The sequence below is a fragment of the Podarcis pityusensis genome (assembly GCF_964106645.2).
Source record: "Podarcis pityusensis genome assembly, chromosome: 11".
NCBI lineage: Eukaryota > Metazoa > Chordata > Lepidosauria > Squamata > Lacertidae > Podarcis > Podarcis pityusensis.
In genome coordinates, this window is record NC_138036.1 from 23,469,789 (window position 1) to 24,329,163 (window position 859,375).

Here is an 859,375-nt window from a genome sequence, read left to right on the forward strand (position 1 = left end):
TTCCCCAGCCACTCTGGGCGGCTTCCATAGAAACCAAAAATACACTAATATATCACAGATTAAAAACTTCCCTAAACAGGGCTGCCTTAAGATGTCTTCTGAATGTCAGGTAGTTATTTATCGCTTTGACATTTGATGGGAGGGCGTTCCACAGGGCGGGCGCCACTACCGAGAAGGCCCTCTGCCTGGTTCCCTGTAGCTTTGCTTCTCGCAATGAGGGAACAACCAGAAGGCCCTCGGCGCTGGACCTCAGCGTCCGGGCAGAACGATGGGGGTGGAGACGCTCCTTCAGGTATACTGGGCTGAGGCCGTTTAGGGCTTTAAAGGTCAACACCAGCACTTTGAATTGTGCTTGGAAACGTACTGGGAGCCAATGTAGGTCTTTCAAGACCAGTGTTATGTGGTCTCGGCGGCCGCCCCCAGTCACCAGTCTAGCTGCCACATTCTGGATTAGTTGTAGTTTCCGAGTCACCTTCAAAGGTAGCCCCACGTAGAGCGCATTGCAGTAGTCCAAGCGGGAGATAACTAGAGCATGCACCACTCTGGCGAGACAGTCCGCGGGCAGGTAGGGTCTCAGCCTGCGTACCAGGTGGAGTTGGTAGACAGCTGCCCTGGATACAGAATTGACCTGTGCCTCCATGGACAGCTGTGAGTCCAAAATGACTCCCAGACTTCACACCTGGTCCTTCAGGGGCACAGTTACCCTATTCAGGACCAGGGAGTCCTCCACACCAGCCTGCCCCCTGTCCCCCAAAAACAGTACTTCTGTCTTGTCAGGATTCAACTTCAATCCATTAGCCGCCATCCACCCTCCAACCGCCTCCAGGCACTCACACAGGACCTTCACCGCCTTCACTGGTTCTGATTTGAAAGAGAGGTAGAGCTGGGTATCATCTGCATATTGATGGACACCCAGTCCAAACCCCCTGATGATCTCTCCCAGCGGCTTCATATAGATGTTAAAAAGCATGGGAGAGAGGACGGAACCCTGAGGCACCCCACAAGTGAGGGCCCAGGGGTCTGAACACTCATCCCCCACCACCACTTTCTGAACACGGCCCAGGAGGAAGGAGCGAAACCACTGTATAACAGTGCCCCCAGCTCCCAGCCCCTCTAGATGGTCCAGAATGATGTAATGGTCGATTGTATCAAAGGCCGCTGAAAGATCCAGCAGAACTAGGAAACAACTCTCACCTTTGTCCCTAGCTCGCCGGAGATCATCAACCAGCACGACCAAGGCAGTTTCAGTCCCATGATGAGGCCTGAATCCCGATTGGAAGGGATCCAAATGGTCCGCATCCTCCAGGCGTGCCTGGAGTTGTTCAGCAACCACGCGCTCAATCACCTTACCCAAGAATGGAAGATTTGAGACTGGGCGATAGTTGGCCATACTGGCTGGGTCTAAAGATGGTTTTTTAAGAAGCGGTTTAATGACCGCCTCTTTCAGCGGATCTGGGAATGTTCCCTCACAGAGGGAAGCATTCACCACCCTGCAGAGCCCATCGCCCAGCCCTTCCCGGCTTGCTTTTATTAGCCAGGATGGGCAAGGATCAAGGAGACAGGTGGTTGGTTTCACACGTCCAAGCAGCCTGTCCACATCCTCGGGGGTAACAGATTGAAATTGATTCCATGCAACTTGACCAGACAGAGCTCTAGCACTCTCCCGCCCCAGCCCTGCTCCCACGGTGGTGTCTAGCTCCTTCCGAATATGAGTGATTTTATCTGCAAAAAACTTTGCAAAATCGTTGCAGGAGATCTTGGGGTCTTTACAAGGCCCCGGTGGCAAAGGTGGTTCCGTTAAATTGTGAACCACCTGAAAGAGTCTCCTGCTACTATTTTCTGCAGATGCAATAGAGGCGGTGAAGAAAGTCTTCTTCGCCGTCGCTATCGCCACTTGGTAGGCTCGACGTTGAGCTCTAACCTGTGTCCGGTCAGATTCGGAGTGAGTTTTCTGCCACCGACGCTCTAGTCTCAGCAATTGTTTCATAGCCTTCAGCTCCGAAGAAAACCACGGGGCTGTCCGGGCTCCATGCAATCACTGCGCAGCGATCCCTCTTGCTGTTCTGGCTTCTGAGATTCAGAATATTTTTTTTCTTGTTTTCCTCCTCCAAAAACTAGGTGCGTCTTGTGGTCTGGTGCATCTTATAGAGCGAAAAATACGGTACATACCTTTCTCCATTTCAGTTTTTTTTTAACAGCATGCTCAAAACTTAAGGTACTTTGCCCTGCCTCAGGGCCTGCTTCCTTGTCTCCACACACCTTGTTTTTTGATCCACTATGACATTGTTGACCAACTGGGAGCACCTTGATCATACCATCATGTTCTGGAAAAGAATAGCCATTGGTGAAAATGGGATCATAGCTTACGCGGCATACCTGAGTTTGCCTTGCTGCTTTGCTTTCTCTATCCCTTCCAGATTTCCAAACACAACCTCCCCATCTCTTCTTTCATCTTTAGTATGGTCTATAGAAATAATGGAGCAGAAATAAACAGACCCAAGAGAAATGCATTGCTAAGCAACTTCTTCCTCAGGACTAAGGGGCAGGGCAAGTCTAATATGTACTGAAACTTTTCTTTGTTCCCAGTCAAGGCTGAGACATATGGTGGGCTCTCACAGTTGGCTTGCTGCTCAGACCAGCTTTTTTAAATTACAGACCAGCCTGACCTCTAAAATCCAAGCCACGGGTAAATGATTCTGATCAGCTGGTCTATAAAGAGGGGGTCATGCCCTATTCTGGCCTGTGGTAGTTAAGAGATTCCTTTGTTTATCTGGCCTCACTTTTGCTCAGAGCTGGTTCACAGGCTGAATTCCAACCTAATATCCATCAGGAATCAAGGTCAGGATGCTCTGCAGACTTGAGGTTTAACAGAAATGCTTTCACGCGAGAACTGTTTACTGCCAATGTACTATTTTACCTTTTAATACGGCTTCTCTTAGGTGTGTTTCAGTTTGTGCAGGCACATGAAATGTTGACCGTTTTCAGTTAATGTGTGAATAGTGTCATTATGTCCATTAGGTAGCACTGGACTTATTCGTATCTCATTGTAGTCAGAAGTTTCTTCCTGTTCTGCTCTTGCCAGGGAGAGACATTGAAGTTGTAATCAAGTTCCTATATTGATGCGCCCTTTAAGCTGACTATGACACATCAAGGGAGAAGTGTGGAAAGCTGGTGTGTACCCTCCATGCAACAGAATTCATGCCAGATCACAATAACTTTTCCCTTCCCCAAAGCATGAAATATTAAGCAGTGTCTCTGTGTGTGACACATATTGCCTGCTTGACTGTGGTCCATGATTATAGCACAACACAGGAGGGTAGCAATGATATATGGGTCAGGAGAGGTAGGGAAAAGAATCTTGATTGCAATGGAGAGGATTACCTCAGTGAGATCCGCTACATTATTCATGCTGTCATTAACTTGACACAGTGGGACTGTCAAATGTGTTATCTGTTCAAAAAACCTGTGGCATAACATAAGGCTTTTTGCATCTCCTTAATATTCCTTCACTGAAACACACACACAAACTGTTACTTGTGTGCAATGTGCAAAATATGCTAATATATGCAGGGAAGTTACAGAAACAATTCTATCTCTGATTTTCCAAGCTTGGATTCCCTTGGAAAGTCTGCCCAGCTGAGGTTTGCCAAACTACTCTGTTCTGACCTTTGTAGGGTATTGTCCATTCCCTGCTTCAGTTTAAGGTCACAGATGATCTGAGGGTCTGATCAGGGGTGGGATGAGGAGGTTTGAGTTGATTACATGCTCAGAGGAACATGTTGGGATGGGACCTGCATCCACTCAAGGTGGATTACAAAAGTGCTATGCAAAACTTCAGTAAATGAAATCCCGGGTATTATTAACCTGTGTTACATAATGAAGCACAAGAGGAAACTACTGACAATTTTCAGGAGCTGTGGACAGCCACATTTAAATTCTGACCTAAAGAGCTTCTCTCCAGCTCATGGTCCCCAAGGACAGTAGCCTTAGCTGGGAGTGCAGAATGCAGAACAAACTGCTCTGTTGGTCTGGGTCAAGGCAGGTGCAGGAGTGGCCCTACTGTTAGGCAGAGTGAGGTGGCTGCCTCAGGGATGACAATTCCTCAGATGACAATAAGGACATTTCTCACTCCCCCCCCCCCAACTGAGGCTCCTTGACCACCCATTTTTGTCCCGCCCCCAAGCATTTCCTATCAGAAGAAGGGCAAGTGGTACCACAGCAAATACAGTGGTACCTCTGGTTACATACGCTTCAGGTTACATACGCTTCAGGTTACAGACTCCGCTAACCCAGAAATAGTGCTTCAGGTTAAGAACTTTGCTTCAGGTTGAGAACAGAAATCGTGCTCTGGCGGTGCGGCAGCAGCAGGAGGCCCCATTAGCTAAAGTTGTGCTTCAGGTTAAGAACAGTTTCAGGTTAAGTACGGACCTCCGGAACGAATTAAGTACTTAACCCGAGGTACCACTGTATACCCTCCACCATCCTGAGAAAACCCCTTAATCCCAATTTTATTTTATTCTTTGGAAGATTTACAAAAAGAAAAACATACACCAATATTTTTATTTTTATTTTTTGAAAGGGACAAGATTAGACGCTGACGCACAAAGCATTTTTTAATTTAAAAAATCAAGATTCCTTGCGCTCCACTCCACCCCACCCCCTTTCTTCCTGCCCAGGCTGGCCCTGCCCTCTTCCTGCACCTCAGGGCTGGTGTGTCATGTGAGGCCGGGCCTCAGCAGTGGCAGTCTCTCGTCCTCCTCGCCCGCTCTCCAGCAGCTTACTACAAGCTGCCCAAGGGGTGACAGCCATAGAGATGCCACAGGATGCTCCCTCGCAGCAGCCACTGTTGCCACTGCTCAGGGCAAGTACTGGCTCATCTCCTCCCCAAGCTTGCTGGCAATGGCGCTGGCAGGGGAAATAAGAAAATAGGGACAGTCGGAGGGTATGCAGTAGATGCTGGGAAATGGCAGTGAGTTGGAAAAGCAGCTGTTCATGCCACAAGGCCTGCCCTGCAACCCCTAAGCAAGCCTGTTACCCTCAGGTTAGTGTAGGACACTGTCGTGTCACCTGCCGTAAGATTAAAGTGCCTAGGGCAGAAATAGAGAACATATGGTCCTCCAGATGTTGATGGACTGCAATTCCTCACATCCCTGAAAAGTTGGCCATGCTGCGGAGCACCAGTCCAACAATTTTGGAAGGGGCACAAGTCTCCCAGCCAGGGGTGACATAATGATATTTCACCTTCTTTGGATTTCTTGCCTTAATGCCAAACAATTGTTAACGATAAAAGGAGATGCAATAATACGGAACAAGTGACGCATAAAAAGGCCTTTAACTGTGCAGAAACAGGGAACTACAACAGACTAAAAAAAAGGGGGGCATAGCCAGGTTCTAAAGAGGGAACAGATCGTTGCTAAATATATTTTGAGTGTTTTGTCACTGTCACAACCAGATTATAATTATTATATATCCTCCCTGCTTTTGCTCTCTGGCCATATAATCTGTGTTTATAAGCATTCTTGAAACTATGAGATTTAGAAGATTTAGCTGCTTGGAGGATTATTTTACATCTGTTCCCTTTGAGCTAATACTGGATAGGCTGGCTCTTTCCATTTTCTATTGGGCTTATCCATACATCTCGGGCACATCAAGGTCAAATCCTTGCACGTGCGTCATGTGCACAAGGTCAGGGGTGGGGAACCTCAGGTCCTGGTGATGAATGTGGCCCTCAACACCTCTCTATCAGGCCCTTGAGACTCCTCCCATCAACGCATATACCCAGTTTATCTTGTGCTCTTGAAGTTCATGATTCTAGGAGTGGGGGAAAACACCTCAGGTCTTTTCACATACTCCCTAGCCATTGAGCCAGTCACCTCCCCAACAAAAAATGGGTTTGGGGGCAACTCTGCCAGGACTCCTTAAGAGAGTTTCCATCAGAACTTGACGCTCTTCTATACAGACTCCGAGCCTCACAGCAATATGTGTAAAATTGATGTAAATATAAACACTGAGGTACTGCAATTGCCGGCAGCTTCCCATCCGGCACATGCAACCCCTGAATGTGGAGATTAAGTCACATAATGTGAAACCAAGTGGCACAGCAACATCCCAGAGTAAGGAACAATCAGGAACCTTAAACATTGCTTTATATGTTTATAGCATTTTGTATCTGTTCACTGGCAGATTATATCTTTTTTTGTACAGAAAATTTCTTATGTGTGAATTATCCCTGGCACCTATGCAGGCAAGAGATAGAAACAAAAATCAGAGGTCTCCTTGAAGTCCACAGACTATTGTCTTGGGTGGACATAATCTGTCGGTAAATAAATATGTGATTGCCTCCATGTCTGAAGAATGCCACCATTATGTTTCATACTGCAGGTGTGGTAGCTGTCAGATGCAGGACATGTGTGTTTACATTTGGAACAAATCTCCTTTTCCTCATAATCTCCAGGCAACCTTCTCTGATAATAAGTGTGATCAACACATAAGACAACATGGATTTTGCTATGTTTAAATTGCAAAAGCTCAAACACCAAGAAAATGCTTGAAGCCGAGATGAATGACCCTTAACTATAACTTGCTGTCACTTGATTAATTCATGTAACAAGTTTCCCACCTGACTCTGTTGCAAAGATACTGCATGATGCAAAGTCAACAAATGAACTATGTGAAAGTTGGACATTTCCTTTTGTGGCCCGCTCCTATTTCCTTATTGCAAACAAATGGCATTGCAGGAATGTTTCCTCATTGACTGTCACATGTTGCTATCAAAACTGAAAAAAAAGAAAACACAGAAAGAATAACCTAAATCCATAGAAAGGCTTCCTTCTCCTTTTTCTGCAGCTTCTGAGCTTAGAAAACACCATTAGCGAATGATTTTGTTGGACAGATTTAGAAGGAACAAGAGAGTTTAATGCGGCTGAAATGGGAGTTACAAAAATTGAAAAGAATGAAATGTTCTAAATTGGCTTAGCAGCCATTGATTCTCTCCCTGCATTGTTAAGTGATTACATTAGGACTGTGCACATAAGAATGGGACCAAGAATAGAATTACAAGAAACATTGCTGAGCTTGAAGGAACCTGAAAGTCATTTTGGCCAACAGCTTGTGCAAAGGTCCTTCCTATCTAACAATACTACATCATGGTTGTGCAATGCCAAGGCCTTGAGGGCTCAACATGGCTGACATCTCCCTCCACTGGCATTCCTTCCGACATACCTCTGTTGAAAATAGGAACACACGTCTTTTGGTGCTGCGCTCTTGTGGGAACCAGCTGACTCATGCGAGAGCACAGCACCATTGCACCAAAACTTTTCAAGTAAACATGGCAACCAGATTAAGAATGGTTGAAGCCCCAAAACCTGATGTTTGTAGCATCAGGTAGTGATTTGCATATAGGAACATAGAAACTCATTTATACTGGCCCAGGCATAGTACTATCTAGCTGAAATTTGCCTACACTGATTGACTTTCCAGGTTTTCAGACAGGAGTTTCTCTCAGCCCTAACTGGAGATGATGGGGATTGAGCCTGAAACATTCTGAAGGGCTCTGCAACTGAGCTATGACTTTTTATGAAAGATCTAACACCACAGGCAAAACTTTCACGTTATCTGATGTCCCCTAATATCACCTGATGCTTAATTTCAACAGACCTTCAGCCTTGGTAGCTCAGTTGGTAGAGCAGGAGACGCTTAATCTCAGGATCACAGGTTCAAGCTCCACATTCGGCAAAAGATTCCTGCATTGCAAGCGGTTGGACCATTAACCTTGTGGTCCCTTACAATTCTACAATTCTTTGATTCTCTGATCTGGCCATAAAGGGGTTATTACATGTACAGGATGTACAATTCACCATTATTGGTGGTTATAGTGGCATGAAGATCTTTTCCAATGCTTGCTTAAGCCACTTTGTTGTGTGGCTAAGCTCTGGTCCGTATGAAGTTTAGATTGTGGTGTCTGAGTTAGAAAGCATGAATTCCAGAGACAGCATCCTCCTCAACCTGCACAAAAACTGCAATAGACGCTACAAAGAGCAGGCACCCTGGGTCTTGGAAGATTTCTCCTCGAGGAAGCAAATCACAGCAGCAGAACACAGGCTAGCACAAGAGCAGGTGTGGAAAGTAATTAGTGTCTTCCTTAATCATCTGTTAATTTAGAGTCTGCCTTATGATGTGTTTTTATGGATTGTTAATAACTGGCCCTTTAAGAGAAATGAAGTGGAACCCTGGGGAAAGGAAGGGGAAACTAGGCTCCAGGGCAGTCCTGTTTGAGCGAATCAAGTTTAAATCTCTGCCGGGCTGTTAGAGCGGCTCTTGGTCAATAATGTTTTGGTTGGTGTGCATCCCCCTGGTCTGTCCTGTCCCCCAGGACACACAGAACATTCTTAAACAGCCCCACCCAGGGAAGATCACACAGGCATTACTCCAGCAGTTCTGTGGGGAGCACATTCTTTATGACAGTAACACAAAGCTGCACAGCTAGTGACCCACTAAATCCAACTCGGGGAAGGGACGCGAGTGGCGCTGTGGTTTAAACCACTGAGCCTCTTGGGCTTGCCGATCAGAAGGTCGGTGCTTTGAATCCCCACGATGGGGTGAGTTCCTGTTGCTCTGTCCCAGCTCCTGCCAACCTAGCAGTTTGAAAGCATGCCAGTGCAAGTAGATAAATAGGTACTGCTGCGGCGGGAAGGTAAACGGTGTTTCTGTGCGCTCTGGTTCCTGTCTTGGTGTTCCGTTGCATCTGAAGCAGTTTGGGCATGCTGCTCACATGTGGACAAACACTGGCTCCCTTGGACTGAAAGCAAGATGAGTGCCACAACGCCATAGTCGCCTTTGACTGAACTTAAAAAGGTGAAGGACCCATGGATGGTGTTGTTTTTTTAAAATCCAACCCAGTCCATCAACCAAATAATGTGTTTCTGCTGGACAATGCAACCCAGCCAGATGGGTGAGGTATTATTATTATTATTATTATTATTATTATTATTTCTTCTCTGTTTTTGCAGGCAATAGTCATTTAGAACTAGTGTGGAAGGGGTGGGTTACATATTGTGTAAGCTTGGTCCAAGGTTCTAGAGTTGGGACCAGGAACCTGTGGCTCTCCAGACGCTTTTGGACTCCCAACTCCCATCAGCCTCAGCCAGCGTTGCTAACAACAAGGGATGATGGGAGTTGTGGTTGAGCAACATCTGGAGGGACCATGGATTCCTCATCCCAACTCTAGAGGAAAGCGAGGTATGCCACAACTAGACTCGGTTTTCAGGGAGCTTGATTCATTATCTGCTCAGGGCTGCCTGGCATTTTTCCCAGCAGGAAGGGTGGATCTGCTGACATCACCCTTGTACGCCAAACCTTAATAGGCTCCCTGTGTTGTCTCTTGAACCTTGCTGATTGAATTCAGGCTCTGCACAACAGGTTTTAGTTACTTAACTGATTTTATTTATAAGGTTATATGCAGCTCTGTAGCAGAGCTCTGGGATGGAAGGTCCATACTATGTGGTGCTAGAAGGGATGGGCAATGGGGTCCAGTGCCTGTCTAACAAATAACTGACCCCCCCCCCACTCTCTCCCCAATTCCTGGACCCCCTTGAAAGAAAGGCACTTTTCACATACTTGGAGTGTCTTTATTATCTGCCTGCCTGTGTATCAGTTCACCTATGTTTGTTGTTAATAGAATAGCTGAGGAAGAGAACTTGGATGTTTGCATCAAAATCAATAGGCCTTTCTTCAGAAAAACAACCAGGTTTTGCATGGGAACTAGTTAACGTGAAATGTGCCATATTTCTCTGTTGTAAATGTGCTTGTTTTTAAGAATTCCTCATGGAAATTTAGCAGCGTATTAGAACAATTTTATCCTAATATTGTGTGCAATTTTGCTTAATACGTACACAATTTTGCAAATCAGTGTTCCCTATATAATACATTTTTGTATTTTTTCCAATAATATGCACATTTTACCCAAATATATTCATTTTTCACTCATGACTTGGCTATAGAACTGCACTGTACAATTCAGAGAAGTGAATGCTTTAGAGGACAGTGGTGTTTTGGTTTGTGTGTCGTTTCAGGTTCACATTTAAATGCAAACTGAATCTAATTTCTCCCCCTTTCCCTAATCTGTGGGGCCAGAGATTCCCCTGGCATAGGACCTCGTTCAATCAGATCCCTCAGAGGGAGACAGACCTTGAGCGCCAATGCCTTTCTTTTCTAGAAATTAAGCTGTGGTGGTAAGAGGGACCAGTGCCAAAAATTCCCAGGAAGGCTGCCAGTTTGTACAAATGCTTTGCAATTTTCAAAGGTGGCGGCTGTTACTCACGGAAAAGGCATGAACCAATTTTGCATCATACCCACACAGAGGAGGGAAATGGGTTATTTCTCATGGTGAAAATATTTCATATATGTTTCCCTGGTTCATTCCAACAAATTACATTTACTTCCATATTAAGGTGTGCTATATTCTTCTGAAATCCTTTATAAAAATGAATAAACAGGAGCCCTTCATGGAGCCAAAATAATGGCTGCTTGTATCCATGTATGAAATTCATGCTATGGCTTTACAGCTCCCAGTTGATGTCCCTCTTTTTCCTGTAACCTCAACTCTGGGTTTTCTTCCCACGTAGCATTCTGACTTTCCAGTTCTTCCTCCTGCCACATCCACAGCCCATATTCTGCCTTGGAGGTCAGTGTAAAGCTTTGCCACATAACATCTTTCTTCTCAGTTCCTCCATCTCCTCTTCCCTACCAGGGCAACCAGGATCTAGCAGGAGGAGGACAGGATTTGCATGATGGTGCAATATCCAGTTGGGAACGGGGGGGGGGGGAGAGGACCCCGGACCAGAGTGCCAGGAATGGGTTGAAGACCTACATGCCAAGCACATAGCTGCCATCAGTGCTGTTGTTAAACACACTCAGGCAGGGGTGGCAATCATGGTGCCCTCTGATGCTGTGGACTCCAACTCCCATCAGCCTCAGCAAACATGGCCAACGACTAGGAATGATGGGAGCTGTAGTTCAACAATATGTGAAAGGGGACCACAGCGGCTGCAATCTTTCAACACTCTTTGACAACCGCAATTTGTTGTGAACTCAGGGATTATTAAGGGTGGTAGATAATCTACCCCTGAATTGATCTATAGATGCCTCCTTATCATTAGAAATACCTCTTTCTCTCCATAAGCAATTGCAAGGTGTGCATGGGAGGGAACCCTAGCAATTTACAGTTCCATTTGTTTCCTTCTTCTCTGTTTGTGTTATTGTCAACACTGCTTTATGCATGGACACTGTGCCTCATTTGCATACATTTATGCTTTTAGCATAACAATCAGAGTCTGATTTTTTATTTACCGTATTTTTTGCTCTATAAGACTCACTTTTTCCCTCCTAAAGAGTCAGGGGAAATTTGTGTGCGTCTTATGGAGCGAATGCAGGTTGCGCAGCTATCCCAGAAGCCAGAACAGCAAGAGGGATTGCTGCTTTCACTGCGCAGCAATCCCTCTTGCTGTTCTGGCTTCTGAGATTCAGAATATTTTTTTTCTTGTTTTCCTCCTTCAAAAACTAGGTGCGTCTTGTGGTCTGGTGCGTCTTATAGAGCGAAAAATACGGTATTTTTTGCTCATCTCATTTCCCCTTGACCTCACTGCTTACATTTTTTCTCTCTACACTCATGCATCTCTACAGCTGCCAACTTAGGGGAACACTTCATGCACCTCTGGCCCACAAACTACCCCCCCCCCGTAACAAATGTATTAGGCTTCAAGGTGCCATGAGACCCTTTGTTGTTTTCAGCTTCATGGCAACCCTAGCCAGCAAGACTAAGATCTTTTACTTCATTTCCTTAACTGCTAAGTACCAAGGGTTCTTCACTGCTTTCAGTGGGATTTGAAAGTCTCCCGAGGGGAAAAATTAGGCGGATCCTTGCTCTCTCAGTGACACAACATCCGCTAACCACAGGCTCCCACCGCCATGCTGGAAACTCTGCAAGGTTCTGTTAGATGGGCAGTGGGAGTACAGTGGATGCTCAGGTTGCGAATGTGATCCATGAGGGATACACATTCGCAACCCGCAGCAGCGCGTCTGTGCACACGCGGGTTGCGATTTGGCGATTATGCGCATGCACAAAGTGTGATTTAGTGCTTCTGCGAATGCGTGACTGCTGAAACCCAGAAGTAACCCGTTCCAGTACTTCTAGGTTTCAGCGGGCGCGTAACCCGAAAAAACGCAACCTGAAGCGGCTGTAACTCGATGTGTGAATGTAGGGGGAATAGAGAACGGAAGTGGTCTGGATTATATCTGTATATTGTTAAAAAAAAAGTCAGGTGCCTGCCCCTCTCTCTGCCAAGCGGTGGCAAGAGACCATGGCACTCACACAGGGTCTGTGCTCCTTTGGAGAATTTAAGACACAGTGGAGACTGTCATGACTTTAAGAAATATGGTTTATTCACCTATTTAAACCTTCAGTCTTCATGGAGGGAGTCCAGATGTTATGGCATGGTCATTTCAAGACACAACAGCGCAGGCTACAGACAGCCTTCTCCAAACATGGATCTCCACTCTTTCCCCTCCTTCCTCCCAGCAACCCTTACTCCCCCCCAAAGAGCAGTTACCCTGGCAACCTTCCAAATCCCCAGTCACTGTCACCTGGGGCAAGGGGGAAGGAGTTTGCTCCTATTTTTAATGTCCCTCAGTTTTTCTGGCCGTAGCTCAGCCAGATTGTTCTGCATAAACTAGCCCAGGAACTCCTTTGCAGCTTGCATTCTCCCTTCATATCACAGATAGCCAAACATTTATTCATTTCTAGAGTTTACACTAAGTCTATAACACCATGTAGACATGAAGAGAGAGAGAGAGAGAGAGAGAGAGAGAGAGAGAGAGAGAGAGAGAGATTTCGTATAGGGAAAGGGAGGCAAGGGTTAAGCACAGGGCCTGGTGCAATGTGGCCTAGGGCCCCTGCCTCTCCCTGCTGCCACCCACCAATCTCTTGGCAAGAATGGCTGCTTATGAACATATATTAACTTAGCTTAGCCTATCTCACAGCATTGTTGCAAAGATAAAAACCCTGGAGGAGAGGAAAACATACACAACCTTGAGCTCCTGGGAGGAAAATCAGGATGCAAACATTTAATGTCATTCAAAGATCATGTAAATAAAAATAAAAATGCAGAATGTCATGAAAGCAGACCTACCTCGCTGTAATGGCAATGTTTCATAGTCCTGATATGTACAGCAAAATACCAAAACAACAGCAAAAGGATTGCCAACCCTGATAAATAACAAGAAAAGAACATTCTACGTAAGTACAATTTCACAAATTTGGTGTCTGAACTACCAATTCTCAGCCAAGCCTCCATCAATCGAATGGCAAGCATGGTTGCTTATGTACGTAGCCTACCTCACATGGCTGTTGTAAATATTCCTATGTCACATCATAGGGACATAAGAAAAGCCTGCTGGGTCAAGCCAATGGCCCCTCTAGTCACAACCGGCAGCTACTGAAAGACTTGTTTCAAAAGTGTGTGACCTTTGCTTGTATGGAGGCAGCCCTCTTCGCTTCTTAGATATGAGAATGAATAATAGCTTGCAGTAGAACTCAACCTCAAAGCAGCAGCAAGCAAGCGGTTGACCTTGTCAGTCAAAAAGCAGCCTGTCTGCTTGCTTACAGCTTGGTCCTTTAGCTTCTTCCAGTCACATTCCTCCCCACAGAATAGACACCCTGTCAAACAACATGGTCACCTGCTCCTTCTCCTAGTAGAAAACTAATTTCCGTCCATCAAATGTCAGAGATTTCACATTTGTGTCTGTCTATATCTGGTTTTAAAAGGGACAGCAAATGTTAAAGCTGATTTGTACCACTGCAGGGAGGGGGGGAACCCGAGTTCCTCACCTGTGTTGCTTCATAATGCTTTGTAACACTCATTGATAGTGATGTATGGAAGTGAGAGCTGGACCATAAAGAAGGCTGATCGCCGAAGAATTGATGCTTTGGAATTATGGTGCTGGAGGAGACTCTTGAGAGTCCCATGGACTGCAAGAAGATCAAACCTATCCATTCTTAAGGAAATCAACCCTGAGTGCTCACTGGAAGGACAGATCCTGAAGCTGAGGCTCCAATACTTTGGCCACCTCATGAGAAGAGAAGACTCCCTGGAAAAGACCCTGATGTTGGGAAAGATGGAGGGCACAAGGAGAAGGGGACGACAGGGGACGAGATGGTTGGACAGTGTTCTCGAAGCTACCAGCATGAGTTTGACCAAACTGCGGGAGGCAGTGGAAGACAGGAGTGCCTCACATGCTCTGGTCCATGGGGTCACGAAGAGTTGGACACGACTAAACAACAACAACACTAATTGAGGAAGCAGGAGGCAAGTCCACTACTAGAGAATCAGTTGACTCGAAGGGGAATGCTTAACCCTCTTCACCTACCTGCTGAGTCTCCCTTGCAAGTCCCCCTCCCAAATATGATTTTGCATCCCCACCCCCAAGCTGGGCTATTTGGAGAATACCTGCCTCAGGAGGAACAGCTAGAGGAATATGTAGGTGCAGATCAGTAAGCAGGGAGAGGGTTAAGCACCCCTATGTCTCCCATTGATTCTCTCCTGCAAGTATGTATCCTGGCAGTATTCATGTTATGGGGGGATATAGGCTTGGGAGCATGTATTTGCTGAGGTTCTCACCTAAGGAGCAGGGTATAGCCCACTTTTTACTGGGCATGGATCACTGGAGGGAGCAGAGATGGGGATATTGAATGTTCCTTGGGGTCCCCTCCAACTTCTACGATTCTATGCTTCTGTGTCATAGGACTCCAACTCCCATCAGCTCCTGCCAGCATGGCCAACGACCAGGAATGATGGGAGTTGTAGTCCAACAGCACTCGGAGGGCTACATCTAGGGCAAGATGGCAGAGTTCCCATATATATTCCTGAGCCCTAGCATGTCTGCTTAAAAAGCAGACACTGCACTCGCTTCCCCTGAATGCAGACAACACTGAATACATTTTGGAGGGGGGGGAGCATTTAAGCTTACAGCTTACGCTGGTACTTTCCTATCATCACCACTGGACTCCTTGAGGAGGAAAGGGCAGAATATGAGTGGAATAAATAAATAAACTGGCCTCCACTCCTGCCATGATCACTCACTTTCAACACTGCCAACATACATTATCCCAACAGGCTGCAGTTATGGACCCTCGCAATAATCCCCGAGGGAGGTTTTTCATCTTCCGTTTAGATTTAACGCTCCGATGACAAAGGTTTATGTTATTAACATTGGTTGCACACTTATATAGGTTTATGGGCACTTGGGCGACACAGTTAATCATTCCAGATGTGAACCGATGAAGCAGACCGTTCTTGAGTTTTTCATGCGGGCCAGCAGAGTGACTGTCACACCTCCAGAGTACAGCAACATATCTTCAGTGACACTGAAATATCACCAGTGCTAGTTATTCTTAAATGGGTCGTGTAAACAGCTTCAAAGGTGATGATACAATCAGGGCAACATGCTGAAGTTATTAACACCAATAATACCGGTCACGCTAAAGATGTTGGTATCCCCTGCAGGCGCTGCCATTTACCGGCAATAAAGCATGCCCGGGGCAATTCCATTTCTTTCACTCTCTTTTGGCTCCAAGCCACAGAAAATGGACAAAAGGAATAGGGTGGGTTTGGATGCGGCGCTGCAAATCAAAACAGTGCGTGTGTTGCCATTTGATCATGTAAATATTAAAGAGGTGTTGAAGTACTACCATTACATTCAAATGTGGCTAATAAAAGTTTCAGAGCATGGCTCTGCAGCATTGGAAGAATTTGGGGCAAAAAGCAACGCTTAACCCTTCCCCTCCCACAGCATTTTATGGCAAGTGACCTCAGTGATCTGTGTCACTTACCTTTCATCTCAATGTTATTTTGCTATATTTTGGTTTAAATTTTTCTTTTTCTTTGCAGATTTAACAAGGAAAGAAAAAAGAAAAGAAGAAATAAAATTAAATAAGAGAGAGAGACAAAAGGGGGAAATACAGGGGGAAATTATAATATACAAATAATCTGCAGTGGGAACTGATGGTGGTCTACTGTTAGTATTATTTGTACATGGCTGTTATTCTTTCAGACTCCAGAATAAGGACACCCTCCTCCACAGACCCTTATATAACATCAGGTGCATGGCAATTGGCATTGCTTGGCCAAAGTGGGCCAAATAGAAAGGCCTGTTGGGTTTAATTAAGCCTGTGGGCCAGAGGCTGCCCAACCCAGCCAAAGGGGCTGGTTTCAACTCAGCTTCTCTGTAGATCAGGTTACAGTGGTACCTCGGGTTACAGTCGCTCCAGGTTACAGGCTCTGCTAACCCAGAAATAGTACCTCAGGTTAAGAACTTTGCTTCAGGATGAGAACAGAAATCGCACGATGGCGGCAGTGGGAGGCCCCATTAGCTAAAGTGGTACCTCAGGTTAAGAACAGTTTCAGGTTAAGAACGGACCTCCAGAACGAATTAAGTTTTTAACCTGAGGTACCACTGTATTTTCTCAACCATACATAGTCCTATCAAATATCCGCCCCCCTCTCCCCTAATTCATTGCACATGCTCTTCAGATGAAACTAAAGTCTCACAATACTATGTTTTCAGCACTATTTTCTTTTTTTTTTTAATGATATTTATTAAAATTTCAAAAGAAAAAGATTACATTAAAAAGAAAATTAACAGTAAAAAGAAAAAATACAAAATACAAAATACAAAAAAGAAAAACCAATTAAAAACAATTCCATCTTTTCATCACTTCTTTTACATTTACTTGTTTCCCAGACCTCCTCCTACCTCCCTCTTTTGTATTCCAATTCAATTTATTAGTTCAGCGATTCCTTTCCCTCCTTTTTAGTCCTGATCTTTAATCCTGATATATTATATTATAACATTAAATTTTTAGATATTAAAAACCAATTTTTCCATATTCTTTTATACCATTACCGCTAGAAACTGCTTAACTTCAATCCGTCATCATTCTAACATTCATTAATTTTACAATATTTCTATAAGTAGTCTTTAAATTTCTTCCAATCTTCTTCCACCGACTCTTCTCCCTGGTCTCGGATTCTGCCAGTCATTTCCGCCAATTCCATATAGTCCATCATTTTCATCTGCCATTCCTCCAGTGTGGGTAGATCTTGTGTCTTCCAATGCTTTGCAATAAGTATTCTTGCTGCTGTTGTAGCATACATAAAGAAAGTTCTGTCCTTCTTTAACACCGATTGGTCGACTATGCCCAGGAGAAAGGCCTCTGGTTTCTTCAAGAAGGTATATTTAAATACCTTTTTAAATTCATTATAAATCATCTCCCAGAAAACCTTAATCCTTGGGCACATCCACCAAAGGTGAAAGAATGTATGTTTTCAGCACTATTTTCTGCCCCACCCTTCTACCCTTGGTTCCCTTGGGAAAACTGATCTGGAATAACTGAAAAAGCAGTGAAGAAGAAGCTGTCTCGAGCAAGCCGCAGAGCAGTCACCCAAAAATATTGTGGAAGATTTAAAGCATGAGGAAAGTTGAAATCTTCTTCAAGGGAAAGCCTGTGAGGCTTTGGGAACACAATGGCAAGGCTGGATTGATAAGATGATGAAGCTAAATGCTTGGCACGTCGTGGATTTACATTTAATTTGGCCTAGCGCTGATTGGCTGCATCCTGTTTACACAATTGAACCATCACGACTTGGAATAATAAAAGTACTCTCAAACAGAACTCAGCCCAGGTTTTCCATACTTCCTCTCTACCCCTTTCAAAGTGCCTTTGAGCATTATCTAGCTAGTTAAGCAGAGAGCAGCAGCTGGACTTGGCAGCTGAGGCATATTTATCAAAAGAGTCTGCCAGAGCCCGGTGCAATACCACATTCCACAGGTATCAACGAACAAGCGCTTTCAGCGATCACATGATGGGTCCAGCAAATATGTGGGCTGAGCGGGAGGGTAGCTAATCCGGACTGTTCATTTATATGCTGAAAGATATTGTGCCTCCCAGTATCTACTTCAGGCCTATATCATACCCTCCATCTTTTCTCCTATGAAAATAGGGATGTTCTATTCCATCATCATCATCATCACTTTATTATTTATATCCCAGTCATCTGACTGGGTTGCCCCAGCCACTCTGAGTGGCTTCCAATATATGTAAATACACAATAAAATATTAAACGTTTCAAAACTTCCCTACACAGGGCTGCCTTCAGATGTCTTCTAAGGTTGTATAGTTACTTATCTCAGGGGTCACATAACTCCATACGCTCCAATATTTCTCTGAAGAAAATAGGGACGTCCTGCCATACCCTCTAACATTTATCTGATAAAAATAGGGGCATCCTAAAGAAAAGCGAGACATTCCGGGATCAAATCAGAAACCGGGACGACTTCTGTAAATCCAGGACTGTCCCTGGAAAATAGGAAGGGTTTGCTATGTGACCAAACTGAACTGTAACACAGTCATTAGCTAAGAGGTGGTTGCTATGTTGCTCAGTAGACTATCCACTTAATATTATACCTAATTCACTGTCCTATTTACACAGGCAAATTGAGCAATCGGCAAAGTGGAATAGCCCTCAGTAATTACTGGCACGAGCCCAGTTTGAACCAGTGACCCAGAACTCAAGAAATATTCACCATGACTCAGTCCCTATCCTCAAACTGCTTGCTCAGAATTCCTCCATGAGCCACAGCCTATCACATTCTTCCTTTCTCTGCATTTAGTTCCGTTCCATAACACAATCCAGGAAGTGATCCTACAAAGCAGTTCTGTTTTACAGAAGCTCATTCCTCCCCCCCCCCAACCTCCCGCCAAGCCTGACACTATATATCTGCTGTGTTGAACATCGTCGTAAGTGCTCATGTCTGATATGCCTGAATTCATCAAAGCCGTTGCAGGGTGGGGGGACAGTTTCACACTGAAAACAAAATTAAAAAGAATAAATCCCAAAGGCCAAATCCTTATGTTCTATTAAAGCAAATTCCAAACATTGATGAACCATGATATTAGATTTCAACACCATATATTTAAATGGCATTTAACATCTTAATTTGAATGTATCGGTCTAATTAAGCAGTAGCAATTCAATCAGAGGGATGTTTGCCACCACAGAACTTAATAAGGCATAAAAAGCATGAAAGCACACAGGAAGCTGCAGATTACGAGCACAAGATTACATCTGTAGCAAGCTGGAGAAGTTAGAATTGGATTTTATAAGCAGTCATTTAGCTCAAAGCTCCCTCTGGGATGCAGGCATTTACTGTACATTTGTTGATGGTCGCTGCATCCTGTCCAAGACTCTCTCTCTGCTAATAAAAGTTGTTTGTCATTTACCATGTTTCCTTAAAACTAAATGATTAATGAACCAATTAAAATATACTATTATCTCACTAGAAGAGATATATTGAGGATCTTTAGTGGAGACCGTAGAACTTCCCAGCTGAAATAATACACATCTCTCTCTTGTTAAAACAATTCTTGTTTTTAATTTACCAAATGAATCAACAGATTTCAGAGACTTATATTTGGAATAAAGATTCATAGTATTGTGAAGTATTGTAAACTGCGGTACAGATCAACCTTTGATAGGTTTAGTCTTTGATAAAAATCAGATTAAGCACAGACACTTTTGGAACTGAAATGAATAGCACTGGGTACACTATCAAGGGGTTTTTGCCAAGGAGAAAGGACACAAATCCCACCTTTTCTTCAATATTATGGCAGTGCATTTACAATGGCTAACATCCAGCAGTCTCAGACCAAGCGTGGAAGGGGACTTTCCCTTTCTCCCCCTACAGCTCCTCAGCACTCTCTGGTCTGGTCTGTGGGTTTGGGAAGCCCATTGGAGTAGATTTGGGATGAGTGGGAGAGACTGCAGTGAGGAAGAGAAGAAACAGAAGTCCCACTGCATGAGAGGAAGTCCACTCACACAGTGTTGGATGGCACCCAGTAGAAATCATCGTTTTTCAGTATCCAGGGGAGAACAAATTACCACTGAATCAGATTAAATGTGTAGTGTTCTTTGAATGTCAATCATAGGTCTAACCTTCAACCATTCACAGTAATAGATCCTTTGCAAGCACCACCAGAGAATCTCAAACTCTCTACAAGTAAGATAGTTTTTACATGAAATAATAATAATGTCTGAAATGAATGTTAAATAAAATAATTTAGAAAGCCAAGCATTTCGTGAAAAGGATGGGATGTTGCCGAGAAGCTTTGTTTGAAATTACAGATGTTTTGGTAGTTAGGCAATGACTGGCAGGTGGTTTTCCAGATAACAGTCATTTGGTACAGTTGTTCCAATCCCATCATTTGGAATGCTTCCCCTCCCCCATTTTCAGAGGAAATAATAGAATCATAGAATAGAATCATAGAGTTGGAAGAGACCACAAGGGCCATTGAGTCCAACCCCCTGCCAAGCAGGAAACACCATCAGAGCACTCCTGACATATGGTTGTCAAGCCTCTGCTTAAAGACCTCCAAAGAAGGAGACTCCACCACACTCCTTGGCAGCAAATTCCACTGTCGAACAGCTCTTACTGTCAGGAAGTTCTTCCTAATGTTTAGGTGGAATCTTCTTTCTTGTAGTTTGGATCCATTGCTCCGTGTCCGCTTCTCTGGAGCAGCAGAAAACAACCTTTCTCCCTCCTCTATGTGACATCCTTTTATATATTTGAGCATGGCTATCATATCACCCCTTAACCTCCTCTTCTCCAGGCTAAACATGCCCAGCTCCCTTAGCCGTTCCTCATAAGGCATCGTTTCCAGGCCTTTGACCATTTTGGTTGCCCTCCTCTGGACACGTTCCAGTTTGTCAGTGTCCTTCTTGAACTGTGGTGACCAGAACTGGACACAGTACTCCAGGTGAGGTCTGACCAGAGCAGAATACAGTGGCACTATTACTTCCCTTGATCTAGATGCTATACTCCTATTGATGCAGCCCAGAATTGCATTGGCTTTTTTAGCTGCTGTGTCATACTGTTGGCTCATGTCAAGTTTGTGGTCAACCAAGACTCCTAGATCCTTTTCACATGTACTGCTCTCAAGCCAGGTGTCACCCATCTTGTATTTGTGCCTCTCAATTTTTTTGCCCAAGTGCAATACTTTACATTTCTCCCTGTTAAAATTCATCTTGTTTGTTTTGGCCCAGTTCTCTAATCTGTCAAGGTCGTTTTGAAGTGTGATCCTGTCCTCTGGGGTGTTAGCCACCCCTCCCAGTTTGGTGTCATCTGCAAATTTGATCAGGATGCCCTTGAGTCCATCACCCAAGTCGTTGATAAAGATGTTGAATAAGACCGGGCCCAAGACAGAACCCTGTGGCACCCCACTAGTCACTCTTCTCCAGGATGAAGAGGAACCATTCATGAGCACCCTTTGGGTTCGGTCAGTCAGCCAGTTACAAATCCACTGAGTGGTAGCATAGTCAAGACCGCATTTTACCAGCTTCTTTACAAGAATATCATGGGGCACCTTGTCGAATGCCTTGCTGAAATCAAGGTAGGCTACATCCACTGCGTTCCCTTCATCTACCAGACTTGTAATTCTGTCAAAAAACGAGATCAGGTTAGTCTGACATGACTTATTTTTCAGAAATCCATGCTGACTATTGGTGATCACAGCATTCCTTTCTAGGTGCTCACAGACTGCTTAATGATCCACTCCAGAATCTTCCCTGGTATTGATTTCAGACTGACTGGGTGGTAATTATTTGGGTCCTCTCTTTTCCCCTTTTTGAAAATAGGGACAACATTTGCCCTCCTCCAGTCTGCCGGGACTTTGCCTGTTCTCCAGGAATTCTCAAAGATGACTGCCAGTGGTTCTGAGATCACATCTGCCAGTTCTTTTAATACTCTTGGATGCAGTTCATCTGGCCCTGGAGACTTGAATACATCTAAACTAGCCAAGTATTCTTGTACTATCTCCTTAGTTATTCTGGGCTGTGTTTCCTCTGCTGAATCATTTGCTCCAAATTCTTCAGGTCGGGCATTGTTTTCTTTATCGGAGAAGACTGAGGCAACGAAGGCATTGAGGAGTTCAGCCCTTTCTGTGTCCCCTGTTTGCATTTCACCATCTTCTCCTCTGAGTGACCCCACTGTTTCTTTGTTCTTCCTTTTGCTACGAACATACCCATAAAAGCCTTTTTTGTTGCTTTTAACCTCTCTAGCAAGCCTGAGTTCATTCTGTGCTTTAGCTTTTCTGACTTTGTGTCTACGCGTGCTGGCTATTTGTTTGAATTCCTCTTTGGTGGTTTCCCCCCTTTTCCATTTTTTTGTACACATCCTTTTTTAATCTTAACTCAGTTAAAAGTTCTTTAGATAGCCACCCTGGCTTCTTTAGGCACCTTCCATGTTTCCGTCTCATTGGTATTGCCTGAAGTTGTGCTTTTACTATCTCCCTCTTAACAAACTCCCAGCCATCATGAACTCCCTTTCCTTTTGGTATTACTGTCCATGGGATCTCACCCAGCACTTCCCTAAGTTTTATGAAGTCGGCTTTCTTAAAGTCAAGAAATTGAGTCCTAGTATGCTTGGCTGCTCCTTTCCGCTGTATAGTAAACTTCAGAAGAGCATGATCACTCGCGCCTAATGATCCTTCCACTTCTACCCCACTAACCAGGTCATCAACATTGGTTAGGACCAGATCTAAAATGGCTGTTCCTCTTGTTGCTTCTCCCACTTTCTGGACAATGAAGTTGTCTGCAAGGCCAGTGAGGAATCTGTTTGACCTTATGCTCTTGGCTGAATTTGACACCCAACAAATATCCGGGTAATTGAAGTCCCCCATTACTACTATCTCCCTTCCTTTTGCATGCTTGGCCATCTGTTCCAGGAAGGCATCATCTATGTCCTCCGTTTGGCTTGGGGATCTATAGTAAACTCCCACAATGAGGTCACTGTTATTCTTCTCTCCCTTAAGTTTGACCCAAATGCTCTCACTTTGGCTTTGAGGTTCTAAATCTTGGATCTCTTCACAGGTATACACATCCCTGACATATAACGCCACTCCTCCTGCTTTCTTGTCTGGTCTGTTTCTCTGAAATAGATTGTATCCCTCCATTATTACATTCCAATCGTGGGACTTATCCCACCAGGTTTCAGTGATGCCTATTATGTCATATTTAGTTTGCTGTACCAAGAGCTCAAGCTCATCTTGTTTATTTCCCATGCTTTGCGCATTAGTGTACAGACATTGAAGTCCATTAATCATTCACCCGTGTCTCTTATTTAAGGATTTTTTCCTCCCACCACTAGGTCTGCGTGCTGTTTGCTCCATTTGGTCTATGACATTTGGATGATCATCTTCATCAATTGATAGACTCCTACCTTCAGGGGCACTGTCTCCCTCCCCCACATTAGTCAGTTTAAAGCCCTCCTGATGAGGTTTCTGAGATTTTTGGCAAAAACATTTCTCCCAACCGTTGTGAGGTGCAGCCCATCGCTTGCCAGAAGTCCATCTTCAAGAAACTGCAGTCCGTGATCTAAGAATCCAAACCGTTCCTGTTTACACCATTTGCGAAGCGAGCTGTTCACTTCCACTATTTTTCCCTCTCTCCCTGGGCCACGTCGTTCAACTGGGAGGGCAGATGAGATGACAATTTGTGCATTTAATTGCTTCAATTTCCTGCCCAGAGCCTCGTAGTCTCTTTTGATCTTCTGGAGGCTACTGCTTGCAGTGTCATTGGTTCCTACATGAACCAAGAGGAAGGGGTATTTGTCAGTGGGTTTTATGATTCCTTGCAGTTGTTCAGTTACATCTTGGATCTTAGCCCCGGGGAGACAGCACACTTCCCGAGACATCTTGTCAGGCCCACAGATCACTGCTTCTGTTCCCCTCAGTAGGGAATCCCCTATCACCACTACATGCCTCCTCTTAGGTTTGGTCGGAGTTCTTCCGTGAGCTGTCCGTTCCAAGGTCGCCTGCACATTCCCTGAGGACTGACTTTGCTGCTCGTCTTCATATACCTGATCGACTGTAATGAGGGAGAGATCCTCAAATGGAGTCTGCTCTTCGTCTTCCAAGCTAGGGGAGAGGACCTCAAAGCGATTGTGTATTTCTAAACAATCAGAGCGAACCCTGGGCCTCCTACTTCTTTGAGTCACGTTTCTCCATATATCTGGCTCCTGTGTTGGTGAACTAGCCTCCTTCTCAGGGGAGTCCCCTGTCTCCTCCTTGGTGGAGACGGTGTGCTCTGTTGCTTCCAAGAAGAGCTCCAGCTCTCTAATTCTTTGGAGCATAGCTACACGTTCCTCCAGTTGCTGGACTTTGTCTTCTAAGAGGGCAATCAACATGCAATTGCTGCAGGTAAAGCTGCCTGCAACCTTTGGCAAGATGGCAAACATTGCGCAGGAACCGCAGGCGACTGCAGCTGTTCCCTCCCCCTCCATCCTGAGAACGTGTCGTTGGGGGTGGCTACAGCGGTCCTCCATCATAAAAAGCGTGAAGACAGGACAAGTAATTCCCCCCCCCAAAAAAACCTAGGTCTCCCCCAACAAACGTTTGAGACTAGCTCCCCTAAATCTAAAAGATGGATCAAACTGCGCGCGCCGCTGCCCTGCAAGCTCTGATAAGCTCCTCCCACAGCTAATCACCCGCCTCAACAGAAACCCTGCCCCCTCTGACCTTTGCACAGGGAGAGCAGCTAATCAGCCACAAAGAAACACACACACAAGAAAACCCTTTTTGCTCCTTCTTCAGCTGCTGCCCTGCAAGCTCTGATAAGCTCCTCCCACAGCTAATCACCTGCCTCAACAGAAACCCTGCCCCCTCTGACCTTTGCACAGGGAGAGCAGCTAATCAGCCACAAAGAAACACACACACACACACACACACACACACACACAAGAAAACCCTTGTGCTAAGTGTTGTGCTAAGGAGATTGTTCCATCAGTGCAAGCACTGCCATATAAACTCCCCTCTCCTCCCACAATGCACTATTCTGGGGTTTCTCCCAACCCTCCAAGCCAATTTGGGGGGCATGGGTTTCGGGGGGGAGGCAGACCCATTGTGCTACCTGAGGTTGCTGGATTTTGCTTTGGCTTTTGCTAATGGGACTCAGTAGTTGAATCTGACCCTGTACTGTGTGTTCTTTTCCGCACAGGTCTTAAAGCTCTATTTTTTTTCCAGACTAAGGGCTCATCCATACTTTGAGGGAAATATGAGGGCAAAAACATGTATGACTGATGTATGGCAACCTGTGCTGGAAGTCTGTTCCTTAAAAATAGCTGGAAAACTTTTCATTCAAAACTTTGCAAAAAAAGGGGGGGAAAGCTGAACAACTTTGGGCAACCCAACACAAAAGGAAGTCGGAATGAGCCCTTGAAGAACTATGTTTGCCTTACCTCATTAAAACAAGCTGTTAAAAATAGCCTTTGCCATCTCGCTCCTCTGCATATATCCTTGCCAGTGTAGAATGAGCTGGGTCACTATGACACAACAAAATTTGCAGGGTGTAGCAGCTTCCCTAGTATAAGAGGCAAAAAGGGTGCCTCCAAACTGGCAATAGTTGGCAGGAGGGATGCAAGAGCACACCGGAACATTAGGTTTGTGCATTCAAAGTGGATTGACGAGTTCTGTCATCCTGAAGCAACAAATCCACAATTTTTATTTTTAAAAAACACATTGTGGTTTGAAAACTGATGGGAAAATGCCTTCAAAAGTGTTGGATGAATGAGTAATTAATTAACAGGCAGATGTGCAAACACCCTGCAAGCAAATCAGGATGAATGCTCATTGTCATATAAGTGCCTCATAAACAAATCAGAACGAATGCTCGACTGGACACAAAGTAAGCTTTGGGCAAGAAAATCAGGACAAATGCCGAATAATTGGGTCGCCTGGAGGAGCCCAAAGAATGACAGTTGTCAGATTCTGTTGGCAAAGGGCAACACTATGCCAGCATGGCAGCAATAGGATGAGGGAGGAGTTTGGATTTGATATCCCGCTTTATCACTACCCGAAGGAGTCTCAAAGCGGCTAACATTCTCCTTTCCCTTCCTCCCCCACAACAAACACTCTGTGAGGTGAGTGGGGCTGAAAGACTTCAGAGAAGTGTGACTAGCCCAAGGTCACCCAGCAGCTGCATGTGGGGGAGCAGAGACGCGAACCCGGTTCACCGGATTACAAGTCTACTGCTCTTAACCACTACACCACACTGAGGGAGAGAATGCCCAAGGTCCTAACCCTCCCACCCTCAGGTCCCAAATAAAGCTTCTTTGCAGACTTAAAGAGTAAACCAACCTATCTAATTTGACTTCAAGGCACCCACACCATTAATCCCTTCCCCAATCCTTCCCCTCTTCTGTTGACACATTATCACGGGCCGATCTTGATGCCTTAGAGGAGCATAGGAATGATGGCCACTTTGGGGATGGAGAGGCAGAATTTCCACCTGCAGGCTTTGAGGGAGCCATTTTTGTGCAGCCCTGGCACAGCCAGGAAGAGCGCAAGATCCTTTTATTCCAAGCTTGCTCAACCAGATGGACTTTGGAGCCCTTGTAGGGCCCAACTAGATGCAATGTTTCTTGTCATGGAGCTTGTTCTTTAATAGCCTGATTCCCCCTCACCCCCACAAAAATAAATAGCAAACACAGGAGCCAAATGAGGACTGTGGGATGAAGTAAGAGTCTTTGTTTTTGCAGTGCCCCCACTGAGGTCCTGTTTGGAATGGGATTCCTTCATACAGAAATTAGGCAGACTATGTGATTGTTTGCACATATATACACCTGTTTGGGGGGGGGCAGAGGAGAGAAAGTGGAGCTTAGGAAAGGTGGCTGGGAGATGGAGACATTTATTAGAGTCTTCCGCTTGAGGGGAAGAGCCAGTGGTTGGTACTTTACTGCCACGACTAATAAACTGGAATAGAGAGGAAGGTGAGAAAAAGAGTGGTGCTTTTACAGAAGAAGCAAATGTATATAGAAAGAGCTGGGATGAAAAATAGAATAGAGGAAAGGAAAATGGGAAGCAATGGAATAAGAATACTGAGAGGCACATGGGGAGGATTGCAAATAAAAAGCTATCCCCACTTGCGAGCTTCCAGCAGATTCTACCTAAAATAGACTTATGATACTCTGATATCCATAACGTTTTCTTCAAGTTAACTGTGGAACTCCCTGACATAAGAAAATCACTGAGAAAGAATTTAGCCATTTCCAAGAGGGATTAGATTCTGTTGCCAGCCATTTATGTCAAACCATCTCCATTTGCTGTCATTTTGTGACTGGTGGGCTTTGTAACTTCCAGCCTTCTCAAGTAGCCCCTGGGGAGTAGAACGTTTGAGGTGCACACACCCCAATTAAGGTTAATCCAGTGACCTAATTTTGGTTGCATCCCGTTAGGCAGTTGAAAGGCCCCTTTGAGAAACATGATATGTCTCCATCTTTTGTGTGTCACGACTTTGTGAATCTAGGTAAGCAACGAACATTGTGCCTTCAGTTTCTCCATCAGCATTCACAGAAGGCAGATTCCAAAAAACACAGATTTTATAAAGTTACACTCCCCCCCCCCACCGCAAAGTACCGATTCATAGCTATTGGAAGTATACAAAAGGAGTGGGGTTTTAGAGTAGTTCCAACAGTGCTTATCATGAATATATACAAACAGAATCCAAGTGTCGCCACTTTTGATGTGCCTGCTTCAAAGACTACTAAAACTGAGTAGCCTTCCTTTCGGCAGAAGTCTGGCTAAACCCTCCATTCGCCATCTTGGCATTTTCAGGAAGCAAGGTGAATTCAAGGTTTTGCCACATGGCTAATTTTCATGCTGATCCAAGTTCACCTAGAGATCAGCTGACATCAGTCCCTCCCCCCCCCCCAATAAAAAGGCTGAATAGAACCATTGCAAAACACCCAACACCCTGTGCTTTGTTGGAAGGCTGATGGGAGAACCACACTTGCTTGAGTACAATGGTCAGATGTCTGCAAGAGTTTACAAGCAAGAGATTCTCCTTCAAGCCAAAGTAGTAGGAAGAAGAGAGGTTTTTATGCTGCAGAGACCAAGGTAGACTTGGATATCATAAGAAAATTTAGAGGACCTTGTATATTTAAAAAAGCCAATTTAAACTCTGAAGGTAACCCTAAGGCAGACATTTAAATAATATTCAATGCAATCCTATTATCTACTCAGAAATTGACCCTACTGAGTACAATAGACCCACTTCCATGTAGCCAAGTATTAGGATTGCAGCCATGGTCTGTGGTGAACAGCAGCAGTTTTTAAAAGCGTCAGGCTAATCTACGAGCCACATCCACCATGGTATGTATAAATTGTGCAAAAGCTGGGCTGTTATCCAAGCAGATTGCAGGCTCCTGCAGGTAGAAAATAAACCACTATAAACGCTGATGGAGGCCCATTCCACCTCATCAGAATGAGAAATCAATTGACCTTGAACCGCTTCTATCTTGCATGTTACTTTTACCGGTTAGAATGCAGAGCTCAGAGGGAAAAAAGGCATATACTGAAACCAGTGCTTCAGGTTTTTCCCACTCTTTATTGCCAACAAATGTATATTTAAAATCACGGTTGCAAAAAAATGTATGTAATAAATACTTCACTTTAGGCTGTAATAAATAAAAAAAAATATTAACAAGGAATGCACTTTGCCAGCCACAAGTGTGATCAGTTCTTGGAAGAAATAAGAAAAAATGTATGGCCATAGTTCACAGTTAAGCAGCCACAAGCTGCCCCAAATAGTTATTCGACAACAATGAGATCGCCCTCCCTCCCAATTCCTCAAGTGTTATTCACAGTTTTAAAGTCCTCCATCAGAACTGTTCTCTGCAGAGCTTCAAGTCCAACTCATATCTTTCAAAAGGGAGTGAACCAAGGAAAGCTACACTCCAAAAGAATTCCTTGTCACACCATTAATCCACCAAAGACGGCTGCAGTAGGCTCCATGTCTGGTACCAGCCCAGCACATAAGATATTTGTTCGTACCAGTCCCTACTCCTCACTCATCCATCAACATACTAGCTTTTTCCAACTGCCTCCACTGTAGACTTCAGTGAGAGAAGTCCTTTTGGTTTTAGAAGAGTTCTTTTTAATTTAATTGCATCTTTGCAACAGCATATTCAACGCATATTCCATTCGCTGCTTTAGATCCAGGGAACACCCAGACATCAGAAGGGTCGTCAAGCGAAACGTTGTCGATAGCCTATCTTCATTGATATAAGTAAGCAAATATTCCTCATTTTGGTTGCATATGATGATTTTTGTGTGGTCATGGTAGAAGTTCACCTGCCAAGGAATTAAGAGGTGTGTTTAATGCAATTGTTCCAACCTCTCAATGCACATTTCATGGCACTGCTTTCAGTTTTTGGCAGTGCTCTGCAAGTATTTTGTGAACAGAGCCTTCCTTTACAGCTTAGATTACAAGCATAATAAAAAAGCCTTTGCTCATGTGCTGCAGAATATTAAATGCCTAAAAGACAAAGCATCTCTGACTAAGCTCAATAGGGTCTTAATCAATCAAGACCACCTGCTTGAAGACAAAGATTGCAAGCCTTAATTTATGAAATGGCAACGCAATTTTGGAAGCAAGTCTCCTTGAAGCAGAATTTACTTCTGCATAACACATTTAAAGGATGAAGCTGTTATGTATCCAAAAACACCCCTTAAGGAATAAAGGTATTGTTCATCTTTAGTTGGTAGAGGCTTGTGTCCAGAATTTGAGAACTAAAATCACCTCAGGTAGCTTGAGAGCAGAGGAAGACAGAAGTTTCTGGTATTGGAAGATCTCTGTTAAACCACAGACTGTTAACCTGTGGCCATGCAGCTGTGTTTGACTAAAATGCCCATCAGCCCCAGCTAAGATGGTCATAGTAAAGGATTGCTGCTGTAGTCTAACCACATCTGGAAGCCCACAGGTTCACCAACCTCTCACTGGATCCTAGTGCAGGCATAGGCAAACTTGGCCCTCCAGATGTTTTGGGACTACAACTCCCATCATCCCTAGCTAACAGGACCAGTGGTCAGGGATGATGGGAGTTATAGTCCCAAAAGTTTGCCTATGCCTGTCATAGTGTGCCTATGATGTCTTGTTGCTCCAAACCCAACAGGCCCCCCTCCGCATAATAGAATAAACCAAGTATTACAGATGATACAATATCATGTAACTTGTAGAAAGCCCATTTTGCATCTGTGTACACTTCACTTTTGGCCTTGGGATTTGTGAAAGTAGCACGTTTGGCCCTTCAAGCCATTGGGCTCCTCATCTTTCATGGAGTCAGCTGAATAGCTTATTAACACTATTTATGATAAGTTACTATTGTCATCAAGTTGATAACACACTGTAAAAATAGTACACTCGCCATCTTAAGATCTAATCCCCACTGATTCCAGATAACAAGCCCCTACATGTTTTGAGCAAGCTGCATGTGTGGGTGGGCGGAGGGAGAAGAAAGAGAAGAAACTCTACCTGGAAGGTGCCATCATTGAAGAGCATCATCAATGCCTTGTCAGATTTCAACCACTGTAAGAGGTAAAGTCTGGGCCTACGGACATCTGTTATACTGGGCAGATCTCCTCCCTGAAAAGGAGAACACACAGTCTTGGTTAGAGCAGAGTTCATCAACACACAGGCTTTTAACAAGCAAAGGATTCCAAGCCTTTTCATCCACATCACTTACATCCATGAGATTCTCCTCCATGTAGTGAGAGAAGTACTTCAAAACAGTTACTTGACTGATGAACTGTTCAGGGGCATCAGGAGCAGAAAACACGGAGCACTGACCAAGCTCTGCATAGTAATGGACTGTTCTGAAGGTAAGAAGAAGAATATTAAGTTCAAGTAGACACAGAAGAGGAAAGCGTCATGTGACAACTTCGTTGTACATTGGGCCAGCCACTTACTTTTTGTCTGGAAGAAGACTCATGTGAGCACCATTGTTGAAGAGAACGCCCACTGTGTGATCCGACAGCTGGTAACCGAAGCCGTATTTATTTGAGTAGTCCACCCATTTCGTGACCCACTGGAAAGACGCAGCCAGCTGTTCTTTGGGAATGTGGTCAGATTCTGGCATGTTCTCCAGACAACCGCGCAACACTCTAGCCACAGTGTCAGCCACGCTTCCCATAGTACTATCTTCAAGGCCTGGGTGAGGGCAAAGAGGAGGGAACGTTACAGAAACCACATGCAGAGATGTCAATGAGCCTACCTCCTGTACATTATTCACTGACCTATCATCTCAGATTATGACCCTAAAAGGCGGTTTGGCAATTTCTGCTACAGAATGTACAGAATGATGTTCTCAGAGTTCCCAACAGAAAGAGAAGCTGTAAAAACTAGGTTTTAAAAGGGCTTGGGGATTTATCTGCACTCCCATCAATTCTTGCAGTTCGTTGTGGGGAGGGAAGATATGACAGTCCCACAGACTCGCCAACCAAATTTGTAAGTTTTTACTCTAGATTATTTGCTTGGCCAGTTTGACATGGGAGGAAGAATGTTTCTTTCCAGGCCTTAAATCTTACATTCTTGCTTGAAGTACAGACTAAACACAGAACTGTCTACTTAACGCCATGTGCATCATACTTACATTCGCTGCTGCTGCTACAGCTTCCCAACGTCCCCCGAACTATCATCCGGATAGCATCTCCGATTTGTTTGGTTTCTGCTAGCATGCCAGGTTTGGCTACAGTGGTGCTGGGAGGCTGGATCTCCTGAAAAGGCAGAAAATACCATGTTGTTGCCAAGGACCATCAAGGACAGATTCTTGCGCAATTCATGATCATGTTTCAGATTCCGTTTTGCAGGTACCCTGGTAGCTAGGCCTCACTAGCAAGGTGCTTATCACTGTGATGAACAGGATACATGCAAAGGGCTTTTGTTATTGCCCACAATGATGCACTGTGTACTGTACATGCCACACAAACTGCCTTCGAGTTCCCTTTCAGGGAAGGCAAGGTCACCTAGCATCAGGAGGGGGAAGGCAGGTAGGACCTGAATTCATTTCCCCCATGATAGCAAGCTTTGATTTCCCTTCACTTATGTATCTAGGAAGAGGCTGTGATAAACCACTGGGGAAGATTTCAAACTTGTTCTGTCTTTTTGGCAACGTGAACGACCAAAAATCAAAATTCTTCTTGGTTGCAAACTGGGTTCCATTTCTTGAACAATGGAACAGAACACTGGAAAGATGTTTTCTTAACAAGGCTTGGAAGAGCTTCTCATGCCGTTTGTTCTGCATTTTTATTTGGTTATGTCTCAGCACTCTGCCTGTGTCTGCACACACACCAGGCCTGCTTCAGCTCCCAAACATGCTGGAGATTGCAAATGAAACTGAAGTTTCAGAACTGCTGGCTTATCCTGAGCTAAGAGTCTTCCTAAGGAAGAGGAGGGGCAGCTGACAGCATCTCAGGATTATGCAGTATGGAGACACACAGATGCTGGATGATTTGCACTAATGAGTCCTGGAGTCATAGAGACCCTGCACAGATGTCAAAGGCTATGACAGCCATGTCACAAGATTACGCCTAAGCTTCCTGAGCTCTCAAGGATTTCGCTAGCCGCTCGTTTTTACTTGTGTTCAGCAATACAGGCTACCCTGTTACAAAAAAAAGCCCAACCAACCGAAATACATACCTCCTCTGGTCTGTGTTTCAGGGGTTGCTGGGTTATTGAGGTCTTTTTCAAGTCATGTCTAAGCTTGTATATTTCTTCATCTTCTTTAGCAAGCCGATCTGGAAGGGAGAAGAAAGCCACAGAAAATTTAGAGGGGGTTTTCCTATCCAAGTGCACATGACTGTCTAGTACACAATACTTCCTGCCTTGACAAGACATGCAGTCTCTTCCTAGAGTGTTGCTTCCTTTGTATGGGCCTGATCTCACAGAGCTGAACATGGATCTTATATTATAGAAAGAGTTGGCAGACCAGGAACTGCAGCCAATAACAGGCTGGCTTCAAAAACCAACAGTGGTGCTTTAGCAGCTCTGCATTAAAAAGTTTAGCAGCGTGTATACACAAAATGTGAAGCTTTTAGAGGTGGCAAGAGATCAGCAGTAAGTATTTGTTACAGATGGGCAGAGAATGGATTGGGATCTACTCGTAGATCTCTGGGTGATTCATAAGATAGATCAGCAAGTTTTTGGATTCTGGATTACTTAATGATACAGCAACAACAAAAAGGACTTCCCTCTCAAAAAAGATGTGTTCTTTTGCACTGATGACTTAGTAAGAAACGAAATTGATCATTCCAGCCTGAAGTCTGCCTACTGTAGTGCATAGATAGTAGCCAGGTATGAATGTATCTGCTTACTGTGTGTGTCAAAATATCTTGCTTTTTCCTTCTTGCCCCCAAAGAGAGCTGCAGCTGCCTTCTTGAAGAAATTCTTAGCCGGGCTTGACAAATTGAAGTCAGGAACTGTATGACAACAACTAGCTGGAAGCCTCTCTGGAGTGAAGCCCTGAGGAAACAAGATGTACAAAAACGGGCTGTCAGCTGGCTGTCAGCTGTAGCTCTGAACAGAAGCGAAACAAACCAAGAACAAGAATGCTACAAACCAGCAAGAAGAAGTCGTGTTGAACAATGTCATCTAAGCTGGGGCGGTCTTCCGGGTTTTTCGACAACATGCTTGCAATCAAGTGCTTTGCAGGAGGCAACAAAGACGATGGCAAGGAATATCTTGCTTCCCTTATACACCTGTAAGTTTCCTTCAGATTGGTTGTTTCAAACGGAGGCCTTCCAAGTAGCATTGTATACCTGTTGGAAGAGGAAGTATACAATTCATTATTTGAATCATTGCCAAGAATAATTAAAAAAAAATGTTTATAAGAAGGGCCTCAATTTAAGTAGTCTTTAAGCAAAAGCATCACCACCACTGACCATTACTAGTACTGGAAAAGGTTATGTCAGCTAAGTTTTGTAAGAAGGGGCTGAACTGAGATCAAGAACATGCCACAGGTCTGTGCAAGGCCCAAGGATGTGTGGGTTTGGTAACCAATGCAGATTAAGCATCCCAATATCATGGGGCTGCAAGGAGTGAGAAGTGGTGCTGGAAAGGCCCATAGCTCATGAGTGGAACTGTTAAAGACTCTGCATGCAGAAGTCATCCCAACCAAAGCCTTTGAGGAGCCTGCCAGCTAGACAGAAATGACATCACTAGGCTGAAGGTGGACCTTAGACTGGTTTGACTTAGTCTAAGAAGACTGCCCACACATGCAATAATATCTCCTGGTGAGATTACTGGAGAGTGTGTTTAATGTGATTTCAAAGGGGGGGATGAGGTCTGAAGGTGAAGCTTCACAATACCTTGCATTGTTTTTTGCCCCCATATACAACTAGCACAAACAAAGCTTATTGTGCAAAATAAGCCAAATCTCCAGAATTCTGCGTAATCTGAATAGTTACAGGTCACAGGAGAGCAACTTGGGTAAGGTCCTTGTAGGTTACATAGTCTAACCTGCTGCTCAGTGCAATTGCTCAAAGAGATGTGCTGAAGGTCTGCTTGAAGACCTCAAGAAAGGCAAAACCCACCCACTAGTTACAGTTGTAGACAGGACCAAACACCAGCTAAATACTCACATGACACAGCCCAAGGCCCAAATGTCAGATTCACAGCCATGCCCTTGTTTGTTCAGAACTTCTGGGGAGAGGTAATTTGGTGTGCCACAGATGGTTCTGAAAAAGACAATTGTGAATGAGAAGTTAAAACAATTAGCTATCAGTTCAACAACAGTTAAGTCTCTCTCAAAAATTCAACGTTTGTCATACACTTTAGTGAAACCAATGCAATCCAATCCCAAATCAGTGCATTTTAAATAGAGCATTAGTTTGGCCTCCAAAGCTATATGTTTTTATTAAATACTGTACAGGTTCCACCTTAATTCTTTGCTATATGCAAACAGCCTGTATCTGCCTTGCGTACAGAAGGCTCCAAGTTTAATCCCTGGCATCTCCAGGTGAGGCTGTGTGAAACCCCTGCATGAACCCCTGGACAGCTGCTGCCAGCCAGTGCAGACAACAGGGAATTACTTAGACCAGTGGTCTGATTCAGTATAAGGAAGCTTCCTATGTCCCATGGTGCCAACTCACCATAACTCACCATTAGCTATATAAGACTCCCACCTAAATGTGCATGGGCCTGAAAATAATGGGGGTTGCTCACAGGCAGAAGAAGCTGACCCACTAAACTGTTACAAAAAAGGACATTAAGAACATTGATCAGCTGTCAGATATCCTGGCTTGCAAGCCAATGCTTTAAACGCATTATGAGAGCCAGCATCTCTCACTGCTATACATAACTAGAGATTACAAATCCCAAGGCTGTTCTGCTGTATTTAGGTTGCTGCCCTCTTTCCTTCTCAGGTCCTTACCTTCTCCTGTGCTCCAGCGGTTCCAGCCTTGCTGCCAACCCAAAGTCACCCACTTTCAAGTCCATAGAATCGTTAATGAAAAAATTACCTGGAGACGCAAGGCAGAGAGGAAGAGGAAACATGGTGAGTCCAATTCAATGTCATGACGTGTTAGACAAGTGCTGACTCGCGTCTAAAGAAGGCCAGCACATAGTTGGTGCTTTTGTTTTTATGAATGAATGCTTAGCGCTATTACTCAAGCACTCCAAGACTCCACTGCCAGACAAGCTGATCCTATTCATTAATCCCCATGAATTGCAGTTTTCAAACAGCAGTTCGGTCTATGAGAAAGGAAACTGCTCTTTCAACATCTTATAAGCCCAGTGTCTTGGGAGATCAACATACCTAGCTTCAGGTCTCTGTGTAAGATCTCCTGTTCGTGAAGGTATTTTAATCCCGACACAATCTGCCTGAGGTAGTATCGCACTTCTGGTGCCGTCAACACCTTCCTTGCTTTCAATATGTGAGCCATAGACTGGGGAGAGGAAGAAAAGAGAAAAACCCACAGGCAAGGTCACTCAGCTGAAACCACACGATAAGCATTAGCATTATGAAAAAAGCTGAGGGGTGGGGGTCAAAGGCAAGGAATTAAGGGCTGCCTCAAGAAACTATGGACAATACCTTTTACACATTAAACATTTTTACACTATCGGCCGATTCCATGTAAGGGAATACCGGATTTCTCCCCATGGATGCTCACCCTTCGGCTGCAATACTCCAACAGAATGTAAATGTTCTCTTTGTCCTCAAAGTAGTGGTAGAACTGCACAATGTGCCTGTGATTGAGCATCTTGTGCAACTCGATCTCTTTATCAATCTGGAAGAGGAGAAAAGGGCACACACAAACGAGAAGCAGGTTATTACTGGCACCTCAGTATCCACATGCCACGGCCGTGGGAAGAGGCAGGGCTTATAGGCGAGCAAGCCACTGCAGAGGGAGAAAGGGAAGGGCCACCCAAGCACATAAAGAGATTCCTGAAAGGAGCGTCACAACACATACACACCTTTTCCCTTTGATGAGGTTTGGCTACTCGGCTGTGAGGAATGATCTTTGCAGCATAGACTTTGTTTGTGGTCAGATCCGTCATCTCGTAGCATTTTGCAAAGCCGCCCTGAAGAGACAAGGCGGAGCAGAAGAAGCACATTAGATGAGACAGCTGAGAAACTCCCCTCCGCCTCCCTCTTCAGGGAGCCCAAGTCAAGCAGGAAAAATCAGAACTACCAAGGGACCATGACTGCAAAATAAAAAAACAGTGACAGTCTGCAGCCAAAGGACAGTCTGCAGTGTGCTCTCAATTCTCACTCTTTGCTAATCAAATTAATGCAGAGCCTTGGATGCTAAAGAGAGCCCCCCAGGCAAGCTCTCTCAACCAGCGGTCAAAAATATGCAACAAAGGTACAGACAAATGACTATAAAATGCTTGAGGACTAGCCGCTTAAAACTGTAGCGAGAGGACAAAACCCTCCCCAACCGCCTCATGTGTGAAGCAGGCAATTCTCCTACATTCTTATTTTGTGACCAATGCACACACATTTATCCGTTTTTGCCATAAGCGCTCAAGATGAAAGGCACAGCAACCGACAGTTTTCTGCTGCATGTAATTGGGAGAAGAAAAGCTGACTGACATGTACATTAATCACACAGGATAGCTGCCCTCCCTCTCCATGCAGCTATCCCTGTGGAGCCTTCTCCTCTTTTGTTTAGCAGCCCTTTAAGGCTGGCAGCTTATGCATGCACCAGCCTCCACAGGTAACAGCCTACTTCGACAGGTGCCATAAGTGATCCGCAGAGGTGATGAAACACAAACGATAAAAACAGGGGGCTGCAAATCAAGCCAGCAGGACATAAGGACTCAAGATAGTGCAGTGCAGCCCCGATGAATGGAACACTGGATGTAAAATGCCCTCTTTCTGAGAAGATGATCAAATATATCAAATATATTTGATATTTGGAATTTTGCAAAGGAAGGGAAATGAAAAGGCACGATAGATGGACTGGGAGGGAGGGGAATGCTATTAATTATAAATTATTAATTGTTATTTTATTTATACCCCACCCATCTGGCTGGGTTGCCCCAGGTACAGAATGGGGGGGGGGGCAGATCAGACCGAGAGGCTCAGATTAGGGAGGGCGCCTGAGTGCCAGAAATGCCAAAACGCACTGGCAAAAACCCCCCACACAAAATCAAAATAAATCGATGTTGGGTGGGAATCTATGCGCGCGCCCCCCCGACCCCACCCCGACGTTACAACCAGCTCTGCACACCAGTGACAGATCCACGAGACGGGTCCCTAAAACTGCCATTGCCGCCGCCGCCGCCGCCGGGCATTTACCTTTCCCAGCACCTTGCCGCGGCAGTATCGCCTTCCCGTGGTGGGGTCGGTAATAATCCGAGAGATCTCGGTGGCCGAGTGCGGGTGGTGGTGGTGGTGCTGCTCGGCTGCCGACTCCGCCGCTTTCTTCCTTCGCGATTCCCCATTGCAGGACTTGCCCAGCGCCTGCTCGCCCATCTTGCCGCTGCTGCTGCTACCGGCTGCTGTACTGCCCGGCTGGTAAGCGATAGTCCTCAATAAATCCATAGCCCCGTCGGCAGGCTTGCCCCGGCGAAACAAACCCCGCTCCAGTTCCCAGCCCGCTCCTAAGCTCCGCCGCCGCTGCGCCGAACGCTCGCTCTGCGAAACGACGACCGCCTTCACGGCCTTTTATAGCGCGGGCAGGCGCCCCGCCCCGCGAGCCCCGACGTCACAATGCTCCGCCTTCCGAAGCGCAGAGCGGCCTATGGCAGGCAGCGCGTTGTCCGGCTGGCCGCGTGGGAGACCCGATGGAACGCTGGCCGCGACGCGCGTTAAGCAGCACTTGGGAACGCGCGCCCGCCGGAGCCTTCAAAGCGACACGCCCCTGGGGGAAAGAGGCCTCCGCGTAATTGCAACCTCGAACGACGCCCCTTCCCAGTCAACGCGCGCTTCCTTAGGAGTAAGCCACGCCGCCGGACCTCTTTCAGAGGAAACACTCCAGGTTTTCACTGCGGTCGGTCAGCCACAGTACAACCCAGCCGCGCCAAGGCCGGCCAGCTCCTGTATAACCCTTTAATGTTGGCCCGGCAAATGACAACGCAGCCACCGGATAGAGAAATGGGGACCCCCAGCCACAACGGCCCCTGGTCCCTTTGTTCCTTTGAAAAGCTGCGTAGCAAAAGTCCAAGCCGGCACCTTGCCTGCCATGGCCCCTGCAAGCCGCCTCAAGGCCCGTGGGGAGAATTCATCAGCTCCCTATATGGAACAATGGCTTAGGTAGGTTTGAGTGACGTTTCAACAGGGGTAGGGGAGGGATTACCCTGAGCCCCGCCCCACAGCTACGCGCTCGCGCGCGCGCTCTCTCTCTCTCTCTGATTAGCTTTCCATGCAATTCCTCGCTTCACTTGTTTTAGAATACAACTCCCAAAGAAGGACAAGAATAGCCCTGGTAGCAGCTATATAAGCCAGCTACATGTCCTCACAGTGGCCAACCAGACACCTGTGGGAAACCAGCAAGCATAGCTGTCAACGTTTCCGTTTTTAAAGGGAAATTCCCTTATTCCGAATACGATTCCTCGCAAGAAAAGGTAAAAGTTGACAGCTATGCCAGCAAGTGGGACCTGGGTGCGACAGTGGCTGGGGCTTATGGGAATTGTAGTCCAAATCAAGAGGTAGGTACCAGGTTGCTGAATGTGTTAAGCCAATCCTGCTCTCCCCTTCTTCCTTGTGTCTACTGAATGGGAGACCCTGGACTTCTGGCCCTGATTGCGCCATTGACCTTACGTATATATGTCATTCCTTCCTTCGAACGATACCTGTCCATGAGACAACCCATTAAAATGGGCCTCCTTGCATACACGTTTAATGGGGCACACATGGTGTCCCAAGGCTTCAATGGACAGTGCGGATGTTAAGCCAAGATACACTCTGTGCAGGCCAGGAGCTTGTTTGTGTACTGAAGGTGCCCTTCACCACCCCAAGGAAGGGCAACAGCTGCAACACCAAGGGATAAACTCCAGGATTAACATCCCAGGTGCCGAGAGAGAGATAGACGAGATGCCTTCATTCGCTTCCCTCATTTTCTCTCCATCTGGCTTTCTGATGAACAGCCCATGTGGTGAACACATGCCAGGCTTATGAGGCCCAAATTAACGTCCCTGAGCCTTGCAGCACTGATTGCGATTTGGGATACGGAGAAGAGCAGCGTGGTATCCATGTCCTCCGCTAATCAAGCCAAGGTCATTCAAGGACAAACCCAGCCTGGTGGTCCTTCCTCTTGGACCAGGCACTGCCTCCCTCTTCTATGAAGACAAGGAAGGCAGTGACAAGACATTGGCAGTGGCACTCAAAAGGCAGTTTAAAAAAAAATGAAAAGTGGAATATTCACATTTCCCTTCAAGCATGAAAATGGAGGTGACGGGTTGAAATGCCACATGCTAAGAGAGATGTAACCCGCCCCCCGCACACCCAGCAAATTCAGCCCTTTCCTTTAAAAAGAGCATCCCTTTTCTCATTGGAATCAGACAGCTCACAGCCATCTCCTCGGGACTCTTGGTAATAAAACTGGATGGCACTTGGTTGGTGGGTGTGTGCTAAAACTGCAGAGAGGTGGAACAATAGCAGGGGTTCAGCCTGACAAAGCAGCGGCTTAATAGAGACCAAGTGCAGCAGAATCACCTTCTGCGCTCTGTCTCTGTCTTGTGTCTTACTGACAGATCTCCTGGACTCAGTCTCTTGGCTGCAGAAGCTCTGCCAATCAGCAGTCCCCGAGCTTAAAGATCTAGCTGTTGCTAAGTGGGTTACCTGCTGCAAATCTGGGATGAAGCCAGCGCTTCTTTCAGGTTTGGAAGAAACCGGCAGTGACCTCTAGCGGCATATGCTGTTTAGTACACATGCTAGTCAGGGCAGCATCGTCCTGGGAAACTGGATGATATGATCTAATGGCCTGGCAAAGCCAAGAGGCCAAATTACCAACTGTGGCATGATAATTGCTACTTATTTGCCCTCGATCTTGCAAGGATCTACATGTGGAAAAAAAATAAAACCCAACCCTTGCCCTTGCTTCCCAGCCACCGACACTGTAGGTTGGATGACTAGGCAACATGGAAGTTTATTTTTAATCTTTTGTCCAAGCAGGTGGAAACCCAGCTTGCACACCTGAATTATGTAAATCGGCATTGCTCAATTAACGAAGTACTCAAATTGGGAGTTCTCACTTCTCATGGGAACTTGGCAACCCAACTCATGTGGCATGCAGAATGTGGCCGCCAGATGCACCAGGGTATCTGTTGCGAGTATACATATGCGCTGAGATAAGGAGCGAGAGCTGCCGGACTCTTGGACAAAGAGACAGTGGTTATGGGAGGAGGAAGGAAGAGGCAGAAGTTCGGCTAGGACTGGAGAGGGTTGTGCCCTTGTGGTCCCTTCCAAATTCTACACTTCTATGATTCTGTGACTTGATCAAGTTCCAATTCTGACTTAGACATGAATTTCTGTGGCTGATCTTGGCCCCTTCATGTGTTGTGGCAGGAACTGCTGGCCCTGATGTTGCATCCTTAGGCTAGCCCTGCTCATGTGCATAGAGTTTCCATCGCAGACACACCTCCATGCTTAACATGTGAAAGGGCTAGTCCAGGGACACAACATTGGTTGGAGGCATGGCCAGTGGTGTGGATGCAATGCATGAGAGGGCCCTGCACACAAGTAACACATGTATGTGCCTGATCTCTTAGCTTAAACTACATCGATGGGAATCTGCCTGCATTAAAAATTTTAAGCAGTATCATGCTGCTTTATACAGGCATGACTTCCCTAAAAGAATCCTGGGTTCTGTGGTTGGTTGCTGAGAGTTTGTTTGGAAACCCCTGCTCCCCTTCCAGAGCTACAGTTCTCAGACTGGTTTAACAATCAATCCCTTTTCTTCTGGGAATTCTACACCCATGAGGGGAACCCTGGATTTTCAGGGTTAAAACATGAGAGTCATGTACTAGAGACGTGAACTCCATTCAGAATTCCAGAATTGGGCCATCACAAATGATGATGACATTACTAATACCTCTTTCTTTGTGATGTCAACAGAGATGTATGTGATCCTTCTTGCCAAATACACAGTGATCCCTGTAAGTTCCAGAGCTGAACTACCAGAATTGGCAGATCAAAAAGGTAAGTGCGGTTTGCTTAATCTTGGCCCCATGTCAAGTTCCCTACAAGCAGGACTGGGATGAAAGCAATGACGCTTATTCCTTCTGCATCATGCAAATTAGCTCCAAAACGCAGCAGGAAACTTTGTATGGCTGATATGGCCGTTCTTCTAAGATTTCCTTAGAAATATGTTCAGTGTGATCAGTTTGGCTTATCTTCACATGTGTGTTGAAGATTCAAGTGCTAGATAAAAGTTTGTTTAAATGAAGAGAGGTACAGTAACTCGCAACTTACACACATTTAATGTGTGTCTTCAGCTTTACATCAGCATCAAAAAATATTTTTTAAATTGTTTAAAGTGGGTGAGCGCCCAGGAAAAAATGACTTTGGCAATCCCACCCACCATTGAACCCAATTTGTTTTGGCTATGAATAATTTTGCCTGTATGTGCTACTCCTAGAACGTAACCACCATGTAAGGTGAGTTGCCTGTACATTTAAAACACAGAAAGTGTTAAATGTCTTTTCACTGATATCAGCCAAACATTGCATAGTATCTCCCTCTTATCAGAATATCCTCTAACAGTGCACTGAGCCAGTGAGTGCTGATGGCTAATTTGCTTGTTTGGGGAAACCCCTGGATTTTCAGAAGTACAAAAATCTTTTTTTTAAAAAAATAAAGCTTAAGGATGCAACCTCCTCCTTGCTTGCACAACTAAACAGCCAATGAGAACATGAGATGTTGAGTGACAATTGGTTAAAAGGGGCAGGGCAGAGAAAAGGAGGAAGTGTAATGGAGTGTTCCGGGAGAGGGCATGGCTGGCTGGAAGTTAGCAACCCTGAAAGGAAACATGTTAGCTAGGAGATACATATATGCTGTTGTGCCATGTATTTTTTAATCACACTGGAAGGCATTTTTGCATGTCCTTAGACTGATGTACTGGAGCATATATAAGGCATATGGGTGAATTTCCAGAATGTACAGTGGTGTATTGGAAGTGACATACCCATCCATTCCAATGGACCTATTCACCCACTGTGGCAGTTTACAAGAAGACGATCTCTATTTCTGGCTAATGCCACCATAGGGGGAAAATCATTAAGTGCAACAAGAAAAGAGAATGCTGAAGTTAAGAAAGCACAATCCTCATGCATCAAGTGTTTTAAGATTGCCAATGCTATGCAAATAAGTAACAAATCATATGTCCCACAATGTTCAAACTGGAATGAAAGAGAAAGGAAGGAAGGAAGGAAGGAAGGAAGGAAGGAAGGAAGGACTAAAATCACGGGGACATAAGAAGAGCCTTCTGGATCAAGCCAGTGGCCTATTTAGACAAGTACGCTGTTACCAAATTGGCCAAACAGATACCAATGGGCAGTCTCCTCTCCTGTGTTTTCTAGCAAGGGATATACAGTGGCATTTCTGCCTCTGACATGGAAGTAGAACACAACCTGCTGCCCAGCTTGGAGATGCAAGAAGGTGCTTAACACATATTAAGGAGTAACTAATCCATGGGTAGGCAAACTAAGGCCCACGGGCTGGATCAGACCCAATTGCCTTCTGGATCCAGCCTGCGGACGGTCCGGAAATCGCCATGGATCGCCAGAATGCACATTCTTTTCTCCCTCCCGCTCCCTCACACGGCGCCGCCATCGCCTCCTCCCTCCCTCCTCCTGGCTTCTCTCCGCCCTGCCTAGAGGAGGATGGGGGCTGGGCTTTGTTGGTGCCAGCAGCAGCAGCGCTCAAGCAGCCGCCATTTTAAGCAGCCCCTCTCCGAAGCCCTTTCGTGCGCCGCTCATCGTCCCGTCGCCAGCCCCTGCCGCTCACAAGACACAGGTAAGCAGCCACCGGGGCTCGTGGTGCTCTTGCATCATTTTTTTTTTTCCAAAATATAGTCCGGCCCCCAACAAGGTCTGTGGGACAGTGTACCGGCCCCCTGCTGAAAAAGTTTGCTGACCCCTGAACTAATCCATACTAAGTGATATTGAGCAAGTTCCTCAATGTTCTGTTCTCGGCTCTGGCACCAAAGCTTCTTACCACGTTTTCTGTGCCACCTGATCATGAGGCCTCTGTATTCAGCTCTTCCGCAGGTGGACACAACTTTGGCCAGTTCTACTATCTCTTGAGCACATCTTTCTGGAGCTCTCATACAGCTGGGAAGTTGCTCCTTGGGGAAAGAATTTTCCGACACTTTTTCTGAAAAGTTCCTTCCTTCCTTCCTTCCTTCCTTCCTTAAGCTCAGATAAGTGTTTTCCTAGCCTCCTGTGGTTCAGATATGTTAGCATTGCCCCTGTTATTTTGAGAAGAGGGTGCCTATACAGTGAAAAGTTGGAAATAAACGGAGAATGAAATTACACCTTTTATTAGACAAGGGGAAAATCGCTCAGACTGATGCCTAGAAAATGTGGGCCAAGCAGAAAACCACTCACACCCATGCTTTCTAGGCACGGGAGAAGAGAAGTGTGGAGGAGCCGTTATTCAAGGCAACCACCCTTGCTTTCCTTGTTCAGAACAGTTTCTTTCAGGTACATTTATCAATAAGCTGTCTTGTAGCTCCCCCTGGCGGCCGACTCACATAATGATATCTCTTCGGCCTGCTGTTCTATATTGTATTTAAATTGAACTGTTCCATCCATACCTCACTCCAAATATATTGCCATTTGATTTTTTAAAGGTTTACGTTGCCTGATATTTTCAATTTGTATTTATGCAGTTTTGTAATTATGTTTTAATACAAAACATTCCTGAGCGCGCTGCAACTTTCTTTCCCCCTCAAAAGAAGGCGTCAGAAGTTTAAAAGCTGTACACCTGGCCTGAGCCAAATCCTTGATCCTGAACCAAATGAGGTCAATTTGGAGTTTGTCCAGAGTGTGTCAGGGCAGCCCCAGATCACCTCGGGTTGGGTCCACCCTGTGCAATTCAGGGCTGTCAAAAGGAGGGGCAGTAAGGGAGAGGAGGAGGAGGAGACTAGGCAGGCAGAGATTCTCACCTGTACTTCTTTCCTGCCTCTCATCACCACTCTTGTAATGTTTAATTAGGCTTTAAATTCCTAATTAGGGCTGTGCAAGGTCCCTAATTTAGTTCAGGGGCCAGGTTCAGGGTACGTTGGTCTGGCCCAGATCAAAGCCCAGCCTGCATTGCCAAATTGAGAGTTGCTTGCACAGCTCTAGCATAAATAGCTACACTCAGTTACTTAATTTTATTTATTTTTATCGTGATTATATTCCATCTTCCTTTCCTCCAAGGAGCGCTATTCACTAGGCACTACATTTTACCACCTGCACATTAATCTACATTCCCAAGGATGCTGCAAAGTTCATCCATAATATTCCAATTTGTCAGATAGTGGTAATATTGTGTAATGACTTACCCAAGTCAGACCTCTTCCACACACTGCAGATATTTGGATGTGGGAGTTCAATGCTTAATTTCCCTGTTAATAATTGCTTGGGGGTGAATCAATCTGCAACCCTGTTAAACTAGAAAAGCATGCAACCAGGATACTGCCCCACATTTTGTTGCATGGGGGAACATTTAAGCTCTCCCCTTTTAGTTTTTGTTAGCATAATCCATGTTGTTCAGAACACTGCAGTGAGAATGAAAAACGCTAGAAGGGATAAGCCTCAGCGAATGAACTGCAAAGGCTTCAGGGAAGACACATGAGTGGCAGATGTCATAGCATGAGACCCAGCAAGGAGCTCAGGATCTTGCCTGAGTTCCAAAGCTGGGCCATTGTGTCTGCACATCATTACTGTCCTTTGAGAACATTCATAAAGAAGTCAAGTTCACAACAAGGAGATGGTGTCGGGGCACTTTGGAAAGATGCCTGAATAGCCAATTAAATGAAAAGAATTTATCTGCTGCAACAGATGCTCCGTCGCCTTGGCCTTGCTTGCAATTTGACTGGGCTGGGGAGGGTTAAAGAAACAGCCATCTGCTAGTTTGCCATGTCTGTGAAAAATGGGAGATAATTTCCTTATCGCATTGAACATTAAGAATAGAGGCAAGTGAAAATGAAGAGAATGGCAGAACCTGCATTGAAAGTATTTTCCCCCCTAGGACAAGGCCCATTAAAGTAGAATGGAGCCTATAAAGAAAGTAGAGGGGCTTATCAATGATTTCTTTACTTTTGAAAATAATCAGTAATGACTTCATTTTTTTTGCCATCCCAGGCAAATGCAGTGGACGTCAGAAGCAAAAGCTGGTTTCTTCCACAAGCCTCCTATTTTCATATCAGTTGAGTAAGCAGTGAAGATTTTACAACCATACACCTGCAGTCCACTCCTGTGTTTACTTAGAAACAACCTCAATTTAGATAAATATACTTTTACTCAGTGTGCTTAGAATTCCAGACTAAAGATGCTATTAATGGCAACTCCTACTGGATCAGAAAAGGTGGGGTCATTTTAGAGGTACAGATAAAAATCAGTATCTGGCTGAGTTAGGCAGAGTGCCATAGCTCAGTGGCCAAGCAGCTGGTTGGCTTGCAGAAGGTTCAATCCTTGGCAACTCCAGGTAGGGCTGGGAGAGATGTCCCTCTAAAATCCTGGAGAGCTGTTGCCAGTCAGTGTAAACAATATGGAGCTAGATGGACCAACAGTCTGACTCAAGTAAGACAGCTTCCTGGGTTCCCAATCAGGCAAAAAGCAGCTTAATATGTGCCCTCTTTCAACTATTGTTGTGTGGCATCACAGCCTTCAGGGCTGGGCATTTGTCACCTGCGGTGGTGCCTCCTTCCATTCCAGCTGTTGGCTGTTTTCCTGAGTCATGCAGCGCTTTCACCCTCGAAATCCTAGGGAAGAAGTAGACTCCACACACAAGACTTTGAAGATGACTCTTTGCTTGCAGAATGCCAACTATTACAAGGCAGTATCATACATATATACCGAGTCCAATGCAGTGCTTTTCATTCTCTTGAGCCCAAGAGAGGGTCTTCTTGGTTCTTGCTGCTAAAACCCATTTGAAGCAGTCCCTAAATTATAGCTTGTCTGTCCTCACCAACTCCTCCAGACACAGCGTCTTCACACTCAGCAAAACATCAGTGAAACTGCCAACCCCCAGCTCCCACCCCCTGCTATCTCTACCTAAGACACACACATGCTCACTTTAAAGGGGAGTTAACAAACTGACAAGACAATGATTCGGCATTTCTGTGACCTTAATTGGAGTCACAAGATTTTGCAGATGTTACATTCCATTACATAGGTTTTCAGGGTGGACGGGACCAATACAATTTATTTTTTGTAAAATACATGCTCTAACAAATACAGTACAAATCCCAACATCAGCTCCTTGTTGGGACATCTTGATTGCTTCTATCCAGTTCTGAAAGTCTTGTTTCGCTCTTGAACTCCTGAATGGCGACTCGTGAGCACTGAGTCTGCTGCTAAATCTGTACCTCTTTGTTACTTACAAGTAAGAGCCTCTGTCTGCATCTGTTGGGAAGAAGCCAGGTGAACCAATTTTTTAAAGCGTGAACAATTTAAGTGCTAAAGTATATACACGCTAAGCACTATTATCGCACTGGTTATGTCTTGTTAAAATTAGACCATTTAAAAAGACATCCAAGAAACCTTCTGATATATTCTCAGCTGAAATAATAATTCTCATCCTGGCTTGTAAACGGCAGGGCTCTCCAAAGTTCAGACGGTTGGATTTTTACACAACAGCTGTGCAGCTGTTAATCATTTGTTTCTGCAGAGTCTAGGTGTCCTCCCAAAGTGAAGGAGTCTATCTATCCCAGGGCTATCACATTCTCTCAAACACTTGGATTGCAATATTTCACCCTTGGGAAAATGTGGGATCCATTATCTAACCTTTTAATAATAATAAAAAAGCAACAAAACAGCAACAAGACCTCCAGCTATGCCAGTTTATTAACCTTTTGATATATATATATATATATATCTTCATTGAAGTCTGTCCAACCAACCGAAGAATGCACATTTGTTGTGCTTTGTTTTAAAGCAGTGAAGGCAGACTTCTGCACTCCCTGCAACAATGCAACTCCCCGTGCATTATATTGCTGTGAATTTGGGTGGGGGGATAGGCTATATGCCTGAGCCCCCTTCTAATTCCTGGATCCAGCACATTCAGTTCCTGGAATAGCCAGGCTAGCTTCCTGGTGAGTTAATGGCCCTCTAAGCACGGGCCATTAAGGTAACAAAGGAAGTGGCTCTGAGACAGATTTCATTTTTTATTTTTAAATGATATTTATTGGGAAAAAAAAAATTTAAATTACACAAAAAAAAGACAAGACAGAAAAATAAAAATAAAAAATAAAACCATCATTCTCAAATTCTCCCCTTTCAATACCTTCTTTCTTTGACCTCCTCCTCCTCCCTTTTCTTGTATCCTGATTAATAATAATCGCAGCAAATCCTTTCCATAATTCATAGTATTCTGCCATTACATTACCTTAATCTATTTACATCTTATCTTATAGAAAACCTTAAAGTTTAAAACTTAAATCTTATTTTTACCAACTTCTCCTAACCATAACATTCTTACCAAATTCTTTAGACATTTTTACAAGAGCCAAGTAATTTCATTTCAACATTTTTCTAGCATTCATCAATTTTATAGAACAATCCTAATGATAATAATAAAAAAAAGAAATAAACAATCCAATCTTCATCCAGCGTCCCTTCCTCCTGGTCCCGGGTTTTGTCAGTCCTGTTTATCCTATTAATCTAGCACATTAACCTGGTAATCTTATATCCGAGGCCCTCAAGTCTCTTCCATATCCCTTCCGCAGCTCTTCTTCATATTTTCCTTTCATTCGTGGGAACTCCAGCTTGGTAATATTTTTGACCCTTTTCAACAAATCAGCCCCTTTTCCATAGTCCAGACTAGACTCCATGTGGTATTTAAAAACATGTTTCAGATTCCCTCCAAAATTGAGAGCCCCCACAGCTCCAAACATCTGACGGCCCATTGCCAGACTCGAAAAGTCCAAATCTCCCTGTATAGGGGGGTCTGGCCAACCCCCCATTTCCAAACCAAACCAAACTTTATCTTTCCAAGTCTGGTTTTTTCCAAGTTCATTTGTCAAATCCAAAAATTTATGTTCCTGCTGGGCTGCAGCTCCCTCCGTCTCTGGCGCCCAAGATTCAGTAGCATCCTCTTCTCTCAGCTGTTCTGTCATGGCACACTCCTGTTTTAGCTCCTGGGTGGGCTCCATATAATTTCCCACTACCTGTTCAAAGGTTCTGGCCGCATTAGTCATCACATCCGTCTTCTGGCTTAACTGATCCAATAGGGCATTTATTTTGCAGAGAGCATCCAACAGTGCTTCTGAAGACATTGTCCTGCAAGGTCACAAATCCTTTCCCACGGTTGTAATCTGTGGCAGCTGCAAGCTCCCAGGAATTAGTTACAATTTCACAGTCCCCCTCTAGGGGGAAATCTTCTGATTGTTCTTTCTTTTAAAAACAATAGCAACAAAGTTTCTTTTTTAAGATATTTTGTCCATATTGGTTCTTTTTAAAATGCGAAAGGAAACAATGGAATCACTATGTTTCTCTTCTATCAGTCAAAGACATTTGTTTCTGGTCAATGAGCTTCAAACGTCAATTCTGACACCCCGCTCCAGGATCAGGATGGTGGAAAATTACTTTGCTTTAAACTCACTTCTGCAGGTTTAAACAGCCCAAAAAAGACTCCCCTTCTTCTCCTGCTGCCGAAGGGGGGTTCAGCGATTTTAAATGATGAAAACCAATCCTTTGAAAGTGATTTTTAAAGCTCTAGTTTATGTTGTCTTTGCTTTATTCTGGCTACAAGGAAACGGAAGGCTGACTTCCTGTTTAGACCTTACCGTTTCAGTACCAAATTAAGGTAAATTTTTAAGTCCAAATTCCTTTCTATTTCGCCAGTTCTTATTTAAAGTCCAAATGTTCAATGTTCCAGTACTCACGGGTGGTTATTTTAGATGCCAAATTGTCCCAGGAAAAAGGCAGCGCTCTCCAGCAATGGCTATGCGGCTTCGCTCCGCAGAAAAAGCAATTGACTCACAGCACCGCGCCACTTCCCCCTCTTCGCTTCGGAGCCCGTTAGTGGGTTCCTTTGCGGGTTGGGGGGGTGCTAAGGGTGCCCGCTGAGTCCCACGGTCACAGGCTTCATCCGCCTGTGATTTCCAGAAGGGTCCCCGCTTCGCCGTAGCGGAAAAGACCCGTTTCATGCGGAGCTGGTCCCTCCAGTTCAGAGGGAGTCCGCCATTACCGATGGCGCCACCCCGGAAGTCTTTCGGCTCTGAGACAGATTTCAAATGGGTAGGGGCTCCTCCCTCAACTCACTGGTAGTTAGAAAGACAAAAGGCCGGAGTAGAGATATGTGAGAGCTAGGAGACAGAGGCTGCAGGCTGGGCAGCTGAGAGACAGAGCCATGCCTGACTTCTGCTGGAATCCAAGTCTATGGCTATGGGACAAGCAAGACCCTCCTGGGGTGTTAATGCTGTGAGCCCCTCCATCGTATTTCCTAGTAATGCAGGACCAGAGCACCTATGAAGATATAGTGCTAGACAAACCACCTATTGATCTCTTTTAAGCCAAGCAGGGTTAATCACTTTTAAGTCCCTTTTGTATCGATGTGAGTAAATTAAGCACATGCTTAATGCTCCCATTGAAATCATTCAGGCAGCACTTAACTTTGGCCCTTATTTTCACTTGGAGATTTCCCATGAGTCAGGGACAGGCAGTGATATATTTGCACTCCCCCCCCCCCCAACCTTCTGTTTAATGCCCCTAGTTGAAATCCTGGGACTTTTTTTTCTTCCCTCTTTGCTGCATTAGGCTCCAGTTTTATAATCACCCCCTGAAAAGGATGGGTTTCCCTTCATATCTTTCACTCTGGATTCTTCAGCAGTGCAGCTTGGGAGGTGCCTTTTATTAAAGTGAGTTTTTTAGGGCAGGGAAAAATCTCTGGAGCTTGAAGGAACTCAATTGATTTTTCCACTCCTCAAAAGAGTAATTGTCAAAGCCTTTAAAAGGGGGGGGGGGCTTGGAAGAGTAATGCAAACTGAAACACCAGCAAAATCATAAAACCAGGAGGCCTATACATCTTCCTGAGCCTATTTGAAAGACTGAGCAGCCCTTAATGAAAGATGCAGACTGACTATTACAGATCAGCCTTCCACCGCATTCTGAAATGCAGACAATGTTGTCCCCTAATTGTGTTTAATAGTTAAGACACAGGTGGAAACATGAGAAATAATGCGTAGAAATCTGCATTTGAATTGCTCAGAAGCAGAGAACAAAGAAGAGTGGAATATCTGATGAGAAAAGAGCTGTCATTATTTTGCAGCTTTATAAACCACAGCCGAAAGCTCCCAAAGTGGTATACAGTAATATTATTGTTATCATTATTTATTCAATTTATATACACCCTTTGTCCAAAGATCCCAGGGCGGTGTACAACATTAAGAACAAAAATGCAGCATCATAGTAAAAACATAACTCCCAGTTTACGCGGGGATTATGTTCCAAGACACCACGTGTTTAAGCGAAATTGCATATATTTGAAACACCAGTGAAAAGTCCTGCAAACACCCTGTTCCGCCCCTGTCCTGTTCCACCCCTTTTTGTGATGTTTTTGTCACATTTTCAGGTCACTTCCAGGTTCGGCACGATCACACATATTTTGAATGCACATTATCAGGGTGGGGGGTTTGCCTGTACGCAGCGTAATAATAAAATAATCATAATAACAGTCCGTCCCTGCCCCTCACACATTTAACAGGCCATAGTTTACTTAGTGGCCAAAGACCTGGGTAAAAAGGAATGTTTTCACCTGGGGCCTAAAGACATGTAATGATGGTGCTGGGCGGGGGGCTCTCTGGGGAGAGCATTCTGTTAAGTTGTGGGTGAACATATCAGACGACACAGCGGTTCTTCAAACAGCTCTTGTTTATTCACAGGCCAAAATAGAACCTACTTATATAGAGCTCAACTACAAGGCAACAGTAACAATTTTCTGTAACTATCCAATCACTGAACGTCACTTTCAATTCCTTATTTGCATATGTGGACCTGAGTGAAAACTATCTACAGTATCCCCCTACTGGCCCAGGGTGAGAACTTCAGTACATAACACATTCGACACAGAATCGCAGAAAATACAACAGGTAACAGACTCATAAGACTTTTAGAATGTTGTGAGCTTCAAGGAGTTAACACTCTGTGCTAAGTGGAAATGGACCTTGGCTAAAGGTCACAGAAGCTTCCCACCATGCCTGAAACGGCTCAGGACCACAGAGCCTCAAGCATTCTCTCCCCTGTGCTCATCAACTGCTGCCTTTCTTCATGTGCTTCCTGCACTTAAGGTCTGGAGGGTGGCAACATGATAACGGGCCTTTTCTGCGGTGGCTCCCTGCCTATTGAATGCTCTCCGCAGGGAATCTCACCAGGCACCTTCCTTGCATATCTTTAGGTGCCAAACAAAGACATTTCTCTTTACCCAGGCCTTTGGCTGATTAACGTTCTATGGCTTTTTAAAATGTGTGTATGGAGGGGGGCGGTTATTGGTTTGTTTTTGTTTTATTATGTATTTTATATTCTTATTTTGTATTTAATATCAAAAATAATAATGTGGCATGGTGAAAGGAGCCTCTCTTTCTCATTTTGTAGCCTGGAAACACAGCGAGCCCTTTGCTGAGCTATAATCTGTCCTTCCTGTGATGCCTCGTTCTCTATACTGCTGAGCTGATCAGAGAGTACATCTCAGCAGTGGGCAAACTGTTACCTCTGATCAGCCGGGTAGCATAGAGAATAGAGTTTGCTCCCCATGCTGAAGGGAAGTTACAACTCAGCAGCTGGGAAAATAGGGTAGGGGGCAGATTGGAAGGGGAGGTCCTGTAGGGTTCATCTGGTTCATGAGCCAGGGGTTCCCCATCCCTGGTTTGGAGAATATGCATAAATATAGGTGTAGATAAGCCCTCTTCTCCCCACGAGAAAAACACTCTTGTGATTGCATCGTCTCTTTCATCACATCTCACATTTATAGAGCAATAATATTGCCTCTCCAAGAAAATACCATTCAAAGCTATGGCTACCTTGGTTTTAAAAGATAGAAAGCTCTGTGCTGTCTGGAAAGACAGAAACAGAACTTCGGGGAAGCTGGTGAAATTGGGTGATAGATCATTATATTCTGTCACCCTAAAACACCCTCTCCTCATTTCATTTGACTGAGCTTTGGCAGCAGTAATTGGACATATAAAGCTTTCTACCTGGGAGGCGTCAGATCAAATCCAAGCCAAGTTGTTTAATGTCCAGAAGTTGTCATCTCACAGCTGCTTGCTGACCTGTGAGAAATGGATGTGCGGCCTCAGACTAGCGCTTAATTGGACACCAGGAGTGCTGATGCAAAAACTGGGGAAAGCAGCAACAATTCTTACTTGGTAATTAATTTGGGATGGCCATTGAGCCTTTGATCTATTTTTTTGGGTGGAAGGAAGACAGATGAAGTGCTTAAGGAGAAAGTGCAGCACGCTCTTCACCTCTGGTATAAACCCAGCTCTGCCATTTGTAATCTCTGAAAACCCATCTTTGCAAGTTTGCAATACGGTTCAGCAGAACTGGGCCCGTTGGATGTGGAAGGCCTCAACTGACCATTGCCAATAGTGACATTATTAACACCTCTCCTTCAATCCCCTCAAATGTTTTGTGGCCATTTTAATTTACGTATTTTTCAATATTTTCAGTGTTTTAAAAAAGAGACCCTGGAGGATGAATGTTTAAATGATCAATAAGTGCACATATGCCACTTTTAAAGCAAAATGGTGCATGGTCCATCAATTGTGTGGCCAGACTCAACCGATGTTCAGCTTGCTAGCAGAGGTGGCTGGCGTCTATTGAGACTGATGGTCAGACCACACCTAGAATAAGGTGCCCATTTCTGGGCACCACAATTTAAGAAGGATATTGACAAGCTGGAACGTGTGCAGAGGAGAGTGACCAAGATGATTAAGGGTCTGGAAACCAAGCCTTATGAGGAATGGTTGAGGGAGCTGGGTATGTTAAAAAGGTAAAGGGATCCCTGACCATTAGGTCCAGTCGTGGCCGACTCTGGGGTTGCGGCGCTCATCTTGCTTTATTGGCCGAGGGAGCCGGCCTACAGCTTCTGGGTCATGTGGCCAGCATGACTAAGCCGCTTCTGGCGAACCAGAGCAGCGCACGGAAACACCGTTTACCTTCCCGCCGGAGCGGTACCTATTTATCTACTTGCACTTTGATGTGCTTTCGAACTGCTAGGTTGGCAGGAGCTGGGACCGGGCAATGGGAGCTCACCCCGTCACGGAGATTCGAACCGCCGACCTTCTGATCAGCAAGTCCTAGGCTCTGTGGTTTAACCCACAGTGCCACCCGCGTCCCACCAGAGATATGATAGCCATCTTCAAATATTTGAAGGGCTGTCACATGGAAGATGGAGGAAGCTTGTTTTCTTCTTCTCTGGAGGGTAGGACTCGAACCAATGGCTTCAAGTTACAAGAAAGGAGATTCCATCTAAACATCAGGAAGAACTTTCTGACAGGAAGAGCTGTTTGACAGTGGGACAGTCTCCCTCAGGAGGTTGTGAACTCTTCTTCCATGGAGGGTGTAAAGCAGAGGTTGCGTGCTTTAGTTGAGATTCCAACTCTTATAATTCTGTGATTCTGTGATTCTATGAAGGGGTGGAAGGCAAGGAGCTCGACACCAGGTGGAGCCAGAAGCAGGCACAGCCAACTAATTCTAGTTTTGCTCTCATCCTCAGCCCTGCTGTGTTTTATGACAACACAAAGATTAAGGAGCAGGAAGCTGTCAGGCAGTGCCAATCCCTGGTTTTAAGTAAGAAAGAAAGCAAGTTGTAGCTTGCTGAGGTTGGTGGGGCAGTGCCTCCTTCACCCTAATGGCCCAGTCCCCACCACTTGCTGGTATGCATGTCTCCTTGCTCTTGTGGTTAAACCACCCACCACATGAACACTAGAGTTCAACACAGGGAACACAATTGCCTAGCAAATAGATTCTAAAGGTTGCCATTAGGTATAGCTTTATTGATTATACAAATGATGCAACACATGGAAGAGTGGTTTATGATGCAGCTTGGCATTTGTCAGCAAGTAACCCCTCTTTTCCATCCCCTTTCTCTTTTTCTCTATTTTTGCTTTGTTGTACAAAATATAAGTGGCTTGTGTTGTAAATAAAAATATGCCCTTTTCCCTTATGGGGTATCCAAGAGCCCATATAGAGTCCTTACATAGGTTCCCTATTGGTAGGAGAAAATAACAGAGGCCAACCAGAGAATATTGAGAAGCAAAGCAGCTAGTAAGCTTGATCTTTATTAATCTGTTGCAACAGGGTGCTCCCCTCACACGCAGGAGAGGAAGAGGACCCCAAAAAATGCTGTGCAAGGGCTTATAAAGACTTTTAAAATTCCCATCCTCTAGATCAAGACCACCCCCAGAAACATTATGCATTCATCACAGAAGGGGTGTAACCTAAGACCACCCCTCAGATAAGGTGGTCTAAAACAGAACATTTGCATGTTGTTTTCTCCTGTCGCTTTGTTTATTTCCTGTCTGGCAGGTTACTTGATTGGATTTCTTGGGGAGCCTTGGCAGTCTTTTGTAATGATAAGGCTCACACCCTTATTCAAACACAGATTAAGACAGGATTTGTGAAGGAAGAGACAATGGGGAGGCTTTTCCATTTTTACCATGCAGAGAAACATTTGCTCAGTTTAGGAATCAAAATGGTTCCAGGTTGGCTTTCCTGTGCTGATCTATGTATGTGTGGTTATGAACGTTGCCATATATCTAAAACCATAAAATTCCTATCACACTTGCAACTAATGGGCATGACTCAAGAGTGCACAGACGCAACTAAGTTATTGGTGAAAATCTAAATCAGAACCATTTACCTGGTCCAGCTTGTCTGTCATATTATTCTGTACTGGTGAACAGGTCATTTGTGTTATAGTCTCCCAAGAATCAGTTTTTCTTTTAAAACTTTGTATTGTGTTTAAAGTCAAGAAAATATTTTGCAATTGGTTCTGCAATAGAAATACAATAAAATTGTATCAGAATACACACAAAAAAGGGGGAAGTTGTTTACCTCAAAACAAACTTCCCCATAAATTGTGTTTTTTTTAAAAAAATCTGCTTTACAGATTTCCTTTTTCTCAAAACCTTAAAATGTAAGGGACCGATTTTTATTTTTATTTAGTTTAATTCCAAACTCTTGAGACTATGCAAATGTGATTCTGTGTGGGAAAGGAAGACAGAGGCTTTATTTACACACTTCCGACCTGCATCTCCAGGGAAGTTGCTAAGCTAGATGAAAGCAACACAGATCATCACTCTTACCTGTCATTGCCTGATCTTCCAGATTGTTTAATGGTTTTTAAAATAAAAAATGAAAAATTGGGGTAATCAATCACTTTTATATACACTTTTCTTTGGTTGTTTTTACCTTCCTTCTCAAACGCATCGAAATCTAGAGTGAGTAAAAATAGTTTGCTGAACAACAAACATTTTGCATGTGAGAGTGTTTAATCTTCCTGGATAACGTAGGAGTGAAACTGAGTGGCCCATTAACGATTATAGTTAATGAGCAATTGAGAATGAATTGAAGGGCAAAATACCTAATGATCAACAGTACCTGCCAAGCAAATGGGGTCATGTTTGCAGTTGCTTAGAAACAAGATGGGCAGAAGAAAGAGAAATTGTTTGTGATTTTCAAAAGCACCAGATTGCTTTTGCTGTTATCCCTGGGTGCAAGTAACCAGGCAAAGTATTCTATGCACCTTCTGCTCATTTCAATGCAAGAACCTCACACTGGCTGTATTAAAATGAATGGAAGAATACAATCCACAACTGGACCTTTAAAAAAAATAGGTAGAATACATAGCAACCCATGTTTATATCAAAATCCTTATATTTTTGTTCTGCCAGATTAGGAAATGTGTAACTTCCAGCTGTTCTACACTGACTTGAAATGGATATGTTTGACTACAGCACAACCCTAAGCCATGTGTATTCAAGTATGTCCTATTCAATTCAATGGGGCTACTCCCAAGTAAGTAGAGTTAGGATTGCAGCCTTAGTACTTGGAAATGGAAGAGAGATGTGTGCTGTGACTGAGGATGCAATTAGAAACTGATGTTCTGAAGAGATTTGCTCAGGTTCTGCGTGTTGGTTACCTGATAGGTAGTTCTATCCCAGAGGGCCCTATTAAATGGTGGGGTTTTCTCCCCAGCGACACACGAAAAGAAAACCTGTGATTAGTACAGTATAGAAGATACAGCCATCTGCTGAGGGTGGGATTGCCACATAGTATAACTAGGTCTATGGACAGCTGCCTTCATTAACACTGAATACCTTTGAGAAAACAATCCACAATGAAATATTTATTTATTTAGATGATGATGATGATGTATCATCACTTTATAATTCTTTTTGAGAGGGGAGAGACTCTCTCAGCCGTTTATAGCATACCTAAACATGTAATGTGTGAAGGGGCCCAGAGAAATTTAGCTGTGCACCAAATTCCTTTCTCCAGATTTTCCATTCCATTTTGCAGTTGCTTGTGATAAGAGTTTGTCTCTTTTAGAGGCTTGGGACGGGAATTGCTGCTGATTTAGTTGTGAAGAGCCAGAGAGATTAGTGTGGAGGGAAAGAAGATGAGACCAAGCAGCTATTTCTCAAGTGTTGGTTGTGCTGTTTTATTGCCCCAGATAGGAAGACAAAGGTGAGAGACTTAAATGCCACTGAACTTTTTTCCAGGAGATCAAAAGTGCAGAGAGAAATGTCCACAAGGAAAGATCCAATTTAGTAGGAACTGAAGAGTTGGTCATAGAGTCAATGTGACAGAGAAAGATGTTGCAATGTGCAGTCCTGAACTAGCCCATACAGTGGATAGAAACAGACAGCCCCTCCCAGCTACCCATCAGTTTCTGTCTTCTGAAGGGAGGGGCCATAGTTCAGTGGTACATGCTTTACATTAATAAGGTCGTCTCTAGCATCACCAGTAAAAGGAACTCAGGTTACGGGTCTGAGAAAAACCTTGACTCAAGACAAAAGATGCTGCCAGTTGGAACAGACAGTGTTGACCTAGTCAAATCAAGTTTTATTCATATACCCTTTTCCTGCAGTAACTGCTCTCAGAGTGGACTCATGCTAATAATTATGCAACAATGCCCCATACCAATTAAGTTCCTCAACAAAGATTTGAACTGTTTCCATTCCAGTTGGTTGTTGTGTGAATAACTAGCATTTGCGCTTGCCTTACCAAGCCCTTTTCCTTTTATGTCATGTCTTTTGTGCTGTAATCCTGAGGGTAGGGGGGCAGTCTTCCAAGAGTCTTCTTCAGCTAAAGAGCAGGGTAAAAATGTTTCTAAAACCAAAACATAATTCTTAAACCAAACATTGCAAAATAACACGTAAAGGTAAAGGGACCCCTGACCATTAGGTCCAGTCATGGCCGACTCTGGGGTTGCGGCACTCATCTCGCTTTATTGGGCGAGGGAGCCAGCGTACAGCTTCCGGGTCGTGTGACCAGCATGACTAAGCTGCTTCTGGCGAACCAGAGCAGCGCACATTTACCTTCCTGCTGGAGCAGTACCTATTTATCTACTTGCACTTTGTGCTTTTGAACTGCTAGGTTGGCAGGAGCAGGGACCGAGCAACAGGAGCGGGGATTCGAACCGCCGACCTTCTGATCGGCAAGTCCTAGGCTCTGTGGTTTAACCCACAGCGCCACACGCGTCCCTAACACATATCTCTCCACTAAAATAACACATATCTCTCCACTAAAAACAATCTCTTTCCCAAAGGGAAATCAAAAGTCTGATAAACACCACATCTGGAACATATTACCAATCAAGGATTTGCAGAGCATTTAACAATATTTTCTTTGAGGGCTACCAAAAATGTAGCAATGGTATATGACTGTCAGTATTAGGCTGTGGTCTAGGTATCAGCAGTGGGGAAAGGTTCATATTATTAATGTATCTAGATTTACAGATGATATTGGCAGTGGGTGAGTGGCAATTAATTATGCTTTCTTCTTAGATTGAGTTTGGAATGGATTTCTGGAATCTGTGCCCTTAAGAGAATGCATTTCCTAATTAATTAAAATGGGGTCGGAAAATACATTCGCATATGGCAATCCTCAAAATGCTTACTGGGAAGTAAGTCCCCCCTGAACGCAGCAAGACTTACTTCTGAGTAAACATGCATAGACTTGCACTGGAAAGAGGGTTGGTGGGGGGGAGATTAAGCTTTTGCTTTGACATGTGATTCCTTTTCACAGAGTAAACAAGTTAGATAATGAGCTTTGAGTCTGAGTCTACCAGCCTTCCAAACACAGAATGTTGTTTTTTCCCCCTCCTCCTTTTGATGCATGCAGGGATTTCTGTGCAGCCCTTGTGCTAAGCCACTGCAGGAGGTATATGGGTACAGCAAATCCCTTGTGAAACCTCTTGCAAGAACTTCAAAGGACAATGTAAACAGGAGGAGCTGATAGGGCTGATTCACAGGAGACATTGCACAATGCTTCACAGAAGAAGGGGGGAGACTATGCATCTTCATCAGGAAAGCAACTGAAGACAGTGTCTGTATTCACATCAACATAAGCAAAACATTACCTGGTACTTTTATTGAGATTTTTTCAGAGGGGATCCTTTACTTCTGTACAGAAGTACTTTGTTGTCGGAGCCTGAGGCAAACTAGATGCACATCCCTAGCCGTAGGCCATATTGGCTGGGGGGAGTTTGATGCCAACATCTGGAGGGCCACAGGTTCCCCACCCCTGTCTTAGTGGGAGCTTTTGTTCTGTGGTAGTTCATTACAGTGACAGAAAAGGATGAGGAGGCTGCAACACCCATTTCCCTGCTCCTTTTTCCTTTTAAAGGAGGCTTGAGCCAAAGACAGCAGGGAAGTTCTGGCAACTTTAGCTTTGCAGAAAGAGCCAGTTTTACAAAAGTGAGTAAATTACAGTTTAGGGCCTATCTTCACTATCAGAGATATTATGCCTCTGAATACCAGTTGCTGGAAACCATGAGCGGGGAGAGTGTTTTTGTGCTCATGTCCTGTTTGCTGGTTTCCCTCAGGTATTGTCAGGATGCTGTCAGCAACTCCCGGCTGGTGGCCCAGGGAAGTATAGAGACAAGGAAAAGTTTCCTACCGTCCTTTTTTATTTCAGTCTTTACAGAGAGAGGCTATAGAACCCAGCGTCTTGGATAATGGTGTTGTCCCGAATGAATCTCCACTTCCCATCTCTCCCACTTCCTCACTCGTCATTCTCATCGTCTCCTCTACGGGTGCTGCTACGTGCCCTCTGTCTTTGAGCTCTTTGCTCTGCTACTTTTAAGGCTCACCGCATACTAGGAGACAGAGTGTCTGGAAGGCTTTCTAATGACAACGCGTCAGCTGGGTGTTGTTCCCGTGATTTCCCAGCTTTTCCCCTCGTCTGCCTCTGAGCTGCTACCTCCCTCAACCCCCTGTTGTAAATCTATACTGTCTTCCTCCTCTTCCATGTTGAAAACATTTTTGTGGTGGATACCTATCTAGACAGGGACGCGGGTGGCACTGTGGGTTAAACCAGAGAGCCTAGGACTTGCCGATCAGAAGGTTGGCGGTTCGAATCCCTGCGACGGGGTGAGCTCCCGTTGCTCAGTCCCTGCTCCTGCCAACCTAGCAGTTTGAAAGCACGCCAAAAAGTGCAAGTAGATAAATAGGTACAGCTCCAGCGGGAAGGTAAACGGCATTTCCATGCGCTGCTCTGGTTTGCCAGAAGCGGCTTAGTCATGCTGGCCACATGACCCGGAAGCTGTATGCCAGCTCCCTCGGCCAATAAAGTGAGATGAGCGCCGCAACCCAAGAGTCAGCGACGACTGGACCTAATGGTCAGGGGTCCCTTTACCTTTACTCTAAGGCAGCGTCCAGTGTCTTCCAAGATAGGGCAGAAAGCAGTGGCGGACTTGGGTACTATGGTGCCCTGTGCGAGCCCAAAATTTGGCGCCTTACCCAAAGGCAGGTAAGGAGGCACCCAACTTTGAGAAGGAGGCGCAAGGGCCCTGGCAGTGTCCTAGAGCCCTCCCACCTCCTTCCCAAAGCTGGGAAAGCGCTAACTCGCCTTTGAGACTGTGCCCCCTCAGCTAGCACTGTGTGTGCACCGCTGCACAGCCATAAATCCATCACTGGCAGAGAGTCTCAAGTGAAAAGCAATTCCTGTCATTCATGCAATTTGATGGAATTATTCTTGGCTGCTATAAGGAGGGACATGCGCCATGAGAACAAGGTTTACCCTGTTTGTGCGATTTCAACAGCCGCTTGATTTGCTGAGATCAGCAGGTAATAACACCGACCTCCATGCAGCAAAACAAAAAAACCCCAAGCTTTACCTGCTCATTTCTACAGATCCAGCTGCTCTTGAAGGCTCAGGAGCAGACTAGGCCATTTCTGCTGGCCAGTTGGCAAACCGCACCTAAGAAGCTAAAAAATGGGCATCGTTTAGCTTTAAAGAAATCCACCACAGTGGCAAAGTAAAAGACAATATCGAACAGCCACCATCACCACCACACTGGGCGGTCATGGCAGATCATTACATATGGTTAGACTGGGTGATTTTCTAGCATGGTGACCTAGTAGCCATGGCAACCACAGTGCTGTGATGATAAGTTCTTTGAATGCTTTTCCCAGTCAGAAACAGGATGCTGATAATTTACATTATTCTGCCGTGTCCCTGTTCACAGAGATATGGAATCCAAGGGAAAAGCTACGCGAAGTCCCTGCTCCCTGAGCTGCGCACAGCGCACTGCAGATGGCAGGTAGAATAGCTTGACTGACAGATACAGAGACACTCAGGTGCATCTTTCCTGCAAAGCAGCTGCTTGCCTAGCATTGGGGAGGGGCAGAGGAGGGCCCCAAGTATCGATGGGTTTGAAATATTTTATACCATCCTCCTGCTAAAACAGAGACAGGGAACCTTTCCAGCCCAAGAGCCACCTTCCAGGGGCCGCATACAATGGTGGGTGTTGCCATGGGTGAAAGTGGGCAGAGTTCAGAGGACCAGAGAGAGAATGGTCCAGAGAGCCACATTTGTTGATGTTTATGGTCTTTCATAGGGACATGGGTGGCGCTGTGGGTTAAACCACAGAGCCTAGGACTTGCCGATCGATCCCTGCAACAGGGTAAGCTCCCGTTGCTCGGTCCCTGCTCCTGCCAACCTAGCAGCTCGAAAGCACATCAAAGTGCAAGTAGATAAATAGGTACCGCTCTGGCGGGAAGGTAAACGACATTTCCGTGCGCTGCTCTGGTTTGCCAGAAGTGGCTTAGTCATGCTGGCCACATGACCCAGAAGCTGTACACCAGCTCCCTCGGCCAATAAAGCGAGATGAGCGCCGCAACCCCAGAGTCGGCCACGACTGGACCTAATGGTCAGAGGTCCCTTTATTTTTATGGTCTTTCATGCCCAGGTGACTGGAAGCGACAGGCCCAGGCAATCACAGGGTGGATCCCGTACTTTAAGGAAGGGATCTTGACACCTTGAAGAAGTTGGGAGATGAGCCTATCAAGGTGTGAGCTACCTCCAGAGGTTCCCCATCTCCCCTACAAGATGGCAAATCTTCCCTCCGCTTGTGCAGTAGGGAGGGGGCTTAGCTGATCACGTTGGCTGTCCGCCTCTGGGGAATGAAGGCTGAGATAGGCTGCCTGTCACAGCTTACAGGAACAAATAGAAAATGAAATTCAATTGTAGAAAGTGTTTCATAATAAATTCAATATTCTCTCCAGTAATCTGACTGGTTTTGTTTAAAACTTAAAGCTAGGACCATTGTCAGAGAGGAAATACCTTGCAATGATTTTGTCAGTTGAACATCCCCATGGAAATTTACCTGGAAAATAATTTTGACAGGGTACAATCAATCTTTGTTCCATCCGGTTTCTTTTGTGAACAAATATATAATAGAGACTGTGATCAGAACAAACTGTCTTACAGGTCATTTGTGTTTGATCGAAATCAACACAGACGTTAAGTAATGGCTTCTATCTAACCATCCTTTGATATAACAATATGGGTTTTCCATGTCATTGGAAGCTTGTTTTCAATTTGTATCGCTGCCTATTGCAGGAATTATAGATGGCATTTGCTCTCCTTTTGCATTAAATGGCTGAAAGACAAAGTGGCTCATTCAAAAAGAGGCATAAATCAGATGCACAAAAAATAGATGACTGCAAAGTACTCTTGATATAACACTTCACCCCAATTTACATATTAATGCACTGCAAGGTCTCTGGCAGGCTAAAAGATTATTTCAACACAATCATAGAGCCTTTGTATAAAATTTTCCTGATTAGCCTGTTTGGAGGCCAAATATACTCAACCCACGCTAGTCAAACCATTTATCTAGGTACATTTGGGCCTAAATGAAGAAATAGCATTTGGTGCACTTTTTGTACAGGTGAGGCAGGCATTCAGGTATGTGACTGCATCATTTATAATCCTAGACTGCACCACTTCAAATTGCAGCGTTCTAGCCTACTCTTCTGTCTCATGTACTCAGGGGGTGGTACATCACATTTCACCATCAGAAGTAAAATGAGGAGGTGCTGCCTTGCTGCTGAAGCAACCCCTGCCCCCCAAAGCCTCTTTTACCTGGGCCCAGTATACCTGAAGGAGTGTCTCCACCCCCATCGTTCTGCCTGGACGCTGAGGTCCAGCGCCGAGGGCCTTCTGGCGGTTCCCTCATTGCGAGAAGCAAAGCTACAGGGAACCATGCAGAGGGTCTTCTCGGTAGTGGCGCATGCCCTGTGGAACGCCCTCCCACCAGATGTCAAAGCGATAAACAACTACCTGACATTCAGAAGACATCTTAAGGCAGCCCTGTTCAGGGAAGTTTTTAATGGGTGACATTTTAGTGTATTTTTGGTCTCAGTGGAAGCTGCCCAGAGTGGCTGGGGAAAGCCAGCCAGATGGGTGGGGTACAAATAATAAATTTATTATTATTATTATTATTATTATTATTATTATTATTATTATTTGGTCGTGCCCACGGAGTACACAAGATCTTGTGAGATTTCAGCCAGATCTCATGAGATATTGCTGGAAGCCGTTGCCACCACCGCTTTTCTGCCAGCAGGGGAGGCAGCAGGGTGGGTGGGTTGCCTGTAGGGGTTCCTCCTCTTGGGGGTTCTACCCCTCAAGGCACCTGCCTCAGCCCTGAATGTTCTAGTTTTGTAAGTGCGTGGATTTTTTTCTCCTCGGTGGGGAAGCATTGCCCCATGTGACCTTCCACCTATATTCCAAAGTGCAGTTGCAGAACAGAGTTGCCACCTTACTTCCTGCTTCAGTGAGCCAGGATTATAAGGAACACCTACTAGGATTTATGTGTTGATCTTGAGAATAGATGGCCAGATAAGAATGACTCTTACGTGTTGATGTAATGTGAACAATGGGTTAAATTACACAGTGCTTGGTCTACCAAAATGAAGATTTATGCCCTCAATACCTTTTCATACTTTCCCCCAGCCCCATGCCCCTTAAACAGTCCCCAAATGCAGTTCTTCGAACAATATGAAGGCAAGGCATTTCAACATGGCGCTAGAAGAAAACATTTTGCTTGCTCTCAAAGCCTAGTCTTGGTCTCTAGCAAATCCCAGCTGTCATCTTTCAAGCTATTTTCCATGTCATTGCTGCAGATAATAACACACTGATAGAGTGTCATCTGAACAGGGGTAAAAAAAGAAGAAGCCGTATGATGGTCTTGTCAACAACTGAAACCTTTTAGTTTTGTTCCCTGAGGGAAATGCAATTTAAGCTAGGGAGTAAAAGGGGAGGGGAGTTGCAGTGAGGCTGCCACAAGTAACACACTGGTTTCTGTGCGCAGAAGAACACAAGGCAGACATCACAACATCTATCTATTTTTGACAATTGCAGCCTATTCTGGCACCCTTTTCCAGGGCAGTGGACTGGAAGGAGCTGCTCTGGTAGAGCCTGGAGTGATTCCAGAATTAACATCTGGTACTTGTGGGGTGACTTTTCATCCTGTGAAAAACATCTTCCTTGCAAAAAAAAAAAAAAATGCCTCGGAGTGGGTTAGCTATCCCACATAGCTCTTCGAAGATGAGCCCATGAGCAGAATGGAAGTGGCACATGGAAGCTGTGACAAAATGCTGAAGTCTGGATCAGACCAAAGGCCCACCTAGTGCAGTATCTTCTTCTCACATGGCCAACCAGTTGCCAATGGGAAGCCTGCAAGCACAGCAACACTCTCCCCATGTGATTCTCTAACAGCCTCATCCTCCATGATTTTAGCTAAGCTGCTTTTTTGGGGGTGAAATATACTCTGAGTTGAGAGTGGATTTCATGCTCTTTATTCAGCTCATAGTGGTGAGGAGGAAATGGAAGTTCCCCCACAATATCTGCTTTATATACATTATTTACACAATGGGCTACACGTGATTGGCTAGTTCCAGGATTCTCCTGTAGGCCAATCAGGTTGTGGATTCACTTCCACCTGGAGCTGGATTGGGTGGCTCCTGCGGACCAATCATACTGCTGCATTGTTCTAGGACCAATCAGACTGCTGCATTCTGAATCCTATTGTTCTAGGACCAATCAAACTGCTGTATTTTAGATCCTTTTCAACTCAGTACATAACAGGTGGCTATCATTATGTCTTGTGCAGACGAATCCCAGAGTTTAACTGTGTTCTGTGTGAGGAAGTCCTTCCTTTAATCTCTCCCCAATCTTCCACCACTAAGCTTTGTTGCACGACTCTGGGTTCCATTTTCTCCATACTCTGCCTGATTCCCACCCCCAACAGTCCAATTTGGGTTTAAACCTCTCCATGTAGACCAGCAGCATGGAGTTGCCAGTTTCCACCTCCCTGCTTATCAGATTGATCATTTGATGAGCCAGGGTAGGGACAATAACTCAATATGCATGGATCAGCTGAGCCACACACTCATCCCTGGCATGTGGACGCTGAAGAGTTAAAAGCCCCCCCCCCCAAAGGCTAACAACCTGTTCCAAAGCAGACTGGCACAGAGCAACTTGAGTTTGTCATTAGAAGAAACGGCTGTCACACCACTGGTCCATATCACCTGCTAGCACCAATCCCGGTTGGTAAAGGATCTCCAGAATTTCTTACGCAGATGGTTCTCCCCTCCCCTTTTGTGCTGCTTGGCTGGCTCATAATTATCAGAAAGCATGATATCACAGTTTTGAGAGCACCAGCATTAGAAATGACAAAGCAGAGCCCCATTAAAGAAGAACTCATTTTTTTAAAATTCAGCACACCCGCCCATGATGGGAAAGGAAAACGACCTAGTGCCAGGTGACATTCCTGTTCCAGCTTCAGTTTCTCTTATCTTGCAGCATAGCTTGCATGCATAGGAGAAGAATTGCTGCCTATTTTACACAGAACTTGTTTTTTCTATGCCAGTGTTGACCAGTATATATACCTGTGCCCCTGCCTGTATCTTTCATTCACACACTTTTCTCTATGCCATCTCTACCCCCAACGCCTTCAGCATACAAAGAGTGAGTGGCAGGTGAGCATCCTTCAACAAACAGTGAACATACGCTAGGACATATGCTAGGGATCTGCAGTCAATCAAGTCTAAACAGGTGCATTATTATCATTATCATTATTAAATTTATCAAAGGAAGGTGGAAGAAAAATGATGGGGACAATAAAACAAAAATAAAAAATATCTAAATAATACTAATAACAACAAAAATATCTGTTCCTATTACAGATACAGTAACCATCAATGCATACTTCTTGTTAACCAGATAAAGAAATATAAGCCCTCCAGCTGTCTAGATAGGTAAAGGTAAAGGGACCCCTGACCATTAGGTCCAGTCATGACTGACTCTGGGGTTGCGGCGCTCATCTCCCTTTATTGGTGTTGCAGGAAAAATCTGAGGGCTCCCTTGGACAAAAATAAAACACCAACCAGAGCAAATTGAAGCAAATCAGCAGCCTGTAGGCCTGGTCTTTATTGAAGAAAGACTGTCGCGACAGGGTGCTCCCCTCACTCGCAGGTGAGAGGAAGGACCCAGAAAAATGGTGTGCCAGGTCTTATAAAAACTTTTGAAATTCCCCTCCTCTAGATCAAGCCCACCCCCAGAAACATCATGCATACATTACAGACAGGAGGGGTTGAGGGTGGAGTTGTGGTGGTAACATCATGCATACATTACAGAAAGGAGGGGTTGAGGGAGGAGTTGGTGGTAACCTGAGTGTCTTGTCACCTGGCTGGTTCCTCCCTTCCCCCCTACCCCTCGAGTCACTTCCAGGAGACAAAAGGGAGTTTGCAGTTTCCTGCCCCCTGAGGGAAGATCTGATCATTGTCCTTTGTTTCAGTCCATGCTGAATCCACTCCCATATGCAAGTTCTTTGTGATTTTGATTGTCTTCTGTCTGGGATCATCTGGGCAGGGCTCCTGCAGATGTGCTGAGACAGTGAAGGGATTTTGGCTGACCAGGGTCAAACCCCCCTCCCCTTTTCTTAGTTCTTGTCATATGGAGTAAAATAAAAATGGAACAGTGCAAATCCAATGTATGGTTGATTTTCTATGAATTTATAACAGAAATGTGGCGTATGTAGTGTGTGAGTGTGTGTGTGTATGAAGTTTGTACAAGCAGAATGATTGGGGTGGGGGGGTTCCTGCTACAGTTCCCCCCTTCGGAGATAAGATTGCAAAGGTGGCTACTTTGCAATCCTTTTCTCCGCACAATTTAAGGTGGTAAATATTAACCTGCTATTCTCCGTGTGTCCATGTGAACGTGAAAGGGACTTGGATGTCATGCTTCTTAAGGATATTTGCATAGAAATATAATGGTGTAACAGTGCACATAGTTAGACATAGGATATCATGCAAAATTAATATTTTGTTGCTCAGTTACTTGTGGCATTCTAGTACCTTGGAAGAGATATTTTCTCAATAGTGGCGTATGCTTTACATTTAGCAGGAAGGTCCACTAATGACTGAAAAATGCAGTTCGCTTTGTCCCCCGCCATTTTTGTGTTCTCAGGTGTCAAGGTAGCTCTTCTATGGTCTCACACTGGCATGGTGTCACAGCAGTGGCAATCCCTGGTGAATCCACTTAGGGCTTTCATATTAACCATGTTGTATGGCACCCACCATAGCTGGCACAGGTTTGGGCACGTCATGAGAGAAGTGTCTTTGCCTTGGCCGCTCTATGGGATTATTATTATAGGCTCTGGTCTTGCAGTCATGGGAAGTTGCTCACTTGCACTTTAAGGACCAAAAGCTAATTGCAGCCTGGATACACTTGCCCAATTCAAACTGAGTCCAATTTGAATTTATCTTGCCCCATGGTTCCCAACTTCTCAAACCAATCTGTTAAAACAAAACCATTCTTAGAGGGCATTTGTCCAAATAAGTCAATTTAACTCTATAAGGGATTATTCCTGCTAAACCAAAGCATATCCACCTTCATGTATCTTAGAAGCTTCTCCTTAGTAAAGCGAGTTTTAGCACATTTTTTAAATGGGTAGGGATGATTGGCATAGTGCCAGGTGGAACAACGAAATATGGTTATAAATTTATCTAATTCTAAACATTGGACTACATAATAGCCTGGTCTCTTAAAAGGCATAAAATGTATGAGAATCCTCCACTGGGTTGTAAGGAATAAGACATTAAACATAAAAACAATTATACAGAAAAATAGCCCCCAAAATAGCCCCCCCCCTTTTAGAACGCATAAAATGTATGAGAATCTTCCACTGGGGTGTAAGGAATAAGACGTTAAACATAAAAACAATTACACACACAAATAATAAAAACAATTACACACACAAAGAGCCCCCCCCCTTTGTGGAAATAACACACTGTCAGACACATTTCAACATTCCTACGTAATAACACATAATACAAAACAAACTAATTAAATATCAGTTGCATATCTTGAGATAATTGTGATCTTCTCAATCCTGGAGCACAGTCTTTAAGGTTCAAAAATGAGAAAATGTCCTTGCAATTCAACTCCACCCCCCTTTGTCAGCCCCACTCCCCCGTCAGTTTATATCCTTTGGTGTCTGTTGGTGTCTGTTGTTGGTGCAGCCGGTGGCTTTTTCATCATAGGTCTGTAGCAACACATCTGTAGAAGTGACATCCTGTAAGGGGCAGGGGTTTGGAGACTTAAAAGACAAGAGTTAGGAAAAGAAGAGGCAAAAGGCCCCTCCCCAAGATAATCTCCTTGAGTTATCAGCTGCAAATAATAAAATCTTAGCATGTTAAGCATTTTACTCATTTTAATATTATTATCACATTTCCATATAATTACTGTTATTATCTGCTAAGTTCGTTTTGCTTTCCTTCACTTTGGAGAGAAAGAGAACTGAAAAAAAATACAAGGTTAAAATAATGAAACACACACACACACAATGACTTATGAGGAACGAAAAATAAATAAATGCTAAGACACACAATTTTAAGTAATCTGAAGTAACAATGAAAATAAAAGAGTGTTTCTTGATGTGACAACATCGGCTAGAATGTTAATAGCAAAATACTGGAAAGTGACTTAATACGAAGGAAAAATGAATGGCAATTTAAAGTTGTGCAAGTACCTTGCACTAGCCAAAATGACAGAATTAATAAGAGATGCTCAGGCCAAAGGTAAACAAGTAACATTCCACAAACAATGTTTGGTTGTGCTTCGATTAACTTCATAGACATCATGGAGAAACGGATTAAATAAATGAAAAACAGATTATTTGTAACTTTAAAAAGTGTCAAAGCCACAAAGAGATGGAAGTCACTAATATAGCAGGGATTCAGACTTGTTTCACAGAACAGAAAGAAAGTTGCTGTGGGAGGGGGAAAAAAGGGACAAACACTTTGTTATCGGGGTTCACATATCCTGTTAAAAGGGAAAATTATTTCATGTGAGAAGCCTGTCAGGAAATGCTGTTCCTAAAATTCCCATTGAGGGGGGGAATGCTTTGATATTTACCTGTGAAAAGAATTTGGCATGTTAAGATTTGGAACCTGGAAAGCTCCTGACTTTTGATGGGCTAGTTTTTTTAACCCTTTTGTCTTACGTAGCCCCTGGAGCAAAGACACATTAAGGATGATTTCCCTCAATGGTTCCAAGTTTTTTTACATAAGGAAATTTGAATAAGTTCCTCCCTGCAGCCCAGGTCTTGTGGAAACCTCCTCTCTACACCCTACAGTTCCCCCCTTTCCTCTCTCTCTCTCTCTCTCTCTCTCTTTTGACTGATCTAGCCTCTGTGTATGTGCAGAGTTCATGTCTCAGCAAACCTTTTATACTATTGAAAATGTTGCATCTTTTGGCTAAATTAGAATTTGAATAAGGGAAGGAAAGGGTAAGGAGTAGATTTTAAAAATAGGGTTAGGTTTTAAAACAAAAGGAGAAACTCAGCAATTCAAGTATTCACCAAAGCTAGCAATTGCAGCCCAAGCAAAGGACTGCTTCCTTTATGTACAGGAAAGGGCTAATATCCCTCTGGCTATTCGCAGAACAATGCCACGCCCTTATATATGGGGAAAATGGCCAGAGAGTCACAAATCATAGGATATTATTATTATTATTATTATTATTATAAATATTCTCAGTCATTTCAGCCTCACCATTTACAGACAAAAAAATTTTTTTTCTCTGCCCTTTATTTACAGGATTGGTCAAGGCCCCCATATGTATTTGTATGTGCTTAAACTTTGAATCGACTCTGAAGTCTGATCCCCCCCCCAATGATAAACAGTGTAATCACTCAAATGTTTGATATTACCCGTTGTGCTTCAAAACATCACAGCTTCACCTCTCACGTTTTAAAACTAAAGAGCAAAGCTAGGCTGATTTTCAACTCCATCAGCACACCAGAATTTAGGAATTACCCTCCAATGCTTGCAGACACATGTTCCTTCCACACAGCCACAAATTGGGAGAGTTGAAAGAGACCTTGGGGTCATCTAGTCCAACCCTCCAAAATATAGAGTTCACAGCAAGATTTCACAGCAGGATTTGTACTATCAAAGAGACATACACATTTAAGTACAGATTTTCAACTGGGAAAGGAAACATCTATGCTCCTATCATGTACTAAGGAAGAGGAAAATAAAAGTACCCATAATTAAAACAGCCATAGATTTGATTTAAAAGGAATACAAAAGTGAACAATTTTTCCTGAACTTGCAGAGGAATACTAAGCCTAATCTATGCCCCCCCCCCTTTGCAGTTTCCTTTAAAGGAAGCTTACTCGGGAGTAAATTTACCTGGCACAGAAGTAAGAAGGAGAAGGGGGGAAAAAAAACCTGAAAGAGACAGAATGAAACAAGGGGGGGCATTTTCTAAGAAAAGAGGCCAGGAAGTCTTATAGAGACTGATATCAGGAGCCTTACAATAACTCTTCTGTCCAACCAAATCAAAGTTAAAACTGGACTCAGATATTTTTCTTAGAAGGAAGACCATACTTTCATAGGCATATGCTTAATGAAGTACATACAAGGAGGAAGACTCTTTTGAGCCTCTCTCAAATAACAAACATTGCACACTCCATTCTCCATTTTGTTTTGTTTAAGATTAATAAGTTGCAACATGGCTTTCTTAGATTTAAAATTTTGAAGCAAGCTTGCAATTTAAAACTATGTGCATTTAAGAACAGTCTGTGGATGCAGAGGCCAATGTAAATACAAACCCTTGAAATATTTCTAAATCTTTGAGTACATCTCTTATTCTTTTTTTTTATTATTATTATTTTTTTTTAGAGAAACTAAGATCTCTAATGCGTGGGCTCTCAGGCTGGGCTGTTATTATATCTACTGCCTTCTGAGCACCATTAAGTTTACGGTTTCATGTTCTAGCTTTAGGTTATAGTTTAACAACACAAATTTGATGTTTTCAGCTCTCCCTAAGGGTTCACACCCTGATTTTGTTGAAGGATCCCTGAGGTGGCTGCTGTGCCCTGGGTTCCAGGTGGTGAGCCTAAGCCACCCACTAAAAGTTACAACGGTCTCATACTTTGTACTTGAAAGACCATTTTGCCCCTTTATTTTTATTTTTTTTTCCAATTGGAGATGACAAGCTGGAGGGGCATATTAGAATCCTCTCTGGGGCAAAAAGGCTTCATGGAAGCTTTGTTGCCAGGAGGAGTCCAGCTAGGGTGTTTTAGTGAGCTCCCATTCTCTCATATGTCATTATTGGGCTTTTTTCGTTAACGACGTACACTAAAGACAGAAAGAGTGGAAACACACACACAAGGGAGGAGGGGCAATGGGAAAGAAAGGGGGGACAGATAAAAGATCCTTTCAGTACTCAAAGTACCCTTGACTAACACAATTCCTACTTATCTATAAACCACGAATTAATTTCTGGAGATCTCAAACCTGAACCTGAAACTCAAAACCACGGGTCCCTCTGCCCGAAAACTCAAACCACGGGTCTCTCTGCCCGGAATTCCTTTACCTCAGCGCTGTTTACAAGACTAAACCCCCTCTACCACCCACAACAGCCTCCTGCCTAGCCTTTGAGACTAAGTTCGGAATCCCCTACTGAACGCCTGCGCAATGCAGTGCCAGATCGGGGTCCAAGAAAACAACCAAGGTTTGAAAGGAAGCAAATGACCTTGTGTTAAAATACTTTTGAAAAGATGCCACCGGACGACTCCGAGGGAAGACATCAGAGAAACAGTAAAAGAGCCACGCTTTCCCGGACTCAATTCCAAGACGGAAAACGGGGGAGAAAAGGGATAGGTAGATTAAGGCGTACCCGGACGACTCCGAGGGGTAGCGCCGGAAAACAGTAAAGTTCCACAATTTCCCCGGCTGCACTCCGCGTAAGAAATTGAGGGGAGAGAAGAGAAAGGCTTTGGCGTACCCAGACGACTCCGAGAGGTAAGCGCCAGACAGTAAAGCTCCGCGATTTCCCTGGCCACTTTCCGAAAGGGGAGAATCGGGGTAGAAAAGGACAGAATTTAAACGTACCCGGGCGACTCCGAGGGGTAACGTCAGAAATGAAAGAAGGAAAGTCTGGCTGTCGTGAAGATGTTCCTTTTCCACCCCCCTCCCAATGTATTTACTTCAAACCATACTCACGTTCGAAGATGTCCCCTGCGGATTTCAGGATCCTTTCCCCTTAGCCGGCTTGACCTCGCCTTTGCTTCCCCTGGTTGGGCTTTTGGTGACGATTGATTACCGCCCGCAAAGAGGAGGCAGGGAGAGGAAGAAGGATCTCTGGGCTAAGGTTGCCCAGTGGCGCCTGATCCCCTCTATCTCCCTCCTCACCTCTGCAGGAGAACCAAGTGTCCCATCTGGGGTGCCAACTGTTGCAGGAAAAATCTGAGGGCTCCCTTGGACAAAAATAAAACACCAACCAGAGCAAATTGAAGCAAATCAGCAGCCTGTAGGCCTGGTCTTTATTGAAGAAAGACTGTCGCGACAGGGTGCTCCCCTCACTCGCAGGTGAGAGGAAGGACCCAGAAAAATGGTGTGCCAGGTCTTATAAAAACTTTTGAAATTCCCCTCCTCTAGATCAAGCCCACCCCCAGAAACATCATGCATACATTACAGACAGGAGGGGTTGAGGGTGGAGTTGTGGTGGTAACATCATGCATACATTACAGAAAGGAGGGGTTGAGGGAGGAGTTGGTGGTAACCTGAGTGTCTTGTCACCTGGCTGGTTCCTCCCTTCCCCCCTACCCCTCGAGTCACTTCCAGGAGACAAAAGGGAGTTTGCAGTTTCCTGCCCCCTGAGGGAAGATCTGATCATTGTCCTTTGTTTCAGTCCATGCTGAATCCACTCCCATATGCAAGTTCTTTGTGATTTTGATTGTCTTTTGTCTGGGATCATCTGGGCAGGGCTCCTGCAGATGTGCTGAGACAGTGAAGGGATTTTGGCTGACCAGGGTCAAACCCCCCTCCCCTTTTCTTAGTTCTTGTCATATGGAGTAAAATAAAAATGGAACAGTGCAAATCCAATGTATGGTTGATTTTCTATGAATTTATAACAGAAATGTGGCGTATGTAGTGTGTGAGTGTGTGTGTGTATGAAGTTTGTACAAGCAGAATGATTGGGGTGGGGGGGTTCCTGCTACATTGGCCAAGGGAGCCGGCGTACAGCTTCTGGGTCATGTGGCCAGCATGACTAAGCCGCTTCTGGTGAACCAGAGCAGCGCACGGAAACACCGTTTACCTTCCCGCCGGAGCGGTACCTATTTATCTACTTGCACTTTGACAAGCTTTTGAACGGCTAGGTTAGCAGGAGCAGGGACCGAGCAACGGGAGCTCACCCCGTCACAGGGATTTGAACCGCCAACCTTCTGATCGGCAAGTCCTAGGCTCTGTGGTTTAACCCACAGTGCCACCCGCGTCTAGATAGGTATCCAACATGGAATATAGAAAAATAGAATCATATGGTTGGAATGTCCCCAAGGGTCATCTAGTCCAACCCCCTACAATGTAGGAATACAAATGCCTGAAGTCTTCCTACCGCTTGTCTAACGGGTCACAGAAACACCCACCCACGAGACTAACTTCCAAGCCTGCTTTGCAACCAGATCAGCCACAGACGGGCTTAATTAATTCTCCAGCCTCGTCTCTGCCGCACTGCTTTGTTTTGCTAGGCATTTTATATAACTTGGTTGCTTCTGCTACACACACACACGCGCGCCCCACTCCTCCCTCGGCCTCCTTCACCTGCTGTTCTTCTGGATCAGAGTTAATTAATGCGAAATTTCCAAAAGTGCCCAAAGGGAGGCTCAGGCGGATCGCGCGCTCGTGTTAATAGCGCTGCTAGGAAACTCCGCTCTGCGTTTGGCATCGCTTAATAACGCTTCCTCCACCTGCCGGGCGGTGGGGCGGGGGAAGAAGGCAAAGCAAGCGCGCTCTCCGCCCGGCCTCCCGACGCCACCAGCCGTCTCAGGGGCCGTCGCTTCCCCCACGAGGGTCTCCCTCTCCCGCTCTCTGTGTGGACGGGTCTCTCCGGCTGGTGCTACGTCGCCTGGGCGAGATCTCGATGGAAATCTACGGCAAGGTAAGAGCGCTGTGGGCTCCTCCACGCCCCTCTTTTCAAATACTTCCTTGAAAGCAGCTGACGAGCATCGCCGCCGCTAACGAAAAGGATTCGCCAGTATGGAGTCCAAAGCAAAACACCCAACCGGCCTGATCTCTCGCTCTCTCTGCCGTCCTAGCAAATGAGTTCCAACCGCGACACCAGGGGGAAAAAAATATATGGCAAACATCTTGGAAGCTGCCCGCTTCTCTTTTCTTTGAGAAGCAGTAGTTAAAACAAGGGAAAGGTGGCTTTAAATGGGCGAGGCGGGCTTTGCATTTTCTCCTCTCTCTGTTTGTGGGGCGGGAATTGCATTTCTTGCCTATTTTCCTTCGCCGGGTTCTCCTAGCATCGCCTAGAGAAAGCGCAGAAACTTTCGCCCAACAGCGCGCAAACTCGCGGCCGCAGAGCTGCGCCCCCCCCCCCCCGCGCCCCGTTTCCATGGAGCCGCCTCCTCGAGGGAGGGGGTGGAGCTCCGGGCGGCGGCGGCGGAAGCGAGAGTCCCTGGGACTTGTAGTCCTGGCTCCCTCCGCTTTCCATTGGACCCTGGCCTGGGACGCGCGGCTGCTCGCACTACAGCTCCCACCGGCCGCCGCGAGGGGCGCTGGGCCAAGGCGCGGCAGGGGAGGCCGGGTGGACAGCTCCGCGGTGCTGAATTGTCTGCTGGGCTGCGAGGCGAGCGTGTTGTTGCTGCTGCTGCTGCTGACGCGCCGGGCGCGCGTGTCTCTCTGTGCCTGTGTGCGTGGCGTGTAGACGGGGTTGGCCACGACTGCTGCTGCTGCTTCTCCCGCTTGCCTGTGAGACCCCAGCGGCCGAGGGGAAAGGACAGGGCGCGCGGCTGAACCATGAGGCACGAAGCTCCTGTGCAGGTGAGTGATAACAGACCGAAGGGGAGCCGCGAGCAAGCCCCGCGGAACTCTGAGCGCGCGCTCAGGGAAAGGGTAGTGGCTACCGGGGCGGGGGGGGCCGGGTTGAGATGGCGGGTACGCGCACGAGAGACAGGCAGAGCGCGCGCCCCTCTCCTAAAGTCACTCGGTTGTTGTGCGATCGCTGCTGGTCATCTTTAGATGGGTTGTTGTTTCTTTCGAAGAGGGAGGGGTGCTGCACTAAGGCACAGATTGTCATATGTTGTTATTTAACACACACTCAGACACACACCCCAAAATAAATCTCTGGTCACACGGATCTTGGTTGTGCCTTCACTGGGCAGGGAGGAAAGGCGAGGCGTCAACTCAAGCATCGCTTACTGAGTGAATCCAAGCCAGCTAGCAAACGCCTTTCCCCTGACAACACCATTTCCTCTTCCAAGAGGGTGAGTGTTAAAGATCCAGGGCGACAGCAGAGCACACAGAGCATGTTAAGGATTGCAGCCGTAATGTTGGAGGTTTCGTGAAAAGAAAAGAAGCAGCAGCAACCCAACATAAGCCCATTCCCCCATGGTATTAGCATAATAACACCAGGGGGAAATGGGTTTCTGTTATTGCAGTTTTGTATGATGGGTTATTTTCTTAAGAGCACACTAAATCTCCAGCATTAGGGGTGCAATCCTAAACACATTTACTAGGGTGTAATCCTTCCTCTCCTCACACACTGAGTATAGCAGGACTTACTCATGAGTAAAGATATGCAGGTTTGTTCTTCATGCTAGCTAACAGTGCAGTCCTGTGCAGGTTTACTCAAAAGTTAGGTACCCAATTGAAGCCTTAGTGTTAGATCTTCTGTTAAGTTGCTTTTGATGATGTGATATATATTTTGCCTGAGGGATCATGTAAACCTGTGATCCCTAAATTCTTTTGCATAGTGTAAGTTTTGAAAGCAATGAGTCTCTGATCATAGGCACATCAAGGTAAGAAAATAGTAGCAATAATCATAAGTTAATATGTAATGAGTCTTAGAAGGGGAAAATAGCAGTTATGGGAATATTGTCATTCTGGAACAAAGAATGATATGTAGCTCAGAAGAAACTGAGAGTATCACTCTTGAAGATGCTTTTATGTGGAAGCTCTTACTATCCAGACTGAAGAAACAAAATAAAGTCCAGGTGTTTGTAATGTACAAAGGTATGCATTTTTTATCAAGTCACAATAATTTACTCCCATTTGTTGGGTTATACTAAATGACCATTATTACAACTGTCATTTGAATAGCAACTCTACAATACTCACACTGATAAACATCCATCATTTTGGTATTAGAAATTTGGCCACCAAATCTTTACACTTTCATTCTGAGCTGTTGGGTTTTTACAATACATTGATTTAGCAAGTGTGTTTCCCCCTTCTGTAATGCAGGTTTTAACATTTACTCTTTCCAATTGCAAAAAAAAGTGAAATCTTAAAAAAAATAAAAATCAAAATCTCAGTGTTCCCTTATACAGCACCTCTGTAAATGGTTGGGCGTGCTTGATTATGAAAGGTGAATAACCATCTCGTCCGAATCACTAGCCCATATTATGCTACATGCTGACATCCCATTATCTCTGCTATATCATTGTATTTTAAACATTTCATCCTGTGTCCTGACAAAATTAGAAACCTTGCTTATTTGTTGAAAGAGTAAAGATGTTTTTAATCAGAATTAAAAGTGAGTTTGCTGCAGGATTAGTTACGCAGGTTTTGTCTATTGAGAAAACTTACTTAGGAATAAGACTCGATGAACTCAGTTGGACTTATTTTGGGAACCAGGCATAGGATAGGGCAGCAGGACTGCAACCATACACTGTTACTTGAATGTAGGTCATATTGAATTCAACTGAACTTACTTCTGAGTAACAAAGTATAAGATCGGGCTGCGTAGGTTTGTACAAACAGAACTGTGGTTGTAAGGTAGTACAGATAAAAAAAATTGGGCTGAAATATTTAATTTTGCATTGCCTTATCATCTATTCTGTTTGGATATTATGTATGGATGTTATAATCTTAATCTGACATTTCAAGATGGAAAGATCTGCTTTGCCCCCCCCTTCCCTAAGCAGCAAAAGAGCTAATTATATATATGTAAAGGTAGCAGCAAAGCTGTCAAAAACAAAGCTGTGAGGGGTGGCAGCATTGAGGTGGACTAATAATGTATTTTTTTCCATGTCTCTTCCATAATTATAATTACAGAGCATCAAGGATTCTCTGAGATATGAAAATGCAATCAAGCAGAGTACTTCAGATTAGCATTTAAAGTCCACAAATAAAAATGCTTCCCCCTCCCCCTCCCTCCTGCTGAATATGTCTAGAATAATTCTGAATAAACCTTTAAGCAATTCCAGGTTCCATTCTTTTGTTCTCTGGTGGTTTGGAAGTTTCTGATGGATTTTCTTTTCTGACTGAGTGTTTCAGACTTTGCAGAAGAGGCTGTAGGATTAGTTAAACTAGTTATCTCCTTAGACTCATTTTAATTTGTTAGTGAAAAGAAGCTTTGACTGTGGGATCCTATGCGTGTCTACTCAGATATAAGCACAATTTATTTCACTGGGGCTTATTTCCAGGTAAGTGAGCATAAGACTGCAACCTTAGTTGCCTACTATCCCTGCCCCCCCAAAATGCTTTTTGTTACAGAGACAATCAATTCTCTGTTCCATAGATGTATATGGCTTGTGGAATTAAATTGAAAATACCTGTTTATATCATTTATACCCCACCTTTCCTTCAAGAAGCTCAGGGTGGCATCTTTCCTCTCCTGCTTTTTATCCTCTCAAGAATCCTGTGGTGTAAGAGACTGTGGCCCAAGGTCACCCAGTAAGCTTTGTGGCTCAGTGCGGATTTGAACCCAGGCCTTCCAGTTCCTAGCCTCACACTCTAACCACTACACTACAGTGGATTTCACAGCCGATGTACATGCTAGTGGATTTGAGGTACTTCCACACATCACATTCCCCATTCACGCAGTTAGTGTTAAACACCTGCCAAAGCAGTGCAGTCAGATGGGGAAAGCCAATGTCAGGAAGTGCCCAAATCCCAAAGACTGGCTGGGTTCTATTTCCCATCGTTTCAGATTCCTGCACTTCTGGCCTTATTAGCTGACTCAGACTGCACTGATCCTTTGCCTGCCCTCGTTTTCTCTGGAAGCAACATTTCCTTTCTTTTCCTCAGCAGAAGGAATTTTACCCCACCTTTGACTGCACACACATCACTCAGGGTGGCTTGCGACAATTAAATTTGCAATAAAACAACCACGTCAAACAAAATTCTATAAAGGGAGGCATAACAGATGAACGCAGTATTCTGCACAGCAAGGCAAACGCCTGCCAGAATAATAATAAAAAGCCTATTTGCTATTTGGCAGAAGGCAACAAACTCCTTCAGCTTCATGGGGCAAGTATGCCACAGTTTAGGTGTGGCCACTGAGAAAGCCCTTTCGCTTGTCTCGGCAATGTGTCACCATAGGTAGGACACGACATGGGCTGTTCAAAGCACCTGGGAATCTTAGAGATAGAAAACAATCTGTCTTAGGTCACAACCACACCATACATTTAATACACTGTTATACCACTTTAGCAGTCATGGTTTCCCCCAAAGAATCCCAGGAACCCAGGATGCTGAGAGTCATTAGAAGATCCCTCTTCTCACTGAGTTGCAGTTCTCAGAGTGGTTGAACAGCCAATATTTATTTTCAGGGAACTCAGGGAATTGTAGTTCTGTAAGGGGAATCTCCTAACAATTCTCAGTACCTACAGTTCCCAGGATGCTTTGGGAGAAGCCATAACTGAGAAAGTGATATTGTGCTTTAAATGAAAAGTGAGGATATGATCTTATTTTCCCAGGACATTTCTTCACTGGTTGATGACAGGCCTATTTACATATGCATGTGTTTACTGGGCTTGACAACTTTCAGATGAACAGGTGAGTTTCCTTCATGGAAACCATTGTGTGTGGGACAGAGCAGCTCCTTCTGTGGTGTTTGATGTGTGACAGTCCATTTGCACATGCAGGCCATCGATGGTAAGTTGAGCTTAGGATTTCTACCCCACCCCCTTGTGTCCATCCCATGCCCAGAAAAGGGGCAGGTTGAGTCATCATTCAGAAATAGATTGCTCATTTACTGGGAGCTGAAATGTGGTGGCTGGAATCCAAGTGATGGTAGTTGGTAGAAAGAACCATCTGTGATGTCATAAAAGAATCCCTGGAATCAGAAAAGATTCCCTCATCTTAACTGCTCTCACATAACCAAGTTTACCTAGAGGGTAGTTGGGGCTTCTTTGTTTGGAGATGAAACATCTGACATGGACCCTGCACACATTAAAATCCAGAGGAGGGGGAAAAACTGAATCCAACAGAGCCATCACTAATGGTGTGATACAGAGCATATACTCTTTCTTATTTGTGGCATCCAAAAGACTGAGTCAACATTTCCATCCAGCTATCCACCGTGATCCCAAGATGACTTTCCCGGTCAGTCACTACCAATTCAGACCTGATTAGTGCAAATGTGATTAGGATTCCTCACCCCCAAAGTGCATCCCTTTCAATTTGCTGACATTGAATCATGTTTTCCATTTTAATGCCCATTCACCAGGCTGGGAGAGGGTTTTTTTTGGAGCTTTTCACAATTCCTTTTTGTTTTAATCACCCTGAACAATTTGATATCATCAGCAAACTTGGCCCCCACACTGTTCACTCCTAGCTCCAGGCCATTTGAGAACAAGTTAAAAAGTGCTTGTCCCAATGCAGATCTTTGGCAAACCCCTTTAATACACCCCCCAATGTGTTTTATGATTTTCCTGATATTGTAAGTGAGCTGGAACTGGTCTGTGACTGTAATAATAAAAAATTCAATTCAATTCATCCCGGCATTGCTAGAACTATCCGTTTCTTCCTACTATGCTGCCTATTCTTTACCAGGTTACTGACCTTGTTTTCTTATCTCATGACTGCTAAGCTTATGTGTCTTTGGTGACGGACTTTTTCAAAAGCTTTCTGAAAATCTAAGTACACAATATTTACTTGATCAGCTTATCCACATACTTAATGACATTGCTAAAGGACTCTTAAAAGGTTATTAGCTATGACTTACCTGTGCAGCTATGATTCCTCTTCAGCAAAGTCTTGTTCTTCAGTATCAGGGATGGGAACAACTGAAACTTGGCACACCAGGCTGTTTTGAGAAGCTACATCCACCCACCCCACACTTTACACCAAACATGATGTCAGGTGTGGTGGGGCAGATAAGAGTGGGGCTTCAAAGGAAAAATTAGTGGCTTAAAGCAGGCTCTTGGTCATTCCTTTTGTGAGTCAAGGACCCCCCACCTGCGTAGTGGTAAAATAAGACACAAGGACACATGTATTTTAGGTTAACAGGCTAAAGTAGGCCACAACTTTTATTGGTTACAGCATGTGAGTGGTATTGGCTTAGGCATTGGGTCAAACAACCTATATTTGACCCCAACTGTGCAGCCGGGGTCTTTGAAGGTTAACAAACAGTGGCAGGAGCTTGTTGATGCAAATACAACTGGAAGCTTCCCCTGATGTCACCAGGGGTTGTGCCATGGCCCTAGCCACCGGCAGGGCATTGGACAGGATCCACGACCACCGGATTCCTTTAACGGAATACCCTACAAGGGGCGGGGTAGGTGGTGGCCTCATTCCTTTTATGGAGCAAGGAAAATCAATGTGTCCTGTGTTCAGCTTAATTCAGAATGCTCTGACTTTTTTGTCATAGAATCATGGAATTGTAAACTTGGAAGGGACCCCAAGTGTCAACTAGTCCAACTGCCTGCAATGCAGGAATCCAAGCTAAAGAATCTCTGACAGATGGCCATCCAGCCTCTGTTTTAAAACCTCCAGTGAAGGGGATTCCATCACCTTCCAAGGTAGTCAAACAGCTCTTACTGCCAGAAATTTTTATATGATGTTCCATCGGCATCTCTCTCCTTTTAACTTGAATCTATTGGTTGCTCCATCTTCCATGTGACAGCTCTTTAAATATCTGAAGATGGCTATCATATCTTCTCTCCTCTTATCCAGGCTAAACATCCCCAACTCCCTCATAAAGCTTGGTGTTCTGACTCTTGATCGTCATGGTCACCCTCCTCTGCACACGCTCCAACTTGTCAATACCCTTCTTAAACTGTGGTGCCCAGAACTGGACATCATTTGGTTCACATGTACATCTCACACACAACTGAGGTGCCTTCTTAGGATTGAGCTCAAGTCCATCTCCCCTTGGATTGGTTCCATGACCAACTGTTCTTGGGCACAGTCATTTTAGGGCATCTAGAAATGTCACCCTTTTGTAGTGACCAGAATATTTACCCAGTCAATATGAGGGTAATTGAAGCTACCGTTTGCCACAAGATGCTCTCCTTTGGATGCCGCTCCCGCCCCCCTACTCTACCTTAAGATCACCCTAGGCATTTTGTTCAGGAGAGCTGGGGATAGTATGTCCCCAGTACTAAATTACTTTTGGAGCCCAGAATGATTCTGTGGAGGAGTCTGCCTGTCTCATTCGGAATTACAGGCTTGTTTGGCTCTATGTTCTCATTCACTTGCTGAGTAATACTGCATCCCTCCCAGTCCTTCTTATAGAATTTACACTCAGAGATAACCACATTCCACTCATTCTCTACATTCCACCCTCTAATTTTGTGCTGTCCTTTAAAACCACACCTTCCAACATCTCATCCACTCATTGGGGCTACTCAGTTCTGCCTCTCCATCTGACCATAATGTGCAGAAGATTTTAGTAAGAAGAATAGCACAAGGAAATGAAATTGGCAGTTACTGCCAAGTGACGGAACTGGGAGGCCTTTATGATGCCTCTGAACACACCAGGCTCTTCGTAATTGAGGAAAAGTAAAAGGAAGCATAGCAAGCCTTCAGATAGGAGTGGTTATGTTTAATCAAAGAGATGAGTGGGAGTCTGCTTCCGTGTAGTGACAGCAGCAGGAATTCCTGAATCAGAGACTGTCATGAATAATTTTTTTATATACACACACACACACTGCAACTCCATTCTTTGAAGTGCTCTTCAATTCATTTGTCTCGTAACACCAGCCAGTGATCCAAACTCCCCACCCTCTATATGAAATATTATCAGACAAGCTGTACTTTTAAAAGGAGGATAAGGCCCATTATGCATTCAAGCAGAATTGAAAGGCTGGAGAGAACACTTGAAAAAACATCCAACCCCAACATCTCCTCCGCAAGTGCCCTCCACACCACTTGGTACCTGTTCTAGCTTAGCCTGTATAATTTGTATTTTAGTGTAATGCAAGAAAATACAGTGCGTGCTGTGATGAAATACATTCTCAGACTTGATTGTTTCCATTTAAATAGATGGAACAAGTTAAATCTTGATGTAACTTAAGCCCCGGGTAAGTGGGGTTAGGACGGCAGCCTAAGTGCAACTAACTTAGTCTGGGTTCGGCCCATAGAACCAAGTTTAATTTCCTGCTGACAACATTAGAACTAATGTTGTGTTGTTGTGACTGAAATAATTAGTTTTAAATTAGACTGAAAAGTCTCCCATGTCTGAATCCATCACTCCAGCCACTATACTGGCTCCAGAGGATGAGGCAAGAAGATGCCAAACAGCATGAGACCAGGTCAAGAATGTTTCTGGCGGCCTGACCTTGTACACATCTACTTGAAAGTCAGCTTCAATGAGTTCAGTGGGACTCCCCCCCCCCTCCAGTAATTGTGCGCAGGACTGTAGCCGCCATGCAGCCTGAGCCTCCAAAATTGTTCGTTCTACATAGAGCTGCAGAGATACGATTTAGTAATAAAAAGGATACCAGCAAATTATTTGAAATAATTGCATTGTTGTGTAGTGGCTGGAATGTAGTAGTCTAACTTTCTAATCATCAGAATGTTGGACTAGGACTGGGGAAATCTTGGATTCAAATCCTGTTTCACCCACAAAGTCCACTAGGTGAGCTTCAGCCTCACAACCCCTCAGACTAACCTACTTCACAGTGGTCATGGAGGAAAACCGTTGTAAGCTGTCCCCAGGATCCTTGGAGGAAGGACAGGATACAAATGTTGTAAAACACTGTGTTATTAAAAAGCAGTGCTGTTTGTAAGCAAGGCCAGTAGTTAACCCACAGACCTGAAACTGGATTAGTTTTGCAATACAAAGCTAATGAGAAAAAACCATTTTGCTTCCTACCTTCCACCCTACCTATTTTTTTAACCCCTGAAGTGCTTTTCCATTTCATCCTCCCCTGACTTGAATTACGAGGGGCTGTACTGCTTTCCACAGCTATTAATTTTGACTGCAGTGCTGCCACTTGAGGGAAGGGTCTTTAACATTTCTGCGAATGGGGAGCTTGTTTCATACTGTGCTAAGTGAGTCATGATGGTGCTCTTTTGGAGACATTTTCAGCACTGGTCAGCACTTAAGTTTATAGCTGGATTACCAGGAGGGTTGGGGAATAGTTTAGGACCTCATTAAATTTGTCCTCTAATATTATGGTATGCAACACTGAGAAGCTCAATTAAATGCAAGCACTTTGGACTTACATGATGTGAGCATAAAAGATAAATCACAAAAAAATAACCCTCTCTCTTCCCCTTCCCCCACACCATCTTTCTGAAAATTATTACAGATGGCCTCTACACAAGATGCCAGGTTTGGCCAGAAGGACACATCAGACCAGAACTTTGATTACATGTTCAAACTGCTCATCATTGGAAACAGCAGCGTTGGGAAAACCTCTTTTTTGTTCCGTTATGCCGATGATTCTTTTACCTCGGCTTTTGTCAGCACCGTTGGGATCGATTTCAAAGTCAAGACGGTTTTCAAAAACGAAAAAAGAATTAAGCTGCAGATTTGGGTAAGAAAAATGGGGGGGGGGGACACAAATCTTTTTCTTCTTTAGAAGCTTGTGTAATGACCATCATAGACAGGTCTCCATATTTGCACGCTTAAAAATAATGGTTTGTGGTTTATTGTTAAATCTGAAGTGGGTACCTTGGCTTAATCGTAATGTGTTGCCATGCCCTTCTCCTGCTACTCTTCTTCCTTTCTTCCTTCCTTTCTTCCTTTCTCTCTCTCTCTCTCTCTCTCTCTCTCTCTCTGTCTCCTTCTCTCACTCTCTCTCCTCCCCTCAGCTGGCAACAGGTTCCTTGACCTGCACATTTCCCTCTCCAGCTGAGCTGCCTAGCTCTTCAAGCAGCAGCTGCCAAACATTTTGGTACAGCAGCCAGGGATTCAGATGGGTGACAAGAGGACAAAAAGACAGCATTAAGCCAAGCCAAGCCAAGCCAAGCCAAACTCGCTTTATCATCTGTGTGTGGGCCCCTGGCCACTGTGGGAAACGGGAGGCTGGACTAGGTAGAACTTTGATCTGATCCAGCAGGGTGCTTCTTACGTTCTAATGGCACCCTAAAATTGACTGCCTCACCTCATCTAATGGCAGGAGTGGCCCTTGAAAGGCCCCAGACCCAGGAAAAGGGAGGGCTTATTCTCTGCACCCACCAAAGTGCTGTTATGCAATTTTGTGCACCTGCAAGGTAAGGCACCAGTATTAAACCACTCTTGCAAGATGTTGTTTACTTCCCAAGGGAAACATGCAAGCCGCCAGAAAAGAGTCTTAACAATGGCCATTGGGAGCAAGTGAGAGGGAGGGAGGTAAGAGAATTTTCACACAGCAGATGAATCTTTGCACAACTAGTGAGGGTCAACTTTGCACTAGTGGTGAGTGAAGGTCAACTGATCCCCAGTGTCCTCCTATACATGCTAAACCTCACTGTCTTCAGGGACAAGACTTGGTGAATTCTTTCATGACTGTCTCCCCAAGAAGTCTTGCCATTGCAAAATGAATTTCCCTTCTGACTGCTGCATTTGATTTAGTGTTTTTGCATTCCGTACTTTGTGCTGCACTTAAGGCTAAAGTAAAATGATATGACTGCAGTACCCCCAGGGCTGCTAATGAAATAAGATATGAATCTTGTGAAAGTTGCTCTGTGAATTGATTTTAAATCAATTGAACGTGTTCCCCTCATTGCATAACTTGCAGTGACAGCTGCATTATTATAAGCGTGTAGGCCCCATGTCTGCAAGATCATAGTATCCTTCCACTGTATTGCTTTCATCCAACTGCTTTGGATGTTTGATGATGGTGATGATGATTTTGTAATTGTGTTCTAAGTGTGGACTAGTAAGTGAAAGGGGACTGTATCCAATGTTTTGTCCTACCCAGAGTAGATCACTGAAATTAATGGACATGACTAACAAATTCATTTCTTTTGGTGGGTTTACTCTGAGTAGCACGGGATACAATTCAGGGTCTGTAATTTCCTTGGCATACCATGCAAGTGTGTTTATTCAAAGTACAGTATATGTTCCCGTTCCCCACTATTTGTACAAGTTACTGCTGAAATTAAGATTTGCAGAATTGTTGGATGTGATCATGTGATAGCCTACTATAAGGAGGGACATACCTTCTTTTCATTCATTCATTCATCACAGCTGTATAGGAGAAGGGCCATAATACAGTGAGAGAGCATATGCTTTGTATCCCAAAGGTCCCAGGTTCAATCCCTGGTATCTCCAGATAGGGCTATGAGAGACCCCTGCCTCAGAGAACCACTGCCAGAGTTTATCCTGAGATGGTTGCACCAGTGGCCTGACTTAGAGGAAGGCAGCTTTCCCTGTTCTTCTGCGTTCCTAGGTTTAAAGAATTGCAAGCATACAGGGGGTGTAGAGATGTTTTAGGATGTACAGTGGAACCTCTGTTTTCAAGGTCTTGGAAGCTGAATGATTCAGAACCCTAACGTCGAAAACCCAGAAGTGAATGCTTCCGTTTTCGAACGTGCCTCAGAAATCGAACAGCTTCTGAGGTGCGTTTCTCCATTTTCTCGATTGAAATTGCTGACCGCCCATTCCACCTCAGTTGACAAACCGAGTTTCCACTGTATTTGTGGGAGGAGATGAAGTTGGAAAGAGACAGCTTTGGTGGCCATCTGTTCTACTATTCAGGCTCTTTGAGAGGCTATCAGGCACCCTCTGTTGGAAGGTGTCCTCTGTTGGGAGGACTATCTAGTTCAGTGTAAAGATAAAGAAAAATAGGAGGGGGAGAGCAAGGATTTTTAGCATTGCCCGTCAGCAGCACCTGAGCAGCAAGCTGTAGCTGGCACACAGCTCAGCTGGACATAATTTTCCCTGCTATGGTGAGATGTGTTGCTTTTCTGTGTAAATTACAGTCATTATTTCTAAATCTGCAGCTTTTATGCAAACCCATAGCCTCTGTTTTGACAATGCATTCATTTCCCCTTTTGTGGCGATGCGTAAGTGGCCAACTTAGCGGCAAGCATGGCCTGGACTGCCAGATGCTAGGAGCAAACCAACAGGGAAGACTCTATCTCTGATTTTCCGGTTGTGAGCTTCTGGCTGGTATATCTGGTGGACTCAGGTCCGGCCCTACCATTGGACAGGCAACCACCTCTGGCAGCAGAAGCTGAAGGGACAGCAGCAGTTTACCTACCAAGCAGTTCCACTTAACCTCCCTTTCCTTTCCTGTCTGTTGGGAGACCTGTGAATTCCTGGGCTCCCTAAACTAGCCTGCCACCATCGCTGGTGTAGATTCAACTGCGATTCTTATTAGCATTTGGCTGTTGGATGGAAAAGATGCATCAGTTTGTCCTTTGCCTCAGGCAGCAAAATGTCTGAGGTTGGCCCTGGTCAGAAGTACTGCAGATCTGATCCAATATATTGGTTGTTACACTCTTAAGACCTAGCCTAGGGCAGTGGCGTAGCGTGGGGGGTGCAGGGGGGGCCGGCCGCACCGGGCGCAACATCTGGGGGTTAGGGTTAGGGGGCGCAAATCCACAGGTTAGGGGGCGCAAATCCACGGGTTAGGGGGCGCAAATTACTTGCCTTGCCCCGGGTGCTGACAACCCACGCTACGCCACTGGCCTAGGGACACATCCATGAGCTCTACCTGAGCAGAGGCTTCCCTGTTATCTTCTTTATCAGAAATGATGGCACATTCACAGTGAAATTTCATCTCTTAGCTCTCCTAGCTCTGAAGAGCAAGGCCTACCAGCTACTTAGTGAGGTGGTCACCTCAAGGATTCTGGGTGCCACGAAAGGGCAGCAAACTGTTAGATTATTAAAAAAAAAATATTGTTGTGTTTTTACTGCCAGCAAGGAGGAGAGGTTCTGGTGTTGTTTTTCTGCTCCAGGTGCCAAATAACTGAGTTGGCCTAAGGTACTTCTTTACCTTGACGCACAGCGTGTGGGGGAAGATTTGGCACTTTTTGAAATAGACACCTTTCCCCTCACTCTGCATGGTGACAGGAAAACGCACCCAGCTTTAAAAGCACTGTATTAAAGCTGGAAATGAAGGGTTGGGAATGTAATGAGAGGCTGTTCCTTTGCAGCTGCGGCTTGAATTCAAACCAGGGCTGCAAAGGAGGTAAGGGTGGTAGTTCAGGCATGGAGCATCAGTTGTGCATGCAGAAGATTCCAGATTCAACCCTGTCCAGGTAGGGCTGGGAAAGTTCTCTGTCTCGAATTCTGGAGAGCTGCTGCTAGGGTCAGGATGCTGTCAGCGGCTGGTTACCCAGGAAAGTATAAAGACAAGGAAAAGTTTCTTACCGTCTTTTTTTATTTCAGTCTTTACAGAGAGAGGCTATAGAACCCAGCCTCTTGGATAATGGCATTGCCCCGAGTGACTCTCCACTCCCTGTCTCTCCCACTTCCTCATTCGTCATTCTCATTGTCTCCTCTACGGGTGCTGCTACGTGCCCTCTGTCTTTGAGCTCTTTGCTCTCCTACTTTTAAGGCTCGCCGGGTACCAGGAGATGGAGGGTCTGGAATGCTTGTCAGCTGGGTGTTGCTCTGGCTGTCCCATGACTTCCCAGCTTTCCCCCTCATCTGCCTCTAAGCTGCTACCTCCCTCAACCTCCTGTTGTAAATCTGTACTGTCTTCCTCTTCCTCCTCCCTGGAAGGGTCAGGATAGGGAGGCGGTCTCCACCATTCCTCCTCTGCCCAGTCCCTGACAGCCAGTCAGTGCAGGCAGTACTGAGGTAGATGGATCAATGGTCTGTATTGGTGTGGGACAGCTCTCTGTGAAAGGATGAACTGGAAGTACACTTAGCATGCAGCCCTGTTTAGGGAAGTTTTTAATGTTTAATGTTCTATTGTGCTTTTAATTCTGTTGGGAGCTGCCCAGAGTGGCTGGGGAAACTCAGCCAGATGGGCGGGGTATAAATAAATAACCTAATAATAATTTATAGCTTTCAATTTGAATAACCTGATTACCTCTGACATCAGGAGCTTGGCAGGTGGTCCACTTGCAGAGGTTTTTAGGTCTAGTTATTTGGCTGCATCATGTCCTCCTCCCCTGGTACAAATGCACTGTTAAGCAACTCCATCAGAAAACACCATACATTGGGGTTTACAGTGTTTTGTAATGTTTTGCAGACGTCCTTACTCACTTTCCATTGCAATGGAAAACATGTTACAATTGCCTCTGCTCCTTGATTTGCATTGGCCCCTCTAATCCCTGGCATAAAACTCATCAACTTCTCAGGAGGGAGTTTAAAGAAATGATCAAAGGCTCTGGGGTGGACTCTCTTTGATCACTTGGGTGAGCCATTTTGGAATGAGTTAACCCAGGAATTGAGTTGACACACAGCTCTCCGTTTCTGGGTCTTAATTTGAAGATATGGAAGACTCTTTTGCAAGCAGTGCTATGCTTGCTGCTTTGAAATAACTCTGCGGAGACTCTCAGCTTTGATAATTGAGCATTCCTATTTAAGCCAGTAATGACATTTAAATATCAGCATGGCTCTTTGCATGCCTTATAATAGAGAGAAATGGAAAATAAAGCACCAATACAAAATTATTTCTTTAAAAAACAGGAGGAGCAGATAAAGGCCAGTTGCCACTGGAGTCCTTTCTCAACATCCTTTGGCAGAGGATTCCTCAGCTTTTGATTTGGTTAAGAAAGCCCAAACTTTTTTGAGGAGGGAAGAAAGAATTCCTTTAGACAGTGCGGGCAGAGCCTGATGAGAGGTGATAGGTGCCTTGCATGGTGTAGTAGGATGAATGTCAAACTTGACAATCTTTGCACTCTGGAAAGCATAGACATTATTTCTTTATAGCATGTGTAACAATGTGGCAAGCCAGCCATATTCTTTCCCAGGCTATGCCATTCCCTGCCCTAAGAGTAAATCAACATTCTGAGCTCACTGAGCTGCACTGGGGCTCTTCCAGACTAGAGGGGTTTTTTGGGGGAGGTGTATTATGCAACTTTTCATTGATGCAATAATAGTGTGTTGGTGGTGGATTTGTACTTCACTATCCATGTAGCAAGGGACGCGGGTGGCGTTGTGGGTTAAACCACAGAGCCTAGGACTTGCCGATCAGAAAGTCAGCGGTTCGAATCTCCGTGATGGGGTGAGCTCCCGTTGCTCGGTCCCTGCTCCTGCCAACCTAGCAGTTTGAGAGCACGTCAAAGTGCAAGTAGATAAATAGGTACCGCTCTGGCGGGAAGATAAATGTCATTTCTGTGCTCTGCTCTGGTTTGCCAGAAGCAGCTTAGTCATGCTGGCCACATGACCCAGAAGCTGTACGCCGGCTCCCTCGGCCAATAAAGCGAGATGAGCGCCGCAACCCCAGAGTCGACCACGACTGGACCTTTTTATCCATGTAGCATCCTGCTTTGTTAATTGTTCTACAATGTTCCCCTAATGTTATGGCATTATTGCTGTCTGGAGGGGTACTATAGTGTAACGAGTGCACCCTCTAAATGTTACCTAAACAGCTTGGAACAAATACTCAATAAATAGCAATCACCATCTTAAACCGCTCTGCAAATAAAATGCTCAATAAACAGGTCATCTGGAAGCAACCAGAGCTGCTCTTCCACTTCCAGCTTTAAGCAGAACAGCACTGTTTGAGTGCTGTTAAATAATCTGCATCTGGAAGCCCCTGGAGTTGATACCTGGCTTTGCTTATTTTCTTCTTCTTGTCTCAGATTCATTCCTCTCCCTCCACATTTGTATCATGGCTTCAATGACAAGCCATTAGCTTAAACTGCCTTGCAGTTTTTTTGGCAAAAAGGTGGCATCGAAGGGTAGTAAGTAAATACATAATGTAAGAAGGGGAAGGGGCATTTTATTTCCCACTTGGGGTCTCGCCTGCAAACAAGTGATGCTTGCCCCCAACCCCCCCCCCCCCGAGCTGGCAAGTGGCCAAGTTGAAAGCTAAGGTCCAAACCGGGGTGGTTTGTTCTCTCTCTCTCTCCCTCGCTCTCTCGCTCTCTCGCTCTCTCTCTCTCAGGAATAGTGGAAGAAATTCGATTCAGTTTGCATTTGAAGGCAAAACTGCCCAAATAGTGCTTCTGAAAGCATGTGAACCAAAGCACTAATATCAATCAAAACTTGCACACCTCCAAATTGTGCAGTGTAGTTCTCCAGCCAGGCAGTCTGTACAAACGTTATGCACTAAAGCTGTGCACTAAATTGCATACATTAATGAAAACAACATTTTAAGAATGCATTATATAAGAGGAAATTGCTTCATGTAGAACTGCATAAAATGTGTGGATTGGAGAAATTCATTTTGTGTGTGATTACTTTTATATTTTTAAAAAATGATGTGGGAAAAGTGTGAAACTGAACCCATGATTGGAAAAATGAGAAGCTGTGGGAAACTGCAATGGACAGAACTGCCCATCCATAGCCCATAGGTATTGCTTTGGTAACCGGCAGCCTTGTGGCATGGCTTTGATGACTGGGGAGAAGGGAGTGGTCTGGATGAGGGTGTTTAACTCTTTCATCACATGTCTTTTCTCCAATGTAACCCCCCCCCCCATGCAAATAGTAGCATTGGCAGGGTGTGTGGGTGAAAAGATAGGTACTGTGTTTCTGACTCCCTTCCTCCCCCCCACAAATACTGCAGAATTAGTAGCTTGGGAGTGGAAGGAGAGGGTTAACCCCCACCATTTCCTGGTCTTCAAAGCAACCCAGAAGGCCTTCTAATTAGCAAAACAAAAACAGCAGGAGATCCCAATGGCAGATTTCCTGCACCATCACAACTGGTTTGGTTGTGAGTTAATTATATTTCAACATTATATTGAGTGAAATTTAATTATATTTCGGGTTGGTTTTTTTTAATTATTTTTAAAAACGATAACCGCTGTAGCAGATGTGTCCTTTAAACTCTTTGGGTTCTTCATTAAGGTGTTCCTTATCCCCTCACCTGGTCATGAAACATTGGATCTACTTAAATCTTACCTGCTAGATAGGTACCCTGAATCAATTACTAGGAGAATGAAAGTGGAAAAAAGAACTGACAGTAACTTCCTGTTTTTCCTCTCTCTCTTTTTCTCCACAAGGAAAGCACAAACCCAAAGAGAAATTTCATAACTGTAGCTTAAGAGAAAAGGGTCTGGTAGTTAATTTCCCCTGTGGCGAATTCTCTTTCCCGGTCTTCTCTGGTTTCCTTTCTGTCCAATTTGTGTTAATTTTCAAAGTACCTTGTGCAATACCTGCTGTTGTTTTTCTCTTGTTAATTATCTGAGGCGTCGACCAATTGCCATTTTTTTCCACAAGTCTTCACAGAGGGCCAAATGACTCAACACAAATTCAGTATCTACAGGATATTCATGGAACAAATTTTCTTGGGACTTTTATCACATTCTTATCAGTCCTGGAGAGAGTCACCACAAAAGCAGCAGCAGCAGAATTGGTGCATCTAATGCATGGCTGGTGCTGGACTTCAGGGGGTTCTTGGTACAGTAGCACTGATGCCCACCCAACACCCATCCCCTGCATGCAACCACACAGCATGGGTAAAAGGCAACCCCCTCTCACCGCCATCATTACCTGCCATCCAGGTGAGGTAGTGCCACTTCTGTATTGGAGCCAGACTTGGCAGGGCTTGGATTAAGACCTTTAGAGGCCCCAAGCACTTAAACGATTTTGGTGCCCCCATATATATCTACTTCAATATATAGGGAAAGGTAAAGGTCCAGTCATGGCCGACTCTGGGGTTGCAGCTCTCATCTTGCTTTATTGGCCGAGGGAGCCGGCATACAGCTTCCGGGTCATGTGGCCAGCATGACTAAGCCGCTTCTGGCAAACCAGAGCACCGTATGGAAATGCCATTTACCTTCCCGCCAGAGCGGTACCTATTTATCTACTTGCACTTTGACGTGCTTTCGAACTGCTAGGTTGACAGGAGCAAGGACCGAGCAACGGGAGCTCACCCCGTCGTGGGGATTCGAACCACCGACCTTCCGATTGGCAAGTCCTAGGCTCTGTGGTTTAATCCACAGCGCCACCCGCGTCCCGTACTTCAATATATAAACAATAATAAACCGTAAGTTAAAATTATATTTTTTGAAATGAAACGAAAACTACAGTAAGATGGAAAAGAGCACTTATTTTTGTAAACTTCCACTTTATTTGTATTTGAAAAAAGTTCCCCTGCTTTTTTCTAATTGCAGAGTCTTTGATCAGATCCTTGAAACTAATCTTTCATGACACATCTGCCTCTATACTTAGTAGAGATAAGGCCATCCAGCCTGCTTTGTTGCATAGTTTTTCTCTTGGGATTTTTAATATACTTCAACTGAGAAAATGAATGCTCAGTTTGAGCAGTTTGCGACCATTAATGTTAAAAATCCAGCAATGGGAAATTTCTGTGGTGCCCCCCTTGCCTTGATACCTTAAGCATATGCTTATTTTGCTTAATGGTTAATCTAGCCCTGAGCCTTGGCTCTCAGCATCTTAGTTTACCCCAATACAACAGATCTGTGGAATCTATAGATTTCTGTAGAGCAATATAAGAGAGCTTTAGGGCCCATTCAAAGCATCAATGGCCAGCAGTGGAACATATGCCCGTGCTGCCCAGGGTGGGCGTGCTCTCAAGGGGGGCATGGCCCGGAGGGTGCCTTCCCAGGCGTGGGAAAGCTGCTCGGGTGCCCAGAGTGGTGCGCGCTCCTTGCCGTCAGGGGTGGAGCAAGCTGCCCAAGGCGGACATTCGGTGTGTTGCTTGCCCACAACTTCCAAGCCTCCCCCAAGGTGTCAAAACAAAAGAGGAAGGGGGGAATGTCACCTGCAAAGCTGCTCAGCTCTCCCCTTACCCCCGACAGCTTGGGGTAGGCTTGGGAGTCGTGGGCAGATGGCACGCTGAATGTCACCCCCCTCAGTGAGGGCACCCAGGGTGATCCGCCTCCACCGCCCCCCTTCCTATGCCCCTGTCAGCGGCACCCACCCATTGCCAAGATGCCACTGGGGTGTTCAGCAGGGGGATGGGTGAAGAGTGGCAGCACGGCCGGGTCAAGCTAGTGAGGAGCTGTTCTAAGTCCCAGAGGCCCCTGAGCAGTGCCTGGCCTGGCCTGGCTGACCGCTGGTTCTGGGCCGGATTTCACATTGTAGCAATTTCATGTTGTAGAAAATGTGCAGTAGGAGAAGAGCAAGTCGGCCTTGCTGGTTAGCTCGTGGTGCTGACAATGCCAATGTCATGGGTTTGATCCCTGCATTGATGCATATTCCTGCAGTGCATTGGACTAGATGATTCATGGTGTCCCTTCCTCCTCTATACTTTTTTCCAGCTTTACAATTTACATTTGTATTCAATTCGTAATCATAACCTTACACATATAGGATTCCCTGAATCCACCCCTCCATGGCTTCCGTTATTAATCTGTTTTCAACTGCATCTTATAATATTCTCCATTCTTTCTTAAAATTCCCTTTTTTTTAACCATAGTTCCTGTTACATTACAAGTGTTTCTACATTCCTGCCAAAGTTTTCAGTTGTTTACAGTGTTCTCCAAGGTAACTTATAAATTTTCCCCCATTAAATTTTCTATCTTCTTGGTTTCTAATCTTCCTGGTCATTTTCGCCATTTCGGCATAGTCCATCATCTTTGTCAACCCCTCTTCTCTGGTTGGGACTTTATCTTCTTTCCATCTCTGGGCCAAAAGTATCCGCATTGCTGTCACCAATGATGCAAGTTGCATTGCTACACTCGCTTATGTGGGAGTAAGTTCTTCTTGTCAGCTGGGAAGAAGCAGTGGGGATGACTGCCCGGCTCCTGTACACAACCATAAATCTTCCCTGTGTTAGAAGCATTCCCCCGTCAGCAGATTGCTCTCCAATTACCTTCTCCACCAGCTGTGGTTTTGAGCTGCCTAATGAACAGTGATATGTAGAACCAGCTAGGAACTGTTTCCACTCACCTCTGAAGGCTCCTGAGGGTAGGCCTCTGAGGGCGTTTCGTGCCACAGACTAATTATATTGGAAACAACAGTTCTGGAGGTGGTGTCCGTATCAGGTAATTATCATCATCTTCATGAAACTACACTTCCCATGCTTCTTTGAAAGAAGCCATCACCACTGAACTGATGTAAAACAGATGTGTTTATGGTGTGTGTGTGTGTGTGTGTGTGTGTGTATACACCCACAACATGCAGAAAGTTAGTAAGCAACTGGGGGAAAAAATTATTGTAGTAGGATCAAGACATGTGGAAGCCTGGAGTTAATTTTCCATGCTCCATCCTCAAAGGTCTTTCAGTCTCTTGATTGCCTCCTCTGTTGTAGGTCTACAGACCTGATACATTTAACATTTCTTCTGATGGCATTGCAGCCAAGAGCTAACTATCTGTATTGCGGGGCAAACCTATCTCCAATGCTTTGCAAAAGGTGAATTCCTTGTGTTGGCACAAAGTTACTCTTTGCACATTGACGAGACTGTGTTTGCATTGGAGAGAGACCATAGTGTCATAGTAACAAACATGCTTTACATGCAGATGATCCCAGGTTCAAGCCTTGGCATTTTAAAAAAGGACCAGGTGATGGGACACATATTTTGCAGAGTCGCTGAAGAGGTACTGCCCGTCAGAATAGGCAATATTGCTCTAGAGAGATTATTTGTCTGGCCTCTTATAAGACAACTAACTCTCTGTGTTCCTGTGACATGGCAGGTTCTAAAGTAAGGAGAAACCGACAAACCCATGAATGGAGGAGAGGTTTGCTCTTTTTGTAAATTTTAGCGTAAACTGGCCTAATTCACAACACCTTAATGAACCAAAAAGCAGCTTTCCTTCGAAATTCAGACCTCTCCAAATTTTGGGGTATAGTTCTCCAAGCAAAATAAATAGGTATATTAGGTAGGGTTGCCATATTTCAACAGAAAAGTTGTTGAGAGGGTTTTTTTAGTTCTGCCCAGAGTTGTTGAGCTATTTTTTTGGCAAAATCGCAAAAATATATATGCCATTTTTGAGCTAATTTTATGGCAAATTGGCAAAAACGCCACTGCCAACATGGGCTGCCATACATGCTGACTGCAGTATTACAGATATGTCCAGGATATCTCGGACATATGGCAACCCTAATATTAGGAAAATGTGTCTATGCAAATGTGCATATTGGTGGAAATAGTGTACTGAAACGCATTCTAGAAGAGGAAATTGCCTTCATAGATCTGTATGTTAGGAGTGCACGGAAACAGGACTTTTTCACGAAGACACACAAACACGTGTTCATGAACTGATGCAGAAATGGGGTGAACTCAGCTTAATGTTGGAAAAACAAGAACCCGGGAAACCTAGAAAGTGACACATTTATCCATCCTTCCACCTAGTGTAAGTAGTAATTACACAGTTCAAATCATGTTCAGGAATGCGATTAAGCCAGAGATGACTGACATTCATATTCTGATAGTACAGTGGTACCTCGGGTTACAGACGCTTCAGGTTACAGACGCTTCAGGTTACAGACTCTGCTAACCCAGAAATAGTACCTCGGGTTAAGAACGTTGCTTCAGGATGAGAACAGAAATTGTGCAGCGGTGGCGCGGCAGCAGCGGGAGGCCCCTTTAGCTAAAGTGGTGCTTCAGGTTAAGAACAGTTTCAGGTTAAGAACAGACTTCCAGAACGAATTAAGTTCTTAACCCGAGGTACCACTGTATTGTTTATTGTCTACCATAACAAAGGGTTTTATGTCTCTTGGGTGACTTAAAAAAACTTTACCACGTGCTGCCTTTAGGCTGGAAGTATTAAGCAACCTAAAAATAGATTGTCAACTTTTTTAGTTGTCTGTTCAGAGGAGCTGAGAATTGTTGTCTCTGGCTCGCATGCTGTATGCTTAACTCTGCCTGCTCCAATGTGTTGCATCCCATAATGCCTTTGGGTCTTTCAGAAGATGCATATGAACCTGACAGAGCCCCATGGAGAATCCAGTGATGCAGGTCATGAGCCGGCAGGTTAATATTGGAAGTGCTGCCTGTCACTGACGTGCCAGTATCTTAACACTCTTAGTGCATGCTGACTCATTAAGATCTGCCGCATTCATTAGGAAATTTCTAATGAACCTCAGAGAGCCTGGCCTTTGGAAGCTGCAATTGTCTGGAGCCGCAATGACTCATTATGAGATTCAGAAGTTGGTTTCCATGGCAGGGTGGGGGTGGGGAGAGGGAGGGACAAATACAGATCAGTCAACAAAATGCTCAGAACCGGACCTTGCCCACTACAAACTGTGGGTGGCATTCACACTGGCCGTTTCCTAGGACGGGAAAAGGGGAGCAAATTATACCATGTCAAGTCTGTTCATACACAGTTTGGAAAGAGATAATAACACTGCCACGTTAATATTGACTGGAGTTTTGACAGTTGTTTCTGATGGAGTACGATTAGGTCAGGGGAAAAACAATGCTGTCCAGGGTTGTAAAGACTGTGGACAGAATAACTGGGTGCACTTTTCCCACCTTGGATCAAATCTATGCTTCCAGGTGCCATAAGAAAGCTGCAGAGATAGCGCAGGATAGTGCGCACCCCGGAAACGATCTCTTTCAGCTTCTGCCTTCTGGAAGAAGGTACAGGGTTATAAAGACAAGGACTAGCTGCCTGAGAAACAGTTTCTATCCAAATGTGATTTTGGTTTTAAACGCAGTGTAAGGTAGTCTTTATGTGAGTATATTGTATTCAATTATCGGGTATCAGAGTTTTTAGGGGCTTACCAGGCTGGGATTGAATCCCCATTGGCGGTTTGAATCCCCGCGACGGGGTGAGCTCCCGTTGCTCGGTCCCTGCTCCTGCCAACCTAGCAGTTCAAAAGCACATCAAACTGCAAGTAGATAAATAGGTACCTTCCGGCGGGAAGGTAAACGGCGTTTCTGTGTGCTGCTCTGGTTCGCCAGAAGCGGCTTAGTCATGCTGGCCACATGACCCGGAAGCTGTACGCCGGCTCCCTCGGCCAATAAAGCGAGATGAGCGCCGCAACCCCAGAGTCGGTCACGACTGGACCTAATGATCAGGGGTCCCTTTACTTTTACCTTTACAGGCTGGGATAGCTGGGATAGCAGGCTTGTGGGGTTTTCAATGTCTGATGTAGATTTTTTTCTATTTCGTTGTTCTGTATGGGGCAATGTCAATAAAGATTATTGTATCGTATCATAATGATTACATGGTCTAGAGTGCAAATGGGCAAGGCTTGGTTGAGGCCAGAAATGCTGCAGGTTCACAGGGCAGTCTTTGGCTGGCTTTAGCTTCAGAACAATCATGGTTCTGAAACGGAACGAGTCCAGTCTACCTCCAACAGAAATGCTGGAGGAAAGGGCCTGACTTTGCCTTGTAAACTAATCTCCTAAGGTGTGGGGTGAAGGAGTGAAAGAGAGTGGTTTAGGAAAGGACCACGCCGGTCATCTAGTCCGATCCCCTGCAGTCCGATTTTTTGCCCGACATGGGTCTCGAACCCAAGACCTGAGATTAAGAGACTCCTGCTCTACCGACAGATCTATCCCAGTATTTGTATAATAATCCCTTTATTCAGTGCTTTATACAAAGAGAAGTTTTAAATTGCAAACAAACCAAAAAAAACCACACACACGAAAATGCAGCCAACCATACAATAAAATTAAGAGCAATAAAACCAATCTAAAACACCTGGGCAAACGGAATCATAGACTTGTACAGTCGGATGTGCAGAATGCCGCGGCGAGGCTCCCAGGGTCCTTGCCACGGGATCACATTCATCCAGTGCTTTACCAACTGCATTAGCTCCCGGTGGAGTACAGGGTCACATTTAAAGTGCTGGTTTTGACCTTTAAAGCCCTATGTGGCCTAGGACTCACGTACCTACAGGACCACCTCTCCTGGTATGCCCCGCGGAGGACCGTAAGGTCCACAAATGACAACACCTTGGAGGTCCCAAATCGCAAGGTGGTTAGATTGGTCTCAACTAGGGCCAGGGCCTTTTCAGTACTGGCCCCTACTTGGTGGAACGCTCTGTCACAAGAGACTAGGGCCCTGTGAGACTTGACATCTTTCCACAGGGCCTGCAAGACAGAGCTGTTCAACCTGGCCTTTGGTTTGGACTCAGTCTGACCCTTATGTCTTCCTTCCCCTTACGGTTTTGATCTATGGGCTACTTTTAAAATGAGTCTGCATTTTAAATTGCATTTTAACCTGTATTTTAAATTGGTTTTTTTTTTCCTCTCCGCCCCCCCCCACAATTATGTTTCTATTGTAATTTTACTGGTGTTAGCCGCCCTGAGCCCGGATCTGGCCGGGGAGGGCAGGGTATAAATAAAATTATTATTATTATTAATTATTTATGTAGTCCAACCCCCCGCAATGCTGTGCAATAAAAAGGGTTGAGGCTGAAAAGAATACACTGATTAAAACTTGCTGCTCTACTTATTATGGTTGATATCCAGTGTTAGTTATACACAGAGCAGACCCCCTGAAATCAAGGGATTTGTTACTTAAGGCCACAGATTTCAGTGGGTGTATGCACGATGAGTGGGACACGGGTGGTGCTGTGGGTTAAACCACAGAGCCTAGGACTTGCTGATCAGAAGGTCGGCGGTTCGAATCTCCGTGACGGGGTGAGCTCCCGTTGCTCAGTCCCTGCTCCTGCCAACCTAGCAGTTTGAAAGCAAGTCAAAGTGCAAGTAGATAAATAGGTACCGCTCTGGCGGGAAGGTAAACGGTGTTTCCGTGCGCTGCTCTGGTTTGCCAGAAGTGGCTTAGTCATGCTGGCCACATGACCCGGAAGCTGTATGCCGGCTCCCTCGGCCAATAAAGCAAGATGAGCACCGCAACCCCAGAGTTGGCCACGACTGGACCTAATGGTCAGGGGTCCCTTTACCTTTACCTTATGCACAATGAGTATGGATTAGTTGGAGATCACCCTACCTGCAGCTCCCCGGATGTCTGCCTTTCCAACAAAGATGGGATGGTGATACCTGTGGCCCTGCAGGTATTGATGGGTTATAAATCCCCGACTGGGTCTTATGGGAACGGAAGTCCCCATCCCTGTAAGCAAAGAGTATGAGAGGAGTCTGACATTTCTTTCTTTTTTAATTTTACTGTTGTGGGGGGAAAGTATTTTCCCGCCAGGTCAGTATCTGTCAGCAAAGGCCTTCACCTGGTTCAAGGCAATGTTCAACGTTCCCTTCTGTGACATGAGTCTAGATGGCAATGCATCCATGCTGTGTTCCGGCAGTCATAAATCTTTCCTATAGCAAGTACATCCATCTTGGCTTTGCAATGTGTAAAGGTTTCAAATTAACCACTTGCTACTTTAGATATAAATATTGTGGAAGAAAAATAAAACCAACAGTTAAGTCACTGTCGGCAGTCTGGAGAGCTAATTAAGATCTATTGCAGATGCCAAAGAATTACAGGAGCTCAAAAGGATGTTTTATGGAGACTTTGTAAAAAGGCAAGTGAGAAAGCTTCATGATCTTGACAGGTTTTTTTGGAAACAGGAACTAGCCTTCTCACCTCATTAAAAAAAAGTTTCAAGTCAGGTTTTCTCCATTTTTCCAATATTGTAGTGTTATAAGCTTCTTATGCGCCCACTCCTTAGGATTTTTCATATTATTGAATTGAATTTATTTATTACGGTCGAGATCAGCTTATGAAACACAAATGGAACTACAATCCCAATCATATTAGAAAAGAAAACTAGGTGTAGGGAAAATGATCCAGTTCCCAGAATTAGTGTCAACCACCTGTATGTTTCCAGCTCTACAAAGCCTTTCTGAGAAGTAGGGCTGGGTGATATATCAAAACTGGTTTGAAGTTCATTTGTGATATTGGTTTCATAATTTTTGACCTGGCAATATATTGTGAATCATGATGTGTGTGTGCCATGCAAAAATCACAATGTGGGGGAAACCATGAAGCCAACCAATGCTTCTACATAGCTCCATCCTTATTTCAGACATTGTGATATATCAGTATATTGCGATGTTTAGCTGGTGATAAATCACAATGTTGAAAACCAGATATTGCCCAGCCCTACTGAGAAGAGGTGGCCATAACTGGACAGAGCATTCTAAAAGTGGCTGCCCCATAAGACTGTTGAGGCTGCAATTCTGTACACATTTACCTGAGAGTAACTCTCATTGAACGCAATTGGGCTTGCTTTTGAGTAGACATGTATAGGCTTGCATTGTCAATGGCAATGCAATACATTCCATGTATGTTGTTTGCAGTCTGTTTTCTCAGGGAGAGAAAGCTTCATGAAATTGGAGGGCAGATTTTGGTGCAACACTATCTCTACTACGCCTGAGGGCAGCAGCCTGACTTAGGAGGTGCAGGGCAGCCTACATGACACCCACAACTCTGTTCTTAACCTCACTACTCTGCCAGGCACCTGCTCATGCCACCCACTCAAAAATGTAGCATTGACGGTGCCAGCATGCATCACACGACCAACACATCCACAGGTATGGGACCCACTGTAGTGCATGGCTTGAGCTGGCTGCCTCTTTTGCCTGCTTGCTCTATCAGGGGCCTTTCCTAATGGCACTGTGCTATGTTTGGGAGAAGGTGCCTTGGTGAGATAGTAAGCCAAGCCAGACCAGCAGCAAGCAAGTCAGTGTGGTGTAGTGGTTAAGAGCAGTAGACTTGTAATCTGGTGAACTGGGTTCGCGTCTCCGCTCCTCCACATGCAGCTGCTGGGTGACCTTGGGTTAGTCACACTTCTCTGAAGTCTCTCAGCCCCACTCACCTCACAGAGTGTTTGTTGTGGGGGAGGAAGGGAAAGGAGAATGTTAGCCGCTTTGAGACTCCTTCGGGTAGTGATAAAGCGGAATATTAAATCCAAATTCTTCTACTGTTCATGTGCCAGCTCAGGAGGTTGGGAATAGCTGGGACAGCTGAAGTGAACACCCAGAGAGGCTCAGGAGAAATGCCCAAGGAGGCTCACACTCTCCAGAATCAGCTGTCTCACCCTGCCTTATGATAGGGCCGGCCCTAGCCAGAATCGCTAGAACCGTTACCCTTCCAGTATTCGCTTAGTCACTCCTCACACAAGTGCATTTGAGACAGATGACAATGCATGGATATGACTCAGGCCTTTAGCTGGCAGCTTCCAATATCCGCTGTTCTCTCTTTGTTCTGCCCACTTGCTGCAATGGGAATAATTACTTTTATTCTCTTGATGGAGCATGGCTGCTAGGCTTATCATCCACAGCAAGTGACTGACTCTGCTAAAAATTGCTAATTCCATTTGAGAGGAAGTGATGAAATCCTATTCTAGTGAGGAGCGGCTGTTCCCAAAATGATGTTGGGTGCCGACTTTGGATGTGTGTGTGTTCTCATGTGCACAAATTGCACCCTTTGATTCTAGAGGAGAAAGAAAACTGCCTGAACTTCCTGTCTCTGAAGCCCAGCCACTGCTTTTCTGGGCATACTGGGATGGGAAAGGTGTGATCTGCAGGCTGCAGAGGAGGAGCTTCAGGCTGGAGCAGGGCACTCAGGACTGTGGCTGCAGCAGAAACATCACATAGTTATATCAAGTCAGATCGTTAATCTGTCTAGGTCAGTATGGTTTGGACTGGCAGGCAGGAGCTCTTCAGGGTTTCAGACAAGCGGGGCTCTTGGAATTTCCCCTATGAAGCCATGTGAATGCATAGAGTTGAAGCCCTCATAGATAAGTAGGTGAATGAGGGAATAATGAAATATTTCCCAACTGAGGATGATCCCACCATGAGTTCAGAACAAATACAAGTAATAACAATATGGATGGCATCTCACCAGCATGATTTTGACCCAATGGTATGGCATTTCCTAAGCGGTAAATGCATTCCGTCTAAATTCTGTATGTTAAAATAGTGACAGGAGAATTCACAATAATGCTTGGATATCAGACCTAAGCGGAATCTCTTTCCTGTAGAACAAAGTGCAAGTGTATTTATAAATGAAATAGGTTTATAAGCAGCTATTTTTGAAGCTGCTGTGATTTCGTAAAGTGTAACAGCTGTGGGACCAACAGCCCGTGCCAAGTATGATGCACCCGTTCATACAGGTGGGAGAGGACACACACAAACCCCCTGGGTTGTCACCCCACTGGTGACCATGCATAGGCTGACAAAAGGTCCAGGTGTTGTTGGAGTCCAACTCTCATCAGTCCCAGCCAACATGGCCGACGGTCAGGGATGGCAGGAGTAGTAACATTGTCCAGTGACGGTCATTGTGTCATACTGCAGCCACTGGTGTGGTGGCATGCTGGTATATCACTCGAAAAGCATCTGTTCCACAATACAACAGTACAGGTAATATGTAAAGCTAATGAAATATTTCCCACATTCAGGGGCAGCCCATCCTGTTTTGCCGCCTGAGGCAAAATGTGAAAGTGCCGCTTTTCACCCCCAGGCCAAAGACTCACTTACAAGGTGTGACGTTAACATATGAGAGTGCTGGAGGTGAAATAGTTAAACAAGTTACCCAATCAGAACTCAGGGGGGTGGAGTCAGAGGGACTATAAAACCAGCTCTGGGAGGGGCGAAGGGAAGAGTTCGTTGGGAGGTTGGTTGGAGTGGGAGTGAATTGGGATAGAGTCTGTGGGTAGGTTGAGCTAGTGTAGCGAAATAAGCTGAGTCAGGATCAGTTAGGGGCTAGGAAGACAAGTAAATATCTGAGAGGTGGTTTAGTGAGTGAGAGCAGGTAGCGGACGTTATACGTCTGGATAGGCACCCCATGATTGTACTTGACCGATACCATTTATGAAACCACACACTTGTTAAACTGCAATAAATAAACAGAAGTTTATGTTCCATTTTAACCCTGACTGGACTCAGTATTGTACCACGTAGGGCCTGGGTGGTGGCAGCGAGAAATAAAGTGGTGTCACAGGGATCAACAGACAGTGAAACGTCCAGGGACCCTGTGTGATTGCCAAACAAGGGTACTGTGATTGTAGCTGCTCCCACTTTGCCAGAAGCTATGGTCATCATGTGACTGATGCGGCAGCAGGGGCAGGCAGGGTCCCCATGGCAACACCTCCTGGTAGGATTCTGCCACCACTTCTGTCCACCTCATGGGCAGGCCAGCGCTGCTCATGTCTGGATGCACCTCAGATTGGGAAAGGCTGATGTAATAGGTATCAAGGACATTTGACTCTTGCATTGGAAATCTCTGGGTTCCCCCCTCTCCTACTTAAAAGTTGGGGAAATCAAGAAAAAGGCCAGAGTGTGTTGTATCCTCAGCCAGCTACTTTTTCAATCAGCCGTGTTGTTTTCCTCCATTTGAATTGGCAGCTAGCGTGCTGTGCTAGTTTGCCCTATCAGTAATGCACTCTGAAATGCTGCTGCTTAGTTAGCATTAGGAAATCCCTGCTGTCTCTAAGGGGTAGATTTTGGAAATCAAAGGAAGCTAAAAGAACTACAAACGGAACAAGCTGAAACTGGAGCAAGTCTGCAGGAGAAACCCCATTTCAGATTAAACACTGATAAATTATGCAGGTCTTCTCTGGATCATTTCCTTCCAAGCTTTCCCCCCGATCTGGGTAGCACGCCAATGGGAGATGTCAGCCCATCACAACATCACAGTTTGAGGGTTTGTTCTTTTTAGAGAACAGGATAGATATCGTGAGTTGCTACATGCTTGCCTTTTATAGCTTCGAGACTTGGATGCTTTCCACCTTGGTCCTTTGAAACTTCTGCTGTACAAATAATGACATACGTGTCGGCAGCTAACTGTGCAATCCTAGGCATGCTTACTCAGAAGTAAGTCCCATTGTGTTTAGCATTTCTTGATGATCACGGCACACAAGTAGACAGAACAGATTCAGCGCTCAAGGGACCTAGAAACCTAAGGAACAATTCCTGCTTTTAATACCGTAGCTTTGACTCTCACAATGAAAGCTGCATTGGTTGGTCGGTGATTCAGAGTTTCTTTCTTTCTAATTAAGAGTTATTGCAAACATGCTGGATTTGGATAGATCTGCAAGTGTTCAATAGTGAGTATCTAGGACACAGTTTCCGCTCTACCCGTGGAAAACATGAAACTACTTACTGTGTAACACCATCGTGAAATCAATTGTTTACCCTGCTTACCCTTGAAAATAATTGTTGCGGCTGGTTCCAAGCAGTGCAGTGTCCTACAAATGATGCCATCAGTTAATTGACCATATACGAAGGTGGCTTTATAAAGGAAAAATATTCATGCTGACATTTTATTGAATTTTAGTATTGCTTATGACAATAGTCACAGCCTTCTTGCTCCCCGCCTTCCCTCTCAGAAACTCCCACTATTCTGTACATAAGAACAGAATAGGAAGCTGGCTTATACAGAGTCAGACCAGCGCTGGCCTGTCCAGCTGAGAATTGTCGACATTGACTGCCAGCAGCTCTCCAGGCCAGGCACTCTCCTAGTCTTACCTGCAGATGGCTAAATTTCCTTGGTGGCTAAATCTAGTAGTAATCCCATCCGTATCTCATTTTGTGGCAAGGTTTCCCATCCCGAGCAATGATGTGTGCTTCTTTTTGAAGAAAGCTTTGGAAAGGGATTTTTGACAGATTCATTCTTGAGCGTTTAAAGACAGCATCAATAAATAATAGCAATGTTTTTGTCTTAAGTTAAATGTGAATACTTCCCAAGACTAAATGATGATGAAGCCTGACACATTCCCAGTTTAGAACACAACTAGGTCATTCTATTTCTAATCTTAGATCGAAGCTGGTTTAGGGGGAAGCGCAGCATGTCATAAGAAATGACAGGCTAGATGTGGATTGTGGCAAATGCCATGTGCACACCACTTACCAAACCATCCATGGGAACACACTGGATGCAGAATAAAGGGGAGTGCGTAGAGTTCATGCTTGGAGAAGATCAAAGTTTGACTGGGCATCTCCACTTAAAATGATATCAGATAGAAGGACCCTGAACCATTCTTAGAAATCTGCCAGGGTATGTGTGGGTTTAGAACAGAGAAACTTCCTGCTTCTCCCATAAGCCCTCTGTACATCTCGAAAGAAAAGATAACTCCACGCTCAAGACTTAAGGGGTCAGTGAGTGTTCCTTGGAAGAATCATGAACACCAGAAAAAGACCTCAATGGAGCCACTGAGACCATGGGCACCACATTGCTGACTCCTACTTTTGACAGTCCTGAGCTAGTTGGACTAGTGGTCTGATGTGGAGCAAGCAGCTTCCTCAATATTGCTTTTTAGAGGAATTGGAGCTCTGAAGTGGGGGTTGTTCTTCCCCAGCTTCCAGCAACAATTCAGGGGGAAACTTTGTAAGTTTCCCAAAGGTTCCACAGTAGTAGATCTTTTGACTGTCTTTTCAGACCCAGATACACACATTATGACAGGGATATCTGTCCTGAAGAAACACAGGGGAAATGATCATCATATTCTGAGAGTTTCTTTTCTAATATTTCTTCCACATTTCAAGGGCCTTAGAAAGCTGGGTCCGTTGTGTGAATGGAATGGTAAAATCCAGGTCACGTACGAGTTAGCTTTCTAGCTTATAGTCGTCAACTGGAAATTTCCCCACTGGAAAATACCTCAAGAAAGATTGTTTTGGGATGAGGTGGAGCTTGGCAGTTTTGCATTTCTTTCAAAGTTTGGTTCAGATATTTTCTTAAAATATTTTTGTCCGAGCTGGCAAACAAGCAGAACTCTCACCAAAGTAGTATGGGAGGAAAGCCAAGTGCTCAAGACGGGGGGGGGGGGTTGCGGGGGGAAGAGAGTATTTCACCAGGGAATTACCCTTGCTAATTTACTTTACAATCCAAGAGCACTGAAATGACTAGATCATCAAAAGAAAGGCAGCATGATCACTCTGAACCAACATCCGGAATATTTTGAGCAGCACTCTCTGAATTTTGCAGTCCTGACATTCTCCGCGGCAAATGACAACATTAGTCTCTGCTTAAACAAGGTCAAAGGAAAGGCCCCAGTTCAATTACTCATTCTGGGTTTTGTGGATTATGCTGAAAGTCTTTCCGTGTTCTTAATCAATACGCTGCTTATTTTTAAGGCTTTGATTGATTGAGTCGTTTTCACATCTACGAGTTTTTAAATTGGGTGCAGCAACAAATTGGATGCAATGTTTTGAACTAAAGAGGAAAGCAGCTATTTGAGCCTGGCCAAATTGAGGGGCATGGGGAATGGAGTGACATTTCTCAAGCCTTCTTGCTTTGAAGAAAGGCAAATGGAAGAGGAATAGTTTGGAGACAGCAGCATTTCTTTTCCCCAGGGCTAGAGACAGGTGAACTAAAATGGAAGAAACAAGCACATAAGAACATAAGATGAGGCTGCTGGGTCAGTGGCCCATCTAGTTTCAGCATCCTGTTCTCACAGCGGCCAGCTGGATGGCAGTGGGAAGCCTATAAACCAGGCCTGAGGACAACAGCATTCTCCCTTCCTGTGGTTGCCAACAACTGGTGTTCAGAAGCATCATGCTTTCTCTAACGGTGGCCATCATATCCATCACGGTTAGCCACATGAGGCAGCAGTTGCATCTCCATCCATCCTATCTGGAGCTAGATGCAGCTGACAACACTACACAACCCATTTGCATAGCTTTATTAAGAGTACACTGGTAGGATATAAGCTTTACATGACTCAGATTCTTAAGCTTAAGGTAGCCTTGATTTTCTGGGTGGATAAGAAATCAAATACAGTGGTACCTCGGGTTAAGAACTTAATTCGTTCTGGAGGTCTGTTCTTAACCTGAAACTGTTCTTAACCTGAGGTACCACTTTAGCTAATGGGGCCTCCCGTTGCCGCCGGAGCACGATTTCTGTTCTCATCCTGAAGCGAAGTTCTTAACCTGAGGTACTATTTCTGGGTTAGCGGAGTGTGTAACCTGAAGCGTCTGTAACCCGAGGTACCACTGTAATAATAATAATATATGTATTTTTGCATGAAAGGTTTTCTAATATAATGTAGTTTTGTATGTTATTTTCACTGCATCACAAAAAAATGTACTTTGGTTTGCTCCAGTCAAAGTGTGAAATCGATACTTTTGCATTGAAGCGTGAAGTCAACAATTTTCTCCCCATCCCTAAACCCAAGTCTCTCGCCATAGAGCAAAAGTGTAAATTCCGTTTTCGCACATCACCCCCAAGTGCCCCAGAAGTGGGGATGTGAGCAACTTAAGCATCTGCTTGCTGGCCCTTTCTGCAAGTGCAAACAGGCCTTCAGGGTCCAACATCTGCCAAAGATCTCAGCAAGCTGCTGTTAGTCAGGGTTGACTGAACGGGGCTGGCTACATCATGGACCAGTTTGAATCTAAATAGAATGCAGCTTCTTATCAGTGCCATTTAAACGACCTCCTCCATGCTAATGTGATTTGTAAGGTGGATCCTGGAGGGGTTTTGCAAAGGCTGGAAGCCATGGGCTTCTTCCATTAGAATTATCACCAAAACATCATTTATGTACTTTTCATCTTAGAGTGTAAACAGCACTGAAATGGAGGTGACCTGTTGTTGCCACTAAGATCCTGATTGATGCAGATACAGCAGGCACACCAACATCTGGAGTCCCAAATCTGGGATATGTGTCTTCCTGCCCATCCTCCTGTGTGAGTCACATGACCTGCGCAAGATCACGGAGCCCAAAAGATGCGCTTTTGGGGGGGGTTGCGAGCTCCCCACAATTGCTTCCCACACCCCAAGGTGAGATCTCAGTGCAAATTTGTGCAAGATCATGGCACCCAAAAGGGCAATTGTGCTCTTTTACAAGAAAATGGGGTGCCCCTTTTTTCTGGCATACTTGTGGGGTATGGATACAGGCGACTCTCAACTTACGTCGGGTTTTCGTTCCAGGGTGTGTAAAGCCAAGATAACATATGGTCAAAACACATTGTATTCAAGGGGGGATGGGATTCCCAAAGTCTTTTTTCTTGGTTTACTGCCCCCTTCCCACTCCCTTTTCATTTTTTTTTAAAATTGCTGAGCATGTAAAGCTGAATCCGCTACGTTAAATGCACGTAGGCTGCGAGTTACCCATACTTTCTTGGTACTTAATTATGGGTGCATCAAAGGAACAGGGGAGGCTGCCTTAGACCATTCATTCTTTTAGCCCAATCTGTGGTCTACTAACTTGACAGCAAGTCTCCAGAGTTTCAAATAGAAGTATTTTCCCAAGTCCCTACCTGCAGATGTTTTTTTAAAAAACATTAATTAATTAATTCATGAAATGTATGCACTGATTTATAGTGAAAATGAAACCAACAAGCTCAAAGCGATTTACAAAAAAAGATACAACAATAAAATTGGGGGGGGGGAGGGGAGAGATCACAGCCATACTTTAAAACATACAAAAGTTAAAATACTAAAACAGATTAAAACTGCCTCATCTTTATAAGCATCTGGATAGGCTTGTTTAAACAAGAATGTTTTTAGCAGGTGCCGAAAAGAGTACAGTGAAGGGACCTGCTTGATCTCAGTAGGCAGAGAGTTCCAAAGGGCAAGCTCTGCCGCACTAAACAACTGAGTTCTTACAAGTGTTGAGCGGGTATTATGGTATGTGGCACCTGTAGATTTTAGGGATTTAAGCTGGGGATTTTTGTATACAAAGCATATACCCTGCCACTACAGCCTTCCACTAAAATTGTGATTGTTGCCTTTATCCACCTGCCTGGGGAGGCTCCTGAGAGCTTAGGTATCTTTAAAATGGAATTTATTGAATAGTAGCTTTCTAGTGGAATTAATTTGAAAAAATGTAAATTTAAAAAGACTGAATGCAAGAAGAGTGAGAAAAATTGTCTTCATCATCACTGAAATGCACTATTGAATTGATTACCATTCTTAACTTCAGATAATTCTTTTCGATGGCAATGAAAGTGTTGCCTCGATAAAGACTGTAGCTAGAATAATTTTCTGTTCTATTTTATTAGGAGGTGAAATTGGCTGCATACATTAAAAGGACTTTGAAGGGAAAGAGCTGTTTATTATATTCATTTGCAAAGCATAAAGCAATCCATTAATAATTTGCCTATATTTTGCGAGGGCATGTTTTCATTCACGGGCTGCATATGGTCCATCATTGTGAGTCTCCCTTGCTGATGGTGCCATATAAAATGACAGCAAATGTTGATGGGCAATTGGCAGCTTAGGTTTAATGGCTGAGGCTGTTGTTATTATTTCCTTTTCTTATCTACCCTTCACCAGGTTGTCCCATAATGTTTCCTGTATTCTGGATTTGGGAAGCCTCCTGGTTAGTAGTGGGAGAGAAATCCAATTCAGTACGCACTTAAAACCAAATCTTTCAAATCCGCACTTTCTGAAATGATATGAGAATCAAAGCACAGCCACTCTTTGAAATTTGCAATTAGCTGAATTTTGTGATGCACTTCTCTAAAAAAATGCTTTTAAAAAAAAAAAATCAAGTGAAAGTTTACATAAACATTAATGTACTCGTAAAAACAAACATACAAAAATGTATTCTATTTGGAGAAATTGTGGGCAAAAGTATGCACCTTAGTGAAAAATTGCATACAAAAACTTGTTTATCAGGGGAAATTCGCACTAAAATGCTGCTGAATTTCCATGAGGATCTTTTTTTAAAAAAAGGATTCTCAAATTGCATTGGAAATGTGGGGAGCTGAATTTAAGATTGGAAAAATGAGGAACTGATAGAATCAAAACTGACAGTTCCTTTCATCCTGGCTTCTAATCATAGTCAAGAGAATCATGTAACCAGCTCCACCAGTTGGGAGAAGATGTTGCCCATTCCTTAATGGACTTGAGTCTTTATTAGGTCATAAAGAAAAAACCCTATGGGATTTCAAATGGGGATTCTGCCCCTGAACTGCCACCCAGCCCTGGCCAAAGAAGGGAACTACCAGGAGTCCAGCCATCAATAAAGCTTCGTTGTGCTAGAGGTGGTGAGAAACAGCTTATTTGGCAAACAGTTCTTGAAACACACCCAGTAATTCAAGGAGATACCTTTTCATAAAATTGTTCCTCACTTCCCTCTTTTGCTGAATCATCACCAAGTTTACTTAAGATGAAGTCCCATTAGACTCAGTAGTTCTTTCTCCTGATTACAGGACTCCACGTTTAACATCTGATTTCCTCCTCCACCACTGATAAAGATGCCACGGCCCGCCTTTTAAACCTTTGAGCCCTGCTTTCAAATAAAGCATCTCCTTTAGGTTTTTGCAAGACATTCTCATTTTAAAAAGAAAGGAAATCCAAATGTGAAAAGGAATCTTACCTAGTTCACCACATTTAAAAATAGTGTTGCCTAGAATGTCCTGCTGTGACTGTGCGTTTCAGAAACCTCTTTCAACCACTGCCCTCTATTTGGAGGGGGGATTTAATTCTTCACCAATAAAATGAGCTACTTGAGAAATATTGTTCACACTCTTTATATATTCAGCTGCCATCCAGTATAATGGCAGTCCCTGGTGAATGGCAAAGAGGCAGCCCCTTTTTTAAACTGAATTTCCCAAGATTCAAAAGGCAGCTTAGAACAGGGCTTTCTAAGAAAAAACAAAATGGTGGTCATTCCAATACCCTTTCCCTATAAGAATTTCACCTGAGCCCTGAAATATAGCTGAAACAGAACGGTTGATTCTAAAGTGGGTGAAAAGGCTGACAAATGATCAATTTGGTTGAGCCCTGTTTTGCACCAATAGGTCTGAGGAACTAGTACTTGATACTTGTAAAGGCTTCTATGTTAGACCTCCACAATGGTCTGAAAAACTAGGAGAATCATCTCTTGCTGCCCCTTGCTAGCTACAGATCACTCTCCGTATGCCTTTGTTTTAAGTCATCTCTTCTCAATAGGAATCGTGTGCTGACAAACACTCCATCATGCATGTTCCTTAAATATGAGGAACTTTTAGAAGTGGGGTGCAGGAGGGAGAGGGAAGGAGAGATGAAAGTCCAGCTGGTTGCATGCAAAGCCCTCCATCTGAGTTTCCTCACATGCAAAGCATTCCCACCGCCAGTCATGTGTCTGAACGTTCTGTGAACACAGGACTTTGTCCCATAACTCACCCTTAAACTAAATCAAAGAGATAAGCTGAATAACCAACTGACCTACCTCATAAATCTGACTAGTAGGTCCACAATTCACATTAATTTCCTGAGCAGGGGAACATATGCCATAATCAGATCATGAACAAAATGATCCTTCCTTTAAAAAAAACACACAACACAATAAAAGATAAAACCCTAAGATCAAAGGAGTGATAATGCAATTTTACATCAATGTGTTTCTAGATAACGCATTATATCCAAAGAAACAACATCTGGACAGCTTTGTAGGAAACAGAAGCACAGTCAGGGGATGGAGCTGTAGCCGAACACACAAGCATATGCTTAAGGCTAACCTTAGATAGATGAATTTCACCCACAAGTTGACTGCAGACAAATGTTCAACTCATCAAGGCCTGGTGTTTTTGAAAACTGCCGTGAGAAGAGTGTCAGCTCTGAATTCCAAGCTCCATTTCTAAACATATGTCCTCATAGAACCATCTCCATGTTTCTCTTTCTGGTATATCCTACTCATACTTTGTGCAGTTTTCACCTTGTGCCATTTCCAGCGCCATTCCCCACAAACCAGATGTTCAGCAGGGACTGATGTCTGGGAATCCAAGTCTCCACTGTAACGATTTTGAGAGCAATGAAGATAGGAAGGGGTTCTTAATCCTCTGCCCACTGCTTCTCCTTACCCATTCTTCTCCCAGCTGCTGCGAACATGGTTAAGAAAAGGGAATTGCCGTATTTTTTGCTCTATAAGACCCACTTTTTCCCTTCTAAAAAGTAAGGGGAAATGTGTGTGCGTCTTATGGAGCGAATGCTGCGCAGCTATCACAGAAGCCAGAACAGCAAGAGGGATTGCTGCTTTTACTGCGCAGCGATCCCTCTTGCTGTTCTGGCTTCTGAGATTCAGAATATTTTTTTTCTTGTTTTCCTCCTCCAAAAACTAGGTGTGCCTTGTGGTCTGGTGCGTCTTATAGAGCGAAAAATACGGTAATTAAGAAGCGGCAGGTGAGGAAGGGCTGAGCTCTCCTAGCCTGTTCACTTACCTTCTAAAGCAGGGGTGACTCTACCCTGTGGCCCTCCAGATGTTGCTGAACTATAACAGATAGGGCGAAATCAATTCAGTTCACATTTAAAAGAGAGGCTACTTAAATTGCATTTTTAAAAACTATCTGAGCTAACACATAGCCGCCCTTCAAGATTTCACATTCTCCAAATTCTGTGATACCGTTCTCCAGCTAAGCATTGTGTACAAAAATGCACATACTAGTAGTGACAATTGCATTAAGCTAGAGGAAATTGCTTTGCAAAATGCCTATTGGGCAGAATTGCAAACAAAGCTGTGTACATTAGGAGGAATGTGAACTAAAATGCTGATATTTTTAATGATGTTTTGTTGTCTGTGTGCTTTTTAAATCACAATCTGATGTGGAGAATTGAATTTAAGATTGTAAAAATGAAAAAATAATAATAATAATTTTTTATTTATATCCCGCCCTCCCCAGCCGAAAATGGGCTCAGAGCAGCTAACAAGAATAAAAGTAACACAGCATTCTAAAATCAATTCATTCTAAAATCAATTCAAAATCAAATTGATGGCAACCATTGGGCTAGAGTTCTGTGAGGATTACCAAAGGAGGGGGTCAGACTGTGCCTTGGCCAGAAAGGAGAGAACGTGAGGTTAACCCATCCTTAACTATGTCCCTTCTGCCCTAGCCGGCATGGCCAGTAGTCAGAGTGATGTAAGTTGTCATCCACAACATCTAGGGTCACAGATTAGCCAGCCCTGCTCTAAATCACACCCTCTCCTCACCACTTTTCAGATTTTCATTTGTGATCTAGACCTTCCATTCCATCATATGCCTAGCTTGGTCTTTAATATCAGTAAGCATAAATGTAACCACAGCGTCCTCCATTATTAGTCCCCTCCCCCACATTTTCCTTTTTCTTCCCTAGTTTTGCATATCTCTATTTTTCAATCCCATGCACAATTTCCTTTACATGTTTCAGAATTAACTACTGCACAAACTATATCTGCCTCACAATTCTCAATGGGGAGACAATCCAGAGAACTCATTTCTGTGCAAAAAACAAGTCGGAAGGAACAGGTTCGGTTATAATGCAATTACCTGAGCAAGAGAACCATAAAACGTCCCTTTAACAGGCTTCTGCTTCCTTTTTTAAAAATAGCAAACTTATAATTCATATCCCACAATCCATTGCTGCACCTGCTGCTTTAGACTGATAAGAAGAACATCAGTACTGTAAATGCACAACCTTTTCTCTTATCAGAGAAAACTAGGCTTGAGAAATATGCCTGCTTGCTGTCAAAAGAAGCATGTTTGTAGTCAGACAAGGGGAAATGTTATCAACGTATTTCAATAAAACACATCTGTTTGGTGTCATGCCAGTTTGGCAGACCTGTGTGCCGACTCGGCACACCTGAATTCCTGAGAGAAAATTTGTCACCTTGCCAGTTTCGGTGCCCTCTGAAAAGAAATATTTGGGCCTTGGAGAGGTCTGCTACTCATTCATGAAATGGTGGTTTCTGTCAGTTCCACATTCATTCATACAGACGTGTCAACGCCGAGATTTCAGTGAGCAAATGAACATGAGAAAATGGTGGGGGGAGATATCCTCCTACTTGAGCAGGAAAGGCGATTGACACATTGGAGGTGTCTTGCATTGTTGTGTGTGCCAAAACCCACATTCAGTTGTGATATTTAGGGAGGGTAGAATGGGATCTGTGATCTCAATCTGCATGTGACTATTTTTCTGGGGTTGGTAGCAGCTTATGGTTTTGTTATTAAGCCGTACAAACTACCTGTTGGTAATTCTACCACCCTCACTTTGGGAGGGGAGAGTGGCAGCCCAGGAGAAGGAATTATCTCTAGCAGCCTCTGAGTAGCAGGATTCCCTCCCCATAGAGATGCTTCTAGCATCTTCATTGTATGGCTTTATACTGAAGACATGTCTCTGTACCCTGGCCTTTGACATCTAAAATACATGGTTTTAGGACCCACCATAATCTTGCGACTGATTTCTTTTAAACTGTGAATATTATAACTTTAAGTGGTTTTAACCTGCCCTAGGTTAAACCACTGAGCCTAGGGCTTGCTTATCAGAAGGTCGGCAGTTCAAATCCCCACAACTGGGTGAGCTCCCGTTGCTCAGTCCCTGCTCCTGCCCACCTAGCAGTTCGAAAGCACGTCAAAGTGCAAGTAGATAAATAGGTACCGCTCTGGCGGCAAGGTAAACAGCATTTCTGTGCGCTGCTGTGGTTCACCAGAAGCAGCTTAGTCATGCTGGCCACATGATCCAGAAGCTCCCTCGGCCACTAAAGCGAGATGAGCGCCACAACCCCAGAGTCGCCCGTGACTGGACCTAATGGTCAGGGGTCCCTTTACCTTTACCTTAGGACCTTATAATGAAGGGTAAGAAAGAAATTGGAATATTACTATTATATGTAACCACAATATATGCTTTTAAAATACATCATCTTTTGCTGGATGATGAAGATTTAGCTTTGCATAATCTAAAAGTAGATTTCTGCTCATGTTACCATGTACACAGTTTTGAAGTATGAATTAAGGAAGTTCATATTAAAAAGAAAACTGAGCTACTTCCCCTCCCCCCATCTTGTATTCTGAGGCAGTTTGTTCAATACGGTATTTCTCAAACTTGGGTCTCTAGCTGCTGTTGGACTACAACTCCCATCATTCCTAGCTAGCAGGACCAGTGGTCAGGGAGGATGGGAGTTGTAGTCCAACAACAGCTGGAGACCGGAGTTTGAGAAACAATGATTTAATCACTCTTACCATGTTGAATAGTTCTTACTACTAGGAAGTGTTTCAAAATGATTAGCCCAAAGCACCTCCATTGGAATTTCTGCCCATTTGTTTTAGTCCTGGCCTCCTGCCCTCTGGATCAACAGAGAACAAGTCTGATCCATCTTCCCCATGACAGTCCTTCAGATATTTCAGGACTGCTATCATGGCCACTTACCCCATGCAGTATTCGGTTGAGTCACGTTATAAATTTTCATCCTTTCTCAATTTTCACACACTCCAAATGCCATTTCTTTAGAAATTAACAGAAGCTGTGACATTGACTTCAGAGAGATCCAGCATTTGGATAATACCTAGTTAAGACTTTCTCTTCGATCCATTTTGAGCCTTTTCATTGACCTTTGTAAATCAAGAATTTCTAGACAACATTCTGGTTTGGCTGTATCATTAGGCAGAGGGAGAGAAGGTAACAGTAGCAGCACCCTTGACCACTGTGCCTGAGTATCCCTGGCCATCCTCATTATATTGCTTCCTGGTGCCCCCATGCAATTATATCATTAATTATGCCTATCCTTTTTTATTTTATTTTCTTAACACAAAGTCTGGAGCAGCTGCTAAAATTGCCTCACAGAAGGGAAGCTGAGCCCCTGCCAGACTTACTTTGAGGAGAAGGTGAGAGATCAGGCGAGAAAACCAAAGGCATTCAGCACATCTGTGAAGGAAAATAAAACCCCAGCCCTCCTGTATGGCAGGAACACATCTATTTTTGGGTTATCAAGTGTTCTGCGGGCGGAAGAGCCAATATTAGAAACTCCCATCAAATTGCAAGAACCTTTTGAGGTCACCAAAGCCAAACAACAAGAGCAGTGCGCTCATTGGATGTTGGCTCTCTTATAGGACATAATAACCTTTGCGGGAAGGAGGTAAAAAAGAAGGGAGGGGGGGGGAGAGAGAGAATTCTACAGTTAAAACTGAGCAAAGCAACATTTTAAGCATGACCTTCCAGGACCAACTTCACATTTCACAGATGACGACATTTTTATTCTCAAGACTAATAAGGACCTCAGGGTTGTGGGTTCAAGCCCCATGGTGGACAAAAAGATTCCTGCGTTGCAAGGACTAGAATCAGGAGTCACCAAACTTTTTCAGCAGGGGACCAGTCCACTGTCCGTCAGACTTTGTGGGGGGCCGGACTATATTTTTTTAAAAAAAACAAAAAACGAACAAATTCCTATGCCCCACAAATAACCCAGAGATGCATTTTAAATAAAAGGACACATTCTTCTCATGTAAAAACAAACTGATTCCTGGACCGTCCGTGGGCTGGATTTAGAAGGCGATTGGGCCGGATCCAGCCCCCGGGCCTTAGTTTGCCTACCCATGGACTAGATGCTCCCTTCCAACTCTACAATTCTATGATTCTGTGATCCTAAAGATTAATATATTTAGTGTGGAATGAGCCACAGGGTATATACTTTTGAAACTATGAGTTCTTATTCCATTCTGGAATAAACTCGTTCGTCTTTAAAATGCAATGAAACTTTTAAATATTTTTCCTACAATAGGGTCACACATCCACATTATGCATTATAAAGCACTCTTATGCCACTTGAGCAGTCCTGGCTTCCCACAAAGAACCCTGGAAACAAGTTTGTGAAAGGTGCTGAGGCCTGTAAGGAGACCCCATCACAGAGCTATAATTCCCAGCGCCCTTAGCTACAGTTCCCAGGATGCTTTGTGGGGGGGGGGCATGGCAGTAAATAGTCTAAGAGTGCCCCTTATCCACGATGTGGATGTGACCTAGCATAGTTATCATTCTGGAGATTATTGAGAATATCTGAGTTAAGATGCAGCTATTGTCCTTCTAGAGTTTTAAAATACACTGCAAGTTAAAAAGGGGTTATGAATTCCTGTAATAATAATTGCATTGGTTTTTTTATGGCAAAAGCTTTCATGGACTAGAGTGCACTTCACAAGATGCTTGAAAGACTATTCCCCAGTTGGCAGCTTTATATATAATTTGGTATAGAGAAAAAAATTACAAGTGTTATAAAGAGTGGGATTAAATAGCATTGGAATGCAAAAAGGACAGGCAATACTAGTCAAGTATGCAAAATAATTGCAACCTCCTTTTCCTACCCACGGCATTGAGACTTAAAACAGCACAGTCCCAGAGTTGACATCACTGAAGCAAGGTGAACCAATGACTTGAAGCCATTATATATTGAGGGACGGGAGCTAAACCCTAGAAATTAACAAACGGTAGGATTTTGATTATTTAGAGTATTGAAGGGAAGATTGCAGGCCCATGGCAAAGTACAAGCTATGCTTCCTTTCCAAGCCAGGGCCTCACCTGGGATTATAGGTGCTGGTACGGGGGCCCCTGGGTGCTCCAGCCCCCACAACATTCCCCATGGAGGGGCCAGGCACCCAAAGATTTTTGTGCCAGGGCCGTGCGCACACGCTACTGTGGCTCTCCTTGTTATGTACTGAAGTTCTCACCCTGGGCCAGCAGGGGGATACTGTAGATAGTTTTCACTCAGGTCCACATATGCAAATAAGGAATTGAAAGTGATGTTCAGTGATTGGATAGTTACAGAAAGTTGTTACTGTTGCTTTGTAGTTGAGCTCTACATAAGCAGGTTGGCTGAACCCTTCAGCCCAGTTCTGTTCTGGGCCTGTGAATAAACAAAAGCTGTTTGAAGAATCGCTGTGTCGTCTGATATGTTCACCCACAACTTAACACTCCTTCTTCTCTCCCCCTCCCAGGTCAGACCTGACCCAGGAGTGGAGCTGCAGCTGGGAACGAGGGAGCTGGCAGCTCCCTTGCACACACAGCCCTGTAAAGGAGTGAGGCGGCGCTGTGGCAACGCAGCTGGCTCTGCCTCTCCTACTCCTCCTCTCTGCCCGGTGTAGGAGAGGGGTGCTGACATGATGCTGCTGCTGCCACGACTCTCCTCTCCACCTGAGCAGAGCTGAGGCTGGGTGTGAGGGAGCTGGCTGCTCCCTTGGGTGCAGGAGAAGGGTGGCAACTCTGCTGCTGACACCTTTCCTCCACTCCGACCCCAGGTCAGGCCTGATCCGAGAGCGCAGCTGCTGCAGGAACGAGGAGCCAGGCTCCAATGAGGGAGCCTGTGGGAGGGAGGCACCTGGTCGCGCCCCCTCTCAAAAATGTGCCTGGGGCCACTGCACACCCACTGACAAGCGCATGTGATGTCAGGCATGCACGCCAGCAAACATAGCCTCAGACACCCACGGTCCTGGGGGCAAGCTGGAGGGTCTGTCTAGGATAGAGGCATTGACATGACCAACAGTGTTGATGGCCCATCTGAGAGGAATCTTGGGCCTAGGGCTAAGCAGACAGAAGGTTGCCATGGTAACTGTGTGTGAAGTGGCAAGAAAAGAGAGTCTTTAGCAAGGTGTGCAGGGAAGAAGAAGGGAGTAAAAAAAAAGATTCATATTGAGCAGGCTGGCTGAAGGCTGGCTGGGAGAGATGCCTTGGACTCCAGTGCTGCACTGCTATGGGGAACAAGCCCAACTTGAGGTGACCATGCTGTAAGACAGGCTTCCTCAACCTCGGCCCTCCAGATGTTTTTGGCCTACAACTCCCATGATGCCTAGCTAGCAGGACCAGTGGTCAGGGATGGTGGGAATTGTAGTCTTAAACCGAGGTTGAGGAAGCCTGCTGTAAGATCTGGACTCCCTTCATGCAGGCTGAATGTGTAAATAGGTGAATAAAGCATATTTCTTAAAGCTATGACTGTCTCTACTGCAACGTCAGTTCTCCAAAGGAGCACAGACTCTGGGTGAGTGCCTGGAACCCCCTGGAATATCGCTACTTTTTGGCAGAGAGTGGGGCTGGCACCCAACTCCTGCAACAATATAAAATACAGAACTGCCATTTCTAGCGTTTGCTAATCTTGTTTCCTTTATTAAACCCATTTTTTTCCTTATGCTTTTCACTTCAAAACATGCTGTGTGTTGAAATAATGGGATTTTGTGGCCTTTGGGTTTTTTGTTTGTTTGTTTTTTGCTGGATTTGTGCTGTTGCTGGCATGATCGGAGGAGCAGAGAAGAAAAACTACGCGTTTATTTTCATTTTGCAGGCACTTCATGGAGCAGATGCACCGTGGTGCTAAAGGCTAGTACAGCAAATGAATCTGTATTTTACATGTACTACTACCAACTGCTGGGGGTTCACAGGATTGGTTATTCCTCCATACAAAACAGGTGAAAGTACTTTATCCAGGAGAAGGGATTTAGGATGCCCTTCTTATGGACAAGCTAGTTCTCTGTGGATCTTTCTTTTAGCATGTAGGGACATTGGCACATGAATCCCCATCTGTACACGCACCGCTTCACTCTGTATCCAGTGCCTTCCCACCACCAGCATGTACACACAACAGTAGCCACAATACACATCTATCCTCTTGTTTCCTGAGAAATCCATTTATGTCACATGATTACTCAAATACCATATGGAAATCAATGGGGAAATGTCAGGGAAACAGAATAAACTGCCATGTGAATGCAGCCCTCTCCAGCTCTGATTTTAGGACAATGTCATGAGAAAACATGCAAATTGCAGGCTGATTCAGATCTGGCAACCTGTGCAAATCAGGTGGATTCACAGTCCCACCAAGGCAACAGTCCTGTGCACATTTCATAGGATCATAGAGTTCGAAGAGACCCAAGCGTCACCTAGTTTACTCTCTTTTTTAAAAAAAGTATTTTTTATTAAAGATTTCTTGGTTTACAGAAGTATGTGCAATGTCTCTTTTTTCAAGTTACATTTTCTATGGGTCAGTTTCATTCGTTGAGACATTAGCGTTACATTAGGAAGAAAAGGGGAGGAAGAGGTGAAGGGGGCCGTGGGGGTGGGGTCAGGTGGCGATGTTTCTATTTTACTTAATATTTGTGTGGGGTTTTGTGTCAGCATTGTTTTTGCAGATTCTCTTTGCTATTCGCTTGTGTTCCTTTGGTGGTAAGAGAGGTTGGGTGTGGTTGTTTGTTTGTGACTGGCTGTGGTGAACTTTGTTTTCATGTGTGAGTGGTGTGGGTGGGTGTTTTTGAATCAGGTTAGCCATATTGATTCGTATGCTGTTGCTGGGTTCTTGTTGGGCTGTGTATGTGATAAAGGGGAGCCATACTTGGGTGAAGGCATCTTCTATTTGTCCCCGTGTCAGTTTCAGCTTATTGGTTAATTTTTCTAGTGAGGCTGTTTCCCATACTATTTGGTACCATTGGTCCATGCTTACTCCTGACAGGTCTCTCCAGTGTCTGGTTGTGCTGTTTCAGGTTGCTGAAAGTAGGTGGGTTATGATGTTTATTAAACTTGGATAACTTGCTCCTAAGTAAGCATTCATGGGATCGGCTTTCCGGACCGTAATCCAATGCATATATAGAAGGAAGTGATCACCCCTGAACACAGTGGGACTTGCTTTTGAGTAAACACTATTATGTCTGACTATAAATACGTGTTTGTTACTACCCTGGATGTGCATGGATCATTACTAAAGGATATCTGTGAAACAGCCACCATAGTGCAAGCATATTTGAAACTACTTCATATATTTCTAGCTGGTACTAGAGCAAATGAAAAGGCTCCATCAAAAATCTTTATGTATTTCCCCCTGTTCATCCAGGAAGAAGATGGATTGCCATGGTAACACCATCATGGAACAATAGGTCAAGTTTTTCTCAATATTCGTCAGGCTTGTTCTGTTAGATTTTGCTTAGAAAGTGACTCTGGGCTAAAAGACAGACCATTACATTTTGGATTTAAAGCTAATCTGATCAGTGGGTAAATTAGGACCAGTGAGCAAGCAAGATTGAATTGATAAACGAATTGGTTTTTACATAGAGGCTCAAATTGCAGTTTAATGAGGAATGCTAGCATTGTTTTACAGCAAGAAATGTAAATGAAATATGGAAATGGATTATCCCATGCTTTTCATTTGCATAAAAGTCAGGCATAATGAAAGCAACAGAAGGGATAAAAACTGTGCAGAAAGATGGTTCAGGGAAATATTAGCACATTATTAACTGAAGCCATCTTTAGTGATATTAAATACTTTAGAGAGTCTTGTGGCACCATAAAGACTAAAGCCACAATAGCTCTTGCTTATAAAACTTGTGCTTAAATTAGTCTTTAAGCTGCCACAGGACTGTGGTATTTGCAGTAACAGACTAACACGGCGATCCTTCTTGAAACAAAATATTATAGAGTTTGAATGTGTTTGGAAACAATCCAAAGAGAATTGAGGTTTATTTAACAACTGTCACAATAAATGAAGCTTAAGCACCCTGTTAACATTCTCTGGATCAGTACATATGGGTAAAATCCACCAGGAAGATTTCCTGTGCCAACAACCAACTGAAATGAAATAAATTTTTCTTTTTGATGTGAGCTGCAAAACTATGGGTAATGCTGAGAATTTCCTTCCTTGATTATACCCATGTAACAATTTTTGAGAGTGAACACAAGTAATGGAGGGTTAGGGTTAGGGTTATGGAGAATGGGTTTGATATAAAGGAGTATGGTTCACAAAGCTGTTTGTTCACAGTATATGTAAACTGACATGAGGTGGAGAGACCTCATGTCTCTTGTGGGCCAAACCTCTTCATTTGCCCAGGGAGGCCATTTTGGGAGAGCCACACCCACTGCCCTACAGCTGACGTCATACATGGGGCAGGTAAGTGCGGCTTCAAAAGAACATTTGGAAGCTTAAAGTGAGCTCCCACTTGCTCAATGAGGGGGTTTCCATTCAGTAGAAACCATGTCTCCTTCCCATTGTGGCTCTTTGAACTGCTGAAAACCAGAAGTTCAAACAGCAGTGGTGGGGCTGTTTGAAAGCCCTTTTTAAACAGACCCACACCACTCTTTGAATCTCCAATTTTCACTGTCATTATGAAATCAGGTGCCTGATTTATATAAAATATAATTTCTATACTTGCCAAAATGGTGCTTCTAAGCGAGAAGCATGATTGCTGTTTTTTTTTAAAAAAAAGAAAACAAAACACAAGACTTTTGACAACTTGTAGCCACAACTGTCTATATTTAATTGTTTTAGGACACAGCCGGTCAAGAGAGATATAGGACAATTACGACAGCCTACTATCGGGGTGCAATGGGCTTCATTTTAATGTATGACATCACCAATGAGGAATCCTTCAACGCTGTGCAAGACTGGTAAGTCAAATTTGGGATAGAAACAAATGGGAAATATGGATAGTGAATTTGGCAGCCAGATTCCTGTTGTGATTATGAAATATCTCAGAGACTTGATCTGTAGGAACAGATGCAACTTTCCTAACAAATTCTGTCTTGCCATCATGAATTTGATTTTTGAGAATATTTTGCATTTTTCTGTTGACATCAGTGTCAGGTTTCTAGTTCTCACATTAAAAGCTTCAACCCCACTCACTACAGTCCAACTTGAGTGACCGTCTCTGTGCTGTGGTCACATAATGAATCCATTATAAATTGCCAGGTTTGATGTGATTAAGCTTAAGAATGTTTGGGAATGTGTCAGTATATTACTTTGCAATTCCTGTGGGGTACAAATGAAGTTGGCAAGAAGTACTTGACTTCTGAAGATATTTGAGATAACCAGGCATTGAATGTTGTGTGATTCTAAGGTTGGTTTACAGAGATACCTTGATGGCGTAATTCGTATTAAGAACAGAGGCTGTGTTAAGAATATTTTGGTAGCGGGGGAAAAAAAATCAGTGTTTGAATCGTATTTTTTAAGTTTTAATAATTTTATTGTTCTATACTGCATTTTAATTGTTGCCTTTCTTCTGCATGCCACACAGAAAACTTGTGTCATTGTTATTATTTATTTAGAGGGCACCACCTATGCACAAAGAGCAGGTAGAAAGCAGCACCAAGGGACTTGAAATCTAAAATTGAAATTCAGAAACAACAAAAGGAGGAGTGAAATGGAGACCTGGGTAGCCAAGGGAAGAACATGTGATGGAATCAATCACAGTGCTTCTGCTTAGTACAACAGGCACTAGAGAGATGATTGAAAGGCTTCCTGGAAAAGTTGAATTTTCAGAAGGTACCTTTCCCAATCTCTCTAGTCCGATGGTTCTGCTTCTTCCTATATCTGGAGTGGCAATTGGTTTTATACAAATTGGAGGACCCCCCCTCCCCTTTCTGCTTCACTGACCTTCCCAAAATTGATTTCTTCAGCAAACTTTTGATCTCAACCTCTCTTGTCTCCCCTTGCTTGCTGATACTCCCCTCCTATCTGATTCTCCCTAATCTCTTCCTCTCCTTTCATCCCTGTCTAATGCCAGCTTATAAGTCTTCTGGGTAGGGATGGAACAATTTTATGTTCTGTAGAGGACATTGCACTCTGGGTAATGCATCATTCCTAAATGAGGATAGTTGCCACAATCTTGCATTTCTGAAATTAGCATGAAAAGTGTGAAACAAGGGAGGATGGTTGATTTTACTCTTCCGTGATGCAGTTGTCACACTCAATCAACACAGGGCAGCATACCAGCAGTCAGAAGCAGAGTTCACAGAGCATATTTATTCTAGAAAGTGCTGTTTTAAAGCCCAACACTTTTCAAGCAAAATTCGACTCTTCATCAGGGGAAATTTCCATTGCCCTTTGATTTGAGCAGGCTCTTCAGTACATGTTCTCAATTCTTGCAATGCCGTTGTATGACAAAGCAGTATGATTTAATATCCCTCTTGTGCAGATTTTTATTTATCTTTTTTTATTTTCTATATTTCTGTCATGCACTTCAGACAGTTACGGTCTCCCTAAGTGACTCACATCAATTAGAGAGAGAGACAGGCCCTGCCACCAGACTTACAAGCTAAAATGAAATGACACAAAAGGGAATGAAGGATCAAGTCTTTAGGGCCAAAACAAAGTGATGAGCTACAAGCAATTTAATCAAGTTCAGGCCAGGCTGGTCTTCCCTTGCTGGTGTTCTTGCTTGAATCGCAATTGGTGGCTCTTGGCTGATGGATGAGGCCAGAGGGTCCCCTTTCCCCTTGCTTCTGCAATTCCAGGGCAACTGGAAGTTGAAGTTGAATACTCTTTCTGGTAGGAAAGGGGAAAACAAGCTCCCAGTAGATGCATCTTCTTTGACCAATGAATGGGGTTTGTTTGGGACTGTGCACATCTGAACACTTTCTCTTCTCCATCTTCAGGGAATAAGGCCTTCTGAAACACAAAGGAGATTGGAGAATTTTGCTCAGATGTGCTAGTTGTGAGAACCATTTCCCAGTGTAATCTTAGCTCTATTCTGTTAGTTGGCAGCACAGGACAGACTGCTGTCTGTCTAGTACAGATTGCCCGTTTAAAAAAGCATGTTTTCCAAATACAAAACAGAATGACACGATTAACTTCAGATTGTTTAATTTAGGTAGCCGAGTGCTCTTATAATGTGTTCTTGGAGCAACAGAGACACAGTCAGAGCTTTCCCAGAAATTTATATTTCTTAAGAAAATATAACAAATGGAAAATTAGTGGATAATTGCAAAGGCAGCTCTAGAGACAAGGGAGAGACTTCAGACTCTGAGAAGGGCAGAGGTCTGGGAATTGTAGGTGTAATTAAAAAGGTACTGTGTGTGTGAGAGAGAGAGAAGACAGAATGAAGATTTATTTTTTTTTTTTAAATGATATTTATTAAAATTTTCAAAAATACAGAAAGTAAAGATTAAAGTACATTCAAAACCTTATTTTCATACATCCACTTTCCGGGACTCCCCCCTTCCCCCACCCCTACCATATTCCCCTTTCATATTGTTGGCTCCACAAGCTCTCAGTTCTAATTGAAACTTAATTTGTTTAGACCATTATTCGAATTTAAAATTTATACACTCCTCATCAATACCCTTAATAAAAAACAAAAGTTCTCTCCCCAGGGCCCACCCCATTTTCATTCCACAATTTCCCTTTTTTTTAATGATAAGGACACCCCACACAATAGAAATATAAGAAATAAGAAATAAAAAATATAATAGATGAAAAAGAACCAATTCAGAGAAAAAAAAAAGTTAACAAGCCTTTGGATTTTAGTTCTCCCCCCCCCTGTCCCCGTTTTAATTTCCCCCTGACCACCAAACCATGTTATCTGCCTGGAATTCTTAAAGTCCATAAATCACCTATTTCCCCCAACTCCTTGCTGGCTTTTTCTTTTTATAATTATTTTTTTAAAACATTTAACTTCAAATCTTTAATAAAACTCCCCCCATTGTTCTTTCCAAGTTGTAGTCCAATTTCCTCTTGTTCCGCTGCTAAAACGTTCTAATTCAGAAGCTTAGTAACTCTGCAGGGATTATTATTATTCAGGAACAAAAACTTGCGTTCAGTCCCTTCCTTTCTTCAATAGAAAATTCTATTGTCTCCTTTAGCTGAACACCCTGTAGACAAAATATTATTTCCGTTTTGCAGCTTTCCCAGAAGATAACCAGTCCTGTAAAATTCCAATGGTATTTTTCCACTTACGACCATCTTTGTAATGTCCCGAAACTCCTCTAGGGGGATTGTTGTAACTTTGTTTTCTCTAGTCCAAAAGTCCGATTGTTATCCATGTTTTCGCCATTTTGTATCCAAGTTTTAACAGGTTATAACAAATTGTAACAAATTTAACCAGCAAAGTTCTCATAATAAAATCCTCTCTGCTTTCCGACTTTGACAGCTACTTTGACAGCTGTCAAAATCTCCGACTCTTTTCACCAGGCTCTCTCTTCAATCACCCCGGTTCCCAGGGGGGGGGGTTACGTTTCCCTTCTCCCTCAATTCTTCCTCCAGCACAGTTCTTGTAGTTCCCCATCGTGGAATTCTTAGTTTTTATCAGCAATACAAATCTTTTTGGACTTTGGTTTCCCCGTCCTTGTTTTGGAAGGTTTACAGTAGGGAGGGGGACTGACTTCCTTTTTGGATCCCCCCCCGCTCGTGTCCAATCCGAAAAAAATTCTTTTTTTTTCTCCTTTTGAACCCGGTTTCCAAATTACTCACGGGTTGTTGTTAAGAAGTCCGAATTTTCAATAGAAGAAGTCAGAGCTCTCCACCGGATGGCATGCGGCTTCGCTCGGCAGGGATAGCAGAGGACTCAAAGCACCACGCTTCTCCCCGGCACCCGATCCGTAGCCTTTAAAAAGGCTCCTTCACGAGTCGGGAGGGCGCTAGCGGTGCCAGCCGAGTCTCCATGTCCACGGCCTCCGTGGCCGTGGTTTTTAGGGGTCCCCGCATCGCCGGTGCGGTAGGACCCAGCCCCTGCCGAGCAGGCTCCCTCCGGAGCTCGGAGGGAGTCCGCCATTCGGCGATGGCGCCAACCCGGAAGTCCCCAGAATGAAGATTTATACATTTCCTTCTTTGTGCTTTGTCCAAATATCAGAGGTAGGCATGGAGATCTTTCTGTCAATATAAATCCAACAAAAAAGATAAATAGAAAGGAAGGCTTTATTAAGGTGGAGTCCAGTGAGAGTCAGCATGAAGAAAAAGAGTGCTCAGAGCAAGAATTCCAGTCTAAGGCTGTATTCTCATGGCAGTTTGTTGCATTTTCCTGATGTTTCTCTGTTAATTGTAAAAGTAAAAGTCCATTCCAGAAACATAGCTGGGTATTGTGGAGCATTCCTTTCCATGTTATTTGCAAACAGATACCTTTCCAGAAGCAAACAACGCAGAAAAGAATGCTAAACATACACTATATTCCGCTATATTTCTGTATGCGGGTTTTACATCACATGAAAGCGTGAATATAATGTGGCAATTAACAGTTAGAGAAACACTGGGAGAACAGAATAAATGCAGCCTATGTCAGACTTAAGTCCATTTCCTGGAATTCCCTAGAATTAGGGATTCAGAGTGGGCAAGAAAATAAATCAAGTCAAGAATCTCAAAACTTAAACAGATGCTTGAATGATTATGGAGAGCGGGTGTCTCTCTAGCCCTCTTCAGACATTCAGATTCATCATGGGAGGATTAAATGTGTGTGTAGACAGCCCAGTGTGTATGCTGGTTCTGCCACAATACCTCCTGTGTGCCAGCTATGTTTCCTCCTCCCCAGACTTTCACTAGTTTAGTCTGAAGGTCTGAAGAGTCCTTCTAATCATGATCATCTGAAATCAGCTAGAAGCCTCTGCATGATCAGGATCCCTGCATTATCAGACTTCGGTGTATGTTTTGCATGTACGTTTTATCCACGTCGTATAGCCTAATAAGTGCTAGGCTCCTTAATCTGTACTTTCATTCAATATGAATGGCTTGCATTATTTGCTTCAGCTATTATGTGGATAGCTGAGTAGAAAAACCCGTGACACGTGACCCCTTGTGACAGGCACCACAGGTGGTCACCAGGCTCACCTATAAGTGGCTTAACAATTGCCATTCAGAGAGCTTGTGGCAAAGGCAGAATTTGAACCAGGAACCTCTTCAGTCGCAGCTCACTCTTGCCCGTTTGGCTACCCAAGCAACCTTGGTCAATTGCAGGCGAGCTGCGCTGGGTGCATTGTGCCTTGATTCGATGAAGGCTTCTCCTCCCATTTTATCAAATCCTTCTGTGTCCCCAGTGGCATCATTCCAATGCTGGGAAAAGATGTGCTTTTCAGCTCTGCTACCTATCATTCATTGGGCACTCTGTCTCATTAATGTTTCAACATTTGCACTTTTGCTTCCCATCGATTATTTATAGAATTAAATCCAGTGCTCTGCTAGCACAGAGCAAAGGCTGAGAGGAGCTACACCAGGGGTCAGCAAACTTTTTCAGCAGGGGGCCAGTCCACTGTCCCTCAGACCTTGTGGGGGGGCAGACTATATTACTGGGGGGGGGATGAATGAATTCCTATGCCCCACAAATAACCCAGAGATGCATTTTAAATAAAAGCACACATTCTACTCATGTAAAAACACGCTGATTCCCGGACCATCCACGGGCTGGATTTAGAAGGCGATTGGGCTGGATCTGGCCCCTGGGCTTTAGTTTGCCTATCCATGACTGCTACATCAAAGCTTGTTGTGATGTGGCAGCTCTGATTAAAACTATCCTGCCCGTTCTGAGCGTGGGCTTCTTTCTCAGTTTTGCATATTTTGCACAATCGCACATCATATAAGAGTTGGAGGGAGCCTTGTAGGTTATCTAGCCCAATGCTCTAGTCAATGCTGGACTTCCATAGCAAGAGCAACAGGTGGATGTTCAGTGACCACTGCCTGAAGACTTTCAGCAAGCTTGTTCTGACAGGATGAGCTTGGTTGAAGAAGGAGATATTTCCACTTCACCTTTGGTAAACGATAGTTAAGCTATGGAATTCACTCCCATGAGAGATAGCGATGGCCACCGACATGAATGACCTTAAAAGAGGATTATACAAATTAATGGAGGCTACTAACCGTGATAGCTGTACTCTGCATCACGGCCGAAGGCAGTATGCCTCTGAATACCAGTGTCAGGTGTGCTTGCAGGAGCCAGGCCCTGTGACCAATAGGACTTTGCAGGACTGAGGCCTTCCTAAGTTTGTTCTGAAGAGGCAAGGCGCGGCCTCACAGGTGAGGCTGATTGGTAACTCACAGCACCTGGTGGCAAGAGATGGGAAGGGATATAAGGTCAGCATTGCCCTTCGGCTCTTTGCCACAGCAACACGCTTCCTGCTTTGCTGTGTTTGGCTTCTTGCTTCCTGATCCTTGAACCTCGGCTTCTTGACTCCCTGCTTTGTGATCCTTGGACCCTTGACTTCTTGACTCCTTGCTTCTTGATCCTCAGACCCTTGGCTTTGTGACTCTCGGCTTTCTGACCCTTGGACTCTTGGCTTCCGGACTCCTGGCTTCTGGATCCCCATTCCTGCTCCCACCCCACCATCTTGCCCCTGGTCCTGACATCCCCTGCCGGGACTTCGTTTGCACATGAACCGGACCATGACAACCAGTTTCTGGAAATGACAGCAGGGGGAAAGGGCTGATGTTCTCAGGTCCTGCTGGTGGGATTATCATAGGCATCTGGCTAACTGCTGTGAGGACAGCATGCTAGACAAGATGGTCCATTGGCCAGATCCAGCAGGCTTTTCTTATGTCCCTTACGTTAATTCTGGCCTGTACCACCTCTGACTTCAGATGAGTGATGGCCAAAAACAAAACACTCTCCCCCATAACAGTGATAGAAAACGTTAACTGCACATAAACAATAAGCAGAGGAGTACTTCCACCCACTAACTAGCCGTTAAAAACTCAGCACCAACACAAAGATTCAGTTCAGGGACGTAATTATGAGGTCAAAGACCTTTTTTTATATTTCTTTGTAGGAAAATGTCTGGTGCATACCTGGATATTTGAACATTTACAAAGGAATGCATATGCAATGAATTGCCCATGTTTATAAAATGGAAATGGTAATTGTCTGTCCCCAAGGGTGGTATCAGATTCAAGCCATTTCCCGTTCTGCAGTGCTCAACTTCTTTGCACGAAAGGCATTTTAATAGTTAGGTGCAAAACTATAACAATATTATTGTTTTATTGTTTATGCTTCCTTGCCCAATTGCTTTTCCCTGGTACATTTGTCAGTTTTGCATGCCCCACTTAACAATATCTGTGCTACCTGCTGCGAGAGAACCTTGCAGAGTAAAGATGAAAAATACATAATTTGCAAAGCATTGAAAGAACCAGTTGCAATACACTTTTCCTGTTGTATTCGTTTGTGGGATATCTTTAGCCACTTTTTTCCTGTGGGTGTGCAAACCTGTGAAAGCATTTCAGCAAAATACACCATATAGTTTCATGGACATTTCAACAGAGTGCATCACGTGTGTAGTTTCCTCAAAAGCTGCCCTGCAGAATGGATTTTGCAGCCATTTTACAAATTGGGCACATGGTAGACTCAGGTGGTAGCACAGGCAGCGCATTGTTAAACTATGGAACTTGCTCCCATAGAAAGCAGTGATGGCCACTAACTTGGATGAATTGAAAAGAGGATTGGACAAATACACAGAGAGTAAGGCTATCAGTGGCTCATAACCATCCATGTTGGCTATGCTCTTCTTCCATGGTCGAGGCAGTAATACCTCTGAATATCAGTTGCTGTAACCATCTGAGAGGAGAGCGCTCTTTTGCTTGTGCTGGTTTTAAACAATGCAAAAGTTTGAATTAAGCAGGAATGAAGAAACACTGAGAGGAAATGGCAGTGTAAATAGTTGCAGAAGTTTGAATAGAGCAAGCAGAGAAGCACTGAGGGAAAGTGGTGGTTTAAAGTGAGGTTTGAGTACAACAGGAAGGGGGTTGGGAAGAGCTCTGTTGTGTTAGCTTTCTGGTACAGTGGTACCTCAGGTTACAGACGCTTCAGGTTACAGACTCCGCCAACCCATAAATAGTGCCTCAGGTTAAGAACTTTGCTTCAGGATGAGAACAGAAATCGCGCGGCGGCAGCCGGAGGCCCCATTAGCTAAAGTGGTACCTCAGGTTAAGAACAGTTTCAGGTTAAGAACGGACCTCCAGAATGAATTAAGTTCTTAACCAGAGGTACCACTGTTATTAGCTTTTGTGTTGCAGCTGTCTCTGCTATTTCTCATTCTTAAAACTGGAGTTTGTTTGTTTGTTTGTTTGTTTGCTTGTTTGCTTGCTTGCTTGCTTGCTTGCTTGCTTAAAAACCTCAGTGTCCTTCCGCTCCTGCTTTCTTCAAACCTCTGTCATTGTTTAAAATTGGCATCTTCCTCTCAGTATCTTTCCATTCCTGCTTTACCAAACTTTTCCCGCTTGTTTTAAACCACCACCTTTTCCCCTCTCAGAAGGGAGACGTATCACACATAGAGAGGCTCCGCTTCTCATTTGAGAGTGTCAATAAGCATGTGGCTATGGTAGATCCATTTCATGCTGTGCACTTAGGTTTTTAAAAGCGGTCAGTATCATAATATCAAAGTGCAGAAATCTGTGGTTCAAGCACACATAGGATATTGTGCTCAGCTCTTGTTGCTGCACCTCAAAACGAATATTGTAAAACCAGGTCAAGCAAGCAAAATAATAATTGGGGTTGGATTTCATATTTTAATTTGGGTTTCTTAATTTAGGGAAAAAAGATTAAAAAGGGGCATACATGATAGAGATGCAAGTTGTGGAGAAAGTAGTAGAGGCTTTGCTCCCTCTGTCATATTACTAGAACCAGTGCTTTTTTTCTTAAAAAATGTTTAGGGGTATTCTCATTTTCCTACTCATATTGAAATACTGCCCCTCAATGAGGCCAAACTTAGATTCACAAAATGTTTAGGGGTATGCGTACCCCTGTGCCCCCCAGAAAAAAGCAGTGACTAGAACCAAGGGTTATCTAATGAAACTGAATGCTGGAAGATTCGAGATAGGCAAAAGGAAGTACTTCTTCTAATTTGCTACACGTGCAAGAACCATTAAAAATATGATCACTGTAATCCCACCCCCAGCCACAATCTGCACCAGTTTAAATGGTACAGCCCAGAATTCATAACAGGAATCACTGTAAGCTTAGTTGGTGACATCAGAACTGGCCATTACTGCCATGTATGGGCTCACTTTTGGAAATGATAGAGGATGGTTTAGTGGACACATGGGGCAAATATGGAACTGATCAATACTCTGAGTGATAGCGTAGCTGGCTTGATGCCACATGTCAGGAGAAGTTAATTACACACACACACACACACACATACGCACACTGCTTCTGTGCTTCTTCACTTTATTGCTTCCATTTCACTGCCAGTAATTGTTTTCAATGAGCTGAGGCTCCCACACTGGAAGACGTACAACTGCTGCTGATATCTGTGACAATCTTTAAAGTTAACGAACCCTCCCAATGGCAACGCTGCACTGTCGAAGTGCAGAAAGTGCAAATAAATCTCTGCCAGAGCTTTAAAATGCATTCACCCAAAGCGCAGGGGGATTATTTTGCCAGTTCCTCTGTGTACCCAGTGGATCACATCCAACATGTGCACCACACATGCCTGTTCACCCTGTGCTGCTATGTGCAGGAAGAAGAAAATGGGGACGATCCACCCATAGTTAAGCCCTTTTGATGTAAATTTGGTGGGATTTACTGGCTTTGGCTGGATCATGTCCGCCGGTTGTTGCAATTATGTAGCTATTTGCGAAAAATGCTCTGTTTAAAATTGGGAGGGGGCGTTTAGAGCCCTCAATTTATCAGTTAGGCTGATGAAACAAAGAAAAGACTTGTGCAATATAAACCAGTCATAGAGGAAAAGAAAATACCAGATGAAGGTGCAAATGAATGTTGGACTGGTTTGAGAGAGGTTCATATATTCCTAGGTCAGATTTTGGGCAGCCATTTCAAAAAGCCACATAGGCTTTGATATCAACAAATACAAGCCAAATATTGTATTTTTCCGTGTATTGGACGAGGTTTTTTGACTCAAAAATCACGTTGAAAAACTGGGGTTGTCCAATACACGGATAGTGGCATGGGGAGTTAAAGCGGCGTGGCGCCAGCCATTCGGGTGGCAGGAGCATGGTTTTCCCCGATGCCACTGCACATGGGAAGCACTCCTGGATTGTTTCCTGCACACGGTGGCATCAGGGGAGTTTGCGCTCCCTCAAACCGGATGGCTGGTGGGAGCGCAAATTCACCCGATGCCGCTGCGTGCCAGAAATGCACGCAGGGAGTGTTTCTTGCCCACAGCTGTGGGGGAAGGGGAGAGGCTCAACAACTTTCGGTCATCTCCCCTCATTTTCTTAAAATTGAGCCCCCCAAAATAGGGGGGTCTTAAACAAGGGTGCGTCTTGTAGACGGAGAAGTATGGTAGATGGGAAAATGATACAAGGCCAGATCCCTACTCCTACTAAGGTTATTTCAGTTCAGGAAAACAAACGACTTCTCCCCCTGCCTCAACCTCTCTCTAAATGAAATCTCTCTCGAAAACTCTTCTTCTTAGCACGAGCTATAACCATTCTGCAAAAATAAATAAATAAATGAAAACACAGTTCCAAAGAGATCTAACCACATTGCTTTACAGAGAAACTTCTCTTCACAGCTGATATGACTTCCAAAATCTTGTTTACCAAAGCACATGACAGCAATGCCCTCCAGTGCTTCAGCAGAGCTTATTGGAACTTGCCTGTTTTCAAACCTCCTAACATTGACAGAATTCAGGCAGAGCAGAACTTCTTGCAATAAAATATTTATTTCCCCATGTTCTTTTCCCAAGTGAAGTTAAACAGAGCCGATCTGAGAACAGTCACAGCAGAGCTTGCCGTAATATAAATCACAACCAGGCTCCAAGGTTCCAGGAGAGATTTGCAGGGCTGATTATCAGATGTATCCCTTGAAGACACTGAACTTCTTCCCCATTCTGCACTCACAGATCATAGCCACACTGCAGACTTATATATCAGTTATATAGCGGTTTAACAATCATGGTTCCCTCCAAAGAATCCCGAGGATTGTAATATGCTGATGATCTGCGGAGTTCTTTTAGAGATCCCCTACCTCTCTCACAAAAGTATGTTTTCCAGGATTCCTTTGGGGGAAGGAATTGGTATTAAACTGGTTTACATCAGGCCAAATCTGCACCTTATGTCCAAAGCACTGTGATACCACTTTAGCAGTCACCACTTCCCCCAAAGAATCCTGGGAACTGTAGTTTGTTATGTGTGCTGAGGGTTGTTAGGAGGCCCCTAGTCCCCTCACAGAGCTGCAATTTCCAGAGCTCCATTAGAAGAAGAATTAACTGGTGGTTAAACCACTCTGGGAACTGTAACCATCTCCTCCAACACTTTGAAGCCAAAATCTGACACACCGTCTTCCCAGACGCCATCTTCCCGTTTTTTACCATGAGAGCATGGCGGCCATTTTGGTTGCCATGGTCTCTCATGAATTCACAACGTGCTTTCTCCCTTCGAAAAACTTCTTTCGGGCACGGCACCCCAAAATGCATGTTTTAGAGCGCTAAAATAGTTACATACATAAAACAGTTAAAACTATTATATTTATTTATTTATTTATTTATTAAACTGTAAATATAAGAACAGTTTAAAACAACATAGCACATACATGAAATCAATTCAAATCCAAGATGCATAGCAGCTGGGATAAAGGTTTTGGAAGGCATGTTGAAAGTGGAATATTTTCCATCCATCCATCCCTCCCTTTATTTATTTATTTATTTATTTATTTGTCTGTCACTCGAGTGACTGTGGAGGATGAGAATGGCTTAACAGACTTCTTGCAGACTGTGGCTCAGCTCGCAATTTAAACTGCAGACTGTCATACCGCTGAATCCTGCACGCAGCATCTACGAGAACCATATAATTGAGGCTGCTGGATTTAATTTATTGTAACTAATTACCTTTACCAAATTCAAACAAGAAATAAATGAATGCCAAGAGCCGTTTCATGCTGCTTTTGTGCATGTTATTGAATTAGTTCTGAAAAAGATTACAGTGGTCGCTGTTCACTCTTCTATTATATGGCCCCAGTGCTATGTGTACTTGCCTGCCATTTGTGCCATCTTGAAGAAAATCTAGCCTATGGCTTTTGTGGAAAAACAGGGCAACTCAGCATATTTGAACTAGCAAATCTGAGTCATGGGCCTGCCCCAGGGCTTGGCCTGAGGGCATATGAAGCCAGCACCTTGTTAAAGCAGGACGGGGTCCAGTCAGTTCCTGGATGGGTCATCACCTGTGTATGCTGCCTTGGGTTCTCTGATGGAATAAATGTGGAATATAAATATAAGGGAATAAATGAATAAAAAAATAAACCATTGAACATGTGATAGCCAAGAAGAGAAAAATCTACCAGTGTTGGTTCTCAGCCTATAACAACCCAGCTGTGTATTATTTATTGCAGCGTGCAGGATTCTGCTTTTAGGGTACTACAGTGGTACCTCGGGTTACATATGCTTCAGGTTACAGACTCCGCTAACCCAGAAATATTACCTCAGGTTAAGAACTTTGCTTCAGGATAAGAACAGAAATCGTGCTCCGGCGGCACGGTGGCAGCAGGAGGCCCCATTAGCTAAAGTGGTGCTTCAGGTTAAGAACAGTTTCAGGTTAAGTACAGACCTCCGGAACGAATTAAGTACTTAACCCAAGGTACCACTGTAATGCAAAATCTCCAAAAGAGAATTGTGAAGTGGCTCATCAAAAGCTGGTTCTTGCAAATTATATTATTATTATTAATAAAAATAATATTAATTAATTAATTAAAATTATTGGTTGTTTTTTAAAAAACCAAAGTACCCAGAGAAACTTACAATATATAAACAAACAAATGTGTACCTTAAAGCTAGCATAAAATAAAAAATTAAAAGACAATCCACTTTTTAAAAGGCCTACCCACTCAAGAAGGCCAGAGGTAATGAAGAGCCAAAGGCTGGGTCTTGAGCCATTTAAAGGCTTTATCTGTCAAAACCAGCACTTCAAATTGGGCCCAAAAGCTAATTGGCCACCAGTGCAGTCAGGCCAGCATTGGCATTATATGTTCAAACCTTTAAAGCCCTATACGGCCTAGGACCCTCATGCCTACGGGACCGCCTCTCCTGGTATGCCCCACAGAGAAACTTACGGTCTTCAAATAAAAACATCTTGAAGGTCCCAGGCCACAGAGAAGTTAGGCTGGCCTCAACTAGAGCCAGGGCTTTTTCGGCTGTGGCTCCGATCTGGTGGAACACTCTGTCACAAGAGACTAGGGCCCTGCGGGACTTGACATCTTTCTGCAGGGCCTGCAAGACAGAGCTGTTCCACCAGGCCTTTGGCCAGGGCACAGCCTGACTCCCTCCCTCAGCAATCTTTGTGGAGCTCTGGCCCAATGGTTGCCAGTGGCTTGAATTAATTAATTTTATAATGAATGATTTTAGAGTGTTGTTTATGCTGTACTTTTGTACTGTTTTATTGTTGTTAGCCGCCCTGAGCCCGGCTTCGGCTGGGGAGGGCGGGATATAAATAAAATTTATTACTATTATTATTATTATTATTATTATTATTATTATTATTAAACCTTTTTGCCCTGGTGAGCAGCCTAGCCACCAAATTCTGCAGCAGCTGAAGTTTCTGAATCAGCTCCAGAGGAAGCCCTGCATACAACTCATTGCAATAATCTAACCTAGAAGTTGCCAGTGCATAGACAACAAATGTTAGGCTACCTCTGTCCAGATAGGGGTAGTACAAACCTTTCACATCTTTGACAATGCAATCCCAAACTTATACATTTCTCTGTTACCGGTACTTATTATATTTATAGACTTCTTTCCCTCTTGATGAAGTCCAGGGCAGTATATATTAACAAGAACAGGAATTGTATTGACTAATTAAGTATATTTTCAAAGAAGTACAGCTAAAATAATTGCTTTGCGTGGCAAAAATCATGTTCCATAAACCCAGGCAAACGAAACCTGTTTTTTAGTTGACAACTGAAATGCAGCAATTATAGAGGATGATCCAGTTGCTGAAAAGCACAGGAGGCGAGAGAGGTCTTGTGCTCATGTTCTGCTTGAGTGTTTCTCACAGACATCTGGGTGGTCACTGTGAAAACAGGATGCTGGACTAGGTGGGCCATTGGTCTGATCCAGCAGGCTCATCCTATTTCCTTATGATCCCACTTCACCCAAAAAGGAGTTCCATTGCCAGGGTGCTGCCACTGAGAAGACCCTGTCTCAAGTCACCACACCCCTGGGCCATGTCTATTGGCATGATCACAAGCCATGACTCCCCAGCCAATCTCAGAGCATGAAACAGTTGGCATTAGGAGACGTCCTTCTTTAAGTGCTTGGGTCCTGATCCATTTAAGGTTTTGCACAGAGTTATTCAAAAGCCTACTTATGTTCTAACCTTGAAAGCTCTCTTCCATTTGCTTTCACCTCTAACTTAACTCTTGCTGTTTCCCACAAAATGGCAGTTTATGGACGTTCGTACAACCACAACTATGCCAGAAGGGAAATTACCACTTTGCAGGAATGGCTGTCTGCTTTGACTCTTGGCTAATCCGTATCTGTTCCAAGTTGTGGATATTGAATGTGATCCTTTTATTTATCAAGCCGTTGTGCACAGCAGCATGTAGGCTTGATTTGTATGCTCAGCACAGTGCACTGAAAGCTTCTGTGCCTTGATATTTATGATTTCATATTAGGAAATATCACAGATCAATTGTAGAGGGAATTGACTGAAATACTGAGGAGCTTGAGTAGGAAGGGAGGGTGTACCACTTGTACAGTTCTGTTTACAAACTAGAAGTATCCAGATCAGGGTGGTGGTTGTTGTTTTTTAATGCAGGAAGAGGGAAATGTATCTAAAGCCTTCTTGTTGTAGTTTCTGGATGAGGAAGCAATTCAGTTCATTTTCAGACCAGTCAAAGCTTAGTCAGTATGATATAGTGGTACCTCGGGTTACAGACGCTTCAGGTTACAGATGCTTCAGGTTACAGACGCCGCTAACCCAGAAATAGTACCTCGGGTTAAGAACTTTGCTTCAGGATGAGAATAGAAATCGCGCGGCGGCAGCAGAAGGACCCATTAGCTAAAGTGGTACCTCAGGTTAAGAACAGTTTCAGGTTAAGAACGGACCTCCAGTACGGATTAAGTTCTTAACCCGAGGTACCACTGTACTAGGAAGCAGAGACTATCCATAAGTTTTTCTTCCTTAAGGGCAAAAAAGGTTTGTCACTGGAAGGCCAGTCCAGCTGTTAGGCAGAGTGAGGCAACTGCCTCAAGCCTCTGAGGTTGGGGCAGCTGTACCAGCCCTCAGCTGTTCCTCCTGAGCCATTCACCATTGTTGCCACACAGCCTATCCTAGGTCCCCTGATTCTGGTACATTGGAGGGTGCCATCCCATCAACAGTGTTGAAGTAAGATTCAACTGCCAGTTCAGTTAGCTTCCACGTGTAGAATGTGAAATGGGTGGCGTCTGGTTCATTACATGCAGCAGCATGCCTTAGGCTGGCACTGGCCATTTGCAGTACTGGTAGAAACAGCCATTGTCCCAATGGAGGCAGAGGGAAGAATCTTCTTTTTTTAAAAAACGAAAACACCAATCTCCCTAGAAACAAGACTGTGTCTGGACATAGCATCATTACCATTGGGGCTTTCTGTAGGATAAAAGGCTCAAGCAGTGGCTAATGTTTCTTGTGCGGTTGTCTAAAAGGAAGAATGCCTTAAGGAAACTGTCTTGTATCATTATAGGTAAGCCCATTTGCCCAGTAGTGGCTCGTGCCCATTGAGCCTAGTGGGTCCAGAAAGCAGGGAAGCCATAAGCAGGTGGAGCCACAGCCAATGACAACCAAAGCCAACTAACTCTAGTTTTCTCCCCATCCTCCTTCCTGGTGGCAACATGGAGACTAAGGTGGAAGAAGCTGACAGGCAGTGTTTTAATTAAGGAGGCCAGTGGGCGAGGGCTGGCTTAGGCCAGACTTAGGTTGGTGGGACGGTCCCCCCCCTTCACCTTAAAGGAACTGTTTCCACTGCATTTTGCCCCTAAAAATGTGCTGAATTTTCCTCCCTCTCTCCAAAGTGGCAGAAGGTACACAAAATATGGTACAACAAAGGTGGCAGTAGTGATTGGGATTTTCAGCCATACACTAATGCCAACAGAAAAAGCCTATATTCATCAGAGGCGACCAGCTTTTGCATTCCCAGGAGATGCCATAATCTGGGCTGGAACAATCTGGTTTGTTTTCAGACGGTCCCATCATAGCAACACTGGCATCTGTCAGTGAGTAAGGCTTTCACATGTATGGGGTATAAACATGGGTGTAGCCAGGCTTTATGTTGTGTTGGGGGAGGGGGGAGAGAGGCAGGACTTTCTTTTGACCCCAAGTGCTCAGGAAAAGCTTTCAAAATCTTTCTACAATTTCTACTTTTAGCTAAGTATTTTTATTTATTTACTTTACAGTCATACCTCTTGTTACGTTTGCTTCATCTTACGTTTTTTCAGGTTGCATCCTGCGGCGGCCCGGAAGTACAGGAAAGCATTACTTCCGGGTTTTGCCGCTCGCACATGCGCAGACACGCAAAATGACATCACACGCATGCGCAGAAGTAGTGAATTGCAACCCGCGCGTGCGCAGACGCGGGTTGCGTTCCTTTCATGTTGTGAACGGGCCTCCAGAATGGATCTCATTTGCAACCAGAGGTACCATGGTATTTAGGTGGGGGGCAACTGCCCCCAGCTTTGCCTATGGGTAAACGCACTTGGATAGAATGCAGGTAGTGACTAATGAATGAATGAGCTGTGCTTCCTGACTAGGGATGAGTACAAACTTTGATTCAGTTCACGTTTAAAGATGAACCTGCCACACCCTCACTTTTGGAAACAATACGCAAATCAAAACACAGCTGCTCTTTGAAAATTGCACTTCTTTGAATTGTGCAGTAAAGTTCTCCTGCATATGCCAGGACTACATGTGCATAAAATTGCATATAACAGTGAAAATAACCTACAGAAATGCATTTATATTATGGGAAATAATATTTCCAAAAGAATGTATATTAGGCAAAATTGCATTTAAGAATGTGTATATTCTGAAAAATCAACACTGGTGGATTTTCATGAGGAATATTTTCTTTTTTAAAAAAAATCAAAAACTTGTGTGGAAATGTAGAAAACTCCACTTACAATTGCACAGATAAGAAATTGAGAAAAACCAAAACCATTAGATTCACCCATCCCTATGTGATACCCCCTCCTATTAAGCAAATGTACAAAACGTGTGGGTTTTAACTCTCCCTGTTATTTGCCATAGGGTACAGATAAAGGCTGGAGTATTCAAAGGTGTTATTTTATTAACCAGCCACAAAACTTTGCTATCAATAGCAATATTGCCAAATGACATATGGGGGGTGAGCAGTGGCCAGGGCTTTCTCTTCATATTCTAATGTCTTTGTGTGATGACAAAGGTAACATTATCATTAGGCATTCCTGAATGAAACCTCCGCCTTCAGGAAATTGAATGCAGCTTTGCTACTGACTGAATTATATTAATAACTAGATACACTTAAATGATGGAAATGCTATGATAATGACTCGTAGGTCATTTTACAGCTAAAAATCACTTTTGCTCCTTAGACTCTATAAATGTAGAAGAGGAAGCCTTTGCAGCACAGAAAATGAGTTAATATAACAGAGCACCGTAACATATGATAATTAAATACATTGTCTTGAAATGAAAAGTTAATAATGCAGTGGATGTAATCTGGCTACTAGTTCCTTGGATTCAAGGGTACGCCTTTATTTAAATCAGTTCAAAAGGGGTCTGAAATCAGTTTAACCATACTGGATTTCCCCATGAACCACTGAATCGCCTGTAACTCTTTACTAGTGGGCCTATTCTTTTCAGAGAACGGGGGTTACTTTTAATGGAATTATTTAAATTGTTTACACTTTTTCTTGCCTCTGTGCGGACGTAGGAGCATAAGACAAGCCCTGATAGATCAGGCCAAAGGGCCACCCAACATCCTGTTATCATAGATGTCAGGGACTGGGCAGAGGATGAATGGTGGAGACTGCCTCCCCAGCAGAGAAGAAGAAAGTTCAGAATTACAACAGGAGTTTGAGGGAAGTCACATTTCTGAGCAAGATGAGGGGGAAAGTTGGGAAATATGGGAGAGGGGGAAGAGGCAGAGCTGGAGCAGCTGGCTGACACGTTATCACTAGAAAGCATTCCAGACCCACCATCTCCCAGAACCCGTCGAGCCTTAAAAGTAGGAGAGCAAAGAGCTTGGAGGCAGATGACCCTAAGCAGCAACTGAGAGTCAGTGTGGTGTAGTGGTTAAGAGCGGTAGTCTCGTAATCTGGGGAACCGGGTTCGCGTCTCCGCTCCTCCACATGCAGCCCCACTCACCTCACAGAGTGTTTGTTGTGGGGGAGGAAGGGAGAGGAGAACTTTAGCCGCTTTGAGACTCCTTAAAGGGAGTGAAAGGCGGGATATCAAATCCAAACTCTTCTTCTTCTTCAACTGTAAGGGGGCTGCTGCTGACAAATGAGGTAGTGGGAGAAAAGCAGGGTGGAGATTTACTCAGGACAACACCATTGTTCCAAGAAGCTGCATTCTCAAGCCTCTCTCTGTAAATATTGAATAAAAAGCAGATGGTAAGAACTTTTCCTTGTCTTATCCGTTCCTGGCAACCTGCTGTGGGGGTCGATTCCTCTGCCACCTGACAATAGTGGCCAACTAGATGCCTTTGGGAATCCGCCTGCAAAGAGGACCTGAGTGCCTAACCCTGTGCTCACTTGGGACGCGCAGCAAAGAGTATTTGACACTGATAGCCTTATCCAGTGGTCTTTTTTCTTAAGGGTATTCTCATTTTCCTACTCCTGTTGAAATACTGCCCCTCAGTGAGGCCAGACTTAGACTCACAAAATGTTTGGGGGTATGCATACCTCTGCATCATCCCCCCCCCCCCAGAAAAAAGCACTGGCCTTATCTCTGTGGACAGCTTTCAAAATCGAACCTGTTTGAAAGCCCCGTGGTTCACAGTGAAGTTCCATCCATCAGGGCTTCAAAGGGAAGCATCTGCCTACCATACCTATGCCAGGTGACCTGGCAGGTAGACAGCTCTGCCCACCTATCATCACCTTTGGCTGCAGAGTTAGTTAGAATCCCATGCCTCATCGTGATTTTGCAGAGAAAGGAGGAAGTGGAGTCAGTGGGTTTTGGCTCTCTACTGACTTCTCCCCTAGTCTGACCCAGACTGTTTCTACCCCCCTGAGCCAAATGAATCCCTGGCTATTAGCTGGTGTGGAGCCCTGGCAGAAGTTCACCTCCATAACCCACCAGTGCAGGGGATTTAATCAGAATCCTCAAGCTCCCCAGTTTGGCAAAGCTGGAACACAGGAAAATCTTGTATCATCTTTTAAACCCTGTATTTCAATGAAAAATAGGATAATTCCCCCGGGTTAAATTTATCCTAATTATACAGTGACTGGTGTATAGTCTCGATTCATTAGTATGATGGAAGTGAGTAACGTAAAGTGAGTAACGTACTATAATAAATATTAGCAAAGAATGAGCACAGCATACACCTACAGCTTTTCACAAGGAACTGTACATTTTCAGGAGGCTGTCACTCAGAAATCCTTAAAATGGCTCTTCGGTCACCATGGAGACCCTTTCTGTCAGGCTGCCACCGCAGTTAGTCTAAATATAAACATGAGAGGTTGTGCAGTATATTTGGGTTGTGCAGTTTTGTTTAGGTGATCCCCTCACCACACATTTCCTCTCCCTTCCGTACCACACATCTTTCTCATTACAGATTACAGTGTGTCTCCAGGGAACATTTCAACCATATTATTTTACAATAAAGTTACCATTTTTTAAAAGAAAACCACAGAGTTTATCTCAAAATATATATAAGAGGGTAAGAATGTGCTTTATCTGCTTTCTGAATGTCTCAAGAGTAGGTAGGTACCCTGTGGGCTATAGCAGAGCTAAAGAGAACACAGGAGAGGGGAGCTTATTTTTATTACTTTAATTCATTTAAGTCTCCTGTCTTTCCTCAAGGACCCTCTGTGGGTTGCTAGCACTCAAAGGTCTACTGTTCAGGGCTTATCATATATCACAGAACTACTCAACATGACACTTTCCAAATATTATAGACTACAATTCCCATCAGCCACAGCCAGTGTGGTCAATAGGGGCAATGGGAACTGTAGTCTTAACAACACCTGGAAGGAAGGACATTGGTTATCCCTGCTACACATAAACAATGGTCTCTGTTCTCTGAGTGTCAGTCCTTATGTAGCCACATGGCCAAGTGAGAGGTATTGGTGTGCTCAGGAAACCCCAAGATTTGCGGAAGTACAAAAATATTTTTTGGGGGGGAGAACAACCCCTCCCAACTGAAGAGCTCAGTGGGGACTGATCATGTTCAGCGGGCAAGGAGCACTGACCAGCTGTTATTGATGGTAGTGGAGGAGGTAGAAAATGGTGTGTTAGAAAATGGCAGGTGTCTTTAAGGTTTTAACTTTAATATTCAACCTAACAAAGAGAAGGGAAGGCAGCAAATTCAGCAACATAAAAGGATCAGACCTCAGAGGAAGAAGAAATTTAATATTAAACATTATTTAAGACCCCTGATAGTTGGGCTGGCCCAGATGTGTCATCTGTTGCTTTCTAATTTTAAATATATGTCCATTGACCTACAGAGCAGAAAACCTTTAGCTGGATTTCTTTTCAGGTCCATTTATGACACAAGTCTTATGACACTTTATATTATTTATATCAGGGATGGGGAACCTGTAGCCGGATGTTGTTAGACTATCCTCTCTGGCCATTGGCCACGTTGGCTGGGGCTGATCAGAGTTGGAGATAGGTTCTCTGTCCTGCTCCATATTGTGCTCTACCACTGAATGTATTGAATAAAGCTGCAGGGAACAGGCGGTTCTGCCCAGGCCCTGTGGCTAGGTCGGTTGATGGTGTGGCATGTCAAGTAGGTGCTGTTAAAGCAGTAAGGTGATGTCCCAAGAACCATTAAAAGATTGGGGGCTGCAGTCATACATTAACATCACCAAAATGTTGCTCCTCCCCTTATTTGGTATTCCTCAGACCCAGGAACCAAATGTGGCCCTCCAGTCCTCGCAAACTCCAATTCTGTGATGTTGGAGAACCCTGTAGGGAGTGGCCAAGCGTGATTTTGAGATTAGTGCTAAGCCTGTACAGTGGTGCCCCGCAAGACGAATGCCTCGCAAGACGGAAAACCCGCTAGACGAAAGGGTTTTCCGTTTTTGAGTTGCTTCGCAGGACGAATTCTCCTATGGGCTTGCTTCGCAAGACGAAAATGTCTTGCGAGTCTAGAGATATTTTTTTCGCTTCCCCCCCCCCTTTATCTAATCTGCTAAGCCTTTAATAGCCTTTAATAGCCTTTTAGCAGCTAATCCCCTAAGCCTTTAAGCCTTTAATAGCCGCTAAACCGCTAATAGCGCTAATCCGTTAAGCCGCTAATAGGGTTGCTTCGCAAGACGAAAAAACCGCTAGACGAAGACTCTCGCGGAAAGGATTAATTTCGTCTTGCGAGGCACCACTGTATTACTGAAGAGGTTTTTGAAATCTGAGCATTTTTTTTACATTCTTCCTAAATCGTTTCTGGATATACCTTCCCAATAAAAGTGGTGCACTTCTGGAAACTGTTAGATGAAACAGGAGCTATGTTTTGAAATATTTCATGGGTCTCTGAGAAGATTTTCAGACCCACATAAAGCTGTCATCATAAACAGCAGTTGTGACCACAAGCATAAACGGCTGCTCAGAGCGATTTCCCCTCCGACAGGCAAGGTTATCCTGGGAACAGCGTTAAAAGACAAATTTAAATGGGGATTTTAAAGGACTGGTCTTCTGTAGTCAGAGAGGTTTGCTGAAAGGGATCAGGGCAAACCTGGAGAAAATAATTGAACCACATGACTGCACCTTAAAGACAAAGGAAAGGTATGAAGGCCATTTCACAGGTTTCATTTCTGGAACGGACATGGACATTGAATGTGTGAAGGGTAGTATAAGACTTTTGCTTTCTTTTCCGATGAATACAGACTGAGATATTAAGGCTACAGTCTTTTACTTCAGAGTAAGCCCACTGAATTCAATGGAACTTACTTTTGAGCTGACATGCATTACTGTTGTTTCTGATGTTATTGTTTCTGTTGATAACTGGAATTTCTAACGGCTGCCTAGTAACACAGAACTCTGGGTTGAACAGTTAGAATGTTTTTACATATGAGCTTTAAACCACTTCCTCATCATCATTACCATTATCATCATTATGTTCATTCCGTTGTGGAAATGTAAATTCTGCATTGGCCAGGATACTTAGTTTTCCTGAGGGAACTTTAGTTTAAAAGTATAAATTCTGGTTTTGTGCCTGTAGCCCCTATGAGATGCAAACCAGGCATCTATGGATGCAAATCCATGTTGCGTGTCTTGAATAAGTGTCTCATAAAATATAGCTTCGATAGCTTTGACTTCCTCCTCCTCTTCTTTCTTTTTTTGGCTACATAATGGGTTGATGTTCATCATAGATGATTTCAGAAAATGGCTTCCAATTAAGCAGCTGAAAAAGCTCTACATGTTTTGAAGGAAGCTTATCGAGCATTTTCCAATTAGCAGCATTTTCTAACACGTTGCTGACGAGCATTTCCTGCTTTACAGCAGTGTTTAACTCTCATTTTTTAAAGAAAAAAAATAGTAAGGAAAGGTGAGTAAAAAGGGAGAACTTTGGGAAATGAGGAATTCTTTAGCTTTAGACAGACAATAATTTGTAAGAGAAATGAAAGGGCTTGAAAGAACCATGGGCGTTGCCCATGGTGTGTGCAGACATTTCTTTTATTCCACAATTGTCTCTAATAAGAGAGTTGGCAGGTTTTTGAAGCACTGCAAAACCATTTTGCCTGGAGATGACAGTGGGACAAAAACCATGTCAGTATATCATGGTTACTGATGGGTATATCATCCGTCCTGCCTTTCAACTCCTACTGTTCATCTCCAACTTAGATCTCATCAAATATCACAAAGTGTGACTTAGATTGTGAGAAGCTGCCCTCCGGATGCAGCAAACCCAGTCACACAATCCAGGTGAGTCACTGCCAGGTCTGGAAGAATAGCCTGGCAAGAACATCGTTAGTAGGAGAAAACTGTGACTTCCCAAAGGAAAGGGGAGGGAAAACGATGGCTTTTATATGGACGGGTCAAATGTTTGTGTAAAAATAGGTATTCTTAGCAGACCAAAATCAAGTCTATTCCTTTCTTGATTGTGGTATTCTTATTTTCCCGTGTATCTAAATGGTGTTTGTTGGTTTGTTAGGAATGATTGATGGGTTAGAAAAATATAAAAATGCATACTAGTATCTCTGAGACCCATAATCCTCATCCTCCTTAAGACTCCAGACCTTTAGACTTTAGCTTAGAGAATGGGACACATCTCTCTCTTTAATCACATGTCCTCCTATCAGGAGCCCAGGCTGCCGTCTTGACAACACAGCACACAAGTCATAATTGAAGATGTATTGCAAAACAGTTGGCCTCGGACGCTCTATCGGAGCTTCCGTACCTTACAATTCAGTTGACCCTTCTGAGGAGTTCTTCCTGCTTCTGCAGAAGATCCTGAACCTATGACCCTTATGTTTCTGGTTTTGTTTCCTATCTAATACCTTTCCCATACGTCTACTCCTTGGGCTCATAGGATGAATTGCCTCCTCTTTTCTCCATCCCGCCCTCTGCTAGCGTCTTATCTGCATTCCTTTCAGTGTCAGGGGGAAAGTAGTTACAGATAGGTAGCCGTGTTGGTCTGCCATAGTCAAAATAAAAAAAATCCTTCCAGTAGCACCTTTAAGACCAACTAAGTTAGTTCTTGGTATGAGCTTTCGTGTGCAAGCACACTTCTTCAGGGGGAAAGTAGACAGCTGACTGCTCCCAGCTGTCTGAGAGAAATGAAAGCTTTCCTGCTGCTGGCTGCTTCTTAACTCATGCTGTGCCTCTCTACTTGGGGCAGACGACACCTCCTTTGCATGGACACTTTCTCTTTCTTTGGGTATTTTCCTGTTTCCTACTCTCCCTTCAGTCTCTCTCCTTCTTTTAAGCAAATATGAACAGGCCCAGGTCATAGAGATTCAACCAGAATCTAAAATAAATAAGAAAGAAAATGATGCTGGTGCAGTGAACCAATCAGATCTGGACATACCCCAGTTTCAGGTCATGATCCAGTCCTGCTCTTGAAGAGTTTGGATTTGATATCCCGCCTTTCACTCCCTTTAAGGAGTCTCAAAGCGGCTAACATTCTCCTTTCCCTTCCTCCCCCACAACAAACACTCTGTGAGGTGAGTGGGGCTGAGAGACTTCAAAGAAGTGTGACTGGCCCAAGGTCACCCAGCAGCTGCATGTGGAGGAGCGGAGATGCGAACCCGGTTCCCCAGATTAGGAGACTACCGCTCTTAACCACTACACCACACTGGTTTACCTGAAAGATATCCATGCAGAACTTCATCTTAGGATGTTTCCAGCCTGAGCTCTGAAATGGAGCTGTCCAGGGTGCCTCTGGTTCCTGAAATCTTTGCTTTACCTTGACCTCACCCTACTTTGTAGCATAATACCTCACTTTGTTTGCCCAAACCTGAACTCCTACCTTGGGTGAGAACTCTGTATTGCTGAGGCCATTGCTCAGGGCAGTTGGCCTGGGGTTCAGGGTCTCCTTAGTCCGCACCACTGTCTGCTTGCCCTCTGGATCTAGATCTAGGTTATTTCTGGGACTCACGGTCTTGGATCTTTAATATGTGCATATTTGTAACTGGTTATTTGCAGAGAAGGGGACACGGGTGGCGCTGTAGGTTAAACCACAGAGCCTAGGGCTTGCCGATCAGAAGGTCGGCGGTTCGAATCCTCGCAACGGGGTGAGCTCCCATTGCTCGGTCCCTGCTCCTGCCCACCTAGCAGTTCGAAAGCACGTCAAAGTGCAAGTAGATAAATAGGTACCGCTCCAGCAGGAAGGTAAACGGTGTTTCTGTGTGCTGCTCTGGTTTGCCAGAAGCGGCTTAGTCATGCTGGCCACATGACCCAGAAGCTGTACGCCGGCTCCCTCGGCCAGTAAAGCGAGATGAGCGCCGCAACCCCAGAGTCGGCCACGACTGGACCTAACTGTCAGGGGTCCCTTTACCTTTACCTATTTGCAGAGAACAAGATAGCAAACTTCCACACTTTTGCCAGCATGCATTTCTCACTTCAAAGCAATCTGAGTAATTAAGACAGTAAGGGGATGGAAGGAAAAATAAATGCAAAAGCTTTTCACACAAAGTCCCTCCGCCCTGCAAAAGTGCCACCTTAAATCTTTGTAAGACTACAGCCTGCATGTGGGGGTTTGAAATAGGCCAACATCCTGCATATCGTTATTTGATGAAAGATTCCAAGCCTGTTTCCAAGGTAACCAATCTCATCTTTTAGAAACCCCTGCCTTGGTTCCACCTGTTTTCACTTAAGGCCTCCTTTCCCGACCTCTTGGAAACGTTTCACCATTAAAAAAGAGAAAGAAATAAAACAATTTACATTTCTAACTTTGCTTGTCCTGTTCCAAGACAAAAGTAAACATGAGGTAGTTAATATTTAAACGGTTAAATGCAGCCGCCAGAGTGCAGCGTTCTCACAGGCCATTGTTGGCGATGATGACTAGCACTTAAACAAATTGCTCTTCTAGGAAAGGTAGATTAGTGCTGGCTGTATTCCTGTCTACTCTCTGGCTTACAATGGCTTCCTTTGTTCTGCTTTTCTGTGGCTGGAGGAGAAAGCAGTAGCATTTCAGGAGGAATAATGAGGTTCTATCAATAAAGAATGAATGGCATTCAATACCACAGGTTAGTGGTACGTATTTAAGCTTCCTCCCCACCCCAAACACTGAAGTTAGTTTTCTGTGACTCCACTAACAGATGGAGAATCTGTGGACCTCCAGACATTGAACTCCAACAGCCCCAGCCAACATGACCAATCGTCAGGGATAATGGGTGTTCATTTATTTATTATTACATTTATACACCTCTTTTCCTCCAAGAAGCTCAATGTGGCATCTATTATTCTTCCTACCCCCATTTGTTTGACAGTGGAACGGTCTCCCTCAGGAGGCTGTGGACTCTCCTTCCTTGGACGTTTTTAAAGCAGAAGTTGGATGGCCATCTGTCATGGATGCTTTGGCTGAGATTCCTGCATTGAAGGCTGTTGGACTAGAGGACTCTTGAGAATCCCTTTCCAACTCTATGATTTTATCCTCACCACAGCTCTGTGAGGTAGGTTAGACTGAGAGATAGTGAGTGACCCAAGGTCACCCAGGAAGCTTCACGGCTGAGTGGGGATTTGAACGTGGGTCTCCCAGGTCCTAGTCCAGTACTCTAAATACTATACCACCCTGGCTCTCTTTGTGGGCCACCAGCATCTGGAAGGCCACAGGTTCCCCATCCCAACTTTAAAGTAAGGTGAGGCAGTATGTGGTCCACCAGTCGGGTCCCACCCACCAAAGGTTATCTCCCTACCTCCAAAACTGTTGGAGCCTGGGACCACATCAGCTGTGGGTAGGGAAGTCTTGGCAAACTGGTAGGGCCCGTGGACCCTTGTTTTTGATGTAAATGAGGTGTTTGGTATTCTTGTTATTTTCCTCTCTTCTAATCATTATTTCCATGATGTCATTAGGTATTGTGGTCCTGAGCTGCTTAAGGCTTTCTGTGGCCAAAACCAGCACCTGAATTGGGCCAGGGCAAGATTGGCACTTTAGCTCAAACCATCGTTCCCCCATGAGCAACCTGGCCACCGAATTCTGCCCCAGCTGAAGTTTCCCAAGCTGTCTTCTGAGGCAGCCCCAAGTAGAACGCATTGTTGTAATCCAGCCCAGAGCTTTGAGGTGTTTTCTTTTATAAATTGTGTATAAATTCTATGGGATAGAAGATAATCAGTGAATGAAATGGCATCTGAAGGAAGTGTAGTGACCCTTTTGAAAGGATTGGCCCCAGGGTGGTGTTGGGAGTGGGGCACCACATGGGATTTCCTTCTTGCGGCACCCTGGTCTTTTGTCATTACAGCCATACGTTTCACCTGCTACACTTGGTGTATTAGGTGACCTCTAGGACCCAGAGCTGGGGAAGCATGGCCACCCCAATACAGCTCAGTTTATGAGATAAGAACAAGTCAGTTCACACTCCCAACAGTGATCTGCGCCACTGGGAACATTTATTGCCTTAATTCATTACTGCTTGGCAACTGTAAATATTGATGGGGGTTTGCTACATTTGGCATCTTTCTGTGACACTTTGCCTCTCACCTCATAACAACATAGGTTTAAAAAAACCTTTAATTACTGCTTCTTAAGGGCCTATGTGAATTATGTTACCCATCTGATTTTTTTAGAAATGAAAAGTAAACTTGACTTTTTCAAGGTTGTGTTTTTCAGAAAACAATCTAATTTGAGATCTCGGCTCTTGTTGTTATTATTATATGCACAGTGTTTTTGTCGCCCCCCCCCCCCCGAAGATGTAGCATAATACCACCTGCTTTAGAACATAGCAAGCATGAACATAAAAGACCGAGATTAACCAGCCTTTCTTTCATTTCGTGTTTCCTTTTCAAAACCAAGGACATTAAGCCTTTCATCTCCTTGGGAGTCTGGCTCTCGTGGTTTTATTTTGCCTCAAACATGTCATGAACTCCTAAGGCATAATCTATCTCATTATTCCAAACAAGAATTATTATTTTTTTGCACATAAAAATTAACTAATGTAGATGCAACTATATCCAGACCCCTAGTGGGGCACTGCTAACCCAGTTTGGTTTGGGAAGGGAAAATAATGCTCAAAGAGTATGTGTACATTCAGTGTAAGCACAGATTTTTTTAAAAAAACAACCATAACAGCCTACTCTGCCCCATCCTAACCATGTATTTATTTGTATTGTGTTCTTTCAATCACTGCCATGCCTCCCTGTCAGGGGCTGGCTGGCTGGCTAGATGATGAGAGCCAGCCAGGGAACCCCCAAGGGCAGGCATAGGTAAACTCGGCCCTCCAGATGTTTTGGGACTACAACTCCCATCATCCCTGACCATTGGTCCTGTTAGGGATGATGGGAGTTGTAGTCCCAAAACATCTGGAGGTCCAAGTTTGCCTATGCCTGCCCAAGGGAGATCCCAGAGGTAGAAGGTTCAAGGCCCAGGGATTGGTGGTAGGACACTAAGGAGAAGTCAGAGGGGGGAGCTTGGGAAGAGATGCTAGATACTGAAAGGACAACAGGGTTTAGTGAGCAGGAGGAACCAGTGACAGGGAGCAGTTCAGACTCCGAGGATGAAGCAAAGGGAGGGAGTCAAGAGACTGCTGAAGAATCCAGGGAGTCTCCCTCTCCTGCTGCGACAAGCCCCTCTCCTCCCCCGCCCCCAATCTACAAGAATGCACAGAATAATGAAGAGAGCAGAACAGAGACCAGAGGTGTGCAGACGCAGTTAGAGCCTGCTTGAGAAACATATAGAAGAGGAGGAGCCTTAGAAGGGGTTAAAGGCAGGGACCTTCAGTCCTGGCAACTGTTCTACTGGGAAGTGTTGCTGAGTTGCATGCTGTTTCCTTGAATAAAGTGTTAGTTTCACTGACAACTGCCTCTGCCTCTTTGAGCTGACCTGCGTCTGACTCCCACCTTGACAGTACCATATTTGCTGGTTTTGCAAGCTGGGCAATGTGATTGCCCCAGAGCAACAAGTGCAGTGTTTGGGAGTCAGAAACAGCCACCATTATTAGCCATACGAATGGTTTAAGCAGAGACTGAGGCTCCTGGGGATCAACTGAAAAGGGCAGAGGTGGGGGGGGAGGAATATCTCTGTGCATGGCAAAAATAATTTCAAACTTTGTAAACAACAGAGGTTGCTCCCAAACACACTCTTTTCTCTAGAACTGCCACCCTTTGTTCACTCTCTGTTTACAGAAAATCCAAACATCCTTGTTAGGAAATAGTCTTTATCCAGTGTTTTCTGCGTTGTCTTCCTGTGTTTTTTACAGACCTGATTTCTGCACACACACACCCCAGCAATAAAATGCAAATAAAATAAAATGCAGCCTACCAAGTGTCAAAGGGCAAAATCTGTTAAAGCTATTCAGGGCTCCTGTACCTTTAATTAAAAGTTTCCTACTAGCAGTTCCTTACTGTTTTATTGCTTCTGGTTGATTGAGGCTGGGTATTATTGCCTTAATGGCAGTTTCCGCTATTTAATTTACAGTTTCCTTCTAATTTTTATTTTTATTTCCCTTTTCACCTTTTAATAGTGAAGCAGTACTCTTTCACAATACAGATTAAAATAAAGGGAAACAGATGGCGAAGCAATTGAGAGAACTAATTCAAGGGACAGTTAAGGAGCCATTCACCAGTCTTGCTGCTGCGATAGGGTTGCTAAAATTAGGAAGACCCAGATTCCTCACTGAGCCTTGAAGCAACTTTCTGGGTGATTTTTGGGCTCTTAGCCTAATCTACCTAACAGGAACGTTGTTGGTATAAAATTGGAGCAGGAGAATTGAACTCCTTCCAGGAAAATCAGGGTATAAATGTGATAAATAAATTCACCACCAGGATATACAGACAGAAAACTTTTAACATTGAAAAGACTGTTGTGGGATGGGGTCAGTTTATGCCTAAACATTATAGAATTATCTTGGCCATAGGGAAGGGCACTGTTGAAGAAAACGGTGCTCAGAGTATCAATCTCCATAGGTCAGGCAGGGGTCAGCAAGGTTTATCTTGTCTGGGCGGATCGGTTCCACAGAGACCCCTCCATGGGCATCTGCACAGACGTGATTTTTGGCACCGTGGAAGTAAGTCCCTGTGCTGCGCCAGTTTAGCGCAGCGAGCGAGTGAGCGGCTCAGTTCGGGGTCGGCTTGTGGGCTGGTCAAATGACCTCTGTGGGCTGCTTCCGGCCCATGGGGCTTAGGCTGCTGACCCCTGGGTCAGGGCATCAGGCACCCCAAAAGTCTGAATAGTATCTAAAGAGGCTTCCTGTGGTTATATAGCCGTGGTTGGGAACTTCAGGTCCAGAGACAATTGTAGCTCTCCAGACCTCTCTGTCCAATCCTCAGGAGCTCCCCTCATTGACCATGTTCCACAAGCTCCTTGACTGCTTTTGCCTGGCTGAAATGTGTCCTTCAAAGGCAGTAATGCCCCCTTGCTTGGCTGGATAGAGAAAGGCAGAGTTGTGTGTGTGATGGGCTAGAATGTAGCCTACAGACTACTGCATGGCTGCAATGTAGCCCACTCTAAAAATATCATATCTGTTGCCCCACCCACTTTTGCCTCTGGCCCCGCCCACCGCTGCCATGTGGTCTCCAGAAGGTTCCCCATAGGGGAATGCATCCATTGGCATGGAAAAAAAATCCCCCATCCCTGTAATATAGCAAAGGTTTAGAACTGACCATATCACAAGGCTAATGTATTTTTACACCTGTTTGGGAGCAGACAACCTGCTGTCCAAGCGGATTAATATAAAAGGGGGAGCTGATTAGTGGTTAAGTGCTAAATTTTATCTCTAATGCTTTATGTTAGCAAGCCTTGCCTTGTTGCATTTTTTTGGCACTGAGCATCACTTCTTAAAAAGCAACAAGCCAGTAGCAACACACGATGATGCCCTTAAACTGATTTTCCACATTGGTAGCATGTGCAGAGCAAAGTATAATATCGATTCCTCCTCTCTCTCTCTCTCTCTCTCTGGGCCATAACAAAAGAAGAGCAATGCGAATAAAAAGATTAATGTTATATTAAACACCACTTCCTTTCGCTGCATGACAGCTTTGTAGCGCAAGTCATTGTTTTATTTCCAGTAGTACCTGGTCTGTCCAGAGAGTAGCTGGCTGAGAGGCTTCGGACTTCACCGAGGTGCAAAAAACAAGCTGTTCGTTTTAATCTGCACACTTAATTCACCCTGCTTTGCATGCGGCTCCACGCTATCCTCTCCTTGCCATATAAGGATTCTGTGGCATCTTCCCGCAGCCTCCTCTGAAAACAGCCAAAGATGGCTTTGTTGCATATTCCATCTCTGTGCTGTAGGCCTCACTCCTTCCCGGCTTGCAGCTTGCCAGCTGCTTCCCTTCATGTGCATCTCCCTTCAGGTAAGTTATATTCAGGTTCTCTCTGCATATCTCCGGAGGATTCTCTTTATTTAATGTGCCTGTGGTTACTGATGGAGGGGGTGGGGTGGGTTTCCCCTCCCTAGGTGAAGGGAGGAAGTGAATCAGCGGAGTTCTGCTTTGCTTGGATATTTTAAAATATGGATAGATATATAACAGGGACAAATGTCTTTTCCTTAAAAGTGTGTGTGTGTGTGTGTGTGTGTGAGAGAGAGAGAGAGAGAGAGAATGTTGCTTGAATTTCTGCACAGCATGCATTGTAGGTAAATCCTAAGGTGAATTCTTGGTGTGGTTTTTCAGACTTCTACACTAACAGGATTATGTGAATTCATGGGAATATAGAAAATATGCTTTGCCTGGCATTTGCAGTATAAAAGGAGATCTCTACCTTTGTTGCAGTTTCCATGAGCATTTCTGCTGTGGAGGGCTCAGTGTGTGGGTTCATGCATGCTTGTGCATTGTGTACAGATAGACGGCATAATGTGCAATCTTTCAATGGCACCTTTTGTGTTACTTCCACCCAAGCATGCTATTCTTCTGTGTTTTTATGCCTGCACCTTATCCTTTCAAAATGGCCATGGACTAGGGCTGTATTTGTATGAATGGAAACAAATACAGCTAGATGCTTCAAGAGAGGCTATTTGAGAAGCTGTGCTGTGCTGCTCATGCTCATGTTAATAACAGGAGCACAGAATACTGCTTTCCCTCCCCACCACACCCCCAGCTTATGCTAAGTGGTGTGGAGATAGCCCAGGATTGCCTCATTGGCTCTGCTTTAAGGTTGCCAGGCCTGCTAAGTTTCAAACACCCAAACTTGGGGGGGAGGCAGGGTAGGGCAGAGCCTGGGCGAGCAAGGGAGAAGAAGAAGAAGAGTTTGGATTTGATATCCCGCCTTTCACTCCCTTTAAGGAGTCTCAAAGCGGCTAACATTCTCCTTTTCCCTTCCTCCCCCACAACAAACACTCTGTGAGGTGAGTGGGGCTGGGAGACTTCAGAGAAGTGTGACTAGCCCAAGGTCACCCAGCAGCTGCATGTGGAGGAGCGGAGACGCAAACCCGGTTCCCCAGATTATGAGACTACACCACACTGGCTGAGCTTTCTGGCCTCACCCATGCCTTTAAAAACAAGAGGGGAAGGAGATTCCAAGTCTCTCCGTATTGCAAAGTTCATTTGTTGTGCATATGTCTTGACAGGGGGAGCGGTGCATCTACACTATACGTTTAAAGCAGTATCATACCACTTTAAACAGTCATGGCTTCTCCCAAAGACTATTGGGAACTGTAGTTTGTTCAGGGTGCTGAGAGTTCTTAGGAGACCCCTTCCCCCCCCCACAGAGCTACAATTCCCAGAATTCTTGAGAAGAAGGATTGATGATTCAACCATTATTAAACCCTGTTAGCTGGATACCGTCCTAAATCTTTAACAGTCTGGATGTGTTCCATGTGGACAGCTTATCTGCTTTCTTCCTGGGGCCTCTACTCTTCATTTCTGGCCCTTGAGATTCCACCATTGCAGGAGGTTAGACTAGATGACCCTCAGGGTCTCTTCCAACTATACAATTCTATAGTTCTATCCACAACCTTAAAACCTACCCAAATAACTGCATGCTCTTAATGGAAATATGCCTTCTATTGTTTCTTCGCTGTTAAATTATAGGCCACATTCTAGAGTCAAAGCCTTCCAAGGTAGCCTCCAACTTAGGAATCCACAGTGTAAAATCAATAACAACTTTAAAACCATAACATGCCATAATGTTGCCGTTTGCTTCTTACAGAGAAGTTCTCACACTCTAGTGGCTAAGCAAACTACATGCTGCTTGTGTTTACCAAACTGTGTGATATTACCCTTAAAGAAAGTGACTTGTACCCTTAAAGAAAGTCACATTTGGGTCCTGGCAAGAATTATATGGACATTAAATACGAATCAAATTACTTGAGAGAAAAGTCCTCATAAAACTTAATATACTCTGTTTAGGGAAGTTTTTAATGTTTGATGTTTTATTGTGCTTTTAATTCTGTTGGGAGCCACCCAGAGTGGCTGGGGAAACCCAACCAGATGTGCAGGGTATAAATTACTATTATTATTATTATTATTATTATTATTACTAGTAGTAGGACTACTATTACTACTCTGGTTCAAAACGCTTTACTTTAGGTCAGGTAATTGCATTGAATTTCGAAAAAATATTTCCATTATATGTTCACTTTGAGTTAGCAAGCTATATTAACAATACTAACTAAAGCAGCTCCCTTCCTCTTGAGCTCTGTAAAGATCTTTCTTTTTTTCAGTTGGCGTAGTGCTTTGGTGATTGAGAGGGAGCTATAATATTTAAGGAGCACCGCCCCAGTGTGATGGGCTTTCCAGAGGGAGAGGGAAGGTGTTGCTCCTTTGAGGTCACTCCTTTGGGGTCTCCAGCAGGGGAGGGGTGCCCCCCCCATCTCTTTCTTTTTTTGTATGTTTTATCCTCTGTTGCTGTTGTCAAAAGAGGGTGAGAGGTTTTTGCTGTGGATGCTTGTGGACAACGATTCACGCCGCTCAGGGTGGAGCATGCAGTTGAAAGGTGTAAAGTTGCTCATAAGCTTGTAAAGTTGCTCATGAGCCTGCTGGCACAGAGTAGGACCCTCTTTGGTTTAGAGATGGGGAGGGAGAGGACTGACGGGGCAACAGAGGGGCTCAGCTCAGCTCTCTACTGCTCTGGTGCCCCACAACCTCAAAGGCGGCATCTGATTGGCTGCACTCCCTACCAGACTCTAGCCCTAGGAAAAGGATTGAAATTTTAAAGATAGGCACTTTACTGTTGCCTCATATGTCGGCACAGCATTGCTCTTTTGTGTGGGCCAGTGCTGCTTGCTCCTGCCTCTGGGGGGAGGGCGCTGGGGTTTAGGCCCCTAACCTGTGTCCTGCACTCTGGCCTAGATACCACCACTAACTCCAAGATGTGTAGCAGAACAAAAAAAATCTCAGGAAAAAAGGAATCCTATTGGAGGAAAGGGTATCTTTGAAGAGAGCTGAAGGGCTAAAACAGGAGTACTGCAACATTTAGTTGCAGCTCCTACTGATTTTTCTCCCCCCCCCCCCCACTTTACTAAACCGCTATGTGCCATTTACAAAGAGGCCCTTGATGCAACTTCCTGCAGAGCACATACATGGATTGATATGGAAATGCAATGGAACCATCTTGTTTCCTATTATTAATTAATAATCCGCCTCCCCTGCTTTTGATGTTTGCCTATTCATGCAGTTATCAAAGCAAAATGGCCTTTGAGATCAAACAAACACTTTTTGGGGGGGATTTATTGTTATTTTTCATTGTTTCACTCCCCCTGTCTTTTGAGTGCCACACTGACTCATCAATATCACAAGTGCAGTTAATGTAATTACGGTTTGGCAAATCTCATTACGGGCTCCTGAAAAATAATGGCACAGTGTGAGGGGTCAGTCATTCAGCCTTTTGGACTTCATTTGTCATTATCAGGCTTCACAATCAGGACTGCCAATTAAACAGACAAGGCAGCATTTGGTGAGGGAGGGTGTCTCTTTAAAAAACGGCTGCCTGGGTCCCAGTGAAGCCTGGTACAGCAGTGTTTATCTTTATATTGGAAAAAATCAGGCTAAGGAGAAGAAATCCTCACAAACAAACAAGTGTAAGCTGGAATCACAGAAAGGAAGTGCGCAATGCAGTATTTCTGTCTTTGAATCAAATATATTGTATTGTTTTTAACTCTCTGGGGCTGCAGTCCTAAATACACTATGTATTTATGTATTTATTGCATTTATATTCCACTTTTCCACCAAGGAGCTCAAGGTGGCCTTCATGGGTCTCCCAAACCACAACCCTGTGAGGTAGGTTAGGCTGAGAGACAGTGATCGGCCCAAGGTCACCCAGTGAGTTTCATGGCTCAGCAGGGATTTGAACCCAGCTCTCTCCCAGGTCCAAATCCAGCACTCTTACCACTAACTAGTGAGAGAGTACCGTTGGATTTAGGGAAATTTACTTCTGAGTAAAAAAATGCAGATAGGATTGTAAAGGGTAAAGGACTCCTGACCATTAGGTCCAGTCGTGACCGACTCTGGGGTTGCGGCGCTCATCTCGCTTTATTGTACAGCTTCCGGGTCATGTGGCCAGCATGACTAAGCCGCTTCTGGCGAACCAGAGCAGCGCACAGAAACGCCATTTACCTTCCCGCTGGAGCGGTACCTATTTATCTACTTGTACTTTGACATGCTTTCGAACTGCTAGGTTGGCAGGAGCAGGGACTGAGCAACGGGAGCTCACCCTGTCGCGGGGATTCAAATCGCTGACCTTCTGATCGGCAAGTCCTAGGCTCTGTGGTTTAACCCACAGCGCCACTCGCATCCCGATAGGATTGTACTGTAAATCAAATAATTCTGATCTCCTCTTCTTGCAGACATTGAATAGACAATAGGTGTACCTTTCCCTCTTTATCTGTTTGTTTTTGTGTAACAAATTTTTTTTTAGTAACAATTATTATTATTATTATTATTATTATTATTATTATTATTATTTACATTGCATAGTCACCAGTTGTCCATGTTTAGCAGAGATAGTTGTGACTTTCTGGTCCTTTTGGTGTATAGGTGTAATAATTACATCAGAATGTTCCTGTTCTAATCTGCCAAGTGTCAAAGAGCATAAAATCTAGTGTTGAAATTGAGGGTTGGGGTGGCATAGGGCAGAACTCCTTCCCTTCTTTCACATTTTCAGAAGGCTGGAGGATGAATTTGAGGGATGGAGTGACATGCACTGACTCTTCCTTGGACTGCATTCAGCTGGCACCTGCCATCTATGATTCCACTGTATTACCCCCCATCTCCCAAAAAGGAAGTGCTGTGGAATAATGCTGCGCTGTGATGTGAAGTGTCATTCCAAGGGGCATTTAGAAAAGGTTGGGCCTCCCAGCTCAGTGCCGACTGGAGGAGCATCAGCGAGTGTGTGTCCCCCACCCCTTTCCCAATTGCCCCCCTCACCACATGTCAATGGTGCTGTGAGATTGGGGCATTTCTGCCTTGATTTTCAGACATCTGTTTATCTCCTCCTCTTTCTTGTGTTTTTACACCCGTGCACCAGGAGAGCAACTGATGCCCAGGATAATGATAGCAAAGAAAGCAGTGTGGTGTAGTGGTTAGAGCAGGGAACTGGATTTAGCTAGTAGTCCACATCCTTAGCTCCTCAGCCATGTGTGGGCCAACTTTGAGTGCCGGGCAGGGTGAGGAATGTTGCTTGGGAGTCAGTTGGAAAAGGGGAAAGACAGCTGGGGAAATGATTAAGCACATGCATGTTTAATGTACACATGGGTCTTGATTTGGCCCCAAGAGAAGAAGACAGAAGTTCGTGAAGGAATATAGGAAATATCATAGGAACTTGGGAAGCTGCATTAAACTGAGTCAGACCATTGGTTCATTATAGTTCAATAATGTTTGCACTAACTGGTAGCAACTCTCCGGGATTCTCTACTTGCAGAGGTGGCAAATAAGTATTTTTACTTTATTATTTTTCAAAGTCATTTCTCTGCTACCTTTTCACATCAAGGGTGCATCCAGATTTACTGAGCATTCACTCTGTTTGTGGGGACGTTAGATGATGTTGAGCCCAAAGTGAGTATTAACTCACATTTTCCCCTACATTTTCTTATCACTTCCCCAGTCACAAAAAAAAGTTTGATCTTTTTGGGGAAGTGAGTTCATTGCGCAACCTGAATTTGCAGCTATGTGATTGAACTACGGCTTTAAAAATGCAGGGTTTCCAGTTGCACTGGGAAAGATGTTAGAGGGACAACCTACAACTCATTCTTTGCTTTTGGGAGCACACCTGGAAATGTGAAATTAAGGGAGTTTTGTTTATACGCAGATCAATAAAGACTGAACTGAAAGCATAAGAAACAAGGTAATCAAACAGCACAACAAGAAATTATTGTTTAGTTGCAAATGGTCCTTCATGAACATTATGGTAGGTTTCCCCTGCCCCCCAATACCTCTTTTCTCCTTTAAAACCCTAATCTTTGGTGATGGGTCTTGCTGTGCATTTGTACTAGAAACCTTGAAGGCTCATAATTTAATGGCAGGTATCTCTACAGGGAGAAGATTAAAATGTACAGACTTCTTCTAACCACGAGCCATTAAATCACTTTTCACAGTTGGGCATAGCAAGCAGCATTGTGTGTGACATATGAACTCTCAATTAACATGCATTTTTGTTATACCCCATGGTGGCAAATGTGTTTAAATGAGACTATTCATATGTCACCCTCCTTTGGCCCTTATGCTACCAGGCAGCATAACCTAGAGGTGTAAAGTTGCAATTAGTTACATGGTAGGAAAGTCCTATTGACTTCAATGGAGCTGGTGGGTGTGAAATAAGGAAGGGGGAGAAATTCAGTTCACATTTAAAGGCGAATCTGCCAAATTCATCCTTTCTGGAACAATACATGAGCAAAAATCACAACCATCCTTTGAAATTTGCACTTGTCCGAATTTTGCAATGTGGTTCTCCAGCCAAGCAATTTGGACAAAAATTCATATACCGTGATAAAGGATGCATAAAATGCATATATTAGTGAAAATAACGTTAACAGTCTGTTGGGTATGGGGAAACTGCTTTGCAAAAATATGTATATTAGGGAAAATGCATACAGTTGTGCATATTGGGAGAAATTCACTGATAAATCTTCACAAGGACCTCTTTCTTTTTAATGCAACCTAATGTGAAGAACTGAATTTAAGACTGGAAAAACGAGAAACTCTCCCAAGTTGTTCCAGAGAGAAAACAGACATGCAGGCTTGGCAGCAAGGACAGGAGGCCCAGGGCACAACACTCTGTCCCTCCTCTCCTTGAGCTAAATAAAAACTTAAATTCTGAATAAAGTAACTTTAACTACAAAAACCACCATGCAGGTTGAATCCAGCAGGGATGTGGGGGCTTTCTTGTGTTTTGTACAGTCTGTCACAATTATGGAACGAAGAAAGTGGATAAAGAAAAGTTTTTGTCTCGTAACACTAGAATTTGCGTACATCTAATGAAGCTCAGTCTTGGAAGATTCAGGACAGATTTTTAAGAGGTAATTCTTCACGCAGCATATAGTTAAACTGCGGAATTCACACTCACAGGGGACAGGGATGGCCACCAATTTGGATGGCTTTAAAAGAGGATCAGTAGAGGATAAAGGCTATCAGTAGCTTCTAGCCATGATTCTCTGCCTCTATGGTTGGAGGCAGTGATGCTTCTGAATTCCAGATGCTGGAAACATCTGGAGGGGAGAGGGCTCGTGCTCAGGTCCTGCTTGCAGGTTTCCCACAGGCATCTGGTTGGCCACTGTGATAATAATAATAATAATAATAATAATAATAATAATAATAATAATAATACTAATAATAATAATAATTTATTATCTATACCCCGCCCATCTGGCAGGGTTTCCCCAGCTACTCTGGGCAGCTTCCAACTGAATATTAAAAACATCAGCATCAGACATTAAAAACTTCCCTAAACAGGGCCGCCTTCAGTTGTCTTTTAAAAGTAAAATAGTTGTTTATTGCCTTGACATCTGCTGGGAGGGCATTCCACAGGGCAGGCGCCACTACCGAGAAGCCCCTCTGCCTGGTTCCTTGTAACCTCATTTCTCGCAGCAAGGGAACTGCCAGAAGGCCCTCGGTGCTGGACCTCAGTGTCCGGGCTGAACAATGGGGGTGGAGATGCTCCTTCCGGTATACTGGGCTGAGGCCTTTTAGGGCTTTAAAGGTCAGCACCAACATTTTGAATTGTGCTCGGAAACGTACTGGGAGCCAGTGAAGATCTTTCAGGACCAGTGTGCTGGACAGGATGCTGGACAAGATGGCGCATGGGCCTTGATCCATCAGGCTCTTCTTATGTTCCTAGAAGTGGGCAGTGTTCTCTGGAAAGAGAGTTTGATTGCTAAACCACCCTGACCATAGTGCTTTAAATGTATAGTGTGGATATGACATTTATTTCCCCTAGGACTGCTGTTTAAAAGTAAACAAAAGGAAGCCCACATTCAATGGAATCACACACTTCATGCAATGTGTAGTTTGGCTCTCAGTAACATATCAGCCCCTCAGGGTAAACTAGTGATGATATCTCATATGGTAAATGTGGGGCTTAGGCTAAGGATACATGGATACACACACACACACACACACACACACACACACAACTGTATTTATGGGTTGGTGAGAATGAGCTAGAAGAGGGAGGAAATGACTGTTACAAAGATTTTGCGGGTGCTTGATAACTATAACAACAGGATCTGTGTACTTAAAGCATAGTGCTGTGCCAATACCTGTTCTCAGTGTGCTACATTAATTGAACACTCCCAACAGTAATAGTCGGCTTTACCACACTAGCTTGAGCACACGTTTTATTGTGATAATGGAGTGCAATTAACGCATAGAAGTGCGTTAATTTGTCACGAAACCTCCACGACGATGACATTCTTTCCCTTTAAACTTTTTAAACTGCTTTTCGAGGCACTAAATTAAAATCTCTGTGAAATGAGAGGTTAGCAGCTAGGTTCACGTTCTCATGATAATGTGTTCTTGAAACCAGGAAATGGGAGCTTAGTCAGCTAGCTGACTGCCGTCCCACGATGAGGAAATTCTTCCCTCCATTACATCCCAGATTTTTCAGATTCAAAGCAGTTGTAACACACAGTCATTTGCATTCCCCCCCCCCAATTATTCTTTCCACCCAGGTGTGGGGAATGTTTTGTAGCCTAGTGGCTGCATTCTCACATGTGCATCCTTCCAGGGTCCAAATTGTGGGCCAGTTGTGGGTAGGGATGGGTGCAAAAGTGGCCAGAGCAATGGATGTGAATTGTACCCACGTACAGTAGGTTACATTCTAACCATGTGACCTTTCTCCATATGGACACACCCCTCCACCCTCCTTCCAAGGAAGCAAAAGGCGTTATTGGAGGTCAAGGCCACATTGCCGCCAGGCAAGTACAGTGGTACCTCGGGTTACAGACACTTCAGGTTACAGACTCCGCTAACCCAGAAATAGTACCTTGGGTTAAGAACTTGGCTTCAGGATGAGAACAGAAATCGCACAGCAGCGGCGTAGCAGCAGTGGGAGGCCCCATTAGCTAAAGTGGTGCTTCAGGTTAAGAACAGTTTCAGGTTAAGAATGGACCTTCAGAACGAATTAAGTTCTTAACCCGAGGTACCACTGTATGCATGCTAACTGGTTGCGGTAACAGTTAAAACCATTTTTTCTTCTGTCTAGGAGCATAATCCAAAATTGGGGTGGTCATTTGCTTGCTGCATTTCAAAGTTTATACCTGCTTAAGGAGGCAATTGTGTGCGGCAGGGTTGTTTGTAGAGCTTGACATTGCCTTTGCGGTGAAAAATGTTGATTGTCACAAATAAAAACAAGCCCTCCCCTTTTAACCAAAAAAATGGATGTACTTGGAAAAAACAACTTGTATTTTGTCCTTGCTAGCAGCTGCCTCTTTTTTCATGTCCTGTTGTTCTTCTTCCCCACACCTGCCTTTATTTAAGGAAAGAGTGATCAGATGGCTTACTACCTGCAAATTTGTAGCTGTTTCTACAGCGTCCATCCTCACTCCACAGTTCACATGAGAAACAACTTGACATGTCTTGCATGATTCATGGGACTGGGAAGTGGCTAGAAGTCCCACTTAAAGGATGGCATTTTAGAATGGAATGGGGTGAATCATTAGGAGTTAGCAGCAATGGCAGGAAACGGCACTCTAGTTAATTGCCTGCTCCTGCCTTGATCTAGCACACCGAGAGTACAGCGTGTTCCCAGAAATGTGTGGAGTAAAAGAGGATGCATGAACCTGCCCCCTCCCGCAAGAACATGGTCTGTAGGGGGACTTTAGCTAGAGTGCATGTGATTTGCGAGACGTTCATATCTTAAACAGCAAAATCCAGATGCTTAAATGCATCCCTTTGGAATATATTGGCCTATAGATATATCTATACACAAACTCATACACGCACGCAGATCTGTTCTCCATAAAATGTACTCTCAGACTCTCAACAGATCTGTTAATGGGAGAGTGTGTTCATCTGGCAAGAGTTCTGTATCTGACTTAGTATAAACATGACTAATCTGAAACAGGAGCAGCCTTGATTTAATTTCCTTGGAACATCATGCTGGGGGGGGGGGGGGGAGAAGCACAGACAGACAGAAATCGGCAGTTTCCAAAGGAAAAGAGAAAAGGGAAAGATATGGGCTGAAGTTTACCACAACAGCAATGGAGATTGATTTTGATTTTAGATGTTCTCCTCTTAGTGCAGAGCATTTGCACTTTAGAGTCATGAGGAAGGCAGGGAGAAATAAACAATTCTGAGGATATAGAGGTATCAGGTGTGTACACACCATACATTTAAAGCACACGCTTCCCCCGCCCAATAATCCCAGTAACTGTAGTATGTAAAGGGTGCTGGGAATATTTGCTCCGTGTGGGTAAACTCCCTGGATTTATTTTATTATATTTTATTTATAGAATTTATATACCACCCTATACCCACAGGTCTCAGGGCGGTTCACAGAATAAAATCAAAATATAAAACCAGAAAATGCATAATCAAAATAAAAACCCAATAAGCCACCCACCCCCTTTGGAGGACGTTTGCAACTAGTCGAATCCTGAAAAATTATAATTATAATTTTATAACTCATGGTGGTTGAGAGCATTGTAGTAATGGGTTTTGTGAGCTCATATGAATACAGCTTCCAGCAGCCAAAAGCTTCACTTCTGGGAATGCTCTCCCCATTTTAGGATGATGTTCATAGATTCAGATGGAACTTTCTAGGCTTCTCTACTTGGCAAACCGCCAATTTTAATGTTAAGGAGATCCAGTTTGAGTTTGATGGGTTCCAGTGCACCACAGTCTGCAGCTGTTCCAGTCCCGATTTTACACAAAGCTCAGGGGACTAGGCCCTGAAGCAGCTGAGGACTGTAGACGTTCAGTGGGCTTTTGTCATGACTAATGTGTGTTTGTGTTTGTTCTAAACAAAGTGTTTTGGTCACCATTTTTCATGTAACTCTTGCACCATTCTTCTTGGCTACATCCTGGGAAAGCCAGCTGCATTTCTTTGGGGAAGGGCCACACCTCCTTGGTAGAGCAACTGTTTTGGGGGCAGAAGGTCCCAGGTTCAAGCCCTGGCATCTCCCTAGCCTGAAACCATGGAAAGCTGCTGCCAATCAGTGTAGACAGCACTAAGCTAGATGGGCCAATGGGCTGTGATTTGAAAGAAGGCAGTTCCCTATGTTTTTCGTTTGGAACGGCCATTTCTCTTTTAACATTTTCCTTCTGGGGGTGGGGTGGGGATGAGAAATCCAAATCTTGTTGGTTTTTTCTTTAGTTGAAGCATTTTTACCTCACACTCCAGCCAAACATGTTTTACAGGGTAACAAGAGACATGGGTGGCACTGTAGTCTAAACCACTGAGCCTCTTGAGCTTGCCAATTGGAAGGTCAGTGGTTCGAATCCCCACGACGGAGTGAGCTCCCATTGCTCTGTCCCAACTTCTGCCAACCTAGCAGTTCGAAAGCACACCAGTGCAAGTAGATAAATTGGTATCGCTGCGGCGGGAAGGTAAACAGCATTTCCGTGCGCTCTTGTTTCTGTCACTTGTCCCATTGTGCCATAAGCGGTTTAGTCATGCTGGCCACATGATCCGGAAAGCTGTCTGTGGACAAACGCCAGCTCCCTTGGCCTGAAAGAGAGATGAGCGCCACAACCCCATAGTTGCCTTTGACTGGACTTAACCTTCCAGGGGTCCTTTACCTTTTTTTCAATAGTAAGACAGTCTCTGCCCTCAGGTTTGTAATCTAGAAAAGGTGGCATGAGAAAGGGGGGTAAGAATGGGAGTGAAGGAAGAAAAAGAAAACTCAGGCACTTAGTTACATAGTACATATTCCTTCTGCATGACCACATGGAATAGAAACAGTTTAAGGAGAGGAGGAGAAGAAAATTGCTGGCGTCTCAGTTGATAGAGCAGCCTTGATTCCGTTCTCTCCCTCTGCTGCACTCTGATGGAATGGCTGCTGACTGGTAAGGGAGAGGAAAAGCCAATGAAGTTGCCCTGCTTCCCTTATTTATTTATTTATTTATTTATTTACTTACTTACTTACGAAAGTATTTCTATACCATCATATCATAGAAAATCAGGGCAGTGTACAATGTGAAAACACAGAGCACCATCTTAAAAAATAAAGATACAGATCATCATTCAGGCTGCTAATTGTAAAAATAAAAATTAAATGTTTAAAGTTTTATAATGGTATCTGTTTTTTTGACAACGCAATCCCCTTTGGTCTAGTCTAGTGTTTCCCAAACTTGGGTCTCCAGCTGTTTCCAAACTACAATTACCATTATCCCTGACCGCTGGTCCTGCTAACTAAGAATGATGGGAGTTGTAGGCCGGAAACAGCTGGACCCAAGTTTGGGAAACACTGGTCTAGTGTGATCTTTGGCATATCAACAGCTGAATTATGAGTCTGTCTAGAAAGAACTTCTCTCTTCCCATAGCAAGCCGAGAAAGGTAAAGGGCTTCACTTGCACCCTGTTGGTGGTCTGATTGTGTTCTGACATACAATTTTTAGACCATTCCAGGTGGTCATTCAGAAAGACTGTGTAACTAAGAATTGGTGCCTGAGTTTTCTTTTTTTCCTGCAAGGGGGATCAACCTTAGAGAGATGAAAGCTGTGCAAAGGCAGAGCTGTTGTTCTCAGCAGATTGATGACAGCACTCTGCTTGACCTGCCCTGGGTCAATAGAATCCTGCCCTGTAAATCTTGCAGAAGGTGGAAACACAGAACAATGCAGGCTTCCATTTCCCTTCTCGGCAGCCATCTTGGAGGGCTGTGGAACACCTTCTCTGCACCAACTACTGTACTGCAGTAATATTGTTCAGCTCCTGCATTCTGCACTCCAATTAGTACTGGCTATATCTGCAGCAATATAATCTTCAGACAGCCTCAGCCTCCTGTTTAAGTCTTTGTGGTTCAACTGTGTGGAAGCCAGGGATGCCCTTTCCAGGATAAAATGCTTTAATACTTTGCTTAAGATTCTATCTTTCTCGCTGGCAGAGAGAAGGTAGGGAGGGCAATGGAATTTGAAACAAACAAACATTTCTTGGGAAAGAATTAGGGTGATTTGATCAATGGCACCTGCATCGAAACACCAGTGCCTCCTGCAAAGATGGGAGGATATTTGAGAATTCCCAACTCATCCTCACCGACGACAGTTGTCACATAAGGAATTTGAGACTTGCCTGAAGACGTCATCAACCCACAGGGAAGGAAGCTTTCCTATGCTATATATGACAAGCTAACTCAGATTTATCGAGTAAGTGAAACACATCTTTGTCATTGGGGAAACATCCGTTCAAATGCTCTTCCTCCGATTTACACGGGAAAAGTTGATCTGCAAGCTTTTCTTTCAGTGTTAAGCCCTATTCATTTGTGTCCCTCACCCCATGGTTTTAAGCTGAGAAGAAAAAACCTGTGTGAAAGCTGGCTATTACAGAGAAATTGCTGAAGTCTCAAGGGGGAGAAGCAGGCAAAGTCACCCACAGTTGTATTGAGAAGCCAACTCCCTTCAGGTTTCTCTCCTACACCTGGCAGTAGCCATTCCGTCTGGCTAAAGGAGAGGGAGAGAAGGGAAGCGTTCTTGATCCCTCAACTGTCATCGAGCAACATCTTGCTGTGATCATCTGGAGGAACACTGTTAGTTGTTCCACATGTTTCAGAGGCCGCAATGCCCTAGAAGTCGGGCATTTGGTTGTCACTAGTCCCATGCTGTGGAACACTTTTCCAGCTGAGATTGGGCAGGCATCCTTGCTTTTGACTTCCTGGTGTCTTCCAGAGATGTTTTCTTTTTCCCGTTCTTTTAAAAGTTTTATTTTATTTTATTTATACTTTTCAAGTTTATACATTTCATTAGTCTTACAATCAATTTAACATTTCAAAAATTTGACTTCCTTCCCCCTCTTTCTGCGGTTCCTTAAATTTATCTTTTTAAATATCTTCTGCAGATCGGCATTCATTTAATTTGCTCATTTAATTATCTACTTTGAATATATACTCTTATAAAACTGCAGGTTATTACAATAATCCTGCTAATGTTTTAATCTGCTTGCAATTTATCTGTAAATATTCAAGAAACCATTTCCATTCTTTTATAAAAAGTTTGTTATCTTGATTTCTTTTTCTTCTGGTAAGTTGCACCATTTCTTCATATTCCAGAAGTTTTTGTATCCATTCTTCCTTTGCTGGGACGTCTGCTTCTTTCCACTTTTGGGCAGGTAGCATTCTTGCTGCTGTAGTAGCATACATAAATAAATTTCTATACAGTTGCATGGGCAGGTGGAATCCCCCTAACCCCAGGCGACCCCTGAGCAGAATAATGACTCAAGACAACATGCTACGGGATTAAAATTGGCCACAACTTTATTAAGTTTCAGGTGTAGGGAGACCTTGGCTCAGGCACTGGGCATTTATTCTTCCCAGTCCCCAGCTGGGGATCTGGGAGACATCAGGGTTATTCACAGTGTGTGGGGATTGGGCTGGCTCTGGAGAACATACGTTCAAGCAGAGAGCCCGCCCCCCCCGTTTCACCGCCATTGGAGGGGAGAGCAATTAAAACCTCTCGGTGTATGGACAATGCCTCCCCCCTCAAAACCCCTTTAATGGGGAACCCTGGGATCACCGCCACAAGGGGGTGTGGGTCACCGCTTCACCCCCCCCCCCATTTAGGAAGAGAGACTAAAGGATTCCGCCTAAGGCCTGAAACCGCCCAAGTTGTGATGTTTTGCTACGGGAAAGGCAAAACCTGCCAATGCAGGAAGATTCCTTTCCGGCCCTTCAACTGCGACCCTGGCGTAGCAGCGCCTACGTACCTGTGGAGAAGAGGTTAACTTAACTGAGGGAGGGCAGGGGGGGAGAAGCTCTGGAGCCAACTGACACTTCGCAGGTAAGCTTCACCTTCTATTGTGTGGGCAGGGCGGTCCCTTCCCTTACCTGGCTGATCCCCTGGCAACGCCTCCCCAGGTGGGATTGGGCGATTGGCTGAGGTAGGCGAAGACCTCCAGGTATCCAGCCTGGAGAGGATGAAGCCAGCCTGAACTTCCAGGAGTCACACTGGGATCCGGGGGGCTGCGCACGACCATGCAAAAGGCGCCCCCCCCATTTGATGTGGGGAGCGGTCATTTAGGTAGTTCCGTCCCTATAATTCCCAAAAGAAAAGCTTCTGGGGTTGTTGTTTTTATAAAAGCTATATCATTGTATATCATTTCTGGAGATGTTTGTTTGTTATTTATTTTCTATACTGATCCTTCTAAGGATCACAAGGCAGTTTACAACTGAGAAGAGATTGGTGTGCCGACTCATTGCGCCATGTCACTTTTTCTGCCCTGTTTTCTGCATTAATCTGCAAATACCGTAATCCGCACCACAAATCTTATTGAAATACAAACGTTATTTCTCCTCAAAATATGTGTGTTAAAATGTATTTTGGTCATTTTTTAAATTTTCATTTTATTTTTTCGCCAAGAACTGTGTTGGAACATTCAGGAAGAGCAAAAGCCATTGGGTAACTAACAGAGCAGTTCTAGACATGTTTACTTGGAAGAAAGTCCCATTGCACCCTTTAAGGTTTATTCCCTGATGAGTGTATATAGGATTGCATCTTACATTTCAATCCACACATTAGTCCCGAAGATACATATCAGGTCATTCTTACTGGAGTTTGCAAAGATTTAATTTCTCAACAATCCCTTCTTAAAAGTTGGGGATGAGAAGCAAGGATATTTGATGTATTTGATGTATTTGATTTTGGCTACACATTGTAGTAATATAACTTTAATAAAATTGTAATTTTTAAAAAGTTGGGAAGGAGAAGGGGAATTAGAATGCATGCATCTCCCTAAGGCTATATGTGAGACACAGAAGAACTTTGATAACAGAAGCATTTTTCTTATTGCAAAGTAACCATTTCCCTATGTGTATGGCTATAAGGTAGAAAAATCATAATTCTTCCTCTAGCTGTTTTACAGGTTTTAAAACAGCTTCCATTTGTTAATGAAATATAGTTATGTCAATGGGCCCTGACTAACAGCTGATCAAAAAATGAAATCTTTTTGAGTCGCTAATGGGCTGGCACGGTAAGAAGTCTGAGTTACTGCCATTTGCAAGGTTGCCATGGTAACTGGCGCATCTTTTATGAAAGCCGTTTATCATATTCTGATAAACTACACATTCCTAAAGAACTCAGCATGCTTCCCTCTGCTCCCCCCCTCAAAAAAACAACAACAAACCCACATCTCTGTGACCCTGGACTTCAAAAGCACTGGCGCTTTCTTCCCTTCCCTTTAATATTAATGAAATTCCTGCCTCTGTGTCTTATCTAAGGGCTTAGCCACACTTACCTTTTGCTCTGCTTTTTCCAGGCAGAGGCCTGCACTTTAATGCTCCATGTCTGAGTACTCTTATTTTGCCCTGAGCTTTCCCTGCTCTTTAAAGCTGAATCGGAGCAAATGTCAATTCAGGTTTCCCGTGGATTAGTGTTTGCTCTGATTGAGCTCTAAAGAGCAGGTTTTCATGGAGAAAGCTCCAGAGCAACAGACTTGAAGCTTTAAATCGTGGAGCGTGCCTGGAAAGAGCAGAGGAAAGGTATGTGTGGATAAGCCTTTAGTCATGCGACCATGCTGGAGGGCAACCTGCATGAAGCAGACATTTTAGCGGCTGCTTTTGTAAAGAAGAAAAATGGGGAGTGCAATCTGATATCCGGTTGAATGCACAAATAGCAATGCGAAGCCAAAAATATTCCTTCATGATCCACATTACTGTATAAATTGTTTGCTGTAATACAAATCCCTTGACTGAATTAAAAGAACAAACACCCAACCCAACACTGCTGTTTAATTATATGCAAAAACCTGCTCTCTTGAGGCAAACCAGCTCACCCTGCCTACAGGTAGTGCCAGTCTAATTACCTTGTTCTTTTGACTGATATCTCTCTCTCTCTCTCTCTCTCTCTCTCTCCTAAGGTCAACCCAAATAAAAACTTATTCCTGGGATAATGCCCAGGTTATTTTGGTCGGTAATAAAAGCGACATGGAAGAAGAACGGGTAATCTCCACCGACAGAGGGAAACATTTAGCAGAACAACTTGGTAAGAACAGAATTTATATACACAAAAAAAAGAACTTGAGCTCCATCTGCACCATACATTTAAAGGAGTTGTCTGACCACTTGAAACCGTCATGGCTTCCCCTAAAGAGGGAGCTGTGGTTTGTTAAGGGTGCTGAGAGTTCTTGAGAGACCACCATTCCTCTCACAGAGCTGCAAAGAGGGACTGATTAAGCCACTCTTGGAATTGCAGCTCTTTGAGGGGAGCAGGGGTTTCCTAAAAACTCTCAGCACCCTTAACAAAGTGCAGTTCCCAGAATTCTTTGGAGGAAGTGTTAAGTTGTGGGTGAACATATCAGACGACACAGCGATTCTCCAAACAGCTCGTTTATTCACAGACCAGGACAGAACTGAACTGAAGGGTTCAGTCAGCCTGCTTATATAGAGCTCCAGTACAATGTTACTGTAACAACTTTCTAAAACTATCCAATCACTGAACGTCACTTTCGATCCCATATTTGCATAACTATCTACAGTATCCCCATGCTGGCCCAGGGTGAAAACTTCAGTACATAACAGGAAGCTATGATGGTTTAAAGTGGCATGGCACTTATTTAAATGTAGAGTGCAGATGGGGCCTTTGTTGTTTGTTGTGGTCTGTTTGCATGCCACATCTGTTTGCATGCCACAGGAACTTCTGACAGGGGCTTGCGCATATTGACTGCCCGTCACTCTCCCAGTTGCTCAGCACAAAAGGGAGTACAGTGGTACCTTGGGTTACATACGCTTCAGGTTACATACACTTCAGGTTACAGATTCCTCTAACCTAGAAACAGTACCTCGGGTTAAGAACTTTGCTTCAGGATGAGAACAGAAATCGTGCAGCAGCGGCACAGCGGCAACAGGAGGCCCCATTAGCTAAAGTGGTGCTTCAGGTTAAGAACAGTTTCAGGTTAAGAACAGACCTCGAGAACAAATTAAGTTCTTAACCCGAGGTACCAGTGCATAGTGTGAAATGAGAAACGTGCTCAACTGGCAAGGCAGATTCTCCTTTCTCAAGTGGTTTCTCCAGCAAATGCAGTTAGTGGCCAGTAGGGATGAGCGAATCTATCAGTTTTGCTTTTTCACAGTTTTGAATTTCTTTCCCCATTTTAAATTCAGTTTGCAACAATTCCGCATCTGTTTGCAAAGCTGTTGCTTTTGTTTTTTAAAGTTGTCTCATAAGAACAAGAGAAGTGCCTGCTGGACCAGACTGACTGCCCATGTCGTCCAGCATCCTCTTTGTACAGAGACCAACCAGATGCAAACAGGACCCAAACGCAAGAGCACTCTCCCCTCCAGCAGTTCCCAGAGACTGGAGGCATTAACTGCCTCCAACCATGGAGACAGAACATAGCTATTGTGGCTTAGTAGCCAATGATAGTCTTATCCTCCATGAATTTGCCCAATTCTCTCAGAAATTCATCGGCATCCTGGCACACAGTTCTCCTAATAATGTTTGAATGCAATTCCCCCTAATATAATGTATTTTGGGGGCTGTTATTTTCAGGAACATATGTATTTTTATGCACACTTTTGCCTAATGTACACATTTTTGAACACATGTTTTGGTTAAAGAATTGCATCGCAAAATTTGGAGGATTGTGGTTTTTTAATTTTATTAATTTTATTAATTTTATTTGGATTCGCATATTGTTTCAGGAAGTGCAAATTAGGTAGAGTCACATAAAAATGCAAACCAAACTGAATTTCTTCCCCCGATTCCTAGTAGCAGGCAGGGAGATTCCACCTTTATTTCTTAACGAACCTACAGTGGGAATATAGCTTCTGATAAACACAGGAAATAAAACATAACTGGAGAAAAAGGCTAACTAGGGTTTCTACCTACTTTTCATATCGCCAGCTGCTGTCTCAACTCCTTCACACCCACTAATCTTAGTTTGAGTGGGGAGTTTTATGATTCTGTGCTCTGCATCTCTTCCCCCACTTCTCCTCTAAGAGCTTAATTGCACATTGACTGGCTTGAGACATAATGTTAAATGACGAGCCTTGGGATCATCCATTTCCCTCCCCTCCTCCTCCTCCATCATGGACCTAAAGAGGAGATAGAAAGAGCAGGTGAAGAAATGGTTAAGCACCCTTGAAAACTGCCCTTTTCCTGAATCTGCGTTTCCTTATTAAAAGCAGCCCTCAGCGTTTTAATACACACACGTATGCGCATAGCATCTTGTTAAGCCCTAAAAGAACATCAGAAGTGACTGTTTCCTGAGTCTTTGCTATTTTTGTGAGCAGGACTAGGGGAGTGGGCATGGATGCAAAGCCCTTTTCTTCTCCAGTAAACCAAGGAAACAAGCATGAGCAGAGGATTAGAAAAATGAGATGGCAAAATCTCTTGGGCAACCTGAAAAAAAATGCCGCGTAGCTGGGAAAGACAGCTCTGCGAAATAACTCATTAAAGAAGTTGGGTTGGAAATCTGTTCAGAGCATTTGCAGGTTCTGCTTTCTATAAGTGGCTCTTTCTTTTTTATCAGAGCTATCAGCAGTGCTTCAACAGCATATTAAGAGGTGTCCCTGTTGCGAATCTAGCTCTAGCCAAATGGTAGTTATAGAACAGGGCAGGGAGAGCCTGTTCCATTCAGCAAAAAGCCTGCAGCTTAAATAAATCCTCCTGCATCTTGGGATTCACACTGGATTTTTCCTTCTTTTCTTTTTTTGCATGCCCCTATGAAGTTTTTTTTAAAAAATAGTAAATGTGCCAATGCAACAAATTTGTGTTTGAAAACTTATATGCAGGCACACTTGGATTGTCTGCATGTAGAGTTTTAATTTTTTGAGAACTGAATAGGCACAGATGTGTTTGGAGCCTTCCTCCCTGCCTATTTAAAATGTCCAGGTTCTTGTGTGTTTTATAATTTACACTTAGGGCCTTTGTAAGTCAACTGGAGTGGATCATAACCCACAAAGACCATTTTCACATGTGACATCAGTGCCTTTTAGCTTCTCTCTCTCTCTCTCTCTCTCTCTCTCTCTCTTTTTTAAAATAATTTTTATTAAGTTTCCAATTAACAAACCAATCTTATCACATTAGTTATACCAAATTATACCAATACATAATACACTCCAAATAATTAGCCAAATTTTAAATTTTTGTTGGGGGTACCCATGCTTCGAGTTCAGTAAGGGTCTAATCATCTCATATTTCTGCTGCTTTGATCTCTCTCTCTCTCTCTCTCTCTCTCTCTCTCTCATCAGCTTTGTGCGAAACTGGGAATGCAGGACAAAACATGGAAGGTTAAAATAGAAGATTAATTTAAGCCAATAAAATATGTTGTACGTCTGCATTATAGAATATACAAAAAGGCAGCTGAAGCCACAGGTGTAAAAATGCCCTGAGTTTACATAGAAACCTGCTCACCATTATCCACACAGTTACTTCTTATGCCCAAATTGAATCAGTTGCAAATTTTGGCTGGTGTAGCTTCACAGACAGTAGCTGTTTACTCTGTGTCAAACAGAACCTCATATAATAATCTTCAAAGCTTGGAAAATCCATACTGTAATTATTATTTTTTACACCAAATGTTTGAGCCCCTTTCCCAGTGGAGCAAGCACTCCCAAACACCTGTGTTAGTAGCCAGTATAATCACAGCCCCCAAAGGATTCTGTTTCTAGTAGTTTAGACACATTTCCATTAAGTGGCTATCTGGGGGGAAATTGATGCGTATAGACTTATCCAGGCTTCCTGTCTAGCCTTCAAAGATATCCAGTTAATATGGCTGCAAAGAAAATAGGCCAGAAGTCTGACGATTTTGTTATGATGATGATTATTGAAATATTTCTGTTTCCACTATGTAAAAACATGCCAAAAAGCTTATGAAGGCAACACCTTTCTTAGGAAGACTAAAATGTCACAAACAACAGTGGAGTGCTGTTTTCATCATATTCAGCTTTTGAGTCTCCTTGGGAAGGAATATCAGTTCTCTGTTCTCTAACAGTTCTCTAATAGTGTCATAAGAACATAATAAGTGCCTGTTGGATCAGGTCAATGGCCCAACTTGTCTTGTCAGATATCCTTAGCACTAGGATGGGGCACTGGTACCCTCCAGATGATGTTGGAGTCTAACTTTCATAGAATAGAATCATAGAATCATAGAGTTGGAAGAGACCACAAGGGCCATCGAGTCCAACCCCCTGCCAAGCAGGAAACACCATCAGAGCACTCCTGACATATGGTTGTCAAGCCTCTGCTTGAAGACCTCCAAAGAAGGAGACTCCACCACACTCCTTGGCAGCAAATTCCACTGTCGAACAGCTCTTACTGTCAGGAAGTTCTTCCTAATGTTTAGGTGGAATCTTCTTTCTTGTAGTTTGGAGCCATTGCTCCGTGTCCGCTTCTCTGGAGCAGCAGAAAACAACCTTTCTCCCTCCTCTATGTGACATCCTTTTATATATTTGAACATGGCTATCATATCACCCCTTAACCTCCTCTTCTCCAGGCTAAACATGCCCAGCTCCCTTAGCCATTCCTCATAAGGCATCGTTTCCAGGCCTTTGACCATTTTGGTTGCCCTCCTCTGGACACGTTCCAGTTTGTCAGTGTCCTTCTTGAACTGCGGTGCCCAGAACTGGACACAGTACTCCAGGTGAGGTCTGACCAGAGCAGAATACAGTGGCACTATTACTTCCCTTGATCTAGATGCTATACTCCTATTGATGCAGCCCAGAATTGCATTGGCTTTTTTAGCTGCCGCGTCACACTGTTGGCTCATGTCAAGTTTGTGGTCAACCAAGACTCCTAGATCCTTTTCACATGTACTGCTCTCAAGCCAGGTGTCACCCATCTTGTATTTGTGCCTCTCATTTTTTTTGCCCAAGTGCAATCCTTTACATTTCTCCCTGTTAAAATTCATCTTGTTTGTTTTTGCCCAGTTCTCTAATCTGTCAAGGTCGTTTTGAAGTGTGATCCTGTCCTCTGGGGTGTTAGCCACCCCTCCCAGTTTGGTGTCATCTGCAAATTTGATCAGGATGCCCTTGAGTCCATCATCCCTGACCAGCATGGCCCAGTGGTCAAGGATGATGGGAGCAGCAGTCCAGCAACATCTAAAGGGACTTCTGCATACCTGCCCTCTGCTGGCCACTATTAGAAACAGAATGAGGACCAGATGAGCTCTGTGGTCTGAGTTAGCATTTACAAGTCGTCTGTTCTTAATTAGCAGACATTGTCCCTCTTGGCTACAATGCAAAAACACAGCACCTTGCCTCCAGCTTCCTTGTTTTGTTTTTGTTAAATTAAACTTTCTTATTGCATACAAGCAATACACAATCTATACGTCCAAAATAATACTAGTATATTGTTACATAAGTCCGCACTTTTAGCTTTCCAGAACTCCCTCCTCTACGTTTCTTTCTCTGTCTTGCTCAAACAGCACTTCCTGTTTTTCCTTTAGAAACAGATTACACCTACATCATCACCCTTAGCTAGGAAGGGAAAAGATATGCTACATATCCCTTCCCACCCCAGTTCTGGTAGGCTTCAAATTTCTGGGAAACGCCTGCCATGTCATGGCTGTTGGCTCCCATTAAGAGACATTTGTCTGGTCCTGAGCCATTAGGCCAGGGGTCAGCAACCTAAGGCCCATGGGCCACAAGCGGCCCACAGGGGTCATTTAGCCAGCCTACGAGCCGCCCGCTCAGCGAGTCCCCATGCACTGCACTAAACTGACGCAGCGTGGGGACTCACTTCTGCGGCACCGGAAATCGCATCTGCACATGCGCAGATGCCGGAAATCGTGTGTTTACAAATGCCGAAAACAGCGCGGGGGGTGCAATCCAGCCCATGGAGGGATGTCCGCTGGAGTGAACCGGCCCAGGCGGGGTAAACCTTGCCAACCCCTGCATTAGGCAGTAATCTGTTTTAACAAAAGGTACAGCCAGGCTAATGCCCCTAACAGATGGAGATGAATACCTTTGGCCATCTGGTTCATCGCAAAGGGCTGAGCCCTTGTGTGGTCTCCTAGAACAGTCACTCTTCTCTCTTTCCTGTGCAATGGTGGCACAGAAGCATTTGCACTAGGATTAGTCCAGCTTAAACTTAAGCCCTAAATTCATACTGCAACCATGGAGAATCCGTGGTTAACCAAATCTTGTTAGACTACAGCTCCCATCATGGGCTAATGGGCGTTGGAGTCATGAGAAGATAAGTAGTTGCCTTATACCAAGTCAGGCCATTGGGCCATCTAGCTCAGTACCATTGAAACTGATTGGCTGCGGCTCTCCAGGGTTTCAGGCAAGAGTCTTTCCCAGTCCTACACGAAGACACCTTTCTGTATGCTAAGCATGTACTCTATTGCTGAGCTATCACTCTATCCCCTAAAGCAAGGCCAGCAATCTTTCACCCATCTAGATGTTCTTGGACTCCCAACTCCCATCAGCCCCAGAGAGCATGGCCACTTGCCAAGGATGATGGGAGTTGGGGGGGGCTCCAACAACATCTGAAGGGCTGAAGGTTCCTCACCCCTGTCCTCCTGAGCCCAGTTGCTCCTTTGCTTGTCTTTGATCTACCCCAAAGCGCCGTCTAGTCAGTGCCTGAAGAAGGTAAATATAATGTTGAATGGTTACAAGTGCTGTTTCTGAATGATTGCAAGTCTGTCTGTTTCTACCAGGTTTTGAATTCTTTGAAACAAGTGCCAAGGACAACGTCAACGTCAAGCAGACCTTTGAACGGCTTGTGGATATCATCTGCGACAAAATGTCAGAAAGTCTGGAGGCAGATCCTGCCATTGCTGCCGGTAAACAGAACACAAGACTAAAGGACAGCCCTCCTCCACAGCAACCCAACTGTGGCTGTTAATAGAGTCATTGTCGACAGAGGCGGCTCCAGCGTGTTCTTTTGCCAATAGAGTATTTACATAGGGTCTATATGCCTTTATTTATAACGTCTTACCGGTTCATTTTGGGGGAAATATGTCTTCTTTAACGCCCACCGCTGGTACAGTATGTGCATAGAGTTGCTTTGCGAAACAGATCGCAAATGTGTAAGGACAGGGCCCTCTGATTTCTCAGCATTTGGCCCCTGCACGTAGATGACTGTTCGTCTGCGCTCTTTATGTTCACCTTTATGCCCGTTCCACCTTTAGCTGGTGCTGTGACCTCAGGTCCACATTTTGTCTGGATTTTTCTCTTCCTTCATCCCATTTCCGGTTATTGCTATTGACTCTTCTAGGTTGATGATCCAGCAAGTCAGAAATAGGACTCCTGCTCCTTGGCACTCCAAATCAATACTAGCACTCCAGAAAGGTAGCAATCTAATCACGCCAGCACAGCTGTACCTTCCAGGTAACTTGCCAGTCTGCATTCCCCAGAGAGGTCCATGCTTCAAGGTGGCTGGGGCCCATTAGCAAAACCACAGGTGTCCTGCTAACCAGCGACAGGGATGGAGAATTTAGATCTCCCAGATCAGGGCTACCTGCCTCTCAGACAGCCTTCATTGGGAAGGGTGTCCTACATTCAAAACCAAGACACACTTCCCTGGCTTTCAGCCTGATTGCAGAGTCTGATTGTTTACCAAGTATTTCTGGGTTTTTGGTTTTCCTTTACTCGAGCATTGCTTTTCTTGAGGGATACTTGTCCAAACTTCAGACCATATTCACGCAAACTTTAATTTCAGTTTAATAATAATAAAACCACTGTAAATTCTTAACACTTTCACTTTTGTATCAGTCACACTCAGTGGGCAGTTAAAAACAAGGAAGGGACTGGAGTATGGGCTGCTTTTTAAAGTGGAGCAACGCACTTCAATTGTTTATGGTGTAAGCAGCCAAGGTGTAGGATTTGTCCTTCCCAGGGTATCTCAGCTCACCACAGAGAATACAGTTACTTCCACTACAGAAAGTAGAGCCAAAAATAACTCCCAGTACAACTAACACACTTATTTTCAAATGGACACAGATGGAAGTTCCAAGGATTCAGAGCTTTGAATATAGATAGAGATATTAGTGAAGTCATTGGAGGCCAATGGAAAGAAATTTATTCTTCTCTAATTGTCAAAAGCATGTACAAGAAATGAGTGAAGAAACATTACAGAATGAAGAAGGACAAAGAGAGGCAACGTGAAACAGTAAGAAATATAACAAGAGTAATTGGGTTGCAGGCCTGTTCTCAGTTCTACATGCATGGGAACGCTGATCTCCAAAGTGCATTAATCTTACTGTCCTTATTGGATGTACTTAGCTCCTGATAGTAACGCCAGTGAAAATATATAACTTTTGGTCAAGTTATTCATAGCCAAAATTTAGTGGCACCCTGATCCTCAATATAGACAAGTTGGAAGAGACCTCAAAGGTCATCTGGCCCAACCCCCAGTGGTGCAGGAGTCCCACTACAGCACCCCCAAAAGGTTGACTTCCAGTGCTTCAGTTGCATATGCATAGCTCCATCTTGACAGGAGTTTCCTCCTCCTCCTGGACAGAATGGGAACCCTGTAGGTGCTCAGTGAAGCTTCCCATTACATGTGCCAGGCATTCTACTACATATACATGAAAAGGATGCCCTTTGCACCCATGGGTGTCTGTATGATGCCGTGAAGATCTGCATAGCTTTGTAGGTACCCTTTGCATGGAGCAGCAGCTCTCTGAAATCCCTGAGGCTAGTTTACACATGTGTACTCTACACTGGCTGACGGCCGGACCAGACGATGACTTGCATGAATGAATGGGACATTGCAGATTTATCCCTTCATCAACTCAAGTAGAATATTTTTCAACGGAAGCAGCTTACACCTGCAGATCAAGATCAAGAAATCAACTGATCTGCATGCATATATGAACCAGCCTTACCGTTTTGTGAAACACATTTGGGTTTGGGTTTTTTAAGTGCCAGGTTATTCTAGAAGCTCCGTTTTTGAAGAATTGAACCTCTGATTCCTACAAAGGATGCTTAAGTGTGAATGTTATTCTATACCTGGCATGGGCCACACATGTTCTCATGTGGTCTTTTGGTGCAATTTCATACAGCAACCCTTGACCGAAATTTCATAAGTCTTCTTGGAGTGATCAGTTCCGTCCTCTGGCAAGAAGAGCAATCTTTCTGTCCACAAGCAGCTTGCTAGACTGAGTGGGAGAGAGACAGAGAGAAGAGAGTGTCAGAAAGGGGGGGGAGAGAGAGAAAGGAGTGGTAGAAAGAGAAAAGGTGTGACTCCACCTATTTTAGCTCTGGCCCCACCCACACTTATTTTAGCCCCACCCACTTCCAGCATGTGACGCTTAACAGATTCACCTTGGTAGAATGAAGGGTTCCCCACTCCTGTTATATACCATCAGATAACTTTTTCTTCTTTCTTTGCTATGAAACTTTTATTTCTGCTCTCCAGTGCCACTCTCATTAATAACAGGGAGAATTACCTGTGAGGACAGATCTGGGTCATTACTTCTGAAAGACATCTTGCCCCAGACTTGCTAGCTGATGATGACCTTCTTATAGCTTTTCACAAAAAAGTCAGAATTTGATGGTGTTTCTGGAAGCCCCACAGGAAAATATAGCTACATTAATTTTTAAAAGAAGAACTTCTACGGTTTCAAGAAACAAACCATGCAAACTGATTATAAACTCACAGAAAGACTGTGAAAAATAATCAAGCAGCATGACAAGTGTTTTAGCCGCTGTATTTCCCCACATAAAGATATTTGTTTCTCAGTAAATTCCCCCTCTGATCATTGGAGGCAATTTCTCACCTCTTCACCCTGCAGTATTCCACCTCGACTGCTCTAGCTGGGTCACAGTGACGAAGTTCTTCTAATTGTCAGAGAAATATAAAATGTTCATAGCTCTTATTTGCATCATCTTTTAATACCAGGTAGATGTTTTGCAGCAGGGTTGCGGCACAAATGACAGAAGGAAGAAGGGTGAAAGGTGGGTGTCTAGAGAATTGTTAAAAGGCACCCCTGACCACAGGGTTACTGCGTTTCACTGTAATTACCACATAGGGAAGCTAAGGCCTCGCTCCAACTGTGAGCCATAATTATTTTATTTTCCTTAACATTTATATACCGCTTGACTGGTAAAACCTCTAAGCAGCCTGAAAGAAATATTAAAATTATCAGTAAAAAATACTTTAAAACATTATAGAAACAATTAAAATTAATAGTGAAAGAGGCTAAAAGATAATAACACCTGCATGTCTAGATAGGCTCACCTAAAGAAAAGTGTTTTAAATAGGTGTTGAAATGTGCTCCTGAGGCACCTTTTCAGATGTGTGGGAGCTGAGGAGAGCAAAAATAAGCTAAAACCTACACTTGGATAAAATTGGGGTGCCAGAGCTCACCATGAACCCCTCCCTTGTTCTCTTAGAATGGCAATGGCTCCCACCTGTGAGGTGCTGGAGCTGAGCTGGGGGAGGGGAGGCCAGGTTATAATGCGCAAAACATATTTTAAGAGCATATTTTAAGCATATTTTAAGAGCTTTTGAGGCACTCATCTCCCCACATCCAAATTCCTCACAATATAAATGAGCTAGCAGCACACATAGGTTTAATTTTGTTCCTTTGTTTCTGCTGAATTAAACCCCCACCCCAAAAAAGTTGCCAATTTGCAGAGGAGGATATGAGGCAGAAAACTAGATAGCAGTCAGTCTTTTCTTGTCACCAACCAAAAAAAAAAAAAAAACCAGGGCAGAGGTGGGGAACAGCAAAAAAAGAAAAGGGTTGAAGTCAATATATACCACTAGTAAAAGAGAATTTGACAGAAATCCAATCAAGGAAATTCTGGGTTGTATCTTAATGATGTCCCATCAGCTCAATGACTTCCGCTTGTGCAGTGGGACTCCCTGTTATCTTGTCTTCCTGCTCCTCACCCACAAGAATATTTTTTGGGGTTCCCCAACCCTCTAGAGCCTATGAGGGGAGTGCAGAGGTGCACAAGGAGAAGGAAATGAATTCCCATTGCACAGGTGGAAGTCCTTGTGCTAACTTGACAACTTCATTGGATATAACTGCCCCTCTTAGGTGGGGGGGAAAGCATTTTGATGCAAAAAAATACAGAGTTAAAAATACTGAATAAACTCTAGCATCCCTGTAATGTGCAGGTTCAATTAATGCACATGTTCAAATAAGAGAGGTTTATTTATTGTAGGGCTGCCATATGTCCGGATTTTCCTGGACACGTCCGGGAATTGGACTCTGCAAATGGCTTCTGAGTGGGTTTTTGCCGAATTGGCAAAATATCCAGGAAAACCTGGACATATGGCAAATAGGGCATTTAAAAAATGCTTCAAAAATCCTTGTAAAAGCCTAACCCCCCCCCCAATTAGGCAATCCTAATTTATTGCACTGTTTTATTATTCTGGGTTATTGCTTGTTACCAACATAAACGTTATTCTCTGCTATTCTTGAATGAATAAAAATACTTTCTAGAGGCTAGCCTGATTCCTGAGAGACCAGCTGAACTGTAACCACACAGGGATATTTTTGAATTTATTTTATTTTTTTCCCTTTATAGCCCACCTTCTGAAGGTGGCATACATGGGTCTCCACATCCTCACTGATTCCCCATAACCCTGTGAGGTAGGTTAGGCTGAGAGGCAGTGACAGGCCCAAGGTCACTCAGTGAGCTTCATGGCCGAGTGAAGACTTGAACCCTGGTCTCCCAGGTCCTAGTCTAACACTTTAACCACTACATCACACCATATACAAAAATAGCCGGACTGCTAGTTGAACAACTCCTTGCATGGGTGAATTGCCTTCTTGCTCAAGCAGTTCTTTCCTTTGCACATGGGCAAAATATTTCTAATGAAGTTTTGCATATTGGCAACTGGAACACAGAGGCATGAGCTGAATGTTACAATGCCTGCAAGCGCATACAAGCAATGGAGCAGCAAGCTTGTGTTTCAATTCATGTATAACAACTCGCTCTACAATACAGCAAATGTGCCTATCCCTTTTATGCCATTAATTCAAAATGGCATTCCCCACCCTCGCTTATTTTCAAATCTGGTTGTTTGGTGTCTGAGATATGGAATAGCTGGCCTGTCCTTTCTGTCAAAATGGCTTTTTTTCCCTTCTCTCTCAGCTGCAAATATATGTGACTGTTACTGGAACCATTTGTTCCTTTGTGCTTATACTCAGGGCTTTCCCAAGCGATCAGCTGATAATGCAACGGAGGTACGGTTGTTCAATGTCTTGTGCAGGATGCCAACATTTTTACTCATGAAAGCGTTTCAGATATCGTATTTTCCCAGCGCTCAGAGCAATATATTGTTGCTGGTGAAATAAAAGATGCCTCCCCCAGCTAGAAAGACTGTTTCCTTTTGGAGTGCTTCTGTTTGAGTGTCACCAACTCCAATTGGCTAGAGCAGGTATAGGCAAACTCGGCCCTCCAGATGTTTTGGGACTACAATTCCCATCATCCCTGACCACTGGTCCTGTTAGGTTGGGATGATGGGAGTTGTAGTCCCAAAACATCTGGAGGGCTGAGATTGCCTAAGCCTGGGCTAGAGCCTGTGATGCCACAAATGATAGTAACAGCGTTGTCCTGTTGCCCCATTTGGTCACCCTGACATGAATGCTCAACTTTGAGAGAGGAGCTATAGCTGTCTTAAGCTCAAACTCTCCCACTCTCCCATTCAGAATTAGCTTTGAGACTCATAGGGGTCATTGACAAGCTTAATTGACTAGGACTTTGGACTTTGACGGTTGAAACAAATCAGCTTCAACTCTTCTTGTTAGACCCTCTTTGCAGTTTGAGCATTCCTCTCTAGTTTGTGCTGGAGTACATCATCCAGTCATTTAAAAAAACCAACCCACAACCCTGGACTGTCCATATTTATTCTCCATTCTATACGTATTGGTCATTGCACTATTGCTGGTGAACTGGAATAAGCCCTTGGTATATTGCATAGAGAAACGACCTAAGCAGCTCAATCTGTGTGGCCTTTCCAGAGCTTGAGTCTGAAAGATTATTATAGAGTTTCTTCCCAGTCAGCTCAGCTCTGCTATGTCCAGCTGTACTGCCTGCACCTTATTTATTTTAAGAATGAAGTGCTATTTAATGGTGCACTATGTTCATTGGAGTTTGATCCTAATGTGTGGAATTGTCGGAATGTTGTGTTTTCTAGGAGACTTAACAGTGGTGCAAGATTTATGTCTGTTGATAGCAGTTTTGTCAGTCACAGACAGTTGCTAGAGCTAGTTTTCAATGAGCATGTTTTGTGATCGCACCGTGTAAATGGGGGTCTTGTTGAATAGGGGGTCCTTTTTCCTGAGGGTACTGATGCACATCCACTTTTCCTGAATCAAAACACTGTAGCTGTTCCTTCCATGGCAAAGTTTGCATATATTCCACCCAGATTATGTTGGAGAAATCTGCAGTTAATACTGGATTGTGAAGATGCTTGTGTTTTGTTTTTTGTTTGTTTGTTTGTTTTCCACAGAAGCCTGTGCCATCCTTATTCATTTTGTCAAGCCAGTACAGTTATGAGTGACAGGAAATGAAGGATCTTCTTAAGGGAAGTGATTCCCTGAGATACGGGCAGATTGTCATACATGTTTTTTTATGTTAGAAAGTCCAAAAAGCGTATCTCAGGTAGCTTTGAGGCATCATTCAAAGTATAGATCGTTTTCTGTAATAAACTACCAGTTGGTCTACATCAATACACAGTTTAGAGTGGACCAAGTACCTTTGGACTAACTCTTCTGGGAATCAGAAAAGTTATGACAGAGCAGGATTCATAGCAGAATCCCCATAACTACCACAGACCAATCCTTGCTAATTTACGCCTGTCAGATAATTAGGTCAATTACAGGATTTTCTGTTTCTTTCATACCCAACTAGAACTTGGTTCTGTCGAGCATCCCACTGACAAATTCAAAATACAAGTCAGCTTTAATATTTATAAATTATTTTTCTTCACAAGCCAGGTATATAGTGTGGTGGTGGTGTTTTTTTTTTTGTTTTTTTTTTTTTAAGTCTCTGTTAACACTTATTCTATCAAACTGCTTAATAAGTCACTTGACCAAATCAATCAATCAATCAATCAATCAATCAATCAATACTCTGGTTTCTCTTCAGATCATGTAAATCTTTCGCCTTACTTGACCAAATATCTCTTGCACGTCTCATCCCAACTCATTCCATACACTGGTTTAGCCACGACAAAATCTAAATCATTTACAATCCTTTTCCTTATATCTCTCCCCCCATCCTCATACCCCACTTTGTGGGATTTGCCAAGAAATTCACCTTATCGCTAGGAAGTGCCTGTGGTAATTTCACAAGCTATAGAGCTCATATTTAGTTTTGCAGTGGAACAGATGGACACAGCCCCCTGGCATTTTAAGGGGAGAGAACACACCCAGACCTCCCAGCTATCCTACATCCCTCCCTAAACATAGGAAAGAGATATTAGGACTTACCAGGATGAAATTGACAGAAATGGGTAATTCTGACATGTACCTTGCAAACTAGTGTTAAATGGAAACCGTGCTGTAATTCCCGTTCAATATATTGTTGGTAAATGTCCACTGTGTTGTGATTCAGTTGGAACTGTCAGAATGTGTATACTATTTAATAGTGTTTGTGGAACTGAAGTGTCTTAAATGTGGCATGAAAATGTTATTTAAAAAAAATAGATTTGTTTTCTATTTTTGAACACCTCTAACCGGAGGGATCATGGGCCAATAAGTGCAATATTTAACGACTTATTCAGTGTATATAAACTTGTGTGGAAGAGAGAAGTGTTGTGGATGTGTGAAATTCCTGCTGCTAGTTGAAGACTGTGTGGCTTATTTAAACAATTTCTAGTAGCTGTTTTAAGTGTCCGATAGTCACGTTTATATCGTATAAATGCTTTTAACAGTGTCGTACAAGAATATTCTATTCCTGATTCTGTTAAATTAATTATTTTTCCTATATGAGATGATTATAAAAAAAAACATATCCATATGTTTCCTTGCAAGTGCATGTCAATTTTACTTCTAGAACTGTGTCTTTAAAAAAACAACAACACCAAAAGATTATGCTATAAATAAAACAATGAAGAAACTTATTTTCAGTCAAAAGATCTTAGGCGTTTCTCAGTTTGTGCACATTTCAGAGGCATGTTCTATAAAAACGTAGTAGACTGACTCCCATTTCTTCTCAGTGGTCATTAGTTGTAGACTCTGCCTGGTTAGGTCCCCAAAATGGAATGTATGTTCTAGATATCTCTACACTCTACATCATAGCTCAGACCACAGTAATAACTTGAATGCTAAGGAGACACATGGCAATGTTTCCCTTGCTTCGACATCAGTGTAACCTCCTGCATTAGGGGCCTAAAGTAGTAGTTAGCTATACAAGACCACTGCAGAAAAGAGGGCCGGTACATCTGATGGCTCTTTCACGAGACAGATAATTGTTTGTAAATATGCAAGGATATGCAGTTGGGAACATAAGTCCTTGTGGGCTCCTGGTACATGCCTTGCACATGTGTGCAAATACATCTTCCCCTCAAACATTACAACATTCACCAGTGGGTATAGGAGAGTACGTTGCGCCCTCCTTTGGTTCTCTATTCTGGAGGGCTGTCCGAAAACAGTCTTCTGTTTGAAGCTGTCATCTCTTAGAGGTCCAGATCTAGTTTAAAGATAAAGAACCACAGAGGAGGGAGAGCAGGAGCCATGAAGTTGCCCATCAACTGCTAATACTGAAGCAAACACACAACTCACAGGGTGTCTTCCCCACTATAGTGTGATGTACAGTACTGTACTTCTAAATTACCGGTATAGTCATTATTTCTAAATTTACATCTATACATATACCACATGCAATTTTCTTAATGCAAAGGTGCCCTCTTTTTGGGGGGGGGGTGACACAAAGCCTCATTTTTAGCAGTGCTTAACTGGGTCACTCTATTGGAAGGGTGGTCTTGCACATGAAATGTGAGCCTCTGGAAAGCACACAAAGAGGTTTAGGAATGGGAGCCTAAGCATGCCTTACTCAGAAATAAGTGGCACTGAGCTCCATAGGACTTACTCCCTAGTAAACCTGCAGTTTTATGAGAGCCCCACAGTGTGAGCCTATGCATGTTTCCTCAGAAGTGACTCCCATGGTACTAAAGGGGACTTAGTCCCCAGTAAGTTTGCATAGGGTTGCTGCCTAATCTACTTGTTTACAGGGCTGGCCCAATACATTTTGGTGCTAGAGACAAAAGCAAACCAGACTGAGATATAGCAGGCAGCATCACCCTCCACACCTGAGGGTGGGGAAGTTGAGCAAACCATATGACCCCATACCCCCCGCCCCACAATATTTGCTGCCACACTGTGTCCTGCTAATGGCCATGATACTAGCTTCTAAGCAACTGCGGGGAAGTATCTAAAAATGCAGTCATTTTCCAGTAGTTTGAGGTCTGGTTTATGTGTTACACAACAACAACAACAATACCCATAGGAGATTGTTCACTGTCTAGCCTGGGGCAAGGGATTCCTTTGGATTCACGTAGGCTATAGAACACTGATTAGGAGGATCTGTAGAGGTATTTCACAGACTGGGGAACAAATCACTGATGTGTGGGAGGGTGGTTCTATTTAATTCATTTTAAAACAGATTTGGTGGGGGGGGGGGTCCTGAATTTGATCAGAAAATTCCACCCAGGGGAGGGGGCATTTAATACTTTCTCCACTGCTGTTTCCCAGCTCTAAATTGCCCCTCCCTGCACAGCTGCTGTTAGTTCTAGGAGTGGGGAGAACATTGGCCCACAGCTGTTGACAGTATTCCCTCTCCTGCAAGGCGAATAGAGTTAGTTAGGAGAGCTATTCAGATTGGGAAAATTGCACAGGGTGAAAACAGTTCAACACCTCCCCTCCCCTCCAGCACACCCATGCTGCATACAAACATGTAACTGCCTACACCTATTTTAAATGTGGGAGTTTGTTCCCCACCCCCCGAAGAACAGAAAACATCAGCCAACTCAGTCTTGGATCTCCTACTTAACATCTAGTTTGACGTGGAGACTTAGCAACCCTGTTTCTGGAATTTTAGATAGCAGGTGGGGTTTTTCATAACAGAATGCACCTCCACACACATGCAAATTCCCTGCAAATAGCAAAGTAGATTGTCAAGAAGAAATCTAAATGAGAACCATTCTGTGTGGAATCTAGTTTTCCATATGTGGGGATTTAGGGGAAACAGACTGCACCCTCAGGTGGTCCAGTCCAGAAAATGATTTAGCACGTCTGATGTTTGGAAAAAGTAGGGCATGGTTAGTAAAAAACTGAATGATACAGGGAGTTTCCCCCTTTTCTTTTCACCTTTCCTAACACACACACTTGTCTGGAATAGGGCTGGGGAAGTATCTCTTCATAACCTAGAAGGCACAGGCCCATTGTACTAAATTGTTAGGAATCACAGGAGAATGAACTACACTAGGAAGGAGAGAAGAGGGCCTTAGGGCAGATCTGTACCATACATTTAAAGCATATCCAACTCACATTTAAAGCACATGACTTCCCCCAAATAACCCTGGGACCTGTAGTTTGATATGGGTATTAGGAAGTGTTAAGTCTCTGTGGAGGAACTACAGTTCCCAGGATACTTTGGGGGAAGTCATGTGCTTTAAATGCTATGGAACTCCCCTTATAAACCCTACTTTACTAAAGAGATGTGAAACTTGTGTTGACTCTTCAGGTGTTCCCTTCTACACAATCACAGTCACATGGGGGGGGGGGACAGGGCTGTGCCAGCAGGCACTGGTGGAAAATGGGGTCCAAAACATCGAGGGCGGGGCACTGAGTGATGAACCCTTTTAAATCAAGGCTTTACAAATCCATAAAACAAACACCCAAATATATATATTTCAATATCCAGTATGCACTCTTGTATAAGGCCTGAACTAAATCTCTTTGGCAAACTGGTTTCCCATGCCATGCTACAATTACTTTGGACATGAATCCCATTGAAACCAATGAATAAGCCGTGCATAATTTAAGGCTGCAGTCCTTCAACACTTACAGAGAGACACTTAAATTGTTAGTCAAATACCAAAAACGAATGCGTGACTTTTCCTCAGTCGGCTTGTAAACTGAACAGTAGGTATGTCGCTCAGTGGCAGAGCTCATGCTTTTAGCGCAAAAGGAGATCCCTGGCATCTCCATAGCTCAGTCAGTAAAGCAACAGACTCTTAATCTCAGGGTTGTGAGTTCAAGCCCCATGTTGGGCTTGTAGGGGGTTGGACTAGATGACCCCCGTGGTCCCTTCCAACTCTACAGTTCTATGATTCCAGAAAAAGACTCCTGCCTGAAATCCTGGAGAACAGCTGTCAGTTAGTGTAGACATTATTGAACTAGATGGGCTGATCCTGGACTTATCAAACATCCAGGGAAACTGCTGGAAGCACATTCATCTCATCCTGTACTGATTGCACTTCTTAAAAACAAAAAAAGTTTCTTGTGCTTCTGGGTGATCAGTGTTGTGGCGAATCTCCTTTATTATGCCCGCAGGACTTCGTGTTCAGGTTTGTGATGTGCCAGTATTACCCATGTGCAGACTTCTTAATTCTATGTGTAAGTAAACCCTACATGTCAGTCATTAGACATTTTCGTTGATGCGCGTTCTGTATAACGAGTGCACTTGTCTTATTTTGTCAAATCTATAAACATAATAAATATTTCAGAGACTCTACTCATGAATTAAAGACGTGTTGAGGTAATTTTCTACTAATCCCTGCAAGCAATGAAACACTGCAAGCAAACTGACACACTGCAACCCAATGAGGAGGGGAAAGAGTGTGCAGACTGATGCATGCCAGTGTGTTTTGAGGTGCTCCTCCAATCCTGGGACAGCCAGGTCAGCAAAGAGCATTGCTGGTGCATGCTTTACATATTTTTCTTAACACATCTGAAGTTCACCTGGACCATCATGTCACCCTGTGGGTCAAGGGAACAGCTGGCCTGATGGTGGCTATGCCATGCAACTCCCGCAGCAAAGAGGAAGGTGGTGCAGCTGCCCTCAAGTCGAAGCGAGCAGTTAACAGCTTCTTCTTTTAAGATGCCTTTTCTCCCTGCAAACAGGTTATATTCTCAAAAGATGTCAACTTATCAAACATCCAAAAATAAGGAGCACACAACTGTGGTTGTAAAACAGACAGCAATATTTTCTGTCAAGATGTGATGTTCTGCATGCACGCAAGATCCTACAAATCATAACTTCCTCCAGTGCTATTTTTCTAGAAGAAGATGTGCTGGAACTCGCCATAAACACCTCCCTCACTCTCTTAGAGTAGCAATGGCACCCACCTGAGAGGTGACGGAACTGAGTTCCGGAAATTTCTGTCTGAAAAAAAAGCCACGACTTCCTAACATTCTGCTATATTTTGGAAAGTTCCATGTCTTTCCTTGCAGGCTGCACGTCAACATGCTACGTAAAACATTCCCTGTCCTTCCTTAACTTCATTTCTGATGATTCCAGGGGTGACCAACGTGCTGCCCTCAGGCACATAAGCTCCCTCAGAGGTCTTCCCTATTGCTCACAGGGTCCATCCCCACTGAAATTACCCTTGAAAGAAACATTAAGTTGTAGGCAACGGAGTAGGTTGTGGTGTGCGCTTGGCTGCACAACTGTTTCTCGGGAAATTCAGCAGGCATGGAGGTTTACTGTTAGGGTCAGATACACCTGCTGCGTTTCTGCCCACCATGAAACTGGTAAAAGCAGGACTTTTTCTGCCAGAACTCACTGGGACTCAGTTCTGGCACCTCTCAGGTGGGTGCAATTGCTATTATGAAGCATTCATAGTGAGTTCTGACACCTCTTTTTCTAGAAAAATTGCACCGGTTAAATGCTTATGAAAACTACCCACCACCACTAGTCCTTATGATTTTTGCTTCCTATCCACTCTGGCTAAAGCAGCCTTCCCCCAACCTGGTACTGTCCAGGTATTTTGGACTATAATTCCATCAGCCACAGCTAGCATGACCAAAGTTTAGGGATGATGGGAATTATAGTCCAAAACAACTAGAGGGCATGAGATTGGGGAGGGCTGGGCAAAATAAACAAGCCTTTATTTTCTTCATTCTGACAAGGGGAGTTGGTTTGGTATTTATGAGGTTTTTTAAAAAATATATATTGGGGCTTTAATATTGCTAAATGGAAATCTTAATCAACATTCTCGCTGGAATGCTCGCCTAAGTTTTTAATGTAAAAAAAAAAAAGGAAAGGGAATAAAGCACAATAAAGGCTTATATGCACGCACACCCAATAAAATCTGCATTTTCTCAAAGCCTGTTTACTTCTGTTACAGAAAACTGCCCATCTGCAACCAATTCACACACACACACACCCGCCATAGATCCCCAGTGGAATTTAAAGATCAGGCATCCATTCGGCTGCCTCTCCATCGCGAAAAGTTTCATCTGGTTCTGTTAACATGTGTCTGTTCTTTGTTAAAGGCAAGAAGTGTTTGTTTTTTTCCTACTTCAGAAAGGGGCTAATCACCTTCAGTTTACGCCCCACCTTGTGTTTTCAAGTTTCTAAAAAATAAAACAAAGCACTTAAATGTTTTCCAGGTTCATTTAGGTTGCCTAAGAGCTTGCTGTTCATTTTTAGCATTGTTCAGCATAACTGCTACACTAAGGGGTACCAATTTTTTGAAACCAGCAGGCACATTTCAAATTCTGAGAGAGCGCTGGTGGGTGCCAGGCACAAAATGGCTGTCACAGGGCGGTGGGGGTCGCGTAGCACAAAATGGCTGCCACAGGGCTTGGTATAATATAAAATGGCTGCCATGGGGAGTGCCACAGGACATATAATTAAAGAGACAACAAGCCCTGGCAACTTTATTGTTACCATGGGAAGTCAACTATAGTCCTGCTGCTCCCATTTGAGGAGATTACACCACATTGATTACACAGAGAGAGAGAGAGATGCTGTTGCTGTCTAAGAACAACACTGCCAGGAAATATAAACAAGGTGGACACATCACATTTACTCTTAATTTCACAGAAGTTGCTTAGAAGGCACCTACACATTTTGCCCCATAACTTTCTTTCTAGGAGGTCCATAGACTTCCTTAAAAACAAGGTATGAGTCTGAGGCAGCTGCCCAAAGGCACCAATGATAATGGTACAGTAACCCATCCGCTTACATGGGGGTTTGGCTTCAAGGGTTATGTCTTATATGTGAAAATATTGTATAGTCAAATGCTTGGAGCAGCCCCATGGTTAGAAGGGGGTAGAGGGAGCGTCCTCAGAGCTTCCAGAGCCTCTGAACCAAGCAGTCCTTGCCCCCACAAGCAAGGCGCAGAGCTTCAAGGCTCTTTTCGTGCTGGTTCCACTTGGGTTACCTGGCATGAAAAGAGCTGTTAAGTTCTCTGCCTTGCTTGGGACGTGCACACTTTCAAGCAGTCCGCCTTCAACCACATATGGCTGAAATCCTGCACATCAAATGCACATAGGATGGATTACTATGGTGCCCTGGGAGGCACAGAATTCTGTGACCACCCAGCTGCAGGTGACCGCAGGCTCTGTAGATCTACAAAGATCTACAAAGAGGCACGTGCCCTGTGCAACGCTCCTAATCCAGCAACAATAATAAGAGGATGTTCCCATATATGAAAATAAAATCAAATAAAACTGCAAAAAGCCATGACACTTAGTGAGCAGGTCCTAACTCATGGGTTAGCAAACTAAGGCCCGTGGGCTGGATCAGGCCCAATTGCCTTCAAGGTCTGGCTGGTGGATGGTCTGGGAATCCAGGCAGCTGCCATAGTGTGTGCGCGTGCGCATGCGATGGTTTTGGCGACTCAGCCAGGCTTGGGGGTCAAAAGTGAGGCGGGCGACTGCTGGAGACAAGCCCCTTCTCCGTCCGTCGTGCGCGCAGCAATCTTTTCTGCCAGGGTGGGGGTTTGGGAAGAGGGAAAAGGAGCCACAGTTTGGATTTCCACCATGGAGCTGCCGGTGACTGACCTCAGGAAGGGCAGCTGCGGCGGCAGGGGCTCAGAGGTGCCTTGGGAGCGATGCCCACTGGTGTCTATGGCAGTGGTGCTCCCTGCCACAGGAAGCGGGGAGAGCCTGGGCGACTGCACTCTGAAACAGTTCTGCACTCTGCTGGGGAGTCTGCTTGTTAGCTACATGGTGTGAGCCATGGAAAGGTAAATGGCCGCTGCCACCTCCTCTTCCCTCACATGGGGAAAAGAATGTTTTTGCTTGAGCGGCACTGGCCTGACTTAGTGTGGCCAGCAGCTTTTCCCTTCACCCACACATGCGCACAGGATGTGGGTGGCGCTGTGGGTTAAACCACAGAGCCTAGGACTTGCTGATCAGAAGGTCGGTGGTTCGAATCCCCACGACAGGGTGAGCTCCCATTGCTTGGTCCCTGCTCCTGCCAACCTAGCAGTTTGAAAGCACGTCAAAGTGCAAGTAGATAAATAGGTACCGCTCTGGCGGGAAGGTAAACGGCGTTTCCGTGTGCTGTTCTGCTTCGCCAGAAGCAGCTTAGTCCTGCTGGCCACATGACCCGGAAGCTGTACACCGGCTCCCTCGACCAATAAAGCGAGATGAGCGCCGCAACCCCAGTGTTAGGTGGTGGGTTGACATAGCAGCCGGCACAGCGATTTCTTCAAGTAGCTCTTTATTATGGTAAGCTGGAATAGAACTAACTGCGAACAGCTCAGCCGGCCTGTATTTATAGGCAGCCGGCTGTCAACATTGTAACCACAACAGCCCAGAGTTCCCGCCTAAAATAACTGCCGCGGACCTGAGTGAAAACTATCTACAGACCTGAGTGAAAACTATATACAGTATCCCCCTGTTGGCCCAGGGTGAAACTACACTACATAACACCCCTCCCCACCGAGATAAGGCGTTAGTTACAATCGTAATGGTTTCCTTATATACAGCACTACGCGTAATGGTTCAATTAAGCACAAAAGCATATCGGTTACATTTCCCATACTTAGACCAACAGTGATACCTGTCCAACAACATAGTCCTTTAAATAAGTTGGGCGCTTGGAAACTCTGCCAGACCGCCGGGGACTGGTAGCCAAGTCCGGAGGGCCACACAGTTCTCGCTGAGGCTGTGGTGCGACCCTAGGTGGCGTTGGAACCAACTCCCCTGGATCCGCTGCTGTGGGTGGAGCCTCCGCAAGTGGAGTGGTCTGAGTCTGTTCTGAAACGGCTTGGTTCGGCTCCACGCTGGCAGTTTGTGAGGGAGGTGTAGGTGGGGCCTCGCCATCTGTACGTGTCTCTTCTGGAGCTGCAAGCGCAGTTGGGGGCACCTCGGTAGTGTCCAAGTCCCCAACCCTGCGCCTAAGCTGGTCTATGTGCCGTCGCCACAAGCGTCCGTCTTCGAGTGCCACCTGGTACGAGCGAGGTCCAGTGACTCCCACTACTGTGGCTGGCACCCAAGGGATGTCCCCCACATAGTTCCGGGCAAAGACCTGGTTTCCTGGGACAAATGACCGTGGTGCGTTGGCACAGCCTGGGGGTTCAGCCACGGCAAAGTCTGGGTGTAGCCGGTCGAGCGGTGACCTGAGGCGGCGGCCCATAAGCAGTTCAGCAGGACTCCTCCCTGTGGCCGCATGAGGGGTGATGTGTTGCACGAACAAGTATTCGGCGACCCGCTCATGCCAGTCTCCCCGGTCCAGGCGCGCCAGTGCCTCTTTTGTCGAGCGCACCATTCTTTCCGCTTGCCCGTTGCTGGATGGATGAAAAGGTGCCGTTAGGGCATGGCGGATGCCCAGTCCCAAAAGATACCGCTCAAACGTGCCTGACGTGAACTGCGGTCCGTTGTCAGAGACAAGGACATCAGGACACCCATGCGTTGCAAACAGGCCTCGCAGCACCCGGATGACAGCTTCGGTAGTGGTGGAGGGCATCAGGGCGACCTCCAGCCATTTGGAATAGGCGTCCACCACTACCATAAAGGTCCGGCCGTGAAAGGGGCCAGCCAGATCGATGTGCACCCTCGACCAGGGTGTCTTTGGCGTCTCCCAGGTGTGTCCCTTAGCTGCCGGTCGTGCAGGCCTCGACTCCTGGCACGCTTGACAGGCGGACACCCAGGCAGTGATGGCATCGTCCATATTAGGCCACCAGACGTAACACCGAGCCAACGCCTTCATTTTGACAATTCCCGGGTGGCCAACGTGCAGAGCCTCCAGGACGCGCTGACGGAGTCCCTGGGGAATCACGACGCGGTCTCCCCACAGCAGGCAGCCACGATGAGCTGAGAGTTCATGTTGTCTGGTTGCGAAGGGCTGGAACTCTGATGCAAAAGGCCCTTGTGGCCACCCCCTCCACACCCAGTTGAGCACCCGGCTGATGGTGCGATCCTGGGCAGATGCGGAGGCCACAGTGGCAGCCGATACAGGCGCTGCCGGAAGATCCTCAATCAGAAGGAGCGATGAAGCTGGAGCCGGGTCTTCCACAAATGCTGGAAGAGGGCAACGGCTGAGGGCGTCGGCATGGCCCATCGATTTCCCCGGGCGATGGATGAGCCGGTAGTGGTAGGCAGCCAGGAAAACAGTCCATCGCAGCATGCGTGGTGAGAGGACCGGTGGAGTTGGACGATCACCGGCGAGGAGGCCCAGGAGTGGCTTGTGGTCAGTGATGAGGTCAAAAGTCCTGCCATAGAGGTATTCATGGAACCTCTTCACTCCAGCCACAAGTGCCAATGCCTCCTTGTCGAGCTGGCTGTAATTCCGTTCCGTCGGAGATAGTGTCCTGGAAAAGTAGGCGAGCGGTGCTTCTCTTCCATCTGGAAAACGGTGACTAAGGACAGCACCGATGCCAAAAGGTGAGGCGTCGCAGGCAAGGACCAGCGGCCTGGATTCACTGTACTGTACCAGCACACTGTCTGAAGAAAGGAGAGCCTTGACCGCGTTGAAGGCCGCCGTCTCCCGATGACCCCAGGCCCAAGGCGTCTTAGTGCTAAGGAGTCGGTGAAGAGGCTCAGCCACTGTGGCTTTGTGGGGCAGGAACATGTTATAAAAGTTCAGCAGCCCCAGGAATGCCTGCAACTCCGTTTTGTTCTTTGGGGTGGGGGCCTGCTGGATAGCGCGGATCTTGGATGTGGTTGGATGAAGACCGGAGGCATCGATAAGATAGCCCAGGAACTCTACCTGTGGAACGGCGATCTGGCACTTCTCCCTCTTTACCTTGAGCCCGGCCTCCTGGAACCTGGTCAGCACGGCACGGAGGCGCTCGAACAGCTGCTGGTGTGAGTCTGCAGACACCAAGACGTCATCAAAATATGGTACCACGCCCGGAAGCCCTTGCAGGAGACGCTCCATAAGGCTTTGGAAGATGCCAGGAGCCACACTCACCCCGAACTGCAACCGGCGGCAACGGAAAGCCCCCCGGTGGGTGACGATCGTCTGGGCTTCAGCAGTGGCATCATCGACTGGCAGTTGTTGATAGGCTTGGGCAAGGTCCAGCTTAGCGAAGACCTTACCCTCACCCAGGGAATGCAGCAGGTGTTGGACAACAGGAACCGGATAAGCGTGCTGCTGAAGTGCCTTGTTGATCGTGCACTTGTAGTCAGCGCAGATTCTCACCGACCCATCTGGCTTGACAGGCGTGACGATGGGGGTTTCCCACTTTGCGTGGTCAACCGGCTCCAAAACTCCTTGGGCGATCAGTTTGTCCAGTTGTTCATCCACCTTAGCCTTGAGAGCAAAGGGAACCCGGCGTGGCTTTAGCTTGATGGGGGCGACTTGTGGATCAAGGCTAAAGGAGATGGGCGTACCTGTATATTGGCCCAAGGTGCCGTCAAAAATCTCGGCAAAGTCTTTGACCAGACCCTCAGTCTCTGCGTTAGAGATGCAGTTGATGCCGGTGACTTCCAGGCCGAGGGCATCAAACCAGTCTAGCCCTAGGAGGCTTGGCCGCTGACCTTCGACCACCACCAACCGGAGCAGGCCCGAAAAATCCTTGAAGGCGATCCGGAACCGGCCAACGCCTACCACGGGAATGTCGTTTCCCTGGTAGTCTCTCAGGTGTACGCGGTGAGAGTCGAGTTGCCTTTTGGACACTCTGGGTACCAGTCTTTTGATGGTGCTCCATGACACGATGGACAGGGCAGACCCGGTGTCGATCTCCATGTCACATGGAGCTCCTTCAATGAGCACCGTGACGTTCAGCTTGCGTCGCGTAGGCGAGTCGGTTTGGCCAATCGTGGTTCCAGACGGGCAGCGGCAGTTGGTGAGAGCGAAACAACTTTCCTTGGCAGACTGGAGTGAAGACTTGGACTTGCGAATCGATGAAGGGGGGGTGTCAGACGGAGCCGATCGGCAGACCTTAGCGATGTGGCCCCTTCTGGAACACTTCCTACAGATGGCGTCTCTGAATCGACACTTGGCACGGGAATGGTTGCCTCCGCAGCCAGCACATTCCGGTTGGCCCTTGGACTTCTGTTGGAACTTCCTGCGCTCCCGCTTTGTCTGGTGCACGTCATCGTCTTCACTGGAGGATGCCTCCTCACTGCTGGCCTTTTCATGATGCACCGGAACTGGCTCCCTAGCAAGACGCGGGCTGCTGGACTTGCGGATCTCCTGGGCGGAGCGTTCAGCAGCTTCTGAGGCCACAGCCTCCTCAATGGCTTTCTGTAGCGTGAGGTCTGGCTTGGCTAGGAGGCGCCGTTGCAGATGGATGTCCCGGACCCCGCAGACGATTCGATCCATCAGGGCATCGTCTAAGTCTCGGAACTCACAGTGCATTGCAGCCTGTCGCAGGGCGGTGGTGTAGTTGTTGATTGACTCCCCCTCTGCCTGGTTCCGGTGGTAGAACGCATGGCGGGCAGCAATCTTGGACGGCTTTGGTGCGTAGTGGTTGCGGAGCTTCTCTTGGATCGTGTCCCATGGTGTTGCCTGGACTGCTTCAGGCGCAACCAACGCTCGGGCCGTCTCAAACACCTCAGGCCCACAGAGGCTGAGGAATAGGCCCCGCTTCCGCTCCTGTGATACTTCTGTCAGCTCGTTGGCTTGGAGGTAGCAGTCGAACCGAGCGAGGTAGGAGTCCCATGATTCAGAGGCTGGCGCAAACGGCGGTAGAGGCACAAGTGAAGCCATGATTCCGATGCCGGCGTGAAGGGCGATGGATGGAACACAGTGCTCTAGCCAGAACAGTCAGCTCTGAATTGGTTCTGCCCAGTGATTTCGCTCAGTGATTTCGCTCTGTGATTCAGCTCAGTGATTCAGCTCAGTTCAGAAGCTGGCCGCATCTGGCTGTGCTCTGATGTCCATCAATCCCATCCTCGTCGCCAGTGTTAGGTGGTGGGTTGACATAGCAGCCGGCACAGCGATTTCTTCAAGTAGCTCTTTATTATGGTAAGCTGGAATAGAACTAACTGCGAACAGCTCAGCCGGCCTGTATTTATAGGCAGCCGGCTGTCAACATTGTAACCACAACAGCCCAGAGTTCCCGCCTAAAATAACTGCCGCGGACCTGAGTGAAAACTATCTACAGACCTGAGTGAAAACTATATACAGTATCCCCCTGTTGGCCCAGGGTGAAACTACACTACATAACACCCAGAGTCGGTCACGACTGGACCTAATGGTCAGGGGTCCCTTTACCTTTATCTTACACATGTGCACACGCCCCCCAGGGCTGACAGGAATGGCACACTTACCTCAGCCCCCCACCCCGCCTTATGAGAGAAATGATAATTGTCAATGTGTAAAACACAAAGGAAGCAGCATGGGTGTATGAGTGAACATCCTTCCCCCCCCCCAAAAAAAAAATCACATCTGGGCAAAGTTGGGGTTGGTACCAATAAGGGTGCCAAAAATGTGGGTCATAATCATGGCAACATATAGTCCGGCCCCCCACAAGGTCTGAGGGACAGTGGACCGGCCCCCTGCTGAAAGAGTCTGCTGACCCCTGTCCTAACTCATATTTTGATTTTCCTGCTGCTATAAGGGGCATTCAATATACAATTCAGACCCATTTATACGTTCCTGTGCAAAAAGGGCATTGATGTTTTGTACACACCTCCATGCAGGTCAAGTTGTTTCCCTGCTGCTCCTTTTGTAGAGAGTTGAAAATGAAGTGTGTTGGCAGATTAACATTCATATTCATTCAGCTGGTATTGGGCAAAATTACATTGTCTTTCCTTATGCCATCCTGAGCCATTTAACTCTCCCAATCGTCTCCATTGCACTTTTCTTAAATGCAGAAAACTGCACAACTTTTATTGGAAACCCTGTCTTGATTTGGGATTGTTCAGCAAGGGGAGATGGGCTTCCACATCACCCTTCATTTAAGCTACTAAGTGGAATAGCAAAATAAGCTGTGTGTTTTCAGTGAAGTACGGTAGTGGACTTTCTGTATTTGCAGTAGGCTGCCCTCTAATGCACATCCGTAGCAAATGCAGCTTATTTCAATATGGCACAGTATTTTGCACCAGCATAACTGCCAGAGTTTGTGCCCATGAAGTATAATCCTGCAACCACCCTCTCCCCGCAAACACTTCTGCTAAATTCAGGATGTTTACAAATAATCTGTCCATCTTGATTCGGAGACAAGTATTAGAGGTGTTGCTGGGGCTTCTGGAGTCAACTTTCCCAACCTAATTCCAGAATAGGCTTTGCTAGCTCTCTCTCTGTTTTATTGAAAGTACTAAATGCTAGGGAAAGTACAGGCAACTCCCCGCTTATGTGGGGGTTAGGTTCTAGGCTCCTGCACGCATGAGTTAAATGGTGTAAAGTGCAGGGCACCCTCTCAAAAGCTTCTAAACACCTGTTTTTCTTTTCTTTTATACAGTACCTTTGTTTCCAGATTGCCAGAAAGGGCAGGGGGCAGCATGTCCAAGCCCACTGCAATGCAGCTTCCTGCCCAACAGCTGTTGAGTGGGGGATGAGAGCTCCTGTGTGCCATTTTGGAGTCCATAAATTCTTTTTTTTTAAAGCCTTTTGTTAAGTTGTGGGTGAACATATCAGACGACACAGCAATTCTTCAAACAGCTCTTGTTTATTCACAGGCCAGAACAGAACTGAACTGAAGGGTTCAGTCAGCCTGCTTATATAGAGCTCCACTAGAACGCAACAGTAACAATTTTCTAAAACTATCCAATCACTGAACGTTACTTTTGATCCCTTATTTGCATAACTATCTACAGTATCCCCCTGCTGGCCCAGGGTGAGAACTTCAGTGCATAACACCTTTAAAATCTCTTTGGGGTCTGTGGGGGGTCTTCTCATGAGCCACAAGGACTTTCCAGCTCTCGCCCACCATTTCCAGGCTTGAATTGATCTACTGGCACCACACGTATATGCAGTCACTCATGAGTCAATCATATGTACAGTAAGTGGGAGGATACCTATACACATTGTTCCCGGGTAGCATTAAATCCTTAATTGCACAGAAAGGTACGATCACCCAGCACCTTCCTTTTCATCAAAGAAGAACTCCGCTATCCTAATGGCCCTTCTTCTCATCAGTGCTAAGGCTGAAATGTTCGCTTGGCCTCTAATCCTCTTATAAAACCCCACGTCTCTCCAGGTGGTTTGGATTACAATTCTCATCTTCCATGACCTTTGGGCACACTGTCTGTGGCTGATGGGAACTGCAGTCTGAAATATCCAAAAGGCACCAGGTTGGGGAAGACTGCTGTATAGTATTCTAAGCCTTCGACACCCAAACAATGTGGACAACAATAGCTGTGCATAAAAAAATTCTCAAGAAAGGCAGCCAAATGGATAGGCTGAAGACAATACTTTTAAAGCATAACTCTCTAAATATCATCATAAATAAGGAGCAGCACATGTCAGGGAATATTTTAGAAGCAAGCCCTATTGTTCAGGATATATACTGTACCTGGCAAGTTGTTTGATGGTAATTGCTTTAAGTGAACGCCAGAGGGTGCCTTTGGGTAATACTTCAGGACCGCTGCTTCAGTTTAGAGACACACACAAGCAAAGGGGAATTCAATCAACGAAGTGCGTAGCTGATGAGTTAATCCATCATCGCTGTCTTATGTACCCAGGGGGAGTTTTATGCCAACAGTTCTTGCAGGTGTAGTTAGTTTCCAAGCCATTCTGTCATTCTAGTGTCTCGTGTTAGACTATCTTCCTAAGTCCACTTACCTTTAACAGTCAGGAGGTTTTGTGGCCTGGCCATGGCCTTGCCCGCAATCTGGTAGCCAGCTGGGGAGGACTGGCCGGTTGGGCCTGCCCCTGACTGTAGTTTGGGTTAGCTCCCAGGGGAATTAATTGCGGCCTGCCCAGCCCTCCTCTCCAGCTTGTTGCCAGACCTCCCACCCTGCCAATATTATTATTATTAATTATTATATTTTATTCATTCATTCATTCATTTATTCATACCCCGCCCATCTGGCTGGGTTTCGCCCGGTCACTCTGGGCGGCTTCCAACAGAATATTAAAATACAATAATCTATTAAACATTAAAAGCTTCCCTAAACAGGGCTGCCTTCAGAGGCCTCCCTTTTCCCTGTGTTTTACTATCATACTAGGACCTTGTTCTGGACTTTGTTGGCTGCCATATTCTCAAGGGACGCGGGTGGCACTGTGGGCTAAACCACAGAGCCTAGGACTTGCCGGTCAGAAGGTCAGCAGTTCGAATCCCTGCGATGGGGTGAGCTCCCGTTGCTCAGTCCCTTCTCCTGCCCACCTAGCAGTTCGAAAGCATGTCAGAGTGCAAGTAGATAAATAGGTGCCGCTCCGGCGGGAAGGTAAACGGTGTTTTCGTGTGCTGGTCTGGTTCGCCAGAAGCGGCTTAGTCATGCTGGCCACATGACCTGGAAGCTGTACGCCGGCTCCCTCGGCCAATAAAGTGAGATGAGCGCCGCAACCCCAGAGTCATCCGCGACTGGACCTAACAGTCAGGGGTCCCTTTACCTTTTAGGACCTTGTTCTGGACTTTGTTGGCTGCCATATTCTCACTTAGCAAATTGGCACCGGCCATTTGGTTTTCACCTACCTCATAGCAATCGTCACAGCTTTGTTTTGGTTAGGCATAGGGTAAGCATAGGGTCTTGGCTGGAGGGGAGGTTGTAGCCCCTGCCTGCCCCTCCTTGATAAGGGTATTCCGTTAAAGGGATCCACAAGGAGCTGCTTCTGTCCAGATGCCCAGGCAGGGGCTAGGGCCATAGCACTTCTCCAACGGGGCCCCCTTGTGGTTTACCCTTATATACACTCCCAAGCAGACAGGCTGGAGTGGAATAAATGGCTTTACCTGATTCCTATGCCAAACCATTCACATCTGTAATCAATAAATTTGTGGCCTATTTGAACCCAACTTATATGTTGCTTTCTGGTTTGGTATTCATCTCTTAGGGAGCAACAGGGTCACAGGGCCTTGGCATGAAACAACTGAGTAATTGGCTGCATGAAGGGGAAATTACAGTCCTGGACAAGCACAAACTGGAAACAAAGCAGTATGTCCAACATTTCAGGGGCAAACAGCATAGATAGTGGGATTGCGTATAACCACCCCAATACCATCATGAGCAAAATTATCATGATGCACAATAAAAAGGATGTATGAAAGGACCCTCTAGTTAAATAACCCTCCCCCCCCACACACACATGTTCAAGGGTGTGTTACAGGGTATCCTGAACCCCAGTGTGCCTGGAGCTAAGTCCTGACTGTGCACACAGTCCCAAGTGTAACATTAGAGAGCAGTCAGACAGTCCGAATTGTCCAATACAACAAGCAAGGTCCAAAGTCAAGGTCAGGTTTCTGCCTCTGCAGAAGATCCAGGGTTGAAACACACAGGGTCAGCCCCAAAGTCATAGTCCAGTGGCATTCCCAAAACAGCCAAGCCATGGTCTATCAACAGAGAAAGCTGAGCAGACACAGAGTCTCTGCCTTGCTTCGCTTCTATCCTTCACAATCTTGATTCCTGCACCTGAGTTTGCTCCAGTTGAGCAACTGTCCTCTCCACTTGATGAGGCTGATGACCCTCACCTGCCCTTAGCCTAATTCAGCTGCATGACCACAGCCTCCTCCCAGATCTAATGAGTTCCATGATCTCCACCTGGACCATTAGTAAGCTGGGCTGTGTTTCCTTGCCTCCCTCAGTCTCCTGGAGTGCACTTCCTGCTGTTCCCGATGCCTCACAGCCTACCATGTCTGCAGAGATGGGGCACCTCTGGTTCTGTGTCTCCTTCCCCTGGCACCTGTGAACTGTCTGCTACCCTCCTGACGTCCTCCAATATCCGTGAGTACCTTCTAAGCCCCCAACCTCCCCTTCTCCATTTTCAGCTTGCCCCAGTGTGTATCAATCATAGGCACACCCCTCACTGGGATCCTCCTCCCCTTCCTCGTTGTCCTGCCAGTTTGTGACACATGACCCCCCTGAGCAAGCCCTACTGCCACCACATCTCCTAGCCATGTTCCTGCCACCTGCACATTCACTTTAGAAAAAGCTACCTAGAAGGACACACACACCCCACTCACCATCATAGGAAGCAGCCACATACTAGGACCCTTGGTTCACCTCACTAAGTATTGTCTGATTTTGGGTTTTTTGTTGTTTTTTGGGAGGTTGCTGATGCAGGATGTAAATATATTCTTTTTGGGGGGGCGGGAAGTTATTTTAACATACTTGCTAAGAAACATCTGTTGTGCAAAAACATTGCTGGTGGTTTGTTTCCAGGGAAAGAAACAAATCTGGCTTTCATACATCTTACTGAGATTTGTCAGGAATAGATTTACCCTTTCGCTGAAGACAATGCAGTTGGCTGATACAGCTGCCAGCCCAAGCTAACTAGGTCAAGACTATCTTTGCGCCTGGAAACTGGTGTATTTTTGACCGTGTCTCAGTATGGGGAAGGAGGAATTCCTATGTGACTGGCTGCCGCATCCTGTTGAATGTACACTTTCTCCTTGTTTCACATTTAACGCTAAGTGAAACCATTGGCTCAGTGCAAATGAGTGGGCTTCTGGGCAGGAAATCATGGCTGCTTTGCTCCTCACCAGTCATTCTGCTGTTGCACTGAGCTGAGCCTATGCCTTGGCCTAGTCTCTTGTCTGAACCTGGTGGTTTAGCCTCTGGTTTAGCTCTTCCAGACAATAGCTGTGTACTGCATCTAGTATGCTCCCACTGCTGATTTCGGAAGCAGTATACCCATGACACTAGCCACAGATCTATCATGTATCTACCCTGTCTTGCCTAATGGCATGCTGTGTTTTGATGCATTCCCCCACCCCACAACCAGTTTGTCTGAATTGAGAAAAATAGTGGTGCTTTCAGCTGATAGTGTGTACACAGCCCAAGAACAAACTGTAAACTATGGACAAACCATGCTGAGTGGTAGTTTGTTTTTTTTTATATATATAATATTTATTGGAGTTTACAATAAAAATAAATGTAACAGAGGTTGTAACAAATATCTTAACAAACTTTCACATTTTTTTTTTGACTTCCTCGCATCTCCCGCTCCCACTTTCAGCGTTATAACTTTTTACCAGCAATTTGTTAACTTATTTACATTCTTATATCCCTTCTATATATTCATAATCTTATAATTCTCAAAAAGAGTTATATTTTCTCAATCTCACTTATTTTCTTAAAACATCTAAGTTAGTGGTGCTCAATTTATTTATGATCTAGCATCCTGCTTAGCATTCACTCAAATTGCAATGTTTTTGTAAATAGTTCTTAAATTTCTTCCAATCCTCCTCCATCCTCTCTTCTCCCAGGTCACGGATTCTGCCAGTCATCTCAGCTAGTTCCATATAGTCTATCAGTTGCATCTGCCATTCTTCCAGTGTGGGTAGATCTTGAGTTTTCCAGTACTTTGCAAGAAGTATCCTTGCCGCTGTTGTTGCATACATGAAAAATGTCCAATCCTTCTTTACCACCCCTTGGCCGACAATACCCAAAAGAAAGGCCTCTGGTTTCTTAGTGAAGGTATACTTAAATAACTTTTTCAATTCATTATAAATCATTTCCCAGAATGCCTTCACTTTAGGGCAAGTCCACCAGAGATGGAAGAATGTTCCTTCGCTCTCTTTACATTTCCAACACTTATTATCAGACAGGTGGTAAATTTTTGCAAGTTTGACTGGGGTCATGTACCATCTATATATCATTTTCATTATATTTTCTTTCAAAGCATTACATGCAGTAAATTTCAATCCAGTACTCCACAACCTTTCCCAGTCCTCAAACATAATATTATACCCAATGTCCTGTGCCCACCTTATCATAGCCGATTTGACCATTTCATCTTGTGTATTCCATTTTAACAGCAAGTTATACATCCTTGAAAGTACCTTAGTCTTTGCATGCTGAGTGGTAGTTTGGCTAAGTGTTGCAGGCAAGCCCATCTTCTGTGGCAAACCTGGTTTAGCCTTTATGTACTGTGTGAAATTGTCCATCAAGCATAAAAAGTTTGCTGGGTGAGGGGTGGGAGTAATGGTCAATAGCTATGGTGTTGGGTTGGGAGTTTCACATTCTTTGCTCAGCAAAGGAAGGTATGGATGTGGGCAGATTGTCGTTGCCATTTTTCATTTTATAAAAATAAAAGGTGTTAAATCTTTGAAACAGTTCATCGCACAAGAAATATAAAAATAAATGAAAGCATCATAGCATCAAATTATAGAAGTACACATATTTTAAAAGTACAGTCAGATTTTAAAAGTGCAAACAAGTCAGCTGGCAACACCAGAAATAAAACCCCACATCACTGTTCACTAGGGGCCAGATTCAACTAACCAGTCCCACTAATGGAAGTCTATGAAAAGACTTCTGTGAGCGCAAAGGGGCTTCCCCCTTCTTCCTTCCATGCCCGCCCCCATTGGCTGGCGGTGGGGAAGTACACCCAGAACAGTATGTGCAGGGGGGAGGTATTTCCAAACAGAGCAATTCCCAATGGGTGTTTATGGCGGGATCAATGAGATTGGTGCTTCTGACCCAAAATCACAGTCCATAGACCCAAAATCACAGTCCATATCCCCCACCACCACCTGGAATCCAGATTTGCACTGGAGGGAAATCTGAAAAGCTGTGTTAAAAACAAACAAACAAACCTGTTCCCAATGACTCACCTGTGATATCTCAATGACCTGCTTGCAAATTAAGGCCAAGACTTACAAGGACCCTACATTTGCAGAGCGAAGGGGTGGGGTATATATCTCCTTTACTGATGTTATGCTGTTGTACGGTTCTAGGCTGCACTTTGTGAATTCTGTGTTCCTGTTGCTTTTGTAAGTTGCCTGGTATTTTTTGGTACGTACTGTTGTTTGTATTTAAACTTCATTGATTTACAACTGTGAACTGCTCAGTGGACACAGTTTCCTGGGTGGTATTTAAAAAATGCCTAGATAAATAAATAAAGCAATATACATGGATCACAGGGAACACTCTACAGCAGGAATAGCCAGTGTGATAATATCCAGGTGTTGCCAGACTCCAGATCCTGTCAGCTCTGACCATTGGCCTTGCTCACTGGGGCTGATGGGCACTGGAGTCCAACACATTCTGGAGGGCACCAAATTAGCTAACCCTTCAGAAACTGGTGTTCTGCTTGCCCAGAATGTAGCTTACAAAAGAAATCCACTCATGAAATGCAGTACATACAGCCTCACTTTTCATCTGGAGCTCTCTATATTTCCCTTTAAATGGAATTATATTTTAGATATATTTTTTTACAGTGGTTTGTATGTTTTGCTTACAATATTGCAAGTTGCTTTGAGTCGCTATGGCAAAAAAAGCAACTGATACATTTAAAAACTTTTAATAAAAAATAATAATTGCATAATTAATTGAATAAATTAGTGTTCGGAATCATAGCAGAATTTTTCTTCAAACCCTAAAAAACTAGTGTTCAGTTTTGTTCCTAAAAGCAGCGCTCCAATGGGAATTGAACTGCTGCAATTTAGTTTCCCTACATCCCAGGAATCGGGCTCCTATTTTTGTAGATGACCTTGCTCTGAGCTATTTGCCGGAGTACATTGTGTGTCCATTAAAGCAAACCATAGAGAGACCCTGAGTCAGATCACAGCAGGAGATGAAAAACTGAGCCAGCCAGCAGAAGCAGCAGCAACAAAAATAAATCCCTTCGTCGCTTAGGTATTATGCTTTCTGCACTACCTGGCTAATAACTATATCACACATTAGTACAAGAGAAGCTTAATTTACATCTTCCCGTTGACTTGACATTGTACAGGCAGCATAGTCTAAATGCTTATAAAGAGGCAGCATGAATATGATTGCCTTAAAAAAAAACACCTATCCTTTTCCATTGAAAGAAACATATACTAAGCATTGGCTAAGGATCACCACCAGATGGCTCCCTGGGGGAAATAAAATCTAATCTGTTGACGCAGGAGTTTATTTTGTCCCTTTTTAACCTCCCTCCCCCGCCCCAAACGTGTAAAAGTATTTCTCAGAAATGATATACGCATGGTAGAAGACTCACTGTGGTTTAAATTAAAAGATCTCATTTTTAAAGGCTAATATGTTGCAGAATGCCTGATTTTATGCTATTCCAGACTTGCTAGAACAACATGTGATTCCACTTCCCCCAGGGCTTTTAAGCAGAGAAGGGCTTCAGTGTACGTAATCATCCCACCTTGCTTAGTGGCAAGCACTCATACAGAGCATTTTTATTTCCTGGGTGAACAGGCAACTAATATTCCTTACCATTTGTAGGATAACCAGCCTCATATAACCAATGTGCTTAATTCTAATTTAAAACCATAGAGCAAGCTGCCCCGCCAGGCTGAGCTATGTCACTTCCCCTTACCTTGTGAGGAAATTGGCAATCAAGCCAATTGTTTCCCCTCAATGAAGAGGTTTGAGCTAGTTGCTCCAGCTCAACCACATGGCTCTCACCAGCCACACCTGAGTTCCTATCAGGGGAGCCAACTTGGGCCCCAGGTTATGGATGCCCAGTGCGTGTGATGTCACATGTGGCATGATGTCATGATGTCACACGCCTCCCCCCCCCACCTCGGAACCTACTTCCGGTGGCACCAGAAGTCAGGTTCTGAGGCCTCCGGAGACCTCAGGAAGCATCCCCGAAGGAAAGTGGGGAAGGTGCTGGTAGTATGTACTGGTGAGTACCAACAGAAAAAAAACACTGAGTCTATAGTACTCTTCTATTCTGCTTTGCTCAGAACACACATGGAGTACTGTGTCCACTTCTGGGTGCCACAATTTAAGAAAGATACAGTGGTACCTCAGGTTACATGCGCTTCAGGTTACATACACTTCAGGTTACACACTCCGCTAACCCAGAAATTAAGGTTAAGAACTTTGCTTCAGGATAAGAACAGAAATTGAGCTCCGGCGGTGCAGCAGCAGCAGGAGGCCCCATTAGCTAAAGTGGTGCTTCAGGTTAAGAACAGTTTCAGGTTAAGAACGGACCTCCGGTATGAATTGAGTACTTAACCTGAGGTACCACTGTATTGACAAGCTGGAAGATGTGCAGATGGAGGGCAACTAAGATGATCAAAGGTCTGGAAACCAAGACTTATGAGGAACAATTGAGGGAATTGGCTATGTTTAGCTTGGTAAAGAGGAGACTGAGAGGAGAAAAGGTAGCCATAGCCAAAGGGCTGTCACATGAAAGATGGAGCAAGCTTGTTTTCTGCTACTCCAGAGGGTACAACCCAAACCAGGAATCCCCAAACTTGGCCCTCCAGATGTTTTGGGACTACAACTCCCACCATCCCTAGCTAACAGGACCAATGGTCAGAGATGATGGGAACTGTAGTCCCAAAACATCTGGAGGGCCAAGTTTGGGGGTGCCTGACCCAAACCAATGGATTCCAATTACAAGAAAGGAGATTCCAGCTTAGGAAGAGTTTTCTGCCAGTAATAGCTGTTCAACAGTGGAACAGACTGCTTCTTATGGTGGTAGATTCTCCTTCATAGGAGAGGTTGGGTGTCCACCTCCAGGGAATGATTTAGCTGTGATTCTTGCATTGCAGGGGGTTCAACTAGATGCCCTTGGGAGCCTTCCCAATTTTAGAATTCTGTGATTCTAGAGGCAGTCCTTTGCCTGTCCAGAAGATGTCAGGATTTGGGAGGCAAGAGCACCCAGACTGAGAGGCCTTGTCAGGAAGGCTGAGACCAAATACTCAGAGAAAACCCTGACCTTCATGGAAGTGCCCGAAGGGAGTAGTCAGCAGACAGCGTCGCTTACCCAGCACTCCTGGTGAGGGAGAGGTGTGTGAGAAGCAGAAAGTGTCAGGTACAGAGCAGGATGTGAAAGTTTGCAGCCACTCGGTTCTAAGTGTCAAAAAAAGAGGAAAAGCTGAAGTGGATAATTGTACACAGTTTCCAGGGCCCATCCAATTTCTTTTGCTCAGAGCCTGACCTCTCCTAGAGATGCTACCTGTCACGATTATGCTACACATACCGCCAATAAAGTGTAATTGAGGAACGATGAGGGAGAAATTGGAGAACATTGTTCTTCCAGAGCTGTCAAGAATGCTCCCTTGTTCCTCGTAGAAGTATTATTTCAGAAAATGGGAGGTGTTGTTTGGGCAATTGGAACTATTTCCTGCTAAAAGCTTAGGAGCTGTGGAACTCTTCATCTCGTAGAAGCCAAAAATAAGCCCCATCATCAGTGCCAGGCTATGAGGGGCCTGGAGCTCTGCTGCATCTAACTGAGCTATTATAGATGAATTTGGGAGACGGGTTGGGTCTTAAGAGCAGCTCAGAAGCTACAGTGCTGTGGATTAGGAGACTGTAGAGGCAGAATGTATTCATTTTATTTTTGTTTATTTGATTTATATCCTGCCCTTCCTCCTGAAGGAGCCCAGGGCAGCAGGCACAGCAATGGTAAAACAGCAGCAACAACTAAAAACAGTTTTTAGACATCCTTTAAAAAGAATGGTTAAAAAAATTCTCAACCAGTGAACTCAGGTTTGCCAGGAACAGTGTCGAAATGCCTGGGTAAACAGGAATATTTTAAAATTTCTTAAAGAGATAGGAAGCAGGAGGGGGTGAAGCCGACTCAAGCACTTAAGTTTTTATTTTCAAAGTTCTTATAATTAACCCCTGGAATGGAAATGGTTAAAAAAGAGGAGGAGCCAAACGTTTCAGGTCTTTCAGTTGAGCCAATAGAGTAGAACTCATCCCCTCCCTCTACTGCAGCTGATTCAATGGCTTCTTCCAGGTCACAGTTGTTGGGGACAGAAAGCAATTCTGGGCTTGATGGGCAATATCATTCTTCTAACTTTAGATTCTATAAGAGCACAATCTTGTACCTCCACATTTGGATGTAAGCCCCATTGAATTAAACGAGGCTTAAATGTGTCTGTGGAAGCTGGTCTCTTGGAAGTTAGCCCCACTGAAAACAACTTACTTCCAAGTAGACAGGTATATGTCTTTTTAGGATATTTGCTTCTGAGTAGACATGTATAGGATTACACTGTAAGTCTAGTAAATTCCCAATATTTTTTAAAAGGGTTTTAGAATGACATTTCCATTGAAATGTTCTTGTTAAAATTGTTTATTGACAAAAGAAAAGAAAGAGAAAAAGTACAAACCATGTTGGCGTTCTGTAAGTTTTTTATTTTTAAATGCAGCTATTGTTTTGCCCTTTTTTAAGAGCAGAAATGAACCGAAGGAACAATGCAGAATATTATTAGCTCCTGTAAGATGTTGGGCAGATAAAGGCAAAGGATCCGAAGCAGGGAAAAGAATATGATGTGTATAAATAGAGGTGTAGAGAACAAGCTGTTGGGAGTTATTTAGCACAAGATGAGAAAAGGATGAGCTCATCCAGGAAGCAGTGAGTCTGATCCCTCATGAATCATGTCGCCGTCCTTCCCCATATGCCTATGGTTTGCCCACATGTCTTAGGAGCATAGAAAAGGTCAGGCCACCAACGGCTACCAGCCACAATGGTCATATTCTGTCTCCACTGTTGGAGGCAGTATGCCTTTGAACGCCTTTTGCTGAGAATCGCAGGTGGGGTGAGTGGAGTTGCAGCCAGGTCCTGCCTGCAGGCCTCTCATAGGCATCTGGTCTCCAGGCTTTTGCCTTGTTCCAGCAGAGCTCTTCTTATGTTCTCAAAGCTGCAATATACCAGGTCAGACTGTTTGCTGCCGCCACCGCCGCCCCTCTTTAACAGGTAGCATTACACCAGAATTTCCTCTACCACATGCTACCAGACCTTTTAGCTAAAGCTACAAGGCATTGAACCTGGTAGTAGCAGATGGTTTGGTAGCACTCTGCTGCTCACCTGACTTTGGGTTGGTCACATGCCTCTCCAGGGTTTCAGACTGGGATCTCTTCCGTGTCTATCTGGAGAGGACTGGGATTGAATCTGGGACCTTCTCTGTGTGCAAAGCAGATGTTTTGCCCCTATGTCACAGCCCTTGCACCTGTATGCAGGCCATTGGCTGTCCAACTACCAGCTTTGGGGATTTTAGGGACTCTTCAGAATACTATTGCTTTCCACCCCAATCTCTGAGTGGTGCAAGATTCCAGAATTCCAGGCTGTTACCTAGAGTTTGTGTTTCCTGTTGGAATGAGACACAGCAGAGACTGTGGTATCTTCATGATACAGTGGATGCTCGGGTTGAGAACGTGATCCGTGCGGGAAGCACGTTTGCAACCTGCAGTCTGCGCACATGCGTGGGTCGCAATCGGCACTTCTGCGCATGCTCCGAAACCCAGAAGTAGCCCGTTCTGGTACTTCCGGGTTCGGCGTGGTGCGCAACCTGAAATCGCACAACCCAAAGCATCTGTAACCCGAGGTATGACTGTACATGGTTTATTTACACATACAACCTGAGCCTATGATGGAGGGGTTCACAGCATTAACACCCCGAAAGGGTCTTGTTTCTCTCATAGCTTTTGATTTAAACAGAAATGAAACGTAGCTCTGTCTCTCTCCAGCTTGCTGCTTTTCTTCTGACCCACATCACTGCAACTCAACTCTGGCTTTTGCTTCTAACCAACCATAAGCTGAGGGAGGACCACCAGCCATTTGTCCACTCACACAGAGCCCATTTCCTTTGTTCTCTTAATGACCCATCACCTAGGCGATCACCTCATCAGGAAACTAGCCTGGCTAATATGTTAACACTTGCTGGATCCGGGGATTAGATCTTGCATACAGACTACTTCCCCAAACTCTGAACAATACTGAGCTCTTGAAGCATTTCCCTCCAGGCCCCTTTTCTCTTGCTCTCTCTCTCTCTCTCTGCTCCAACAAGTCATCTGTTGTTGTTTTTTTTTTTTTTTTTAATATTTTATTAAGGATTTTCTTGTTTTACAGAAGTGTAGTGCCTCGTATTTTTTTCTTTCCATGTAACATTTTTACAAATCCATTTCATTTGTTGAGGCATTAGGGGGAGAAGGAAAAAAAGAAAAAGAAAAAAGAAAGGGGGGGTGGAGAGAGGGAAGATGGATAGGGGTGGGGTCGGGTGGCGGTGTTTCTATTATGTTTAATGTATGTAGAGTTTGGTGTCAGCGTTGCTTGTGTTGTTCACTTGTGTTCCTTTGGTGGTGAGAGAGGTTGGGGTTGGCCTAGGGTGTGATTGTTTGCTTGTGATTGGCTGTGGTGATCTTTGTTTTCATGTGTGAGTGAGGTGGGTGGGTGTTTTGGATCAGGTTAGCCATATTGATTTGTATGCTGTTGGTGGATTATTGTCATTGTCCTGTTGGGCTGTGTATGTGATAAAGGGGAGCCATACCGGGGTGAAGGCGTATTCTTCTGTTTGTCCCCGTGTCAGTTTCAGTTTATTAGTTAATTTTTCTAGTAGTGCTGTTTCCCATACTATTTGGTACCATTGGTCCATGCTTACTCCTGACAGGTCTCTCCAGTGTCTGGTTATGGTGTTTCTGGCTGCTGAGAGCAGGTGGGTTATGAGTTCTTTGTGGTGTAAATGGGCATTGTTGTCTTGGAAGATGTTTAGTAGGGCCAATTCTGGGGTGATGTCTATTACTTGCTTAGTTATTTTACATATTTCTTGTATGGCTGTTGTCCAGAATAGTTGGATTTTGGGACACTCCCACCACATGTGGAGGTATGTGCCTGTGGAGGTGCACCCTCTCCAGCATTTTGGTGAGGTTCCTGGGTGTATTAGCACTAGTTTCCTTGGTGTTAGGTACCACCTGTAGGTGAGTTTCAGTGTGAGTTCTTTTCTTTTCGTTGATATGGATTTAAAGGGGGGTTTAGACCACATTCTTGTCCATTGAGTGGGGTTAATCTCATAGCCTATGTCATTCTCCCATTGTTTTTTGATTGCGTCTAGGGGATTTGCGGGATTATGGAGTAGTATTTTGTATATTGCGGATACCGTCCCTTTACCGTTTCCCTTTGTTGTTAGGAGGAGGTTTTCGAAGGTTGTCAGGGGCCTAGTTGCTGCTGATTTTACTGTTGGGTTGTTTAAGAGGGCATGTAGTTGGTGTTGTGTTAACCAGGGCATTTGGGTGTCTTCTAGTTTGTCTTGTATTTCTTGTGTTGACAAGGGTTTGTTATTTTTATAAAAGTCTATTAGGCGATATAAGCCTTTGGTTCGCCAGGTTTTTATCTTGAGGTTTTGTGCTGCATGGTGGAATAATGGGTGGTACGCCAGGGGGATTAGTGGGGATGGGGTTGGGGATAGTTTGCCTATTTGTGTTTTCCATGCTTTGAGCATGGTCTGTGTGTACCTGTTAAGTGTTGTGGGTCATCTGTTGTTTTTTCAAGAGTGTTGATCCCTCCATCTCTCCTTGCCATTCCCTTCCTCTCACCTCTTAATTCACACTTTCTCATTTATATGTGACAGGCTAGCAAGAACTTACATTTAAAACAGGCACTTATGATTCACCTGCTGCTCAGCAAAGCACTTTCCACAGCATGTAAAAAAAAAAAACCCAACACATGACAAGGTCCCAAAGAAACCTTCTGAATCATTTCCCCCTGGATTCTATTCCTGCATGTTGGAACCGCTGTGGATTCTTAGAACCCCAAACTGTGACTTGGATTCAATCAAAACATTTTACTAACGCCGTGTTTCTGGGAATGATAACTCAGCCCACTATTGCCAGAGCCACAATTGAGCAATTATTGATAAAAACATGGATTCTTTCATTTTACATCCCCTTTTCTTTTTATATCATTTTTATGAGGTAAAATTCACATGTCGCAAAGTGTGCTCTCATATTTTTCGCAGGCTTCCCCTACCCCAGCTTTTTTGTTTTTAACACATAGGGGGTATTTGACTGCACAAGCTTTTGATTCCTTTGCAGGACTCCATTTTTTTGCTGATTAGCTGAACTGATGCATCCACAGGTAGACAATGTGGTGGTTGCCAGATGTTGTGGATTGTAAGTTCACACAGCACATAGTTAAACTATGGAACTCACTGCCACAAGAGGCAGCGATGGCCACCAGATTAGATGGCTTGAAAAGAGGATTGAACAAATTCATGGAGGATAAGTTTTATCAATGGCTGCTAGCCGTGATGGCTATGCTCTGCATCTATGGTCAGAATCAATAAAGCTTCTGAATACCAGTTGCTGGAAACCATAGGAAGTGAGAATGATATTGTGCTCAAATCCTGCTTGCAGGTCTTCCACAGGCATCTGCCTGTCCACTGTGAGAACAAGATGCCAAACTAGGTGCACCATCAGATCCATCAGGCTCTTACGATCTCATGTTCTGTCTCTGGCATTTGTTTCTTTACTAGTAATGAATAAAATAAATCGTCTCCATTTCTTTCAATACTTCATCAGTTACAGTATGAATGCAAACCCCACAAGACACGAGAAAAGATGAAAAACCACTATGATGGCCTCAAAACCAATAAAGGAGATCAGGCCTACATACATATATCTTGTTGACTCAGTACTTACACTTCTCATAAGTACTGTGTCAGCCAGAAGTTTGCTGAAGTTTGATGAGCTGTGCAAGCAGAGAACTGTCACAGCTCACAAATTTCAATCCATGACCAAATAAGTCCTTAAGGGATTACAGCATTCAGCAGAAGAACAAAATTTGTTTTTACAGTTCTGTGGAAACCGGGGATCTTCCTCATTATCTCTTCAAAGGTCATCTGTGCAGCCTACCTAGAGAGGAGCTATTGGTTCTGCTTCTTGTTAGAATTGCACCTGAACAGAAAACGCAGAAGGTGGCAATGAGAATGTCACCGGAAAGGTGATTGCATTAGGAGTGATGGCAGCTAATGTTTGCAATATTTGGGGCAGAAAGCAACCTGGCACAGCTCTTCTTACTCTTTTTATTCAGCCTCAGTGAAAGGGTTGTGATAGTGTACCAGTTTATTGAGCGCTCTTGTCTTTTGCTGTATGGAGTGTGTGTGTGTGTGCGCGCTTTTGTGTATGTGGACACATGCATTGGGTGCAGCCAGGGGCACCCATTCTCACCCATCTGGGGCTGATCAATCTAGCTTTGATTAATGTACCACTTAAGCTTGCCCCTGTCTCAGGCTCTGGTGCAGTGGTTCAGTTAGGAAAAACGAAGGGTATTTCCCGCTTTGTTGCTGGAAAACCATCATTGGAATGAATGAGGTATTTTGACAGAGGTGCTTGAAGACTGCGGTGAGGAGAATGTGACCGGTAGAAAAAATTGCTGTAGAGCATTGCCATTCTGTATGGCTTTTCTCCAAGTCTGTCTCTGGGATTCTTCACTGTTTCATCTGTAGAAGGGAGCAGCAGCTGCCCGGTTCAGGCAGCACTACGAAGATGAGAAAGGCAGGATTTGGTGCCTGGATGATACAGCAAGACCTCTTCAAATGTTGGCCTGAGTGATGATGGGAGAAGGGATGTGGGCTTTGCTACAGATAGCTGGGCTGGCTGAGTTCCGTGGAAACATGAAGTGGAACCAGATGGCTCCACTTCTGCAGAGTTTCCTGCCCAAAGTAGTTCATCTTTGTTTCGAATAAGGTGGTCAAAAAGAGGGCTAGGTTCCAGCCCCTTCAGTACCAGTGTTGAAAAGGGAGCCTCCTTCCTTCCATCTCTCTCAACATTCCACATTGTGGAAGCTCTCAGGTCCTTGTCAGTTTGGTTTTCCTTTTCGTTTTAATTTACAGGCTCGTATTCTTCTGCATCCCTAGGACATCCAAAAGACAGGTGCAAAGGTGGATATAGTTTCCAGTGTGCTTCAAGGGAACTCTTCACTTAGGCACTTGGCCACTAGAATTTGTTATTGGTATATGCCAGGGATTGGCAACCTGGTGCCCATGGGCACACATGTGTGCAGAGAGGCCTTCCCTGACCCTCAGTGGGTCTCTCCCTTGCTGGAATCAGGCTCAGAATAAGCATTCTATTGTAATCAATAGAATAGGCTGTGGTGTGTGCTTGGCTGTGCTTGGTGCCCACAAGAAATGTGCCCAGCGGCTGAAAAAGGTTGGCAACCCCTGGTATATATGATGTTGAAGCTGTGATATTATGAATGCATTTGCAGTTGAGTGAAATAGCATGAAGTAGAGAGTGCACAAGGACAACACAATCTCAAGTACCGTGGGATGGAATTATATGCATGACAGAAGTCCTATGGTGTTCAACAGGGTTTGCTCCTGTAGAGGTGTGCACAGGATTGCAGTCTTGTATTCCATGCACATTAAATCCCAGCATCTGGCAAGTAGTTTTCCGGCAGCCTCATTTTACCTTTGGACAAGATTTGTCTCTAATTAGTCACTTTATTCATGTAACAGAATGTTCTGGGTTTTGTTCAGCCAGTCACTGATGCTAGGTATCAGGAGGGACTGATTTCCAATTTCTTGGCAAAGTTATACTGGTAGCAATTAACATAATTCCAGCTTATTTTGTGGGCTGGGGCACAGGTGGCACTGTGGGTTAAACCACAGAGCCTAGGACTTGCCGATCAGAAGGTCGGCAGTTCGCCCCGCGATGGGGTGAGCTCCCGTTGCTCGGACCCTGCTCCTGCCAACCTAGCAGTTCGAAAGCACATTAAAGGGCAAGTAGATAAATAGGTACCGCTCCGGCAGGAAGGTAAATGGCGTTTCCGTGCGCTGCTCTGGTTCGCCAGAAGCGGCTTAGTCATGCTGGCCACATGACCCGGAAGCTGTACGCCGACTCTCTTGGCCAATAAAGCAAGATGAGAGCTGCAACTCCAGAGTCGGTCATGACTGGACCTAATGGTCAGGGGTCCCTTTACCTTTACCTTTAGGTGGCCTCGTGGCAGCTAAAACTGTATGCAGGATCAACCTTGAGGTATAGCTCAGTTCAACAGGTTGTAAACTTCCAGAAATGGCGGGAAAGTGGGATTATACATGTATTAGGCTGCAATCAAGTTAGAAGTGGCATTATACCTGGCGCAGATTGGGGGTGAATGTGGTTCAGCACGGTGGTCTGTGGAAAGTCCATGCTGACTGGCACCAGTGGGGCAGCTCAGATACCTTGCTTCCTGATCCCTTAATCCTCATCCATGTTTAATGAAGATGTCTCTCCTCTGGGGCAAAAAATTTTAGGGCAAAAAAGCCCCCTCTCCATTTCACCTTGATGCTTGGCATGCTCTGCCTAGTTTAGCTGTTCCAAATAATCATTGAAGGGGGGAAAGTAAGGAGGGGCTCACCTCCTCCTCCTCCTCCTCCTCCTCCTCCTCCTCCTCCGCCTTCTTTTAATTTTTGTTTTCATCTCCCCAAAGATCTCATCTCCTTTTCAAGAATCCCCAGTGCAGCGTAGGTTGTGAAGATCTAAAAAGCATCCTTTGCTCTGCCTTTGTCACCAAAGACAAAGCTGGAAGATCACACAATCTCCCCCCCCCCCCGCCCCCCGACACAAATTATTAATGAATTCCAATAAAGTGCAGTTCAGCTTGAAGATGCGCATGAAGGAGGACCGGGGCGGGGGGAGAGACTGATTCACCACCGCTATTGTGCAGGCATTGCGACAGGCGGTTCACACTTTTGGATTGATTGGCTATATTTACAATGAAACACTCCCCCCCCCCCAATCCTGCTTTTAAACCCAGTGATTTATTTGAAGTAGGCACGAGGCCTTGCCTGTACGTAGGGGATTTAGAAATATAACGATTAGCATGTGGAGTGGCGGGCAAGAATCTGAAGGGCGATCGAAGCAGGCTCATTTGTGCGAGGGATGGACAGACTAGGTGCAAGTCTGATGAAGTGGGTTTGGGGGCTCTTACATCAGTGCCTGTGTTTCTTTCCCTCTCCAATTCCTTGATTCCCTTTAATTTGTAAACCTTCAGTGCCAAAGGGCTTGGGGTGTGTGATGTATTTTAAGAGTAAAAAGGTAAAGGGACCCCTGACCATTAGGTCCAGTCGTGGCCAACTCTGGGGTTGTGGCGCTCATCTTGCTTTATTGGCCGAGGGAGCTGGCGTGGTGGCCAGCATGACTAAGCCACTTCTGGCGAACCAGAGCAGCGCACGGAAACGCCGTTTACCTTCCCGCCGGAGCAGTACCTATTTATCTACTTGAACTTTGACGTGCTTTTGAACTGCTAGGTTGGCAGGAGCAGGGACCGAGCAACGGGAGCTCACCCCGTCGTGGGGATTCAAACCGCCGACCTTCTGATCAGCAAGTCCTAGGCTCTGTGGTTTAACCCACAGTGTCACCCGCGTCCCATATTTTAATAGCCTGTGTCATAGTAGCAAACACAAAGTGACTGAGGTCCCTTTGTGCCCCCCCCCAATAAAATATTTGAGGGGCTGCCCTCCCCCAAAGTTGATGGGCATTGTCATTCAAATGGGGGCTGTGTGCCACATCTTGTGAGTGGATATGTATGGCAGGGCTTACCTGGGGCCCCTAATTCAAGTTGGCGTCACCGACCAGTGTGGTTATTGTAGTTGGGAGTGTTGGAGTAGGACCTGGATTTCACACAAGTTATCCTCTCGGGAAGTCAGACATTCCTTTCAGTGGTGCTGTCAAGGAGCAAGTTTGGGGCAGAAACCTGAGGCCGCATTCAGGACAAGGTCCAAAGGGACGCCAAGATGCAACAGGGTTGGTCTCCCACGTTGAAGCAACACACAAGGCCATCTAAGGAGCCCCCACCCTCACCTCCTTCAGACCAGAGCCTTAAATGACTTAACTGCACCACAGATGCCTTTTAACCAGCAGAATTTGGTAAGGAAGAAAACAAGCCAGCAGGATGAAAGAAGGCGGCAGGGAGACAGATTTCAGTTCACAAAGGCAGCTAGAAAATAGAGGTGTTTTGAGCCTAAAACATATGGCTTGGCCACATTATGGTTTGGCCTTGAGTTTCATGACCTAATATGGTTAGCATATAGATCTGAAACAGCATTTGCATCTGAGCATGTTGAGAATGCATTTGTTGCATCTTCTTTGGAATTTTGACCATACGCAAGTGAGGAAAGCTATGCATGATTCTGTGCCATTATTAAAGATGCAGGATTCTTCGCCCCTTTTGCATTTGATCACTGTAGTCAAGGCTACAGCACTTCTCCCATCAGAAGGTGCTTCTCCCATCAGAACATTACGTTCATGCTATTATATTGGGAAGAAAAATTCGTTGCAGGCTGCAGCCCTATTGCGTTTGCTTAAATGGGAGTGAACTTGGTGAGACAATGGGCTTCTCCAGACAGCCTGTTTATTGAGCATTCATCTTGATTTGCTTGCACAAAGCTTATGCAGAGTTTAGAGCATTCATTCTGATTTGTTTGCAATATATCAGTGAATTTCTTATGGGATGTTTATATGTCTTCCCATTAATCCCACACTTTTCAGTGCATTTCTCTGTCACTTCCCTAACTGCAAAAATCCACGCTTTTATCTTTTTATCAAGTGGATTTGTTGCGCTAGGAGTGCCATATTCCACTTGAATTGCACACACCTAAATTTCTGGCAGTGCTTGCAATCATTCCTGAAAAACAGTGGCAGTCCGGAACTCATCTTACTTTCAAACAAACCGGCAAAGGATCAGGTTGAAGGGGGTCTAAGTCATAACAAGCTTGTACTCTTTACCAGCTGGCAAAGCATGACGCACCTGGGAGAAACCCAGTATTGGAGACCTGCTATAGGAACCTCTGCCAGCAGCCCATCTGGACAGAATGATGATTGGGAAACCTACCAGCAGTTGTCCCACAGGGAAACTGCTCAGTGACCCAGCAGCTCCAAGTACAAGGCTGGCAGAAGCCCAAGAACGGAAGCAGGGGGAGAAAAAGTAGTTCCACACAGTCAGACTCTTGGGGTTTAAGGCCAGCTGAGACAAGATACAAGAAGCCAGTAATTTAATAGAACCTGCTACAAATGATGCGGGGGGGGGGGGGGGGACGACTGCTCCCTATTATCTTGCAGAAGGCAGTAATCACTTTTGGCTTCTCTGTACCAACATGAGCACCTGCCATTATTACCTTTGATCAAACTGACCTTTTCAAAGTCAGGCGCATAATGCAGATTTTATGGAGAGTGTGATAGAAGAAGAAATAGATTTCTGGACCACATAGCAAGGTCAAGCAAAGCTCTGCTGGCTGTTTCAGCTGTGCACGCACCATACATTTAAAGCACATATAAAGCGCACACATCCTGGGAACTCTAGTTTGTGGAGGGTGCTGGGAGTTGGTGCACATGTGGTGGCACATGTGTGCTTTAAATATGATAGAAAGAAGGAAACAAACACCCCCTGGTTGCTCTCATTCAGCTGCATTTTGCAGTTTTCTCAGTTCCATTTTTCATGTAAATGGTTTTTTTCAGGGTGTGCCTTTTGTCATAAACAACTTCTTGCAGAACATCTGCAACTCTGCAGCTTTCCTTATATAACTGAGCACCATCCCTTTTCTGTTGCGGCTCCCCATTTGTGGAATGCGCTCCCTAGTGATGGCAAGAACTGTTCAACAGCGGAAGGGACTCTCCTTCTTTGAAGGCTTTTTAAACAGAGGTTGGTTGGCCATCTGTCAGGGATTCTTTAGCCATGATTCCTGCATCGCAAGGGGCTGGACCAGATGGCCCTTGGGGTCCCATCCAACTCTATGAATTTATGGACTATGTTGACTCTTGATAGGCTGCAATGATATTGTCTGTTGTTGGTACGCTGCTGAAGTTTAGTATTCTGCTGCTGGGTGTGTGTGTGTTTTTCATGAACTGCATGCATGACTTTTTGTGACATGGTGCTTGTATAACATCATGCACTTTTAAATTTATTTTCAAGTATCAAATAGGTTGTAAGATGTCTGGGGATCTTTTGGGTAGCAAGCAACTTACAAGTTTAAATGATAATCTACTAAAACACAGCAACAAAGAAGTCAGGAGAGCTGGGGATGGCCCTGACCGTAGCTGAAAACTAAATTGTAGCAATTGCCAGCACTGGTCACATCCATGCCATACATTTCAAGCTCATGGCTTCCCAGAAAGAATTTTGAGAACTGTAGTTTGCCCCCAGAATGGCAATTTCCAGCACCTGTAACAAACTACAGCTCCCAGGATTATGGAGGAAGCCATCTGCTTGAAATGTATAGTGTCTTAAGAAGAGCTGTGCTGGATTAGGCCAAAGGCCCATCTCGTGCAGCCTCCTCTTCTCACATTGAAGGGCTGGTGCCTGTCTTCAATAGAGAGCTCACAGCCCTCATCGTAGCAGGGATGTGCAATTTTATCCTGTACCTGTATAATAAGCCCACTAAAGACTCAAATCTGTGAGGCTGACTTTGTCCTGCTGGCAGTTTCAAAGCTCTGCAAATGTTCTAAAATGTTTTCCCCTAAATCCTACCGTCACCACTTTTGGTGCCAATGGACAACTACAGTAACGTGTGCAATGGCTGTAAGCTCTTCCATACTACAAACGGATATCTTAATGGCAGGATTCTAAAGCCACAGCTGCTCTCTCTGTTAGGTTAGCAATAGCCGATCCCCATTCCACTGGGCCTTTTATGCAGCTAAGAAAAAGCCGGAGAGATGCTGCCTTTTGCTCTGCCAGTGGGGCAATTATGCCATGAAAACTGCTGCCGGTAGCATCCCTTCATTACTATTATTAGATCTCTTTCAGTTTCATGTTTATGTATGAATTAAAAGGCAGTCACAAAAGCCCCAACCCTTTCATTATCAGAATGTTTGAAACTAGAGGTTAGCAGTGATTCACTTGTTCCTGCGCCGCTTACATCTGATCAGCCCAGCCCAGCGGTCTGGTTTCCTTTCCCTCTGCATGGCACGAACGCGCAAAGCATTCTGTCTCCATCCCAGCCTCCCACTTTTTAATGTGGTGGTGCAGGCTGACGATTCTTATGCCCATTCCTCTCCACCCACACATCATGTGTGCAACCCACTCAATTCCTTCTAGCTCCTAAGCCTGATCCCCCAAACAAAGCTCTCTCTGCTGTCCTTGCATCTTCCAGTGATAATAATAATAATAAATTTTATTTATATCCCGCCCTCCCCAGCCGAAGCTGGGCTCAGGGCGGCTAACAACAATCAAAATAATCCAACATTCTAAAAACATTCATTATAAAAGTAATTAAAATCAAATTGATGGCAACCATTAAGCAAAATTCTGTGCAGATTGCCAGAGGAGGGGGTCAGGCTGTGCCCTGGCCAAAGGCCTGGTGGAACAGCTCTGTCTTGCAGGCCCTGTGGAAAGATGTCAAGTCCCGCAGGGCCCTAGTCTCTTGTGACAGGGCGTTCCACCAGATTGGAGCCGCGGCCGAGAAAGCCCTGGCTCTAGTTTAGGCCAGCCTAACCTCTCTGTGGCCTGGGATCTTCATGATGTTCTTATTTGCAGACTGTAAATTTCTCTGTGGGACATACCAGGAGAGGCGGTCCCGTAGGTACGATGGTCCTAGGTCGTATAGGGCTTTAAAGGTTAAAACAGCACCTTAAACCTGATCCTGTACTCCACCGGGAGCCAGTGCAGCTGGTATAGTACCGGATGAATATGATCTTGCAGCGAAGACCCCATAAGGAGTCTCGCCGCGGCATTCTGCACCCGCTGGAGTTTCTGGGTCAGTCTCAAGGGCAGCCCCACGTAGAGCGAGTTACAATAATCCAGTCTGGAGGTGACCGTTGCGTGGATCACAGTGGCTAGGTCAGGGCGAGAGAGATAAGGAGCCAACTGCTTAGCTTGGCGGAGATGAAAAAATGCCGCCTTTGTTATAGCTGTAATCTGTGCCTCCATAGAGAGGGAGGTATCGAAGATTACACCCAAACTCTTAACGGACGATGCTGGCACTAATTGCACCCCCGCAAGAGATGGGAGTTGCCCCCTCAATCCCATATCGCCCCGTCCCAGCCAGAGGACCTCTGTCTTCGAAGGATTTAACTTCAACCGGCTTCCACGTAACCATCCAGCCACAGCTTCCAGACATCTGGTCCGTGTGTCTGGGGCCGAGTCAGGATGGCCATCCATCAACAGATAGAGTTGGGTGTCATCGGCATACTGATGGCAACCCAGCCCAAAACTCCGGACAAGCTGGGCGAGGGGGCGCATAAAGATGTTAAAAAGCATCGGGGAGAGAATCGCACCCTGAGGCACTCCACACACCAAGGAGTGGCGCGATGACAATTCCCCCCCCCAAGCGCCACCCTCTGTCCCCGACCAGAGAGAAACGAGCGCAGCCATTGAAGGACTGTGCCCTGGATCCCCATGTCGGCAAGGCCAGGAGTTCGTGATCGACCATGTCGAAGGCTGCTGTCAGGTCTAGAAGAATCAGCAGCCCCGACCCGCCTCGATCCAGCTGCCTGCGGAGATCATCTGTTAGGGCAACCAGAGCCGTCTCTGTCCCATGACCAGTGCGGAAGCTGGACTGGAATGGATCGAGAACCGATGTTTCATCCAGAAACCTACCAAGCTGTTCAGCAACAGCTCTCTCAATCACCTTACCCAGGAATGGAAGATTTGAAACCGGGTGGTAATTGGATAGATCTAAGGGATCTAATGATGTTTTCTTTAAGAGCGGACGCACCACTGCCTCCTTCAGTTCCCCTGAGAACACGCTCTAATCAGCCAAGACGGGCACAGGTCAAGAGGACAGGTGGTGTGCTTTCCAGGTCGGAGGAGTCTGTCCACATTGGCTGGGGATATCCGGTCAAAGTGGTCCAATACTGGACCCGAGGACAGTCGAGGGGCCTCCAGTTCCTTTATTGTATCCAAATTGGCAGGGAGGTCATGGCGGAGCAACAGGACCTTCTCCGCAAAAAAGCTCACAAATGCCTCACAGCTGTGTGTCAAATTGTTATTTAAATTTGGCTGTCCTTCAAGGGACGTTAAAGACCTAATTATACTAAATAATTGCGCCGGGCGAGAGTTAGCGGAGGCAATGGAGGCCGAGAAGTAGGACATCTTAGCGGCCTTCACTGCCATCTCGTAGGTTTTCATAAAAACCCTATAAGATGTTCTTGAGGCTCCGTCGTGGGCACCCCGCCATACTCGCTCTAGCCCTCTGAGGTCCCGCTTCATTTTCCGAAGCTCCTCGGTAAACCAGGGAGCCCGGTTTCTGCGGGATCGCAGAGGGCGCCTAGGTGCGATCTCATCAATGGCTGCTAGGAGCTGGATATTCCAGCCCTCAACAAGCTCAGTCAATGAGTCGCCAGGGGGAGCAAGGTCCCGCAAGGCCTGACGGAATCTATCAGGGTCCTTCAGCCTCTGCAGGCGAGCCCAAATTGGCTCGCCACCTAAGCAGGGTGGGGGTGGAAAATCAATCCTGGCTTTCAGAGCGTAGTGATCAGACCATGGCACCTTCATCGAAGGAGACATGATCACATTTATACCGACGCCAAAGATCAAATCCAGCGTGTGGCCTGCTTGATGTGTGGGGCCCGAAACAAACTGGGAGAGCCCTAGTGTCGCCATGGAAGACACCAGGTCCAGAGCCTGTGAGGAGGGAGTGGCATCAGCATGGATGTTGAAGTCCCCCAATACCAATAGGTTAGGGAACTCCAAGGCCCAGCCGGCCACCGCCTCCAGCAGGCCTGACAGGGTGGCTGCTGGTGCGCTAGGTGGCTGGTACACCAGCCAGACAGCCAAGCTCACCTCAGAGCCCCACACTAGGCCAACACATTCAATGCCAGGGATCGATGGCGATGGTAGAGCCCTGAAAGAACAATCTTCCCGGATTAATAATGCCACCCCTCCCCCCCCCCGGCCCACTGGTGGAGGACGGTGGTGCCTCTGTGCAAAGTATTATTATTATTATTATTATTATTATTATTATTATTAAATGTATTCACCAGCAGGTCAAAAGGTGAGTTACCACAAAGTTCAGAATTAAAAACAGTTCAAGCATATTACATTCACAGGAATAGCGAGTGCTTTGAGAAAATCCACAAATGCAGCATGGACTATTCCAGACTTTACGGACATTGCTCCCATAAGACATGAACTAAGTTTTGTTGTAGGAAGTCTATGAGTTTCCGGCAAAACCATGCATCACAAACATGAGTCCTGAAATCCTGAGAGGATTTAGCAGCCCTTACAGACATCCATGGCAGATCTTCAGACAAACATTGGCAAGTCCCTCAAAGTCAGGTCCGTTAATCAATGTATCAGAAGGAAGGGAATATCCTTCTGTTTATTCATAAAATTGACTTGCTCTTCACAGTTCAGGGACAAAAGAGAATATGCCCATGGCTGCATTCGAGACGATCCTAGACTTCCATTCATAAAACATCCACAAATCCAGAGCAGCTCTTTCATAAAAATTGGCACGTGTTTAATCCCTTATAAAATGCAGAGAGCCTTGCTAACCCATTGAGACTTATGCCATTCACTTAAATTGGAGAGCAGCATGTTGGAAAAGAGGCAGGAGGCAGAATTCCTGGGCTCATTCAGCTTGCACATCACATTGTTCCACTTTCGTGAAAGGCCGAATGGTGCTTCATTCATATAAGGCCAAGGCACGTGGATCAAGTGCACTCTGATTTCTACTCTGATTTAAACTGAGAATAAAAACCTGCTAGATATGACGCTAATGCAGAGTGACACAGAATTAGCAGTGCCTGCACATCACAATACAATGATAAACACTGCGCTGACTCCTTGCTGTCATGCCAAATGGCTCCTAAGTCCCTTCGTGGGGGGGGGGGGTTTAAACAGGATGATGTTGTGGAAGAAAAGCTCTGCACATGTCTGCCAAGGTGAGCTTTTTAACCTAACAACATCCTTTGCTTCCCTGCTGACCCCACCCCCCCACGTGCCAGCACATGGGAAAGTAATAGGACAGACAATGTGCTCTGTTTGAGCTTTGTCTTAAAATAGATCCGTTCATAAAAATAAAGCCCTCAGAGCCCTTTGGCTAGAAAATGCTTTGGTATTTCTCAATAAACCCTCTCTTTCTCTTACTAACATTTCAGAGGAAGGGGAAAGAAAACTAGTCTTTAAATGACACATATTTCAGGGGGCTGCCAAGGCATCAGACTGAGCTCTCAACTCATCTGAGGGGGAATGAAGTCATTACAGAACCACCTCTCCCCCAATGTATGAAAAAGTAAGATGTCTAAAGTAAACGTCTTGTGGTTTTGCCAGGCAATCAAAGCAGAATAGGAACCTCTCTATATGGCAAGCAAATGCCTAATGGCACATGACAAGAAGGGTCTGCAGTGAGAATGCGGGCAGTTTATTTTTTCACCTTAAAGCAGCCATTCGTTGCTGATTTTGATCGCTTGACAATACTTGCAGAACCCTTTTCCTTGGCATCATTGTTTATTTGCAAACAGCCCTTGGGAGTAAAAAGGTGGATATAAATACAGTGGTACCTCGGGTTACATACACTTCAGGTTACAGACTCCGCTAACCCAGAAATAGTGCCTCGGGTTAAGAACTTTGCTTCAGGATGAGAACAGAAATCGTGTTCTTAACCTGAGGTACCACTGTAATGAGGTAGGATAGTTTTGTGTTGCCGAAAAAAGAGGATTAACACCTCCTGCCCCAAAGAGAGGACACTGCTTAGTATAAAATTTGCATACGATAATACGTATAGATGGGGATTTTGAAGTAATCATTTATACATTAAATAGAAATACAATCCATCTCACCATAGTTGCAGGTGATAGCAGATGCCGTGTGTGCCTGAGGGGCAGATTCAGAGCTCCTTCCTCCCCCTTTTATGGTTGCCTTTAAACCACAGACATGTACTGGGCAGCCTTCAAAACAGAGGACTGTCCTCTATATAATAGGGCACATGGCCATCCTCATTTAAACCTATGTGCTTGCGGGGTGGGGAGTTAAATATTGTACCTCTCAGCTGAGTGGCAGACTACTTGTTTGAAAAACCTCCTTCATCAAGCATCTCTTACATCCTTCTGGGTAAGATGAAATGAGGGACTCATACTGGGGATTCTGGCACAGGAGCTGAAAGACTTTATGCCAGGGATGTTCAGGAAAAAAACCCACCCAGCAGGCATTGAGAGGGGAGTAGCACGGTGCCCGGTGACCATGCTTCACCCTGCCCCATGCATTTGTGGGGACCTCAGCCCCCCCCCCACACTAGCTACACAGTCAGTAAGATGGAGAAGGGAGCCTGGTGCATGCTGGTGTGCACAGATGTGCTCATGTGCTCCCCCCCACATTGGTGGGTCCTGGGCCAGTCAGGCCTGCAAAGAGCGCTGCTGGCACATGTGCCACATGCTCTTTTAACACATGGCCACCCTGGAGAATGTGAACGATCAGTAAACGATTTGGCAGTTTAGTATTGGTGTCAAATAGCAGGCTGAGAGACCTGGTCTGCAGTCGAGGAGAATGCCGTATGGGCTCTGCTCACTTGATCCAACGCGTTCTTTAACAAGGATGCAAATAGAGGATGTTGTCGCAGGCACAGAGAGCACTTTCAGAAGACCTACGCAAATCCAGCGCTTTTCTCTCCTACTCACATGCTGCTGCCTGCATGGCGCTGACCCTGCCAGCCAGACAATGGTCGGCTGTCCACTTTAGAGACAACATCATCTGTTGGGATGGAGCAGTGCCGGGATTCAGCACACGCACACAAAATGAGTGTTGGGTATTATCCGTGCTGGCACTGCTTGCTAATCTGGTCAGAGATATTCCCTATGTTTTTCTCAAGGGCTTTTCCGCAGCAGTTGCACGGTCACCTTGGCAACATGTGCTTTGCCCAAGTGCCGTGCAGAAGTGTCCCAAGCCACATGGCCGTATGGCATTGCCACTGGGAAGCTCAGAGGGATGGCAGCTTTATCAGGTTCACTGTGTTCTCCTTTGGGAGCTTGCATCTCCCACACAATCCTCCCTCTGGTTCTGTTGCGCTGCTCAGCATTCGGAGTTCAGCATCCTTGAAAGCGTGGTTGATGCTCATGTCATTGTACTCACACACCCATTCTGAGGAGCACAGCAAACTGCTTATCAAATCAGACTGTTTGTCTCTCTAGGCCAGTATTGGCTTCCCTCAGTCACAGCTGCTGTACAGGGTCTCAGGCAGAGAGGATTCTTTTCCAATTCCTACTATCTGATCATTTTTTGTTTAGTTTTTAATGGAGATGTCGAATATTCCTCTGAAGTTTTTATTTTATTGAATTTATATACCTCCCTTCACCCACAGGTCTCAGTTCAGAGCCGCACCTATAGGATTTTGTATAGTCTCCCATCCTTGGGGAGTGGGGTGGGAGACAATGACGTTGTGTGTGTTAGCTCTACACCATGTTGCCCTGCCCATCGTCCTCCATGAGTTGGGTAACTTCTGAAGCAGAGAGCCTTTTCTGCTCCTGAAGGCTGTGAATTTTGGAGCTCCAGTTTTTCCAGGGTTCTAGATTGCACAAAGACCTCAAATTAGATCTCAAGTGCTCCATGTGGCCATCTGTATCCTTCACATCATAGCCAACAGCAGAGAATGCATACATTTTTATTTTTTTTAAGCTGCACACCATATGCTCCTACCATGGTAAAGTTCACAAATAACTGTTTGGCTGAATCATGTTGCCCAAGTTTTATGCAAAATTACCAAAGTCAGGCACTCTTAAGGTCTGTTGGTTTCAATGGGGGAGATTTATGCACATGCACTGGCTTTTTATTAGCTATGGTAGCAAACGTAAACTTGGTGCCCTCCAAATGTTTTCGACTGCAGTTCTCATCAGTCCAGCCAGCATGGACATGGGAATTGCAGTTTAAAACATCTGCATTCAGTTGAAGCCAGAACTTTTCCTGCTGGGAATAATGGATATACAATTAGAAAAGGAACATTATTTCAATACATGATCACAACCACAAGACTTTTATATGCACAAAGGTTGAAAGTTTTAATCATTGCCTACCGGGTAGGAATGGTTGTTAAAATTATTAAACATAGCTGAGATGGCAAAGTTGATGTGTTTAATCAGAGAAATATCACTGTCAATATTTACTAATGACTGGGAACAGGCAACCACCGATTTAAGCGTGTCCAATTGACACGTGATCGTGCACAGTGCCAAATCCGGAAGTGACCTAAAGTCACAAAAGGGGTAGAATAAGGACAGGGTAGAATGCTTTATGAGGGCCCTGTCAATGCACACGGAATGTAACCCCTGCGCCTGTGTAGATTTTTTTTTTGTGAAGAAGAAAATGAACTTATGATATCTGGGGTTGAGGATTGAAGGAAATGTTGGTTTATAGAAAGTGGAATTGTTGTGTGTTATCTTGGAGTGGATGTTTTGGTTAATTTTCTATAGATAGCTGACAGAATAATTGCTTAAGTTATCTTTTTTATTTTCCTTCTTTTGGTTTTTTAAAAAAATAATTAGTTTTTTATCTTTAATGATAAGATGCTGGATATTTATCAACCTTTGTCTATTTTCTTTCAAACTTTAATAAAATTTATTGGGGGGAAAGATTAAAAAACATATGGAGGCTGAGCTATAGAAAGAGCCCTGGGGGAAATGATGAGAAAATATTGTAGACAAGGATCCTGGTTCAAGTCTATGCATGCAAACAAGCAACACTTGATTGCATAAAACTCAACAAAGAAACCTAGAACTTCTGGTCACATGCCATCCAGCATATCGCGCTTACTATTAAACATACTTGATGTTGTTCAACATAACTTAGTGGTGCTAGTCAAAAGTGAGACTGGGCATTGATCACAGGTGGGCAATTGCCACATTCCAGCAATAATTTGTATGTATGATTCTTCATCCAATGAAGGATATATATGTAAAAGTCTGCTCCCACCTATGTGTGGTCTCTAGCTGGATCAGGGAGACTGTTACGTTCAATTGTGGTAGGCAGGACAATGGCCCCCAATTGTTCCTTCCTTTCTGATGTCTTCACCCAAAAGGAGGGTAGGCAGTTGCTTTCTGCAACTTTTTGCTACAGATGAGATAGTTATGAAGTTGTATTAGACATATGTAGTATCCTTTTGGGTTGGGCAGGCAACCATTAAAAAAATAGATCTTATTACAGATGAGCAGTCAACAGTGTAAGATAAATTTATTTGCAAAAAGATGGTCAAGTACAGTATCTAGGCAGAATCAACCCATGCTTTTATTTCCATTGCATATAAAAATTTCATATGAAGGTATTTGACGTACAGTACTATCCCATAGGCTGTAAGAGCGGCTAAGAAACCATTGAATTAATTGCAATGTTCACACAATGTGCCACTCTAAAGACATACCCAAAGGAAACAAACCAAATTGAAAACAACAAAAATATTGTTCAGTAATTCTGTTGTTATAGTGTCCCTTTTATACTGTTTAAAACAAAAGCAATCTTATTCCTTTGGGCCAGGGCTGCTAAAATCTACAGTTTGTGTCAAAAAGGAGGCTATTTTTTTTCCTTGAAAAAGAATCTCTCCTTTCACTGAACAGTCACATGCTACAAGGGCTGGGCATTATTGGAATGGTGACGAGGTATCAGATACTACGAAATTACATGATCAAGAACAGCAGCAAGACAACACCTTCAAGATACGGCAAACTCTGCAAAATTAAAAGTAGAAATGAGAAGTGTTTCAACCGTCTAAAAGGCTACAGTCATTCTTTACACCTACGCTATACATGCACCCACAGAGCCATTTATACGGGACTCAGCTCCGGCTGCTTTGCAGTGCTTGCTAGTAGTGTTGGACGGGGGGGCGGGGGGCGAGTTCAGGGTCAGTGTTGTATATTTACTACGCAGTATAAAATTAGGTATAATTGTGAGAGTTGTTGTATTGGTAACAAAAGGGCACATCCCAGACTCGGGACATTTCTTCCTTGAAGTGCATAGGAGGCAACTTCCACGTTTCAGTGGGGTTGTTGATGAACGGTGCCCCAGCCGGGTTGATTAAAGGGCGGTTGTGTTTTTTGGTTTGCTTGTTGTTGCTTTAAAGGGCAAGACACAGCAGCCTACACCAACCTAGTGTCCTTCAGACATTTTGGACCCCAACTCCCATCATCTCCAGCCAGTGCAACTATGCTACCCAGGACTGATGGGAGTGGTCGTCACAGCACAGCTGGATTTTGATAAAGGCTGGGATAAAGTGATGCCCTTAAGATACATTTTGAAAAGGGGAAAGCACTCTTATCAGGCAGGTGGGATTTATGCCCAAGGTTAGCATTTGGGCTTCCAATAGGAAGCTAGATAAAACCCCGTTGGAATGCAGAGCATCCCACAGAGAGGCCAGGACCAGTGTCCCTTGGGGAGGGGGGAGGAAGGGCGGTGGAGATATGCCCAGCCGATGTTCCACAACGACCTTTCTTTCAAATGCAGCAAAACAGAAGAAAATGTTGTTTAAAGTTAAGGCACAGCCCTGGGACCAAAGACCTGCAGCTTTTTAATTTATATAACTATGTACTTTATAATTTTTCTCAACTCTTCCATAAACAAGCTCTAAGGTGATATAGGATATATATTACAGAATGTACAAGGGGGGGAGGGGGTGGGGGAGTATGTATACACAATATTAATTCTCTCACCAAGAGTTTCCAAATATAGCAATACCACCCTGGCAAGGATGATGTTATAATAAGAACTTATAATTTACAATTAACATTACAATATATACATTACAATAAATACATGGTTGTAAACAGAGACAAACAAGACTTATTACAAGTAAGGTCATTTGGTGAGGAAAAAAATATGCATGGCACAAATAAAAAATAAATAAATGGGTTTTAAAAGAATTGTCAAAGCGGCCTGTAAAATTCATTTCATCCTCAAGTTTTTTTTTAATATAAAAAACCCCAACCTTTTGAATGTGATTTGTTCTACCTATTTTGCCTGATCTTTTTTAAAGGTTTTGTTTTTATAAGAACGGTGTAGAACCAGAAATTAAAAAGGAACAGACACAGTATTACTGAGAAAAGCAACTTGCAAGCTAAAGTATAGGTGCAAATTCAGATTCCTCTTTCTGTCTTTCCCCCCTCTCTACACAATCCTCAATCGACTTCATTGCATTTCTCTTACGGCAAAAACAAACAAAACAGAAACACAAAGAAAACATGTTAAAACACTTTTTCAAAAGTATTGTGTTGTTGTGTTTAGAGTAGTGTGCTGGCGCTAAAGCACACTTTGGCAAAGTAAAACAAACAAACAAAGATTGTACAGTGCATTCGATCCCTGCCTCTAAACATTATTATGTTTCCTGCCACTTGATTGTCCATGTATATGGGTGTGTATTTTACACAATATGGTGTTTTTTTCATTACCTCTCCTTTTTCTTTGACAGTTTAATCTTACAGGGTATACACTAACCAGAACAATCAACAGACACGAGCCTCCTTAAAACTGAGCATCTTAGAATAACCATTAAAAAAATGTTATTCAAGAGGCCAGACATACCCCTTGCGCTGCTCAGCATTAGACGCCGGCCTTTCCCCAATACTTAAGTCTCTGGCTGGCTCTAGCTAGAGGTTACCCCTGTTCGTAGGATTAAACCTTTATAGTGCAGATAAAATACCCTTCCCGATATATATTGATTTTTGGAATTGATATTGCTTTATTCGTTAAGATTCCAGGCACTCTTGGGGACTAACAAATGTTGACATAGTGAGGGGAGGACAGGAGCCTAGGCTGACAACAACATGGTGAAATTCTTTCATCAACTTCTCCAGTTTTTCCTTCTTCAGTAAAAGCCATCAAGAGCTAAAAGGTAGACGAGACACATTAAAATGCACTTTAAAAAAAATCCCCGTCAGTCAGTGCTTTCATTTAAAATCTGGTATTTAGCAGTGTCCCAAACTTTCCTTGGTTTAGTCAACCAAGTATAATCTGTGGGTTGTATCAAGACGTAAAAGGTCAATCTATTGAAATCAATGGGACTCAAGAGTTAGTTGCGACCTCAACTGGTCTACCTCCAATCCACTGTTTTCATTGGGTCAAAACAGCCTCGTCGTTCAAGCCAAATCTATGCATTATGGACCCTGCATAGAAGAGCTGGTCTATGCTGGGTATGGAGGGAGGGGTGCAGGCAATTGAACGCTCCATGTTGATAAGGCAGCAGATGTTATCCTGCATAGTCATGAACATGACTCTAGTCATATTTATGCCCCCAACACCCATTGCAACACAGTCACAGTGCAGGTCAGAGGCAGATGTGATTTCACACCCACCATCTCCGCCACCCTGCAGGGTTTTCATCACATACTGGTTGCAGGCTAAGGGCACAATGAGAGACAGAGTTAAATGTACACAAACCCATTAAAATCAAGAGCTTTGATGACATTTAATTCTGTGGTGCATTGCAGGCTGCACTTCATTCTGCAAATGCTTTTCCTGCTCTGTTATTTTATAGGGTCATGCATTTACAGCCCCTAACATAACCTTTACGATTCCATCCTAGACATTTATTCAACGTGACCTCTTAGTATGATAGCAAAAGGAGCAAAACAAAAGTCACTGAGTGGACAAAAATGCGAGATCCTTTCTGCAGATTTTTTTTAAAAAGACTAGTATATATTTCTTGCCATATTCAAGGTCAAAAGCTGATTTTGTCTGATTTTTAAAGGGGCTGATTTATCGGTGACCTTTTACATTATATTCCCAGCCCAGCCTTTGCAAAAAGCTACTAAGGGGGAGTAATAGGGTGGGGGACAGCAGAGTGCCTCAGTCTGTTTCTGAAGCAGCAAAGATTCCACTACAAATTGTAAGTACTCTTTGAACAGGCACAGTCTGTAGCACTGTGTTGTCACAGCAGTCCCTATGTCCTCACCCTAAAGTATTATTATTTGCTGGTACAGCAAATCTTTGCATACACAACTAGGAGCAGCCTTGTGGGAATGATGTAATTAACAAAGAAAAGGTTTGTATTTACAGCAAGAGTCACATTCATGCTAGCTGTAGACTTGCAAATCCCAACTCTAATAGGAGTGTCCCCCCAACTTTTCTTTCTTAGGAGCTGCTAATGGAGTTTCATCTTTGTTTTGGAGCTTCCTCGGGATCTCCCCTGCTAACCTTATTCTTTGTTGGAGTCCTCCACCCTCTGGACCCCACGGTAAGGAGTTTGGAGCTCAATACTCAGGGCTGCTGCCATCCAGCAGTGGGTTAGAATCCAAATTTTGGGGAACTGCTACTGCAACGGTCCATTAGATTTTAGAAATTTTATAGTAAGTCCACAGCAATAAAAGCTGGGTCTGCAGCAACCAAGCCATCTCTGAGGACATTTCATGGATGAAATATTGCTGCTTCGGGGAAATTACAGTAAGAAAAGCCAGAAATTAATGCCAACAAACAAGTTTTCTGCAACGTGGGAGGGGGAAAATGAGCATTTGATAGCTGTCATTGGTCTAGAACACAGAGTTGTTTTACAACAGCTGAATGAATTGGTATGAATCTTAAGTGCAAACAAATATAAAATTGGATTTATCCAGTGTAGCTCATATTTGTACTGAAAACTTGCAAGTTACTCTTTTTTTGGGGGGGGGGAGGAGAAAGAATCAGTGGCAGATGAAGTTCTGAGAGTGTTGCATTCTTTTAAATATAATACCTCAATACATTTAATAATAAAAGTAAACTCTACAAAAAGATTTCCATTTTACATATAATACAAAATGCAGACATCAGTGCAACCCACTGAGTTACACTTTTTTTTTCAGTCATGTGTTAGGAAGACTTGAAATTAGAAAATTATGTGACTTCCACAGCTTCATCTTCCTACTGGTAACAGATTCGTGTTGTGTCCCCATTATTTGAGCTCGATCGCTTTCCGCTAATAACCTTTTGTTCACTCGCTGGTCGCCTTCTGTATATTCTGGTGATGTATGCTACTAATGCCTCTTCTCAAGAAACTAAAAACCAATACAAAACACACACGCACACACAAGCTTTGGACCAGCCGTTACTCCTTTTGAAAACAGCTTGGAGTAGACACTCTCTCTGATTGTATCTGCCAAGTTGAATTCTCGTTAAACTGTTCTTTTTGCAGGTGTTTCCCTTCTTTTGCTCTCTGGATGCTATGAACAATGAACATTTCTGGTTACAATATTCCTGAGTGCCAAACAGGGTAATCAAGGTCAGTTTTTGATCAGCGAACATCTCTTGCAGATGACAGTGAGGCATGACCATGGCTGTGCCGAGTGACATGCACTTTGGAAACCATTTTTGATTCTTGAAAAGAGAGTAGGAGAGAGAGAAAGCAGAGGGAGCGGCAGAGCCGTCGCACCGTTACGTGTCAGGAGAACGTTCTTCTAGCACACAAGGTTCTGTCTGGCTCTCCTCCTCCACCACTTCCTCTCCAACTTGTTCGTCAAGTGGGATTTCAGTGGACTCTGAGTCTTGGGTGCAAAGAGTCTTGGAGTCACTGCAGCTGGTGTCTTCTTCTACTTGACTCCCACTGTCCTTCTCTGTGTCCGATTCACCATCTTCCTCCAGCGTTAGCTCAAACTGGAATTTATCTGTTTGGCCCTGTCTCCCCTCCTCTTGGTCGTCCGGGGCAGGAGACGGACTCTGAGGGATTGTGCTCTGGTACCATTCGCGATTGTCTTCCAGCGTGTCCAAGATGTCTTGGGCATCTGGGTGTACAAGGTCTGCCCAGGTCTCCCAGAGAGGATGAACAATGTAGTCTATAAAACCCACCTGTTGTAATGCAAAATTAGGGGGGAAGAGGTTATTTTCAAAGGAGGAGGAACTACCTTGATCAATTTCCTCTACTAGATCCTGCAATTCTCCCTTCTGTCTCCTGCATCCTATCTTGCAGAGGATCCTTGTCATGGATCAACTTTGTAGCCTGCCATAATTTCGTTCTCCAAGGGGAGGGATCATTAGGGTCTTCCAATACTACACTGAGCTTGAGACCAGCACAACTATTTAGAGTTATAAGCTCCAGCCCATAGCTGAGGAGATACATGGGAGCTTACCCCCACCCCAGCACATTAAACCTTTAACTATTCAAAACCAGAAAATATTTTAATGGTTCTCCAAGTGACTCTGAGCTTCAGTGCAGCATCAGAAGTCGTCCCAGGCTATCCATACTCTTCTCCATAATTCTGTGCTCTGACAAGAGCAAGCAATGTACTTACGGTAAAGTGCCTCAAATTCTAGTTGTTAGACTTTTGTGAACATATCTGCATATCACACTCAGAGCTGTAGCTCCTTTAGTTAAAAAACCCCCTGTGTATACTTATTTGGGAGTAACTCCATCAAACCCAGTGGGCTTAACTCTGAATAAACTGGGCAGAGGATTGGGGATTGTAATCTGAGGAAGACATGGTGAAAACTGAAGCAGCATGTTTTTAATTCCAGATCATTGTTAATATCATTAAATTTGTATACCACCATTCATCTGAAGATCCCAAGAGCAGTTCACAACAGAGAAATATAAAATGCAAAAACAAAAACAAAGCAATAACATCCCCCCCCAAAAAAAGTTTTAAAAGCCATAGAACATTAATCAGCCAAATGGCTGGTTAAAGAGAAACTTTTTTTGCCTGGCACCTGAAGATAGGTAATGAATGTGCCAGGCAGGCTTGTTTATCCAAAACAATTTTGTCTCTGGCTCCACTAATGATTGGCTTTGGCTGGCATGTGACCCCTAAGGGAAAGGGCCCCTGTTTTAAATCATGATTTTTTAAAAATGCAAACCTACACAAAAGAGTTAACATTTTCCCAACTAAGTGTTGTATAATGTTCTATCAACCACATTGCATTTTGCTCTCTTCTGACAGATTACCTGTGATTTTTCTACTGATGCATTGTGCTTATCACACATGGGGCTGATTTCCATCCCCCTCTCTCGTTCTCGATCTCCCTGCCGAAAGAACTCTTCCATTATTCTATCTGTCCACTGGCGATATAGCTGGAGTGGCTTTGTCGGGTTGCTCAAATCTGCGCAGTGTACCATATTTTGCAGAACCTAAAGCAGACAGAAAACACATTTCTCTAGAGAAACCTGTGGAGACAGAGCCCTTTTTCCATTTGCACATTTGACGGGCGTGAAAACAGAATCTCAAAAATACACCGAGTGCAAGGTTTATTCTGAACAGCAAAGGGGTGGTGGGCTGTGTGTTTTTCACACTGACATTAATAGCCTTCCAATTATCTCACATCTACAGCTTCTGCCTGTATTAAAAGGCCAAAAATGCTGTAAGTGCAAGACTGATCCATTTCAAAGGAGAGTGGCCCCTTAGGCAAACTTAATCAAGCTATGAAACTTGGCTGCTTTCAACCATAGGGGAAGATTTCAGCGACTCACAGTGGTCTATGCAAAGCATATTTAGTAGACACAACTGATTTTTTTTGCAGGTAGGAATGACAACCAGTTAAGAAAGCAAGACATGTACGTCTACTGGAATACACACGATGGGAAGATGAAGAGGTAATCCAGGTTTATTATATCACACACAGCAGCATATCTCCCTTACCTGAATCCTGTCTGAATAGTTATCAAGCAGCAGAACTCCAGAGCTAGTCACTTTCTTAGTTTCAACCATCGTTTTCAGATCAGCCAAAAGATTCATATGCTTAGACATATCTGTTGCAAGCACCTTAGAGGAGAAGACGAAGCAATGGATTACTAAAATTATCTTCAAATTTATTCTAGGAGGACTCCCCTGCCGAGTGCCTAAGCCCCCCCCCCCCGTCCTGCCACTCACCACCTGACCTAGGGCAGGGCCTGACAGGCTCCACAAAGGACTGCTGCCGGACAGAGAGGGCTCCATTTTTGTTTTTAAATTGCTGTTATTTTTTACCTATGTCACTTTAAACTGTGATATTAATGCTGTATTCTTAGTTTTAGATTTTGATTTATGTGGAAATTGTTTTCCATTTGGTTGTGTATTTTTTTGATGTGGTTTATTTATTGTTTATGACTTTTGTAATTATGTAAATCTTGTCATGTTGTAAGCTGCCTTGAGCATTGTTTTTAACTGTGGAAAAGCAGCGTACAAATAAAATGATGTTGATGATGTGGGGAATTTAATCAGGCATAGTGGCAGCATCTTATACTAAATACCTAGCTATAATCTATACCGACACCAATTCGGAGAGGTTTTGTGGGTGCAGAATAAATGTTTTCTGAGTGTTCCCATGAACAGCAAAACCCAAGGAGAACCACTTTGTGTGGAACAGTTCATAATCACTCATAACTCAGCAGCAGGGTATTTTTTTCAGAACAGGTGGGTAAATTCAAAATGATTATGAGTAAGACTAAACAAGCTACTGAGAATCTGTTCTGTTAAAAGAAAGTTTAAAATGCTTTAGGAAAAAGCACCTTGTGTACAATTTTAGGTTTTAAATCCTACCAGAAAAGTACAAGGAAGTACAAAGATAGATAGGTACATTCAAATGGCAACTCACTATGTCAATGACCATCTTCCTCAATGATTGCCTTTGCTTTTTTGTCAAGTTCTGGAAAATGTCGCAATTTTCTTCCTGCAGTAACTTGAAGCCCACAGCTAAATGATGGTTTTCCAGGACTGATGAATCGTTGTACATCAAGGCAAGTTCAGAGTCTGTAAGACAGTCACAAGGTAGAACGTTAAGAAAGCCTATATCCCTTTCCTACCTGTCCACAAGTTTTCTTTCTGACTTCTCACAGTTGCAAGATATCCAAAAAGAACAACTTATAATTTACATGGCTGGAACATCACATTGCCTCTCTTGAGCAAGCTCAGATACATCTTGTTCTGCAGAGTTGACAGCTGTTATGTGTAGAATGCCAAAACAACAAAACAAAACCAGAACTGGGTTCAGAAGGCTGCAGGTAACAATATTTGGCAATAGATCTTTCTTCAGCTACAATTGGCTCCACTGTTCTGGAGAACACTAAATGCTTGCATTATGCAGAGGATGTGTTTGCTGCAAGATCTGATCATGATCATTGATTTCCTCCTGCTCTTGGAATTTTGAAAAACACCTTTCTTCTGAAGGCTTTGCAAAATTTCAGAAGCGAGAGGAAACCATAACAATCATGATCAAATCTTGCAGCAAAGGCTTACTCTGCATTAATAAGCACTCAGTGAATATCAATACGAATTTTGTCCCCAAAACTCTCCTTTGTGTGTATTATCAGGTCACATTGGGCATAAAGTCCTCCTCCTGCCACTTCTGTCACTGAATATTTGAAGCATGTAGAATTTATGTCTTACTCCTTTAGAACGGTTTCAGGATTTAAACTGCACAGTAATTACCTCCTTGTAAGCAGTTTCTCACTTTCACTGCCTTTTTGTCCCTTCCCCCCCCCCCCCATGAAGAGCCTATTCTTGTACCAAGTGCACATATATCCTTTCCTTGCATTGGTTTGAAATTCCTGGCTTCCTCCTGCTCACTGCTACCAAAAACTGCGGAGAGACGTCCTATGCTCTCCAAATGCAAACCTCTATCTCGGTCTGTACATGATGACGAAATCAAGTGAAGTACACGCACAAACATCTTGGAACATTTGTGGTAAGAAAAACAGAAACCAGTCAACATGCATTTATTTACAACTCCCCTAACGAGGCACTCAGTTATAGATGTGTTTCATTCCCTCTATTCAGCCTAGATTCTTCTAGATACAAGACCCGCGAAACACACTGCTTGTCATTGGTTGACATTAATTTCTGCTTATTACAGTTTCCATATCCTAAAGCTAGCTGAGCATCAGTCTGTTCTACTGATTGTCGCTTTGTTTAGGGTTCTGTGGTTTGTTTTTTTGTAAAGTTTGGCTGAAAAATCCCTGCAGCTCGACAGGACCGCATGCTGAAGCTCTTGAGCTCCAATTTATTTTCCCGCAGTCTCGCTCTCCTGTACCAAACACGTGAGCCAAGGAATCTTCCCTCTCGCTCTTTTTCTCCCAGAGGCATAACTTGACAGAAAGTGGGGAGGGAGACCTTGTTTTGCCAATGAACTCTCCATTTATCTCATAGTAACATGTGAAAGCTTTAAGAATCAAAACCAAAAAGAGTTGCACTTTGTAGAACAGTAACCTCCCACAGTGAATGACTAATTCATAAAATCCTCAAGCTTTTAGTGCTCTGCATTTAAAAAAAAAAGTATTTTCAATGAGAGAAGCAAGAGGATTTTTTGGAGTCATAATTATCCAGTTGTCGTGATGTGGCAAGATGCCTGTAATTCTCAGGAACAGTATGCAAAACAATTTTTGAACACATTAGCATTTTATGAGTGGCATGCACTGCTTTATGACCAAGATCTCTCTGCGTGGCAGGGAATAGCTTACTTGTATATTAGTGGAAAACCATGTTTCTAAAAATTGCATCTGCACTGATGATGTAATCCAGTGTCTCTCACCTAACCACCCTTAAACTTAATACTTTATGCACCCCATTCAAGCGTCCATCTGTTTTGGTGGCCCAGTAGGGAAGTCCATGGCAATGCCTGGGTGAAAAAGTATACTGGGGTAACTTTATAAAAGTCTGGCCATTGATTCCCCTCACTCAGTGTTGTCTATGCTGCCAGCTGGGATAGCTCACTTGGAAGAGTATGAGACTCAGTCTCAGATTTCTGCATTGCAGAAGTTGGTCTCTTCCAATTCTAATTCTATGACTGGCAGTGGCTCTCCAGATTGCGGACAGGATCTCTCCCAGCCCTACCTGGAGACGGGGGAAATGAACCGTGGACCTTCCACCTGCAAGGCTTGTGCTCTGCAACTGAGCAAGGACCCTTCCCCAATCAGTGATCAGTGGGTTGGAGCGAAAAATTATTAGGTTCCTATTACTGAATGAGGGCCAGAGCATTCCCATCCCCACACCAACAAACTTAGCAACATCTGCTCTACAGATTTATAGGATTGTTTGTGAAGTTGGATCAGGCCGCCATAGCCTTCACTGAAAGCTGTAAGACCCTGAGTCCAGAATCTGAAATTAAAAAACTGCACCACTGTGGAAGAAGAGTTAAGGAAGCCAACGTTCCTTCCATCGCCCACCTTAGATTGCCGCCTCTGTGGCTTTTAGTAAGCACAGCAGCAGCAAAGAAACAAGGAAGTTTTTAGTGTGTGGTATTGTATTGTGTTTTTGCTTTTTTTATATAATTGGGAGCTGCCCAGAGTGGCTGGGAAAACCCAGTCAGATGGGTGGCATATAAGTAATAAATTATTATAAATTAACAGAAACAAGAAAACAATATGCAATTGATAGTTTGGTAGGGGTCGGTGTGTTATTTGTTTCTGGAGAGGGTTTCATCATGTATTTTGTGCGTTTAAATTGCATTTTTATGTTATGAAGCACCCCGAGATCTGCAGTATACAAATTTAATAAATAAGAACAACTAGGTCACATACATTAATACTGCAGAAACACAATACAGTGGTACCTTGGATTACATATGCTTCAGGTTACAGACTCCGCTAACCGAGAAATAGTACCTCAGGTTAAGAACTTTGCTTCAGGATGAGAACAGAAATCGTGCTCTGGCAGCGCAGCGGCAGCCCCCATTAACTAAAGTGGTGCTTCAGCTTAAGAACAGTTTCAGGTTAAGAATGGACCTCCGGAACGAATTAAGTACGTAACCAGAGGTACCACTGTACTCCTACTTCCACATAAGCAAGCAGGCATAAGTTGGTGCATGATGCTCTTAAATACCTGTGGCACTCCTGATCCTGGACAAAATGAGCCATTCTGGCTTGTTATTTTGTACAACAAAGGCTCTGGGTATGTTTCCTTCAAACAAACCACAAGTGGTAACTGAGGCTTGTTCTTGGCTTACCACTCGTGGTTGGTTTGGGGGAAACCACAAGCCTGGCTTTGGAGGACACAACAAGCCAAACTATGGTTTGTTTTGCTTGAGGTGGCACGGCCACAGGAGGGGCACCCCCAGGACCTTTCCAGCAGTGGTTCTCAGAGTGCTGTTCATTACCTAAAGCCCCAGTTTAAAAAATAAATCAAAAAATCCTACGGCTTAAATGTGATGCGTGAACTGAGCAAGTTTTACCAGAAATAGATCACACTTACTTGTGTTGATAAGAAACTGGTTTGAAACCCCAGGGTGATCTACATCATGTATTGCACTGGCAAAAATAGCAGCCAGAATCTCCAGGTCCGTGAACACCGCCTGAGGGGGAAGGAAAAACAAGAGTAAATGGAGAGAAACACTTTTTGATAAAAGACACGTGGCTGGCAAATATGTGTGCGCACACACAAGCGGTGCTGTTGGGATCCTTGCTGGTGGCAGCAGCAGCCAGCAAGTCGTAAAAGCTAGCACAATAGACATCAACTTGCACAACGGGACTTGCTTTTCTCTTCCCTGCTCTGCCCCCCAAATCTGCTTCAGAAAGTTTGGGGCAGATTTGGGAGGCTGTAGGTAGGAGAGGAGCGACAAAGGAAGAGAAGGCCCCACTGCAAGTTGACGGCTGCTCATGCAATGCTGGATTCACCCATCAGAAAATAAACCAAGGCTGAACTGAAAAGCTGACGTGGAAATACAGTTGGGACATTTCACAGCTTCTGTAAAACATGCCTTTTACACTTCAGTTCAGAGAAAAGCAAACAAAACAGGAACAAAGTCTGTGTCTCTCAAGCTGCCTAGAGAACTTTATGTTATGAGGCAGCATACAAATGGCGGGTGTAGATAAATAACAAATAATAGAAGTATGTTTTGCTCCACTGAACTGACTAGAGTATCTTGCAAACAGATGCTGCAGGATTCCTGCAAAAAGGCAAGAGGAAGATTTGTTGTCTGTGGATTCCGTGACACAAAGCTTCCGTTTCTGTGAACTTACCTCCAAAGCTGGGGTGGACAACAGCACATGCGTAGACTGTACAACATCTGCAGCATGTATGTTGTTGTGATATGCCACATCTGCATGGTAATGGTCCTCCAGTGTCATCAAGTAAGTTATTAACATGTCTGGTTGAATTTTAAATGTTTTTAATAATTCCCGCTCCTGGAATGAAAGAGAGAAAAGATGGCTGCCTTTACAATACATGCAAAGGATAAAATGGAAAATGGAAAAGTCTCCTTTTGTTACACATACCTGGAAAATAGTGTACATGATGACAGTCAAAGGTCGGTTCGCAGATAATTCAGCTATTTTAAACACCTGGAGGCCCCATTTGTTTACATCTTCTAGTTCCTAAAACGAAATTGAGCAGAAAACAGAATCTAATACTGGGTTTTTCAACAAGGTTTATGCAAAACTGCAACACTGGATTGCTGTTACCAATCCCAGTCATTCTCAGTGTGTCAGCTACCAGTTTTCTAGACTTAAAACAGGGAGGGAGTATATTGTTTCTCTTGTTTCAGAGAGAGAAATGGAATGGAATCGTTTCACTAGTACACTGATACCCAGTAATAAGAGGGATCAGTAGGAAAGCCTTCAGAGATGCTATACTCTTATTGCTATTCTCAGGGCTTTTGGATGTTCTGAGCACCATAATGGTCAAAGTGGGGAAAGCTTAGGAACGCCCAAGACTGTTGATCCATCTAGCTCAGTACTGTCAACACTGACTGACAGCAGCTCTCCAGGGTTTCAGCATCCCTTCCCTACCTGGAGGTGATGGGGAATGAACCTGGAGCCGTCCGTATGTTACATCCCTTGCTTGAGGCTCTTTTGGTATAAGCATACCAACCAATTTTCTGTTGAAATTCTATAGATGCAGAAGTCTACCATAAATACTGCAGGTCTCATTTTTCCATTCCTTTTTTTAATTTTACTTGTCCACTAATGTAGTTCCAATGACAACTCTCCTCAGTGCAAATTGCCATGTCTAGAGTGGACATGCAGTGAAGTGTAAATAAATACTAATGTGGGCAAACTTGTGGATGTGATTTACCGGCCTGTCACATTGCTCCACTATAAGTGAGAAAACCAGCTAGAGAGCAGCATTGCCCTTACCTTGGCCAGAATATCTTCTTGGTCAGTTTTTACTCCAAATTTTGGGATGCTCGAATTGGTTAGGCTGGAGCTGTGCATCAGTTTCTTCACTCCACTGATCTGAGACATCGGCAGTTTCTTCTTCTCTTTCTCTTTCTGTGTAGGAGATGGGATTTCCACTTCATGCTGTTTGTCTATGAAAGGAGGGAGGGCGAAAGAAAATTGTTAATCTGTTTGTATATTAGAAGTATATTGTAAAAGTTCAGCTCTGAACCAAAGTCAGCCTTTCACAAAACATCCCTACAGTAAATTTATGACTCATATATATATATATATATATATATATATATATATATATATATCAGGAACAGTGAAATCAGCCAGTACAAAGGAACAGCAATGGCCACTCAAGAGCTGTGAGAAAAGCAATACTGATAAAAAAGTATTCTGCGTTGGATACAACTACCCAGTTCCATTAGTGGAAGCCAGTGAAAGCAATCCATCTAGCACAACCGGGCTCACAACAGCATTGTAATTAAGCTGTTTCAGTAAAATTAACACCTTTGTTTTGAGATTCTCTTCACTGATCTCATCTTTCTCCAAAATAAAAACAAGAAATGACAATGTTGGGGTCAAGAGCATTAAAGAAGCGTATGCATACTGTTTGCTCCACCTAACAACCAACATTAATGCAAAGGGATGCAATATGACCATGGCTACATTTGTGTTTTATTTAGCATGCTTGTTTTCTCTTATCTCTGTCACTCTCTTTTTCTGTAACCTTTCCGAGCAGACTAGCACTTACTGGAAACAGCAGAGAATCTCTGCAAAGAAGTGAAAATGTCACCAACTTTTAGCCTTGGGCATCCATTCCTCCCCCCTGTACTGCTCCTCTCTTGATCACCAATTAAATAAAACACAGAGGAAAGGAAGAGCACTTGACTGGCACAAACCAACAGCAGCTGAAGAGCAGTGACTCGTGTGCCTGCCTTGATGTTTATGGCTTCAGTCATATGCACAAAGTTTAGGACCATCATGAGGGAGGATGGTAAAGCGAACAGTCAGATGAACTCAAGTGAAAGGAAGTGTCTGTCTGGAAGATTTTAGATGGGGCATGGAATTCCATGGGTTTTCCTAAAGTTTTGTTCAAAGTGAGCAAGCAGCTAACACTATCCGTGCTGGGCTCTGTTTTGCAGCCCGGAAAATATTTCTCCCTTCCCCTCCCTGCATTCCTTAAGCACAAAATTCTTCTTTTAAGAAAGGATTACACAATAGTTTAAGGGCTCCTATCACACCCTTTTCCCAAAGGAAGCAAAGCTCATTGCACTGAAAATTAGGAAATGAATGCAATGTGACCCAGAACCATGAAGAGAGAGAGTCACAGCATTAAGGATAATGCTGCACAAGTCTTTAAGGCTGGGATACAGAATGTGCAGCTCTCAGATATGGTTGTTTTCCAGCTCCCATCAGCTCCAGCTAGCAGGGCCAATCACCAGCAATGATGAGAGGAGATGCTCAAGAACATATGGAACAGGCTTCCAACCCCAGCTATAAGGGCTCATTTAAAGCTGAAGAAATGTTCATCAGGCTCCAAAAGTCAGATACAAACTATTGGGGGGTGGGGAGGGAGAGATACCATGGTATTTGTCCGTTGCATGATCGTGACACCTTAAAAGTGCATGCAATGAATTGATATTTCAACCCTCTCCCCGCAATCTGACTGATGACCCCATATGCATAAATCAGGCTACAACGGGAACACTTTGAAATAAGTGACTGCCCCCCACTTGGGATTCTGAAATGATATAGGCACGAGATCCTTTGGATTGGATCCGAAACTTCAGTCCTGCTATTTAAACAAGCTGGTCTAACAATGGATCTGTGTTGCTTAATGTAACACAGGATTGAGTCCTGCTTACAGGATAGTTCAATTTATAGGTCTGTGGTGGACACATTTCCTTAGGGTATGCATCTCCCTCGCTGCCACAGAAACACAGGCAGACAGTGAAGTCTTGGGTTCTTCAGTGAGTCATAGCGAGAAAATCCTCCTATGTAGGTCATCTCTGCCGGCAATCTTATTCCAGCTTTTCCCCCCAGAGTTTCTGAAACTAAACTTATCCCTTCCTTCTCCGGGGGGGGGGGGGGGGTCAGTTTGCATTTCTTAGTACAGAAAGTATTGATGTGATGTGTGATCTTTCCTATTCTAATTAATTCAAGAGGGTTCTGGGATCTTCTCTGTGTGAAACAAGCAGAAGGTTCATGGTGTTTGGGTTATTCCTTCAGAGAAGCCGAGTACAGCTGATTTAAACTGGTTCTGTTTTCTCCTTTAGTCAAGGTCAGCCTTTCTCAACCTGTGGGTTCCCAGATGTTGTTGAACTACAACTCCCATCACCCCTAGCTAGAAAGGCCAGAGCTCAGGGATGATGGGAGTTGTAGTCCAACAACATCTGGGGACCCACAGGTTGAGAACCACTGGTCAAGGTCATGCTGACTATAAAAGTAAGGCCAGAAGGAGCCTTGGTTTCCCTTTCCCTTTCTATCTCTTTTCCTTCTGGTGTGGTGTTCTGTATATAGAGTTAAGGTTAAGTTTTAATGTAAGTTTAAGTTAAGTCTGCTGCAGCTGGGTTTCTTATGGACAATGCCAATCCTGAATGTATTGGATTTGTGACCATTATGCTCATTTGCCTTCAGTAGCAGTAAAGCTCTACTGGATGAAATATTAATTGCCTCTGGTCTATTTTTTGGGGAATCCTGCAACACGTTTAAGTTTTACTCTGCTAACTATACACTGGATCAATATTCAGTAGAATTTCATGACACAGGGTTCCTTAAATTCAGTTTTAGAGATCATCTGTGTTTTTCAAAGGCTTAGAGCCGAGTTTTGTTTTATAAAGGATTTGTTTCAGGTGTATCTAGACTAAATAGGAAAAGGTATTTAGTTTTTAAGCCACAGCGAACAGAACCAAGTTCTGGTCTAGCAAATTCAGACGCAAAATGGTCTCCCTCTTCACGTTTCCCTAATAATCAACATAATTTTAAGCTGGCCAGCTGTGTCAGGCAATGGTTTATATAAGCTGCAGAAAAGCACAGCAGGCTGCCCATTAAGTTGAGTGCAAGCCCTTATCTCTGGAGCACAAGAGTCAGCTGACCTCTTGCACCAGTGCTCTGCTCAGTCCCACCAATGGCCAGCTGTTTGTGATGCCACAAAAGTGAGTGATGTAGGAAGAGCAGGACACTGTGCAGGCTTAATGGTCCTCAATAAGGTCCTGGAGCAACAATGCCTTCTTCTTTTGTTGGCACGAGTGTGAACTAGTATGACACAAGCGTGATCACACGTACCATGTGGGTGGTTTATGTATCTCTCCTCTACATATAATAACATCCTTGTGATCCTCCAAGCTGCTTCTCAGGGGTGGGGAATTCTATGGAACAGGATGAGATATAATGCAGAGGGCTGCAGTAGGGTGGGGAGATTTGTTTTGCTTTGCAGGACTGTAAGCTCGTTCAAAGCAACCACTGGACACAACCCAAAGACTGAAGGGGGTATATCAATTTATACTTCTTTACCAAACCACAGAATGCAAGTAATACTTTAGAGAAAAACCATGACTGTGCCAGAAGATTTAGGCCGAAATCCCAAGAAGCAAGATTGTGGTGGGGGGCAGAATTGTGCACACAGTTTTTTGCTCGATGCTGCAACTTCCCTCTGCTAAAATGGTAAGCCATTTTAAAAACTGAACAGCGGTGGGAACTGCAGCAGTATCAACATCAGCTGAAGGTATAAAGCACTATCAGAATTGGTCAGTTGGACCATGCTTACTCAGAAGTAAGTCCTACTTACTGTTCAATGGGATTTACACCATGGTAAGATAGTTTAGGCTTGCAGCTGCCATGTTTAATTTGTCTTTAGATAAATGCTTAGATAGATAGAGTATTTAGCAAATGGGACTATATTAAACAAGTAGCAACTACAAGAAAATGTTGCAGGGTTTCCCTCCAGGATATTCCATTCCATTTCCAACTTACTCTTAAAACAGCCAGTCAGGATTCAGTGGCCAATAAGTACACTCAGTCCTCACTAGGGCTTTGTGGGAAGGGGGATGGAGACGTCCGAATATTTCTGTACTTCTGCAAACCTTCGGGTACCCAAGATTGCTGATGTGTGTGAGAGTGCCATTTGAGCTAGATAAGCAATGATGCTTTTGAACACAGGTTGTCAAATAATATGTCACAATACTCTATTTTAGCGTGAAAGGGAACAGTATTTGAGAACTCTGTCCAATTGAACTTTCTGAAAACAACAGGGCCATATTCAATGTAAAGGAAAGAGCATGTGGAAAAATAAAACAGGGCACTGCATTTTATTTAACCAATAGTGATTTATATGCATAAGTTTGAAAAATATTGCAGTTAAACCAACAGCACAGGATATGAATTTTCATAAACTTTCCATCTGGATGTTACTGGTGGGTGGTGGAGAGGAAGGAAAAGCACAAGGAACAGCACAAAGAGTACTAGTGTCCATAATCGTAAGCTTACCTAAAAAGGTGTTTGATATATATTCAGAGACCTGATTGCCCGATCGGCTCATTTCAGATAAGTGGGTTAGCTCCCGGTTGAGCATTCTTTTAAACTGCAAAGAAAAGCAAAAACAGGACACGTCAATAGGCAAGAATTGTAGTCCTTGCAATGAGAAAATTCAGTGTTCTTTTAATATTAGGCATATTCAAACATTTAATTCAGCAAACCAGCTCACTTCAATGGGCATAATGCAGAGTCAAATGGTATTTCCAGGAGAAATACATTATTCTACTTAATGTTATATAAACAGAGGCTGAAAACAAACTGTGGGAACGATGGCAGGCAGATCAATTGACGCTGCAAATGTACTAGATTTTAATTTTGGGGAGAGGGGGATTACTGCCATTCAAATGTTTATACACATCCACACCCACTTTTGTCCTACAGAAGAAAGAAAACAATGCTCTTGGCTTCTCATATTCCTAGGCCCTATTTTTGTATTTTGATATGAAGTGCACTTTTCAAAAAGCCATCACATAAATTGAAAAATGTCAACCCTGCACGATTTCAAGTATCCTTGTTGGAAAGAGTATGAAAAAGATCAAAAGCTCTCATCCGCTCACTAAAAATACGTATGTGCATCTAAAGCTAAGCACCCAGCCCCCCCCCCCAAATGCTATGGAAACTGGAGCACTCTTCATTTTTTGTTTGTGGATATAGCTTTCTCACAAAGAAAAGAGCATCTCTGGCATTTTAAAAACAAGATCATGAAACTGGAGATACAACAGCCCACTCCAAGTATCAACCGGCAAAGCCCTCCAACTGATATTCCTGTGATGTTCTGCCTACCAAGCTCATATGCAATATTTTATTATTATTATTATCCTGAGCCGCAAAACTTTATTTCGTGCTTTTGTAATGGGTTTGCAATCACATGTTTGTGTAATTTTGAAGACTACAGTATTTGGGAGCTAGGTTGATATAGCAGCTTGTGCTGCAACAGCTACCCTTACTGCAAGGGAGAAAATCCATTTCTGCAACCCCCTAGCTCAGCTTTCCCCAGGCTGAAGTTCTCCAGCAGCACAGTGCACTGGAATAAAGAGGTCCAAGCCTCCAGAATCTTAATATAGGCACAAGGGTCCAGGGAGAGCTGACATGATTCATGCTCCAAGGAAGTTCCCTTCGGCAGTCCCTTCTGACTTGAAATGGCATTAATGTTAGCTGCTGGTTAGATGATGTGGAGAGAGGGAAATGAGGCCAACTCCTAGCAACTTAAACAAGGGCACAGGAATCCGTGGGCCCAATCCTATGATCTGGGGGGCATGAACAGAAGAAGAGAGAAAGACTAGGGCAGGGGATGGGGAGAAAAATTCCAAATTGTGGTTTCTAGGTGGACAAACATGTTTGCTAGGCCGTTAGGGAAATGGACGCTGGCTTGGATAGCTCAGTCGGTAGAGAATGAATGAGACTCTTAATCTCAGGGGTTGTGGGTTCAAGCATCTGGCAAAAGATTCCTGCATTGCAGGAGGTTGGACTACATAATCCTTGTGGTCCCAACTCTACGATTCTATGAATTAATAAATCACCAAACATTTCCATAGGCAGCAAAGACAGCCATCACACTTAATAGAAACAGACCATTTGTGCTTTTCCATTTCCACCTGGCAGCGAGGGGCTGCTCCCCCATGTGACATAAAACAGGATGTACGCCTTTCCCCTGTTCCTAGGGGTGTTTTCACACATGAGGCTTGGAAACAGCTCATCAGGTTATGAATGGAAAACCTGCACTGGCTAAAATGCACATTTGCATCGCAAATGCCCCTCCCTCCAACGCTGTCTCCAAGCTTGAGAACATTGAGCACGGTTTCTCAAACTCCTTGTCTACCACTTCTCTCTGATATCCATTTCCCCATACAAACTGCATAACTTGAAAACAAAACAAAACAAAATTATGTGGGGAAAATGAGAGAAAATGGGCCAGGGTACATGCTTTGAAAGCAGTCCATGCCCTTCCTTTCTTTTTGATCAGCCACTCTCATTTGCTCTTTTAAATTTACATGGCTCTGCTTCTTTCATTTGTCATGTTTGCTTTAGACAGTTAAGCCTGCAAATGAGGAGCATATCTACCTGTTTCCTGGGCAGCGCTTATTTGATATGTATGTCCCTCTTTTTGTGCAAATGCACAAGGTAGGAGAGGGTCCCTATCACTGGTTATTTCATGACAGCAGCGGTTTGTTTCGATCCCTGGTGTTTTCCCAAAGGCACATCCATAAAGGACCTCAGAAATGTTCCCGGTGAGGACTGGCACATGCAAATTTATCTCTGTAACTGGGGAACTATCCCCAGCAGCAGATGGCAACAAGGGGTCTTTAGCTCTGAGCAAGGGCGGACATATGCATGTTACACTACCTTGGATTTCTCATTAAAGGGGGCATTGTGGGATATAAATATGGTTGGTCAATCCAGCTGCTGGCCCTCCTTGGAGTGCTGAGCCAGGCGGAGAAATGATGACATGTGGCCCAGGGGCAAGCATCAGTAGTGGACCTCTCAGGGTGCTGGGCAATGGCACCTAAGGGCACTGGGAACTGTAGCTGTGAGAGGTACACTATAGTTCCCAGGATTTTTTAAGAGAGAAAATTACTTGTGCTTTTAAATGTATGGGGCCTACTCAGCACAATATTACAATCCTGTAGAACCTCTCCTGGAAGTAATCCCTATTGAACTCAATTTCTCAAGTAGGCAAGAGTAGGATTGTGCTGTAAGGCTACAATCCTTTGCACATTTATCTAAGCCTTGTTGAATTCAGCAGGATGTACTTCCAAGTACTTGCTTAACTCCTACCTACTTCAATGGGTCTTTGCATCTATAGCAAATTTTAAAAGGGATCCAATCCCTGTCTCTCCAGATGTAAAATGCATTTGTTGTCAAACACAATGATGCAAAACAGATCCACTGGAAAATCAACTGCTTACATTTTTTTTAATGATTCGGCAAAAAAGCCTGCACAGATAAAAAGATTCCCTCTACCTGCAAGCCAGCAAAACTCCAAAAGCTTGGAAAAACAAAGCAGAGAAAAGTGTGTGTGTGTGTGTGTGTGTGTGTGTAATCTCTTAAGCAAAAATCACCAACCAAACCAAACACCAGTATATTATTGAACACATATATTCAACTGTCTCATCACTTGAGGTTCTTACTCTGCTTGCTAAGATTTGATTAACAATAGTGCATGCACTTGAAAACTCAGTGCCACAATAAATGTCAGTGTGTATAGCTGCAAACTGCATGTGGGGTGACTGGCCAGAACAAACTTCAATATCACAATAGGGAGTGTTGAATACCCTCCCTGTTTTTTGGTGGAGGTGGGGGGATGGGTTGCTTGTAGGTGGTTACCCCATCCCCCGCTGGTTCTATCAAATCTGTATATCCACAGAGCTCAGGGCAGCATACTAGCGGATTATCCCATTTTGGGGGCTTGCCCAAGCAGGTGAACTTCCCAAGGCCACCCAGTGACCTTCAAAGAAGAGTAGGGATTATGAGAACCCAGGCTTCCCTAGCAGAGTCTTCTCCAACCTCGTGCCTGCCTTAGTTTTTGACACCAAGCCTCATCAGCCTCAGCCAGTGTGGCCAATGGTCAGGGACAATGGGAGTGGTGGTTCAAAACATCTGGAGGGCATCTGGTTGGAGAAAGCTTTCCTAGTCCAAATCCAGCAGCCCGAACCACATAGGCTCTCTGTACTACTTGATACACAGGGCTAACCAACTATCTGCTGTTTGGCATTGAATGCAGAAGCACTGCATGCACACGACAGGTTGCTGGATGGGGAATTCTACACAGAGCAGCCTTTTGCAGAGAAATCCATGTGCAAAAGCCTGATTTCTTTTGCACACAAAATTCTCCTTGCTGACTCGGGATATTCATCTGTTCTTGGCATCGTTACTTGGGGGCAAAGTATTGCAAGTAGGTACCTGGAAGACAGAACCCTCAGGATCCTGAGCAAAGTAGAAGGCCCCTCTAACAATATACCATAAACAGAGCACTTGTAATATTTGAAAACAAGTTATCTGGCATATGGGAAAACCAGTTCTTGAAAAGAGAATTGTTCGAAATTCTGGAAACAAAAAATATTGGGTGGAGGTGAGTGTGGTCTGCTTTAGAATCAAAGTGCCTGGTGACCTAAATAGCTTATATCCAAGTTGAGCATTCTAAGACATCTTTGTTGGTCCTAAGCCAATACTGCAATTGATTTAACAATATGATGGATTTAACTGAAGCTCACTGATTTTATTTTACTGGACCATTAAAGAACACACTGTATGAATATCAAGGAAAAGAGGATAACGTGGAAGTATTACATGGGCATATAATTAAAGAATAACCCAGAGAAGATATACATGTCCCGTCCCCCCCCCCACCCTACCCCGTGATTTACTCCGGGAATCTAACACAGCATTTTATGCTGCATGTGATGAATAAATCAGTATACCTGCTAGTGTGAAGAGAGAGAAAAGCCTATTTGGCTTTCTTTTATAGAAGCTTTGTAAATCAAGACTGATTTTCATCATGTATAAATTGTAAGACAGGTCAACATTCAGGGAAGACCATTTTCCACCTCCCATCATTTCAGATGAGATTTAATCAACAGAAGCTGTGTGTCACACACAGGAAACCAGAATATGCTATTAAAACACATCCTTGGAAACAGAGATCTACGTTGTGATCAGAAAGCATTATGAATGCATGCATTCAGCCATTATTAGTCACACAATCTATTTAACTAAGTTCCCCTTGGTTAATGGAATATGGCACAATAGTTCCAATCTGATATTTGCCAAAAAGCAGACTTCAACTTTATTATAGGCATAATCAGGCATGACTGAAAAATGAAGGATCTCTTTCCACAGCTACCAGCTAGATATTACAAGCTATTCTAATATACCAATACAGTCTCAGTCTATAATGCAAAGAAAAACAACCACAGCTTTCAAATGATTATTTCTACAATCTTGTTTTTTTCATAATTATGCTTTTAAATCAGACAAGAATGGTTAAAAAGTAAAAAAAGAAGACATTCCTACCTTTATGTAGCCCCAAGACACTGAGAGTAAATAGTTTGCTTCGGGCATTTTTGATTTTTTTTAGGGTTACCAATTTAAAACAGAATTTTCCAGTCCTCTGCTGTTATTGAGACAACAGGGGAAAGTATGCTGGATTCTTTTAAATGAATTTTGCTTTTCAGTTTGTTAGTTTTGTTGATCTATTGATTCCCTGCTATTAGGTACACAAGAAAACATCTAACTGGCATTCCAGTTGTGAGATCTTCTGGTTATATAAGAGCCATTTGCAAAATTCCAAAGTGCAGTAAAATTCAAGGACTTGGTTGGAAAGACAAATTTCACCAGCTGAAGAGAAATCTGAAGAGCGGAAAGAGATCTGCATATTTCCAGAACACCACGACTTAATGAATTATGTATGCCAAGATGCTCAGCTGCTGAAAGAGACTTGTTCTATATCAACAGCCTACCAAATAAGAATCTGCAGGGAAGCTACAACCAGTGTCAAGTAATCCCTCCCATTAATCTCAGATAAGAGCCAATCACGTCCCTGCCGAAATATATAAAAGCAGAAGAAAAAGCCATGACATGTGTGTGCTAGTTTCTGATTGGGCAGCATAGGTGAATCTCTTGGGCAAAGGGTAGTTCTCTTCTTTTGCGCTAAATGCCATTTAATAATGGCTTCCCTGCAGCATTACCTCTGTGCAGACATGATTAATTAGCTGAACTTTTGTGAGTGTGTGTGTGTGTGTGTCTCAGTAGCATTTACTAGCTCAGTGAGAGCGGCTCATTGCACCCATTCAACGAGGCAGAAGTGACTGCTCAGCTCAGGCTAAATGTCATTGGCTTATTAAGCTCACTGCATTTTTTATTTTAAAAGCAGCACATTTTCTAGAGCACTTTATTTATTTTCAAACAGCCGAACGTGAGGAAAACCCTTGCAAAACTGTTTAGCTAAGTCTCCAGTGCAGCAATTCTACTGCATTTCAATCTGACAGAATCCATATTGCGTTGTTAGGTGTGTACACACAGCCTCTGGTCAGCCTGGTAGCTCACATACAGTATGTCCCAAAAAGAGGGGGAAATTAGATAGGAACACTTATGAGTATCAACACTGTACTACATTTCAAACCAGGTGCAAGCATTTTGTGAAGCAGTATGAACAAAGAAACCAGAGTCAACAAAAGAGTTGCCGTAGCACTGCAGCTTCCCCTCTTTGCGTCATCACAAACAGAATCAATTTACAGAGGGGTGGCCGTTGTCAGTGTGCTGCAGGGAACTCGGCACAGAATCCGGCAACACCTTAAAGACAACTTCTTCACTGCGTCTTAAGATCTCAGAGACTGTATCTCTCTCCATCAGCTGAACGAAGCATTAACTTCGGTGTTACCAATTTATGAAACTATCCATGAGGGATTTTTACATGTGCGTTACTAATTTCCACTGAAATTAGGCCAAGAGCAAAGGCAATCTCCATTTGTGAAACATCTAGTGAGAATGAAACGTGCTGCAAGAGTTATATTTCTTTCGAAAACATGAAGTACGTTTTGCTCAATTAAACAGTAATATTTAGTATTTGTGTAGCACTTTCCCTAATTACTAAAAGTGTTTCACATAGGTTACCTCAGTAAACCACCAAGCAAAGTAAGCCACTACTGTTTTCCCCAAATTACAGATAGGACGTCAAGGATGAAAGATTGGGGCTGCTCAATTAAGTGAAGCTTTAAGTGAATGTACAGCTGAGCCCTAAACCACACCAGCTTTAACGTGTTTCATTGAGTACCTTCATATAGTTGTTTTTTTCCAAGTGAATTTTTATTGTTTTCCTTACATATTCTTTTCCAACAAATTGTAATAGCACCATACATTCCCCTTGACTCTGCCGAGTCACGACCCCCCTCCCTCCCCACAACTGGTATATTTATCCTCTTTCCATCACACACATCATTCTCATATTAGTACTATTATACATTGAAGGTATTATGTCAATCCTGAGAGCAGAGTACCTTCATATAGTTGAATTACACAGCCATCTGGTATTCAAAATAGGCCTATACAGGCACCCACCCATCCCACTTATACATGACCATGCTTATGCATGTTGTTGCAAAATAGATAGATAGATAGATAGATAGATAGATAGACAGACAGATAGACAGGCCTTCTCTTGCTCAGGGCTGCTGCCCAAGCAAAGGAAGGCGGCCTTCGATTGACCAGTGGTGTGGAGTGGGAGACACCTTTGCATCTACCTTGCTCTCCGCCTCGCACCCACAACCCCATCCTGGCACCAATTCTGCTGGGCGCCCTTCTTGGCCTTCCATGACCAGCTGCTGTCATTGCAACATGAACTGGCTTCCCTCAGGGAGGCAGGCAAAGGTCCCAAGAAATTTTCAGGTTGAGTCTCTCTCTCTCTACCCCCCCCTTTGTGTGCCCTCTTTATTAAAGGGGGGTGCGCCCCACTTTACATGATTTCACTTATGCACGTGGGGCCCCAGAACGTAACCCCCACCTTAGTGTGGGGGCATTGTCTGTAATTCCCAAAAATGAAAATGTTGCCATGCACAATCATAAAGAAAGTTTGCATCTCCCCCAATAAAAATCTCAAGTGCGTTGGTTAACACACAATGCCAGACCATGATATACAAGTGAGCCTTGGGTTTACCCCCCCCCTAACCTGTACATGCCCTGATTAAATATTACAGTGGTACCTCGGATTAAGAACTTTGCTTCAGGATGAGAACAGAAATCGTGCTCCGGCGGCACAGCGGCAGTAGGAGGCCCCATTAGCTAAAATGGTACCTCAGGTTAAGAACAGTTTCAGGTTAAAAACAGACCTCCAGAACGAATTAAGTTCTTAACTCGAGGTACCACTGTATTCTGGGATTTAAAGGACTGTGAAATTCCATCTTCAAGCTTCTCTATGCAATGAGCTGCATGTTAGACTGAGCTCTACCTATACAGGGCTTGGTTGTCCCAAGCAGCGCTTCTGCCTTGCAGTCTTCCTGCCCGCCCCATCCCCTAGTCAACCCATGAATTCTGTTTTAAAACAAACAATGGTTAGCTGATAAACAAGCCAGCCTCAGACCATGGTTTATGAGGCTGGTTTGTTTAACCATTGTTCATTTTAAACTAGGATTCCTTCCTTGCATGCAATGCTAAACTGAGATTCAGTGTAATCACAGCAGAAGTCCTCCTCCTGGTCATAACGGATGAGAACTTAGTCCTACTGAATTTAATAGGACTTTTCTGCAGGGAATCACAGATTTGTAGAGTTGGAAGGGAGCATGAGGGCCATCTAGTCCAACCCCCTGCAATGCAGGAATCTTTTGCCCAACATGGGGCTCGAACTCATCACCTTGAGATTAAGTGTCTCATGCTCTAACAACTCAGCTATCCCCAGCTTTCAAAATGAAAGTTGACTTTAATCAAATGAAGTAAAGTCAAGTCTGCCTGGTCCATTTTACCGCTAATCCAGGCATCATATCCTAGCACATGATTTTACACCAAGGTGACGTCTGGTTGGGTAGGACCTGCCCCACTCTCTGAAACTGTGCACTGTACTGCAATCTAAATTTCGCATTAGAATTCTCAAAATAGTTCCAGGTATACTATACTTTGGTGCTTTAACAAACCCCCAAAACATGTGAGGCTCAGGATTAAAATAATAAACCAGGGCTAATATCAACACGACACTGATGAACTAAACAGAAAAGGCCAGCAAGCAGCAAAAACTGAGGATCTCTTAAGGTGCATTTATGTATAATACGGGGAATAGGATGCTCAGAGACCATCGTCCTAAGGGACTGTTCCTTGAACAGAGTAGAGTAACCTAATTCCAGGGTTGCTATCACATTCAGAAGGTTTAAGCAAACCACAGCAACAATAGCCACTTTAGATTGTCTGCTGGCCTGACCTACTTGGGTAATTAATCTGTCTATTATTTTCACACTCATAACCCAGACCAGGTAATTTAAATAACAGGAATTTTTATTATTTATGTGAGATGTAGTTTTCTATTGAAGAACAACATCTGGACAGTGACTGAAGAGTAGTCCTAGTCAAAGTGATTTTGTAGGTTCTGAAGCACTTGCAAAATATGGCAAAAATCTATTGACGTAACAGTGTGGTAAGTGCATATACTACCAGGGGACGGAAGCTATTGTCTGATTTCAGTCTTAGAGGAGGAATATGACATGTCACTGAGGGTGCCTTGACTTATTAAAGGAAGCAGCTTCTCCAATTGCCACACTTTCCTTCTGCATGAATTTAAACATTTTGGGGATGTGAAAGTCAAATAAATTCAGATTCCGATACCCCGCAAAATGCAGGATTGTCATTTACAGGGATCTTGGTCACCATTAGTGATTAGAAATTGCAGAGATGGTGACTCAGAGCACCTGATTTGCAGTACATTCACAGCATAGCTCAGTCCTGATTGAACTCTCATCAACGGCAGAACTCAGCCAGTATTTTGGGGACCACAACCCTCCCGAAAAGCTTTTTCCAAAGAATTTGGATTTCTTGTCCTAATCAAGAGCCAGTGAATTAAGAGAAGGGCTCAACCACCAGGCAGTATGTGCTCTGCTGCACTTGTGGAATTTATTTACCTTCCTTTGTGTAAAGACCAGGTCCTTGACCACACAGACAAAGCATATGTGCAAAATTCTTTATGCAAGCAGGCACTTTCCAGAAGTTAGGTTAGCATAAGACTCAGATGTTCCCTGTGCACATTTTTTCCTGCTGTAGTGATAGGAAAGAGGGCAGAAGAGGATATCTGATTTTGCTAATACAGTGAATGCTTGGGTTGTGAACGTGATCCGTGTGGGATGCACGTTCGCAACCCGCAGCGTTCGCAACCCACGTGTTCGCACACGCGGCTTGCGATTCGGCACTTCTGCGCATGCGCAAAGTGTGATTTAGTGCTTCTGTGCGACTACCGAAACTCGGAAGTAACCCGTTCCAGTACATCCGGGTTTCGGCGGTCCACAACCCGAAAAATGCAACCTGAAGCGGCTGTAACCCGAGGTATGACTGTAGAGACAGAATTACATAGTATGCAGAGGAAAACTGAAATGAGCAGACAATAGGCAGCTAGAGGTGCCCAGCTTTAATCTCCTCAGAAATGCTTTTCTGCGGCTCTGACCTAGATACTACACACAACAGCATTTAGAGTGAAAGAAAACAACCCCAAGAGTACATTTATATTAAAAACATGAATTGGTTTTAGCTGAAGGGGGGGCTCAATCAGTGATTCAATTACACCAGCACCAATGCTCTGGATGCACAAGGGTCATGTTGAAATTTACGTGTTACAAAGATTTTTTCAGCTGATGTATCTTAACCATGTCTTGCACAATACATTTGTAAACTTGGCAGCTTTACTTCAGCACCCTTACAATGTCAACTTGTGCACCCTTACGACAGGGTGGCAATGAAACTAAGGCTGAATCTGTTGGATAGTGAAGACCAGAGAAACTGTTTGAATTAGGTTCTAAAATTCCATGTTTCAATTTCTTTTTAGATCCACCCGAAGCCTAACCTGATAGAAGCAAGAAAGCTAAAAATAGGATGGTTTGATCTACTAGATTTTGCGACAGCATTAAACTTGTAATAATTACTTTTACAATGTACTGTATAAAGTTTTGGCATTTGTGCACACTACACAGTTCTGTTCAATTCTGTTTGCATATACTGCCCTCTACTGATAATAAACAGTATCTTAAAGCAGCTATTTTGTTTTTTCTAAGCGTTGTTGTACTGCAGACTACCTAGCAAAGTTTGCTCAGCCACTGCAGTCAACTACAACTTGTATGTCTGCAGCTGTGAATAAGGCTGTTTAAGTTTTGAAAACTAAGGTACAATTATTACTGCATTCTGATCATTAATAGGTAGAGTAAAATATTTCTGTTAACAATAGTCTTGGGTTTGTGTGTTTATATACAGCAGACTTATGTATAGAGCAGTTTGTAGAGAAGTTGGAAATCGGAAATGACTTTTACTCACTGTACCAACTAAAGCCTTCACCCGTCTGGTGCCCTCCAGATGTGGCTGGACCACAACTAATCCAACAACATCTGGAAGGTGCCAGGTTACTCTACTAAGGGACAGGCTCAGGCCTTCAAAGTGTGGCTTTGCATGACTTCTTAAATGTTACCAAACCTGGGAAATAAATTTATCCGTATGTAAAGGAAGAGAGGCTCATCATTTCTTTGAAGAGTTCTCTGGTTTAAATCCAGTTTAAAGAACCACAGGCAGGTTACCTCATCCCAATCTCCCCCGCTATGTTGAGGAGTATTGTGTTTATGTTTAAATTATAGTCCTTATTTATAAATTTCTTCATTCTGGACAATGTGTACACCTATCAACAACCTATACAGGAGCTGTTCATATCATCACCCTAAGCAGTGTTAAGAATATTTATCTTATGAAGCTATGCCTAACTTATTTATATCACAATCAGCACTTCATTTTTATTCTGCTACACGACTGGGCCAACGGGATATGTAACTGACACTGACATTAACTGCACAGCTCCTTTGTACTGTATTTGTTATTTTGTACTGTTATAAAAGCAAGTTACTAAAAAAATTAAGATTGGGCGAATCGTTGTCAAAGTTGCCTCCAATCCTGCCTGTCTTTCACGAAGGCTGGCTTGGAATTCCACTGTGAGAGGGACAAAAGAACTGGATATGTGTGTCAGGTGTGGAGGCAGGAAGAAAAAATCTATATTGTTGGACACAGAGCCACGTTTCAGCACCACACGTATGCAAAGTGTTGGGAAGGATGGCGCAGAGGATTTATTTTTTTTGAAAAGCAGAGAGCGTTTATTTATTTAAAATCCAGACTTTCCACTTATACGTGGGTTACAGTAATTAAAAAAGTAACAATCAAATACAATCAAACGTTTAATCAAGCAAGGCTCGAACCAGCAAAATGCATTTAGTATGTTCACTTGATGGCATTTCTAACACAGCTATCCTGTTTCAGGCTAAGATTTCAAAACAAGGCCGGAAAGGCGAAACTACAAATGGCACCACCAGAGGGCCACACCCCACAACACTATCCTTGTCTGCCTACTGCTTTCAGGGTGGGTTTTGTAAGGCCTATGAGCTGCACACCACTTGCCAGGATGAAGTTATTACACAGTGAGTGAGTGAGAAAGTGTGTGCGTGTGAGAGAGAGATAGAGAGAGATGATGTTTCCGGTTTATTGCCTATAAATGTTCTTTTAATCTTAATCAAGGCAGCTTCTGACAACAAATGTGCTTTTCGCTGCAGTGCAACCAGGCTCATTTAGGTTTTAGATTGTAAGCAGCAATAGAAATACTGAGACTCTGTTTAGAGCACAATAAGAAAAAACCAATTGCACAGAAAATATTACATAGTGAAAGGATGCAGCCCCAATATGTGCTTTTCTGCTTCTTATGGTAAAGGAAGTGGTGATAAATACTAGGCAATGCCCTGCCTCCAAGGAACTGAAACTCCCACCAGCCCCAGCTAAAACAGTCAAACCTGGAAAAATCATTGTTATCACCTGTGTGGGGCCTGAGTTTAGATGCAATGCTAAGCCCAACAGGAGCTCCGCCCCAGGATGTGCAGAAGCAGGTCCAGGAGGGAAGCGCATGAGTTGCTGTCTTTGCTCCAGAACCTGTATACAGTCATACCTTGGTTCTCGAACTTAATCCATTCCAGAAGTCGGTTCGACTCCCAAAACTGCTTCAAAACCAAGGCACGGCTTCCGATTGGCTGCATGAGCTTCCTGCACTCAAGTGGAAGCCGCGTCAGACGTTCAGGTTCCGCAAAAACCGGAACACATACTTCTGGGTTTTCGGCGTTCGGGAGCCAATTTGTTCATCAACTAAGCTGTTCGAGAACCAAGGTATGACTGTATGTTTGCTCATTCATGCAAAGCCATAGTTTGGCTTCGTATGCTAGATCTGAACTGCGTCAATGCCTCTCATTAAAAGAAGCGAGAAAGATTAAAAAAAAATTGGGAAATGATATACAATGAATTGAAGAAAATGTTCCATTTAACAATTATTTAAAAACCCGAGGCATTTTTGTTGGGGATTGTAGGGAAAGACCTGCCAAAAAATCAAATCTGAAAAACATCTTCATGTATGCGACAACGGCCGCGAGAGTTCTGGTAGTGCAAGGATGGAAGACCGAAGAAACCCCAACTAAAGAATCATGGCAAGAAAAATTGACGGACTATGCAGAACTGGCAAAATTGACATATAAGCTACGGGAAAAGGATAACTGTGACTTTAAGGATGAATGGGAACCCTTTACAAAGTATCTGAAGACACAACAAAGCGAACTGGACTCCTTGGCAGGTTTTGAATAAACATTCACAAACTTTTTATTGATAATAATCTGCTAAATAGTTTGAGGATCTATACAAATTTGTAACATGCAGAAAACAGCAGTCTCAGAGAAACCAAAGACTGGAACTGAGGGAAGTCGGGGGCGGGTGGGTTTTGTGGGGGAGGGGGGGAGGGAGGAAAAATGGGGGGGGACATAAGGATGATATGTTTTTGGATAATATGTCTTGTTTTAATTTTGAATAAAAAGACTATTTAAAAAAAAGAAGCGAGAAAGAAATAAAAGGCAGCTACACTTCTTATTTTTCTAACAGAATCCGTTTCATCCAGCCTCTTTCAGAGGTGTGTTTTCCCCCCATAAGTAACTTTTATCAATGAGCTGATGCGTCACAGTTAGGAAAAGATACTGCCGGTCGCCACAAAAATTCAGATATCGGTGAAGCCTCATGCAAGCATGCTTTTATCAGAGGAAGTGAAATGAACATGGGCAAAGCTGACACATAGGATAAAGCCAGCAAGCTAAAAACGCAGGAAACCAGAAATGTGAGGAACAACTTCCTAAGGCGAGGGAAGGGGGCATTTAGGGTCAAGACTGCGAAGTGCTGATGATGTTTGTCCCAAAGCAGCATGTAGGAGCATGTGAACAGAAACAGATGATGAAGTAGCCTGTGTGGAATTGAGTGATGGCAGACCTTGACGGGAGAAGGCCAGCACCCTCAAGAGAGATTTGTAACCCACGTAGAACGATAAAACAGCAGTACCAGTCGGAAAGCAAGGGAAGGAATGAGGTGCAAGTAAACATCAAAGTCCAATTACTTGGGAATATTTAAAAATATCTCAGTGACAACGAAAACTAATAGGTGAATATTTAGGAAACATTTGTTCTTCTCACCTGCTATGGGTAGCAATGAAGTTATCACTGTTCTAACTAAACCACAGTTCTTCGTGTACTTGGATGCATAAAAGCTTATATCCCAAACAGCAAAAGATCCAGCAAAAGTTCCACCCATTTCAATGGGTGACACATGAGTATGTGCTTCTTTACTAACCCCTCTATTTTGGTTATATTGTGCCCCCAAATTCTTAAATGTCTGAGGAAATCAGGAGTTTTCATCCTGCCATATCAAATCAAACCTTGACACGGGCCCATAACCCAACACACAGTCATAAATGGAATTATTGTAGAGATGGAAGGAACTTTGAAGAACATCTTGTGCAACACCCTGCAATGCAGGAATATGCAGCTGTCCCAGACGGGGATCGAACCTGCAACCTTGGCATTATCAGCACCATGCTCTAACCAACTGAGCTATCCAGGCGTACACATCTTTCTAGAAATACTAGCATAGCCTTGCGCATGGTGGAAAGGAATATGATAATCGAAAAGTTAGCTGCCGGTTTCCATTTTATGTTATGTTTATGTTGCATTATGTTGCTCATCAAAGAGCAAACAAATTACGCAAAAGCAAGCTGGTCGGCTAGTTTTCTATCCAAGTCTTGACTCACAGGGAGATCTGCAGGAAGCCCTGAAACCACTGTTCAAGGCTCCAATGACCCATGCAGTTTGTAGACCAAGGACCAAGTTCAGGAACTTAACTGAACAAAAATCTGGGTAGCCTCCCGTGGCAAAACCAAGGTTTCTTAGATGGAGAGGTCAGAGGGTGGATATACCCAGAGACAAGACATAACTAAGTGCAATCCTAGGCATGTTTTCTCTGCTGTAAGCACCAGTGTTCAATACTCCCAGGTAAGTGTGAGCAAGACTGCAGCTTAAATACCACTGAATGTAATGAGCTTACCTCTGGGTGAGCATGCATTGAAATTGCCTTTCATATATATATATATATATATATATATATATATATATATATATATATGAAATGGCACAAAGCATTTTATAATGGACAATTAGGAAATGATTGAAAGCGCTTATGAGCAGTTTGAGTACATCTTAGTCTTTGTCTAAACATGGCCTCTCTTAAACGAACACAAAGAGACAAACAAAAATGTCGCTTTTTGGGAGACCACAGCATTCCTGACAGAACCATTAGCAGGGACTGCTGCAGGTGAACTGCTCAGATATGTTCAAATATCAATTCAACACAAAAACACCTTTTGTTTCATTTGCTCTTATGCCAGAGCTTGTTTTAGAACGCTTTATGGGGCAAACCAGAGGAGTAGAGTATGGAGAAGAGATTAAAAAGAAGTAAAGTTGATATTCTCTCTCCAGTTCTTACTCCTGAGCCCGAAGCACAATCACACTGCTACTGCTGAGTCTGAGGACAGTGAAAAGTGATTGTGGTGTTGGCATTCTGAGTTAGATGCTGGAATTGAATGGGATAGCACTGTTCAGACTCCTCTGGCTGAACCACTAAGAGTCTCCCATCATATTGCTCTCTCCATTTCCTATGTTCAGAGGTTGGTGCCACTGTCTTAAGTAGCTAAAACAGCATCACCCATGTACATGGCGGGGATATCAGTAAGTTCAGGGAAACACTAAGCTTTGCAGACATTCTAAAATCCTAAGGGTAGGTGGGGTGGGGTGGGAGCCACAAACAGCCCAATGAATCCTGGTTGGACTGAAAACCAGGAGGGGGCAGAACAGAAAATACAAACTTTTCACACTGCAACATTTAGTTGCAGGTCTCTCTATATTTTTTCTACAAAAGATGTTTCCTTGAAGCAGGCAGTTGCAGAAGTGGGAAGTATCACAGCAGAGCTTTCTAGCACGGTTTAAACACAACAGCTGGAAGAAGCCCAGCAGTAAGTGCAAAATTACAGGGCTTTGCACGGATTGTTTCTTATTTACAAGCACACACCTGAGATCCATGTGGAGTATGGGGAAATGGTTGTTTCTGAGATGAATACCTCAGCGATACCACAGACAAGGCAAACTCATCCCTGTCTCCCTACCCCCCCCCAAAAAAAAGCAACTAAGGAAGAGAGACGTGGGTAGGAGCTGTATAATTCTTCTTTCTTCTCCTACCTGCTTCTAAGATTTATCCCCAAGGGAGGATAATGCTTTGAGAATTCTGAAGGGCAAATGGGGCATAAGTTGAAACAGAAGTTCTCCTTGCCTTGGACAAAAGCCAGAGGAAAGTCCTCCTGGCACAATCCTCAGTACAACAAGTGGTTGCAGCTCAAGAGCACGGACAACGCTCTTGTGGAAATTCCATTCATATCAGTGATATCTGCGCCGAAGAACGTATTGCAGGAATGTGTCCTGCAATGATATGCCATTTATATGGGTTTCTCAAAAGCAATCCATGCCAAACGAATCTCATTTCTTTCCTTTCTCCTTTTGATAGAGTTGCAAGCCTGGTGGATCAGGGGAATGCTGCAGACATAGAGTATCTTGATTATAGTACGGCTTCTGACAAAGCCCCCCATGATATTCTTGCGAGGAAGCTGCTAAAATGTGGGCTGAATGAAGTAACTGTTAGAAGGGTTTGTAGCTGGTTGACTGACCAAACCCAAAGAGTACTCATTAATGGTTCCTCATCATTCTGGGAAAAAAGTGGCAAGTGGGGTGCTACAGGGTTTGGTCCTGGGCCAGTTGTTGTTCAAAGTCTTGGACGACTTGGACGAAGGAATTGAGGGAACGCTCATCAAATTTGCAAACGACACCAAACTGGGATGGGTAGCTAATGATGCAGAAGACTGAACTAGGATTCAAGATGACCTTAACAGACTGGAGAACTGGTTCCAAACTAACAATTCAATAGGGACAAATGTGAGGTTCTACACTTAGGCAGAGTGGGACGCGGGTGGCGCTGTGGGTAAAACCTCAGCGCCTAGGACTTGCCGATCGCATGGTCGGCGGTTCGAATCCCCGCGGCAGGGTGTGCTCCTGTCGTTCGGTCCCAGCTCCTGCCCACCTAGCAGTTCGAAAGCACCCTTAAGTGCAAGTAGATAAATAGGTACCGCTTTATAGCGGGAAGGTAAACGGCGTTTCCGTGTGCTGCTCTGGTGCCGGTTCGCCGGAGCAGCTTCGTCACACTGGCCACGTGACCCGGAAGTGTCTGTGGACAGTGCTGGCTCCCGGCCTCTAGAGTGAGATGAGCGCACAACCCTAGAGTCTGTCAAGACTGGCCCGTACAGGCAGGGGTACCTTTACCTTTACCTTTACCCTTAGGCAGAAAGAACCAGCTGCACAAATACAAGATTTTTTTTGGGGGGGGGGGCACCTGACTTGGCAGTAGTAGTATATGTGAAAAGGATCTAGGGGTCTTAATAGACCACATACTTAACAGAAGTAAACTGTGTGAAGAAGCAGCAAAAAATGCTAATGAGATTCTAGGCTGTATCACCAGAATTCTAGTGTCCAGATCAAGGTAAGTAACAGCACTGCTCTATTCTGCCTTGGTCAGACCACACCTGGTGTACCGTGTCCCAATTCTGGGCACCAAAATTTAAGGAGGATATTGATAAGCTGGAACGTGTACAGAGGAGGACAACCAAGACAATCAAGGGTCTGGAAACCAAGCCTTATGAGGAATGGTTGAGGGAGCTGGGTATGTTTAGCCTGGATAAGAGGAGACTTAGAGGAGATATGATAGTCGTCTTCAAATATCTAAAGGGCTGTCACATGGAAGATGGAACAAACTTGTTTTCTGCTGCTCAAGAGGGTGGGATTTGAACTAATGGCTTCAAATTACAAGAAAGACATTCTGACTAAACAAAGAAAAACTTTCTGATGGTAAGAGCTGTTTGAAAGTGTAACAGACTCCCTCAGGAGGGTGTGAACTCTCCTTCATTGGAGGTTTTTAAGCAGAGGTTAGATGACCATTTTTGGTTGCGATTCCTGCATTGCAATGGGCAGGGTCATCTCTACAATTCTATGTCTCTAAAAATCAGCTTGAAATAAAAGGAAGACTGATCAACTGATCCTTTCGATACTAATAGTTAAAGTTAACACTCTTCTAGGTCTTCATAGGTACAATTTATTTCCTTACTACATTTCCAACACATGTTCCTTCCATCACGGAATGCAAAGAAACACGCACAGGGTTCCTCCTGTCTAAGCACCAACCAGCCCAAGCTTCAGCTTAACTTCAGCAAGGTTGCTGCATCATGTATCTTCAAGGCCATGCCTCAGGCCCAAATATTGCTCATGAGCCCTTTCCTGGTTTCCTATGAACGTTACTCGTTTAGCTGGCCATAAATGAGATGAAGAAACTAAAATGCATGTTAAGCCCAAACACAAAATGCTTCTGCGCAGAAGGGAATTTAAAATAAAAGCTTGGAGAGAAGGATTTCTCTCTCTCTCTCTCTCGCCCACCCCCTTCCTGTCCCCAGCTGCCTGCCACCTTACCCCTTCACTCTGAAGAAGTATTCCTGCTAAATTCTTTGTGTGTCACTTAAAAAAAGAAAAAAGGAAAGAGCCACCACTCCGTGGAGTGCTAGGTAACCGAGCTAACACAAAAACAAACAAGCCCAGTAGGGCCCCAGCATGTACATGCCAGAGCAAGAGCCTATAAATCACCCTGACTAGATAGCAGAATTTCAAAGGCACATTGCAAGCTGCTCCACACAGACTTGTTGACTCAAGCTTCAGTTGCTGTTGAAGCACTGCTATCACGCCCCCCCCCTTCCTGAAAAGGGTAGCAGGGCAATATTACCATTTCAGCAGAGAATTGATTCAGCCCTCACTTAGCCCAGAAGATTTGTTCTGCTTCGGACGCAGATATTTTATATTTTCTCAATATAAAAAGGCTTGCAATATAAGATTCCTGCACTGCAGGGGGTTGGACTAGATGACCCTCGTGGTCCCTTCCAACTCTTCAGTTCTGTGTTATTCTAAGCTCCCAAACTGATTAAAGCTGTTTGTGTGCCATCTACACATACAGAGAGTGATCCAAATGTAAATGTGTTCCTTTACACAGGAAAAGTCAACAGCTCTGTTTCTATAACCTAACAAATAATTCTGTTTCCTAGAAAAGATGTCTTTTATAAAATCCACCATTAGGTTTTGGAGCAAGAATTTATCGTTACGGATGTGTAGTTTTTTGTTAGCCTTTGTGTCAGGAAGCCGCTGATGTTAACATGGAGCTGAATTCCTGCTTGTCTTTGAACAAAACCTTGTTCATTCCTACTGGACAGAAGTGGGTAACACTGCCACAGGCTTCCTTTGCAGACAAGTCATTGGCCATTGATGTGCACAGCTCCGTGGGATTCACAACCAAAGCAGCCAAAATGATAGGCAATGGGTCTATGTAAATGGAATGCTCTTTTTCAGGGACTAGGCAAGTCTTTGTAAGAAATTTTGTTTGAGGCTGATAGGGTTGGGTAGCACTTTAATGTAAATACTGTAATTCATATTTTGTTTTTCTTTCGTCATGGAACTTAAGGCAGCATACATTAGGTCTCCAAGTAGCCTTCCACCTAGACCTTTCCCCTTGCCAGACTCAGATCTGCTTAAGGCTCAGCTAGGTGGCGGCATCATATGCCTTCAGACCAGAAAGGCTTGAGAGCTACCATTTGATGGCGAGTGTTTTGTTGGCCACCAAATGATTGGATCTGACACAGGGAACTTGGCTTGCTGGCCACTGCTTAAAGACAAGGGGCTACAGTTTCAGGTAGAGGATAGGACAGAGCTGAGAGACAGTACAAGTACCCAAGTCCACCAAGCAAGTTAATGGCAGAAGTGCAATTAAAATCAGTGTCTTCCAGAATCACAACAAAATTACACAGAGATGCCTCAATTGAGTTTGAAGTACTCACAGGTAAGTGCATAGAGAGAATTGCAGCCTTAGCCACTAAGTTAAACCAACTCTCTATTTTGTGACATGATATTTGCCGAAATTTTAACATGGGAGAAAAAAAATCAAATCGATTAAAACACACCCAACACTCTGTGCCTTTTTCCATTACTGAACTTTCTATCTCTGTTTAAAATACAACCCTAAATGTGACAGGCTGTTGTGGCAGAAAAAACAATGAAGTCTCCTGGCACTTTAAAGGTTAATAGATGCATTGTGGCAGAAGCATTTGTGGGCCTCAAGCCATTTGTCATATTTATGCCACACACACTTTTTTTTCTGGGGCAGGGGGAAGGGACACAAGGCCAGGAAATGCAGGAGAATCAACAGGCCTAGGACATTTTTAAGTGAAGTTCAAATGCAGTACGGCCATTCACAAGCAGCAGTAAGTAGCTTAATACAACAGTCCTACCTTTGCTATGCTAATTTTGTATCAAGAGCGGGGGAGGAATCCATAAACTCACTTAATAACCAAATGAATAAAGTCAAATGCCCTGATAAATTCTATTTCTCCATGGAGTATTCCTTTGAAGTTTTTGTTGTTGAAGTGTGGCGACTTTCGAGTCAGCAGGACATGTCCTGGGAGGCTGAAAATGTTCCAGCTCTGGATTCTGAACATTGCCTCCTTTGGTTTTTTTTGAAGTCAGATTTGGGCCCATTTATTCTTTTACATCACAAATGACCCTGTTATCCTATGCAGACATCAAAAGAGGAAATGTTGGCAGGTGATAAGAGTGTGCAAATGAGCCTGCAGTACTATAATGGCAGAAGAGAAATGCAGTATGTTAGCACTTACTGCTCCCCACTGAACTCCTCCATTATTATCAAAGATATACAGTGCATCCTGGACAATGCACCTCCATTCACAATCTGCCCTTACTTACTGTCTTCTAACCTGAAGGACTACCCACCAGTACAAAGAACTGTCAAATTTAGGCAGGAATCCTGGTTCTACACCAAACTTAGATGCACCGTTCTCTCTAGAGTCATTCAGGATACTTTACCACAGGACCTAAGCCATACCATCAAAGGCTTGTAGATCTATCGATCTTCCAGTGTCATACATGACATCACTTGCTGTCTGACTAGGAAAAAATGGTGAGTGAAAAGTGGGCACAAATTTAATATTTAAAAAAATGGCAATGTTCAAAAACTAGGGCAAGAACATACCAGTCTCCCAGGTTGCAGCTGTCCTGAAAGTCACCATTTTGCAATACAGAAATGTCAGAGATAAGAGTCTAGTGTGGAACTGCAGAAATGGGAGACTTCTTAGGTCTTCATGGAGCCTATGGGTTCTTTCCCTGCTACAGGCATTAAATTAGCTACCCAAAACTACAACAGCTGTGTTATCACCAAAAGCGAGAATAGTGCTTATCTACCATAAGTTTGAGCTTTGCCCAGAAATGTCCCGGACCTACTGACTCTCTTGCATTCCATGATCAGCGTTCAAAACTCCCATTGTTCTAGGCGCATTTTGCGACAGGGAATTTCATTAACATGAGCAGTTTCTGAGCTCTGGGTGCAGTACTGCACCTAAGATTTCAGCGCTCCTAGCTCTCATATCTCAGTTTCTAACACCGTTCATGACCCTTGGGCTTACATTTGTTTCCCTCTCTGTATATCACCAAAGATATGCACATATATCTGTAAAATGAACAGACTACGTATCTGACAATATGGGCTCTGAAGAACTTAAGATGTACACAACAATAAATCCGTTGGTCCTTAAAGCTTTACAATTCTTTGTCCTGAACATGCTATACCAGCCTTTGCTAATCTGCTGCCCTCCAGATGTTAGCTCCTACGAGTACCATCATGACTGTCCTGGTCATGGATGGTAGGACTTGTAATCCAAAGCAACCATCAGCAGCTTCAAATTTCTTACCTTTTTGCCCACTTTCCCTGACCCATAAGATTGGACTCTGGTGTACGTGTATGAATCCACTGAATACCTTTATATGCTTTTATGTTTTGATACCATTGTATTGATTTTAGGATGCATTTTTGCTTGGGTCTATGGATATTGTTTTCATACTGTACACTTCTTAGAGATTTTGAAAATACCAAGCATTTTAGACCTTTTTTAAAACAAACAAATGCATAAAAAACATCTTCATGTAACCTTTTATTATCTCCAAAATCTGCAGTTCAGAGGAAAAGGAAACTTAGGGGTGTCCACACTTCCATTAGGTATATATTTGGCCAGAACCCATCATTCTCGGGCTTCAGACACACTATAATTTTAAAGCACATGGGGGGGGGGGGAGGTTGTCTTCAAATGTGCTTTAAAAGTATGTAGTGTACACAGCCTCTTTGTCTTCTGTTGAATGCAAAATATAGAGCCACATAGGATCTGTTCTATTACAGCCAGATCTTAAAGTCATTTAAATAGTAGGTGATCTTGAAAGGTTTTCATATATATATATATATATATATATATGTATGTATGTATTCAGGGCTTCCCCCTGCAGCAGCTCATAGCTTTATGGGTGGGGGGATAAGATAGATTAAATCACCACTACTCAAAAATATACCAATACTGGCTTGATAAAGATGTAAAAAGAGTAGATGAATGCTCAGCCCAAACTCATTTCAATGACTAAGAACATGGTCCTCATTGGCAAGAACTAAGTCATAATTGAATCCAAACAATGAGTCATGATAAAATGAGTTGTATGGGGTAGGTGGGTGGGAGAATCAAACAAAAACCAGGAGGTTCAACTGGTTTCCTTCTTCGGAAGGACAATTCTAGATTAAAACATTGGACTGAACAGATATTTGACTGAGACAATATACCACAGTATTACCTAAACAACAGACACCTGTTGTCCAGGGCAAATTCCTCTAGCTCCATCAATATAAGAGCTCATGTTGGATACGGCTACATCTGCATACATTCAGCACTGGAGAAAGATGGAAGGAGCCCTGTTGTTTGCTATGAGTATTTGCATCACATGGGAAAAGAATCATGATAAAACGTCCCAAAGTTCCAAATGAGGCTCTACAACCAAATTACTGATAGCTGGCAGGATCTGCAAAACTCTCAGAAACGTGCAAGTATTAACTGTGGCAGTAAGGTTTCAAGTACAAGCTGAAAATAAACCACAGAAACGAACATTCATGAAACATCCTCCTTTTCTTCTTGCCTAGTGGCTGTTTGACCACTCCAGAGTAGATGAATCTGGAGCAGGCTAATATTTTAACACAGGACTAATTCTTCCACAACCAGAGTGTTCCACCTCCTCCATCCAATCTGCTGGAGTACTGAGAGCGAAGGATAGCTGCATTTCAGTTTTTAGTACCAAAGAGGATATCAACCAGCAAGTCCTCCGACTGTAGTATCGCTTTTTACCAGCACTTGAACTGCTGAACCCTAGCCACTTGTGAACTACAATTCTGTCTAAAGGAAGTGAAACGATCATGGGTGTTTTCCTGTGACAGGTGGTCCTTGTGTATAGCCACTTACCATTGCACGAGAACCTCACTGGACTGAGAGAATACTAGCATAGTGTTCGCGACAGCTGTGTTATCGCCGGAGGAAAGAATCTTCATCTGGAAAGGTCCTCAAAGACAAATTTCAGTCTCAGACTGCAAATCTTTTCTTCTTCCCTTTCTCCCTTGCCTGGCCTGAAAGTCAGCACAGGTCAGGATTTCCAACCTTGGAAACATTTCTCCCAACTTTTCAATTCCTTTTCTAGCTGGGAATTTCCACTCTTACTGCGTTTGCCGCCATCTAATGCCACCTGCTTTGCTGCAGGCAATTCTGCTTTTGCAATACTGTTTTCGAGCCCTTCATGTTTGGTCCCAATTTAATTTAATAATAATAACAAAAAAACCCAAAAAACCCAGAGGCTTTAAGTTGTTCCTGAAACTATCCTTCTTTCCACTTCACCTACAGGGCAATGAAAGAGAAGTGTCGTAATTCTGGAATTTTCAACGGAAAGTGCCACTGATTCTACACGAGGGAATGGATGCAAAATCTTGCTACTGTTCTATGCCATTCAGAAGAAGCGGCAATAAAGCTCGGAAGAATATGGCCAACAAAGCAAGACACACCCACAATTGCAAGAAGTGGTTTGCTTGAGGAAGCACTGACAACCCACCACCACTTACCCCCAAATTGGGATTTGTTGAACCCTTGCCTCTGTACTATGCAAAAAGCAGAACAAAATCTCTTCCCTATAAAAGCAAGCCCAAAGCAAAACCACAAAACCCACTGGTGGACAAAAACAGAATAGAGACTATACAACTAGACTGTTTTCTGCTTTATAGGGAAAATACAGAATCCTTACTACTCTGTTAGAAAAGAAGATCTGTGTCCAGGGGCTAATATAAAACACTTGAAGGGGGGAGAAAAAGGTTTGGCTTACAACAGTTACTGTAATAGTTCATTCTGCTCCTGGAGTGAAGACCCTACTCTTTTCTCAGTACAGTCATATATGGCTTAGTTCTCTACGTTCATTCAGTGATTCTTCACTATTCAACTAAAAAATTCCTCTCATTTGTGGATGTAGGCACACAAACAAAGAGATCTACTTTAGTCAACAGTCATATTGCAACCACGAGTTCTCCTCTCTTCCTTAAGAAAAACTAAAATCTTTTAGAAGTTCAACCAAAATAAAAAGAAAACTGGTTGAAGCATGCTTGCCTTCTACTGCTGTGCCTTGTAACCACCATATAAGTTCAATTTTATTGCCACGCCGTTGCTCCTATTAGCTGATCTTTCTTGTAAGCTCTGTAAATATGAGTAACTGAAAAGAGCTGCAATTACTCAGATAGAAAAGCAAGGAACGAAGGGGGAAAGGTTACGTAGGGGTTTGTATTTTTTTAAAAATCACCCTATCACAAAACTACTCAGCTCTGCGGACAGTTCCTTGTACGTTCCTAATTTTCAGTACTTGAAATACTTTTCAATGCAGTGATTTCACTGAAGAAAGTGGAATATGGTAAACACCGATTTACTATACCCAGCCCAAAGAAATTCCCAGCGCATGCATAAGACAGGATCATTTTACACATTGCAACAGCACCAACAGCCATTTAAGCCATAGTTTCCAATACCAGAACAAAACGGCTGCAGATCTACTCTTTCTACAAGTTATAAAAATATATTCCCATCATAAATAAATAAGCCCCATTAAGTTCAGTGACATTTACTCTCAGGCAAGCATGAGTAGGATTGCAGCTTAATTTAGTAAGTAGTGCAGGAAATAATATGAAGGAGAGACAGCAACATTAAATGGAATCTTACCTGGATCCAAAATTCAGGTGCAAAAAACTTTGGCCATACTTCATAATGTAAGGAACTCACAGTCATCTTACTCGTAAAATTTGTATCCTCTCAGTTTAAATGGCTAAGCATCCAACGATATATGCAGGCTGCCTTGAGTAGTCAGATCAACATTTCTTAGGAGTAAAAGCACTAGCATTCTCCAACAAAACTTTCTATTACACTTGGAGGGAGGAAAAAACCCCCCCAAACAGTTCAAATAAAGCTCTAAAATGCCCTAAAAGTTTGTATTTCAAGCTGCTGGCATTGCAAGCGGCTTCCTGCAAACAGCATCCCTCACAAAACCCCAGATGTACAGCTTTTGAATCCTGTCAGGTACTTTCTGGCTTCTTGTAGAGAGCTATACTAGCCTGCATATACTCCAAAATGGCAACCTCATCTCTCCTCGTTGCTATGGACACGCCATACGTCAGACCTGCACTTTTTTTCTCCCAGACCTGTTTGTTTATGACAGGCCTAGGTGCTTCCTATTATGGTGCCTGCATCAGCACAGCATGCTATTTGCCAGTAATGAGAGCCCGCGGCAGCCACTGAGGTGATCAGCATGCAGCAGAGGACAGAGATGCTGAGGAATCTGAGCATGCTCTCTGCAACTCTGCATAGAACGGGCAATTTCAATCACGGTTAAGCAGCATACAAATCACAGAGCCTGCTTTTTGCCAGATACTGTCTTGCAGTTACTAGCGGTGTGGGTGGGTGGGTGAAGTTTAAATACAGTCACACTGCTGCTACTAGTGACTGGGAAATCCTGGCAGTGGACCGTTTTAAGGAACAAGGCAAATTGACCTCTGGAAATTTAGCACTGTCATTTGTTGCCATCCCAGCTTCTGTGGAAAATCGAGCTGACAACAGCAGCTGGGTCCCCAAGTCTCAGCACTACTGCGCGGTTTGCAAAACTATTACTCATTCCTTTGTGACTCTCGCTTTTCAACTTTAGAAATGCACCTCCTTTTTTCCCACAGCTGCAGGAGATAGTCTGTTTTGCTTCTCCAGTGGACCTGATGGGAGACTGCCCTCAGGGACGAGGGAGACATAACCCAGAAGGAAGACATGGCAAATCTCAGAGCTCCCATCTGCCACCACTGCCAGTCCAACTAACACAACATCCACTTAGTCGAGTCACCTTGCCAAATGACCTCACTTGCTTGGATGAGACAAGGCTTAGCTCATACTGATATATCTGGGCTCATTCACTATAAATTTGGAGATAACACAAATAATGGCCTTTCCAGTTTCCAGACAGCTCCTGCTATGTAAATCCTTAGCAGGAGCAGAGGCTGTTACATCACTGACCATTTTGAAATCCATGAGAATGCCCAATGCTTGCAATTACTGAGCAACCACAGAATCAGCAGACGTCTGCAAGACCTGTCAGCACCCTGATAAGAGTGATTGGGAAAGGGCAATTCAAAATAAAAGCCTTCTTTTCATGGTTTTTTGAAGCTTGCATAGAACTCCATAAAGAATTTGATTTGTACAACTATTGTACAACTGCTGGCTAACAACAAAAGAAAGTTTGGGTTTATATTTAGTAATGGCTTTACATTATATTTTAAAGGCTGCCACAAACAAAGATTGGGTTCTGCAAGATAGGAAAACACTATAAAACAAAATAGGATTCCTTGATCTAATCTTTGAGCAGTCAAAAAGAAAAAGGTCCCACTTTTTATTTTCCAATTTCTCAGGAAGACAGAACATTTTAGCTAGGGGTAGGCATGGCACCTGAATCCCAAGAATCTTGCTTTAATTATTAAAATGGAGGAACACACGCAGAATTGTGTCTCCAGTGTTACAGATGACAAATGTTTTCCGAACATAGCTATTTGGCAGAGAGTTCATGATCATCAGGGGAGTTTTGTGGCAATGGCACATGAATGTGCAAAAACACCTCACCAAACCTATATACCTCTTGGAGAAGATAAAACGTATCTGGATGAAAAAGGAAAAGAAAAAGAAAAAAAGTCTATAATGAAGAGCAGAGATGGAGAACCTACAGAATCATAGAATTGTAGAGCTTGAAGGGACCCTAAGAGTCATCTAGTCCAACCCCCTGCAATGCAGAACGTGTGGTTCTCCAGATGTTGTTGGACTCCCATCAGTCACCTGGCACATACAGGTCCCCCATCCCTACTGCAAAGTAATAAGGAAGGCACAAAACAAATTGCACCAACGGTCCTTAGGAAGGATGAGGCAGGGCTTAAATTTCAGCCATTTTTTTCTAGCAAACCTTTAACAATCATCTAAAAAAAATATGGGGCATGTCCTTGGCCACTTACTGCTGCTACTCCACATTTAATCAGAAGCAAAAGCACAATAGGTGTAGAAGTAACTGCAAGGATATATGGGAACGACAAAACTTGGATGGGATGTGGTGATGGAGAGAAAGAGTAAGGCAGGGCTAACTGAAAAGTCAGGGTGGAAGCAAGTAAGATGGGATTATGAATGTTCAGGAAAGCCATTTCCCCCTTGATTTCTCTCCCACATACTTTTATCACAGTTGTCATGGCATACGCTCACTGAAGCGGATTCCAGGAAGCAGCCCTACAACCACTGTCTTTACCTAGAATGTGTCCTTTAATTATGTCTGAAAGATATCTCAGCACATATAGAAAGTGTCTGGCCTTCAACAATCATAAACCATCATCACCCACAACCAGATACAAACCCACAAACAAATTGTGTGTGTAGTGGGGAGATTTGAGCCTGGGTATTTTAGAAACTAAGTGCTTACTGGGGGAAAGATGACCTGGCAAGGGGCATTTCAAATCAGCTGCAGAAAAATAACATGGCAAGAAAGGAAAGTTACAGTAGTATATATGAGATGATCAGACCATACAGTATTTTAGAAACAGAGAGGTGAAAGCAGTGGATCCTAGAGGTGCCCAAAATGAAGAAATGGGCAAAACTGGACAATTGCTTGACTGAAAGATGTTATGTTGAAGATGGCTTTGGAGACTGCTTGATTTCAACCTGCTTCACATAATACAGCAGGAAAATATACTTTCCCACATGGTTTCATGCTGTAAGGAGCTATGGCACACGGATAGTTCTCTACAGTGTGTACATTTATTGTACGTGTGTTTTAGTGTTTTGGGCTACTAAAGAATATAGTTGGATCCAGGTTAAATTAGTGTTGCTTAGCCCTGGTTTGACCTCACTAACGTGTCCCATGCAATACTCAGAAGTATGTCCTGCTGTGTTCAATGGGGCTTACTCCCTAGTGTGTTTCAAGACTGCAGCCTCCATATGGATCTATCCAACCCTATGTTTACTGTGTCATGAACTCTCACTGGCAATAACCTGCTCCACAGATGAGGGGTATTTCCAATTTAGGGGTTCGGCCAATAAAAAATGTGTCCGATACTGATGTGACTTCATAGAACAGAATTATGCAGATGCAAATGTGCACTTGCCTCTGTGTCAGATATATGACTCAAAAAAGGACTTCATGGTTTGGGACATGGAGTGGGGACAGTTATGGGAAAAGGAACATCATGAACTCATCAAAAGCAACTGCAGCAGAAAGGAAAATAAGGACAAGGTGTCTTTTGTTGCTATGAACCAGAAGGTGCAAAAAGAAAGGTTTTACCCTAAAAAATAATAACTACTTCACGCAACTGAGAGGAACAATTCCTGTCTATTAGAGAGGGGTTACAAAAATACCTGTGGGGGGATGGGTGTTGTTTTGTACCATGGACATAGGGACATTTGCCTTCTAATCAATTCTGAAACACCCCTCAGTTGGCCACAGTCTTTTCCTACTGGAAATTCTGCATTTAGGAGGACCCGAACCCAGAGGCAGTTTTCCATGTGAAAGTGTGCCTAACTGTATTTCCCCCATGCTCTCATGAACTGGAACATGGATGGGCAAACCTTCTGCTTGTGGGATCAACTGTCAGGACTTTGGGCAGAGGTGTTATTAGAACCAGGAGGTTTTAATTCAGGGACTCACACCTAGAAATCACTCCCCCATTAGTAAAATATTGCAACAGAAATGATTTATGTCTATATGCGAGCAAGGTATGGGGATGCTGGGTGTGACTGATTCATGAATGTTATGTGCATTTTCCTTCCTAATTTGTGATTTTCTGAATCACAAGGGTGATTGTTAATTATTCTGCCTGCTGGTGCAACAAAGACTTAACACACATAATTTTATCTGTATGCTGCCTTTCCACAGTTCAAACCATGCCAAGGAAGCTTAAAGGTAAAGGGACCCCTGACCATTAGGTCCAGCCGCGGATGACTCTGGGGTTGCGGTGCTCATCTCGCTTTATTGGCTGAGGGAGCCGGTTTACAGCTTCCAGGTCATGTGGCCAGCATGGCAAACCAGAGCAGTGCATAGAAACACCATTTACCTTCCCGCCGGAGCAGTACCTAGTTATCTACTTGATGTGCTTTCGAACTACTAGGTTGGCAGAAGCAGGGACTGAGCAACAGGAGCTCACCCCATCGTGGGGATTCAAACTGCTGACCTTCTGATCAGCAAGCCCTTGGCCCACAGCACCACCCACGTCCCTGCCAAGGCGGTTTACAACATGAAAAAACCACATAAACCACAACATAACAAAAGTAGTCACAAACAATAAATAACTCCTACCAACTTGCAGTGTCACACTCCAAATGGCATTGGGGCCTGTCTTGCTCATATCTACTGAGAGATTCCTCCACCAGAACCACCAGCAGCAGATATGTTTATATTTGCAAGTGCAAGCTGCACCCCTGGCAGGACTTTCCCAGAAATTACACTTTTGCCTTTCTCTGCCAGCCTCCTTCTTCATATGCTTTTCTCAAGAAAAGTGGTCAAGATTCCCTTCCCCTTTGTGAGGTTCTGCGGAAGTTGTGTGGAAAGTCATTGAAAGAGCAAACAAGGCTTTTTACACGGGGTAAACTCTTCAGCAAGTTGCTTTTCACACTTTGTCCTTGCTCCTTTCAAATCTTTTCATACAAGGGAGAATGATGTCTGCCCATCCCACCCACGTCCATCTCCATGGCTACCTGAGTGTAAGGAAGCACTACCTAGAGCTAGTACAGTCCAAACAGGAGGCACTCCTTCTCCATTGCAGAACCAAGACTCTTCTATCTCATGCCAGCAGCATAAAGGGAAGGTGATGCGCAACACAGAGAAAGCTACTACTTAATTAATATGCTAAATACAATCATTTGAACACACATGAAGAAATGTTTCACCACACTGTTTCATTCCTTCCTGCAAGCCATGGTTATTTCACAGCCTTCAAGGCAACATTGCACAGGGTCCGAAGGCTGACTGGGACCCGATCACATTCTGCTCTGATTGCCCATGAACCAGCCCACAGCCACATCCAATTAACCCATGCCATTCACCCTTACAGACCATACCAAACGCAGCCAGCCAGCAAGATGCGGTTTGCACTAGGGAAGCCTGAATAATTCAAGAAAGCAGTCTAGGAAAGCTGTCTAAATTGCTCACGTGAATGAGCGAAATTGCTTAAAAGAAGGGGGCAGAGACTGCTCCAGGGTCATAATCCAACCTCATCTGGAAGAAGTTACTTTCCTGTTCCAGCTCTTGCGATCAAGTGAGAGTCATATGATTAAGCCAAAGCTATGCGCCGAGGCTCTCCAAAAACAACGTTAGCCTTGCTTGGAGATTTGCACGTCTGAATGGAAGAAGTCAAAATCCTCTCCTAAGGTGAGAATTACAAGCAGGACACAGGGACATCTCTGGGATCTCAATCCCCAAGTGAGAATACTTTACTGACTCTGCCTAACACAAGCCTCCAATATTCTCAGTGGCTCTCTGTGTAACTCAATGCTTCGGGAAGGTGGAAAAAAATACCATGAGGAAAAGGAGGTTTCCTAAATTCTAACTGGCCATAACTAAGGAACAAAATCAAAGCAATGCCTTTCACCATTCTATTTGCAACTACTCATTGACTTCTGCTTATATTCCAAATACCTCACAACTGCTTTCTAATCTAATAAGATGGCATTTCTCAAAATACACCTTAGATGCAAACTTTGGCTTTACTTCAAGGGTCCCTCTTGAGCAATTGGACACCTACCCCTCAAATATGCTCCCTAAATCTGTTCTAGAGTTGTAGTCCTGCCCCCCCCCGCCCCCAATGCTCTGGAGTAGATGGGGTGTGTGGGTGTGAAATCCTATTGTGCAGGTGGGATTCCTTGCACCGATGTTTACTTAGTGCTGTGCTGGATAGAAGCCACTTGTTCTAAAGCTCATGGGCACTTACAAAAATTGAATATACAACACAGGTTTAGCTGGTATTTATCAAAGAGAGTGCTTGAAAAAGTGAGAAGTGACCATATAGTTCAAAACAAGAGCACATACTGTGAATTAAGAACCCAGGATCAGGCAGCAGGTAATTAAAAAAGGATTCCTGCCCAAGATCCTATGCAGCCACTACAAACCCAGAGTAGGCCATACTTGGCTAGATGGACCAGTGGCCAGAGAACTTTTATGGTCATCAGAAAAATTATGTTTAATTAGGAAATATATCCCAAAGTTAAGGGTTCATCAGACTCCCCACCCCACCCCAGGAAGACAAGGAAACACCTAAATCCAACTAAACTATGAAATCAGTTAGCCAAAAGTCATCACACAGCCAGACATTATGTAAAAATGCAGTCATATAATGAGCTGCAGATGTTTTGGGACCCCATTATCAGCTTTTTGACCTTAAAATTATCAACAGGTCACCTGTCTTCTTTGAACGACTTTGCTAGATCAGTAAATTCCTGTTTCACTGTTTTATTATTTGTAATGATGGAAATGCAAGAGACTGGCCAATAAGTAAATCCTTTTAAATTGGATGTGACAGCATTATCCTTCCTCTCTAATTGGAAACAGGTTGCTCTAATCTAACATTGTGATAGGAGTTTAAAATACTGGTGAAATCGTGCTGCTATGTTAAAGCTTGTACAAAGGGCTGGTATACATATTGCAACCCATGCATAAAATGTTGAAAACACACCTGCATGACTGCTACTGCAAGCAGAAGACATAATGTGAAATAATGGGTCCCAATAGCAGGACACATTGCACGGAGACTCTTCCCCCATCAGGCTCTCCTAGCAGCAGCTGGTGGAAGGTGGGGAGGAAACTCTCCTTGTGATGAGAGCAATCTTCCCAGTCATCTATTGCAAAAATGTGGAGGATCCTCTTATGCCTCACCTTTTAAAACTGTAGTGGAAGCAAGTTCCACCTTACTGGAAAGAGGAAATTCCCTCAACGCCACCATTTAATTCAGACCCACTGACTCATGACTGTATATATTATCTGGCATGGGGAGCCTGGTTGCTATTCCTTATTTCACATTTATATTTGCAATTCTACTGCAGAATCTTCAATTTGCCCTACGGGTGCAACACAGCAATTTGGCGGCAGCTGTAGCTTTTCAGGTGTGTGTGTGTGTGTGGCTGGCTGGCTGTGTGCAGAAGAGGGAACTCCTATTTCTTTCTGATCTGGTGTGAGATTTTTCCAAAAAATGAGATTAAGAGCACAATCCCAGACAGACGTAGGCAGGTGTGACACCTTCCCCTGCCCCATACCACATCTCTCCCAGTAACATTCATGGGCATGTACAGTGCTGCTCTTTGGAGCCAGTGATGTGACCCTCCTATGGTTACAACCCTGCTAAACAGCCCTACCAGTGCAACCACCTGGTGGTCTGGGGAGGCTGTGTTTGTACTGGCACATATAGATAGTAACATTAACTTTAGTATTTGGACGATGACCTTGACAACAGCAGCTATAGCCAGCAAGATCAACACAGCCTAACAGGGATGGCCTGCTGGGCAGTACCCCTTTGTGAAAAAGCCAAATTTGGAAGTATGCCTACAAAAAGAGTAATTTGCAAGGGAGAGTTTTTCTCTTCTGCTTTTATTCAAAGATCTCAAAGGTGTTGCTTATTTGTGTCTTTCGTTCCGCGGGCAGCCAAAAAATACGACGTTACTGTTACCCCTTGCTATTGTTTGCGTATGTCAATAATACCCAATGTGATAATTCATACAGCTGAAAAATTTAAAGGAATACTGTGCTGGAGGACAACAACCTTCTTTCTACAATGTTTACTCTCCCCAGCAATAAATGCAGTGCGTTCTTTGCAAGCCACAGTACAATTTTCCATGCTTAGTTAGCCATGCGGGTATGTTTGTCTGTATTTTGTATGTTTATATTTGTGTAATGCATGTACATATAAATGCAGAGCTTACATACTTAGAGCCAGCATACGTCAATCGAGAAACCATGTTTTTTTTTTTAGTTTAAAAAAGCTCAACAACTTTTTAAAAAACTGAGGGTGTCCTGGTTTTTACTTTTTGAAATATGCAAACATACTGCAAACACATTATGACTTTGCCAGTGCATCCGGTGGCATCCTCATATTTCTCTGCGCATCACATATGTGATCTATTAAATGCTTAAGATCTCCACCCTAATAAATTCTCAAGCTAGCGTTATGGAATAACTAGGCAGGGCGGGCTGCAACGTATTTAAGGGGGAGCAGGCACTGTGGCTCATTCTCTGCACTCTTTTTGAGATCTCTGCATGTAGCTTAAAAAGTTGGGTGTGAAGCAGAAATATATTTCATGTAATGGACCGCAATAGATTGCTCCCCCTTCCACATTGGAAAAAACTCCTCTTGCTTATCTTGCCACTGTGAAATGCTTGCCACTGACATCTTTATGCCCTGAGAAAAAGTTGCTTAGAAGGGCAGCCTTTCTCAAAAAAAATTATCCCTGGCTACCCAAATATGAACTGCATCTATTTACGTGGCTGTTTTTTAGAAGTCAAAAGCACTTGAGTATTTTTTATGCACTGTGTGTGTGTGTGTGTGTGTGTGTGTAGAAGATATCTGACTTATGCATGCACCCACATCCACATGCACACACATCTGTCCATGAACTAAACCACACAGTGTGACTAAGCCCTAAACAGCATTATCTCCTATCACCGCATAAAACCTACTTAGGATTATTTCGAATGGCGGGCACCTTCAACCAAAGATACCATGCAAAGAGACCCTGTGCCAACACTGCCTTCTCAACAAAGGGAAATGAACTGTGCAGGGGACACACACACACACTGTGCTTTTTAGAGCCAATTTCTCCTGTACAAAGCAGTATAAGTCATGGGTCTCTAGAAAACAGACTTGTAGAGGACTAAAAGCCTAAAAAATTGGTGCTGGTGGTGCCCAAGAACTTCCTTTTGTGATGTGCAAATAAAAAGTAGCCCTTGGTAATAGGGGTTTATTGAGCTAACACCGACGCTTGGGCTGCAATCTAAAAAAAACCTAAACACCTACATGGTGGAACTTATTCCTGAATAAATATGCATAGAAGTGTGCTAGTTAGCGTGGCTTGGGGTATTGGCACATAGCGTTTAATTGGCAGGAAAGAAATGAGCAGTCCAATCCTATACATACGTACTCAGACGTAAGCCTCTCAGAGTTTTGTCAGATGTGCTCCCAGGTGGGATTGCAGCCTAAAACACCCACACTTCCCATTTTATGGACAAAATAAAACCAAGTAATTGTGTGACTGCAGTATAAATTTTCAGTGCTGATGTAAGGAATGCCATCATTCAGGCTGACCTTCAGAGTGGCTATAGCAACCTAGCTTATTGTACATCTCATACAGGAAACCTTGGCTATATGATCAATTTTCTGAAGCAATGGGAGGAGCAGATTTCTTATGAAATGCTTCTTTACCCACAGTATTTGGAGTTTCTACTACTGAACACATCCAAAATACAAGAACTCCTTTGCAAATGCCTATCTACAAGCTAGGCAGCTACAAGGTAGGCAGCAACACCATTGCTAAGCAATGTTTGCAAGGAAATAAACTACTGTAATGTATATAGTGTACCTTATTTTTTTTTTACTGAAAACAAAACTATCTTCTATGATCATGAGAATATCACACACACTTACTATTATTACTGTTAGTTAAACATAACCCTAATATGAAAAACAGCCACATACTGATATAGGAAACAAGCTGTTGCCCAAATAAACAATTCAGAAAACCCATTGCACTGCTTGCAAATGAGACTGCATTTTGCTTCAAACATTTGCTCTTTTGCTTTCACCAATAATTAAAATCCACATGCAATTTTTTAATTCTATGCAGCAAGCCTTGTTCAAAAGTCATAAAGCAGTGAAAAAATATCTGCTTGCTAGTGTGTGCGATATTCACCAAGGAGCCTTCCCGGCTGCATCTCTCTTTTGAATATACACTTGGTGGCAAACCAGCGACCGCTATTGCACAATGTGCTAAGCTGCCCTGCTTGGCACATGTCTATGAAGGTGCAGGATCAAATCCTCAAGTTTGACTGCAAGAATCAAATCTGGGTTCATAGCAGTCGAACGCCAAGAGCCACAGAAAACATCCACACGTATTAGATAGAGACATGTTAACAGCATAAACAATATGTGACACTTTTATTGCAGGAGCATAAATGGTATCTCAAGAATAGGAAAGCATAGGAAAGAATCTACAAACTTGTGACTCCTGTATCCATGTGTTACATTGCACAATCAAAAGCTCAAGGAGCTTGCAAGAGTCAGAGGCTTCCCTCCCTCTTTCCCCTGCCTGTGTAGATCAAGTCTGCAGTCAGAAGTGATACTAGATTTGCCATTGCATTTATACTGCACCGTTCCTCCAAAAAGATCACGGCTCTCTTCCTCACAACAACTCTGAGGTAGGTTAGGCTGAGAGACAGTGAGGGGCCCAAGGTCTCCCAGTGAGCAGCTTCACCGAGAGCCTAAAAAGAAAGTAAGGAACTTTTTCTGTTGAATGAGCAAGGTGTGTGTCAGCATTCTTGGTGATTTTAGTGCCACAATGAAAACTTGTTTCTCAAACCTGATCAGGTTTTCTCAAAAGTATGCTCCAGTGAAATCAATGGAAATTGCTTTCGGTCAGTGTGCACAAGAATCACTTACACCAAAAAGTGTAAAACAAATCTGTTTCCACCATGCACATGGCTTTGCTTGCTTTTCTCTGTTCCTCGGTATTTACAACAAGTTGTAACCACATCTCCTACTACCTTTAGTGGTTGACATTTACAGCAAAGTGCCGTACGTAAATGTGTGTGCATCTTACCTCATCCTGTTTTAAAATGGCAGCACACTGATCAGTGATTACGCACAACCTTTAAATGGCATGTGAAGCTTTGAAACCCAAACTACACCACCTCTTTTGACCCGCCCACCCCCAGCCAGGCCAGTTTGGTTCCCCTCTCTCCAACATTATTATACAACTGCAAAGGTCAAAATGATGGACCTGCCCATCTCAAATGTATGCAGGACTTTTCAATTCTGCCATCTGATTCATTCGTAGATGCGATTTTATTAAAAAGGGGAGCTTAAACAATCATTTTAAACCCCTGCAAAGTTTTGCAGTTCTCTGCTGGCTCACCAAAAAGTAAGTCTTTATTGAACTTAAGTTCCAGAGTAAGCATGCATAGGATGGAGTGATGCTGATAAGCAGAGAATGCAAGAATCCAACTTTTAAGTTTGACCCCCAGAAGTCCCATGGAGTTTACCAAGAACTACACCCGAGTAGAAGCCTGAAGGAGGCTTGAATTTAGATCTGTTTCACCTAAGTTAGATAACACACTGAGAGACACATTGAGGTAACACTGTGCTCTATGCACCTTCTAAGTTTGCAAACATGAATGCGTACAAGCTACTAGCTTCCTCCACAGCCAAGAACGCATGCAAGTTTTCTTGGCACAGCAGCAGCAGCTGCCTAATATTACGGATGCTCCCAGATGGGCTATTGCAGGATTAGGGCTGCTCATGCATGCAAGTTTTCTGCAACATCCGCGTAGTCCCGGGCATCGAAATGCCAGCCAGCATTTTTCTCTTTTCCCAGTTAACCAGAATTTACCATTTCTGGAGGAAGTCCGAGAAGTTAAGCTGGGTGGGTGGTGGAAACTGTTGCTAATGTCCTGTTTGCGGTATCCCTTTGCAACATTCAGGCCCCGGGGCTGGAAGCGAATTCCAGCGCTCGAGATCGCGGGCCACTTTGCTGGCGGGAAGGCAAAAACACGGGCAAGGCGAAGGCGTTGGGGAAGCAGGTGGGATCGGGGTGGAGGTTTTTGTCCTACCTTGTTCGAGGCCATTTCGCTGACGGAGTGCCTGGTCTGCAAGGTTTCCAGCTGGTCCAGGCACCAGTCGAGCTCCTCCAGGGTCTCGCTGGCCAGTTTTTGGTAGGCCTCCTCTGCGAAGAGATAGGGAAAGGAGTACTCAGTTCGCAAGCGTTTCACAGGGCTACCAGCGAGCTCCAGCGGGGCCATCCTGCCATACCCAGCCATGGGGGGATGCCCAGTGCCCACACATGAGTGCTGCTCCTTCATATTGCTCAGCCCCAGCAATGGAGGAGAAAGGCGGGCTTGCGGCTCCGGCGGGAACCACGAAGGAACGAGAGCGGCTCCAGCCTTTCCTTAGCCAGTCCGGGCAAAAGGCACTTTTCTCTTTTTCTTTCTTTCTCTCTCTCTCGCTCCTCTCTTCCCTGGCGGGAGAGCTCCGCAGGGCGCGCGCGCTGGTGGCGACTGAGCGGGGAAAGGGAGCAGGAGGCGCGGCGCGGAGTCCTCGGAGAAGGAGAGAGACGCGGCGCAGCCTCTCAGCTCGCGGAGCGCAGGGCGGAGGCGGGCGCACGGATCTGCGTCTCTCTGGCTGGGGCTCCTGCTCTTTCTCCCGCGAGCCAGAGACTTTGGGCGACACGCAGCCCGGCGCTTTCCTTCCCCGGGGCTGGAAGAGGGCGGGCAACACCTCCTCGCCACCCCTCCCTCTTCGGGAAAGCTGCAAGCCCCAGTGAATCAGAGCGGTGGCGGAGGCTGCCGGGTGCGCGGCCGCCGCCGCCGCCGCGTTTCCTGTTTGCTCAACTTCTCTCTTTGCACAGCGCAAGCGGGAAGGGGGCGGGGGGAAGCCAGGCTTGCGGCGGCTGCTTTCGACTCTCGGGGAAGCCCGTTTCTTTCACGAGCCCCCTCCTTCCCTCCCCCTGCGGAGAGCAGTCTTCGAGGCTCTTAAGCAAACCCCCCTTTCCCTCTTTTTATAAGTCCTGCTAGGAAGGGGAGGAGAGCGCGCCTGGGCGCTCCTGCCTTTGAACTGCCGCCGCCGCCGGAGTTTTTGTGCGTTTGGTGCAGCGGGAAGTGTTTTGCCCCGGTTTGCAGTTCTGGGTTGGGGGGAGATAAAAAGGGAGAGAGAACTCGGCACGGGAGGGAGCGCAAGGCTTGCATTGCCTGCGCCCCCCTCCCCTTTTGCAAGTCGGCTCGGGCGGCGCGCACGTGGAGCCTCCTGCAGCTCGCTGCGCACAGCCTGCGGCCACCTGCGGGGGGCGGGGAGGCGAGGGCCGTGACGTGGCCAAGAAATCCCCCTCTCTCCCACCCCCGCAACCGCCCTTCCCCGCCCTCAGACAGTGAGCTCATTATATAACCACAAGCGATCGCCCCGGCCAGCGCCACTGCCGCTGTCCTGGGCCTGGAGGAGGAGGAGGAGGAGGAGAGACATAAACAAGATTAAAGACACATCGTAACCTTGAGGTCCTCGGCGTGCAACGTGCGCCCAGATGGCCAAAGCAGAGGGGAAGAGCTCGAGTGGAGCAGCTTGGGCCCAGGGATACAACATGTCTCTGCTGGAGAAGGCATCTTACTTAGGAGAAGAGGGCTGCCTTCTGGCACTGAGTCGGAGCAGCGGTGCAATATTATAAACAGCACTGCGTTCCTTGCACCTGAGGGGAGTTCCCAGACCATTTCTAAATGCAGTGATCCAAGCTGGAGGTGACCAGATCACGGGTAACTGGACATGAAACTGATGCGCTTCCAGTGCCAACTTATGCATTTGGCAGCCAGATTCTGCGCATGCACACAGCCCTGCCTATGTAACTGGACAAATAACCTAGTGATGCTGACACAAAAACCCTACAAGTACATTAAGCAAAAGAACGGAAAATCATTAACTTCCCTTCTTCCCCTGCTCTCTCTTTCCCCAATTCGCCACCCCCCAACCTCACAATTTCTATGACAGCAGTGTCTCACACCGAATGCAACTGACTCTATGAACTGAGAATGGAGACGTTTATACCCTTGTTCTCTATGAAAACCCTTCAATAAAAACAAAACAAAAAAAACCTTGGACCCCCAGTTGTGGTTGGACTACAGATGCTGGGGACTGAAGGGGGGGGTCTCTGCATGCTCTGCCACAGAGCTGCTGCCCCTCCCCTTCTCCACACAAGTTGTGTGCCCTTGGCAAAGGGGTGACGTTTCTGCTTTCTCACAGGGCCTTGGTGGGGCACTCAAGATGACCTCTTCTCCATGGACATACAGGCCGGTCGAAAGAGGCAGTCACTTCGCCCAGCCCTCAAAGAAAAGCCTGGGCACACTGCGACTCTTGTTCCGTAAGGAGAGGCAGTCACATTCGCCAGCTGCTTCGCACAGGATACAAGTTTTGGCTTTCTCGTCCCAGGGCCTTGTCTCCAGCCTTTTTAGTGATATGCCACAAACTGGACTGCACACCGTAACAGATGCATGAGACCTGCCCACCATGGGCAGGAAACTTCCAGCGTCTTTATTCCCCTGTGTACCCTCTCTGACAAGCATGGGAAAGAAGGTGCAAAGAGCATGGAAGGGGGGAGCATTTAAAAACTGCCTTTATTTCGAGTAACCACGAGGTTCCAGCAATGGGAGGGGCAGGTGGAGGATAAGCTGTTTCTCTGGGGGGTGGGGGAGAGACATCCGTGCACCTCCCCCCCATGGCACTGCCTATTCAAACACATGGCCAGTATATGCCCAAGGGCCTTGAGGAAGCTTCTGTCTGTGGTTTTCAAAGTCCAGGAACTTCCTGGTCTATAAACTACCAGGGGAGTTTCTGTTCTATGTGGACTAAGTCAGAGCTTTCCAAACTTTTCATGTTGGTGACACACTTTTTAGACACGCATCATTTCATGACACAGTAATTCAGTTTTGCAGCATTTCGCGACACAGTAATTCAGTTTTACTAGCAAACCGGAGGTTAAACTAACCCCTTTTCAGCCTCGGGAGGAGGATTTGTGCGATACACTAACGTGTTGCAACACACAGTTTGGAAAGCTCTGGACTAAGTGATGCATTGACTGACCCCTATTTGCCTGCCTCCATTTCCTACCTGCTCCAGCCCTCTTCAGATCACAGAACATTGTGTTGTTAAGTGTTCTGTTCTCCACTTCTTATCTGATGCTGTTATCGCTACTAATTGCATATATAGCACACTTAATAGGTAAAGTATTTTACCATCTCTGGATACAATCCAGCCCAAGATAAGTGCTATTAAGTCCCTTTTGGCTTCAGTGGAGGAAGAGGGCTAAGCACGTCATTAAATGCCCCTCTGAAATCAATACGGCTCACTTGTGTGCGTAACTTTTGCTGGATCATGCCTATAATCTCTTTTGGCCTCAGCACAACTCGTGGAGGGAGGGATGATGCGTTCTCACATTTCACGGAGGGAACTGAGGTCACCCAAATGGATCCATAGTGGAGGTATGATGTGTGGACCTGAGCCTTTCATATCTCTCTCCCTGAGTCTACCAGACGACACTAGCTCTCTTTACAGCTTATATCCCGTATTTTCTTTAGGTAACCATCATACGTCCTGAGAATTACAGTTAATATTTGCACAGTCAGTTTCAATGCAATGTATATAAGTCAGTCTAGCCAAAGATTTAGCAGCAAAGGCATTTTCAAATACTGCAGTATGTTTACTTTAAACCAAATCCCCGACGGAAGGTATGTGAATGACGTGTTCATCACAAAGTTTGCTTTGGGAGGAGGAGGGGCGGCGGGAATCTCTTCCAAAAGTTTACCTCAGAGACTCAATATCAACTGGGGTTTATTTGATTCTGCTTCCTCCACCCCCCAGGTGTCACCTGGCTACTGAGGGAGAGGAAGCCTAGGCGACAGGGAAGAATCTAAGCCGGGATTTCCAAGGACCAAGTCCCAGGTCTTATTTCCAATGCAGGGAAAATGTGGAAAATGCACTGTGGAAAATGCAGAATGAGATTATAAAGTGACTCTGAGCATAGGTGCCAACACCCTGGGGCCCTGGGTGCCCAAGCACCCACAAAATTCCCCATGAAGGGGCCGGGCACCCACAAAGTTCAGTGCCAGGGCCAGGCATGCTGCCTGGCATCCGTCTAGGCACCCATGACCGCAGGGCCAAGCTGGCACTCCTGACTTTGAGCATGTGCAGCATTTTTCATCACTGAGTAACACAGTCTGCCCCATGACATTTGGCGAGAGACACAGGACTCCAATATTATGGGCACTGCAACCCAGCAGGCTTTAGCTACATAGCCAACACTCATTTTTGAAATTTGCACCACTGTTGGTGGAGGAAGATACAAGCTATCGGCACGCCTATGGACAGATTTTTAAATGTGCAAAGAAACTGACTGAAGATATCCCCACTGGCGGGATACATCTTGTTGGCCACTGTGAAAACTGGATGCTGGCCTAGATGATGATGGGTCATTAAATTTGTTTATCACCCTTCATCTGAAGATCTCAGGGCGGTTCACAGCATAAAAGTACAAGAAAGAAACACAAAATACATAATAATAAAACAACAACAAAACAACCCAATAATCCTCTCTCCCATAAACATATTTAAAAGGATTTAGGGTATTAATCAGCCTGGTTGAAATGGAACGTTTTCACCTGGCACCTAAAGGTGTATAACAGATGCGCCAGACGGACTTGCCTGGGGAGACCGTTCCACAAGTGGGGAGCCACTGCAGAAAAGGCCCATTCTCGTGTTGCCACCCTCCAGACACATGAGGAGACACATGAAGAAAGGCCTCCGAGGAAGATCTCAGGTCACTTTATATGGGGAGAAGCAGTCCTTGAGGTATTGCAGTCCTGAGCCATATAGGTCAAAACCAGCACTTTGAATTGGGCCCAGAAACTAACTGGCAGCCAGCGCAGTCAGGCCAGGATCAGTGTAATATGCTCAAACCGTCTGGCCACCGAATTCTGCACCAGCTGAAGTTCCTGAACCATCTTCAGAGGCAGCCCTACATATAATGCATTGCAGTAATCTAACCTTGATGTTACCAGAGCACAGACAACAGTAGTTAGGCTGTCCCTGTCCAGATAAGGGAGCAGCTGGGCCACCAACCAAAGTTGGTGGAAGGCACCTGAGCCTCGTGACAGCAAAGAGTCCAGAAGTACCCCCAAGCTACATACCAGCTCCTTCAGAGAGGGAGTATGACCCAATCCAGCAAGGCTCTGATGTTTATGTTCTTAAATTCTTAAAAATAATAACAACTTGGCAATACAAAGGTGTTGAGAGCTGGCTAAGTATTTTGTTACTGCATATATAAGTTTGCTCTGCACCACTTATTTACCAATGACATTATTATTATCTATACAGTATTTATCAATTATTCAACAGAGATGTTGTCTGATCCAAGAACACTGGAAACAACAGAAAACCTCTGAATCTATAGACTTGATACCTTAACACCACATAGCCTAAACCTGGAGGATAATACCAGACCTATGACTCAACTAGTGCAAATGCAATTCTTTGGAATATTTCATTTTCTGAGCCACCTTGGCTACACCATCTTTTGATTCACAACAAGCAGCTGAAGGAGGCAGGAGGGTGGAGTTCAACTTAGCATGAATGCAATAGTTCAGTCAGTGCAAACATTTGCTTGCAGATAGAATTATCTTCCCTCTCCTCTCCCCACTCCTGGCTCACTGTTCTGGGGGATCGAGCAAACCTTCCAAGTGGATTGGGGGTAGCTGAGGTGGGTGCACTGGGTGGCAGGGAGAGGCAAGGCCCCATTGCTCCAGCTGGAATCCTTGTGCTGTCTTCCACTAAGGGAACAGAGTAGCTGAATCTGGCCCAAAACGTTTTGCTATAACAAATTAAGCTTTTGATTTTTCCAGCCACATAGCCTTCAGAAACTGTCAAGGGTCGATTGCATCACAGTCCATAAATGATGCTAGCTGAGGACTTGAGGCAATCGTTTTAGACCTCAAGCTTGAAATGTTTGAAAGAAGTACTGTATATTTTGAATCTCTCCTCCATCCCCACTGCCACAATGGATGGACTGGCTGTAGGAACAAAGCTGTGGAACTGAACAAAAGTTAACGCTACCTAAAAATACCCTTTCTAATTTTTTCTTGATGACATTTAATGCACTCACCAAAACATTAGGCCACTTTTAAGGAATGTACAGTGTTGGAAAGCTGCCATGGCATATTAATGCACATTTTGCTGGGTTTGTACATCATTTCAACTATACAATCCTTACATAATAATCAAGAGAATGCTTCAGTCCATAGGAACAATAAATGCTTGTCCGTGTTACAAAGGGACTGCCCAATGTTGCAGAGCAACTCAGAGCTGGGGTAGAAATGTATTAACTAAAATGATGCAGTGTCAGTTGCCAAGCTGAGACCATTTTACTATGTCTCCAGTATAATTTTCATTACAGCATTAACAACAGTCCAAGCTGCTCACTTCTCTGGAATAGAAAGGTTTCCTCCAAATATACAGGCCTTGCCTTGCGCCAAAAGATAAAATAAAATGCCCAGTGATAATTTAAAGCTGGGACTTTTCTGAGAGTTTATGAATCAAAAGAGCAGCGGCAGCCAACTTCACTCTTAATCATATGACAGAGGGCTGCAATCTTAAGCTTGTTTGTTCACCAAATTCGGTGGAACTGAGGGCAAGTTGACCATGCATGCTTATTCCTTGATGACCTAAACATCCAGTCTTGACTTGCATGTGTGTGAAGGAGACATCGAGGACCAGAGTCAAAGACAGAATTTCTGTATCACCTCACATCACTTCCAATGAAGTGTTCTTCAGTGGAGTCAGTTTTCCCATTCCATTGCAAGTCATTAGAGAGGCACATGAATATGTAAAGCCACTATCAGTTCCACAGAGTTCAAGGAAACTTGCTTCCAAGAAAATTGTTCGACTGAAGTGTCTGTGATTTGTTTATCCTTGGAGCGGAAACAAGGAGCAGAATGAGATGGTAAAATGGACTGCATTTTAAAATGTTCCCTGCATTAAAACACAGAAGAGAGAGGGAGAAAGTGTGCAAGCCTTAGGGTTTGATCCTGATCTATCCTCAGGGTAGGGCCCCATGCTGCAATATCTAGAAACAGGTAGAGCTGTTACAATTCCTTCCCACGGTAGTCCTCATCCTACATAATTTATTTATTTCATAAAATGTATACGCCGCTTGATTGTAAAACAAACAAAAAAACCTTGAAAGGATAAAACAAAAATTTATAACTCTACTTGAAAACATACAAAAGTTAAAGCACTAAAGCAGATTTAAACTACCTCAACTTTAAAAGGCTGTTGTCTTTTTGTTTAAAGCCACTTTATAATACACTCTGATATTAAAAGCAAAAGCAAAGCAGAACAAACTGACCACAATACGACAGAAAACTGAGCTTAAAAATACAGCCTCCTATGGCCAATGATGAGGTGATTGATGCAGTCCAGCAACATCTGGTGGGCCCAAGATTCACTATCCTGTTCTAGCGGCAGATTTATTGAGAAAAACAAACCTATTACTTATCAAAAGGACAGGGCTTCCGTAACAGTTGTCCTTTTTTGATAATAAAGTTTCAGAAGATACGCAGTTCAGAAATACACTGGATTTATCTCATCAAGATTCCTCAAGCAATTAAAAGACTGGGCGTCTGTTTAAACGTTTCAAAAATAATACCACCTCCCTCTCTGGTATAATTCTTCAAACAGACGTCATCACTGCTCCTACCCCACAATTTAGCAATGGGTTACATTTTCTGTCCGTGTTGCAGTGCTGGTATAGCACGGGGGCCAACAGTTTGATCCTGGGCATGTCTACACTCATTGTGTGCAATGGCTCTTACTTTCAGGAAAGGGTGCCCAGAATTGCAGCCTAAGGTGATGGGTGCTACAAATCAAGAACTCCTTGGATCTCCTGTCACCTAAGGGATGGATATATTTTGCGCTTTAGGAAAACTACTCTTTCTTTTTTGCTGGCCTGTAACGTGCCCTTGAACTCTGATGCCTTTTGATGAACTGGGTAGAGGATAGAGAGAGGTGTGTGGAGAGAGTGAAACTAGCCTACTGCACCAAAGGTATAATTAACATTTGTGGCTCCACCCACTTTGCCTCTGGCCCCGCCCACCACCAGCATGAGGTTCTCAGAAGGTTGTCCAGAGGGAAATGCAGCTTGACTTCATCCTTGGAGAACACTCCATTGTCTCTCGAGATGCCAACGAGGTTGAAAAGGGTACCCCCACACACACCTTACGCAATTGTTGTAAGGCCTGCATTCAGACAGTGCCTGTGAGCTGCTCTGAACATCTGAAAGCTCTATACAAACATTAAGTATTATTTCAAGGCAATTTATTCTTCCTTAATATGTTTTGTGATACCAAAACCAGCTCTCTTCCTGCCCACCTCTCACTTTAGGCAATAGGGGAACTTCTCATTGGGAGGCAAATATACTTGCTGCCGAAGGGGAGGGATTGCGGAGGGAAAATGGCAGCCAGGGGATGGGCACAAGGGACCCCCCCTTCTCCCCTCCAGATACCCAATCCTCTTCCACTCTGCACATGAAGAGTTAATAAAGGATTGGGGAATCCCATGTTCATTACCAAACACGGACTTGGGATAGCTCAGGGGGTAGAGCATGAGACTCTTAATCTCAGGGTCATGGGTTCAAGCCCAAGGCTGGGGGAAAGATTCCTGCATTGTATGGGGTTGGACTAGATGATCCTCGGGGTCCCTTCCAACTCTGCAATTCTATGGTTCCATGTAGTTTTACCCTTCGGTAAGCTGAGCGGAGGGACGCAGGTGGCGCTGTGGGTTAAACCACAGAGCCTAGGACTTGCCGATCAGAAGGTCGGTGGTTCAAATCCCCGCGACGGGGTGAGCTCCCGTTGCTCGGTCCCTGCTCCTGCCCACCTAGCAGTTCAAAAGCATGTCAAAGTGCAAGTAGATAAATAGGTACTGCTCCAGCGGGAAGGTAAACGGCGTTTCCATGTGCTGCTCTGGTTTGTCAGTAGTGGCTTTGTCATGCTGGCCACATGACCCAGAAGCTGTACCTCGGCCAATAAAGTGAGATGAGCGCCGCAACCCCAGAGTCGGCCACGACTGGACCTAATGGTCGGGGTCCCTTTACCTTTACTTTAAGCTGAGCGAATATATTTGACAGCAGCTTGGCTGCAGGAGTCCCCAGAAGTACAGTTGTACCTCGGAAGTCAAATGGAATCCATACCGGAAGTTCGTTCGACTTCCAAAACGTTCGGAAACCAAAGCACGGCTTCTGATTGGCTGCAGGAAGAAGTCGCAGAAGTCCGGTCGGACGTTCGGCTTCCAAATAGTTTGCAAACACTCAATTCTGAGCTTGCGGCGTTTAGGAGCCAAAACTAAGAGAACTAAGCTGTTAGAAAACCAAGAGAACTAAGCTGTTAGAAAACCAAGGTACAACTGTATGTATGCACATATGTATGATCTGTAGCATAGCCTGGTCATCTTTCTCTCTTTCTTTGCCTTTTGTTGCTGTTGGCAACTGCAAACTAAAGAATGGTTCTGTATCATTTTAGCACAATGTAGAGGTAAAATCATGGTCATAATTTGCTCATTTGCTCACTGGTTTTGAACTGTAACTCTAAAGGTTTACCTAAACTAGAAATCTCCTGTTTTGGAACAATGTTACTCAAGAACACAAGGAATTGCAGTTTAGGTGCAAATCCCTACCCCCACTCACAGAGATGCAATTCACTAGAGAGAAGGAAGGGCTGTTAACCCAGTTTGTTTCCAGTGTGGGTAAGCCTATGATAATAGAAGTGGCAAAGAAGATCTGGAGGCACTGCCTTTTCACAGGGGCTTAGCAGAGAAGCAGCATTGTTTCAGCTTCCCTTCTGTAGTCCCAAAAAGCTAAAAGGAAATATCCAGTCCAAGCTTTCCAGAGCGAGGGGCGGTTTAACCTGGAGGGGCTCAGGGATAACTGGCAGTGGAGACTGAAGTAACAGAGGAAGCAGCACACTTCTTTTCTGAAGGGCTTGATTTTGGTTGGCTTGAAAACCCAAAACAGACAAAGGGATACGGGCAAAGTGGGTGTACCCATTTTTGCTTTGAGACCTGACTGTTTCATTGAGCTTTCTTCAAGTCCTGCTATGCTAACTGTCCGGAAACTGGTGCTCTTCAGAGGTTTTAGAGCACCACTTCCAGCACGGCTATTGTTATGTACTGAAGTTCTCACCCTGGGCCAGCAGGGGGATACTGTAGATAGCTATGCAAATAAGGGATCGAAAGTGATGTTCAGTGATTGGATAGTTTTAGAAAATTTTTACAGTTACATTGTACTGGAGCTCTATATAGGCAGGCTGACTGAACCCTTCAGTTCAGTTCTGTCCTGGCCTGTGAATAAACAAGAGCTGTTTGAAGAATTGCTGTGTCGTCTTATATGTTCACCCACAACTTAACAGCTATCATCTTTGTACCAGAAACAAGGTGGGATTTGTGTGTGTGTGCATATGACGACATACAAGATTCCCTTGACACATCACCTTAAGTTCTGCCATGACTTTAACAGAGTATGTCAAAACAGCTCCCTCTTGTCCCGAAGAAAATGTAATCGCCTCAAGGGCAAGAGGAGTAGCTGCCCCTCTTTTGCAAGAGTTGCCACACTGCCAGGATCTCCTATTTTATATGGCTGAAGGCTGCATTTTTATACAGGCATGGGTTGATTTAGTGAAGCATTGTAGAGACAGATCCACAAACGGCATGCGAAAAGGGACCCTTTCCGGTAAGCTGAAGATCAGCTAAGTGCAGGTTGCTAAGTGCAACAAAGAGTTACGGCATGGAGTGCTCCTGTTCTGAGTTCTAGGGTGCCAGAGCCAGTCCTATCCTTAGGTGTAGTGAGGCAGATGCCTCAGACGAAGTGGAGCCACAGAACAGCAGCAAGGTGTTGGAAGACAGAGCTGTCTGCGTCACATATCCTGCCCTGCATTTCCTAAGCTGTGTGTGTCACACAGCCTGCATTTCGTTCTGCTCTTGGGAGCAGTGAGGTATGTTGTCCCACTACCAATGTGAAAGTAAAGTTCTGATAGCATATTCATATGCATCAACAGACACTTGAACTTTTGCACTGCAGGAAAGTCCTGGGAAGCAAACACATAGAGACTTTAAACTGGAAAAAAAGAACTCTTACTTTCATTATTGGATAGAACAGTTTCCTAGTCTAACTGTGGTGGAGTCCAAGGAAGCCTTGCTTGCTCCTTTGCTCTTGGCAGAGACAGGTACAAAATGACCTCTCCCCTGAGGTCCAATAGAGAAGGCTGAAGCAAGGAAACTGCGACCCGAGAATATCAGTTGGAGAAGGGTCAGCATAAAGAGCAAGGGTAATTTGACAGTTTAGGAAACTGGAGGTTCCCCTCTCTACCTGTTTTAACCCCATGCAAACTTCTCGGATTGTCAATCATGCGTAGAGTTAAAGACGTTGGCAGCCCTATGTCAAATGCAGGGCTCTTAATCCAACCAAGTGGTGCTGCATCTTAGGCGGCTACTGTAATTGCACTATACCATCTGAGGCAAGTAGCAGAAAGGAATGCCTAATGTGCTCCAGGGATGGTGAACCTGTGGCCCTTGAGATATTGTTGGACTCCAGAGCCCATGATCTCTGGTCAATGGCCATTGGCCATGCTGGTTATGGCTAATAGGAGTTGGACTCCAACAACATCTAAAGGGTCACTGGTTCCCCTTACTGATTGATTCATAAGCTTGCTTTACTGAAAATAAGAGTCTTGGATTTCTAAAGGGAGGACTATGGGTGCTACTCTGAACCCTCCTGCTGCTACTGCTATATAATGTGAGACGTTTTTCAAAGGGGGGGGGACACAAGAGGAAAATGGGGAAACAGGAGCCTGCTCCCTACACAAAGGATAGTTTGGAACATCACATAGTCTTTGTTTGTTGTTCTACAGCATTGCAGCAATTATTAGGGCGAGAACAGAGGAAATAAAAGTTGCCACCCATCAGGATGTCCCCCAAATAACCTGATTGTGGAATAGTGTGCTGGTAGAGCGAAATTTCAGCTAACAGCCTGTGACCTGCACAGTCCTATTTTTTTGTGTTAAGTCTTAGGGGCTTTTGGTCCATTTCCATTCCTGGTATTTAAGTGGCTGCATAATCATAAAACGGAGCGAGTCCTTTCTTTGTAGCTCCCGACTGCACTTTCTACACAGCAGTGCAATCATTCTTGTGGTTTTGCTGCACACTATCCACAAAGATAACCACCTGATGTGAGAGACATGAAAGAGTGCTTTAAGGACTCTGCACTTTTATTAGTCAGATATTTCATCTGTGTTGATGGCCAGCATGCCTGTGAGTCAACATGTTGGCTTCGCTACATTTCCTTCTACTATTGCCTCAAGAAATTAGCCTTGAGGCTAAAAAACAGCAAGAAGTCACCACAAGTTTCAGTTATTGGTCAGCTGATAAAATGTTGAGAAAGGGCCAGATGGGAATGGTTTGTTTTACAGGACAGGTAGGCCGCCGACCCACGTCATGGAATAAAACCACAAAAGGAATCAACCTGCTCCTTCTGTGCGTCAGGAATAAAAGCTTGAGAAATCCTCTCATTCCTTGTGTCCAAACCAAATTTTGGTTCTTTCACAATAGTCGTTTAGGCAGCCTGACTACTTCTCTGAAGAAGAAGTAGAAGAGGGGAAAAGCATACTCTGGCAGTATTCTTTCCCCATTTCTGAGAAAGGGATGGAGCTTTCAGGTATGCCTGTGTCAGACATGAAGTTGTGGTTCTCACATGCCGGCTACTTGAGGCAAAGTGTGCGTAGTAGTTTTTCACAGGCCCATGTTACTCATAAATCAAGTACCCTTGCACAACCTCTGAATCTGTCTGGATCAATCAAAGATTTCCACAAAGTATCATGCAAGGGCTTTGCTTTAGCTAAGAGTTGACTGAAGGATTCTGCTACATACACCCTTGAAGAAGACTGAGGCTACTGAAAAAATAAAAACATGAGTACGCTGCTTCACACTTGCATGTTATGAGGGCTACAGGAAACAGAATTTAAGGGGATAGAGTCACAAATGTCTGAGAGGCTACTATTAAAAATTGGGAGGGGGGGGGAGAGAGGATTTCCAGCAAGTATAACCTTCCTTATGTCCTGCTTGATGACTTGACCTTGCTGAAACAAGGCTCTTCCACAAAATTATTAAAGACAGAAGACATTCATAGGTTAATGTCCTTTTATGACACAGCCCCAGATAAGCAATTTAAAGGAAACTGAATTGACAGTTTTGTCACCAGTTCATCACATAACCCTTTCTATTAAAAAAACCTCTGGAGAAACGAAAATAGAAGAGAAAGAAAGGCAGCAGTGGGCAGACGTGTGTGCTTGGTGGAGGTGGACAAAATTTATATTCTTATCTCAAGTCTCCAAGATAGCCACACACCCCTGAGTCTGAGACTTTGCCTTGCCATTATCCAGAGCTGGCCTTGCCACTTTCTCCTCTCAGAGGCGAACTTTCCTTCAGCCTAATTCTCTCCTCTACACGTCAGTCCACAGCTCCACCAGGGAATATGCTTTGCATGCAGAAAGTCCCAGATTCAACCCTTTCCCTCCTGATCTGGTTCCCCCCAGATATTTTGGACTACAGCTCCCATCATTCATGATCAATGACCATGCTGGCTGGGACTGATGGGAGCTGCAGTTCAAAACATCTGGAGGGAGCCATGTTGTATAGGGCAGGTGTCGGCAGGACTGAGGCAGATGGACCAGATGGATCAATATATGTAATGCATCTTCCTATGTCCATAGGTTGCCTTCTTTCATCCCACATATGAAGCTGCCTGGCCCATTGGGCCATCTTGCTCAGCATCTTGGAATGTGGCATTAGAAGCACTTCCTGACCCAGCTTCCTGAGAACCTTTTAAGTGCCATGGATTGAACCTGAGATCTTATGCATGCAAATTATGGGCTCAACCACAGAGCTACAGTTGAGCTTTGGTTTGTGTGGCTTCCGGTCACTGCAGAAGGTAACCTTGGCCAGTGAGCAACCTTCTAACCATCTTAATTGCAAGGTTTTTGGACCTCCCAGCAAGCTGCTCCTGGAGGTTCATAGCACCAAGAACAGAGGGCCCTGATACTGCCAGTACTTAGTCAGGATCTGTATTGAGGGCCAACGGGTGACTGACAGCCAGGGAAGACTGCTATTGGAAATAGAAGCTGTCTAGCACTCATACATCTTAAGGGTTAAATGCCCACACTTGCTTAGTTGCAAGGAAATAAAGCAAGGTCACTGAAAGGTGATTTAAATGGACTTCTCTTTGACAGCTGTGAATATACTGCTCTGTTTGATCAATTGTTAAATATAGGATCACACCCTCTTTCCATTCCCCCCCTCCCATACAGCATAGAATTAAAACTTGGTATATGATATCCTTTTCCCTTATATACTGCAGTACTGTGAATTCATGGAAATGTTCGGCACTACCCATGCAAGGAATAAGCTGGACAATTTATTTCCTGTATAATAACTGCTTTTGTCACTGTGTAAGGTAAATACAATTGTTAGGGAGTCTATGTTTAAAAGCCCTTTTTGCGTGTGCCAGAATTAAACTACAATACCATTATAAATTATGTGCAAGGTCAGGAAACAGCACATTTTATATAGGCTAGGTAGTAAAATAAATGAGAGAGCTGTCAGATTAATTACTCTCTCTACCTTTCTTACAATCTGAAAAAGGCTCGCCCCATAAATTTGCACCAAGCACTTGGTAAAGAGCTGAACACAACTGTGTTCATTCTAGAAAAAACACTGGTGGTGCTGTCAGGATAGGACTTTAGGGCAAAAGTCTAGGGCTCCACTCAGCAGAATGAATAGGAAGACCCCCAGATGCAGGAAGGTCTCCTTACATCATCCTGAAATAAGTGTTATAATACACCTTGCCATCTAAAGAGGGGAGGGGCCATATGGGCATTAAGGGTTGTGTGCAATGCCAGTCAGTGGCCATTATTAACTTAAGTTTAATTTAAATGGATCTACTCTGAGTCTAACATTTACTTCACTTCAGCCAGAGCACAGGGGGGAGGGCTGCATGTAGATAGCAAAATTTTGAAAGTTTGAAAGTGAGAGAAAAAAGTTTTTTTATTACAGCTGATCACCTACATACACAAACATTTGTTTAAAATGATATTGCTCAATGGAAATGAATAGGCTAAAAAAACCCTCAACACACCCCACCTGTTAGTTACAAGATTTAGAGTGCTAGTCTATCCTCAATTAAACAGAAATAGTTGACAATGTGGCTGAAAATCCAGGGCTTTGGAGAGATGTCAGAGGTTCAGATATACAGTGAGCTAGGTTTGGTGCTGACATGCTTTGAGGAAGGGGCCCTCAAAAGCCCAGGTCACTTTGTGAAATCCACAAGAATCTGGCCAGCTATGAAGCTCACTTGGATCGACCACTGCCTCTTGGCCTAACCTACCTCACCGGGTTGTTTAGGGGATTATATGAGGAGGGGGAGAGTCATGTACACCACGCCCTAGAGCTCCTTAGAGAAAAGATGGGTTTATAAATGCAATAAAATACAGTGGTACCTCAGGTTAAGTACTTAATTCGTTCCGGAGGTCCGTTCTTAACCTGAAACTGTTCTTAACCTGAAGCACCACTTTAGCTAATGGGGCCTCCTGCTGCTGCTGCGCCGCTGGAGCACGATTTCTGTTCTCATCCTGAAGCAAAGTTCTTAACCTGAAGCACTATTTCTGGGTTAGCGGAGTCTGTAACCTGAAGCGTATGTAACCCAAGGTACCACTATAAAGCTAGGCATTTGCCTTCAGAGCTCAATAACACTGACAAAACAGTGTGGCTTAAGAAAATCTTTTGTATGGTCAGGACAGAAACTAGTCAATATAAAAGCTACTGACAATAGAGTCACAGGGACCATTATAGCCAAGGATGAACACTGTAGCCATTATAAACCTGTATTTCATGTCTAGTTATTTTTATATCCAGCAGAGCTATACATATTAACTCAGAAGTACCGTAATTCCCACGGGGTTTGCTCCCAAGTAAGTGGGTACAGAACTGCCACCTGAAATTGTATCTATTTTTGCAACTGTTGTTTTGGCAAAATTTATGCACATTAAAACCACAATTAGTTGACACCAGCACAATCTTTCTTTCTCTCCCCCCCCCCCCCGCATCAAAAGATATGAAAAGGAATATTTAGGAATAAAGTTTCAAGGTCTTAAGACAGGAGGAAACTGACCGTTTTAACAAAAATATTTAATTAAGGTGCGGGGAGGGGAGTAAAACTGCACAACTGGCCTGGATAAAGTGGCTGCATTCCCCTACTCCCTATGAAATCAATGAGTGATTATAAAGTAGGCTTTCTTAACCACTCCGACATAAAGTAATGGAATTAATTTGATCCTGCCTTTATCTCAATAGACTTTGCGCACAATACACTGAACACTGTTCGGTGAACCATTATTACACTTCGGTTGGGCTCATGCCCTTTGTCTCCTGCTGGAATTACAGAGATGACTGAGGTCTGTTCCAAACTCCACTTGGTCACAGAATGAATAAAGTTATATATGTTGAGAAATGAGGGAGATATTTTAACCCCTTGTACCAATACTGCAGCCAGCTGGTCAGTTTGCGGAAGACGACGCAGGAATGGTATGAGGCAAAGGGCCAGATGCCAATGCTAGCTGGCAAAAAATAAAAATAAAAATGGCAATATAACTAGGACTGGTTCAAGTAGTAGTGTTTTGGGAGAATTGTCCTTGCTTCTGCATTCCTGGAAAAAATGGCTGCATTACCAGGCAAGGCTTTCTTGCTTATTGTGGTTTATCAAGAATGAGCAGCAGGTTGGTGTCCAATCGCTTTCACTTCTCTCCTCCCCTGGTGCAAGCAGGTTAATCAAACCAGGAAGCCTTGGCATTACATTTATAGCTGAACCCTGGTTTGTTGCTCCTGAAGAAGTCAGCAAGCCAATACAGTGGTACCTCGGGTTAAGTACTTAATTCGTTCCGGAGGTCCGTTCTTAACCTGAAACTGTTCTTAACCTGAAGCACCACTTTAGCTAATGGGGCCTCCTGCCGCCGCACAATTTCTGCTCTCATCCTGGAGCAAAGTTCTTAACCCGAGGTACTATTTCTGGGTTAGCAGAGTCTGTAACCTGAAGTGTATGTAACCTGAAGCGTATGTAACCCGAGCTACCACTGTAACTAACCATGGATTTAGAATTAGAAACCGTGAATTAGAAACCGTGGCTTGTTAGAGAGCAACAAACTAGGGTCCCTGGTGAGCTTTACTACACTTTACAGAGGAGGAGTGGAAGAACAGAACATAAGGACACCCTCTTCACTGGCAGCTCCATGTTCCTTCAGCCCCTAACACAAACTTTGTTCCTTACTGGCATTATATACAAATTGTCACATGTTTTCAGGCATTACCAATATAAAAGATAACTTCCACAGTGTGCACATTTAGTACATGTGGGCCATGATCCTATTGAATTGCTTCTGAATAAACATGCATAAGAGTGCACTATAAGACTCCCATCCTAAACACTTTTACTAGAGAGTAAATACCATTGCACACGCTGGAACCGGCTTCTGGAATGCACAGCAAGGCTGCAATCCAAACTTGCTTACTTAGAAGCAAGTCTGCTTGAAATCAAGGAGGCTTGCTTCCGCGTAAACATACAAAGAGTAGGAAGTGTTCCAGTTTCACCAGTCACTGAATTTGAAGTACCCAAAGATATTTGCCAAATGTAAAGCAGCAGAGGCGCATAGCAAGACCAACCGGGCATCTTTCCCAAGCAATAGACTAGTAGGCCACTGTGGTTTCATTCAGCATCCTCTGTTTTCTCATTATTTCTGGCAGCTTATTAGCAATGATTCAACTTTGGCGAAGTATCTTGTATGATATCATTTCAAACCATTCTCTATCTAGCATCCCCATGGGGCAGTAACCTTGGCTACAAACAGCCAAACATTTGTTTTATCACCACTTTCCACCTCCCAGCAATATGGAAAACCCTCTGTACTGTAGGATATTATGTAATACAAGTGGGACCTGCAACAAAACACTGCAGCGTGGATGATGGCTCCTGTTCCCTGTTCCCGTCAGCCAGCCATGGCTTCCTCCATGACAGATGGAACATCTCACGCTTTTCCCCACCAATTTTCTGTCTGCCTCTCCAATAGTCAGTCAGTCTGTCCTTCCAATAGTCAGCATGCTTCTGGGTCTATTTCCTCTCCCCCCCCCCCCGCTAAATATTTTTCATGCTTCTGTAAACCTGTAAACCCAAGCTTGCTTATACCTCTTTTGTGTGCAGATCAGGAGTGTAGAATATCAGGCCCTAAATGCCTCTATCCCAGTCTTTCCAGTCTCTATCTGGAGCTAAGGACTCTCCAAAGGTCACCTCCGCTCCCTCCAGACTACAAACCCTTCACTGAATCCTTATTGAATACTTTTGCATGGCTTAAATGCATCTTTGAACTATGATAACACCTCTTACTTTCCTGGAGGGGCGTGGGTGTACAATTTTCTGACTTTCATGTGGCTGGAATGTAGCAACAGGCAAGTTGGAACTCTCAGGTTAATCCTAGTCATTTGACTACCTTCCACAGGGCCGTCTTTAGCATATGCGCCACCGGGGTGCAAAGATCCGCCCAGCACCCCCAAATTTAGTTTAGCCCCCAAATTAACTTTTATTATGCTTATGTCAGACACCACGCTTACGCCTTAGGGCAGGGAGCACAGGAGTTCGTCAAAGCGGAAAAAACCTATTTTTTTGCCATGGCGGTGAGCAGAAGCAACCCTCAGCCCTGAAGCTGGCCAAGAGGCAGCCTGTCCTGCTCCGTCTCGGGGTCCAGGAAGGGCAGGCATCCATGCGTGTTTATGCTTCCCTGGCGCAACTCTCTGTTGGTATTCAAGCTGGCTCATTGGAGTGTGGCGTCGGGGGGAGCGAGAGGAGGGTCCCAGGCTGGGAGGGGGGCGCCTCGTGGGGCTTCTCACCTTTGTGGGTCCGGGTGCCCTGGAGCGCTGCCTGAAGCAGGACCAGGAGGGGGATGAGGAGAGGGGCGCTGGCCCCACGGAGGCTGCCCACGGTGCATTTTTGGTAAATGAGCGCACAAAGTCAAAAGTCCTTTAGGGAAACAGTAGGCTTACATTTCAGAAATATCTAGGTATATATGTATTTTGTTTTTCTAGCTTGATCAAAATTATTTATTATTTCGTAACAGGTAGATAGTTAAGAGCTTAGGCGGCTTCAGCAGCGGGCGCCCAGCGCCCCCCAGAATTCAGCGCCCAGGTGCCCCGCACCCCTTGCACCCCCAGGTAAAGACGGCCCTGACCTTCCCATATGCACACCTCTCCTGTGCAGGCACAAAGGGTGTCACCTGGTGACAATCTTCCCCACTAGGGTGAAATGCGTTACACTTAAATTCTAGAAATTATTTCTGTGTTTGCATCTTTAGGGTTGCTATGGGTCCTATTTTCCCCCAGGACATGTTCTCTTTTTCAAGCGTAAAATTTCTGCATGGGTGGCTTTTTCTTAAAAATTGCCAAAATGTCTCTGGCTATACTTTCTGGATGAGACATAGACATAAACTGGTGGTTGAAGACTTGTTTTCCTCTTCCCTTCTCCTGCCCCCCTCAGCAATATATCACAGCTTCTATAGCCTACATATAGTAGGGGTATTTAAAATGAGAGTTGTCATAGCGTTCTTTTTTGCTCTTCAAAATATGGCAACCCATTTAATACATATAAATTAGCCCACGCAAACTATATGCAAACTGTAGGTGCCACCTGACTCTGGGCAGCTACAGTGCCTTTTACAAGGAACTACCAGTAAAATCATATACTGGCTTCTAGATGAACTGTTATTTGAGGACTGGGGTGCAGGTGTGACCTCTGAGTGTGGTTTACATACACACGAGTACCTAGGACACATGTCCAACCCTTAGTTCTGAGCCACGTGCACCTTCAAGATGAATACTTTGTTTACATCAGGAGTGTACTTCCTTTCACATGGCATGAATAATTGTTTATTGGAAGCATCCATTGCTTAATCCCTAAACCTTTTCATTAATCCTTGCTGTGTTGCTGGTAGTTACTCTTGCCTTCTGCTTAACAAAGCTACCAGACCAACGTGGAGGGCACATCAAATTTGGGAGCTTGCATCTGGGAGTGAGCAGAATGCAAACATCCATCAAGTCTGAAGAGCTACAAGGTCTGACTGCTGGCTTCTCTAGCATGGCGCTCGGCCTGTTTCATAAACACACACAAAGCCAACCAACAGGAAACTCAGTGTGCGACTGTGGGTGAGCAAAATGCTTTGAACTATGGGCAATGCGCACACCCAAATTACATACTGTGATGCTCACAATATTTGAGCTGTTCCACAATGCAGAAGCCAATTATTCTTGGCATGAACTCCCAGCGTGCTTTCCAGCTCGCCATCACTCACATGTGGAACTGTGCCACATCAAACGAACCAAGTCATAAATTCCATAAATCCCTTGCAGATGAAAGTAAAGTATGTGGGGGCGGTTGGGGCGGGAGAAAGGGCTTGTGGTGAACTGAACGTTTAGAATAAACAGGCTGTCATTCATCTGCTCAGAGGTGTTATCACTGCAACAGGAAAGAACGATGGTTCAACAGTCAGCCCAGGATTGGCCACTAACCATCACCAGTGAAGAAGGCTCAAGATGGATTTTCGTAAATGTGAAGAAATAACGCAGCAATAGATTGCACAGAAAAAGAAAAGGGCCAAATCTTACTTCTTCACAGTTTCCTGAGCATTATTTTCTGCTGGGGGTTCTTTTTAAGGTTTGTTGTATACCACTAAAAACAGTGGCATCAGAAGTGGGTAGACCTCAAGTTATTGGGGTCCTGGGGGGGAGGTTCCTCAGGACAGGACGTTCCATTCCATCCCAAGAAGCCAAGGAAGTGGTGGCATCTTCCTGTCTGCCACACTGGGACCACAAGCTAGGTTAATGTAATGCCCTCGACAAGCAGCTGCTCTCAATGGCTCTTCAGAAAGTTCAGTCATAGGCAGGAAAATTCTGGCTCATCTCCTGGTGGGGATGGGCTCTCAGAGAACATTTCATTAGTCGTCGTCATCATCATCATCATCATCATCATCATCATCAAACCTTTTATTGGCATCACATACAAACATCCAAAACAAATCAATACTGAATTACCACTTCCCCAGTGGCCCAAAACATTTGCTAAAAGAAAGGAGGCAGAGTAGTCTATCGTCACATCTCTAGGTCTCCAGGAAGATCAGACGTCTGCAGTGTTTTTCGACAACAAAAAAACCAAATAGAGATATTTAGCCACTAACTTGGGGAGCTCCTGATCATTCCCCAGTAATAGAAAATACATGACATCCACCTTTGGTTTCCATTTGGGGATACAGAGTTGATCTAGAAATTGCTGATGGAGATCAGCATATAGTTTACAATTAAGAACCATACGTGTAAGGGTTTCCACCAGGTGGGCATTTCATTAGTACTTGGGCAAAAAAAATGAGAGGCACAAATACAAGATGGGTGACACCTGGCTTGAGAGCAGTACATGTGAAAAGGATCTAGGAGTCTTGGTTGACCACAAACTTGACATGAGCCAACAGTGTGACGCGGCAGCTAAAAAAGCCAATGCAATTCTGGGCTGCATCAATAGGAGTATAGCATCTAGATCAAGGGAAGTAATAGTGCCACTGTATTCTGCTCTGGTCAGACCTCACCTGGAGTACTGTGTCCAGTTCTGGTCACCACAGTTCAAGAAGGACACTGACAAACTGGAACGTGTCCAGAGGAGGGCAACCAAAATGGTCAAAGGCCTGGAAACGATGCCTTATGAGGAACGGCTAAGGGAGCTGGGCATGTTTAGCCTGGAGAAGAGGAGGTTAAGGGGTGATATGATAGCCATGTTCAAATATATAAAAGGATGTCACATAGAGGAGGGAGAAAGGTTGTTTTCTGCTGCTCCAGAGAAGCGGGCACAGAGCAATGGATCCAAACTACAAGAAAGAAGATTCCACCTAAACATTAGGAAGAACTTCCTGACAGTAAGAGCTGTTCGACAGTGGAATTTGCTGCCAAGGAGTGTGGTGGAGTCTCCTTCTTTGGAGGTCTTCAAGCAGAGGCTTGACAACCATATGTCAGGAGTGCTCTGATGGTGTTTCCTGCTTGGCAGGGGGTTGGACTCGATGGCCCTTGTGGTCTCTTCCAACTCTATGATTCTATGATTCTAGTACTCCTGCCTCTGTCCTGGTATCTGGGGAGCTTCTGCACATACAACTCATGGTGATTCTTATGACTGATGGAGCTTTTTAAGGCTTGGTCCCAGCAAACCTTGGGGACTGGCTCTGTTCCCTTGTCTCAAGGGCAGGGACTGTCTTGCTACTGATCTTGTAAGTGATTCTGGGAATTTTTAGAGAAGGCCCTATTAGAGCATTTATAGAACAATTCTATGCATGCCCAAATGGAGCTCCCACTGAGTCACTTTCCTGTCATTACATTTTAAAACATTTGATTCGTTAAACTGAACATGAACATGAACGTGTACTTTTGCCAAACTTTCAACCACACTTCTTTACAGTGGCATGAAGTGAAATTATTTGAAGGGGAACAGTTAGGGACAGAGGCATCAGTTTGCGAGGGCGATTGGGACATTGTGATGTTGTGTAAGCATCGCACCTCCCTCCCTAAGCTGGGCAGGAGCTTCCCAGGCTTTGGGAAGGAGGCACCAAGGGAACATTTAGGGGACTAGTCTAGTCTCCTGAGTCCACTGACTGCATGCCACTACTTATTCAGCTGATACTGTGGCACCCAAAGCAGCAAAAAGTCTTTACCAGTAAATGTAAAGGACCCCTGGACGGTTAAGTCCAGTCAAAGGTGACTGTGGGGTTGTGGCGCTCATCTTGCTTTCAGGCCGAGGGAGCCGGCATTTGTCCGCAGACAGTTTTCCGGGTCATGTGGCCAGGATGACTAAACCACTTCTGGTGCAACAGAACAATGTGACGGAAGCCAGAGCACACAGAAATGCCTTCCCGCTGCAGCAGTACCTATTTATCTACTTGCACTGGTACGATTTCGAACTGCTGGGTTGGCAGAAGTTGGGACAGAGCAACAGGAGCTCACCCCATCATGCAGATTTGAACCGCCGACCTTCCGATCAGCAAGCCCAAAAGGCTGAGTGGCTTAAACCACAGCGTCACCCGCATCCCTTACCAGTAAAATGATACTAAGAAAATAAACTCTGGGAGAAAATCCTCAAGACCAATGCACATTTCCCTGTGATTCTGCAAGCTGCAGCAAAGCTTCAGTGTTTCTAAATAAGCTGCCCATAAGAAGCAAGTTAAAATTAATTCCACCAAACAACTCACCACGTGATTGGCAAAGGACTTCATAATATGTGGCACAAACTACTGGGAATATCTTATCTAGTTGTGATCAGTGGTGTGATTTTGGAGGGCAGGAGATCTGCTTGACAGCACCCACAACCAAGCCAGAATGCAAAAATCTAGGCAGCTGTGTGTAAAGACATTTTACTATGCAAACAAAGGAAGCATGACTGGTCTTTCAAGGAAGGGACCTTTGGTATCATAAAGACTAAACCATGGGTAGGCAAACTAAGTCCCGGGGGCTGGATCCGGTCCAATCGCCTTCTCAATCCGGCCCGTGGATGGTCCAGGAAGCAGCGTGAGTATTACATGAGTATAATGCGTCCTTTTATTTAAAATGAATCTCTGGGTTATTTGTGGGGCCTGCCGGGTGTTTTTACATGAGCAGAATGTGTGTTTTTATTTTAAATGCATCTCTGGGTTATTTGTGGGGCAAAGGAATTCGTTCATTCCCCCCCCCCAAAAAAAAATATAGTCCAGCCCCCCATAAGGTCTGAGGGACAGTGGACCGGCCCCCTGCTGAAAAAGTTTGCTGACCCCTGGATTAAACTCTCTTGTAGCATGGCTGCAGGCACTTATCTGGAAGTGAGCGCCAATGAATTCAGCGGTGCTTACTTCTGACTGCAAGCTCGCAAAACACATTGCGCAAAACACATTGCGCGTTAGCAAATGGTCTTCAGCCAGCTGAAATGTAACCTAAGCTTTTAATCAGGAGTGCAAACAATCTTGCAAAGCAGTGCTAACATTTATGTTGCTAACCTGAAGCAGAAATCCATTCAGAGCAAAGGACCTGAAAACCTCATTGTTGCATCCTTCAGCCAGGTATTTCCCCTCCAGTACACCACTGGCCAGGATGGTTATGACCTGCCACCAGGATTAGACAAATTAATTCATGGAAGATAAGGCTATCAATGTCTACTAGCCATAATGGCTATCCTCTGCCTCCGTGGTCAGAGGCAGTAATGCTTCTGAATACTAGCTGCTGAAAACCACAGGAAGGTAGATTGCTGTTGTGCTTGGGTCCTACTTGCTGGTTTCCCACAGGCTTCTGGTTGGCCACTGTGAGAACAGGATGCTGGACTCCATGGGGCCTCATCTAGCAGGTTCTCCTTATGTTCTTCTGAGAGCCTGATTGAAGGGACTTTCAGACCAGGCAATAAAGGGTCAGATGGTCAGGCAGTCTGACTTTGTATAGTGTCCAGTGTCTTCTAAGGAGGCTTCACTGACCCATAGAGGTCAAAGCTATGAAAAATATGCTGTACCAATATGGTACAAAGATGGAACTGGGTTGTGTCAACACAAGAGGCTTCTGCACATGTTTCCTCTTGAAAATCACAGGCCTTCATGGTAAGTAAAATATTTATGTACTGACAAGCAACCTTTTTTAAAAAAAATAATGGAAGTGCACTTTTCCCTATTAAAAATGATGACAAAATGTTTTAATTTCTCCATTGCTTAATATAAAACCAAGTAAATTAATATCTTTTAATCTGGTCAGAACATTAAACCTGCACCGTGAACACTATCCAGAGTGCTAGCAGACCTTGTAAACAACTATTATGCTCCCCATAATAATCTTTGTCATATCCTGCCTATTGAGTCAAGCAACAATTCCAGGCATATCCCATTTACTGTTATTGGAAAGATGACCAGAGTGCACAAGTGCTTTTGTTCGCACATCTTTCTCATCATATAAAGGCTTAACACTGCTGGTTTCAGTGAGGTTTACAATTAAATTTGTGTCATGAAATGATGCAATATTTTAGCATTTTAAAATAATGAAATATATCTGGTTTAGGTACCAACACAGCGCTCTCTTTCGCTCTCTCTCGCTCTCTTGTTCTTGCATGTTTACAGTGAAGGCATTCAAGAAATGATCTGACGTCAAACACAGAACAACAGTGCTTAGCAAAAACCCAGAAAGGAAAGTCAGAGATGATGGGAAAACTTGCTACTTCTAGGTTGCAATCCTAAATCCAGTAATCTCATAGTAATCCCCATTAAACTTAATAGGACTTAATATGTCTGGGAAGACATAAATAAGAGATTGCACTGCTAGGCTGGGAGTACACCTCACTGAACTCAGTGGGGTTTACAATTGAGCAGACCTATATAGAATTGCTCAGCTGATTTCTCTCCCTGTACATCACATCTTCCAGATCTGCAGTTTTATTTCATAATGATTATAAGGCATACTGAGCGTTTTTCAAGATAATTATAACCAATAAAAGACGAAGCCCTGGTGCACCCCCATTCCCGGCCCCAAATCGACAAAACTCACAAAGCAACTGACAACACTGTGAAATAAGCATTGCCTCCTCTGCTGAACATGTGCAAACCTGTGCAGGCAAGGGAACATCTTGGCGAAGAAAAATGCTTGGCTTTCCCTCTCTCTTTTCAGCCAGGGGGTCAAGCAGTGAAAGAACCAACAAATGCGCTATTGTTAAGGCACATGTTTATGAGACACCACTTGAAAAATGAGTTGAGGTTTCGAAAGGATGACACTGAGCACGTACTGCACAGCTGAAAGAATTCTGGATAGCGGAGATACCACGTGACGGTATTCTGCATACGGCAGCAATGTCAGGAAAAGGGAAATCTAGACAGATGGCAGAAAAGAGAGCGAGAGGGAGGGAGAGACGAAGCAAGGAAGGTGTGAGGTCAGAGCGCAAAGGCAGGAAAACACAGGAAGCGACCCAGACTTACGAGGGGATAAGTCCAGATGGCAAAGTCTTTGGGAAATCTGAACCAAAACGGCAATAACAATCACCTGAATGGTGTTGTACGCCTTGCTTCTGCCACAGAGCAAAAGTCCAATTTAGATTTCCCCACATATCTTTTATTACATTGGTATAGTTCCTCCACGGAGTTTACAGTGGCATACAGTGGTACCTTGGGTTAAGAACTAAATTCATTCTGGAGGTCTGTTCTTAACCTGAAACTGTTCTTAACCTGAGGTACCACTTTAGCTAATGGGGCCTCCCGCCGCTGGAGCACGATTTCTGTTCTCATCCTGAAGCAAAGTTCTTAACCCGAGGTACTCTTTCTGAGTTAGTGGAGTCTGTAACCTGAAGCATCTGTAACCCAAGGTACCACTGTATCTTGAATTTCCCTACTGTATCCTTACAACACCCCTATGAGGTATGGTAGACAGGAAGGAGGGAGAGGGGGAGCGAGACCGGTACATGTGGGTTTTCCCAATGCATGCTGAAAACAACCCAGAGGTGCTTCCTTTCTGGAGAAAAGTAACCCACCATATAAAATAACCTTTGTGTGCTTGGGCATCCAAAGTGATGGTTATTAGAATCATGGTTGAGGGAGTTTGGCCACATGTTGCCTGGAGTTTTACATCCAATTCAGGCAACATGTGGTTACCACTAACATATTAATTGCGTGGCGAGTTCCCGCCCCCCACCAAGGATAAATAAAGACACCGGACACCAGAATTTAACCTTAATGGGCGAATTAGGCCACAACTTTATTGAATTCAGGAATGAGAGGCATTGGCTTAGGCATTGGTCCTATCGACTATCCGGCTTCAGCTCATTTGCTGAAGACTGGGAAGGGTTAACACCATAGAGGGGGAGTCTCCTGCTGAGGCACGTCAACTAGGAACTCCCCCGGGTCACCGCTCGGGGGCGTGCCTTTGGCCCACACCTCCATAGGCTTCGGACAGGGCCACGCCCCCCAGAGTCCTTTATCGGACCACCCTTCGCTCTCTGGGGGGAGGTGATGGTGTTCCTTCCCCCCCACATCCTCTTAACCCCTTATTACCAATGCCTAACTGCCAATGCCGAGGAGTTGTGACGAGTTGCTACGAGGTAGGCGAAAAACCAAATGGCCGCAAATCGCCAATTGGGAAAAATTCCTACCATGCCCCTTGCGGCGACAGACCGAAGTCCATAGCAAAGTCAGAAGCCTACCTAAAGGGAGGGAAGGTGGGAAAAATGTGGGGGCTAGCCGGCAAAAGAGGGCGAGCCCTGGCCGCGCCGGCCCTAAATAGGGCAGGCCACGCCCCCCCAGCCACCCGATTGGCTGGCTGGGCAGACGACGCGGCCAGGATTCCCCTGCTCTCGCGTGAAGCCCACAACCCCACCTCCTGGCCAGGTCCGGAAGTGGCTTTGTTTATTATGGGAATCACCCTGCTGTATTCACAATATGTTTTTTTTGGGGGGGGGCAGAACCAAGTTATCTACAATGCAATTGGTCAGCTGGTTAAGTCTTTTTATTTATTTATTTGATGGGGGGGCAGCTGCTCCCTGGCTATGCCCATGACCCCAACCCTGCTCTTTCTCCTAAGGTGATTCAGAAACGTATGATTCTAGCCTTCAGTTGCCGCTTTGGAGTTAAGTATTAGATGCATTAGTGCTGCCTTTGAAGTATCTTTTCTGGCCTTGATGCTTGAGTAAGTTTCATGCTGCTCTTATTTGTTGCAGCCCCACTGACTCCAAAAACAAAGAGCAACATTAAGAACTCCTAGAGCATTAAGAACTCTTAAAAACGTGTGCATGATCCGGATTGTTTTGGGTGGATAAGGTGGTGCTTTCATGACACGGTCTCTTTTTGAGCCCATAAGCTGATCAACTGCCAATCTCATCCTCTGCCCCATCACTGGGGCGGTCATATCACTCAGACCAATGTGGTCGGCTCTCATGTCACACACCCTGTACTCCTGTTATAGCAGCTAGTGCGTCAGATTAGGAGGATGCAAAATCAGAGCCCCACTCAGCCATCAAACTCACTAGGCAACCAAGTTTGTTATGGCCTTTGTTGGCATCCGCCTGTCTTGAGAGACAATGGCGTGTGCCTCTGGGGGTGAAATCAAATTGCTGCATTCGCAGCACTGATCTCCCCAGGGTGCAAGTGTGTATAGAGGTCCTGGGCTGCCCAGACAACAAGACCCCCATCTCGACCTCACTGATGTGGTCCAAAGGAAAGCAGAGCAAGATATTCAGCACCAGCTTGGCTGCAGGAGTTTCTGGGAGGAGGCGCACAAGGCGCTGGGCAACCATCTTAGGGACACCACTTCAGATTTGTCTAGGGTTTACCCCTTAGCATTTCTTCTTCCAAAGATATCCCACAAGGCAGTGGAGGTTTAGGATCAGAGTTTTCCTTCTCCTAAATAGGCTCCCTGCCCGGGTTGATGATCCCCATCTGCCCCTCACTTCCCTCTACAGCACATGCAGAAACAGAAAAATAACCTTACAAACTGAGTCCTGGGTGGCTTTTCGGTGCCTGGCTCACTACCTTCCTGCCTAAGCTCCCTCGCAGGGTTGTTGTTGGTGATTGAAAGAATGGGGGAGAGGAGAACTATGCACTTTGCCTTTAGTTCTGTGGAATAAAAGGTAAAGGGACCCCTGACCATTAGGTCCAGTCGTGACCGACTCTGGGGTTGCGGCACACATCTCGCTTTATTGGCCGAGGGAGCCGGCGTACAGCTTCTGGGTCATGTGGCAAGCATGACTAAGCAGCTGCTGGTGAACCAGAGCAGCGCACGGAAACGCCGTTTACCTTCCCACCGGAGTGGTACCTATTTATCTACTTGCACTTTGACATGCTTTCGAACTGCTAGGTTGGCAGGAGCAGGGACCGAGCAACGGGAGCTCACCCCGTTGCGGGGATTCGAACCACTGACCTTCTGATCGGCAAGTCCTAGGCTCTGTGGTTTAACCCACAGCGCCACCTGCATCCCCGTTCTGTGGAATAAACGTGGGCAAACTAAAGGAGGCAGTGGAAGGCAGGAGTGCCTGGTGTGCTCTGGTCCATGGGGTCGCGAAGAGTCGGATACGACTAAACAACAACAACCACCAAGGTCATTTCAAGAAATGGTCACAGTTCTATTCTCCCTGGATTCCAGGCATTTTATTTTATTGTGCAGCGAACAAGAATAAAGGCTTTTGGGGGGAGGGGGAGAGAGAGAGAGAGCGCATACCATCCACTGCACCATTTCTTCGAGACCTTTTCAAAAGTGGAACAGGGTGCAGGGGACTCCAGATAGCTTCCAGCACATGCCTGCCTTTGACATCTTTCTGACTCAACCCCAACCCATTTACTATTCAGGGGAATTTGAAATTTGCTTTCTTTGGTGGCCAAGCAGCTCCAGCCAGCAACCCACATGGGTGGCACAGCTTGCGTTTTTCCTAGAAAACAACAACAACAAAGGGCTTACAAAAATATATATATATCAAATTATCTTTCTCCCCCTTTGCTTCACCGCCTCCCCCCCGGATTTTAAGTGCCTTCATCAATACACTGCAGCTTTCCCCCTCTCTGGCTTTATTTACAGGAAATGCAGAAGCAACTGGAGAGTTCAGCTGGAGCCGGAGCGCCCCTCCCCTCCTGCGAGCAGCGGCTTTTAATTTTCAAAAGCGCTGCAATTGCCTGGTGTGGTTTGAAGAGCAGGGGTGCTATTCTCCCTGCTGATGCCTCTGCTGACGTCAATGGCATTCTTATCATGCTTAGCGCGACATCAGAAACCAAACCCTCAGAGGCTACTCTTGTTCAGCGGGCTCGTGCTTCTGCTAATCTCCGGACTGGATCCTTCCAGTGGAAGGGGTCGGCCAGGCTGCTAGAGTCTAAAGAAGCAGGGGCGCTCGCTTTTTTTTTTAAAGGGTTACAGAGAATCAACTTTTTTCTTTTTTTAAAAAAGCGCTGTTGAAATCATTGTAATTAGCAACACCGCTGCAGTTTATGCGTGGCTGAAAAAGAAGAGCGAAATAAGCTACTTACAACACGAATGTCCTCCCCCCCAGCCCTTGTCGCTAATATACAGGATTCTGCAAACACGGAGGAGCTAAATTTGGAGCTCGAATGTACCTGGCACAATATTGTTTCTCTAAAAAACGGCTTTGGCAAGTTGGGCTAGTGGGTTTTGAACTCCTGATGTTCTGAAATCTAAAGGTTTGGGGGAAGCTTAAAATGTATGCAGTGGTGGCAAATGGGTCAGAATGCTTTCTATTGGGCATATAGAACTATTTTATATACCGATACGTCCTGAAACCCCCATAAATGTGGCATGATCACACCTGGACCACAAATGCCCTTATTTGCAAATGCTCACCTTATCAAACGCTGGTAGACACATAATTGGCACATTCAGGTTAGCTTAGATTTCTGTGACCTCAGAGTTTAGGATATGGATGTGTGCAGAAACCTGCCCAATTAAAGGGATAACCTTAGCCGGGGAATTAGCCCCTTTCTCTTATATAATGCCTTCCTTTTCCCTTCCTAAAGCTCCTTAGCATCAGCACGCTTGTCTCTCAGGTGACAGAGCTTCTCTTACAGCACATTCTAGGTCTCAGGTCTCTCAGATGAGTGAAAAGGAATTCCTGCCTGGATGCTGGCATGGCAATGCTGGATTTTGCTTTCAAGTTCCAGTGAAAGAGATCCATTTCTACTCTCTGTTGATTTTCATTATCTCTTTTCACTAATTTGGTGTTCTTTTAAAACTCAACCTCACTCCCCAACCCAGTTTTAGCAGTTGAATCAGCTTCCTCTGCTGGGCACGTGGAGCGTTTGCTGTTTTGGGTTGTTGTTATAGATGTTTTCCCCCAGAATGTGGCTTCCTAAAGATGCATTAAATTTAAAACATTGGTTTGTGAAGATCCCAGCCATCTCTCTTGCATCCAGACTTACACCTGAACTGTATAATATCATAGTCAATGGGAGGATTTATTATTTATACATGCCATTTAGAACTAAGAAAACAAATGACAGAGAACAGGCAATGGAATGCATTTGTGCTTTCCAAGGGTTTGTTAAACAGAGGGTCTGACACTGCCATGCCTTTATCCCCATGTGATTTACTCATTAAATGCCAGCCGAAACACAGTCGCCTCTCCAAACATATACACGTTAGCATTCTTTGAACACAGATATCAGAAGCACGTTGCAGCCATGTTCAATTCACGACTAACACAAACTGATTGAGCCCAGAGCTATTGGTTTTAAAATAGGGAACTTTATCTCATGGTAAGATGCAAACCTACACACATGTGCCTGCAGAACAAGATTTAAGTCAGTTGATTTGAAGAACCTTCAGTGAGATTGGGGTCCAGTTCTAGACGCCCACCACTGTACTTAATTTCAGTGGTGCATATGGAGACTGCTATTTTGTGAAAATGCCTGGCACGACAGCATTCAGGTTTTGTGCAAGTGTGACAGCAGCACCGCTGAATGCTTGGCAGAGTAGCGGGGGGTGGGGGTAACTATCTCAAAGTGGAAGTACATATTCAGAATTAGCAGCGCAGTGAGAAAGGTCAAGGCCGTTTATATACATAGATGGAGATGTGACGTGGAACTGCAGTGTCTGCAGCACGTAAGACCAGAAAGGACAAAGCCAGCATGAGGCTTTAACACAATTAAATCCCTATTGTGTGGCTCCAGCTAGAAGCGGGAATGTGACAAAATGTCAAGGGTTTGAAAAAGCAGAAAGCAAAACAGCAGGAGAATCATAGGTTTTCTCTGCAAGGGCTATGTATGTATGAAAGACCTCTGAGCACATCCAGAAGACCTGCTTATAAAGCAGTCATCCTAATGTGTTTGCAGGGAAATTGGATGGTGTTGGCTATTTAAAGAACATCCATTCTCATTTGTTTGCGGGCAGGTTGGGTGACGGTTGCATCAAAGCAAGTGTTGTGCCAAACTTTCAGCTTCGTTTTCCTGTCACTTATCGCAAAAATTCCAATTTCTGGGGAAGCAGGTTTGTTGCACAAGACCTCTCAATCAGCTGTAATTACACAACCTGAATTTGCTGCTATGTGATTGAATCCCACATGAAAAGGAGTGACAGCTGGAAGCTCAACTATATACCCCCAATTTATGCAGGTTCTGATGTAATAACAGCCCCTTTGATCTATCCCAGAGGTGACGCTTATGGACTCTACTACAATAAGTCTTCTTGCAAAGAGGTCAAATGCACACAGGAGATCAGGCGTAATTGGTGCAAGGCAGACTGGTGCGCAAACTATGCCTGGTCTGGAGAGTGCAGATCCGGCCATGGCGACGCATGCCTTCCTTATACGATGCCTGAATTACTGCAATGCAGCCTATGCAGAGCCGCCTTTGAAGAGTACTTAGAAACCACAGTTGGTCGAGAATTCAGCCAGATTGTTAACAGAGGCAGGATATAGGGAGCATGTGAATCCCTCGCTCAAGCAGTCCTACTGGCTTGTGATTTGCTTCTGGGCAGAATTCATGGTACTGGCGATGACGTTTCAAGTCCTGATCCAACACCCCCCAGTATGCACTTGGATGGGAGCAGCGAGAAAGCCTGCTCTGTGGCTGTGCCTAGACTCTGGGACTCCGCCCAGAGGGAGGCATGTCCTGGACCTTCTTTCATGGCTTTCCAGAAACTAATGAAACCATTATTCCTTTTCAAGGCGGCTTTTGGTTTTATGGGCAGCTGTTTTGTTGTATTGGTTTTTATCTGCTGATTTAGAATAACTTATACCTGCTGCTGGCGTACTGTTCATTTCTTTACTAGCACTGTTTTTGTGCCTTAATAACTGGTGTAGTTAAAGCTGTGCCATCGATATTTTAAATGGCTGCATTATGGTGCAATTTTGTTCTCAGCAGCCTTGAATTCCTTATGATGAAAGGTGGGATATGTACGTCTTGACCAAACAGCAAAGTTTATACACAACAAAGACCCACGCCCTATTCGGCCGTGATGCCGACACGTGAGTAGGGCGCACGGCAGAGGCAGCTCATCCTGTTTCACCACCTGAGGCAAAATGGGAAAGTGCCACCCACCTGCCCCACTAAAGACTTCCTTACCAGGGTCACGTGGCTGCAGCTTCCAGCGAGATTTCACAAGAGCCCCACGAGATCACGAGGAGGCCTCACACAACCTTCCAGAGACCCTAGTAAGCAAGGCACTCTCAAGTATGATCTCACAGGGCTCTCAAAATATCTGGTTGGAACCCAAAAGCCACCATAGCCACTTAGCCTCACTTCTCTAGTGGCAGCAGAGGGGCACCCCTTGTATGTTGCTGCCTGAGGCAGCTGCTCAGTCTGCCTCATAGATGGTCCGGCCCTGGTGTGCTAAGCTCCACCCGCTGCATTTCTATGCCTGTCACTCTCCATGATTTGGAGGGTGAAGTCCGAAGCAGGGAGCATTCTCTACCATTGAGCAGATAACAAAGGACAGGAACTGTTTGGTGGTGGTACCAAAACTGTGGAAAACACCTGCGGGAGATTCATTAGCTACAGGTTGAGAGCCTATTTATTCAAGCCAGCTTTTAATGTTTAAGTGATCTTCTGCCTCCTATACAAGGCACAAATTAGGAATTGGGTCTATTGGGTGGCCCTCAGCTAAATTCTACTCAGCGTAGACCCATTGAAATAACAGACATGTTCATTAATTTCAGTGGTTCAACTCTGAGAAAACTTGATTGACTACCACCAATTGTTTTTATGTTTGTGAGTGCATTTATATTTTTTGAATGGGTGTTGTTGTGTACTGTACTTTTGGGGACAGGGGAGTTACAAATCTCTTTGAATATATTTCACTGAAATACAGGATAAAAAAAAACCTAATAAGAAAATAATGTCTATCTCAAACATCATTTTTCTCAAAGAGTGTTCTAAATCCCAAAGACATCTGAAGGCGAATTTCCATGCTAAAACATTGGCTTGGAAATACAATTCTATTTCTGTTCTCTGTGATGATGGACTAGAAATTGATGTTCTGTTGCTGTATTAATATTTCCACTCTGCTGGGAAAGGTGACATTCACTCTCCACAATTGTTTCCAAAGCATTGTTAACATCTAAGGCGGCAATCCTACATAGACACTAGGATTGGGAAGCCTTTTTTCAGCCCACGGCTCACATTCATTTCTGGTTAACCTTCTGAGGTACATGGAAGGTGCCAGATGCAAATGTGGCTTGAACAATGGAAATAGCTCTTTGCTTTATATGGAAGGCTATATTCCAGCTACATAAATATCGTGTTTTATACACCTCCCTCCAAATCTCTCCATCCTAGAGCAGGGACAAGTGTGTTGTGGGGGGAAGGAGAAGGGCCAGAGGGGAATCCTCAGGGGTGGAAGGAGGGGCCCAAGGGGTCAGATGTTCCCAATTCCTGCTGTAATTCAATGTGTTGGTACTGACCTTTAAAGCCCTAAATGGCCTCTGCCCAGTATACCTGAAGGATCGTCTCCACCCCCATCGATCTGCCCAGACACTGAGGTCCAGCGCCTGAGGGCCTTCTGGCAGTTCCCTCACTGAGAGAAGTGAGGCTACAGGGAACCAGACAGAGGGCCTTCTTGGTAGTGGTGCCCGCCCTGTGGAACGCCCTCCCATCAGATGTTAAGGAAATAAACAATTATCTGACTTTTAGAAGACATCTGAAGGCAGCCCTGTTTAGGGAAGTTTTTAATGACTGATGTTTTAGTGTGTTCTTAATATTTTGTTGAGAGCCACCCAGAGTGGCTGGGGAAACCCAGCCAGATGGGCGGGGTATAAATGATAAATAATAATAATAATAATAATAATAATAATAATAATAATAATTTGCATCTATTTGGAATTAATTTTCCATGAGCTTTGTTGGAGTTGCTTCTGAGAAAACATGCGTAAGACTGATTTCTCTAAGGAAGACTCTCAACCCAGATTGGAAAACCTTGTGTTAAAGAATCTGAACTTGTGGGAAGAAGTGTGGAGTGGCAGATAGATTGCTTGGCTTGGGGCTGGAGAGATCTGGGTTCGAGTTCCTCCTCAACAAAAGACCTCCCTGGGTGACCTTGGACCAGGCATCCTGTCCGAGAAACCTAACCGGGTGGTTTTTGAGGACAGAACGGGATAAGCCTGTGCATTATATGGGGCACGGACATACTTCTAAACATCGCCAACTTACTTTGCAATCCTATCTGCACAGAAAAGTAAACTCTACTGAATTCCAGGGGACTGGTTCCCAAGTATTACAGCTGGAAGGGGGAACCAAGCGTCACTTTTGGGCAACTTTCCAAAGGGTATGTGCCAATGGTGGGTGGGGCCAGGGGCAAATGTGAGCAGAGCAATCCATGTGAATAATTCCTTTGATCTACAGGCTAGTTTCTGCACACACTCACACATCCCTCTGCATCCTCTGCTCAGGCAAGCAAGGGGCATTATCAGGCGTTAAGGGCACAGTTCAGCCAGGCAAAGGACTCTGGGTGCTTCTGGGAGGGCAGTGACTTGAGGAGAGCCAGGCAAAGAGGCCTGGAGAGTTGTATTCAGCCTATACTCCCACCCCAGGCTTGAGATTCCCCACACATGCATGGCAGGATCGCAGCCCTAGTGGAAAATGCATGTAGATGTTAGGATCCATTAGACTTAAACAAGCCTGCCTGCCACCTTGGGGATCTTTTCCCCATCTGCCACAGTCCATGATGTACCATTTTGTGCAGGAAAGCTGTCGCCTTTCCCCGGCAATGTTCTGCAATTGCCCAACCTCTGTAATTAGCTGGCACTTAATTCTAAAAGTTCATAAAGCAAGGGAAACCAAAAAGGGCTAAACAAATTATAACAGGCTGGCAGTATTTGTCTGAAAACACCACATGTTCGCAAAATGAGGCTCCATCTGGAAAATCTTAACTTGTTTTTGCTGACTCATTACTGCCGACGGCTCATTATTCCATGAGCGAAGGGGACAGACAGGAGATGTCAAGTGACGAGGCCAGACTGGAACCCCAGAAGCAACCAAGCTCAGGCTCAATAACTGAGCTGGATTTTCCTCTTGGTCTATGTTAACTCTCAACTTCTTTCATTGTGATAAAAGCAAGGAGAGCACCCTTTTCTTAGATTCAAAAGAACTACTTATCTGCTCTCTGGAAGCAAACTTTCCTAAGTATGGAGGCCTGGATGGAAGATGGTAACACCAATGACAAACCCGGGCAAGGGAGGCCCAGTGCAATGGGTCATTTGTTCCCCCCTTCCCTTCCAAAGATGGGTGGATTGCCAGTGTGGTGTAGTGGTTAAGAGCGGTGCACTCGTAATCTGGTGAACCGGGTTTGCTTCCCCGCTCCTCCACATGCAGCTGCTGGGTGACCTTGGGCTAGTCACACTTCTCTGAAGTCTCTCAGCCCCACTCACCTCACAGAGTGTTTGTTGTGGGGGTGGAAGGAAAAGGAGAATGTTAGCCGCTTTGAGACTCCTTAAGGGGAGTGAAAGGTGGGATATCAAGTCGTCCTCCTCCTCCTCCTCCTCCTCCTCCTCCTCCTCCTCCTCCTCCTCCTCCTCCTCTTCTTCTTCTTCTTCTTCTTCTTCTTCTTCTTCTTCTTCTTCAGCATCCTCCACCCCAATCATTGACCACGGTGGCCGGCTCTGATGGGTGTTGGGAGTCCAACCACATCTGGAGGGCCAAAGGCGCCCCATCCTTGCTGTACAGCAGTGTTTCCCAAAGTTGGGTCTCCAGCTGTTTTTCGACTACAACTCCTATCATCCCTGCCTAGCAGTACCAGTGGTCAAGCATGGTTGGGAACTGTAGTCCAAAAACAGCCTTAGACCCAAGTTTGGGAAACACTGCTCTCCAGGAATGCTCAATGGAGCATCAATCTGGAGGAAGAGATCTGCAGGGATCTCCAAAGGCAGCCACTTGCGTGTTCCAAAAGCCCAACTGTTGAATGTTAGATCACATAAGGCAGGAGTGGGGAGACCCTGCTCAACTGAAGGGCTGCATTCCCTATTGGACAGCCTTCCAGCAGACAGTGGTGGGTGGAGCCAGAGGCAAAAGTGGGTGGAGCAACAAATGTAAACTTTACCTTTGCACAGTAGCCTAAACACACACAGAGACAGCCTAGATAGCTCAGTTGCTTGGAGCATGGTGCTGATAGCATCAAGGTTACAGGTTCAATCCCTGTATGGGACAACAGCATATTCCATTGCAAGGGGTTGGACTAGTTGGACACCACCAAATTTTAAGAGTGAGGTAGGACTCTGGCAGCAGCTCTTCAAGATCTCAGCCACAGGTCTCTGCTGTCCTCCTTTAAAAAAAAAAGAACTGGAGCTACCAGGAAGTAAACTTGCGACCTTCTACACGCCAAGCACGTGCTCTGTCCTTGAGCTATGGCCCTGCTCAGTTCTATGGATGTGCCATTAGGCTGATGAAGTTCCTCTTCGAGTTGAAAGCTCTACATTGAAATCTAGGCACAAGCATTGACGTGGACATGTGTTCTCACACTTCTCAAGACATTCCATTGCAACCAATATTTGGCTCTCGGTTGCAGAGAAGAGCTGGTGAAAGCTCAACTGCTTATGTTTACGAGCAAATAAAAAATTTGAAGTATTCACCACTATGGTGTGGTGACGAAAGGATTAAAGAATAAATGCACCAAACCAAACCGATCCTGCATGTATTGTTTCCAGTTGCGGTACACAAGCGACACAGGGCAGATTTAAGTTACTGTGTTATATGACTGCATTTTCCCGTCAAGGGCAATCAGATATATCCCAGCCGTGAGTTTCGATGCACACTTGCACACACACATACCCATTCTGTGTCCTGCGGCTTGCCAGGTGCTTGACATACAGTTTTCCCTGGATTTGTTGTTGTTGTTCTTTGGTATGCCCCAACAGGTAGCAAAATCAGGAGGTTCCCAGCCCTTTAGCAGCTGCCATGCATGTCTGGAGGGCTGCATTTCCCTTGGTGAGTCACAGGTGGTGCAGGCCTGAACCAAAACATCAAATACTGCTCCAGAAACACCGGTTTGTGGCAGCAGGGCATATGGGGTGGCCTGGGGCAATGTTATATATATGGGAGGATTTGCAGGCGCTTGCCTTTGTTCATGCCAAGCCAAACCATGTCTGTCCCCCCCCCCCCCAAAGAATCTTTTGTGTGGGCTCAACTCCTCCACCTGCATTTCTTCTTCTTCTTCTTCTTCTTCTTCTTCTTCTTCTTCTTCTTCATAACTGCTCCAACAGGTCCCTGCTTTGATACCAAAATATTGTGGGTCTCCAAAATACCTCCTTTTTCATTTTTAAAATATTTCTGAAGGGTCCCCCAGTTATTTTTCCTAAAGGTTCCTCACTGGGATGCGCCTTGTCAGTGGTCACGGATGTTTGGGAATTGTAGTCCAAAAATTGATGGTGGTTTGTTTTTTTGTTTTTTAAAGTTTGCAATTTTTAATTTTTAAAAAACTGAAAATAATAATTCAGTTTTTTGATAGACTGAGATTATATTCCTTGTATTAGGGGGCTGTTATGGGGATTTTTTTTTCATGTTTTCATGCATCTATATTAAATTAATGGCTTTTTAAAAAATGCTATGCTCTGTGTGTGTATACGTGTAAGTGTGTGTGTGTGTGTGTGTATAAATGTGTTGTAAATTGTTTTGAGATCTTGGGGTAACAAGCAACTAAGAAATAACAACGCCAGCAGCAACAATTCTGTAAAAGAGTGTAAAATAGCTGCCGGGACAGCCTTCGGAAAGGCAGCCTTGCAAGCAGCATTCCTTGACACACCCCCTTTGGCCACACCCACTGAGACATGCAGCCCCCTCAGAAGATTGCCCATGGGTTACGCTGGACCTTAGCTCCCCCCCCCCCCAATATCCACCCCTGAAGTATGTAGCTAGCTGGCCACTCCCTGACCACAAAATGCTTCTAAAAATACGAAATAAGGTTGCAGCAACCAGCACCCGCTCTGGTGGGCATACTGGACCATACTGCTGACATGGGCATCTGACTGCTACTTCTCCCATCGCCAGCCGCTCTCTGGGTGGGCCATATGAGAAGCCGCTCCTGGGAAAGGAATTGCTGAATTAACCAATTGAACTGGAATACAAAAAAGGGAGGTGAGAGGAGGTCAGAGAAGCAAGGAAATGAAATGTAAGATACGGAAGGATTAATTTGTTTTTAAGTGTTTCTTTTCTATTTTTTTTCCTGTACCTTGTATTTTGTATGTTTTTTTAATATATATATATTTTTCCTAGTTTCTTTTCTCTTTAACTATGTAATTTTTTGTTTTTGAAATTTTAATAAATATCATTTTTTAAAAAAAAAAAAAAAAGAGAAGCCGCTCCTGCCCTGCTGAAATGCCCCTCTTCTGCACAACCTATTAATGAAGGTGCACGAGGCCTGTCCACTTTTTCAGCCGGCCACCCAAGCTCTACAGATGGGAGTCGTTAAGTCTGAAATCACATGACATTTTACTAGCAAAATAAAATATTGTGGCTCAGCAGTTTTATCTAGAGTACTGCAGCCAATCAGTTCTAAGCTGTTAGATGTTCCAGTTGAAACAGGGTCAGGCCGGGGCATAGAGGAGAGAACCCTGGCAAAAGCTGGAAACAACACTCAAAAGTAATATCAAAGTTCTGGGAAGGGTTTTCAGGAGCAGAACCTCTAGCACGTTATCCTACGCAGAGTGGAGTCAGCTCTCTGATATGCATTTTACTTCAATTATTTCCCTACAAAACAAATACAGTTTAAACAAACAAACCGATTTTCACACAGAAAACTAGCTCGTACAGACGGCAGGAAAGTATGAGCAAACAAAGAGCAATCGTTGCAATTTAAGCAAATATAAATAATTGGCAAACAAAAACTTTTACTGCTGTTTCTTTCTTGCAAATGCAAACCCAGAGAAACTGTGGCAGAGAAACCAGCGCTATGGAAAACAGCAGGGAGGGGGCGGAGGGAGAGAGAGAATGTCCTCATGCAGTAGATGAGGATCAACATCTGGAACATTTTACCCATCAAAGTGAAAGGCCCGGGATATTACACACAGTTCCATCATCAAAAGCCCTGCTCGGTAACATGATAGATGCAGAACGAAGTCTGACCAAGGGGACTGCCCGCTCTGCGGTGTCCTCAGACAACCTTCTCTCTGAACCTCTGCTACATACAAGGGAGAAGCCGTGCTTCATATTTCGTTCTTGCTCAACAAAATAAGTCACGCTTTTCCCTGCTTCCCATGTCTTTGGCAGTTTCCCTTTCCTCCGTCCCGCTTGCTTTCACGGCAGTCATTCCCTTTAAAACAAAAAAAGCACCACCTATTGCATTGCATTCCCAGCTCCGCGGTTGGATCCTGTCCCAGCTGGATCTCTCTCCTCTGTGTGTCAGACCTTTCCACACCCCGTGAATAATGTTTGGTCAGGATGTGCAACTTGGTTTATGTCAAACTGTTTTCGGGAGAATTTCCTGGTCATTTGTTTTGGCACACACTACGCTAGGCTTCCCCTCCAGGCCACCCTTTCCCCCTGTCAAGTTTTTTTTTGTGGATCTTCAGAGAACTAATTTACTCAGTAAAGGCTCCTGGTAAAAGGGCTTAGTGTGAAGGGGAATTTTAACAAGCCAGGCTAAGCTGGTAGTCCCTTGCACAATTTGACCTCTGAGTTATTTCCTGTTTCCCAAATACAGCAAGAAGTTCGCAAAAAAACAAACAGACAGCTGTAATCTTTTAACATTCATCAGGGCAGACAAAAGAAGTGGTTCTTCAAACAATGCAGTGATGACTGCTAGCTTAGATAGATTTAAAGTGGGGTTAGACAAATTTATGGGGGTCAGGTCTATCAGTGGTGATAACAGCCTCAGGGAATGTCCAGATCTCTCTAAATTCCCCTAAATTCTGGGATTCCCACAAGCACCTGGACAGTCACAACGAAAAACAGGATGCTGGACTCAATAGTTTATTGCTCTGATCCACCAGCGTTCTTCTTATTTCTACTAAATATCACACACCCCTCTTTTTTATCTATCTTTGAGCAAGAAATCCCCACATATTTCATATCTTTTCATGCCCTCTTGCCTTTTAAAAAACGAACAAGCAAAAATCCTTCAGTAGCTTTGAATCTGACACACTTGAAGAAAGCGTTTTTGAGGAGAAAGAGAAATTGATGAATTGATAGTTGTGATTCTCAAGACAGACATCAGGCAGGTGCCTTCACTGTACTGCTAAAAATGTTTTAATTATAGGAGCTGTCCTGTGTTTTTAATTTGGTGTTTAGGTTATCGTTAACTTTAATTACCTTTTGACTGTTTTAAACAATAATTGTATTGTTTTATTCTTTATTCTTTTTGTAAACTGCTCTGCGGTTTTCTTACAGTTAAGCAGAATATAAGCCATGTGAAATAATAAATAAAATAAATGATAGCACTTTGGAACTTAAATCAGCAATAACATATGTATGGCTTGGTCTCAAAGCATGATAACTGCTACACCTATGATGGTGTGTGAGAAGTCAACCTCTTCAGCTGCTCCTCTCCAGAACTGGATTTCACAAAAGTCGCCTATCCAGCAGGAAAGAGATGGTGTGGATATTTAGAGAGTAAATTTCCAGTGGGGCCTATGTTTCTTAGGTTGTGGGATAGCTCCTATACATTTTGCAAAGCAGTTTTATTTTCTGTATTTAAAATACATAGAGATGGGCACCGAGGAGGGAGAACCTACAAGCACTGCTTTGTTTAAAACCATGTTAGCCACTAAACCTCTCCAGTTTTCTATTCTCAAGGCACAGTAAACTGCAGAAATTCAGAATTAACAGCTGTAAGTGCTACAAGAAAGGAATCTTCTACTCTCTGCTGCCCTCTCATGGATTTGTAAGTGTATTTTACTATTTGCCATGTAAGTGGAGAAGGCAAAAAGAAAGTGCCCTTCTTTTACTCAAGTAATCAATTTCTACTGCAGCCATATTGTTGGCATCCATCTGTCTCAAGAGACAACGGAGTGCTCCTCCAGGGGTGAAGTCAAACAGCTACATTAGCAGCTCCAGCTCTGATGGTCTTCTGGTGGTTCCCTCACTGCGAGAAGTGAGGTTGCACGGAACCAGGCAGAGGGCCTTCTTGGTAGTGGCGCCCGCCCTGTGGAACGCCCTCTCACCACATGTCAAGGAAATAAAAAACTATCTGACTTTTAGAAGACATCTGAAGGCAACCCTATTTAGGGAAGTTTTTAATGTTTGATGTTTTATCGTGTTTTTAATATTCTGTTCGAAGCTGCCCAATCGTTACTACTACTACTACTACTACTACTACTACTACATTTGCCAGAAAAATAAAGAATAGGACAGTGGCAGTCCAGAAGAGCTTAAAGTCCAAGTTTTAACAACTAGGAAGAGACTAAAGAGAGGGCATATGTTTGCAACAGGAACAGGAAACCTGATTTTTTAGAAGTAGCATTAAATTAAAGTAAAATTGTTTGATTTGTAATAATTTGGAAAATTAATAAAAATAATTTGAAAAAAGAGAGAATAAAGAGAGGGCAAGAATAGGAAGAGATGACTGTGAACAAACTGACCTGTGTCAGTTGATGAAAAGCTGAAGTACAAGAATGACTTAGACCTCTGAGATTCCGACATAATAATAAACTGTTCATTACTGTTTGCCCTCTGCAGTCTGAGCACAGGCACATATTTTCAAGACTTTTGGCATAACTACAAAGGTTAAAAAATGTATTTTTATAAAAAGACAGGAGACAGAGGAGAGGCAGGAAGGGCAGTTCTTGCCATTTTCAGCGTTCACCTTTCCCAATTATTCTGGGCAGTACTATGCACAACTGCAACCTCTCTTCCTACTTCTGCTGAACTGAGGTCTGAGGTGGTGGAAGTATCCCAGCAAGAAGAGAACACCACACAGCTGCTTTCAACTGCGAGAAACTGGTTTCATCGGGAGGGCCCTAAATGAAAATGGTGGTGCAATTTCACTCCCCTAGCCTTTAAACTGATAATCTTTGGCCATGGAAGAGGCACACAGTGACTGCATATTAACTTTGGAGAATGCTTTGGGCTGCAGTCCATTTTTCCCTTTAATCACAACCATCAGACTCCATCAGACTCGAGAGACAATGGAACCTTAAAGACTAACAAATGTATTATGGCGTAAGCTTTCGTGGACTTGAGCCCCTGTCATCAGATGGCAAGGAGTGAAATCTTAGTTAGTGTGCATACAAAATTATAAGGTGGGAATTGAATGAGATACAGAAATGATAGCCACTGATCATTAGAGCTTAAATGCAGGTTTTAAAAAAGACACACCTTTTACAGCATTGCCAAGATGATTGTATTGTTAGGAGTTTTGGGAGTTAGAAGCTGGAAGCAGCAGGCCCACAAGCCAGAGGGAGCAAGAGCGATGCTTGATTTCTGTTTGAATCCAAGGCTGTGGCTATGGGAAAAGCAAGACCCTCTTGGGATGCTAAGGCTGTGAGCCCCTCCATCGTTGGCTCAGGTTGCATATATGTGTAAATAAACCAAATATCTCTGCTCTCCCTCATTCCAAAGGAAATACGAACCCTAGGCAAGCACCTGCAACCCCAAGCACCTGCAGTCTTGCACTGCTCCGAGATCACAGTGGAGAGCAACAGTATGACTTAGTGGATCAGGGAACCCTTCACAAGAAACCGTCTTGATAGCCCAGATATCCAGGTACAGGTAAGCTGATGAACACATTAAAATGCATGTATGTGTGTGGGGGGGGGGGGAATCATTTGTCTTGAATTTAACTCACAAGTGATGGCTTCAGTTGCTTGGTACCATCAAGCTCAATGCCATCGCTTGGGGCTTAAATTAATCAATACTGACTGGGGTCTGTGCACTTTAGGAACCCCTCCTTCCTGCTCCATTATATCTATGTGGGGAGTGATGCCCCATGCCCTGTTTTGTATGGAAGTCAGTCCTGTAAGAGCACAGGGCTACACAGTACAATACTCTGCCAAGAGTATGCCCGGCTATTCATCTGCTGGATTTTCGGTGCTTAGTCAAAGTGCAACTTTTTTCCAAAGTTGTTTTATGCTTGTTTTCTGGCTGCTGCACATGTTTTTTTTTTTATCTTTTCTTTGGCTATGTTTTAATCAAGCTGCATTTTGTTTTGGTGTATGTTTTAAATTTTTAAAAGTGATTTGAATGGCATTTTCCCTGGATATACGCCACATTTAGGCACCATTCCGATGGCAAAGAACACAGCCTACACAGTCTTGAAATAATAAAAATAGTGGACTAACTATTATTATTATTAGTAGTATTATTGACAAACTGAATGCACAATGTGCTCACCCCTAGCACCTCCCTCAGGTGAGGCACATAGAAAAGGGCATCTGATGAAGATCACAGAGTCTGAGCTGGTCCATGTGGGGGAAATGGTCATTATTGTTATTATTATTGAGATAGTGGGGTCCTGAACCACCTAAGACTTTATAGATCAAAATCAGCCATTTGAGCTGAGCACAGAAAATACCCAATAAGTCATAGTGCAGTTGGGAAAATGCCAACAAAAAAGAAACTTTAATGAAACCTCCTTAAGCCTTAGCATTTTGTTTTATTGCTTCAGTGCAAATCATGGGCATGATCCAGTCAAAGTCAAGCATCAGAATCCCATTGGTCTGGAGGGAGTTAAACCAAGTGTTTAAATTTCTACCATTGAGAACAAATGAGGCTTAAAAGTGCTTAACTCTGGCTGGACTGTGCCCAACGTGTATTATCCACCGAAGGCTTTATTTAATAAGCACGCTTCGGTGAACCTAAACTATGACTCACTGGAAGGGGGGAAACACCTTTTTGGCTGGAGAGCAAAGAAGACAAGTCAGTAAGATTTTAAAGAAGATACAGAGCTGGGGCATGCTGTGAGTGGCGGAATATGCAGGTGCTATTCACAGCCTGCAGTTACCACCAGTACAAACAACAGAAGAGGGAAATGGGGTCAGCAAGTGGGGGTGGTCATGGATCAGAAGGAACGGGATACCCCCCTTATTGAGAATGCCATTGGGCACACCAGCGGGGTAGACTGCGGTGGAAATAGAAGCTCCAGGGTAGCAATTTAGACCAGGAGAAGCCCCCATGGGAAAGGGTTAAGTACAGTTCCCCTGCACTAAGCCCTCTCCCACCACAGCCGACTTCAACTAAAAATAAACAAATCAGTCACGGATCTCCCAATATTTTGCATTGTTCAGCCTACAGCTTTTCTGTAACAATTCTGCACACACATCCAATGGAAAATACTCAGGCAAAATTCAGATACTAGCTGGAGATACTATCAGGTTCCATGAGGTGTTTCACTATTCTGGGCTCCCTAATGAAGGGCTCCAGACTTTTATTCCCATCATTCCCCTCTTGTCTTTCCTGGCCCTGGCCGGCGTTGCTCTTAATTTTTGCCCTTCTGGCCTCAGACAAACGGAGACCTCACCTGTACAGCTGTTTCTCTGTCCTGGTTCCCCGGCCTGCAGAGGCAGAGCAACAGCAGGGAAACTTACTAGCAGCAAAAGACGGCACTTCAAACACCTCTGACAATAATCTGCGAGGAGGAAAGCTGGCGCCAAATTTCTAAATTGGTGTAGGAAGGGGAGGGAAGCCTGCACCATCCCTTCTGCCTTCCTTGGCGCCCTGCCCTCATATAACGTGCATTGCCACAGCTACCAGGGTTTTATGTGCCCCGAGGAGAGATTCTATGCTTGTGCCACTCAGTCTGTTGTTATGGTAACACCTATAACATCAAATGCAGCATTATGACTAGGGATGGGCCCACCAGTTCAGGCAAAGGACCATCTGAGCCAAACCTCTGGTACATCTCACAGCTTTGGGTTGGCTTCACATTTCCTTCAGCATGCTGGAGCCAAACCGTTCAGGCACCAAAGCACACCCGTTAATTTGAAGTCTAGGCCTGGTAAAACTGGTAGGTTTTCTGACGGAAGTGAAGGAAGGCATTACAGAGGCCTGCGTGATTCTTCCAGAGGAAAATCGGTACTAAGTCCCATACTGCCTCCCTTTTTAAACAGTTTTTTAAAAAGTCTCTTAAAGGACTTTCTAGTTTGCAATGCAGTTCCAATGCAGCAATAAAAACCACTTATTGATTATGGACACAAATCTTTTAAGTTGCTGAGGACTCCAAGGAATTAAAACAAAGAGAAAATGTCAGGCTGGTATCTAATTTAAAGGACCACAATAAACCTTCAGGGGCTGTTTGGTTCTTACCCTTAGCTACAGCCAGTACTTTTTTTCTAAAAAAATGTTTAGGGGTAATCTCATTTTGACTCAAGAAAATCACCATTTTATAGTTCAAATTGGGAAAAATAAATACAGTAAATGGACAAAAGTACAAAGATTCACAAAATGTTTAGGAGCATGCATACCCCTGTGTACCCCCAGAAAAAGGGACTGGCTACAGCAGTGGGAAAGGTATTAATACCAACCATACTATAAACTATGAGTGGTTCCAGACTAGCCAAGCATAAGATCAGTTCATACTGATACATGCAATACATGCATAGGAAAATAACTGCATGGGGTATGTGGTTTTTGCTGCGTACAGCTGTTATAGGAATGGCACAAAAGCTGAGAACATTAGACAAGCCTTCTGAATCAGGTCAACAACCCATCCAGGCCAACATCCTATTCTCACAGTTGCCGGCCAGATGCCTAAGAAAAGCACAACAACACTCTCTGTCCACCTGTGATTCCCAGCATTTGGTCTTCAGAAGCATTACTGCCTCTGACTGTGCAGGCAAAGCATAGCCACCGTGACCAGCAGCTACTGATAGCCACCTCCTCTGTGAATTTGCCTTATCCTCTTTAAAAACCATGTAAGTTGGTGGCCATAGCTACCTCTCCTAGCAGCATATTTGATGGTGTGAAGAAGTACTTTCATTAGTTTGTCCTGAATCTTCAAACATTCGGCTTCACTACTGTTGTTGCTGTTGCTTACATTTCTATACCACCTTTATCTTCCAAGGATCTCAAGGTGGTGTACGTGGCTCTCCTCCTCCCCATTTAATCTTCATAAGAACCCTTTGAGGTAGGTCAGGCTAGGTGATGGTGACTGGCCCAAGGTCACCCGGTGAGCTCCATGACTCAGTGGCATTTGAACCCTGCTCTTCAAAGTCCTGGTCCAACATTCTAATCATTCCACCACACTAGTGTTATGGAGAAGGGCCACAGCATAGTGGGGGAGAACTCGCCTTGCATGCAGAGGGCTCCTGGTTCAAGCTCTGGCATCTCCAGGTAGAGCTTTCTCACACTAGGTATATACCCCTCTATCACATCTCCTCTTACACGCCTTTCCTCTAAACTCAAAAGCTCCAAAATGTTGCAATCTTTCTTCATAGGGGAGTTGCCCCATCCACTTAATCATTGGGGTTGCCCTTCTCTAAACCTTTCCCAGCTCTGCAATATTCTTCTTGAGGCAAGGGTGATGAGGTGAGCTGGGCGCACCCCCATCCACCAGTTCATTGTAAATTATGTAAATTATGAAGGTGCTGAATTATCTTTTAACTCAGGGGTTTGACAAGAAGCTAAAATGTAGCTTCACCTGTATTAAGCCGCCTTTGTGGACTCATCTAGACCAGAATTTTAATCATGCATAATATAAAGCGGTAAGCGCAGACGAGGGCATCCTTTAAAAAGTTAATCACAACCATAAACCTGAGAGTTCCTGTCTGTGACAAGTACCAAGGCATTTTCTACACTGATTTAGCAACAATAGCATTTTCAAAGATGGGCTTTTCCAGTAACTGAGGGCCAAGCTAGATGAGATGCTGTTCGCACAATTAGTGATGGCAGCAAAGGGCTTTTAAAAAGTAAATTGCAGAAATTGATGCCTCAATCACAGAAAGAGCATGGGGTGGTGGCCAAGGGTTAAGGCATCCTACCTCTCTCACCAGGTCCTGATTAGGACTGGTACAGCCACACACAGTAAGAATCGACTTTTTAAAGCTACATAAGGAGACCCTGTTCAGTCCAGCCTCCTCTTCACATAGTGGCCAACCAAAAACCTATGGGAAGCCTGCCTGCAGGACCTAAGCACAAGAGTCGTCTCCCCACCAGTTGTTTTCCAGCAACTGGTGCTCAGAAGCATATTGCCTCTGCCCATGGATGTGGTGCATATCCAGTCAGCCTTACCCTCCACTCAGGCCGTCCCTAATTGTGTGAATGGTGTCGCACGTAGTTTGGGCATCAGACTGGCAAACACTTAATTCGCTCCCAGGTGTGTGTAAAGGGGCAACCCCTCTCTCACACAAACATTGCTATTCCATTCCATGGAAGGTGAAATGAGGCAAAGCTAACATATTGAAACAAAAGTCGAAGTCTCAATTACTGAAAACAATGGGGTCGACAATCTGCCATGAATGTTGGAGGATTATCACCATCATCATGACTTCATGTAACCAATACAGTTTTCAAAAGCGGTGTCCCGAGCACACCCAGATCAAGGAGGGCAAATGGCTGGTAGTTTCTAGTTCTTTATGGACTAAGCATTTGCTTACAGTAGCTCCAAAAGTGCACAGAACTTGCACATACACGCTTCTTGCAATTAAGTAGCTGACACCCCCTCTCTCCCCAGGCTTGTGCTCTGGGCTGGACTGCTGGAGGAACCGCATAACCACACCTCCACCCACGCATGTGCAAGCAACCTTGTGGTCATTATCGGAGGGCCTTCTTCAGTTGCCTCCCCCATGAGAGGTCCGGAGGGTGGCAACATGGAATGGGCCTTTTCTGCGGTGGCTCCCTATTTGTGGAATGCTCTCCCCAGGGAGGCCTGCCTGCCACCTTCATTACATGTCTTTAGGCGCCAGGTGAAAACGTTTCTGCAACCAGGCATTTGGCTGATAAACATTCCATGGCCTTTTACATCATGTTTGTGGGCAGCAGGCCCAGCTATACGTTAGCAGGCCTGGAGCTCTGCATTCCTTGTTTGCAATATTTATACCCCAGTTTTCATTTCTCAGTCAAAATACAGGCAGAGAACAAAGGGTTTTCCAGGTGGTGTCCCATCCAGGCACTAAACAGGCCCAACCCTGGCTTAGTTTCAGCAAGGTGCGCTCACTGTCATGTTCAATCCCATTTAAATTATTGCCCCGACCAGAAGGCATACTGGGAATAACAGCTGCGAGTTGCCCATCATGCTAATTTCCCACAATGCCTCAATGCAGCACCACTCAAGGCATTGTGTGAAATTTTAAATGGCAGGTGGCTTCCCAGACCCAACCACTACCACTGCAGGAAGGAAATTACACCGTAGCATACCTTGGCTATCACAGAAGTGGAAATGCTATGGGCTAAGAGAAGGCTTTTATGGGCTTTAAAAAATGCTCAGTTAACACATGTCCACAAGTATTTTACAAACCAACTATGTATCATCCAGACTATAGAAAGCTGTGGCCCAGAGCTTTCCAAACCGTGTGTCGCGACACGTTAGTGTGCCGGCTGCAGTGTGTAGGTGTGTCGTGTAAACGCTCCCCACACTCCTCCCAGGGCTGGAAAGGGATTAGTTTAACCACTGGTTTGCTAGTAAAACTGAATTATAAAACAATACAATCTCATTGAAAAGGTATGACCAAATCAAGCCACATTAAGTTGTCTTACCTGTTATGGTCGCTTTGTTGATGGATGGTTGGTTACACATGGGTGACCGTCTGATAGAAAAGAGGGAGGAAATGTAAGTCCTCAGCATAAAACCATTTTTATCAGTGTCACTGGTGATTTTTTGGGGAGGGGGGTAGGGATCATGACATCAGCACAGAATTAAGCTGCCACAGGCATCAGGAAGGGAATGGGGGAATTGAACATGTGGTTGCAATTTCATCTGTGGCCATGCATTTGATGCCACTTGCAATTTTGGACTTGGTGGGAAAAGGTTAGCATGGACAGAGTAGCACATGCATTTGGCCAGAAGCCATTCCAAACCTAGAACTAGCAGCTGGCTCATCGTGTGTACAGCCCAGCTCACTGCAGCGACCTTTCTCTATGCTGTTATGTACATCAGCCCACAGCCATGCTGGCTGAGACTCATGGGAGTTGTAGTCTGAACAGCTGAAGGACACCAGGTGGAGGAAGGCTAGTGTACATGGTAGAACGGAGTAATGACACAAAACAAAGGGATATGTTGACATTTCTGCTGGTAGCTGCTCATTCAGAAATTGCTAAATGGTGGCATTCTGCAGCAGGCCTGTCGACAGATTCACAATATGCTCAGGTGTGGTCCGTTGCTCTGGCCCAGAAATTGACCTGTCAAGTCAGGGCAGCCAAAGGCAAGAGGAGTCCTTTATCCTATTACAACACTTGACATCCATTCATCTTCCATATGACAGGGTGATCAATTGAGACCACCTCCTCAGACCTCCAGAAACATCTGCAGGGACTTATTGGACTAGACTTAAATGTGCATTATAAACTTGTTCTATATAGTGGTTCTAACTTCAAGCTGCTGTTATGCTTTTTCCCCAAGAAATGACAGACTAGCTGCTATGGTTGTTGCTTATTGTATTTTGTATTAGGTTTATTATTTGTGGAAAAAGCAATAAAGCAAAAATGAAGGGTACATTAACTCAAAACGTTAGGAAGGAGGAAAAGGCCACACTCACTTGCTAGGTGCTCGATCCGGCAGGTTGGTTAATGCAGCAAAATTATTCCGTACAGTACGTAAGCTGGCCAGCACCTGTAGCAAATAAAGTGGATGCTTCACTCTCAGTTTCACCAGGTGTGCTACCCATCTCTCTCTGCTCCACTGGTCAACAAGCCGAAGGCTTTCTAAACAATCTCTTAAAACTTTCCAGGATTATTTTGGTGTCTGAAGCCTTTGACCGTTACTTCACAACGAAGCTTTTGAAATGCAAGAACAATCATTTTGTCGCTTTCCTTCTCACAAAAGAAGCCATTATTTGTTTTAAAAGCAGCCTTGTTCAAAGAAGACAAAAATTCTGTATAAAACACTCTTTGTTTCTCTGAAATTACAGAGCTTCGAAAAGAATGGTCTACTGATGTCCACTGCCATTTGCACCAGAATTATCCCAGCAGTTAACAACTGCACAATATGATCCTCTCACACTTGACATTCATATAAAGTTGTTAGCAAATAAATCCACGTCACCCTGATTTGCCGGCACCAAACAGGTGTGTGTGTGTGTGTGCGCGCACGCGCAAAAATTGGAAGCACACCTTTAAGTACCTGGGCTGGAATAGTACTTCTAGTGATCTAAAATGGCAACAGTTTGGGGCATAGAATCTCAAATGCACTAGTACCTTGAACATTCACAAACTGCTGGTGTGGCACTGCTGATCACCTGTGTTGGGGCAGAGATGGCAAACAGTGTGCCCTTGCTTCAGACCCACATTAAGAGGTGCTTTGCACCATCAGGGCTCACCATGCTTCAAAATCAGTTCACTGAACAGCATGGCAGTCTGATGTTCAAAGAAAAGAAGTTTCTTTTTTGAGGAAACTCCCACCTACCCACCCTTCCACTGGGTTACTGCATGTTCTTTGTGTGAGCCTATGCAGCTCCTTAGAGAGCCAGTTTGATATAACAATTAGCATGTCACATTAGGACTAGGGGGAGCTGGCTTCAAATCCCCCCACAGCCATGAACTCACTGAGTGATCTTGGGCCGGTTCCGAACTCTCAGACCGGGGACACACCATGCACTTAAAGCATATCCCCCTCCAAAGGATCATGGGAACTGTGGTTTGCACCTCACAGAGCCACAGTTCCCAGCACCCTTAACAAATCACAATTCCCAGGACCCCTTTTTGGGGAGGGGTGGGTGCTTCAAATGTATAGTGTGTATGCAGCCTCAGTTTAGTGCAGGCTTCCTCAACCTCGGCCCTCCAGATGTTTTTGGCCTACAACTCCCATGATCCCTAGCTAGCAGGACCAGTGGTCAGGGATGATGGGAATTGTAGTCTCGAAACATCTGGAGGGCCGAGGTTGAGGAGGGCTGGTTTAGTGTTACTGTGAGGATAAAATTGGGAGGCAGAATCATGTCTACCACTTTGAGCTCCATAGAGGAAAGGTGGGGTTCAAATGTAGCAAACAAATACAGTGGTACCTCGGTTTAAGAACAGCCCTGTTTGTGAACTATTTTGTATAAGAACTCCGCAAAAACGGAAGTAGTGCTCCGGTTAGCGAACTTTACCTCGGTCTACAAACAGAATCCGAACGGTGGAAGGGCACCAGCGGCGGGAGGCCTCATTAGGGAAAGCGTGCTTTGTTTAAGAACGGCTTTGGTTTAAGAACAGATTTCCGGAACGGATTAAGTTCGTAAACCGAAGTACCACTGTAAATACAATTTAGATGGTAGACATCATCAGATTTCTTTCTAAGCGCCTCTAAGCAATACAATTTAGCCTTGGAAGTGGTTCCATTTCAGAATGTTATTTTTGGAACATCATAGTAATAATAACAAAAGCTGTAGCTCATCCAAAGCCTGAAAACTGTTTCCCCCATTTGATCCTTTCATATACGGCTACATCATGGCATGTGGAGCCTACCTGAGCAAACGGTGTCACAATCAAGTCATCTCCATGTCTGAAAAATAAAACAGCAAAGTAATCAGTATCAGATGGCTTTGCTCCCCTCCATCAGGTTCAAAATGATACATTATTCTTTATTCATCTTGTCCTCAACTACTTTCTCACCGTGGATTCATTCCAGCTGTGCTATCTGAAGTAACTTTGGGGTGGACAAGCACCTATGACTCCAGTGTGGCTTTTTAAAGACTTGCACACAGCTGTAGAGAACAGATAAATGAGCAAAGATTGAGTGCTCAGGGTTGTGTTCCTTTAAACTCAGGGAAATCCTGCATCCCAAAAAAAAAAAAACAAGCCAGGCATGCCCTGGCAGTTGGTAGCGCCCACAGTTACTTTTCATTGGAGAGGCCAGCCCACTGGAACACCAAAAGTGATTTGCATTAAGTGTTAACGAAAGGATAACCATTTGCGAGGTTCGGACAAGCTGGTAACTGCAGATGACAGGGAAGTGTTTCATAGGCTAATAAAAACCCAGTAAAACTTTTCAACTGACTCACATGTCCTCAGTGTTACGGAGAGTGTGCTGTTGCTGGAGCAACCGTACCCACATCACATTGTGACGTAGGAGTAAAGTTATCAGGGTGACGTCTCTTAGCCGGAGGGGGGAGGGGGAAGCAAGGAGGTCACCCAGACTCTTGCGGGGGAAAAACACCTTCCGTCAAGCCCAAAGTATTTATCACTCTCATATAAATAAAACTGCAGAGTAACACAAAAGTTGGCACATGGGTTACATATGAGTCTTTTCCTCTTAAGTTACTAGGGTCATTGGCCAACCTAAGAAGGACATCAACTAGAGAGATTACATACTATATAAAATCACTCATTTTTTATTTATTTTTTAAATGGAAATGCTCTCGAAGAGGGAAACATTCAGGCCAAGCTTTCCAACGCATCCTCACAAACTCTGGCAACCCATAATTGAATACGAATAAGACCTGCCAAAACATGCCTTGGGTAGATTCCAAACAGAGATAAAGGTGGCAATTCTGTGAAGAGCTAATTCCAGACGTAACCAACTGCAAGATTGCAGCCTATGGCTCCATCTCTGACTGCGAGGGAGGAGGAACCCTCGTAAAGGAACGCAAATTGAACTGTTGCTTGTGCTGTTGAGGATGAAAGACATGGTTCTACTTAACTTCTGATACAGAATCCTAGGATTGTGCTGTTGTGGTTTACATTGATGTCCTGTTTTCTCCCCTGTTACCTGCTCTGCAAGCCTCTGCAGACACCCACAGAAGATTCACAGCTATAGAGGATCATTGGAGCAACAACTAAACTCTGGTTTTGTCATGAGAACGAGGCAGACATATGAATAGCTCTTTTAACAAGCAAATCAGACCTTTCTTCTTGTTTCTGCTCACAGCAAGACTGTGAGATAGGTCAATCTCCTTTCCATTTTAGAGACTTCTTGAAGCCACGTAATAATTCCGTGCTCAAAATAGGGGGCTGTAAAACCAGACTCTGTAAATTCAAGTGAGACCCTAGGGTGGGCTGAAAGGGGAGAATGCATTGCTCATGACCCAACATGGCAGACTCTCAACATCTAAACAAAATCAAAACCTCTAACAAAGACAAGAAAACCAGAACGACCTCGCTGTCTCTTAAGCAGGCACAAACACGTTCACATGATTTGGCCTAACACTATAATCACCACACCAAGCTAGAGGAAGTCTGGCACCAATGAAGAAGCAATACAATATTTAAATGGTCTTATGAAACATACATTCAAACTGGCTATTAGAGACATGACAAATCAGCTGAAAGTTAAGTGCTATTAAACCCAAGAGTCCATTAAATCCATGTTAACTGCTCTCAATTTGAGAGGGCAGCAACTATCAGTCTGTAGGACTAATCCATCCCATTGGTTAGGGAACAGTCGCCAGTCACAGAATTGTAGAATTGGAAAGGGCCATGAGAGTCATCTAGTCCACCCGCTGCAATGTAGGGCTTGAACCCATGACCTTGAGATTGGGAATCTCATGCTCTACTGAATTAGCTATATGGGAAGTGCAAGTGCCAAGCACATCAGTCCAGTATATCTGAAGGAGCATTTCCACCCCTATCGTTCAGCCCAGACACTGAGATCCAGCGCTGAGGGCCTTCTGGCGGTTCCCTCACTGTGAGAAGCCAAGTTACAGGGAACCAGGCAGAGGGCCTTCTCTGTAGTGGCACTCGTCCTGTGGAATGCCCTCCCACCAGATGTCAAAGAGAAGAACAACTACCAGACTTTTAGAAGACACCTGAAGGCAGCCCTGTTTAGGGAAGCTTTTAATGTTTGATGCATTACTGTATCTTAATATTTTGTTGGAAGTCGCCCAGAGTGGCTGGAGAAGCCCAGCCAGATGGGTGGGGTATAAATAATAAATTGTTGTTGTTCCGTTTTTCCCTGCAGATGCGTAAACATGATGCGGGATCACACCCACTAGCCCTTGGCTTCGTGTGTTTGGCATGATCTGCAAAGAAGCCCACTGGCATGACATGTGTGTGCCAAGGCTTTGCACAAGCAAGGAGATTCCCTTGAATTTGGACCCTGCGGTGGCAAAGCACCTGCCTTGAATGCAGAAGGTGGATAGCTCAGTTGCTTAGAGCATGATGCTGACAATGCCAAGGTTGCAAGTCCAACCCTGTAAGGGAAAGTTGCGTATTCCTGCATTGCAGGGGGTTGGACTAGATGATCCTCAGGAACCCCTCCCAACCCTATGATTCTATGAGTTAACCCCCCTCTATGAGAAGGCTAGTAAACAACCTGTCTGAAATCGGCAGGAGCTGCTGACAGTCGATATACAGACCATACTGAGTTTATGCTTCAGTTTTGTGTGTTCCAATGAATAAGCAGCATCCCAGATTGCACATACAGAACCTACACACTTTGCACGTCCTTAGGGTAGAATAACAGAATTGGAAGGTACTTCGTATGTCATCTAACCCCTTGCCAATGCAAGGGACCCCCCCCCCAGCATCCCTTTATAGGATAAGGTGGCCATATGGCATCTGCTTAAAAACTAATGAAGGAGAGCCCCTCATCTTCAAAATCTGTCTGTTCCCCTGAAAAGCAGCTGGCACATCCAGGAAGCTCTTCCTAATGTTTAGTCTAAATCCCTTTTCATTTTATTCAGTATTGTGAAAAGACAATGTCTTCCTAATCCACTACAGGTGTCAATCAGCTTAGTTATGCTAGGCCGATTGTCCTGTCGCTGCTCATTTTGCATACATTTAACCAATAAATTGTATTTTCACATCCTGCACCTTGACTTGATTCCACTGTTTTCAACCTTTTATCAATTCCTAGATAAGCCTGATAATGAAGGATGGCGTTTCTTGCACCTGATGAAGCAGATTCTAGACCACGAAAGCTTATGCCATGTTTCTTTGAAAGACCTTTCAGACACGGCGCAAATACTTACATATCACTGGCGATGGAGGAGTTCCTGGACATAGACTTTGGAGAGAGGTCATAGTCGCTATCGGACCGGTAGAGGAAGGATTCCCTCCGTTGACTGTGAACAAAGTTAGCCTGGAGAATGAGCCCCGATCCGGGGCTTGTCATGGGATCCAAGGGACTCCGTCCCGATGAGGTGCCATTGTCGACGTCAAAACTGCAAGAAAGGAAGAGAAGTTCAACACCACAGAGCTAACAGATCTGTGAGCCACACACATGAAAAAAGCTACTACCAAGGAACTCTTCTGCTACTTGGAAATCTCTTACTCCTGGACAAAACCACACCTGGTCATCAAATTAATGGCCGGTGTCCCTAAACACATTAGAAATCTTGATAACAAGAAATTACAAAACGAAAGGGAGGCACCGCTATAACAACAACTTCCTTCTGTGCAACTCACAAATGGGAAGAAAGCATTTTTTTTTACTTAAACTCAGCAAGATGCCATGGCAAATTGCACCTCTAACTTGCTGGCAGCACTGGAAACCTTGTATTAGATAAAGTGTCCCTTATTGTCAGTTGTACTTCCTGCAGACAAATATGCTCAAATCACAGCAGTGCAGAAACTGAGACTTAGTTTCCCCCCAACTGTTGGTGATGGGGGAAGCCAGTGGCGGGACTGTTACCACTCCAGACTGCAAATGGGGGCTCCCAGGATGGCATGCTATGCCACCCCAAGAAGGATGTTCTAAACTAGCATAGAAAACTAGAATAGAATAATAGAACTGTAGAGTTGGAGGGGTCCCGCAGGGTCATCTAGTCCAACCCTCTGCAATGCAGGAATCCAGCTAATGACATTGTTACATATTTGGGGGTAAACCCTAGAAATTAAGAAATGCCAGGGTTTTGATCAATTGGGATATGGATTTAAGCGCAGAACTGTGCCAGAGAGGGAACTTAGGAAATTCCTGGGCTGGCTTATGCAAACCAACCTGGTCCAGCTATGGCTATAAAGAGTACAACAGAGGCCATTAACAGTACAAAGGAACTTCTCCTCTTGCTCCCAGGTGTGAACAGAGACTGTGGACTTGGGAGAAAGGGGTTTTCTGGGATGAAGAAGAAGGGGAGAAAGAGCTGAGGTCCATCTTTGAGGGAAGCAGCCTGAAGGTTGCCTCTGCAAATGTGTATGCTGTAAGACAGGGGTCAGCAACCTTTTTCAGCCGTGGGCTGGTCCACTGTCCCTCAGACCATGTGGTGGGCCGGCCTATATTTTTTGGGGGGAAATGAATGAATTCCTATGCCCCACAAATAACCCAGAGATGTATTTTAAATAAAAGCACACATTCTACTCATGTAAAAACACCAGGTAGGCCCCACAAATAACCCAGAGATGCATTTTAAATATAAGGACACATTCTACTCATGTAAAAACACACTGATTCCCAGACCGTCCCCGGGCTGGATTTAGAAGGCGATTGGTCCGGCCCCGGCCCCTGGGCCTTAGGTTGGTGACCCCTGCCGTAAGATCTGGACTCCCTCCATGCAGACCGAAGGTGTAAATAGGTGAATGAACTATATTTCCTAAAGCACAGCAGTATTTGTTCTAGTCTTGCTGGCACTTCAAGGAGCCACTGCTGCCCAACTTAAGCACAGTTCAGAGGGAGCAGGGTCTCCTCCTCAGGCCAGAGGTTTCACAGCTGGCTCCCTCAATTATTCTGCCGTGGACTCAGGCAGCAGTAAGTGGGAAGTGTCAGGGTCAATACTGACGGCATTAAGTTTTCTTCTTCAGCCTCCTGACAAATGCTTTTGTCATATGCCCCATAATCCCTTTTACGGAAGATGCAAAATCTTCATCCCAGGAGGTTGGACCTGCAACTTTCTACGAGGAAGTTGAGACTGCTGAGCTGTGGCCTCTTACTCCTGCTGTGCAAAGGAAGGCATGCAGAGAGCTGCCCCCATCCACAGAAAGGAGCAAGGAACTTATGGCAGGTAGAAAATGCATGGGGGCATTGGAGTCCTTGTGCCCACAAGAGGGCACTAGATGCACTTGACTCAGCGCTGCTACAGTACAGCACCATTCATTTTCAGCGAGCCTTGGATGTTTACTATGCGGCTGAAACAGGAGAGCAATCTAAGCACATTTTAAACTTATCCATACTATGTGCTCCTCAAAACCAAAACAGGATTTTGAAACACGACAACTGCAGCAAATACACTTCCATGTACAGTGGAACCTCGGGTTACATACACTTCAGGTTACATACGCTTCAGGTTACAGACTCCGCTAACCCAGAAATAGTGCTTCAGGATAAGAACTTTGCTTCAGGATAAGAACAGAAATCGTGCTCCGGCGGCGCGGTAGCAGCAGGAGGCCCCATTAGCTAAAGTGGTGCTTCAGGTTAAGAACAGTTTCAGGTTAAGAACGGACCTCTGGAACGAATTAAGTTCTTAACCCGAGGTACCACTGTATGTAGGTACAGTAATTTGTTTTCAGCTAAGGCCCAATCCATGCAAAATGACATCCAGGCAGGTGGCCTCAGCTTCCTCTGCCCATCTCTCTTCAGAGCGTTGCAATCACACTATTTGCATCAATCAAACTGCAAGAGAAGCCACTCCAGAGAAATAGCTCCCCACACCTGCATTGCTATAGTAATGCATGAAAAGATGCAAGCATTCTTGAGGGCTGAGCTACAGCTTCTTTTTTCCCTGGAATTTCACCAAATAACATTTTTTGCTCAGGCTTATAAGTAATGCAGAACTAAAACTACATGCCCCCCAATCTTATTGATAAGGTTAAAAACCAAACAAATGGGAAACTGCTATTCATGTGAGCTTAATACAGTGGTACCTTGGGTTAGAGACACTTCAGGTTACAGATGCTTCGGGTTACAAACTCCGCTAACCAGGAAGTGGTTGTTAAGAACGTTGCCCCCGGATAAGAATGGAAATTGTGTGTCAGTGGTGCAACGGCAGCAGGAGGCTCCATTAGCAAAAGCACGCCTCAGGTTAAGAACCATTTCAGGTTAAGAACGGACCTCTGGAATGAATTAAGTTCTTAACCCGAGGTACCACTGTATTGCAAATGTGTCACTGGCAATTGATTCAGGGTTTTGTTTTGTTTTAGCTTATGAAATTTTCCATGGAAAGAGTAAACCCTTGTGGAGGAAAACCTGCAAAGTTGTCACTTTATAATCTGAGACATGAACACACTTGTTTCACAAAGCTACAACATGGAACACCTGCAATTTGCCAGTAATCCAGGTGTTTCTGTTGCAGTACAAAACTATGGACACTAGATGGAAGTCTAAAACAAGGAAACGAGCTTCTGGCAGATAAATTCGGATTTTGATTTAATACGGTTTGCTTCCAGACGGGGGCTTAATACTGTAAAAGGGTCATTCAGATATTGCAAGCAGGTTGTTGGCAAATGGGACTACTTTTTAACTCTTCAGAAGGAATAAATCTGGATTAAAAGGGGAGCAGGGGTACAGGCTAGTATTTTGACGCTGGCACCGTAACGTGGATGCTGCGATAAAACAAATGCATGTATGAGAAGAACCCAATTGACAATAAACACCCATTTAGAAGCACCCATTGATGCAGAGCCCTGATGAGTACATCTTGTAAAACATTGTTTCCTAGGACCTATGAACAAAGCAATACCGAAGAGTGACAAGGAGGGCAGATGCGGTCAAGAAATCTTGCCAGGTAATGGACATTTCTATAGAACTTCTCAATTTATTGTGATTTAAATGTCTGACCCCATTTGTCAGTTGCTGAATAAGGACTGGGCTGGTAAGATATTGGAATGCTTGTTACCATAATATGTGAGAAAGCATATTCACATGTGGCAGCTCCAGCTCAGCGGTAGAATGAGAAAACTGGTTTGTGGGAAGAAGGTTCAGTCCCTGGTGCCTCCAGGTGGGGCTCGGAAAACCCCCAATCTCAAACCCTGAAAATCCTCTGCCAGTCAGCGTAGACAATACAGAGATAGATAGCCTAATGATATGATGCAGTACAAAGCATCTTCTTATATTCCAGTGTACTTCCAACTGAGATGTTTTCTCTGACCAGTGAATAACTGCATTCTGTACAAATTTCACCAATTTAGAGGATATTTAGAAAGCCGTATTTGTGGAAGATTGGCTGATGCCTTGGAAAGTACTACAATATCCATTAAATGGCTGGTGAGTCCAGCCAAAAGGTTGGTTAAATGGTCGGTTTATTGAGGGACAGAAGTCCGCTCACCTCTCTTGGTGTGGTGGCATTGCTGGACGGAAGAGGCTTCCCTGGGACCCCGATGGTGGAATTCAAACGGCACTGCCCTTCCTGATAGGTGGCGGGGCATAAGCCCCCGTCGCCTATCAGGAGCTGGATCCTAGCCTGCACCTTGCATTGGCGAATGGAGATGCAGGCTGGGCTGTGGGCTATGCCAGGGGGCGGAGCCGATGGAGCTGACGGTGGGCTTCCCTCGGATCCATCCCTTGACCATTTAAGCAGCCCACACCTGGGGCACAGCCTGTTTGTTCCTGCGCTGGGTTTCCCCATCCCACCCACCCATGGTTTATGCTGCTAGGCCAATGACTTTGCTGTGGCTACGGTGGTTGCTGTTCTTTACGGTGTCAGGTAGGAATTTGCCCACTGGGATAACTGGCTCTTACCTGGTGGTTTTGCCTACCTCATAGCAATTCGTCACAACTGGTTGGGCATTGGGGCAATCCCTTGTTTTGGGCGGAGAGGAGGTTGTGGTCCCCGCCTGCCCCTCCAAACGATGGGGTATCCCGTTAAAGGAATCCGAGGGGGGGGAGGGAGTGGCCATGTCCGTGTGCCCAGGGGGGCCAGGGCCAAAGGCACTCCACCAGACAGCAGTCCCTGCAGGGGTCACCCTATTTGATGTACGTCTTAGGAACCTCCGCCTGGATTGACCACACGTCACTTTCGGTGGGCGGGCCGGAAGTATTTCGATTGCCCCACGGCCAAGCCAAATCTTTTTCATCTGTATTCAATAAAGTTGTGGCCTGTTTTTACCCCAAGCCCAGTCTTATTGGTCTCTTATTTATATGGGTTGGGGTATGGGAAGTCCGATGCCTTGTCCTGCAAGTCATTTTTGTTTGGTTTCAGAATGGTTTGAGACAAGCTTTCACTAAAATCCAAACCATCTGCATTTGTTTATGCAAAGGTTGCACCATTTCCATGACATGGAGGCATGCCCTGCCCTCAACTTTCCCAGGCCGAATAAGACCATGGCTCCATCTAACTACATACTGTTTGGCAGTAGCTCTCCAAGATTTCAGACAAGGGATCTCCCTGGAGATGATAAACTATTGAATCTTAGACCTTTTGTATGAAAAGCATGTGCTCTACTGCTGAGTTAAGGCCTTCCCATACATTAAAAACTAGGGCAGTCCATCATGTCTCCAGCCGCAGAGTTGAGTGTGCATTATTCCACTAATTGCAGGGGATTTTAATCACCTAGCAATGCTTTAATTGATTAATTGCATGGATTAATTAATTCAAGCTTGCACCTCTCCTAAGCAAACGAAAAACACTGGATGATTTTGAACATCCTCTGTCGATTCCTAAAAGGCATCAGCTTTACCTGCCTGAACATAAATCAGTTATTCTCCCTGCATGGTCATAAATTTGCAAAGAAGCCTTATCCTAGAGGATAAAAATCCTTTCCTGGTCCAGCGAGCAGGAACCACAGTTTTGCACACTCACTCTGGCGAGTTTAAAGGCCAGCTCTGCATCCCATGGTTTGAAGTTGCCTTGTTTAGAAATTGACCATAGTTTGCGATAAACTGGCCCTGATGACACAACAAACCGAGATCCAAGGAAATGGTGAGAGAAGTAGATGAAGTCCTCCTCTTGGCCATGTGAAAGGAGGAGAAGAAATGATGGAGCACACAAACTCAAAGCTCATGGTGGTCCTTTCTGCTCTTGGATGTCTTGCTAAGCCATGATTTTGCATGGCATGTGAACAAGGCCAGTAAGTTTGAAAACTGGTTTGGATTCATAAACAGTTTATCTAGATTACTGTCACAAACATTTAGAATTGCAATGCAATTTCCATAACAGGAATACATCTATAAATATATAAGTTGAAAAAAAGTTTTGTTTTTGTTTTTCCATATGGCATTTGCATGCACAAATATCACTTCCCCCAGAGATCCCTCAATCAAATTTGCCCACTGAAAAGACAGAAACAATTTCAGTCCCCCATAATATTTTCACAGCAAAGAAAACATAATTTTCTCACTCAGGGAATGAGAGTTGTGCTTGTGGGTCTCCGCTCAGCAAAGAACAAGAAACAAGATTTCAAGTTTCTGGAATGGTGACATATAGTGGGGAGCCAGATTCAGCCTGCCAGGCCTCCCCATTTGTCCTATGACTTGGATTTCAGCCAAGTCACACCCACCTGACCTCCATCAGGTGTGGGGAAGGTAAGGGTGGGGCGTGGCCAAAAGCGGCTTTGCAGGCATTGCCAATCCCTTGCACAGGGCTTCCAAAGCACCTGACATCCAGCTGTTTATTGGATGTTTTGAAAGTGCTGCATAAAGTGCTTTGCAAGCCCTGTGTTCCATGATTGCCAAGCCCAGGGCTTGCAAAGCACTCTGATAAGCACTTCTCAAATGCCCAACAAACAGCTGGTTGTAAGGCATTCGGGAGAAACAGGTGTCAATCATTCATTTGATGTCATTGTGGCATCAGAAGATTCACCCATCAGTCAAAGCTAGCCTGCAGGGGTGGGCTGGGGTGTTGTGGGGTGATAAAAGATCTGGCCTGCTGGGCCAAAAATGTTCCTTATTCCTGATATAGAGTGTACAGTTGTGACTAATTTCACACCTTTCAAAAGAAGAAAAGGTTAAGGTGTTTAGTTATACTGATGGGAATTACTAATTGGGGATATGACAATGTCATGTTATTTATTTTTGCAAAAAGAAAAAAAGCCTTAAACGCTCTAACCTTTCTTCAAAGGAAGGAGTGCTAATCTCTTGATCATTTTGACTGCCCTTCCGCAGCTTTTTCAGAGCTAGAGCTAGGATCGTGGTTATCACCATATCTTGTGGTGAATATGACATTTCCTTGTGTTAATAACACATCCTCCACAATTCTCTCCATCGTATTTCCCTTTGTGAAGAAGTATTTCCTTTGTCAGTCCTGAACCTACTTCCAATAAACTGGGTACCCATTTGACTGTGTGCCTTTTCCTGCTCCAACATAATGACAATGGTTTATGAAATGATGACTGGCAATACAGGAAGAGTTTTTCCTCTACTCCCTGCTCCCATCAATGCTAGAAGGAATCCAGTTAACAAATGAATCCCTTTTCCATACAATATAAAAGTGACGACCTGTAGCTTAGATAGGTTTGGGGTTTTAAGATATATCTATTTCATTTCAAACTAAATATACAGGTTCTCAGTAGGCTTTGGTTAAGGAAAGGGGTGTAGTTCAGTCACAGAGCATCTGCTTTGAGTGCAGAAGGTTCCTGGTTCAATACCTGGCATCTCCAGGTATGGCTGGGAATGTTCCCAGTCTGAAATCCTGGAGAGCCTCTGCCAATCATTGAGGACAATACTGAGCTAGATGAACCAATGGTCTGCCTCAGTATAAGGGGGTGATGAGAAAAGGGGGTGGAAGAAAGTGCCAATATGTGTAACCTCACCACCAATTATGAGGAAACAGTGAAAAGGTTACCCACCTATGTAGTATATGCCATAAAGCAGTTGCCTCTAAATACAAAGTTTCTATTTAACTGTCAAGACTAACAGCTTTTAACAGAACTGTCATTCAAGATTTTTTCTAATTATTTTTAACAGGAGCAACAGCAGTTAAGGGATGGTCACTTCTTGCTTGTTAGCATGGGCATGTGGCGGACTGGTGAGGGAACTGGACGGATCTGCCAGACAATTCCTGTACATTCTTACTTTCACTTTTACTAAGGTGCTGGGGCTCACTTATCAACGAATCTAGGAAGGTAGGAACCACCACAAGTTGTTTCTTGGAATCGGCAACATCCTGTGTGCCTCCAATTTAAAACTGGATGTTTCTGATCCAGAAAAAAAATATTACAGTGGTATCTTGGTTCTCGAACTGAATCAATTCAACTCCCAGAATGGTTCAAAAACCAAGGCACGGCTTCCGATTGGCTGCAGGAGCTTCTTGCAGCCAATTAGAAGCCACGGAGGACGTTCGGCTTCCAAGGAACATTCGCAAACCGGAACACTCACTTCCGGGATTGCAACGTTCAGGAGCCGATTTGTTTGACAACTAACCTGTTTGACTACCAAGGTACTGCTGTATTCTCAACTTTAGAAGTTCCACTTTAACCCACAATTTAGTTTGATTATCTTTTCCTTTGTCAGTAGTTGAGAGAAGCAGTATGGACTTGGGTCAAGGCAACTTCTTACTTCCCATGCCCTCATCCCTGTCTTCAAGGAACAGGTAAAGGGATGCTAGATCTTACCCTTTGGCCCCACCTTCATCCTGCATGGCCTTCTTGTGCTGCCTGTCCACTTTCACACACTGACTGGGATATGAAAATGGAGTCTATTTACATACAGCTCTAGATGCAAAAAGGGTCTCTGCATATTTGACTGGAAATCCTGGCTCAACTAGTGTTCCCAATCACATGCACAGGCCCATCTTATGTTTCCTCTTTCCTCTCAAGGCGCAAAGAAGAAGATAAAAAGAAGAGTTTGTTTTATCCCGCTTTATCACTACCCTAAGGAGTCTCAAAGCGGCTAACAATCTCCTTTCCCTTCCTCCCCCACAACAAACACTCTGTGAGGTGAGTGGGGCTGAGAGACTTCAGAGAAGTGTGACTAGCCCAAGGTCACCCAGCAGCTGCATGTGGAGGAAGCGAACCCGGTTCACCAGATTATGAGTCCATCGCTCTTAACCACTACACCACGCTGGCTCTCAGATCAGGAGCAAGGGCAGAGGGGAAGCCACCTCTTTCCCATTGTAATCTGATGCATATCTGCCTGAAACTAAGTCCCACTGTGTTCAGCAGGGCTTATCCTATGTATAGGATACCCCATCCAAAACCCTGGAGAACTGGTGCCGTGATTCAGTATAATGAACATTGAGCTAGGTGGACCATTGCTCCAGCTCGGTATAAGACAGCTTCCTATGCTACCGTGATTTGTAAGCATGTGCAAAACTGAAAACTTAATAAAATGACTGCAATTTGCACGAGCAACCTAGACATACGATGTCGTCAGCTGCGAGGCACAAACGCCAAAAGCATATTACCAAAACGAAAGACTCATCACCAAAGCAAATTAACAACAAGCATTCAATTTGCTGAGCTACATCTAAGTAGCGAGCGCTGCAGCGTTCCAAAAGCCAGTCCCCAAAGAACGGAAGATGAGATAAAACAGAGCTTAGTGCTGCAATTCTCTTAATTCCCCATCTTGCCAAAATAAATGGCTTAAGAGCCATTGAGCAACAGAGACACAAAATTGTGATTTTAGATTCCTTACACATGCCAGAAAGATTCCTAAGAGAATGTTGCATGATGCTTCTGAAAGTGGCCTTTTAATGAGGCCACCAGCAAAGGAAAGAGTCAAAGCTGCAAACTCCAGCAACTGCACTCAATTCTGACTTGTGGGTTTCACATCAGCATCTAGTTTGACACTGAGAGAAGAGCATGTGGGACCAGACAGGCCTTTGGTCTAAGGTGGCAACGTGCCCTGCTCTACAGAGAATCACCCATTTATTTTCAAGGTCTGTCTGCTATTTGAAGATGTCCTCTATTTGAAGGTTGCCCAGTCCAAGTCTGTTTTGAAAGATAAGAAACCGTGAGAGAGAGCGTGCGCAGCAGGAACCTTGAAATTGCCTGTCTACAGTTAGCGGCACCTGGCCAGCACACTGAGGAAGAAAACAAATTGCCTGTTGTCTCCCCCACTATGGTGAGGGGTGCTGAATTTGTATTTAAATCACAGCATTTTTTATTATTATTATTATTATTATTATTATTATTATTATTATTATTATTTCAAAAGGAATCACCATATGAAGACTGGTTTTCTCTTTTTTGGCAATGTATAACTGGACCCCCTACTTTGGTCTGATGTAGCAGGACTCTTCTTGCCGCCAAATGCTGGGGTTGCCTATTATTATTATTATTATTATTATTATTTCTCTTGAGGTGCATTTTCAAGGGTATGGCTTCCTTTAAAGTGCTTGGAGCCATGCACTACAACAGTTATTTCCTAAGTTCTAGTTCTCAGGCTGTATTATGGCTGATTTTAAAAATCTACTTCTTTAAAATAAATGAAAACAAACCACGCCAGTTGACAAAACTGATAAAAACAATCAAGCAGAATAAAACGCACATTTAAGGGGGTGGAAGAGCATGACTCATCACACAAGCATATTTTGAATTCTCTCTTTATCCCCACCCCCACCCCATAATAGCAAATTTTCAGAACGTGGGGCTCCCTGTTTCTTCTACAGCAGACCTGACCAGCGTTCATGTCTGTGGGATCTGAAAAAAGGCAACCAAAATGGTCAAGGGGATGGAGCGACTCCCCAGTGAGAAAGGACGAGGAAGAGGTGATGTGGCAGAAGTTTATAAAAAAAATATCCATGGCATGGAGAAAAGAGAAGAGTTTTTCTCCCTCTCTTACAACTCTAGAATTTGTAGACATCTAAGGAAGCTGAATGTTGGGAGATTCAGGACAGATTTTATTTATCTATTTTTTAAAAGCCCTTCTTCACGCAGTACAGTGGTACCTCGGGTTAAGTACTTAATTTGCTCTGGAGGTCCGTTCTTAACCTGAAACTGTTCTTAACCTGAGGTACCATTTTAGCTAATGGGGCCTCCTGCTGCCGCCGTGTGATTTCTGTTCTCATCCTGAAGCAAAGTTCTTAACCCGAGGTACTATTTCTGGGTTAGCGGAGTCTGTAACCTGAAGTGTCTGTAACCCGAGGTACCACAGTCAAACCATGGAACTGGCTCCCCCAGGTGGCAGGGATGGCTTCCAACTTGGATGGTTGTAAAAGAGGATTAGATTTTATGGAGAGGATTTATGGAGAAGGCTATCAATGGCTACTGGCCATAGTGGCTCTGCTCTGTCTCCACAGTCCAAGGCAGCAATGCTTCTGAATACCAGTTGCTGGAAACCGCAGGAGGGGAGAGGGCTCTTGTGTTTGGGCCCTGCTTGTGGATTTCCCACAGGAATCTGGCTAGTCACTGTGAGAACAGGATGCTGGACGAGATGAGTCACTCCCTCAATCCTGGAAGCTCTTCTCATGTTTTTATGTACCGTACTTTGGTTTTTCCCTAGAACTCTGAGCTCCACTAAGTAGCGTCTGTTGCAAATGGCGTCCATCTCAAATTAAAGGATTTCTGAGCCCAGCGAGTTGTTCTGAGTACCAGAACTGAACTGAGTTCATAGCCCTTTCCTGGAAAAACCCACTCCTAGTTATTTCTGCTTCCACCTTCTTGATTTCAGCGTGATAATTCTGGGTATGGGGGTAGGGCTCCATTTTGTTGTTGCCAATGCTAATCCATCAGAAATACCTGGTGAGCTACTTCAAATCATTATGAGATCTACCGACAGATCCTAATCCACCTTCTGCTTGTGTCGGCCCTATGTATTTTTAATCTTTTGTTGGAAGCAGCCCAGGGTGGCTGGGGAAACCCAGCCAGATGGGCAGGGTATAGTAAGTAAATAAATAAATAAATAAATAAATAAATAAATAAATAAATATTATTATTACATCTTCCTGTTTCTCTCTAGTCTATTTGTGTGCTGCAACTGCTTATGCAGAAACTAACAAATATAATATTTCAGAGTAGTTTGAATAACAATTGATTGTTAAAAGGCTAACGTAGCGGAACATATTTACGTTACTGAAATAAAAAGGAATAGATCTAGATTTGCTCAGTCCTTGTGCAATTGCACAACTGAAAAGGATTTCTAGTATGCATTAAGACACGTTGCTTTTTCTGGGGGCAGCTAATTACGATTCCTTCAGGGAGTAAGTTCCATTGAAAAGGATTATTCATTTATACTTTGTTTACTTAAATCCACATATTCACTGCATGATGATCAACAAATTAGTTCAGGATTTTATTTTCATTTTTGAGAAAAAAACAACAACAACCCCAATACTGAACTTTCAAATATTATGTTCTAATGTGACGCTTGTGGCTATTTGTACATGCAAAAAACCCCAGCACTGAATGTTCTTGTGCCGGATTCACTTTAGTTTTGATCAAGAGCAAAGATAAAGAACATTGTGTTTAAGGCACAAGCAGGTTTTCGTCTGACCAAGTGCTGCTCTTAAAAATAAATAAATTAAAAATTAACCACTTCTCGGGCCAAGTCCCATGAGAAATGACAACTTCTGGTTTCCTTCACCAAAAGCTTTTATGAGACCCAGCTTAACTGTAGTTAACAGTGAATAAAAAGTGAAATTAGAGTTGTTTGCCAAGTCTAAAGACAAATTAGAAAATAAGCTTTGAAGTTTTCTTGGAATTCAAAGGACCTAGAACTCGCCCAGGGGACGAGAGAGAGAAAGAGAATTATATTGGGCTGCAAGCCAGAGACATATGTACAGAGGTCCAGGAACACAGTTGGGGACTTATGGCAAGTCCAAGGAAAAGGCCAAGATAAAGCATCTTTCCGTCCACGACAGCAGCTCTCAGAGGGTACCTGTGCTCTGACACAGTGAGCTTGCCCTTCCCTATCAAAAGTAATGGATGTACACAGAGTTCGGATCAGCTGGACTGTAGTCCTGATCTGAGTAACATGAATAACTCCTTATTGCTCTGGCCTATGGGCTTCTTTATTTGCTTCTTTATTTTTTACATGAATATGCAAGGATTGCCACTTATTTACCACCAGGAAAAAAGCACACAAAAGAGGATACAGATATGTACAGAATCTGCATATGTCAATTAATATGTATAGATATTTAGAAACAATTGCTGTAATTTAAACAGAAATGCAGTACAGTGGTACCTCAGGTTAAGCACTTAATTCGTTCCGGAGGTCCGTTCTTAACCTGAAACTGTTCTTAACCTGAGGTACCACTTTAGCTAATGGGGCCTCCTGCTGCCGCCGCGCGATTTCTGTTCTCATCCTGAAGCTAAGTTCTTAACCCGAGGTACTATTTCTGGGTTAGCAGAGTCTGTAACTAAAGCGTATGTAACCTGAAGCGTATGTAACCCAAGGTACCACTGTACATCATAGCTTGGAAGCCTGTGACCAGGTGTGTTTTGTGGCTGCCCAGGTGCTGCTAAATGTTGATGGGCAACTCTCAGGCTATTTCCTGTCTCCCTTTTTAGATCTCTATATCTTTAAACAGCACTTGGGCTATGAAACACTTTGAATAGAGAAAACTCTTCATAATAATTCTGAAAATTCACAGGAGCTGGTTTCACTGGGTTAGTTTCGAATTGCAGAGAGTGGGCAACCCCCTCCCCCTGGCAACCTCCTCTGCCTCCTAAAAAAAGCAGTTTCAGAACCCTTGGGCACATCATGGGAGGAGCTGCAGCAGGAAGTAGACGTTGGTGAAAATCGCCTCCCTTTCCTTCAGAGGAAAGCTTCTGCAGGATCTGAGTCCTGTCCACAAGCAGGAGCCAGCCCACTGAATGTAAGAAGCACAGAAATAAATCTCTGTTGGAACAAGAACATAAGGAGTGCCTTAGCATGGCCAATGATCAGGCGTGATGGGAGTTGTAGTTCAACAGAATCTGGAGGGTCCCACATTGGCTACCCCTATACCAGCTCCATATAGTTCGACATCCTTCTTCTAGACGCTACCAGAAAGCTTATCATGCCACAAAACTAACAGCTCTCCCCTCCATCATCTGCCCTCCAACAATGGGCAATTCACAGTCATAATACCTCCATGCATTTGTCTAAACTTGTGACCATAACTACATGTTGTAGCAGTGAATACCATAATTTAATAATGCGTTGCCTCGCGAATGGCAAATGCTAGGCTGTCCTAGATAAAGCTAGCAAATCACAGAACACACGTCAAAATATTTCATGCACAAAGGAATACCCTTGAGATTTTATCCTATCCACCTCTACTTAATGTAACTTCAGATGGATTTTCTTAAGTAGAAAGAGACTCAAATAAAAGCCTTACTGTCATTTAATCAAATAACGCTGCCCATGTGTGAATTTAAAACAAAAACATTTTTCTCTCGTGCAAATTCTTTAAACCCTTGAGTGCCTTTAAAAGAAAAACAAGCATTCTAGCACAAAAATATTGCTTACTATAAATACACCAGATGCATAGTAAAACCACCTAACATTAGATGAGGATATTACTGTCCATTCTCAGCAGGATCCAAGTATACATTTGACTTTATTTTTAATGCATTTTTCTCTTTAGCACTATGATTCAACAAGATAAAGCCCACTGCATCTATTACTGCAATTTATAACTTTAAAATGGGTTGGTACACAAAACATACACTTGGCCCTCCAGCTGTTTTGGGTCCTCCAGCTGTTTTGGGACTACAATTCCCACCATCCCTGACCACTGGGTCCTGTTAGCTAGGGATGATGGGAGTTGTAGTCCCAAAACAGCTGGAGGGCCAAGTTTTGCCATCACTGATCTAAAGAAACATTGTCTTTTCTTCTTCTTACTTTAACAACATAAGAACACAAGGCAAGCCTGACGGATCAGGGCCATGGCCCCTCTAGTTCAGCATCCTGCTCTCAGTCCTGCAAGAAGCCTGCAAGCTTTCCCTCAAAACCTCAGGTGCCCATGGAATGAGCTATCATGGAAGAATAAGTAAAGGTAAAGGGACCCCTGACCGTTAGATCCAGTCGCGGACGACTCTGTGATTGCGGCACTCATCTCGTTTTACTGGCCGAGGGAGCTGGCGTACAGCTTCCGGGTCATGTGGCCAGCATGACTGAGCTGCTTCTGATGAACCAGAGCAGCGCACGGAAACGCTGGTACCTTCCCACCGGAACGGTACCTATTTATCTACTTGCACTTGGACGTGCTTTCAAACTGCTAGGTTGGCAGGAGCAGGGACTGAGCAACGGGAGCTCACTCCATCACAGGGATTTGAACCGCCGACCTTCTGATCGGTAAGTCCTAGGCTCTGTGGTTTAACCCACAGCGCCACCCGCGTCCCTCATGGAAGAATAATAAAGTATTAATTATAAGTTTTATTTTATTGCATTTTTACTCCCAGAGAGAGATGATTGTAGGATTTTCTGCCTTAGGTGCCAAAATAACTTGGCCAGTCTCAGGTACTTATTTATTATTATTATTATTATTATTATTATTATTATTATTATCATTCATTTATTATTTATTCAACTTATATACTGCCCTTTATCAAAAGACGCAAGGGTGGTGTACAACATTAACAACACATTTTACAGATCGTCAATAAAAACATAATAAAGTGCATTAAATAATCATAATAACACACACACCCCATTTAACAAACCATAGATTATTTAATGGCCAAAGGATTGGGTAAAAAAAAATGTTTTTGCCTGGCACCTAAAGACATACAATGAAGGAGTCAAGTGAACCTCCTGGGGAGAGCATTCAACAAATGGGAAGCCACCACAGAAAAGGCCTGTTTTCATGTTGCCACCTTCTGAACCTCTCTGGGATGGGGAACATAGAGAAGGGCCTCAGGTGGGTTTGTATGGTGAGAGGCAGTCCTTAATGAGATGATGAGCTCTATAAGGCTTTATAGGTCAACACCAGCACTTTGAATTGGACCTGGAAACTAATTGCCAGCCAGTGCAGTTGGGCCAGGACTGGTGTTACATGTTCAAACTATCCTGTTCTGTGAGTAATCTGGCCATTAAATTTTGCACCAGCTGAAGTTTTTGAAATGTCCTCAGAGGCAGCCCTATGTATAACGCATTACAGTAATCCACCCTAGAGGTTACCAGAGGGTAGGCCACAGAAGTCAGGCTATCCCTGTCTGGATAGGGGGGTAGCTTTGGGCGGGGGGGGGGTGTCATTTGCTAATTCACCACTTAAAATGAACTGGAGTTTAAACAGCGGCCTTACTCATTTTATGCTGGGGTGTGGGGAAATCTTCCTGGACAATGCTCCCACAGTAATAAGGAAACAGACATTGTGTTCTGAGCAGTGGATAATTTTAATGCAGCCTATCACCCTAGCCAAAGAGATTTAGCACGCTTATCAACTCGTTTAATCTAGTCCAGATGAGAAAGATCTGCAGCACAATATGAAGCATTTGCCTCAAATAACATGAGAATCATTATCTACATTTGTTGGTCTTAAAACATTTCTATCCCACAAACACCCAAGGATGCTAAAGGGGGGGGGGGATTAAAACAGAATAAAAATGACAGAACAAAGCAGTAAGAAGTAAAGTAAATAATCATTTGTTTTTAACCAAAAGCTCTCTGAAACAGCCCTGTTTTGACCTGGCACCTGAATCCCAATAATTGATGCCACCACTAAGAAGACCCTGTCTTGTGCAGGTAGACACCACCCATCAGATAAGGGGACACTGAAAAAATCCTCTGGCAATGACCTCAGTGAATGGACGGACTCATTTATAAATACAGGTGCTCAGGCTTCACTGAAGCATACACTGATGAGGATAGCAAAACTGCTACAGGACTTCAGCAACCCACAGAAAGCAGAAATACAGTTCACATGCATTCCAACACACCACAACTGCAAGAAAATTCTGAAAATAGCACATTCCCCTCTGAGACTCTTGACTGTCAGCACTCCCCAAAGTTAAGGCACAAAATGGGATGTCTGGGTTGTCGGAGTTCTGGGCGGTACAAAATGGAAGGGATGTGAATGAACTTTCACTCCATGCCTTCCCCACATATAAATCACTCTCCCTGTCCAGCTATTTGCTCTGCTGACAAAGCAACAACAGATACTGCTAACACCCTTTTCCTCCATTGGACATCACAGATTTGGCAGAGATAGTGGCATAGGCTAACAGGGGGGGTTAATAATAATTAATAATAATAATATTTATTTATTTATTTATTTATACATACCCCGCCCATCTGGCTGGGTTTCCCCAGCCAGATGGGCAGCTTCCAACAGAACACTAAAATACAATAACACTAGCTCTGATATTCTGATCAAAATCAAAGGATCCCACAAGTGATATTAAGCCATTCTTTAAGGGAGCGTCAATCCTAGATCTCCCACATCACAAGGCAGCAAAATACCCTCTGTAATCAGTGTGGCAACACAAGACAAACTTGATTCTCTCACGTGTGTGTGTACGTGCAATTTTTCCTTGGTTTTGGGAAGCTTGGGTTTCAGGTAGCTATGCTCACTGTACCATACTGCCTTCCCCAGCCTAGTGCCCTCCAAATATTTCAGACCACAACTCCCATCGGCCCCAGCTATCATATGGTCCAGAATATCTGGAAGGCATCAGTTTGGAGAAGAATGGTGCAGTACATCATTTCCTTGTTACTCATCCCTGACGTTTTTTTCCCTAGGAAGAATATATTTCCACACAGCTGTAAAACTCTGGCTCGACAAAAAGAATTACAATATTTATTGTCTACAAATAATAATAAAACAAGAATGATGACATGACCAGCAAATCCCAGCAGTAACTCTAGAGAAAGTTTGACCTGTGAGTAATGGCAAGAGGATCCCCTCCTTCTTAGGGCACAGAAGATGGAGGGTTATTGGTCCATAATGTGCGTTGGAACCTTTTCCCAAAGACAGTTTGGAATGTAGTATGACAATATTAAGTCATTTTACTGGAAGACTGCAGTATTTGTATTGGCCGAGCTCTGCTAGGTTCTCCACCATCAGTCACAACCACGCTTTAATGGTTCTTCAGAATTTTTTCCAGTTCAAACTACAAATACTTAAGAAATAGGATGAAAATTCATCACGTCTTCCATGCTAACTGCTATTTTAACAAGGGCTACAGCAAAACCACTGACACCATTTGGGGAAACACCTCTGTTTCCCCCTGAATTTGTTGGCACCAGCTTTGAAACTTAATGAAATTCAAACAGGGCCAAGTGTTGGAATCCTACCAATTTTCCAGTCTTTAAATCACAATGTCTCTGACCTCATTTACATGCAGCACTAAGCCAAACCATGGCTTAGCATGAACATGCAAATATGCAGAGTCTAGGAGAAGAGATCATGACAGCTTTTCTCCTTTGGTCATTCAACAGCCAGCTGTGTCATGCTGTGCTGAGCCATGGTTTGGCTGCATGTGTCATCTGAACCTTGGTTTGCAAGCTTTGGTCTCTCAGACACACCAAGGGCTGTAAACCATATGGCAAACCTTAGTTATAAGGTCATGGTTTGTCTTTTGTTGTTTAGTTGTTTCCGACTCTTCGTGACCCCATGGACCAGAGCACGCCAGGCACTCCTGTCTTCCACTGCCTCCCGCAGTTTGGTCAAACTCATGCTGGTAGCTTCGAGAACACTGTCCAACCATCTCGTCCTCTGTCGTCCCCTTCTCCTTGCGCCCTCCATCTTTCCCAGCATCAGGGTCTTTTCCAGGGAGTCTTCTCTTCTCATGAGGTGGCCAAAGTATTGGAGCCTCAGCTTCAGGATCTGTCCTTCCAGTGAGCACTCAGGGCTGATTTCCTTCAGAATGGATAGGTTTGATCTCCTTGCAGTCCATGGGACTCTCAAGAGTCTCCTCCAGCACCATAATTCAAAAGCATCAATTCTTCAGTGATCAGCCTTCTTTATGGTCCAGCTCTCTCTTTATGGTTTGTCTAGAGAGAGCTAAAACACGAACCTGGGTTCAGACGACACGCTCAGTCAAACCATGGCAGTGCTCAGCAATTGTGGGGCAAAGAAGCAGCAATCTCCTCTCTGGAACCCCACACATTTGCAATTAGTCATGGGCTGCCCTAGTGATATGCACAGTCCAGACCTTTATGCGAACCCAAAATGCATTTTTAAAATGTCTGCAAGTCGCCTTTCTGAGACACGTTCCCTCAAAGTGCTGCAACAGAATGTGAACATAAAAATACAGCAATGCCATATTATAATAAAACTTTACAAAGCAGCAACGGGTTGCATCTAAGTGCTTCTCAGAGTATACCCATTGAAATCAATGGCTTTAAATTAGTCATGCCCATGACCATACTGATTTTCCACAGTAAGGTATTATATTTAGTCTATTATCTTCACACTCTTAAAGGCCTACTTTTTATCTTTATTGGGGGTTTACGTGGTTCATCAAGCCAGGCACTTTCAATTACTCACCTAAAACACCTTTCATTTCTTATGCCTTCTTTCTCATAAAGCAGGGATAGAGAACCTTTCTTATGGCTAGAGGGTCACAATTTTATGTGTGCATTGGCTGTATGCCAATGAAGGTTGCAGCTGTATTCCCACGTTTAGTCAGACATACACATGCACAAACACATGCATGTACACTCCTTGCCCAAATTAGCGTTCTTCAAGCCTAATTGCTGCATGGAGGTAATTTTCCAGGTGACAGCAGCTGGTGGGGGAGGGGAGGCTTAACCCTTTCCTTCTAGGGTTCAGTCTCCAGGAAGACAGTTCTGCCAAGTAGTCTATTAGCAGCCATTCCATGTTCCATTTTCAGAGGGGGGAGACAACTTGTCAACGTGGAATGCAAGGACAATCTCTTTGTTCTGGAAACACCTCTGGAGGGTGGGGGGAATGCAGGGAAAGCACAGGCGCAGTGTGCTAGTGTTCCCAGCCATGATTCATGTGTTCATATATGGCACAAGAGAATGTCTCATGCTCATCCACCCATTTGGGGGAAGTTATCAGCAAGCCAAGTCACCAGCTAGCATGTCATTCCACTGGACTGCATCAGTAGAAGAGGTAGAATAGCAGAGCACACGCCATGTGTGCACAATTGTGCACACTTCATGTGTGTGCAATCATGCACATATTGGTCGTGCCTAAAATGGGGGTTTCCTGTACTTTATAAGGAGACCCAGTGTGATGTAGTGGTTAGAGGTCAAGACTAGGGCCTGAGAGATGAGGGTTAAAGTCCCCACTCATCCATGAAGCTCACTGCCTTGGTGGCCATGAACCAGTTTCTGCCTTTCAGCCTAACCTACCTCACAGGGTTGTTGTGTGGCTTCAATGAGGAGGGGGAGAACCATGTACATCCCCTTGAGCTCTTTGGAGAAAAAGGTGGGACATAAATGTAGTGACTAATAATAAAAACAATAAAGACCATAAAGAAGGCTGATCACCAAAGAATTGATGGCTTTTGAATTATGGTGCTGGAGGAGACTCTTGAGAGTCCCATGGACTGCAAGAAGATCAAACCTATCCATTCTTAAGGAAATCAGCCCTGAGTGCTCACTGGAAGGACAGATCCTGAAGCTGAGGCTCCAATACTTTGGCCACCTCATGAGAAGAGAAGACTCCCTGGAAAAGACCCTGATGCTGGGAAAGATGGAGGGCACAAGGAGAAGGGGACGACAGAGGACGAGATGGTTGGACAGTGTTTTCGAAGCTACCAGCATGAGTTTAACCAAACTGTGGGAGGCAGTGGAAGACAGGAGTGCCTGGCGTGCTCTGGTCCATGGGGTCACGAAGAGTCGGACACAACTAAACAACAACAACAATAATAAAAAAACGATATTATGATTAAGAAGCTCTCAGTATGGTGCAAAATACTGCCTAGTTGCTTAGGCATACAGTGGTACCTCAGGTTACATATGCTTCAGGTTACATACGCTTCAGGATACAGACTCCGCTAACCCAGAAATAGTACCTCGGGTTAAGAACTTTGCTTCAGGAAGAGAACAGAAATTGTCCTCTGGCGGCGCAGCGGCAGCAGGAGGCCCCATTAGCTAAAGTGGTGCTTCAGGTTAAGAACAGTTTCAGGTTAAGAATGGACCTCCGGAATGAATTAGGTACTTAACCTGAGGTACCACTGTAGTTATTTGATGAGCGCCACAACTGTGGTCTGAGGACCACACCCACAGCACAGAATGCTAATAACATGGGCCCATTAAGTTGACTGCATGCAGCTCTGACCAAAGCTCCAAGTCTCCAACTGCTCAAGAGAAACCTGCCCAAAGATGGGAAGCCTCTTGAACCCTGGAACTTTGTTCAGCAAGTCTTTCCCCTCCACCACCCTGAGACATTTGTGCAAACGCTGGAGAGAAACAAAGTTCTCAAGAAATGTTTAAAACACTGAAGACTCCATCAACATGGTTATCACCAATTAAAGAAGATTAAACAATCTTTCATAAGAAATAAACTAAAACAAACACTGCCTTGAAAGATCAAATGCTATGAAAGGATCCGACTTTACTGAATATGGATTTTAGATCATAAAATGTTTCAGGCCATGCTTACAAACTACAACCATCTGTTATTACACAAAACCATAAAAAGTCAAGATTTTCAGAGAACCAATTGACTATCCTTGAAAGACATTTCCCCTGCAGCCTCTACTCCACTGCTGATTCTCTTTGTGCTCTAACACAATTTGTAATGGCAGAAAAAGAAGTTACTTAAACCTGTAAAATAGTTTTCACCAACCTGGAGTCCTCCAGATCAAAGAATCATAGAGTTGGAAGGGGCCAGGAGGGTCAAACAGAAATCTTTCACCCAATGCTGGGCTCAAATCCATGATTAAGAGTCTTATGCTCTACCAACTGAGCCAGAACATGCTGGCTGGAGCTGTAATCCAAACATCTGGAGGGCATCAGGTTGGCAAAGGCTGTTTGAAAACATTGAATTGGAAAGGATCTGCCCCATTTACACCTTGGCCCCACACTGTGGAAACAAGTGGTAGCCCTTAATTTTGAGATTTGATTCGCCAACTTTAAATGTCTCTACATTGGCTTCCTATCAAAACAGAGGAATAACTTAGAAACCATAAAATACAAAACAAAATGGGCTGGCTCTAAATCATTTCTACTTAGAGTAGGTCCATTGAAATGAACAAACCTCAATTAGTCATGCCCGTTAATTTCAATGCGTTTACCCTGATTATGACTATTATTGAATACAAACTGATGGGCTGCACCCAATGTTCTCATACTCAGAGCAGATCCATTGAAATCAATGGACATGACTGAGGTCCATTCATTTCAAAACAAAGCAAAAGCAGCAGCAAACACCTAATTAACAATCAAAATTGCATGGGCAAACAGGTTGGATTTTGCCTGGCATCTAAAATGCAGCAAAGATGACTCTAGGCAAACATTTCAGGAGAGGGAACTGTACAATCTTGACACTTCAGGTGAATTCTGAGAAAGGCCTTAGGTAAGGATTTTAACTGATGGGCAGTTTTGCTGTGTGGCAGCAGGCAGATACCCTGGCTTTGCAAGTTGTAGCAGTTGCGTCCTCTTCTGGGAAGAGATGATCTTACCAGTCAATTATGCTTGGTTAAGTTGTGCAATACATGTTTTTTAATGTCTAAGTATGGCGGGAAGTGATACTTGAAAGAGAATAATATATCAGAAGGAGGAATCATAAAGGTAGCTGCTACTACATTTATCATTAGTATTTAGGAGCTTAGCTAATTAACAGGAAACCAAGCCTTGAGGCTAGGAGGAACATATATTGAGCCATAGCGGAGCAAAACTTGCAGCACCAGAATTTACTCTTCAGAATGTGCATATGGGTGGTTATGCTTGTATATCTTGGCTGTGTTCCGGACACCTGGATAGCTCCAACACAGTTTTGGGCTCTACGCCCTCCTTCTTTCACAAAACATAGCAGACAACTTTTTGAAACAGAGCGGAGTTGTAGAAGTGATTTGAGTGCGAAGACAGACGTAACAATGAGGAAGCGATACAAATGTTTTCGAAATATTGCAGAAGTCTGGAATGGGTTTTCATGGCAGCAAATGTTTGCCTAGAACACTTCCACCGAACTCAATTGGGGGCATCCGTCTTCACATTTCAACGCTGGAACCTGTTGCTTGAAGGAAAAAAGTCAGTGACCCCACTACTGAGTGGCCAAATAATTGAATGGACTCAAAAGAAACTCAGGATGAAGGACAAAGCTTAGCCTTATTCACGAGGGTCAGTTTAGGAACGCCTTCCTCCATCTGGTGCCTCCTTGTGGAAACTCAGTGCCCTTTCCTCTGTCGCTCATAACAATAGAAATTGTGGACATCCAACAGAGCTGAATGTTGGAAGATTCAAGACAAATAAAAGAATGTACTTCTTCGCACAGCGCACAGTTAAACTATGCAACTTGTTCCCACAAGAGGCAGTGAGGGCCATGAACTTGGATGACTTTAAAAGGGAATCGGACAATTGCATGGAGGACAATGCCTACTAGCCATGAGGGTTATACTCTGCCTCCACAATCATAGGTAAAGGTAAAGATAAAGGGACCCCTGACCATTAGGTCCAGTCGTGGCCGACTCCGGGGTTGCGGCGCTCATCTCACTTTATTGGCTGAGGGAGCTGGCATACAGCATCCGGGTCATGTGGCCAGCATGACTAAGCCGCTTCTGGCGAACCAGAGCAGTGCACGGAAACGCCGTTTACCTTCCCGCCTGAGCGGTACCTATTTATCTACTTGCACATGCTTTCGAACTGCTAGGTTGGCAGGAGCTGGGACCGAGCAATGGAAGCTCACCCCGTCGTGGGGATTTGAACCGCCGACCTTCTGATTGGCAAGTCCTAGGCTCTGTGGTTTAACCCACAGTGCCACCCGCGTCCCTTTTCCATAATCAGAAGCAGCATGGTTATGAACACCAGTTGTTGAAAACTGCCGAAGGGGAGAGTGCTCTTGTGCTCAGGTCCTCCTTGCAGGTTTTGCACAGGCATCTGGTTGGGGACTGAGAATAGGATGCTGAACTAAATGGGTCACTGGCCTGATCCTGGGAAGTTTGACTGATGCCTTCATTGCACACCTTTAGGTGCTAGGCGAAAATGCTCCTCTTTAACCAGGTGTTTGGTTGACTGGCAAAAGATGCCCTTTTAAAATGTGTTGTGGAAGGGGGGTGATAATTGGGTTCTCTTTGTTTTGTTTTTATTATGTTTTAATTTCCTGTTTTTTCATAATGTTATTTTATGTTGTGAGCTGCCCTGAGATCTACAGGTATACAAATTGAATTAACAATTAAACATTCAGCAGGCTCTTCATGTGTTCTTATGCCCAACCACTGGAGTTAAGACAGGTAAATCCAAGACTTCTGGTAAGGACTGTGGAACACCTTTCTACACATCTGGCATGGAAAATCCCCCTCGTGGGTGGTGATAATTTAGATTTGCAGGCTATGCATATGTGGGCTAGATCATCCCCCTCCTTGTAATTACAATGTTTATATAGGGCAAAGAAATAGATCATTTCAGAACGAAAATTGCATCAGATTAATAATTCAGCAGTCACATTGATCTCATCTTGGCACAAAGGAAATATTCGAAACGGAATATAAATCTAGAAGCTGTCATCTCCAGTTTATGAAATGCTATCTCACTAGCACTCGTGGTTAATCAGAGATCATGCTGAATGGCTTTGCACATGTGATGGTTTCTCATATCGTTTTAACATGGAGTGCTCTTTTGTATTCTCTTCATTGCTTTTTACATCACTGAATGAAAAGGCGGGGGGGTGCAGGGTAGGAACCATCGCATACTTGGTTACACAAAGGAAGATCACTTAAGGGCTTTATTTCCATTTAGTTTATGGAAATAATGCAACCCCCTCCCCCTTCCATTTCTTTACTGAGTGACCTTCTTGGGTCCTATTTTATTCTGCTTCATTCTTGGTATTTCAAAAATGAACACATGTGGGAAAGTGAAGTGACTAATACAGTCCTCTGGTTTAAAAACCAAGAACCTATGATGCAAATAGAGATGGGAGAATCTGTCAATTTCATTTTCTCATTTTTCCATTCTTAAAAGTTCAGTTTTCCATATTTCAACATTAGGTTGTGGGTTGTTGTTGTTTTTTAAAAAAGTATTTCTGAAAATTCACCAGTGATTTAGTGAGAATTCCTCCGATATAAATAATAATAATAATAATATTCATAGGTTTATATGCAATTGCCTAATATACACATTTCTGCAAACAATCCCCCATAAAATAATGTATGTTATGGGAACCACAAGTTTCAAATTGTTGGCTTTGTTTTGGTTCACATGTTGGTTTAGAAGTGTGAATTAGGTAGCTTTGCCTTTAAATACAACCTGAATGGAATTTCTCCCCAATCTCTGTTTTCAAATTTTACCAATCAAGGATGCAGTGAGCACAAGGGTTAATGTATTTTGTCAAGTTCTTGAGCTTTTGACACAAAAGCCTGAGGTGATAAGAATCCTGAGGTAGCAGAGTGGACTGTGCCATTATTTCTGACCGCAAAACAGTAATCACACTGTTGAATTTATTTATGTAGTTATACGTGAAATATGTCCTTCTTCACAAAAGACCTTTAGGGTGGTTTACTCAGACATTTAAAATAATACTTCCAGCCAGTAATCCTCTTCTATGCAAAATTACTCTGCAGGTAGAAAAGCAGCACAGAAAGGACTGGGTTGGATGAGATGATTTCTTCCTTCTATGCTAGATGCTTTACTTGCAGGGAGATTTTTCTTGTTAAAAAACAACAACAAATACGGGAAGTAATTTTTAAAAATGGCATTCTTCCACTGTGTGAAGTGGTACAATCCACTCTACTACCTGAGAATTCAAGCAATTAAATAAATAATAATAATTTAACCATCTCATTCAGCAGCATATGCAGAACAAATCAGTAACAGAAAGACAGAACATACCAAGAATAAAACCAAATCCTTACTTTCTCCCCAAAACATAAATGTCCCTGAGCAAGTTGTTAATACAAAATAAGGAGTAAAAAAAAACCCGATTTAGTGATACACTTCGTGATCCCAACCAAATGTTATCTTCAGAATGCAAAGCCAATCTATCAAACTAGGCATAGAATAGATCCATCGATTTCAATGGGCCTACTCTGAGTATGTCATTCTATACCTTGACATCTCAAAGGCATGTGACTTTGAGGGTTAAGGCTGCCATACACTTTAATTATCATTTGTTGCCATTTTACTATTAAGTGCTTTAGCTATTGTTGTTGTTATTATTTCACATCTTTCATAGTACTTACAGGTGACAGCTGACATATGTAACAAATTAGACCCTTTAACTTTCTGCTTCCCATGAGCTGGAAATGATCCAGTTCCGAAAGTGTGCTGAATCAATTACAGTGCCTTTATTGGCTTTGAACCAGAACTAAACCAGAACAGTTTCATAGCTGAATCTGAACTATAACCCTTAGCTATAGAAGAACAACATTAATGGTTTGACTCCCTGAATATAACAGGCATTTGATTTGCAGAATTACCCCGTTCTCGAATAATAGGGCAAACAGCTTTCCCCCCCCCTTACACTGTTACTGTGATTGCAGCCCTTTTGACTTCTTAATGTTTATATTTAATTCAGAAGGTCATTGTCTGTAAAATACTGTTGCTCCTTCTCACAAATAATTCAGAACACAGCAGACACACTAGTGTCAAGCTCAATAAATCTATGAACGCACAACAGACTGGAGGCATGCAGTTGGTACTGGAGTGCTTTGCAAGATTGAAGAGGCATCTTCCCATCTTTTTGCTCATTTAACGTTCAAGCACAGCAGAGACTATACAAAATGCACCATCTAATAAAAGAAGACACTAAAAATTCAGCATTTCCCAATGTTAGGAGGAGGAAGAAGCCATTCCTTTGCAAAAGTCACGAGGCAGCCACCTCCAGTGGTGCATTATGAGAGCTTATTAAGAACAACCCATTGGAACATCCTCATTGCATAAGATCCACTGAAATAAGCAGGAGATGCACAAGGGCATAAATGCGGTCTAGAAATCCCGTCACTAAACAAACAAACAATTTTCTTCCTCTACTACTTTACTGTAATTAACTGCTGTTTAAACAAATGAAATAAACGAGAGGGGGGAGGAACTTTTAGTGTAGCAGAACCTATGCTTCAACCATCATTATACTGTTTCAGATGCTTACTAAAAACCTTTTTTAAAAATTCAGCATGCCTATCTGGACATATAATGTAGTTTGCTGGACTTGCTTTTGAAATTTTGTTGGTTTTATCAACAATTGTTTTATACTGTTTTATGTACACTACCTGGGAACTGCTTAAGTGGTTTATACTCCTCCCCCTAAATAAACAGAACCCAGGGAAACAGCCGTAAAACTGAGCAGTAGACAGATATAGAACAGGAAGAGGAGAGCTGCCTTTTTCCACATTCCACAAACACCATTTCAGGCTCCCTCTTCTTTTTGCACAGAACAAGGCAGCAGGAGCAAATAAAAATTAGTCACTCATCCTTCCCCTGCCATACTCTCTTCACCAGGTTCAGCCCAGATTGCTTTCTTTGGTAGCTTTTCTGTAACAAACACAGGACAAAGCTACTTTCACAACAGCCTCCCCCCAAATTAACTCATTAGAAATTTTATAGGCTGCGTTGTCTTTGTGCAAGTAATGCACAACCTTGTAATAAAACAAACATTGGATGTTAAAGAATCAGATGTACGAGTAAGAATCAAGTCAAAAGAAGGTCTCACTTAGCAATCTAACAGCAGCAGCAGGAACTAAACATAGTCCCAATGAGCAGTCCCACATTTCACACACTGAGGTAATCAAAGTCTGGGATGTCATAGATAACTGTGACTAAGGTATTCTGCCTAGAGGTAGTAGGATCTGGCAGACCAGCCTCCCATGGTGTTAGATGTTATGTGCTGCGAAAGCTACTTGGCCTGTGTTGACACAGCTGAGTCAACCAGCTGATCTCCCAAGCTGAGGGTCTGATCTTTTAGGGCAGGAGTAGGGGCTGAATACCGGTAATGGGTGTGTCTGGAGTCACTTGCAGCAGGGGACACCCCCTTCTCTCTATCCCTTTCTCTCCTTCGACAACCCATCCAAACTGGTGTTTTGTGGCAGGTGTATTCTGCAGTATGTTCTTGACACAGCAGTAGTGCATTAGGGGTGGGATTATTCTGCTTTCTTAAGATCTGCAATGATTCCCCAATGTTGCCATGTTACTGCTGCCTGGAGGAGCCACAGCACAACAAAAGCAGGACAATGAACTGTTATGACTGCCCCCCCCCATTTTTTATGCAGTTGCAAATAGCACTGAAAACAGAAATACAAATCATGAGTGCACATTTAAAAGGACATTCTCTCTCTCTCTCTCTCCCCATGTGCACACGTGTTTCTGCACTCCTTGCAAGGCAACTATGTTTTAGGGGGAGCACCCCCCCTCCAGAACAGACTGCCCGCTACCTCCTATGTCAGATGAACCACCCACCAACATTGCCTCTGCATTGTCTAAACTGAGCTATAACCAGCCAGCACTGGTTGCTTAATCCTGTGTAACTTCCAAAGTTTCGTTCTGCTGTGCTTTGGGCTGTTTTACTGTAGATTGTTTTAACTGTCAGCCGCCATGAGAGCATGTGTAGTTAAAGATAGGATATAATTTTTCAAACGAATAAATAAAACTCTCTGCCATTCACATGATGGCGGATACAAAAACTTCGCTCAGCTTGTCACATAAAGCGTATACAGAGTTGACTGTTTATAGCTAGGGCACAGTAGTGTGGTCTTTGGAAAACTTACAGAAAAGACATAGAAAAAGGTTGAAATCCATTTGCCTTAGAGTTTCCCTCTCCTGGCCCAGGCCCACCTCCATGCATGAGCCTGATTCCCCTTCGGTCTTGGCCATGCACCTCCTCTTTGATGCCACAGCCTGTTTGCCTGTGAGTATCCAAAAAGTGTTATTGAGCTCAATTCTGGGGGCAAATCTGTGTGAACGGTGAATGGAAGAAAACAACTTTGGTCAAGAAGCTCATGCTCATGAAAGAAGTAGGTTGGAATGTCTTGTCTTGAGGGCAAAGGTTCTTTTCTGTCTGGAGAGCGAGAACCAGAAATGCTGACAAGACCTTGTGAAGAAGGTACAAGATTTGTTATTCGACGTGGCTAGCAGCCCTGGGCAACATTTCTGACTCTCCCTGTGCCCAATAAGTTTGGGATCACATCAACCCCTAAAACAATTGACAACTCTTTCTGTCGGTGTTTGTCCCATGAACTGCCATTTAACATTACAAAACTAATTTTTAGTGGGGTAAGTGGGGCAACAAAATGGGGCAAACCAGGATGGAGAAAATTATAGGTGCAATGGGGATAAAAAAAAGAGACTGCACTCTGTGCTAGAATTCACTTCTTTGCTTGTTTAAAATTTTGCTTAGCTCCAAATTTTTCTTATACTTTTGCATGTTCTGCTTGCTTTTTTAAAAGAGGAGTTTCCTGCTTTAAATCTGTCCTGTCAATTTTTGATTACTTCCAAGCACAGTTCCTAATTCGTTATTCTATTTTTCTACCCTTTCCCCTTCATCTGGATTTTTCTGGATCCTACCCGCAGAATCCTGCATTTACCACTCAGCTCTTCCCCAGGCCCACAGAAACTGGTTCCTTTGAGTTACTGCTTGGATAGGTAACTATCATATTCTTTCTTTTGTCTTTTCTTAATATTTAGAAGTTACTGTAGTGTTGTAACACAGCAAAGTTTTTAACTAAGTTAAACTGGTGGAAATTTTAGGGGGCAAATGAATAATTAAGAATGCTACATTTTTCATGTCATAAGTAATGTTTATAATTGCCAAGTTGCATCTCACTCTTCTGAGTTAAGTTTAAAAGTTAAACTACATATTCGTATTCTGTTTTGTTCTCCATTTACTCATTACTTGCACATATTTATCCTTTCCCATCTCTCTCTCTCTCTGTTGATTTATCTTCAATATTATTATCTTTAAATCTTAGTAAACTGAAATTATTGCCTGCCCTTCTGCTGATATGTTTAAAATAATTATTTCCATATGAATTGTGGCTTCTTGGGTTTTGTTTGGTCACCACACCCTCGCTCACTGGGGCAAACCAAGAACCTCAAGCAGCGACACATGCAAGGAGATGGTGCAGGATTGCATCCTTCACTTGCCTTGTGCACTCCCCCTGTGGGCAGCTGTCTGGATTGGACCTAAAGGGAGAGTGAACTGAGAATGGCAATAGCAGCAAGGAAGAGGTGGGCCCAACCAGCTCCCCAAAAAACCTTGGCCAAGAACCCCCCCCCCCCAAAAAAACAACAACCTGGAGCTGACATGGCTTCCCTCCTTAGAGGCTGAGAGAAGGCTGTGATGAGAGATCTGGCAACAATGATGAAGGAAAGGCAAGATAATCAAAAAGCATGCCAAATAACAGGGACAATAGATTGAAGTCAGCAAAGCCTGGTGACATTCAGTGAAGGATGTTGCAGGAGTTAGCCAGGCACATCTCAGAACCACAAGCTAATGCAATTGCGTACTTGCGTTCCAGGTGATTGGGGGAAAGAAAATGATTGTCCCATTTAAAAAATAAAAGAAAGGCAACTCTGGGAAAGGCATACCAATCAGTATCTTCACTAAGGATGTGAATGATACAAAGCTGGGAGGTGCTGCAAATTTCTCAGAGGTCGGCTAGAAGTTCAAAATGACCTCAATGGAGAAAATTGGCAGACACCAACCACATGACATTAAAGTGTAATAAATTGGGAAGAGACCACATTATTAAGCAAAGCACCAGATGTTTCAATGGCAGATAACTGGCTAGGCTATGAATCCATGAGGCAACACTGTTCTAAGCTTCATCAATAGAAACATTATTTCCAAGACCCTAAAAGAAAGAGTTTCACCTAAGGCAATGTGTGTCACTTTGGAGAGAATCCAAATCAGCTCAAGACATCAGATGATTTGTGTCTTGGATGATTTGCAAAGCCAAAATTAGAGTCCAGCGCTGTTTTTCACTTTGAAGTTGAAAATAAAATGATGCCTCCTCTGTTGAATTTTGTGCTAAAGTGGTTAGTGGGGTTAACGTGGCATGTGTTCCAAAGCAAGAACAGCGCTTTCCAGCAGGTGAATAAGCTCTCAGCATTTGCTGAAAAGTCAGTAGGTGAATTACACCTATTTTTGCTGGATAGAGGGTGATGGCTCCTCTGGGAATGATGTAGCCACAGAGGTGTTGTGGGGAGATAAGAGGGTGAGAGATGTGACTCATAGTGGAGACTATGAACCTGGTTGGAAAGAGGAAAAGCTGGGAAAGAGAAATTGCCAAGGTCAATGTGTTCACACACAGCTGGAGTTAATCTGCTTATTGACTTCTTCTAGTTGAGCTGGTTCTAGTGGGCCCTCTTACGAAGGCCTAGTATATGGCCTAGTTCACAAGCCTGCGAATATTCTGACTGATTTCAACTACAGTGGTACCTCAGTTTATGAACTTAATCCGTTCCAGAAGTTCATTCTTAAACCGAGGCGTGCTTTCTCTAATGAGGCCTCCCGCCGCCGGTGGCCTTCCACCATTCGGATTCCATTCTTATACCGAGGTAAAGTTCACAAACAGGGACACTTCTTCTGGTTTTGCAGTTCGTAAACCGAATCGTTCTTAAACCGGACTGTTCTTAAACCGAGGTACCACTGTATATCCAAAATATATCCAATATCCACAATCGCAGTTATGGAATGTGAAATGGATAATGTGGCTCTCCAGGTATTGAACATGTGCTAGCATTTAGGAAGCAGTTAAATTTACAATGTGCTTTTCAGACTTTGCTGCGATTTATCCTGAGCACCATAGTGATGTGGGTCACTAATATGCTCCCTCCTCTTTTTTAAAGATTGGTGGGGGGAGAGAGATAATGCCTTGCCCACTACCATACAAGGGGCCTTACAGAGACAAGACAAGATTTGACATGGATCCAAGGCTAGCACTGTCCACTGTATCATATTGACTCCACTAGTTAAAAGTGTTACTAAGAGATAGCTATAGTTCCATTCCCCCTTCTTTCCATGGCAACTACACACCAAAATGTTTCCAGGGGCAATGGCTGATGCACAATGCTGCTAATAAAAGACTTCATATAACATCATAAACTGACTCCCAAAGGAAGCCAGAAAACAGCTGCAGATTGACACTATGCAATAACAACAGAAAACATTATTCCTCCTCTAGCAGAAGCCATATTATATACCGTAATTATAAACACAACCTTGACCAAGATGTATCATAGGTAACTCATTTTTTCTCTGAATCAGACTTCTTACAACAAAAATCCCCACCCATTTAGAATGCAATCGAGCTAATTTTTAAGCTCTACCGATTTTAGTGGGTGACTTAAGCATGCACTTTAATGTCTCTTCTGCTGAAATCAGTTGTACTTTAACTCGATCTTACACATCCTTCATAGTAACCAGAAGTACACCAGGGCAAATGAAAATGTTTAAAATGCAGAGGTAGCCATGTTGGTTCATAAGAAAAAGAAAAGAAAAATCATTCAAACTGCAGAGTTGGGCAATACCTTTATTAGGGCAACCCAAAATGTAGAATTTTGGAAAGCTTTTGAGTTCTCGAGAATTCTTCCTAAGACAAGAATTTGTGAAGGGACATGGAAAATTAAAAATACATATTTGCGTCTGTGCTCTTCCCTTCTCCAGGGTATCCTTATACTGAATCAAGTCCATCAAGCTTGGTCTATTCCAACCAGAAGCAGCTCTCTCGAGCAGGGGTCAGCAAACTTTTTCAGCAGGGGGCCGGTCCACAGTCCCCCAGACCTTGTGGGGGGCCGGACTATATTTTTTAGGGGAAATGAACTAATTCTTATGCCCCACAAATAACCCAGAGATGCATTTTAAACTAAAAGCACACCTTTTACTCATGCAAAAACACCAGGCATGCCACACAAATAATCCAGAGATGCATTTTAAATAAAGGGACAATTCTACTCATGTAAAAACACACTGATTTCCGGACCATCTGCGGGCCGGATTTAGAAGGTGATTGGGCCAGATCCTGCCCCCGGGCCTTAGTTTGCCTATCCATGCTCTAGAGATTCAGAAGACATTCCTAGCCCTACCTGTAGATGCCGGAGAAGGGCTTTTGAACCTCTCTCATGCAAAGCACGAACTGTACCACAGATACACATCCCTTGCCCTACCAGAGGACTTCTGCATTTGCACCTCTTTTTATGAATGAGGATCTTTCAGATCATGTGCAAACGCTGGTCTGAAAACTGTATCAAGCTACCATGTTAGGGAGAATGTTCTGCCTCAATGTCTTCTGCACTTTCTAGTTTTGAATACGGGGAGAAGTTTATTTCACACGTGAGAGTATTCAAGCATCATGGCCACAGTCTTGGTGGAATGGTCCAAAAACACAGGGCTGATGATCATGCATTTTACACCTCGGTGCACATTAACCCACCATTCACAATCGGCATTCTGGGTCCCACAATTCACAACTCAAGACAAACAGCCTGGATAATTGCAATGTTCTGCAAAGAATAAGGCCACAGAGACAGGCAAATGGATGCCGTGGTATCCTAAGAGACTAGAAGATCAAAGCTGGGGAAGGAAGGAAGGAAGGAAGGAGAAGAAGAAGAAGAAGAAGAAGAAGAAGAAGAAGAGGAGGAGGAGGAGGAGGAGGAGGAGGAGGAGGAGGAGGAGGAGTTTGGATTTGATATCCCGCTTTATCACTACCCAAAGGAGTCTCAAAGCGGCTAACATTCTCCTTTCCCTTCCTCCCCCACAACAAACACTCTGTGAGGTGAGTGGGGCTGAGAGACTTCAAAGAAGTGTGACTGGCCCAAGGTCACCCAGCAGCTGCATGTGGAGGAGCAGAGACACGAACCCGGTTCACCAGATTAGGAGTCCACCGCTCGTAACCACTACACCACACTGGAAGGAAGGAAGGAAGCCATGCTGAAATTTTTACACTGGTTACACTAATGAGGGGAAGATACACTTGTGAGTCAATGGAAATTGCAATAAGGAACTTATTCTGATAAACAATTCACTGAAATACTGTATTAGGAAAAGAAATTTGTCTACATTCTCACTTAACAAAATATTCATTTTTTTCACATTGCACTGTGTTCTCTGTGGTGCTATTGGGTCAGTGCATCTGGCTGTTAACCAGAAGGTCGGTGGTTTGAGCCCACCCAGGCGTGGCTGTCAGGGGGTTGGACTAGATAGCCCTTGGGGTCCCTTCCAACTCTACAATTCTACAATTACAGGGGCAGGATTATACTAGAGGGGAACTGGGAACTCTTTGCTGCAGGTGGCAACTTTTTTTTCTCACTTCCATCTACCACTTGGTACTAGATGAAATACTTTGGACGGACGTGCCACACTTAAAGCTTTTCTGCAAAATAGCTGCAGGCTTATCAGTTACAGTTAAACTGAGCAAATAAGTAAAACAAAAGAACTGTGGAATATTATCTGGCTGCTGGAAAACAATAAAGGGCTATAGAAAGAAAATGAACATTACAAAAGGAGAGAAGAACTGTGGTGTAGTGGTTTTTTAAAAAAATAAAACCTGACAAACTTCACAGTTACAGAGTGCTGGTCCGCCCAGCAGAAAGTATCTGTGACGTCAGCTGAGGTTTTGCCTGAATAAGGTCTGGCTGCAATGTTTCTCAAAGCACTGCCTTTTGTGCTTTTACGCTGGAAAGCTGGCAACAGTTTCCATGAAATTACCAACTATGCAATGCAGTATATTATGTGCCTGACGTAGCTTGAGAAAATTCAACACTTCTTCACAACGTCATGGAAGAAGAATGAAGTTTGATTAATGGTTTACCATAATCTCATACTGTTATTGGTTTTATTAAAATTACTATGGACCTACTAATACTACTACTATTATTTTTATTAAAAAAACAAACACAAACCACTGTCATATATCTCATTATAACTTGCAATAATGTTGCTGGGGCTATTGTGATGACATCAAATAGCTATGCCCCCCCCCCCCAGGTAAAACATGTGAAGACTCTGCTAAGAAGGCTAAGTCAACAATCAGGAATATCCATAACGAATGTCCAACGACTGCAGCAAAAACCTACATTTTGCAAGAAGTGTCATGTCAAATTGGAGCTGGAGGTAGAACAAATCACGTATCTTAGTGCTTCTCTATGTGCACAGAGATGACATAAGCAAAAATGATAGAATGTCAGGACATCTAGAAATAAACATCTAGGATGTGCCCAGAGGGCATAGGTATCAGTGAAGCTGCCCTTTCCTGGCCAGACATCTTGAAAAGCCTTATAATTTATAGATCCATCATATAGAAGAGGCTACAACTTTGGCAACTGCTTAGGAAATGGAGAGTACAGTATGATCCTTTGCAGGTTTTACTCAGAGGAAAACACTACTTTTGATCACTGGGACTTGTTCTCAAGTAAATAAAGCTAGGATAGCAATGTTTAAGAAAAAGAATACTGACTAAAAAAAATGCATAGCATTTTCAAGTGCATCTGGTGCATTATCTAGTTATAATCCTTACAACAACCTTTTCAGGCAATTCAGTTTTATTATCCTCCACATGCAGGAAGTGGGCAGAACAAGTCTAGGAGATAGTGACTTCCTTAAGGCTACCAAGGAAGTCTATGGGCATAGGTGAGATTCAAATGAGCGGCAGACTTCCTGACCCATAGCTCAGTCTCAGGTTGCAATCCTATGCATGCATACCTAGGAGTAACCCCCATTGAAGACAATAGGACTTGCTTCTGAGCAAACAGGCACAGGGCAATTGTGTTAGCCATTCTGCTACACCAGCTCTAAAAATAATATTTTAAAATGCACTGGTTGTTGTCCTGGTTCATGCCTCTTTGTGGGGCAGGGGGGGTTAAGAGACAAGAGGAACATGCTGGCATTTTCCCCTTTAATTTTTTTTCTAAGGGAAAGTACACAAGATAAAATCTCTCATCACAAGATCTTAGTCTGTGTTTTCCCATACTTCCTATGATCTGTCATCACTTGACTTATTGAATGCAAGAAAAATAAGGGGAAAGTTGTCACCAGAAAAGCAAAACAGAAACCCAACAAGCAATAGAAGCTACTACCTTGAGTCTCCCTTCAGAAGGCCAACTCAGAAAAGTTGTCCATAATAATAAGGCAGCAGAAGTTCTCACTCTGTTCAAGAAAGCTAAATTGCCATACACCCCCATGCTAAACAAGGTAGAACAGAAACAAAGGTGATCTCTGGATTGGACATACCCTTGCACCCCAATCTGTGGAATCAGCATGTACACAATATATTAGCACAAATATAGACAGGCAGGCAGTGTCAGCAAAGCAGGGGGTAAAAACAGCCACATTACCAAGTTGCATCTGCAGTTCTTAATGAGCTGGTAGATCGGGATCTTGGCTTCATAATAATACTCATCTTGCAAGTAAAATCCCAGGTGCTCCTAGCAGTGAAACTTCAGTTGTCCTCACACCGCTCCTCCTGCCCCAGGTATTCCCTCTGAAGAGCAGGCATGCTTCAAGAACAGGAGCTTTCTCAAAAGCATTACTCCTTGCAACAAAAATCCGGCCTCTTTGAGAGGAGTCCTAAACTACTGGAGCTCTTCTCGGCTTTATTCCTCCCTGCCTTTGTGCCAGCACTGTTTGGAAGTGACAGTGCTTTTCTCTTCTGCCTTGCATTGCCGGGGGAGGAGGAACTGTATTTTGAATCTATTCTCCATCTAGGTCACATGGGAAGCAAGGCAGCTGAAAGAGCCTCTTGATCGCTTTTCTCTCGCAATCCTATAATAACAGGTTTAAAGGTCAGCCACATGCTAAAACTGTTGATGGGCGGCAGAAGGAAAATATGAAGATGAGCCACTGGAGCACCAGTAAGTAGCCAGGGAAGCTTCGCTTCCAGAGGTGCCAGGGTAAATGGAAGAGCACAGAGCATTATGACCCCTTCCTTTTCGATGCAAGGACTGCCTGAGAACATAATTCTTCACTCTCTTTCCTTCTGATATCTTGCAGCCTCCCTCTCTCCCTCCCTCCCTCCCTCCCCACTGCTTTCAGAAAGGGAAACCAGCTGCTTAATCACACAAAAAGCTTGAGGGCTGAGTGACATCTGGTTGAGAAAACACCTTGAGATGCTAAACAGGAAGTTAAACTAAAAGGAATACATGCACAATGGTTGGGGACTGATAAGTCTCAATCTCTCTCTCCCTTTCTCTTTCTCACTCTCACACTTATCATACAGTGTATATGTAGGTCTTATACTATGCACAGCACAATCCTAATCATGCTATTTGGAAGCAAATTCCAGAGTTCAATGTGACTTAAAGGTAAAGGGACCCCTGACAATTAGGTCCAGTCGTGGCCGACTCTGGGGTTGCGGCACTCATCTCGCTTTACTGGCTGAGGGAGCTGGCGTACAGCGTCCGGGTCATGTGGCCAGCATGACTAAGCCACTTCTGGTGAACCAGAGCAGCGAATGGAAATGCCATTTACCTTCCCACCATAGCGGTACCTATTTTTCTACTTGCACTTTGACGTGCTTTCGAACTGCTAGGTTGGCAGCAGCAGGGACCGAGCAACGGAAGCTCATCCCGTCGCGGGGATTCGAACCACCAACCTTCCAATTGGCAAGCCCTAGGCTCAGTGGTTTAGACCATAGCACCACCCACGTCCCTTCATTGTGACTTACTCTCAAGTAAAAGCTCATATAGGATTGCTGCCAAGGTCCTGTTTCATAAAGGAGCGAGAGCTGTACGTGAGCTGCTCCATTCAAGATGCCCAGAGGCTCTCCCTTGCAAGCAGCTAACATGCCCAGCCAACCATTAATCATAAACCCCCCTGCCTAAAAGAAATTCCATCTGAAATTCTCTTAAGTGTCGGCATGTGCAGTTTTGTGAAAGAGATAAGATATGCATTTTCGGGGTTACGTTCTTGCTATGTACATACTGATTTGAGGATGCGTGCAGGAGAGGTTTTTAAATGCCATGTTGTGAATATGCTTTGGAATTTGCTTTCAAAATGTAGACAGCGATGTCATCAGCAAGTGATTACATGCAGAGGAACTGTTCCTCCATGCAGGAGCAGCAGATTACGTATTACAAAGGGTTGGGTAACCTCCTGGCAGTTTTGGGAACGAAACTCAACTGACGTGTCATGATCTTCTTGCGTCCTTACTTTTTAAAGAACATGTTAAAAAACAAAACATGTGGACAATGAGATTTCCATCTGTATCTGGAGAGGTGCCCATTAATCTCTGCTAACATCAGCTGAGGGTTATTGATTGCTATTTTAAGAGCTCCAAAAACATGCACCACGGTCAGTACATGCTATTCATTGACAGGAATGATCCTGTCTGCCCTCTAGGCTTATGCCAATCATCTGTATGCAAATTGTTCCATAACAGCAGAAAGAATTTTAATGAGGCATCATGCTCCGCATTCTCTTCATTTGTCTCCCAAGCTTTTATTTTCTATAATATGTTTAGTGGCCGATGCTTAGGAGTTTCAAAGGGGAGCCTCATTTCTTAGTCAAAGAGCCTCCAAGAGAGGAGGACCAACAATAGACTGTTAAACACAGGGATAGTCAAGGGGACTTGGAAACACCTGAACCTGTGCAATAGGAGATGTGTTAGCATTCTCCCAAAGGATTTGCTGTTGTTGTTTAATTAAGGTTTTAAAAATGCTGGGAGATAGCTATTTAATCCACAAGCAAGGTAATGAAGGCCTAGGGCAAATGAAGCCCTCCAGGCATCTCAGTCTTGCTCCCAGGACTCTTACTAGGCCACACCCTTGCCTTGGCCATGCCTCCTCCACAGGACACACCCCTCACTGATCCTGATCCATGTGCTTCTCAAGTGCGTTGGTATGTGATAGTTTGCCTTGCTTGTTTGGATGGGGAACGGGAGGTTAATTCATAGGCAATAAGATTATCAGTGGCTACTAGCCGGAATGGTTCCCCAGGTCAGAAATTGGGGGAGAACAGTGGGAGAAGGTTATTGGCCCCATGTCTCTTTTGTGAGCATTCCAAAAAGCCTCCAGTTGACCTCTACAGACACAGGATGCTCAGTGATAGGAACAAGCTAGCAGTAAATCACACTGAACACGTTGAAGTTAACTCTTTATTAGCAAAAGGTGAAAGGACCTGCACAGGAGTGTCTGGCCTGATGAGCACAGCGACTCATCTCTGGCAGGTCTTGCCCCTATGAAGCAGTTGCTAAGAGTGAAGATCCCTACCTCCCCACAGCTGCTTAATTCCCTCCCTCACCAGGGTTTTCCCCAAGCAATCAGACTCTGTGCCTGCATGAAGCTAACTTTTTCTCTACCCTCTTCATGCCTCACCTGGTTCTGTGAGACCAGGGAGGAGGGGAGCTCATCACAGCAGGAAGGGGAAACACCCATGACTCTTCACCAGCCAGACTCAATTCTGACACAAATTCCCCACCACCACTCACTAAGCCTTGTTATCTCTTCAGCTTCCTACTCCTACTCCTCCCAGTCTTCTCCCTCTGACCACTCATCATCCCACCACCAGTCCTCTGGCTCTGAGCCTTCTTCCTGTAGGGAAGTGTTTTTCAACCAGTGTCTTGTGGCACTGGGGTGCGTTGAATGATGATCAGGGGTGCCACAGGCAATGTCCTTCCTTCCTCCCTCATCTGATGCCCTCTTGCATCTCTGCCTCCCAAAGGCTTGTACAGCTGTTTGTTGCAGCAGCCCTGGCTGCTGTTTGTTGCAGCAACCCAGGCAAATGGGTTCTCTGGGGCTGGCCAGGGGTGCTTCCCAGGCCCCTGTGGGGAAATGTGAAGAGGGGCCAGGGGGGCCTTTGGGGCTGGGGGGAAGCTCAGAGACCAGGGGTGGCAGAAGCAGTTGCTCAGAGGACTCCCAAGGAGAGAGGAGATGAGTCTGAGGGAACACTCCACAATGGAGTGGACTCAAAAGGCTGAAAACCTCTGCTTTAGGGGTTCGCCAACTGATTCCTCCTACCATTCCTCTGCAGCCAACCAGTCCACACTCAGCTAAACAAGCCTTGGGGTGTGATCCAGTGGGCTCTATTTTATACTGCATATGGTCATAGCAGATACTGCATATTTCACAGCAGAGATGAGGTTTCAACCAGAGACATGGTGGTTCATAGCATGGGAAGCAAGTCCAACTGAATAGAGAAATGGATCCAGTGCCACGTATGCAGCCCCACTGCTTGAACTGGTCGGGATGGAAGGGGCAGGGGAGAGAGGGGTTCCCCTTCTTAATTCCAGAGCCTTATGCCAGCTACCACAGGCTTAAACACAACCAGCGGTAGCCTGTCAACAACTTGTGCTGTTGGGGACTTCCGGGTTGGCGCCATCGCCGAATGGCGGACTCCCTCCGAGCTCCGGAGGGAGTCTGCTCGGCAGGGGCTGGGTCCTACCGCGTCGGCGACGCGGGGACCCTTAAAAACCACGGGCACGGAGCCCGTGGACATGGGGACTCGGCTGGCACCGCTAGCGCCCTCCTGACTCGTGAAGGAGCCTTTTTAAAGGCTTCGGATCGGGTGCCGGGGAGTGGCGTGGTGCTTTGAGTCCACTGCTTCCCCTGCCGAGCGCAGCCGCATGCCATTCGATGGAGAGCGCTGACTTCTTCCATTGGAAATTCGGACTATCAACAACAACCCGTGAGTAATTGGGAAACCGGGTACAAAAGGAGAAAAAAAGAAATTTTTTTCGGATTCGGCACGAGCGGGGGTGATCTAAAAAGGAAGTCAGTCCCCCCCCCCCCCCGATTGTAAACATTCTAAAACAAGGACTGGGTAACCAAGATCGAAAGAGAAGTTTATTGCTGATAAAAATCATTAATTCCACGATGGGAAATTACAAGAACTGTGCTGGAGGAGAAGAGTGGAGGGTGAGAGGGAAAATGCAACCCCCCCTGGGAACCGGGGCGATTCGTAGAGCCTGGCGAAGAGAGACGGAGACTTTGACAGCTGTCAAAGTAGCTGTCAAAGCTGGAGAATATAAAGAGGACTTTGTTACAAGGACTTTGCTGGCTAATTCTGTTACAATTTGACACAATATGGATATAAACTGTCGGAAAAAAAGGAACAACAATTTGACTTTTGGAGTAGAGGATATAAAGTTACTACAATCCCCCTAGAGGGGTTTCGGGACATTACAAGTGGTCGTATGTGGAAAATTACTCTGAGATTCGCACAGGACTTATCTTCTGGGAAAGCAGCAAAACTGAAATAGTATTTTGTCTACAGAGGTGTTTACATTAAAAGGAGACAATAGAATTTTCTATTGAAGAAAGGAAGGGACTGGACGTAAGTTTTTGTTCCTGAACAACAAACCTCTGTAGAGATACCAGATTTCGGAATAAGAACGTTTTAGCAGCTGAACAAGACAAGAAACCTGAGAAAGTAAGGAATAAAAAGAAGAAAGGACTAACTACAACACGGAAAGAACAATGGGAGGAGCAGCAAAGACCAAGGAAATTAAAGGCCTCTATTAGACTGGATTTTTGAAGTTAAACATCATTAAATAAATAAATTAAAAGAAAACCGGCAAGGTGGAATGGGAAAAAATCTGGCCATGGACTTGAGACCTCCAGGCTGACAACATATAGACTGATGGACATGGGGAATTCAAACCGGGGAAGGGAGGGGGGAGTTTTGGAATCCAAAGGCTATGTAACCATCTTTTTGAATCTTCTTATATTTTTTATCTTCTATTTCTTTATATAATTTTTGTATATCATGGTATTTTGATTTGACATGTTTAAAAAAAGGGAATTCGTGGAAGGAAATTGGGGTAGATCTTGGGGAAAAATCTTTTTTCTTTTTCTGTTAATGATGAGGGATGATGGTAAGATTGTATAATTTAAATTGGTTAATGGGTTAAACATATTAAGCTTTAAATTGGGAGTGAGAGCTTGTGGAATCAAATTAATGAAAGGGGAATATAGTCGGGAGGGGGAGGAGGGAGTCCTAGAAAGAAGATAACGAAAGTAAGGCTCTAAATATATTCTATCTTTTCTTTTCTGTTATATTTCTATATTATTGGAAACTCTAATAAATATGATTTAAAAAAAAAAAAAAAACTTGTGCTGTTCGTGGGACAGCAGGGGCCTCCACTGCAATGGAACCCTACCCCTCCTGCCATATCCTGGTCCCTTCCAGCACTGTTCTGTTAGGCCACATCCAAACCATACATTTAAAGAGCTAGGATACCACTTTAGAAAGTCACAGCTTCCCCCAAATAATTCTGGGAGTTGTAGTCAGTGTGCTGAGAGGTGTTAGGAGTTGTTCCCTCCCTGAGCTACAATTCCCAGTCCGGTTTAACAACCATTTTCTCTTCACAGGGAACACTGGGAAATTGAGCGCCTTTACCAAACAACAACCACAGCTCTCAGAATTCTTTGGGGGAAGCCGTGGCTGTTTAAAGTGGTTTATAGCACTTTAGGTAAAGGTAAAGGACCTCTGGAAGGTTAAGCCCAGTCAAAGGCAACTATGGGGCTGCGGCGCTCATCTCGCTTTCAGGCTGAGGGAGCCAGCGTTTGTCCACAACTTTCCGGGACATGTGGCCAGCATGACTAAACCACTTCTGGCGCAACGGAACACCATGATGGAAACCAGAGTGCACGGAAACACCGTTTACCTTCCCGCTGCAGCGGTACCTATTTGTCTACTTGCACTGGCATGCTTTCGAACTGCTAGGTTGGCAGAAGCTGGGGCCGAACAACAGGAGCTCACTCTATCATGGGGATTCGAACCACCGACCTTCCGACTGGCAAGCCAAAGATGCTCAGTGGTTTAGACCACAGTGCCACCTGCATGGTAGCCCAAGTCTTTTAGTCACTAAGTTGCCCCAGCTCAAGGTTTGCACATTGCAACAAACAAGTGGAACAGATCCTTCCAAATGAGAAGATCAGGGATTGGAATACGCCAGTGAGAAGCCTGGCTGCAGCTGTGTGTGGCCCCAAATATCTAAACACTGAAATTTTCCCTAGAAGGGAGAATTTGGCATGAGGGAGGGTGCGAGCAACAAAGCCTCTCGAGCTCTAAAGTACAGTTTTGGAACACATGCAGCATGCCTGTACTGAAAAATGCATTTAAACAATTTGTCTGAAAGGTTTATAAACCCAACATATTAATTACAGATAATTAGCAGAGGTTTCTCTCTGCCCCACTACCCCTCTCACTCTGTTATTTACACTGATGCCAACCTTGACCTTTCACAGCATAACAACACTTTTGCAAGGTCTTCCCCCCTCCCTTGTACTCCTAGCTTTGCAGTATTTTTCACTGTAGCTTGCGAAAACCTATCTTTAAACATTTCTGGAGCTTACGACAGTTCTTTGGACACCTACTTGCAAAATCTGGTTTGTTTCATAAAAGTTTCCAAAATCCAGTGTGTTTAAAATAAACACAGAATAGTATGCATTAAAAATAGAATTTGTAGGAGAAGAAGAAAACAGATACACTTTCTTGCTGGTGGGTTGTTCTTTTTTCTTTTTTTTGACACAGCGTGATAATCACCGAAATAAGCCCAAGGGTCTCATCACTATTTCCAACAAGCAATTTCCCACCCCCTGTTGAGTTAGTTAGCTTCTCTTCCAGGGTTGTGGAATATATTAGTAGCCATTTACTCCTTATGGTAACCTAGTTTGCATGGTCTCTGCTCAGCAGCTAGTTTTTTAAAAAACAACTCACAATGGTATTGCCAGGGCAGGCCTTTGGGGGCTGAAGTCAACAGTCCCACTCAGCGAAAGAAGCAGGAGGCCTGTCTTGCCACATTTTGAAGCAAGCAAAGTAATAAGCATCACAATCTAGAGTCTGTGACACCATTAAATCAAGAGTCTAAAATTACCTGACGCAAAGAGGTCAGGAAAATTAAGTGCCTAACGTTCAGATAATTTGTGAATTGTTCGCTGCCACCACAACCACCTTTGCATAAATCACTGTTCAGAGAAACCTGGGCAATTATGAGTTCTGGAGTACAGACATGAACTGATGGGGAGAACTGCAAAGATTTATCGAGCAAATGTATACATGTTTACACAGAAAACAGCCTCACTAAGTTAGATGTGGCTCACTCTCAACTAAGTCTGTATTATAGGACTGAGAAAATAATAATAATGATGATAAATTATATGCCACCCATTTCATTGGGTTGTCCCAGTCAGTCTGGGAGACTTCCAACAACTTAAAACATCAAACACAGTAAAAGATCAAACATAAAAAACTTCCCTATACGGGGCCGCCTTCAGATGCCTTCTAAAAGTCAGATAGTTTATTTCCTTGACATCTGATGGGAGGGCGTTCCACATGGCAGGCATGACTACTGAGAAGGCCCTTTGCCTGGTTCTCTGAAACCTCACTTCTCACACGGAGGGAACCACACTTACTTGGGAGTAAGCCCCAATAAACACCACAAGTCTTGAAAGTGGCTTGTACAGGACTATACTATTAGTCGATTATTTGGTTAGATTAATCCATTAAAATGCTCTGATGGATCAAAAAGGTGTTCTGATTCATCAGGCAGCAGGTTTTTTTAAAAACCAAAATTAACACATTTAATTAAACCACGATGACTGGCACAATCTTAGATGAAGATTCCCCTGCCTTTCACACATTGAAGGGAATTCCTTTCCTAAGATGGGGCCTGCCAAGGAAACACGCACATCTCATCCAAAAATATTTGGCAGGACGTTCCACTAAATGTAAAGTGCCATTTGATTCTTTTCATAACTAGTGAGGGCAGGGGATGAACGTGGAATCGTTTGTGTGCTTCACCTACCACTGAGCTCAGTCTCTCCCATCATTAGCATCTGCACCATCCTTTGCCAACCTGGTACTCTCCAGATATTATTTGACTACAACTCTCATTGGCCGCAGCCAGAATGCCATTGGCGAGTACCAGGTTGGTGAAGGATGATCTGCTTCACGGTGCCTTCTCAGCCCCCAAACAAACATATGGGCAAAGTCCTACCTATAGCAGAAGGGGAACAGAAAGAGTAATGCTGGAATCACCTGCAACTGCTGGACTCACAGTGGTAGCAATTGCTATGGTCTGGGGTGTCCTCAGATCAGGGCTTGAGAGTGGATAGTTGTTGATCATTCAGGACTTCAGAGGAGGCCTCCACCAACCGCGCCATCACCCAAAAAGTTGGCTGCATCCAAACAGCTCCAGTTTTTCTTGTCTGGGTAACTGGTGTCCACCACTTTAAAATCTTCAAAATGCCTCTAGAGCTCCCAACTTAGTGTTTCCCCAGAGCAATGTTACATTGGAGGCCCAGAGGCTTGTGTGGGGATTAAAGTGCCAAGGACCAGTTGTTGGCTAGCCCCACTTTTTTTTGCTGCTGCTACTGTACTCACCTGCCACAAAGGGAAGATGCTGCTCTCAAGGAGTTCAGATTAGGAGTGTGGGGATGTGTCAAGGCCCAGCCCAACTTGGTGCTGACCCAGCCTCAGATGCTGTTGCTTAACAGCTAATAGATGGTACACACAAAAATCTAAGGAACCATCTTGGCTGGGCTAGAACTAAGGCGCTCCCTTTAACCCAGAAGTGGGTGAAGTCTCAATATGTCCAAACCTACATAGGGAGTAAGGCGATTCCCTTTCAGAAAGCCAGCAGGACTGGTTCAGATGATCGGAAATAACTTCCTGGACTTATGCCACCTCGGACTCCTGATATAAAACTACATATCTGAATGATCCCCCATGCCTAGCCTGTAGATGAATAATAATAAAAAGCAGACATTTTCTCTTTCTTTCTTTCTTTCTTTCTTTCTTTCTTGAATCAGCAGCAGTCGCTTTTGACCTTGCTGATCAGGAGGCACAACAAACAGCAATGCCAACTCACCTTTTCCTATTATTATTCTATCAACCGTGAAAGGCTGTTTTTCAAATGGCCTTCTCTAATTAGAAAAGTAATTTGAGAAAAGATGTTGTGTACGGTTTGTGGCAGTATTATGCTTTTTGTTTTAAGTAAGGAATAAGGATCACTTCTAATTTCTAAAAGTTCCCAGGCACAGAAGAACACATAGATATGAATGTAGCACCCATGGGGAAGAGAGCCTGTCATTTCATTCCCAGAAAAATGAATGAAAATCACACGCATTTCATTCCTATTTTACACAGGAAAAGGTTCTACTGGACCTTGCCCTTCTGTAATTTGAGTGGAATTCTCAATGTACACATTCCTGTTTGTATCCTGCCTTTTAGTCTCAAAAGGCACCCAAATACAAAAAGCAAAGGAAATGAAAATACAGACTAAAACAACTACAAATTCATAAACTCTAATGAAGACATCAACAAGATTACGACAGTTAAGTGTAGATTGCTTTTAACCAATCCTGCATACACTTTCCCAAGAGTAATTTCACCAATAAGCAAATTAATTCACCGTGTGGAATGCTCCTGTTGAAGATTCCAGCCAGCCAAAACATCTTCCAAAGACATTCCCTTTCATTCTGCCATTCCCTGGTCATTTGCCCCTGAAAGGCTGATTCCCATGGTTGATGCTGGGGGACTTTTCTTTGTCTCAACATCTCTATGAAACCAGTGCAAGAGGTTGTACACGAATGAATGAACAAGCAAACAATATCACCATGATTCCTCAGAGGGTAATGATGCAGATCAATGCAATAAGAGGGAGAGTACTATTGCACTCAGGTTCTGCTTAAGGGTTTTCCAAAGGCATCTGGTTGGCCAATCTGATAACAAAATGCTGGGCTAGATGCACTTATGGCCTAATCCAGCAGGTCTCTGACATCCCTAATAAAGATTCCTAATAAACACTAAGAAGAGGAAGGGCAATACAAAGTATAAATAGTTGAAACTGTAGTTTTCTTACCCCAATGTATCTTAGAGATATTGCTTTATTTCATCACATTTTATATCTTACTTTACTACTGACTGAAATTAGCTGTTGAGCTATTTTCACTGAATAGCTCAACAGACCTGGTGTGTGTGTGTGTGTGTGTGTGTGTTAGGTTTTAGGGACCTTTAACATCTAACTCATGGGTCGGCAAACTAAGGCCCGTAGGCCGGATCAGGCCCAACTGCCCTCTGGATCCGGCCCGTGGAAAGTCCTAGAATTGCCGCTTGGATCAGCGTTATCGTTCGGGCTGCAACATAATTTTTTTAAAAAAATTTTGGGGGCACCATTTTTCTCCCTCCCTTCCTCCCTCACACACATACTGCAGCAGCACCTCGTCCCTGTTCCCTCCCTCCTCCTGGCTTCTCCCCGCCCAACGGAGGAAGGAAGCTGGGCTTTGATTGGTGCCAGGCAATCCGAAGCCTCGCCACCTGCGTGCTGAGGTGCAGCCCAGACTCGCAATCCACCCACCAGCCTCTCCATCCATGGAAATTGTAATGGGCACACCACAGGGCTTTGGCTGGAGCTTGGCGCATCTACTGGCCCCATGCCTGGTGCCCAGGAAAGCTGGACCGGAAAGGAGAGGCGCCGCCACCGCCACCGGCTCTCAACCAGAGGCAGAGCAGTGGAGGAGTAGGAAAGCAGGAGGAGGGGAGGGGCTGGAGGAGAGAGAGAAGCCCCCCTCTGCTGTGTGTGTGTGTGTGTGTGTGTGTGTGTGTGTGTGTGTGTGCAGTCTGGCCTGCCACAAGATCTGAGGGGCAGTGAATCGGCCCCCTCCTAAAAAAGTTCGCTGACCCCTGATCTAACTGTACCTTTCCTGGTGAAAGGCTTGAAACTTTCAGAAGAATATAGACTAAGACAGAGACTTTACGTGGGGAAAAGTATACGCAAACATCTGTGACGACATCCCTTTGCTGTTACTATAGGAACCCATTTTAATGGGTAACATCTTCCCTTTTAAAAGATGCAACTAGGAGACATAGCTAAACATGTTTGAATTCCAGACTCAAGGCCCTTGAAAAATCAATGCAGAAGACTGCTGCTATGCCGGTGTCTTGCTTATCAGCTGCAAATAATGGGTAACCTTCCACGATTGCCTTATACCGGGGAACACAAGAAGCATCAAGAATTCAATCAGAATGCCGTGATCTATTCTTTCCGCCCCCTCCCAAGGCTAAGTCACACTGCTCAAAAGGCACAAAGGGTTTAAGGGCAAAAGATGGGATCCAGCAAATGCTAGTCACAAACAAATCCCACTGAAGTCATCGAGACTTAAAAGCCTACATATGTCTCCTCAGAAGTGAGTCCCCCATAGATAACTGGGGGTTAAGGAAGGCAGCCATAACCACTTCAATCTCATTGCAATAGGCCTTGAATATAACCTTTTCCTGGAATAGGCTCTAGGGCAGGGGTCGGCAAGGTTTACCTCACCTGGGCCAGTTCACTCCAGCGGAGATCCCTCTGTGGGCCGGATCGCACGTGCGCATGAGTGCGTGCAGCCGTGATTTCTGGCGTTTGTGCAGACATGATTTCTGGTGTCTGCGTCTGTGCAGAAGCGAGTCCCTGTGCCACACTGCGCCGGTTTAGCGCTGCACGTGGGGACTCGCCAAGTGGGCGGCTCGGTTTGGGGGTGGCTCATGGGCTGGTTAAATGACCCCCGTGGGCCGCTTGTGGCCCATGGGCCTTAGGTTGCCTAACCCTGCTCTAGCGGACCAATTGCCAATTTCTTGCTAAAGCTAAACAAAGCAATTATTTCATTTCATCAAAACTATGTTGTTGTTGTTGTTGTCATTTGAGCCCATTCAGGGGCTAAACAGCAGAATATTATGCATAAATTGGGGAGGGGGGAGGCAGCCCCAGGATGAAATTACCAAGCTAGGGATCATGGAGGGAGAAGACGATAACAAAGGCATCCCTGTTCATACTATCAACAATGAGCCAGAAGTTTGCTGACCAGGACCCCACAGGAGGAATTAAGGAGCAGGAAGGTAACCAAGAGGTTCAGATGACTGCCATGTTTGATTCCCACCCTGCTCTTCAACAAGTTTCTTATAAAAACCAGATGGCAGGAACCATCTTAAGAGGGAGTCTTTGTTTCCTGTCATATAGGACAGATGGCTCTTCTAAGATGCACGTAGATCATCTAAAAACAAGGAAACTGCCCTTCAGAACAACTGTTTCACTAACTGATGAATTAACTAAAGCCCATACAATCAAACAATTAAGACTGCCTCCCCAAATGTGGTGCCATTCAAACGTTGCTGAACTGCAACCCCCATCATACTTATTGACCCTTGGGATTATGCAAGTCCAACTACATCTGGCGGGCGCCAGCTTTGGAAGGGCCAAACTAAGGCTTTTTGAACTGGAATGGCAACGCCTACTGTCTTCCTGTGAAAAAAGTACAAGCCACAACCCAGCGAATTTGCAGAGTGTTCAATTAAGCTTGACTGGAGAATGATGTTCTTTTCCCATCACAACTGGTATGTATGTTATTTATAACTGGAGAATGGTTCAGACTATATTTCTAACCTCCACCCTTTGCCAAAGAAGTCTTCCTGAAGTGCAAGCGAGTCTTGCCTGAGAATCTGACCCTGGCAAAGGGACAAAGCCAGACAGAGAGGGCAGCCAACTGCAACCGATGCTAATGAGCCAGGCAGAGGTTATGCCAGCTTGAATTAAGGATTAAGACAGATGTAACGCAGAACATGCATCTTGGGGGTATAAAGAATGTGCTCCAGATCTTTCTTTGGAAAATCATGTTGAGTTTTCTGTGGTAAGATGTGAACCCTGGCATCCTCTGAGAATAGCTACTGCAGATGAATGGCCCCACAGTGGGTTTTCTGGGCACCCAGAATGAGACTGGGGCTGAGGAATCGGAACAGCAGGACCATGGGAAGCCAGCAGGAGGCTAGCTCAAGTTGATGAGGTCATTCTCAGGGGAACCTGAAACACGGAAGGTATCAGGCAAGCCAGTGCTATTGTACTAGGAAAAACAGTGCTGGAACTCACCTTGAACACCTCCTTTGTTCTCTTACGATGGCACCCACCCAAGAGGAGCCAGAACTGAGTTCTGGAGAGTTCTGGCTGGGGGGGGGGGGGAAACGGTTTGAAGTGCACCTTACAAGACTGGCAAGGTTGGGCAACTGCCAGGACTCCCTGACCAGCAAAGGAAGGGCCTGCCAAAGCAATGGGGCTGCCATCCTCACTTTGCCTAGAACAGCTAAGGTCAGAAGATATGCGAGAGAATGCTCCGTTTGTACACCTCAGTTCTCCGAATTTGCGGAGCCCTAGAGGAAGTGCCTAACCCTAGAGCAGCGCTTTCACCATCATTTTATTATTATTATTAAATGTATTTATAGCTCGCCTTTTCCAAGTTGGGACTCAAACTGGTTTCCAACATTTGCAATCTTTCCACAGGGCCTGCAAGAAGAAGCTGTTCTGCCTGGCCTTCGGCTTAGACTCACTCTGACCCCTTATATTGGATTTGGTATATAAATTTTCCCTTGGCCTTTTTGCTGGTCCACATAGGACCAGCATGGATAGCTGGCTCGGGTGAATATCTGATGTTTCCTCCCTTTATGGTCTTGATTTATGGGATTCTACTAAAATCAGGCTGTATTTTAAGCTGTATTTTAAGCCATATTTTAATTAACTGTTTGTTTGTTTGTTTGTTTGTTTGTTTTTGTTTGTTTATTTGTTTTCTATTACTTTTATTGTAATTCATATTTGGTGTTAGCCGCCCTGAGCTGGGGAGGGCGGGGGTATAAATAAAATTATTATTATTATTATTATTATTATTATTTGAAAACATCGTTATAGAATACAAAGTATTAAAAACAAACTAGCTAAAATACATTAAGACACCAGCAATTAAAATCCAGTTTGCCCTGACAGCAGCCCAGTGATCAGCATCCTCTGCACCTTAGCTTTCAAAAGTCTGTCTGAAGAGAAAGGTCTTAGCCAGTGGAAAGAAAACAAAGGAGGAGCCAACCTAACCTCACTTTAGAAGGAATGCCACAAATTGAGAGCAGCCACAGAAAAGGCTCAGTTTCGTGTCACCAACAATTGTGCTACTGATGTGATGGGACTGAGAGAAGGTGCTCACCTGAGGACCTTAGCACCTAGGCAGGTTTGTATAGGGACATATGTATAGGGACATTCAGGTAGCCTACCTGTGTCCCTCCAGATCCTGCTGGATCCCCATCAGCTCCAGTATGGCCAATGGTCAAGGGGAACGAGAGCAGTACAGTCATACCTCATGCCGCTTCAGGTTACGTTTTTCAAGTTGCACCCTGCAGCAACCCGGAAGTATCGGAACGGTTACTTCCAGGTTTCACCGCTCGTGCATGCGCAGAAGCGCTAAATCGAGCTTCACACATGCGCAGAAGCACTAAATCGCGCCGTGTGTGTGTGCAGACGCGGTGCTTCTGGATGCAAACACTTCGAGTTGCGGACGTGCCTCTGGGATGGATTATGTCCACAACTTGAGGTTCCACTGTAGTTCAACAAGGAACGACTTGTGATCCCTAGCCCTGTAAGTCTTCCAAATTCCTGGAGCAGAGAATGGAGGGTTTTAAAAAGGCAGGTGGGAACAGTCTACACAGAAGTGCTGTGGGAGGATTTCAAAACTGATAATCTTGCAAGAATGCACCAAGGAAATCTGTCAGGAGGTCCAATTCCACAGCACCCACCATTTCCCCACTGCCTGCAGCATCTTGTGAAAAAGTTGTGTGTGAATGAGAGTTACGTGTGTGTGGTAGACATGATTCAATTAAATGAGGCTGACCTCAGTGGTACTCAGGCTACAGGAAAGGGAGCTCAATGCTAGGGACATGCCTCTTACAATTTTAAAAAGGCAAAACACCACTCAGTTGGTGAGGGGGCCACAGTTCAAGGGGAGAGCATATACTTTGAGTACATAAAGCAGGTACAAGTATTTGCAAAGGCACAAAGCTTAACGGATGACTTTGGGGCAGTCACTGTTTCTCACCTCTCTTTCTCTCACTGTTTAGAGCCAGTGTGGTGTAGTGGTTAAGAGCGGTAGACTTGTAATCTGGGGAACCGGGTTCGTGTCTCCACTCCTCCACATGCAGCTGCTGGGTGACCTTGGGCTGGTCACACTTCTCCGAAGGCTCTCAGCCCCACTCACCTCACAGAGTGTTTGTTGTGGGGGAGGAAGGGAAAGGAGAATTTTAGCCGCTTTGAGACTCCTTCGGGTAGTGATAAAGCGGGATATAAAATCCAGACTCTTCTCTATCTTAACCTGGCTTGTTGTGAGAACGAGGGAGTGGGGGAGAGAATTGCATACCATGCACTCCACCTTGAGCTTGCTAGAGGAAGGACAGGCTAAAAAATATAAAATAACCCCATGTACTAATAGCAAGCCCATTCGCTGAGCGGATTCTTACGTAGTCCTAAGAGTGGGAGAGAGGTATCAGCAGGTTCAGGGGAGTGCCATGATTTACAGAATGTCTGTGTGGTGTACCTCCTTCTGCAAAAAATAAAGGAAGGCTGCCCAATGAGGACTGGGCTGCTTAGTGAATGCTGACTGACCTTTGTCCGGTGGAGGCAGGGAAGAAATCTGTTGATCAATACATACACAAATACACACAGCAGCAGCTGCATGTAACCTAATATCCTATTTATTAGGATCGATTAGCAGCCACAGAATAGATGTTTATAGAATAAATTCAACTTGTAAAACACACTGAGCTTTAACAAAAGATCCTCAGCCAGCTTAATTGCAACATTTAGTTTTTTATTAGAAATGCAAACTATCTCACGCAGAAATATTGCCAGTTAGGCTGCTGGTGTGAAGCAAGAACTCCATCAAAGAAAAAGAAGAAGGGCTCCTGCCCCTACTTGATCATTTCCCTTATTACCTGACTGCTTCTGTGCCAGCCCTTTGCCAAACTGGTACCCTTCAAATTGGCAAAGGCTGCTCCATGTCAATCTGACACAAACATCAACGCTTAATTATGACCCTATTCACTTGCCAGAGGAGAGATAATCCATCTGTTATCCTGGCTCTTCAGCAGATGACATCATTGGTTGTCAGGAGCAAGTCAGCAGTAAATTACCCCAAGCCAGTTGGCGATAACTCTTTATTAACAAAAACAGGAGCTGCACAGGAGTGCCAGGCCTAATGAGTGCAACATTCATCTCTGGCAGGTCTTGCCCCCATGAAGCAGTTGCTGAGACTGAAGGTACCCACCGCCTTACAGCTGCCTAAACTATGTCCTCTCCAGGGTCGTCCCTCCAGCTTCGTAATCTGAGACTGTGCCTGCGTGAAGCTAACTTCTCCTCCACCCTCTTCATGCCTCTCCTGGTTCTGGGAGACCAATGGGGTGGGGAAGACTCCCTGGTTTCTTCACCGGCCAGACTCATCTCTGCCACTTTGCATCTGGCCTCTCCTGCTTCAGCTTCTGCCTCTGATTCTGGTCTTCTCTCTGCCACAGACTCTCCTAGCTCACTAAGCCCTTCAGCTGCTCTCCCCAAGTCTTCTCTCTCTGAGCCATCATCCTTCATACCCTCCAACATTTCTCCAATGAAAATAGGGACGTCCCATTCCATAATGATAATTTTTCTATTTATACCTCACACATCTTACTGGATTGCCCCAGCCACTCTGGACAGCTTCCAACACATAACAACAACAACAACATTAAACAATTAAAAAACCTTCCCTATACAGGATTGCCTTCAGACAGCTCAGAAGTTGGATAATTCTGTACCTTCCAACATTTCTTCAATGAAAATAGGGACATCCTAAGGAAAAGTGGGACATTCTGGGATCAAATCAGAAACCGGGATGGCTTCTCTAAATCAGGGATGTCCCTGGAAAATAGGGACATTTGGAGGGTCCGATCCTCTAGGGGTTCCCCAGCCGGTTCCTCCCACCACTCCTCTGTGTTTAACCAGTTCATGACATTGGTACGGGGGGGGGGGCGAGATCCTGGAGCTGTGTTACCCTTTCACTATGCCTGTTTGTCCACCGAGAGTTGTGAACCCTGGAGTGTGTTATTTCTCAACGCTGGAGCATTGTGAGACCTTTGGAAGAAGGGGCAGGCAGAACAAGGCTGTGGCCAGATGTACCTCCAGGATGGGCTTCTGTTACCAGCCTTTCAAGTGAAACTTGAACCTGCTCTCTGGTGGTTCATACAGTAAAAGACGGCTGGCAACAGCATGAACGGATGGATGTGTTTTTGAAAGAGAGATCTGATCACAGCATGCTCCATTTGGCTAACGCAACAGAGGAAGTAAATGCACCATCTGTGTCATATTAAATAACACGCCCGCACATCAACAATTAGCAATATTTTGCCATATTTCGATTTGACGAATGTCAGTAATAAGCCCACTGAGCCCAGTCTTCCCTCCTCTGACAATATTTTATTTTAAAAATTCAAGTAGGTTTCAAGGACAGTCCGGTTCTACTGGAATAAATTTTTTTACTGTGATGGGTAGTATAGAGTGGGTAGGCTTTCACCCCTCCCTTTGGGCGCATCTATTAGCATCAGGAATGAATAGGTACATGGGTGGGAATTTTCCAAGCAATAAGCCCCCACATCCAAAAACTGGTTGAGAAAATGAAAGCCTGAAGTTCCCAGCCCAGACTCCATCAGGGACTAATGTCAAGGGAAGACAGAAAAGGTAATCCATATTAGTTTACAGCAGAGAGGGGTAACATTTGCCCTCTATGCCCCTCCACCCCGGCAGATGTTATTGGACTCCAATTTGCATCATGCAAGTTGGCTTGAAAGTTTTGTATGAGGGACCCCACCATCAGGCACTATACAGCATTTATTTATTCTCATAAAATGTATACACCACTTGATTGTAGAAAAAAACCCTCAAATTGGTTTACGAAGAGACTAAAACAATAAACTTATCAGTAAAAATAGCTAAAAGCAACTACTTAAAATATTCAAAAAAATCAGCAATAAACTAAGAATAAAACACACAACAGCATTCTACATATCTGGGTAGGCTTGTCTAAACAAAAATGTTTTTAGCAGGCGCCAAAAGATTATAGTGAAGGCACCTGCCTGATACCAATAAGCAGGGAGTTTGAAACTGTAGGTGCTGCCACACTAAAAGTCTGGTTCATTTCAAATGATATCCATGTTTGCAACATATGCAGTTTCTGGATCAGCACATCAGAGTGGAGACTTTGCTAGGAGTCTGCAAAGTTGCTTATTCCATATTATTATGTTTGTTATCACTAGTAATACCAAGCATTGTGGAAAAAGCACTCAAAGCATGTCACATTTCTTATCTCAGCCAGCTCCATCACCTGCAGGGAAGAAATGTATTATGAGCCTCATATTACAGACAGAACAGCAGAGGATTGAGGCTACACACTGATTTATGCCTAAATTGAGATTTTAAAGAGTTACTCTGAGCTCATGCTCTTAACCAATGCACTACACAACCTCTTGAGTCTTTATTTAGCTAAACAGCTGCATTATACATCTGGAACTTGGGAGTGGGCATTTTTAATATATATGCTGCTTTAATCAACCTAGAACAGTACCTACAAGTTTAAATAGTTGTTCTTCAATGCACACACCCCCTGGTCACTGCTGCTTTGTTGAGAAAGGCAGCAATTTAAATGCAAGTACTGTGCACCTCTCGAAAATAGCTACTAATGACTTCTATCAGCATTATACTACTGTACTGTATACCAGCAGCTGGGAAGCAACAGTGCAATCTCATTCATGTTTACTCAGAAGAAAGTCCCACTAGTTTCCTGCTTGGCAGGGGGTTGTGTTTCCTGCTTGGCAGGGGGTTGGACTCGATGGCCCTTGTGGTCTCTTCCAACTCTATGATTCTATGATTCTTTTGAGCTGTCTCCCAGGTAAGTGGATACAGGATTGGAGCCTTCGTAAACTTTCACAATGACCAGTGCTAACCAAACATTAAAAAGCACCCCAGTTGACTCAGTTTTCCACTTTTATCCACGCAGCCCCTAGAAATTATGTTACAGTACATGCTGAACTCGTGTCAACATGTTTACCTAATGTATTGGGTATCAGGTCTGATGTTTGCTCTATTTATAGCAGCCTTGTTATTGAAGTGAAAGTCACAAATAGAGCTTTCACATTTAAAACAAATATATATATATATTTGAAGGTAGGAGAGAAAAAAAACTAACAATCAGCATTTATTTCTCTAAAGCAAGTTTGTACTTTGCACTTTGTATGGTTCCTATCCATTCTGAAAGACACTCAAATGTCCTAAGAAGAGAGCACCAGAGTTTCATTACGTCATACCAACCTATTCTTTTAGGGATCAGATCCAACAAACATTTTAGAGCTCTTCCCTGATGTTCTTTATCCACACTAGCCACTGAACCTAACAGCAGGTGTAGATAAAAATATGTTAGATAAAAACGCCCCATTCCCACACTACATCCCTGCCACATTCCCACATTTATTATCTTTACCCCCCCCCCCCGTAAGAGACACACAGCTGGCTGTCCATGAAACACACAATACTTTTTTAAAAGGCCTTTTAAAGTCCTTCTGCCAATAAAACATTTCCTCCTATTTCAAACAACGGCACATTTGTCAAAGGTCTGCTACCCATTTCTAGAGGTGCAGCAAAGTTTATGGATGGTCCCTGAGTAGAGATACTGTGCTGGAAAGAGGTGATTACATTTCTTAGCCATCACAGCTCAGAGGAAAATTAATTGAAATGTCACTTGCATTTTTGTAACATCGAGGCAAACTGCCTTGCAGCAAGGGATTGTTTTCTTCAGGGTTTCAGATATTCCAGACACTTGCCAATACAACCAAGGATCCTTCTAGGGGGTGAGCACAATTTTAATCAAAACAAAGCAGTTTCCAAGGAGGTGGAGGGAACTAGAAAACATTGCAGTCTAAATCAGAGCTATCATGCTCAAATGGCTTACTGGGCCAAGCTGCTCACCGGGTACATGCACAAGGCTCTACCATCGTCATTTTGCACCAAACTCCTCTGCGCTTGTTGTGATGAGGAAAGGCACCAGCAATGTGACTGCTGCCAAACTACACCTTGCTTACCCAAATCCTTTCACCCACAAAACTGTCAGCCTCCCTCACCGGAGCCTCACCTACGCCCCTCAGCTGAACTCCTCTTCAACTGAGCCTCCTTCTCACAAGCCACTGCTGGACCTCCAAAATCCTCTCACATGCCAGAGGCCACTAACACTTTCAACTGCGTCCAAAAAGTGTCAAGAGATGGCACTTTATCTACATACCTTGAGGTTTGCATTGCTAATTTAAATGGAATAGAGGAGACATATCTAGACATAAGCCGGGACACAGGTGGCGCTGTGGGTTAAACCACAGAGTCTAGGGCTTGCCGATCAGAAGGTAGGCGGTTCGAATCCCCGCAATGGGGTGAGCTCCCGTTGCTCGGTCCCTGCTCCTGCCAACCTAGCAGTTCAAAAGCACGTCAAAGTGCAAGTAGATAAATAGGTACCACTCCGGCGGGAAGGTAAACAGCGTTTCCGTGTGCTGCTCTGGTTCACCAGAAGCGGTTTAGTCATGCTGGCCACATGATCCGGAAGCTGTACGCCGGCTCCCTCCTCCAATAAAGCGAGATTAGTGCCGCAACCCCAGAGTCGGCCACGACTGGACCTAATGGTCAGGGGTCCCTTTACCTTTATCTGGACATAAGAAAGTGCCCAAAAGGAATCAGACCATTGGCTCCCTCTAGCTCACACTGACAGGCAGCATCTCTCTAGGGGAAGACTGAAGACATTTCCAGACTACCTGGAGATGCTGGGCATTGCACCTGTATGCAAAGCAGGCGCTGCTCAACTGAGCTATGACCTTTCTCCCAGGTATGGAGGTATAGTAATCAGCGGTGTAGTGGGAGAGGAATGCAAGGGAGCGCAGTTCTGAAACTTATTTGATTATACCTAGTCCCTTTTTTCAAAAAAATAAATAAATAAATTTAGGAGTACTCTCATTTTGATTCAAGAAAATCACCATTTCAAATCGGGAAAAATAAATACAGTAAATGGACGAGAGTACAAAGATTCACAAAATGTTTAGGGGTATGCGTACCCCTGTGTCCCCCCAGAAAAAAGCACTGATTATACCTCAGCTCAATATTTATGCCTGAGAAGCAAGTTCCATCCAGTTCAGTGGGACTTAAAGCTTTGTACAAGTGCGTAAAGTTGCAGTCCTGCACCACAAGCCTATCTATGCATGCTTACTTGGCTGTTATTAGGAGTATGTGCATAGCAAGAAAAAGTAAATCCAAGGTTTTGAACACCACAAACAGACTATGTGGTGCAAGAACTGGGTGTCACTGCTAAAAAATTTTCAAGATGAACATTATTATGCAGCCTACTCCTTAAGAACTGGAAAATTTGCAATACAATTTTGTTTTCCACAAATGCACAAAGTTATTTATACTTTCCTGCCCTAGTTTGGATTCCACCTTGCACAGGGATTCCCTCCTCCCCTTCCTGGTTTGTACAATTATAGCTTGCTGTGAAATGTGAATTGGGAAAATTCTGGTTTTCACTCACTAGGAATAAATTGCCTCTAAAGCATAAAACTAGAAACCATGGTTTGAATGTGGTTTGCAAAGCATGGTTTGGAAACAATCTTGGTTAGTCCTCATTATAGTTTCCCAATTTGAATGCCACAGCAAACTATGGTTACACAAACTGGGAAAGGGAAGGGGGGGGATCCCTGTCTGAGAGGGGATGAGACAGTGCCTGAGCCAACGAAATATTCCCAATCAGGAACCGTGTAGTCTGAACTGAGTGTTTGTCTTGTTTTCTTCCACTGGAAATGCAATATAAATAGAGTACTTGTTTCTGTAAATAGTTTTTTTTGTGCTTAACTTTGCATACATACAGATTTTCTCCCTCTGACTGTGAAGTTTTCACATATTCTGTTTTAAGTGCAATTCTGATACCTATACCTTAGTACCACAGCTGGCACAAAGCGGATTGTTTCCATACAAATTCTTCAAGAAATCACAACAATAAGAAATAAGCGGTGGAGTAATGATGGAAAAAGCAACCTGTAATTTAAATAACATAAGGTCTGCAATATGAAAGTATGTACTAATTAGGTATTAGTTAAACTTAGGAATGAAACAGCGCTACTGAAACAAACCAAAGGCTTGCCTAATCCATAGTAGGCAAACAGAAGTCTACATACCCTCCAACATTTCTCCAATGAAAGCAGGGACATCCTATTCCATAATAATTATAATTTTGTTATTTATACCCTGCCTATCTGACTGGGTTGCCCCAGCCACTCTGGGTGGCTTCCAACATACAAAAGCATAATAAAACTTCAAACATTTTTTAAAAAACTTTTCTATACATGGCTGCCTTCAGATGTCTTCCCAAGGTTGTATAGTTACTTATCTCTTTGGCTCATGGGTCACATAACTCCATAACCTCCAACATATTTCCGATGAAAATAGGGACATCCTACCATACCCTCCAATATTTCTTTGATAATAGGGGTGTTCTGAGGAAAAGCAGGACATTCTGGTATCAAATCAGAAACTGGGACAACTTCTGCATATCCAGGACCATCCCTGGAAAAAAGGGAGACTTGGCCGGTCTGAGTCTATGGAATGAGAAACCCATGAGAATGAAATGAGCCCTCTGGAGGGGGTCTTCTAGCAACTCTCAAGGATATGACCACTATCAGTTGGGAAATGAAATAAGGCCACCACTGCCACTGCTCCAAAGATAGTGTTTTCTATTGATTGGAAGACTCTTTGAGAACAAGGAAATATAGAAATTTCTAAATTCTAGCACTAAAAAAAAAGCTGCCTGACAAGAACCTTTTAGCTTTCAGATTGCTAATGGCAGTTGAGTCCATAGAGAGGGGGCAAAGGACCAAAATTAATCTGAAGCAGGCAGATTGTTTAAGTCCATTAGTTACATCTGTGGCTCAGAGCAGCTGAAAAATGGATTGTTAAGATGCCAGAAGAAAACAGCCCTCCCTCCAAAAAAGGAACTTGGAGGAGAAGGAGTGAACATGAATTGGCCTGCTCAGTTTACAGTAAGCATCCTGGGAGGGAAGAGTATGATTGGAGAGGGATTTGCTGTTAGGTTCAAAGCTCCTTCCCTCCACTTCACAACAAATAATCCTGTCTCCAGAACTAGCCCACTTAAAGCATTCTCTATACGAGTTAACAAAACACAAGGCATTGTGGTGATGGTAACTATGCTTTTCACTGTTCTAAAACATGCATCTTAAAAAAGCAGAGACATCACCTTGCCAACAAAGGTCCGTATAGTTAAAGCTATGGTTTTCCCAGTTGTGATGTATGGAAGTGAGAGCTGGACCATAAAGAAGGCTGATCGCTGAAGAATTGATGCTTTTGAATTATGGTGCTGGAGGAGACTCTTGAGAGTCCCATGGACTGCAAGAAGAACAAACCTATCCATTCTGAAGGAAATCAGCCCTGAGTGCTCACTGGAAGGACAGATCCTGAAGCTGAGGCTCCAATACTTCGGCCACCTCATGAGAAGAGAAGACTCCCTGGAAAAGATCCTGATGTTGGGAAAGATGGAGGGCACAAGGAGAAGGGGACGACAGAGGACGAGATGGTTGGACAGTGTTCTTGAAGCTACCAACATGAGTTTGACCAAACTGCGGGAGGCAGTGGAAGACAGGAGTGCCTGGCGTGCTCTGGTCCATGGGGTCATGAAGAGTCGGACACAACTAAATGACTAAACAACAACAACAACAACAAAACACGCAGGGAGCCTCTGGAGGGGGAGGAGGGGGAGGAGGTGTGGTGTAGTGGTTAGAGTGTTGGATTTCACCCTGGGAGACCAGGGTTCAAATCCCCATCCAGCCATGAAACTCACTGAGTGGCCTTGGGCCTGCCGCTGCCTCTCAGCCTAACCTCACAGGGTTGTTATGAGGAAGGGGAGAACCTCATACGCCACCTCGAACTCCTTGGAGAAAATGGTGGGATATAAATGAAATCAACAATAAATAAAAATAATACAAGATTAGGAGGCGACCCTCTTCACAACTCGTGGAGGTGATCAGCGGTACTGTGAGCGGGTGGAGCCTCCCACAGTTATCTCACCATAAAATGCTCACATTTGGGGCTGGCAACCCTCTAATAAATACACAGTTCAGCAGGCAATGACCTCAGAGCGCAGGGAGAGGAAATTGTGTCCTCCATCCCTCTCCCCTAAGGCCTGAATAGCACTACAAGACTCTCTTTCCAGGCTGACTGGGGCCATGAGAAATAAACCCTTCTTTCAGAGTGGGGATGCCCAGCAACATTTTGCTGCAGTTCCCACTTTTTCAGTATGAAAGCAAGCGCCAGTATCTCTTGCCATTGAGTTTAGCAAGGCTTTTATGCATTGTAAGATGCAAGGCTTGATGCTCTTTTGCTTACTCTCGAATCTCTTTTCAAGTAACAGAATACCCCAGAGCAAAAGAGGAAAGTAGATCAGCTCCGAAAGCCAACTATTGTGATATGTTAATTTTTAGAAGTTTATTGATACTGACACTGTCATTAGATATTTCAGTGACGTGGAGAGAACTGTGAGTTGACGAAGGCAATGTTCTTGGGTTACAGGGAAGCAAAATATTCTGCCACAGATCTCAAAACATAACCCAAAGGATGAATGAAAGAAAAGAGTCGACAAAATTATATAAAAGTTCCAGTTCCTGCATCTCATTTTCAGCCATGAAGTACACTTAATAATTTGTCTATTTGCAGTTAATGACATACAGTTATCTCTAAATTCTGCACTATGTCCACACCGTGCCTAAGCAACACCTCTGGTAAAGTCTGAAAACCTAAGAAAACCCAAATATACGTGATAGACTGTTAAGGATAAAATTCAACTTTGAATAGGAATGGTGATTTAACACTATAATCTCTGGAGAGGAGAAAGCCTGGATTACTGGTCCAGAGGGCATCTTCTAACTATGCCTGCCTGCTTACCTAGCTACCATATTCTGTATTTTCTTCAAGTAGTCCAATGAAATGTAGATTAGTCTCTCCCCAGCCTGCTTTATCCTCATGACAACCCTGTGAGGTAGGCTAGGCTGAGAGACTATATCCAGCTCAAGATTCACCCAGTGAGCTTCATGGCCAAATGGGTATTGACCCTCAGTCATATGCCAACTATACTATACCACACTATGCTGGCTTTGCAATTTCTCAATAGTTGCATTAATTAATATACACTCTGAGCTGAGTCCAGGGATCCCAGCATGCCGCACCAGGGGGCATGCTTGCTGCTACATGCCAGGTTTTTCTAGCCAGTCAGCACTCCTGGGTAGCTCTCTCTTCCCTCAACCCTGCCATCCAAACAATTGAGTGATGCTGTCACAGCTAAAAGCACCAAACAAACTGACAAGATGTAATCCAGCAATGAGAAATCTGCACAGATTTGGGTGATGTTTGCTTTTTACTTTTTTTCTTTCTGTAAAGAACCCATTTCAATAAGTGCTTTCCATATTGCACATTATTCCTGGACTGGGATAAATACAGTGGTATCTCGGGTTAAGAACTTAATTCGTTCTGGAGGTCCATTCTTAACCTGAAACTGTTCTTAACCTGAGGTGCCACTTTAGCTAATGGGGCCTCCTGCTGCCGCCACCGCGCAATTTCTGTTCTCATCCTGAAGCAAAGTTCTTAACCCGAGGTACTATTTCTGGGTTAGCAGAGTCTGTAACCTGAAGCGTCTGTAACCTGAAGCGTCTGTAACCTGAAGCGTATGTAACCTGAAGTGTCTGTAACCCAAGGTACCACTGTACACAGGATTTTTCTGTATCTAAACACACATCAGCCAGCATATTTTCTGAAAACAAATCATTTTCATGAAAGTGAAAAGCCTGTCTGACAGTGTAGAAAAAAAGGGAGGGAGGAGAAGCTCCCTACTCTTTCATACCTGCAATAAACAAGGACTGATATTATATATATTTAATTTGAATTTGTTTTGCTAAATCATGGAAGAAGAACAAAAAGCCAAGGAAAAAGTAATTATGTATTAATACCTTTCTTTCGTCAGATAGGTTGTATTACAAAATTATAACGTGCATTCATTTGGCTAATGTGTATGGTCACAAGTAATACAAACATCTGACAGGTAAATTATCCATTTCCAACTATGAGCGTAATGTTATAAATGGTTTTGGAACTGACTTTCATTATTATTATTTTGTACTTGAGTTTAGTGGTACGTGAGCTGCGTTTGTGTAATAATATTTATAATGTGTGCTTTTTGGGTGGTGGTGGGGAAATCATTTGCAGGAAAGTTACAAACCTGCCTCATGCTGAGAAAAAACAGTAGCCCAACAGTGCAACCCAATATATAACTTCTGAGTTCAGTGGGTGCCCCTTCCAGGTAACTGAGTAAAGGATTGCAACTTACATGTTTCATGGTATTGTCAAAACAAGGAAGGGCTATACACATGCATATTAAATTAAAAAAAAGGATAGGTAAGTAATAATAAAAAAAAGTTGTGTTATGTGAATGTGTTTCCACACAAAAAATGTGCTTCCTACAGGATTAGATGAAATTAAAAACCAACAAAGTAGACTGGGAAACTATCATCAATAAGTGTCTCAACAAATACCCATTAATTACACATTTTGCTATTGGGTTCCCACCCCCATCCTGAAGAACGGCTGTAGTGCATTTTCTTTTGTTTTCTTTCACTTGCAGAACACAGATAAAGAAAGGAATATTATTGTCCAACATGAAAGTGCGTAGTGCAATCCTAATCATGTCTACTATATGGTAGGTTCATGTCCTAGTGGATTCCATGGGGCTTACTCCCAAGTAAGTGCAGCTAGCACCTATGCATTTACTTGGAAGTAAGACACACTGGTTTCCTCAGGATAACTGTAACCAGTACTTTTTTTTCCTAAAAAAAATATATTTAGGGGTACTCTCATTTTGACTCAAGAAAATCACCATTTTATAGTTCAAATTGGGAAAAATAAATACAGTAAATGGACAAAAATACAAAGATTCACAAAATGTTTAGGGGTATGCGTACCCCTGTGTACCCCCAGAAAAAAAGCACTGACCGTAACCCAACAAACTTCAAAATCAATCCCAGTCTCAGAAGCACCAAATTCAGTTGCTACTAAACAGCATTTGACACAGATCACTGAATAAGCAAATTCAGCAATTTGCCAGCTTCCATTTAAATGCGTTTGTTTTTTGCTTTGAAATGTTCATGCAGGTTTTCCCCATTCTAAGTTGTTAATTCAAGTGTGATACACTTATGTCAGAGTAATCTCCTAAACTTTTAATCTGCTCGTTTAGAAGGCTAGCATTCAAAGGCTAGCATGCAAAAGACTTACCGAGTGAAATGCTTACTATGAGTGCAACTGAAATTTGATCAGAAATCCCCATTTCGCTACGCGCTGCGGGCCTGAGACAAAACTATAGATAGACGGGACTGTCAACAACATCAACCCACAGCAGGCAAGTTCAGATACCTGTACGACTTCAAGAAAAGAAACTTCTTCTTGTTGTTCCTTGGAGGGGCAGCTATTCCCAGTGGTTCCCAGACAAAGGCCATTTATAGGCTGCAAACAATCCCCGACTAATGTGCAGAGAGACCCGGCCACAGAGCTGGAGGTGCGTCACACTAATGAGAAAATTACTTGTAGCTCTCTGACGAAATGCCTTTCCTTGGGCTGTGCTTTCGGCAGTGCTGAGAGCATGCACAAGGTAGAAAGGATAACCAGGATTTCCTGCAGCGTGACACTTGCCCTGAGCAAGAACACTGGCTGCATTCAGGGACCTTATCTCATTACTGAAGGGAGAAACTCTCCTAGTAAAGCTGTTTATAAATATAGCACCGATTAGGAGAGAGCAAGTGGCGTGTTGCTGAGAAGTTACACAGAGCGCAGGAGCAAAGCACCGATGTAGTTAACAGTCCCTTTGTTCCTCACTATACACTTACATGGCCCCTGTTTTCCTTCAATAACATATGAATGTGTTCAGGGTGAAATCAAGCAAAGGTGAAAAACATGCAGTGAGTATCCAGTTGGCATCTAGGCAAATATTGTTAGTATTTATTCATTACATTAAAAGAAAACCCCACACTTCCTCCAAGAAAGCAGGATGGTACGTATGGTACCTCTCCCCATTTTATCTTCATAACAACCTTGTGAGGGAGGGAGGGAGGGTCAGTTTGAGAGATAACAACTGGCCTAAGGTCACCATCCATCAAACTTTGTGGCTGAATGGTGATATGAACCCCATTCTCCCAAGCCTAACACTCTAATTCAGGGTTTCCCAAACTTGGGTTGCTAGCTGTTTTAGGACTACAACTCCCATCATCCCTAGCTAGCAGGACAAGCAGTCAAGGATGACAGGAATTGTAGTCCAAAACAGCTGGAGACCCCAAGTTTGGGAAACAGTGCCGTCTAATTCAACCTCTCTCAACCTTGGGTCCTTAGATGTTGTTGTACTACAACTCCCATCATTCCTAAACAGCATGACCAGTGGTCAAGGATGATGGGAGCTGTAATTCAAGAACATCTGGGCACCCAAGGCCAAGAAAGCCATCTCTAATGTCTACCCACAGTGGCTCTCATTCAATAAAATTAACTCAAGCTTGCTCACATGACAGTCATTCATTACCCAGAAACCCATTCCTTCCTTCCCTGCATGTGATGCAAGGTGCACAACTCTCCCATCTGCCTGCCTGATGCTTCTCTTTAAAAGATGCATGGAAGGACTGAGAACCAGCCACAGCTCAGTGGCAAAGTGTTCGCTTTGCACACGGAAGGTCCCAGGTTCAATACTCGGCCTCTCCAGGTAGGGTGGAGACTGTCCTGTCTGAAACCCTGGAGAGCTGCTGCCGGTCAGTGTCTTCTTCTTCTTCTTTGGCGATCACTCGGAGCCGAGTAAGATTGTCTTCCATAAACACGGTTTTAACAATGAGTCCATAAGTGACTGTGGAGGCCAATTCTGGACCCACACGTCCTTCCACAGTGGGGACATTGGTTTCCATTGTTGACCACCAGCATTACGCTTTCCATTTTTAAGTTCGGAATAGAGTAGTTGATTTGGAAGACGATAATCAGGCATCCGCACAACATGACCAGTCCAACGAAGTTGCTGTTGAAGAATCATTGCTTCTTCCAGTGATCTGTGCTTCTTCCAGTACTATGATAGACCAAGGATCTGACTCAGAATGGCAGCTTCCTGTGTGTGTGTGTGTGTGTGTGTGTGTGTGTGTACACCTCTCCTCAAAATATTATTTTGTATGGCCAACGGAGCTGCTTCACACCATCAGCCCAATGGCCCCCACCACATGTAAATGATTTTTAGTTAGTAAACGTAGGAACCAACTGCTTCTCTCTCCACCTTAATTCTGGTTCCCCTCTCCATTTTCAAAGAGGCATTCGTTTTACGTAAGGAAGCAGCTCCTGTTCCAATGGGGCATAATGATTTGTGAGGCATCAGCCGTTCCAGAGAGTGTCTCCGACATGTAGATTATTTTCAGCCCTTTTGGCAGCTTTTTCATCCAGAACCCTTTGTGCCTTTCTCTGATTACAGTGAATGACTTTGACAACTCCACTCAGCTTACTGCAAAGCTAGATACAAGAAACACTCTCCTTTTGCAGGTGATGGGGCTCTGGGATACTTAAACCCGGTTCTTAAAGGCCCAGAGCACATTTTCAGACACAAGTCATGGTAGGTTGGAATCAGACTGAAAGTAGGCGTGTGTGCCATGTATAAAACGTCCTTTATTCAAATTGTAGCAAAACAGTGAATTAGAGGGAGCACTGTAGAGACACAGAGCTAAATAAGGAACTGATGTTATGGTTATTTGCCTTTTATTTTTTTAAAAAAAAAACAGTGTTGCAGAGTAGGCCATTAAAAGTAATTGCACTTTGAGGATTAAAATTTAGAAGTCCAAAATCGGCAACCAATTTTGACAGGAGAAAGGCCATAGCTCAGCGGCAGAGCACATGTTTGGCATGCAAAAGATTCCAAGTTTAATCCCTCGTTAAATCGATACCTGTCATGTCTAGTTAAAAGAACCAGGCAGAAGGGGATGGGAAAGATCCCTGTCTGAGACCCTGAAAAGCCACTGACGTTGGGTGACAGCATCAAAGGGACTCAGCTGATCGGCACTGACATCGAGGCACCCTTAGTTGCGCTAGGGAGTTCCTGGGGGGGGGGGGACGCCATGCAGCTGGTCTCTGTAGGTCTCACTGTCAGGAAGTCCTGCTTGCAAATGAAGAAGCTCAATTTAAGCTCCTGATTGTTCTGTGCCCTTACCTGCCCAACACCTGAGGTCACATGTGATGCCAGGCATGGACCAGGTGGGCGTGGTTTGAGGAAAACAGCCTCGTGAGCCACTGAGGTTTTCATGTTTGATGTTTTACTGTAGCTTTATAATTTGTTGGAAGTCGCCCAGAACGGCTGGGGCAACCCAGTCAGATGGGTGGGGTATAAACAGTAATGTTATCATAATCATCATCAGTATGCCTGAAGGAGTGTCTCCACCCCCACTGTTTAGCCCGGACACTGAGGTCCAGCTCCGAGGGCCTTCTGGTGGTTCCCTCACTGTGAGAAGTTAAGCTGCCGGGAACCAGACAGAGGGCCTTCTCGGTAGTGGCGCCCGCCCTGTGGAACGCCCTCCCTTCAGATGTCAAGGAAATAAACAACTATCTGACTTTAAGAAGACATCTGAAGGCAACCCTGTTTAGGAAAGTTTTTAATGCTTGATGTTTTATCGTGTTTTTAATATTCTGTTGGGAAACCCAGCCACATAGGTGGGGTATGTATGTATGTATGTATGTATAAATAAATATTACTACTACTACCATCATCCCTATTTTCATTGGAGAAATGAAATACTATTGGAGGGTATGGGCCTGGCGGTCGGAGGTTTCACCACCCCTGATCCAGAGGGAAGCAAACTCCACACATTTCCATATTTGAATGCAGCCACAATTACCACTCAAAATATTCAAGGACACACAACAAACAGGCCAGTCTAAATGGGCCACAGCCCTGGTCATGGGACTGAGTCTCCTGAACTCTGAGTCTCCTGAAGTCTGACCAGACCACACCTTCAAGCACCAAGATAGAGAAAGTGCTGGAGGAATATCCTTCCACTTAAAACAGTACTTAAACCCTTGTTCTCCTCAGCATACCTGCCTTTTGTTCTGTGGTAAATCATGCACTGCTAATAATGAGCTTCTCCTTGAGTAACGCATCTCCACACACCAGAGCGAGGCACCTGGAATTTGCAGGTGGAGCAAGGTGATTCCTTTTCTTCTTTTGAATAAAACTCAATTGTATTTTAAGTTGCTATATAACATTTTGCTGCTGCACAGGTGCTAAACAATGGTGCTTCTAATTTCAGAGAAATCTTTTTGTTTTCTAGAGACACTATTTACCTCCCAAGTCTCACAATATTAATTTCACTGATTTACATATTATCATAAAACTAAGCAGAATGAATACCAAACCAATATGAACAAAAGATTTTGCATTCAAGCCACAGTGGCTATATAATTGCTATGTCAGCTATCACAACACCAATTTGCAATATATATTTGTTTTCAAAATTAATTTAGCAAGCCTCGCTGAACAATGCAAACCTTAAAAGCATCAAACAAAGTTAATTTCAATTTTTATACCACGGCAACTGTTTCCCTTCTTGTTCCAACGTGTGCTTAAATCAATTAGCACAACAAATCTCAATGTGGTGGAAGGAAAATAAAAAACCTATTACCATTAAGATTATGGCCAAATAAATGTAAACCCTTGGTCTGGAATTATTTTATTTATTTATTTAAGAGTATCTATCAATTGGTTAATATTTTGAAAATCTCTAAGTGGTCCACATTTTTTTTTAAAAAAAATAATCATTAAAATTCAGTCTAAAAACATTAAAACAGGCATATAAAGGATACCAAAGAGTTAAAACACAAAGTAAGAAGGTTCACACACATAAAATAGTCCATTCTTTTGGATGAAGGAAAGCCTGGGCTAGCAATCAAAGACAGTATGCAAAAGATGCACCAAGTGAACTGCTTTGGAGTGCAACTGAAATTTGATATGAAATCCCCCATATCACTATGCGCTACAGGCCTGAGACAAAACTTTACAAGATGTCTGAAGCCCAGGTTCAAACAACATGCTAAGACAAACCATGGCTCAGCTCAGTGCAGTAGAGAGCCAGTGTGGTGTAGTGGTTAAGAGCGGTAGATTCGTAATCTGGGGAACCGAGTTCGCGTCTCCGCTCCTCCACATGCAGCTGCTGGGTGACCTTGGGCTAGTCACACTTCTCTGAAGTCTCTCAGCCCCACTCACCTCACAGGGTGTTTGTTGTGGGGGAGGAAGGGAAAGGAGAATGTTAGCCGCTTTGAGACTCCTTTGGGTAGTGATAAAGCGGGATATCAAATCCAAACTCTTCTTCTTCTTCTTCTTCTTCTTCTTCTTCTTCTTCTTCTTCTTCTTCTGTAGCAAAATGATTAGGGATTTCTAGAGCCTACAAGTTCACATGAGGCCATGATGGTCTTGCTTTGCATGATATGCATACCAGGCCAGCAAGTGGTGCAAAATCACCTGGTAAGCTTCTTGGATGAGTGGGAATTTAAACCTGAGTCTCCCTATTCCTACTCTAACTACTACAGAACACTGGCCTTCACGTATACCCAAGACATACACACCTCCCAGCAAACCCATGCAGACATGCAGCTAGAATGGCCGATCTACACACAGAGTCTCACAATAACTTAATAAACAAGGTTTATCGCTGTTGCTCACTCCTGATGGCTGACAGTGTTTGCTTCATGTGACATTAGCAGGCAAGCAGCATCCTTTGGCAAATGTGAGAAAGAAGAAGAAGAAGAGTTTGGATTTGATATCCCGCTTTATCACTACCCGAAGGAGTCTCAAAGCGGTTAACATTCTCCTTTCCCTTCCTCCTTCACAACAAACACTCTGTGAGGTGAGTGGAGCTGAGAGACTTCAGAGAAGTGTGACTAGCCCAAGGTCACCCAGCAGCTGCATGTGGAGGAGCGGAGACGCGAACCCGGTTCCCCAGATTACGAGACTACCACTCTTAACCACTACACCACACTGGCTCTCAAAGAGGGCACAACTGCTGCTCTGCATCCTATTAATGGCTCCTCAAGACAAAGCTGTTTTTTCCTCTCTGTTTTTAGCTGATGGTGATCATCCAAGGACAATCCGCATCTCAAAAAACACAGAGGAAGCCTAATTTTAGTTCAGATGGAATAGAAGAGCCTTAGCAAATGATGAGCAGGCACCTTGACATGTTTCAGGATAAAACTTTCAAAGTGGACTTGGTCCAAGAGGGAAAGCTACAGGACAGCAAATATTTCCTGTAACACTTTCTCTGTTGTTTTCCAGGAAGCTTCCAATACAAAAGCAGAATCGCTCTGCAACAGATTTCGTCCAATGTGCCCTTCTAAGATGGTTTGGACTACAACACCCATCAGTCTCAAGCAGCATGACCACTGCAGTCCAAAAGATTGTGAGGGCACTAGGCTGGGGAAGGCTGTTCTGAACTCATAAAAGCTACATCCATAAAATTGTTCCCAGGATTATTACCGGTTGTACAGTTGGCCTCAGCTTGGCTCATGGGACTGATTCTCTGAGGTGTAACATGCAGAGAAATTGAAAGAAACTTAAATTGGCAGATTTGTCCATCCCTTCACCAGGTGATCAAGGGAGTTCCTGTCTGATAATTGAGGTAGGAGCTAGACTGAAATAGATGTGAGCTATCCATTTCATCCAAGAAAAACTGGAGTTGCTTTGCCATCAAATGGTGAAGTATCGTGATCAAAAAATGTAAAACAGGGTGACAGTTGTTAAGATCTAAAAGGAGCGATTTCAAAACAGTCTCTTTAAGAACCACCAGAACTCACCTTCTTCCACCTTCTGAGATCCAGTTTGCTAATTCTGATTGAACAAACCAGGATGGGCCAAGATCATTAAGTATAAATGGTGGATCTCACAAATCCAAGAATCTAGCCCACCTTCTTAGGCGGGACAAACTGAAAATATCCATCAAGGACTGAGTAGAGGAAGCCCCAGTAACCACAAGGACCAATTCTAAAACACACACACATCTGAGAGATTTTTATCCAAATAGTTCATTACTTTGCATACATCCTAATGCCCAATATGACCCTCTAAGCATTCAAGATATGTAGATTTAGTCACATAGAAAATGGAACGGAATATACTGTCCTACCTGTTTGTTGCAACCAATGAAATAAATGTTTTTGAACTTACCTGAAAAGAAAAAGAAGTTTGTTATTGTTTTAGAACCAAAAACAGTTGTTCTACAGCGCATAACAGAGCAGACTTTGCTGATGCAGTTTAGTCAGCAGATTATAAACTGAGATCTCTTCAGACAGCAGGGCCACTTAATTACTGTGTACATCAAAACAATTTCCCCCCAAATCAACCAATCAGCTACAACTAAAAATATAAAGAATTCCATTTGTATGGTTTACTCATTAGCTGGGACTGATGCAAGCTAACTTGATGAAATCAGTAAGTATCTCACACAGACCAAATGCATAAAGTATAAATGAATATTAACAAGTTCACTTTGTAATATATATATATCTATTACTTATTTTTATCACATTTGCTGATGCCACAAATCCAAAGAAAGGCAACCATATTTAATTATTCAGATATCAGAAACCCTCTTGTTACTGTGAAACGGCATAAAACAAAATTCAATACAATAAAACTCTGTCCAGATCCCATAACCAAATGAACACCAGTGAAGGCCAAAAACTAATCAAACCAGAATATAGCACTTTTGAAATAAGCTTTAGCCCACCCTTTGCCCAGCCTCCCTGGGGAGGGAGTAATCTAACTAGAGTTGAGCCATTGAGAATGACCCCCTGCATCCCTTTGTGGTCTGAAGGCAGGACAGGTTTCAACTTGCTGCATGGAAGACAAGTTGGCAATCTCTAACCTTTTAAATGTTTCACTTGTTTTCACGTATTATTTACCACTTTCAAAACAGAAAAACAATTTATGTATATTACAAGCATCCATCCAATAGTCCATCTAGGGTTTTTAGGATCAAAACGGACACCATGAATGGTGTTTAGAAGACATCAGGGCTGCAATTAGAAAATGAAAAATAAAACATCAGGATATTTTGCTAAAACCCATCGTTCAGCCCGGACACTGAGGTCCAGCTCTGAGGGCTTTCTGGCAGTTCCCTCACTGTGAGAAGCTAAGTTACAGGGAACCAGTCAGAGGGCCTTCTCGGTAGTGGCACCTGCCCTGTGGAACGCCCTCCTACCAGATGTCAAAGAAATAAAAAACTATATGACATTTAGAAGACATCTGAAGGCAGCCCTGTTTAGGGAAGCTTTTAATGTCAGATGTTTTATTGTATTTTTAGTATTTTGTTGGAAGCTGCCTAGAGTGGCTGGGGAAACCCAGCCAGATGGGCGGGATATAAATAATAAATTATCAGGATGACGGAGAGGATGATGCAAAGTCAGATCACTGATCCACCCAATCCAGCAACACCTATACAGCTTCCCAGGGTTTTCCATTCACAGTCCTACCTGAGGATGCCAGGGACTGAACATGAGACCTTTTGAAGGTGCCCTTCCCCTGTACATGAGTTTGAAGAAGATACAAAAGGGAATATCAGCCTGGAGAACTGATGAGTGTAATAAAGGGATGCTTTTTGGTAGTGGACTATGACAGGGATGGCCAACAAGGTTCTCCCCATACCTCATTGGAGCCCATTTCCCACCATCCCTGTGCATTGGCAATGCTGGCTGAGGCCGAGGGTAACTGGGGGTTCAACAACAACTGCTGAGCACCACATTGGCTACCCTGTACTGGTATTAGGGAGATCTGGGTTGAAACCGCCACTAAGCCATGGAGAGTGTTGGGTGGCCTTGAGCCAGTAACTCTCACCCAGCCTAATGCATCTCGCATGGTTGTTGTGAAGGGTAAAAGGGTGGGGTGGAAAAGCCCATACGCTGGTTCCGTTCGAGGAAAGGCAAAGAAATAAATGGATAGCACAGGAGTACTTCCACCAAAATCAAATTATTTGTACAGTATTCAAAATATCATTGCGAGAAACAACCAATCTGAAATTCAAATATTGCAGTACTTGTATCTTTCATTATGCAGCAGAGCCATCTATACCTTTCTTACACATTACACCTAAATTGAGAATCTGCAATTTTGAAGGGAATTCCACTGGGCTAAGGTAGAGGCTGTAGATGAATTCCATTATCCAGGTGGAAAAATTGGAACTGAATGTGTGCTGTACATTTTTCTACAACACATCCAGGGTTAAGTTTGCTGTGCAGCAGACAGCAGTCTTAACCACTAGATGTCTCTCTCTCTCTTGTGCAATGCATTTGTCTCGGTCGTAGAAATGAATGGAGATTCAATAGCTAAGCAAATTCCACGCAACCTGTAACAATCTGTGTGACCCACCAAGAAAGTGCTGCAATGGCACTTTTTTGGTATTTTTATTTAGATTTTCCATCATACAATTTAATAAAAAAAGAAAAATAATACTTAACAGAAAAGAAACATTAAAGCATTATACATTAAATCATTATACAATACCCAAAAAAGCAAAAGAAAAACATAAACAAAATAAAATAAACCCACCACCCTGTTTAACTTTCCTCCACCGCTACTCATCATCTCTAGAATACATTTTACCCTTATCATTGCATTCTCATTGTTTTTATTTTCTCTATATACATACATATGCCACTGATAATTTATTGTTTTGATGCATTTACATTCTTAATCTAAGCATATTAGCATGTCTTTTTCAGAGCAATATTTTGACATATAATCATCAAAGCATTGCCATTTGTTTTTTAGTTTTTTATTTGACTGCTGTCGTATGGATGCTGTTAATTTAGCCAATTTTAAATATTCTTTAATTTGAGAATCCATTCCTCCTTGGTAGGTAGTTCTTTAGCTTCCCATTTAGATGCTATTACTATCCTAGCCACGGTGGTCGCATATAAGAAAATTCTTTTTTCAATTTTGGTATTTCTTTTTCTAAAAAGCCCATAGGTAAGCCTCTGGTTTTTTCGTTAATGGGATTTTAAGCATTTTTTTTCAACTCCTCATGTATTGCTCTCCAGAAGTACTTAACTGGGGTGCACCTCCACCAAATATGCATTGTTGTACCAGCTTCCTTGTTGCATTTCCAACAGAGGTTGGATTTCAGTTTATACATTTTTGCTAATTTGACTGGTGTTAAATACCACCTGTAGAACATTTTGATGAAATTTTCTTTTATTGTACTACAGGCAGTAAATCTTATATCTTCCTGCCAAAGTTTCTCCCATTGCTCTAAATATATTGTGTGGCTCACACCCATTTAATCATTGTCTCTTTCACTTCCTCGTCAATCATATCCAAATCTAGCAAAAGGTTATGCATTTTAGATAGTAAATGTGAGAAAATGCATTCAAAACTATGTACTTAAATATTAACTTCAGTGCCGTTTTCAAAAAATAAAATGTGCAGATTAAGGCAGAACAGTCTTGTGGATGTATGCATGCAAAACTGATGTGAAATGGAGCAGCTTGCACATTCCCTAAGGATATAGAGGAAGAGGTGGTCCTTCACATACTTTCGACCCACAGCACTTAGCAAGATCAGTAACTTAACTTGAGCCTAGAAACCAAGCAGTTACCAGTGCAGCTTTCAAGCATTTGTGGTCTATGAGCCCCAGAATGAACTCCAGTTAGAAGCCTAACTACTGTATTCTGGACCAGCTACAGTTCTCAAATGCTTCTCAAAAACAGACCTAACACAGAGCATGTCACAGCAATCTAACCTATGACACTACTCAATACTACATGGTCTTGCAACAAAAATACTGAACCCAGCAGCAGGGGAGATTCTGTGGATTTGGATACTAGCGAAGCATAAGAAAAGGCTGTAACACATGCTAGTTCCTTAAAATAAGGGATTCTTTTCAGTTGGGATTCATTCATTCTTTTTCTTTCCTTCTTGATACATGTAAAAACACATTTGTTTGTTTGTAAAATCAGAATGGGGAAATAGTAATTTTTTTGAAATGAAACGAGTTTTTCTTGAGTTTGCCCATATCTGCAATTGTTACATCATGCCCAACAGGAAACAACCATTTGCACACTTTTATATAACTGCTGCATAGCTGGCATTACTATGTTCCCAGCCCACAGAAATATTAATGATTAACTCTTGTGAAAGCAACCTGATAGAAAGGCATTGACTGATATGATATACCAGGCAACTTTTACCTAAGGAAGAGTTCAGCCGTCAACTCTCATTCAGTGATGGGCATTTGTTATTTAGAGAAAAGGGGCTGGAAGTAGGAATAGATAGATTCTTGCAGCACTGGCTTCTCAAATGACTTTTAAAACCTATCCACTGCATCACTGGTCCATATGATATGCTCTAAGAAGAGCTCAGCTGGATCTGACCAAAGGTCCTTCCAATTCAGCATCCCTATTCCCTCAATGGTGAAACAGATGTCTGTGGGAAACCCACATAAAGGACTTACTCTGCCTGGCAATGACTCTTCAAGGTCCCAAACCAAAGGTCTTCCTATTGAGATGTCAGGGATTGAATTTAGGACTTTTAACATGAACAAAATATACACTTTGCCATTGAGATGCAGCTATTCCCAGCAGTGCATAGTCTTCCATGCCCCTTCCTCAAGCAGACATCCCTGGCCTTTGAACCAGTGGCCACAGCAGAAAGTAACAGCAAGGCAGGTACTGTGTAATAATAATAATAATAATAATAATAATAATAATAATTTATTATTTATACCCCGCCCATCTGGCTGGACTTCCCCAGCCACTCTGGGTGGCTTCCAAAAAATATATTAAAATACTGTAATACATCAAACATTAAAAGCAGGGCTGCCTTCAGATGTCTTCTAAAAGTCTGGTAGTTGTTGTTCTCTTTGACATCTGGTGGGCGGGCGTTCCACAGGGAGGGCGCCACTACCGAGAAGGCCCTCTGCCTGGTTCCCTGTAACTTGGCTTCTCGCAGTGAGGGAACTGCCAGAAGGCCCTCGGTGCTGGACCTCAGTCCTTGGGTAGAACGATGGGGGTGGAGACGCTCCTTCAGATATAGTGTAGGCTAGGACTGGGGGACCTTGGGCCCTCCAGAGGTTGTGGGACTGCATCAGCATCTAAATAATGTGCTGTACCACTGAGCCATGGACCGTCCCTGGACAGTAAGAGCTGTACTAGTCTCATTCCTGTTTGCAAGAGCTGTGCTGCAATTGAGCTAAAACAGGGTCCCCGCTCATACAGGCAGTTGAGCAGTGATGACAAAGAGGCAAGCTTGCAGGCCTGGTGGCTCCCCAGCCCATGTCAAGCCCCTGGTACACGCCAGCAGCCACATGCAGGATTTGGACAGAAAGAATAATCAGGCATAATGCACCACAGCCAGAAACCAAAAGCCATGGTCTTGGTTGCAATGCAGTTCCTTTAAAGCAAAAGGGAATACTGTGCACAAGAGGCTAATTTCTAGTTGTAAGTCAGGGGTAGCCAACATCTGCCTTCCGTATGTTGCTGGGTTACAACATCCATAATCCTTGGCCATGGGCCATGCTGGTTGGGGCTGATGGGAGTTTGAGTCTAATAACATCTGGAGGGCATCATATTGGCTACCCCTGACTTAAAGGCTCCAAGTGATTAATTTGAGACTCCACTTTTACCCATTACATACTGCATGTTCTTGCTAGATGAACAAATCTGTAACCCCTCGGGTGGGAATTCAGAAGGGTGATGTAGCTTCTTCCTTGGTTATTGCCTCCACAAAAATAAGAAGTGGCCCTTGATTTTCTCCTATGATTATTCAGTGGAATCTATTATGTTTCTGAATCTGTAATATCCTGATTAGTTACATGGTACCTGGAACATCTCATGTCAGCTAAGCCATTTTCATGCAGTCTGTCTGAGCCAAACTACACATAGTATGATCCTTTTACATGATAGCAGGGCTTTTTAGGGGGAACTCACAGGAACTCAGTTCTGGCACCTCTCAAGTTCTAAGAGAATAAGGGAGGTGTTCATGGTGAGTTCTGGAACCTTTTTCTAGAAAAATAGCTCTGCATGATAGGTTCCCCACCCACACACAGAGAAGCTGAGTGCATTAACAAATTACCAATTGTAGGTGAGCAGCTGCGTAATTCTTGCCCTCCCAGACATCTGTCTGCTGTTGTGTCATACCACCCATGGGGGGGGGGAGATATGGGTTCCAGCATGTTTTCCAACAGGGAAAATCAGGTGGGGTGGCAGCTTACAAGCAAGTAAATGGATGTAAGGATGTCCGTCCTTCACTCAGTAGTCTAGCTACTTGTGAGTGATATTCCTTTTTAAAAAAAAAAAAAAAGTATGAAAGAATCGCACAACTCTGTGTAACATGCAGGGGGGCCCAAAGTCTCATAACCACAGCTGGGAATTTTTAGGCGACAGTAAGTCATTTTAAACTGAAACTACAATGTTCAGTTCCTCAGACAGTTGCCTTATTTGATCTTGTAAATTAGAGAAGATTAATGTAAATTAAGTAGTGTTTTAATTAGTTATTAAATGCTTCTGAGAGGTGTTTAAGAAGGCTGTTTGCTTTTAATAAAGAATGACTGCAAAGTAATGTGTTACCAAGGGCTGTAAAAACTGAAATCCATGGGCTTGCACAAAATTGCACAGGTTTGCTGTGGGGTAACGAACAGAGGAAGCTGTCTTATGGTGAGGCTTATTACTTTTGTCCGGTTAGCCCTACCTTGACTGACATTTGTTCCTCAAGCAGATAAATATTTCACATCTCTGGTACCCAATGCTTTCAAACATAAGGTACCAGGGATTCAACCAGGGACCTTCTACATGAAAAGCACGTGCTCTGCCATAGCATTATGGTCCATCCACCGAGACCTGGCTTAAGGGGCGGTGCCTAGTAGCTTAAATGTGGATACTTTTTAAGAAGCCTGGATATACTTGATGAGCCCTTTCAAGACTGTCCTTTGAACCCTTTCCCATGTATTTTCAAAATTGTTAATTAGGCCCAGTTACTTTCTCCCACAGAATAAAAGGGCTGGAAGTCTGGGAATGGAAGAACATTGTGCTTGGATGGTCCCCAAAAGCAACAGACAGGCCCCTGTGAGAAATAGGACATTTAATTTGACAGGCCATTGCTCTGATCCAGCAGTGCTTGTCTTACGTTCTTATGAAAAAAAGAAGAAATAAAGAAAAAGCAAAGGTAAAGGACCCCTGGGTGGTTAAGTCCAGTCAAAGGCAACTATGGGGTGTGACGCTCATCTCGCTTTCAGTCCGAGGGAACCAGCATTTTCCCATAGTTTTCGGGTCTTGTGGCCAGCATAACTAAACCGCTTCTAGCGCAACAGAACACAGTGACGGAAGCCAGAGCACACAGAAATGCCGTTTACCTTCCCATCGCAGTGGTACCTATTTATCTACTTGACCTGGTATGATTTTGAACTGCTAGGTTTGGCAGAAGCTGGGACAGAGCAACAGGAGCTCACCCCATCACACAGATTCGAACTGCCGACCTTCCGATTGGCAAGCCCAAGAGGCTCAGAGGTTTAGACCACCGGCGTCCCTGTTCTTATGTAAGATGCTGGAAAAGAGGGTGATGTACAATTTAGAACAGAGAGAGAAAGCTAGGCATTGGGCCATTTGCAAAACCACTTGCCCTTTGCCTTCCCAGATTCTTCCATTGTTGGCAGGCAGGCGAAACCGAAAAGTAGCTTGGTTTTTAGGTCCTCTGAACCTGTGATATCAGAGTGTAAGCTTCTTGAGATAGTTTGTGCAAAGACCCCAGAATCCTCTCCAAGAGCAAAAGGAAACAGGGGCATGAAGCATGAGTCCCTGGGGTTTATAGACCATGGCCTGCTTTGTTTTTGTGTGTGTGTGTGACTATGCCAATTTTGGCCACTTTGCTCCTCTCTGCTAGTAAATGAAAAAAACAAAAGACAATCCCTGGCTTAGTGTTTTCTTTGAGCTAGGGATTGTGGTTTGTTCCACTCAGAACAAACCATAATCTGTAGTTGAGGTTTGACATAGCGCTAACCCAAGGAGAGTGGTTTGTTTGTCCCACATGCTAGCCAGGAGAAGCAAAGTGGCCCAGATCAGTGTGTTTACAGTAAGTAAACCATTAACTAAATCAGTGGAAGATGGATGGCCATTTGCCATGAATGCTTTAGCTGAGATTCCTGCATTGCAGGGAGTTGTACTAGATGACCCTGGGGGTCCCTTCTAACTACAGTGGTACCTCGAGTTAAGTACTTAATTCGTTCTGGAGGTCCGTTCTTAACCTGAAGCACCACTTTAGCTAATGGGGCCTCCTGCTGCCACCACACCACCGGAGCACAATTTCTGTTGTCATCCTGAAGCAAAGTTCTTAACCCGAGGTACTATTTCTGGGTTAGCGGAGTCTGTAACCTGAAGCATATGTAACCTGAAGCGTCTGTAACCCGAGGTACCACTGTATGATATTTCCCCTGGACAGGCAAGGAACAGCCCTTCTCCTCGTCCCAAAACGTCACTCCCAGGCATAAATTTCCTGTTTTTTGTTGATTTGCCTCATAACTGTAATGCTATCTAAACACTGGAGGTTTTGTGTTTAATAATGGTGATGTAATAAGCACACAATTGCATTGCTTATCTTGTGGCCAACATCTGTTGCACTGTGGCTGGTTCTTAATATTTACTTTTTGCAAGTTATTTGTTGGTTAATTCTTAAGATCCAATAACCTTCGCTAATGGTTATTTGTCCTAGCTTCTATTGAGAATTAATGAGATGTTAAGGAGATAGACAAGGCTATTCTGTGCTTGCCATTCATGTATCTTGTAATTTATCAAGGCTTTGCTCGATTTCAGGTAGTTAAGGGGCAAGGCTGGCTAAAACAGCAGGCTTCTTCCTAGTAATTTATTAACATTGCCTACAATTCATACCTGAAGGCTAGGTTAGTTTAGAAAGTTCATGGTGGGTATTTGGTGGTTATGTCCAGGATGGAAAATAAAAAGTACAAAAATAGGATCAAATTAGGTAGAATTGGCTCGCTGCCCACTTTCAGTACAGGATTCTCAACTCCAAAAGCACTAATCCCTTCAAAGTGGAACTGAATCTCTATGGATCAAACCTTCCTTAAATTTTAATGTGGTTTGGTCTCAAATATAAGGCATTACAAAGCAGTCAGTGGGAGAGCAGCTATCTTGGTTTACACAAAGCAGGCACTATTGGTACTAAAAAGAACATGAGGAAAAGGTGTAAAAATTGAATTTATCAACGAAAACCAGAAGACCTGGCACATGCCTTATTAAAATGACATGAAGTCACAAAGCTCAAGGAACTTTCAGAAAATGCTTTGCTGAAGCATCTATGTAGTCTCTTTCTTTCTTTCTTTCTTTCTTTCTTTTTGAGAAGAGGCTTCATTTAATCCAACATCCCTTGAATGAAAAACTTACTTCATAGCTCAGTAACACAGCAGTGTTTTGATAACAAATTCTGGGTTTAAACTTTTTATTATTCATTTTATTTTGTTTGTTGTACTGTACTGCAAGTCCTGTTTATTGCCCCTTTGACACTAGAGGAGGCAGTAAAAAGCACATTAAAAGGTGATATGCCATGGAGATTCAAATTATTTTTCAAATAATGTGAAAAATGCTTTTGCACCGTTGAAAAGTCTGGTTTGCCACAAGCATTTTAACCAGTGTTTAATATTCCAATATGTTTCTTTTAAAGTTACAGAAGCATGGCAAACTATCTGTGTATAAGGAAGTAGCTTTCTTGTCAGCTGCTTACAATTCTCTTCCTTAAGAAGAAAAAAATGTGTCTAGATATGCATTTCCCAAAATGGAAGCAAAATAGAGCACTCATTGAGAAGAAAGAAGATGTTGCAGAGGCAGATTCAGGACAGCACAACCAGTTTCTAGACTGCACAGGGCGTAGGGGTCAAGGTGGGTCCTTTCTGCCTCCTTCCCAAAGCCCAGGAAGTGCTGGATTTTGGGAAGGAGGCATGGGGCTCTGACAGAGTCTTAAGGGTCCCTCCTTCCCAAAGCCTAGTTAGCCCTCGTCCAGCTTTGGGAAGGAGGAGGGAGGACTCTAGGCAGACCCTGCCAGAGCCTCACACCTCCTTCCCCAAAGCCAGTGCCTCCCTTACCTGGCTTTGGAAAGGTGGCGCTAGGGCATCGAATTTTGGCCTCACATAGGGCACCGTATTTCCCAGGTCCTCCCTGGACGTTGTGTCATTTGTTACTAATTTCTTCACAATCAATATTCAATAGGTATTACAGCCACTCTCGGAATAGGAAATAAAAAAAATGCTCTGAAAGAAGCATCATGTTGGGCTGTAGTCTGAAACATGCATACTAGGAAGAAAACCACACTGGACACCATGGAATTTACTTCTGAGTAAATGTTTTCACCTGCTGCCTAAAGGAATTATTATTATTATTATTATTATTATTATTATTATTATTATTTATACCCTGCCCATCTGGCTGGGTTTCCCCAGCCACTCTGGGCAGCTTCCAACAAAATATTAAAATAGAGTAGTCCGTCAAACATTAAAAGCTACCCTAAACAGGGCTGCCTTCAGATGTCTTCGAAAAGTCTGGTAGTTGTTTTTCTCTTTGACATCTGGTAGGAGGGCGTTCCACAGGGCGGGTGCCACTGCTGAGAAGACCCTCTGCCTGGTTCCCTGTAACTTGGCTTCTCGCAGTGAGGGAACTGCCAGAAGGCCCTCGGTGCTGGACCTCAGTGCCCGGGTAGAACGATGGGGGTGGAGACGCTCCTTCAGGTATACTGGACCAAGGCCGTTTAAGGCTTTAAAGGTCAGCACCAACACTTTGAATTGTGCTTGGAAACGTATGTAACAAAGGCACCAGGCGAGTCTCTCTGGGGAGAGCATTCCACAAATGGGGAGACACATGCACCTGTGTGCTGGGAGCAGGTAGGTAGACAGACTTCTAGGGCAGCCTATGGGGATCTCTCTAGGTGTGGCTACTGTGCTCATGCTGGGAAGCATTATCCCGTGTTTGAAAATCTCATGGAGTATTTATCTTCAAATGGAAAAGAAACACATTGGCCTCTTGAGGGACAAGCATCTATCTAGATTCTTGAAATAATCAGTACTTTCTCAGTATACTTCTCTAGAAGCCATGGATTTAGGAAATCTCATTAACATGTACAGATCCATGTGACACTATCAGCGAGAAGACAGGAAATTAATTGTGCGATAATGGGATTGCCTTTGTGTCCATAAAAACAAAAATAGGTTCAAACATATACCAACCAGCAAAAATCTATATTTGTATGTATTTTTTGCTTGACCAGTTAGATGCTGGGTGAATGGAACAGTCCTTTAACTTTCTTTCCATTCTGCTCAAGTTGGGATATGTCAGATAAGTATGCTCACCAGCAGTCCAATCGTATGCATGTCTACTCAGCAGTAAGTCTCATCACTTGCAATAGAGAGCTTACTCCCAGGTGTGTTACAGCAGGATTAGGCAACGTAATGCCCACCCAAAGATGTTAGACTCCAACCCCCATCAGTCCTAGCTAGGGGTGATGCGAGTTATAGTCTTAACAACATTAGAGGGCACGATGTTGTCAACTCGTGCTACAGGATTTCAATCTTAAGGGGGGATATTTCTTAACCTCCCTACTTCTGAGTATAAAGATTCAGGCAGAGTCAAGCTCTAAAATGAAGTGAGGCTGAACAATTGAATTGAGGTAGACCTGTCCCAGGAGAAATGGCATTTTAATTTAATGATAAAATAATAACATAACATAATATAACAACTGCACAGTCAGGTTTCACTTCTCTCTAAACTATTTTCATTAGCACAGCTAATGGTCTGCTCTGGTAAGGACCTGCAAATCCCTATAATTCTTGGGCAATTCTTGAATGGCATTCCTTACAGAAAGGTTGTTTGAAATATACCTGACCTTGGTTCCAGACCATTACTCTCAGTGAAGGAAAGCTTGTAAACGAGATAACATTTGCATGTTAATTTGGAGAGGATTTATATGTTTGGTTTTTAATGCCAGAGTTATGATGCTCTTGTTTGCTCAGAACTACAAACTGGGACCTAACATAAATTTCCTTGTATTGAATGAAGAATAGTTTTGAGAGACTCTCAGTAGCTGGATCTGATAAGTACCTACACTTTGCCTAAGTTTATTTATATTGGTTTCACACACCTCGACTGTCAGATAGTATCTGTGGCAGCACCTGCAGGGGGGCGTCTCAAGCAGCCAGTTCAAAGGTTGCTAACCTTTGGCCAACACTCTGGTGGCTGCCTATCAATGGGCATGATCAAATTAAGTGTAGACTTATTGCCCCCTCCCCAGTGGTGTAGCGTGGGTTGTCAGCACCCGGGGCAAGGCAAGTAATTTGCGCCCCCTAACCCGTGGAGCCAGGTAGGGGCAGAGAGCTGCGAGTGCGAGCGCGCGCCCCCCAGATGTTGCGCCCGGTGCAGCCGCCCCCCCTGCACCCCCCACACTACGCCACTGCCCCTCCCAGCTCATCAAATGACTCATCTGATGAAGGAAACAGGGGGACAGATAGAGAGCGCAATCTACACTCTCCATTCACCCCAGCAGTTTTTCTTATTGCCACTGCTGTCAAAAGTTGGTGGGGTCTAGGGGAGCGGTAGGGGGGGGAAATGCTTGGGGTATGGATCTTACAAGTCAGCTTTTGAAATTATTTTTATTGATTTACATTGTATTTCAAGAACCAGCATGCCTGAAGTCCAAATATAGCTTTTTGAAATGGACAGGGGAAACAAAAGCTACATGGATCCTCATCACCACTAGTTTATGAAGCAACGTAGAAGCTTCTAAGAACCGCAAGCAGGAACAGCTTAATGTCTCTTTGCTATGCCATCTTTCATCCAAGAAGAGTTCCCAGGCAACACATTAAACTGCCATGCGTGCAATAAAACCAAACTCAATGGTATTTCCTCTTTATATCAAAATAAATGATTCTGCTGGTTTTTTTCTAAATGCCAGCAACCGAAGGAAAAATCACCACTTAAAACACAAGGGTGCAGTAAGACACTATAGCTTAAGAAACTTTAACCTTGCAGCAGCTATGAGCTTCTTCATTGATCCTAGGAAAGCGGAATTTCATTCTTATATTTTATGACATAAATGCGTAAGAAGAGCTTCACTGGATCAGGCCAAAGGTCTAATGCCCTGTTCTCACAGAGGCCAACTGGATTTCTATATGGGAAGCCTGAAAGTAGGACCTGAAACCAGTAGCATCCTTGCTACTTGTGATTCTCTGCAACAGGCGTTTAGAGACATACTGCATCTATATATATATATAAATTTGGATATTCATAAATTTATTTATTAAATATAACTATATATTGCATCTTCCTCCAAAGGAGCCCCAGGTGGCAAACATAGCAATACTAAGGCAACCCAATTAAAAACTTAAAACAGTAAGGAACCTTCTAAAAAAACCCTAAAACCCCCCTAAAAGCTCTCAAACCAATAATTTCAGGGCTGCCAAGAGACAGAACTTTCAACCATCAAATGCCTGGATAAACAGAAATGTTTTTAAGTTTCTCCTAAATGTTAATAATGAGGGAGGCAGATGCACCTCACTAGGGAGGACGTTCCACAAATAGGGGACCACCACTGAGAAGGTCCTGTCATGAGTCTCCATCAAATGGGCAACCCCCAGTGGTGTCTCTACCAGCAATGCCTTCCCTGATAATCACAAGGAAGGCACTCTTCTACGTACTTGGATTGCAAACTATCTTAGGCCTTGCATGCCTAATACAAGACCTAAGTTCAAGTAATAACTTGACCTGGGCCCAGTACCTCTCTGGAAGCCAGGACAGTAACTCATGGTCCCACTGAGCTGCATCCAACTGTTCGAGCAAACTAGAAGCCACCTTCTACACTAGCAGCAGCCCCACATGCAGCACATTACAGCAATCCAGGCAAGAGGTCACCAAAGGATGGACAACTGAGGCCAAGGAATATCCATGGCCGGTGAACCAGTCTAAGCTGGGCATACGTACTCCTGGACACGGAAGCCACTTGAAACTGCAGTGACAAGGTGGAACCCAAGAGTACACTCAGACTGTGAGCCGGTTCCTTCAGGCGGGAGTGCAAGCCCTCCAAGAAAAGGGTTTATGCCTAATTCCCAGACCCAGGAACCACCCATGCACAGAATCTCCATCTTATCAGGAGCCAGCCTCAGTTTATACGCAAACCTATCACCTCTTGCTCCTTTTTATGTGTTGCATTTCCACTTCTTTGCCTATGCAGAAGTGGCTACCTTAGGAGAAAGCTCATGGAGTGGGGCCCCTGTTCCGAAGTCAAGTAGCAACTAGGGTAATTCATCTGAAAGACAAGCAGGCTGCAGTGGTTCAGCTGTGCCGCATTTACCACACAGAAAATGCCACCTTCACAACAGCTAAAGGAAGGGATATGGAATGGCTATAAAACTACCTTACCCACCTTACCCTTGGCAGCATGGTATTGTAGCTGCTGCTTCCTCACTGTTTGGTTGCTGCAAGCGTGGTACATAATCATACAACCTGTTCTAACAATAGGGCTTTTTAAATGTTCCCCTAGCTGTGTGGGAGTTGTTTTTCTGTGAGAAGCTCCTGCATCACTCAGGAGTCATGTTTCAACAACCCAACGAAAATGGGAAAGGGTCAATCACAGGGCTTTTCCCTCACTGAACTGTCATTTCAAGGTACAAATTTCATGGGAAAGCCCCATGCAATCAGCCAACACGCCATGAGCAATTTAAACATTGCTCCTGTGTTGCTGCATAGGAGCTGCTCATGGGTAGGCATCTCCAACATGGCTGGGGTAATGTTGACAAGGCCCAGGTGTGACTGGAAGATGCAGACACATATGGCTTTTTCTACACAAATCTGTGTGAGAATTGAGATTTTCATCACATCTCCTCCTCTGATGTGGGTGGCGTTATGGCCTAAACCATTGGGCTTGCCAATCAGAAGGTCAGTAGTTCAAATCCACATGACGGGGTGAGCTCCTGTTGCTGTCTCAGCTCCTGCCAACCTAGCAGTTCGAAAGCATGCCAGTGCAAGTAGATAGACACCACTGCAGCAGGAAGGTAAACGGCATTTCCATGTGCTCTGGCACTCGTCACGGTCCTCCACGTGTCAGTAGCAGTTTAGTCATGCTGGCGACATGATGTGGAAAGCTGTCTGTGGACAAACGCCGGCTCCCTCGGCCTGAAAGCGAGATGAGTGCCACAACCCCATAGTCGCCTTTGACTGGACTTATCTGTCCAGGGGTCCTTTACCTTTTACCTCCTCTGAGGGCTTCCATCTTTGGAGCAGCAGCAAGGAAATGGCCTTTCCTAGGTGACATGTTCCTCTTGAGAAGATTCATCAAGCACCCTCGTTATTAAGCTTTAGTCGCCATAGTATGAACTTTCTGTTTCTCCAAGCTCTTCAGTATTAGTAGCAGTACTCTTTTTACAGAATGACACAACGGCTTATAAAACTGGGTAGTTTAAATCTGTTGTTTTAACAGCTTCCTCTGTGTTTTTAGATCTTTAGCCATTTCCGTCTCCTACTTTTATGATTTTAATTATTCTGTTTAATATGGAGAGAGAGTATATTATTATTATTATTATTATTATTACCCACTTTGTGACTGTTACTGAATTTTACAAGTGGACAAAAAATATTCAATTAAAAAAATTAGCTATCTGGCGCAACATGGGACAGCCGCTCTGCTTCAGATAATATACACTGGCTCTCAATGGCATAGAACAAAAACATTTTCCTTCTAACTTGCTATTTTTTGTATTGCCAGGAGGTATAATGTTGTTGCATTTACAGTATCGAGATGCTGTTGCTTTGTATGTTGCTGTTTTAGTATTCCCATTATTCTGAAACGATCTTTGTGATTGTTGACTTTGGGGTGTATTGCTGTTTTCCTTGTTTTAAGCCACTTTGAGCATGATTTCGTTCCCCCTTTTTTGTGGAAAGGTGACATATAAATAAACTGGTCATGATGACTTTGATGATGTATGTCAAGATATTTTCTCAAATATAAAGAACTGCACACACTGCAAGAAAAACACACTGGGTCCCAAAAATATACACCTGAGGCATCTTTATCAAAAGATAAAGAGTTGTATCTTCAGCATTCAAGGATGGCTCAAGGCATTTTGCTGCCTGAGGCACAGCAGCAAATGGTTCTCCCTCCCAAGCAAGTAAAGGTGCTTAGTAGCCAAGGCAAAGTTATTTTTGTACCTGAGGCAGAAAAATCCCATGAGTGACTTGTCTTCCTCCGGCTATAAAAATGCAATGATAATAAGCTAAATAATGGAGCATTTGCTGCCCTTTTGTGACAATCAAAATCAGTTGCCTGAGGTGGCTGCCTCACTCTGCCTAACAGTAGGACCAGTCCTGTTCAGTACTAGGGGGCTATATAGAGATGTTTTTTAAATGTTTAATTATGTTTTATATAGGAAGCCGCCCAGAGTGCCTGGGGCAACCTAGTCACATGGGTGGGGTATTATTATTATTATTATTATTATTATTATTATTTTCCTAAATTCCTACCATTCCCCTAAAGAAAACTGGTAAAGACAAGCCAGTATAGCTGTCAAGAGAAGATATGGAATCTCCACCCCTGCAGCTAATAAACTAAGATGGATTTGGGGGGGAAAGCAGGGCACTTGCATTAGAACAACACAAACTCCCCCAATCTGTTTCTAATCAACTGTATTGATGTCATTGAGAGCTTCCATTTTTAAATTTTTATTTCTCAGAACATGATGTACAAGCTCAGGCACATGCTGGAAGCATGTTGGGACCCATTTGTTATCTCTTTCTATTTTTAGAGGCACTAAGGCACAGCTAATAGACACGCCATAGTTTGGGTCCTAGCTCCCACCAATAGGCCATTACTGTTGATTCATTTCCATAGCTACCAATTGAGCAAGACAATGAGCAGACTGATGGCATGAAATAATGCTGACTGTATCCAGGGCCTTTTCTCTGAAAGTCTGCTGTTATTCAGGAGCACTTTCACATTTTAAAATGGAATAAAAATAAAAGCCTGCTCTTCATGCTCAAGCCTTTTCAGGCCACTTAGTGTGAAATGTGGCTGTGGCACTCTGTCCACATGCTGGCATCATCAGCGGACAAGCCTTGGTCGGCTGCCAAGGCTCTAGTGACATGTGCTCTGCCCCCTCCCTGTGAATTGGGAATTTAAAATGGCAGTAGCACCTGGGTTCAGCCCTGAGTGGAAGCTGCTGCTGCCTGTCACCAGTATCGTGCAAGCCCATTGGTGGGCTCACAGACTTGGGGAGGGGGGTGCAATCCATCAGAGGACACTTTGCCAGGTCCTGTATACCTGAAGGAGCATCTCCACCCTCATCTTTGAACCCGGACACTGAGGTCCAGCGGCGAGGGCCTTCTGGCGGTTCCCTCACTGTGAGAAGCGAAGTTACAGGGAACCAAGCAGAGGGCCTTCTTGGTAGTGGCACCCGCCCTGAGGAACGCCCTCCCATCGATGTCAAAGAAATAAACAATTATATGACATTTAGAAGACATCTGAAGGCAGCCCTGTTTAGGGAAGTTTTTAATGACTTATGTTTTAATGTATTTTTAATCTTTCATTGGAAGCTGCCCAGAGTGACTGGGGAAACTCAGCCAGATGGGTGGGGTAGAAATAATAAATTATTATTATTATTACTATTATTATTATTATTATTATTATTATTATTATTATTGCCAAGCACCCTCTCTAAACTTGAACCAGCCCTGACCAATATTGCCCCAACTTGGGTAGTATTTACACAGGTCCACACACATCCCCTAACCTTAAATGTTACTGAGGGTGGGTTTTTGTTTTTGTTTAAAGTAGTGTGACTTGCTATTTCAACAATAATGAGGGGAAGGACAAGTTGTAGCATGATGCTGGACTAAAAATGATGCCCATAATATACAAGTTGCTAAAGCGACTGCATTTTCATTTATCTGCATTAATTGTTTTAATGCGGAGGAGGGCAACTTTCAAAGGGTAGCCAATGTCACAGAAGGCAGAACTGGTATTCAAGATTACCTTAACAGATTGGAGAACTGGGCACAAACTAACAAAATGAATTTCAACAGGGACAAATGCAAGGTTCAGCACTTAGGCAGGAAGAACCAGCTGCACAGATATAAGTTTGGGGGGTGGGCGGGCTTGCCAGCAGTACATGTGAAAAGGATCTAGGGTTCTTAGTAGACCACAAGCTTAACATGAGTCAACAGTGAGATGCAGAAGCAAAAAAAGCTAACACCATTCTAGGCTGCATCAGCAGAGGCATAGCATCTAAATCAAGTAATAGTATCACTCTATTCTGCTTTGGTCAGAACAACACTTGGATTACTGTGCCCCGTTCTGGGCGTCACAAATTAAGAAGGATATTGAAAAACTGGAACAAGTGCAGAGGAGGGAAACCAAGATGATTAAGGGTCTAAAACCCAGCCTTATGATGAATGGTTGAAATAATTAGGAATGTTTAGCCTGGATAAGAGGAGACTTAGAAGTGATATGATGGCCATCTTGAAATAGTTAAAGGGCTGTCACCTGGAAGATGGAGCCAGCTTGCCTTCTCCTGCTCCAGAGGGTAGGACCCAAACCACTGGCTTCATGTTACAAGAAAGGAGATACCAACTCAACACCAGGAAGAACTTTCTAATGGTAACAGCTGTTTGACATGGAACAGATTCCCTTGGGAGGTAATGGACTTTCCTTCCTTGGAGCTTTTTAAGCAGAGGTTGGATGGCCATCTGTCATGGATGCTTTAGTTGAGATTCCTTCACTGGAGGAGCTTGAGCTAGAGGACCCTCAGGGTTTCTTCCAACTCTACAATTCTATGATTCTAAGACAGAAAATCTAATATCTTAATGCACCCTAAAATCTTGAAGTTGTCAGAGCTGGACACATCAAGCAGGAACAGTAGCAATTTTTTGAAATACTACACTGAAATCCTTCTGGAGTGTCAATCCAGATTTCTGATCACTCCGTATATTCATGGAACCCATGTGTTGAAGAGCTTCCACTTTATGCAACTTTTTAAAAAACCTCAACAGAATACTTGGGTAGAACTCTGAGGCCAAAGCATTTTGAGCTATATTTCAACAGGGGCTGGTCTTATCACAAAACATTCCTAAGCAATGAATATGCTTGGCAAGGGTCCTGGTGCTGTTTCTTCATAGCCACGGACACTGAGGTCATGAAAGAAAGCCATAGCAGATGATATGAACCAAATGAAGAATGCCAGCTCTACAGCTATCAGCGGGTAATTACAATTGAACAGAGTATCTCCCTTGCTACGAGTTCTGGTTCCACTCATGCTCCCACTCTCTCTGTCACTGATCTCATTCCTGATGCCTCCCTTCTCAGTATCAGACCCAGCTGCCATTTTGAATGCTAATTTTGCCACCTCCTTTCACCCCGGAAAGGTGTGTCCCACTCCTCTGCTGGCTTTCTGGGGAATTTTTACTCATTTTAAAGTAATAAAAGCTAATTTGATGGTGCACAACACCTGCATTTCCTCAAGGTTGCTGAAATGAACATTCCTATTACACCGCCATCATGCCATAGAAGAGGTCTACATTGTGACAACCCACAAAAAAGGACCTTGGGGTCATAGTAGATTGTTCCCTGAAAACATCAACAGTGACTTGATTTTTGTGTAATATGAAACTATGGCTTTCTGTGACATATACAAGCCCCGAGAAGGGTTTGTGCGGTTGTGTGCAGTTGTGCACATGCACACAAGCAAAAGTCTGGGGTGACCACACCCACTTTTGGCCATACCACCAATGGCATGCAGGGTGACCAAGGGTGAACACAGCCTTCAGGGCGAAAATGTCAGCCACCCTGAGACCCCCAGGTATAGGGCGGTATATAGATTCAATACATCATCATAGTAATCCCTAGTATGGCACAGTAGTTCACTGTTACATTCAACTGCAACCATTGTGCGGTAACAGCTGAAAAGGCAAATTCAGCGTTAAGGAATTATTTGGAAAGGGACTGAAGAACTCTTACTGTCAGTCATATCCTAATACCATTATATAAACAGCAGGTCGACATCTGGAATACTGTGAATGGTTCTGGCTATCCTATGTCCATAAAAACAAAATGTAGAGCAGGAAAAGATTTCTGAGCAAACAAAGTGATCCATATGCAGATAAGATGAGCGCCGCAACCCCATAGTCGCCTTTGACTGGACTTAACCATCCAGGGGTCCTTTACCTATGTTTCTACAATTAAGTTTGTACAACTATGAATGATATGGAGAGCATGAACAGAAATAATTTGTCTTCCCTTTCCTATAATCGTTGAAGTCAGGGACAACAGTGGGTTCAGAGCAGTGCTCTGTCCCATATTCCAGAAGTAACAACTGCAAGGATTTGGAGCTATGCCTTCTTCCTGGTGGCACCTACACCATGGTACACTTTGCCAAGGGAAGCCCAGCTGGGTACTAAATGCCAGAAGACTAGTATATAGCTCTTCCAGAATACATTTTGGGCTGGTTAATGGCTTTCAAAAGTGGTTTCCCTCTGCTGGGATCTTTTTAGCTGTGCTTTATGCTGGCTGACTTCTATTTTTATTGTGTCTTTGGGATGTTTTTATTGCATTTGGTTCTGCTATGTTGTACGGTGCCTTTGAGTAGCATGTCTTTGGCAGAGAATGCAGTATATGAAATTTTAAACAAACAAACGGGACAAAAGGAGGCACTATTTCAAACAACACATAGCCAGCTTAGAGAATTCATTACCATTAATGGCAGTCACTGGCTTAGATGGCTTAATAGAGGGATTAGAAAAATTCGTGGAGGTTACGTCTACCAATGGACATTTTTATTATAAACTATTATTTTAATTATTATTTACATTTCTATCCCACCTTTCCCCCAAGGAGCTAGAGGTGGTGAACATGGTTCTCTCCACTCTCCGTAGATCAGTACAGCACGAGACTCTTAATCTCAGGATTGCGGGTTCAAGCTCCACATTGGACAAAAAAACAAAACAAACCAGGGGGTTGGACTAGATGACCCCTGTGGTCCCTTCCAACAATTCTATGATTTGATGACTCCATTTTATCCTCACAGCAACCCTGTGAGGTAGGTTAGGCTGAGAATTGGAACTGGCCCTACTGAGCTTCATGACTGAGCAGGAATCTGAACTCTGGTCTCAAAGGTCCTAGCCCAACACTCTAACAACCACACCACACTGGTCATTGATAGCTAGCAGGAACCTCAGTTTCTCTCAGAATCTCTTGTGACTTTGGTTTCGCTCTCAGTTTCTTCTCACCCTCTTTTATTTTTTCTAAAATTTTATCTTTTTTCTCATTCTGGGTTCTCTTCTTTATCAGGAACCTCAGTTTCTGAAGAGCAGATGTGGCTAGGGTAGGTTAAGATGCCTTGCAAGTGCTTAGCAAGGCACCGTTGGAAATTAAAAGAGTGCTGGACTAGACAGCCCTTCAGTCTGATCATGCTTGGCTCTCCTACAGTTCTTCTTTCTTTGACGCTGCACAAACCTACCTACAAAATCCCTAACAGGAGGGGTAGCCAACATAGTGCTCTTGACATATTGTTGGACTACAACTCATGCTATCCCTGACCATTAGCCATCCTGGTTGGAGCTGTTGAAAACTGTAGCCTGAAAACCTCTGTAGAACACCTTGCAGGTTCCCGTGGCCTTACTCAGACCTCTTTGCAAAAGTGTTTCTTCATGAACTCTTTTTTGAGGAGTACGCAGCTTAAAGCACACCTTAAACCCGCAGTTGCTAGACTACAACTCCCATTATCCCTGGCCATTGGCTGTAATGGCTGGGGTTCTTCATCCCTACCTTAAAGTTAAAGACTCCAAAGAGGGGAGCATGCCTGGCTTGGTTTTCTAAAAAGGAAACAAAGTAAACCCACTCCCAAAATTGAAGTGAATTCAGCAGTGATGTCGGGGAAAGAGTGCCCTTGTCCTATGGACAATTTGCAAGGTACAAAGCACATGACAGGAAGACGATGCATAAGGAAAAAGCATGCTATGGGGTTGCAAACTTGTGCATTTCCTAACGTATTGCCATTTCCAGGAAGGACAGGGCTTCTCACCAGGCTACATGGGTCTTATGAAAGTGCCCCTGAGTTCAGTACTCCTCAGACCCAAGAACAGCACAAAGCACATTCACAGCTTTCCTAACTATGGTGAACATCGGACTCATTGATTTGGCCCTGCATCTTCTGCCTCATTCTTCTGCTTGACTGAAGACTTCATTTTTATATTTCTGGGCCAAGAAACAATAGCTACAGGTGGACCCAACTTTAGTGACTCTCCTGCTTCCATTGTCCCTTTGAACAAGGCATGCGTGTGTGCACACCCCTTGTTATATCACAGTCTGATTTATATTGCAAGGCTGTTGGCAGCCAGGACCTGCCTATGCCACTAACATAACTGAAAAGTGCCTTGTGCACCAACAACAGTGATAACAATACTGCTAGTAGTAGTAATAATAACGATTCATCACAAAGTACTTTTAAGAGTCTCTTCTGTTTCAAAATTAGTGCTGCTTTAAGATCCTACGCCAAAAGCCTTCTTGGGGCATGGTGAATTAGTTGTGCAGCTCCTAGGTTCCTGGCAATGCTTTTACTTTAAAAATACACATTAAAGAAGCTGACGCGTGAACACAATGTGTGAGAGCAATGACCAGTTATTACATTTGACTACCACTCTTTTCCTATTACTGATGCATAAATCCCATTCAAATCAGTAATAAATACCTAATGGCCAGATTGCACCTATCGTTTGTATTTACTTTGAACAGAACTGCCACCCCCGTGCATTTAAAACAGAGGGGTTTTTTGCTGTTTTCTCAAACCACATACACTTTCAATTTCAGCTTTTAAAAGTAATCAAGAAATATATGCAGTAGAGGTAGCTACAATGCCTCTCTTCACAAATACACACAGCCCTCCCTTCCCCTGTAAGTAAAGATTACAAAGCAGTAAACTGAAAAGGAGGAAGGGGTGTGTGTCATTTTGCTAAAAATAACAGGAAAAAACGCCAAGTTACCGTCTCCTTTGCTGTTTAATATCAATTGGCTTGTTTATAGCATAGGGTGATCCGTGAATGAAGGCACTTCGAAATCTGGCCACCTTCTCCAGAGTCAGGTGCTCACAGCTGGATGGCAAACTCATTTTATCCAGGTACAAGCTGTAAAGGAAAGCTAAAGGCAAAACGGACACATTCCTGGGAAATCTGGGGAAATGGATTCAACTCCAGTGGGCAGCTCAGGTGTAGCTTTGTGCTCTGGCTGTCTGGAAGGTAAAAGGTCCTGGTCTCCCCGGCTGCTGTGTTCACCCTGATAGACAGGCAGTGGCTTGCATTTATTCAGAGTCGAGTTGCAATCGGGTTGAACCGATAAAATGGAAAGCTTCCCAGGAGCTTAGTTCCACTCCCCCACTTCCAACAGACATTGAGCACAGCTTGCTCAACTGCAAATGCAGCCTCTAAAAACTCGCTCCCTGCAATTACAGTGCAGCAATAGGTGGCCGAGATGGACTATTTATACTCAGATGACGCTCTCCCCCGGTGAAAGAGAAATCACTTATTCAAATTCATCGGTGCTTTTTCTTGCAAATCTCTTCTTCAGATCTCTTTTGAAAATTCAACTCAGTCCATCTACATGCGAAAGCTATGGCAAACAGTAAAACTGCAGATGATATATTAGGGCTGCTTCACATTTCTGGAGAAGCTCATCTATCTGGTTTCACCATATTAATGTGTGAAAGGGTAACAGATATTTCCCCTGTGACATGCACGCAACACCAACTGGTCAGGGAGTTGGGGCCAACTGTGGCTCTCTGCAACATGTCTACACCATGTATATATGCTGAAAACAAATGATACAGTTATCTCACATTGTATGTAAACTCAGAAGTTAATATTTATAGTAAAAAGAACAACAATGCATTGCATGGGCACAACTCAGCAGCCAGCCAACTAAAAGCAAGATGCCTAGATTAGATTTTAAAACGCAAGACTATAGTAAATGCCTAGTGGCCACTGGAGCCTGTGAATAAGGCTCCACATTGTATGAAGTCTATCCCAGGCAGCGACTGGAAAAGCTGCTACAGGCACCTGCATGGAGCCCCTTCTCAATTTTGATAGCTGTAGTGAAGAAGGGTGAATGAGCTGGAGGCTTTTCACTTCATGGGCTCCTGCTGTAAATATAAGGAGCTTTCTTATACACAAGAGCAAGCCCTGCAGGCCTAAATTACTAGAACCTAAGTCCCAGCAGGCTGGTGGGAAATAATGTGTCCCTGTTGAACTTCAGATGCTCAAGACTTTTCCATTTCACCAGACATTATAAAGGAAGCTGTTTTTGTTATTGATTTTATCTTATCCACTGTACGCGTTTTAATATTTATGCATGCCCCTTAGAAATAAATGAATAAAGGCTCAGCAGAACCTCCAGGTTCAAAGGCAACATTTCACTTATACCAGTTGCTGGAAAGCAACCGTGGTGGAGAGCTATTGTCTCCCTGCCCTGCTTGTGGGCTTCCCATAAGCATCTGATTGGTTACTGCGGGAAACAGGCTAGGTTGACCTTTAGCTGGTCTGATTCAACAGTCTGCTTATGTTCCAATGGGAGTTGCTTTGGAAAGTTGTTGGGGGAAGGAGGCGACAGCACTGAAATAACAGGACAGGAGAGGTGCCAAACGTTTGTGTCAGTTGTCCAAGAACCGGAATAAAAAAATTATCCTCTCCAGCTGCACATATTGCAGGCTGGAAAATTAACATGGATGTGACCAGCCTTTATTTTAGGAAAACTAGTCACATTGCCCCAAAGATAAAAGAAATTAAAAAGCTAATCTGACTTGAAGTTAGCTTCTTCTTCAGCTGTTTCTTCTTCAAGAAAGGTCTTATAAATCAATCCTAAATGTTCACTCAACAGTGGAAAAAATAAAACACGTTTTTACTTGCAGCTTATCTATACTTGCTTCCTCATAGCTGTACATGGTCCCCTTGCACTTTTCATATTATTTCCCAAACAATATATATAACGTGTGTGTCTTTCTCCACAATCGTTTCAGCACACAATTTCAGGGTCACCTACATAGTAATGCTCAGCATTTGCTTGTGATAATAGACACAGATGCTCAAAGTCACCTGGAGAGAAAGTGGACATACAGATTCACCACTGCTTAGCAATGCCAATGGGTATCTGAGCAGGCTCATGAGCCAATGTTCCGGTTTGGTTAGCAAAGTACTGTTAAGCCTAATAGCAACAGGATACGGGGCTCTTTGTGATGGAAAATCTGTACAGAGAATGTGAACTTGGGTCTTCAGGGTTTTTATTGAATTAAGTCCCCAACTGTCTGGCAAAAGGGAACAATGGCTGTGCCTCTGAGGCATCTTCTGAAGAGATGTTCAAGCAATTAAACTATTTTAAATCTGCATCAAGCTGCTTGCTTTTGCTTACTTTATCACTGAGGCTTCCACACGATGTGGTGATGGTCATTAACCTAGGTGACGTTAAAAAGGAATTTGACAAATCCATGGAGGATAAAGCTATCCATGTCTATTAGCCATGATGGCTAAATGTGACCTCCATGACCAGAGACAACATGCCTCTGAATACCAATTGCTGGGGGGCAGCAGTGGGGCAGTGCTAGTGTGCTCCTGTCCTGCTTGTGGGCTTCCCATGTGCATTCAGCTGGCCACTGTGAGAAATAGGATGCTGGACTAGATGGGCCTTTGGACTAATCCAGCAGAGCTCTTCTTGCCAGGCCAGTCCCATAACTACAAGTTCCCATGTAAAGCGAGTAGAGATGGTGCCAAATTACCTTGAAATTTGAGCGTCAAGAAGAGTGGTCTTGTTAAAAATCGATCCCATCCCCTCTGAGATGACCACAACTCAAAATGTGGTAAATACTAAAGGTAAAGGTAAAGGACCCCTGAACAGTTACGCCCAGTCAAAGGCAACTAGGAGGTTGCGGCGCTCATCTCACTTTCAGGCCGAGGGAGCCGGCGTTTGTCTGCAGACAGTTTTCCGGGTCATGTGGCCAACATGATTAAACTGCTTCTGGTGCAATGGAACACCGTGACAGAAACCAGAGCGCACGGAAACACTGTTTATCTTCCTGCCGGAGCAGTACCTATTTATCTATTTGCACTGGTGTGCTTTCGAACTGCTAGGTTGGCAGGAGCTGGGACAGAGAAACGAGCTCACTCCATTGCAGGGTTTTAAACCACCGAGCTTCCGATCGGCAAGCCCAAGAGGCTCAGTGGTTTAGACTACAGCACCACCCGTGCCCCACGCATGGTTAATACTATCCCTGTTGCTACTCACCCGTTCCTGCTGGTCAACCCCCCTCCCCCATCAAAAAAAGGTAGGTGATTAGGAGGGCCTCACTTCCACAGAAGAGAAGCATATTGCTTGTGCCAAAATAGGCTTAAATACTGTCATGCAGAGACTTTGGTGACCTGGCTGAGCGAATGATCTGCATGCTCTGAATAGCAAAAAGTGCCAATCTAGTCCTGCAGGAGCAATGAATATGCTTGATTCCTTGCAAGAGACATTTTGCCTTATACACTTATCAGCAAACGGGAAGAGGCCCACCCAGACACCCTTTTCACTGCCTATTCATGATGATTTGAGCTGCTGATGCTATTGGAGCAGTCACACACAATCCCACTTTCTGCACTATTCATGTCTGCTTCGTTTCCAGTCTGAGAATATCTCATAACATCTTGCTGCTGTTCTGTAACTTTTTATACCATGAATGTCTGGTTTCTTTTTCTCCCCCTTTCGCTTTGCTACAGGGCCCTGGACAGCAATGATGTGGCAGCTTTGGGAAACATCGGAGAAGCATTAATAAAACAAAATAAATCCACCACAAATGCATTATTATTGTGTTAAGGATAAATCCATATTAAAACACTGGTTTGGAGAGGCCAAGGGCAACAGAACAATCATTCTATCACAGGTTTCCTCTAAACTATTTAGCGAATAATAAATTTTATGTAAGGAATCAAGGTTTCCATTGAATTATTTGAACTGAGGAGGCATCGTTTTGGTCTTGGGTGTTTTGTGCATGCATTTTGCATTTTTTGGATTGTAAATAGGACTGCTTTGTGACTGTTGATGCCCACGATTTCTTCTTCATTTCTTTAGTGGAGAAGTTGCTTTAATGATTATGATTTTTAATTATCTAGCAAGTATTATGGACTCATTCTTAAATTTAAAAAATCATTTAAAAATGAACTAAATTATAGGGGGGGGGGTATGTATGTATCACACATAAAACTGCCAGACTTGTACAACAGAGCCATTTCAAAGAGAAAAAGTTAAAGCGATTTCAACCCATTGCTGCCATTGTATATAATGTTACCCATTAAAATACATGGGCAGCATATTGCTGGAGCTCCATAGCAGAACAATTGTGTTTATTCATTTTCCTAGGTGAATATAATGTGTGAATATCAGCTGTTGCTGCTAAGTTTAGAATAATATCTGGATTTTAGCACAAATGCTTCTCACTGAATAGGCAAAATAAAGACATTTTAGAAATGTTAGGTCGGTACCACCTATTGTTAATGTATATAGTTTTTGTGGCACATGGTGTATCAACTGTTGAAAATTTAATTTGCATTCTCTGTGGAGACTGGCTGTCTCATTTTTAAGTATACACGCTGTCCCTTTCTTTCTTTCCTTCATGCAATATCAGCTTCCATGGTTTTACTTCTTAATTTAGGATACCATGGATATGGATGGAAACAAAATATGTTCAGAATTAACAATTGATGGCTTGACATCCTTTTCTCCTATTACTAATCCTCCATCCACCATCTAGTTAACAGGAAGGTTAGTAACAGGAAAAAAGGATTTCTACCTATAAATTGTTAATTTTGAATACAGTGGTACCTCAGGTTAAGAACTTAATTTGTCCTGGAGGTCTGTTCTTAACCTGAAACTGTTCTTAACCTGAAGCACCACTTTAGTTAATGGGGCCTCCTGCTGCCGCCGCCGCACGATTACTGTTCTCATCCTGAAGCAAAGTTCTTAAACGGTAGTACTATTTCTGTGTTAGCGGAGTCTGTAACCTGAAGCGTATGTAACCTGAGGTACCACTGTCTAGCCCAGGCAAACAACTCCCCAGAAGACAGATAATTTTAAGGCAAATGTCTAAAAGTGCAGTTGTACCCATGTCTACTCAGTTCAGAGAGATGTACTCCCAAGTTTCTACAGGATGGCAACCTAAATTAAGGTTACCAGATGTCCCCATTTCCCAGGGACAGTCCCTGGATTTACAAATCAGTCCCCTGACAAAATCCATCTACTTAGTAGGAAGTTGAAAAGTGTCCCCAGATTCATTGAAAAAAATCTGGTAACCTTAACCTAAATCTATGAAAAGTATTATAGAAATGCTTTGACCAGATATGTCATTTTTTACTCCATAATTTTTCTCCCTGTGGAAATGCTAAGCAGCTTGCAAGGCTGAAAGCAATAAAATGTTGCAACAAAAATAAACATCGTCATAAAAAGCAGACCATTCAAGGCAACAACAGATAATAACTAATTCCAAAACAATAGTTTCCCCATAACACTTGAACGAACGACAGAACCAAAGTGCCTCTTAAGGAATGGATGTTGGGATCTGAGTCTTTCGCCCTGTACCAATAAAACTACTAGTACAATTTTGTTACCTAGACTTCTGTCACTATAGAGACATTGCCAGTGCTTCAATCTAACATTACCCAATGTTCTGATCTACCAACATGGCATCGCATTGCCTGCAACCTCATCAGAAGTGAATTCTTCGTTAACAGCTTCAGTTAGTACATCTTCTACTCTGCCTTTCAGCATGTGATGTTTTTGTACCCTGAGAAAATGATGAAGATGACTACATATAAAGGACCTGTTGATGATGCTTGCCTGTCAATAATTTACATTGCCCAGAAATATAGTTGATAAAGAGGGAGATTACTATAACCTAGTACTTGCCTAAATGCTATACAAACATTTGCACATTATCTGGCCTTGCAAATGTTTGGGAAGGTATTGTGAGGAATGAGCAAACTGGACTTTCATAATTCTAAGCGTGGAAAGATTAATCTGATCTATAGACCAGCTACTTTAGGACTCACTTGCCTTTTCTAAGCAGCAGAAATTTATTCCACTGTATTGTACTTCACTTCTCTTTGTACTGCTGTTAGCAGTACAAAGTTGACTTATAAGGAGTTAGTCTGGGGATGAGAAACCAGCACCCTCCGGATTTTCCAGATTCTATCATGCCAGGATGGTGGAAGTTGTAGTTCAAGTTCCTCAGCCCTGATTTAACGTATTGTTGTATATGTTGGTTTTTGTCCTGATGACGCATAGCCAATCCACAGTACAATGCAAATCACACTGCAGTGAAACTTACACAAAGCCATCATATGGATTTCTCTTGCTGTGTAGATACACCTCAAGGGTCCATTTTTCAAAAAATCTAACCCGAAGAATCTCACTAAGCTTTGACATTTATTTATTTTTTCATTTTAGCATTGCAGAAGATGTCTTCTTTGCCTATTCTATGGGAGACTTAAAATGGTAATTGTTTGGAAAAACTAATGATTCAAGGTGGGAGCCAGAATAAGTTGCAATGAAGCACTAATGGCCTAGGAGTAAATCTCAATGAATGCAGTGGACTTACTTCGTGAGAGCAGGATAATGCTTAGTTTCATAAAAGAACCAAGTCATTCACTCTTCCTTCACCTAACTCCTAATTCTTCTAAGGATCTGTAAAACAGTTAGGGAACCTTTTCTGCCAAGTAGGCTGGATTTCCCTGCATGTCATGGGCCACCTTTGACAGATGGGCCACATACCTGTGAATGATCTGATGTCATAATTATGTCGGGAGCTTGACAGTTGCGTAGTCCCTCCTACCCATCAATGTTGACCCATGGGGGTGGAGGGGAGACAGTGACCAAGCAGGACTGAGCATCAGCGTATCGCCTAATGTGCAGGAAGTTCAACCTGGATTTCTGCAGGGTATGGGTATGTGAGCAGCCAATCCAGCTGCATCTCCACCTGCCCTACAGATCAAGTGTGGGGCAGGCGGGCATGGGTTTTATGTTGTTGTTCCGTGGCGAGTTCCTGCCTCCCCCCAGTGGAAATAAAGACACATGACACGGATATTTAGGTTAATGGGCAAAAAATGGCCACAACTTTATTGGTTACAGGAATGAGTGGTATTGGCTTAGGCATTGGTCCTAACTGACTATCCGGCTTCAGCCCAATTGCTTGAAGACAGGGAAGGGGGTCTTGAAGACCACCACTAGGGGGCGTCCTGCTGATGCACACCAACTAGGAGCTCCCCCGGGGTCACCGCTCGGGGGTGTGCCTTAGGCCCTCACCTCCATAGGCTTCGGACAGGGCCACGCCCCCCGGAATCCTTTACTGGACTACCCTTCGATATTCAGGGGAGGTGATGGCGCTTCCTCCCCCCTTCATCTGCATGAGAATGCCCCTACCAATGCCTAACCGCCACTCGAGCAAAAGCTTGCCGCCAATACCCTCAGACCTGCAACCAATCCCTAATCCCAGCAGATATGTCAGCCAACCAAACAAACATCATTTCCCGATGAGCTGAGGCGGCAAAAGAGGGAGATCCATGGCCGCGCCAGTGTGATATCGTGCAAGCCACGCCCCCCCTTGGCCAGCCGATTGGCTGGCCAGGGGATGACGCAGCCAGGGATCCCCTCAATCGCGCGGAGGCTGAGAGCGTGAAGCCCGCAACTCCACCTCCTCTGGTGTTGTTGTTGTTGTTGTTTTTAAAAAGGGAAATTTTGTGGGGGGCCCTACCACTAATCTTTAAATACTGCTTCATTTCGCTGTTTTAGAAAATTCTACTGACTACATTAACAACATAAAAACAGCACAGCTGGATCAGACCAAAGACCCGTGGAGTCCAGGATCCTGTTCACACAGTGGCCAGCCAGGTGTCTATGAGAAGCCTACAGAATAACAGCACTCTTCATACATGATTCCCAGAAACTGATATTCAGAGTGGTACCTTCCCTGGAAGTCAGTCAGATCAGGCCAAGAGGACCCTTCTTAATCTTGAACAACCTTCAATGGACACATTTGCTGCATTCTGACTCCACAATAAACTCTGGTGTATCATGATGGGGGTCAAGCCTAGCTTTCTCCTGGGCTCACAAGCTTCTCCCTCCGCATCTGGTGTGGCCACAAAGAAGCTATGCTTAATTAACTGTAGAATGTCAAGTGGTATGACAAACTGTGGCTAATCTTACTAATTGCTTGTTTGCTGCACACCCTTGCTTATTGGCAATATTGGTCCAACCACAGCCACTGCCTTCTTGGGACAAAATTCTCTGCTGGCAGCAATTAAATAATAATACAAGCTCCTGAATTTTCGTGGTGGGTAGGAGAGAATAAAATAAATAAATGCCTTGAAAAAGTTACACAGATACCTGCCCATTCCATGGTAACATGTCTAGATAAAGGCCCAGTTTGAATGTAGTGATAGTAGCCTAATAAACCATGATTTATCAGGCTAAGAATGAGCACTGTTCTTATCCACTCCCTTTTCCTCTTTCCTTGTAACTTAATTCAACGATTTGCATAGTTCCTTACACAACAGTGGTCCATTATGTCCAAACGGGGAAACTGTGCTTTGACTACAAAACAGGATTGCAGACCATAGCTTGATTCTGGTTTACAAGCTAAAACTGTAATGAGAGCTTAAGCCACCATTTCTTATTTTCATCACAATGGGAAAATGTAGTTTTAGAAACCCTGGAAACAAATAATTAATGTGCAAAAGAGAAAGGAGGAAGGAACTCATGGGCTTATCTCTTTCTTCACAACGTTTTTAAAAATCTATGTCTTTTTCTTGCAATGTGTTATTTATTATTAGTATTAATAATAATAATAATAATAATAATAATAATAATATCCTGCCCTATACCTGGGGATCTCAGGGCAGTTCACAGAATAAAATCAGTATTGTCAGAAAACTTTTGTTTCTTTGAGAAATTTATTTATTCTTTCTTCTGAGGGTTTTTTGTTTTTCTAGCAAAAGTTTTTGTAATAGAACTTATTAGATCAGTATTTCCATTTTGGTTTTCTTTATGATGGGAAGTTGAATTAGAAGTGTCATTAGATGTGGCTTTGTTTATTACATCAACAAAGTCAACTTCTGACATTTCTGATTGCAATGTATTTGGTGTATACTGTGACTCCACAATAACCAAGGTTTCTGCAATTTATTCTTGGCTCTAATTTTTGTCCACTAATTTTATTAGTATTTTTGGGGGGTTTTCAGGTATTAAGGTCTGCTTTAAATCTCTACATTTTCACTTTCCCAATCTTCTTAATTGAAGACACTTTCAAAAATAACATACTTTTTGCTCTATAAGACTCACTTTTTCCCTCCTAAAAAGTAAGGGAAAATTTGTGTGCATCTTATGGAGGGAATGCAGGCTGCGCAGCTATCCCAGAAGCCAGAACAGCAAGAGGGATAGCTGCTTTCGCTGCACAGCGATGCCTCTTGTTGTTCTGGCTTCTGAGATTCAGAATATTTTTTTTCTTGTTTTCCTCCTCCAAAAACTAGGTACGTCTTATGGTCTGGTGCGTCTTATAGAGCGAAAAATACGGTAATTCCAATTCATAATTCTATTTTTATAGGATTGTTCAGGATGTTAAATTATATGTAAATATACACTTAAATCAGTTTGGAAGCCTGCTATAGTACTGAATGGAATAGAATTGTAATGAGTATGGGTTGCTCGTGCGTAAGTTGCCGCCTCTCCTGGCTATGTTGCCTTGTTTAAACCTTTCTGTCTGGACAGCCCTTCACTTCGTGGCTGCCTCAGTCGCTAGCAGAATCCGTCAGTGGGTGTTTCTTAAACCTTTTCCAACATTAAAGTTGTTTGACGCCAAGTCTCCTCCTACTCTCCCTGCGCGGAAGCCTTCTGCGCAGGGAGGGCGTGGGTAGCGGAGGACCCGTGCTCTCCCCGCTGGTGTCCGGTGAAGAGTCCTGGAGCCCTCTCGCCGATTCCCCCATCTGCCCCCCTTTATCTCTGGTGTTGCGCTGATTTGCTTCCCCATCTGCTGAGCTGCCTCTCTCCCTGCTGGGCCCTTCTCCAGCATCATTAGAGAGCCTTCCCTCCGCCTCTAGCTCCGATGTCAGTTCCCTGACAAGAATGTTTAGCAAGTAACATTTTATTTTACAGTTTTTGCCTTGGAATATACTTTAACTACAAGGGGGTGTGAGGGGGTGTGAAATACCATCTAGAAAAACCTAGGTTGGGAGATACCCACATCCCCACTATAGACCCTGAGGACATTTAGATCTTAATAGGGGGGAAATATGACTCCTATTAATTGTGTTCCAGACTACACAAACAAGACCTGGATCTGTAGCATGTCTCGTCCCCATAAACACAAGCCAATTCTCAGCTGCCTTGCTGATGCATAATGTGTACTTTTACTGCTTATGCATATTAGCAGGATATAGCAAAATTAACTATTCTGTGAAACATATGGAAAAATACCGTGAATAGTAGTCCACTTCACTATAGAATGCTGGATTACACAACATCAAAGGGATTGCAATGCCCTCTGTAGGCTCATTCTGCACATCACACCCAAGAACCAATGTTTTCCTTTTATACAACTATAAAAATACATAGGGAACCAGGTTCTTGAATTGCTGACCTGAAAAATCAGCCCTTAACATTACAATCTATAGTCTCAACTAGTTCTTAGTATAACAGGTAAGTCATATCACGAAATCAGCCTTCTCGCTGATAGCACCCCACCTATGCAACTCCCTTCCTCCTAGAAATTTGGCCAGCACTTACAATGTTCATCTTTAGAACCAGCTAAAAACCTGGCTATTTAGCCAAGCCTTTGAGGAGCGAATAATATTCAGCTGGATTAGGTCACCGCTGCAGTTCAATGATGGCCTGAAATTGATTTTTATCTGTTTTTTATGAGCATGGAATGTGATGTTTAATGAGCTTCACTGTCCCTTTCCCTGAGATCTTTGAATATAGGATGGGCTATAAATATTGTAGTTAGATGAAATGAACTCCCATCTGTGGCAGCACGGTGTGCTAGTTGAGGCAAATGGAAGCAGTGATCTAAAACATCTGGGGTGTCCTAGAAGGATGCAAGAGGTTCTCTCTCACTTTCTAACCTACAGCTGCATATCGCTCCCAGACCATAGAATTGAATCATAGAATTGTAGAGTCAGAAGGGACCCTGAGAATCATCTGAAGGAGCGTCTCCACCTCCATCATTCTGCCTGGTCACTGAGGTCCAGTGCTGAGGGCCTTTTGGCGGTTACCTCACTACGAGAAGCCAAGTTACAGGGAACGAGGCAGAGAGCCTTCTCGGTAGTGGCACCCACCCTGTGGAACGCCCTCCCACCAGATGTCAAAGAGAAAAATAACTACCAAACTTTTAGAAGACATCTGAAGGCAGCCCTGTTTAAGGAAGCTTTTAATGTTTAATAGGTTATTGTATTTTAGTGTTCTGTTGGAAGCTGCCCAGAGTGGCTGGGGAAACCCAGCCAGATGGGCGGGGTATAAATAACAAATTATTATTATTACTATTACCTAGTCCAACCCCCCTGCAATGCAGGAATATGCCGCTGTCCTCTGTGGGGTTGAAACCTGCAACCTTGGAATAATCAACACCACACTCTAACCAACTGAGCTAACAGCTCCACACATTTTCAATTCAGGTCAGGGCTATTGCATTGCTTTCTGGGTGACCAGTCAACATTTTTCACTCTGTTTGTCATCGGTCATTTATGAGCTGAGGAAATCCGCTTCTTGTTACAAAAGGCAGTTGTGCTTCCCTTTCTGGTTATTTGGATATAACTTTTGATATGATAAAGATGATTCAACACAGTTTGTTGTATTGCAATCTGCATTAGATTATCTTTCTAATGATATATAATTTTAGGGGGTGGATCCAAGATGGCGACGTGAGCGGCAGCCTTGTCTTATGCTCGGTAAAGCTATATTTTTATTATCTGCTTTGACGGGTTCTAAGGGCTCTAAGATGCCTTAAGGCGTTTATTTTAGAAGTTTTATGGTTTAGATTATTTCTACTTCTCCCATAAATCTGCAAGAAAACGCGGCAGATAAAGACTGTTAAAGGGAGTAGGGCTCATTAACAGCACAACCTGCCCTGACCCTGCTATTTTGAGAAATTTTCTCCCTATTTTCTTGCCGACATGAGAGGGAAGAAACGCCGCAGGCAGCATTCCAATGAAGCTACGAGCACTGCCAAAAAACAGACAAATATCAGGGATTTCTTGCCTGACAATGACCTAAATGAGATCTGTAGAAACTTCCCCACAGCAAACAGCTATGAGGTCCTTGCTCCCAGTACTACTCATGAGGAGCCTGCCGGCATTGTGGATGGCCCACAACTAGCCTCGAGCCTGTGTATGAAGGAACAGATGGAACAGACTCTTGAGTCCCTGCAAAAAACTTCACCTGAATTATCCCAGTCACCAGCCCAGTTAAACAAGGACCGAGAGGCACTGGAACTGCTAATCTGCCAGACTGAGTTGATAACACATACCATCATCAACTTATATAAAAGGCTGGATGGGATCGAAAAGAAGCTTGAAAAAGTCTTTGGCTTGTTCAGTTGCCCCCCCTCACTTCCTCAGCTTAACAATATTGCAAACTCCGCTCACCCCTGCCCAAGTGTGCAGGCCAACCTTGCACAAAAACAAGTGAGATGCCTGCCCAACCAAGTACAAAACTCAAGTCTGCAACTCCAGAACAGCAAACTTGCAGTACTGGTGGGAAACCACCCCTTGAATTATAACAAATGGGCGGATAAACATTCAGTCACAAATTCCCTGACCCAACTGCTGGGGCAGACATTACGCCCCGTAGATATCGTGGACATCTCATGGCTGCCTTCTGGACCTTATATGAGACGTATGGTTATTAACTTTAGATCTGCCCATTTCGTTGCAAAGATTCTAAAATTAAGAAACCGCACAAGAAAATGGTACATCTATTTTACAAGGGTATTCACCAATCTGACCCGTACACCGCTATGCACCAGGATAGGTGCTGTCGGTGTTGATGCTGGGCCTGTGCGCCATAAAGAACAAATAGACGGGGGAATGGAGCCGGGATCTATTACCCCACAGGAAGTGGCAAGCCTGCCCGCAAATGACTTAATTGATTTCCTACACCCCCCGCTTGGTACCCTGGTCTCTACGTGCAACGAGCCTGGCATTGGACTACCCAAGCAAGACCAGTCTGAAATGCTCTCGTCCTCATATGCCTCGATGCCGGAATTGGAGGCTTCCATTATTCTAAGCCCAATACGCAATCAAGATCCACAGCTTTTGTCAAATTTTGACCCGCTAGCAGTACCGACGCAAGATGCAGCTGTCGACCTGCTACCTGTACAGCCTATACGGGTCGGCAAAACCCTTGCTCTGCGAAAACCAGCTGAACATCATGATACATCAGCTGAACAACATGATATTTGTAACGGTGTCATCGAAGATCCTCTGGGCCAAATCAACCTATTGGCCCCCCAGTTAAAGCTATCACACCTACCTAGGGACCAGCGACCTCAAACCTGGAACCACCAAGCAGGGCAGATAGAGGAGGAGCCCAGCTCAGGAGCCTCAAACCACCGGAAAAGAGATTGACTGCCACTATTTCCACCATCACCCTATTTCCACATTCTATCCTGGAATGTGGCGGGATGGCTATCTAAGCAGGGTGACGTCGACCTTCTGGATTTCCTTACAAAATTTCAGATTTTATGTCTACAGGAGACATGGTGTCTAGATCTCCATGTCCCCTCTTTACAGGGATACGAAGCCTTTGCCACCCCTGCGATAAAACCAAATTCCCGAGGCCGACCTAGTGGTGGTTTAGTCACTTTTGTTTCTACCAAGCTAAAGTGCAAGGCCCGGCAACAGCAGTGGGTGAAGAGTAACAATTTACAAATCTTACTTATTTCTAGCAGTGAAGGAGGAGATTTCCTTTGCTTTAATATATATATCCCTCCCATAGGCACCCCTCCCCAGTCGTCACAAATCTGGGAAGATTTAGAGCTATGTTTGGAGAAGGCTGAACTAGAACTCCCTGGCATGGATATCCTGCTGGCAGGTGATTTCAACGCCAGGATAGGAAATGACATTAATACGTACTGCTCTAAATCTCAGTTCCTGCCAGAGGCAGATTGGTTTATTCCCTGGTCCTCTGACGATAAGGTCTTGAATAAGGCAGGCATTACATTAATGGAGACTGCCTTCAAACATAATTTGTATAATTTGCATGGTACCCATATGGACAGGTCAGGGGGTTTCTTTTCTTTCCTTGGACCTAGAGGTGCGAGCGTTATTGATTATATCCTGGTCTCCCCAAAACTCTTGGAGAGGTCACAGGGCTTCAGGACTTTCAATAGAACTGAGAGTGATCATCTTCCTATATCAATTTCACTAATTCCCCGTGGTTTGGAGGATCCGCAATACCGCAATCACTGTGCAGACCCACCTCCAACTCTGGCCCTTCGTAGGCGTAAATGGAACAGCGACCTGGAATCTAAAATCAAACTACACCTGCATTCATCAGACTTACTGGCCTTGAGAGACCAGTGTATCTCATCTATTTCTGACCCCTTTTCAACATTTCAGCAGGTCTCAGAGTCGCTCTTCCCACTACTCACGAATTCCAACCCTCCCAAAAAACAAAACAACTCGAGGGCCTGGTTCGACAAAGACTGTAGGAATCTAAGATCTTTGCTTAGGAAATTACAAAATAAGGTAAAACAGGAAGGGACCCTGTCCTCATTGGAAAACCTGCACAGGTGGCGTTCTCATTATAAAAATACTCTAAAATTTAAGAAATCCCTCTACAGAAAGGAACAATGGGAGGCACTTGACAAAGCGATCAAATTGCGGGACGACAAAAAGTTCTGGGAAATAATTGCTCAGGGAGTTTCACCCAAAGGGAAAATTGTAACCAACAGTATTTCATCTAACTTATGGTACCAACATTTTTCCCGGCTATATACAGCTCCAAACATTGCTAAACCGAGCCAGTTTCCTCCTCTTAAAAACGATCTATTAATGGGCTGGGATCCTGTTACCGAATCAGAATGTTTACAGCTAATTAAAACACTCAAGAATGGCAAAGCTCCCGGTGAGGATATGATTCCTCCTGAGGTGTTTAAACTAAATGCCCAGTGGTGGGCTGCTATTTTGGCCCAACTTTTTACGGTAATAAATGATATATGCAAAATCCCAGAAAACTGGAAACTGAGCCTGGTAGCCCCCATCTATAAGAAGGGAGACCCCCAAGACCCCTCAAACTATCGCCCCATAAGTCTCCTGGACATTGTGTATAAACTTTATACTCGCTACCTGCTAAATAAACTGGTTGACTGGGCTGACCACTCTAACCTGCTTAATCCGGAACAGGCAGGGTTTAGAAAGGGCCATAGTACAACAGGCCATTGTTTGGTACTACAGACAATGATAGATAAGTATACAAAGGTACATAAGAGCAAACTTTTTGTGGCTTTTGTAGATCTCACATCCGCTTTTGATTCAATCTGTAGGGACAAATTATGGCAAAAACTATATGAAACAGATATTGATAGACGACTTCTCAAAATACTTAGAGAGTTACATTCAGACACCACAGTTAAAATCAGAACTGGGATGTCAGGCAACTATACTGACCCACTGCCACTGGGGAAAGGGGTTAAACAGGGCTGTTTGTTAGCGCCGTTCCTCTTTAATTTCTATATAAATGACATTGTTCAACATATGGCAAAGTATAAGTCATCAGCTCCTGCCCTGGAAGGCAAACACCTGAATATATTACTATATGCTGATGACATGGCTGTCATGGCACTTACTCGAAGGGGCCTACATAGCATGCTGGAGGGGCTCGCAGCTTATTGTTCCCAAAACTCTCTAAAGATAAATTATGACAAAACAAAAATTGTGGTATTTACTAGAGCTCGCCACACATTTAGATGGTCTTTAGATGAACACCAAATTGAACAGTGTCTTTTTTTTAAATATCTTGGTATCACTTTCCAAGCTACATCTAGCTGGCTTGCCCACTTCAAGACTGTAGCCCTTCTAACACGTAGGACAATCGGTGCTCTGCTCAGCTTTTTTTATTCGAGGGGAGGGCAACTGGTGATCCCGGCACTAAAAGCTTTTGTTGGAAAAGTGATTCCCCAGATGCTATATGGAGTAGAACTCTGGGGATGGAATCAGAAGCTGTTAGAACGGCTTGAAATCTTCCAAAATTTTTACCTCAGAAGAATTCTAGGCCTCCCTCAGAGTACTCCGGCAGCTCTGCTAAGAGTGGAAGTAGGATTACCTTCTGTGTCTGCCAGGGCCCACTTAAGATTCCTGCGTTTTTTCACCAACCTCACAGATGCCCCGAACACCTTATTGGCTAAACAAGCCTTTGTATCATTACAAAATAATACTACTTGGCATAAAAACCTACTAGATATCCTATCCAGATACAATCTACCTGAGTTTAATACCCTTAAATTGTGGAGCCCTGATAAAGTTCGGGAATGGATCTTTGAAAAAGACGCCTTTTTGGACTCCACAAAGATAAAAAACTCTGGGTTTTCCTACTGGTTTCCCCGAGTAAAAGCAGTCAAAATCTGTGCCAACTACTTGGTGGAGATCACTGATCCCACCCTTCGGAGAGCTTTTACTATGGCACGGTTTCAAACACTGCCAACTGCATATCTGACCGGTAGATTCACAAAAACCCCAGTAGAACATCGTTTATGCCCTTGCCTTATGAAAATTAAAGAGGATCTTACACATTACCTCCTCTATTGCCCCATCTACTCGGGCTTTAGAGACGCATTGCTGCAAATTATACCCAACTCTATAACCAATCCTGAAGATAGAGTAAAATTTTTGTTAGTTGATGCAAACCCACGTATTACCCATGTGGTAGCGGTTTTTGTGATGAAGGCCATGAAAGCCAGGGAAAGATTTATGGATGACAATGTAAAGACCCCTTCATCGTCTGTTTAACTCGTTGCTTGTTTTCCCTCTCTTTCTATTTTGTGGGATGAAGGTTTTGTTGGCGTAGTATGTAATGAATTTTAATATTTTTTAACTATTGTTGTGTTAATGTTTGTGTACAGGCATGGTCCTCACAATAAACGGATTTGATTTGAAATTTGATAATTTTATGGCATTATTTTATGGTATTATTCTAATAAAGGGGGGCTGTTATGAGCCAATTTTGGCTGCTAGTGTACTCCTGGGTCTCTCCCCCCATCCCACCCCCCGGCCACAAGCACGCTGATGTGTTCCTGCTTCTCAGTGGTTGCGTTTTTGTGACAATCCTTGTGGCGCTCACTGCTTGATTATCTTATCAGAGGGATTGATGGTGGAGTACAGAGGAGGCATTGGGGAGGGGACTGTGTTCTCCATTGGCAGTGCTGAATCCTCCATTAACATCTAGTTACAATTGTTTGAAACTTTGTGCTGGAACAGTGCACAATCTTTATAATCCTTCCCCTTGTAGCAAACACGCTTTTCTGTGTTTTGATCAGCATCACGCAGCTCCTTAAAATTTATCCCAGCAGGCACATAGTCCTTAGTCACATAACACTTGCCAATCAAGACTCATAATGAGCCAAGGGGGAAAAAAGAGAGATCCTTTGCCTGCGATACTCACACAGTGACAGACATCAATATTTGCATGCACGCGCACAGCTAGGTCTTTTTTATGTTAGGTCTTTTATAGTATTACCGTCATTATTTTTATTATTAGGTAGAGAATGAATTACCTCCTGACTCTAGAGGAAAGAGATCTTTCATTTGACTGACAGCATCAACTCAATGTGCTGTGGCAGTAAAATACAGTACAATCACAACTTACGTGGGGATTCGGTTTCAAGGGTTCTGCATATACTTAAAAACATGTATTTTCGAGTTCTTGCGGAAGCATCTCACACCCGGGCGAGAGGAGAGAGCCTAGCTTGGGAAGCAAGGCAGAAAGCTTAAAACTTCTTTTCTTGCTCCAGGAAAATCCAGCAAAAAAAGAGTTTTTAAGCTCCCTGCCTTGCTTCCCAAGCAAGGCCCTCTCTGCGCACCGGCTCTGTATTTAACTTAAGGGATTTAAACCAGCCAGCCTTCAACTGCATATAGTTGAAATCATGCAAGTTAAATGTGCGCAAGACAGCTTCTACAAGTTGTATTCAGTAGGCTTTTCCACAAATGGAAGGACTGTTCTTGGAAGCGCTACTTCCTTTCCCAGTGGGGAGCTGGATCAAATGGAGCTTTCCAATAGAGGGAGGGAGTGATTTTTATCCATTTCCTCTGCCCTCTGAAGCCACCGCCTCCCACACTGTTCTGGGGTGCATGCCACCAACAGTTTGCTGCATATTTTGAGGGGTTGGTGGTTAAGGGGCTGCAAAGGGAAGGAGAAATCACCAAAATCTTCCTCAGCTCATGGGAATGTCCAGTTAGCAGAGTTCCACTGCAGGAAAACTGATTCTAGAGCCAATCCAATGTTCGGAATTATTGGTTGGTGTGTGTGTGTGTGTGCATATATGGGGCAAGATCACCAACAAAATAAGTATTTAAAAATTTCAAAGGCCAGGGTCTTCTTCACTATGTAGTTAACACTACATCCCCAAACCATTTTTCTCCTTCATCCCATTCGGACAATGGAATTACCCCCCCCCCCATAATTATAACTATTAATCTGGCTGGTCTTTTTACAGAGGACTCAGCAACAGTACTTTTCCATACAGGCAGTCAACAGGCACAAGTTAATCTTTCACAACTATATGTTATATTTATACTTAATAAATCCTGTCAAAATCGGGGTCACTTTCTGTTACCAACCTTCAAAAATAAACAAGGGCATCCTGAAGCTGTTCTGAAATCCTGACGTGAGGAGGCAGCACCATCTTCCTGTTCACTAGCTTGCTTTTGTACCATTCATTACAATTCAGGCACATAATATATTTTCTGTCAGCTTAAAGAAGAAGAATGGAGTACTTACCTGTAAAAAGAAAAAAAGAGAGAAGATGTATTAATATGTTAAACACTGGACTAACTGCATATTTTATATTCATGGCTCTTTTTTGAATGCCATGGTTCTTTACATAACATTTATTGATTTGCCTGTCACATTAATATCTACCCTTTCTTCCAAGGAACTCAGCATATGGAGTTCAAAGACATGAACCCTATCCCAGTTGTGGTGGTTTCACAAACAGAATCATAATAGATTCCAGAATGGAGAGCTGTGCTGTTCCTCTACAAAACAAAGCCGTTCAGTTGAGGGCTGATCTGAAGGGGTCTCCTGCAACTTTAAGTGGAAACTGGCAAAACTGGAGGTGGTACACAGCTAAAACCAGCAATGGTTTAGAATTGTAACACAATCTTCCTCCTTTTGTTTTTGTTAATTTAACATTTGCAGTGGGAAAGAAATTCATGGGGTTGTATCCAACCAAGTTCTGCTCTCCACTGAAATGTATGGGCCTACATTAGTCATGTCCATCAACTTCAAGAAGTCTGTTCTGAGAATTGGCTTTAACCCATGGTCTTAAGGTCTAAATGAGCAGAACCATTGTGTTCTTATAAATTCTAGTTCACCAATTCTCTTTGAAGCTGTTGTTGTTGTTGCTGCTGCTGCTGCTGTTAAATATTGTGACTCTGGGGTCAAGACACCTTCCATCATCATGCCCAGACTGAGATCAGCACCAAACAAAGAATCTCAGCTGTGCAGATAACACTCAAAGTCTCAACCATTTATGATACCATAATAGAAGAATTTACAAAGGAGGGAATTTGCCATGTACTATGTGCGTGTATTAAAGGATGCCTTTGCCCATTGAGAGCATGTCTCTGACAATGTAGGAGCTTTAGTATAGTTTTAGATTATTATTTGGAAATGATGTAATGTAGCAGTGTAGCTCTATATAGAGCTACATGTGCCTTTTTCATATGTATCAGGGTTCAACACTGCTCATAAGCATAACAAACAAGATTTTATAAGATGTTAACTCAAAACAGAGCAAAATTCATCACAGCACTTTGCCTTATAGAGACGCTTGTCTAAGTAGCTTACAATTGTCTTCTTTTGAGTTCTGTTACACATTCATTACATGGATACATAAAATGACATTGTTTTTATAATGAGTTGATTCATAATTAACAGAGAGAATATACTATTACAGTGATAGATGCTATCTGGAAGATATTAACAAGCACTCAAGTGGGGTAGAATTAAGCTTAATTCCCCACCCCTATGGGTATTCATATAAGGTAAAGCTTAAAACAATTCATCTAGGAGCTGAATTGCAGGCAGAAATGAAAGAAGCTATAAAACCCACACATATCTATTATATGAGGCTGTGTTCTATAATCAATTTGTGTGCATACTAATTTGTCATATCTCATTATCTGTTTTACCTTAAAGATGCGGCTCATGGGAGTTACATTCTTTTTCTGAGACTCCTATCCTCTACACAGTTCTGCATGAGGGGCCTGGAAACTGTGTCTCACCCCCTACCCAAGTTTTGAGTACACAAACCCATTATCCCTGGCCATTGGCTATACTGGCTGGGGCAGATGTGAGTCAGAGCATGAAATTCTTAATCTTAGGGTCTTGGGTTCGAGTCCCACGTAGGGTGAAAGATTCCTGCATTGCAGGAGGTTGGACTAGATGACCCTTGCGGTCCCTTTCCAACTCTATAATTCTGACACTATGCCTCAGTGCCACAGACTCCTTACCCCTGCTCTCAACAGTATAGTAGAAAGGCTGATTGAATAGCAATAGAGTTACTTGGTACCCAATTGCAAAGCACAGAAATTCGACAAATACAACAGGTTTAAAGGTAGCCAATAAGGTAAATTATTTGGGGGTTTGGATCACCAATAAGAATATAAACCTATATAAGGACAATTATGAGAAGAAGTGGAAGGAAAGAAAGTCGACAAATCTTTTCAGCGAAGGGTTTTTCTAGTGCCTCAAAAACTTGTCATGCCTCTCTGATCAGAGGTGATGCCGGAACAAAGAAATAGGTTTGCTCAGCCGCTGCCGCAATACCCTAATCATACCACCTTCAGCTGTTCAAAAGAACACAGGCTTGTCTGTCTCTAGCCACAGTCATATTGCAGGAGCAGAAAGCCTTGAGGAATAGGAATTTGCTCTTAAAGAAAAAGAAAAGAAAAGCAAGCCGATGTGAATTTGCAAAATAAGGGGCTGTGTTCATGGGGGAAGAAATATACAAGACCCATTTAACTATAATTTTTGTCATGCATTCTCCACTTCTGACCACCAAAGACTTCATACAAATGTAAGAGGTCTCTCATTTCATAAATAACAGTGTTGTGGCACCTTAAACATATTTTTTTGTGGCATAAACCAACATCTGACACAGCAGATTCTCGTCCACAAATGTTTATGTCACAATAAATATTGACGGTGCCCCAAGACCCCTTGTTTTGTGCTCTAACAGACTAACAATGCAATTCTGTTTAAAAAAGGTAAAGGACCCCTGGGTGGTTAAGCCCAGTCAAAGCTCATCTCACTTTCAGGCCAAGGGAGCCGGCATTTGTCCACAGACAGCTTTCTGGGTCATGCAGCCAGCATGACTAAACTGCTTCTGGTACAACGGAACACTGGGGGTTTGGGCTGGGGTTCTTCATCAGTATGTAGATGATACCCAGCTCTACCTCTCTTTTAAATCAGAACCAGTGAAGGCAGTGAAGGTCCTGTGTGAGTGTCTGGAGGGGGTTGGAGGATGGATGGTGGCTAACAGATTGAGGTTGAATCCTGACAAGACAGAAGTACTGTTTTTGGGGGACAGGGGGCGGGCAGGTGTAGAGGACTCCCTGGTCCTGTGCAGCCTGGGAGTCATTTTGGACTCTCTGTTGTCCATGGAGGCGCAGGTCAATTCTGTGTACCGGGCAGCTGTCTACCAGCTCCATCTGTTACGCAGACCTTACCTGCCCGAGGACTGTCTCGCCAGAGTGATGCATGCTCTAGTTATCTCCTGCTTGGACTACTGCAATGTGCTCTATGTGGGGCTACTTTTGAAGGTGACTCGGAAACTGCAACTAATCCAGAATGCAGCAGCTAGACTGGAAGTGGTCGCTGAGACCATGTAACACTGGTCTTGAAAGACCTACACTGGTTCCCAGTATGTTTCCAAGCACAATTCAAAGTGTTTGTGTTGACCTTTAAAGCCCTAAATGGCCTCGACCCAGTATACCTGAAGGAGCGTCTCCACTCCCATCGTTCACCCTGGACATTGAGGTCCAGCACCGGGGGGCTTCTGGTGGTTCCCTCACTGTGAGAAGTGAGGTTACAGGGAACCAGGCAGAGGGCCTTCTCGGTAGTGGCGCCTGCCCTGTGGAATACCCTCCCATCAGATGTCAAGCAAATAACTATCTGAATTTTAGAAGACATCTGAAGGCAGCCCTGTTTAGGGAAGTTTTTAATGTTTGAAGTTTTATTCTCTTTTTAATGTTCTGTTGAAAGCTGCCCAGAGTGGCTGGGGAAACCCAGCCAGATGGGTGGGGTAGAAATAATAATTTATTATTATAAATTATTATAAATTATTATTACTGATGGAAGCCAGAGTGCACAGAAATGCCGTTCACCTTCCTGCTGCAGTGGTACCTATTTATCTACTTGCACTGGTATGCTTTTGAACTGCTAGGTTGGCAGAAGCTGGGACAGAGCAATGGGAGCTCACCTCATTGTGTGGATTCGAACCGCCGACCTTCTGATCGGCAAGCCCAAGAGGCTCAGTGGTTTAGACCACAGCGCCACCCGCTCCCTTCTGTGTATGCAATTCTGTGTATGCTTACTCAGAAGTAAGACCCACCATTTTAATGGGGCTTACTCCCTAATAAGCATATTTAGCATTGCCCCTTAATGCAGCCTAATCTCTCTAGAATTTCTCATTCCACAAATTCTCCAATTTAATGGAGCAGATCGAAAGGCAAAGTCCTTTCTTTTTAACAATCTGATCTCGTTACCCTACTTGCATTTTGATGATACCCTGGATAAAATAAAAGAAGCTGATGAACAAATTTCTCAGCATGTCAGCTGTGGCCTGTAAAATAGTTAAGGTCAGATTTTTCCTTGCTATAAAATCTGGGTTTTACATATGCCTATGGCTACATCATTGCTACAGCAGCTGTACACATCAACAGACTGTTGTATCACCCAAGACCTCTCACACAGTCGCAGGCCAAATAAGCTTCTCTTTTATCACAATCAATGCTTCAATAGCCTCCCCTACAAACCAGGCATTCTGGAAATATGAGATACAGTACAATCAAATGGTTTACTGCCACCTACTGTGAGATAGAAAGGCCTGCCTCAGCTTGGTCAAGTAGCTCCTTTTGGAGGACAGAGAGCTCAAATGTGCTTTCTGGGTTTCTCCCCCCTCCTCCCCGCACACCCGTCTCTGCGAACTGTTAGTTATCTCTCCCGCCTGGTTTGGCATGAAAGGGACGAGGATACAGTCTGCACGTCACCAGAATTATTAAGGAGAAGCGCTTACAAGGAAGTTAATGGAACCATGTTTGGGCTTTTTCTCAATGACGTAGGTAACTTGCTTTGTAATAAATTTCTGATGTCTATATAACATAAACCCTCAGGGCGCAGAGAAAAACAATGATAATGTTTCAAGGCAGGTGATGAGAAAAACAAGGGTGTGCTGACCATTAAAAAAAGCAAAACAGGACATCTTAAGGTACCCTCTTGCTGTAACTGGCTGACCCAAATGTCATGGATTAACTGGGATACGGAATTTGCATTAGATCTCTAATTACGTAACATGACTTGTGAGCATCATCCTGCAGGGACTGATGGGTCTGCCTCCCCCTTCTGCATTATTTGGGATCTGAGAAAGCACCACGTAATAAAGGGAACAGCACTCTGAATACTCTGTGGACTTCTAGCTGGAATAAATATGTAAATAAGTGGATGCACTGCTGGTGTGAGCACCTGGCATTCCTGGGCAACTGTCAGGTCCCCAGCAGCTAACAGGGCCCATTGTGCCTTCGCCTCCTCCTCCTCCTCAATAGGATTTTTCTGACCTAGCAGAAAAGGGGCACCTGAACCCCACGACTGCTCAGAGTGCTGCTACCACAGCCAGGTAAACCCAGCAGGGCTCCCAGAGAAGGTGGGGGGCACCAGAGAACACTTGACCCAAGCTTCTGAAAACAGAGGTATATTTAACACTATTAATTGTTTTGGTTTCCATGTTGCTCACAAACAGTGCCTAGCAATCCCACAAGCTTTTGCCAGTGTAATCCCAGGAGCCCTTGCACCGACCGCTGTGGCCTGTGGAGAGTTGGATTTTGAGAAAGGAGGTTTGGAGGGATTGATTGTAGTGGGTTTTGGTGTTTGGTATGTGCTGCTGGTTTTTCAAAGGGGTTTTCAGGGGGTTCAAGAGGTTTAGAGGATGTTTGCAGGCTTTTTCAATGGTGTTTCATATATATGTGATTTCACGTAAACTCCATTTTGGGTCTTCTGATAGATAGCTGCTAACATGAATCCTGCCAGTGACGCATCTACTCAAGGGGCAGAATAGGGAACGCCACACCAGTGGAGTGAAATTGGTATCACCCAGACAGAGGAGGTCAGAGGTCATCAGGGATGGTCAGGGGGACACCCCCAGCCAATTCTCTCTCATGCAAAGTAGGGGTGGATTGGGTTAATGCTGGCATTCCAGAGATATTGTGTGTGTGTGTGTGTGTGTGTGTGTGTGTATAATATCCATATACAGTGGTACCTCGGGTTAAGAACTTAATTCATTCTGGAGGTCCATTCTTAGCCTGAAACTGTTCTTAACCCGAAGCACCACTTTAGCTAATGGGGCCTCCCACTGCCGCCGCACCGCCAGAGCACGATTTCTGTTCTCATCCTGAAGCAAAGTTCTTAACCCGAGGTACTATATTTGGGTTAGCGGAGTCTGTAACCTGAAGCGTATGTAACCAGAGGTTACAAAATATATAAATATTTTGGCTAAACTAAAACCAGTTTTCAAAAGGAGCATCAGTTCCTGAAATACTCAGTCAACCTCTATTAGCTTTCTGCAGCAGTCAAGGATGTGCTTGTTATGGTCACGACACACAGGGCAGCTCCCCTATCTCTCCGATTTCTGCATTATGAGATGAGACAAGTATTGAAATTTGTGTCACTTCTTGAATGCCACAACAGAACAGAAAGGAGTTCAGCTGGGAATGGCGGAGAAATGGTGTGGCATAAACACACACACTCACAAAATCACAGCAGCAGCGAGATGCACAGTTATCTGAAGGATCACATAGCTGAAGAGCACTGTTTCAAAACAACTGCACCACCCATTTTTATGAGAGAGTCTATTTGCATCCTATTCCTGTTGTTCAGTGGTGTAGCGTGGGGGGTGCAGGGGGGGCCCGGCCGCACCGGGCGCAACATCTGGGGGGGGCGCGCTCGCACTCACAGCTCTCTGCCCCTACTAAAATCCACGGGTTAGGGGGCGCAAATTACTTGCCTTGCCCCGGGTGCTGACAACCCACGCTACGCCACTGCTGTTGTTAAAAGAAAGCAGGGATCTATGAAAACTCATGGAGGGAATGGGCTCTCAGAGGAAACATGTACTCAGAGCTCAATTCCTCCACTCCTGGGCATCCTTTCACTGGCAAAGGGGTAGTCCCCTTTTGTTGAAAGGTTGGGGGGGGGATGATTCTGGATAGGATCACAAAGGGATGATGACTGACGCAAAGTCAGAAGATGAGAGCAAGAACAAGGGAGCTCATTGTAAGAAATGCAGGACTACCCCAAGATGTAACTGAAGGAGGACTATAAGAAAGAATATCAAGAGGAATGTTATATTGTTACATACATGACAATCTCCAAGCCACAAGAGAATTCAAGGGTTCCTGTGCATATGTGGATTTCAGTTTCTTTAGAACGGAGGTCACTGGAAATGTGTCTTTGTGAAATGTAGTTTTATTTACACACATATACAACCTGAGCATGAGACAGACAGGCTCACAGCATTAATACCCCAATAGAATTCTTCAATTACTCCCTCATTAGTAATGAGTAAAGGTTTGCACAAGACAGAAAAGGACAGAAAACTGACAAAAACCCATTTACTGACTGGAATACATGAGAGCGAGAAATCATACAGAACAAAAAAGCAACAGGATGCTCCCAGGGAATATTACAATTGTAAAATTACTTAATAGCAAAAAAATAAATAAAAAAAATCGGTGGTGCAGAAAAAGTTAGATTTGATTTTGGGCACATATGAATATATTAGGAAGACTCTAGAAATTCACACACAATGTATTAAAAAACCCCAATTGTGTCCTGGCAGTCTGAAAAATATAGAAGACTTTTCTCTAGAAGGTGCCTATTGTGCAGAAGATTACTTGGGGACTTGAAATCTTGGAAAGCACTTGAAACACTGGCTTTATAACTGTAGCATACAATACCTTTTTATCTCCCTTCTACAGTGCTGGAGGACTGGACCCACATTTGAAAATAGTTAGCACCAATTTCTTTTAAAGGTGTTTTGTAAACAGTGATATTGTTTATTGTTTTCCTGACTCATTTCCCATACAGCCAAAACCATAAAGCTTAATTTATATTGAACACTGGCAAACTTTCCCCCACAACCTAAATTAGAATTGTAAGGCTTTCCTCACATGGCTGTAACTACAAGGCAGTCACTTTTATGCATCTACAGATAATAAGAGGGGAAACATGTGATTAAGGCTGCAATCTATGTTCCTTTATTTGGGAGTAAGGACCATTGAACTCAGTGGGACTTGCTTCTGAGCAAACATGTGTAGCTTTGCTCTGCAGATGATGTTAGACATACTAGGCTGGCCTTCCACAACCTGGTGCCCTCCAGATGTTTTGGACTACATCTCACATCATGAGATGCTGGCTTAGGTGGAATTGCATACTCTCCAATGAAAATAGGGACGTCTTATTCTATTATGATGATGGTGATGATAATTTTATTATTTATACCCCACCCATCTGACTGAGTTGCCCCAGCCACTCAGGGCAGCTTCCAACACACACACACACACACACACACACACAAGCACTAAACATAAAAAACCTTCTGTATACAAGGCAGCTGCCTTCAGATGTCTTCCAAAGGTTGTATAGTTACTTATTATCTCCTTGGCTTGGGGTTTGTACAACTCCATACCCTTCAACATGTCCAAAGGAAAAGCATGACTTTTCAGGATCAAATCAGAAACCAAGACAGCTTCTGTAAATCCAGGACTGTCACTGGAAAATGTCTTGGTTGGTCTGGAATTGTAGTTGAAACATCTGGAAGGCATCAGCTTGAAGATATCTACAATATGTTATGACTATTCTGCAATAATTCCCTGTCTGCTTAAGACCCCTGACCAAAAAATTGCTGCCTACACAACAGAACATGGGAAAATCCAAAGATAGAACTTCATTCAGGCAGATTCTGGATATTCACCAAATTTCACCTTATCAGACCTAGACAGATCTAAGCAGTACTAATCAAATTAAGACGAGAGTCATCGTCCCAAGAGCTAGCATGTCAAGGAAAATATCAACTCTGAGTCTCATGATTAAGATAGCAACAACACACTAATTGGATAAAACAATCTTGCTTCCCACTCCGCTCATCCTGTATTTATGCCCATTAAATGCCAAAAGAAAACGAATACGAAGGAAGAGGAAATATTGCTTCAACGTCTTCATCTGAAAATCTAGGGGGCTCCTAAATCAACAAACCCAAACTATCATCTATCTTCTGCTCTCTGTGTCATTCTCTACATGTTTGCCAGCCTGGTCTGATAAACTAAAAAAGCTACCCTTAGGAATAGTTGAAAGAATCTGGGGTCACTTCCAGACTGTCACCATATTGCAAATGAGATTCTATTGCATAATGGCAAATTCAGGTTCTGCTATAAAAGTGGTTTTGGTGCTCTTGTGCAAAGATTTCTGTTTCAAAAAAGAAGGGGAAAGGGGGGGAGTGTTGTGGTAAGGAAAATGACAGGAAAATGCAGAGGGAAGTTTGAGATAACAAGTGCTTAACATAATGTCATATAGCCTCCCAGCAAACAAAAGAGAATGAATGTTCAGTTGATAAGAAGCATCATACAACTTCCCCACAAACTGTGCCAATGAATCAAGATGAATGCTCAATGAACAGGCTGTCTAGGAGCAACCTGTTTGTAATAGATCTTTGTATCTTGGAGAACTGTATATTGGGGGGTGTTTTTTGGTTATTGCTGTGCCACTGAAAATAATAGTAAGCGATTGTTTTAAAAAAGAAACAAGAGACGCTTCTGTAAACCCAGTTGGGACACACACACACACACACTGTGGTGGAGCAACTGTTCAACTTCCTTTGCACCTATAAAGAGCCTTTGCATGTGCCCTGTCGTTAGTAACAATAATGTAAGGAACAGGTGGTCTTTCAAAATTTTGACTCATCTTCTTCCACTGCCTTTAATGAGCATCACTACAGGTCAGCATGGTAACTGACTCCACATGACACATTTGTTTGGTTCAGATGCAACAGGAAACCAAGGTTCCATTCTGTCCCCAACATGCCCCCTTTCAAGGCCTGCTACAGTTGCACATGACCAGTGGCACTTTCATAAGAATATCAGGGACTCCTTCACTGGTTAAGTACTGCCGCACCAGAGACATTCCTCTTTGCTGGCAAACTTCATGCAAGCTGCTCCCTTAAGCCCTTCAAAGTCTGCCGGCATGTTTCAGGATTACACCTGAATTAATTTAAATTATTTGGCCAGAAGCAGTCCCCCAAACCAAGAACACTGTAGAGTTCTTTCTTATAAAAGCAGCCTTTTTGTTTTTTAACCAAAATCCCTGGTATTTGCACCCCCCCACCTTCCCATACACCCACACAAAAATTTAAGTGCATAAAGTGCATAAAGTACTAAATAGAGGTCTGCAGGTACTGATGGTTCTCTTTAATATATATCTACACACACACACAATTTTGTCTTCCTGCTTTATGTCATCTCCTCATGAAGTTTCTGCTTCACCGCTTTGCTAAGCAGTCTTTAGCATGTTATCTGGTGTCATGCACACTGAGGAACTACACAAATAGCAAAGGCAAATCGGATGAATAAGGTGGAAAAGGAAAATGCACCATCCTTGAGCAGAAGAAGAAACTTTTGCTTTTCATTGCAGTAGTCTTTCCTGACCCAATATTCCTCATTGCGGGACATTGCGGGAACTTGAATGGGTGTGCAAGATCTCACGAGAGCCTCCCACAGCTGCTGCGCTGAGCGGACTTGCCCCCACAAGCAAGGCAGGGAGCTTAAAAGCACTTACCGCACCAGGTAACCATAATTTGAACCAGCCCGCCTTCAACTACACAAGGTTGAAATCATTCAAGTTAAATGAGGTATTGACACTGTTGCAATTTGCAAGCAAAATAAGACTGGCTGCCTTCAAATATAACATTAAACCATAGTTTAGCACAATAGGAACAAGCTTGGGTAAACCTTGCCCTCCCCTCTGTTATTCCAGTGTGGCCTCAAAGAGGATGAATATGTCATCCAAAGAGAGAACTGTGGTTCATGCTAACTATGGTTTACATAAACCAGTGAGGTTCATAAACAATGAATGGAAATTGACTACTTCTTTTTTTATAAATCAGGCTTGTCATCATGGTGCCCTCCAGGTGTTGTTGACTACAACCCCCATCACCCATGATCATTCACCATACTAACTGGGGCTGATGGGAGCTATAATCCAAAACTTTGGCTACTTAAATGCCTTAAATCACAGCTTGTCTAGGTTCAGTTATAATGAGTAACCATAGTTAGCAGAAAACAAAGTAAAAGCTTCCAATCTCCTCACAATTGTGCCTGAAGATGGAAAGGAGAATAGCTTAGTGCTACATATGAGCCAAGCAATTGTTGTTTTTCATTATGCTCTGTTACAATAGGTCCTGATATCAAAATATACTTTTTTGATCATGTAACTGTGTATATTGTTTTCATTGCTACTGGGGTTGTTTTCACACCAACTCTTCTTGCGTAGGGGAAAATAAGTGTCACTTTCAAATGCCTCTGTTCTTCCAGGCCCTTTGGTACTAAATTATATTGATCTGCTACTGGTTCATCTGCACAAGTTTTTATTTCATTTCATATTTCTTTCTTTCTTTCTTACTCTTCCTCCCAAAGAAGCCCAGGGCAGCAAATAACAAAACAGGAAAACACAAACTTGAGGGTGGGGTGGGGGCAATTTTTGATTATGAACAATCCAAATATTCCCACTGCAAAATAATGTCAAGCTTGGCAGGAACAGTATATTTCAGCCACCAAACATGGGAGGTTTGGGAGGCTGCAGTGTATTAGAATTTCTTGTGGCATTTTATATTGCTTTTAAATCAAAGCATTAACTGCCTTGGAGGCCCAAAGTGGCAGAAAGGCAGGACCAAAATGTTATAGTAACATAGCAGATTTATGACAAGTAAGTAATATTAGAGAAAGAACCTGGAGATATTTCACCTAGTTTATCTGCAAAAAATAGACTTCTGGGTATACACAATTCTTTTTCCTTCAACCAATACAGTAGAAATAGCAGCCCTGGTATTATGAATATTGTTTTATATGCTGCACTCCAAGAAATACTTTGCAGTGCATATGGAACTACCATACATTATTTGAGCTTTGGGAGAGTGAACAAACAGGGCGACATTGTGTGAGTGGAACAAATCTTTTGCTTGTGTAATGTGACTTCCCCTTACTCACCTTCCACCCTCTGCAGCCCCCCCCCCCCGAACACCTACAAGAGGAAACCTGGTAAACCAGTAAGACCAGTTCCTATCTTAAGTTAATGGTCTTGGCTGACCAGTTACGTACAGTGGTACCTCAGGTTACATACGCTTCAGGTTACAGACTCCACTAACCCAAAAGTAGTACCTCGGGTTAAGAATTTACCTCAGGATGAGAACAGAAATCACGCAGCAGCGGGAGGCCCCATTAGCTAAAGTGGTACCTCAGGTTAAGAACAGTTTCAGATTAAGAATGGACCTCCAGAACAAATTAAGTACTTAACCCGAGGTACCACTGTACTGCTATTTTCATGTCCCAAGGGGTTGTGACAGAGACAAGTGAGTGGGCCTTTCCCCATCTCACCCGGTTGGGATGTCTCATCATCCTAGGATGAAGAACAACAGGCTGTGTGTGTTGGGGTGTGCACGCTGCTGTATTGGCGAGAGTTGGTGGAGCAATGCTAGAATCTGGGCACACAGATCTGGACTTTGGAGCTCCCCTAGAAACCTCAAGGAGAAGGAGGATATATTGAAGCATTAATGCTGGGAGCGCCTATGTTCTCCACTCAGGTTGTGTAAATAAAACCATTTATCCGCAAGGCACCAGGGTTTCTGTTGACCTTCATTCCAAGGAAAGCCTAGGAGCCCCTGGAGTTTGGGGTATACACAACAATGAACTCCTTAACCTTAAGTGGCCCAAAGCAAATGCCTACAACCTTGGGGGCCCTCACACATGGAGTATTAGTCATTCCATGCTGGACGCCTGCTTCAAAATATGGCTGAGCTTGTTGTGAAGTGCCAATCAAGTGCTGTTTCCTGAAGAAACAACAACAGTTTCTTCTCATAAAAGGCATATTCTCTCCAAAGGTCATTAAAGGGATTCAACAACTCCGTAACTGCACTTTTGGAAAGAATAAAATATAGTCATGTTTTCATCTTACTCCAAGTCTGAACTCGCCCTGACATTAACCAATTAAAAGCACAGACGCATTCATTGTCAGGAGAATGCGCGAGGAAGCTGGCTCTGGAGTTGCCTCAGGCATTCCCAGAGCTCTGACGTCAATTTATATCAAATGTTGATAACAAGGGATGTCAGCTGTTTGATTCTCTTGAGCTCCGCAAGGATTGCCGCGTTAAAAACTCACTCTAACCTAAATACCATAAAAGTAACTTCAAAACACTCATAATAATGGATATTTATTACACTTATTAATCTAAAAACCTCCATCTTCCATAGCACTGTGTAAAACTCTTTTGTATTTTCTTACTTCTACAATACGTTGTCCATTACTGATTGTGGGGGGTAAAATGGTATACCAGTTGAGACTCCCAGAAGACCAGTTACAATTCTATTCATGCAGGGCCGATCAACATATGATACTAATCGTGCTGAGGGTTTTCTTGCAGTAATAGCCCGTTCAAAAACCCTAATCCAGATCAGACTCTCTCCCTCAGCTTCACCTATCTCACAGGGCTGTTGTGCAGATAAAATGGGATGTTGGGGGAACCATGTATGCTGCCTTGAGCATCTTGGTGGAAATATAAGATATGAATGTTACAAAAGAGGGGAAAAATAACAATGAATTTTTTTTTTAATGTCTGAAAGGTGTTTTTTCCCCAGCAATGGTATTTCACTTTTCAACCTACAGCTTCCATATTTTGTTTATAAGATGTGCTCACTGTATCTCTGTCTCAATATCTGTACCAATATTTTCTTTTTAACCTATTTTTATCTTTTTCTATTTTATTGTTTTGCATTTTTTTGTGGGTCTCCCAGAGGAATTGATTGATGGGCAGGCTATAAATGCTTCCCAAATTAATAAAGAAATATGCATATTATGCTGGAGTTATTACAAGTGCTGTTTGTATTGTTGTTGTTTGTTGTTTAGTCGTTTAGTCGTGTCCGACTCTTCGTGACCCCATGGTTAATTGTTATCTTTGGTTAGGGCACAGTTTTCCTCTGCCCCCCCCCCAATGTGTTACATTTGTAATTTATTGTTTTGTATTAGAAAAATTTAAAAAAATCTTTTTTTTTTTTTTTTTTGAGTAAAGAAAGCCATTTATGAAAACACCACCTAACTTTCTTAATGGTGTCTCTCTCTCTCTCTCTCTCTCTCTCTCTCTCTCTCTCTCTCTGTGTGTGTGTGTGTAGCTGGCAGTAGTTCCCCACCACTGTGAGATTTGTTTGATACGGTGGGAGCCCAGTTTGGTTTAACAAACGATGAGACAGATGCCACCTCTGACTGCTTCACGGCAACTGTTGCCAAGGAAACCATATTCTCCTGTTCTCTTCCTCGGCCCTCCTGATTTTCTTTTCACTATCTCAGCATCCTTTCCAGCTTGCAGGAAACAGGAAAGGGGAGGGGAGGTTTCCATGGCTGCTGACAGATCGGAAAAACATGATGCCTTCAAACTTGTACTCAGTATTGCAGCATTCCAATAATATAACAAATTATATATATTTTTAAAAAAATTCTTGTCATCAGGGAGCCTGGAAATCATACTTTGTTCCTTTTCATTAAGGCCATATTGTGCAGTGAAGAAGGCGTACACCAAAACCTCAGTAAGAGATAATAGATTACTGGTAAGCACTGAGTTGCCATTAAGGGTTTCAGTCCACAGAACAGCCCTTGTTTCTATTTAGATGTAAAGCAGCGTTGAAAATAAAATGCAGATTTATGAGAACGATCATTAACTGCTTGTAATCTGAAGGGACGGGAATTCAGAATTAATTTATTTTTAAAGCACAGACGCACCAGGATGGGAATACACCAGGGATCTTTATAGGAGGGGGATCAAAATTAGAAAGCCAACTGGTACAGTTGGGCATTTATTGATTAATTACCTGTCTGCCTCACCCTGTAGCATGGTGAATTGTTCCAGCTGAATTTTTGGTTTCAAATTTAAGAATTTGGAGAGCGCTCTGGGTTGGTCCACTGACTTTTGTCTCTCCAACCCTGAATTTCACCCTGAAATAATGGTTGGAACCCTCTCATTTTCTACCCCAAAATGCTTGATTTCAACATAGGGTGTATTACTGAGCCGAACAAAAGTCAAGAGAGGAGAAGCTTAGGCCAAGAAACTCATATTGCCCATTGCAAATTACTTTCTGTTTAAATTCCATGCACCTTTAGATACTGCTTTTGGGATGTCAAACTCTTTGAGCTTAGGAAAACTGTATAACAAATAGCATGACTATGTTAAAGTTTAAGAACAATGCCTATTTTATACAATGGCTGTTATTCAGCAATGTTTACTGTCTGTATAAGCTTTTATGGTAGGCAGTTGGACGGCAAGCTAATGTACTGGCCTTTTTTGATCCATTTGTGTGAGTTTACTTGAGTACTATATCCCATATGAACCTAACCTCTACTCAGGACCAGACCTGATGTGATGCTAATCCCCTTGTGTGATTGATTGATTGATTGATTGATTGATCAAAAGAAAGAAAGAAAACAGCAAAACTGCAAGGAGCAGACAGAATCAGGAACAAGGCAGAGGAAGTACACACACTCCAACATTCCTCAGATGAAAAGAGGGACATTATGCCTGGATTGTGGTGTGGTGCTGATAACACCAAGTTTGTAGGTTTGATCCCCACATGGGACAGTTGCACATTCCTGCATTGCAGGGGGTTGAACTAGATGATCCTCAGGGTCCCTCCCAACTCTACAAATCTATGATCCTATTATTCTGCTCTACATCATTATCACTGCTTGAGCCTTTCCTCCTGCTAAAGTGCAAAAGTTATTCAAGGAAACATACAAAACTGCAGTATTTTATGCACAGAAATCTTTGAATTTATGTACTGCATTGAGGCAAGCCAGAGGGAAAAAGAAAAGCCCAAATCAATAAATACAACTTTGTGTGTGTGTGTGTGTGTGTGTGTGTGTGTGTGTAGACTATGTGATGTCTCATGCATTCATGAATATTTTGGAAGCATGCTAACTTTGAACAACTATTATTGTTGTGATTGTGCAGGTGTGTGATACTGGACATACCAATGCTTTGGGGGCCCAGGGACATATGAACTTTGAGCTCAGGGATACATAAGATTCCCAAATTTTAGCAAATTAGGAATGTGTAAGCAACTGCAGTATCCTGGTGCTGTGATAGATCAGCTGCACAGACACACCCACCCGGGCATCCCCTCCCCCAGCTGCCCTTGGACTCCCCTTGATCCAAATGCAGAAAATGGGAAGATTCATCAGATTTCAGAATGCAACACCAGTTCAGCTCATAGGACAGATCAATGCCTTTTTCCCGTCTGTGAGAAATACAGGCAGGAAGGGGCTTTGGAGGGAGCCATTTTTGTTCCGGAGGACCCTTCCCCATCTCCCCAGACCACCTTCCTTTCTAGGAATTTAGTCTGGTTAATTTTAAACCACAGAGAGAGCAAAGCTGTATGATCGCATCTCTCTGAAAGTCAGAAAAGAAATGACCGCTACACACACAGGTGGCAGTGGTTCAACGACACTTCAGGTTTCCAAACGAAACTGGCAATGAAAGACAAGACAGCAATGCAAAGAAACTGGGCAGGGACCTGACAGGATTGGACATAGCTCAGACTCTCCCCATTGTGCGTGATGTTGCTGAGCAGCTCATAAGAGCATGCAAATGAGAACCCAAAGTAGGTTGCTGCTTCTCTTTCCTTGGCCAGGAGATGGGAGGACCAATGAAATAGTTGAGGGGTGGTATTGTTTTTAGGCAGGGGCAATCAAAGCTTGCACTTAGGAATCCACATCTTCTATTTGCCAAAGAACAAAACAATTCTATTGGTACCAGTGGCAGTATTCCTCAATTTAGATTTTAGAGCATGGAAGCGTTAAAGCTCCCCTCATGCCACACTAAGTTCCCAATCCAACTTCTTTTCTTTTTTAAGAATCACACGAAAAGCAAAATAGAAACAGGCAGGACAAATGCGAAAGGCAACAGAGAAGCAGAGATGGGAATAAGAAAATATGAGGTGGTAAACCAATATCCTTGGTAAACAGGGACAGTTTTGCACATACATAACCTATAAATCTTTCACTTGTGGAACAAAGCATGAAGGATTCCAGATTCCCCACAGTGCAATTTTAAGCACTGAGCTCCATGTCGTTTATTCCCTAGTAAGTGTTCTTAGGATTACATTGTTAATTGAGACTTAAACTGAGGTAGCACTCTGTAGCACTTAACACGGTATTTTGTGAATCAAAATTCATGCCGATGATAATCTTTTTTTTAAAACACACACACCATTAAAACCAAGCTGAGTTTGACTCCACAATGATTACAAGAAACACCATACTGCAGCTTAATATCTCAAAAAATAGACTGCACGATGACTCAGTGCCTGGAGGAATAGGGGCTAACCATGGCTGGATGCAAGAGCCATCTATTTCTAGACTCAGAGGTCAGATGAGGAATTGCGGCCAGACAGAATGCAGGATAGCCCCAGCTGTTTTGGTATCATCAGGAAATGAAAATAGCTAAACAGGTATAGGCATAATAATGGTTATCTGTTGTAACCATTAACTTAATAAAGCTAATGTTTTTAACTGTTCCTACAGTAGCAACTCATTTGTCAACAGATTGCCTCAGATCAGGATAGGAAACCTCTGGGCCACGGCCTAATTAGCATCACTAGACCTCCCCATTTGGCCTGCAAATCTGTTTCAGCCAAGCCAGCCCCACCTGCCCTATTCCTGTGGTCCTATATGTCGTCAGATGTGAGGAAGCTAAAGGTGGGCCTTGGACAAAAGGGGCTTTGCAGGCAGTGCTTCAGAACTAGCAACAGTCAGCGCTTGCATAGCACTTCACCAGCTTTTATTTTTCCGCCCACAAACGTGGGTTTCAAACTGCATGGGCAAAATGGGTCACCTGAGGTCATTGTGAAAACAGTGATAGGTGGGTGGTCCTACCCACCCATCAAACTTGGGGGGGGGGGTTATGGGGGCGGGATCTGGCGCACCAGTCATATCCAGTTCCCCCTCCAATGCCTTAGACACACAGTATCTGAAAAGAGCCCTGTGGGTCTTCATTACTATCTGTTATATCATCCACGCTCATTCATATCACCCAGAAACATGTTTTTTGCTCCTCTAGTGATGGATTGGCTAATACAACACATTCATTTGCAAAGCATAGCTTGCTAATGTTAAACATTAATCATAGTGGCAAGGGAAGGACTAAGCTATTCAAGGGCATTTTAATACCTTACTTCCTATTGTTTTGATTTCTGCTGAGCAGACGGCATTTCAGGAATGTTGGCACTATCATACAGGGGATTTCTTACAAGTCCAGCAACTTTTAAAAAATAACTAAACAGTATCCAAATCCTGATAGGAGCAAATGTTTCTTTTTGTCGATCATATTTTGACATTTCAACAGTTTCTAATGTCCTGATGTTCAACTTTAGTTTAATAATTTCATCATCATCATCATCATCATCATACTTAAGTGATAGGCTGAGGTCTCCAAATAGTTAATGGTATCTTAGCCAAAGGTATTGGGCAGGCAGCACATTCTCAGGCTATATTGTAAACTGCTTTTCAAATCATATTCAGCTTGAATATAGATGTAATATTTGGCATGGAGAGCTACTCAAACACAAAGAACTCACTGTATGGTTCCTTGGATCCTAACCATTACATCTCCATAAAACCAAAAGAAGGCATCAATATTAGCAAATATCTCCCGTCTTCCTGTTCTGAACCCAACTAAAAACACTCCACACAAGCGTACACCCACACACCATTAATTTCAGGGAAGGGGTGGGGCTGATCAAAAGGAACCTCCCTCCTTTGTAGCTGCCTCTCCTCTGGTCCAAAAAGCCAGGCTTGGGACTGCAGCTGAAAACCACTAAGAACAGGAGGAGGTTTTCTATTCAAAAATCCAATGAAAAGCCTGTCCTTTCACTCTCCATATTACAGCACAGCAGTGTGGATCTGTTAAGGAACAGTTTGCAATATCATTTCTGTACCATTTAAAAACAAACAAACAAAGCCCTCCGCCGCATGGTGATCTTTGGGCATACATGGAAGAGGTGAACGTGCAATACACTCAGCAGCAATTTTAATAACTGGAGAAGCTCCAAAAATGCTTCAGTGTAGAAAGCGGATCGTAGAAACTGCTGCTGAATTCGCCTGTGTATAAAACCTGATCCAACCCTTCTTCGATTCCCTGCTCCCTTCACCACATTGCTTTCTGTGCTTCGAGGGCACCCAGGTAACAACACACCCAAGTCCATGACAGCCAAGTAAACTAGACCTTGTCCAATTTTCCTGAAGTAGTTAGCTGAGACGTGGCTGAAAGCAAAATTATTTCCTCATGGCTCTCACATTTGTGGTTCATGTCAGCTGTTGCCTACAGATAACCCAGTGGCCATAACGCACCAGAGCTTGCTTTTTTGAGATAAAATATTGGAAGATGTTGATTGAAATGATTATCGTAACAGAGAAGCCACCAGGTGTGATATTACCTAAAAGATGTATGTATACTTTTTCTCGTGAGCATGCACACACTTCTGCCTAATTTTAGGATACCCTGAGCCATACAACCCAGAAACTGCATTCGGTGCTCAAAGTTCATTCCCAATCTGCCCATGCACCCCCAAAATATGTTTAGAAAGAAGATGGAGGGTAGTGTCATTCCAGGCAGCAGACAAGGTGATCTGTCATTAGTAAATCATAAGAAAAGCAAACCTATTACTAATGTATGCATTTAACACAGATATTTGAGCATGTTAGGATGGATGACTTTTCTGCTGGATCTAACCACTGTGTAATCCATGGGTTGGTACTTAGAAGCATGTGGTATAGCTGTGCAGCAATGCAAAACTCAGCCTCTCTATCCAGTTTGTGTTTCCCCTTTGCATCTCATTTCAAAAAAACAAACCCAATTCCATACTGTCATTCACACTTTGTTACAGTGTGGCTCCACAGTTGCCACTATATCATACATGTTCTGAAGCGAAAGTAAACACAGAATGGAGTAACATTTATCCGGAAAGACTTGTTCTGAAAAGTTGGGCAAGTTCAATTTCCATTATGTTTCAGCCTTTGCCAATTGCAGCGAAGTTTCATTCTTAAACAGTAAATAAGACCTCTCTCTCTCTCTCTCTCCATATATATATATATAAATATATATCTCACAATGAATGGACGTCACTTTCCTGCGTCATCGCAAAGCTCGCTGATTAGGCAACAGGCATTTTCAGCCTTCTGTTTATACACACTGACAGCAAAATATTTCAGTGTGATTGATGAAATGCAGACCATTGAGCTTAAGGATGAGATACCGGAGTGTCCTGTTATGTAATGAATTAAATGTGTTTGCCAAGGGGAAAACCAGTAGAGTGTGTGTGCATTAAAAAAACAACAACTCAAAAGTACACTTTCTTTACTTGCGTTCAAACTGCATCAGCTACAAAACACAATAATGAAAATTGCATTTAACCAGGGCCACAGTGGTCACATGAATGAATAAGTCACACCCATTTAACTCCTCCCCATAACACATGGAGGAAGCAAACCGCAATCCCCATGGATTGTGGTTTGTTTCCCTCAAACAAACTATGATTGCGAAGCCAAGAACAAACCTTGGCTCATTATAGTGTTTTGTTATCAATCAACCGTGGCATGTGCATTAGCAGCAATCTGTAGCTATTAGGCATAATTGGCTACTGTGAAATGAACACCACATTTCAGTCTTTAAACTGGTTTGTAAAATCATACTGTGTGCTCCTAATGCTGACTCCTTGGGCAGATGGGGAAGTCACCTGAAAGAGCAGCTCCTTCCTAAAGATGTGAACGCACACATTTTTATAGACCTTACATCTGCAGCTGTTTAGAGAAATAAAAGAAGAATCTGAGCGCTAGCATTTTTTTTTACTGTTATAAGTGCTGCCAGTAACGAAAGAAAACGTTTTAGGAAGAGCAAAAGAACTAGACTGAGAGATAATCCTAAAATAATCACTGAGATCCAGCAAAGGAAACCCATGTCTGGAAGCACACATGTAACCAATGGACATCAGGAAATTTGAGAAAATCATTTAACTGCGGTTCATGCGTGCAGCCAGAGCACAGATAAAAGAGCTTGGTGGGGGAGCAGTGAGCCAATAACCTCCTGTGTTAGCTGGCCCTTTGCACAAACGACTGATTGCATGCGAACATCATGTGTCCTATTTGTTCCCTTTAAAGGGGGAAGACCGTTGTGACTAGGAGCCCCCGCCCCAGGCAACTGGAAATTTGTGTGGAGGCCACAACTCACATATGAGGTGATCTGAATAAGCTGCTGCTCTTCCACAATCCTATTTCAGTTTTGGCTCCTGGTGGGAGCTCATTATGAGAGTTCCCTTAGCTCCAAGGAGAAGCCTGCAACCCCAAGGAGAGTCCAAAACTGCAGGCAGCTATGCTGATCTTACACACACATACACCCAGGACGCCACCAAGATGCACGCCAGCCCCACCCCCGCCTGCTCTCCGCCCCCGGTGCTGGAGCATGAAGCTCCGCCACTGCACACACACACGTTAAATTTCTACCATCCACCTTCCACAGTGGCGCCTCTCTCCCTTAGTTGCCACCAAAGGAGTGTACGAAGGACCATATTGTCCTGAGGGGAGGGGAGAAGAAAGGATAGTTGCCACTATCCACCTCCCATAGTGGCCCCTATGGAGAGAGAAGTGAGAAGAAGCAGTAGCAGTTTCCTCTGAAACAATCAAGTTGTCTTTTCCTTTTATTGTAACATTGTCATTATTTATTTATTTTTAATGGTCTTCTTGTTATAATAATGTTACGTAAACTGGTTTGTGAGGCCTGCCTGAAAAGTGAAAGATAAATACCTATACAGTGGTACCTCGGGTTACATATGCTTCAGGTTACAGACTCCACTAACCCAGAAATAGTGCTTCAGGTTAAGAACTTTGCTTCAGGATGAGAACAGAAATCGTGCTCCAGCGGCACGGCGGCAGCAGGAGGCCCCATTAGCTAAAGTGGTGCTTCAGGTTAAGAACAGTTTCAGGTTAAGAATGGACCTCCAGAACGAATTAAGTACTTAACCCGAGGTACCACTGTATAAATACACAGACACACACACTTATGGTGATCCTATGCATAGTATTTACCAGGGAATAATCTTCACGGGACAGCGATGCTTACTTCTCACTACATATACTCAGGCTTTAACAAAAGGCATTCAGTCAGCTGAAATGTATCCAGTTAGCTTTGAAACAGGAATGCTAACTATTGCACACAAGGCTTCATTACAATTTAGACTCCTAGCTTGAAGTAGGAACCGCACCAAAGGAAAGGAACGAAGTGTCCAGCCTCTGCTTTGTTATTTTCCTGAAAGGCTTATTATCACCCCATTAACTTGCTAGAGCAAGGAAAGTTCATCTGTTACCCTGTCAGATGATGTCATTGCTATGAATAAATCCCACAGTTGTGCTTCTTTGTAGTCCCTCTCCACTACACCCAGTGCTATTTTTCTAGAAAAAGAGGTGCCAGAGCTCACCAAGAACTTTTCTCTTGTTCTCTTAGAATGGCAGTGGCTCCCACCAATGTGGGCGTGTGAGCCAGTTTGTTCCATAAAAAATAAAATAAAGATAAGCAAACAGGAAAAGAAACGAAAAAAGGTTGCAATCTGATGCACACTTACCAGGGACACTCCTTTGAACAAAGAGGGGAGTTACTTCTGAGTAAACATGCACAAGATTGTGCTATAAAACAACACTATCACAGAAAATAATTCCTAAGTTCCATGATCATATATTATTTAAATTATTATTCAAAGCATATGGTGATTTTAAATGAAAGATGAGTGTGGAAGATAAACGGTTGCCAAACAATTGTCTTAGAGCAAAGACTTTTTGAGAAAGGACAATTGATTGGAAAATGGAGGGAAGGAAGCTGTTCCAGGCATGGAAAGGCACAGGAAAAAGACACAAACACAAGTAAAAATAGAAAATACTTTTCAAGTGTGTGACAGTATGTTGAAGGAAAATTTTCATGTACAGGAATTTCGAGGGTAGGATATGCATTTATTTTTAATGCAACAAAATAGAAAAATGTAGATGTAAAACACAAAGCTGTATTTGAAGAAAAAAGATAGGCTAAGTTGTAGATGGCTGTTCAAAAAATGATCCTTCACTGGTGGGCCAAACAAAAATGGTGGCTAGAAGTCTATGGCCAGAATTGTGCCTCGCCTCTGTGTGTAGCCCAGATATGTGAAGGTCTATCATAATGAAATGTGGCCTGATCTAGGCCAGGGAACTTCTCTTCATCTTGCCATTATCCTTAGAAGCACTGAAAGTTTCAACTGCTGGCAGGGAAAGGTAGCCACCGAGGAAGAATGGCAAGGCTCAGTGCTCCCACCAACCATATTGATCCCTCACACCCTGCCAGTAGCAACCCAGGCCTAGTTTGGCCCAGGATTTGATTTGATTTGCTCTCTTCCTTCCACCACATTCATATCCTCACCTCTTGGCTTTATTACCCGCTTAAGGTTTCCACTTACTTTAGTTACTGATTTATTTAATTCACTTTATTACTTACTTCCTGTGAAACATCTCAAAGCAATTAACAATAATGACACCAACAATAATAAGATATAGTGTGTGTGTGTGTGTGTGTGTGTGTGTGTGTAAGTGTAATATCCAGAGCGGATACAGGCTGGAATCAGACACATCAAAGAAGAGTTTCAGTTAAACACATTGCAAACTCTGAGAAATCGGGTTAGCAAAAATGGTGTCACAGTGTTAGAATGCAAACACAACGCATATAAAGCGCTTTTTTTGCCAGTGTAGCTGAGTCCACAAGGTACTTGTGAGTGTTGAATAGAATGAAGACTTTTCCAGTTATGATTTTTGCTATCATCGTTTCATACCTGGGAAAATTTCCCATTCAGTGCATGTTGAAGATACGGAAGCTGCCTCAAGGTCCTGGTATTCTACCTGTTTGTTCCTTAGGTTACTGACTACAGGACTCCCAACTCCCAAGAAGCTTTACCAGCCCCTCCAAGTGTCCCAATTTCCCAGGGACAGTCCCAAATTTACAGAAGCCGTACCAATTTCTGATTTGATCCCAGAATGTCCCACTTTTCTTTAGGACATCCCTATTTTCATTGGGGGAATGTTGAAGGGTATGGAGTTATCCAACTTCCAAGCTATCTGAAGGCAGCTCTGTATAGGGAAGTTTTTTAATGTTTAATGTTTTATTATGCTTTTATATATGTTGGAAGCTGCCCAGAGTGGCTGGGGCAACCCAGTCAGATTGGCAGGGTATAAACAGGCCATCAGTCAGTCAATAAATAAATATCTCTATAATAATAGGATGTCCCTATTTTCGTGAGATAAATGTTGGAGGGTATGCTTTACTAGACAACTTTCAGCCCACAATGCGGAGCACCTCCTGTTGATAGGTTCTGAATTTACTTTCCTTCCAGGCCCACCTTGTACTTAGGCCAGGGATGGAGAATATGTTGCCCTCCAGGTGTTGCTAGACTACAACTCCCATTATCCATGACCACTGGCCACGCTGGATGTGGCTGATGAGAGCTGGAGTTCAACAGCATCTGGGGGGTCACAGATACTCCATCACTGCCTTAGGACCTCCCTTTAATTCTGCAAATCTCTGCTGCTTCTGTGCCCTCCACCCCCCTGTCTACTCAATGCTGCTTCCTTAATCACTCTGATTTTCACCTCCCTAACTGAATGGCAGATGTCCCATGCACTCCCCAAAACACGACACACTAGATCACAGCACAGGCACCAAGGACCAGCGTACCCATACCCAGCAAGTAAAAATTATCTCAGCTGCAGCTACTAACAGTGCTCAGCTTTTGCGTATCTGTTTTACTCTTGGCCTCCATCCAGCATTCTCCTAGTTTGGCAAGTGCTTGCATCAGGTTTCAGATGAACTGAGCATTAAGGAAAACAATTAAGCTTGGGAAAAAGAGAAGAGAGTATTTGCATAGTCCAAAAGTGATACTCATAAATGTCCACCTGCCTAACCCCAAATTTGTTTTGGTGACAGCAGTCTTCCTGCCATATGCTCCAGCAGCACTATTAGGACTCGTTTCTGAGAGAGGGTCAGGAAATTGCCTCTCTTGCACCTACCCTTGCCTGACTAGCCACTTACAGCATATTTTATGTAGGCGGGCACCAGATACTAACAATATTTGTAGCGAAACCCATTAGTGGATTTATATATATGTCTCCAAATATTTCATAACCACAGCAGGATGGTTTTGCAAATGAGGGGAAATGGGAGATGTGTTTTTCTAAGGCAGGGGTGGGGAGTCTTTCAAACTGGGAGCCACCTTCCCTTCTCAGCAATCTTCTGGGAGCCGTATGCCAGTGGCAGGCAGGGCCAGAGGCAAAAGTGAAGTACATGAGAGGCAAAAGTACAGTGGTACCCTGGGTTACAGACGCTTCAGGTTACAGACTCCACTAACCCAGAAATAGTACCTCAGGTTAAAAACATTGCTTCAGGATGAGAACAGAAATCGTGCGGTGGCACAGCGGCAGCAGGATGCCCCATTAGCTAAAGTGGGCAGGATGCCCCATTAGCTTAATGTCAGGGGTTCAGGGACAGAGGCACAGGGTAGGCAGGAGATGGAGAGCGATGGGGATGAATCCCAGGACAGCGAGGAAGAGGATGACAATGACTCAAGAGATTCCATGAGTCTTTCCAGCGAATCAGAGGATTCCCAGAAGGGGGCGCCGGTGGTCAAGGCCAGTGGAGCCCCAGGGGGGACGTGTCAGGAGCAGGGGGCCAGCGGGGGATCCCAAAGTGGCAGCTGGGCGTCAGGACCAGCCTCCCCGCCAGAGTGCAGCGAAGGGGGTGGAGGTTCCAGTGTATCAGGGGAGGCGGCTCCGGCAGTAGAGAAAGGAGGGAGGTCGGAGCAAGCCACCCTCCCGGAAGGGGAGGGGAGTAGTGAAGGGAGTAGCGTAGCTGTCAAAAGGGAAGTTAGAGGTTGGGCGCGCGCGCCAAGTTCAAATGTAGAGGCGCGCAGAAGTACAGGGAGCCCGGAGGAGGGGCCAGGTCCCAAAGCCCGCAGGAGGGGGCAAGAGCAGTCTGATTCCGCGTCGGAGGAATCCAGGAGGGGCGAAACCCCAGCGGGCAGAAAGACCCTGCGGAAAAGGAAAGAGAGAAAGAGGTGGAGCAGCGCAAGCCTCTTAAACTGGTGCAGGGGAGGGACGGATTCAGAGGGGACTTCAGCGGTCTAAGCCTAGCAGACGTAGGGCTGCGCGCCTCGGATCTGAAGCAAACAATGAACTGCAATAAACACTTTTGTATATAAGAAAAGATAGGCGTTGGTCTTTTGTGAGCTGAGACTTGAGGCAGCCCTGACACTTAAGAACAGTTTCAGGTTAAGAACGGACCTCCAGAACGAATTAAGTTCTGGAGGTCCCCTGTACTGTAGACTACCTTTACACAAGCTCAGATACCCCCTCTATCCTCCATCCAGGCAAGCAAGAAGCATTGTCAGCGATCAATTGCACATGCCAGCCCTGCAAAAATACAAAGGAGAGTAATGAGGGGTGTGGCTGAGGATGTAGCCTTGGGAGAGTCCCAGGGGGCAAATAGAGAGGACTGGAAGGCTGCATTTGGCCCAGGACCTGAGGCTCCCTGCCCCTGTTTTGAGGTATGACTCCGCTTTAACTGGCAACTGTGTCTGAAAATTGGACAGCCTTTAAACTGGTGAATGCTAACTATTTCCCATTCTTAAGCAGGCGGAATATCCTAAACACCACATTTCCCCGAATGAACGCTAAGTCTTCATTCAACACTGTGAGGGAAAGACACACACCTTAACACACCAACCTGGAATGAGAGCAGGCCAGCTTTTCCCAACCTAATGGATTGTAACTCCCACCAGCACAAGTCGCAGCATCCAGAACTGACCAATTTCAGAGTCAACATGGATGGACGGCTGGTTGACCTCAGCCAAGCAAGGCACTCTTATGCTATTCAACAGCCAACAGAAGGGGGAGCTCTAAGACAAGCTGGCCTGAGCGAAGGGAAGAACCACACTGACCTTCAGTTATGAGAGTTGCCAGGCAAGGCTTAGACAAGGAGAACAGGAAACCTAGAAACAATATGGAAGTGCGCTGGAAACAATAAAGGCGTTTATAAGCAGGGTCAAAAGCTGACCGAGGTAACAGTGGAAAGTCTGACATGCAGACAATAGCCGAGATAATAAAACTCAACCTGAAGCCAGACAGAGGAAGAACTCAGTACAATTTTTACCTAAGCCATAAAAGCACACAATTTTGAAGCACTGCAACAAGCACTGTGCATGTATACCAAGATCAAGTGAAGACCTTCGGATGTTCCTGAACTACAACTCTCATCAGCCAAAGTCAACATGGCTAATGGTCAGGGATAAAGTATAACATGTTGGCTGCTTTTGATGAGCCTGACAAAGCAGCTCTAGATGAACCAATGGTCCATCAGAATAAATAAGGCAAATTCATATCCATATATATATTAGAAGAGGGGATGCTGGTGCAATGAAATAAAGCAATCCAGTAGGGTATTCCCCAAAGAGTTAAAATTGGTGACATTGAGACCTCTAAAGCACAGACTGATTTATCCAGTTTGGAAACAGCCCTAAGAAAATGATCAGAAACTACTGTCCAGATTAATTAAGCCAGCAGAAGAACAACTGTCACCTTCTTCAAACAGCAATGCCAGCTGTGTCATACAGAGTATCAGCAGAATGTATTTCCACTGTCATAAAGTTATATTTCATTGGCGAATCAGCACAATAAAAAGCACAGCAGAAAGAAACAGAAATAACACTCCTGCTTATCCAACTCCTGCCATCCACTTGAAGAACAATCTGCAACTATCTTTCAACCTAACCAAGGCTTTTCTCTTCAGTGTCATTCAGCAAACAGCGATGCACAATCTCATTTCAGGAAAGAAGAGAGAAAGATCCTGATATTAACGTTAAAGAAAATGCACGGGCCTTGTTTGCCCATCACTTTGAACCATAATTTAACAAAACTAAGCTGGTGCACACTGCTGAAATCATGGGGACTTTGCGCCTCTCCCACCCCTGCCAGGAAACAAACCATGGTCTGGTTTAGTGTCGTGTCTGAACCCAGGCTCAATGCTTGGTAGTGTTCAAACAAAGCATGAGTGGTAACTGAGGTTAGGTCACACTTGTGGTTTCTATGGGGAAAACAAACCACAAGTCCAGGACATTATGCTAAGCCAGACCATGGTTTGTTCCGCAGCTGCAAAGCACCCGTAATTTCAGAAGCATGCAGCAGCATACTGCACAATCACATTTAAACCATAGTTTAATGGCATGTGAACCAGGTCACAGTTATTACTCAACCATTTGAAGAAATCTAAAACATTTTGAAAATAATTAAAATAGAAGCTATGACTGGATGGCTGTTTTCTCCAGCCAAGAATGGAACAGCTAAATTCCACATCAAATCTGAGAAAGAAGCGGGTGGCAGCTTGCTTGAAATGCCTAACCAGCCTCAATGAAAAAATAATCAGGTACAAAAAGTTCCTGACTTAGAGAGAAGATGCAAGAAATCAACAGGCACAGCTAATTGCACCGATGTTGCTATCCACAGTTCATTTCATTTACTTCTGAATTACATTTCACATTTGCTTCAGAAGGGCAAGTTCAAAGCAAGCAATCCGAGTGCCTTTTGGATTGTTGTTTGGCATCTGAACCTTCAGGATTTCTGCCTGCAATCTATACTGCAAACGTGCTTTTGGGTTTCATGGTGGCAAGGAAGCCCTTGGCAGAGATTGGCTAAGAGGTAGGATGCCCAAAGGGCCTAAAATGGGGTCCCTCACAGACACTCCCCTTTGGAACCCAAGGCTCCCTACACCACCAATTCTTCAATGAGAAAGTGGTTCTTTGGTTCTATGGAGGGGTTGCCTTTTGAGGTAGTTGCCTGCTTTTTTGTCTGTTTTATTTGTTTTGGGGTGTGAATGTATATCTCCTCTTTGGGGGGGGGTGAGGTTCTTTTATTCTGCAAAATGGATTTTTTGTGGTGCCCATGGGAGTTTATTAGGATTTCCAAATATGCGTCCAAGCCCCAAAAGGTTGGTGCCAAGGAATGAGATTTAAAAAGCAGACAGCTAGGAACTGAAGGATGGAAGGAAGGAAGGGAATTAAGGAGGCAAGAGGCTAAGGGAAATTTATTGGTGACTCAAATCTGGAAGTGTTTAAAACGGGGAGATTGGTGCATTTGGCCAGGATTCAGCTGCTGACATGAAGAAAACTGGTGTCTGCGTAAACAGCCAGGTAGTTGGCTGCAGGCCCTGGAGCGACCGTAATGGTCCTGCGGTGTCTGCGTAACACCGCCATTTGCAACAGCTCTAGCATAGCAGTCATCCTTTCATAAGCATCATTTCCCAGAGCAGCTGAGTGCCCAAATATTTGGGAGGGGTCCCCAGCCTCCTTTTGTTTTGTGCCAGTCCCCTTAGCTATGACAAAGGCCACAATGCGGCTAAAATTGGGGGAAGTTAAGGGCGGAGCTTGTGGAATAAATCAAGACCTTCTCCCGACACTTTCCAACGTAAGAGCATTGGAAGTCAGGCCATTGGCACATTTAGCTCAGTATCGTCCACACTGGCTGGCAGCAGCTCTCCAGGATTTCTTACAGGGACCTCACCCAGCCCCATGAGCACCTCTTTAAATTTGAGTGTCTGTGTCACCCACTGTCGCCCACCCTTCCATTCCCAAGGAGTACCCAGGAGAGGTAGTGTGAAACTACATCCATCTCAAGAACACAGGAAGATGCAGTCATGAGCAGTGTTCTGTCTAGCACAGTATTGTCTACCCTGCCAAAGCCTCAGAGAGAGATCTTTCCCCTTACCTGCTGATCCTTGAGATGCTTAGGATTGGGACCTATTGCATGCAAGATGTGTGTTCTGCTGCAAAGATCCCCTCCTGAAAATCCCAGCTTTTATTTTATAAAATGTCCCATCTACACCTATAGATTTCAGTCCCTACTTTTCAGCGGCATCCTAATGCCTCTCAGCAAATCATGGATAGCCAAGCTGGATTCTTCAAGATGTTGTTGAACTGCAGTTTCCATTATCGCTGGCTGTTGGCCATGCTGACTGGGACAGATGGGAGCTGAACAACATTTGGAGGGAACGAGGCTGGCTATCCCTTCCATGGTCCATGAACCCAATCCTCCCCTTCTGCTGTTCCATAGCTGCACTGTTTTACAAAGGGAAAGGAATTTGGCTTTGTAAGTCACTACTGTAAATAGGAAAAAAACACAATAGTAAAAACACAGAGAGGCAGAACTGAAGGCCTAAGGTCATTCTGATAAGCAAGCTGTTGTGAAACTAGTAGAGCCAAAAGGGGAGGGGGGGACCTCTGGAATAATGGGGAATTATTAAGAGTATTTTTACTATCAACTATTTAGTGATGTAAATAAAATGCTTCACAAAACGTTAAGACGTCATTGTATTGTTCAAAGTCCTTTGCAGTTCAGCGTCACAGCACCCTTATGAGGTGAGCAATTATCCCCACAGGACAAGCGAAGGCCTGTATGCACTTCTGCTGCCAGGTTTCCTGTGTATAAAATATCTCTGCGCTGGCCTCTTGAGGTGGTGGAACAGTGTGTGACCTGGCCCTGCATCTGTGTAAACAGAATAGAAGAAGAGACCCTAAAAATGGTTGAGTTGAAACTTCTGGCTTACGCTTTCATTAGCAAGAATGCCAAACTTGTACAAGCATTTCGTCCAGTGTCTTGTGCCAATGGCTTTCTTTCATATTGCATTCTAGGCGTCCTCTGAAGTTCCTCCTTGAGAAGATAATGGAGGAGCTAATGTCATGCAAGCACCCCTAAAAAGCAACTCAACTATCCTATTCCCCTCACAGAGCTGCAATTACCATAGTTAAACCGCTTGGGGAAGTGTGGCTCTGGTAGGGGAGTAGTTCTCAGCAAACTACAGCTTCCAGGTTTCTTTGGGGGGAAGATATAGCTGTTTAAAGGGCTATGACACTGCTTTAAATGTACAGTGCAGATGGGGACTTAGTCAGGAAGGTTCACATCAAGACAGCCTGCTTCAGAAAATGAGCCCACCAAATTCCTCAAGCATCCCTATGACTTATTGCAAAAACCACACACAATAGCAGGTTAAATTTCAACGCAACACATCTGGCCCTATTACAAAATAAATGTTTGATGTTTAATAAGGAAACAGCAGCCGTAATCCTAAACACACTTAACTGGGCACTAAGTCCCACTGGAATGAATGGGACCTGCTCCCATGTCAATGTGCTTAGGATGGCAGCCAATACTTGTAACAATAAACTGAAGAATCGTTTGTGTACTGTCTGTCACTTACTTATCAAGGCCCTGCATCTCTATAGTAATTTGCAATGTCAAACTTGTCCATTCTGTCCTCAGATGTGTGCTGGAAGCTGCTGCTAATGTCAATAAGAGCTGCAAGCATTATTATGACCCAAATAAAACATTAGCATATTACCAAAAAATAAATAAATCTGCTGCCTGTTTAACCACACAAAACCATGAGAAAGCGAGTCAAATTGAGCTGCTCCTGCCAGCTATTCTCAGGCTGAAAGGCAGCATGTCTCCACTGTGTCTTGCTGCTTGTCCACCAATGGCCACCTTCAGTTTCTACCCCAAACTGGGCTTATAATTTCTTAAACAGAAGATTGTTTCTGAGTACCTCCCAGCCCTGATCTCCAGATGACTGCTTAGCTCACTTAGCTTAGGTATTCAGAATTTAGAGGAAGCCATTGAATACATAATTTTCTTCAATTATACTATAATGCCTCGAATACTGTTACCTTGGAAGGTACCAGAAACTAAAGAAATGAGTGCTGAAGAAAGGTGCTGAAGAAAGAAAGGTGCTGAAGAAAGCCAACTGAGGACAGGTCTAGAGCTCATGTTCTTCACAAGACAACCTCCATGGGGACATATTTGTGGGTACATGAACATTTTAATTAATTGCAAATAATCCTGTTTTGCACAAATCATCTTTTCATTCTACAAAGGGGTAAGACTACTTCCACATGTTGCTTTGCAATGTGTAGTTCTGATCTCAGACGTAACAGATGAATTTCTGCTTCCAGAACCGAACCTTACAAGGCAAAAAAGGAGTTCTCAGCCCTGCCTATGCCTCATAATGCTAATGCAAGGAAGCATTTGTGGGAGATAAATAATGAATAGGAGAGAGTGGCAATGTTTAACCCTTCAACTACCTGCCAATGCCTCCTTCCAATTGCTGCCAGCCAAACAGAAACTGAAAACAGGGCAGGGTGAGGGAGCTGTATACGCATGCATGTTTGCATCTTCTGGAAACATGAAATTTATCATAATCAGTTTAAACCCTCCCTTTCTACTAAGGGCATCTACTTTATCCCTACTTTCAGCTCCCTCTTAAGGCAATCAGCAGGTGATTGATGCCTAGAGGTCAAGTTGCGCCTTCGTTCTCCGGATTGCACTAATGACTGAAGAAAAGATGATGAAAGCGAAGATTAAGGTCGAAACAGACGATCCTGCTAATCAAACCATCTTATAATCATACTTTAGCAAGGGCTTCTCATCAGCTAAGGGCTCTTCCAGATGGAGGGGCTTTCAAGTGCCAGGCAGGCACCCTGATTTGGAACAACTGCCACTTGCTAACTTGGCAGGAGCTAAGTTCACGACCAGACTGAAAGGGGCCGTCATTGTGGATAGAGGGGCACTGTTCAAATTTCCGTAGGGGAATGAAAGATTCCCATCGAGACTGAAAGTCCAGATAATAAGACACCTACAGGACTATATTTGAGAAAGGGATGCTGTAGAGCTGAAACAGGGCAACCAAAATTATCAGCAGCCTTCAGTGACTCATAGAAAAATATCTTGTAGAACAGGCATAGGCAAACTCAGCCCCCCAGATGTTTTGGGACTACAACTCCCATGATCCCTATCTAACAGGACCAGTGGTCAGGGATGATGGGAGTTGTAGTCCCAAAACATGTGGAGGGCTGAGTTTGCCTATGCCTGCTCTAACCAACTGAGCTATCCAGCTATCTCCCTTATGAGGAACTTAACAATGTTTGGGGGTTCTTTAGTTTAGAAAAAAAGGGTAAGTTAGGTGGAAAATGACACAGGCGTATAAAATTATGCCTGATTGAAAGTGGATAGAGAGAGGATTTGCTCCATTTGGAACCAGGAACCACTCAATTAAGCTGAATGTTGGATGATTCATAACAGACAAAAAGGACGTATTCATGCAGCACATTGTTACACAATGGAAGTCGCTGACATAAAATGCAGTGATGACAACCAACTTGGATAGGTTTAATGGAGGGGGATGGATGAAATCATGGAGGAAAAGGCTATCAGTGGCTAGTAATCACCACAGTTATACGTTGCACCCAGTTTCAGACACAGCATGCCTCTAAGTACAAGTCACTGGTGAAGAATAACAGGAGAGGCCTTTTGCTATGCTGTCCTGCTTTTGGGCTTCCCATAAGCATCTGAATACAATTTTTTAAAAAAGGTCTGGAAAGTGCGAGTTCAATTTGTGAAATAAAGTTCCATTTCTTTTCTTTTCATTTTTTAACTGTGTTTCATATGTCCTGAGATGAAACGTCCCCCCCAAAATACAGACACATGTCAGAATTAGAATGGAAACTTAAACCACGCAGTCAACAACCTGAAGAGCCAGTGTGGTTAGGAATATCAGGTTCCGATCTCCACTCAGCCATGAAGCCTCTCATTCTAACCTACCTCACTGGGGTTGTTGTGGGATTAATTGAGGAGAGGGAGAACCATGTATGCCACCTTGAGCTCTCTGAAGAAAAAGGTGTGTTGTAGATGCAACCAATCAATCACATATGGAAAACTCCAACTTAGCCTAGAAGATCCTTACCTTGCAGAGACACAATATCACATCAGATAAAGCCAAAGTATTACAACAGCCATATATCAGAGTACATTTTAAGGCCCTTCCTTTCGCTGTCTGGATTGTTTGTAAAAGAAAGAAGATTCCTCCATTCTACCACAAATGTATCCATGTGTTTAGTTCACCTCAGTCCTCAATTTATGTAGGAGTTTTTCAGTTAAAAATATTGGCCATACCCTTTCCTACCAAGATGTCAGATTATCCCCTTTAAGGTCTTCACAAAAAGTAGCAATAGTCATAGGTGCAACCACCAGTAAATATCCATATTTTTGTCCAAAACCAAATTCAATAATGCAGATTGCAGGGGGTTCTTTTAATATGCTATTTCACCTATGAAGTTTCATTTCTAAAACTCACACACCTTTTGAGGACTCATTCACATTGCTGCTGTTGTTGTTGTTGTTGTTTAACAAACAGCAACAACCAGAGGGTTGCACTGCATTCAAAGTAGTGCCAAGGTGAGTTTCCCATCAACACAAATATTTTCTCTTGTGTGACAGAATGTTCTACCCCTCCCACCCACCCCAAATTTATTCTGGGGTTTTCCTGAAGCCTCCAGAGCAGATTTGGGACAGTGTGGGGGGCACGGTGGCAGGAGGTGTGGAGAGGGAGGACATCCCATTGCTGGTGCTCATCCTTGCACTGACACAACTATGTAGCTGAATACTGCTGACAGTCTAGTTCTCTAAATGACTCCTTCCCCTGGAGAAACATTGCATGTACACTGGAAGTGCCTGGGTTCATTATGCAGAGATTTCCATCACCACTACGATGGCAACAATGACCACAGGATTTGTAAGTACACTTAATATTCTTCTCCACATTTTGTACATGGGGAAAGGAGAAACAAGGAACCTTTTTTATTGTGACCCAGACCCAGCCAACAGCACAGATATGCAAATTCACTTACAGAACGAAATCTGAAACTAATCCTATCAATATCAAAAAGCCCAAACTGATATAAATTATCTTTCATCTGGCCTTCCAATATACAGTATGAATGTCCTCCAAAAATCCAATTTATATGGCAATAGCAATAGGACACAGACAATCTCTTATGCACAGCTGCAATCCAGGATGTAGCAGATGCACATACAAAGAAATCACAAAAAAAGAAACTAACACCCATCACTCAGGCATTTTAAATATCTGTATTAGGTAACCCCAAGAAACAGAAATCAGAACTAGGTGCAAAAGACACACACCTGGAATTAAAGAACAGGGTGCCTCTGAAAAGCTGCTGAGCACAGGAATTTGTTTTGGGTACCAAAACTGAGCTGAACTCACAATCCTTCTGCACACAATACAATGTTCCTTATGCTAGCAGTCCAATTTGGGGAGGGAAGTCATTTTACTGTTGAACTACCAGAAATCCTTGCCAATCACCTGCATATCACCCAGAGATCCCAATCTCTTTTCTGCCCAGCCTTGGTATACAGCAAACCAAACTGCATACAAGCACAGCATCAGATTGCATCTGCACAACCTTAAGCATTTGATCCAATATATCTGATCAATACCAGCAGTGGCGTCATGATGGCAAAATTCTATATACATCACAGGGGGATTATGTTCTCCACTGGCGGCTCGTTAGAAGACTGACATTATAAGAGAACAAGAGAGATAAATCATCATTTTTCCAATTTGCCACCCATTTCTGTCCAATGCAATAATTTTGAACCGTAATGCTATGCTGCATCTGTTGATGGTAGCTTTTTGTGACATCATAGTTTGAACCCTCCTAGATCTGGTGTAACCTTCCTGTTCTGTGGCTGCTTACAATGCTGGCTGGAGCAAGAGCAGTGGCATAATGCTAGCAAAGCAATATTCACATCTGACCTCTGCTCTTCCAAAGCAGGCATGGGGTACCACTGGCCTCTGGGTCAAATCAGACAAGGCTGTTCTCCCCCAGCCATGCCCACCCGCATCACACTAAACATCAGGTGTGGGGCAGGTAAAACCATGGCTACAATGAAACAACCAAGAGTGCACTCCTACATCCTGAACCACAGGGTACCTGGCAACAAGTCCCATGGGTACCCATGATCCTCACAGCAGATGCTAGTGTGCAGTCCAGCAGGCTAACAGGTTCAAAGTCCACTCAGGCCAAGTTTGCACCACTTCAGCCGATCCAGGGGTCAGGGCAACTGAAGATCATTTCCCCACCCCCACAGTCCCAAAGAACACCCTGGAACATCCAAGTCATGGTCCAACCAACATGGGAAGTTGAGCCTCTGCTCAGCACCTCAGATCTGCTTCCCCTTTATGCCTTGCCTGCTGACTGCAGCATCTGAGCTTGATGAGGCATGTGATCCTCACCTGTTCCAAGCCTAATCCAGCTGAAGAATCACACCCCTCCTCCCACAGCTAGCGAGCTGCACCTGGCCAGCTAGAGAGCTGAGCTGTAGGCCCTTGCCTGCCTCAGCCTCCTAGAGCACCACTCCTGCTGCTCCCTATACCTCAGAGCCCGCTGTGGTCATGGAGACAGGGGCCCCTCTAGTGATGGTGATGGGCCCTGCTGCTCTGGTTCCTGCGCACCAACCACAATCCCTTCGTCAGCCTCCATCACCCCATGAGTAATTCCTACAGCAACCTCTCCTTCCCCATCTCCAAGAAGAGTTTGCATTTGGATTTGAGAGTTTGGGTTTGATATCCCGCTTTATCACTACCCGAAGGAGTCTCAAAGCTGCTAACATTCTCCTTTCCCTTCCTCCCCCACAACAAACACTCTGTGAGGTGAGTGGGGCTGAGAGACTTCAAAGAAGTGTGACTGGCCCAAGGTCACCCAGCAGCTGCATGTGGAGGAGCGGAGACGCGAACCCGGTTCCCCAGATTGCAAGACTACCGCTCTTAACCACTACACTACACTGGCTCTCCGCATTTGGCAACATTTAAATGTGGCACTCAAGAGCCCCCAATTAGAGTTCCTGCCACAGGCAGGGCTTGCCTTTAAATGCAGCTCTGAAGGCAAACCCCACTTGCAACAGGGACTTCCCTTTGCAAATGATTCAAGTTGAATCCAAACTGTTCTTGCAATGGAAGAAAGGAACGAATTAGGAACATGCTTTTAATTCCTTCCTTTGAAGTTAAGTCATCTGACTGTTCCTTTGAACCCTTGCCCGCTCATCCAAGTGGCCCATGGTGGGGGAATCTCAGGATCTGGCCCACTTGCTGTAACCTGTTCCCCATCCTGGCCCACAGGAAGTCTCTCGAGAAAAGCTTGCATTTTGGTTAAAAGCCTTTCCTAAATTACATTCCCACCCTAGAAATTAAGTTGTCAGCCCAGACCCATGCTAGAAGTAGTGGACAAGGACTACAGGAAACCTGGATTTCAATGTGTCTGGATCCTCTGTCTGTCCTAGAATAGAAGCTTCTCGTTCATTTCTGCATTCCTTCGTTCTCTGTGCCTGATTGGTCTGTACTTTCTTGTAGACCTCAGCATGGTTAGTCATTCAATTATCCAAGTTAGAATAAAAGGGAATTTGTGGAGCAAGTAGCTGAGTTAAATACAACCCGTGAAAATTCACTTCGGTATCCAATGTAATCTGCTGAAAGGCCATTTTCAGCGATACAAATATGGGCTACAAGGTGCATGATGAAATATATTATACTGCTGGCACCAGCAGATACTATTCGCTATTGATCCTTTTAATATGATTATGCTTCATCAGGAGATGCCAAGTTCGTGCTTAATAAGTATTTTCTTCACTCAGCATTTTAGAATGTGTAATCTAACTTACTTAAACAACTGTATAATAAATCATTTTTATTCCAATAATCTTTTAACAAATTAGAACCATTAGGCCAATAATTGTTCCAATGCTTAGGGCTTTCAGCTATTTTGCAAGGTAATGTCTGCAGTGGCCAGTTGTGATGAGGACCTCCTTTGCTTTCTCCTTAGAGCAGGCTTCCTCAACCTCGGCCCTCCAGATGTTTTTGGCCTACAACTCCCATGATCCCTAGCTAGCAGGACCAGTGGTCAGGGATGATGGGAATTGTAGTCTCAAAACATCTGGAGGACCGAGGTTGAGGAAGCCTGCTTTAGAGGTACCTAGGAGGCTGCCTGATACTGAGGCAAGCATTGATCCATGTAGCTCGGGACTGCAGGCACTGACTGGCAGCAACCCTCCAAAGTTTCAGATAGAGGTTTTTCTTAAACCTACTTGGGAGTTTCTAGGCAATGAACCTGGAACCTTTGGCATGTAAAACATGGGCTGAACCAGCAGACTACGGCTCTTCCACATAGTGTGTGCATGCACACACATTTGTTTGCTTTTATGCAATGTCAGCATTCCCACCCTGCTCATTTGAATGCCCTGTCCCACCTCTGAGGCCCCCAAGCACCCATAAGTCAGCAATTAATTAATTAAAATTAATTTTCTGGCCCAGCCTTCACCATAAGCTCACAGGGCGGGTTGCAAATAAAGCCATTGCAATCATAAAACCAGTAAAATCATTCTGCATCAAACAGAGTAACAGAAATTCAATAGAAGAGGTGGGTCCCACAAAACAAAATATCTTAATTTTTGAAGGCCAGGGTAAAGAGGTGCATCTTCGGCATATGAGAAGGTGCTGTACAATGACAATTCTAGCCACCCCCTAGAACATGCCAGGCGCATCACATGCATACATGCATGTTTGAGAAGGCTGCACACACAGTGAGACAAATCCAACGTGATAGGCTCAAATTACATGGTCACTACCCAGATGAAAGGGATGCGGGTGGTGCTGTGGGTTAAACCACAGAGCCTAGGACTTGCCGATCAGAAGGTCGGCGGTTCGAATCCCCGCGACAGGGTGAGTTCCCGTTGCTCGGTCCCTGCTCCTGCCAACCTAGCAGTTCGAAAGCACGTCAAAGTGCAAGTAGATAAATAGGTACCGCTCTGGTGGGAAGGTAAATGGCATTTTCGTGTGCTGCTCTGGTTCACCAGAAGCGGCTTAGTCATGCTGGCCACATGGCCTGGAAGCTGTACGCCAGCTCCCTCGGCCAATAAAGCGAGATGAGCACCACAACCCCAGAGTCGGTCACAACTGGACCTAATGGTCAGGGGTCCCTTTACCTTTTACCCAGATGAAAAGGGGGCGGGGGAAGAAATCAACATACTGCATTTTAACATCTCTGTGTGTGGATGGATGCCTGTTGATAGCAGGATAGGTGTGTCCACTGGGCAGAACAGGAAGGTATAATCTCATTCCCCCATCGTGAGGAGAAAGAAGTTATAGGGAACATCACCAATGTTGGGGTTTAACCCACAGCACCACCCGCAGTTTCTTGTTTGTTTGTCACTACATCACTGCTCAGCAGTTGCTGTTGAGGATTATTCCTGTGTCAAGAAAACCCTTCACTGCCAACTTTACCACACTCACCTTTCCCAGAGTTTGGGAAAGGGACAGCAGCATCTAGGCAAAATTTGGCCTTTTTGAGTGCATATCATCACTCACTTGAGAACCCCCTCAGGATTTCTGAGTGATCAAAATAAACCCTTAAAATCAGATTATTTTCAGGAGCATCACCAGGTTTGTGTAACAACCCTCCAAGATGTAGAACAACAGGACCCATGGTGAATCTCAAGCCACTTCTCCACCTGCCCCAAATCTCCTGTCTCCGCCTGTGTAATGCACACTCATCATACTGAGCAGAAGTTATTTAAATCTTCTTTTCCTTCCTCTTAGCATAACAGTAATATAAAAGTAAACCAAATCTCAATTCTTGAGTGAATCCCTGAATATGAGCAAGCTTTTTAGTAATTAATATTCAATGGCACATTTTTAATCAATGCCAGATGAGGCATCCTGTATCATATAATATGCCAGGCACTTGTCATATTTTCAAGGGAATGAATTAGGTGAGATGAACTGGTACTTAAAATCATGCACTTCAGTCAACTGTTGATACAGTAATTTTTCTCATAGACAAAACCCACCCATCAATCTCTCGCCTTCAGTGATAAGCTACCTTCACGTACCTCTCAGTTAAGATAATATTTATGCTGGCAAGCAAACTATACAGCCGTCAATCGTATTCAAAAAAAGAACACAATTGGTCAAACACATTTTTGTTTTGTCGTGGCATACAATAGCCTTCTTTGATAGTGTAGAGAGGACCCAAGTAGAATGTGTCTCTGTGGCCCTCATTGGCTTGTGTCCTATGTATCAGTTTTAATGATCACAGTCTCTGAGCTTCAAGTTTAATGAAAATCTAAGGAGATCAAGGGTTTACATATTAACTTCAGATAAGGTTATCCCTCTATAGCTCATTAGGATACACAAACACACACAAAAACAAACAAAAAACCCTGCTGTGATATAAATATGCCAGTGGTGTATGTTTTCTGGGAAAAAATGCTATGCAAATTAGAGCAACTTGTATTGGGTAGTCTGCCATTCTGATAAGCATAGCCCTTAATAGCTTCAGATGGATGTATGATGCTGCAGATTTCCTACACATACTGCCATGGTCTAACCCAGTAATGGGGAACATGTAGCCCTTCAGATGTGGTTGCACTACAACTCCCATGATTCCTGACCATTGACTATGCTGGTTAGGGCAGATGGTAACTGGAGGGCCAGAGTTTCCCCTACATTCTGTCGAAAGACAATTGGTATTTGGCAGAAGACATTTAACACGGGCATTTATAGATTAAAGTTATATTGCCCAAGCAGATCTATTTCAAATTAGACCCCAAACTTTCCGAGGTTCATCTCTGGTCTTAAAATGAATCTCAATTAGAGCTCTTCTAAGCCTTGATTTACAGCAGTGAAGTCCGTACCCTCCAACATTTATCCAATGAAAAGTAGAGACAGCCTATTCTATAATAATAGTAACAATACCCCACCTATCTGACTGGTTTACCCCAGCCACTCCAGGTGGCTTCCAAGAAATATAAAAACATAATAAATGTTAAACATTTTTTAAAAAAACTTCCCTATACAGAGTTGCCTTCAGATGTCTTCTAAAAGATGTATAGCTACTTATCTCCTTGTTTCGCATAACTCCATACTCTCCAATATTTCTCCAAGGAAAATAGGGATGTCCTAAGGAAAAGCAGGACATTCCAGGATCAAATCAGAAATCGGGGCAACTTCTGTAAATTTGGGACTGTCCCTGGAAAAGAGGGACGCTTGGAGGATCTGGAAGTCAATGCCAGAGCATCAGGCATTAGAGACTTAGGCAGCATCTGCACTAGACATGCAAAACAGTATTGTACCACTTTAAATAGTCATGGCTTCCCCCAAAGAATCTTGGGAACTGCAGCTTGTTTAGGGTTTAGGGTTCTGCAAGTTTTTAGGCTTCCCCACAAATCACAGTTATGATTCTCAGAATAGTCTACTCACTCTTCCCAGAGAATTATGGGTACTGAGGGAATGAATGAGGGAAATAAGGGTCTCCTAACAACTCTCAGCACCCATAACAAACTACAGTCCCCAGGATTCTTTGGGGGAAGCTACAACTATTTGAAGTAGCATGATACAGCTCTAAATGTGTAGTGTAGATGGGGCCCAAGACTCTGCAGCAGCTTTCGGACAAGGAATGGAGTCAGTCCCTCCCACACTTTGTGCTATTTTCTAGAAGAAGCACAGTAACTTGGGGAGCTCTATATGCTGCAGGTGAATCTCAGGCCACAGATAATGCAACTCATGCACTTCATGTCAGCAGACTGGGAGACTGATGATGTCATCACCACTCACAAGGACCTAGGAGCATGATCTTGACCCAATGTGGAGTCTAGTCATCAAACCTTGGGTTCCATTAAGTGTGCTAAAGACTGCGCAAACTTCTTTCCTAAGAAAAACAGATGCACCAGGGGACTGAGGCCATGGTGCAGGTGGAGAATTTAACTCTTTCCCATGGACTGCTTTCCTGCCAACCGCTCCCCATGCCGTGGACTGCAAATGCCACCTCCTTGGGGACAAATAGCAGTTTCAGGGGAAGATCTTGATCCCATCTTGGAGGCCACAGTTCCAGTCTAGACCAGGGAGGTGGTGTGTCAAGCATGCTTAACATGCTATCACTCTAACACTAAAGCCTTAGTTTAATTCTGGCAACACCAGAATACATGTCAGTCATCAGTGTACTCAGAAAGCTCTCATTTGTGACATATTCAGAATATGATGGTCTATAAGCATTATATATGCTACACATCTTTGAGGCACCAAGACAGAAACACTGCTGTGCAGTAGGGCCAGATGTACAGTCAAGCTAGTGGCAGAAATTCTGGAAATACCATCTCATACTGCCAGCAAAGGAGAATTAAAGAAGCTAGAAGCTGTATGTTGTACTTACACTAAAGCATATACTTCATACCTTATCTATAAAAAGGTGAGTTGGAGAAACCTACTGAAGCAGGAGGAGAAATAATGAGCTTCTGCATCCCTCCTCATACACTAATCTCTTTTTTGTAATTGTTGTTGTTGTTGGTATTGTCTTGTAAACTCGTTAAAAAACAGGGGTTCTTTAATTTGCTTTTCTCCACGTACTGTTATGTACTGCAGTGGTGGGTGGGTGTGTTGTTTTTTGCTCCCGATAATCAGATCTATTACACATGCAGTTCTAGTAATCTCTGACCTTAGGAAATGGCAGTCTTTCGCCACACCATTTTTTCATTCAGCATTTGGTTTTCAAAAGCTAACAGCAGCTCACCTACTATGAGAGCTTAAGGAAACTAGCATGAATGTTTTTGGGAGCAAGTTAAAAGGAATGACTCATCCGTTGAAATGAATGCTTATTCATTTCTGTTTGCAGATAAAGCTGAAATGGGAGACCAAACAGGTGGGTTATCTTACTCATCCGGCAGGTAGTGCCCCTGACCTACATTCTCCCCCACTGCTGCTTTCTTCAGCTATGTGTTTCTGGTCCCCTTAGGTCCCCTTCTTCTAGCTCACTTTTTCACTTGACTCACCCCCTTTCACGTACCTATCCTGCCTTCCCAGAACTCCTGCCCAGGGGGTGGCCTGTGCTCACTGGGACTGGTAGGGCGAAAAGCGGGGAGCCCAGTAGCTGGTGAAACCAGAGCCAATGACAGGCAGAACCAGCTAGCGCTACTTTTGTTCCATCCATCTTCATGCTGAGTTCTAGAAAGGCAATGCAGAGACGGAGGCTGGATTCACACATGGGGTTTCCTGCACCAGTTTAACTCACCATAAGGCTAGCACTTCTGTTTTCTGACATTCCTTTCACACTGCTCTCACCTGCCCCATTGTATTGAAACCACCATACCACCATGTTGGTTCTGCCCATCCCGCCCCCCACCCCCAATGATTCATTGAATGACTCTCCCTCCACATTCTGCCATTCTTCTGGCCATGACTTACTATGCCAAAATACTGGAGAGGAAATTCTCAGCGAGGGAGGGAAGGAAGGAAGGAAGGAAGGAAGGAAGGAAGGAAGAAAAGGAAAGGAAGAAGGTGCATGCATCCATCACAGTGGGTGACCACAGCATGAACCCATTAAAACCACAGGAGAATTGAAGTGTAAGACTTCAGGCTTATTGATTGGCAACTTCGAGGCCCCTGCCACCCCTTCCTATGGTTCTTTATTTTTAAACCAGACTTGGACCAGGACCAGGAAGCCCATCCAAGAGAGATGGGCCCACGGGCATCTTTTCAAACAGAGAACTAACTACCTTTAGAAAAGCAGAGCACAAGAGTACCCAACCGAGGCTGCTGTTTTTCAGCCTACTGCTCACTTTGCACCCTTTCCCTGAGTTCCTTCCCCCTCCTTTTCTCTCTCTCCTCCTTTTCCTCTTTCCATTCTGCTTCTCATCCTTGCTCCTCCTGGGAGGGTTTTTCTCTGCCAACGACCTTTCACTTTCCTTCACAGAAGCTAACCTGCCTACAACATTTTATCGCTCCTAGTTCCACTCTCACCCTCACTGCAAGCCTTGTGCACTTCCCTTAGCATCACAAAATGCTCTTGGCCAATTGCTTCCCAGACCCCTTTTACCACCTCTGCAAAATCCCTCAGCTCGTTACCATTTTATAGGTGATTTAACACTCAGCTAACATTGCAAGGACATTCATCTCAAAACGGAAGGCAAGTGCAATGCTTATTGCCCAGCTCCAGTCATTCACACAGAAGTGCTCATGGCCTACAGCCCCATCATGAAAAATAAAGCCCTGTTGATACAGTACTTGGATGTTGAGCAGTCCCATGTTTATTTGGGATTGCACTTGTAGCCATGTTCTCAACATCACTTCTCTTCCTCAGACAACCCATGGCTGTGCACCATTATCTGTAGAAGAATTCCAGCATGCATGCTCCTTCTTATGTGTGGGCACACCATTTAACTGCAAAACATGGCCAACTGGTTGTCCCAATTGCATGGGGTCCCCACATGAGAGCAAAAGCACTGGAGCTGTTTTTATGGACAACCACGTGAAACCTGTGGCTGCTACAGGATATAAGAAGAACTCTGCTGCATCAGGCCATGTAGTCAGGCTTTCTGCTCTCACAGGTGGTCTAAGGACTGCCCCTTTTCTATCTTCCTTTCCCAAAAAATGCAAGTTGTTTGCAGAAGCTTGCAACTTCACTTCTCTTAAAATACTCCAGGAAAAAGCCATAAGTCATAATGTTCAGTCCCTACCTTCTGAACTACCTCTGGGGCAGCCATATTCCCCCCCCCCATACAATGTCCTTTGCAGCCTCTCTTCCCCACCCCTCCTCCTTTCATGCCTTCCTGCAGTTTTCTCTTCCCTGGCTAACTATAGTTTGCCCTTTCACCCAGGCTGCCAAACTATGGTTTCTGCTAGCTCTCCAAGGCAGAACCACAAACTGCAATTCGTATTCTTCTGCAAAAGCACTGCAATCCAACTGTTTGGTGGAAGTTCTTGTGCCTGGAAAAAGAACCGCATAAGTAATTTTCAGGCCTCCGGGAGTAGGTAATGCAACAAACTGGCATGAATTTTTAAAATGCACTTAGTGTTTTTATTTTAAGCATTATGGTTGTGATAACTTATAAACTGCTTTAACTGTGCAGAAAAGTGGACCGTATGTATTTTAACAGCTCATGTGAATAACTCTTCCTCCAAATTGTTGTTTTTTAAAGCTTTACATTCACTCGTACATGTCTTTCTCAGAACTATTTATTTAACTAAAGAATATAATGGCAATACAACATGCGGCACATTATCCGTTTGAAAGAGATGGTCGCAAATAACGTCTTTATACAAAGCTTTTCCCTTCTTCATCCCAAGAGATCACACCACAGTGTGCCTTTTGCGGAGGGAAGTGTTACAGTTCCATTTGGTCTTTTCACACACTGAATAAAGCCGTACTGTTTTCATAAAAAAACAAGGCATGCTGCTGCCAAGCTTGGTTTTTGTTTTGTTTCCTCCCTCTTTTCTCTCTCTTTCTTTCCATTTTTCTCTTTGCTGTTGCCTCCCCGCGATCTCTCTCTCTCTCTCCAAAGCCAAGCACATTTCAAATGCTCGTCCTTCCCTGGCTCTCTTGCTTCCCCCAGCAACAGTGCAAAGGGATATACTTAGCTGTTCTGCGGCGTAACTACTGGCAGCACCTTCTTAAGTGGTGACGCAGTGATTGCCCTGTGCTCAGAGAAGAGCCAGAACTCAGCAGCAGAGCACATGCTTTTCATGCCCAAGGTCTCAAGTTCAATCCCTAACACATCCAATTAAAAGCTTGCAGGCTGGGAAAAGCCCTCTCTGCCCGAGACCCTAGACAGCCACTGCCAGGCACCGGGCAGGATGGACCCCTCCCCTAACTCAATGCAAGGATCCTGATAATAGTTCGTGAACAGGGCATCTTTGTGCTGTCTTTTGACAACGCACCATTTAGCTCTTGCCATCATTACCTGCTGTTCCTCCTGAGTACTCATCAACAAGCTCTCAAGAGGAATGACCTGCTTGATATTTTCAAGCAGCAGCTGCTCATTGCAAACATCCTTACAGCATTCAGTCCAACAACAATGAAAAGAGAACCTATGCAGTGGTTGTTATAGTCTGTTCAAAAGCATCACAAAAAAGGATGTTTATAAAGTTTGGGGGAAGTGCAGAACAGGGCAACCCAAAATGTGTGGTGGGCTGGAGTGACTCCACTACAAGGAAAGCTGAAAAGGTAGAAGGTTGTTGATTAGGGGGAAAGGTGCATATAAGGTATTAAATTGTTCATGATGCAGAAAAAGTGGGGGCTGGCACTTCCAAAATGTTGGTAGAGCTATAAGTCCTGCCCACCTTGCTAAACCACTCCTACCACTAGAGTCTATTGAATCAAAAGGTGGTGCTTGATAGATGAGAGGGTAAAGTCCACTTTCGATGCCCTATTCATTTGTTTCTGTATTTTGAAATATTTCATTTATTTAATTTGGGCATTCATAGCACCTACATTAACAATAACCAGACATCATCATCTACACATGTCAGCCCATCACACAGCAACACAATCAAGACTGCAAGTATCTTGGGGGGGGGGGAGAGACCATGTACCTATTTTAGAGCTAGGGGACATGATGATAACATGCACAAACAAAACACAGAGAGCAAACCTTCTGAATACCAGGTCCTAGGGAACAACCAGTGAATGCTATGGCCTTCATGCCCTGCTCATAAACTTCCCATAGCAATTTTTCTGGCCATTGCAGAATTTCCCAGAGAAATTCAAATATATAAGATAGGCACCAAATTACTCCTTAAACCAGGGTTGTAGTTGCCAAAACGGAATGCCTGGTTGACATTTTTGGGCCACATGGCTCAAAAGTTGTATTTTTCAATATGACCTTTTGGTTCCTGAAATTCGTTTTGATTGTGCAGATAAAACAAGACGGATAAAATTCTACAGTGTATGTTAGTGTATGAAAACAGGCAAGAACCAAGGATCCCCAGGGCTGCACCTCCAGATGGTGGAGATGTCAGGTGCTATGCCGGCGCCAAGACATCTTCACTTGGTTGCAAGTGACTGATAGCCAGGTGCAAAATGTGTTTGACACTTGGAGAATTTCAAACACTGGCTAGATAGAGACAAAGTTGCTCAAAAAGCCACAAACATCTGGCTGGTACCACATTGGCTTTTCCTGATAAATAGCCACAAGATGGATTTAGGCTGACTGCCCCGTTGCGTAGACTTGCACGGGACTGCAATGTCAGAGACTGTCCTCATCCAAAGTAAATAATAACAACAACATGCAACTCTTCCATATTAAAACTTTTTAGCTCTACAAAAAGTCCTCTAGCCCCTCACCATCCTTCTTAGCTTGTACTGTGACCCTAACACAGCATGCTATTAACACTGTAAACTTTCTGTGTGCTCCTCATCTGACTGGTGTCAAATCCTGGTATGCCAAAAAGGGTGGTCTCGGAAGCTTTATGCAAGTCTTTTTAAAGTTACATAAATGTCAAGGGCAATGGAGGCCGAGGCATGAGCAGCACAGTGAAAGTAGTCACAAACCAACAGGTGCCTGGCAGGTTGCAGACTTTATGATGCTAGTAGATACGGAGGAAATAAGAGAAGATCCATCACATGAAAGCCTGCTGTTGACATTAAGGGCAGACATGGAAGAAAATGGCAGCTGCTCACGTCTCAAAGAAAGGAAGAGAACTGGCAGATGCAGCAAGTTTAACACATTGGGGTTATTAATATATAATGGCTTTGTATATAACAGATTATATCTTGAGTATCCAGCTGGATGGGAAAACAGGGCAGGGATTTATAGCCTATTATCTGAAGGGCTCAAAGCACATTGCCTACAATGTGAGAGCCAGCGTGGTGTAGTGGTTAAGAGCAGTAGACTCATAATCTGGTGAACTGGGTTCACGTCTCCGCTCCTCCACATGCAGCTGCTGGGTGACCTTGGGCTAGTCACACTTCTCTGAAGTCTCTCAGCCCCACTCACCTCACAGAGTGTTTGTTGTGGGGGAGGAAGGGAAAGGAGAATGTTAGCCGCTTTGAGACTCCTTCTGGTAGTGATAAAGCGGGATATCAAATCCAAACTCTTCTTCTTCATCATCTACTGCAACGTTAACCATATACCTGAAATTAGGGCTCTGCATCACACAGGAAAGCTACACTAGAAGTTAAAACCCTCTGCCAGAGAAAGCTGGTCATGGGGACATGTGGGGGGCATAATCATCCCAGAGCTCCCTATTTACTTATTGATTTAGCTCAGAAGACAAATGTTTAAATAGAAACTGAATCAGGGCAGCGTGAAGGAGGGTACCAAACAAGCCTACCACTTAAGGGAGATTCTGATTGGCTCCCTTCCCAACTAGGGGTTGATACATTATTTTGTTTTCAACTCACGTCTAAGCATGGTCTGTTCTTTCCAAAGAACTCCTCTGTTAGTTGTATCACAACTCATTCACCTGACTGCAGCTAGTTAAAATTTTATCTCCGCACTGAAACTAGGCAAAACAAAAGGGTACTATATAGTTACTGCTGTTGTTTAGATAAGTGCCACCTAATGCAAAATGCCTCTACGCAACTTACAAGTAAATCAAAACATACAATACACGGAAGTAAATTAAACAAACACACGTACATAAAGCAACAGCAACAAATCCCACCTTAAACAGAAAGCAAAAAAGTCACAAAATCCCCATTCAGGGATTAATAATAAACCCAGCAATGACATTAAATATAAAATGACATTAAATATAAAATACTAGACATTAAAGCCACCCCTGAAAAACAGTTAATCTTTAAAATACTTAAAACTGATACTACTACCTAAACTACTAAACTTCTGAAAACAACCAAAAAGCCAGAAGGGAAGACAAAAGTCTCTTCCTGGCACCTAAAATTGTGTAAGTAGGTGCCGGGTGAGATTCCCTGGGGACAACATTCAAGACAGGGGACCACGGTCCCTGTATGCTACAATTCGTGAAAACAGAAGGGGAACGAATTCAACCATTTTTTAAATAACACCACACCACGTTACTTGCATGCATATGAGGGTGAAGCGTGAATGTCACAGTCCTAGTCATAATCTTACCTGAGTTACTGTATCACTCATCTTAAAGCTGGGGGAATTTGTGCAGAAATCCATTAAAAAGATCATGATGCGCATTTTTCTATTCACCAGGGTATTTGGGAATTGGGATATCGTGTCCAAATTCCCCCCTCTTGTTCTCTCTTTAAGTGGAAAAGAACTCTGATGCCCTTCTCCAATGACAGATGATGACTCAAACCTGCCGTGGAATTAGGCATCGTAACATAATCAAAGTCTCTTTTGGCATAAAGAATGGCTCTTGAAAAATAAATATCAGTGTCACTAATGCAAATTATAATGACAAGAGCATTGCTGATCTCAACGTGTGAGTAACAGACAGTGAAGATCATGCACTCCTTCCATCTTGAGTGATCAGCATTCTCAGAGTACTTAGTCCTGAAGAACAGCCATAAAGCAAAGCTTTCCACCCCCCCCCCAAAAAAAGGGGAATTACTCCTCTCAGCTCCTGATACTCCTTACTGTTTCACTCTATTGCTTTGATTTCAGACTTTACAGTGCAATCCTATGAAGCTTGGTATAGGATTCCAGCTTTGTTCGTTGTTAAATGAGATTTTCACCACACCCCTGAGAACAGGCCTTCTCTGCAGTGGCTCCCTGCCTGTGGAATGCTCTCCCCTGGGAAGTTCACCTGGCGCCTTCATTATACACCTTTAGGCGCCAGGTGAAAACGTTCCTTTTTAACCAGGCATTTGGCGGACCTGATTGACATCCTATACCCTTTTAAAATGTGTGTGGGGGGGTTTGGGGGGGGGACGCCTTCCCATCAGGTGTCAAGAAAATAAACAACTATCTGACATTTAGAGCACATCTGAAGGCAGCCCTTTTTAGGGAAGTTTTTAATGTCTGATGTTTTATCGTATTTTTAACATTTTGTTGGAAGCCGCCCAGAGTGGCTGGGAAAACCCAGCCAGATGGGCAGAGTATAAATAATAAATATATTATTATTATGTTGTTTTTATTTTGATTATATATTTTGTGTTTTTATATTTTGATTTTGTTCTGTGAACCACCCTGAGACACCCCTTCCCCGGGTATAGGGCGGTATATAAATTCTAATAATAAATAATGATGCAACTCCTGTTGCATCTCTCAACTCTTTTCCACTCTACTTGTTGAAATTCAGCCTTTTCCAAACTGCTGCCTTCCCCCAACCAATGCTTTAGCCTGCAACTTGCATCAGCCAGCACAGAGTTGTAGTCTGGCAAAGGCTGCCTTACCCAGCTCTTGTCCAAATACATTTCCTCCACTTATTATGAGTAACAATCCGAGCACAGCACTACAGCTGTGCCCAACAAAGTCCTGGAGGCAACTTCTCCCATGCAAAGAGCTCTTGGGAGGGAAGAAGAGCATCAAGGACAGTGGATAAAGGAATGCTTAACCCTTGCCCTGCCACTCACTTTCCCCCTGAAATGCCCTTCATCCCAGTGTTCCAGACTCAAAGGGCAGATCCTCACCATGCACTTAAAACATCATGCACTTAAAGCATGATTCTCCCCCAGAGAATCCTGGGGACTGTGGTTTCACCCTCACAGGGCAGCTTTAACAAACCACAATTCCCAGGATTCTTTGTGGCTTTAAATATGCATTGAACATGCTTGAAATGGATGTGCCCATAATTAGAGAGCCCATGTTGTGTAGCATTTAGAGTGTAAGAAAGTTCAGTGGCTACTATGACCATGAGAAGAGAAACCTACAGTGCAAACCAGCCCATACCTCTCCCTTTCCTGTAACTGATTAAGAAGGTCAAAAGACTATTAAAAAAACCATGCAGAAGAGAAATGTGTTGGATGGTGAGCTCAATAAATCTGCACTAAATAAATAGCGCTTATCGCATTTTGCCATTTTGGTTAAAGTGACCATTTACAGATTATAAAGCGTATAAACTGGCTCCATGATAACAGGATGAGACAGACTAAACCTTACATCAGGACTAGACTTTGCAAAGCTGTAGCAGTGGAAATGGGATATACGGCTATGAAGATTATATGGTAATATACCCATATGTTACCAGAGGATATGGATGAGTCACCCAACAACGCAAGCCCCCAGTTTATATAAACACACAGCAAATGTTTATTTGAAGGGAACTGTCTTTAAAGTAAATGTGTGAACAGGACAATAGAATCACACAGGCAAACCCTAGCCCAGGGGTCAGCAAACTTGCTGCGCCTGAGGCTGGTGTCTCCAGCGCCGATCACGTGGCGAGTCAGAGGGTGGGGGAGTGCGCACCCATACGCATGCACACACGCTATTTCTGGCACACTTCCGGGTTGGAGGAGCACCGGAAATAGCTTGTGTGCATGTGCACGGGCCTCCTCCGACCCAGATGTGCACGCTTGCACATGCACAAACAACACTTGCGCGTGCGCACAAACTGTTTCTGGTGCTCCTCCGACCCGGAAGTGGGCAGCTGCTCAGTGCAGCGCCGGTAAGAGTGGGCGGCGGGGGTTGCTGTGGGCCGGATAAACGAGTCCCTCAGGCCTTATCCAGCCAGCAGACCTTAGTTTGGGGACCCCTGCCCTAGCCCCAGTGTCATCCCCCCTTTTCCAGGTTGAGTCCCAGGGTCTGAAGGCCAAGCCCTCTAAGCACATTCAGCTGAAAGTAGCTGGAAGCCACCACACAATTGGGAGGCTTTCCTTCTCAGGACTCCCAATCACTGGGGGGCTTCTAAATGCATTCAGCTGAATGTGCTCAGAAGCTCCCTTTGGTCCTCCCTATTTAATGCAAGAAGGCTGGGGCAGGAGCCAGTAGACATTTTCTCCATGTGTTGCTGTCAGGGACTGGCTGGACAAAGAGGAGTGGAGGGAGACACCAGCCAAGGAACTCCCCAGGGAAACCCCAGAGGAGGAAGGCTCAGAGCCAAGGGATCAGTGGTGGGACACTGAGGAGAGGTCAGAGGGAGAAGATTGGGAGGAGAGGCTGGATGCTGAAGGGGCAACAGGGTTTAGTGAGCTGGGAGAGCTGGTGACAAGGAGCAGATCAGACTCCGAGGCTGAAGCAAAGGAGGTGGGTTAAGAGGCTGCTGTAGAATCCAAGGACTCGCCCTCTCCTGTTGCGACAAGCTCCCCTTGATCTAAAATAACGTGCAGAATAATGACGACGGCAGAACACAGAGACCAGAGGTGTGCAGATGCAGTTTGAGACTGCTTGGAAAACATCTGGGAGAGGAGGGGCCTTAGAGAGGTGTGGAAGGACCTTTAGTCTTGGCAAGACCTACTAGGAAGTATTGCAGAGTTGTACAGTGGTACCTTGGTTTACGAACTTAATCTGTTCCGGAATTCCGTTTTTAAACCAAAGTGTTCTTAAACCAAGGCGTGCTTTCCCATAGCGGCGGGGGATTCAATTTACACTCAGCAGGAAACGAAACATGTTCTGCTTCCAAGGCAAAGTTCACAAACCAAAACACCTACTTCCGGGTTTGCAGCGTTCTTAATGCAAGTTTCTCATAAATTAAGCTGTTCTTATGCCATTTCCTTGAATAAAGAGTTAACTTCACTGACAACTGACTCTGCCTCTTCGTGCTGACCTGCATCTGACTCCAGCCCTGACAGTTGCCTGAGCAGAGTGTAGCCTGAAATGTGCTACTTGGAATACCATTCTCTATCCGAGTGTACTACCGCCACCGCTGGAGGCTGAATACCAGTTGTTGTGTCACTCAGGTCCTGCTTTCAGGCTTTCCGCTACTGTGAAAACAGGATGTTGGACTGTTAGGCCCTTTGGTTTGATCCAGCAGCCTCTCCTTGTGTTCAGAGACTCCTATATACTAACAGCAAACTCATTCTCCAACTGTGGCTCTCTAGGTATCAGCCACGAACAAGAGGAGATATCAGTAGGTTCTGGGGGATCTCAAGGTTTGTAGAATTACCCCCAAAAAAGAGTGGGTGGGAATCTAAGCGTGGGGAAGGGAACTGCCCAATGAAGACTGGGTACACTCAGTGGGAACTGTTTTTTGGGGAGAAAACCTTAGAGTATCCTGAAAGAGGACATAGAAGTCTAGCAGGAAACCTGAACAGGAGCTATGGTTTAAAAGAGAGGTGCAAATTACAAAACACACATTCTGTTTATCTCATGCCCAACATACTCCCGTTCTAAAAGGGATTTCATACAATGATCCACAGCTGTGGCCCAGCACAGTCAATAATGTCAGCCTTTTATTTTTTAAAACGGTGTGGAATTGCCATAAGACCTCTTGCAAAATTGCTCCCTGGAAACGAACTATTGTTGAAATGTACCTTAAATTCAAATCCTCTATTCAGCTAGAACATCAGAGAAATATGCTTTTTGTATTCAGCTTCCAACCTACCAAAGGATACTCCTGTGGGCATACTGAGGGCAGATCAAACCTCTGGAGAGGAAGTAAAGAAAACACAGGTGAACACAAAAGTTTCCTTTAATGTTTGTGCATGCCACCTGAAAGAACAAAACTCTTTGCGAGGTGGTTATTAAAATGCAAGTGCTCAATATCCAGAACTGTCTCTGTTTTGTAACACCACCTATTTCTGATTTAAAGGTAAGGACAAGTGTCCAGATGTGTCCCTCAGGGAGAGCAATTTGGCTGACAACCCCCACAAGTCAATTTTGAGTACAGTGGTACCTTGGGTTACATACGCTTCAGGTTACATACGCTTCAGGTTACAGACTCCGCTAACCCAGAAATATTGCTTCAGGTTAAGAACGTTGCTTCAGGATGAGAACAGAAATTGTGCTCCGTCGGCGCGGCAGCAGCAGGAGGCCCCATTAGCTAAAGTGGTGCTTCAGGTTAAGAACAGTTTCAGGTTAAGTACAGACCTCCGGAACGAATTAAGTACTTAACCTGAGGTACCACTGTATCTATAGGGCCAATCCAAAACATTTTGCTACCTGAGGCAAAGCAGCAAATATCTCCCACCTCCTTTTCCAATATACATGTTTTTTTTTTTTTGTTTTTTTTTTGCAGTATTCAGAGTATACAGAATTCCTATTTGTTTTTCAACTGGAATTCTATCTCCAGTGCAGTTTAATGGGCAACCTCAAACCTAACAATGCATCAAAAGCCAGCCCTGCCATTGGGCACAAACTCCCCTCAGATGGCAGAAACTGAATGGCACAGAGATCTCAGCTAACCCTGAGCCCCCTAAATCAGCCTCCTGCTCTCAGGATGCGGCCCCATCACCAGGGTGCCTGGCTTTGTACACGGAATGGCTGTCAGGAGAGGGGGCACCATTTTGCATTTTGCCTCAAAAAAGGAATATGTCTTGTATATACTAATCTCAGCTTCAATGGAATTTGCTTCCACCTGTTGCGTTTGGGATCAGGATATTAAAATTTGTTAATCCTATGGGCAAAGGGAACATCGTTTAATACAATGAACCCTGGAAAGTACAGAAATAAGCCGCACTCAAATCAGTATGGCTAACCTGATCTAAAACACCCACCCACCCCACTCACACATGAAAATAAAGATCACCACAGTGAATCACAAACAAACAACCACACCCTAGGCCAACCCCAACCTCTCTCATCACCAAAGGAACACAAGTGAATAGCACAGAACCTTCACAAGCGATGCGGACACAAAACCCCACCTATATTAAGTGTAATAGAAACATCGCCACCCGACCCCACCCATCTTCCCCCCCCTTTCACCTTCTTCTTCCTAATGTCTCAACAAATGAAACTGATCTGTAAAAAATGTTACTTGGATGGGGAGAGAGAGAGAGAGAGAGAGAGAGAGAGAGAGATTGCACATACTTTTGTAAACAAAGAAAATCTTTAATAAAAAATACATTAAAAAAAAGAATGACCAAAACCCAGATAATGCAATCAGGTAACCTGCCAGACAAGATATAAACAACACACTCAGGATTCTGTTTTAGACCGCCCCCTGTGATGTATGTATGATGTTTCTGGGGGTGGTCTGGAGTTTGAGGCTGGGCAATTTAAAAGGTCTATAGAAGGGTGGGCACACCTTTGTTCTGGGTTCCTCCTTCCTCCGCCATGTGGTGAGTGAGGACCCTGTTGCCACAGTTTAATAAAGATCAGGCTTACTAGATGCTTTGCTTCTCAAAAAAGGAAACAAAGAAATAAGCCGTACTATTAGCGGGATTTGGCTCAGCCCACATGTAATGCTAAGCCAAACCATGGTTTCAGCACAAATGTGTAAGCTCCCAGAGATGAGATTGTGGCCACTTTGCACCTCCTCTGGTCCTGCTGCAAGCTAGACAATTGTTTGGTTTAGCATGTCAGCTGAGCCCATGCTCATGGTTTTCCTCCTCCAGACAAACTATGAGGCATAAACAAATAGCAAACCTTGGTTACAGTTCACGGTTTGCTTAGAGAGAGGAAACCATGACCCTGAGCTTCAAATGACATGATATGCCAAACCATTGCTTAGCTCACAGAACTGCAGCAGCAACAGGACTGGAGGAGAGCAAGGCAACTGTGATCTCTTCTCTGAGAACCCACACATTTTCACTAAGCCATTGTTTGACTAAGCTTCGTGTGCGAACCAGGTCATAGCAGCTGCAACCATGATGAATGCTATTAAGGTACCCTTTGTTATTGCCTCCTTCCACATGCACTCCAGGCTCCTCTAAGAAGTAGCTCAGGTTTTGCAGTTAAGAAGTTAAAGGGCTTTCTCAATAGCAGCACCATTTCTGAGGTGGGTTCTTCCCAACACATGTGTTTGCTCTTGGAATACAGGAAGTTGGCCAAAGCATTTATGTTCCTTAAGCAGGCATTTGCAGTCTAAGGGTGCCTCCAAACTGTCGCTATTTTGCAGGAGGGATTCAACAGCGCACCGTGAAGTTTCAGTCTGGAAAACATAAAAGTGGATTAAAGTGCTCTGTCACCCTGGCGCAACAAATGTCACGTCAAAGAAAGAAATGTACTTTTTTGTGGTTAGAAAAGTGATGGGAGAAATGCGTGAAAAGGTGTGGAACGAACAAGTGATTAACAGGGTGGTAAAATACTTCATAAGCAAATTGGAACTAATGCTCAATAAAGACCCGATGTAATCTTAAGCTCTGCATATGCTTTCTGTAAGCAAATCAGGTTGAATGCTCAGTATGTAGGTCATCTGCAGAAGTCCTTAGAATGCTCTTGCTGCTGCCAGGGACGATGTCTAACTGATGGCTGACTTTGGATTTTATCGTTTCTTTTATTGTACGCTTTAAAACATTGTCTTGTAGACTGCCTTTAGAGAACATTTGGATGGGATATAGATTTTAAAACAAAACAGAATGATGGTACAGGCTTCCTGTACCTTGAGAAATCCCTTCACTGTATACAAAAAAGAAAAAAGAGAAAGAAATAACCCAACTTGGCTGCATTAAGAGAATAATTCAGCTCTGATGTACTGGCCAAAAGGTAGGTCTCTGCTGTGGATATCTACCTGAAGATTTACTCATTTATATGCTCATTAGAGAATTATTATTATTTTTCCTGGCATAAACTTCAAGTGTGGCTCCATGCATTTATTTATATCACTCCAACATTCCTTCTAGAAATTTAGGACAACGCACGTCATTCCCTCTAATTTCGATGTGCGGGTTTTGAGTGCCATGGGTTAAATGACCAGACCAGCACCACCCACACAGGAGGAGATATTAGCAGGATTTAGAAGAATCCCAGAGTTACCAGAAGTACAAGAGAAGTACAAAAGAAAGTTTAGGAAAGGGGGAGGAGCAACCCACCACAAAACCATTCATTGAGGACTGAGCCTATTCAGTGTCCAAGGAATGCTGACTGCTGGACAGGAGAGAGATGGAAAACCAGAATATGGGAGAAGGAATGGAGTCTAATGGAATGAAGTAGCCAGAATCCTAAACAGCAGCACTCCAATCTGCAAGATTCTGTTGCAGGTGTTATTGTTTTAATTTTGATTACTATTTGTTTATTTATATTCCACCTTTCCGCAAAGTATTAAAGGCAACAAGTGGTTACTTGTTTCATCAATTCTGAGATGCAGCTTGGTCTGAGAGTGTGAAATTGGCCCAGCGTTCAATAAGCTTTGTTTGGTTAAGTGAAGACCTGAACACAGATCTCTCCCTGCTTCCAAGTGCAGCAAACACTACATCACCCTGGCTGTCAGAACAATGTGACGTAAGAACAGGATGGAGCCAGCCAGTCGTGAAAACAGCAAGGAGCTGCAATCAATCAGGGCTTGAGTTTGTTGCGCTATGCTTTTTTCCTTCTCTTGATCCCAAAGAAGGGCGAATTGTCAAGAATGTGATCAACAGTGCATCATTGCCATGTTGTTGTTTTTGGGAGAGGGTGGACAGGGAATGGGAAAAGCAATGCAGAAGTGACAGAGAAGAGCACATACTTACTGGCAAAGGTGGCATTTAATTAACACCCTTAAGGCTGCAATCCTGTACCCACTTATACTTGGGAATAAGCCCCGCTGAACTCACTGTGACTTACTTCTGGATAGATAGATATGACTACATTGTAAGAGAATTAAAATCTGAGCATTGCCAAGTTTAAAATGAAAGGAAATTTCCATTAGCCATCACTTTGCACAGCTATCCTGTTTGTATTCTAGCCTGGCACTGCAAGTTGTTCGATGGTAGTCAAAACAGTCCTTAGAAAGTCATGCCCTACTTGAGTGTTGTTAGAAGACTTATTCAATTAAGAGGGAATACTTGCATCAAAGCCATTTGCTGGCTTAGATCTAATTAGTCAAACGTAAGTGGCTTGTTTATTACAGGTAATAAACCAATAGGTGACTGCAGCGCAAGGAAACAACACATGATGCCCACAGATGAACTCCAGAAACAGGCTCTAGCTGCAAGGCTGACATGGCAAAAGATGTCAATACCGCAGTTCTATTACCGCCGCTCTGCTCAGGAGCCCTGCGCTATCTGAGATACAGCAGGACAGGTTAACTAAGGCCTTTGCCACTCTCAGGAACTCCCATTCCCCCCAAAAGAGCACCCTTTGCTGTTGTATTTCTAGTAGCAAATACAATTTTATTATAGGAAATATCTGGGTTTTAAAACAGGGTTTTAAAGCTGCTTTTAAAAAATACAAAGAAATACTTTTGTGGGTTGTTGTTTTTTAAAAAAAATAATTTTTCAGATTTTGAAATTTACAAACAATTGTCAAACAACCAAAATAAAAAGAGAATCTCATAGATTCACCTGGACTTCCCTCCTCCCCTTTGTGGGTACTTAAGTTAACTTTTTTCCTCCTGCATCTTCTCTATTAATCCAAATCACCTATTAAATCTCCATTACAACCATAATTCAACATTCAACTACAAGTAACATCCCAATCCTACTAATAATTTTAATAGTTTACAACGATTTCTAAGGTGAATTATATATTTTCCCCATTCCTTATTAAAATTTAGGTCTTCCTGGTTTGTAATTCTTCCGATCATTTTTGTCATTTCGGCATAATCCATCAATTTAATCTGCCATTCTTCTCTGGTGGGGACTATGTCTTCTTTCCACCTCTGGGTTATTGTTTTTTTTAAAAAAAAATATGTATCCAGTTTTTATGTTGTGATTTGCCTTTGAATGGTATGGTACAAAAAGCCAGGTAACTGATGGGTTTATTTATTATTATTATTATTATTTTAAAAAACCAGGGTTATCAGCCAATACTTGTTTCTTTGTTTGTGCAGTCATAGGTACAACCTGAGACCTGCAAAGCACCGAGTAAAGCCTGCCTAATCCAATTTCTTCTGCTATCTCTTCCTGAACTCCATCTTCAGACTGTGACTAAATGCAGACCTTGCATCTTCACCATCAAGCCAAATGTGTGTGTTTTCCCCCCTTTCCCCTCCTCTGACTGCTTTGTTTAACATCTAGCCATCTAGGATAACCTGAAAGCGTCTTCAGTATTTGGTGACATTTGGTTGCTCATAATAACAACACTGACATTTAGGTACGGTAATTTTAGATCCGATCCCCCCCTTATGGACCAACATGGCTCCTACACTGTTTTGTTGCTGGGTTGTTTGGGCGGGCTCAAAATGTTCCGTTTAAATATTTAAACAAATAAATAAAGTGAAAGCTCCAGAAGGGAATCTGTGCTTGTTTGTTGGGATGGAGGCAGAGTTGTCTCTCAGACGAGCGTGGGCAGAACGTAGATCTCTCAATCTATGGGTAGATTTCCAGGTGACTTGGTAAGTTAGGAAGGACTGCTTAATGATAGCAGTAACAAAATATTCCCTCTTCCGAAATTTTATGGTTGAAGTGAAGTCAGATGGGGAATGGAAGAACCATGAGCTTCATCGAGTTCCGATACTCAAATAAATTTTGGGGCTCAGAATTCTTTAATGCTAAATGCATGTCTTTCACTGATTTGGGTCAGTGCATTTCAAGGTTCTAGTAAACAAACAAGCAAGCAAACAAACCAAGTAGCAGGGCACTCAGCAAACAGGGTACTACTGCAATGTAGGTTCCACAAGCCTGGAGTTTCCCTACCTTTGCTTTACCATACTATTGTGAAACTCTGTTCTACTTTGCTAGGAGAAGAGTTGTGCTAGGAATGGGCTTGTCCAGCTGCAATGTAAACTCATTCTTTGGACCAAGTTAGTTACGGGCACATATCTGTTGCCCAAATGAAAGTCTTTATAAAGAGAGCAGTGTGTTATTAGGGTTCCTTTCATACAACCCATTCAATGAGCGTTCACCCAAATTTGTTGGCACAAAGCTTGCAGGGTGGTTAGATGACGTTGGCTGCCACTGGACCATTCATTCTGATCTGTTACACAACATTGCCTCAAGCAGGTGTTACTCCACAGCTTCTCAAGCATTGCCCCGCCATCTTCCTTACCGCAAAATTCATGTTGTTAATTCTCATTGCATAACCTGAATTTGCTGAAATGCACCTGAATCTCACATGCAAAATAGTGGGGGGGGGGGGGGTTAGTTTGGAAGAACCCTGTAAGAAGCATTGGGGAAACAAGTGTTTGCTTGTTGATCCATTGCTGTTGCAGCAGCAGCTAGAAAGCAAATTGTTCTTTAGCTGTCGCTGAAAAGATAATTAAAAAAATCCTTCCAGTAGCGCCTTAGAGACCTATTGCAGTCATTTAACAGTCATCAACAGGTTTACCACACCTATCAGCCAATCACCCATTCCCACCACCCTTCTGAGTAATACCCCTCCCCACCCTCTCACTATATATAAAGATCTGGTGACTTCTGTTTCAGCGTATCTGAAGAAGTGTGCATGCACACGAATGCTCATACCAATAACAAACTTAGTTGGTCTCTAGGGTGCTACTGGAAGGAATTTTTTTATTTTGTTTCGACTATGGCAGACCAACACGGCTACCTACCTGTAAATAGAACTGAAAAGAGAGGTTCTTTGAGCAAAATTGAAAGAAAAAAGAAGCAGTATTATCTCAGAATGCTTATTATTATATTATGCTCCGTTGCGCACAGAAAAGGTGCCGTACTAAATTTGAGCAGTGACCTTAACAGTGCGCGAAGCATATTAAGATTGGTATTGAGCCTCGGGATTACGTACCTTTCCCATTTACCAGCCCCATCTGAAAAGTACTGCATGCAAACATTTTTAACCAGCCTAGATTTGGTTTCGTCAAGCCTTTAACGGCTATTTTTATGGATGGGCAAGGTCCAATTCCCAGCCTGAAACAAGGAACTCCTTCGCCATATCTTGTGTCTGCCAGAGACAGGGTTCAGGCCACGCGCCAGACACCAAACCCTTGTTTCCTGCATAACAAGAACAGCTGGTTAGAGGGGGGGTGGACTGTGGGCCATGCAAGCCAAAAGGCAGATATCTTTGGCCAGGGCTCTTTTAGCCAGGTCCTCAAATGCCAAGGAAAAAAGCAATGACACACACTGCTTACTTCCATATAACGCTTAGTGCTGGGCTAGGAGGTGAGAGACCAGGCTTGTATATGCAGTTTGCAAAAGACCAGCAAGTAAACAGAAGCGATGGCTCAGTTGGTAGAGCATGAGACACTTAATGGCAGGGGTGGGGCCTCACGTTGGGCAAAAGATTCCACTAGATGACCCCCGTGGACTCTTCCAACTCTACAATTCTATGCTCTCACACCGAGTAAGCAAAAGCTGAATCAAGTTCATCCATTTTGCTGAAATAATTAAACTGAATAGTTTAAACTGGGTTCTGAACAAATGTGCAATTAATTGGTGCTATTTTGAAATGTATTCTGTTACTATTTTCCTTACTGGGTTGTGCAAACTGCCATTCTGAGTAATGCCTTTTATAGAGTAGAGTGGGAGGCGACAGGGATGAGTCTATAGAACCAACAGGGTGGGGGGGTGGCGGCCTGAAAAAGGTCTGGGAACCACTGGTGTAAATCAACCTTGCCTTATTAATGAGCTACTCCCACAGTGGTGCAGTGGAAGGAGGACATGGGGTGAAACAGGAGCAACATCATCTACATGGGGCTGCACTGGAAGACAACTTGGAAACTTAAGCTGATCTGAAATGCGGCAGCCAGATTACTGACTGCTTTAAAACAGCTGTAAAACAGCTGTGCTGTTTGCCATTTCGTTCCCAGGCCCAATTTAACGTGCTCACGTTGGTGTTTCAATCCACAAATGTCTGAAGGACCTTCTCCTTCCCTACAAACCCTCTTAGGTGCTGAAATTGGCAGACAGGGCCCTCTTGGTAGTTCCTCCATCCTCAGATGTTTGGGGAGGGAGGAGTGGTGGCCAGGAGAGGGCATTCTCTGTGGTGGCCCCCAAACTGAGGAACTCCCTCCCCACAGAGGTCCGCGTGGCACCTTCATTGCACAGCTTCCAGAGAATGCTTAAGATATGCACCTCTTTCCCTCAGCTTTTGACACTTGAGGCGTATGTTTTTAGGACCCACCTTGTTTTTCTTTGACTGTAAGTTGCTTTAAATTGTTTTTAATATTGTGTTTTAATGTTGTAAACTGCGCTAGGACCTTGGGGTGAAGGGCGGTTAATAAATAAACAAATAAATCGTCCGCCAGAGTAAACGACAGACTCGCCTTGCTCTAGAAAGTGACTAAAGCAAGAGCCAGGCTTTCGAGATTCACTGTTGTTGTTTATAACAAACTAGCATAGGTGAGCTCAGAGAAGGAAGATAATGATTGAGTAGAAGTTGGATGCAGCAGTCTTCGATTCTGGGCTTTCCTCTGGGGTAGAGCTATGGGGGCTGTCACAATGAGACCCTGCACTTCAGCATTTACCCATACACCACTGATCACCTGCTTGACTGGGCAATTATTCTCACAATTACTATGTTCCCCCCTCCAAAAAAACCCCAAAAACCTCCTTTAAAATGCACTTTCCTTCTTTTTGAATCAACTACCTTTTGTCCTATAGCAATTCACTCTAATTTCACTGCTTTCTTCCTTAGTAAAAAAATACAGTACTTAGCTGGGGCCAAGGCAGTGAGAAGTAGACCTTTACTAATCCTCATGTCTTGGATACTACTCTGTCTCTCTGTCGTTAATTACAAGGTTTCTCCCCTCTTCTGACTCATCGCTGACTCATGTTCCATTCAACTGACTGACCATTTTAAGTCCTCCGCCTGTCTCTCGCCATTAGTCTTTAATATTAATTTCCATTTTTCACTTATATTCATTTGTTTTGTCCCAGAATGTGCCAGGATTAGCACTCATCGTTATAAGGTTTTGGCATACTTACAAGCTAACTGTCCACATTAACATGACAATTTGAGGCTCGGAGGTAGATGCAATCCCTCTCAGTGCCATGACATCTGCCGATCTCATGAACACGTTTTCTAAGTTATGCAGAAATGTGCCAAACAGAACAGAACTAAAACTAGGATAACAAAATGCCCTAAGGACCACATTTCCTATTAAGGACCATGCTTCCTATTAATATTTCATTATATCTCTTCTTATAGCAGCCTTTTCAGCCAACATTTTCAGGAGAGTGTTTTACAAATATGCCCATCAATGTGAATACCAAGTGAAACACTGTCAAACGTCTTGCTAACAATACATGATAACTATTGTATTATTCATATGAATGAAACCAATTCTCTAACACACCTGCACATTGTCTTGCTACTGATGCTTGGAAACCATGCCCTTCCTCTGTGCATGATGGAAGCAGCGTGGGGGACATGGGGGGGGGGAGGGCAGTCATCACCATGTCCTAGTAGCAACAAAGTTTTGTGTAAAATCATAAGAACGTAAGAAGAAGCTGCTGGATCAGGCTGATCTAGTCCAGCATCCTGTTCTCGCAGTGGCCATGCAGATGCCTGCGGGAAACCTGATTGCAGGATCCAAGCACAAGAGCATTCTCCCCTGCTGTGGTTTCCAGAAACTGGCATTCGGATGCATTGCTACCTGCAACTGTGGTTGGCATGGCTGGCATCCATCTGTCTCAAAAGACAATGGAGTGTGCCTCCAGGGATGAAGTCAAACTGCTGCATTAGCAGCACCAAAGTCCAGGGTGCAAGCCTGCGCAGTGTGTCTGGAGGACCTGGGCTGCCCAGACAACAAGACCCTCCTCTCTGACTCACTGATGTGGTCCAAAGGAAAGCAGAGCAATACATTTGGCACCAGCTTGGCTGCAGGAGTTGCCAGAAGGAGGCGTACATGGCACCATCCATCTGTCTTAGGGACTCCACTCCGGATTTGTGTAGTGTTTAGTAGCCATCAATAGCCCTCTCTTCCATGAAATTGTCTGAACTGTCTCCCCGGGAACAAGTTTCATAGTTTCACCATTTGTTGCGTGAACAAGTACTTTCTTTTATCCATCTTGAATCTTCCAACAATCCTTTGAGCATAAGCAAACCAACCTATTCTGAGTTTAAAAAAAAACAACAACCCCAGATATAGTATTAAGCTGGCCAACATACCAAAGTGGGCCATGATCTTAAGCTACACATCCCAATACTTTATCAAGTCCACGCTAGAGGATGGTCATGCTCAGAGGAATAGCTGGAGTGTGTCTGTCCCATCCCAGATTCCCTAAGACAGGAGGTGAATCAGCCAAAAGACACCTCCTGGCAAGGCAAGGGCATGTGGTCAGGGTCCTGGTGACCAAAGTCCATGCCTAGCCAACTCAGAGGCTTCATACTGTCCACCAATTGTACAGCATGATGCTGCACATTTTTAGTTTCTGTTATGCCTCAAGGAGAAACAAAGGAACATAGGAAGTTACCTTGCTCCATATTGGACTAGTTTGTCCGTCTAACCTAGTACAGCTTACTCGAGTATATCTTCTTCCGGTAAACATTTTTCAATTGGACATGCTAGGGATCAAACCTAGGACCTTTAACACACGCAAGGCACGTGCTCTGCTGCTGAGCCTAAGGACTTGTGTAGCTCACAAGGCTGCATCTCAGACAAGGCGGTTTCGACTTAAAGCTCTACAGAGTCCCAGATGTGTAAACCCGGTGAATTGTGAACTGCACATTCTTACTGCATTTCCCCCCTAAAAGCTGTACAAGATAGATAGAATGTTTTTATTCACTGTCCTGTGGGAAGAACAAACAATCACATCCAAAACCACAAAGTATTACAACCGACCTTCTATATTAAGAACCAGGTAAAGATCTACAATCCTTATCTGGCTATAAGGTAGATCCTGTAATTAAGCAGCATGCTTATTTTTATTTGATTTGGTATTAACATAAGGCTGCATGAGGAAATCCAGTCAATAAGCTGTTAGTGTTGAAGGTGTTAGAAATAAAGAATACACACACACACACTGAACATCCTTCACAAATGCATTCTAAGTTCGACAGATTTCATCCCAGTAAAAACAGTGTTCTTCCTTACTACTAAAAATCCACCAAGAAACACAGCCTTTTCTTTATGGAACGGATGGGGAACCAGATGTTGCTGGACTAAAGTACCATCAATCCCTGACCACTGGCCATGCTGGCTGGAGCTGAAGTCTAAAAACACCTGGAGGGCCGGAGGTTCCCCATCCATGCCTTACGGTGTCATCCCAAACCATCAGTGCCAGTTCCGGGTTTTGCTGGGGTTCCCCCCCCCCCGAGTGCAACCCACCCCCAACCACAAGAGTTGCCTCTTTTTCTTGGACTCAATCTGCACAACCTTCCAGAGGGAGAGGTAAAGGGAGCGAAGAGGTTTCTGCTCCTCTCCTTGCCAGATCACTCAGAAATGGCAACTGACCAGGTTATAAGACCAGGAGTCTCATGATGGGCAGTGCCCCCAAGGTATCACGGGCGCCCCATGTCAACCAGTTCGTTTCTCTGTACAGTGGTACCTCAGGTTAAGTACTAAATTCGTTCCGGAGGTAAGTTCTTAACCTGAAACTGTTCTTAACCTGAAGCACCACTTTAGCTAGTGGGGCCTCCTGCTGCTGCCGCGCCACCGGAGCACGATTTCTGTTCTCATCCTGAAGCAAAGTTCTTAACCCGAGGTAATATTTATGCGTTAGCAGAGTCTGTAACCTGAAGCGAATGTAACCTGAAGCGTATGTAACCCGAGGTACCACTGTACCAATTGCTACTAAAGTAATTCTGTCCTTCCACCCATAGATTCCATTCCTCATTAGGTCTCATATTCTAAGAATTGTCTTGGAAACATAGGATACTTCTTTAAACCAAGTCAGATCATTAATTCATCGAGGTCAGCACTGCCCATGGTTGACCGGCAGCAGCTCTCCAGAATTTCAGGGGGAAACCCTTCCTAGTCCTAGCTGGAAATGTTGGGAGACGGAACCTGGGACCTTTTGCAGGAAAAGCATGTTCTCTGCTGCTGAGCTATGACACTTGGATACTGCTAAAAGCGAGTCTGAGCATCCTATATCATTGATACACATATGTAGAGAGCATATGTGGAGAGCAGACAGAAAAGAGATATTTGAAATTCATCCTAACGAATACTAGAAAAAGGCAGAGGGGTCAATGAGCCAGGCTGGGCCAGGTCTAACCATATCAAGAACCAGCCCTGGAGCCTAATTTCCTGAACCAGGAACCACACCTACCTTCTGCAGGTCAGGATTCAGTTTCAACTTACTGGCCATCATTCAGCCCACCACTGCATCCAGCCACTGGTCCATGACCACCTCACCCTATTTCTGTCAGGAGTGCGTGAAGGAGCCAGGCCCTGTGACCGGTAGGGCTTCACAGGACTGGGGCTTTCCTAAGTTTGTTCTGAAGAGGCAAGGCACAGCTGCACAGGTGAGGCCAGTTGGTAACTCACAGCACCTGGTGGCAAGAGCCAGAAAGGGATATAAGGTCAGCATTTCCCTTCGGCTCTTTGCTATAGCAACACGCTTCCTGCCTTTGGCTTCTTGACTCCTTGCTTCCTGATCCTTAGACCCTTGACTCCTGGTTTCCTGACCCTCGGACCCTTGGCTTCTTGATTCCTGGCTTCTGGACTCCTGTTCTTGCTCCCACCCCACCGTCTTGCCCCCAGTCCCAACGTCCTCCGCCAGGACTTCGACCGCCCGTAAACCGGACCGTGACAATTTCTCTGTTACCTGCCTGTTGATGCCACTGTGCCCCAAATCTCCCAACAAGTTCCTATACATGTTAAACAGCACTGGGGACAGGATGGAGCCTTGTGGCATCTCACCACTTAATAGCCAAGCTGCCAAGATACTGTCAGCAAATATTGCAACGTGAAACTGACCCACAGATACAAGCAAAACCACTTTAACCAAGTGTCCCACTCTCTACTCCCAAGCCACAAATATGAAAAGCACAAACAGGGTCACATTCCTTATCTCTCTTCCAATAAAGGTAACCCATCCCAATCCAATCCCAAACCCAGGCCTGAATCCAGGATCAGAGACTGCATGCCTATGGAAACCAATCACTTGAAAAATAACATTGAGAGAGGGCTATTGTGCTCATGTCCTGCCTGGGGGCTTTCCCATAGGATGATAGACTTGACATGCCTTTGTCCCAAGGCTCTTCTTTTGCTCTTCTTCAGAGGTGTCATGCTTCCAAGCTAATGCCACATAGCCCTTTTCCATTCAGTGCCTGAAGGCGGCTTTGGGATCATTCAGCTAAAGACATGGAACCTGTGACCCTCCAGCTGTTGATGGACTTCAACTCCCTTCATCCCTGACCACTGACCATGCTGGCTGGGGCTGATGGGAGCTGTAGTTCAACTACCATCATAAGAGCTCCCCATCCCTAAAGGCTAATTCACAGGACCACTGTGGGTCTTATTTTTCAATCCACAAAGACTTTCCTTCCCCTGCAAAGGTTTGAGTGTAGCTTCTTTTCTTTCTTTCTTTACCCAATGCTTGCTTTAGACAGTCTTTGCGCATGTATGGGGATGCTAATATGCTACCCCTACCTGTTCTGAACTAGAGCTTTTCCTTCTTTTTAATGGCACACACAGATGGAAAATGGAGAGAGGGGAATTGCAGTCTCTCTGGAATCCGTTGCCTGAAGCTCCATGTTTCACGGTAAGGCAAACCATGGTTTACCAATTTCCCTTTAGGTATGCTGCTTATTTGTAGTAGGACCAGGCCAAAGCACATCTGTCAGAAAGTTTCAGGGGCTTTGTCCAGCCTTTGACTGGATCAGTGTCAGGTGTGAGTGGTCTTTTCCATTTCGTGTAAATAAATATGTGGTAAGACAGCAACAATTGCAACACTGACCCAGGATGATCCCGAACTGAGCTGATGGTGGCGAGGCCCTGCATCAAATTTCCCACCTGCTTCAGTTTCACACACAAAGAACTTTTATTATCACAGATGGAAAGTTAGAAGGCTGGCAGAAGAAAAATGAAACTCAAATGCAGGGGGACGGGAATAACTTTTAAAATATTGATATTTTAATGACTCATTTACTGATCACATATGCTCTCTTTTATATGTGACAGATTTTAAAAAATGGTATATGTAAGGAAAACTGACATAAGGATGCGGGTGGAAATGTTCACTGGAGAAGAAAAGGAAATTTTGGATTTCTACAGTTACGTATGATGTTTCAGCGATGCTGATGCTGCCACCCAATGCCTTTAAATGTATTGCTTCGGTGCTGAGGAGAGCAGTATTCAAGACAAGAAGCATCAATTAATAAAGCTTTTAACCAAGCACCACATTAATTGGGTCGCTTGGAAAAACCCCTCTTCCTGTTACTCCATTATAATCTTCATAATGGATGTGTTACAGCAATCCAAGAGGCTCCCTCTCTGCACCACTTTTAAATAAATAACATGGAATCTTGCCATGCCTGACAATGCATAGGTACTAGGACCTTTTTGAAAGCAAGCCTCCTCCCACCACTAAAAAATAAATAAAATCCTAGTCATTCTTTTATCAATCTTCCCATACCTATGCATTATCAGGCATTGTTAAACAGTATGCTCTAGAATAAGCAGATTTGTCCACTTTCTAGAGCATACTGTTTAACAACCGTGTAAGCAAACCCATCTTATTATATAACAAAATAGAAAGGGTTATATTAAGTCACACTGCCTGGATTGTATAAGGGAGCAAAAAATAATAAAAATATGCAACTAATCCCTGATGTTTCTTTGACGTTGCACACAAAAGAAGGGAGGGGAAAATAGTCCCTTGGCATGCATTTCTTAGAGAAAGCATCATTCGTATTCTGGTGCATACCCTAGCAAAAAGGGGGTGGGGCAGAGGGAGGAGAGGAGGAGGAAAAGCAGAAAGGAAAAGGGAGGAAAAACAGCCCTTTTCACCAAATACCCCTTCACTGAAGCAGGAAAAGATTTGTCTGGAAAAACACTGAACCTAAGAATTGACTTGAAAGAGTTAAAACAAAAACAGAAGTTCTATTTTCTGTTAAAGTTAAATTCTGTTAAATTCAACAAGGCGACAGAAAGGGGAGGGAATTTGTTTTCATGGTGCTGGATTAAAGGAAAAACAAGAATGACATCATAAAATGTACACATTTCCCCTGCTGTGTTTCTCTTGTGTTGTAAAACTTGCATTACGTCCCCAGTGTGGGATTTATTTATTTTTAATGCACCTCTCGATTACAGTCCCTCACTTGCATCGCCATCCCTTGGTGCTAAGGAATCGATTGTCACAGTGTACAGCAAACAAGTATTGGGATAACTCCACACTGAAGTGTGCAGCAGTTTACTCACCATATCCACGAATGCCTCCTGAATGGAAAATTGTTTACATGCATCATGTTCATGGTTCTATCGGCCTCAGTCTTTTCCTTGTCCAAAAGCTTTATCTGTTACGGAATTCATAGATACATTCCGCAACAACTGCAGCATCAGTTAGTGTCATGGGCTATTGCAAAAAAGTATTGTATTCCACATAAGTGAGAATCTCCAGGATTCAAGGGCAGAATTTCCAGAAGGTTTTCTAGCTATGCGTCCATCCATTAATGCAATTCACTAGTATTTCGTTTTTTAAAAATCACAAAAGGAATCATATATGTTTAACAACTTATCCTAAATGAAGGCAACGGTTCCCCTTGATAAATCCCAGGTATAAATTAAAGCATCTTATTGTGCAGCAGCATTTTAGACAGTAGGAAAAGGTTAGTCAAAAGAGAGTTTCTTGCCATCTGTGCTAGATCAGTTTTTAAGAGGAAATGCAAAACTTCACATGGTTTTGCCATGCTGTCCTTTAGAAACAAGTATTGCTTTTTCTTCCTTCTCAAACACATATTCATCAGTGGTTGCTTTAATTGTGTTTCCTCTCTTTGCAAGAAAGACCAGACAAAGAATGGAAGCTGATCCAATACAGAGCAAACTTTTCATCTGGAAATGTAGGCTCTCCACTCTCTGCCTGATAGGAGGGAGCCTTAAGGAAGTGTGTTATGCTATTTTCCTGCTCCATAAGATAAGACTACAATGAAATACCATTATGCACTGAAGTTGTTGTCATGATCCGACTCCAAGTTGCCATTTAACCCCATAATAAAGCTGTCTTCTACCTGGAAGAAAAAATGACTAATGCTGCAATACCACACACACTTAGGAGGTAATAAGTCCCATTAAAACCACTGAAGCTTACTTCTGAGTAAACACACCGACGGTCGTGATGGAAGTGATCGATTCCTTTGCTGCAGAGCCTTGTTTTCTAACTAAATATTCTACTTTGTGTGCACCTTCACGTCTTGGCAGAATTAGGCGGAGAGTTTCAAGTCCTAAGTAATCAAAGAATCCCTTCCCTAGAGTTTCTCCTCTTCTTTTTTTCCAGTTTCGCCCCCCCCGCCAGCAATCGGCTTCTCAACACCGGTTATTCTTACTCCTGAATGTCTGGCCACATCCTTCGATAGGTAGAGCGTGAAGTTCAGGCAAAGCCAGGCTTAGACCTTCCGGACCAAACGGTGCAGGCAGCAGGATGTTGCTGGTCTCCTCCTCCTGCGTCCCCTTCGACCCCCTTTGTCTCCTTTTCTTACGGAAGGGCTCAGGACACTTGCAGGCGAGTCTGTGCCACGAGAATTGTGCAGCAGAATTAGCTCCAGGCTGCAGCGAGCGCGGCTGCCCGACAGAGGATGTGCTCGCGTCAAGGGGCCCCTCTAGGTGGGTTCTCCATCCTGCCACCGCGGCTCCTCTGGCGCTTTTCACCGACGGCTCCGAGAGGGGCGCCGCTCCGTTATAGCAAAAGGTGAGTGGCAGAAAATAGAGCTGTGCCTTTTTAAAAAATTAAAAATAATACACAAAACCAGGATTGCCTACCTTCCATGAGCCCTGCTCCTTAAAAGCAAGCAACACGCCAAATATTCCACCAGCCTATTTTGCAAGATTTGCTTTTTTTTTCTTTCTTTTGGAATGACATGACGTTCAACCTCCCTCTTTTGTTTCTTCCCCCCCCCTCCTCGCTAAAGGGCGGGAGCGGGGCGTGGACGCTCACCAGGTCCACCCGGGCTTTGCATCGCCCAAGCAGCCGTCGTGACGGATCAGGCTCCCCACTCAGCTATTTGGGGAGGAAATCCTGTACGACAAGCGTCACACACAAGGACAACAATCCCATAAACGGCTCGCCCGGTCATAAAAGGCTCCTTGCCGAGGAGTGTCCGCGATAAGAGGCGCCGCGAGCGCGCTCTTTTGGCGCTGCCTATTTCCTCTACGCCGGCGCGCCGGGCTGCTGCGCGCAGCAGCTGCGCGTCTCTCCAAGGAGCCCGCGGCCCTGTGGTCATCGGAGAGCGAGAACCAGGCAGCAAACTATTGGGGACTAAACGGATCTTGGGGGCGAAGGTGCCTTTGTTAGGAACAAAGCAGCTGCTGCTGCCGATTGGTAGGAGGTAGACCGGGCGCTCTCCTCCTTCCCGCCCCCACCGGCTGCTGAGACCGGGGCGCCGGGAAGGTAGAAGGGGGTGTGGCGACGAGGCGATTGCCAGGCGAGTCACGCTGCTCCAAGTTTCCTTCTCTCTCTCTCTCTCTCCCCCGCTCCCCACCCAGCTGCATTTCCAATACATGACGGGTCAAGCGGGGTGCAGGTTGGATGAACATGCAGGAATAATGTAGTGAAATAATAAATGCCTCCATCAAAGAAACGTATGCGATTCAGTTTCCTTTCTCGTTTGAGCTGCAGGTTGGTTGGTTGGTTAAATACACACACACACCTCTGCAAAGTACATTGAAAGAAAACACGGAATGGAAAAACAAAATGAAAATGAAATGGAAAAGCACCATTTCAGCCGAACGCAGCCTTTGGCCAATTCCATTCAGAGCCTGCATTCGCTCTCCAAGCTGTTGGTAAAGGCTATGACTCATCTTGCTGTAGAATGTCTTGTACGCCGTGGATGCGACACTATTTTTTTTCTTCCTTTTTTCCCTCCCTTTTTTTTTTAACTGAAACGCTGGGATTGCCTAAAAGCGTCTGGGTTCTTGGCGCAGTACAAGAGAGGGAGATTCTGCCCCAAATAACAATATGCGTAATAAAGAAACGCAGCACGCAGCCACCGGCCGAGAGTGTAAAAAATATCAATATATACAAACACGCAAGGATGACTTCACACGTGCCTGGCACTTGGTGGTAAGTGCTGCTCCACTTGGAATGGACTGCCTTGGAAGGCAGCAGACTCCTCTTCATTGGAGGTTTTTAAACAGGTTTCCTTAGCTGTGATTCCTGCATTGAGGGGTTGGACTAGATGACCCCTGGGATCCCTTCCAACTCTATGATCACTGCAGCATGAAGCAATGAATGGGAAAGAACAGCCATGACAGATCATACACCAGAAGCAACATTCTCATTTCATCACACTATGCAACCAAGCTCCTGTGTGTAACCTCCTTCTAGTAACACAGATCCCTGTACAAGTCTGATCAGGATGCACAGACAGTGCCAGACAGAGGCAAAGGGGAAAGCACCACGCACATAAGCTGCACTCCTGCCACCCTGGTGGAGGCTGGTGGTACCTTAGAGGAAATGGGGCACGGCCCCACGAACCTCACCCACCTGCCTTCTTACAGCTACTCCAGGAAGTGGCACTGCCTATCAGCTTCCTCCTCCTCAGTCTCTGTGTTGTACAACTAAGCAGGGAAGAGGACAGGGACAATACCAGCTGGCTCTCAAGCTGGAATAGTTCAGTTGGGTAGAGCATGAGACTCTTAATCTCAGGGCCATGGGTTTGAGCCCCACATAGGGCAAAAAGTTCCTGCATTGCAGAGGGTTGGACTAGATGATTCTCATGGTCCCTTCCAATTCTACAATTCTGTGATTCTATTATTCTGCCTGCCATTGGCTCTGGCTCCACCTGCTGCTGTGCTCCCTGACATGAAAGTTACTGAGAGATTGGCTTGGCATGTGTCTGTTTGCTTCCTTTTTTGCATTGTCTCTTAGCACATCATTTCTCTCCCCCCCCCCCCATGTGTGCATGAATTGGCATGCATGAAAAAGAGGGGGGCGGGGAAATAAATAGATGGTGGTACTGTAAGGTCAGGGTTTGGAGACAAAAGTCTAGGTTCTCGCTCAGCAGATGAGAAGGAGAGTTTTGCAATAAGTGAAATAACACTTATGGAGCCCTATAACCCACTTAAGACCATTAGGTTCAGAGTCTAAAATTATCTAACAGCACCACTGGAATTGGACCATGGCTGACGTGCTCCGGGATTCACTGCAAAAGATCCCCCAAACTTGCTTTCATGCAAAAACTTCGAGTTGACCATTCTTGCCCACTAAGAAGTGCCCCATATGGTGTTGAATCATCAAGGCCAAATCAATATCAAGAGATAAGTCCCATGCCAGTGCATAAAGAAAGGAAACAAAACATTCCAACATAGGAGCCTACCAGGTTATTCCAGGTTAAACTACTTGCCCATACAGGTTAAACTATTTGTCCCAGAATTGTCTATTAAGTATTATCTACTCTGACCGTCAGTGTCTCTCTGGGATCTCAATACTTAATAACATTATACAACTCTGTAAGCGAAATAAATGTTTAGCATTCATCTGAATTTTAATCTTCTTTATTAGAAAGGGCAGTTGTGAGTATTAAATAAAACAATTCTAAATGGAAAATGTGGTGATGTCTTTGCTAATGCTGAAGGCTTGGTGTTTCATTAGTTGGATTAGCCATATTTTCCATAATTGGAAGTTCTGACATGTCTGCTTTCAGCTTTCCTCAGAGATCAGATTGCTCTGAAGTCAGAAGTCAGGGTTGGATTTGTCCTCCTCTGCCACTGCAGCCCTCATGGCATAGGAACCACTTCCCCAACCCCTTCAAAAGTGTGATCTTATGTGGTGGTGGGCTGTGTGTGAATAATGCAACAAGGGAGGCAGAAGCTGTTAGCATACAACAGTCCCATCCCAGCAGTCCTGCTTAAGCAAATACAGTCTTCCCTGCTTCAGACAGTTGCCCTCCATCTCACAGTGAAGGTTGGAGCTAGCATACTTGTTCCCATTGCACCCTGCACATCCTACACCTTCAGACAGCCACAGCTTCCCCCAAAGAGTGCTGGGAATGGTAGTTCATTAAGAGCACTGAGAGTTGTTACGTGATCCTTATTCTCCTCAGTGTGACAATTCCCATAGTTCCCAAGAAAGGAGGCCTTGATTGCTTCAGCACCCAGGGGTCTCCTAACAACTCTCAGGAAACTTTGGGGAAAGTCATGTATGATTTTGCTTTAAATGTATAGTTCAGACAGGGCCTAAAGCAGATGCTGGGACGCGGGTGGTGCTGTGGGTTAAACTACAGAGCCTAGGGCTTGCTGATCAGAAGGTCGGCGGTTCAAATTCCTGCAACAGAGTGAGCTCCCGTTGCTGTCCCAGCTCCTGCCAACCTAGCAGTTCCAAAGCACATCAAAGTGCAAGTAGATAAATAGGTACTCCTCCGGCGGGAAGGTAAACAGCATTTCTGTGCACTGCTCTGGTTCGCCAGAAGTGGCTTAGTCATGCTGACCACATGACCCAGAAGCTGCCTGCGGACAAACGCCGGCTCCCTCCGCCAGTAAAGCGAGATGAGTGCCGCAACCCCAGAGTTGTCCGCGACTGGACCTTTTTTAAAGCAGATGTAGTAGCCTCCAGGTAGCCAAGCACAGAAAGATTTACAAATGTGTGTGTGTGTATGTCAAATTCCAGAGGGGCCATCCTGTTAGGCTGCAATAGATTATAATGGATTGCTTTGAAGTCACTTCAGCACCAGATGAAAACAAAAACCGGCCCCCAACTGCCCCATCTTGCTTTGTCCTGTATTTTGCCAGAACAAAGGTGGCAACACTAACCCCACTAAATAGAGATTTTTCCCACTGTGGGTCTAATAGCAGCTCTGGGAGTTCCAAAAAAATCTCCCAAATAGCAGCTTCGAAAGATCCAAACACCTCCAGCAAATGCCTGTTTTAGTTCATCTCCAAAATTAAGCATCTGCCTCATCAGAATAAAAGCAGCTTCTGCCTCACCTCTTGAATAAAAGAAGCTGCATCCATCATACCATCCTGTGAACACACCAGAGTGCATGTGGGCTGGAACAGATCCATTTTTTCCACATGCACTTTTGATTGCTTGTTTTGGTTCTTGTTCTTGTTTTATTATGTATTTTGTGTTTTGATCTTGTATTTTTATGCTGTGAAGCACCCTGAGATCTTCGGGTGAAGGGTGGCATACAAATTTAATAAGCAACAATAGCAGCAACTCTGTCTCAATGCCTCCTGCCCACAGTGGTGGAGGCTGCTTTATATTTTGTCAACATCCTTCTGAAGCCAGTGCTTCCAAGGCGGTATGAGAAGCTGTAAACTCAGTAGCAATGTTGAATGTTGCCCTCGACTTGCAGATCGTTCTTCGGGTTCATGCAAACCAGTTGTGGATGTCGCAACAGCACACTGTAGACCTGCGTTTGGCTTGTTGTTTGCTATAAACTCTTTAATCTGCCAGGGTGCTTCCAGATGGAGGATGTTTGTGGCTTCATCACTACCAGTCCCAGAGGGGCTGTGATGATCTTAGCACTGATTTCCAGTTGCTCAAGAGCACAGCAGGGAATTATCAAGGCCAGCAGATGTGAGAAAGTGCAGAGAAGCGCCTACCCTGGGACTACGGCACACAGTGCTGCAAGACTGTGTACCTCTCTTTTCATCCCCCAAGAATGCTTCCTGCCCTTGTGGTTTAGAAGTAAGTCATTCAGTCAGCTGTGTGGAGGCTGTTGTTCGGATATAGTCTCAGCAAGGATATTCCCTATTGTATCGCACTACCTTCAGGCATAAGGGACGCGGGTGGTGCTGTGGATTAAACCACAGAGCCTAGGACTTGCTGATCAGAAGGTCGCGGTTTGAATCCCCGTGATGGGGTGAGCTCCCGTTGCTCGGTCGCTGCTCCTGCCATCCTAGCAGTTCGAAAGCATGTCAAAGTGCAAGTAGATAAATAGGTACCGCTCTGGTGGGAAGGTAAACGGCGTTTCCGTGCGCTGCTCTGCATCACCAGAAGCGGCTTAGTCATGCTGGCCACATGACCCGGTAGCTGTATACCGGCTCCCTCGGCCAATAAAGCGAGATGTGTGCTGCAACCCCAGAGTCGGTCACGACTGGACCTAATGGTCAGGGGTCCCTTTACCTTTACCTACCTTCAGGCATAAGTGGTTTTCATCTTAGCCCTTTTCTCCTGAATTACCACCCTTGCTAGCCCATTCTTATAGACCATCTAGGGCATCTTGTCATCGGCCCAGTGCATTTCCGTTCTTTTTTTTTTTTTAATGCTGCCCACCGGTGCTTTTTCAGATCTTTCTTAATAATAAAATGTAATTGCAGCAGCAGTCAGCTGTCAGGGACTAGCTGGACAAAGAGGAGTGGTGGGAGACACCAGCCAAGGAACCCCCCAGGGAAACCCCAGAGGAGAAAGGCTCAGAGCCAAGGGATCAGTGGTGGGACACTGAGGAGAGATCAGAGGGAGAAGATTGGGAGGAGAGGCTGGATGATGAAGGGGCAACAGGGTTTAGTGAGCTGGGAGAGCTGGTGACAAGGAGCAGTTCAGATTCTGAGGCTGAAGCAGAGGAGGTGGGTTAAGAGGCTGCTGTAGAATCCAAGGACTCTCCCTCTTCTATGGCAACAAGTCCCCCCCCCCCTTCTTGGTCTCAACAAATGCATAGGATAATGAGGAGGGCAGAACAGAGACCAGAGGTGCGCAGATGTAGTTTGAGACTGCTTGGGAGACATCCAGGAGAGTAGGAGCCTTAGAGAGGTGTGGAAGGACCTTCAGTCCTGGCAACTGCTCCATAGGAGCAAGACCTACTGGGAAGTATTGCTGAGTTGCATGCTGTTTTCTTGAATAAAGAGTTAACTTCACAGACAGCTGACTTTGCCTCATCGTTCTGACCTGCATCTGACTCCAGCCCTAAAATCGGCCTACTATGGATAGGCAAGCATTCACTATTGAGGCTCCCATACCTTGTACATTATTCCTCCCTATTTGCAGGTTCGGCCTATTTTATTTATTCCCGATGAGCGCAAGCAGGTTTGAATATCCTATTACTTGCCCCAGTTTCTCTACCCTCATTGAGGAGATGGAGAATTTCATGGTTGATCTCTCATTCTTAACCTTTTGATTTCATACCAATTCCCTCCCCAATAAAACAATTAAAAGGAAATAAAGGAAAGCAGCAATTAACATACACAAATGGTGACAACTAAAACTGATAAAAGGGCAATTAAGGGAGGGCATTCAAAATGCACTCAGTGAGAAATAATAAATAAATGCTTACACCACAGACAGGAGACTCTCTGTTTGCTTGGTATGAGTGTACCAACGAACCACAAAAAATACAGGTGGATCAGCACATTAACCTTTCAAAGACATACTTCCAGCATTCAGTCCCATAGCAAAAATTCAGTCCCATTCACCCAGCTGCTCATGAATACTGGGAATTATAGTTTGTTAAGGAGGATGCTGGGAGCTATAACTATGTGAAGTGCAAACTACAGTTCCCAGGATTCTTTTTGGGGGGGGGGGTGAGGAAGATGTGCATTGATTGTATGGTGTGTACACAGCCCAAGCACCCTCTTTTCTGGTGAAGTATAGCTGGCCACCCTAAGTCATCTTCATTCTGTTCTGCATCCAAACGCAACAGTAAAAACTGCTCATCCTATGCACACATTAGAGAGCACCTAGAACCATAGAATCGTAGAGTTGGAAGGGACCCCGAGGATCACCTAGTCCAACCCCCTGCAATGCAGGAATCACCTGCCACTGAACTCGGCAGAATCCACTTCTAAGCAAGCGTGATGATGATCAGGCTGCAACTGATGCTTCCCATGTCTTAACTGTGGGAGAGGAAGTGAGCTGTCAATGGCTACTGGCCATGGTGGTTATGCTCTGCCACCACAGATGGGAGGCTGCAATGCTTCTGAATGTCCATTGCTGGAAATCACAGGAGGGGAGAGTGCTTGTTCTCATGTTCTGCTTCCTGATTTCCAATAGGCACCATGAGAACAGGATGCTGTACAGTGGTACGTCAGGTTACAGACGCTTCAGGTTACAGACTCTTCAGGTTACAGACTCCGATAACCCAGAAATAGTACCCTGAGTTAAGAACTTTGCTTCAGGATGAGAACAGAAATCGCGCAGCGGTGGTGTGGCGGCAGCGGGAGGCCCCATTAACTAAAGTGGTACCTCAGGTTAAGAACAGTTTCAGGTTAAGAATGGACCTCCAGAACAAATTAGAACTTAACCCGAGGTACCACTGTACTAGACAGGCCATTAGCCTGATCCAGCAGCCTATTCTTATGTTCTTATGTGACATTAACCAAAATGTTTACAATATATAAAGTGTTTTGATGCACTAAATTACACTTAGTACTGGTTTAACGGTTCATCCTTTCTAGTGCTCTTAAGACTCATTCCAAGAGAGATTAATGGCCTCTGGTGTCCTATTTTTCCTTGTTATTATTAGAAACGGACTCTGTTGGCACAATGACTAGTTAATGAGACAGACACGGCACCAGCTAGTGGGTGTGGTAGATGCAGTGTGTCAGAGGTTTGTATCATATGTTGCCGAGTGTAAAGGAAATGGTGTAAATGCAACCTTTGAGGTCTGGCTATCAGCGGATCCATTCCATCAACATGGGGCTTGTGGAATGATGAACTGTTCCTGGGACCCAATGCCATGCCAACCCTTGCTCTGCCTGCTGCTGTCAATAAAGATTTGGCCTGATTTTATCCCATCACTGTTGTACTGTCTGGTTATTTTGCTGCTCTCATGGGTCACATAATGCGCCTGCCTGGGCAAATAAAATTGCTCTTGACTATTGGCACCATATTAAAAATGTATTCATTATTATCCGTCAGCAATAAAACATTAGCATAAGTATTTAAAGCTCAGTCAGATATATCTTTTGAAGATGGCCAAGACCTGTTTTTAAAACCAAAATGTTGCTTTGTTACTCTTCTCATTTTGATTTTCAGACCTGTTAATATTCCATGCCATTTCACCATGTGCGATATTATTTATACTGATTACAAGAAACACAGTCAAACCAATTTATTTCTGCATAATACTGTGTCACTAATTGCTTTAGTGCAATGTCATATTATCCTGGGTGCAGGGGGGGATGTAAGTCAGCAAAACCTTTCCAAAAGTGATTAATTCAAAATGTGATGCACTCACTCCTCATACTATGGCAAAGATTGGAGAGTTACTAAGTACTTGCAGAGCTTAAAGCATCCCAAAGGGGTTTCCAGGTATTTGGCACATGCACACCTGTTTTTTTAAAAAATCTTATTAAATGTGTAGATAAGAATCAATAAAAGGCAAGCATCTTTATCCTATGGACCAGGCTCTGAAAACAACGTACGAGCACAGCTGGATTCAGACCAAATGTTCAGCGCCCTGTTGCCAACAGCAGCTATCCAGATACCTCTGGGTCATCCACAAGCAGAACACAATGGCCCCAGGTTTATCCCACTGTTTCTCAGTGACTCGCATTCAGAGGCAGGCTGTCCCTGATCCTACAGTAGCATAGAACCATAGCTATTAATAACATTATACTGCAAACACTTATCTAGCCTAGGATTGCCGATCAGAAGGTCGGCGGTTCAAATCCCCGCGACGGGGTGATCTCCTGTTGCTCGGTCCCTGCTCCTGTCAACCTGGCAGTTCGAAAGCACATCAAAGTGCAAGTAGATAAATAGGTACTGCTCCAGCAGAAAGGTAAATGGCATTTCCGTGTGCTGCTCTGGTTCGCCAGAAGTGGCTTAGTCATGCTGGTCACATGACCTGGAAGCTGTACGCCAGCTCCCTCGGCCAATAAAGCGAGATGAGCGCCGCAACCCCAGAGTCGTCCGCGACTGGACCTAATGGTCAGGGGTCCCTTTACCTTTACCTAAGCTGGCGTCCAACAGCACATCTTGTACCTATAGTAAATTGTATAGGTTAATCACACATTGTGCAAGTCCTTCCTTTTGAATTTCTTGAAGTTTCTTTGGATGATTGCTTGCATATGACCAGTGGGATAAAGTGGGAATATTTTTTTTTCCTTCTGCCAGGATTTTTCAATCAGTTAAATGTTGCTTGCTGCCCTTGTTTGCACTAACCATAACCCTGGACATGATCACAAACATACACTGCGACTATGGCTTAGGTTGCAAAGCTAAGCCTTCCCCATGTACCCATACACAAAGAGATCATCCAGTGAAACTGGCTTGTCACAGTGCAAGCCAAGAGCCCAGATCAGGAACAGTCAATGTGGCACCCTTCAGATGCTGTTGGACTACAACTCCCATCATCCCTAGCCATTAGCCATACTGGCTAAGGATGATGGGAATCGTTGTTGAACAGCAGCTGGAAGGCACCACATTGGCTACCCTTGGTTTGGAGAGTCAGGGAATCTGTGCTAACCATGGTTTGCTCAGCGTAACCCTTAACTATGGTTAGTGGACACCCCAATTTTTAAACTCACTTTGACCCACCTTGTTTCACATCTTGGCTTACAATAGAAGCCAAGAAGAAGAAAATAAATACCAATGGTTATATGCTCTGCTTGTCTGCAGTCAGTCTTACAATCAAAGCCAGACACTGGGGCGCTGTGGTTTTTGTTTCAAATAAATTTAGGAAAGTAAAAGATCTACAAGGGTTATCACAGTCCTCTCATTGCCAATGAATCCTAGTTCTTTTAGTACATTTACTCATGATTTATTCACAACAGTTTTAAATTAGCTGAGCTTCTCCCTTGGGGAAGTTAGTCCACAGACTTATATTTCTTGTTAATATATGATCTTAAAGATGGTAACAAATAGGCCTTTAATATACATGTAGTGATTCATATTGAAGAAGCTTTTCCTTTTTTGCCTAACTCATTAGACAAATTTTACTGCCATCCCACCAGTTCCAACTCACCCTGAAATAGAGTTTAAAAGCAAGCAAAGATTATCAGAAAATATTTTACCAAGCTGTCTTGTTCCGGATCAGCTCTGAGAGTTTTGTTGCTTGGTCAGCCCAGCTGGCATATCAAGAGTGCAATCCTAAGGCTGCTTACTCAGAAGTAAGTCCCAGGTTGCTCAGTGGGGCTTCTTCCTTAGTAAATGTTCTTCAGATAGCAGCTTAGGGATGCAGACTGCTGGGAGTTAGTCCTACTGATCACTGCAAGATTTACTTCTCTATCAGGGGAGGGGAACTTGTGGCATCCCAGATGTTGCTGGACTCTAGTACCCATCATCCCTAATCACTGGTTATGCTGATGGGAGTTGGAGTCCCAGTATTTGTAGGGCCACAGGATTTATGTAAGCAAGCATAAGATTTGGCTAGATGCTTTCTTCCTCATTGAATAGGATAACATGTGAGTAAAGAAAGATTCATCTTAAAGCATTCCAAAGTTTTATGACCTTGGAACTCTCTGGATCAATTCACATTTCTAGATAAAGAAAATATGAAAAAGGCTTTACTTAAAAAAAACAACCCAGTTCTTGGATTTGGAGAAAGCAATTTTTTGGAGTTCAACAGTTTGGTGCCTACTTGCTTGAATTTGCACTTTTTAAACATACTGGAATGAAAACTTTGTTGATATGATTTGTGGAAATCAAAGATCTGCAATCTATATATTTTTATATACAGTATGTATGATCTGAATGACTTTATAAACTGAAAAAGAATAGCGAATGAAATGAAAAGGACAATATGTATGGATGCCCTCTGGAGACAAACAATAAGGTGGCTATAATCCACACATGATAACGCTGAACCAACAACATAATGTGACTGTAATTGGGCCAAAAATGTCTGTGAGAAAGTACAATAATTGTCTTACACGGGTTAAAGAAAGTTGTTTAAAATGAGTTAAAAATGGCTATCAGCTTGGATTGTAAAGGTTGATCTTCTTGAATGCAAGGAGGCAGGAGTGGATATAGATGCTTCTGCCCTGATGATATTTCATGTCTGTTTTAGACCTGCCAAATCCATAGTCTATCTCCTTGGTCTTTTCTGCAGTGATGTGGTTTAGACAGAGGATGGAGCTGGAGAAGATGGACTATGAAATGTACGGTCATTAATGTTTAATAGAAACTGGCTGCCTAATACACCATTTGCACTCAAGTTTAAATTATTTATGCGGAGAAACCAACATCAAAGGTATCGTTTCTCCCTGTGTCCCTCCCCCCACCTTGCAAAACTGATATTCTTTGTCAGATACCTAACAGAAGCATTTTCCTTAAAAATCATTGCAGGCTTGCCAGAGGACAAAAATTATAAAAAGGAAGCAATGGCTTTTCTATCTTTCTTTTTTTTTTTAAAAAAAAAAAAAAGCATTGAAAATTTAAGTACTTCAGTTTCACCCAGTTGCCATTCTCACTAAAATGGGTATATACCACAACTACTGTGTGATATGCTGAATCCATTTATAGATTATAATAGCCTAAAATATAGGCTTGTTTGATTGTTACACACCATCCCCAATATTCCAGGGGTTTCAAGCGTTTTTCCAGCATTCAGTTTCTGCAGAATGAAGGTCCACAGAGACAGAACATAAGGTTTTATGTGCATATATACAACCTCAGCATAGGATGGAGGGGCTCACAGATCTTGCTCTTCAGTTAGTCATAGTTTTAGATTCAGAATAAGATCAAGACATGTTTTGGGTCCCCCACTTTTAGCCCAACTCTCTCTCACACACACACCAATTCTCTAGTTTAGCCCACTTTGACTTATTGTTCTCCATCACTCAATTAACTGTAGCTATAGCAAACTAGCTCATTATTTTAGATGCTGATGGGGTCACGCAAGTGGCCAGCTATGGTCTTTTGAAGAAACTTGCCTGTTCAGTCCAGCAACCTCTAATATTCTAACCCTCACTGGATACAGAATCCCCAGAACTGGAAGAGACTCGGGATATCATTCAGACCAGAGCTTTCCAAACTTGTCATGTTGGCGACACAAATCTTAGACATGCATCCTCCTTTTCTCTTCCCTTTCCTCTCAGTGACTGTTAACCTACACCACGTGTACCGAAGATGGTGCCATTCAAAAGACTACAACGCCCATCATCCATGGCTATTGCACATACTAATGGGAGCTGTCATCCAACAACACCTTGAGGGCCTCAGGTTCCCTATCCTTGCAGTAGTAGAAACTGACAAGGAAGGTGTTAGGAAAGAGCCATTGTTGGGTGCCCATGACGTCTGTGCTAGTGGAGAGATGCAAGCATTGATCGTATTGAAGAAGACAAGGTTTCCTGCCTCAGGGCATTCAGATTCATGCAGAAATTAAATAGAGGGAAGAAGTACAGTTGGTCATGTGGAGAAGCTGACTAATATCCTTTCTATACACTCACAAGTTGCAACTGCCACTGAATAATGAATTGATTGTTAAATCCTTAATGAGATTTATTAAATGAATGTGAGTCAAATATTCCCAACCTCCAAAGCTTTTATTGCTCTCCTTTTAATCTAAAGCAGTCTGACCGGGAGTGAGCATGTGACAATCTAAATCATAAACTGTTGTTGTTTTCCAATTACAGGGCATGTTAGCACGATGGAGTCTTATAAAGGGCACCTTAAAGACCAGGGACAAAACACAGCTTTTGGTGATATCACCAAAAACATTGAAGGAGGTTTAGACGTTGACTCCTTGGCACCATAATCCTATCGCTGTCACAAATCTTTCTATGGGAACGTAAATAAGGCTTTAGCTTCTTGGCCAGGATACAGAAAACTCCAGAGCTATTTCTTCATTGCTCACAGAGGTTGCAGAACTGTTTCTTAAATTGTTACCTGCACCCCAAATCACATAGTAAACTGAAGGAAGTTTCATGTTCATCACATAACAGGGTAGGGGCAAGGCGGGAGCTTTAATTAAAAGAAGTATTGCTGGTCATGAACAAGCCCTTATATGCCTTTCCAGGTCCCAGTCCTTGTTTCAAATCTTTGTAATGTTCATGCTACTTTCAAACATCTCTTAGCAATCATGAGGACAAGAAACTACTTTAGAGGGTAGGGGAAAATGATTTTTTTTTTTTAAGATTCCTAAAAATGACTTGAGAGATTGCATATCTAAGAGAGAGAGGGGCAGGCTGCATGTTTTGGTGTGGTATCATCATGTTTTGCAACATCAATATGGGAGACCCTCTGTTCAGAATATTGCCGTTAGAGGGGATAAGAATTAATGTGCGGCAAAGCAGAACTCATTAATAGCAACTCCTTCATGCAGCTGAGGAACGCACAGCAGGGCCTTTGTGGAGGATTAAAAACAACAACAACTGGACAGATATTGAGAAAGGCAATCCAGAGATACTTCATATTGCTCAGCTCTCAAAAAATAAACCATGCTCAGTGCTGTTAATAGTCTCAGGTGCAGAGGCTACAAGAATATCCCTGAACTGATGCTTGGCAGAATCCCAGGAATTAGCTGTCTTGGCTGACCTAGGTGTTGCCTTCAGTTGTAATTCTCTGAAGCGCTTCAGGTCACTCCAGGCTGGATTTAAAGGTAGCACCATTCAGTTCTTAAGCAAGAACTAACCATGGTTCCAACATGTTTCCAGGCTTCTGGTGAAATCTGCAGCCCCCCGGATAATGGCCTCACAATGTCTTGAAGGACTGGGGGAGTTTACCAAGATTTTTGTGCCAGCTTAAGTATTTCAGACAGGGGGTTGAGTTTCTCCGAGCCTGCTACAAAGGCAGCTTTCATTCCAGGTGAAGCTGAATTCAGTGAATGAAAGCTTCTATAAATGATAGTTCGTAGCATCCTAAAATATTCTGAACAAGCTTAAAAGGGCATGGTCCAATGGTGCATGAAGCAGCTCGCTTGCAGAAGTTAATCAGGTCTGGATCGAGTCCGTGCCAGGATGGGAGACTGCCCAGAACCCCTATGTGAAATACCCACCCCGTAGAGGCCTGCCTGTCACACACTCTAATATCCTTTTAGAATTTAGACACATCATTGAGCATAAGTAAGAAATCCCATTTTTTATATGTTGGGTGGATTTGGCTACAATAAAGCTCTCAAGTTGGCTTTATCCTTATCCCTCCAAAAAAGCAAAACAACAACAACCCTCAAAAGTAAAATTTTAGAGTCAATGCAAAGTTTAGCATTTTATTGAAAGTGTCTTTCTTTCCTCTCTTTCTTCCACACCTGCTCAGGTGTAGCAAGGGTGATCTGTTGTGTAGACTGCCCACTGGATCAAAGGTGCTGCATGAACACTGGATACTGTTTTACACCAAGTCAGATCGCTGGTCTATCTAGCTCAGTATTATGTATACAGAACCATAGGATTGTAGAGTTGGAACGTAAATTAGCTCTCCTGTGTTTCAGTCTGAGGTCTTTTTTAGCTTAACAGGAAACGTCAGGAATCAAACCTGGGATGTTCAGCATGCCTTAGCATAGGAGTCAGCAGCCTTTTTCAGCCGTGGGCCGGTCCACTGTCCCTCAGACCATGTGGAGGGCCAGACTATTTTTTTTTGGGGGGGGGAATGAACAAATTCCTATGCCCCACAAATAACCCAGAGATACATTTTAAATAAAAGCACACATTATACTCATGTAAAAACACGCTGATTCCCAGACCATCCGCAGGCCGGATTGAGAAGGCAATTGGGCCGGATCTGGCCCTTGGTTCTTAGGTTGCCTCCCCCTGCTTAGCATGTGCTCTACCACCAAGCTACAACAGAAGGAGGATCTATCAAGCACCCAGTGGGTATTCATCATACAATTGTTATGGGGGTTGTTGTATAATACAAGTAGTGCATTAAATACATCAAACTCCTGGTAATCCTTACTATGGCAAACACAAAATGGCATTTAAGCATAATATTCATTGCATAATCAAATCTACTATCACAAGGAGATTTCGTTAATACTAAGAAATTCAGGAAAATCCTTGCGATTTGCATTGCCAAGGCAGAAATGGAAAACATTCGGGATTACATATTTCTTTGAGTCAAAAGTGCAGTAATACCAGGGTTAAACAGAGTTCAAAATACTTTCGAATACTGTGAAATAGTTCTCTGTGGAGAGGTAGCTACCCAGTCATATATGTTGCTTACTAAACGCTACAATCCTTAAGCACACTTAATAGAAAACTGCATTGGAACAGGTGGACAAATAAACCACTTAGAGGTTTTCCTTGTAAACTGTAAATTGCTTGGCGACTTTGCTACAGTCAAGCAGTATATAAATTCTGTTAAACAGTATTCTGACCTCTAAGGAGGCAGCTTGCTATGTTCATAGTATCATAGAATCATAGAGTTGGAAGGGACCCGATCATCTAGTCCAACCCCCTGCTATGCAGAAATAGCTATTTGACTTATTCCTGGAAATTGCTGGATAGTTTGATACTGCTATCGTACTTGTATGATCTGTTCCTATAGGTTGGCTTTACTGTTGATGTGGGATTCAGGTTAGTCTTTATCTGAAGCTGCAATAAAACCAGAATCTCCTTAGACCATAAAAGCAAGAGACAGATCCAAGATTTTTTTTTTAAAGGAATTAATTGATAAGTTAATTCTCCTTTCTCTCTATTCATACAGCAGTATGGCGGGTCCCCTGAGGTCGTCCCTGGGTTGCAGCAGGTGCAGTTTGGACAAAGAAGTGCTTGAGTCTTTTGTGTGTGGCAACAGATTGGTGCAGTTCCATGAGAATCATCTCCCACCTGAGATCTGGAATATTTTGCATAGGCTCTTGGGGTCTGCTAAGGGCAGCTCATTAACCGTACGTCTCATCGCTGAAATGGCGCACAACTCCTTTCTTCTGCCATAGAACAGAACTCAATGGAAGTCTGCAGGAACACTTAATGAATTGACTTGTTAATCACCAGGCTTTATTGGGGAAGTAACCTGGTGCCTTTATTACTCAGCAAATCTATTCCCAGCCACACACTTATCTTCTCATGGAGCCAATGTAATTTATGTTAATAGAAGGTTTTCTTTGTTTAAACTAACTCTTATATATGCCTATTAGACTAGGAAGGGTTATGGGGAGAAGAGAAACCCTGGGTGGAAGATTATCGGTTTTTTGCCAGCCATAGAATCACACAGCTGGAGGGAGGGCTTGCAAGCCCTCTAGTCCTGCCCAGCCCCTGCTTGACGCAGGAAATCCAGAGCCTGGCCATCGCAACAAGAGACAGCTGTCCAGCCATGATTCTGGGCCACACAATACCAGCTGGCAACAGTTAATGCCTCACAACAGAACCAGCTGTTCTGTGGAAGAATAATGCATCTTGGACCCTTGATAGGAAGGAACCTGCCTTACCTGGGTAAGGTAATTGAGAGAGCGGTTGCTGAACAGCTTGGTAGGTTTCTGGAGGAAACATCGGCATTAGATCCATTTCAGTCCGGTTTCCGTCCTGGTTTTGGGACGGAGACGGCTCTGGTTGCCCTAACAGATGATTTCCGTAGACAACTGGATCGAGGCGGGTCAGGACTGGTGATCCTTTTAGATTTGTCAGCAGCCTTTGACATGGTTGATCATGATCTTCTGGACCACCGCCTCGCTGACGTGGGGATACAGGGCATAGCCCGTAACTGGTTGTGCTCTTTTATCTCTGGTCGGAGACAGAGGGTGGCACTAGGGAGGGAAATGTCGTCGCGCCACTCCTTGGTGTGTGGAGTGCCGCAGGGCGCAATTCTCTCCCCGAAGCTTTTTAACATCTTTATGCGCCCCCTTGCCCAGATTATCCGGAGCTTTGGGCTGGGCTGTCACCAATATGCTGATGACACTCAGCTCTATCTGCTGATGGATGGCCACACCGACTCGGCCCCGAACACACTGACCAGATGCTTGGAAGCTGTGGCTGGATGGTTTCGTGGGAGCCGATTGAAACTAAATCCTTCGAAGACAGAGGTCCTATGGCTAGGTCGGGATGGCATGGGGATGAGGGACCAACTCCCTTCTCTTGCGGGGGGCCAATTAGTGCCATTGCCTTCCGTTAAGAGTTTGGGTGTAATCCTTGATGCCTCCCTTTCCATGGAGGCGCAAGTTACAGCAACAGCCAAGGCGACATTTTTCCACCTTCGCCGCATCAAGCAGTTGGTCCCTTACCTTTCCTGTCCCGACCTGGCCACAGTGATCCATGCGACGGTCATCTCCAGGCTTGACTACTGTAATTCGCTCTACGCGGGGCTGCCCTTGAAGCTGTCCCAGAAACTCCAGCGGGTACAGAATGCTGCAGCGAGGCTCCTCTCGGGATCTTTGCCATGGGAGCATATTTACCCAGTGCTTTTCAAGCTGCACTGGCTCCCGGTGGAGTACAGGATCAGATTTAAGGTGCTGCTTTTGACCTTTAAAGCCCTTCACGGCCTAGGACCCTCGTACCTACGGGACCGCCTCTCCTGGTATGCCCCACGGAGAGCCTCAAGGTCCATAAATAACAACACCCTAGTGGTCCCAGGCCCTAAGGAAGTTAGATTGGCTTCAACCAGAGCCAGGGCCTTTTCAACTCTGGCTCCGGCCTGGTGGAACGCTCTGCCTCATGAGACCAGGGCCCTGCAGGATCTGATTTCTTTCCGCAGGGCCTGTAAGACAGAGTTGTTCCGCCTGGCCTTTGGCTTGGAGCCACTTTGATTCCCTCCCTCCCTCTCTTTCTTTTTTCTTTTCCTTCTCCTCCTGCAATGAGGCTACATTTTAATATTCCATTATTTTAATGTTGTATTTTATTTTTGTTTTTAAGTTGTAATCATTCTTCTTGTTTTTATTATTGCTTGTAAGCCGCTCTGAGCCTGGCCTTGGCTGGGGAGGGCTGGGTATAAATAAAAAAATATTATTATTATTATTATTATTATTATTATTATTATTATTACACCGTCAGACCAATTTTCCATCTAGCTCAGTGTTGTCCACACTGACTGGCAGAAGCTCTTCAGAGTTTCAGATGGGGAACATTCCCAATCCTATCTGGAGATGCCAGAGACTGAACCTGGGACCTTCTAGAAGGAGCAAACACACTTAGTCCATGCTATATTCCCCAAATCAAGCAAGAACCAATGCCGTTCTTACTGCCAATGTGCCATTGTCTACTCCAAGAGTAGTACTGCTAACTCCTCAAAATTACCCAATAAATGTGCAAGATATGTGCAAATTTGTGCATGGTTGCACTCACAGATCTATTAGCTACCACCCTATTGAGAGTTGTTGGGGTTTTTTTACCTGAATGTCCTTTAAAAAAACAACAATGGAGCGGTTGCTAGTATGAATGCAAACTCAAGTCTCTGTCACTGACAAGGCCAAAGGGGGCAGACAAGGAGGAAAGAGAAGTGAGTCAGCCCAACCTATTTCATCTTCACGGAAGAGCCTGCTGGATCAGATCAATGTCCCATCTAGTCCGGCATCCTGTTCTCCCACCGGCCCCCCAGATGCCTGTGGAATCACTCAAGGGGGACCTGAGCACAAGAACCCTCTCCTCTCTTGTGGTATTCAGAAGCAAGACTGCCTCTAAACGTGAAGAAAGAGCATGGCCATCATGATTAGTAGCCATGGATAGCTTTATCCTCCATGAATTTGTCTAATCCTCTTTTAAAGCCATCCATCTTCCTCACCCCAGTTCAGCATCTCAGCCTCTGCCTTCGCCTCTTGAGAAAGGGAGTGGTGCAGGTTCCATGCCCTCCTAGGCCTTTCCATTCCTCAAAGTGAGGACCCTACGCACAGACAACATCCTGGGGCCTAGAAGCGCACAGCTCCACACGCAGCATTGCAGAAGCAGGATTGCTCCCATAGGATGAAGGGAGTTACCAAAATGCTAAAGGTGATTCATTATAATGTAATGTAAATCATCGTCGTCGTCTTCATCATCATCATTATCCCCTCCCCCCCCCCCAAAGTCATAGTTCTTGAATTTCAGGTGGGTAACGATGGCGTACACAGACAGCTTCGATTGATTCATTGCGTTTAAAATTTTAATTCGTAGTTGCTGAGGCGCTTCACCTTGATGTAAAGCAAAACAAGGTCCTGAAGACTTTCACATTAATGTATTAATAGATAACAGGTTCCATCTACAGTAAAGACTGGCACAGATTCAAGCGCACTCAAGCCATCAGATTGTGATGCTTTCACTGGCTGACCTGTTCTGACAGCTCCTACCTAAGGCTGCCTCAGAGAGCTAGGAAGGCTTTAATCACCTCTCTGATTTTATTTCACCCGTCATATATATATGGTTCGCTCTACCTTTCCTTCATTGAAATGGCACACTCCGCCTCCCCCTTTTAAACACAAATGCAACCCTGATGAAAGCCCCGTCCCCTCGCCTGACCTTCACATATTTAGCAGAAAGGTCTACAGGGAAATTCTAACGGCATATAGTTCTGGTCGGCTGACCTCGAAAATGGATATTATGGAGCTGGAAAAGGTTCCTAAAAGGGCAACCAAAATGGTCCAGGGGTTGGGTTGCAGCAACTCCCCTCCGAGGGAAGGTTGCAATAATTGGAGCATTTCAGTTTAGGTGAATAACGACATGATGGAGTCATATAAAACTATGCAGTGTGTGTGGAAAGAGGCAAGTTTTTCTCCGTTTCTCAAAATACAACAAAGCTGAATGTTGGGAGATTCAGGACAGACAAAAGTAAGTACTTCTTCACAAGCACTTCACAAGAATTAGGGAATTTGCTACAATGGAACTTTGGTTTTCGAATGTAATCCATTTTGGAAGACCATTCGATTTCTGAAACGTTAAAAAAACCAGGAGCAATGGGCACTCAGCAAAATCCACCGAGAAAGCGTGTTCTCCTTCATGGAGAGCACGTGTTGCTGTGGGGTCTAACAGGACACCCCCTCTTGGTTGATGGGTGGGATTGTTTAAATGTCCAGGATTGTGATTGGCTATTCTGGGGTTTTGGGCAAATTATGATGTTGCCAATTTGTGGGATGGCCTGAGGGTTTATATGCTTGGCACATAGCATTTAACGTTCCCTTTTGCTGCGTGCATCGGATCACCCTCCCACCCTCCCTAAGTTAGGGCTTGTGTGTCTGATCTTGCTATGCCTGTTATGGGGTCGTCTGCTTTAGGGGCAGGGGCCTGGTAGGAATTTTGTCCATTTGGCTGATTGGCTGGTGCCATTTGGTTTTTGCCTACTGCGTAGCAAATCGTCACAACTTGCAAGCTTGCAGTTAGGCATTGGTTAAAACTGGTTGGTGGAGGGGTAAGGATTGGCTGTGCCTGCCCCTCCAATGCTGCTGCTGCAAGGGAATTCTGTTAAAGGAATCCAGGGGCTTGCCATGCTTCTGTCCAAATCCCTGGTAAGGGGCTTGGGCCGTTCAAGCCCCTGGGAGCATGCAGGGAGAGGTGAGGGTCTGGCACCCAGCTCCATCCTCTCCCCAAATGTTTTCCCTTACTGACTTTCACAGGGTTGTGGAAGTCAGTTCTGTCCCTGGGTGGAGACATAGTCGTAACCAATGCCTAAGCAACCACTCACATTATGTATTTTAATAAAGTTGTGGCCAAAATTATGCCAAAAACCTTAAACAAAAATTCTGTGTGAATTGTGATTTATTTAGGGGGTGGCTTGGGGACCTCAACATGCAAAAAAGAAAAACACGCAGCGGAAGCCGTTCGACTTCCGAGGCGCGTTCGAAAATGGAAGCAATTACTTCCAGGTTTTTGGTGTTCAGCTTCCGAAACGTTCGGCTTCCAAGATGCTTGAAAGCTCTGTAAGCTCAGAATGCAACGATGGCCACTTCTGGGGTAGAGAACATGACAGGGATAATCAGATGATGATTGATGATAGCAGACATAAGTCTCAGCTATCGAGTTCACTCCAGAAAACAAGTGAACAGGGGATTAACCTCTGGTGCTCTGATAAAGCAGTTTTCTGCCTTAAGAGAGTTCTGATGGGGTTAAGCAACTTGAGAGCTGAGGAATCAACATCTCGCTCAAAAGCCACATTAAGAGCCCTATGTGGGCCCTATATGTGCCTGGGATCTGCAAAAGCCTCCCTTTCTTAATTATTTCTGGGACGGTTATGATTTACAACTGAGAAAGATTTCTCCATCTGCCAGAAATTTCCATTCAGTGTGAGAGCTGCATTTCTGGCCTCAAGAAGAAGGGAAGGGAAGTCGATTGTTAAAGGGTTGGAGGCAGAACAAAAAGCCGGTTTTATGGTTTGAGACAAAGAAAGTTTTAAACAAACAAGGGAGTTTTGTGTTTTCTTTTCTATTTCTTTCTCTGTTTTTTTTTACCAGTTTCTTTTATCTTATTGTAATACACACACACACACACACACACACACACACATATGCTTTATATTATGGGGAGAATGTAGTGATGGCCACCAGACAAATGAATGCAGGGCCAGACTTCCAATGGCTACTAGCCATGATACCAGCCACTTTGAGAATAGGATGCCGGATGCTGGGCTAGATGACCCTTTGACTTGATCCAGTAGGGCTCTTATGTTCTTATTCAGTTGAACATGGTTAAAATCTTCATGTGGACTGGAACCTTGACTGCACAAGATTCCAGTCAAGGGGAGGATTCAAACTTTGTTAAGCTGAGTGTGACTTGGGTTCTTACCCTGCCAAATAAAATTAGAAAGCTCCCTTTGCCAGCCTTTAAAACAATTTGTACCAATAATTATTGGGACTGTCTGAAAAAGAAAGAGCATTTTAGGAAGAATTGACATTTTTATCAAGGATATCCTTCCCTATAGAGACAATTTATCTAAATATCCTTTAATTTCCTTCCACTTCTTATACAAATTTGTGTTTTTATTTGTAATCCAGATCCTGTTCTAGGTCTTCAGACATCTGTATATATAACCCTCATCTCAAAACATTCACAGCCTTTACACTCCCGGCTTACAGCACAAATAAAAAGTTGGATTGAAATGAATGCAGAGATCATATCATAATAAAGCCAATGCCAAAGCGTCAGAGTGTTTATGGTGATTTAATAAAAGTTTGCTTGAGTCTGTTAGGTAATAAGATCACTGGAATTTGATCAGGGTCATATGCTGCTGCATCAGGCGAAAGACAGATGGTGCCCTCTCTCACCTAATTCCACTTCTGGAAACCAACCAGACTGCCAGCTGAATCTGATTTCAACACTGGTGACAGGACAGCAGGCTAGTTTAGCGAGTGTAAAGCCGTCTCTGTGACACATGCAATTCTTACGTCATTCCTCACCCCGCACCCCAGCATCCATTTAGGGCTGGCCCTGAACGTCATATTAAAACTCACAACACAGCCCGGATCATTTCCATCAGAACATTTCCATTGTTCTTACAGATTGTTGATTTGCACACAGAATAAAAATGTGTCAAGAAGAAAATCGTGTTTAGGTTACAAAGCATATCATTATTCAATGTTTGTTAGTAGAGCATTAACCTCTTAAAGCGACACATTTGCAGCCTGATTGCTGAATGAATTACTCGTGTGAATATGTGTTTAGAAAAGATAATAAAACCTTATCGCAAAAGAGACCCACAAATTACAATGGAGTGCTATTTTAGTTAAGTACTCAATCTGCCTTTTGCTTTCTGAACTCATGGTGGTGCTAGATTCCAAGTCATTTCTTGAACGATTAAATGGAAAAGTTTCCACCTGAACATCCATCAGCTCTGGCTTCTTTCCTGGGGCTGATGGGAGTTGGAGTCCCAACAACATCTGGAAGGCCATAGGTTTTCCCCATCCTCGAATTAAGCAGTCATTGCTCTCCCTTCCCTCTCCCCACCCGAAATAAAAACATACTGACAACCCACAGTGCGAAGCTTCAGATCGGCTCCAGAGATACAGCCGCTAGAGCCAAATGTTATATAAACCTAAAAATGTCAAACAAAGATCAACAGAGCAGTTTTGTATCTCAAGCAGAGCTTCAGGCTTGCTTTTTAAAAAATGGCCAGCCTTTTCCTGCTTGCAAGTAAAGGTTTTAAATATTTATGTCTCTCCTTCCTGTGCTTTTGATCCTTTGTTGCTGATTAGGTGGAATCATAACCGCTTCAGAATAAGAAATAAAGTGCAAGTGGAAAATATACCATTAATGTGGGCTCTGCATCAAGGAACAAAACACTCGCTAATGTTCTGCTGCAGAAAATATAGTGGGGGAAATGATGAAAGGTGTTCATTTTGAGTTTATTGTAATTATTACCTTCTGTGAAATTTATCTCCAGGTATAGAAATAGACCTGAAGAGACTCACCATCTGAAAACCTAGAGAGCTGTTGCCTATTAATGTAGACATGGTCTGATTCAGTATGATGCAACTTGATATGCTTCTTCCTAACTGGAGCATAAGGTTCTTAATCTCAGGGTGATGGGTTTGAGCCCCACATTGGGCAAAATATTCTTGCATTGCAGGGGGTTGGACTAGATGACCCATGTTTTCCCTTCCTTTTTTTAAAAATGATTTTTATTAAGGTTTCAATAAAAAATTAAACAGAAAAACATAGAAATAGAAGTACAAAAATACACAATACATAATCCAGAAAGAAAAGAAAAACACAAACAACAAAATACAAAAAAAACAAAAAAAACCCAGAACAATTAAAAACAATATCACTTTTCCATTTCCATTTTTGAATTTACTTATTTTCTGGACTTCCTCATACCTCCCTCTTTTGTATTCCAGTCCAAATTGTTTGTCCAGCAATTTCTTTTCCACTTTTTTAATCCCAATCTTTAATCTTAATATAATATATAACACTTAAACTTCTTTAATCCTAATCTTTAATCTTAATGTAATATAGCATTACAATTTTACCTCCTAAGTACCAAATTTCCATTTCCTTAAACATCTTTAATCCTAATCTTTAATCTTAGTCTATCAATAACTTTAACCTGTACAGCTGGAAACCACTTATTTTCGATCCAACATCACTCTAACATTCTTTAATTTTGCAGTGTTTCTGAAGATAATCTTTGAATTTCTTCGTCCCTTCCAACTCTATGATTCTATGTTTCCTAATTGTTCTGCAATAGTATCTTTAAAAAACAACAACTGTTGGAATGAAGTACAAACATCAACTAACATAATGTTAAAATGCCTTGACTTCCTTTTCCTCTTTAAGGTATTTGCAAAAACGTAGACAAAACCATTGAGCTCTCAATATGCAAAATAATAAATACAAAGTTCTGATAGACATCTCATCTTACAGGGGATAGCTAATTTTCTAATCCGTGTACCAGCCAACACCTATTTTTCTCTGAGGCAGTAGCACACATTTGAATATCAGGTGCTGCGAACATCAACCACCACAGTATCCTCAGATTGGCAAGCCAAGTCTATGATAAAACATATTTATCTATTTACTGTAGCAGACCCTCCAAGTGTCCCTATTTTCCAGGGACAACACTGATTTAGAGAAGCCTTCCTGCTTTCTGATTTAATATCGGAATGTCCCACTTTTCCTTAGGATGTCCCTATTTTCATTGGAGAAATGCTGGAGGGTATGAAGTTATCTGACACCTGGGCTGCCTGAAGGCAATCCTGTATAGGGAAGTTTTTTAACGTTAAATGTTTTATTATGTTTTTATATATGTTGGAAGCTGCCCAGAGTGGCTGGGGCAACCCAGTAAGATGTGCGGCGTATAAATAGTAAAATCATGGAATGGGATGTCCCTATTTTCATTGGAGAAATGTTGGAGGGTATGCTATATACAACTAGGTCCATCTGACTTCAAAAACAAGGATCATAATCCATGAAAAAATTATTCTCTGTAAACCCAACTGAAAGAAATTTGTTATGTAAATACTGTGCCTAATTCCAACAGAACCTGTCCAGGAAATAGTGCCTTGAAAACTAAGAGCTTTGGACATCTTTAGCATCAACTGGAGAGAAGATTCATATCCTATTTCTCTCTCTACCCACAAGCAGACTCCTGTTCCTGGCCAGTGCTTTACTCATTAGCAGGCCTTGCTCCAGGTAAAGGGGCCTAGCTAACAGGAAGAGCTGATTGTCCACTTCTTCCATGGTGGTTCCTCATTATCTCAGTAGTGCTCCAAAATCTGTGAATGGCTGAACATGCCGTGAGAGTTTCTCAGTTTGTCATTGCATTCTCACCGCAATGACAGGTGAGACACATCCTCAGAATGTGAAAAATTTGAGGTTGCTCTCTACATTCAGGTACGGTAAGCAAAATCTGTAGCCTTAATTTCCTTAGTAGACTGAAGGGTCTTCTAGTGTTTCACTAAAGCAGACCGGTATTACATTGGAATGCACAGAGAGGCCTCCGAAGACCTCAACACCGTCTCCAAGTACTCCTCACCCATGGAGGTCTCCTTCTATAGAAGACAGGTTTTGATACAGCCCTCGTATTTGGGGAAGGATCGTTGCTTTGACGTAGTGCATCTCTTTTGCACACAGAAGAAGATCCCAGGTTAAGTCCCCAGCATCTGTGGGTAGGCAGGGAACACCCCCTGTCTGAAAGCCTGGTGTTCCACTGCCAGGAATGGTATACAGTCCTGAGCCAGGCATCCCAATAGTCTAATTTGGTATAAGGTAGTTCCTGTTTTCCTTCGCATTTTGTCAGGGTTCATGCAGCTGCTACATCATCAGTGTCAGGAAGAAAGACAGAAACAAGAAAATGGCTCCAGAAAAGTAGTATCTTTCTTCCCACATACACACACCTTTTCATTCTTGGCATCTTCCAAAAGAAGCATAATTAGGTGCTAATTTGTCACACATTGAAGCTGAAAGAAAACAATCATTTATGTAAATGGACTTGAGCAGGATGCTGAATTTCACACAGTTTAACTGGTGTCTTTGGATGTTGCTTAGCGGCTCTGTTGAAAACAACCCACAGGGAGAATGGGCAGTATGGCAGGCCTGTTAGTGTCACCAAAAAGGGGATGTGGATTTGCATAAAATCACCCACACAGATTCTTTTAGAAGCAATAACTTTAACTTAAACAAAAAGGTATCCCAGCAGAATACAATACATTTCCCTTGGGAGGTGGTGGACTCTCCTTCCTTGGAAGTTCTTAAGCAGAGGTTGGATAGCCATCTGTTGTGACTGCTTTAGCTGAGGCTCCTGCATTGCAGGGGTCTGGACTAGAGGACCCTTGGGTCCTCTAGTCTACAATTCTATGATTCTATGATGATGATGATTAATATCCCGCCCTCCCCAGCCAGAGCCAGGCTCAGGGCGGCTAACACCAATAAAATCAGAGTAAAAACATAATGGGGGACAGGACCAATTTAAAATACAGGTTAAAATGCAATTTAAAATGCAGCCTCATTTTAAAAGTAGCCGATAGATCAAGACCATAAGGGGAGGGAAACATAAGGGTCAGACTGAGTCCAAACCAAAGGCCAGGCGGAACAGCTCTGTCTTGCAGGCCCTGCGGAAAGATGTCGAGTCCCGCAGGGCCCTAGTCTCTTGTGACAGAGCGTTCCACCAAGACGGGGCCAGTACTGAAAAGGCCCTGGCCCTAGTTGAGACCAATCTAACCACCTTGCGACCTGGGACCTCCCAAAGGTTGTCATTTCTGGACCTTAAGGTCCTCTGAGGATCATAGTGGGGAACAAGACTTTGACCAGGTAAGCTGTGTACCTGCCTGCTCAGTTTGCCATGTGCTAACTTATGGTTGGGTGACTTCCATGCCCATGCTCCCCCTCCTTATGTCTTTTAATCTTTAAACCATATTTGGACTGCATAGCACAAATATAAGACACAGGGACACAGGAAGCTGCCTTATACTGAGTAAGACTCCTGATCCATCTAGATCAGTATTGTTTACACTGACTGGCAGTGGCTCTCCATGGTTTCAGATAGGGTTCTCTCCCAGCCCTACCTGGAGATGCCAGGGATTGAACCTGCAACCCTTTGCATGCAAAGCAGATGCTCTACCACCGAGCTATGGCCCTTCACAGGACTGTCTTCTGTACAACAGGACACATGGCCATCCTAGTAGGCAGACGGGTACATGATGCCAGCCTCAAACCACCTTTTCTGGGCCTTGCACCTTGGCCCACCTTCCTTCCCCTTGGCTGCTATGCTCTGGAAGAAGCTGCTTTGATTCCCTCAAGCTAAGAAAGCAAACATTAGTCAGGGCTGTTGCAAACCTTCCCCTGTGGCTCAGGGCTTCTTCTGTGGGGGGTTTGGAAGTTTACTTAGATCAATTTAAATTGCACTCATTGTGGGCATTCCAAGATGCCAATGAGGCAAAAATTTGCAAAATTCTACTTCAAGCTCGAATCTCTGTTTCCACACAGAAGCGTACCGTGACATCTTCCTGCCTATGAGTCAATGTCTACAGCAGCATGGAAAAGCTCACAAATAGTCATCCGATTCTTCTTACATTGCTAGAAGAACCACAAGCTACATGAACAGCAGCACTAACAGCCTTGTGACTTGGCAGAGAAGGGAGCTAGCATTTAATGCTCAAAATAATTAGAAGGTATGTGGATGGGGACACTTGTCAAGCACCAGTTCCTGTACATATTTTAAGTTAGTTTCAGGAGCACTATGTTAGCACTGGTAAATGGGTCAGAGAATTGTTTCCTCTTGGAAACAACCCAATCATTTGCTTATTTCATTTGTTGCATGCATATCCTATCTTTCTTCCAAGTTGCTCAGAGGAGCACTTCAGCCCAACAGCAACCATGCAAGGTAGATTTAAATGTGCCTTGCCGAGGCCACCTTGTACTTGCAAGCTTCATGGCTCAGCAGGGATTTGAACCTGAGCTTACCGTTTGTAGGCCTGGCGTGATTTACCTCATGCAAATCATTCAGCTACAGCTGCCATGATTGCTGTCTAAAGAACCAAGCTTTCTACAGGAGCAGAAGTTGCATTGTGAAGAAGAAAGAGGACATCTAGCGATTAGAGAGGAAATTGCAGCCATGTATTTCTAGAGGCCTCAAACTGAATTGGAATAGGACTATTTCTGATGCTTCTCTATCATCAGCCAGTGATACAGTAGATTAGGAGGGACAAAGCACTTCCACTTACTAACTTACTACAGTACTTACTTGTTCATTTATTTAGATCCCGCCTATCTCCCACAACCAGGACTCAAGGTGGCTCACAAAAATTAAAACAAACACTGATAGAACACAGAGAGCTGAAAGCATATAAAAGATAATAGAATCACAGGAGTCGGAAGGAACCTTGAAGAACATCTACTCCAAACCCCCCGCAATGCAGGAATATGCAGCTGTCCCATATGGGGATCAGACCTGCAACCTTGGTGTTAAGCTGAGTAGTTAAATATGCCCAATGAAAATGTCACAAAACAGTGTGCAAGCTATTTGATCAGACTGATCATTAAGCAAGGGGGAGGGGTGGTGAAAAAAGCTGGTTTGCTATCAGGACTATAATTTCATCATTAGTAAAAAAACCCAAAACATTTTTGCTGTATAGTCTTAGAAGGGATGCGGGTGGTGCTGGGGTTAAACCACAGAGCCTAGCACTTGCTGATCAGAAGGTCGGCAGTTCGAATCCCGGCGATGGAGTGAGCTTCCGTTGCTCGGTCCCTGCTCCTGCCAACCTAGCAGTTCAAAAGCACGTGAAAGTGCAAGTAGATAAATAGGTACCGCTCCAGCGGGAAGGTAAACGGCCTTTCCGTGCGCTGCTCTGGTTTGCCAGAAGCGGCTTAGTCATGCTGGCCACATGACCCGGTAGCTGTATACCGGCTCCCTCGGCCAATAAAGCGAGATGTGTGCTGCAACCCCAGAGTCGGTCACGACTGGACCTAATGGTCAGGGGTCCCTTTACCTTTACCTTTACCTTAGAAGGATCATAGCTATAGGGGAAGAGCTATGGGAGTTGCCATAAAGTGTACCTGCCCTTCAGAATTTACCACTATGCTACTGTATGCGCATTCTCAAATTATGTGTGTCTGTGGCAGGGCGAATGCTTAATGAAATCCACAAAGAAAACCAAATTTAGAAACTTATTTGAGACTGTGGAAGGCAGATGTGAGTTTTTGGTTTTTTTGGTTTTTTGTTTCGTTTTGCCCTTGTTCCGTCCACTTTTGCCCCTGGGCCTGCTCAACATGGTCATGCGTCCCCTGGAAGATTGCCCAAGTATGGTCTTCAAGCTCAAAAAGGTTCCGTACCCCTTGCTTTATACAAACACAGACACACAAGATCAAACACAACACATAATTCTGGGATGCATAAGGAATTTGTAAGATGGGCAAGATATATCCCAAACCTCCACAAAACTCAATTGTCTTCCAGTTTTCATTATACCATCCTGAGATCTACGGATGAAGGGGGCTAAACAAATGCAATTAATTAATTAATTAATTAATTAATTAATAATACGTGTCCAATCACACTTTGGTCATAGAGCTCTTTTAAAGAACAATGCACTTTACACTCTACATCATCTAATGGCTTGGACGCAAGAGTATGAAAGACACAGGCAGCCATGTTTTTATTTTTCTAGAAGAGACTCCTTACATCTCATTATTGTCACCAGGCCAGCCTATGGAAAAGAAGGCTAAATGGAGTCTAGGCAGTCTACATTGGGACTTAAACAAGGCAGAGCAGAAATGATGTACTGGTAGACCAGAACACCTAAACTTTGATTAAAAACCAGGACATTTTTTGACAGACTACAAAGACAGCAAAGGGCCTATAAATAAGCACAGTAGTTTTCACCACAAGGAATGTGAGTTTGGCACTGTGAATATTAAAACCAAAGACTCTTCAAAGAGAATGAAGTTACTAACTATAGCTTAATTTGATACATGTAATTAGGGATCAGCTTATCCAGCACTACAAATTTCAGTCTTTCTGGATCTCTGGCTATTCAAATAGCGTAATGTTACATCGTTCAGATAAATAGCAATCATGCAGATGGTTTTCAAAAAATCCTGCCTGCACAAAAGGACTTCAAGCTCTTCCAATAATAGCACATAAAGGAATCTAAAAAAGCAACCCTTTCCTACCCAGCCTCCTGCAAGGCAGAAGACTGTTTCAAAGGAGAAAGCACCACAAAATGAGTTGCAAGCTACAGTTATACAGTTCTCTTGGTTAAACACAACCAAACATACAATTCAAGAGCTGACCTTTGTGCATGTCTAAGAGTCACTTTTTGGCTATTCTTGCCCAACAGCTTTCGCCTGTTAACTGATGGAAATTGATTCAAATCATCAAGGTAGCAGAAAATGTTGTCCGGCAGAGAGATGTGTTCAATTCAAACGACTTACCCCAAAATGTATTGTTTGTAATGGTACTTACCTATAAAAAGAAACAAAAATAAAATATGTAAGTGGTAAGCAAAACAGTCTTCAGGATACAGTACTAACACTGCACATTAGATGAAAATGTAATATTTACATTCAGAGCTTTCAATGGATTATAAACTATTCAAATACACATTTAGCCATGAAGGATAGCCAGGTGTTCAGTTCTATGCTCAGTTTGTCCCAGTCTGCACACCACTGCCGTGCAAACCATAGCTCATGGCTGCTTACACATTGCTCCTCCTGTTACAAGACGGGGAGCAATAAACCACAACCTCAGCATTGCCCCTGAACCTGGGATCGTGGTTTTTTGTTTCACTCAAATAAACCATGATTTGGCAAGGTAAGAATTTGGAGGCTGATGGTTAGGGGGGCAGCCTTGTGGAAATATATGAATCCCTGTCTCACAGCAGCTGTTGTTCTTCAACGGGAGAGAGTGGGCTGAGCTTTGGCCAGGGGCAGCCTCCCATCAGACAGTAGCTGGGTGGTGGCTGTCCGATTTATGTTTTCTAACTCAAGTATGGTCCATGTAATCAGAAAAAGGTAAACAGAATAGCACAAAATGGAATGTGGAGCAGCACTGTTGAGATGGACATAAATAGAAATTTCTCTATCCAGTCCCACAGTCTCGCAGCATTTCAAGTAATTATGCAAACAAAACAGTTGGGCCTTGCACAGAAAACTTCAAATTGAAGTACGGCTGCAGAAGGACCACCTTCTTTTTCCTGAAAGGGAAGAGGAGGCTAACGATTTGAAGTTGGAAAAGTTCATGAAAGGGCAGCCAAATGGATCGAGGGGGTGAAAGAAACTCATATGGCTTTTTAGAGAAGAGGAGAGCAAGGAAGAAGCAAGACAGAGGTGTATAAGATTAGGCATGGTAGGGAGCAAGTGGGTAGAGAAAGGTCTTTCTCGTGTGCTAATAAACTAGAACTATTGAACATCCAATGAAGCTAAATGCTGGCAGATTCAGGACAGACAACAGGACTTCTTCCCATAGGCATCTGGCTGCCCACTGTGAGAGCAGGATGCTGGACTAGATAGGCCATTGGCCTGATCCAGCAGCTCTTCTTACGCTCTTAACCAGCATCTTCTTTTAAACTAGACGTTGGGTGGGAGATCTGTAGAGATGATCTACTGGGAGGGTTGTTGCTGTTTTTAAAATGGTAATAGCAAATGCACAGTCTTGATTTGAACTTTTTCACCCACATCATTTCCTCCTGTTTAAATCTCTCCTGAAGTTGCTTAACCAAATTCAGAGAAAATTTGCTCCATGGGAAAAATAGCAGCATCTGGGGAGTGGTGAGGAAATGATGTGCATGGAAAGGGTTAAGACCCCCCTGGCGCGCCCCTCCCCATACACCCCCCCCACCCATGCCATGGATTTGATCTGAATTGCTCGGCCCACACTGCTATTAAAATAATCATTTTTGAAGGACCTCAAGAAATCCTGTTAATGGATCTTCTGTGTCATGCCTAGTTCACAACAAATAAGTTCTCTTTGGTAGGAGTAACCCCGTAGACTGAGAAGCAGTAGATGCTGTCAGCAAGGAAGAACCCGTGACTCATTTTGAAACATGGTAGTTTTGTTTCTAGATTTTATAAAATCCCATAAAGTATAATGGTTGGAGAAGGGAGGCGTATTGTGACTAAAGGATAGCAACACTCTAGTTACATTTGAGTCAGATGAGAAATCTGAGTCAAAATACAGAATACAAATTAAAATTTCCCTGATGCAAATGGGTTCACATACAAATACGGAAGGTGATGATGATGAGAATGATGATGCAGCAATCCTAGATATGATTCCTTGGGAGAAGTGAACTACTGAACCTAGTGATTTTAATAGGACTTCTCTTTCTTTTTTTCTTTCTTTCTTTCTCCCTCCCTTCCTCACTTTTTCTTTCTTTCTGGCAGAGAAATGCACTGGAAAGTGTGTGCTAGAAGCTTTGACTGCAGTGTCATCTAATCTCTGCATAAGCAAATCAGGGTAAATGCTCAGTTAACAGGTTGTCTGGAAGTGACCTTACAATGAAGATGTAAACCTTTTCACATTCACAAACCCAGCCAGATGGGCGGGGTATAAATAATAAATTATTATTATTATTATTATTATTTCATCAGAGGCCCAGGTGAAGAGAAAAGCCTTAGCCTGGCGCTGATGTGGAAGAGCCAGCCAATGACATGCAGAGAGCTGTATTCATGTTATATGTGACTGGCGATATCTTCCTTCATCAGCTGGAGCTGTGGACTGATAGTTGCACAATCTTAATTGGAAAAGTTAAATGTGTAATGACTAAGCCAACGGGGATGAGAGCAGATCATTATTGCACATGCAGGCTGTTGCTCAATGCAACTGATTTACGCTGCATCCTACTCTGACGCAAGTGCCTAATGTCTATCGGGGGAAATGACTTGCAGGTACGTTTAAGTCGTTTCACACCATTTTCAATACTGTGTTTTAATACTAATGATGTTTCTACTTGTTGTAACTCGCCTGGGACCTTAGGGCAGGCATGTCCAAAGTCCGGCCCGGGGGCCTGCCCATACAGTGCACACACAAACACACACACAGACACCCCAGCCATCAACACTGGGAGTTTAATAATAATAATAATATTTTTATTTTTTTAATACTGAGGCATCTGATCAAGGGCTGTATTTTAAAATGAGCTTAAAGATATGTTTGCAAATGTTTGTATGTTTCATGCCTGGCAGAAACCAGCTGGCTAAGTACTTTGGCAGTTGTTTATCTTCTTGCTCTCCTGAACAAGCCCCCCCCCCCCCCCCGATTTATAGCAGAAGCAGGAGACAAGTTTCTCAAAGTTGTAAAAGGGAATTACAGGCTGGGAGCAAATGTTACACTGACCCTACATATTACAGAATACAATCAAGCTGCAAAAACACTAATTAAGAGTTGGTAAATAGTAAGATTTATTGTTTAACGGAAAATAGTACCATGTGCCTCCCATCAGACTCTAGCCATATTTTCCTAAGGTTTAAGGTATACTGAGAGAGTTAAAGGGCAATAAATTTTGGGAAGAGCTAATGGGAAAAGCAGCTGGCTGGGAAAGGGGGGTGTAAACTGAAGAGGCTTCTTTTGAAGCTGTTTTTACTGAGTTCCTTTTTTACTTTGCAAAGGCCTTTTCTTCTAAAAAGCTATCTATGTTATGTATGAGATTTGTTGGCTTAATGTAATTATGCAAAGGATTTAGAAAGTAAGAAATGTTAGATTCTTATGGTTAGATTCTTATTTCATTGATGGTGTGTGAGAATGTGAACCCAAGATCTCTGTTTAGATAGAATTTAATACCATGAGCCATTTGTTTTAGCCATTTATTTTGGAATGCAGGGGCAACAGGGGCAAAAGGTGATCTGGTAATTAAGGTGCCTTGTCGAGGCAAATGTAAGATATATGGCTACTTGTCTGCCATTTATGGATACAAGGAAATATAGCTCTTTGTCTCCCATAAAAGGTAATAGGAAATGGGTGTATCTTTTATGATTGGTTCTAGCAAACAGCCAATAGGAATTTCAACCAGGCTGATTGGACAGAGGCAGCCAAAGGAGGAGCAAGGGGGCTGGGCTGAGGAAATATAAGTGCTGGCCATCAGGGCTGGAGGGGGGGCAGAGCTTTGGTAACCATATACCACTGTGCCTATCATTTATTTGTCTGACAAATAAATTATTATTTTAATTTCTCTATTGCTGCGTTGAATATTTCATCGCAGCTAAGCATTAACCACAAGCAGGGTGCTACAATACCCCGACCTCCCCAGCCAAGGCCGGGCTCAGAGCGGCTTACAAGCAATAATAAAAACAAGTTGAATGATTACAACTTAAAAACAAAATTAAAATGCAACATTAAAATATTGAAACATTAAAATATTAAAATGTAGCCTCATCGCAGGAGAAGAAGGAAAAGAAAAAAGAGAGAGAGGGAGGGAATCAAGTTGGCTCCAAGCCAAAGGCCAGGCGGAACAACTCTGTCTCACAGGCCCTGGGGAAAAAAATCTGATCCTTCAGGGCCCTGGTCTCATGAGGCAGAGCGTTCCACCAGGCCGGAGCCAGAGTTGAAAAGGCCCTGGCTCTGGTTGAAGCTAATCTAACTTCATTAGGGCCCGGGACCACTAGGGTGTTGCTATTTATGGACCTTGAGGCTCTCCGTGGGGCATACCAGGAGAGGCGGTCACATAGGTAGGAGGGTCCTAAGCCGTGAAGGGCTTTAAAGGTCAAAAGCAGCACCTTAAATATGACCCTGTACTCCACTGGGAGCCAGTGCAGCTTGAAAAGCACTGGGTGAATATGCTCCCATGGCAGAGACCCTGTGAGGAGCCTCGCTGTAGCATTCTGCACCCGCTGGAGTTTCTGGGACAGCTTCAAGGGCAGCCCAGCGTAGAGCGAATTACAGTAGTCAAGCCTGGAGATGACTGTCGCATGGATCACTGTGGAGTTTAGAGTAGCAGCCTTCATTGGGTCCTTACTCTTAAAAAGCATCTCTTCTCCCCAGGCTGCATCCCTCACTGCCGCTAAGTGTGCATAAGTAAAGGTAAAGGGACTCCTGACCATTAGGTCCAGTCGTGGCCGACGCTGGGGTTGCGGCGCTCATCTCGCTTTATTGGCCGAGGGAGCCAGCGTACAGCTTCTGGGTCATGTGGCCAGCATGACTAAGCCACTTCTGGCGAACCAGAGCAATACACGGAAACGCCGTTTACCTTCCCGCCGGAGCGGTACTGATTTATCTACTTACACTTTGACGTGCTTTCGAACTGCTAGGTTGGCAGAAGCAGGGATCGAGCAACGGGAGCTCACCCCGTCGCAGGGATTCGAACCGCCGACCTTCTGATCGGCAAGCCTTAGGCTCTGTGGTTTAACCCACAGCGCCACCCGCGTATATACAAATCTGCAAGTTGTTGGAGATTGTTTTATGCCTACTTATCTATAGCATTGTTTTATGTCTGTCTAGCCATGGACTGCAAGAAGATCAAACCTATCCATTCTGAAGGAAATCAGCCCTGAGTGCTCACTGGAAAGACAGGTCCTGAAGCTGAGGCTCCAATACTTTGGCCACCTCATGAGAAGAGAAGACTCCCTGGAAAAGACCCTGATGTTGGGTAAGATGGAGGGCACAAGGAGAAGGGGACGACAGAGGACGAGATGGTTGGACAGTGTTCTTGAAGCTACCAGCATGAGTTTGAACAAACTGCGGGAATCAGTGGAAGACAGGAGGGCCTGGCGTGCTCTGGTCCATGGAGTCATGAAGAGTCGGACACAACTAAACGACTAAACAACAACAACTCTTAAAATACAGACAAAATTTCATTTGCTGGAAAACAGAAAATTGCTGCAATGAAATTAAAGGGGAGGGGAGGGGAAATGGAGGAGAAGGATGGGGCAAAAGAGAATGGAAAAGCCAGATGTTCAAAACTATTCCTCTTGATTTTCCAGGCTCCTTTTTCAGGTTTTAAACCTGAAATGAACAGGATGCCTGCTTTCATTTGGGACAGAAAGAACCATTAACTCCAGAAATAAAACAAATCCAAAATGAAACACTTCATTTCAGGGGATTTATTTATATATCATACAATGTGCACAATGTACATAATTTGAAATATCCAGACATGGTTAACTACATTTAAGGGTATTGGTTGTGCTAGAAGAGCTATGTGCTCCCCCCCCCCTTGTTTAATGACTGCAATTTTAAAATGTTTAATATTAGCTGGATTACGCACAATATTCCTCTGGCACTTAATGCAATACATTCTTGCTATAATAGCGACATCACTGACGTTACTAGATTGTCAACAACAACTTTTTTGGACCATTTGGTTTCCTCAGCTTGAGGCGACAAGAAGCCACTGTTGAAAGAGCGGTGATTTTTTTTTTTTAAAAAAGTCCAGTTGCAGTCCACAAGTTCCTAGAAAAGGGCATTAACAATTGCTGCACTGTCAGAGCACATGAGACATTGGGCTGACACAAAAACAGTGCCATTGCAGACCAAAGAAAAGAAAGAAAAAGAAAAAATTGCAACCAGCTTTATCTGAATACTGTTACTGATGCTTTTATCAAAGTTACTGTAATCCTGCATTTTATATAGTGCCTTGCTAGACTTTCATGAAACATGTGGTCTATAGATGTTTAAATAAACAAGAACAAATATACTAATGTTGATGTTCAGTTTGCGAAATTTACTTATTTAGAGATTACAGGCAGCCCTCCCTCCCCTCTTTCTCTTTGTATCTTCAAATTAAAATATTGCTAAAACTCCTCATTCCTCTGCCAGTTTCACCTTAAACTGTAAAAGCCACTCTAGATCAGGTAGATTCTGCAAAGCCCCACCATCTAGCAGGATGAAGATTCTCGGGTTCATTTGGAAGGGCATAAAATTCAAAGTTAACCACCTGAGATCACTTATGTCTATATTTTTCGGAAAGGCATCTAACAGATGCTGGGAGTGATAAGGATTGGGCACCTGTTCAAACTGGGGAGGGTACCACACAAAAGCAATACAACCCCTGCCCCCCACTACCTCTCCTCAAGCTTTTCCCTACCCACATGGTTACCACCGTCAAGTACCCAGGCTAAGTGTTGCTTCCTCCCACACTCTCTTGCCTTGTGTAACCACAGGTGAAGGGGGTGAGTGTACACACAAAAGGCTTTTATCCCACATGCATCTATATCAAATAACTTCAAATTGTTCTCGGTGAATTGCTGACATTAAGCCCAGCTGACAACAGGCTTTGTACTGCCAGAGTGGATTGCTGCTGTGTTAAGGTTTCGAACATTTTTGTTATGTGCAATAATGTATTTCACATATCACTGCTTTCACTGCTGGCTCCAGCACATCTATTGGACCACATTTCTTCTCAATAGACAACGGTGCTTTCCATCCATTTTGCTTTCAGATGTCGACACTCTTTTGTAACGTGCCCTTTCTCGACTCCAGGCATTGCATTCTCCCCATTTCTCTCGCTAGTCAAGAGATGGGCCTGTGACTCTTCCCCTTGCACAGAGACAAGGATCTGACTGAGAACAAATATATTGTCCATAAAGCATATTGTTTTCTCCATATAGAAATGAGTGGGCTGAGCAATCCAGCTGTGTTGGAGGAGATTTGGATGATGCAAAGGTGTCTCTTCACCAAGCCAGTGCAAGCAGTGAGTGTGAACGAGACGGTAACCAAAGCTCTTGGTAAGAAGGGTAAAGGACCCCTGGACGGCTAAGTCCAGTCAAAGGCAACTATGGGGTGTGGCACTCATCTCGCTTCAGGCCGAGGGAGCCAGTGTTTGTCCACAGACAGCTTTCCGGGTCATGTGGTCAGCATGACTAAGCTGCTTATGGCACAATGGGACACTGTGACGGAAACCAGAGTGCACGGAAACACCATTTACCTTCCCATCAAAGCGGTACCTATTTATCTACTTGCACTGGTGTGTTTTCAAACTGCTAGGTTGGCACAAGCTGGGACAGAGCACCGGAAGCTCACCCCACTGAGCAGATTCGAACTGCCAACCTTCTGATCGGTAAGCCAAGAGGCTGAGTGGTTTAGATCACAGCGCCACCCATGTCCCTAGAGCCAAACCTCTAAGCTCACTGCTTCTGCACAGCGGTTGAATTTCAGTTGATTACCCTCCCATGAGTACATCTGCAACCAATTCATTCATCTGAACCATGTGGACATTTGAACCATGTGGACATTTGTTGGGTCATTTTACTTTCATGCTGAAACCACCATCAGTATTTAAACCCTTGCTCAAGTCCCTACTTTGGGGCTATCTGCTGAAATTCTATTACAAGTGCATCTGGATGCTCATTGTGGCTACATATGCAAGATCTTATAATGATGGATTCTTGAGTGTTTTGTTTTGATTTGGAATAATGCTTCAGGACGATGCTCAGGGTACTCCAAGATGGGGGTTTTTAATTTCCAAGTGGGTTGTTGAAATATAAATAGGTCAGTGACAATTTTTAAAAATCATTACTGTAATCTAATTTCCCCCCAAAGGGATAAACCCATATTAAATGTGGGGGCAAGGGAGAGAGAATATGGGCTGGCATTTTGATGGCATGTGAATATTGTACTGCAAAAAAAAAAACACCTTGCATGCTTGAGTAGCACCAGTCCACAGTAAATACACATTTGGAAGCAGCCAAAGAATAGATAATTAGCACTCAGATGTACACATCAGTTCTGGTTATTTCAGTGGGGTATAGGCATTCCTTCCATTCTCTGGTTTCTGCCCTATGAATCTTTGGAAAGCTTGGAGCTTTCCACTGGTCTTCTCCTGTGTAAAGGAACACCAAGCTCTCCAAATTTCCAAAAAGCTGTTTCTCTGTTTGGGCCAAGTGTTTTGAATGAGTACTGTAGTTTAGAACTGAATCTTGCAGTATAATCCTAGGCATGTCTACTCAGGAGTAAACCACATTGCATTCAATATATCTTTTTCCAAGTGTGTATAGGGCTGCAGCCTCAATAAGCTGCAGAAACAATTCTGCACTCACTAGGGATGCTGGAGGAGTTTTGGTAGCATGCATACCAGAGCGAACTCATGTGATCTGCAGCTCCCAAAGTTGTCTGTGGGTCAGAACATTGTGCACTTCGCTATCTGCACTCCTGCCAACTATGATGGAGTTAACTGAAATTGTATTTCTTTTCTATCTCCCTCTAACAATTTCTAGCCATTTGAGGTGGTTACAAGCAGTGGTGCCTTTAGTATACAGTGGTACCTCTAGATACAAACGTGATCCGTTCCGGAGCCCTGTTTGCATCTAGAGGTAAACATAACTAGCAACGGTGCATCTGCACATGCACACGTCGCTTTTTGCCGCTTCTGCACATGCATGTGATGTCATTTTGAGTGTCTGCGCATGCGCAAGCGGCAAAACCCGGAAGTAACGCGCTCTGTTACTTCTGGGTTGCAGAGGAGCGCAACTCAAACGCGCTCAACTCGAAGCATATTTAACCCGAGGTATGACTGTATGTTGAAAATGCCCCTGGAAGTGGTGGTACATCAGAAGTATTGTCCCTGTATGACACAATCATTGTATGAGTTGGTGTAGGAAAGATGGCTGTGCTTGTGTATCGATAAAGGCAGCCATCCTTTATCAATAGCACATCACGGCGTATTACCGTTTTCAGGGGGGAATTCTTAAGACATATTTTCATTGTACAAAGCAGGCAGGCACTGCTGGATGGTGAATGTTAAGTTGTGGGTGAACATATCAGATGACACAGCGATTCTTCAAACAGCTCTTGTTTATTCACAGGCCAGAACTGAACTGAACTGAAGGGTTCAGCCAGCCTGCTTATATAGAGCTCCACTACAATGCAACAGTAACAACTTTCTGTAACTATCCAATCACTGAATGTTACTTTCAATTCCTTATTTGCATATGTGGACCTGAGTGAAAACTATCTACAGTATCCCCCTGCTGACCCAGGGTGAGAACTTCAGTACATAACAGTGAAAGAAAGAAAGAAAGAAAGAAAGAAAGAAAGAAAGAAAGAAAGAGAACTTTGTGTCATTTTTTTAAAAGCGCCATGAAGTTGAAAATGGGACAAAACAGATTGTGGGTCACATGCAAAATGGTCTTGGTCCGAGTTCTGTTCATCCCTAAAACATATGTACGTACCTGGAAAGAAGTCCTACTGAACTCAGTGACATTTGCTTCTGAGTAGACAGGTACAAGGTACATTGTAAAGCAATTGCAGAGGGGGAGCTTTTTCAGATCAGCTAAGGGCAGAATCTGAGATTGCACACGAAGGACAGAAAATTTGATTAAACCTGGTCAAAAAATGATTTTCTCTCGAGTATCCCCCAGCATGCTTCCAAGCACCCTTTGTGCCTCTTTATGAATGTATTCCAATGAACTTTAGCTCTCCCTTGTCATTGTGAGATCAGCTGCTTGTAGAATTTAGTCCTTAGCCTGCCAGCATTTTTCCATTTCAGCAGCCAAATAAACACTATGGTTGTTCATAGCAACCACAAAACCAAGACGTTATTTTCACATGTGCTTTTCAGTAGCAGCTGCCCAGTGAGCGTGCCTAAAATTATCTGTTCTCATTATAAGTATTTTTTGAAGATGCAAGGGTAGAGATTTCATATTATCTGTGCGGTGCAGTGAACTACAGCTACATGAAATGTGCTCCTGACTTAAGTCTTCACTCCAAAAATGCAAAATGTCTGGAAAATTAATTTCAATAGGAGGGGAAAAACCAAGAAGTGAAGGAGCACATATTTCAAAAGGCTTTCTTGTTTCCCACTTTGCAAAATCTAAATTATCGATTATTATAACAGTGTGGAGCAGCTGGCCGATACCTGTCATATAGAAATATAATTATAGAGAAGTAGATGGTTGATATACGTTACATTGATTTAAAAAATTGACTGGATGTTCTAAATCCTAGCATGTTGTAGGATGCTGTAATCCTTTCCCCTCTCAACAGGACTTCCCTGATGAATAACCAATGTCCCATTGCTACCACAGACATAGCTATATTAACTTCAACCACAGCAGACAAGTATTCCATGCAGCAATGCGACAGAAAATGAAGCTCTCTTGTGATCCATGCATCTGGCATGACAAATGACCATATATAAGTTTCCAGTCCTGGGGATAACTCGTATAATATCTAATTAACTACTCGCTTGACTCCAGCAGCCCTGAGGTCCTTCGCAAACCGTACTGCGTCATTGAGATTACCTCTGACCTACCACATACTTTAACAGCGTCAAACTCAGAGGAATAGGAGAGAGAGGAGAAAATGTATATATTTCTGCAGCCTTTCTCTATTTCTGTCAAATAATAATAATAATTTCTCAGCCGTTGACTGAGCCCAGCTTGATCTTGCTTTTTTCAGCCATTTCCTTTCTGATTAACGGTAAAAACGAAATATGACATTTTCCCATAGCCATATTTGATTTACACATTTAATTGCATGCTCTAAATGGTCTCCCATGCCAGCATGCGCTTACGTAAGCCATTCCGTTTCCTTCCTAAATTGCTTATGCTGCGCAGGCCAGGCTACAATTCCAATTAACACTTTTCTTCTCAAAGAGCCTATTTAACACATGAATAGGTGACTCTAATGAAAAGTCTGCCATATGCTGATGAAATTTTTAAATTATGCTAGATACGGTCCTTTTTGAGAAATGCAATTTAACTACCTCACCCACTTAGAACATTTTTTGTTGAGTGCATATCTTGAACTTATTTCTGTTGGGGCAAAATTGCCAACTTCTGCTGTTTTGCTCCACAAAAATAATTTAATAATAATAATAATTTAATTTTTAAAAAGAGATTAAACATAGCTAGAAATTACCTATAATGAGAATGTTTGGCATGGGCAATAAAAAAATATAGTTTTAGTTTGCTTTAAGCCTTCTCAGTGACTGCTCCCAAACTTTGGAAATCTCTCCTTAGAAAAGCTAGACTGGCTCCCTCCTTGTTGTCCTTCTGCAAGCAGAAGACTTTATTGTTCCAACGGACTTTTGGGAACTGACTGCTTTTAATGAAAGGGCTGGTGCTGTTTTTATTATAATTATTGGTATGATTTTAATATATTTTATATATGTATACAGTTTTAATTCTAATTAATTAATTGTTTTTAATGATTCCCCCCCTGTGGTTCTTATTTTATTTGTAAGCTATTATTATTGTTATTAATGTTATTATTATTAATAATAATAAACTGCTAACACAAGCCAGCTACGTATAGAAGTGTATACAGTGGTACCTCTGGTTACAAAATTAATTTGTTCCGAAGGTCTGTTCTTAACCTGAAACCGTTCTTAACCTGAGGTACCACTTTAGCTAATGGGGCCTCCTGCTGCCGCCACGCCACCGGCACGTGATTTCTCTTCTCATCCTGAGGTAAAGTTCTTAACCCAAGGTACTACTTCCGGGTTGGCGGAGTCTGTAACCCAAAGTGTTTGTAACCCGAGGTACCACTGTATTAACTTCCCATACATACATAAATGCAATAGATAATCCTAATATACCGGGGCAACCCAGTCAGATGGGCAGGGTGTAATAAATTATTATTATTATTATTATTATTATTATTATTATTATTATTATTACGACCTGAAAGCACACTGGTTAAAATCCATTTCAACTGAGTGCCGATCCTGGGTTGATGACAGGGGAAGTGGTGATCTGTTCAGTTCCTGATAATAATAAAAAAATAAACTTGGATGAAGGCATCATTATTTCCAAAGAAGAGTAAGATTTCAACCTGGCAACGACCTATTGGAGCTCAGCAGAAAAACAATCTCTTTCAAAAAGAAATTAGAACTTTGATTGTGCATAAACTGCACTTAGTTGAAATGCGTTTTAACTGGTGCTCCATGGTGCTTTCAGGACATTGATATATGTATGTAATGGTTACCTATTGTATGCATGTATAGGTATTTCATCTAAATGAGAATTTAATGCACAGTGTTATATGCAACTGGGTCCTTTTAGTGTCTGAGTTGCATTGCAGGGACCCTCATTATGTTTAGAATTGTATCTTGGGGCACAGACTTTTAAAAAGCCTTTTAAAATTGTGCCTTCATTGTTTCTGAAAAGTCTACATCAATATCTAGGTTCTTATGACTCGAGGAATGATGGGGAATCAATATACATTTCAGGACACAGATTAACCTACGTTTAAAAAGTTTTATTGTTTGGGGGGGTACATTGATTTATGCCCAGAAAGAATGACAAAATTATAAGATTATAGAACTGAAAAGGGATATGTGAAGGTCATCTCCAGGCAATTGTCATATGTCAGGATTCACCGGACTCAGATTAACTTGTTTCCCAGCAACAGTGTTCAACAAGGTCAGTAACAGCAATCAAATAGCATTTTGCATGCAGGAAATGGTGGGTAGCAGCACCGCCTACAGGTGGGGTTCCTTTTGCCCACCACAGATATTGGCCATCATTTCACTGAATAAGCTTCAGAATTCAGCAAGGTGTTTGTGAATGTGTGTTTTACCTGAAATTTCAAATTTGGCCATTTACGGTACCTACCCCAGGTAATGTTTTATTAAATGCACTCAGATGGCAAGCAACTAAGCCTTGATGTAAGCTGTGATTATTTAACAAATCAGGTTTTGAGATGGCTTTATTGTTTGATGGATTAATTCTATTGTATGTTTGTAGTATTGTTTTTCTTTGAATGCCCCCCATCGCTTGCGATGAATGGCGGGAAATAAATCTTATTAACAAACAAATAAAATTACACATTGAAGTTAATAGTTATACCAATTGTGCAAACTTTTCTTAATTCACAGCAGTAAGACATTTTCACAAGCCACAAAGTACCTAAGTAAGGCTGCAATCCTACCAACACTTACCTGGGAGTAGGCCCCATTGGATTAAACAGGGCTTACTTTTCAGCAGAGAAGTAAGTGAGATCTGGACCATAAAGAAGGCTGATCGCCAAAGAATTGATGCTTTTGAATTATGGTGCTGGAGGAGACTCTTGAGAGTCCCATGGACTGCAAGAAGATCAAACCTATCCATTCTGAAGGAAATCAGCCCTGAGTGCTCACTGGAAGGACAGATCGTGAAGTTGAGGCTCCAATACTTTGGCCACCTCATGAGAAGAGAAGACTCCCTGGAAAAGAGCCTGATGTTGGGAAAGATGGAGGGCACAAGGAGAAGGGGATGACAGAGGACGAGATGGTTGGACAGTGTTCTTGAAGCTACAAACATGAGTCTGACCAATCTGTGGGAGGCAATGGAAGACAGGAGTGCCTGGCGTGCTCTGGTCCATGGGGTCACGAAGAGTCGGACACGACTAAACGACTAAACAACAACAACTTCTCAGTAGACATGGTTAGGACTGCATTGTAATAGGGTGAATAAGGAGAACAATTTTGAAGTGACGGTTTACTGTAATTTATCATGGTCTGTATGTGAGGAAGCAAAATATTGGTTCTTAAAAAAAAAACCACTACAGGATGTTACAGATGACCAGGCTTATCGTGTGATGACATACACAATCACAAGTTACTGAAGGATGCGGGTGGCGCTGTGGTCTAAACCACCGAGCCTCTTGGGCTTGCCAATCCGAAGGCCGGCAGTTCAAATCCCTGCAATAGAATGAGCTCCCATTGCTCTGTCCCAGCTCCTGCCAATCTAGCAGTTTGAAAGCACGCCAGTGCAAGTAGATAAATAGGTACTGCTGCGGCAGGAAGGTAAATGGTATTTCTGTGCGCTGATCTGGTTCGCCAGAAGTGGGGTAGTCATGCTCGCCACATGACCCGGAAGCTGTACGCCGGCTCCCTTGGCCAATAAAGCAAGATGGTCAGGGGTCCCTTTACCTTTACTTTAAAGTCATCACAGTTCCCTCTGGGGCAAAGATTTTCATTGCTATTTTTTCTCTCCAAATATTATTTACCATCTACAAGACATATTTTTTACTGTATTTATATAATTGCTATTGATTTACTTTAAAAATTATGCCCAACTTTTCTTTGTAAAATAAACCCAGAGCTGCAAAGTCATCCCATTACAGACCCTTCAAGTGTCCCTATTTTCCAGGGACTTCCCTGACGTAGAGAAGCTGTCCCAGTTTCTGATTTGATCCCAGAATGTCCCACTTTTCCTTAGGATGTCCCTATTTTCATTGGAGCAATGTTGGAGGGTATGGAGTTATCCAACTCCCAAGTCATCTGAAGGCAATCCTGAATAGGGAAAGTTTTTTTAATGTTTAATGTTTTATTATTATTTTTATATGTTGTAAGCTGCCCAGAGTGGCTGGGGCAACCCAGTAAGATGTGTGGAGTATAAATAGTAAAGTTATAATTATGGTTGGGATGTCCCTATTTTCATTGGAGAAATGTTGGATGGTATGCTATTAGTGCAATTACTTCCACCTGTGCAATGGGACTTCCCCTCCTTCTCCCTGCATGTCTCCAAGCCCCCCAACTCAAAGCAGGACAGCACATACTGTCCCATTTTGCTGGTGGATGTCCTGGCACTAACAAGATTTAATTGGATACAACCCAGGGAAACAGAACTTTAGTCTACAATAAGATATTGCCCCCCCCCCAAAAATGATTTAGCCACCCACCTGAAAAACATAAGAGAGATGGGGCCAGCGTAAATTCTCTAGTGTAGGAGTACCAAAAATGAGGTGCCACAACAACAACAACAAAAGGCCCTGCCTCACATCCCAGCCAAAAGTAGCTCAGAAAGTAGTGAGATACATAGCAGACATTAGAATGTTTAATTTGAAAACTAAAGCGATGCTTACGTGCAGCTTTGCATAGGAATTATGAGTCACTCTGTTCCACAGGCAAAATAATTTGGTATTACACTCATCAAAAAGTCTATTCATCAGAAATCAATTATTCTTTGACAGCGAAAGAAAAAAGAGCTCTATTTAAAAAGACAAGAGGACGCTCATTAACATTTCAAGAACAGTATGTTGTACCATTAACAGGCTCCTATGCATTTCACAAAACTTTTAATTAGGATATTTAAAACCTGAATTAGCAAGACAAGAGACTATATTCTTTTCTCATATCACTATGTATTTATTGTTGTAAACAAAATCTGCCCTTCTTCCCTTATGGGGTATCCAAGACCCCGTATAATCTGAGTATATATATAAGACCTTAATTCTTTTACAGTGGTACCTCGGGTTAAGTACTTACCGTATTTTTCGCTCTATAACACGCACCCGACCATAACACGCACGTAGTTTTTAGAGGAGGAAAATCTGTTGGCATGCCACCCATAGGCATTCCCTCCATAACACGGACAGACATTTCCCCTTACTTTTTAGGAGGAAAAAAGTGAGTGTTATGGTGCAAAAAATACGGTAATTCGTTCCGGAGGTCTGTACTTAACCTGAAACTGTTCTTAACCTGAAGCACCACTTTAGCTAATGGGGCCTCCTGCTGCTGCCGCGCCGCCAGAGCACGATTTCTGTTCTCATCCTGAAGCAAAGTTCTTAACCTAAAGCAATATTTCTGGGTTAACGGAGTCTGTAACCTGAAGCGTATGTAACCTGAGGTACCACTGTATTACATTATGGGATGCACATTTGGAAAGCCACAGGCTCCCCATCCCTGATATAAAGTATAGGGTCAGCTGCATTCGCTCTCTCCCCCGCCCCGCATGGTTTCTTCCTAGCTGTTTACTCCCCAATGGCAGGGCTGCCATATGTCTGGATTTTCCTGGACATTACTGGGATTTTAAAGGCGAAATTAACGTCTGGGGGGAATTTCTGAAAGGTGGCGCTTTGTCCTGAATCTTAGGAAAGTCGATTGAAAAATTATGGGTTTTTTTGTGTGCTCAGGACAATAGTGGGGTTGGTAGGTATAAACACAAAGATGGGTCTAAATTTGTCTGGCAGGGCAAGAAACCCAGAATAAAATTTAAAATACTAACGGATGCAAAGGAAAGAGGTGGATTTGCCCTGCCAGACCTTAAACTGTACTATGAATCAGCAGCCTTTTGCTGGTTGAAAGAATGGCTACTTCTTGAAAACACTGACATTTTGGATCTAGAAGGTTTTAATAATGTATTTGGATGGCATGCATATTTATGGTATGATAAGGTCAAAGCACATAAAGCATTTAAAAACCACATTGTCAGGAAAGCGCTGTTTAATGTTTGGATAAGATATAAGGATTTGCTAGAAAATAAAACCCCAAGGTGGCTGTCACCAATGGAAGCGAAAGCCTTGAAAAAGGTCAATATGGAGGTCAAATGGCCGAAATATTGGGAAATTTTGGAACAAGACGGAGATAGACTGAAATTGCAGAGTTTTGAAAAATTAAAAAACAAAGTGCGAGACTGGCTTCATTATCATCAAATAATGGAGGTATTTAAATTGGACAGGAAAATTGGCTTCCAGGTGGAAAGATCCAAATTAGAAACAGAATTGTTAGAACCCAAGACTAAGAACTTGTCAAGAATGTATAACTTGCTGCTGAAATGGAATACTCAAGATGAAACGGTAAAATCAGCTATGATTAAATGGGCACAGGACGTTGGTCATAACATTATGTTTGCTGACTGGGAACAGTTATGGACCACAGGTATGAAATTTACGGCATGTAATGCCTTAAGAGAGAATATTATGAAAATGATATACAGGTGGTACATAACCCCAGTTAAGCTTGCGAAAATCTATCACTTGCCCGATAACAAATGTTGGAAATGTAAAGAAATTGAAGGTACTTTTTTTCACCTTTGGTGGACGTGCCCAAAGATTAAGGCGTTCTGGGAAATGATATATAATGAATTAAAAAAGGTATTTAAGTATACCTTCCCCAAGAAACCAGAGGCCTTTCTCCTGGGCATAGTGGGCCAAATGGTGTTAAAAAAGGATAGAACTTTCTTTATGTATGCAACAACAGCAGCAAGAATACTCATCGCAAAGTATTGGAAGACACAAGAACTTCCCACGCTGGAGGAATGGCAGATGAAACTTATGGACTATATGGAATTGGCGGAAATGACTGGTAGAATCCGTGACCAGGGAGAAGAGTCGATGGAGGAAGAATGGAAGAAATTCAAAGACTATCTTCAGAAACACTGCAAAATTAAGGAATGTTAGAGTGATGTTGGACTGAAAACAAGTGGTTTCCAGCTGTACAGGTTAAAGTTAAGAATAGATTAAGATTAAAGATCAAGATTAAAGATGTTTAAAGAAATGGAAATTTGATAATAAAAGGGAAAAATTTAAAGCTATATGACATTAAGATCAAGGATTAGGTTTAAAAAAGTTGAAGTTATATATTTTAACGTTTTATTAAATTAAAGATTGGGATTAAAAAAGTGGAAAAGAAACTGCTGGACAAATAATGTGGATTGGAATACAAAAGAGGGAGGTATGAGGAAGTCCAGAAAATAAGTAATTTAAAATTGGAAATGGAAAAGAGAGTTTGTTTTTAATTGTTATGTTTTGTGTTTTTATTGTTAAGTTTTGTATTGTTTTTTGTGTGTGTTGTTTTTCTTTTTTGTTTGTTTAAAACCTTAATAAAAAATTATTAAAAAAAAAAAATAAACACAAAGATGGGGAAAAGATTTCTATCAACCCTTGCTGTATTATAAATAACCTTCATTCTGCTTTGCATGAATTTCATATGACCTGGGTTCTGTCATGCCTCCCAAAATGTCTAGGGAGGTTGCTTAAGGCCTGTTTCAGCTTTTCTTACATAACATTGGGCCCTTTTCTAGGTTCTCCCACCTAATATACAGGGTGAGTCTTGAGGCCCCGTGGAACATGTGTACTCTTTTAAAGGACTCACCCTGTAATTTGTTCAGTGAAAAAGAAATGGCTTTTTCTGAAGTGGCATTCAGACTGTGGAATGCATGGCTGGCACATCCACTCTTATCTTCCTGGTACAAGGTAGAGGACATTTCATTCCCCCTTGGCTTTCAGCTTAGGACCTTAAGGAGTTTTATTGGTGCTGTTTTACTGATGCATTCTTCATCCCCCCAACTCTGGTCCTCTGCTTTTGAGTTTTTGTTTAAATATGATATTTTCTATTTGCATTTTGTGTTTTTTAACATTTCCATAATTTAGGAGGATAAAGCCTTTTAATTGTTGCTGTTGTTAGACAGTTGGAAGTCACAAACACTTTCAAAAGTGGAGGACTGGAGTTACTTTATGTCCACAAGAGAAAAACAAATGGATTCTTATGCAGCCAAAAGACCCTTTCCATGCAAAGCCTAATTGCTTTATTCCCAGCAAGGTAGATTTTATGGTTAAGGGTGAAAGAGAGACTGAAAAAGAATACTGAAGCAACAACAATAGGCTGAGATAAACATTTTAACACATGCTTCCCTGAACAAACTGCTTAAATCGCTTCAGTTTCCCCCTAGAGATTAATCTGGCAATCCACATCTTGTTTGTTGTATAATTAAATTAGTGATACCCTGTGTAAATCTAGTACTGGTAACAAGATATTTCCATGTAACCTCTCACCCAAGGCTTGACAATGGCATCTATCAACCAAAGGATATATAAGAATTATTATTATTAGTAGTAGTAGTAGTAGTAGTAGTAGTAGTAGTAGTAGTAGAATGACATTCCACTCCAGCTAGGGAATCTAAAACAATACCATAATATATACAATGAACCCTGATATCAATACAGTGGTACCTCAGTTTACAAATGTAATCCGTTCCGGAAGTCCATTCTTAAACTGAAACCGTTCTTAAACCAAGGCACGCTTTCTCTAATGAGGCCTCCTGCCACCGGTGCCCTTCCACTGTTCGGATTCCGCTCTTAGACCGAGGTAAAGTTCGCAAACCGGGACACTACTTCCGGTTTTGCAGAGTTTGTAAACCTAATTGTTCATAAACAGGACTGTTCTTAAACCGAGATGCCACTGTAATTTGTTTGCATTGTGACATATGCTCAGTTCTCATGTGCAGAATGAGCAGGGAACATAGGTGTTGACCAAAACAACAAAACAACAATATACAGAAAGCTTCGTGCAATCAATTGGATCTGTGAGCAGAAAGGGACCAGGCAAGCTATGGATCCCACTGGCTATGTTGTAGTGGGGTTTCATTTCTCAATGAGGAGGATTATTATTTATACATCACTATCAGTACGCATGACACTCTATGAAGCAAGACACCACTACCACCAAGATGAATCCTGGTTCCAATGATATTACAGTCAAAGCTTGGATGGTGATGGCAGGGCCGGTGTCAAAGGTTGGAATGGGCCTACACCTCAGCAAGGAGCCCCAAAGCCGTTTGGCCTGCTCCTCCTCTTGACCATTGCAACTGACTTGTTTACATCTCTATTGCTTTGGCTCAGAGGGGATGAGCGAGCAAACAACAATGAGCATGCTTGCTTCTTGGTTCTGCCTGGCAAGTGAGCATTAGCAATCTCGAGGAACAGGAGCAGCAAGAACTGTCAGAAATGGCAATGAGGGTAGACTTGATGAAGGTGTCTTGTTCAGGGTCCACCCCCCCTTAAAAAAAACAACCTGTAGCTGGCCCTAAGACAACAGAGGGGAAGAATAATTATAGTTTCAAAAAGGGAAAAAGGGAAACATTGTGTGACATCGTCTTAAGGCACAGGGAAAAGTAGGAAAAGAAATGTCACCACTGGTCCAAATAAATTAGGTTAAAATGTATGTACTCCCTGAATTATTATTTTTTGAAATGTATGTGAGATTGACTTATTGCGTCATAAAATGATGGATTACTTCCTCTTTTATTACTGTATACATCTTACTTGTTAATGAAGTGTAAAACAGAAGATATTCCAAAATAAAATAAAAGAGAAAAGAATTGTAGGACCACTATTAGGACTACTTCCCACCCAACACTTTTTTTCCACATGGGATACCAAGATATATATATATTTTTCATGATGAATGCTGCATGTGAAGAAACAGTCACAGAATCATATAACTGTACAGCCAGAAGGGACACTGAGGATCATCTAATCCATCTCCCTGCAATGCAGGAACATGCAACTCTCCCATACAGGGACCAAACCTGCAACCTTAGTTCGAACACATGCCATCTTATAGATGTGTGTTATTCGCAAGCCAACACCAACATGCATCATCATCATCATCATCCCCACCACATGCAGACAAACACTGCTCCAGCCTTCATCTAGGAAAGCAGGAATCACCATTCATGCAAATTTCCTTGCCAGGCAAAAACACTCAGAAGAAGTTGTGGAGCTGGTCTAGTAAGGGAGAGGGGTGTGTGTGTCTGTGTGTCCTGGACAGAAGCCCAGGGGCCATATAGAGACGCCTGGAGGGTTGTGTTTGGTCCCTGGGTTTGGTCTCCCCACCCCTGCCCTAAATTATGCTGTGCAGACTGCACCAGGTGGAGAGAGCACATGCTGGGCCATGCGCACATGGCTCTTATGCAAATACAACACCCAGTGCTGGCACGTAAGAAAGCTGCAGCGTGACGCAGATCAAGACGAGCTGGAGGATGCAACCGGATTCTTCAGAGCCTTGCAACTTGATACGTGGAGATTAAATGGGCACAGAAAAAAACAACAACAACAACGCAGGAGAGCCTCTAGCTAATTAGTAACCGCTCTCCTCCTGGAACTCCCTCACTTCTCGAGCCTGCTTAATCCAGTATGATAAATATTCTCACAGGTTCAGGGAAGCAGAAAACCCATTTGGAAGGCACAGAGACGAAAGAAAATCAAAGCAATTGTCTCCGCCCCCTCCCCCCCCCCCGCCTCATTCATAAAAGAAATCAGAAACATGAAAAACGTATGAGGAAGGCTTTTGCTGTGCTTGGTGAGGAAACGACAAAAGGAGGAGATTAGCTTAGCATTTCTTTTATTGTTCTTATCCCCACCCCACCCCCTTTGTGACTCTAAGATACGATTAAGAGAACAGCCGCTCTTTCTGCCGGTTTGTAATTCACAACTGCTCTTGTACGTGGAAATTTAGGGAGCTCTCAGGCAGCAGGGACAAGAATGGGAAAGCCGAGGGCTCTTCTTCTCATCCTCCTCGGGACATTCATGGTTCACCTGCACCTTTGGATCTGCACCAGACCCAACACAATTTGATACTGATCTCCGGAAGGATATCTGAATAAATAAGCTCCTCTTCGAGCCGTAACGAAGTCTAAAATGCTATTGTCGTTGTCCAGTGTGGAATGGATCTGCCACGATTATTATAGGATGCTAATCGCACCTGCCCCCACCCCATTCAGTGTGGGGAGGTATCAATGGATCTCTCTTCTGTCCTGCTTCCCCTGGCTGGGTTTTCAGGTTCACACTCACGTCTGTGGCCCTGGGGAGAAGAGGAGCAACAGCTGCAACACATGCAGGCAGAGGCCAGATGGGGAGGGACTGGGGTCGCCTCCAGACTGTCAGTATCTTGCGGGAGGAATGAAAGCCAGAACTTTAGGTTTGTGCAGTTAAAGCAGATTAAAGTGCTCAGTTGCTGTAGCACAACAAATGCACTGAAAAACAACAACACAGACTTTTTTGAGGTTAGGGAAATGCCATACAGTGGGAAGAATGATTAATGGGCAGACTCAAACCAGTGTGGTGTGGTAGTTAGAGTGTCAGAATAGGTAAACTGAGAGACCAGGGTTCAAACCCATGCTCAGCCAAGGTCACTGGGTGACCTTGGGCCAGTCACTACATCTCTGCCCAACCTACCTCACAGGGTTGTTGTGAGGATAAAACTGAGAGAAAAAGTAATGTATGCCACCTCGAGCTACTTGGGGAAATGGTGGGGTATAAATGCAGTAAACAAACGAACAATCAGGAATTCTTTCGCTGTGATTCCTCCATCGCAGGGGGTTGGAACCTAGGACCCTTGGGATTCCTTCCAACTCTACAACTGTATGAAATAAAGGAGGACAAATGCTCTCATTGCCATATAACCTCCCTACAAGCCAATCAGCACAAACGCACAAACGAAAAGGCCGGATATAGTCCAAGCTCCATGTAAGCTTTCTGCAAGCAAATCAGGCTGAATGCTCAACAAGCTGGTCTTTGGGAGGAAGGTTAGCTCCACTTTTGTGGACCCTCAAGCAAAGTACCCTACACTGGGTGGGCCTCCTCTAGCTTAACTGGGTTATGCCTAACAGCTGGACCTGGGAACCGTCTACATTTCCCCAGAGCATCACGCTGGGGCATTGTGGGAAACAAAAATGGCAGCTCCTAGATGCAGATGGAGTAAGTATAGGAGCCCACTGGAGACCTGCAAGCTGTCCCGGGATACCATGCACTCTGCCTGAGGTGCATTGAGCAGTCCTCTGATTTTTCTCTCCAGGCAGGCATCAATTGTGCCCTTTGGCTGTGGAAGAACAAACTCCTAGACATGGATGTAGCCTTGAGGATAGGAAGGGGCAGCTGCCCCCCCCCAAATCAATAAAAATACACAGCAAACTTCTGCCCCCCAACAAAAGGTCTGCCCCCCTCAACAAAAATCCTGGCTACACCCATGCTCCTTTTGCTCAACAACAGAGCTGAAATACATTTCTACTATTGAAATATTTTCTGGAGTGGAAATTAGATTTTGCCTTGGGAAGCAACTTCCGCTGAAACCTGTTTCATTTGGTTATAAATAGCAGCTCCTGTGTTTTTATTAGGAAGTAAGAATCAAGTATGTGTACGGAGCAATGTATAGTAAGCAAAAGTCCGTAGGCGACAGCTTACTTTATCAATGTCATTAAGCAGGCTGCATTCCTAAGCATTAAAGAGACACCCTACCAACAGCTTTTTGTTAGCAAGCACTTATCACCTTGGTATCTTACTGCTTAAGTAAAGCCGAGAACGTTTACCATGGGTGGGGATGTGGGTTGATACTGGAATTCAACCTGAAATGGTACACCCTGCCGGATGCCCCTTTCCTAAGCGCTCAGCATCAACTATTATTTGAAACCTGTAATAGAAGACTAAAATATCTCTTATGTGTATGCATACTTATATATACAGTAGCACCATGGCGAGTGGGTAGGTGGCTGTGCATTCCCACTGGTGTAGTTCGGCAATTTTAGACTGAATGTCCTTACTCCCCCACCTTATCCCATCTTTATATAGCAGCATGTATTACTTCATTTGTAACGCTAGAACTCTCAAAACTTGTGGACATCCAATGAAGCTGAATGTTGTAAGATTTAGGACAGATAAAAGAAAATACGTCTCCATGTGGCACATAGTCCAACTATGGAACTCACTCACCCAGGAGCCAGTGATGGCCACCAACTTTTGTTGTCTAGTCATTTAGTTATGTCCGACTCTTTGTGACCCCATGGACCAGAGTGCGCCAGGCACTCCTGTCACCAATTTGGATGGCATTAAAAGAGGCTTAGACAAATTAATGGAGGAGAGGGATATCACTGGCTACTAGCTATGATGGCTGTGCTTTACTTCCACAGTTGGAAGCAGCAATGCTCCAACTGAACGGCATCAGAATAGGGGAAGCTTATCTAAACATTGCCCGTCTATGATTCCAATTTAGCTCATACATACTGGTAATTCTTTGTAACACTGGCAAAACCACTGTCAGTTAGACTGATACGACTGAATGATGGTGATCTAGCAGACGATTCCCAAGTGTCACTTTGGTCAATGAATTTCAAAGACTTTCTTTGATGCAATGCACAGGGCTTTAAAAGTTAGAATACTGGTACTAAATGTTTCTTTTTCTTATGAAATGGTTCACTGTGACATCACTTGGGTACCATCCCTACCTGCCTGCCTAGAAGTAATTAATGGTGGAAAACAGAAACATTACAAATTTGAAGAGCATATTATACACCCCTATGTAGATGTTGCAAGAGTTCTTCTAACTTGAAATGACATGTCACCAACTCTGGCAATTGTGTATTTCCTTTCTTTTCTTTTTATAAAAAAACCCCCTGCTTACAGTATATTTTCATGCTGCCTTTGCTCGAGAGAGAGCAGACTTAGTATGCCTCAAGGAACATTTTTACAGATTCTTCTTTCTTTTTAGCAAGAGCAGCTGTCACTTGTGCTGTGACTGTGGATGGTTCTTCTGAATATTTGATAGGCTCCAGCTGGGTATTATCAGGTCCAGTGTTTCAGCATCTGGTATGTTGGGGGCAGCTGCTGGTGCCCATACTCTATAGAAAGGCCCATGAAACTTGACATCTACTCTGCTTGGCCTCATGATGACACTGAGCCCTTATGACATTGCTGGTGGGGCCTGCTGCCACTCAGGCCCCCTGGTGTTCACCCAGTAAAAGCTGGCACAAAACTGCTGGGATTGGCTCTGGACAGCCTCTCGGCCCCCATCCCAGCACCACTAGGCTAGTTCTGGTAGCTGAATGACCTTGTGGCTGCAGTTCATGGAAGGCCCAAGTAGCTGAGACCAGCAGCAGCAAAGTTGGGGAGGCTGAAGGAATGGGGGAAGAGGCACTGGAGGCCCAGTCAGTACTGGAGAGTGTCATCAGTGGCACTATGCCAAGGGCCCATTCAAGCCTGGAGCAAGCCCTGGTCATACTGAAGATGTGTGCCTTGCTTCTTAAGAACTTCAGTAAGCAAAAAGTGGTAGTGGATGGGAGCCTGTATAAATCTTGTTCTTGTTTTTATATACTTTGTGTTTTTTATATTGTAATTTTATGTTGTGAACTGCCCTGAGATCTATGGATAAAGAGTGGTATACAGGTTTTAATAATAAGTAGAAGAATAGAAGCAGGGCTGTCCCATGTCGTTGTGCTGCCTGAGCCTGAGGGCAAGATGGTGGCCTCCAATTCTATGAACAGAAACTGACTGAACACGAAATTCAATCTTCCTTCAGCACTGGCAATGGGACAGCATCCTCCCATTCACCTGAGGCAGCAGGCTAGTTTAGGGAGTGTATGTTAGGCCTATGACACACACAGTTCCAATCGCCAATAGAGAGAAAGGGTGAGGGGGCTAAGGAGGTGGGCTGCTGCCTGAAGCAATTGCCTCACCTTGTCCAATGGTAAGGTTGGCTCCATCTACAAGTGGAACAACATCTCACTAGAGGTCCACAGTTCCCATGTTATCAAAAAGTCAAGGCATAATAAGCAATGCTTCTGAATACCAGTTTTTGGAAAACACAGGAGGGGAGAGTGCTCTTGTGCTTGAATATTGCTTGCAGGTTTCCCACAGGCATCTGGTCAGCCACTGTGAGAATGCGATGTTAAACTACATGGGCCATTGGCCTGAAACATCAGGCTTGTCTTAGGGTCTTGTTGTTGTTTAGTCGTTTAGTCGTGTCCGACTCTTCGTGACTCCATGGACCAGAGCACGCCAGGCACTCCTGTCTTCCACTGTCTCCCGCAGTTTGGTCAGACTCATGCTGGTAGCTTCGAGAACACTGTCCAACCATCTCATCCTCTGTCGTCCCCTTCTCCTTGTGCCCTCCATCTTTCCCAACATCAGGGTCTTTTCCAGGGAGTCTTCTCTTCTCATGAGGTGGCCAAAGTATTGGAGCCTCAGCTTCAGGATCTGTCCTTCCAGTGAGCACTCAGGGCTGATTTCCTTAAGAATGGATAGGTTTGATCTCCTTGCAGTCCATGGGACTCCAGCACTATAATTCAAAAGCATCAATTCTGCCACGATCAGCCTTCTTTATGGTCCAGCTCTCACTTCCATACATCACTATTAGGAAAACCATAGCTTTAACTATACGGACCTTTGTTGGCAAGGTGATGTCTCTGCTTTTTCTTATGGTCTTATGTGGCTGCAAATGTATACAAAAATAAATATATCTAACAAAAGAAAGCATCTTGGTCTTGGGAGAAAGAGGGTTACTATTTCCCTGTCAGGTTATTCTGACTTGTCATCATGGGGTCCTCATCTTTATTGTTATTGTTTTGAATTGACTTAGTGTCATTGCTTTATGTAGTGTTGATTTTGTTAGCTGAATAGAAAAACTAATAGAAAGGACATTTCAGACAGGGAAGACAGGATGAGATATCTAATAAGTGAATTAAGGAAATGTAGCAGGAAAAGGGGCAGTTAAACGAACAGGCATAGAATGGATTTGATGTTGGTCTCTAGTAGAATATTATTTCTAAGGCTAGAGATGAGGCTGGTGCCAGGATTCACCTGGCCCTAAGCATATCACTGCTGTTGGGCTCACATCTGATGGCAACCTGGGCCTCTGCTTGGTGGTGTTAGGCACCACTGCACATTTCCTCTGCTGGTGGTCACTTGCTTCATTCCCCTCCCCAGTGGCAGCATTTCTGAATGTGAGGTGAGCAACTGCTTGGCTCTGATCCACAGTGGCCACCCATCACACAGAAGTTCCCAGCATGCAGTGTTTGACCAGACATCATTTGGGAGCATTACATTTTGGGCAATACAGTCGTACCTTGGAAGTCAAACGGAATCCATTCCGGAATAAGAAGCCACAGAAGCCCTGTCGGACATTCAGGTTCCAACAATAGTTCGCAAACTGGAACAGTCACTTCCGGGTTTGCGACATTTGGGAGCCAAATCATTTAGGAACTAAGCTGTTCAATTTCCAAGGTACAACTGTATACCAGGGTGGGGGCAATCATAGATGAGAGCCAACCATGAGTTCAGCTCCCTTTCAAGAGCCCTGCCATGGCCACTCACTAATTAAACATATCCACAGGGGTGGGGCATGAGGCAGCAGTGGCATGGCTTGACAGGATGCCCAACTATGCCAGTCCCTGATGATGGGTCTGGACATGTAAATATAGCTTTGGAATGGCACCTTAGCCTTATTAAGAGGCATAGATGTCTGTTCCCAATGGTTTTCCTGCACATGATGGCTGAGGAATGTTCCAGTGTTTCCCAAACTTGGGTCTCCTGCTGTTTTTGGACTACAACTCCCATCATCCCTAGCTAGCAGGACCAGTGGTCAGGGATGATGGGAATTGTAGTCCAGAAACAGCTAGAGATCCAAGTTTGGGAACGAAACCCATTTTAATAGAATCATGCTTTATCTTTTCGTTATTCATTTGTATATTTCTAAAGTACTGATGTTATGGTACTACAGAAGGGCATACTCATTTCCCTGCTTACTTCCTGCCCTCCATCCCCTTCCAATCTCCAAAACACAAGGCTTTAAAAAAACATATGTAGGCTCCTCCTGCAAAATGAAGCCATTAAGTAGGTTATTTCACATTTTGTACGGTAGTTTGATAGAACTAGGAAATTCAGCAGAGCTTTCAAGACTAAGACTGAAATCCTAATACCACGTACCTTGGAGTAAGCCCTATTGAATTCAATAAAACTTAATTCTGAGTAGATGCAGTAAGGGTGGCAGCCTAAGTTAGCAACCCTTAACAGGAGGGAGTGTGTGGATCTGAAGCTTGTTGCTAAGATCCAGACAATGATCCACAAAGGTAATTAAATGCACCCACGCTAGCAAACACCAACTGGTTTATTTACAATGATCAAACTATAAACCTAGCCAATTCATCATTTCCAATGCATCAACAAATGTTACAAATATAACTTTTAAATATAACTCTTCAAATGTAGTTTGCACACTTAAGTTTAGAAAAGGTATGAAGAGGAAGAAAAACACAAGAAAAGACAGAACTCAAAATATTGGTAGCTACCTTGCAAATATCAGGTACACAGACTTGCACCAACTCAGCTGGCTCCTCCATGACAGCAGAAATGCTTGTAGGATGCTGCAGGTACCACCCTCAGTTCTTCCCCTACTCTTAACAACCATCTCCACTGCATATAATAATGTGCTTAGGCTGTACGTGGTCACAGTAGTTATTGCCAATGCAGCAGCACCAACACAATGTCCGTCGCATGTAATCTCCTGACAGCAGCACAGTGCCATATGCTTAGATAATACACCATTGTGGCAATTGTTGGACTTTATTCTCCTATCTGCTGGTGCAGTGCCTCATTTGTTCAGGAAACATAGCTGTGTTTTTAAAATGTGATCAATTTCAGCAGAGGCCATGGAATAACATGCTTTTGAGGGTATTAGTAATCTGGTCAATATTGTGTACTCAGACTTTGAAAAAGCGTTCACGAGATACTAATTGTGACAACACCTTTTTACAGGTGATGATTGCCAGGCTTATTTTTACAGCACTGATCTTCGATCAGACTCAGAGGGCTTCTCAAGAAGGGAAAAGTATATATGAAACTGCTCTTCCCTTATGTTAGCTTTTATGTGTAAGGGTAAACAGTTCCTACATTATTAAAGTTGTGGCATAAAAAGAGAGGCATAAAACTTATTTTAAAAACTTAACAGCAGAAGAAGATAAAGGCCACTCACTTAAAAATCAAATGTTTAATAACTGTAGTATTTTGTTAATACTTCCTAGTGCTAAATATTCTTTTCAATAGCCACCTTGCAGATCTTGTTGAAAAGTAAGGTAAGCTCCCTCCCCTGCCAGAGATATGTATGTAGGATGGAAGGCTGTCCAAGATCTGCAGAGGCCCACAAGCCAAGCTGGGTATGGCCTGGGTCACAATCTGCCCCATTAAGCCATTTTCTGCAAACCACACCTACCTGCCCCACACCTGATATCATGTGCCAGCCTTAAAGTGTGCTCCAAATTGTTCCTTGGCAAGTGAGGCATGCTCTTAGTGTCAATCAGCTGATATGGGATGACAGCAAACTCCAATGGGATCAGCTGCACCACGGAGTTCCCAGTTGGGACCTCCACATGCTCCATGCTGTTAATACCAACCAGCTGATTGGTGCTTACAGGAAGCCCAAATGAGATGGCAGATGCAGTAAACCCCAAGCAGGGCTTACTGCAAGTGCAAAAATTCCTTTGAATCACTGGCTTGATTTCAAGCCAACAATGGGGCAGCCACGGCTTGAGACACACCTGGGAAGGGAAAATGTTTCTGTGTTTTGAACTGAAACCACTGGGGCAAACCATTTTCCTCTGCAGGATTGGATCGAGCCATGTTTGCAAAGGATTGAAAAACCAACAAGTTTGGACTACCTGGTGCCTTTGTCATGTCAGTGACCGACAGGTGGGTGGCCCCTGCTCACTTATCAAAATAGTGGTCAGGATGCAGCCCACCAGCAAGATCCTGCTCCCCACTGCACTGGTCATCAATGACTGGATGGACAGTGGCAGAGTTTCTCAAAAGTGATCAGCAGAGCCTTAATATCTTGCCATCAAGGTGCCCTGTGGCTTTATTAGAAGACAACTACCCCATGCCATGGCCACAACTGCAACCACAATGGGGCCTCACCGCTGTCACTTCTGAACAGTACAGATTATTAGATGGTGCGCATGGAACTCCTCCAACCTGTCTTGAGCATTCATTTCCCCCTCCCCTCTTTTCTAACCAGCCATTTTAAAGAACCTAAGAAGAGCCCTGCTAGATCAAGTCTAACATCCCATTTCCCCCTGTGGCTGACCAAATGCCTATGGAAAGCCCACAAGCAGAGCATGAACACGACAATCCTCTTCCACTGCTATTGCTCCCCGGCTACTGTTATCCAGATCCCAGAGGTAATATATTAGCACCATGTCTAGTAGCCTTTGATTTGTTTCCAAATATTTCACAGCAAATTAAAGTGGGCCAGCCCTACCATTAAGCAGCATGAGATAGTAGTTGTACTTCCCAGGTGCTGAGAGACAGGGAGTGGTGATGGAGAGCTGAAGAACAGAGTTGTGTGTGACATGTGGTCTTCCCGGTACCCTTAAGCTAGCCTGATGCCTCTTTACCAGCACCTCTCAAACTACCAGTCTGGTTGGTTTCTGCATATGGATTGAAAGGGCACTGTCTTGTCATTTCACTCAAGCAGTGCAATGTCTTGGGCCAACCCTGATATTGAAACTATGTATTCTAGTTAGTTAGATAGAATTGATGTTGTTAATGTTTGCATTACCAAGGTATCTAACTTACCCAAACTCTGCCCAATGAATTTGAACAAAGGATCTACATTGAATGATGGAGTTACAGAATGTTCCAGTAGCACAAAGAGAGTGGACATATTTACAAGGCCAGATGGCATTCACGATCCAAAAATGCAAAATTGATGGTAATGAATTAATTATTGCTGCTATGGAAGAACAGCCTTGCAATTTATTGTTGATAGAGCTTAAGCCTCTTTAGCTGGTAGAAAGAATTATTAGGACTCAGAAGGAAATCAATATAGTGAATATCAAAAGGACCATGTATAATTCAGTGGTGCTGGCATTCTAAGGTTTGTGTATAGTTCAGCCCACCCTGATTCAAAAAGAATATAGACAGAGCACAGTTGGGAAACATTGTTAATGACTATATTGATCGGTGGGAACTTCCTTCTGTCTGACATTGATGGTCAACAGTGTAAACGAGCTAAAACTCAGACCCAGACAAGTTGTCAAGAAACAGACATTTCAGCAGCCCTTCTCTAAGAGTTGCAGAGTATCTTTACATTTTAAATTGCCAGAGGCTGGATGCAATTTGACAGGGGCTGGTGTATACTGTCAGACGCCTGTGCTTTAATAAGATTCCTCAAACATCTCCAACTGACCACAGCAGTAAACAGGATTTCCAGCAGGATAGATCATTGCCTTGATCCACTAAGACAGTTCTTCTGGTATAAAGTTACAATGTGTAACCACTGCCAGCTATTATGAAAACGGACAGGGGGAAAGAGATAAATAACTTGGTTTGCTAAAAAGCTCATCATGTCTAAACTCAAAGCCTATTCATAGGGCCATGGGGTATACTGACAGGAGTGAGCCAGCTGTGAATTGCACCGAGCAAGATGGAGTTCACTCTTTATTAGCAAAAACAGGATCTGCACAGGTGAGTCAGGCCAAATCAGCACAGCAACTTATCTCTAGGAGTTCTTGCCTCCATGAAGCAGTTTCTGAGACTGAAGGTCCCTGCCTCCCAACAGCTGCCCAATTCCCTCCTCTCCAGGGTTTTCCCCAAGCAATCTGAGACTTGTGTCTGTGTGAAGCTAACGTCTTTGCTCTCTTCATGCCTCTCCTGGTTATGGGAGACCAGAGGGAGGGAAGCTTGTCACAGCAGGATGGGAAGACAAGGCTGAAGAGAAAAGGTTATCTTATATACCAGAGGTCATCAACAAGATGACCTCCAGAAGTCCTGGACTATAACTTCCATCAGCCCTGACCTTTGGCCACATTCTCTAGGCCAAAGCTCCCATTCTCTGATGGGAGCTGGAGTCTAATAACTTCTGGAGGGCTTAATGTTGGCTCCTGCTCTATGTACTAATATAAATTCATTCTCTGAGTGATCATTCCTTATGTAGCCAAAATGGCGCCTTACAAATCAAAGAGGCAGGTATTGGTGGGCTCTGGAAAATCCTTGGTATTAAAATCCTTTAGAAAAAAAATAGCTGGGGAGAATCAAAAACAACTCAAGAAAGACCAAGCATGCTCAGTGGCCACAGAAGACTGATGGGCTGGACAGAAATTGCTGGTTGGAAGGATGGAATGGAATGGAATGGAATGGAAGGATGGCATGGCTAACTGACTGGCTAAAGTGGGAACACTTCACACTGCAGTGTTTTGTTGTTGGTCGCACTTATAAGGCTGCAATATAGTTCTCATTTGCTACCATAGGTCTTGCACCAGCACTGTGATTTGAGGGAAGCAGCCCCAAAGTAACAGTATAAAAGGACCATCTTTATTAATTCAAAAAGACGTGACAAAGAATCCCATGCTTATCCTGTGACTCATTAGCAACTCATACAGCAGAAGTTACAGCCTCTGTTTGCATCCAGCAATAAAAGTGTCATGGAGATGCTGTTCCTCTGTTTTAAAGGAAGCCTCAGAAGAATTCTTGTTTGCTGAGAATTACTTTACTTGGAAATTTTTCAGTTCTAAAGAGCAATGCATTAACAGACATTTCATTTAACCAACATTTCACTTGCAATTCATTTCCAACATATCCAGCAATTCTGTTTATTTTTATTTGCAGACGTATTTCTACACCACCCACTCACCTAAAATATCAAGGCGGCACACATCATAACATATCGTATAAGAATGCAAAATAATCACAAGAATGACTGGCTCATCTAAAATGAATGAAGATCTATATCATCTATATATCCAACTGAATAAACCTGTCAGGATGAAAAAGTCCTCAAGGGATGCCTGAAAGTCAAAAGCAAGGGCGCCTGCTGGGACAGTATTGCACAGCGTGTATTCTGCAACATGGGACTGGCGTGACTAATTGCTCAATTTCTAGATCCCATCTGCACTATAGATTTAAAGCAGCATCATACCAAGTTAGGCACTCATGGCTTCCCCCAAAGAATCCCAGAAACTGTGGTTGTTAAGGCTACTGAGAATTGTTATTCCTGAAACAGAACTACCATTCTGGGAAGCTGCAGTGCTGTGAGGGGAATAGGGGTCTTCTAACGACTCTCAGCACCCTTAACAAACTACAGTTCCCAGTATCCATTGGAGGAAACCATGACTGTATAATAGTGCTTTAAACGTATAGTGCAGATGGAGCCCTCATTAAGGCCAATCCGGCTTCAGAGATATGGGGGACAACTAAGGCCTTATTCACACCACACATTTAAAACATTATGATGCCACTTTAAATAGCCATGGCTTCTCACAAAGTATTCTGGGAGCTTAGAGTTGTTTGGAGACGCCAATTCCTCTCTCAGAGTTACAGTTTCCAGAGTAGTTTGACAATCAATCCCTCTTCAAATGGAATTTTGGGAACTGTAGTTCTGGAATGGGGAATAGGGTTTCTTAATAATAATAATAATAATAATAATAATAATAATAATAATACTTTATTATTTATACCCCACCCATCTGGCTGGGTTTCCCAGCACCTTTATCAAACTACAGCTCTCAGGATTCTTTGGAGGAAGCCATGACTGTTCAAAGTGGTATCATAGTGCTTTAAATGTGTGCTGTGAACATGGCCTAACAGCAGTCCAGATGATCTCAGCGATCAAACTGCAATTTTCACTTTCATATTCTCCTTCCAGAGTGACCAGAGATCAATACATGGAAAGAATACCACGCAGTATTACATTTGTAATTTCTTCCCCAACATATTTTCAGCTCGGGTGAAAGCATGACGTCTGCCAGTGTCAATATCACAATATAATATAGGACTGAGTTTAACAGACACTTTATGCACCCCACTTTTAGAGTCAAGATATATCAGAAACAGGAATAATTTCCCAAGAAATCATCCTTGAAATCAGCTCTAATCTGACAGCTATTTTGTCCATGATGCCAAACAAACCATCCTAGCATAGAAGTGGTAATTGGGGGCAATTACCAATTGTCTTCCAGAGAATTTGGCTAGAGGTGTGGCTTGTTCTGTATGTCCAATATGATTTTGGGCTTCTGTTTCCTAAGCAGATGTCCACTGCCCCATCTCTATGCAACATGGCAAACTGTTTTTGAAACCAATGGGATTTCAACAGCAGCTTGTGGTATGGCAGCGGGGGGGGGGGGATGATTTTCAGTGGATTAAAAAATCTGCATAATCAAGGCTTTGGGGTCATGTAAAACGGCTGGGCTGGATGAATCCCAAACCGGAATTAAGATTGCCGGAAGAAATATCAACAACCTCAGAAATGCAGATGACACAACCTTGATGGCAGAAAATGAGGAGGAATTAAAGAACCTTTTAATGAGGGTGAAAGAGGAGAGCGCAAAATATGGTCTGAAGCTCAACATCAAAAAAACGAAGATCATGGCCACTGGTCCCATCACCTCCTGGCAAATAGAAGGGGAAGAAATGGAGGCAGTGAGAGATTTTACTTTCTTGGGCTCCATGATCACTGCAGATGGTGACAGCAGTCACGAAATTAAAAGACCCCTGCTTGGGAGAAAAGCAATGACAAACCTAGACAGTATCTTAAAAAGCAGAGACATCACCTTGCCAACAAAGGTCTGTATAGTTAAAGCCATGGTTTTCCCAGTAGTGATGTATGGAAGTGAGAACTGGACCATAAAGAAGGCTGATCGCCAAATAATTGATGCTTTTGAATTATGGTGCTGGAGTCCCATGGACTGCAAGAAGATCAAACCTTTCCATTCTTAAGGAAATCAGCCCTGAGTGTTCACTGGAAGGACAGATCCTGAAGCTGAGGCTCCAATACTTTGGCCACCTCATGAGAAGAGAAGAGAAGAGAGGAGAAGAGAAGAGAAGAGAAGAGAAGAGAAGACTCCCTGGAAAAGACCCTGATTTTGGGAAAGATTGAGGGCAAAAGGAGAAGGGGACGACAGAGGAAGAGATGGTTGGACAGTGTTCTTGAAGCTACGAACATGAGTTTGACCAAACTGCAGGAGGCAGTGGAAGACAGGAGTGCCTGGCGTGCTCTGGTTCATGGGGTCATGAAAAGTCGGACATGACTAAACGACTACACAACAACAACAACAAAACATCTCTTTGGGTTTATCAGTGACTCCTACTAAAGATGACGACATGAGACCTTCAGATTCAGAAGCTTAATACTTAATTCCACAACAATCCAATTTAAATTATTTTAATCTTGTTTTAATATTCTTAGTTATTTAATAACATTATAATTACAGTATATTTATGTTAATTGCAGGCCTTGTGATTCATATTTCTTTATTTTCCCCTTAGTTCTCATTATACAGCATATTTCAAATTGATGCATCCTTTGTACATGTTATGTCGTGTATGCATGTTTCTAATAGACCACTGAGGATGACTTGTGACTTCTAATCAAGTTGATGTATTATATTTCCAAATGAGTATTCAAAAGTTATGCCTTTCTAATATGTTCATAGTCATGATACAAAGCTGCTGTGTCAAACTAGTTCATACTATCATGCTTCGCGGAATTTTAACGTTTAGACCCCAATTTGATTCAAGCTTTTTCTCTCCTCCCCCCCCCCCCAAGTCAGCTTGAGACATATTTCATCTACTTTAATACATTCATTAAAATGTAAGAACATAAGAAGAGTTGGTTGGATCAGGCCATCTAGTCTAGCATCCTGTTCACAGTGGCTGAACGGTTGCCTGTGGGAATCTCTCAAGCAATACTCAAGCACCAGAGCACTCTCCCCTCTTACGGTTTCCATCAACTGATATTCAGAAGTACTCCAACTGTGGAGGCCGAGCATAAGCATTATGGTTAGTAGCCATGGATAGCCCTCACTTCCATGAACAAGTGACTTCATAGATGCCAGCAGCATCTCCCAAAACTCAGAGATTTTTGTAGGTACCAGCAGCAGACAGTGAGGCAATGCAGATGAGGCTCCATTGCTCTCCAAGCTTCCCGACATGATCTCTGCTGCTTACTGAGAGTGGAGGGGTGAGGCATGTGGGGACTGTGGTGTGGTGGAGCCAATCCAATGCTCCTGCTGATGTGCACCACCACACTGTGCCCAGCTTCCTGTGCCTTGCCCCTCCGCACCCCTTCTCAATAAGCAGCACCCCACCATGTTGGGAAGCCAGGAGAGCAATGGGCCTTACCTGTGCTGCCTTACTGGCTGCTCTTGGATGCCAGCGAAAGATATCAACGTTCTTTTGAACCCACAGGCACATGATGGCAGCCCCTGGATATTCCTATGGGTGGGTGCCATCTTTGAGTCTTAGGCAGCCATTGAGTCGGAGCCAGGAAGCAGGAGTCGGGGATCAAAATAACAGGGTGGTGTAGGGGGTAGGGAAGAAGCCAGGAATCAGAGCTGGGAGTCTGAGGGTAGAGAGCAAGCCAAGGCAGGGGAGACTTATCACTGCCCAAGTAAAATCCCATCCTGAACAAAAAGCCTTTGTAACTCTTCCTGCTGTGGTGGGCCAATGACTAAGTAGGGTTGGTGAAATCGCAGTACCTGAAAATCCTTTACTGGCTAGGGAGATGTTCCCTGGTGACTCAACACACAGGATACCTGTGGTGGGAAGAACAATGCGGTCCGAGTTCTAACCCTGTTAGCTCCTGATAGTAAGTTCTGGGTCTTTCCCTTGATGCATCTTGAATCTTATATGCTTTCTATCCACAAGTCACACATCATTTCCTATTGGCTTCATGCCAAGTTACACTTTCAAAGGTAAAACCCTATGTCTCATTGAAATCTATGTTTCATTGAAATACATGTTTCCATTAAGTAGCAGTTTGGTCTTAGCTTCTACAAGTATTCTTCCATCTCCATCTTAAGTTTCCTTTCTGGACATGCAGCCTCAGGTAATGAATCAGTGCATACCTGTCATACAAACAGCAATGCATGCCCTTTAGGCTAAAACACTCTTCTTCATTTAATTAAAATGATTACATTTGTATTAATTAAAAAAAAAAAAAAACTACTCTAGGCTTGTCATTCTTCCCTTTCTACGACATCACCATTCTCTGCGCCACATTTTATTTTTATTTTTTCCCCAAAAGAAAATGTTTGAATGACTGGTAGCCAACAAAAAGCAAGACTATGCAAAAAGAAAGAAGAAAGAAACAATCAGTGCAAAAGTCAATGGACTATTCTCAGAGAAACACCTAAATAACAGGTTTTACTAGAAAAGAAAGAAATGCACAAAGATGGATAAAATAGAGCAAAACATCTGTCTGCTTCTAATCTAACTGTACTCATGCACAAATACAACCCCCCCCCCATATTTCATAATCAGAGTGCAACTAAAAGGCTCTTCCACTGACAAAATATCTCCTTTCTCACTTCCCACAACAATTATTTCAATACAAGGACCTAGAGATGTACAGTTTTGCTCACCATCTCCACACCCACCTACTTCTGATGTGGGTCCCCCATCTCCCCCTTGTACACCCAATACAACAACTGGGGAGAGGGAAGAGAATTTAAATCAACTTTTAGCAGTGAGTCAGACCATGCTTTCTTTTCACACATTCCTCCCTTAAATCTGTCCAGAGAAAGGAGGAAGGATCAAGGATAAACTTGGGAAAAGAAATGAGAAAAGTCAGTACAGCCCTGCTGGCTTCTCCTTTTGTTATCTGGAATGGCATTCATTTCAATCAATATCAGAAGCAGCTTCAGCATAAGGGAACTGGGTCTCTTGCCTAATCTATTACTGCTGTTAAAGGTATGGAAACATGCCCATGGCTTCTGTGACTCTGCTTGTGATTTTTTAAAAGGGATTTTCCATTAAAATTCCAGCTCATGTTTCCCCACCCATGCAAAATGAGATATCATTCCAAACTTGGAGACAGGGGAGAGAGGAGGCAGGTACAGTCCTGTTCTTACCAGGTATGTGCCACTGTGAACCGCCGCTGTTTCGGTATGTTGCTGCTCAGAAGCATCCTGCGCAAGAGCCTTGGAGAATTTCGAGGGGAGATGACGGGCGACAGCTTAGGAGAAATAGACGAAGACTTCCTGGATGTCTTGAGCTTCTCATGCTGCAACAGGTTTTCCCTCAGGGTCTTCACAAGATCCTCGTTGAGCCACGGATTTTGACAATGTGGATTATCCACTTCAGGTACGGTCAAGGTGTCTGGGCTTGTTTGCTGAGCCATGTTTCCAAAGCAACTGATATTTGCGAAGTCTCTCTACAATGCAACGTGATATTTGTTTTGGCTGCTCTGGAGTTGTTGCTTTTTTAAAAGAGAGAGAGAGAGAGAAGTATTTCCTCCTGCTAATTTTGTTCTGGGGAACCATACAGAGCTTCGACTCCAATCCAGCCTATTCAGATTTCGGCATGCTTCTGCCTACGCTCAGAGCGTCTCTGTCCATATAACGAAGTGCAAAGGGAGAAAGCAGGCTAACTCTTCCGCCGAAGCTGGTAGGCATTGCCACTCCTCTGACAGTCCACTCTGGCGGACTCCGCTCACTCCTGCCGGCTCTGCTTGCAAGTGAACACAGAGAGGAAGGCAGAGCGTGGAGCGACAGCTCCTGTGCCAGAGCAATGAGGCTGCCTGTCAAACTGCTGGAACTAATGCACTGCAGCTGCTAGAGTGACTCCTGATTATGTACACAGAAAGGGCCGGGAGGAGGGCTTAAACATTGGCACGCTGGTTATGTTTGGCTATCATTTCCATCTGTTTATTGCTCATTCTGAAGGGAGGGGCTGGGGATGTCAAGGGTGCACTTCCGTCCCACCCTCCTCCCCACAGTACCTGAGCTTTGGTTAGATTTTTTGGGCCGGGGGGTTAGCTACTGCATTTTGCTGGTTGTTTCAGCTCTTCTTGTTTTCAGCTCCTGTGATTTATATGGCATTGCAGCTTGGGTTAATGACTGGGGATTATGCTGCGCTGGATAGAACATTTATGGGGGGATTGTACATTGTTTTATTAGAGTGCTGTATCTTGGCATTTCATGTTTTAAAGCTATTGCATGATGGCGTGTATTAAGTGTAATAAAGAAACAACAAATAGTAAATAAATAATAAATAAGCAAATGCATCCACATACCCCAACTTTCCCGAAGGCGAACAAATATTTGATTAGAAAAAAATACAAGATGAAATATAATGCTTTTAATTGTCCAAGTGAGCGTGTGTGTATCTCTATAGATATTTAAACAAAACATCAGACTGTATCGTACATGTACAAAGAACAGTTATAATAGGGATGTTTCCTTTATTATTATTATTATCTTAAAGTCTTAAATTTGTGAAAACAAGACATATGGTTGCATCTCATCTTGAAAGTGTAGATTCCCATACAGTAATTCACAAACTTCGCCATTCTATAAATCTGTCTGGATTGTGCCACTCTTTTCTTCTCTCCTAATATCGAGCTTGACATTCCAGATGAATTGCATAATATTATTTTGTAATTTGTCCATTACGACACTTCCATGTTCTAATGGAATATTTAAAAATAAGAATAATATTTTTGGTAACCGGTTCAATTATACTACTGTGATTTTGTCAAACCATAATAATGGTAATGTGGCTTGCCTTTCCAGATCCTTTTGACCCTTTTGGTCCACTCTACTGTGATCATCTTTAGGCATTGTTGAGTTGAACAAATAATTCTTAACCCTAACGATACCTGGCTTTTTTTCCTAACCAACTAGCACCACTAGCTGGTGGCTGTAGATTACTGTCAGTGGGAGAGGTGGAATGCCTTTGGCCCCCCAGTTGCTGGGGATCACAAGTGAATAGAGTGCTATTGTTCTCATGTTCTGCTTGTGGCCTTCCCAAAGTCATCTGGTAGGCTATTCTGAGAACAGGATGTGGGACTAGATGACCCATTAGTCTGAACCAGAATTTGTTCTTATTAGCTCAACATCCCAGATTAATTTACCTTACTAGGTAAAGGTAAAGGTACTCCTGACCGTTAGGTTCAGTTGTGGACAACTCTGGGGTTGCGGTGCTCATCTCGCTCTATAGGCCAAGGGAGCTGGCGTTTGTCGGCAGACAGCTTCCGGGTCATGTGGCCAGCATGACTAAGCCGCTTCTGGCGAACCAGAGCAGCGCACGGAAACACCGTTTACCTTCCCGCCAGAGCGGTACCTATTTATCTACTTGCACTTTGATGTGCTTTTGAACTGCTAGGTTGGCAGGAGCTGGGACCGAACAACAGGAGCTCACCCCGTCGCAGGGATTCGAACAGCCAACCTTCTGATTGGCAAGTCCTAGGCTCTGTGGTTTAGACCACAGCGCCACCCGCGTCCCTACTACTCCAAGTTTAATCAAAGTGCACTTTTGACTTTGCCACAAAGAAGTCAAATCAGCCCTCTCAAGAGATGGGTTATTGGGGTGTCATCAAGGACAGCAGGGTTGGGAAACTGCTTGGGATCATTTCCAGTTGCTTCATTTAAAAGAACGATATCGCAGAACTGAAAAGGGGGGGGGGCAGGAATCTGAAGCACCCGACAACAGTAGGGGACAACTACTGCCTTCAAACTCTGGGATGCCTAGGACTGGACACTTGAGGATTCTGAAACAAGGCGGACCCTCCACCTGATTTAGCAAGACTCTTATTGCGTTCTTATCTGACTCATGGGGGGGGGGATCTACTGGGAAGCTTTCTTGAACAATCAAAATAAAAGAACAACAGGTTTTCCACCTCAAGCACCAGAATATATTGAGTCAGCCTCCTGAAGACAGAAAAGAAAAAAAGGAGAAACTCTTGCTGTGCCTCAGAAGCCCAACATAAAAGCCAGGATCTGGTGTACAACCCATCTAATTAGATATCGCTAATTCCCAAGCTGGTGGCTTCCCGTTACCATTAACTATTTCTTAAATGTTACAATTATTGTTTCAGAATGGCTCAGAGTAATTAAGTTAATGTAATCACCATGTCTCTTCCTCTTTAAGATCTCATTTTGAACAAGAGATCCATCTTTGCTCAAAGCTTTTATATAAAGGGCACGCTTCAGCTGCTTTTGGCTATTTTTGATGGATGGGTATATTTTTCAGCAAGAAGTTTGAATGAAATTTCAGGGCTTCATTTCTCAGGACTGCACCCAGTGCTGCCTAGCTACACAGGAAAGGGAAAAGCTTTTATAAACACCATTACTTTTCTGCTTTGGATGTCAGTGAAGGTAACCATGAGCTAACAACTCTTCAACCTCAGCATGTACAGCATTTTCTTTTTACATCAATGTAAAGTGCTGTTTATCATTAGCAATAAGAGCAGCAGCAGCAGTAGTGGTATTTATATAGTACTTTTCATTTATGAAAGAGGTGCATTTATCATTTTCAAAAGTTGTAGAGGGGATCAGATTACAGATTCTACTGAAACTTGGCCTTTAGTTCTCCCAAACTATTATTTACTAGAGTATATTTATTTAATGTAAGATTAACTTTACTACTACTACTACTACTGCTATGGATCCAGACTTTTCTGGACTATATGTGCTGAACCAGATAGTTACTTGAAAGTGACTATTCTGTGCATGTCAATTGAGAGTATTGATTTCAGTGAGACTTTCTCCTAAGTAAGTGTGTAAAGGACTGCAGTCTCCCTCATGTCAGTATCAAATTCATGCATAAACTATTTTGTAATAAGAACCAAATTCCAGATGCCATTTTGTTTCTTGTAACTGGATATAATAGTTTAGTATTAAAATTGTATGAAAATGATGCAGACAATTCCAGTCATAACAAGTATTGCAAAAAATACTAAAAAATGTGTTATTTATTGTACCAAAGTACTTAAAGAACATGGATATCTATTGCCTTGAAAATTGACATTTGATCAATAAAATTTAAATCTCAACAAATTACCAGTTGTTGCTGCTGCTGCTTCTTTCATTATTATTATTTTACAGTAAATCCATCTTGTTTCTTGTTGAGGCTATGATTTCTCAAGTGGTTTGGTTGGAAGCAACTCACTAGTAAGGCTTGTATTGTGGGTTGCCAAGTCAGTGTCAAGCAAGTAATGTTGCCAAGGCAACAGAAAAGGCCAGGGCCAGGCCAGTATAGTTTGCTTCCTGAGGTGGAGGACAAGAAGGTGCATCTTCTTCTCCAAGAGAGGGGAATGGCTGTGGGAGCTTCTCCTGCTGTCTCCCTCTTTCAGCATCTGCCACCTGAGGCAATCATCTCACTTTGCCTAATGATAGGACCAGTCCCAGAAAAGGCTTCCAATCTGATTCTGTGAACTACATGAGCTTAGCAACTCCCACAGGATCAGGGAGTGTTGTCCAGACACGTGTCCTATCATTGGATCCCATGACTGCCTCTGGTGGTGAAAATGCAGATGGGAATGAGGCCTCCTTTCACCCCCTCATAAAGCATAGCCTTTTCAGCTGAACTGCAGGTGATGGCGTCTGCCAGGCATTGCAACCTACTTCAATTCCCGAGGTCAGCTGCTGTTTACATCACCATAGGTAGTGCCGCTAGCCTAAGGAATGATCTGGTCTTCAACTTCCTACTAGGTCTTAAACATTCTATCATACCAGCAGCAGCATCCATCCATCCATCCATCCATCCATCCATACGCAGCAACATACAAGCCACCAAACCATCAACTTGCATGTTGTGGGGGCATGTTTAAAGAGCTCCTTTCCTAGAAAGAGGAAATTAGTAGCAGAAGAAGTTTAGCAAGGAAATAATAATAATAATAATAATAATAATAATTATTATTATTATACTACACTGGGAGGTTCCAGTATAAATAAATATTGAAATAATATGTCTTCATTGGGGTGAGAAGAATATATATTTCTGAACAGAGAAATACGTGTCCTAGCCAATTTTGGTTGGAGGTTCCTTCATTAGCACTCATCTACTTGCCAGAAAAAGCAAAGTTGAAAAAGAAGAAAATGTCCTTTGTTTGAATTTTAATTGCAAACATCCTCTTGGTATTTATTAAAAATCATTGCTGGTGTATTTAAAAGCCTGACAATGTTATAACACAGCCATGGAAAGTATATATATATTTTGCTATATTAGCCAATTGTATATGACAGCACCATTAATCATTAGTGGCCTATCATCACAAATCTGAAGAACTGTAAAGTCTGTCGAACACATAAGCCTTATCTACTTATTTATGTCAATGCTGAAAATTTTATAACATACCATTAAACTCCCAAGTTAAATTCACTCAGATAGCAATTGAGACGAGAGCAGGCTTCTGCCAGGACAAAGGGTTATGGATCTAAGCTGTGTCCACCCTAAGAGGAAGTGAAAGTTTAACTTGAATTTCAAGTAGTTCTTCTAGCATTGCACAATGAGCAATCGACAATTTAAACACAGAATGTTTACCTTAGGCTCTGAAAAAAATCCTTGCAATGTGATTTGCGTAGGCAACTTTCCCCCCCTGGCCTTTACAAGCCAAACATGCCTTGCAGTGAAAATAATATTCATTCATTGCACCCTGGGCTTTGTGTAGCTTTCGCCCTTTTTTCTTCTAAGGGCATAAAGAGACAGATGCAAATGACTGCTGTTCCCCTGAAAAAGCAAACATGGCTAAGCCATCAGCAGTGGCTCTGCTCAGTTGCTACAAAACAAACACTTTCCTGGCTATTAGCACAGTATGTGGCTTTTTTACTGCTGCATCTGGAGATCCACATGCCCTACCCTAAAAGCTCAGCGCACACAGACATTTTTTCATTCCAGCTTCTTTATGCCAACCATTTCCATTCCATATACGTGCTCACATGAAGAAAGCACCATGTAGGCTGCAAGTGGGTGGAACACACAGCTGTGGGGTTCTCTACCATGTTAGCAGCACCAGTTAAATGTGACCTTGATGGGAAAAATCACCGCAAAATGTCGCTTCACACAGTGCATAGTAAACTATGGAATTTGGCCCCACAAGAGGTCATGATGGCCTAAAAGGAGGATTAGACAAATTCCTTCCTATGTTCTCCCTCCATTGTCACTGGAAGTATCCCCATGAATACCAGCTGCTGAGAGTGTGAGTCACTTGAGAGTAAGGAAGAAAACTTTATTCAAGCCAATAATGGTATTGGCTCATAGCAAGAACTAGGAACAAAAGTCAGGATTCCAAGGGTCATGAGCCAGGCAAACGATGTAGAACTGAATGGAAGCAATGAAGACGTCCCAATAGCTGCCATACCCCTCTCTCTAAGCTATTAGAGACTAGGCAACTAGGCAGAGTGAACTTATTCATGAGACTCACTTTATGAGACCGCTGCACATTTACACATGTGTTATGGAGGTGGTGTCTAGATCTCAACAACAAGATCATGTCCTTCCCCTCTGACTCTAGCTCTTCTTCCTGCAGCAAGGGCTGTCAGAATTAGGCTGAAGGAACAGCCAGGTTGGAACTTATCCTGCACAAAAATTTTAATACCCTCTTATCCAGCCTTTCATTTACTTATAAAAGCCATTGCCACATTCAAATGCCAGCTGACCATCTTGGGCTCTTAGATGACTCACATGATCCACTTTTTGGTCATCTGCCACTTGGCTTTTTCAAACAATGGCATAAACTCATCATAAAGAGAGTGCCATGAATATGTGTGTGAACACATTGACTCACCCCTTCAACCCCACCTACCCATTTGCCCCACCAAAGAGACCTGAGTCTTCACTATTGGATCAGTTTCACACAGCTTCATTTTGTGGGCTCTGCCCCTACAAACACAAACTGCTTTAACTCACTTATGACTGAACATACACCAAAATATCCACAGCATAGTTCGATTAACAAAACAATACAAAAAACAACGCCTCTTCCCCCATTCTTGTATATGTAGTTTAGTTAGCGAATATAAGATGGATCCTAGCTAAGTTAGTTAACTTAATTCCTACTGAAATCACTGAATTAATTTAAGGTATGATTAACTTCTACCATCAATTTCAATGTGATCTCGGTTTCTATAGTTTATTTAATTGTTACATTTATATCCAAAGACCCAAATGGGACATATGTGGTTTTCTCTGCTCCCCATTTTATCCTCACAACAACTCTGTATTGTAGGCTAGGCTGAGAGTGGTCCACGGTCACTGAGCAACCTTCATGGCAGTGTAGGGGTTCTGGCCTCCCAGGTCCCAGTCCAACACTCTAATCACCACACCAGTCTGGATGCAACTGCAGCACTTGTTGTGGGAACCACAGACATTGTTCAGCATGTTGAAGAGAAGATTGGAAGCACGCCCTCCTTTCCAGCATAATAGCTTTGTGAATACAGCAAGGTTTTGAAATGGATTAAACATTCAGACACATAATACACTGTATGTTATTGAGGCCTGCTTCCTGATTATTCTAACTAATGTGCCAGAATGCAACAAGGCATTGCAAAGGCATTTAATCCTGTACTGGATTATAGCTTTATTATGTGTATTTGTTTAATCCTGTGAGCAGGAGTCCCCGGAACTAGGTAAGGCCACAAACCAGTCAATCAATCAGCTGATCAATGTTTCAGGCAGGCAGGTTGTTACAAAGGACTGGAATGCCAGCTAGTATATTTATGCTGGTCAAAGTAATTTGCTGATTGCTAGCACCACGTCATGCACCATAAAAACTCATGAACATATTTACATAGAACGCTTGCATTCGGGAAATGTTTGAAATATATTTATTTAATCAAATCAATGCTCACCAGAATAGTACTTATAATTTATATAGTGTTTACCACTGTTCAAAGTACTTCTCATATTTACAGGGCGTTCGTTGGAGGTGGCCTAATGTCCTATCTATTGAGACCCAGATCTCCTGTGCCTCCCCTACTTATTTTTTATTTTTTAATGCTTTGGAGACAGCTAGGGATGCTAAAAAGTACAGTACCAGTGTGACCCCAGCCTAGGGATTCAGTTATTCAATTATGGTATTTAATAACTTCAATAATTCACAAACCAAGATACAAACTGAAGCACAGATATCCTTTGAAGTTTCTACTTCTCTGAATTTTGCAGTACACCTCTCTAACCAAATAATGTGTACCAAAAATGCATTTATTAGGGGAAGTGTGTGTGAAAAAATGCATTGATTGGTGAAAATTACCTCCAAAATGCATTATATTAGTGGAAATTGCTTGCAAAAATGCACATATTAGTTAAAACTGCGCCAGGAAATGTGCTTATTATGATAAATTAGCATTGGATGCTGACAAATTTTCAAGAGGAAATTTGTGAATTGCTGTGGAAATGTGGAGAACCGAATTTATGATTGGAAAAATAGGAAAAAGACAGAATCTGAAATTGACAGATTTCTCAATCCCTTCTCCAGCCAACCACAATCCTAATTTGCCCATTGGCTCCCCGTACATTTATGCAGATTGGTGCTATTGGTTTGTGCTTTAAGAATCTAGCAACAGCCTTGCATGTTGTCCCCATTGCAGCATGGAAATTTGAGGCCAAGGAAGAATAGCTTTTAGAGGCGCAGCAGTGATCTCATTGGCAGAGGCGGATTTAGAATCAGCAACTTCCTGGTTCCTAGTCTTATCCTACACTGGTTCTCCAATCAAATTGTTTTAATTATTTGCAGACCTAGCTAGAGTTTTAAATCAGATGTTTATCAGTCATTTTCATGGACAATTCTATTTTTAGACTTAACATTTAAAATTTGCTCTGTGGAAAGTGTATTAGCATGAAGGTCCCATTTTTCTCGGGTGCAGCTATGCAGCTCTGGTTTCAATTTTTTTTAAAAGGACCTAAAGATCCTACTGTGTCGTATGTATATTTGGCATTTATGGAACGTAAATAGGCCTCAATTTCCAGAGGACAACTTAGAGATACAGTATTTCCAGCAGGAAGGCAACTTCCTTTAAATTCTAAGCGGGAGAGAGGGGAAATTAGGCTACGAATATTAATGAGTATTTTTTAAAAAGGAGTTATGGAAGGAAGAAGAGTTATAAAGCACATTTAGCAATGCATTATTCCTCCCTTCCAACTGTGTTTGAATATAAAACTATGCCAACTGATTGAGAGGTGGGTGTCCAAAGATGTATCTGAAAGGAATAATCTACTTAATTAAGCAATTCTGTTTTGTAGATGTGAATGATGCTTGTGTATTTGACTTGGTTTCAGAAATCTCCTCATTATAGCTCCAGTGGCAATCTGACACTGAACTTCAGGGTAGACAAAAGTAAATACTTATTCGTCATTAAATTACTGAATTCACAAACACAAGATGTGGCTATGGATGACCATCACCTTGGATGACTTTAAGAGGTGATTAGGCAATTTCATGGAAAACAAATGGCAGGAAAGGCTATCAACAGCTACTAAGTCATGATGACCATGTATACCTCCAATATCAGTTGCTGGGGAACACAAATGCGAGAGTGCTGTTGCACACGATGTCCTCCTTGGGGGCTTTCCAATGGCATCTATTTGGCCAGTGTGAGTCCAGCATGTTGGGTTAGCTAGAAAGGCCTTTGATCTAACTTCCTGTATTTTCTCTTTAACATAAAGGCACTTCTAGCCAATTACTGCCCAAGACTTCATCATGACCACTCCCACCCCCAGTAGCATCTCAAAAATCTGTTTCTGGGTGCAACATAAATTGAAGGCCTTGTCAGATAGCAGGCGAAAGGAGAAACTAGATATTGGGGTAAGCTATGTTTCTGTCTGCCCAAGTCACATATAAAGCAGGAGTGGAGCTGCAGGTGGATGTGCGGATGGGTGCCCAATCTTTAAATGAAAAAAATATATAGGGGAGTGGGGAATGAAACACACCTCCTCCCTGCCATAGCTTGTTGTACTTCGTTGCTTTGTGCAGTTTGCTTCTGGCTGGCTCAAGGGCTGAATGTGAGCCAGTCTACAGTGTGCTTTTGTGTGTACAGTGGTACCTCAGGTGACATACGCTTCAGGTTACAGACTCCGATATCCCAGAAATAGTACCTCGGGTTAAGAACTTTGCTTCAGGATGAGAACAGAAATTGTGCTCCGGCGGTGCGGCAGCAGCAGGAGGCCCCATTAGCTAGTGTTAAGAACACTTCAGGTTAAGAACAGTTTCAGGTTAAGAACAGACTTCCGTAATGAATTAAGTACTTAACCCGAGGTACCACTGTACTGCCTAAACAAATTGAGTGCTTGTGAGTTAAGGCAGAGGAGGGGACAGGTTTTGTGCATCTCCCCTGTGCAATCCTATTCATGTGACAAAATGACCACCCCATAAAACATATATGTTGTTGCCCTGTCATGTCTAATCATTATTTTCAAATTTCATCTCCACACTAGGTGGAGATGTCCACAGACTGGGTGGGAGCCCAAGGTTTGCAGGTGTACAAATATCTACCAGTCTATCTACCTCATCGGCCTTTACCATACTGGTCCCCTCCAAATATTTTGGGCTACAACTCCCATCAGCCATAGCCAGCCCAGCAAATACACACACTCTCCCCCCCCAAACACAGTCCAATAAAGTCTGAGCATGCTCAGTGGCTACAGAATGCTGATTGGCTGTTGAGGGAAACAGAGAATGTGGATGGGATGGAGGGCACAGCTGGCTTGTTGGAACCCTGAGCAGCAGCACTCAAAATGCTGCAGGTCTCCCCTATATAACACAAGAGGCACCCCTCGGCGTTTCAGTAAATTACGACAGTAGCAATGCCTCAGAGACGAACCACCATACAGAGTCTGTTGTTGATCTTGTAGTTGTGCTCCACGAAGCCTAAGCTGGGATCAGAAGAAGCCTAACTGTCCAATGGGAAACAGCGCTAAAGTGACATTGCACTTGGCCCTTGAGTTTTGGGAGAGGATTCAAAAGGCCTTTACATAATCATTTCCCTGAGGGCAGGGAAGAGAAAACAAGACACGCGCAGAGAGAGAAAGCTACCCAATGACTCAGTTACCTGGGCTTGTCATTGGACCACACATGGCAAGGCGAAAGCAGCAGCATGGAAAGGGAGCTACAAAAGCCCAGCTTCCTGAGCTTCAAGGCTAGGAGAAGACAGTGACCCCAAGTCATGCTCTGCATGCCATTTATTTCAGAGGCATACGGAGCTGGCACTGTTGTTGAAAGGCAATTCTCACAAGCCAACTAAAATAAGAGAGCCATCTCCTCGTTCCCAAACACAGGATGATTCATCGCTGATCTCCGAATGGACAAGCACACAGAGCAGCCGTGGAAATAATGCACTTCCCTGGGCAACGGAAGAGAAGCCTGCCTCTTCATGTCACTGAAGCGGGTAACTGCACTCACAGGTCTGTGCAAAGCACAGTGTGCATTTCCCCCCAGCTACAAGAAAGTCACGACTTAAAGGAGAGCACCATGGTGAGTGGGAAAAGCTGTAGCTGTTGTCAACACAAGAAGAGCCCTTCTGGATCAAACCAAATGCCTCTCATAGCTGCCTTGACCTAGCCTGGGGGCATTGAAGGAGAGGAGGATAAAAAATGGAGGGTGGGGGAGAAACAGATGGAGCAATGGAAGGGGGGGAGCCCTCTGTGAGCCATCAGTTCAACCATATAGCAAGATACAACCTGTCTCTCTCCTGGCAGAGAGAGGGTGCTCCCCTGTGGGCTGCTCATTGTGAAATGGGTGCTTCTCATACACCTGGCAATCATCTTGGCAGGTGTTGTACCTGAAGAAGGGCCCTGAGGAAGGGTAATAGCTCTGATATACAGAAAACCCCAGGTTTGATCCCTGACATCTGGAGGTATGAAATCCCGGAGAACTGATGCTTTTCTGTGACCAATGGGCCACTTCAGTACAAGACACCTTCCTATGTTCTTCCATAAGGCTCCTCTTATGCGAACCTGCCTGTTATTCTAGGAATTTCTCGCCCAGAGGTCAGGCATGTGATAACTGCAGGCAGGATTTCTGTAGAAGTGGTGCCCAGACTTCAGAATGCTCCCCCAGGGTGGCTCAGACTGGGTTTGTTTTCTTTCTGGCGCCAGGCAAACCCCTTTTTTTATTTACCCAGGCTTTTCTGATTTGGTTTTAATACAGCTTTATTGCTAAATGATTATCTGCTCTGCTTTTATTGTTTTATTGACCTTATCATCATGATTGATTCTCCTGATTTTATATAAGCTGTTCCGGGAGCCTTACTGATGGAAAAGCATGGTGAAAAAAATGCCTTTAGAAATCTGCAACGTCCATATTCCACATTCACAGAGATTCCAGATGTGTTTTCACAGTATGGCTTGTATTGAGCTGGCATCACCTAGAACATGAGCCAACAGGCACAGCATTCTGGAAACATGCTAAAGGATTACTGCTGTTTGGGACTGGACTTGCATCATCTCTGCAAGCCGGACACTAGACTATAAGCCTCCCCATGGAGTGAGGTTCCTGCTGCCTGCTACTCCCGACTTGCTGTGGCAAACAGATATCCAGGTTACGCATCAAGTGAAGGTGGGGGCCGTGACAGAACTGGGGACGAATCAAGTGAGAGCAACCATAGCAGCTTTATCTCCTGCTGCACTGGAAAATTTTAAAAGGTAGGCATCTGGGAAATACTTTCAGCCATAGAAGCCTTAGGGACCCTCCAGGCATAATTTTTATTATGCATTTGTGATGATATTGGGATAATCATAACTCTCATTTATATCCCGCCGTTTTTCCAAGAAGCTCAAGATGACACAAATGGTTCTCTTTGTCCCCATTTTATCTTCACAACATCCCTGTGAGGTGGGTTAGGCTGAGAGACTGTGACTGGCCCAAGGCCACCCAGTGAGCTGAGCAGGGATTCGAACCCAGGCCCTGGTCCAACATATCAACTACTATACCACCTTGTGATCCTGCTTTCAACACTATTTGAGCCTATGGAAGTTTTGGGGCTGCCATGACTTCATTTCCAATCAGGGCACATCCTGGAATTTCCCATAGCCCCTCCAGACAGCAACAATGTCTTAGCATTGGGGAAGCATTGCAGGACAAACTAGTAAAGCAGAATAAGCCTGCCACAGAAACACTATAATTGTGTCAAGTACATGTTGTTGAGCACAGCCTCAATAAAACACCAACCTGACATTTGCAGAAGAGGGAGAAAACTCAGGGAATGCTCAGGGGAAACATTTCTAGAACACCTTACAGCACGTAGGGGCCAGAATAATGATAACAATCACCTTGTTCCAAAGGTTAGGGAGGTTCCATATCTATAAATAAACAGAAATAATGCATAAGAGTAACTCATTGCAGGGCTACTACGGAACTGCAGGCACAGATCTAGATGGTTTTACACAGCTGCATGCAACTTTAAAGGACTGAAAAGCAAAAAAAAAAACTGTCACGCATCCATCTGCAATAGGTGAGAAAAGCTAGTAATTGAAACTTTGGCAAAGTAAATTGCCACATGCATTTGTTGGTAATGCAAGGTGGAATACTCCCTCTAGCGGTCAACTAGGGGGGAAAAATGAAACTTTAATGCAGCAAATTTCCTGCTCCATTTCCTGCTCCAAAGAGAAATTGCTTGGAGAAGGAGGGTCTGTCTCTAGAAACACAGGGCTGTACGAGGTGAAATCAAGATGATAAGCTGCAAAAATCCCATTAAGACAGAAATTATAGAACCCATAGATCATAAATGGTGGTGATAGGAAGAAAACTGGGTGAGATGATAATGGCCTCATAATAACAACTCACTTGGGGTCCAAGGATTCTTTGGACATCTGTTTCTTGAGCAGGTGGTCTCAGCCCCACTACTAGACGAAAAAAGCATCCTGCTGGGAGAGATCAAGCTCCCGGTCTAATTGATCCTGCATTTCTGGTCTCAGCTCTAAACTTTTAGTCTAATATACACATTAGTGGCTTAAAACACAGTGAGGTTGTTTCCCCCACTGATTTCAGTCGGTTAGCTTTTCCATTAGCACAATAAGGATGTATTGCACGCACACCCAAATACCCCAAACTCCTATTCCTGAAGCTGATGTGGAATCATAGAATTGTAGAGTTGGGTTGTACATAACCTGAGGGTCATCTAGTCCAACCACCTGAATTGCAGGAATCTCAACAAAAGCACCTACGACAGATGGCCATCCAAACTGTTCGACTGTCACACTGCACATAATGTCAGAAAGTTCTTCCTGGCATGCCTTCTAGAAAGCTGAGGCAGGCAAGGGCCCACAGCCCAGCTCCCTAGCTGGCCAGGTGGGGCTTGCTAGCTCTGGGAGAGGGTGTGTGATTCCTCAGCTGGAGTAGGCTTGGAACAGGTGAGGGTCACATGCCTCATCAAGCCCAGATGCTGCAGTCAGCATGCAAAGTACAAAATAGAAGCAAAGCTGAGGTGGGGTGCTGTGTCTGCTCAACTGCCCATGTTGCAGGACCTTGACTTGGATGCTCCTGGACCTCTATGGGACTGTGCTTTGGGTTTGGATCCTGACTGCTGGACTTCAGACTTGGCTATTTGGATTGACCCTGGATTGCATTTCCTGACCTTTAGACTTTGGATTTTGAACTGTGGACTTGTGTGGATTGACCTCAGACTTTGAACTTGGCACACTGACTTGCTGCCAGGTAGGCCAGGGGTCCAGGACAGCTTTTGTCCAAGTTGCTCAGCAAGGCATACATGGCTTCTCTCCCCCCCCCCCCCATACACTGTGATTCTCCATTCAGTTCTTGCAATAACCGTTTGGCCTGGGTCAGGCTGAGAGTCCAAAGTTAACTAGTGAGCTTCATAACCAACCAGCTCTCCTTGTTCCAAGTTGGACCCTTCCAGCTCCACCATACTGGCTCTCATGCATATCTGTTGCAGGCAGATGGCACATGAACAATATTTTGACAAGGGAACCTACACATCTTAACCTCCTAAAAAAAGACGGAAGGCTTGGCATATTTCCCATGGCTTGCATAACCTTCTCCCAAACCTCATTTTCGACAAACTCAGGATTCACCCATGCAACAGCAGAGGACCAGGTACGCTGCAACAGGCATTTGAACTGGGATTTCCCTTCTCTTCGTAGTAGCTGGAGATCAGCCATTGCAGCGTATACATTTTAGGGTAATTAAATAAAGCTGCAGTGAAGCACGGTAATGTGCTACTTGGCATTCTTCCAATCCACTGTCAGCCAAAAGGCCTAATCTTATGAAAGGCTGTGAGCTAGGAAACATGTGGTCCAGATGGCAAGCAAGAAATACTGCACATGGAATATCCATGACCTGAAGCACCATGTAGGTAGCAGTGCAAGCCTATCTGAGATATTTGGGTGGGCACAATAGAGTGGGTCAGTTTTGCTCTGGCAGGACCACCAGCCACTGCTATGTGCACTCTAGTCTTACCACCCCAAATGGCACTAATACATAATGTTTACATAGTAACATAAGAAGAGCCTGCGGGATCATGCCCATGGCCCCTCTAGTCCAGCATCCTGTTCTCACAGTGGCCAAAGAGATGCCTGTGGAAACCAACAAGCAGAATTCAAGCACAAGAGCACTCTTCCGTCCTGTAGTTTCCAGAAACTGGGATTTGAAAGTATTAGTCATCATGGCTAGTTAATATAATAATAAAAATATGCAGCTATTTTTGAAATTATATTGCAGATTTTAGGGTGTAGGGGCCCCAGTCCATATCCACTGTCCTGGGCCCAGGAAATCCTGTTGGTGTCCCTGGCTGTGACTTCCAAAAAAAGCAGAAAAAAGAGAGAGAACCATAAAACGATGGGGACATGCCCTCCATCAACCACTAACCACCCCATTGACAGGCAAAGCAGCATATCAGCCACCACTGGGCTCACGCACAGAGAGACGTACTTTGCATCTCAGAACAAAATGGAGGGTGGGCATGCAGTCCTGGCAGCCAATGAAAGTTGGGCATTTTTAAGGGTGTGTGTTCAATGCAGGAGACAAAGTCAGTGCAAAGAGTAACTGACCAGGTAGAGGGAAGCGTCTTGTGTACACTGTAGATGTTTGAGGTGGAAGTTTGGATATTGGGTGAAGAACAAGCCTTGCTGAATCTCCACCACCTTACCAGCTTTGGCCCTTTGTTCTCTTGGTTGATGTCTGCACTGGTATCATGGACCCAGTATGTGACAGCACTGTTGTCTGAATCAGTGGCTGGGCCATTGCTTGGGACCAAGATAGAAAGCACAATTATTCTCCACCAGATGGAATATCTAGCAAATGTTACATTTGCTTTATATCTGTCACGATTTTGAACATCATTCTGCTTCTTCCAAAGGAAACAGGCAGTTGGGTAGAGGCAATGAAAGGGGGGAAAGTTCAGCAAACCATCAGTAATCTTATTTCACAATTGGGGAGAAATGCTACAGGGGAGACGCAACTGACTTATACACCCCTTGATGTCTGTGGAAGTGTTGGGACCCAAGACAAGAAGAGGAAAAGACAACTGAGCAGATATTGGGACACTCTGTCAAAGTAATAAACCACATGAAAACCAAAACAGAAAGTAAGGGATTAGTAGGTGATGAGAAGTACAAGACCAAGTATGGAGATTGGGATGAAATTAATAATAATAATAATAATAATAATAATAATACCCCGCCCATCTGGCTGGGTTTCCCAACAAAATATTAAAAACACGGTAAAACATCAAACATTAAAAACTTCCCTAAACAGGGCGCCTTCAGATGCCTTCTAAAAGTCAGATAGTTGTTTATTTCCTTGACATCTGATGGGAGGGCGTTCCACAGGGCGGGCACCACCACCAAGAAGGCCCTCTGCCTGGTTCTCTGTAACCTCACTTCTCGCAGTAAGGGAATCACCAGAAGGCCCTCGGTGCTGGACCTCAGTGTCCGGGCAGAAGGATGGGGGTGGAGACGCTCCTTCAGGTATACTGTGCTGAGGCCGTTTAGGGCTTTAAAGGTCAGCACCAACACTTTGAATTGTGCTCAGAAACATACTGGGAGCCAAAACAAAAGTTTTTTGTGTAAATTCAGATTTATTTTAGAGCTGAAAATGGACTCCTTAATTCCTATGTTGTTGATTGTGCATTAAAGCAAAAACAAAAACATAAGGGTGGGTGTTTTCAACCTGCATCACATACCCCACCCCAAACCTTCACAAATCACCACTGCCTTTTAAAACAACATTACTATGCTTATTATGTATTAGTGTCAGTCTTCTAGGAGGTTTGCTTTCAGAAAGGCAGGATACAACTATTTAAAACAATATAGTGAAATAGTGACAGATGAAACAACACCAGGTATTTTTAGAAAGTAATTGCTAGAATCCTAACACACAGCCTTTGCCTAGGGAAAAGAAATACATTCATAGCTGTATGTGAACAACTCCCAGCTTTGGCAATGAATGATGTTGGAAAAGTAAATCAGTGAGTGATTGCTCTACATCAGGGATGTCCAACAGGTCGATCGCGATCTACTGGTAGTTCCCCAGGAGGTTTTTGTAGTTCGTGGTCAATCGCTGGGTCCTTTTCCTTAGCGTTGGTAAAACAGAATCCGGCCCCACCCCCTCGTCCCGCCCTCCATTGTATGATCTGCAGAGTGGAAGATGGAGATTACAGTACTCAGTGAGGCTATATGTTTCCCCAGCAATCTGTTGGTGAGTGGCTGTTCTCCTTTCTCCCTTGAGCTTAGGCTTGAATTCTCAAAAATCAGGGCTTTCTTCCTCCCTAAAGAAAGCTCAACAACTTTTCCCTGAACCCCCAAAAAGGGAGTAGATCCCTGCCAGTTTTTAATTCTGTGAGTAAATCGCAGTCTCTTGGGAATTGGCCACCCCTGCTCTACATTATATTTCAGCAATGTAATTTAAAACTAAAATGATTTGCAAGAGTTGTTTGTGCCTCCAAAAATTGCAATGGAGAGGACTGCATGGCGAGAGAAAAGGGAATTATGACATTTGGCAGCATTTATAAAGCTTTATAAATTTATAATGCTTTATACATTTATACGGTAAATGTAATGACATTTTAAAAGTCCCCTGAAAGCATTTCCTTTATTGTTCACAGTCACACCCCTGCTTGGGTTATTGCCCACCACTGAAACGCCAGGGTGTAAGCTTAATGCCTGCTGCTATGTAGAAGTCTTCAAATATGTTTCCAGTAAGGGATGCTGGAGAAGTCTGACAGGTGAGGAAACAGAAACTGCTCCAGCCTGTGTGCTAACTTACACTAGATAGCAAGATGAACAATGCAGTGTTTGGCAGAAACCAAATTGCAGCAGAAGAGTAACAGTTATGATTGTCACAAATGCAGGTTGGAATGGAAATTGCTGCCTTCTTGCAACCCCAGTTCCAGTATCCTAGCAAGTTGAATGCTTGTTTCATTTGCATGTTCAAGATAATGTATATAAACAAGATTGAATCTGGGACACCTGGGTTCAGGTCCCATGGACACCATGAATTCACTGAGGGATAATAGTTTAGAGGAGTAGTTGGCTCTCAGTCTCAGGTCCCAATGAGCCAATTAGCACACAGTGCCAAGGCAAAGCATGGCTTAGGATGAATGTGTGAGCATGCAGCTTCCCAGAGAGGAGATCACAGCCACTTTGCTCCTCCCCCTGGCCTTGCAACTGCTGTGAACCAAGGCACGGTTTAGCTTAGTGTTCTGTTCAAATCCAGACTAGTGGTTTGCATTGCACCAAACCATAAGCTGTGGTACCTCAGGTTAAGAACAGTTTCAGGTTAAGAACGGACCTCCAGAACGAATTAAGTTCTTAACCCGAGGTACCACTGTATGAACATAATTGTTTTCTTCCTAAAAGCACTGTAGAATACAAATGCTTTCTCCAGTCATTAAATTATTTTCACCATTATTTCTGTAATGGATTCTAGTATAAATATTTTGTAGGAAACTCATTACAAAATTTCTGTTTTAACAACATAAAAAAACACACACCCTGCCTAGTCCAGAATCCTATTTCTCACAGTGGCCAAGCAGATGCCTCAGAGAAGCCCAGAAGAAGAAAACAAGGACAACAGGTCTCTTCCACTGTTGTTCTCTGGCAACAGGTATGCAAAGGCTCTGATTCTGGGAGCCCTGAGTGTGGGATGTTTACAAGGCAGTCAAACCAACAATCTGTGTTTGCTAGATAGGCGCACGATAGGAGCTGAAGCTCACAGAGTTTTCTTGTATGTTTGCTAGAGAGAACTCTGACAGCCACTCGCACTGTGCCCTGACAGAGGGAGGGCATAGTCATATATAATCTCCTCACCTGGCTGGGCATGTCCTCTTTGGCCTCTCTTCACTCTTGCTCTTCATCTCATCCCCAAGCCACAAATGAACCATCTGCTACTTCTGAGCATCAATGCTCCATCTTAAACTAGACTTAAGCATGTCTATGGAACTGAATTACCATTTTAAGCCTGCCTGAACAAAGCTGCTATATCTGATATTCTGTGACAGAAGCTCTGAGTGAGTAAATGTTATTTTTACCTTTCGGAAGACTGTTTGTGTGATTATTATTTTAAGGGGGGAGGGGGAAATACCTAGGGAAACCAGTCTGCCTTAAAGCATTCCCATGGTCTCTGACCTTCCCCATCCTGAAGAAAATGACTTCCCTTGTGATAAATCAGGGCACCTTTCCACCTGAAGCACTCTAACCATGGTGAAGCAGTTGCTGGAGGAACTACCGGGGGGGGGGGGGGGAGGCAAACTCCCTTGCCAAAGTGATGGGTGAGAAATGCAATGCCATTTTCAATTTAAAGGTGAAAGCTCAGAGGCAAGAGGTGGCAGCAGTGGCTGCCCAGAGGAATCCCAAGCAGAGGGGAGAGGAGAGGAGGCTGAGGGAACACATCACAAAGGAGGGTGTTTGAAAAAGGGTGAGAGGCTGCCAGCTCTGCAGGCAAGGGGTGACATAACTGGGCTCCTGAGCCCCACAAGGGTGCCGCAGAAAGATTGTTGTTGGTCAAGGGAGCCATTTTGAAAAGGTTGAAAACTTCTGGTCTAGGCTATGTTACTGCAATGCTCCCTACGTGGGGCTGCCTTTAAAGGCTGACACTGAATGCAGCTGACAGGATACCTTTGGAAACCAAGTGTTTGAATCATGTGGCACCAGCTGTGTACCAGCTGCATTTATTTCTGTGCTCAGTTTAAGGTGCTTGTTTTGATATTTGAAGCTAGGAGCTGTTTGGGAAGAGGTTACTTGAAGGGCAGCCTTCACCCACATCCACCTGTATGAATCAAGAGAATCTGGGAATCTCTCTCCTTGGAAATGCAGGTGGAGCTTTTCACTGATGACTCTTAAGTGGGTGTTAAAACGTTTTTGTCGCTGGCTCTTGTGATTTAATGGCTGGCAACGACTTCTATGAGCAGCTCCCATTCATGTAGTCAATACTGAGGACCAATGAGAGAGCCCTTCTTTTTAAAGAGTGGAGAAAACGTTTTGTGAAAATGTAGCAATTGCTCTTAACTTACAGCAGAGGGGGCTCACTTCTTACAAATCACACAGAAGCTACACGGTCTGTGTTCTTTCAGAAGGGAAATACAGAGTCTGGGCATTTACTACGCATCACTAAAATAGAAAGATTCCAAAGTATCTCTATGTATCAAAAACAAAGTGCTGAAGCACACAAATGTCATTTGTACTCTGATGTGAAACTCAAATTGATGCAAACTCTTAATAAGTGCTGAGTAGATAAATTGTATTACTATTTTTTTTATTATTCCACCCTTCACTCCAAGGTCTCAGGGCAGGTTGCAGCAATTAAAACACCATGTTAAAACAGTTTGAAACAACTTAAGGTCTCAGAAATAAGGAGGGTCCTAAAAATATACATTTCAGGTGTCAAAAGGTAAAGGGGCTTTTATTGAGAATCAGATGCTACGAGTTAAACCACAACCAGACCCTCAAAGTGTCCCTATTTTCTAGAGACATCCCTAAATTAGAGAAGATGCCCAGGTTTCTGATTTGATCCTGGAATGTTCCCACTTTTCCTTAAGATGTCCCTATTTTCATTGAAGAAATGTTGGAGGGTATGGAGTTATCCACCCCCGCCCCAAAGCCGTCTGACAGCAATCCTGTATAGGGAACTACCTAATTGCATCACTGCTCTGATGCAGAGAAAAGCTGCAGCCTGCACAAATTCTATGCATATAGGCCTTGTTTACGGTTTCTCCTGAACAAATGAAGGCCCAGGGGGCAGGGGCAAGAAGAAAACCCTACTTCTTCCTCCACCGGCTTATATTTTCAGATCAGGGCTGCTAGAAGTGGGGTCAGAATGAAGAAAATGAGGGAGAAGCATTTTTTAAATTTATACAGTGCTAGTTGTTTTTTTAAAACCCTCAAAGTAGTTTACAAACAGAAAAACCCCCCAATAGAATTATTGATAAAAAGTCAAAAACAACTATTTAAAACATTCCAATAAAATAAAATAAAATCAGCAACGAACTTAAAATAGATTAAAACACACGTCAATATTGTACATATCAAGGTATGGTTGTCTAAACAAAAATGTTTTTAGCAGGCATGGAAAAGAGTACAGTGAAGGTGCCTGTTTGGTGTCAATAGGTAGGGAGTTCCACCGTGTATGTGCTGAAACAATAAAGGATTGATTTCATACAAATGCAGAATGGGTACTATGTGACACCTGTATCAGTGTCATTTCTGCAAAGTGGGGGCATATATGGAGTAATGCAAATGTGCAAAGTAAACTAGTTCCAAGCAGGCACAACCCTGCTTCTTCTTCCACCTGCTTATGTCTCATGTGAGCAGGGCTCCTAGGAGTGGGGTCAGAATGAAGAAAATGAGTAAGAAGATAGGGAAAATCTAGCCATTTCTCCGTCTAATAGTGTGTTGCCAAAACAAACAAACTCATACCCTAATAATATAAAACACATTTCTTAATAGCTTGCTGATCTTTTAAGATGTTGCATTTCTCAATTTGGTTCTAATGGCTTGTGTATGAATGTGTAAAAAAAGGAAGGGAGAAAAAGAAGAAGAGATATGTCTACGAAATCAGCATCAGATTGGCCCTGTTAAGCACAGAGACATAATTAAGGAAAATCTTTCAGTGGAAAGGTCACATCAATTTCCAGAATGTACTACATATTTTTCTTCCCTCTCAAGACTGTATAGTTAGCAAAGTCATTGGATGGGTAACTCAAACTTCCACCCACCCATGTTTGAATTTTCTGATCATCTCCTCATTTGGGGATTATGTATTAGTCTGTTTGCAGAGGGAGGAAATGGGTAGAATGGTGGTCCATTTGCAGGATGAGACAGGTGTCGTGATCTGCCCTGTGAGACAAATTTCTTTCTCACACAAGTGTGTCTGCAGGGTTGTTTACGAAAATGAATCCAAATCAATGTCATGGCTGTGAACCAGGACTCCTTGGATGCAGAGAGCCTGGGCCAGAGGAAGTGTAGGTCAGAGGAGGAAAACAGAGCTGCTCCCCAATTCTTCCTGAGTAGATCCAGCAGCAACAGATCCCACACCCTGCACACCAACACCCAAGGAGGCACCTTTGCATCTGAATTCTTGTAAATAGACCTCAGGCTCCTGGGAGGATCAGCAAAATGCTGAGCAGCCTCCAACAAATAAGTCTTCACAACTCAACCCCACATTCTAGGAGGAAACAATGGCTGTATAAAAAGGTGCTGGACTTCTAAGTGGAGCAGCACTCAGTGGGTGAAACTTTGGTCTAGCTCAAACAATAAAACTCTAACAGTTGCTCCAGGCTAGTGCTGAGACAACTTGCTCGCTGTTTCATCTATAGGATTGCAACCTATGGCACTGAACTAGTACTGATGGAGCTATCTGGGGGTTCTGAGCTTGCTGCAACCAAGCTGGCTCTGAAAATCTGGCTCTGCCTTTCTTTTCAGCTACTGCCTCCACAGTCACAAAGACTAGGACAAAATATTGTTCTATTTCAACAACGGAACAGAAAAAAAGAGTCCTTGGTGTGCATGTACAAGATGTTAGGGGATTGCAAGCTCTAAAGGAGAGAAAGGGGGCATGTAAATAACAGTGGCAAGAGGGAGAGAGGTATTTGATAGATCTGAATAATATCGAAGCGGAGCTCACGGTGTGAATTCAGATGGGCTTGTAATATTTGCCTCATTCGGCGGTAAATAATGCAATCCTGAAAGTTCTTCTATGACTTTGATTAAAAACTGAGTCAGAGAGGAACTTGAACCTGCTCTTTTGTCCATGCCTCCAACTCACCCACCTACCTGATTATGGTTTTGTGCTACCTGGCTGTGATACGTCTGGGAGAGATGCCAAGGCTGTTTGACTCCTAGTCCATGTGGCTATCTGGAACTAAATCCAGGTGTACCGAAGGAGTGAGCTTTGAAAACGCCAGAGGATAAACAATAAAAAAGCAATTTCTGCTTTAGAAGTAGCACAGTATGCCAAGGCAGACAGAAAGTTGAATGAGTGGATAGAGGAAGATTGCACGGGAGGAAAAGGAGCAGAGAAGAGATGCAAAAGAAGATTAGATGGTTGTTTAGTTGGCTTGCAGGTTGGAGCAGGGATGGATAGACTGTCCCCAACCCTTGCCTATGACTGAGTTGGGTATTTAGGTCCAAGAGTGGCTCTAAGTCTGTGTGGTGCCCATGGGTGCTACGGTGCCTACCTGTACTTCACATGGCACATGCAAAAGGTTTCAGTAAACATTCCCTCAAAAATCCACAAAGCACAAGAGACTGCTTGCTGTTCCTGCTCAGTTTTTGTTTGCACTGGCTCAGCCTCTCCTGCATGTAACACACAGACTTCAAACATGCCCACATTTCACTGGATGCCAAAGGTTGGTGCTGAGAAGAGAGGCAAAAAGTCTCTCTGTGAGTGAGTATGGCAGTGGCTGATGTGCATACCCTGTTCTTTATTCCTGGATGGTATATGCCCACATTATTTTGTGGTTTTGCCTCTTTTTCTATTCTTTTATATGTAGCTGCCATTATGCCATGCCTATGCCAGCCATTTTGTGTTTAAGCTAAGCCATAGTGGCAGCCATTTTGTGACTGGTGCCAACAGCACTTTCTCAAAATTCCTAATGTGCCCACTAGTCCCAAAAGATTGATAGCTTCTGCTCCAAGCATTGTCAAATGATTGGGGGGGGGGGGGACAGCACTGGAGAGAGGGCAAGATTCACAGCAAGAAAAGACCTGCTCTTCAATATATTCAAGTTTAAATTACAAAAATAAAAAACCCAATAAATGAGCACATCTTAAGAGCATTGGCGCTGTGGTCTAAACCACTGAGCCTCTTGAGTTTACTGATTGGAAGGTTGGTGGTTCAAATCCCTGCAACAGAGTGAGCTCCCGTTGCTCTGTTCCAGCTCCAGCCACCTAGCAGTTCGAAAGCACGCCAGTGCGAGTAGATAAATAGGTACCACTGCAGCGGGAAGGTAAATTGGGTTTATGTGCACTCTGGTTTCTGTCACGGTGTCCTGTTGCGCCAGAAGTGGTTTAGTCATGCTAGCTACATGACCCAGAAAGCTGTCTGTAGACAAACACTGGCCTGAAAGAAAGATGAGCATCGCAACCGCATAGTTGCCTTTGACTGGTCCAGTGGACCTTTACCTTTTTACCTTTGCCCATTAAAAACTCATTGTAATCATAATTATCATTTATATAGCATATCCTGGCTCAGCTTGCAGCACCAGTGCAACGCACTCCTGCTTAGAACAATGTGCCATAAAATGTTCATTTCATTGACTCTCTTTTTCCCCCTTTTCATTTTGCAGCTACCAGGACTGGGTATATGATGCACTTCAAAAAGCTTTCCTATGTAGCTCTCCACAAACTCAAAGATGCTCCTAAGTCATTATTCACAAACGTTTTGAACATGGGTTCCCATCTGATCTTATACTGTTTTGTGTCCCTCTCCCAAAAATAACATTTTGCTGTTGCACACAAAGAGCTGTAGATGAGGGCACTAACCCAATTTGGGCAGTAGAAAAGAACTATAGAACAGGCTATTTCTGATCCCTTCCTAAAGCCACATACAAAGCAATGACCAGGAAAGTAGATTTCAGCCAAACATTAGGAGAAACTCCCTAATAGTAGAAGCTCCTTGATGGTGGAACAGGCTGCTTCAGGAGATGGAGGGGGTGTTTTTAAGCAGAGGCTGGGCTGACCACTTGTCAGGGCTGCTGTAGTTATATCCTGAGATCCAGCGCCAAGGACCTTCTGGCGGTTCCCTCATTGCGAGAAGTAAGGTTACAGGGAACCAGATAGAGGGCCTTCTCAGTAGTGGCGCCCACCCTTTGGAACACCCTCCCTTCAGATGTGAAGGAAATAAGTAGCTATCCTATCTTTAAAAGACATCTGAAGGCAGCCCTGTTCAGGGAAGTTTTTAATATTTAACACTGTATTGTCTTTAATACTTGATTAGGAGCCACCTAGAGTGGCTGGGGAGACTCAGCCAGATGGCCGGGGTATAAATAATAAAAAATTATTATTATTATTATTATTATTATTATTATTATTATTATTCTGCAGTGCAGATCCTGCATTGAGCAGAGGCTGGAATAGATGAGCTCCAAGGTCGCTGTCAAGCAGTTTGATCACTAAAACAAAGACGCAGATTCTCTGCAGCTCCTCCCCCCCCCCCCAACACTCACACATTGGAATACTGGGTTAGTGGGGATGCTATTACTCTCTGAAATCCACTGTGGATAAATGGGGGTTATTGGTGGGCATTCAACCCTCCCTGGTCTCAGGCGGAGGGAAGACACTTCTTCCCTAAGATGTTCTCATTCCACTAGAATTGCCATGCAATGTATTTCAGGTATCCCATACCACCCCCTGGTTAGGGAGATTTGGGTTCTTGCCATTTATAAACTACAAATTCTAGGCTTATGATCTAAACAATACCAGGAGAGTCATTCACTTGTAGAGGTTTGCAGAGATCATTGGCATCAGGGAACATTACGTGATACAAAATTCATCAAGGTGTCTAAACAAAAGCAATATGTTAGATTAAATGATTTTGAAAAACGGTTATGTCGGGAACAGTAAAAACGTCAGCATCACCTCCTCCATTGTTGCTCAACTCAGAGCCTCATAACAAGACATTGCAGGGTCAGACTTTCAAGCTGGAAAGAAACCAAACTCGTAAACTGTGTGGTTCAAAACCACAATATCTGGCAAAACCCACTTTGGGGGAAGCATTCCCATCCATATGTCATTCTGAAGCAAGCTGTGGGTGATTTAATAAGCCTGACAGCTGGAGCTTGATGTAAGAACTGTTCAAGGAGGTTTCAAATCGTGTCAGACACAGGATGTAAGATGCTAACACAACAGGGTTTCTTTCTTTCTTTCTTTCTTTCTTTCTTTCTTTCTTTCTTTCTTTCTTTCTTTCTTTTTGACCTCTCCTGGTTTGAGATGTAAGTGATTAAGATTTGGATACCAAAAGAAGTCAGGGCAAACTGTGACAGCTGCAGCCAATAACTGGCTAGGATAAGCAGAAAGGCATCTGGAATAATCACCTATCTCTGAGCCTTCCTCCCTTAGGGGTTCCCCAGTTGGTGCCTCCCACCACACCTCTGCATCCAGCCAGTCTGTGACATCAGGATTTGAGAACAAGAGCACTCTCCCCTCCGGTGATGTCCAGCAATTGGTATTCAGAGGCATTGCTAACTCCATCGATAGCCATCAATAGCCTGCTCCTCCCTTAAACTGTCTAATCCTATTTTAAAACATTCTAGGTTGCTGGCTATCCTATGAGAATGAGTTCCACAGTTTAATTATGCACTGTGTGAAGAAGTACCGTACTTCCTTTTTTGTGTACATGATTTTCCATATGATCCTCATATCAATCCAGTGAGGTAGACCAGGCTGCAAATTGCTGACTGTCCTACATTCTTTATGTTCTGCTCTCCTGCATCCTAGCCCTGCATTCTCACCACTACACCATCCTTTTAAAGAAAAGGTATGAAAGCTTATTTTTACAAACACTTTTTCATGTTGTTTTTTCCTTGTAGCTTTGTTTGTGATTGATATTCCTCTTTCTCCCTTAAATGTTCTCTCTCTCAGCATTTATTTTTCCTACTTTAATTTGCAGGGTTGGATTTCTTTGCATTGCATCTCCTCCTTTTCAAATTCATTTATCTTGTACTTTATGCCGGTGGGCAGTGCCTAGCTCTCTTGTAGCTATTGCACAGCTGTAAGTGCTTAATAAATCACAATGATGACTATAACCCAGATCACAGTTTCCCCACACGCAGAACAAATGCCACCCTACCCCCTATGAATAAGACAAATGAATTAATTTTTTAAAATTATATTTATACTCTGCTTTTCCATTTCAACAAAACATTTCAAGGCAGCTAACAAAAGAATCATTGAATCAAAAGAATTGTAGAATTGGAAGGGACCCTGAGGATCACCTAGCCCAGTGGTTCTCAACCATTATCCCTGAGCTCTGGCCTTTCTAGCTAGGGGTGATGGGAGTTGTAGTTCAACAACATCTGGGGACCCACAGGTTGAGAAAGGCTGATCTGGTCCAACCCCTTGAAATGCAAGCACATGCATAAGAGGATCAAATCTGAAACCTTGGTGTTATTAGCACCATGCTCCAACCAACTGAGCTATCCAGGCACGAGCCTGTCAGCTATGAACCTCTTGAGCCAGATATACCTCTAGAGACAGTAACCTTTGAGCCACATTTCCCAAAGTAATTCATTTGCCAGTGTCTCCTCGGAGCAAATTGTATGCCTGGAGCTATCCAAGGTCCTGTATTGTCCCAGCCCAAGCCTATCTGCTGTCCCACTGCCTGACTAAGCCACTCTTAGGTGTCCATCATACCTAGTCCGTGGCTGCTCACTGGAGGTCAGGACAGAACAAAGAGTGGCTGGAATCTGAAAAGGTAAGAGCTCCTTAGCCTCTAAAGTGGAGGTGGAGGATGTTCTACCAGAGCAAAAGGAATCAAGTGCTCTCTGCTGCAAAACAAAAACCTCCATCCACATACAATATAAATGCATCAAGAATTAAGCCTCACTAGAGGGGAAAGGACAGGAAACCACTCTGATCTGAGGGACAGCAGATAGGTTTGGGCTGGGACCTTACAGGAGGGTAAACACATTTCCGACTCCTAAAATAACTATGTTAGATCCCAAACACAAGCAAAATTCATCTTTCAAGCAGTAAATGAAATAATGGCAAGCGACTTGATTGTCTATTGCATGCATGTCTAACACAGGTGTGGGACTGAGTGCAGTGTTGCTTTGAAATATTACATAAGGGACATGGAAGATGTCTGAAATTCTAGAGGCAATGGAATCTGCACTCATGTAAATAATGTTTAGTCATTGGTGCAGTTTCCATTGCCTCTTGAAATGGCTGAGGCCATTTCCAAGAGGTATATTGAATTTAATTTCTGGGAAATCTCTATGAATCTGCAAACAATCCTCCGATTGTGAGTTTTCAAGGTGTTAATAAGATGTTAGCCTTTATCTGGCAGACACAGATGATTCCAGAATCCCTCTATAAAAACAAATTTGTCTAGCCTAAAGGAAAAGAATGCTCTGATCCTTAGGAATACCGGAAGATTTTACAATTTTCAGATTGCTGTCTTCATGAGCCAAGTGAACTGTGCTCTGTGAAGCAAAAACAGCTGCGGGTGCAGCCAGAAATGTAAATGCTCCGGATTCCCTAGAAGCTGCTTTGCCTGTAACATCAAAGAACTGCCCCGTCCCCCCCCAAAAAAAAACCACTAAGAAGGGAAAACAAGGCATTGTTTTAAGGTTCCATGAGGCACAGTTGCTTAGAAAGGGAGGTCCTGAAAACAAAAAGAAATTGTACCTGTCAGGGGTTCAGGGACAGAGGCACAGGGTAGGCAGGAGATGGAGAGCGATGGGGATGAATCCCAGGACAGCGAGGAAGAGGATGACAATGACTCAAGAGATTCCATGAGTCTTTCCAGCGAATCAGAGGATTCCCAGAAGGGGGCGCCGGTGGTCAAGGCCAGGGGAGCCCCAGGGGGGACGTGTCAGGAGCAGGGGGCCAGCGGGGGATCCCAAAGTGGCAGCTGGGCGTCAGGACCAGCCTCCCCGCCAGAGTGCAGCGAAGGGGGTGGAGGTTCCAGTGTATCAGGGGAAGCAGCTCCGGCAGCAGAGAAGGGAGGGAGGTCGGAGCAAGCCACCCTCCCGGAAGGGGAGGGGAGTAGTGAAGGGAGTAGTGTAACTGTCAAAAGGAAGGTTAGAGGTTGGGCACGCGCCCCAAGTTCAAATGTGGAGGCGCGCGGAAGTACAGGGGGCCCGGAGGAGGAGCCAGGTCCCAAAGCCCGCAGGAGGGGGGAAGAGCAATCTGGGGATTCCGCGTCAGGGGAATCCAGGAGGGGCGAAACCCCAGCGGGCAGGAAGACCCTGCGGAAAAGGAAAGAGAGGAAGAGGTGGAGCAGCGCAAGCCTCTTAAACTGGTGCAGGGGAGGGACTGACTCAGAGGGGACTTCAACGGTCTAAGCGTAACAGACGTGGGGCTGCGCGCCTCGGATGTGAAGCAAACAATGAACTGCAATAAACACTTTTGTATATAAGAAGAACTTGGCGTTGGTCTTTTGTGAGCTGAGACCTGAGGCAGCCCTGACAGTACCCAATATACATGTTTCCCATTCTTAAAATTTGGCTGCTGTGTCTGATATTATGCTTTTAAGAACATAAGGAGGCCCCTGCTGAATCACGCCAAAGGCCCCTCTCACCCATCACTCTGTTCTCACAACAGCTAGCCAGATGCCTATGGGAAATCTGCAAGTACCTGGGTGCAATGCCACTCTTGCCACTTGAGATTCCCAGCAAATGGTACTCAGAAGCATCCTGCATCTGGCAGTGGAGGTAGAACATGGCCTTCATGGTTATCCTCCATCTATTTGTCTACTCCTCTTTTAAAGCCGTCCAAACTGGCAGCCAGCATTCTCTTGTGGGAGCAAATTTCACAATTTAGCTAAGTGCCAACAGAAATCGCACCACCACCAGCTCCTTCTGTTTCTGGAAGTTTGTGTCCAATTACATCAAGACATGCCTGTAAATTCAAAGCAAGGGGTTTTTAAATCCCAGATGAATGAGTTGGAGTGTGACAGCATATTGAGTTGGTTGGATCTCCTAGTTTTCCCTGATGGATTCTTCTTGCAGATTTCAACCCCACCCCCAGTCACTTGGCCCAATATTATTTCATCTGCAAACACAAGCTATTCTCCACAGATACATTTCAGGGACTGCTGCTGCTGCTGCTTGTTTGCTGCGGGCTATCTCTGTTATCCACCAGTTAACGCACTGTGGTTGTCCATAAGAATGTGTGGTTCAGGATGGCCGTGACTGCTTACAGATGGAATACAACATTCCCTGTGCCCTAGCCCATAAGATTTTGGGTTGCTGTGTGCTTTCTCTCCTTTTATTGTAATTCAGACCAATTATTCTGATTTTGACTATCATTATAAACAGCATCACAGAATCTGTAGGCATTTTGAGCATTCTTCCTCTCTCTTTTAATCATCTACCTCTTTTAAAGAATATAACTCAATGGCACTATAAATGCATATTTAAACACCAGTGTTCAAGGAGAATACTTTGCGGGTGTCTGTTCTGCATGCTAAGAAGCAACGTTGGCCCTTGTTAATTAAAGAGAACTAATCCTCGGCAATCAAAACAGGTTCACTTCATATTCAGTCTGCCTCATACGTTCCAAATAATGATCTCTCTCTCTCTTTTCTCCAACCCACCACCCTTTTCAAACTGGCAATAAACTAAATAACATTTTGAGATGGTGAAATATGCAGAATCAATTCTTTGGCACCCAGACTCTGTGGCTGTCCCTGTTCTGTTAGAATAGCATTTGTCAGGCACCTGCTGCATGCACTTTCTGAAAACAATTGAAGACATTTTTGTTCAAACAAGCTTTCTCAATCAGATGAATATGTCTCTGCTGTGGGTGTCTATCTAGCACTGTTTTTAAATTTATCTGCTTTTATTTTCTGTGTTGTTTTTAATATTTGTTTAAAAAGCTGTTTTTATTGTATTTTGTACATTTCTGTGGAAGAGGATTAATATATGATCAAATAAATAGATAAATAAAAACAATACCTCACAATCTTGTCACTCTGTTTAAAGGGGGGGGGGGACACCTGAAGAAAAAGTGGCTGTGAAATCTCATCTTCAGGATTGTGTACACAGACAGTAGAATCAAGTGATAAAGCCTGTCTTGGACTGTACCACAACAGACGGCAGAAAGTATGCTGAATTTCTGAATGCTCCCCCACGAAGGGAAGTTTGATTTACTTGTGAAGTAAATATTGGATAAAACTACAGTGGTACCTTGGGTTAAGAACTTAATTCGTTCTGGAGGCCCGTTCTTAACCTGAAACTGTTCTTAACCTGAAGCACCACTTTAGCTAATGGGGCCTCCTGCTGCCGCCGCCCGATTTCTGTTCTCATCCTGAAGCAAAGTTCTTAACCCGAGGTACTATTTCTGGGTTAGTGGAGTCTGTAACCTGAAGCGTCTGTAACCTGAAGCATCTGTAACCTGAGGTACCACTGTAGCTGGCCAGCCCCTGCTCCATACCTAAAGGAGCTTCTCCAACTTAGGTTCCCCCAGACGTTGTTGGACAACCATTACCATAGCCATTGAGAACTGACCACACTTCCTGGGCTTGATGGGAATTGTTGTTCAAAATATCTGGAGGGCCTCAATTTGGGAAGACTGGTTTGGGTGTGGTGACATTGCTACAGTTAGGAGAGAAGCATTGAAAACATGAATTGAGCAAATTTTCTTAAAATGGAATATCAATGGTACTTAATGCTACATGGACTAAACAGGATATACTGAGCATCACATAATAATTGTTGGAGATGCATAGCATTAAGAGCAGACTTTATAACGTATATTTTTGGGAAGATAACCCAGGTATTCTGGAAAGCAATTTGAAGTATTATCATTGACATACATAGCCTTTGGATCCTAAAATACTACATCTGGGTTACTTAAAATTCCAGTTGTAGATTCTGGGGTAGAGGCAAAATTGCTCACTATGGCAAAAATATACATAGCAAAAGACTAATGCTACATCAGGCTTGATAAAATCTGGAACATTTCAATGATGTCCAAACTAATATAGATGATTAAGTAATTAACATCCATACAAGCTCCTAGAGTGCTGGTCTTCATTTGTGATGCTCTGGAATAATCAAAACCAGGACAATGTTTGACCATGTAGTGATTTTTCCTGCTTGCAACTGTGCTGACCTTATACAGACTGTATGAATAGAGTGTATTAATCTATCTATCTATCTATCTATCTATCTATCTATCATCTATCTATCTATATATAACCCACCCTTGTACAAGAACATCAGGATGGCACTGCTGGAAAGCAGGCAACATGGCAGATTACATGGCTGGCTGGGAGAAAACCATGAAAGCAAATGCAAAAGAATGCAAGGGAGAGGGTAAATTGCTTCCATTATCCCACCCCCTGGAAAGCATTACTTTAGATCAGTCCCCCAGAACTAGGTCACTGGGGTACAGCTAGAACAGCCTGTTCACATCCAGAACAAAGCAAAAGAAAAACTGGCTTTATCTTGAAATTTGCCTTGAAAATCCCTTCCTGCTCTCTTTCCTGGTGCCTGAATGAAGCTGCACTGATTGTCTTGCCTTTTACCGAATAGCACTTGTAGAGAAATGTGTTGAGGTTACTACCGGAGGGCAAAGTGAATTCATGCATAAGAGCAAATGTGAACTTGTATATTCTCCAGTTGGGATTCCTAAACACAGATGACTGCTTGGGGATAGAACTATTGCTGAGCTGAGACGGGGGCGAGCGGGGGCTGATTTCATGAGCATTTTGCCAAAACAAGCTCCCTGCTTTTCACATTTCTGCCCCCTGCCCTGACACTTTCCTTTGCAAAGAAATGAATATAGGAAATTGCCTCAAACCAGGTAAGTTATTTATAGTCCAGCCCAGCATTGCCTACATCCAGCTGGCGGTAGATTTCCTGGGGAATAATAATAATAATGATGATGATGATGATGATGATGATGATGATAATATTTATACCCCGCCCATCTGGATGGTTTTCCCTAGCCACTCTTATCATCTGCTCCCTGACCTTTGCAACTGGAGATTCCAAGGATTGGGGCCCGGGACCTTCTGTATGCAAGTCATGGTCTCTGCCACTGAACAATGGCCCTTCCCTTGTGAAACTTCCCAAAGGGCAGGTGGAAGTTGTGCAGAAGAGAGACTGCATCCCCATTGCTGTAACAACCAGGTTGATGCTGTCTTACACCTAAATGTGCATCCTATTGAAACAGAGCAAGGCAGAGGAAGAGCACTTTAATTAACTGATCAGCAAAACTTATATGCTACTTGATTGCAATGAAACCTCCAAGCAGCTTAGGAGAAATATTGAAATTATCAAGAAAAATAATTAAAAACATATAAAGGCAATTAAAACCAGCAGTGGAAGAGATCAAAGCATGTGCATTTTGATCTGCATGTGAGCATGGGTTTTGCTGCTTTGTTAGAATCCAGCACATGGCTAAATAAAGATAATTTTGTGAACATGGGGGCAGGGGGGAGGGAGGGATTGACTTTTGGGGCAGTAAGTCTGTGTTTTAAGGGGAAACATTCCAGAATATTACCATATAGTTGGGGGGGTCATAATTGCCACTGAGATGTGCTGCCTGACAGATGCTCAAAATTTTGTATAATGGAAAGAATATCACAGATTATTGTTCTTCCAAATAAACACAGAAACTAGCATTTCTCAAACAAGTTCACTTTCTCTAGCAGGGCAGCTGTGTTACTCCGTCGCAGCAAAAGCAGACTACCTTAAAGACGAACAACTTTACGATGGTACAAACTTGATGAAGTGGACTCTAGTCTGTGAAACTGAATTCCACAATAAATGTTTTAGCCTTTACGATGCTACAAGACTCTTTGCTGTGTTTGCTTCCAGTCAACATTCTTTTATACTGTACTGATGCAGCAATATAAGCCATAGCAGCACAAAAATTAATTAATCTGACTCCTTTATAATGTGGATCTTTTTTGCCCTCTGGGATTCAGCATGTTATCCTTGCCATGGTGAACCTATATGATATAAACGTTCAAAACGTCTTGGGGCACCTTAAATTTATTGTGGTATAAGCTTTCATGGACCATAATCCACTTCATCACAGGCATGAAGTTTTATCCTCGGTTGGCAGCTGTGTGTTTTTGTGTGTGTGTGTGTGTGTGTGTGTGTGATAATACACATAACACGAATGAACGGGACAGAACTGAAAAGGATTACCTTTAAAATCCTGTTGGGGGCTTTTTCCTGTCTTCTGCCAGTGTGCTAGCACTTACATTTTTAAAAACAGCAATAATCCCTTTAAACCCAAAGCTGCAGTTAAAAATTCATTTTGTGAATGAATTTTGTGAAACAAGGTCTAATTAAGCTCCCCCACCTCTTCCCACAATGTAAATGTAAGTCTCAGTAGAATATAAAGCAACTTCATGAAACATGAGCCAACATAATAAAAAAAAATCCTTTGGAAAAAAAATGACTTTTAGAATGAGTGCTAAAAAGCCAGTAGCAAAATAGACAGTTGTGCTTTGATCGATAAAATGTTTAACAGTTTAGACACCACTAAGGAGAGCTCTGTCCCCTTACTGTTTATACTTCTAAAAGAAACAAGATACAGACAGGGAGGGGGGCAAAATTCCATTCAGTTCACACTGAAAAGCAAACCTACCTAATTTTCACTGTCTGATACTAGATATGACCTGAAATATATTTGCACTTCTTCAAATTTTGCAAAGTAATGTGTACAAAAACACATCCACCGGGGTAACATAAAATGCCCATTTATTGTGAAAATAACATAAACAGTGCATAATATCTGGGGGAATTGGTCTGCAAAAATGTGTATATTAGGCAAAATTGGGTACAAATGCTGATGAATTTTCATGAATACTATTTTTTTTAAAGGCAAACTGATATGAGAATGTGGAGAACTGATGACTGGAAAAATAAGAAACTGAGTGAACTTGACAAATTCCCCCATCCCTAGGCACAGAGTGCTATCCTACCTTGAGGTTCTGAGGAAGCAGGGAGCTACTGATTTATTTATTGTTTATTTATGAAATTTATATCCAGCCCTTCATCCCAAAGCAGCCCAGGAGGAGGTACTTCCTTAATCTCAGCAACTAACAGTAGGCTGTGAAATCATAGCACATCTGGCAGCAAACGCAGGGTTGCATTACTCATCTAGAAACAGGAACATGACTAGCGCGCAACTGTTTTCTGCACGAAGCAACTTCTTTTTCAGAATTAAAGCTGCGTGAATTTGACTACACCAGAAAATGAAAGAACGGGTCTCATGCAAAACTATGACTCCACACCACCAAACTGCAGAAAACAAGTCAGACCAAAGGATGGCATGAAAATATTGTTATGAATTTGGGAGGTTAGACACCCCCTCCCCAATCTCTACATTCATTTTATCCAAGGAAACACAAACCCTGGTTAAATGTCAAGACCCCTGGAATCTCTTGCTACCGTTCAGCAGAAATTGGGGTGGCCAGTAGCAATATATTGCTATGGCACTGATGAAGTTGGGAAGAAGAGAAAGTAGGGTCGCCTGCCCCCCCCCCCACTAATTGCATTAAAAGACTGCAGCACCAGGACCTGAGAGAGCAGAGTTCAAATCCGCACTCAGCTATGAAGCTCACTGAGCGACTTTGGGCCAGGCACCATCTCTCAGCCTAAGCTACCTCACAGGGTAGTTCTGAGGGTAAAATAGGGGGGAGGGGAATACACTGCCTGTGTGTGTCTCCTTCTCCCTGCCCTCCTAACTGAATGTTTAATTAACAAAGTGTTTAATTAGAGTTTTAAATCCTAATTAAAGACTATGCAAGGCCCCTGATTCAGTTCAGGGCTGGATCTGGTCTGGGGCTGCTCTGAAGTGCTGGATCAGGCCCTAAACCGGATTGGGGAGGGGCATGAATAGACATAATGCATTAAAATAAATAAATAACTATGAGTCCCCAGATGAAATATATGTCATACATCACCTTGCGGCTCCCAAAGGCTCCCAAAACAAGTAAAGCTGCAAGCCGGAATTAATATTAATAGGACGAATAACCCCAATTGCTCTGTGAGCAGCAGATCTCAGGTGATAGCAAAATTAAAAAGAAAAACCAGCAGCCATCACTACAAGATGAAGTTACTCATTTTACAAAGATACAAATCTCTCTCTCTCTCTCTCTCTCTCTCTCTCTCTCTCTCTCTCATACAAGTCCATTTGTGAACTTAATAGTGCGATGTTAAATTCCACCCTGTGTGGAATTTAAAGTTAATAAATAGCATGGTGTTCAACTGAGTTCTCCTCAGAGTAGACCCACTGAAATTAATGGGCCAGAGGAAAACTTAGCTGACCACCACCCACAGTGGTTCTTAGGTTTTATATATTGCCTTATTTTATGGTACAGGCAACTCTCCATTTGCACATGCTCAAGTCATGTGCAACAGCTGATATGCATGCCGTTTTCACCATGAGAAGGAGGCAGGCCAGGGCAGGGGTGGAAGTGGGCAGGCGTATGTGTATCCTGCTGACGCCCACTGTGCCTCGGAACGCAACCCCCACATAAATGGGGAGTTGCCTTTAAGTTGTCCTATGAAGGGCTGTATCCATATAGCTTAACAAACAAACATGCTTCCCTTTTCAATCAAAATCACTCTACCTAGCAACATCCTTAAGAGCTGTTGGTTTTATATACCATGTATGAGACAATAAATTTCTTAGCAATTGAAACCAGCATAATGATTAAGCTTTTCTTTATTTTCTCATGGAAGTGGGGTCGGGGGACCCCAGCAACCTCTTTCATTTTGTTGTTCAGAATCACTTCAGTCTCTCCCCTCCACAAAAAAAAAAAAGCATCCAGTTCACGGTTACATTCTCACCATCAAATCTTTGCTGCTAGTTAAAGGTAAAGGGACCCCTGACCATTAGGTCCAGTCACGGACAACTCTGTGGTTGTGATGCTCATCTCGCTTTACTGGCCGAGGGAGCCGGCATACAGTTTCTGGGTCATGGCCAGCATGACTAAGCCGCTTCTGGCGAACCAGAGCAGCGTACGGAGACGCTGTTTACCTTCCCGCCGGAGCAGTACCTATTTATCTACTTGCACTGCGTGCTTTTGAACTGCTAGGTTGGCAGGAGCAGGGACTGAGAAATGGGAGCTCACCCCGTTGCGGGGATTTGAACAGCTGTTAGTTACGGTAAGTAGAGGTAAAACATCAATAAGAGGCTGTTCTGATGAAAGAAGAATGGATTTCTCACAATGTGGTAAAATGAATCAATGCAAGGATGTTTCAAGCACTGGTGGAAGGAAGTGACATAGGAAGATGCTTTGTACTGTTGTCAGATCACTGGGCCATCTAACTCAGTGCTGCCTACATCAGCCTTCCCCAGTCTCGCCCATGGTTGTGCTACCTGGGGCTGGTGCGAGTTGTAGTCTAAAACATCTGGAAGGCACCAGGTTGGGGAAAGCTGGCCTAGATCGATTGGCAGTAACTCTCCAGAGTTTCTCAACCTGGCCCAGGGATGCCTGGGATGGAAGCTGGGGTCTTCTGCATGCAGCACATTTGCTTCAACACTGAGCAATTACCCTTCTATAACAAAACAAAACAAAACAAAACAACAAAACAAAACAAAACAAAACAAAACAAAACAAAACAAAACAAAACAAAACAAAACACCATTGTAGTGCAGAAGCACAGACACACACAGATAGGCCTAAGCAACAGGCAATGAAAGATTTCCAATGAAAACTAAGACACACAAAGGCACAGATGGTGCAAATAATTTCTGTAAGCATCATTCCCCCTTGCTGATGTGCTCAGGCTATTAGGATATATCTTGAATTCCATGTATTTTCATCATTCGCCTCTATTAGGATGGAAAATATATCCTGTTGCATGTCTGGCTAAAAATGTGGCCACCCATGCCATGAGCAAAATTGACAAAACTGGCAGAGCATGGCAAATACTGAACATGTCAATGAAGGATTTGATTAAGCATTTTCTAAAGTTTTGAACTGCGAGGGGAGGACGTTTGTGTACACAGTGCAATGAAAGCTGGGCTGATGTTCCAGGGCTTGGCTTGTGATATGTCATTCTCTGGCTGTGAAAGTTAATGATCATTCTTGGTTATAAACAAGCCAGGGGAGGGGGGCAAGCCCAGTTCTTTGGGGTTAATCAATGTCAATTAGCTTGAGGCTAGAGAAAAAGGTAAGATGAAAGGGAAATCGGGACCTGGGTGCAGATTCAATAAAAAGAATAAGGCAGAAGTGAATCCCACTTCCATTCCAAATTCTGTTGAAATGGATTTAGACACTAGGAGAGTATATATTGTTTAGTTATTATCCTTCCTTGCTTATGTTAGTGAGATCTGAGGTACCATCCTTTGCAGCTTAAACTTGGAAGTTAAGACAATGTCTAGAAACAATAACCCAGGATGTTTTAAGCCAGACTGGATTCTCCTGGTATTACCCCTTTTCTATCCCATAAAAACAACAATCACATACACATTGTTTTGTGAAGAAATAAAAGTAGCATTTACTTACATAATCTAGATCTCAAAGCAGCAACTAAAGTAACAAGATGAAGGTGGGTTTATAAGAACTATCTAAGTTACAAAAGGAGAAAATGTAAGTTCAAGAACAGTGCCTGAGCTGCAGAGCTCTGACATGCACTTGTGGTCAGTTTGAAAGCATGACGAAGAAAGAAGAGGCTGCCCAGGAAGGAAGGACGGATGTAGTGTTACAGGTTCCTGCCAAGTCAGACAAGGGAAGTGATCTCACAGAGTTCTATCTAGCAAATTTTACAGGAAAGCTCTGTGAACCTCAGCCCCTTCATGTGCCCATCTGACACGTGCCCAACATGAATGGTTGGTTTGACTGAAATAATGCCCCACAAATTCTCCCTGCAGGGTTTGATGATTTTTCCATTTTGTCTTTCTTGGAATCTCAAGGCAGTGAAAAAGGAGAGTTGCCATGAGGATGGGGGCCCTCTTTGCTGACACAGGTCCCGGAACCCTGGATTGCTTTCTGCTTAAGGGTGGCCTGTCTGAAGTGTCTCATGGTTAATTTAACCCCCCCCCCCACTCTTTTGCTGTCGGCTCCTTGTGGGCAAGATATTTCATTGCAAGAACTCTTCATTATGAATTATTGAATGGATTTCTTAATCTGTGTCTCATATGGTTAAAAAGGTAAAGGGACCCCTGACCGTTAGGTCCAGTCGCGAACGACTCTGGGGTTGCGGTGCTCATCTCGCTTTATTGGCCGAGGAAGCCTGCATACAGCTTCTGGGTCATGTGGCCAGCATGACTAAGCCGCTTCTGGCGAACCAGAGCAGCACACGGAAATGCCGCTTACCTTCCCGCCAGAGTGGTACCTATTTATGTACTTGCACTTTGACGTGCTTTCAAACTGCTAGGTTGGCAGGAGCAGGGACCGAGCAACAGGAGCTCACCCCGTCGTGGGGATTCAAACTGCCAGCCTTCTGATCGGCAAGCCCTAGGCTCTGTGGTTTAGACCACAGCACCACCCACGTCCCTCTCATATGGTTAGCTGACCTTTATTTGTGTGTGCTTCATGTTCATTTAAAATTTCCAAACTTTTCATGTTGGTGACACACTTTTTAGACATGCATCATTTTGCGACAGTTTTACTAGCAAACTGGAGGTTAAACTAACCCCTTTCTAGCCCCAGGAGTGCAGGGAGCATTCACATGACACAGCTACACATTGCAGCCGACACACTAACGTGCTGTGTCACACAGTTTGGAAAGCTCTGTTTTAAATTAACTGTTACAGTTGAACTGATAATGTTGTATTGTAATGTATTATTATGTGTTTTTTGTTTGTTTAAATTGTCTGTCCTGCAAACTGCTTTCTGAATAGTGTATGTCTGAAAAAATATTCTATTGCTCTGCAGAATTTTGGCAAACAATTGATATTCAGCCTTGGCAATCGGCATATGCCAGTTTTTACAATTGTACCTGACAGCTGGCATGCCACAACAATCAGTACTGAACAGCGTTTGACATGCAGCAGTCAACATTTGATAGCATTTGACAGTTGAGACAATAGTTGCATGAACTAGAGAGATGGATAAAAAAGTGTGGCATCCAAGGAGTCCTTTGTATATTCTTCTTTCCTTCCTCCTCTTAGAACCTGGTATCCCAGAAGATCATCTGGTTTAAATGACTGTCCACTTGGATCCAGCTTTGCTTTTAGGACTAGATCTACCTTTTTATATTAAAAAAGAAAGTGCTTATTGAATTTTCCAAGAATTTAAGAACATATAAAGTAGACATATAAAAACTAAGAATATTTATTTTTCCATAAGCCACCTTTTGGGGAGAAACCCTAACCCACCCTGGGCAACTTCCAATGATTAATATAAAATATAAACAGCAATAAGCCTAAAAAACAGTGAAACTCTAATACAAAAAACAGATAAGAAGCTGCAGTAACACAAAACCACACATATCAAGTCCAATAAAAGCACTAAGACTGAAACAAACCAATAATAATGAATACAGGTTAGAGCAGAGGTGGACTAGAGCAGGTTAAGAGCAGAGGACATCATTTCCTTTCCTTTCTCCCTCACCTCTCTGTCTTTTCCATCTCCTCCAACATTTCTCCAATGAAAATAGAGACGTCCCCTCCAACATTTCTCCCTCCAACATTTCTCTGATGAAAAATAGGAACATCCTAATGAAAAGCAGGACTGTCCCTGGAAAATAGGAAAACTTGGAAGGTCTGCCCTTCTGTCCTGCCCTTTTGCTGGGAGAGACACATATTGTTCTTTCAAGAGATCTGAATTGATCATTTGCAAGTGGGGAGAGTGCTTTTGTACTTGGGTCCTCCTTGGGGCCTTCCCTTATGCATCTAGTTGGTCGCTATGAGAACAGGGCATTGGACTAGAAGGGACTTTAGTCTGATCTAACAGAACTCCTCTGATGTTCTAGAGGACCTCAGCAATTAGGCCAAGGGCCACTTGCAACCCTAGAGATTTCCCACACCTGGTGCTAGAGGAACTTAATACGAGTATTAATTATCATTTATACATACAGAAGTGAAGAGAGAATGGGTGTAGATGACAAGCAGATTGTAGCTATTGGGTAAAAGTAGCATCTGCCATCATCTGCTAGGTTAAAGAGAAGTAGATTCCTAATCCATTATGGGAAGGGACAGTTGCTTCACTTGAGAGATCTAGGTCAGGGAGCAAGTTATTACAATTCTTCAATATTTCAGTCTCTAACCACCTATCAGTCCTATAGAAACTCTTCATATAACTTGGCTGCAAGAACAAATGGAGACCCGTAAAGGATGAATTAGAATGCCCCTTGATCAGAACGAACAATTTTACTTAACCAAGAAAGTAAGTTTGCTAATTAATGCAAAGAATATAGAATTGCAATCAAGGACATAAAATGAGTGAAATACTTCCAGCTTTGTATTATTGCCCCCAGCCAATGCAATAGCTTAGACTGATTCTGGGCCCAGTTCCAAGGGCTGGTATTAACCTTTAAAGCCTGAAATGGCTTGTGGCCAGATTGCCTGAAGGATCACCTCCTCCCACATATACCTGCCCGGTTATTAAGATCTGCCGCAGAGACTCTTCACAAACATGTTTCGGACTGCAACTTCCACTGGCTCAGTCAGCAGATCCACCCTCAAAACCATGTCTGTGGAATAGATAAGACAAGCTCTGCCCTATATGCTAGAACAGGAGACTGTTCCTAAAGCAGGTTATGCCCTTGTCAAGAGATGTGCAGACAAATATCCTATAAACATAGAAAGCCATGTTAAGGGTTTTCAGTTTTCAGTTAGCAGAAGCTATATTTTCTGGATTCCAAGAAGCTGGTAGACAGACAAAGAGAGGCTGATTTCTGACTCAAAACCTGTTTTGTTTTATTGGCAGCCTCAGATGATGATGCATGTATAGACTGCCTATTAACCATGTCCTCTGGGCAAGTCGTAACTTTTTTAAAGCAGTAAAAGAGAAAGCCATAAACTATACAACTATGCCTAAAGATAAAGGTAGTGCTCTTAGATATATAGTCAACAGCACCATTAATTAAAAACTATGAATATTGGCAATGCATAATCACATATTCCCCTGCCCAATCTATTACCTTGATTTTGAAAAGGAATGGGGAACCAGTTGCCTTCCAGATGTTGTTGAACAGCAACTCCCATCATCCAAGAGCATTGGCCATGGGGCTGAAGGTAGCTGGAATCCAATATCTGGAGGGACACCAGTTCCACAGTCCTGATTTGAGATTCTTCTCTTTCCAAAAGATCTCCCCCCTTCTGACTGAAATGAGACCCAAGTAGAGTGTTTCCTCACACCTGTACTTCTCCTGTCCCCAACTCAGCTTTCCAGTTTTCTCTTGTCTGAATATTCTAAAAAGACACCAATCACTGTCTTTCAATCTAAGCTCAGAGGTTTCCTTCTCCTCAGAGTAGATTTTACACACACAGCTCAGGAGCTATAGAACCAGCTGAACACCAGAACCAACACTCAACTTCCCCAGCTCTCTAACTCTCTCTGCCGCTCCCCCCCCCACCAAAGTGCTGTCTCCATCCCCTCTGGCTAGCTGTACCCACAGCCGATCAGGATGAGGTTTCCAGCTCAGCATTTTTAAGCTACTCCACTCTGGTGGAATTCCACTGCACTCCATCTGATCTGATCTAGCCTAGCTTTGTGATTTCAAGGACCCGATCCACGCTTGGGGAATAAAGACACGTGGACATGGTATATTAGGTTAATGGGCAAGAAAAAGGCCACAACTTTATTGATTACAGCATGTGAGAAGGTATTGGCTTAGGCATTGGACCACGGAAGATTTGACTCCATCCACTCGGAGAGGGGTGAGTCTGTAGAGGGGTTAACCACCAGTCGGGGGAGCCTGTTGATGCTAATACAACTATAAGCTCTCCCCTGATGTCACCGAGGGTTGTGCCATGGCCCCCCGCCATACAGGCATCGGACAGGATCCACAACCGCTGGATTCCTTTAACGGAATACCCAAAATTGAAGGGATAGGCGATGGCCACACCTTGCCCTTCCAAACACCAACAACACATTCCAATGCCTAACCGCCACCCGAGCCCAAGAGGCATGGTGAAAATGTGTGTGCAATGGCCAGGATGGCTGGCGTGGCCGCATTTGAGCAGCAAACCATGCCCCCCACTGTGTCTCCTGATTGGGTGCCCAACCAGGAGGCGTGGCACGCCAGCCGTGACGATGGGCAGGGGGCAGAACACCCCCTGCATGGCACGGGAATTGTCTCCCGCTCACAACACCTCCCCTCCGGAAGGAGTAGAGGCCTTCTGTCACAGCATAGCTTTGGATTCAGTACAGAGAGCAAATCAGGTCTCTTTTATGCAACAGAAGCACCTCCAGTTAATAGTTTCTGTGTCAACCAGTCACTTGTATGCTTTAGTCAAGCAAATAACTTGTCAAACTTGGCTATAAGCCATGAATTTAACAAGGAGATTGGCTTCACCACTTCAGCTGCCTCTCCTACAGAATCTCATCTTACAGATATAAAATAACAGGTAACCTCCAGGCCACAATTTTGTAACAATGCAGTCTTGAAAAATGTAACCAAAACGTGGTTCATTCACAGGATGCTTTTGATTACATGAGATGGCTGCTTAAAAAGAAGATGGAGTTGTGTAAACTAGTTCCGTAGCATGGCTGCATGGCTTCACACATGCCCTCTTCAGCCTCAAACTGAGTTCTAGATACTTCAGACTGTGTTGGATGTGCCATTGCATGCTCTATCTACTTTTTGGCATGTCATAAAACAATGTTAAATTTGGTTAGTAGTATGGTTACCAACTTCAGGGCTGACAGTCACCACATTTCTGATATTCACACAAACATGCATATGCAAAGTCTGCAAACAATTCCCATCAGATTGGTGAAGGCTGAATTAGATGAACTCATAGAGGACCCATGGTTACTAACCATGAAGGTTTCACACAGTCTCCAACTTCAGAGACAGAATGCCTCTGAGTACCAGCTGCTGGACAGCAACCATTAGAGAAGACTCTGCCTTCGTATCCTACTTTTGGTCTTTGATCTGATCCAGAAGAGCTCTTATGTACAACTACTCTGATGCATACATTATTGTTGTGTTGAGATCATTTCAATTATAATCATAACACCACTGTAGTAGCCTCCCTCTCAAATAAGATAGCTTACCAGGAGGTGGAGGGTTGTGTGGCAGTGAAGTCCGGTGCTCTGAAGAGGAACACTGAGTGAGATGCCTGTAGCTGCTGCCTTGCTAATTTTCCCAGAATGCTTCTGGGCCCTACACTTGGTTCCAGAGACATGCTGTGAAAATTCAGATAGTGGCAGTTGCAGCCTCCACATGTGACACCTCTTTTTTGCTGTGCCAGGCCGTTGGGGGGGGGCAGGCTAAGAAGGAGGCCAGCAGCAATGGTGAGCTGTCTAGTCTCTGTGGGTCATGGCATTTGCCTGTACATGCTGAGTCCAGACACTAGGCTTGATATCAACAGAAAGGCCCTTGAAGCCCATATAAAGAAACAGTTCTAAAAGCTTTCTTTCCTCCCATTTTTAGTGCAGCCATGCACCCTGCATATTCCTTTAAATATGTCTCTTTTGGTGGTCTTCTATCCAAGTAAAACCAATCCTAATCTTAGCATATCGCTCCTATGAAATCTGAGTGCCTCATTGCCCAGTGTGATATGCCTGCAAGCTAAGATTTATAATTGGGTAGAGGGGGAATTATATTAATACCAGCTGATTGTGCTGGTAGTCTATGCATGCCAGTTCTGTACTTGCTGTGCTTGTTCCATCACTGCTGGGTAGCGCTTAGCAAATGACAGCTACTTTTAAAATATGAGACGAGGTGCTTTACAAAAAGGAATAAAACATGGCTAGCTTTTAAAGATTATTAGCATGAACTGGATTTTTAAAAACACAACCCATATCTTAAGTGAACTTAAGGACTGTAAAGGACTCCAGGGATGCCAGAGAAACTTTCAGCATAAAGCCCTCTTCTATTTGACTGTGAATAGAATTGATTTCTTCTATTTGGATGCATTCGTTAGCCACCAAAGCAATGATTCCCCAAGGAGCTGAAATGTATATTGACAGATTGGTTGAATTCAGACATCATAATAAATGATGGTTTGTGATGACTGAAATGTGCCTATGCTAGAGTCAGGCTTGCTAGCTGCTCCTTGCCCTCTCCTCCTCAGGTTCAGCATGAGGAGACTAAAACCTTTTGCTTCCTCTTTTGATTAATCATGGTATTAAATTGGTAATACTCTTGCAAGCTACCTATCCTCTACCAATCCTCTGCCAATAGACAGGACAGAGTGTATAAGCATGCTAATGACACATCAGATCCTGAGGACACAGTAAAGGAAAGTGGCTTCTGAAATAATCAATTCGCTTCGCGCCATGATTTTAAGTGCATTTACCTACTTGGCAGTGAGTCCTACTGATTTTAATGAAAATTACTTTCACAAGATGTTGGATATAACATAATGATGGCTGACTGGGAACAGTTATGGACCACAGGTATGAAGTTTACGGCATGCAATGCCTTAAGAGAGAATATTATGAAAATGATATACAGGTGGTACATGACCCCAGTCAAGCTTGCAAAAATCTATCATTTGCCCAATAATAAATGTTGGAAATGTAAAGAAACTGAAGGTACATTCTTTCACCTTTGGTGGACGTGCCCAAGGATTAAGGCTTTCTGGGAGATGATCTATAATGAATTGGAAAAGGTATTTAAATATACCTTCTTGAAGAAACCAGAGACCTTTCTCCTGGGCATAGTCGGCCAATTGGTGCCAAAGAAGGATAGAACTTTTTTTATGTATGCAACAACAGCAGCAAGAATACTCATCGCGAAGTATTGGAAGACACAAGACCTACCCACTCTGGAAGAATGGCAGATGAAGGTGATGGACTATATGGAACTGGCGGAAATGACTGGCAGAATCCGAGACCAGGGAGAAGAGTCGGTGGAAGAAGATTGGAAGAAATTTAAAGACTATCTACAGAAATATTGTAAAATTAATGAAGGTTAGAATGATGTTGGATAGAAATTAAGTGGTTTTCAGCTGTAACACTATAAGGGAATATGAAAAATGGATTATTAATAGGTAAAAATTTAATGTTACAATATTTTAAGATTAAAGACTAGGATAAACAAAGAGGGTAAGGATTTGCTGAACCAACAAACCGAACTGGAATACAAAAATGGAGGCGTGAGGAGGTCCGGGAAACAAGCTAATGAAAAATAAGTAATGGAAAGATTGAGTTGTTTTTAACCATTTTTATTTTTTATTTTCTTCTTTTTTTATTTTTATTTTGTAATATTTTGAAAATCTTAATAAATATCTTATAAAAAAAGAAAAAAAGAAAATTACTTTCAAGTAAACGTATTGGGATTGCAATCTAACATTATTTCTTCAGAAAAATTATTAATGAAAAGGTGAGTTTAGAATTTAGGAAGGTTCCCCGTTCTTCTCAGGCTACAGCATGGAATTTATCTACACACACACCCCGGTAAATCCACTCAGTTTAGCATGTTTAGTATACAGTCAGTTTGTCGCAACTGAGCAATTAATTTGCTGCTTCATCACAGTAATAAATTGACCTATAGATGTTGCTCTTCCTTAGTTTGGATGGAAGCAGGACCCAGGATGCCAGCTCCTGGGGAGCTGACTTTCTAGAGAGGTTGTTCATTACACTGTGAAGGCTCCCAGGTCTCAAGAATAAAGTTTATGATGTCATCAATTCAGTTTGCAGGAGTTTCCGCATGAAGAAAAGAAGACAAAATACCCTTCATGTATTGCATGCAACAGCTTGCAGAGTATAATTATCTCTAGCCAAGGAACAGTTAATATGCCGGAAGAATAGAGCCAATACAATAAGGCTGCAACCCTATACACACTAAAAGGGAATGATTAAAACACAATTCTCCATGTTAAACAGGTTTCACTTTTCAAAGAAACTGCGGATTTTTATGTGTGTGTTTACCTCCTTTCAATGTACATTTTCCCTCACATCCATTCCTATTTTACAGTGTACCAGGGTGTGATAGAAATCTCATTAGAGAAACGAGACCTAGATTTATGGATTTCACTTGTGATTCAGTTAGCATATTTACATCAATGTCATCATTGAGTGGAAATGATGAATGATGCTGAAGCCTCAGGCAGGAACAGAAGCAACAGAAATCAGTTTATCTGCTGGTTCCTTTTTGACTACAAAATTGAGCAAAGTTATTATTTAAACTGAAACAATAGACAAGCGGGGTTCTCAACACGGTTAGTAATTCAGGCAATTGGATATCATTGCATGTATCAGCCAATATATAAGAGTACAATCAAGAGAAAGTTCTATTCCCATTGTCATCAACAGAGAATCCAGGGTATAGCTAACGCCCCTTCCTTTGAGCTGAGTCATTCAATCTGCTTTGAAGATTTAAAGTAGATCTGTGCAGAAACAGCCTCTTGAAATTATCCAGCCTATTTGTGGGCAGACAAAATGGGGGAGCAGCAAACCATTTCACCAAGTTTATCCATGGAGAGGAGAAACTCTCCCACAGAATTAGCCCTGGGTTTTGGCCGAGTATTTTTGAGGTTGTTTCTAATATTATTGGTAAGTCATTGAGCCCAAACCCTGCTTTGGTCCTTCTGTCACTAGACGCTGATCTAGACCCTCCTCTTACATAGAAAGACGTAACTGCCGTGCTGTTTACTGCTGTCTGCTTAGAGATCGTTTCTCACTGCAAAGACCCCAAAGGTCCATCCCTGACAGGATGGCAAGGGGAAGCTTGAAATCTGGCTCTTTCTGAGCATCTAACGCAACAGAGAAGGGTTATTGGGGGTCATGCTAAACACAATCATTTTAACAATGCATGGTTCCCATAACTTCGCTAGGTAAATAGAAGTGATGTCATTGTCAGACCTCCAGCTACTTACTGATGGAGAGGCTATGCCAAGGATAGTTAAAGCATTGGTGATACATTCAGTGATACATTCAGCTATTTGACAGTGTCCCAGATCGGTATGCCTTCTTATATGTGACTGAGGTATGCATGTAACACTCTACATTTCTCCCCCCCCCCCCCCAAAGTTGAACAAAGTAGTTTTATTATAAAACCAACAAAACTTTCTAAAGAAAAGAAAAGAAAAAGAATCAGTGACAATACCAGCGTTTTTCACAGTAACCACTGGTACAGAATGGGCTGCTGGCCTGATCCAGCAGGCTCTTATTTTCTCATGTGCCTGGAGGGACCTTCTCTGGAACCCACAGTGTCCCCTCCCCTCACTGAAATTGGCCCTGAAATCAAGCATTCCTTTGTAGCCAGTAGAATAGGTCATGGTCTATATTTTGTTGTGCAGTGTGTGTGGCACCCACAACAAATTATCCTGACTGAAAATGAGCCTGCACCTCTTCATCATTCCACATCCAAAGTTATGCCTCTTCTCTCCACCCCAATGACTCAGTTAATCAGGGTGTGTGCAGAATCAGCCTGAAGAAATGGCCGCTGCAAGCAAATTGAAGCATGTGAATTCTCCCTCTGTCTGGGATTCCCCAATTCTCTTGGTTCTTTGTGAGCCTGGCAGAGAGTCAAGGCCAACATCTGAAACCACAAAAACCCAGGGTGTCTTCCATTCATCTGCTTGTAAGGTGCTTCGAAACATAATCTCTTCTATTTTTAGGTTTCCTGTTAAATAAAGGTTAGCTGGGTAATTAAGTATTTTCTTTTCTTTCAAAAAGCAATCTCCTACTTCAGAATGTCTTGATTCTTAAATAAATGCATTTCACTGGAACCCTGGAACTGAATCTTGATAGGTTTTACCCAACCCTCACCAAGGTCAGTGCACACATCAGCCTGGTTTCATGGAGTGTAAAGGAAGCCCTGTAAAGAAGCCAAGTGTAGACCATTTTCCTGAATTCCCTGCATGTTCCAGAAAGGGATAAAAATGGCAGCTTTACCTCAGAGTAAGTGACAAAGAGTATCTTGCAGCCAGCCCTACACTGGGGTGGAGGGTGAGCGAACCCTTTTACCACAATGGGCAATGGGTGGAAAGAAGGAGGATTTCCATGAGGGAGGGGGAAGAGAGTCAAATTATTCTCTGCCGCTGAGCCAGTGAAGAACTATGAGGATGTAAGGGTCCTCCTGTGCCACTATGTTACAGTAGCTTGACTGGCCTCTGCTAAAAGCCAGACGTTTAGTGGTCCCATGCTGTGGAACACTCTTCCAGCAAAAATTGGACAGGCACCCTCAGTTTTGATTTTCAGGTTTCTATTGAAGCCAGTTTTATGTCGACAAGCCTATTCAATTTTTTGCTCGGACAGTCATTGTAAATCATTTTGCACTATTTTATTGTATATGCTATTGCGCAGTGCCATGTTATATTGTATGAATCGGTGCCATAAAAATAATTTCATCAATAAAATCTTGTGTGACTAGCAATATTAGGCCCCCAAAGGTCTGCATTTATATTTCTGAGATGGGAAATAATAGTTGCAGTGACATTAATGTGATGAATTCAACTGCCCATAAAAGAGGATTCAAGCAGCCAGCACAGATACTTCAAAACATTACTGCTTTTAATTTAAACTTTTCTTTCAGTGACTGCTTCAGCATTCATAGCCCTTCAGTTTTTAATGTCTTCAATAAATATTACACACCCCTTAAGCTACAAACTATAACAGTGAGTTTTGTTAATTAAAAAAAAACCTCTTTAGGTATATTACTTTAATAATTGTGGGTGTTGCCTCATCACTATTCATAAATTAGTCCTGGAAAAATTAATGGAAAAGCATTCATAGGCAGTAGGTAGGCTAAATGTCTTACTCCAGTATATAGGCATAAAACAATAGAACAGTTTCCAGGCAAGGCAGCTGATCAGACGCTTCATAATATTGTTCTGTGAGCTGCACTGTAAAACCCCTGCCTTGGTATGAAGAGCATCATAAAGGAAGGGAGGAGGAAAAGGGGAGAGACATATATCGAGGGACATATATCTTTTATCCTTCTTACAGGTACTTGGTGGCCAGACAACTGAGTTATTTGCCTGTCTCAAAATGTATTATTACTACTACTACTACCACCACCTGGTATTGCTGTATTTTAGTTTCACTGTTTGAGATACTGATTGTATATACACTAGCATATAACTATAGCATATAACAAATGCTATTTATTTGAAAGCTGTTTAGAGACTGTTCTGGTATTAAGCAGTAAATCAATATATAAAGTGAAACGAAATGAAGTATGTGTTCATACTGAAACCACAAACCAATTCAGTTATCAGTATTTGATAAAATGTTCAAACTAGTCTGCAAAGCAGGGAAGTATGAAAGCTTTAGCCATTGTTAGCTGAGTTTTGCCATATTAGTTAGATCAATTGGCTTAAAAATATGTGGTTCCCTGATTAATCAGCCAGGAGATTTATTTTTTGGGGGTGGGGGTGGTCTTATTTGTTACGGGCATACTCAGTGCTATTTTTCTAGAAAACGAGGTGCTGGAACTCACCATGAACACATCCCTCGTTCTCTTAGAATGGCAGTGGTGCCCACCGGACAAGTGCCGGAAGTGAGTTCCGGGGAGTTCTGGCTGAAAAAAGCCCAGGAAATAGTTCTAAAAAGATTCTTTCTTTCCTCACAGGGGAGGGAATGAGTTTTGTAAAACAATATCTTGTAAGTGTTTGTAAAAAGCAAAAAGAAAGAAAAAGAAAAAGAAGGAAAGGGTTCTGACCTCCCTTTGTCTCCTCAGCCTGGTCCTCGGACCCTTGTCGGCACAAAAGAGTCCACGAGAATATCCTTGCAGAGTTTTATTCTTAAAAGTTTTTGTGCAAAACACGACTGAATAACTATACACACCAGCACTACCCAAGCAACCAACCCAACCTCCAGCCTCAGCAACAAACTAACATTTCTCACTTATATATACAACTTGGTGCAGGCCGCTGAGTCATGCTGACCCAGCTTTATTCGCATTAAAGAAACAGCGGCCATTTTAGCCGTGACATATCTGATCCAACACATGTGCTTCATCTAAAAAAGAAAAGGGAGGAGGTTTCTATCCAGTGTTAGTCATGCTCAGAGTAGACCTACTGGAGCTTTGGAAATGACTAAATTAGGTCCATTAATATCAGTGGATCTACCCTGTGCATAACTTCCTTAGATACAATCCCCACACCCCAATAATTCCTTTTGCTTCAAAGCAATTTTTACTCATGTGCATATTTATTTAAATCTAATTGAGTGGTTAATCAGCTAAAACACAAATTATTGATCAATTAGGCTTCCTTTAAATGGGTGGCAACAGTAGTTATTAAAATATAGGTGACCTTGTTCAAAGCAGATATAAGAGGAATTTCAAAATAAACAAAATACGCAGGATGCATCATGGTTATAGAAGTCGTCCATTGCATCAAACAAATATAGGCCCAGTTCTCACTTGACATTAAACCAAAACAAACTTTGTGTGAGCGTGCAGGTTCTCAGAGGAGCTTATGGCCACTATGCAGGTTCTCAGCATGGTCCTCCTGGTCTCATGCTGGTTGGGGCTAAGCCACAGAGGACCATGGAAGAATGCAGAGCTCTGGATCTCTGGGAAGCCATGTGTTCACTTGGGAACCTTTTTCAACTTGAGGGGTACACTGCCTTCTTGGGGCCACATGCCAGTGAGTGCATGGAGCAACTATTATTTTTGCATATGGCAGGTTAGTTTCTCCACACACTCACACACCCCTCTCTATCCCCCACTCAGGTAAGTAAGAGTCATTATCAGAGTTCAATTATACATTCTAGCCAGGCAAAACCACTCAAGGAGAGCGCATACCAATGCTGGAACATGAGGAGAGTCCCTAAAAATTCTGCTCCCATTCACATAAAAACTGAAGTCTAGGCTCTCCCTAAGCATACAGTTGATGAGTTGTAAATTCCAAGAGAACCAGTTAATCTCACATGGAGGTAGCTGAAGATAGAAAGTTATTTCTGAGTAAGCAATCTGAGATGATGTTGGGTTAGGCTAGATAAAGGGCAGGCAGGGAGATAGACTAATGAGCGCAGGAGGCTTCTAAAGCAGTACATTACAAGGCGCTGTGTCACTGGTTCCTGCTCCAGAGCTCCTGCTACCAGCTATCTTCTGCATCCCAGACACCTGCTTGGATTTCACTCAAAAGCAGCAGGCACCTGGCTTCATTCATTCATTCATTCATTCATTCAGGCAGACAGTCAATTAATATAGTGCCTTTTAGCAAGGGGTGGGGGGAGTCCCTCCCAAGGCAAATTACAGAAATGGAAAAACAAGCCCAATGATGTAGATACAACTGAAGCAATCCTAAAACTCAAAGAGGAAACGTAAGCATCCAACAGCCAGCAAGTACAGCACACATTAATAAAACAATGAACAAAGTAGAAAAGCTGTTAAGGATGTTCCCAAAGCCATATGTATATCTAAGGTGGGAGGGCATCCAGAAATGTGGGGTTGCCACATCTGATAGACCTTGATGTTGGGCTAGAAAGCAGGACCTTCAAGGCTAGTTTGGGGGACTGGGGAGGGTCATAATAGATGCAGGCAATCCTTCAGATAACCTGATCCAAACCAATTCAAGGCTTCAGGAAGTATTGGTGTAATATGATCAGTAAGCTTGAACTGCCCCCCTCCCACAAGCATTCTGGCAGCTACATTCTGTACCAGTTTAAGTTTCTGAATAGTTTTTAAAGGCAGCCGTATGTAGGACTACAGTATTCCAGTCTTGGTGACATATGCTTATAGTTCCCTCTTTGAGTCAGCAGATTTGGTAGCACAGGGAGTAGAGAATCTGGCAGCCAAGACTGCTCCATTTCAGACCCATGTACATAGGTGACGTCACCTAAGTTTGTGTCCCGAACCTGTGCCAGTAACAATGGTAAAAATATGGAAAAGCAACTGTAAACCATTAGAGCTTCTGGAGATATTTACAGCAAGTTTCCACCTGAAAAGCAATAGAGAGACAAGGAGAAACAGGAGAAACAAACAGTGAAGCAAGTCCTTTCTTGTTCCCTTAGAAATAGATGCTACAATACTATACTATACTATACTATACTATACTATACTATACAATACAATAGACACTACAGAAACTATACTACAAGAAAACTAATTCAATCAATAGGGCCACCAAGGCTACAATCAGTAGACATTTCCTTGGAACTCATTCAACTCAATGGGATTAATTTCTGAATAAACACACAGAGGATTGGGCCACACAGTTATCTAGACCACAAACAGAATCAAGTGGACTCCCTGTTTGTTTAATGGATTATTACACTGCCATCCGCACTGCCGTCAGTAGAGAATACGCTTGAGCAAACATATTTATGCTGATCTAATCTTTGTATGCCACTTTCGTTCCTTGGGAATTCTAGCAAGAAGCAAAAATTAAGTCCTTTCATCAGCATTTCTACCTTGCCTTAGTGCTTGTGCCAAAGAAAAGCATTATTCTTTACCTTGGTGGTTCTTGTAAACATGGAAGATTTTGAACATTTTACTGGTGGAAATGGGTCATAGGAAGCAGATGGACAAGCCAACTAACAAATGTTTGTTATTAGGAAACTTGCAACTATCAATGTAGTTTGTAGGTGGAGCCAGAGCCAGTGATACGTGCAGCCAACTAATTATAGGTTTGTTCCCATCTTTCTTCCTGCTGAGTTCTACAAGGGCAAAACTGAGACCGAGGAGGACAAAGTTTGCAGCCAGCTTAACTGGTTGTAAAAAGGTAGGCAGGTGGGGGCTGGTCATGGGTAAACTCAGGTTGGTGAGGAAGTGCCCTGTCATCCTTAATGGACATGCCCCTCCCCCCGCCCACCAACACTGGTAGTTGAAATCCAACAGCATCTCAAAGGCACCACGTTGGCTATCACTGCCCTAAAGAATACTCCTGCTCTGTGCAGGCATATAGTTTCATGGATCCCTATCCTTCTGGCTCATTCCTTTGCTTCTCCTTCCAAGTCCTGAGCCTCATACCAGTATCATACCTGAGCATTATACCTAAGTGGTTAAACGATGAGCAGAGAAGGAATTGCTTTAGAAAATCAGCACTCCTTCCCTGCACTGCTAACGAAGTGGGCTCTTAGATCTGAGTCAAACGCAGGACTTCTTTACACGAAGAATATACCCATTTTCTTCCCACATTATTTTTGTTCTGCTGTGATCACAAAGGTCTGACCAAAATATTATTAAAACCAAGTATTCTTTCTTAAGTAAACCGTGAATTTAAGACATCAAGCCCATCAAAAGGGCCTGAGTTATTTGACACCTCCCACATTGTAATAGAATTCTAAGTCTGGCGTGTAAAATAAATGCAGAATTCAAATGCATAGTGGTTTGGTTTTTCTCAGAAGCATGTAAAACAGTGCAAAATCTACTGGGTTTATTTCCAAATATGAGTGCAATTGGATTACAGCTTATGTATTCATTTTATTTAGCCCATTACAAAATCCTATCTAATCTTTATCCCTTATTTTCTTCACAAGAGTTTAGGTCAATGCATGTTATTTCCCCCCTTTTATTCTGACAACAGCCCTGTAGTGTAGGTTAGGCTGAGAGAGAGTGACTGGCCCAAGGTTCCCCTTCCCCCCGCCCCATATGCTTTGTAACTGAGCAGAGATTTGAATCTATTTCTCACTGATCTAGGCCCTTTTTCACAGTAAGCACTTTACCACGTTGACTCCTATAATCATGGAATAACTTCAGCTGCTTTAACTGCAGTAGATAGAGGTTCAGCATAATGCAAATGCTTGTTTGGATCCAGAGAGTCCCTGAGTAGAGTTCTACTCGTGGAAATCTCCTGCCGGGAGGCTGGGAGACAGATTTTCCCCAATGTCCCCTACAGCCTCTGCACCCTTGCAAATCTGCTCTTGAAGGTTTGAGGACCCTCTAGAACAGCATCTGAGTTGGCTGGGGCAGGAGGCTGAAGGGGAATCGCTGAATTGTTTCCCCTTTCACAAGCAAGAGCCTCTCTGCTAGATAAAAATGCTTGCAGAGCATGAAAGGACTACTTTGGAGCCAGGTTGTGTCTTCATATATCTGACTAAAATGGCCAGTGCTTGAATTACCGGGGTGGGGGGGGAGAGCTACTGTTTTTACAAACCTATGGGGTGCCATCATTTGGCCAAAATTGGGGAAATGTGGAAAGGCAGGCTTTGTAGATTTCAGTAAGTCCCCGGTCACACAGAGACATCCTGTTGCTTTGTATATGTTTAGGACTGAAAGTAATCTGCACACAGGATGCACACTCTTCAATGCCAGTTCTATCCAAGGCTAAATTGCAATTATATATTTTGCAATCTACATGCATCCTGTTACAAATGGATGTGTTTTAGCATAGCCACTTAAGTTTCATGAGTGAGAAAATAAGAGACAAGAGGAGATTAATCTGCTAGTTCAAGATGGTATGCCAGTGAAGCAGAATCAGAAACAGACCTATAGCCATTGCATTCCCATCCTGGTAACCTCTAGCCTGTAGACTGCAGTCCACCTGTAGCAACGTTGTCTCTCTGGGTGCAGGGCACATGTCAAGCACATTTATTTAGTCAAGGCATTCCATTTAATGACAAGGAGCTCCCATGAAGTGATCTTGGTTCTTGTTTGTGATGAAAACAAATTAAAGCATTTGAAGTTCAACATTTTTTCTCCTTGTCATCACATGCATTAAGCTGTTGCCATTTAATTTGCTTCAGATTTCAACATTTTTGGCTTTTACTTTTCGTGTCTTTGCAGAATGCTTTTGTGCAGGAATGAACTTTCTGCAAACAGATGGAGACAATTCCACAGACAACTTCATCTTAAATTGTTCTATAAGGTTGTTTCACACTTTTCTCAGAAACAAACCAATATTTTCCACCACCTTAACTCAGTTCTTATGGTGTAGCCAAACTAAGTTATCTGACAAGTATGCGAGTATGATACTCAAGTTTTCAAACACTTGTTTGCAACAGTCGCACTTGGAATTTTTAAGGTGTACACTTAAATCATAGATGCACTCTTCAAAATGTGTGGAAGGCTCCATTTGACCTCAAAATAACTCATAACCAGTTTTTCCCCTCGCTATTATATGCATAATGAATGCTTGTCTCACCTGAGTGATTAAAGTCATCAGCATATAGCATTTTTTCAACAGCTATATAATCTACGTCATTTCTATAGGTCACTATACACAGAGTGTGGATGTGGTTGTTCTTTTACGAATTTATAGCAAAACAAACAACCATTTTAATTTATGCTACTCAACAGCTTGTCCTGAAGGACATAAAAAAGTGAACAATATTCTGATCATTTCTGCAAATGATCATACAACTTTAAAAAAGTAAGGTATTTTATTAAAGGTTATAAATTATACTAAAAATATAAAAAAAACAAAGCACCTTGACTTGTAAGAAACTTCTAAATATGCCTTTGCTGGTTGAAATCTGAAGAAGTCCAAATGCTGTGTGTTTTAAATTATATTTTAAAATGTCTCAGTTTTGGAGAAATGCTTTGTGTAATTTATAGAGTGTCTTGAATGTGTGAGTACATTTTACATTTCAAAGTTAGGAGTATTGCCTTTGAAATGTGTTTTCCATAAATATCAATTCATTTTTATACACAACAAACATTATTTTACAAAGTTGGTGAAAGATGGAGCCGTAAAGGAAGATGAAGTCAATGACACACACTGGCTAACACACCTGCAGCCCTAATTTGGAAAAGGGACTGAGTTCTAAAACTCCAACAAGACAAAAGCAACAGTAAATATCAACATTCTAATTTATTATGCTGTCATTAACTGGAGGATTAATACCTGCAGAAAATACTGAGCACTTGGTTTAAGAGCCAATATGGATTATTCTTGAAAGCACTGTGTCACAAGCTTTCCACAATTAATCTTCTTTTGTCCCCAGAAGGTTTAAACTCCATGTAATTATAATTCTAATAAAAGCATTTATTTATTTCAGAATGATCCTATGCACACAGATTTCCAAGTAAGAGAGAGGCTCAGAGAGTTCAGCAGGGCTTACTCCTAGGTGAGTGTGCACTAAGCAGTGTGCCTAATCTCAGCATTTAGACTTTGTTAAGTCTCTCTCTGAGTTTTTCCACCAGACACCCTGACCCACTACACCACCAGTGATGTGGATATGAAATTACAGTTTGGGGGAGGAGGGAAATAACAGCAACATGATATCACTAATGCTAATAACCACAAGGACTGGATTCTTTGTATCACTGAATGTTTCATCTTAAAAACGACTATGGCAACGTAGAAAGAGAGTGCTAGGGAATTGCCTTATCCAAGCGACACTTCCCCCTTTACCAGAGGGGTGCAATGACACCACCATGAACAAGGTCACGAGTTTGTAGCAGAGATGTGTGCGGCGTGTGATGCAATTTGAAATGTCAACTCTGGTATTTGTGCATCCCGTGCAGAGTGCTGTAAGAGCACGTTAACCCAGATTATATATAAATCAAGGCAGCTACCCCAATGAAAAATTAATATCCCATTTCCCTCATTCTACTGCTCTGTAATGTACACTCTAGAAAATGGCATGGACCTGCTTACTGCAAACAAAGTCAGAGATCATAAATGGAGCTGTTGTCGCCTGCCAGTAGCAGCTCTCCTGCTGACTGATTGCAAGAGGAAGTTGTTCTTAAACAGTGATGTCACTCTGTGATCTGTCAGTCTCCATGTAGCAGCAGCAGCAACAACACAACCTATAGTTCACTCCATAGGAAGCAATTCAGCAGCACTTTCCTCGCTTCATATCTCTTTCTGGAAATCAATTAACCGCATCTAATCAAGGGTCAATTTATGAAGCTCTCCCACCAAATTAACCGCCAATAATTTGATACCATGTGTGGGAGTGCAGAACTGTGCCTCTCCGTCCCTTTCAGGCCCCTCTAAGCCTTTAAATCCCAGAGGACTCACTGTAATAAAAAGCAGGTTATCCTTGAAATGTTTTCATAAAGTGATGTGTGCATATGAAGCGGTTGAGGGGACTGGAGGGAAGATGGAGAAGGATAGATGGATCCTTTGCTGTGGACTTGCTCACAGCACCAGATACCAGGGGAGTATTACTACACAGTTCCACCTCAAATCACCCACGTGCTTGGTTCCTGTGTCTTTTAAAAGATACTTGCCTTACTTGCAAGGCAAAGGGAAACTAGTTTGCTTGGATTCCACCCCGCTTACCTCTACCCCACCCCCTTTTAGCCTGGGCCTACTATGGGCAAGAAAGATCTGGGGGTCAACAGACAACGTCAAAGGATTGCCCAGATCAACCAGACCCCTACCCTAATTTGAATCCAGTGCCCAAGCTAGTGCCCAAGCACCACATCCAGTGGCCCTCTTGTGCCTCATCTTCCGGTCCCCGGTGGCATCATTCCTCCCTCACTGCCTGCCTCCCAAATCCCCCCACCTCCCCCCAATGACCCCCTCGATACCGCCCCCGTGCCCTCTCCCCCTACGGCCCTGTCAATTACCCCTGGCTTCCCATCTTCCCCATGCTTGCACCCGCCCCATGCTCCCTCTCTATTGACCCCCGTCCCTTAAAGCTCCGCTCCCCTGGGGGGATTCTTCCCCACACACACACCCAACGTCTTCTCTACAACTTAACCCCCCCCCCGCGCGCTCCGTCCAAGGATCCTCCTCCCTTCTTCCCTCACCTGTCGGAAGGGGTGGGATGGAGGAGGGTGGCTGAAATGACCCTCGGCGCGCAGAGCCCCTTCCCCGCGCCCCTCCCGCGTACCGTCTGAAGCCCTGGAAGGACGAGGGCCAGGACATCCTGGATTTCTTCAGGCCGGGCCGGTGGCCGGTCTCCAGGGCGAAGGACGCGCGGTCCATGGCGCGGCTGTACAGGTAGCGCTCCGTGTCCGAATAGCCCCGGTGCCTCACTCTGCCGCCGCCGCCGCCGCTGCCCCCGACGACGCGACCCCGGGCGGCTGTAGGGAGAGGAGGGGGAGGCGGCGGCGGCACCGGCGCGGGAGGCGGCGGCGGCGGGCACTGGGGCGCCTGCGGCTGGTGCACGAGGAAGTGGTGCTGCTGGCGGAGCTGGTAGCGGCAGTGGTGCTCGTGGCGCCACAAATGCTTGGGCGCCGCCGGGCTCCCGTCGCCGGGGCCGCCGCTGCCGGGCTCCGCCGCTTCGACCAGGCTGGGGCGGCTCTCCTCAGCCTCCATGCTGGGGCCGCCGCCGCCGCCGACGGGGCAAAAGGCGAACAGAAGCGCGGCGCACCCGCTGTCCTTGCCGCTTGCCGAGCTGCAGACGCGCTCCTTCGCTGCTCGCCGGGCGCGCTCGCTAAGCAACGGCGGCGGGGCTGCCTGCCTGCGCGCCTGCCCTCGCCTCGCCTCGCCTGCTCAAGCCCGCCTTGCGCCACTACCGGGCTGCTGCTGCTGCTGAAAAGTTGGACAGCTCCCTGCGCCGGCTGCTGCCAGGCGGCGGGGAAAGGCACTCCCTCGGCGTCTGCTCGCCAACTCGGCCGCTAGGCGACGACGTTGCCTGGCCTTAGGGCTGCCACTTGCCCAAAGGGCGGCGGCGGCGGCAGCCTGCGCGAACCGAGAGCCCCGGAGGAGGAAGGCAGAGCAGCGCCCGGCTGCAGCCAGGGAAGCAGCCGCCGCCGCCGTAGCAGCCGGCATAGACCGGAGTGGGCGCCTGGGGCTGAGCAGCGTGGACGCGCGGCGGCCGAGACTGCTGCGCTGACCTAAGCGGAGTTCTCCTCTAGCTCCATCGCCTCCAATCGCGTCTCCTCCGCCTCTCCGAGCTCCCGGGAGATGGGCTTCTCGCTGCCTTTCTCCGCTCGCCTCCCCGTGGCTGCCATACGGTCACTTCTCGTTTTTAGACAGACCCACCCCGCTCTCTCGCTCTCTCTCCACCCCCCCCCCCCTCAAGAAGTCACTTTGGGTGGCAAAGTTGCACAAAGTCGACGTCGCTGCGAAAGGGAGTCTGGGTTTAAGGAGGGGTGTGTGGAGAAACAGGGAGCCGAAAGCTGTCCCATTTCCTCTTCTGCCTATCCATATATTTGGGGAACTATTTCTCTCTCTCTTTGCAATCGAAACGGGGAGGGAGGCAGAGGTCCTCCGTGCACCAGCGTTCTCCAAAGTGCTCCACTTAAGGCTTGAAATATTAAGCTGCTCCTCTCCCCCAGCCCTTCCTCTCCCCGCCTTTCTCTAAGTACTCCTGGCTGCGAATTAACACCGCGGAGCTTTAATTATAACGAGTTCTGCGTCTTCCGTTACGAATAAAGGATAGGTCAAGCTCTTCCATTATTATGAACCACCAGTTTCAGGAGTTTGTGAATGCCGGGGAAAATGCGTTTGAGCGGCTGATTCTCTGTGCGTGACAAAAAATAAAATAAAAAATGATTCCACTGTTTAAAAACAGACCCGGCTAATCAAAGTGGATTTTATTTTAAGCAGTAAAATGCTACAATTCTAAAATAAACTCATAGTACTAGGCGAGAGAGGTCTCCTTTAGGGAGCAGCAGCTGTGAACAGTGGCGTAGCATGGGTTGTCAGCACCCGGGGCAAAGCAAGTAATTTGCGCCCCCTAACCCGTGGATTTTAGCAGGGGGCAGAGAGCTGCAAGTGCGAGCGCCCCCCCCAGATGTTGCACCCGGTGTGGCCGGCCCCCCCTGCACCCCCCACGCTACGCCGCTGGCTGTGAATCCTCTTCTCTGTGTTTCAGATTATCTGCGATGAGAGCATCTAGATCCCAGGTTATTATGAGGGATAGGAACAAGATCAACACAAAAGCGTCTGAAATGCCGTTTTTCTTGTCTGTCTCTAAAAACAAACAAAAAAACCCACCGCCTCAAAATAATAATAATCACAAACTTGAATCTATCCAAATAATAGATTTGACCCTAAATGTGAATTTGTGTCTCCGGCTCAGGAAGCTATTCAGACACATGATTAAACCAGTTCATGCAATGATTACATCCACATAAACCAATATTGCACAGAAGAAGAGTTTTGCTGAACCTGGCCAAAGACTCATCTAGACCAGCCTAGGGTAGTCTTCACCAATGATGTTTTGGACCACCACTTCCATTAGCCCCAGCATGCAGAAAGTACTACCATATTTGGAAGTGGTTCTATTTCACTTTCAAATGGATGGGCACTTCACTATTAGAGGGTTACTGAGGTGAGCCTGCCATCTTTCTTTTTCACAAATGTGCTCCAGTCAAGTGACCCATGCTTTGCACACAGCTGGAATGCTACCCTAATGTTTTGGTTCTGTGCCCAGAAAATGCTAAAATCTTCATATCCTGCATCTGGGGCTTCATGCATGTTTTCCAAGAGACATAACAAGATATGAAGACTTAGAGCTTTGCAAATGAATTAAAAATTAGGAAGTCACTGGTCCAGATGGCACCCACCCAAGCTTTGTTAAATAACTCAAATATAAAATTCCTGATCTTCCCAATTAAAATATGCAACTTGTCCCTAAACTTGGCCTTTTTCCTAGACAACTGGAAATTAGCCAATACAATGCCAGTTTTTGGGTTTTTTAACTGCATGCAGAAGGATCAAGAAAAATATAGGGCAACCGCTTAGCGTCTAAATAAAGTGGTGAACAGCATTATTACAGATAGAATTATTAAGCATATAGAAGAACAAGTTTTCTGAGGAAGACACAGCATGGCTTCTGGAAAAGGAAGTCCTGCCTCACCAGCCTTTTGGAGTTCCTTTAAAGTGTCATCAAGTATGTGGATGGGTAATTTGGTAAACAAGAGATGGGAAGTATTTATTATTATTATTATTATTATTATTATTATTATTTAATTAATTAAATGTATATACTGCCCTTCATCAAAAGATCTCAGGGTGGTTCAGAGAATAAAATACAAGATAAAACACAAGTAAATACTTGGATCACAGCCAATCCAGCAGGGTTGAAATGACTGCCCAACACGAGATGAGCAACGACTTCAACTCTACTCATCTACAGGGATTGTCTACACCAGGGTTTCCCAAACTTTGGTCTCCTGATCACTGGTCCTGCTAGTTAGGGATAGTGGGAGTTGTAGTCCAAAAACAGCTGGAGACCCAAGTTTGGGAAACCTTGGTATACATGATCAAGTTTTGCATGGGAAGCTCAGTTGTGCAGCCAATCTATATGCATCCCTATCTGCCCCTCACCTGATATCAGGTGTAGAGTAGCCATGGTTGGGGAAAATGGCCTTGTGGGCCAAATTAGGACATGTGATGGGCCAACTTTGGACCACAGAGTGGAGCTTCCCAACCACCGTCAGCAAGGGTTTCTGAGAAACTTAACACATGGAATCAGAAGGCACAAGTAATTGATTAAACAAGAGGAAGCAGAGAATAGGAATCAATGAAAAATTATTGAAACAGAGGGAAGTAAGCCATGGGGTCCCCCTGAGACTTTACATAGTATTCAGTGCTGTTTAACTTGTTCATAAGTGATCCAGACTTAGTGATGACCATCGTGGTAACCAAATTTATAGATAATACCCAGTTATTCTAGAAATGGAAAACTCAGGCAGACTGTGAAGAGTGCCAAAGGGATCACTCCAAGTGGTGGATGAGCAACAAGAAGTGGAACATGGCTCAGTGTAAACAAATGCAAAGTAATCACACAACGGCAGAGAATTCAAAGTTCACATATACATTGATGAAATCTGAGCTTGTGGATTAACCCAGGAAAGAGATGTTGAGGCTGATGGTTCAATGAAAACACCAGCGTAGTATATGGCAACTGAGAAAGAGACAAAACCCACACTAGGGAAAAGTACTGAAAATTCAGCCTCCAGTATTGCAATGCCTTTCTACAAACCTATTGTGCAGCCACATTTTGAATACTGTGCACAGTATCCCCCCTCCATCTCAAAAAGAGTATTGTAGAAATGGAAAAGGTGCAGGAAAGGCTAACTAAAATTAACAGAGGCTATAACAAAAGGTGGGCAGGTGGAATGGGAGGGGCAGTTATCAGGTGGGAACACCCATGGCAGGGCCACCCACTCCCTGAGCCAACAGATGCAGTCACTACCAGTGCAATCCTATGCAGGTTTACTAAAAAGTAAATCTTGCTGTGTTCAATGGGGCTTACTCTCAGCTAAGTCTGGACAGACTTTCAGCCTAGATCAAAGTCCTTGAAGTTTCCAATACACTTTCAATGGACCTCATTTTGCTAAGGAATTGAATGAGTTCTTGAATGAGTTCTTGACTAAGGCCCAGTTCCTACTAAACCACACAGTGTGGTTGATGTTTTCTTATGGTTGCTTCCTACACCTCTCTGGCAGCATCAGACTGGAGGAACTACATCAGAGGGATAGGATCATATGGGAAGAACTAAATGGTTTCTAATGCTGATGTAATCCCTCCAATGTCATCCTGCCCTGCCCTGCCCTTCCATATTGTTCTTCTATTCCTGTGTTACCTGAGTGGGAGTACAATGGGACACAGCTCCAGGAAAGTGGCAGCCACACTGCTCTGGTAATGTGGGATCTAAATCTTAGCCAGTCTCATTTAAGAACAATTCCTTTATATAATGAGCTCTCTAAAGTCTATGGTATATTTATTGAAAACTTCAGACAAACCAGCCCTGTGTTTTGCAGTTGCACAGTTTTCACACAGTATCTGGTTTACAGCAGCAGCATCCTTCTTCTGAAAGTGGAAAAAGAATTCAGCAGATAATCGCTACAGAAATACACTGGAAACATGAATGAATAAACAGAAGAAAGCAAGGCTTTTAAATCACGGAGGCCTGATTAAGAATAAAAGATGCAGATACATTTGAAAACCACATGTCGTAAGAGAGAGAGGACAGTCTTACCAAAGCAGACAAATACTGCAGCATAAATTTAAATAAAGCATTTATCGTCCATTTCAAACAAAGGGGCAATGTAAGATAAGGCTAACATTAATTTGTCAACTTCAACATGCTTTCTGAAGTCATATAGAGTGGTAGGGAGAAAAAAATTAACACTGAAGATTCTCTGAATGTCCTACATGATTACACAATTTACAGACCGATCCTACGCATGCATGCTTGGAAATAAAACTCACTGACTTTAATGGGGCCTTCTCCCAAGTAAATGTGCTATTGAAGCCCCATTCACTTTTCCTCTAGTCAGCTGCTTAATGATAAAATCAAAACATGGTGATTTAAAGAGAGTTAACCTTTTTCCCATGACATTTTTTTCTGATTTAGGCTCTAATCCTATGCACATTTACCAGGGAGTAAATCTCACTGATCACAATGGGATTTACTTCTGTGTAGATACATTGTGCTTGTGCTGCAAATTACCCTGTTCCCAAAAGCCATTACTTGCCCCATTAGAGAAAAGTGTATCCATACATTTTCCCTAATATGGCAAACCGCAGCTTCGGGAAAGGAAAGTTATGGGATCTTTCATCAGGAAAACAACAATGGGAAGAAGAGGCAAAGCTCTTCCCCCAAATGCAATCTCAGCCCTAGGTCCCTCTTCTCCCATGATTCTTTTATACAGAAATGTGATAGATCACTTTTTCTCATTAAAAACCCTACACACTTTACAGCTTTTTCTTAGAAACAAATTTGTGTTAACCAGATTTGGCTCAGTTTCAAACTGTACAACATGTATGTGCTTTCTGAAATCCTTCACATTCTTTAATAATAATTCTTTAATCAATACATTCCCAGTTGAGAAGGATCACTTCAGATTGGAGAGACACAGAGGATCTGATAAAAGAAAACTACAGGATCAACCCAAGTTATATTAAAATATCTCCACAGAGAACAGCTGACAGAGAAAGTAATATGTAATGCCTTAAAATAAACCCAATTCAGCTAGTTCCACCAAAAGCCATTCAATATTATTCCAGGGAAAGGCAAAACCTGCATCCTGGTCTAGCTCAGAAGCCCTGTGCAATCCCATACGCAATGCAAGTGAATTCATATGCTATGTGAGCCACGCAGCCTTTGCAGTTTTCGCATTTCCATAATGTTTGTAACGGAGATATTATACAAATAACACGCAAAAGATGCATGGTTATCTTCTTACACCTAATGGGCTGTATCTTATTTTTCTAACCAGCTGTCTCCTTTTTCCGTGCTGCAAATCAAAGGGCACTTGTAAACTCAGAGGCGCTTTCAAACCTACTTGCAATGCTTCTTATGTAAGAAAAGAAAAAAGAATCAAAGGGGAAAACAAATGCTTTCTACAACAATACCAGTTTTGTTTACATGCCCTGATCATTTTACAGGCCTACACAACTTGCAATCCATTAAGCAGAATGCAGCCAATATCTTTATGTCTCTATGTCTTCATATGTCCCTATAAGCAGTGAGTCCTGCATTGCAGGGGGATGAACTAGATCAGGCATAGGCAAACTACGGCCCTCTAGATGTTTGGGACTGCAATTCCCATCATCCCTGACCACTGGTCCTGTTAGCTAGGGATGATGGGAATTGTAGTCCCAAAATCTGGAGGGCCGGAGTTTGCCTATGCCTTGACTAGATGACCTTGATGAACCTTCCAGCTCCACAATTCCTTGATTCTATATATCTTATAGACAAATTTGTGGAGGACAAGCCTATCACATGGCTACTGGCCATGATCACTATGTTCCACCTCCACTGTTAGAGGCATCATGCCTCTGAATACCACTTGCTGGGAGTCACAGGTGTGCAGAGTACTGTTGTATTCATGTCCAGCTGGCAGGTTTGCACAGGCATCTGGTTGGCCACTGTGAGAATAGGATTCTGGACTAGATGGGCTACTGGCCTGATCCAGAAAGCTCATATTATTTTATGGTGGCTCAGCAGAGTTTGGAAAATTCATGTTTTGTGCCTGCCCACGACTGCAAGAGCAGATGTCAAGTGCCTGGAAGGCCATAGTACATGGCTGATAATAAAGATGACTGACTGTGATTTTTGCAATCTTAAGTTCAAGTTGCCCCCTTTCTGCATCAATTTGTGTGGGGTTTTTTTTAAAAAATCCAGACGAAAATTCATACATGTTATGCACATTTCTAACAAAACACACTTCTATATGTTATCTCCATGGATATATTTTCTGTGTATGCAATTTCCCTTAACATATGTGATTTTGTGCCATTTTTTGGCTGAAGAGCTGCACTGAGTATCAAAGGCTGGCTATGTTTCAGTTTGCTTGTTGTTCCAGGAAATAAAATTTGGTAGGTTCACATTAGCTTGCCAGTTGAACACATCCCTCCCCCATTCCTAGGTGGTAAGACTACATTTGGCTTAGAGAATCATAAAGAGGGTGGCATCTTCACTTGGCACCTCAGACAGCTGCATTCATTACTGCAGGCAATCACTTTGGCCTGTTCCTACCCTCCATTTCATCTGCTGGCAGTAGCCAAGTCTGAGAAACTGTGGGAAAGTTGAAATGGTTGGTGGCAACCCAGTCTCAGCTGTGAAAAAGACCACAGATGTGGGTGGACACACTCATGGGGGTCACTAGAATGCACTATCAGGACTCCACTCAAACCTGGAGCCAAGCCTGTTCATAATTTGTGTTGACTCTGCCTAATACAACTACAGTAGTGTTCACAGAAGATGGGTTCTCCAGACTTTTTTGGGGGGGAAATGCTAATCTGGATTTGAAACTGTTCTTGTGTTTGTTTTCTGCGTAGCATCAGTGTTCTCAGCTGAAAATGTTAGATGTGTCAAGCAAAAATAATTGTGGATCTCATTCATCAGACAAATTATTCGAATCTCATCGGTACCGCCCACTGGAGCAAAGCTGGAGTTGTGATAGCTTTCAAAGCAAGAGAAAAATGATTTGCATATTGTGTCTCAAGGACAAAAAGGCAGTGAAGGGGCAGGCAGAGGTGTGTGTGTGTGTGTGTGTGTGTGTGTGTAAGCAACACGGATCAAACTGTTCATTGTAAAAAAGAAAGGGATGATGACAAAAATAGCAGTTGTCAGAAGGCACACAAAAGATTTGCTCCTCCCAAAATGTTTTGAATATCGCACTGTCTAAGGGGTCATAAAAATAGCTGAGGGGAAGGGGGTGTCTAAGTTTCCTTGATGAATAATTAGAGCCCCAGATGGCTGTCCTTCTTAATTGTAGTCAGGATGTGAAATTGTCTTTGGATTAATTTACACTTTCAAATCTGTCTTTGAAAGGCAATAGACAAAAATCATGAAAGCTGAAGTTCTGCTGACATTTCTAATATTAGTAGAACTCTCTACTACTGACATCCTTCCTCCCATTCCCCCCACACTCTATGCATCAGGGACCGGCAACTTCAGATGTTGCTGAACTTGGAAGTTCATGTTGAGAACTGGAGTCCAAAAACACCTGTAGGGCGACCCTTTACCTGTGCCTGCTACACATGATGTTGTAGAGTGACTTGCCTAATCCTATATAAGTCCCAGTTTCATTTAAAGGAGTTATTTTCTCATGGTCCCCAACACAGATTTGGAATGAATGAATTTTGCACCTTGTTCCTTCCAGCGCTAGTCTTTCCTTTTACCACTTTAGGGAAAGAAAATACATGCTAATTAAAGTGTTTATGTCTGTTCTGCAGCACATTCCTAACAATGTTTAGTTAGAAGTAAGTCCTATTGAATTCAATGGGGCTTAGTCGCAAGACTTTAAAATGCCCATACCCTCTATTTCTCGACCTGGCAAGGTTCTGTTGTAGAGGACCCCACTGCCTTTCTGGCTGTTGAGACACAACACACACGTTTTGTAATGAAAAGGATGTGGTCCAGCCCTTTTGCATGTTTAACCAAAGAGCAAGTCCCATTTCATTCCTCTCACCTTATGTGTGTAGGCTTGCAGCCATAGCTGGGCTGTTGCAGAGTGGGGGGAAAGGAGATAATGAAGACTGGTGAAGTTAAAAGCCAACAGAGAAGTCCATGAGAGGTCTGGAGGGTGGCGACATGAGAGCAGGCCTTTTCTGCAGTGGCTCCCTGTTTGTGAAATGGGAGGTTCACCTGGTGCCTTCACTACATTCATATCTTTAGGTGCCAGGCAAAAACTCTCCTCTATATCCAGGCTTTGGGCTTTAACTATCTGTGGCCTTTTAGAAGTGGGCAGGGTGTTTTTAATGTATTTCTCTCTCCCCTTGGTTCGACTGTATCTATGTGGGGTTAATTGTTTGTTTGTTTGTTTGTTTGTTTGTTTGTTTGTTTGTAAGCTGCTTTGGGTTGCCCTAGGCAAGATAAAGCAACTGACAAATCTAATAAATAATAAAATAATAAGTACATGGGGTTAGAATTACAGCCTTAATGGAACATAGGAAGCTGCCTTACATCAAATCAGACCAGTGATCAATATAACTCAGCATTGTCTATGCTGACCAGCAGTGGCTCTCCAGGGTTTTGGACAGGATTGTCTCCCAGCCCTAACTGGAGACCAGGAAATGCCAGGGATTGAACCTAGGACCTTCTGCATGCAAAGGAGATGTTCTACCACTGAGCTACATGCCCTCCCCTATATATAAAATTAGGGCTTGGTGAAAATGGTGATGGGATGTTCTAATGGAAAACTTACCTGCTACAAAACATGTTCAGGGAGGAGCTATATGGGATGAATGTGTTCTCTGAGTCAAACTGAGGGCAGGTAGCATTGCCCTCACTCTTATATAGCTTTGTGTTGTGTGTTGTTTCATACAGCCAAGTCTGGCTAGGATACATGCTGAATCACCATGCTGCTTGGCTACATGATTCCTAACTGGCTGGATGCAATAGTCAATGAATTATAATTGGCTTTGTTGGAATCATTCTTCCTGAGATCAGAATGTGTTTGGATGTGTGTAGATTTGGGCGCTATTTTGCAACTAAAAAAGGGAGGTTCCCACCATGATAAAAAACAAATTTCCTCCCAAATCATTTTGTGAAGTTTTAGAAGACCAAGTCAATAACTTTGGTAAAGTGCTTTATAAGTTACATAAATCATGTAACAGTACATGTTAAATGTCTACATATATTTCCCTTGGGGTCCCTTCCAACTCTACAATTGTATTATTCCTTGCTATCATAATTGTTCTGTACTGAGCATACAGGTCTTGCTGAACAGGCATACAGAGTTCCAATGTGATTTCAAGTCTGTGAGAATCCAGATACTCACATCGATGAGATTCTTCCCTTTCTGTTGTACCATGTTTATTCTCTCTGAACTACATTACAGCAAATACTTTTATTGGACATCCCTAAATGCAATTATTCTGAATTTAAAATGGAAACTTCATAATTATTGCTATTGCTTCTAAGAGAACTTCCATGCTAATGCTTATGCATTTACTCAAGTGCTCATTAAAACATATTACGGCATTATGCACTAATGGTCTAATGTAGTTCCTAGACAACCCCGTCATTTCCTTGCATTTTATACGTATGGTACTCTGAAAGGTCCCTGCAATATTTTCCTGGAAATGCTTTTTAATAGGTCTGCATGGGCTTAAATGTGAGGAGCAATATACAGAAATAATAAATATACTGTAATTAAACCAGAAAATAGAAGGACTTGGTGTTTATGTATCTGTCATCACTTATAGGAACTCTAGGAAATAAACTCTATGTCACCTGGCTACGTTAATTGTCTCTACACAGTCCTCATGGTTTGAATTGATAAGTTGCCTGCTTATTGCATTCAGGTGCTGATGGTAATGAGTAACCTGGTAGTGAAGGGAAATGTGTTGGGAATAAAATGAACCCACCATGTTGGTTTGTTTACTGAGTGTGGGATTAAGATTAAGTAGCTGGGATAAACCTGGCAATTTAACATGAAAGGCAATTTTGTGAGTTACCATTTGAACAACATGTAAGAGAGAGTGTTCGGTGTGTTTGACTGAATCAGAGGCTATAGCAAGGCAGATCTGAGTCAAGGGCTATCTATCTTCCTAGCTTAGGAAACCTGCAGCCTTTTAGATGTTGCTGGTGGACTCCAACTACCATCTTCCCCAGCAGCATGGCAAATGCTCAGAGATAGTGGAAGATGGGGCCCAGCAATATATGGAGTAAGGATGAACTGATCAGTACAAAAATTCAGAATCTAAAAATATATAATTTATTTAAATGTACACCTTCTGAATTTTATTTGTAATGTGTATGTTCTACGATCCAATAACTGTCTCATAAAATTCTAAGGAGTGTGAAATCTGAAGGATTTTCAATATGTGTAGTAGTGCTGCAAATGAGAATTAAGTCAATTCACATAAAGATGAAGACCAAATGCGATTCTTCCCCATCCTTGGGGGGGGGCACAGGTTTCCCATCTGCCCTAGATGTCCAAGTTGCGGAAAATGCAAGGAAAACTGCCCTGGCAAATCTGCTGGTCTACCAAATATGGAAGGCAGCCCCACACAGAATACATGCTTCCATAATATGAAAAATAAAGGAACTACTAGAAGCAAATTAAAAATTTAAAGGTAGGATTTAAAGTAGGCAAGTGAACCAAATGAACATCAATCAAGCCATCTTTTCCTGCTCATCAAAAGTGAACACCTTAAAGACACTGGTTGGGCCTTTTAGAAAAGCAACTCTTACAAGGTCTGGAACCCTAGAAAAATATTACAAAGTTTTAAATAAATATTTTCTTTCTCACATCAGTTGTAACTCAAGCCTACTTTCAACATGGACTACATCCATATATCTGACACAATAAATCTTAAAATAATTTTCTGTCTTTTTAATTATGAAACCATTTTCAATATAGTCATTTAAAAGGAGAACCTGCCCCTACCACAAGATTCCTTTGGATTCAGAATTACTCTCTGAGATAGCTTTTAGCAACAGTGATTGAATCAGTTATAGTTCCTGCTTATTGGCCTTTGTGGGATCTGGCTACAGGCTTTGAATCTAAAAATTTCCTCAGGATCTTGAAAGGAAATATTAGAAGCAAAATCTGTTTATGTCCCACAGACTGCTCTGGGTGACCTATACATTTGTCACAGGCAAGGCCTCTTCTAGGATGGTATTTGGGTACCATCAGCAGTCAGATTATCAGATTTTTACAAAGGCATCAAACTCTGGATAATCCCTTTGTTTACAACCAGATAGATAGGGGTTCCTGAGACTCCAAAGCAATGAGTAGTAACAACTGACTGTCCTCCACTTTTTAAATTTTTAATTCTGCAGCCTTTACAACTCTGCCGATTACTTCTCCTTTTTATTAAAATGAAAATAAATGTACTTCGAAGCAGGTGAAGGCTTTTTGTGACTGCAGCAGCTCTAACCAAAGGGAAAAATACAAAGAAGCTATATAAACATGAGTAAGATTTATTTTTGGAAAAGAAAACGTCATTTGAGGCATGCAGGAAAATCAAACATAAAATAACATGTTTGCTAGTAAACTCACAAGATTATTACGTTAATGGACCAAAGAATTGCAAAAACAAACCCCTACTATACTTTAGTCAGCTATGAGGCTGGGAAAAGATAGCCATAGATCCATGGTGGGCACCCTATGACTTCAAAAGCCCTTGTTCAGTAGTAGCTATGAGCATGAGAGCTCCAATGCTTACCCAAATGTTTCCCCTTTAAGGGCAAGGATTCCCCTATTCATTTCAGTGAAAGGTCTACATATAAACAAGTTCAATGGTATGCATATAGCAAATAAAATGAAAACACCCATGTTGCCTAGGATAACTGGGGCAAAGAGTGTCATCATGATGCCCTGCTGGAAACCCTGGGGAGTCACTATCAGTGGTTGTAGATCAGAGAGAGGGAACCTGTGGTCTTCCGAGATGTTGATCTTGCCAATCTCTCATCACCCCTGACCACTTGCCATGCTGGTTGGGACTAAGAGGGAGGCGTTTCAGCATGTGGCTTTGCTACTTGTCTTCCACACCCCTGGTGGTGGGAGCCGATCAGCGCCCCAGCTCTCCCTGAGTTTGGTAAGAGCCAGGGAGCAGTGGCGATAGCAGAAATGGGGTGCAGCTCAGCAGGCCAGGAGGTGGTAATTTCCTCTTTGCCTCAGGTGGCGAGATGGGTCGAATCACCTATACTAGGAGACAATACTAGCTAGATGGGCCAGTGACCTGACTCATTATAGGTGGTTTCCTGTGTTCCTGTTGCATGGTTCCCTATGACTAATTTGATAAGTCCCTAAATGTAGCTAGGGTTGGTCCTACCATTAAGCAGAGTGAAGCAGCCACTTCAGGCAGCAGAAGCCAAGAGGCAGGCCCTGTGTACTCTTAAACTAGTCTGGTGCCCTTGGGCACAGTAGAGGATGATGTCCCATCACTAGTTTCAGAGTAACAATCAACTGGCAGTTGGATCAGCTTCTGTATGTAGAATAGGGGGAAACCACCTTCTCGTCCTTCACTGGAAGAAGTGAAGTATCTTGGGCCTGCCTTGAATATAGCTAATGGATTAAGAAACTACATGAGTTTGACAGTGACCAAGTATAAATATTCAACAACCAAGATACTAAAACACTGAGCCAAAAGAAAAGCGTACATGGAAGAAACGGTATGAGGAAAAATGTAGGTAGTTATCAAGAAGCATCTGGTCTGTCTTTAGCTTCCTTGAAAATACGGATATTTCTCCCAAAAGAAATGGTTGAAAATGCATTGGCTGGGAGACGTAGAGCGAGAAAAGATTTCAAGTGCTCTGTCTCAATTTCCAGTACCATAAAAAGAATTAACTGGATAAAGGATAAGGTTTTCCCACACCCCCATCTCTAATTTATCTGACTTTATGACTGAACTATACGAAACAGAAAGCAATCAAAAGACCACAGCACTTAGGAAAGTGTATTATCTGATCAAATATCTTATCACTCATTCACTATAATCAACAAATTGAATTAAAGCATTTTTATTTTTTTTACTGTCCTGTTATATCTCATATTCAAGAACGGAAAGAATCTTGGCAGACGATTAAGAAAGGAGGAAATAAACTATGCAGGAAATCTCATTTTCATATTGGCTGGTTAGTTTGCCATATGAATACACAGATTTATTAATTTAGATTTTTCACTCTATCCATGCCCAAAGGCTTTAGGCAGGTAATAGGATATTAATATGCCCATTCATAAAGTAGCAGTTACAATAAACAAATCAAAGCACAAGATTATAAAATGTTACACTCCTTGCAATGGCTTAACCACTACTACTACTACTAGAAAATGCAGGGCACCTCTTTACTGCCTATCACCATGAATACTGCAGGCAGGTCCCTGCTTGCTGACACGCCATTGGGTTTTGACTGACTGATTGACTGATTTTATTTCTATTCCGCTCTTCATTTAAATGAATCCCAAAGCGGCTTACAAACAATGAATTATAATAACATGATAGAACATAATAGAACATCACAAATACAGCATAAATCACACAGAATAATTAGAATCATAGACTCCTAGAGTTAGAAGGGCCATCTAGTCCAACCCCCCCGCAATACAGGAATCTTTCACCCAACGTGGGGCTCAAACCCACAACCCTGAGATCAAGAGCCTCATGCTCTACCAACTGAGCTATCTGTCATCAGTGAAACAAGTACAATCCATAAAACACTCTTAACAAAGCAACGACTAAAGAATAAGCTAAACATCGCAATTAAAGCCAAAGTCATATTATATAATTAACAAATCAACACAGCATTTATAATCTATTAACATTAACAAAGCAGCAACCAAAAAAGTAAAGTAAGCCCTGCTCAGTTCACACACTCTCTCTCCACACCCCCATGACTCATAATCTTTCACTCTATTCATCTCATTAAAATAAACATACACATAATGTCCATGGCAGCACCTCCCTTCTGAAGATTCCTCAGGCTGGAGGTGGACCAGCACAAGTGAAACCAACCACCCCCTGATGGCAAACAGTCTCTCTCTGAACTATTTCTGAACTATCATAGTCCACAGGCTGATGACCCATGATAGAAATGGCCAAGTGAAGAGAGGCAAGGAAGGATCTTTAGTCTGGCCCAATTTCAGACTCTAGAGCTGCAATCCCATACACCAGGGGGTGCCAGCCTTTTTGCACCTGTGAGCACATTTGGGCTTCAGAGTGAATGCCACAAAGGCCAGTTCTCTGTTCCCTCCACACCCCCAGTTCAGCCAGTCCCTGGGAGTCAAGAAGTGGGGAAAGTGTACATGCTTTACCAATGAATCCGGGCAAAAGTCAGCTCTAGTAGAATCCAATCCATAAGAAAGCACATAGAAGTGAAAGAGGAAAAGGGGAAAAGTGTCGCTCATCCTTCTTCAACACTTATGTACTTTTCAAGGAAGAAAAAGGTAACCACCCTCAACAGGGGAAGATCTCAAGGGCATCACTGTGCCCATGGGCACCATGTTGGCAACACTTGTGATACACATTAACTCAGTGGAGCTTTCTTCTGAGTAGATGTGCATGAGATTGCATAAAACATGCATATGGCTGTAAAAGACCTAGGTAGAAAGGAGTTGAATGTTTCCCCCCTTTCTTCTCAATGAAGCATGACAATGCCGTTTCTTTTCTCACTATTTGTGAGTGCAGATGTGCCTCTCTCCGTACGTGGTTTTCCAAAATTACCTCCAAGCTAGAGGTACTACTTGAACACGATTCAAATGGGATGAGTTATGGATGCTCAGTGTTTGGAGCTTCTGACATACTTCCTTTTCAGAATTTTTTCTTTGGGAAAGGGCGTTTCGACTAAGGCCTCACCATGGCGGCAGTTTACATCACAACTGCAATGTGGGGAGACCAGGGTTTAATCCTTTGCCTCCTGCACCGTGGTGCTTCAGATCAGGAATTCCAACACCAAGTTCCCACACATCTCTAGGTAAAGGTAAAGGGACCCCTGACCGTTAGGTCCAGTCGTGGATGACTATGGGGTTGCGCACTCATCTCGCTCTATAGGCCAAAGGAGCCAGCATTTGTCCGCAGACAGCTTCCGGGTCATGTGGCCAGCATGACTAAGCCGCTTCTGGTGAAACCAGAGCAGTGCATGGAAACACAGTTTTTACCTTCCCACTGACCCTAAAAAGTGGTCATACACCATGGGGGGAAAGGAGGGCAGCAGTATCAATCTCAGACAAGCTCCCCGGATATAGATGGTGCTTCATCTGCACTCCAGTTTCTAAATACTCCTAATGAGCTCTGAGCGTGATATACCCTTTGTCAGAAACAATAGTCATGCCTTGTTTCCTGAAAGAGGACCTGTTCCCTCCCCTCAAAAAGAAACTTTTCATTCAGGAGATAAGACATGGCTATTGTCTCTGACAAAGAGTATATTATACTCAAAATGTGTTCGCATATTAAGAAATTAGAGTGAAAATAAGGACTGCAAATTTCTTTCAAATATTTTGAGACCTGCATTTTTTTTGGGGGGGGGAATCAAAATGGATCCCCCCCTCTGCCACCTACAATGAATGTCTAGGCATCATTTGTCAAAACACTGGACTGGGTGGGAGGCTGGATTTCAAATAGCTCTTACCAGTTAGGATGTTTCTCCCAATGCTGAGCTGAAACCTGCCTCCCTGCAAATTCCACAAGCTGCTTCTAGTCCTGTCTTTTGGAGGAAAGGAAAATAAGTGTGCTCCATCTTCTATGACAGCCCTTGAGAGGAGTGTTTCATCCATGCAGGTTGCTTGTGGTGGGTGCATTCCATCACTGCCCCATCAGCTGTCTCCATTTCACTGCTTGAAGCAAAATGGGAAGCGCCATGCTACCCTGCCGCTGCCGCTGCTGCCTGCACCACTCACCCTGCCACCTCTACAGCAATTTTGGGTGAGATTGTGCCCATTTCCAATGAGATCTCCCCAATATCATGTGGGATAGCACACATGCCACAATATCTCGTGTGATTTCACCGATAACCTTGCAAGAAATCAGCATCATCTCGCTCAGCGTTCGCACTGTTGCTAGCGCCACTTCTCCCGTGGAGGCGGCGGTGTACTCAGGGGGGTGACACATTGGAGGCTTCTGTTGCCAGAGGTGGCAGCCTCACCCCACCCCCACCCCCAATGACTGAGGCAGCTCTGGCTGTCATCATTGTGCATAACCATGTAACAATCTTTTACAAAAGTGTTATGGATTTTAGTAGAAATTAACAACAACAACAACAACAACAACAACAACAACAACAATTTATTTATATCCCGCCCATCTGGCTGAGTTTCCCCAGCCACTCTGGGCAGATCCCAAGTGAGTGTTAAAAACAATACAGCATTAAATATTAAAAACTTCCTTAAACAGGGCTGCCTTCAGATGTCTTTTAAAGATAAGATAGCTGCTTATTTCCTTCACATCTGAAGGGAGGGCATTCCATAGGGCAGGCACCACTACCAAGAAGGCCCTCTGTCTGGTTCCATGTAACCTCACTTCTCGCAATGAGGGAACCGCCAGAAGGCCCTCAGCGCTGGATTTCAGTGTCCGGGCTGAACGATGGGGGTGGAGACACTCCTTCAGATATACAGGACAGAGGCCATTTAGGCATTTAAAAAAGGATGCTTTTATTACAAATGTAACTGAAGAAGATCGAAGTAATGGGCCATTGTTTTTGGTTCCCTTTTGCATGTCGCTCACACCACATCCAATAAATACTGCTTGAAGACTCCATAAACAATGTACGGATGCCACTAGGGGAATTTGACTGACAGGTGCATGGAGACAGTAGATCCACAGTGGAAGAAGCAAAAGTCACTGCACAAAGTCTGGAAAGTAAGCCACATTTGCTATGCAAAGAGGTTTCCAAAAATGCCCTTGGAATAGCTCTAAAGGGGGATTAGGCATATTCACCAAGGATAAGGCTGTCGCTACTAGTCTTGATGGCTATATTAGCTCCAGTTTCAGAGGCAGTGTGCCTCTGAATGCAAGTCACAAAAAACATGAGTGATATTGTGTTCGTGTCCAGTTTGTGGGTCTTCCAGAGACTTCCCAGATTGGCCACTCTGGAAACAGAATGCTGGACTACAAGACACTTTGGTTTGATCCAGCAGGGCTCTTTTTATGTGTAGGAAAATATGAAGACAGCAAGTTGCAGACCAATGTACAATGCAGTAGAGGGGAGGGGGGGAGACATGTTTGTGTTCAAGCCCATATTAAAACCAGGGGGGAGGGAACCACCCTACTAAGCCCATCTATTCTTTCTTGAATTTATATACCACCCTTAATCCGAAGATCCCAGGGCGGGTCACAACATAAAAATATAAAATGAGAACATATACTGCACAATAAAACAAGAGTAAAAACAAATCATTAACCCTCTCCCACAAATGTATGTTATTTATTAAATTTGTATAACACTTTATATGTGCATCATAAATACATATGCAGTACATTTTATATGTCATGTTGAATGTTTTTATGATTTTATGCTTTATTGCATGTTGCCTAGAGGCTTTCCCATGTGGCTACCAACAAAACAAATTTATTATTTCTGCTACTTAAAATATACTAAGCACTAACCCATTTCTGAAGTTTCACAGGTTTCGGCAGCTTCCAAGTACCCCTAAGCCTTCTCTGAATTAGGACTCCAGTCCTGGACTCCATTGCACACTGAAGATTCTCATTCCTTCTTCAGACTCAGGGCTATCCCTGGATATCAGCTAAATCCACTTGTAATTCCTGCTCCGACAAAGACTCTCACCCTGGGATTCCTTTCTTCTGCTTGTCCCTGTATCATATTGATTGAAAGGGAGCAATGTCTCACAGTAATGAAAAATGTGCTAATGGGGCCTTCCTCTTAATTAAATGATGTTTGACATACCTTTTTCATCAAAGCGTTGAAAGGACTGGTTGTTTCAACTAGATGGGGGCTACAGTAGAAACCTCTTAATTGGGATGCCTCAGTAGAGAGCCTTTTGTTCTTGTTAATTTGTAGGACTCCTAGATCTACAGTTTAGTGGGGAGGACACTGTACAGGCCCCCTCCCCATGATGAAAAGGCATTCGACAGGAAGAGGAACCAGCATTCTCCATTCACGGACAGAAATGCATTTCAATCCTCTTTCTCCTGCTGCTGTTAAGAGACACTTCCAGCATTGTGTAGCTTCCACAATAAGAGCAAAAATAACAGCCGGAAGCTCACAGTAGGAAGGCATTGTTCCACTTCTGGGTCCCTCACCCTGCCTCAGACCTCGCGAACACCCTAGCCATATAGAGAAAGCGCACTAATGACCCAGGCACCACTGAGCCATCTGTAGGTATCCTCATTATATAGAATTATTAGCCTTATTAAGCAGCAGCCATTGCTATTCAGCTACACAGGCAAAATCACGGTTCTCTGAAAAGATTAAAAATAAATACAGCCAAATTAAGTTAGTGTGTTTATGTGAAATAAAACCTCAGGTTAACATTATTATTATTATTATTATTATTATTATTATTATTATTATTATTTGAATTGGCAAACAAGTGATACATCAATTTTAAAAACTCATCAAAAACATCTCTAAAGCATCTTTAAAAATTTTCCAATTGCAGAGTGGGAAATGATCTCAACTTAAAAGGCTGAGAATATTTTTCAGGTATCCTGATCCTAAGCTATACAGGGCTTCATACACCAAAACTAGCACCTTGAACTTAGATCAGTACCTAATTGGCGATCACTGCAATTCTTTCAACCACAGGGAATTGTGTTGGTGATACCCTACCCCAGTGAAAAGTTGAGCTGCCACATTTTACACCAGCTGCTGTTTCCAGACCAATGTCAAGAGGAGCCCTACATAGAGTGCATTTCAGGAATCCAGCCTGAAGCAGTTTACCAGAACATGTGACAGTTTAGCAATCATAAAAGGCAATGGGTTTGTGACATTTCCTATCTTTCCCTTTTAGAACTCACCAGACACTTAATGCTGTCCTCTGTTATCACACTTGCCTTCGTTTTTCCACCCCAACAATCTCACATTATATGACGGGTAATTTGCTGCCATGGATGGAAGGCCAGGACCTGTTAGTTCAATGTGCATGTTTGCAAGCATTGCAGAAGTCTTTTAGATGCATGAAGCACTGATCTAGACTGAGGAGTGGATCCAGAATTGATCATTTGAAAAATTGAGAATATGATCCACTGCAAGTTCTAAATTAAATTGTTTTTATCGAATCAATTATTTTTTACTTTATTATTAGCGGATCAATTCTGCTATTATGTTATTCCACCCCATTAATTTCAATGCAAAAGAAATGCACTGCAAATAGGATGGAGTGGGAGGAAATGTAATCAATCACATATTGTTTGGATACTGAAACTCACTCACTGGATAGAAGAAGGAAGGAAGGAAGGAAGGAAGGAGGAGGAGGAGGAGGAGGGGGAGGAGGAGGAGGAGGAGGAGGAGGAGGAGGAGAATACTGAAAGCAACAACAAAAGCCAATAGATAATCACTAGATTCATTTCTGTTCTGGACCCAGGACAAATAAGTGACATTGACAATTTTCACCCTCACTTCTCTTTTCATTGGAATTCTCCATCTCTAACCCCACCTAGGAGAATCAAGAAGAGGGCACCTCTTACTTCCAAGCAGCAGTGGCTGTAGAGCCAAGATCGCCCAGAACTATATTAGAGCCTAACTGCACATTACTTTAATTGCATTGCTTGGTTTTTCAGATATCCATTTTTTATTTTAAATATCATTGCTTGGATATATATTTTTTAAAAAATCAAGGGTGAAGGACCTGGATTCAGACTACTGTATAGCTCTTATATTACAGGCCAATATGCATTAAAAAAAAATAATAATTGAAGCCCTACTGTTGCTTTAACTACTTAAAGCAACATGTACATCCATCATCAGTTCTCCATTCTTTGGCGTAGGGCAAATCAGATGTAGAGCTAAAGCTGGGGCTTAAGTGAGAGTAACTTGGATCTGGAGCAAAGCTGAGCAGAAGCCTACTAGGGAGCTGTTCTCTAAGCAAAGTCCCAGGAGGAACTGGGAGGTTTCACATTCTCTCAGCCCTCTCCTCTTCTTTCCTGGTAATCTGTTGCATCCCAGGGCACGCCTCAGCCTTCTCTGACTTCTCACTTCTTCTGAGCAGTATGCCCTAGCATGAAACCCAACAGCATTCCCAATATACACATTTTCTAAGATACACAAATTTGCAAAGGATCTGAAAAGTGTGAATTTGATAGGGTTCTCCCTCAAATCAAATTTAAACGAATCAAATTTCTTCCCAATCCCTACTCCAGAGTCATAGTCAGAAAAGAGTCTGGCAGTATATTTACAGCAAACGGAAAGCCAAGCTGTGCTACCTTAAGGGTAGTTGCTGTTGTTGCTACTACCTGTTCTTCACCAGCCGGTCCCAGGCTTAAGAGATTTCAAATGGGAACTTCTGTTGGGGGAAGACTTAAGCTTGAATTTCAGAGGGGTGGGTGTGGCTCTTTGAGGATGAGAATCAGTAGGAGGAAAGTTTATGGGAGGATGGGCCAAAATGAAATTCCTATGCCTGGCCACTGTTCTGAAGGAAATCACAGCAGTTTCAATGATATGGTAGAGAATATTTGGAGAATATTTGGCACAATGGTTCTCTTCAGAAATGGTGAGAAGAAGAAAAATTCTCAAAAATATTCTCAGGGGAAAAAATCTCTTCTGAGGAATTTCAGATCAGCTTTAATTTTAATCACCGTGGAAGTCCTTCTTGGAAAGGTGGTCAAGAAAGGTTTTTAAAAGTAAAACTGATGACAAGATGACTATGGTCAGGAGGTTGCAGCAGAGGACCTGTGGTCTTTTGCAAATTGATAATTTAATAGAAAAGAGCAAAAATAAATGAATGATTATGGAAATCATTCAGAAACTGAGTGATCAAAGCAAAGTCTGAGCTGTTATAAACTGATTATGATGTTATTTTTGGCAATGATTAGAGCCCTGAAGAACCACACAATTATCTCTACACACCCAGTAGGGATTTGGACTTGTGTTTCCTGAACAGCAGGCCTTCCAACTAAGTATGTCAAAGCACTTTTTGAAATCTAAGAGTAGTTTTAGAAGCAATTTTTGTTATAATGTGGGAGTCTGCTTTCCTAAGAGGGAAGAGCCAAATGTCCACTGAATGTGCAAAAGCAATTGGGCCGTGTCTAAAGTAGCTCTCTGGATCATGGTCAAGCTGATGCAGCTTTCTCTATAATGTATAACCTAATATACCGTAGTTTAAGACTAGGTATGCCAGGCAAACTAATGATCAGTTCTATCATTGCTATTGAAGAGTGGTTTGATACACAGGATGTCTCCCCGCCTTCTGCCAAAAAATGAACAGATTGAGATTTGCTTCACTCCAACAGAAGCAACGCTATGGTAAATGTAGATTCTGATGCAGAATACGGGACACATGAGTAGTTGTGAGTTACATGAAAGAGATACAAATCTGTAGACATCCTCTCTTGCAGAATCCTTTGCTTGAGCACATGCTAGCATAATTTGGTAACACATAAATTTAATAAACAAGAACAAGAACATGCATTCCGATGAAAAACTCAGCTGGGTAGAGAAAAAAACTCACATGACCATCTTAGCCCATGTGGTCCCCATATTCACACATATACCAAAGCACCATGCGAATGCACCACCAGAAACTAGCTTCTGTGGGTGTTCTGTGTGTGTGAGGAGAGGGGAGGAGAGATTGGAGGGGAAGAGTGTTGGCAGGCTGCTAGCTATAAGCACCTGGGAGTTACTCCACTCCAGAACTGACTATAGGATTTCAAATGGCTTCAGTATGGTTTACTTTGCAATAAAAGCAAGGAGGTGCTGGCAGCTTGCCTGGTGGAAATTGGCCAACTCATCAGAGGTGATGTCACAAGTTTTGTCCTTGGGCAATGCAATCTGACCATGCCAACATTACAATCAGGTAGCCCTCTGGAAATGGGCCCATCGCACAAGAGTCTAAATTTAATTATGCCAACTAAGGAGTCACCAACACAACTGGTCTCCAGAAAGGAAACTAAGTGCAGGCCTATAGCAGGTATAGAAAAGGCAAGACTGCCCAGGGATCATGCCTTCCTACATCCAATCAGTTTAGGAGCTTGCTTTGAAGCGTTTGTTTAGGAGGATACATAAACTCCAAGCTTCACAATCAAATTGTTCTCTTTGCTCAGTTCCACCTACTGCCTGAAATTCCTCAGCTTCATAATGGAACCTGGGGTCATACCATGTTTTCTTTCACTGCCTCCAGTCTGCTGTCTTCCTGGAACCTTGCTTGCTGAAATGGGGCTTTAGAAAGTTTAATAAGGTAGGGTTACTTCTGTCTCGCTTTCCTTGCTGTTCTGTCTGACCCAGGAGTTCCAATGCATGCCAGTTTTATTGCCCATCAGGGCTGGGAAAGGTAACTTTTTCTCTCTATCTTGTCTTTTGTAGGTCCTCACCCTACAAATTATAGCCTTCAAGCCTGCTCCCTCTTCCTATCTGTGCAGGTCACTACATTTTCAAGAAGTATTTCGGTCCTGCCCTAACTCCACTAAGTTCATTTCAGCAGTACATAATAGTACCTAGTCTGCCTTTTCAAGCAGTGCTGAACACACCTTTCCCCCCAAACCTCCACATTGCCTTGCATTGAACCCTGAAGTTATTTCCATCATTATTTCAGACCCTTATGCCTTGTGTGCATGTTTGATTCTTGCGTGTGTGTATGTTAGTATAGTCATGGTTAGGATTATTTAGCCAATACTTCCAAGCCAAAGCACTTGTGTGTGTGTGTGTGTGTATTTTGATCCTGTGTTTGTTCAATAAACCCCACCCCATTTTTAAGACCTGTGTGAGTGTAAATCACTGAATCAATCTGCCACGAGAGTCTACCACTTCTGCCAAAAGATCCCAATTCACATTACTCTTAGAACACGTACAGCAACTGCATCATTTACCAGTCCTTCACCCTAAGATCCCAGGGTGGGTCACAACAATTTAAAATACAACACTAAAAACAGTTTGAAACAAATTAAAATCACAAGAACAGGATGAGTCCTAAAAATATGCATCTCACATGCCAAAGGGCACATGAAAGATATGTCTGCCAAGGAGTTTCACTAACAAGAGATGCTCTCCTTTCTATACCACACTGAGTGTGGTCACACACCGTTCTTAAAGAGCTTCAAATGGCAAATTTCAAGATCAATATATTGTGGCTTATTGCCAGATCCTAAGCAAGTTTCAGTGTGTCTGCTCTCTGCTTTCTTCTATAATAAATTATTACGAGTGTTTTAACTTAAGTGCAATCTATATTACTGTTACCCAGATCCAGGTACTCTACGAGGAAACTTTGTTTCTATATCCATTTCAATTGGGGTTTAGCCCCAGTTTTGGCACAGAAACTGCTTTGGTCGCCTTGTATCATGGCCTCTGTTGGAAGAAAGACAGAGGAAAGGTGACCCTGGACTCAGCTATACAGCTGCAAATAAAACGCTTTAAGTGTGTTTTAAGTACAATATACAATGTATATACTATATATATATAGATGGAAATGGTGAGCCTTATGGAAAATTCAATGCACCATATTTTCACTCTATAAGACGCACTAGACCATAAGATGCACCTAGTTTTTGGAGGAGGAAAACAAGAAAATATATTCTGAATCCCAGAAGCCAGAGGGATCGCTGCGCAGCGAAAGCAGCGATTCCTCTTGCTGTTCTGGCTTCTGGGATAGCTGCGCAGCCTGCATTCTCTCCATAAGATGCACACACATTTCCCCTTACTTTTTAGGAGTCTTATAGAGCAAAAAATACGGTATTTTTAAAAACGCTTTAAAAAAAAGCATTTTCAGAAAGGGTTCTATATTCCTCCCCTGTTAATTACCCTTGACCTCTCAGTGGCTTTTCGTACCATCAACCTGTAGTCTTAATAAGGAATTGTCATTCAGGTGTCAGGAATGTCAGGCCACAAACTAAGGGCTAAACATGCAAGGTAAGTAGCCTTCTGGAAATTCCAACAGAATTTTGTTTTTGTTTGTTTTGTTTGTTCCCAAAAAAGCAGAAGAAATTTTGACTCAAATTTCCCAGGAGGGGAATATTTTCAAGATACTTGGGGAGATGGGTTTTGGCCCAGCCTTCGATGCAACCAGATTGAAGGCATGATCTCTCACCTACTGCTGAAAACATTGGCACTGCGGATCAGTGTTCACAGGGAGGCCGGCCAAAGCGAAGAGCTCTGAAGCAATTGGTACTTGAATCTGGCATAAAAGGGACATCTGCTGCCTTTGGAGCCAAGCTGTGTCTATTCCTTTCCTATTCCATTGCAGTTCATATACCTCCTCCGAGAAAATGTGACACTTCTTGCCTAGGTCTGATTAATAATTCAAATGAATAGGAGCTGATTTTTCACCTGCCATGTAACGAAGCCTACCGACAGGAAACATTCCCACATAGCAAGGATTTTTTTCTGGAAGAGAACCAGAGATTGAACGTGTTAGGAGAGATGGAGGATTTGCTTCCTATTCAACAAAGTGGTTAGAGCCAAATTTAGTTTGGCTCAAAAAAGAAAAGAAAAAGCTGTAATGAAAATTTGCTTTGTTTTACAGGCAGGCATCATTTCCCTGTATTTATTCATTTTTAATATCAGGCACACTGATGCAAACAAACTCCAAGGAGAAAAGCTGACAGAAAAGAACTGAAATCTTAATTCCCTTAAATAAATAGACTGTAAAATAGGGCAGAAGTAGGTGAGCTTGTGAACACTGAAATCAGTGAGAATAAGTATGTCTATCTCTTTGAGATGCCATCTTTTCCAGTCAGCTTTCCCCAACCTGGTGCTCTGAAGCTGCTGTTGAACTACAACCAGTGCTATTTTTCTAGAAAAAGAGGTGTCAGAACTCACCATGAATGCCTCCCTTGTTCTCTTACAATGGCAATGGCACCCACAGGTTCCGGCTGGGGGAGGGGAGCCCTGACTACAAACATGACCACCCAACATGATCAATGGTCAGGGATATTGGGAGCTGCAGCTCAAACATCCAGAGGGCACCAATTAGGGGATGGATGATCCACTACTTCTTTTTCAGCTTATATGCATTATAGCCTAAGTGAAGCAATTACCTTCAAATAATGGGATCATAAGCAAGACAAGGCTGGATAGCTCCACTAAAGTGGCCTCTGAACTCGAGAGGGAACCTCTTTTGGTACAGCTAACAGATGCAAGGCCATGTTTTGAGACTTCTAAATCTGAGGAGTTCTATCTACACAAAATGTCTTGATCCACACCTCTTGAATTAATGTGCAAATGAATCATGTATCATCCATCAGATGTTGGGTGATTCCAGATGGGTTTGCTATTGCAAATGTGTCATTCTGGTGTCACAAACAGCTCACTGGCAAAATATTTTTAACATCAGGCTTCCAGCAGAAAGGGTAAATCAAGATTAAGTGGGGGAAATAAAAATGGACTGACATTTTGATGTCAATGATGCTGTGTGGATGCTTCAAAGTAATTGCATGGATGAGGAGTACCTACCCCCACAATAAACATCCACCTGGGAGTACCCTTTGTATATTGCCTAGCAGTGTATTGTGGCACAGTTTGCAGCAGTTTAAACTTATGAAATTATAGATTTAAATGGGAACTTTCATCCCAAGGTAAATAGCCACTTAGATAGAGCATTTTCTTCAGGAACACATCAGTGGAAGAAAGGGTTAAGGCTTCTTCTCTCTGCCTGCTTTGATCCCAGTAATTATCAGCCCTGAGTGGCTACTATCAGGAAACTGGAGCTAGCTATACCTGCATTTGCCATGTGCGCTACCTTTAAATAAGTACTATTTAATATTTATAGGGCCTAAGCTAAGATGGTTTGTTGCACACTAAGAAAATGGTGCAGCAAGGTCATCTACAAGATTTATTGGAAGTTGCCCTCTGCAGAACAGTAGCGGGAATCCATTTGCTCTTAATTGTTAGCATCAGATGCAGGTAAAAGTCTAACTTTCATTGGAGAGATCACAGTGTTTCAACCATTATATTCATGCATACTTTAATTAAATGGAAATGCTGGCCTTTTATACTAGCATCAGTGGAGGCTGGCAAAAGTCGAAGACATAGACTTAATCCTGCAAACAAATGCAGATAGGATCTTACTAGCAGGAACAAAGGTTTTCCTGAAAACTAGTAGGTATTATTATTGTTATTTTTGTTATTATTATTCAAGACTCCAGAGGGAATGCAGCAATAAGACTCAGTTCTAATTTCTTGGAAGACAGTTTTCTGAACAAATTTCAGATTTTACTTTTTCTCCCTTTCTCCCTAGGGAAAAAAGTTCACCTTGCAGAATTTTCCCTGAAAATACTCCATCGTAGTTTATGGCTGCTGCCATTTCCCAACCCATGTCATGTGATCCAGCACAATGCTAGGCCTGGGGCACTGTGGAGTAAGGCTTCCAAGACAGCTGCAGCAGCAAAATAAAAGGAAAAACCTTAAGGGGTGAAATAAAGATGCTATTCTGTTACTTCGGGTGAGTAAACTTTGAGTAAATTCAGTAAAATGTTATCCCCAAGTTTACTGTCAACAAAGAGAAGCTATTTGCACACAAACAGAAAGAATTGCCATCACTCTAGACCAAAAGAATTGCCATCACTCTGATTTGACTTCATGATGGCTCCCTATAATGATGAGGCATCATCATGAAACCAAGTCAGGTAGAGGGCGATGCTCTCCGTCTATATTTTGAAGCCTTGAGGGTAAAATAAAAATATATAAATACTACCATCCAGGTTTCCCCACAACACATCACTGCCTCTGCCAGACCATGAAACTAGAAACGGGACCTTCAAAAACTTTTCACTTCACTGGAGTGCCTCAAGTAAAAGATCACAAGGCATATTATCACTGGCTTCTGTCTGAGGTATCAAGGATGAAACTGGGAACTGGGAATTAGGTCGGCAGGGAAATAGTGCTTCTAATGATGGGCAGAGAGTGTGTGCCACTAAGCGACTGCAAACTGTGCACACCCACTTATGTTTAAGGAGCACAACTTGAAGGGCTAATGACATAACTTTCTAAAAGTGCTTCTTCCCATTAAGTTGCTCCTAACACTAAAGCGTCTCCAACAAAGTTTCACCAGACAGGACTACTCAGGAAACCTACTGATGTGCACTTTCTGGTGAAGAAGAGGAATGGCAATTTTCATATGGCTATACTAAGCAAGCCAACAAAAACAATGCATTAGTGTTAAGTGGGGCATTCTTCCATTGGGATCCGTTAGTGTGGCATTCTGTTTTGGAAACCATGTGGAATCTCAATGCAGCATTGGCAAGCTCTGCAAAGATCATGTTGGGGAGTCTAGGGCCAATGAGAAACCATGAAGATATTGCTAAGGTGGTGTATGCGTGGAAGAACGAGAATTAACAGCTGATTGTCAAGAAGAAGAGTGACCAACCTAAACTGAACAGTCAATAAGATTTGGGACAGTGCTCCCCAACCTTCCTTATGTGGAGGAATAAGGGGTAATTTTGATTCAATCCCTTTGAGGGATGGAGCACAAGGAGCAGGCTCAGCTAGCTGCCTATTTAAGGTGGTGATCCCTCTCCCAAGTGGCACAAAGCTATACCACTCCCCATCTGCCCACTTGATTTGGCAATCTGAGATTAGTCCCCACTGTGGATATTGGGGGGGAGGGTTCTTGTTTTTAAATTGGCCACAGGCAAGAAGCTATTTGGGCCTGTCCTGAGCTTTTCCAGGGATGGTAAGTTCAATGGTGTATGCAGAAGGACCTTGGCATCTCCAAGTAAAAGGCTAGTATAGAAAGATCCCCTGCCCGTCTCAGAGGGTGATGGCATGTGGACGGTGAAGAACAAAAACCAAATATATCACTGAATCGTTGGTGTGGAGCAAGGGTGAGGTCATCAACACAAAAACGAGCACAGTCTCATATTGGAATGAGGTAAACCTGCACTGAGTTGGGGGGTGGAATAAAGTTGCAGATGAGATATACGAATTAACCGAACCAGACATGTGTGCTTGAAAAACATGTGCTGAAATACATTTGGTTTGGGCCTCCACAGCTTCTAACTTAAGCACCTATGAAGAGTTAACCTATTCACAGCTCATTAGTAAGATCCTTCTGACAGATTGCAGAGGACAGAAAGGTATCTGCAATTGCTCACAGGCACTCTTGGCCTGAGCAAAGCCTTCCTCTGGAACAAGGCTAGGAGATGAAGTTCTAACCAATTTTTATTTTTTTTTAAGGTTGAAAGTGGGGTTCTGCATAAAGAGATTTTTATGAAAGCTGGAACACCAGCAATGTGAAACTTATAACCCTCCAGGTGTTTCTGGATCACAGCTCCCACCATCCCTGCCCCTTGTCATGCTGGCTGGGGCAGCCTTGGAGCTGGAATCCAACAAAAATGGGATGGGCCACAGATTCCCCATCTCTGCCCAACTGGTGGACCCAAGAGACATTCATCTAGAAGAGAAAAGCGATGGCCAGTTATAGTTAAGTGCTGACATTTATTATGCACACTTTCAGCCTGTCAAACAGCTGCATCCTGCTCAGAAAGAACATTTTTCTACTTGAAGGCTGGCAGAATATTAACTGGTTCAAGCAAAACTTAAGAGTGTCTTTGAATTATTGCGTCTTTTGAAACACAGGGAATCCGCAGTACTTAGCTAATTGGGAACCACTAATCCGTATAGTTAAAGCTATGGTGTTCCCAGTAGTGATGTATGGAAGTGAGAGCTGGACCATAAAGAAGGCTGATCGCCGAAGAATTGGTGCTTTTGAATTATGGTGCTGGAGGAGACTCTTGAGAGTCCCATGGACTGCAAGAAGGTCAAACCTCTCCATTCTTAAGGAAATCAGCCCTGAGTGCTCACTGGATGGACAGATCCTGAAGCTGAGACTCCAATACTTTGGCCACCTCATGAGAAGAGAAGACTCGCTGGAAAAGACCCTGATGTTGGGAAAGATGGAGGGCACAAGGAGAAGGGGACGACAGAGGACGAGATGGTTGGACAGTGTTCTCGAAGCTACCAGCATAAGTTTGACTAAACTCCGGGAGGCAGTGCAAGACAGAAGTGCCTGGCGTGCTCTGGTCCATGGGGTCATGAAGAGTCGGACACGACTAAACAACAACAACAACAAATCTAGAACATCCAGAACAAGTAACTTGCCTACCATACAGGGTTACTACCCACCCAATGAGTCCCAGTCTTCCAAGGATTCAAGTACAGCTTATTGGCCTTCATCCAGTCCACCAATGCATTCAGAAACTGATTCAGAGCTTCTCCTGATTCAGATGTACAAACTTATATATGCAAATGTTGTGCTGCAGACCCTGTTTAGGACTGTGCCTCCCACGCTCATTTCTTTTCAATCATCACCCAGCACAATCTTCAAGCAGCTTGCAGGTGTCTGCTATGCTAAATCAGCACTCCTGACATCTCAATAAATCCTTCATTTGTAAGCAGCCTTCTTATCTAGACACCAGCAACTATTATGGTATGACCAGCCAGTAAACTAATGTAGGCTTACAGGAATTAGCAGTAAGATTTCAAGAGAGAATTCTCAGGAAGAATGCTTTGAAGACAGCATGCTTTCACAGTAAAACTCAAAATATATTCAAGCCAGAGTAATAACCCAATGTAGAACAGATGGAGAGCATCATACATGAATGCAAAATGTAAAGACTAACATGTTGAGTTTGTCAATAAATCCATGACCCACTGATGGTGCCCACTCTCCTAATAATCCTAATACCTCATAGGATAGCTAGTTCCAGGTTAAAAAAAGAAAAAAACAACACCTTCCAAACTGTGAGACAGAAGTAAATTATTTAATGAGACCTCTTCAAAACTTGTGTTTGTATAAATGTAAAAAACAGCCCATTATCACCCAGTTTTCTGTGCTGTGGAGATGAGCAGAGCTTTAAAAGGAGACAGAAAATGAATTGGTGAATAGGGATTGGTGTATGTGTGCTGCTTGTTTCCAGTGACATCACAGGTACTATCCAATAGGCGCCTGCTGCAACCGCTTGTAGCTGATGAAATTTTCAATGCTACCCATGCTGATTTATTGATGGGTTTGTTGCTGACTGTTTTATGCCTTGTGTTCTCTCACTACTGCTCTTTTGTTTTTTACTTAATTGTTTTAATTATTGCCGCCTTGGAAGTTGCTTTCCTGAAAGGAAGAATGGAAATGTTTTAAAAGCATAATCAAATCAAATAAGCAGCAGAGCTGACTCAAGCCTTTTTTGCTGCTAGAGGTGGAAAAATCAGCTGCTGCTATCTCCTTCAGCGGCATAAGGCGAAGAAAGTGCCCACTAAAAGTATTTATTTAAAAACTTGGCACAGGGAGCTTGAGAGTGGAGTAAATTGTGCCCCTTCCCCATTTCTTGAAATTGTATGTGATAGAGGGATGGAGAAGAAGTTCAAATCAGTTCACATTTATAGGCGAACATCTCTATTTCATATTTTCTGAAACAACATGCAAACTGAAAAGCAGTAATCCTTTGGCATTCACAATTCTCTGTATTTTGCAATGCAATTATCAAATGTGTGAAGTATTCAAAATGAATATATTAGTGAAAATAACACTATGTGAGGAGAAAATGCTTTGCAAAAATGTGTACATTCAGACAAAATTGCATACAAAGCTGTGCACATTAGGATAAATTCAAAGAAAAATGCTTCTGAACTATCATGAGGTCTTTTTTAAAATTGCAAACTGATGTGGAAATGTAGAAAACTAAACTTAACAGTGAATAAATGGGAAACTTAGAGAAAGCAAAATTGACAGTTTGGACAAAAAGAAAGTGTTGAGATTGCCATTCAACCTTCATCCATTGTATCATCATCATCATCATCATCATCATCATTCTATTATTATTGCACCATTTACAAAAGTGCCAAGGTAACTTAAAATTAAACAATCAAAATAACAAAAAGAGATTTTAAAACAATACAAAACACAAGTAAAGATAGGTTTTAAGACAATATGAATAAGCAATGTAGAGATCTAACTCCCAATCCCCTAGCTCAAAAATCTTTTTGAAACAAAAATGTCTTCAGTTGTTCCAGGAACAACTAAATAATATTCACCTGTCTATCTCAACAACAGGGAAGCTGTTCAGCAAAACAGAGGCAGCACATCAGAGAGAAGGTGGAAGCGATAATCCTTTAGCTTTCCATAGTGCTTCTGAGAAGTGAGGAAGCCATTTACAAGTTTCTCTCTTCCCATGCACCTGCACAAAATGAAAGAACCACTCCTCCTCCTCAGATAAACCCTTGTGATGTGCAGTAGATAAGAGGGCTGGAAGGGAGCTTGGAGGTCATCTAATTCAACCCATTGCTCAATTCAGGAAATGCAGTGCTAGTGTCTCCCCAACGGATGGCTGTCTAATACCTTCCTAAAGATATTCAGCAACAGAAAGCTCACTCCCTCTCTAGGAAATAGGTTCCATTATCAAACTATTCTGATGGAGTTTATATAAAATCTACCCTCTTGTAACTACTATTACTACTACTACTACTACTACTACTACTACCACTATTTATAATTGTGGTGCTTGGCATCCATCTGTCTCAAGAGACAATGGAGTACATCTCTGGGGGTGAAGTCAAACAGCTGTGTTAGCAGCACCGAAGTGACTTCCCTGGGGTGCAAACCTGTGCAGGGTATATGGAGGTCCTGGCTGCCCCTCTTGGCCTTGCTGATGTGGTCCAAAGGAAAGGAAAGCAATACGGTTGGTTGCTGGAGTTGCTGGAAGAAGGCGTACAAGGCGCCATCCAACCATCTTAGGGACTCCACTCTGGATTCGTGTAAGGTTTATTCTTAATTATTACATTCCTTTCAGCCTAAGATCACAGCAATTAAAATCAGAACGTTAAAAATGACTTAAAACGAACTACAATCACAATAGGTTGAGTCATAATATATACGGTATATATATACATATCAAGTATCAAAGGCCCAAGTGTTGAGTGTCTTAAACCCAGATCTTTATCAGATGCTGCAAGTTGCCATTCCAGGTGTTTTAACACAACCAAAATAATATGAAAACTTGTTACTGTATTGGTTTTACGAGATGACTTTGAATTCTTTATATGAATTTGTGAAGCTGGAAAACAGTATATGAAGATTCATAGGTAAATAGATACATACATTAAAATGATTATTCAATTTTAATCACAGCTCAACGTTATATTGAGGCATTTTCTTCACTTCCAGAGGGAGGAAAAACCTAGACTATATCAAGAGGCATTTTCCATAGCCAGCCTTCCATGCTGACCACATTCAAAGAAGTAGAAAAGGAACAAGGCACTCTGAATGTTACTTCCCACATTTGTTCCTCATTATTTTGCTATGTATCCTTGGGCAAGTGACTAAAATTTCCCTCGCCTACAAAATGAAGGCAATCGCTTGTTGGTATTTTAGCTTAGGGGACAGCAACAATGTGGGAATCAGCTCATGTGTTTCTGCAGGCAATGTTGTTATGAAGAGGAAATAACACCCAGACATTCCAGGTAATCAACATATTGCTGTGTTCTTTCCTTCTTACTGTTTGGTGAGTCATTGTGTGTACAATCACTGCCAAAGGGGGAGAGGACCCAAATCAGCATGAAGCTGTTGGAGACAGATGAGACTTCAAGTCCCAAGAAACGTCCTCGGTGCCTGAAAATAAATCAAATGGCAAGCCTCTCTGATCTTTAACTTTCAACACTATATTCATCTTGGTTCCCACTTATTTTCAGTGCAGAGGCTACCCTGCTGAGCTGCAAAGTCATGAACCAGGAAAAAGCAGCTTCCTCTCCCTGAATTCATTTTCAGCGCATTTCAGTTATGGCCCAAACATGCCTTCTCAATTTCTGCATATGCTCAAGCTTTCCGGAAGAAACAGAAGTGTGTATACCATGCAAGAAAGTAGTAGCAACTTTATAACAAGAAGCCAAAATCCATAACTCTCTTTATTTTAAAGTTCTGCAGTAAAATATAAGAATATTGCCCAGTGAAACAACCTTAATGAAGGACAAGAGATGGGCTGCATCTCATGCAGACTGGGGAAAATGTGTTCGGCAAAGACCATCAAATACTACTGCTATCTTGCAGTTGGCAAACACATCGTTTAACCTGGTGAGTTCAGCAACTAGGCAGGAGAATGGGGTCTTTTCCCATCCTTTCTGTGTTTGACTTTGAAGAGAGGCTGAAAGCATGAGATCACAATTTTTCCTCTACTTTCTGAGCATCTCTGAGACTCAGAAAAAGAAGCATGAGCCCTGATTTTCCCTCCCAGCTTAGAGCTGTGGGTCAGCAAGGACTCCTCCTGCCCAGTTGCATGGAACCTTGAGCTCAGTGCAATGTCAGACAAGAACAGCCTCTGCTATGGGGAGCATACATTTTGGCATGCTGAACCTGATCACAAGGGCTCTAAAAGTAATCCTACAGGGAATCAGACAAAAGCCCAAAGATTCATGCAAAAGTCAGCAATTACTATAGACACCTGAGTGGTTCTGGGGAGATAATGGGGGGAGATATGGAGATGCCTAGCAAACCACACAACAAAACAGCAGGAGAGATGTTGGAGCAGAAAATCCAAGCCTTTTGATGTCTGTACACTAATGCACAGAGAATGGAAAATAAGTAAGGTGAGCATGAACTCCTAGTACAGGGAAGTAAACTCAGCTTGATAGGTATAACTGAAACTTTGTGAGATGACTCCCATCAGTAGAACGAAGAAGGTAAACCCAGTTCAGAAACAGCAGATCCAAAGAGAAAAGATGGGGGAATGGTATTATATATATTTTAATTAAAAAATGTGTACACTCGTACAGAAATCAAAAAGAATGAATTTTGCAGGCTCCACTCCAGGTACCATTTTGCATCAGGTGTCCCAGCACATGCAATTTGCAGTGCCAAAATAGAACCTATTTGTTTACTTCCTTCTTTATTTTCTTTTTTTTTTTTTTTTTGGCACTATAGATGGCAGTGTAGAGAGAGCCCCAGACATAGGCATAGGGAGGGGCAGCTGCCCCCCTCAAATCAATTAAAATAAATAAAAACACATAGCAAACTGAGGTTCTTCCCCCTCCCCCATCAGATTGGCCACTGTGAGAACAGGATGCTGGATTAGATGGATTAGATGGGCCATTGGCCTGATCCAGCAGCTTCTTCTTATGCCCTTACGACAGTATGAGATCTGCAGACCAACCTGCTAACAAGATCTCTGGGGGAGGCCCTACTCATGGTGATGCTTACACCTGTGGTTCAGTATGTGCTGGCCTGGGACAGGGCCTTCTCTGCTGTCACAATGAGGCACTCCCTTCCATTAGACATTTGACTGTCCCACTTGCTACCACATGTTTGCCAGATAACAGCAATTCTGTTCTGACAGGGGAGGGGTGGGCTGATAATTGTTTTGATCAGCAAGACTATTTAATTGGAAGATCTAGAGTTTTATGGTTTTAGCTTTAAATACATATGTTGGGTTACTGTTTTTCTTTTGTTTTGCCCTAGGATCCCTTTGGGATTAAGGACAGTTTAGAAGTGTGTGTGTGTGTGTGTGTGTGTGTGTGTGTGTGTGTGTTTTTAAAAGATTGGGCATGTAGCTCAGCCGTGATCCATCCTATCTCCTCCAGGATGGGTAAGGTCTTTTAGGACAGTTCATGAAGTCATTCCCAGCCCCATATTTATCCTTCTCCATCTCCCCGCCCCAACTATGGATTCAACTCCAAAATCTGAATTGTCATGTCAGAAAAACTGAAAAACCATAGACCTTTGTGGTGACCCTTGTCTGTTATTTTATTCATTTATTAAGAATAAAAACAATTTATCTATCCTGACTCAATGGGATAGGGTATATGTTAATGTGAGCTGATGGTGTTTCCGTCTGTTTCCATATTATACACACCACACTCACAACACAACACCTTTCTTTTCATTTATTTATGTATAAATGAAAGCAGTACTTCAAACTGACAATTTGCCACACAGATTATGTGTGCCAGATGAGTAATGCCTGAATGACACAGAAAGTTAGAATTAGCAACAGGAAATTACAGTTAGAAGAAGCATACTATGATGGCAGGGGGAAGCTTTGCAGCTGTAAAATATCAGATATATATAGATATAGATATATAGATATAGATATAAACACACACACAAACAACACACACACACTCCTTGCTAAATGTGTCATTTGCTTGCCTATTTCTATTATTTTCATTTCCTACATTTGCTTTAGTGCTAATTGCAGGTCTACCTGCTGTTACAGACAATATACAACCCAGTCAAAACCGATCTCTATCTTCCTTCCTTCAAATCACTCCTTGAGGGATTCAGCCCTCTCATTCCCATACCCTGCTGCAGATCAGGATAAGCACATGAAACCTCAGCTGACCCCTCCCCTCCCCTTCCTCTGCTGCTTCTCCTGTGCCCAATTCCAGACAGTAAACTCCTTGGGACAAGGACCTTGATGGGTGTCATGCACATCAACAGCGCCTTACAAAAAATACAACAATAATATCATTCACTTATTTCTTTTGCAAACTATACTTTTGAACACATCCACTCTCTTCTGGTTCATATAAGTTAGGGGTAGGCAAATAATGACCAGATAATCAAATATTCCCCCAAGGGCATGTCATTTGATTCCCCACAAAATCTATGGTGCTGATTGTCTTGTCTGCACTCACAGCCTTTGCGGCTGTGTACCTTTGCTGCTTTATCCAGCAAGAAACCAGGAAACAGGCAACCAAAATTTTGCTTCTCTTCAAAAACCTAGCTGTGAAAAACAGAGCAATTGAACTATTCCTGTACCATGATCATGCATCACAATGTGTCCACTTGCAACTAAGAAAAGCATTGCCTTCTTACTTTCTTTCTCCAGGTAGTAGACAATATGGGGCAGCCTATGGAGAGTCACTTAGCTTTGCAGGAGGGGGCACAAGAAATTTTTGCCTTTGCAACCATCTGCTTATGGGGAAGGAAATCATGTAAGTGGAGAACATGAAGATACACAAAGCTCTCCAATACTCAACTAGATCAGCTTCCAGAAACTTGAACACTTCCAGCATCCTCTAGCAACTAAGTCCCAAACCAATCTGAAATCTTCCCCCATCCTTTTCCTGCCAGCAAATGGCTGCATTCCAGGGAACTGGCAATCCAAAATGATTGAAGAGATTCTGCTTGGGTAGAATTGCCCAGTTTATCAACTTGCAGTGCTGGCTCTTATTAGAGAGGGATAACACAGCCATGACTCAAGAGGAAGACCGTTTTCCTGGCTTGGTACAGTCAGGTTCAGGTTCAGAGATACTTTGCACCTGCCCCATGGAATTTAAAGCTTTCTTGACTAAACTAACAATATGCTTACTTTTTAGGTAAGTGATCAATATAGTATGCTTAGCAATTTAGGAAGGGGAGCTATTTCACATTCCAGTTACGGTACCTTGTTCAGAAATTCCTCATGCCTTGGTTATCCTCAAAACAAAAATGCCAAAATGCAACATTAGAAAACCAAGCACAAATGGACAGAAATAAAATAAACAACTTTAAAAGCATCATTTTAAACCATTTGCTTATTGATAGGCACCCAGATTAAAAAAAAAACCACTTGAGTATATAATACACCCAAACATACAATAGTTATGCAAGTGCTTTCCTCCACATCTCAGTTGTTTCCAAACACACTTTTAAGTTCTCCTGTTGTTTCAGCTGACATCTCATTATCGAGACATTTCACATCAGATTAAATCAATCACACTGTGCTTGAGCAGAGAGATCACTGTGAAAACAGCCCTTATTGCAACACCAAGGAAAAGGCTTTGAAAGCAACCTGGTGGCATCCCATCTCAGTTGTATTCCTGAATTTGAAAATAGCATTTTGAAGGGGTGGTTGGGTCAGATAACAACAAATTTGAAAGATAAACACCTGTCTGTGGATAAGAGAATGGACTGAAGAAGAGTGGGTTTTATTTATTAATTACATTTTTTCAACAACAACAAAATCCCTCCAAGATGCTGGGGGCCAAGAAGTGGGATTGTGTGTGCGTTTTACTGCAATTTTGTTGTTGTCAGACATTGCAAGGCAGCTTCCAGATTTCTGTGCTATGGGTAGGGCTGCCCTCGAAGGCTGCCTGGGAATTCCATCCAGTAGAAATATAATCAAACGTGGCGCCCTTGACCAGGGTAAGTGCAGTACATGATACCACTGCTTAAGAAGCTGCATTGATTTCCAGTTGGTTTCCTGGAAGAAGTGAAGGCTTTTGACTTGTTAAGTCCTAAACCATTTAGATCCAGTGTGTCTAGGCCTAGGTACTAGGATCTATGCAAACATGGGATTTGTGGTTAGAGGGCTGAATTAGGACCCCGAAGCTCCAGGTTCAAATCCCTTCTTAGTTGACCATGTGACCATGGATCAGTCACAATCTCTCTGCCTAACCTACCTCACAGGATTGTTCTGCAGTTTATTCCACCTTCAGCTCCTAGACAGAGAGGGATAATAGGCCTGAAACCTGCCAGTCAGATTTCACCTGGCACACCCTTTGATGGGAGCCAGTGTTAGAATACTTCCCTCAAGTTTCCACAAATACCTTAATGACAGCCTGCCCTCCCTCTTCCACACCACCCTCTTCCACACCACTTCCTTAACCAGAGGGAGGAGGCCTGGTATCTGTGAAGAGGACTAGAGGGTAATACTGCGGTTTGAGACAGACTGAGTGAAGACAGACACAGAAAGCTGAGTTTTGGACTCTTAAGTGTCTTGATGTGCAGGCTGCCTCCCTGGAGGTCTTATACAGAAACAGTAGCCTTTAGCTATGTGGGAATGCGTAATCTAACTGCTTTCACCTATGCTCAACCAGTACTTTATATGTAAAAACCACCACAATGGCAATAAGCCGACAGCGACTTCCTTCCAAAAGGAACCAAACCCAGGCAAGTAGTACACACCTTTAATGTCACACCGCTTGGAATAGTGGACTGATTGTAACATTACAAAGGCACCCAACACATGATGGGAACTACAGACAGTGGAATTGCTATGTGATGACCACACAAAAAGGCAAAAGATGTTATTATTAGAATCTATTCATTGAAAGTGTCTCCTGTTTTATAAAGAGTCATTTCATACTATCACTAATCATCTAGAGCAGGGCTGGGGAATCTGAGGATCTCCATATGTTGTGGGACATCAACTCCCATCAGTCCCAGCTAGCATGGCCAATGATCAAGAGGATGGGAGTTGGAGTCCAGCAATATCTGGAGGGTACCACATTTGATACTTCGGTCTAGAGAGACTATGTGTTACATATTTTTATTTTTGGCAGGGTTCTCGGTCATTAGAAAATTCCATCATTAGAAAACACAGTGTCACTACAAAACTCCCTAAGTGACAACTGATCTGATAGCTATTTCATTCAACCAAATTATTGCATTATAGTTGCAGTTATCGTGTGAGCAAAAACACTGGTGTGTGAATCATCTTGATAGCATTCGTCTTGGAATTGCTCAGTCCCTTTGCGTTTCAGGTTTCTAAGCGAACTTTTCACCCATGCTCACATTAAGTTTTCTTTCACAACATCAAAGACACAAAGCTCTTTGTAGCCTTATGAAAGCCTTCAAGTTTCCATATAATACATGGATTTTTCAAGACTCCTGAGATGGTGGTCCACACACAGAATTTCAGATTACAGATGCATATTGGGACTACTGAGGATACCTTCTTGTACATATTGTATATACAGAGTGTGTGTGTGTGTGTGTGTGTGTGTGTGGCAAGTGCAAAGATGATTCATGCATCTAACATTTAATTTTCCACAGTAAAGAAATAAAGGTTATAGCTTTTGAAAAGAAACAGGCACAACAGTAATTGCTTCTGTTGGGTTGTTTGTTTGTGCAATGCAGCATTATTACTTTCCTCTTTTCTTTCCCCCCTTGATCTCATTTATAAATTTATTTCCTAGTAAATCAAAACCAAATTAAATGAGCATGATGTCTGAACAAAGCTTGTTAGGCAGGACAATGGTGTTCTTTTTTATGTCTTGCAGAGATCTACCCGCTGTGAGAAACCTCTCATGCACCAGCTATCCCATTCCAGTACAGAAGCCTACAAAACATTACTTTGGGAAACATTTTAGGCAAACTTTCCATCTCCTCTTCCAGATGCGATGCAAGCATGAGTCTCGTCAGAGACTCATGATATTTTCTGTCGTTGATCTATGACATTTTCTTAGACATTTTGACTCTATATTGATCGGTTTCAGAACGCAGCTGCCTCATATGTAATGCATGAAATCAAGCTTCTTGGGTGAATGTTTTCACATCTAAACCATCTCATCCATGTCATGGTTCCAGGAATCTTCCAGTATGATGGATAGGTTCCCGGTGCTGTGCTGAAAGCACTTCCTCCCACCTCTAGCACTGATGCAAGATGCTGAGCTTAGAAAGCACGTGAGCTATCTGGAAGCACAGAGCTCACATTTTTTAGAGCTCCTGCAACAACCACCAACACTTTTGTGACTTATCAAAATAGCTGCAACCACAGCAGCTCATATCCAGGTCCATAAATGGGTGTTGGGGAAAACAGGCCACCAAAGATGCATAGCTTCTAGCTAGAAGTAGCCACATCAGCAGCTACCTGGCCTTGCTGTATTTAGCTCTAGGTTATGCCCTAAGTTTTTTGGTGCTTGAATGCTTGCAGCAGCACTGGTGGGTGGATATGTGCATGTGGGATGTCTTTCTACCCTCCACGTCTGTGGCTATAATAGTCCCTCCCAGGCTTCTTCTCTCTGAGGTGATCACAGCCTATCAGGGATCATGGAAGCAACATGATGTCTCATAGTCTTGCAACCAATTATATCAGTGTTTCTCAAACTTGGGTCTCCAGCTGTTGTTGGGCTACAGCTCCCATCATCCCTGACCACTGATCCTGCTAGCTAGGAATGATGGGAGTTGTAGTCCAACAACAGCTGGAGATTCAAGTTTGGGAAACACTGAATTAGATTCAGCCACAGCATCAAAATCCAGAATACCTGCCAATTCAAAGATGGAGTCATGTGATTCTTTTCAACCCTTCCATTGCTTCCAAATCACTATGCAATAAAGTACAGGAGCCCCCAGTGCCTTCCTCACAGAGAGAAGGCTGAAATACATTTTCTTCTTCTTTTTCAGCCAATAAGATTGGACAGTCCCTGTGTTAGCAGAGGGACTGCTTGGTATCAGCTGTGCTATTCACACCACACATTTGCCTTATGTTTTCTGCCACTACTATGAAAACAATGGGTATAGAACTGCCATCTTATTAACCTGTCTTCAATACGCTCTCCATTATAGCTGCCTTAATTCGCTCCGTGATTAAGAGCCAAACATTTTAATCACAGGGACCCAGGACATCGGATGCCAGAACGCAGTCTCTCAGCAGCCGAACAGAAGCAGAAGCAGGGTTCCAAATCAATGTTTACCTGACAGACTCTGCAGCTGTGATAGCAATTAGTGGGAGAGTTCTCAGCGGAAGGCTGGTGGGCCTCGGCACCGTCTCTGGATCACCCTTTCTGTCCCAATCTGCCTGCTCCAGCTGCCTGAACGCCAAAGGGGGAAGCTGGAGATTACGGCAGGAAAGTCTCCTGACACGATATTGGTCCATTCCTTGAGGAGCCCCATCCCCTTCATCGTGCGAGTACAGTGTTTCTTCTGACACCTAGAAAAACAACAGCAACAAATATTGCCTTAATAATTCTCTGCAGTTTCTTTCCTAAACTGCATCCATTAATCTTGGTGTACTTTATATTTTATTTTAAAAGTATTAAATGCATAGAGCAATGAAGAACTCTGAACCTATGTGTGCCCTTTAACAACTGGCTAGAGCAGGATTGTATGATGGGCCATTAGAATGAAGATCTTCTTATAAGGATGCTGTGGTCACGCTGGTCCAGATGGAATATTGCGGCAAAGCACACCTGTGCCACAGTAACAGCAGGGGACAGTACCACATGCACATCGACAAATGCTTTTTATGCATGAACTGGGGAGGGTGATGCAGTAGCTCATAGGATAAGGATCCTTCTGGAGGTTTTCTGTTAAAAACTATAATCAGGCATAGGGATGGACAAATCTGAAAATTTTGGCTTCTCATTTTTCCATTCTTAAATTCAAGTTCACTACATTTCTGCATCAGTTTGCAATGCTTAATCCTCGGAAAAATTAATCTCCATTTTACTGTGCATTTCTCCTAATAGAGCAATGATTGCATGTAGCCACTGTCTAATAAATGGTACCAAGGTATGATATTTTCAGTAATATATTCATTTTTATTCACACTTTCCCTAGATGCATACCTTTTGGAGTACTGCATCACAAAATCCAAAAGACTGCAAAATTTTGCAGCACAGTTCACGGCTGCCTCCCCTGTTTGTTGCTTTTTTGCTGCATTTGAAGGGCCAAAGTGACCTTTCTGGGGTGAAAGCCTTGGCAGTGTGTATGGAGGTCCTGAGCTACTCTGATTAAAAGACCCCTTTCTCAGCCTTGGTGATGTAGTCCAAAGGAAAACAAAGCAATATATTTGGCACCAGTTTTGCTTCTGTTTGTGCACTGTTTTGGTTAAGTGTGAATTAGGAGAAATGAGTTTCTCCACCACCTCTAATTTAGACCTACTTGACCATTATCCTTGACTCTACATCCTCTAGGCTACATTACTGAACTATCTGTAGCCAGGACTGCCCTTGATTAATGATAGAATGAATGATGGTCAGAAATGAGAAATCATGTCATATTTACACATCTTTAATACCTCTTATGACTTTTCTTTTCTGGGAACAAACGTTTTAGATCTATGAAAACATATTACTGAAATTACATTAGTGAATTATCTACACTAACCTCCGATATCTCTGGTAGGCATATGATGTAGACAGATAGAATTAAACTTCTGCTCTCTAATACATTTTTTGAAGTCTTTCTTTTAGTGTCGATAGTAATTTAGAAATTCAAAAATAACAACAGAGCCTTAATTTGTACCAGAAGAATTCACGTTTCATTGCTTAGGAAATCTAAAGGTGTGCATCTGGGCACACCTAATATTGTTCTTACGATCTTGTTCTGGATTAAGTTCTGCAGTACTCCCACATTTCTGCAGCGCAGAGGAACTGGTAGTATAGTTTAAAATTGTACAAATCCACTTCTCCCTGCATACCTGAGATCCTCAGAACTCACTCTTCTCTGCTGCAACTCATACCCAATTTCAGGTTGGCAAAGGTTTCCAGCAGCCCACTGACTTCCTATCCTTATTTGCATTTTGAACTGCAGAATAGATGGATGTTACTGATCCTCTTCCCTTTAGCAGTCTCCAGCATACGCATCTCAAATCTGTTCTTGAAACCCACCCCCCAAATCCCCCAGAGCAGTTTTGGGGGAGTGCTGGGGGCTTCCAGGGCAAGGGAAAATTGGCAAAAATCACCTCGCCTCATTTTCCATCAATGGCTGCCTCCACAGTTGCAACAATGATAAGTACAGGAATTAGATATCACCCATTGTCCCTGGAAATGGAAACATTTATTTTGCTAAATAAATCTCTCCTTCATAGACCACTGACAAGCTCTTTATTTTGTAACTGTACAAATAGCTTCTTCCTCCCTGCTGACGGCAGCATCCCAATGAAATTGTGTAGAAGGCTGTCTCAGTCAGTCTGACCAGTTCAAATCAGAGGTGTCTTTATGACAGATTGGCTAAATAGGGGACACTGTAAAAACCAGATAAGACGACCAGCTTGCTTCCTAGGTAATGCATTGAAATCACATTTGACAAATAAAAACCTGCCTATCTGTTTTAAGCGTTCCACATTTTTATCTTTTAAACAGATCACACAATCCAAACTCAGCGTTCATGACAAATATCTTGGCTACTCTGAAGGAAATGCGAAAATTATAGGAATTATGGGTGCACTGGGAGGGCAGCAAATGAATCAGAGATATTGATTGCTGTGAAAATGCCATGAAAAAGCCTATTTATGTCACTGAAAGAGTGGTTCAATTACCATTCTGTTTTATTTTTAGCACTCTGTACAAACGGAAGGAAAAGTGGATGTAACTATTTTATCTGTGCTCTGGACGTATATGGGAAAAAAAGAGGAATGATGTTTTTAGTAGCATATCAAATACATACTCTTTCTCACACAGGTGTGTGTGTGTGTGTGTGTGTGCGCGCGCGCGCAGCTTATGGTCACTTAATCATAGGCAGAGTATGCAAATAGCAATATGTGTTAGGGAAAACCCATTTTTACCTTTCCTAACTAAAATGTTCAAAAATATTATAGGAATCAACAGAATATACTAAATATAATAAGCAATTCACAATAATATTCAGGCGTCCCCAGAGATTATATTCACATGCTGCTTATTTTAGCAGCAGCCTGGTGAGTAAATGGGCTGTGAGCTGCAACCTGCATAAGACACTTTGTGAAATATACTCGGAGTCGAGAGTGGATTTCATGCTCTTTATTCAGCTCATGGTGGTGAGGAGGAATGGAAGTTCCCCCAGAATGTCTGCTTTATATACATTATTTACACAATGGGCCCCACGTGATTGGCTAATTCCGGGATTCTCCTGTAGGCCAATCAGGTTGCGGATTCACTTCCACCTGGAGCTGGATTGGGTGGCTCCTGTGGACCAATCAGACTGCTGCATTCTGGGTCCTATTGTTCTAGGACCAATCAGACTGCTGCATTGAATCCTATTGTTCTAGGACCAATCAGACTGCTGCATTTTGGATCCTATTCAACTCAGTACATAACACTTAGGGAGGGCTCATCCACACTGCTGTTGGGGTTGTGATTTCTTCCATTTGTCCTGTGACTGCCAAACACAGGTCTGAGAGGATTTTCATCTGTCCCCAGGAAAACCTGTCAGCCCCAGCCAACATGGCCAACAGCACAGAGTGACAATACCAGGTGATTCATTCTTAATTGCTGTCTCTGAATTATTTGTAATACTGAGTTTGACTCTTGTTCCATTGCAGCATGCTCAAGTGAACTTCAGTTTGTAGCATGTTGTGTTGGGTGGGCTGCAAGCCCCATGAGAGAGATTAATGTGCCACTTCCAACCAACCTACCCAGCATGCTCTCCTTAGGCACTGCACCCAATGCAGGAGGTTCCTCCTCCCACCTCATATTGGGGCCCAAATATATTATGGACAGCCTCCAGGAAGAACCGTAGAAGACAATGCATTCATAGAATCACAGAATCGTAGAGTTGGAAGGAGCCATGAGGGTCATCTAGTTCAACCCCCTGCAATGAAGGAATCTTTTGCCCAATGTGGGGCTTGAACCCATGTCCCTGAGATTAAGAGGCTCCTACTCCACCGACTGAGCTATCCCAAACTCACACAGCATGAATTGGTGTGCAGGGGGGGGGGGGATATGCCGGGTTTTCCTTTGGATAAATGGTAGGGAAGTGATGGATTAACAACCACGCTTCATCAGTTTGAATGACATAGCTAGTGCTAACTTCTGTGAATGGGTAAGCTGGCAACAGGCAAGAAATAGTGTTTGCTTACACACAAAAACAACAACTTCCCACTGCGCATTTCTTTCTTTCTTTCACACTATTGTCATGCTCTATAACTACTGGAAAGACAACCTTAAACAAACATTCAAATGTTGATAATTCATGAACAATAAAGGAACTCAATTCCTACTACAAATCACTCCTTCCAGCAAACCAGACAAAAACTGACACTTGCTTGCTTTAATTACTTTATGAAAATATGCAGATTTCAGCTTCAATGCTCAGAATAGGATGAGAATACACATTTCCCATGACCTCAGTTTAGGGGTGCAGCGCTTCCATTGAGAGATTCTGAGAAAACAAGTAAGAGTGGTGGAACAAGAAGCAACAACTATGTCCCTTGGGTGACAGGCTGGACAGCCCATCTCCATGAAAGCAGGAGACCTCACGAGAAGGGGAAGGAGAGATAATAGTGTTATGTACTAAAGTTCTCACCCTGGGTCAGCAGGGGGATACTGTAGATAGTTATGCAAATGAAGGATCGAAAGTGACGTTCAGTGATTGGATAGTCTGTATGCAAATGAAGGATCGAAATTGATGTTCAGTGATTGGATAGTTTTAGAAAGTTGCTACAGTTACGTTGTTCTGGAGCTCTATATAAGCAGGCTGTCTGAGCTCTTCAGTTCAGTTCTGTTCTGGCTTCTGAATAAACAAGAGCTGTTTGAAGAATCGCTGTGTCGTCTGATATGTTCACCCACAACTTAACAAATAGTATGCACAGCTGCATGGCCTATGCAGAAGACCAAGTGGAGCAAGGCCTTGGAGGCAATTAGCCAATTATCTATTCTACAGTAAACTTGGGAACCACCCACTCATAGTGCCTCTGTCTTGTCAGGAATCAGAATCAGTTTGTTGGCCCTCATCCAGTCTGCCACTGAGTCTAGGCACCAGTCCAAAGCTTGCTTGGCCTCTCCTCACTCAGATGTTACAGAGAAATAGAGCTGGGTGACATCAGCATACTGATGGCATATCACCTCAAATCTCCTAATGACCACTCGCAACAGATTCAAATATATGTTAAACAGCATTGGGGACAAGGTGGTAGCCTGTGGCACCCCACAGCCCAGCTGCCAGGGGGCCAAACGTCAATCACCTAATACTATTTTCTGAAAGCAACCTTGGAGGTAGATTTGGAACCACTGTAAAGCAGTGCCTCAAATATCCTTCTCACTAAGTTGGCTCAGGGGCAGACTTTGGTCTTTCAAATTTCAGCAGCACCCTGTGCAAGGCCAACATTTGGCACACACACCCCACCTCTCACTCTCCATTCTGATCAGTTCACTACATCATAATTGTGACGCCCTGCAACGCCTCCTAGGCTAGGCACCCAGTGCCATGGAACCAGTCGCACTGCCCTAAATCCACCTCTGATTCCAAGATCAATGATATAAAAGGCTATTGAGAGAAGAAGTAAAAATAACATGGTTGCACTCCCCCTGCCCTTCTCCTGATGCAGGTCATTCATCAGGGTGGCCAAGGCTGGTTCAGTCCCATAACCAGGCATGAGCCCAGATTGAAATGGGTCAAGATAACTGGGTTCATCCAAGTGTGCTTGCAATTGTTGTGCCACGACCCTCTCAATTACCTTTGTGACCAGGCAGTAACTGACACAAAGTTCAGGGTGGCCTTTTTTTCTCCCTCTATTTTTTTAAGAACTGGTCGAGCCACTGCTTCCATCAAGACAGCAGGGACCACTCCCTCCCACAAGGACGTGTTAGCCACTGGATCCACTCAGTCATACCCCCTCGGCAAACTTTAATAAGCCAAGGGGCAGAAATACATAGTTTCAAGCTTGCTTGGAGGCAAGTCACTTTACCTTCAAAGTGCCTTGTAAACAATTCACACTGGGTTCCAAAGGGTTTAAAACTGCATTCCTTGGAGATGCTAACAAGCCCTAGACAACACAAAAGCTGCACTGGGTAGCTACTTAAAGATGCAATGGAGGCAGAAAAGGAAGCCTTCTTGCTGGTCTGAGATTTGGGGGGGTGGATTTTGATGTTTTAAATTATACTAGCACTCTTGTACCTGGTGTTGCTTGAAAATTCTAAGAAAATCAGTGCAGTTTTGAAAGGTTCAGTCTACCCTCTTGGTTCAGAATGGCAACCAGTTATAGCCCAACAGCTGAAAACCTGCTCCTTGATCTCAGAAACGAAAATGCAAAATTTGGTTGCAATATCTTAAGAGGTGTCCAAATGCATGGTGAACCCGAGTTCCATAGGCAGAGGGGATGATTGTTAAGCCACTCTGGGAATTATAGCTTTTAACAACTCTAAGCATCCCTATGATTCTTTGGGGGAAGACATGTTTGTTAAAGTGGTATCATAGTGCTTTAAATGTGTGGTGTAAATGTGTCCCAAGTCTTTTTTCTTTTCAGTGATAATCCTAAATCTACTAAGGATTTTTTTGTTAGCCGATGTGACAAAAATGGAATGGGAAAGTTCCAGAAAAAGAAAAGTAGTCAGCAAAAACAAACAAGCACCCAGCTTAGTTAAAGTATAGCTTTGAATAAAAATAATGAGTATGCAGTGTGACTTCATTGAAGACTGGAATATTAAAAAGGTCCACATAAGCACATAATTTTAAGCTTGTACAGAATTATAAGCAAAATTTATCTGAAAGACTTTCAGGATGCTTATAACCAGAAAACGCTCCATTTAATTAAAATACTGATAAGAGAAATGGCAGAGAAAAAAACAGAAGATAACCATGCACACACACAAATCCAAACATGAATGCAGATATATACATCCCTCAAGCAACAGTCCAATAAATATCACTTCTCCAGATAAGATTCAAGCACCAACTCCTAGAAACATCACAAGTCCCCTCCAAAACCTCAGCCTTACAGGAAGCAAACATAGCAGATGATAAATAAAACAGTGTAGCATTGAGATGCAACGTGCACCCTGCTGTGCAATGCCGAACTTAAGAATCCTGTACTTTTAGAAAATGTGACTCAGGGAATTAGTGAGATGGAGCGTCTTGGAGCTCAAGTGTTCTAAGTGCTGACAGTTTCACCAGCAACTTCACTTAAGAGTCGGTCAAGGCAAAGATATGTTTTTGTTTGTTTGCTTGCTTGCATAAAAAAAGAAGTTAAAATGCCTCAGTGGGTTACAGATTGAAGTTATGCTGAGGTTATATTACAGGGAAGATTGAGCAGACGAAACCAATAGCAAGTCCAGTGGTCAAGAAGGTGGTTTCTACATGTGCTGTTGAGGGAAGTGGGGGGCAGAAGGGGCACGCTAACCTCGGAAGGTAGCCCATCTAGGAGAAGGAAAACTTTGATTCTAAAGCTCTATTGTAGCCTTCTTAGACTTTACTGACTGGTGGGGTCTGCGTTGCTCCCGGGAGGGAGAAAGGAAGTCAAACGACACCGAGGTTGATTCAGAGAAAGAGTTTATTCTGCTCTCCGGACAGCAGAAGGCTGGTCAGTTCACAGCAAGTCCAAAGAAATGAGAAATTTCATGCAGTATATATATCCTCCAGTCACCCTCTCCCCCCTTCCCCAGGAATCCAACCACGTAAGCTTATGCACGTAAGTTGACATCCATGACCATAAACAGATATTCCTGTTCCGGTACTCTTGACCATAAAAGGTTGTTCCTATTCCTTTTTTTTTTTAATAAGATATTTATTAAAGTTTAAACATTACAAAGAAAAGAAAAGAAAAGAAAAGAAAAGAGAAACAAAAGAAAAATACAAGCAATAAACAATTACAAAACCTCAGAAACAAAAATAAATACAGTAATACAAAACATCAACAATACAAAAAAGGCAAAAAAGAAAAAACAAAAGCATTTTAAAAACCCCAAAAAGAACAAACAAAAATAAAAAGGACCCCGTATTTTCATATCCTTATCTTTCATTTGCTTATTTCCTCGACTTCCTCACAATCTTTTTTTCAATCTTCTTCCACCGACTCTTCTCCCTGGTCTCGGATTCTGCCAGTCATTTCCGCCAATTCCATGTAATCCATCAGCTACATCTGCCATTCTTCCCTGGTAGGTAGGTCTTGTGTCTTCCAGTGCTTAGCGATGAGTATTCTTGCTGCTGTTGTGGCATACATGAAAAAAACTCTGTCCTTCTTTGGCACCAATTGGCCCACCATGCCCAGGAGAAAGGCCTCTGGTTTCTTTAAAAAGGTATATTTAAATACCTTTTTCATTTCATTATAGATCATCTCCCAGAATGCCTTAATCTTTGGGCATGTCCACCAAAGGTGAAAGAATGTACCTTCAATTTCATTACATTTCCAGCATTTATTATCGGGCAAATGATAAATTTTTGCAAGCTTGACTGGTGTTATGTACCACCTGTAGATCATTTTCATTAAATTCTCTTTTAAGGCATTGCATGCCGTAAACTTCATACCAGTGGTCCATAACTGTTCCCAGTCAGCCATCATAATATTATGTCCAACATCCTGTGCCCATTTAATCATAGCAGATTTCACCATTTCATCCTGAGTATTCCATTTCAACAGCAAGTTATACATTCTTGACAAATTCTTAACTTTAGGGTCTAACAATTCTGTTTCCAGCTTTGATTTTTCCACCTGAAAACCTAGTTTTTTATCCTGATTATATGCCTCCATTATTTGATAATAATGGAGCCAATCTCGCACTCTGTTTTTTAATTTTTCAAAGCTCTGTAATTTTAATCTGTCATCCTCTTGTTCCAAAATTTCCCAATACTTCGGCCATTTGGCCTCCATATTGAGTTTTTTCTGGGCCTTTGCCTCCATAGGTGACAGCCATCTTGGGGTTTTATTTTCTAACAAATCCTTATATCTTATCCAGACATTAAACAGTGCTTTTCTTACAATATGGTTTTTGAACGCTTTGTGTGCTTTGACCTTATCATACCACAAATATGCATGCCAACCAAATACATTATTGAAACCTTCCAAATCCAAAACATCCGTATTTTCAAGAAGCATCCATTCTGTCAGCCAACAAAAAGCGGCTGATTCGTAGTAAAGTTTTAAGTCTGGCAGGGCAAATCCACCTCTTTCTTTAGCATCAGTTAAAATCTTAAATTTTATACGAGGCTTCTTGCCCTGCCAGACAAATCTGGAAATATCTCTCTGCCACTTCTTGAAACAGTCCATTTTGTCCAAAATTTGCAGTGATTGAAACAGAAACAACATTCTTGGCAATACATTCATTTTTATCACAGCAATTCGGCCTAGCAACGATAACTTCAAATTTGACCATATTTCTAGTCTTTTTTCACTTCAGTCCAACATTTTTCATAGTTATCCTTAAATAAATTCACATTCTTAGCAGTCATATTGACCCCTAAATATTTCACTTTCTTAACCAATGTCAGACCTGTCTCCTTCTGAAACTTCTCTCTCTCAATCACATTTAGATTTTTCTCCAAAACTTTAGTTTTCGTCTTATTCAGCTTAAAACCTGCTACCTGACCAAATTCTTGAATCAATTCTAATACTCTTTTCGTACTTGATTCTGGCTCCTGTAAAGTCAATACTAAGTCATCTGCAAATGCTTTCAGTTTGTACTGTTTAGCTCCCACTTGTATACCTTTAACCAATTGGTCCCTTCTAATCATATTTAACAGAACCTCCTATTCCTGTTCCTATACTCTTATCTTGGGGCAGGAAGGTCACCAACTCTAAGAGCACTCCCGGCGCCGTTCCCGGGTCTCTTGTCAGACCTGACAAGGAATGTGCATCAGTGTGTAAGATAAGACCCAGATGTGCCATCCCTGCTCCACTCGGAACTGGCAAGGCCATCCATTGCCGTCACAGACTGATAAAGGAGAGGGCTTTGAGCACTTGTTTATACAGCTGGGTTTCTGTTTATACATTGACTCAAGTGCTCAAGTTAATGCATTTTAGAAATGCTCCCTTGGAGAAGGAAAAATGAGGATTTTGGGTCCCATTTCAGACTGACTGCACAGAAACCCATTCCTTCATTATGGCCTTGCGGAACATCTTTGGGGAAAGAAAGGGCTTGGCATCTTGTATGCCTCCTTTTAGAAACTTCTGTAGCCAAGGTGGTGCCAAATGTATTGCTCTGTTTGCCTTTGGACCACATCAGGCTGAGAGGAAGGTATTGTCACCTGGGCAGCTCAGGATCCCCTTATACACTGCCCAGGCGTGCACTCCATGGAAGGTGCTAACACAGAGGTTTGACTCCACCCCCAGAGGCAAACTCCATTGTCTCTCAAGACAGACAGATGCTAACAACAACAACTCAGGGGTACAGCATCTGCTTTGCATGCAGAAGGCGCTGGGTTCAATCGCCCCCAGCAATCCTTACTGACATCAACCTGGAAGAATTGTATACACCTAGAGCAGGGGTCTGCAACCCGCGGCTCCGGAGCCGCATGTGGCTCTTTTACACCTTTGCCGTGGCTCCGGGGCGGATACTAGCGAGAGGAGGAGGCACATTGTGTGCCCCGACACTCCCCACTGTGGCGGGCGCTGTACGTTGCGTGGGGGTGGTGCGTGCGTTAGTCACGCACCGTCCCGACGTCACCTTCCTGCCCGCTGTCAGATCGGAGGGCAGCGGCGCACATGCTTTAAATGTCACAATGGTTTTGCGGCTCCCAGTGTTTTTTTCTTCGGAAACGGGTCCAAGTGGCTCTTTTTGTCTTAAAGGTTGCAGACCCCTGACCTAGAGTATTCACATTTAGACACCAGTTTAACACTCACCTCTTCACCTAGGCTATCCCCATGGGGTGATCAATCCAGCCATACTGGAGGCTGGTCTGTTAAGGGTCAATTATGCACTGCCCCACAGACTTCAGTCTGCCCTCAGTCAGCCCCAATTGCCTGCCTTCTCACTTAAACTCATTCAAGGAGTGGCCCCATCTATCAGCTTCCATTGGAATGAATGGGCCAGTTAATCATGTCCATTAATTTCAGGAGATTACTCTGAATAGGGCTACCAATGGCTGCAACTAAGTACTGCCCTTGTAGAACACAGCAGGGAGGAGAAGACAGACTAAACTGGAATTGGATGGCTCCACCTGTTGTCAGTTCTGGCACCCCCTACAGTTTGTTGGCCTCCCTGATTGCTTCCCCACCAGCCTCAATGGGCACCCAGCACCACTGTGTTGCTATATCAGTCTGATCTACTGCTTTCTGACATATTTTGCACTTGTTACAGGAATGAGATTTTACTGTTGACTTTAGGTACTGTTCAGCATCAGGATATTGCCTTTGAATTAACGCTGAAGCACTGTCTGCAGTGATTGTTACCTGATGGCTCATTTACACACAAAAGTCATCACTTCATGCTCATGTCAATGGTAGACAAAATGTGCATATGTAAAGTGGCAGACAGTGTACAGTGTGTTGGTACAGCTATATTTAGCCTGCTGCTTGTAGCAGTAGCAGTGGTAACAATCATGCCACTCCCCCCATTAAAAAAACTGGGTTTTGTTGGCAAAGTGGAAGTTGCTGCCACTATATGGTTCACACAAGCACCTTGCCACTCTGAAATGCACCTAACACGGGAGTATGTTTCAGAGGCCACCATGGTGTTGATTGTTTGTTGCATTACTCAGGCTTCAGTGATTTGCTAGTTTCTTAAAAGCCCCTGGAGTACTATATTTCTTTCAGGGTCATTTCCTTAAATCACATGGTACATTAACTGGCTAAGCAGTCGTGCATTCCCAACTGCAAAGAACAATAAACAATACTCTCAACACTTTCCCCAATTCAATTCCGTTTCGTGAAACAAGAAACTGCTGGGGGGGGGGGAGGTTGAGTTTTTGTTTTTGTTTTAACACTGCAGGTTTATTCCATTGCTCAGGCCACTGGCAACGAAAACAGAAAACCACACATACAAATTTGTACAACCACAAAAATGTCAGCTAGAGATACAGAACACACAATGTTAGCTACATGCTTTCAGTCCATTGATATGCTAATGTTCAAAGATTGTACTGTTCAAATAGGAGGTGCAGAGAGGTCATCTTTTTATTTTCAAAGTTCTCAGCATGTTTCATAGTCGTGTGCATTCCAAAGAAACATATTACGTGATAGTCCTCTAAAAAAAAGAAGATGACAAATAAAACTAAAGCAGCATGATGGACTAGATTCACTGTGAAAGCCAGGCACCTCAATGTTTTAGAAGAAGAGTTTAGATTTGATATCCTACTTTATCACTACCCGAAGGAGTCTCAAAGTGGCTAACAATCTCCTTTTCCCTTCCTCCCCCACAACAAACACTCTGTGAAGTGAGTGAGGCTGAGAGACTTCAGAGAAGTGTGACTAGCCCAAGGTCACCCAGCAGCTGCATGTGGAGGAGCAGGGAATCAAACCTAGTTCACCAGATTACGAGTCCACTGCTCTTTAACCACTACACCATCACACATCTGTGGGAACCCAAGGGCAGCATGTGGCCTTTGCAGGCCTTCAATATGGCCCACCACAGATGCCCAAGTCACCCCACAAATGGCAAATGTTACTTAGTGAGAGAGAGCATGATTGTGATGGGGAGGGAGGTGTGTATGTGGGTGAATCATCCCTATGCAGCTTCCTCCCTTTGTATATCATGTTTCTCTAGTTGCACCAAACAGATGTAGCGGAACCAGTCCAAAATAACCATTCCCCTTGTAATGTGCAGCTGCAGAGGAGTGTTGGATGTGTTGTTGTAGATTGCACTCTTGCTTCATGCGTCGCAATGGTGACTCTGAACAATGGCCAGTGCCATCTGCAAATGAAGTGTCCACCCTCAACCATGCTCTCTTCTGCAGTGTCATTGGCAGAAGTGTAATAGTCTGGCTTGTAGGGGGGATGAAGACCCATCACTACTTTTGTAGCAGGGTCCCTGTCTCCAATATCCTAGAGCTACCCAATCAGTATGAAAGGGGAGCTCTGAAGCCACTGAGAAATCTTTTAACCCTCTGTGCTGATTGGAGCTAACCAGACTGAAAGAAGGTGCGCCAACCCACTGAGGATTGGCTCCTAGGGTCACTTCAGAGAGAGCATATAGGAAGAACACCAGTGAGTTGTTGTTCTTGATGCTCCAAAGCAAAGCATTTAGGAACAATGAAGACAGAAGATGCTTCAGTTTCAAAACAATGATGTGCAAGTTCTGTTATGATCATAGGTGTTAAGTGCTCCCTTGAAGTACACAAGTATGAAGTGTGAAGTGTGACACATACAGTTGTTTATTCAGATAAATTCCACAAATTACATAAGCATGCAGACTGCAAGTCTATATATATATTTACCTGGGAGTAAGTGCAACAGAACTCGGTGGGGCTTACGTATCAGCTGACATGTATAGAACTGAACTGTCACATCAAACCTATTTGACATTCATAGAGAATTCTTCATAGAGAATTATACTTATCTTCCTTTTTTATTTTATCAACACGATGCAGCTAAAGCAAATAAACACCTTTTGCCAAGACAGTGGCTGTAAAGGCACTTCACAACTCTAAATATATACATGGGAAATTTTTATTCTTCTCACTAGCCTGCCTTCTTTAAAGCAGCAGGCCCCTGTGAGATGCTAAGCATAGTATAAGAGTTGTCTGTACTATATGGACTCTTCACTCAGCCAATTCATGCTGCTGATACTCCAAAATGATAAACTGAAATCCATCACTTGCAATGCCTTTTTGCCCTGGCAATGGTATATCAATGCCATCTTCAATTACCAGAAACTCAAGTCTATAGAACATCTGATTTTTACATGTAATGCAACTGAATTTGCTCCTGCCCACTGGTTTCATTTTTATTCATTGTATACAAGATTCATAGTTGCTTTGCCTTTTGCAGTTCCTTGACTCAGGACAACTGCTAGAATTTTATTTATTAATAAATGTCAACGCCTCACAAATCCATCTAAACTATGCCTGTAACGTTGAATATTAACTGGAAGCATCCCCTTTCAGTAACTTGTATGTCGGTGGGGGAGAGGAGATGGTGGTTATCAAAGTGTATCCCTGATTGGCTAGAACAGGGAATTGCACTGATAATTTGCTGTCCTTTAAAGTGCACAGTTTGAGGGGATGTAAACTATGTGTGCACACGCGCACGTATGAAAAAGGCTTCTGAAAGTTCATTCTGATCACTGCAGAACGAAAGCTCAGTTAAGCAAATAATAGAGGAAGTTCTACTACCACCCTCTCAGTTCACAGATGGATAGGTGCAGTCTTAGAATAGCAGACATTTCAGTACCTTGGATGGCATTGATTGAAAGTTCACAGTCTTAGATTGTTCGTCAAAGAGCAATGTAAGTCAGGCCAGATAAGTAAGGCTCAAACTGATGAACAGTTTTAAGATATTTAATCCAGGGAGTGAAAGAAGTTGATTGAATAACTACCAAGTCTAGATGACATGAGTCATATGGAAAACCCACAGCTTTGCCTTACTGACTTATTTTACTTTTTTATCAGGCTTTTTAATTTTTAGTTTCCTTTCAACTAAATTCTGTGTGCCAAAGCTTAAATTATGAACTTGGTTTACTTTTTATTAATGGTTTATTCCCATTTTATTTAAAGTCCTCTTACTCCTTTATTAAAAGAAATTAAAAGCCATAGCTGCCCATCTGCTGTCTTCAGATCCTGCTTAGTATTACACACTTTGATCATCTTCATTTAATTGATGTTGTTAACAAGATAAACCACACTGTCTCTTAGATGACTTGCTTTCATGTTTCAGATCACCCCAGTTATTATAAGTGCCTTGCAATAAACTTCCTCTGATCCTTTAATCGCTTTTAGAAGATGAAATGAATATTCACAAAGCATTCCTAATGAAGGCAAACCCATTTATATTCTGGCCATACCCTCAGATAACTAACAGGTGATAGGTATAATGACCTCCCTAATTTTCACTGGTTTGTTTTTTGAACTGGTTTGTGCCAGATCACCTTAGTTGTACACTTCTTCACTGAAACAATACTGATATTTTATTTACATGTATAGTAGCATTTTGTCCCTCCTGCTCAATTGTCTTGACAGTTAGCAATTTCATTCCTGAGCCAATGCCAAGTGCCTTACAGGCAGGGGTGCTAATAGGATTTCCTGGGGCCTGTACACTATAAGTGGATTGGGCCCTTATATTTTACACACACACACAGACACACACACACAGACACACACACACAGACACACACACACACACACACACACACACACATAGCCAATCCATTGGGAATAGCTGCTGCTTTTGCACATATGTTACCAACATGGACTGCTGTTTTGCAACTTTCCACTGTCCTGATATTTGACAACAAATTGCAAAAAAAAAAGTTTGCTAGCTAGCCATCTTTTTTTAAAAAACAAAAAACCCAAACATTAAAAAATGCTCTAAGTGTGTGCAGTTCCACATGTGTTGACTGAGCCTAACCCACCTCACAGGGTTGTTCCAAAGACTTCCCCCACCCATCCCCCACTGATTATTTGCATATGTAACACTTAAGCCCTGTCTAATTGCTGGGGTTTTTTTTTCAAAAATGAGGGGGAGAGGGAGAGACTAACAACACAATCCTATGACTTCCAGTATAGGATTATAGCCTTAACACGGGGAAGGAGCACTTTTCAAATAGGCTATGAATTATTAGACCAATAAACTGCTCTATTTAGCATTCCGTGAACATTTAAATATAGATGAAACTTATATTTAGAAAATACATCATCAACACATTTCAGTGTCACCATAGGCTGCACATGCATGTTCATATTTCTCCTCACTCTGCCTAACACTAAAGTCAGCTGTGCACTTACCACAGGTGGCAATTCAGTGGAGTTTACCTCAGAGCAGTCCGACTGAAATGAATGAACATGACTCAGCTTGGTTCATTAATTTCAATAGGTCAATTCTGAGTAAAACCCCATGTCCACAAAATGAGATGTTTTTAAAGAGGTGTTTTAAAGAAGGTAAAAGCAATGCATCAGTAAGGATCAAGAAGTAGTCAAAGTACATGTTGTTCAAGTATTTATTATTATTAATATTAAATGTTTTTCAATAAGGGCACTGCTGGAGTTAAAGTGGTGAGGGTGGTTCTCCTGCACAGGGTGCTAAGCTGAGCAGGCACCAAATTAATAATAATAATAATAATAATAATAATAATAATAATAATACCACCTATATTTATATGGGTACCTACTGAGAAGATCCATTTAAAATGCAACTATTGCCCCTTCCGATCGTCAGGAGGAGGGGGGGTTGCGGGATCACGACCCCGCCCACTCTTGCTCTCTCGAATACCAAAATATATTATTGTGAACATAAGAAATATTGGAAGGGCTCCAAATTTTGTCCTGACTCAGGACACCATATTAGCAAATTCTGACCTTGATAAGGGGTTGGCCTGGAAGTGTACAGAGCCAGAAAGGGTCGGGGCAAACTAATTCCTGAGCTGGGTGATGATCTGCTACCTGGTAAAAGGTCCTGATGATGCATTTGACACTGCAGGATAGGTGCTGGAATAAAGTCCCCCAGATCAAGGTTTGGCCACCAGAAGTAAGTTCTCACAAGTTTGCACATTTTAAGAGTCTGTTGACAAAAGCTGGAGTCAGAAGAAGTAAGAATATCCACACACAGCATCCAATGTTACACTGGGGGAAGGGAGAGAACAGAAGCCAGAATCAATTGAATCCAAGATCACAGCTGAGTAGTCTATCCAAGGAACTGGAAACAGAAGATAGCCCAAGGCTGGAAGCAGGTGGACAAGGGGAGAAAACAAAGATGCTTGAGTACACAGCCAAGCAGACTGGTGCTCAGACAAAATCTAGGACCTGACCTGGAAGGAGAAACTAGGACCTTTGAATAAAAGATCATATTTGCTATTAAAAGGCCTGAATGCAAAGCACAGAAGTGTGGATTTGGAAGCTACGCATTAACTGTTTCCCTCCTTCCCCCCAAAAGGGGCCTCTTTTCTTTCTGTTGAGAAGTGATTTCAAAGTGATAGGAGAATGTAAACTCTTTTATGACTTGCTATGCCTATGAAAAGCTACAGAGACAATTTTATGCCCAAGTGCTGAAAGTTGTCAGTCCAAATAGCCTAGAATCTTACTCATTCACTTCCATCATTGCACTGCCCCTCTCCCCTACCCCTCTTCGCAATTACCCTCCAATCACCTCTCCCTCTTCCATTCTCTTATTTTTAACTGTGCATAATCGAGTCCTTGCTTGCTGTAGTCACCGAGAATTCCTGTGCCACCTCCAAATGGATGCTCACAGGAAAGCTAAATAATGACTTTTATCTCTTGCGTCCAGTAGAAGTTACACAGATGGTCATTGGAATTAGGCTGTCTTCATCCTTTATTCTCAGCAGTCCAGGGGTTCATTATAAAATCAAGGAACACATAATTGGCACTGAATTAGAAGGGTCACGGGCAAATGTGACTCAGCTGTCAACTGAGAACAAGGTGAAGACCTGCAGGACTTGGAAGTTCAACCAAGTAAACAGTCAGCTGCTCAAGATGCTGCTTTGAGCCTCTGCTGGGCTGGCAGTCCCTGTCTGCTGCTCGACTCAGCAGCTCTATGTGTAAGACACAGGAGAGAAATGTATAGTGGAGAGAGGCATAGGTTGTGGGGAAATGAAATATGGTGTAGCACTGTTAGAGTGGCAGGTATAGGTAACAACAGGACCAGGATGTAGGAGATGTGCTGGGGTGCACAGTGAAGCTGGGGGGAAGATTAAGGCTACGCCAGGGGTGACTAACCTGTAGTACCCCCCAGATATTGCCAAGTCCTATCATCCCTGCTCATTAACCGTGCTGGTTGGGGCTGTTGGGAGGTGGAGTCTAACAGCTGCAGGGCCAAGGTTAGCCAATCTAATATACACACTTATATGAGAGCATGTCCCATTGAATTCAATGGTATGGAGAGTGGCAGTGAGAGAAAGGGCCTTTTTGGTGGGGGCCCCTAACTGTCAAGCAATCTCCCTAGAAAGGCCCACCTGCAGTGGTATCATTTTTGTGCCAGAAAAGGATGTTTTAGTTGATCTAGTTCTTTCAACATTTTCTTGGCAGCTTTTATTTTTTAAAAAATATTATACAGTGGTACCTTGGGTTACATACGCTTCAGGTTACATACGCTTCAGGTTACAGACTCTGCTAACCCAGAAATAGTGCTTCAGGTTAAGAACTTTGCTTCAGGATGAGAACAGAAATTGTGCTCCGGTGACGTGGCAACAGCAGGAGGCCCCATTAGCTAAAGTGGTGCTTCAGGTTAAGAACAGTTTCAGGTTAAGTACGGACCTCCGGAATGAATTAAGTACTTAACCCAAGGTACCACTGTATATCAAGATTTATTTTAAAGGAAGTGTTGTTTATTATTTTAGTCTCTGTTCTGACAGCATTTGAAAACACATTTTTTTACCACTATAGGGATAATGTAGCTGATGATTTGCACATTAATTTTGCTGAGAAAATTGTTGTACATTACATCACCTAGAGGACTAGGCTAATAGGTGACTAATATAAATAAAACATTGTTTTTATGAAAGCTTGAAAAGCAGTGTGTTAATGGAATGTTTCGTATCAATTAATTTGCATGACAGTCGTTTTGTCAGGCTTAACAATAGAAACAAAAAAGAGTACATAGATTGATTCATTAAAAATATTGTTCAGAGTAACAAGTATACTGATTCTGTTGGTGGTGGTGGTGGGGAGAATATGAAGAGTACAAATGTAATATTTTCTGCTTACCAAAGAAAAATCCAGACTGAGAATGTGCATGAGAAAACTTGAAACAGCCTTCATTCTATGGTAGAAAACAAGGAAATATGCAGGCAAACAGAAACATTTATTTCTCCCTTCTCACTTCATGTACCATTTCAGATCTTGATGAGTGGGGAAGTGGGGACACAAAGACCAAGGCTTAAAGCTTGCTCCCAGATATATGTTGATGATTAAATTGGAAAAAACTAAGGGCAAGATTCGACTGAGTCCTGATGGAGCTCCTGGGCTGTCCAGACGACAAGACCCCCTTCTCGGGCTCGCTGATGTGATCCAAAGGAAAGCACCTACTTGATTGCAGGAGTTGCCAGAAGGAGGCGTACAAGGCACCATCCAACTGTCTTAGGAACTCCACTCTGGATTTGTGTAGGGTTTACTCCTTATATTCTTTGTTGTCATTGTCATAATGTGGAACAGCCAGTTTTTTTAAGCAAAGGGATCTGTACATACTAAACATGTTAATCAAGTAGAAGCAGCACCCAAAATCCCAGGGCAACTGCTGTGCCACAGGGGCTTCGGAAGGGCCCACTGCCACCCACAACTCTTACCTCCTACCTGCAGGCCTCTTTTCTGTCAAACTACTGGAAGTTTTTTGTTGTTGTTGTTCTTGATGCTAGCAAAATGTCCTTCTATACCTAACTCCGGAATGATTTTATCATTTCGCCTCCTTTAGTTCGAAATGAAATGGTGCATTGATCTGTACTAAGCAGATCACCTAAGTATGCATTTGGTACCCGCAATGAAAGCAGGCAGTGCTCATCCCTCATTCACTGATTTATGCAATTGTTCATATTTCTGTCATTCCATGAGTCATGCACTAAAAAGCAGTAGCAGATATTTGTCACAGAGCAAACAGAAAGAGAGGAGTGGAGATGAACTATCAGAAGGGATTGTTAGAATTCCTGCTCTGTGATTGCAGTCATGGGATTGTTGTCTATCACATGACGGTGTATGTTTTGACTCCACAGAGTGGGAATTGACGGAGACAGGATGTTTGTGTTACTGTGTTCCGTTAAGTGGGACTATTGTCCTTTGTCCTTTTTCTCTTTGCTGTCTGATGCTAGAGAGAGAGGGAGCCATGTTGCAGTGCTACGTTGTGTGTTTATATGTAAATAAAGTAGATTAGCCAAAATGCTGAGTTGCTGAGGTCTATTACGCAAGCTGCGAAGACTCTGCGGATCCCTAAGTGTGCCAATGTCTGTTGGCATTGGTTGCTGTGATGTTCGGGCTGAAGAAAGCTTTTGAAGCTCCCAAACGATCGACCAGGAGGGAAAGAACATGCACATTTTGCAACAAGGAACCTTGGTTATTTTCTGTTAATTTCTACAGCATGATGCAGAAGTATGAACTACATTTTCTGGGCCAACATACGCAGTCATCAGAATCAAATGGTATTGTTTGTCCTGAACTCCATCTGGACATCATAATGTGCTTGCAGAAATAGGTGAACATGCCCAACCTTGACACATTTAACATAACGCCTAAAAGACTAAACAGTGGAATCTGCAGAACGCCAGAAAAATAAGGTTCAACGTTCAGCTTCACTGTATGTCCATTAGTGTTAATGTCATGAGAGAGAGAGAAAAGCTTTTCTCTATCCACTTTCTCCATTCCTTGCATAATTTTATAAACTTCTATCATGCCACCTCTCTACTCATCTTTTCTTTAAACTAAAAAGTCCCCAATGCTGCAACTTTTCCTGATAGGGGAGTCACTCCATCGCCTGGTTCATTTTGGTGGCTATTGAATTTCTAGATTAACAGAATACTTTTAATAGAAAAGACACCCCTCAAAATTAGGATCACATGGCAATCCTAAATTCACACATGAGAAACAAAGATATGTACCAGCATATGATGTGATCTCTCTATACTATAGAATGGAAAAACAAATGATAGGGCAAGTTCTCAAGTTTCTGCAGATCGGCAAAGCTGCGAGAAATTTCCGGTGAAGGCTCCGTAAGTGTGCTGTTATATTTTCATCCTACTACTGAGTGTACATTATTGCAACTAAAGAGCAGCCGTATCACCAGCCATGGAAAAATAGCTTCATAAAAGCAGAATCAATCTCACATCCTCTCTGCAGAAGCAACAAGGGCACATGACTATACAAAACAACTGTAAAATTCATCTCCTGCAGTCAAGCCCAGAAACATGACTGACAAGCAGATCTTAAAACTGGAAAGCATTGAGAGGCTGGATGTCGCATAACTTTTATTCCAGGCTTTCATTTGTGAAACAATGGCACTCCCCCGTTCTCTCCAGGCTTACAGTTTCTCAGCCTTGAAACTGAACAACTTAGCCCCTGGGCTCTCATACGTGTGGCAGAACTATGTGGGAACAGGAGACCTTGAGATCCAGAATGTGTATTTTAATATTCAAACATGTGAGCTAGCTAGCTAGCAGATAGATATAACAGTGCAGATCTGTGCACATCAACTGAGAAGTCTCACTGAGTCCACTGTAGCTCACTCCTAGGTAAATGGGAACCAGGCAGGCAGCCTTAAGATGTGGTGACACCAGGGCAGTCCACCCCCACCGCACACCCCTTCCTCCACCCCTGAGTGTGGGATTAGTGGAAATGGGTTTTGAAGGTGCCATCCAATCCTGTGATTTTATGGCTGTAAGGTAGGGTTCTGCAGAAAAAGGGGACTGCTACAAAGGTCCAAACAATTTCTTGGTTAAGTAAATAGCTTAGCCATGTCTGTTTCATGTGTCATGGTATTATGAATCGTCAGACTGCTGTTTCCACCTCCACTTTTGTTGTTCGTGTTTACTTCTTGTATAGTTACAAAAATTTCTTTTAACAACCAGTAAATTGTGCATTTAAAAAAACAACAACAGCATCACATACACAAAAGGGGGACTAGGAAGAAGAGGAGAGCATCCCTGTGGCTGAGCAGGTATATTAACAGCCAAGTGTTTAGTCAGAGCATTCTACAAATGGATTGCAGATGCTTTTCAAGTGTTTGGAAAGCTGGCCTTCTGCTGTAATGGTTCTGATAGCTACGATTAGGTGAACCTTGCATTTCCAAGCTTTATCGCTTCTGCATTTAGACATTATTTTATTTCAGCCTGAGCTTAGAGAAGATGGTTATTGAAAAGAGGCTGCATGCAAGAGTAAAGAGTGAGCCAAAGGCAAAAAAATAAAGCGGGGGGGGGGGGGCAAAACTGGAAATCCTGGGGAAATGTGAGAACAGCCATAATCCAAACAAAAAATAAAAGTGGATTTTAAAAATGACATAAATCAAGAGGCTATATAACGTGGCACATGGCATGGTGTTCAAGTCAGTTTTACTCAGAGTAGAACTACTGAAATTTATGGCACTAACAAAGAAGAAAGAACTTAAACTTAGTCATGTTCATTTCCAGTGTGTCTACTCTGAATAAAACTTACTTGAATGTAAGTTTATACAGTACTTTTAATATACAACACAATGGCTTTAAGTTGGCCAAGGGAAAAAGAAGACGTGCATTCTCCCCCTCTAATAGTTGTGTAGAAGGGGCTTCAGCAGGTGTGTCTTGCATGACAAGGTACACCCAGTGAAATGCCCTTTTCTATGCAACTATTAAGGGACCAGTAGCCACATCATCTTTTGCATCTGACCACCAGAAACAGGTTCAATCCTAACTCCCATTATCTTTCTTTTTCCTCTGCAGCTGTGCCCCATTTGCCATTCCAATCTCTCCATAAGAGGTAGATGCCCCTCTGGACCAAAATGCCATGTGGCTTGGGGCTGCAGCAGAAAAGGAGAATCACCAGGTGCACAGATAGAGGCACCTTTTGCTTATGCAAGGTCACCTTTGGGTCCAAGCCAATGTATTTGCCTCATTAACATTAGACATTTGTACAAGTTATAATAATAACAACACTGGTCAACAACAAATTTGTTGTCTGCGTTTTTTCAGCTGATTTAGGACGAATCTGATGTGCTGAATCCAAAAATCACATTGGTTTTGCTCAATCAGGTCAAGTTTTTGAGCTATGGCCACATGTCATTTTTTTATGTTTTTGTTCACATGTACGCTTGTGTGGAGCATTTTAGAAGAAGTTGGTGAGGGTAAAATGCCATGTCGAATAATTGTTTTGATTGGAATTGATTATTTTAATGACAAGAAGTATTCAGGTCCGATAGTTCTGGGTGATTATGTCGTAAAGGGATCAGTTTGAAGTCATAAAACCTCGAAATCTTCCATAAATTGGTGCGGCAAAGCATAAAGTTGGGGGCTCAAAACTAAGTTAATGGGGCAGCCGTGCTCAGCATTACACAAAGAAGGACTGGCCTGTGCAGGAGGAATTGGTGCCTTGCAAAAAAAGGAACGGCATCAATGACCCTCTGGTGGGCAGAGACAGAATACTCCTCCCGCCGCTGCACATCAAGCTCGGCTTAATCAAGCAGTTCACCAAGGCTCTGGACAAGGATGGTGACTGCTTCACTTACTTGTGCCAGGCTTTTCCAGGATTGACCATGGAGAAAGCTGGCATCTTTGACGGTCCTCAGATCCGTCAGCTCATCAGAGATCCAGAGTTCGGAAACTCAATGAACGAAGTGGAACTGGAAGTGTGGAAGGCATTTGTTCTTCTGGTAGCCAGAAACTACGCAGAACTTGTCAACAACATGCTGACTGCTTTCAGAAACCTGGGCTGCAACATGAGCGTCAAGATGCACTACCTATTTTCACATATGGACCGGTTTCCTGAGAAACTGGGTTCAACGAGTGACGAGCAGGGGGAGAGATTCCATCAGGACATGAAAGAGATGGAGACCAGGTATCAAGGTCGCAGGGACACAGTCATGATGGCTGACTACTGTTGGATTCTGAAGAGAAACCTCCCTGCCGCTGAGCATTCCTGGAGTTCCAAGAAACGAAAGTTCAAGCCCTGAAGTTTGAAAAATGGTGAAGCAACATGCAATTTACGTGTACTTACCTTTATCAATGCCCACCATTCAGTTTACAGTAATCAATGTTTCTATCAGGTAATCAATATATGTTGTTGAAAAAACATTTTTTTCTCTTGAAAACATATTTAGGATGATATGTGTTGACAAAAATCAGCTGATAATGCCACAAAAATGTAATCGATTTTGTCACAAGATCTGATTTTTTTCAAATCAACATAGCACAAAAACCTGACCTGATGGAGAGAAACGGATGCCAGTTCCTGATTCAGCAGTGCAAAAATACCCTAAATCAGTTGTAGAAATCTAGACAACATTCAAAAAGTAAAAAATTGTTGCCTAGTGTAATAGTAATAGTAATAACAGTGATTTTGTGAGGTAGTGTTGTTCCCATAATATAGGTGGGACACTGAATATGATAATGATTTACCTAGGTTCACCCACTAAGTCCATGACCAAAGTAATACATCTCTAGTAACATATCTCCAGTGTCCAAGCCTCAGTGGCCTTCAACTTTTCCACACTCAAAACTAGTCTTTAACTTGAAACATGGTAGTTGGTACCACCACTTGTTTTTTTAAGTAAATCTATGTCCCTAGATCTAGCTAGGTTTTTTCTCTTCTTGGTCTCCACTCCTGCCTTGCCCAGCTCCATCTCTCTTTCCTTTCCCTTTTACGGAAGATAGTCATGGGATCACTGTGAGGCAGCCCATCATGACCCAATATGGGCTGCAGCCCACTAACTGAAGACCAGGGCACTGGAGCCCACTGGCTGTTAAATAAATAAAATGCAATAAAATGAAGTACAAGAGGGGAAGAGTAGAATTAAGCTCTGCTGAGACAAGTTTGTGTTTTTTTTAATCTACTGAAAACTTTGACTCGGTTTTTAATAAAAACAATAATATTGAAAGAGCACAAAGGCAGAATAGCAGAGGGAATGAACACATAGGAATGCAAATGACCACATCTGAGGTTGAGGTGCATAATATGCAAAGGTGAAGTGGACTTGATAAACTCCATTTGAGAAACTGAAAGCGCAATAGCAATAATTTTAATGAGTTTGAGATGGTGAGAAAATGCAGCTCATAAGCCTCCTAATTTTTTGAAGGAGAAAGTAAAGTTGCCCAGGAAATTGAAGACCTGTTAAGTTGTCCAGAATAGAATGTATGGCTTCTTAACAATTTTGAAGATAAGAGTATCTTAAATCCTAACAGCAATAGGAAATGAGGTAAACGACAATGAAAACTGTATTTTCTAGCAAACTTCTAGCAAATGTCATTGGCTATAACATTTAGAGCTTTTGTTATTAGATCTCTAGGCAGGGCCAATACAAGACTTCAGTGGCACAGTGCTGATGATTGGCCCCCACAAAGACACCCCACCCCATGCAGCCACTTTGCTCTTCTTCTGCCACCAACTATTGTGACAGCAGTAGCATTCACCACTCTCTATATCAGGCCCTCAGATAGTGCCATAACACAGATCTGTAGACCAAGGCACCGTACCTCAGGTAAATTAAGATGCCAGGAGGCCACCAAAGATGGAAGCCTAGTTTGGTTCTCAGTCAAAAGTGGCAGTGGTGCCTACCCATCACTACAATGGTTGTCTGCGGCCCCTGCAGGATGGACAGGGAGTTGTGGAGCAGCTGAGTTGGGCCAGTGAGGGGTCCTTCCATGCCCATGAGGAACTCAGCCAGTGCCCACCCTGGTTGACCACTGATGCTGGGTTTCTCTGGACCTGGAGTTTAACAGAGCACCCGCTTTGTTAGCTCTGTCTATGTCAGTTTTTATACACGCACAAGACAAAAACAACCAATCTTCTTCACCCACCCCGAGAAGCCTCAAAAAACAGATCATTTCTTCTGGAATTATTCTCCAGAGATTTCGCTCAAACATGAAGCTAATTTAACACTTCAGTAAAGGCAGACATGATATCTAAGGCTCTGGTTGCTGGTTAGGTCGCTAATTGTGTTCTCATTGATTTAGCAAACTCCTTACATAAGGCTGAAATCAAAGCTGTAAGCATTGAAGATATAGCCTCCTTGTTTCTCACTGCTGTCTCCAAGAGCTCAGCCAGATAAACATGTTAGTATAAATTATCCCTTTTGGATACAAACTTGTAAAAAATATTAATATATTTCTTTAAAAACACCTTAAATAATTTGGGATACTTGGACAGAGACACTGGCTCCACCAAGATATTTAGATGTGCCTATCTATCATAGTGATGGGTTTGTAATGCCATGGGTTAAGAATCTGCACCTCCAATACATTTTGTGTAAAGGTACGATAATATATGAAGCCATAAGACATCTGGCAGAAATCCATCTTATGAAAACTCAGAAGAGGGCCTTATCTGTGGTGACAGTCACCTTCTCAAATGATCTGCCTTTGGAAACATCACAGACTAAATTAACACGTTAGTATTTCATCACTTGTTAAAAACACACCTGCTTATTCAAGCATTCTCAGGACACTGGTTTTTTTAACACCAGCTTTTAATGAACCTCTGGGTGCCTTTTTATATTTTTTTTGTTTATTGTTGTTGTATGGTTTTACTGGATTGATTTTTCCAGCCTGCTTCTCCCCCAAACAAATCAATCTCCTGTGGGAAATGTCAGCATAATTTCCTAGCAAGGATCATTGGAGTTGGGGGTCTCCATGATTCTTGGTGGGGAGAAAACACTGCCAGCATTAGTATGCAGACAACAGCATCTTCACTTCTGAAATGGGTTCAAGGAAGAAGAAGAAAATCCATACAGACATCTCACTGAGCCCATCTCAGTTCTGCTCATTTCGGGACACGTGCCCATGCTATCCTTAAATTGACCCATTAGCTCCTGTCTGTAACTCATGAAGATCACCCAGATTCAACCATTGCTAAGCCACTCAAATATAATTCCTTTTGTTTACTGATCACCGGAAATTGTATGATTTTGTCAGGCCTGTTACATCTTTTTTAATTTCCCTCTCCAAGGTTTGACTGCCTGTTACTGGATCCATCCAGATGGTAAAGAATTACAAACAGTCGTTAACAGCTATATTTTATTTACCGTATTCATTTACTTCACTTCTATTATTTTATTGTATTGGGTAAACATTTATTTTAACCTTTTTTATTGATTTACCTCACACCAGTTACATTTTTTATGCTGCTTGCTAAAACTGTAATAAACAAAGTGTGGGGAGGAAAGTGGTACTTACAAACTATAGGGAAGCCTAGATTTCTTCATTTTAAGGTTGCATAAGGAGTGCAGAGAATTTTGGGATATACCTTGTGACTTCATTGAGAGCAGATCTCCTTGGGCAGAGGGGGGGAGGAGATGGGAGGAAGACAGCACTCCTGAATATTAAGAAGCAACCTAAACCCCGGCACAGGCTGCTTTTATTTATTTGAATGTAGCCCCAATCTTTAACAGCATACAAGTGAAGTGGTGTTATTTTTCTGAGTTCCTATCAAGAGGCAATTCCACATGGTAACCGCTAGTGTTCCCTTTAAGGTCACATAGCTGTGGTTGCTGAGGGTTTAAATTTAGAGAGCACATTTAGATTTCAACCTGTGTTTTGAACTCTGTGAACTGAAAATAAAAGCCTTGCAGCTACAATTGTCTACACAGCTCCTTCTGCCTGCCATCCTTTCTCTTAAAGCCACATAGCCAAGGTTTTGCAAATTGTTTCTCCTCCTCATTGTACCAGGTTCAACTCTCAGTTGCTTACCCAACATTCCAGCAGATGTTTAAATGCCATCCACATCGCAGAGCATCTGAACTAGGGTTATTGTGCATTAAGGGGTGGGGGTAGAAGCCCTAGCAATTGACTGGAAAGCAAGAAATATACAATGCATGGAACATTTGCCTGCTCAGATTGCATGTTAGATGATAGCTTTATAATCTGCTATGGGCCTGCTCCTGCCAACCTAGCAGTTTGAAATCACGCCAGTGCAAGTAGATAAATAGGTACCACTGCGTCGGGAAGGTAAACAGTGTTTCCGTGTGCTGCTCTGGTTTGCCAGAAGCGGCTTAGTCATGCTGGCCACATGACCCGGAAGCTCCCTTGGCCAATAAAGTGAGATGAGCGCCGCAACCCCAGAGTCGGCCACGACTGGACCTAATGGTCAGGGGTCCCTTTACCTTATGGAGGGAGTTATAAGCACCAAACCTGCCCTAGCACTAATTCAGAAGTGAGCAACATCCCTACTTAGGACACATAGATGTACCTTGAGATATGGCTACACTAACATCATGAAGTGATCTGCTACACTACTTACTCATTAAATTAAGGCTCTTTTTTGAGAAGCAATCTCCACCAAGCCCACCAAGAGAGCTCCCCCCCCCCCTTTGCATCACAGAACAGTATTGCTAAGAATGTATGAGCATACAGGGGAAACAAAAAGGATATTCATATTCTGTTCCCTTTCAGGTCAAAAGGGAATTGTCATTCACTTGCCGATTGTGATAATGTACATGTGTATCTTTAAAAAGGAAATTTCAAGCTGTTTAGTGCTAGACAGAACGAGATTTTAATGAGAGCAGAAATATGCTCGCTGATGTCGAAACACTCAAGACAGCAATGACTCAGGCAATTTTAAGGTTTCCATGGAAAAATATGGAATTGGTTGCTTTTATGGTATTTAATTACAAGCTTCTGGGCCATTAGCTCATAAACATTGCCATAATTCTTCCGTCTGTACCTACCAAATTCTTTACGGCTTTCCTCTTCCTCTACAAAACATCATCAGATGTTTAAACATCTTCATCAACAACAAAAACAGAAAATGCCATCTAATCCACTGTTCTCCAGTCCCAAGTCCCTGGATGTTTTTGGACTACAACTCCCATTATCCAGACCATCATCTCATTTTCCAGACCATTGGTTAAACTGGCTGCGGATGATGGGAGTTGTGTATTGTTTTTATATTATTTTCTTAAAATTTATTCATTGTTTACTACATCAAATGTATTGAGCAACTTAAAAATATAAAACAATATGCTTAAAAACATATGCTACAAAAAATAAAACAAAGTGCTCATCCTGAAATATTGTGAAAAGGACAAATCCTATACCACCCTATCAGAAAGAGTCTGGAGATGCAGGAAGTCCAAAGAAGGATGCTTGAAACCACAGAGTGATCATGTCCAGTGGTTTATTAGAAGTAGGTGAAAACTTACAGCAAAGCAGCCTAACCCTCCTAACCTTCTCTTTCATAGATTCAGGACGGACACTACAGCTAGGAGAGGGCCTTTTCTGCACCCAGGCAAAACTACATACATTCTTTATACAGTCTACATTAGCCACCTGACCTTGTAGGTGGCAAATACCCAAAACGTTACAGACAGTTTCTCTTCTCTGGGCTCTGAGCCCAGTATCCCAGGTTCACATATAAGAGTGCCCTCAAAACTAGGCCAATTAGTGTATATCAAAGCAAGCATATATACACATGTATGAGCTCATAGCCATAGCAACTTCCAATTAATTGAAGGGTTATCTTGAGTGCCAAGATGGCGTAAACACAGCTTCTGGAACAAGGCAGCTTTGGTACGACACAGCACCGCAGGTGAATTGATATGAGAGAAATGGGTAAAGGGGAGGAACACTTGTTTCGAGTAGAGTTGGGGAAATCTCTCTCCACCCCCCATCACTGTCTTCTTTCATTAGGCAGCAACCACTCAAGTGAACAGACTCACCAGCATGTCCACTAAAGCTAGTCAGTGTTATTTAATCAGTTTGTATGGATGGGATAAACCAAGCCTTAGGGCCTATTAGACTTTGATCAGATCAGTGTCCCCATTTCCACTACTTCCTTCCTGGCACACTGTTGATGTCAGATTCTGGGCTTACAGATAAAAGTGCTCATGTGAGTGCATCTATGCTCAGGCAGGCAGTCCATCTGCCACCCAAGAGCTCTGTGAACACAAATCAGGGACCCTGTCTATCCAGGAAATACCGTAGTCCCTACGTTACATTCCCATGTCATGGAATAAACATGGGTTTAAAGGCCTATTGGCAAACACAGTATTGTTATGAGTTTGTGGGTACCTAAATTCCTGGAATCAGGAAGTATTTGATTAAATACTAAGGCGACTAATTCTGGGAAACTGCCAGATCACTATATTCTCCAGATCCAGCAAAGTGTTAGAATTCAGTTAAGGCTTTGGGTGCTAAGCTGTGTGCTAGATATCTCTAACCCTTGGATCAACAATGTTAAAAGTGGGGTGTGCTGCCAGAGGCAATGTCTTCTTTGTGGGCTGGCACTGGTGTAATCAACTCATTATCTGTCATATGCCCCCTTTAAGAGAAGCAGCTATGATCCAGGAGGCCAGCTCCTGGACAGCTGACTCAAGAGGTGTGGTTCGGCTGGCTAAGTTTGTTACTACTCTGTGCATAAAGTTTGATTTACCATTAACTGGGTTTGTAATGAGTTCTTACATAAACAGCAGAAGACAATAGGGTGGCGTTTCGATGATCTTTCATACAATCTCTGGAAATACAAAAGAAAAATATGTAATTGTCTTTTATTGGTCCTAGATTATGCTTTGTTTTCTGGCTTTCAGCCAGGACACACAAAAGAAAGTATAGCACTTAGTTAATTGACGTAATTTATTGTCTTAAGATACGGGGATGGTTGATGCTGTCAGCAAGCCCTGCCTGCCAAGGAACCAGCATGAGCACACTTTAAGATCCTGGCTGTTCCTTTGCAGCTGCATCTTCACCTGCCTAACACCTGATGTCACATAGATGTGGGGCAGATGGGTGTGGCTGGCACATATGTATGGCCCATGCATTACTAAAAGATGTTAGACTGCAGAATCAACACTTCCTCCATGCATCAATTATAATTCTTATATAATTTATTTTGAAAATGGATATACCACTTCATATTTCAAATAAAATCTCTAAGTGGTTGACAGCATCCTGAACATATCACAAATTAAAGTCAATAATAAAATAAATAAAAGTCAAATACATAGAAATAAAGGGTGGAATTCAAGGTCACACCATGACAAATGTTCCACCTATGCAAGCATTTCAGCTTGTCAGGCAGAATGGCCCCCTCTCTACTCCCTCTTGGTGATGTTCTGTGGGTCCTCTTGACCCCCTGCAAGAGCACAGAAGCACAGAAAATGGGTATGCAGTGAAAGTCCCCTTGCTCAAGCCCACAGTAACAAAAATCAACATTATAGAGGAACAGACCTAACAATTAGGTAAGATATCCTCTTAAAACGTCAGGATCAGCTAAAACAACTAACATATGAAGAATCATAATGTTAATAATATTTATTTATATCTCTGCTATTTTCAGAAGAAGTGATCAAGATTAATGGTGGAAATAATTATTTCACCTGGATGTAAACCTTGTAAGATTATTAAAATGTCAAAGTTGGATTGAAAAGAAATTTGAAGAAGCAGAAGAACAACATACCAACATACTGTTACAGATTGGGAGGTTGACTCCCTAAACCCTAGATATTAATAAATGGTAGGGTTTTTTGGAATGTGAAAGGAGAAATACAAATGGCAGAGGAATTCCTGAGTTAACCTATACAGAATGACCTGGCCAAGGTAGGGCCATTAGGAACAATACAGGGCCACTGAGGGCCATTGGCAATGCAAGCATACTGTCCTCTCCACTTGCCCTGAGGTGTGAACAGAGACTGGGGATTTGGAAGATTGCTACAGTAACTGGGTGTGAGGTGACAGGAAAAGAGAGTCTTGAGGAAGGTGTGCTGGCAAGAAAGGAGAGGAAAAAGATGGAGAACCATCTTTTGGCAGTCTGCTTGGAAAGCTGCCTTGGACTCCATGGCTGCACTGCTCTGAGGAACAAACCCTGCTTGAAAGGACCATGCTGTAAGTTTTGGACTCCCTCCATGAAGACTGATGGTGTAAATAGGTGAACAAACCATATTTCTTAAAGCAACAATGGAGCACAAAGCCTGAGCGAGTGCCTGGAACCCCCTGGAATCTTGCTAAATTTCTAAAATGTCAAAGGCAGATGGAAGAGAAATGTGAAGAAGCAGGAGAGGGAGTGCATCAACATACTTTCAGATAAGACCAAGCCTCAACAGACCCTTCATTTTGGCTGCTATATATTTTGCAATGCATATGCCAAGCACTGGAAATCCTCTGGGCTTCACTGCAGATGAAGAGGAATTGAACAGGCGGAAAATGTATATTAAGAGCCGACAGTTTTAATTATACCACAGATTAATGAAAATGTATTCCATTTATCAACAACAACAACAAAAGCCAACCCACAGCTACAGGAATGGTATACCCTTTACTCAGCTGCATTCTCTTTTCATAGTGATACGGATATATTCTGATCCAACTGCATAGTCCATATTTTGGAAGACAGCACCCAGTGCCATTGCTTCAGCATCTGGTCTTCAAGAAAGAGCTTGTCAAGAAATAGATTGTATGCATAGTTAACAAATACCACCCATTTTTCATAATACATGCATCAATGACACAGTTGTATAGACTTGTGCCCCAATTTTATTTTATTTGCTTAGTTTTGCTCTTAAGGGGACTGCCTTCATTACTGCTCCAAAAATGCAAGGCTTGCAGTCTCTTTATTCCCAACAAGCTCTTAAAACTGCTGTCAAATCACAAGCAAAGCCCATATTCCCATCCCAGAGTGCTATTGATTGCCAGACGTGTTTTTCAATGTTGAATAATAATGTGATGTACACAGAACTCCAAGTAGCTAGCAAAACAATGTGCATGGTCCCAGTGATGTTTCGTCATTGGTCCCCCAATCATCCCCCATACCACCCAACAGTCCCGCTTCAAGCAGGACATCCTGGATTTACAGAAGCCAACCCAGCTTCTGTTTGAAATCCCAGATGTCCTGCTTCCGCTGCCTCACCACCAGCACCTCCATGGTGGCTGTGGCAGCCTCCACCACAGCCTCCACCTCTGTGACTGCCGCCACAGCTGCCGCAGCCGCCATACTCCTGGAAGGCGCACCACATCCAGAAGCACACTTATGGAAGCAGGTGCACAAGGAGGCTGAGGCCTAGCTGCCGGAGCTGCGGTAGCATCAGTGGAAGAGGAGAGAAAGCTGGTGAAGGTAAGACGGCAAGTGGGGATAGCTGCAGCAGTTGGGGGGTGGCATCGTGTGGGGGCCCAGTTTTGGGTGAGAAAATGTTGGAGGGTATGCATCTCTTACCTCAAAATGTTAACACGGTCGTAGGCCAGCCTTTGCTAATCCAATGCCCTCCAGATGTTGTTGCAATACAACTCCCTTCAACCCCAGTCCACAGGGCGACCTGCGGATGATAGGAGTTGTAGTCAACAAAATCTGAAGGGCACCAGGTTATCAAATGTTGCCATAGGCCAAGCCTAGCTACATGAAAAGCAAAAAGGTTCCAATCTATCACGGTTAGATCAGACATGGCTCAATGCAATGATCAGAAATTCTAGCCAAAGAACAAATAACTGTGAAACTATTTCTATGTGCTCAAGGAAGTCTCAGACTTGCTATTCTCTAACAGCAACCCTCAGCCATCTGACAAACTGCTTTTCACTGGTGGCATGGGAGTCAGCTGTTCAAAGCAAAAAGTCAAAAAATCTACAGGGTTAGCATGAGTTGCTTCTTAGATCCTGGCTCTTGTAAACATAGCATTACTCTGCAGCTATAGGGTAAACTTATTTTTGTGATTTGTAATAGAACTGCAAGAAAAAATAGTGTTATATGCATTCAATATTCTTCACTTCTTTTACTTTGACCCACCCCTCCGCAAAGCAGACAAACAATATAATAAATCTGCAGGAGGTGGATTCCTTATATATTGTACTTTATATTGCAATATAGGCTCAAAGTGCTGGGTTAATCTGTTCACTTTTTTTTTTTAATAACAGCACATCGGTTATGTTGTGCATTTCAAAAACAACCTACCTATATCTATATTTGTTCCAATTGTTTTCATATCTCTTTGGAACCATCAAACCACAAACTAGAGTTCTGTTCATCTTTAATGTCTAGCATATAAACGGAAAAGGTGCAAAAGATAAAAGCATTGTGGATGGGAACAAATTTTAGTAATACCCTGAGACTATTTTTAAATGTGCTTGCCATACTCATAACTCTGGAGAAAATGAATCTCCTGTCTTTTGTGTTACAAAGAATGATAAAATGCAAATGAAAGGTTAAGATAATATGTACCGTATTTTTCGCTCTATAAGACGCACCAGACCACAAGACGCACCTAGTTTTTGGAGGAGGAAAACAAGAAAAAATATATTCTGAATCTCAGAAGCCAGAACAGCAAAAGGGATTGCTACACAGTGAAAGCAGCAATCCCTCTTGCTCTTCTGGCTCCTGGGATAGCTGTGCAGCCTGCATTCGCTCCATAAGACGCACACACATTTCCCCTTACTTTTTAGGAGGGGAAAAGTGAGTCTTATAGAGCAAAAAATACAGTAATTCAAAAGAAAAGAGGGGGGGAACCCCAATAACTAGAAGACAGCTACAATTCTACTGGAAGATTTTCCACAACATGCTGACCCTACAACAATCACAAAGATGAAAATAGTGGCGCACTTGTGTCACTCCTATTCTGGGAGGCAGGGAAGAAATGCCAGGAACTTTTCTCAAAGAGGGTGCTCAGAGTGAAAGGTTGAAATTTTGCAACTTTGCAAACTGGTGGAGGTGGAGGACTGGGTCTGTAGAGGGCACGGTCCATGCCGAGTGCCTTATGAAGGTTCCTGACCACAGAGGAGCTGCAGCTGAGAGCTTTGACACCAGCAGCACCATGCGCCATTACAAATAGCTGAATGTGCAAAGTTGCAATGGTGGCATTATGTGAAACAGCAGGCCGTGCCCTGCATCAATGCCTTATATTTCAAATGCATATATTCCTATGTAAGTACGCTAGAGACAATAATATGTATTCTGCCTCACTCATTTCACTGCCACAGTCTTGGGAAAGGGGCAGGATTCTGAACGACAAGAGCATCAACAAATCACACGAGCCACAGTTCAAATATGATGTCATCAAAAGACAAATATAGGAACAATCATTTCCTAAGGACAGGGGATAGGAAACAGGAACCTCACTGTCAGCAGCAGATTCAGAGAGGCTGCTCTCTCATTCTGATGGGAAAGTTGCAATTTGATCAAGCTGTGCTCCAATAAAACACAGAGACCCAGAGAGGCTGAAGCAGACATGAAGTGAGAGCTCCGTGATCTAACTTCTCCCTCCCCCACTAAAAAGCACCAATGGTGGGCTCCAAGTATGATCTAAGCAGCAGGACTGGTGGAGAGGGAATTAAACCTTTCCCCCCCACTACACAAATTTGGATCGTTTTCCAAATTTAAATCAGCTCAATGCTATTGAAACTACTGCAGAAGGAGGTTATGCCAGCATAAACACCACCAAAAGCAGAGGTCGTCAGTGAACTGTGCCTAGTACACAAAGCGAGTGAGAGCTGCAGTAAAATAGATGGAATAAACTCTGTATCAGCTTCACAGAAGCAGTCCCAGTGATGTGTGGTGAAAAATTATCTACAATTATAATTAACTTTAAGCAAAGATCAGGATTATTTATGCAGCATCTTCATTTTGTAATCCACTGTTTATCATTATGTCACTCATCATCCAGCTACACCACAGATGAGAGCCAAAACAAGTCTTCACACCAATTAAAAAAACTGACAGTGCAAATTAAATTTCAGAATGAAAATTAAAAATTGTGAATTTCATAAAGGTTGCTTATGATATTTTCCTTTGAGGGAAACAGGTAAAAAATCTCAAATTACATCTACTACGTCTTTTTGATGAACCTTAAGATGATGTCGTTAAGTTCCAACCAGTTGGCCAGATTAAAAGAATGTGGTACCTTAATTTTACCTAACATTTCCAAAATTCAATAGCATCCATACAACGGGGATGTGATAATGGGGGCAAGAGTTCACAGTATAATTAAAATAATGATGTGTACAGTGTGGGTAGCAATGCCTTTATTGTACCACTCTCAAGCCTCTTCAAAACTATTGTCTGTCTGCAGGAAGATAGAAGGAAAGCGAGTGATGAATGTTAAATACTAAAGATATACACTTAGGGATTCCCAGTGTGCCAAAACCAGATGGAGGAGAGAAAACATAACCTCGTGCTGTTCATAACTGTCCATCCAAGCAGAGAGGTTCACTGGAGAGACAAGATTCAGTTATCCCTTGCAGAAGAGCTACAGATCTTGAAAATCTCTCCGATTCTCTCACAGACATGCATTTCATCCTCTTCACTGCAGATGAGAACTATCTCTGCATTCTATTTTTAAAGATTTATAAACCACTCACATTATAAAATATATAAAAACTGAAGAAAAGAAAAGATACCTTGATGTTTTGGGTCACTGCTAAATGTGGGTCTGGAATACCTCTTCCAAGCCACGAGGCGAGCATATAACAGCAACCTCACAGTCAGAGGCACCAAGTTCCACAGGACATTGGGGGTCTTGTCGTGTGTGCATGACATCACTCGTGCAACACACCCATGTAATATTACACATGTCGGGAGGCCCACTGCCACGGTGGGGAGGCCCAACGAGGCTCACTACCACTGCGGGGAGGCCCAGCAGGGCCCTCCCACTCCTCCCAGCCCCTAAATATTGGTGGGGCACAGCCTCATCCCCACATACTTTGAGGGGGCTGCCCACAGCATTGGTACCTATGCTCACAGTGAAATATCAGAACTGCATGCAGCTGCCTCCTGAGGTGAATGACAGGACTACAGGTGACAGCTTTTCAGCAAAGAGGTTCCAGAGCGGGAATGACTCCAGCCACCCAGATTAGCCACTACAGCTTTCTTGACAGGAAGCTATGGGGTTTCAGACATGTGGTTTATATATACAGATATATATATAATATATATATATATATATCTATATATATATATATATACATGAGAATGACCTTAATATTCTTATAACAGAACATAACTGGCATCTTGCCGCAGCTGAGCCTTGCTTGAACAATAAGGTTTAGCCTTGTGTTTAGGAGCAATGTAGGAAGCCGCTGTTAGACTGTTAGTCCATCTACACTATTGTCTACACTGGCTGGCAGCAGCTCCCTGGGATTTCAGACAGGGAAAATTCCCAGGCCTACCTGGAGACACTGAGAATTGAACCTGGGACTTTTTGCATGCAAAGCAGATGATCTGCCCAAGCTTCTGTTCTTGCTCTTCAGCTTGTTCTCTGGTTCTGCCTTTGATTTGCTCTCTGATTCTGATTCCTTACTAGTCTGGACTCCCAGTTCCCATGACCGAGCCCTGACATTCAGCAGGCATAATCCACTGAAGGAAGCAAGGAGAAATGCAGTCAACAGAAAATGGAATCCGCGCTGAGAAGCATCTCACATTGTCCATTAAATTAGCAAACCAAAATTGGAGCTGGCATGTTAAAGATGCCTAGCATCTTACAAATTCCAGAGGGATTGCCATGTTAGTGTCTTGCTACAAAAAGAACGAAGTCTCACAGCACCTCACTGACTTATAGGAGCAGGTTTGTGTCCATGAAAGCTCCTGCCGAAATAAATCTCTTAGTCTTAAAGGTGCCACAAGACTCTTACTATCTATGGATTTGGGCTGTCTCTGATGAAAAGGATTCTAATTGTTCTATTATCTGATTACTAATAATTGTTCAGTTCTCAGATTCTCAGTTAGTCTTAAAGATGCCACAGGACTTGCTTGGCGTGTTACAAATTGACAGAGACAATGGGTTGGATCCAAACAAAGGTTGCAGTTGTAACCCCACTTACCTGGGAGTAAGCATCACTGAATTCAATATGAGTTACTTCTGAGTAGACATGCTCAGGCTTGCACTATAAATCAGCTGAACTTGGTTCACATTAAAATTAATGGAATTTAAATTAGTCACCATGGCAAATTTCTCCTACAAAATCCAAAAAATGCATGAGGTCCACCTCCTTGCTAGGCAAAACTATACAATGGACCCTGCTAGGTAATATTATACAATTTGGCTCTAATTTACTCTTTTTACCTAATGTGCTGCCCCAAATTAATCCATGGCCTTGGTAAATTAGAGAATGTCATGTTTCTTTTTATTTCTGCTCTCTGCCTAGCACTCCAGTGACTATGACGTTCGATTGAAGTCACTGTCTTTCATAAGAGATTTCACTTTAGATTGATTTAGGAGGGGGAAGTGTTACATTCTGCAAATGAACTGCTTTTGAGCTTGCTGACACTTTAAAGGCACTATAGTTCTCTCTCTCCCCGCCCCCCATTGCAGAACATCCCAATCTAAATGAATCCTTTTGGGAAACCAGTGCACCGCACACATCAGCAATCTCACAAGATTAATTGTAAAGACTGTAAAGACTGATTAGACAGGCAAGTTTTATATCTCTTCCATTATTCTAATAATGAATAATTTACTATTGTTCCAACAAAATATCAAATGCAATCAAGTTAAAGGCTGAAGATAGGAGCGAAAACAGCAGTTTCATTCTTTGATTGCATACGCTTGAGAAGCTTACAGTTCCTCCATATGGAGGGGAAGTGCAAACAAGTTGGTTCTCCTCTCTCCACGCTTGTTTAGAACATCCAAGGCTGAGCATGTGTGTCTCTCTGCTACTAAGGAACCATATGTTCCATGGTCTGAAAAAGTACATACCACTCTCCATGGGGAAATATATGTGGACTTGGATTCTAACATTCTAAACAAATGTGCAAAGCAAAAGCCTATTTCACTGCCTTTCTAGCCAAACAGTTCATCACATGGTAGTACCATTTCTGGACTCTACTTGCATGAGTAATCTCTCCCCACCCCCAAAGATATTGCATGCCACAAAGAAGGCGAAACTGAGCCCTTCTCATTGGTACCTATTTGTTAAACGTAAGGACATTTTTAATACATGGAAGCATTCAGTCATCTCTATAACTAAACTAAATGGTCCAGAGTCGGGTTGGGGGGTTGACGACCCATTACTATTTCTGCAGCAGCAAGTGTCCCTATTTCCAGCATCCCAAAACCACCCTATCAGCACAGAGGGGATATTTTTAGCTCCTGAGAAGTCTTCTCGCCCTCTGTGCCCATTGGAGCTAATCAGAGTGAGGATTGGCTCCTAGGGTTACTCTGGAATAAGTGCACAAGACGAACACCAAGGAGCAGCTATTCTATATGCTCCAAAACTAAGCATTTGGTAACTCTTCTTCATGATGAGCACTTTACTGAGAGAACCTATAACTTAGTCTTACTCTTTCCCCAGGTATTTAGAATGCAAGAATCAGAGTGCCAGACCTTCTGGATGAGCATCAACTAAGTATGTAAACTGCAGCAATTCCCAGTGCTGAATTGACAAGCCCCTACCTGCTTTAAATTCTATCATGGTTCCCCATGCCTGTATAAACCTTTCTTGATTTCTGGCCAAGAAATCTGACAGATCAGATCAGTCAAGGATGCAACTGCAGCCAAGATTCGGGCCTTCCAAGAAAACTGTGCTACCAGCACCTTACAAATAGAATCACCGATTGTTTATAAGGAGCATTCCAGAAAATCTTTATATTAGTCTCCAGAGTGGCAAATTCCCAGTTAGAAGTTTCATTTGTATTCTTGGCAGCACACATTCATTTTTAGTGCCAAGGATAACACAAATCATTTCCCATCTATCACTCACCATCTACCACTCACTGCAGCCTTTACAATTTTAGTGATCTATTATAATCTATCCATCTTTCTAGCTTGCAATTAAAACCTCATCATATTTATCTCAATTATTGTTTGGTTAATTCCTCTGAAGACCTGTGCAATCTGATGTTCACTGCTAAAGCGACTGCTCTCAATTTTTTTCCTGGTCTTTTTATTTTTACCTACAGTGGGATCACATACGCAAATTCATCAGTTGACTGTTTGCAATGTGATAGGGGCCACCACAGATACAAGACTACAGAGGGAATTTTGGTATCACCTCAGACACAATGTTTTTCAACTGAAATGCTTTACACACACAACTGCTAGTCTTCAAGTGTACAGAAAGTCTAAATGAATTAATTGCTTTGTTCAAGTAACTGCTCACATAAATGCCTTATGCAACAACAGAAAAGGAAACCAGGAAAACCCAGCAGCTGCTTCTGTGAGTGAGGCTTTCTGCATCTCCAGAATTGTAGTGCTTGCACAGGCAATTATTTGTGCAAATGAACCAGCTGAAAGAACTCCTGACCTTATTCTTATCCAATGATGGTTAATTGCTTTTACATTTTTCTAAAATTGTGCATGTGGTGTTTTTGTAATATTTGGTTTATATACAAAAATATAAAGAAAGCATAAGTGGTGGTAGTCTCTGTGTGTGCTCTGACCAGATCCACAACAGACATATTGTCATTGCAATATATTTTTAGCCCTCAGCTAGCTCTCCATCCTTCTTTTTCTCCTTCTGTTTCAAACTTTCCCTTTCACTCCAACACCTTTCTCCCCCACCCCCATACACCAAACACACACACACCCCTTCATTAGTTCTCTTGCCTCAGCTGGAGGGAAAGTGTGTTATTTTCTTTAAGCTGTGATGGGTTTTCCCTTCTAAACATGAGAGATCTTGGCATATGTCCCAACCATTAGATCCCATTAAAGAAACATCTACCAGTCGTTTTGGTCCATTAACAAGCAATCTCCTAATAAAAAAAAGGTAGCACAGCCACTGCAACAATACTCTCAATTAATGAAAATGAAAACCATAATTACAAAGGCGAGGCACAATTTAGCACCCACTGATTTGTATAAATGAGTAGATGTGTGTCCATTTTCCCATTAAGTACACTACACACATCCCTCCCTCCCCTGACAAAGCCCTTTCAAAAGTTATTATGAGTCAATTTACATGTTCAATCTACACTTGAGGGCAGAACTAAACTTGGTACCAGTGGAGATGGCATCTCCATATCAAGTTCTCACACCTGATTCTTCAGGGGGACTACTATCTCATTCAAAACACACTAGAGCCTAATTCCTAAACCCATCTCCTTCATAATTAGGAACACCTCTGCCTTATCTGGATTAAGCCTTAATTTGTTAGCTCTCATCTAGTCCATTTCTGCCTCCAGGCACTGGTTCAGAACATCCACAGTTTCCTTAGAACTAATCTCTGGAAAAACTCTCCCAACAGTTCCATGTTAAAGTTTAAGAACACGAGGGATACCATAAACCAATGAACCAGGTGATGAGCAGGAGTCCTCCCACCACTTTCTGGAACCCCCAAGGAAAGATTGGAACACTAGTAGACCCATCCTTTCCAGGTGGTCCAGAGGAATACTATGGCCAGTAGCACTAAACACCACTAAGAAGTCCAGCAGAACCATCAGGGATGTACCCCAACCCCCAGTTCAGCTCCTGGTGTAGGTCACCAACTGTAATGACCCCACGCTATGTGCTCCAGCACTTCCACAGCCAGGTAACATTAGATTTTATCTGGTTCTGCTCTCTCTTTTCACATTTTCACCAGATTGGAAAAATCCAGGTTTACTGTTCAAAAACTACAGGGTGCCACTAGGAAGGAGAAAACATCATGTGGACCATGTAAATGAAAAGGGGATGCAAACAGCTGCAAGTATGGATTAAACTCTGTGTCAGGAAGCTGCTTTTAACCTTTGTTGGAGCATGTTGCTCACTTAGAGCTGTCCATGGTCCTGCAACTTCTGACCTGCCTTGCTGCTTTGTTCTGCAGTTTCTAGCATCAGAGCTGAACATGGCATCAACCAAGATGACCAAAGCTCTTCCAGACTTCATGATACATTGAAATGGGACTAATCTGCTTCGTCCAATAACTCCTGAAACTGAAATGCTACTATGTGCTCAATAAACATGCTCAATTATGGCAAATTTGAGACTGGTCAGAAATGATTCAACACAGAGCGTGGGCTTTTTCAACAAAGGTCTCACAATAGGACCTTAAGACTAATCAGACAATCACCATGCTGCTTGTCCATTCCACCAGGCCTACTCTGGCTGCTTTAATTAGTCAGGATGGACAAGGATGTAGTCCACAACCTCAGCATGTAAATAAAAGTATTACAACTGAAACAAGCTTACTATTTCCATGCATTTATTTTACACTACTCCATCATAGCTGTATGGAAACAATAAATGGAAGTGGGAGCGAGAGATATGTCATGTTGAGTATATTAATATTTCCAATACTAGGTCTGTTTTATTATGGCGAAACAAACATTCCAGGTTCTAATGGTTGTTAAGTGAAGCACTAAAATCCTGCTACAAAGAGATGAACTGTCAGAGAAAAACAATGAGGATTCTGCTATCTTCCATTATGTAGAGCTGACCAAGCCAGTGCAGATGTCGCTGAGACAGGAGCGTAAAGTTGCTGGGAATGTGGGCTTGGGAGAGCACGTCTTTGAGACTCCATCCTATCATTTGATGCCCATAATCTCCCTGATTCAGCACATGTACGGTATGTTCTTCTTAGTAGTCACAGTTAATTAATATATTGTCAAGGGCACTTCCAGCCAAAAGAGTGCACACAGCCGAGAGTTCACTCTTTATTGTCAAACATAACATTTACAGTTGTTTTTATAGCTCTAGATACCTACACACACCAAACTAGCATTTAGACAACTGCTCCCTGGCCCATGCCCTTTGGAACAGTTTAAGCAATGGGGAACCACTCCCCCTCCCATCAGTTTATGTACCTTCCCATGATGGGCTACACAGATGTAGCCAGAGACTCCTCCTATGTGGCAACTTCCTCTGCCCTTCTGCTCTTTCTCCTGGTTCTGGGAGACAATGGTGCAGGAGAGGGTGGGGAGGCACTCAGTCCTTCAGTTGCCTGGCCTGCCTCTTCCTCCCTTCCTCCAGCTCTGAAACTTCCCCTGCCTGATTCTTGCCTTCTGGCTGGCACAGGCCGCCAGAAACCACTGACCCTATCTCCTGAGTAAGACTCCAACCCCCTTCCTCTAAGGCACACTCGTCAGCATCCTGCCAGTCCCTGACACAAATACTGATTAATCATTCAGGTATAGCCTTCCTTATGGCCAGAGAGCTGATTCGATGCACTTGTCAGAAATATATCATGAAAATGTATGACCCAACAGCTAATGTGGCATTTATGAACGGGATTTTTCTTTTTTTCTTTTCTTTTCCATTTGCAAATTGAAGTCCGGTCTACCCAGCATTTGCATAATACATGTTAAAAATAACTCAGCATTATTTTGGGCAGAAAAAGCTAAAGGACACAGAACTTACAGCTGCAGGCCTTTATGTATTTTAATGTGCCATTTTGAACAAAGCAGTGAGGTTTCGAACTGTTGTTCAGCATAATCAACTACTTGATAGCCTTGGAAGTCCCTGTAGGAGGAGTTGCTCTTTGATTTATTGTGGTTCTTCTAGTGCCAAGTTACTGCAAAGAAGCAAGGTCAATGTGCAAAATTATTGAACTAATGCTCTCTACAAATACGCTGCAATCCTGTGCTACTTCATTTATTTCCCTGGTGAGTTTTCTGAGCCAGAAACTACCCAGGTGGGCTACCAAATGAGTCAGTAGAGGATATCTCCTCTCACGCTATAATGTATGTTGCATGCTCAACCTGACAGCAAGCACACAAATGCTTGGATCAGGACTATGGAGCTTGATTCTTTCCCACTATTTAAGACAGAGTAGGGAACTTTTTTTTTTTTCAGCCTATGAGGACAACCTTGTGGGGAACCTTTCAGGGCCACAGGTGGTGGGTGCAGCTAGAATCAAAAGGGGGACCAGAGACAAAAGTGGGCAAAGCCAAGGATGCCACTCCTTATTTTAGGATACATTGCAGTCACACAAGTCAGGGGTTTCAACACACACACACCAGACCCCCCCCCCATCCTCTATTTAGGCAGGCAGGAGACATTATCACAATTCAATGGAACACTCCACACAAGCAAAAGTGGTTGAGGGTGCAGAGCAGGACCATTGAGGTGTGTGGCCTAGGGAGGAATGTTGTGCTGATAACATCTCAAGGACCAAACAGCTCAGACCTTGAGCATTCCCCATCCCTGGGTTAAGAGAAAGTAGAAATCTGAGAAGAAAGAACATCCATTCCCTCATTTAAGCAACCTGTTCCATGGATTAACATTGCCATTTAATGGGCGTATAGAGAAAAACAATCCTAGAGTTTTTGAGCTTGGTCAAGCATGAAGAAAAGAAGCCACTACTTCACAAGCTCTGGAGCAGGCATAACTCTCATGTGTCCCTTATTTGAAGGGACAGTCCCTTATTCCAGCGCCATGTTCCGCTGCTGTCCCTTATTGATGGATGTCCCTTAAATGTCCCTTAAAAGATGTCCCTTAAATTTCAAATGAAGCAGCTCCTCTCCCTCCCTCCCTGCCAGCCAGGGAGGAGGGAGGCTCCAACTGTGTTGCTTGGCTGTGTTGCTCACCCAATAAGAAGTCTAAGAGCGACTGGGGGGTGGAGCCTGCATGCCTTGTGTGTGGCTAGTTAATGCAAGCTGAGGGGTTTTTTGAATGCTGGACGCCATTTTGTTGCATGTGCTGCTGCAAACTTTGCAGTGCAAAGCCAGGCTGGGGAGCTATCTTAAGTTGAGGCTGCATAGGCCTTGTGGTGCATGTGATTCAGATTCTATTCAGTTGAACCTCTGGTTACAAAGTTGGTTGGACAGTGTTCTCGAAGCTACCAACATGAGTTTGACCAGACTGCAGGAGGACAGGAAGACTGGAGTGAGGCTGAGGTGAGGCTGCTAGTCCCTTATTTTCAAATCTGTAAGTTGACAGCTATGGGAGCAGGTAGTGCAGGCCTCCTGTTTGAACTCTTCCAGAGACCACAGGATATCTTCCAACCAATAAGTCCACTCTAGTGTGGGTATCACCAAAGAAAATGGAAATGTATCACCCACCCCCAAAAGAGGATAAAGATGAATGCATAAAATTTGCATATGCTAATTTAATGTAGATATTTAAACTTAGAACTAGTAGGAATACTATCAACTCACCATTAAAGGGGAAGAATGTGACCTCTGTGCCTGCTTAGTTTGCTGTCCAGGTGATGGGCAACGTCAAAGCCCATCCCTCTCCTCCCTTCTTGTGGCTCATTATCCTTAAACTAAGCTTGAACCAAATAAGAGACCCCTTCAAATAGAAGACGGTCCTCTGATACCTCGTTAAACAGAGAACACTGCTTTATAAAGTAGGACACATGACCACACTGGTCGGTCCCCATTCCCACCAATTCCTACTTCTCAGAGAGTTTGGTGCCTGCCTTGATCCTGGAGGTTCTCCACACCAACCTCAGTCTGTGGTTCTGACTCTCAGCTGCCTGCCCTGCACCTTGCCACACCTGATGTATATCTCCACATGCTCCATACTAAAAAGGAGGGTGTCAAATTGCCCCTCTGGCAGCAGAGGCCCTTCCTTACCAACCTCAGTCTACCCTCAGTTGGGCCACACTTGCCTGCCTTCTTTCTTCAAACCAATAAGGCAAAGGTTCTGGCTCTACCTACCATTTGCCTACCACTCCCAATGGGCACTGCCTTCTGGTGTTACTGGACATCTTGGGCCAGGAGGACTGCAAGTGTCTTAACTTAAGAGTGCCCTCAGTGCTCTCTTATGACCAGTTGCCCCAGTGATGTGAAAATCAGATGGAGCCCTACACTAGCCAATGTTAAAATGTTCCATGGGATTACAGAGTGCTTTAGTCCAAAGCAACCTGTGTATGCATAGTCTAGAAGACTAGGAGAGGAATACATTTGTGACCACACAGCAAACACATACATAAGCAGCGTAGAAACTGTGTTTTGCTTTCAAGAATTCAGAGCCCTTGTAGGGTGGGGCAAGCCTACAGCCATTCACAGTTTAACCATCAGGATTTATAGATCCTAAAAACAGTAACAGTTCATCAAGTGTGATATCTTTCCAATAATGCAATCTTACATAAGAGAGCAATGAAAATAATCCATTGAAGATAATTGAGACATTTATTTAAGCAAGGAAAGCAGGCATGAAATGTCAATATTTTAGCTGAGAATGAGGTTTTTTTGGTGTGAAACATGACTGAAGCAGGCTTGGGAATTGATTATAGATCCTTGATCCTTCGAGTATATTTCCTTCTCCTTCTTTCAAGAACAAGTTGTCAGTAAGTCAAAAAGAATACCATTAAAATCCACTTGGGCAATATATGGGGTGAGAGTGGGGTAGCCTTATCCTCCCTGTTTACTGGTGTGGCATTGCATTGGCACTTATCAAGCTATAGCTCCTGCGCCCAAAAAAACAGTCTGCTCCAGAGGGTTGGGGGGACCCAGAAAAGATTTCAGGGGTATATACCAAGTGTGGGGGAGAGGGGGAGAAAGGAAGCCCCACAGCACAGGTGGAAGTCATTGTATTGCAAGATGACCTCCAAGGTAGCATTCTCTGAAATGCTACCAAGCGCAGGGCCAGCTAGGTAGACATGTCTCCAGGTGGTTATGTTGGGAAGAGGGCTTTGGATTTGTTAGGCATTGGGGAACATTCTGTGTCAAGCTGTGCCTGTATAAAATGAGTAAAGGTTACAGCATTCGGGGCATTTAAGTGAATAAGATGTGGTATTACGGAAGTGTATAAAACTATGCATTGCATGGACAAACTGGATAAAGAACAATTTTTCTCCCTCTCTCATAGCACCAGCTTGAGATCCTTGGAAGATAAAGGTGGTATATAATTGTAATAAATAAACAAAAATAATATTAGAACTCGTGGACACTCAATGAAACTGAATGCTGCATGAATGTACACAGGATTCTTCGCACAGTGCATGATTAAACTATGCAAGAAGCAGTGATGGCCACCAACTTGGACAGTTTAATAGAAGACTAGATTCATTTCATGGAAGTCAGGGATATCCATGGCTACTAGCCATGATAGCCATGCTCTGCCTCCATGATCAGAATCAGTATGTTTCCAGTTGCTGGAAATTATGGGAGGGGAGAGGGCTCTTGCACTCAGGTTTTGCTTGCAGGCTCCCCTTAGGCATCTCCCATAGGCATTCCCTCAGTATTAATGTTCAGGATAAATTTAAAAGCATTGCTGTCTCCCCAGGCATTTGATGGTTGAAAGTTCTGTCTCTGGCAACCTTGAAATTAGCAGTTTGATAGTAAGTTATAAATATATAAGGTAAAGGGTAAAGGGACCCCTGACCATTAGGTCCAGTTGTGGCTGACTCTGGGGTTGCGGCGCTCATCTCGTTTTACTGGCCGAGGGAGCTGGCGTACAGCTTCCGGGTCATGTGGCCAGCATGACTAAGCCGCCTCTGGCGAACCAGAGCAGCGCACGGAAACGCCATTTACCTTCCTGCCGGAGCGGTACCTATTTATCTGCTTGCACTTTGATGTGCTTTCAAACTGCTAGGTTGGCAGGAGCTGGGACCGAGCAATGGGAGCTCACCCAGTCGCGGGGATTCGAACCGCCGACCTTCTGATCGGCGAGTCCTAGGCTCTGTGGTTTAACCCACAGCGCCTCCCGGGTCCTATAAATATATAGTGGGCTATAAATGTGATTGATTGATTATATTTGTTTGGCCACTGTTAGAACAGGATAAACAGGAAAAGGAAACCTGCCTTCTTGACTTCTCAATTGGCTCGAGCAGCAAAGATTCCAGTACCATGGCTCCTTCACAGCTCCAATTTCAGCATTTGTGAAAAACTGAAAAACTGTTTTCATTCAGTGATACCATTGCTAAAATGAGATTTCGAAAGGTCCAGTTGCCAGGAATCATGTTATTTATTTGCTCTGCAAAATCCCTGGTACATTTTTTGTAGAGTGTTGCATAAATAAAAGGAAAGTGAGTCATATTAAGGATAACATTGTAAAGCTTTACACATTTCATGCTACAGACAGTTTGCTTACAAACTGTCTCAAGGAGAAATAAATAGGTGCACAGGGGATTAGCAATTGGGAATTACCACCAGCTGTCTCATCCATTATTCCCCCACCCACAAACTACCTATACGTTCTCTAAATAAATCATGGCATTGCACATGCTGTGATCAATGACAGCCCCTATAGTTATATAGAAAAGATCTGTATCTTTGCCCAATATTTCTCAACAGGGAGAATTTGGAATAAACGTACTAGAGGTTAATGCAAACTGACACAAGTAACAGCGAAACATACAAAAACTGAAATGGAGGCTAAGGTTCAATCCAGCTACTGGAGCTGTGTGGGTACCACTTTCTTGTGCCCTCTTCTTTGATTTCCAGCCATCCCCTCAATCAGATGCCTGATGGGCTCTTTTATTTTGTGCAAACTGCCCAGGTATGTAGTACCCACCCGATTCACCAAAATTGCAACCCTGCAAATACCATGACCCTCCTTTGGAAAGGCTCTAATCCTACAGTGCCGGATCCCTGCAAATTGTGCCCTGTGGGTTGGATCCAGATAGGCAGAGCAATCCATACTAGAGGAAACCAGTGCCAGTGTAACTTACCCCATTCTAAACTCTATTCAGGAGTGGGGCTATTGCCAGCTCAGCCAGCCCAAGCCTGACAGAGGGAAAAGAAGCCTTCAAAATGGAGTTTGACTTACATCACCATCTTTGCCAGTGTAACCACTTCCATCCACAGAAGAGAAGGCTATAGGTTGCAGCCCTGTTTAGGGAAGTTTTTAATGACTGACGTTTTAATGTATTTTTAAACTTTTGTTGGAAGCTGCCCAGAGTGGCTGGAGAAACCCAGCCAGATGGGCAGGATATAAATAATTAATAATACTAATAATAATAACTACTACTACTACTACTACTACTACTATGCTGTGCCTCCCTGGTTGGAGGCAGCAATGCTTCTAAATACTAGTTGGTGGAATCCACAGGGCAGAGGTGAGTGCTCTTCTGCTTGAATCCTGCTTGTGGGTTCCGACATATACTGTATCTGGTTGGCCACTGTGACAACAGGATGCTGGCTCTTCTTACATTCTTATAGGTTGTTGAGTTGCATGGCTAAGCCAAGCGGAGCCTGGAGTAGAGGTAAGTTTCCCCTCTTCCCTGTCATACCTCTGCCATGCCCACCACCACTCCGGCACACGCCTACCTGGAATGTTCCCCTGAGCTCTGAGTGAGCCAGGATGGAGAATCTCTGCTGGCATATCTCTGGCTGGGCCAGGATGAACAACTTTAGCTGGCATATCTCCCGCTGGATCAGTTAAGTCTGAGATCTGCAAATTCCAAACTCCACTCAGCCTGACAGATCCTGAGTTTTGATTGCTCCCTAAGTTAGCAATGTATATTGTTAGTCATGAAGAACATGAGTCTGATTAACTCCATTAAGCTTGCAGTATAACTAATTTAATCTGGAGGTTCCAACCCAACGTTTCTTAATGGTGGTTAATGGGTGGTACAGCCATCATAGCAACAATAAAGAAGAACTGTGGACACATTATTTGTTGTGGCTCACTGTATTTTTCAGCAGCAGTTAAGTGCTTTGGGACAGAATGATTCATATGAGTGCGAGCAACGCAAGTGCAGTTTTGCAGAACTTCTTTAGGATATAATGGACAATTTCCAGCTTTACTCATCTGTTAGTGGAATGGGGTGCCTCCTGCACAACAGGAGTCCTCCTCCCTCTCTTCCTTCTGTGTGCCCCACAGCTCTGTAGAGTTGGGGGCTCCTCTGGAAGTTTTGGGGGGGGCAAAGGGAACTGCATGAGGCAGGGTGGGGAAGTCCACTTCTGGGACACTCGATATCACTCATTGTGGAGTGGGGGGTTTAAAGCAGTGTTCATTTGAAAGATACCCAAGAACTATTTACTGAAGCATGATTATATAAACAAACAAGCAAGCAAGCAGTATACACACAGTTTTTGATGCTGCAAGAGGTACTACTCAGGTGTGAGATCCAAATGACAAGCTGAGATAAGTATATGCTGGTTTTGTACTGCATCATTCTTAAGCTTTTGCCATGTAATTTTCAAATGCTTCATAACTAATACAGTAAGGTAAAGTGTAAAGGGACCCCTGACCATTAGGTCCAGTCATGACCGACTCTGGGGTTGCGGCACTCATCTCGCTTTATTGGCCGAGGGAGCCGGCGTACAGCTTCCAGGTCATGTGGCCAGCATGACTAAGCCGCTTCTGGCAAACCAAAGCAGCGCATGGAAACGCCATTTACCTTCCCGCCGGAGCGGTACCTATTTATCTACTTGCACTTTGATGTGCTTTTGAACTGCTAGGTTGGCAGGAGCTGGGACCCAACAACGGGAGCTCACCCCATTGCAGGGATTCGAACCGCCAGCCTTCTGATCGGCAAGTCCTAGGCTCTGTGGTTTAACCCACAGCGTCCCCAACGCGTCCCCAACCAATACATTAGTTATTACTTAAGAGCTGGAATGTTTCAGATCATTTCTGCTGCACCCACAACATTACATGTTTATGATATGGCAGAAAGAGATTATACACCGCTTGCCAGAAGAAGAAGAAAAAATCAAGATGGGGTTAATTAACATGCCAGATTACAAGATGACAGGAATACGTTCCTTGGGTCATCAGACAATCAATTTCAAGCAGTCCTGCTAAATTCTGTAAAATCAGATAATCAATTTGTCTCCAGAAAATTTGATTGTATTGTTCAAGAAAGCCCTTTATAGCAAACTCACAGAGCAGATATAGTTCATACCCATCACAAAACAAGAGGCACAGCAAGCTATGTATATTCCATGAACACAGATTTTGAGATGGCTGGCTTTCTAGCAGATTTCTTAACAAAGTCATTTACTGCTTTAGGGATGATTAATGCCTGTGAAAAATATTACAAACACACACACAGAGTCTTAAAGGCTAGCAAGTTTTATTATAGTGTAAGGTTCCACAGACTAGAGCCCATTTCATGTGAATGGCATCTGATTAAGTTGCAGACATACGCAGCAAGAAAACATGTTAGTTTTTAAGGTGCCCATGAGACTTTTCCTTTGCCACAACAGACTGCCGCTACACCTATATGGAAATGATCCTGTATCAGTTATAGATCGTGTCATTTGCTAGTTTGTAGGTCTCTCCAGAGCAAAGTTGGACAGGGCAATCCTATGTTAGCAATGAGATTGTTCTAAATGTCAGGTTTGTTTTGCAAAGTGACAGAGCGGACCCCTGGGTCTATGCTGACACCACCAGTGCTCTCTTCTTTGTCACTAGAAAAGTACATTAGCTGATCTCAAGAGAGCAACTATTATTTCTCTGCCTGACTTCTGACTTCACAGCATTCCAAAACCTAACCTTGAAACTTATTTTTAAAATCATCAATTTCAAATTTCTCTGTGCAATGACAGCCACTCCAAAAAAAATATGATAGTTGAAGTTGATGCATGTGCAAAGGAAGGTCAGCTTAAAAAAATAAAAATAAATGTTGATTTCATAGATTTCTAAAGCTCTGGTTGTTCGCTTCAGTTTGACAAATAAATCCCACAATATGACAAATGAAGCCAAAAACGTATAGACACTGCATGAATCCAAAGCGTTTTAAAAGTTTACGTGGTTGAGGCACTTTGGTAATTACAAAAATACCTAATTTGATGGTACAGTTCCTTTGAAAGCCTTGTAAGCAACATTCACACTGAGAATGCTCTTGTATGCTTTTTGCTCAAATGAATTCATTGAAAGAAAATGCATCTGAAAGTGAAGTTCTTTTCTGGGAAGTGACTGCTATGAATGGCATCATGGGGTTCTACTTTTACAGTCTTTCGGTGATTTCTGTATCTGTTTACTGTATAACTCTCTCTCTCTCTCTCTCTCACACACACACACACAGAGAGAGAGAAAGAGAGAGAGAGAGAGAGAGAGAGAGAGAGAGAGAGCGCACCCCAGCAGTACACGAAAATGAGCCTGGGATTTGCTATTCAAGCTATGAACTTTCTCCACTAATTATAACTAATCAAGTCACCCCAGAACTGGCCCTACTGAACATCTTTCAAGATAATAATGCCCACTCACATTTTAAAGAGCTCATAACCCACCTACTCTCAGCAGCCAGAAGCATCATAGCCAACACTAGAGAGACCTGTCAGGAGTAAGTATGAACCAATGGTATCAAATAGTATGGGAAACAACCTTACTAGAAAAACTAACCGATAAACTGAAACTGACACAGGGACAAAGAGAAAATGCCTTCACCACAATATGTTTCTCCTTTATCACATACGTACATAGCCCAACAAGACAACAACAAGAATCCGTCGACAGCATATGAATCAATTTGGCTTAAAGGTAAAGGGACCCCTGACCGTTAGGTCCAGTTGCGGACGACTCTGGGGTTGCAGCACTCATCTCGCTTTACTGGCCGAGAGAGCCAGCGTACAGCGTCCGGGTCATGTGGCCAGCATGACTAAGCCGCTTCTGGTGAAACCAGAGCAGCGCACTGGCTTACTTGACCAAAAAATCCACCCCATCACACATATAAACAAATCTCACTACAGTCAACCAAAGACAACCAACCACACCCTAGGCCACCCCCCAAACACTCTCACCACCAAGGAAATATAACAAGCAAATAGAAAGGGAACCCACACAAGTGACGTTGACACAAAACCCCACACATACAGTAAGCAGAAGACTAGAAGCATAACCACCCCACCCCACCCCACTCACCATTCCCCCCTCCCCCTCTTTTCTTCCCAACCTAATACTGCATGCAACACTAATGTCTCACAACAAATGAAACAGATCTTAGAAAACACAACACAAAAAACAAAACACAAAAAAGACAATGCACATATTTTTGTAAACTATATATATATATATATATATATATATATATATATATATATATTTGCACTGTGCAATAAATTTGCTCATGGTAGGCTTTTGTCTTGCTGCCCACTGTAACACTGTCAGAAGTTAGCAACACTAGAGAGAGGTCTGGATGTCCCTACTTAATGCTAGGGAAGAAGATATGATCCAGAGGGTTACAAGCAAAGCTGAAATTATTTCTTACTCATATACGGAATGTTATCTGGCAAATTTCCTACTTCTCCCATTGAAATTTCAAAAATGAAATTTAGGCACAAAACACTTAATTCACCACAGAATCTTAAAAGTTCAAAACTTTCCAATCACTTCTTGGTTACTTTTTATTTTTAAGGGTCATTTGTTAAATCCCATTAGCTGTCAACTGTCTAACAACAGCATTATGGCATTATGATATTGGCTGCTTTATTTTCAATCACTTCCCTAGTGATCCATAACATAGAATTTGCTTTCTTCGCAGCTGCTGCACACTGGGCCAACAATCTTAATGGAGCTAACCATTGTGTCCCCAAAGACTCATTCCCAGTAAGTCGCAACCAGTACATATTTTATTAGCATATATGTGAAATTAGGATTTCCTGCTCAGCGCACAACACTTTACACCAAACCCACCAAGTGTCCCTATTTTCCAGGGACGTCCCTGATTTAGAGAAGCCATTCCTGGTTTCTGATTTGATCCCAAAATGTCCCATTTTTCCTTAGGATGTCCCTATTTTCATTGGAGAAATGTTGGAGGGTATGGAATTATCCAGCCCCCGAGCCATCTGAAGGCAATCCTGTATAGGAAAGTTTCTTTTAAAAAAAAAACGTTTATGGTTTTATTATGTTTTTATATATGTTAGAAGCTGCCCAGAGTGCTGGACAACCCAACAAGTTGTGTAGGGTGTAAATAGTAAAATTACGATTATGGAATGGGACTTCCCTATTTTCACTGGAGAAATGTTGGAGGGTGTGCTTTACACTTGCTTACACTGAATTGCATTTGCCATTTTAATCCCCATTCATCAAATTTGGAAATATTCTTTTTGGGGCCCAGCTCTCCCATTTTCTCTCTCTGACGAGCTTGCATAGGAGAACTTCCTGGTTCATTTTGCCCTTAAATGGGGGGGGGGGGCGTATTGTGTTGTTACTTTTTTTATTATGTATTTTATGGTTTTATATTTTGGTTTTATTCTGTGAACCACACTGAGACCTGTGGGTATAGGGCGGTATATAAATTCATTCAATCAATAAAGTTTATGGCTTTAGGTTATGGAGTTTGCAGAAGTCCTCATTTCTACCTTTTATTATTTAACAGCGGATACCAAAACAGACATTTTTTTTCAACATTGTCATTCTATGAGGCTCCTTGGCCTCAAGCTTTCTGGCATTAAAAAATCATTCTTTTCAACCAGCCATACAACATATAAACATCCATTTAAGTAAGAAAAACCTCATTTGTAACTGAGAAGAAGCTCAGAATGCTTTTTCTGTATTGCAGGTGCCATCTTAGCTCACATTACAGGAAGACTGAATTGACATTTTAAAGATTTTGACAAGGTAATTTAAACTATGGAATTTGATGGCAAGACCCATCTGCTAAAATTACTCTGCCCTATTCACACAGTAGCCCTGTCTTGATTGCTGTCCTGCCACTGACAGCAAGGGCGGCACACCTGCAATGAGAAGGAGAAATCTACAATACAGCAGTATATTCTTTAGAATACAACAAAAGGTCCATAGCTAGCTGCAGGCTAGGAAGAGTATCAACCACAGTGCTTGACATCTGCATACTATCCATGGCTTTCTCCTGTAGGACTAACTGCAATCATTAACAGACCTCAACAGGTTTACCATACCCATTGAGTCAATCACCCATCTCCTACTACCCTCCTGAGAAAAACCCCACCCTCCCACTATATATAAGGGTCTGGTGACTTCTCTTTCAGTGTTTCTGAAGAAGTGTGCATGCACACAAAAGCTTATACCCAGAACAAACTTAGTTGGTCTCTAAGGTGCTACTGGACAATTTTTTAATTTATTTTGAGTGCTGGGAGCATATCAGATAAGCTCAGTCAGTAGCAGGCATGCCGACTCAGAAAAGAATTTGGGAGGACTGATGTCGCTCACGATGTCATCACACACAACATCTGGACTTGTGGTCCTCTTGCTGCCATGGGCCACAGACCCACAGGCCGCTTCCCCTCCATAGAAGGAGGAGGAGGAGCCTTTGCAGACCCCTATGGCTGCACTTCTGGAAGCTGCCAATGTACTTCTAGGAGCGCACTTCCAGCACTGGGTTCTTGAAGTACGGTTGCAGCCTGGCAGTCCTGTGCCTTCAAAACCTGTGCGTCAGAAATCTAGCCACTGTTCACCTCACAGATACCTTCCACTCCTCTCAAAGCATTTTTTATTCATTTCTTGTGGTTTCTTTTCCCTGTCTCCTTTCTCATCTATTCTAACCTCTTGCCCTACCTGTACTGCCAACTCTTCAAGGCTGAGGCCTGGTCTGTGAGGATCTCGCCTAGCAACAACAGACTTCTATACTTCCACAGGTTAAGGCGGGCCAGTCCAGAAACCATTCTCTAGCAACAACAGAACAAACAAATCCATTGACTATCGCTGACCACAAAATGTCTTTTTAAATAAAAACTGCAAACGAGTTACACTACTATTAGAAAAAACACACAGCAGATACTCCCCTTGACCTAGCAAAAGACATTTCCCAAAAAAGATGCAGTATAAATGAAGAAATTCACCTGGGAAAACCACCCCGGCAAAGCTGTAGGGGACAATATGTGCAGCACCTGTCAAAATGCCAGAGTGTCATAAACTGGCAGGATAATGGGAAGGAGGAAGAGGATCCCAGCGAGGGGTGTAGCTGGGACTGGGCCAAACTGGGGCAAGCAGGGGATGGGAAAGGAGAAGTTGGTGTAGGAAGTACTCACAGGGTAATGTAGGATGGCGAGGGGGTGGGGGGTCAACACACAGGAACCAGAGCAGCAGGACCCTTCGCCAGAGCCAGAGGGGCCCCTGTCCCCACAAACAGGGCGAGTTCTAGGCATAGGGATCAGCAGGAGTGGTGCTCTAGAAGGCTGAGGCAGGCAAAGGCTCCCAGCTGGCCAGGTGGAGCTCGTTAGCTCTGGGAGGAGGTGTGTGATTCCTCAGTTGAAGGAGGCTTAGAACAGGTGAGGGTCACATGCTTCATCAAGCTCAGATGCTGCAGTCAGCATACAATGCATAAAAGGGAAGCAGAGCAGAGGTGCTGGGTCTGTTCAACTGCCTATGTTGCTGGATCTTGACTTGGATGCTCCTGAGTCTCTAGGGTTTGACTCTGGACTGCATCTTGACTGCTGGACTTGGCTTACTTGGATGGACACTGGACTGCACTTCTTGACCTCTGGACTTTGCTTGTGTGGATTGACCTCACTCCCCCCCCCCCATAACTTTGAACTTGGCATACTGACTTTCTGCTAGGTAGCTCTAGTTCATGACAGTCACTCATCAAATATTTAACTTAATAATAATTTTATTATTTATACCCCACCCATCTGGCTGGGTTTCCCCAGCCATTCTAGATGGCTTCCAGCAAAATATAAAAAATAATAAAATGTTAAACATAAAAAACTTTCCAGTACAGGTCTGCCTTCAGATGTCTTCTAAAACTTGTTCGAAAGAAGCCACCTCTTAAGCCCTAAATTCACCATCAACTATCCTCAATCTTTCATTTCCTATACTGCCAAGTTTCAGATCAGTCAAATGAACCATTTTCTAACCTTAAACCCTATAACTTATTCCCCCCACCCCACCGATTCTTCATTATAATGATGGAATGCAATTCAGCCAACTCACTCTTAACAGACAACAGTCACTATGTTTCTATATATAATTCAGCAATTAACCTGTTTGATTAATTTATCAGTGCATAAACTGCAATCTCAGTTTCATAAAGATTTTGAGAACGGGACTCACCTAATGAGACTATCATACTACTTAATTGAAAAAAGAAATGCCATTTTACTCCTTTATTTTATTTGCATACATACTAAGCTCAGTTGGAGGACAGGAAAGGAAAGTCAGAACTAGTTCTTCAGCAAGATAATAAATAAAGTCTGGCTTGTAAATTAAATAGTCAAGTCCAGTCATGCATTCAACTCTCACTTATGGCTTAATAATATTCTCCTTCTTTTAAGTAAACTTGTATAATATGAATGAACATCTGACTGCCTTTCTATTGCAGGATATAGGTTGCCACATACCCTCCAACATTTCTCCAATGAAAATAGGGACATCCCACCCCATAATGATAATTTTACTATTTATACCGCTTCCAACATATATAAAAGCATAATAAAACATTAAACATTAAAAAAAAAACTTCCTTATGCAGGATTGCCTTTAGATGGCTCAGGGATTGGATAACTCCATACCCTCCAACATTTTGCCAATGAAAGTAGGGGTATCCTAAGGAAAAGTGCAACATTCTAGAATTAAATCAGAAACCAAGATGGCTTCCGTAAATCAGGGATGTCCCTAGAAAATAGGGACACTTGTGGGGTCTGTTACCACCATTGAAATCTCAAAAGTTATAATTTAGAATGAGCTTTTAATGATTTGACTCATGTTTGTAGTTGCTGAGAGAAATGTTCAAAAGCTTGAAGGAAATTTTCCAGTTAAAAGAAATAAATGCACAAAGTAGGCTCTGAGTTTGTAAGCAAGGACACACATAAGCTGAAAACCTGTTTTTGTAAGCATCTCACTATCCGCAGAAGCACAGATAAATGCAGGTGAACTGGGCGTTCAAAGAAAAACAACCTGGATCTTCAAATCCAATATTAATTGCATGAAAATGGTTAAATGACTCAATGAAGACAGTTATAATTCACTCAAATACAGGTTGTAAACAAAAACCAAACAGGTGAATGTTTATGAATAATTCATTATGTTTTATTCAGTGGTCTATTCATTTGGAGCATATCACGCATTTCTAGAAAATGCTTTGCATGCTTAAACCTCTATGTTCAAACCACAGCATCTCCAGTAAAGGACTTCATTAAATCCTAACATTTACTGTTAAATGTCGTAAACCATCATGTGCTACCAAAACAAGTCTTCAGACACAATAATTTCTGGTGAATTTCATGGCCATTTCCTTCATTTAATTTGAGGATAAATAAACAAGGTTTGTCTTTCTTACCTCAGGACTTGTACATAGCAGGGAGTCATTCAACCAAACATACAGAGGAAAACTCACTCAGAACTGTAGAGCCAATCAGGACACATGGTACATCAGCAGAGATTATGTCCCCATGCCGGGTTGCTAAGCAACACCTCCACCCATCTCCTCCTTGGCTAGTTGACTTTAATACAAACAAAATTAACCCTTAACTTACAAACTGAATGATCCCTGGTGTTGCACTTCCAGCAAGTGTCGCTTGTAAATTTTCCATGACCATCTGGTTTGTCAGTGAGGCAAATAGGATGCTGGCCTAAATAGGCCTTCGGTCTGATCCAGCAAGGCGTTCTTTATGCTATGTTCTTAGGGCAGGTCCCTACTCTAAAGTGCTTGGAATCTATATACTGTACTGAATGTCAAGAAAAAGAAAAGAGGAGTACGAAGAAACAAGTGGTGAATGCTAGTAAATTCAAATCTACATACTTCCTTTCAGTTGGAAGAAGGGCTGCAAAAGTCAGTCTGTTAGTTTTATGACTCTATTTTAAAGACTTGCATGCTTGCAGCAATAGACAGTGTTCCAATTAAAGCTGTCAATCTCCCCCCTTGCTTTTCATATCTTAAGGGACTGACCTGGCAGCTACACTCAGGAAATTTATTTATTGACACCAGGGAGAAATGGTATTTCTTCCTTTCATGAAGTGGCCATTGTTGTTTCCACTCCCCGCTTGTTTTTGTTAGTGGTTTTTTTATGGGACAGGAGGGAGAGTGGTGATAAGTAATGTGAAGACTGTGGAATGACAAATAATTTGAAGACTGTGCCCATACACTCGGGTTTTCGCTGCAAAATTATCCCCCTCCCATCCCCTTGTGCAAATGCTTTCTCGCCTTTTCTCCGACACAGGTTTTGCTATGCAATCTCTGGCTCTCAGCGTGCATCGTGTAATGTTGAAATAGCCACCTGCTGGTAGATCAATGATATGAAACATTCTGCCCTAGAACAAGAGGAGCTGGACATTAAATAAAAATATTTGCAAAGCTCACGCAGGGAAGGAGAGAAATCAGGTCGGCGCTTCTTAGCTTCCGTTGAGTTTTTAAATGGTCGCATGGAAAGCTCAGGAATACTATTGATGAGCTGAGAAGAAAGGAAGAGGCCTTACTGGACTCATCAGAGGCTAATCTAACCCAGCTTCCTTCTTCCCACCTCAGTCAGCCAGCTCTTATGGGAAGACCAGCAGCAACTAGGTGTGAAGCTATCCTGCTCCGATTAACTGGCATTCAATGGCATACTGCTCCTGAAATGGTGATTCCTTTTAGCTAACATGGGGAATAACCACTGATCAACAGGGCTGGTGGGCCAGAAGGCAGGGCGACACCAATGGTAGGTGGAGCCAAAGTCAATGTGATGCAGAGGCAACTAATTCCAGTTTTGTCCCCAATTCCATATTTTTTTAATATATTTTGTGTTACCCAATGACAATCAATTTCATTGGATAGCCAAGTGGTCTAGGATTGCTGGTGGGGGTGCTCTGGCCATTCTTTTAAACTATGCAGGGGTCCCAATTTGAATAAAATACAGTGGTACCTCGGATTACATACGCTTCAGGTTACAGACTCCGCTAACCCAGAAATATTACCTCAGGTTAAGAACTTTGCTTCAGGATGAGAACAGAAATTGTGCTCTGGCGGCACGGCGGCAGCAGAAAGCCCCATTAGCTAAAGTGGTGCTTCAGGTTAAGAACAGTTTCAGGTTAAGAACCGACCTCCAGAACGAATTAAGTACTTAACCCGAGGTACCACTGTATTGGGAAGGGGCAGGTGAGCCCTGTCCTGAATAATTGATCATAACATGCAGCACATGCACTTGCAATACCCATCAACTTTTGGGGGGCAGCTCCCTCAAATATTTTATTGGGGGCGGGGCTGAAAGGACCTTAGCCCCTAAAGTTGGCTCCTACGAAACCATGCATACATTTTGTAAACTTCTATCATGTATCCTGCCTGATAGTGCAATCCTATGCATGTCTTCTCAGAACCAAGTGCCGCTGAACATCACAGGTGTAGCTGAAATCTTTGCCCCACCCCATACTAAAAAGCTCACAGGTGAGACCCTACTTTGTGTGGGATAAGGGTTAAGATACAAACTTGACAGAGGGCTTGGTTTTTGTTTTTCTTTCTACCTTTCCTTTCTGTTTTATTTTTATCTCGTTTAGTTTGGCTTTTATTGTATTCTATGTTGAAAACTTTCCCAAAAAATTGATTATATAAAAAGAACCTCAAAATCCTTTAATAAAGACCCATTCTCTTATCTAGTAGCTGCTAAGTTTTTCTGCAGTCTTTGGTGAGAGACAGATAAAGGTTTTTGGTTTCACGGGGAAGTAATGATGGAAATTCTCAAGGCTTGCAATGGCAAGATGTCTTAAGCCAGGAAAAGATAGCTTGACATCCATCAAATCTTAAAAGCTGATGATGTTTATTCATTGTTACTAATGTTTTCCCCAGTCTGGACATAGTCTCTGAAGACAGATCAGAAAGCTATAAGAAAGGCTGAAGATGGTGATGAATCTTTGCCATTTTCAATTAAAATGAATTCTGAGTTAAGCATGCACAGGCAAAGCATTCAGATAGGAAAGAAGAGCTTTGGCAGGCCCGGATGCTCCCTAGCACCAGCCTTTGCCCAACCCCGTGCCCTCCAGCTGTTTTGAACTATAGGCTACAGTTCCCATTAGCCCGAGCCAGGATAGACACATGATGCTGGGGCTGATGAGAGTCTGGCTTTGCTGGCTGGGGCTGGCAGGAAATGTCATCCAAAACAGCTGGGGGATACCAGATTGAGGATGTTTATCTAATACAAATATCCTTTCACATCTGTTCAAATACTTTGAACTTCCACTGCTGTTTTGGTGCTAGTTTTTCTTTCTAATAAGTTCTTGATTTCAGGTCTTGTAGCCAATCAGGCCTCACTATGTAATAATAGCGCTGAAAGTGAGTAGAGCTCATTCAGAGTACGGCACACTGTCACTTAAGTCAAGTGAAATAAATGCTGAATTAGCTTTATTTGCTCTCATTAATGTCACCAACTCTGATAGGCTACATGACAAGTGTGTCACTTGTTCCTAGGAAAAAGGCGGCCTCGCTGGAAAGGAAAATCCCCGCTGCTGTCTACCTAAAGTACTAGTAAAGGGGAGTATGCATTGAACACTTTTACTCCCTTGAGCCTCCCTGAAAATAGAGATCCATTTCTCCTTGGGAAGATTACAGAGATGTTAAGGCCCTGCCCAGCACTCTTTTGAGCCATGATTTTATTTTATTTTTTGATGATTTTATATCTACAGCCGCCCACTCATAAAACACAACAGGCATACATCAATTAATACATTCAAGCCTAATATTTGCAAAGTAGATTTATTATGGTAGTATACAAAAAGAAATAAGAATGCATTACATGCTCTGCATGCTACAATTCAGCACACATCCTTGTACTCATCCTTGCACCTTGCTGTTATGCATCACTTGCTATGCAAGCTCACGTTCTGCTCAAAAGCACCCAGGAAAAGGAAGGTAGCATATGTGTTATTTGACACAGAAACAACAATAGAATGGACCAGGAGTTCAAGGACAGAGCCTGCAATTCGGCATTTCATGGATTTGCTCAGTTTAATACATATATTGCCCAGTTGTTATTCACATCATACTTAAACCCACTGAAGCAATAAAGGAGCTTTAAGAACAGTGCCTCTGCTTAGGAAACAGTCATATATTTTCCCCCCACTTCCCAGTAAATGTTACTTTATGGAATCTACCTACATTTTCAGCATCAACATATCTGTTCAGTCTGATGTCGTGCTGGGCACACCTAAAATCGCTAAAATGAATAGGGTAAGGCTTGGCTAAGTCTACATAGGACTGGTGGTTAGGTTAAAATATTTCTACATTATCTGCAGTGCAAATGCAAATTATAAAAGCCTCCCGTTAGTCACTGGAGGATGTTTGCATACATTATTTAATGGTTTCAATATTTTGAAAGACCCAGACAACCAGCAGCCACCTGTGTGCCCCTGAATCATAAACCACAGCAGAAGACTTGATGGGTTTCTCCGGGGCTGGGGGGAAAACACAATAGAATTCCTGATCACAATAGAATTCCAGATCACAGAAAAGTGAACAAGCTGGAGTCCATGCTGTGAAGAAGTCCTTGTTTAGATGACATACACGCAAAAAGATGAACATGAGTAGACTACAAATTACAATATGCACCTGTCATTCTCAACCATTTTGAATACTATTTTGCACTGGAAAATATGTTGGTGATTGGAGGCATTGAGAAAAGGCCATTATTATGGTCAGAACACCACCTGATCAAGGCACATGAGCTCATAATCAAGGTGATCAAGAAAATCACCCCTGCCATCTTTTGTTTTGGTCTCATGGGTCTCTACAAGTAGAAGAAGATGACTATTGCAAATGGGACAGAGCATGCATCTTCCATGGTGTTGGTGGCAGCATGTTGTTGTTGTTGTTGTTGTTGTTGTTGTTGTTCACTTCAAGTCACCTTGTTCCAGGCTCTTCTGAACAGTTTGTGTTTATTAGGCCCTGAAGATGCACTCTCAGTTCCTTATTATACCTTTGCATGATTCTTTGCTGATAAATTTGCTCAATTGTACTCAGACATAAGTGTGATAGTTTAATCAGAGTTTATACTAGAGTGCCACATATCTAGATCACTTTCATTCCATCTCTCTCAATGATACTGGCAAACAGAAGAGTAGCAATGCCGGGGGTGTATCTTATTGCATTTACTGTCTAGGCTCTGCTTCGTGTTCAAAAGAATTGCCCTCATCACATTGACCCATTCTTTTGTAACCCCTAGGATCTATTACGGTGATGGGTTTTGTGTAGGGTGGCCATATGCCCTCCTTTACAGTGGGCAGTCCTCTGTTTGCTAGCTCTGTGTTTGAAGGATTCTTCTATTTGAATGGCTATCCTGTGAAATTCCAGTTCAAAGATAAAGGGAGGGAGGGGAGGGAAGTTGCCTGTCAACAAGTGGGAGATCGATAGAAGACCAAGCAGGCATCCAGGTCACCTAGCTGCAGTATTCCCCAATATGATATATATTGTATTGTTTTGCTCACTCTCTCTTATTTATGGCCTTCCTGTGAACTCTATTTGTGTCCTAGGCATGACCCTGGAGTCAGACTTCAGTTCTTCAGGGGACGATGCTGCAGATTCAGAGTGGGAAGAGAAATTGTCCTCAGAGCAAATCCCAGAAGCACCCAACTTACCAGAAACACATCCACAGGAAGAGCCTAAGGTGCCAGTGCTCCTCTGGTTTGAGGATGTTGTGTTGCTCTCCTCTAAACTACACTTGAGAATCTCCAGTGGAACCACAGTCTCACCCACTCTGTTGGAGTAAGCATTTGCTTGAGAAGACTGGGCCCCTTTGTATGAAGAAGGAACTCAGCGCTCATCCACTTTACCTTTTGTCCCGCTTTTTCCAGGCAGAGGTCCATGTCCGAGCGTGTTGTCTTGTTTTGTTTTCTTTGCCCCAAGCTTTCATAACGAAAATGCACTCTTTGAAGCTGAACTGGAGCAAACATCTATTCGAGTTTTCTGTGGATTGACATTTGCTCTGATTGAACTTGAGAGAATGGGTTTTCACAAGAAAATCTCTGGAGCAAAAGAAAATGACATTTGGATATGAGCTTTCAGACTCTCCGTGTCCCTATTTTCCAGGGACAGTCCTGGATTTACAGAAGCCATCCTGGTCTCGTACCTACGGGACCACCTCTCCTGGTATGCCCCACGGAAGACTTTAAGGTCCATAAATAGCAACACCCTAGAGGTCCCAGGCCCTAAGGAAGTTAGATTAGCCTCAACCAGAGCCAGGGCCTTCTCAACACTGGCTCCGGCCTGGTGGAACACTCTGTCTCATGAGACCAGGGCCCTGCGGGATCTGATTTCTTTCCGCAGGGCCTGTAAGACAGAGTTGTTCCACCTGGCCTTTGGCTTAGAATCAGTTTGATTTCCCCCCCCCCCCTTTCTTTTTCCTTTCTCCTCCTGTGAAGAGGCTGCATCCTAATGTTTTAATGTTGTATTTTAATCTTTTTTTAAATTGTATTTTAATCAACTTGTTTTTATTATTGGTTGTTAGCCGCCCTGAGCCCGGTCTTGGCTGGGGAGGGCGGGGTAGAAATAAAAATTTATTATTATTATTTAATCCCAGAATGTCCCGCTTTTCCTTAGGACATCCCTATTTCCATCAGAAAAATGTTGACAAGTATGAGCTTTAAATCACAGACTGTGCCTGGAAAGAACAGAGGGAAGGAAGCGTGGATGAGCCCTAAGCAGGGCTAGCTACAGCTCATAAACAAGGCTCAGTTTGAGAGTAACTCCTGCTGAAGCAAGACCTGAGGTTTATTCTCATGCACTATCCAAGACAGAGTCCTGCATGAAGCTGTCTCACCTCTGCGGTATGTCTGCAATGCCAGCTAGTTGAAAACAAATGTAAAAGTTTAATTACATTTATTTCCCATGTTCCTTTTTTGTTTTGTTTTTCTCATTTGTTTTCAGTATAAAACAAATGAAAAACCAATATGCATATGAATGCACACTCTTCAATTCCATCCTGATACTTCTTTCTTGGGCCAACATGAGCATGCAGGGCAGGCACCAGTCTCTTGATTCCTCCATGACATTTGCTGCTGCCACTGCCATCTGCTCCATAGTGTTGAGACTGATTGTTCTCTCTCTCTGAGGAAGTGCTCCTTTCTTCCAGCATTTCCCCAGTACGCCCTCATTTTTTCACACCAGTTGGTTCCCATTTAACAGCTTCCTGTGGGCACATGTTCACTGGCACCGGGAGCACATGACCCCAGATACCCAGCAGCCACTCTCTGCAAAGTGGTAACTTTCTGGAACTTTTCCTGAAGTCTCTTTTAACTCAGCATGTTGGTTCTACCTTCCTCACTTAACTACCTTGCTTTCCACAGAGCATTTTGCCAGATGTCAGCTCTCACTTGAGTGGGGATGTATGTTAAAATCATAAAATCATTTTAATGTATGTATGTATGTATGTATGTATGTATGTTTAAAAGGTTGCATGAGCTTTTGCTTGCTGTTCATTACATCATCGCCACAGCCAAATTTGATCAGCTATGTAATGGCAACTGTATTACTAGGAAACCCAATTTTTATTTTTATTGTTGCTAAAGTAGTATACGGGCATGAAAGAAGCAAACTGGTTTGGTGTCTTTTTGCAAAACACCTTGGAGACCTCTAAAGCACTTGTTCGAACCAAAAAAAAAGTTTGCCCCCAAACTTGTGGTTCAACCTGGCAATATACTACCATACTAAATGAATTCCAGCATAAATTTCTTTGTGTGTGTTCTGGCTTCCCCCCCGGCATTTAATAAACTTGACAGTGGGCATGCAATGAGAAATGGCCCACATGTAAGGTGAGCAGCCTTTGTGAACTCATATGACAACAATCACAGGAGGAAACTGAAGTGTGAGCCAGACTCTATAATGGATATAACCAGCAGCCATTTCTGTGGTCATTTTTCTCTAGCATTCATAGTCAGATATCTGCCTAGTGCATAGTAACATTTACCTATGCATGATGTATTTCAAAAATGTACCGGGCCTACTCACATGAATGGGGCATAGGCTATGTGAACCATTCCTATATATACAATTTTTCAGGAACACAAAACAGCACAGATGTCAAATTAAAAATAAAAAAGTGTCTGAGGTATACACAATAATTTTCCCCTGTTTTCCCCTATTGGAACTCCTTGTATTGCATCCTTTGCAGCTGCGCATCCTCTTTAACATGGCAGAATAGCCTGGTTATTCTTGCCTCTAAACGTTTTGCCCTCTTCTTTTCCCAGTGAGTCCACTATCACAGAGGAGACAGGGTGAGACAAATGCTTATGTGATAATATACCAAACAGTGGTAATACGGGCTGCATCCAGGAACCCTGAAGCATCCTTACTCCTTCCTTTGGGATGATGTCACCACCCATAGATTGACAGAGGCTGATGGGATCAATCTTCTGTAAGGATGTAGATATTTGAAGAAGAAGAAGAAGAAGAAGAGTTTGGATTTGATATCCCGCTTTATCACTACGCAAAGGAGTCTCAAAGCGGCTAACATCCTCCTTTCCCCCACAACAAACACTCTGTGAGGTGAGTGGGGCTGAGAGACTTCAAAGAAGTGTGACTGGCCCAAGGTCACCCAGCAGCTGCATGTGGAGGAGCAGAGACGCGAACCCGGTTCCCCAGATTACGAGACTACCACTATTAACCACTACACCACACTGGCTCACATCATATTTGATGTGATTATGTGGCATGTGCAGGTCTCTACGCACCCAATTCATTCCTGCCTACTCTTCTTCACATCCATTTCCTCTATGCTGCCACACCGCTGAAAATATGCATTCTATGTCTCTTCCTCCAACAATTTCATCTCTCTTTCTACCAGTCAGGAAGAGTCACTATCTCCCTAATCTTAACCGAACACCATAGGGAGTTTTGTTGAAATGATGTTTGTGAATACATTTAGAAGGTTCAGTTTGTAATGCAAGACTATCTCACTGCTTCAGTGTTTTCTCCAGCTCCAGAATCTGCTTGCAGTCTGCATATCTGACTCTTGTTTATACGAAGAAGTACTCAGACACAAGTTTACTGAACTTGCAGCACTGCTAGTCAGGAAAATAATAGGATGAAATTAAGGTGATATCCCAGCATACAGTTGTTTCCGGAGCTTTCCTGGGTGAATCATAGGAGAAGAGAAGTGCATATGTGCAGAAATGATGGTAGTTTTGAGGACATGACCAGTGACGTGTGCTGTTGTGTCAAACACATCCACAGGTGTGAATGAAATTTAGTGTGACATGAGGCTATATTGATCAAAAAGCTGCATTTCCATTGCGCAAGTGGTAATGCAGTGTAAGAGGAATGTTAGAAACTGTGGTAGAAGCCCTTGCATTATAAGCAGGAAAACTAATGCGATAATTTCCACATCTGAAAGCGCCCTGAATTAAGACTGAAATAATGAAGAAATGAGTAGAAATACCACTAAGGAGAAACTAAGCTAGAAGAGTAGCATTCAAAGTTTTTGCTGTAGCCATGGCCACTGAGCTTCCCAGATACATGGACCTCACATGAAGAGAGTCCTCTTCTAGTGATTGCTTTGAAAGCAGCATAGTGTCATTTAGTCTCATTGGCCTTCAGGAATCCTAGATAAGGCTAGAATTCTCCAGTCTCTGCTGCTTTTGGGTGGCAAAAATTTCTGCCAAGGTTTCTTAAAGAGTTGCAGCTTCCTCTGCTGGGTTTCACCAGGAAGTGTGGCTGGGGACAGGGGTGGGGGGAAGCCTCACATGGTTTCCCAACAGCCACACTTCCCAGAATGCCTCAGGAGCCATGTGATGCAATGTGGAGTTGCTCCCAAGTCATTCCAGGCAGTGCAGATAGCACAAAACAGTGGCGAGAGAGAGAGAAAGAGCCTTCTACTGTAGTGAGTGGGATTAGTAAGGTAGAAAAGCAAGAGAAAATGGAAACGACTTAGCCATTTTGTAAAGTTAAGCAGGGTAAACAGCAATCTCTTCCAAACATTTCAGATAAATTTCTCCCATCCCCTATGATTTTTCAGGAGAGATTTGTTCTGCACCTGCCCACTCATTGAATGGCCAAAAAAGTATTTTTAAGACATTCTGGCACAGCTGTAAGCCTAACTGGGAGTGACTGCCCCATATATCAATGCTGCAGGTTGCTCAGTTGCCTGAGCGACAGGAATTATTCCCCCGTCTCTTATTCCTGAAGTCCTTATATTTCACTTGCCTCTGCTATTATTTCATGTTCCTGGCTGTGGCTAGTCTCTTCATGTGCCCTGTGCCTCTTGCATTCCTGCACCGTCATGAGTTCCTGACCCTGGTGTACTGTCTGTGTGCATTCCTGCTTCTGATGTTCCTTTTTTCCTCTGGGTACCATATCTCTTGTATGCTACTAGCCATGATGGCTATGCTCTGCCTCCACAGTAATGTGTCTAGATACCAGTTGCTGGAAACCACAAGAGGGGAGAGTGCTGCTTGTGGGTTTCCCATAGGTATCTGGTTGGCCACTGTGAGAAAAGTATGCTGGACTAGATGAGCCATTGGCTTGATCCAGCAGGTGATTCTCATGTTCTTATGCCAAGTCTCTTGCAAGTTCCAGGCTACATAGTATTTTTAGCCTTACCTTCTCTTCTCGTTCCTGACCTTATATTTCCTCATGATTTGAGAAGGGTTGCACTCTCCCTAAATGGTCAGGTCCATACTCTGGGATTACTCCTGGGTTCCAGATTGTCGCTGAGGCTTCTGTGGCTAGGAGTGCTTCGATCCAATTTAGGCTGGTTCACCAGCCATCCCTAGACCAAGGTAACATGGCCTCAGTTGTCCATGACCTCCAGCCTGGACTACTGTAACACACTCTATGTAGGGTTGCCCTTGAAGATGGTACAGATGCTGCAGCTTGTGCAGAATGAAGCTGTCAGGTTGGTAAGTGGGACAACCCAATGGGACCATGTATTATCTATCGGCCATGAAAGGGTTGTACCGGCTGCCTGCCAGTGAGCTACCAGGCCCAATACCCACTGTGTGTAGTGCTGTGCAAAGCCCTAAATGACATGGGTTGGGACCCAAGTACCTGAAAGACCACTCTTTTCAGTATCAACCATCTTGGGCCCTATGATTTGTAGGAAAATCCCTGATGGTGGTGCTGCGCAGTTGGGTCTTCTCAGTCCCCCACATTCACCTAGACATTTAATGGCTGAAAAATACAGTTCCTGGAAACCTTGATATGATTAGTTGGCAGAGTACATATCCTATATGCTTTTGAATGTTTTATTTTATTTTTAATTCTATAGTTTTGCCACCATTGTGTCTGCTACCATGAACATGATATAAATTTAATAAATAAAAATTAAAAATGAACAAACCCAGTCAACAGGGAACCAGAATATGAACTCTGGCTCAGGAAGATGAGATGGAGGGAGAGAAAAGATCCAGGTGCTCCTTGGATTTCTTCAGCAATTTTTGAACATTCTGCACACATCTGTTCTGCTTTCACGTTGAGCACCTTTTTGATTTTTCAGCATCGTATCTTGTAATCAATCACTTGGCAGTTGACAAAACCACCCTGTCTCTTTCTGTCTTAGCAGATTAAGTAGAAGCTGCTGCAAAGTTTGCAATGTTGTGCCATTTAAGTTACTGTTCGGTTTTTCCACTGCTGGTTCCCTCCCCACTCCTTCACATTTATATTAACCAATTTTACATTCCCACTCCACCAAAGAGCTGTTTTACACAAGTGAGCCATATCCATATTTACCTCACGTTTCTGTACCCAGGACAGAAGGCATGAAGAAAATAAAATGGCCAACTGTCTTGTAGTTATCATCCTTCAGGCCTCCATGGCATGGAAACCAGTAAAGTACAGTTCCTCCACACACCAACAGAATCACATTATGGGCTTCAGGCCATGTGGGTAGAGCCACACACTACCTTCACCAGCACTGCCCCAGTTTCAAGAAACATGACTCCCCATTTATCCCAGCAGCATGGGAAGGAGTAATGCTGCAGTAGCTTCTGTGATGTCTTCCAGATACAGGACTCCCATTATCCCTTGCCATTGGCTATGTTGTCCAAGGCTGCTGGGAGTTGAAGTCCAACAACTTCTGGAAGACTACAGCCTCTTCGTCCCTCTCCTAGCTCTTCACTCCTTCAAAGCCCACAATGAAAGGAGGAAATCCACACCTGGGGAAAGGTTCGATGTTGCCTCCTTTGTAAAACCCTCCCTGCTAGTTCAAATTATAATATCTCAAAGAAATCTATACCATGCTGAAATCATGCCAGAAATTTAATAAGGAAATGGTTTGTAAAGCAATACAGCTATAATTTGAAGGGGGAAAAGAGAGAAAGAAAGACAGGAGACAGATTAGCAGAAATTAGCAGATGGAAGGATAGGAGAGAAAGCCAAGTTAAGTCTCCATTCCCTTCCTTGAAATCAGAATTCTCTAGTGATTAAAAACAACAACCCATTGCTAAGTTTACCTTTTACCTTTAGAGATTAGTCTCACAGAAATGGGAAATATAATATGCACAGTACATGAACTTTGGAACTCAGGACTTCTTTTCTTCCTTTTCCTGCTCTACCCTTAGTTTTTCAAGCCCAACAATACCTAAGGAGTTACACCCACCTCTCTGTCTCAAGGCAACATCCAAGATCAAATGGAACATTTTCATACATGGTGCTCAGAAGCAGTTGAGCTTCTGTCTGGCTATTTACATTAAAGTGCCAGGGAAAGAGAAAGGGCAAAGTGATTTATAAGGAAAATGAGCATTTTGGCCAATGCAGGGTTTACATATGCATGACAAATTTGATCATCGTTCTTGCTTCAGAGCAGAACTACGTGTTATAAGAAGCTTGAGTTTGCTGCCAGAACTACGTGTTATAAGAAGCTTGAGTTTGCTGCCAAAAAAGAGCAGTCCCCTCCCTTGCGGAGTTCTCTTCCTTGATAACATGCTGTATAAAATTGCCCCACAGCCTGTGTTTTCATACCAACATTCGCCAACCCAGTGATCTACAGTTATTTACGACCACAACTCACACCAGCACAAAAACATCTGGAGGGCATCAGGTTGGCTGGGATTTGAAGCCATGGGTTACACCCATTGCAAGTTCTACTCAAAGTAGACCCACTGAAATGAACCTAAGTTACTTGTGTCCATTAATTTCAATGAGTCTACTCTGAGTAAGATCAGCATTGGCTGCAACCCCATATCAATACAAGGCACTAAGTTTTTCTCTCTCTTTAAAAAAAATATACCAGGTACATTTTCAAACACTATCTTCTAAGTGAACGGCATGGTAGCATTTTTGCATAATTCTGCAGAGCTACAGAGAGTAGAAGCAAAGCTCTAAAGCACCTTCATGGTTGCCTTTATATGAAAAGAACACAAGCAAAAGAACAGGGAAGCCAGAACCAATGGCTTCACTTTGATTTTGATGTGCATAACCCTGGCAATTTGAGAGTCAGAACACACACCTGCAGAGATCTCTTGTGCAGAGAATAATGCCTGCACAGTGACATTGTGAGGCCCATGAAATCAGAGAAGGGCTACAGATGAAGCTGAAATCCTAGAATTGCAGCAACACCTTTGAGTCAACAAAGAACATGACTGTGAAGGTGGTTTTTTATTATTATTTAAACAAAATCATTTTCTCCTCTCACCAGAGTAATAATCCTGACCTTGATCTCCCATAATTAGCTAAAGGCATTCATTTACTTTACATTTCAAGGTCCTGCTCTCACAGCAAAATAATTGTTAAAACAGTGACATTTGAAATGGAATGGAAACCCCATGCATGCAGATTAAGTGTTTGGGATTCTCTGGCTGTCTGGGGTCTAAGGATGTGGATAATACCTTTTGCAGTATCTCAAAAGTGTAATGAAATATTTTGCCAAATGGTAAGATGTTGAACTATGTGTGGCCCATTAAAATAATACAACCATCAAGGAAGGCAGTATTGGTAGTCCATAATATCTGGAAGGCACCACGTTGGGTACCACTGTTGAAGGTGTTTGTATATATGCTTCTTGCATATGAATGTCTTGATAAACTTGTTTATTGCCTCTGTAAACTGTATTCTTGTTGCAGGCATTCCACACACATGCTTCAGTGCAGAACCACAAAAAATGCCAAGGAGTTAACAGGACAATCCTATCCATGGATGATTGAGAAGTAAGTCACACTGAGTTCATTGGGACATACTCCCAAGTAAGTGAGTTTAAGATTTCAGCCTAAGTGCCATAGGAAGAATTCAACAACATGCTATGGTTATTGTTCCATCAAGGCAAGCGTTTTGGCTTGCCAGGTGGAACGATCCCCACCCTTCTCCCCTTGCTGCATGCTGTTCCAGGGGTCCTTCCAAGCCCAAGCCCAAGCCCAATGTCAGAGGACATGGTGGTCATGGAGGGAGAATGGGGGGAAGCCACATTGTGCAAGTGGACGTCCTTGCTCAGAGCTTCCACTGACAGGACTCATTAGTTGAATCCCACTCTATAAATCAATAGGAGGGTTCTCCCCTTCCCCCGGAAATTATTTTCTGTACAGGAAAAAAATAAATGGAGTGAAAGAGAAGAAACAACCAAAAGAAATAATTTTAGTTTGATTTGTAGACATCCTGTTGATGACAGAGTTTTCACAAGTTCTTTCAAACCACAATCAGCTGAATTAATTCATAAAAAAGAGATTATTACAAAACCACTTACACTTTTACTTCTGACATATAAAGTATTTGGGTTCTTGCTCATGATGCTGTACTTGCTGATCCTGAATGGGCTTTATCTGCAGATGTTCCGTCTCCTGCCCATTCAAAGTCCTGCGGATGGAAGAGAAATATTCTGTTGTTATTTCACACAACCCAAAATGATGCTGTGCTATCTTAGAACACAAAAGCAATGGTGGAGCAAAAATCCATAGGTCCTTCGAAATGCAAGGATCTCCACACACAGACAACAGACACATGCTAAATAAACGTCGTTGGTGCTTCCAACATTGATAAGTGTAGATACGTCACTAAAAAATCTAGACAGTATTCTTTACCCTAGATTTGTTTGGACAATTTCACATTCCCCTCTCTCTTTAGAACTTCACTCCCAACTACAGTTGTGGGCTTATTTTTTATCTAATGCAGTATGTGAAAAGACTTCACAATATTCCATAATTTTGTAGATAACCAATTGTCTCATAGATACATAGAGCTACCATATCCTGCTCTCTTATATCACATTACTTTATATGCTTGTGGCATATTATTGCACTCTATTGTATATTTTGTATTTATATGCTGTTCACCACTTGGTGGGTGGGGAATTTGGATTGAACAGTGGTACAGAAATGAAGAAATTGTCAACAGCGGCTGATGCCCATTAAAACTGGTGGGGCACTGACAGGAATAAGCCAGCACTAAATCACACAAGCAAACTGGAGTTGACTCTTTATTAACAAAACAGGATCTGCACAGGAGTCTCAGGCCTAATGAGCACAACAACTCAGGTCTTGCCCCCATGAATAAAGGTCCCCGTCTCCCCACAGCCAGCTAAGTCTCCTCCCTTGCAGGTTCCCTCCCCCCCCCCCCCCGGAATTGGAGACTGTGCCTGCATGTCTATCTTTGCTCCTCCCACTTCATGCCTCTTCTGGTTCTGGGAGATGAGGGGGAAAGGAGTTTGTTGCAGCAGGGGGGATAGTCAACCCTGCCTCTTCACAAGCCTGATTCATCTGTGTCTCTTGGCCTCTCTCCTGTCCTGCTTAAGCTTCTCCCTCTGATTCTGGACTTCTCTCTGGCACAGACTCTCCCAACTCACTAAGCCCTGTTACCCCTTCAGCTTCTGACACCTCCTCTTCCCAGTCTTCTGCCTCTGACCACTCATCATTGTCCCACCACCAATCCCTGGGCTCTGAGCCTTCTTCCCTTGGTGGTTCCTCAGCTGGTTCCTCCCACCATTCCTCTGCATCCAACCAGTCCATGACAGGCAAAAGACAGGGATCCCAACAGCTGTTGGAGCCAGAGCCAATGGCAGGCAGAGCCAACTAATTCTAGTTTTGTCCCCATCCTCCTTCTTACTGAGTTTTACAAGGGCAATGCTGAGACTAAGGAGAAGGAAGCTGACAGGCAGGGCATCACCTGGACTGGATTCAAGTAAGAAGACAGGCAGGTGGGGGTCTGGCTGAGGACAGACTGAGTTTGGTGGGGCACTGTCCTAATGAACCAGCCTCCAATGGAAATTATACATCCTGCATTTCTTGAAATATACACTGTGGGAGAGGGGAACAACCTGCTCCTCTACCATGCAGATGGGGTCAATGTTCAGTAAATGCATGGCCCACCATGTTCACACAAAACCTGATGCACTGTGGAATTGCCAGGATTACCTGGACATGTTCACAGGTATGTGAATATGATGCATCCTTCTTTTTTTAAAAAAAAACAACAACCTGGGATGCATTCATGGATATCTGTAGACTATGAAAGCTGCACAAAAACCAGATAGCCAAGTATCCCCCCTTCTAAAGCAAAGTGAATGCATTCTGGTTGGCTCAGTTTAGCCTATGAGCAGTCCAGTGAGTCTGGGCCAAAGGCACACTGAAGACAAACATCTCAATTATTTTAAAAGGTACACAGCAATCAAGAATGGCAGGTTATTTGTGCATTGCTGAATAATTCACCCACATCTTATGCCTGCCATTTAAGGTTAGATGCTGGATGTCGTTTCACATTGTTAATCTTAAAGCACAGCTCTTCTGCAGCAACTGGCACGGAGAGAACCACTTGCTCCAAATTGCTCGACATGCCTTGCCTGAGTCATCCATTGACTAGTGTTGGGTTTGGCAGGATCTGATATATGCTTTCTTTAAATCTCAGCTGGAAATGCCATTTACAGGCATTTGATTTCTCTAGTACATCAGGAACAAGCTGCAAGGGGTGGAGAAGATCATAGCATTCTACACACCAATAAAAATTACAAGTGAAAAAGTCTTGGTCATACGCAACATACAGTTAGCGAGTTATTAAAGGAAGAAATGGATCTGCCTCACGCGAACGCCATTGCAGATTCTAGCAGTGATGAGGGCTCACTCATATTGTTATTACAGCCCATTAATAGCCGGCAGCAGGAACTAACGTCCAAATCCAGCTCTGAATTATGTTAAGTGAAAAGTGAGCAGGGCTACAAGCAAACTGCTTAGTCAATAAAACCAAATTTATTTGTTGTAAACAGAAGAAAAAGTCTGAAAGGTGCTCCAATTCCGCATGTCACATTCGAGTGCACTTTTGTCGTCTCAAATCTAAAAGCAAAAGCAGGAGGAAAGAAAATATCCTGGCCTTGTTTGCCGGGATAGATTTCCTACCCCCCACCCCCCTAATGAAGTGCATCACTAGAAAATATGCTATTCTAGGCAGGTTCTTCAAAGTGTTTGCTCCAGAGATATCTCCTGCTTTATATTCTTGTCACAGTCCGATGATAGTCAAGGTCAAATTGCTAATCCAAGCTGAGGGACTATAAAGGCAACACCATTTCTATGCCAAAGTTGTCGTATAGTTTATGTTATTGAAAATAAACGGCAAACATTATGCATTTAAATTATGCCTCTCTCCATAGGGAAAGGGGGTTCATGATCTTTAAAAAAAACACACAGTGTCGCAACAATTGAAAACGGTCATGACGGAAACCAGCTGTTTGCATGCTTCAGAAACTAAGCATGAAATTGGTTGCTTATTATAGAAAGAGAGACCAGACTGAAGACAGATTAAGCGAGGTGGGAGTGCTTTTATCATCTTCCTTTAGGGTAAAGTTTGTTTGACAACTGAATGGCACACACACACAAAATAATGGGTCTTCATTCTTTGTACAAATGTTACTGATGGCTTCTGGGGGAGGGGGGCCAAAAGGCCACATGTTAGCACGGCAGTGCATATTGATTGCACAGGAGATATAATTCCGTTTCAACATGTGTTTTACAATCTCCGAGTTGCATGGCTAATCTTCTTATTTTATTAGAGCTAAAATAAAACAGATTGTAACTTAGAAAATACATATTATTACAATTGAATGGCAGTAATACGTAGTTCGAAGGAGAGGGGGTGTGGAACGTGCTACAATTTTTGCGGGCTGGTTTTGTGTTGTGCTGACTGAAAATCTCTCTAGGCTCTTTTGGATACTTGGATAGTTGAATAAGCTCATTTAATGACCAGTATTAGGTGTGGGGTTTTTTACAAAAATGTTGCTGTCTAGAAATAGAAATGCAGGGCACACCTACATGGCCGGCTGTACAAACACGAATCTAGCTAACAAAGGAGAGTCAGGCGAAATCAAGGATTTGCCAACACTCTGGGACCTCAGGTGCAAAAATATATTGAGCAGCCCTTAACTGAAGCTACCCTGTGCTTTGGGTCCAATAAGCTCCCTAGCTGTCAGGTTCAAATGTGCCTCCCCATTTGCCAAGGCTCCCTTATAGTTCATTATTCAGAAGCCAGCTGTAAATAGAACTGCAACAAGGTTTATAGGCGTTTCAGCAAAACCCTAAGGTTAATGAGTGCCACTTGTTTACTTGAACAGTTTCCCACATTTTGACTCAGCTTGCAACATCCACATAAATACAAGTTTCATTAAAAACCACACAGTATTCCTGCTTGCTTTTAGCATTAACTGATAAAATGCTTATCTGCCAATTCCTTATCGGCTGCTATCTTCAAGATCAGTCATTAGAAAAACAAACCTCATTCTTGGTTTTATGGTTTAATGCTAATCCCCTTTTGTGTTCAGAGGCCTGGGACTCTTTAGGAATGAGAACTTGGAGCTCATACGATGCTTATTAGGTAGCAGCTCCTTCCTTGCCATATGCAGGCAGGTGTTTTTCCTGCCAGAATTCCCTTTCGCCCATCTGCCTAGTTGTAAGTCCTGGGAGGAGTAGTCTATGCTTAGCACAGAATGTTCTGGAATCCTGGTCTGGATCAAGGAATGGAACTGCCCTAAATATTACATTCTGCCCAAGTGCCTTAACATCATGAGAGACATCCACTGTATAAATTGCAAAAACTAAGCACATAACACACTGGAAGCCAGTTTCGCGTTACTTTATTCATGCTGCCTCGCTGGCATACAAAGTGTTTAGTCACAAGAGAGAGAAAGCTGAAATTTTAGGCAAATAATAATGTATATAATTCAAAGATAATAAAATATATGAGGAGCTGGTGTAACATAGCTGCTAAGACTCTGAGCGATGAATCAGCAAGTCTCTGCTTCAAATTTCACCACTGTTTGACTCATTTAGCAGCCTTAAGCAAACTCCTCTCTCTTTTAGCCTTAGTAATATGAGAGTAATAATATTGACTTAACTTTGTAAGATATTATTATTATTATTATTATTATTATTATTATTATTTTATTTGTACACTGCCCATCTGACTGGGTTGCCCCGGCCTTACAACAATTAGATAATGTATGTGAAGCATACATACTTGAAAGTGCTAGACAAATGTTGACCGTTACACAAAATAGGACGACAGCATTCAGTATATTGCATAAGCATAGGTTAGTAAGCAGTGATTTAATGTTTTCAGCAAAAGATGTTGTGGTCAGGTTAGAGTGAAGTTGCAAATATCATATAAGGAACTACTGCCCTCCTTGCGAAATGTATTGCTTCTTTGGGTGGTATTTAACTAAAATTTACTCAGAGTAGACCCAATGAAATTAGGTCCATAAATGTCAATAGGTCTCCATTGAGTAAAACGTAGTTCAATACTACCCTATGTGTTTAGAGTGCCTAATGTATATTTTCTCCCTTAAAAAAATGAAATGAATGTTTCTATTATGATTCGAAAAGGTACCATCATGGTGTATATTGTAAATAAAGAATGCTTGCACTTCTTATTCCTTATATTTTCATCCTGCCTGCCCCCCCCCCCCCCCGACTTCAAAAAGGCAGAACATAGGACCGGCCTCCCTATTCCAGCCACACAAGAATCTTTCAGGGTAGGTTGATCAGAGAGATAGGTGGAATCTACATACACATATAAAAAACATTGTGAAAATGCTTTTTTAAAAAACGTTTTGAAAAATACATTGAATTTGGCATAGCTCTGGCCACCTGGTGTCATATTTGCATACTGCAATTTACAACACATTTAAAACATTTTATTTGCAGCTGTATAGCTGAGTCCATAATAATCCAGGATCTCCTCAGTATATATGCCACTGCACCCTCTACACCACACTGGGTCACATTTTAGCAGCAATCCTACATGTTGTAGAAGACATGTTGTAGAATCCAAGACATATAAAACAAAAGAGGAACAGAAAATGACCCCTTAAACAAGCATCATCAAAGCTAAAAACCACAACAAAACACACCTCTTTGTAGTTTTCTTGTTCAGAATGGCCCCGTGTGTGCTTAATCAGTGTGTTAAAAAGTGAAGATGCTGCTGTCTAGTCTGATTGTTCAGCATCAGTGTCTGTCTTGATTTCTTTAATTATACATTGAAAAGTTTCAGATGCAGTGACCATTGGGAAAGTGACTGGGGGAGCCTGCTTTTCTGTCCTTGTTTTGATGACTTCATTAGGTTAGCCTGATAAACTTCTTAAACACTGCTTTCAAAAAACGAACAGAAAAGAACAAAGACTCAGGTGTCGTACAGCAGATTAAAATATACAAAAAATTAAAAGATAATAACCTAAAACAATATTAAACATATCATAACTACAGCACCTTCGCAAACAAAACATCGGGGATAATCAACTAAAAAAAGACATAAAAACACCATCCTATTCCATCTATGTCACGGACAATTTTGTGTCTTTGTGTCAATACCATGAACAAGACAGCTTGCTTTGTATTCAATTAGATTTTCTTTCCCAACTTATCCAGTTAGAAAAATTGTATGAGAGAGAGAAAGAGAAAGAGAAAGAGCACAAATACTTTTTATTTTACATCCCTCTGTACAGTTTGACCATGGACTAATGTGATCCCCAATAAATCAGTTTTGGCTTGTTTTGATAAAGCATATGGCAAATTGACATGAAAGCACCACTTGATATATGATAGGCTTCTGTGAAACTTAGAAAGCCCTGGATTAGACTGCGATCTTTTATAGAAGTGTCATTTCCCACCTGTTACTGGGAATAGAAACCCACTGTGGGCTGGTCCATTTGGAAGAATGGACCACTGCCCACCAACTCATTCTGCCCTCGCCTGGCTGCCTCCTTCCTTACAACCATTCCCAGGGCTTCTGTGCCTATCAGCTTCCTCCTCCGGCTCAACGCTGCCCTTGCAAAGCTCAGCACGGAGGAGGTTGAGGACAAATCCAGAATTAGTTAGCTCTGCCTATCATTGGCTCTGACTCCACCTGTGGTTTTCCTCCCTGCCTTTTGCCCTACCACCAATCTCACTGGGGACCAACCTCTACGGTACTTGTCACTAACCTCATAAAGGACCCATAAACCCAACCAACATCACTGTATAGGGCTTGTGGCACATCACAGGATTGGACTGTAGATATCCCTGCATAGATATCTATCTGAAGAAGTGTGCATGCACACAAAAGCTTATACCAAGAACAAACTTGTTGTTGTTTAGTCGTTTAGTTGTGTCCGACTCTTCGTGACCCCATGGACCAAAGCATGCCAGGCACTCCTGTCTTCCACTGCTTCCTGCAGTTTGGTCAAACTCATGCTGGTAACTTCGAGAACACTGTCCAACCATCTTGTCCTCAGTCATCCCCTTCTCCTTGTGCCCTCAGTCCTTCCCAGCATCAGGGTCTTTTCCAGGGAGTCTTCTCTTCTCATGAGGTGGCCAAAGTATTGGAGCCTCAGCTTCACAATCTGTCCTTCTAGTAAGCACTCAGGGCCGATTTCCTTCAGAATGGATAGGTTTGATCTTCTTGCAGTCCATGGGACTCTCAAGAGTCTCCTCCAGCACAACAACCTTAGTTGGTCTCTAAGGTGCTACTGGATATATGCGTCAGACCAACACAGCTACCAACCTGAATCTAGAACCTGCATAGACGTGTTTGCCAGCATTTGAATACGTTGCCAGTGTCTGGCAGTTCATCCCGGGGTTAGCAAATTGCATTACTAACAAGAAAACAACCCACTTAAATGAAATGGGGGGCAGAGAGGAAAACAGACAGGAAGCCCAAGCGTGCTGCTTGTGTTGAAGACCAATATTGCATTTACATATTTTTATTACAGATTACCCCTATTCTGCAGTAGCAGTTTGGCAAAATTAGCAAGAAATTTAATTTCATGCTGTTTTACTGCACATATTATTGGAATCTAGAGAGCTGGTAATGAGAAGCATCTTCTCGCTGGGGCTGCTGGTATGAGCACTGAGGTAATGATGTTTTTAAAGGGTGGAGAGAAAAGACTTTAAAAAATATTATCCTGAAAGGCATTTATGGTTTCTTTCTCTCATATCTTTTAAAACTCTTAGAGAAGGAAGGAAGGAAGGAAGGAAGGAAGGAAGGAAGGAAGGAAGGAAGGAAGGAACACTGAACGCATTTTAACAAGTCAAATAGACAAGTAGAGAGATTGTTGCATTCTCACTGAAAGTAGGGTGTAATGCAAAAGGCAATAACAAAAAAAGAGAATGTTCATACATGGACTTTATTTATTTTAGGCCTGTTGCAGTGAAAGATGAACAGCTCTATGTCTCGATAGTTTTAATGGAAGAGAATTAAATATATGATTACAGTGGTACCTCGGGTTACATACGCTTCAGGTTACAGACTCCACTAACCCAGAAATAATGCTTCAGGTTAAGAACTTTGCTTCAGGATGAGAACAGAAATCGGGCTCCAGCGGCACAGCAGCAGCAGGAGGCCCCATTAGCTAAAGTGGTGCTTCAGGTTAAGTACAGACCTCCGGAATGAATTAAGTACTTAACCTGAGGTACCACTGTACTTTAAAAAACAACAACCCTGAAATGACTAGACATGATGGGGGTGGCTATCCTGTTAGGCACCAAAGGTCTCAAACCAGGGGATCTGGTAGATATCTTGCATGTCCTGCTCTCTATGCCACCAGAACAGCTCTAAAAGGAGGTATATTTAATTTGTTTATTTTTATTTGTGTTTAGTTTATTTATTTGGAGGTATATGGTAGATCCGCAGATCCACCTTTTCTCCAAGGTGTTCCAGGCTGACCCTCTAAGAAACCTGATCTTTGCTGCACTACAGCATCACCCACATTATGGTCAGAGAGGGCCAGCAGCTGAGCCAGACAATATGAACTGGAGGACAATATATTATATTATGCTACTGTTGCTTCAGAGTTGGTTCTTCCACCTGAGCATCCTGCTAGATGCAGTAGCTGCCCAAGAGAGTCCTGTGCATTCCTTTCCTCTGGAAAGCTGCCTTTTGGAACTATCTGCCTCGCCTGAACCATGCACCAGCTTCTGGCCCTTCTGGCCTTCCTTTGCTGCTCTGCATTCTGGCTACTGCTTCATGCCTTCATCTTCAATGCACCCAGTTGATCACTTGCACAGGCCAGACTGTGCAGAGGGCACCCTGACACTTGTGCGGCCCATTTAGATATAAAGAGGGTCTGTTCTTTTACATGAAAATGAACATTACATGGACAAGGGAGCAAACAGCCTTCTTTAAGCTTCTTTCAACATGGCTGGAATACCAGAAGTGAGCCAGGTTGGAAGGAAATTGCTTAGCACCATCCATTGTTACATTCTTTTATCATCATTAAATGATATCAGTTACTGCAGTGAAGCTCTTCTGAAACTTTCTGAGTGGTGCATTTTCATCTGCTCATCCACTGTGCCTTAGGACCAAACAAGATGAGGAGCTATTCATACGCCGACTTTGCAACTGTGTAAATCTGATTGATCAATTGGTTGTATTTCTAAGCCGCTCTCCATTGAAACAAATTCCAAAGCAGCTTACAAACAATAAATGACAATAGCGTAATAGCACATCAAATCATCAGTAAAACAACTGCAATCTATAAAACACTCCTAACAAAAGATAAGCTAAACATTACAGCAAAAGCCATATTATATGATTATCAAATCAAAACAGCATTTATAATCTATAAAACAACATTAACAAAATAGCAACTAAAAAAGCACTGTTAAGTTCATACATATGTTCTCCACACACCCCGACTCAAAAACTTCCATTCTATTCAGTTCATTAAAATACAGCTGCACCGTCTGGGGACCTTGGTGAAGACAGTTGAGCTCTTGGATCTACCACCAGTGGCAAGGTGCATGTTGACGCTGGGTCGCCCAACCAGGTGCCATCGATGAGGAACCTGTCCTCATTGCCCTTGATAACCAGGAGATCCATTCCCACTCACAGAAGTCTGTCGTTTTAAAAGTGCAGGTTCATGGGCGCAGTTCAGAATTGCAACACTGGCATGGCAGGATAAGGGGGAATTTGGCCCTCCTCCATTTCTGTGGTCTCAGTCTAGTTTGGGTCTCCCACATCTGCTGTCAGGGGTTCAGGGACAGAGGCACAGGGTAGGCAGGAGATGGAGAGCGATGGGGATGAATCCCAGGACAGCGAGGAAGAGGATGACAATGACTCTAGAGATTCCATGAGTCTTTCCAGCGAATCAGAGGATTCCCAGAAGGGGGCGCCGGTGGTCAAGGCCAGGGGAGCCCCAGGGGGGACTTGTCAGGAGCAGGGGGCCAGCGGGGGATCCCAAAGTGGCAGCTGGGCGTCAGGACCAGCCTCCCCGCCAGAGTGCAGCGAAGGGGGTGGAGGTTCCAGTGTATCAGGGGAGGCGGCTCCGGCAGTAGAGAAAGGAGGGAGGTCGGAGCAAGCCACCCTCCCGGAAGGGGAGGGGAGTAGTGAAGGGAGTAGCGTAGCTGTCAAAAGGAAAGTTAGAGGTTGGGGGCGCGCGCCAAGTTCAAATGTAGAGGCGCGCGGAAGTACAGGGAGCCCGGAGGAGGGGCCAGGTCCCAAAGCCCGCAGGAGGGGGCAAGAGCAGTCTGATTCCGCGTCGGAGGAATCCAGGAGGGGCGAAACACCAGCGGGCAGAAAGACCCTGCGGAAAAGGAAAGAGAGAAAGAGGTGGAGCAGCGCAAGCCTCTTAAACTGGTGCAGGGCAGGGACAGATTCAGAAGGGACTTCAGCGGTCTAAGCCTAGCAGACGTAGGGCTGCGCGCCTCGGATCTGAAGCAAACAATGAACTGCAATAAACACTTTTGTATATAAGAAAAGAAAGGCGTTGGTCTTTTGTGAGCTGAGACTTGAGGCAGCCCTGACATCTGCAATTTGCATTGAAGGAAAACTCCCATTCACTCCAGTAGGTGCTTTGTTTCCAATGCAGCACCAGGTGCAGAAGACTTGGTCTGAACTGGGATTGCACTGAACTGGGCGCAAGGAGCTAAATCTCCTCTATTCTGATGCGAGGGTCTGTTCCAGAATGGATTTTACACACACACACTTGCCAAAAGCCATTCACACAATTGCTAATTGCATGACTGGTTCATGTGCAGCCTGGCACTTAGTAATACAGCTGGCAGATAAGAGAGCCACGTGAAAATGCAAACACACATACAGCCCTACCAGAATTGGCTTACTGGCCCCCAACAATCTTCAGTTTCAATTTCAATTGCCAGCATCACATAATGAAGAAAATCATCCCTCCTGACACAGCTTGTAGCTCAAGCCATTGCTTCAGGAGGTTCTCTTCCATACTAATTGGGAAGCAATTGACAGCAAACATAATTAGTTTCCTCCTCCTAAAAAAAGGGAAAGGAAACAAGCCCTCATACACAATGCAGAATTAAGAGGTATTTTGCACATTATTATTTATTTGCTTACTTAAAGTGCTTATAAACCATTTAATACATTTTAAAAAACAAAATTCTGAGCTGCATACAACAGATTAGCTAACAGATACCCAAAATAATGCTGCAGGTAAACACGTGAGTGTTAATGTGGGATGCCCAAGTTCGGATGACCTCATTCCTCATTCCAGAGCTCATTCTTCTGAAGCAGATTTTATTGCTTCCCTTGCAAAGTTCCATGAGAATTATAGAGGTTGTTGAGATCTATTTCGGCAAACTGCTTTTGCAATGGATCTGCTCTATTGTCCAGACTCGGAAGCTTTCTGGCAGCAACAACTCATTTCCTCTGCATAAAATGTGGCACTAGCGTGGCAGGCTGCAAGGGTGGCAGGCTGCAACAATGTTGAGGACCTCAGCTGCTTAATAAGGTTGTCAGGCCTAGCTCCTGCCAACTAGGGAAAGAAGGTTCTGGGGGAAAGGCACCGCACAATGGGGCAGCGAACAGCAGCAAGCAAGCTCTTCGCTCAAACAAAAGACCAAGCCTGCTGAGACATATTTATAGCTTGCAGATCCTACACTTTGTCGAGTAGAAATCATATATCAAATAGATGGAAAGCTCTTTGATCTGAGTAGGCTGAAAGCAAAGAGTAAGCTTACCATAATTTCTGGGAACCTCAGCACCACCTTGGAAATTTTTGAGATGCCAGGAAGTCTTCAGACAACAACTCCTAAAGGGACATGCTCAGCTTGGAGAAAGTTTGTAGTATTTGCTGAAATTTGCTGAAATAGTGTAGTAGAGTCCCTAGCAAACCCTAGGTTTCCATTGGCTGCCCAGCTCTATCAGGTAGGGAGACTACTTACACAGAAAATAGGAAGCATCAAAAAGGAGGGAAAAACAGGATCTAGATTTGCATATAATTTGTATACGCAGATTTATATTTTGTGGAATAAACTCCCTATGGAGATCAGGCAAGCACTGACAACAAGGTGCTTTTGCAGACCTTTCTCTTTACTCTGTAGTTTCCTGTTGATAGTGAGTTCTCCCATTATCTCTCTCTTTTGGTTCTTGCTGTAGTTTCTGTACTTATGACTATCTGGATCTTTTCTAACTATAAGCCATAGAACGTATTCCCATGTTTTCTCATTATAAGGGCAGAAAGCGTTTCAACAGAATCACTCTTTAGGCACAGAACCAGGACTGATAATCAATAGGCAGCTAAACAAGCAAACGGAGTACAGAATGGATCAAACAAGAGGATCAGAGGTTATGCCCTCAATGCACAATTCAAAACGTAAACACACATGTGCACCATGCCCAGACCCATAACTTATTAATTCATTTATCCTGGAAATTCACCCAGGAAGTGAAAGCTGCTCAATGAACTACTCTGATTATATAGAAGCGTGCCAACCAATGTCAAGGGGAATCAACTTGATGAACAATCACATTCTGCTGTGGAAAACACAAAAAATACCTAAAGATAATTACTCATGCAGTGAATTTTCACAACTGTGTATTTTACAGAAAACAAAACAGCAAATGTACCCTTGCATCCCTCAGGTTTGTTTTTTTACAAACAGTTTTTTCAAAAAAGGTAATGAATGTAACAGAGAAGTACAATTATCTTTAGCTCATAGTAGACTTTTGTATATAATAATTTGGCTCCCCAAGCCTGTGACATCTCCCCTCCCTGACTGATGGCTTTCAAACCTATTCTCTGGATACTGCATTTTCCTCTATTTCTTATTATTATTAAATCATAATCTTGTGTAAATACTAAATTAACTATAATGAATAATAAGTGATAGTTTTAACCTTACAAAACTTCTTGTAACCCAACTAGCAATGTTAATTGTTTACAATTGTCTTTCAAGTATAACAAAAATTTCTTCCAGTCTTTCAGAAAAGTCTGATCCTGCTGGTTCTGGATTTTTCCCATCAGTTTTGCCAATTTGGCATAGTCCAATAATTTCATCTGCCACTCTTCTTTCGTTGGTAAATCTTCTTGTTTCCATCTTTGGGCTAATAACATTCTCGCTGCAGTTGTTGCATATAGAAACAAAGTTTTATCCTGTTTATGTATTTCTCTACCTACATACCTAGCAGGAAGACTTCTGGGTTTTTTGTAAACGTATATTTCAACATTTTTAAAAGTTCATTATATATCATTTCCCAGAAGACCTTCACCTCCTTACAAACCCACCACATATGGTAAAAGGTACCTTCTTTTTCTTTACATTTCCAACATTTATTATTTGTTCTATACATTTTTGCTAATTCACTGGTGTTAAATACCATCTATCCATCATTTTCATTATATTTTCTTTAAGCGAACTGCATGCGGTAAAGTTTATTGCATCTTACCACAATCTTACCCAATCTTCTAACTTCTTCTAATCTTCTTCTATTATAACCAATATCCTTTGCCCAATGTATCATTACAGATTTTACTTCTTCATCTTTCGTATGCCATTCCAAAAGCAACTTACACATTTTTGACAATATTTTAACCTTGTTGCTTAATAGATCTATTTCAAACCTGGATCTTATAAATTCAAATCCATTTTTTAGCTCATAGACGACTTGAGATGAGTTATTGCTAACATCAAAGTTGTCTTAATTTAATTCAGGAATAAGATTTGTAACACAGTATTTAAAGAGTTTTTTTAATAAAAAATTAAAAAGAGAAGATAAAAAGCTAAATGAAAACAAAAGAAATAAAAGCATCAACATATACATTTTACAGCAATATCTTAAGGCCATGCAAATGGCCTGCTTGGCAGGGGGTTGGACTCGATGGCCCTTGTGGTCTCTTCCAACTCTATGATTCTATGATTCTAATAAGGGCCTATGACACTAAACATTATCTACAGTATTGATTAATGCAGTAGCAGAAACCCCTCACAGTTTGAATTGCTATCAATGAGCTATTGCAATTCTCCCCAAATGCTGGACCAGGTGGCCCTTTGGTCTGATCCTACAGTGCTCGCCTTACATTCTTGCATGCTTACTTCATTAGATGCACCAGCAGACATACTACTAATCTACCCTCCTATTTGCTTCCTGTGAATCTTGCTCAATTCCTGCTTTGGACAGAGATAAGTAGATGCAAGCTTGTGTATGAAAAGCAAGGGTTTTACTCCAGTCAAAAGAGAATCTATCTGGTGTGGTTTGGCATGCAATTATAAAGCTACTCAAAACCATGTTTTCCCAGGGAATAATCTAAAAGGCCATTTAAAAAGGCAAAATGAAGTGTAACAGCCATTCATATATGATTACCTTAGAGGCTGCAGCTGAAAAGCGAGGGACTCTGTTGCATATAATAAAAATGTAATCACAAATTGTCAGTTCTGGAGCCCCTATTATGGGTACCAACTCATCCTGGAAATAGTTCCGCAGGGAATCCTTTTGGTACAGTTATGTGGTCACAAAACGATTAGGCACAGGTCATTGTTGGAGCTCCAGTGTTTGCACAGATTACCACAAGAACCATTAAGGCATGAAAAGAGTTGCACTTGTATTCATTGATATGCTTCATGGTCTGCTTTGGTGCAAGTTAAAAATCATTTAAAATGTAATTGAGTTTACAGTGAAGAAAAATAATAAAGATGCCTTCTAGAGAGTATCAGTATATTGACTAAATGTTGCGTGAAGAAGAGCTTGAATACATAGTAAAAAAGAGGGGTGTGTGGAATTTCTTCTGGCAGTGGGAGAGATTTGGGGGAATAAATGGTGAAAGACAGTTCTGTGCTATCTCACTTATTTTTTTAACGCTCATCCATGGAGACTTGACATTCTAAAATGCATCTTTAAAATTCCAATTTAATAATGGAGATTGAAATGACAGTTTTACAGCTTACTGCAATAAAGTAAAAGCCTCCTTGCCTGGTCAGACAGGTTGGTTTCGGCAAAGCATTTTAATGCACAAACCAATTAAAACAGCTGTCTTTGATTAGATTTCATGGGTCCCAGACCCATAGAGCTTCATTGCCACATCATCCTTATTCCAGCTAGAAGGGCGGATTTTTCAATTATCTAAATTCAGAAACAGACTGGGACAATGTGCAAAAATGTGAATGCAAATCAGCCAAATGATTTGTGACATCCACTTGAGGTGACAATGTGGACTGCCTGTCATGTAGAACACTGAATGCCATAATGGGGAAGCAAGCACCTTGAGGCAGAACTAAATCTCATACCAGCACACAATCGCTTCATCCGCACATGTCACTAACACACTGCATTAAACACAAATGCAGGGACTGGGAGGGGAGATTACAGGGCAAAATCAGCGGCAAGTGAGGGAAGCAGACAGAATCCCAGTCAAGCAGAGACCATACAGGACCTTGAACACTTCTAAGGGCCCCTGCCAAGGCAGATGCAAGACATATTGTCTCTCTGGGGAACTGAAACTAACCAAAGCTTTATGTAAGCTGGCCAGAACAGGAGAGTGGTTAGGTTCTCCTTTCCCAGAAGAAGTGGCTGGCTGGCTGAAGGACCCTCACCTAATGGGAGATGTGCACTAGAGTAGAGATCTCCCACTGTCAATGGCCACTCTCAAAAACTCACATAAAATTAAATAAAATTTGCAAGCAAAAACTGAGCCTTTTTATTTTATTTTGGGGGTTGCAGGTACTCTACCGACACTGTTTATGCCTGGACCTTCACTGGAGCAACAAATGAATTCAAGCTCCAGTCCTATAGACACTTTCACTAGAATGTACTGATCAGATTTCTGGAATTTCACAACTGGATCCATATTTAACAACAGAGTTCATGAATGTTTATGCTAGCACCCAGGCAGGTATGCTTTTTTATTCAACAATGATAACACAAATCTATTGCAAAATCCCTGCACCCTTCAGCACAACTTGCATTTTTATCTCAAGCCATGCCCTGAAATTGGGGCTTGGAAATATGAAGATATAAGTGTGTGACCCAGACCCAGGCAGACCTCCTCTGGGGAAGAGTCATGGGGCCCCACAGAGAACCCCCAGTACAAGTGAGGACTTGGGAGAAGCCCCAGGGCAGCCTGAAGCACCTGAGCTCAGAGATATCTCACTTGAGTTCTGCCACCAATCTTCCACAGCCCAATCCCTGCCTCTATCCCCAGTTCTCTCTCTTCATTTCCCCCAAGCCTCAAGGGCGCAGGTAGCAGCATGCCTAGTGGTGAGCCCAGAACTGGGTACAAGGAGGAATGCAGCAGATAATGAGGAAGAAAATGCGACTAAAGTACAGATATAAGCCTCTCGGTCTTCTCCAGACTCTTTCTGGGTTAACAGCTCCCTACTGAACTTTTTAGCATTCAGCTCATTTACCCAGCTCCATCTCACTCACTAGGTGCTGGTCATGAACAAATGGCTGGAAAAGTCTCCTAAGAAGGAATCCTAAACTCTGAGGGAGGAAAGACAAGGTGTCATAGGAAACTGTGGCACTGCCTCGCTGGTTGCATCAGAAGGTCTATGGTCGGGAAAGAAGGTTCAGTACCTGAGGCCTCCTTGTTGTGTAGCAGTTGCAAACTTTACTGATGGTGTTCTGATGGTGGTAGGAGAGGGGTAAAAGGTGGGTCATAGGTGAATCGAGGAAGCCTTAGATCCACAGGATCTGAAGTCCTCTTGCCCTCTCCACAGCATTCACCAAAACAGCAGCTAACTAAGCCAGCCTTGGAGCTGGCAAAAGTCATCTCACTCGACCCTCTGAAGTCATTAAGAGAGAAATTGATGGGAGGGAACTTCAGCTGGAAAGAAAAAGTGCACACACACCTTACACCCAGGCTGGTGCAAGACTAGGAAGTGGCAGTTCCTCCACCATAGATGCCCCCATCCCATCCTTCATGGGATTCACTGCTATTGGAGGCATAAGGCTCCTCATGTAATGGCCAAAAGGAAAGAAGCTACTCCATTTGCGCATAGCTGACCTGAATATTTTAATTTAGCTGAACACTTTACAGTTTGAAAATCCATCTGCAATCCCTAATTATACATCTGTTGGGAGTCATAAGTGGTGCTCATAAGCAATCACTTTGGATTAGTGGAAAACAAGGATGGGGAAGCTTCCCAAATGCAGAACTAAACTATCCTGCAAAGCAACACCCAGAAGACAAGCAGATGTGTTCAAGCATAAAACAGACCTCTTTAAGGATGGTGCAGAGTCACATTTTGATACATTGAATGAGCATCCATTACTTCGACCTATCTGTTTCAGGCATGCCAGTTTATTAGGCCAATACTGAGACTGCGATAAGACTAACAATCATGGCATTATGTAGATGTTGCAATATAAGACCATGCAATCAAGTTACCAGCAAAGCAACTAATTCACAATGCACAGTCCAAGTCAGAATTCGAAACTCTACATGAGGTGAATGACAAACAATTAAAGACATCTTCACATACTACACTTTCTAGTTGTGCAATTACAACATTTTAAGGGTATGCAACAGTGGAAATGGGAAAGGAAACTGCCCTCAAAACAAGCTCCAGAGGATCATGATGATGATATAGCCCAATGGCTTCTAAGTGATTTACAACTATAACATCAATCCCTAATTAACACAATAACATTAAAACATTCTAATATACAATAAAACAATTAAGAAGCATAACAATGAAAACAGTTTTTCAAAAGAGTTAAAGCAATAAAATCACAAGTTCCGTCCAGGAGAATGCTTGGCTAAACAGATGTGTCTTCAAGAGCTGGGGGGATGCCATCACTGAGGGGCCTCTTGTATTTCAGCAAGGAGGGCATTTCAATACATGGGTGCACCAGTGAGCCAATAACCACCAGCCCAACCAGAAGCAATTCTGCAAGGGGAAACTTGTGCCAGTACCTTTCCAGCCAGAGGACATCACATTGCCCTTCTCTGACTCTGAAACCTCTAGCTCGGAATACTTAGAGAATACTTAGACAGTCCTCCCAGCTCCGTCAGAGAAGCAGAGGCTGGACTCCTCCAAGTTAGAAGTCCATGGAGGGCAGTGCTAGCAAATGAGATAGCGCTGCAACTCCTATTTAATGCTCAGTTGGTGGGTGACTGCCACTGAAGCAACATCAGAGCTCTGCTTTGATGGAGTCGCCGGGCTCAGCCCTGTCCAAGGTATCATTCATGCCTCATTTATGTTGCTGAGGCTATCTCCCGGTATGCCCCACGGAGGACCTTAAGGTCCATAAGTAGCAACACCCTAGAGGTCCCGGGCCCTAAGAAAGTTAAATTAGCCTCAACCAGAGCCAGGGCTTTTTCAACACTGGCTCCAGCCTGCTGGAATGCTCTGTCTCATGAGACCAGGGCCCTGTGGGATCTGATTTCTTTCCACAGGGCCTGTAAGACAGAGTTGTTCTGCCTCACCTTTGGCTTGGAGTCAATTTGATTCCCTCCCCCTTTTTCTTTTTTCCTTTCTCCTCCTGTGATGAGGCTGCATCTTAATGTTTTAATGTTGTATTTTAATCTTGTTTTTAAGTTGTATTCATTCAACTTGTTTTTATTATTGGTTGTTGGCCGCCCTGAGCCCGGCCTTGGCTGGGGAGGGCGGGGTATAAATAAAAATTATTATTATTATTATTATTATTATTATTATTTAAAAGAGAACACTGTGGGAGTTTTAAAAGGTTTACATAACTCTATTGAAGGTAGAACTATAAATAATTGTTAGCCATGGTAGTTAAATGAAGCCTCTATACTCAGTGGCCACAAGATGCTGGGAAGGGATTTGTTCAGTGGTTGAGCATTTGCTTTCCACACCAAATGCTCCAGGCTCAATCCCCTGCTTCTCCAGGCAGGGCTTAGGAAGACCCCTCTCTGAAACCTTTGAGAGAGAGAAAAGCCATAGCCCAGTGGCAGAGCATCTGCTTTGAATGCAGAAGGACCCAGGTTCAATCCCAGGGATCTCCAGGTATGACCCTCGGGTTCCATTGTAACTTTACAAGTCTTGATTCTATAATTCTACGATTCTATGACTTAGAAAGGCTTCCTGTTTGAAATCCTGGAGACCTGCTGCCAGTCAGTATAGACAATACAGAGCTGGATAAACCAACAACCCAACTCGATGGATGTACCTAAGCACTTCCAGCCACTGAAGGCAATACTGAGATATATGGCAATGATCTGGCCCAATATAAGGCAGCATTATGTGTCCCTCTGTTCCTGCTCCCAATTGGCTTCTGTGGGAAGCCGACGGCTGGGCTAGAAAGGCCTTCTATTTTATTTAGCAGGGCTTTTTCTTATGTTTCTATTACACCATTATAAAAAAAGATTGGTAAAGGGGCTTGTGAAGTAGGCACAATTAGGTTTCAGAATTGTTACAAGTCGCAGCTCTACTCCATTCTGTCTCTGTTAAGGGACTGCCAAAGACTATTCCACTATGTAATTTGAGTGATGGGGTGTGCAACTATCTGGGAAAATAACAGGATCGCGGTAATGAAATGGCAGCAATTCTGCTGCTCTCCCCAAAGCAGCAATTTTTCCATTGCATGGCTAGGGACTGGCTTCCCCTCATTTTTTTTTAATTAAAATGCTCCAGCTTGAATATAATTGAAAGTGTGAGCCTTTGGGAGGCCTTTTATCTATAAAGCTGGATGTTAACAATGTAGAAAATTAAGAGAAAACTCCTGTCGTGAAACCATAAGGCTTTGACAAAGCCTAACCTTTTTACATCAAATGTGCTGCAAACAAAAAATGGAGGATTTGTACATGAACTTTCTCAGACAAGCAGGGACACTTCCCAGGCTTATTCAGTCCTCAGCCAGACAATGCAACACACACACACACACACACACACACACACAATCTTTCCTTTGTGGGGATGCCACATCTACCCCAGAAGATGGTGCCCATTTATTTCTCTTAGGGCCTAGCTACATGGTACATGAGTGGCATGATTTGCAATCATGTCACAGGGTTGTTTATGTATTTATTATTTAAAAATCAAAATGCCAGGCGGGTGGGAGAGGTTGTCATCAGCACAACAACACACAAGGAGGGGAGGTTTATGGCACCCCTCCTGTGATCGCAGGTTGCTGTTGTTTTTTAAAAAAGGCAAAGCACTCACACGGCAAGAAGTTTTGTCCTAATGATAATTGCTGCACTGAGATTGTGGTTGGAAAGGGAATGCTTTTTTATTTTTTATTTTTAAAATCCCACCTCCCTCTATATTGCAGTGCCAATAAAACACACACACCAACTGTTCCTGATATTGGGTGTTTAGAAACAAAAATCACGTGCCTGCAATTCACACAGCTAATGTAATGTATTGTTAGGCCATAAGAGACAAGAGTATTCAGCAGTTATCCCCTTCTCTACCAGATGCAAAAAGCAGGGGTCTAGTTTTGTCTTGCAACAGGTGGGTGGGGAAAGCGTGAGTGTGTAGCAGCAACTTGCTGTCTTGGTGCCAGAGTTGTTGTTGTTTTTAAACAAAGATGCACACCATCTCCAGTTACTAATCCTGTTCCTCAGCCAAAGCCAAAATATTCTCAAACTGGGTAATCGCACAAGGTGAGGTCTCGTCCAATGAAGTCCAACAAGGCCCTTCTTATGAGTCTTCCTTCCTAACAGATCAACTGGCAAAATATATCCTATTATGACAGGCAGGGTGCATGCAGAGAGAGAACTTTACAGCACCCCCTGCTCCTGGCAATATATCTGTCAGTAGGAAAAATTTGGGAGATTCTCTCCCCCAGGAAACATATATGGCCCTGTTATTATTGGGGTTTTGCTTATTTGTTTGTTTTTAAAAAGGGATAGAATCACAGAACTGTAGAGTTGGAAGGGATATCAAGAGTCATTGGATCATTTTGTCATCGGATCATTAAATGACCCAGAGGGTCATTTAGTGGTAAAGTAAATAGCATCACTTCAGACTGCAAGTGGAAGATTGCATTTTTTAACACTCTCTTCAACATAAAAAAAAGAAATTTCCCTGCAATTAGAAAGCTTACACAGTAGATTGAGCTAGAACACCTGTATCTCTGATGAGTAAATTATCGGGATTTTTTAACATGGCAGCACATTTACAAATGGTACCTCCTTTCTGCAGACTGAAATGTAACATTCTTTCCTACTACAGTGGTACCTCAGGTTACATATGCTTCAGGTTACATACGCTTCAGATTACAGACTCCGCTAACCCAGAAATAGTGCTTCAGGTTAAGAACTTTGCTTCAGGATGAGAACAGAAATCATGCTCCAGCGGTGCAGTGGCAGCAGGAGGCCCCATTAGCTAAAGTGGTCCTTCAGGTTAAGAACAGTTTCAGGTTAAGTACGGACCTCCGGAACGAATTAAGTACTTAACCTGAGGTACCACTGTACTTCAAGATCCCACCATATTCCTCTGGGGAAATGAACAAATGTTAGAGAGGGGTTTGGCAGCCACTTGCCAGTTCAGATGCATCAGCTCAGAACGCAGATAAAACTACGTATAAATTTGCCTACCATGATTGTGTCTACATCAATCCTGGAAGGAGGCAGAAATTAAGTGTTAATTAAAAAAATAAAATAAAATCTCACTGAGCTCCTTACAGGCCACCTACAGCTTTCTCAATAGTAAATAATTAGATCCAACAGATTTTATGTTATTAGTCTAATGAGCTGTAATCCTATCAAAAGCATACAAACTCTAATAAATTGGCTCTTTGATTCTGAAGTCATGAAAGGTTAGCTTTGAAAAGTGTTCAAGGGTGCCACCCTTCACTCAGGTCCTCTGCCTGAGAGTAGGAGGCTAGCTTAGGAGGCACAGAACAACCTCTGTGGTTTACAAAACTCTTATCATCCAATGCCTCTCTGCCAGGCACTTGCCCCTCTGCCTGGAACCTGCTCTCTGCTGACTCAAACAAATGCTTAGGCAAAGTAGTGAATGCCAGTTGCCGGAAACCACAGGAGGAAAGAGTGCTCTTGCACTCAGATCCTGCTTGTGGGTTTCCCACTGGCCACTCTGATTGGCCACTATGAGAACAGAATGCTGGACTGGAAGGCCCCATTGGCCTGATTCAGCAGGATATTCTTATATTCAGTGGTGGGCACAAATGTGTGCCATGTGAACAGAACAGTGTGAGCATGCAAACTATGTCTGCTGGGACACAAGGCCTGGGCTTGCTTGCTTGCTTGTTCAGGGGCCTTTTCCAACCAGTACATTGGAAGAGAGGCCAGTAGAAAGCAAACACTGTCTTAAGAGGATGGGAATGGCTGGGGAGCCCTACTGCAGTCCACCCCATCGTATCCATGACTGGAAGTGGTCGCCTCACTCTGCCAGTGTGGTGTAGTGGTTAAGAGCGGTAGTCTCGTAATCTGGGGAACCGGGTTCGCGTCTCCGCTCCTCCACATGCAGCTGCTGGGTGACCTTGGGCCAGTCACACTTCTTTGAAGTCTCTCAGCCCCACTCACCTCACAGAGTGTTTGTTGTGGGGGAGGAAGGGAAAGGAGAATGTAAGCCGCTTTGAGACTCCTTAAAGGGAGTGAAAGGCGGGATATCAAATCCAAACTCTTCTTCTTCTTCAATGGAAGGGGCCCTCCAGCTTTGACCCTTCCTGCCTCCCAAGCCATCACTAAAAGTTTTCCTCCTATTGTGTCCCCCCCACACCCAATTGTTGGTCATTGTGCTAATTACTATTGCCATTATTGCTTCCTCTTCTCCAAATCAGTTCCTGCCAGGCCACTGCTAGTACAGTGGTACCTCGGTTCTCAAACGTAATCCGTTCCAGAAGACCATTTGAGTTCCAAAACGCTGAAAACCGAGGCACAAAGGGCTGTCTGCAAATTCAACTGAGGAAATTGAAAAACGCACAGCGGAAGCCGTTCGACTTCCGAGGCGCGTTCGAAAACAGAAGCATTTACTTCTGGGTTTTCGGCATTCGGGTTACAAAATGTTCGTCAACGGAGATGTTCGAGAACCAAGGTACCACTATACCAGATTTTGGAGACCCCTGACTTGACTGCCTCACTGCATAGGGAAGTTATAATTATGTGATTATGCCACATCCATATATGTCCAGCCCACCCAGTTTTGAAGGCTATATTACTTTGCTCCTTTCCCAGGGTTCCATGAAGCTGTTCCACTCCTTCTTTCAACATGTTCACTTAGCCATCTTAATGCCAGCATCTTCCTCTGCCTTGGTGTTTGTCATGAATGTTTGGTTCAAGTCATGCTCCCTCCTTTGACTCTAGTGCACCTTGGTCAGGATGACCTACCCATGTGGAGCGAACATCTATTGTCATTCCAAAATTGCCACACTTCAAAATAAGGAAATCTCATGACCGCATCGGAACGCTTTCCAGAAGCCAGATATCCCGCCCCCACCTCTCAATAAATCTTATTTCTAAAATATATATTAACATTTAGTGGCAACATTTTATAATACTGGATGCACACATTTAGTTATTTCCACCCACACAGCCCTTAAAAAGGATTTTTATTCCATTTGTTTTCACTGAACAGGGTTCAGCAAATGTCATGAACAGAGAAAGAGATAAAGAAATTATTTGTAGCTGTGGACTGAGATCAGGACATTCCATCCTCCAGTTCATCTGAAACTGGCTCACAACAGAACATGCAATTATGGCATGAGGAGGAATGGAATTACTACAGCAAAATAATTAACTGTTTTTGGTCTCCACAACAACCATCTCTTGGAGGAAGGCTAGTTCAAAGGAACAGCTCCTCAAGGTCTGGGGAGCCTCTTTCTGTACTTATCTCTGACGCAAGAGTCGACTCTGTACTTCTCTGTTTCATCTTGCCGTTGAATATTCTAGTTTCTACTCCTATTTTAGACCCTATCACTAAAACAGCATTCCCCAAACTGGTGCCTTCCAGATGTTGTACTACAGTTCCCTTCATTCTGAATGACTGACCTCAGCTAGGGCTGAGGGAAGTTAATTTTTATTTTTATTGCAAAATCTCCAAAAGGGTTTTAAGCTTTTTTCTAGGAAATTCACAAAAATAAAAATAAAAACCAACACTTCCAACATGGGCTGCCATACATCTATCTGGGTTTCCCCAGACGTTTTACTGATTTTCAGAAATTCCGTCTGAACACTATTTCCGATGGACAAATCCCGGATATGTCTGCGAAATTCCAGATGTATGGCAGCCCTAAGTAAAGCCTGCACTACAACATATGCTGAGGTAGTCAGATGTTGCTGGATTTTAGCTCCCATTAGTCCCCATTTGTCATGGTCAATGCTCAAGAGATTATGGCAGGTGAAATCCACATCATTTAGAGCACACAGCACTGGCCGCCACTGGCATATACAGTTATAAATGGTGTACATAGGCAGAGTATACTCAGTACTGTACTGCAGGATGGAGCTTCTGCTTTAAATAATTCCATATTGCTGCTCTCATTAATGCCCCCCCCCCTTGCCTCCAACAAACTGGCCACTGGTTATAGGTCTTGTAATAAGAAGGCTGACTAGAAACAAAACTTTGATGATGTGTAAACCATGCCATTTTAAAGCTAATATCTATAACATATTCTACCAATCATCCTTTGCCAACCTGGTGCCCCACCAGGCCCAACCATCACGGACTGCTGGCTGGGGCTGATGTGAGTTGTGGTCCAAAATGTCTGGAGGATGCTAGGCTGTTGAAGGCTTGCATCAATATCTGCTTCTGGGAATGGTCTACCCACATCAAGTAGTATAACACTAGGGAAACTAACTCACAGGAGATGCAGTGGTCAGTGAGCTATTCAGGCTGAGCTCTAGATAATTTATCCACATGGTTCAACTTCTGTGTTTGATAGAAAACTACTTTTAAGCCTGTTGCACGATCATTTCACAATGTCTATAATTCTTGCCTATTTTAAACTCTCCTCAATGGCTGCCAGTGTCCCTGTATCTTAATTGGATAAAAATGCTTCAGGGCACTGTACTCTTGCAGATGGAGGGCACTTATGACACAACAAGGGGGCAGAAGCCAGATGTCCATCTTTGTCCCTATGCAGCAGTGCTTTGTTGAGAGCATTAACAACCAACCTGGGGTGTTTTGTAGCAATGCAGAGCTGCAGGAGAGAAAAACCACTCACGATGCTTAGTATGAGACCAAACGGAGAAAGCCAGAGAAACAAGAGTGACCTGATCATAAGGCATAATTATGAATGCCAGGCTCCAACAGTGAAATGGTAAAACTAACAAGAAAGCCCAGACACATAGCAGCAACGGGTTAGTATCCAAGCCTGCCTTTCCAGAGGGTAAAGATACCTTGACAGCAACCTTGGATTAGATCTATGTATGGCAGCTTGGAGGCATAGGAGAGACAAAAAATACCAAAGTAACACCAGAGTGTGCAAACTTAATAAAGATAGTGAACACCTCATTCAGTTTGTTTCTTTCCCTTGCAGATGTGTACATAAGGAGGGCCTGCTGGATCAGACCAATGGCTCATCTATTCCAGAATCCTGTTCTCACAGTGGCCATCCAGATGTATGTGGGAAACCTGAAAGCAGGATTTGAGCAATAAAGCACTTTCTCCTCCAGTGATTTCCAGCAACTGGTATTCAGAAACATTACTTCCTCCAACTGTGGAGTCAGAGTGTAACCAACATGGCTAGTAGCTTTTGTTAGCCTTCTGTTTCACGAAATTGTTTCATTGTCATCATAATCAAATTTGTAGACCGCTGCATGGCATAAAGCCATTGAAATGATGTACAGGGGGGAAATAGAATAAAACACAGAAACACAAGCTCTTAGAACAATAAAATCAATTAAACAAGCTTTAGAACAATAAAACCAATCACCCAAGCTCTAAAACAATGAAAACATTTCATCAAATATAAAACTGATCTTCCATAAATGACTGGGTTACAGCTCAGGGAAAGCCATATGTCATTCGCTACACTCATTTCTTCAAACATTTATTTTCCTGGCTTTGACTGTAGCAAGCCATGAATGATGCTATTCCTCCAAGGGGCTCAAGATGACATCCATAGATGTATTTCCCTTCCCTTCTGTCCTCACAATCACAACTCCCTCCCCTAATGAAGGCAAGGCTAAGAGGCAGTGATTGGCCCAAGGTCTCCCTGAGAGCCTGAAGACTAAACCAGGAAAATGTGGGCCTGAGGGTACAGCCTTGTAAACCTAATAGTCAATCCAGCCCTGGTTGTATGGAATGAATAGATTTTGCAATATGGAAGACTTTTTAAAATTATTGGTGTCATTTATATTGAAGAGTGCTTGTTTGGTTGCTTTGATTGCTTGAGGGAATTATCATCATCAAGTCTTCTGTTTGTATCATGACTGCCACGGAAGCAAAGTGTTGGAAGCGAGTACAGACAGAGCCCATCCAAGACAAAGCCAGAGTGATACTGTCTCATTTATTTATCTAAAAGATTTCCAGACGGCCCTTCCTCCTAAACAGATTCCAGGGTGCTATACAATAGATCACTGTAAAGGAGGTTCTCAGGCTGGATCTACACTGATCTTCTAAACGTTATAAAATATAACATTCTATAAGGTTTAATTGCAGTTTCCCTTTGTCAGTGGCTTGCTGCTCTGCAGTGCCCTCTGTTGTCACATTTTAATAATGCATTTTTAATGTTATAAACCACAAGTTTAGATCTGCCCTCAATTTGCCCCCAAGGGCAAGATGGTGTTGGCCAAACAGGACCTGAGAGACTAAAATCTATTGGGAATTATTTATTTTACATACATCAGAAGAACATTGGATGCATTTTGATTTATGAAAGGTATAAGCATAGTGCTATCAAAGAGAAATCAACAGCCCGTTATAGGTAAATGATTCTTGAAGGAAGAAAAACTGTAAAATGGCTATTACTTCAATGATTTACTACATGCAAGATTAAAATGAAGTGCACCTTAACTGTTGCTGAACGCTTCAAGCACAAATAAAGCTATTTAAACCATTTACAAAGCCAGCAGAACAATGGCATGTCACTTTTCATAAAGAATTAACAAAATGATGTACAGCAATAAAGCTTTATAAAAGACATAGTGCAAACTAAACAATATGATGCACATTGTTATAAGGCTATATGCTACAGGTGTATACCGCCCACAAAATGTGACGTGTTTCTGTAGCCTTGGAAAGCAGTCCAACAAGCATCTTTCCAGTTTGAGTTGTTATTCAGTACCAAATTAGATCTGTTGAAAATGAAACGCTCCCCATTCATTACAATGGGAAATCTAAAAAATGGCAATGACTTTCCCCCTCCCTTTTCATGGAAATGAATGAGATTTGCAAACTGAGCAGCCCTTCCCAGTCTGGATTAAGCTTGCCAAATTGTAGGCAGTGGTGCAGAGCACCTTGACAGTTTTATTTTATTTTATTAAGGAAAATCTACAACTTATTTGATTTTGTGCCAAAATTGAATGCAACTTGCAGGCATGGTTATTCAGAGGGGGTGGAACCTGATAAATTTCAGAATGGTGGCTCCAGTGCGCCTCTCCAAAGGGTAGATTTGACTGCTTTGGGATGGGTACGAATAGGAATCATACATGGTGGAGGAAAAAAAGAGCATGGATCACCAGGAAAGACTTGGGTGGGGAAAAGACCCCGGTACCCCACCATTGGTAAGGGGTGGGCTTCTGCCTCCCCCCCCCCATTTTGAGGGGGATACAGCTACTTCTGCCTTGGAGGGAGAAAGATCCTAATTGAATAACAAAGGAGAAGAGTGTGATGGGAAAATAGGATAAAACACCAGGAAAGGCTGAGATGGGGAAAATGTTACACACATACCCAGAAAGGACCCTGTGACTCCAAGGGCCACTGGCGAGGGAATGTCCTTAAACAAGTTTTAATTTCCAATACATAGCTATTGCTGCTAACGCTGCTATAAAATCACTTTTATATTTTATGCGCACATCTTCAAAGCTACTACAAATCACAAGCTCTAAGGAATTTAGTTGAGAACCATGCAAAGCTTAGTATATAAAAACCAAATGAAAACCTACACACGTAGAACAGTGCAGTGCATTTTAACATCTCTCTGTAGAAATACTTTGACACATGGATAAAAAAATTTGCCCGCAACTTGAAGAAATAGAAGTGCATTGGCCCTAGATTATTATTTTTATATAGCACTGCTCCAGTCCACAAACACAGAAATGTTTAGAGACTGAGAAAGAGCTGATAATGGGAATTTTATCTCAAAGTCACAGATGGCGCACTATTATAATGCACTCTCCTTTCAGCCATGGCAAGGAGCAATTTTACGTTGCAGAACTCAGCACCTATTATTTCGTTCCACCCCTCCAAAAAATAATAACGGCCTTCCCCCGGCCTGACCCAATAGATACTGTATAAAGCTCTTTGTTGACATTTTTCACAATTCAGAGCAGTATTAAAAAGTTCCCCCCAAAGCCACTGCACACCAATAAGTGAAGCATCAGATGTGACTGGAAATCCTGCTTCGGCACAAAAACCTGGATTATAAAAAAGGGGCACATGTTCAAATAGTGGCTATCTATAGGTAATTATATCTGTAGTGCACTGACCATGAACCACCATTGGTAATTTGATAACTAAACTAGTGCTGTGCTGAAGCCTGTCCAATTTCTCAAAAGTTTCATCCCCTGTGGGGGAAATAAAATCATTTCTCTGCCTTATTCTCACTGAACATTCTCTTTAGAATGTTGGTGGCTACGGGGCTGAGCTTATTGTTGTGCATTGACCAATCTGTCTTTCTTTCTTTGCACTAAACATTTCTCCCAGACTTTGCAGCCTCCCTGGCTGTTCATGCTTCCTGATCTGAAGAAGCCACATGGGAGGAGTCACCTGATGAAATCTTCCCATGGGCTTTAATTGAAATGCAGGATGTGTAGGCAGCTGGCTACCAAACACCTGAAATTAGTGCACTCGTTGATTTGATTTTTAGGGAAGTCCTTCCATTTATCTCTACTACATATCTGCACTGGTTTCTTTAAATGTCTCTTGGTAACAACAACAACAACAACAACAACAACAACGAGCTTTCAATCTCATGGCAGGCAGATTCCCTAGTTTCCCAACCCTTACAGGAACACCCATCCAAGGATGTCATGAGGTTTTAAGAGAGTGTGAACACCCAGGAAGGCTGAAAAATGCAAACCCTCACTGGAGAGCTGTAAAATTAAAGGACATTTACACAACCTCTTGGCCATCCTGAAAATAAGGTAAGCATAGCAGCAAAACTCAAATTCCATGGGGATTTCATTGAAGCTCACCCTCACCTTCAAGATTCACATGCAAATTCTTTACTTGTTAATTGACAAAGAATGAGTTAAAGATTGTATTTGCATCAGGAATGCATCAGGGGTGAGGATAGCACATGAACTGATCATTTTGCCCTCTGTCACATACCTAACACATGCTCAAATCTGTCACAGTTAAGAATAATTTGATTCAGAAAGTCTTATATGTTAAGAAAACTTCCGTTAAAGTTACTGACTCAGAAGAAGGTATCACAACAGATTTAGAAATGCCTAGTTTGAGAGAAAATAAATTTCAATGCAATTTATAAGGATTTCTTTTTGCAAAAATTGCAGATAGTTGCAGAAATGGGAAGGAACACACTTAAGTGTAAACATGTGAATAAATGAGAGGGACAGGAAATATTTCCCTATATACATCTGGTTGGCCAGAACAGCTCCTCTTATATTCTTATCTGAAAGGCAAAGTTTTCTCACCTCTGATCTATTGGGGGCGGACTTATAAAATGCACAGGAACCTGGTCCACGATCTATAATCTATAGCAATAGTCCTCCACTTTACCCTAGCAGTAAGGAAGATTCATTTACAAGACACCTGCTTCTCCTCCTTGTCATCACTGTCTCTGGATTGGGGGGAGATTGCAGTCATTTCAAACTTGGCAGACCTCTGCTGTTTTGCTATTCAAGTATGATGCTCACAGGAATTTCATATTTACAACCCTGCCAATTAATGGGGGAAATGTTTCGGCACGTAAGCCCTGTCGCTTTCGCATGAAGGATTTCCCCCCGTAAAGACCGAGTCTCCATGCGCCTTCTTTCGTTCTCTTTTCTTTTTTTAATGGCCTTGTGGAAAGTCGCAGAGTCATTTGTCAGCTACTGTGATAGCTCCTTTGAAATATCAAGAGCCATCTGGTGAGTGCTTTTTAGTTCCAGCCAGTCCAGCAGAGTGGGGGGAGAGAGGAAGCAAAAGCAGAGACCTATTGGGTATCCCGCTGCTGGGCTCCAGGGAACCGAACTGTCCTGTAATCCAATTAACTACCTGTTGCAGTAAAAGCGAGAAGCTGCTGTAGAAGTGTGGGGATGAGGCATGGGTGGAAACAAACTGGAAAACAGCAAGAAGCTGTTGCTGGAGCCAGACAGACATCATTCATATATACTGTTCACCTATAAAAGTAAAAATCCCATCTCTCTGGAATGGATAGTCTGCCTGACTTTAATTTCGGAATGAAAAGCAGATCTTAGCTCCATGCTGTTTTAGGAACAGCTGTCTTAGATTCACACAGACCATTGGTCTCATGCATAAACACTGCTTGCACCAGGGCTGGTTAACCTTTGGTTCTCCAAAAGTTGCTGGGCTTCCATTGTCACCCAGACCACGGAGCATGCTGACTGGTGCTGCTCCAACAACATTTTGAGGGCCAGAGGACATCTCTGGTCTTTATATTGACTGACAGCAGTTCTCCCTGCCCTCTTCAGCAAATCCATTGTCAGGCCCAATTTTTAAAGTTCGCCCAGGGAGGTTTTTTCCCTTCTTCTTCAGATAACCCTGATTTAAAAACAAAAAAACAAAAACCTCTCTAAGCCTGCTGTTCTTGTCTTATTTCCACATAAGCATCCTTTTCCAGAAGTTGCAGGCTGCTTGGCCTAGGGTTTTTGCCATTGGTGTTCATATGATAAATTATCTGATGGAGATATTAACCAGGATCCAACTTCTTGTCAGAGTCATATCTGAGGAACTCGCTTCACTTTTTAAATCATTCTCCACTGTCTCTGCTTAGTTACAAGAGAAATGGGAGCGTCAACCTGTGTTTATGCCAAGCTGTACTCTTCCATCCCTTGAATTTTCATCTCTTTGCCCTACTCTCTTCTCCCCCACCATTTTTTAAAAAAATAAATAAATAAGTAATCTACATTGAGCTTTTTCTCCTTACATGGTAACAGGGAATTAGCACAGCAGGGCAAAGATCTAAACAGAAGATACTTTTAATTACTTTACCAGTTTAGGGATTACTGCACGAGACTAGTCAGCTTAATAATTAAAACAGTCTTCCACAGAGCTCATTTTACAAGTTGAAATAGTCACTGTGCGTGCCTGCATGATTATGAACTGCTGCACACAAAATATATGGAGATAACAATACAGTGGTACCTTGGTTTAAGAACAGTCCGGTTTAAGAACGATTTGGTTTACAAAATCCGCTAAACTGGAAATAGTGTCTTGGTTTGAGAACTTTACCTCACTCTAAGAACGGAATCCAAACGGTGAAAGGGCACCGGCGGCAAGAGGCCTCATTAGGGAAAGCGCGCCTCGGTTTAAGTTTTAGTTTAAGAACGGACTTCTGGAATGGATTAAGTTCGTAAACCAAGGTACCACTGTATTGGATTGTATTCAAAGTAGCATTTCTGCTCGCTTGGAGGCATAAGATATTTGACAACAAGATGCCTAGAGGAGCATAAGAAAATAGTTGTGTGTGTCCCCGCTCCATGCTTTGTTTCTCAATTTCTCTTCTCTACAAATATACATTTCTTCCGCTCCGTATCCATTTCTCTTGGAACAAGTTGTCCTCCATGGCAAGTATATATTATTTATAAACAACCTTCCCTCTAGACATGGCAAGGTACCCATTTTCACTAGGGAATTGAAGTGCAAGGTCGCATTAAGAGGCTGGCAGTGACAACTCAATAGCAAGAGGCAGCAGCAGGGGACACTTGACCTGGCACTGCTTATTTCCAATCAGAGTATGTGCATTGTAGGTCAATAAAGGCTCTTGAGCCAGCTGATGCAGAAATTCGGCAACATTACAGTGCTATGCCAGCATACATAGTATAATGGAAACTATCTACCGATACAGGGATGAAATTTTTAACAGAACAGGGGGGCTGCAGAAAATATGATGATGCACAGAGGAATCTAGGTCATCTGTGGGCGTTTTTCTTGTGGTACTACATGACCCTGAATTTCTACATAGCACTCATTGCAGTATTTTTCCATATGTTCTTCATGTTACCATAAAGCACCAATGCTGCAGCAAGCAAAGGCTTTAGCAGCTCAGCCAGCTGCTTGTGGCTGGAAAGCCAGACAGGATGTTTGTGACTGTTGCCATGGAAACAAAGGGGCAGTCCATTCTGTACTGAGCACCGGATGTTAGCTCAGTGTGTGTGTGTCATATGACCCGTACTGGATGTACTTGGGAGGAGTTTTCTTCTTGCTGTTGTTGAGTGCAGACATGATTCTCTGTACTGATGTAAGAGGCAGAAATAAATGATGTAAATAGTTTTCTGTCTGCTTCTTTCCCCTCCCTGGGGACACCAAAGGGGAGAGAGGAAGAACGGTGTGTTCCTCTCATACATCTGAGAAGAATCGCCGGACCTCGCCTGCTTATCAGCAGAGGTTGGGAGACGCGGGGAGGTCGACAGGAATATCTGCCGGTGCCTGCTTGTGGCACATTCCTCTGACCCAGGCAGAATTCCAACAGTGGCAGCCTTCGGATGGTTGCGATTCATCGGACATCTGCATGAGAGGCTGGTGGATTGTCCTCCTCTGCTCCAAGGAGGAAGAGAAAAGCGTCTGAGAAATGCCAGAGGCTCAACAGACGGCTGGTGGAAAGAAGAGGTGTTTTCCAGAGCAACAAAGTTCAAGGTATGCTGCATTTCGGGCTAAAAGTGTGAACGCAGTCTGATAAATTCACTGGTTCACGGGGAGCTGCGTTTTGGAAAAATACAGCTCCGGTAGAAGAGGCCTGCATTCCACAAATTCTTGTGGTAGATAAGAAGTCCCATTGAAATGCATTGTTGCTAGGTAACGGAAAGTTACTGGCAGAGGGGCTGGACTGTGAGCCTGGGAAAGCGAAACAAAATCAGAGAATGTTTCGGCTACAAGGTTTACGAGCTCTTGGAAGGGACTTTTCAATAGCAGCCTGAGTTTAGCTGCCAGGTGCAAAGAGCTTAAACAATTTGCAGTTTGCTGCGTGAGAAAGGCGAAAACGACTGTTGGATTTTACAGTTTGTTTGACATTGTGAGCTGGAGGCTTGGCTTCAAGATGGATGCCAAGAAAGGAGGAGGTTTGCCTTGCCCTCCTTGCTTAACCAATGACAATTATGCATCTTGGTCTGTAAAGATGAAGGCCCTGCTGCAGAATCAGAGGCTTTTTGATGTAATTGAAAACCCCATCCCTGCAGCACCAACCAGAGGTTGGGAGTCACAGAATGTAAGGGCCAGGACTGCTATAATTCTGTGTGTCTCAGATGATCAGTTGGTGCATGTTCAGCATTTAGAAAATGCGAAAGAGGTATGGGACACGCTGCGTACAACGCATCAGAGAGATGCTGGTTCTTCAGCGTTGCTGTATTTTGAGAAATTGACCAATCTGAGACTTGCGCCTGATGGAGATGTTCAAGCGCACCTGACAGAAATGAAGTTTCTGCGTCAACAGATGGTGGAACGCAATTTTCGTCTTCAAGAGGAAGTGTTTTGCTTCATGATGATAAACAGCCTTAGCCGCGCCTACAAGGTTGTTGCCAGTCAGCTTGGTTCCCTACCGGCCGCGCAGCTGACCGCGGAGAGAGTTTGTGCTGTGGTCCTGAATGAACACGACAGACTTGCTGCACTGGAAGAAAAAGACAGGGGGAGGGAAGAACAGAGTTCTAATTCCCCCACTGCTGATGCTACTGGAGAGCATGGTGTAGCATTGAGTGCTGTCCGATGCTACAATTATGGACAGACTGGGCATCTACAGCGAAACTGTAAGAAGCCGCGCCAGTCAAGAGGAGCAAAGAGCAGCTTTACGAAGCCTCAGGCGTCAGGCAAAAGCCGTACCAAGTGCCAGGTGAAACCTGCAAAGGCTATGATGGCGAAAGGAACCACGCCAGATGTTGGGAACTCGTTCATAATTGACACGGGCGCAACGGTTCACATGTGCCCGCACAGAGGACTATTTTCGACGTTGAAGAAGCAAAGCTTCACTGTGAAACAAGCCAACGGTCAGGAGTTGGAAGCGACTGGAATTGGGACTGTGTATCTTGAGAGTCTGAACTTGACTATAAATGATGTTTACCTGGTTCCAGAACTGAGATTTAATCTGCTGAGCGTGTCGCAGATTGCAAAGAAAGGACTGAAACTGTCCTATGATGCTAAAAGCTGCAAGATCTACAAAGATGGAGAACTGTTTCTTACTGCAAAAGAGAAAGATGGACTGTATTTGTTGACTTTTGATCAAAGTGATTACATGAAATGTAATTCCTCTGTTTCTAACGAAATCTCTCTTGCAGGCATGACCAGTGTGAGCACCAGAAAGGTGACTAAGACCAAGAAGGTCGACAGAGCATTTCAGCGGGTGTATGCTGATGTGATTGGTCCTCTAGAACCATCTAGAGGCAGTGCAAAGTATTACCTTTTGTGTGTGGATTGTTTCACTAATTATTCTTGGGTTTATATGATGGAGAAACCGCAAGAAACTTTAGAAAAGTTTCAGGAGTTTTGTGACAAGGTTAAAAGTATGCATGATGCTAACATTGATTGTCTTTTCACAGATGACAAGCAAGTTTTTCTGTTACAGAAGTTTCAGAAGTTCCTGGATGGAAAAGGGATAGACCACAAAGTTGCAGTCTCGCAAGAAGCGTGGAACAGGGCGGTCTGTGTAAAAGTGAACAAAGAATTGCAAAAGGGGATGAATGCACAATTGCTGAGTTCACATTTGCCACATGAATATTGGGCGGAGTCGTTAATGTCCTATGTTCACGTGTGGTTGAGAAAGGTCTCAACAGAGTTGGGATGTTCTCCTTTTGAGAAGCTGTTCAATAGAAAACCTTCTGTTGCCTATTTTAAGGTTTTCGGGTCTCATGTGAGAACAGAAGCTCCAGGTGGAGTAAAGAATGCCAGAGGCATTTTTGTGGGTTATGAAAAAGGTCTCTACAGAGTAATTTTGTCTGAATCTGGTCAGGTGATTCTCACAAAGTTCCTAGAGAGTGCTCCAAAGCAAGAGCGGATAGTACAGACATTTCCCACAGGAAACGATTCTGATGATGATGATGATGAGTTTGATCTTATTGAGTTCAGTAGTACTGATGATGACACTGATAGCTCAGAGAGTTCAGTTGTCACAGTCATTGAGAGGAAATCTCACACAATGGATAGACCTTCACAGGTGAAGGAAGAACCACTGATTGCTACTGGTTCTCGACAGAGTCCAAAGGTTGAACCAGTGAGCACAGAGGATCAGAACCTCTTACGTAGGTCTGAGAGAGCAACAAAGGGTGTACCACCCAAGAGGTATTCAAAGGAGTTTGCTAACCTTGCATATGTTGCTGTTGTAAACGACCAAGGACAGATTGAAGCTGTGTCTGAGTCAGAGACAAAGGCACAACAGAGAGTTGTTAACCGAGATAATGCGAAGTCACACAACCAGAGAGGTACATTGGTTAAACCAGTGGCGGGTAGTTCCAAGGGTGGAACTGAAACAACAGGGGAATGTTATAAATATAACAACTGTTTGTTTTCTTCTCTGGATGACGCTTTGCTCGCAGCACACATTGATACTTTAGGGGGAGTATGTTACCATAAAGCACCAATGCTGCAGCAAGCAAAGGCTTTAGCAGCTCAGCCAGCTGCTTGTGGCTGGAAAGCCAGACAGGATGTTTGTGACTGTTGCCATGGAAACAAAGGGGCAGTCCATTCTGTACTGAGCACCGGATGTTAGCTCAGTGTGTGTGTGTCATATGACCCGTACTGGATGTACTTGGGAGGAGTTTTCTTCTTGCTGTTGTTGAGTGCAGACATGATTCTCTGTACTGATGTAAGAGGCAGAAATAAATGATGTAAATAGTTTTCTGTCTGCTTCTTTCCCCTCCCTGGGGACACCAAAGGGGAGAGAGGAAGAACGGTGTGTTCCTCTCATACATCTGAGAAGAATCGCCGGACCTCGCCTGCTTATCAGCAGAGGTTGGGAGACGCGGGGAGGTCGACAGGAATATCTGCCGGTGCCTGCTTGTGGCACATTCCTCTGACCCAGGCAGAATTCCAACACTTCACTGAATCATCAAAGTCCAAACAACTACAGCAGCAGCAAATGCACCCTCCAAATGTTGGGGAATCCACCTTCCATCAGCCCAGCCAGGATGGCCAATAGTCTGGGATAATGGAAACTGGAGTCTAGCAACATCTGCAGGGCTGCAGGTTTCCCATCCCTGATCTAAGACCTAAGGAGAGAATGTTCTTCAACATCATCCCACCACAGCCTTCATATGCCACCACCACTGCCTTTTAAAAGCATCTTATTCTTGCGTTGCTATTTAAGCAATCTTCCTTCGCTATCAGACACACAGATGTAATGAAAAAAGCAAGATATAAATACTATAAATAAAAATAATATACAGTGTGCCAGGTTGCTAAGCCTGAAACATTTAAATTACTTCCTTTTTCTTCTAGCTCTGCCCTAGTGTTTTCATATACAAAATTCCTTACAAATCTTATTTAATTTTAGCCTCATTTAGAGAAACACAACCATGACAAATCAATGCTATATTCAAGTCCAAGATCTGAAATGTGAAACACTAAAAGAAAATCCTGAACAAACCTGAGGAGCAATATCCTGAGCTAAAGCAATCTGCTTGTGGGTTTCCCGTGGGCATCTCAGTTGGCCATTCCAAAAACCGAATATTGGACTAGAGCCTGCAGGCTCTTCTCAAGTTAATCTTTTATGTTTTATACTTTATTTCTGTACTCCACTTATTATGCTGTTTGGTTGTACAGCATTTCATATTTTCATATATTAATGTCAGGAGGATTTGTTTTTAATTGCAGGTAGCTGCTTTGCAGAGAGCAGGTAGCTGCTTTGCAGAGAGCTGGACCATAAAGAAGGCTGATCGCCGAAGAATTGATGCGAGGAGACTCTTGAGAGTCCCATGGACTGCAAGAAGATCAAACCTATCCATTCTGAAGGAAATCAGCCCTGAGTACTCACTGGAAGGACAGATTGTGAAGCTGAGGCTCCAATACTTTGGCCACCTCATGAGAAGAGAAGACTCCCTGGAAAAGACCCTGATGCTGGGAAAGATGGAGGGCACAAGGAGAAGGGGACGACAGAGGACGAGATGGTTGGACAGTGTTCTCGAAGCTACAAACATGAGTCTGACCAAACTGCGGGAGCCAGTGGAAGACAGGAGTGCCTGGCGTGCTCTGGTCCATGGGGTCACGAAGAGTCAGACACGACTAAACGACTAAACAACAACAGCTGCTTTGCATAGGAAGTTCCTCAAAAAGTGGAACAGCTTTTCGTGCTTTGTGATCGTTGTGCAAAACATCAGTGTTTCAGCTTTGGTTGCTTTTAGTCACATCCTTTGTCCATGCCCAACTATACAACATCATCTGGTCTGGTTCACTACATCTGTTGACACTGTCCATTCTGAAATGCCAGAGACTTAATTGTCATAAGTGAGGAATTTGAGTCCTTCAGGCATGCTCGATGGAAGTTATAGCCCAAGTTGTTTTTTAATAAGGATCTGTGTGTACTTTGCAGGGGTGAAACTATGTTTGTTGGGTTGGATCCAGGCTTAGTTATACTTACAGTAGACCCACTGAAATCAATGGGGCTTAAATTAGACATGAAGACAAATGGATCCCTCACATTCCCTCAAAATAAAATACAGTGGTACCTCAGGTTAAGAACTTAATTCATTCTGGAGGTCTGTTCTTAATCTGAAACTGTTCTTAACCTGAGGTACCACTTTAGCTAATGGGGCCTCCCACTGCCACACGATTTCTGTTCTCATCCTGAAGCAAAGTTCTAAACCCGCAGTACTATTTCTGGGTTAGTGGAGTCTGTAACCCGAAGTGTCTGTAACATGAAGTGTCTGTAACCTGAGGTACCACTGTATCACCTTGTTTAACAAACTGTTGTTTGTGTGGACTGCATCTATTAATTTGGTAATGGCACTATACAAGTGCATTAATTGACTAAGCCATAAGTGAGGTACAATGTGCATATTTCAAGGACAAAGCCTTGAAATATCCATTTTATGAAGTATTCACATTAGTTGGTTGGCCTGCAATTTGTGCAATCTAGATTATTTGAAGAACCTGGGGGAGGGGGTGAATCCATGATGGAAGGAAAACAGGAGATCTAGATCTAGATGCATGTCACCCCAATCTCTGAGCAGTGTGAGATTCCAAGGGATCCAGACACTTACCCAGGTTTTGGTTTCCTTGGAATGAAAGACAGCAGAGACTGTGGTGTCTTTATGATATATGGTTTATTTACACATCTATACAACCTGAGCCCAAGATGGAGGTGCTCACAGCATTAACACCCCCAAACAGTCTTGCTTCTCCCATAGCCACAGCCTTGGATTCCAGCAGAAATCCAGTATTGCTTTCATTCTTTGGCTTTTGCCTGCTTCTGGCCCAGCTCTCTCACACAACAACCCTTGCTATTGTCCTTTAGTGTATTTTTGGTTTCTGTGGAAGCCGCCCAGAGTGGCTGGGGAAACCCAGCCAGATGGGCAGGGTACAAATAATTTATTATTATTATTATTATTATTGTTGTTGTTGTTGTTGTTGTTGCTGTTGTTGTTGTTGTTGTTGTTGTTCTAACTACCAGCCAGGTGAGTTAGGAGGTCTACCCATTTGCCCTCTGGCACAAAGCAACTTCCTTTGCCCATACTTAGGTGGCATGGAGCAACCATACCTAGGTGGTAATGAGGACCTGGTTAATTCAGCAATGGAATACTTCATTAGATTTTAACCTTTGCTGGATCCAGGACCCCAGAAATTAGAAAGGAGTAACCCCCACAAACTCACAATCTAACAACACTGTATATGTGTCCCGCCCCACTCCCACGAAAAAACCCAGAAAACCAACTTCATGCCCCAGGTTAATTTTGTGGAATACTGTTAGCAAGGGAAATCAGTGCAATACATTTGCAACCTAGCAGTGCCTGCTTCCCTAAAAGATGTTGGGACTAATAACTATCAGCATGACAACCTAACACCTCCACTGGTACAGCCTCAAGAAACCAGCATTTTCATTTACTTTGAGCTGCCCTGTGTATTGGCGTCTGTTGCTTTTTATCACTCATCTTAGCTAAGTGCTTATGGCAAGCAGTGAGTGAGGCTGTTCAATGCACCTTCAAGGGTCAGTTCAGGCAACACAAATCCTTTAAGTCAGGCAACTTCAGAGAAAATTTCCCTATCAGCACTTCTCGCATCATCATTCCATGTCCTCGGCCATCTTCTGCTGGTGCAGAAATTATCTGTGTACCTGCCAGATGGGGTGAACAAGAACAAGCCTTTTGTTCAAATGCATTAAACTGCTGACTTCATGTACGGATATGTGAAACAAATTTGCATTTTGAAACCAAGATCATGCTTTTTCAAAAAATCTGTGTTTTAATTGGCTGTGCTTTTCTTTAGCTTTCCTGCACTTTTTATAATGTATTTTAAAATGAGATTTACACAAATTTAATATAAAAAATGTAAATGTATACTGTTGCTTTTTTAAAAATCTGGTTGTTAATTTTAATCTATTTATTGGTTTTACAAATGCTGACTTTTTACCATTGGGGTGTGTGTGTGTGTGTGTGTGTGTGTGTGTGTTGAAAAAGACACATAAATACACATGTACATTGCCTTGCAGAAGAAAAGGTGCTTTATACATACAATACATTGCAAGCACCTTCCTATGCATGTTTACTCAGAAGTAAGTCCTACTATGTTCATTAGGCATGGTTCCCTGGTGAGTGCATAGAATTATAGCCCCACTAATGTTAGAACTGCTGGAGGAGACTCTTGAGAGTCTTGAGACTCCTGAGAGTCCCATGGACTGCAAGAAGATCAAACCTCTCCATTCTGAAGGAAATCAGCCCTGAGTGCTCACTGGAAGGACAGATCCTGAAGCTGAGGCTCCAATACTTTGGCCACATCATGGGAAGAGAAGACTCCCTGGAAAAGACCCTGATGCTGGGAAAGATGGAGGGCACAAGGAGAAGGGGACGATAGAGGACGAGATGGTTGGACAGTGTTCTCGAACAGTGAAGCTACGAACATGAGTTTGACCAAACTGCGGGAGGCAGTGGAAGACAGGAGTGCCTGGCATGCTCTGGTCCATGGGGTCACGAAGAGTCGGACACGACTAAACAACAACAACAATGTTAGAACTGGTCAGCATATAAATATACTTCCTTTAGTGGATTTGGAACAGTCTTTGGGGGCTGTCATGGGCTCCTTTCAGAGTAAGGGTGGGATGTAAATTAAATAAAGAGATTAATAAAATTTATCAGGACCAGGCAGCAGTACCTTTGGAATTCTGAGTTTTGCTGAGGAAGCTGTTAGAGAACAGGGAACCATGCGGTGTGGATCAACCATTCACAGCACTATACAGATCAAAGTAAATTCTAGAGGAAATGGTCCATTGGGGAATGGACAGGTCACAGCAAGACTAAAGAGGCAGTAGGGACCAAGGAGGCCTGAAGAAAGAGGAACCTGTTATGTACTGAAGTTCTCACCCTGGGTCAGCAGGGGGATACTGTAGATAGTTTTCACTCAGGTCCACATATGCAAATAAGGGATTGAAAGTGACGTTCAGTGATTGGATAGTTACAGAAAGTTGTTACAGTTGCGTTGTAGTGGAGCTCTATATAAGCAGGCTGGCTGAACCCTTCAGTTCAGTTCTGTTCTGGCCTGTGAATAAACAAGAGCTGTTTGAAGAATCGCTGTGTCTTCTGATATGTTCACCCACAACTTAACAGAACCCTCGCAGGGATCAGTCACAGGAAAATGGAGAGAAAGCTAGAAAGCATATAAAGGCTACCTGCTGCTGAATAAGGGCCCAGAATGGACCCTGACACACTCATATAGACAGTCAAGGTCATCAGGGGCCAATGGGAATCAGAAGGTGAAGCTAAGCATAGGGAGGGAGGGAATACCACCTACTCTAAATCATTTCAGCATAGATGGGATAGTTCTTTACAGGATGTACTTGCTGGAAGCTCAGAAAGGTTCCTCGTTTGAAATTGACACTCACCCAGCCCATTTGATCAAGCCAATCTACACAGGTCACCTGCCTGTCCTTATATGACACATATGAAGAGTGCCAGCTAGCGGAAGGAACAACATTGGTGTATGACACCCATCCACCTGAACTTATTTTCTCAATACTGGTTCAATGTGTGCTCTTATTCACTGTGTAGCCCATTTGGACCCTAACCATTGTTAACTGGACCCTAACAGTTAGTATCCATCACATCAGGATCCTACCACTGTTGCCAAAACCTACTTATATGTCTCCCACATGTGGCAGACACAGATTGTCAGCCCTGAACTATCTGGGACCAAGACAGATTCATGTTTTAATATTCAGAAGCTGTGCCTCTTTCCATTTCCAGCGAAACAGGCTGCCAACAGCCTATATACAGTTTGCAGTTTCACATGTGCTTGAAATAACTTAAGCAAGCATGTCACGTAGATCAGCGCAGTTTTATTTTAAACCCTCTCCTTTCTGTATATATAGCGAACATTGCCTTTACTATAGCTGCTGAAGCACAGAATATATGAATATGTAATGGGTTTCTCTTTTAGGTACTTCTTACTCATTAAAAACAGAAACTCGTAATGAATAAGTAGTTATGTAGTAAATCAAAGCAGCTATTCTCTGAAAACATAATGGTATTGATTCCTGCATATGCTTTTTTTAAAAAAGTTTGAAAATACGTTCCACATCATCTCTCCTCTCTGCATATTAAATAATGCTGAATAAGCAACAGGAGAGCCAGGGGGCTTCCAGATAGACCTCTTGAGCTCAGGGGGATTCAAGCACTTCCATAATCCTACACACTAATTCCAAAACTCATTTTATTTCTGCACCCCAGTCAATGAATTCACTAAGTTTAGAGTCTTCGTAGTGTGGTATACCATTTAGAAAGTTGGACTAGGACATGGGAGACCATGGTTCAAATCCTCACTCAGGGCTATTGGGTCATTTACTGCCTCTCAGCCTAACCTACCTCACAGGGTTGTTGTGGGGATTAAAGGAGAAGGGGGAACCATTTACAAGGCTCCCTAACTGTGCTCCCAGATCTTCCAATCCCATAAGGCTATAGGCCTTAGAATCATAGAATTATGAAGTTGGAAGTGACCCTGAGGAAGCCTCTGCAATGCAGGAATATGCAGCTATCCTGTACATGGATCAAACCTGCAACCAGTACCATGCTCTAACCAACTGAACTATGTTATAGATGTTTGTGCTAGTCTTTAAAGTGCCCCAAGACTCTTGGTTGGTTTTCCAGCAAAGGACTAACACAGCTACTGTTCTCCCCCCCCCCTCCAAATAAATAACAACAACACAGCAACAACAAAAATGAATGTGGCATCTCAGGATTTTTATTTTATATTGTATTTCACACAGAAAGAGCTTGGCAAGCAGAACATTCACTGGAATTTTTAAAACCCTAGTTTGAGAAGAGCAGGGATGAAGCTGAAGGAAAGAATAGAAACTCCTCTTTTCTCATTAATTTCCCCTAGAAATCAGAATGTAAATAACAATATCACAAAGAGGATTTTCATTTGAATGAGCTACCTTTTGGGATATAGACATGGAGCAGTTCTATTTAGCTCAATAATAATAATAATAATAATAATAATAATAGTAATAATAATAATAATACAGTGGTACCTCGGGTTAAGAACTTAATTCGTTTGGGAGGTCCGTTCTTAACCTGAAACTGTTCTTAACCTGAAGCACCACTTTAGCTAATGGGGCCTCCTGCTGCCACCGTGCCGCTGGAGCACGATTTCTGTTCTCATCCTGAAGCAAAGTTCTTAACCTGAGGTACTATTTCTGGGTTAGCGAAGTCTGTAACCTGAAGCATCTGTAACCTAAGGTACCACTGTAAACCATTCCTCTCTGCTGCTGAATGTAGACACAGACTGAACAGGAGTATTGCCAGATATCTCTTCCAGCATCACCTAATCAGCTTTCCAGCCCGGCATTAATGAAATGACTTAGAAGATATGAAGCGTGCTTTTGTTCATTTCCTAGTAATCCACAAAAGTAAAAGCTACCTAACACAATAGCCAGAGTGGAGACCCTTTGTGAAGCATAAAGAGGCCACACAGAGCTCAAAAGCTTTAACAGGCAAGGAATAGCAAAGCTAAGTTCTGAAGGCAGCTCACAGAGAGAGTGCAAATTGAATGATAGCTCTCTCACTTCCACCTTTATAGTATGACAGTACAATGAAGTGAACAATAAAAAGAGAGAGAGAACTCTTAGCATGCTCTTTGACCAACACCAACCTATGCAGGTTTCCAGCTCTGGAACAAACACAGTGATGTTTATTTGGCAACGTCTGCCTACTTGTGGCATAGAGCAATTGTAGGGTAACCCACAATCCACATAATAATGGGAAGAATCCAGCATTCTGCTCAGACCAATAACCAGGGGATCTGGGGTCCCCCCTCCCACAATTCTAATAAGGAAAGCCTTTGTTTAAAAGTTCATTTTTTCATGCTCTTTTCTCTCTCAAGCAACCCTCCAGGCACTTCAGCTAAGCCACCTATTCTTAATGCCTCTATACCTCCTGCATACCAGAGAGAAAGCCCAGAACTCAGCAGCCCATCTTTTCTCCTTTGTGAGGGGAAAGGGCTTATTGAGAACCATCTGGGGGTGGTGGGGAAGAGAAACTTGCAAAGGGAAGGGAGAGAAGAAGAGAGACGTCTGGAAATTTCTGCTGAAATGCATGGGAAATCCTTTGTGACGAGGGTGTCTGTCCACCTTAACGCAGCCTGGGTTGCATACAACTAAGTCCTACTCAGACTAAAACCCACTTGAATTAATGAACCTTAGTTATGTCAATTAACTCTGATGGGTCTGCTCTGCGTAGGAATACCACCCACATGCCGGAATACATGTGTATTGATACTGATGGTCAGATGGGGGCAGGGATTCCAGAGGCTTTTGTTGAAACAAAAGTGCTGCTTGGAGAACTGGGGGAAGTTTATTAAGCCCTTTCCTGTTGCGAGTTTCACCAGCTTCAGGATGTCCAGAGGCAGATTGGCTCTGAATCTGGAGGTTCTATACAGCAAGCAACTCATAGGCATCTTTCCTTCTCCAGGCTTAGAGGCAGCCTCTCTCTCTGAATATGCTGAAGGAAGCAAACAACCGAAAAACATTATTGGTTTTGAATCCTGCTTCATTATGCACCCAATAGCCATTGTAGGGTGCAGGATGCTGGGCCAGAGAGACGTTTGGCATGGTCCAGCAGACCTGCTCTTATATTCAAAATGACCCCCCCACCTTTCAAAGAAAAGGTTGCTCCTTTCCGTCTGGCTTCTTGATTCCAGTTTTCTTTGTTTGTTTTCACTAACCTGTGAAACACAACTCGGTGCTTCAAGAGCCTCTGCAAACCCTTCGTGTTCAGAATGAAGGTTTTCATTCTGCATGCTGTACAACTGACAGGGGGGAAATGAAACATTTTGCCATATTCCTCCACCCAAAAGGTTTCTGGAGTTGTTTATAAACAACAGTAAAAGCACTAGGTAGTCACAATGTGGCTTCTCCCCTTTGAGGAAGAAATTTAGGTCCTCTAAGTACACATCTAAGTACATTGGGAGAAAAGCAATGACAAACCTAGACAGCATCTTAAAAAGCAGAGACACCACCTTGCTAATAAAGGCCTGTATAGTTAAAGCGATGGTGTTCCCAGTAGTGATGTATGGAAGTGAGAGAGCTGGACCATTAAGAAGGCTGATTGCCGAAGAATTGATGCTTTTGAATTATGGTGCTGGAGGAGACTCTCAAGAGTCCCATGGACTGCAAGAAGATCAAACCTCTCCATTCTGAAGGAAATCAGCCCTGAGTGCTCACTGGAAGGACAGATCCTGAAGCTGAGGCTCCAGTACTTTGGCCACCTCATGAAAAGAGAAGACTCCCTGGAAAAGACCCTGATGTTGGGGAAAATTGAGGGCACAAGGAGAAGGGGACAGCAGAGGATGTGATGGTTGGACAGTGTTCTTGAAGCTACGAACATGAGTTTGACCAAACTGCGAGAGTCAGTGGAAGACAGGAGTGCCTGGTGTGCAATGGACCATGGGGTCACGAAGCGTCGGACACAACTGAACAACAACAACAAGTACACATCTATACTGAGGTGGAGAGTAAGCAATGTTACATTTTCGTCGGAGAAAGTGTGTACAAAGAGGGAAGGGATGATGGCTAGAAAGAAGGGGGGAAGAGAGATGGAAGAAGGAGAAGGGTGGAAAGAGATGAGATGGAGCGGGTTGAGGTAATAAAGAAGTGAATGGAGCTAACGAACACTAAAACGGAGAAAAGGAAGGGGCTGGAACATGGATACAAATAGGGGTGGGGAGAAATTTTATTCAGTTCACATTGAAAGGCGATCCTACCTAATTCACCCTTTCCAAAACAATATAAGGACCGGAACACAGACATCCTTCGAAATTCACATTTTGGCGAATTTTGCAGTGCAGTTCTCCAGCCAAGTAATTATGGACAAAGCATGCATAAAAGTGAATAAATTCATGAAAATATCTTTAAAAATCCATTATATTGGGGGAAATTGCTTTGCAAAATGGTGTATACCAGGGAAAATTGCATACAAACGCAGGTCTATTTGGAGAAATTTGCAGTGAGTATTGCAGGGGGTTGGACTAGATGGACCCTTGTGGTCCCTTCCAACTCTACAATTCTGTGCTTCTATAATTGCTGATGAATTTTCATGAAGACTTCTTTAAAAATGAGCAAAAGGATGTGAACTGAACTGAACCTGTGACTGGGAAAATGAGAAATTCCATTCCTAGTTACAAGTTGCCAATATAATGTGGCTGTAAAGATGGCACATTCAGTTTTTGCATGTGCTGGTGAAGGCATTCCATAACACCAAAATGCTAAGCCCTGATGGTAGGCAGTTCTAGTTACCCATATTCAAAACTGTAGTTTCGTTTCCTCTATTTCCTTTGGCTTAGCTATCTAAATTCTCTGGACGTGATCTGCCCACCAAGCTGCTTGTAAGGAGGTTGGTTCATTAGGTCAATTGGGCACTAATCTCAGTCTGCCCTCATGAGGTGTCATCGGTTTGTTTGCTTGCTTTTAAATACACTCACAGCAAGCCTGTATTGAGATTGCATTGAGAGGGAAAGAATGGCCAGGAGTTACTCAGTGAGCATCAGAACCAAGTTTGGATTTGTACCCAGGTCAATGCCCATCAATGTATTCATTATACTTGCTGATTTTGTCTGCAAAATGGAGCTGTCCATCATATGCTGCATTCTAAGGTGGTGCAAATGAGGACAATATCATTTCCATTTCCCAGAATATATTACATTGGTCCCCTGTGATGGGTTGATACAGCATGGCTCCATTCCTTCAGTACATTTTATATTTTTATTCTAAGCGCTACATATCCTTTTTGGAGAAGCCACAGGAGGCAATATTTCACTAAAGAAAGTGGGGGTGTATTTTCAAATTTCCCGAGTGTTGTGTTAAACGCTCCAAATTAATTTTCTTGTCTTTCATTTACAGGTGGACACCTATGACAGCCTTCCCCAACTTGGTGCCCTCTGGAGGTTTTCGACTATGAGACACATCAGCCCCAGCCATCACAGCCAATTGTCAGGGATGAAAGATGCATCTGGACAACAGCAGGTTGAGGAAGGCTGCACTGCATGTGAACTTTTCTCAGTGCCGTTCTATTTTCGCTTGCCAGTTCATGATTTCTCATAATGCCTACTTCCACCATCACTCTCACCTTCACACATATGCACATCTAGTTAATGCAGCCCTGGAACACCATGTTTAAAGAGGACTCTGAAAATATTTTGACTGCCATAAAGCCTGCTATGAAAACTATGATCCACACTGTTCTTTTTTGCTTAATTAATAAAGTGTTCCAAGAACAAATCCATTTCTTAACATTAATGTTGCCAGAGCAAAATTCAAGTCACTTACCGGGGTGAAACTAACTGAGCCAAGGCTGAAATGAAATTGCCTACTATGGCAGAAAAATAAAGTATTTGGACAGGTTTGTCAATAAGTCCAGAGAAGCCAAAAGCTGTCCCTAGTGGCCAAATGATGGTAGTGGTTTTAATTTCCATTTACTGGGCAAAGTATTCAGGAATTCTAAGCAAGCCCACTTTAAACACATGGGGAGGGGGTGTTCCACATGAGGGTCAGAATCTATGGGCTAGGATTCCTTTAGAAGAGATGGAGCTGCCTCCCTGTCATAATCTAGCAAGAAGAAAAACCCAGCAAATGACAGTGGCTCAGGTGCACAAAAATCCAGATAGCAAAAGATGGCAGAGATTTACAGTATAGGAGCTCATCTATACATACAGATGCAAACCTATAAACAAAATGCAGTACATCTTGCCAGGTGACCTATGTGACCTTTCTGCCTGCTGACAAGGTGCTAAGAGTCGGTGGACATGTTCAAGACCCATCAGGTTCTGTCTTCCTATGATCTTTGAACTAGATGGTTCTTCAAATAGAGGACAGATTTGTCCTTGGTATTGTAGGACACATGGCTATTGAAAAAGCTCAAAGCAGCTGCGGAGGAGTGTGGAGGAAAAACTGTAGTCATAATTACCGAGCAGCATCCAGACTTGCAACACATGTGTAAGGTGAGGCTGCAGGGTTTATCCTCCATTGGTGGCAAGCAACTTCCAGGAGCCACCATGGTTGGTGATGGCTTGAAAAGGAATAGTCATTACAGGCACCAATGTTTCTCAAACTTGGGTTCCCAGCTGCTGTTGGACTACAGTTTCTATCAGCTCTGACCACTTGTCCTCCTAGCTAAGGACAATGGGAGTTGTAGTCCAACAACAGCTGGGGACCCAAGTTTGAGAAGCACTGTTTTAGGGGGAGGATGTGGTCTTGCTGATCATGAGTGCAGGGAACTTCCAGCCTCTTAAAAAAATTAAAAAGTCCCCCAGTCTACCCAGCCACCTCAGAAAGTGTGAAAGGGCACAGAAGGTAGGCTTCCCCAGAAATCCCTAGAACTATATTTTGGAAGCAGTTTTATCAAATCTGTAAAACACCTGCCACAAGGTATCAGAAAGGGGATAGGAAGCACCCAGCAACTTGAATAGGGGACTGCAACTTCCTGCTGATCAGCTGTGCTCTTTGCCTCTACCTTCTTTCCATTGTATCAAAAGGCAACGTCCAGAATTTGGCTAGGGTTTCAACTAGTTTCATTCTGGGGTGGAACTTCAGTATTTATTTATATCGAAAACTGTGTGATTAGTGACACAATAGCTCTACCATGTGGCTGTACAGAAAATGGCAAGGAGGCACAGTGGGATTTGTGGAAATGTCAGCCCTTTTCTCTTGCTTCAGTAGCCAAATGAGATCCTCCAAAACTGGCTGTGACCTGGGTTTGAAAGATATGTCTGTAAATGAAGCAATGGATACAACCAGCTGATAATGGGCAGAAATGCTTCTAGACAGAGGTAAAACAGCAGCAACGTTCACAGCTCTCTGGGTAGGCCAAAAAAGGCAAACTAGCACAGTTTTGTTACATTATTGTATTATTTATTCCTTTGTTTATTATTAACATTTATTAGTCACTTTTTTCACAAAGTGACCCAAAGTGACTACAAAAGTAGTAAAAACATTCATACAAAGTATAAAAACAAAAACAGAATAAACATTCTCATAGACTATAAATTATCCATGGAAATAAAAGGTAAAAATGATGCCTGTCCACAAGAGAGACTTACAATCAATCCATGTATTCAGGTTCATCATTTGATGACTGTACCATCAAGCGATGGTTTGTGCACATCCAAGTGATTCAGGAAGACCCAAACAAACTGATATCACCTCTGTAACACAATGTTTTTTTATTTGAATCCATTCACACATTCAGCTGTAAGTAGGGTTGGAACGCACTTTTTCCCTCCTAAAAAGTAAGGGGAAATGTGTGTGCGTCTTATGGAGCGAATGCAGGCTGCGCAACTATCGCTGAAGCCAGAACAGCAAGAGGGAGAGCTGCGCAGCAATCCCTCTTGCTGTTCTGGCTTCAGGGATAGCCGCACAAAGCCTCTTCAACAACATTTGATTCAGAATGTTTTTTTTCTTGTTTTCTTCCTCTAAAAACTAGGTGCATCTTATGGTCTGGTGCGTCTTATAGAGCGAAAAATACAGTACATTCTCGTGGTTGGTACAGATGTCATTGCCACCTACTGAAATATTTGGGGGGCAGAAACATTTGCATCAGCTCACCCTAAATGGATTGGAGCAAAATGAATAGAAAGACGCAATGGACACAATACAGCCAGAGCTAAGCATTCTTCAGTCCTGTTAGTTCCAATGGGAGAGTGAAACATGTGCTTCGCTGTTGTCTCACTGAAATCAGTGGTGCCAATGCCCCATTGGTTTTATTGGGAAATTAAGCACATGTCTAGCTCTCTCACACTTAAAACCAATAGGATCTGGTCCTATATCTGTAATTTGTTCATACCAAATTATTCAGCCATTTTTACTGACTGGTTGACTTTTGAAATGGTCAAATATATTTTAAGGGGCAGGAGGTCGAGAAACAGGTTGAGTTGTTCAATTTTCCCATATGAAGTAAATTGTGCCATTTCACCCTAGAAGGCACACCAGCTCCGTTGTCTCTAAGCTTTGGATGTTGCTGGATTTTGTAAGTGGCTTGTACATTAAGCTGCAGGATGAAAAATAAAGCTGTAGCCTTGACCGGCTTCTGGTCAAAAGTTCTTTACACCCATCATCCTCCTCCAGCACCAAATGAGATTATATTACATTGAAAGATGCCAGAGATGCAGACCCTCATATAAAGGCATAAAATAAAGGGAAACACTTACCCTGCTCAGCCTCTGTCTCTCTTCACACATAAACACAGCTTGAGAACTCTGCTTCCAAATGTGTGCAGTTTCACTATGTTGCTGGCATTTAGCAGCGTCAACATAAGTTTGATACAAGTTCCGCATGGTACGTAAGCGGGCAGGGATCCCAAACCCCAGCCCAGTAAGTTGCGTCTTATCTTTGGATTAGAGTAATGTAAACAGTATCCAGTTTGACAGGATTCATAAGAAAGCAAGAACTTGTTTGCAGTTAGGGATGGGAGAACGTTCTAGTTTAAGGAAGCCATAATGAAAAATGAAAAAACAACATTGGGCTACAGAGTGTTGCTTAGGACTCTAACTTTTGCAGTAACAGGTTCTCCACTTTTGACATTGTTATTTGAGTTTAGAAGCAAACACCATCAGTTACCACAGAAAAAAATTACCAGATGCTGACCCTTCCCTTTCATTCTTGGTAGTGGTGCCCTCCCTGTGGAACGCTCTCCCACCAGATGTCAAACAGAACAACAACTACTAGACTTTTAGAAGACATCTGAAAGCAGCCCTGTTTAGGGAAGCTTTTAATGTTTGATGTATTACGGTAATTTAATATTTTCGTTGGAAGCCGCCCAGAGTGGCTGGGGAAACCCAGCCAGATGGGCGGGGTATAAATAATAAATTATTACTATTATTATTATTCTCCTGCATGTTACTACATTGCCAATAGGAATAGGAAAATCCATCAATTAGGGTTTCGCTCAACTTCTCATTTTTCCATACTTCTCTACATTTCTGCATCAGTTTGTGATCATTTTTTTCAAATCATGAATATCCATCAGTGAATTTCTCCTAATAGAAAGGCTTTGTGTACAATTTTGCCTAATTTGCAAATATTTGCAAAGCACTCTTCTCTAATGAAATCAATTTGTGCATGTTTTTTTGCTCAGATGTGTTTATTTTTATGCACACTATACCCCAGAATATGCATTTTTGAGCATATTACTTGGCTGGAAAACTGCAATGCAAAATTAAGAGAAGGGCAAATTTTGAAGGATGACTGCGTGGTTTGCATATTGTTTTGGAAAGTGAATTAGGAAGGCTTGCTTTTAAATGCCAACTGAATCAAACATCTCTCCCATCTCTCATTGTGAATATACCTCCTTGTGTTCTAAGTTAACCACACTGTGATGAATGGCTGGAAAAGTAGACTTTATCACTAAAAGTGATTTGTGATTTTATAATAGTGTTGTTTGTTTTAATCCCTCTATGTGCCCAGGAAACTCCTATTATAGGGTTGCCCAGGCATACCAACTCTAGGGGGCTGAGGTGTCTTTGGCCCAGTGCTAGGTTACCAAATAGGCAGCTTAGGCACCAGCCTATGGGCCCCACACCTTTTAGGGGGCCCACAACAATGGATCAAAATAATACTGATTTGATCTTGAAAGAAAATTACAATCAAGCTTTCTTAGTTCAATGCTATCCCACCAAACGTATTAGGAGATAATCTGCAAGCCCCCCCCCCCCGAGAGTTCAACTGCCTAGGGGCCTCCACAGGATTTAATCCAGCACTGCTTTGACTCCAATATTTGTTGTTGGGGCGGATGAGGCCATACGTGGAGCCAAGAACAGTGTGGCTTCAGTGGTCAGCTTCTCCAGAGCGCTCGGCCTTCTTCAAACAATGTGATGACGTACATGTTAGTTAGCCTACCATGGTCTGTACTCTGGGTTTTACTTTCATTTCCCAACAATGTTTTACACATGATCTTTTTTTTAATTTTTTTTTTTAGCATCTCTTAAACTTTTCAGACGGTTTCAGGTTATGTAGACCATTTTTTTTCTTCAAAAAATTGCCTCATCCACTGCTTACTTTGATAGCATGCTCTGAAACACTGCTCATGTTTTACCTCTTTGCAATGTTTCAAGCACTTGAAATTTCCCTGTATATAATGTTGTTCATTTGTCAATAGTAGACATCTGTATTTTTCATTTTTTTGTAACTTGGTACTGAAGGAGGAACATGTATTCTGAAACATTTTTGAGCTAAAATAAATCCTCTTAGTGGCATTTTTCAGAATAAGTTTTTCCTTTTTTACATGCTTCCTAGTTTATAGAACCTAACTATTGATTTCCCAAGTTTAATGGAACCAAAAAAAATGCCAGAATGCAAACTTATTACTTCATTCAAATTTGCTGTACAGTTAAATTGTACTTTATTTGCATTGAGCTGGAGGTCTGAGTTGGATCATTTGTTTAACACATAAGGCTTTCCATTGTGCAAGATATGACTTCCTTGAAGTGCAGTTAAGCCTCTATAATTGGTGCTTGTTGGCTACATAACACTGTTTTATTTTATAATAGCATGACTTTCGTTCCCATTTGGAGTCCTATTGTCAGCGGCTTTCATTAACAAATGAGTGGGCTAATATACTCAAATGTGACAAAAGGTGGAAATTTATCTAAAGGCAAATGACAGCACCTCCCATAAAGCAGAATAATCAATTTTTGACAAAAACTAATTCCGTGATTCCTTTGCCTGCTGGTAACCCATATGGGATAAGTTCTAAGAGGGGAAAGTGAAAACCCAATCCCTGGCCCAAAGGTGTCCACCTCTTGCCTTCCCTGCAGTGCAAACCTCTCATGCTACATTAAGCTAGTACTTCATGCTAGCACACCATTCCTTGGCTTACTGTCGGTTATGCAGCGGCAGATTTTGAAGTGCAGGATCTCATCATGATAACCCCCGTAATTGGAAAGCCTCATTTCAAAAACAGAATGCAAGAAGTACCTTAATCTTTTAAACTGAACTTTTGACATTTCAGTCTGAAACAGCTTGCACAGATATTACTTCCTGTCTGGCAAGGGCACTGGTCCCTCTGAGTGCTCTGATTCAGGCCAGGAAAGGAAGGCACTTGAGGACAAGGTCTTAGAATGAAGAGGGTGAGGCTTTGCAGCAGTACCCCCAGAGCAGGCCCAGACCTGTCAAAACAGGAGACCCAGGGGCTGCGCCTTCCTAGCATGTGGAGGATGAGAGGAGCTCTGGGCACAAACCGCTGTGACACAGCGGAAAAGTTCAGAGGAAGCAGCATGCATCAAGAAAGAGGCAGTGCATCAAGAGAAGAAAGGAGACTAATCCCACTAGGAGGAGTGTCTACCTTCAGGCCAGGGACTTCTGTGTGGCTGGGACTCGCAAGCAGCTGAGCTTTCCCTACCTCTGCTTAAAAGCTTGGCTGGTAAACGGGGAAATTTGTTGGAACAACTTCACTGATCCTGTGCAGTCCTGGAACTCTGCATAGAACTTTGCAGTCTTGCTACTAATCTTGGACTCTTCTTGCTCTCACACCAGATATATTGATGCTACTCCTTCGCCTTGTAAGGACACATGGACTAGAGTCTTCTCTTTCCTAGCTGCTGAGTTTGTAACATTAGACTGCTATAATAAAATATTACTTATTTACTTATATGTAAATGCCTCTGTGGTTTGGTCTTGGACAGGAGCCAGGTTAGGTCCCATGAAGAAGAGTAGAAACTTGTTAGCAGCAGCTGTATGAGGGAGACTCCTCTTTTACATTCAGTTCTCACCACCACACCAGAAAGGCAGAAAGCTTGTGCAAGCTGTTTCCAGTGCTCTACAGAATTTGTATGCATAGACAGTGTGTTTCAATAAACTATTTTAGAAGCTAGAAGTTTCACTCGTCATCTGTCTTGAGAGTTAAATCCCAGCAGTGGGAACATTCTACACTGACATCCCACTTGGAGTGGTACAGAGAACATAATGGAGGAATTAGGAAAAAGTGCAATTCATTTACACAATAACCTACCTAATTTGCACTTTCAAAAACCAAAGCACAGCCATCCTTTGGAATTCACATACAATTTTGCGTAAAAATGAATCTATTAACGAAAACGTCACACAAAATGCGTGATATTGAGTGGGGAATGTTTCAAAAAATGTGTACATGAGGAGAAATTATTCCTATAAATGCTGGTGAATTTTCACTTAAAGGGAATGGCAAGAATGCAAAGAGCAGATTGTAAAAATAAAGGGCAATTTTCAGAGCCATGCAAATGGTTTTCTCACGTGTGCTGGGCAAACAAGGCAAAAGGGAATCCTCATTGCATCAGAGATGCAGAAAACTGTCCACAGGTTACAGAGAATGTAGCAGAATATGAAGCCTTGTGTTTGTTTCTCAAACAAATGGGTGCTGGATCAGGCATGCATGGCAAAACAAAGAGGCACGAACACTAAACACAGTGAATCACAGGCTGCTCTCTTTACAGGGCCCGCTAGTTGCTCTTGTGTTGGAACATCAAACAGCAAAACTATAGTTCTGGACTATATTTGGACTAAGAAAAAAATCAGGGGGGTAGGCTATCAATAATCACATAATGTTCCTTTCATGGGAACATTAATGAAAGTTTGTCATCCAAGACGGGGGTGGGTGGTGGGGAGAGAGATGATGTATCAATTTCAGAAGAAACAGTGCCTTCTTGACTGTACACAAAAAGAGCTGGATTTCCTGCATTTTCAGGGCTTCAACACATGATAGGCTTTGAGCCTTTCTTGAGCTTTGCTTTGCTTTGCCTGGCTTATAAGAAAGCCCATAAGCAGGAACCACTGCAGCCTCTCCTGGTGTTCTGCCATCTACAACTGCCAAAGGGAAGGACCTGAGACAAGTCCATCTCATCATCAACCTGTCAGGCTTGGCAAAGGAGACCACCCTGCTTAAACCTAACTGAGAGAACCGGCCATTTATCAATGCCACGATACTGTGGCTGCAACTTCACAGATTACAAGTACCGTAAATAAAACAAGTTGCATCAAACATGCCGAGTATAAAAAAGGCTGACAATTCACTGGGTTACTTCCAACTAAGTCATACTTGGAGTAGGCCAATAGGAATCAAATGACATTACTAACTTAAGTGCATTGAGGATCTATTCCCTGTATGTGCTGGATGCAACCCACTGTGCTGAATTTACATCACCTATGTAGAAAACAGCTGTTCATTTCTGAAGCCTTTGATCTGGATGAAAATGTGATTTAGGATGCAGTCCCATACATGTTTACCTGAGAATAAGTCCCATTAAAAATGCTCAAGGATTTTATCCAGTTCACATTTTAAACTGAATTGACCTGATTTGCAGTTTCAAGATTAATAGGCAGATCTGAACACAGTCATCCTTCCATTTTTACAGTATTCTAAATTTTGCAATACAGTTCTTGATTAAAAAAATCTTACCCAACACACATATAAGAAGGTGTGCTTAAATGCTATTTTGGGATAAGACATGCAGACAATGTGTATCATGGAGGGGGGGATTCAATAGTAATGCAAGTGTTCATACTTTTTTATTTAAAAAATGCAGATCAACATGGGATGGGATGGACTTAGGAATAATTACTTGCAAAACTGATACAGACTGTAAATACTTATTTCCGCATCCCTAAATCCCATTGTATTCAATGGGGCTTGCCTCTGAGTTGACCTATATAGGTTCATAGTGTTAGATGGTGATGCGTTCCATTCAAGTAAACTGTGATGCATTCACTCATTTCATTTGCATTCCCATCATCTTCTGAACTTCACTCTCCACTCTTATTTGCATTGCTACTCTTGTAACTAGCATCAAGACCATTACACTGGAGGTCTGGTTTCTGTTGCTACATTTCTGTATGCCATCTTGAACTCTGGTTTCTCTTCAGTCCGTATAAATCTTTTGCCTTTTAGCCACCATGAACCACTGACAAAGTGACAGGTGAAAGTAAGCTAGCCTGAATAGAAATGTCTCTCTGTGTTTCTACTTCCTTTCAAAGTCACAGGAAGAATCACAAGGAGAAGCAGTTGAGGGAAAATGAAATGCTAGTGGCCTCAGCAAAAAAAGAGAAGCCCAGTTTTTCCTAGTGCCTACAGATAGGCAAATCTGTCAATTTTGGTTTCTCTCGACATCTCCAGGCAGGGCTGCAAATGTTCCTTGTCTGAAATCCTGCAAAGCAGCTGACAGTCACTGTAGACCAGGGGTGGGCAACCTAATGCCCGGGGGCCGGATGCGGCCCAATCGCCTTCTCAATCTGGCCCGCGGATGGTCCGGGAATCAGCATGTTTTTACATGAGTAGAATGTGTCCTTTTATTTAAAATGCATCTCTGGGTTATTTGTGGGGCATAGGAATTCATTCATATATTTTTTTCAAAATGGTCTCATGGTCTGATGGTCCAGGCCACCACATGGTCTGAGGGATGGTGGACCATGAAAAAGGTTGCTGACCCCTGCTGTAGACAAAGAAGCAAATGATTTGGGATAAAGTAGGTTCCTAGGTTGCTATCTGCCACCTGAGGCAGCCACCTCACTTTACCTAATGATGAGGCCCTGCTCTGGGACACATGTGCAGCCACTGGAATGAGCATCATGCTTTTTATCTCTCTGAGATGAACCTCAAGCCTCCTCTCCTTTCTTTTCCATGGAAGAATAAAGGGAAGGAGACTTACAGTGCCACACCCAAGCAAGGCCCTCACTTGCATTTTTATCTGCTCAAAACATTGTTTGTTGGTCTTTTCAGATTTTAAAACCCACTCTGAGAGCTGTCTGTCTGACCAATACAAGGGCCACCAATCAGCCCTGCTCTGAGAAACACAAATGATGACACTTCAGGGCCAACCAATCCACACTCTGCAAATCCATCTTGCTGGACACAAGGAAGGACAGTGTTTCCCCCGAACTCTGTCTCTGAGAGACATTCTACCGGTGTCTATAGCTTGGTCAACACACTTCAAATGGATGCATAGCATTGTCACCTAAGATCACGTATTGGGAAGGAGAGCCATGCATGGAGCAGCTTCCTACAACCTCACGGGTGATGAACACTTTCAAAAGCTGACAGCACATGCTGAGCAGGAATAAACCTCTTTGGGTGCTCAGTATGTAGTGGGCTTTCCCCTCCAGGCTACAGCCCTTTTGCAAAGTTAAAATAATAAACCTTGAGGTCAGAAAGTGTAATTGCCAGATGTCGTGCATTCTTTGAAATGAAGAACATCTAGTACCATAAGCAAAAGAAGAAAAGTTTGTCCGGTCTTTAATCAACCTTCAAAACCACAGCCTGGTGCCTGTGGCCGCCTTTGTTAGAGTGTTTAAATCTTAAATGGGTTTGAAGGCAGATAAATAAAAGCAGGGAAATAAATCCAAGAAATCTAAGAAATATATGGCAATACTTGTTCAACATCATTGATGTATTACAGTATTTTAATATTTTTTTGGAAGCTGCCCAGAGTGGCTGGGGAAGCCCAGCCAGATGGGCGGGGTATAAATAATAAAATTATTATTATTATCATGAAAAGAAACTTTGGGTTCAGTGCTCCCTTGGGCAAGACTGTTGCAGGCTCAAGGGGAGGAGGGCCCTCCCCCTGACACAGCATTGCAGGTTATCTCTCCATGGGACTGTGGGAGGAAGTGGCACGCAGACTCATTCCAGACGGCCAGGCACCACTAAAACAGAGGCACTGAAGGGGAGAGGAGCAAAAGCTTAAATCTTGTGATAAAAGCTCAAGTCTGCTTTCCTGCACATAAAGAACAAAGGAGAGGAGACACCCAGCTTCCATTTTGCTCATGGTTAGGACGCCTGGTCTCTGGAGGCATGCATACTAAAGGGTCCTGAAATACTAAAGGGTCCTAGAAAGGCACAAGGCTGTCTATTTCATTGTTAAGGTAAAGGGACCCCTGACCATTAGGTCCAGTTGTGGCCAACTCTGGGGTTGTGGCGCTCATCTCACTTTACTGGCCGAGGTCATGTGGCCAGCATGACTAAGCTGCTTCTGGCGAACCAGCGAAGCATGGAAACGCCGCTTACTTTCCCACCGGAGCGGTACCTATTTATCTACTTGCACTTTGACGTGCTTTTGAACTGCTAGGTTGGCAGGAGCTGGGACTGAACAACGGGAGCTCACCCTGTCTCAGGGATTCGAACCGCCGACCTTCTGATCGGCAAGTGCTAGGCTCTGTGGTTTAGCCCACAGCACCACCAGCGTCCCATATTGCATTGTTAACATTCCCTAAATTACCTGGTTGGCAATTAAGGTAACCTGGCCTTCTTCTGCTGTGCCTCCCCACTTAGCACAACAGAAGAGTCTTCTATATATTTCTGCAGAGCCTATATATTTCAGTCCTTTTGAAAAACTTCCAGTGAATCTTCAAAAGAAGCATATCAGGACTGAAGTGCGTACAGCAACAGACAGGCTGTCTGTAATTTCAGACATTAATATTCCAATAAAAAATGTACAAGTACTCAGTGACCTCATTCAACTCTGACTCATCAAAATAAGCAAGGCTCTGCTTTATATGCAAACATTTATCATTCGCCACCAGTTCATCTTCTTTCTAAGCCCTCACCTTTACGTGGATCATGGTGCTCCCTGCCGCTAGTATTACACCCACAGGCCAGGAGGATTTCCACCCCTCCTGTGCTGGGCCACTTTTGGCTAAGAGGCTTCAGTCTTCATGCGGCTTAAATGTGCCTTCACAAACACACTTGACATTTTATTCTACATTGATGCAGCCCTAAGCAGAAGACAGCAGGTTTTAAAGCTGATCCCCTCCTTTTGTAATGCAATAATCTCCCAATGTGTGCCTTTGTTCTCATCCAGCAATTAAAACAGACTTTCTAAAGAGTTCCCTGTGCTAGAGGAAAACGTTGCAAGACTACCAGGCTTCTTGGCAAGCTTAACAAGGTCGGTCTCAACTTCTCTGGAGTCTCCAAAAACTAGGCTAGCAGATCTATCATACACATTTTATATGTTTGCTGTAGGACAGGCACACCATCTATGGGGGGGGGAGTGCCCCTTATTGTCAGGTTTAGTGCTTCTCCCTCACAAGACATAGAACGCTGGCAGTTTAAGTAGCTGAGGTTTATTTCTCAATAACAGGCTTACAGCAGTCCAAACTTCCACAACTCATCCTTCACTGTCAGAGTCAGTTGACTCTACTGGCTTCTGACCCCTCCCAAGGCCAGATATGCGCCACGTCCTTCCCTGCCTCCTGCTGGCCCACCTCTGCTCTAATCGCTTGCTCCACCTATTTCTTGGTGACTCAGGTTCAGCCAATTTTTCTTCCTCTGGAGATTCCTCTCTGCTGGGCGTGTCCCTGACACTTATTTTCAATGAGGGGGCTGGGGCCCCTCAATATTCCACAGCCGTCTGGGCCCAATCAGACCCTCCTGCAGCAGCAGCAGCAGGCTCCATCGGACCCTCTTGCAGCTGCAACTAGGCTCTGTTGGGCCTTTCAAAGGCCACAACAGACCCCATCAGGGCTCCTCCCACTGTGTGATATCACACGGGTGCCACACCCACCCAAATGTTGTTCTCCTGTACTATTTTCGGACATGTGGCTTACATACTTATTTATGTGTTTGCCTTGTAAATTTATGTGTTTGCCTTGTAAATTTATGAACATTTAATTTATAGAGCCAGTGTTGTGTACAGGTTAAGAGCAGTAGTCTCATAATCTGGTGAACCAGGTTCGCTTCCCCGCTCCTCCACATGCAGCTGCTGGGTGCCCTTGGGCTAGTCACACTTCTCTGAAGTCTCTCAGCCTCAATCACTTCACAGAGTGTTTGTTGTGGGGGAGGAGGGGAAAGGAGAACGTTAGCCGCTTTGAGACTCCTATGGGTAGTGATAAAGAGGGATATCAAATCCAAACTCCTCCTCTTCTTCTTCTATATATTTGAGACCTTAAATTCTTATAACAATACAAAAGCACTCCTAATAATCCTCTTCCTGTCGGCAGTCAACCTGACCTTTTCAGGGAGTCAGGAAATGAAATGGGAAGGATGGAAAACAATGCAACAGTGGAGAAAAAAAGACATGCCTGACTGAAACACATGCTAGAGCCCACCTGAGGGCCTGTTCTGTGGCAGAAATAGCAGGAAAGAAATTTTCCTTTTCTGCCATCACTGTGTTCACACAGAGTGGTCCAGTGTTCATAAGGAATGTGTAACATCATGAAAGTCCTTATGTGTTAGGATATGCCCAGTCACTTGCTGCGACAGTTTTACTAAACATTTTGTGAATAAAATTGCTTCCATCTGCTCCGACTTGGATGCCACAGTTATAACAAGGTCTTAACTCCTGGCAGCTGCTTCTGGGTGGTCAGAGAACAGCAGTGCCCAGAATGAGGCAGGTGCACCATAAGCACCTGTTTCTGGGGAAATCATATAGTGACACATGCTTTGGTTACATCAAGAATGGACGGGTGTGACATACTGTTCACAAGGCTGCTTCTTGGCAGTCTCAGTAAGATTTACTTGGTCCAGAACACAGTATCTAGAATGTCCACAGGAACACTGCTGCAACAACATTTTTTTGCCAGTTTCAGAACACCTGGAATGATTACCAGTATGTGTACAGGCATGCTACAAACTGTTGGCATAGTATTCAACTACCAAGGATTTCCTATTGCACAACAGGACTTCCCATCTCTTCCCACAAATCAGTTTCAGAGGACTGAGGGAGTCCCTAGAACAGATTTAGGCAACCTGGAGGGAGCAGTGTGGGAGAACGGTCCATTGCACAAGCAGAAACCTTTGCGCTGACAGAACTGGTTATTACCTAAAGAGCCCTGAATCAGAGGTAGGGATCCTATGACCCACCAAATCCTGCTGGAATAAAACTCAATATCCTTGACCAATGGCCATGCTGACTAGGGCTTATGGGAATAAAATCCAATAACTTCTGGAGAGCTATAGCTTTCTCATCCAGCTTCCTCCTGAACTCACCTGCCTACATCCTAAAATATAATTGAACGATCTTTCTGTGTGTGCTCCTCCTTAATCTCCATGTTGCCCTTGTAGAACTCAGCAGAGAAGAAAATGGAGTCAAAATTAGAATTAGTTGGTTCTACCTGCCATTGGATCCGGTCCTGCCTTTCATTTGTTCTGGCTGCACCTATTGTTTAGCTCCCTATCTTCCACCTTACTTGTCCCAATAGGCACAAACCACCACTGTATTTAGAGGTATGGATTTAGAAGTATGGTGGTTGGTAGAGGAATCTTACACTTCTTTCTAGGCTAACAGACAACTAACTCTGAGTTTTCTACTGTCAAATATCTACATGCAGGCAAACAGAAAGCTGTGTGTTGAGTAAACATTTAAGAAGGAAAAAACAAATTAATCTACAGCACGATCAAGAATTTCAGATGTTTGCCTATGGTGGAACAAGGACAGTTAAGTGTTTTGTTGCTGCATTTCCCAATGACTGTGTGCTCTTCAGCCATTTGAGAGCATGCCAAAGACATGGGAAAAATGCAGAAAGCATTCATTTGTCAACAGACATCAAATATCACTGCTGATGGAAATGACCTTTAAAAGCCTGCTCTCCATCAATGTAGTTAATTAAAAGAAACTATATCCACCAAGCTCAAGGGTTCTCGCTTCTTGTTTGCTCTACTCTTTATTTGCTCAGGACAAGATTTTGCTTCAGTGCTCTTTGTTTATTTTATATACATCCATTCTGTTCACAGATCTCCAAGACTAGTGATGGACCTGTGAACGTGGCAATGTTCAAGGTTTGGCCAGAGTCTCACACATTCAGCTCTCTGGCTGAGAAAATATTTTCCTCCCAAATCAATGGCACACATATTTTCAAAGGAAAATCAATGAAGAATGCTTTCCCCACCCGCCCCCCAAGAAGGGCGGAGGGACTGTGTTGTACAAATGGAATGAAAAGGGTTTGGCGTGATACTGGGATTCCAAATTCCAAATGCATAATGACACGCGCAGATATAGTCAGACAATAGGACTATTTCTGGGGTTTACACATCATCACCCCATACGCACAGCACTCTCCCCACTTGAGATTCCCAACAACTGGTATTGAAGGACATACTGCCTTCAACAGTGGAAGTAAATAAACACCTACTGGTGCAAGTTGATTTCTGGTTCTCAATCACAAGCAAGAGGATGAAGTTCAACCATCATCCTCAATCTTCCTGCAACACTGAATACACTGAATGAAGTCCAGAATATAGATGGACCCTGAAGGTCAGTTCTGTGCCTTAGCTCCCAACTGAACTTGTTCAGACTAAGAATGCAATTATGCACTTAAATACTACTTTTTTAAAAATGCTAGAAATTAGGAGTACAAAGGTAAACCTAATTTGCTCTTAGCTGTTACTGAGAGCAATTAAGGCTACAACCCTCTGTACGCATACGTGGGGACAAGTCCCACTGAATGCAGCAGTACATAGCCCAAAGAAATGTGTATAGGATCAGGTCATGTTAAAACCAGAAGGATAAAGCATATTGTTACTGGATTGCACCCAATGACTGATTTAGAGGTACAATTAGATCATAGGTTGGACCTGTGGTCCTCCAGAGGCAAACTATTCATTGGCACCAATGAGGTTCTCTCTCTCACATCAGTAAACGCTGCATGACTCATAGACTCATAGAATTGTAGAGATGGAAGGGTCTTTGAGGATCATCTAGTCTATGGTTACCAGATGTCCCCGTTTACCAGGGACAGTCCCCGGATTTAAAAATCTGTCCCTGGACAAAATCTGTCCCTGGAATGTTCCCAGATTTCATTTAACGTCCCCGGATTTATATTTTAAGTGTTGTAGATTTATTAGTAGGGAATGAATGTTGCATGATTGGTTCAGTGGCACAAGACACATCATATGGGGACTTCTGGCGAGGCAAAATGGTGGGCACCACAGCAGCGAGCAGCTCCTGAAGCCAGCCAGAGCCAACTGCACTACCAGGCTGGATCTGGGCTGCTGAGACTGCCGCTGCCCCTGCCAAGGGGGAACTGGGGACGCCCGGCGCATCAACTGGGGGAACAGCTGATCCCCCCCCATGACCAAATTGAGCCGGGAGTGAGAGCACCCAGCCACCCAGCTGACTGCCCAGTGGTGCTCCAGGGCCAGGAAAACCCCGGAGCCGAAGCAATGAGAAGGAGTAGGAAGAGAGAAAGAGGAAGAAGAAAAAAGAGGGGAGCCCCGACCTTGCTGCGCCGTTGAGGAGAGGTAGGAGAGCACTGGGAGGGCAAGGACACATGACCAAGCCTAGGCCCAACTCGAGCCTACTCCACAGTAGCTAGCGTTCCAAGAGAGCAAGCCGGGGCCAATAGGAAGACCACGTGACAGAGGAGACCACAGAAGAGAAGCTATTACTTTTTTTTTAAAAAAGTAACTTTTTTAACAACTCCCCCCCTTCCCCCCCCAAAAAAAGTGTCCCCAGATTCTTTGAAAAAAATCTGGTAACCGTAATCTAGTCCAACCCCTGCAATGCAGGAATATGCAGCTGTCCCATATGAGGATCAAACCTGCAACCTTGGAGTTATCAGCACCATGCTCTAACCAGCTGAGCTATCACAGGTTACCTTTGAGTCTGGGGAAAGATGGTGACTGGGCAGAAGAAGATCAAACCACCCACTCCCTCCCTGCATGCTGTAATCCCAAATTTAGATGCCCCTCCTGCTGCGATAAGCTCGCCTCTCCCTTTGTCTCCCAGGACCAAAAGAGGCATGAAAAGAGCAGAGGAGAGACTGTCTGAATGCAGGCACAGCCTCTGACTGTTTGGAAAAAGCCCTGGAGAGGAAGAGATCTAGATGGCTGTGGAGAAGCAGGGACTTGCAGTCTCAGCAACTGATTCATGAGGGAAAGACCTACTGGAGATGAGATGAGATGCTTATTAGGCCTGACACTCCTGTGCAGATCATGTTTTTGCTAATAAAGAGTTAACTCCAACTTGCACGGTATGAGTTACTGCTGGCTTGCTCCTGACAGGTAGCAACAGTGGTGAGGAGGTGGACCTATGAAGCAGATCTTGTCCAAGAGCCCCTCCCCCCTCAATTCTGGAGCCAACACTGTATACATACATAGCTGATTGTTCTCCAGCCTGCTCCCCAATAGCAAAAAATAAATGGGGGGGTGCCTTGGTATAAGAGCTGTAGAGAGAAACTAACTGAAAAGCTCCAATCTAGGTGTTGTTGCTTGCTCACACGTAGGTCACCTTACTGGAACACAGCAAATTTATTCCATATGCACTGGAAATATATATATATCCCACGTTCAGTCCTTGGCATCTCCCAAGTAGGTTTCAGACAGGGAAAAGCGCCCTTGTCTGAAACCCTTGAGAGCCCAGAGTAAACAACGCAAAACTTGAAGGACCAATAGTCTGACTCAGGATGAGTTGTTCCTGTATAAAGAGGATTACACACACTGGAATCCCTGGCTGCTTCTCGGCAGATATGTTACCATAACATGCCAGCTCCCAGAAACTCAACAGATTGCATCCTTTATGTAACATTTCGCTCCTAATACTTTGAAATTCTCCCGATATTGATCTGAGATCCTAATATCCTGCTAAGCCTAAAATTAGAATTCCCCACTGTTCTAAAAAGCCAGCACAAATCCTTAAAAAATGCTCTCACTAATCCAAGTTTAAAGATGCCAAGGCCAATTTTTCCCTTCTCTGATGATCTCTAGTGGGAATGAAAGGGTAATATTTTCAGAAATATTTCAAGGTGAGGTCTCATTGCTCTCATTTAAAAAGCCCACTGACTTAAAAATGAGCCTGGCTAGAAACTGTAGCGCGCACACAGACACACACACCCCACACCACCACCACCCAAATGTAGAAACCAATTTATTTCTGCCTTTTAATCATTCCATTTTTGCCTGCCAATTTAAGTGAGTCCCTTGCTAATAAAAAGACCATCAATTCATGTTTTTGCATAAAAACCACTAATATATTTTGATCAAATCAAATGCAGATGTCTATTTTATGCCTATGTTCAGTTACTATTTTTTTTCAGATTTTTGGTAATTCTGTTTCTCACTGTACAATTACAGCAATTTAATATGGAGGGCTATCATCTAATAGACCACCCTTAGCATCAGATCGCTGGCTGTTTTTGTCTGACATAGCTGCTTTTCATCAGAGCTTGCAGTTACCAGCTTTTATTGACTCCATTCCTGCGCTTTTAAAAGCAGCCGGGCATACAGAAACTAAACAGGTGATAAGAGCAGGGCTAGTAAAAACAAGTGGCAACCACATCTTCTCTTTTTAGTATGAACACAAAGGGACACTGCACTCTTCATTTTAATTTGCTTATACTTGCAGCAACCCTGTGATGTAGATTCCTGCAATTTCTGTTTTTACAAATGAGCTCGGTGAAAAATGATGTACAGGAGCACTCAGGCCACTTCCAGATAACTCAGCTATAGAGCATTCATCTTGATTTGTTTGCAGGGAGGTTATACGTGTTGCAGTTTTCTTTCCCCACTTTGCAGTGCATTTCCCCCCAAAACTTTCCTTACCACAAAAAACCTGTGTGTGTGCAAATAGCTTTGTGGCACATAAGTACCACATCCACTCTTGTTGCCCAACCTGAATTTGCCAGTATGCAACTGACTCACAGAATTTGTCAACTGAATTTGTCAGTATGCAAACTGAATTTGTCAGTATGCAACTGGGGACGCGGGTGGCGCTGTGGATTAAACCACTGAGCCCAGGACTTGCCGATCAGAAGGTCGACTGTTTGAATCCCTGCAACGGGGTGAGCTCCCGTTGCTGGGTCCCTGCTCCTGCCAACCTAGCAGTTTGAAAGCACGTCAAAGTGCACGTAGATAAATAGGTACCGCTCTGGCGGGAAGGTAAACGGTGTTTCTGTGTGCTGCTCTGGTTTGCCAGAAGCGGCTTGGTCATGCTGGCCACACGACCCGGAAGCTGTACACCGGCTCCCTCGGCCAATAAAGCGAGATGAGCGCCGCAACCCCAGAGTCGGTCACGACTGGACCTAATGGTCAGGGGTCCCTTTACCTTTACCTAACTGACTCACACCTGCAAAACAGCAACAACAGCCCATGGCACAGCCCATTGCTCTTATTTATCTTTTATTCAGTGTATCTTCCTTAATATTTAGTTATTTAATGTATTTGAATCCTGCCTTTCTCCCATGCTGGAATTCAAGCTGGGATTCCAGCATTTAGAAACATAGAATACAGTTTGTCCTGACAGCTTGTCCTGACAGCTGCCCCATAATCAGCAATGTCTGCCCCTTAGTTTTCAAAGACCTGTCTGAATAGGATGGCCATTGCTTGCTTGTGGAAGGATAACAAAGAGGCCAATCTAACCTCTCTTTAGAGGGAACGTCACAATATGGGAGCAGCCACAGAAAAGGCTCCGTCTCATGTCACCACCACCTCTGCTTCTGAAGTTGATGGGACCGAGAGACGGTGCTCACCTGAGGATCTTAGCACCTAGGCAGGTTCATATAGGGAAATATTATCTTTCAGGCAGTCTGGGCCCAAGCCATTTTCCTTATTGCTTTTTAAAATCCCATTATTTATACCTACTGTTGCACTTATTATTCACACTGCAATGGGAGAGAGGGATCTTGTAAAAATGTATGCAGCATACAGATTCTGTGACCAATACTTCAAGGAACTTAAAATCTGGATGTTTTCAAGAAGAGATTTACTCTTGGGGATAGAAAATTCTTACTTTCTAAAGTAATAATAGCAACAATTCAGCTCCATCTGAAAAACAATATCCAGCTCACTCCTAACACTGGTTATGGATGGAACTTAGTGCAATTTACAAGTATTTTCAACTGTATGAAGAACCTATTTTTCTTTATACAGCATCAACCTCAGTTAGGGATCATTGTTAAGACATCATTCCCTGACTGTTACAGCACTGCTCCCAAGTAACTGTTATTGCAATACATTACATGGGTTGTTGCAAGCGACAGCCATATAACCATTATGTAAAATGTCATCTGTAAATAGCCAGGGCAATAAATTACAACCATTTGCCCTAATTAGACCCGGATAAGATCTGACCATATGATAGCTTCCATTATACATCTCCAGGCACAGGGCAGGACACAGCTACAAATGTCATACACCAATAGGCTGGAGCTGAGCCAGGTTTTTAAAACACACACAATGACCAATGACAGCACACTGTGCTTTTGGTCTGGGACATTAGAGGACGAGCCATCTGTCAAAACGAAGCACAGATGTTCAAGTATCAGCCCAAGCTAATGGCATTTTGTTCAGGGAGGGGGAGATGAAAGGATTAAATACCCTAAGCGTCACTGTATCTTTTTAAAAAAGTGAATCCATACAGTTTAGGCTTCCATGTCCTTCAGTGAGTGATGGGCTTAGTTAATTCAGGTTCTTGGTACAGGTATATTTCACATTAACAAGAGTGTGCAAAATATATTTCTTTCTCTTGGGAATCTCAAATCATTTAGTGACTGACTTGTCTAGAACTATCTGCTTCTTATATAGCTTCTGCATAGAAATGCCAGAGAATTCCAACAGAAACAGAAGTGGAAATTGATGGTGTTCACTTACTCTTCCCATGTCTCAAATGGAAATCAAACCAGTGAATAGTGATAATGAGTATTCACTGGTGTGTGTGTTCAGTTAGCAAATGATATGTAATTGATTATGGGAGCTTCCCTACTTAAAATGCGTTTCCTGAATGGCCTTTGCATTGAAATTGTGTGGAAAGAATTACATCTTTAAACATGTTAAATTCATAAGTTAGGTAAATTACATAAATAATCATGTACATTTTAGAATAACATAGTATTTGCTGCAAAGCAAACTGCATGGGAACTTTTCTCTGCCAACAGGCTGCCCACCTACTTGGCATGAGACTACTAGCTCTAAGTGACATATGTACACTTTGCACTGGGTATTAATTTTTTGGTTTTAAAACAATTTAAGTTTAACAAGACAGCAAAATTCAAAAGGTCAATTTCCAAAATCCCATGGTCCTTTCTCCTGAATATCAATTGAAAGGATTTATCTGGGCTTTTCTAGAAGTGACTGTAACCATGGCAAATTGCATAATTTTCGTAACGAAGGTTACCGTGTGTTAATTAATTAATTCACAGTTAATGTTAAACCTGCAAACAGACACAAGAGATAGTTCTATATCAAACATGGTCATAGCTTCAAAATTTAAAAATAAAAAGAGAACAATTAAATTCTAAAACAGGTCTTGGCAGAAGCTGGGAAACAGGCTTACTTGAATTTTTAAGAAAAAATATAGTTGATTAGACTAGTACATTAGCCTGAGGACACTACAATTAAATCAGTAATCAAACAATGCAAAACTGTATTTGCAAGGTATGGTACCACCAAAGAGATTGTGAGCGACAAAATCCTTCAATTTTCCCCCTGCACTGCATCAAGTTCATAATTTCCTCAGTGAAGTGGCATGGCAGAAAAAGCAATCCAAAACACAGAATCATAGAAAAGAAATCTGACAGAGAGGAAATCTGAACTGGCCAACACAGACCCAAATCTAACTCCACTAGATACCAGTCCACCTGCAGGACTTTTAATAGGGAACACTTTTCTATCTCAACACTATTATTACAACTAGAACGGATAACGGGAAATATTATAGCATTTCAGCTCCCAAGTTTATCAATATGTTATCAATGAGCACAGCCACACTGATCAGCCTCATCCCTGATCCTGCATGTGCCCCCCTTGATATCTGCAAATATAGCACTGTAGCCTAGAAGCCCTCATGCATATAGTTATTTGTGCAAAGGCTTCCATAAAACCTGTGGGAAAACAGTATCCATGTTGTACATTTCTAGCATTCAAAGCACTGCAACACACATTGGCCTGGCCTGCAGGTAACACAAAACCAAACGATGGCTTGGTGTGCCTGCTAAGCTCCTCTCACACCTGTAACAAGTGAGGGAAACATCAGGAGGCCCTCAGAGCTGGACCTCAGTGTCTGGGCTGAACGATGCGGTGACACGCCTTCAGGTATACAAGGCCAAAGCCACTTAGGGCTTTGGGAGATAACCCATGAGCCCAGGTTCTGATGCAATATTGAGCCAAATCATGGCTCATCTCCTGGCAGCACCGCAACAGAATTGAGTGAAAGGAGCAAATCAGCCACGATTTTCTCGGTGTGCACCAGCCTACTTGTTCTTTCACACTAAGCCATGGGTTTGACTTAGTGTTATGTGTGAAGGAGGCAATTACAGTGGTACCTCGGGTTACAGACACTTCAGGTTACAGACTCTACTAACCCAAAAATAGTACCTCGGGTTAAGAACTTTGCTTCAGGATGAGAACAGAAATTGTGTGGCGGTGGCATGGTGGCAGTTGGAGGCCCCATTAGCTAAAGTGGTGCTTCAGGTTAAGAACAGTTTCAGGTTAAGAACGGACCTCCAGAATGAATTAAGTTCTTAACCCGAGGTACCACTGTATTTCAGGGGCTTCTAATAAGTCTGAGCTGTGGTGTGTTGGAAATTAATCACTGCAAGCTGCTTACATTGTGGTATTGTTTATTACATTTTTATCCCTGCCCTTCTTCCAAGGAGATTGGAAACAACAACAAAGGTTTCCCTCTACCACCTCCCCGCCATTTTATCCTCACAATTACCCTGTGAGGCTGAGAGATTATGATACCTCAGAGTCATGCAATGAGCTTTGTGGCTAAGTGAGGATTGAAACCCAGACTGTTGTCACCGCGCTAACACCACCACCACAATGGCTGTCTTCATCATAGCCTGGGATACCTAACTGCAGCCAACGTGAAAGTTTCAAAACAAGAGCCTTGTGTTTCTCCAAGACGGCTTTGGATAGATCCAGAAATAGCTTTAATAGCACTATATCATGAAATATGACAAAACATTTTCTTTATACAATAAATTGTTTATATCAAAGCAGGGAAAATACAGCCAGCTATTTTTCTGGCAGAGAAGAGACTGTCCTGAGAAAGTATACTCCCCAAAGCAGAAAGAGATAAACAAAAAAGCAGATACATTTGTGATTAATGTGTGTGTGTGTGTGTGTGTGTGTGTGTGTGTGTATTTTTTTCAAAGAAAGCGTTAAGCTGCAAAGAGATGAAAGAGGATTCAAGAGAAAGAGATCGCTGAGCTCATTTGAAGCAAATGACGCTGAATTTTCTCCAGATAAAAAGCAGGCCTAAGTGGAAACTCTTAAGGCAGATATACATACCTCAAGCCTTTATTTCAAACCAAGTGTTGGTTTACAGGATAGTATTTCATAGGATTTTGCTTTACCCGCACTATAGAGTTTGTAATACATTTATAAACAACCCTCCAGCTTAATAAAACTTCCAGATCAGATATCAAATACAGAAACTTTCAGTCCCTTTTTCCTTTTGTGTTGGGCCTTTCAGATGGCAAGGCTGATGCCAGGAACTATCTGGTCATCTGTAAACTACTCTGGAAATCTTTTTCAGCCAAAGGGTAGAATTAAAATGCTTTATTTTATTTTTTAATAAAAAAAAGTTTTAGGTAAATTAATCAAAGTGGAAACAGCAGTGCATTCTATTGACTCAACAGAAATATATCTGAGCAACAAAAACAGTAAAAATAAAGTACTGATTACTGGTTAAAACCAGCTTCGGTGGCACATGCTAGAAGGCCGGAGGCCTACACAAATAAAAAGTTATTTACCTTGAATAAAAAACGTGCACCAAATTTGGCACTTGGGGGAGTATCACACAGGCGGGATACCATAGCTGAAAAATGGCAGGGGTCATGTGACAATTGCAGAGATGTTATGCCTGCAAACCTAAGACATTGCAGACGCTGCATTCTATTAAGATGGACCATCATCAGAGCCCGTCACCACAGGTAGAAAGCCTGGAACAGCAGAGCAAGCAACAGGGCAAAAAGTTAGCTTTGACCAAAGCATTGAGTACAATCCTCAAACCCACCAAGAGGCACATAATAAGCAATGCAGGCACCCATATGCCTTTCACTCCTCCAGTTCATCCAGAGTAGGCTTCCTCCAGCTCGGCCCTCCAGATGTTTTTTTGGCCTACAACTCCCATGATCCCTAGCTAGCAGGACCAGTGGTCAGGGATGATGGGAATTGTAGTCTCAAAACATCTGGAGGGCCGAGGTTGAGGAAGCCGGATCCAGAGCAATGCCTAGAATCCCCATTTGAGACCAAGTCCAAGAAGCAAACTTCCAATGACTGCATACCCCCCAAAAGTATAATTTATTCCTATACCTGTTTAAACAAGCACTGGCAAAGAAAGGGGGTGCAGTAGGTGAAGCCTTCCCCGGGTGTCATCCCTGAGGGGGGTGACATTGCCGTGCCACCCCCTGGGATGCTTACTGTGGGCGGCGCTACCCTAGCAGTCTCGCCAAGCCCCCACCAGTGCACAGCATGTGCGCCACTCCGGGTGCCGGAGCAGCTAGCTTATGGTTACCAGATGTCCCCATTTCCTGGGGAGAATCCCTGGATTTAAAAATCTGTCCCCGGAGAAAATCCATCCCCAGGATGTCCCTGGATTTCATTTAACGTCCCCGGATTTTTATTTTAAGTGTTGCAGATTTATTAGTAGGGAATGAATGTTGCGTGATTGGTTCAACGGCACAAGACACATCATATGGGGACTTCCGGCGAGGCAAAATGGCGGGCGCCACGGCAGCAGGCAACTCCTGAAGCCAGCCAGAGCCAACTACACTACCAGGCTGGCTCTGGGCTGCTGAGACTGCCGCTGCCATTGCTGAGGGGGAACCAGGGATGCCCAGCATGCCAACTGGGGGAGCCTTTGACCCCCGCCCCATGACCCAAATCGAGCCTGGAGCGAGAGCGCCTGGCCACCCAGCCAACTGCCCAGTGGTGCTCTGGGGCCGGGAGAACCCTGGAGCCAACGCAGGGAGAAGGAGAAGGAAGGAGAGAAAAGAGGGGAGCCCTGACCTTGCCGCTGCCGCCTATGAGAGGAGGTAGGAGAGCACCGGGAGGGCAAGGACATGTGGCCGAGCCCAGGCCCGACCTGAGCCTACTCCATGGCAGCTAGCACTCCAAGAGAGCAGGCTGGGGCCCAGAGGAAGGCCATGCAACAGAGGAGACCACAGAAGAGAAGATGTTACTTCTTTTTTTAAAAAAATAACAACTTTTTAAAAATAACTTTTTCTCTTTTTTTTTTTTTTAAAAATGTCCCTGGATTCTTTGAAAAAAAATCTGGTAACCTTAAGCTAACTCCACCTCTGTGAACAAGAATTGTTTCTGTGGCAGGCTAGCAATAACTGCTTGGGGAAGAGGTTGCAAAATGGTTCAACAGGTTGAATAGGAAGCACTGTAGCAATGAAAGATAGATTTCAGTGTCTGTGTGACCAGAAACATTCCCTGCAAAAACTTTCCAAAACAGTCTCTGTCCGAGTATCTATTTTCTAACCAGTAAAGTGTCACTCTCACATTGCCAATGTTTATAAGTGCTGCAAACATGACCCTAAACATGCTAATGATGGAAAAAGCATTAGATTTTCTACTTTGCCTTGAAGAGAGACACTAGAGATGCTTTTTAAAAAGAATCTCATTTATCCAAGCCCAATTATCTAGTCTAGTATCCCAAAAGGCCTCTGCAGTTGGCAGTCCAGATGTGGATACACAGTACATAGCCAAAACCATAGCTATGTATGCAACAAAGTTCAAATCACGAAAGGGATACCATGAATGAACCAAAGCGTGGTTTTGCATTCCTCCCTTCTTCGAACATTTAGAAGCTCCAACAGAGCTTTATGGGGCCAGTTTTTTTCTTCTGGGCCCCACCCACACTAAAGCAGCATTATTCTACTTTAATCAGCCATGGCTTCCCCCAAAAAAATCTTGGGCAGTTTAGTTTCTTAAGGGCCCTGAAAGTTGTCAGGAGGTACCTGACAATTCTCAGAGCTACAACCAATCCCTCTTTCCTAAGAAACTCTGGGAAACAAAGGTATATTCATTGCTTTATCTGGTTCTATTTGCAGATGTCTAATCAGGATAGTAACTGAGGAAGTTGAAGGCACTGTATTGTGGTGGCTCTGCTCCTACCTATGAGGTCATTACTAGAAAACAGCACTAGGTGAATATTGGTCAAACATGTGGTTTTTGAGTTGTGGGGTTCCCACAGGCATCCCTTCTGTCTCCTCTGCTCTTCAACATCTATGTGAAACTGCTGGGAGCTGTCGTCCAGGGATCTGGAGCATGGTGTTGTCCAGCACTGCCCAAGATTTTTTTGGGGAAGCCATGTTGTCAGTATCCTGATGACACACAGCTCTATCTCTCCATTCCATCTGACTCAGGAGAGACTGTGCAGGTGTTGGGCCAATGTCTGTAAGCAGTGAAGGACTGGATATAGCCAATAAAGCTGAATCTTGATATGATGGAGGTGCACTGGCTGGAGGGAATTAAGTGAACAACCTGTTCTGGGCGGGGTGCCACTGCCAGGAGCTGCCTGGGTTGCACTGACAGGTGACAGGACTTTCTCAGGGATGGTTCCCTGTTTGTGGAATGTCCTCCCTGGTGGGATAGGCCTGTTTCCCTCACTAATTTTTAGGAAGAAACATTCCTGTTCACCTAGGTATTTAGGTGGCTGAAAGAGACTGTTCCCAGCTATCTTAAATTTATTAACTGTGAAGGTATGCAATTATTTTACATGTTTTTAGGTGTTCTTAATGCCTTTAAATGTTTTCGGATTTTTAAAAATTCTTTAAAAATGTTCTAAACATGTTTTGAATAGCATTTTCCACCAGTTTGCTACGCTGGGCTCCTTTGGGAGAAAGAGCGGGACAGAAATTCAATAAATAAATAAATTTCCTAGAAAGCGTAAAATGCAAAAGGCACCATGCTATGATCCAATGATCTAGATAAGCCCTAAAAGCATCAATCATGGTGCAGGCTTGGCTGATTCACAAGCACATGTTGATAGCATCTATCTGCAAAGCTCGTTTCACTGCCATTGCAAACTCTCTAATGACAGAGTTACAGGCGTAGCTTCATAAACGGCTGCATTAGCTATCTTGAAGGCATGCAGAATAGTTTGTATATATTGTAACCCATCTAATAAAAACTGGGTTACGTCTGCCGCGCTCTCCCTCCCCTCTTGATACATTCATGCTGAAAACTGCCCCATGCATCTGTCCCTTGGAAGCGGAGGACTAAATGTAACATTTTGGACAGCAAAAAATGTGCAAGGGAAATACAAAGCAATGCAAGCAACGCATCGTACCAGGAAATGAAGTTCGTCCGAAGGGTGAAAAACATTTAGCACAAATCTTACTCGATTACGGACTCTTGAAATGCAAAGAGAGAACTAAAACTTCTTCAACCATTTACAGTCATCAAAGCAGAAGGACTGAAGTAGATATATTTGCTAACCTGGGAACACAGGATTTCAAGTTGCAGGCTACATTTTCTGTTCCACCAATGCACTGGGGGAGGTGTTTGTGGAAAGGGAGAGAATCACTAATCAAGAAACTGCCCGGACTCTGATCTATGCTAAAAGAAAGTTCCACAACTGCAACACAAACAGAGACTTTCCCTGTTTTAAAAATTCCTGGAAAGCATTATGAATATTGGTTTCTCTTAGTAATGGTTGTGAGAACATGACACACTGGTGGTTTCCATACAAAATTCCATAAAATAATAACTGCAATAATAGCATGGCCCAACTATATTTGCCACAAGTAGAGATGGAGGACAAAATTGATTTTGTTTGCATTTTAATGAAAAACTACCAGGTTTGCACTTCTCGAATGAACATGTGAACCAAGAAACAGCCTCCAAATACCTTAGAGAACTGAAATTGCCCAGTTTGTCCATGCCTAGCCAACAACAACAAAAAACAACCACCCCAGACCACTTTCTGTTCTACTGTTTGGAAGGGAAGCCAAATGCCTGTGCAGCATCTTAAAATCTCTGCAGCACCTGGCAATATTCAAAAGCCAATACAGGAATCCATGGGATACTTTCATTAAAGTGCAAGGCACTCTTAAGCATGGTTTATAAAGAAGTGAGCCCCATTGTATTCTGTTAGACTTACTACCTTGTAAACATGATTGCGACTTCAGACATATACTGGAAATCCCAAGCAGCAGTTTCCATAGTTTTTTAATTGTTATTTTAAGTTCCTCCTAATTTATTACTTAAAATCAGGCTGATCACTATACTAGGTATCATACAGAAGTTAAGAGGCATGGCCTCACCTGTGGGTTTACAATGAAATAATTGGTTCTACAGTGGTACCTCCGGTTAAGAATTTAATTCCTTCAGGAGGTCCATTCATAACTTGAAACTGTTCTTAACCTGAGGTACCACTTTAGCTAATGGGGCCTCCTGCTGCCGCCGCGCGATTTCTGTTCTCATCCTGAAGCAAAATTCTTAACCCAAAGTACTATTTCTGGGTTAGCAGAGTCTGTAACCTGAAGCATCTGTAACCCGAGGTACCACTGTATCTAAAAGCCTTGCAGTCTGCTCCTCAGAAGTAAGTTCAATGGAACTTAGCCACAAGGAGGAGCGCATAAAATTGCAGCTCAAATTCTGAAGTGCTCGTGGCATTTAGTTTTCTATAAAAAGGGGTGAGCACAAAGTAGCGTTTCAATAAAAAAAAGTTGCTTAAGGCTTCGCCATGAGCTGGTAAAGACTATATATTTAAAAGAAGAAACTTGGGAGGGGGGGTGTTTATTGTGGCTTTTTAAAAATCATTCGGTGTCTGGAGCCCTCTCCCAGTAATCTCATTGAGCGCTCATAAAGAAAAAGGAAATACAGTTCCTTCCTAACACATACTTTATGTGTCTTCAATCCAAAGCAGCATCTGCATGGAAAAGTCACAAATACTGCAATCTCATCCCTTTCTAATAAGTGAAAGAGAGCACAGACATAGAATCAAACACGGCACCATTTCCAAAATAAATACAGCAATGGATTGCAGTTCAACTGCACATAGTAGACAGACTTAACTCTCTAGGGACTGAGAAGCGCAAAGTTAATTCAGAGGCAACGCAGTCCCTCAGCCACTAAAGTTGTCACTTATGCTAATGTGGTATTGCCCAATTACAGGAGCTCTTGCTTAAAGTGTGCAATTAACGCAAGGGTTTAAGAAATCAGAGTTACTCACAGAATCGTCCTGGAGATGCAACAGCCAGCTTTTCTTACAACAGGAAATTCCAGTGCAACATCATGTACGATGCAGAACCGACAGGAGTCAGGAACAGACGGGCCCCTGGGATTACGGCAGTCCCAAGACGCGTGCTAGTGCATGCCGAACTATAATTTATGAAACAGAGCTCGTTTAATCAGCCAATCGGTTGGCTTCTCCCTAACAAGTCTAACTGGCTCTGAAGGGCAGAAAGCACTGCAACAGAACAATAAAAAAGAGACGATATCCCACACGCTAAGCTGCTTAGCGTGGAATTGCTTTCTGTGACAGGAGTCTGGTGGGGGAGGGAAGCAGTCTCTCCCATTCTCCCTCTCTTTTTAAAACAGAGTAACAGGTGATCTGCTTCCATGTAACAAAACAGCTGGAAATCTGAGCTCTGGATTTAATTTGAATCACATGTGCGAGGAAGTATCATAGCAGTACTGTTCTCTCCCCACTTTCCTCCAGCCCACCACAAATATCCAGCTCTCCCTTTTTGTATGCTGTTACAGAAGAAACAGCCAAAGCATCCATTTTTTGCTGAATTGCCGTACTGCTGGCCATTTAAAAACACGCGCGCACACACATTATCACATTCTTTTATCTGCTCTTTTCAGCACCCTTGTTTCCAGGAAGAAGATGGTCAAATCTAAATTCTGTGAATAGGAGGATGGTTTAATTTTTAATTTTCACAGAAGGCTCTGGCTCAACCTTGATGATGCCTTCCTACAGCAGATTACCAAATATTCAAAAAAGGAGAGATTTAGTAGTTATGGGAGGCTTCAACTACCCCAATATCTGTTGGAACTCAAACTCTGCCAAAAATGTAAATTCCAGCAAATTCCTCCAGCGCCTCAGCAACAATTTCATTTCCCAGAAAGTGGAAGAAGCAACAAGAAGGTCATCTATCTTGGACCTAGCCCTCACCAAAAGGGGGCAACTGATTGATGAAGTAAAGGTAAAAGGTAAGATTAAGGCCAGTCAAGGTTAAGTCCAGTTAAAGGCAACTATGGGGTTGTGGCGCTCATCTCACTTTCAGGCCGAGGGAGCCAGCGTTTGTCCGCAGACAGCTGTCTGGGTCATGTGGCCAGCATGACTTTACCGCTTCTGGTGCAACAGAACACCATGACAGAAACCAGAGCGTATAGAAACGCTATTTACCTTCCCGCTGGAGCAGTACCTATTTATCTACTTGCACTGGCGTGCTTTTGAACTACTAGGTTGGCAGGAGCTGGTGCAGAGCAATGGGAGCTCACCCCGTTGTGGGGAGTCAAACCACCGACTTTCAGATTGGCAAGCCCAAGAGGCTCAGTGGTTTAGACCACAGCACCACCCATGCCCCTCAAGTGGAAGTGGAAGTACTGTGAACCATGGGAGGAAGTGATTGTGTGCTCTTGGGTTTCATGATATAAAGGTAAGGAAGAGTAGTCTGGACTTTAAGAAGGCTGGTTTCAAAAAGCTGAAGAACTATTGGGTGAGATCCCATGGTCAGAAATACCCAAAGAGAAGGAAGTCCAAGATGGATGGATGTTTCTTAAAGGTGAAATAATGAAGCCCCAAGGCCAGACCATTCCAACAAGTGGGGGGGGGGGCATCCAAAGAAACTGGTGTGGTTGCATAAGAAGCTTACAGATGAACTGAGATTTAAGAAAGCCATGTACAAGAAATGGAAAAGAGGGGAAATGGTGCCTGGAGTGGTAAAGCAAGAATGGAGAACCAGCAGCCTTCCAAATGATGAACGGCAACTCCCATCATCCCATCATCATGCTAGCTGGGGCTGATGGAGTCCAACAATACCTGGAGGCCTACAGGTTTTCCCATCCCTGTGGTAAAGCTACATATCCACTTCAGATTACAGATGTGGAAACTGATCAGTTTAACCGTTTCCCATTTTGCTTAAGAAAAAGATACTCTGCCATTCCTACGAAGTTCAAGGTGGCTTAAGAGGACCAATAAAATGACAAATATCTAAAAAGCAATGCAGCAGCAACTAAAGCACCACCATAGCCAAGTTCCCCAGATCATGTTTGATGGTTTTAAAAGCTTCTCAGAGGTCCAGGAATTCAGTAGGCTTCTTCACCCCACTGTCCTCCCAGTGGGAGCCATCTATCAGCGTGACCAACCCAAAGCAGGTTAATGCCAAATCAGAAACTGAAATTGGACTGATGTGGATACAGGGTCTTCTGGGAGGGTCTGAATTATTATAAAACTCCCTGCACTTATGAAACGTTTTTACTTAGCCTTCCTCCTGACATGTTAGTTTTCTCAGAGGAGGATTGTCTGTGGAGCAGGAGTCAGTCATATGCAGTGCTATTTGGTGCCAGAAGTCACCATGAATGCCTTCCTTGTTCTCTTATAATGGCAATGGCACCCACCTGAGAGGTGCTGGAAGTTCCAGCTGAAAAAAGCCCTAGTCATATGTTTCGCCCAACCTTCAGTTTGTACCCCCCCCCAAAAAAAAGTCTCAAAGCTCAATATTAGAAGTTCAGTCAATACAGATCCAATTTCACCCAAGCCCCACAAATGATCCGCTTGTACAAATGCCATCTATAACTCACTGCCCTGGCACCAAACGAGACAGGAAGGATGGAATATCCCAACATCTACATCAGGGCAATGTTTCAAAAACGTGGCATTCTACTGACATAAAAGGAATGTTAGCATTGGCACTTAGAATAGCTTAGAATCATAACCTTTCAGAGAAGCAACGACGTACAACGGTCTTGATTGTGGACAAATGTTCCTTGTGAAAGCTGCAGAAAAGCCAGCTGGACCACCTCCCAAGCCACCACTGTTTGATTTTGAAAGCATGCTTACATCTTTGCCAACACAGGCTTTTAAAATAAACTTATAATGCCCATATCTTCTGGCTGCCCAGTTACCTATAGATTAGCAGTTTTTCATCTTTTGCATTTCCAGAAATCTCTGCCCTTCTGTAGCACACTGAGCCATCTGGGCTCCCTTGTTAAATTAATTCCTTGTCCTACAGGCACCTTTCATATAGCACACTCTTCTTGCTTCTGTTTGAGTCATGTCTGTAATCTGGATGATTAGAGGATGCACACTTCCATTAGAGAGACTAATCTGTTGTGAACATCTGGGTACAGGAGATCCTGATTAACTATAGGGGTTTGAGCATCACAGTCTCTGTATCTCTCCACATCCCTATAAGTTAAAATTTGCTCAATGCAGGGGGACAGGGACAGGATGAACAGCCTGAAATATAAGTAGAACAGCACATACTCTGCATGCATAAAGTACCAAGTTCAATCCTTGACATCTCCAGGTAGAGATGGGATAAACTCCTGTCTGAAACCCTGAAGAGTCATTACTGGTCAGTGCTGGCAAAAACAAAGAAACAAACCACTAGTTGATCCAATGGTCTGATAACTTCCTGTGTAGATCACCAATAAAGATTGTGATCTATCTTGAAGTGTAGTTATTCTCCAGCAGTACAAACAGCGGAAACATATGCTGTACTCGGTTCCAGATTGTGAGAAACTTAATTGGTCTACCAAGCATTGCCAAAGTATAGTGGATGGAAAACAAATTTCCCTAAGTTGCCCACCAGGCAACAGGAAGATGCTACTCTATACAATGATTAAGGGGCCACATTACATGGTGAATCTGAATCTCCAGGTTCAGTTTTCATCAGGTACAAAGACATTATGAGAACTTAAACCATCTTTGAAATATGCCAGTTAAATTGTATGAATCATCCCTCTATATCATCCTTTCCCATGTCAAACACCCAACTCTTTAGAGGCTGAGAATCTGTATCTTCCAATGTCAACATCAATTCACCTTACTGTTCAACCCTGGGTATGTTTACATCTACTAAGTGACATGGATCTTATTGGGAGTTACTTCCATGTAAACATGAAAATAGGTGCAGCCCCAATTTTACACATTTTAGCCGGACCAGCCCAAGACATTTTGCTGCCTGAGGCAAAGGAAGAAATGATTCCCTCACACAACATTCAACGTGTAGAAACCGAAGGAACTGGCAGTTGAGTCTTACTTAAAAATGCCCTTTGTTAATTTAGGGTGCTTCCAGATGGGGACTTCAAACAGTAGATGGGCCACACAGATTCAATTTTCCTGTGGGTGCAATTGGCACATTAACCTCCACACATTTTTCAGTCTTAATGTTAATGGCTATTCTTCCACTTGCCATCCACACAAGTTGACAGAACGTATTCATGATGTGGGAGACTGAACCTCTCTCCCACTTTTTCCCCATTCTAGGCATGCACAAACTACAAAGGTGTGCATGCACCTTTTTAAAAATAATCATCATCATCCCCAGGAAGTGTACAAGACAAAATGTTACCAGCATGCTTCACAATAGGCAAAATGGAGGGCTTTGGGGAGGAGGGGGTGATACTGTAGCAAAAATAGATTTATTGCATTTCATTGGTTTTTATTTCCTTTCCAATCATCCAAGCAGGAAGCATCTTAAACACTAAATGATAGTACTGAAATAATTATTGGTAAGAGATCCAGGGGGAACCATGAAATTATAGGCCAGTTAGTTTAGCATCTATTCCAGGAAAACAGAAGGGAAAATATAGCACGACCCTCCTTTCTTCCAAGAGGGCTGCTCCCAATTGATCTTGGCAACTCAACAACTTTGCCACAGGTGGGGCTGTTCTTCAAGCTAGCCAGCAGGTTCTCCATGAGAGATGTGGATCTGGCCAGCAAACTGCGGACAGAGGGAACTCCTTGGTAGGATTGCTAAGTTAAATTTATCTTTTTTAACTTTTAAACACAGAAGGCTTTTAAACAAACTAAGGCTCTTACTCATAAGTAAGAAAGAGATCTTTATTCAGGAAGGCCACAGTACAGATTCAGTAGCAGACGCAGAGCTGAAGAATTACAGTTAAAAGTGAAATTATCAAATATGTCCCAGTAAGGTTCCCTGACCTTCCTGCCAAGCCATTAAAGACGAGGCATGGCGTCATCACTCACAAGAGACTCTTGTCCTGGGAGAATGTTGGGATTGCAAACATGCACTATGTCAGGGAGTGTGGGTCTGTTCCCATCAGTGAAGGCAACGCCTGGTTCTGATCAAAGCACTGTAATGGGTAAACTACAGTTCCCAGGATTCTTTGGGGGGAGCCGTGATGGGTATAAATGTGATTTAAGCATATGGTGTGGATGTGACCTAATCCATGTACAGTGGTATCTCGGGTTACATACGCTTCAGGTTACAGACTCCGCTAACCCAGAAATAGTGCTTCAGGTTAAGAACTTTGCTTCAGGATGAGAACAGAAATCGTGCTCCGGCAGCGCAGCAGGCCCCATTAGCTAAAGTGGTGCTTCAGGTTAAGAACAGTTTCAGGTTAAGAATGGACCTCCAGAACGAATTAAGTACTTAACCTGAGGTACCACTGTATAGTCAAACTGTCCCCATTACCTGGGGATTGTTAAATCACTATCAGTTTACATCCAGGAAAGCTTTTTTGGTGTGTGGTGGGGAGATGCCTATTTGATTTTTTTCTCAGTGTTGCTGGACTACAACTCCCAGCAGCCTCAGCAGGTGTGGCCAGGGAAGATGGACATCTTAGAGTGGCTGGGGCTACCTAGCCAGATGGACAGGGTATAAATAGTAAAGTTGTTGTTAGTTCAGCAATGCCTGGAGAGCATTCACAGGTTCCCCACAAAGGCTTTAGATGTTTTCCAAGAAGCATGGGGCCATTTAACTGTGAACAGGTCACAATTTGAACTTTTCAAATATACATTCCCAAAGAAACCAGAGGCTTTCTTTTTAGGGATAATAGGAGATGAAGTGAGAAAAGAAGACTGTAAATTATTCTTGTATGCCACGACTGCCGCAAGGATTCTTGTGGCCCAAAAGTGGAAATCCCAAGAGTTACCAACCCTAATGGAGTGGCAGGCAAAATTATTCAAATATGTTGAATTGGCAAAAATGAGCTATAAAATTCAAGACCAAAAAGTGACAAAGTCTGAGGAGGAGTGGAGTAAATTTGTTGTGTACATACAAATTAACTGTAGAAGTTTAAAAACTGTAGCAGGGCTAACATAAATCTTGTGATGTATATAGAATGTAATTAAGAATCTGCAGGAATGGATGTAAATTGGGAAAACCAAAGCAGGGAAGGAGGGAAGTCTTGGCACGAAAATGTGCAGGGTAAATAAGAAGACAAAAAAGGTTGAATGTAAAAGTTTAAGTTTTATTTAATTTTGTTTTGTTTTGTTTGTGAAAATCAATAAAAAGTATCTAATACAATCATCTGGGAATATGTTTAAAAATGACTAGCATAGAGGCACGAAAGACCCTCATGAGGAGCTTCCACTCACATAGTTGAATGGTTTAGAGATGTGTCCCTGATAAGGCTGACATACACACACACTCCCCCCCAAAAAAACCCACAATAAATTGGATGGCAGGGCACATGTTTTGAAGGAACAATGCTCAATTGTTGGACTGAGAAAGATCTGGTGAGCTGCTGCCAGCCTGAGTGGACAGTACTAGTCTACATGGGCAAACACTCTGGCCTAGCATAAGACAGATTCATACACTGGCTGCTGTGGTGTGCTGCAGACACACATATTGTGGCATGGGCTTTTCTAAACATTTGTAGGGACAAATCAGAAATTTGTTTCAGCTGCATTTTAAACCTTATTGATTCACCAACCTGTGACTTACATGCAGATCAGAATGCAGCTATAAACTGGATTACACACTTCTCTGAAACTGCATCACAAAATTCAGTTACAATGAGAAAGCTTATTTTTAGGAGAATTTAAGTATGAATTTTCCATACTTTAAAAAAACCCCACAATAAAACCCAGGGTGGAAAAGACTGAGCAGATGTGAAACTGAAATAGACAGATCCCTCAGTATCCATCAGATGCTAGCCTTGTATTTCTGCTGAGTTTGCCATACAAGGTCTCAAAATATTCAATGGTAATTAATTTTATGTCCATTTGATACAGCAGGAAGCCAAGACATCAGAGGTTTACACAATTAGACCACAGATCAGCCCAGAATTGCTATGGCACATATTAAGCATATAAGATCCAGCACCACACCGGAATAATTTGAAGTCCACTAATTTCCCCTATACGTTCAAGTTTAAATATTGAATATTCTTCAATATATGACAAGCTTGGAAATGTTTCCCCCCAGTGTCTGTAAGCAAAAAATCCACATTAAAGGACTTGAAGCAGAAATACACTGCTGTTAAATAGCTGTGAAGAAGGCTTAATAATTTAGCCTGCTGTTTTGCCAGATGCTTGAAGGACATAAAAGATCTTTATGTGATTGCCAGAACTCTTCTCTCCACACACAAAACAGAAGGAAGGAAAGTATGTGAGGAATCAAGACATGTCATGGCTTCAGCAGCCTTCACACAACCTGATACCATCCTGACGTTTTGGACACCAGTTCCCATAATTCCCAGCCACCATGGCCAGGGCAGCAGGTTGATGAAGGCTAGAGTAATGTCAAATGCAGAAGAATCTGAATACTACAACAGAAATGCAATGGTGAGTAGGGATTTGCGCTGTGAGCACAAGGAAGCACCAGAGAGGTTTCCCCCTCCACATGACTAGCAGCCTGGTGCCAAATGCTGGCCGAGGGAGCTCTAATGCTGACGACAGTGAGGATACCAGCTGTGCTTTACAAGATACGATTTGGGGATTGGACCCACGGATATGGATTGTTCGTCTTCCAAGCAAGCATCCAGATTTGCCTGCTGTCGGTTCCAAAACAGAAACACAAAATGCCAACGGAGCATGAACTTTCTCTGTGTACTTTTTTAATGCTGCTGAGACCACAAGGACAGTCTGATGCTGCAAAGGTCCCAGTCCATGGTGGGTTGGCGGTGCTAGCACATACTACAAGGGATGGATGTAAACTGAGAGCCAGCTGTTTTGTGCAGCTGAAGAATTACCATATTTTTCCATGTATAACACGCCCCCATGTATAAGACGACCCCTATTTTTTGAGACCGCAACAAAAAAAGGGGGGGGGGATTGCCCAAAGTTGTTCAGCCTTTTTTGGGGGGTGGAGATTGCCCAGAGTTGTTGAGCCTTTTGTGGTGGAGTCACTGCTGCCAATCGCTCTACAGCCTGCCCACCACTGCAAATCGCAGGCATCGCCGCAGCCACCAATCATCTGCACATTCGCCACCAAAAGTCCACCTGCCCACTTGCCGCAACCACAGCCGATTGCACGCCTGCCTCGCCGCTGCGATAAATCGACGTCCATTTGCCGCAGCCAATCAGCAGTAGGCCTTGCCGCAGCAACCAATCACACGCCCGATCGCCGTTGCCAATCTCCTGCTGGCTGCTGCTACCAATCTCCCGTCCCCCCTCTGCTATCCATGTATAAGACAACCCATAATTTTTGCCTATTATTTCTATGGAAAAAATATCGTCTTATACACGGAAAAATACAGTACCCTTGCACATTGAGGTGGAATCAGAATTGCAACTGTGGTTCTGCACTGCATCTCATCCAGGGTTTTTATCACAAAGGTGACTTCGCAGGGTCCCCACTACAAGGCAAAAGTGGGACAGCATTACAGAGATGGGACGGGCATCCTTACAGTACAATCTTAACTATGCTCTTTTTTCCCCAATGGTCCTTATGTCCTAAAAAGTTTAGGTGGTTTAAAGCACTCCCTGCACACCTGCAACATGGTTGAAGCTTCTCTTCAATCACTTCCTGAAGTGTTTCCCCTTCTGCCAGACCCTCCACTGCCCCCCCCCCAATGACTTGTGCCATTATTTTTACTGGTCTTGCTCTTCTGCTTTAAACAGCAGCCTGTCCAACGGTTAGCAACGCAGCTGGAGCTTTTTCCACTACTTATTTCCATGCTAGGAAAAGCTATACCTGCTTATTTTCTATGTGGCAGGCTGCTGTTAAAAAGTAATTGAGCAGGGCTATAAAAATAACAACGCAGCAGCGACTGCTCTGGTTAGAAACAAAACAGCATCTGCCAGTAGCCTAAAGATTAACTGGGCAATTGCAGCATGAGAAGCACCTACCTTGTTACGTGCACTTTCAGACGCTCAGGAATGAAAGCCCTTTTCTCCACTAAGCTTCCTTTTACACCCATTGTTTGCATACATCCCGAAAACCCTCTGAGCCCTATTGGCACAAAGCACAGAGCCCCCATGGTATGGTTTTCACTAGCCTTGCCCTTCTAGGGCGGCCACTTGTGCATCACCCCCAACCCCAAAAAAGAGGACACATGAGCAAACCGTTTTCACTAAGCCACATATTGTTGGACTCCCAACATCACATTGACACATAGAACTGTAGAGTTGGAAGGGACCCTCTGAGGATCATCTAGTCCAACCCCCTGCAATGCAGGAATATGCAGCTGTTTCATACAGTGATCAAACCTGCAACCTTGGCATTATCATCAGCATGCTCTAACCAACTGAGCTCTCCAGGCAGCCTGAACCTGATCAAGGATGATGGGAGTCCAATAACATCTGAATGGACACAGGTCCCCTAGCCTGGCATAAGCTAATAGAGTATCTGGATAAAAACAAATAAGAAAAAGACTATAATTTAAACCTAAATATATATCTCAGCATAGCAGAGAAGACTGCAACCAGGTTACCTTTGCATCTGCTTGGTCTGATACCCAGGAATCAGCAACTAGAAGACCTTTGCTCTTCCTTATCTTTCAACTTATGACTGGACAGGCCTTCAAACAGATGACTATTTCATTTAGAGGACTGTCCTCTGTAAAGCAGGGCACATCACCACCCTATTTACATCTGGAAGTTTTCCCTCTGGTCTGCCACAAAGCCCTGCCCCTGAACAAGCCAGCTCCCACTCAGATTGGCTGTTAAAGCCTCGTGAGCATCCCCAATCTCGGCATGACTAGAAAGGAGGGGGGAAACCTCTCCCACCTGCTCCAAAACCAGGAAGGAGCCAACCACCCACTACACCTGCCTTGCTACAATTGCCACCCCCAACAATACCACAAGGACAGGTATTCATTTCACTAAAGTTAACTTATGCTTTTGCACAGTAACGCTGTTTGCTAACCATCTTGAGCACTGTCAAATTATCAAACAGGCTAACCAAGGTCAGGCCTACTGGAATTGGCACAATATGGTGCCCGCCACCCCCAAAATTTCCTGGTATAAGGGCCCTTCTCAGAAGCGCAGGCCCTTTTCAATCTATGACACTGGTTTGGGATTATGTCAGTGCTGAAGTAAAAGAACCGATATTGTGTTACTGTTATTGTAATTGAGCTCCTGTATTGCAACATACAAGATCCACGTCTCTGGGGAGACTGACATGTGTATAAGTACTATTTGGAAGCATTAGCTACTTCAGTTGTTTACAGAATCTAAAAAACGGTCAAGGCTGAAGTGCATCTAAGAAAGGAGTTTAACTGACACGGAACTAGCCAGCAAAACCAGTTGTGTAAAGTTCAGTAAGCCTGATTTGCCAAGTGCCCTGGGATTTGCCAAATACAACAGCTTTCACCAATGGGATCGTGGCAATTGAGACGATGCGTAACAGAAAGGGGGGTGGAATACACAAAAGCAAGTGGAGCTATGCAATTTTTCCATGCTCTCATCCCCCAAGCTCCACAAAGCCTCCCTCACCTAACCAGGTATCATGCAAAACCCTAGCAGAAACCTCGACTATGTACAGCAGCCTTGATTTCAAGTTTATTAGTCTTCTTGCACTTTTTTTTTTGACATGAAAGAAGGGCTATTGATGAACTGAGAACAATGCCATACAGAACCACAACACATTACTTTATAACCTAGCAAACCAAAACAAAGCCCCAATCTCCGAGCAGTGAGAGATTCCAGGTATGCTTACCCAGGGTTCGGTTTCCTTAGAATGAAGTTCGTTCTGTTGTGTGTTTAGGATACAGTGGTACCTTGGGTTAAGTACTTAATTTGTTCTGGAGGTCCATACTTAACCTGAAACTGTTCTTAACCTGAAGCACCACTTTAGCTAATGGGGTCTCCTGCTGCCGCCGCGCCGCCGGAGCCCGATTTCTGTTCTCATCCTGAAGCAAAGTTCTTAACCTGAAGCACTATTTCTAGGTTAGCGGAGTGTGTAAACTGAAGCGTATGTAACTTGAAGCATATGTAACCCGAGGTACCACTGTATATTGTTTTATTTACACATATATACAACCTGAGAACAAGATGGAGGGGCTCTAAGCATTAACACCCCAGGAGATCTTGCTTCCCCATTAAGCTTCCAGGGGAGCCCCAAAGCCCAGTACAGATCAAGAATGTCTCTGTCTCCAGTTTCAGGCCTGCTTCCAACCCATATCAACAGTAGTGGCTTTTGCTCTCCTACCTAACTGCTGAGTGAGCAGAGGTTGGGGGGAAGGCCCACCCATTTGTTCTATGGCACAAAACAACTTCTTTGTTTATGCTACTTAACTAACTAACCAAAAGCATTACCTTAATAGAGGAACTGGCTTGGCAAGCTTGTTCTTATACATTCTACTCTCACAGATACAGGATTCCAATAACTAGAAGGGACTCAGAGTATCATCCAGACTGACCCCACCTCTCAAACTCAGAACAGCGTTATGGTTTAAAATTTTATCATGTAACCCTAGCAAAACAAACAGAACAATATCAAAGTGGCAGTCAAATATGTGTGACAAAACACAACACTTTTTTTCAATAGCATATCCAATAGTGTATATCAGCAAAGCACAGAAATGCATTCCTCATTCATCAATATTCTATATTTTTCAGGCGTTTTCCCACTCACCTTTTCACATCCTGGAAAATGTTAAAGGAAGACAGTTGCTAAAATGAGAGCTTGATGGGATAATTGTTCACCTGTGCTTTTCTGCTGCTTTTCTTCTGAAAATTGCTTGTTTCAGAAAGATGCTCACTGTGCAGGAGTCAATTTGTTTATTGTCTGTGTTGTGATAAAGCACATGCAATGGTGCAGGGGAAAGGAACAAGTTCATAGCTGCAGGAGGGGCCTTCCGCCTTCCAGAGGCAAGAGAGAAAGATGTCACCCCTGGATGTTGTCTGTGTATTTGATAGGATGGCTGGCTGCTGTTAGAAGCTCTAGGCCTCAGTTTTGGTTTCTATTAAAGCAAAGATTAAGTTCCTTTGTTAAGTAGCAGTTCTTACTGAAAGCTTGCCAACCCCTCTGGCTCAACTACAGCATATATTGTTACTGCAAGGTGGTTCTCTTTGTTAGAGTCACTGAGGCAGCTGTAATAATTAAGGAAAAGGAATACAGGTGACTTCTGGTTCTGAGAACCAATCAGAGGCTTGGAAGAAAAGGAAGGCCCAACAAGGCCACAATCACACCATCCATTTAAAATGCTATAATACCACTTTAAACTGCCATGGCTTCCCCCAAAGAATTCTGGGAACTGTAGTTTGTTACGGTGCTGAGAGTTGTTAAAAGGCCCCTATTCCTCTCACATAGTACAATTCACAGAGTTCCCTGGGAAGCAGCATTGTTTGTTAAACCACTCGGGGAACTGTAGCTTTTTAAAAACTAAAAACAAAAAAAAAGTGATTAAGAATGTCAATATGTTGTTTCTGGGAGGGAAGTAAACATATAATACATACAAATAAAATGAATATGCTTTACAGTGCAATCCCATGCATGATTACTTGAAAGCAACCCCACCCCCCTTGTGGCCAGCAGAATATACTTTCATGTAAACGTGGCAAGTTCAGCCTAACTCTCCTACTGAAATCATGGAGTGGCAAAATAGTTAACTTTTGGTTGTTCTGCAGGCTTGGGTCAGTGGATTCTTCTGTAATCTTACTGTCAATGTGACCAGACCTCTGTTATTACATTGCTCCTTACATGAGGAAGATACTTTGGTGGGTGATTTATTTATTTTTATTAAAGTCTTCAAACGTTTATAAACAGGAAAGGAAAAGCATGGTAATTCTTAAAGTGTCTGGAGCCTTCCCTTAAGCCAACTTCTGATGGAGGAATTTTAAAATAAAGATAATGCTTTTGTTTTGCTTTGTAAGCCTTTCCTTATGTCCTGCTCAGTCGTAGGCTGAGCTTCTTCAACAGGAACGTCTGATTGTACTGCATGACATCTGAAAACCAGTTTGGCACCAAAACTCTTGCTTCAACATTCCTCACAGTCTTATACTGCTGGTCAATCTAGCTCAGTGTTGTCCACACTGACTGGCAACAGCTCTCCAACATTTCAGCCTTTTCTGGAGATGCTGAGCCTTGAACCTGGGACATGGCTGATGCTCTACCACTGAGCTACCTACGGCCCTTCCTCTGAAGTCATCATTGCTGCATCTGAAAGGAGTGGTCCAGGTGTGCTTGGGCCTCTCTCTTTGGATCCCAGCCACATCCTCTGTCCCTTATAGGTGTTGCAGTTGAACAGTCCATCCCTTTTGCCTTTAAAATAAATGTTCAGTTAAAGTATCTGACAAGAAGGAGGAAAGGATTCAAGTCTGTTGACCTTTTAAGTATTTATGCTTAATTATAATAAGCCTAGACCTGGAACAAGATCGACTCTTGCATAATGTTTTGTTTTGTTTGGTCTCGTTTCCACAACGTATGGGATGGGTTCCGTGCTGGGTTTCTTTAAATTATATATTATTTTAAAAATAGTCTCAATGGGTGCATTGTCCAAGGACTCCAATATGTGAGTCATCCCTCTCCATTTCTAGATATTTCCTTTCACCTGCTAATAGAGGCAGGTAAGGATTCCAGAGGACTCTCTCTGTGTGGTTTTTGCTCCCTGCTGCTGGATGGGGAGAAGTGGGGTGGACAAGACACCAGAGAGTGGTCTTTTTAAGTACAGACACATAGTAGTTATACAAAGACTCATTTTCAGTGTAAAGGTCTGAAGATGAGTATGTACACAGGGGCTTTGAGATTCTTGCTGAGCCCATTCAAATCTAGAACTGGGGCAGAAATGTGATTCAGTTTTCATTTAAAGGCAAATCTACCTATTACACACTTTCTGAAACAATATACAAACTAGGACACAAACACCCATCAAAATTTGCACTTCTCCAAACAAGTAATGTATTGAATAAAATGCATATACTAGATAAAGCATGCCTTAAAATGCATATATTTATGAAAGTAACAGACGAAAAAGCATTATTTATGAGGAAACTGTAGATTATGCAAAATTGCAAACAAAAATGTATATATTGGGAGAAAAATCACATGAGGGCTTTCATGAGGACTAAAAAAAAAAAGGATTTGAGAAACTGAAATTGACAGATTCACCCATCCTTATAAATCTCAGTGTCAAAGCTAAGTGAAAGATGTGATGTACTTTTCTATGCATATAGCATCACAGGATTACTTGAGAAGGCTGGCTCAGTTTGTAGAGCACAAGATTCTTAATCTCAGGGTTGTGGGTTCAAGCCCCATGTTGGGCAAAAGATTCCTGTAATGCAGGGGGTTGGACTAGATGACCCTCATGGCCCCTTCCAACTCTACAATTCTATGAGAAGTCAGCCTATGGGAATAAATTGCTGCATCTGAAGAGGCCCACCCACATCCATCCCCACTCCACCCCACACAATCTAGATATACGAAAAGGGAGAACCATTTTCAACATTTTGTACTTATCTGGATTCAAATTTCCATCACACTCCATGAGAGAATCGATACTCCAAGATCATAACCAACCAGGGATCAAGGTCACATAGTGTCCATTTGTTTCAATGGGACTCACCCAGGTCATCCTAGGACTGCAATCGCAATGAAAACAGTAGGGCATGCTCTTGAATAAATGCACATAAGGCGGGCCGTAAGGCTCCAATTCTCAAACCATTTTCTTTGTAATCGTCCCAAAGCCCAGTTGCTGCAGCAAATTATTCAAGAGCTGAATTCCAAATGGTTTCTTGTATGTAAAGTGAATGGCTAATAGCAGTGATCAAAAGCAAACTGTCAGTAAGTCTGAGCAATGAACAGTTTTGAATGATGAGGGATGTCCTTTCCTGCTCATAAGTAAGGACTTAAGAAACGTTGATGGAATGCACAATTCATAAATATTCTGACTTTAACCATGAGTTCCTTGTACCAGACAGCCTCTGTCCCTGTTACTATTTCCCCCTTCAACACAAGGTGTAGGATGGGATGGAACATCCTGTTCCATTTTAAATTCAGTTCCCCACATTTCCTCAGCAGTTTACAATTAAAATACAATAAATCCCCATTAAAATATGCATGGAACAACAAAGTAAATAAACAGGGAAGATCAGTTCATCTGTAGCTGTGGGGCTGTTAGGAAGACAGGAAAGCTCTTGGATTTGTGGGAGGAAGCAAAGGATGTAAATTCAATCAATATTGTCCTGGCCCTCACTGCCAGATGAAGAACTCAAACTCCCAAAGGTTTCTGCCAAAGACTTTAATGCTTAAATCAGAGCTGTGCATAAGCAAGGCACAATTACAAGGTACGGCAGGAGTGCAGGAGAATACATGTCCGGGAGCCAGCTAAGGTGTTTGTTATGGTTCCAAGGGGTTGCTCGAGAGCAAGCAGGCAAATGCCTCCCTCTCGGCTGTGAAGCCTTGCTTTTGATGCCAAAATAAACTTTATCTGTCCAGAGCGCCACTCTCCCGTGGCTGGCTCATTCACTGGCAGAATCCGTGAGTGGCCGGTCCTTAAACCTTCCCCAGCAGAGTAGTTTCTTGACGCCCAGTCTGCGCCTCCCCTCTTGGCGCGAAAGCTTACTGCGCAAGGAGGGCATGGGTAACGGAGGACCTCTCTCCTCCCCGCTTTGCCCAGGCAAGGTGTCCTGGCACTGCCTCGCCTCCTCCGAGCCCTGAAGCTCCTCTCCACTGGAGGCGTGGTTACTCTCCTCCGCTGAGGAGGAGCTGCTTCCCATGATCTTTGGGGGCTCTCTGTAATCCATCCGGCTTTTCCCCTCTCCCCCCTGAGCCGATGGCAGTTCCCTGGCAGTGTTGATCCATCAAGTAACATGCCTCCTGCACCTTCCTTCTGCCAGCCAGAATCCCAAGACTGGGCAAGCGAACGGAAACTACAGCTGGGCTGAGCTTGCAAGGTCCGTTTGTGTCAATTCTGGCGTCCCTGTGCCCTAGGAGGTGGAGATGGAGTCAATGCCTGTTTGGCGTCAGATTCGATCTCAGCGGCCTCCCTCATCACTGACAAGGGAGTGTGCTGGAGGTGGTTCTATGACAGGAGGCATCTGACTAGCTGTGTCCCGTGTCACTAGAGCAGAATGCTCCTCTGGCAACCTGCTTGGTCCCTCCCCAAGAACTAACTCACCATCCTCCATGCTCCTTCCCTGACCCTTCTTGGTCATGTCCCACTGATGCTTTCCCAATCTCCGCTAGGATGCTCCCCAGCTCCAGCTAACTGTGCTCTTCCCAGTCCTCTTCGGGATCAAACTACCCCCCCCCCCGACATAAATAAAAAAAGAAATAAAATCCACTTGAATAACCGCAGCAATCAGATGGTGGTAAACTTAAAATACAGACCTTCATGCGAGGAAGTTTCCCTGCCGCCAAATCGGCCTGTACCAATTTCCTCTTCAAAACTTGGAGAGAGTCAATTACATCTGAGTGTTGTTATGTATTGATGTCATCTCCACAATGACCTTGTTTTTATGATGCTGTAGGTACTTGATAAAAAGCTTCTTATCCTAATGAGTCGTATAGCGGGAGGAAAGGATGGCAAGGTCGAGAGCGTATGTGCTAATAAGACAAGCAACAGAAGTATTTGTGTACTCAGCATCAAAACAAATTGCAACACCTTCCACCTTCCCTGAGAACATTGTTTACGGCTGGCCAAGAGACAGCGTTCTCAACAAGGCCAACATAAAATTGATTGCATCCGTGGAACAGCCAGGAATAAATAAATGAATTGTTTTATTATAAGTAGTGTTTTCCCTAATAATGCAAAGCAGACGAGGCAACAAACAAAATGCGGTGTTTGTGTGTTAAAATCTGTAAGTCTACCCATTATTAATGCATTACATATTTGCATTACATTACATATCTTTGTTACAGGGACGCGGGTGGCACTGTGGGTAAAACCTCAGCGCCTAGGACTTGCCGATCGCATGGTCAGCGGTTCGAATCCCCGCAGCGGGGTGCGCTCTCGTCGTTCGGTCCCAGCGCCTGCCAACCTAGCAGTTCGAAAGCACCCCCGGGTGCAAGTAGATAAATAGGGACCGCTTACTAGCGAGAAGGTAAACGGTGTTTCCGTGTGCTGTGCTGGCTCGCCAGATGCAGCTTGTCACGCTGGCCACATGACCCGGAAGTGTCTGCGGACAGCGCTGGCTCCCAGCCTATAGAGTGAGATGAGCACACAACCCTAGAGTCTGTAAAGACTGGCCCGTACGGGCAGGGGTACCTTTACCTTTACATATCTTTGTTACCTACATAGGCAGATTTTTCTTTCTCCTCTGTCTCTAGTAACACCTATTGAACTCAGTGGGGCTTACTTCTCAGTAAGCATGTATAGAATCATTTACACTTTACATAAAAGGGCCGCAAGCAAGCAAATAAATAAATAAATAAATAACATTCTAAATGCCTGAAAGCCTGTTTTTCTATTTATCATTTTAAACATCATAGCATCAAGAGCTGGAAGGGATTCCAAAGGTCATCGAGCCCCACCCTCTGCAATGCAGGAATCACAGCTGCATTTTGAGGCACAACTTATTCTGCAGCTGGTTAATATTTTGTTATTTTAAATTAAAGCTTTTTTGTAGCCTAGGACTATTTCTGTGATACATAAATAAGAAGTTAAAAATAAACCGAAATGTTATAATGAGGAGTGACCACTCTTAAACAAGTGGCAAGGAATATCTTTATTTTTTTCCACTTTCAGTCTCTAAATACCCAATATATTAGTAGCACGGGGCATCAGAAAGCTAAGCGATGCCACTATGTATGTAGCTTCTACCTCTTTCATTGAGGTTATGCACGCACATCTCTACTTTAGTTGCTACTGTGAGCTGCCACGGGACTGACCTCTGCTGGAAAGAGTTTTGATTGCACCGTAAGTTTTCATGCACTGAACAGAACTCCTCAAAATAAACCAAAAATATACATACCTATATTTGAGATTGAGCTTCAAAAGCATCCTCCCTCGTTCCATCATGCAGGTTCACAGCCAACGTATTCTGGGGCAAAAAAACTGACATCGCACAGGAGGTTAATCACGTAAAGAGAGCCTCTGGCCAGCAACTATTCCCTGAATCAATGAACTGGAAGTGCCATGTGACAGCTCCTGCTTACATAATTTTCTTGACACATCAGCATTATAAGTAACCCAACAATGGATCTTTGCAATAGATCATGATGACATTTAGCACTAGGTTCGCCAAAAATGCCAGGACAGCATTTAGCACACCTGGAAACAAAATGATTATAAAGACGGAGGCGGTGGGGGAACAGAACAGAACATCAGACGCAAAGAGACTTACAATATTACCTCCTACCATATTGGGTGCTTCTAGAGCTTCAGCCAGTCCCAACATCCTTGTGCTGGTTTGAGCAGGGCCTGACAAGCCTAGTGGCCAGCAGAAAACTAGTTTCTCTCATATAGAAGTTAATACCCATAGCAAAACAAATTCCAGAGGGCCGATTGTGCCCTGTTTGCTGTCAGACACAGTCTTTTGACAACAAGCTTCTGCAACAAGAAATTATAGGTGCCACAATAAATTTCTCTCTCTCTCTCTCCTTTTCTCTTTCTCCCTACCCCTTTTGCCTTGCAGAAGGCTTTCTGCTAGTCTTAAGCCACTGTTGGATAGACTAGATCAGTGTTTCCCAAACTTGGGTCTCCGGCTATTTTTTGAACTACAACTCCCATCATGCCT

The 859,375-nt window shown here is 43.5% G+C and overlaps 3 protein-coding genes and 3 long non-coding RNA genes across 22 annotated transcripts; 4 read left to right on the forward strand and 2 right to left on the reverse strand.

Moving 5' to 3' along the window:
* Positions 1 to 28,467: 28,467 nt before the first annotated feature.
* Positions 28,468 to 38,082, reverse strand: PLK2 (polo like kinase 2). Its single transcript, XM_080972657.1, has 14 exons — positions 37,681 to 38,082; positions 36,351 to 36,458; positions 36,047 to 36,163; positions 35,692 to 35,821; positions 35,308 to 35,395; positions 34,517 to 34,612; positions 33,496 to 33,694; positions 33,251 to 33,398; positions 32,577 to 32,674; positions 31,531 to 31,654; positions 30,848 to 31,088; positions 30,625 to 30,754; positions 30,414 to 30,524; positions 28,468 to 29,233 (listed from the first exon to the last, which is right to left on the reverse strand). The coding sequence occupies exons 1-14, from the start codon at positions 37,924 to 37,926 to the stop codon at positions 29,042 to 29,044; spliced, it is 2,028 nt and encodes a 675-aa protein (XP_080828783.1). The 5' UTR covers positions 37,927 to 38,082; the 3' UTR covers positions 28,468 to 29,041.
* Positions 38,083 to 38,241: 159 nt separating this feature from the next.
* LOC308458384 lies at positions 38,242 to 53,508 on the forward strand. Of its 4 annotated transcripts, XR_013977322.1 has the most exons (4): positions 38,242 to 38,637; positions 41,440 to 41,523; positions 41,862 to 41,981; positions 51,416 to 53,508. It is a non-coding gene; the product is annotated as an uncharacterized lncRNA (long non-coding RNA). The 4 variants fall into 4 exon arrangements; XR_013977323.1 differs by lacking the exon at positions 41,862 to 41,981; XR_013977324.1 differs by lacking the exons at positions 41,862 to 41,981; positions 51,416 to 53,508 and adding an exon at positions 45,675 to 45,848.
* A 16,799-nt stretch (positions 53,509 to 70,307) lies between these two features.
* On the forward strand, positions 70,308 to 73,447 carry LOC308458919. The gene is made up of 2 exons (XR_013977779.1): positions 70,308 to 72,931; positions 73,254 to 73,447. It is a non-coding gene; the product is annotated as an uncharacterized lncRNA (long non-coding RNA).
* Positions 73,448 to 74,468: 1,021 nt separating this feature from the next.
* RAB3C (RAB3C, member RAS oncogene family) lies at positions 74,469 to 185,046 on the forward strand. 4 transcript variants are annotated; one of them, XM_080973136.1, is made up of 5 exons: positions 74,469 to 74,501; positions 84,052 to 84,279; positions 122,512 to 122,630; positions 171,022 to 171,146; positions 177,766 to 185,046. In XM_080973136.1, exons 1-5 carry the CDS (start codon positions 74,484 to 74,486, stop codon positions 177,951 to 177,953), a joined length of 678 nt encoding a protein of 225 aa, XP_080829262.1. In that variant the 5' UTR covers positions 74,469 to 74,483; the 3' UTR covers positions 177,954 to 185,046. The 4 variants fall into 4 exon arrangements, with proteins under 4 accessions (XP_080829262.1, XP_080829261.1, XP_080829260.1 ...); XM_080973135.1 differs by lacking the exon at positions 74,469 to 74,501 and adding an exon at positions 75,114 to 75,388; XM_080973134.1 differs by lacking the exon at positions 74,469 to 74,501 and adding an exon at positions 79,648 to 79,897.
* A 45,206-nt stretch (positions 185,047 to 230,252) lies between these two features.
* On the reverse strand, positions 230,253 to 852,411 carry PDE4D (phosphodiesterase 4D). 11 transcript variants are annotated; one of them, XM_080972591.1, is made up of 17 exons: positions 852,333 to 852,411; positions 764,698 to 764,807; positions 692,856 to 693,091; positions 342,016 to 342,207; positions 338,573 to 338,609; positions 336,670 to 336,743; positions 335,672 to 335,721; positions 286,064 to 286,176; positions 248,547 to 248,640; positions 244,029 to 244,201; positions 243,168 to 243,266; positions 242,913 to 243,077; positions 242,146 to 242,245; positions 238,556 to 238,710; positions 237,622 to 237,744; positions 236,931 to 237,113; positions 230,253 to 235,837 (listed from the first exon to the last, which is right to left on the reverse strand). In XM_080972591.1, the coding sequence occupies exons 2-17, from the start codon at positions 764,737 to 764,739 to the stop codon at positions 235,427 to 235,429; spliced, it is 2,247 nt and encodes a 748-aa protein (XP_080828717.1). In that variant the 5' UTR covers positions 764,740 to 764,807; positions 852,333 to 852,411; the 3' UTR covers positions 230,253 to 235,426. The 11 variants fall into 11 exon arrangements, with proteins under 11 accessions (XP_080828717.1, XP_080828720.1, XP_080828726.1 ...); XM_080972594.1 differs by lacking the exon at positions 852,333 to 852,411 and adding an exon at positions 840,563 to 840,662; XM_080972600.1 differs by lacking the exons at positions 692,856 to 693,091; positions 764,698 to 764,807; positions 852,333 to 852,411 and adding an exon at positions 651,408 to 651,999.
* On the forward strand, positions 442,550 to 443,802 carry LOC308458445. Its single transcript, XR_013977421.1, has 2 exons — positions 442,550 to 442,665; positions 443,517 to 443,802. It is a non-coding gene; the product is annotated as an uncharacterized lncRNA (long non-coding RNA).
* Positions 852,412 to 859,375: the final 6,964 nt, after the last annotated feature.

Bases quoted from the DNA above. Each gene is read 5' to 3' on its own strand.
- PLK2 (XM_080972657.1), bottom strand. From the start codon at position 37,926: ATGGATTTATTGAGGACTATCGCTTACCAGCCGGGCAGTACAGCAGCC. The intron at 35,822-36,046 runs GTGAGCATCCAT...TCCTCTCCCCAG, and splicing joins TGGAGTATTGCAGCCGAAGG to TCTATGGCTCACATATTGAA. The intron at 31,655-32,576 runs GTATGTATTTCG...CTGCCTTTTCAG, and splicing joins TGAAACACAGACCAGAGGAG to GAGATCCAGCCTCCCAGCAC.
- RAB3C (XM_080973134.1), top strand. From the start codon at position 79,715: ATGAAACATCTGACATGGACCCTGCACACATTAAAATCCAGAGGAGGG. The intron at 84,280-122,511 runs GTAAGAAAAATG...TAATTGTTTTAG, and splicing joins GAATTAAGCTGCAGATTTGG to GACACAGCCGGTCAAGAGAG. The intron at 122,631-171,021 runs GTAAGTCAAATT...CTCTCTCCTAAG, and splicing joins TTCAACGCTGTGCAAGACTG to GTCAACCCAAATAAAAACTT.
- PDE4D (XM_080972600.1), bottom strand. From the start codon at position 651,835: ATGGAGGCTGAGGAGAGCCGCCCCAGCCTGGTCGAAGCGGCGGAGCCC. The intron at 335,722-336,669 runs GTGAGTGTGGCC...CTTTTCTATCAG, and splicing joins CCGGATCGAGCACCTAGCAA to ACGGTCACCCATGTGTAACC. The intron at 248,641-286,063 runs GTAGGACAAAAA...TTTTCTTTGCAG, and splicing joins GCGAAATGGCCTCGAACAAG to TTTAAAAGAATGCTCAACCG.